Here is an 840,324-nt window from a genome sequence, read left to right on the forward strand (position 1 = left end):
CTCCAGAGATGTAGGGAGGAAGGCATAAGGACAATGAGCCTTCCTTCCTTTCGGCAATGTAACCCCATTCACTTTTTTGAAGGAATAAGAGCTGTGCCCCACACAAGCACCCACTTCTTTTTCTCTCTACTAAACCTTTCACCTTGTCTCCTTGCATCTTTCTTTTTTCTGCTTCCAAAATTTTTAGCCTCAAAATCCAAATGGTTCAGAGAAGTATTAGAGGCGGATCAAAGGGAGCCATGGGGGTGAGGTGCAGAGAAAAGAAGTGTAGAATCTTGAGTTGTTCCCACCCTCCTGACATTTTATTTTGTCATTTCCGTTAACTTCAGATCTCGTCTATTTTCCCAATTAGGTCTTAGCTTGTACTTGAGTTTCTCTTCTGAAAAGGTTACAGTGCATTTGCGTATTAGGGAGTTTAAATGATCTACACTTCAGCAAAACGTTCATCTTTAAAAGCCACCGTCTTGTCCTTGGCCTTCATATTAAATCAAGGTAAGGATTAAAATTCAACTGTTTCTACCAGTGCTTTCTTTAATGAGAAAAACAAAACTAGGTTTGAAGTGGATTAAACAACTCATTTGATGTCACTCTAGGTGAAGCTGGAACATGAGGCATTCACTAGAAGCAAGTGCATGTGTTTAGGCTTGAGGATTAAAATCATTTAGCGTTTGGTGACAGGTTGACCCTGTTGCTCTGTTGACCAGACTAGAAGCTCCCAAATGGCTTGGACTTGCTGTCACTTCTTGTATCAGCAATATACAGGATCACAGCATGTGACACCTTAGGGAATATCCACAGAGTCCCAAACTTTAATGTGTTTGAGAATCATCTGGTGAGTTTGCTCTAAAGACAGCAAACCTCCTTCATTAGGTCTGGGAATAGGCAGGGCACACCAGAATTCCACTGCGCAAGTCTTGCATGTGACACTGGTGAGGTGGCCCATGAGAAACCCTGTGGAAAGCCCTGAATGATAGGACGACAGTTTTCAGGTACAGATGCACTTCCCCCATCCCGCAGCCTCTGAAGTAATCAGTGTCTTAGAAACATTCCACACTCTGGATCAACTTATAAAGAAAACAAACCCAACAGGAAGAGGAGCTTCATGGTATGAATCCTTCTTAGGTTTTAAGCATCACTATCGCCTTCTTTGCCACATACTTCTTTACACAGGACTTGACGTATTAGATGAGTATCTTACCCACCTGTTTATTTCATCCACACACAGATTCCCTGTCAGTGCTTCAGAACAGAAGAACTGAACTAATTTTAGCAAACCAAAATGTCATCCCTTAGTCTTGCCTCCCAGCCTGGCTCCTTTCAGAAGACTTGGGATGTTTGAGGGCTGATGAAGGGCGGCCGTCAGCAGCTCCAAAACACATCGCAGAGGAGGCCTAACTTTGGGAAGAACCATACCTGCAACCCTGAAGAGATGAGGCTCAAAAGTGGGAAACCCTCTTGTTTAAGGACTAGAAAATTTCCCAAATGGATGTGATTAGCCATTAAACATTGGACCAGTGACACAATTTATAATTGCATGAAAATTCATTTGTAAAACATTGAACTGAGCAAACCCTTTGGCTGTGCTTTATCATGGGTTGGGACTTCTTGAGCTGTGACTGTGCCAGGAAATGTGCCACAAATGCATGAAATGAACAAAATGCATTCACAATAGGGACCCAGAGGGACATGCACTCAAATCTCTGCCTGTCACTGACTCACTGTTGGGATGCCCGAGGCTGTGGGTTCCAATCACCAGCTTTTAGAGTTCTTTCCACAGTGGCTCCTGCACTTGATACTTCTTAAGATGAAAAGTATATCTGTGTGAGGTTGTTGGTTGCTATATAATTACTAAAGGAAGGGCACACACACACTAAAAGCCAATCAAAGTCACCTCTTGTCTGAGATGTTTTCCGGTATGTTCTTGACAAAAGATCTGAAAGAAGGAAAAACAAATGCACTGGCACCTAACCTGTTCACAGCTCAAGACAGAGATTCACAGACACCCGGTTGGCTTCTCTACAGTTCCACTTTCAAGCACATGTGCATTCTCATTCTCTCTCTCTCTCTCTCCCCACCCTCCCCAAAAAAAAGGAATCCCTACTGCTCTTTCTGAATGCTGGGACCACCTTGATCTAAGGCTCCATGGCACTTGTTCCTCTTATGAGAATGACAATCATCCTTTAAACAACATGCCAAAAGATCAAAGATCTGTGTAGCACTTTACTCAAATCAGAGTGTTGGTTCCTGGGGGTATGAAATGCACTTTTCATAATTCCTACTGACAATGCTCTGACTAGATGAGTTTGTCCTCCCCACCCTGGTGGATTTGCTCTAGGGAGAGCTCCTGGAAGCAGAACGGAGGGACCATATACTTTCTGCTCAATGAAGACAACCCCCACTAAGAGTATCAGGCTTAAGTGCATTTGTCGGCAAGCTGAGCCTCTCAAAGTCAGATTTCACTAAATCAGTGTTAATCCCATTTACATAATCCCTTACTTGGGGCTTTCTAAAGACTGTGCAATTTAGTAAAAAGCTGCTCTGGGGTATTAAACGGGACCCCAGTAAAAGGGAACTGTTGATGTCAATATCAGCTTTGGCACCTAAGAGCCTGTTCCTACAACAAATGGACTTCCTACACACCCACTCTTAGGTAGGTTAGCAAGTGAGAAGGATACAGAGGTGATTCATTCTATTGCAGTTCACACACTCAAATGCCTATTAGAAACAAAGGTAAAGGAAATGAGGGAAGTTGGCCTCTTTCGGACAGTGGCAAACTTGGTAAGGCAGGTCATATCCAAAAGGATGAGAAGCTATGGAGCTCCATTCAGTGCTACCATGCAAGATGGCAGTCCTGAGCTGTCAGACTTTCTAGTCCCCCCCCCAAAAAAAGCCAGAAATTTGTGTTTTAGGAGAAAGCCACTACATATTTTTCTTAATCGACTTAATGCGATGCATGAATATAGCTTAAAAATCAAAGGCTTACAATAACAGCTGTCTTTGACCCATCCCTCTCCAAATACAATTCCCATTCTCAGTAACTACCACTTTCAACACTTCTTTTTTCTGGTATTTTCTTCACTATAAGTAAACATTACGCTTATGTTGCTCTTAGTGATTCTAAACATGACCTATTTACCCTCTGAATTCACAGAGGTGGAATTTTTTTTAGCTCTTATTGCCAACCTTCCCAATACAGCCATGCCCCCTTTTGGGTGAGACTTCGCCCGAGGCTCTTCAGCTCTGCTGCCTCTAGCTGTCACCCTGGGACTTCCCTATACCTTTCTGCTGAGCTGGGTCCCTGTCTTCTGGATTCCACGGTTTTCTCAGATGTCATTTTGCTGGAACATATTTCTGGTGACTTCCTAAAACAGCTAGTTGGGAGGTAAATTTTTGGAGGCCTTGCCTGTTTGAAATGTCTTTACTCAACTCCCACACTTGATTGGGAATTTGGCTGGTATATTTCTGCATTGAAAATGATTTTTCTTTAGAATTTTGAAGGCATCTCTCCATTGCTTTTCAGTTTCCAGGTTTGCCATAGAGAAATCTGATACCATCTGATTCATGTTCTTTGTGTGTGTCCTGTTTTACTCTCTGCAGACCTTAGGATCTTCTCTTTATGCATGGTGTTCTGACATTGCATGGTGACAGAGAGAGGTATCAGTCAAACTACTGCGGTCTAAAACCTGGCAATGCCACTTCTAGTTGTGTGACCTTGGACATATAACTTAACTTCACTATGCCTCTGTAAATGAAGATAAATGCCCTTTATGTAAAGTGGTGGTGCAGATTAATGAGATAACACATCAAAGCCCTTAGAACAGTGCTTGACATGTAGTCCGCAATAAATGAGCATTTGATTTTGTGGCCATTGATACTATCATCTCATTCTTTGCTCCAGCTGGGCCTTCTATCACAATGGTTTGTGCCCCTCTTGAATTATCTTTGATAGCTTCCTCCCTCTATTTTGTCCCTTCTTGTTTCTTGCCATTCTTATTAGGCAGATACTGGACTCCTGGATTCTTCCTCCCCTACTCCCATGCTTTCATAGTTTTCATTTCTTTTTTATTATGTTTCTACTTCCTGAGATATTTCCAGGCCCTTCATTCCCTATTTGATTTTCATTGATTTCATTGATGGCTATTATACTTTCCATCCCCAAGAGCTCATTCTATTTCCAATCATTTCTTTTCCGTTCACGTGTTGCTCTTGGTTTCTGAATGTAGTATATTCCGTCTTTGAGAACAGCAAGTTGACTTTTATTGACATTTTCTTCTGATTTCTATAGTCACATCTCCTCGAGGTTCCTTTCTTCTATTTATTTATTTTGTTCTGTCTTTCTTAGTGGAGAATTTCTTCCTCAAAGTTCTGGCCATCCCTGGCTGTTTATTCATATGCAAGAAGGTCCTAAAAGGCTGAATGGACCTTCATGCTTATGAGTTGTCTCTGTTGACTGGTGGGCTTCACCCCCAGGTGATCAAGCCAGAGCCCTTTCCATCTCCCCAAGGTAGAATCCTCCAGGGTCCTGCCTGGGGGACACAGTCTAGCTGCAACATTCCAGGGGCAGAGTTGGGGGTAGGAGCTGGGGCTCCCAGGTTCAAGATGCAAACTTCCATTGAACCCCCTATGTTTAATCCTCACGTTGACTCTGCCTTCTCAAGTCCAATGTTCTCCATTTTAATACCTTTAGAGAATGTACTTCCTAGCTGTCTAGGGGGCCAACGGTGCCAGTATCGGCTTCCTGCCAATCCCACTTACTGCTGCTCTGCCTTCTGCCCCTCACATCCTAGGGCCTCCTGGTGCTGTGCCTCTCAGGGCTTTCTGCAGGGCACTTTGGCTGTGTCTCCCAAGCACTGCCCTCCATAGGCATGTTAGACTGCAGCTTCTTTTGCTCTAAGTCAGTTTCCACTCCTCCATCCACTTTCCGTGTCAAGGAAAAAAAAAAAAAATCCTGATTTTTAAAGGTTGCCAACTAATTCAAACTTTATCATGTTCTTTGGTACAAGTGGAGAACAAAAAATGTGTCAGCAGGTCATAAGCAGCCCCCTGGTCAGTTGTTAGCTCAGGACAAGGCAGTGATTCTTGAAGTTTGGGACACTTCCACCCAATCCCACCCATCACAAGAATGACTCATGATGTCAATAAAGATGTAGATTTCTAGACTCCACCACAGACCCACCGAAACCAGAAGCCCTGTGAGGAGGGCCCAGGAATCTGCTTTTTAAACAAGTTGTCCTGGGAGCTTTTGATGTGAGTGGCCTGGAATCTGTCCTGTGAAGATCAACACTCCTCAGAGGAGAGCCAACCTGGAGCTAAGCCTGGAGGCCCCATCCTAAGGCCAACAACTGCTCACCTGTTTATAAAAGTTGGCCTCTTCGTTAGACCTCCTTAGTCTCTGGCCAGCCAGCATTTATGCACTGAGTCTACTTGACACTGGCCTCCCTGGGTAGTTCGTGTGCACCATGAGCTGTAAGGCATAACCCAGTGATCCTTTCCTTCCATCAAGGCAGACAGTAGGAAGTCTAGTCAATGCTCTGCTTGGCCCTGCACTGGAAAAGCTTTCAGCAGGAATGAAGATAAACGCCATCTTTAGCAGCACCCTTAGGACAGGCGAGTGCATCAACAAGCTCATACTGCAGAGGAAGGAAGGATGGATGAACACCACACACACAGCAAGAGGAATGGGCTGTACCAGATGACAGGGCACACCTTGGGGAGTGTGCCATTGAGTTATGATTTCCAAGAGAAGAGGGCTACAGCAGAAGATGGAGGATAAGATGTAAAACAAATGTTTCTGAGCAACAGAATGCGCTCAAAGCCACCTTAGGACCTCTACCAAGACTGGAATCAGAGGGAGGGAGGATTAAAAGGAGAAGGAAGATCACTGTCCTGTCTCTTTGGGCTTCTTGGTACCTGGAACAGCCCTGGGGATGAGCCAGCCTGAGGACCAGATTTTAGAAGTAACTCCCAACCAAGGCGGTGCTTCTGAGGACACCTGCGAAGATGATCAACTAACTTCCCCATAGGACCCCACCATGGCACGAGGGAATGAGCACAAAGCAGAAGGCCTGGCTCCAGGTGGAAGACCAACTCTTTGACTTCCCTGTAACTCAGCCTCTTCCTCTAGTAAATGGGGTCTCATCATCTGTTGCAGGGTCTGTGAGCCTTCCTAGGTCTACACCCAGCAACCTTTTCAAAGATGACTGTCTTTTCTCCCCAGCAGCATGTTTCACTGCACTGAGGACATAGTCTGTCTCCATAACTTCTGCACGCCCAGGACTTAACACCGCATGACCCTTAGCAGGTGCTCTATAAATGGTTTTTATTGACACGTTAATTAATTAATCTGCTGGGCTCGGTGGCTCACACCTGTAACTCCAGCACTTTGGGAGGCTGAGGCAGGTGGATCACTTGAGGTCAGGAGTTTGAGACCAGCCTGGCCAACATGGTGAAACCATGTCTCTACTAAAAACACAAAATTTAGCTGGACATGGTGGTAAGTGCCTATAATCTCAGCTACTTGGGAGGCTGAGGCAGAAGAATCACTTGAACTTGAGAGGAAGAGATTGCAGAGAGCCAAGATCATGCCACTGCACTCCAGCTTCAGTGACAGAGTGAAACTCTATCTTTAGAAAAAAAAAAAAAAGGAAATAAACTGAAACCCGTTTGGTAACCTCATAACAGTTAAATGCACATGCCTTTCCTCCAGCAACTCCATGCAATCCAGGATATTTGGAGAAGTTGTTCACACAGCCTTGATTGTAAAGGCGAAACATTGGAGACCTCCTAAAAGCCAACCAATAAAAATTGGCCAATTAATTAAGATACGGCCATGCTAGGGAACTCTGTGCCACAGTCAAAATGAATGAGGTAACTGCCTGTTCTTACTTGGAAGGGTACCCCTATGGTATCATCAGGAGAAGACCATTATTGTTAGTAAATAGACAACTTTGTTAAAAATCAAGAGTATGTACCCATATATAAGTTTCTCTGCACAGAAAAACTTCTAGAAAAATAGAGATTATTCCCCAGAGAATGTAATTAATAGCAAGATGAGTGGTAAAGTAGTACACTCTCATTTTTTTATTTGAATGTGCTGATTTTGTAATTTTTTAAAATCCCCAGTCCTCTATTAAAATGCAACTTTCTATGGGGAAGGACCATTCCGTGCTGCCAGGCAGCAGCTTGGCTGGAACCCAGGTGAGTCATGGAAGTGGGTACTTATTAGGCAAATGTCTGAGGACCAGCCCCGGGAGCCTGGGAGTGGCTTGCAATGGAGGGGCTCAGCCAGAGTCCATCCAGCCTAGGCCAAGCCTTTTACACATGGGAAAACTGAGCCCCAGAAGGAAGAAGGATTTTCACAGGAAAGGAGGGACCAAATCCACATGGCGAGGGGGCTGACCAGAGCCATTCCCCACCTGCAGACCAGAGCACAGCAAGAGTCAAACAGCAGGATCTGTGGAGGGCTGCCCAGCGGCCTGGCCTCCTGTCGTGGATGGACAGTGACACATCTTCAGCCAGCTGCAGTCACGCTGGGTCCTGCCTCTACCACAGCGTTCACTCTCTCAAGGTGGCTGCCCATGCACAGTGTATGAAAACCAGTGGACCAAACTGTAAAAGAATTGGCCCAATATCCATCTCATGTTTTTCCTTCCAGAATGTTGACATCACTTTATATTTTTCAACATCAGAGCGTCTACTAGGTCAGAAGAATTTAAAACCAGTTACATCTGGGCCGCTTGATACTAGGGATAAAAGCAGTTTCCATTACATAATGAAATCCTTGGCTTTCCCCATCCCGAGCCACAGCTCCCCTTCTAGTTGATTGAGCTGCTGACTGGCACATGAATACTGTATTTAACTAAAATCAACAAGGGCCAGGAGGCATAGGATTTTGCCTGCAATTCCAAGCAATCTGCTGACCTTTCTCTGACACTACTTATTATATTTTAGTGTCGGAATCAATTGAACGGTGGGTTCTAAAGAGAGCAAGTGAATTCATTTGTGCTTTGGGAAAAGGCAGCCCCAGCGATCCTCATCCATCACTGTTAGAGGGAAGGGGAAATGCCTTAAAGTGGCTCGTTTTCTTTCAACTGCAATATGCCAGCAGAGCACATAAGGATTCTATAACATGCAGCAGTCACTGTGATTCATCCTCATAAGGCAGTGTCTGGGCCAAAAGAGAATGTAAATCTCAGAGAATCACCTTCCTCTGCTGTGAAAGTGGATGGGGCCATTTGTCCTCAAGGTACCAACCATGTAAGGGGCACAGTGCCCTCTGGTGGTAGCTGCTTTTTCCTGCGCTGCGCAATTGTACGCTCCTCCTACCTGCCCCATGGAAGAATGAGGCGGCTCTGTTCAGAGCACCCCATGGCTGGGTGGCTTGGGGAGTGGGGAGGCCAAGATTGTATGTGCTGGGTGAGCCTCACAGGGCCTGAGGAAGAGAGTCTGAAATTGACAGTGAGGCAATCGACATTAAAAAGTATGGCAGGACAGGCCAGTAGGTGCAGGTCTAGCTCCTGGGGGTTGTGCTGAAAAATGGCAACCCACCATCCAGGCAAGAGGCTCTACAGAGTTCTGATAACCTCCTCTCCAGACCTACTGAAACAATATGCCCAGCCAAAAAGGAAAACAGCACTGCCTGCTGGAAGAACACGGGCTTGGGAGTCAAAGAAGCTGGGTGTGGGGCCCAGCTCAGCCACTTGCTGGTTGAGTGGCAGAGGGCAAGTAATTTACATTCTACAGTCTGCAAATCTGTTTCTTCATCTGTGAAATGGGAGGTAAGAAATCTTACCTCAAGAGGTCATTATCCAAAAAAACAAGACAATCTGCATAATGGCTCATGGCAGGGTCTAGCTGAGAACAGGTGGTTGTCAAGTGGCAACTGTGGCTGAAAGGGGGCTGCAATTTAGTGCCCTGTATTCTATTCCTTTTTTGTAGAATGTATTATTATCATTATTATTATCTTATTTTTCCATAAGTTATTAGGGCACAGGTGGTACTTGGTTATATGAGTAAGTTCTTTAGTGGTGATTTGTGAGATTTTGGTCCACCCATCACCCAAGCAGTATACACTGCACCAATTTGTATTATTTTATCCCTCACCCCCCCTCCTCCCCCCAAGTCCCCAAAGTCCACTGTATCATTCCTATACCTTTGCATCCTCGTAGCTTAGCTCCCACATGTCAGTGAGAACATACCATGTTTGGTTCTCCATTCCTGAATTACTTCACTTAGAATAATAGTCTCCAGTCTCATCCAGGTCACTGCAAATGCTGTTAATCTGTCCTTTTTTATGGCTAAGTAGTATTCCATCATATATATATCTCACAGTTTCTCTATCCACTTGTTGATTGATTGGCATTTCAGCTGGTTCCACGATTTTGCAATTGTGAATTGGGCTGTTATAAACATGTGTGTGCAAGTATCCTTTCCATATAATGACTTCTTTTCCTCAGGGTAGATACCCAGTAGTGGAATTTCTGGATCAAATGGTAGTTCTACTTTTAGTTCTTTAAGGAATCGCCATACTGTTTTCCACAGCAGCTGTACTAGTTTACATTCCCGCCAGCAGTATAGAAGTGTTCCCTGATCACTGCATCCACGCCAACATCTGCTATTTTTTTCATTGTTTGATTATGGCCATTCTTGTAGGAGTAAGGCGGTGTTCACCTGATGGTTTCGATTTGCATTTCCTTGATCATTAGTGATACTGGGCATTTTTTCATGTTTGTTGGCCATTTGTACATCTTCTTTTGAGAATTGTCTCTTCATGTCCTTAGTCCACTTTTGGATGGGATTTTTTTTTTCTTACTGATTTGAGTTTATTGTAGATTCTGGATATTAGTCCTTGTCAGATATATATATAGTGAAGATTTTCTCCCACTTTGTGGGTTGTCTGTTTACTCTGCTGACTGTTCCTTTTGCTGTGCAAAAGTTCTTCAGTTTAATTAGTTCCCAGCTATTTATCTTTGTTTTTATTGCATTTGCTTTTGGGTTCCTGAACATGAAATCCTTGCTTAAGCCAGTGTCTAGAAGGGGTTTTCCAATGTTATCTTCCAGAATTTTTATAGTTTCAGGTCATAGGTTTAAGTTCTTAATTCATCTTCAGTTGATTTTTGTATGAGGATCTGGTTTCATTCTCCTATATATGGCTAGCCAATTATCCCAGCACCATTTGTTGAAAAGGGTGTACTTTCCCCACTTTATGCTTTGGTTTGCTTTGTCAAAGATCAGTTGGCTATAAGTATTTGAGCTGATTTTTGGGTTCCCTATTCTGTTCCATTTGTCTATGTGCCTATTTTTATACCAGTAACATGCTGTTTTGGTGACTATGACCTTACAGTATAGTTTGAAATCAGGCAGTGTAATGTCTCCAGATTTGTTCTTTCTGCTTAGTCTTGCTTTCACAATATCCAGGCTCTTTTTTGGTTCCATATGAATTTAGAATTGTTTTTTCTAATTCTGTGAAGAATGACAGTGGTATTTTGATGGGGATTGTACTGAATTTGTAGTTTGCTTTTGGCAATACGGTATTTTCACAATATTGATTCTACCCATCCATGAGCATGGGATGTGTTTCCATTTGTTTGTGTCATCTATGATTTCTTTCATCAGTGTTTTGCAGTTTTCTTTGTAGAGGTCTTTTGACTCCTTGGTTAGGTATATTACTAAGTTTTTTTGGTTTTGTTTTGTTTTTGCAGCTATTGTAAAAGGGGTTGAGTTCTTCATTAGATTCTCTGCTTGGTTGCTGTTGGTGTATAGAAGAGCTACTAATTTGTGTACATTAATCTTATATCCAGAAACTTTGCTGAATTCTTTTAACAGTTCTAGGAGCTTTCTGGAAGACACTTTAGGGTTTTCAAGGTAAATGATCATATCATCAGCAAAGAGAGACAGTTTGACTTCCTCTTTACCGATTTAGATGCCCTTTCTTTCTTTCTCTTGTCTGATTGCTCTGGCTATGACTTCCAGTACCATGTTGAAGAGGAGTGGTGAGAGTGGGCATCCTTGTCTTGTTCCAGTTTTCAGAGAAAATGCTTTCAACTTTTCCCCATTCAGTATTATGTGGCTGTGGGTTTGTTACAAATGGCTTTTATTACATTAAGGTATGTCCCTTGTATGCTGAGAGTTTTAATCATAAAGGGATTCAGGTTTTTGTCAAATGCTTTTTCTGCATCTATTGAGATAATCATGTAATTTTGGTTTTTAATTCGTTTATGTGGTATACCACATTTACTGACTTGCGTATGTTAAACCATCCCTGCATCCCTGGCTTGCAACCCATTTGATCATGGTGGACTATCTTTTTGATACGTTGTTGGATTCAGTTAGCTAATATTTTGTTAAGGATTTTAGCATCTATGTTCACCATGGATATCAGTCTGTAGTTTTCTTTTTTGGTTATATCCTTTCCTGGTTTTGTTATTAGGGTGATGTTGGCTTCATATAATGAATTAGGGAGGGTTCCTTCTTTCTCTACCTGGTGGAATAGTGTCAAAAGGATTGGTACCAATTCTTCTTTGAATGTCTGGTAGAATTCTGCTGTGAATCTTTCTGGTCCTGGACTTCTTTCCGTTGGTAATTTTTTAATTACCATTTCAATCTCGCTTCTCATTATTGGTTTGTTCAGGGTATCTAAATTCCTGATTTGAGCTAGGACGGTTGTATTTTCCAGGAATTTATACATGTGTATAAAATTTTTTTCCAGGAATTTATGATGTGGTTTCCAGGATTTGTTTCAAGATTTAGATCTCCTTTTAGCAGTTCTTGTAGTGGTGGCTTGGTAGTGGTGAATTCTCTCAGCATTTGTTTGTTTGAAAAAGACTATCTTTCCTTCATATGTGATGCTTAGTTTCGCTGGATACAAAATCCTTGGCTGATAATTGTTTTGTGTGAGGAGGCTGAAGATACGGCCCCAATCCCTTCTAGCTTATAGGGTTTCTGCTGAGAAATCTGCTGTTAATCTGATCCATTTTCCTTTAGAGGTTACCTGATGCTTCTTTCTCACAGCTCTTCAGATTCTTGCCTTTGTCTTAACTTTGGATAACCTGATGACAGTGTGCCTAGGTGATGATCTTTTTGTGATGAATTTCCCAGGTGTTCTTTGTGCTTCTTGTATTTGGATGTCTAGGTCTCTAACAAGGGCAGGGAAGTTTTCCTTGATTATTCCCCCGAATATGTTTTCCAAACTTTTAGAATTATCTTCTTCCTCAGGAACACTAGTTAGTCTTAGGTTTGGTCGTTTAACATAATCCTAGACTTCTTGGAGGCTTTGCTCATATTTTTTCTTTTTTTTGTCTTTGCTGGATTGGGTTAATTCGAAGATCTTGTCTTCAAGCTCTGAATTTCTTTCTTCTACTTGTTTGATTCTATTGCTGAGACTTCCCAGAGCATTTCACATTTCTAAAAGTGTGTCCACAGTTTCCTGAATTTTTTATTTTTTCTTTAAACTATCTATTTCCTTGAATGTTTCTCCTTTCACTTCTTGTATCGTTTCTTGGATTTCCTTGCATTGGGCTTCACCTTTCTCTGGTGCCTCCCTCATTAGCTTAATAACTAACCTCCTGAATTCTTTTTCAGTTAAATCAGGGATTTCTTTTTGGTTTGGATCCATTGCTGGTGAACTAGTGTGATTTTGGGGAGTGTTGAAGAGCCTTATTTTGTCATATTACCAGGATTAGTTTTCTGTTTCCTTCTCATGTGGGTAGGCTCTGTCAGGGGGAATGTCTAGGGCTGAAGGGTGTTGTTTAGATTCTTTTGTCCTATAAGGTATTCCTTTGATGTAGTACTCTTCCCCTGTTCCTATGGATGTGGCTTCCAGTGAGCTGAGCTACAGCGATTGTTATCTGTCTTCTGGGTCTAGCCACTCAGTAGGTCTATCTGGCTCCGGGCTGGTACTGGCGGTTGTCTGCACAGAATCCTGTGGTATGAACCGTTTATGGGTCTCTCAGCCATACTGCTGCCTGTTTCGGTGGAGTTGGCGATGTGGGGGGTGGGGAGTGTGCAATGGACTCCGTGAGCATTCTTAGCTTTGGTGATTTAGTACTCTGTTTTTGTGCTCGTTGGCCTCCTGACAGGAGGTGGCACTTTCTAGAAAGCATCAGCTGTAGTAGTGTGGAAAGGGACCAGCAGTGGACGGGGCCCTAGAACTCCCAAGATTATATGTCCTTTGTCTGCAGCTACCAGGATGGGTAGTGAAGGACCATCAGGTGGGGGCAGGGATAGGCGTGTCTGAGTTCAGACTCTCCTTGGCCGGGTCTTGCTGCGGCTGCCGTGGCAGATGGGGGTGAAATTCCCAGGTCACTTGACTTGTGTACCTAGGAGGATTATGGCTGCCTCTGCTGAGTCATTCAGGTTGTCAGGAGAGCGGGGAAAATCCAGCAGTCACTGGCCTCACCCAACTCCCACGCAAACTGAAGGGCCGGTCTCACTCCCACTGTGCCCCGAGTCCCCAACAGCCCCAAGTCTGTTTCCAGGTGGTGGGTGACAGGGGCTTGAAAACTTGCCCCAGGCAACCCACCTCCCAGCTGTGAAAGAAAAGGGCTTGGTTCTTCCCCTATCTGTGGAGTCTGCACGCTGGGTTTGTACCCTCCTCCAAGTTCTGGCCAGGAGGCTTCCCACCCTGTTCAAATTGTTGCAAAGTTCAGCTTGAGAATTCCTTCTCCCTGTGGAGTTTTGCTCCCTGTTCCTCTGGCCACCCTCCCGATGGATCCCTGTGGTGCCAGCAGGAATGACCTGCTTGGGGACCCAGCGAGCTCCCAGGGCCTTTCTGCTGCTTCCTCTACCCCTGTATTTCGCTCGGCTCTCTAAACTGACTCAGCTCCAGGTAAGTAGGAAACTTCTCCTGCAGACAGACCTCCAGCTTCCCAGCAGGGGTGTGTTCAGAAGAGGAGGGTCTCCCTTTCCCATTTCCGCAGTTGAGGTACTCACAGTATTTGGGGTGTCCCCCAGGTCCTACAGGGGCGGTCCGCTTCCTCCATAGGGTCTGTGGGTCCTCTCAGGATTGCTGATTTCTTCTTGCAGTCGATCTGGAGCTAAAATTCACGATGCGAGCCTCCACACGCTGCTCTGTCCAGAGCTGCAATCTAGTCCTGCCTCCCGTCCACCTTGATGATCCCTGTTTTCTTTTTTTTTTTTGAGACAGAGTCTCACTCTGTCACCCAGCCTGGAGGGCAATGGTGTGATCTCCGCTCACTGCAACCTCCACCTCCTGGGTTCAAAAGATTCTCCTGCCTCGGCCTTCTGAGTAGCTGGGATTACAGGTGCGTACCACCACGCCCAGCTAATTCATATATTTTTGGTAGAGATGGAGTTTCACCATGTTGGCCAGGCTGGTCTCAAACTTCTGACCTTGTGATCCACCCATCTCGGCCTCCAAAGTGCTGGGATTACAAGCGTGAGCCACCGCACCCGGCCGATGGTTCCTGTTTTATATTCTTTAAGCAACTTGATGAGACTATGGAAGATAATGAGCACTTTAAAATCACAGGCGTGTATGATAAAGTCATGCCTCTAAAGATGAGGTCTAAAAGTCTGAAGAATGTGGTATGAACCATGATGTATGTTCCTTATTTTTCCTTTCCCAGTTTTCCCACCGCTTTCCGTATCTCATTCTAAAATTAACAGGCCTCAATAGCTCTTTTTAGAAGTCTCTCATAAATTACTTTTCGGAGGATTTCATATTTTAGACAACCCTACCTGCTCAAGTTAATCCAGAGCATTTCAAAGCATGAAGATCATCAACTCTGTGCCCACCAATTTTAAGTTGCAAATAGCAACTGTTCTATAGGAGTCATCTATTTGAACACTGAACTCACGTGTATAAAATTTATCGTTAGTGCCACTAAAACATATGGTTTGTATCTTAATTGGGGTGGTAGCTAAACCAATCTATACACTAACAAATTGTATAGAGGCCAGGTACGGTGGCTCACACCTGCAATCCCCGCACTTTAGGAGGCTGAGGTAGGTGGGTCACTTGAGCTCAGGGATTCAAGACCAGCCTGGGCAACTTGGTGAAACCCTGTCTCTACCAAAAATACAGAAACTTAGCTGGGTGTGGTGGCATGTGTCTGTGGTCCCAGCTACTTGGGAGGCTGAGGTGGGAGGATTGCTTGAGCCCAGGAGGCAGAGGTTGCAGTGAGCTGAGATCGTACCATTGCACTCCAGCCTGAGCAACAGAGCAAGACCCGTCTCAAACAAAACAAAACAAAATAAAGCACAGAAACATACACACAAATATATACAACTGGTGAAATATGAATAATAATTATAATATTATTCTAATAATAGTACCGATAATTGTTAATATTGGTATGATCTGAATTATACCAATGTTAACTGCCTGGTTGTAATATTGTATTTGAGTTTTCATTAGTGGAAATTGAGTGAAGTGTACATGAAAATTCCCCGTTCATTTTTTTGCAATTAACTGTGAAACTATAATTACTTCAAAATAAAAAGTTAAAGCAATAACATACCATTGGGTTTGCTCTAACACACAGTTACTGATAGGCATAATAACTATTCTATGCTGAGGTAATAAGAATTATTAACAGTTAGCTGTGAACATGAATTCTAATTTTTATTACTTTTCATACTCAAATACAATGCTTTCCTCCAGCATCTTTCATATTTCCTCAATTTTAAGTTCCAGTATTTTTATAGTTTAACTCCCTTGAAATCAGGATGAGTCTGATAATGGATAGCATGTCATAGTTTAATTAGCAGCATTCTTCATTCTTTCTGGCACAGGCAAAGATTCTCTCCTTGATGAAACCCTAGCCAGGTTCCTCTGAACACTCTTTTCAACAAGGCCTCAACCTGAGCCCATGAAGACCAGAAAACACTAACATAGTTTCCAACAACTCAAGCTTACATCCCTAAAACGACCCTATCCCCGCTTAAAGTGCCTACCCGAGAAAACTCAAAGCTGCCCCCCAGATTTTCTGCTTGTTCCGGCCATCAGCTGAGGATAGGGCCTCTGTCCCCCAGTCTCCATGGTAGGATCACATTGTCACGTCCATAATTGCCCACCAGCAGACACAGCTGGCCTGGTTGCATTTACACCAACTGAACCTTTGTACTTCCACTTTCTTGACTCCACTGAGCCCCCACTCACCTGTTCCCCACTCCCTCATTCTCCCTTTAAGACACCCAGTCACCTCTGTACAAATCCAAGTTGATTTCAGTTCACACTGGACTCATTTTCCTATTGTCATGGTTATTACTGATTAAAACCTGTCTTTACCACTTTAACTGGGGTCCAGCTTTATTTGTATTTGGCAGTACATAAAATAGTGATGTATCTTCAACTGATGCCATCCTGGAGTCCATGGCATGTAATGAATGTGATGGTCATTAGTGCCATTTACCCAACATTGGGTAAATATCTAGCCCTTCTCCTGGATACGTGGTGCAATTGCCCTTGACTGCCTTACGAAAACTCTGTGTGGCTATGAGATTGACTTCGGGCAGCAAAAAGTGGGCCGAAATGATGCCCCTTCCAGAAGAATTCTTTCAATACCTGTGAGCCACATGTCCTTCAGTTACCATCATGGCCAGCACTGTCACCATTGGTAGGGGCTTGGTCAGCCCATATTCCAGAGGAAAGGAAGTAAGGACAAGAGCCCCAGGTGCCCAAAAGGAACAGGAAACATGAGCAAGAAACCAAATCTTATTACCCTGAGGCACTGAGAAGGGAATGTTGTTACTGCAGGATAGCTTAGCCCATCCTAACTAACGAAGTGATGGTCAGTGTGGGCCGTTTCCCCTTTCACAGTTGATTCTCATACCCTAGGTGGTTATGGTTTATAAAGTCACCACAAACACTGAATTAGCAAATTAAAATACTGAATCATCACCCACAGGGGAAATACTGGGTTAGGTAGCTGCAAGCCTGGAGTCACAATATGTTCATCAACCGACCAATATATAACCTTGTTTTGGCTGGTGTGGTGGCTCATGCCTGTAATCCCAGCACTTTGAGAGGTTGAGGTGGGCAGATCACCTGAGGTCAGGAGTTCAAGACCAGTTTGGCCAACATGGTGAAACCCCATCTGTACTAAAAATACAAAAATTCCCAGGAGTGGTGGCAGGCGCCTGTAATCCCAGCTACTCAGGAGGCTGAGGCAGGAGAATCTCTTGAACCTGGGAGACAGAGGTTGCAGAGAGCCAAGACTGCACCACTGCACTCCAGCCTGGGCAACAGACTGAGACTGTCTCAAAAATAAAAAATAAAAATAAAAATTATATAAACATATATATATAAACCTAGTTTTAAGTGCATTTCTATTTAAAGACACCTTACTTATTACATATTGTTGATTCAGTAACATTAAACTCAGCCAACTCAAGCCTGTAAAAGCTTATCTAATAACATATTCTCTCTGTGAGGCACAGCATAGCCTTCTTGCACTTAAGAACACTCACCAGCACTGTCGGCACTCTGCTTGGGGGCCATTTTAAACAGTAAAATCACCAACAAAACACAAAGGTGTGAAAAACATGGCACTAGATAAACTGTGGAAAGGTCACTTGTTTACAGATGACAGCTGAAACAAGAAGGCAGAGCGTCGCCTTGCTTGACCTCAGCTGAAAACACGCATGTCAGGTGTCTCAGATTTAAGCAACTCTGCATGAATTTGTCTGCAAGTGACCACAAAAGCACATGAGTATTGATTTTGGTGAATTTGCAAATACTGAATCTGTGGGTAATGAAGTTCAACTGTACCAGAAGTTCAGCAAGTGGGTCTTTGTAGACCCTGGACATCCTGAGACTCTTTCAGAGAGTCGGCAAGACCCAAACAATTTCATGGTACTGCCAAGATGCAATTTGACTTTCTCTGTGCTAACATTTGCACGGACGGTGCAAAACGTGGTGGGTAAAACTGCTGGTGCCTTAGTGACCACGGAAGGCCAGGGTAGCACATCCAACTGTGCTAGTCATCCTCGTGTTCTTCACCACCCTGCACTCACAGAAAGGGAAAAAAGTCAGTTTCACTCAAGAAGGTTCTTGATGAAGTAAAAATTGTGAATTTTATTTTGTCTCTACCAATGAAATCACACCTTTTAATATCCATTGTGACAAAATTGAGAACTACACGTAAAATACTTCTGCTGCCTGCCATAGTACCACAGTTGTCTTGAATAAGATATCTTGTGCAATTATTTGGGTTGCACACTGAACTAGCCATTTTTTCATAGAACACTGTTTCTGTTTGAAAGAATCTGATAAACTATGGTTCTTCAGACTTTGGTAAACAACGGGAACTTCCTCCCGAGTGAATGAGGTAAGTCTGTCACTTCAAGGAAAATAACTGACATCATGTGTTGCGACTGATCAAATTCAAGCTTTCAAGTGAAAATTAGATTTTGGAAAGTTTGTATCTGCTACCATGAGCTGTACAGCCATCTCATATTTAAATACTTGCTGATGCGATCAGAGCTGATATTAACAAAGGTAGTTGTTGATTGTGTCCAATGAAATGCATCAACATTTGGAAGAGCTGCCTAACTTAGGAAACTAGTATCTTCCAACTAGTTCGTTCATGATGTTATAAAACCATGCATTGGTAAAAGACCTATTCAAAATACAAGATAGAAAAATTGTTTTTAATATAGCCAAGAATAATAAGTTCATCAATATCATTCTATATTCCACATTGCATTTAACTTTTGGGAAACTATTACTATCAAGTTTTTATTTATTTTTTTATTTTTTTACTATACTTTAAGTTCTGGGATACATGTGCAGAATGTGCAGGTTTGTTACATAGGTATACATGTGCCACGGTGGTTTGCTGCACCCATCAACCCGTCATCTACATTAGGTATTTCTCCTAATGCTATCTCTCCCCTAGTCCCCAACTCCCTGACAGGCTCCAGTGTGTGATGTTCCCCTCCTGTGCCCATATGTTCTCACGATTTGACTCCCACTTATAAGTGAGAACATGCAGTGTTTGGTTTTCTGTTCCTGTGTTAGTTTGCTGAAAATGATGGTTTCCAGCTTCATCCATGTCCCTGCAAAGGACATGAACTCATTCTTTTTTATGGCTGCATAGTATTCCGTGGTGTATATGTGCCACATTTTCTTTATCCAGTCTATCATTGATGGGCATTTGGGTTGGTTCCAAGTCTTTGCTATTGTGAACAGTGCTGCAATAAACATACATGTGCATGTGTCTTTATAGTAGAATGATATATAATCCTTTGGGTATATACCCAGTAATGGGATTGCTCGGTCAAATGGTATTTCTGGTTCTAGATCCTTGAGGAATTGCCACACTGTCTTCCACAGTGGTTTAACTAATTTACATTCCCACCAACAGTGTAAAAGCATTCTATTTCTGCACAACCTCTCCAGCATCTGTTCTTTCCTGACTTTTTAATGATTGCCATTCTAACTTGTGTGAGATGGTATCTCACTGTGGTTTTGATTTGCATTCCTCTAATGACCAGTGATGATGAGCATTTTTTCATATGTTTTTTGGCCACATAAATGTCTTCTTTTAAAAAGTGTCTGTTCATATCCTTTGCCCACTTTTTGATGGAATTGTTTTTTTCTTGTAAATTTTTTTAAGTTCCTTGTAGATTCTGGATATTAGCCCTTTGTCAGACGGATACATTGCAAAAAGTTTCTCCCATTCTGTAGGTTGCCTGTTCACTCTGATGATAGTTTCTTTTGCTGTGCAGAAGCCCTTCAGTTTAATTAGATCCCATTTGTCAATTTTGGCTTTTGTTGCAATTGCTTTTGGTGGTTTAGTCATGAAGTCTTTGCCCATGCCTATGTCCTGAATGGTATTGCCTAGGTTTTCTTCTAGGGCTTTTATGGTTTTAGGTCTTACATTTAAATCTTTATCCATCTTAATTTTTGTATAAGATGTAAGGAAGGGGTCCAATTTTCTGCATATGGCTAGCCAGTTTTCCCCAACACCATTTATTAAATTGGGAATCCTTTCCCCATTGTTTGTTTTTGTCAGGTTTGTCAAAGATCAGATGGTTGTAAATGTGTGGTATTATTTCTGAGGCCTCTGTTCTGTTCCATTGGTCTATCTATCTGTTTTGGTTACTGTGGCCTTGTAGTACAGTTTGAAGTTAGATAGCGTGATGCCTCCAGCTTTGTTCTTTTTGCTTAGGATTGTCTTGACCATACGGGCTCTTTTTTGGTTCCATATGAAATTTAAAGTGGTTTTCTCTAATTCTGTGAAGAAAGTCAATGATATCTTGATGGGAATAACATCAAATCTATAAGTTATTTTGAGGAGTATGGCCATTTTCACGATATTTATTCTTCCTATCCATGAGCATGGAATGTTTTTCCATTTGTGTCCTCTCTTACTTCCTTGAGCAGTGGTTTGTAGTTCTCCTTGAAGAGGTCCTTCACATCCCTTGTAAGTTGTATTCCTAGGTATTTTATTCTCTTTGTAGCAATTGTGAATGGGAGTTCACTCATGATTTGGCTCTCTGTTGGTCTATTATTGGTGTATAGGAATGCTTATGAGTTTTGAATATTGATTTGGTATCCTGAGACTTTGCTGAAGTTGCTTATCAGTTTAAAGAGTTTTGGGGCTGAGACAATGAGGTTTTCTAAATATACAATCATATCATCTGCAAACAGAGATAATTTGACTTCCTCTCTTCCTATTTGAATACCCTTTATTTCTTTCTCTTGCCTGATTGCCCTGGCTAGAACTTCCAATACTATACTGAATAGGAGTGGTGAGACAGGGCATCCTTGTCTTGTGCAGCTTTTCAATAAGAATGCTTCCAGCATTTGCCCATTCAGTATGATTTGGCTGTGGGTTTGTCATAAATAGCTCTTATTATTTTGAGATACACTCCATCAATACCTAGTTTATTGAGTGCTTTTAGCATGAAAGAGTGTTGAATTTTATTGAAGGCCTTTTCTGCATCTATTGAGATAATCCTGTGGTTTTTGTCATTGGTTCTGTTTATGTGATGGATTACATTTATTGATTTGCGTACGTTGACAAGCCTTGCATCTCATGGATGAAGCCGACTTGATTGTGGTGGATAAGCTTTTTAATGTGCTCTTGGATTCGGTTTGCCAGTATTTTATTGAGAATTTTTGCATCAATGTTCATCAGGGATATTGGTCTGAAATTTTCTTTTTTAGTTGTGTCTCTGCTGGGTTTTTGTGTCAGGATGATGCTGGCCTCATAAAATGAGTTAAGGGAGAGTCTCTCTTTTTCTGTTGTTTGGAATAGTTTTAGAAGGCATGGTACCAGCTCCTCTTTGTACCTCTGGTAGAATTCAGCTGTGAATCTGTCTGGTCCTGGGCTTTTCTTGGTTGGTAGGCTAATAATTACTGCCTCAATTTCAGAACTTGTTATTGGTCCATTCAGGGAATCGACTTCTTCCTGGTTTAGTCTTGGGAGGTTGTATGTGTCCAGGAATTTATCCATTTCTTCTAGATTTTCTAGTTTAGTTGTATAGAGGTGTTTATAGTATTCTCTGATGGTAGTTTGTATTTCTGTGGGATCAGTGGTGATATCCCCTTTATCATTTTTTATTGTGTCTATTTGATTCTTCTCTCTTTTCTTCTTTATTAGTCTGGCTAGTGGTCTATTAGTGGTCTATCTATTTTGTTAATCTTTTAAAAAAAACCAGCTCCTGGATTCATTAATTTTTTTGGAGGGTTTTTCGAGTCTCTATCTCCTTCAGTTCTGCTCTGACCTTAGTTATTCATTGTCTTCTGCTAGCTTTTGAATTTGTTTGCTCTTGCTCCTCTAGTTCTTTTAATTGTGATGTTAAGGTGTTGATTTTAGATCTTTCCCGCTTTCTCATGTGGGCATTTAGTGCTATCAATATCCCTCTAAACACTGCTTTAGCTATGTCCCAGCGATTCTGGTACATTGTGTCTTTGTTCTCATTGGTTTCAAATAACTTATTTATTTTTGTCTTAATATCGTTATTTACCCAGTAGTCATTCAGGAGCAGGTTGTTCAGTTTCCATGTAGTTGTGTGGTTTTGAGTGAGTTTCTTAATCCTGAGTTCTAATTTGATTGCACTGTGGTCTGAGAGACTATTTGTTATAATTTCCATTCTTTTGCATTTGCTGAGGAGTGTTTTACTTCCAATTATGTGGTCAATTTTAGAATAAGTACTATGTGGTGCTGAAAAGAATGTATATTCTGTTGATTTAGGATCGAGAGTTCTGTAGATGTCTATTAGGTCTGCTTGGTCCAGAACTGAGTTCAAGTCCTGAATATCCTTGTTAATTTTCTCTCTCGTTAATCTGTCTAATATTGACAATGGGGTGTTAAAGTCTCCCACTATTATTGTGTGGGAGTCTAAGTCCCTTTTTAGTCTCTAAGAACTTGCTTTATGGATCTGCGTGCTCCTGTATTGGGTGCATGTATATTTAGGAGAGTTAGCTCTTCTTGTTGCATTATCCCTTACCATTATGTAATGCCTGTCTTTGTCTTTTTTCATCTTTGTTGGTTTAAAGTCTGTTTTATCAGAGACTAGGATTGCAACCCCCCTTTTTTTTTTTTTTTTTTTTTTTTCGCTTTCCATTTGCTTGGTAAATTTCCCTCCATCTCTTTATTTTGAGCCTATGTGTGTCTTTACACATGAGATGGGTCTCCTGAATACAGCACACTGATGGGTCTTGACTCTATCCAATTTGCCAGTCTGTGTCTTTTAATTGGATCGTTTAGCCTGTTTACATTTTAGGTTAATATTGTTATGTATGAATTTGATCCTGTCATTATGATGCTAGCTGGTTATTTTGCCCATTAGTTGATGCAGTTTCCTCATAGTGTTGGTGGTCTTTACATTTTGGTATGTTTTTGCAGTGGCTGGTACTGGTTTTTCCTTTCCATATTTAGTGCTTACTTCAGGAGCTCTTGTAAGGCAGGCCTTATGGTGACAGCATCCCTCAGCATTTGCTTGTCTGTAAAGGATTTTATTTCCCCTTCATTTATGAAGCTTAGTTTGGCTGGATATGAAATTCTGGGTTGAAAATTCTTTTATTTAAGAATGTTGAATATTGGTCCCCACTCTCTTCTGGCTTGTACAATTTCTGTAGAGAGATCCACTGTTATTCTTTGGGATCTTCCCTTTGTGGGTAACCCAACCTTTCTCTCTGGTTGCCCTTAACGTTTTTTCCTGCATTTCAACCTTGGTGAATCTGACAATTATGTGTCTTGGGGCTGCTCTTCTTGAGGACTATCTTTGTGGTGTTCTCTGTATTTCCTGAATTTGAATGTTGGCCTGTCTTGCTAGGTTGGAGAAGTTCTCCTGGCTAATATCCTGAAGTGTATTTTCCAACTTGGTTCCATTCTCCCCGTCACTTTCAGGTACACCAATCAAACATAGGTTTGGCCTTTTCCCATAGTCCCATATTTCTTGGAGGCTTTGTTCATTCCTTTTCCTCTAATCTTGTCTTCATGCTTTATTTCATTAGGTTGATCTTCAGTCTCTGATATCCTTTCTTCCACTTAATCTATTCAGCTATTGATACTTGCGTATGCTTCATGAAGTTCTCGTGCTGTGTTTTTCAGCTCCATGAGGTCATTTATGTTCTTCTCTAAACTGGTTATTCTAGTTAGCAGTTTCGGTAACCTTTTATCAAGGTTCTTAGCTTCCTAGAATTGGGTTAGAACATGCTTCTTTAGCTCGGAGGAATTTGTTATTACCCACCTTCTGAAGCCTACTTCTGTCAATTTGTCAAACTCATTCTCTATCCAGTTTTGTTCCCTTACTGACGAGGAGTTGTGATCCTTTGGAGGAGAAGAGGCCTTCTGATTTTTGAAATTTTCGGCCTTTTTGCACTGGTTTTTCCTCATCTTCGTGGATTTATCTACCTTTGATCTTTGATGTTGGTGACCTTTGAATGGGGTTTTTGTGTGGTCGTCCTTTGTGTTGATGTTGATGTTATTGCTTTCTGTTTGTTAGTTTTCCCTCTAACAGTCAGGCACCTCTTCTGCAGCTCTGCTGGAGTTTGCTGGAGGTCCACTCCAGACCTTGTTTGCCTGGGTATCACCAGCAGAGGCTGCAGAACAGCAAAGATTGCTGCCTGCTTCTTCCTCTGGAAGCTTCATCCCAGAGGGGCACCTTCCAGATGCCACCTGCAGCTCTCCTGTATGAGGTGTCTGTCCACCCCTGCTGGGAGGTATCTCTCCATCAGAAGGCATGGGGGTCAGGGATCCACTTAAGAAGGCAGCCTGTCCCTTAGCAGAGCTTGAGCACTGTGCTGGGATATCTTCTACTCTTTTCAGAGCCAGCAGGCAGGAACATTTAAGTCTGCTGAAGCTGTGCCCACAGCCACCCCTTCCCCCAGGTGCTCTGTCCCAGGGAGTTGGGAGTTTTATCTATAAGCTCCTGACTGGGGCTGCTGCCTTTCTTTCAGAGATGCCCTGCCCAGGGAGAGGAATGTAGAGAGGCAGTCTAGCTACAGCAGCTTTGCTGAGCTGTGGTGGGCTCCACCCAGTCTGAATTTCCTGGCAGCTTTGCTTACACTGTGAGGGGAAAACCGCCTACTCAAGCCTCAGTAATGGTGGACACCCCTCCCCCCATCAGGCTTGAGCATTCCAGGTTGACTTCTGACTGCTGTGCTGGCATCAAGAGTTTCAAGCCAGTGGATCTGAGCTTGCTGGGCATTGTATGGGTGGGATACACTGAGCAAGACCACTCAGCTCCCTGGCTTCAGCCCCCTTTCCAGGGAAGTGAATGGTTCTATCTCGCTGGCATTCCAGGTGCCACTGGGGTACAAAAAAAAACTCCTGCAGTCAGCTCCATGTCTGCCCAAATGGCCACCCAGTTTTGTGCTTGAAACCCAGGGCCCTGGTGGTGTAGGCACCTGAGGGAATCTCCTGGTCTGTGGGTTGCGAAGACTGTGGGAAAAGCATAATATCTGGGCCAGATAGCACCATCCCTCAAGGCACAGTACCTCATGGTTTCCCTTGGCTAGAGGAGAGGGTTCCGTGACCCCTTGCACTTTCAGGTAAGGCGACACCCCACCCTGGTTCTGCTTGCCCTCCATGGGCTACACCCACTGTCAATCAATCCCAGTGAGATGAACCAGGTACCTCAGTGCAGAAATCACCTGCCTTGTGTATTGGTCTCACTGGGAGCTGAAGACTGGAGCTGTTCCTATTCAGCCATTTTGCCCAGGTATCTACTGTCCAGTTTTAATATAGTATAAAAGGAGAATATTCATGCTTATGTGAAGAGGCTATTAGAATAGCAGTCCTTTTTCCAAGTACACACCTCTGTAGACCAGATTTTCCTCATATAGTTCAACCAAATATATCACAACATATTACCTGAAGAAGAAGCTATGAAAATGTAGCTATCTTCTATTAAGCCAGACATTAAAGAGATTTGCAAGCTGGGTGCAGTAGCTCATGACTGTAATCCCAGAACTTTGGGAGGCTGAAGTGGGAGGATCGCTTGAGCCCAGGAGTTCAAGACCAGCCTGGGCTACAAAGCAAGACCCCATCTCACCATCGCTAAATAAAAAGAGAGAGAGAGAGAGAGATTTGCAAAAAGGTAAAACAGTGCCACTCTTCTCACTTTCTCTTTCTTGGAAAATACAGTTATATTTGATGAAGATGTCATTTTTGTGAACTTGCAATGGCTTTGTTATTGTCATTTTTAAATTAATTAATAAACATTTTTAACATCTCAGTTGTAAGTGTTAATGTGGTACATCTCAATAGATGTAACCACCTTAACAAAGGTTTTTTGGGTTCTCAGTAACTTTTATGAGTATTTTAGAACTGCTGCCCATGCCATATCCTTCTTAGTCAATACCATCATCACTCCATATACACACTGAGCTTTCCATTGGCTGCAAGAAGAAGGTTCCAGTTCTCACCTCCCAACAGACAAAGGAGAGCAGAGAGAAACTAGGTGCTTGCAGAACTGAAGGTCCTGGAGACAAATTCTCAGCCTTGAGGCTTTCATAGCAAATGGGCTTTGCTTATCTAAATCAGCACAGAACACTAGAAGCCATGTACCAAACTACTTTATCCACACCATGGAGAGAACCTTGGTCTTCACAGATAAAAAGTCTCTGAAAAGCCATTGACAGCAGTCCTTCAGGGCCAATGAAAAGAGGATTTCCATGCCATGTCCTCACCCTAAGCTATCTCATCACCCTACAAACTTCCAACTTCCATCTTTAGAAGGATTTCTCAACATTGTACTGTCAGGCTGTTAAATCTCTTTCTGTTACCCCAGTAGAAATGCAAGACCAGGCCAGGCATGGTGGTTCACACCTGTAATCCCAGCATTTTGGAAGGCCAAGGTGGGTGGATCATCTGAGGTCAGGATTTCGAGACCAGCCTGACGAAAATGGTGAAACCCTGACTTTACTAAAAATACAAAAATTAGCCAGACATGGTGGTGCACACCAGTAATCCCAGCTACTTGGGAGGCTGAGGCAAAGAGAATCGCTTGAACTCGGGAGACAGAGGTTGCAGTGAGCCAAGATTGCACCACTGCACTCCAGCCTGGGAAACAAAGTCAGATTCTGTCTCAACTAACTAACTAACTAACTAACTAAATAAATAAATAATAAAATTAAATAAAAACAAAACAATACCAATACCCCAAACCTGAAAATCTATTTTGGTTGTTAATGAAGTCTCCCCAGCCTATGCCAAAAAGGGAATGGCATTGCCTGGCACTCCACAAGATTAGCAAACTCTTTCAAATTCCACTCCTCGAGGCAGCCACACCCTCCAGAGTCTCTTGCCTTTTTTCTCAGGTTTTTCCTGCACATCTCTTCTTCCTCCCTCATAAAAATCCTCCTAGCTCCTCTTGGCTTTAAGGCTCTAACTTTTCTCTGTAAGTATCTCTCCCATTTTCCTACATAATTCAGTCTAGTTTTCTTCCCTTCTCTTCTTCACTTATTACATAGATCAATAGAACAAATCAATAGAACAGATTAACACAACACAAACCCCAACACAAAAGTATCAGACTCCCCCTTCGAAGGAGAATGAGATAGGCTGAGAATACTAATATGCAAATCTTTTTGGACAAATCACTTTCTTTTCTAACAGACAAATGGCATGTAGCTCCAAAGTCTTTTATATTTTTAAAATGGTTACCCGTGAAAGGTGTTTCTAAATCTGGAGTTCTTAAATGAAAATCAGTGCCATATCAGCTTTTATTGAGGGCTCTGCTTCGGCATTTTTCTTGACAGTATTGCTTCTCTGCTACTTCCTGTGCAAATAAACACGTGGAATTTTCAGGGACAGTGCTTTGTCATGAATGCATTGTTAGTGTTGTCTTAAGTTGTCGTGGTTTGGGCTTGCTGCTATTATTCCATTTTAATTAGAAATCTTTATTAGCTTGACTCATCATTATCACTTAAATTTCTTGTGAGCTATTTGGTTTGTTATATAATGAGATGCCTATTAGCATCCATAGCATTTTTGGACCATAATTTTTCAGTGCTCAGATTTAGGACAATGTGTAATGGTACAAACATGAACCCTTCAGACTCCTATTGCTAAGATTTGTGAGATGTTATTATAGATAATTATATAATGATAAGTATGCCATTTCTATTATTTTGTTGTTATATAAATAATCCCCTTGGAATGTCTTTGGACAGTGAAATTTTCTGGATGTTAGAAATGTTTCTTCAGCCGAGAAGTTGGAACAGGGTAGTTAGGAGTCACAGCATTTGTGTCCCAAATAACTAATGTCAAAAATGTTTAAGATGCAATGATTTGTAGCATATGCTATTAATTGCTAAATCAAAATCTCTAGTCTGAATTTTCCTAAACCCTGGTCTCATATATTCAGCCATGTTCCAAAAGCAAACCCATCATTTCCCCAATCAAAACCATCTTCCCTCTCCCCACATCAAACTGATCCTGTATAGCTATTCCAGTCTCAAGAGACAGTATGTACAAGTCACCCAGTTACAGACCTGGCTGCTTCCTCTTCCCCCGTCTAAGTCCCATGAATTCTGTCTCCTAGATATTTCTTAAACCCATCCTTTTCTCCCCACCCCATCCTTTTCACAGGGTCATCATGGGCCACTTCATCCTAGCTCCTGTCCAACAGCCTCTCAGTCTCAATGCCCAGTGTATCTGCTTCCTAGGGCTGCCATAACCAAGTACTGGATGGCTTACACAACAGAAATTTACACAGCTCTGGATGCTCGAAGTCTGAAATCAAGTTGTTGGCAGGGCCATGCTCTCTCTAAAGTTTCTTGGGGAGAAACTGTTTCATGCCTCTCTCTTAGCTTCTGGTGTTGCCAGCAGTCCTTGGTATTCTTGGCTTGTAGATGCATCACTCCAGTCTCTGCTTCTGTCATCCCACAGCTTTCTCCCTACGTGTCTCTGTGTCTCCTACTCTTATAAGGATATCAGTCATAGTGGATTAAGGGCCCACCCCATTCCAGTATGACTCTATCTGAACTAATTACATTTACAAGAATCTTACTTCCAAAGAAGTTTGTATTCTGAGGTTCTGAGAAGAGCATGAACCTTTCTGCTGTGGTTCAAATGTGTCCCCCAAAGTACATGTGTTGGAAACTTAATCCCCAGTGCAACAGTGTTGGGAGACGAGGCCTAATAAAAGGTGATTAGGTCATGAAGGCTTAGCCCTCACAAACAGGATTAAAGTCATTATCTCTAGAGTAGGTTAGTTACCACAAGAATGGGTTGGGTATAAAAGTGAGTTCAGCCCCCTTTAGCTTCTGGCTCCCTCACACATTCTCTTGCCCTCTCACCTTCTGCTATGGACTGACACAGCACAAAGACCCTCACCAGATGCCAGTCCCTGGATCTTGGACTTCCCAACCTCCAGAATTATAAGAAATAAATATCTGTATGTATAAATTACCAGGTCTGTAGTTATTTTGTGACAGCAGCAAAAAATGGACTAAGACACTCTCCAACCTGGTGCATCCATGACTGCAACTTCCTCTGACCAAAGGATAGGGGTGTCCTTGCCATTCCTACTCTGGTTTGAGATCCAATCTTCAACAAGTAATAAATTCCTATATGCAATTGGGTCTGTTTCCAGGTTTTTCTACTCTGTTCCATCGGTCAGTCTATCTATGCATGTACCAATTCCACACCATTTTAGCTGAAGAGGCTTTATGATATGTTGTAATGTTTCACTTTTAGAGGCTTTATTGTACCTTTAGCCTCTGCTCCCCACCCCTGCTGCTTATCTTCTTTCAGGTTCTCCTAGTGAATCTTCTGCATTTGTTCTTCTAAATAATTTTTATAAGGTACTTGCCAAACTCCAATTAAAACAATAGCTAATGCTAATTTCTCTGGTTTATTGTGGTCAGAGAATGCTAGATGTATTATTTCTGTTTCTTTACATTCATTGAAACCTTTTTATGGAATGATTTGATCCACTTTTTAAATGTCCTATGTATTTTAAAATAAAGTATCTTCTCTTATGTTGTGTGTGTGTGTATATATATATATATATATGATTTATCTTACACATGCTCATTTGTATATAATTTACCTTACACATGCTAATTAGATCTTCCATATTCTTACCAATTTTTTTGTCCATATGGTATTCCTGCTGTTGAGAGAGATGGATTCTAATATTAATGTATTTAACAACTTCTCCTCGATTTTCTCATTGATTCTGCTTTATCAATAAAGCAGAGGTTTTTACTGGATACCTAAATATTAATAATTGTGGTATCTTCATTGTGAAGATTATAAACTATGTTTGTCTCTTGAAACGCTTTCTGATCTGAGTTCTACCTCACCAGACACCAATCTTTCCCCCTTAAATGTTTATCCTTCTTTTTATTTTATTTATGTACTATTTTACATAGTATAAGTTTGTCTATTCCTTAATTGTTAATGTATCTGAATCTCTTCATTTTAGGAGTGTCTTCAATGTAGAGCATTGTGCTGAATTTTTGTTTGGCAGCCAAAACTGTTAATCTTTTTCTTTTAATAGGGTAAGGCTTTCTCCTCCTTCTCCTCCTCCTTCTACTTGTTCTTCCCCTTTCCTTCTCTCTCTCTCTCACAGACACACACACACACACACACACATACACACACACACTTTCTTTTTCTTCTTTCTTGATGGGAATTCACCACGTGGCCCAGGCTAGTCTTTAACTCCTGGCCTCAAGTGATCCTCCCGCCTCAGACTATCAAAGTGCTGGGATTACAGGCATGAGCCACCACACCTGGTATATTTGCTATTATTACCAGTATATTTTGTCTCGCTTCTGTTATATTATATGCTTGCAAGTATATACACAGATACACCTTGACTTACGATGGAGTTATGTCCAGATAAACCTGTAATGTCAAAAATATTATAAGTTGAACATGCATTTAATACCAAAGAATACCCACAGAAAAGTCAAAAAATTGTAAGCCGAACCATTATAAATTGGGGGACATCTATAAATATGTATATATGGGCTGGGCACAGTGGGTCATGCCTGTAATCCCAGCACTTTGGGAAGCTGAGGTGGGTGGATCACTTGAGGTCAAGAGTTAGAAACCAGCCTGGCCAATATGGTGAAACCTCATCTCTATTAAAAATACAAAAATTAGCTGGGCATGGGGGCACATGCCTGTAATCCCAGCTGCTCAGGAGGCTGAGGCAGGAGGACCACACTTAAACCTGGGAGGTGGAGGTTGCAATGAGCCGAGGTCATGCCATTGCATGCCAGCCTCGGCAGCACAGTGAGTCTCCATCTCAAAAAAAAAAAAAAAGTGTATATGTATATGTGTGTGTGTGTGTGTGTATATATATATGTACAGAGATATATACACACACACATATATACACCTGTGTACATATATATACACACACACATATATACACACACACACATTTGCATGTATTTTTAAATATATATAACAGTCTTCCAGTATATAGTCTTTTTTTTAAAGACAGGGTCTTGCCATGTTGCCCAGTCTGGTCTCAAACTCCTGAGCTCAAATGATCCTCCTGCCTCAGGCTTCCAAACTTCTGGGATTAGAGGCGTGAGCCACCATATCCAGCCCTCAGTGTATAGTCTTTTTTATTTTTTATCTTTCTACTCTTTATTTTTAATCTTTTGGGATTTAGGAAGGCTGTATTTTTATAAAAAGTAGTTACCTTTATGCTAGTGCCATTTTATAACACTTTGGTCTCTCCTCTTGTGACTTTTATTTATTGATCACCTACCGTTTAAAAAATATTAAAATTAGCTAGTAGTCTCTTCTTTGCACTCTCATTATTCTCCCTAGCTTCTAATATGAAATATCATTTTGCTCCCAGTTAATACCAATTAGTCAACAAATGAGCTTATCCTTTTCTTCATAAATGGTTTCCATTTTTGATAGCTTAGCTGTATAGCATCAATATGGTGAGAGTCCTGTGCTATATTTCTCCTTAAAACCATCAGTTATATATTTAAGCTCACCAGCAGTCCTTTTGCCAATGTCCCTCAGTCATTTTAGTTGCCATAACTCTTTCTCCATTAGAGCAAGGCTCAAGGTAACAATAGCCCTAAGTTCTTGCATATTCATGAGAATTTGTCTGTGGCCTTTATCCTTGAAAGAGAGCTTGGCTGGATATAAAATTCTCGGTTCACAGTTTCTTTCCTTGAGTATCTTAAATATGTAATTCTGTTGTCTTTTGGTATGAATTGTTGCTGTTGAAAAGGCTGATTACAATTTGAGTGTCCCTCCCTTAAAATGACTTGACTTTTTCATATGAATGTCCAAAGACTATTTTCTTTTCCTGTCATTTTACATATTTTTATTAAAAGTCTTTAAGTTTTTTTTCTGGAATATAACCATTCTGTGTCAATGTAGACACGTTGTTTACCCTTTCAATTTTCAGTGTCAAGTGATTTATTTCAGGAAAGTTTTCTTGCAAATTTTATAAAACTTGGCCATGTGGACACACTGCAGGGGTCCCTCCTAAGATCTTGGAAGGAGACAGTACAAGTGTTGGTCCCTGATGCTGAGGCTTTGTAATAAACCCACCTCGGTGAGGCCATCAGGGTTAATAATTCTAATTTCTATACTTCAGTGAGCTACTATTTTATTGAACAGTCCTTTCCTGGGGAACTCCTCTAAATCCTCTGGGTCCTAAATTGTACCAAGAGGCAATTATGGCCAAGGGCTATCTCTTACTAAGCTGAAAACATTTTAAACAGTAGGAGCATAATATACTCCAGGAATGGTTGATTTCCCACACCTCTGATGGCCATGCTGTCTCAGGGCTCTGTGTCTTTGGGCATCTTTAAACAGTGGCTCCAAGTCGGTGGATGTTTATTGAGAGGTCAATGTATGCCCAGCACTGTGCTAGTCACATATGAAAATTAGTTAATGGGAATAAAGGATATAGAACAATGTCTAGCACAGAGTAAATCGTTGCTATTATTATTACGCTGAACAGACATAAAGGCTGACCCCAAGATATTGAGTGTCCTGAGTGACCAATATTGGTATTCATGACCTTTCCAATCTGACCCCCAGACCCTCTGCCTGCTGTGGACATTCAGACTTCTTTTCCATTATTTCCTGTAGTCTATCCTACTTTTTTTGCAACCACATCCTTATTTCTTGCTGGAAAACCACCTCCACCAAACTCTCATTCCTTGTTATTGGAAGAGACCTGGCCTCACCCCAGCTCCAAGGGAAGCACATGAGCTAGATCTCAGCCAATCAACAAAGATCACATTGTTTTGGGCACAGTAATTGATCGAAGGATGAACACATGACCAATCAGAAGCAACAAGATGTCACAAGATGTCTTTTAGCTATCCAGGGAAAAATATACTATTTTCTCCTGAGAGAATGCAGGGTCTGACTTGCACACGTATGTTTATAGCAGCACAATTAACAATTGCAAAGATGTAGTACCATTGACTAAGTGCCCATTGACTGAGTGGATAAATAAAATGCAGTGCATATACACCATGGAATACTACTCAGCCATTACAAGGAATGAAATGATGTCTTTCTCAGCAACCTGGATTGGAGCTGGAAGCCATTATTCTAAGTGAAATAACACAGAAACGGAAAACCAAAAACCATATGTTCTCACTCATAAGTGGGAGCTAAGCTGTGAGTAAGCAAAGGCATACAGAGTGGACTTAGATACTCAGAAGACAGAGAGTAGGAGGGGGACTAAGAATTTTAAAACTACACATTAGGTACAATGTACACTACTTGGATGACAAGCGCACTGAAATCTCAGAATTCACCACTCTATAATTCATCCTTGTAACAAAAAACACTTGTACCCTAAAAGCTATTGAATTAATATTTTTTTTTAAAAAAAAAGCTAATTAAAATGTTTTACCCTCAAACTCACAACCATTGAAAAAAAAAAAAAAAAGGCCAGGTGCAGTGGCTCATGCCTGTAATCCCAGCACTTTAGGAGGCCAAGGCAGGCGGATCACTTGAGGTCAGGAGTTCAAGACCAGCCTGGCCAACACGATGAAACCCCGTCTCTACTAAAAATACAAGAATTAGCCGGGTGTGGTGGTATATGCCTGTGATCCCAGCTACTCAGGAGGCTGAGGCAGGAGAATTGCTTGAACCCAGGAGGCAGACATTTCAGTGAACGGAGATGACGCCATGCACTCCACCCTGGGCAATGGAGCAAGACTCTGTCTCAGGGGAAAAAAAGAGAGAGAGAGAGAGAGAGAGAGAGAGAGAGAGAGAGAGAGAGAGAGAGAAACAGAGAGAATGCAAGGTCTGAAGCTGTTGCAGCCCTTCTTTGACATGAGAGAAAAGATTGTCTGGGATGAAGCCCATAACTGAAGTCAAACAATAAGATGTGGAGACACAGGGTCTGGACATTTTCTGATGAATGTCCAGATGCATACCTAAAGCTATGCCTGGTTCTCACTCATGCGAAACAATAGATTCCTTCTACCTTCAGCTGGTGGGTTTTGGGGTTTGTTGTTTACAGACAAAAGTATTAAGTGGCACACAATTTGTTCTTGTTTTCCATAATTTTACTATTGAAGAACACTGAAATATCCCTCTCTAAGACACTGGGGATTTTAGCTAAAGTTAAAAGGTTAAAACACAGCCGCACACTCTGCCCCCTTCTTTGCCTTTATCAGCTCAGAAACAGAGCTCAGAGATAGTGGTGTCAGAGAGGATCCAGGAGCTGACTTCACTCTCCCCATAAATTTTCTTTCCCACATTGTCTTGCCTTTTAGAAGCCTGAAAATACTCTCTTCTTTATCTTGTCACCATGGAAGATTTGTGGCTCTTTGTTAAAATACTACTTAAGCAAGGGCCCTAAGCCACTGCCTTGAGAAAGAAATACTTTTGAAGTAAGGCCTCTCCCCCATGATGGGTAGAACATGCATTAACAAAACTTTTTCTTTTGTGCATCTGACTTTTGCTTTCAGGAAAGCATCTCAGCTAAGAACCTAAAAAGGGAAAGGAAAAAAATTATGTTTTCTCCCTACACTATCTTCTGCGTGTCTGCATCATTTTCCACTTTTCTACCTTTCTTCAGCTTCATCTTTCTATCTGGGATGGCCTTTTGCTCATCCCTGCATATCTAAAAGTCTCTTCATTTTTCCAGAGTTTAGGTCAAATGATGCCTTTTCTGTAAGGAATTTAGTATTCAGGGAAGATGAGGCATCAGCTCAGCAACTGACTCCCAAATAGTTCAAGAGACCAGTGTTCTGTGTGTTGCGCTTGCACCTTTCTTATAACCGTGGAACTGTTTTGAATTTTTCATAAAGATTCAAAAAGTGTAAGCTCTTTGAGAGGCTTCTCATCAATAGAGAGAACTTCACAACCATATTATTAATATAATAACACTCTTCCTGTTGGGGTCGATTTGAAATAGCCCAAAATGTGTCCCTTCTCTTAGACAAGGTAGATGGGCCCCTTGTCAAATACGCAAAGTATTCAGGATTTATCTGCATTCCTCGCGCACAGTAGGTACTCAACAGATGTTTTTTGAATGAATGAGAGTGAACAGGGATGGGTTCTACACACAGGCATCAATGCATTCATTGTGTTTGGAAATCCATAAATCATTTTTCTTTCTATTTTATTGATGTAAGAAAATATTATTAGTGTCCCAGGGTCTTCTCCCTCCATTCAAATAGGAGAGTAAGAAGGAGATTTTCTATCGACTGAAATAACTTTGCTTCCTCACTCTGTAACGGGATAATTGAAGATGCATGCAAAACTAATGGATTCTTGGTGAAAGAAAGGGATGCATGAAGAGAACCTGATATCATTGCACAATGACAAGAGCAGCATTTATTTATCAGAAAAATAAATTGGATTTGCTTGGCTCCTGGCACTGCCCCATTGTGATGCTAATTACACCTTTGCAGCAACTCATCTTGTTCTCCTGGGCCTCCTGCTGCTTTATCTTCTCTCATTTGTTGGTGCTTCTTGCATCAGACGACCCCTCTGCCTGACCCTATGTACAAGTGCAACGACATATATGGGCGTAAAACCCGCCAACACCATCATGGGTATCGCACCTCAGAAAACAGAAAATTCCCGCTCTTTGAGTAACCAGCAGGAGATCATACTCAGCCTGGGTGCTGCAGGGCTGACCTCAAATTCTAATTCCACTTAGAAAGCCTTGACTCTGACTACTCTCTCAAAAAGGTGCTGTCCAAGTGCCTGGTGGGGAACTCTCACCCCGTGTCTCATGTTGCTGAAAAGGAATTACATCAGGAGTTCAAAAGAGCCCATTTCTGGTCCCATAACAGTGCTTGTGTGACTTTAATTGTTCAACATCCCCAGGTTTCAGGCTGCTGATCTGGGAAGTGGATACAGCATTAACAGCCCTAAGTTCTTCACAGAGTCATAGTGAGGGTCAAATGTATGTGAAAATGCCATGAAAGAAAAGCAGCTTCCAACACCCAAAAATTCTATCAATAGGTAGATGCTAGAGCAGTAGTTATAGAGGCATGAGACATCACAGCAAAGAGAAGATAGAATGGATTAAGGAACTCTGGGCCAATCTCCAGATGAAGTGGAATGATAGCCCTCTGCCGAGATGAGCCTGGCCCTCCGCCATACCTGTGGTTCATAGTATCACCAGGAAGGTGTTTATTGGACAAAGCTGTATAATATAAAGTCTAATTTTGGCATACATTAATTTAACCTGCATCTCCAACAGGTAACATCTGGGGCATCTGGTGATGTTTGGGACAGCAGAGAAACGGCATCTATGGAAACTGTGTGGTGTCTTCGTTTCTCTCCCCATCTAGGAAGACATGGCCCTTGGCATCTTTTCTCACCTGCTTTTACATTCTGCTCGGTCGTGGCTCTCCCTCTCCTGTGTATTTTCTCTTTCACTACTTCCCTCTCTTCAAATCACAGACACACTTAGATACCCCCCACACAAAAAGTCAAACCTCTGCAGTGCCACCTTTGCAAGCTGAAGGAGTCTCCCCCATCCCTTAGGTGCGTGTTCCACGGTCTAAACATTCCACCTGCTCAGTCTCTGGATAGCCTCGCACCAGAACTGCTTCCTCAAGGCCCTCACTGACCTCCTCAGCTCCTCGCCAGGTGGTCTTTCCCCCTCGCTGTCCTTGACCCTGCCGACCAGCCACCCCATTCCTGGAGTTTCGCTTCCCATGAAGCATCCTGTGTTCCCCTCTCTGGGCGCTCCTCCCAGCTTTCTCAACTGGACTTCTCTACTTTCCCCCATGGCCTCCAAAGTGGAGATCTGTCCCTTGGCCCAGCTCTTTCCCACTCTCCATGTCTACTTTCTTTGACCTTCTCAGCCCTCCCAGGCCCCAGCTAGCACTCTCTGAAGAGGACTCCAGAGCGTGAACTCTCCTGGCTCACTGCCAGCTGTGTGGCGTCTCCCATGTGTCCTAACCTGTGTGTGCCAGACACCCCTGCTCACCATCGGCCCACTGACATGCTTATGCCCCTCACACCGCCTTCTACCTTGAACTCTATATTTCTATCAAGTGGGCAAACATCCTTCCAGCCACCCAACCCTGGAGTCATCTGCAGTGCCCCTTGCATTCTCTGCCAACCCTGAGAACTATTTAATTCCTTTTGCTGCAAATCATGCTCAAGTCATTATTGCGGTTCTCTCAAACACTAACCTTCCAACTGCCTTGCCTCCCACCCCAAGTATTTCTCTTTTTTCTTATTTTTTCTTTTTTTTTGTTCTCCCCCAAGCCTCAGTCTTGCAAGACTGCAAGTGCAGCTTTCATACGAGGTGTCAGAAATTAAAGCAATTTATCACATCCTCCCAAGCGTCTATTTTTTCTAACACAACTGCCTGGTCCATCTTCCTAAATTACAACATACAGTTCCCAAATTCAAAAGCCACGGTCAGCCCCCACAGCCACTTCTTGCATTGCTTTCTGTAGAGTTCAGTCTCCTTCTCTTGGCATCTGAGCCCCTTGTAAGTCTTGTCCCAGCCATTTTTGCAGCTTTATGTCCTACTCCCCTTCACATGGACTGCATATTTCCTCATAAATGGAGTATCTGCCACTACCCAAGCACACCCAGGACTGCCCCACCTCTAGGCCTTTGCTCACACAGGTTCTTCCCAGAGTACCCTTCCTCACTTTCCATCTCTATTTGTCAAAATCATTTGAGGCCCAGCTGTAATCCACCTGTCAGGAAGCCTTCCCAGATTCCTGCTTTTCTGTCATGCTCATTAAAACCATGGGCATACATGCCTCATCTTTTCACTAAACTATAAATTCCTTTAGCAAGCAGGCCATTCCTCACTCACTGATGAATGAGTGCCACCCATCCCATGCTACCCGTGCAATAATTATTCGCTATGATAAATTCATTTGCTGAAATAAATTCTCCTGGAGTCAGTTCAAAATCTCCTCTGAAATTAACCTTGATCCATTTCTTCCAATGTTCTCAAATTTTTCTTAGACCTAAATTTCCTCTTTTGAGTTATCTAGGTAGACTTGCTAGGTGTCCGGTGACCACAACATCCATCTTGAAACTTCAGGAAAGAACAATCCAATTCATATGAAATAACAGAATAATGTTAGATGAGGGGATGTTTGTGAGCTATAAAATGCCCAAAGGAGAAATGTTGCTTGAATATTTAATTAGCAGTGATGCAAGTGATATGGTTTGGCTGTATCCTCACCCAAATCTCATCTTAAATTGTAGTTTCCATAATCCCTACGTGTTGTGGGAGGTAATTTAATCATGGTGTAAGGGGCAGTTACCCTTATGCTGTTGTGCTAGTGAGTTCTTCCGAGATCTGATGGTTTTACAAGGGGCTTTTCCCCCTTTTGCTCTGCACTTCTCCTTGCTGCCACCACGTGAAGAAGGATGTGTTTGCTTCCCCTTCTGCCATGATTATAAGTTTCCTGAGGCCTCCCCAGCCCTGCAGAATTGTGAGTCAATTAAGTCTCTTTATAAATTACCCAGTCTCCGGTATATCTTTATTAGCAGCATGAGAATGGACTAATACAGTAAGAAACTGAAGGAGTCACAAGGAGAGCCACTCCTCCTGACATTTCAGTTCCCTGAAAGCTTGGGGTCTCCTGTTTCTATGGCCAGGGAAAGAGACAATTTCATTTCCAGTGTAGAAATAGAAGATTTACTAAAGTAAAGTGAATTGGGCAAGTCGGCACATTGATAGGGTAGAGACAGCCAAACAGACTCTGAACAGGGCCAGCTTTAAGAGCATGCAATTTGGGCAGGTGTGCACAGCCCAGTGCTCAGAACAGAGCACTGGCTTAATGCTTGACTGTTGCCATCTTGAAATTTCTAATTTTTGAACAAAGACCCCCACAGATTACAGAGCCAGTCCTGGTCTGGGCCTCTGATGTCAGAGGACTGAAGGATGGAGAAGCGCTGAGGAGGTGACATCAGTGAGCTGCCACATATCTAATGTCACTTGATTAGCAGGGAGGGGAATTCTTGCCCTAAGGGAAAAAGTTACATATTTGCTAAAAAACATGATTCAAGCTACTGCTCTTCTCTTTTGTAAGCGAGCCTATGAAAGCATTATAGGAAACTTTCTTGTCTATAGAGAAGGAAGGAGTAGGGAGAATTTCCATTCAACTAAAGGTTTCCATGTGGAATCACAAGACCAATTAAAAAGTATAATATGCAAATGTCTCTGGCACATATGCTCATAAATGTGTTTACAAATACTCCAGGGTGGCATGTCTTGACTGCAAATTATGCAGCCTCTAGTCTTTTGGAATATTTCTCAAATTTTCCTTTTAGAAAATGGCATGATATGGCCCTAAATAGTTTATATCCACAATCTGCAAGTTTCCTTCAGTGGAATATCTTGGTAAGGGATCATGTATGTCTATCACACCTGAGAAAGCATTCCTCTGTTAATCAGATTTGCTAAGAAACCTACATTTTCTAGGAAAATGCCTGCACTGGAGAAACTAGAGGGTTTAACTACAATATTTGTCTTGTGACTCACTTTGGCTTTGACAGTTTGACTACAATAATTATCACTTTCTTAGGCAATATTTAATGAAGATAATAAGATAATCCTGTGCACTACTGCGCTTTCTCGTTGAATCTTTTTAATCCATTATAGCAATGATAGAAAAAAAACAGTGAAGTTGTTATTAAGCTAACGCAGGACTGAATTTTCATATATGTTACCAAAAAAAAAAAAAGGTGCTTCATAATATATAATTTTAAAGTGCAGATATACCATATTTATTTGTGTAGTGGGATTTTAAAAGTTATCTGAATGAAAGCACTAACATTCTCTTTTGGGGTAGTGGGGGGTTGGTCTCATTATTTAGGAAAATATCTTGATCAGCTGCTTGTGGGGTTGAAGGAAAGATCCTCTCACTCAGTTGACTTAGAAAAAGTTAACCAGACACAGGTGAGCTGCTCTGTATGCGGGAGTCAAGGAGATGAGAGAAGCCAGGAGAGAAAAGTTGAAGGAGAGCGCCCCAGGGACTTTGAAACAGAGAATAGCTATTATAATATTCAATTTCAAGTTGAAAATCAATTCTGTCTCCCCAGCTTTCCTTCAAGTCCACCGCCCCCACAAATGCCTCCAGTGTGAAAATCAAGGGAGGGGCAGAGTTGTGCACTCAGAGTGGCTGTGAGCAGACAGACCCTTGGGGCCTGCCAAAGCAGAAACCGGGATTTGCTGAAACCTCAGAGAACACGTCCAGACCCTGGGGCTGCCCTGAGTTTCATGTAGCCTCTCCTTCAATATTACCTCTAATTTTCAATAAGAAAGTATGTTCCCGGGGAAATTCTCCCCAGTGAATTTATTTATTTATTTATTTTAAGATGAAGTCTCACTCTGTCATCAGGCTGGAGGGCAGTGGCGTGATCTCGGCTCACTGCAACCTCTGCCTCCCGAGTTCAAGCAATTCTCCTGCCTCAGCCTCCTAAGTAGCTGAGATTGCAGGCACATGCCCCCACCTCCAGCTAATTTTTGTATTTTTAGTAGAGATGGGGTTTCACCATGTTGGCCAGGATGGTCTCAATCTCTTGACCTCGTGATCCACCCACCTCAGCCTCCCAAAGTGCTGAGATTACAGGTGCGAGCCACCGTGCCCAGCCTTTTTTTTTTTTTTTTTTTTTGAGACAGAGTCTATCTCTGTTACCCAGTCTGGAGTGCAGCGACATGATCTTGTCTCACTGCAACCTCCACCTCCTGGGTTCAAGCAATTCTCCTGCCTCAGCCTCTCGAGTAGCTGGGATTACAGGCGTGTACCACCATGCCTGGCTCATCTGTGTATTTTCAGTAGAGATAGGGTTTCACCATGTTGGCTAGGCTGGTCTCAAACTCCTGACCTCAGGTGAACTGCCTGTCTTGGCCTCCCAACGTGCTGGGATTACAGGCGTGAGCCACCACACCCAGCCTGTTTTTAATGATTAGAGAGATCTACTATGACTGTCACTGGAGCTTCCAACTCCTACTCTACCTCTCCCCCAAGGGAAGACTTTATCTTGAACAAGCCCACAAAAGATGAGAGAGGAAATGGCCCCGCCTCTGCAATGGGTGCCTTCTCTTCTCACTTTCTCAGTAGAACTTTAAGCTGGTTAGATTTTCTGTACTCCCAAGCCCTATGGAAAAACTCTGCAAGAAACTGGGGCGAGAGCAACCACCAGCATCATCTTCACTCAGGGTTAAAGTCCTTAAGGCTCAGTCTTTCCTTCTCCCTTCTTCCCTAGCCGCTCCCTGGAAATCTTAAACACACTCACCAAGTGGGCCCTCTTCCTCAGCTTCCTCTCAACCACCCCATATTTAAAATGTGTTTTTTGAGCACCAACTCTGAGTAAGGTACGACCTAAGGCAGTCTTGCTTAAAAGCTTTTTTTTTTTTCCTTTTTAGGAAGAAATGGCTGAAAGAAGAGGAAAACATTGGAAAACTCACCCACTAGAGTAGCTGTACTAAATAATCTTATCACTGTAACTTACAAATAGCCTGAGGTTAAGGTCCCTTGCTCTACACACCCATGACTTACCACCCACCGGCACACTCTAAAATCACCTCCTCTACATTTCTGGATGGTTCCTCTCTCTAGGGTCTGGGAGATGATGACCAAGTCCATTTCACTCCAAAACTGCCTAACAAGATAGCCTGAGGTGAGATGGGTGGCTGAGGGTTTTTTGAACCTAGATGAAGAGAAACTGGGAAACTCGTTTCTTTCTTCCTGAGTGGGATATGCTTGAGTTTGCATTTTGATGTAATCTCTTCTTAGTTCTGGGGAAACGTGCCAACGGTCCGTACAAAATCCATGGAGCAAAGAGACTTTACTGGAAAGAAAGGTTTGAGACAACGTGGCTTTGGCGTGCCAAGTAGCACTGCATAGTCATCCCAGACGCTGTTATTTTTGTGGGCAGAGCTGCCAACCCTGCAGGGTGTTGGTGACAGAAAGGCGTTTCCCTCCTAAGTGATGGCTGAATCTGCCCTTTGCCCATTCTTTTGTGTCTTACAGTACTGCGAGTATGTTCTTAGAGCAACTGTTGGACCGTGAGAATGGGATGTCGAGGTCTGGAGGAAGGATACACAAGGGTTGTTCCTCACCTCGCCCCAAGAAGGGAGACTCACCGGGACTCCAGGCTTACCTCCCCCAGCGCAGCCTGGAACACAGGCAGGATTTAAGACCAGGTAACCCATCCTGGAGAAATGTATGCATTTCCTGTGGCTGGCAGTGGGGCAAACCAGTGGCCCTAAAGAAATCAAACCTGGGTGGACTTCTGACTCAGGTGAAGGGGGAAATGTCCTCCTAGTCTTGGGGTCCAGGACCAGTTTGCCTTGGAAGCGCACAGCTGTGAGACAGAAGCATGCTGGGAGCCCAGGTCGGGTGGGGCTGAGAAAGGACCTGTGTGGGGGTTGTATATGACATTGGATTACCTATGGGCAATCATAAGGGTCAATCACAGGGGTCAATCATAGGGGTTGCCTATGATCATGGATCACTCAATATTTTTCCGGAAGTTGGAAGCTGGTCTTTGTTGTGCTGTAGGACCTGGAGGAGCCCATGGGAAAACCCAGCTCAGCCCTTGTAAAAGTTTCCTATTGCTGTTACAATAGGAACATTTGTCAAACAAATGACCATAAACTTAGTGACTTCAAAGAATACAAATTTACTCCTACACTTTTGTAGGTCCAAAGTCACCAAAAGGTGTCTCAGAGGGCTGAAATCAAGGCCTGTGTGTCTCCTGGAGGCCTTAGAGGAGAATTTGTTTCTTTGTATTTTCCACCTGCTAGGGGGCTCCTGCATTCCTTGGCTCATGGCTGCCTGACACCGACTCTGCATCCACAGTCACATCTCCTCTGACTCTGACCTTCACGCCTTATGAATATGTTGGGCCCACCTGGATAATCCATGGAAGTCTCCCCAAGGCAAGATTCTTAACCACATCTGCAGAGTCCCATGTAAAATAATTGTTTCAGCTTAACAGTGAATAATTGTTTACTATAAGAGGACCCAAATATTGCATGGGGCATACTTATACTAAAAATTTGTCATTGTTTATGTGATACTTGAATTTAATCCGACATTCTGTATTTTTATTTGCTAAATCTGGAAACCCTTGAGGAACTCACAGAAATAGTCTGGAAGCATCTAGAAAAGAAGGTACTTTGAGGGAGCTAATGCCCTACAGTGAAGCCATTAGACAGTTTTGCTTGTGCAATTTACATTATACAGGATTCATCAACTTTATAAATTACATTCATAGTTTCCTGAACACTTTATTTCCACATTAATATTTTTCTGATCTTAATTGTATTGTCTTCTGTAACACAGACTTTTCTGCATTTTGAAATTTGTCCAGTTTTACCCAGATACTAAATACATATTTCAAAAATGTGATTCCAACCAACATATCCAGTTGATTTTTTTAATTTTCATAAAGCAAAATAAAGACACCACCTGTTGCCTTTAATAAACAGACGTGTGGCTCCTACAAACTCGTGAGGGAACCATTTACTGTGGAATTCCTCTTGCTCATCAGGAAGATCAAGACAATATGACTAACCAGCTAGGTTCCTTATGCATCAGAAATTCCCAGAGATCTTTTACAAAATGCTATGATTCTTCAAAAAGCATTATAGCCTGGGTATTGAAAAGAGTTTCAAGTAAATTGATACAGCAAGGAAGTTTACCTATGTAGTGGGTAACCAGAAGTGTGAACAAGCCTATGGTGATTTGACATCGTTTTTGAAGAGGTTTGAGCTCTTCCTTGAATTACATAATAACCTGAGCTATTTAGACCAATCCTGCCCAATAGAAGTAACTTTAGCCACACACATAATTTGAATTTTCTAGTAGCCACATTTTTTTTAAAGTAAAAGGAAACAGGTGAAGCTTATTTTAATGATGTATTCTATTTTGCTCAAAATATCTGAAATATTATTCTTATAACATGTAATCAATACAAATAATATTAATGAGACATTTTTCCATTTTCTTTTTCCCACTAGTGTTTGAGATCCAGGTTGTATTTCATACTTCCAACACATTTCCAGTGCTCCATAGCCACATGCAGCTGGTGGGCTCCATATTGGATAGAGTAGTACTAGATTACACCAAACACCCAACCAACACAGTACGTTTTCTAAACATAGAAGCCCAAGCAAGCCAGGGACTATCTGGTGCTGATGGATGCTACTAGATTACAGAATTCTAAAAAGTCAGGGAACTTTTTTTTTTTTTTTGAGATGGAGTCTCGCTCTGTCGCCAGGCTGGAGTGCAGTGGCACAGTTTCGGCTCACTGCAACCTCCGCCTCCTGGGTTCAAGTGATTCTCCCGCCTCAGCCTCCCGAGAAAAATCAGGGAACATTTTAAAATCCAAAACAGTTACCCTATTTGTCTCCATTGTCATCCCTTCACACATGAAAGATGAGTGCTCAGATGCACAAAGGCAATTAATTGCAATCAAGCAATTAGGAGGAAATGCTATGTTAATTTATTCCTTTACACCTACAGGAAGAGACGCAATAAATTCAACAGCCCAAGGCTGAGGATAAGAAAAGTCATCTTTCTAAAAAAGAACAAGTTTCTAACCTGCCTCAAACATAAAATGGCTCTCAATCCTGTGACAGTGACAAGATATGGCATTTTAAATCTTCTGGAACAAATTGAAGTTTGGAGTCCCAGGGACCATGAGCCCCAGAGAAGAGGGGCTCAGGAGGAACTCTTGACCTTCCTGGATGATGGCATCTGGGAAGAAGAGTAACATGGGACCACTGGGGAGGAAAAAGTGGCTTCTGTGCCCCAGATGGCTCATGAGTATGAGCCTGCACTGTCCTCCCAGGAATGAGACTGTCAGACACTCTCAGACACTTGGGAAACTTGAGGCTATGGCTGGGAAGGTGAATGGCTGACATATAAGGTATTCTGGAGCTCACTGAAACTCCTTTATCACAGAAACCCAGTTGTTCCAGTCAGACTCATACCTGGAATTTTTACCACAGCCTCTCTGTTAATGGCATCCACCCGGGAGGAGGCTGGTGCCCGGTTTAAGCAAGCACTTAGTTTTGCTCCCATGTGGCAGGACCTGTATATAAAAATTCACTGAAGTGTCAAACAAATGCTCCCAAGTCTACAGTTCACATATTCCATTTTTGAGGTTAATAAAATATGCCTTCGAAGTTGGAATTGTTTCTTTGGAGACAATTTCTTTGGAGACAATACCTTGAGGCGTGAGGGTTTTCACCATGTACAAGATCACTTGAGCAGACTTAGAATCATAGCCACTAGATCTTTCCTACAATGGCAACAGGAACAAAACTCCCATGGTACTAATTTGAGGGAATCTCCATGTTCTATAGAAGAGAGGCTGGTCTAACTTCTCAGATGTCCTTAGATGCCATGACTTGTGCTCCTGATCTGAGCGCCTCTAGCCAATGTAAGTTACATTTTGGACTCATTTCCATGTTTCTTACCAAAAAGATTAACACTAACTGAGCTGCCAACAACATTCTGAATATTTAGGTCTTCAAAGCACCAATAGTGTATAGGCATGGGCCTAAGATAATTAGCATTACAGCTGCTGGCTAACATCCTGCTCTGTAAGATCTAAAGGTGTCAGCCGCCTAGTGATAACAGCTGCATTATATTTAAATAATAACATGGAAAATAGAAGCTTCTCACCCAGAAGGCTCTTCACCATGAGATGCCATCTCCAGGTCCCCTTCTATCCCAGGAAAAGAGACCGGTATCAAATCACTGAGCCTAATAATTTAGAACATACAGCTTTTTTTTTTTTTTTTTTTTGAGACGGAGTCTCTGCCGCCCGGGCTGGAGTGCAGTGGCCGGATCTCAGCTCACTGCAAGCTCCGCCTCCCGGGTTCACGCCATTCTCCTGCCTCAGCCTCCCGAGTAGCTGGGACTACAGGCGCCCGCCACCTCGCCCGGCTAGTTTTTTGTATTTTTTAGTAGAGACGGGGTTTCACTGTGTTAGCCAGGATGGTCTCGATCTCCTGACCTCGTGATCCGCCCGTCTCGGCCTCCCAAAGTGCTGGGATTACAGGCTTGAGCCACCGCGCCCGGCCAGAACATACAGCTTTCTTTTGGAAGATTTCTGTTGAGGGTTATTTTTGAAAGAGGAAGTAGCGAAATAGGATTCATTGACTCCAAGCCTCTTCTTGTAGCAATGTGGCCTCCAAAGTTCATGGAGTAATCTTCTCTTTGCGGTTCCTTTTGAGACATAGAGAGAGTTGCAGCCTCTCCTGGCTTTACACCATCCTAATCTTAGAGAGACGTTTGGCTCTGGGTGGAGCTGGTTGTATGCTGACTCATGGGCCTTGATTTTGGGAATGAGAGCCACACAACTTCCCAGGGACTCAAACTACTATAGTCTAAGGGGAAATAAATGCCTTAGCCTGCTGCCATGGCTGCTACCGTGCACCAGAAAAACCTAGTGAGCAGGACATGGAGATGCTACTTTTCCCAGGGAACCACCCAGCTTTTTAAGGCCTCTCATACAAAGTCAGAGAATGAGCTAAATCAGAGCTACTCCAGGTGTGACCCAGGGACCCACAGCTTCAAGATCACCCGAGAGGATGTTAGAAATGTGAAATCTCAGGTTCCAAGCCAGACCTGCAGAGTCCATCTTAACAACTCTCCAAGTGACTCCAATGCTCACTAAAGTTTAAGAAGCACTGAAGCACTGGGCTAAGTTACAGGTTCATGGCTTCTCTTCCATAAAAACATTAAGCTCTAACATAATCAGCTTCCTGGAAAAAAAAAAAAAAAGTAAAACAAATATTCTTTATTTCTATGTATTCATTCAAGATTTGGTTGGGGCCAGGTGAGGTGGCTCACACCTATAATCCTAGCACTTTGGGAGGCCAAGGCAGGCAGATCACCTGAGGTCAGGAGTTTGAGACCAGTCTGGCCAACATGGTGAAACCCCATCTTTACTAAAAATACAAAAATTACCCGGGTGTGGTGGCGGCCGTCTGTAATCCCAGCTACTTGGGAGGTTGAGGCACAAGAATTGCTTGAACCCGGGTGGCAGAGGTTGCAGTGAGCCAAGATCACACCACTGCACTTTAGCTTGGGTGACAGACGAAATTCCGTCTCAAAAAAAAAAAAAAAAAAAAAAAAAAAGACGTGGTTGGCAACCACTATATGTCAGACTATGCTAGACCTGGAGATGCCATGAGAGCCCACCTTGCTTATGCCCAGTGATGGCTGTACAACATTGTGAATGCACTTGAGGCCATTGAATTACACAGCTAAAAATGGTTAAAACTGGGTGGGGGTGGGGACGGGTAGAATTATATAGCAAGCCAAAAGAGAAAAAAAAAACCCCACAGTCTAAAAAGAAAAGGTAAGAATCAGAACCAACTCAGGTATAACCCTAATGTTTGAATTATCAGGCAAGCAATGTAAAATAACTATAAATATTTTCTTAAGGACTATAATGGAAAAAGACAACTGCAAGAACTGATGGTAAATGTAAGCAGAGGGATAGACATTCTAAGAAAACTCAAAAGGAAAGAAATTTTTAAATTGCTGTTAGAGAAATGAAGTTTTGTTTTTCGTTTTCTGTTTTGAGACAGTCTCATTTTCTTTTTTGAGACACAGTCTCGCTCTGTCACCCAGGTTGAAGTGCAGTGGTGATATCCCAGCTCACTGCAGCCTCCATCTCCTGGGTTCAAGCGATTCTCATGCCTCATCCTCTAGAGTAGCAAGAATTACAAGCACGTGCCACCACATCCAGCTAATTTTTGTATTTTTAGTAAAGATGCGTTTCACTGTGTTGGCCAGGCTGGTCTCAAACTCCTGGTAATCCACCCACCTCGGCCTCCCAAAGTGCTGGGATTATAGGCATGAGCCACCACACCTGGCGGAAGAATATTTCTGATGGGCCCATCAGAAGACCAGACATGGTCAAGGAAAGAATCAGTGAGCTTGAAAACAGGTCAATAGAGATTTCCAAACTGATATTCAGAGAATGAACAAAACAAAACAAAACAGAACATCCAAGAACAGTGGGATAATCTCAAAAGGTGTAACAAAGACACAACTGGAATAAATGGAAGAAAGAGAAAATGGAATGGAAGAAATATGTGAAGTAATAATGGCCAAGAACTTTCCAAAATTAGTGACAGACACCCAATCACAGATTCAAAACCTCAGAGATCGTCAAGCAGAATAAATAACAAAAAAAACCTACACCTAGGCATATCATATTCAAACTACAGAGAACCAAAGACAAAGAGAAAATCTAGAAATAAGCCTGAGGAAGGAAAAAAGAAAAAAAAAACACTTTACCTACAGAGGAACAAGGATAAGAATTACAGCAGATATTCATCAGAGACCATAAAAGCAAGAGAGAATGGAATGAAAAATTTTCTGCTGAACGGGTAAAATAAATCTGCCAATCTAGACTTTAATATTCAGAGAAATTATCCTTCAAAAGTGAAAAAAATAAAGATTTTTCCTATAAATGTAAACTGAGAAAATTCATCACTAGCAGACCTGTCCTGCCAAAAATATTAACAGATTTTTTTTTTCAGGCAGAAGAAAAATGATATAGGTCAAAAACTTGAATCTACACACACAAAAAAGGAAAAGCACTGGAGAAGAAATAAATGCAAGTAAAATAAAATATTTTTCTTATTTCTAATTGATGTAAGTAATAACTTTGTTTGAAGTAATATTAACAATGTATTGGGTGATTATAGCAAATGAATAAGTGAAATGAATGACAGCAATGTCACAGTATGGTAGGGAGAAATTAGGAATTTACTTTATAAGATACCCTTACCACACATAAAGCAGAATAATTTTATTTGAAGGTAGACCTGGATGGTATTGTAAACTCTTAGGGCAACCACTACTTTTTTTTCAAAGATGTATAATGATATTCTAAGATATTAGATAAAATGGAACCATATAAAATCTTCAAGTAAACTCAAAAAAGGCAGAAAAGAAACCCCTGGCAATGAACAGAAAAATACAGAAATAATCATAAAGATGAATTATTTAAATATTATAATTAAAAGACAGATTGTCAGAGGACAAAAAGACACAAGTATATATTATCTATATGAAACTGACTTTAAATGTAAAGTTTAATGTAAAAGTATAGAGAAATATAGACCATGCTAACACTATTCTAGAGAAAGCAGGAGTTTCCATTCCCTGCAAGCCTCTGAATAATAATAAAAAAAAAAGTAATGAAAAAATTTAAAAAATAAAAAAGAAAGTTGGAGTAGCTATATAAACTTCTAACAAAGAAGATTTTAGAACAAGGAAAGTTTTTAGTGATACTACATAATGATAAAGGGGTCAATTATCTAAGAAGACAGAACAATCCTTAACGTGTATGCACTTGACAACCAAGCATGAAAATACATAAGGCAAAAATGGATATAAATGAATAGAGAAATATAACAAATCCATTACTATAGTTGGAGAGTTCAATATCTTCCTCTCAGTAATTGATATATCAAACAGAAAATCAATAAGGATATAGTAAACCTAAACAATACTACTAATCAACTTGAACTATCAGTTAATTTGATTTAATTGCCATTTATAGAATACTCCATCAAACAACAGCAGAATATACATTCTTCTCAAACTCACATGGAATATTCACTAAGATAGATACATTATGGGCCACAAAACACACTTTAACAAATTTCAAAGAACAGAAATAATATAAAGTGTATTCTCAGACCACAAAAGTATTAAGATATTAGTAATAGAAAGATAGTTAGAAATCCTTAAATATTTGGAAATTAAGCAACACACTTCTAAATAATGCACAGGTACAAAAGGATGTGTCAAGAGAAATTTAAAAATATTTTGAACTAAATGAAACTGAGACAACTTGTCAAAATTTGTGGAATGCAGTAAAAGCAGTGCTTAGAGGAAAATATATGGCATTAAATGAATGTATTAGAAAAGAACAAAGCTATAATATCAATACTCTAAACTTCCATCTTAGCAAACTAGAGAAGGAAGTACAATTTAAATCTAAAGAAAAGAAAAATGAATAATAAAAATTGGAGCAGATATCAATAAAGTCAAAAATAGGAAAAATAATAGAGAAAAATCTATGAAACCAAAAGCTGGCCCTTTGGAAAGAGCAATAAATTCGATAAACCTCTAGCCAAGCTAACCAAGAAAAAAAAAAGAAGACACAAATTACCAGTGTCATAAATTAAAAAAATTTCATCACTACTTGTCTCATGGATATTAAAAAAGATAACAAAGGAAGACTACAAACAACTCTTTCTATGCCCACAAACTTGATAATTTAGATGAAATGAACTCATTCCTTGAAAGATACAGACTACAAAAATTCACACAAAGAGATGTACGTAGCCTGAATAACCCTGTATCTTTCAAATAAATTTAATCAATAATGAATAAGCCTCCACAAAAAAGCACCAATTCAGATAGCTTCACAGGTAAATTTTACCAAATATATAAGGAAGAAATAATGCCAATTCTCCACAATATCATCCAGAAAATAAAAGCAGCAAGATCACTCCTAATCATTCTATGAGGCCAGTATTACCATAATAACAAAATCATATAATAAAAACATTACAAGAAAGGAAAATTACAGACCAATATTTCTCATGAACATAGACTCAAAAATTCTCAAAAAGTATTAGCAAATCAAATCAACAACATATAAAAGAATTCTGTTTCACAACCAAGTGGAGTTTATTCCAGGCATGCAAGGCTGGTTCAATATTTGAAAATCAATGTACTCTACCACATGAACAGACTAAAGAAGAAAAATTATATGATCACATCGATTGACACAGGAAAAGCATTTGACAAAATCTGACACCCATTCATGATTAAAAAAAAAAAACTCTCAGCAAATCAAATCAAGAACTCAATCCCTTTTATATCAGCTGCAAAAAATAAAATACTTAAGAATATACTTAACCAAGGAGGTGAAAGATTTCTACAAGGAAAACTACAAAACACTGCTGAAAGAAATCATAGATAACAAATAACATAGATAACAACAAACAAATAGAAACACATCCCATGCTCATGGATGGGAAGAATCAGTATTGTGAAAGTGACCATACTGCCCAAAGCAATCTACAGATTCTATGCAATTCCCATCAAAATACCATCATCATGTTTCACAGAACTAAAAAAAAAATCCCAAAATTCATACGAAACCAAAAAAGAGCCTGCATAGCCAAAGCAATACTAAGTAAAAAGAACAAATCTGGGGTCATCGCATTACCTGACTTCAAATTATACTACAAGACAAAACAGCATGGTACTGGATAGAAATAGGCACATAGACCAATGGAACAGAATAGAGAACCCAGAAATAAAGCCAAATGCTTACAACCAACTGTTCTTCAACAAAGTATACATACACAAAAATTGAGGAAAGGATACCATATTCAATAAATGCTGCTAGGAAAACTGGCAAGCCACATGTAGAAGAATGGATTCCCATCTCTCACCTCATACAAAAATCAACTCAAGATGGATCAAAGACTTACATCTAAGACCTGAAACCATAAAAATTCTAGAAGATAACATCAGAAAAATTCTGGACATGGGCTTAGGCAAAGAATTCATGACTAAGACCCCAAAAGCAAATACAACAAAAGCAAAAATAAATAACGGGACCTAATTAAACTAAAACACTTCTGCACAGCAAAGGAAATAATCAGCAGAGTAAACAGACAACCCAGAGAGTGGGAGAAAATATTCACAAACTATGCATCCAACAAAGGACTAGTATCCAGAATCTACAAGGAACTCAAACAAATCAGCAAGAAAAAAAACAAATAATCCCATCAAAAAGTGGGCAACGGACATGAATAGACATTTCTCAAAAGAAGATACATAAACAGCCAACAAACATAAGAAAAAATGCTCAACATCATTAATCACCAGGTAAATGCAAATTAAAACCATGATGAGATACTACCTTACTCCTGCAAGAATGGCCATAATTAAAAAGTCAAAGAACCAGAGACATTGGCATGGATGTGGTAAAAAGGGAATACTTTTACACATCTGGTAGAAATGTAAATTAGAACAACTACTATGGAAAACAGTATGGAGATTCCTTAAAGAACTAAAAGTAGGACTGTCATTTGATCCAGCAATCACTACTGGGTATCTACCCAAAGGAAAAGAAGTCAATATATGAAAAAGACACATGTGCATGCCTATTTACAGCAGCACAATTTGCAATTGCAAAGATATGGAACCAACCTAAGTGCCCATCAACCAATAAGTGGATAAGGAATATGAGATATATATACGCCGTGGAATACTACTCAGCCATAAAAAGGAATGAAATAATGTCTTTCGCAGCAACTTGGATGGAGCTGGAGGCCATTATTCTAAGTGAAGTAATTCAGGAATGGAAAACCAAATATCGTACGTCCTCTCTCATAAGTGGGAGCTAAGCTATGAGGAAGCAAAGGTATAAGGATAATATAATAGACTTTGAGGACTCAGTGGGTAGGGGGAAGGTTGGGAGGGGGGTAAGAGATATAAGACTACATATTGGATATAGTGTACACTGTTCTGGTGACGGTTGCACTAAAACTTCAGAAATCACCACTAAAGAACTTATCCATGTAACGAAAAACCACCTGTTCTCCAAAAACTATTGAAATTCAAAAAAAAAAAAACTCTCAGCAAACTAGGAATAGCAGAGAACTTCTTCAATTTGATAAAGTACATCTACAAAAATCTACAGCTAATATACCTAATAGTGAGAAACTGAACACTTTCCCCCTAAAACCAGGAATAGCTTAATATATAGATGGTTACATATAGCAACGTTTATAAATGTGTACATATATGTGTACATATTTATATACATATAAATATGCACATATAAATGTATATATGTACATGTATAAATGTGTACATACATGTGTACATATTTATAAATATTTCTATATGTAACCATGAGTATATATACATCTGCCGCTCTGTCAGCTAAGAGGGTATAAGAGATGACACACCAGTAGCAAGAAGCACAACTAACATTCAAATTTTGGTTTCTAATACCATTCTCCAGTGAAATAAAACAGGGCTCCTTAAGACATGGTTGATTTTAGGGCTGGGTCAAGAAATACACAAGATGAGCCTGGAGGAACCTGTAGTGCAAAAAAGTACTAAAAACAAACAAACAAACAAAAAAATATGAAGAAAGCAGGTGTGTCAAAGAGACACAGGAACCAACTGAAAGAGCACCCAGTGGCCAGTACTGCAAAAATGTGAACAAAATAGAGTAGCATTGGATTATAACTCGAAGTATAAAATGAATATGTAGCGTTCATATCAATGTAAAAAGAAATGACTGAATATGTAAATAGGAAAGAACAGACAAAGCTTCCATTCAAAAGAATTCTAAATAACTTATGTGGATGCTCTGCCCTTAAGGGGAGAGGCATAACTCCTCACTCCTTAAGTGTGGGCTGCATATGGTGACTTTCTGCCAAAGAGCACAGTAGGGAAAGGGAGGGAAGTGGAAAAACCTGACAAACATGACCTCAGCCAGGTGATCGAGATCAATATCAACAGTGACAAGTCATGTTGATAGTATGTACACTTGATATGAGAATCTTATAATCTTAATAATGAGGGGAACTAAGTTCCTGTACCATCCTTGCAATGATTCTGTAAATCTGAACTATTCTTTAAAAACTTTAGTTTAAAAAAAATCAAAGGGACAGGAAAACCCAAGGTCAAAGTTCAAAGAACTCACACAACTCTGAAATCCAGCCAACTCATTTGCAAAAAAATTAAAAAAGTGTATCAAGTTAATAGAGAGTGACAAAGAGTTTTAGCATCACGCCCACCATAATGCTTATGCTGAACTTGATTCTGAGCTAGATAGGCTTAAGCATATCAAATTATAGGCAAGGTGCTGATACATACCATGCTAGTTAAGAATCAGGTGGAGTGGCGATATCTTAATAAATGAGGAGCTTGTTTTTTAAAATGCTAGATCGGAACATGAAAGCCCAGATATGTATGCTGGCCAAATCCCAACAGTGATGGGAAAATAGAATCCCAAACATTTTGCTGCTAATTTGTGGCATTCTTTTAACTAAATTGAGCAGTTTGAGGAACACCAGGGAAGAAAGATAAATAATAAAAATGGACCTAAGGAGATTAGAAACTGAGCCAGGCACTAATTAGTCCCCTCACCCCTAACACTTGACATTGCCCCATCGCCCCTTCCCACAGAGTTACGCCACAGCACCCGCCTCCCTGACAGCCACTCTCTGCTCCAGAGAGAAGAGTCGCGCCAAGGCCTAAGAGCTCCACCACTCAGGGAACATTCCAGCACATGGCAGGGCTCTGCCAGCATGTGGTGCCAACCACAGGCCAGTTCAACTCTTCTTTCTTAGACACCATTGCTTGCTCAAGGGGGTCTTGAGAACAGCCCTCTTGCTAGGAGAGTGTTCACGTGAGGAGGGAAGTTTCTTTTTCACTCCAGAAACATTAATTAAGCATCTATGATGTGCCAGGCACTAGTCTGACCCTGGTGCTATCAAGAAAAAGGGCATCTACTTTAAGAAAACCATCCAGTGGAGGCGGCCATCGTGTCAACACACTGTACAAGAGAGGTGCTTCCAAGAGCAGAAGGCCTTGAGCTCTGCATGGGGAGCAGGGATGGTTCCATCAAGCCGAGAACATCTCAGATCCATGCACACACGGATGTATAATCCACATCTAAAGCCCAATGAAGGATAATGAAAAATAGGAAGCAATGGTACAGGGTGGAAGTAACTGGGTCCAGACACTAAGAGAAAAAGGAAGGAAAAGGAGAAACGAGTGATCCTGTGAGCTGGAAGGTGAGTGAGAAGGTTTCTCTTGACCTGTGACGGGCACCTGGGATGTAAGTAATCATGGATAAAAGGCACAGATGGTATTCCATGTGGGCAACATGGGGAGCAGGGCCTGAATTAGCACTGCCTGTGGGCATGAGGGAGGGGAGGAAGAGGACAGAAGATCAGTGCAGGCTTGAGCGTCATGGAGAGCACCGTCCAGCTCAGAGGGGTCTCAGGAGAGCTGGGAGAGGCCAGGGCTGGGACTCAAGTCTGCACTGGCATCCATCCCAGACAGACTCAGGACCCTCACCAGGTGCCCAGGTGGGCTCGGCCCCTGAACAGCCTCTCAGTACTGCGTGGGAAGCCAGGATGGGCCCAAACTTTCAGGTCACTCCAAGGAAAGCAAGGACGACCCTCTCCCAGCCACAGAGGCCAACTTTGCAAAAGCTCCTAACCAAAGGTCAGAACAAAATAATGACAGGTGAGATCCTCACTTTAGAGGTGACTTTTCACAGAGTCATAGCATCCCTTTGAGAGAGGGGGCTTCAAAGTCATCGGATTGGTCACCTAGTCTTGCAGAAGGTGGAAATGTTAATGACAAAGGCATGCAGTGTGACAAACAGAAAGAGAAGGAAATGGCCCGTCTCCGCTCCAGCCCTACTCTCTGGCACGTCACCTATGAGGTGACAGGTATTTTAGGGGTGCTGGAATATAATAGGGGATAAAACAGACAAAAATTCCTGCCCTCTCAGAGCTTATATTTTAGTGACATCTATAAACTGCAGATACCGCTAGTGCCTCCTTTATAGAATTTTCATAAAGTTAAAGTAAGTCATGCACCGCCACAATGATTGCTTGATGGTGAAAGAAAAATTATCCCCAAGGCTGGCGTATAACCTCTGTAACAGGGACCCAACAAACGGGGGAGCTGGAGATTGGATCCCACTGCTGCAGCGGCTTGTGCCTGTGACCCCACCAGGTGCACTCCTACCCCACCAGCCGCGACCTTCCCGGATTCCTCTCCAAATGTATTCCCAGGCATTCTAGGAACCCCGCAATCCCGTTCTCAGCCAGCTTGCATCAAAAACAAACCATTCTTTTTTTTTTTTTTTTTTTTTTTTTTGAGACTGTATCTCCCTCTGTTGCCCAGGCTGGAGTGCAATGGCACAGTTGGCTCACCGCAACATTTGCCTCCCAGGTTCAAGCGTTTCACCTGCCTCAGCCTCCCGAGTAGCTGGGACTACAGGCGTGTGCCACCACGTCCAGCTAATTTTTGTATTTTTAGTAGAGATGGGGTTTCACTGTGTTAGCTAGGATGTCTCGACCTCCCGACCTTGTGATCCGCCCGCCTCGGCCTCCCAAAGTGCTGGGATTGCAGGCGTGAGCCACCAAGCCCGGCCGAAAACATTCTTTAGCAACCAGAAAGAAAAAAATTTGGTGTTTTGCCCATAACTTGTCATTTTTCTTAGTAGCCTTCCTTTATAGACACTTCCATTTACACCCTGTAGGTTTTAAACAAAGATAATTAAATGGCTCTTTCAAGGCAAAGACCAACTGGTGTGATAGAAAATTACAGTTAAGCACAAGCTTCTAATTGAAATATGCAACTTACCAGACCAAGTACCTTTTGCCAATGGCAATAGCTGCTGAGTCCATTTTCGCCACCAAATACGGGAACTAAATAGCTGAAGGACCTTGAGCAAGCCCAAAAGGGGATCTCATCCAAACACACTTGCAGGACTTTCTCTGCGTCCTCACTTTCAAGCATTGGGTGCCTCAAAGCAATGCAGCTTCAAAGTCTTAAGCTTCTTGTCTGGGCAAATCGCCAACCCAAAGGCCCAGCAAGGAGTTTGTTTGTGAAGGTGAGCTCAGCTCCCGCTGGCGGTCACAGGATTCTTCAGCTACGCCTTCCTGCTTTGTTCTGGAGAGAATGCCAGGCCTGGGACCGACAGTTCCAAGAGAAGGGCTCCTGGGAGTTGAGGCCCAGCCAAAAGAAGCCAAGTGTGCAGGTAAGCGTGACGAGGACAAGCACAAGGCCACTGCACCCATGCTCCGTCCCTTGTCTTGTTCCTTGTTTGCTAAATTCTCCAGCTCATCTGGGACTCACAACACAGCCTTCCCCACTGATCGCCCTCTGCTGTATTTTCCCAAATGCTCACACCTGTTCCTGCTAGCAATGGTGAACTTCACCTGAGCCCTGTGTTCCAGAAAAGAAATCCTGCCCCCATTGATGCTTTTGCGTTAGGGGAGGTGGCTCACTGCAAAGAACCACCCTTCCCCATAAGATTTAAATAAGACTCTTAGGCAACGCCTTGTTTATCTGTGACAAAGCCAGACACAGACCCTCACAGACACAGAGAATCCTGATTCTCTGTGTGATAAATGATCAGCTGGACTCTTCCTCCCCACTGACCCATCTGGACAAAAATGCCCACGGACTTGACTTGACCAAATGTTCCTCAGGCTTCTCTCCCCAGGCCCCTACACTTTGGTTTACCCTTGAGCGTTGGAGCAATAAACAACCCTTTCTTAAAGGCCCCTCATGAGAATCAGCTGACCTCACGGAAAAATATTCCTTGACCCACTGTCAGTCATCGAGGTGCTGGATCCACTGTCATCCATTTGTCCTGCTCTTGCACACCCAGTTCTTTCTAGCCTTGTTTACTCCTCCCCGTAAAAGAAAACCATTTTTCTGCTTGACCTTAGACAGCTTGCAGAGCTCATGGTTGGAGTATCCTCTTTGTTACAATAACCCCCACCACTCCATTGCCGTATCCCCTCCTCCTATTACACTTGATCTTAGCCAAAAGGCCGAGAAGCGATCCCCTCCTCCTATTACAATAGCCCCCTCCCCCTGTTGTGATAGCCCCCCTCCCTCTCTTGCAATAGTCCTTTTCTTAGTCCATTCAGACTGCTATAACAAAAGACGGTAAACTGAGTGGCTTATAAGAGAAACGCATTTCTCACAGTTTCAGAGGCTGGAAAGTCCTATATCAAGGTACCAGCAAATCTGCTTTCTGGTGAGAGCCTATTTCCTGGTTCAGAACTACTAGTGCCTTCTCACTGAGCCCTCATTTGGCAGAAGAGATGAAGGAGCTCTCTGTGGCCTATTTCATAAGGATGCTAATCCCATTCATGAGGGCTTTGCCCCCATGACTTAATCACTTCCCAAAGACTCCGCTTACTGATACCATCACCTTGGAGGTAAGGATTTCAACATAGGAATCTGGTAGGAGACAGAAGTGTTCAGACTATAGCAGTCCCCTTCTTCTTAGTCCAATCATCCTAAAGAAGGTCTCATTACAGTCAGATCTCTTCCTACCTAAATCCAGATTCATTTCTACCTGCCATGCCGATTCCCATCTCCCACATGCCCTTTCCATCAGCCTCCCTTGTCCTTGATGACCTGGAAAGATCTGATGTACCTTCCATGACTCAACTCACCTCCTCCTTAGAGCCTTCCCTGACTATCCCTCCTCCCCAACTCAGCCCAATGGAGAGTGGATGGTTAATACCCAGCTTGGGAGTCTGGCCGACCATGGTACCAACTCTTGCATTTTTGTAAGGGCACACAGCCTCAAGCAGGTCTTTTCACCCCTCAGAGCTGAGCTTTCTCCTTTAAAAATGCTGTTAAAGATGCTTTCCTACTAGGAGGAGTAAATGGCCATGAAACACAAAGCCAGCAGACACTTTGGGGCTTCCCTGTGCCTCCTGACTAGTGGTTTCCACATGGTCAGAGCCTGAAAAGACAATAATGATAGTCTATTTTATCGATTTGTTATGCACTTGCCTGAGTTAAGGCTGCATAAACTCATTAAAATATCCATTTTAGGCTGGGCACAATGGCTCACACCTGTAATCCCAGTACTTTGGAAGGTCGAGGTGGGTGGATCACCTGAGGTCAGGAGTTCAAGACTAGTCTAACCAACATGGTAAAACCCCGTCTCTATTAAAAATGTAAACATTAGCTGGACATGGTGACGGGTGCCTGTAATCCCAGCTACTCAGGACGCTGAGGCATGGGAATCGCTTGAACCCATGAGGCGGAGGTTACAGTGAGCTGAGATGGTGCAACTGCATTCCAGCCTGGGCAACAGAGCAAGACTCTGTCTCATAAAATACCCATTTTAAAAACTATTTTTGGTTGGTGCCGTAACTCATTGTGGTAGCACTATTAACTGCTCTTTCATAAATGCACTATGAATATGTACAAAGTCTTTCCCAGCATGAGATCTGTGGGGAGGAAACGTTCTGGAAGATGTTCCAAGATGGACAAAAGTGAACCCTCATCTTATGCTGAAGCCAGAGAAATTGAGGGGCTTGCCAAGTTCACATTACAATAACCAGGGTCACAGATATGCCTCTAAGGTAAGTTTTACTTGGCTAGCGCATGTCCTGTTTTTGCTCGTTTTCTTATAAAATATGGTTTTTCAAATTTTATTTGTATCCATTTAAGGGGTAGTAGTAAAGTCTGAGCTTTTAGTGTAACCATCACCCAAACATTGTGCTTCATACCCGTTAAGTAATTTCTCATCTCTCACCACCCCCACCCTTCTGAGTCTCCAGTGTCTATTACTCCACAGTCTATGTCCATGTGTACCTATCACTTAGTTCCCACTTATAAGTGAGAATTTAATTTTCTGTTTCTGAGTTGTTTCACTTAATAGCCTCCAGTTCTATCCATGTTGCTGCAAAATACATGATTTTATTATTATTATGGCTGAATAGTATTCCATTGTGTACCATACTTTATCTAATTATCCACTGATGTACACTTAGGCTGATTTCTTATCCTTACTATTGTGGATAGTGCTGCAATAAACACATGAATACAGGTATCTATTTGATACAACGATTTCTTTTCCTTTGGGTAGATACCCACTAGTGAGATTGCTGGATCAAATGGTAGTTCTATTTTTAGTTCTTTGAGAAACCTCCATACTATTTTCCATAGAGGTTGTGCTAATTTACATTCCCACCAACATCTCTGCATCCTCCCCAACATCTGAAATTTTTTTACTTTTGAATAATAACCACTCTGATTATTATAAGATGGTATCTCATTGTGGTTTTAATTTGCATTTATCTGATGATTAGCGATGTTAAGCATTTTTTCATATATTTGTTGGTCATTTGTGTATCTTCTTTTGAAAAATGTCTATTCGTGTCCTTTGCCCGCTTTTTAATTAGGTTTATTTGTTTTGTTGTGCTTGTTGAGTTGCTTGAGCTCCCTGTAAATTCTGGATATTAGTCCCCTGTCAGTTTCATAGTTTACCAATATTTTCTCCCATTCTGCAGGTTGTCTGTTCACTTGATTATTTCTTTTGTTGTCCAGAAGCTTTCTAGTTTAATTAGGTCTGATTTGTCTATTTTTGGTTTTGTTGCTTGTGTTTTTGAGGTCTTAATCATTAATTATTTGCCTAGACCAATGTCCAGCAGAGTTTTCCCTAGGTTTCCTTCTAGTATTTTTACAGTTTCGGGTCTTACATTTAAGTCTTTAATCCATCTTCCATTGATTTTTGTATACTTTGAGAGAAAGGGGTCCAGTTTTATTCTTCTGAATATGGCTATCCAATTTTCCTAGCATCATATATTAAAAAGGGTGTCCTTTCCATAGTGTGTTTTTGTCACCTTTGTCAAAGATCGGTTGGCTGAAGATCCATGGCTTTGTTTCTATTTGTTTATTTTGTTATTCACTCTGTTCCATTGGCCCATGTGTCTATTTTAATGCCAGTACGTGCTGTTTGGGTTACTATGGCCTTGTAGTATAATTTAAGTTAGGTAATGTGATGTCTTCAGTTTTGTCCCTTTTGCATGGCATTGCTTTAGCTGTTTATGTTTTCTTATAAATCTGAATTTGAGTAATCTCAATTCTGGTGGGCTAATCATTCAAATGTATGTCCTCTATTGTTCCACAGGCCCAACATCCACTGACTTACCCCTACCAGATCCCCGTGGCTGGCGCCTGCAGGTATCCTGTGGACATTTTATCTTATGACTTGAAACCAGGTCTCCTGCTTCCTCAATCAGTGGCTTTGCTGTGAGACATGATGTCCCTGGCTGGCTGGGAACACTTTTACCTGTTACTCAGAGGAGCTCTGCACCAAGTCTGCAATGCAAGCCAAGAGAATCTGTCAGGTGCTCAAGAAACTCATTCAAAAGTCCAAGATACAAAAATTCATTTAACTTTAAAAGCATGATTTTCCTTTCTGACATAGCCTTTCTACTTCTAGAAACATGTCTTAAGGAAATATGGTCCCAAAAAATGTATAATGATGTTCATCACAATGAATTGAATACCCCAAAAAATGGAAACCATTTAAATGTCTAGCAATGTGGCACTTAGTACATAATTTATAGCCAATCAGAAACTATATTTCCATTAAAAATCTTATCTATGCTATAATCAGATACATGTTTAAAAACATATTAATAGCACATATTTAAGTGGGAAAAAATTTGCAGTGGATCCAGTTTGCTTAAATTCCTGATTCCCCTACCTCAGGGGCCTTGGCTGCTTACTCAATGGGAGTCCCAGCTGCTGCCACCATGGACCTAGTTTCCTGCTGCCTCAGCCTCCCCAGACAAAGGCTGGGCTCAGGCTCAGACCCCATTGTTCCATCAATAAACCCATATAGGCCATGGTACTGCCCACCACTCCCAGGCCCAGATGAAGCCCTAGGCCACAGGGTGGGAGCTGGTTTTACCAATGGCTCCCTGTAGAGGGTGGCAACAAAGTACAGAAATGCCAGGAAGCTGATATCCCATACGGCAAAATTTGACCAATAAGAGGCAAGAGATCAGAAAGAGCCTTGGATAAGAATCCCTCCCTCCCAGTCCCTAACCAACTGTCAAAAGACAGCCAGTTGAATGTTCCTGCAAAGTTCTTGAAAGCTTAATAAGGTATCACATCATATTTGGTTTTTATTTTTTCCTGCCTCCTTCCCTTTCCCCTCACTGTTGCTGCCCTGGGATTGCACTTCCCAGTAAAGCCTTAGCAAATAAGCTGGGTGTCTGGGCTAAAACAAAAAAGATCTAATAAATATTATACGTGTGTATATACACACACACACACACACACACACACACACACACACACACACAGAGGTATATGAGGGAGAGAGAGAGAATTGGGGTCATGGATGATTTTTACTTTATTTTTGTGTTTTAAATTTTAATAAATTTTAACATTGCATTTATAATATTGAAAGTTTATCCTTATGAGTATCATCCACTGCAAATTTTAACCACCCCTACAGAGGTAGCCAACTGAGAGCTAGAGAGAACACAGTCTTCAAAATTTCCCTCACTTCTCACACCAAGTGCAAGTTTGAGGAGATTCCCAAAACCACTCTCAGGAATTCTCTAGAAAAACTCACAGAACTCACCGAAAACTGTTACATTCATGGTTATCATTTATTACAGATCAAGGATACAAAGTAAAATCCGCCAAGGAAAGAGGATCCTGAGCAGAGTGAAGGAAAAGTCCCTTCAAGTGTGGAATTTCTGTTGTCCTTGCCCTGTGGACTTGTGGACATGCACACTGTGTGATGATGATATGCACAAAGTATTGCCAGTTAGGGATGCTCACCCATGTCTCGGTGTCCAAAGTTCTTACTGGAGCTCCACTGTGTCGGCACGAGTGGTTGTCCATGTAGCTGTGATCTCAGTCTCTAGCTCCCTGGAAGTTGACTGATAACATGTGGCTCAAAGCTCCTAACCTACATCACATTGTACCCTCTGGCTTGGCCTGAGGCTCCCAGGTAAACAAAGACACTTCCAGCAGGCATGGCATTCCAAGGGCTTAGAGATGACCTCCTGGAAGCTGAGGCCAGGCCTGTTTTGGGGCAATGTTAAATTCTATACTACACAACCCCTTTAAAATTCCTCACTGGTCCTCCATTGTCTTCACATCAAAGGCAAAGCTTTGCAGACCTCTCTATGACCTGGCCATCTCTTTGGTCGTGTGCCTCCTTCCCTCAGTCCACACTTGCCCCTCTCTTTCCATCATGGGCAGTTGTATGTTGATGCTGTCTCTTGTTTCCAAGTCCATGCACAGTCTATTTCCTTTGCCTAGAAACCTGGCTAATCCCAGCTCAGGCTTTGACACACGAAGGGTCTGCATCATAAGCATGGGATTCTTACACCCATAAAACTCTCTTCTTCCCTATAGGTCATTTCTCAGGCAGCAGCTCTCATGAGGTGATTTTTTAAAAAATATTGTCTATTTGGGGAAAATAATACCAGAAAGCAAAATAGTGCTGGTGACGGAAGTAAAACATCTAAGAAAGGATGGTTCTTGGCTAGAAGGTGGAAGTGTGGGATAGATTAAAGAGGAAAATGTTGGACATGGCAGAGCTCCATATCTACACCTGTTATGACTTTGCTCTTTTTCTGGAAAAGCAATTCATGAGTTGATTCAACAAGCAGTCCTACCACTGCAAAAATTATAGACTGAGTTAAAGAGCAAACTTTAGTGATATTTAAAATAACAGTTAACTTATGGTATGTCAATATGCACAGAAAACATATGACTGTCAATGGACTTCAATAATCTGTTTACTTAACAAAGCAGTCTTAAAACCCCTTGTGTTAGGTATTTCCCCAAGCTCTTTATAAAATCACTTTCCAAATTACTTATTACTCCTCTGAGCAATTCTATCAGGTTCATTCTCTAAATGTCCTGCATTTCATATGAGGAAACTGACTCACAGAGAAATTAAGTAACTTGCCCAGGGTCACGCCACCTGTAAGTAGGAAACCCAGACACATCTGCATTCTGATTCTACAGTAATGTTAAAACCCTAGATACAAACGCCAAGACACCAGGAAGTGAGATTAATTTGTTCACAGCTATATGTCCTGTTATTAACATAGTTGTTGATCACCAATAGGTAATCAAAGGTGTATTGTTAAGAAGATTAAACATTTTTAAATGTACATTTATTAATTAATCACACTGATGGTCTAATATGTGGAACATTTAATAGACATTTGAAGACATTAAATTATTTGCCCAGGTAAAAGGATTCCATAATTTTGAAAAGGTCTTGTGGATGTGAGGGAAAGTAAATGAGTTAGACTCAGGGAAGGGATTCATGCAAACGAAAAGTCTGAGAGCCCACTCCTTCTAGCAAATAAGTGCTGGCAGATGGCTTTCCAGGGTGAATATAGCTAGGATACAATTAAATAAATTACTTGTTGAATTCTTGAGTATATTATCAGGGTTGTTAATCAATGCCCATAAGGCTTAGGTCAAGAGAATCACAGAATTTCAAAGATGCAACTGACCTTAGAGGTCATCACATTTAATTTCTCATTTTGCCTGTGATTTTCATAAAAAGAAACCAAGACCTAGTGTATCCAAGTGGCTGGCTTATGACTATTGCTCCCTTTATGTAGAAATTGCCTCCCTCCCCTCCCAGGGTATACTGGTCTAATATATCCTACAAGACTCTTCTCAACTCCCATCCACATGTGGTCTTTCTGTACCCACAGAACCATGAGAAGCCATCTTATCTCCTTCTATCTCCCATGACACACAGTTCATAGTGCTCTTTAATTAGTTATTTTCAACAGCTGAGTATGTGTTTAATTTCCCCAGATAGGTATAAGGCTAAAAAATTATTTGTGGAGTGAATGACTGCATGCTCCATGCTGTCTGGCACTGTAGTGCACACCTGGTTTCATACTTAATGACATGCCAACTCAGGCACTTGCCCAGGGGTGGGGCCCAGAGAATACTTTATGTGCAAACTTTCACTTATCTGGGAAGTAGGTCACTGTGGCTAACATCACAAGCTCTAGAACAGACTGCCTGGATTCACTCCTTTTTTCCATCATTAACTAGCTGAGTTATTTTTAGGCATTTACTGCATTTCACTGTCCTCTTGGTCTGTAAATGGGGATAGTAATAGTCCCTACCTCATAGGGCTTTCATGAGGATTAAGTGGATGATGTTATTTTGTAAAGCCCTTAGAACAGTATTTAGTACAATGCAAGTGTTCAATAGATGCTAGCAAATATTAATTTCTTGTTGTGTCTAGAATAAAGCCTGGCATATAGTATATATATAATACATGGTACCTGCTATTCATTCCCTTGGCATCTGGAACCTTTGTTACTAACCTTCAGAAACGAAAATTTCAAATTATCAGAAGGACAAAGAATTCAGAATAGATTAATGAAACTGTACCTCAGACAGTAGTCAAATAACCAGGGAAGGGGTAGAAAGACCCATCTGCGCAGGAAGAAATGTGTATAACTACTACAGACTTTAAAATTCTATAAAGTTGCATGAGCAATTAGAACACATTAGGGACCAATTCCATATTTGCTCCCGGAACCAAATAGCATAATTGTGTCGCTACACGAATACCATCATTTCCATTTAGCTGAAAGAGTTCTCAGGTCATAAACACAATAGTTTTTCATTCTACCATGGCCAACTGCTATGAGCATAACAGGGTCCTAATGACCCAGCCAGCTTAATCAAAGCAAGGAATTTTCTTTCCAGAAGCTTCTGTCATGTGAATTGTATGATCTTAACTTAAAATTATGGCACCACCCAAACACAAGGCAATATTCATTCACCTTTACGAAGCTCTTAGCTCTGAAGATTTAAAACACTCTGAGCCAAGTACTTAGAATTCAGGAAAACAAGAGTTTCATCAGAGTTACATCATGGAGTGATAATACTTACGAGGCACTGTTCATCTTTCCTGCCCTGTAACCACATTTCACAGATGACGAACAAGGATTTCACCTTCTGCCTTTGACATCAGCATCTTTCCTCACATTGTAAATATTAGTCTCAGTCTCTTGTGGGCCCTGGTAAAATGACAAGATGCCGAAATTTGTCATGTTTCTTCCTCATTTTTGTATTTCCCACATTTTGGCAAATGTCTAACCAACAGCATTGCCAACAGCCATGGGATCAGTGAGCTCTAAGAGACGGCCACATCCTCTACTTCTTCCTTACATCAGGCTCTGACACCACAGCTAAATATGTGACTTTAGGAAGTTCTTGGTGTCCAAGTTTACAATTCTGCTTGACATGTGAGCAGCACTTGCTGTTGAAAGATATAGAAGTCCTTGTCAGAAGTAACTTCTTTAACAGGACATTTCTTGAAAAGAAATAAGACCATTTAATCCCATTGTTAAGCTATACTATAAGGGTCACTGCCTTCTTCTCAGGTAGGAAAATTTCATTACAAGAGACATTCTCGATGTATGTCGGTCTGAATTTTATTTGAAGATAATTCTTCTGCACTTGTAGAAAATATCTTTCTTCCTCCTCGAAGAAAAAGCAGCCCTGCTATACTCTGCCACTCTTGCTAAACAGGAGGGATGTCACCACTTGCTTTGGAGTTTGACAGGAACCTGAACTTCCTGTGAATAAGATCATTATTAGAAGAATACAACTGAATAGGAAATGAATTCAAACAGGCTAAGGATGCATCAGCCTCAACTGGTTGAATAAATTATGGCAGTCATACAATGGGACATTACCAAGCTATTTAAAAGAACGAGGCAGTTCATGAACTGATATGGAATGTTCACCAAAACAATATATTACTAAGTGTGAATAGGCAGGCTATAAGTTGTGGGTATAATGAGCCATTATCCATGTGTGTGTGTGTATGAGTGTGTGTGTGTATGTGCATGCATTTAAAAAGGAACTATATATGCCTATGCTTATATATGCATAGAATTTCAATGGAAGAATAAATTAGAAATTACTAACAGTGGTTATCTATGGGGGTAGGTAATCAAGGATCTAGTGCACTGTGGTAAAAGGGAGACTTACTTGTTAACTACACACTTCATGTATTTTTACTGAGCTATTGTATTCTATTCAGAAAGCAAGAGTATGAGTTACATTTTTTAAAATAAAGGATGATTCTACAAATGATGTTAGAACAGCTATCATCTATATGCCAAAATAAATAAATCTTGACCTATGTAAATGTTAACCCAAAATGAATCAGAGGTTTAAATGTAAAAATACAAAACTATAAAACCGTTAGATTTAAAACCTAGGAGGAAAACCATCAAGACCTGAGGTTAGGTAAATACTTTCTTGAAATGACATCAAAATCATGATTCACTAAAAAAATTGATAAATTGGACTTTATTAAAATTAAAGACTTGGGCTCATCCAAAGGTATTGCCAAGAAAATAGAGACAAGCTATAGAATGGAAGAAAACATTTACAAATCACATATTAAACAAAGGATTTGTATCTAGAATATATAGAGAACTCTCAAACCTCAACAATAAGAAATTAAACAACTCTTGTCTGGGTAGGAATAAAAAATAATCAGAAAAGAAAAGAAGAAATCAAACAACTAAATTTAAAAAATATTTTTAGAGACAGGGTCCCACTATGTTGCCCAGGCTTGTCTTGAACTCCTGGCCTCAAATGATCCTTCCACCTCAGCTTTCTAGAGTACTGGAACTAAAGGCATAAGCCATCACACTTGGCCCTCAATTTTTTCAAAAATGGGAAAAGGACTTAAATAGGCACTTTACCAAATACTAAATAAGGATAGTAACTTAGAGAAATACAAATAAAATCATGATAAAATACTGCTATAAACCTCTCAGAATGACTAAAAATTTTAAAAATACTGACAACATCAAATACTGGAAAGAATGCAGAGCAACTGGAAGTCTTGCGCATGGATGATAGGAATAGAAAATGGTACAACCACTCTGGAAAACAGTTTGGCAGTTTCTTATAATGGTAAACATTGACTTACAATATGACCCAGCAATCCTGTTTCCAGGTGTTTGCCCTAGGAAAAAAAGAAAACATACAGTTACACAAAAACCTGTACAAAGGCATAGTGGCTCACACCTGTAATTCCAGCACTTTGGGAGGCCAAAGTGGGAGGATCACTTGAGGGCAGGAGTTCAAGGCCAGCCTGGGCAACATTCTTCATATCTACAAAAAAATAAAAATGTTTAAAAACTTAGCCAGGTTTGGTGGCACGTGCCTATAGTCCTAGCTACTTCAAAAGATGATGAGGGAGGATCACTTGAGCCTGGGAATTCAAGGTTGCAGTGAGCTATGATCACACCGCTGCACTCCAGCCTGAGTGACAGAATGAGAACCTGTCTCAAAAAAAAAAAAAAAAAAAAAACTGTACAAAAATATTTATAGTAGCTTTATCTGTGACATCCAAAAGCTAGAAAAAATCCAAGTGTTTTGCAGTAGGCAAATGGATAAACAAAGTGTGATACATCCATTCAATGGCCTATCATTCAGCAGATTTTTTTAAAAAGCAAATTATTGATAAATGGAACAACACTGATGAATTGCAAAGACAGTATGCTGAGTGATATGTTTTGGCTGTGTCCCCACTCAAATCTCAACTTGAATTGTAGCTCCTAGAATTCCAAAGTGTTGTGGAAGGGATCCAGGCGGGAGGTAGTTGAATCACAGGGGCTGGTCCTTCCCATGCTACTCTTGTGATAGTGAATAAGTCTCATGAGATCTGATGGGTTTATCAGGGCCTTCTGCTTTCGCTTCTTCCTAATTCTCTCTTGCTGCTGCCATGTAAGAAGTGCCTTTTGCCTTCTGCCATGATTGTGAGACCTCCCCTGTCATATGGAACTGTTAGTCAAATTAAAGCTCCTTTTCTTTCCTGTGTCGGGTATGTCTTTATCAGCAGCATGAAAATGGACTAATATATTGAGTGAGAGAAGCAAGCCTTAAAACCTCCATATTATATGTGACCATTTATTTGAAATTCTCAAAAAGACAAAACCAGAGTTATGGAAAATAGGTCAGTGGCTGCCAGGAATGAAGGGGAAGTTGTCACTACAGAAGGATAGGATGAGGGCATTTTTGAGGGTAAGGAATCTGTTCTGTATCTTGATTGTACTGTTTAAATGAAGATATACATGTGTTTAAACTCAGACAACTATACAGCAAAAGAAAAATAGTAAGTTACTGTATGATACTATTTTTAAATTAAGTTGAAAAAGAGGAGGGTGACTTTCAACTTCCAAAAATAGTAGAGTAGATTGGTGGAATCAAGCTACTATTGTAATGTTCCATATTATATATGAAGTAACAAAAAATTGTCTAAGTTGATAGTGATAATTTAAAGACACAAAACACAAAATGTAGTCCCTGGAGGAACCACTACAAAAAATTAGACATAGCAAAAAGGCTTAAAAGGAACCAAAAATAATATCGTATTGACCCAAGAAAAGGTAGAAATGGAGAAACAGAGAAACAAAAAGCAAATGAAACAAACAGAAGACAAATAGCAGAATTGTATACCTAAATCTAACCTTACCAACAATTACATTAAATGTAAATGGACTAAAAATTCTAATTTAAAAAACAGAGGTTTTTCAGACTGGATAAAAAACTAAGACTCAAGTACAGGCTGTCTACAAGGACACACTTTAATACAAAGACATAAATATGTTTTGTGTGAAAAGGTAAAAATAAGGTATACCCTACAAACACTAATTACAACAAAGATGGACTGGTTATACCAATATCCAATGAAATAGATTTTAAGATAAAAAGCATTACCAAAGATAAAAAGGAGCATTTTATAATGACAAAAAGTCAATATATCAGGGAGGAATAACATGTTTACAATTGTGTGCCTAATAATAGAGCTTCAAAATACATGAAGCAAAAACTGATTGAAGAAAAGAGAGAAATAGAGCCACAATCAGAGTTTTGGATTAGAAAAAACTTAGCAATAATATAGAAGATCTGAATGACACCACAAAATCCCCTGGCCTAAGTGACATTTACAGAAAACCACAGCTAATAGCTATGGAACACATATTCTTTTCAAATATACAGGGAATATTCATGAAAATAGACCATATGGTGGGCCATAAAGCAAGTCTCAATTAACATTAAAAAGTAGAAATCTTAGAAAGTATGTACTATAGCCAAAATTTACAAGTCTCAAGTATTGGAAATTAAATAATGAACTTCCAAATAACCTATCATTCAAAGAATAAACCACAAGACATAAATCAAATAAGGTTTTATCTTACAAATCTAGAAAAAGAAGAGGGGTAAATCCAAAGTAAGTAAAACAATTAACAAAGAACTGAAAAAGAAGATAACATAGACAGTGAAGAAAATGAAGTCAAAAATTGGTTCTTTGTAATAGAAAAAAAAAAGGTGGCTAAGCACTAGTAAGACCATCGAAAGAAAAATAAAAGAGAAATCAATCTCTAGAAACAGGAGCAAAGGAGGTGGTATCACTGTAATTCCTACATATATCAAAAGAACAAAAACAATTATAAACAAATTATGTCAATAAATGGAACAACTTGGAAAAATGAACAGATTATTTGACAAACACAACTTATTAAAATTAGAATGACATGGAATATAAAATTGAATTCATTATTTAAAAAACAAAAGTAAATGCCACCCCAGATATTTTCACTGGTGAATTCTAGCAAATATTAAGGCCAAAATAATGCCAATCTTATGCAGACTCTCTGAACATAGAGAAATAAGGACAACTTTTCAATTCATTTAATAAGATAAGCATAACTTTGATTCAAAAATCTAACATGTAAGAAAAAATATTATAGACTAATACCTCACATAGATGCATTCCTAAAACATTAGCAAAGTATATATATCATTATATATTGCTATATATAATAGGTAACATAATAATAATATTAGATGTTAGATATATAAAAATGTATACATAGCATATATAATATAAAATCATATATTGCAAATATATTTATATATTACATATGCTGCGTATGTTAGTATGGCATATATTTAGTTATATAATTATGTTATATATTATATCGCTAATAACACAACTATATATTATAGAATATATTTATATATTACATATGCTGCATATGTTAGTATGGCATATATTTAGTTATATAATTATGTTATATATTATATCGCTAATAACACAACTATATATTATATTATGTGTTTATATGGTAAAATATTACATATAATGCAATACTATTTGGCAATAAAAAAGAACCAACTACTGATATCAAACAATGTGGATGAATCTAACATACATTATGCTGAGAGAAAGAAGACTGATACAAAAGAGTACATATGTGAGTCCATTTTAATTAAGTTCCAGAACAGGCAAAAGTAATCTAAGGTGAGAAATAAATCAGAAAAACAATTGCTTGGTGGGGGTGGGGGGGGGGGATTCACTGGGAAGGGGCCTAAGGGAATCTTCTGGGGGAAATGGACATACTCTGCATCATGATAGGGATGTATTATTGGTTTATCCCTTTGTCAAACTTATAGCTAAGATTTGTATGCTCCACTGTTTGTAAATACTACCTCAAAAAACAGTAAAATGTAATTGAGTGTGTGGAGAGCAAGTGAAGATACCAATTTTTTAAATTATGACTGAATGTTCCTAATTGTTGAAACTGGGTGATGAGTACTAGAAGGTTCACTATAACATTGTATTTATTCTGTATATGTCTTAATCCACTCTGGCAGCTGTAACAAAAATACCATAAATGGAGTGGCATATAAACAACAAATATTTATTTCTCACAGTTCTGGAGGCTTGGGAAGTCCAAGATCAAGGTGACAGGAGATTCAGTGTCTGGTAAAGGCACAACTCTCAGCACCTAATCATTTTCCAAAGGCCCCACCTCCTCACACCATCACCTTGGAGGTTAGAATTTCTATTTTATTGTTATTATTATCATTATTATTATTATTGTGAGACAGGGTCTCACTGTGTTACTCAGGCTGGACTACAGTGGTGCAATCATGGCTCACTGTAACCTCAACCTCCCAGGCTCAATCGATTCTCCTGCCTCAGCCTCCTGGGTAGCTGAGACTACAGGCATGCATCACCATGCCCAGCTTATTTTTTGTAGAGACTGAGTCTTGCCATGTTCCCCAGGCTGGACTCAAGCGATCCACCCACCTAAACCCCCCAAAGTGCTAGGATTATAGATGTGAGCCACCATGCCTGGCCAGTGGTAGGATTTCAACACATGAATTTCCAGGGAACACAAACATTCTTATCATAGCAGTGTATGTTTAAAATCTGGCTTGATAAAAGCTGAAATATAGGTTTATGTCAGGATGTATGGTCGTTAATGGGTGATTTTTAAACTTTACACACACAAAATATGGCTCCCCTGGCTCTGATAGTAGAAGCACAAGGAATGAATTTCCAGTAAGCAGTGGCACTCACTTGTTGCCTTACTTGTTCTCTATGTCTCCTTAGATCTTCCAACTCTCTAGGCACACCAGACACTTGTCAACAACCACAGAATTGCCCATCTCCCCACACTTTCCTCTCCTCCTCCTTCACATGGTTGAATCCTGCCAAAGCTAATTCAGTCCCACTTCTTTCTGAGGATTTCTCTAACCACTCACCCTTCTCTACCAGGAGAAGGTGTTGCACAATACTTTCCAAGACACTCACCAGATATCTAAAACATGTTGTCTAGTAAAGCTACATTTCTTTCATTAAGTTTAATAGTTCAAAAATCTGACACTAACTTTAAAAATTATCAGAATCTCAGACCAATATCCTGAAGTATTTCCCCATGTTTTCTTCTAGTAGTTTCACAGCTTCAAGTCTTACATTTAAGTCTTAATTTATTTGAGTCGATTTTTATATATGGTGAGAGATGGGTCTAGCTTCATTCTTCTGCACATAGATATTCAGATTTCCCTGCATCATTATTGAAGACACTGTCTTTTCCTCACTGTGTGTTCTAGATAAGACCTCAAAAGCACAGGCAACAAAAGCAAAATAGACAAATGGGACTATATTAAACTAAAAACCTTCTGGCCAGCAAAGGAAACAATCAACAGAGTGAAGAGACAACCTGGGAGAAAATGTTTGCAAACTATTCATCTAACACGGATTAATATCCAGAGTATACAAGAGACTCAAACAACTCAAAAGTTAAGATAATAATAATAATACAATTTAAAAATGGGCAAATGGTACCGGGTATGGTGGCTCATGCCTGTAATCCTAGCACTTTGGGAGGCTGAGGTGGGCAGATCACCTGAGGTCAGTAGTTTGAGACTAGCCTGGCCAACATGGTGAAACCCTGTCTCTACTACAAAAAAAAAAAAAAAAAAAAAAAAATATATATATATATATATATATATATATACACACACACACACACACACACACACATATATATACAAACACACACCACACACACACACACACACACACACACATTAGCCAGGCTTGGTGGTGGGCACCTGTAATTCCAGCTACTCAGGAGGCTGAGGCACAAGAATTGCTTGAACCCAGGAGGCAGGGGTTGCAGTGAGCCAAGATCACACCACTGCACTCCATCCTGGGCAACAGAGTGAGACTCTGTCTCAAAAAAATGAATAAATAGGCCAGGTGCGGTGGCTCACACCTGTAATCCTTGCACTTTGAGAGGCCCAGGCGGGTGGATCACCTGAGGTCAGGGGTTTGAGACCAGCCTGGCCAACATGATGAAACCCCATCTCTACTAAAAATACAAAAAATTAGCAGGGTATGGTGGCGCGTGCCTGTAATCCCAGCTACTCAGGAGGCTGAGGCAGGAGAACTGCTTGAACCCAGGAGGCAGAGGCTACAGTGATTGCACCACTGCACTCCAGCCTGGGCAACAAGAGCAAAACTCCATCTCAAAAATAAATAAAAAATTAAAATAAAATAAATACCTAAATAAAAATTAGAAAATAAAAATGGACAAATGAATTGAACTGACATGTCTCCAAAGACAACATACAAATGGCCAAATATATGAAAAAATGTTCAACGTCACTAATCATCATGGAAATGCTAATCAAAATCACAAGATACCATCTCACCTCAGTTAGAATGGCTACTATCAAAAATACAAAAAATAACAAACACTGGCAAGGATGCAGAGAAAAGGAAACTCTTATACACCATTAGTAGGAATGAAAATTAGGATGGCTGTTATGGAGAACAGTATGGAAGCACCTCATAAAACTACAAGTAGAAAACTACCCTACAATCCAGCAATCCCACTACTGGGCATTTATCCAAAGGAAAACAAAAATCACCATAGAACGGAATACTATTTGGGCATAAAAAAGAATGAAAGCTTGTCATTCACAGCAACATGGATGAACTTGGAGGACATTATGTTAAGTAAATTAAGCCAGGCAAAGAAAGATAAATACTGCAAGTTCTCACTCATATGTAGCAACTTAAAAAGTTGATCTCACAAAGCTAGAGAGTAGAATAGGGGTTCTTAGAGGCTGGGAAGAGTAGCAGGTGGGGGGACAGGGAGATGGTGGTTAAAGGATACAAAATTACAGCTAGATGGGAGGAATAAGTTCTAGTGTTCTATAGCACTATAGGGTGATTACAGTTAACAAGAATTTATTGTATGTTTTTAAATAGCTGGAAGAGATGATTTTGAACACATGAAAATGATAAATATGTGAGGTAACAGGTATGTCAATCACCCTGATTTGATCATTATGCATTGTATGTATTGAAATATCACTCTGTGCCCCCATAAGCATATACAATTACTATGTGTCAATTAAAACTTAAAAAAATCAAAAAAAATGTCAGAATCTTCATATTCAGGGTAGAAAATTGCCAATTTGCTTTTGACAAACACACTGGTAATTTCTCTCCTTAAGCAAAGATAGCTGCCTTTAACCTGTGCTGGAGAGGAAAGATCATAACACAGGAGGTTTTAACCAGTAACAAGAATCTCCTACCTTCCCCTTGGTTCACCTTAATGCTACAGTAAAAATCCACACACAACAGCAGGGAGTGGAGGAGCTGGGTCTGTGTCCACCCTCATAGCACAGGTTGCGGGGGAGAGAAGAGCAGGAAAAATGGAACCTAGATGGCGAGAGTCAATCAAGATGAATCTCTGAATTCTGCTCCTCCTCAGGGTTTCATTTCTTTTCCATGATAGATAAGCTTTGGCTAAAACAGCTTATAAAGTCTCCAGTTATTTTCTGATAATATGAAGTGTTCCACATTGGAATATAAAATATTAATCACTCCCACTTCTAAAGCTGACGCACGCATCAAACCTTTCTAAACATGCTTGGAAAGCACCCTTAGCTCCTGCATTGTCCTCAGCCTACACTCAGCTTTTGAAACAAAAAACAAAAAGTACCAAGAGAAAGAAAAGCTTTTATTGTGCTCCCATCAGGCCTCAAAAATATATAGACTTTTTAGAGAAACTATGAAATACATTCCCATTTTCATTTTTTAAAACTTCCTGCAACATTATGCAGATAGGCAGTCCTCATTTTGTCTATGTCATGATCTAAATGTGTCCCCCAAAATTCATGTGTTGGAACTTAATCCCCATTGCAACAGTGTTCAGAGGTGGGGCTTAATGGGAGGTATTTTGGTCATGGGGCTCTACCCTCATGAATGGATTAATGCTGCTTTAAAAAAGGATTGCCGGAGTGGCTTTGCTTTTTTTCACTCGTCTGCCATGTGAGGATACAGTGTTGGTCCCTGTTTGCCCTTCCACCTTCTACCATGTGAAGACATGGCCCCAACAGATACCAGATGATGCTACCACCTTGATCTTGGACTTCTTAGCCTCCAAAATTTTGAGAAATTAATTTCTTTTCATTATAAATTGCCTAGTCTGTGCTATTCTGTTATAGCAGCACAAAACAGACAAAGACAGCATAGTACTGTGTAACTGAAATTTGTGCATATCAGGACCATGCAAAAGCAAGGACTGCCTGTGCCCTTACTTAGTAATTTATGACTGCCTAAAATGAGAAGCAAAGGGACTATGTGATTAAAGGCAGTTGTGTAAAGCTACTTCTCTCATCCCTTTCAAAGCCATCTCAAACAACACCAAGAAAAAAAAATAGAGGGAAAACATCTTCTTAAAAGGAACAAGGAAAGAGCCACAACACCAAAGTACGAAATGATGCATACCTGAAAAATACCACAAAATCTGCCTAAAAAGGGGAAGATGGACAAGAGATAATGCTTGTTTTCAACTTTAAGCTACTCACAAATGTCCACGAAAGTTAGTGTTGCAGTCCTGAGAGGCTACTCCATTCATTAACCTTTGATTGGATCTTTCGAATAGGGTAGGGCATGAGAAAAGCAAACTGATCAATAGTCAAAAGAGGTCAATGTCAAGGAGAAACCATGGTGAGATACAACTTTCATTATCGAGGACATGGCATCTGAATTGAAGTATATTGCCAGGGAAAAAGAGGAAAGAGATACAGCCATTATAGATGATAAAACAGAGAGGCTATGACTAAGGACTTTATAAGAGCTCCACTAATGTTTTGGTTGCTGAAAATTGAGAGATTACTTCTTCATCTCAAAGATACCACAGGCAACCTGATTCTCTGATAAAGGAGATCAAAGAGATATAAATATTCAAAATAATATTACAAGAAATCAGAAGAAGATAAGCAAGTTGGAAGAACTAAGAAAAACATGGAAGAGAAAAATAAAAACATTTATGAATTCAAAATCATATTGGAAACAACCAAAATTAGTATTCAGAAACATAGCAGGGACAAAACAAAATGCAAAAAATAAAGCTATCCACTGATGAGACTGCTGTCTTCTAGTAATACAACATAGCTTATGTCAGATTGACCTTTTTGTTTATAGAGTAATTATAAACATTGGACAAAATATTTTTACAATGTTTGAAGGCATTGGAGAACAACCAAAATTAGGTAGAAACTTTAGGTAATTCAACCCTTGAAAGAAAGGAATTACACTGCTGTAACCCCTGTTTATATTGCCTTTCCTGCAAGAGCATTTCCACTTTCCATAATGATAGTCTGGTAGATTTCAAGCAGAAAGCTGTAAGACTATCGGTAAGAAGAGGTAGAGGAGAAATTTGGGGTTGCTAGGGTCACTAAAAATTAAAGAGGAAACCCAACTAAGAAGGGAGGCACAGAAAAGGGAACCCCTGTATCTAGGAACAAACTCCCCTCCAAGTCATTGGCTGGCCTTGGGTTGCATTAGCAAGAAGTGAGACTCTCAGTAGCAAAAAGGAAGCAACAACAAGAAGGCAAAAGGAGCTTAAGCAGAGATTTCAGCAGCCGCCTCTCTCAAAGGAAATGGAGTTTGGAATTTGGGTCTCACTAGTTAGAAAGACGTGGTAATCACTTCAGGATATCTGTTAAAGACCAGAAAGACAACACCCTGAAAGTAAAGTTCGTGTCCCAAGACTAAAAGATTTGTCCTAAGACTAGGAGCAAAACTGAAATGAATCACTCTAACAGTATCTGAAATCTAGTCTATACAAAGCCTAAGTCAAGCCTATGAAATTCAAAGTGATTTGTCAGTAATGTACTTACTGTAATAAAAGCCAGCACTCTTTAGAGAAAGAGAGCAGAATACAGATTCTCTAAAACATATTAATAAAAATGCCAATATCCAATGTTAATAAAAATAAGAAATGTAATTCATACTCAAAAGAAATAAATCAGTAAATAGAAACAGAACTACAAAATCTCAGATGTTAGATTAGCAGAAAATGACTTCAAAATAGCTATGATAAATACATTAAAGAATCTATAAAAGAATTTCTTACCCTTGGCACTATTGATATTTTGGACTTAATAATTCTTTAACATGTAAGAGGTGGTTGTGTGCCTGGTAGATATTTAACAGCATCCCTGGTCTCTACCCCCTTGATAGAGTTTGGCTCTGTGTCCCCACCCAAATCTCACCTTGAATTGTAATAATCCCCACATATCAAGGACAGGACCAGATGGAGGTAATTGAATCGTGGGAGTGTTTCCCCCATGCTGTTCTCATGATAGTGAGTGAGTTCTCACAGATCTGATGGTTTTATAAGCATCTGGCATGTACCCTGCTGGCACTCATTCTCTCTCCTGCCGCCCTGTGAAGAGGTGCCTTTCTGCATGATTGTAAGTTTCCTGTGGCCTCCCCAGCCATGCAGAACTGTGAGTCAATTAAACTTTTTTCCTTTATAAATTACCCAGTCTCAGGTATTTCTTCACAGCAACGCGAGAACAGACTAATACATCCCTAGTTAGTACTCTCTTAGATATGATAACCATAAAATGTCTGCAGACATTACTAAATATTCCTTTGGGGAGGAAATTGCCCCTGGATGGGTCCCACTGGTTATATAGGAAAAGAACTCCGTAACAGATGAACAGGTAGCGAATTTTAGGAATGACATGGAAGGTATAAAAAAGAAAGAAAGAAATTCTGGAATTAAAAATACAGTATCTAAAATTTTTCAATTGGATAATACTATTGAAAAAATGTTGGATGGAATAAGTACATCTGCCTGAAGACAAAAAATTATCAGTAACATAAAGCAGGTCAATAAAATCATCTAACCTGAAGCACAAAGAGGGAACAAAATTGCAAAACGTGACCAAAGCTTTAGTGACTTTGAGGTCTGTACCATGCTGTTTAACATACCTGTAATTGACATCTCTAAAGAAAAGAAGCAGAGAAAGCAGCTGAAAAAATGTTTTGGAAAAATATTAACTGAAAATGTTCCAGATTTTGGTTTATAAAAATAGCAATTTGCTAATCTAGGAAGTTCAGTAACCCCCAAACAGGATGAATACAGAAAAAACTACACTTAGACAAAATTGCAGTCAAACTGCTGAAAATCATAAGTAAAATTTTTAAATCTTGAAAGAAGAAAAAAAGAGACATACTACACACAGGGAAATAATGATAAGAATGACAGCTGAATTCTCACCAGAAATAATGGAGGCCGGAATAAAGATGTCATTGAAATGACATCTTTAAAGATCTGAAAGAAAAAAAACTCTCAAACTGGAATTCTGTATCCAATGGAAATACCCTTCTAAAATGAAAGTGAAATAAAGACTTTTTCAGATGAATGAAAAATGAGAATGTCATTTTTGTCAACAGCATACCCACAATACAAAAAATACTTAACTGAAGGAAAATGAAACTAGATAGAAAATCATATCTATAGGCAGAAATGAAGACTACTATCAGGAAGTGTTGATTATGTGTGTTGGCATAAAGGACTTATTTTTCCTAAATTATTTAAAAGTTAATTTATTGTTTATAACAAAATTTAAAATACTGTAGTATGAGATTTATAACATAAATAGAAATAAAATATATTACCACACTGTCACAAAGGATAAGAGGAGATAAATTGAATTACTCAGTTTTATGTTTTTATATAACATCAGTTTATATAAAAACATAAAACATTTTATAATCAGCTTGTATATGAAGCTGTGTGATAAATTAAGATTGCATATGTTATTTCCTAGAACAACCATGAAAAACACATTTCTAGATAGAAGTATCAGCCAGTAAAGGAGATAGAATGAAATAAACAAAATACTAAGTTAATGCCATAGAAAAGTTGAAAAAAAATACAAAAATTAGTTGGGTGTGGTGGTGCACACCTGTAGTCCCAGCTACTCGGGAGACTGAGGCAAGAGAATCACTTGAACCCAGGAGGTGGAGGTTGTAGTGAGCCGAGATTGCACCACTGCACTCCAGAAAGAAAGAAAAGAAAAGAAGAAGAAGAGCCAAAGTACAAAGAAGAGTCAACAAATAGCAAATAAATGGAGGTTGTGAATTATAAACTCAACAGTATCAATAAGTACATTAAACATATATGAACTAAATACCCTAATTAAAAGGCAGGGATTGTCAGACTGGATTAGAAAGCAAGATTCAACAATAAACCATTTATAAGAAAACAGCTTTAAATATGAAGACATATACAGATTGAAAGTAAAAATATGGCAGGGAAATTTCCATGCACACTTTAAGCATAAGAAAGATGGTATAGCTATATTAATATCAGACAAAATAGACTTCAAATCAAGGATAATCAGAGACAAAGGGGGACCTATGTTTTTTCAGTAAAGGTGTCACACATGTCACCCTGGATAGGGTGGAGTGGTAGGATCATAGTTTACTGTAATCTCAAAATCCTGGGCTCAATCTACCCTCCTGAAAGAGGGATATTTTAAAATGATACAGGAGAAAATTCATCAAGAAAAATAACAATCCTTAAAAATACATGCACTTATAAACAAAGCTTTAAAACATATGAAGCAAAAATTGAAAGATATAAACAGAGAAAAGAGAAATCCACTCCTACATTACTTTTTTCCCAGACCATCACTTAACCCACATCCTATAATAAGCAATAGGGAACTGTATTAAAAGCATTCATTGTGCCAAAGATCTTATATGCATTATTTCCTCTTCCTTGCTGGAGTGCTTATTGGGCAGTAATCCCGTGCCACCTTCTAACAATCCTTATATTGTTACTCAATTCAGTTCATTTGCTAATTTGCCAACATATTTATTGGCTAACACTATGTGTGGTCATCATTATGTAATTTCTCACTTACATGGTTTTCTTATCTCCCCTTCTAGTACAGGAGTCAAGATTCTTGAGAACAAGGACCTGTCTTCCCCACCTCCCAAATTATTTCTCTTTTTATTTATCACAGAGTTTAATGCACCATCTGGAGCATATTAAGCTCTCGAGGGTGTTTGATTCACCATTTATTGCTGTCTCCTACTAGCCTCCTCCAGGAAATAATCTAATTCCAGTCCAACTTGAAGAAGGGAGTCTCATTAGCTTTTGGATTATAAATTATCACTCGGTCTGTTTGGCCTGAACACAGCAATGGATACTATATATATATGTCATTGATGACAGGATGTCTTTGGTGGCAAGGGATGGAGAAAGGACAGAGAGGAACTTGGGTAAGCCAGTCTGAAGTAAGCTGGAGTGGGGAGAAGAGACATAAGTGAGTGGGGAGGACTTTTTTGATATGGACTCTCACCCACCATCCCTCCCTAAACATTGCCTCTTCTCATTGTACAGCTTTTATGGAGCCCTGACAAGCAATAAGCAGTGTCCAAAAGTACTACCATGGGGGTGCATTGAGCCCTGCCAAGTGCCATGGAGATGGCAATGAGGACAGACTATTCAAGCACAATCAACTTTATCAACCCCTAAAGTTATTCTACAGATACACCAACAGCTGCAAAGATGACTGTAGAAGGATAGTCACTGAAACACTGAAGTAATTATGACAAAACTAGAAACTTTCATTCCCATCAATAAAAGAAAGATTAAATAAATTATAAAACAGACATATAATGGAGTACTATACATTCATCAAAAAGAATAAGTGACTGAAATAAAAGGAGTTCCAAAGTATTATTAATTGAAGAAAAGCAAAGTGGAGGTCAGTTTTAGAATATGGTCATCCTGAAATAAAAATTTAAGATATACACATGTAAGACTAAAATATATATTTTGGAATACATAAAATCTATTATTTTTAGTATACTATGGAATGTGTATGTGTGCATATATAATAATAACTTACAACATTCCAGAAGGATATGTAGTAAAGCGTACATATAACAAAATGGTGACTTCTGGGACATGGGGATGGGATCAGAGATTAAATGAAGATGTGTTTTTCATCATTAACCCTTATTTAATTTTTTATTCAATTTATGTGCTATTTTAATAATTTTTGAAAAATTGAATAATTTTTTTTTGTTGCAAACAGCTTAGCTGGAAGACTTTACAGAAAAATTCTACTACAAACACACTGATTTAACATAAAAGAATAAGGCTACTGGAACTCAGGGACTTCTGTAATCCGTTCCAAGTCCTGGAGGCAGTTAGAGCAGAACTGGGCAAAGAACCCAGATCTTGCTCCACTATACCATATTTCAGCCTTTAAATATCAGTATCACCTGCCAGCATATTGCTCTTAAGGTCAACATTCATGAAGCGTATACAGTACCCACAGGAATTTCTTTTTAAAAAAATTTGGGTGGGAATGGGAAATGGAAAACAGTTTGGCAAGTTAAACATAGGACGCCTCTGTGTTCCAGCAGTTCCACCTCTGGGCATATACTAAAGAGCAATCAAACCATAGGACCACCCAAGAACTACAGGAAGGTTCAAAGCAGCATTATTACTAATAGCCAAAAAGTAAAAATGACCCAAACATCTAGTGTATCGGACAATAAAAAAGAAGTACTGATACATGGCACAATGTGGATGAACCTTGAACACATGCTAAGTGAAAGAGGTCAAAACAAAGGGCAACATATTATATGATTCTATTTATATGAAATGTCCAGAACAGACAAAGCTCTAGTGAGAGAAAGCAGATTCACGGCTGCCTAGGGACTAGGGATAGGACAGTATGGCTAGCGGGCATAGGTTTTTAGTTATATTCTAAAATTAGCAATGAACTCATTACTAATATCAGAATATTAGTAATAAAAATATTCTGAGATTGTGGTGATGGTTGCACAAACTGTGAATATACTGAAAGGTATTGAATTGTCCATGTTAAATGGCTGAATTGTGTGGTATGTGAATATTTTAATAGACCGTTAAAATTAAAATCTTGGTTCTGTAACTTTCCATAGGCCTGAGAGAAAGGGCTAGAAAAGGGGATTCCACCAAGAATGAAAAGGATGGCTGGCTCAGACCAAGGCCCTGAGACTTAAATGAGCAGCTCTTCTTTACCCCTTTCTGCCCTGGGAGATGGAAAAAGGGAGCCAGAGAGAAGGGATGGGAAGAGTCCTGAGAAGACCAGCAGGTCACACTAAGAAGCTGGACCGTGAGGGGCTGAAGATTGCAGTTGCAGTTGTCAAAAAGCAACAAGGAGACCAGGCCAGAAGATGGATGGCCACCTGATTCTATATTGTGGGTCCCACCTCTTAATACTGTTAAAATGGCAAGTAAATTTTAGCATGAGTTTTGGAGGGGACATGCAAACCATAGCATGAAGTCATGACAAATTGTGTTACATAATGGATGGATCTGCTCTCCACAGGAGACTTGTTAAAATTCTTATTTCCTCTCACATACATGTCTTTCCCATTAAATACAAATCAACTAGGGATTTTTTCCACGAATTTTAACACTCTTCTAAATATCTATTTCTGTGATGAGTTCAAAGAGTAGAAAGATATTTTGGAGCTTTCTGAAATCCAACACATCTAATGACTTTTAAATGTGTCTTTATGGCTTTACTTTTAAGAATCAGAAAAACACATGTTTCTGGAATGACCTTTATTTATTTATTAATTCAAATGTCCATGCCCTGTTTGCAACAGATTGATTCCAAATTCATACAAGACAAATGCTAACAATGTGCTTAGCTGTGTAACCCTGGACAAGCTATTTATTGCTCGAAGTCCTCGCTATTCTATAAAATGGAAATGAAAATGCCACATACTTGATAAAGGTGTTTCATAAATAAGGGATGTATGGAAGCATTTAACCTACAGCTGGCACAGTGGATTATGCAGTAAAAGTCACTTGTCATATCCGTTTATCTCTATAGAAAAGAGTTAGTGGAAGAAGGAGCAGGGATTTGAACTCGTGGTGCCTAACTTCAGCTCTCTAGCTCCAACCTTTGTTACACTTTCTATAGAGAAAATAAAGCCCTCAGCACAATGCCTAGCAATTGGGAAATATGCAATTAATCATAGTGACATAGTGACTGTGTTCATGAACCTGGCCCTACTCTAGGCAGGGATTTACAACTGTACCAAAATAAATGTGCAAATGTACAAAGACCCCAAAACAAAAACAATGCTTCAGATTATAAATTAGGGAAGTAAAATGGCTAACTGGAGACACCTGGAATTCACTACCCCAAACAAGAACCAATGCAATTAATAAACAGCTAAGGTAGAGTGCTGACATATAGCAGAGGAGTAGAGATGCACCCGTGGTGATTGGAAGTCCAGGAGGGCAACACGGAGCCCCATATCCTCTGCCTGGATCAGATCTGCCTGGGGTCAGGAGGGCCTTCCCATTGTGAAGAAAAGTAAGTAGAAAACTCTCACCAACCCTCCTTGCCACCACAAACACCTATGGTGCTTACAAGAATCTCCATGGTCCTCACAATCCTTAAACCCAGTTTGGAGAACTGCTGGGAATTCACACAGCCACACTGCCCTAGATTAGGAGCACAAGGTATGCATTCCCCATTCCAACCCACTCCTGTGAACCAAGCTACTATAGCATAGCACCACCTTGAGACCAGAGTCACTTTTAGGGCACACCCTACTCTGGAGGCCAGTGCACCTCTGGAGTACTAGGGCTCTGTCTTCATTCCACCAAGCCCACACAAGTAGCTGGATGCTACAATCCTAGCTGCACAGAGCTTGGGCCCAGGATTGGCTATGACTCTGGTTTTGCAAAGCAGGGGAACTAACCTCCACCACCACACTACCAGCCAGATGAACAGTCTGCCAGTCCTACCTAGAGAGAACATGCTCTTGAGCCAGCCAAGCCACTGCATGCTCTCTCCCAAGCAAGAGAGGCCCCTGAGCCTCTGAGCAGCTGACATGCCCCAGAGCCAGGAGGATAGTTATATTCCCATGCTCAGGATTTTCAAAACAACCCCAAAGTGCTCCAACACCACAGACAAGACATGGCCTGCCCAATGGCCCTGTTCCCCCAATAAGGACCTGAGAGATAGCCCCCATGGCCCACCCCTGGTGGACATGCTGCAGGCTGGCCAAGCAGCCCTGCACCTGCATACTGAGCCTGAGAAATCGCTCTGTGCCTATCACTGGCCTGAGGAATCATTCTGTGCCTGCCATGAGCAGACATGCCCCCAGGCCAGCCAAGCAGCCATGTGTCCATGTCCCAAACCTGAGAATAGCCCCATGGGCCACCTGCAGCAGACACACCCTTAGGCTGGCCAAGAAGCTGTGTGCTTGCATCCAAGACCTGAGAAACAGCCCATGGGCCACTCCTGGCACACACCCACACCTGAGACATCCAAGCAACTCTGTGCCTGTGCTTCCTGCCACAGTAACAGGTCTGTGTCCCCACCCTAAGTGAACCAGATCCTAAGTTGGCCAACCCATCATGTGCACACATGTACTCTTGACCTGTTGACCTGAGAAATAGCCTGGTGAGCCCATCTCTGGCAAAACCACACCACCATCACTACAAACTCTATCAGCCTAAGCCACTGAGAAACTTGCAAACACCATTAATGTGTATTACAATCGAAGAAACTATACAGAGACAACACTATTGTGTACACCTAGAACAAAGGTGAATGCACCACTGCAAACTAACACCCCAAGACCCATTCAGATAAATAAATCTTTTCCTATAAAACCCACTTATAAAATTGGAAGAGGTGACTCTTCCACTAGAAGCATAGAAGTCAACACAGGGACACATTAACCATGAAAAAGCAACAACAAAAAAGCCACCTTCAAAGGAAAACAATAATTCTCCAGCAATGGACCCTAATCACAAGGAAATACATGAAATGCCAGAGAAAGAATTCAAAATAATAATCTTAGGGACACATAGTAAGATAAAGAGAACATAGACAATTCAATGAAATCACAAAAACAATCCATGATTTGAATGAGAAATTCAACAAAGCAATAGATATAAAAACAGAAATCCTAGAACTGAAGAATTCAATGAGTAAAATTAAAAATACAATCAACAGCTTCAACAACAGATGAGACCAAGCAGAAGAATTTCTGAACTTAAAGACAAGTCTTGTGAAATAGCACAGGCAGACAAAAAGAAAAGAATAAAAAATTATAAAGAAAGCTGACAATTTATGGGACATCATTATGCAAACAAATATTCATATTATGGTCATTGCAGAACGAGAAGAAAAAGGAAAAGATAAGAAAAAACACATTTAATGAAATAATAGCAGAAAGCTTCCCAAGTCTTGAGAGATACATGGATATCCAGGTCTAGGAAACATAAAGAATTCCAAATAGATACAACCCAAACAGAGTCTGTCTGAGGCACATTATAGTCAAATTGTCAAAAGTCAAAAAGAAAGAAAGAGTTCTAAAAGCAGCAAGGAAAACATGTCAATTACGTATAAGAGAATCCCATTAGACTAACATCAGATTTATCAGTAAAACCCTTACTGGCCAGGATAGAATGGGATTATATATGTAGAATACTAAATGAAAAAAAAAAAAAAAAACCTGCCAGCCAAGAATATTATACTCAAGAAATCTATCCTCCAAAAATGAAGGACAAATAAAATATTCCACAGAGAAGCAAAAACCAAAGAAATTCTTCAAGGAAATGTTGAAGGGAGTCCTACATCTGGAATTGAAAAGACAATGATGATCATCATGAAAACATGCAAAACTAAAAAACTGACTAGTAGAGCCAATATACAAAGGAGGAAGAAAAAGAAATCAAACCTGTCACTGCAGAAAGTCAGTCAGCCACAAAAATAAACAATAGGAGGTCAGGAGCCCGAGACACAAGAATCACTTAAACCCAGGAGGCAGAGGTTGCAGTGAGCTCAGATCACACCACTGCATTCAGCCTGAGCAACAGAGTGAAACTGTGTCTCAAAAAAAATTAATTTTAATTTTAATTTAAAATAAAAATAGAAAAGGAAGTAAGAAACAAGGGATATACAAAACAACCACAGAACGATCAATAAAATGACAGGAGTAAGTTCTCACCTATCAATAATAACCTTGAATGTAAATGGATTAAATTGCTTATTTAAATGACATAGATTGGCTGAATGGATTTTTAAAGGACCCAACTATATGCTGCCTGCAAGAAATTCACATCACCTGTAAAGACACATATAGACTGAAAGTGAAGGTTGGAAAAAGATATTCCATGCAAACAAAAATCGAAAGTAAGCAGAAATAGCTCTACTTATATTGAAAAAAACAGACTTCAAGTTAAAAGCTATTTAAAAGAGACAAAGAAGGATACTATATAATAATAAAAAGATCAATTCAGCAAGAGATTATAACAATTATAAATACATATGCATCCAACAATGAAGCACCCACATATATAAAGCAAACATTATTAGATCTACAGGGAGAGATAGACTCCAATACAGTAAGAATTAGGGACTTTAACACCCCACTCTCAGCATTAGACAGATCGCCTAGACAGAAAACCAACAAAAAACATTGAATTTAAACTTCACCATAGACCAAATGGACTTAAAAGACATTTATGAACATTTCACCCAACAGTTGTAGAATATACATTTTTTAAATCGGTACGTGTAACATTCTCCAGAATTGACCATATGTTAGAACACAAAACAAGTGTCAAAATATTTTTAAAAATTAAATCACATCAGGTATCTTATCTGACCCCAATGGAATAAAACTAGACATTAGTAACAAGAGAAGTTTTAAAACTACACAAATTCATGGAAATTAAACAACAGGCTCCTGACTGACTAATGGATGAAGAACAAAATTAAGAATGAAATTTTAAAATTCCTCAAGACAAAATAGAAACACAATATACAAAAACCTACAGGACAGAGCAAAACAGTATTAAGAGGCAAGTTTACAGCAACCTACATTTAAAAAAAAAAAAAAAATAGAAAGATTTCAAATAAACAATCTAATGATGCACCTCAAGGACCTAGATAGAAAAGGAAGAACCATCCAAACTCAAAATTAATAAACACTAGAAAGCAAGAACAAACGAAATTCAAAATTAACAAAAGGAAAGAAATAATACAAATCAGAGCAGAAACAAATGAATTGAGACTCAAAAATACAACAGATCAACCAAACAAAAAGTTGATTTTTAAAAAAGATAAGCAAAATTGACAAATCATTATCTAGATTAAGATTACTGGAGGAAATCCAAATAAATGAAATCAGAAATGAAAAAGGAGTTATCACAATGGATACCACAGAAATAGAAAGGATCATTAGCAATTACTGTGAACAACCATATGCCAATAAATTTGAAAACCTAGAGGAAATAAATAAATTCCTGGACACATACAACCTACCAAGATTGAACCAAGGAGAAATAGAAAACCTGAAAAGACCAACAACAAGTAATGAAATTGAATCAGTAACAAAAAGTCTTACAACAAAGAAAAGTCCAGGATCAACAGATTCATCACTGATTTCTATCAAACCCTTTAAGAAGAATTAATACCAATTATTTTCAAACAATTCCAAAATATTGAAATAGAGGGAATTCTTCCTAACTCATTCTATGAGGTCAGTATAATACCAAAATCAGACAAGGGCATAACAAATAAAGAAAACTACAGGTCAATATCCCTAATGAATATAAATGCAAAAATCCTAAACAAAATACTAGAAAACCAAATCCAACAACACATCAAAAAGATAACACACCAGGACAACATGGTATTTATCCCAGGAATGCAAGAATGGTTCAACATATGCAAATCATTAATGGAATATATAGATCACATTAATGGAATAAAGAAAAAAACCATATGATCATCTCAATAGATACAGAAAATATTTTCTTAAAATTCAACATCCTTTCATGATAAAAAAAAAAAAAAGAAACTTGATAAATTAGGTTTAGAAGAAAAGTGACTCAACATAGTAAAATCCAAGTATGACAAACGCACAGCTAACATCTTACTGATGGAGAAAAGCTTTTATAAGAACTGGAATAAGTCAAGGATGCCCACTCTCATCACTATTATTCAACATAGTACTGGATGTTCTAGCCAGAGCAATTAGGCAAGAGAAGGAAATAAACAACATCCAAAATGGCAAGGAGGAAATCGAATTGTCCCTGTTTGCCAAGAATACAATACAATATTATACATTAAAAAAACTGAAGACTCTACCAAGAAAACACTTAGAAATGATAAACAAATTCAATAAAGCTGCAGGATGCAAAATTAACAAAATCAGTAGCATTTCTATACATGAACAACAAACTAGCTGAAAAAAGAAATCAAGAAAGCAATCCCATTTACAATAGCTACAAAAAGTAATATAAAATACCTAGGAATAAATTTAACCAAGGAGGTGAATAACCTCTACAAGAAAGATGACAAAACACTGATTTTAAAAATTGAAGAGGACACAAACAGATGGAAAGACATCCAATACTCACGGATTGGAAGAATGAATAGTGTTAAAATGGCAATACTACCCAAAGCAATCTACAGATTCAATGCAAATCCTATCAAAATATCAACGCTATTCCTTACAGAAATAGAAGAAAAAAGTCCTAAAATGTGTATGGAACCACAAAGACCCCAAATAGCCAAACCAATCCTGAACAAAAAGAAAAAAGCTAGAGGTATCACACTCCCAGACCTCAAAATACACTACAAAACTATAGTAGTAACAAGCACAGCATAGTACTGGCATAAAAACATATACCTAGACAAATGGAAAAGAATAAAGAACCCAGAAATTAATCCACATATCCACAGCCAACAGATTTTTGGCAAAGTTTCCAAGAACACTCACTGGAGAAAGGACAGCTTCTTCAACAAATTATACTGTGAAAACTAGATCCATATGCAGAAGAATTAAACTAGATGCCCACCTCTTACGCTGTACAAAAATCAACTCAAAGTTGATCAAAGACCTAGATGTAAGACCCAAAATGATAAAACTACTAGAATGAAACATAGGAGAAATGCTTCAAGACATTGGTCTGAGAAAAGATATTATAAATAAGACCTTAAAAACACAGGCAACAAAAGCAAACATAAATAAATGGGAATATATCAAACTAAAAGGCTTCGGAGCAGCAAAGGAATCAATCAACAGAGTGAAAAGACAACCTACAGAATAGAAAAACTATTTGAAAACTATTCATCCAATAGGGGATTAATATTCAAAAAATACAAGGAACTTAAACATCTTAACAGCATAAAACCAAACAATCTGATTTAAAAATGGGCAAACGATCTGAACAGGCATTTCTCAAAAGAAGACATACAAATGGCTAACAAATACATGAAAATATGTTCAATGCCACTAATCATCAGGGAAATCCAAAACAAAACCACAATCAGGTATCATCTCACCCCGGTTAGGATGGCAATTATCCAAAAACAAAAAATAAATATTCATGAGGATGTGGAGAAAAAGGAACTCTCATACACTGTTAGTGCAACTGTAAACTAGTATAGCAACTATGGAGAACAGTATGGAGTTTCCTCAAAAAACTACAAATGGAACTGCCACATAATCCAGCAATTTCACTACTGGGAATTTATTCAAAGGAAAGGCAATCACTGTATGAGTGACACATCTGCACTCCCATATTTATTACAGCACTATTCACAATAGCCAAGATATGAGATCAACCTAGGTGTCTAACAACACATGAATGGATAAAATAATTGTGGTATATATACATAATGAATTACTGTTCATTCATTTTTAAAAAACGAAATCCTATTATTTGCAGCAACATGGATGGAACTGGAGGACATTACGTTAAGTGAAATAAGCCAGGAACAGAAAGTTAAACACTGCCTGTTTTCACTCATACGTGGAACCTTTAAAAAGTTGATCTCATAGAAGTAAAAAGTAGAACAGAGGATACTGGAGGCTTAAAAGAGTAGGAAGGAAGGGGTATAGAGAGAGACATATATTGAAGGACATAAAATTGCAGCTAGATAGGAGGAATAAGTTCTAGTGTTCTCTACTACTGCAATGTCACAATAACATATTTTATAGTTAGCAACAATATATCTTATAGTTCCAAATGGTTAAAAGGATTTTGAACATTCCTAAGACAAAGAAACGATAAATGTTTGACATGATAGATATGCTAATTACCCTGATCTGATCACTATGCATTAGATTTATCAAAATATCACTATGTACCCCATGAATATGCGTAATTATTATTTGTCCATTAAAAAGATAAATTTTTGAAAGAATTATGAATTATGGCCCTTTTCCTCCCCCTTTCTCTTAGTTTTATAAAATCAAATAAGAACTTGGGAGGAAGGAAACAGTTGTTCTAATTATTAGTTATAATCATGCTAAGTGGAGAGAGATGTAGAACATTCTGGAGAATGTGAGCATTCTTAGTTACAAGAACAGAACTGCTACTCCCCAAAGGAAGCTAAGGGGAGTCTGCAACCATTATGATTCTAATATGTCAGCCCTCTTTAAATAAGTTGACATTCAAAACCATTTTTTTAACTCAGCAATTTCTGCCTGCTTTTTATTTTGAAATGTTGACAAAACACCAATTTGGAGATAGGCAACAATCACAAAACAAATTAAACATCATGTACCACTTTTGCACTATGCTATGGCCATCTCTCAATGACTGTGAACAAGAATGAAGCTTTTTAAGAAAAAAATAGACTAATAGCGCTATAGTTTGAATGAATCCCCCAAAGTTCATGTGCTGGAAACTTGATCCCCAATGTGTGGGGAGGTAAGTCCTAATGAAACTTGATCCCCAGCATGTGGGGAGATAGGTTCTAATGTTTGGGTTATGGGGACACTGCCCTAGTGAATGGATTAATGTTGTAATTGCAGCAGTGGGTTCCTTATAAAAGGATGAGTCTGGCCCCTTCTTTGTCTTTTGCCCTCTCTTTGCCCTTCTGCCATGCTGTGAGGCAGCTAGAAGACACTCACCAGATGCTAGCCCCTTGAACTTGGACTTCCCAGCCTTCAGAAACATAAGCCAATGAATTTCTATTCATAACAAATTACTCATCTGTGGGATTCTGTTATAGCAGCACTAAACAAACCAAGACAAATAGCATTTTTTTAAAAGAAGAGTTAGCTCTCTCAAGGGTAAGACCACATAGATTTCTGAAACCTGGAAGCCTAGTAGCATACATCAAGTCCTTTCCTGCTCCCAGAACGCTGAAATGTTCCCCTTTACTTGACAAGTGTCTAGTACCACGTGGCTACTGTTTACTGAGCACTTACTATGTGCTAGGTAGTACTGTAATAAATGCTTTCCTGACATGGTTCTTACCACCCAGTCACAGTGTTAACTAAAGTCAGGACCAGGATGCAGACTCATGCTGGTCTGATTCCAGTATGCGTGTCCTTAGGGGTCCACCCCAGGACATAGAGCTACCTGTTCTGCCTCATTTCCTATTATTAGGTATCACTTCCTAGCAGCATCCCAGGCTTTCCTGTCGCTACCTTCTTGCTTCTGCTTTTCTCTCTGCAAAAATGCCACCTCACCAGGGAGTCTGTTGAAAGCTGATCATCCTTCAAAATGCGGAGACCACGTGACTCCCTTCAGAGAGACATTTTTGCAATCCCCCCATTCTCCCTGTGTCCACACCTGATTTTCTACATGTGTTAACACCTGGTAGCTTCTTGACAAAATCATAGAAGTATCTGGAGGTTTATGGTGTCCTGGAAAGTGCGGGGACCTTCCCAGAAGAGTCTGAATCCTAGTCGTGATTTGTGTTCACTATGTGAGCTCCGGTCAGTTCCTTAGATTTCCTGTATATAAAGCAGGCCCACCTGGAAGGGTTCCCATGAGTTCTAATGAGAGACGATCTATGTGGCCCTCGCTTCCTTCCCCTTCCCCACGGAGAGCACTTCTCATTACCCGCCTCACCTAGTAGTGAGTTGGGTATTTCTCTTGCTATCTGTGTTAAATTGTGTAAGATACATAGATAGGCCATAGATCAGTCATTGTGTGTTTCCTGCTTAGCTCCATATGTTGCAGGGCCTCTATTACTACCTATCAAATTGAACTAAATGCACATCTCCCCCAGCACATGGAGTAAAACACTTAGATCTCCCTCATTCATTCAATCTGGATCTCAGAATATACATTCTTAACGTGGTAAGAATGATTCAGAGTTGCTAACTTTCAGAAATAGTCTTCACACGGAACCTATAAATCTTTAGCAGGAAGCTGCATTTATGTAAACATGGTGAATTTAAGGATTTCAGTGTATTTTTTTATTTTATTATTTTTACTTTTTTCTTTCTTCTCCACCCCATGGTTCTGTAGCAGTATATATTTTAAACAATGTTTCCAGGCATAGTTCCTATGATAGCTCAGAATAGATTGGATTTAATTTTTAAGATTCTGTTCTTAGTTATTAAGGACACCCCACTCTGCCCCAGTGTCTCTGGAGCTCCCAGCATAGAGAAGCCAAGTAGAGAAAGGAAGAGAGCATGATTCCCAGATTCTTGGTCAATGTTAACTCTCATCAGCTGTGGAATATTTTACACATGAATAAATTCACCTAAGCCTTTACTTCCCATCTGTAAAATGGGGATAATAATAGCATTGTTCTTGCAGCAATGCTGTAAGGATTCAATTAGAAGCCATATGCAAAATCACTTGCTAATATGTCAGAAATAGGATGCTAATGATAATTATTGGTGCTGCACTATTGCAGTTCACCAAATATAGTTTTGAGCTTCCTGAATATCTAGTAAATATGGAAATTCATAGTTTATATAGTTTTTAGTGTTTAGTGAGAGGAAGTTTAATGGTTCTCTGAAAAAGAAACTTTAACCCTCTATGCACAGAGAAATTTGCCCTGTGGATACACACAGGAGACTGGGAATTTCCTAATGAATGATGGATTGGGGGCCATTTTGGAAGGAATAAAGACCTTCTTCCTGGGAATGTTTTTCACAGTGATACCTGGTAAAAGTTGAGGGTACGATATTGGATTGCCGTTCAGTAAAGGAGTTCCTTGGCAGCCAGACTTTTTGTTTCTTGCAAAGCCCTTTCTTGGGCTTGAGAATTTCTCAGTATCAGAGAATGGCTTCATTATCTATAGATCCTCCACATGGTAGAAGAGGGTGGGGGAGAGAAAAAAAAGAGAGTGAGAGCTCATTTCTCTTCTGGTGTCAGCCTCACCTATCATAGGGCAGTTTCTTCCCCCTGGGGATGAAGAAACCATTCCCCTTATTCCCACCAGGCCATAGAGGGAAGGGGTCCTGGTATCTGCCCTTGCAAAGGGAGCAAGGAGATGCTGCTGGCTGAGATGGTAACCTTGAGAAGATAAGGATGTGTCTTGTAGCCCTAAGGCTGGCATATATAAACTATGGCTTTCCTTATTTACTAGGTATTCAGGAAGCTCAGAACTGTTTGGTGAACTGCAATAGTGCAGCACCAATAATATCAAGTATCCATGATTCTCTATGACTATCTTATTTGAAAGGCTGGAAGAAGATTAAAATCTTTACTAGAATATAGCACTTCACCAAGAGAAAAATCCCTCACTAAAATGCTTTCTTGCTCCAAAGTAAACTATTAAGTCACAAATTTATATCAATGAGCACAAGTCTCCTTTGCCTAATGCTCAAATATTTAGCAAATATGTGTCGGGCATCTATTATGGGCCTAACAGTATTACTATTGATAAGAATCATATAATAAAAATAATAACAAACACTTACTGGATGCTTTCTATGGGCCAAAAAACAATTCTGGATATTCTTGGTCTTAAAACAAAATATTGACATATCACACCACACACACACACACACACACACATACACACACGCAAACACACACCTCTGAGCTGTGGAATCCACTCTGGACCCAGGAACAGCCTCTTCTCCAGGCACTCAGTCCCAACAGTGGCTCTCTCCTGGATTGTGGGCAGTGAGTCCTTCCCCTTGCAGTTTTCTCTCACGTGATGAGGCAACACCGAGTGGATGCAGTGTTCTTCCCCCAGAGAAAAAGCTGTTCCCTTGTCTAAACACAGTGACTTCAGACTTGAAGAACCAGACCGGAGGCAGCCTCCCAACAGACGAGGTGCTGTTCTGGGCCATCAGCAGGCTCCGGGGTGCCCACGGAGCGAGGCTTACTCACCTGGTTGACCATACAGGTCCAGGGCAGACAGAAGTGTGTGAGGTCCTGAAGGGAAAGACGGACACCCTGTTGGAACCATACCCTGGGCATGAAGAACCCTTTCCCCTTACTCCCCCCAGGCCATACAGGGCAGGGGTCCTGGTGTCTGCCCTTGCAAAGGGAACAAGGAGATGCTGCTGGCTGAGATGGTAACCTTGAGAAGATAAGGATGTGTCTTGTAGCCCCAAGGCTGGCATGGCAGTCAGCACCATCCGAAATCACTGCAGGAAAGGAGGACACGTTCAGGAAGGAAAGGTGAAGGACTGCCCATGTTGGGAAAACAGAGATTCCAGCATTGGCTCCACATCCTTTCTTTTTTTTTTTTTTTTTTTTTGAGATGGAGTCTTGCTCTGTCGCCCAGGCTGGAATGCAGTGGCACGATCTCAGCTCACTGCAAGCTCTACCTCCCAGGTTCACGCCATTCTCCTACCTCAGCCTCCCGAGTAGCTGGGACTACAGGTGCCCGCCACCATGCCCGGCTAATTTTTTTGTTTTTTGTTTTTTGGGTTTTTTTTTGAGATGGGGTTTCACCGTGTTAGCCAGGATGGTCTCTATCTCCTGACCTCGTGATCCACCCGCCTCGGCCTCCCAAAGTGCTGGGATTACAGGCGTGAGTCACTGCGCCCCAGTCTGGCCCCACATCCCTTCAAAGAGCACGTCTATGCTTGAGAATCTCATTTAAGTCAAATATCACAAACATGCACCCACATGTCTGGAATCTTCCTTTCTATTGGAACTGCCTGTTGAACTCATCAGCCTCTCTCTGGCAGTGATGGTGATGGCTACTTTCTAAGTGCTCCTCCACCCCACCCATTCTCTGCACTGCAGCTAAAGGGAGAATTCTAGATTGCAAACCTGACTTCATTGCTGCTGCACTTGAAATAAACCCATAGAGGTTCCACAGCATCTCAGGATAAAGGTGGACTCCCATAAGGATTTCTAAGGCCCTACCTGATCTCTTTCTGCCAACATCCCAGGCTTTGATTCCAGGGTCCTTCTTTTCACCCTCCGACACTCAATCTTCCACAGTTTCCTTCTGAACTCTCAATTCAAGGCCTGGCATAAGCCTCATCCACTCCTTCCCCTACTTGCCTGACTCCTGTCTTCTCATCCCTCAAGCCTCTGGCTCACATCAGTGGAGAATCTCTGCATCCTCATGGGGTCTCTTACCGTGAACTTGCCCACTGTTTCTAATGTCTGGCCAGCTGTTGACAATGACAGCCCTGTGGTAAGCCCAGCGTGGGCTCTTACTGGAGGCTCAGGAAGTTGGCGGAATGAACATATTAAAGATGGGAGGCAGAAGACCAGCCAAGAAGCCAGCTCCCAACTGAATCTAGAGCAACACTATAGTGGCTTCAAGGGCTATTAAATGGCCATCCCAGATCAACCAGCTCCTCACCTCTTCCTGAGGCCAAATGAACCACAGGCTGAGCTTCTGAGAGAGGGCAAGATGAGAAGGAACTCACCAGAGTTCTTGCACCCCGTCGCAGTCACATTCTTCTCCGTTTGTGCTCACCAGAAACATCTGTCTCCCCCTTGGTATTGCCTCTTCCTTTGAGATAAGGGCTGTGATTGTGTTTTACTTTATTTATTTATTTTTGAGATGGAGTTTCACTCTTGTCACCCAGGCTGAAATGCAGTGGCATGATCTCAGTTCACTACAACCTCTGCCTCCCGGCTTCAAGCAAGTCTCCTGTCTCAGCCTCCTGAGTAGCTGGGAATACAGGTGTGCACCACCACACCTGGCTAATTTTTGTATTTTTAGTAGAGACGGGGTTTCACCGTGTTGGCCAGGCTGGTCCTCCTGGTGATCTGCCTGCGTCAGCCTCCCAGAGTCCTGGGATTACAGGCATGAGCCACTGCGCCTGGCCTGTGATTGTGTTTTAAATGCAGGCACACTGTAGACACAGAGTATCTTCCCTCATAAACACTGATAGACATCCACAGGATGATACAATGCATATTCTAGGCTTCCACGGTCTGGGTTTTACTGGGGGTATTTTCCCCATATTTTCTGAAATACAGTCATTTTTTCTTTAGGGACATACAGCTCAGTGCATCTTTCACTGCTGGGTTTAGGTCATAATCCCAAATAACTGTGTAGCATAGGTTGCAAAATACCAGCTTCTCAGCATTTTGATGTTGAGGGTGTACTAAAGTGAAAATCATGGAATTGAAAAGCTGTAGCTTTAATTGTAATCAGCCGAATCCACCTCCCTTCTCCAGACACCCACTGGTCTGAAACCTCCAGGGCAACACTTTACACCACATTCAGCAAGCCTCACGAAGCTCACTGGGGAGCCCGGGGAAAATGGATCGACTCCCACTATGAATATGATCGAAAAAATCTAAGCAGAAAATACAAACAACGCTTTGTTTCCATACAAAACTTAGCCCCTTGGGAAATTACACTTAGATGATTTATGGAATGTGGGTCTTTAGCTGTATTACACTTTGCAGTGCCGACAAAGACAACAATAATGTATAATTGATTCCACTTGGATCTCAGAGAGTCAATAAAGAACTTTGTTTATCCATAATTTTGTTGGGCAAATCTCCCAGATGGTACTGAAATGTTGCATTTTTAAGATGTTGAGTTTGGTCCAGGAGGATCATAAATTATAAAGATAATGTGTCTCTCATATCGTTACAGTCATCTAATCGTAATCACAATTATAGTCACTGTGAAATCTAACCACATTCTATTTTAGTATTACTCTGGACATTTTTAAAGCTTCATTTATTTAAGAGGCAGAAGTCAAAATACGGGCTTCCGTAATCCCAAAGCTCCACCTGCTAATACAAGGTCAAATTTATAAATTAAAACCTTTCATGAAAATAAAAATGTAATATTCTTATATTAGGAATCAGCAGTACAAATACACACTCCTCAGTAGGTTTGAGGTTCACTTTCTCACTCCATAGTAAGAGGCTTTAGCTATGTTCCTAGGAAACCAACATTTTATCTCTGCCATAATTTTCTACTATCCAAAACATGTAATTAGTGCTTTCATTAAAGATAAAATTGTTTCTCTCTTATTGTTGCATCACACAAAAATATTTAAATAGAGAATCACAAAATTGGGAAGGGCAGGTTTGGAATGGCGTGACTTAAATATAAGATTCTGGCTTATGAGACGTCTCTGGAGGCCCCTGGTGGGTGCAGCTCCCCCGGCCAGGCAGGCTTGCCAGTGCCACTGAGACGGGTGCACCAGCATGGCCCACGTGACTCCCTCCCGCGGGAGCAACAGGGCCTGCATACTAAGACACTGTGGACAGAGAAAGCAAACAGTTCTTTCAAAAACAAGCCCCTGAGTGGAAAATTACCCTGGCAGAAGTTCCAGATTGCAGGCATCAGCTTATAATTGAGCTGCTTCTCCTGAGGGCAACCCCCCTCACCTGCTCCAGGTGAGAGGCCTCAGGGATTTAGGTATCAAAGAATGGTTAATGATTCTCTCAAGTAATGGCAGGAAGCCCGGCTGGCTTCTGAACGGAGGGAAAGAGATGGGGGCAAGGGAAGGACATAGAAGAGACTAGGGCAGCAGTTCTGAAACTCCAGATGCCTCCGAATCACCTGCAGGGTTTGCTGAAACCCAGTTGCAGGGCTCCACCCCCAGAGTCTGCTCCATGGGTCTGCGATGGGGCCTGAGTATTTGCATTTCTAATAAGTCCCCACAAGCTGCAGCTGCTGCTGGCTTTAAACCCACACTTAGGGAAGCACAGTGCTAGGGCCTGCTTACTCCAACTGTGGTCCTTGGACCAGTGGCGTCAGGATCACCTGGAGGCTTGCTGGAAATGCACAATCTCAGGCCCACCCCACACCTATCATTCAGAAGCCACAGCTTAACCAGATTCTCCAGGTGGTTCGTGCACACATTAAAGTTTGTTAAGTGCCATACTACATAATTTAACGTCCTTCCCACTCCTGGATTCAATGACAGTATTGCACTGCATAATGACATTTCAGTCAATGACAGACCTTATACAGGATGGTGCTCCCATGAGATTCTCACAGAGCTGAAAAATTGCTGTTGCACAAATACTCGCCATTGTGTTACAGTTCGCACAGTATTCAGTACAGTAACCTGCCGTATGGGTTTGTAGCTGTGAAAGGAAAATATCTCCAGCTCCCAAAATCACTCCGGAAAACCCCAGCCAGGAACTGCTCAGGGCAAACCTGCCTCCCATTCTACCCCCAGTCACTCCTCTGCTCACTGAGGTAGACGCATATCTGATTCGCCTCCTTTGGAAAGGCGAATCAGAAACTCAAAAGAATGTAACCATTTGTGTATCACCTGTCTGAGACCTGGAAGCTCCCTCCACGCTTCCAGTCTTCCTGCCTTTGCCTCAAGTTGTCCCACCTTTCCAGACACACCAATGTACTTCTTACATATATTAATTGATGTCTCATGGCTCCCGAAATGTATAAAACCAAGCTGTGCCCTGACCACCATGGGCACGTGTCGTCAGGACGTCCTGAGGCTGTGTCACGGGCACATCCTCAACCCTGGCAAAATAAACTTTCTAAACTAACTGAGACGTGTCTCAAATTTTCGAATTTCACAGAGCGTAGGAGCACGAGGCTGTACCGTCTGGCCTAGGTGCGGAGTAGGCTGTACACGTCTGTATAAGCACACTTGATGATGTTCACACAATGTCAACATTTTGCCTAATGATGCATTTCTCAGGATATATCCCCGTTGTTAAGCAACACATGACTGTAATTCCATGTCCACATGACTCCTGGTGGTGTTTGTGTGTACATGTGTTTGCAGGTGAAGAAAAGAGGGTGTGGTTTCCCTTTAACCTCTGATTTACTTCTCTCTCTCCCTCTCCCCCTAATAATGTACTAAAATAAGGGTTTGCATTCCATGTAAGCACAAAGCATGCAAATTAGTGCTGAGCTGGCTGTACCATCAGAACAACCTGGCCATCTGAGATACACCCTGACCCTGTGCCTCAGAGCAAGATGGCGACTGTCTTGACTCATTGATCTTTTTGCCACAGCGTGGTCTAGGTCAAGGCCTTGTACCCAGTTGGCGGTCAGTAAGTGTTTTGGGGTCGATTGAGAGACTGCTGGCCAAGGACAAGTGGTGAAACACACAGCACCTGCTTGTGCTGTAATGCGTTCCACGTTCTCATCTCCACACCCAATCCTGCTCTTCCCCAGGGACCAGGCAGATCCCAGCCCAGCCTCCCCAGGCTTAGTCTGCTCCAGGATTTCAGGCCAGTCTCTGGAGAGCCTCTGGTTCTATGAGCCCCACAGCCTGGATGCTGGGGCCCCAGCCTGTCTAGAGCAGGGGTGGGCAAGGTTTTTCTACAAAGAGTTAAATGGTTAATAGTTCAGTCTTGGTGGACCATGCAGTCTCAGTTGTGCGCCTACTCCACCCAGCTGATTTTGCTCAAAATCATCCAAAGACAATATGTAAACAAGTAGGCATCGCTGTATTCTAAGAAAACGTTCTTTACGGACACTGAAATGTGAATGTCATATAATTGTCATGTATTGTGCGATATTCTTCTTCTGCCTTTTTCCCCACTATATAAAAAGGTAAAAGCCATTCTTACCTTACTGGCTGCACAAAAAAACAGACCTGATTTAGCACCTGGGGCGTACTTTGCCCTCCTCTGGAGGCTAAGGGCAAGGTTGAGATGACGTCCTGGCTCTGCCTCTGATTCACCAAGGAATTAGATCACCTGCCTAACTTCTGCCTAGTGCCCACCTCAGAGGGCTGCTGTCAAGGTCAACTGGGAGGGAGGGTGCTTATGAAGTCTGTGGCCTGTAGTGAACGTCCCATCAATGGTGGGGTAGTTGTTGTGGCCAAACTCTAGAATAAATCAATGGAAACAAGGATCAGGAAAAGACCAGGATGTGCCAGTCAAGGAACAGAACCCTTCTGATAAACACCAAGCGGGGTGTGGACCCTTCAGAGGAGCGTGAGGTCTCCCCAAAGCGCCCCACTTGAAGGGGCTTTAAGGACAGTGAGATACCTGCCCAGTGGGCACCAGGAAGATGCCAAAAAAGCACCCAACAGTTACATGGGCAAAACCAGCACTGCAATGTGTCAGAGAGCATGAGCACGTACGGAAGGCGCTACCGTGGGCAGGACAAGCCCCATTCCCAACCTTGACCTGGAGGTGAGAAAGAGCCATAGAGTCCATAGGAGGTTGGGACGTGAGCCTGACTCTCCCACTTACAAGCCTTATGACAAGCTGGGAATGGGGCGTGAGTTTCATCATCTGTAACATATTTGCTAGTTGGTCTAACAGATACTTAACTGAATACCTACTCTGTGCCAGGTAATGTGTCAAGCACTATAAACACAAATGTATCTTTTAAAAAGACAGATGAGCTAGAAAGATAGAATAGGTGGGTAGATAGATCAATCAATTGATTGATCAGCCACTGATCGATACTAACAGCTGTCATCAGCAACTTTGCTTAGGAGAATACTTTCATTAGCCTCTTGAGTTGGGCAAGGTGAGGCCCAAACACCACGGGGCCAGCCAGAAGAGGGGATCTCCAGCTGGCTGCTGTGAGGCGGCGGGCAGACACAGACCCCTATCTGCGGGAATCATTCTGCCGCTTCGAAGGGGCCCACTCTTGCCAACTGGACCACAGAGTCAGACCATATAAGGAGGTCACAAGTGTGGAAGACAGGTCACAAGTGGACAGAGTGGGCCACTTCAAAAGGGCAGATTGATTCCTGCAGGAAGGTGTCCCTGTTGCCAGATTGTCCAAGTTTAAAAAAAAAACAACAGAATTCCAGGTTTTCATGTGCAGTGAACCAAATGTTAGATATTGGCCTCTATTTCAAAAATGTTCAAATGCTATGGGCCAAAGAAAGCACACCTGTGAGGCTCACGTCTCTTTCCTGGAGCCCACCAGTTTGTGATCTCCAATTAGAAACAGGCAGCAAAACAAAGAAATCGCTGCACAGGAAACACTGAAGGGAGAACAGCCTGAGGGTGAGTGGAAGGGGAGGGAGAAATGGGAGAGACAAGGAGGCTAATGAGGCGTGTCCAGGGCGGGCTCTGAAGGACAAAGATGGCTCCTGTTTCCCATGACATCAACCTCCTCATCCCCAGCCAGACTTAGAGTAGACTGGCCTTGTGTGAGTGGTCTGGAGAGAGACCCAGCAATGGGGCCGAGTACAACCCCTGAGGCAGGGAGGGCTGGGAGCTGAGGGGAGAGGATGGCCATGCGGTGACTCCCAGAGGGGCAACACTCAGACCCCTGAAGCCCCTTGGGAGTGGAAAACAGCCTGGGCAGGAAATAGGGAGCTCATGTCCATTTAATCTCAAAGCACAGGGTCACTCCAGCCTATGGCCAGTTAAACAGAGGACAGCAAAGTCCAACCCAGTCCTCAAGGAATCTTTTAAGGGAGACAGATGAGGCCTAAGACAAGAGGATCACTCCTACCCCAGGAGTTCAAGGCCAGCCTGGGAAAAACAAGATCCTTATCTTAAAAAAAAAAAAAAAAAATCACATAAGGAAGCATTTTACTGAGCTGCTCCTATGTGCCAGGTATTTGCACAACAGAACTTTGACCCTCATGGCACTACGGGGTGGAGATGTTAATCTTGTGTATCCACAAAGAAATCCAGGAACAGATGCTTGAATAAGGAGTCATAACGAGCCTTATAAAAAGCAGACGCAGGAATCCTAGCTGGGTGTCGGAGGTCCAAGTCCACCTTGTTACTTAGCCTCCTGCAAGGTGTGATTTGGTGGGAGGAGTGGTTGTTGCTGTTGTTGTTGTGTTGTCATTGTCTCAATCTAGCCCTATCTAGAGAAGAGGGACAGTGTCTGGTCACCAGCGAAGTGTACCTAAAAGTGGAGACAGTGCAAGAGCTGCTGCCTAATGGCTCACGTGCCAAGGTCTCCAGAAAAAGAAAGACCTACATCAAAGATGCTTTGTGCTTCTGTTGGGTTTTGTCGCTGCGGCTACTGGTGATAACATGTGCGGTCCCCCACAGACTTAGGCATCAGGGAAGGAAGCCCTGACTCTCTTCCACTGTTGGGACCTCCTCATGTGGTCTGACTCTGAGTCATTGCATCGAGTCATCTGCCCCCCGCCGGATGAGCTAATCACTGGTCTTTCAGGTGACCCCACCATGGAGCAGAGGCTGTTGGGATCTCAAGGAACTGGAGCCACTTGAAGGACTGAGCAGCCTTCTCTGACATTCGGGGCACTGCATTCCCTCTGATGCTGAACTCTCTGTTTCGTTCCACCTGGACTCCAGGGTAGGCCCCTGCTCTCTGCTGCCCCACTGACATGCACCTGCCCAGTGTTCCAATTCCCCACGACCTGCTGGAGCACACACATGACTATGGGGAACTCTGCACTGGCTAGAATTTGCCTGCAAGAAGACATGGGCCATTCACCTGGGCAGTGCCTCTGGCATCTTAATTCAAACAGTACCCGACACCGGAGTTGGAGAGCAAAGAATGAGGATAACAGGACTTGGTCTTTGCTGTGCCTGTGGGTAAGATTCTGCCCATTACCATGGTGTCAACTTTGAGTGGGAATCCCACATACCACTCCTGGAAGACACCCCTCACACACCCACATGCCGTCATCCTCATGGCTCTCAGCAACAACGTCACATGCACTGACGGCAAACATATCTAGTGTTTAAATTTCTCACTTTTTAAATTTATTTATTTTCATTTATTTATTTATTTATTTTTGAGACGGAGTCTTGCTCTGTGGCCCAGGCTGGAGTGAGATGGTGCGGTATCGGCTCACTGCAACCTCTGCTTCCCGGGCTCAAGCAATTCTCCTGCCTCAGCCTCCTGAATAACTGGGATTACAGGTGCCTGCCACCACGCCCAGCTAATTTTTGTACTTTTAGTAGAGATGAGGTTTCACTATGTTGGCCAGGCTGGTCTTGAACTCCTGACCTCAAATGATCCACCCACCTCGGCCTCCCAAAGTACTGGGATTACAGCCATGGGCCACCATCCCTGGCCTAAATTTCTCACTTTTTTAACATAAGTACATCCACTGGTCCCGTATTTTATGACATCTTGTGATCCTACCCACTCTGAACCATGTTCTGGACAGCAGAGGGGTGGCAGGTGCCAAGCACCTAGTGACTCTAGTGTCGGGAATTTCTATCAAGCCCCAAAACTATGAGGAGAAGGGACTACAAGGGTACAGTTGCAGGAATGTGTGGGGTGCCTGGGTATTGCCCACCTTGTTCACAGTCTCTCTGCCCTGTCAGGGCCAACCAGCTACCTGCACACATATGCTGCAGCCGCTGACATTAAAATAAAAGGTATTTGTCTTCACACCACCTTGAATCATCGCTCATAGTACATGTGCCACACTGGGAATCACTGGCCCACACTAAGGAGTGTATAATTCATCAGTGGCACTCGCTTCTTTTACTAATTTTGCAACTTAATTTAAAAAAATTAACTTTCCTTGATATGACCCATCCTTTATATACCTAAGGAATAGGCATTACTGCTTTAAATTAAATATAATTTTGAAACATGCCACCTGGATGCCACCATCCCTTATGTCCTTTAAGCTATCTTCTCTTAGAAACAACGTGACATTGTAGCTGAACATAAGTGTCTTTTTTTTCCAACTGTAAATGAGCATTTTATGCCCTCCAAAAATCAAAACGATATTTTTACTGTTATGATTTTATTATGCTCCTTTATAGGGTAGTTTGCTTTTGTGAAGTTAAAGAACGCAGTGAAGTGGAAACTTGTAACAAATAGGGCATATTGGAATTGGGCTGTGTGGTTTAAATATTCCATTCATTTAATTGGGGAGAAAAGTGTGTGTGTGTTTGGATATCTAATTATTGGGAAAGGAGAGGTTCATTTGTCTGAGTTAATATCCCTTAACCAAGTTAAAAATTAGCATACATCTCTTTAATTATACCTCGAAGTGATAGCATCATGCATCAGCCACTCACTCAGGCCTATTTTCCGCGGTTCTCATCCACCTGATCCTGGAATAGGGACAGGAGGGAGTGTCCTGCCCACCTGCCCCCCACCAACCCTTCCCACACACACACTGCCCTGTTGCTGGAGGGACATCCCCGCCCCATCGCTGACTCGAGGCTCCCGTGGCCTTGTGTGACCAACTCCCCTAGTGTGCTTGGCCTCTCTGACTTCCTGGTGGCCTAAGGAGGCACAGGCATTGCTCCCAAGTCAGACCCTGCCCCTGCCCCTGCTCTGCCTGGGTAGATCCCACTCCTGCTCCCCCTGTAGGCTTCTGCTAATCCCACGGACTAGTTAAGACCCCTCTAGTCCACCCCATCCCCATCCTGACTCCCACTCCTCATCATTCACTTCCACAGCCTCGCCTCTCTCCTAATTACACAATCAATGACAACCAGGTGGTGTACTCCATGAAAGCAGAGGACTTTTCTTCATTCTCTCTCCAATTCATGGCATATCCTTAGTGCTTGTGTGTTCTTGGAGCGTAGCTGTGTTCAATAATTGTCTACTGAATGAATGAATGAATGAATGAATGAACAGAAAATGGCAAATTTGTGAATGCTTGCGAGCTCTCCCCTGTGACATTACTGGGCCCATATTTGATCTCAGAAGCCGAGCCACATGGAAACTACTGTGGACCCGGTGAGTGCACCCCCTGGAGGTTGAGGAGAGAGGGGATCTCTCTGGCTGTAGGAGTACATGTTAACTTCTAAGCACATCATCTGAAGGTTTCATTCATTCACTGCTTCTTATTATTGCCAAAATCAAATGTTCTGTAGCTTAAATGTCCGACAATTGAGAAATGGCTGAGGAAACAGTACAGTTGCAATGCGCTAAGTTGCTATTTAAAATTATGTTTATACAGAGCTTATAATAACATGAGAAATTGCTTATGATATAATATTAACAAGAAACCAAATAGTCTGTGCTGTACAATGTTATATGAAGACTATGATGGCAAATGCATTTTTTAAAACTCACAGAATTCTAATCTAATGCAAGAAGAAAACGGCAAGAAGGCTGATTGTTTCTGGGTGATGAGTTTAGGATGCTTGTTTCTTCTTTCTGCCTCTCTGTATTTACCAGATTTTCTACAGTGAGCATTTATGACTTCCTATTACGTAGAAAGAAATCATGATGCTTTTTCTTCCCAAAGAGAAGAGGATCTATAGTTGCCTCTACTCCCACAGCCAGCTTAGAATTGCCAGTTTTTGTTTTGCAAAGGATGGCCTCCTGGTGACATCTGTGTCCTGGAGGCTTTCTCATTCCTGGGGGGCGTGGCAGCGGTGGATTTGCACCACAGAGGAGTCCAGCAAGCTCACACAGACTGGCTGGAGGCCCCACACCTCACTATAGTCACTCCCTTTCTTTTCTTTTCCTTTTTTGAGACAGGTCTCACTGTGTTGCCCAGGCTGGAGTGCAGTGATGTGATCATGGCTCACTGCAGCCTCGACCTCCTGGGCTTAATCGGTCCTCCCACCTCAGCCTCCCAAGTAGCTGGGACCACAGGTGTGCACCACCACGCCCAGCTAATTTTTTTATTTTTTCTAGAGATGAGGTTTCACCATGTTGCCCATGCTGGTTTCGAACTCCTGAGCTCAAGCGATCCACCCGCCTCAGCCTCCCAAATTGCTGGGATTACAGGTGTGAGCCATCACGGCTGGCTAACCCCTTTTCCAACATGCACATGTGCTTGAGTGTGGGGACTGAGTTTCCCCATCACCTGAGTCAGGGGCGGCACCAGCAACAACTAGTACCTACGTTTTGCCTGTCAATTATTCAGGCCCTGGTGTGGCACTGCAGCCCACATTTCACTTCCAAAGTGTTTGGAAATCAATAACTAATTTATATAGAGTTCTCATAGAAATAGGTGCTATTTTCCATCTCATTAAAATGCAACTTGAAATGAAGCCATGCCTGCCACTGGGATTCGACTCTGGTTGGCCTCTCTCACCCGTGGGATAGAGTGTCCAATGGGAGAGGATGAAGAGGGTCTCCAGGCCGCAATCACAGGTGGGAAATGAAAGGCAAATGGGCAGAAAGTCCTACATGCTTGGCCCAATAGCAAAGCCCCTGAGGTCACAGCTGAGGGACCATTCTGAGTCTAGCATGGTGGCTCTCACTTAGGAATTTTTCAGTGTGCCTTGGTGTGAATTCATTTCAGGAATTAGAGTAACCAGTGATAATTGTGTGTGTGGGTGTGTGTGTGTAGAAAGGATTTTTCAAGATCCTACTGGAGGTCCTCTGATAGCCAGAAACACCCAATGCTATGTGGTTCTTACTGTTCATGTGCTCCCTAATGCACCTGCTGGATTGGATGCCCAAGGAAACCAGCATATATTCATACACTTCCTGCAGTGTTTCATTTTTAAAGAAAAATCTTTAAGGTTTTAATAGGTTTTATTTAACAGCATGTAAAACACTGGCGTCATGGGTGCAAGATCTCTCTTTAAATGGCTTATTCAAACATCAATCATTTGAGTTCACAAAGATAGGATTAAACATTTATTAAAAGACCATCTAGTTAGAAAAGCACTGGACTGCATCTACCCCAAAACTCCCAGTGCACATTTTCTTTGATTTATTGATATTTCTGAAACCCAGCAACTAACTTGCTTTGACAAGGGGCCAGGTAATGTTCTCAACCTGGTCCCAGCATCTCTCTCGCTAGGTCTCACCCGGCCAGTAACTCAGATCCACTGTCACCTCCTCCCGTGCTCCAATTGGAACCAGGGGCTTTGTTCTCTGAACTTCTTTGTTCTCCATCTTCACCTTTAACCCTCTGACTCTCCTGAGGGGTGCTGTGTGGACCCTCCACCACATCACCCCTTCTGCTAACATTACGCAGTGGGGCAAGGGGTCTCATCTCCAGGGGCCATCCTACTGCTAGTTTCTGGGAGGAGGACAGGAAGGAAAAAATCAATGTTCAGAAAAGAGATGGTGAGACCATCAAGTTGAAGTTTACATTGAAGGAGGGGGAGGCTGTGAGGTCTTCCTGGAAAGGCAGCATGGAGTCACTCTTGAGAGTCCTTGAATGCAACACCAAGGCATCTGTACTTCATTCTGCAGGTAACAGGGAGCCACTGATGGTTTCCCACCAGCACAGTGAGGTGATCAGAGCTTTACTCTCAGAAGATCTTGCAATAAAGATTGGAACTGGAAGAAACCACCCCTTCCCTCCAGTTGGAAATTGAGTCACCTTATTTTAGATCCTCCTCGTTTCTTCTACCCTTTCTGTTTACGGAGACTTCTCTCTCCCTGTGGCATGGCTTTTTTCTCCTAATGGGTCTCACCATTCTGCTGGCCTGCCAGCTCCTTGCAGGCAGGGTTTGGCGCCGAACATACTTCCCCCACAAGCACCTAGGGCAGCATCTGGGGCCACTGGTATTGCCTGTCTCTCTACTTTATTTCATAAAGGATTCAAGGTACACTGTTCGTGGTCAAGAAATTAGATGAATGCACGGACAAAGAACAAATGAAGGAACAAATGAAGTCTTGAGGGAACGGCAACACTAACTGTCCCAGAGGTCTCTGCCTCTCCGGCAGCCTACAGGGGCCACAGCTGGACATGCCCTGGAACCTCTGGGTGAGAGAGAGAGGGGATTGTAGGCCCAAAGAGGAGCAGATTCCTGGACTGCTGGAAATGAGGGGTCCCTTTTAAAACAGAATGTGACGACCGGGCACGGTGGCTCACGCCTGTAATCCCAGCACTTTGGGAGGCTGAGATGGGTGGATCACCTGAGGCCAGGAGTTCGAGACCAGCCTGGCCAACATGGTGAAACCCCATCTCTATTAAAAGCACAAAAAATTAGCAGGCATGGTGGTAGGCACCTGTAATCCCAGCTACTCAGTGGGCTGAGGCAGGAGAATCGCTTGAACCCAGGAGGCGAAGGTTGCAGTGAGCTGAGACCATGCCACTGCACTCTAGTCTGGGCAATAAGAGCTAGACTCCATCTCAAAAAACAAAACAAAAAAAAAGAAAGAAAGAAAGAAAGAAAGAAAATAAATAAATAAAACAGAATGTCCCCACTTGTCACTGGGCACCAAATGAGTCTGTCCCACCCACCCTGGTGGCCTGTATTCTCACTGCGTCCCTCGACACCGTGGTCATCCTCCCCACCTCTTCCCTTAAGAGCAGCTTATGCAAAGAACATTACAGCAGAAGGGTGGCACCCCAGTCAGGCCAAACCTCCCTGGATCACACCTCCTAGGACCACACTCCCTTAGAAAAACAGGAGCAGATTTTGCTTAGACTCAGCCAAAGTCCACGGAGGTCCACTGAGTGGATTCTTTTCCAGCTAAGCCTTTGAACACCAGTCTATCGCACATCCAATACTGAGGCAGTGTTTTTTCTGCTCCTCAAACAACAGTCTATCCCACGTCCAATACCAACATAGTATTTTTTCTGCTCTGTTGAACACCAGTCTATCCCATGTCCAATACTGACATAGTGTTTTTGCTGCTCCTTCAAACACCAGTCTATCCCACACCCAATACCGAGGATAATGTTTTTTCTGCTTACGGTACTTATTCCAGGTAAACTGGACCCTTTGGGTGAAAGAGCATTTTTAGAAATTCCACCTCCATACAAATATTACTGAAGAAACTGGACTGAGAAGAAATACGATGTGTATTAGAAAGATAAGTAGGTAACGGGTCTCCAAGTTAAGTCTATTTTTACAAATAGCCTGTACCCAAGGCTCTTTATTTATGATACTGAAAAGCACACTGTTTGGAGAGCTGTAAAAACTTTAACTATAGCGTAAAGGATGGTAATATGTAGCATGATTTCTCTGCCATTACGTTATTTGTACTGTATAAATGCAAAATTTCAGAATCAGATGTTTTATGGGGAATCATTACAATTCTGAAAATGTGACTGAACTTTCCCCAAATATATTAAAAATGGAATCACCGAGTGTACATAATTGAAAACAAAGTTTATGACGCAGTAGGTGTCTACAAATATCAACAGAAATTTAAAAGAACTGTGTCAAAATTTGTATTTAGTATATTATGCTCAGAAAGCAGCTCTGCTGTGTATGCCTGTTGTTCATGTGCTGGGTGGTACTGAGCCCATTTGCAGATGGATAAAATTGGTTGACAGGAAGATCTATAGGGTTGGAGATGGACGGGGTCACCATGTACAGTAATGCAGGTTGTGCACTGAACAACTACAGGAGGACCCTTTTTCATTGAGAATGATGTGGAAGGCACCTGCTGGAGCTGCGTAGTGAACAACCCACACAACTGTCAGGAGTGAGTTGTCACCTTGAGAGAGAAGTAGAGTCTGCCTGTGTCCCCCCAGAGAACACAGCCAAGAATGAAAACAAATTTCAAATCTTAGAAAGAATTGCCTACCCATCAGAAGCGTCTTCAGTTCATTCATTCTTTCTTTCACTTATTTCACTCACAAGTTGTGAATTTCCCCCATGGAACTCTCACAGGGGCTGCCAGGAGATTCCTGCATCCAATGAGTGAACACGGCTCCCCCGTCTGCTGCCACTCCGGGGTCTGGGATGTCGCCAGCAAGCCAGAAAGTGTTTCTTGTGCCTCATTGCTCCTGGGCATATCTTTCTTTGACTCCAAGGTTTGTAGGTTGGAACCCTTGCTGCCTCCTGATGAACAATCAAGAGAGTTATTTTTCCAGCCAGGTTTGGATTTACATTTGAGAAAAGGCTCCTCCACCTCTTCCCCTGCCATAAGTGATGGGTTCCCAGCTCTAACTAGCAGAACACTAAATGGTTTCTTGAGAGCTGCCTGTGCTAATAACCTAGAACAACTCAATGAGATGTGTTCCTATTTTAGGCTCAGTAAAAACAATTCACCTCTAACAAATGATTTAGAACTGCCAAAAAAAATCTCGAAAATAAAACAGAAATGAATAAGCAATGAATTGACACTTTTTGCTTTAAAAATTGTCCAACTGGGCTAGGCTCTGGGGCTCCCAACCTTAATACAACAAAGAATATCTCTTTGGGAGTCCCCCAGTCTGGAGCTGGGTTAATTTATCATTGGGGATATCTTTGCTGATTCTTTCCTGCCTAACTAGTATTTAATACCATCACACACAGCAAATAATTGCAAGAACTTGAGTCTTTTCCAGAGAAAAGAAGCTCAGACAATTTAGACATTAGAAAACAAGACCTAAGAGAAAAGTTTGATGGAATTAAGACTATTTCACCCACAGAAGAAAAAGACTGTGTGATGGTTCACTAATTCTGGCAAGTTTTTTAAAAGCTATTTTACATAGGATACTGACCATCTGGTCTCCCTTTCCTGAGCACAGAGAGAAAATGATTTTCAACTGCATCGAGAAGAATTTAAGTTGGAAAATAAGGAAGAATTTCCAGATGATTAAGGTTATTAAATGCTGATTATGGAGAGAGGTTATAGCTTCACCTTTTTGGAAATAATTCAAGGGACAACTACTCGTCCATCCAGGCTGTTTTGGGAACAGTCTGAGCGGGAAGTAAGATAAGTGAAATTATCTCTTTGAAGTGCCTTCCAGCTCTATTTGTTGTGCTAAAAGTGCCTCTTGCAAGAGTTTACATAATTTCTAGACTTCCAAACATTCTTACTGTCTATCTTCTACGCACTCTTCCCAGGGCCAGAAAGGAGGAGATAAAAAGATATAAACTTCCCAAGCAAAGATCTGGTTCTGGCCTTGCCTCTGTTGAAGGTGAATAATGGGGCCTGCAACATGTCATGGGCTGTCTAAGCCCCAGGCTCCTATCCAGAACTCACCATATGCACCAGCGGTGATTTTTATTCCTCCAGCCATCTTTTTTATTTTATTTTATTTTATTTTATTTTATTTTATTTTATTTTTATTTTTATTTTGAGATGGAGTCTCACTCTGTCGCCCAGGCTGGAGTGCAGTGGCACGATTTCAGCTCACTGCAAGCTCCACCTCCCGGGTTCACGCCATTCTCCTGCCTCAGCCTCCCAAGTAGCTGGGACTGCAGGTGCCTGCCAACATACCTGGCTAACTTTTTTTTGTATTTTTAGTAGAGATGGGGTTTCACCGTGTTGGCCAGGATGGTCTCGATCTCCTGACCTCGTGATCTGCCCGCCTCAGCCTCCCAAAGTGCTGGGATTACAGGCGTGAGCCACTGCGCCCGGACTCCTCTAGCCTTGTTTTCCCTTTTATCGGGATATGAAAACTGCTTCACTAATTACAGGGAAGGATGCATGGCTCAGGTTGGACAAGTCATAACACCCTGTTCCTCTGTCTACCATGGCTGGTCCAGAAGTGGGCATGTAACTCAAGGTGCCAAGAAGAGCTCTTTCCCCAGAGTGCTGTACCGGAAAGTGTTTGCCGTCTTTCTGGAGGCAGGTCAGCCAGGATGGGAGTCCATGGCTTCCTGAAGCCACAGCCCCATTATCTGGAGACAGTTGTGAGCCTATGAACCCAAAAACCTGTGATAGACTGGAAGAATAAATGCGCAAAAAGAACTCTCAGGCCTTCAAGTCAACCCTCCAGCCAGCCCTCCCTTGCCAACCCTGCATATCCTTCAGTTTTATGAGTAGGTAGAATACTGTATTCCCTTTTTTTTTTTTTCCTTAAGCTAATATAAGTTGGGTTTCTGTCATTTGCAATCAAAGGTCCTGATTAATATGGGATGGGAATGAGGTCCCAAGGATACAGGTGCTAGCAAGAACCAAGGCATAGGAATACAGAGCTAAGCTGTTCTGCATTAGAAAATGATGGCAATATCTACTCATCCCTCAGAAGAAGAGAAGAGAGAAAGGGGGCAGGAAAAGGAGGGAGAAGAGGAGCTTGGAAGATGGCAGGAGGCAGGGTACTGCCCCTCGTGAACCAGCAGAGGGGCCAAGAGGGCTCTGAAGATCGACAACACAGAATGTATGATTGTAGAATATGCTCGCTGCACACCATGCTTGTGACTATTCCCCAGGAGGACCTGTAATCTTGCAGAAAAGCTCTGCTCCATGGAACCAGCTTGTAATCTCGGTAGCTGGAAGGTAGATGATGAATCAAGGAAAAGGGCCCAGGGTCACAATTGGCCTCTCTGTAGGTAGAGATAAGGAACAACCACAAGAGGCACAGAGTGTAGAATTTTGAGGCAGGACCCACCCCAGTCACTACAGAATTCAAAACCCCTCCCTTTGAGTCTTGCAAATGGCATGGCTTATCTACTCATGAGGAAGTCAGACTCAAAGGGAGGGGTTTTGATTTCCACAGGGCCTGGAATGGGTATCTGAGTTGCTGTTCGCTAGATGCCATGGGACCTGGAGATCTCAGGAGACAACTGGATTACAAAGGAATAAGTCTCATGATCAGACAAGACATCAAAATGTGGACCAGATCACCTCTTCGGGTGTTATGACTGAGTCTACTCTTAGAAAGGTCTGTGTAGGCAAGTAGACAACATGTTTTCCTTGATGAAATACTGCTGCAGAGTGATCCAGGATCTAGACATGAGGATCCATTAACAGTGGTTAAGCCAGGCCTTTCCCATTTTGCATGGGGTGTTTTATAAACAGTGGATGTGCAACAACAGGGAAAGGCTTTCCCCAGGTCTCTCCGGGAGCTGATCAGGAGTCAGGGATCAAACAGGGATGGTGAACAGGACAGCGTCAGGAAAGCAGACACAGTAATTGCACTTAAGTTGTGGGATGGAAGGAAGTAGCTTCCAGAATGGAATTGATCTGGACTAGAATTACCCAGAGCACTGTTTCAAGGCAGAAGCTACCTTTTTAACATGCTAAGCTTATTCTGAAACTCCTTTACCGTTACACTTTAACAAAAAAGATTTAATGTGGGAGAAGCTAAACTTCCATTAAGTCTTCCAAACACTCCTGATTCATATTTACTAATAATGATGATTTCCAAAAGCTCATTTCTGCAATCAAGAGCAGGCGGCACAGCAGGCGAGATGCTGTGCACGGAGCAATCTCCGTGAATAATTGCCTGTCTGCATGGCTTCTTAAAGAGAAACAGCAAGCTTACCAGATGATGCTTGGGCTTGTTGTTTAACCTGAACTTAGAAAGCAGAAAACTAAGCTTGAGCAAAATGTTTTTAGACTTTCAAGTTTACATGAAACTTGGGAGCTTTAACCTCTAGAGAGGGGCTTAAATGGATCAATGGACGCCCTGAAACTTTGCATCAGACGTTTCTGCACGTCTCTTCTATGTGCTTTTTTCTAGGAAGAGGATGCATGGGGGAATATGACCCCCTAAACATTTAACAACCGCTAAATGAATGTTCTTTCACTAGCACTGTACGACAGAACTTTCTGGAATGATGAAAACACTTTATATCTGCATTGTTTAAAATGGTAGCCATTAACTAAATGTGGCTATTGAGCTTATGAAAGTTGAGTTTATTGAGCTTATGACTAGTGCAACTGATGAATCAAATTTTTTATTTTATTCATTTTAATTAATTTACATTTTAAAAAGCAAAGCTATAAAGAGTAATGAGTGGTTGCCAGGGGTTGGGATTTGGAAGAAGGCTGACTATATAGGAATGAGGGGATATTTTGGTGGGATGGAACTTTTTTGCATCTCTAGTATGGTGCTGGGTACTTGACTTCATGCATGTGTCAAAGTCAATGGAAATGTACACCAAGAAGAGTGATTATTCTAATCTGCAAATTGAAAATTAAAATATTTTTTCAGACAGGGTCTCACTGTGCTGTCTGTCTTGAATTTCTGGGCTCAAGTAATCCTCCCACCTCAGCCTCCCAAGTAGCTAGGATTACAGGCATGTGTCACCACACCTGGCTGAAAGCTAAATTTTAAAAGATTGAGTTGGCTACATGTGGTTAGTGGCTTCTGTATTGGATGTGCAGCTCAAGACCATCACTTTAAAAGACTTACATTATATGTACCAGCAGCCATTTAGCTGGACTTTCCTATCAGATTCATTAGCTTACAAACTGTTTCCCAAACCATCACCTTAATCAAATGCATTCCTAACTCACTAATAAGTGCAACACACTAAGTGCAGGATGTTGACTCTGCCCATTCCCTGCATCCCTACTAAGTGCAGCACTCCTTGGTTACTGTGAAGTCAGGCACAGCAATCTCATGAGAAGTCTAATGACAGCATCCCAAGTTCCAAATTCCAATCTTGGGACCAAGCCGCTGCCTTCGCACTGTCCAGAGACTCCTCCAGGCAGCGGGGCAGGCAAGGTGACCTGAGTGTGCAAGGACGGTCCCTACTCAGAAGCAATCCCAAGCTCACAGGCTCATGTTAACCCTTTCAAACACAAGTCCACGCCTTTTCTTTATGACCCTTTATTAGTTTCCTAGGGCTTCCCTAACAAAGTTCTGAGAACCGGGTGGCTTCAAACAACAAAAATTGATTCTCTCATGGTTCCGGAGGCCAGAAGTCTGAAAGCAAGAGGCCAGCAGGTTGGTTCCTTCTTGGGGACTCAGAGGGAGAATCTATTCTATACTGTCCTTCTAGCTGTGGTTGCTGGCAGTCCTTGGCATTCCTTGGCTTGTGGCTGCATCCCTTCTACTCTGCCTTTGTCTTCATGTGGCCTTCTCCTCTCTGTGTCTCTCTGAGTCTCTGTCTCCAAGTTTCCCTCTTCTTTTTTTTTTTTTTTAATTATTTTTTATTATTATACTTTAAGTTCTAGGGTACATGTGCATAACGTGCAGGTTTGTTACATATGTATACTTGTGCCATGTTGCTGTGCTGTACCCATCAACTCGTCAGCACCCATCAACTCGTCATTTACATCAGGTATAACTCCCAATGCAATCCCTCCCCCCTCCCCCCTCCCCCCTCCCCCCTCCCCATGATAGGCCCCGGTGTGTGACGTTCCCCTTCCCGAGTCCAAGTGATCTCATTGTTCAGTTCCCACCTATGAGTGAGAACATGCGGTGTTTGGTTTTCTGTTCTTGTGATAGTTTGCTAAGAATGATGGTTTCCAGCTGCATCCATGTCCCTACAAAGGACACAAACTCATCCTTTTTTATGGCTGCATAGTATTCCATGGTGTATATGTGCCACATTTTCTTAATCCAGTCTGTCACTGATGGACATTTGGGTTGATTCCAAGTCTTTGCTATTGTGAATAGTGCCACAATAAACATACGTGTGCATGTGTCTTTATAGCAGCATGATTTATAATCCTTTGGGTATATACCCAGTAATGGGATGGCTGGGTCATATGGTACATCTAGTTCTAGATCCTTGAGGAATCGCCATACTGTTTTCCATAATGGTTGAACTAGTTTACAATCCCACTAACAGTGTAAAAGTGTTCCTATTTCTCCACATCCTCTCCAGCACCTGTTGTTTCCTGACTTTTTAACGATCGCCATTCTAACTGGTGTGAGATGGTATCTCATTGTGGTTTTGATTTGCATTTCTCTGATGGCCAGTGATGATGAGCATTTTTTCATGTGTCTGTTGGCTGTATGAATGTCTTCTTTTGAGAAATGTCTGTTCATATCCTTTGCCCACTTTTTGATGGGGTTGTTTGTTTTTTTCTTGTAAATTTGTTTGAGTTCTTTGTAGGTTCTGGATATTAGCCCTTTGTCAGATGAGTAGATTGCAAAAATTTTCTCCCATTCTGTAGGTTGCCTGTTCACTCTGATGGTAGTTTCTTTTGCTGTGCAGAAGCTCTTTAGTTTAATGAGATCCCATTTGTCAATTTTGGCTTTTGTTGCCGTTGCTTTTGGTGTTTTAGACATGAAGTCTTTGCCCATGCCTATGTCCTGAATGGTACTACCTAGGTTTTCCTCTAGGGTTTTTATGGTTTTAGGTCTAACATTTAAGTCTCTAATCCATCTTGAATTAATTTTTGTATAAGGAGTAAGGAAAGGATCCAGTTTCAGCTTTCTACTTATGGCTAGCCAATTTTCCCAGCACCATTTATTAAATAGGGAATCCTTTCCCCATTTCTTGTTTCTCTCAGGTTTGTCAAAGATCAGATGGCTGTAGATGTGTGGTATTATTTCTGAGGACTCTGTTCTGTTCCATTGGTCTATATCTCTGTTTTGGTACCAGTACCATGCTGTTTTGGTTACTGTAGCCCAGTCACTGGGTCATTGGGTTAAGGCAGGGGTCCCCAACCCCCGGGCTATGGACCAGTATTGGTCTGTGGCCTGTTAGAAACCGGGCCCTGCAGCAGGAGGTGAGTGGCGGGCAAGAGAGCAAAGCTTCATCTGTATTTACAGCTGCTCTCTATCACTCGAATTACCGTCTGAGCTTCGCCTTCTGTCACATCAGCATCAGCACTGGATTCTCATAGGTGTGCGAACCTTATTGTGAACTGCACATGCCAAGGTAAATCTAGGCCGCCCACTCCTTATGAGAATCTAATGCCTGATGACCTGTCGCCTCCCATCACCCCCAGATGGGACCATCTAGTTGCAGGAAAACAAGCTCAGGGCTCCCACTGATTCTACATTATGATGAGTTGTTTAATTATTTCATTATATAGTATAATGTAATAATAATAGAAATAAAGTGCAAATAAATGCAATGTGCTCCAATCATCCCAAACCATGCCCCTGACCCCCATTCCATGGAAAAATTACCTTCCAAGAAACTGGTCCCTGGTGCCAAAAAGCTGGAGACCACTGAGGTAGGTAGGGCCCATCCTAATACGGTATGACTGCATCTTAATGACATCTACAAAGGCCCTATTTCTAAAACAAGCTCATTTTGATGGGTCATTTGATGGGTACTTGAACCTATACTTTTGGGGGCCGCAATTCAATCCACAAGAGACTCCAACCATCACTGGGGCAGAATTATTTCCCTTAAAGAGTGGTGCAAACAAGACCAGGTGTGGCTTCATCTCTGACCATCTTTAATCTCATCTCTGTATGTGTGTGAGTGTGAGTGTGAGTGTGTGTGTGTGTGTTTTCCTCTGCAGCATTTTTACCAGTGTGAGTGTCCTGTTCATGGCAACAGGAGTGGGATGTGGCCAGTGTTCACCTTCACTGAGCCCTTAAGGAGGCACAGGGGTGTGGTATCCCTCATGTCTGTGGCCCTGGAGTTTGTTAGCAGAGCACTGGGCACGTCGAAACATGTGACATGATGGTGGAAGAGAAACTGGATTTGATTCTTATTACAGGTTACATTAAAGGAGTAACTTAGGTTTTTGAGTCTTAATTTCCTCCTTAGTCACGTGTAAATGTCCTGCCCCCTTCACAGGGTTGTTTTGCTCATTAAATAATCTACATACAGAGCACTGAGTAGCTAATTGATCAACGTTACTTTCCAAATCCATCCTTTTCTATTTTCGTTTTTCCACACACATAGAAGCCTTTAATATAAAAAGAATTTCTATTTAATATAAAAATGCAGACAAGTAAGAAGAGTAAATTAAAATATCTGCAATTCCCTCACCCAAAGATAATTATTATTTAAATTTGGGCATGTTTCCTTAGTCTTTTTAAATGCACATATTTACACACACTACTTCTGCAAAATTGGTTTCATTCTGTACATATTTGTTTTGTAGCCATGTTCCCTTAACAAGATCGTACATTTTCATGTTTAATTAAATGGTCTTCTAAAGCATGGTTTATATTGGCTGCAGTGTGATTCATCATGGATATAACATAATTTCTTCAATGAGAACCCTCTTGTCTGCTGTTTTGCCTGTTCCCAATTTTTCACAATTAAAAACAATATGGTAAGACACATTCTCATGGATACAACTTTGGGTATCTCCCTGACTATTCCTTTTGGAAAAGTTACAGGAAGTACAATTACTTAACTGCATTTTTTGTTTTTTTGTTTGTTTGTTTGTTTGTTTGAGACACAGTCTCGCTCTGTCGCCCAGGCTGGAGTGCAGTGGCACAATCTTGACTCACTGCAACCTCCACCTCCCGGGTTCAAGCTATTCTCATGCCTCAGCCTCCCGGGAGCAGCTGGGCTTACAGACACCCACCACCACACCTGGCTAATTCTTGTATTTTTAGTAGAGATGGGGTTTCACCATGTTGGCCGGTCTGGTCTCAAACTCCTGACCTCAGGTGATCCACCCACCTCGGCCTCCCAAAGTGTTGGGATTGCAGGTGTGAGCCACCATGCCCAGCCTTAACTCCACTTTTGAACTGAGCCTTTTATAACTTGGCCTTCTCTCCTTCCCTTCTCCTCTTCACCTCCACTAATAACCTTCCCCATTTATTTCACGGAGGGCACCAAAGCAGTCTGAAGGGGACTTCCTTATCACCTTTGACCAACTAACCCCACAACCTACCTTCCTCTGGACCCAAACATTGTTCCGCCTACCGCCTTGCACCAGGGCAACCCCTCCACCTGGGTCCCAAGTCTCCACCTCTCTTGCCGACTCCAGGAGGCAGCTCCTCCAATTCTCCCCTTTCTCTCCTGCATCTTCAGTGTTTTTTCTCTTTGCTGGATCTAGATGGTCCCCAGCACCACGCAAACATGCCGATTTATCTCCCAGATTCCTTCCCTAGTGCTGCCACAGCAAATCGCCACACACCTAATTGTTTCAAACAGCATAAACAACATTCATTACCTTACAGTTCCGGAGGTCAGAGGTCCAAAATGGGTTTTACTGGGGTAAAATCAAGGCAAGGGCAGGGCGGCACGCCTCCTGGAGGCTCCAGGAAGCAGCTGTCTTCCAGCCGCTTGCACCTCTGCAGGCTGCCCACATTGCCATCACCTCTACATAGCCCCTGGTTCGTGGCCACATCTCACAGCCAACAATGGGTCACCTTCTAGTCTCTCTCCGACTCTGACTTTCCTGCCTCTCTTGTAAAGGTTCTTGTAATTACCTTGGGCTCACCTGGATAACCCAGGAAACATCCCCATCACAAGGTCCTGAACTTCAGCACATGTGCAATGACCCTTTTTGCCATGTAAGCTAAAAGATGGGCCGTGGGGATTTGGATGTGAACATTTTTGGAGGGCCATTATCCTGCTGATCAATCTGGCTTCTTTTCTCTCTGTGCCCTCTCTGGTGATAGACTTTATCCCACGAGAGTCCTGCACTTTCTGAGGTCACCAGTGATCTCCATGGTGCCACACTCAACAGGCAAGTCTTGGAACAGCTGTTGCTCAACATCTGCTCCACTGGGTCAGCTGGTCACTGTCTTCTTCACGAACCTCTTCAGCGCTGGGGATGCCAGAATTCCCTGGTTTCCCCTTTACTCACTGGCTGCTCCTTCTCCGTCTCTCTTACTCAACCCTCCCCTCCTTCTTGACCATTAAACAAATACCCTAGGACATACTTCTTCATCTGCATGTCTCCCTGGACGACCTCATCTGGTTCTAAGACATCATATATTTATTGAACACATCCAAATCCATATTTCCAGTCTCAACCTCTCCTCCGGGCTTCCAGATTCATTTGCACAATTGCCCATTTGACATGTTCTCTTGGATTCTACTAGGCCTCTCCAATTTGATACATCCAATGCTGAATCCAAGGTTTTTCTACCTCCACCTGCTCAGCATGCTATTCACACCTCAGTAAAGGGCGCAGCACACCCAGATGCTCCGGCAAAAAGCATGAATTCATCTTGACTCTGCTCTCTCTAAACTAAGCTGCATTAGCAAGTCCTGAAAGTGCATCCCTACACTGACCTCTTCCCCCGCTGTGGTTCTCCTCCCACTATCCCCTCTTTCCTGGGCTACTGCAGGTACTTCCAGGTTACCTGGATTATTGGTCTCCCTGCTTAAATCCTGCTCCACAGTCTGTTTTCCATGCAGAAGGCAGAATAATCTTTAACTTTTAAAATCAGATCATGTCACTCCTGTGCTCAAAACCCTCCAATGGGAGCATGTGCGAGATAGGGACAGTGGCTTGTGGATTTCAGGCAGGGATTAAAGGACTTTCTGGATGAACAATGAATGCATAGAAGGTTCAGTGCAGTGTTAGTCCAGGTGGGGCACTGGAAGTCTTGCAGGAAGTAAGCTGGAAAGTAGGTGGTGCCAGTCCGAAACTAAAATAAAGACTTAGGAGAATCCCAGAAATGGGGCCAGACAGTGACTCAGAGCCCCGGCTGGGCATTAGAAACAGCCCAGGATGGTTTTGACAGTACTGAAGGCCTGGGACCACCTGAGATTCTTTAAGTCAGAATCTATCTCTGGGTATCAGTACGTTTTAAATCTCTCAAAGCTAAGCATGATGGTACACACCTGTAGCCCAAGATACTCATGAGGCTGAGGCAGGAGGATCGCTTGAGCCCAGCAGTTCAAGGCTGCTATGCGCTATGACCCTGCCTGTGAATAGCCACTGCACTCTAGCATGGACAACACAGTGAGACCCTGCCTCAATAAACAAAGCTAAAATCAACTCTTCACGTGATTCTATAATGAAAACTGAGAATATGGGAGGATGTGGATGAGGAGAGTAGAAGGAAAAGATGGAGATGGCTGGATGTGAAAAGATGAAGCAGCTGAGAGGCCTTGGTGTCAGAGGTCATTTATGTGGACACTGAGGTCTTCATGATGCTGCAGGGCAGAGAAATCCAGTTCTAATTACAGACTCCGTCTTGAACTGATCTCCTAGGCATTTTGTAGAGATAAGGAGGGCAGGTTGTGATGACAGCTGGGAGTGTGGTCTTACCAGGAGTACATGGGCCTCTTAGGGTCTCCCTCAAATTCTTCCGTGGGCAATGCAGCAGCCCAGCAGTGGGGTGACCTAAATTGGATCACTCTGAGCTCTGAAGCCTTTTTTATGTCTGTGTTAGACAGAATAATGCCCCCTCTCCACCCAATGATGTCCACATCTAAACCGCACATATGGTGAATATATTACGTGGCAAGGGGGAATTGAAGTTGTAAATTACATGAAGATTGCTCAGATAGTTTGGATGTATGTCCCTTACAAATCGCGTTAAAATGTGATCCCCAATGTTGAAGATGGGCTTAGTGGAAGCTGTTTGGGTCATGGGGACAGATCCCTCATGAATGGCTTCGTGCTATCCTTGCAGTAATTAGTGAATTATTGCTCTATTAGTTCACACAAGAGCTGGTTGTTTGAAAGAGCATCAAGGCACTCCTCCCTCCCACTCTTGCTCCTTTCCTCGGCATGTGACACGCCTGCTCCTCCACCTTCCATCATGACTGGAAGCTTCCTGAGGCCCTCATCAGAAGCAGAGGCAAGCACCATGCTTCTTGTACAGGCTACAGAAATGTGAGCCAGATAAACCTCTTTTCTTTATAAATGACCCAGCCTCAGGTATGTATTTATAGCAACACAAAATGGACTAATACAGTTGATAATCAGCTGACTTAAAAAATAGGGAGATTATCCTGGATTCTCCAGTGGGGCACCAAGGTAATCACAAGTGCACTGGGTTAAATAGTGTCCCCCCAGAATGCATGCCCACTGGAGCCTCAGAATGTGACCCTATGTGGAAATAGGATCATTGCAAATGTAATTAGTTAAATTAAGATGAGGCAATGTGCATTAGGGTGGGCCCTAATCCAACGACTGCTGTCTTTATCAGAAGAGGAAACAGGAGACACAGACACATATAGGGAGAACATCATGCAACAACACAGCTGAGATTCAATTTATGCTGCTACAAGACAAGGGCTGCCAAGGATTGCTGGAGGCCACCAGAAGCTAGGAGAAGGCCACCCAAACCGCTAGTAGGACCACTCCTGCTGACACCCAGATTTCAGGATTCCATCCTCTAGAGCTATGAGAGAATCAACTTGTTTTAAGCCACTTAGTTTGTGGTACTTTTTTTTTTTTGAGACAGAGTCTTGCTCTTGTCACCCAGGCTGGAGTGCAGTGGTGCGATCTCGGCTCACTGCAACCTCCGTCTCTCAGGTTCAAGTGATTCTCCTGCCTCAGCCTCCTGAATAGCTGGGATTACAGGCACACACCACCATACCTGGCTAATTTTTGTATTCTTAGTAGAGATAGGGTTTCACCACGTTGGCCAGGCTGGTCTTGAACTCCTGACCTCAAGTGATCCACCTGCCTCGGCCTCCCAAAGTGCCGGGATTACAGGTGTGAGCCACCGTGCCTGGCCAGTTTGTGGTACTTTATTAATATGGTTGCCCTTGGAAACTAAAGGGTCCCTACATGTGGAAGAGGGAGCAGAAACGTCATGGGCAGAATGATGTGGTATGACAAAGACCCCGCTGAGTGCTGCTAGCTTTGGAAATGGAGGGAGGGCCCAAGAGTCAAGAAATGCAAGGAGCTTCTAGAAACAGAAACCTGGAAAAGGGAAGAAGGCAGATTCTCTGGAACTTACGGAAGATTTGCAATCTTGCCAACGCCTTGATTTGGGTCTACTGAGAACCATTTTGGACTTCTGTCTTACAAAACTGTCAGATAATACATTTGTGTTGTTTAAGCCACTAATTTTGTAGTAGTTTGTAATAACAGTAGTGGAAAACTAATACAATATCAAAAAGAAAATTTACCTTGTTCTATCAATTTTTGGTTTAACTTGGCTATTTATTTAAGATACAACAATTTTTTTTGGAAAGCCAACTCTCTTTTCTTTTATGTTTTCTTCCTTTCCTATTATGCTTAGAGCTCCTCACCATGGAGCTGAGATAAAAGTTGTGTTTTCTTTGTTTTTGCTGATTTCTTTTTTTTTTCTTTTTTTCTTTTTGAGATGGAGCCTTGCTCTGTCACCAGGTTGGAGTGCAATGGTGCAATCTCAACTCACTGCAACCTCCGCCTCCCAGGTTCAAGCAATTCTCCTGCCTCAGCCTCCCAAGTAGCTGGGCTGCTAGTGTGTGCCACCACGTTAGGCTAATTTTTTGTATTTTTAGTAGAGACAGGGTTTTACCGTGTCAGCCAGGATGGTCTCGACCTCCTGACCTCGTGATCCACCCACCTCGGTCCTGATTTCAGTTTTTACATTTAATTTTATAATTCAGTAGCCCTTAACATTCACTTCTTGTTGCAGATACTTTGGGAATCTGATGAAATCCACAGATGCCCCACCTATAGAACACAGATACATACATGTGTAATCTGTCTACTAATATTTGTGAGGGGAGGAGGATGTTAAATCATAAGCAGATCTCAATTAGAGTGCGAAGAAGTGTTCTATCTGGGTGAGAATAGGTGATTTCAGTCAGCTGGCAAGGGGGTGGGACATTTGACAGGAACCTTGAAGGATGGAAGGACTCTGGTGGCCACAGGTGGGAAGGAGCTCCCCAAGAAGAGAAAGGGATGAGCCAAGGCAGGAAGGGTATATATGTCCCACCCACTGTGACTGGGCCAGGGTACCTGAAGGCAGGCTACAGAGGCAAAGGGGATCTCATGCACCTGCTTCTGATCTGACCTTGGTCCAGCCCAACACATGGATGACCAAGAAGACATTATTCTGCAAAAAAGTCAAGAGAGAAGCTAGGCCCTAAGGAAGATCAGGAACTCTGGAGGAAAGAGCTCAGGAAGAGAAGCACTGAGTGTTGATATTGGAGAGGTGGAGAAAATGATCTGATACGATGAAGTGTTAAAGGAACAGTAACACCTTGCCCAGAATGCTTTCTTCCATAAGTTCCATACAGATACATACAGTGACCTGCAGGGGAAAAAAGTGGGAAAATATTATTTCTAACAGTGCTTTTTTATAGATAATGATTCAGACGAAGGCACAGAGAGAGGTTAAGCAATTTGTCTAAGGTCAACGATTTGTAGAAGTATATTCCCACAGAGTAACGGGGGAGAATAGCAGCATATTTAACACCAGCATTGATAGAATTTATAAGTGCATGGACTTTGGGGAAGCTTTAAGGATTCTTAAAAGTGATTCATATCATTCACATGTCAAATAAAAACACAGAGATTCAGGAGGTGTAAGTAACTCATCTAAGACCACAAAGCTATTAGAACCAGACTCAGTCCCAATTCTCAAGAATTCTTAGCATTGCAAAGGGCACGTTACCCTAAGCAGTTATGGCAAAGTTTTGCCAATGACATAGTAGAATCTGGTGCTGAATCCTGCTTTGGGTTCAGACCAGCTTTATAAGCAGCCCCACAGAACTATGCTTGACTGGGTCTCTCTGACTGGTGAGCAAATCATTTCCTTTGGTGTGCTCCATTGAGATTCAGGAAAATTTTAATGTGGTCCACTCCTGGGCAATATGGCATCTAATTACCACCTTCACATAAAGGCGTCTTGTGGCTTGGGACCCTCTCTATGGCACACAGGACTGTTGTGGTCCCAGCTCAATCCGCGGTCCAGCCTCATCTCCCTTCACTCCGAACCACACGCCTGAGCCCCAGCGACATAGAACCCCCATGCCATGCCCATGCCCACCAAGTCGGCATGACCCAGGGCCTTTGCACATGCTGTGTGTGTTCCCTGGTCTCTGCTTTCCCCTGCCGTGCCAGTGAAATCCTACCTCTTCAAGATTCATCATTTAAAAACCTATCTTCTACACCCATGTTCATAGCAGCATATTCATAAGAGGTGGAAACTACTCAAGTGTCCGTCAACGGATAAATGAGTATGTACAATGTGGTCTATCCATGCAACGGAATATTATTCAGCTGTAGAAAGGAAGGAAATGCTGAGGGTGGCTACAACACAGATGAACCCTGAAGACATGATGCTAAGTGAAATAAGCCAGTCCCAACAGGACAAATCCTGTGTGATTCCACTGATAGGAAATCCCGAGAGGAGTCAAATTCATAAAGGCAGAAAGCAGAATGACGGCTGCCAGTGGCTGGGGCGGGGGGAGAATGTTGTTTACTGGGTATAGAATTGCAGTTTTGCAAGATGAAAAAGTTCTGGAGATAGACTACATCGCAATATGAATGTACTCAATGGTACTGGGATGTGCACTTCAAATGGTACATTTTGGTGTATTTTACCACCACTTTTTCAAAACTATTTTTATTTTATTTTATTTTTATTTTATTTTATTTGAGATGGAGTCTCGCTTTGTCGCCCAGGCTGGAGTGCAGTGGCACGATCTCGGCTCACTGCAAGCTCCGCCTCCCGGGTTCACACCATTCTCCTGCCTCAGCCTCCTGAGTAGCTGGGACTACAGGCGCCCACTGCCACGCCCGGCTAATTTTGTGTATTTTTAGTAGAGACGGGGTTTCACCGTGTTAGCTAGGATGGTCTCGATCTCCTGAACTTGTGATCCGCCTGCCTTGGCCTCCCAAAGTGCTGGGATTACAGGTGTGAGCCACCACACCCAGCCTTTAAAAACTATTTTTCAAAACCCTATCCTTTATAAAGGCTTTCTTGAGTCCCCACAAGGAGTGAGCTACATCCCACTTTGGTGTCTGACCACAGTCCTCTGGGCACACTGACCATGGACACCAAGTAACTACTTACTGAGGTGCTTCCTTCTTCTGCAAGCGGCAGGCCTCTTGAGGGAGTATGGCCTGACACCGACTAGTCTGTATAGCCGCACACTCTGGCATGGCTCCTGGTTAATGGCTGGGGCTCCACACATCTTTGCTTACCAATGAGGACTGTAAGTAGGACGTTACCATGAGGCATCCAGCCTTCCCCGGCTCTTTGATAGAATCACAGATCCATGAAGATACCACCTGATGCCTTGACAACTGACAGGTCATTTATAAAGAACGGGCTTTGATAGATTAAACACTTTCCCCTTGAAAAATGGAGATAAATATGAAAACATTGCACATCCTGAAGCAATCGCATGATTTACAGGGACATTAACGAGAGCTGCGCCCTGCCCAGCTCAACTTTGCATTGTCGGCATCTAATTCCCCTCCATAGCCTTCCTCCCCTTATCGGGATCTGCAACCCAGGAGCCTATAAATATCGTGGTAGCATATGACCAGGGGTGTCAGAGATGTCAGCTGTGGGGATAAAAGTGTCTGTCTAAGAGGCTTGAGGATGAGTCACAGTGAAGGATGGACTGGAGACAGGAGGGTGAGTGGTAATTACAGGCCTGGGGTTTGGGATGCAGGAGCAGAGGTAGCCTTGGAGGAAAGGAGGAAGGAAAAGGCTGAAGAGTTGCTGAGACCTGGCCTCGTCCCTGGGCCTTCCTCCTCCTCCAGAATATCTGGCAGCTGTTTGCTGTTCTCAGCGCTTGTGCATTGGGCCTGGTATCTAGGATGTCATTGACTCTCAACCCAAGTCTTAGCACATGTTCATAGTTCCCTAACCCTATGCCACATCCCTCCCACTCCCATGGTCAACTATCTGGCCTCAGCTTGGGATATGAAGAGGGGCAAGTACTCCAAAGAGGGGTGAGTAGTAACCCAGAAATGTGTGTGGAGGGGGCTAATCAGTGGAAAGTGGGTGAAGGGTTTGGAGTTCAATGTCAATGAGAATCTCAGAACCAAGGTTTCACAGAAAGTCTGGCAGGATTCATAGGGAACCTTTCGGGGGAATGAGACTTAAAAAAGGTCCAGGGCTGGGCACAGTGGCTCACACCTGTAATCCCAGCACTTTGGGAGGCCAAGACGACAGGATCACTTGAGGCCAGGAGTTTGAGACCAACCTGGGCAACATAGCAAGACCTCATCTCTACAAAAAATGAAAAACATAGTTGGGCATGGTGGTGCGCACCTGTAGCCCCAACCACTCAGAAGGCTAAGGCAGGAGGATCATTTGAGCCCATGAGGTTGAGGCTGCAATGAGCTATATTGGCATATCAGCGCCACTGCACCCCAGCCTGGATGACAGAGTACCAATAGTAACTCATGTTGATTAAACACTTATTCATTGTCAAGCACTGTACTAAGCACTTTTAAATGGACTATCTCGCTTATTCCTCCAGTGACTCTACACAGTATATTCCATGATCTCCACTTTCCTATTAAGGACATTAACGCATGGAGAGGTCAGGTGACCTGCTCAAGGACCTGTGTGATGTCAAGATAAGGATAAATGTGGAAAGGCTGCATGGCCGCCATCATAAACCAAGATAAAGAGCCTCAACCCTGTGCCAAGTCACTGTGAAAACATGCTAGTGGTCACCAGACACAGGCCAGCGATTGTAGTCATCACCAGGAGGTAGATGGTCAGAAGCCAGAACTAAAATGTCATCTAGGTATCGAGCACTCACGATACCTTGGTAAAGGGGGCAGGGGAGGAAGTGGGAGCAAAGTAGGTTGGCTGCTTTGGTCCCTGCCCCAAGACGACAGCTTCCAGCAGTGAGGCTGAGCACACTGCGTGCAGGATGCCAAGGGACACTGAGCAGCTGCTGCCGCCAGGGAAGGTTGACTCCTACCCCAGGTCCATTCCCACACACTCCAGAAAAATGTGGGCCACACAGAGACAGTGTCCTGACCTGGTAGCTCAGATACCCATGCCCTTTTAGAAAGGGAGAAGACAGTACCTTGGCAGGAATCCTCTACCTGCCTCTTCTCCAGGATCTGTGATGAAATCCACCTGAATTTATAGGCTCAATTTTTAATGATCGCTCATTAAACTTGCAATGAAAAAAGATCAAGTGCATTGTAAAGTAGATACTGGAGAAAATATACTCACTTTGATTATTTTCACCCTGGAGATATGCCACATGGGTGAAGCCCACACTGCATTCAGCACTCGGCAGATTTTCCATAGGGCCCGCTTCAGGTCAGGCACTGTGCTTGGCACTGGGGCGGCTTTCATGTCAAAGAAGACATGGGCTTGGCGCTCAGTTTCAGGAGGGAGGCAAACAGGTCAATCAGTCTGCAATAAGACTGCCGGAAGCCCCATGGTAGGAATGTACCTGGGGCTCTGCAGGAGCACAGCCCAGCATTGCTGTCTGGCTTGGGTGTACCCAGAAGCCAATCCTAAGACTGGAATTAGGTCGGGCGCGGTGGCTCATGCCTGTAATCCCAGCACATTGGGAGGCCAAGGAAAGTGGATCACCTGAGATCAGAAGTTTGAGACTAGCCTGGCCAACATGGTGAAGCCCCTTCTCTACCAAAAATACAAAAATTAGCCAGGTGTGGTAGCACATGCCTGTAAATCTCAGCTATTCAGAATGCTGAGGCACAAGAATCACTTGAAGAGGTGGAGGTTGCAGTGAGCTGAGATTGCGCCACTGCACGCTACCCTGGGCAACACAGCGAGACTCTGTCTCAAAAAAAAAAAAAGACAAAAAGACTGGAATTGACATACAAGAAGCTACCCAGGAGGCTCCAGGTATGCTGTAGGAGAGTGAAGAAATGAGACAAGGAAGGGCACATTATCAGCCAGCTCCCCCATGAGATGGAGTGTCATTTTGCTGGGAACTCCAGGAGCCAGCTAGAATACCTACCTCTGAGTTACCCACTGGAGAACTAGGGAGCTGGGGTATTTATGTGCCAGCTCTCACCAGTTGCCAGATGAACCTGCTCCCAAAGACCTTTAATTCCGTGGCACTTCTGACCTGCTGTGCAGGTGGCAAGCAGAATCCCTCAGGCCAACAAAAGCTCATGCAGACCCTGGGCGGCGGCCGGGGAGCACTGGAGTGCTAAACGTGGGTGGGTTCGCGGGGCCCCCATGGGGTCTGGCCAAGGGCCACACACCTCCCAGCATTTATTTTTAAGGGGTTCGTCTTGCCTCTCAAACAAGACAATAAACCTGACCAAAGATAAAGGCCACTCGTATGCCTCTCGGCATCCAGCCACACAGCATGGCCACGTGCTTGACCAATACCCTATGCCAAGATCAGGAGGTTTACATGGATAACAATTTCCCCAATAGTTCTCATGGTGTGAGATCAACTCAGTTTTACAGAGAAGGAAACAGACTCAGAATCAAGCCTGCTGCATGTGAGCTGTCGGTGTTATGCGCGGCACATCCACAGGGCATTCTATTCATGTGGACTTCTACGTGGATAGAGCCCTCTAGGGTTGTGCAGTGCGCGGCCTGTGCAACCATACACAGGGGCCCTATGTGAGAAAGGTTATGACACTTGCCAAACATCCCACTACTAAGAAGGGCAGAGTGGAATCCTCACCTGTCTGCTCCAAAGCCTGACTCCTCGTCCTCAGCCTCTTTGCAACCAAAGCCTGGGGAAAGCACTTCATAAATGCTTAAAGACAGCACAATGCTCCAAAAAACACCATCTTAACTCTTCAGTCCCTGGATGCCACTGAGTCATTTAGCTTCATGGCTTAAAGGAGCTGCTCATAAAACCAAGAAGAAACCAGACCCAGCCAGGGGGAGGCATGAGTCATGCCAGGCAGAGGGAAAGAAACAAGCAAGAATCAGAGATGCGGAAGTGGGCCCGAGAAAAATGCAGAGCTCTTTAGAAGACAACAAAAAAGCCAAAGCCACTGGAAGGCAAATGGATACAGACAGAATGAGGGAGGCTTAGAAAAACAAACCCCACAGCATCGCAAGGAACTCGGGGCCCCATGAATGCGAGGGATTCCTTTTGGACTCTGGCTCCCTGTAAATAAACCTCCCTTGAGACCATCGCTGGGGAGGAGGTCCTGGTCAGAGGTGCGCAGGGTGATCCTGGGGACCCGGCCACGATTCCACATTAATGTCTCTCTGGCAAGAACTTGAAGCACAATCTAGCCCAATTCCGATGGAGGATCTGAGGCCCTCGGCCGCAGGGTAGGTGCCCAGTGCTGTTGGTCAAACAGGAACACTGTTGCCAAGAACAGAGGCTTGTCTGAGCCCAAACCAACACCCCCTCCTGCTCCCTGGGGGAAGACTCCCACTCTTGGCTTCTAGGGACCCTGCTGTGGGGATTCCTCTCAATTCAGTGAGGGTCCCTGAGACTCCACACCCCACCCCTCCGCTTATCTCAAGAGCTGCACTCCCCTTCTCTTTCCCACTTTATCAAGTTCTTCTCCATCAGCACGCAGGCCCTGCACTTGCAATTCATTCCTATGCTCTGTCTCCATCTCTGGCCTCCTCCAGACAAGCTTGGAGCCCCAGGACCCCAGCGAAGTCATTCTTATCAGGCCACACTTGAGCTCCATGTGACCAGGTCAGTGGTCCCTGCTGTGTGCTTGCCTTACCTTCTTAGCCCCCTTCCCCATGGTGAACCACTCCTCCCTGCTGAAACACTTCTCCCCTGGCTTCTAGGACCGTATATCCTTTCCGGGGCTCCCTCCTGGTCCTTTGGGTGTGCCTCCTCAGCTCCCTGTGCTGGTTCCCCCAGTCCTTTTCTGACTCTAATTGATGGTGCATGTGAGCTCTGCTTGTGGCCACCTTCTTTTCCTCTCCACACATTTCTCCCGGATAATCTCATCCTGTCTCCAGGCTCCAAATGCCATTGACTGAACTCTGTCATCCCTCTCTCCTGCCCCCATCTCCTCCTGGAATTCTAGACTCCTTGATCCAACTGCCCATTGACATGGCCTAAGAATGATCTCAGACTGAACAGGGTCAAAGAGAATTTTTTATTTCCCACCCTTGCCCAGTCTGTGCCTTCCTTCATCTTGGTGACTTCTACTACCAACCACCAGCTTCTTAAACTGAGCATCTTAGAGGCTTCGTGGAATTCCCTCTTTGCCTGCCTCCCCACTTGCAGCTCGTTACTGAGTCCTGTTATGTCCCTGGCCTACCACTGTGGGCAAAGCTATCCTACTCTCTGGAGATCTCCAGCCTAATGGGTTCCTATGTCGACTCCTGGTCCTCTTCAGTGTACTCTTGATAGAGAAATTTGAGTCTTTTTTTAAAAAACATCAAATATGTTACCCTTAGCCTAAAACCCAAGGCTTGCCACTACATTTAGAATACAACCCAACCCTCTAGATCCCCTATACCTGTCTACCCCTCAGCTCTGATCTGCCCCGCTCTGACCTTGTTCACGTCTCTCCAGCCATCAGCTGTTTTTATCCCTTCAAAACACCGACTTTATTCCTCTCAGTGGGTCTTGGCTCTCCCCAGGACCTGTCCTCAAAATTTACCCCTGCCATCTTATTTTAAATTTCCTCTTCCCAACCTATACTCTCTCTTATCTCCCCTTATTTGAATTCTCTGCAGAACCCTTAATGCTATTTCCTTTGCTTTCTTACCCATTGCTTGTTTATTATCTTTGCTTGGAGCAGTGACTGCACCGAGAAGCATTTCAGTGAATTAAGAATGAATGAATGTTTGAATTGACCCAAACAATGGGCCTTCAAATATCTTTCAGTAATAGGTATCCTCAAAAGTCTTCTGAGAAGTAAATCACCCACAAGGACAATGAGATGACGATTCTTCTATCCTCAAAGACAAATGAGAAAATGAAAGTCATGTCCGGATGTCCAGTCAACAGGGCGCTCCTGCTACTTCTCTTTACATCAACCTCATCATTTCCATGAGAACATTTTACACCAGTGACACCAGCAATGACAGATAAAAATGGTCCCAATTTACAATCCTCAGACTCAAACTTCAAAGAAATGTTTATTTCCATCTTGACCCTTGACTCTCATCGCTGGTCACTAAACGCCATGCAATGAGCAATAGCTTGGCAGTCATGCCACACTTGTCAGCTGCCTAGGTCTTCCTTCACCCGGAATTTGAAATTTGATCAGTCACTTTGCTATAATTATGTGTCAGGATTATATTTTCATAAGACAACCAATTTGAAGTCAAAAGTATAGGTCCTAATGTAGACAGTTTTAAAAAACATACCAACACCATAAGGGTTTGTGAACCTCTATCAGATAATAATCAGAAGTCAGGGTGGCCCAGAGCTGTGCAAAGTCAAAACTTGGTGCTGTTGTTGTTCAAATGGGTAAACTCTATGTGTGTGTAAAGAGCACGGTCTAATAAGGAAAGGACTGGGCTAATGAAAGGGGAATATGCAGGGCTTTCTCTGCTAGAGATAGGTTTTGCCTTTTGGTGTCAACTGACGCTCTCAGACCCCATGTAACCTATAGCTATAGCCTATGGACCTTCTCCCTAAAATTCTGACTTTAAAACTGTAATGCATTTTACAATATGTGTTGGCTTAAAGCCTGATGAAGATAGCATGATTCATGTTACGCTAAATATTAATAACCAGCTTCTCCCCATCATTGTACTTTACATGAGGAGTTTGTGACTTAAGGATGAGCATTTCAATGCAGCCACAAGCCCATTGCTTTATGTGGGAAATCTCTCCTGAGGGTAGGGCCACCCCTGAATGACTGAAAGTTCAGGTGATTTACTGTGCCAACAACAAGAGTCCTGTTTAGAAGGCTCTTAGGCTGGGGGCGGTGGCTCACACCTGTAATCCCAGCACTTTGGGAGCCCAAGGGGGGGCAGATCAGTTAATGTCAGGAGTTCAGGATCAGCCTGGCCAACATGGTGAAACCCCATCTCTACCAAAAATACAAAAATTAGCCAGGCATGGTGTTGCATGCTACTCAGGAGGCTGAGTAAATAAAACGAGAATTGCTTGAAACCGGGAGGGTGGAAGTTGCAGTGAGCTGAGATCATGCCACTGTACTCCAGCCTGGGTGACAGGGTGAGACTCTACTTAAAAGAAAAAAAAAAAAAGGCTCTTAGCTCTTTTGTGTTGTGCTTTATCTTATCTCCCATCTGGTCTGGCATCTCCCATCCTTCTTTGCTGCCCCATGAAGCCCTCGTTGCTTCTTGCCAACTGAGACCTGCCTGCAGATCCATCCCATCACTCCTCACCCTTCCTTCCCACCACCCCACACTGAAGCTGTACTAGCCACAGACTGATTTGTGTCTTCTTAGCTTTCCTCACATCATGTTCTCTCTTCATGTAAGGTGTTTTCTCTCCTGCCTCACCTTCCCCATCAGTGCCCTTCCACTTACTCCACAAAGCATGGCTTCACCACCTCTGGCAGGTCTTCCACAACCCGGGACTTTGCTCCAGGCCCCTTCTCTGCAACCACCACACCCGGTGCATGCTCTGGGTTCCCAATAGACTATTGACTGGTCCACCTTCCCCAGCTGGTTGTGACATCCTCGAGGGCAGGGGCAGGGGCAGAGTGGTTTCTGGCACACAGCAGTCATTCAACAAATGACAATTGAATGAATCCTGAATGAATGAATGAGACAGGGCTTGTTTTACAGTTATTGCCAGAAGCTTCTTTTTTGTTGTTGTTGTTGTTGTTGTTTTTAACAAAGTGCCTGTTCCCATGATGTGAGCCACAGGAACCATAGACAAGAAGTTGGTGTCCAAGCCTGGGTGTAGCGTTAGCAGCGAGGTAGATTAGCTCTCAGAGGCCATTGTGGAGGTGGGCACAGGAATCAGTAGCTCCCGTAACTCCCACGTGTTGTGGGAGGGACCCGGTAAGAGATAATTGAATTATGGGGGTGATTTGCCCCATACTGTTCTCATGGTAGTGAGTAAGTCTCACGAGATCTGATGGTTTCATAAGAGGTTTCCCTTTTCACTTGGCTCTCATTCTCTTTTGTTTGCCACCATGTAGGATGTGCCTTTCCCATTCTGCCATGATTGTGAGGCCTCCCCAGCCACGTGGAACTGTAAGTCCGTTCAACTTCTTTTCTTTTATAAATTACCCAGTCTTGACTATGTCTTTATTACCAGCGTAAGTACAGGCTAATACAGATGCCAAACATGGAAGGCTCTCACTTGAGTTTCAGTGAGGAAAACAAATTTTCTGACATACCTACATTTGTGCAAAGGTGCCACAAGTAGAGACAAAAGAAGGAAAGGATTGGTAAAGGAATTTGAAAACAAAAGGCTAAAGAACTCAGATATTTAAAAATAATAACTGAATTAAAGAAGAGGTGCCAAGATATATGAATAGCATGAGACTGATGAGGAGCCATCCATAGACCCCTCAGTGTGGTTGCATCTGAGCAGGCAGCTGCTGTAGCATGAGCTTCCCTCTAGAGGAGTAACAAGAGGACTCTCCATTTACCTCATTAGCTTTAGGGCTGTACTGAGGCTCAAAAGACAATTGACAGCTTCAAGTTCCTGAAGCTATAAGAAAAAGGCGAGACTTATCTACCACCCAGGGGGCCAATATATATGTCAACAGGCCCTCACAGGGGTATGAGCTAGATACTTCCTAGCTGAGCTTCTCGTGTGCTAGGTACTAGATATCAACTTTGCAGATACAGAAACTGAATCTAGGGTTGACATAAGGAATAAATTTATGTTAACCAAATTTCCAAGAGGTGGATGAATGGATCAAAACAGCATACATGTTCATTTAAGTCAAGAAATAAAATAGGGACCAGGCGCGGTGGTTCATGCTTATAATCCCAGCACTTTGGGAGGTCAAGACAGGTGGATCACTTGAGGTCAGGAGTTCAAGACCAGCCTGGCCAACATGGTGAAACCCCATCTCTCCTGAAAACAAAAAAAAATTAGCTGGGCATGGTGGAACATGCCTGTAATCCCAGCTAGTTGGGAGGCTGAGGCAGGAGAATCGCTTGAATCTGGGAGGCGGAGGTTGTAGTGAGCCAAGATCATGCCACTACACTCCAGCCTGGGTGACAGAGTGAGACTCTGCTCAAACAAATAAATAAAATAAATAAAATAAAATAGGAAGTAGCATCCGTGAATATCCATGATTGTAGATCTGTGCATACTTTCCCCGGAGGGGAATCTGCAAGGGAGGTCATGTCGTCAATTGGAGGGCACTGAGGAGTGCAGAGTCAAGCGGAGGTTGATGTTCCGGCTGCCATAAAGAGAAGGCCTGGGGACTCTACCAGCCAACGCTCCCGTCTCTACTGTAAGGTGGGGTCGAACCCACTCCTCAGAAGCGTGGATTGGAGTGGACCCATCCTTGCTCTCTGTCTGCACCTTCTCTAACCCATCTCCCTTCCTCAGACTGGAAATGCTGGATTAGGTTTAGGACTTTTGGCGATAGCACCCAAATTTGTTGGTGTTACATTTCCAAAAGCCAGCGGTCTCCAACCTTTTGGGCACCAGGGACCAGTTCTGTAGAAGACAATTTTCCCACGGAATTGTAGGGGCAGATGGCTTTGAGATGATTCACGTGTGTTACATTTATCATTAGATTCTCATAAGGAGCACACAACCTAGATCCCTAGAGTGTGCAGTTCGCAACAGGGTTCCTGATCCAATGAGAATCTAATGCTGTGACTGGTGAGAGTGGGAGGAGCCCGGGTGGTAGTGCTCACTCACCTGTCGCTCTCCTCCTTCTGTGCGGCCCAGTTCCTAACAGGCTACAGACCCATAACCAGTCCACGGCCTGGGGGTAGGGGACCCTTGCCAAAAGCAATATTGCAACAAAGACTTGAGTGAAGGCAGCTTTGGGGGAAGGTGATCTCAGGAAGCACAAGAAGAAAGTGAGGAGGGTAGAGCCAATGAAGAAAGAAAAAAAAAAGTCTACGAAGGTTCATTAATGAGCAGGGTGTACCTGTGGTCCGCCGGTCCATCTGAGACACCACACGGAGCATGCCCAGTAGAGCTTTTATCCAGATTCTCTTCCCCACTGGGTGGTTTAGCCCTTGGGGAATTTACTCTCTACTCCACTTCCAAACTGTGCCACGTACGCCTAGGCAAGCTTCAAAATGCCAAAGAAGGCTTTTAAGCAGAGGGAAAGAGAGAAACCAGAGCTCAAGGCTCGAGCTGTCAGGGCACAAGTAGGGCGTCTGCAGAGGCGAGTGAGTTCACGTGAGCCTAGAGCCCATGCCACAGCTGGGAATTCCCAGATCACTTGGGCCACATATTTACAATCAGCTAAATGCTCTAAAAATGGAGAACTGTCTGATAATTGATTCCTTTTTATTCCCAGGAGGAGTCCTCTCCTGATGACCTCTGCTCAGGCCCCAAGCTCACAATCCCTTGGCACTCTATCAAAGAATTCAACCCCAAGAATTAAAATCATATTCTATGAAAAGAGTGTTCTCTTTTCATAATTTTTGCATTCACTGTGGCATATAAATGATTCATAACTTGATTTTCCCCACCTGTCACAAAATATGAATTTTCAGTTCATTTTAAAGATTAAATTTTAAACTTAAATCAGTCCCTAAAAAAAGTAGAATATTATTTAAAATAATCTGTCAATTCTTTTCCATTTTGATATAGAGATTAACAGAGATATCAAAGATTTAAGATTTTATCTTTTTATGCAATATCTTAGCATTAAGTATTTATTATTAATGAAAACCAAAAAATTATTAATTATCCCTAAATTACAATCAAGCCAAAATTTCCCAAATTAAGATGTGATACTAAAACAAACACTTATCACTCTTTTCAGCCGATAATATAATTACAGAGACAGTCAAACTGCTATTTATCTACAGTATTCATTCAACCATACCATAAACCATTAATTTTTAGGGAAAGTTTAGTTGCCAAGTTCCTGGCTTATGCTTGAACATCTAGAATTTTTTTTTTTTTTTAGATGGCATCTCGCTCTGTTGCCCAGGCTGGAGTACAGTGGCGCAGTCTCAGCTCCCTGCAGTCTCTGCCTCCCAGGTTCAAGCAATTCTTCTGTCTCAGACTCCCAAGTAGCTGCAACTACAGGCGCACGTCACCAGGCCTGGCTAATAGAATATATTATTTGCCCCTCTACCCACTGTAGCAACAAACGATGGTGACGAAATTTTGGCATCTGCTACCTCTAACTGGAGCGCAATTATGAATGGACTGCACCATAAGTAAAAGCCATCAAAAAGCAAAGGTCAAGGGGAATTGTGAGAGCAGCTGTTGAAATCAGGAGTGCTTTAGTCCCCTCCAACAACTGGTAACTGCAGGGGGCCTGTGGAAGGAGGGTCAGAAGGGGCCGGAGCAACCCAAGCCCTAAGAACCCTCAAACTGTCCTTCCAAGCTCTCTTTGAGCACAGAGAAGACACTTCAGACAATGAAATAAAAATTGACAAAGGTGGCCGGGCGCGGTGGCTCAAGCCTGTAATCCCAGCACTTTGGGAGGCCAAGATGGGCGGACCACGAGATCAGGAGATCAAGACCATCCTGGCTAACACGGTGAAACCCCGTCTCTACTAAAATATACAAAAAAATTAGCCGGGTTTGGTGGCGGGCGCCTGTAGTCCCAGCTACTCGGGAGGCTGAGGCAGGAGAATGGCATAAACCCGGGAGGCGGAGCTTGCAGTGAGCCGAGATTGCGCCACTGCACTCCAGCCTGGGCGACAGAGCGAGACTCCGTCTCAAAAAATAACTAAATAAATAAAATTGACAAAGGCAGAGATAATCGAGACAAAGAGACGATCCAGACCACAGGGAAGGGGAATGGATCCAGAAAAGCTCCGGAAGCAAGCTGTTTAATACACAAAAACTGCATGACAAAATAACCTGTACAACAAACCCCTGTGAGGTGAGTTTCCCTACATTACAAACCTGCACATGTGCCACCAAACCTAAAAGTTCAAAACAAAACAAAACAAAACACAAAACAATGCACCAAAGCAAGAGAGGTAGAAATTCTGTGGAGTCAAAACAGTTTTCTTAAATGGGAGGTTTGGGCGAACTCACTTCACTTAAAAATAACCAGAGATGAGTATCGAGATCAAATCCTGTACAAAATGACTATAAGAAAAGCAGAACGAGGGTCACCATAAACATTCCTACAGACCATCAAAGCATGCCAGGAAGATGTGACCATAAAACAGAACCAAACCAACAAAATTAACCTACTCATTCAAAACGAGTTACAATGACACAACAGATGAGTGAAACAACATTTGGGAAAAGTTGAAAATGAGAGAACAGAACTCCTAAAAGAATTCGAAGTCAAAGAGAAGTTTATAGCAAAATTGAAGACTAAATTAGAAGGAACACAAGAATTAACGAACAAAAGATAATACCTGAAAAGAAAGAGTAGATTTAAAAAAGATAATGTTACATTTAAAAAAATGAAAAAATATAAAAAGATTTGAGAAAAAGAAACAAATATTAAAGATAGGCAAAGAAGATTAAACATGTAGATAGTTGGAGTCCCTTAAGATAATCATCAAAGCAAAGGAAGAAAACAAATATTAAAAACATAATTCAAGAAAAATTCCCTGAAATTAAAAAAGAGGGGAAACTACATATTGAAAAAGCATACTGCACATCTGAGATTACCAACTCAAAATGACCAACATGAAGGCAAAGTCTAGTAGAATTGCTGAGTTAAAAAATAAAAACAAAAGATTTTGTGCATCTAGAAAAAAAGCACATGGGATGTGTAAGGGAAAGAAAATTGGGGCCGAGCGCGGTGGCTCACGCCTATAATCCCAGCACTTTGGGAGGCCAAAGTGGGCAGATCACCTGAGGTCAGGAGTTTGAGACCAGCCTGGTCAACATGGTGAAACCCCATCTCTACTAAAAATAAAAAAAAATAGCCAGGCCAGGTTGAGACAGGAGTATCGCTTGAACCTGGGAGGCGGAGGTTGCAGTGAGCCAAGATCATGCCACTGCACTCCAGCCTGCCTGATAAAGCGAGACTCTGTCTCAAAAACAACAATAACAACAACAAAAAAAATAGATAATCTTCACAATTTTTAACTGCAGTGTTTCATGCCAGAAGAAAATGGAGCACATATTTAAGAAACTGAAGGGGAGGAATAGTAAGACAAGGACCTTATATCCAGCAACGCTGGCTCTCAAATATGAACACAAATTATTCTGAACATGCAAGAACTCAATAAACAATGTTTTTGCTGGGCCCAGTGGCTCTTGCCTGCAATCCCAACACTTGGGGAGACCAAGGCAAAAGGATCACCTGAGGCCAGGAGTTTGAGACCAGCCTGGCCAACATAGTGAGACTCTGTTTAAAGGAATTTTCTTTTTTATTGAAATGGAGTCTCCCACTGTTGCCCATGCTGGATTGCAGTGGTGCGATCTCAGCTCACTGCAGCCTCTGCCTCCCAGGTTCAAGTGATTCTTCTGCCTCAGCCTCCTGAGTAGCTGGAACTACAGGCATGCGCCACTATGCCTGGCTAATTTTTTTTGTATTTTCAGTAGAGATGGGGTTTCACCATGTTGGCCAGTCTGGTCTTGATCTTCTGACCTCAAGTGATCCACCCGGCTCAGCCTCCCAAAGTGCCAGTATTACAAGCATGAGTCACTGGCACCCAGCCTAAAAAATTTTTTTTTAATTAGCCAAGCATGGTGGTACATGCCTGTAGTCCCAGCTACTCACGAAGTTAAGGTGGGAGGATTGCCTGAGCCCAGGAGTCCACGCCTGCAGTGAGCTATGAGTTTGCCACTGCACTCCAGCCTGGGCAACAGAACAAGACTCTGCTCAAAACAACAACAACAACAACAACAACAACAAAACAAGAAAAGCAAGTGTTCCCACAAGCTCTTCCTGAGGAGTCTAAGAGAGATTGAGCCTCAGACCCCTACATGGTCAGAGTCACCAGCACAAGGACTGGTGGTATATGTGACATCTATCGTTACCTATAGAACTATAACAAAGTGAGGGTTCTCTAAGGAAATTAAGGAGATGAAGGAAGAACCTAGAGATTAAAAGAGACTTAAAAGACAAATCAAAAATATTTTAAATGTAAGACTATAGTATGTACAGAGTCTTTCTGGGTGATAAAAAATGGATGTAGAGTCTATTTGGGTGATAAAAAATATTTTTAAAAAGCACAAGAAAGTTATTCCTATAAAAAATCAGGACAGTGGTTGGTTATGGGGCTGGAGACAGGGCTGTGAGGAGGACAGGTTCATGGATGAAGGGGCTTCTGGGCTGGCTAGCAGAGTTCTATTTGTTTCTTAGCTTGAAGGTGTCTGCCTTGTAATAATTCACTAAGCCATACATTTGATTTCTGAAGTTTGCTGGATTTGTCATTTCTTTTACAATAAAAAGATTTAAAAGAAAAACAAAAGCAAAGATTTACTCCAAAGATTTGTTCTTGAAAACCAAAACCTAATTTGTCTTATGTTCTCTTCTAGAGTTTGTAACATAACTATCTCTATGAAATGAAGATGGAAACAAAACCTGTTTAGAAACTTGTATCCCCTAGCAGAATGAACACACAATTTTCTACTCGCTGAGTTTCACAGGGCTCTGTGTGGCTGTTCCAGTCTGCGGAATAGAGAAATTGACCCACACACCTCCTTCTCTCAGAACAGGATGAAGTCACGTTTCTTCAACAGAACAAAAATGTACGTCTCCATTTTCTGCTTGAGACTAACGGAGACACAGTGTGAGATTCTTCAATTTCCTTAGAAAAGTATAGCTCAGGGTGGTAACTTAGGGTCATCCATGCTGGGTTGGACTTGAGCTAGCCAAGGGCTCCCTGGCTCAAGTTGATGAATGAGTCTAAGCAGGTTTGAGCACAGCTTTGCACTCGGAGATGTCCTGGCTCTGCCTGAGCTCTCCTGCCATGCCCTCGGGCTGGATACTTCCATTTGCACCTTGTTTAAGAGCTGCCAGTGCCAGTCATTTAGTAAACAGACACCAGGGCCCTCTAAAGATGTTAGACTTGAACTTTGACTTCCCAGACCCACCAGGGAGGTCAAAAACAGCCTCTTGCATTTCTCAAGGACAAGGAAACCAGCAGAAATGTAAGATGTAGGTCTGCTTTTCTGAAGTCAACAGCACTTTCTGCATTTGTGCTAACCTAACCTCATCCAAATGGGCAGTACTGGTGGCATCTGCCTATGTAAATTTCCCTGCCAGTGCGGCTCTTCCCCAGCTGCAGTGAGTCTAACAGTGAACTTGAAAATAACAAGAATCTCTAATCTTGTCACTGGAAAAGGGAACTATACCTTTAAGGCATACCTGAAAAAGGTCAGGATGCTGGGCTCTGGGAGCTCCCGGACTGTGGGTGGAACCCAGGCCTCCTGCCTTCCCAGAGCCCCAGCCTGCAGTACAAGCCTACATAGCAGAGGCCCTCAATACACACTAATGTGCAATAATAAATACTCTGTGGCATGTATTATACATGTATATTTATGTCCACATATCAATGATAATATGTAATGTTAAGGTGTGGGTTCTGCCTTGGAGAGTAAGGGTGTCTACTTGGGTTGATGATCCTCCCACACAGGCAGCAACTAAGAAGCAACTGAACACTGAGCTACCTTACCCGCCCCTTGCCTGCCATTCCACATGCCTCCTGCCGGCCCCGCCATGCTCAGCACTCTCGAGGCCCTTCTGATCCTAGGATCTGCCAGGCTCATTCCTGCCTTTGCACTTACTGTTCCCTCAGTTCTAAATGCTCTCACAACACACTACACACACGACACACCACACACGACACACACTACACGCACCACACACATTACACAGACCACCCAGGTTTTGCAATCCTTCTACTTGTCATGATTCAGGGCTCAGCTCCCTGTCATCACTTCCCACAGGCTTTCCTGAAAGCCCCCAGCTAAAGCATGCACACACACACACATGCACACACACATACCACACCAAAACTGCACACATACACCACACACCACACGCCACACAACATTCACACACACACATGCACACCACACATGCCATACACACCACACACTACAACATACACACACACACACCTGCACACACACATACCACACCAAAACCACACACATACACCACACACACCACACCACACAACATTCACACACACACATGCACACCACACATGCCATACACACCACACACTACAACATACATTCACACATACACACCTGCACACACACATACCACACCACACAAACCACATACATACACATGAACATACACCACACACAAAAACGTACACACACTACACATTACACACACATTCATGCCACATACCACATACCTTTCCACAACACATACCACACAACCACCACACACATACATACCACACACTATCACATACCACTCACCACATCACACACAAAAACATACACACACCACACACTCCCATATGCCATAACACACAGACACACCACACATATACACATTCTCACACACACACACCATACACACATACATATCAGGCACACCCCATACCACTCACCATAACACACACACCACACACCAAACACCACATCACACAAGCCACATACACATACACACCACACCACACACACACACACACCACACACCTACACACCACACACATACACACATACTACATACACCACAACACACATACCATATACAACACACACACCACACGCACACATCATATACCACATACCACTCACCCACATGCACATACCACATAGACAAGCTACAACACACAGCACACACACCCCACACATACCACTCAGCACACAAGACACCATAACACACACACACCATATATACACATACCACACACATACATACACACCATGCACACAGCACACCTAACACACACGCACACACACACACACGCACGCGCACACACCCTGAGATTTTCCCTGTAACCCAGTTTCGTTTTCTCTCTGGCACTTACCAGCTGCTGGGATCTGGCTGATCTATTCGTTCACTGGTTTATTTCCTGTCCCCCACTGGAGGACAAGCACCCTCAGAGCAGGCATCCCTCCACTGTCATATCCTGAACCTCTGGAACACCACCAGACTCCAAGAGCTGTTCGGGGAACCAGAAGTTGCAGGGAGGCCCCTAACCTTTGCCATCACCATCCCCACTCCCATCCTCAAGTCTTCACCCCCCTTACAAATCCCAGGGCCGGGGTTTGTGCTGAGCAGCAAAACTCAGGGATGGGATTCCCTTCGCCCAGTTCTCCTGTCAGCCTGGGGACCTCTCTTCCCCTTCCTCATTCAGCACACACCTTCCCTTTGTACCTGCTACCAGACACTGGCCTCTGTCCTTCCAAACATCATAGCTGAGTGTCTTCACATGAGGTGGGGAACCTTGTTGACAGGTACATTGAGGGTGTGTGCTCAAGAAAAGGGCAGGGAGGAAGCAGGGGGCAAGGACATCAGGGCAAGAAGTGGTGTCCTTGGAGACAGAGCAGCTTCCCCTGATCCTGGAGACCCCTGGAGCAGGAAAAGCCCCACAGACCTGTCCCACTTGCAGGCAAGAAGTCAGCATTGAGTGCCTCTGTGCCCACCAGTCAATGGCCTCAGCCTAGGGTGGGTGGAGCCGAGCTCCCAGCCAGCCAGGGCTAGATCTGCCAATGGGGGGCAGCTAGAGCTTGCAGCAGCTGGGGATGCCGCCCTGGCAGGGAAAGTTACCTGGGCAGGCTCCACGGGCTTCCACCTGTAGTGTTTAGGTTCATACAAATGCCCAAAGAGCTGTGGACATCAAGCATCCCTTTGCTTCCTGCTGGGGAAGCCCCTCAGGGAAGGAAATACTGAGTGGGGAGCCCTGCCCGAGTGGAGCCCAAGAGAAATATGCAGCCCAAATCGCTGTCTCACATCTCACGCATTAGAAGCAAGTGTTCAATAAATGTCAGTTCCTAGCTGTCGGCGTGCCCCCTGCAGCAGGGAATAAAGAGGCCTGGGCTCCCCACCTGCTCTCCCAACCCAAAGCCAACCCTGCAGGCTTGGCAGCCTTGTCTGCTCACCTTCCCATGGGGTGCTCAGCTCAGAGAACAAGATCGAGGAGACCCCTTTTCCCTGCGGCGCCTCTGCTCTGCAACACTCTTTTCCAAGCAGCAGGAGAGCCTGGAGCTATCGGGATGATAGCCTTAGGAAGTTCCATTCAGGTGGTGCTGTTCTCACAGAATTTCTTCATTACTATTTTTACTTGTGAAAAGAAAATCAAGCATGCCTAAAATACACTAAGAGCACCTGTTTCAGAAACCTGTTTTATTCCATTGATTAAAAAAGAAAAAGAATGAACTTCAGAAAATGAAGATCCCTTTTTCAATCTCGATTCATCCAGAATAGGAATTCTACATAGAGTGCAATTATTAGATAATTTAAATAGTTTGAAATTTAAATGTTTATAACATTATCACAACCTGGTATGTGTCACGGGTCAACCCTGGAAGACATTCATGGGTCCACCTGGGGGTGGGGTGCGGGGTCCTCATAACTCTGAGTTCAAGTGGAGTGTGGCAGAGGCTGAAAAAATTCCTTCCAAAGCCTGCCCCAGAGGGAGTCTAACCCACCCAGAGGGCCTTGCCTGTTACCTGCACCCAGGTCAGAGGAGCAGCCAGGAGCCACGAGGGCACAGGCACTGTTTTGTTCAAGGTTTATCTCCCTGTATCCAGAATTCCGAGACTGTGCTGGGGCCCAGCATGTTCCTGGCCCTTTCCTGGTCCGTCATGGCCGAACCGCTGGAGGCAGGCAGCCCCCAGCCCTGCTGCCTTGGCCATGTCCTCCTTATCTGATTGGAACCCCTCTATTTATGATCTTGCCCCTCCAATCCAGCAGAATGCACTTTCTAATGCTTGGCTTTGTCAAATGTGCCACTCTCTGCTTAAAACTCTCTCCTGGCTCTGCCTTCTTCTAAGACAGAATCCAGAATGAAGGGTCCCCAGGGTGGATGCATCCACCCTGACCCTGTGAATGGTCCCCACTAGAGACTGCAGGTACCTGTTGTGAACATGTACACGTGCATGCACACACGTGTACACATGCACAGCTTCCCACTGCCAGTCTGCATCTGTGCTGTTCATTGCTGGTGGAGCTCATTTCTTCCTCTCCACAGGTAGGTGCTTTTTTTTTTTCTTTTTCTTTTTTTTGAGACAGAGTCTTGCTCTGTCCCCCAGGCTGGAGTGCAGTGGTATGATCTCGGCTCACTGCAAGCTCCGCCTCCTGGGCTTACACTATTTTCCTGCCTCAGCTTCCCGAGTAGCTGGGACTACAGGTGCCCACCACCAAGTCTGGCTAATTTTTTGTATTTTTAGTAGAGATGGGGTTTCACCGTGTTAGCCAGGATGGTCTCGATCTCCTGACCTCGTGATTCGCCCGCCTCGGCCTCCCAAAGTGCTGGGATTATAGGCGTGAGCCACCGCACCCAGCCCAGGTGCTTTTTCTTCTCCTCTCCTTCATTCATTATTTCTGCAGCCCCATTACTGCTGCAGGGCTGGGCCCCTACAAACCCCTCCTCTGCCAACCCCTCCCATGTCCCCACCCTGCTTCTCAGCCTGCCTCGCCCTCTTTGGGGCGACAGCCCTGCAGAGGGCATAGTGTCCGCGGTGTGGGATGGGAGAGGGTTTGAAGTGTGTACATGAATGAGCACTTCTTTCTTCGGGTAGTCAGGCCTTTTTTTGTTATCTTCTATTTGTGGCAAGTAATACCGGTTCTCCTTCCTAAAAACAACTTATTTCTTTTTCATTTTAAGAAAAATATTGAGCAAATAGTGTAAGTGATGTTGGATGTGCCCAAAGTCCTTCAGGTGGTGGAAGAGTGACTGGTTTGCAGACTCACGGCCCCAGCTGTATCTCCTCTATGTTGCATGTACACCTTTCCACTGTAGCTTTTCCTAGTCTGTTGTTCCCTCTGGACCAGGAGCTCCCAGGGGGAGGCAGAAACATCTCTTGGCCATCATTGTGTCCCCAAGGCCTGCGATGCCCAGCACTCAGTGCACGGCACACTCAGTTCCTGCCTGAGCTGGGCACTGTGTGCTCCACAGCCTCCCGCTAGGCCTGGTTGTGCATCTGACGTGGCCCAAAAGTGACTTCCTCATTGCCTGTGGTCTGGTCCTGGTCCCTGGATGACAGCCAAGCAGGGAACAGTGTGTTTACCTGCCTGCATCTGGCTGTGGTCCGGTCTCAGAAGTTCTCACGACTCCACTGCTGACCTTGGGTCTCCTGGGTGGCTCTGCAGCACCTGGTTCAGGGCGCAGCCAGGGAACCGGAAAGACAGAGCCTAGTAACCGGCTTGTGAACGGATTTGAAGGTCACTGGCATGTTCTCTTCTGGGAAGAGGTCTGGAAGTGGGTGCCCTGTGATGCTTACTTTCAGGTGGCTTGTCCAGGTTTTAAAAAAGGTTAATTGGGATTGCTATGTATTCTCCACTGTCATTCATCTGCTCCCTTACATGGGCCAGATCAGCTGGTGCCCAGGGCAGAGGACTTGGGCTTGTATCTCTTCGTGCCATACACAGCTCCTGCAGCACCCAGAGGAGAGGTTGAGTTGCTCAAGATTCCCCATTCATTCAATCCTTCCTTTCTTTAGTCATTCATTCATTCCACTGTAGCAGGATGAGCTGCAGACAAAACTCCTCAGACACGAGTTAAAGAAGGAAGGCGTTTATTTGGCCAGGGGCGTTGGCAAGACTCCAAGACTCCTGTCTCAAGAGCTGAGCCCCCCAAGTCCTGTCCCTTTTAAGGGCCCACAATTCTAAGGGGGTGCATGTGAGAGGGTCGTGATCGATTGAGCAAGCAGGGGGTACGTGACTGGGGGCTGCATGGACTGGTAATTAGATCGGAACAAAACAGGATAGGGATTTTCACAGTGCATTTCTATACAATGTCTGTAATCTATAGATAACACAACCGATTAGGTCAGGGGTCGATCTTTAACTACCAGGCCCAGGGAGAGGCCCCGGGCTGACTGCCTGTGGATTTCATTTCTGCCTTTTCGTTTTTACTTCTTCTTTCTTTGGAAGCAGAAATTGGGCATAAGACGATATGCGGGGTGGTCTCCTCCCTTACCATAAACACCTTAACCCATTTCCTAAATTCCAGTTTCCTCCCTCCACAGTCTCTCTTCCCTACGGCCATCAGGGTGAGCTTCCTAAGGCATAGTTTCAGATTGCACTACTCCTTGGGCTCAGTGATCTCAGTACCCAACCCTCTGACCCCATATCCTGCCACTCACTGTCCACCTACCCCCATCCTCCAGTCCCAGGCACTGAGTACTTTGCCAGCGAGGACTGTTCCTTCTGCCATGTTTCCATCACGCCCGCCCTTGCCCCAGAGGTCACCTCTTAGTCCACTTTCCCCAGTTCCTCCAGCTAGTAGGAGTTTCTCTTTCTTCTGGACACCTTAAGCCTGCAGTCATGCAGGCTCCTCCCCTGAGGACGGGAAAGGTGTGGGTTTATGTGTTGGAGCCCCTTGAATGACACCTCGGGAGCCTGCCCCTAGTGTGCCTTCTGACGTATCAGCAGAACCATGTGATGAATGGAAGGTCTGGCACACGGTAGGCACTCATCCAACCGTGGGAAGAATGGGAGAGTTGGCACATGGTGGACACTCATCCAACAGTGGGATGAATGGGAGGTCTGGCACATGGTAGGCACTCATCCAACCGTGGGAAGAATGGGAGAGTTGGCACATGGTGGACACTCATCCAACAGTGGGATGAATGGGAGGTCTGGCACATGGTAAGCACTCATCCAAGCGTGGGAAGAAGGGGAGGTCTGGCACACAGTAGGCACTCATCCAACCGTGGGAAGAATGGGAGTTCTGGCACACGGTAGGCACTCATCCAACCGTGGGAAGAATGGGAAGTCTGGCACATGGTAGGCACTCATCCAGACTCTTTGGCGATAACTAGGAAGCTTGGCATGTTCACAAGGACCCTCCTGGATAAAGGAATCAGGGTCCGAAGAGGAAGCTGCAGCAGTGGTGGTTTGAACCTTCAGATGGTGATGGCCAGACCCTGGAGTATGGCCAGCCTCCAGCTCTGCAGCCCCCACACTGTCCTTAGCCTTTGGGATGGCTCTGAGTGAGGATGTATGACAGAGGGCAGCCTTGCAGCTCCTGTGCAGGAGACTGCAAAAAGTCAGCAAAGAGAAATGTCAGCCATGTTTACTGAGCACCTACGATGTGCCAGTGCATTCTTTTTTGTTTAATCTTTCCAACCACCCTACAAGGCAAGGATTAGTTCAGAATTAGAGGCTGAGGCTAAGACAGGTTAACCCATTCATTTAAAGTGTTATGATTAGGAGGTGGCTGAACTTGGAGCCTGCTGACATCTGTTTGACCCAAGCCCTGCAATTTTACATAGTCATGGCTTTTTTCCTATCATTAGTGCATAAACTCAGTTCAAATAGTTTGAAGAAAAAAGGCCGGGTATGGTGACTCACGCCTGTAAACCCAGCACTTTGGGAGGTCGAGGCAGGCGAACCATGAGGTCAGGAATTTGAGACCAGCCTGGCCAATATGGTGAAACCCTGTCTCTACTAAACATACCAAAATCAGCCAGGCATAGTGGCACGCGCCTGTAGTCCCAGCTACTTGGGAGGCTGAGGCAGGAGAACTGCTTGAACCCAGGAGGTGCAGGTTGCAGTGAGCCGAGATCGCACCACTGGACTCCAGCCTGGGTGACAGATTCCATCTCAAAAAAAAAAAAAAAAAAAAAAAAAAAAAGCCATGCGTGTCTCATGTAACTGAAAAGTCCAGGGAAGCGTGTCTCGTTCCTTCAGGTCCATCAGAAACTCTAAACTGAGTCAATAGATGGGTCCTTGAAGTAAGTGCTGGGCTAAGAACAATGGCTTTCACTGATTACCGAAACCTGGGTCATGAGACAACCCCTAGCAGGCAGTGGGGAGGCTCTGTCCCTCCTGAACTTCTTGGACTGAGAATAGGGGAGGGTGGATGTACTAGTTTCCTGGAGCTTCTACAATAGAATATCACAGACTAGAAGGCTTAAATGACAGAAATTATTTTCTCACAGTTCTGGAGGCTGGAGGTCTGAGAAGTTGCAGGCAGATCTGGCTTCCTCCGAGGCCTCTTTTCCTCGGCTTGCAGATGGCCACCTTCTCCTCACATGGTCTGTATGTGTGTGCAGCCCTGGTGTCTCTATGTGAGTACAAATGTCCTCTTTTTCATTTGTAGAGACAGGGTCTCACTATGTTGCTCAGGCTGGTCTCAAACTCCTGGCCTCAAGTGATCCTCCCACCTCGGCCTCCCGACGTGCTGGGATTATAGGTACGAGCCACCTTACCCAGCCCTGAATTTCCTCTGCTTGTAATGACATCAATCAAATTGGATTAGTGCTCACTCATTTTACCTTAGTGACCTCTTTCAAGGCCCTATCTCCAAAATACAGTCACACTCTCAGGTACTGGGCATTAAGACTATAACATATGAATTTTTGGGGGACATCATTCAGCCCATAATTGTGGATCCCCAAAGAACAATCAGGATGGTGTTACCAAAAGAGGAGTGAGTGGGGACACACAGTCCCAGTAGACAGCCACTGTAATTCACAGAGCTCAGAACAGGCAACAGTGAGTGCTCCCAACCAGAGATAGGAAGGATCACTTCTGCCTAAGTTTAAAAGGAAGAAACTGAGAATACCAGAATTTGCTGGCTAGAATAAGTGACCTCAGAGACCATCTACACCAGTCCCACATGACAATCACGGCTCCCATGAATGTACTGGCTCTGGCTTCCTTGGCCTCTGGTTCTTTCCTCATTATGTTCATGGTTTTCTCTATCTCTCTGGTCACATACAGTATATTTATAACACTGTTTTCAGGCCTCTGCTAATTCCATCATCTTTTTCATTTCTGCATTTGTTTCTACTGACTTTTTCCCCTGGTTGGGGGCCATATTTTCTGGCATCTTTGCATGGCTAGTAATTTTTGAATGGATGCTAGACATTGTGATTTTACTTTGTTGTGATTAAACACTGCTGGACTTTGTTCCAGCATGCAGCAAGTAACTTGAGCAGAGTTTTATTCTTTTGAGCTGGCTTTTAAGTTTTATTACTTACCAGAGTAGCCTTTGGTTTAAAGCTGTGATCTTTTGGAGGACTCTGCCTGACACCCTCTAGATTGTGAGGTGTTTCCACACTGGCTGGAGGGAACATTGAGTACTGTGTGAGCTTTCCGAATCATTCCAGGCCTGGTACTCTCTGGTGTTCTTTCTGCTGCCAGCCTCATGGAGCTTCACTCCACAGATGCAGAGATCAGCATTCATTCAGAGACTCAGGGTGGCCCTTCTGCAGAACTCTGGTGTTCTCTCTTTGGGTGAGCAGCTCCCTGATCCTGGGTACTCCGACCTGCAAATCCTAGTGACTTGGCTTCTCTGAACTCCATTATCTGTTTTCACCCAGTGAGACTCAGGGTTCAGCTGACTTCTCCCTCCTATGCGCAGCCCAAAGCTGCCTCCAGGAAGGAAGCTGGGCAACTGCAGGGTGCACCTCATTTGTTTCACTCCTTTCTGGGATCACAGTCCTCCACCACCTGATGTCCAGCATCAGAAAACCATTGTTTCACCTAGAGTCCTTACCTGGGCTAAGTTCTGCTGCCATTATTTCACTCAATCTTTAAAACACCTTAGAAGTCAGACTATCTTAAAAATGAGGAAACCTTGCCAGTCAGAATGGCAATTATTAAAAAGTCAAGAAACAGTAGATGCTGGCAAGGCTGTGGAGAAATAGGAATGCTTTTACACTGTTGGTGGGAATGTAAATTAGTTCAACCATTGTGGAAGACAGTGTGATGATTCCTCAAGGATCTAGAACCAAAACATATCATTTGACCTAGCAATCCCATTACTGGGTATATACCCCAAGGAATAGAAATCATTTTACTATAAAGACACATGCACACATGTTTATTGCAGCACTATTTACAACAGCAAAGACATGAAACCAACCCAAATGTCCACCAATGGAAGACTGGATACAGAAAATGTGGTACATATACAACGCAGAATACTATGCAGCCATGAAAAGGATAAGATCATGTCCTCTGCAGGGACATGGATGAAGCTGGAAACCATCATCCTCAGCAAACCGACACAGGAAGAGAAAGCCAAATACCACATATTCTCACTCATAAGTGGGAGATGAACAATAGGAATGCATGGACACGGCAGGGGCTGGGGGCGGACAACACACACACCAGGACCTGTCAGGGGGTGTGGGCCAAGGGGAGCGAGAGCATTAAGACGAATACCTAATGCATGTGGGGCTTACAACCTAGATGACAGGTGCAGCAAACCACCATGGCACACGTATATCTATGTAACCCGCACGTTCTTCACATGTATCCCGGAACTTAAATTAAAAAAAAAAAAAAAATGAGGAAACTTAAGAGTGGCCAGGTTACTGTCTCAGAGTCAGACAGCTGCCAAGGTCTGAAACACATTTGTTTCTATGAACTCTCCCCGGCACTGTCCTAGACCTTGAGGCCCAGAGGTGGAAGGTCTGAGAGCATCCAGGCTCTAGGGACAAGGCCTTGCAAACAATATCCAGGCCTCCTTTCACTTCAGAATTCTCCTCCTGCAGATGTCCTGGCTCCCAGTTCCAGAGCTCACTTCTTTGTGTACACAGTGTGGGAAGGACTGCTTGGTCTGCATTTATAGTTACCATCACATTTGCCCATAAGGCACTCTGACGCAGCACACAGCATTCTCTGTTTAACAGCATATTTGCTTGATGAAACTGATTGAAATTTAACATGTAGGGTCTGCCTTAATGATCTTGTTGGAGAATGCTGAGCAGTGCACCTGGAGAGTGGAGGCAGCATCCAGGCTATTAGAGTGAAGCCAGTCAAGGTGGCTGCTTCTCAAACGGATTTTGCAATCTCAAGCTCCTCCTTCCCCCACTTTGACTTTATTATACAAAAGATTTCAAATATGGAGAAAAAAGTAGAAAGATGAAACACTCATAGACCCATACCTAGATTGAGCAATTTTGCTTCATCTTGTTTATTCCTATAGTATTTTAAATAACAAATACAATGACGGTTCACTTCTAAATACTCCAGCATGCATCTCTAAAATTTAAGGATCTTTTCCCACCTAACCATGATAACAACTATTATTATACTTAAGAAAATAAAAAAATACATATCTAACCTAATAACAGTCCATAGTTCAAACCACCTCTTGCCTTTAACATTTTTTTAAGTGTTGGATAATTAAAAGCAGTTTCCAATCAAGGATAACACAGTACATTTAAATGTTGTATTTCTTACATCTTTTAAAATCTAGAACAGCTCTTCTCCACTGTCCCCTTCGTGCTCTACAATATTGACTATTGAAAAGACCAGATTACTACCTGAAAGAATATTCTACCCTCCAGCTTTGTTTCAGTGTCTTTTTTTTTTGAGATGTAGTTTCATTCTTGTTGCCCATGTTGGAGGGCAACGGCACGATCTCTGCTCACTGCAACCTCGGCCTCCTGGGTTCCAGCGCTTCTCGTGCCTCAGCCTCCCAAGTAGCTGGGACTACAGGTGCGTGCCACCATGTCCAGATTTTTTTTTAAAGTAGAGACGGGGTTTCACCATGTTGGCCAGACTAGTCTTGAACTCCTGACCTCAGGTGATCCACCCGTCTCAGCCTCCCAAAGTGCTTGGAGTACAGGCATGAGCCGCTGTGCCTGGCCTGTTTCACTGTTTATATTATGGTGTCACTTGTTCCTCAACCTCCTCTATTTCCTGTAAGCAGGAAGTTGGGTCTAAAGTCTTGAATATATACTTTTGGGCACGGTGGCATTGTGCATTGTGACCACATGCCTGGTCATCCAGTATGATGCCCAGATCTGCCACTGGATCCAAGAGGCAGTGGGCATAGGCCTCCCTGCAAGACCTTGTTCCTCCCCTTTCAAAGGGTAAGCAATGTGTGGTCAGGCCCCTTTTCCTGCATAAAATCTCCACATCCCTGCCCCATTCTCATCTCTTCCCACCAACTGAGAAACATGCCCCACTGACTCACTGTGCCTTCTGGTACCTCCACCAGGAAAGATTTTGCTGAGTTTACCTCCTGAATTTGTAGTGCAAATGTGTGAAATTTTTTTGAATTGAAAAAATTAAAACTATAATTTTCAAGATTTAAAACTGTAATATTAATTATGTTCTTCATGGCTCTGAAGCAAGATTCTGTTGTATCTTGGAGACGGGGGGCCACTACTCTGAAATCCCAGTGACAGGCAGCACCAAGCAACTGAGAGCCTCAGCATTCTTGGGCTGGTCACACCCACAAGCATGGCACAGACCCAAGTCCTGCAAGATGTCTGGGAGGGCAACTGAGACCTGTGGTCCAGCCACATTGACTCAGGAGGTAAAAATGTCAACAGGCCACAACCTCTGGGGCTCCTGGAATTGGAGACGAAGCCAGCTCTGAGTTTATGCAACCACAGGACAGTGAGAGAGGGCCATGGACTTGATTTAGAGCCACAAGATGAGACCACTGCCCAAACACCCCAGGGATGCTGACGAATCTTCTCAGAGCTTCCAGGACTATGGCTACAGGTACATCTTGGCCAAACGTGGGCACATGTTGCAATCAAGGGACTGAAGCCACAATCACAAAAACCTGGCCCATGGTCCCCCTGGAGTTGTTCTGCTTTGTTTGTTTTTGAGACAGTCTCGCTCTGTCACACAGGCAGGAATGCAGTGGTGCGATCTTGGTTCACTGCAACCTCTGCCTCCTGGGTTCAAGCAATTCTCTTGCCTCCCTCTCCTGAGCAGCTGGGACTACAAGTGTGTGCCACCACACCCAGCTAATTTTTGTATTTTCAGTACAGACAGGGTTTCTACTAAAACCCTGGTTGGCCAAGCTGGCCTCGAGCTCCTGACTCAAGTGATCTGCCTGCCTCAGCCTCCCAAAATGCTGGGATTACAAGCATGGGCCACTGTGCCCGGCTCCACCTGGAGTTTTAAGATTCTGATTTATAAATGTATTATATGATGGTCTACCAAAAGTATGCAAATCCTGCCTACACTTATTAACGCATTCAGTGAGTCCCCTTTATCTGAGTGCAAGCGGCAACTGTTCTAGAAAATGGGAACCATGAGGTTATCAAAGAACCTGGAAGTAGGGTGAGATGAGGAAGCACATCTTTACGATGTCTTCCACATGCAGTCACGTCTCCTCTTACAATCCTAAGACTGACCTGTGAGGTTCATATTACAACCCCTAGTTTATATGTAGGAATGTCAGAACCCCAAGGTTTAGAAACAGAATAGCCAGAAACAGGAGGGTGGCCATGCAGCTCGGCATGGCAAGGTCAGGCCTCCCAAGTCTACATGACTCTTATTAAGCTCCTGGCCATTCATTACAGCATGCCATCTCCAATGCAGAATCACACCAACAGAATTGAAACTGCGCATTAAAGAGAAGGCGAGTGTCACCAAAATCTATTTCCCAGGCTTCTTTGCAGAATTCCAAATTCCTAGCACGACCAATAAGGCCCTTCTTCTACATCTTGCAGCCTCAATTTACGTCACTTTCCTGTTGTTCCCTGTGCTTCGGCCATCCTGGCCTTTCCGTGCTCTGAAGGAGTGGTGTTCCTTCCTAAACCAGGGCCTTTGCACGTGCTGTTCCCACTCCAGTTCACCTAGCTGGTTTCCACTTATCCTTAAAGTCTGGGTTTATCTTATCTCCTCAAGGGAGCCCTCACTGCTCTGGAGCAGGTCAGGCCACCATGTCCTTTATCATAGAGCACCCTACTTCTCGTGGACAGCACCTTCACAGATGCTTCTCCTTCAGGGGGTCGGAGTCACCAGGCCACCACCACAGCGCCCGAAGCCTGGAGGTTTCTGATTTCCACAGAAAGCTTCAAGTGCATGCTGTGTGTGAGTGAGCCTGGCCACTTCCTCTGTGGGATTTCAGTTCCTTATCAGTAAAACAGAGCCCGTGGCTTTCCATGAATGTGGGGTTGACTTACCAGAACGCTCAGGTCCCACGTTATCCTCTTGAACGCAACAGGTTCCCTCTAAACCCACGAAAATGGAAAAGCTCCGCTGCCATTCCTGAATGTTTATTTAATCTGCATTCTGGGTGGCCCCTAGGGTAGGTGATGGGCATTCGCCACCCAGGATGGTGCCCCACCTGGTCCTCCCCAGGCCCTGTGGCCATTCTGGCCACCTCCCTGTGGGCTCCCGAGCCCTGCTGTTCAGCACTGTCCCTACCCCACAGAGGTAGGGACCTCTTTTTCTTACCTTCTTCTTTTTACCTTCGTTCCTCCAATCCCTGATGGCCCCCTAATCTAGTGCAGTTGTCTCTGTGTCTTTGGAGAGAAGACGCCCCATTAATGTGTCATGAAACCAAATTTACTCCATTTAAAGGGCTGCCTTCATTCGGAGGCTTTGTCCATTTCTTGGTTTTAACCTCTCTTTTCTGAAATTGCAGTAAAAATAAATAGGTGTGTGTTGCTTTAACTTTTCCCTTGGAGAAATCTGAAGCCCCCACCTTTTACTGTCAAGAGAAACACCGGGACCTGAGAACTCCCATCTTGGGCGAGGATGCCGTTCTTGAGCCCCACGCGTGGCCTGGGCTTTCCTTTCCCGGCTTCTCTCTTCCTCAGATCCTGAGTCCCACAACTATTCTAGCATCAGCTTCTGCAAAGCCAAGCCGGGCTGAGGTTTCTGCGACTGCTTCCTCCTGGTCTCTCTGGAAAACTCCACTCATTCAGTACCCAAGCAAGAGGTCATCTGTCGGGAACGCACTCCCTCGGCAGCGCTGTGCCACCTCTTTTCACCCCATTTGAGTGGCCGGCACTTACCTGTGCTGTTACCTGACGCGTCCCTTCCCCCAGCACACTCGGGCAATGGGTGGGCAGGCGCTCAGGTAACACTGGTTGAATCAATGAATGAATGAGCCACGTGCTCAGGAGGGCCCTTCCCAGGGCTTCTGCTGTTTGCTCTGCTCCGGGATTCTCCACCAGGGAGGAATCCGAGTTGGGGATCTCGCACCACCTGGCTCCGGCCTAACCCCGCGCCTTGCAAGTCGCCCGTTTCCTACCCCGCGTAGAAACCCCCCGCCCGTCCCGCCCCACCAAGGGCGCACCCCTCTCACGGTGTGAGCGCCAGCCCCGGGAGCTCCAGGAACTCAGGAGAAACCCGCGGGGGTGCCCGGGTGCGGGGCGCGGGGCTGGGCGCACGGGGACCGAGGAAGGGGCGCCCGGCGGCCGCGGGGTCCCGGCCCAGGGTCCGCGCCGAGGGCGGGCGCAGAGCCCGCTGCCGTCCCGCCTCCCGCCGGCGCTCCCGGCCTTTCCCATCCGGCCCGCGACGCTCCGCCCGCCCCGTCCCACATGACGCCGCCTCCGCCGCAAACTTTTTCCTCCCCATCCTGTCGCGGCTCGAAAGGAATGGAAAATGGCGGCCTAGACGCGGAGTTTCCTGCCCGACCCGCGGCGGCTCCGGCGGCGCCATGACGCGCTGGGTGCCCACCAAGCGCGAGGAGAAGTACGGCGTGGGTGAGCAGCGCTGCCGCCGCGCCTCTCGCCCCAAGCCCGGGCTCCAGCGGGGCGGGTGTGCCGGGAGCCTGTTGCTGCCGCCCCGAGCGGCCGCCGGGCCAGGGAGAGGCGCTTCCGCCCGCGCCGCCGCCCCGCGCGCAGTGTCCAGCGCCCCCCGCCGCCCCGCGCCCCCGCAGCGTCCGCTCCAGCCCGGGGAATCCGGGTCGGGAACAGGAGGGGGTAGGGTGGGAATGGGGGCGGGTGCGTCCCTCCCCAGGGCGTCCCTCCCCAGGGTGTCCCCTCCGACGCCCGCTCCTCGGGACCCCTGCAGCGGAGCCCCCTGAGCTGCTCTCTGCACGGCTGGGCCCGTCAGGGAAGCTCAGGGGTCACTGTCTCGCGGTGGCTTCTGCTGTTTGGACGAACTTGCGTCCCGCGTCCGGGCTCTGGGTGGGCGGGCTCAGGTCGGCGCGGTCAGAGCGGAGAATTCCGCCCTTTCCCGGCGGGGAGGAGCGGGCGCGACCCGGGTGGCCGGCGCCCCTTGCCCCTCGGCGGTCTCGCTGGGGACCGTGTGGGACCTTGGAGAGAAGGCGAGAGGCCGAGCGCCCCTGTGGGCCCGGACCTGGAGACCCGTCCGGGAGAGCGGGGGCCTGTTTTTGCTCCACGGCTCTTTGTCGCTTCCGAGGGGGGATGGAAGGAGTCGGGTTGCAAGTTTACATTTCGGACCCGAGTGCGCATTCCAGAGAGGGAGGCGTTCCCTTGGGGCACAACAGACGGGTCCGTCCGCTGGGGACCCGCAGCCCGCCGCCGAGGCCTGCGGACCCCCACCTCCTCCTGACCTGTGCGCCTGGTCTCGGGACCTTGCCGTGGCTGCTCTCCTGCTCTCCGGGGTCCGGGATCTTCCCATTTGGTTTTCGGGCTTGCTTTTCCCCGTCCCACCATCCACAGACATCCTTGACCGCCTGCCTTCTCCAGGCCAGTCGGCCCGACTGGAAAGACCTTTGGTGGCCTCCCATAGCCCACGCTGTGTCCTCCGAGGGCACCGTCTCAGCAGCAGCCCCGCGCCCATTCTGTGCCTGGCCCGTGCTGGGCCTGCACTGGCAGTGACTTGCCTGCGCCTCTGCTGGTGTGATTCGAATCCTGGCCCTCTGACTTTTGGGAAGCGCCCTTGTTCCCGGAGCGCTCTCCTTTCTGTGAACAGTTGCTTCTCTGTGCTGTTAATGACTTACAGTGGGCCCTGACCACGGAGCCAGCTGAACAGTGGTCGTGGGGACAGTGCTGGGACAGCCCTGGGTCCTACCGGGCCTGCACTTAGCTTGTTCCACATGCTGGGAGGCATAGGGGGGGGCCTCCTTGCTTCAAGACCGTTATGGCTGAGCTTCCTCCCCATCTCCCCATTTTGCAGATGAGGAAACCGAGGCTCAGATACATTCACAAAAGTGCAGGAGAGCTCGTCTGTGTGCAGACTCTAACCTGCACCCTATGCACCACCTAATGGATTCAGTCTGGGGCACTTGGCACGTGCCTTCAGTCTGCATCGGAGGAGGGAGGTTCAAGGTGGAGATTCCAGCTGAGAATACTTGGGGTGTGGCGACAGTGGGGGTCCTTTGGGGGGTAATGTGTAAAGGAGAGAGTTGAGGACTGACTTCCAGGGAACTAGCACTAGCCCGCAGAGAGAGAGAGAGAGAGAGAGAGAGAGAGAGAGAGAGAGCGGAGGAGGTGGATAGTTGGGAGAGGCAGGAGGCTGGCAGAGGAGCAGGCATCCCATAGCCCTGGCCCTGCTGAGGAAGCAACTCAAGCGCCCATGGCAAGGGTGCAGTAATGGCCATTGGGGATGCAGTGGGGGCCATCACTGCTCCCATTCTACAGAGGCAAGGAAGAGGTGGATTGCTTGCCCGAGCTCACATCACTAGTAAGTGGTGCCTCCTGGATGTGAAGTGTGGCCCCCTCAGGTTCAGCTGCTACAGTGTCCTGTGACTGCCTGCAGATGGGCAGGGCTTCTCTTTGGGACACCACATTTTAAGAGACCTTGTTACCCTTCATCTGCTCCCAAAGAGACCTGGGTGGTGTCAGTGAGGATCCTATAGCGTAGCTGGATGGTCTGGAGAAGACTGAAAAGAATGTTCATAGATGGGAGAACGGGGTCTCCTTGCTGAGGAGGAGGCTATGGGCCAGAATGGGGCGGTGCCTTTGAGTCTCACACCTTGCAGAAACTTCACCAGCGCTCATGGTGGTGACTTCTAACATCACACCTCTTGCTAATACTTTGGTTTTAAGAAAACTCCATGTTTGATTAAGAAAAAATACATTTAAAAAAGTTAAGAAAACACAGATAACAGTGTTGGAAAATTTTAAAAGGTGAAAAGTATCTGGGATGGTTTTGCCAGGAAATTCCAGGAAAGATGTGAAGGGCTGAAGGTAGAGGAGAGAGTGGCTGCTGTGCTTCCTCTCACTGAGTGCAGATGACATCTCGCTGGGTAGACGATAATGAGACAGCACCACTCCGTCGGCATCCAGTGCACTTTAACCAGAGTCCCCCATCAGGGAGGGTGGGAGAGGAGCTGAGCATGAGCGCTTTGGGGCCGTCCCAGACTCCCCACTTGTCTGGAAGTGTGCAGTGGGAGGATTTTAGTGGTTCTCACGGAGGGTGCTGACTGGGAAGGATGTAGGTGCTGGGATGTAGGGATTTATTTCCAGTAGGTGATTGGCTGTTTCCACCTAAGGGAAAATTACTGGAGGACCCCTCCACCACCCTTACCAACGCCAGCATTTTTCGGAGCTTAACAACAGTGCTGTGTTTCCCTGGAGGCACTCTGGTGGCTCTGTGGGTGGACCACACTTCCACTTTGGCCACTTGGCCCATGAATGAATCACGAGGGGAAAGAAAATGATAAAACTCCATCTCATTTGGAAACATGAATCACAGCTTATTGTTTGCAAGTACTGGGAATCTGTTAGAAGCATTGTTTGTAAATGAGATACTTCAGTTGTTTATTTTGTAAAATTGGGAAAGGAGTAAACAGCTGATCTGGGGTTCCTTCTGCAAAGGCAGGAAATGCTGGTTCCTGCTGATTCATTCCACTGGGGGCTGCCTGTGAAATTTAAGCAGCACGTGTTTCCCCCTTGGCTTTGAGTTGGTGGGTCATATTTACGGGCCTGGCTTATTAACTTAGCTGTCACACTGGCCAGGTGATCTTTTCCTCACAGCCCAGTAGGCAGTCTTATGTCCCAACATCAATAAAATTATGTTCCTATGGATCCTGTTCCTAAGATGAGGTGAAAAGATGCAGTATGTTCTAGAATCACATGTGAAGACCATGTGCTCACTCACATCTCAGCGATGGTGTTGAAGGCAGAATAATGGTCCCCGAAAAGGTCCATGCCCTAATCCCCAGACTCTGTGAATTTGATACGTTACGTGGCAAAAGGGACTTTGCAGATGTGATTCAGGTCACCTGGAGTTGGTCGTCAGGACCATCCACATGGGCACAGGGAACTTTGGCTGTGAAAGTTATGAAACAGGCAGTCAGAAGAGCCTATGTTTGGAGGCACAGTTGCTGGCCCTGAGATGTAGGGACTCACTTGCAAGGACCAGAGGGAGGCCTCAGGGAGCTATGGGAGGCCCCTAGCTGATGACCAGAATGGAAACCTCAGTCCTACAGTCACAAAGAATTGGATCCTGCCAACACCCTGAATGAGCTTGGAAACAGATTTCCTCCCAGGGCCTTCTGCTAAGAGCCCAGCCAGCCAATACCTTGATTTTGAGACCCTGAGCCGCTGGGCATGTGACCTGTGGAACTGAGATAATAAATTTGTGTGGTTTTTAAGCTGCTTAGGTTGTAATTTGTTATGGCAGCAGTGGAAAACTAATACAGATGATGGGAGAGAAGCTTGCAGGGTGAGGCTCTCTGCACCCTTGAGATCTGTTACTAAGTTCATTGAAGGTGGTGAACCCAAGTGTGCTCTTCACTTCGGCCACTTCCAGGGTACAGCTCTCAAACGGGATGGGGCATTGGCACTACTCTTCTTCATAATGGGATGCTGGAGCAAATTACTCATACTTCTTAGCCTTGGTTTTCTCATCTGTGAAGTGGAACTAAGCCTGCTTGCTGCTGAGTTGTGAGGACTCGTGGAGATGATGTTGGCAGAGAATTTAGCACTGTGTTCAAGATATGCCAAGTACTCAGTGAAGCATTGCTTTTATTAACTTTTTATTTAATAAAGCACAAAGTTTAGAAACGTAGCGACAAGTGGCTTCTGTGTGCATTTAACAGGTTGCCGAAAAAATGCCTTTCTTCAAAAGTTGATTTCTTGATGGTATGTTTTACTTTCTAATGGGGTTGGAAGTCACATTTGCTCAGTGTGAGGAACCTGACTTGTATGCGTTCACATTAGCTCTGAGCGGTGATAATTGCTAAGAATTGTGTGATATCCAAATAAATTTGGGAGCGTGGGAGTTGAAAAGAGATCTCTTTTGTTATCTAGAGTAGCAAGCGAGCTGCTACTTTGGGGAAGAAAAATTAGATTTGATCATAAGTAAATAGAAATGCAGGCATTTTCATTCACTGGAGTTGCAGCAAAACCAAATCAGGGCATATTATATTTCTACAAACCTGATTTTACTTTGGAAACATAAAAAATTTAAATTTATTTCTATGCCATTGTTTGCCTAGGATACCAGACATCTGATCAGGATTGTCTTAGCGTGTGTCAGTAGTTCTGTCTCTTGTTCATTTATCACCTCTGTGGATGCAGGTAGTGAAATGGGGAGGAAGAAATAGGCTGTGTGGGTGTCCTTTGCTGGGTGTGGTGCTGGCGCCCCAGGGCCATCGCTGTAGCAAGTGCACGCTTGTACACTGTCCCCACTCTCCTTTCCTCCCTCCCTTTTCCCTTCTTCTCTGTACTTTGTATTTTCAGATGATTGCATTAAACTTTGTATTTTCAGATGATTATAGCCAAATGTGGGTGTAAAATATAATTCAGAGAGATCATGAGTAGCCATTACTAGTTCCCCCTAAGGTTATGTCTTGTAAAACTGTAGTACAGCATCACGACTGGGATATTGACATCGATAGTCAAGGTACAGAACATTTCCAGCACCGCAAGCACCCCTCAGTTGTCCTTATGTACCTCCCTTCACGCCTTTCTCCCCTCAAATCATGGCTACCCTTTGCCTGTTCTGTGTTTTTTTTTTTACCGTCCTTTAAAGAGTGTTTCATTAATGAAATTGCATAGGAGTTAAGCTTTCGGGATTGGCTTCTTTCACTCAGTATCTCTCTCTGGATATTCACCAGGATTTTGCTGCTTTGCTGAGTATCGTTTCATGGTTTGGATATGCCCCAGATGAACTCTTCACCTGTTGAAGGCCATCTGGGTTTGGCTGTGACAAATATAGCTGCTGTCAACATGCACATACAGGTTTTAGTGTGAACCTAAGTCTTCATTTTCTGGGATAAATGCCCAGGAGTGCAGAGGCTGAGTTGTCTGGTAGTTGGATGTTTAGCTTTTTAAGAAACTGCCAAACTTGCCTGGAGTAACTGTGCCAGTTCACATTCCCACCAGCAGCATATATGTGATTGTAGATTTCTCGGAATCCTTGCCATCATTTGTCACTGTCCTTACTGCTTGTGTAGGTGTGTAGTTGTCTTTCATTGTAGTTGGATTTTGCATTTGCCTTGGTTTCATTTGGGAGCCAGCGTGCAGCTTCCTGTGCTGCCGCAGTACAGGAGAAGGTGGCCGATCCAGCGGGTGCTGGTGGGGCGCGGTAGGCGCGGGTCCACTGAGCTGTGAAATTGTCGAGTGTGTTCAGGGGAGGACTTTGATCCAGTTTGAGGAGACATCACGGAGTGGAAGGCTCACTGGGCACATGCAGCAGTGTGGAGACCACGGTTAACACTAGGCGGTCCCTTGTCAAGATGTGGTTGTCAGGATGTTCACTTTTCAGACCCTTCAGTGCATCTGGAAGGCCTTCAGGGAGGAAATGAGGAGGCGACGCCAGGAGGGGTCAGAGTTTGAGTTTTAGCCTTGACAAGGCCACTTTTCATGCATGTGACCCAGGGTGAGTGTTTGAACCTCTTCCAGTCTGGTTTCCCCGTTTTGAAGCAGCGCTGTTCAGGATGGTACTGTGGGCTTTGCCTCACTGAGGCTGGGCTGATGGGAGTTCACAGGAACTAATTAATGCACCTTAAGGCAGTTTGGAAACATTGTTATGCAAATGGATTGTATTCGCCATCAGCCACTGTTCTTCAATTTGCTTTTATTGATGTCCTGGGAAGTGCTTTGGGGCTGATGTTGAAATCAGTGTGGAATTTGTGTGTTGACTGGAGCTACCATAACAAAGGACCACAAGACCTGGTGGCTTAACCAACAGGACTGTGTTTCTTCACCTTTCTGCAATGCTGGAGTCAAGGTGTTTTGGCAGTTGGTTTCTTCTGAGACCTCTCTCCTTGGGTTACCGACAGCTGTCTTCACTGTGTCTTCATATGGTCTTCCTTCTGTGTGTGCCAGTGTCCTCATTTCCTCTTCTTATAAGGCCACTATGGCCAGGCTCGGTGGCTCACGTCTGTAATCCCAGTACTTTGGGAGGCTGAGGTGGGCAGGTCACCTGAGGTCAGGAGTTAGAGACCAGCCTGGCCAATATAATGAAACCCCATCTCTACTAAAAATACAAAAAATTAGCCAGATGTGGTGGCGGGCGCCTGTAATCCCAGCTACTGGGGAGGCTGAGGCAGAAGAGTCGCTGTAACCTGGGAGGCAGAGGTTGCAGTGAGCCGAGATTGTGCCATTGTACTTCAGCCTGGGCAACAAGAGCGAAAATACATCCCCCCCAAAAAGAAACAAAAACCCGGGCACAGTGGCTCATGTCTGTAATTCCAGCACTTTGGGAGGCCAAGGTGGGCAGATCACGAGGTCAGGAGATTGAGACCATCCTGGCTAACACGGTGAAACCCCGTCTCTACTAAAAATACACAAAATTAGCCGGGCATGGTGGCGGCGCCTGTAGTCCCAGCTACTCGGGAGGCTGAGGCAGGAGAATGGCATGAACCCGGGAGGCAGAGCTTGCAGTGAGCTGAGATCATGCCATGGCACTCCAGCTTGGGTGACAGAGTAAGACTCTGTCAAAAAAAAAAAAAAAAAAAAAAAGTCACTACTCATACTGGAAAAGGACCCACCCTAAAGACCACACTTTAACTTAGTCACCTCTTTAAATTCCCTGTCTCCAAATACAGTGACACATCCAGGATGCTGAATTTCTGAGGTTAGAACACTGACATATGGATTTGGAGGGACACAATGTAGCCCATAACGGTGTGAATTTGATAACATAAGACTTTTCATCTACAGTTTCCGGAACTCTGTCTTTAGTGGCCTTTGAATTTTTTTTTTTTCCTGCAAGGCTGTGGGTCCTGGTGCTACTGGACTCCAGGGAGGTTAGGAGCTTTCTAATGGACTCTGATTTGTGTCTGTATTCAGATCTGGAAATTCCTTGTAATCAAATTAGTGACAGAACAACGCAATCAGTTGGTTGGCACCCCAACAGGAACTTCAGAGCAGTTCTTTTTAAGTGTGATCATTCTGTGAGCTTGGCTCAGTCTCTTCGAGCTCAACCTACCTGGGCTTCAGCTGCATTTAGCATTAGGATATTCACACATCCTGCTTGGATTTATTTCCACTTTCTTATCATTTATGTTTTTGTAGCATGAGTAGGGCAACCACCCTCATACTGGCTCTGGAATCCCAGTTGGACAGTGATGGCAAAACCCGGGCTTTGATGCTGGTGTCGCACACTTAGTGACGCAGGGCTGTCCCACACAACTCCAGGGGGCACTGTTCTTCTCCACAGCCCAGGAGGCTGGCTTCTCTCCCCCACTCACACCAATCACAGCCCTCCATGGCCTTGGGCAGTCAGAAAAGCGCTTTAATATCAGGGGCCAATGGGGCAAGGGAGGGGGCTTGGCTTGTGAAATAAATGACACCGGGCTTCTTGATGATGACTTACAAGCTCAGTTTTGGCCTGGCACTCTGCAGGTATCCACATGCTCACATGCACGTGGGAAACCGAGTGTCCACGCAGGCACTCCCCACCTTCAAAAGGCAGATGGTTTCACCCCAGACAGATGCCTGTCAGTTTGTTAAAGTTTCATTTGGGTGCCTTGAGGAGAAAAGGGTCCTTTCTCTTGGCATATAGCATGTGCTTGTCAAAACAGCTCAGGTTAGAGGTGTAGAGATGTGTCTTTGAATATCAGCCTTGTGTTTTATTAGGCGTGTGACCTTGGGGGTTATTTACATTAAGCCTGAGTTTCTCCTTTGTAAAAATGGTGATAACGCCAACCTCTTTGGGCCCTTCTTAGGAGAAAGAGAAAACCTAGCCCAAACCGGCCCGTGGTCTGTGCCTGATAACGTTAGTTTCTTTCATCCTTTATTGATTGCTTTGTAAGTAGAAGGCCGTGTTGCCCGGGACTGAATCTCTAGCTTAATTCAGGCTCTCCCCAGCCCTGCTGCATTGGGCCCCATTGCTTCTGTAGCCCCGGCCTGTTGCAAAGTGCTGGTCAGAATTTTAATGTTAGTTCTGAGGTTAGATCAGGGACTGTAGTTCTTATTGATTGCTGGGGGGCCCTGAAGGGACAGGATGAAGGCAGATCTCTACATCTCTCATCAGAAATGTTACCTTGAGTCTTTATCTAGTTGCAGTTGCTGTTTAGACCTATGATTTCTTGCTGCATCTCCTGAGGAGTGTGATGGAAAATTTATATGCCATCTTGAGTGATTTGTTTCTGTTTTAAATTGTATTTTATTTATTTATTTTTATAGACAGGACCTTGGTCTACTGGCCAGACCGGAGTGCAGTGATGAGATCATAGCTCCCTGCAGCCTTGAACTTCCAGGCTCAAGTGATCCTCCCACCCCGGCCTTCTGAGTAGCTGGGACTACAGGTCTGGCTAATTAAACAAAACTTTTTAAAAGAGATTGGGAAAGGGTCTTTTTATGTTGCCCTGGTCTCAAACTCTTGACCAAAGTGCAGGGACTGGAGATATGAGCCACCACACCCAGGGGAGTGATTTAACTTAATTGATTACACTAGGTAAACTTAGGTATATGTATGTAACAGTCATGATTTCCTTTCTGACTAAGGGTTAGTTGCTGTAACAAACAGCCCCAACATTTTACTGGCTTCATACAGTACAAGTTTGTTTTTCATTTGTGTCATAGCAGGCGGTGGGGAGGGTGAGCAGGAGCTCTGCTCTGCTCTGCCCAGCCATTCAGAGACTCTGCCTCCTTCGACCCTGCCAGTCTGCCCTCCACGAGGCTCCTGGGCCCTTTGCCATTCAGTCTGTAGATGGGGAAAGGAAGAGATGAGGACTGTGCATAGATTTTCTTTCTGGCCCGGGCTGTAGGTGGTATCCATCCCTTCTGCTCACATTTTCTCACCTTGACCTGAGTCTCTGGTCAGACCTGCGGCCAGTGGGGTGGGAAGTGTAATCTGACTGTGTACCTCGCAGGAAGAGGGGAATGTGGATTCGGTGGTCTCCTCCACGTGTTCCTACTAATGCTTATTTTCCATTACCAGGAGGAGTGTTAGTCTGGACTCTTCAGCTTCATTGACGTTGAGCACAGAGATTGTATATCCTCAGGACTTTCACCCTGAAAGTCAGTTGGCAGAACAGATGTTCATGTCCCTATAAAGATGGAAGTGATGCCAAGGACAGATGCCGCCTTTTTCCTTGGGGTGTATTTTGCTACTTATGTCCTATAGATTTCAGGATATTCTTCAGGGTGTACCAAGCCCAAGAGCAGTGCTGCTTTCTCAGTGTGTTTCTTTCTTTTTTGTGGGGGACGGGGTCTTGCTCTGTTGCCCAGGCTGGAGTGCAGTGGCACAATCTTGGCTCACTGCAACCTCCGCCCCTGGGTTCAAGCAATTCTGCTGCCTTAGCCTCCCAAGTATCTGGGATTACAGGCGCGTACCACCACATCCGGTAATTTTTTTGTACTTTTAGTAGAGACAGGGTTTCACCGTGTTAGCCAGGATGGTCTCGATCTCCTGACCTCGTGATCCGCCCACCTTGGCCTCCCAAAGTGCTGGGATTACAGGCGTGAGCCACCGTGCCTGGCCTCAATGTGTCCTTTTCATATCTATCTGGCTGTTCCTATTCCCACCATCCAAAAACACATGCAAACCCCAGGCCCCTTTGCTGTGCTATTTAAAATTCTTTTGGCCTCAGAGGGCTGTGTACTAAAGCTTGCTAATGAGAACTGTGTCTTTGTTTTTAAGTGTTTTTTGTCTTTATAGAATGGAATCTTTGTATTCTGAAATAACACTTGTCTGAGTATGTATGCAATGAAAAAGGCTATAAAATTAAATCAAGGAGAGCAACAGTGACTTAAAAGTTAGGCGTTGGGACACTGTGGTGTGGAGTTTAGAGCACTGGATTGGGAGCCTTAATAATGGGGTCTGGTATTCCTGGGCACAGCACTTACTGCTGCCTCCTCTGCCCTCCCTGAACCCCGGGCCGCTTACCTGGAGTTAGGGCTATCTTAGCACATCTGTGCATCTCAGCTCTGCCCAGGGGAGACAGCAGGATAGTGTGTGTGGAAGAGCTTTGAGAAGAGAAACTACTACTCAGTGTTGGGCTATTCATGTTAAACTGTTACACAGTCAATATTAACTTCTTATAGAGAAAATATACGGTTTCTGGTGATTGTTTTAAATTGGAAAAGGGCAGTGTGGCATTTTGAGTTTCACTTTCCTTAAAGTTTTATAATTTTTATTTTACTTACTAGTAGACAAATTTTCTAGTAATTGATTATGTTGTGAGTAGATGAACATCTTGCATAAGCAGCTAGCCTGGGCTGCTGTGTAACCTATGTATAGAGACGAATGGTGATGAACCCTGTATGTTTCAGCCTCGGTTAGGAACCTCTGTCCTAAGCCACAGAAAAGTTAAAGAAGACTCTGCCTCGAAATAACTCATTTCTTCCCGCCCTTCTCCCCTTCTTCCCTCATTCCTTCTGTCCTTTCTTCCTCCCCTCCTTCCTTCTTTCCTCCTTCCTTTCCTCTTTTATTTCCTCCCTCCCTCCTTCCTTCTCCCTGTCCTTTCCTTCCTTCCCTTCTTTCTTCCTTCCTTCCTGTTTGCTTGTCAGCTCTGTTCTTAGACATTGGTATCCGCAGCTGCCCTCATGGGGTTTATAGTCTGATACAGCCAACTCTTCCATATCTGAAACTCTCGAGGCCAGTGGTGTTTCAGAATTCCAGTTTGTCACAGTGCGGAGAGACAGGTGGGAGCTGTGCTTGTGGCTCCCGTGCCGGACACCCCCGAGCAGCTCTGGGCAACACCCTGGCGTCGAGCACACTGATTCCGCTGCCATGAGTGTGTGAACATTCACAACACGAGGGAAGCCATCTGTCATTAGCTCCTCTCCGCTCAGGCTAGACTTTTGCTATTAAATGAATTACAGACATCTCTTTGGGTTTGGGAACTTTGTGGGTATTTTGGGCTTGTGGGTAATGAACTGTCGATGTTGTATTTTTTCACAGCTAAACCAACACATTCAGGTTTTGTCTTCTCAGGGCCTGTCATTCATTCTGGTTCTCTGATCAGATGTCCTCAGACTGTGGGTGCCTGCGGCCAGCCTGGAAGCCCTTTAAAATGCCCTTCGTGGCCATCCTGGCCTCATTCCCAGATCCACTCCTGTCCAGCTGGGTGCCTGGCTGGTCCCAGGTTACAGTCTGCAATTCCCGCTCCCCTGCCTCAGCTTGACAGGGTCTGTGGCTGATCTGGGTCAGGTCCCGGGCACTGCTGGCCTCATCACATTGGCCTCCGGACCCCTTCTGGAAGAGACAGCCCTTTGTTCCATCCCGGGCTGTGGGGACAGGCTTGTGCGAGAACTGAGGGCCCAGTGAGAATGGTCTTGAGTCCTTAGGGCCTGGGAGTCCTAGGTGGAAGTGGGAAGGAGGAGGAGGAGAGTAGGGAGGAGATGCGAGGACTGTGTGCACCCGGGGCCAGGTTTAAGAAGTCAGGGTTAAGGACATTAGAGGCCTGTCTCCCCCAGAGCGCAGAGAGCTGTGAGTTTTCCTCCTTTAGTTCCTTAGCCAGAACCCTCTAGAGCAGATTCTGGGGTGATGGAGCTTTGGGTATGAGTTCTTGTCAGCCAGGCGTAGTTGTTAGGAGCTTGGACCTGCAGTAGGTAGCCCTCATCTGGATGAGAGGGACTCAGCTCTGCCTATTGAGAGCTTGTGCTGCCCGCAAAGTGACCTGCCTGAGGCTCATTGCCTGGTCCCTGTGAATATTAAGTGGCATCAACACAAAGAAGGGACTTCCAGGGGAGGCTGCCCGGGATTGCGAGCGTGCAGTGGGACTCCACTGATGCCTGGGATTGATTGCCAGCATGCAGCGGGGGCTCCGCTGATGCCCGGGCTTGCATGTCGCTGCTGCTGCCTGCTGGTGTGTGACTGTAGCCCCCTGTGCCCGGCTGGTGTGCTTGTCCAAGGTGACGATAGTACTTTTTATTGCACAGAGTTGCTGGAGAGTTGGATGAGCTGTTTCATGTCAGTACAGTTTCTCAGCGCCGGCACTATTGACATTCCGGGCAGGATAATTTTTCACCCTGGGGAGCTGTCCTGTACCTTGCTGGACACTTAGCAGGTCCCCCTCCAGCTCTGTATGTTCTTCAGATGATTTGGGGATATGACTGGTATTTTAATAAGTTCTAGAATTTCCCCCATTGACATTGCCAGGATGTCTCAGACATTGCCAACTGTCCCGGGGTTAAGTGGGGCAGGATGGCCTAACTCACAGTAAATACTCAACAGCTGTTTACTGTTACTAATGATACTGTGTTATTAGCAGCAAAGTCAGCAAAGTCACTTCTGTATATTTGGGAAGAAAAGCTAGAAACCCCAACGACTTGGTTCTGGCAGAGTGTGCAGGTGGGCACAAAGGATTCGGACAGGTGGGCATGGAGGATTCGGATAGGTGGGCACGGAGGATTCAGACAGGTGGGCACGGAGGATTCGGACAGGTGGGCACGGAGGATTTGGAGGAGGAGAAAGCTAAGAGGGAGTGTGGGGGCCCTTCGGCCTAGTTTCTTGGCTGTCTACAGATCATTAGGAGCTGGCAGTGTTTCTTTCCCCTTCTGAGAGACAAACATGAGTTTCTCCTGAGGTCTGATCCCAGGAGTGATGTGCAGATTAACGGGAATTGTGTGGCTCATCCCAACATCTCCTTTAAGAAACCCCACGCAGGCTGCTTAGAGACCTTCCTAAACGCAGCAGGTCAAGCATTTGCTTCTTGGAGTTTTATTTGCTGGAATAAAGGCACTTATCAACCTCTTTTTTATTTTTCGAAAATAATAACTTATTTTCTTTAACATAATTGACTTTACTAGGGGCAAATACCGATTTAGCAGGAGGGAAATGTGATTATTTTTCTTTCAAATTGCTGTGCTTCTATTAACTTCACAAGATTTATTTTCACATCCTCCTACCATCATAAGTGTTTTCCTGCCCATTTTTCAAAGGCAGGAATGGTCTTGTTCCTCCAGGCACCATGGCCAAGTGGCCAAATTTCTTCACATTATTCTTGGGGGTTGTTGCTTTGAGGATCAGCCCAGTGAGGCCAAAGGGAAGGGGAGGGTGGGGTGTTTGCAGGAGGCCTGAGACTTAAGTGACCCCGATGATGGTCTGTGCTATTTCCATACTCAGGCTCTGTGGCCATCAGCCCCTGTTGCTCTGAGGGACAAAAGCTTTCTTATCCCAACCCAGGCTGGATGACCCCCGCCTCATCCCGTGTTGCTTTCTGCAGTTCTGCGACATGCTTCCCCTCCAGTCCCCTGGGGGCAGGTGGTGTCTCCATGTCCCCTGCTAGACGGAGAGCCCTTGAGGGTGAGGGCTGAATCCTGTTGCTTTCCCTCTTCCTAGCACCTGCTGTGGTCCCTGGCACGCCTTGTCGAACATTGAATGATGGCAGAGGGAGAGATTTCATCTTAGCAAAATGTCGTGAGCTGCCTGGAGAACCACAAGCTTTCTGTTGGTGGGGATTAGGTCTTGGAGGGGGCGCCACTTCCAGGACTAAGGCAGAGTCGGCTCAGCTCAGGAATGCAGTGGGTGATGGGGTCAGCAGCCCCCGTGGCTGCGGGAAGCACCCATTGAGGGCCCCATCCCGATTGGCTTCCTGAGCTAAGATGGGTGCCTTGTCCATGCTGGATAAATATGTGGCATTGTCGGTGGGTTGGGCAAGTCAGTTACACGACTCTGTGTGCTCGTCAGATGATTCGGGGATATCACTGGTATTTTAATACGTTCTAGAATTTCCCCCATTGACGTTGCTACAAGGCCACTTTTAAAGTTCCTTCTTAATACAATGTTCCAGTAAAACACTTTCCTAGTCCCCGTGTTGATATGTTTGTCTGCAGTGACTGGATCAGCTGGTAGAAGAACAGAAGGAAAAGTGGGTTTTTAAGGGAGATTGTGCTTGAGTCCCACTTCCAGCTCCTAGTCATTGTGGGACCCCAGTGGGGCTCCCCAGATCCTTCGGGTCTTGATCATCTGTAAAATGAGGGTCCTGCCTCCAGTCTTTTCTGCTCCCAAATGCAGTGATGAAAAGCCAATGAAATCAAAATATATAATATATATGCTAAAGTACTTTGTAATTATAAAGCATTAAACAGCTAAAAGGAATAAAAAATTCTTTTTAGAGCACAGATTGGCAGACTTTTTCTGCAGAGGTCTAGAAAATAAGTACTTTAGGTTTTGCAGGCCAAGAGGCAAAATGGAGGATACTATGTTAAAAAATTAAACCCAGAACTATCCTCTGACCCAGTGATTCTTCTTTTAGGTGCGCACCCAGAAGGAGAAACAGTTCACATAGGCTGGTCCGAGCGCAGTGGTGTTTGCAACTAGCTGATCACAACCAGTTACTGATGTTATTGTGCCTTCTCCACTCCCACTGCTTCTCTTACCTTTACAAAAGGTTCAGGCTGGGCATGGTGGCTCATACCTGTAATCCCAGCACGTTGGGAGGCCGAGGCAGGCAGATCACCTCAGGAGTTTGAGACCAGCCTGGGCAACATGGTGAAACCCAGTCACTACTAACAATACAAAAAAGATTAGTTGGGCGTGGTGGTTCGCACCTGTAATACCAGCTACTCGGGAGGCTGAGGCAGAATCACTTGAATCTGGGAGGCGGAGGTTGCAGTGAGCTGAGATTGCGCCATTGCACTCCAGGCTGAGCAGAAGAGTGAGATTGCATCACTGCTTTTCAGCCTGGGTGACAGAGTAAGACCCTGCATCCAAAAAAGAAAAAAAAAGTTATAATTGGCTCATGTTTCTGTAGGCTGTACAGGAATCATAGTGCTGGCATCTGCTTCTGGGGAGGCATCCGGAAATTTTCAATCATGGCAGAAGGGGAAGGGAGAGCCAGGGCACACAGGACAAGAGCAGGAGCAAGAGAGGGGAGGAGCTGCCACACTGTTAAACAACCAGATGTCTCATGAACTTACTGAGCAAGAACTCGCTCCTCACCAGGAGGATGGTGCCAAGCCATTCAGGAGGGATGTGCGTGATCCAAACCCCTCCCACCAGGCCCACCTTCAACACTGGGGATCACATTTCCACAAGATATTTGGAGGGGATAGACATCTAAATGGTATCAGTGGCTTTGGAGTTTCCTTTTGCAGTGATGAAAATATTTTAGAACTAGACAGAGGTGGTGGTTGCACAGCATTAGGAATGTACTAAATATTAAACACTACTAAATTGTATACTTTAAAATGGTTAATTTTCTGTTATATTAGTTTTACCTCCTTTAAAAACAAGATGAGGACCGGGTGCGGTGGCTCACGCCTGTAATTCCAGCACTTTGGGAGGCTGAGGCGGGCAGATCACCTGAGGTTGGGAGTTCGAGACCAGCCTGACCAACATGGAGAAACCCCATCTCTACTAAAAATACAAAATTAGCCGGATGTGGCAGCACATGCCTGTAATCCCAGCTACTCGGGAGGCTGAGGCAGGAGAATCTTTTTAGCCTGGGAGGCGGAGGTTGCGTTGAGCCGAGATTGTGCCATTGCACTCCAGCCTTGGCAACAAGAACGAAACTCCATCTAAAAAAATAAAATAGAATAGAGTAAAAGATGAGACCCATTCTTCGCTTATGGACAGTATAAAGCTAAGCTGTGGGCCAGATTTGGCCTGTAGACTGTGGTTTGCAGACCCCTGGTCTAGAGTCTTAGAACCTTTTAGTTTTAGAATAATGACCATTATTTTTGTAATAATGTTGTATGCTAGTTATTAAAATGTTGCAAACTATATTAAAGTTAAAAGGATGTAGAAAAACTTAGGCATGGCTGGGTGTGGTGGCCCACGCCTGTAATCGCACCACTTTGGGAGGCCATGGCAGGTGGATCACGTGAGGTCAGGAGTTCGAGACCAGCCTTGCCAACATGGTGAAACCCCATAACTACTAAAAATACAAAAATTAGCCGGGTGTGGTGGCAGGTGCCTGCAATCCCAGGTACTCGGGAGGCTGAGGCAGGAGAATCACTTGAACCCGGGAGGTGGAAGTTGCAGTGAACCGAGATGGCACCACTGCACTTCAGCCTGGGTGACAGAGCAAGACTCTGTTTCAAAACAACAACAACAACAAACCTAGGCATTCTCCATGCAATCTACCATTGAGAAAGGACTGCCATTCTCAGCATCTCCACGAGCGATGGTCCATACCCTCCCCCTCCCCACTTCATACACAGAAACTTAATCACGAGGTGATGGGATTAGGATGTGGAGCCTTTGGGAGGTGATTAGGTCATGAGGACTGAGTGTCCTTCTAAAAGAGGCCCCGGAGAGCTTGTTCCTTCCACCCTGTGAGGACACAGTGAGAAGGTGCCTTCTATGAGCCAGGAAGCAGGCCCTGGCCAGACACCAAATCCACCTGCCCCTCAGTCCTGGAATTTCCCAACCTCTAGAGCTGTGGGAAATGAATTTCCGTTGTTTGTGAGCTGCCTGGTTTATGATATTTTGATATTGCAGCCTGAACAGAGGTAGATACCACGTGTCGAGAGAAGCAGGCAGAGAAATAGGAGAACCATGGACTTTTAGAGTTGAAGGGTACCCCACCCTCCTTGATTTCTAGTTGAGGAAATGGAGGCTGTGAGTGCTGCAACTGAGCGGGGACCATCTCTGGGGAGCCCTGTCCGGAGCCTTAAAAAAGGCAAACGGCCCTTGAAATGGCAGGGTGGGGAGAGTTGAGCACAAGGTTAAAAAGCAATTTAACAGAAATCCAATTCTTTAGGATTCTTGCTTTTTCCACCATGTTGCCTCCACAAGAACAGAAAATAAAATCTCCATTTTGCAGTCTTCGTCTGACTAGTAGTTGCCGCGGGGGCCAGGTGTGGTCAAGGGCTCTAGAACATTTGTCTGCACAGTTTCCCTCTTTGATCTCTGTGATTTATAGACAGGCACTTAAAGGTGGGATTAACGTGGAAAGAGCCTTCAGAGTGAAGGGTCTAAGTCCCTGGAAATGAAGGATTGGATGAAAGTGTTTCTGAAGGACAAAGTTTTAATAATCGTGGCATACATACTGTAGCATTAGTACTTCATTGTAAAAACTTGGTATTTTATTTACCTGCCAAAGTCTACTGCTTACCTGCACATATGTGCAACACCTTTGTAGATTCTTTTTAAATGTGTCAGCCCATGTTTTTAAAAACTGGTTTAGAAAATTCTCACTGGGCTTCCTGCCTCTATCACTGATCTAGTCATGATTCATCTTATGGTTAGGAAAGCATCACTAGCCGGGAGAAACTGAACGGTGGTGTTGAGTCTTGTTTTCAGTTTTTATTAGTATTTCCTGTTTCATACAGCCCACATTTCTGGGCAATAAGCCTAACATACCATAGACTTACTTTGTAAAACACTTTTATTTATGCACACACACACGTACACACATAGTTAGAGCTGGATGAAATCCTGGCGGTAATCAGGCCTGCTTCTGCATTTTATCCATCAGATCTCTTGATGCCTCCTCTTACCACTCAGGGTACTCATGTGAACATTTTTTTGTGTTGTTGTTTTTTGAGACGGACTCTTGCTCTGTTGCCAGGCTGGAGGGCAGTGGCACCATCTCAGCGCATTGCAAACTCTGCCTCCCGGGTTCAAGCAGTTCTCCTGCCTCAGCCTCCTAAGTAGCTGGGATTACAGGTGCATGCCACCACGCCCAGCTAATTTTTGTATTTTTAGTAGAGACAGGGTTTCACATTGCGGAGTGTGTGTCTCTGTGTGTGTGTGTGTGTGTGTATACTTGCGCGCATAGGTGCATCTGCAGAAATAAGTCTACAACTCCAGGCTGTAGCTGGGGAATCTCCAGGATGGACTTACGTCACAGTAGGGCGTGATGTGGGGTGTGCCTGCTGTGTGTGTTGGGTGGGGTTGGAGTGGGATGGGCTGAGCTGGTAACACTGAGAATCTTCGGCCCTGAGCTCCATAAACTGAACCCATGGGGGAGGTGCCTAGCTGGATGCAAACCCCTTAATTCCTATTTGACTTTGGCCCAGTTAGTAAACCGCTCTGAGCCTCAGTTTGCACATCTGTAGGGTGGGGATAAATAGTACCTGCTTCCTATGACTGGAGAAAAGAGTGACATGATAGGGGGAAAATGTTCAGCATCATGCCAGACACCTGGTAACCAACTGGTGGTACATCGGAGCACCACCAGGGGCACCATGGAAGCCTGAAAATTGTTCCAGGTGACAGAGCCACCTAAGTGTGTTGTATTCTGGCTTTTTTTTTTTTTTTTTTTTGATATCAGAGAGCTGTTAAAAGTCATCAGATTTCCACATATATGACTTGATGTTTGTTCTCAGCTCAAAAGTAGGTACAAACATCAGTGTGAATTGAGATTTCCAGGAAAAGTAGACAAAAGAAAAAAAAAAGCTTTGAAAAACATTTTCCCGTAAGTAATTTCATATGTTTACATATCAACTTAAGGGAAAACACAACTACTTATGCTTGCAATTTTATGACTGTATCATTTAATAAACATTCTGTGCCAGAGGAGGTTACGGGTTGAGTCCCCTGAAAAGACAGGCTGAAGTCCTAGCCCTTCGTGCCTCAGAGTGTGACCGTACTTGGAAATGGGATCATCGCAGATGTAATTCGTTAAGATGTGATCGCACCGGATTAGGGTGAGCGTTTAATCCAATATGCCTGCTGTCCTTGTTAAGAAGAGGAGGGACTCATGAGAACTCAGCCAAGTAAGGATGGAGGCAGAAGTGGGCATTACACGGCCACGAGCCAAGGAATGTCCAGGAGCCGCTAGGGCTCCCTGGAACTGGAAGAGGCAAGGAAGAAATCTCCCGCGGAGGGTTTGGAGGGCGCATGGCCCTACAGGCACCTTAATTTCTAACATCTGGCCTCTGAAACTGTGAGAGAATAAGTATCTTTGGTACTTTGTGTGGCAGCCCCAGGACACTGACACAGAGGTAGAAATGCAGTTGAGACACGGGGGAAAAGGTATTTCTGGGGGTGGACGATTGAGAAGGAGAGACTTGTGGGCTTTTAGTGCCCACCCCAGACCGTTCGCGCCCCACATCTTGGCTTATCTCCAGGCAATGAGGAAAGAAGGCTCAGAACAATTGTGCCCTGGTGTATTTTGCATCATCTTTTTAGAGGAAAACTGCCTGGAGAGTGCGGTGGTGACTACCGTGCCGGATGTGTGACCATGTTAGCAGATTTCGGTCCCTGATCTGCTTTTTCTTTGGATTTGATGTGAATGTTGTTGACCAGAACTGGAGGCGAACAGGAGAGAATTAACTATCTTCCCTCCAGAGGGACTAGGTACTGAAATGTGCTTTCCGGATCCCCCCGGCACAGTGAACTTTGGAGTTAGAGGACGAGCTGATGATCTCTTCCTTTCTTTCCAAAGAGGATGTCCGTGAGTTACGGTCTTCGTTCCTTTGTTTTTTAAGACGGGGTCTCACTCTTTCACTCAGGCTGGAGTGCAGTGGTGCCATCTCAGCTCACTGCAGCTTCCGCCTCCCGGGTTCAAGGGATTCTCCTGCCTCAGCCTCCCAAGTAGCTGGGATAACAGGCGCCCGCCACCACACCTGGCTAATTTTTGTATTTTTAGTAGAGACGGGGTTTCATCGTGTTGGTCATGCTGGTCTCAAACTCCTGACCTCAGGTGATCCGCCTGCCTCGGCCTCCTAAAGTGCTGGGACTACAGGTGTGAACCCCCGCACCCGGCCTGTCTTCATTCTTTCACGTGTTCATTTATCGGACATCCAGCCAAAGCTGCCCATGTGGTGACACCCTTCCTAGGTGTTAAGGACTCAGTGAAGAACAACGTCAGCTTGGCGTCTGCCCTCAGGTTGCTGTGGCTGCCTAGCAGGAAAGACTTGGGGCCAGGCAGTTACCATGCTTGGCGGAGAGGTGAGTGCTCTCAGGGAAGACACCTGCTGTGCAGGTGCGGGGCACCTACCCAGGTGCCACCTGGTCTGCGAACGCCAGCGACGGGTGTATTGTTTCTAGAATCTGATGGACATACTGAAGATACTCAGGGGAAGAGGGGCTAGGTGTTCTCAGCAGTGGGAACCGCATGTCCAAGCCTCGTGTGGCTCGTTGGAGAAGCTGAAAAAATAGAACATGCAGGGTGAAGGCGTTCAGCAGAATGAGAATAAGCCGTGAGTGAGAGAAAGGACTCGGAGCCTCCCAGGTCGAATGAGGGCCTGGAGGAAAGCAGGAGCACATGGAACCCATCTCTCTGGGCTCTTGCCGTGGGCCAGGGTTCAGCCTGATGAACTGCTGAGAGCTGTGTCCCCGGCTGGTGTCCATGTGTCCCAGGCCCTGCCCCCAGGGACTTCAGTGGAACCTGCAGTTCGTAAATTTGCCCAGTATTCTTAAGCCTCCAGCTTAAGATGTGGTCATACTAGATTAGGGTGGGCCTTTAATCCAGTATGCCTGGTGTCCTTGTTTAAGAAGAGGAGGGACACATGAGAACTCAGCTGTGTCCTGAGAGCTGTGTCCTCAGCTGGTGTCCATGTGTCTCAGGCCCTGCCCTCAAGGGCCTCAGTGGCCCCTGCAGTCTGACTTGTAAACTTGCCCAATATTCTTAAGCCTCCAGCTTAAGGCGTGGTCATACTGGATTAGGGTGGGCCTTTAATCCAATATGCGTGATGTCCTTGTTAAGAAGAGGAAGAGGAGGGACACATGAGAGCGCAGCCATTGAGGCTGGAGGCAGAAGTGGGTGTTACATGACCACAAGCCAAACAGTATCCAGGAGCCTCTAGGGCAATTTACCACCCAATTTACCGGAAACTAAAGAGAAATGGACTTCCTTTCCTCCTCTCCTCTATTTCTAAGCATTATTTTGCACAATCACCCCATAGCTACTGTTGCCCTGAGCCAGGAGGGTTGAGCTATTGAGTCTAGAGTGGTATTACAGTTAAGCGTTTAATCAGGTCACTTTCAGAGGCTTGGTGGGGGGCCTTTAATCTCTTGAGCATTTTCACATGTCTCATTTGACGAGGGCCTCTCTGTCCAGAAAGACTGTAGGGCGGAGCCAGAGCTTCCAGCCGTGTTTAGATCCATCAGGTACAGGTGAAATTCCATGGAAGCTTTTTTGCATTGGAATTGATTCTGCAGTCCAGTATCAAGTCCTCTCGTGGGCTACATTCCATTGACCTGAAATCCCAGAGGGTTAAGAGATGGTTTGCAGTCGGACTGATCTGGGGATGAACCCTTTGCTAGTTGTAAGTTTTGGAATTTACCTCACCCTCTATGCTTTGGTGTACTCAACCTGTAAACTGGGGAGAAAAGCAATTGCTGCCCCTTGGTGTTTTCATGAGGATTCAGTGTTGACACCCAGGAGATGTTATCATTTATTGGACTTTGCTCCCTAATCTCGTAGAGAAATGGACCACAGGGTGACAGTTGGGAGGATGGAGCTGCGAAGTGTTTGCTGTTGACCAGAGAAGGGGCCTGGGGCTCAGTATGCCTGGTGGAGTCTCTGGGAAGCTTCACCAAGGAGACTCCTGGTGAGCCTTGGAGGACGCCGAGGATGTGGAGGGAAGCAGAGGGAGAGTGGCAGACTGGGAGGAGCCTGAGGGAGGCGCTACCTGGGCTTCAGATGCATGGGAGAGAGGTTGAGTTAGGGTCAGGAGTGCTCAGGCCAGCTTAACAGGTAGGACTTTAGTCCTGAGAACCTCAGGATGGAGGGACCGTTGGGGGGAGGGGCAGGGGAAGCAGGCGGGAGGGCAGTTCATGGCACAGTTGTAAGTTCATGAATCAGTTGCATGATTTAAAAACAAAATAATTGAGGTGAGAGTCACATAACATGTAGCCAACCATTACCAAGAACAATTCTGTGGCATTTAGAAGGTCACAGTGTTGTGCAGCCACTGCCACTGTGTAGTCCGAAACATTTCTGTCACTCCAAAGGAAAGCCATATACCCATTTAGCAGTTCCTTCTTTTTTTTTTTTCTCTCCCTCCAGCTCCTGGCCGCCACCAAACTGTGTTTTGTGTCTCTGGATTTATCTGTCCTGGACAGTTCATAAAAATGCAGATCCCACAGCATGTGGCCCTTGTGTCTGCATTCGTCCATTTAGCATGTGCATCCACACTGTAGCATGGATTGCTGCTTCGTTCCTTTCTGTGGTGGAATAGCCTTTTGCTGTATGAGTAGACCACGATTTGTTTGTCTATTCCCCTTGTGATGGACATGTGGGCTCTTTCCACCTTTTGGTTCTTGTGACTGGCGCTGCTGGGAGCGTTCATGTCTACGTTTGTGTTCGAGCAGGGGCTCGGTTCTCTTGGACCGGGGAGTGGAATTGCAGGGTCATGTGGCGCTTTCGTGTTTCATTTAGTTGCATGATCCTTGGACACAGCAGCAAAGCCTTACTGGACTTCCCTGGCCCAGGCGTGCACTGCGTGCTCCACTCCCTTACCTCCCTGAGCCTTCCCTGTGACCGTCGGGGTGGGGAACAGGTGCCTTTCCCTGGGTGGGTGGCATGGGCGCTGGTGGTCCTCTTGGCCGCTTTGCTGTTCGGTCTCCTTAGAGGGGGTGCAGCGCCTCCTCCTGCATTTCCAGGGCTGGCCCTCTCCAGCCTTGGGAGACTGGAGATTCTGATTCTGTGGTTCAAGGCCTCGCATGGGCAAGGCCTGGCCTGGGGTCACTGGCCTCGTGCGCAGGAGTCCGGGCCAAGGCAAGGTTTTGCCAAGGTTGGCATCTAAGACATGTAGAGACAAAGCTGCCTGTGCTGCCCCGATTGCATTAGCCGTGGCAGAGAAGTGTGGGCATCAGCGCAAGGACTCGGGGCCCAGACCCTGGTTTTCTCTAGGTGAGTACCCCCTACTGGGTTTTTGGCTATTTGGATATCAGGTGGCTTCTGACAGTTTCTGAGATGCTTGACCTGAGGACATGAAAGGGGAGCTGATAGAGGACCGACTCCCTGTCTCGTCATCACATCCTGCAAGGGCCCATCTCCCTTGCCCATGGGCAGTGCCAGCGTCAGATTCCCTGCGTCGAGGACGGGGGCCACAGGAAGCCAGTTTATTTTGGAGTTGGGAATTCTCCTGGGCTAGTTGCTGCACGCCCACCGAGCCAGGTCTCTGACCCAGGAGGGATGGAGCATCTCGGAAGTAAGATCTCGGCAGTATAATCCCAGAGGATGGTGGGTGGGAGAGTCAACAGTGTGTTTTCACTGCAAAAGCCTCTCATGAGCTCAGACTTGGAGAGACATGGATGGAAGCCAGAGAGAGAAGCCCGGACGGGATTCTTTCACTTTCTTGAAAATTAAAATGAACACTGTTCCAGGCTGTCCTGGGGGAGCGTTTGCATGCTGTGTGGCTGTGAGGTTTGGAGGGGCGAAGACACCAGGATGCATGGCTGATCCTTCTCTGTGTGGAGGTCTGTCTTGGAGCAGTGGGTGGGACCTGGTCTGGTGGCGCCGGGGGAAGCGAGGCCCAGACGTGCAGGTTCAGGAGCCCGAGCTGAGCTGAGCACAGTGAACGCAACAGTGTGTTTTTACTGGAAGCCTCTCATGAGCTCAGACTTGGAGAGGCATGGATAGAAACCAAAGAGAGAATCCCCCACTGGGTTGGAGTCAGGGGCCTCATCTGTTGAATGGGCGGTCGACTTTCTAGGAGTTTTCCAGCCCCACTTTCCCGTGTATTTCAGGGAAGCCAGTCTGAAGCGGGAGGTGGTGCGGCACAGGGTTTATGCAGGCAGGCTCTGGAGTACGGCCTTCCTGTCACTTCCAGGAACCAATGTGTCTTCATCTATCGACAGAGGATACGCGCGGCCCCAGTCCTCCCTGGGCTTTGGGAGGACGCAGAGTCACTGGAAAGTGCTTAATCTTGTGCCTGGTGCAGAGTACCTGGCATTATTATTAGCCCAGCCAGCACACACTCAGTCTCCCCTTCCAGAGGTTACTCAGAAAGGTAACAAAGAATTGTCAGGTAGTAAAAAGGCGTGAAGTCTTTTGTTAACAGGAATAAAAGTGGGCCGCTGAGACAGTTCGTAGAATATTGATGGAGATGCTGATGACTCCGGAGATCCCACGTGTTGGATATGTGGATTCTGGAAGGTTGATGACAGTCAAAGCTGCACGCCAGAATCAGTATTCAGAACGTTTGATTATCTGAGCCCACAGGCCTAGCTCTGAAGGAACCTCCTCCAGGCTAAATGTGAAGTTTAAAATTAGGGGCTTGGATCAGCTGATGACTGCAAAATAGCAGAGAAGGGCCTTCAAAGCCATGCTGGGGCGGGGTGTGTTGGCATGTACCTCGTCTCAGCTATGCCGAAGGCTGAGGCAGGACGATTATGAGTTCAAGCCCAGCCTGAGCAAAATAGCAAGACCCTTGTCTCCAAAAAACAGAACAAACAAAAAACCTGACCTCTTGGGAAGACCTAGAGATTGCTTTTGACTCAACCCAGTCAACAGGCTGATGGGATTTCTAGAAAAGTAAAATTAGCACCATTCCAGGCTGTCCTGGAGGAACATTTGAACGCTGCAGCTGTGAAGTTCGGAGAGGCGAAGACACCAGGATGTATGGCTGTATGGGACTCTGTCTTGGAGCAGCGGGTGGGACCTGGTCTGGTGGTGCCAGGGGAAATAAGGCCCAGCAGTGCAGGTTCCGGAGCCCGTGTTGAGCCAAGCACAGGAGGCCCTTTGTGGTAGGTAAGGGGCGGATCGTCCCTGGAGTACCACGGCCCTCGCTGGTGGAGGTGGGTGCACTGGGCCACTGGCTGATGCACAGGCGACTGCAGAATATCTTCAAGTCTCTCTCCGCTTGACGTTTGGTTAAATTACTGCCAGACTTGGGGGAACTTTCCCTCACCGCAGGTGCCCAGAGTTGAGATCAGGCCGAGATCCGGGCCCTGTGTCACCGTCCCCTCCTGGCCAGCTCCTCCCCTCCTGCTCTGGGGTGTCTCGTATATGTGTCCTTCAGTCCTTTTTCCATAGGTTGGCCTGGATGTATGTGGAGGAGTCTGAGGCATTTTTGAGCTTGTGGAGAAGGACCGGGAGGACCTTGGCTTTGGAGGACTGGACAAGCAGAAGGCCCGGGGCTGGGGCCTTGATGTGGGGACCTTCCTCTGGGAGGCCGCCCAGTGTGGCACGGCTTCCCACAGTCAAGACGGAGTCTGTGGAGGTGTTGAGATTTGCAGCTCTTGCAGGTGTGTTGAGGTGAAAGTGCAACTTCATTTTGGGGGAAACAAATGTTTCTTGCATGGTAGATGCCTGCAGCTGCAGCCGCTCCCAATGGACATCTTTTGTTGAGTGAAGCTGTTCCTGTAGGTGCTAAGATGAGAAATGATACTGTCTGTCCTTAAGGATTTAACTTTTGCCACTGTCAGAGGGGTAAGGAAGAAGCCAGCCTGGGTCCTTCGGTGTTCTCTAGAGTCAGGTTGCCTCCTGCCTGTACAAGTTAAACAATGTAAGAATGCACAAGGATTCTGTAGAGCTCCCTGGACTTCCTGGGTTTTGCACGTGGCATTTGCTGAGGTTTCCCTGTCCTACCTTCTGGCCTAGGGAGGGGGTAAAAAGATGGAGGAAGCAGGACTTTGCTCTTGGGGTGCCCTGAGTTGGCCTGGGTGAGCAGGAGGACATACATGCAGGACGAACGGGAGGTTCACAGCCGGCAAATGATGAAGTGCGTATTCTCTCTGCTTCTCTTTGAGGCATCAGTGGTTTGTGGGAGGTCGGAGACATTTGCTGAGGGGCCATTTGAACCTCTCCAACATGAATTCTCCTGCGATCTTATAATAGGGAATTTGAAACTATTTTACTTAATCTTTTTTTTTTTTTTTTGAGACAGAGTTTCGCTCTTGTTGCCCAGGCTGGAGTGCAATGGTGCGATCTCAGTTCACTACAACCTCTGCCTCCTGGGTTCAAGTGATTCTCCTGCCTCAGCCTCCCAAGTAACTGGGATCACAGGTGCCCGCCACCATGCCCTGCTAATTTTTGTAATTTTTCAGTAGAAATGGGGTTTTGCCATGTTGGCCAGGCTAGTCTCAAACTCCTGCCTGACCTTGTGATCTGCCTGCCTTGGCCTCCCAAAGTGCTGGGATTACATGTGTGACCCACTGCACCTGACCTATTTTACTTACTCTTAAAACTCAGAGTTTTTTTTTGTTTTGAGATGGAGTTTCACTCCTGTTGCCCAGGCTGAAAACTCTGATTTTATATATAGTATTTCCATTGTCTGTTAGTCTAAACAGGATCTAGATTTTTATTACCAAAACAAAACAGCCTGGTACCTGCCTTGTCATTTGTGCTTCTGAGAAAGGGGTACCGTTGACGTTGAGTCAGAACCTGGGTGACAAATGCTACACTCAGTGGTAGCCTTGAGTGTGACCCACGTGCTGTGGGGCTCGCCCTGACACCACTGGGGCTCTGTTGCAGGTCCCACCTTCGGAGAGAAGCTGTGCACCGTTTGACTCACTTTTTCATGATCGTAACACTTGGTCGTTGAGAATCAAAAGCTGATAAATTCTGCAAATACCCAAAGATGAGTTTTAACATTATCTTTAAAAATCACTGATGCCTGATGTGGAGCCACACATTTGGAGCAAGACTGGGCAGTCTCTTTAAATCCACATTGCAGGTTATTTGAAAGATGGGTGTCAACTTAACCTACTTTCCAACCCACTGTGAGTCTCACTTTGTGCATGGCTCGCTAGCACAGCTCGTCACAGCCTATTTGGAATTTATGAGGTTTTTTTTTTTTTGTCTTGATAAAGCCCTGTGCACATAGGGTAACAATAAGGGTTATGAAAAGTATAAAACTAGGCCGGGCGCAGTGGCTCATGCCTGTAATCCCAGCACTTTGGGAGGCTAGGGCGGGCACATCATGAGGTCAGGAGATCGAGACCATCCTGGCTAACACGATGAAACCCCGTCTCTACTAAAAATACAAAAAATTAGCCGGGCGTGGTGGTGGGCGCCTGTAGTCCCAGCTACTCAGGAGGCTGAGGCAGGAGAATGGTGTGAACCTGGGAGGCGGAGCTTGCAGTGAGTGGAGATCTTGCCACTGCCCCCCAGCCTGGGTGACAGAGCAAGACTCCATCTCAAAAAAAAGAAAAAAGAAAAGCATAAAACTCTGTTTTGGGATGTAGATCATTATAATCATAACCACATAAAAAGCCTCAATTAGGATGTTGCTGATTTTCATCTAGAAATTGTCTGTGAAGAACTCCATGAAGTTGGAAGAACAGCTGTAAATATTAATATACTTTGCTTAGTGATTGTGTGGCTTTAATCTACAGTGTGTTCATGCGTGCTGGGTTTGTGCAGCCCTCTGCAGTAGGGCAGGAAGTTGGAGATGGTAATTGCTCTAGGCCAGATCTCGGCTGGCAGCCCCCAGAGGAGTCTGGCTTGCATCCATGTAGGAGGGCCTGGGAGACGCAGATTGGAGGCTTGTTCTTTAAAGGTCCAGTGGGGGTCTGGCCTGCCCTGCCCTCTGTGCTGCTGCTGGGAAGTCCAGCCAGGCTGAGCCACATCCTTGAGCTGTCAGAGAGTGGCGTGTCCTCTTCTCTCAACCTGGAAGGCACCTTCCTCACCCAGCAGCTCTTCCTTCCTTCCTCCTCTCTCCTTTCCTTCCTGTGTATTCCTGCTCTTTGCCTAACTTCTCTCTATCCCTTGGATACTTGCCTTCATGTGGTGAAGGTGGCCCTACTCTGAGCTGCCCCAGCATCCTGTGAATCAGAGGGCAGTGTTGAATACTGCATTGGGATCGCCTGGTTCCTGGGCCATCTCCACCATCTAACTCCATGAGGACAAGGGCAGCATCTGCCCTGCTGGCATCTACTGCCATCCTTGCCACAGGGCTGGTGCTTAGTAAATACTTGTTGAATGGACGAGGCTGAAATGTGTAAATTGCAGAAACTTTTTTTTGAGACGGAGTCTCGCTCTGTCGCCCAGGCTGGAGTGCAGTGGCCGGATCTCAGCTCACTGCAAGCTCCGCCTCCCGGGTAATTGCAGAAACTTTTTAAAGATTTGTGTGAGCACTGTTGCAAAATGTTTGAAATTAGGGCTGTTCTGGAAAACAGTTGGTTTTTTTTTTTTTTTTTTTAGTTTGTCATCCAGGCTGGAGTGCAGTGGCACAGTCATAGCTCACTGCAGCCTTGAACTCCTAGGCTCAAGTGATCTTGCCACCTCAGCCTCCGCAGTAACTGAGACTACAGGTGCACACCACCATACTTGGCTAATTTTTAAACATTTTGTAGAGACAGGGTTTTGCTCTATTGCCCAGGCTGGTCTCAAATTCTTGGCCTCAGCTCAGGTGATCCTTGTGTCTCAGCCTCCCAAAGGGTTGGGATTACAAGCGTGAGCCCCTGTGCTTGGCTGTAGATTTTTTCTGTTAAAGGCCAGAGAGTAAATATTTTAGGCTTTGTGGGCCATCATGGTCTCTGCTGCAACTCCTCAGCCCTGCCATTGTTAACACAAAAGCAGCCACAGACAGTGCATAGGTTCATAAGCGTGGCTGTGTTCCAGTAAAACTTTAGTTATAGACAGTGAAATGTGTATATACTCTATAGTTTTTGCATGTCATGAAACATTCTTATTTTGATTTTTTCCAAAGTATTTAAAAACACAAAAACCATTCTTAACTCACAGGAGTACAAAAACTGGTGACAGTGAGATTTGGCTTCTAACCTATAGTTTGCCCACCTCTGGTATCAGTTCAAAGTATTTCATGACAAGAAATATTCTTATAAATGGGAGTAGATGTCTACTCCCATTTATAAAGAATACAAAACATTAGTGGAAAATCAGAGAAACATGATCAAACTTATTGGGAAAAGTAGATTCCCAAACTGCTCCCTGGTGAACATGTTTGCTTACTTCTTTTTCCTTTATTTTATAAAATTGTGGCAAAATATACATACCATGAAATTTACTGTCTTAACCGTTTTTAAGTGTGCAGTTCAGTAGTATTAAGGACGTTCGTGTTGTTCAACCGACAGCCCCATTCATCACCGGAACTCTTTGCATCTTCCCCAAAGCAACTCTGTGACCATCAGACACTAACTCACCCTTCCCCCTCTTCCCAGCCCCTGGCAGCCACTATTCTGCTTTCTGTCTACAAATTTGATGACTGTAGGAACCTCATAATCATATAGCAGTTGTCATTTTGTGAGTGGCTTATTTCACCTAGTTTAAAGCCCTAAAGCTTCACTGTGTTTTAACATATGTCATAATTACCTTTCTTTGTAAGGCTGAATAGTATTCCATTATTTGTATATGCTAGTTTTGCTTATGCATCCGTTGCGGATGGATACTTGGGTTGATTCCATGTTTTAGCTCTTGTGAATAATGCTGCTGTGAACATGGATGTACAAATACCTCTTCAAGACCCTGATTTCACTTATTTTGAGTGTGTACCCAGAAGTAGAATTGGTAGGTCATATGGTAATTCTATTTTTAATTTTTTGAGGGACTGCTGTACTGTTTTCTACAGTGGCCCTATCTATTTTACATTCCCACCCCCAGTACACAGGAGTTTGTGTTTCTCCACACTTGTTTTTCTCCAACACTTGTTACTTTCTGTTTTTTTTTTTTTTTTTTTGGTTTTCTTTTTAATCATAGCCATCCTTGTGGGTGTGAAGTGGTATCTTATTGTCCTTTCGAGTTTTCTTAAGGATTAGTGATGTTGAGCGTTTTTTTTTCCATGAGCTTATTGACCATTTGTGTATCTTTTTGGAGAAATGTTTATTCAAGCTCTTTGCCCATTTTTAATCTGTTTCTTTGTTTTTATTGAGTTGTAGGAATTCTTTATTCTGGATATTAAGCCCTTAGTGGATATAGGATTTGCAAATATTTTATCCCATTCTGTGGTGTTGCCTTTATACTCTGTTGATAGTCTCCTTTGATACACAAACGTTTTTAATTTTGATGAAGTTCAACTTCTCTATCTTGTTATTGTTGTCTGTGCATTTGAGGTCATATCCAAGAAATAATTGCCAAATCCAGTGCTTTGAAGTTTTTCCCGTTTCCTGCTAAGATTAGTTTTACAGTTTTAGCACTTATGCTTAGGCTTTCTGTCCATTTTGAGTTAATTTCTGTGAATAGTACAAGTGTCCAACTTCATTTTTTTGCTTGTGAATATCCAGTCTTCAGCCATTTGTTGAAATCATTTATTGTTACTTCCCACTGAATGGCCTTGAAACCATTTCCCATTGAATGGTCTTGAAACCATTCAACCCTGTTGAAACCATTGACCGTATATGTGAAGATTTATTTCTGGGCTCTCTGTTCTCTTCTGCTGGTCTCTATATATCTATCTTTATGGCAGCTGTTTTGATTGACACTGTTTTGGTTATGAGTTCTTTCTTAGTCCATTTGTGCTGCTAGGACAACATACATGAGACTGGGTAGTTTATAAATAATGGCAATTTATTCTCATAGTTCTGGAGGCTGGGGAGTGCAAGATGAAGGCACTAGCAAATTCTGTGTCTAATGATGGCTGCTCCCTGCTTCCAAAATGGCACCTGCTGCTACATTCTTCTGAGGGGATGAACACCGGAGGGGCTGAACGCCAGAGGGGCCGAGCACCGGAGGGGATGAACACCGTGCCCTTACATGGCAGAAGGGATGCAAGGGAATGAACCCCCGTCCTTAAACTCTTCTGTAAGGGGCCTGAGTCCATCCATGAAGGTTTCATCCTCTTGATTTAATCACCCCTCAAAGGTCCCACCATTTAAAATGATGACATTGGCTATTGAGTTTCAACACATGAATTTTGGGGGACATCAGACCATAGCAGTAGCTTTGTACTAAATTTTGAAATCAGCAAGTGCAAGTCTTCTAGCTTTGTTCTTTTTTTTTTTTTTTTTTTTCAAGATTGTTTTGCCTATTCAGGGTCTTTTGAGATCTCATATAAATTCTATGATGAATTTTTCTATTTCTGCATGTACCTGTTTACTTTTGCCTTATTTCTTAGGCTGCTAGGTTAAGGGACATTAATGTTTTTACTTTCATTTAAATTTATCTTTTAATTTTTCTCTTTTATTTGTAGTAGCTTGATTTAGTAATCACTCACCTCAGGTGATCCTCCTGCCTCGGCCTCCTGGAGTGCTGGGATTACAGGCGTGAGCCACCGCGCCTCATCCAAAATACCTATTTTAGAAAACAAACTCTTCAGTCCAGATGAGTCAGAGTCATCATGAGACCAGTGTTCTGTGATAGGCTGTAGTTCAGGGAAGTGTATCAGAGTCGCTGCTTTCATTCCTTTGGATGCTTTGGTTTGGTGTTTGTTAATCCCGGAAGTCAGATTATTAGGCCTTTCTGTATTTGGGTCCCTGTCTTGGCAGCTGTAAGTGTGACGCATGTCCCCAATGAAGGAGACTGCTTCTTTTGTCCTTCGAAGGCCACGCCTACCTTGTTGCCTGAATAGAAGCCTCCAGGAGCTGGTGGCTGGATTTAGCCCTGAGTTGGGGCTGGCATTGGGAGTGAGTCTAGGCTGAGACATTTGGAGGAGAGGCAAGAAGGAGAAGGGTGCAACTCCTCCCTAATGCCTTTCCTACCTTTGAGAATTGTTTTTCACAAATGACGTTTTTGCCTCTAATCTGTCATTTCTTTGTAGTCTTGGTAATGGATAAGATATTTGCCCTGTGAGTTAAGCATGGTTTCCAGGGATGATGGCAGACTCAAATATTTGGGGATTCAGTGGTTTGCCTTGCTTTGTAATTTTGGTTTAATTTGCAGTTGGGAGTGATTGAGAATAATTTGGAATAAAACTGTTCTAGAAGGAAGACGTCCATGCAAACCATTCTGCTTATTCTTTCAAACCAGGTGGTTTTCCAAATAAGATGACAGGAGTCTGGAGCACTTCATACTCAATATTCAGAGTACATATTTTATTTATTTATTTTGTGGAGACACGGTCTCTGTCACCCTGACTGGAGTGCAGTGGTATGATCTCAGCTCACTGCAACCTCTGTCCCCCGGGTTCAATTGATTCTCCTGCCTCAGCTTCCCAAATACCCGGGATTATAGGCGCCTGCCACCATGCCTGGCTAATTTTTGTATTTTTAGTAGAGACGGGGTTTCACCATGTTGGCCAGGCTAGTATCGAACTCCTGTCCTCAAGTGATCCACCCACCTCAGCCTCCCAAAGTGCTGGGATTATAGGTGTGAGCCACTGCGCCTGGCCCAAAGAACCTATTTCAGTAAACAAACTCTCAGTTCGAATAAGTCAGAGTGCCTTTTTTTTGTAGTTGGCCAGGATTTTTATAATTAGTTTATCAAGTAAAATTTGACTTGTATTGACAAGAACTGGAGTTGGGATAGCAAACAGTAATTGCTAACTCTATCTTATCAGGGAAATCAAAAGTGTCTATTGAATTACAGTGACTCTATTATATTGCCCTGTAACCTCACCAAGATGATTCTTTGGAGGATGATTAAATGTAGTCATGAATCCATATATATGAGAAAGCAAACAGATGGATAAACAACCAAAGTAATTATCATCTGTACATTTACATTTTTCCATCGCAATATTTCAGGGACCTGCTGGTCCAGAGTCATTTGTTTGGTCATTGTCTGGGAGGATGATATTCTTCATAAAATGTACCCGATTGGTTTATCTGCCCTGCACTCTTACCAGAGGGCATTTCAGCTGTTTAAACTCCCAGAAAGTGTTGGTAGCTTCCTTGTTTTTATTGGTGTCTAGTGGACAGAGGCGACAAGAGAAATTTTGATGGGATGTATTCTGTGGTTATGAGAGGAGATGCTATACCGTATAAAGAAGCCCCCAAAAACCAGTTTAAAAAGATTGTTTTGTGGATAGATTGCATTACCTAAATTCTGATGAAATATTTCATGATGCTAATTTTTAATCTAATCTTTTTAAACACGAAAGTAAAACCAATCCGACAGCGCAAACATCTTCAAAACCCCAGTTAAACAGCATTTGTGGATTGTACCTGTCTTAATAGTGTATAATCACCTTTTCCTAGAAAACTTCCCCTTTCTCAGCCTGCCTTTGCAGGTGAGGTGCTCAGACTGCAAAGTCCCATAGGAAGATAATTTTGCCAATTACTCTCTTTTAAGCTGCTTTGTTTAAAGGATTCTAAACTCGCATCATGAGGAGGGGAGAACCGAGAGGGTGTCGGATGTGTGTTGTCACTCTGATATTTGCTTTTTTTTTTTTTGAGACGGAGTCTCGCTCTGTTGCCCAGGCTGGAGTGCAGTGGCGCCATCACGGCTCACTGCAAGCTCCGCCTCCCAGGATCACGCCACTCTCCTGCCTCAGCCTCCTGAGTAGCTGGGACTACAGGTGCCTGCCACCACACCCGGCTAATTGTTTTGTATTTTTTTAGTGGAGATGGCATTTCACCGTGTTAGCCAGGAAGGTCTCCATCTGACCTTGTGATCCGCCCACCTCGGCCTCCCAAAGTGCTGGGATTACAGGCGTGAGCCACCATGCCTGGCCAATATTTGCTCATTTTCCAAGTGTTTTGTGAGTCCTGAGGAATGAGCTCAAGGAGAAGATGGGTTCATTCCTTCTTCTAGGTTTGTTTTCAAGTGGGGTGAAGCTCACTTTTAGTTTCAGGTGGAAGCTGTGCACTGGATTCATTTGGGAGCAGGCTGGCAGGTAGAACAGTAGAATAAATCTTGAAGACCTACAAGCATTAGAATGGGAGAGGAGTGGATGGAGCTGCTCCTTCCTTCTGATTTGCAGGAAGTTTCCTTAATGAAACAAGCTAGCCCCGAGGGAGCCGTCATCTGGGACCCTGGGATCTGCGATGCAGCGGAGTTCCATTATCCTGTTTATTTTTGCTGTAAATACACTCAACATTACACAAATTCATTAAAAGATAAGCATGATCTGTCCTGTTGGGAAGCTTCTAATGGAAAGTAGGGGATGGCTGATGATTCCTCTGGATGGGCATTTATTTGCAAGATGTTTCTTTCCAGAAGATACTTAACTAGATTGCATGTTTCATGACCTCAGTATAAATTCTTTTAGTTTTCCTGACCTTTTATGATTTTAATTACTATCCTAAATTATATTGATTTCCTTTTCTTGTTCATCTAGAAATGATCATTAAAAACAAACAAATAGGCCAGGCGTGGTGGCTCATGCCTGTAATCCTAGCACTTTGGGAGGCCGAGGCGGGTTAATCACTTGAGGTCAGGAGTTCCAGATCAGCCTGGCCAACATGGTGAAATCCCATCTCTACCAAAAAAAAAAAAAAAAAAAAAAAAAACCAAAAAACTGGATGTGGTGACGTGTGCCTGTAATCCCAGCTGCTCGGGAGTCTGAGGCAGGAGAATCATTTGAACCTGGGAGGCGGAGGTTGCAGTGAGCCGAGATTGTGCCAGTGCACTCCAGCCTGGGTGACAGAGAGAGACTCCATCTCAAAAAATAAAAACAAACAAATGAAAGGTTTAAGACCTTCTTTGAACCTGACTGCCTTACTTTCTTTGGCGAGCTAATTTTTCTGAGGTCAAGAGAATAGGTGCTGGAACCAAACTGCTTGGGATCAGATCCTAGCCCTAGCACTGGTTAACCTGAGGGAAGTTAATCTCTGTGTGCCACCTTTCTCTGTTAAATGGGGGTAGTAATAGTGGTTGTGGCATAAGATTTAGGTTAAATGAGTCAGTAGATGCAAGCACCTACTGAATGCTATTTAAGTTAATGCAATAATTCAGTGGATTTTGGCTGAATTCATGCATTCAGTAAATATTTACCCTCTGCCTGCAAAATGACTGCTGTGTGCTTGGCCCTGGGATACAATACGGACCAAAGTAGATATGGGGGAATGGCAAGTAAGTAGACGGCCACAAGACAGAGCTGTGAATGGTGGGAGGGAGAAAGGACTACCAAGGGAGACTTCCTGGAAGAAGCAGCTTTTTAAATAGGTGCTTTGAAGAGAATAGATATGAATTAATGAGATGAAGAGGGGTAGGAAGGAGTAGCATCAGTTTAGCTGAGGGCCCTGAGGTGCAAGAGTGCACAGGCCACTGAAGTTCAGTCTGGGTGAGTGGAGGTGAGACTGGGAGCTAAGTAGGGTCGTCCCAAGCTGTCTGGAGGAATTTGGACTTAATGCTCAGAGCAGTGGCTGGTGATTGAAAGGTTTGGAGTGGATAGGTCTTGAAGGGTTCAGAGCTACATCAGAGTTTCTTGTAGGAAGAGTTCATGGGCAGTGGTTTGAAGAACGGGAAGGAGGAAGGAGAGGAGACAGGTGATGGGGAGGCATGGCGGCCATGCAGGGGAGGTGATGGGGCCTGAATGGGGTTGATGGTGGTGGGGGTGGGGAGGAGCCGGTGGGGTTGGATAAGGAGCGCCATGTCCTGACTGATTGGTTGTAGGGGAGGGGAGGGAAGTGTCCAGGCCTGGATGCAGGGGCTGCTGGTCTCCGGTGGTCCTGGAGAAGGATAAACTCAGGGTACAGTTGTTCCCCAGTACTGGGCACAGGGTGCAGGGCCATGCCCTTGGTGGACAGTAGGAAATGCTTGCTGCAGGAAGGCCCTCAGCAGGCAGAGCCATGTGTGGTCTCTGAGCCTTGCAAGTGAACCTGCCAAGGCAGCTGTCGGGTGGCTGGAGCACAGTTTATGCAGTTGGGAGTCAGCATGAAGATGGGTATGGAAGCCTCCAGAGATGACCTGGGTGGGAGGGTTTGGAAAGTGAGGAGAAGCTGAGGAGCTGGAGCCCCAAAGAACAGCTGCACAGAGGACTGAGACGGAGGAGACCCGGGGAGCAGAGGCCCAGGGAGGACACCAAGCCCGAGGAGGAAGTGGCTGGGAAGGAAAAGAAGAAAGAGTGTCGATGCCAGGGTGCCCTCGGCTCTGCAGGGCACGTGTCAGTGGCGAGGTGGATTGGGGCTTGTGTGGGCAATGTTGGTGCAGACAATTGGCTGTAAAAAGACAAGAGAGCTCTCAGTAAGAACCTGGAGAGGGTGTTAGTTATCAACAGCTGTGTAACAGGTCACACCAAAACCTAGGAGCTGAAAACTTTTTTTTTTTTTGAGATGGATTCTCGCTCTGGTGCCCAGGCTGGAGTGCAGTGGCACAATCTCGGCTCACTGCAACCTCCGCCTCCTGGGTTCAAATGGTTCTCCTGCCTCAGCCTCCTGAGTAGCTGAGATTACAGGTGTGCACCACCACACCTGGCTAATTTTTGTATTTTTAGTAGAGATAGGGTTTCACTATGTCAGTCAGGCTGGTCTCTAACTCCTGACTTGGTGATCCACCCGCCTCAGCCTCCCAAAGTCCTGGGATTACAGGCGTGAGCCACTGCGCCTGGCTAGAAAGCATTTTTTATCCTAGTTTCTGTGTGGCTTAGCTGGGCCGGAGCTCAGGCCCTCTGAAGTGCTGCATTTAAGGTGTCTGCGGGGAACAGAGTCATTTCAGGGTCTCACTGGAGGAGAATCGGCTTCTAAGCTCACACAGTGGTGTTGGCAGGATTCACCTTCTTGGTGGCTTTTGGCAGAGGGAACTTGCATTTCCTTCCCACGTGGGCCTCTCCATAGGGGCAGCTTATGTAGGGCTGGTTTTGTCACAGCAGGTGAGTGGGAGGCAGAGGATAGGGCGGGGGGGGGGGGGGAGAGAGAGAGAGAGAGAGAGAGAGAGAGAGAGAGAGAGCGAGTGATAAAAGCAAGAGAGCACACAAGGCAGAAGTCAGAGCCCTTTTGTAACCGAATCATGGAAGTGACATCCCATCACTGGCAGTATTTTATTGGCTAGAAGTGGGTCACTAGGTCCAGCCCATACTCAATGGGATCATTTTTATGGATTTTCTTTTAGGAAATGAATGAAGTGAGTCAAATACTCTTTACTTTACATGTGGACGTGCTTGGCTGTGCATCTGGGTTTGCTGCTACCGGCCTCTTTTCCAGTCCCGAGAAACACACATTCATGAATCCACTTGGGTGCAGATGCACATACTGTATGGCTGGCGGTCATGAGCAGTTTCTTTGAAGTTTCTGGCACTTTGCTGACGCAGGCAGCTTAGTGTCGGAGTGGCCAAGAGCAGGGGGTTTTGAGCACATCTTTGCCGTGCATCTCATGATTGCCACGGTGCTTTATTGAGCGTAACAACTTCGAATGTTCAGGTGTGGTTTGCGGCATTCACTCGCTGGTGAATGTTGACCTGATAGGCAGAGACTTTTTAAACAGCTTTCTTGAGCAGTTGCTCACATACCATGCAATGTATCCATTTACAGTGTACAGTTCTATGGTTTTTGGCATATTACATTAATTTTTTAAATTTATGGAAAAATATATATAACATAGAATTTTCCCTTTTAACCCTTTTAAAATGCACATTTCATTGGCATGAAGTATATCTACAGTGTTGTGCTACTCATTCTCTGTTTCCAAGACTCTCATCATCCCAGACAGAAATTTTGTACCCATTAAAACCTAACTCTTGGCCAGACGCGGTAGCTCACGCCTGTAATCCTAGCACTTTGAGAGTCCGAGGTGGGTGGATCACTTGAGGTCAGGAGTTCAAGACCAGCCTGGCCAATATGGCAAAACCCCATTTCTACTAAAAATACAAAAATTAGCTGGATGTGGTGGTGGACACCTGTAATCCCAGCTACTTGGGAGGCTGAGACAGGAGAATTGCTTGATCCCAGAAGGCGAAGGTTGCAGTGAGCCGAGATCGCACCACTATAATCCAGTCTGGGCAACAGAGCGAGACTTCATCTAAAAAAGAAAGAAAAAGCTAACTTTCCATTCCCTGTCCCCTCAGCCTCCGTTAATTTCTAGTCTATTATATTTTCTCTCTCTGAATTTGACTACTCTAGGAGCCACATATGAATGGAATTGCACAGGATTTGTCCTTTTGTGTCTGGCTAATTTCGCAGAGCATGGTATCTTCCGGGTTCATCCATGTCACAACACCCGTCAACACTTCCTTGCTCTGAAGAATATTTCACTGTATGCATAGCCCACATTTTGTTTAATTTGTTCGTCTCTTGATGGACACTTGCGACATGGTTTCCCCAGCGTTTGACTGTCGTGAATAACTTATCCACTCTTTACTGGAGGAAGCGCGTCAGTGCCTATCTCATGGTCACAGTGGACAGGCTCCCCTCTTGGGTCAGACGCTCATTGTGAAGCAGATCAGTGCAGCGAGAATGCAGGTCCGATCCTGTTCCCCATCCCTGGCCTGTAGCTGGGGAGAGATGCGGCCCCCTCAGCCTGGCCAGAGCTGAGGCAAAGGACTGGTATCTGGAGGCTGGGCAGCAGCATGCCCTCCTTCCTCCTGCTGTTTGCCTCAGTCTTTGCGTGCAGAAATGGGGTTGCTGTTAGCCCTATTTCTTAGGGTTGATATGGGATGATGTGGTGTTAGTGGCGTTTCTGGTCTTTCCCAGGGCAGAATGAAGTTTAACTCTACCATGATGATGGTGGTGCTGGTCGTATTATGGTTGACGATGGTGGTGGTTGGTAGTATTACTGTTGGTGGTGATGGTGGTGGTTGGTAGTATTACTGTTGGTGGTGATGGTGGTGGTTGGTAGTATTACTGTTGGTGGTGATGGTGGTGGTGGTAATATTGCTGGTGATGATCGTGTTGGTAGTATTGATGTTGCTGGCGAGGGTGGTGAAGGTGGTAGTAGTGTCCAGCCGGGCCTTTTGAGGGCATCTGGCTGAACCTCTTTCTTACTTGGGGTGGGATCAGGGTAGGCACCCTGGACCAGGGCCCTCAAAATGCTCTAGGCCACACATGGAGAAGGGAAGTTTCCCGACGTGGGGTTGCAGGGTCAGGTACACTGAGCCAGAGGCACTGCTTCCCAGGAATCCTTACCTCTCATCAGAACCTGTGATGTGGGCGCCCTGCTGTGCAGCTGCTGTCCAGCCTGGATCCCAAGCTTCCCTTCCCTGGAATCACTCTGAGCTGCTCTGGTCCTTTGGGCTGGATTTTCCATCCTCTCCGTCGAAGGGAACCTGGTTCCCGCTGCCTGTCCTGAGGTTGAGGGTGTGTGTGCTGGGCCTGGCGCAGGGCAGTACTGGGGTTGCGTGAGAAGGCAGATGTGGAGCTGGTCATATGCCTGGGCCTAGCAAGCTGGGTGTTCAGAATCTCTTTCCGTGGCCCGGGCCCATCCCCTGGACCCTGTTCCCTTTATAACTGAGCTTTCGTCTTTGCCTTGAGTCCCTGGCCACCCTTCGGGATCCTGACCTCTTCTGGGAGTGGTGCAGGTTCTGCGGGGGGGAGGTGCACCCTGTCCTTGCTGCCCGCCTGGCACTCTGGGTTCCCCTCTGTACTTGTTTGCTGATCCATCTCCATTGAGTCCTGAAGGTGCTTATTGATGGTGACCTGGGCCTGAAGACATGGGGTTAACACACCCAGCTCCTGCTCTCCTGCAGCCCTCTCCCTGTGGGGAGTGGGGAGCCGCAGGACAGCCCCTGAGCCATCTAGTGCCTCTGGGGATTCCAGGAAGGCACTCCTTGGGTGGACATGTTGCTTGGCAAGTGCAACCCAGGCAGGATTTCGGCTCCCACGTGTCCCTTCAGCCCTGAGCCTTTGGCAGTGAACAAACCTACCAGCTGTACATGGTAGTCCAAAATGGGTAGGTGTGTGAGGGTTGGTCCTATGATGAGACCCATTCTTGTGAAACCCTTTTTCCCAGGGCATCAGTACATCCCCTGCTTAATTTCAGAGCAGCAAGGGCAGAGCTGGGACATGGATGGATCTCTCTGTGATGAGAGCATCGGGTGTTGAATGTCCTTTCTGTGCTATAACTATAAATTCATGTTAGACAGCAAAATGTAGGCGTTTGACTGATGGAGGAAGGATCTGGAGGGGAAAAGTATTACTCAAGAATATTTCACCTAAAAAGAACTTTGTGACAAGGTTTGCTTGTGACAGTCCTTGTATGATATTGGGTGATATTTTTTGTGACTTTTGTTTTGACACGTCTCTGGCTGGTTTTATGAGGGCTATTCGGGGAGCACCAAAGGGAGAGTGGCCAGAGAGGCAAAGCTCTGTCTGGCTGTCGGTGCGAGGGCTGTGCTTTTTCAGAGTGTGGAGCTGCGTGTTATGCAGCATGCAGTGTTGTGGCTAGGGATAGAAACTGGGTCAGAAAAATTAGCCCCCCAAAGCTGGTTTCTCCCACCCTTCAGACCTGTGTCTTTGAGCAACCATCTAATGTCCTCTCTAAGCCTCATTTTTGTTTTTTTCATTTGTGAAATGGGATTGAGTAGTAATCCCTCCATTGTAAAGTTTTTGTGATAATGAAATTAGATAAATTGGGTAGTCCACGAGAAGCAGTCAGTGGCTGTTCCATGGTAAGGGGCTAAGAGCTCTCATTACAGCTTTTCCTAGTTTATTATTATTTGGAGAGCTGGTTCCTAATTTGAGTTCGCCGCAGCTTATCTGTATCATGTCTTGTCTCCTCTTTGGGTGGCAGTTCTTACCTGGGATCTTGGGTGGTAAATATTTGTTAGTCGGTCTGGATTGACTGGATGATTAGAGGTCTGGTCTGTGCTCGCCTGCAGGGTCAGCTTAGCCTAGCTGTGACATGGAAAGGCTCTGTCTCCTCTAGACTGGGGTTCTGTTCATGGGATTAATGGAATTGTTATTTCATCCTGTCTCAAGGGCTTTCTGGAATAAGGGCAATGGGGCCTTTGACACTGCCCAGAATTGTCACTGTCCCTTTGAAGCAAAGGGAAATCGGTTGCAGAGAGAGGGACTCTGCAGCCTTTGTTGTGGATGCAGCAGTACAGTTACTCTTTGTTTGGGATGTGCTGGGAGTGCTGTTCTCAGAGCAAGGCCACATGATGCCTGGAGGCGGGGCGGCAGCATGCCCTCCTTCTTCCTGCTCTTTGCCTCAGAGTCTTTGTGTGCAGAAATGGGGTTGCTGTTAGCCCTACTTCATAGGGCTAATATGGGATGATGTGAGGAAATGCATCAAGTGTTCTTTGGAGTTTCTCGTCTTTCCCAGGGCAGAATGAAGTTTAGCTCTACCATGATGATGATGGTGCTGGTGATAGCGGTGGTGCTGGTGATGTTGGTGATGTTATTGTTGATGATGGTGGTTGGTAGTATTGCTGTTGGCGGTGATGGTGGTGGTGGTAATATTGCTGGTGGTGATTGTGTTGGTAGTATTGATGTTGGTGGGGGTGGTGAAGGGGTAGTATTGTTGGTTATAGTAGTACTGGTGATGGTGATGGTAGTATTGTTGGTAGTGTTTTAGCATTGGCGAGAGTGGTGGTAGTATTCTTGGTAGTATTGTTGGTAGTGTTAGTATTGTTGGTGATGGTGGTGGTAGTATTGGTAGTAGTGCTGTTGGTGATAGTGGTGGTGATAGTATTGTTGGTGATAGTGGTGATGGTGGTAGTATTGCTGATAGTATTGGTAGTGGTGGTGGTAGTATTGGTGATGGTGGTAGTATTGGTAGTATTAGTGATAGTGGTGGTGGTAGTATTGGTGATGGTGGTGGTAGTATTATTGGTAGTAGTATTGTTGGTGATAGTGGTGGTGATAGTGGTGATGGTGGTAGTATTGTTGATAGTATTGGTAGTGGTGGTGGTAGTATTGGTGATGGTGGTAGTATTGGTAGTATTAGTGATAGTGGTGGTGGTAGTATTGGTGATGGTGGTGGTAGTATTATTGGTAGTAGTATTGTTGGTGATAGTGGTGGTGATAGTGGTGATGGTGGTAGTATTGTTGATAGTATTGGTAGTGGTGGTGGTAGTATTGTTGATCGTATTGGTAGTGTTGGTAGTAGTGGTAGTAGTAGTATTGTTGGTAGTATTGTTGGTGATAGTGGTGATGGTGGTAGTGTTGTTTTTGTTGGTAGTATTGCTGTTGGTAGCATTGTTGGTGATGTGTTGGTGGTGATTGTGGTGGTGGTGGTAGTATTGTTGGTAGTGTTTTTGGTAGTGGTGTTGGTGGTAGTATTGTTGTTGGTAGTATTGTTATTTGTAGTATTGGCGACAATGGTAGTAGTGGTAGTATTGTTGTTGGTATTAATAGTATTGAGGCAGGAGAATAGGGCCTGGAGGCAGGAAACCGAAGGACTTCCTAGAACTAAATAAAATGGAAACACGCTGTGACAGGAAATAGCCTCTTCATTTACATTGGGTGTATACTGATTAAATGACTTTGTAACTTTACTTCAGCCTCTTCATATTTTTTTTTTTTTTTTTTTTGGAGACGAAGTTTCACTGTTGTCATCCAGGCTGGAGTGCAGTGGCACAATCTCAGCTCACTGCAACCTCCGCCTCCTGGGTTCAAGCGATTCTCCTGTCTCAGCCTCCTGAGTAGCTGGGACTACAGGTGTGTGCCACCAGGCTCAGCTAATTACTGTTTTCTTAGTAGAAATGGAATTTCACCATGTTGGCCAGGATGGTCTCAATCTCTTGACCTTCTGATTTGCCCACCTTGGCCTACCAGAGTGGTGGGATTATAGGCGTGAGCCACCATGCCTGGCCAGCCTACTTCATTTAAGTAACCAATGGTGGTGGTAGTATTGTTGATGATATGGTAGTATTGTTATTGTTGGTAGTATTGTAGGTGATGGTGGTGGTAGAAGTATTGTTATTGTTCATAATATCGTAGGTGATAGTGGTAGTGGTGGTAGTATTGTTATTGTTGGTGCTATTGTAGGTGATGGTGGTGGTAGAAGTGTTTTTATTGTTCATAGTATTGTAGGTGATGGTGGTGGTAGTGTTGTTGTTGGTAGTACTGTTGGTAATGGTGGTGGTAATATTGTTATTGTTGGTAGTATTGTTGGTGATGTGGTAGTATTGTTAGTGTTGGTGATGTGGTATTATTGTTAGTAGTGTTGGTGATGTTATTGGTAGTATTGTTGGTGATGGTGGTGGTGGTAGTATTGGTGGTGGTATTGTTGGTGATGTGGTAGTATTGTTATTGTTGGTAGTATTGTTGGTGATGGTGGTGGTAATATTGTTATTGTTGGTAGTATTGTTGGTGATGGGGTATTATTAGTAGTGTTGTTGATGTTATTGGTAGTATTGTTGGTGATGTGGTAGTATTGTTGGTAGTGTTGGTGGTGGTGTTATTCTTGGTAGTATCATTGGTGATGGTGGTGGTGGTAGTATTGGTGGGAGTATTGTTGGTGATGTGGTAGTATTGTTATTGTTGGTAATATTGTTGGTGATGTGGTGTTGGTGATAGTATTGTTGTTATTGGTAGTATTGTTGGTGATGGTAGTGATAGTATTTTTTTGTTGGTAGTATTATTAGTGATGTGGTAGTGATGGTGGTAGTGGTAGTATTGTTGATGGTATATTTGGTAGTGGTGGTGGTGGTAGTATTGTTGTTGGTGGTGGTGGTAGTATTGTTGGTGATGGTGGTGGCGGTAGCATTTTGGTGATGGTGGTGGTGAAGTATTGATGGTGGTGGTGAAAGCATTGTTGGTAGTAATTTTGGTAGTGTTGCTGGAGGTAGTATTGTTATTGGCGGTGATGGCAGTGGAGATGGTAGTGATGGTAGTATTGTTGGTAGTATTTTTAGTCGTGTTGGTAGTGGTAGTATTGGTGATGGTGGTGGTGGTAGTGTTATGGGTGATGGCAGTGGAGGTGGTGATGGCAGTGGAGGTGGTAGTGGTGGTAGTACTGTTGGTAGCATTTTTGATAGTGTTGGTGGTGGTAGTGTTGTCAGTGATGGTGGTGGTAGTATTGTCATCCGTGGTGATGGCGGTGGAGGTGGTGATGGTAGTGGAAGTGGTAGTAGTAGTAATACTATTGGTAGCAGTTTTGGTAGTGTTGGTGGTGGTAGTATTGGTGATGGTGGTGGTGGTAGTATTGTTAATTGGTGGTGATGGCAGTGGAGGTGCTGGTGTTAGTACACTGTCATCAGTGGAGCTCCCATTTTTCAGCTGAATGCCTTTGTGTCATAGGCCTCCTGGGAATGAGTGTGGGTAGAATATCCCTCATTTGTGGTTGAGATTTTTCCCAGGAGCTGTGTTGGTGGGGGAAGCCTTGCTCTATGTGTATTGGGGTTCGAGGGCATTGTGGTCAGTGGTCAGCTTTGATGTCACCTGAAACATGTTACAGGTGAGTCAGGTGGAGCATTGGGGAACTGCAGGGAGATGAGTGTTTTCTGATGTCAGATGTCATGGAGCTTTAACAGCTAAAAATGAAACAAACGGAAAATGTGGAGAGATCTTCAGTAGTTTGCTTGGTACATTTGTAAAACTTCCGAGTGGTCCTGTGTGTTGGGTGTCATGGTGGGCACACTGCTGTGGGTGCTTTCTGGGCAGAGTCTCCCCTGCCTTCCCTTTATCCTTGTCTGCTTTCGTTCTGCTCCGCAGCACCTCCGTAAGCAAGCAAACAGGCTTTTATAGCCTCTTGCTAAGTATTTCTCATCTCTTGCTAAGTATTTCTACTGTGGTGCAAAAGCAATCTTATTATGTGTTGCTGTATTTTTATAGTCAATTGAAATGACTGTTAAAATAGAACGTTGCTCATCAGGCTCAGAGAGGCGCTGCTGGAGAGGCCTGCCCCTGCAGACCAGGCGGCTGAGTCCTGGAAAGCGAGGCCTTCTTGGGAATCACAGCCGATGCCAGGGGCCTGAGGCCTGCGCTGCTCTGTAGGCCCCCCCACAACCTCAGAATGGCCCTGGGCTCTGCTGTCACATCTTGAAAAGTTTTTTCTATTTTCTTTATTGTGGCAAGATACATATAACCTAGAATTTCCCATTTGAACCGTTTTTAGGTATACAATTCATTGGCATTAAACACATTCACGTTGTTGGGCAACCATCACCACCATCCATTGCCAGAACTCTTTTCTTCTTCCTGAAGACAGACTCCGTTCCTATTAAACACTGACTCCCATTCCCTCCTCCTCCCAGCCCCTGGCAGCCGCTGTGCTATTTTCTGTCTTTTTTTTTTTTTTTTTTTTGAGACGGAGTCTCGCTCTGTCGCCCAGGCTGGAGTGCAGTGGCCGGATCTCGGCTCACTGCAAGCTCCTCCTCCCGGGTTTACGCCATTTTCCTGCCTCAGCCTCCCGAGTAGCTGGGACTACAGGCGCCCGCCACCTCGCCCGGCTAGATTTTTTTGTATTTTTTTAGTAGAGACGGGGTTTCACCGCTTTAGCCAGGATGGTCTGGATCTCCTGACCTCGTGATCCGCCCGTCTCAGCCTCCCAAAGTGCTGGGATTACAGGCTTGAGCCACCGCGCCTGGCGCTATTTTCTGTCTTTATGCATGTGGCTACTCTAAGAACTTCACGTAAGTAGAATCACACAGCTTCTGTCCTTTTGTGACCGGCTTATTTCACTCAGCATAGTGTCCTCAAGGTTCATCCACATTGTAGCATGTGTCAGCATTTCCTTTTTTAGGTGTGGGTAATATTTCATTATATGTACATACCACATTTTAGCCATTCATCTGTTGGTAGACGTTTGGGTTGTTTCTGCCTTTTGGCTATTGTGAACAATGCTGCTGTCAACCTTGGTGTACAAGTTTCTGTTCAAGTCCCTGCTTTCAGTTATGTTGGTATTGCCTGATCATACAGTAGTTGTATATTTAACTTCTGAGGAACTGCCAAATGGTTTTTCTGTGGCTGCACCATTTTACGTTGCCGTGACCAGTACACAAGGGTTTCTGCTGCTTCACGTCCTTACCGACATTCGTTATTTATTTAAATAATAGCCACCCTAATCATCTCCAAATGTATCATAATTTTTGTTTTTTGTTTCTGTTTTTTTGGAGATGCAGTCTTGCTCTGTTGCCCAGGCTAGAGTCAGTGGCGTGTTCTCGGGTCACTGCAACCTCCGCCTCTCAGGTTCAAGTGATTCTCGTGCCTCAGCCTTCCAAGTAGCTGGGATTACAGACATGTGCCATCATGCTTGGCTAATTTTTGTCCTTTTTGTAGAGAAGGAGTTTCATTATGTTGGCCAGGCTGGTCTCGAACTCCTGGCCTCAAATGATCCGCTCACCTTGGCCTCCCAAAGTGCTGGGATTACAGGCATGAGCCACACTGCCTGGCCCAAATTTATCATAATTTTCGAACAAAGGCCTTTTCATTTTGATTTTGCCTTGGGCCCTGAACATTTTGTAGCCAGTCCTGCTGGGAACGGATGCAGCCCGGGTGTTCTGTGGAGCCCCGCCCATGTTCAGGGGTACAGGGGTTTGGCCAGGTGTCAGTTTAAGCTGCTGGGGAAGACAGGCTGGCGCTGTCTGGGGTTAAAGGTGGTTCCCAGAAGGCGCAGATCTGGGGCAGAGTCGCTCTTTGTGCAGTGGGTTGGCAGGCAGGAGGGCATGGCTGTCTTGGCTTCCGCTGCTTTATTTAGTGCCTTACCTAGAATCTGTATTCCTGCCGAGTGGCCACGTTGCACAGGGGTTGTGAGCAGATCAGTGGCTCCCTCTGTGAAGGGCGGCTCACCCACACACATTTTGGGTGCTATCTAGGGAAGGAAAATTTATCAAGCAGTTAGCTAAGAAAAGATTTGTCTGTGTCCTCCGGGAACTGACACTGCACACTAGCTGGCTCAGATAGTGGTGTTGAGGGTAGCCTTTGGGTGAGGCCTGTCCATATGCCTGTTAAAACAGATGACAAAGGCAGGCAGCCCAGGTCTCGTCAAGTCGGGAGCCTTGGCTCCCTCCTCCAAGGCTGTGCTGGGATGAACTCTCCGCCACTGCTCAGTTTCTGTCTGCAAGTATGGAAATGCCCGCTTCTCTGCAGCCGGTGCATCTGGGCCAGGCCCAGGCTGCCACCACGCAGTTGTTGATCGCAGTTGTAGCCCGGGAACAAGAGGGCTATGTCTGGGCCGCCTGTGCCTCGGAAGAGCGCATAAGCACTCAGCATCCGAGGTGTGCAAACACATCTGAGCAGACTTCTCCCTCCAGAGCTCTGCCCTGTCGGGACTTCTGGAAGCCTGGGATTTCCCCAGCAGAAGGTTGTGCGTGTCCTGACCTCTAGGATCTGAGAGTGACTTTGTACCTTCTTGTGCTAAGGCCTACAGCCTACCAGCACCTACCCTCTGCCTAGTTAGAAGTGACTGTACCAGGTCCTGGTGCAGCTGAGTGAGTGGGAGGAGAGGGGCTCAGGTGGGGAGCCCGGTTGAGCCGCTCAGTAGGAAGATGGGAAGACACTGCAGATCCTTGCTCCCCACCCATGTGCCTTGTTGGGAGAGAAAAGCAGCTCCTCAGCTCGCACTCAGGCCGTCTGAAAATCTAAGCAAATGTTTATCGGGGACATGTAGGGTGAACCCCAGCTGGATGGGCCTTCATACATAGAAGCTGATACACACTCACTAGGGACCCCTTTGCTGTCATCCCCCCGTTTCACGCAGGGAGAAACTGAGCTTCCCAGAGCTCGTGTTGCCTGTCAGGGCACAGAGCAGGGGTTTGGGGCCGAGTCCATGTCTCGATTCCAGAGGTTGAGTGATTGGCTCAGAGGGAGTGGCCAGGCTGGTCTGCAGAGGTCCAGGGATTATGTCCTGAGCAGTGGGGGGCCACCAGCCTTGAAAATGGGACTCTATGGTGAGGCAGTGGAAGTGAGGCCCCCTCGGGGAGGGGTCGGGGATGTTGGGGGCACCTCTTCACTCTTCATCTCTTCACCCTCGGGGGCACCTGTCTTACTCTTCTCTCATCTGCATGGTGGGCAAGAGCCCAGACTGGGCATTCTCCCTAGGATGCTAAAGGAGGCTCAGGCCAGAGCCCACAGGGAGGAGACAAAGTGCTTTGTCACCTGAGAAACCCCTACATTGGAGGGCACGTGGGCTCTCCCTGGGCACAGGCTGAACCCGACGGGGGGACGCAGGGAAGGGGTGTCTGCAAGGGGGTCCTCTCCAGCAGCCTGTGCTGAGGTTCGTCATTAACACCCAACAGGCACTCGGCTTTACTGTTTTTCTCACAGAGGGCTTGATTGGTTTTTCATCTTCAATGTTACTTTTTTATCAAAGCTGAATAATGTAACAACGACAGAGGAGGAATTTCAAGCAGCTACAAAGAAACTAAATGTTTTTTTGGCGAATCCCTGGCGTGACTGCCTTTCCCTGGCTTCTCCCTCCTAGTTGCAGTATGGACAGAGGTGTCACTCTTCAGTCTTGGGGACGGCACTGGGCTGCTGGCTCACCTGAAGATGGCTTTGGCATGTGCAACTTCTTCAAAAGTGCAAATGCCTCCTATCAAAGCTGAAATTCCATGGGCCAAGAATGCATTCACAAAAAAGTTCATGCTGGAATGTTCATTCCAGCTTTATTTTATTTATTTATCTTCATTTTTATTTTTTTTAGAACCAGAGTCTCACTCTGTCACCGAGGCTTGACTGCAGTGGCACGGTCATAGCTCACTGCAGCCTTCAACTCCCGGGCTCAAGTGATCCTGCCTCAGCCTCCCGAGTAGCTGGGACTGCAGGTGCCCACCATCATGCCTGACTAACGTTGTTTTGTAGATATGGGGTCTTCCTGTGTTGCTCAGGCTGGTTTTGATCTCGTGGGCTCAAGCAATTCTCCCACCTCAGCTCTACAAAGTGCTGGTTTTACAGGTGTGAGCCACTGTGCCTGGCTGCAGCCTTATTTATAATAACTCAAACCTGGAAACAAATAACTCAAATGTCCATCAACAGGAGAATGGATAAACATGTTGTGATGTGTTGATATCAAATGTCCATCAACAGGAGAATGGATAAACACACTGTGATGTGTTGATAGGATGGAATACTATTCAACAATAGAAAATAACAAACTGCTGATACAGCACAATTCATGTGGCTCAAAATGTTGAGCTAAAGAAGCCAGACATAAAGGAGTACGTAGAATTCCATTTATTTGAAGTGTAAGCATTAACATTTATTACTTATCTGTGGTAATAAAAATTAGAAAACGGTGTTTTGGGAGAAAAATCTAGAGAGGGGCCTGAGGGTACTTTTTGTATCTCTTCCTATCTTGGGTGTACATGGCATATAGAATTATTCAAAAGTCACTGAGCTGATCACCTAAGACTGTGTGTTTTATTATACAACTAACATACATGTGAGTGTATGTATGTAGATGAATGTGAGCATATTTATGTGTGTATATATGCCCATTTGTTACATGGTTCACGGTGTTGAACTTTTTTCTGTAGTTGGAGATATTAGATATTACGGTCCACAGTCTTTGTGTAATAGCCAGGAATGTTGCTTCTTTGGCTCCATAATTGTGAACTCACAGGGTGTGTTGGGGCTTCAGAAGCCAGCCATACATACAGAGGGTAGGTTGACAGGGAAGTCACAGCTCATGGAGACCAGAGCAGGGACTCTGTTTTGGCATTTTGGCACAGTGAGTGTTCCCACATCTGTGTAGAAGGTGATCGAGAGATGACGATGCTTTGATGTACAGGTCCCGAGGCTGGGTATTCTGGAGCCATTGGGGCGGTCAGGGCTCTGTCAGATAAAGCAGGTAGGTTTTCTCCAGAAGGCTGAGTCCTTTGGGCACCTGGGTATTAGTATGCTAGAATATGTGCCACAGGGCTCTAGGGACGTCTTCCTGATTTTAGTGGGTTGGGGACCTTTGAGGAATCTTCTTCATTCTGGGGTGGGTGCTGCTTAGTTCTTGCTGTTTCCCTCCACTCAGATGTGTTCAGGCGAGGGTCACTGCTGAGGGTTCCTGTGTCAAAAAAGTCGAACTCTGTGAAATATTTGAAGAGTTTTATTCTGAGCCAAATATGAGTGGCCATGGCCCGTGACACAGCTCTCAGGAGGTCCTGAGAACATGTGTCCAAGGTGGTCGGGGTGCAGCTTGATTTTATACATTTTAAAGAGGCATGAGACATCGATCAAATACATTAAGAAATACATTCTTAATTTCCAGATAGGTGTCCAGATAGGTGGAGCACCTCAAAGCAGGGGCTTTCAGGCTGTAGGTGAATTTAAACATTTTCTGGTTGACAATTGGTTGAGTTTGTCTAAAGAACTGAGATAGATAGAAAGGGAAAGTTCAAGTTAAGGTAAATATTGTGGAGACCAAAGTTCTTTTGAAGTCTTACATTGGGTGCCCTTAGAGACAATAGATGACAAATGTTTCCTATTCAGATCTTAGTTAATCTTTTTAGGATTGGGAGGGTCTGGAAGAAAAAGATCTAGCTATGTTAATAGAGATTCTTCACAGATACAGATTTTCCCCCATAAAACAGCTTTGCAGGGCCATTTCAAAATATGGCAAAGAAACATGTTTTGGGTGAAATATTTTGATTTTCTTCTTTGTCTCGTTATGCCAGAGTCAGGTTGGAAAGTAAATCACGATATATAGGGTTAAATAAAACCCATCTGATGAGAATTTATGGTTTGTAGGGCATGACTTCCCAGACCCCTTAGATAAGAATTTGGATTAGATAAAACAAAAATCAGAGTTTAGCCCACACATGGAAAGGGAGACCCTCTGACGTGCCAGGCTGCATCTTCCCCAGGTGGGCCCTGGATCAGAGCCAGTGTGACCTCCTCAGTCTTTGCTGCTGCTCGGAGCTCCTTGAGGGTGTGTACAGCTGCCCTGGGGAGGATCGTTAGCACCAGTTTTTCAAGTGAATAGAGTGTGCTTTGTTTCTGGACATAGGGGTTGGATCTCCAGGACATGCCTACCTGGTTAGACTGTTGGAAGTTGTCTCTGCTAGTCAAGATCCTGGTCTGCTCTTTAGTTTCTTTTCTTTTCTTTTTTTTTTGAGTCGGAGTTTTGCTCGTGTTGGCCAGGCTGGAGTGCAATGGCGTGATCTCAGCTCACTGCAATCCCTGCCTCCTGGGTTTCTCCTGCCTCAGCTTCTGGAGTAGCTGGGAGTACAGGCATGCACCACCATGCCCAGCTAATTTTGTATTTGGAGTAGAGATGGGGTTTTACCATGTTGGTCAGGCTAGTCTCGAACTCCTGACCTCAGGTGATCTGCCTGCCTGGGGATTACAGGCATGAGCCACCACATTTATTTGTTTGAAATAAATGCAAGCAAAGCCACAGTGGTTTCCAGTGGGCTTAACATTCAGGTAATAGTTTTACTGCCTTGACTTCCTCTGTTGATTTGTTAAGTGATTCACTCAGTGAGCATTTGTAGCACTCCAGGTGCCAGGCACTGTTAGGCATGGATGCCGAGATGGAGAAGATGCAGGTTTGAGGTGCAGAGAGGTCAAGGGGTCGCCAGCCCTGTGGTGTTGTAGGGGGAGCATGGAACAGGAGATTAGAGGAGGGGTCCTCAGTGGTGGCTGCACTTGAGAAACCTTGATTGGGTACCTGCTATGTGACAGGCGCGGGCAGCAGTGAGCAGTCGCCTGGCGGTATATTGTTGGGTGTGCAAGGGTGCTGTTGAGCGTACACATGAGGCCTCTGACTCTTCTGGGGGAGTGGCAGGGAAGGGTTTCATCCTGAGGTGATGGGGACCTGGAGAGCCAAGCCAGGGAGAGGTAGGGCTGTGGACCAAGGCCTGAAGTGGGAGGGCGCATGGGGACTCTGTGGTTTGCTTTGGCAGGAACTCATCTGTTTATATTTGCATAATGACAAAGCCTCCTCCAGGATGATTGGATGATTGCAGGCTTTATTTGTGAATTATAAATGGACCCACCCTCAAATATATACATATACACACACACACACACACACACACACACACACGTATACACATACACACACATATACATATATGCACCCGTATATATGTATGTATGCACATGTATATATACACACGTACATATACACACACGTATATGTACACACACACGTATGTGTATATATGTATATATATGTACTATAGGTAGAGTCTTTGCCATTAAGAAATAAATGAGCACTCTGAAGCGTTCCCCTTGTCCTTCCCTTTCCCTGTTGGTCACCGTTGATATTAGATTTAATGATGTGACACACAGGTGAGAAAGGAGAAGGGAAGGGGTGGCTTCATATTCTGCAGAACAAATGATTTGAGACTTTTCTCTGAAGCGCAGGAAGAGGAGTTCGGGTCCACGGCAGAGTCACTTTATCAGTTAGTATCACAGATAGTTGGCTGTAGGCCCGAGTTTTCAAGCCCCTCCTTTTTTCTGCTAGGTCCTTCTAGGTGGAGATCAGTCTGCTCTGCCCTGCAAGGTCCCCAGGCCTGTGCCTGTTTTCACAGAACGCTTTAGGTAGAACCCGTTTGACTGGTGAGGGGAAGTGCAAGTCCAGGCCAGGTTTATAGCAGAGAAAGTAAGATGGTCCTCACTCAACTCAGTCATCCGCGAGGTCTTGGCTGCCTGCTGGTCCCCATCGGGAAGCTCCCTGGGACCAGCCCCTGATCCTGGAGTCTGCTGGGCTTTCATTCCAAATGGTCTTGGTGCTACTCTGCAGTGAGCCTCTGTGGACTGGCCAGTGATGGGCTTTGCCTGGTGAGGTCCCCATCAAGTCCCTGTCTCCCAAGGGGTCAGTACTGGACTATTTCACTAGCCGATATTTTTCCAAGTTGCAATAAACTTGAAGAAGGATGATTAAAGAGATTAAATCTTGTCCCCTATCTTGCCTCTTTGCTGCTGAGCAAAATTCAATGCAGAAATAGTTAATTTTCAGGTCAGCTAAGTCTTTTCTTATTTGTGGGTAGATTTGCAAAGACTGTCAATAAGGAGGCCAGTGTTTTTCTATCTTAGAATTGACTTTATGGGAGATGAAAATGTAGAAAAGTAGAATCTTACTGTTCTGCCTTGGAATAGCAGTAAAGCCAGCACTTACCCACAACTCAGAATTATGCTTCCTAAGAAGCCTGAGTGTTTCCGCACTGTGGCCTTTTGGGCTAGACAGAAATAAGATAGTTGGTCTGGGCGTGGTGGCTCAAGCCTGTAATCCCAGTGCTTTGGGAGGCCAAGGTGGGCGGATCACGTGAGGTCAGGAGTTCGAGACCAGCCTGGCCAACATGGCAAAACCCCGTTTCTACTAAAAATACAAAAATTAGCCGGGCGTGGTGGCGCATGCCTGTAATCCCAGCTACTCAGGAGGCTTAGGAGAATCGCTTGAACCTGGGAGGTGGAGGTCGCAGTGAGCTGAGATCCTGCCACTGCACTCCAGCCTGGGCGACGAGAGCGAGACTCTGTCTCAAAAAAAAAAAAAAAAAAAAAAAAAAAGAAAAGATAGTTGCTGCTAGTTGTGGATAAGGCATACAGAGATATTTTATTCTGAAGAAAGATATTAAAATGTCTTTTATTGTGTCTATCAGTTCAATTAGAATGTGAGGAAAGGCTCTTTTGTATATTTCTTTTCACATTCTTATCTTCACCATCCCTCCCACCTGTTTCCAACTAAAAGCCAAAAAGAAATATTGAATAACAAATGATGGTTCCCCTGTCTCACCAGGCCCAGCTAGCTCCGTTTCCTTAATTATGTAGATGACTCCTTGATTCTATTATCCAAACAGTGCATGAAATACTGCCTCAGGGGATTTTATTGGCAGAGACACAATCTTTCTGTTCCTAAGAAAGATATGAACCCAATAGGAGTAACTTGGTGACTTTGAAAGTGGTGTCCTTTTTAGAAATGTGGGGTGGGGCCAGGCGCGGTGGTTTATGCCTGTAATCCCAGCACTTTGGGAGGCTGAGGCAGGTGGATCACTTGAGGTCAGGAGTTCGAGACCAGCCTGACCAACATAGAGAAACCCTGTCTACTAAAAATACAACTCTTTGTCTTCCCCAGTGAAACTCAGCATCCATTAAACACTAACTCACTCCTCCTTCATCCTCCCAGCCCCTGGCAACCACCTTTCTTACTTTCGTTTCTTACTTGTCTCTGAGTTTGACAACTCGAGGAAGAGGAACCTCATGTAAGGTACTGTATTTGTTTGTGACTGGCTTATTTCATGCAGCATAATATCTTCGGTGTCTTCAAGGTTCACCCGTGTTGTAATGTGTCAACCTGTCCTTTCTTTTAAGGCCGAATGATACTCCACTGTATGTATATGTAACGTTTTTGTTGAGTAATTTACCCGTTGATGGATACTTGGGTTGGTTCCACTTTTTGGCTGTTGTGAATAATGCTGCTGTGAACGTGGATGTACAAATGTCTATTCCAGACCCTGCTTTTGGTTCTCTTGGGTAGGTATCCAGAAGTGGGATTGCTGGATCTCATGGTCATTTGCTGCTTTCTACAGCAGCGGCACCATTTTGGATGCCCACCAGTAACTTGCAGAGTTCCAGTTTCCTCACGTCCTCACCAAGGTTGTTATTTTCTGTTTTGGTTTTTGCTTTTTTAATTTTATTGAGACAGAGTCTCACTCTGTCACTCAGACTGGAGTGCAGTGGTGTGCTCTTGGCTCACTGCAACCTCCGCCTCCCAGGTTCAAGCGATTCCCCTGCCTCAGTCTCCCAAGTAGCTGGGACTACCTACAGGCACGTGCCACCATGCCCGACTCATTTTTTTTTTTTTAGATGGAGTTTTGCTCTTGTTGCCCAGGCTGGAATGTAGTGGCACAATCTTGGCTCACTGCAACCTCCGCCTCCCCGGTTCAAACAGTTCTCCTGCTTCAGCCTCCCAAGTAGCTGGGACTCCAGGCACGTGCTGCCACGCCCGACTAATTTAGCAGTTTTAGTAGAGATGGGATTTCTCTGTTTTTCAGACTGATCTCTAACTCCTGACCTCAGGTGATCTGCCCACCTTGGCCTCCCAAAGTGCTGGGATTATAGATGTGAGCCACCACCCCCGACCAATTTTTGCCTTTTTTTAGTAGAGTTGGGATTTCACCACGTTGGCCAGGCTGGTCTCCAACTCCTGACCTCAAGTGATCCGCCTGCCTCAGCCTCCCAAAGTGCTGGGATTACAGGCATAAGCCACCGTGCCCAGCCCCCAGGAATTCTTTATATGTTCTGGATACCATTCCCTTATCGGATATGGGATTTGTAAATACTTTCTTCCCCCTTCTGTGGGTCACCTTTTCTCTCCGTTAATAATATTCTTTAATGCACAAGAGTTTTTAATTTTGATGAAGTCCAACTTAGCTATCTTTTCTTTTGTTGCCTGTACTTTTGATATAATATCCAGTAACTCATTGCCAAATCCAGTGTCATGAAGTTGTTCCTCTAGGTTTTCTTCTAAGAATTTTATAGTTTTAGCTTTATGTTTAGGTCTTTCATCCATTTTGAGTTAATTTTTGTGAATGATATAATAGTCCAACTTTATTTATTTATTTTTTTGCAAGTGGATATCCAGTTTTCCCAGCACCATTTGTGGAAAAGACTCTCTCCCCGTTGAATAGTCTTGGCATCCTTGTTGAAATCATTTGACTTTCTATGTGAGGGTTTACTTTTGGGTACTCTGTTCTATCCCATTTGTCTGTATATTTGTCTTTATGACAGTACCACACTGTTTTGATTACTGTAGCTTTGTAGTAGGTATTGAAATCAGGCCTCCAATTTTGTTTTTGTTTTTCAAGATTGTTTTGGCTAATCTGGGACCTTTGAGATGGGTTTTTCTATTTCTGTGGAAAATGTCATTGGGATTTTGATAGGAATTGTATTGAATCTGTATATCGTTTTGGATCAGCATTGACATCTTAACAATACTAAGTCTTCCACTCCATGAACACAAATATTTTTCAATTTGTTCATGTCTTTTATTTCTCTCAGCAACATTTTGTTTTAGTGTACAAGTCTTGTACCTCCTTAAGATTATTCCCAAGCATGTTATTGCTTTTATTCTCCCCTCCCTCCCTCCCTTCCTCCCTCCCTTCGTCCCTTCCTTCCTTCTTCCTTCCTAGGCCTGCTGTGTGCCAGGTGTTTTTAGATGATTGCGAAAAATAAGATGCAGATTTTTGTCCTTGAGAGGCTCACAGTCAAGTGGAAGAGAACAGGTGGTTAAATGGTGGCAGTGTGATACAGTAAGTGCTTGGATTCAGGCTTATCTCTCTGGGAGGCTCTAATCCAGCCTAAGGCATTTGTCCCCAAACAAAAGCAGTGGAAGGATTTTGCTTCAGGTCATAGAAGCTTGGTGATGGCGTGGCTGCCAGTTTGATTTTGAAGATAGAGTTTAGGAAACCCAGCCTCCAGCTCCAAGTGGGTGCCATCTAAAGCTGCCTGATGACTTTATCCTTTTATTTGTGGCTACTGGGATCACATTCTCGCCAGTAGTACCGTGGGTAATGTTGGGTACTGAGCCGTTTGCAACAATATAGTTGACTTGTTCTTCATCTTCACCAAGTTGCTATAGATGGCTGGTCTCTGCCCCAGGGTCAAGTTCAAAGGGTGTATATAACGTTCTGATTCTCTCTACATGGTGTTTCCTGAATGGCTCGGTGAAAAGTTGTTCCTTGGAGACCTGGCTTAGGCTGATTTCCTCTCTGGGGTTACATCTGGCTTATCTCCTCTCTCCAAGCCCAGCTCAGTGTAGACCAGCGCAGGGGCCTATGGAGGCTTAGGAAATGCAAGGTACCTGCATGGACCAGGCAAACGTGTAGGCTGTGTGAAGTTCCAGACCAGGTGGATGGCCCTAGGGTGAAACCCTGTTGGAGCACAGACAGGGAGGGCCCTGGCCTGGGGCGGTGTGAAGACATGGCCTGTATTTCCCCCAGCCCTGAGAAGATGCATACCATTGAAAAGCTTTTCCAACTGAAGGCAAGAGAAAGGAAATGAGAACACAGATAGAGCAGTTAATTTTCACAAATTGACTTTAAAAGAATTAATTAACGTTTAAGTTGCCACTTGAAGTCTTGAAATCATGTTTCAGTGGTGTGTGAGAGAGGCAGAGACTGAGCTGAGTTGATTTCGAGGAGTAGTGTATGGCCACCCCCGGCCTTTGATGCTTTGGGGAAGCTTTGGACCTGAGCACTGATGGCGGGTGGGCTATCTCCTTAGATCAAAAAGACCCAAAGCAGAGCTGGCAAAGCTAATACTGTGTTTCTCTTTCTTATTGATTAAGTCTCAGCCGCTGGATCGTTTTGCAGAGGGCAAGAGCGTTTTGAAGACGAACAAATGCTACAGCTTTTGCTTTCGCTCTTTGAGACTGCGCGAGGAAGAATACTTTGGGATCTGGTTAAATTCAGTGTATTTTTATTGAGTGGCTGCAAGGTATGGTTTTAGCTACTGTGGGAAATCCAATGATTAATAAATATTTGCCTCTCTCAAGGAGTTTGTGTCTGATGGGAGAGACAGACATATAGATGAGCAACTCTGCGAGGTTGTGGGGTGGCACACAGCGTACAGGGAGTTCAGAAGCAAGCCGTTCATTTAGGTCTGCGTGTAACTTCTTGGTAGGGGGAGAAATAATTCTGTTAGGGCCTGGAAAAGGCTGTGGAATTAAAGGCAGGCCTTGTAGACAAGTGGGGTAGTCAGAGGCGGAGGGAGGAAGGATTTTCAGCTGCAGAGGAGCGTGTGGCAGGCCTGGCAGGGCAGGTGGAGCCGAGGGGCTGAGATGAGATGGAAAGGTGGGTTGGGTGCTGGAGAAATGAGGCATCATTCAGAATGCCGGGCGAAATGGTCGAGGCTTTGGAGCGAGAGTTCAGGAAAGTAACTGGTGGTGGAGAGAAGGGAAGACTGTACATCTCATTGAGGAGTGATGAAGTCTTGGGCCAGGCAGTGTGGAGTGGGGAGATAGCCTGGGAGGGAAGCCCGAGGATCCCAGGGCTGCCATCAGCTCACTGTGCACCTTGAGCTAGTCACAATGCCCCTGTAGACCTCTGTTTTCATCTGTGAAGTGGGTTGATGGACTGTAGTGTTTTTTCTCAAGTGAGAGTAGTCAAGTTGGTTTTTTTGCTTTTCCCTGAATGGGTGTTACAGTTCCTTAAATGCTTTTTCTGCATCAGTTGAGATGATATAATAATTGTATGTATTTATGGGGTACACGTTGATGTGGTGCATATGAAGTATGGTGATTAGATTACGGTAATTAGCATGTCTCTCATCTCAAACATTTATCATTTCAGTATCTTCCTTCCAGCCATTTGAAACTGTATGGTATATTATGGTTAACTGTAGTCATCCTAAGGAACTATAGAACACTAGAACTTATTTCTCCTACCTAGCTGTAATTTTGTATCCTTTAGCAAATTTCTCCCTATCCCCACTTCCCCCTACCCTTCTTAGGCTCTAGTATCCTCTGTTCTCCTTTTTACTTCTATAAGCTCAGTTTTTTTTAGCTTCCACCTATGAGTGAGAACCTGTGGTGTTTAACTTTCTGTTCCTGTTGTATTTCACTTAATGTCCTCCAATTCCATCCATATTGTTGGGAATGACAAGATACTATGTTTTTTTCAATGGCTGAATTGTATTCCATTATGTGAATATACCACATTGTTTTGTATCCATTCATTTGTTGTTGGACGCCTACGGTGATTTTCTTGTTGATTTTCTTTATTCATCCGTGTTGGACACCTAGGTTGATTGGGTATCTCAGGTATTATGAATAGTGCTGCAGGAAACTTGGGGTTGCAGATGTCTGTCTGATACACTGATTTCCTCTCCTTCGGATAAACGCCCAGTGGTGGGATTGCTGGATCGTATGGTGGTTTTATTTGTAGTTTTTTAAGGAACCTCCATATTGTTGTCTATAATGGCATTCCCACCAAGTGTCTAACAGTTCCCTTATCTCTGAACCCCACTGGCATTTGTTATTTTTTGTCTTCTTGATACTAACTATCCTAACTGGGATGAGATAATACCTCATTGTGGTTTGCTTTGCATTTTCCTGGGCAGCTTGTTTATAGACAATCAGACTGAACAGAGGTGATGGCAGTACCTTTTTAGGTCTCTGATAAGGCACAGCTGCATGAGGCACAGTGCAGGCTGTTAATTTTTTATTTTAGAGAAAAGATCCACTCACTCTGGGCTGCTGCAGACTCTCCTTGAAAAAGGAAAAAAACCCAAAAAACCAAAACATCATCCAAGCAAAGAACTTGGTGCTTCGTTTATCTCTGTCTGCTTTCCCACTTCACATCTCACACATGTCCAGCTTCTACACTGGAGTCTGCTGTCCAGGGTCGAGAAATTCATGTGGATCTGAAGATGCTCGTCTGCAGCCAGGCCATTATAAAAGGAAGATGGACTCGACCAGGGAGAATGTAGTAGGCATTCAGCCCACCACCCAGAGGGAGGCTGGTGCCACCCTTGCCAGGATGTGAATGGGACGCCATGAGCCTGTTCTCTGTGGAGTTGTTCCCAGACCCTAACGGATGAGGAAATTGAAGAAGCAGAACTGAGCGATCAGCAAAAAGGCCGCCGTCTTTGTAGGACGTCACACGTCAGGTGAAGGCATCTTAAATCAGATGCCGTTTGTCATCCTCATCCTTCTTAAAGGAGACAAGAAGGCCGGGCGCGGTGGCTCAAGCCTGTAATCCCAGCACTTTGGGAGGCCGAGACGGGCGGATCACGAGGTCAGGAGATCGAGACCATCCTGACTAACACGGTGAAACCCCGTCTCTACTACAAAATACAAAAAAACTAGCCGGGCGAGGTGGCGGGCGTCTGTAGTCCCAGCTACTCGGGAGGCTGAGGCAGGAGAATGGCGTAAACCCGGGAGGCGGAGCTTGCAGTGAGCTGAGATCCGGCCACTGCACTCCAGCCTGGGCGACAGAGCGAGACTCCGTCTCAAAAAAAAAAAAAAAAAAAAAAAGAAGTCCTTGCTCTCACCCGCTAAGAAGGGGCAACTGTGAAAGGCCAAATAATCAGAATAAAGGATAGCCTCTCACATTACATACTTTTGGATTCACTTAAAAAAAATTCCCTACATAGTTCTTGTTTTTCTCATATCACTCAAGAATTGGGAACCACGGCCCTGGACTTGTCTGGGTTTAGGGACCTGCAGTGGAGACCCTTGTTCCAGCTGCCTTAAGGAGTGAATCAGTGAACCACAAAGTAACACTTTCAGATTGCTTTTCAGACGCCTCCTTCTACGAATTTCCTATTGCTGCTGTGATGAATTGCCACAAACTCAGGGGCTAAAACACGAGATTCAGTGTCCTAAAGTGCAGGTGTCAGTGGCCCATGCTCCCTCGGGGCTGTGGGGGAGCCTGTGCTTCCTCACCCCTTCCAGCTTCCAGAGGCCACTGTGTTCCTCGGCTTGCTTTGCCTGTTTCTTGCATCTCTTCGACCTCCTCTCCTTGTCTCTCACTCTGACCCTCCCGTCTTCCTCTTATAAGGACCTTTGTGATTACATTGGGCCCACCTGGATGATCCAGGATTAACCCTCATCTCAAGATCCTAATTTTTTTTTTTTTTTTTGGAGACAGAGTCTCGCTCTGTTGCCCAGGCTGGAGTGCAGTGCACTGCAACCTCCGCCTCCCGAGTTCAAGTGATTCTCCTGCCCCAGCCTCTCGAGTAGCTGGGATTACAGGTGCCCACCACCTCTCCTGGCTATCTTTTTTGTATTTTTAGTAGAGACAGGGTTTCGCCTTGATGGCCAGGCTGGTCTTGAACTCCTGGCCTCAAGTGATCTGCCTGCCTCAGCCTCCCAAAAGTAATCCCCCCAAAGTGTTGAGATTCCAGGCGTGAGCCACCCTACCCAGCCAAGATCCCGAATTTAATCACCCTCGCAGTGCCCCTGTGGCCGTGGAAGGTGACGGACAGACCCTGGGAGCCTTTTGGAGTCATCTTTGGAGGGCTGTTACTCTATCTGCACCTTTCTGCCCATCTCTCCTACTCCCTTGTCAAATACCCTTGCAAAGTTGTCTTTTAATTTGTCTTCATGTATGGGATTATTTAATCATTAATCCTAAAATGAACAAAGGGCTAGGGGCTGGGCATCTGGGGTTGTGATCTTGACTGGGTTGCATGATTTGGGGCCATGTGTATAACCCCTGAGGCTCTTCTTTTTCTTACCTACAAAATCGTGGGTTGTCTGGCTCACTTCATAGTTACATTAGAAGTTTCCATATCCATGTATGAGATTTTAATCACTGCTTTCCACTGTCTGCTTTAGGGATTGGGGAGTAGGGTATTTAGAGGTGAAACAGGAAGGAAGGAATCATGTGTATGTGCTTTACAAATTCACATGTGCCTGAATGTATTTACCCTTGATGCGCTCATTTTATTTCATTTTTATGATTTTTGACGTGTTTATTTTTCCCCACATCTAGAACAGAATAGGCGTGCTGGCGGGGATGCTGTTAAGAACTGTGATAAATGCATTTATGGTTCCTGAAGGTTTAAGAATATGGTCATGCTGAGCTGGGGAAGTCCAGCCTCTGCCCTGGGCTTCCTTCACCTGATGCAGTTATTTCGTGTTAAAGATTCACTGTAAAATACCAAGTAAACTTAATAACTACTAATAACCATCTTTGTGAGTTGAGGACACTTAAATTTTATGACTTTTGGGGAAAATATAGGAAAATACCTGAGGAAATAGAATTTTCAATATCATAGGTATGGCTTTTGATATTATAGAATTTTTGTGCACATGTGGCAAAGTGCTTGCTTTGGCTTTCTAAAAAGAATTCAGGTAATGGTAGACGTCTTGATAGCAGTAAAAAAATACAACCAAAAGAAAGGCCTTCACCGTTACCTGAGTGTTCACCATGGACCCCGTTGTGCCAAATCCAGCATGGGCATCATTTTCTCTAAGACACAGAACGCACACACAATTCTGTGAGGTCAGTATTCTGTCCTTATTCTGGCCATTGCAAACCCGAAGATAGAGCAGGTTGTTTGCCGGGGAGGCAGGCGCCCAGGTGCTCGGGGAGAGGTGCCGCCCTACCCACTTTAGCTGTCTGTAGAGACCATGGACATGAACACCAGGAGGCTGCGTGCCCCTGAAATTCTGGACTTACAGCCCAAGGCTCAGCTCAGGCAGCTTGGGTTTATGGAGGCCATTCCTTGTACAGCTAAGCACTGTCCTGTCCTTGGAGGTGTGGGCAGGAAACATTGAAAGGGGGGTGGCTCTGCTCTCTGGTGACTTTTCTTCAGTTGGGAACTTTTTTTTTTTTTGAGACGGAGTCTCGCTCTGTTGCCCAGGCTGGAGTGCAGTGGCCGGATCTCAGCTCACTGCAAGCTCTGCCTCCCGGGTTCATGCCATTCTCCTGCCTCAGCCTCCCGAGTAGCTGGGGCTATAGGCGCCCGCCACCTCGCCCGGCTAGTTTTTTGTATTTTGTAGTAGAGACGGGGTTTCACCGTGTTAGCCAGGATGGTCTCGATCTGCTGACCTCGTGATCCGCCCGTCTCGGCCTCCCAAAGTGCTGGGATTATAGGCGTGAGCCACCGCGCCAGGCCAGTTGCGGACGTCTTAACACACAAATCTGAAATAAGACTGGCTCATACAGAACAAGAGATGGGAAGCTTTGTGTTGTGCCAGGACTGTTTGGAAGAGCGGAATTGAAAGATCAAACACGGACTTGGGTCTGGCTTTTGTGATGAGGTGCACCCAGTGGGAAGGCCCAGCTGGCGAGGGAGAAGTTGGTACCCAAAGGTACGGGCTGAACTGGCTTCTTTCCTTCAGTAGAAGCAAGGACCCAGGGAAGGGAGCGTGTGGTGGGAAGGTACGGTGGCCCGTGCTTGCCAGAGGAGTTTGCACATGACATGGTTTAATTTTAGAGGATTTTAGAGGTCTGCCACAATGAAGGTGCCTTTGTGCGTAGCCTTGCCTGGCTGGGCTGTGGAGGATGGATGGATGAGAACTTTGATCAGGGATTTTGAAGATGAGTTTTATATTGAATGCTATATCCTTTTAGGTAGAGGCTGTTGGGTGGGAGGAACATTAATATATATATTTTTAAATTGAGGGTGGGCTAGTCGAATACTTTTTGGGCCTTAAAACACTTTGTAGCATCCTTTTTACACCGGTGACTGTTGCCTTTATTCTATAATGCATGAGCAAAAGTGTGGTTTGAATTTAATGGTATGACTTTTTAGGGGCTTATGTAGGAGCAATATTATCCTTTTGCAAAATAGGAACAGCTTTATGTCAGGATAAACATGGGATTTCAGACATTTCTTGCTTATCATTGTCAGTTTTAAGGATTTCTTCTAACATAGGACATATTTTTGTCTACTGTGATTATAATGTCATCTATTGGTTTAATATCAACATTGCAATATGATAATTTTTTGTTAATTTGGTTTCCAAAGAATATTCAGTCCATGTGCAATTGATTCATAGTTAGGAAAATAAAAAGAATCTAGTAGTGGAAATAAAAGATGGTATTGAAGTGTCGATCAGAATGCTGTTAACAATGTCTTCTTATGTCAGTTACGGTCATCTGGCGTCGTGGGTAGTTATGAATTTCTCCTCCTTAAACTATTGACCCTTTATGTTTGTCTGAAAGAAAAGGCCACTTCTGTGGGTATCAGAGAGGATGATCCAGGCAGCGACTGAACGTATTTCAGTATTAAAAAAAAAACATTAAAACAAGCCAACACGACTTGCATGGTCACTTCTGTCTTTACTATTACTAATATATTTCCCCTTTTTCATCACAGCTTTTTATAACTATGATGCCAGAGGAGCGGATGAACTTTCTTTACAGATCGGAGACACTGTGCACATCTTAGAAACATATGAAGGTGCGTATGCCTCTTGGTATCTTTTCTCGTACATGTTTGGGTAGATGGCACACCTTCTCAGTGCCTGCTGGGCAAAGCATTCCTCTGTTACATAGACAGTCATGCTCCCTTCTCAGGCTCACTTTTCTTGCAAATGGATCCTGTTTCACGTAAGGGTAGTAGTGAGGCTGTCTGTTGTTTAATACTTTATTAAGGTGAACTTAAAACTGAAATTCCCATTTTTAAACTCATTGGCTCCTTATTCTGCAAGCACGTGTAAATCTTTTTTTTTTTTTTTTTTTCTTTTGAGACAGAGTCTTGCTGGAGTGCACTCACCCAGGCTGGAGTGTCGTGGTGTAATCTCAGCTCACTGCAGCCTCTGCCTCCCAGGTACAAGTGACTCTTGTGCCTTAGCCTCCCAAGTAGCTGGGACTACAGCTGCCTGTCACCATGCCTGGCTAATTTTTTTGTATTTTTAGTAGAGACTGCATTTCACCATGTTGTTCAGGCTGGTCTTGAACTCCTGACCTCAAATGATCTGCCTGCCTCAGCCTCCCAAAGTACTGGGATTACAGGTGTGGTCCACTCTGTCTGGCCAAGCGTGTGTAAATCTTGATTATTAATAGTTGACCACTTTATAAAAAGTAGGTTTAAGATATTTTAGTTTACTTCATTGTTTTGTTTTTGAGACAGGGTCTTGCTCTGTCACTTAGGTTGGAGTGCAGTGGCACAATCACAGCTCACCGCAGGCAGCCTCTACCTCTTGGGCTCAAGCAGTCTTCCCACCTCAGCCCCCCAAGTAGCTGGGACTGCAGGTGCATGCTACCATGCTCCGCTGATTTTTATATTTTTTGTAGAGACAGGGTTTCTCCATGTTTCCCAGGCTGGTCCTGAACTCCTGAGCTCAAGTGATTTGCCTGCCTCGGCCTCTCAGAGTGTGGAATTACAGGCGCGAGCCACTGCGCTCGGCCTGCTTCATTGTTTTGATGTGTTTGATGTGAACTGAGACTTTTTCTTTTAATGTCCTCACTTAGATTTATTAGCAGTATGTCTCAGAGGAACCACAGTTTTCATATCTCTTATTTCCTTTCCTTTTTTTTTAAACCTGTAATACCCATTTTCTTGGGATGAACAGAGATTTATCACAGTTATATGGGATGCCATCCAATGAAGCAATTTTTTTTTTTTTTTTTTTTGAGACGGAGTTTTGCTCTTGTTTCCCAGGCTGGAGTGCAGTGGCATGATCTTGGCTCGCCACAACCTCTGCCTCCTGGGTTCAAGCGATTCTCCTGCCCCAGCCTCCCAAGTAGCTGGGATTATAGGCATGTGCCACTGCACCCACCTAATTTTGTATTTTCAGTAGTGACAGGGTTTCTCCATGTTGGTCAGGCTGGTCTCCAACTCCCGACCTTAGGTGATTTGCCCACCTCGGCCTCCCAAAGTGCTGGGATTACAGGTGTGAGCCACCACGCCCATCCTGAAGCAATTGTTATAATTATCCAATAAATAAACTGTTGGTGACAGTGGTTTTCCAATGTCCTTGACTTTTCAGACAGTTTGTTTTTGTATTTTGTGTTTTGCAAATAATTTGAGCAGGCCATATTTCATTTTATGCTGTGGTTATTGTTGCACAGAAGGGAAGAAATGATGGGCTTGATTTTTTAAAGACTGTTCAGATCTGGAGGTTTTGGTAAGATTGTGTTTTCTTATTGTTGTCGGCTTAATTTCCTGCTTGAAAGGGTGGTTCCCATATAGCATATGAATAAAAAGGATAATTTCAGTAGCAAAATTGCTTTTTCACAAAGGGTTTTAGCAAAACCCTTCCCCATAGGAGGTGGGGGTGAGAGAGCAAATCGAAGACGTCCCATAGTAATCACCAAATTGAACTTGCAACTTGAAATCCACTTTACGAGGAATGAAGTAGTGCCAGGCTTCCCTGCTCCGGGCAAACTGTGACCAGCGCCTGGTAGACTCCTCTGAGAAACACAGACCTATTAACAGACCCATGTTCATAGCCCTTATTTCCCCATCTGATGCATGCTGTACCTTCCCTAAAAAAGTCCTATTTGAAAAAAAAAATCGACTTTAGTGGCCTCTGCCTGGAAGCCAGTGCAGCTCTGCAAAACCAGTCCCAGTCCTTAAGCGGATGAGTCGCTGTGATGGGGGCTCCTGCCTATTTTCCGTGTTTACAGCTGACAGCTGTGTTCCCTTAGCTCCTCTCAGTACATGCTGCGTGTGCCTGAGAGGAGACAGAGAGAAATTAAGTAGAGGTTAAGGATCAAACCACTCATCTCAGACACTTTTCTGATCTGAAGGGAAATGTTCTTGTATCTTTTTTTTTTTACTTTTGCTGCCGGTCAGTTGAAGTTGAAATCCTGGTTAACAAACACTGGGCAATGATGTCATTCCTGAATAGTTAATGATTTCCTGTGGCCCCTGGGCATGTGGGGACTGCATTCTTGTTCTTTGCTTCTTAAGAGGAATGTGTGTGTGGTGGTGTGTTTTTTTTTTTGAGATGGAGGCTTGCTCTGCTGCCCAGGCTGAAGTACGGTGGTGCAATTTCAGCTCACTGCAACCTCTGCCTCTTGGGTTCAAGGGATTCTCCTGCCTCAGCCTCCTGAGTAGCTGGGATTACAGGTGCTCGCCACCACGCCCGGCTGAGGAATGTGTTTTTTAAACAGTGAATCCTCAGGTATGTCTGTGGTCCTTGTAATACATGTAACTTTAAGAATATCTGATTACAGGCATTTGACTTTTTGACCGACATCATGATAAGAGATCTACAGTGAACATTAATTTTCTGGGCTAGTCAGTCTTTCTAGATTCTGATGAAAATATTTCAGTCTTTGTAAAGACTCTTTAGCATAAAATGAATTTCCGTTCCTTGTCAACTAACTTTTTGGTTTTAATCCGAATCTAATCAGAGAAATGCATTTGTAGAAGTATTAATAGTTTTGACTTTGGGAAGCATGGTGACTTTTTGTCATTAAATAAAAAGAGAATAATGTACTTCCATTTGTTTTCCAATGTCTTCCTCTTGTTTTGTCTAAATTTCATGACTTGTATTAGAGTCTGGCATTTTCTTTTTCTTTCCTTGGCTCTCCTTTTCCTCTAAGACAATTTTTTGGTTTAGCAATGTTTATTTTCTTTTTTTCTATGATCCTTTCCAGGATATTATAGAGCTTGCTCCAGAGGATATAATTTCTAGATGATAACTCTTTATTTTAAGGTTCAAAGACTAAATTTACCTTCAAGTTATGGTTAATTTCTCTTTCTTGAGCTCACGAAGGCTCGACATAGAACAAAGAAAATGAACTTTCTAGCTCCTGGTGGAAGTGGAAAGAGCTTTGAGAGGTCATATTGGTGCCGACCACTGCCTTTAAACAATGTCCTGGGCCAACCAGATAGGAGAGGTGAGGCCAGGTCCCTAGTGTTGATTGAGTGACTCTTGTCTGGTCAAGGGCATGCCACATGCCAATCCTGTTGTCGACTTGTTTCCATAGGGTCCCCAGGGCTTCCTTAGGGTCCTCAGAGTGAGATGCTGCACCAGAGGCAAGCTGCAGGCATTGCCCAAGGATGAGGAAATTCTCCTTTAGATTCAGCCACATTCAAACAATTTATTCAACTCTTCAAAAGGGATAGTGATACGTTTTCTTCTATAATGACTAGACCGCCATTTTCCTGTGCTGGACTGTGCCCTCCCTGAGTTTGGACCTGTGTTTTGCCTGCATTTGCTTGTTCCCTGGGTGGATGTCTCTTTTTTTGGAGCAAGTTGGTTGACTACGTGGAGGCCACTTGCAAGCCGTGCCAGGGAGAAGTTAATTCTATAACAGCTGTGAGTCTTTCTCCTCCCAGCCTCATCCCCTCTTTGCTGTGTCCCCAGAGCAGCCAGGTAATGGTTCTGTTCTGTTCTCTCACTCTCCGGTGCAAAACCTCTGCCGGGACATCCTCTCTCCTTCATGCTGAACTCTTGTCTTGCAGCAGGGTTTGTGGTGTGACCCCTGCTTGTCTTAGGGCCCTTCCAGTTTCTGAGCTCATGGAGGACAGAGATTGGGTCTGATCTCTTTCTGTATTTGTGGTGCCCAGTGTGGTCTCTGGCACATGGTGTGTGGGCTCACTTTGTTGAAGAAATAGTGCATGCCAAAAATCATGGGGAGGAAAACCGTAGGTTTTCATTTTGCTTAGGAATGCCATTAGAAGAGGAATCGACTGTCTATGAACATTAAATAAAGACACACAACTCCTTGCCTTTCATGCCTACTGCTTGGCCCTTCCTCCTCCTGCCTCCCATAGAAAACCTTTCTGCTGTGTTTGAAGTGGCCTCTCGTTTGCCTGTGTTCTTGTGCTGTTTGGTGTGCATCTGTTTTTAACAGATGTAAGTGTGTGGTTATAGTCTTGTTCTGTTTGTTATTTTCCCTGGTGCTCCATTTAAATTGTACTGTTCTCTGTGTCCCTTTAGTCCATAGCTCTAACTGCATTGTGTGCACATTTCATGTTTTACTAACTGCCTGCCTCACCAGGTGTGAGCACTTAGGCTGTCCCCGCTTCCCACCACCCAAGACCAAGCTGCCCTGAGCATCCCGTGTCCGTCTCACCCTGCAGGGCACACAGATGTCTTTGGGCTGCATTCTCAGGAGGGGGTTGCTGGGTCTCGGGAGTGGAGATGTAGACTTTGGATAAGCAGGGCCTGTGCTCCCAGGCTGGTGGCCGCAGTGGACACTGCCGCCCACGGTGACCAGGGGCTTCCTGCATCCTGCAGTGTTCTGCCTTCTACCACGCTTAACTGTGCACTTTTCATTTCTCCGATTATTATTAAACTGAAGCATCTCTTCATACATGTGGAGGTCTTATGGGTTTCTTCTGTACATAGTTTATAAATTTGCTCATTTTCTTTCTTTTTTTTTTGAGACAGAGTCTTGCCCTATTACCCATGCTGGAGTGCAGTGGCACAATATCAGCTCACTGCAACCTCTGCCTCCCTGGTTCAAGTGATCCTCCTGCCTCAGCCTCCTGAGTACCTAGGATTACAGGCATGCGCCACCACGCCCAGCCAATTTTTGTATTTTTAGTAGAGACGGGGTTTTGCCATGTTGGCCAGGCTGGTCTTGGAACTCCGGACCTCAAGTGATCTGCCCACTTTGGCCGCCCAAAATGCCAGGATCACAGGAGTGAGCCACCACTCCCGGCCTCATTTTCTTACTGCACTTAGTCGCTGTCTTTTTTTTGTCTCTGTATTATTTCCTTATATATTCTAAGACGTTAATCTTTGTCAGTTTCAGAAAAGAAAGGACATGTTAATGTTGAAAATGCAGGAAGACTATAATAGGATAAAGGACAGTTGTGGAAATGGAGTACACAGCTTCGCATAACTCATTCAACTGACCTTTCTTTTTCCTTCTTGATATATGAGCACCGCGTCATAGATGGGCGCTGATACTGGGTTAGCTTATCAGAACCACTGAACTTGACAATATGGCTATCAGGAGATAATCCTTCAAATGTGTGGCTGAAATCTAGGCATTTTGTATCTGAGGTTCCCCCTAATCAGTCTGTTGAGTCTCCATGTCAAGAGAGTGAAATGAGTTCAGTTCGTTCTAACTGGATCTTAGCAAAACCTTTGCAAGAGTCCTGGCAGTTTCTGTCCTCTTTTCTGGATACGCAGGAAACAGCTGTTTAGTAATCCCTTGGGGATTCTGCTCATCTTGACACCATTGCTTTCTGGTTCGTAGTCATCCTTTCCATCCCTAGTTGTGAGAATTCACCTTTTGAGAGACGTGGAGGCCAATTGCTGCAACAGTGGCCCTTTTTCACATCTGTCTGATCTTTGGTTTCTGAGGATTGACTTTTTAATAGTGTAAAGAGATGGGCGGATCACGAGGTCAGGAGATTGAGACCATCCCGGCTAACACGGTGAAACCCCGTCTCTACTAAAAAAAAAAAAAAAAAAATACGAAAAACTAGCCGGGCGAGGTGGCGGGTGCCTGTAGTCCCAGCTACTCAGGAGGCTGAGGCAGGAGAATGGCGTAAACCCGGGAGGCGGAGCTTGCAGTGAGCTGAGATCCGGCCACTGCACTCCAGCCTGAGCGATAGAGCGAGACTCCGTCTCAAAAAATAAAACAATTAAAAAAAAGAAAAAGAAACCCAATATTTGGTTCTTCTCTGGGAATTTACCCAGCTTACGTTTTCCAAGTGTCCTCTGTCGCTCTCTGACAGGGTCCTTTGCTCCTATGGGGCAGAGTTGGGATTTGTCTTTGAGTTTTTTTTTTTTTTTTTGAGATAGAGTCTTGCTCTCTCATCCAGGCTGGAGTGCAGTGGCATGATCTTGGTTCACTGCAACTTCTGCCTCTTGGGTTTAAGCAATTCCCTGCCTCTTGGGTTTAAGCAATTCTCCTGCCTCAACCTCCTGAGTAGCTGGGATTTCAGGGGCCCAGCACCATGCTTGGCTAATTTTTACATTTTTTAGCAGAGACAGGCTTTCACCATGTTGGCCAGGCTGGTCTTGAACTCCTGACCTCAAGTGATCCACGTGCTTTGGCCTCCCAAAATGCTGGGATTATAGGCATGAGCCACCGTGCCTGGCCTCTTTGAGCTTTTGATTAGCTTTCCAAAAGCTAGATGGCCTGGAGTGACTTAAAAATGTTTAGGATTAAAAAATCATCCATCTGACCTCACAAATGGTGGGGTGCTTGGAGACTGGATACTGACAGGAGACCCCTAGGCCTTTGCAGGGAGAGTTCCTGTCCTCAGCCTGAGAGGCGTGCCAGGGGTGTGGCTGGGTCTGGTCCCTTGTTGAAGGGACTCTTCTGTGTGGCATCCATGGCATGCGGATGGTGCGCGTGTGTCTTTCTTTCTGCTCTCACTATTTTCTTTCATTCGCCACTTGGAAGGAGCAAGAAGTGGAGGCTGGGCCAAACCCAAAAGGGCAGGTGTGCCTTGTGCTTGGCCCTGGAGCTTCCTGTGGGTTGAGGGCTGTGTTGTTGCTACAGAAGTGCTTTGTGAGGTCGCGGCTGCTCCAGGAAAAAGTGCCCTGTCTTGAAGTGGGAGGAAGTTATCTCTCAATGGGTTTTCTGTTTCGGGGCAGCGAGATGCTGGTGTGTGCCCTTGGAGAGATCTTGGTCTAAATCAGGCAGAGGGAGAGTGAAGAAAATGCATATACAAGGAGCCTGCTCAGGGCCAGTGGTTGAAAGGCCAAGTCCTGCTCTTGGAACTGTGCATCTGAACTTCAAACTGCTGCTTCCGAACCACCTGAGACGATGGAGGGGAAGGTGTGGAGGCCCACATGTGAAGGTTGCCAGCTGGGCTCCGGGTGTGCTGTTGAAATGCTCTCTGGGAAACTCCATAGTATATCTCCAAAGCCTTAGGCTCATTGAAAAATGCTGGTGACAGACTGACCTCACTGGTTCTGCCAAACTGAGTTCTACACATCGTGAATGTATTGTGAGAACCCTAAGGCCTCTCTTTGTACTAACTGTTTCAACTTTGTGTTTCTTTAGGGTGGTACCGAGGTTATACCTTAAGAAAAAAGTCTAAGAAGGTAAGTCCTTCTTCTTAAACACAGTGCATGTCTCTTCATAAATCAAACCTTGAGAGGAAATCAGTTCCATCTCATTTGTGTCTGAGAGTTTTACTTCTGTATCTCTTTCTCTGAATCAAAAAAAATATATGGGTAGGAATGTGAACGACCTTGGATTGTTTTCTTCTGAACTATATGTGCACATAGAAATTGTAGCTTCATCTTCGTGAATGAATTGCTGGGTTGTGATATAGTGTTGGCCTGTTGTCGTCTGTTCCTGAATTTTGCGTCCTTTTTAGGCCTCGGTGTGTCAGAGAATGATCTGAGTAAAGCGACTTCAGGAAAAAAATTATTTCTCAAGGTTGTCAATCTTACGTTGTCCTTAATAATAGATTAGCAAATTTACAAAGCTCATGCGTACTGTTTCCCTCTTGCATTTAACTATTTTTACATGGCCTAAGTCGAGCTGTGAAAAAAGGAGTTCTGCTCTCCTAGAGCAGTTTGCATGAGTGGTTGTTTGAATTGCTGAAACCAAGACGTGTAATTATACCTCGGATCATTGTGGTGGGCACTCCCGTACACAATTCTGTTGTGGCTTTAACATTCTTAGCTTCTCAGAACCTAATTATGGCTCTTCTGTTTCATTCTGTGATGTTAAGATTTTGAAGTAACCTCTATTCTAAGCTGTGGTTGGGCCGTCCACGTTAACTGATACATTTTCATATCTAATTATGCTTGATGGATGGTTCATTTTACTTTTGTGTCCTAAATTTGCCTCTCCTCATCTCCTTATTGGGCTGGACTCTGGATTGTGGTCCTGAGCCTGTAATAAGTCCTCCAAAGTCTAGCGACCCGAGTGCCAGGGCCCTCCCACTCTGCCCTCCCCAGAGCCCCTAACCCAGGCTTTGCTGAGCAGGTCAGAGTGGGTCTTTCTCTCGCTGCACCAGCACTTGGGGAGGGTCCAGGGTGGTCCCTATGGCAGCCATCCTCTGGCACCGTCATGTCTAATGTGAGAGACACTGTTAGGAAATCAGTGAGCCAGATCTGCAAATTGGGACCAGGACCTCTCACCTCGGCCTTGCCAGCCTCAGACTGGGCTTCAGGTCTCTACACATCCAGTGACCTACAGCCATGAAGTTGGGACGAGATAGATTCGACCCAGTGGATGGTGGAGTAGATTTCTCCAAGGAAAGTTCTATTTGCCCATTGATTTTCCCTTCCACAGTCAAGAGTGAATTCCAGCCAGGCCCAGTGGTATGCACCTGTAGACCCAGCTACTTGAGAGACTGAAGTGGGAGGATTGCTTGAGCTCAGGAGTTTGAGACCAGCCTCGGTTGGTCATGATAAGTGAGATCTGTCCCTAAAAAAAAAACAGTGTATTCCTGCAGATGAAACTCTGAATTTGGGAAAGCTGCAGTTGAAACCTTTAGTAATAAGAGATTAAGATCATGGAGTAATATGCCCCTCCCCCATCCCACTCCTACATAGGACACAGCTGCTGCATCCTGGGCTGGATGTGCCCCAGGCAAGCTATTCCTTTTTCTTTGAATCTTGTTTGGTATTTGTTATCACCTTCCCCAATTTGAGATCTCTTCCATTCCCACGATGTCTCCCCAAACCACAGTACTTTTGCACTACACCTGGGTGCCTAGACATCATAACTCATTCGTAACTCATCGACACAGTAGAGCTGGGTAGGGCGTAGCTATTTTTCCATCTAAGATCCCCACTGGTAGATGAAGAAATTCAAGCTTTACAGAGATTGTAAATTTGTAAGGGGCCTCCCAGGCAGTAGCAGAGAAGGGATGTGGGCCCCAGGAATCCTCACACCACGTGTCTGTAAACGACTTTCCTGTAGTTAAAAGTGTGCAGTTGATCAGGGGGGTGCTGAGCAGGCCCAGCGGAAGTTGCGCATTTCAAACCCGCACGTGTGTTCAGCCTCACGCAGTCATCATCCTTCCTGTGGCGTCATGATTCTCCAGTGGGTTTGCTGAGATTGAGGGCTTTCTCCGCCTGTGGACATGGACAGGACTGGCATTGGTTTTTTGTTTTTCTCCCCCATCTGGGTGGACACCTATTGCTGTTATGGGAAGACACCCAGGCGTGTACCTGGGATTTGGAGGTGTCCCGGATAACCAGGACCTGAACACAGCAACCCAGCGTTGGGTCCCTTCAGACTTCTGTTTTTTTTTTTTAAGTTAATGTTTTATTTTTTTGGAGGCAGGGTCTCACTTTGTGGCTCAGACTGGAGTACAGTGGCATGATCATAGATCACTACCACCTCGACTTCCTGGGCTAAAGAGATTCTCCTCCCTCAGCCTCCCAAGTAGCTGGGACTACAGGTGCACACCACCACGCCTAGCTAATTTGTAAAAAAAATTTTGGCAGAGACAGAGTCTCACCATCTTGCCCTGGCTGATGGCGAGCTCCTAGGCTCCTAGGCTCAAGTGATCCTCTCACCTCGGCCTCCCGAAGTGCTGATTGCAGGTGTGCACCTCTGAGCCTGGCCCGGCCTTGTTTGTTGCTGAGCCTTTGACTTTCTGCCTGATGCCTTCCCTCTCTGTGATAATTCTTCTTTCTATGGAGTTTGGCCACTTTCCTTGTTGGCAGAAGCAACATGAATCACTGGTGCCTGCTAGACCCATTCAGCCCCCTGCCTGCCCCCTGCCCTTCCCAAGCTTGAGTAGTAGTTTGTTTTCTGCATCATTCAGGGCTGGATGCTGGGGAAACCCAGGCAGAAGCTTCTGTTCCCACAACAGATGCCCTGAAGCCACAGGGGTGCCAGTTAATCAATTTCTGCTGCATGTACTAAACTTCATGGAGGAAGCGGTAGCTGGGTTGCGTTGCACTGCCCAAGACCCCAGCCCCATTGCCTCTTTTCTTACCTTCCTTTGCTTGCCTCTGCTTTACTCTAGTAAGGGAGTTATTTTGCTTGCTCAGGAAGCAGGACCCTAAGTTTTTCTTTCTTTTTTTTTCCTGAGGCAGAATGTTGCTCTGTCACCCAGGCTGGAATGCAGTGGCAGGATCTCTGCTCACTGCAACCTCCACTTCCTGAGTTCAAGCGATTCTCCTGCCTCAGCCTCCTGAGTAGCTGGGATTATAGGCCCCCACCACCACACCCGGCTAATTTTTGTATTTTTAGTAGAGACGGGGTTTCACCATGTTGACCAGGCTGGTCTTGAACTCCTCACCTCAAGTGATCCACCTGCCTCGGCCTCGCAAAGTGTTGGGATTACATCCCGCCTGGCCTAGGACCCAAACTCTTGATAAAGCTCTTCCTGGCACTTCATAGAATGTGCCTGAGGCTGAATGTCCCATTGAAAAACTCTCCCGCAGGCGTCATTCTCTCAGCTCACATGTTCATTGCACTTGAGAGAGGCAGGCCACCTTATCAGCAGAAGCTAGGGTGTGCCCCCAGGTGTTGTGCAGATCGGGTGAAATTCGGCCTGCCTTTCTGTATTTTACCAGAGAGCCCCCCTGTTGGGGAGATCTCTGAGAAAGTCCCCGTGGGTCTGGGTACGTGGTCAGTGCACAAGGGACAATTGGTGGTGTAAACCAACTTTCATCATTTCAAAAAGAGGAGACCATCACCAAAAATTGCTTTGGAGGCATCAGTTGGCCTTTGATCTGTCTGTGTTGAGGTCAAAAAGGTGTGACCTATGGAGCAGCCTGCGAATTGCCTGTATCTTTGTGGACTTTTTCCTTTGCACGTGTGTTGTCTGTTTGCTTCTAAGACATCGGCAGACTCTGTACGATGAGCCGAGTGAGTTGCCGTCTTCTCCATTCTTTGTGTTTTCTTTGATGTGTTACATATGGGGCTTAGCATAAGACTTAAAAAATTAAGAGCGATCTGGCCACCGCTCATCCCACCTTTTTGGGTACTATTGTTTGATTTGCAATCAGCAATCCTATTGATAATAAAAGCTACTTTTTTTTTTTTTTTCCTCCAAAGGGTATATTTCCTGCTTCATATATTCATCTTAAAGAAGCGATAGTTGAAGGAAAAGGGTGAGTCTGGTCTTGATGTTTAAATGAAGAATTGCGATGACTATATTTGGCCTTGCTGCTCTTTTGTATGATGGCGTAATATCAGAGGGTCAAGACAGTGGGTGTGATTGACTCCAGGGGGACAGGAGTTTTGGGGAGAGAAAGGGGACTTGTGATTCAGAGTTGTGTTTAACATGGCTTTGATCCTTTACAGAGTCTGAAGTCAGTACCGTGCTTGCACTCACTGTCCTTGAACCTGGAGTCACTGTTGGAAAGCATTTGCCCTGGTGCTCTGTGCTTCCTCTGTGACCTACTGACTTCATTTGGCAGAGACTCCAAAGCCCCCCAGCTCTGTGTCCCTTTTTTTTTTTTTTTTTGGGAAGACATTGCAGGCTGTGATATAAATGGAGTTTAGGGTGAAGCAACAGTTGCTAAATTGGGACATACATGAGTTTACATTTTGTCTAATTGTGATGTATGTGTCCTAGAGGTCATAAAACTGATGTATAAGATCATTAAAAGGACATTTCTAGAACAGGAACCCATTAGGCAGGAATGGCAAATGAATAAGCAGGTGTGAACTTGGAAGAAGGAACATTAAAATGTTTTCTTTTTTTGTCTCTGCTGCATCTTCACACTCAGTTAAATATGTAAATTATAAAATTACTAATCATATGATTACTGCATAATGACATCTCTTTGGCTGATTACAAAATTGCCTTTCCAAGCACTGTACTTTTAACATATGAAAGGGACTGTTCGGGTTCCATAGTTCCATGATGCATCATTAAAACGAAGAAAATAATTGAGAGGCACGAACGACGATGACCTACAATATGGTACTTTTTAGACAGATTAAGTGTTTTGTATGCAAAGTTTTAAAGGGAAGAAAAAGAAAGTTGAAACTTTTACTCTGTGAAAGTAACTGAATCAAGTGTGAATTTAGTGTACTTTGTATCTGCATTAGAATCCTTATACAGAGGAGACTGTATATGATTATTTAAAAAGCACTTTGATATATACAAAAGAATATATGTAAAATGTAATTATGAAGCATGATAATAAAGTGGACAACAGCTTATTCTGAGTCTCAGTAAATGAGTCACACCTAACCAGACAGGCAGACAGAGACACATTTGGTTCCTGTTTCTGAGCCTTCTGGTCCAAGGTGCTCCACTGTGGGCAAATGCATAGAGTTATGGTGAAATGAAGAGTTTAGAAACAGTTTCCCTGCTGTTGCTTTGGGTTCCCTGGGATTGTTCCCCACAGTCTTTACCTCGCTCTATCTGTCTCCCTTGCCGCGGCCACTCAAGTCTAGCTGCCCAACTGCTCTGAAGAACCCTGGCTTCAGGCTTGACAGGTGATCTCATCCCTCTTTTCTTCCAGGTCGTTGTAGACTTCCGCCTTCCCTTCTTCTCCTGGTCCTTTCCCCTTTCCAGTGCCAATGTGGACCACTCTATCATCCCACCTCTGCCTGCCTTCTTGCTCTCCAAGTTTATTGTCCTGTCTCTCTTGTAGAGTCTCTCTCTTTCAGGATCTGTCTCTTGCTGGTCTCTTGCATGATCGTTCTCATATAGTCTCTGTCTTGCAGGCTGCCTTGTCAGCCCCTCTTTCTTGCATGATCTCTCTCTGGAGTGACCTGTTTCTTGGAGGCTCTGTCTTTCTCTTGCAAGGCTCTCTCGTGACCTCTCTCACAGTATCTCACTTGCATTGACTGTCTTGAAGGTTCTCTTTTGCTTCGTCTCTCTTGTCTCTGGACGCTGACTTCATTCATTCTCAGACATCCCAAATGATTACTCTATGCCTGTTACCACTGATTCTGTACCTGTTCCCCCATAACCAAAGCCATTCTCATTTTGTCCCCCACACTTTTCCCGGTACTGACATGGTTAGCAATGCCTCCTTATGTCCAGACCTCGCAGTGTCTTCTCATCCTCTGCCTCCGGAGCTCTACTGCAGCCTTGGACACTGTTGATCCCCGTTTCACTGAAAGCTCCTTTTAACTCCGATGCTCTCATCGTCTTCTTGTTATGCTGACCTACTGCTCAGGCATGTCACCATCTCCTCTGTCCCCTGTCTGCTACTCTGAGGGTGCTGTCCTAGCCTTCTCCTGTTTCTTTCTTGCCCCTCCCTGATTGGCATGGCCTCTGTTGTGTTCCCCTCTTAAGCTGATCTGTCTCTATGGGTGATGCTCACATCGGGACCTCCAGCCCCAACTTGTCTCTTGATCCCTCATTCAGTTAGGCAGCCAAGTAACTAATGAGAGTCGTCCCCACTGTTGGGTGAGCATCTGCTATGTCCTATTCGTTCTCTTCTCCAAAAAAATTATTATTACTATTTTTATTTTGTATTGTATATTTTTATTTTTTGAGATGGAGTCTTGCTCTGTCACCCAGGTTGAAGTGCAGTGGCGAGATCTTTGCTCACTGCAACCTCCGCCTCCCAGGTTCAAGTGATTCTCCTGCCTTAACCTCCCCGGTAGCTGGGACTACAGGCATTCACCACCACGCCCAGCTAATTTTTGTGTGTGTGTGTTTTTATTTTTTTCCAGTAGAGACGGAGTTTCACCATGTTGGCCAGGCTGGTCTTGAACTCCTGACCTTAAGTGATTCACCCGCCTTGGCCTCCCAAAGTGCTGGGATTACAGATGTGAGCCACCGTGCCCACCCAAAAAATTATTATTTTTAGATTTGACAAATAAAAATTGTATGTATTTATGGTATACAACATAATGTTTTGAAGTATGTATACATTGTGGGATGGCCAAATCAAACTAATTACGTGTGCATTACCTTACATACTTATCATTTATTTGTAGTAAGAACACTTAAAATCTACTCTCAGCAATTCCAAGTATACAATACATTGCTATTGACTGTAGTCACCATTGCGTAGGATAGGCCTGTTGAACTTATTCCTCCTATCTAACAGAAAGTTGGTATCCCTTTGACCCAGCATCTCCCCACTGCCCTATGTGATTCTTTTTTTGGTTTCGTTTTGTTTTTTTTTTTTTGAGATGAAGTCTTGCTCTGTTGCCAAGGCTGGAGTGCAGTAGCATGATCTTGGCTCACTGCAACCTCTGCCTCTTGGGTTCAAGCGATTCTCCTGTTTCAGCCTCCCAGGTAGCTGGGATTACAGGCGCACACCACCATGCCTGGCTAATTTTTATATTTTTAGTAGAGACGGGGTTTCACCATGTTGGCCAGGCTGGCATCGAACTCCTGACCTCAGGTGGTCTACCTGCCTCAGCCTCCCGAAGTGTTGTGATTACAGGCATGAGCCACTGCGCCGAGCCCCATTCATTCTTAAAGATGCTCTGCCTTGATGCTCTTTCCTTCAGTCTTACCAGCAGCCCTATGAGGCAGGCATTGTTGGGGTTATATATTCTTGAACCCTGGCGGGTGACAAGGTGGTAACAAAGATAAGACCATAAAGCCAGATCAAATGCGTTAGTGCCAGCTGGTACGTTAATCCCAGGGACCCACTGTGCCTATCAGAAGGGAGGAACCTAAGGCGGAACCAGAACCGACAGCAGGACGTGGTGCATGCACTGAGGCCCTGTTCACCCTGTTCACATGGTGGAAGGGAGGTCACTGAGCCCCAAGCTTCTCATAGCCAGTGTGAGGAGCCCCCAGTGGACTCCACCCAGGATCCACAAGATGCAAACAGCCCAGTTGTTGTTGCAGATCCTCACAGTGAGTGGAAGGAAATTTCTCCCTGCGGACTTTGTAGGGATGACACCTTAGCCTGTAATGGACCACGTTTCCATCAGCATCCTTACTGGGAAACTTGGGCACCTCCTTGGCAGGCTGGAGTGCAATGGTACAATCTTGAGTCACTGCAACTTCCGCCTCCCAGGTTTAAGTGATTCTCCTGCCTCAGCCTCCTGAGTAGCTGGGACTACAGGCGCACCCCACCATGCCTGGCAAATTTTTTGTTTTTATTTATTTATTTTTAGTAGAGATGGGGTTTCACCATGTTGGCCAGGCTGGTCTCAAACTCCTGATCCACCCACCTCGGCCTTCCACAGTGGTGGGATTACAGGCATGAGCCACCACGCCCAGCCTAAAGGGTCATTCTTCATGACAGTTTTCTAGGGGATGGTCTTACCTGCACCCTTCCCTCCGATGTCTGGTTCTGGAACTATCCACGAGACCACCGTTCTTTTGGGGTCCCCGTTGTCTCTTGCTTTGGGATCCTCCCCTCTGCTATCAATAAGTCATTGCAGGCCTGATCCCCAGTCGTGAGCCAAAGTCAGGGTTCCTTCCACAGATCTGGACTCTGTGCACATCAAGGGATGTAGGTGGAACCTATTGTAGCGTCCCTCAGGATTCCATGCTGGCCACATTCTTGCCTGTTCAGGACACACAGACAACCTGTGGGACCAGCTAGCCTAACTACACCAGCCACAAATTCACTCTCTCCCCCCAACCCCCGGTAGTCTGAGTCTTACTTAGCATAGTGCCTGACCCAGAGCACATGCCCAGGAAGCAACAGTTAATTTGATGAAAACCAGCACATAAATAGGTAATGAGTTAAGAATAAGTCAAGGGGCTGGGCGTGGTAGCTCATGCCTGTAATCCCAGCACTTTGGGAGGCTGAGGTGGGTGTATCACCTGAAGTCAGGCGTTTCAAGACCAGCCTGGCCAATGTGGTGAAACCTCGTCTCTACTAAAAAGACAAAAATCAGCCGGGCGTGGTGGTGGGCACCTATAATCCCAGCTACTTGGGAGGCTGAGGCAGGAGAATTGCTTGAACCCAGGAGGCAGAGATTGCAGTGAGCTAAGATTGCACCACTGCACTCCAGCCTGTGTGACAGAGCAAGACACCGTCTCAAAAAAAAGAATGAGTCAAAGGTTAACTTTTTGGGGTGGAAGAAAAAGGGTAAGAAAGAGGATACAGAGTTTGATCCAAGTTGGCTTCGGATAGAGTAACCATGGACATTTGGAAGCTGTAACCTCTCATATTTCGCCAAGGATAACTGCTTCATGTATTATCATGTAATGAGTTTTATGCATGATGGAAAACGTAAAAATCATCTTAACCCAAACCTGCATTTTAATGCCACATGGACCAGCTATAATTTATGGCATCTTTAAGATAGATGGGTACACATATTATGAATATACTTCCCTTTTGCCAGACCTTGACGTTCTGTAGACTTTTAATGGAATATCATTTGCCTCCTTTATCTTACCTTGACGTATGAGGTGGATGGCTTACGTGCAGGGTAATGTATGAACCTTCCCAAGCTCTGTACAAATATAACTTGTCATTTGTGGAGACATATGTATTTATATGTGTGAATGCAGTCTTATTTGTAGATTTTCTTCCCATTTGCTTAATACTGAGCACTATGGCCTAGTGGTGAAATTTACAGGTACAACTCACAGCAGGCAGTGAAACCGTGGACTCAGCTGCTCTTTCCTTCTTTCCTCCCAGGCAACATGAAACAGTCATCCCGGGTGACCTCCCCCTCATCCAGGAAGTCACCACGACACTCCGAGAGTGGTCCACCATCTGGAGGCAGCTCTACGTGGTGAGAAAATGAGATATTCATTCAAAGCTTAGAAATAGAGAGTGGGCTTTTTTGACCCTGATTTGCCAATGGGATGATTTTCTTTCTCAGCGAACCTTAAAAGCAGAGCTTCCGAGACAGAGTTTTACTCAGCAAAGGCAAAGGAAGCGACATGACTGAGAGTTTAGCCCCTGTTGGGGGCTGTGTGCCCTTCGACCTGCCATGTATTTGGGTGTATTACAGTGAGCTGTAGCGGAAGGGACTATCGGATGTGTCTTTCTTTGCATTGGAAGGAGAAATGTGGTTGTTTTCAGGCTAAACAGTAATAGGTGCTTATTTAAGGATCCAGCAGAGGGCAATTACTATTTATTTATTTATTTATTTTTGCCATTGTCTGACAGTAGGTAATACCTCTTATCATTTAAGAAAAACAGCAGAGTCTTCTAGATTTACCCGTGTTTGTGACAGGGATAGGGAAATATTTTACATTCCAGCTTCGTGTGCGATTGTCCAGTTCTCCTGATCACAGAAGAATTCTTATTAATGCAGAGAGGTTGAAGCTCTGACATCTTCCATTTCATATTCCCTCAGGGCATTTCTTTGCACATAAATTCATATTTGCAGAAGATTACCTTTTGTTAAGCTTGTATTTCTATTCAGAGTGTTGATTTCCCATATGCTAATGTTATTATCACCAAGCCAGGGCTGTGGAAGGAAGTCGGTACGTTAATTTCTTGAGAACATAGAAAACTTCCTAAAGTCCTGCAGCTGCTTGTTGGGCAGGCTTGTTGTTTTTGATTATACAGTGGTTTCCTGTAAATGCACAGTAATAAGCAGTTGCAGTAATTGTCATCAAACGTAGTCAAAAACCTAAAAGCGTAAAGTTAGCCATGAATGTTTTGTGTAAATCTGAGCAATTCTGTAGTCAGTGTTTCATCTTCAACTTAGCAATTTTTAAACAAAAATACGGCAACAAAATAAACAGGAGTTGATGCTAATAGTCAGTGGACCTCCTTCAGTCTATCACCCTAGAGTAGGTATTCTTAATGAGCACTTTCGTTTCCTTTTACAAAACTTGAATTTGCCTCTGATAGACTTACATGGTTGGATTTGTGCAAAGAAAGCCAAGCCAAAAAATGGTTACAATATTTTTCTATGGGTTGGGTGCAGTGGCTCATGCCTGTAATCCCAGCACTTTGGGAGGCTGAGGCGAATGGATCACCTGAGGTCAGGACTTTGAGACCAGCCTGGCCAACATGGCAAAACCCCATCTCTACTAAAAATACAAAAATTAACTGGGTGTGATGGAGTACACCTGTAGTCCCAGCTACTCGGGAAGGAGAGGCAGGAGAATTGTTTGAACCTGGAAAGTGGAGGTTGCAATGAGCCAAGATCGCACCATTGCACTCCAGCCTGGGTAACAGAGTGAGACCCCTTCTCAAAAAAAAAAAAAAAAAATTCATAAGAGTTTTTGGCTCTGCTCTGTGGTCGTAGATATTAGCAAACTATTAAGGATTTTAGATAGTTGATACAGCCTTAGAGCAGTGGACAAGAGAAGGCAGTGTGGATATTAGAAACTCCTAGAAAGAAGGTTAAATACCAGTGTGAGGTATGTGGTTCAGTTATGTAGAAGGGGAGCTTTTAAAAAAAGTGGCAGTGAACACAGTTAATGTTTTAAAGGGACCCTGACATTTAGATATCTTTTTTATTTATTTATTTTTTGAGACAGGGTCTTGCTCTGTCGCTCAGGCTAGACTAGAGTGGCACGATCACAGCTCCCTGCAGCCTGAACCTCCTGGGCTCAAGCGATGCTCCCACCTCAGCCTACTGGGTAGCTGGGACTACACCTGTGAGCCACCATGCTCAGCTAATTTTTTAATTTTTGAAGAGATGAGGTCTCCTTATGTTGCCCAGGCTGGTTTCCAACTCCTGGGCTCCAGCAATCCTCCCGCCTCTGCTTCCCAAAGTGCTAGGATTATAGGCCTGAGCTCCCAAGGCCAGCAATGCTTAGAATTTTATCACATTAGGTTCCACCTAGATTTCTTTTCATGGAAAGAACCACTGAGTTATTTTCCTTCAGATAATCTCGAATCTCCTTGATCATTGTACACTTGTAATTGCAAGCTGCAAACTGTTGCTTTTCTTTGAACCGTGAGTCCCATCAAAATTCTTAGAAAGTGGTAAGAAGTGTGAGTTTTGCATCTTATTTGCATTTTCCTCTTGTCACAGAAGCACCAAGAGCTTGTAGATTGAGATTTGGCCTCTTGCAGAAGTGTCTCTTGTGGGTTGTACACACCACAGTGTGCAGCAGCCAGCCCAGAGCGGAATGCTGCTGCTTCCCTATAGTTCAGCTGAGAGCAAGGCCGAGGAGTTCAGGTTCTCAGTGTGCTGAGAAGGGTCCAGGGTGCAGGGTGTTCTGAAGACCATATGCAGGTTGTAGGATTCAGATCTTTAGGCTCAGACTAATTCTGGAGGAGCTTTAAGAGTTGCCCGTCTCTGATCCAGATGCGGGAAGCTCACGAGCAGGTGTTGACGTTCAAGGTCTAGCCCGTGTTGGGATCACTTTTTGGCTTCAGTGGCACGTAGAATGTTGGATGAAATCTTGGGGATTATGCATTACTTTTTATTCTTTTAATATTTTAATGTCTCATGGAAAACCAAATCCAAATAATATGTTTCAGTGTATGCTGAAAGCACCTTTTAATTCAACATTAACTAAATCTCACGATCTAGTGCTTATACCTCATGTGTATTTGAAGAGATATCCATTCTCTACCATCTTCACAATGTTGTTTTATAACAAAATCTTTATGATTGGGTTTTTCCCCCTGTATAGCAAGATAACAGGGAGATGTTTCGAAGTGTGCGGCACATGATCTATGACCTTATTGAATGGCGATCACAAATTCTTTCTGGAACTCTGCCGCAGGATGAGCTCAAAGAACTGAAGAAGAAGGTCACAGCCAAAATTGATTATGGAAACAGGTTTGTTTATTTGAAAGATGATTTCACGCTTAAATTATCCAATGTAATAACATCACTATAAGCCTTCAAGAGACCGAGATCACATTTTATCATAAAACAAAATTTCTACCCCCAAAATAATGGCATGTTTTTCATTTTGAAAAGGATGAGGTATTTTCCATTGGATTCTGAACACGGGAATTTTGTGAGCCATTCTTGAAACCTTGTCATTATTCAAGGGATAGAGTCAAGAAGCCAGGGACCCTGTCATTTTCACCGTTCTGGAGGGAACCGTATCATTGCTCCCGTAGCAAGGAACTTTTACTTCTGATCATAGTTTTTGACGTTGAGTCCAGATCTGGCGGGGCCTTGTGTAGTGACAAGCAACAGGTTTCTTTCTGTGGAATCCAAAGTTCTGAGAGTCGGAGTGGATATTAGATCACTGGAAAGTTTGTCACCTGTGTAGGCTTGCCAGATTTCACAAACAGAAATACAGCCCAGTTAAATTTCACTGCAGTAAACAACAAATAGTTGCTTTGTGCAATTATGTCTCTTGCCAGAGCAAGAGCTGTTCCCATCCACAGCAGGCATTCCCCCAGCTCTGCATGAGTGCCTTGAGTGCTCACCCCTGCCTCCAGCTGTACCTTCTAGTGTTAGCACGTGTTTTTTGACGCTGAAAGGAAACAAGCTGCTCTGATCCTAATTCTGCTGGGTCCTGTAACTAGAATGAGGCCATGCCCTTTTCCACCTGATAATATTTGGTTTTTCATAGAATAGCGGAACTGTAAGAAGCCTTAAAAAGTATCTGGCCACATGGTTCCCAAGTGCTCTTCTATATCAGAATCACTTGGATAGCTGTTGAATTATAGAATCTCGAAACCTATCCCTTAAGGCTCTGATTTGTGATATCTGGGATGCTGGCTGGAAATCTCAAGTTTTTTTGTTTTGTTTTATTATTATTATTATTTTTTGAGATGGAGTTTCGCCCTTGTTGCCCAGGCTGGAGTGCAGTGGTGTGATCTTGGCTCACCACAACCTCTGCCTCCCGGGTTGAAGTGATTCTCCTGCTTTAGCCTCACGAGTAGCTGGGATTACAGGCATGCACCACCACTCCTGACTAATTTTGTATTTTTGGTAGAGATGGAGTTTCTCCATGTTGGTCAGGCTGGTCTCAAACTCCCGACCTCAGGTGATCTGCCCGCCTCAGCATCCCAAAGTACCGGAATTACAGGCGTGAGCCACTGCGCCCGGCCGGAAGTCTCAGTTTTTAAAAATAGAGTGGGGTTGTGCTGGACAGCAGATTTGGAAAACTTCTGGTTTAATTCAACCCCCTCATTTTGCACACTGGAATGTGGAAGTCAGAAAAGAGAAGGGGCTTGCTTCCAGCCACTCAGCAGAAAGGAGTCCGGGTAAATCAAAGAACCTTTCTGTAAAATCAGAATTATCACATAATTTTCTGGTAATTTATGTTTTGAAGTATGAAAAATTTCTTAAAGCAACGTTATGAGCAAGATGTAGGGTTTGGATTAGAAATGCTGTAGGAGAAGGTTTTTGTTTTTGTTTTCCGGAAAGCCTGAGATATTAGCTATTATTGCAGTAAAACCCACTTCAAGACCACCTGCTTAAAAAAGCAGACTTTTGGAGCTTTGATTTGATTTTCTATTGGAGTATCATAATTTAAACTTATGTTCAGAGACCACCTGCTTAATTTGGCTGCAGGAAGCTAGCAAAGTACATTGTATCATGGAAAAATGTAGTTAAGGAAGGAAGTGTTTCCAAATACAATTTACTACTTTGATAGGAAATACAGTCCTTAATAAGACAGTTTTTTTTTGCCCAAGGATCTCCAGCCTCCTCCATAATTTCTCCAAAGCCCAGCACTCTGCATATATCTTCCTAGTGCTTCCTTCAGAAAACCTGTATGATGCAAAATGATATCACAATGTTGAATGTTTGATTTTAAGGTGGGTGGATTTAATAAGGAAAAGATGTTTTGTGTCTTTTTCATTCACTGCTTAGGCATTCTTGCCTTTGAAATTTATTTTTAACCTGGGTGGAGGGGTTTGGAGAGCTATTTGAGAATGTGATGAAGGTCTTGGACCATATCTCTAGAAAAATGCACATACACAATACACACATACAGGCACACAGACCTCCCAACACAGACACACACACAGACACAGACACACACACACACACTCAGTTCTACACATGATTTCAGGTTGTGGGGGGGGCTCCCACCCTGTCCTCATAGGTGCCTTAGGTTTCCATGGGCTTCATCTCGCCATTGCCTTGTTGTGGTAAGTTGCACCTTCATAATGGAAACTCACTCTGATTCAGAACCAGCTGCATACTGTTTGCTGAGAATAATGCGTAGAAGGGTTGACCGGACAAGCCACTTCGTGTGACGGTTTGCATGTGGCATTCTAGAAGGAGCATGGCTCTGCCATTGGAGAGTTCTGACACAGCCCAGGCTTTTGGAATAAATAACTTCTCCTTTGTGCAATGGGTCTGACCATCTGCCCTGGCAGGTGTGAGGTGATGACATGGCAGGACGTGCATAGCAGGCTGGCACAGGGCCGTCCTCTCATGTGTTCCCGGAGGGACCCCAATTCTGCGTGGCCTGTAGGACCTACTGGCTGGGCCTCCTAAGCTGGTGCTTTGTAGCTACCCTGGCACCAGCAGTGACGTGCCCATACCAGAACTAATCATGCCTACACTAGAAGTGAGCACGCCGCCACGAACATTGGCCCTACCCACAGTAGTACTGACTCTATCCACGTATTACTGACCCCTGCCCACACCAGTACAAACCATGCCCACACCGTCTGACCCTGCCTCTACCAGCACGTTCCTAGGGCTAGTTCGGGGATAGGTTAAGGAGTAGTATTTGGGAGGGAGGAGCTTGCCTTGTTAGTGAGACATGTTACAAAGATAACTAATGAGACCTTAAAATGCTTTTTACATTTTCTCCAGATGTCTTTCTGTTGGTCTTGAGGCACCCCGCTTACACTGCAGCCACTGAGGCTGTTTTCATGCAGTGCAAAAGCCTCTATTTGTTTAAAGTCTGTTTACCCTGATGCTGTTGACAGGCCCCGTTGGTCCTCCTGCTTCACCGTCAGTGGAATTTGCTCAATAGATATTAAAAGGAAAAAATGAGTTTTCTGTATTTGCCTTCCCAGTGGTACAGTGCTTGAGCAAAACTCCAAAGACTAAATATGTTTGAGCTGCTGGCAGACTCATATCTGACTTTAAGGTGTGTGACCTCGAGACTCGAAGTCTCAGGGTAGTTTTTCTAAATGGAGCATTTATGGGCAATTCCACTTTCCTCTTTAATTTGTAACTATAAAGATGTTCTCTAATTGAAATTTATCATTCTTTTTTTTTTTGAGATGGAGTCTCGCTCTGTCGCCCAGGCTGGAGTGCAGTGGCCGGATCTCAGCTCACTGCAAGCTCCACGTCCTGGGTTTACTCCATTCTCCTGCCTCAGCCTCCTGAGTAGCTGGGACTACAGGCGCCCACCACCTCGCCCAGCTAGTTTTTTTGTATTTTTTTAGTAGAGACGGGGTTTCACTGTGTTAGCCAGGATGGTCTCGATCTCCTGACTTCGTGATCTGCCCGTCTCAACCTCCCAAAGGAAATTTATCATTCTTTCAAATGACTCTCTTTCCTTTTTCATATTGTTAAAAAAGCCTGCCTCCATCGACTTGTTAATTACAGGAATATAAAATCCCAGCGGCAGGGTAAGAGGCATCTACGGTTAAATTTCTGCCCTTAGACCTGCATGTTTTGTGAACGAGAAAGCCAGAACCTACTGCCAGATCACAACGCTTGATCTCTTTTGTTACACAACTGCCTGTGTTCTTTAAATAAAAACTGTGGTAAAAATCACCTTATAATTTTGTTGGATTTGAGGAATCAGAGACAATGTTCCCCAAAATATGTAATCTTATAGACTGGACAGATTTATTAGCCAGATGTTGCTTGTGTTTTTAGTTGGCGACTGCATTTAGCCATCTGGCCAGGAAGTTCCTTAACCTTGTTGTAGATAACGTCCATATGTTTGGTGTTCACATACAATAGAACATCTGTATTGAAAATCTTCCTGTGGCTTCATGTAAGGACTAGAAACTGACTCGAAGTAGAAGGGGAGACATGCAAGGGACCCTGCCGGGGTCAGTGGGGAGTAAATAAGGTGGTGGGTAGATCTCTCCTCCAAGTTTTTTTCCCTCTCTCCTTCCTCAACTCTGTGATGTTGTCACAACTGCCAGCTATGTGTTTGGGTTGATGGATGTATATGTGATTGCATATATATGTGAATATGTGTGTGTACATATGTAGTGTGCTTTAGGCTAGGTGTGCTGGCTCATGCCTGTAATCCCAACACTTTGGGAGGCCGCAGTGGGTGGATCACCTGAGGTCAGGAGTTGAGACCAGCCTGGCTAACATGGTGAAACCTCATCTCTACTAAAAATACAAAAAATTAGCCGGGTGTGGTGGCACACGCCTGTAATCCCAGCTACTTGGGAGGCTAAGGCAGGAGAATCTCTTGAACCTGGGAGCAGTGGTTGCAGTGAGCCGAGATTGCGCCACTGCACTGTAGCCTGGGCGACAAGAACAAGACTCTGTCTCAAAAAAAAAAAAAAAAAAAAAAAAAAAAAAAGTATGCCTTCAAACTTTTCATATTTTACATAATAATTAGTAATACATACTTCACTTGGGCCTTGTAGATCTGTAAAACTTCTCATTGGAAGACAAAGCCACTGCTGATTGCAATGGAAGTAAAAATTGAGGAATTTTTTTTTTTTTTTTTTTTTTAACTTCTCCCGAGGTGACACATTTTGAGCTAAAGAGAGCAACCTCCGAGAATTTCATATTCCTAATATTTGTGGGCAAGCCTGACTTTCTAGGATGTTTTTACCTGCCCAGTTGCTGTGGTGGGAGTTGTGCTAGAAAATTCAACCTCCTTGGTCTATGTCCGTGAACTTCTAAATTCTTATTGTTCTAGAATTCTAGATTTGGACCTGGTGGTTAGAGATGAAGACGGGAATATTTTGGATCCAGAATTAACTAGCACGATTAGTCTCTTCAGAGCTCATGAAATAGCTTCTAAACAAGTGGAGGAAAGGTTACAAGAAGAAAAGGTAAGTTTGACTCTCTGTAATATGCCTTTTACATTTGGAACACGTTTTCTCAGTAATAGGTTTTCAACATTAGTAAAATATCAGTCAAGCCCAGAATTTTCACTAAGAAAGAACCTGAAAAGGAGTAGCTGCGGAGTGTGTGTCCTACAGCCATGAGTGGAACGGAGCCTGGTGGCACAGGATGTCACCCATGACATGAAAGGGGATTGGACAGCATTGTGTTTCATCTTAGGGGACAGGATCCTAATGATGTTGATTTTGTGTTCTCATCTGTCAAATGGGACACAAGACTTGATTCTGCATTTCCTCTCTGTTAATGGTAGGCAGGTTATGTATTCAAGCTCACTGAGGGCAGACAGCACATGTCTTACTGGTTTTTCATCTTCTGTGATCTTTAATGGTATCATATATGCATTAGCCTATTCTCTCCTTACTATAAGGAAGTGCCTGAGACTGGGTAATTTATAAAGAAAAGAGATTTAATTGGCTCATGGTTCTGCAGACTGTATAGGAAGGAGAGTGGCTTCTGGGGAGGCCTCAGGAATCTTACAATTATGGTGGAAGGCGAAGTGGGAGCCAGCACTTCACATGGGTAGAGCAGGAGGAAGAGAGAGGGTGTGCAGGGGTGCTGCACGCTATGCTTTTAAACAACCAGATCTGTGAGAACTCACCATCATGAGGACAGCACTGAGGGGATGGTGCTAAACCATTCATGAACAATCCACCCCATGATCCAGTCACCTCCTACCTCCCATACACACACATACACACAGTAGATATTCAAACCTGATTGAATAATTGAATCATCTGTTAATTCAGTAAGTATTTACTGAGCATCTACTGTGTACCAAATGTTGAAGACATAATGATAAATGAGACAGATGTCCTTGGAGGGTTTAGTCTAATGAGGGAACAAAAAAATAACTACACATATAATAATTATTTTGATTTATTGGTTGGACACCTGAAAGTTTTGTATCTTCGAAAATAGCACAACAATTGCACGGGATACGATTTTTTTGTCCGTTGTGTGAATGCATGATTTAAGAATGTGCAGGGGAGATAAGAAGGTGACTGTACCAGTGGCTTTGCTGGGTTATGCCAATGAATTATTACCTTTTTCTATTCTGTAGGGAATAAAGAAAGCAAGTGTTAGTGATGAGCGTTGCTGGGGTTGACTTTCTGTTTCCTTCCATTCACAGTCTCAAAAGCAGAACATAGATATTAACAGACAAGCCAAGTTTGCTGCAACCCCTTCTCTGGCCTTGTTTGTGAACCTCAAAAACGTGGTTTGTAAAATAGGAGAAGATGCGGAAGTCCTCATGTCTCTGTATGATCCTGTGGAGTCCAAGTTCATCAGGTAGGTGAAATTTCTTGGCGGCTGTCTTTCCTCTTTGGTTGGTGTTAGGAACGTGGGATCAGAACCACTGACGCGCGCCATTCATGCCGAGAGGCCCCGGATGAATGGCTGCTGGACACGACCAAGCAGCCGAGCCAAGAGCTGTCTTGGACAGTGTGATGGCAGCCAGTTTGGGCTCTGGGTCAGGGTGAACCTTCTCGCATGTAGATTGCTATTTGTTTGTAGATTTATAGCAGTTGCAGGTACACTCTGGTCATATCTTAAGAGTGCAGCTGAAGATTGAAGTAATACTTTGTTTCCTAAGTTGTCTTCATAAGATTTTATGTACCCTGGTCCCTCAAATATCACTATTTCCATTTTTCAAAATTTGGTTTCTTTGAATGCCACTTCTGTGACTTTCATCCTGTTGTTTTTTCTGCAAGATGATTGACTGGAATGCATCATTTAGAATGGTGCCTGCCACATACAGACTGTCAATTAATATTTGTTAAATGAAAACACTGTAAGTCTGTTATTCCTGCTTAGCCTTCAGTATAACTTTCTCTTTGCCCAGATGGAAACACTGTGGTTCAATTATGTATGAATTGTGTGTGTGTGTCTGTGTATATGCTAAAACTCTAGGATCTTCACTTGTATTATTCAAAATTTGAAAACTTAGTGTATGAATGATACAGAAAAATATGAGTGGATTTTATTCTCACTTCTGGTAAAGACTTTGTTTCCTCTTGACATGGGATGCAGTTTTTATTTTACAGTGTATTTGGTTTGTCATAGGTTTTGAAATAAACATGCATTGTGCTGAATTTTATAGTATTGTCATTCTAAATGAACAAATAGGCTCTTAAAAAAAAACCAACTTAGAAATACCATTTGCAAGTAATTCCATTACAGTGACAACCCAAGACATCCCACATTAAAACTTGGCAGGGTTTTTCTGCTGTGGATGTTAATTGATGAGTAGCTGTATGTGATATTTTTGATATTTATAAACTCATAGTTGTCTGTATAGTGCACCTACGTGGTATTAATTATGAAGCAATGTGGATGTACATTTGGTACTCTGTTATTTGGAAAATTAACTTGCTTTTATTTCTCCCTTTTTCAAGTGAAAACTACCTGGTTCGCTGGTCCAGTTCAGGATTACCTAAAGACATAGACAGATTACATAATTTGCGAGCTGTGTTTACTGTAAGTGCACGCAGAGATGTTTGGTTGAATTGGCCACCATTCTAATGACTACTTTTAGTGATTTCTCTCGGCCTTCCTGCCACACTAGAACATGGGTCCCTGGGATGCCTGTAGTATCGGTTAATTTAGTATTACTAAGTAGAGTGCCTTTCCAGAAATCTTTTGAGTCTCTAGCCACCCTTAGAATGACCGTGACAAAGATTTACCCCATTACCATGGAATGTGCCTCTTAAATGTGTATCTTTTTGTTTTTTGTTTTTTTTTCCTCCAGACGGAGTCTTGCTTTGTCACCCAGGCTGGAGTGCAATGGTGTGATCTCAGCTCACTGCAACCTACACCTCCTGGGTTCAAGCAATTCTCCTGCCTCAGCCTCCCGAGTAGCTGGGATTATAGGCACACACCACCCCACCTGGCTAATTTTTTGTATTTTTAGTAGAGATGGGGTTTCCCCATGTTGGCCAGGCTGATCTCGAACTCCTGACCTCGTGATCCACCCTCCTTGGCCTCCCAAAGTGCTGGGATTACAGGTGTGAGCCACTGCACCCAGCCCTTAAATGTGTATCTTAAGCTCACTTAACAGTAATTGATTATTGTTATTAAATTCCTTTCTGTCATATGAATAACTGATTAAAATTATAAAAATGAGTCTGAGAAAAGAGTCTCAATCCATTTTTTTTTACTGTCCTTTTCATTGGAACTTGCATTGAATAATGATTCTCCAAAATAATTTATGGAAACTAATATTTCCAGGACCTCGGAAGCAAAGACCTGAAAAGGGAGAAAATCAGTTTTGTCTGTCAGATTGTTCGCGTGGGTCGCATGGAGCTGAGGGACAACAATACCAGGAAACTGACTTCGGGGTTGCGGCGACCTTTTGGAGTGGCTGGTAATCCATTTCTCTGTGTTTCCTTGAGAGTTTCAGATCTTCACAGTCACTTTCAAAAGAACCACTGCTGAATGTTGATTGGTCAATGGGCAGCTTTGATTTATAAGCTTTTCTGCTGGAGAGAAAAAATATATTTATTAGTTATTTTCATTGTGGCTTCCAGTTGACCTGCTAGGCTCAGGATGTTCTAGGCCTCAAGTTTCAGATGTAAATCATATATTTGGTTTTAAAGTGGATCTCATCTTTCCCTGGGAGAGATCCTGACCCATATTCTCAGTCTGTAGGAAAGCCAGTCAGTGGAGGGTTTCAGGTCTTGGTGATGGACATCAGAATGGATTTGTGCAGGACAGTCAAAGCAACGAAGGGGAGGAAAGAAAGCAAACCGTGAAGAGGACGCAGTTAGCTTCATATTGGTGCTCTTCCTCCGCCACGTGGGTGCGCTTCCTCCGCCACGTGGGTGCGCTTCCTCCGCCACGTGGGTGCGCTTCCTCCGCCACGTGGGTGCTCTTCCTCCGCCACGTGGGTGCTCTTCCTCCGCCATGTTGGTGCTCTGTTATTTTTGGTGACAGCACGAGGAATGTGAAAGACCAGTTATCTCTGTTGAGGAAAGATAAAGGCATACCAGAAAGTTCTAATTATTTGCCCTATTTCAATGTCACTCTCATTTTTCATAGTTTTGGGAAGTGGTTTTCTCTCTTTAATGGTTGCTACAATTTCATTACTTAGCACTCTGATATTTATTTTATGTTTGTGATTTTTGGGATTCATGTGAATATTCATGTGGGAAAGGTTCCTGATTCTTGACACACAGCTGGATTTTTTGTATGAACAGCCGTGGAAGACGTTCTTTGCCTTGGCTACCAGGAAACTCTGAACTTAGTCCATTCCCCCCCTGCCTTTTAAATAAACATTATTTTTAGAAAGGTTTTAGGTTCAAGCAAAATTGAACAGAAAATATAGACAGTTCCTATATATTTCTCCTTCCTTCCCCCTGCGTCCCCATTATCAATATCCCCCATAGATTGGTACATTGTTTGCAGTTGGTGAACCACATTGACACATCGTCGTCCTGTGAAGTCCATAGTTTACATTAGTGTTCATTCTTGATGTTGTGCCTTGTGTGGGTTTCGACAGTCGAATAATACTGTATATTCCCCATTGTAGTGCCACTGGGTAGCTTCACCATCCTAAAATTCCTATGTGCTCTGCCTGGAATTTTTGGAAAAATAAGTCATTTAAATGATTTACTATATCATAAGAAGTAAGCCATAGCAGTGATATAGACATAATGAGAGCAGCATATTAATTCAGTTTACTTGAATTCAGTTTACCCATAGAGCTAACTAACGGAGTGTTCCAATGATTTTACCATTTGTGAGTGAAATGGTGAGGGTGAAGTTTTCTTTCTGAAGTCCCCACAACCTTGGGCTGGGGAAATCCTTTTGCATTTTCATCTCTCTGTCTTTTTGTTTTTAAGAGACAGAGTCTAACTCTGTCACCCAGGCTGTGTGATCACAGCTCACTGCTGCCCTGACCTCCTGGGCTCAAGTGATCCTCCTGCCTCAGCTTCCTGAGTAACTGGGACCACAGGCGCGCCCCCTCATGCCCTGCTAACATTTTCATCTCATGACTTGAATACATACTTGAAAATTGCCCCTCTATTTGTCAGAGCCTGTAGCATCTTTTACATGTAATCTAGTGTTATATTTAATTACCTTTCATTTTCCAGGATTTGTTTTTTTCTTTTCCATCTTGATGGTAGTTTTAAGAAAATATTTAATTTTTGTCTCAGACATAATTGGCTCCATTTGAGCAATCAGAGACATTTTTGATAACACACGGAAGTCACTCCTCTTTTCAACAGCAGACCTACAGATTCTCTGGTTATTAGATTACAAGATGGATTATGTCATAAGTGCCTACGAATGCGTAGTTGTATTTCTTAAAGGTGAAATCTAGACCACAGGCTGACAGTTTTTACCTTCTTTTGATTAAAATTTTTGGAATTTAAAAATTTGGAATATTTTTCAGTTTTCATTGGATTGACAGTCCATGAAGGTCTAGGTACTAATGGATGGAGAGGCTGATGGGCATGGGCTCAGCTGACACCACTGTGGCCTTTCACTGTTTCTTACATGCTCACTTACGCTTGCTTGGTGGGGTCTAGAGTTAGGTTGGGCCCCCCAGCTCCTGGAGTTCTCCATGAATTACGGAAGCCCAGGTTATTCACTGGGGTAAAGCGGGCACCTGGGACATAGTTCCTTGTTTCTGGAGCCCCCACCTGTGTAGTGTTGGCTGAGACACTACATCTGGTCACTGGAGTTTGGATCCCTGGCTGTGCGGCCACCAGGGACTTCTGTCCCCTGATATCTGCTGACCACACGGACATCCCCTGTGGTCCCTGGTTCCTCCTGTCGGAACTGGTCTCTGGTTCCTTCCTTTCCTGTCTTGTGTCCCTGGCACCCACTGATATTGGGGCTTCTGAAAGCCCACCTGGGGCCAAGTTCTAGCCTTGTCGTTTTGCTCGTGAATTCTCTGGAGTGTGGCTTCTTCTTGCTGCTCTGCTCTGACTGGCACATGGGGTGTCCCCCCTCATTTTGGGGTTGCAAAGAACCTGTGTGAACCTGCATGAACCTGCACGAACCTGCGTGAACCTATGTGAACCTCTGTGAACGTGTGTGAACCTGTGTGAATCTGCGTGAACCTGCGTGAACCTGTGTGAACCTTTCTGAACCTGTGTGACGCTGTGTGAACCTGCGTGAACTTGTGTGAACCTTTCTGAACCTGTGCGAACCTCTGTGAACATACGTGAACCTGCGTGAACCTTTCCGAACCTGCATGAACCTGTGTGAACCTGCGTGAACTTGTGTGTACCTTTCTGGAACCTGTGTGAACCTGTGTGAACCTCTGAACATGCATGAACCTGTGTGAACCTGCGTGAACCTCTGTAAACATGCATGAACCTGTGTGAACCTGCATGAACCTTTCTGAACCTGTGTGAACCTGCGTGAACCTGTGTGAACCTGCGTGAACCTGTGTGAACCTTTCTGAACCAGTGTGAACCTGCGTGATCCTGCATGAACCTGTGTGAACCTGTATGAACCTGTGTGAACCTGTTTGAACCTGTGTGAACCTGCACGAACCTGTGTGAAGTGCTTCAGAGGTACCCATAGGCGTTTGTTTTCCTCTGTGGGAAGATTTCAGGCCTGCAGCTGTTAATGTTGGGTTTCCAGGTCCTTTGAGTTCTCTGTCCTTTCTGGTGTCACAGTTGCTCAGCAGTTGCTGGTTTGCCTAGCTCCACTGCATGCCCTGAGTGGGGATGTCGTGTTCATGCCTCAGTCCCAAGCTCTGAGCACTGAGTCTTTGTGGCCTCTGTGCTCACTCCAGAGGGGCCAGCTTTCCTAGACCTGCTCAGTTGGTGTGTGATTGTACATTGCAAGTAAGAATCTGGCTGGGTGCAGTGGCTCACACCTGTAATCCCAGCAATGTGGGAGGCCGAGGTGGGTGGATCACCTGAGGTTGGGTGTTTTGAGACCAGCCTGGCCAACATGATAAAACCCCATCTCTATGAAAAATAAAACAATTATCCAGGCATGGTGCATGCCTGTAGTCCCAGCTACTCAGGAGGCTAGGGAGAAGAGTTGCTTGAACCTGGGAGGATGAGGTTGCAGTGAGCTAAGATTGTGTCACTGTACTCCAGCCTGGGGAACGGGGCGAGACTGTGTCTCTCTCTCTCTCTCACACACACACACACACACACACAGGGCTGGTGCAGTGGCTCCCACCTCTAATCCCAGAACTTTGGGAGGCCGAGGCAGGCTGATAACGAGGTTAGGAGTTCGGAACCAGCCTGGCCAGCATGGTGAAACCCTGTCTCTACTAAACATACAAAAAAGTTAATTGGGCGTGGTGGCAGGTGCCGGTAATCCCAGCTACTCAGGAGGGAGGCAGGAGAATTGCTTGAACTGGGGAGGCGGAGGTTCCAGTGAGCCAAGATCACGCCAGGGTGACAGGGCGAGACTCTGTCTCAAAAAAAAAAAAAAAAAAAAGTAAAGACCTGATCATTCTGCTTGTGGAATTTCCAGTTTCCTACTAGAAACTCTTCTCTGAGACATTTCATTATGTGATCTATGTAAATTTTTGGCACAAAAAGTAAGTATCTTAATGCAGTGGTTCTCAATCCTAACTGAATATGAGAAAAATCTTGCAAGCTTTCAGTAAAAATTCTTGGTCAGATGCTGTGGTTCATGCCTGTAATCCTAGCACTTTGGGAGGCTGAGGCAGGCAGATCGCTTGGGCCCAGGCATTCAAGACCAGCCTGACAACATGACGAAACCTTGTCTCTACTAAAAATTACAAAAGTTAGCTGGGCGCTTGGTGGCACTCACCTGTGGTCCCAGCTACTCGAGAGGCTGAGGTGGGAGGATCACCAGAACCCAGGGCGGTCCAGACTGCAAATAAGCCATGATCGTGCTGTTGTACTCCAGCCTGGGCTACAGTCAGATCCTGTCCCCTGCAACTCCACTCCCAAAAAGAAAAAATTGTTGCACAGGCCACACTCCTGTCCAGTTAAAACCGGAATCTCTGCTTTAACCAAAATCACTTGTTTGTCACTATGGGCCACTCAGTGACTGGCAGTTTGCTGCCACCAGACCACCTGCCCCCCGCCCCCCTGCCCTGCCCTGCTTATCACGTGGTGGCGTTCAGCACATCTGGGGAATTTTTTAAAATAGGATTTGCTTCTAACTTATTCATTGTGTCGTCCAACCAGATGTTCTCTTTGTTACTGAGAAAGGACACTCGGTCGGGTGCAGTGGCTCACACCTGTAATCCCAGCACTTTGGGAGGCCAAAGTGGGTGGATTGCTTGAGTCCAGCAGTTTGAGACCAGCCTGGGCGATATGGTGAAACCCCATCTTTACCAAAAAAAAAAAAAAACACACACACAAAGATTAGCCAGTCATGGTGGCTCATGCTTGGGGTGGCCAAGGCAGGAGGACTGCCTGAACTTGGGAGGTTGAGGTTGCTGTGACCCATGATTGTACCGCTGCACTCCAACCTAGGCGACAGAGCGAGACACTGTTCCAAAAAAAAAAAAAAAAAAAAGAAGGGATAGAAGGGATGCTTCCCACATCTAAGAAGGTTGATCAACATTTTGGTAATCGTATTCTGCCTGTTCGTATGCAACTTCAGTTTCCACATGCAAATTTAATTTTGAGGCTTTCTTCAGAATGACTTCTGCATGTCTGTGTCAGCAGAGTTCAGTTCCTCAAAATGAGAAAAGTGTTCATGGGCCTTTAAGGCGACAGTTCTTAGTCTTTGGTTGAAAATAATGGGTCACATTTCTGTTTTTTAACCTTTTTATAATGTAACCTTTTCTATCTCTTTCTAAAAGATAGAAAATTGTAAAAATAATGGAAATTTTATGGAAAAGTGTAGTTAAATAAATTATCCATAGTTTTACATAGCCGGGGTAGTACCTCATGTTTATTCTGATATGTTTGTTTCCAAATTTTTTTTTCTGTGTGTGGCATATGATTTTTAAATACAATATCACATCCTACCATGTGTTCGTTTATTTACTGATGGATTTTCAATGTCTTTTTAGTCCCTTTTTTGCCATCTTAACCACTTTTAGGTGTGCAGTTCAGTAGTATGTTTGCATCGCGTATACTTTTATCTTTCTAACAAACGTAGCATTATCTTATGAACATGTCATTTTATTAAGTGTTATTCAAAAATTCGGCTTCTCGGTGTCTGCAGCCTGTAGCCCTGTGATTGCAGCAGGCCTTTCCTTTGGGCTCTGAGGGTATCTCAGCCTTGCGGTGTAGTAGCTACGCAGTGAGCATCCTGGAGCTTAAAGCATCCCACCCGTGCCTGTTTGCAGGGCAGCCTCTGCAGCGCAGTTGCTGACTCGCAGGGTGTGGGGGTCCATTTGCCGCGAGCAAGTCGTCCTGATGCAGCCCCACCAGCGGGGCTGAGCCGTCAGCCCCTCTCCCTGCAAGACGTTTCTCACCTCCCGCCTTCTGCTCTCCTGCCTTTGCTGGCCCTGTGCCTCCATCACTCTTGTCCTGACACCACTGCCTCCTTCCTTCTCCTGCCCTCTGAATTCCAGCATCATGCGGTGCCCTCTGTCTGCCCGGCCTCTCCCTCACAGAGCTGCACTGACTTCAGCTGGACTCTGTCTTTTCACCATCCTCTTACCTGAATGTGGAGACCCTGGGCTGGCTGTTTGGGGGAGTTTTCCCCCCAAGACCTTTATTTCCTCCTTTAGTGTCAGGGACATCTTGTCCAAACTGCAGGGAGCACTCCCTCCACGTGGGGCTGTGTGCGGGAGAGCAGGCAGGAGAGTGTTTGGGAAGCGCCATGAGCAGTGATGACTGGTGACGTCAGGGCATTCTCCTCGAGGCTCAGGATGGGTGCGGGAAGCGCCATGAGCAGTGATGACTGGTGACGTCCAGGCCTTCTCCTCGAGGCTCAGGATGGGTGTGGGAAGCGCCATGAGCAGTGATGACTGGTGACGTCCAGGCCTTCTCCTCGAGGCTCAGGATGGGTGCGGGAAGCGCCATGAGCAGTGATGACTGGTGACGTCAGGGCCTTCTCCTCGAGGCTCAGGATGGGTGCGGGACTCGGGCTGTTTTCCACCTGTGGGTGCTCAGGCTCTGCTTGCGTTTCCTGCTTGTTTGCTGCCTTCCTGCACATGGTCCTGTGTTCCAGGGCTGGGCACTGGGGATGTGGCAAGGGAGTCCCATGGTCAGCCGGTGAGATGAGTCCCATGGCAGAGAGGGGCTCTGCAGGCACCCAGCAAGGCCACCCAGGACCAGCTGGCATGTGAGGGCTGGCCTGCCCGGGTCAGACCACCTTGGTTCTGGCTCATAGTGGGCTGCTGCCCAAATGAGTTAATGAAGGATGCTGAACTGGTGGTCTCAGGTGTCTTGGAAAAAGGTAAAAAGGTGGGTGCTTTCCACAGTCGCATGTGGTAAAAAGCAGTCGCATGTGGGTCAGTCAACCCCAAGAGTGGTGGAAGCTGGTAAAGTCTTCCCCCAGGCCAGGTGAGGGCCGGTGTCCAGACCATGCATCTTCTGAGCAGCTGTCATTTGATGTTCCAAGGTATTTGGGATTCTTTGACCTGTATCTGCAAACACAGCTGTGGGCTCTTAGCTCTTTGAGTCCCCTTGGTTCAGTGGAGTGTGGGTGTCGTCCCTTAGGACACAATACTGAGGCCCGTGGGCTCCACCAGGGCAAGCAGGGGATGAGAATTCTGCTTTTTTGGTTCTACATGTCCCTCCCCCTTTTTGGAGGGTGGTGATGGTGATGGTAGAAAGGAAAAATCTCAATGTATGATTACTCGTGTATTGGACAAAGTATATTTAGACTCATCCTCTTACCTGAACATAGAGACCCTGGGCTACAGAGACCCTTCTGGGGAAGGGTCTTGTGCGAAGAAAATAAACAAGGCATCTTCCTCTCTTTTCTTAAGTCCGGCGTGGCGGTTGAGCAGTAGCAGAGACAGGGAAAGTGACCAGGGCCATCTGGGGTTATTCTTGGATTTTCTTGTTCTGTCATGACCAAGGGCAAAAGGAATTGTTTGAAAGGTAGACAGTGTGTCTGGGTTTACTCCTGAGTGTAATCAGGGGATGTCTTTTTAACACAAGAACATTGCAAAGGATATTAGCCTTTCTTGTGATGTTAGCAAGCCTGGACCTCCCAGGGGGATGTGTTTGTGAAGGCAGTTTAATAGTATTGAAAGAGTTTGGGTCTTGGAGACTTTCTTTTTTTTTTTTTGAGACGGAGTCTCACTCTGTCACCCAGGCTGGAGTGCAGTGGCCGGATCTCAGCTCACTGCAAGCTCCGCCTCCCGGGTTCACGCCATTCTCCTGCCTCAGCCTCCCGAGTAGCTGGGACTACAGGCGCCTGCCACCTCGCCCGGCTAAGTTTTTGTATTTTTAGTAGAGACGGGGTTTCACTGTGTTACCCAGGATGGTCTCGATCTCCTGACCTCGTGATCCGCCCGTCTCGGCCTCCCAAAGTGCTGGGATTACAGGCTTGAGCCACCATGCCCGGCCGGGTCTTGGAGACTTTCTAGCTGTAGACTTTTGAGCGTGCTTGTTCATGCCTGTCTTTGAGCCTCAGTTTCTCGTCAGTATGGTAGGTAACTCTGAGGATTTGCCTTGAAGTGTCCTCTTGTAAGAGCATCGACAGATACCAGCATGTGGTGGGTGCTTGGGAAATGGTAGCTACTTGTTTGCTTAATTGTTTGGGGGAATGCACTAACGTGAGGCTTCAGAACAGTGCTGGCCAGCATGGTAACCACTGGTCACATGTGACTAGTTAAATTTAAATTAAATGAATGAAGTAAAAGTAAGTTTTCAGTTCCTCCATCATGCTTTCTACATTTTTATTTTTTTCTTTTGTTTTGTGGCAGGGTCTCTGTCATTCAGGCTGGAGGGCAGTGGTGTGAATTCTGCTCACTGCATCCTCCACCTCCTGGGCCCAAGCAAGTCTCCCATCTCAGCCTTCTGAGTAGCTGGGACTACGGGTGCACACCACTATGCCTGGATAATTTTTGTATTTTTTGTAGAGATAGGGGTTTTGTCATGTTGCCCAGGCTGGTCTCGAACTCCTGGGCTCAAGCAATCTGCTCACCTTGGTCTCCCAAAGTGCTGGGATTACAGATGTGAGCCACTGCGCCCGGCCTGTGCTGTCACATTTTTGTTACTCATTGTTATGGAACATTTTCCATCATCACAGAAAGTTGTATTGGACAGGGCAGCTCTAGGGTGACAGTTGGATAATAGGCAAAGGAAATTATTAAATGGAACTCTGCCATTTGAGCCCCACTTCCATTTGGGCCAGCGTTTTCTGATAACTTAATTTGTCTTTCAAGCATGGACATAATTTAGACTTGACGATGAGAAAACAGCTTTTGCTGTTGTTTGCTAGAAGATATTCTGATGTTCCTTTGTTTGTTTGTTTGTGTTCTGTGATTATAGCATTTAAGCCAAAACAATCTCTGTTCTCTTTTTGTCTCCAGTGATGGATGTAACAGATATAATAAATGGAAAAGTAGACGACGAAGATAAGCAGCATTTCATTCCCTTTCAGCCGTAAGTATGGAGCAATTCAAGTACTTAGCCAGATATAATGTGGAAAACATAGGCTTGTCATAGTTATCTTTATAATTAAATAGATAAACCTAAGTAAGAATTGATTATTTTATAAGTATGAAAAACCTCTTTAGTCACTGCTGTAGTACATGGAATTTTTTTGTAGCCGTAAGAATCCTGGGTCAAAGTTTGTTTATGGTCCTGGAAGTAGAAGATTTTACCTGCCTGATCATGTAGAAGGCACAGAATTATGACTCTTCTCTGAGCCTGAACGTTTCTTTACATAATTGATTTATTCTAGTAGCTATTTGTAGTTTCAAAGCACAATACTTCCAAATTCATCATAGAAGGTTGCTGTGTTTAAAATAGAAAACCAAACAAAATTATGATGAATTATTTTAAAGCGGGAAATAATGCTTTAAAGCATAGAATCATGCTGCTGATTTTTGTTTCTTGGTTTTTGCTTAGAGTGGAGCATATCTGTGCTCGTTTTTCGGCTTTCTCTAGTTCTGACTTGAAGTCTTTAAAGAGGCACAGAAGCTGAGAAAAAGCTCTTGGAGGAGATTCATTAAATTGATTATCTGATTTGTGGGTAGAACCCAGGGAACTGGTGGAAAGAATTGGCATTTATTTCCCTCGTGTGGAAGCAAGAGTGTACCCAGATGATTGTCGTTGGCCACTTAAGGGCACTCCTACTCCTCACAGAGGAGGAGAGAAAGGGAATCCAAACGGTTGAGGTGAATTATAAGAGACGGCTTCCTCCTGGCTGTGGGGTTGGGGGGCGATGTTAGGGGAGAGTGCGTGGTAAGGGTGGCCCCCTGCCATAGTGCTCTGCAGTTTTACTTTTCCCTCATTTCTCTTCTTAATCGATTTCAGACTTGAAACACATTTTTAGATTTTAGAAATGTTACTGTTTTCAGCTGTTGGCTGAAGGGTTTCGGAGGCGGGTAGTAATTGGGTGGCTGAAGGAGTCCTGTCCTTGGGGGTCCGGAGATGTGAGGTTGGCTTCCCTCTGCCCCATGCATCCTTGGTGATGGACCACCGCACTCAACCCCACCCGACTCCTCTGGGACTTGAGTGCCACTGGCTAGGACAGGAAGAGTATGACTTTCTTTGCAGGCAGGCGATCTGGTCAGGTGGCACCCTAAAGCTTTTTGTACAGCTCAGTAGGAGATTTTGCTGTCTTCCTGTCATAAGAATAACAGCAAACCCTGCGTTATTGAACTGGGAGTCAGGGTTAAGTTATATGTATCTCACCATGCACCACTAGAGGCAGAGGTCTCTTTGTGGCTTAAATGCTTTAGGTTTACTCTCCTGTCCAGTGTGGTAACCAGTAGCTCCATGTGGCTATTTAAAATACTTAAAATGAGCTGGGCACAGTGGCTCACGCCTGTAATCCCAGCACTTTGGGAGGTTGAGGCAGGAGGATCACCTGAGGGTCAGGAGTTCGAGACCAGCCTGGCCAACATGGCAAAACCCCATAACTACTAAAAATACAAAAATTAGTCGGGCGTGGTGGCAGGCGCCTGTAATCCCAGCTACTTGGGAGACTGAGGCAGGAGAATCGCTTGAACCCGGGAGGCACAGGTTGCAATGAGCCGAGATCACGCCACAGAACTCCAGCCTGGGTGACAGAGGGAGATTCTGTCTCAAAAATAATAATAATAATTAGAATGAAGTAGCATTAAACATTGAGTTCTTCGGTCACATTGGTCCTGTTTCAAGTGTTCAGCAGGAGAGGAGGCCAGCGGCACCGTCCTGGGCCGTACGTACACAGCACGTCTCCACCACTGCAGAAAGCTCTGCTGGATAATGTTGTTTTGTCGTCCCACCCAGTGAGGAGAGTTTATAAAAGGAACGCAGTGCTGCAGAATCTGGAAGTTTCCTTAGCAAACAAGGGGAACAGTATCGTGGAACGTGGGCAGATATTGAGGTCATAAATAAAATACACCTTTGTAAAATTATAATATTAAATTGCCTCATTCTCTCGTGAGAAATAATGCAGCCCCTACTGTTTTGAATGCTGTATTATGTATTAGACCTCAGAGGTTCTTGATGCCCAGATGTACCACTAAGTTGAAATTACCTGTTGCCTGCTAGTGTCCTCTGTGAAAAGTCAAAAAAAAAAAAAAAAAAAGGAAAGAAAAATCCCAAAACAAACAAACCCAACTTGAGGGATTGTTTGAAAAGTTAGGGAGGTTATTAGTTTTAGATTCACTGATTTTCACAGAACATGTTATGAGTTGTTTGAGATTGCCTGTGCTTTGCTGCCATCTTTTTCTATCTTGTAGTGGAATGTCCACTTGGAAAATACATTATTCCATGTGTACCTCTTATGTAATTTGTGACTCCGTGCTCCATTAAAGGAAGACTAATAGATGAATATTTGCAGTGTTAGAAACAAAAGAACAGCATGATTTTTAATAGCAAAATAAGCAATGAAACCAGTTCTTTGGGAAATGTCATGCTAATGAAACCGTTTTTTGCTCCATTAAAACTGATTTATTATCTCACAGGGTTGGTTTTAGGGAAGGAAGCACATTGCACATCTCCCTTCCTCCCTGTCTTTTTTAACTTGGTGAAGTAAATGACAACAGTCTTCAGTTCCCTTGAGTCTTGTGGCTCCAGTGATGGATAGCACTGTCCTTGTTCCCAGGATTGATTTTAAACATTATGGCCATGCTGTCTATTTTCTTGTTCATTTCATAGCGCACTTTGCTGTGCTACATGGTATTTCTCTTTGGGCATATGCTACCTGTTTTCAGCTAGTCTCTCGTATAGCACAGCATCTGTGATAGGCTCCTGATTCACGGACCCTGAAAATATGAGTGGTCTGTGTTCATGATGGCGCCACACATGAGAATAGGTCGTGGTGTTCTCCAAACATGGTGCCATTCTTCTCACATGTAGTCATTTTAGGGTCTATTGTGTACATAGTCCAAGAGAGTAGAGTAGAAAGCCTTTGCAAGCAGTTAGGTTCCAGGGACTTTTTTTTTTAATCTCGATTTTGCGTTTCCCTTTAGATCACCTGCCCCTTGACCTATGCTATGTTCAGAATTATTGAAATTGGAGGAATGGCCATAAACATTCTTTGGGATTAAATGCCTTTCACCCATGTGGCTTTCAGACAAGCTCCTTTTTTTAAACACAAGCGTCTGATGGAGACGCAGTGGAGGCCTGGTGCACGTTTATTTCCTGGGGAGAGGGTTGCCCTCGTTTGCTCTGTTCCCTCTCATGGTTCAGCATTTTCCTGATCAATGCTTTTCCCTGTTTCTCTTGTCACCTCTCCCATCCTTTGTCGTGCGTTGACTCATGATGCCTCCCTCTCACACTCGGTGACGATGATCTCTTATGTTCCCTTGTTACTGTGACCCATGGGTCTCTGTGCCCCTTTGTCTCCTGTGGTCTTGGTCGTCCCGTGCCCTCCAGGCTCGCGTTGGACGACGCCATTCGACACAAGCCGCTGAACATGTCATCCCGTTTTTCACCCAGGGTGGCAGGGGAGAATGACTTCCTTCAGACTGTTATAAACAAAGTCATCGCTGCCAAAGAAGTCAACCACAAGGGGCAGGGTACGTATTTTCCTATTTTGTTTCCATCAGTGTGTATTTGCATGCGTTTGGGACAGTGCTGTCTGGGTTGCGTTTTAGTTTGATGTTGATCATGATGGTGTGAAGATGGTGGCGGTGACAGTGGTCCTGGTGGAGAATGTGTGTGACGGTCGCCCCCATGTACGGTGCACGACGGTTTTCTGGCCCATCACCTTTGTGAACATTGCTGAGAGCCCGCTCCTGGATGGAGAGTGGGGTCGGATTAGATGTTCAGAGGAACGTGCAGGCGGTAGGCGTAACTCCCCTCTGCCCATGTTGTGTGCTAATTACTGCCTGTTCTGGGGCTCCCCTGCTGGTCCCCCTAAGAAGGTGACTTCATTTGTGCAGACTTGCTCCCCTGAGTTCTGTCATTTAAGTGATTTCTCCTCCCCTACCCCCCCGCCTCACACTCACCGTTTTTAATCCTGCACTGACACGTTCCCGAGCAGCTGACCTGCTGCTGGCAGAAGGAATGAATCAATCACCTCGGGCTGGTGACAGTTGGCACTTGGCTGGCCAGGAGGGCTGCCAGGAAACAACTGTGACTGAGGCCCCGCCTCCAGCCCAGGGGGAAGTCACCTTCAGAACTTGACCGTCTCACTCCCTGATCCGTGCAGACTGCCCGTAAACGCAGTAGAGCTTAGGCGAACAGACCTGCTTCATCGTCCAGCTACCTTATGTCACTAGACTTTTAAAAAACAATTACCTTGATTCATTTCCCACTGTTCTAAAGGAGAATGTGAAATGAGCCTGAAGAATGTTATAGAGAATGAGCCTTCCTAGGGCTCTGCAGGGACCTCCAGCTTTCCTCTGGCGTGAACTACCCCTGTCTCTGGCAAACAGTAGCAGGACAAAAACCCCAACCCAGAACATTAATGAGATGTGGCCTCTGCAGACAGAGCAATTTTCAGCTGACCCAGGACCCATCTTCTCCTGAATTAACAGCCCTCCCTATTTGCACTTTAATTGAAAACCATAGGGAGGTCCAATTAGGGCTGTTTAGATTGGAGTCACTCTCCGGCTGGGGACACCATGCAAAGGTTGCCAGCCGATCCTTCAGTGCTTCGAGCTGGGGCTGCCCTGGGATCTCCAGTTTCTTTTGCAGTCATCAGAGTTTTGATAAACTTTTATTAGAGTCATTCAGGGAGAGTGGAGTTTGGTGTCAGGCCAGCAGGAAATCGCTGGGAAAGAGGACCCGAAGCCTGCCGCTGCCAGGCTCACTGGTGTGTGGCCAAGATCTTTGAAGCCAGAGAACCTTGGGCTGATGCCCAGGGGTCCAGTTCCTTCAGCTTCTGGGAGGAGTGGGCATTTCCAAGTCACAGTGAGAACCGAGGGACAAGAACAGTGATAGGGGATCACAGGTGACTTCCTGAATCAGAATGGCCTTAGGCAACATGACTAGTGCTTGTTTACCTTGAACCTGAATTTTCTCCAGGGCCCACTGGTGGGTGGAATTCAGGTCAGAGGTGAGCAATGTGGCCAGCGAGTGCAGCCGCACAGATCAGCCGCCGGGACTGCAGGGCGCTGCCCACCAGAGCTCATTTTATCACCAGCAGCCCAGGCTTAACCTGATCCTTGCTTGTCTGTCAAGTGACTGTTAGCGGTCCCAGGAGCGGAAGGGACATGGAGGAGATACTCATCTTCAGAGAGAGCCGCTGGATTTTTTCACCCCTCTGTCCACATGGGCCTCCTGTCTCTTGAGCTTACCACTTGGCCTTGGCCGATTTTTGGTTTATGCCAACATGTTTCCTCTTTACAATAGACACAATCCTGAATATTTAATCCAAATTATTCTGAACCTAGAGGTGTGGGACATTTTATGTGGACAGTGAGTTCATGAAGACTCCAGACATCTGGTTCTATTGTTTGAGATAGAATGTATGCTAATCTTCTTTGTTTTTAGTTATTCTGGGTAAGCAAATGTCAACGCCAAATGCACTTTTTTTCTCCTGTGAGAAAGCATTCAAAACACAGGGTAATCAGGAACATTTAATTTCCATTTTTAAAGTGTGTGGTAATAAATTTAATTGTGTCACTAATGCATTAGTTTATGTATTAAGATATTTGAGCAGGCTGGCGTTTCTGAGAAAGGGTTTGAAATGCAGGATTTCTAATATTAAATGTTAGGTGTTCCATCCTCATGTCTTAACCTTTGACCTCTGTGAATGACCTCACCACATCCTGCAGTCCTTCAAAGAGCATCTTTCTGTTAGATTTATTTTGTGGACATTCATTCTCCAGGGAGGCTTTTGGACTCAGACTCCTGAGATTTGAGAAACTCTTAGCTGCATCCTGGTGTCCAGGGAAGACCAGCTCCCCGTCAGCCACGGTGCCGATTCCTCAGGCTCTTCTGTCAGGGTCTGGGCTTTGGTTTGCTCTCCTGGAGGCCAGGGCCAGGGGTTAGGGTGAGGAAGTGCCTGGCCCTTTGCAGATCTGTCTGCTTACCTATTCTGCAGGTCTGGAGCTGCTGTTAGCTCAGGGTGCTTTTGTGTGAATTAGAAAAAGGGGCCTCATCGGCCAGGCGCGGTGACTCACGCCTGTAATCACAGCACTTTGGGAGGCCAAGGTGGGCGGATCACGAGGTCAGGAGATCGAGACCATCCTGGCTAACACGGTGAAACCCCGTCTCTACTAAAAATACAAAAAAATTAGCCAGGCGTGGTGGCAGGCACCTGTAGTCCCAGCTACTCAGGAGGCTGAGGCAGGAGAATGGCGTGAACCCGGGAGGCGGAGCTTGTAGTGAGCCGAGATGGCGCCACTGCACTCCAGCCTGGGCAACAGAGCAAGACTCTGTCTCAAAAAAAAAAGAAAAAAAAAAAAAGAAAAAGGGGCCTCATCAACTGGGTGAGTAGGAAGATAGTGCCAGGGCCTGTGGCTTGGTGAGCGAGTAGAGGCAGGATTTAGCTCCCACTTGCCTTTTGTGGTCAGTTGTCTAGTGAAATGCACATTCTGGGCAGTGGTACATGTGCTCCTGTCTGGGTGCCATCCCTGATACCTCTTTGGGGACCGCTTTCTATTGGTGGTTCTTCCTTCCTTCAAACTCTCCCTCCCACGATCTGGAATTTCATGTCTTAAAAAGAAAGGAAAAAGAAAAAAATATATTAAACAAAAAGGAAAGAAAAGAAACACCAAGAAACAGTCCTACCCTGAGTAATGCATCTGTCTCTGTGTATGTGGACTTTCTGGACTTCCTCTCTCATTCATCTTTGCCCTTCTGTGTCCCAGCATCGGCCCTCTCCCTGAGCGCCCCCGCCCCCGTCTCCCGCCAGGAGCCCTGTGGCTGCATGGGCATCCTCCCGTCCCAGTTTCCTGTTTGCCCTGTTACCTCTGACATCTCTGTCCCCTTGTGAGCTCTCAGAGTGGACCCTTCTGCCTCTCTTTGGGACTCTTCTTTCCTTCCCTACTATGGGTGCTTGCCTTTCAGGCAGCTCTGCCTGGAGCGGGTCTTCCTGTGCCAAGGAATGGTACCCCTGGGGCTTGCTAGTGGTTGTGCCTGCAAGGGGCACCGTCTCTGTAAGCTGCGCCTCCTCCTACCCCAACTCCCTGTGGTTCTGCTGGTTTGACTTCCACGCTGGTCCCCTTTCCCACCCTCCATAGTGGCGTTCACATCCTGGCAGCCAGCTGGGTTCATGCGGTGGCCGCCCTGCTGCCATTCCATCCTCACGGTGCTCTGTACTCCTGCCTACCCGTTCCCTGTTAGCCACAGGGTGTCAGGTCAGAGCCTAACTCTTGTTCCTGAGCCCCCCTCTGGATGCCCCCCATCCTTCGGATAGACCACAGTCCCTGTCACCCCAGCCTCCCCACTGTCTTCCCATAGCATCTGGGGGCTCCACCTCCCTGGGGTGGGGACAGGTCTGCAGTTCTCTTGCTTCCTGCAGGTCTCAGCCCCGACATCCCTTGCTCTGTGACCCTTGAGACTGTGGTCCCAGGATGCCTTGCAGTGTGCTCAGGACTTCTCCCATGAGAACTTCGCGGTTGCATATTTCTCTAAGAGACCGTGGAGTTAGCGTCTGACCGTTGGCAATGGCAGCTAAACCCCTGGCCGGGGAGGTTGTGAGGGTCTGCCCTATGTCTGCAGTAGGGGCAGTGCCCTGTATTTGCATAGCACATAGTAGGTGCTCAGTAGCTACTTTTGAATAAATTAGAGGGACTCACTAGATAGCAAGAGGAAAGAGGGTTTCACCAGCTGGCAAAGAGCAAAACATCATCAGTGACTTTTGACTTCTCAGCTCCAAGTAATGTAAATCTGTGCAAAAGAGAACACCGTTTCCAGGATAGCGGATGTAGGAGTGGGCAGCCAGAGGACAGGGCGTGAGGTGCGGGACTGAATCAAGAAGAGGTGCTTCCGTCAGGAGCGTCGGGAGCAGCCTGAGGTGCTGGCACTGCTGACGGGCTGTCAGTTATCTCCCAGTGCTGCCCAGCAGGCAGGCTGCTGGAGGACAGGCCTGCGACTGTCTCAGTTCCTTCTACCCAGGGCAGGGCGCTGAGCTGAGGGTGATGGAGGGCGGGTCTTGCTCTCAAGGCATCTGGAGAGGGGACAGCTGCACACACACACAGAGACGGATACAGACACATGCACACACACAGATACACCACACACACACACACACACACACACAGATAAACCACACACACACACACACACACACACACACACACACACACACAGATACACCACACACACACACACACACACACACACACACACACAGACACAGATACACCACACACAGATACACCACACACACACACACAGATACACCACACACATGCGCGCGCGCGCGCACACACACACAGATACACGACAAACACAGATACACATACACAGATACACCACACACGCGTGCGCGCACACACACACAGATACACCACACACACACACAGATACACATACGCAGATATACCACACACACACACACACAGATACATCACAAACACAGATACACATACACAGATACACCACACACACAAACATAGATAAACATACACAAATACACCACACACACACATGCACACAGATACAGACACCACACACACATGCACATACACAAACATACACAGATACAGACACCACAAACACATACACACACACAGTTACAGACACCATAAACACAGACACACACACACACCAGATACAGACACCACAAACACACACACAGATACACGACAAACACAGATACACATACATAGATATACCACACACACACACACACACACACACACACAGATATAGACACCATAAACACACACATGCACATACACAAACATACACAGATACAGACACCACAAACACATACACACACACAGTTACAGACACCATAAACACAGACATACACACACACCAGATACAGACACCACAAACACACACACAGATACACCACAAACACAGACACACAGATACACAGATATACTTATAGACACACACACATACACACATGGATATAGACACAGACACGCACACAGACATACCCTCACATCCTCACACACATACAGATATACACATAGACACAGATACACACACAGACAGACAGATACATACGGACACAGATGCAGAAACACAGGCAGACACAGATTTAGCCCCACACATAACACATATACATAGATACACAGAGCCACACACACGAACACACAGACACACGGGCACACAGACACACAGAGACTCACACAGACACAGGCACACACACACACGCACACACACACGCACAGTCACAGGCATGCGTGCATACCCATGCTAGTAGCAGAAGTGAGGACAGAGGCTTTGATGTTCTGAGGGGCAGATGAGGCCCTACCGAGCTGAGTGGGGGAAAGCAAGCAGGCGGCCCCGCCGAGGCCTCAGGGATAGACGGCCCCCATGTGCCAGCCCCTTCCTGTGGGGGGAAAAATACCGTCACAGAAGATAGCTCAGGACGACCCCTGCCCGCCCCTGCCTTTGAGTTGTTGGAAGTGTCTGGCTTGTTTCCTCATACTGTTGCCTCCTGTTTGATTGCTACTCAGTATTTATATAAACCACAGTTCATCAGCCTTGCAGGGAGGAAGAACCCGCACGCACGCCCTTACACATAGACCCCACCAGGTTCACTGCGCTCTCCCCAGGACACCCCTGGCATCTAGGTTTAGAGGCTTTGAAAGTCTTCATTTTTCTCTTGGAGAAAAGAGCCGAGAGCAGCTGGAGCTTTGTTCTCTTCTGTGTCGCTGTGGTACAGAGGGCCTGGCTCTACGGGCTGCATCTGTCCTGGCTGGGGAGGGCTGTCGTGCTGTTGGCCCTGCAGCCTAGTGCTCCCCTGCTCGCCCAGGTTGTGTGATGCTGCTTAGCTGCTTGAAACTTTGATGGGTTCTCAAAACTGTGAATTCACCTCCAGAATCCTCCCCTGCCTTTGTCTTTCCTGGGAGATTAGAAAATGACAGACTTCTCAGCCCCCTCCCGGGAAAAGGCGGCCTGCTGATTTATCTGAAATGTCTACCCGCTCAAAAGAGGCATTGGTCCTTGGCAGTGCCCAGCAGCACAGCGGGTGCACAGCAGCTGCTGATGTGCGTTCAACTGCCTGTGAGTCACCCTAGAGCAGGGCTGGCATCCCAGCTCGTCGGATGCATGGAGTCCCCATGAAGGGCACCTTTTTTGCCTTGCCCCTCTCTTTCTCATATACCCATGTTTTTTCTCGAGATGTTGAATTGTGAATTAAAAGTCTCTTGTTCATTGAAATTGGTTTTGTGAAAACTGAAAATGCATAGGATAAAATGTGACTTAACAGATCCGTTGTTTTTCCAGGTTTGTGGGTAACACTGAAATTACTTCCTGGAGATATCCATCAGATCCGAAAAGAGTTTCCGCATTTAGTGGACAGGACCACAGCTGTGGCTCGAAAAACAGGGTTTCCGGAGATAATCATGCCTGGTAAGAACTGGCTCTTCCAGGGCTTCTGAGCATGGCGTGGGGGTAGCCGGCCACGGAGAATGACGTGTGGGCCGCATCATGTATGAGCTCTGGCAAGGAAAAGGCTCAGCTCCTGGCGGGTGACCCTGTAAGCCCCAGCATGGTTATAGATCATGGGGCTGTGACCGGAGTGGTAGAATATGCTCCCTGGCCCCCTGTACCCCTGGACGGATCAGCTCTCCCCAACTGCAAGGGTTGTGTGAGGGGGACGTGGGCACCCAGTGAATGTCTGTCTGGATAGACATCAGGTCGAAAGAAGGAAAGAGGTCAGAAAGGGAACTGCCCGATGTGAAGCCCACCTAAGCACAAATGTCAGGGTTGGATGGTTGCTGAATGGAAATGTCTGTGCCTTTACCTGCTCACCTGGTGTACGTTATACTGGCATTGCTGCATGAATTCTAAGTCATGAATTCTAAACTGACCAAACCAATAACAGGATTTCCGTGGTAACTCGTATTTACATAATACATTTCAGTTTCCAAATAATGTTAATAATAATCTGATTTGATCATCAAGAGATCTTTGGAAGCATGTTGATTTGTAGCCTTTATATCCGTGTGATACTTTTTGGTTTGCAAGTAATGCTTACGTGGCTTGGCCGGGCGTAGTAGCTCATGCCTGTAATCCTAGCACTTTGGGAGTCTGAGGCGGGAGGATTACTTGAGCTCAGGAGTTCAAGACCAGACTGGGGAACATGGTGAAACCCCGTCTCGACAAAAAAATAAAAAAATTAGCTGGGCATGGTGGTGTGTGCCTGTCATTCCAGTTACTTAGGGGGCTGAGGTGGGAGAATCACTTGAACCTGGGTGGTAGGGATTGCCATGAGCACAGATCGTGCCACTGCACTCCAGCCTGGGTGACAGAGTGAGACCCTGTCTCAAAACAAAACTTAACTTGAACCACGTGAGGCTCTTGGAGGCCCACAAATTGGTGTTGAGTTAATTCCTATCCAGATTAAACTGTAGCGTAAAGTCGCTCAGCTGATGAGCCCTGGAAATGAGGACAAACTACCCCACGTTCAACGTGGCCTCCTTATATAGGCCTCTGCTATATAGCTAGGAGAGTGGTGGCTATTCAGGGTGCATGCTGTAGGAGTTATTGCTTTGCTTACTTTAGCACAACTTCAAGACTCGTTCTTTCTACTCCTTTTGTCTTTCAGGGCTGTTGTGGGTCATTGAATAGTGGGTCTGGTAAATCCATATGAAAGACATCTAAATTGGTTAGGCTAGATACTAGCCAGGCTTACCTGTACGGGAAGCAAAGCAGGACGTTTAGTCAATTCTGAAGCTATTGCTTGTGTGTGTCAAGTCTATATGCAGCAAATTAATTTAGGTTTATTAATGGGAGGGGACTAATTTGTATACCTATTATTTGTATTTGCATTTGAGATGCAGATTTATAAATTAGCATGAAGCGGTTGGCAATATGCATTTGTCTTGGCGTCCTTAGGATGTCCTGACGTTCAAAGGGAAACTCAGAAACTTCCAGTTCATGCCAATAGTGTTTCCCTTATGATGGATAGACTTGAAAACTAAGTCTAGGCCCGGAGTAGTACCAGGTGAGCGCCTGTAGTACCAGGTACTAGTGAGACTGTGGTGGGAGGATCCCTGGAGCACAGGAGGTCAAAGCCACAGTAAGCCTTGATCACAACCACTGCACTCCAGCTTGAGTGACAGAGAGAGACCCTGTCTCAAAAAAAAAAAGTAAGTCTAAACTTGTAGATCATCTCACGATAGATTCATAGGGAAGTGATTCAGTTGACCATTGTTCTGACAGTTTCCATGTGCTAAGTCCTTGGGTATGTATCCCATAGGAAGGGATTCTAGCTAAGGTGGGTCACCTGTGTTCTCTGATGGCTGAGTAATCACTGACCAGGCTGTGGGCACCAGAGAGAAAGAGTGTGGGCGGTTATCAGTCTGTCTGCCTGCCTTTAGCCTGCAGAACCTGTGTCTCGCCCGGTTTTGTCACTGTTTGCAGGGATGCGCATCTTCTTTGGACAGCGGAGAGCCTGTCCTGTCACCTAGCGGCCTGCTTTGCTACTTTCTCATGGCTCACTGGACTCCTGGAGTCCTTCTGAAGGGTCCAGGCAGGCAATACTAAGTTTTCCTTTGAGCTGGGAAGGTAGCAGGAGTCCACTATGTCTGCTTCTAGTTCCTTCTTCCCCAGAATATTCTGTAACCCGGGGAGGCGTTTGATGAGGGTCTATGGTGATTGCCCATCTGTGGGGTTTGCCTACTGTAAATGAGGTCTTACTTCTGAGCTGGCCCTGGAGTAACGCACTCGAGGTATACTTGGGAGCGAGGCTGTGGGAGTTTCACCCTGTCACCCAGGCTGGAGTGCAGTAGCATGATCTCAGCTCACTGCAACCTCGGCCTCCTGGTTTCAAGCAGTTCTCCTGCCTCAGCCCCCAGAGTAGCTGGGATTACAGGCACACACTACCATGCCTGGCTAATTTTTTTATTTTAGTAGAGACGGGGCTTCACTGTGTTGCCCAGGCTGATCTCGAACTCCTGAGCTCAGGCAATCCACCTGCCTCAGCCTCCCAAAGTGCTGGGATTATAGGCATGAGCCACTGCACCCGGCCTTGAAGTTCCCTTTTGATGATGGTGTTTGCGCCTTGATAGAATTTTTAGGCTGAGAGACCATGTAGTTTATGCCTTCCCTATCAATGAGGCTGGTTAGTGGTGCTGGTCTTGGAGGCTAACTTGTCCAAGGTCACACAGCTAATGAGCAACAGCTCTCATTAGCTGGTGGCCTTGCGCCTGCCCCTTGCCCTGTGCTCCATGCTTCTTAACTTCTCTCGCGGTCAGAATCAGCGAGCGACAGCCGCGCCTCCTTCCGTACAACTACTGTGGCTGTGGTAGCAGCCCACTGGGATTATTATGATAATGACTTTTAAATGAAAGCTTAATTTAATAGTTGGATACATTAAAAGCCAAAATAGAGCAGTTTAAAAGAAAAAAAGAAAACAACAACAAGAGCAAAAACAAGAAAGCAAGGGATCCTTGGTCTTCAGCCAGAGCGGGCATTTGCTGCGCTTGACGGAACCGCTCTTTGGCTCCGTGGGAGAGCAGGTGGTCAGGGCGTGGGAGGTGGCCAGGCAGGCAGCAGAGGAGCAGTGGCTGGGAACGAGGCTTCCTCTAAATCATGTTGCTAATGAAGCTTGTGAAGTTCTCCCAGTCGGGCCATTACCAGGGGCTTCCCATGTTCTCAGTAGGAAGAAGAGTCTTGAGCTCATTTCTTGTGTTCCCCGCCCCATAATTAAAAGCCCATCTCACTTTAAAATAGACAGGTCTGTTTTGTTCTTCTCTCTGTGGTCCCCATTCGGGATCCTGACAACCGCCTGCCAGAAGGGAAGAGCCATGCAGAGAGTTTCTCTCTAGACCCATGTTTCCTCCCTGATCCTAGGCTGGCGATCCTCATTCTTTTTTTCTTTCTTTCTTTCTTTCTTTTTTCTTTTTTTTTTTTTTGAGACAGAGTTTTGCCCTGTTGCCGAGGCTGTAGTGCAATGATCTCGGTTCACGGCAACTTCTGCCTCCCGGGTTCAGGCGATGTTTCTGCCTCAGCCTCCTGAGTAGCTGGGATGACAGGCCTGCACCACCATGCCCAGTAGCTAATTTTTGTATTTTTAGTAGAGATGAGGGTTCACCATGTTGGCCAGGCTGGTCTTGAACTCCTGACCTCAAGTGATCCACCCACCTTGGCCTTCCAAAGGGTTGGGATTACAGGTGTGAGCCCCCGCGCCTGGCCGGTCCTCATCTGATTAACTCCTGGAGTTGTGCTCTTAAGAAGAATGCATAGGAGGCAACCTCGCCAGTTATCTGGGAGTGCCAGTGGATACTGCGATATTCCTTGGCTACCGAGGACTCAGACAGCTGTAGCCAGCTGTCTAACAAGGGACAGTGGTGTGGGCTGCCATGGGTGGTGGATGCCATCAACAGTATTGGAGCCCCTCTGGTTGCTGGCTGCCCCCAGAGGGGTAGAGTGTCCTCTGCCCAGATGAGAACCAAGCAAATCATTAGAAGCTTTGAGATTTTTCCTCTTTCTAGCAAGTTTTATGATGATGAAAATTGCTCTTGTCATGTATTTAAATGGTAAGACTGTTATGTAGAAAACATTTCATAATCATCTGATACGTATTTGTAATAGTTTATGAGGATAGGTAGACAGTCTTGCAAAATTCACAATTATGCTGTGAATAATGAATTGGTTTTTAAATGTATGATTTCTCCCCCCTCAGGTGATGTTCGAAATGATATCTATGTAACATTAGTTCAAGGAGATTTTGATAAAGGAAGCAAAACAACAGCAAAGAACGTGGAGGTCACGGTGTCGGTGTATGATGAAGATGGGAAACGATTAGAGGTATTTATTGTGGTGAGGGCTCATCTGTAGTGTTTCAGTTTTACTTGCCAAGTGCTCACCTTGGCTCTGCTATAGCATAGAGGTTGTCACAGGTGGGGCTTTGGAATTCCATTTCTTGGGATTGGCGTTGGTTCTTGCTTCCCTTTCTCCAGCTTGCCATGCAGGACCTGGGGTCCTCTGATCCTGGCAGCTGGCCTATATCAGGAGGTCCCTGTGGTCTTTTTTTTTTTTTGAGACCGAGTCTTGCTCTGTTGCCCAGGCTGTAGCACTATAGGTGTGTGCCAACATGCTGGGCTAATTTTTATATTTTTTAGTAGAGATGGGGTTTCACCATGTCGACCTCAAGTAATCTGCCTGCCTCGGCCTCCCAAGGTGCTGGGATTACAGGTGTAAGCCACTGCGCCCGGCTGGGTCCCTGTAGTCTTGACCACTTTCACCCAGCCTTATCATGGAGTCTCATTTGCTGTCATAAACCCAAGGCCCAAAGGTCTAGCAGTCACGCTAGAAGTACAGATACCATCATTACCATTTGAGAGATGGAGAAATGAAGGCCCTAAGAAATCAGTTAAATTGCTCAGGGTCAGAGAACTAGCGAGAGGTAGAACTGAGCACCTGCCCATGACAGCTGGAGGTCTGACCTCGTGCTCTACCTACCAGTGGTCACGAACATCTGCTTCCATGGCCACAGCAGCCTGCAGGGTCTACCTGGGAGATACTCAGAAGCTGTTGCCTCCTCTGATGACCAGAGGTCAAACCAGGCTGCTGTCCCTGTGAGGTGCCTGTTTGCACCAGGGCTGGAGGACTGGGTTTTTCTGGGCTCATGGGGTTGTGCTTAAGGCTCAGTGTCTCCAGGAGAAGCATGATGTCTTTCTCTCTGGGTGAACCCTGTCCAGCATCACTGCCTGCCTTGTCTCCCTGGAAACATAGGTACTGTCCTTGCCACTGGTCTTTCCGGTTGGAGTGAAGCAAACAGCGTTCATGGCTGGAGGAAGGAGAGGGAAGGGTTCCCACCTTTTAGTCTACAGTCCCTCACCCTAGACCTATGGCATGGATCAGGCAACTTCCTGCAGATCCTAATGTTGAAGTTATTAGGATTGAGGGTCTGAGGGGATAGAGGTCTGTGTCATCCCCATGTGTCATAACCATCAAGATCTTTAATGTGTGAGAACAAGGGTTGGAGCTGGCCGCTGGCTTCGGGTGGATCTGTGCTTCCCTTGCTGGGAACACTTTCATTTGTGGTGGGGTGTGTTGGTGCTCTTGGAGCGTACCTGTCCTCCCGCATATATGTATATGGTGTCCAGCTCTATGAGGTCTTACGTGAGCTCTTTCTGTTTTCTTTTAAAGCATGTGATTTTCCCGGGAGCTGGTGATGAAGCGATTTCAGAGTACAAATCTGTGATTTACTACCAAGTAAAGCAGCCACGCTGGTTTGAGACTGTTAAGGTATTACTTACATGGTCATTTTATCACATGGCACTGATGATGAAATGCTCATTTGTAACCCAAGGAAACATCCTAACATCCTCCTCAGCCCGGGAGCTGATCTAGGCAGGCAGAGTGTCTCCCAACAAAGTCATTCAAGGTTGCTAAGGAACCGCACTGGCGTTTCTTAGAATACATTTACTCTCGTCTCCTTTTGGACGTAAAAATAGGACTTTCATGGAGACGAATGACAGAGTCTTTTTAAGATAGCTGTTGTCTTTCTCTTCGCGGTACTGTTTTATGTGTGGCATGCTGTCTTTACACCAAACAAAAAAACTGAGCTGCCAGCCTGTGGAGGTCATTGCTGGGGAGTCGGGTCCTGTTCTGTAGCACTGACGTGGTACATTTTCATAATGCAGCGTGCTCACATCTCCGCCAGGGAGTAAACACTGTCCCGCCCCCAAGAGCTTGAATATTTGAAAACCAGGCCAGGGACTGGCTCTGGAATACAGATGTTTGATGTGAGAATTAGGGACAATGTTTGCTTAGAGGCAGCACGTATTATGTCTTTTTTCTTTGAGTGTAATGTGTCAACAGGAAAGCTTTCTTGGTGCAGCTGTGGGCAGGTCACCACAGCTGTGGAAGGAGTGTAGACCCTTCCAGGTTGGGGCTAAGAAGAAAAACGGCAACTTTTTTTTTTTTTTTTTGGAGATGCAGTCTCGCTCTGTCACCCAGGCTGGAGTGCAGTGGCGCAATCTTGGCTCACTGCAACCTCCACTTCCTGGGTTCAAGCGATTCTCTTGCCTCAGCTTCCTGAGTATCTGGGATTACAGCCATGTACCATGGCACCTGGCTCATGTTTTTGGTATTTTTAGTAGGGATGGGGTTTCACCATGTTGGCCAGACTGGTCTCGAACTCCTGAACTCAAGTGATCCACCCTCCTCAGCCTCCCAAAGGGCTGGAATTACAGGCGTGAGTCACCACGCCTGGTCAAAAAACGGCAACTTTTAGAAATAGAATCTTAGCCGGATGCAGTGGCTCACGCCTGTAATCCCAGCACTTTGGGAGACCGAGGTGGGCAGATCACCTGAGGTCAGGAGTTCGAGGCCAGACTGACCAACATGGAAAAACCCCTTGTCTACTAAATATGCAAAATTAGCTGGGTGTGGTGGCGCATGCCTGTAATCCCAGCTACTCGAGAGGCTGAGGCAGGAGAATTGCTTGAACCCAGGAGGTAGAGGTTGTGGTGAGCTGAGACCATGCCATTGCACTCCAGCCTGGACAACAAGAGTGAAACTCTGTATCAAAAAAAAAAAAAAAAAAGGAAACAAAAAAGAATCTTAACAGTAATGATTAGAGCATTCAGGAAAAAAAAATCCAACTGTGTCACAGAGTCGGCTTGGCAACTGTTACAATGTGATCTCGTTTAAATTTGGCAAAGGCATTTTGTCTTTGGAAAAACCATGTGGGGACTAGATGTACAGTATTTTCACCACCGCAGTGTAGCAATGTTTACAGTTGTACCTGATAGCTCCATTTGAATAAAGCTGTTACGCTGGACGATATAGATCACAGTGCTTAAACTTCTTTCTTAATTCTTGAAGGTGGCCATTCCCATAGAGGACGTTAACCGCAGTCACCTTCGGTTTACCTTCCGCCACAGGTCATCACAGGACTGTGAGTAGTCAAGCACTTTCTTCCCCCAAGGATTTTTAAGGGAGAACTGGGGGAAAGCATGAGAGGCCACTCTCAGCTGTTCTGGAACTTGCTATCATAACACAATAAGGCTCACTTCCCACCTTATTCTTCTCTCTTTTTCCTTGAGCAGATCTCAGGAGATCTTAATTTCTTTCTCCAGTTCTTCCTACCCAGTATTGCTGGTCCCCTTCTTTCTTTTGCTTTCCGGTCTTCTGTGTTGACTTGTCATTCATTCATGTCATCCATCAGAAAAGTTACCGAGCTGTAACAAATACCTTTCAAACATGGGCTCTTAAGGCCCCCTGTCTAGAAACTGGACATCTTGAATCCTTTTTGTCTTTTTTGGTGGCTCTTGCTGTCTGGAGCTCAGGGATGGCTTTTCTCATAGACATTTCTCTGATACTGACCATGATGCCAAGACTTTAGGAGGAAAGAACTGCTGTAGGAATCACTCTCCTTCAAAAAGAATTTATAATTGATGACTGAAGTTTGTTCCATCACATTTTGTTAAATTAATTGTCAACTAAAGCTGTAGCCCTGTGCTAGACTTTAAGATATCACAGAAGGAAAACATGATTCCTGTCTTTCAGGGTGTGTGTTTCTTTGGCATTGGGAACTGAGACATATTAATATTTGGGACAATAAGTGGCAAAGAGAGTTGACTACTGGCTTGTGTGCCGCAGGCAGTTAAAGGAAAAGAGTGGTGTGGAGGGCAGACCACCCTTTGTCACCGATGCGCCCGCTGGGGTCGCACTGTGCAGTGGGCAGTTTCAGGTTCTGTGTACTCTGGAAGGAGCTTAGGCATGAGCCTCTTCTGTGTCTTCATTTGAGGATAAGAACAACTTCCTGGCTGGTGCCGTGGCTCACACCTGTAATCCCAGCACTGTGGGAGGCCAAGGTGGAAGATTGCTTGAGCCCTGGAGTTTGAGACCAGCTTGGGCAACACAGTGAGGCCCCATCTTTACTGAAAAACCAAAACAATTATCCTGGTGTGACGGTGTGTACCTGTAGTCTCAGCTGCTCAGGAGGCTGAGGCAGGAGGATTGCTTGAACCCGAGAAGCGGAGGTTGCAGTGAGCTGTGATTGCACCACTGCACTTCAGCCTGGGGAACAGAGTGAGACCCTGTCTCAAAAAAAAAAAAAAAAAAAAAAAAAAAAACAAGAACAAAAACAAGAAAATTCTCCTCCTAGGGTATTCTTGAAGGTCAGGTAAGGTGGAGACTGGCCACCTTCTGGCACGGTGCCTGCTATGGATAGGGGCTCCATGGTGGTTGCTGCTGCTGGGATAATGTGTTCATTCACCTGACTGTTTCTGGGGCCTGGCCTGCCCTGGGCCCTCTATGTGGGGTGGGTGTGCCTGGACAGGGGTGCTGCAGGAGAGTAGCCTGGAGAGCAAATGCGTGAGCACGGTCATGATGTTATGGTGCAGACCACCTTGTGGGACCATCGAGAAGCTTGGGCCTGCTGTCGTTCAGGGGAGTTGGGGAGGCCTGGTGTGTGGGGTCTGCAGAGCTGGGGTGCGGGCCCACGACTGTCAACGGCAGGTGTGTGTGTGGTGGGGCGTGGCCTGGAATGTGGCTGACTGGAGGGGTCTCGAGCAGCATGGGGTGCCTGGTGGTGGGTGGTGCATGGCTGGGGAGTGCGGGGCGGGGGACGGCGGCTGGCAGCTGCTGAAAGCATCATTGCACTCCTGTCCTGTCCCAACAGTGCACGCAGGTCACGGGTTCAGTTACAAGGGCATCCGGGTTTATGTCTAATGGGAGAAGCTGGGGCAGGAAGGCCGCCTGCTTGGAAGGCAGTTCCCTGCCATCTCATCCTTGCCACAGGACCAGATCTAGGCCACCAGACCCCAGACCAAGTCGGATCTGCTAATGGTACATGACATCCTTGGTGGCCGAAGCTGTAGGATAATAATACCATCAACAGATGTTGGTCATCGTTCACTGTGCTCTTACCATGTGCCTGACACAAGAAATTTATTGTACTATTTGGATTCATCCTCACAAGATTCCCATGTGGTATCAGTATTATTACTTCCCACATTACAGATGAGGAAATGGGCTTGGAAACCCCAGGTCAGGGGCTGAAAGTCACCCAAGTAGTTGGTGGAAGAACTTTGGTTCTAACCCAGGTCCTTGTGCCGGAGCCTTACGCTCCAGTGCCTTACGCTCCAGTGCCTTGGGGGAGTGGCGAGGCCACTTCCCTCCTTTGGCTTTTATTGAGTTCCTGCTGTATACACAGCAAGCTGCTGGAGTTTCTCCTCTTGCAGAGCTTAGGTGTGAGTTGAGGTTTGAGATTCGTTTGCAAGAACCAGCTAGGGTGTGGCAGCCTGTGAGTATCACGTGAATTAGGCAGAGGTATGATGTGGGCGGAGAGTGCTGGTGGAATGGGGATGGCGGTGGGCACAGGTGTGTCCTCGGCCAAGGCATGGTGGGCCAGCCTAGTGGGCCACAGTGCGCCCTAGGCCCTCTAGGGCTCCATGCATACATCACCCTGAGGCCCGTGGAGGAAGCAGGGTGAGGACAGGGTTCTGGAATCCACAGAGGACTTGTCTCAAAATCATGCTCCCGTCTTTTAACAAACTCATTCTCTCTAATTAATAAATTACACTAGGGCAGAGGGATAGCTCCTGTAGCATTTTAATTTTCAAAATCCTTGTTTTTCTTGTCAGTTTTAAGTACTTATTATAGACAAGATGCTATCACCCGACATACCAGGACACATTTGCATAATAAATGAAGTCTCGGTGGCCACAGCTTGTGGGATTTTGGAAAGATGTTGAGCATCGCAAGTGTGATGCCGATGAAAACCTGGATATCAGTCGCCGACCATGGCCTTTGGGGCCTCGCCAGCCAGCCCTGCATGCAGATACCTGGGGCAGAAACAGGTAGAAAGAGCTGAGGCCACATTGGTCCCCGCTTGCTACCCTAAAGAGGAGGCTAGCAAAGGGAACAAGTGATGGGATTTCTCACCTGGGATCTGCCCTTGGGATTGGAAAGTTTGGTGTCAGTGGGTTGACATAATATCTTTCCAGCAACCTGCCAGCAACTCCAGGTGCCCTAGACCGTGTGGTCCATGGCGCCCGGCAGACTTGCAGCTCTCAGTTCCAGCTGGCCAGGAGCTGAGTTTTCCTTGATTGTAGTGTGCTTGTTGGGTGGGGCGGCCTAGGGAATGGGCAGCTCTACCCACACTCCAGAACACGTGACCTCTACTGTGGTTCCTACGGTTCTGTAAACTGGTCATGTGAACCGTCCACCTCATGATGGCTGCTAGTGAGCCTTCAGTAAAAATCAGTCCATTCCTCGGATGTGAAGATGCAGAATGTTAATAAAAGGTGCACCTATTGTACTACTGTCTGGTAGGGTCAGTAGAAGCCATCTGCTGACCATTATTGTCCCATGTCCTTCTGAACCCTGGCTGTTTTCATGGAGGCGTGTCTTTTTTTGTTGTCGTTGTTTCCAAGTCTACCCAAACTTAGGAGGAACTGTTCTGTTCTTTGCCATTTGTACCTTGAAATATTTTATGTACTCTGGTGCCCTCTTACAGAGTTGTTTTTTCAGAATCCTAGGGTACTTATATTTTACTTCTGCTTCTTCCTATGTTTTTTGGCTGGTTGATTATTCATGGAACCCTTTGATTTGCCAGGATGTATTGAGCACCCACTGTGTGCAAAATACTGCTGGACACCAGGAAGGCAAAGGTGATGAGCCATGTTGTCTTGGGCAGTGGGATCTGAGGGTAAATATTTTGAGCCGCTGACTCAAGACGGGTGGATGCGTGATTCTCCTTCTGATCTCTGTCCTTTCATCTGTAAAGAGAAAGCTCTGAATCTGTAATTGTGGAGATAGTTTCCAGCTCTGGGCCTGTGTTTCTGTGCTCTACTGAGATTGCAACTTGAGGAATTTGTGGCAGATCCATTTCTTCAGTCCATGTTCCTCATCTGTCCTGGCTCATCAGTCCTTCCCCGCCTTTGACTCTCGCTGCCTATCACCAGCCACACTGGCCTGCTGTCCCCAGATGTGTCACAGTGGTCCTCGCGAGAGCCTCTCTCTGCCTCTTCCTGCAGCTTTGACATCTTGGCTTATGTGCTGTCCAGCTTCTCAGAGACATGTCTTCTGACCAAGAAATTGGATTGTCCCCGTTGTCACTGTGACCCCTTAAACCACAGTGTTTCTGTTTTCTTTATCATCTGAAAGCTCATTTGTTTGTTGACTGTCTCCCAAAGTGGCACAAATATGGATTGAGTATCTGTTGGGCACCAGGCAGTATTTCATGTACTGGGAAATGGCAGTAAAACAAAAGGTCACTTACATTCCAGGGTCCAGTGGATGAAACCAACAATAAATAGCAACAAGATCAACAAAATTCTCTCTCTCTCTCTCTCTCTCTCTCTCTCACACACACATACACACACACACACACACAGAAACACACATGTCAGGTAGTGATAAGAATTATAAAGAAAACTAAATCAGGTGAGAGGAAAGAGGGTGACTAATGGACTATTTTAAACAAGATGTGGTCACTTTAGAGGAGGGGACATTTTGGCAGAAACTTGAATGAAGTGAGTGAGCCCTACATGCAGATACCTGGGGGATGAACTGTCTCACCAAAGGCAGCACAATTTCACATGGAGGTCGTTAGTCCGTTGGTAATTCATGTGATGGATATTGCGAGGCAGGAATTGATTTTAGTTTTCTGTATTGACGCGAAGTTTCCTTGGTGGAATGGTCTGCCCCTTCCCAGCCTCTGTTGTTTGCTGTGGCCTCTCGTTTCCAGGCCCTGTTCGTTTCCGCTGGTCTGGGCGTCCTAGGTTAAAAGCATACAATCTTTCTTATTGTCACTTGACACCTACTCTTGCTTTCTAGTGTTGCGGGCTTTCCTCGGCCGCCTTCAAGACCATGCTGCCCTTCTTGGCTCTTTATTCTGGAATCCGTTTTCACGTTCCAGGAGAAATCTCTTCTATGAGATTTTGATTAGAATGGCTTTGAATTTACAGATTAATTTGAGAACAACTGATCCCTTTATGCTAGGGGTCTTCTTACTTGTAAACATGGTCCATTTTTCCATATGTTTATGAGATTGACTTTAATACCTGTTCGTATAATTTTGTAATTGTTTTCTTGAAGGCAACCTTTGTAGCATCTTACAATGTTATTTTGTCATGATAATTGAAGGCAATCATCAATTTTTTTGTTTTTTGTTTTACAGCTAAGGATAAATCTGAGAAGATATTTGCACTAGCATTTGTCAAGCTGATGAGATATGATGGTACCACCCTGCGAGACGGAGAGCATGATCTTATCGTCTATAAGGTATCTGGTTGCATTGGGGCAGTATTGCTGCTATAGACAGTTTCAGTCTTTTCTGGGCTTCCTGACCCGAACCAACATTTCCCATCATTGTGAGGAAGCTGCTATCTAGCTACATTTAATTATGTCAATGAACATTTCCGATGACCAGCCCTTTTGTTGTTCCTAACAGGAAAAGATAATATACAATATAACAATAGGTGCCATATAAAAATGCCATGAACATGAATTATGCTGCAGGAATAAGGGAAATTGTTAAAATGTGTATTTAATATGATAAAAAGCAATTATGATGGTTACAAGGATTAGGGGTAACAAAGGATGGCAAAAAATGGTGTGTTGCTGTTTGGGAATTGCCTTTGACATATGGCATGACTAAACCCGCAGGCCGAAGCGAAGAAGCTGGAAGACGCAGCCACGTACTTGAGTCTGCCCTCCACGAAGGCCGAGTTGGAAGAAAAGGGCCACTCGGCCACGGGCAAGAGTATGCAGAGCCTTGGGAGCTGCACCATTAGCAAGGACTCCTTCCAGATCTCCACGCTCGTGTGCTCCACCAAACTGACCCAGAACGGTGCGTTCGAGAGAAGAAACCCATTCACCCCAGGAGCTCTGCCTCAGTCCCGTCTTTTCCACGCTCCTTCCTGTGTGGAGGTGTCCTCTGTAGGCGTATGAACGTCACCCGTAAGGCATTCATTGCATTGGGCTGTGATGACCTATCAATGCATAGAAGGTGGCATTTGTTGTGATTTAAAATTCACACTTCTACTCTGGTCTAAGGGTTATTCTTTTTTTTCCCCCCCCAGACAAGGTCTCATTCTCGCTCTGTTGCCCAGGCTGGAGTGCAGTGGTGTGATCTCAGCTCACTCCAGCCTTGTCCTGGGCTCAGGCCATCCTCCCACCTCAGCTTTCCATGTAGCTGGGACCACAGGTGTGCAGCATCATGCTTGGTGGCTAATTTTATTTTTAATTTTTATAGACATGAGGTCTCACTTTATTGCCCAGGCTATTCGCAAACTCCTGGGCTCAAGCAGACCTCCGGCCTCGGTCTCCCTAAGTGCTAGGATTACAGACATGAGCCACTGTGCCCAGCTGTGTTATTCTTAAAGGGAGATAAAGCAATGGATTTACTTCTTAAAATGATTTTTGGCCAAAGGAAGGTAGCGTGGCATAAAGGAAAGTACATGCGATTTGGAGTCAGACCAAAGACCTGGAATCGGACCGTATCCCTGTGTTAACCCTGGGGATGCCCTTGAACAAGGGTCTTCTGCATGTTTCGGAGTCTTATCTTCCTTGTCTGTTGATACGGGAATAGTGCCTGCCTCAAAGGGCTTAGTGAGGGTTACGTGAACAGTGGGCTGGGAGCTCACCTCCCTCTTTATGCCTTCCCCATTCTCAGCTACTGTCTGAGATAATTACCAGTTATCTTTATTTTTAAAAGCTGGTTTGGATGATCCTTTCTAGCCCTCCTCGTGGTGTGGGATAAGGTACCCCCTGCTGACTCCCACACCCCAAAGCTCAGCCCTAGTGTGGTACATCACTCATCCATCAGCTGGTGCCATGCCCTTGTGTGGCAGTTGGCCGACTGCTTTGAGTGCCTGCACCACCACTGCTTTGAGTGCCTGCACCACCACTGCTTGCAGCCTCTCCAGTGACATTGCTGTCCAGCCAGGGGTACTTCTTATTCAGAGCACACTGATGTTGTTGCTGTCACTCTGTCTGGAAGAGGCAGAAATCCTACATTTAAAAATTGCATCTTCCAAATGCAGCCGTATCCCAGCTGTGCAGAGTGACTTTATGCTCTCTCAAATCAGAGCTTGAAAACCCAATTTTTTCCTCTTAACTGCTCGATATGGATTTTGATTATTAATGTCTGTTGCTATCAGGAATTGTGTCTCCGGGGGATTGTCCGTAAATCATGGCAGTAGTTTTGGATTTGTCCAAGGGACAGTCATCGTTTGGACTTTAATAGGGTAAATACAGGACAAAAGTAAAGCCATCGTCTGGAAGTCAGGACATTGTAGTGGAGCATGCAGCATGCAGTGAGTGTGCTGTGTGTTTGGATGTGCCAGCCCTGAGTCAAATGCTTTTAGATCTTGCCGTTTCTGCACTTTGCACTCTGTTGTTCTGGGCTACACTTTCCCACTGCTGGTCTGCTGAGTAAACTTCTTGGTGTGGGAGCAATAAGTCTCTTAAGTGCCTTAAGCCTGTTGGGATACTTTTGTATTCCATTTGCATACATGTCTCAAACCATTTATGAAGTGTCCTAGCTTGTGGTTGTGTAGTGGTCTCCATGAGCAAATGAAAAGCCTTAGCTGGGGGTGGGATTCCTGTTCATGCTGCTGATAAAGACATACCTGAGATTGGGCAGTTTACAAAAGAGAGAGGTTTAATGGACTCACAGTTCCATGTGACAGGGGATGCCTCACAATTGTGGTGGAAGGCAAGGAGGAGCAAGTCACCTCTTACATGGATGGCCTCAGGCAAAGAGAGAGAGCTTGTGCAGGGGAACTCCTCTTTTTAAAACCATCAGATCTCGTGAGTCTTATTCACTGTCACGAGAACAGCACAGGAAAGACCTGCCCTCATGATTCAATTACCTCCCACCAGGTCCCTCCCACAACACGTGGCAATTCAAGATGAGATTTGGGTGGGGACACAGCCAAACCATATCAAGTGGTCAGCAGTGCGGGGCTCAACCTGGGACTTGGTTATGGAAAGGATGCCCCCCGTGACATGTTAGTCTCTGGATGTGGCCTTGATAGCTCCACTTGCCTGACAGATGACAGCATCCAGAGCCTCATTTAACCCAAAAGTGACATCTCCAGGTGGGGCACACTTCAGCATTTCAGTAGGTGCCATGTGTTGCAGTGCTCATGGTGCAGGAAGCCGTCATCTCATACTTGGGTCATGTTCCAAAAGCATGCTTGGAAGTCATTACTTGGAACTTGATCATCTTTCCCCATTCAAAGCAATGCTCTGAGCTGCGGTTAGGTGATGAGGCCCATCCACAGAATGCTTCTTAACCCTCATGACCCTGGAGAAGGGACTGTGGACCAGGACATCCCACCCCCGGGGGGTGGGGTCAGTGGTGATCCCTCCTTTCCCCTTCAAGCTCCTTGAGTCTCACCAGCTGCAGAGTAATCCCCTCCCCAGACTGAGGGAGAGGGCACCCTGCTCTCAGCAGCAGCTGTTGCCAGGCAACAAGGAAATTCCAACGTGGTGCCGCTCACCGGGACTGACGGGAAATCTGCCTTTCATTTCACACCAGCCACGGTTCCCCTTCTCAGGATTGTGGCATGTCAGGTGTGTACAAGATGGAGCTGCCCCAAATGGCATCTAAGCATCGACTCCCACATTCTCATTTGAGGGAATCATTTTTCTGAAACCATGATTTGTTCCTGTGAAGTTCCATTACTTAGGGAAACGCAGTGGCTGAATTATTCATTGAGGTTTGTATTAAACTTCTCTGTCCTCAGCATTATGCTAGATGCTGTGGGGGATATGAAAGAAGTATAAGACGTGATTCCTCTTCTCAGTTAACTGACTATATAATTAGAAAGGAGTCATGAATATGGGCTGTGAGTCCCAGTAATAAGGGGCTGGGGTGGGCATCTGCCGTGGGCAGCTTCATGGGGTCTGGACAAGCCCTGTTCTCTTCCAACACTCCCTTTGCCCCAAGGTGTTTTACTACTCGTTAGCCCAATTGGACTTTGTCTCAAACTTACCGCACAGCGTGCCACCGACTTTGAATGAAGGGGATCCACATTATTAGTGTCTATTAAGGAAATACTGGTAATTCTTGTGAGATGGAAATCTCCCTTAACCCTAGGACCAAGAGTGTGTCTGGGCAGGATGGAGCCTTTTCCTCCATGACTTCCCTTTCGCTTTAGAAATGAAGACACGTTGGCCAGGTGCAGTGGCTCACACCTGTAATCCCAGTACTTTGGGAGGCTGAGGCATGAGGCTCACATAAGCCCAGGAGGTTAAGACCAGCCTGGGCAACATGGCAAGTCCCTATCTCTACTAAAAATTAGCTGTGCATGGTGGCATGCACCTGTAGTCCCAGCAACTTGGAAGGCTGTGGTGGGAGGATCGCTTGAGCCTGGGAGTTAGAGGCTGCATTGAGCCGTTGTTGTGCTGGAGATCAGGAGTTTGAGACCAGCCTGGCCAACATGGTGAAACCCTGTCTCTACTAAAACTACAAAAAAAATTAGCTGGGTTTGGTGGCAGGTGCCTGTAATCCTAGCCACTCGGGAGGCTGAGGCAGGAGAATCTCTTGAACCCAGGAGGTGGAGGTTGCAGTGAGCCGAGATCGCGCCATTGCACTCCAATCTGGGCAGCAAGAGCGAAACTCCGTCTCAAAAAAAAGAAAAAGAATATCTTGATCCCTTAAACAAAAACATTTCTGGACACTGTCTTCTTCCACATTGAGTCTTTAAAAACCAGTATATTCATTCCTTGCTCTTTCTATAAAAAATGCAACAAACAAAACAACCGTAAGAACCACAAACTTCTATGGAAGCCCAGACATGGTGAGGGCCGGAAGCTCGCTCAGTGCAGGTGTGAACCTCAGTGCAGGCGTGGTCTCAGTTGTCCGGAGCTACTGTAGCTGCGGAGACTCTTAACCTTGCAGTCTCAATACTTTAATTTGTGTTAGTTATTTTATTTATATCATCTATAAAAAAATAGTGGCTTGTTCTTGAGCAGGAAAAATAAATCATTTGGTATCCAGTGCCTGGGCAGTGCTTTCTGGGTGAGCAGGCCTCTTCAGGTGTTGTGGTGCTCTGAAACTGCCTTCTTGTAGAATGGAAAGACAAGTTCTTTTTTAGTTTCCCAAATGTATTTTTAAAGCTGCTACATGGAAATCATTTCATGGTAAATGTCGTTGGGAATAATGAATTCAACCGTACTAGGTGTTAAGTATGTTGCTACAAAGGAATGGAATATTTAGCAGGTGAATCTTTTAAAATAGGGTTGATTTCTCTGTTCACAAAATTTTATAGAGAACCTCACTTAATGCATGATTAATGGAGACAGAACAGAGTTCTTGCTGTGAAGAGCTGATTGTCATTTCTGTTTCCAGTGGACCTTCTGGGGCTCTTGAAGTGGCGCTCCAACACCAGCCTGCTGCAGCAGAACTTGAGGCAGCTGATGAAGGTCGATGGTGGTGAAGTAGTGAAGGTAACGTGGAGCCCAAAGGGACTTTTTGGGTCTTTTTTTGTAAATGTATATTAACAGAGGCCGGGCGCGGTGGCTCACGCCTATAATCCCAGCACTTTGGGAGGTTGAAGCGGGCGGATCACGAGGTCAGGAGATAGAGACCATCCTGGCTAACACGGTGAAACCCCGTCTCTACTAAAAATACAAAAAAATTAGTTGGGCATGGTGGCGGGCGCCTGTAGTCCCAGCTACTCCAGAGCCTGAGGTTGGGGAATGGCGTGAACCCGGGAGGTGGAGCTTGCAGTGAGCAGAGATGGTGCCACTGCACTCCAGCCTGGGCGACAGAGCCGGACTCCAAAAAAAAAAAAAAAAAAAAAAAAAGTATATTAACAGAAGTAGGCAGTGACTCCAAAGGTAGTATAGGATTGTGGTTATACTCCCCTTTAAAAAATAGTGACATATGGGCCAGGAGCGGTGGCTCACGTCTGTAATCTTAGCACTTTGGGAGGCCGAGGCGGGCGGATCCCCTGAGGTCAGGAGTTCGAGACCAGCCTGACCAACATGGAGAAACCCTGTCTCTACTAAAAATACAAAATTAGCCGGGTGTGGTGGCACGTGCCTGTAATCCCAGCTACTCGGGAGGCTGAGGCAGGAGAATCGCTTGAACCCGGGAGGCGGAGGTTGCAGTGAGTGAGCCGAGATCGCACCATGGCACTCCAGCCTGGGCAGCAAGAGCAAAACTCCATCTCAAAAAAATAAAACAAAATAATAGTGACATACACCTCTAGGTGCACAGAGTGCTTCTTGGCTTCTGGTTTTGGGGGGACTGTCTGGGTTAGCCGTGAAGGAGACTAGCTTTGCAATCACCCTCATCGTGGGTTCCATGTCCTCTTCCCACAGGTCCTCGCTGCAGGACTCACAACAGTTCAGTGGCCTTTTTAGGCCTCTCTTTCCCCTGCCATGGGAAGGCGGTAACAGTAGTGCCTTCTGCAGGGTCACTGTGGAGCCTCAGGTCTTTTTACTATTGTCATGATCCTTGTTGCTGCCAGCAGCATTCGTACTGGCCCTGGCTTGTGACTCCCTGAGATCCTCTTTAAGTGACCAGGATTGGTCTGTGGTGTGATAGAAAGATCACGACACAGAGAGGCTTGTCTGGGCTGTTTTCCTCCCATGGGTGGCTCTGCAGCAGCGTTGGGTGTAATTATTTATTCGGGCCCTGTGGCCTCAGCGTCTTTATCTATGAGATAGGACAGTCATGTTACATGGCCTGAGGTCCCTGGGAGCACTCAGCTTCTGGCATTCTTTATTCTGTAATTGTTTGTGGTTCTGATATTGCAGTATTAGGCTCTTCTCTGCTCTCAGATACGCCACAATTTGCTGGGACAGCTTTTCGTTGTACGTGAGGAAGCGAATTTCCATTTTTAGTCGGTTCTGTTTTTGACCATGGGATGATAAACAGGTCACTGGCATGTGGCGTTCTGTAAGTGTAGACTTTCCAGCCAGGTCTGTCTGTTGCTGCCTCAGTTCCTCACCCTCTAGGAGAGGTGATTGCAGAAAGAAACGACCTTATCTCTGCAAAAATTAATTACTTAAAATGGCCTTAATTAACCAGCAATGTGCTTCACTTCAGTATCAATTAATTTGGTCGCACCGGTTTCCTGAATCATTGTATAGCCCTTCAGACATGTCCTCGCTAATCTTAAAATTTTAATCATCTTCTCAGTCCTGGTCTTCTTCCAATGGCTTGGACAATGTTAATTGCATTTTAAACTTCCCTGCGTTCTGTAAATTCCCTAATTCAGATGGAAACTAGGTGAATACGTGAATGTAGTTGAGAAGAACCCAGTTAATGAAATTTTGTCCTCTTTCATTTTGAAGTCCCTGTATCATATTAGGAATGAGTTGTATTTCTGATGACCGGTTGCCACAGTTACCTGGAAGAATGTAGAATGATCTTGTCCCATCATTCTCCCCATTTCCTTCATCTCATAGATTCTCACATTTGATTATTCATCCCTGGACATGGCCTTTATACCTTTCCCTTCTTCCCACGCATGGTGGTACCACGCAAGCCTGGGTGACCTGTCCAGCCCTTACCTACCTTGCCTAACTTTGTGCTTTTTCTCTGCTGGCATGTCTGACATGCGCCGTGAACCTGGAGAGTGGAATTGACTTGAGGCTATGGGGCTGTTAACGGCCAACCAGGACTTGAGGAATTCCCGCCTGCATGGGGCTCCTTTTGCACTGTTTAGGGATGCTGATAGATTGTGGGTTTGGTTCTGTTTATTCAAGACCTCCCTCCTGCATATTGATGACTGATAGGAGAGAGATGGCATTGCTTGGTAGATTGAGGAAGGTGTTTAGCAAAAGATACGCTGTCCCATTAGATGGAAAATGGAAATGGTGAGTTTGGTCCCTTTGAACATGCTCTTAGAGAGAGGGTGGGGTGCCAAATGAAGCCCTTTCATGGCTCTGTGTGAAGGCCCTCCTTCAGGTGCTCGTCCCTGCCCCACTGCAGCTCCGCACCCCAATACGTGCAGCTCCATCTCCCTGTGGTTCTGTTTCTGTGCCACTGACCATGTCATGTGTCTGGGTGGGACCAGGTGGTCTACTTCAGAGACTTTGCATGAACTGTGACAAGCCAGGTCCTGTCACCTGGGAACCTGTTGGCAGGGGAACATTCGGCTGTTAGCAGATGGCATCAAGCTTTGACCTTCGCAAAGAATTTACATTCTGAAAATGATGGGAAATGGTACAAAAGTAACAAAGTGGTGCAGATCCAAATAGTGAGGAGTTGATTAAGCCCTTGATATCCAGACCAGCATGCCTTTTGGTCAGGGTGGTTTTGTTTGCCACTGTTTGCATGTGACATTTCCTGGTATAAAGTAGGTGGTGACAGGCACAGCCAAGCATGGAGAGGATTTTACTCCTTCAAGGGTCTCCGATCTCATGTTGGGCATGCCGGGCGTCCTCTCTCTCGAAGGAGGCGGGTGAGACTCATGCCGGGCATGCTGGGCGTCCTCTCTCTCGAAGGAGGCGGGCGAGGCTCTTGCTGCTGCTGCGGTTCCATGGCACTCCTTTGCAAGCAGGAGTCTGTGGTTTGCTTCTTTAGTCTTGGGGCTATAGCAGTTTGAGATCCTCCGTGCCTCCCCGAAGGCCCCCTGGGTGTCGGGAAGAGGCTGCACAGTCCAGGAGGAATCTGAACCAAACGCCTGACCTAGCCTTCCTTGTGATGTCCTTGCTGTGTGATCACCTCACCCATTTATTTTTATTTTTCTTTAAATTACAGTTTCATTGAGATACGATTCACATACCATAAAATTCATCCTTTTACTCAGAAGTTTTTAGTGTCTTCACGGAGTTGTACGACTATTACTATTGTCTAATTTCAAAACACTTTCATCATCCCAAGAAACCACATAGCTGTCAGTGGTCACTTCCTCCTCTCCCTGTAACCACTAATCTGCTTCCTGTCTCGATGGATTTACCTGTTCTGAATATTTTATGTAAATTGAATCATACGCCCCGTGGCCTTTTGTGTCTGACTTCTCTCACTTAGCATTGTGTCTTCAAGGTATATCAGTGCTGTAGCAACTATCAGTGCTTCACGGCTTTTTTTTTTTTTTGAGACAAAGTTTCGCTCTTGTTGGCCAGGCTGGAGTGCAATGGCGCAGTCTCAGGATTTTGGCTCACCACAATCTCCGCCTCTCAGGTTCAAGCGATTCTCCTGGGATTACAGGCATGCACCACCATGCCTGGCTTATTTTGTGTTTTTAATGGAGATGGGGTTTCTCCATGTTGGTTAGGCTGGTCTCAAACTCCCGACCTCAGGTGATCCGGCCTCCTTGGCCTCCTAAAGTGCTGAGATTACAGGTGTGAGCCACTGCGCCTGGCCTGCTTCATGCCTTTTTATGGCCAATAACATTCCATCACATGGATAGACCACAGATTGTCTTTCCATTCATTAGTTGACACACATTTGTATTGATTCTGCTTTCTTGGAGATGATGAATAATATTTGTGTACAAGTTATTTTGTGAACATATGTTTCCTTTCTTTTGGAGATATGGCTAGGAATGAAACTGTTGACTCGTGGTAAATCTGTGTTTAATTTTTTGAGGAATTGTCAAACTGTTTTTCATAGCAATTGCACAATTGTACATTTCGACCTGCAATGTACAAGGGCTCCAATTTCTCTGCGTTCTTGCCCACACTTCTTCTTCTTCTTCTTTTAAACTGTAGGCCAGATAGTGGGTGTGAAGTGATATCTCATGATGGTTTCCCTTTGTATATCCCTAATGAGTAATCATGATACATCAGTACTTCAGGTTTATGGCCAGTATTTCGTTGTGTGGCATTCTGCCTCTTCTTGACCTTCTCTTGTAATACGGATCATCACTTTGAACACAGTCATCTTCAGGCCATCTTACATTTCCTGCAGGGGAGGATGGGGTGGGACTTGAAGCTGACTTTTAGTGTGACATGTCTTTGAAGTCTCTTCCTAATTACATGTATGATGCTTTGTCCTTCTTTGCGGTAGAATTTATTTGGTAAATTTTAGTCAGCTGTAACTAATTTCGACATTGTTGTTGAATAAAGTAAGCACCTTCTGGTCCCCAAACTGGGATACTGCTGTGTATTCCAGTTTCAGAAACACGCTCCTCTTCCGTGCCTGGGCACCCTGGTTGGTAGAAGGTCCTTTCTTCCGCTCAGCTGGGTCCTGTCCCTATGTAGCTTCTGCCCGTTCACTAGCTGGAGTCCTGTACCCAGTGTAGAATGAATCAGATGCATCTTCCCAGAGTTGCCATTCAGCGCTTTGTCACCAGCCTGATGAAAACCAAGAGGAGGGTTGGAAAGGCCTCCTGGGGGAAGCAGTAGGCCCTCTCCTTGCTTTGACCCTCTCCATTTAACTCTGGTGGCATCATTTCTTTGTTCTGAATTCACTCATCCAAAATTTTTGTCTTGTGCATCTAGTGGCTGTAAAAGATCCCGAATGGCTTTATAGGTAGTGTTGGGGGCAAGGTGGGTATTTGGAGTACGGCGGAGATGATAGCTATGCCAGTGTGTCGGGGGAGTCTGGGCGGGGGGGTTCACACTATCAGCTGACCTTCTGTGTCTATGCAGTTTCTTCAGGACACGTTGGATGCCCTCTTCAACATCATGATGGAGAACTCGGAGAGTGAGACTTTTGACACATTGGTCTTTGATGCTCTGGTAAGAGAGCTTTCCTTCTCATGTGCTGGGACAACAGCGTTCTTTCATGCTGCAGCCTTTGAGGCTGGGGGTGGGGGCTTCGTCCCGGTGACTTTGAACGCATTTTCAGTTGTAAATCCAATCAAAGATGAGTTGGGGTGGCCAATTTTTTTTTTCTTTTCTTTTCTTTTTAATTATAAAACTGTAGTTAGGCAAATGTCATTTCCAGGGTAAGAAGAGGTAAACTAGCCACCAACTTCTATGTGAAAATGTTCTGGTTCATTTCCTAACACAGGGGTGCAAATGGTTCTGATGAAGACTATAAAATGGCTTACATTATGTTATGCTAATGAAAATATTACTGATTAATTTGACAGGTATTTATCATTGGACTGATTGCTGATAGAAAATTTCAGCATTTTAATCCTGTTTTGGAAACTTACATTAAGAAACACTTTAGTGCAACTTTAGCCTACACGTAAGTTCCTACTTTGTTTTAAAATCAGTACCTCTTTTTTTGGTATTTGTGCTATTTAGAGTCTTTTTCATGTACTTTTGTCTATGACTGTGTATTTACCCCCGCTCAAAACTCTGAGTTTACTGGGATAATTTTTAGTATTGTTTCTCTCTTAACATACCTAAAAACCTTGTTGAAAGAGATATGTGATAAATCATAATATTCTGGAATAAATTCTTGTTCTCCCACACACCTTACATTTATCTTGGAAATCTTCAGTTTATGTTTGATGAAACTGAGCTATGGATGTGGAGTGTCTGACACCGCGGCTTCCCCACGAGCCTTTGATGAATGGATAAATGCATGTGTTCCTGTGTGAGGAGATTGGTTGTTGAGTGTGAATTAGATGCAGCTTTGTACTTTGCAACGTATCTCCTTGCTCTTTAAAGAGCCCCTTCCCTTTTCTTTGACAAGCTGCAGCTGTCACTGTCTTGGATTCCTTCTGTCCACCCTTCTGCCGTCTGTGCCCCAGAGGTCTAGGAAGACACCAGAGGCTGCGCGTGGTGCCTGGGCCAGCTTAGCAGCGTGCCTGGTGTTGAAGAGCAGAGCCCTGGGGTCTGGAGTCAGGCTGCCTGGGCTTGATGTGCAGCTCTGTCCCTCACAAGCTCTGTTGGGCAAGTTGCTTAACCTCGCTGAGCCTCAGCCTTCTTGTCTGTAATCAGAGCATGATTGTAGGCTCGTGTGGAAATTTTAATAAGTTATTACATGTAGAGTGCTTGGACTAATCCCTGGCACTTAAAAAGCACTAAGCAATTATTGGGTTTCATTATTATTAGATTTATTATGGTGACTTACTGGCTCTTTCGTGGTGGAATTTATTGGCATTTATTCAAACTTTTTATTGTGTGAGTTACAGCAAAACATAAAGATTTAAATAGTTTCTTTAAGAACATCCCACTTAGAATCAGTAGAAAGGATTCTCTTTAGTGTGAGTAAATTTAGTTAAAACTCCCTTCTGTGTCATCAACATACTTTGCAAAATACCTGTTTTTCCTCCCTGTGTGTAGTCACGAACTCACGTCAGAGGACTCTGGCCTTCTGAAGCCAGCTGTTACTATACCCAGTCCTGCGCCTGGGTTCTTTGCTCTCTGCCTCGAGTGCGTGTTTACTGGAAGGTGGTGGGTGGAACTCCAGGAAGGCTAAGAGCTGTGAGGTCCTCCAGCCTGCGGAACGAGCCGTGACTAGTTCTTTGCACTTGCTTGCTAATAAATGTTTGTTTAAAACATTTTGTTGGCTGAGTGGAGACGCCCGGTGTGTGGGCATGTTGAGTAGTTCCTTACGGACCATGGGGAGGGTGCATTGCAGGGCACTTTTCCTGGCTCTCGTGACCAACACGAGCATGTGGGATTTGCAGAAGTGGCCTGCAGACTGCGGCAAATGTAGCACGCCCTCCAGGTGTGCACGCCCTCCAGGTGTGCTCGTTTCCAAAATTCTGCCTCTTGATTGAAATATGGCCAAACAGCTCTTCTCAGATTAGGCTCCTCGCTTGAATTTCAGAAGATGAGAGCCATGAATCAGCTTACCACACCACAGCCACATCTCTTCATTGGCGCCAGCCTTGCCACGCTATGCTGTTGGGGAAAGAGTGATGCAGCCATTCTCATAGGTGGAGAAAGAAAAATGGAGATTTTGACGAGTTTCCTAATGAGAAAAACAAAAAGTACTATTTTTTCTTTATCCTGTGATGGGCCTGAGATAAGAATAGTATCCTCATGGCCGGGCGGAGTGGCTCACGCCTGTAATCCCGGCACTTTGGAAGGCCGAGGCAGGTGGATCCCATGAGGCCAGGAGTTGGAGACCAGTCTGGCCAACCTGGCGAAACCCCATCCCTACTACAAATGCAAAAATTAGCTGGGCACGGTGGCACGTGCCTGTAGTCCCAGCTACTCGGGAGGCTGAGGCAGGAGAATCGCTTGAACCCAGAAGGCAGAGGTTGCAGTGAGCTGAGATCGCACCATCGCACTCCAGCGTGGGTGACAAATTCAAGACTCCATCTCAAAAAAAAAAGAATCCTCTCATTCAATCTTTGGAATCTGCTGGAAAAGAAATTTTTATTTTGGAAAATAAGTATTGTTAGCATGTTTTGGTAAACTGGCAACCTCAGGTGGTTCCTTAGCAGCCCCATGTCTCCACCTTGAAATTCCAGAGGAGTCAGTGGTGATTCAGACAGCTGTAACCACATCATGGAAGGTCGCCCCTGCATTGGTGATATGGTTACAGTATTCTCTGGGCCAGGCCAAATTCCAGTACTGAGTATTATGCCAGATTGTCCTTGTCCTCTTCTCCTCTAGAAGGCTTTGGCAGGTACAGGATTACTGTAGACTCTTGTCCATGTAGCCTCTCTCCTTTGGTAAATGTTGAGATCTTTAGCCCTTCTTCCCAAAGAACACCAAGAGAAGGCATGAAAGATTTTGGCAGCAGGCAGTTCTCTTCAGCACCCCGAGCCGTGTCTGCGGCTCCCCTGCGTGGGTAGTTCATGGATGCTGGAGCCCCACTGGACTGAGCAGCACTGGTCCGAGTGAGAAGGAAAGGAGGCGTCAGCTTTGGGGGCTGCTCTTCCATAAAACCAGCATGGCTGGGTTCCTTTTTGTCCACCCTACGGAGCTGCTGCAGGCTCCTCACTGACAACTGGTGCTCCATCTGCTCCGCCCCTCTAGCCAGTGCCAAAGGGGTTGCTGTTTGTGCCGATATAAGATGGCCTGGCAGATTTATTTTTATTTATTTTCTTTTTGCTGTCTAATTCCAGGTTAAGATTCATTTGCTGGTTCTAAGTCCTTCTTTTATTTATTTTCTTTCTTTTTGCTGTCTAATTCCAGGTTAAGATACATTTGTTGGTTCTAAGTCCTTCTCTTTGCAAATTATTATTATTTTTATTTCTTTTTTTTAACTGGTTTGAAGAATTTCCAAAATGAGTTCTATGGAATGTTTATTCCCTGGGATATTAATAGATGTAATAAGAGGGGTGTGGTCCAGTAAGTTTGGGAAAATTAGTAAAACTGAGTGAAGCAGGCTTCGTGCCAGGGTGTTGCGTGCTCTCCTGTGCAGTGAGCACCACCCGCAGAGTGGTGGCAAGGTGCGTTTTCCAGCCGATGGAGCTGGACACCATGGCAGGAGGATCTGCAGACCTCACCTCTTCAGAACACCAAGCAGGAGTTTGACTCTGAGAGCATCAGGGCTCCCTGCTAGAGCTCTGGCACCTGATCAGTGTTAGAAGTGGCTTCACATCTACTCAGTCTCCCAAAAAGCTTTTCAGGCCATGGGTGGTGGCTCACACCTGTAATCCTTGCACTTTGGGAGGCCGAGGTGGGCAGATCATTTGAGGTCAGGAGTTCGATACCAGCCTGGCCAACATGGTGAAACCCCATCCCTACTAAAAAAAAAAATACCAAAAAGTTAGCCTGGTGTGGTGGTAGATGCCTGTAATCCCAGCTGCTGGGAAGGCTGAGGTAGGGGAATCGCTTGAACCTGGGAGGCAGAGGTTGCAGAGAGCCGAGATCGCGGCACTGTACTCCAACCTGGGCAGAGCGAGACTCCGTCTCAAAAAAAAAAAAGCTTTTCATGGTGATGTATTGGTGAAATAGTTACTCTTAGCTCATCCATAATTGCAGTGAACGTTGCTCTTCTGAGTGTCTCATTCCATAACCTGAGTGAGCAGTCTGGCCTTTACTGGCTCACAACTGAAACAGACATGCTGTCAGTACCCCAGCAGATTACTTTTATGAATATAAAAGTCTTTCATGTGGCTTTTAAAAAGCCTCAGTGAATCTTGTTGAGTGCATAAGATGTTGGTGACTGGAGACATTTGGTTGGGATATTCTTCCTGGTGTCTTACTGGCTGTTCGCATGGTGTTAGTTTTTGGAGAGTTGTAGTTCAGCTCAATACATTAAAAAATGAAAGTGTGTTGTTGTTAATTTAGTTATTCTTTTATTATGTGTAAGCTGTTGCTTGAGGGTCATCCTTATGAACAAGGATTATTATTTGATGAGCTAGTAATGGTTGAAAGTGTAGAAGTATGAATGGAATTAAAAATGGCGTATCCTCACTACAGCCTCTATCATTTAAAAATAACACATGCTCAACAACAACAACCAAAAACTAAAGAAATCTCATATTACCCAAATGTTATAGTGCAGATGGTAAAAGTTTTCTGTATATAATGCTACACATTGGAGATATCTACTGTGCCAGCATTTATTTCCTGTGTTTATATTAACGTTGCTATTAAGATTATGACTAGTTGCGTATTTTACAAAACAGCATTGTTATTTTTGCTTACTTAAAATTTGAAAACTTTTAAAAATTGTCCTAATTTGCATACAACAAAATGCTCATTTCATTTTGTCTGGACAGTTTTTGTATAACTTTTGAACCACTGCCCAAAACAAGACATAAAACGTTGCCATTCCCCAGGAACATCGCTCTTGGCCTATCTGAGCCCATCCACTCCCAGACAAGCAGCCACTCTCTGGTTTCTGTTAGCAATGTGTTTTGCCTGTTCTTAAACTTTACACCAGTGGGGTCATGCGCTCTTTTGGGTCTGGCGTCTTCCCTTCCACTTAATTCTCTTGAGATTCACCCATGTTGCTTTGTGCGTCATTAAATATTTGATTTTGCTTCTCTATTTCTGAGCAGTATTTTGTTGTATGAATATTTCATGATTTGTTTAGCCATTTTCTTGTTGTTGGCTACATGAAGTGTTTCTAGTTTTTGGCTATTCCGGATAAGGCTCCTGTGAATATTCTTGTCCAAGTCTTTGGTGAAGTTTGTTTTTGTTTCCCTTGGATAAGCACCTGGGGGTGGAATTGCTGGGCTAAAGGATACGTGTATAGTTTTCTTTGTAAGATATTGCCGGACAGTTCTCCAAAAGGATTGTACCGTTTTGCATTCCCACCAGTAATCTGTGAATATTTGCTCTGTATCCTCATCAACATTTAGTATTGTATGACTTTGTAGCTATTGTACTGGGGGCAAAATTAGATCTCTTGGTGATTTTATTTTGCAGTTACTGGATGACTGATGATACTGAGTACTTGTATATTTTTTGATTTGCCATTTGTGAAATGTCTGTTCAAATCTCTTTTTCATTTTATATTTTGTTGTCTATTATTGATGTGTATGGTATCTGTGTGTATGTGTTTGTGTGTTTATTCACATAAATATATGTATTTTTTTTGTGTGAAACACAATTTTTGAACATTTTCTTCCTGCCTCTGTTTATCCCTTTTCTTAATGGTGTCTTTTGGTGAGCAGAAAGTTTTAATTTTGTTGAAGCCTAAATTATCGTTTAAAAAAACAGGGATTTTCATTTTGTGGCTAAACAATCTTTGCCTAGCCAAAGGCCTTAACAATGCCTGCAGTGTCTAATGTCACAGCACTAGTCTCGTGGCTATTTAAATAAAATTAAGCATTTACTTCCACAGTTGTGCCAGGTGTATTTCAAGTGCCCAGTTGCCACATGTGCTGAGCCAGGTTGGACAGCTCAGAAACAGGTTTCCATCACCGCAGAAAGTTCTGTTGGGCACCACTGTTTCAGAAGCTTTATGCCTTTGACAGAATTCAACATCTATTTATGATAAAATCTCTTGGCAAAGTAGGAATAGATGGGAAGTTCCTTGATCTGATAAAGCTCAGCTAAGAAAAGTCATAGCTAACCTTATATATAATGCTGGAACATGGAAAGCTTTTCCTGTAAGTTCAGGAACAGACGTGGATGTCTCTTCTTGCCATATCTGTTTATTATTGCACCGGGATTAGTAAAGCAGGAAGAAACAATTTCAGGTATAACGATTGGAAAGAAAAACTGTATTTTCACAATGTGATTTGTATGTAAAAAACCCTCCTGAATCTATTTTATAATTTATTTGAAAATAAAACAAACATAAAAGGAAACTTCAATTGTCTATGTACACATAATTGAGAGAGGGAATTAAAAGTACATAGAATTACAGTATGGTACAGTACAGTACAGTTTATGGTATTATCAAAAAGTCATAGGCCGGGTGTGGTGGCTCATGCCTGTAATCCCAGCACTTTGGAAGGGAGGCTGAGGTGGGTGAATCAGTTGAGTTCAGGAGTTTGAGACCAGCCTGACCAACATGGTGAAACCCCATCTCTACTAAAAATACAAAAATTAGGCAAGCGTGGTGGTGGGCAGCTGTAATCCCAGCTACTCGGGAGGCTGAGGCAGGAGAATCTCTTGACCCTGGGAAGGAGAGGTTGCAGTGAGCCAAGATTGTGCTTCTGTAGAGCCTGAGTGACAGAGTGAAACTCTGTCTCAAAAATAAATAATAAATAAATAAAAATAATGAGGAATAAAGTTACTGATAGATGACTGAAAATTGCAAAATTTGCTAAGAGAAATGTAAAAAGAAGTAAATAATTGGATAATATATACCATGGTCATGTATTGAAAAATAAAATACTGCTTGAATGTTTATTTCAAATTATAGTTTGAACACAGTCTCAGTGAAAATTCTATATGCTTTTGTGAAAAAAAATGGACTAGCTAGTTTGAAAATTTATGTTTCAAAAAGTCTGAAATACTGAAATAATATTTTAGAAGATCAAAATTTCAAGATTTAAACATCAGTAACCAAGATAGTATGGTATTGGCATAAGGACAGACAAAAAGATCAGAGGGAGAAAATATAAAATACAGAACAGATTCACAACAGACCTTTGATTTTGTAACTGCTGTTTTCTTTTAACAGCATAATGACAAAACTGGCCTTTTTTTTTACTGTAGTGATGAGGGAGTTCTCACTTTGTGTATTGAACTGCTGTGCAGTATTTCATTGCAGGGATGTATCACCAATTATTGAACTGGCTCTCAAAGGTTGGGCATTTGCATTGTTTATGTATTTTTACTAGTCAGATCATGCGGCAATGAACATCATTTGATTCATTTGTAATCGTTTCTGTAGGACAGTTACTAGAGTTGGAATTCCTGGTGTCAAAGGATTTTAATAACCTTAATTATAATGATATTTCCAACAGATATTATAATATGTATTTCCACTTTACCCTCTAAAATGTTTTATGCCTGGCTGGGTGCAGTGGCTCATGCCTGTAATTCCAGCACTTGGGGAGGCTGAGGTGGGTGGATCACAAGGTCAGGAGTTCGAGACCAGCCTGGCCAATGTGGTGAAACCCTGTCTCTACTGAAAATACAAAAATTAGCTGGGCATGGTGGTGCGTGCCTATAGTCCCAGCTGCTCAGGAGGCTGAGGCAGGAGAATCGCTTGAACCTGGGAGGCGGAGTTTGCAGTGAGCTGAGATCATGCCACTGCACTCCAGCCTGGGCAACAGAGCAAGACTCTGTCTCAACAACAACAAAAAATTTTATGCCCATTTATCCAACAGCAGTGTTATGATACCCCAAAGTTTGTCTGTACTAGGCAGAAATTTATAGTAATTTTCATGTATTTATTAATGAAGTTGATTAATTTCGTACATTTGTAGATTTTTAAAAACCTTCTAATCTTCTCACATTCCCTAAAACTTTGAGTAGATCTATTATCATTTGAACTTTCTGGTTATTTGAATTATAGTAAAGTAAAAATACTTTATTAATACATTTCCCTTCATCTTTAGCAAGGAATTAAAAAAACCTATCTATGAATTAAACACTGAAAAAATATATATGTATTTTTTATTATACTTTAACTTCTAGGGTACATGTGCACAACGTGCAGGTTTGTTACATATGTATACATGTGCCATGTTGGTGTGCTGCATCCATTAACTTGTCATTTACATTAGGGGTATATCTCCTAATGCTATCCCTCTCCCATCTGCCCCCTCACCCCCCCAGCCTACAACAGGTCCTGGTGAAAACACTGAAAATATTTATGAAGCCATGAATTAGCATTAAGCTTCTAATATATAGTTTATTTATACCAACTGTCTATAATTGCTTCTGTAGTAGGATGAAAAATTTACAAATAATTTTAATCAATTTTTTTGTATTCTAAAGTATGTAAACTTTTTTTTATCATGGAAAAGATTTTAAATGTTTTCATATTAGGATGTTACTTGGTTTTAGATCCCAATTTATAAATAAATAGACTAAGAGTGTAGTAGTCATTATGTTTTTAAAACTAAATGTTTTTGGGAATCTTATTAGGAAATGTAAAAAATATTTTAAAATCTTCATGTGTCCATTGATAGTATTCTTACTGTTCTTATATATTGTTTATACTCTTTTCTATAAGGATTTTTACAATATTTATTAATAATTTAAGACTGCCTCCTATTTGAAAAACTTTGTAAAATTTTAATTTTCAGCGTAAGAACTCTAGTTTTAGAAAATCAACTAACATGAATAAAAGTGAGATGCTCTCCAATAACAAATACTATTTCATGCCTTTAAAAAAATGTTGTAAAATACACATAACATAAAATTCACCTAATCATTTTATTTTATTATTATTTTTTGAGACAAGGTTTCACTGTTGTCGCCCAGGCTGGAGTGCAGTAGCGCAATCTTGGCTCACTGCAACCTCTGCCTCCTGGACTCAAGTGATTCTCCTGCATCATCAGCCTCTTGAGTAGCTGGGACTACAGCCATATGCCACCCTACCTGGCTAATTTTTGTATTTTTTCTAGAGGCGGGGTTTCACTATGTTGGCCAGGCTGGTCTCAGATTCCTGAGTTGAAGTGATTCTCAGGCCTTGGCCTCCCAAAGTGCTGGGATTCCAGGTGTGAGCAACCGCACCCGGCCCCTACCTAATAGTTTTAAAGTGCAGTGTTGAGAAAATCATCACCACTATCTACCAGAGAATATTTTTGGTGTCATGCCTTTTTGAAAACATTTTTTGTGTCTCGGTTTGGCTGTAATGAAAATCTCTTCGATTTTATTGTTTGACCTTCGGGAAGCTAGGGTTTTACCTGTCGAAGTCCTGGTTTCCTCATCCATTAAATAAGATAATACCGCCTCAGAGTGTGTGCTGTAGAGGCTAAATTAGATAACGCATTTCACCTGCTTAGAACAACATCTACACTTAGAAAGTGCTTATTAAATGCTCAGACTTTGCGCTCAGAGAGAGATTTTATCAGGCGCATTTACTGATTAGGAAATGTTTTACAGGCCAGGTGCGGTAGCTCACGCCTATAATTCTAGCACTTTGGGAGGCCAACGGGGGTGGATTGCCTGAGCTCAGGAGTTCGAGACCAGCCTGGGCAAACGGTGATATCCCGTCTCTACTAAAATACAAAAAATTAGCTGGGCGAGGTGGTGTGCGCCTGTAATCCCAGCTACTTGGGAGGCTGAGGCAGGAGAATCGCGTGAACCCAGAAGGCAGAGGTTGCCGTGAGCCTAGATTGTGCCATTGCACTGCAGCCTGGGTGACAGGGTGAGACTGTCTCAAAAAAAAAAAGAAAAAGAAAACGTTTTACAGATATTCATAAACTGATAGATGGAAACCAAATAAAAGTAACCTACTTGTGTATTTCCTTAGTAGTTAAGATTTGAGATATTGTCCTTTCCTGAGCTTATTTGTGCGTGTTTGTATTGTGAATAGGAAGCTGACAAAAGTGTTGAAGAACTACGTGGACGGTGCTGAGAAGCCGGGAGTAAACGAGCAGCTGTACAAAGCCATGAAAGCGCTGGAGTCCATCTTCAAGTTCATCGTGCGCTCCAGGATCCTGTTCAATCAGTGCGTACCTGTTCCCTGCACGGCCTCTCAGAGGACTGGCAGGAGATCCTTCACTTCTTTCCTTCCCCTTCTCTCGGCCCCTTATTCTTTCCTTTCTTCTTCTCCTCTTTTTCCCCTTGCTTTCTAGGCTGAGAGAGCACTACTCGATAGGGATCCTGGGGTGGGCTGCGCACTCTCTCCTTACCCTCCCGGGTCCCTGCTGGTGCTGAGGCGAGAGCCCTGTTCCTCATCTGAGATGTGTGCCTGTGAGTCCAGCCTTGGTTCCTGAAAGCATTCGCCATGGCGCAGGTGCAGTCCTGGGCATCCACCGAGGGCTCAGAAGCCCTTTTCAGAATATCTTTATGTGGCACAAAGCCCCAAAAGAACAACAACAACAAAATAGGCCGGGCGCGGTGGCTCACGCCTGTAATCCCAGCACTTTGGGAGGCCGAGGTGGGTGGATCACGAGGTCAGGAGATCGAGACCACCCTGGCCAACGTGGTGAAACCCCGTCTCTACTAAAAAATATAAAAAAGTTAGCCAGGTCTGGTGGCGGGCGCCTGTAGTCCCAGCTACTCGGGAGGCTGAGGCAGGAGACTGGTGTGAACCCGGGAGGCGGAGCTTGCCGTGAGCCAAGATCGCACCACTACACTCCAGCCTGGGCGGCAGAGGGAGACTCTGTTTCAAAAACAAAATAAATAAATGAAAACAAAACAACAATGAAAAGGCAAAACCAAGTGAAATTGCCTCACTTGGACAGACTCTGGGATTTCCTTCTCTTTTCCTCAGTAGAGTGAAGTTTCATTTCGGGAGAAGTCTTCCCACATAGGGTATTTCCATGAGGAAGGATACTCAAGTGCTGTAGCCTAGTGACATTTTTCACACCCTGTGTGGATGCACTTATGAGTGATTTTTGAGCTTTAAAGTAAATCGAAGGGTTAAAGGGGAACAAGAAGAATATAAATGTATTTATTACCATTGAACTGTATACTTAAAAATGGTAAAGATGGTGAATTATATCTATGTATATTTTACCTCAGTAAAATAAATTGGAATATTTGTGACTTGATTATTTTATAGAGAGCCTTAATATTGTATAGATACAGATGCAGGTTAAGAGCTGTGCTAAAATGAGAACTTTCTAAGTTGACCCACGCCTCTTCACTGTATGATTCAAAGGATGTGAAAAGCAAGCGTATTGAGGTGTGGTGTGCAATTTCACTCCCTCTGCTTGGTTTTTTGGGGGATGGCTATTTTGTGGGTGACCTGCCATGAGTGACGTCAATGGATGTTGGTGGTCCTACGCTGTTATTGTTCTTATTGTGAGTTCCACACACAGATGGGGTTCATTAACCTGTGTCCCTCTGAATTAGCAAATACATTTGCCTTTGAAAAGCGTGGTGCCCTTGTAACCGATTAGCGAAAATCAGCGATTGTAAGTGTGGACCCACATCAGTGCCTTCCCATTTCCTCCTCACTGCGTTTTCGTTTGTCTGAAGCAGTCATGTCCAGAAGGACCCAGGAGAAGGGGAAAGAATTCACAATCTGACCGTTTGTCTACCATGTTAGAAATAAGGACAGAGCAACAAGTGATTGACTGTGTGTTGACCTACCGAAGTCATAAACAGGGTGGCAACCACCAGTGATGTGAGACTGGAGTGTGTTTGTGTGCACTCTGGGGTGCCCATGGTTAAAACCACAATCCTCATGCTGCCATTTTTGCATACAAAGATGGCATGTTTGAGGGCATCATGGTTTTATCCTTGACTTAGATATTAAAGATACACCCTTTTATTTTGCTTATTATGGATATGCATGACCTTTGGTGTGGATTGAAGCTTTCCCTCAAGGGTCTAAGTTGTCATTTATTTGCTCATTGTCAGGGTGAAACACAGCATGGTAAGCTGGGTTATGTTTTCTTGTATTTTGATTATGTTTCAGTACAGTTAATTCTATTTCAGTAAAGTTAATTCTATGAAAATGAACTTCCTGGCCCCCTCTGCCTTGCTCTTATATTTTCCCCACTGATTTTAAATCTCTGATGACACTAAACCCAAATCAGTACTAGGATGGGAGGATGAACTTGAAAGATGTTACAGATTTTGTCGTGTTTTATTTGAAAAATGTTAATCTTATGCAGTTTGTGATCAATATGACATTGACTCAGGCATTTGATGATCTGCATATTCTCACCAGATAACACTGCTGACTTTCCCTTTCATTCAGAGGTTTGTAATTCAAACGATCGTGCATTGATAATCATGGTGTTGGCCAGGTGCGGTGGCTCAAGCCTGTAATCCCAGCACTTTGGGAGGCCGAGACGGGTGGATCACAAGGTCAGGAGATCGAGACCATCCTGGCTAACACGGTGAAACCCCATCTCTACTAAAAAATACAAAAAACTAGCCGGGTGTGGTGGCGGCGCCTGTAGTCCCAGCTACTCGGGAGGCTGAGGCAGGAGAATGGCGGGAACCCGGGAGGCGGAGCTTACAGTGAGTGGAGATCAGGCCACTGTACTCCGGCCCGGGTGGCAGAGCGAGACTCCGTCTCAAAAAAAAAAAAAAAAAAAAAAAAAATAATCATAGTGTTTCTACTATTGTAGTAAATGCTATAATGCTGCTTTAGAAAAGATTGAGTTACCCAGGTTGACCAGTAGCAAATTATTTCTCTGCCTCTTTCTTTAATCTCCTTCAATTTCAAACTACAAATGGCACAAAATCTTAGATTCATGGTCCGTGATTTTTTTTTCTTTGATGTCTAATAGTGCTTAGGAATATGATTGGCTGCATGTAATAGAAAAACCCCATTTATGTAACTTAACCATATGGGGTTCACTTTTTTTTTAGTCACATAATGTGCAGCCTGGAGGAAGTGTTCCGAGTTCATGCACTTGCATGAGGACTCTGTCCTGATGTCCTTGGCTCCTTTGATCTCTCTGCCCCACCATCCTTAGTGGGGTCTGTTTATCTCCTAATCCTAAGATGGCTCCTGTCCTTCTCAGCATCAGCTCTGCGTTCCAGGTGGAGGAGAGGGGAAGGCAAAGGGGAGACAGCTGTGCCAACTATTCTCCTTCGAAAGAGCTTCCCCATCCCTAGAAAGTATGGTGTGCTTTCATCTTATTGGCCAGAACCATGTCACATGACCACCCTACCCGCAGGAAGCTGGAAAGGATTTTTAGATGGGCTGATTGATGCTTTCTACAAAACCAGAGTGATTTCAGTAAAGAAGTTAGGGAGAAATAGATAATGGATGGGCAGTTAACATTCTCTTCCTCATACCTTCAGCCCAGAAGGTCTGTTCTCTGAGAGCTTCCCTAACTCATTCTGGGTTACTAAATCTTACTTAACTAGGCTTTGCAAAGCCTTTCTTTTTTTTTTTTTTTTGAGACAGAGTCTCGCTCTGTCGCCCAGGCTGGAGTGCAGTGGCGCAATCTCGGCTCACTGCAAGCTCCGCCTCCCGGGTTCACGCCATTCTCCTGCCTCAGCCTCCCGAGTAGCTGGGACTACAGGCGCCCGCCACCGCGCCCGGCTAATTTTTTGTATTTTTAGTAGAAACGGGGTTTCACCGTGGTCTCGATCTCCTGACCTTGTGATCCGCCCGCCTCGGCCTCCCAAAGTGCTGGGATTACAGGCGTGAGCCACCGCGCCCGGCGCAGAGCCTTTCTTCTCCATTAGTTTGGGAGTCAATCTCTGAGACTTCTGTCAATAGTATCTCTTTGGCTTTAAGTTTCTCTTTAGGCCCTAAGTGATCCACTGGCATGGTTTAGTCCTACTAGGCTACATAGAAACTGACTGAAGTACTCAGCTGCCCCTTGTGTTTGGGACAGGAAGTGTTCAGTGCTAAAGTCGTCTGAATGCCTGCATTCTGGTGGTCAGCAGCATGGCACAGACCATGATCCCTCTGCCTGCCTTTGTCCTGGTGTGGACCCAGCAGGAGCCACGCATGGTCCACAAACTGAGTTTCTTTGCTGGGGTAACTTGTTTGTTAGAAGAGTTGAGACTGTCGAGGACACAAAGTGGTCACAAGACAAGTTGTAGCAATTGTTACAACTCAGTGAGGCTCCCTAAGCCCCTGAGGCCATTGTCTGGGCATTCCTGACTTTAGCTGACCAAGTACTGCAGTGATTCTGGAGATCCTGACGATGCTGCTACTGCTCCTGGTCATGATGATGATGATTATTTGAGACAGGACCTCCCTCTGTCACTCAGGGTGGAGTACTGTGATGCAGTCATAGGTCACTGCAGCCTCAAACCCCTGGGCTCAAGCCATCCTCTTGCCTTAGTCTCCCAAGTAACCAGGACTACAGGCAGGTGCCAGCACACCTGGGTAATTTTTTGTAGGACATGGTCTCACTGTTTTGCCCAGGCTGGTCTCAAACTCCTGGCCTGAAGCGATCCTCCTGCTGTGGCCTCCCAGAGTGCTGGGATTCCAGGTGTGAGTCCCTGTACCCCACTGATTCTGGGGAGGTTGATACTCATGTTCCTTCTCTCCCTCCCTTTTCTTCCCTTCTTCCCTAGTTTCTTCCTTCTCTCCTTTTTTTGTTCTTTCCTCTCTCCATCCCTCCTTTTTTCTCTTCTTTGTCCCTTCCTTCCTTCCATGAATACTTAATGAGCATTTGAGCCCCAAGTGTATCCCAGACTTTCATAGTTTGACTTTATTATTTTTTCTCTGAACGTTTCCTGAATGTGGATCCTGGCTGCCTACCCTGATTCCGGAGGGGAGAGAAGGACACAGCGTTCTTTGAGACGTAGAGCACCTAGCTGTGTTGTGCAGAGATGACAAATACTTAAATTTAAATCTGTATTCTGAAATGGCTGAGAAGATATTTCATAGATTTTATGAGAGGAGAAAACCCATGCCCTTAGAATATTGGATGGTAGGGCAGACGTCTTCTAGTAATCCCTCCCCTTCTGTCCTCCTCACTCCAGCTCCCCATCATCCCACCACAGCATGTCAGTTGTTACTTCATCTGTGCTATCACAGGTCTGAATTGTAGATGAAATCGTTTTCCTAGCTTGTGTAGGCTACTTAAAGGAAAAAGAGCCCCAAGTCCCACGCAGATGTCTAGGATGTCTGATCCGTGACAATCTCCAAGCATATCTCCTGTGTGGTGCTGTCAGAGGTGGGGAAGAAAACAAACTAGGACTCTCATCTTCTTACCTCCAGCATGTGTATTACCTTGAGAGAAAAACAATTGTGCTCACAGCTGGAATTCATGAATGTGTTTTCCTTTTTGTAGTTGGGATAAACTTTTGAGATCTTATTTTTCTTTTGCTTTCAAAATGGTCTGCTGTGTTTTCCTGTAATGCAGTAGCTTTGTTAAATTCCAGGATAATTGACCGTAATTATTCTTCCAAAGAACAAAGAGGTGAAACTTTGGAGATGAAGATACTGAAGCTTATATTGTTAACTTACTATCTTTCTTGCTATGCAGTCTCATATTTTTTGTTTTGTTTAGAAAGCTCATTTTGTTTTGAAATGAGAACAACAGTTTAAAAGCTGTGGCCCAAAGACATTTGATTCCTGGGGAACCCACTGAAAGATTCCTGACAGCCAGGGGCACTTCTCCACTGGTTTTTGTTTGTCTGTTTTCTGTGTGGGCGGATCGCATTAACTAGGAAGCCAGAAAACAGATATCCTGCATCAGACCTTCAGAATCAAATTACTAAATCTAGTTACCGCCTGCCTCCTCTTCTGGGTTTCTTGCGCTTCGTAGAGTTTTTGCCTGTCATCTGGTGTTAGCTTTATAAATAATTAGTTATTGATCATGAATAAGTTGTACAGACCTTTTTGCTCTCATTCCCTGGGTCACAAAATAGAATGTAGTTAATAGACAAAGATCCTGTCATTCCTTGTTAATGAATACTTATTTAAGTAGAGCAAGGAATGAGCAGATCTTATTCATCTGTTTATTGATATATTTCTGAGTTGTTTTTTCTCAGTTTTTGATCCACCTTAGGGTGGATCAAAAAAGTGGCTCTCCCTGGTTTATCTGGGAAAACGAAAAGGGGAGATTCTAGAGACTTTCACAGTCATCTTTTGTTACAGAAAGATGCTTCAAAAGGATCACTGCAAAATGCTATGTTCTAAACATATTGGTTGGTACAAGATAAACTTTAACATTTTTATTCATGAGAGGTTCTGCAGAATTTTTAAAATATTAAAGATTCATTAATCATGCTTTATAGATTTTGAAGCTGTGTTATTGGGGGCATACAGATTTAAAATTGTGATGTCTTTCTTGTGGATTTATTCTTTAATCAATATGAAAAGTTTCTCTTACTCTTCTGGCTAGTATTTGCATGGAACACCTATTTCCATTCTTTCATTTTGGTGCTTTCTGTGTCTTTATACTTAAGGTGTGCCTCTTATTAGCAACATATAGTTGTATTTTTCTTTAATCCAGTCTGACATTCTTCTTAATGGAGCATTTCATCCATTGATATGTAGTATAATTAAGTAATATGTTAGATTTATATATATTATTTTTACATTAATTTTCCCTTCCCCATCTGTGTTATGCTCCCCTTTTACTCCTTTTTTGCCTTCTTTTATACCAGTTACACTTTTTTTAATCATCCCATTTTCTGATTTCTTAACATATTATTTGGATACTCTTTTACTATTATTTTTAACAATTATCCTAGAGATGGTAACATGCATGTTGGACTTGTTTTAGAGTATTTCAAATGATTACTCTTACCAATCCACTGATAATGCTAGATATGGCCAGAAAAAATAGCACACTAGGATTGCCATTTTCTTCTCTTCTGTTTATATTATTATTGTATTTCAATTCTACATATTTTATATTCCATAAGACATTACTGTTATTTTATACAGTTAGTATTCATTTGATGTGTTTTATGTTTGTAATTGTTTTTCATCCTTCAATTTCACTTTTCCTTTGGGATCATTTTCTTTCTGTAACTCCCTTGTATTATTTCTTTTAGTATTGCCCAGTTATGGGGCTCTGTTTGTATGAAAACGATTTATTTCATCTTTGTGTTTGAAAGATATTTTCACTCACTATAGCCTTCTAGATTGGAAGCTATTTTCTTCTTCCGTATATTATTCTATTCTGTTTTGATTTTCTTCATTTATGGTAAGTCATTAGCTTTCAGACTTATGGATACATCTTTGAATTTAAATGGTATTGTTTTCTTTCTTGCTGCTTTTAGTTTGTCTCCTTTTCTGTGGTTATTGACAGTCTTACTATGGGTTGCATAGGATTGTTTTTGCTTTTAATTTATCCTGCCTTGCATTTTTGAATTTTTTGATTGATATCTTTGATCAGTTTTGGACGATTGGTGGCCATTGTCTGTTCTAATGTTACTTTTGTCCCATTATCTTCCTCCTTTTCTCTTGGCACTTGAATTACATGTATGTTAGATCTCCTCAATATGCCTACACATCCCTAGCCCTCTTTTCTGTATTCTCTTCCTTGGTACTTCTGTTTAGTTATTTTCTGTGGATTGTCTTCCATTTTACTAATTCTGTCTCTTGCTGTGTCTACTCTCTATTTTGTTAATCCATATAATAAATTTTTAATTTTAGAGATTATATTTTGCAGTTTTAGAATTTCCATTTGATTATTTTTAAATAGATTCATTTCTCTACTAAAAGTTTTCTCTTACCTTCTATTTGTCATATTTTTATCTTATTTTCCCTGTTCTCAAATATGATGATTGTAGTTGTTTTGATGTTCTAGGAAACCGTAATATCTAATCTGCGGGACTGTTTCTGCTCTCTTTTTCCTCTTTCACTTGGACTGTGGTCTGGTTTTCTGCTAAGGTTAATAATTTTTGTTTGAAGTCAAGACCTTTTGTATGTAAAACTGTAGAAACTTCAGATGATGTGATCTTCTTCCAGAGATAATTCATCCTGTCTTTTTCTAGATAAAGTGGGTCTGACCATGTTATTTTAATCAGAGCCTGCTTAGTTTCAAGGCTACATTGTACCCTTAGTATGCCTCTGTCTCCATTTACTATGCCTCTGGCTTTCTAGGATCCTTTCATCTGAGAGTCAGCTCTGTTACCTGGGGACTCTCTCCCTGGCTTTTTCCAAACTCTAGTCATTTTCTCTGATGACTGATACAAATTCCACTTTGCTTTATAGAGGTTTTCATTTTGGTTTTTAGTCTTCTACCCCATACAGTTCTAGGAATTACAGATGTCCTGAGGGGAAAAATGATTGCAGCTTGATGCCTTTGAGGGTTGTACCAGTCTACCAGGTGTTCTCCATGTCACCTGCAAGCAGAAGTTCATGACTCACATCATTTTAATTGTTTGGTACATCTCTTAAGCAAATGCCATTTGAAAACCCTTATTTACTAAACAGATCCACTAGGTTGCAATTTCCCATTTTACACAGAATTTATTGCTTTACAGTGGAATCCATTTAAATATCAGACTACCTCTAGGGTAATTAATTATCACGTAGTTTACAAAATTTTCCATTGTACACAAGTTTTCAGGTATCGTATATTTTTAATTAGGCAGCAAACTAGTATTAATAAACTCTGCATTAATAAAACATCTGAGTCACAGTATTTTAAAATGCAAATGTGTTGCTTTTTAGTAACACAGCAACTTGAAGTAACTGCTAACAAATAATTTACAGATGAGACTTATTTTCAATTAGTAACATATATTAGCATACATGTAACCAATGCACAACTTCCTTATTACCTATTTATTAAATATGTCCCACCTCTTGAATACTTTTCAGTTACCACTGATGTTGAAATGAATACATTTGTATAGCACTGTTACTCTGAAATAAAAAGTAAAGCAACTCTTGTAATATCGTGTTAAAGGATTAGAAGATCCTGGTAAATTGAGTGTGTTGTTGATTTTCAATTTGTGACGTAATGGGTTTAAAAACACTGGTAGTGGCTGCCTGGCGGCTCACACCTGTAATCCTAGCACTTTGGGAGGCCGAGGCGAGTGGATCACCTGAGGTCAGGAGTTCAAGACCATCCTGGCCAACATGGTGAAACTTTGTCCCTACTAAAATACAAAAGTTAGCTGGGCATGGTGGCGGGTACCTCTAAGCCCACCTACTTGGGAGGTTGAGGCATGAGAATTGCTTGAACCCAGGAGGCGGAGATTGCAGTGAGCCGAGATTGTGCCATTGCACTCCAGCCTGGGTGACAAGAGTAAGACTCCGTCACAAAAATAAATAAATAAATAAAATAAAAATAAAAACACTGGTAGAAAACACAACAGCATCTTAATAGTGTAATTTTTGTGGGGTAGAAATAAAGCTGAATTTCCCCATCCTCTTTCCCTCCTCCTCTTCCTTGGCCCTTTCCTCCCTCCCTTTCTATATATTTTCTGTGTTTTTCAGATTTATAAGATGTAGTATGTTACAATGAAAAGGCAGTGAGTGGTAGCATTAAGAGTCAGCCTCTGTATGTGGAGGCATGCCACCTTGACTGAGTGGTCTGCATGAGTCTCGCTGCCAAGTCACCTTCCTTGCTTCATGGATGTTGAGGATGTGGTCTCTCATTCTAACTTGTCACCCAAGGGATTCCCTTCATGGCTATAGACAGGGATTCAAAAAATGTTGAGGTGTTTCTGCCAGGCCCCCACAGTTTGTGTGTTTCTTTGCAGACTGTATGAAAACAAGGGAGAGGCCGACTTTGTGGAATCTTTGCTGCAGCTCTTCAGGTCCATCAATGACATGATGAGCAGCATGTCAGACCAGACCGTCCGGGTGAAGGTGAGTGCCGGCCACCGCCAAGGCAGGCTTCTCTTTCTTTTCTTCTTTCATTATCGTTTTTGGAGGTAGGTATTTTGATTACAGTTAATAAACTTGCCCCAAATACTATAGTTGTTAATGTTAGAGATCTCAATTTGATTTCAAGAGCTGTGCTTTTTTTTTTTTTCCTTCCTTCCTTCCTTCCTTCCTTCCTTCCTTCCTTCCTTTCTTCCTTCCTTTCTTTCTTCCTTTCTTTCTTCCTTTCTTCCTTCCTTCCTTCCTTCCTTCCTTTCTTCCTTCCTTTCTTCCTTCCTTCCTTCCTTCCTTCCTTCCTTTCTTCCTTTCTTCCTTCCTTTCCTTCCTTTCCTTCCTTTCCTTCCTTTCCTTTCTTCCTTTCTTCCTTCCTTCCTTCCTTCCTTCCTTCCTTCCTTCCTTCCTTCCTTCCTTCCTTTCTTTCTTTCTTTCTTCCTCTTTCTTTCTCTCTCTCTCTCTCTCTCTCTCTCTCTCTCTCTCTCTCTTCCTTTCTTTCCTTTCTTTCTTTCCTTTCTTCTTTCTTTCGTTTTTTGTTTTGAGATGGAGCCCCACTCTGTTGCCCAGGCTGGAGTGCAGTGGTGCGATCTTGGCTCACTCCAACCTCCGCCTCCCAGGTTCAAACAATTATTCTGTCTCAGTCTCCTGAATTGCTGGGAGTACAGGTGCATACCACCACGCACAGCTAATTTTTTTTTATTTTTAGTAGAGACGAGGTTTCACCATATTGCTCAGGCTGATCTCCAACTCCTGACCTCAGGTGATCCACCTGCCTCAGTCTCCCAAAGTGCTGGGATTACAGGCGTGAGCCACTGTGCACGGCCTTTTTTTTTCTTTTATTTGTAGTTGACACATAATAATTTTACATGTTTATGGGATACTAATAGAGGTATACGGTGTGATCAAATTAGGGTAATTAGCATAGCATCACCTTGAACGTTTTTCATTTCTTTGTGCTGTGAACATTCAGAATCCTTTCTACTAGCTTTTTGAACATATACACTAAATTATTGTTGACCTTCTTCACTCTACATTGCTACAGAACACTGGACTTTATTCTTCTTATCTAGCTGTAGCTTTGTATCAAAGTGCACTTGTAGATGAAGGGCTTCGCCTGTGGCTAAGTGAAGGGGCTGTGGGCCCTACCAAGCCTGAACTAGAGGGAAAGGCCCCGAAGCCTGTTTTGTAGTGAACATAATCACGCTCCATGTGCAGTGAAATCCTTTCTTCCTCCTCCCCAGGTGCTTTTAAATATTTTCATTGCTTCTCTCTTTGCTCTTTGGAAAGAGTGATTCTGAATTTACTTTATTTAAATTTGGGGGAATTGATGAGAATCATGTTTTACACCTAATTTCTCAGGGTGTCCATGCCCCGGATATGGTGGTGAATCTTCATGCTTCAGCGGATCTTTGCCTATGCACAAGAGCGAGCCTTCCAGTGCCCCTGTTCTTCTGTTCTTCTTCCCTCTTTTGATGCCCTGATCTCACCATGTGGTCCTTTGGAAGAAAGATGCCTTCCCCTCATGAGGCCTGAGTGTTCTTTAGGATGCTCACTGGTGCGGAAGTGCCTGGGAGGCCCGTGGAGCAGCTGCAGGACCCCCACACTCTAGGTTATTCCAGTGATGGCAGTTTTCACTGGGCTGACTTATTGCAGAAAGAGCTGTGCAACTTGCAATTTGCTGCCTGCACTAATTCCTTCCAAGAACAAGAATCTTCCAAATGATTAACTTACATCTTTCACTCGACTGATCGTGGTAGACGCTTCTGTTCTTCCTCTTTTAATGTTCGTTTAATGTATAATTTTAGAAGGCATTCTTACGGCTAGTGACTTAAAAGTATTTTGGTCAAGTCATTTCCCAGCCTTAAAGCTTTGCCGTATGCCCTGGAACAAAGATGTATGTGTGCTGAGACGTGGCTTATGGTTGCTGTGACCAAGGAAACCAGCATAAGCAGACATGAATTGAGTCAGAGCCTACCTTTCATCTCAGAGGTGGTGCAGCTGTTCGGTGGAGCCATTTGGACTTTTTACTATGATTTCTTGATTTTTTTTTTTTTTAACATGAATTTACTATAAAAATTGGTGATTTATACAGAAAGAAATATATGTGGTGCATACATTAAAATTTTAGGTTATTTTGGCAACTTGATATTGCCCAAAGCCATCTTATTGTCCCAAAGTTAAAATTAGCAATGTGTATGGTACATTTACTACTGAATTCAGTGGCGTTTTAGAAAAACAGACGTGCGTAGTGTAAGAATAGATAAAAATTACAGGAAGTTTTGAGCCCAGCAGTAATTTTAGATTGCTAAATATATTTACATTATTAAATTTGATTGGGCTTGATTTGTGTCTGCCTCCCTCCCTTGAAGTCAGATTACTTAGTGACTAGGGACTGGGAAGACCTTGCTTCAGTGGGTGTTTTATTATAAGACACAAGCAAATTGAGTGACGCGTGTGCATCGATGCAAACCTTACATCTGCAAGACAGATGCGTTTTATTAGACATGTCGCCTCCCTTCTGCTAATTTGGTATCATATTATTTCACAATAGGTGCTTTCTCGATGACGTTGGAAATTTAAAGATTCCCATCGTGGGAGCCTGGCTTTTGTGGTGTTTTAACTCTTTCAGTTTTGCTGTGTCTAAATGGAAGGAAATAACCTTGTGAACCATCTTACATAGACAAAGTATATTTTCAGACTGTGACATTTAAAGGTTAAAGATTGTTTCCCCAAGCATGGCCCATGTTGGTACCAAAGGGTTGGTGCCTTCCCGGTTCAAGTGATTCTCCTGCCTCATCCTCCCAGTAGCTGGGATTACAGGCACCCACCACCATGCCCGGCTAATTTTTTTGAGTTTTTAGTAAAGAAGGGCCCCATCCCCTTCTTGGTACCAAACCCGCCACTGGTATCCACTTTGCAGATTAGAGTCAGCCACGGGATTTGACAAGTCAGTGAAGGGGGAGGGCAGGAGGAACTTCAGATGTCATTTACTGCAGGGTAAGCGTGGTCTCCAGCTAGAATTTTCAACAGGACTGTTGTCATTGATTTAGTGACAACATTTTTCCAAGGTCATTTAAGTGAGAAAACACAAATGGAGGATGCTTGGGCAAGTTTTTATGTTAAGTCAAATGTCCAGGAAGCTCCTGGAGTGTGTGGACGCTGCCTCCCTTCACTCCCCTGCCCAGCGGCCACCTCTCGTTACCCCCGCTCCCCAGGCGCCTGCATGCCCAGATGTTTCAGTGCCGCCTCACCGTCCCTCAGTTAATGGCCCTCAGCCTCGGGGCTGCAGCCAAATGCTTTTTGAAAACATACTGCCGTGGCCAAATAACATGAAATTCCTCATTTCTAAGTGTCCTGTTCAGTGGCATTGAGTACAGTCACATTGTTGTGCAACCATCGTCACCATCCTCCTTTAGAATTTTTTCGTCTTTCCAAACTGAATGAAACTCCAGCCCTGTCAAACACCAACTCCCCTCAGCCCCTGGCAGCCACTGTCCTACTTTCTGGGTCTAAGAATTTAATGGCTCTGGGAACCTCGTGGAAGTGGACTCATACCGCATTTGTCCTTTTGTGTCTGGCTTTTGTTTGTTTGTTTGTTTTGTTTTGTTTTGTTTTGAGACGGAGACTGGCTCAGTCGCTCAGGCTGGAGTGAAACGGCGCAGTCTTGGCTCACAGCAACCTCCAGCTTCCCGGTTCAAGTGATTCTCCTGCCTCCCAGCAGCTGGGATTACGGGGACCCACCACCATGCCTGGCTAATTTTTTTGTGTTTTTAGTAGAGACGGGGTTTCACCATGTTGGCCAGGCTGGTCTTGATCTCCTGACCTCGTGATCTACCCATCTCGGTCTCCTAAAGTGCTGGGATTACAGGCGTGAGCCACTATGTCCAGCCGTGTTTGGCTTCTTTTACGTGGCATGATGTCTGCAAGATTCTACCAGGTCGTAGCATGTGTCAGAATCGTCTTCCTTTTTAAGGTTGTCATGTTGCTGTGTGTCTTGTCCACGTTTTGCCTGCGCACTCGTCCCTGGATAGAGGCTCGGCCTGTTCCCCCCTAATGGTGGTGGTGGTTCATGCTGCTGGGAACTTGGGTGTACAGGTGGCTCTGGAAGACCCTGCTGCCAGTGCTCCAGAAGTGGAATTGCTGTTTCCCGTGGTAATTATGCTTGAATTTTTCAAAGAATCATCCTGTTTTCCCCAGCACCCCACCATTCTACCGAAACCTCATTTGAAATTCCATATTGACTTTCCCTTAGCAGCTCCTTCTGCAGCTCCTCGAGCTCCAGGCCGCACACCACCTACCTTGAGTGAATGATGCCGCTCTGACTGCCGCACTGAAAAGACCTGGGGTCGGAGGTGGAGGTTGCAGTGAGCCGAGATCGCGCCATTGCACTCCAGCCTGGGCAACAAGAGCAAAACTCAGTCTCAAAAAAAAAAAAAAAAAAAAAAAAGAAAAAAGAAAAGCCTTGGGGTCTCGGCACCACCTCTTTCTGTCTGTTTCCCTCTGAAGAGGAGAAGCCTCCCCCTCCCTGAGACCCGCTCCACCCCTTGCTGTTTCCTCACCATCTCAGATCTCCTGTCTTCACCTTGGGCTGCCTCTTCACCAGGCCCAGATGTTCTGGAAATTCAATCCCTGCCTTCTGGATTCTTCTTTGCCCTTGGCGTCTCTCTCTCCCACCTGACAAGAGGGTCCTTGGCCCCGTTGCCTCTGCCCTCCAGTCCTGTTCTCTGTTCTGCCCCAAGCGATTGTGGCTGCTGCTCCTCCCGGGTGCCCCCGCAGCCCCCAGCTGCGGTGTCTCCAGACAGCCTCGGAATTCCCTTCTGCTGTCTTCTGTTCTCTGTGCTACTGTGGCGGTGGTTTCTTGAACCACTGGGCTTGGTAGGTCCCCAGTTCTTCTTCCTGAAATTAGGGCGGAAAAGTCTTGGAACCATTTCCCGCACCCTGGTGCTGGACCTGCCCCTTTTTTCCTCGGCTTCTCTTTTGGTGTTTTCCTGAAACTCCCATCTGGCGATGACTTGCTGTTTCTCAGAAAACTGTGCTGTTCTTCAGCTGCCAGGAGAAATGGGTCAGATTGCAGTGTGTGACACCCAGACGGCTTCACAGGCAGCCCACCTGGCTCTCCAAGCCTTTTCCCCTCTTGGAGACCCGAGTAGAGCCAGTGCCTTCCCCAGGAAACACCAAACATCTGGGTGTGGGGAGCCTCCTGAGGGTTAGCTGCCCCCATCAGTGGTTGATAGAAATAGCATGAGCGCCTAGTGCTGGAATAACTGGAGCTGATACTGATCACCTGCTGTTCACCGTGCTTTGTATTTCTCAACTGATTTAGTCTTTACAATTGCCCTATTAAATAGATATTTTGATTGCTTTCTGATGAAGACACTGAGGCCTCGCGACCTTAATCAACTTACCCAAGGCCACGCAGCTGGGATGGGGTAACGCCCTGGTTTAAACCCTGTTTGGCCAGTTCCAGAACCACTCTTTTCCCCGTTTGGCTCCTAGAGACAGTGTTGCTAAGCCCTGGCTATCCCATGGTGTTTGCAAACAGTGCCCATGCCTGCCATCCACGTTAGTGGAGAACAGGCTGGATGCTTTGGGCTGGTAAGATGCCGACATTATCCCTGGTGGGGCTTTCCATCTAAGTGGACGTGCGTAAAGCAACTTAAAAACTGGTGAAATGCCACAGGAATTAGGTGAGTGTGAAGGGGAGGGGAGGAGACTTAGAAAGGGCCGGTCACGAAGGCTGGTGGAAGGAGACCTTGGTGATGGCCCCACTGTGTTGGCAGCAGGTGGCTGTTTGTTGGCCACTTGTGGATTGTAGTGCTGGATTGGGGCGTTTGGGGCTTTGCAGTCAGTTCTTACAGGCGTTGACATCTTTTCAAGTCCACAAATATTACTCCCTTCCCTTGAGATGACCCTGGGAAAAGACTACCCCATGCAGGACGTTGGCATAGTCTGTTCCATCTGGGGCTGAGAATTCCAGAATTTTCTATAGGAGGAAACTTTGACCATGATCCACAGTGGGAAATTGATGCTTACCCGGTACGTGTGTGTGCGCGCGTGTGTGCGCGCGTGTGTGTTGTGCATATGAAGCTAGAAAATGCTCATGAAGCAGTTGTGCACTAATTCCCTGTGATGCATTCTGGCATTTTCTGGTCTAGTCTCCTTTAGTCTATTCTAGACTAATGCATTTCAGTTAAAAAAAAAATTGCTTGTTGACAGGCACTAAATTTATTTCATGAGCACGAATGGATCTAAACCTGCATTGGAAAAACACTGCTCTTTCTCCATCTCAGGACTCTGCCCCTGTGTCTCCTGCTTCGTTTATTATGAAAAGATTATTGTTCGCTTTCTGCATTTCTTCCATTGTTGTGTAGAGCCCCAGGCCCCTGGCGCTCAGGCAGCTTTCCCGACCGGCATGCGGATTGGACTGGGGTGAAGATTAATTGAATTTGAGGCCCTCCAAGCTGAGGCTGGCACACAGATATAGAGGGTTTGTCTTCCTTCTGGGGCACTGTCCCCAGGGAGCAGGCTTCCCCGTCTCTTTCCATTCTAAGCATCACATAGCACCATTTCCATCTGGCCTTCTTCGAGAGGGGCTGTGTTGAAATTAGCTATTCTGTAATCTCAGTAAATACAGCTGGTGGGTTAGTTCTGCCCTCCAAGAGGCACCTTTTTTGATTCCCTTACAAATAATTTCCTGACTTGAAATGAACTGTACTTTCTTGCCTTATATCTTACCCAGAATTCTTCCTTATGAGAAGTTTTTGCTGCTTTTTGTCTATTTATTTCCGGGCTAGCATCTGGGATCCACACTGCTACTCACAAATTTGTACACAGAGAACTTTATTGTCCTCAGAACAAATGATCTGAATGTGTTAGGGATGATGACAATTTAAGATCAGATGAAGATCAGAAGGATTTGCTTGCAGGTGAGGAAGTCACGTTTCACTGAGTAACTCTGGGCCCGTCTGGTGCCTCTCTTACAGCAGCTCCTGACTTCGCCCCTTCGTCTTTATATGCGTGTTCCAGATTTTCATGAAGATATCAAGTCCTGGTAGTTGCATTAAACAAAGCAACCATTTATTGTGTCCTTGCCCTCAGTTTAAAAGTAATATGTGATCTGGTTAGAAAAATGCCACAAAGTTAATTAAGAAAAATAAGAATCATTTATCACCCTACCTTCCAGAGATTACACTGTTAGCATTTTTGTTTTGATAATGGTGAGCTCTTTTTGCTCATTTAGCATTATGCTATATATGCACACACATATGTATACACCCACACCTATATATACACACATATAAATGTAATATGTATAGTACAAATTCTCACGTGTACACACACACACACACGCTTTTACAGTGTTGCATTTTTCTATATATATCTGCCTGTGTCCTTCAGTATTTTTCAAGCACACATTTTCAAAGGTTACACATTGCCTCATGGCTGTATGATAACTTACTTAACCAATTTTCCATTTGAGGGCACTTAGCTGGTTTCTAGTTTTCAGTTTTCATGAACAGTGCTTGGCTGACCTCTTTGTCTATGGCAAAGGCCGTGCTCCATCTGGTTTGCTCTGAGGCATCCAGATTTTCAAACGCTCTAAAGTACTATGAAAGTCATGATCAAGGCGATTAGGACTTGATTCCTGGGTGATGACTCTGTGCTTCTTTTGTCAGGGCCACGTGTATGAAATGTGTCTGCCCCACCTTGGTTTCCACTAGAGCTCCTGTCTGTCTGTGTTTCTTTTCCACTTCCTTCTGTGTTTCCTGGCATTGGGCTATGCAGCTGCCATGGTGGATGAGTCAGGAGCCACTTTCCTCTCTGGGAAGCCACCTGCTTCTGTGACCTTTGTGTTTCTCCGTACAGGATTGTTGGCTAAGTTAGATAAGGAGGTGAGAACTCCGGTGAGTTCCACTCCCTCTGACCTGACAAATCAGGGCCTGGAGCAAACCGGCCAATGAGATGTTGGCACCGTCATAGACCAGCAAACAGCTTAGAGAAATTGGGGAGCATTTTGAGCCAGAAGGGTTTACTAAGAGCAACTAATAAAATATTTTCGCCTTGATTTTGAGTGGGGGGGGTGTGCATTGCTGGTGTTAATTGATCTGAGGATGTCATGGGCACGAGTCAGGACTCTGAGAGTCTCTCGTCGTTCGTGGGGACACAGATGCGGTGGTTTGGATGAGGACCGTCTAGGTCACATTGTCCGTGTGGAGACAGACTTGTTGAATTAGAATATTGGGCAGCTGAGGCTAGCACCTCAGGTGAAGCCAACCATGACAGGAATGACTACGCTTGCTGAGAATCAGCTACAGGCCAGGCCTTCTGGAGAGTTCTCCTGCAACATAGAGAAGAGAGGGAGGTTCCAGAGTCAAGGAGGTGAGTGGCCAAGCTTGAAAGTTGCTCTAACAAAATACTACAAACTTGGTAGCTTAAAATAGCAGTTTTTTCCTTCTCTCAGAGTCCTGGAGATTAGAAGTTTGAAACCAGGGTGGCGGCAGGACAGGTTCCCTTTGGCTGCTCCAAGAGATGACGTGTTCTGTGCCTTTCTCTAGGCTTCTGGCGATCCTTGGTATTTCCTGCCTTGCAGACGCCTCGCTCCAGTCTCTGCCTCCGTCTTCACCGGCACTCTTCCCGTGGGTCTGTCTTTGTGTGTCTTCTCTTCTTACGAGGACATCAGTCATGTTAAATTCCGGGCCCACTCTACTGTGGCATGGACTCAGGCCAACTCGAGTGTATCTGAAAAAAGACCGTTTCCAAAACATTCACGGGTCCCAAGGGTTAGGAATTGAATGTAGCCTCTTTTTTTTTTCTTTTTGAGATGGAGTCTTGCCCTGTCACCCAGAAGCCTGTTACACCGTTAGCAATGGTGTGATCTCGGCTCACTGCAGCCTCCACCTCCCGGGTTCAAACTGTTTTCCTGCCTCAGCCTCCCGAGGAGCTGGGATTATAGGCGCCTGCCACCACACCCAGCTAATTTTTGTATTTTTAGTAGAAACAGGGTTTCACCCTGTTTGCCAGGCTGGTCTCAAACTCTTGACCTTGTGATCCCCCTGCTCCCAAAGTGCTGGGATTATAGGCATGATCCACTGCACCTGGCCTGAACGTAGCCTTTTGAGGGACACAATTTCACCCATGGTAGAAGTCATTGTGGATGTCAGTGCGGAGGCCACTGGCAGTCAGGTCAGTGGTGAACAGAGGACTGGAGAGGAAGTGGGTCCTTAGCCAGGCACCCACAGTCAGCTTGACATGGGAGCGGCAGGACTGGAAACTTCTTAGACTCCAGTGTGCACATGATCACCTGGAGGTCTTGTTTAAATGTGATTCTGACTCTGTAGGGAGGGGCCTCAGGACGTTTCATTTTAATCAACCCCCAGGTGATGCTAAGGTTGTGGGTCCCTGGCCATATATGGGGTGGGAAGTGGCCAGGCCTGGCCTTGCACAGAGAGCTGCTGTGTGAGCAGTAGTGTTTGTGGGCAGGGCACCTGGTCTCAGTTCTTGCAGCCTTCAAGGCTGGCTTCATTTGGGCTGCCTGCCCTCAGCTGTCTGACATTCCGGACTATTTTGCTTTGATCAGTTTGCCCTCCGCACAGATGATGACACGCTTGCAAGTGTGGCATGTTGAGAAAGACTCAGCGGACGGAGGAGCAAGGAAAAGTGAAGAAAATATTTTATGGCTTGCCTTTAGAGGACCTGTGGGTCCAAATGCTCCCGATTTCATTCCACCGCTTGCTGGTCTGTGGCCCTGCAGAGGGTTTCTGGCTGAGATCTGAACTCACCAGGTGCCGCAGCATTCCAGTCTTCTTGGTTGCTTCCTAGGATTCTTCCTGCCCTCTCTGGAGGGAGCAATACCACTCACATAGGCAAGAATTAATCTGGGGAGGTTTGGATAAATACACTTGTTTCCTTGACCACCTCTCCACCCCCATTTATATTGTGCACGGTACATTGCAGCAGTAGCAGAAATTGCAGCAGTAGCACTACCTTACAGAAATGCAGCAGTAGCTGAAATGAAAAATCATCTCTCTTCCACCAGGCTTCTTCAGCAAACCAAGTATTTCTATTGGTTTCTAGTGTGTGAACATCAAAATGTTTATACTTACAACCTGCGTAGTTTTTGGTTTACTGATTTTTTATCATTATATCACAACACCTGTCCATTATTAATGTGTACTCATAATTGTAATGGCTGTATGCCAGTTCAGAACATGTGCCTGAATTGATGTGTAATCAAATGATTTTTCATCAAATTAATTTTTCTATTGTTGAATACAACAATTTTGCTTTTAGCATTTGAAGCCTGCAACAAATTATTTCATTGATAAGTAGTGTGTGTTTATGTTTTCTTTAATTTTATGATCCATTTTTCCATGTTGATTCCTTCATATTGCCACCTGTTAGAGGACAAGGCTTTCATTTGAGATTGCAGAATTCTAGGCACTTCCTTGCCATCCCTCCTGCCTTGTCCCCCTGTAATGACACTCACTGGTGGAAAATCTCTCCTTTGGCCATGGTGGCTTCAGTGCTCAGGAACCTGAACTTATTTTCTTCCACCCTTGACCTTATTCAAAGATCTCTGTTGCCAGGTGCTCCTCCCACATCTGTGCCCACGGTCTTGGATTCTACCTACTGTCAGCATGCAGGGTGCCAGTGGGCCCCTTTCTCCTTCCTCCATCATGGTCAGGATTCAGCGTTCCTCTGAAAGTGAGCAAGTCTCAAAGTAGAGTTATGCTTAGTACCTCATCATTGAGTTATGTATTCATCTATTTTAAAAATTCCTTCAATCATATGTTCATTCTCCTGTGTGCCAGGCACTGTGCTAGGTACTGAGGGGTTTCAGCACCAATCACAAAGGTACGCTCTGTATTCTCATGGTGGTTCCATTGGAGTGAGCAAGGCAGGCGTGAACTCAGTAACCATCCCCTATGCATAGAGTTGCACAATTGCAATATGTGATTTTAAGCAAATCACAGACATAAAATTATCATTGTGGATTGTAATCAGTCATTTTCAGAAAAAGTAAAGGTCAGGGTGACAAGGTATATCGGGGCATTGGAAGTAGTTTTGGGGTTCAAAGAAGGTTTCAAAAAGGAGTTAAAGAAAGTGTGGGTTGTGGAGAAACTAAGCAGAGGCAGCAGACAGGAAGGTGTTTGCTGCATTCAAGAAATTATGAGATCAGCAGCTGTGGCTGGACAGGGAGAGTCCTGAGAAGGCGGGGATCCTGAGAGAATGGAGAGGCAGGGCCAGGCGTAGGCGGGGCTGTGCCGGATCTGAGGAGGCCTCTGGAGAGGGCTGGTCAGGTCAGAGTTGGCTTTTCCAAGGATGGATTCAGCCATTTCAATTAGAGGGATTGAGAGAGGAACGGAGAGTGAAAAGCTGTCATGTGACCCAGATTTGCGCCTTGGGGTAGAGCATGTTCTCCACCACAGCCCTCTTGACATTTGGAGCTGGATCGTCTGTTTCTTATGCATCTAAGCATGTTTAGCAGCATTGCTGGCCCGATCCCAGTAGCACTCTCTGGTGGTGATAACCAGAAATGTCTCCAAGTACTGCCAGATGTCCCCTGGGGTAGGGGATAGAGCAGGTGTAAGGAGATGGCTCCGGGTTGAGAACACCGGGCCGTGCTCTTGGTAGACTTTAATGAAGGGATGGACACTTTTGCAACCTTGGTGGTGCTGGATCTGTTACGGAAAGCGAGGAAGAAGGGTGGCATTGTGATTCTCTCCCAAATCTTTGCCTCAGGCAGCTGTGGGACACTGTGAAAAAAAAGCCATCAAGCCTATGGAATGTGTAGACCTCAAGGGTGGGCTTCTGCACCGAGACCCTCTTTGAAAATCGTCTCCCTCTGGGAACTGCTGGGCCAGTTGGTTCCTGCCTTGCTCCATTGGGGGAAAGCTGTACCTGCCGGTCGCACGGTGCTGCTAGGCACTCACTTCTTGCTGCACATTTTGACTCTTCTCTTCCTTTGGATCCGTCTGCCATTTCTAATGCCATTCCTGGTTTTTAGGACAGGGTTTCCATTTTCCTTTAGTTTGTGGAGAGTGTCCTGCCTCTGCCTCTTGTCTGGTATTCACTTAATAGTCAGGGGCTGTTGGCTGGTTGGTGGTTGTGCAGATACAAAGGCAGTCACCATTAGGTGCTTGGATATGTAATACAGCGGAGGAAAATGCCAAACCTAGACTCTCGTATGGTTTGGAGGGAACTATACTGCCACTTTTGTCCAGATGGGTTGTGGAGCACGAAGTAATCCTAATCCCTTCTGTTTATGCAGTACTCTCTTAGGCACCAAAGCCTTTGATGCATGTTATCTCTTAGGATCCTCCCAGCACTGCCATGGTGGTGGTTAAAAATGATGAAAAAGCTTTCTAAAGGGACGGGCAGAGAACATAATCATGCAAAGTCTGTGCGTCTTAATAGCTGACTCATTGATGGAAACATTTATATCCCACATCTACTGGCTCTTGTCTGACTTCTTCAAATGCATCTGTCCCTAGGAGCCCTTCCCAGAGATATCTGCGTTTAGAACAGACCAGTCTAAACAAGGTCTTCTCAAGCGAACTGAAGATACTAGGTCTGCAAAGGCTCATCTGCACCTCACTTACGATGTGGCATTTATAAATGCATTCGCTGTAGGTGTTTGTAGATCCTTTTTATGTTTCAAGTTTGCAGCGTTGAGGCCTATTTTGATTGCAAATTGCATAAACCTCAAATAAGATCTAAACCAAAGGAAAGATATTCCGTGTTCATAGGTGACTCAATATTAAGATGTCAGTTCTTCCCAACTTGATCCACAGATTCACTGCAGTCCCAATCAAAATCCCAGCAAGTTATTTTGTGGCTATTGACCAACTGATTGAGAAGTTCATGTGGAAAAGCAAAAGACCCAGAATAGTCAGCACAGTATTTATGGAGAGCAAAGTCAGAGGTCTGGCACTACTTGACTTCAAGTCTGCTGGAAAGCTCCCGTAATCTAATTACATAAACCCAACTCCAGTTCACATTAGAAAGAAGGAAATTAATTGATTGATGTAGTTTTGGAGTCCAAGTGTTAGGCATGAGTGAGTTTAGGATTTAGAAGATATCCTTCTCTTGGCTTAGTATTTATTTATCTCCATTCGAGGGAAAAGTGGCTGCCAGTAGCCAGAGGCTTGCAATTTTCTTTTTTGTTTAATAGTCTTCGAGGACACAGAGTGACCGTCTCTCTCTTTAAGGCAATGTTAATCTTCAGACAGAACCCTCGTTAACCTTCCTCTTTTAAGCAGGAGGCTATCCCTGAAAGGAAAAGACTGTGACGTTGAAACAGAAGTAGAGCTTCATAATGTAGAAAGTGGAGAAAGAGGGATGAGAGGACTCGCAGGAAGGCTGAAGGGACATTTGTAAATGCAGCTGAAGCCAGTGCAAATTGGTGACTTTGTGAAATGGGTTTTGCAGCTATTCTTTGGAGCTGTCTACTGAGCTGATGGAAAGGGTAGTTAAAAGCTTCATTTAGGATTGGTGTTCTGCCAGCATGCCAAGTAGCCCAAACCGAGGCCTGGGAGAAGAGCAGACTTTAAATATGTCCCAGAAAACATTTTGTTGAGAAACACTTCAACTCCCACTATAGCATTATCAAGAGGGAAAGAAGAATATTTCATATGTGAGCTTAAAAAATCATTAGCTCTGTTCTATTGAATACTTAAAAAATTTCATTAAAACTGTTTTTGCAGAATTTTACGATAGAATAAATTACTTTTGTGTATGTATTGATGAAATCGTGGAGTTATATGAGGTTGGATTTCTCAAGCACCCAAATAGTCAACATCAAGAATCAGGGAATTAGGAGGTTAGAAAGTCACATATTTAGTTTTTTCAGGAACTTGCTCAGGAACAGAGGGGTCCTAGGTGGGATGACCAGACCCCAGTTCTCTGTTCTTCAGCCCAGTGCTTTTTTCATGACATCACTCAAGTCAGATTTTAAATTTGTACATTACACTGGCTTTATTTAGAATCCTGTGCCAGGCAGTATAGTTTTGATTAGAAGCTGAACAGTATTATTCTCCATGAACTGTGAATGTGACACTTTTATAATTCAAGTAGAATTATTTTTCCCTTGGGAAATCCTATACATTCAATATAGTACATTGAATTAGGAAAGAGGTAGAAGAAAAAAGGGGCTATAAAAAGTGTATCTTATTAAAACAAAGTAGGTTTTCTTCTTGCCTATGTCACCTTTAGATAGTGATTCATCGAATCACTATTTTTTAAATCATAAATTGTCTTCTATCTAGTGAAATGATTAAGAAAGAACAGTAGTCCTTATCTGATTAGGTAAAACATGACAAAAGTCTAGTTGATTTTTGAAAGGGTCATTTTCATATAATTCCAAGAAATACACATTCTGACTTTAAACATTATATATGGTCACTACTGAAGATTTAAAGGAAAGGTGTTGGCCGGGTGTGGTGGCTCATGCCTGTAATCCCAGCACTCCGGGAGGCTGAGGCAGGTGGATCACCTGAGGTTGGGAATTGGAGACCAGCCTGACCAACATGAAGAAACCCTGTCTCTACTAAAAATACAAAATTAGCCGGGCGTGGTGGCGCATGCCTGTAGTTCCAGCTACTTGGGAGGCTGAGGCAGGAGAATTGCTTGAACCCGGGAGGTGGAGGTTGCGGTAAGCTGAGATCATGCCGTTGCACTCCAGCCTGGGCAACAAGAGCAAAACTGTGTCTCAAAAAAAAAAAAAAAAAAAGGAGTGGAGTGGTGTTATCTCTGAGAAATCAGGTGGCCATCAAGTTTTTTCATGGTTTTCCTTTTATTGGTTGATAGATTTGATTGATGTACTGAGACAGAGTCTCACTGTCACCCAGGCTGGAGTGCAGTGACACAATCTTGGCTCACTGTAGCCTCGACCTCCTAGGCTCAAGTGATCCTTCCACCTCAGCTCCCAAAGTAGCTGGGACTATAGGCCAGCACCACCACAAATGGCTAAGTTTTGTAATTTTTGTAGAGATGAGGTTTCGTCATATATTAGTCTCTTTTCACACTGCTATAAACAACTACCAGAGACTGGGTAATTTTTGAAGAAAAGAGGTTTACTTGACTCACAGTTCTACAGGTTTAACGGGAAGCATGACTAGGAGATCTCAGTCATGGAGGAAGATGAAGGGGAAGCAAGGACATGGAGGCAGGAGAGAGAGCAGAGGGGAAAGTGACACACACTTTAAACTGTCAGATCTCGTGAGAACTCACTGTCGTGAGAACAGCAAGGGGGAAGTCTGCCCCCGTGATTCAGTCACTTCCCACCAGGCCCCTCACCCGACACGTGGGGATTACAATTAGAGATGAGATTTGGGTGGGGACACAGAGCCGAGCCATATCACGCCATGTTGCCCAGACTGAGTGCTAGATTCCTGTGTGTTGTTTTGGGGCACTTTATACTTTTATTATTTACCAGTGTTTGAGAAGCTTACGATGGTTCACAAAACTTTCTCTTCCTACGTGGGTGCTACGTGTGTTTTTGAGTGAGCCGATGACACGCTCGTGGCCAGCACCGCTCTGTGCTGCGTTTCTCCACCCAGTGTGTGGACATCTTGCCACATGCACAGGTAATATGTCCTTCTTACACAGAGGGATGCGAAGGTTGAGTCAAATCAGCGTTCAAGGAGATGCTAATAGATTGAGAACTTCCTGACAGCAAGTGACACCAAAACTTCAACTAAAATGATCAGCAAAGATCCATTAAGAAAATATCGGCCGGGCGCCGTTGGCTCATGCCTGTAATCACAGCACTTTGGGAGGCCGAGGCTGGTGGATCACGAGGTCAGGATACCAAGACCATCCTGGCTAACACAGTGAAACCCCGTCTCTACTAAAAATATAAAAAATTAGCCGGGCGTGGTGGCGGGTGCCTGTAGTCCCTGCTACTTGGGAGGCTGAGGCAGGAGAATCGCTTGAACCCGGGAGGCAGAGATTGCAGTGAGCTGAGATTGCGCCACTGCACTCCAGCCTGGATGACAGAGCAAGACTCTGTCTCCAAAATAAATAAATAAATAAATAAATAAAAATAAACCAAGAACCAGAAAACAGGGGTTGTGGCATAAACCTTGGTGAGAACCTTGGAATTCAAGGTCAAAGGCGGAGCATGCCCCAGGGAGTGGTGAGGGTTCCCGCAGCTTGTGCAGCTGTCCCCCCACCCTGGCATCCTGGTTTCTCCTTACTGCTCTCAGCTCCTCCAGGATCATTGCCTTTCCACCTCATTGGTAGAGTTGCTCCATCGAAACCCGAGACTCCGTTCCAGGCCTGGCCTCAGCCCCATCTCCGCCCATGGCTGATGGGGGTTCCCTCATCTGCTACCCCAGGGCCTGTGCCTTCCTCCTTCCTCCTGGTGGCATTTCCATGTTGAGGGCCCTGCTTGTCCCTGGGGTGCAGGAATTCTGCAGCACCTCTGGCACTCTGCTCCTGCCTTCTTGCCTGGAGTTTCACTGCTGTCTGCAGGCCTTTGAGAACAGAGGCAGGGAGCTGCCGGAAGCCCTTGGGAGCGTGGCGATTAGGGATTGGATGCCCTGTGTGAATAGCAAGGAGGATGATTCTTGACAGAAAATGTCGTGGTAACTTAAATTTCTCTGAGGTCAGCTTGCTTGTTGTTAATTAAGTTCTTACCAAGAGAGCCGGGCACGGTGGCTCATGCCTGTAATCCCAGCACTTAGGGAGGCCGAGGTGGTGGGATCACTTGAGGTCAGGAGTTTGACACCAGCCTGGCCAACATGGTGAAGCTCCATATCTACTAAATATACAAAAATTAGCTGGGTGTGGTGGTGGGCTCCTGTAATCCCAGCTACTCAGGAGACTGAGGTGGGAGAATCACTTGAACCCAGGAGGCGGAGGTTGCAGTAAGCCCAGATTGTGCCACTGTACTCCAGCCTAGGCGACAGAGCAAGACTCTTTCTCAAAATAAAAATAAAAAAAGTTCTTATCAAGAAAGCAATGCTGAGTACTTCTCCAGCGCTGCTTCATGTCGGTCTGCTTCTCCAGACATGGGCCTCTTGGATGTTATTGGAAAGGGTAGTGTTTTAATATACATGCAGTTTTCACATGGATTCAAGGATGGCATGGGTGGGATTACTGGACTTTATAGCATATTAAGTGCTTATTTGGTGCCAGTTATGGACTCGTACTGGGCAGATGCCATGAGGAATGTGCAGTGGAAGATGTTGGATTCTGACTGCAGGAGAGGAAACCAGGTATTCGACCCCCCAAATAGATGACAGATTGTGTGGTACCTCACTGCATCATTGGGTGTCCAGACGAGAGATTGCAGGCGAGACAAGGACCTAAAGAAAGTGGCAAGTGCCCTGAAACCACCAGATAAGGCCTCCTTGGAGCAGACTGGACTGCCCTGAGCTTTGAGGGGTGGCTGTGAGTTGAGATGGGGGAGCATTCCAGGAAGGGGCAGGAGGGTATGGGTGGGAGGGAGAAGGAGAGTGGAAGGAGGTGGTGGGAATTGGTTGTTCTCTTCAGAGCCCAGATGCTGGAGTGGAGGCCGGCAGCCTCCTTCCACCCCTGGTATTCAGTGCCGAGAAGAGGAATGTGGACGAGGATGTGCTCTGCTAATCAGAGGCAATATTAGAGATCCTGAGCTGACACACCGGAAATTGATATATGGGTTTATTTGTTTTGTTTGTGTTTTAAATAAAGGTTAAGATCTTCCAGAGAAGACATAGGAGGAGAAATGGGCATTATTTTTCCAGGGGTCTCTTAGTATGTAAATAACCTGAGTTCTTAAAGATTTTATCTTATAGAATTTTTTTTATTAGTTCTTTTTATTTTTGTCATGGGAAAACTTCAGAAGTTTTCCTGGAAACTTGCATGTCTGCTTTCAGAGTTTTGTGGTCTTACCAGGAGCCCTTTGGGGGTGCAGGGCCAACAGGTCCCCATCCCTCAACACTGCCAACATTGCATCCCAGGAAACCACCTGGGAGATTTTAGGACTGACACTCTAAACTCTCTACTCAGCCTCCTGGGAGATTCTGGGGCTGGTACCTCCTCTTCACTCAGGCTGCCTCCATCAGCTGAAGAGGTGAGAGTGTCAGCATGACATGCTATGTATGTGCAATGTATTTGTAGACAATACTGATCTTTCGATCTGGCAGTCCCACTCCTGGGTATCTACCCGGAGGAAAAGAAGTCATTATATGAAAAAGATACTTGTACACGCATGTTTACAGCAGCACAATTCACGATTACAAAAATTGTGGAACCAGCCCAAATGCCCATCAATCAACAAGTAGATAAAGAACGTGATGGAATACTAGTCAGCCATAAAGAGGAATGAGTTAATGGCATTTACAGCAACCTGGATGGAATTGGAGACCATTATTCTAAGTGAAGTAACTGAGGAATGGAAAACCAAACATGGAGTCTCTTCTTCATCCTTTTTCTTTCTGCCTTTCCTTGTTCTCATACTTAAAGACAGCGTGTTGAGAGCTGTATATTGCTGTTGTTTTTGTATTCTCCAATCTGACGACCAGTGTCTTTTATTTGGAGTATTTAATCCCTTGCTTTTTGTTTAATAATCCCTTTATGAAACAGCTGAATTATAAATTGATGTATAAATTTATAGATGTTGAAAGGCACAAATCTGAAGTATACAGCTTAATCAGTTTTGGCAAATGCTGACACTCATGTATCCCCCACACTGGCATATTTGCACTAGAATAAAGAACATCTCCGTCACCAGTCTCTGGACATTGGATGCATTTACCAGTGTTGTTGGGTGTCTGTCTTCCATACTCCCGTCTGGAATCTGAACCTCTCGGTCCCATTTGCCTCAGCAGCTCTGGTTCCTTCAGACTGAAACTTTTTATCACACTGTATTTTCTTGTTTCCATCAATAAAGGAAGGGATTTAAACTATGTTCTGCAGTTTTCTCTGCATTTACTCTCTGTAATCCTCCTCTCTCCAAACAAAATGGTCACCTCTTTAAAACAGGCAATGAACATCAAGGAAAACCTTGCATAGGCTGAAAAGGGCAAAGTGCTCTCATTTGCTTGCATTGGGAAGTCATTTCTTTTAAGAATGCATAGAGACAGATTAATAACAAAATCTGTTGAGTGTGTAATGTGGTAGTCATTCTTTAGAAGTGCTGTACCTTTGTATTTTAATCGTTCTCAGAATTAGCATGCCAGCTGTGTGATGTGTAAAAATTCTTTTCTGGCTGGGTGAGGTGGCTCATGCCTGTAATCCCAGCAGTTTGGGAGGCCGAGGTGGGCAGATCACCTGAGTTCAGGAGTTCAAGATCAGCCTGACCGACGTGGTGAAACCCTTTCTTTACTAAAAATACAAAAATTAGCCTGGCGTAGTGGTATGTGCCTGTAATCCCAGCTACTCAGGAGGCTGAGGCAGGAGAATCGCTTGAAGCCGGGAAGCGGACGTTGCAGTGAGCTGAGATTGCGCCACTGCACTCCAGCCTGGGGGACAAGAATGAAACTCCGTCCCAATAAAAAATAAATAAGTCTTTTCCCTAACTCCTTTTTTTTTTTTTTTTTTTTGGACTGTGTTAAATTCAGTGGAGCAAGGTCTCATTTATAGCCTCCTTAGTCATAATTTGGGGTAATTAGTATAGTGGTTGGACTGCCATTCGTCTCTTACAGCTAGGAAAATGAGGTTTGCGAGACGAATACATATTATAAACGGGATTAAGTCATTTGATGGCATGCTCATACTTCCTAGGAGAATTAAGTCTTTTCAGGTACCACCGTATGTATGAGTCCTTCTTAACTCTTATTTCCACCAAGGAGTTTAGAACCGATGGACTCCAAGTCTCCCTCTGGATGAGACATTTTGAGTTCTTGCCAATGTCATGCTAAGCTGGATTGATAATTTCCTTTGAAAACGAGTAGCATTTCATCTTTGGAAGTCTATCATTCTTCAGACTTTTCACTAATCTCTCCCCTGTCATAACTGACCCCCTCCTGTACTCCAGGGTTTGACTGATATTTGCTTTTGTATTGTAATTACTATTTAATATCCAGCCCTCCTGAGGTTTGCTTCACTGCAGCCACATCGTATTGCAGGCAGAAAATGTCACATCGCCTGAAGCTGTTGGGGTAGTGTGGTTGTGGTCCTTTGGGTATTTCCTGGCACACCTGGCTCCTGACATTGTGCAGAGCTGAACAGGCTCTAGGAGTAGGAAGAAAACCCTGCCTGGGGTACTTGAAATTACCTATCACAGTGGACCCTGAGTCTGCCTCTCAGCCTGTCTTGAATGCCACGCTATTACAAATCAGCTTTATTTATTTTGTGTGTGAATTTGGACTTTCCTGTTCAATAATTCAATATTTTTAAATGACACCTTTGGTCTTTTTTTTGTCGTAAGCGAGGGTCGAGTTAGCCAGCCTGCAATTTCTCTGCTCTCTCCGCCCCTCAGTGTGTAGTCATTAGCTTATAATTGTTTTCTGAACCTCCTCAGAACCTGATGTGATCTTACTCTCAACCCTTCTTGACCTTCCAAGGTAGTTAAATGAGGTTTTGCTTTCTCTATGAATTAAATATGTCATATCTATTTGAAATGTTCCTGAACCCATGATGCTGTATTTTGGCAAAATACATACTATTTTCAGAGACTGTAAGACCCATCCATTTCTATTTCCTTTTATTAGGAGATAGAATCATTTTCTTAGGTGAGCAGTTATTAGCTAATGTTCACCTTCTTGGAGGAAGGGGCTGCTGGCAGTTTTGCTTCAAATGCAACCATTTGAAGTATCTGATTTGGAACGTTTCGTACCCGGTGCAGAGGCCACTTGTTTCGCAGGTGTGTCATGGTCGTCTGTCCTCTGTGCCATTGAACTCCCAGAGTCTTCTGCAAAGTACATATAATAATTCTTGCCTATTAATGTGTGGACACTGTATGTGGGGCCTTTTTTTTTTTTTTTTTTTTTTTTTTGCCTGTTTGAGACTTCCTGCCTTTAGGAGTAAACAGTGACCTTTCATAGGTTTAATGCTTCTGTTGTTCTCAGGTTTGAGAAGGTGGTGTGTCCCCTGGGTCCCTTTCTGACATGAAATCCAACCCAGAGGGTCAGTGTGTTTCTTGTGTGTTTCTGTCTTCGCTCTTCTGTCTGCTTCCATCTCTTTCCTGGTGAGTCTCTGCCTTGTCATAAGCAAATAACCTTAGTTTTTTCCTCCCCAGTGACGGTGGCTTCAATCGCTGTGGATTTCCTGGCCTGATTTCAAGGCTAGGGGAAAATGCCTGTGTCCTGGTTCAGAACAGGGAGTCTCTTTATTTCTTCTATCTTGCCACGGACAAACAGAATCATGGCCCCTTACGAGTTCTTTCTAAAAAAATCACCTTTATTGAGGTAAAATTTACATGAAAAAAAAAATAGAACCATTTGAAGTACCTGATTTTGGATCATTTTGAAAATGTCCCAGATGTCCTCTCATCACCATCATAATCCCATAATCAAGAGCTGGAACATTTCGCCACCCCAGTGATCTCCCTTTGCTGGCCTCCAGCGACGCTTATACATGTGGTGGTTCTTCATGGGAAAGCAGCTGACCTCAAAGAGGGTGAACATGAGCCCTGCTTTCCTTTCCTCTTTGACTTCCTCTGCGATCCATCCCTAAACTACAGGATTTTGTTCATGTGCGTTCCTGTTTTCTCTCTATTACCATGAATGGCTGCTGGTGCTGCAGGCTGGGGAAGGTTAATTGTGGTAACAAAGAGGAGGTTTTCCTGGCAGGAGCCATTTCCTTACCCAGGAAACAAATGCTTTCCTTTCTCACAGTCATCTTCTCCTTCTTGTATAAGTAGAAATATTAGCCATACTCAGTCTGTCCAGGTCCTGAGAACTGGTGTCTGCCCGGGTCTGGGTTTGTATTAGTCTCTTCTCACGCTGCTAATAAAGACATCCCCAAGACTGAGTCATGTGTAAAGAGAAAGAGGTTTAGCTTAATGGACTCACAGTTCCACAAGGCTGGGGTGGCCTCACAATCATGGCGGAAGGAGAAGGAGTAGCCAAGGCACATCTTACATGGCAGCAGACAAGAGAGCGTGTGCAGGGGAACTGCCCTTTATAAAACTGTCAGATCTCATGAGGCTTATTCACTCTCATAATATCATGAGAACAGCACGGGAAAAACCCATCCCCATTATTCAGTTACCTCCCACTGAGTCCCTCCCACAATACATGGGGATGATGGGAACTATGATTCAAGACGAGATTTGGTTGGGGACACTGCCAAACTGTATCAGGGTTGCAGAGGCTTATGTGGGAGAATCAAGAATGACAGCAACTGTCTGGCTGTAGGGGAAGGAGACAGAACCTGTCCCTGGGCCTTTGTCTCCTTTCCCCTTGCCCCACTTTGAGCCCTGGGGAGCTGGATTCTCTCCTCACACTCCTTTGGCTCCCTTCTCATCTCTGTACACAGCCCAAAGCACAAATTAACTGCTCATTTTCCTGGCCGTGCTGTGCTTTCCTGTCTGTGTGTCTTTGCAAGCAGGGATCTTTCTCCCTGGAAGGCCTTTTCTCTTCCTCTCTCCCAGGACAGCTGCTGTCAGCAGTCAGTCTTCTATATCCAGTGCAGAGGCCACTTGTTTCTCCAAGTTTGTCCTTGCCTTCTGTCCTCTGTGCCGTTGGACTCCCAGAGTCCTCTGCAAAGGACACCATGTTTTCATTAAACACATAGAGGAGGCATGTTGGTGAATGTCATTTGCAGATCTGTCTTCCCTTGCAGGGCAAAGCTCTTGGCCATTGAGCACTTTTCCTGGCATGCCATAGGTTCCAACACTTTCTGGACAAATGAATAAGTGAACTGGAGATCAGAAAGTTATTTTGAAAATGCATCTGCTGTGGCGTTTGAGGAGACATAAAATACCTGGTGCCCTCTTTTCCCAGGACCCTTCCGAGCTGGGCAAGCAGTCCTGGCTCCTTGGCGGGGCCTTATCTGGTGAGCCTTGAGGGTGTGCTTGGGTGCCAGCGTTTTCCCCACCCTTTGCTTCGTTAGTTTTTGCTCCTGACCTACTGTTTTGATTTGAGAAACCCTTTGGTTATTAAAATATGAGTTAATAATGTAAGAAACTCACTAACTGAACTTCATAGTGAGGAAGTATGCTTCCTGTTGATAGATAATAAAACAGAGTGGAATAATTTGAATTCTTTATAATAGATGTGATTATAAACGATTTCCTCATTTACTTATATAAAAGGCTAAATGGAAGATGATTAGTGAGTTCTGTTTTCTGTTTTTCCTAAGGTGATTTTTTAATCTTCCCAACAAATTCCTGCGATACAGGGAAGAAAAAGAAAAACCCATTAAAATTTGCCTAAAATCTTTTAGAAGCTGTTTAAAACTTCAGAACTGAGTAATCTTTCTGCCCCCTTAGTATATTATGGCACAGGAGAGAAAACAAATTATAGACAACCACTCTACCTTGCTTTAATGTAGAATTAGGATTGCTTGACATCTTCTGACCGCATTATTGTGCTGCTGATACTTGTCATAAATGTAGTGATGAGATTCTGGATGTAAAAATATTTATATTTTTCCATCTCTTGTTGTATTATCCCTAAAAAATTAATATTTGTAATGGGTCTAAATCCTTCTCAATCCCATTATTTAATATTGTTCTGCAATTTGATGATTAAAGAATTGTTATTTTTTTTACCTCCTTTATCCTTAAATCCTTCACCCATAATCTCCTGTTTATAATTGTGGGTGTCTAATAACTCATAATTAGTTAATTCTTGGTTGGTGAGTGAGTGTTTCATATTGCAATTAGGAAGATAATGCATAAAGCCATTTCTAGTTAAATATATGTATGTTCTTTACCAGGCTTGGGTTCAAGAGGTCTGTAGTTACCACGTTATAATAATCTCTGACCTTATTTTTATTAAGCAAAGACGTCTGGTTCAAAGACCCTCTCTCAGCAGCAGGCCGTTCTCATTCAATCTAAGCATGTTGAAAAAGGCCCTTTCTGTAGATGGGCCTGGGAGCAATACTGGGGTTGTGGCTGTCCTCAGGGTGTCTGAGCGCTTCTTTGGTAGTCTGCAGGGGAAAATACCAATACTGGTAATGCCCCATTCAGGTGCAGTATTCTGTCCAACAAGGCATGATTGCCTGCCTGGGAACAGGAGGCTGAGATACACCATTGATTGTTTCCTGTGTCACTTGTTAAGGGGAACACAACACAAGGGAATGTCTGCACAAAATGTATTTTGCTCTACCTTTCTAACAGGTTTGCATGAGGGGATGGAGCTCAAAGTTCACAGGATGTCCTATGCAGAGTAGGTCCTCCCCTAGGGATGCTCCTGCTGCCCTCACTCCACCTGTCTGCCACCCACCAAGGCACAGAGACCCCAACAAATGTGAGGAAGAGGGTGGGGATTGGTTGATGGGCAGAGCTGGCTCTGTGAAAGGGGGTTAATCTGAGGTATCTTACCTCCTGAAGACTTGGGTGGTGGGAGGGAGATGTTTCTGGAGCCCGGGGCAGCTACTGTGGCATTGAGACCACCTTAGCCTGGGTTGGGATGGAAGACTGGAAATCTTGCCTTTATTCCTGTCTTGTTCATTGTCCTCTGATCTAATCTCTGCATTTTAGCCCATTGTCTTCCCAAAGCTGGATTCTCACCTCTTCCTCTCAACCCCTGGCCTCTGTAATAATGGAGAAACCTTGGGTCTGGAATTTGGAGGGGAAGAAAGGGAGGTTAAGAATCCTTATCCTTTTGCTTTATTATGTGACTTCCTGGATCTTTTCGTACAATGGTAAGCAGACTTTTGTGAACTAGTATATATTAAAAACCACATCAATGCCAACTAAACAAATTATATCCACCAGATGCTTTTGAGCCCTCTGGTGTGTGCTAGGCAATATTCTAGGCACGGAGCTCTATCAGTGGGCAGGGGGTACAGGTGGCGGTAATATACAGCTGACCTTATTTTCTCATCAGGGCAAAGAGACAGTAGAGAATTGCATTATCCATCAGTTAGTGATAAAACAACAAATACTCATTGCTGTTTATTATCCCTATCATCTTATTTAAGAAAGGAACTCTTGGCCGGGCATGGTGGCTCATGCTTGTAATCCCAGCACTTTGGGAGGCCGAGGCAGGCGGATCATGAGGTCAGGAGATTGAGACCATCCTGGCTAACACAGTGAAACCCCGTCTCTACTGAAAATACAAAAATTAGCCAGGCATGGTGGCGGGCGTCTATAGTCCCAGCTACTGGGGAGACTGAGGCAGGAGAATTGCTTGAACCCAGGAGGCGGAGATTGCAGTGAGCTGAGGTTGCACCACTGCACTCCAGCCTGGCAACAGAGTGAGACCCTGTCTCAAATAAAAGAAAAAAAAAAAAAAAGAAAAAGAAAGGAACTCTTTGTCTTCTTAGAGCAGGAGGGACCTGGGCTCTTCATAGAGAACAGATCTAAATTATATAAGCCATTATTATTTTTTCCCCATTTTTCTGATTGTGTCACAGTCCAGTTGTGGGACATTGTGGATCACTCCAGGCTGCACACAGGCATTTGGAAGGCATGACTTCTTTCTGGGTACTATGCCTTTTTAGAGCCTTTGGTGATTTTATTCATACTTGCTTTCATTCAACAAATGTTTTCCAGCACCACCTGAAGGCCAAATGCTATGGGAAGTGCTGGAAAGGTATTAGAGCCTCAGCTCTTCAGGAGTTCCTGAGTCAGTGCAGGGATGCAAGAGGGATTCAGTGAGGGAGACACAGCTCCCTGCCCCTTACAGTCCTGGGCTGTGCTGCAGTTGGATGAAACTGCTATGCAGGTCTTAGGAACCAGCCCTGGAAACCCCGCCTCCCACCCCCGACCTCCCATCCCCCCACCCCTGGTGCAGGAAGGGAACTTGGTCTTCATCATGTGACCACCCACTTATGTAGACTTCCTACATTTGCCCCCAAATTAGTCCTCAGAAGTTGAGTAACCTTCTCTTTGAGTCCTTGTACGATTTTTATCCGAAATGAAAAAACACATTTGCTTGAAACCTCTATGCTAGCTTGGAATGATTTTAGAAGTTACCTGGCAGAATGAATACAAAAGAAGCAAAGAAATTTAATATGTACTTGGCATTTTCTTGTTGGCATGAACATAATTGTTGGATGTCACTATAAATAAACCTTTTGGTACTTTAAAAATAGAACAGTTGGCTACATTGCAGAGATCATGAAAGATCATGAATATGTACATAACAGATAATTTTTAAGAAAACAACTGCTAATATTATTTAAATGGGTGCTTGTGGCTTGGGAAAAAATTTTCTGTGGTTCATAAAAAGTGCCATGTCTTAAGCACTTCAGATTGACGTAAAATGATGACAGAAATGGGTTTTGGCGATGATGAAGACACTCATGTCAAAGGGACATGTAAAAAGTTAATATAAAATAGTTTTATGAAATGGAGAGTGGACAAAACTGCTTTAAGTTAATATTCCTGTCCATGAATATTAGATAGGAATGCATAGTTAAATTAATAACATGTTTTAGTAGGCACTTGGCTTCTATCTGTATCTGTTAAAGGATAAATACTTGAGGTGGCCAAAACTCGACGTTTTCTCATGGTAATGCAATTCTTATTTCATCCAGAGTCACCTCACTCCTAGGGACACAAAGCATTTCTGTAGAGCTGAATTGGTAGAAGAGCGGTTCATGGGCTACATAAGTCTCAAGAAGGCCAAGGGATGTGGTCAGGCTGGTGGAGGAAAAAGCACTCTGCAGCTTGTGCTTAGAGCACCAGGTTCATTAAATATCTAAATGGGCATTTTTCTAACGGGTGACTTTCTTCGTGATACGTGAGTGCTAGATTCAAACTACGCTTGGCAAAGTCGTGTGAGTTTTCAGGAGATGGGCTTACAGTTTTTCACGCGGCAGAAGGAGCATCAGCTTCTCCAGTGGGTGCTGAGACGTTCTGTGATGTTTAGAGAATCCAGTTAGATGGATCATTGTTTTATGACTTTGAACCTAGTGTTGACCGAGTCACGGAAACTCAGGCCGAGCTGAGACTGTGACGCTAACGGGCAGGGGAGTGGAGCGGAGGAGTGCTGCTTTGTGGGCCTGTCTTGGGGAGAATATTGAGCAGAGTGTTGGTCGCTGGAGCCTTTAGGGTGGATTGTGGTGCTGTGAGTCCTTGCGGGAAACAGTCAGTGGCTAACCTGGGGTGGGCAAGGGAGACTCTTTCAAGTTAGACCACAGACCCCATTCTCAAGAAACACCCCCTACTCTTGCTCCGGTGTCTCTGTGAGGTTTGGGGTAGTAGCCCAGCCTTGGTGAGGTTACTCTGATGAAATGTAAGTAGCGTTGTAGAACTAGGAAATGGCATCATTTAGGACCATTGACCTAAAGTAGAACCAAAATAATTTGGTATTAATTGGTCACTAAATAGATAATGAAGCTTTGGCTACAAATACACGTCTTGGAAATTATGCGGGCTCTCATCCTGAGCTTCCCTCGTCCTAGCTTTATTTTTATACACAATTGTATTGATCAAATTCTAGCCCTTCCCAGCTCCACAGCCGAATTATTTAATTTTCTCTGATGATCATCTCAGTTCATTTTCCAATAAATGTAATTATTTTCTTGCCATCACTTTCGTATTTAGTTGTGAAGTTTTCTCCGATTTGTTCTAAATCATCTTTTACAAATGCAAAGTGAAAGGTGGCAGGGTTTTCTCTTCTCATGGTGGCGATTATAAATGTAATTTTATTTAACTTGATAACCAGTTAGCTGCCACCAAGGGCCTCATGTTTCCTTTATCATATGTCTGGGCACACTGTGAAATCATCAAATACCAAACCTTTTGTAAATTGGATGTGCATGCTTTTGTCCTTTTCACTTATTGTACTGTTTACCATCGTCTTCTGTGACATTTTCTCTTGCCTTCAGTCAATTTTGGAAGCAGGCACATTCTTCTTCTGCAGCAAAACACCATTGTTTTCTTGATTGTAAACAGAGATGTCATTCCTGTGCTTGTGTTAAATATACTCATTAGAAATTATTAAAAACTGTCCAACTGACTAGTGGTTCTGTGCATGGTAGATACCTCCACTGTATTTGTTTCGTTTGTCCTGTGTAAATGTCTCTGAACTCTTGTTTTTATTGAAATTAATCTCTTGTTTCCATTACTGTCTGAAGATAACAATGATTATGGTGCTTTTTAAGTAACTCACAATGTGTTTAAACTGTGTGTGGGAAAGAGAATGTGAAAGGTATATTGTATTTATTTTAATGTTACCCCTCAAAATGAACTGGAAGCCGGGTTTTGGGAGGAGTCCATTTAAATGCATTTATGCTGACCTTTTCATGATTCTCACGTTTAACTGTGTTGCACTTCAGAGTCACCCAGCCTGAAAGGGACTTAGAATCCCATGGTTGCCAGTTGTTCTATGACTGTGCCTTCCTCAGTGGTCAAAACTGAAAGAGAAAGAGAGAAAGGAAAAGCCCTGCATTTGGAAGGTTATATCCAGAGGAGTTCGACACTCCTCAGAGTCTAAGGGGCTTCCTGATGATACGGCCCCACTACTGCAGATAAATGCCCCCAACCTCCATGCTTAGTTTAGTGCACCAGGGGTCTGGAACCCTCTCTCCCTAACACACAAGGCTTAGTTTAGTGCACCAGGGGTCTGGAACCCTCTTTCCCTAACACACAAGACCGTCCATAGCTGGGTCGTCCTCCACAGACTTAACCCCAGCCATGCTGCAGTCACCAACACTTACCTCCAGACTCCTGAGGAAGCTAGGCGGCTCCCTTGTGTCACCTTGGCTCTGCCATCCTGTTCCCTGCCCACACACATGGAGCCCTGGACACGGTGGCCAGCAGTGCCCTCGATGGAGTGCCTTGTCCTTGGGCCTCTCCCGTGACTCAGCTCTGTTCCTGTTGGCCTTCTTGTCTCTGGTCGGCCTCTTTCGGTTTCTCCCGTGGACTTTGCTTCTTGCCCCTGTTCTCTGTGTGTTTTTTGATGCCCTTTCCAGTGGCCACTCCCTGGAGGCCCCCACATCCTGGAGTCAGGCCCCCTACCCCTCGGGCCCCTCGCGCCTCCTCCACCTGGCCCCTCCTCTTTTCTCCCTTGGCTTCTCCTGTGTACCCACTTTGTTTCCTTCCGTTCTGCTGTTCACTCCAGCCTCAGTCTCCACTCCCAGTGACTTACTGCTTCCTTGTCCTGGGGACCTTAGGAAAATGGAGGATTCTGACCCGGACGCCTAAGATAATAGGAAAGAGCCTCCCTCGCCCAGGAGAGGGGGCTGTCCCTGCCCAATGCCCCTGGCCAAGTCCGGGCTTCAGGCTGGCTCTGCCTTTCCAGGCCATGGGTGATGTTTGAATGAGGCCCTGGGCAGGGAGTGGAAGTGGAGTGAGCCCTCGAGTCCCCGGTCGTGGATGCTCTCGTCTCCAGGAGAGATGCCGCCGAGTGCTGGCGTGTGGAGACCGTGCTGTTTAGTCTTCCCCAACCAGCTTTTCCTTTGGAGGAGAAAAGATTGTTTGACCTGTGGCAGTACTTTTAATTCCGTAACCGTAAGCTTTTCTTTCTCTTTTTTGGTGGCATTTATAAAAATTCCCCGTCCCACATATCTGACTACATTGTAAAAACATTTATTAGTTTAGATGCTCATGTTTAAATCCCATCATGTAAAATGTTTGCTGAGACACAGCTAGAGGATTGTTGAAAACCACTGTAGAGAAGCAGGAGCTTGTTTAAGGGGTGGGAGGTGCGGGCGGCAGTTCTGGACGGTGACTGCTGTTCGGGACACTGGGATGGTTCTCCCTTCTGGCTTCCTGGGATCGTTTTTCCTGGGTAGGTTATGTTAAACCTTGCCTAATGAAGGCACTGGCATTGATAGTGGCTTGCATTAGACAAGACATGGCTGTTCCCGGGTACCAGGCAGTGACACTGGAACTCATTAAGAAGGTGACTAATTTCGGGGCCGTGTTAACATAGACTGAGGCTCCATTATGGTTCCCAGGTGTTTGTCGGTCGCTGCTGGAGACCATCGTGTGGATCGGTCACATGATCTGCTGCAGTGTGAGTGACAGACGGTGACTCGCTGTCAGTACACAAGGGCACCCGGTGACTATTCCAAGAAGTGTCATTTTCCAGTGGAGAATGAGACTTTTTTTTTTTCCTGTTAATAATTTATTTCTTAATTGTGGTAAAATACATGTAACATAAAGTTAATCCTTTTAACCATCTTAACATGAACAATTCAGTGGCATAGGCTACATTTACAGTACATCACCACTAGGTAGTTCTAAATCATTTCCATCACCCCGAAAGGAAACCCCACAACCGTTACAGTCACTCTCTCTTTCCCCTTCACACTCCCTGGCAACCACAAATCTTTTTTCTGTCTCTACGATTAGCTTCTACTGCGTATTTCATATAAATGACATTATACAGTATGTGGCTTTTTTGGGTATATGGCTTCTTTTACTGAGGGTATTCTCAGGCTTCATCCGTGTGTTGGCACCCCATTCCTGTTCATGGCTCAGTAGTATCATTCCTGTTCATGGCTCAGTAGTATCCCATTGTATGGACAGACCACAGGTGTTTATCCATTTATCTCCTGATGCACACCTGGCTTACTTCACCTTTTGGCTGTAGTGGATAGAGCTGCTGTGAGCATTCCTGTACGGGCTTCTGTCTGAACGCCTGTTTTTAATTCTTTTGGGTGTACATCGAGGAGTGAAACTGCTGGGTCTGTTTCTGTTGATTGAAGAAAGGATATTCTTTTTATTGCTCTGTGTGGACCTCTCCTGCATTACTTCAGCGAGTTGTGAAGGTTGGTCTGGATCGCTTTGCCGTTTTCCTTTTTGAATTGTACCTTTATCTGTAGGTTGAACACAGGCGCTGTCTTTCACGTTTTCAGATCTCTAAGATCTTCACTGGGGGTCAAGGTCCAAGGAATCAAAGCTTAGGCTGTGTTTGCTCCCGAGCGGGAGAGAGCGTTGTTTAGAGGGAGGGAGAAGGGGGATGCTTGAGGTCAGAATCACAGGACAGCATATCCGTGTTGAGATTTCAGAAATCACCATAGCTCCGTGCCGCTTCCTAGAGAACAACGTGTCAAAATACAGCATTCCTAATTGAAGGAAGCAAAATTAGCTGACTAAGTCGTAAGACCTAGGATGGTGAAGAGTCTCAGAATGACCAAAAACACACCGACTCTGTTCTCAGGGAAGCTCCTGAGCCCTGACCGCATGCTCCATAGACCCCTGCCCTGTGGGGTCCATTCGTGCTCACAGGGTTCATCCTCTGGGAGAAAGCATGACAGGGTGATACGAGAGAACCCGAGGGCCGGGATGAATTTCAGGATAAAAAGAGCTGACTGAGGGATGCTGCTATGGTACATCATCTAGATTTGCACTGCCCTATTGAAATTCAAATAGAATACAGCTAAATGTTCATTCCTCAGTCACCCTACCTGTATTTCAAGTGCCTGATGGACGTGTGCCCAGCGGTGACTGTACTGGCCAGAGCTGCTGTAGAATAGTCCCATTGTTGTGGAAAGTTCTGCTGGTTAAGTCTGGCTGGACTGTAGACACAGGAGTGGCCACAGCAGTAGTGCTGGGAGCTGAGAAGGTGCCCAGTGCATGGAGCAGGATGAGCTGGATCGGGGAGGAGAGGTCAGGATTTGATCCTGGAAAGGTGTAGTTGTAGTCCTGGCTCTGTCATCCCCCAGCAAGGCGTGTCTCCTGCCACAGGGCCCCAGTGTCCCTGTGTGCCCACCACAGGCCTGGCACCGGCCACCCTCTGTGCCACCCAGGGCAGGAGAGGGTTGTGCCGCACATGCGTCCTGATTGCTTCTCCATGACGAAAAGAGGACAGACACTCGGAGGAAACGTTGAGGAACCTTGACAGAAATCCCATGCTGCTCTGTCATCCGAGTGGCTTTTTGGTTTTCTAGGCATTCTTTTTTTTTTTGAGGCTGAGGTTTGAGCAGTTCTCCTACTTCAGCCTCCCAAGTAGCTGGGACTACAGGCCCCCACCACCACGCCTGAATAATTTTTTTGTATTTTTAATAGAGACAGGGTTTCACCATGTTGCCAGGCTCATCTTGAACTCCTGACTTCAAGTGATCCACCTGCCTCAGTCTTCCAAAGTGCTGGGATTACGGACGTGAGCCACCGTACCCGGCAGGCGTTCGTTTTTATTACAATTTACAAAGGTATTGGTCAGAAACAGAATGAAAATGGAAGCAAATCCTAGTCTCCAGGTCATGGGAGAATCCTTGCTTCAAGTGTCTCATGGGGTGAGGTGATGTATTCGTCTCTCAGGGCTGCTGTCACAAACAATAAAACAAGGGACTTCAAACAACATCATTGTGGTCCCTCATCGTTCTGGAGGCCAGAAGTCCAAGAGGAAGGCGTCACCAGGCCCATGCTCTCCCCGAGGCTCTAGAAGGATGTAGGGCAGAATCCTTCCTGGTCTCTTCCAGCTTCCGGGGCTGCTCACAGTCCTCGGTGTGCTGTGGTTTGTGGATGCACCATGCTCGTGTCTGCCTCTGCTTTCCTGTGGTGTGTGCAGCTGGGCATCCCAATCTCCCTCTCCTTTTTCTTCTTTTTCTTTTCCTTTTTTTTTTTGAGACAGTGTCTCACCCTGTCATCCAGGCTAGAGTGTGGTAGTGTGATCTTGGCTCACTGCAACTTCCACCTTCCAGGCTCAAGAAATCCTCCTACCTCAGCCTCTCGAGTAGCTGGGACCACAAGCATCCAGGCTGGAGTGCAGTGGCATGATCTCGGCTTACTGCAGCCTCCACCTTCGGGCTTAAGTAATCGTCCTACCTCAGCCTCTCAAGTAGCTGGGACCACAAGCATCCAGGCTGGAGTGCAGTGGCATGATCTCGGCTTACTGCAGCCTCCACCTTCTGGCTTAAGTAATTGTCCTACCTCAGCCTCCCTAGTAGCTGAGATCACAGGTGCATGCCACTGCACCCACCTAATTTTTTGTATTTTTGGTAGAGACTGGGTTTTGCTATGTTGCCTTGGCTAGTCTTGAACTCCTGAGCTCAAGCCATCCTCGTGCCTCAGGTTTCCAAAGTGCTGGGTTTATAGGTGTGAGCCATCACACCTAGCCTTGGCCTTTTTTTTTTTTTTTCCTTATAAAGATACCCATCATTGGATTTAGGACCCACTGTAATTCTGTTTTGCGTTTATCTGCAAAGATTCTGTTTATAAGTTCATTTGTATTCATAGGCACCAGGATATCCTAGTCCATTGTGTGCTGCTGTAACAAAATACCCGAGACTCAGTAAAATACCTGAGTACTTTATAATGAACAGCAATTTACTGGCTCGCAGTTCTGGGGGCTGGCAAGTCCAAGGTCTAGGTGCTGGCATTAAGGGCCTTCTTGCCTGGTCATCCCATGGCAGAAGGTGAGAGGGTGAGAGAGGATGAAAGGGTGCCAAACTCGCTCTTTTACAATGACCTAATCTTCCCTATGTGGCTGAGTCCTCATGGCCTAATCACATTGCCTCTAAAGTTCCTGCCTCTTTTCCTGCCTGTAGTCCCAGCTACATGGGAGGCTGAGATGGGAGGATAACTTGAGCCCGGGAGGTAGAGGCTGCAGTGAGTTGTGATCATTCCGCAGCCCTCCAGCCTGGGCGACGGAGTGAGAACCTGTCTCAAAAAAACCAAAAAAAGCAAAAAAAAAAAACCCCCAAAAACCCCATATGTTAATAACTGTTACAATGTCAATGTCAATTGAATTTCAACTTGAATTTTGGAGGGGACAGACATTAAAATGATAGCACAGGGATTAGGTCTTGAACCTTTTTTGGCAGGGTCACAATTCCATGCACTGCATATGAGAGTGGAAGGGGTAGGCCTGTGGGTGGGGAGCCAGGGGCTTGAGCTCCACTCTGCATTCACTGTTCGCTCTACCCCAAAGCCTTCCCTTCCCCTGTCCTGCTCTCTCTACCTGTGAGTGTCTGTGCACCCTGGCCATCCTCGATGGCAGCGAGCCTGAGTATTGGTAGGCTGGGCTAGAGCCTGGGACAGCCAGGCAGGTGGAGGGTGACGGAGGGTGGACGGGTGCGCAGCGGACAGACAGAATAGCCTGCGAGATTTTGCCTCATTCCTGCATCTTTCTTCCTCCTTTGTCCTGCACACACTTCGTCTTACACCCGCTTCTGTTCCTGAAAGGCTCCGTTTTGTCAGATTATTCAGACCATGAAGAAAACACAAGTGTGATATGCTTCATTCTGCACTCACTGTTTGCAAAACCATTTTGCTACAGTTCAGACCCTTAAGATGCTGTGGAACTGGACCATTTTCCTGTCTGTCGACTTCTGAATTTTAAGTGTTTTTCAGAAAGTCTCCGTCATTTGGAAGTCGTGCTTTGCCTCCTGGAAGCTGTCTAGACAGGTAACCAATTTTCACCAATTTGGAGGCTATGGAGGCCTTTTCCAAGGATCGCTGCCCTCTCCATGAGCCTCTTTAGCTGGGTGACTGTGCTGGTATCAAGTGGAAAAAAAATAAAGAAAGAATAGTTCAGTAGTTTAATTCAAATTTGTTCTTGCCTAGATTACGGTAATGCTTCTATTTGGTGTGACTTAATTCCTGGCAAATGGATTGTGGGAGGTTAGAGAGAGCATCCTGACTCCAGAGCAGAGAGCAGAAGAGGGTGTTCTTGCTGTCTGTGCTGAGGCTGGCTTAATCTTTCTTTTTCTCTTGCTTCAGACTTTTTGCTTTGTGGCTTCTGCTGCTTACCTAGTCATCTGCAGGGCATCCTTGTAGCCCTATCCTGACACGCTGAGTTCTGGTGGCTTCTACTCTGACCCTTCCTGTTCTTTTATAGATTATTCCATCCTTGACCACAGTTTTTTCTGTTCTCCTATGTGCCTAGCTTTGGGGAAGTAAGGATGAGTTAGGTGCAGACTTTGGTTGCTCATTTGAACAGTGATTCTGACTACAGTTAGAGAAGGGGTATGGGAGAGAAGTGCAGGGGATTTACTTAGCCAAGGCTGAAGGCAGAGAAAACGGTCATTGCTGCATGGCACAGCTACCTGTGGCCAGAGAGGAGCCATGGCCCAGGTCTTGCTGGGCTGACCCAAGGACCGAGGAATTTTGTGTGCCAGGCATCCATCTGTGACACAACCACATGGGCCAGGAGCTATTTGTGTGTGTGTGTGTGTGTGTGTGTGTGTGTGTGTGTGTAGGAGCAATTAATGGACAGGATCCAGAGATGCTAAGAGCAGTCCTGCACAGTGAAGACAATATCAATATCCCTCTCCCTGAGAAGCCCAGGAGACCCGTTACTCATCGTATTACATCATGCTTCAAGGAAGGCATAACAAATTGATTTGTGTAGGAACTTTAACTGGATTCATTGAAGAATCTCAGGAAGTTCGTGCTTTTTTCAGTTTGGGCTTTGTGATGGAGACACACGCAGATACTTGTAGGAACAATGTCCCTCAGGTGCTAAATTGACATTTGGGATTGAGTGAACCAAAGCATTGGTGGTGGAGATGGGGAATGCTATCTGAAAAACCGGAATCACCTTTAAGGAAGCTGATTACTAAGAGAATTGATTATAAAAAGTATTTTTGGATTTGAAATACATAAGATGTAGGCAGTCCTAATTTAATGATATAAGGAATTGAAGCCCTTGTTGCCATCGTCTTTCTTTTTGTTCTGGACTGCTGTCACATACACCATAGAGATGCATCCTTGAATGTCTTCAAAGTTCTGTGGATTTCCTTTCTTCAGCCGCCTCAGCCCGTCACGTCCAGCCATCCGTCCTGTTTTATCAAGTCCCGAGAGTGGGTCCAGGGGCACCAATTGGCAGAGCTGGTCTTGGTGCATTTTCCCCTATCCAAGTTTATATGATTTCCGGAGACTGTTTGGCTCTTCCCCACATCTTCCAAAGACAGAACACTAAGGTGTAAAAGGAGGAGGATTTGTGGACCATATATATTTTAGCTCAAAACCTCCAAGTGGAATCATTTTAATATGAATTTTCTTGAGAAATATGTAAATTAATAATTGCTTCATACATTATTCAAGAAAAACTTATTTTGTATCACCCATAGCTCTTCTAATCTTATATAAAGATATGCTAATGGGTTTAATTAAAATAATTATACTGAATAATGTAGCCTGAACTTTAAAATAGTATCTATTAATCATCATCAGTAATATTTTTAGCCAGAGAGACACTTACAACCTTAAGCTGATACTAGATGGAAAGTGCATTTATTGTTTGAGTTTTCAGTTTGGATTAAGTTGGCATTCTCATGAGATCTGGGACAATTACATTTGCTTAGAGACGAGTATAAAATTTATTTCTGGGCTGGGCGCAGTGGCTCAAGCCTGTAATCCCAGCACTTTGGGAGGCCAAGACGAGCAGATCACGAGGTCAGGAGTTCGAGACCAGCCTGGCCAATGTGGTGAAACCCTGTCTCTACTAAAAATACAAAAATCAGCTGGGCGTGGTGGCACACGTCTGTAATTCTAGCTACTCAGGAGGCTGAGACAGGAGAATTGCTTGAACCTGGGAGGTGGAGGTTGAAGTGAGCCGAGATCATGCCATTGCACTCCAGCCTGGGCAACAGAGTGAGACTCCGTCTCAGAAAGGAGAAAAAAAAATGTTATTTCTTTACCCTGAAGTAGTTCAGCAATTAGAAAACTTTTAGCATCTTCTGCCCTTTCCTGTTTCTTCTTTTCCCTCTAAAGCTTTGGTTTCAGTGTGTTCTTGTCTGTCTGGTTCAGTTTTGATCTGACTTTCCCTCCCAAGAGTTGTGATTGCTGAATACGATGAGTTCCTGATTGCCTGGATATTAAGAGGTGAACCGAACCTTAAGAGGGGCACTCGGCAGCCCGCCTGTCTTAATATAAACAGAAATAGCTTTACCACTGGCTGGATTTCTCTCTAATTTTGTTTGTGTTTTCTTTTTGTGGCTTGCTGGCTTTCCGTCAGTGCTCAGTGAATGGTTGGGGGCCCTTATGCATTTGGTGGTAATTTCAGTTTCTCCTTAAGCCTCTCTCATGCCTGAGTGTGTATGGGACCCAGGTATGTGTTCTTGGTGTGTCACTGGGTCCTGCCCACGTGTTGATTGGTCCGAGGACTAAATGCAGGTAGAATCAGACCGTCCCGCTCAGGTGGATAGACGAAAGCTTTACCAGGTCGATAGAATAACAGAAGCCAGGACTTAAACTGCCATTAAGTTAATCTACCTAAGTTTAAAATCAAATCTGAAGACATTACTTGCCTAAATAGCAAACATTTACTTGGTAAGTTCACTTATAACTTGATGAACAGGCGAGGAATAAAGAAAGCTAAAATCAGTGACTTCATCTGAATTTTGTAGAGAGTACTCTTCTCTGTTCTTGGCTGGGCCAGGCCATAAGGGGGCATTCATACAGCTCCATGGTCCATGGTTCATACCTGTGGGGTCAGGGGGCATAAGTGGGCCTCACTCCAAGCTCAGCTCTGTCTTTTGGGGACATCCCACGAACTTTGTCCTCCTTGCCACTTTTTGTTCCTCACCCCCAGTGGATTGATTTGTGATTATCCCGCTGTGCTGCAGGGAACCTTGCAGGTGCCTGGGAGGCCCCGTGGAGCAGATACCTGCTGAGGGACTGGCATCCTGGCCTCTCACCACAGTTGAAAACAGCTTTGCACATTCTGAGCACAGTTTTATTTAAATAAAGATCGTCACTGATTTACACGAATAACAAAAGGCAAACAAAAACAGGTAAAATCTTCAGTGTCCTCAGTTTCTATCACCCTGATCTTTTTTGTGATTTGGGAACTGATTCTGCTCAATACTTGCCACAATGTAGATGGCACTTTACAAATGGAAGTTTGTACTGAATGGAGATTCAGGTCTGAGAGATGTGCACGCGGAGGAGGTTTTCCGTGTCAACACCTGCCTGGGTCCACACGCTGTCCTGCCGCCTCTGCTGGTGGTAGCGGTGGCCAAGGTCTGTTGAGCAGGAGCAATGCGTCGAGCGTATCACACGCACAGTGCATCATTGCATTCTCCCACAGCCCCTGGAGGCAGACCCTGTTGAGCAGCACCGTTTTGCCCATGAGAAACCCTGATAGGAAATACTATTCCCAAATTCACACAGCAAGTGGTGGAGGAGCCTGGCCAGCGTCCCAGAGCCCTGACCTCATCCACCATGGCGCTGCCTTCCTTTGATGGTGCTGGTTAGGGTCCCCCACATGCGTTCATGAATTTTTATTTTTGGAAGTGTCTTTCTGTAGATAAGATTCCACCCAGCACTGTCTATCCACAGGGCAGGTGTCCCCTGCTTCGTCTGTTGGTTGCTCTGTGTCTTGGCAAGCTATTGAGGCAGGAGCTGTTTCCACTCAAAAGAGACCTGAATTTAGTGAAGCTGCCACACTCCACAGAGGAAACTGAAGGTTTTTCCTGCAAACACGAGCAGAATCTAAAACACTTGAAACTCTGGACAAATAACCAGTATTAGAAATGAATCAAGTTAGGTGTGGCTCTTAAAATAGTGGTTAATGGAACCCTCCTGCCAAGGAGAGCCAGAGCCTGTGGTAGGAGGGAATCCAAGTTCCCTTTGCATCTTGTCTTTGTCTCACTAATCCAACTGGATGGGGAAGACAATTTTTTCCCTTAGTTAAGGAGGTGATTTCTGTGGCTGAATGCGGAGAGGAATTCTTCTTGAAAATAAAGAGATCACGACTATATATGAAGTTTGCAGTCAGTCTGGGAGTCGACTGCCTAGTGTGCTCTGCAAGGACAGAAGGAGACAAGGCAGACTGAAATAGGCCCTGTCCTTACCTGTGAGGAGCTTATTGTCTATGGGGAATACGGACAAATTGACCTTCCATTGCAGTCCAAATAAGAATGTCTCTAGATGCTGTATTCATCTATTTTGCATTGCTATAAAGAATACCCAAGCCTGGGTAACTTACAGAGAAAAGAGGTTTATTTTGGCCCCTGGTTCTGCAGGGTGCACAAGAAGCATGGTGCAGTCATCTGCTTCTGGTGAGGGCTTCTGGAAGCTTCTGCTCATGACGAAGGTGAAGGGGGAGCAGGCGTGTCACATGGCAAGAGAGGGAACAAGAGAGAGAGCGGGGAGGCGCCACTGTCTTAAACCGCCAGTTCTCATGTGAACTAATAGAGCAGGAACTCACTGGTTACTGTGGGGAAGGTACCGAGCTATTCATCAGGTACTGCAGGGGAGGGTACCAAGCCATTCATCAGAAACCCTCCCCCGTGACCCAGACACCTCCCACTGTCCCCACCTCCATCACTGGCATTATGCTTCAGCATGAGAGATGGAGAGGACACATGTCCAAACAATGTTGGATTCCTAACCTGGCACCTGTGTGTCCTGGACGAAATGATGTCTAAGCTAAGGACTGAGGGGTACCAGAGCCTAACTGTGTGTTTGGGGTGGACTTGGGTGGAGCGGCAGAGCAGTGACTCCAGAAGAGGGAACAGCATGTGCTCGAGCCTCTGAGCTGGCAGAGGGGCCTGGCCCATCTGGGAAACTGGAAGAAGCTCGGCTTGGTGGGAGATAGTCCTGCAGGTACCAAGGATGAGTCTGGGGCCATGGGGCCAGAGCCCACGGCCCTCCATGGGTGCAGAGGAGGTTCTTTGTGTCCTATGAGCAGGGGACGTTGCCACAGTATCTAAATTCCATTTGCATTGTCAGAAGGCTGCTCTGGTGGCCAGTGAGGAGTGTCCTTGAGGAGTCAGCGTGGAGGCAGGGAGGGCGGGTGGGACGCTGTGGCAGCAAAGCCAATGGGAGGCAGTAGTGGTGCAGCCCAGGTGCTGTTTGTCCCGGGGGTAGTTAACAGCCTGAACCAAGGGCTCTGTCGCTGTCTAGAAGGGGGCTGTGAGGAAGAGAGAATGCCTGGTATGATGCCCAGGCCTGTGGCATGCAGCTGGGGCTTGGTGGTGCAGTGCCTGGCACTGGAATCCCTAGGGAAGGCGAAGCAGCTGTGGCTTCCACCAAGGCAGGGGGAGTTTGCAATGTCTAGGGTCAGCAAGGGTGGAGCCCGGTGGGTGTAGGCTGTGGGTGTTGGGCTCGGGAGGAAGGAGAGCCCTGGAGATGGATCAGAATTGGGAGTCATTGGCATGGCAGGAGGTGAGGTCCCTTGGGGGATATGTAGAGGGACCCCGAGGAACCCACAGGCAAGGGGCTGGGGGAGCGGGGCCCCACACAGGGAGCTGGAAGGAGGGTGGAGAGGAGGGCGGCCACCCTGGGAACAAGGGCCACGAGTGCCCCGCAGGTGAGGTGGCCAAAGTGTCATCAGAAAGGCCACTTGAGAACAGCCTGAAGTCATTGTGGCATTGGCAGGAACAGAACTGTGGTGCGGGCCAGAGTCAGGCTGCAGTGGGAGTGAGGAGGGGTCGTGCGGGAAGTGGATGCGGGCCTCGGCCCACAGTGTGGGGAATTGTCTGATGGAGCGGAAGATTGCAGGGCCTGGGGCTGCTTTTCTGGGTGAGAGGCTGGCGTGGGCTTCATTATAGAAAGCAGGAGCCAGAGGGGTGAGAACTGAAGGCTCTGAGGAGAGAGAGAGAGAGGACAAAGGGCAGGAGAGCCCTGAGCAGACAGCAGGGAAAGAGGTTGAAGCCCCACAGAGCAGGCGGGTGCCCCGAAAACCCAAGGCAGGGGCAGAGGCTGGGAGCTGGAGTCTAGTGTTTGGTTTGGGTGGTTGGAAGCTTAGCGAGTTCCTTTCTTGTGGTGGCTTTTGTTTTTCTCTGTAGGAGGTGGTGACATGAGACAGGAGGGGTGGGGGCCAGGCTTGAGGAGAGCAAAGAAAGACTGAGTCAGCCATGGAGGGAGAGTGGAGAAGGAGAGGAAACCCATCCCTTCAGGAGAACAGGTGGACCCACAGTGTACGACGCGCCTCTCCCCATGTTTCTTCTGTATTCCGTTCTCTCTGTCCTGACTTTTGTTCCATCACCTAGGACTGATAGCAGATGTGGGTTCCTCCCAGTTCTTGCTAAACCTCATTTACCGAGAGACACAAAATCATCTTGGTCAGTTAAGCAGAATTCTGAGTTAAACCAACATTTTGGGATCACTGGCATTTCATGTCCCCACCTCAGGGGGCACGACCCCTTCTCTGGGGGTGTCATTGTGACATTTTTGATTCTAGGAGCTCGGGAAGACCCCGGCAGGGAAGGCTTTGGGAGCCCTCGCCCTGCCTGGCGCTCTGCCGGTCCTGATTCATGCAGCATGCGGTGGTCCGAGGGGAGCCAGCGGCAGGTGGACCATAAAGGCCTGTCTTGTTTGTGGCCAGTTCACCCTGGTGAAACGGTATTTATAAACTTGCTACAGGCAGTTGATGCTTTGCTGGGCACAGTATAAAATGCATGAAGCCAATTCGTGCCTCACCCTCTGGGTGTTCGCAAGTGACACGAGAGACCAGGAGACTGAGCAATCAGCCTGTGCCAACGCTGGCTATTAAATGTCACAATAAATGTCTTCTGTTTTTTTCCCCAAGCAACACTGAGGTAGTGGAAGCAGAACTTTTGAAATCAGAGTGAAATTATTACTATTTAATGCTCTTTTGACAAGTTGCATCCCAAAGCAGATGGTTGGGATCTGGTTGGCATTGAAGGACAGGGTGAACGCTGAGGTGAACAACAGCATGGATCGTTCTGGAGTGGAGATGTATGGGGCAAAAGTTGCTTTATCCTCTACTATATTTTTGGTGAAGGTGAAGCGTGGTGGTTTTGCAAAATTAGCTTTGGGGCTGCACAGACCAACCCCAAATCCCAGCAGTGCCAGTCTGGGCCAAAGACTTCAGTTTTGCGTGTCTCCACCGTCTCCTCCATGAAAGGGGATAGTAATAGGCCTCCTTCATCAGGTTGCCATGGGGATTAATGTGTCCATAGAGCCCGGCACCTGGAAACTTGTCTGGCAGGTGCAGAATACTCACATTAGAGATGAGGCAACTTGAACTCACCTGAAATGACTTGACCTGCACCACAGAGTTGAGACACCAGCCCGCCATTCTTTCAGGCATTTCCCATCCCTGGTAACTATGGAAATATGCCCAGGTAATATATTCTTAGTCACTTACAAAATTAAAGTATAGGCTGGGCACGGTGGCTCATGCTCTTAATCTCAGCACCTTGGGAGGCTGAGGTGGGTGGATTACTTGAGGTCAGGAGTTTGAGACCAGCCTGGCCATCATGGTGAAACCCCATCTCTACTAAAAATACAAAAATGAGCCAGTTGTGGTGGTGGGCACCTGTAGTCCCAGCTACTCGGGAGGCTGAGGCAGAAGAATGACATGAACCTGGTGGGTGGAGGTTTCAGTGAGCCAAGATTGTGCCACTGCACTCCAGCCCAGGCGAAAGAGTGAAACTCTGTCTCAAAAAAAAAAAAAAAAGGTATAATTTACATACAATAAAATTTACTCTTTTTTACTGGACAGCTGTGCCAGCTTTGACAAAGGCATAATGCAGTCATCCCATGGGAGGGCCCCTGAGCCCCCTGCATTCCCCTGTCCCCTTCCCCACCAGCCACTGACATGCTCTCCATTCCTATAGCTGTGCCTTTTCCAGAATGTTATGAAAATTGAGTCATACGGGCTGCAGCCTCTTGCGTATGTCTTGTTTTATTTATCACTGTGTTGTTCAGGTGCATCTGTGTTGTAGGTAACAGTGGTTGGTGCTTCTGTGTTACTGTGTCGAGTTCCGTTGTATGGATTCCCCTCTTGAGGGGACATTCGGGTTGTTTCTAGTGTTTGGGGATTACAGATAAAGCTGCTAGAGACGTCCACGTAAGGGTTTTGTAACTGTAACAGGTTCACTGTCCCATGTGCATGCCAAGTCAATGTGCTGCGGCTCTGGGTTGCAGCAGAGAAAGAGTTTTAATCATAGAACCACCAAAACAGGAGGAGGAAACCTCAGATTGTCTGCTGGAGGAGTTTGGGGCTAGGTATTATTAAGTGTTTTTGGAGCAGGCCTAAGTGGGTTGAAGAGCGTGGGGTGAAGGGACAGGGAGATGAAGAAACTGCATTGCAGTGCTGATTCCTTTCCTCTGTGGAGGGTTTTCAAACCAGTTGGCACCAGCCGTTTCCCTGGGATTCAGGATCTGAGAAACACCTTAAGCAATTCTTCAACAAAAGACTTATGATCCTAATATCAGAAATCCTATTTGCAGGAACGTTGAGGATGCAGATGACCAGTATCTAGTGCTGCGTGACTTGGGATTACGAGAAAGTGGGCTGAAGGGCAACCTGTTCCGGGCTTAATTATCACTGTATGGCTGTCCAGAGTTCTTGTTAACCTTACGAGGATGCCTTCAGTTTTTGTGAATGTAGGTTTTCACTTCATTTGAGGAGGTAGCTAGGAGTAAAGTGGCTGGGTGCTACGGATTATGAATGTTTACCTGTGAGAGACTACTGAACTCTTCTAAAGTTGCTGAACTATTTTTGCATTCAGACTAGCAGTGTTATACAAAGAGCACGTTATACGAAGAGTAGGAATTTTGTTTTGTTTTCATGATTCTTAGAGACGTTACTTGTATCTTATTGTCATTTTAATTTGCAGTTCCCTGATGAGTAATGGTGCTGAGCGTCTTTTCAAGTACTTATTTGCCATCTATCTTCTTTGGAGAATTGTCTCTTCATCTCTTTTGCCCATTTTGCGGGGAGGGGAAGATTGTTTTCTCATGATTGAGTTTTAAGGGTTCTTTGTGTATTCTTGGTACTAATCTTTAGCAGATTTATGATTTCCAGTCATTTTCTCCCTGTGTAGTTCTTGTTATCTCAGTAGTACCTTTCAAAGAGCAGAAATTCTTTATTTTGATGAAGTCCATTTTATCAGTTTTTTCTTTTACACATCGTGCTATTTGTATCATATCTAAGAAATCTTTGCTTAGCCCAAACTCACGTGTATTTTCTTCCGAAAGTTTTATAGTTTTTGAAGTTCTACATTTAAGATCTGTGATCTATTTAAAGTTGAGTTTTGTGCAGTGTGAGAGAGTAGGGCATGAAGTTTATTTATTTGCCCGTGGTACTGTGTACCTTTGTTACAAATCCATCAATGTCTGTATATGTTCAGGGGAATACTTTTCAAATGAGTTTCTGCCTACTTGCTTTTGGAGAACAATTGTAAAAATTGTTTCTGTAATCGTGTAGTATTTTCCAGTGTTCAAAGTGTTACCCTATTCATTTTCCAATTTGATTTTGAGCTTTAATGCAACCCCTTGAAGTATCTGGCGTTAATGTTATTTTCCCCTCTTACTTAAAGACACAGGTAGAAGGTGGCAGAGCCAGAGTCAGATCACTTAAAATCTAGCAACTTTTCTCAACAGAAGAGAGCAGAGGGACTCAGTCTCTGACTTTCCCCCAACTGAATTTAATTCTAGCTTAGTTCAGTACTAGCTTTATGAACAGGGACAAAGTAATGAATGTCTCCATTGTCGGTTTTTTCTCCTTCCTACTCAGCTACCTTATAATAGGAGGTAATGTGATTTGGCTGTGTCCCCACCCAAATCTCATCTTGAACTGTAGCTCCCATAATCCCCCTGTGTTGTGGGAGGGGACTTGTAGGAGGTAATTGAATCATGAGCACAGGTTTTCCCTGTGCTATTCTGATGATGGTGAATACGCCTCCTGAGATCTGATGGTTTTATAAAGGCACAATTCACCTGCACACACTCTGTTGTCTGCTGCCATGTAAGATGTGCTTTTGCTCCTCCTTCACCTTCCACCATGATTAAGAGGCCTTCCCAGCCATGTGGAACTGTGAGTCCATTAAACCTCTTTCCTTTATAAATTACCCAGTCTCGGGTATTTCTTCATAGTAGGATGAAAATGGACTAATACAGGAGGTCTGTAAGAATTAAAGATCAAATATACACGGGTCCTAGCACAGTGTGTAGCATGACAGGATCTATCATGAATATCATTACTCTGTTTTTTGAGGGTGTTTGTTTTCTAGAAGATACATTACTGAAGAACAAAATGATTCATAATTAAAGTATATGCAGATATACAGGAAAATATTTTTGGATTGGAACAAAGACAGTTGACTTTAATCATTGAATGTAGAAGAGTTGAAGTGAATTTAATGGAAGAGGATTATTCTGAGGGGGACAGGTCTTCATTTTGCTTTAACCTCACAGAGCTCTGCGGGGGTTAAAGGAGAAAATCACCTGCACAGAAAAGCACATTGTATACGCACTTAGGCCGCAGGTGGTAAGTGTTGGCTTCTGTTAATAATAATTTTATTTTGTGTCAAGACAACCTGTAAGAATTTAGCATTCTTTGAGCATTCTTTGTAGATTAGAGGTTCGTTTTCTTTTTTGAGACAGGATCTTGCTCTGTTGCCGGGGCTGGATTGCCATGCTGTGATCGTGGCTCACTGCAACCCCTACTTCCTGGGCTTAAGTGATCCTCTTGCCTCAGCCTCCTGAATAGCTGGGACTACAGGCACAAGCCACGAACGCCAGGGTAATTTTGTTGTAAAGGTGGAATTTCGCCATGTTGCCCAGGCTGGTCTCAAACTCCTGAGCTGAAGCGATCTGCCCGCCTCAACCTCCCAAAGTGCTGGGATTGCAGGTGTGAACCACTGCTCCTGATGAATTTTTTCTTTGCTCTGTTTTCATCGTGTTAGCCATCAGCCCCTCATCTGGAAGTGATCTTTCTCTTCTCAGTATTTCTGCGGTTCTTCTCATAAGGATTACAAATTAGTATGAGCACTCCCTAACCTGCATGCTGCTCAGCCTTCTTGTTTCTTGGTTTGCAGGGGGCAGCACTGAAATACTTACCAACGATCGTCAACGATGTGAAATTGGTGTTTGATCCCAAAGAGCTCAGGTAAGTGTGCAGCCTAGGCGAATGCTTGTCACGTGCCGTGTGTGACCTCCTTCTCAGTGCACTTAGTTTATGGGATGCTCAGGGTTCTGCCTTATGTCTCCATATGTCAGTGCCCTGGATCATCCTGGAACATGTGTTGCTGGTGGTGTCTGTGACTCTTTGATAATTATGACATGATATGGAAAAGGCATCACCAGTCAACTCTCAGAATATTTTTAAAGAAGATTGTTTACAGTCTAATTGGCATATAATGCCCATTTGGCATTTTGCGTACTTTGAGGTTTGAATTTCAAGATGTGGTTGTTGGTTTTGCTCTTGTTTTCAGCACCTAAAAATCCTGACGTAAGAGCTTTAATATTCCTGTGCCAGCTCCTGCTTCTATAATGGAAGCAACTCCTCTTTGGGAGGGGCCCTGAGCCTCAAGCAGAAGACTCAGAAGTTGCTAAGAAAATAATTTTTAGAAAACCCCACAAACAAACTTGGAGAAAGCTGGTCACTGGGCTTGCAGACCAAGGAGTGAGATTGGACACCAAATCCTTCCTTTTCTCTCCCTAACTTGCCGCCTCTCAGTGGCCAGGTGCACTGCTTGTTTCCTCATCTGTTGGTATCACTGCATTCTGAAAAGTGCCATTGTGAGCAAATGGGATACATAGCCTTTATAATTTATTTTTTAAGAGATAGGGGTCTCATTCTGTTGCCCAGGCTGTAGTGCAGTGGCGTGATCATAGCTCACTGCAGCTTCAAACTCCTGGCCTCAAGCGCCCCTCCTGCCTCTGCCTTCAAAGCACTGGGATTACAGACGTGCGCCACTGCTCCCACCCCAGGGATGCACAGTGTTTTAAACTGCAGACATTTAATAGCGCAGTCCTCAACTACTTTTTGTTTTGGTTTTGATTTGACACAATAAACTACCTGTGGATGAAGACGCCATTTTTTACCGGCCAGCGAAGCCCTCCTAAATATTAGTAAAGGGCCATCTGTCCACTGAGCAGTGAAACTGAATAAAAAATGATCATCCTTCTTGTTCTTTATGTCTACCATAGGTCACTCGTGCCCTGGAATTGAAGGGCGAGAGGCTCTCTGGGAGGCGCTGTCCCCCACCAATCATTGGGAATCTGATGTTCCCTAGGATTTAGTGTCCTGCCGGGAAACATTTATTTTCTGCTCCCGGGGCACTAACAGTGCTGGCCATTAGCTTAGCAGGCCCTACATGAGAAAAGGAGAAACACACGGGCTCATGGGCAGCGTCTGCCCACCTGGCACGCTGTAGAGTCTTCTCCTTGGCACATGCTTCTCCAAGAGTGGGCCCCGAAATGGCAGCTCCAGTAGCACTTGGCAGCTTGTTAGAGAAAGCCAAACTTTGGCTTCCTCCCTAGACCTTTTGAATTAGAAACTGCACAGTGGGGCCTGGTCATTTGGTTTTAACAACCCTGCTCCCCACGCAGGTGCTTCCAGGGCTTTCTCATATTTGAGCATTTGAGCAGCTCAGGTCTTGACAAACTGCGAGGAAAGTGGAGAAAGCTGCAGCTGGTGTTGGCTGTGGCCATGCTCTAGGCCTGTCTCATGGTGCACACAGATCAGCTCCTCACCCGCGAAGGGGTATCGTTGTTGCTGTCAGTTTGTGCTTGAGCCAGGCCTATCCTCATTGTACACACAAATTAGCCCCTCACCAATGGAGAGCCAGGCCTGTTCTCATTGTACACACAAATTAGCCCCTCACCAATGGAGGGCCAGGCCTGTCCTCATTGTACACACAAATTAGCCCCTCACCGATGGAGAGCCGGGCCTGTCCTCATTGTACACACAAATTAGCCCCTCAAGGGGTATCATAGAAGCTCACAGTTTGTGGTTGAGCCATGTGCTTGGAGATCCTAGGAGGACCTGCTTGGCCAGGGCCGGTGCAGGCGGCTGCTGGCCTGTCTGCGATTTGTGCATCCCTGTGTTCCTCCTCAATGCCTGTTACACTGATTTTTTTTTTTTATTATTATACTTTAAGTTCTAGGGTACATATGCACAATGTGCAAGTTTATTACATATGTATACATGTGCCATGTTGGTGTGCTGCACCCATTAACTCGTCATTTACATTAGGTATATCTCCTAATGCTGTCTCTCCCCCTATCTCCCCCCACCACAATAGGACCCAGTGTGTGATGTTTCCCTTCCTGTGTCCAAGTGATCTCATTGTTCAGTTCCCACCTATGAGTGAGAACATGCGGTATTTGGTTTTCTGTTCTTGCGATAGTTTGCTGAGAATGATGGTTTCCAGCTGCATCCATGTCCCTACAAAGGACACGAACTCATCCTCAATTTTTAAAAATGACTTTGAAAATCACATACATACATGTTTCTATTTAGAAAATTGGCTCATGTTTTAATAACCAGAAGAGATGAGAGAAGAGGATAACTCAAACTTAAGTCCACTACCCAAAAGAATCAGAAAGTGCTGGATCCCTTTCATACACACATACACACACACCTAAAAACGTCACCATTCTTGGTTTGGCGTGGTGACTCATACCTGTAATCCCAGCACTTTGGGAGGCCGAGGCGGGCAGATCACGAATGAGGTCAGGAATTCAAGACCAACCTGGCCAGCATGATGAAACTCTTGTCTTTATTAAGATACAAAAAATTAGCTGGGCATGATGGCACGTGCCTATAATCCCAGCTACTTAGGAGGCTGAGGCAGGAGAATTGCTTGAACCCGGGAGGCAGAAGTTACAGTGAGCCAGGATCGCACCATTGCACTCCAGCCTGGGCGACAGGGCATGACTGTCTCCAAAAAAAAAAAAAAAAAGTCACCATTCTTTGTGATCAGCTCCTGCACTTAAGATATCTTCCTCTCCCATGCCATGACGGCATCTTCTGTATCATCATTAATAACTTTCATGCTGATTCCGTCCCATGCTGGCCCATCTTTAAGCAGCAGTAATAGACGTGGCATCTATTATGTGCTTTCACCATGTAAAATAGGCTTTGCACAAAGCACTTGTATGAGCCCATTAATCTTTACAACAATGGTATGACATAGGTTCTATTGTTAGCCTAATTTTATCCTCAATAACTTGTCCGTGATAATTCAGCTGGTAAATGGCAGTGGTTCAAGGCCAACCCGGGCTTTTTGATTACAAAGAACAGGCCTCTAGCTACTGTGCTACCTGATGGCTGTTGAGTTGTATTGAAGTTTTAAAAATATATATATATTATAAAATGCCGGGATAGAGTTTCCTGTAGCTTAATTGTAGTTTCTGCTCCTATTTTATATCACTAGGATAAAAAGAGAAACGGCATTACTTCGTATTGCATTTTCTTACAGAATTTTCAGTAGATTTTATCTAGTTGCCCCCCCCCTCCCCAGAAGGTGAAACCAACATTCTACCAGCATATGTTGGTGTCGGTTTTCCCAAACATTGCTGGTACTGGGAATTCTCATTGTATAGAACCGTGCCATTATGACTGGGAAACCATATCTGCCCACTTCAATTTGTGTTTATATAGTTACTAACAAGAGCTCTTCTACAATTTCTTCATAGGTCTGTTAGCCTTTTGTAAAAGGGCATATATATATATATATATTTATTTATTATTATACTTTAAGTTCTAGGGTACATGTGCACAACGTGCAGGTTTGTTACATATGTATACATGTGCCATGTTGGTGTGCTGCACCCATTAACTCGTTATTTACATTAGATATATCTCCTAATGCTATCCCTCCCTCCTCCCCCCTCCCCACAATAGGCCCCGGTGTGTGATGTTCCCCTTCCTGTGTCCAAATGTAAAAGTATATTTAAAAAAAAATTGAGATATTATTTACAAACTATAAAGTTACCTGTTGTAGACGGTTCAGTTCAGTGGTTTTTAGTGTATTTATGAAGATGTGCAACGATCACCAGGGTCCAATTTTAGAACATTTTTATAACCCCGGCAAGATCCCAGTGTCCATTTCTGGTCGTTTTTCCTTCCTAGCCAGTCCCGGGTAGCCCCTAATCTATTTTCTGTATCTACACATTTGTCTTTTCTGGCTTTTTATAGAGCTGGAATCATACAACTTGTGGCCTCTGTACTGGCTTCTTGTACTTAGCATAACGTTTTCAAGATTTCTCCATGTTTTCGCATCAGTGCTTCCTTCTTTTTGTACACGAATTGTGTGGATAGACTGCATTTTGTTCATCCATTCATCAGCTGATGGACTTCTGGATTGTTTTTACTTTTTGAGTGTAATGAACAATGCCACTTGGATTCATGGACAAATTGTTGTGTGGATCTATGTTTTCATTTTTTTTGGGTGGGGTGAGTGGTATATGCCTGGAAGTGGAATTGCTGAGCCATATGGTGACTGTGTTTAACATTTGGAGGAAATGCCACACTGTTTTCCAAAGTGGCTGCACTGTGTTACCTTCCCACCAGCTTGGTGTGACTGTTCTCATTTCCTTATGTCTTTACCAACACTTGTTATTGTCTGTCTTTTGGATTATAGGCATGTTAGTGGTTGTGAAGTGAAAACGAACACTTTCAAAACATCATTTCCTGGAATGAGTTATTGACCCCATAGTGCATGAGGGGCCGTGTTGAACATACTGGTGACATTAATGACCATGTGATGACCTTATATCTCAGTATTGTAACGGCATTGGATCCTTTTGCTGTGTGTCTCAAAATTATTTCCTTTGTGTTTTTCCTCACAGCAAAATGTTTACTGAATTCATCCTCAATGTTCCCATGGGCTTGCTGACCATCCAGAAACTTTACTGCCTGATCGAAATCGTCCACAGTGACCTCTTCACACAGCATGGTGAGTGGAACCCCAAGAATTATTCACTTGTCCTGTTATTTATTTTCTGAAGACATTGACCCTCTGAATTGCCTCCTCTTGACAAAAGGAGTGGAGGTTGCAACCAATTAAAACTGCTGTATTACAAGACAGGAAGATTTAGCCCTTACAAGAGAAGGGTAATTGACATGTAGTGCAGGTGATAGATCATTGAGAAATGAAGGCAAAAGCTCCTAGTTTGTAATTTAGGTATACACCAAAGTCCTAGGGTAATCAGCATACATTGTAGCCTTTAAGATATGTGATTGTCTGTCCCGGGGAGGCAATCACTTCACTCCATTGTGATGATTGCAAGGAAAAGAATTCAAGTTTTCTTTAAATCTGAAAGTAATGGTTTTATCTTATTCTGAACTTTGCATTCTTTGACAGCATTTCTTCAAATCCTACTCAAAGTAATAAGAATTTTAATGATTCTTCAACTCATTTATCCTGCAGAACACCTTATATTTCCCCATGTTATCTCCTTGCCCTTTTTGTTAATCATTTTCTTTCTATTTGGCAGATGGAATTAGTATTTTACCCTTGTCAAGCAGTTTTATTGAAAGCTTAAAACCTCTGCATAATTCCACAAACTTCCTCATTTATTGGAGGCAGACGTGAAGTCTGTTGAGTGACATTCTGACTGAGACGCCTGGATTCATTTGATTCCTTTTTTCACCGGCGTTTGGCTGCTCCATTCATTTTCTATTGTCCTCATTCTTGGTGTTTTTTTCAGTTCCCCTGTGCTTTCACGGATCCCAGACTCGAGATGTCCCTGTTAAGTTACTGGCTGGGTTTGGAACGCACTCTGTGCATGGCTTGGTCCTTTGTGCCTTCTGGGATATGAATTTTAATTGTCTTTCTTGGCTAAACCTTACAAAATGCACCAGAGTGTACACTTATTGCTAAGGCCAATATTGAAAGCAAATGTTGACTTCATTTAGGTGGGAGTGTTCTTCTCTAGAAAAAAACACATCAAACCAAGACGTGGGGGGCATGTAGACCTCTCTCTGAGTCAGAAGCCATTTCTTACTGTCATAAAAGAAAGTCAATTCTCACCATTGTCTGGGACTCAAAGCGCATGACTCTCCATTCAGCCATTATTCCTGACTGTCCATGTTTCAGTTTCTCACTGGAGACTGAATTGCCCACTCACCAGGTGTCTTCCAAAACTTGGGGACTCTAGGGGACTTAAGGAAAGGCTGATGATAGAGGTGATGACCAGGGACCCTGCTTCAGGATTTCCTCCTACAGTGAATAAGCTTTATAACACAGCAAGTAAAATCCCCTGAAAATGTTATGTCTGGTTCTTATTAGGTGAGTTACTGGTGCCCTATCTCCTAACCATTCAATGCCAAGACACAGAAAGAGACATACTGTCACCAGCACTACCATCATCAGTATCTTCATCAAATTAACAGCTGTCAATAAGTGTCAGCTGTCCATGGAGAGCAATTGTCAGTAAATTGTTCATGAATTGTGCTTGATTTTTCTTGAGTGTTGATTTAACAAAGATCTTCTTCAGGATATATTTACATATATTTAAAAATTTCTATTGCAAAACTTTGTTCTGTATGTTACTTAGTTTCTTTGAATAAGAATGTAAACCATAAAAGATTCAATTAGATTTTTTTTTTTCCATTTGAGATGTAGTCTCGCACTGATGCCCAGGCTAGAGTGCAATGGCATGATCTTGGCTCACTGCAAGCTCCGCCTCCCGGGTTCAAATGATTCTGCTGCCTCAGCCTCCTGAGTAGCTGGGATTATAGGCATCTGCCACCATGCCTAGCTAATTTCTGTAGTTTTAGTAGTGATGAGGTTTCACCATATTGGTCAGGCTGGTCTCAAGCTCCCGACCTCAAGTGATCCACCCACCTCAGCTTCCCAAAGTGCTGGGAATACAGGTGTGAGCCACCGAGCCTGACCCCGGATATTTTTTCTCTATTAAAGCTTGCTCATTTGTTTTAGCTCATAGAAAGCTTGAAGGAAACTTACTGTTTATATTCAATGATTTTGTTAGCTTAGGTGTTTGTAATTGTTTATCCCCCTCTTTCCTACGCTCCATTTGTGTTTCATTCTTGTTCTCTAAGCCTTTTATCTTAGACAGCCTGAGGTCCTCTTTTGAAAGTATGCAGGATATGAATAAATACTTAGCTTTGTTTAATATGGAATTACCAGGTAATATAATATTTTGAAGTAATTAACTTACTATCATCTTTTTAAGTATGGAGTTAGGATTTTGATCTTAGTATAAGCAAGTTGTATCCAGCGTAGTAAATGAGATTGTATGAACTATATGAATCCCAAATTATTGTGGGCTAAATGAACCAAAATTAGCCTGAAGCTTCATGTCTTACAAGCAGCTCCAGAATTGCCCCATCAGTAGAAGTTGTCTAAGCCATAATTGGCAGCTTAAATGTACTTCTAAATGCTTCGTGGTTGCCTAGAAGCATTTCAGAATGCTTTGGCCAATGTGAAAATGGTCCTATTTACTGCCTTTGAGTTTTAAGTGTTTTTCTTAAAACAACCTCAGTTTTTCTCATCTGCAAGCTCTCTGCTTGTTCAAAGCAGCCAACGGACATCTTAATCTCCTGGTCAAGAAAGATTTATCACCAGAAATCTTCCAGTTGGTCCATTCTTACAAAAGATGTCATAACTTTTGCAAAATATTCTGTGCTACCCTTGGTATAAGAATTTAAAGCCAAGCCGTTTTCTGATGAGACATGTTGGATCTGATTTTCATGCTTTTTTTTTTTCTGTTTCTTGTTAATTTGTACAAATGTCATTGTTTTTGTCCTGTTTCCTGATCCCAGTGGAATCAGTCAAATGAACTCTCCTTGTGTTCAGATTTCTAGAACTTAGTATAACTGGATTTAGCTGCATATGCCACTGAATGCACTTGCCCTTAGTAAAGATCCTCTGGAGGATGTGGTCAGAATGCGTCACTGTGTGTGTCCTCCGGGTTCCTTCGTGGGGGCTCCCTGGGTGAAGTGGGATTCCCAAGTCTTTGCTTCTTAGCTTGTGTGTTGCCTTACTCACTAAAAGAGGCCCACTGGTTGCTTTGCACTAAAACCTTTCTTTTTATCTCCCTCTGATATAATGACAAGTGGATCTGTTTGCAAGAGGCTGGCAGTGAATTCTGAAGCTGGTGTTGTTCCTCTGCAGAAAAGCCTTTCATTGCCAGGTCTAGGTCCCAGCAGGCCAGGCCTTACAGTGCCTTGGTTGTTTCTGGCCTTGTTTTCCCTATTTCTCTCTCTTGGAGAACATGGAAACTGTAGATGCATCCAGCTGAGTTTGTTGGGCTTCACAGGAGACACATCTTTGGGCTTGTCAAAGCAAGATAGCTGTGTGTGATCCAGCCTGTGTGGGACTGGCCTGAATGAGGACACCAGGGCTGTGTCACTGCAGCCATTTGCTCACAGAAGAAAGTTCAGCTTTCCTCTGCCCTTCTGTTCTATCCAGGCCCTCAAGGATTAGATGATGGTCACCCACACTCTGCAGGGTGGATGTGCTTAACTCAGTCTGCCAATCCCAATGCTAATCTCTGCTGGAAACATCCTTACAGACACACTCAGAAATAATGTTCAGCCAGCCCTCTGGGCATCCATGGTGCAGTCATTTGGCATTTAAAATTAACCATCACTGAGTATTTCTTCCAAGAGGACCCTGCTTAAAATACCCCCCTACATGCTACCTCATGGCTCCTCATGGCATGCTCCCCATGTAGAATCATTGTATTTCTTACTTGCTTTTTTGTGGGCCTTCCATAGGATGAGTGCTTTCCAAGCTGGGCCTTGTTCATCTAGATTTTGCTCTTCTGCTGGTACCTAGTGCATGCCTGGCCTCAGCATGCCTGCAGTGGATATTTATTGAATGAATGAAATGTTTAGGGGTATTCCTAACCAGGAGGCAGTACAGAGAAAGCAGCAGGACTGGCTATACACATGTGTAGTTGACTTGATTGAAGGGAGGTGAAGGTTTGGGTTCATATGGGGAAATTGGCAGTCTTTCCTTGTCTTGGCTTTGAATGAATTGATCATAGGGGAGAAAGGAGAGGTCTTAGGGGAGGAGTAACATCAGGAGAAAAGGGAGAGGGAGAAAAGTGAGAGACTTGAGGTGTGAAGAGTCTTCTCTGAGCGTTTTATAAAATCGAGATGCTCTTTTATTTTCATTTGATCTAATCCTCTGTTTTCTGGAAATAGGAGGGGGGTGGAGTTCAGATCTATGCATTCAAGATACCTTTTTGCTAAAACTATGGAAAATTTCAAATATAAAGAAGAAAGAAGAGCATAAGGCAGTATACTCATCACTCAGCTCTACAAATTATCAACTCATGATCCATCTTTTTTTTTTTTTTTTTTTTTTTTTTTGAGATGGAGTCTCGCTCTGTTGCCAGGCTGGAGTGCAGTGACGCGAACTCAGCTTACTGCAACCTTTAGTTCCCGGGTTCAAGCGATTCTCCTGCCTCAGCCTCCTTAGTAGCTGGGACTACAGGCACATACCACTACATCCAGTTAATTTTTGTATTTTTAGTAGAGACGGGATTTCACCATGTTGGCCAGGATGGTCTTGATCTCTTGACCTTGTGATCCACCCTCCTCAGCCTCCCAAAGTGCTGGGATTACAGGCTTGAGTCACCACACCCAGCCGATCCATCTTTTTTATCTATATGCCCATCCCCCAGATATTTTGAGGCAAATCTCTGCCATCACAGCATTCCTTTTGTGTCGTTTTAAATGTATGGTGGTAATACAGAGGGCACAACAGTGTTCCTAAGAAGAGGCTGTGCAGAGGAGCTGGTCCCCATGCTGGTGAGGCATCCACCTTGGATGTTCCCACCCCTGCCCCTCTGCCGAGGTGGAGGGCCTGTAACACGTTAGCATGCTGTGCATGAGAGTCAGTGAATGGGCAGTGTGCGTGAGAGTCAATGGGCTGTGATGGCTTTAAGCTTTGTCTCACCATGTGACTTGACTACTTGAAAACTGGTTAATAGATTGTGTGCTTCACCAAAAGATGACTCTTGCATATAATCTGTGGTGTGGAGTGAGCAGATTTTCAAAGCAAGATAGATACAAAGAGAAGGAAAGGTCAAAGCTTCATCATTTGTGCATTTGTAGCTTTGTGTCCATGTGATTATATTGGTGCTCATATAGCTGACAAAAACTGTGAGAATTAAAGCTTAAATCGTATAGAAATGAAACGTTTTCGTGTAATTAAACACTGGAACACTGACGTTTAGGATTTATGCTCACAAAAATGTGTAGCATTAATGTTACAGAAATTGAAATAAAATGAAGCAACCTGAGCTAACATTACCTTTTAAGTTAGTAAAGAGCATTGGCCATACTTGTAAGAAGCCTTTGACTGGAGGTGAGAGTCCTCCTGGAACATGTTCTCTCACCCTGTGGCCCCTTTCTGAATCTGACACTGGCCCCCTTCTGAACCTGACAGCTTTGGGAAGCTTGTTTCAATGAACACTGGGTCACTTCTTTGCCTTTCAAGATGTAATTTTTCCGTATTCCCGTTTCTATAGTGGCCAAAGCAATGGACAGGTTTTCTTTGGAGCTTACTGTGTCCTTATCATTTTGTCCTCACTCAGTTTGTTTTGGATGGGAGTGTGAGATTTTGAGAGTAAAGTTTAGTGGTAAGACTACCCCTTTTTAGTCTTGCAGATAGTTGAATACTCTAGATAGGCTGCTTTTCTGTAAGTCTGCGATTCTTTGGTACCCTGTGTAGTTTTCTGATTTGCCTGTTGGTTATTTTCCTGGCGGTTGGACTCTGGCAGTGAGTAGGAATGGGAAAGAGGCCATTCGCTCATACCTTGGCCCTCCTGGGGCTCCTCCCTTCACTATAGCGAACAGGCTCCTTGTAGACAGTGTTCATGAGTCTTTTCAAACTTCATTTGCTTCCATTTTTGAGCAATACAGAGCTTCTTGAAAGTGTAGGCCTGGTGAGTTTAAATGATTTTCCTTATTATTTTCAAGGTGAATGATTCTTGTAGTTATCAAGCAAAATAAAATTCTCCTTTTTAATGGTGGAAACATTAGTTACAGCAGCCCTTTGAAATCTGAGGGCAAAGTCCCAGACACCTATTGGGACTAGCTATTAGGAAATATCGAAGTCAGATTTCTACACTATTATCATTGTGATTTGATCCATGATAGAAATTTATATCTCAAAAAATTACCCCATTAGTCAACTTATTATGCCTTAAATTATAGAAAAGCTGCATGTTTAAAACAAACCCATAATATACCTTCTTAATGTTTTTTGATAAAAGCATTTTTGATTAAAAAAACAAAATAAAATATCTTGAGCTTTGCTGTTGTGGAAAATAGAAGTATATTTTGCTATATCGAAAGGGATCTTAAACCCGGAGCTACTCTGCAGTAGTTTTGTTAACTTGGTAGATGTTGTGCAGAAGGAACAATTGGGGTTGGGGTCAATTTTGCCACAGTCACTTAATGTACCACTCATATAGCATTCTGCAGTACTTTAATTAGATAGTTGAGCTGATGACTTCTAATGAACGGTACCAGCTGTGAATCCCGAAGACTGATTCTTTTAAATAATGGTGGAATGTAAACATCATTTTCTCTTCTGTTTTTTTCATGCCTCGATAAAACTTTTTATCTGTAGTACTGCACCTTTTTCATCCCTCATTCTGTATATCATTATCTTTCATTATATATGTTTTTGAAAAGACCATTTGTTAAAACACTGCAGGATTTTAGAAATGACTTATTGAATGTAAGAGGGTGAACTCAATTTCAGGTTTTTTAATTGTATCCATTTCAATTCCATCATAATTCATTGAATGTCTGCCGTGTGCTCGGGACCATTGGTTAGCTAGTTTGCTTCCTTTGAGAGTCTTCAGAGTCATCTACTTAAAAATGTAGAATTGAAAAAGAGTGATTATCTCAGTGCTCAGATAAGGACACCAGAGTTCAGCAAGAAGCCTGGCAGGGAGCTGTCCACCGCCATGGTGCTGATCGAGGAGGTGGCTTCTTACAAATCCATCAGCCCACTCTTTTCTTAAACTGTTTCACACCCACCATATGAGTAATGCATTCTGAAAATGGAATTTACTTCAAATGCCATATGGAACAAGACAAAATACAAACAAGTGAATAAATAAACATACAAATTAAATGTATAAAGTATACGGCATTGTGCTCATATGTTAATGGAGTTTTAATAGTTTTTCTCTTCTTTCTGTGTGGGGACTTTTATCTGTGATCAAATTGGTGGTGCCAACAGTTTTTTATGGTGGAGCTGGTGTAAACTTTATCATTGTCTGTTGAGTTCTGCTGTCACTTCTGGGTGGGCTTCTGTCCCTGTTGCTGGATGTTGAAAGCAAGAAGAACAATCTGAGAAGAGACTGTGTCAGTTGTCCTGTATTTAGTCATGTGCACACTGGGCACCAGAAAAGCAAGTCCCTGAGTCCCCTTACTCCATGATTTCTTCTAGATCCTGGGAGCTGGTTTCTGTAACTGCATAATATGTTGTCTACAGTAACTAGCCTGGGACAGTGGGAAGAACCCCAGGTCAGCCTGCAGACTTCTAGGTTCTGCTTCAGGACCTCCATCTTTTCTTGGGCGTAGACTCCTCCCTGGGTGCACAGTCCTTTCCCTAAGAGGAACTACAGCACAATATAGGGTTTTAACATATGTATTTTATTGTCAGAGCAACCAGGAGGGGAGTTTGTACAGGACCACATGGGCCAAGACCTATATTTTTTGCTACCGTTATTCTCCTGGTTTAAAAAATACCCACCATTCCACAGCGCTGTATATTCTCTCTTGGTTTTCTCATCTTCCACATGGTGAGATCCTGCCTGCAGACTGACAGCCCTGTAAATTATTTCTGAACTTAACACAAGCCACATCCTTGATGTACTCCCATCCACCTAGAGAATAGACTTCCTGCCTGACCAGTTCTTCCCACACGGTGTTCTCTGGCATTTTTCTTGCATCTTGCTGATTTTTTCATCTACTAATAAATGGGACTCATTTGTGATTTTTCTCCATTGGCTCTTCTTTCATTTCTTCTGACAGCTTGTTACTAGCAGAGTCATGGAAGTTTAATCTTTAGTTTTCCAAAGTAAAAGATACAAAATATCTGCTCCCTCACTGCCTTCCTTTAAAGGATGGCTCGCTTTTTTTACAAAGCCTTGTGCCAATGTCCAGAAAACATATCTTTGACAAATTTCTTTTTTCTATTGTTCAACAGTCCACATGCTACTGTGCCACCTCCTTCCAATTTCCAACACCCTTTTGCTTGCTCGGTCACCTTTTCATTTCAAATTCCATGATACTGAACACCTCAAGGGTGAATTGCAGATTACCACATTTCTGACATTTTCAGCCCTCTGCCCAGTGGCCCTGTTCCAATCAGAACACTTAAAAGGTACTGCCCGGCATCTTGGAATAGAAACACTGCACAGGCCATTTGTGTTTACTCCATTTTACAGACTAGGAAACTAATGCGCAGAAAGGAAAAGTAAAAGTGACTTACCAAGGGTAACTCGATGTTCATTTATTCTCTGGTACTGCTAACTTTCATGACTTGTTAGGTTAAAATGATTCTTGAAAAATTTGCTTTGCATCTGTTATGTAAAAATGCCTGAATCATACAGGTTTACACACATGTGTTCCTGCACGGATCCTTTACCCTGCGGAGCTCCAGCTGAGGAATCAGACATCTAATAATTCGGACTCTGATGGTGCATAGGGGTGCAATCCTGAAGGTTCCTTCACTCAGCTCCCAGTTCCCACATCTGTGAAATGTGGAGCTAAGTAGTTGGCTCTGTGATTCCTTACAGTGTCGGCACCATCTTCTGTATTTCTGTTGTTTGAAGACTTGAATGGAGGGAGAAAAGCACCTGGACGTGTTGAAACATGTGGGTCCAGGATTCTTAGATGGTTGGAAAATAAGACAATTGACTATACAAGATGAATACCAAACGCCCCCCCATGTATATGGTTCTTACTGTTTAATTCTCATGAAAAGTGTTATTCTGGATCTCAGTTCTATGTCACACTCACAGGGTTATTAAATGCACTTTATGGATCATTTATTTAATGTGACCAAACTAAAAATTAAGAAGTACATTACTCAGTGTTCATAAAATTGAATGTTTTAAATGGACAAATTCATTCTTGTATTTGCATCTTGCTTTAATGTAGAACTGTAATGGGGTTATGGTTGGATATTCTGCTTGGACATTTATAAGCTGATAATGCTTGTTGAATACCTTTTATAAAGATTAATATTTTTTACTCTGTCCCCATTACCAGAGCATTAATCATCCTGGCTTCGGCCCTTGCAACTGAGGATGAACAGATGTTGAATTATTGCCATCTGTAATCATTGTAGATCACACTGGGGAAGGGCCGTGAAAGGGTGACTGGTGTGATCCTCACAGCCGATTTGCATGGAGCCTGGGCCCACCTGGCTACCTTTATAGCTCTGTGCGTGGCAGAGGAAACCAGGACAGCTGTGCTAGCTGATTCTAGCTTCCTCGTAGGTCACCATAGCCTTAGTCAGCACTGACAAGCACTGGCAGTGCTGGAGTCATGTATGTGTGATGGGGTGTCTGATAGGAGAGAGCTGTGGCCGTGACTCTGCTTACAATAAATGCCAGTTCATAACAATCAGAAGTCACATACAAGGTCTTTAACATCTGCTTACTAGCATACTCTGAGACTGTGCTGTCCAGCAGAAATAGAATGTGAGCCATGTATGTAATTAAAAATATTCTAGTTGCCACATTTTAAAAAATGAGGCAATTGATGAAATTAATTTTAACAATGTATTTTGTCTAAAACATCACTGCAACATGAATTCTCTCTAAATATTATTAATGATACATATTTTACGTTCTTTTTTTCATATGAAGTCTCTGAAATCCAGTATTTTACACCTGTACAGCACATCTCAGTTTGGATGTGAAATTTTCACCAGACACTTGATCTTTATTTTCATCATTGAATATAATTTACCTTTGAAAAATGAGATTCACATACCCCAATTGTTTCAAACATTGATTTCTAATAAGTAAATCCAGTAGCACTTTTTACATTTAAGTTTATATTAACTACAATTAAATAATGTTAAAAATTCCATTCCTCCATGGCACTAATTAGATTTCACATGTTCAGAGGTTTCTGGACTGGATATCACAGCTCTGAGGTATAAGTTTTCTTTTGTGTCCTTTTAGTTGAACAGGCTGACTTTGTATAATACTATTCCTTCTGTTACCACCATTTGTTGTAGGCTCATATTTGCTAAATACACGCATTGTATCATTTAGTTCTCACGGTCAATCTGGGAGATGACCAACAGCATCCCCATTTTGCACAAAAGAAGAATTAAGACCTAGAGAGTTTCAGTAACTTTAAGTAACTTGCCCAAGATACAAAGCAAAGAGCCAGCAGGGGGGATTGCACTATTTCTTCATATGTGTGAGTAAACTGATTAAAAGGCTTTCCCCAAATCTCGTAAAGTGACCCAGGTTCCTGGACTTCTGGTCGAGTATTTGTTCCAGAGTTTTCAAAAGATGATGTGTTTTTCTTTAAAATATAAGATCCCGCGTTCCTTTTTTTTTTTTCCTCCTGGTGGATTATTTGTTGGCTTCCCAGGCCATCTGCTTTGGAACTAATGGGACTATCAGTGCCAAACCCGTGGAAATGACATTTCGTCCATGGGAAGAGTGTTCAGGACATTTAAGTGTGAAGTCCATAGGAAGACGGGAGATTCTGCTTCCTTGACTGCCAGAGACAGCTGTTCATGCTTTAAAATAGGTCATTGTAGGGTGTGTGTGTGTGTGTGTGTGTGTGTCTATCTGTTCCTTTGTCTGTCTTTGTAGTGTACGTTCCTCAGTGCTCTTGATTTGCTATCTTAAGATAAAATTCTAGAGTCTTACTGTTACATAAAACGTGTACTCCCACCACTTCTTGAAAAAACCTACTATCTGTAGACAGAAATACAAAATAAGAGAAGCCCCTTAAAACATGAGTTTTTTTGTTTTGTTTTGTTTTGTTTTTTTGAGACGGAGTCTCGCTCTGTCGCCCAGGCTGGAGTGCAGTGGCCGGATCTCAGCTCACTGCAAGCTCCGCCTCCCGGGTTCACGCCATTCTCCTGCCTTAGCCTCTTGAGTAGCTGGGACTACAGACGCCCGCTGCCTCGCCCGGCTAGTTTTTTGTATTTTTTAGTAGAGACGGGGTTTCACCGTGTTAGCCAGGATGGTCTCGATCTCCTGACCTCGTGATCCGCCCGTCTTGGCCTCCCAAAGTGCTGGGATTACAGGCTTGAGCCACCGCGCCCGGCAAACATGAGGTTTTAAGAAATTTATGTTTTCACTTTTAGGGAAGGCAGCTGAGTGGCTACTGTACTGGATAGCACAGCTGTATGGCTTTCGTTTTCTTTGTATCTTTTTAGTTGAAAAGGCTGACTTTGTATAATGACATTTGTATTATTGCTATTAACAGCTACCATTTATTGAGGGTTGGGAGCAGCAGACCTGCTTTTAACTGCAGACTTTAGTTTGATACCACATGCATGTAATTGCAAGTTAATCCCAGACACACACTCATACTACCACTGTCATCAGGCCTTGGTTTATGTGCTTGGATATGCCATTTAAGGAAAATAAGAAGGCTTCTGCTTTTATGGAGATTGCATCCCAGTAAGGAGGAACAGATAATTAAAGCAATCAGTATTTCAGATGTTCCGATAACGGGGCATTGGAGGCCTGCCTGTACCTGGGTCCACCAGGGGCTGTGCTGAGGCCTGCAGATCACAGGTCACCAGGGAGGTGCACTCCTTGGCTTTGCTGCCTTTGGCTTCGGTCCTCCCAGCCTCTCTGAGTGGCTCTGGGGAGTTGACTTTCTTCGGGGTCTGGAATGGGTTGCTGTGGACCAGGTGACAGAAGGTACTGTAAGGTGCCACAGCCTGTGTGACCCTCTGCCTGGAGGCCTGGTTGAAATCCCTGGCATGGGCAGAGTGACCTTTGGCCTTTAGGGAAAGCCTGGTTGCCAGCCTCAGTGACCTGGTTCTGTTTTTGGGTCAGGGGCATAGTTTCCTGATGCTGATGGTGCTGGGGGAGACCTCTCACTGAGGCATGTTGGATGACTTTTTACAAAGTCCCTCAAGCGTCATCTCATTTTGTCCCAACAGTTAAAGTAGACATAGCCCCACCTCCCGCCTTGATCTTGACTGGCCATGGATGGCTGGGTCATGAAGGCTGAGGTGCAGTTGGATTCTCGTCTATCAGGATGATTATAACAATTTTTAAAAAAATCTTCTTGGGGGCTTAGTGAATGAAATGTCTTTATATGGGACAAAATGACAGTGACATTTCTAAAAGTTTTGTTGTTTCTCCTCAAGAGAGGCTGGATAGCAAACAGGTGAAGGTAGCGCAGTCCTCCAAGTAGGGTGGATGGTGAACGTTCCCACCAGGTAACCAAAGATGGTTGATAGCATCTCCCAGCCAAAGGTGAACAGGCAGACACCTCTTCTTTCTCCCCAGAGTAATTCTAACAAATGAGACCAGCACACTCAGTTAGCTCTGAGAACAGCACAGACCACAACTGCCTACCCAGCATGACGGATAAATGGTGCAGTGAGGGATGAATTTAGGCCGGGACATCTGGGTACCAGAGTCTATAGGGCCAGCTCTGCTGTCTCTGAGCCCAGTGCTATGTTCCCCTGATTTTCTGGAATCACTTAGGGACACACCCTCCTTCCAGCCTGTACTGGCTGGTCCATTAGACCTTTTCCCTCTCTTTGGTCTATGCTAGGCTTGCTTCGGAAGTCGGCTTCTAAGCTTATGTAGTCATTTTTTTCCTTAGTCACATTGTCAGGGGCTGTCATTACCTGCAGGGGTCTTAGTGGTTCTAACTACTCCCTCTGAGGTTTCTTGGAAATTCAGCTTGTTTTCCAGAATGGTGGCAGTGCTAGGGATGACCAAGTGACAGGGTTGGCCCATGTTGAGGTTGGCACAGTGCGTGATGTGTTTCCAGCCAAAGGGCAAGAGGACTTATTTGGGAAATATCATGGTGGGCACCAAGAGGAAGAGTGCTGGCAGGGCTGGGCTCAGATAAGGGTGGGCTGAGGAAGCATTTCAGCCAGCTGGGCTAGAGCATTTGGAGTTAAACCCTACGTTGGATGCTGCGTTGTGGTTAAGGTCAGCAGCTCAAGAGTCTGGATGTAGTTTGTAGATTCTATAGGAAAGGCATTGAGATTTGGGGGTATTTGTGGAAATAGTGGGTCCTATGCGTTAGTGTTTCCAGGCTGGATTCACTCCCTTGAGGTCATTTTCTTATTCATTTCTCTTGGACTGGCTTTGTTCTCAGGTGGCTCTAACACTCGGGCAGTCTCCTACAGGGCCAGCCCATCCCATCTTGGCACTGTGCTCTCCCTCACTGACCTCTTGAGGGATTCCAGACACCACAGCCTTCGAGGCTGACATGGCCTCTTTCCAGAAGATGTGCAGCACTTAGCACATCCTGCATTACTTCCGCCTAAGTATTGACTACTGGCATTGTGAAATCAGCAGGGACATTCACATTTTCCTATGTTAAGTGGACAAAACTTTTTGGAAAAATGGCGTTGCTATCAGTCCTTTCCTGGGAAATCAATAAAAATTGGAACTGGGGAAGACTTTGGCAGGGGCCGCTCACGTGTGATCCACTGGAGACAGGGGAGTAGAGGGGTTTGTGCTTCTTCTCAATCTTTGTTTCTCTCTGCGTGCACCCCAGTCCTTCACTGTAGTGTAGTTTGTGGGAAAGTTGCTCCGCGTACTCAGAAGAACCATTCCAATGTTGCATGCTTATAGTTTTCTTACATAAAAGAAACATTAATGCAAAGCATGTTTTAATGTATCATTAATGTTGTAAGTCTTAAAATATAAAATCCTGAAAACCGGCTAAGTCTATTTAAGGTTTTAGAGCACTGCTGTCTCCTCATGTGCTCTGCATTTAAAGGAAACAAGAATGGCTGGACTAGCGTCGAAACACAGAACTGGTGTTGTAAACAGATAGTCCATGCTGGAGAGCGGATGATGCTCCAGTTAAGTTGGATTTCCCAACTGGAAGAGACAATTAGGAATTGCATTTCACCTTTAATCGTATTTGTGTCTGTTTCCCTATTGCTCTTTTATTTTCTGAACATCCTTCCTATGCTCCTATCGAAAGAACAAATGGAAATTGAAACCTGCTTTGCCTCTGATCCTTACACCATGGCATCCCTTAATTTTATAGCCACGGTTCCCGTAGCGGGGCCTCTGCCCTGGTTTCCATTTCCTGTTCCTCCTCAGTGAGGACTCTGTGTGCCTTAAATTGCCACATTCCAAGATTGGCATCTTCTACCCAGGAGAAGGAAACCATACTTTTTGACTCACCTTGGAATGGATGAAAAAAGCTGCCAATTCAAATAATTTGTGTTGTAGGAAGTATTTCTTTTAATGTTGTAAATTAGTGAATTTATAGTTAGAGAAAATTCATTAAAAAACCCATGTGTGTTTGTGTCTGCATTTATGTGCACACAATGGGATGTAAGTGTGTGTGTTTATATGTATCTTGTGTGTTTGCAAATTATTATCTATTTACCTGGGATACACACACAGATGCATGGAAGTGTGTTTATGTGTGAATTATTTACAGTAACAGCAGACGTGATGTTCTCACAGTCAAGTAATTGACCCCCCCTCCAGATGTCAGTTTCACGTGTTGCACAATGTAAATGCAAACTGCTTGAAAGGGCAGACAAGCTTATAGCAAACATAATTGTGTTTTGGTGGGTTTCACACTGACTGGCAACCCTGTGTCCTATGTAGACTGCAGAGAGATCCTGCTTCCCATGATGACCGATCAGCTCAAGTACCATCTGGAGAGACAGGAGGACCTGGAGGCCTGCTGTCAGCTGCTCAGCCACATCCTGGAGGTGCTATACAGGAAGGACGTGGTGAGTGCTGGCTCTGTGCATGATGTCCTGTCATTTGTCTGAACCTGCCATTTGCCTTGCAGTACAACTTTATTCATTTAAAAATGAATGGCCTTGATTTTAAGGTCTAGCCTCTCTTTTTGTCTCGGTAGAGTTGCACCCTAAATTATTTTTATTTATGTATATATGATGATTATTACATTATAACATTTATCCTTCTGCATTGAAAATCATTTTTTATTTCCTGTGTCTTCTCAGCGAAATGCCTCTCAGGACCTAAATTTTCATCCTTAACGTCAGACAAAAAGACTTTGATGCTTAAACTTGGCTAATTACCTGCATTCTTTCTTCTTATTTTTATTAAAGTAATACATGCACAAAGTCAAAAAAAAAAAAAAAACAAGGCCAGGTATGCTGAGAGTGGTAAGGAGAAGAGCAGCTCTTTTCCTCCCCCGAGGCTCTCTCCCCATAGGTCAGTGCTTTGCTTTTGTAGCTCTACCCTATTCCTTTTTTTTTTTTCCTTCTTTTGAGACAGAGTCTCACACTGTCGCCCAGGCTGGAGTGCAGTGGCGCAATCTCAGCTCACTGCAACTTCCGCCTCCCGGGTTCAAGTGATTCTCCTGCCTCAGCCTCCCAAGTAGCTGGGATTACAGGCGCCTGCCACCAGGCCCGGCTAATTTTTTTGTATTTTTAGTAGAGATGGGGTTTCACTGTGTTGGCCAGGATGGTCTCAAACTCCTGACCTTGTGATCCACCCGCCTCGGCCTCCCATAGTGCTGGGATTACAGGTGTGAGCCACCGCACCCGGCCAACCCTATTCCTTTTGCATTTCTAAATTGTATGCTTCTTTCAGGGACTTTTTTAAAAATCGGAAGTTGGTGCTGGCCCAGGGCAGTAACTCATGCCTGTAACACCAGCGCTTTGCGGGGCCAAGTTTGGAGGATCGCTTGAGCCCAGGAGTTTAAGACCAGCCTGGGCAACATAGTGAGATTCCATCTCTAGAAAATGAAAGAAAAAATAAAAAGCAAGTTTGTGCCAGCACATATGGAAAAGTCTGACCCTGTGCCTTTCACTCCCAACATATGAGCACCCATGTGATGCTATTGATTTTCCAGGTGTGCCTGGAAAGGTGAAAGCAGGGCTTTGTCCGTCCTTGCCCTTAGCCCTGGACAGAGTAGCCAGGATTTTTAAGTAGATGAGGCTTGTCCCTGGCCCTTTCTTGCATGACCTTGGAAATCCCTCCTAGTCACCATGCCCACATACCTGGTCACCCTCTCCCCTGTAGCACTGGTTCATTCTCTCAGAGCCTGGTTGGTGATCTAGAAGAAAAAGATAGGATTAAATCTGTTCTTAGTGATGCTAGAAACCTTAGCTCTTACAGGAGCGTTGCCTTTGGAGAGGATTTTTGAAAGCCTTCACCCAAAGGCCAGCCTCCAGTGATCCCATTTCTGGCTCTTTCCTGTTCTTATTGGAGAAAAGCTTGGTGTAAGAGCTTGTTTGGCCAAAGCTCGCAGAGAAGGTGGTGACGCTGGGAAGGGCCTAGAGCATGCGTTTAATCAGATTCAGAGTTCACAAAGAAGAATCAACAATCGCATCCCACACTAATAAAAGAGTCAATTTTTACTGATAGAAAATGCCACAGCAGTGTGAAGCTTAGATAGTTTGCTAAATGCTGTTTAAACATTCTAGCCTATGTGACTATTTAAGTTATTTGCATTTGACATGCAGAACCATCTAGGACAGTTACCTGCCTGCCTTCCATTTACAGATGGCCAAATATCTTTAGAAAACTAATTGGTGGGCTAATCAGGGATCATAAACATTATATTGTTTAAACAGATTTTCTTTTATTTTTAAGATTTGCTTAAATTAAATTACTATGATAATATATATAACAAATTATCATTAATGGACTATAATTAATAAAATCCCCTGAGTTTTCTTTGTGGGAGCTTTTGCCTTTGACAAGGGCCATTTTTCATCTCATTAAGGGTTATAATTGATTTACTCTTTACAGGGTAAGTGGATTCAATGGCAGCCACTGGGGCTTGCGTGTTAGTGTTTCTGTTTGGCGTTCATGTTCATTGGTGTGTCCTTCCCCAGGGGCCGACTCAGAGACACGTCCAGATTATCATGGAGAAACTTCTCCGGACTGTGAACCGAACCGTCATTTCCATGGGACGAGATTCCGAACTCATTGTAAGTGCTTGGTGACATACGCTTAGATATTTAACTGGGACTGACAGCAGCCTTCTCCAACTGCTGTTTGAACATAAGCCTATTATATTACAGTGTAGTGAGCCGTCGAGATACAGCCTGGTATATAAAATGTCCTCATTTTCCAAATGAATGTCAAAGTTGAAGGGGAAGCAAACCAATTTTAAAGACAGAAACATTTGGCTCTTGTCTTCTAGCCAAAGATATATATTTTCTGCTCAGTCCTCATTCTTCTGGCAGTTTCTCCGTAGTGTTTACATTTAAGGTGCCATTAATAAAGTTTTATGAAGGACCCTAAAAAGTAATTGAGGTACTTCACCTTAGTTATTTTATTGTCTACTCATGTATTGTAGGTGTTTCTCTTAAACAGTAATTAGGCAGGAGCCTATTCATTTTTTTTCCAGAATATTTTACTAATTAGACAGTCCATCAAGTTTCTGATCACGGTGCCTTTTCCCAGGGTTCACTGCTGTCCTCCCCACCCCCTTACCTTAAGTTTGTTTCCTTCAGCAAAAAATGCATGAGTAGGTCTTGTTTAATTTTTTTTTTTTTTTTGAGGTTCAAGAGGTTATAATTTCTTCTCTCTTTTTTTTTTTTTAACTCTAAGTTCTGGGATACATGTGCAGAACATACAGGTTTGTTACATAGGTATGTATATGCCATAGTGGTTTGCTGCACCTCTCAGCCCATCATCTAAGTTTTAAGGCCCGCATGCATTAGGTATTTGTCCTAATGCTCTCCCTCCATTTGCCCCCAACCCCCAACAGGCCTCTGTGTGTGTTGTTCGCCTCCCTGTGTGCATGTATTCTCACTGTTCAGCTCCCATTTATGAGTGAGAACATGTGGTGTTTGGTTTTCTGGTCCTGTGTTAGTTTGCTGAGAATGATGGCTTCCAGCTTCATCCATGTCCCTGCAAAGGACATGAACTCATTCTTTCTTTTTTATGACTGCATAGTATTCCATGGTGTATATGTGCCACATTTTCTTTATTCAGACACATGTACACGTGTGTTTATTGCAGCACTATTTACAATAGCAAAGACTTGGAACCAACCCGAATGCCCATCAAAGATAGACTGGATAATGTTTAAAATAGTTAGTACACATTATCATTTAACTCGTCTTGGTAGATCCTTTTCCAGAAAATAACTTGAAATGAAAGGAGAAAACGTCCTTTTGGAGTTTTCACTTGACATCAGAGGAGGTACCCTGGTCTTTCCTAGATGTGTCCTGCCCATCTGGGGTGTGAACAGGGAGGTGAAGTGTGTCTTCTTGGACAGCATAGTCCGAACGGAGCACTGGGGTCCTTTGCATTTCTATGTCTGGTGTCACCACAGAGAACTCTGTTTTGTGTGAGTCACAGACAGGTCCCTCAGATGGACAAATGCTGCCTTCGTGTGTTTCCATCCAGTAAAACAGTTCGTGTCTTAGGGCTTCAGCACGTGTGAGGTTCAGATTTTCCTTTTTAAAGTGTGCTCTTTTAGGTTTGGGTTACAACATGTATGACTCAGGAAATAAAATGTTTCCATGTAAATTGGCTTTATTTACAGTAGACTTTTTCATTATTACATAAACGTAAATTTGCCTGCCTTTTCTTATTCTCCATCATAATCATTCATAGTCTTGAAACACATTTGGAACACATTAATATGGAATGGGCACTGAGCCCATGGAGAAGGATTTGCGGTGACTCCAGGAGCCACCTGTTGACCCCTGAGGTCCGGTGTTGATCCCTGATGTCCGGCGTTGACCCCTGAGGTCCAGTGTTCCTGTCTTCTTGGGGTTGTGCTGCAGGCGCAGTCTGCACAGTCTCAGGAATGGAACTGGAAAGGGCGTTGTGTAGAGCAAACAGTGTGTGGCTTGAACTTGAACCAAGTGTGGTTCTGCCAAGACCCTCTTGGGATTGGCGGACTTAGAAAGGCTGGGGATGACATGATGGCATGCCGGGATGGTGGCAGGTGAGGGAGAGGGTGGAAGTGGAGGCCGGTGGTCTCATGAGACTGTTTTGTCTCTGTTTTGGGGAGCATGATTCTGCCTGTGCTTAGGGAAACATGGTACTGTCTCTGGTTAGTGAGTCATGGTCCTCTCTCCGATTAGGAGGTCCTGTCTCTGGTCAGAGGGGCACAGTCCAGTCTCTGGTTAGGGGTGTGGTCCTGTGTCTAGTTGGGGCACAGTCCTGCCTCCAGTTAGGGTCTTTCTTTTCCCCCTCCCAAAATAAGAGTGTCACTCTGTCACGCAGGTTGGAGTACAGTGGTGCAATCTTGACGCACTGCAACCTCTGTCTCCTGGGTTCAAGTGATTCTTGTGCCTCAGACTCCCTAGTAGCTGGGATTACAGGTGCATGCCACCACACTCAGATAATTTTTGTATTTTTTAGTAGAGATGGGGTTTCACCATGTTAGCAAGGCTGGTCTTGAACTCCTGGCCTCAAGAGCTCCACTTGCCTCAGCCTCCCAAAGTGCTGGGATTGCAGGCATGAGCCACCATGCCCAGCCTTATTTAGGATCTTTATGGTGGGTGTGTGTTCACTTGGCTTGTAGCCCATTGACCAACAGTTAAACTGGAGGGAAGAGGGCAGAGAAAAAGCTCATAAAGTTTCATGGGAAGCTGGGAACGTGGAGAGATTGTAAGATGTGCTCGCAGCTTCATCAAAGGGTAGAACAGACCCTGCAGGGAATGGTGTCTCCTCACAGACCATGTGGTCCAGGATGTCTTTGAGAAATTTCTCTTATCTCAGGCATGATGATAAGTGTGGTGGTAATAATGGCACTTCTTCACTGAGCATGCATTTACGTGCTAGGCACTATGTAATGAACAGGAAGATTCTCATTTAATTCTCACAGTGCCCTGCAGACAGATGAGAAACAGTTCAAGATCCCACAGCTAGCATGGCAGCACTTGTTTTGAGCCTGGATTTGGTTCCTGTGTATGCTGTCAGTCCCTTCTATAAGACACAGGCACACGATGCTGATGGCCATGGTCCACTTCAGAAGTCATCGAAAGGACTGAGCTGCTCCTAGATCCCTGTCCTGCTTAGGGAGACAGCTGTTCAGTGAAATAAGCACCTTTCTATTGTCTACCATGTTGTATCCATGGTCCAACTCTAGGATCTCCTTGCTGGAAGGGCCAGACCACAAGCTAGGTGCCCATTTCCTGAAGGGCTTGGGATGCTCCAGCTTGGAAGAACCCATGTATTCTAAGGAACCCTGAGGAGTTCCTCAGGAAGAAGCCTTGCATGTTCTAAGAAGGGGGTGTGACAGCGAGGACCCATGCTTGGTCTTATCCGGAGCCACATTGATATCAAGCATTTGGCATAGGGGTCTAAGCAGTGTCCAGGAATGGAAGAGTTAGAGCAAACTGCCCACCTCCAGAACCATCCTCTACAGCCCTGACCTTCCCAAACAGAAGCCTCAAAGTGGGAAGACGAGAGAGGTCTTAAACGGACTCCTCCCAATTCTACCATCTCTAAGATCTGTAAAGAAGTAAAAAAAAATCCTTGGAAGTTCTTTTGTAAAACGCAGCTGTCTTGGAAGGACTCTCAAAAAGATTCTGAATAAGCTATAATCATTTAATGAGTGATGACAACATCAAGATGTTTTCAAGAAGGGCCTTCGCCACTGAAAATTCGAGTTGTTTAGTGGGACCTTGTAATCTCCAGCCAGCCACGAGCCCCCATCTCTGGAGTCAACAGAGCAGTGTGAGTGAAATGCTACCCTGTTTAGGATGCCTGCCCTTGCTCTTCCAATTTGCATCAAATGTAGATTTGTGCATTAACTTTTTAAAGTCATTGTTGTTGCTCTGTGAATTTAGATTAGAGGACGATCAAGGCAAAAAGCATCCCTGGCAAAGTGGACAAAAACCTTAATCAGTGGACCTTCTAGAGTGGAAAAAGAGCAGAAAATAGTTCATAGATCTGTTTTGGGTAGGCTGTACCATTCCATTATATACCTTAGAGATTCCAGTCTTTATGTGTTACTCAGTTTTGCATAAATATAGTAGAAATTATGTAACTATGAATCAGCTTAAAAATTCTAAGTAATCACTGAAAATGAGTTTTTTAAAATTAAAGTGATTAAAAAGAACTCTGAAATTGATATACTTTACTTAATGATTTATTGCATGATGTTGTCAACAACAGTACTAGAAATGTGGCCTCTTTCCATCGGAATAAGTTATTAATTGGGAATGTGATTATGCCCTGACAGCTTCCCCCTATTTATGTAAGGAATAGAAAACTGGGGAACTTCACACTTAATTAGATAAGTTGGGATATGCAATATAAGGCTTTTATCTATATCTGTGGGATTTTACAAAAACTCGACTTTGCAGTCAGTTGTATATTGTTTGCTTTAGTTGATTATATTTGAAATGGGTGATTGGAATGCATCTCGTGCCTAGGATAATAATGTGCTATGATCCTAAGTATTACATCCTTAAGGAAAAACTGAAACAACTCCATTTGGCAGTTATGGAACTGTAGACCATGTGAATACTTAGCATATGCCCAGAGACAGAAGTGTTGCAATAGCCTTGCCACAGAACGAAAAGGTCATTTTATCTTTACTCTGATGTAGTCTGATGCAGTAGAAACATGGAGTGAAATACTTACTTTTATATTAAGTTAGACTTCAGGATTTATTTTAGCATTCCTTTTTGAGAGGCTTTCTAAGCCCTCAGCATTAAGCCGCATTTTTCCTCATCACGCACGGGTCTGAGCAGGTGACCACGGCTGGGATAGGTGCTCTTGTGTTTTGTGCAGGTGGGCTGGCCAGCCACTGGGTGTGTGCTTTTCCTAGAGTAAGAAGCACTCCAGGCTGAGATGAGAGCTGGTGAAATGAGTTACATTTCCGTCTCCTGTGATATGAGCTGCTGTTGCTTCTTTCAAATGATCAGATTTACATTCTGTTAATAGGTCCTTTAAAAATGTAATGGAGTGAGACGGACTTCTAAAGATTTTTCTGTGGCCTGGATACACACGAGGGGATTAGAAATTACTAATTCACTAAAATGAAAATGTGGGCTTCTTTTAAGGAAAAATTCCCTTTGAACATTGACAGAAGTGGGCTTAGGGAAGGGGAAGATGTTGCCTGGATTTTCCACTTAACTCTTGTGACCACTGGAGCATCCTGACTCCCTAGACACAAGTGATGGAAGTTATTTTGTTTCCACTCTAAACACTCTCTCAGGGGGACATTGACGGGATGGTGGAGGGTGTGTTTCATTGTGACAACAGCATCTTGGGTGGGGAATTTGCTGTTGGTGAAAACCCGGTGCTTTCTCTAAGCCTGGGTGATTGATAAAGGTCTGACATGCTCCTTCATTTGGAAAATGGTATAATAGAATTGGCTTCCCAGTGAATAGTGCCTTTTTCCCAAGACTCATAACCAAATATTTTCACAAAGATGTTATATCTCCATGCATGAGCATTCATTTTGAGATGTCCATTGTAATAGAGTTTAAGTATGAATGTGTTTTAAAAATGATTTTAAAATCATTTGCAAAAAAAAATATGTTTCAAATAGACAGTGTCTGGCTTTTGTATATAATCATCATAAAAAATGTCTATAATTGTGCTGTTTGCTAATAAACCTGCCTGCTTTCAGAAAATCATCCTAAAATGTATGTGTGCAACAATGGTTTTATAAGTTCATTTTTCTTTGGGGCAGCTACAGCAATTTTAGGTTTCTTTTTATATTCCTGTGACCCTGGTATTTTTTCAAGGTTGGTTACCAGCTATGGGTTTACTGCAGAAGAAGTAAAAACCACATTATTGAATGGGCAAAATATGCTTTGCAATCCTTACATATTCATACCAACCTACAAAGGTATTTGCAAAACCAGACTGCCTTAAGTTAATTTTTGCACAACTTAAAACGACCTTGTCATTGACCAGAATGTATAGGATCCACTGTAGCATGATGACTTTATGCCAGTTCATGAAATGGATGTTCTTTCTGATCTTTGCACCACAGAGTTGTTTACTTTCAGTAAATAAAGTGGCTGCACATGCAGCACATGCAAATATGCTAGTGGTAGAGTTTCTATAGATCAAAGACGACGTGCTGGTGTGGGAAGCAGCTGCTCTGATCTTTAGGTGACACTGCTCCAGCAAAACTGCCCTGATTCGTAATTACATCAGCTTTCACTTGCTAATAAAAATGCTCCCAAGGAATGGGTCCATCAGTGACAGGTTTTCTAAACAGGCCATGGTGTTACTAACATCATGACATAGAGAAGTTCATGCCTCTTTCTTGCTTCCTTTTCTTGCTGTCTTCTAGGAAAGGCCATTGTTTGATGGTCTGTCTTCACAGTTTTAATTAACGGTTGTGTATCTTGGTTCTGATATGCCCGTGTGGTCTCCCAGGAAAACAGTGTTGCAAGTCATCCTCCTTGTGACTGTAGGTTGGAATTGGTCTGCCTGAGGCTGGGCCATGACTGTGACACCATTTACACCCAATAGTCCAGCCACATCTCAGTTCTCTGTGGCTGTAGATAAGTAACTGCCTCTCAGGGTACGTGGGAAACGCTGCCAACTACCTAAGTTGTTTCCAAGGTAGCAAGGTTTTCCCATGCTTTGAGCCTCTCCCCATTTATCTTCTGCTGGCAGGTCAGAGATCGAAGGAGCAGATGCAGGACTACAGGATTTCTGCTTCTTGGAAGTAAGTTGCACACTTGTAGAGTGACTGGTGGGCACCTGGGTGGTGGGCACCCTTCATTGTATCTGGGTGTCTGTAGAACAGGACCTTTGAGGCAGCACCAATAGTTGGCTCAGAAATGATTATAGAATGGGACAGACCCCTCCCTCTGCCTGCTCTGGGCTGTGCATTGGGCCTTCCTTCCCTTTCTGCATGTGTCAGAAAAGGAGCCCCCTTCTTCTCCCTGAAGAACATGTGATGGTAGCAGGAGCCTCGAGTCTCAGTCTCCAGTGCCCTCTCCCTTGCACATGGACTCCGTGGTTGCAGATACTGGGAAAAAGGGTCGTGGCCTCTCCTCTCCTAGGCCGTCCAGGTGAGGCAAGCGCCAGCCCACATGTGCAGATGGGTTAGTATTAGGCTAGTGTCAGCAGGAGAGGCAGGCGCTCAGCCTATCTCCCACTAGGGAGGGGAAGAAGAAAGGAAGAAGGCGCTGGTCCCTTGAGGCTGGGGATGTGCACGATGGAAGATCTAGAGAGGCGCTACCTTCCCTGGGCCGTGGAGGCAAGATTTACATGCCACAGCTTACTCTGACAACACTCAATGTATTTAGCCGTCTCTTCTGAGGGTATTTAAAAATTAAACCTCAGACACCTCCTGCTGTGAGCCTGTGTGCATTCTAAAATGCCACCATGTCTTCTGGTGGCCTAACTCCATGCCAGGGTGCATGGGGGGGCATGTGTCAGTCCCTCCCCTCCCCAGGCCAGGCCAGCTCTGGCTGGTGGGTCAGGCCCAGCCTTTACGATGCTCTTGTCTTCTGCAGACCGATGAAATGCCTATCGGCCCAAACATTCTTCCTTTATTATTCTTTTCTTAGATTACTTTTATGTTCCCCAATTTTTGAGGCCATGAAATAAGTTTAATAGCCACATAAAACATCTTTGATTTTTTTATTTAAAAATTAATAAAGAACTTAATGACAAGTATAATAATTTAATCTCTATACGCAATGCCATGTGTACATCTACATAAGGGAACCCTGTGCGTTTTACCTTGCTTTTGTATCAGAGTTTTTACTTGAATCTTTCCAAGAGAAGAATCACCATCTGTTAGTGACGAGTTGCAATTAAACTATGAAATGATTTTGACAATAGTTTTTTCCGTTTTAAACATACTTTAATTTTTAGGGAGGAATTAGTTTGTCTTCAGAAGTTCCTTTTTGACTCTGAACATTTTAATTTTTTTTTTCTTTTTGGTCTAGACTGGTGTGAAACAGTGACATTATTTTGTGTACTAGGATGTCCTCTTGTTTAGACAGATTTGTATTACTGATTAGAAAACTGCTAATACCCTTATTTCAATTTACTGAGATAGTTGGGATTCTTAAAACAAAAGGACAGAGAACTTGTTGGAAACATTTTTATAACTTTAGTTAAAAACAGTATAAAAAACATGAAACCCATTTTTAAATGTTTACATGAAACAATTACACTTCCTTCATGTTATAGGATCAACTTCCTCATTGTTCTTGCACAAAAATATTTCTGATTTCCTTTTACTGATATTCAGGGATTCGAACCTCATATAGTGTTTCCGCAAAAGATGTGTGTGTGCACGTGTGTGTTTTAAATTAAAGCATACAACTGCAGTATTGTTTGAGTGGCCCCCAAAGAATGTTTACACGATATACTCTTCATTTTTTTTCAAGGTCCGATCTGATTACTGATCACTAGGTCCTTGTAGAATCAAAACACTTAGAACTAAAACAGATTTGCTATTGAGTCAGGAGGAAAATACATGGCAAGAAGTAGCTCCATTCTGATAAAAGCAGGTGCGATCCTTTTACCAAGGTCAGCCACTGTGCGTTTGGCATCTAATCGATGAGGTGTGCATGTCAGCACTCTGCTAGATGTGAAACTGCTGGACTGAAACTTCAAGACTAGGTTTTCCTGTATGCTCACAAACTATTCAAAATTTAAGTTGTACCAAAAAAAGGCAAAGTAAGATCCCTACTTCCTATTGTGAAAATCAAAAAAATTGATAGACAAAGGCATTAATAGACTAGGGGATTTGATTTCTATAAAAAGATACTTGCAAGGTGCAAAGAAATGAGTGAAAAAATAAAGGAACTAAGATTTACATTGCAATGTGTAATCAAGAGAGAACTCTAAGTGTTACTGTTGATTTAAAAAATATCTAAAAACATTTGATTCACAGCTTTCCCCTAAGTATGTTGTTTAGTACAACTTACTAATAGGTTAAATGTAGGCGATGTTGTCCCTCGGTAGCAGCTAAACTAAACACACTATTTCTCTTTGAGATGGTCAGGTCTTCCACTGTTAATACAAAGCATGATGAATTGTATATCATGTCTGGCTGCACTTACCATGGCTAACAGTTTCTCAGAGGATTGATCCACAAAAACACTGTCTGCCATGGCACAGAATGCCTGTGATTCATTGGTAGTTGGATTATCCATCGTGTATCTCTGTGTGTGTTCTCAGATTCTTGCCAGAATGTATCAGTTGGCCTTTGGGTACCAAAAGATTAAAAATGAGATCTAAGAAAGCTTAGTGTCTGATAGCTCTGACCCTGTCTACTTGTAGCGATTAAAGGCATATCCTGACTTTGGGGGGACTCCTGGCTGCTGGCCATTTGGAAAATGAGCAGTAAACATGTCGTAAGTCTGAAGATGAAGAGGATGCTAACTTTGAGGTGTCAGTGTGACACTGAGATGTGGTCACTTGGCTTAGCGCTATAGCACATGAAGGCAAATATACATATAGTCACATTTTAGAGATTATTCATGGTCTCCGACCACTTGAAAAAATTGTGCTTTCTCCGGAATTTGATGTGCTGAAAATTGCACTCGCCCCCTGCTTATTTGCAAAATGAAACATAAAAATGAAGTCCTTCGCAAACATAAGGCTTGCTTTTTCTTCTCATTATTAAAAAGAAAATCAAGGCTTGAAAATAATTATGAGTTATAGCTGTGTACAGGGTGACAGCCTGCCATCTTGCAGGTTGATAATGTATTACTTGCGGATCGGGGGTGGGGGGAAAATTTTTACTTATCATCTTTGACTATGTAAGTTTCATTTCAGATTTCACATCTCACATCAGTGAACTGCAAAGAACAGCTGGCAAGGAGTGACACGGAATACCTTGATTCTGTTAATTATCTGTTGGTACAAAGGCCTTTTTGGTACGCAGGGCGAGAAGTGGGAGGTGCCTGAATGGGCACCACAGTTCCCTCGATCCTATTCATTTTGGAAAAGTGTTGACTTAAACTCCAGTGGGTTCTAAAGACGGCCTCGAGACTCCAGACACCGTGAGTGTTAAAGGAACCAGAGTTTCCATCTTCCGTGCTTTTTAGATTCAGTTTTGGATTTTTGCTTGGGAGTTGAGGAGTAAGTCTCCTGAGAGTAAGGCGAAGGTATGACCTGAGTTTCCTCAATAGGGTGGAGTTTTCTCAGAACTGGCTGGAGTTTGTCTTCTTGCTGCTTAAAATCCAGCTCCACACTAGAAAAGAGAGAGAGTGAAGAATTTAGCATTTGATCTTTTCCCTATGAAGATCCCTCTTAGTGACAGCAAAATTTGGGCATGGCCAGTGTTTGTTTATAATGTAATTTTATGGTTTAATAATAGCAAGTCGATACACTATGTTTCAGCTGTGTGCTGCCGTGAAGTATTTCAAGTAGGCTCACTTCCTTTGGAAAATAACTTACTTGCTTCTCTCGGTGAATCTTTAACATTGTGTTACCGTGCACAGTTGGTGTATGTATTTGTGGAAATGAAAAATGTGAAATATGAATAACTCCATTGTTTGTCCACAGTCTGTTCACCTAGGCTTCATGGAGTAAAACAGAAAACCAAAAGTATGAGTGGGCGGGGGTCACCTTCGTATATCTATACCAAGTGCACGCAAGGTCTGTTCCTGTGCAGTGTGTCACAAGATCAGAGAAATAGATTTCTCTGATCCTCCCACCTAAAACAATTCTGAAAGGAAATGACCTTGGCTGACATTCTCCTTGGCAAAAGCTTATCTGTCTGAAAATCTCATAAGGGCCATAGTGCCCATCGCTGGGGAGAACAGTGTGTTCATGGAGTCAACACCATTGAACGGTACTCCGTCATTACTAACCACAGTTGATTTGGGAGAAGTGTGGGGTGTGTTCAGTAAAGACAACACAAAAGTAAAATCACATCACTCAAGTCACGGCATGCAAGCACAGAGCCAATGTGGAAGCACATTTGCCAGCAGTGATAATGTTTGTGTTAGAAGATGGTGTGAAAGATGATTTTTGAACTATGTTATTTCTTACAGGATTTCTCCGAAAATTGCTGTCAGCTTGTCTAGAGCCCTCTCTTTTCTCCATGTCTTTGCAAAGGACCACATTTGATCTTCTAACTTTGAGTCTTAACAGGTCCCCTTGGCAATTAGGATAGGACCCCCGGTCCCTGCATCGTTTTTCTGTGACGATCCCTGCATTGAGGAGCTTTGCTTCCCTCTCCGCTCGCCCTGTCCCTCCTTGGGACCTCTGTGGTCTGGGCCAGGCCTTGGGAGGATTCCATTCTGTCCTCCTTCCATGTCTGGTCTGGATGCCAGACTAAATGTCAGCAGATTTCAGTAAAGGCTCAGCGTTGATGATAATGCATGAGCTCATAACATTTTATAACCAGTGGAACCATAAACCATTTATAAACATGAAATCCTATTGATTTAGAGAACCATTAATCCTAGACAAATTTTGACGTTTGGGAAAGACAGAAACAGCCAAGCTATATTATCTGGAGTTTTAAAACAAGTTCAAGACCCATCTAATGGGCCATTTCACGTTTTAAATCCACTGTTCCATTTTTTCTCATTGTCAAAGACTCTAATATTACTCAAAAAATTAAAAAAAAAAATTGTCAGAGAAGTTTTTGGCTAGTAACCTCCTGCTCCCAAAACAAGTTATCCTTTTCCCTTTTTTCAAAGAGCCTCTTTGAGTTATGCTCTAATTTATAGGAAGTAGAATAAAATCTCATGAATTGAAGTCTTGCTAATCCAGACTATGTGATGATGGAGGCGTAGTCCCTCTTAAGGACAATTGTGGAAAGTGTAATCTAAGGCTATACTGCATTAATGAAATTCGGGCCTCAGTTCTGTGATGTGGTGCATTAGAAGGACATAGGATTTCCGCCCTGCCTCTTCCACCTGATTCTGGTTTGGGAGTTGGGGGCTCGTTAAGCTTCAATTCATTCACTTCAAGGAGAGATAATAGTTCCTTCCCTGGCTATCGTAATTGCTGAATTGTGGTAACAGTCTCTCCCCACCAAAGAATGCCCGTGGACGAGCCTCCTAAACTATAAGATGCAATTTAAATATTATTGTACCATTATTATCTGTTGATCACTAATCTTATAATGGAAACAAGAGCTAAGTAATAAAGGTATCTATTGGGGATCTCTTCAACTTGGACATTTAACAAGGAAAACAGGAGCCTGTCAATCGAACCTGTGAATATATGGTATGTTAGGTACAGGAGCGTAATTTTACCAAGTGCTTCGGTAATATCAAAGGTGTGTTCTCCAGATCGTAACCCTTTCGACAGCCCCAGGTTGGTTTTGGGTTATTAAAACGAGAGAAGGTGCTAGCATCTCCTAGGCTAACAGTACAATTCTGGCTACCTGTAATTATTGAATTCCCGTTAAGCAACTACATTGGGAATCCTGTTATTAACCAATTTATCACACCAAGGAACCATGTAATCACAGAATAATCTAATCTGAGTTCTTGTTAACAGAATGACTCGATTATCTGTCGAGTTGATTCCTGTTTGCATTCCCCATTACGCTGCCCTGGGAATCTGCCACCAGAGGCAGATTCCTTGGTAGAGGGCACTTGTGAGTCTGTGAGGGCCCACTTGGAAATGCCCACAGTGGTGGCCAGCGAGTTGACCCTGAGGTCCGCCCCCCAGCCCATCTCCCCATCTGTCACGTGTGAGTTGCAGTGGATTTGCATGTGGGATGATGCCCATGCACCAGCCAGGCAACGTGTGCAGAGGTGCAAAGGAATAATGTGTATTGTTCTGGACACTGCTTCCTGCTCAAGGACTTTTCTTGGGGGAACCACACCAAGTCTCTAGGTTGAGTTTGACACACCGAGTCTCTGGGTTGAGTCTGAAGCAGGAACCTGACTGGAGGGGACAGCATCAGAAGGTTAACAGTCTGGCCAACTGGCTGACATCGAACAAAAGTCCCTTTAGTCTTAACAGCTAAATGGATCAAAAGGCAGCAACACCTGCTCTTCTGGTCAGAATAGTGGACTTGGAGAAAAGCTGCTGCTAGATGTTCCAGGGCACTGGGACTGCCCTGCACATAGACCTCCCTCTGTATTTGAGCCAGCGGTTTGTCCAGATAGTGCCTGGGGGCCTGCCTGGTGGAGGGCCCGTGACTCTTGCTTCAGCTTTCCCTTCCTGCTGCCTGGCAGACCGGTGGTAGGAGGGTTGGTTGCCCTACTTGGGGCTACATCTTTGTCTGCTGCTGCCTGCTTCATGGTTATCACTTTCTCCCCACCTGAAATGCCTTTCTGGGCTCTTGGCATGGCTGGCACTCCTTGGCCCACTGTTTCTCAGGTCTACATAACCTCCTTGTTGTCTGACCACCTTCTGAAAGGTTGCCCAATCCATCCTTCCTTATTTGTTTTTGCACTAACCACATAATTATTTGTTCCCATATTACTTGCCTTCATCTTCCTAAATGCATCTTCTCGAATGCAGGCACCATAACCAGGGGATGCCATGCCGTCATCCTCTTTCTGTTCCCAGCAACTGCAGCAGGGGCTGGGTCCTGGCAGTTGCCTAAGTAATATTGCTAGAATTAATGAATGAGAACAGAGTCTTAAAAGGCAAATTCTGGCCAGGCACGGTGGGTCACGCCTGTAATCCTGGCACTTTGGGAGGCCGAGGGCGGCGGGTCACTTTGGATCAGGAGTTCGAGACCAGCCTGGCCGACATAGTGAAACCCCATCTCTACTAAAAATACAAAATTTAGCTGGATGTAATGGTGCATGTCTGGAATCCCAGCTACTCGGGAGGCGGAGGTTGCCTCCACACTGGGCAACAAAGTGAGACTCTGTCTTGAAGAAAAAAAAAAAAAAAGGCAAATTCTACCTCACTTTTAGTCCCAGTTGCCCAGGACTGCTTTATTTTGGCCAAAAATTAAGTTGCGTCCTCCCATAATAAGACCCCTTCCTTGCCACAAACAAATAGAGCTCTGCCTGGAGGCAGCGTCAGGACCACTCCAGATGGAGTCTGTGGCCTGGTTCCATTCTGTCAGAACTTATCGAAGATCCTGAAACGTTTTCTGCAAGACACACTCCAGGATCTTTTTGGAGCCTGGCTCCCATGCCACAGTCCCCTCCTTCCCGTCTTCTAGGATTCTACAGTAAGATCTTGGATAGGATGGGTGCGGCCAGCAGGGTCTGCTTGTGAGTGACCAGCTGCCACTGTCGCTGTGCTAAGGGGGAGCCTGAGTGTCACTTTATCCCCTTTTCACTTTTTTGTGGATAGAAGGTGGAGGTCTAGCCCGATGTTTTCTGGGCGATGTTTGTTCTGAGCACCATCATGGTCCCAGGCCTCCAGACATGCTGTGTGGACCTGCTTTCCCAGGGCGGCTCCAGCGCAGCGGCTCATTCTACAGCCACACAGGCACATGGGAAGCCGGGGCTCCAAACCTTGTTGTGGTTTCTCAGGACTCTGGCTGTGGCTTTGCACAGCCCGGCTGCAACCTCCCAGGCCCCTCTCCAGCAGCTCAGGAGGCCAGAAGCCGAGGGTGGTGCTGCTGCTTCCTGCTGGAGGGATCTGGTGTTGGTAATGCATGGGCGGGGGAGTGTCCCTGTCATGAGGAATTCTTACTCCTGGGGAGGAGCGGCAACCTGGAAAGAGTCCTGATTCTTGAGATTCAAAGCATGAGTCTGAAGCAGCTGGAGCCAGGCCAGCCTTACCTGTGCGGGGTGTTCTGTCCTATAAACACCTCAAACACAGGCTGCAGAGTTCGCTGGGTGAGAAGGGAAGATCCCTGGACGGCTGGGGATGTTGACAAGACACGAATCCCTGGGGACTGTAGGGATTTACCTTTGTAGCCCTCTCCCTGCCTGCACCTCCATTCTCCCTCCAGATAAGGGAATCATCCACCCAAACACTCGGTGCCCTGGGGCTGTGTCGCCCTCGCTGTGCTCTTGGCAACGCCCTGTGATGCATGATTAAAGCAACTGAGAGATTTAATTTCTTGGTTGGTCTTTCCCTTTTCAAAATAAAAGTTTTAAGTGTGGGAACTTTCTTACAACATGATTGTTCTGTACATTTCCAAAGAAAGAAGAATCTGCCCTACATCTCAGGCTGCTCTCCAGCCTGCACCCAAGCTTTATTTTCTTCCCAGAGACTGTGCTAGGCTTTGTAGTAACACTTCTCCCCGCTGCCGCATGCGATTTTGCAGAGCGGCATCCTTCTTGCTTCTCCAGCTTATTCTCTGTTTGTCTCATGCTCCTATAAATACTCAGGCCCTGCCACAGTTTCTTTAGCAAGCTGTCACTGAATCCTCAAGATAATTTAAGAGGAACACGTTTTTAAAGTTGCCTTCTCCAGTCGCCTGTGTGTATCAGTTAAGAATTAAAAGCAGGACAGTCTGGTGCCCTGGAGCTTGCTTGTTTTCTGGAAGGGAAGAAAACCCTTAGTCTTTGGGGTCTCCAGCCTCCACAGGGCCGTGTGGCTCGGTGGCCAGCAGGTCAGAGGCCTCTGCCTTTCATTCTCTTTGAATTAGATCTCGGAGTCTCCCCAGTACTAACTGTGGCTCTGCGCTGACTCATGCTCTGCCTCTGTGGCTAAATCACCTCACCTTGGGGACCTGAGTGTGCTTGGCTGTGAAGTGATGGACGAGATGTGCTCCCACTTCACACAGGGGTCTCCTGGAACAAGGCCGAGGCCCAGGAGGGCAGGCGAACTGAGATATGGGCTGGCTTTTATTGTGTAGCTTTGGATAGGACCAGCCATGTCCCCAAAGCACAACCATTTATGTCAACTGACGTTGGTGCCAACTTGGCCAGTTTTATGTGAGCGCCATGGGCAACACCAGCATTGTCCAGAGGAAGCTGAAAGTTGGGGTCCCAATCCCAGGTTTCGCTCTCCCCCTTGTATGAGAGGTGAATTTAGGCAAGTCCTTTCTGGGCCTTGGTTTATGGATGTGACCCTGGCCCCCTCTCCAGGTTATATAAGAACCAGGACCCCAAATATTTGTTGTTCTCTTCTGAACACATCTCCGTGTGCATATCTAAGAGGCCCTGGAAAGCCAGCATGTCCAGAACCAGATCTTTCCCCCTGTCTGCATCTCTGTCCTTCCAGACTCAGCCTGCAGTCCCCATTCACCGCCCCGGATGACTGCAGACCCTGGAATCTAGCTCGACTTGCTCCTCCTGCCTCTGCATCCCTGGGTCGAGTGGATTTACCCTCAAAACACCCGTTGTCCTTCCTTTCCACCCACCTTCCGCTGCTCTAGTCCAGAACTCCAGCAGTTTTCTCCTTGGCCATCGGAACAGCTTAGCCTCCCTCAGTCTGTATTCTCTCCCACTCCAGTTACCAGAGTCACCTTAGGAAGACTGGCAAACTCCTTCTCAAATCCCTGCTTATCCCTGAAAACCTAGGTGACACATCACCCCTTCTTTCTGTGGATTTTCTAGAATAACGAAGTCCACCCTCCATCCTGCCTCATCCACACACCTCCGGGATGAGTTACCGCTCTGGCAGCATTGTCTCCAGGTTTCTATGAGAGCCTGTCTGCTGTGGGATCACAGCTGTTTTCCCCAGGTCTGGGAACTCAGAGGGATGGACCATGTTTAAATTCCTCTTTTGTCCGCAGTGTATTTAACACAGTGCCGGCTCCGAATCTGCTCTATTTGTTTGTTGAATTGCAATAAACTGATGAACTGAACCAAATCCCCTCACTTCTAATCTCAGCAAAGTGCTGCTGCCCTATTTTCTGTTTTCCTTTAAAATATATACATTTGTATAATTCTATTTATTCTGTCTATATACTTTATTATATACTATTCCTATATTATGTGCCTATATTATATATATTATGCATGGATCTCATCCTAATAGTTTAAAATATCAGTGATTTGTAGTTACTAGCTTTTCGACACTTCAAACATAGAAATGATTCACTGTAACTTCGTGTCCTTCCTTTACCACTATTTTACATAGTAGGTGCCTTAATCAATGTTTATGGTATCACTGTAGGGCTTAAAATATCAGAATAAATGGCTGATCCATGATATTGACACTCAAACTATAAGATCTGTCCCCTTTTCCTGGTATGCTGTGAACAAGCAATTATGATTATAGTTTTTTTAAAAGAGCATTAGCCAGATACCCTAGCTATATATTTTACTACAAAGGATCCAAAGTTATAGTTAGACGATGAGCTGAGCTTTCTGAATGCATCTTGGATGTTTTCCCTGACCATACTGGAGGCCTTGCTTGACTGAAGCTCATCCTAGGTGCCCATCCTACCTGCGGCACTCTCTGCAGTGCACCTGTGGCTCTGGGGCCTACGCCTCATCTAGGTGCCTGGGTCTGAGGGCAGGTCAGATGCACAGGGGTTGGAGAACCTGGCATCCCATAAATAGTGTCACCGAGGAGCAGAGGCAGACCCAAGTCATTTGGAAAGCCTCTGCCCATCGTAAGTTCTCCACGAGGAAAGTCACCCCATGACTAACAGCACTGCCATGTGTCTAGGAAGCATATCTTATGCCATCCCCCTAGGAAGCCAGGGAGATGGGTCGTGATAATCCGAGGGGTCAGTCCCTTCTTAGACGTAGCCTGCAGTACACTGCTGTTCCTGACCTCAGCGAAGAGCAGCCAGTTTTCCGACTTTTGTCAGAAACTGTGTTATAACTGCCTTGAAAAGGCAGGGCTGTTGTCCTCCTGTTCTAAGCTGGTTGCTGTGAGTCCCTCATGGCCAACCCAACCCTGAGTGGGCTCCCATGACTAGGACCATCACCTTGCCTGCCCATCTCCTTTCGAAGATGGGAGTGCGTCTGTCTAGAGAGACGGGTGACGTCCCGGGCTCCCAGTGTTGGAGGGAAGGCTACAAAGCCACCCTGCCTCCCTGGGCCACCAGCCTGGAACCCTTGTTCTTAGATGTGGTCAGGAGCTCCCATTCCATCCTGATACCCGCTGAGAGCGTCACCTCCACTAAATGCAGCAGTGATAGTTCTCATCACACACGGAAACCATTGGCTGCTTGTGTGTGTCGTCTGGTGTCACCAGTGACCGTTCTAAACGTCAGCCTGCACATTCCTGCAGGAGGTCCCTTCTCAAACAGGTTCTTTCAAGACGCCTCTCAGAGGAAGAGCCTGCCCCGGGGATCCCGCACCACTCAATTCCCTAGTCACTCTATTCCCCATGGAATTTCCTATGACCTAGCCCGGGACATTGTGACCAGGACTGCATCCTGTATTGACCCCCAGAAAAATCTCCATACTCCTCTAAAACTGAATTATCTTTATCTTCCCATGAAACTGACAGCGCAGCCCCCTCATGCTATTTTGGACATTGGTAAATGCCTCCTTAACTTTGACCTTGGGGTATAACCAAAGGCTGTGACTATCAGTATAATTAGCCTTTCTCTGCTAATAAATTTTAACGAATTGTTCCACAAATAATATGTTGAGATGGCTAATCAGTTTTCAGTTTTACGGCTGTAACGAGTTTTATAGCATCTAAATAAGAGAATTAAGGTGTTACTAAACATTAGTAAAAATGACTAAGCCTAAATCCATACATATGCGAGGGATATAAATAATATATTTTTAGATTTCAAATAGAAAAGAAAAAAACTTGGATTATTAGCTTTGGGAATTTTCAAGAAGAATTTTGAGGTCTGTCAAAATCATTCTTTTTTCGTGACTTCATTAAACAAAAATATTTCCTTACCCAGAATAACATTGTGTAAGGTGTCATTCAGGGATTCCTTTCGTCATCTTCCCACCCTGTCACTCACGGTAAATACTAGAAACGGAGCGCTAAACGTTAGGCAAAAGGGAAACTCCCCCCACCTCAGTTCATGCTGCTAAAGAACTTAATATGCACAAGTGGTGGTCACTGAAGCAGGGCTGGAAAGGGCACTTCCATAAAGAGATAATCGCTGAATGACAAAGGCTGCAGAGACTCCACTCCAAGTGGGCTCCGGACAGGCTGGAATTGGCACGGATTCTGCACACAAATGCAATTACCACTCGTAACAATAGGACTTCATTAGTCAGGAGGCGCCCGGTTCTGCCGGCTGTCTTGATCGTGCACTACCCTGACCAGCTTGCTTTTTGCAATACACTCAGAATCAGTGAAGTGCCAGTGTGTGTGATTTTATCTAGAACTCTTTGCACCCTCTGTTTTGTGGTCTTATTGGTGTTGCAATAAATTACCGAGGATGATGTGAGAAAATGCAACCCATCACTTTTGTGAATTCTTCATTTAATCTCATAATACTAGATATTTTCCTCATCTTTCCTGAAATCCTCCAGTCATTTGGGGAAGGCACTTGCCCTCTTTGGGAGCTTCCTGCTTGAGAAGCCGTCAAAAATTGTGATGGACTGGGACGTTCTCCAGCTGCTGTAAGGGGGAGTGTTCACGGGTCGTGAGGTTTCCTGTCCATCCTTGGGGATGCGCTGGCTGTTTCTCCTCTTACTTCCTGCCAGTTGTTCCTAACTCTCTAGCCTGGAGGGCTCTAGAGAGACCATCCAAATCCTCCCTAACCTGGCCTCCCTCCACGATTATCTTTTTCTTGGAGTCTGCTTTGCCAGGTTGGGCACCCTGGCTTCCTTAACCTCCTCCTCACCTGCCTTTTACGTCCTGCACCTGTGGTTCCCACCTTCAGCACAGAGGGCTCCCTGTCACCACAGCTCTGTCCTGACCCTCATCCCAGGGTCCCAGGGCAAGGGGCCCTCTCGCCACAGCTCTGCCCTGACCCTCATCCCAGGGTCCCAGGGCAAGGGGCATGCATGGAGTTGTCTGTAGCAGCTTCACACTCCTCCCAGTCTCCCAGTGCCTGGTGCAGAGCTTGTCTCTGAGGAGGTCCCTTGAAAAACGCCTGTTCAATTAATGCCCATTAGGACCCCAAACGGAAAGGGCTAAGACATTTTTATCAAAGTGGTTATTTAAAATTCCACCTGTCCCTTGGCCGGGCGTGGTGGCTCATGCCTGTAATCCCAGCACTTTGGGAAGTTGAGGCGGGTGGATCACGAGGTCAGGAGTTTGAGAACAGCCTGGCCAATATGGTGAAACCCCATCTCTACTAAAAATACAAAAATTAGCCAGGCATGGTGGTGCACGCACGTAGTCCCAGCTACTCGGGAGGCTGAGGCAGAAGAATTGCTTCCACCCAGGAGGCGGAGGTTGCAGTGAGCTGAGATTGCACCACTGCACTCCAGCCTGGGCAACAGAGCGAGACCCTGTCTCAAAAAAAAAAAAAGAAAAAGAAAAAAAAAATCCCACCTGTCCTTGACCATCATATCAAATGGTGAAAGCATGGCATACACAGCAAGGCATTTCACAAGCTCCTCCTCTCTGTGGTGTCAGACAAGTGGCATGGAGCCTTATGGCATTCCCAACCAGTCAGGTTCCAAGCCCACTCATTGATCCACTGCAGAATTATTAATGTCACTCGAGGCCACTTTTTGTGGTGGCTGTGATGATCCAGAAATGAAGCAGGCATGGCGTGCTCCAGGAGGATGTGGTCACTCAGGGCTTGGAACTAATGGTAGGAATTCTACCATTTTACAAGAAGATTCTAAATTCTGGGAAAGATGCTGTTTAATGAATCTGAGTCAGAATTCCTGTTATCTTTTAAATATTGCTTGCATCTCCAAAAGCCTTTGGGTTGCAGTTGGTCCATGTTATTTTCATGAAAATGTACAAATTAGAATTCAGGCCATTTTGTTGCAGTACTATTTTACAAATTAACCATTTCAGCAAAGGAGAGAATGGCTGGTTTGCAATGATATGTTTCATTGTTCCTTTCTGAAACCACATCTGAACAAAAGGTGAATCATCAGTGGTGTGACTCATCAGATTAGTCTGACAAAAGAATTACCAAAATAGGGCTGGAGAGAAGAAATTTCAACTGCTTATGAGCAAAGATTATATTAGTAATTTATCCATAAAACATTTTCTGAAATAATTACAGCATATTTTGACAAGCAATATGGAAGATAAGCCAGAAAAGTTTTACTAAAGAAAACGAAAACTGGAATCTCTTTTAATCTTCTTTCATGCTGAGATGGTTTTAATTAGAGTAGCACAATTGGTCTAGATCACAACCGAAGGGATGCCTGTCATCTTAGAAAACAATGTAGCTGTGTCAACCATCTCAAAATTTGTCAAAAATACCACTTTTGGTACTTGGAGTTTCAGTGGTCTAGGAGGAAGCCCATCAATCCTCTGCTGAAGAAGGTTACTCAGCTCTGAGTCAGTAGATTTGCCAATAAGGGAGAGGTGTTTTTCAGCTGAGAAATGCCTTGTGACTCTCCACATTTTTACCCTTCTGTGCATTGTCTCTGGAAGCCCATAGTTCCATCCCTTGCATAATTGTAAGAAGCAGTTCCTGGGATTTCAGATCTGGAAGGGACCTCGATGATGCCTTAGTGCAACCCCAGAGGACCTGGAGACTGAACAGACACCCCACCCAAGAGAGAGGGCAGAAGCTCAGCCCTAACCTTGCAAGTAGTGGCAGGCCCTCACGGGCTGATGTGTCTCACCTTTCGCTTGTCGTACTGGTGGGTTTTTTTTCTCCCTGAAATTGCATCAAGACCTTTTGTCCTTTTGATGCTTTTTCCTAGTCCTCTATATTTCCATGACAGAATTATTTTTCATAGAGAAATATGTACCGTCTCCCATGGCAAAGGTACACATTTATTACAGGGCTGTGTTGCTAAAGCCCCAGGCAGCCAGGTCTTGAACACAGTATCCTCTTCATCTCCCTGGGCCAGGCATTACTGGAAACACGATGGACAGCTATGCTGCTCGGAGAGGGTAATTGGATTTCGAGTGAAAAGCAGTGTTTAAATGCAAGACAGGCAGGGTCAAATTCATTGCCCTCCAGGGCTTTTGGCCTTCCAGAAAGCAGAGTATGACAAATTACAATGTGTGAACACTGGCAGCTGTGATGGCCCCACCTGTTCTCAAGCCTCTGGGACAACCACAGTCATGTGACATTTTAAGATTTATTTTGAAATTCCTTTAAGCTACCCAATCCCAGGGTGTTCCAGGCATCCCACGGTGCACATGGAGAAGTGGGTTGTAATGGTGGTGTGGGGACTCACAGCAAAGTTCCTGAGTTCCCGGATTGAGGCCCTTGCAACTAAGAGCCAGGCTTTGACCCGACCGCAGGGACTGTGACCTGAGCTACACTTTCTCCTGCTGCTGGGGTTGTATCTCTACAGATTCGTATGCAGGAATTGAAGGAGGACTTGCCTGTAAGTTTTCATGTGAGAACAAGACATGGACTTAGATTTGTAAAGCCTTTGAAATTTGGAGACACCCTCTGGCTCACTGGGAGTCTATACTTCCGCGATGCTGTGGCCCCCCATGTGCACTGCTACTGGGTCACCTGAAAAGGTGATTCTTCGTGCTCAGGGACTCACTGGGTTTTGAACAGTTTTCTACCAAAGAAACTTCTATTCTTAAGCTTCTGACATTTGGGGGTTGACTCACAGGACTGACCGCAAGCTGCGAAGTCATCCAGCTCAGTCCCCATTGCTTACCCTCCCCTTTCTCTTTGCTCAGTGGGACCCTGAGGGAAGTTACCTGTCCCTGTGTATCAGCAACGCTCAGCCTCCGGGGCAGAATCAGACAGACCTGAGGCTTCCCACAGCCAGTCCAAGTATCTGTTCCTCCTAGTATACCAGTGTTTGGTAGTCAGATAGGATTACATAAGCCCTCTTAGCTGACATAGTAGATTAACCACATGGCCCTGGCCTTTCACGCTGTAAGTGGTGCACCCATGATGTTGGCACCCTTAACCGACTGACTGCTCAGTCTTTGTCCTGTGACTCTCTGTTCTTACTTCTCAAGTTTCATGCTTACCGAGAGGATGCTAGATTTGTTCCTGGACCTGTTTATACAATTAGTACCCACTATTGAAATGATGTGATTATTGAATGTCATGCGAACCAATAAGGCATGAGAAGATAGTCATTGCTGTGAGTTCAATGCTTTGGAAAGAGTGGGCTGCCACAAAATATACAATGAAAAAGGTAGGGATAGGCCAAGTATGGATTCAGAAGGATTCTGATCTCAGATTCTGCCACCTTTGCTCCACTTTAAAGACAGGAAAATTGGTGTGACTCATGGTGGATAACTTGGAACTGTAGTGGGGGTGCCCACATTCAACGGAAACATCTGGGCCTCACCTCTGAAGGCTGCCCTAACTTGAAATCATTTAAATGTGAGATTTCAATTCATGCAATTCAAATTAAAATAACATGTTTAAGTTAGATACATGTCTTTTTTTATGATTTCCCCGTTGATTGATTTTTCCATTAATGGACCAGAAGTGAGCTTTCACTCCCATTATCATCTCTTCCTACAGACCTCAGAAAACTCTTACCCAACATAATAACCACCTTAAGAGTAATTGTTAAACTTTAATTATTTCCGTTATAACATGAGAGGGAATTTAGGAAGCAGCATTTGATGAGCTCTATGTTCAACTTGGTAGTCATAGTGCAGTCTTTATTTGAATACTGGTTCATTTCTTGAGTTTCACACTAGTTTGTTTCATTGACAGGACTCAATGAAATAAAGGCTTTGGGAGGCAGTGGGAATCCAGCCGAAATATTACTCTGCAGACGTCCTGGGACCAAAAGCCTTCCAGGGTAACTTCTGTTTGCAGCAGAAGTTTGGCTGTTGTAGGGATGTTTTGTCATTGTGATCACTCCAAAGGGAGTGATTTTAAAAATCAGGAAAGAAAGATCTAAAATTCCACTTTTCCTCAAACACTACCTCTTCCAGGATGCTTCTCCCATTTATAAGGGGGTGACAGTTGGGTCTGCTGGCTATCGAGGGCCACATCTCTATTCAGTTTCTGAGGATGCCACCAAAATCACCCGTCTGTAAAATTGCATCTGCAGTAAAATTCTCAATGAGTAGTCATGCATTTTCCCTGTTCATATGAGATAATCAGAGCAATCACAGTGCCTCACTCTCTACCTAGTGAGTCTTCCTAAATCTTGGCAAATTCCTGTGGTGCTTGGTCACTCCCAGTTCTTTTAGCAAGTGGACCAGTGGCTGATGTATTGGGATTCATGTAGAGTGGTGGTTGAGCCAGTTCAAAACAGTGACCACTCGAGTAATTCCTGAAAAGACAGATTTCTGCCCTTCAGATACTTACTCAGTCACTTTTAATATCACTTTTTATAGGAGTGAGTTCTGGATTTAGAGCTAAATTCATTTATATTATTTCAGTTATGTTAGACAGTATTCATATATATATATATATATTTATTTATTTATTTATTTTTTTTTTTTTTTCCGATCCCCCACAGAATATTACGTAGGTTTAGGCTGAACAGCTCATTCTCTGAACCTACCCTGGATGTCTTGACTCACTGTTGCTTGGTTGTGTTAAAGACAGTATGAACTTTAGCTCCCAAAGTGACAGAAGCTGAACTCTGAGTATATGCCGGGTCATCTGCACTCTGCACTGCCTAACGTACTGATGTTAGTGAAGGGTAGTTTTGGGTCAGCATTATAACCCTTCATTGTTGATTCAGAATTCTCTTTTGCAATATGAGTGGAGTGAAAAGTTTCCCATTAAGCAAACTTCTCTGATCTGTTGCTATCATTGAGTTTCTAATTTGGAGGAATTGTTGAAGAAAAGACCTGCATGGATGCCTCATTTTAACCTCCTCATTGGCAATTGCCAAGAACAGTCAGCAGCTTGGTGTGCCAGGCTGCTGCAGGGGCCCCTCCTCCCTTCCTTCTGCCAGGAGGCCTTACCAGTTTGTGTGTGCCTCTTACAACACTCTAAGGTGGGCGTGGTTTCTGTAAGGTAGGCTTTTTCAGCCTCAGTACTATTGACGTTTGGGACTGGATAGCTCTTGGTTGGGGGGCTGCCCTGTGCAGGCAGCATAGGATGTCAGCAGCATTCCTGGCCTCTACCTGCTAGATAACCAGCAGCAGCTCCTCAGCTGTGGGCAACTGAAAATGTCTTCTTCCAGACTTTGCAAATGGCCCACTGATTGAGAACCTCTGCGGTTAAGGAATGTGCTAATGTGGACTTCGGTGCCCATCTCTATCTGTGGTTTCTTCTGCCTCCTCCGAGACAAGGTCTCCAGGTGACCCAACTTTGCTTTTGCTTTTAAGGAACCTAGGCCGGAGGCTGGGATGCTCTGTCTGGATCGGAGGCATAGATGGCCAGATCTAGGCTTTCCCTTGGGGGAGAACCCTGATGGGTTCAAGATTGTGTAACCTCAAGCCTCTTTGCTCTCCCCATGTCTGTGTTCTTAATGTAGAGGACAGTAACTTTGAGTAACTTTTTAGAGGGTGTTTGGTTTGATAATTGTTTTTTGATAATTTGGTGGATCACTAAAATTATTCTCCAGTCTAAACTTTAAAAAAAAGAACTTATAACATTTCTCACTACTTTTATATTTTGTGAAAAATTACATTTGCAAAAAGAAAAGAAAAAAGGATAGCAATCCTTCTGAAGGTTTTGACTATATCTTAAAATCCTAAATTACTGATGAAAGCCAAACACAGCTTCTTCCTGTTGGGAGTTTCTGCTGTATTCTTGTTGATGTCAGTCATACAAACAACAAATTAAAAACCACAAGAACAGCTGTAGGGGCTCTGGAGAGGGGATTCTGCCCGGAGACAGGCAAGCGGCACAATCCTTGAGAGTTCCCAGGAAATAAAATTCCACATTTGGTGTGAGCAGCCCAGGTCTTCCCATGGTATTCCTAGCACACATGGTGTGGTTTCAAGCCTTTGATCTATACCCTCTGAAGGGACTATATTTTACAACCTTTCCAGAACACACAGCCCAGGGCTCATGGCTATCGGTTCCAAGGGAGCAAGCCATCAAACTTATACCAATTCTTGAAACCACTAAGATACATTTGCAAGGTAAATGGGTTCAAGCTCTCCCACATCCCATGGTTCTATACTTGGGGTGGAGTATTTGGAGGTAGCTTAGAATTACAGTCAAGTAAGGTCCTTCCCTTTTTGTCTGATAGAATCATCCCAGCATGGCCCCAGATTGTTCTTGCATTTGTGGGTAAACATCATTTGTCACTCATAATAAGAAAGTGGGAAGAGGAGAACGTTAACATACCTATAGATAATACATGCACTGTTCCTGCATGTGTCACAATTAGCTGTGTCTTGCCCCGTCCGATATGAAAGCCTACAAGATAAGAACAGGAGAGCATTACAAGCGGTGGCTGGGGGTCACTGGCTTTATAGAGCAGATGCCTCAAATCAGATGCCTTCCCGATGCCAAGCTCATCATGGTCATGGAAATTGATTAATGCGTGTTTCCCAGTTTGCTCCTGTCTCTGCTTTCCATGTACAGAACCAATGCAACACTACAGCTAAGATGGTATTTAAATTAAATTTAGAAGTGAACATACGCTCCTGGATGAAGTAAATAATATAATTTTGTTATAAGCACAGGGAATATCAGATGTTTCAATGCAGATTTATGGTGTTTTGAAGAAACTTTGAGGAAAAACCAACCACAGATACATATGCTGACTCCATGGCTTATGTTTGCTCTACCCCCGCCTGTCCTGCTAGAACCGGGACTGGCTAAGTGCGGCCTGCATGCCAAATCCCGCTGGGGCCTGGTTTTGTCCAGCAAACTAAGAATGGATTTTACATTTTTAAGTGCTTGAAAAAGAAATTGAAAGCATATAATATTTGTGACACATGGAAATGATCTGAAATTCACATTTCAGTGTCCATCAATAAAGTTTTTACTTTTGTCAATAAAATGGTGAAAATTTTTATGAAAATACCTATTTCTAGTATCCTCAATTTTGCCTCTTGGTCTGCAAATCCCTGAACATTTACTTTCTGGCTCTTTAGAGAAAAAAAAAATGCCAAGCCTTATGTTAGAATGTCTTACTGTCATTGCCATAACTTCTGAATTACTTTCTCTGACTTTATTCTCTGGTGAGTTCTGTCAGACCCCCGAGGCCAGGCAGATTTTGGCCTTTTTGGGGAGGTTGCTGATTCTCCCCCCTAGTTAAAAAATTAATAATAATAACCTTGGGGTCTTTCTGTAGTATATTGTTGAAGGTTATATACACATAAAGGGGTTGATGATGAGAATTTTCTGGACCAGGCTGGAGTTGCCTTGGCTATTTCTTGGTCCAGCCACCCAGGAACAGTTGGGGGGTGTTTTGTGCTCTCACGGTTTCTCCTGTTTCATCCAGCCTTTCCTCTCTGACATTTTTAACATGCAGATTTGTATTTTCTGAATATTATTTTATGTCCAGGCACAGACATGATAACCGGAATGTTAAATTTGTGGCAGGAGAATAGCTTCCATCTGGATTGGCTTATAAACACTTTGGGGGCAAATTTCCATGTACAGAGCTACTCACCAGAGTAACAGTGTGCACAGAAAGTCTTCTGTCAACATTGCTAGTCAGTATTTTTTATCCCCTTTGCTATGTAAACTTCTCTGCATCATGGGTTCTAAATTGAAAATAACTTGTTTTCCTCATTATATTTTCTGTTACATCAACATTTGACAAAAGGATTGTCTGCTACATGCCGTGATTGTCTCAGTGGGCTTGCAAAACTCAGACCTGACCTCTCAGTTCCGTGCAGTTCGTTGATCAAGTGACCATATTCTGCTCCAAAGTGTTGCCAAGCACTTCCTGTGATTCATCATATTTCAGCCGGAATTGGAGTGACAGTATGGCTGTCTCTATTGTCTTTTCATCATCCCCTCCCACTTTGGGTGCCTTTGGAACCCCACATCAGGCCATTCCATTCTCCCGCTGGCTTTGTCAAGGGAGACGGGGATGAACAGCCTGTGTCTTATCCCTTCCCCTTGTTCCTCATCAGACACGGTGAGTTTTCAGTCCTTACCCCTTTCCTCCTCATGGCAAGCCCAAGAATGCATTCCTCCTGCACCTTCCCACCTGGCTCCAGACTCGCCCACCCCATGCCAAGACTCTTCCACATCATGACATCACTCTTCTCCCTTCTCTCTTGCCCTATATAGACTTATAGCCTTTTTCCATCAGCTAATTCTACTGGAGCTTGGCTCTAAGCTCAGTGCTGACCAAGGTCATTTTGCACAGTGAAATAAGTGCCATCCTTGAGCTCAGGTGCTAGCACGGTCCATGCTGAATGTGTTGTTAAACCGTTGGCCTGGGTTGCATATGAGGTACTGCTCTACTATTGTGTTGTGCTGGTGGGTATAAACCTACAGTCAGGAGAAAGAGTACCTAATACTTGTCTATAGGTGCTAGTCATATCCAAATTTTAGGTTCTTACAGTGGGCCAAACCGGGGGTATTTAACAGTTTTCTGAAGGCACTCTTTTTGTGCTTACAGGAAAGTGTGAATTCTAAGCTTATGGCACCTTCCTGCCCTAAACCTCAGGGCAAATCTCTATCAAGCCTCATCAACATCAATACTCCTTTCTCGCCCAGTGTCCAAGTTTCCCAGTGCCTCACTTGCATTAGAGCCCTAAGCCTTCTAATTATGCTAGCCTCACTTACAGAGGAGAATACAGTCACACTTCAGGTCCAGGATCTCATTATTCTTAGACCTCAGGCTTCTCATGCTCCCTGTCACCTTGCTTGTACTCTGGGGCTGGTGTTCTGCACCACATGTAATTGGCAGCTTGGGATAGGCAATGGACCTGACAATGAGAGGACAAAGGCTTCAGGCACCTGAAATGTACAAGAGGAATCTTCCAGGACCTTGGAGTTCTTCAGTAAGAAGTTGCTTTTCTTTTCTTTTTCTTTTTCTTTTTTTTTTTTTTTTTTTTTGAGACCAAGTTTTGCTCTTGTTGTCCAGGCTGGAGTGCCATGGCACGATCTGGGTTCAAGCGATTCTCCTGCCTCAGCCTCCCGACTAGCTGGGATTACAGGCATGTGCCACCATATCCGGCTAATTTTGTATTTTTAGTACAGACAGGGTTTCTTCATTTTGGTCAGGCTGGTCTCGAACTCCCAACCTCAAGTGATTTTCCTGCCTCGGCCACCCAAAGTGCTGAGATTACAGGTGTGAGCCACCGAGCCTGGCCCAAGAAATTGCTTTTCTGAAGCCCATCCTGAAAAGACTACTGCAATCACTTTGTAGAAAGCACATATGTCCCCGTTACCGTCAGTAAGCAAATAGTTATTAAGTACCTACTAAGTGTCAAACATTTTTCTGGCTCTACAGGAGACATTTGCAAATAAGATAGAGTCCTTTTCCTCACAAAGCTCACCGTGGCATGGGAGTGGCAGAAGGGCAACATAAATGCATGAATGAGCGAACAGCTAGATAATTTTGATACTGCTGAGTGTTAAGGAAGTGTTGTGAAGCAGTCTGGCCTAGAATGAACTCTAAGGGGGTGACATTTTTAGTGAGACCTGGATGGTAATAAAAAAGCAGTCAGTCATCTGTTGATCCAGGGTTGGGTGTTGCAAACACAAAGACCATCCCGTGTTAACATCCTGCAGTGGAAATGATGCTCCTTCTCTTTGCAAGTCAGAGAAAAAGGCCAGATGCGGCAGGTGAGAGTGGTGAGAGATGAGGACATGTGTATGAAATGAGAGGCCCTCTGGGCATTATTTTAAATTGAATGGGAAGCCACTATAGAGGTTTTCTTATAGGTGGTTGAATGACATGGAAACACTTCTTGACTTTTATTCTCTATCCTCTCCTTCTGTAACATCATTTTCACTCAATGTCCTTTCTCTTGCTTCCTTTATTTACAACGCAGCCCAGTTCACCAATTCCTGAGAAAATGGCGTGGTTTGGCTGATGTTTGTTGGTAAGAAGCAAAGGAGTCATTATGTTTTCTTTGTTTGGAGATGTATCTGTGGTCATCCTTTTTTCAGCTAGTTGGAGACATAATGGGTGGTCTGTCCGTTTCTAAATATATGTATGTTTCTGCCATGTGCGAGAATTATTTTTAGGACTTCATTACCATGAAGGTGAGGTATTGTTTAAGTTTTGTTTAGGATCTTCCTTTTGTTTAAAGGAATCAATTGTTTGGAGTCCATGAATGTCAGCAGGAGATTAATTTGTGAATAAACTTTAAAGTGTTGACCTTGTCATGTGGTTAATTCACAGGCAGCTGCCAGCAGCTGATGTCAATCAGGGTATGCCTGCTAAAATTTTATTAAGCACGAGTGTTCTCAATAGAGGGCTTAAAACTATGTAATCCATTGTGCTTATTGCTTTGATAATCCATCTAATTGTCCTTGAAGCTTCCAAGCTGTAGGGTTTGGCTTCACTGATAATTTTATGGTCACATTAATAATTGGGCTGCAGCATCTGAATATGTTCTCCAAATAGAGATGAAACAGATAAGTTATTTCTACAGGACAGGGAACACAGAGTGCTGTTATGGAATTTCCCTATTTTTTCCTTCTCCACTTGGAAACATGTCAGCAAATAGTACTTTGAATGATTCTCTTTCTATATTGCCATTGCCATAAGGCAGAACAATCTAAAAACTTTAAACTGCTAGAGCAGATACTTCTCCAGTGACTGTAGGGCTGGAAATCTTTTGTGAATTAGAAGTTTAGAGAGGAGAAAGCTTAGGTTATTGATGTAAAAGCTGCAGTAGAAGAACATTTGGGTCACAAATTATAAATTTTCTGTCTTGCAGATTAATTGCTACCTTTGTAAAGCACTCTTCCCTTTTGCTTTGAGGAACCTGTAGTATACACAGGCTTGTAACTCCATGCGTGATACAATACCTGGTACCTTCTGGGCATTCAGTTAATGTTAATGTAGCCAAGTCATAGAATCCATGTTTGTATTTTTGTATCGAAGTCCAGAATAACACATCTGTCTATTTAAAGAATTCCAACTGAGTGTGGAAAAAAACCCTGACAAATATAAATTGTGAAAAGTGCTAGTCTTCATTTTTCTCCCCACATGAACTCCTTTGGGTGCTAATGATAAGCATGTCCATTGTAAATACGGATTTTGTGGCATTCACTATTTATTGTCCCATAGCAGTTAGTTGTAAGTATTCACTTAACAATGCATATAGCTTGGAAAACATCGCATTCAGCACCAGGGACAGTGTCACAAGTCCAAGGCGCTCTCTTTTTTTGGTGCTTTTGTTTTCTGTTCTGTTGACCCTCTAGCCTCCCATCCTTCTAGAACTGAGTTTTATCCCAGGGACCAATCTGGGGACCCTGGACCTCCCCTTGCTTGATGCCTTTTGAACACTCCTTGGTCAAGGTGGGCTTGCCTGTTAGAGGAGCCTGGACACGAACTGTTAATAGGGAAGCTAAGAACATAGAATCTGCGACAATGCATGAAAGAGAAGATGATGCTCTGTTCAAAACAGAAGGGATCTGGACAAGCCAATTTTACAGGGTAGTTTTGGTGGAGTCCAGTTTTTGAGTCATTTACACTTCTATTTCATAGTGAACCACCTGTCTTCACAGGACTTCGCTGTACTTTAAAGAAAGTAAAATAAACTTGACTTACAGAACACAGTGTGGAGCTCTAGCCAGTGCACCCTCCTTTAAAGGAAACCTCAGGGCCACCTCTCTGTGATAGCCTGGACCTCTCAGGTTTAGCTCAGCATGCAGTTCCCCACTTTCTCCAGCTACCTTATACCTTTATAATAATCGGCTCTAATTCTTCAGCTGTTATTATCAGCAATTCCTGAATGTACAAATACATATATATACTTGTATACTTACAAATATATAACATGCCTGAATTTTTTTTGTTTGTAAATACACACACATACATACATACCTTTGTAAATGTATTTTAAAAAGTGGTGACAATTTGGGGCATGCAAGTCCTCAGTTATTCCTTTTTGGACAGTAGCAAAAGAGGGAATATATGCACCTTTGTATATTTATTTTAAAAACTGGTGACAATTTGGGGTATGCGTGTTTTCAGTTATTCCTTTTATGGACCATTAGCAAAAAAGGGCATCACAGATAGACATTTGAAAAGAAACTAAGAAGGGCAGGCCCATGGCAGAGCTGGTGCTGCAGTTTTTGTGACCCCACTGCAGGAACGATAAAGGAGAAGCAGTGTCTGCCGGCGTCAGCCTGAGAGCCGCACCATGGCCACGTCCTGGGCGGCAAGGAGCAGGGCACGGGAGGGCTGGACGGCATCTGCTCTTTCATGCCGGCACCACAGGGAGATCTAAGTCAGCAGGGCCCTGGGTGTTAGGAAAGGGTGTTGAGAAATGTCAGAGAAAGGTCACTGCAAGCTTTCTTCCCAGCCACATCCAAGCTGCGCAGTGTCTCCGAGACCTTGAAGATGGGGCCTGAGAGGCAGGACTAACAACTCTGAGGCAATCATAACAAAACATGAATTGTTTGGTTAAAAGGTCAAGAAAGAAAAAAAAAAAGAAAAGTCTCACTGTGTTATCATTAGAAGCAAACACCGAGAAAGTGACAAGCATCTCGTAGAGGAATGGTTAGCAAGTGGAAACTAATTTTACAGTACCTAAGAGTAATGACAGTACTAGTATTAGGTTATTGGATTGATTTAAATGTGCTGCTTTTACTGCCGTAGTCCCACAACACTATTTCCTTCATACGATTTAAATTCTCAATGGAAAGTTCTCTTCTCACATTCCTGGGTGACTGGATGGGGCATTTGTGTGTACCTGGTCCGGTTGCAGAGTTCAAGCAGCAGCAAGCATTCCTCCTTGGAAGATGTATTCAGTGTACAGTACACAGGAGGGCAAGCGGCCCCGTTGCTGGTTTGCTGCTCTTTTAAATGGCTTGTTAATTTTCAGCAAGTTCAGAGCTTCCAGTATGTGAGGGTATTATCTCCTAGTATTATCCACGTTAGATAATGCTGAAATCAAGGCATGACCGTCTAAGTGTGGTCTTCAAAACGTTCATCACATAGCGTATTGAAGTTGTCACACTGAATTAGTTCAGAGGCTGTATTCTAGGTTTGCCTGTATGGACCTAAGCTGTCGATGGTGGTTGTTACAGAAATAAAAAAGGCATGGTCTCTGCTCTCAAAGAAAATTCTTTCGCCGTTAATTTATTCTCTCCCGTTTGATCTCTCTTGTTCTTTCCATTTTCCTACTGGATGCAACAACCGTTTTTTTCTTCTGCATTCTTACCCAGGTTTGTGCACTAGCTGTCTCTTCTTGATAACGAAGCCACCATTTATGTCAGCATCTTGAAGGGCTTTGTCACTTAATAGTCTCAAAGTGACATTAATTAGAGGCATAAAATGATACCATTACTATTGCTGGGAGAAATTATGTTTCAAAAAGTAGTAAAGGTGCTGGTTTCAGTGAATCCCTCCTATGTTTCAGAGCCACTCTGAGCAGTAGATTTGGCTTGTTCCTGAATCTAAGGTCTCACCAGGAGTTTGCCAGATTATGCCCTGGACGTGTACTTATTTCAGATGTCAGCTTTTTACAGCTAAAGTGGATTTAGACTTCAGCATATACTCATGGAAATGCAACTACACTGTCATAAGCATTTGAGCTGTTAAATGCTAGAATTTGAGGGAACAGCTAATTTATGGTTGCTAAAAGAATATGAAGTCGATTTTCTTAACCAACTCCCGAGATCACCCCTTCATCAGTCAAAGGCGGTACTGGCTTTTGGTGATGGCTTGTCTGTTCCCTTTTTCCCAGTAGCTGATAGGAGCCATCTGTCAGCCAGCACCCAGCTTGCTAACGTTAAGCTGGGCAGTTCTGAGATCCTTGCTGGCCTTGGATCTCCAAGCAGACAAAGGAAGTTGTTAGTGGTAAAAACTGAAGTTGCAATTTGAAGAGCACAAATTCACAGTGACCCTCCGTACTGGTAAGGTTGTTAGGAGTACTGCCCCTCTTCTCCCCTGCCTTTGGGATGTCGAACAGGGGTGAGTGTTGACGCCTCTCCAGCTGCCTGGCTGCCACCTTCTGAGAGCTCTGCCAGAGCAGCTCCATCAGCTGCTCTTCACGGACCCTTTGGCTGGCTCTCCCCCACCGTCCTCGCCTCTGCTCGATGTCCTCTGCCAGAACACGTGTCTTGCCATGTTGTCATGGCAGACTAATCCTTCTTTGTTCACCCAGCAAATGAATATCTGCCATGCCAGTCACAGTGGAGATAGTTTGTGGATACATGGAATGATGAATGAAGGAGCAAATGAAAAATATAATTGAAAAGGTGTCTTTGTCTCAGATCTGTGGGGGTTGGATTGACCCCTGTTCCAGAGAAACTTAGCAGCTTTTTCCTGACAGTTAAGTAAAACTCTGGAAAACTGTCTCCCATGTTTTCTGCTCGGACTTTGATGACGGAACAGCAGTGTCTGTGGTAGAGTTACTTTAATATAACCACCACTCATGGGTTTCGAGAACGTTAATGTGATTTGATATTGTATGATTAGTTTCTCTTTTCTCCAGCTCTTTCGCCTGTAGATGTATGTCAGGTGGTAAAGCTGTTCCCATTAACTCAGTATTCTCCATTTGTCTAGAATGTCTTTCTGGGGAAGGGCAAATACTTCTTTTTCAGACACCCGTGTAATCTCCCTCAATATGAACATGCATGTTCTATAGTGTTTCTTGCATACAGTTGTGTCCCAGTTGATTAAGGGAGATCTATTTTGTAATCCCATGTGAGAACTTGGAAGTAATGTATCTCTAAGAACATGACAGTTAGATCTTACAGCATTCTAATGCTGAATCTCCATATAGATTAAAGGATTTTGAGGGCTACCCTGGCAACCTCAACACAAATTACTTAGAAATGATGTTTGGAGTACAGCTCATTCAGAAGTTGAGGTGCGTCCGTCTTCATCCCATTTCTCTTTACCTTACTTTTTTTCCATGGTAGGGCAAAGTTCTCAGAATCACACACGTCCCATTCCCCTAAAGCCAGCAATCGAGATGTTAAACCCTGGAAGGATCACCTGTACATGTAAACTCCATGTGATCTCCTTTAACATGTCAGGATAATTTTTAACAAGCCTAGTTATTTCTACTTAGTGCTCTAGTCATAGACCTTAACAGACTTTCCTACAAATGAGCCAACATAACGAACCGGCCTCCCCAGGCCTGTTCATCAGGTATTTGCTGTGCATCCGCTCTGTGCATGGCCTGTGGGGGAACAGTTGCTTGGAAGAATAAAACACAAGTCTTGCCCCCAGACACTTAAAATCCAGAAGACCTTTGTTTCCAAAATGAAGGAATCGTTGATGGGTTAAGGAAGCAAAATCACATAACTCTCAACAGTAGCACTCCTTCCATGGGGCTGTTCTAACCCTCATGCAAACCCGCATCCTTGGTCCTGGCCCGGCTTCTCTCTTCCTTCCCGGGCAGCGCAACACACCCTCTGGCGCACTCCCAGCACGTTGTTTGTTCCTTTTCCCAATCCTAGCTGATAGCTTGGTGACTTCTGCAGATCAGGGCCTGAGGTGCATCAGCAATGCCCGGTCCTTTCATGCCCAGTGAAAGTCAGTTTCCTTCCCACCTCTCCCTCCCTCCCTGCTTGAGACTTCACCACACTTCTCGCCATGGAGCATACCATGAGCTGTAGCTATTTCGCTTTCCCTGTCTCCCTCCATGAGAAGGTCAGCACGATGTGGGCAGAGGTTTTTGTTTCCTGGCGGGCGAACTTGCAGTGCCCACCTCAGGGCCAGGAGTAGAGTAGATGACCGAGAAATATTTTTTGAATAATGCTTGAGTGAATGAATGAGTGAATGAATGAGGAATCTATGTGAGTGCCCTTTTGAGTGAACTGATAATATACCCTTTTGCTTCTGAAAAGGAAAATAGGACTTGCACAGTTTTGTGATACATCTGTCCAAATAGTACTCATAGTAGCCCATTTTAAATTTCCTCAAACAAGTAGGAAAAAGGTCAGTCGTCTTCTGCTACCAACACCCAGTTTTGAAAGTCAATAGCTTGGTCTTGCACCTAAACCAGGCCCACTTCATGTCTGAATAAAGGCTTTTTTTTGCCCTGAAGCAGTCCTGGTGGATGTGTTCCAGGAAGAAACACCCTTAATGAACTCAGTGGTTTTCTTTTGACGGTGTGGACAAATTAACTTTTATTGGCCTTGCAGCTCCCCAGATGTGGTGACACTATAATTCTGGGGAGGCTCTGGCTGTTAGGGAAGCTTTTAATGCTTGTTTTCATTATCAAGAATTAAAGGGTAACAATACTGGTGTATCGTGGCAAAGCATCACAGTTAGCAGGGAGATTCCAACCTGTGTGGCGTCGTGTCCCAGAGGACACAGGGGTCAGCCGGGCTCCCTCTCCCCTCTCTCTCCCTCGGCCCTTTGTCTCCCCTGTCATTCGCCTCCTTGTTTTTTGTTTGTTTGTTTTGGAGACAGAGTCATACTCTGTCGCCCAGGCTGGAGTGCAGCCTGAGATCTAGGTTCACTGCAAACTCCACCTTCCAGGTTCAAGTGATTCTCTTCCCTCAGCCTCCTGAGCAGCTGAGATTACAGGCGCCCGCCACCACGCCCCACTAATTTTTGTATTTTTAAGTAGACACGGGGTTTCACCATGTTGGCCAGACTGGTCTCAAACTCCTGACCTCAGGTGATCCGCCCGCCTTGGCCTCCCAGAGTGTTGGGATTACAGGCGTGAGCCACCATGCCCGGCCCTGCCTCCTTGTTTTTGTAGCTCCTCTCTGTGGCCCTGTCCCAGCAACTTGTATTCTTCCTTTTTCACAGAGCCATCATGCATGATGAAGAAAATGGAGTGCATTCGTATTTTATAGACATTATTATTGTCAGGGATACATGCAGATTTGGACTGGGACAGATACAGAGATGAACACTGTTATTAAGACAGGACTTTTTTAAAAGCTTTAGTGACTTTTAATCATATTTTCATAACATAAAATCATAACATAAACATCAGGAAAGCTAGTAATTATTATTTTGTGTGTGGACTGCCTGGCTATATTATAAACAGGGCAAAGCTTAAGTTTTCCTTCCTTCCTTCATGCAGTCAGGGAGATGCTAAGTTGCAAAATGATGACAGTGATACACACAAGTCACTTGGCCCAGAAGGCACCAAGAGCAGCTATTAATAAGGAAAACAACTTTTTCCAGCTGAGGCCGAGTTGATTAACTTATTTTCCTGGAGGAGAGATAAAGCTTAAGCTATAATTTATTGAAAATTAATGAAAATTAATTTTGGCGGCACTGGCTACCAAACTAGAATGAAAATAAGAATGTGAGCATACTGTATTAAACCAGATTTTCCTTCTGGACTCCCATATTTCTTCAGCTCTTGTACTGTCACAGAGGTTCGAATTTGAAAGCATTAATGTTGTCTATTTGCCAGTGGTTCTGATGGTAAATATCCACAGAGTCTTTTATCTTTAATTTCTTTTGATGTGTGTTTTTAGATCAAGCTTAGTTAACAATTTTTAATGAGAACTTATACGTCTTGGAGCTTTAGTGCTTTGTTTCAAAAGCCTGACCTTGCATTTGCTTTTTAAACAAATGTGGCAGAGAGCTCTTGTTGCCAAAGACTAAAGTCTTTAAAGTTTGGTGTGATCATTTATAAAATTCTTGATGTCCAATTATGAGACTTTTCTAGGGGGATAGCCCTAGTGCTGTAACCAATGAGATACTGAGAGAGAAAACTTTACTACCTTATTGGTTAAAGGATGCTCATTTTTAGATCATTTTTTTCCTCCAGGATCTCAATTTTCATGAATGTTCTTTCCAGCCTATCTTTAAGGTTTATTTTTATATTGCAGTGCAAACAATGCAGTATCAAATGTTTGTTGTTCACGTGGATGTGGACATCAATATGAAGAAGGAGGAGCCAGACAGGCATGTCACGGTCCTCTGAAGGGCCACTCATATTACAAATGGCCTAATGGGCCGGGCGCGGTGGCTCATGCCTGTAATCCCAGCACTTTGGGAGGCCGAGGTGGGCGGATCACGAGGTCAGGAGATAGAGACCTTCTTGGCTAACACGGTGAAACCCCGTCTCTACAAAAAATACAAAAAATTAGCCGGGCATGATGGCTGGCGCCTGTAGTCCCAGCTACTCGGGAGGCTGAGGCAGGAGAATGGCATGAACCTGGGAGGCGGAGCTTGCAGTGAGCTGAGATCGCGCCACTGCACTCCAGCCTGGGCAACAGAGTGAGACTCCATCAAAAAAAACAAAACAAACAAACAAACAAAAAACAAATGGCCTAATGAACTGGGTTCCCAGGCAGGTTCCTCAAGGAGAGATGTTGCATCCTGGCACCCACATCCCTGCACTTAAAAGATCAATGGCCTTGATTTGTCTGAAATGACCTCACAGAGAGGATTTCTGTTAATGATTACAACAGATCCTTCCCAATACACTTTATGGGACCTCTTCAATGGGGTGGGGAGGGGGGGTGGTCTCTGCTGTCTCCAGCACCGGAAAGATGCTTTCACCAGAAGATGAATTGGCATGAACCCTACCGGGCCTGGGGGATAGGAGCTTCTGTAGCCTTTTCAAGTAAAAGGGAAAACCCACACTTGGATTAGCAAAAAAGTTAAAAAAAACTTTAAAAATGCCTGCATTTTCATTAGTTCATGTTAGGTTCCCCATTTTCAGGGGAGAGAGAAGATGAGTGGTCTGGTCTGACAGCCCAGATGTGAATTCTGGCATTAACATGTCTCATCAGCTTTTTGACTTTGGAGAAGGTACTGAGCATATCCAAGCTGCAGCTTCCTCATGGAGGGCATTCCCACCTTGGTTGTTATTTTAAGGATTAAAGAAGATAATACTGAATGGCTGGCACATTGTAGGTGCTCAGAGCAGGTGGCCTCTGTAGGTACTCGGTGTGGGGATTCTCGTTTCACTGGTGGCCTCTGTAGGTACTCTGTGTGGGGATTCTCGTTTCACTGGTGGCCTCTGTAGGTACTCTGTGTGGGGATTCTCGTTTCACTGGTGGCCTCTGTAGGTACTCGGTGTGGGGATTCTCGTTTCACTGGTGGCCTCTGTAGGTACTCTGTGTGGGGATTCTCGTTTCACTGGTGGCCTCTGTAGGTACTCTGTGTGGGGATTCTCGTTTCACTGGTGGCCTCTGTAGGTACTCTGTGTGGGGATTCTCGTTTCACTGGTGGCCTCTGTAGGTACTCTGTGTGGGGATTCTCCTTTCACTGGTGGCCTCTGTAGGTACTCTGTGTGGGGGATTCTCCTTTCACTGGTGGCCTCTGTAGGTACTCTGTGTGGGGATTCTCGTTTCACTGGTGGCCTCTGTAGGTACTCGGTGTGGGGTTCTCGTTTCACTGGTGGCCTCTGTAGGTACTCTGTGTGGGATTCTCGTTTCACTGGTGGCCTCTGTAGGTACTCTGTGTGGGGTTCTCGTTTCACTGGTGGCCTCTGTAGGTACTCTGTGTGGGGATTCTCATTTCACTGGAACTCTCCCTCAGCTCTGGTGGGAAACAGAACTCAAACCATTTTTGCATAGCTTAGCAGGAATTGCATGGAGTTTTTTAAATTATTTGAAAATTGGAACTTGCATTTCATTTTTTTTAAAATCCAAATTCTGGGACACAAATCCATAAATTTCATAAATGTTCATGCCATGCCTTGAATTGCTCATTTTATCTGCAAATGGGCTGTCTGGATTGCCTAGTGGCTCAGTGGCGGGGCTTTTATTCACCTACCAACTTAAAAGGCTGAGGAGGTATTTGAAATCTATTTTGGCATTCTGCACAGGAAGATTATTTAAATTACATTTTCAAGTATGTGTGATACCTACATGAAGCCCAAAGCAAGAATTCGAAATGTGTTTTATATTCTTACAAATATATTTTGCTTTATTTTTCATATTAGAGATGGAAAGCCTTATTATTTTTTTAAGAACTTAAAAGTATTGTTTACAAAGTTATACAAATATAAGCTATAAAAAAGGCTTGCTGTGACCCTGTGAACTAAATGAAGAAAATGATAGAAAGAATATGAAATGTGCTTCCCATTTCAAAATCTCCAAGAAATGATAACTTATATTTGGGGTTTCCAACTCGAATATTCTATTGCAAATAAATAAAAGCCATTAGTTTCAACAGAAAAAGAAAAGAAAATGGCTTCCCTGAAAACAATTCAAAGGATTGCAACCCTGAAGGACAGAGACCAATTCTAGCGTTTGTAGTACTGGGAGAGACAAGGAATTGATGAAGTGTCAACAGGAAAAAAGAAAACAGAACGGTGGGATCATTGAACACTTTTATTGACGGAGATCTGCAGAGAGGTCCCCCCGCCCCAAACTTTTATGAGTATTATAAGGCAGTGGCTGAAACTGTGATGTTCTCAGACACCTCTATAGAATATGTTCTTGGAGCAGGAAGGAGCCTCTGGAGCCTCCTCTCATTTGGACCATCTTCCTTTCATACCAAAAAATGTAGCTCAGAGGCCAGGCCAGGATGAACTACAACAAAATCCAGGTCTCCTGACTCTACATCAGCTCCCTTGCCCGTGACACCAAATGAACTGGTCCTGTCCTTTGCTCTGGAAACCACCAAGACAAAGCTTGATGTCTCCCTTTAGTGATCCTCACCACCACCTCCCATCCCCAAAATAAACCATGCTGTAAAATAAAGCAAGAAAATCTCTTCCTGTGTTCAAGCTCATCCCCTGGCTTCACCTCCCTGAATCTTAGCACTTGGAAGGTTGCTTCCCAGTAGCAAAGTATCCCCGAAGGGAGTAACTTACTGAGCGCAAACATAGTCTGAGGACTGAGACCCTCTTTGTCCATAATTCATTTCATCTCCAAGAGAAGCCCAGGAGGCAGGTATTCTCAGCTGTCTGTTACAGAGAAAAGCTGAGGTCCAGAGGGGTTAATAAGCCTGCACACGCAGGTCAGGGGAGGGAAGGTCAGCATCTCGGGACCTGCAGAGTGGAGAGCCCGGTCACCCCACCCTACCCGTCTCCTGAATCTCACTCTGGAAAAATGGAAGAAGCAAGTGCATGGGAGGTTGACCTCAGCCAGCTGGCTGGAATGATTTAAAATATTTTGGGTTATGATAAATGTGGAGAGAGACATCGAAACTGATTTATCAAAAATATTAGCAATTGAAGTGCTGACATCTCCATGCCATTCAAATAGGGAGTGCTAAGGCACAGGAGAGCCTTTGGCAGCAACAGCCTTTTTGCTTCTGATCTCGGCTCAGTGCTGCTTTCTCTCTGCTGCTCACAATGAGCTGCTTTTCTGTGATGCGTCTGGCCAGAGCCAGGGAACACGGCACTCGGCATTCCAGAGAAGAGCCACAAGATCGTTTTCAGGACTGCAGCGGCTGTTGAGAGACCGTCTAATGCCACCCACCTCCTCTCCTCAAAATTGGGCCATTCCCAGCTAACCAGGTGGAAGACTTTGATCTCTATTAAGTGGGTAGGTTTTGGCAAGAACAACCTAATCATCCTGCTAGAGAGTGCACAGCCAAATTGGGATGGGATCGCCTCACTGTGCCCAGCTTTCCCCTTGGCTCTTGGAGGGGGGGAACCTGGGAAGCTGGGAAATCGGACTCTAAGCCCATACCTTCGCGATTCCTCAGCGTTTATGCACAGCTGCTGCAGCGGTGCACAGTCTTCCATGTGGGTTCTTTCAGCTCTGTGACTTAAATAGTCCCCTTATGCTTCCTCTGTAATTGTGATGCAGTGTTTATTCTGTTTGGGCATTGGTAATTAGAGCAAATTCAGAGATTTCCTATCCTCTGACAGGTCTCTCTGAAGAATGCCTGATTCTGAGTGACTTGTCAATATGAGGACATAAGATACAGCAAGTATATCATTTCTACCCATCTAGCATCAATATCTAGGTTAACGCAAGTCACGTCACACAAACATGTTCTGTGATGGCTTTTTCTTCCTGCTGCTGGGAGAATGAGACCTTTTTCATGTTTCCAAGAGATGCTGTCATATACATTATCCATACATATTAGGTATATGTGTATCATACACACACAGAGTTCCAAAGCAGGACCCCAGGTTGTGTGGGCTGATGAGCAATTAAGTGTATATTTGAACAGTCTGAATGCCGATGAACTGTGAACCCCTCAAAGGCTGGGCCCTAATTCCTTTGACTCTCACATCCCCTCATTGCCTGGCACAGTATCCATCACTTCGGTGATGAGTGGCAGAAATCTAAATGTGTGAATGAATGATGGGCATGTGTGCTTGGCAGTCACACACGTTGGATTGCCTGCACCCATATTCTGGCCTGAACATTTTTAGCTGTATGAATGTGGTCACTGTATTTACAAACCATATAATGGAAGTCCATAAATTATGGTCTGTGGCCCAAATCTGGCTACCACCTGTTTTTGTAAATAAAGAACACAAGTATGCCATTCATACAGATTGTCTGTGGGTGCTTTCAGGATACAATGGCAGAGTTGAATCATTGTGACACAGACTGGCTCTCAATATGTATTTACTATTTGGCCCTCTGCAGAAAAGTTTGCTGACCTCTGCCATATAGGAACTGACCTGAGACCTAGCAATAAACACAGTTGTCCATGAAACTAAGTTCTTACTTCTTAAGTATGTGTATGTGCACATGACCTTTCACATGACCTTTCATTACTTGTTGGCTATTCTTTTTTTTTTTTTTTTTTTTTTTTGGTAAAGTTAAGGAAACCTTGATACAGGATACCACGCTTCGTTTGTATTAACTCTTTCCATCCCTCAGATCTTTCTTCCTTGCTCCCTTGTCTTAAACATCACTGTGAACGGCACCCTCACAAAGCCCCCGAACTCAGGGGGTTCCTTTAGCTTCTTTTTTTTACCTCCATGTGCTTGAGACTTGGGAGAGCTGGGCCTCACACCAAGAAACCACCCTTTCTCAATGAGGATGAACAGGACCCCTACTGTCAGGGAACTGACCCCGCGATGGGGTGGCAGGGATGATGGGAGGTGGTAAATGACTGGGTTTGCCACCCTTCCTGCAAGGTACTAGACTCTTTGGGTTGGTGTGTTACTTGGGATTTTCTTTTCTTAATCATCCTTTTCCCTTTGCTCTGAATTAGTAAAGTCACAAAGCCTGAAGCCTCAGGGTCTCATCACTACCTGCTGGTCATGTTTAAGGGCCTGGGTCCTCTTGCTCTCTCCCGCTACCCCAAGCCTGCAGATAACACCCAGCAAATGCTGAGGGAGGCCTGGCCCGTAGAAGAATCTGCTTCACTCTGGGCAGTGACAGATCCTGATCATGTGCTTGATATCCTCAAATAAATATTCTCACGATCATTTCTGGTCTTCTCCAAACAGCAGAGTATCACTAGGCTGTCGCCAGCCAATGGACACTTCAAGACACTAAATGTTTGGCATAGGAAATCTAAGAGGCAAAGAGTGCTGTCAGGGTTGCCACACCATAGTTGCTGGTGAGTTTACCCAACGAGCCACCAAGACCTACACCCCACTCGTCTGAGGATCTCCTGCCCAGGAATCCCATAGCTGCTACAGGGGATTCCTACTGTTCTAATAATTGATTGGGTTTTTTAAATTCACTGCCCCATTTGCCTTGTTCTTAGCCTTCAATGACTCCCATTAGTGACTTATTTTGGTAGCCTGTGTGACCCTGAACTTCCCCGGAAGACACAAGCATAATACTAAGAGCTCTGAAATAAGCAGGATAATTCTTGGCATTCATGCAAGCCCGCACTGCATAAAGCAGAGTGATTTTAGTGAATTGCCCCAGTGTTTTACAAGGAACTAAAAGGCATGATTTTGCATACTTTTTGCACATCTAACCTACTTGCAGAATTCATCCCACTGAAATGCTCGTAAAGGATATGTCCTTTATTCAGCGCCAACTGTGTGCTGGCTGTAGATGGGAGCTTTGTAGATACTGTATTTCACCACCCCTAGTTGATTTCAGACAAAACTGAAGCTCACAGAGGTTAACCTGTCTCTGCCATAAACATTCTTTGCCGAAGCCTTTTGGAAATCTACATAAGCAAATGAAAATAATGAGAGTCTCTTATGAAAAATAATTTGGAAGCTACTGAAAGTGGTTGTAGCCAGTGACACAGAAATTCCTGCACAGGTTAAAAACTACAGGGAAGCATTTGCCTGACAAACTCAATAGTGAAAAGAAGTCCTATTAAAGAGATTTTACGATAAACATGTTCTAAGAAACATACATTGCCCAGGGCCATCAGCAGGATTCAAAGAATACTGGCTTCCCAAGGAACAGGCCCATGGCCCCTTTGGGCCAGGTCGTCAATCCTGAAGCACCGTATGGAAATGTGGGGGCAAGATTTGTCACTTGCATTCAAAGTCATGGGCTCCGAGGTGCCTGCCCTCACTAGGACTGACTCTTCTGAATGCAGATGAAATTCTATTGGAAGCCCCTGTTTGCTTTATTGGGGTGGTAAGTCGGGAGAGGAACTGACTTTCCCCAGTTTCAGAGTGTTCTCCAGCTCCTAATTTGTAGGCCTTAGCATGTTTTCCAAGAAAAATTTCATTGATTTTGATTTTTATGTTTTTGAGATGAAGTCTTGCTCTGTTGCCCAGGCTGGAGTGCAGTGGCGTGATCTTGGCCCACTGCAACCTCCACCTCCCGAGTTCAAGCAATTCTCCTGCCTCAGCCTCTGGAGGAGCTAAGATTACAGGTGCCTGCCACCACGCCCGGCTAATGTTTGTATTTTTTAGTAGGGATGGGGTTTCACCGTATTGGCCAGACTGGTCTCAAACTCCTGACCTCAAGTGATCCACTCGCCCCGGCCTCCCAAAGTGCTGGGATTACAGGCGTGATCCACCGTGCCTGGCCTCCATTGATATTTTAGCTTGGTCATTCAGTTCATTGTCCTATCATATAATAACTATGTATCAAGGTACACACAGCAGAGTGCATTTTCCTGTTTTCTTTTTGGTTTTGGTTTTGGTTTTTTTTTTAAACCATGAGGTGCAACTAGAATACCTACTCCCCAGTTCAGACCTGGTACATAAAGTAAGCCCTGTGAACCCCTCGTTCTAAAGTCCTAGAACTTGCCCTTCAAGGGATTTGTTGGGTACTCGGTGGGGCAGAGTGTTACATTTTTAGGATTTTGTGAGATTGAAATTGGCCACGTTAGCAGTATTTACACCATGGAAATCAGCAGATGCTACTTCCCTTCCATCCAGAGCCTGTTGTTCCAGATGTCCCAGACCCGTGCTGGCTGCCACTGCTCACAGCTGTCACTCCCGGGACTCTGTGCTGTACCCAGGGTCTGGGAAGGGATGGAGAATGAGCTTGCATCTTATCTGCCTGTCTCTGAGGCTGCAGTCCCCTCCTGTGTTCTGACATGGAGAAGAAGGGTGGGAACTTTGAATTTCAGCCAAATTAACGACCCTGGGGCATGGATCAAGAGGGGGCCCCATAAGGTGGCCTTGGAGTTTGGAACCACTTGATTCTTTGTTATCTGAGTCCAGAGGGCTCTGAGAGAGAGGAGGAAGTGAATGTTCCCAGGAACACAACAGAGACCTGCCTTTCTACCTTCCACTGTGAGCTTGTGCTGGCAGCAACTGAACTAGGATTGATTTTAAAGTAAAACCATCCTTTGTCTTGATTTAAGGTACCCAAGTCCTCAGATGCTTAAGAACCAGGCACTGTGCCATGTTCTGGGATACCGGAGTGAAGGACATTTCCTGATGATGGAAATGTTCCGTAGCTGCACTGTCTTATGTATGTGGCTATTGAGCATTTGAAACGTGACTGCTGTGACTGTGAATTTTCAATTGTCATTAATTTGAGTTTGAATTTCAATAGCCACGTGCAGCTAGTGGCCACTGTATTGGACAGAGCAGCTCCAGAGTTTCAGCGACAGTCTTGTGTGGCAGCCTCTGTGCCGGGCATGGAGAGGATGCATTCATAACACTGGATGCCCACAAGACCACTAAGTCCTCCCCAGACCCCCCGCTCCAGCATTGCTAGCCAGCAAGACCAACACTCATGCCACTAGCGGACATCTTCCCATTCAGACACACCTGCCACTAGGCTGAACACATTAGAAGGTCACCCCATGTCATTCCATCCCATCTGCAGGACAGACAGTGATCTCAACTTACAGGTGAAGAAAGAAGGCACAGACAGATACAGCCCTTGCCCGAGCCCTCAGTGCCAGATTCCTACCCAGACATGTCTTAGTAAACTTAGAACCACACTGCCAGATGGATGGCATCTCAGAGAACCCTGAGGATCTTATTTAAAGCAATCTTCCATACTTGTTCTAAGAGCAGTGTAAGAAGGAGCTCCCATGTATCGTACGGTTTTCCTTTCTCGTGCGTGTTCAGCCTTCTCAGGTTCTTATTCGGGCACACGCCCCTGTGAGTATGCACATTAGTGTACATATTTCATTTTACACCATTTGGTGAACTTTATTTCCCAACTGGTGATGTTGGCATCTTTCTCTTTTGCTGTCTGGTTTAATTCACTACCATCTATATCAATGTCAGTGACTGGGTCACTGTTTGAGCTTTAACTTTTTTTGCAGGAATGTGGACTACTGATCAGTAAATCACTGATATCCCTCACCCCACCCCCGAGGAGTGTTGCTTTTGGATCTGTACTGATTAAAATGGGATGAAAATGGAGATGTAAACCCAAGATGGAACAAGGCCTTTTGGAAATATTACATGGTGTTAGATTACCTATGAATCTACGGTTAAGATTTTTGTACATTTGGCTGGCACTTCTTTTTGCTTAAGAGCATCAAGTTGTAGACAGGCCTCCTGCGCCAAGCTGGAGCAGCCAGAGCCAAGGGCAGAACCTGCCCCAGGCTCTCCGTTGCTGGAGCTGGGCCTTTTACCTCAGCCTCCACCTGAAGGCAGGACGGGTTTCCTCCCCGTTCTTTGCAGTCAGCAAACAACTGTCTCACTCAGCCACAGCAATCCTCTTAAGGCAACTTTGTGCCCAGGTGGTTTTCTGTCCTGAAAATACATTACTTGGCTTATTTCAGGCTGGCTTCTAGCTTGCTAAACCCAGGGCTCAGGGCTCACAGAGTGAAGGGTGCACACCACATAAGGCAACAGCACGCTGCCTCCGATGTCACCTGCAGGACACAGGCTGGCAGGAACACAGACACTTTCAAGGGGTAATGGGCAAGAGAGGTCTCAGCAATCCAGGCAAAGTCGGATAACCCCGAACACAGAGTAGAACAGGCTACTTTGTATCAGTTGAGCACATGGCAGCCTACAGGAGCCTTCTGCACTGGGGAGCTCAAGAACCAAAGCCCCACCTTTAGGTCATTTGTTTTTAAAGACGCTGCTGCACAGTTTAAACTTCAAAAGATGAAGTGCAACAGGGTCTTATCAACGCAACAAAGTATCGGCCATGAAGCTGGTCTCATTCTCTCTGCAGCCCCGCCAGACACGGAGGGCAGCCCGTGGGGAAGGGCATCTGTCTCCTAACCATATACAGTCAGGACTGGCCTCACGATGCCCATTGCTTGAGTTCCAGGTACAGAATGAAAAATACAGTGTCTACTATGTAAAGCCTTGTACAGTCCTGAATACCAATATTATTTCAATTATTTATTATAAGCAAGTCAGCATTTACTTTTCCAAATGTCACATGAAATTTCCTTTCTCTTCCTAATATGATTCCTAAGAGGCCTATGGCTTCTTCTCTTCCTAATATGATTCTATTCTTATTTAGAATGGATATTTTGGACTGGCATATGCTATTATACATTATCAATATCACAAACCTTTAGCCCTAGCAGAATAAAAAGAAATGGCTAGCAATTCATTCTAAGCATAGGTATGGTTTGAATTCAAGGCCAGAAAGATGAACATTAATCAGAAAGAGTATCGTGCAGGATGCAGTGAAGTCTAGTATCATACAATAATCTGTGACCCCTTGGAGCTCACCACACCCTTAGACTATGACCTGTTCACAGAAATGCTGGCGTTAGTCTCGTTACGGACTTGGGTTTGGGGCTACAGATGGACCCTGTGGTGATGGGCCTGCATAGCTTCCTAAGACATGGGTGAACATACATACCCTTCCCGATGGGCCTCTCCTTTTTCCAACTCCTGAATGACCCCCAAGAGCACTTTGATGGTTTCTTGGCTTGAACTGATCAAGTTCTCCATCATCTGAAGTTGTGCTTTGAGGTCGACCACTTCTGTATGAGGCACGATTTGTTGGCATTCTTCACCTGCAGCAACCGCTGTGGGACTAGGCTGGTTCCCCAGCCCCGGCGGGGTGTGAGTCTGCGAGGGCTGCTCACTACATTCAGGGGACAGGCACTGCATCGGGGGTGAGCAGGCCAGGGCAGTTTCCGAGGGCGCCTGGAGCCCATTGAGATGTGTGGCTCTCCTCCGCTCCTCGTCTGCTGGGCAGAGTGACCACTGGCTGGCGGCCGCAGAGTTTGACAAACCAGGCTCGGGGGCCCTGGCACTGAGGGCAGGTGCGTAAACGGTGGCAACCTCTGTTTTAAACACCCTCCCGAGGGCAGGTGGAGCGGGCTCCTCGGAGTTTGGCCTGTCCCGGTCCTGCTTGGCCCTCCCGAGCAGCTGGTAATCGGGCTCTTCGGAGGGGGGCCGAGCGGAGTTTTGGAGCGCAGTTTCTCCATAGCTGAGCAGCTCCGGGCTTTTACAGGGTTCTGCGCAGTTGACCCCCAAAGGCTGGTCTGCTGCGTTCATGTGTTCATTAGAATGGAAAACCAAGGCTGTGGTCTTGTACACCCGCCCTGCGCCACACGGCCGGGCCGCCTCCATGAGTCCAGCCTCGTTCTTCTCTTTAGCATCCGTTAGAAACCCATTGTTTTGGCTTTTAAAGGAATCTGCAGCTGGGAGGCTTTTGAGGTTCCCCTTTTTGCGGTCCAGAGGGAACGTCTGGTAACACTTCTTAAGGTCGGGCGAGGTCTGCACGCCTGTGCTCTTGGTGACGTTGGGGATGGATCTGCGTGCGGGCACTGTCATGTATTTGCGGTAGGCGGCTCTGCAGGACACGGACTTGGCCTCCCGCTTCTCCCCCAGCTGGCCCGAGGACAGCTGCGTGTCCCTCTGCTCATTCTGTGCCTCGCAGATATCCTTAAACCGCACCTGCAGGGCTTTGTTCCGTTTTTTAATCTGCCGGTTGGGGTCCAGGGCGTATTTCATCTCCAGGGCCAGACAGGCGGCGGATTCCACTTCACTCTCCGACGTTGTGAGTATGCATTTGCCGGTGTCCTTACTGACCATGGTTCCTGCATTCAGAAACAGCAACAGAGGCGTCAGTGGGACAGAAATACACACGCAAGCAGTGGCCGCACAAACTTTTAGCCACCGCGATGACTGCCTGTTTCCTAATTATGTTTAAGCAGGTGAGGTCGGCCTTTATGTTAAGGAAAATCACACGGGCTGAGGGTCGCTGGCAGCACAGCTTGAAATGCTTCTCAGATATTAAAACCTGCTTGCTTTTCCAGGTGGGATACACTCGCTTTTTCTTTTGATAGTAATGCATGCTTCCCCATTAGACAAACCTGTTTTACTACATTCATCAAGAAACCCAATGATGCTGCCTCTTCTGCTTTGCAAATTATCTTTTCACACGCGTGACTCCCCTTCTTAGGCAGATGGTTTACCAAGTGCTACTTATTTGGTTTGCGTTTTGACTATTTTTTGAGGATGACGTCATTAATCTATTGCTGGAATCTGGGAGAGCTGCTGTTTTAAAGACTTACTGGAGCTGCTACGTCTTGAGCAGATAAATGTGGAGAGCCCTTCGAGGAGGAACGGAAAGAAATCTATTTGCGTGAGCCATTATGGATTCCGTGGGAGAGTTGGCCATGCTCCTGGGTAGGAACCATAAAGGAGAAGTCGTCGAGGGAATGGTTGCTTCTCATGGGTTAACACCAGCCCTAAAAAGAATGTGGGTTTCCCTGCATCTACAAAGGCCGTGTTTGCAACTCTTTTGATTCCATGGAGAGTGGTACTGGAAAATAATTCTTAAAAAAAAAAAAAAAAAAGAAATTATTCATTCTAGAATCAAGTTTTGTGTTTTGATCACAACCTCCAAAAATGAAAACAATGGTGGTTGTTTCAGTACTTAAATTCTGAAAGCAAATAAAACCATGAGGCTTTATGTTAATCATGCAAATTCATCCTGGGCTGAATTATTAAATGCAGCTAAAAAGATGCAGGTGGCCAATGACTCCTCTCGGGGAATACCAGTGGGGTAAAATGGCTTCACTTTATTAGGCAGATTCACAGCTGTTTATTGCACATGGAAGAACTTATTTGATGGTTGCACTTAAAGCAAGAAAATAGAGTTAAGTATGTTGTTTGTGAGTGAGGCTTTGCCTTTTACCCCTTTGTGTTTGAGAAGAAAACAGTCAAAGGGAAGGCACGGAGGGTGTACAGGGCCCGAGTGGCTGGAGCCGAATGCTCAGAGAGGCAAGGTCATGGACCTGGGCCCATGAGAGCTGCACAAAAACAGGCTTCGTCCACATTGCCCCCAGCCCGGCTGCTGACAGACCTTGTGTTCTGTCCTGGGGGAGTCTGAAAAACCAGCCCAGAGACCTGTGGCAGCACTCATTGGAAAATGCCGCAAGAACTATGACACGCACGGCATGGCCACTGCTTCTGGAGTGAGGTGGTTCGAGAGCCAGATACTCTGCTCGTCCACATACAGAATACCTTGCTTACAAATGTTCCTGAAGGTCAAGGCTACACTTCCCATTTCAAAGAAGATACTAGGGTTCAGAGATGTTGTGTCACTTTTCAGTGTCACACAGCAAATAAGTAGCGCAGGCAGGAGCAGGACCCTGCTTTAGTGACCTCTGAATCCATGCTGTTCCTCATAGACCCAGCTGTCCAACAGACAGAGGCATGACCCCTCCCCACATCCTTAGCCCTTACTGAGTTAGCATGACAGGCCGAGGTGCACGGTGATTCCCTAAAGGGGAATAAGAGACAACTTCACAACCCCCATCTGAAAGTAAGTGACATGACTGACCCTCTGTTAAACTGACCTCTGTGTCTCAGGTCAGCCTGGTCCTGTCACCTTGCCGGCCTCCACTGCTGTTCACTGAATGACAGAGTGAAGGAATCACATTCTTCAAACATTATGCCATGAACAACTAACACGTAATCATGTGTAAGAACAACAAAAAAACAATCTCTGTAGCATTTGATTTAGATGGGACCAGAGTTTCCAAATCCTGGCACTACTGGTATTTCAGGACGGATCATTTGCTTTGGAGGGGCTGTCCTGTGCAGTGCAGGGTGGTCAGCGGTCCCTGGCTTCTCCCCACTGAAGAAGTAGCACCGTTCCCTCCCACTGTGACAACTAGAAATGTCTCCGGACATTACCAAATGAGCCTGGGAGCAGAGTCTTGCCTGGCAGAGAACTACTGTATTAGCCCTTGCACCTCTGGATGCCTCGGGCTCCTGTTCGATTATCCTATCGTGTGTCCTGAAAGGCGAGGCTTGCGTAGACAGCAAAGGAAGTCCTTGGTACTTTACTAGGTGCTGGAGATATTTGGAGATTTCTGCAATTTGAAACTGGAAAAACTGGGCAGTTTTAGAGAAGAGAGAAAAGGCAAGAAACAGACTGGAGATGCACCAATATCTTGACTCCGTTTGGGATGGCTAGATGATAGGTGGGAGGAGGGACAAGGGGTGCCTACTCAGGAGAAAGCATTGGTGGCTTTTAGAGATTCTTATCCCAGTGGGTTAAACAGATGCACACAAGACAGCTTGGTGTGGGGGACAGTATGGGTGGCAGTGGGGGTGGAATAAGAAAATTAAATCTTAACCTTCACTCTGATCTCCTATTCATTCTTTAACTGCCTTTGTTGTCCAGGTATGTCAGAATGTCTTGTGCCATCATTCTGCAGAAGACCTTCATACTAGGGGAAATTTGAAAGAGAGAGCATTTTTACAAAAAGCAATTTACTAGTAATTTTTCAGCATTTTCCCTGCTACCTCTGAAAAATGTGTGTCTGAATACGTTTGTCCTGCCATGCTATTCATCATCACCATTTGCTAGGGACTGCACTGAAATAATTTTCTGGCATCCATTGGCTGGGGCAAGAAATATTCTAGGTCTTGGACCCAACCATCAAACTAATACAACACATCAGAAGAATTAATTGCCAGTGGCCAAATAATAATAAAAAATTCTAAGCTCTTCTCTGTTTTATAGAGAGTTGCTAGTACATAAAAATCATCTTGTTGTTAGTAAAAAAAAAAAAATGATGGTAATACTTCGGATTTTTAATCCATTTACTTTGTTATTGCTGACTTAAAAAAAAAAAAACAGGAATAGTAATTGAGTTGTTCTTATTCCCTGATAGGGAAAACACCAAGGAATTTTTGCGGCTGGTTTATTTTGGCTTCAAATGAGGCTATGAGTTCTTTCTGATGGCTGGATGACATTTTCTAAAGCTTTAAAACTGAATTTCTGGACATTAAGAATTACTAAGGTGGCCACATCTTTTCAGGGTGTTCATTTGCTCTTTATTGGGGGTGGAGGGTAAGGCTTACAGTGATTACCATTAAGAAAATGATTTTGTTATGAAAGGAAATGGGGCATTCTACAGAGGACTGTCCCTGAGACAAGTGGAACCTTCTCCCACACTACTCCATTCATCATGCCTTCGTGCATTTATTCAGCAAGTGAATGTGCATATGTTACAGTGTAGCGTTAACATTCAGTAAGCATGCAGTTAAGTGCTCCTATGTGCTAATCAAATGTCAGCATTCCCCTATGCATAGCAGTTGCGTTTTCTAGATTTGATCCTCATCATATCCTTACAAGGCAGCCACTATTCATATCCTCATACTGCAGATTGAGAAACTGAGGCACATGATTTTGTTTTGTTTTGTTTTTTTGCATCTTGCTCAGAGTCGCATGACTAGTAGGCCACACCCATTGAAACGGCTGAATCCGTTTGAATCACATGCCCTAACCCACTACTCTTGCTCAAGAAACTCTGTAACTTGAAGTGATCCATGATAAACTTTAAAAGCATCAAACAACTGAAACTCATCTGAGCAATGTCCTTATCTTGTTCCCACAGTGTATCTGGGTGCCGGTTAGGCAAGGACATCCAGGTAGTTCCAGTAACACAGCAGGTGTGGGAGCACTGAGCGAGGGTTGCCTTGAATTCTGGACTGAGCATGAAGCCACAATAGCATTCTTCACGATGGCTTGCCTCGGCTGGGTCACCCTAGAGAACCACGGACTCTGGTTCAGGGAGGTAATCTCTTGGCTCTAAAGCAGTAGGAGTTCATAAAGTTTATTTTTCATAAGAAAATTGTGTTTTAGAACTCATTGGACTGTGCTGTCTTGAGGTGAAAATGGCTAGTCATGGTTGTGCCTGTTTGGCTCGAGAGAGCTAGATGTCGAGGAGCTGTTTGGAATATAAATGTCTTAATTACCCTCAAATTAAATTTCATAATCAAATGTGAGTTGTAAATATATAAACCCTGCATTTTTAGATTAGTGATGGAGAGCCATCTCCGCATGCTGCTTTAAATTAATGGCTGATATGAAAATGTGCATTCCAAGTTAAATAAGTGAAAAATGGAGGCAACTAAATGGCTAACAATAGGTAAACAGTTAAGTAAATTATGGTTTACATTCACTCTGGGTGGCCATTAAAAGGATAATTATAGAGATTATTTAGTATCATAGAAAAACACTTACGAAATAATGTTAGGTGAAACAAAGCAGTCTACAAATTATACTGGAAAAAAATGAACAAAAACGGTCATCGTTGTGGTATTAAGAGAACACATTCGGAGAGATTTATTTTTCCTTCTGTTTTCCAATTTGGGGAGAATGGAGGGAGGTACAGCGTCATTCTGGTTTTGCCCATGGAAATAACACAAGGTAAAATCCAATCCACACCTGAAGCAGGCCTCTGGAAGGTATAACCACTCGTATCAGAATAAGAAAAACCCAGAAATGATGAGATGGGGGTATAAGTCATTTGCCAAAGGTCATCTTTGATTGTTTTGAGGGAGCCCCGATAAAGAACGAAAATGAATTTCAAGTGTGTGTATGTGTGTATATATGCATAGGTATATACGTGCCTGCGTATGTATTTAGCTATGTATAGTTAAGTGTTTAGCAGAAGATACGTCAATATTTGAGCAAACACACTGTAAGGAAGGAAGTCAGCATCTGTTTTAATTAGAAATAAAACGGATTCAATAGTCTGAAGGCAACTTTGTGGGGTTCCATCAGCTGACAAGACAAACTCTCCATTGGATTCTGTCCATTCTTAAAATGTCCGTGCAGATTTGCAGGTTTGCAGTTTGACCCTGTGATGGGATTTGCAGGGGAGGATGCAATCAGCTGCCAGTCTGACTGAGACACCTCCCAGGGCCCAGCAGTCCCCGCATATAGCAAGATAGCTAGGCAAGCAGTCTGATGAGTGCCGCAAGGGACTGTATGAAATTATAGGGTTTCCTAGTGGCTTTCTCACTGTTCAGACACCTTGGAGTCAAAGATGCTGGCTGGGATTCAAGATGAACTGGATCAGCATTTTCTTCCATATGCTGAGGGGGCGCCTGAACATGAGGCTACTCAGAATGGGACAGTGGTGAAAATGAAATCCCATTCTTCACCACCGGCTTCCCAGTGGGAAGGGGAGGTGAAACAGAACCTCGCGCACTAAATGAAGTCACTCGTGTTATGAAATAGTTAGCTTAGAGACCTGTTTCATAGGCGCCAATTGAGTCTTCAGAACTGGAAATCCTCCTTTCCTTGGGGACAAAGCCAGCTGCCGTAGATGGCGGACTGTGTCTTAGATTCATTATCTGGTTTAATTTTCTTTATATAGTGAAATGTTACTTTTTCCCTATATTTGTTGTCTTCTTCAGAGGTCACTGATGAGAAGGACCGAAAAGGGGTGACTAGATGAATTCAGACACCCTTGTGTGACTGAGCAATGTGGGAGGCACTGTTTTCTTGCAGAACTGTGGCTCCTTGGAGGAAACACGGAGATGGATGCCCCGTTCCCTTGATGTGTAGAATATTGCAGTGAAACCTCTGTTATTAAGAACCGATGACCACCCAGTCCAAAGAAGGGAAAAGGGGGACTCATGGAGCTTAAATGTAGGCATCGAGGCAGAAGAAAACCTATATTAGGTGCAGTCCCCCACTCATGCATATCTGTGATTTTAGAAAACACACTCAACCAACAAAAAAACCTATGGTCTGTTGCTTCAGCCACATAATGTAAACCACACAGGCTCACACTGGCCTGCTTCAAGGCAGTGAGAACAAAGGAGGGGAAGCATGGATGCTTGGGGTTTGGTGCTCATGTTTTAAAAGATCCAGAGAATGGCCCTCTTAAATGGTCCAGACTTTTCATTTATGTTTCACTACCCAGTTCTTTGATTTTCAGCTTATGCTGATGTTAACCTTTGCTCATCCTGTCTAAATGGAATCTACATTAGCAGAAATGAATTACCAAAATTTTATGATGTTGGTGAAAATCAACTGGAAAATATGCCTTGTTGAAATGAGACATTATGTCAATGTAAAAAAAAAAAAATTTTATTTGCAGCAGTTAGCTATGCCAGCTAATAATGGCCAAAAGGAGTTCAGTAGAGTTGGTTCCAACAATTCACCAAAATCGCCTGTGAGATTGGTAAAAGGAACTAATTTCCCTGCCTCCCCCTTTCCCATCATCATGACAGTGACAGAGTGTGAGACAGGAGGGCTGTGCTTTGAACATAGCTCATGCGTACATTTAGGTACGATAGCAAGTGTCCCACTGACCCCGGAGGCTTCCTAGTGATGAAGCAACAATCAGCTGATAGTTTGGGACCCATCAGAGGCGGGAGTTGGCAGGACACAGAAGAGGTGGTCTCCCTTTTTTAGACTTAATGGGAATCTCACTCGCATGAAAACAAAAGGATACATACTAGAATGTACTTGGGGAGTGCGTTGCCTTCCTGATTATGCTGAATCTATATTTTTGTTTTATTAAACAGCATGATTTGATTCAGGATTTATCTGAAACTAAAACTAGGACATTGATTTTTTTCCCCCCCCAAAATGACTTATATCAAAGGAGTCTGTTTTCCCTGCCACTTCCCAGTCTTATTTGAGGATACCCCATCGGAACACTCAGGGCAGGATATCTGCTTGGAGGTAGCGTTCATGACAATGGAAGTCATTTAGAGCTGAAGATGCAATCCGTCTTTCCGGCAAGGCCATGGGAATGCCTATCAACTCAACCATCAGAATGGATCCCCCTTATATTATCATCGTAGTGTGAAAAGACCACGATGTTTCCTTGGTTTGGCCAAATCCTAAGCTTTGCATGGTCTTCGGTTCACTGCAGAGGTAGCTGTGCCAGGAAGAAAAGGAGACTTGAGCATTTCTTGTAATTGGCTTCCATTCCTAAGCTGATAGCCAAATGTAGAGAAAATAACCTGCCCTTGGGGTCCGTGTACACAATCCTAACTGAAGTCTGCAGAAAGAGTTAGTGCTTGTAATCTTAATGGCCCTCATACAGTTTGCAGTCCATGGCGTAGTCTGAAAAGACTGTCTTGGTTTGAATGAGCTATTTGTTGCAAGTGTGCACAGAGCGAAGTTTTAGCATTCATAACACAAGATGTCATTTTTGTTGGGGGGACGGTGAAGAGAAGAGAAAATAAACAAAAGGTCTATATATTGTCTACTTTACACTGTATATTTTATTCCTTAAAAATAAAATCTACCTCTTATCAATCCTGGTGTTACTCTGCCAGGTGAGTTGGTTGTTTAATGTTTTCCTTGACCAGCAGCTGTTGTGAACCTCTGTCTTCTCTGTGCATGATAATAAGTAGCTACATTTTAAAAACATGAAACCATATCCTTCCCTCACAAAGTTTCATCTAATGTCTTCAAAGGTTTCTCTCTTTGTGCATGAAAAACTTGGCAGTGTCTCTGGTAGTCTGGAGGAGGAGGACTCAGTGGTCTTTCTTGGGAGGCAGTCTAACACGATGTAATGCCTGAGACCCAAGGGTGGCCTGGACTCAACCCAGCAACACAGCTACTGTGCTTACCCCAGCTGAGCTTGGAGCAAAAGAAGACACCCCATGTTAAAGGCAGGACTGGACTTGCTTTGCATTGGGGTCACAAGACCCATCTCCAACTTAGTAGAGTCTTTCAGTATTTTTATACTGAAGGCTTCCAACAAGTGCTGCCAATGGCTTGCTTAATTCATTCCCCAGTCTAATCCCCCCATATCAGTCGTCACCATGCCCTGTTCATTTTGTTTTTCCTTCCTGTTCCTTCTCCTATTGATTTCTTCCCTTTAGTTCCACACTGTTCCCACCCTGATCTTGGCCTTCTTAACTCTCCTGCCCTCAGCTCTCCATCCCCCATACCCCACCCCCGTCCCCCATCCTGCAGGTCCTGCTAGTCTTGGCTCCAAGTGCACATCACTTTTCTCTGCATATACCTGGATACATCCCAGTTGGTAGCACTTCCAAAGAGCCTTTTATTATAAGATCATCTATACTTTTTCCTACCTGCTCATCTTTCTAGATTTCTCCTGGCTGCTCAAAAATGCTCCATCTGCTGACTTCCATTAAGCCATTTCCTGCACTGTCTCCTGAACACACCATGGTCAGTCTCGACTTTGTGTCTTCACTTCCGCTGGTTCACTTTCCAGGACCGTGCCCTGGTCCTCCTTCCTCATGGATAGTCTGTGTTTGTTGGTCTAGATCTAGTCTTGTCTTCTATGCCTTCTCCAGTCCTTATCTGTCACCTTCATTTACTCACTGAACAGTGCCTGCATGCCCAGGGTGACCCAGGCACCATACTAGATGCTGGGCACACAGGAAAAAACAAGGCATGTTCTTGGGCAGTGTCTAGTCCAGCAGCGGAGAGACACATCGATGGCTGACCCCAGTCCCCTGTGTGCAGGACCATGTAAGAGGAGGGAGGTACTGAGAGTGCTCCCTGGGGAGTCAGGGTAAGCTCCACCTGAGAGATGTACAAGAGCAGGCCTGAAGGATGCTCACTTTGCTTTGCTGTGTGTCAGTTTTCTCTGCTTAACACAAATGTAAGTGTTCTGTGGAGTAGGTCCCTCTAAGCACCGTCTTTCTCCTATGCTCAGTCATCCGTCCTTACTTACTGGTTTAAGAATCTTAACACTGGCCAGGCGCGGTGGCTCATGCCTGTAATCCCAGCACTATGGGAGGCTGAGGCGGGCGGATCACAAGGTCAGGAGATGGAGACCATCCTGGCCAACATGGCGAAGCCCGTCTCTACTAGAAATACAAAAATTAGCTGGGCGTGGTGGTGCATGCCTGTAATCCCAGCTACCTGGGAGGCTGAGGCAGGAGAATTGCTTGAACCAGGGAGTCGGAGGTTGCAGTGAGCCGAGATTGTGCCACTGCACTCCAGCAAGAGAATCTTAACACTGTACATCACGGTATCCTTAGAGCTGGGGTCTTAGCTGAGATATGGCAACAAGACTTAGGATGAGTGTACAATATTAGTGGCTTCCAAGGAGTCTTTCTACATTATTTGGATCCTCAGATTAGGTAGAACATGGCTGTATAATGAAACCTGAGTAGGAATTAGAGAAGTGGAAAGGAGAAGGGATAGAGTTTTATTCGTTGAGGTAAAACCATACCCAGAGATTTTTATCTTCTGAACTTTGGCATAACTATCTTGCGTGGTTGTTGTACAAATGTTTTCTGTGCTGAGGGGAGAGAAGGAGATGGCACACACACTCACAGAAATGAGTGGATGGCACAGAAATTGTACAGGTTCTATATTTAATCATGCAGTATATTGGGGTCCCATACTGTTGTAGAAAATGTGACTTGCTAGGAATTATCAGAAGCTTTGTTCTTATAGTACTCAACTTTCTTCCAAGATATGGTAGTAGCAAAATAAATTCAGAGTTTAATTAAAAAATCTCAGCAGCTTGGAATACCATTTCAGAGCATGGTACCTTTCCTGACCTCAGTTGTCTAATCTGCTCTAGAGGATGAATCACTGGCTTTCAGAGGGAAAAAAACAATAGAGGGTCTGGGGCATACCCGTGGGTCTAGTCACTTCCAAGGGTGTATTAGTCCGTTCTCACACTGCTATGAAGAAATGCCTGAGACTGGGTTATTTATAAAGGACAGGTGTTTAATGGACTCTCCGTTCTGCATTGCTGGGGAGGCCTCAAGAAACTTAAAATCATGGTGGAAGGCAAAGGAGAAGCAGGCACCTTCTTCACAAGGTGGCAGGACTGAATGAGCGCAAGCAGGGGAAATGCCAGACACTTAGACAACCATCAGATCTCCTGAGATTTCACTCACGATCATGATAGCAGCATGGGAGAAACTGCCCCCCGATCCAATTACCTCTCCCTAGTTCCGCCCTTGACACACGGGGATTATGGAGATTACAATTTGAGGTAAGATTTGGGTGGGGACAGAGAGCCAAACTGTATCAGGGGGGCATAAACATATGAATGAAACAGCTTTCATTTGCCTGTTATTTGAATTGAGAACAGTGAATATGAAATTATACTAAATGAGGAAGAGCAGTACTTAGGAATCTCGTGCCACACTGCTGTTGTCCATTGAGATGAACATGGAGAGGCAGGAGAAGGGAAATGGGGGTGTATAAAGAGAGAAAGGATGTTAGGGGAATGGTGAGTCGAGAGAAATGCACACACAGACACAGGAAGGGAAGGGGATGTGTGCTGGAACATCAGTCCAGGTCAGCTGTGGGACATCTGTGGGCTGTTCCCTTGAATCAGGCTCATAGAGTTCTGATGGCCTTCAGCCACAACTCCCATCGTTTTGGCTGCTCTTAAAGGGCCAGTTGCAGCAACCCCATCTCCTGTCCAGAAGGGAATGTGACAATTCACCCTGGGGCAAAACAAGAGTGCAGGCTCGGGCAGGCACCTGAAGCAGGACATAGTATGGTTTCCTGTTCTATGAAGCACCCAACACATAACACATTAAGTGTTAAACTCAATGAAGAGTCCCATTTTCAGCAAATATTCCTACGTTTGCCTCTATCTTTTTATCTCTCCAGCACCTCCTTGGAACAGTTGCCCTGCTACTTTACAAGGCTTGTGGAAAAGAGAGAACAGTAGCAAAAGCCTGTGTAGTTCATGAATAGAAGGTAGCTTTGTAGTGAGTAAGCAGTACTGATGATCTATGAAGTGATTCTCTGTGGATTGAGCACGCTAAAAAGATCTTAAAAAGGAAAACATAAATCTTTCCAAAACCTCACATGACCCCTGTATGCTTCGGCCTTCTTGAAGCTTTGGAGGAGAGCATAGGTGTGGATGAAATGGAACCTTTTGTAAGTTTTTTTGGTTTTTGTTTTTGTGTGTGAATTTTTAAAGAGAGCATTTCCTGCCACATAGAAGAAAATCCAGGGGGTGGCTGTCCTCCCACAGGAAGGAGGTAAACACACATTTTTCCTTAAGGGCTCTATTCCCTCAGCCTGGCACCCTCAAAGGCCACACTTGGAGGCCAGGAAGTTAATCCATTCAAAACAAGGAGAAGAAAGAAGGAAAAAGCATATTGGTCTCTACCCCAGTCCAGGCAAATCAGTACTTCTGGAGGATGGAGACTGGGTACCACTTTTTGTTTTAAACACCTCACATAATTTTAATAATGTCCCCATGATAAAGAACTACTGGCCTTCTTCCTTTATCTTTTTCATCCCTTGTTGTCTTCTATTTCCTGCTGTATCCCCAAAGCTTAGAGAAGCTTGTGGTATATAAAAAGTACCCAGAAATATTGATTGAATGAAGGGCTTAATGAATGAGTGAATGTCACAAGGGAGCAGGGAAGACGGGCCCCTTCCATTTTTCTCTGGAATAAACCTAGACATCAGCCAGGTGTTGAGATGATCACTAGCAGATCCCACACAGGCTCACAGAGTGTCTGTGCCTTGGCCTGGCTGGGCTGTGCTGTGCACCGACAGACAAGGTGGATTCATATTCCACAGAGGAGGTAGCTAGTGGCCAGTCATTGTCATGGTTGAAAATCCAGGTCTTTCACAACATCCATTAATTATGGGATGGCAAATTCCAAGTAAATTGTAACAGAGCAGACCCATAGTAGGAATAGGGCATATTCACACTTTTTATTTTTAAATATTTCTGATTGGAGATGCAAAACATTTAGAATTCTGTTCCCTTCTAGGAATTCAATGGCTTGGGGCAGCTCTTTTTAGCCGTGGATCTGGGGTTTGAGACCAGTCGTTCGTACATTGACAGTCTTGGCACAGTGAATAACTTTGGATTTTCTACATTGGAGAGGGGGTGCTCAAGGTCTGCCCATGCTGCCGTGGTTTGCTAACATGGTTAATATCTGGCCGTAGTCCCTAAGAACTGGGGCTTTGAGACCACCTGCTTGGTTTTGAGTTCTGGCACTTCCCCTCCACTTAATAGCCCAGAACTCTAGGCAAGTGATCTAACCTGGGAGAGCAAAGATCAGAAAAGGTAACACTTGTGTATAACACTCAACACAGGCTAGGTACCATTCTGTGCTTTGTGTATGTCTGAACTTTTCATTCTCCAAACACCCTCTGAAGGAGAAATTACTATTTTTAATAAAGATGGGGAAACCAAGGCACAGGTAGTGGAGTCACGTGCCCACGGTCACACAGATAGTTACTGGCAGAGCGAGGAGGGCAAAGGAGGATAGCCTGGCCTGGAGCCTCTTCTCTCGCCACCACACTGCACTTCCCTGTGAGCTGGGTCAGGGCTTAGGAGGTCGGCTCCTAGGAAGCGCTCAGTACACGGCCCTGGTGGTGAGGTGGATGTGCACAAAGACAGCACACCTCGGGATGTGTTGTGCATGTGGATGACACCGGACGCAGGACCTAAGAGACACAAGCTTGAGAATCACCGCCAGAAGGTTCCAACCTTAACTGGCTGATTAAAAACTGTACGGTTGGCTTAGAGTTATACTTTAAAGCTGCATTTGCCAGTGGTCACTCTCACTGACTCTTCAGATACAGAGTTAGAACTGATGCTTCCGTGTGTAATTTAAATAATTACCAGGAGTGAGTTGGGGTCCAGTCTCTGCCACTCACTCAGTAGCTGACCTGCCCAGTGCATTGTGGGGCCAACCCTGTCAATGAGCCAGGGCACTCTGTCTGAGGGTCCACTGTCCAGCCACCTGCTAACTTCTGTAATTCAGCCTCACCCTGGGTGTTTTTGCCACATGGATAAATCTGATAGACACAATAAATAAAGTAGATATATATTCAGAATAAATATTATACAGCGAGACTAAAATATAAATAGCAAGTGCAAAACAAATTAAATGAGGATGTGAATGACTTCAGTGAACCCACTGAGCTAACAACTACCATTAAAACAAGAAAAGTAACTAATTGAGAAATGCAGTTATCATTGGGCAAGAAGTCAAATGAAAAATATGGGTTGAAAGTGAAAAACATATTTTCAGCATTCCTTTAATTTCACACACTACGTTTGCACATGGCACATTATCTAAGCTATGGGAGTCTCAAGTGCATGGTGAAGTGGACACTGTGCAATGTGATTTACGCAAGGGAAAAAGACAAAAATAATCTTTATGCAGTACTCTTATTGATTTTTAAAATGAGAAATTGGTGGGTCTGGCACAGAGATCAATGGAGTTGAAGTCACGACGTCAAATTGAGATGTGAGGTTAAGGCTGAGAGACAGACATCTCGTTCTCTCATGCTGGCCCAATGAACTCTCCAGTTTTTTTGGTGAGTTCCGGTGAAAACTCTTTTTAACCCAAAATGTCAGCATTTGGGTTAGAAGAACATTAATTTATCTGACTGCAGTGAGATGCATTTTCTCAATTCTCCTCGTTTGCTTCTTTTACCCTAATACTAGGTCGCTAAATCCAAAGACATTCTTTCTCTAAAAACTCAACTTCTACCCAATTGAATTTTCACCAAAGGAATTGCCAAGGTTGAGTTTGGTGGTAAAGAACCCAACCCTTTGGTGCTTTTTTCTTTTCTAAACACTGCATGGCCGGACGTCAGGACTGCTCAGCCCTGGAAGTCGCCTTCCTCTTTACTGCCTTCTCATGGTGTTTCCTTTAATTCCTACTACACAAAAAGTTACAATTGGAAATGGAAGAAAACAATTATTTCCCAATTAGGATTTCCTGAGTGGGCAGCAAAATCACTGACTAGGTTTGTGTTAGTAGCCTCATTAAATATTTACTAAGCACCTGTTATAGACAGTACTATGCTTAGTCATTTAAGGTTTTGAGTTGTGAATCGCTTCGTCCATTTTCCTCCCATTTGAAAGTATTTCTCTTGGACATTCTAGGAGGTAAGAAATAATGAAAATGTTGTTTTTTAAAATAGTATTTCCAGTTGAAAATTCACACTCAGATATTTAATAGAAATCCTATCTTTTCCCCAGTTCCTGCTGGCTCGCAGACTTCTGTTTCCATTAAAATCCCCCACCGCCTTGCTGGCCTTGGGTAGCATCTTTAGTCCCTTCTTTCTATCTTGCCACATTACAAAGACTTGCCTGCCAAAAGGTTTTTCTCATAGCTGTCCCCTAACTTACTTCCCAGTGCTACTGGGACTGGCTCATTTGCACCTGTGACACCTTCTCAACTGGTCTCCAACTCCTCTCTTCTGGTTCACCTCCAGTTATACCGTCTTAATCTTCTGAGAATATATGTTCTTGTTTAAAACATCAACAGAGGACCCTCCTGCTCTGCTGGTTCCTCCTCAAACTGACTCCAAACTGTGCCTCTACTCTCTGATCCCAGCACCTCAACCTTTGCCAAATGTCACTTCTCACTCTGACCATACAAGTCTGTAGCCCTGAGCACCCTCCCACTTGGCTTAAGCTCCAGGACTAATGTCTGCTGGGCTCAGGAGTCCAGTCTCAAGCATCACCCATGAAGTCAGCCAGGGCATCACTCTCTGCCTGTAATCTCCTATCCTGATTCTTCCTGGGAGTCTTTAGGCTCCTGCCACTTCTTGCCACCACCTCCTCTCCTCCTGGACTTGAGCTTCTTGGAGTCCCCCCACTTGGTCTTGTAACACCTTACACATTGCCTTGGCCACTGCTGCAACAGCTCAGTGCATATCCACAAATCAGAAGTCCTCTCTGAACAAAGCCATCCGCGTATCCATCTACCTTCCCTATGCTTGCCCCATTTAAAAATCCCAGGTTTTATATCTTTGCTACAGTTTTAAGGATGGTAAAATCGCTTACTACAAAAATAAGCAGATTTCACTGTACAAAATGCAGGTCGTAAGAGTTATCTAAAATCTAACCACTAAGTACATATAGAAGAGATTTTAAAAAACATTAAGAAGGGCAGTTGACAAATACAAGATCCTTCCTAGAGAAGAACAAGGGTGGGGGATCCCACATCACCAGTGGAATGACCTAGAAACACAAAGACTACTCAATTTCATTAAGGTTGGCATGAGTATGACATAGCCCCTTGCTGCTTCCTCAACTGAACAGCTGTCAGAAGGCCCTCATGCCATCAGCTGTGCTTTCTCCTCTTTCTCTCTGGGATGTGCCTGTCCATGGAACCCCTGCTTTGGGATATAGCTGTGATCATCTCTACTGAGATGGAGTGAGAGCAACTTTTATCTGCAAGGCTGCCTGTAGTGTTTTCAGCATTCCGTAGCCTCCTTCCCATGTCTCTCATATGCTGTAGTTTACTGCATTTCATTTCATGGCCAAAGCTAGATTAGTAAGGACTGAATTGGAATTTTCCATATTAAGTAGAATATAAACTTCAACAAGCATTTTGATATGCTGGGTTTGTTTGTTTGTTTGTTTGTTTCTTTACCATTCTTTTGGATAGAGTAGTATAATTCATATGAATGTACGGTATGCAGAGATGCAAGAATCTCTTTCTTTTCTTTTTTTTGCTCAAACTTCCTAATAGCAGGATAGGGTGGGAAAAGGAACATGTCTATGGATGTGCAATACTTTGAATAAACAGTTCAGTGCTCTATAAAATAAATATTCACAAATAATGACTTTGGGGAGAGTTATTTCCAAATCCCTTTGAAATATGTTGTTAGCCAAAAGGTTTATAATTTGGAATCATAATTCCTGCTTATCCCTAATATCTGCTATTCTCCATTCAAGTTAATTTTCTCTCAGGCCCAGTTAGAGCTGGGAATATATACCCAGCAGAAAGAGACACAGTCGTCAAGTTAGAATGTTTTGTATTTATTCAGATAGTGATTTGTCATCTGGTGACATCTTTGTACACCTCAAAGTCCCTCAACCCATTCATGATGGTTTGAATAATGTTTAAAGCACATATGACTCAGATGCACACTGAATATCCTGGGACTTACAGTACAGGGTTCTCTGAAAGGACTTGAATTTGGAACCAGGAAATGTCTCTGAAGTTATGGTTTTTCTCAGTGTGAGAGGTAAGATCCTTGGTTGCCTGGAAATACCTTAGTTAGTGCCTTCAGGATCTGAAACAGACACATTATCACACATGGTCCAAAGGTTCAAACCTATACTTTCATGGCTTAGTGCTTAACACAAGACATTGTCCAAACAACTTGTTTACAGCAATCCTGTCAGGGTCCCTGTAGTTTGGTTCCTGCAAGTCTGTATTCTGTCCTTAATGTATAAGAACAATGTACATGTTAAATAAACTGATTGAAAGTCATGAAGTTTCACTACATACATATCATAGGTTAGCTCCGGTATTTGATAAAGACTTCTCTCAATGTCTGTATGAGAGTTTCATGGTAATGAAAGTGTCGTCATGTAGTATCAATCATATTAAATTTTGCTTTAAAATACTGAAGTCACTCCATAATGTTATGAAATATTAAAATCAAATATGTGAGGAGACAGAAGAAGATCTGCTTCATAAATCATGCCAGCTAATTTCTGGTTGGGGAATGTAGGTCTCCAACCAGTGGAATTATGGTGGGGAGGGGATGTGGCGCTTCACATTTATGAAGGACTATTAAAAATGACGATGACACTGGTTTTATCTGGGGAGTTTTTATGACCTCACGTTCCCAGAATGACAGTGGTTTGCCTCAGGTATGTAGAATTTGCCAGCTTCCCAACTGAGCTTCTTGGGTGCTATGGACAGGTTAAACAGCATCCTTCACAAGCATTAAAATCCCTGGTGAACCTGTCACTGCCCTCCTATGTAAATTTCTGACCACAGAGCTGCTGCTTTGGGATGTAGCTGTGACCGTTTCTGTATCATGAGTCTCTGAGAAGCGTAAGTCACCTGCTTCTCATATTCCAGAGTTCAGTAGTTGTGTCTCTAAATGAGATAGCCATGGCTGGGTGCAAACAAGAGAATACAAATGTCTACATGAACGGGTTTGTCCTGTCGCTCTGCTTCGATCCATTGTTATTTCTGAGAATCATTTTGATTTTTGGACTGCTTATTTCAATGTGTAGGAGTCTTCCTTGTAGATGAATGCCTTTCACGTATAAGTCTTTCTCTTATTTATTGATTTATTAAAAAAAAATTTCCCTACAGAGGGAGAAACAAAACACAAAAATTCCCTTTCCTGTCACAGGGGAAAATAACTGGCAAAACAGAGAAGCCCCCAAAGTAAACAGAGTAATAGAGTACCCAGCCTCCCGCAGAGCTTGCAGAAATCTCGTTGTGCAGACGTGGAGCTCCCCAGCTTTTGCCTTGTTAGCCTATTTCTGAACCAGTAGTTCTGTTTCTTAATAGGGTAAAGGGCCTGACTTACGTAAAATCACAATGATAAAATACAAAGTCGTGGCAACTGTAGTAAGTTTAAAGACATATTTAGCTTTTCAAGGACATCCTGTCTTTAAGAAAGAGTCTTTCATTTAGCTAAAGGAATTAAACTGAATTTTGAATCTTTTAAACAAAATGATGAATTTAGTGAAGAAAACAAAACTCTCCATGGCTAACGTAATTTATGCAAAATCACGCAATTAGTGATAGCTGTGCTAGACTTTTTTTTCCCTTCACCAAATGCGCCTCTAATAAAACCATCGTGAGGAGCAGTGCCATCTAATGTAAGTAGTAAACATGGATAGTAAATGATTAATATCTGGTGAGGCATGCAGATGGCAGGACTTCCATTTTTCCTTTGAGCCCCCATGCATGTTTGCTAATCATTCTTGCAAAAAAATTGCAAAGATAAATATGAACTTTGGAAAGTAATATTCAACAGGATATGAATGTAAGAAACAGCACAGTGTGGGGGAATAGTAAAAACCAGCACTTTTCGCCTCTGCATGGTGAAATGACGGTAACCTGCTGTAGTGTAAGCTTAATAAGGGTTATATCATTTTCATCTATGTACTACTCTGGGCATGGCCCGGGTCTTGTGAGTGGTATTTTTTTAATCAAGACCCCAGCCAGCGCAGTCACCCTGACAGTCCCCCCACCGAGATATGGAAAGGTAACCCTCTAGCAAGTCCTGGTTCAGGGGAAAGCGTTCAAGTGCACAGACGTCTACCCTGTGCTAGCCTGAGCTGTAGTCTTCTGAAATGATCGCTTGGCTTCCCAGCCAAGGCAGGGCTCCCCCAAAGTTCCTTCCCACTCTTGCAGTTTCACCTCGGGATGCTTCCGCAGAATTTCAGTGCCTAAGCAGACAAGGTCAAAGTAAACTCCTTCACCGCTGCTTCTGGCGCAGGGGCCCAGAGCGTATCCAGCCCCCCAGCACAGACCAACAGCAGGAGAGGGGTCCGGGCAGGAGCCCTGGGCTGTAGATAAGCAAAACGCACCCATTTTCTCTCCTATTTACTCCAGAGGCACCTCTCCTCCCCCACTCCTGGCATCTCCTTATCACTGGCTCCCTCTCCCTGTGGCATATTTTTGGGTAGTAGAATGCTGAGGTCACAGGGAGCGGCTCTTTATCCAAGCAGTGGGGACGTCAGCCTGGAGCCCTGAGCATGAACCAGCAAGATGCAGGCTCTCGCTCTTGACTTTGGGCTCCAGGCGCTGCCCCGGCCCAGGGCTGCCCGCGAGCTCCCTCCTCCCTCCTGCCCTCGCCCGCCAGCTCGCCCTGTCTTAGGTCTGCAGCGTTGGTTGGTTTCCCACGCCTGTTCTGGTCTGACTCGGGATGCCAGGCACCCAGAAGCCCCGCGGGCACCGACCCCGGCCCGCAGCCCAGGGAAGGTGCCAACCCCAGGGAGTGGTGGAGACTGGCATTTCACGTGGGCATCTGCCTTCACTGCTGCTCGCGCTTCTCCTCAACGGCTGGCGTCAGGGCCCTTCTGCTCCAACTCATCCCCCCCGAAGTTAATCAGCCGTACTTTCCAGGGCGCTTTAGTTTGGAAAATACTTAAAAGCCTCGAAATGTTCATGGGAGACGGCCGCCCCCGGATCCCCCAGTTCTGCCTGGCTAAGGCTGTCGGGCGCTCAGGAAGCTGTGGCGTTTGTCTGGAACCGACATCGCAGAGGCGCAGCCCCGCTCCTCGCTGGCGTCGCCAAAGTTGCCAGACGCCCCTCGGTGACCCGGCCGCGTCAGATGCAGTTGCATAACCTCGCCCCCCACCTGCGCCCGCGCAGGGTCCACTACCGGCTGCTCCGGGGTGTCCCGGCCCCGGGAGCCGCCGAGTCTCCGGCCAAGCCGGTTTGGGGGCGAGTGCGTTCGCCGGAGTCGGGGTGGGCGCCTGTCCGAGCGGTGCTCTGCCCGCGGCCAAGTACGACGGGCGCGGGGGTGCGGGAGGAGGGCACTTGGGGCTCCGCTTACCTTCCGCTGCTTACAGATAAGTCGAGGTCGGTGCAGCGCCTGGCTCGGGCATGTCTCGCCGCGGACCCTGGCAAGCCTGGCGCGGCACGGAGCACTTCGGGCAGGGCATCCGCGGCCAGACTCACCGGGCTCGCGCGGAGGAAGGCTCGGCTCCGGGGACTTGGCCGGCTGCGCGCCTGCTGCCCGCCCCCTCCACCGCCGCCGGCCCGGCCCTCCTGGACCGGCGGGCCCCCGCGCCGCAGCTCGCGTCCCTCTGGCCCCGCTTAGCGATGCGCGCGGGGAGACAGCGGCTCGGCCAGCTCCGGGGACGCCCGCGCGCTCGCTTGCTCGCGGCGTGGCGGAGCCAGCCACAGCCACCCGGCTTCGCGCTCCTCCGATGTCCTCATTTACTGCAATTGTCTTCAGCGAGATCTCAGAGCCAGGGCCAGGAGGCGGGGGCGGGGCGGGGGAGGGAGCAGGAGGGAAGTCCTTGCCGCTGCTCCAGGTCCCAGCTACTCCGCGGAGCCTGGCGGCTAGAGGCGAGGGCGCCCCGCGCCTGCTGCCTGTGCGCCCGGCTGGCACCGAGGCGGGCGGAGCCCCGGGCCCCGCGGGGCGGGGGTGGGGCGGGGGCGGCGCGGGGCCGGGCCGGGCCGCGTGCCTGGGGTGGGGGATAGGGAGGGAGTGGAGGAGCCCCCTCCCACCGCCGCGGGAGCTGAAGGAGGAGGAGGAGGAGAGGAGGTGGAGGAGGAGGTGGTGGAAGGAGCTGCCGCCGGCTGCCGCCTGCGCGCGGGGCTCCACCACAGCGCGTCCTCCGGGTTTCTGGGCTGCAGGCGGCGCTGCATGGCCCGGGAACTTGTTGAGTCTACCCTGGAGCCGCCTCCGGAGCAGCTGGAGGCCGGGGGACTCTGTGTGTTCTCTCAGGGATTGAGGGGTGGCTGGGGACCCTGCTGCATGGCTGTGTGCTGTGCCAGCCGGCATGGCACGGCCGAGCTTTGGGAAGCCAGGCGCAAAGGGTGCGGGTCGTGTACGTGCCTGGCCCCTCACCTGCGTATGGTGCCTTGTAGAAGCAGGGGTTCGGGGATCCCTTCAGTGCAGGCTCCAGCCTGGTGTCAGCCCCTCTACAAGGGGACAGGAAGTCCTATGAGTGGCCTGAGGAATGAAGTGGGAGGACTTGCCTGATAATGTTGCATGCTGACATTTAGGGACACTCCAGAGCCAGCGCCACTGCCACTCCTAGCCAAGAACCCTACTCCCTCCAGAGCACACACTCTCCACCAGCAGAAGCCACAGAGCGCAGAGGCTGAGTTCCTTTGGGGCAGAGTAGAAGTCTCTTGGGGAGGAAATGACCTAGGATGCCAAGGAGCTATCCCCACCCTTAATTTCCCATCCACCAAAGAGTATTGGGTGTTCTGAGCTCAGGGCAGCAGACCCAGGGGTCCCTCTGATGCCTGGTAGGCCCTGGGGCCTGGGCCAGGGACTAAGCAGCCAGCCGAGTGCAGGGCTCCTGGCCCCCTGGATTTGCTCCTAGAACGTAAAGTAAAATGTAAGTAGCCACATGTATTAGTCTATTTCTCAGGAAAGGACAGAAAAGTGGTGGACCCCAGGGAAGGGACAGGCTACAGAGAGTAAATTGGGAGGACAAGTGCTAAGTCCTTTCACCCACCCACCTCTTCAGACACATCAGTGGGCAGTGAGACCTCTTTGCCTGTATATCCCTGAGTCCCTGCACCTAGCACCAGCTCTGTGCCTCTGGCCAAGCCATCACTCCATCCTTGTTCACTGAGCTGAACTGAGCCTAGCACTGCCTTATAGAGTGTCTGTTTTTTTTGTAAATGGCTTTATACGAAATACCTTATTTGTCTGTGGATACTTTGGGCAGTGTGTCCAGGCATTCCAGAAGAAAAAAAAATCTAAAATGTCGTCTGTTTCCCTCTTACCCTGCAGCATCCTTTGGGATACAATTTTGCCAGCCTTGGGGATCCAGATATGCTCAGGACAGGAGTCCTTAGCCTGTGGATCCAAACTCTGCCCACCTCACTCTTCTTGTTGTCCCTCTTAACTCAGATCCCCCAAGCCCGATTTTCTAGCTTACCAGGGAGGCTGTTGGGAGCTGGCTGGAAAGAGATGCTTAATTCTGTGTGAGCAGTTGGAAACTGCAATCCCCTCTTCTGCCTGGAAGGGGCCAGGAAAGGGAATGTATAGGAGTTGGGGACGTTTAAAACTAGATAGGAGAAGATGCCACTCTCCAGCATGTTCCCTTGGGGATGTGCTGTTGCACCTGCGGGCTCCAGCAATTTTCCCAGCGGTCTGGGGAACTTCTGTAAATCTTACTTTATTGGCAGTCCATAAAATTGAAATCTGCCTTCCGTCTTTTAAACGTGACTGTAAATAAAGCTGCCAGGAAACATGGGCATTGGGCTGATAGTATCAGAAGGCTGAAGTTTTCCGGGGCCAAGAGTGAAAACGGGTCAACATAAATGCATGCACAGCAAGGCAGAGCTCAGCCACAGGTGGCACTGTGAGCTGGCAAGAAAACAACTCCAAGGACAGTGCTATCTGAGATTCGTATGATGTATAACTCCAGGAAGAAAATGGAAAGCCGTAATTGGCAGGTTAGAAAATCCACTTATATGAAGAAGAGAGTATAATAGAACTTTGTAGCATGATCAAGACTGCTTAGAGTTGTTCAATTGTCTAGTAGACTTACAGTTGTTTTGCTAAGTCTATTAAAATCATTGGCATCCCTTCTTTTGAAGAAACGATTTACATATTATATTACTTAAGTACATGTCTTCAGCATCACAAATCAAAATATTGATGAAAATTTGCCTCACCATACCTTTGACTCGGAGAGATATTCCACATGGGTGAGGTGTGTGTCACCATGCTCCAGGTTTAAGGCAGGCATCATGCTGGGGGCTGGCTGGGGAGAAGGGAGTTTCAGTCATCGTTCTGCCCACGGATCCCTATTGCATTTTTTTTAATAGATGGGATGTAGGCTTATTTTTAGGGTCTAGAATGAGTCAATATGCTCAGCTTCCTCAGAAAAAAAAAAAGTGAAACTTGATAGAAAGATTCATTTTAGGAATCAATTGGTATTGGCTTTTTATATTTTGCTTAAGATTTTTGTTGAAAAAGATAGACTTGCAAAGGAGAAAATAGCAACTTTTCAAGTGGGATTTCCTAAAAGCAGAGGACTAAAAATAAAGGAAAGTTCAAGACAGCTAACTAAGCAAAATATCCAAGTCTCTCTTCTTTTGCCTTCTTCTTGGAATTGTGCAGGGGTTGTACAGAGAATTGCTGGAATTCCACCTCTATGGTATAGTAAGTTTGAGGTCTCAGTTTCCACATAAAAAGTCAAGAATATACAAGTCAAAGATGTTCAAGAATGTTCATAACAGGTTTATCTATGTCTGTTCCAAACTGGAAATAATCCAAATACCAATCAACAGGAGATAAAGATTTATTGGTTCTTCATATAGTGGAATACTAGACAGCAATCCAAAAGCACTGACTGCTGATTGCATGCGTGGAGGACTTTTACAAAGGTGCAGATCAAAGGAAGCCAGACACCCAGTGTTTATGACATGATTCCATTTAGATGAAGTCCAAGAATGTGACAAAATTACTGATGGTGGGAAATATCCGAATGGGGATTACCTTTGAGGCACACTCCTTGCCCAGAACCACAGCACCTTCAGTGGTGCTGGCTCGTTCTGTCTCTTACACTAGTTGCTTATGCAGTTTTCCACATATATAGAAATTCATGGAGATGTTTCCTGTCTCAGTGTGACCCCATTTGTCTGAGCGTCATCACTGTGTCATTGCAGTGTCCACATGAATGCTCCCCAATAACCCTCACCTCTCAATGATCCAGCATATCTGTCAGTGCGATTAACCTGTATCCTCTCCAGTGTGCAAGGCAGGAGAAGAGAGAAGTGTCTCCAAACTAGCAGCTGCCGAAGAGGAGCCTTCCGGTTTAGCTGCACAGCAGAACTTCCTTCTTTAGGAGGCTGCCGATGAAACGCCTGCCCTTCCAACTGTCCGATGTGGCTACGACAGAGTTCACCATGGACATGAATTTTTCTTTCCCGTATCTTTGTTACATGAAACGGGTCCCAATCCAGGTCCCAAGAGAGGGTTCTTGGATCTCACACAAGAAAGAATTCAGGGCGATTCTGCAGTACAAAGTGAAGGCAAGTTTATTAAGAGAATAAAGTAGTGAAAGAACAGCTACTCCATAGACAGAGTGGGACATTCCCAAAAGTAAGAGGAGGAACGCGTCCAGCCTAGATACAATACTCATATATATGGAGAGCTCTGCTCTGCTACAAGGATTTGTGATAAAGGATTAAATTTCTGAATTACAATATTTTGCAAGAATCGGTATTATCTGTTTTTGTTTTTGTTTTTGGAGACAGAGTTTCGCTTTGTTGCCCAGGCTAGAGTGGTGTGATGTCAGCTCACTGCAACCTCTATCTCCCATGTTCAAGCAATTCTCGTGCCTCAGCCTCCTGAGTAGCTGGGATTACAGGCGCCCGTAACCCTGCCTGCCTGATTTTTTGTATTTTAGTAGAAATGAGGTTTCACCATGTTGCCCAGGCTGGTCTCCAACTCCTCAGCTCAGGCTGTCCCCCCATCTCTGCCTCCCAAAGTGCTAAGATTACAGGCATGAGCCACTGTGCCGGATATTATTATTTTTACAGTAAAATTAGGAATGCCTTTGTTCTCAAGATGTCTGGATATTAGGACACTCCTAAGTCTGGGTCTGTTTAGTAAACATCATCATTGTGTTCCCTTAACCTTAACCATCTAGAGGTGAGGAATGCCTAACTTTCTAAGAATGCAGCCCGGGAAGTCTCAGCCTCATTTCCCTAGTCTTCACTCAAAATGGAGTCACTGTGGTTCGAACGCCTCTGACATCTTCATATTCCAGAGAGACTCTTAGATGAGCCCAACCTAAGTCTGTCATGGGCAGGTTCCACCTGTCAGTTCAGAAGCTGTGGTCGCAGATCAGCCAGTGCTCAATGCCTGCAAGGGAAGAGTAACTCCTATCGCCTTAGACCTGTAGGGTCGAAATCAATCACTTGGGGACACTTTAGCCTTGCCTTTCAAGAACAAGACAGACACAATGCTCAAGGGTGCCCCAGTGGGGCCTTCTTTTCTGCCGAGCCCTGCAGGAAGGCTTTCTGCATCATTCCCCTTGTCATATTCTGCTTGAGCCTTTACTCTCCTCTTTCTGGGCTTATTTCTGGTTTAAGAGTCTCACTTTGTTTAAAGCCCCTTGCCCGTGGCTCTTCCACTGTCCTGGCAGCCGAGCCGTGTTTCCTGCTGGTGGGAACCAGAACTGCTTCTGAAGTGCTGGTTCATGTTCCAGGGACATGCCACTCCTCTGGCCTTCTTTTCCTTTCATGTTAAGAAACTAGAGATGGTTTATTGGCCTGAAATACACATTTGTTTTGGAAAACCTGAGCATCGTGAGGACTAGTTGACATCCCTGGCTTTCTATGATGCATCATTGTGAATCTAATTTATCTACAGAAATGGGAGGTTTTCCTTTTGAAAGAGAGTGAAGTGGCTCTAGGTGTTTTTTTTTTTTTTTTTTTTTTTTTTTTTGATGCTCCGTACAACCGAGGCAGTGATGTACAGGAATAAGGAAGAGTAGGCATGCACTCTGCCTCTCCCTTCTCCCCTCACAATCCCTCATTTTCAGGGCTCTGAGCAAACCCCAAGGCTTTCCCCTCCCAACTGCAGTCTCTCCTTTCTTTTAGGTGGACTCCTGAGGAATGAAACAGAAACCCTTTATTTTGTTGACCTTTATTTGGTTTCCATAGGGTTTCTTACTATCCCGTTCTCATCACTGGGGAGCCAACCTCTTCAGCACAGGTAGGTGGCTCAATGGGCTTGTCTTAATCCTTGCTGGCAAGGCCACTAGTCTCATTGAGCCTGCTGAAGCCACCTTCTCATAAAGCGGCTTCCATGCCCACGACAAAAAGTGACACTTCTGATCAGAACTAGGGCAGGAAGGGCCCAGGCGCTTATGCCTGTAATCCGAGCACTTTGGGAGGCCAAGGCGGGCAGATTGCTTGAGCTCAGGAATTCGAGACCAGCCTGGCCAACATGGTGAAACTTTGTCTCTGCTAAAAGTAGGAAAATTAGCCAGGCATAGTGGTGCATGTCTATAATCCCAGCTACTCGGGAGGCTGAGGCAGTAGAATCACTTGAACCTGAGAGGTGAAGGTTGCAGTGAAGCAAGATCATGCCACGATATTTCAGCCTGGCCAACAGAGCGAGCCTCTGTCTCCCCACCCACCCAATCCCCCCAAAAAAAGAACTAGGACAGGAAGGGGTAAGAGGGGTAAGAATGGATTTCACGCTTGAGCTTCCAGCCTACCAGCACTCTGTACTGGTGCTGGAACTACTGGCTGCCCTTCCCAGGCCTTCTGCCCTGGTGCACAGAAAGCTTTTCTTTAGGGAGCCGCTGCAGGGGGACCTGGAGTCTTCTCCCAGCCGGGTGGTGTAGGAACTTCTTGTTTGCCCTCCATCCCCACCTCAGGTTCCACAGGCATGGAACGGGGATGGGGTAGAGGAGAATGCAAGGAAAATGGAAGCCTCTTTGTTCTGCTTTTTTCCTTCCCCAAGCCCTGACTGAATATGAGACTTTGATGAGAATGATGCTCCACTTCGGCTGTGCACCTCCAGGGTGCCAGGTACTCGGTACATTGTGGGTTATATACATTGGTTCTTACCAGATAACCGTGAGTGTGATATTGTTAAAGTCTCTCCACAGATGTGGATCAGAGAACGTAAATGATCCTCCAAGGTCACACAGCTAGGAAGGGGTGGAGCCTGGATTGAAATCCAGTTCTGTCTGATGCAACCAGAGGACAGATTCTGACCAAAAATGCCAGCTGCTCCTGCCAGGCTCTCAGGAAGCTGACGCTGCATCCTGTCTGGCTGGAGAGTAGCTTTGACCAGCATTCTTTTGTCGTCATTAGCCGCCCCTCATCATCTCACTGTGTTAGTTACACTTTGAAATAAAAACAGGCACTGGAACAGCAATATACCCGAATCATTTTGCATTTCGATAGCACTCTAAGCTTTCCCAATATAATCTCAGTGATATTATCACGTTTTCTTCGTTGAATAACAGCTATTAAAATGATTCATCACAATATACGTATCCCATCTATACCACAAGAGGCTACTTCACACCCTTAGGGTGCCATGTATAATGGCATCGCATTACCATGGCCTTTGGATTATCCTGAACACCTCTTTGGTACTGTCATTTGCTGAGATTCAGTCATAGTGGACAGGATATGTGCTTTTATTTTTTTTAGAGATGACTAACACACTGCATATAATTCTAATTACCTACCCTTGACATTTTATGCACTCAGTGCAATAAATTATTTTGCTAATTTGGTCTAAGAATTGACGACCTGACTTTAGAAGTATTTATTTAGTAGCATGGCTCATGGGTGATGTGATAGCAAGCTATTGAACATTGGAAAGCAAGCATTTTGCTCTTTTTTTTTTTTTTTTTGAGATGGAATCTCGCTCTGTAGCCCAGGCTGGAGTGCAGTGGGGCGATCTCGGCTCACTGCAAGCTCCACCTCCCAGGTTCACGCCATTCTCCTGCCTCAGCCTCCTGAGTAGCTGAGACTACAGGCGCCCGCCACCACGCCCGGCTGATTTTTTGTATTTTTAGTAGAGACAGGGTTTCACCGTGTTAGCCAGGATGGTCTCGATATCCTGACCTTGTGATCCGCCTGCCTCGGCCTCCCAAAGTAAGCATTTTGTTCTTAAACACCAAGCTCCAAATGGGAAAAGTACAGAATTAAATAAAAAAAAAAAAATCTCTAGTTATGTTTGATGACCTTTGAGGGCACAGAGGTGGTCAATTCCATGTTTTCCATAAACATTTTTTTTTCATATTATTGAGTCTTTGGAGAATTCAACAGTCTTCACGTTAATTGCACTTTGCGGTAGGGCTGCAGATCTCCCCATGTCCAATTCACCTAATTTGTGCTTTGGCACATTCTGCAGCTGTGCCGTACTCTAAATGTGTGTGCACCCCTCACTTCTGGGTTCTCATATGTTAGTCCATTAACTAAAGTTAAAGTAAAAATCAAAAACTTATTTTAAGACATTTCTTATACAATTTTGATTTCTTTCTTTCTTTTTTTTTTTTTTTTGAGATTCAAAGAAAGGCAGGGAATTTTGCTTGTAAATGTTGCTTAATGTTTTTTTCTCTTTTTAGAAAATTCGGTGTTCATAAAGTCAGTATGGCTAGAATGTTGTACAAATGATCCTGGCATCATCCAAATCCCTGTATCTCGGCAGTCACAGCTCCCTGGCACCTTCCCCTTGCCTGGACGGAGGCCTCTGAGTGATCTCCTAGACCTTCCTCGATTGAGAGGGGAGACGGAGGATCTTAAGATTCCAGAATATTCATCTCATTTAAGCAAGGGAGGCAAATCCTACAGAGCTTTTTCCCATTTGTGTTATTGGCTGTTTCTGTGGATTCAAGAAAGAAACATGAAAATCTGTTTTGTTTTGTTTTGAGATGGAGTCTCACTCTGTCACCCAGGCTGGTGTGCAGTGATGTGATCTTGGCTCACTGCAGCCTTCACCTGCCAGGTTCAAGCCATTCTCCTGCCTCAGCCTGCTGAGTAGCTGGGATTACATGGGTGCGCCACCACACCTAGCTAATCTTTGTATTTTTAGTGGAGATGGGGTTTCATCATGTTGGCCAGGCTGGTCTCGAACTCCTGACCTCAAGCAGTCCGCTTGCCTCAGCCTCCCAAAGTGCTGGGATCACAGGCGTGAGCCACTGTGCCCAACCTTTTTTTTTTTTTTTTTTTTTAAATAGAGATGGGCATTTGGAAATTGAGTCACCCAAAAGGTGAAGTAGCATTGTCCAAGAGATCTGTTACTCAGTATAAAGTTGAAAGGAAACCTAAATTCATTTTATTTGTGTTTTCAGTGTGCATCCCAGACATTTGTTTCAGAATTTGTTAAATATTGAAGAAGATCACGTAGGGTTGAGTAGGTGAGAAAAGTAAATGTGGGTTTGAGAGGCCATGATAGCCGATACCCTCACTGGCTGCTCTTGGCCTGTTGGACAAGCCATCGTTGCACGTGACTTGCTATCCTATGACCCGCCTCCAGATCGGTCACCCTCCCCATTTGACTGTGGGTGGCCTGGCTCTGTTTGATGACCATGAGCAATAAAGTTACCCTTTCATTACCATGCCTTGGGCTATCTGAGCTGAATGCCCCTAAGTTCTAATAGAAAATAACATTTATTGATTTTTTTTTTCTTCTCTGAACTCAAATATGACAATGAAGAAATTTATTTTAATGGTACTGATTTTTTCCTTCCCCAGAGTAAATAGTGTCACATGGAATTGCTCATGATACTTTTGAGTCCCTTAAAATAAGACTTGTGATTCATTCACACCATGAAAATGGTAGAGAACCAACATCTTCACCTTCAGATTCATACGTTATTGACTCTTTCCTTTTTGGTCCGTGGGTGTTAATGAACATTTTCACTCTGGAGCTTTCTCGGCTTCCGACTCCAGCATGGATAAAGGAGTGCAGCTTCTGGCTGCCTGGTTGATCCTCTGGGTCTCTCAGCCCTGGGATTTCCAGGTTCCGTCTCTGTTGTGGTGGGCGAGTTGCATGATACATTCGATTTGGTATTTTACAGAACCTCTACTGAGAAAATAGGGTAAGCAGATTAAAGCTGAACTCAGACACGTGTTTGGCAACCACCCACTCTTGGTGGCGTAAGTGGATGGAGGCAGGTGGCCACAGCAAACAGCATGTGGCTTTACGAAGAAATGTTCCCCTTCCATACATTAGGCCTGTGTAAAGTTCCTTGTTGGACTTTTGCTTCTTCGATGACAATACATATTTTGTTAGTATTTAAAGGACATTTTTAAACATTACTGAAGTGAAATCAGCTTAAATTGCGATTCATATGACAAGTGTTGAAACAGGGTGATGTTTGCCATGAATTTAAATAAGCTCCGTTAAAGTACAAATGTCTATATACCATGTAAGACGCAACAGTCTCCCATAGACTTCCCCTATTCTTTATTTCTCGACAAGCATGCATAATCTCTCTGTTTGAATACAGAATAGAGTCAGTTATTTTAAAAGAGTTATCATCTAGGGGTATAGTACACTTTAAGCAAACTCTTTACATGCAAGTATGACTTACCAACAAGTAAACCTTACCAAATAAATGCTCATTTTGATTAACACTACCTTCAAATAACCACTGTTTACCATGCACTTAGAGGGATTCAGTTTTCCAAAATAATTTAAAAGGTGACTTTTTAGAACATCATCTATTACATTATCGTCTATCATATATTCTTCTTCTTCTTCTTTTTTTTTTGAGACAGTCTTACTATGTTGCCCAGGGTATAGTGCAGTGGTGCAAGCTGAACTCACTGCAACCTCTGTCTCCCAAGCTCAAGCAATTCTAGTGCCTCAGCCTCCCTAGTAGCTGGGATTACAGGCACTCGCCACCACGCCCGGCTAATTTTTATATTTTTAGGAGAGACAGGGTTTTGCCTTGTTGGCCAGGCTGGTCTCAAACTCCTGACCTCAAGCGATGTGCCCACCTCGGCCTCCCAAAGTGCTGGGATTAAAGGCATGAGCCACCGTGCCCGGCCTACCATATATTCTTGTACATACATGTGTATAAGAATACGCATTTACTTAATATACTATCAATGTACAAAATTGTTGTGGATTTCTGCACATGTTCCTTGGGTAAGAGAGTCTTGATGTGATTTGCACTGTGAGAGCAGAACTTAGGTGCTCTGTGTTCTCCAAAGTCCCCCTCTACCTCCTGGATGGCATTTATTGAGTAGAATCCAGAGCTCAATAAATAAAGAACCTCATGTACTTCCCAAAGAGCCAGACATTGTGTTAGCTGCTTTATACATACGTCTCTTAATTTTCGTTGTTCGACAACATTATGAACTATGAAATGTTGATAGGATATGAAAAATCAAGAGCTGGTCTTACAGAATAGTGCAGGATTCCTTCCCTGCTCCATTTTTCCAAGCTCTGCTCCATTGGAACTTACTACTGTGCTGTCTTTCAGTACGTCTGAAGGTCTTTTTCAATTTAAATCAGTTTATTCCCATTTTTACCATATCCATCACCCTGCTCCTCCTAATATAAACAGACTTAGTGGCCTATTAAGTATTTTACTTCTAATGCCTTTCAGTTTCTTCTTGGCGGTGGAGGTGCAGTCTCTTCCAAAACCTGCCTGCACTTCACAGAGAACAGGACCTCAGTTGCCAAGAAGAAACTGAACCTTTGTGGGGGAAAAAGAAAAATACAGCCTTCCCTCATTCTCCAGTCTTACTTGAGCCAACTCAATTTATGCCCACCAGTTCTCACTACTCATAGTTCTAGAGCTTTATGAGAATTAAATCCCGATCTCACCTTAATCCTCCTAAAATCTCTGTGAAACTGGGCACTGTTATCCACACCATTGTGAGATGAGGCAGCCAGCACAGGGTGGTGCCTAAATGTGACCAAGTCAGGAATCTCATGTAGAAAGCTGTACCAGGAAGTTGGGGGCTGATTAGGTATTGTCTCCAGAAATATCAGATGAACAGTTCAACGTCTAGTGAAGCAAAAGATAGGCATATTTTGGCCTTGTTTAACTTGTACCTGAATGTACCAGTAACACTTTTGGAAGATTTGGACGTACTCTTCCTCTTTTCCCAGGAAAATAAGAGAATATGTATTCTTGTACATGTTGAGAACACGGACAATTCTCACATTTTGAGATTGCCTTAATAGGCAACTGACTTTGTTATCTAAGTGTTGATTGAAAGAATAGTTTATAGCAGGTGTTAAAAGTTTTTCTAAAAGCGCTACATTATAAATATTTTAGACTTTGAAGGCCATAACATCATAACATTTCAAAGGTCATGAAAACCCAACTCCGCTGGTGAAGCAGGAAAGAAGCTGTAGAGAATATGTAAACAAATGGGCAACCACTGAGTTCCAACAAAACTTTATTTACCAAACCAGGAGGTGGGCCAGATTTGGTCCACAGGCTGCAGTTTTCTGAGCCCTGGCTTATAGCGTAAGTTGTTGGGCAGAATTTTGATACCATATGTAGACCCAAATTTTAAGAATGAATTGATGCGTTTGACTGATCACGGGAGAATTCAGTGTTTTTCCCCTTTGCTTCTTACATACACTAGATTGTAGGCTCACCCGGCCTCATCTGTGATTTGGGCAGAATTAGAGCAGTATATCCTATCAAGGCTTACTTCTGGCAAGGGATATGGTGAAGGGGCCATTCATCTGTTAGTATTTGAGTAAGAAATAGTTCCATACAAACAACTGGGAATGTCTTTGTCATTGTGAAGCAGAAGAATTTTGCTTTCTCAGTTATGGGAATACTCCAGTTATGGGAACCAAAATGCAGTCATTGCTTTAAAATGGACAGTCGTATATGTTTGGCTCCTTTGTCCAATAATTTTATTCACCACGTTCCCCTGAGAGAAGACTTGAGGAGACAATCCTGAACAGTCAGTATTGGATTTTCATCTCCCGCTGATTTATTTAAGTATTTCATGCAACCCAATGGAGTATCTTTGCTGTAGGCTTTTAATACTGGAGCTCTTATGATGACTGTTGTAATTTAGTTTCCTGTATTGATGGTTTCCAAACAATTGAGATGAATAGTTAAGTTTCTATAATAGTTCTCTGTAACCATATGAAAAGTGATTATGTATTAGCTTAACATGAGTTTTTCACTAAAATAAGAATCGATAATCAGTCGGTTATCCTTTTGAATATTATATTTAATGCCTAAGATTTGAATATTATCAGGAATCCAAGATTTCAAGACCCCGTTTCATTCTTTTAAAAAACATGACAAAATGTGACATCATGAACATTGGGATCACTGAGCTTCATTGTGGATTAACACCCAACTTTCAAATTTGTCAGCACGTTATCATCTGTTAGTACATTGAGATATTCTCTAAAGACATAGGATAGACTTCCAATTTAATTTCCTATTGCAGTATTTTTGTGTTGCCTATCATTAAGACTGTAGAGCTTCTTTATTAATTAAATTTAGTTCACTGTGTATATTGCTACCACTTACCAAGTGGTAGTTAATACAGCCTCTCTTAGGTGATGGCTTCTTGTTTACCTAGCAATGAAATGCTTAACCTACACTGCAGTTTTTTCATGTGTGTTTAACCAAAGGAAACATCTTTGTCTTTGAATTTATCTTCTCATTGCATAACTGGAAACACTGAAATTTATTTGATGATCCAGAATCAGTTTCTTGGTTTTTAACTTTATTTCCATCCACAACGGGTGGCAGCTGTGATAAGGTTTCATGTTCTTTACACTGAGATTCCACTGGATGAGTCTGAATGTTTAATTCCCAGAAGTTAGGAGAAGACTGAGCTGGCTTTTGGGGTTTAAGAATGAAAATGCAAGTGCATGTGTGCCTATTTTAGGGCCCGAGTTGGATTTTCATAAAATAAAGCAAAACCTCATCTGAGATTGGAGATTGGAAATAGCAGCAAGGGCCAGAAGTAGCCACCCAGAGAGCAGAGCTAAGGATTGGGTGGTGCCTGTGTGTCCTTTGGGCACCTGGTGACTTTCAGGATATCACAGACGCAAGAGTGAGGGTGCATCTCATCCTTACTGTAAGAGGGAACAGTGCAGCCCTGAGTGTATTTCACATTATACCGCTAGACCTGGGTGCTTAAAGGGCATCATCAAACCCATTTTTCTTTCCTTGAGCGGAGCTGCCTTTCATTTTTAAATGATGGATTTGAAAAATGGACAAGTAGTGAAAATGCAAGAAAATGATCCGCATCGGTAGGTGCTCCATCAGATGTGGTGTAAAAATCAATATGTCGCACAACTGGGCAGTTAAATGTTACACATAGAATTTATGGAAAGAACTTCAGAGTGTCCCAGGGATTGCAAAGGTGGTTATAAATGTGTGTGTTCACCTCTTCCTGTTAGCACACACCCCTAAATATGCAGAATCTCTCAGTAGAGGCATTCCACTGAGATTCCGCTTAATACACCTCATTTTAATTTTATTCACCTTAGTAAGGCTGCAGGAGTTGGTAAGTCCTGTGTGTCCAGTTTTCCAAGGACATGGAGACTTGGGTTAAGGGAATTCCAAGCTTGATTGCTAGGTTGCTGGCACAAATCATCATTCTCTCTTTATAGTCGCCTGGTACATTACGACGCGATGCCAGACCCCCCAACCCCAGTTAAGAAATAAAAAAAGGTTTCTCTCCATTTCCTGGTTCCCTCACAGTGAGAATGAGATTTTTTATGAAGTCTTACATTTGGTGGTTATTGGCCCATTACCTATGGAAACCACTGTAGAGACCTCACAGTGCGGCCATCAGCAGGCGCTGTGGCCTTTGGCGGTGCCACATAAGGTGGCCCCAGTGCTCATCCCAGGAAGAATGGCCCCGGCTTGTCTCGGCAGACGACTCCCACGGAAGCTGTGGAGAACCACGAAGGTGACAGGCGGCATTAGAGGGGCTGTAAAGGGACAGATGCCTGAGAATTTCTTCTGAAGGATGTAGAACCGTGTGCATTTGGATGATAATGCAGTCAGAGGGGGGTTTCTGTGATTACTGTGGAATAACTCTCAGGCTGAGCCCAGGAAACTAGGAAATGCACATCTACCAGGTGCCAAAGCAGAGCTGTTTCTTTTTCCCTCTTGCTCTCTCTCGTTGAACCTCAGTTCTTCTGTCTGTCCCTGAGTCCTGCCTCGGAGCCATGGCCTGTTCCCTGGGTGGCTCCAGCCGTGGACTACAAGGGTGCTGGGCACATAGCTCATGGCTCTGCCCCTCTGGTGAGTGGAGGCTGATGCAGGATGGCCTCTACTCCCTCCCCCTGCCTCTTTTTGTTTTCCTTCTCTGAGGGTTCCTCAGCCTCATGAAGTTTAAAGGCTCGTGCACATCCTCTCCCTCCACTGCATTGTTCTAGGTGTTGCTGAATTTCTTCAAAGAGAAAAATAAAAACTCAGAATATTCTTGTGACTGATTTCTGAATGTGACACGTGGCATCATGACTTCAATGTATTACAGCCAGCAGCTCTTGGTATAGGACCCGTGATATTTTATTACATTTTGTTGAGTATTTTGTTTTACTTTATTATTTTCTTGTCTTTGTTTTATTTAGAACACTTTACATCCACCCTTTTCACAGTTTTAAGTGTACATTACGGTACTGTTAACTGTGGATACGGTGTTGTGCAGCAGATCTCTAGAACTTACTCATCTTGCAGAAGTGAAACTGTACAACCGTGTCTACGACCCTTCTTAAAGCCTTAGCTGAGCTGCTGAGTCCCGCACTCTAACTGCAGGAAGGGCAGCTAAGGAAAGCCAAGTGCAACTTGCCAGACAGATGGGATTTTCATGTCTCATCTGTCAGGCAGGACATTGTCTCAGTGTACTCAGCAGACTCCTAGACTCGGGTTCTGGGCTGATGCTGTCAGACATCATAAAAGGAGAGACACTCCTCTCGTCCTGTTCCTAATACCCCTAATAAGCATGCTTCCGGTTCATCTACTGGCCTTAGCAAAGCTGCTATCTGTGTCTCCGATTTGCTGTCTTTGTAGACATCACCATCCCCTATTAGTGAATTCGGGGTCTTGAGACGTGATCTGATGAGGACCTGCTGTTTCATAGAGGAAATATAGCTGTCTGTGTGCTTTTGATTATTGTCATGTGTGCCGCTGACATTTCACAGCTTTCATTTATTGAATTTTGAAGACATTGATTTTTTTCTTCATAGCAGAAATTATGGATCAGATAATTGGCCAAATAAGAAAAATTCAGACAGCATTGTTTTTCTAAACATACTGAAAATAATGCATGTACCTGGTGAAAAGTGAAGATGTCATGGCAGAGGCTCCAGCCCTGCTGTCCAGGCCACCCCTGGGATGGGAGCCCTGAATCCTCACAGGATGTACACTGAGATACAAGGAGGTCCCTGCACACACCTGCCCTTCCCTGCTGCTGGACTCTTGCAAATCACTTCCTGTGAGTGTCAGCCAGCCCACTACATGTTCTGAAAGCTCTGCAGAGTGTGGCAGTATTCCGAAGTTTCAAAGTAGTGCCCTTTGAAAAGATTTAAACCTGCAAATAAAATTAAATTGGCCTTTGAGAATAGAATGTGTTTTCCTTCTTGAAGGACTCAATGCTTTGGAGGATAAGCATATATTACAAAATAATTCAATCACCCATCACTAGTGGGTGTGTCATTCTGGCTCTGTGCATCCTTTCAATGACTCCAAGGATGATATCCTCATGGAAGTAGAGTTATTTAACCCCAGTTCACCGATTTCTCAGAGTTGTTTACGAGGTGACTTTTTCCCTGATGTGTCTGCTTGGGTAAGGTATTAAATTATTTCAAGAATCGTTTTGGTCTTTGCTCTCGTGTAAAAGTGGTTTTAGAAGCAAACTTCTACCAGGCCATCACGTGGCAACACTGGCTGCATGTCAAGAAAAGTGAGACTTTACTTTTACACATTATTTTATACTCATGTCTGCTTGAAGAAATATGCAAGCGTGAGATCTAATCCATACAGAAGTTGAGAATGTGTTTCCATTAGAAAGTAAAGAGCCTCTAATATTTGAAGCCTTTGATTCGGCGGGCAGGTGTGAACAGTGGAGGACTGTGCTTCTCGCTTGCAGACACCTCTATTTATTTTTCTTTAGCTCCCTGTTTGCTTTCAGGGAGCCTGCGTGAGTGAAGCCTCTCCTTGTAGTGATTTCGCAATGCCCAGCAAGACTGCAGCTCTCATTTCCTTTAGGAGTGTTTTTTTTTCCCCCCCTCAATGAAGGATGAATTTTCTAAATCCATAATTACACCTGTCTTTGAGGGCAGCATCTCTGTTAAGGCCTTGGAAAGTACCTTGTTAATTACTTGACTTATTTTGTCAATATTTTTTCAATCCCACTCTCCTCACCCCTTGCCAAAAAAAAAAAAAAAAAAGGATGGAGAATCACATTTTTGCTTCAGCGTCTCTTCTCTGATGATTTCTTGCTTCTTAAATTCATGTTTGGAAAAATGTTTTCATTTAAACAACCTCCCTATTTAAAATAATTTAACAGTATTACCTGCTTTTTATAATGAGTGAAAATAATACACTAAGGATGTATAAAGTCAAAACTAATCATTCTTCTCCCCCACCCCTTTTCTATCCATCCCCTTTAGATTACGCAGCAATGTTGACAACTTGCTGTATGTCTTCACACACCTTCTTGTTTGTGTGTACCCATGCAAGCTTTTATATGCATAGATATTTCTTTTACATGTATTTCTTTTTTTTTTTTTTTTTTTTTGAGACGGAGTCTCGCTCTGCCGCCCAGGCTGGAGTGCAGTGGCCGGATCTCAGCTCACTGCAAGCTCCGCCTCCCGGGTTCACGCCATTCTCCTGCCTCAGCCTCCCGAGTAGCTGGGACCACAGGCGCCCGCCACCTCGCCCGGCTAGTTTTTTGTATTTTTAGTAGAGACGGGGTTTCACCGTGTTAGCCAGGATGGTCTCGATCTCCTGACCTTGTGATCCGCCCGTCTCGGCCTCCCAAAGTGCTGGGATTACAGGCTTGAGCCACCGCGCCCGGCCTACATGTATTTAAAAAGCTCAGAATATTGTTGGGAAGGGAAGAAAGAGAAAGAGATGTTTTGTTTGATTTTTAAGACAGCACTTGGAAGTTAAGTGTGGGCATCAGTGTAAGTAACAAGTAGGATGCTAGAGACAGAAAGAACAAGATGGGTGGTTTTTCTTTTTATTCAAAGCAATCAATGATACGTTCTAATGCTTTGGAAAGGTTCTATGCCTAGAATGTTCCCAAGAAAGGTCTGATTTATTCTTCATAAAGTGCTTTTGTATACTTCTGAGCTAGGGTGGAATTTATATGATTTTGAATCATTTTGGGGGGTGTTTTTCAAATGTTTTCTTGGAATAGTGATAAGTTCTCTTCAAAGTGATTGATCACATGAGATTGGGCAACACCAAGATGAAGAGAATGAAATCTGTCTCCCTATAGCAGAGCTTTCAGAAACATGAATACGTTAATGTACACCAAGTGTTTGTAGAAGAGGGATTAGGGTTCAGCATTACAGTGTTTTCCTAACTTTCCTCACCCACAGGCTCCTTACTTATTTATTTTTTGTTAGGCTGCCGTGGCCAGCATTCCAGGGAACACACTTTGGGAAATGATGCCCCTTTGCCTGGGTAGTGCCCATGGGGCTGTGAGCTTCCTCCATAGACGTTTCTGCCTTGTTCCGACTGATCGGTCATGTTCATCAGCATCATTTCATTCTTTTTTTTAAGACAGAGTCTCGCTCTGTCGCCCAGGCTGGAGTGCAGTCGTGCGATCTCAGCTCACTGTGAGCTCCGCCTGCAGGGTTCACGCCATTCTCCTGCCTCAGCCTCCTGAGTAGCTGGGACTACAGGAGCCCGCCACCTCACCCGGCTAATTTTTTTTTTTGGCAGAGACGGGGTTTCACCGTGTTAGCCAGGATGGTCTCCATCTCCTGACCTCATGATCCACCCGCCTCGGCCTCCCAAAGTGCTGGGATTACAGGCGTGAGCCACTGCACCCAGCCTTTTTTTTCATTTTTAAATCAAAACAGATCATTCATACAAGGGAAGAAATACATATGTAGAGGTGACACATCATTCAGTGGGCCTCTGTACTGCTTCCCGCTCCAGTCCCTGAGTAGTTCTCCCTGCTCAGCTGTGCACTTCTTCTTCTTTGTGATGTGGTCTCTACACAGATTTGGGACTCATTTTCCCTCGCTTTTCTTTTTAGTTTTACCACATATTCATGTATCCTTAAACAATATGTTTTTAAGCCTTGCTTGCTTTTGCCATTTATAGAAGTAGAGTCAAACAATACATATTTTTCCATGACTTGCTTTTAGGTTTCAGCACTGTGGTTTTGCAGTCTCTCTAGGTTGATGAGTGCAGCTGTGGTCTGTTAGTTTTCTTAGCTGAGTAATAGTTCTGTTGTAGGAATAGATGGCAGCAGGCGTAACCCCTCTTCATGGATGGGTACCTGGGTGATGCCGGTGTTCGCTGTTAGGACAGTGGTCTTAGATCCTGCATTTAACCATCTCCAGACACATTTGCGGGAGAGCTCCTCCAGGAAATACACCCCGGGGTAGGATTGCCAGACCAGCAGGTCCTTAAGGCAGATGCTTACCTTAGGGAAACAGAGGCCCCAGTGTTTCTTAGGCTTCAGAAGTGTGGTCTACACAGCAATAGTAATACGAAGACTCAGCTACCATGATTCCTTCTCAGCCATTCCTCCTCTTTTCCTAACCCCAGAATCATAGTTATGATCTTGTCATTTTAAACCTGTGCGTGTAGTTTCTATGTGATGGAACATGGTAATGAGAATCTTAAGTATCCAGCGTGGTCACCCGCTTCTTTCCGCCTCACATGCAGGATGGTCGCCCTCATTTAATCATTGTGTACAGTCTCCCTCGGGCACCCTGAGCCCTGCATCTCTTTCACCCAGGGCCTCCCTTTGGTTCTCATTTCGTTCTTTGCCTCTTCCATGACTCCTGCCTGCCATCTGCCTCACTATCAACCTTCTTTAGAATACCCAGTGGACAGCTCGTGTAATCATGTTCTCCCACATCCCCCGGAGTCCTGGCATCCAGGAGTGGCTGTTTGTAAATCTCAGGAAACTTTCCCTGTCTTCCTGCCCTGCCCTGTCTTCCTTCCCCTGGTCCACTGGCCTCAGGTGTCCTGCAGCATCCATGGAGCGCTTGGCAAGACCCAGCCACACAGCTCCATGTGGCCCCTCTCTGATCCGCCTGGTGCTACTCCTGAAAGGAGGGCCTCTGTTACATGGCCCTGAGCATGGCAGGTCCAGCTCCCACGGATAGCCAGGGCATCTAACCAAGATAAGGTAGAGCAGAAGCTGTAGCTAAATTCTGTACCTGTTTATCCTGAGTTCCTGCTAGGAGGTACCAATAATGATGGATTGTGAACAAATAGCTCTGCCTTGTTTTTTTAGACCCCGAAACAGGTTGGCTTTGATAATGCTTTTTGACTGACGGGCACTTTTTGTGACTAAATCCCATTCAAATGCTGAAAATATGCCTCCCAAGTTGATTTCAAAATATATTAAATTGATCTAAAGAAAAATAAGCAGGAAAAAACGTCCTACCTGCACATCGGATGATGTATGGACATTTTCAAAATAGTCACAACCCAGCTTTACCATGCAAAAACAAGCAAACAACGTCCCCCCTTCACCCCCCAGAAAACAACAAAAGCAAAAACATCAAAGTCATCCCTGCAGTGAGACGAGATTTCCCCTTTACTCCTCAGTACCTTCAGCCAAAAGGAACTGCACCACTTTATTAAATGTGGCTCTGAATATTCATTTGTGTTTGCGTTGCTGGATTATCTAACTACTGCTTTCCATCTGAAACGTTAAGTCCATGGAGATGTTGCTCCCCAGTCAACTATCTTAGCTTTACAGGACAGGGTCTTCACTGAGTGTAATAGAATCCCTGATCCCCAGGAGGTAGGGAAGGGGCCAAAGACGAAATGCATGAATGAGAATGGTTTCTAGAGAGGATGTAGTCTTCCTCCTCTTGGAGCTGCTTTAGGGAGAGCAAAAACCAAAAAGTCCCCTTTGGCGTCACTTGTGAGCTACTGGAGACCTGTTCATGAACGGATCTTTCATTATATATGCTTTTAAGTACCCAAGTAGCTATCTGTGAGCTTTTCTACCAGTCTTCATGCCAAAGTGATAATTTAGTAAAAAAAGAAAAGAACAAACAAGCCCTCGAAACCAACCTGAAAGTGCAAGATACAGATACTTATGGGCAGAGAGAGACTATTGCCTGTCTTTAGAAGCATGGCCAGCTGTTGCTGGGAAGACCACTCCTACTTAGAGGGGTGGAATTCCTTCTGAGCTAGCTTGTCCTGGAAGGCTCCGCCCCGAGAGTGTTCTGGGTGATTGTGCCTTGCAGCCTTTGGGCTGGGTGACCTCACCTTTCCATTGGCTGGAAAATGCAGAGGATAAACCCCACTCTCATAGGCAGTCAAAAGGTTCCTTTTGATAAAGTCATGATTTCCCCATCTCAATAATAATAGTAATGCACCCATCCCAACCGCCCCAGAGCTTTGCTGTTCTGGAAACATAGGCATATCTCAAGGTACCCTTCACCTTCATTTTCAAAGTCAGTGCCTTGTCTCATGACTTTTCAAGGTTGGTGAAGTTCTGAAGTACTTTAAAAAAATTGCTGATTTAATAAACTTGCTGATTTAATAGAAGAGTCAGACCAAGTAGAAAGTAGTTTTACCACAGATGTGACTTTTTGTTTTTGTGGTGAGTACATGTCCCGGGCAGTGCATGGGGCCTGTCAGAACTGGTATCATTTCCATTTGGTTGAAATCGAGTCTCTGCATCCTGCCTTGAGATCAGGGCAGAACCCTTGCTTTTTAGCTTCATGGAGGCTATATTATAACAGAGAGGAAGAAGGGAGAGGGAAGGAAAGGAGGAGGAAGAAAGAGAAAAGAAGGGAAGGGGCACAGGCAGGAAAAGAATAGGAACATTCCAAAGCCATGTCTCAGGACATTAGAGCTAGAACCAGTGTCTGTGCTAATGGGACACCTGCTAACACCCTCTTCTTTCACTTTACCTGGAGTGAGTTTTTGATTTCCTGCTTTAACACATGAAAACTGGTTTTTTAATTGGATTCTGCATATTACCTCTGTGAATCTGTAGAACATAAGCGGTTTAAGTAGTGTCACACTGGGCTTTATTCCATTAGTGATATGCTGTATGGATTATAATTCTTCTAAACTGATAATATGCTGATTTACTGGAAACCAAATTGACAAGAAGCCTATCATGTGTATTGGCAGTCTGTTCAGCTTGCTGGACTTGGCCAGGAGACCTTGAGCTCCTAAGATTTTTTCATTCTTCTCTTAAAAAATAGCAAAGATATATCTTTATTTTCAGTTATTAAATTTTGAGTTCACTTAACAGTTTTTTACCTGTTTGCAGAACCACGTGGAAGTAATGACAAAGTCTTGTTTCAGATATATAATGCCAACATACTAACAATCTGAGCATACTCCAGTATGCTTCTGCATCTTGAAGAATAAGGTTGTCTTATATGCTAGTAACATTTATCTGAAAAACATGCTACATAGAAATACCTTTATGGGAACTTAGCCATACATTCTTTGCCAAAGCCAATGTCAAGAAGGTTATTAACTAGGTTTTCTTCTAGGATTTTAATAGTTTGAGGTGTTAACATTTAAATCTTTAATCCAACTCAAGTTAATTTTTTCATATTGTAGAAGTTAAAGGGCCAGTTTTAGTTTTATGCATATGTTAGCCAGTTATCCCATAACCATTTATTGAAAAGGAGTCCTTTCCCCATTGCTTTTTTTTTTCTTTCCTCTCAGCCTCGTTGAGGATCAGGTGGTTGTAGGAGTGCAACTTTATTTCTGAGTTTTCTATTCTATTCCATTGGTCTAAGTGTCTGATAAAATAGAAGTTGAAATTTTTTAAAAAATATCTTTATGAAATCTAAAAAATGTGGAAAGTAATTAGTCTTTTTAAGAGAATCCTTGTTAATGTATTTGAATACAGATATTTATAGAAATACAACTATAATTTGACTTAATATGCAGTAGTATACGTGAGACTTTACAATTCAAACTATTGTTTTTTCTAAACAGAATCTGCTCATTTCCTTTTTACACCAGTAATAGTAGAGCTGGAGAACTTTGGTTCACAGTGGAGTCATCAAGTCATAAAACTTTTGAACTTCAAGGGATTTTTCTATTTTTTTGGTTGCAGGTGATAATAGGGAAGTCTTCAATGACAGTAAGTTAATGACTTGCATTACGTCTTGGCCAAAGTTAAGACTAGCACAAAATCTGTTCAGTATTTTCCGCATCATCCCTGTGATTATCAAACTTGTCTCACTCTGCCAACCAAAAACGTTCCCTTGGAATGACTCCCGATTGTGCCAAAATGAAGCAGTGGTTTTTCAAAGCTCACACATGACCATATGAACGCTGCACAGTTGGTGCCATACTAAAATTCAATGCCTCTTACCGTTTTTTCCCCCCACTTTCTGTTGCTGTTTCCCAATCAAAGTAAAACCAGTATTAAGATCTTAGTTCACTTTGTGATGTTATAACAAAATTACCTGAGACTGGTAATTTATAAAGAACAAAGATTTGTTTCTCATGGTTCTGGTGGCTGGGAAGTCCAAAATCAAGGCACCAGTCAGTTTGGTTGTCTGGTGAGGGCTGGTGTCTGCTTCCAAGATGGTGCCTTGTTGCTGTATCCTCTGGAGAGGAGAAAGCTGTATCCCCCCCTCCTGGTGGGATGGAAAGGCAAGCCAACCTAAGGCTGAGTGAAGCCTTTTTTTTTAAGGGCCTTAATCCCACGTCTTAAAGGATACACTTCTCAATACTATCACACTGGCAATTTTGGAGGGGGCACATTCAAACTGTAGCAAGGACTAACTCCTAGCATATTATTTATTCCCCAAATTAAATAGTGGGGTCTGCAGATTAGTTCTGAAGTTTTCCTTTCAGGAGAAAGTAGAATAAAAGGGTAAAGAAGAAACCATGAATTCATCTTGGGTGGAGGTAGAGTTTCTGAAAATATTCTACACATCCCAAGAATTGTGAACGTGCTGTTTTGCCGTCTTATCAAAGCAGTATTATAGATGGAAAGGCTTTGGTTGAGCATATGGCTATTTCCGAGTTACTTAGCTTTCTATTAACTTTCTCATCACCCGTTGGCCTACTTGCTTAGGCCAGTTAGCCCTTGGCCATTTTGTCTATGTGGGCATGCTAGGTCATGTCAGGGCTGATTTTTTTCTTTTCAAAAAATTTTAATTGTAAAATATATATCACATAAAATTTATCACCTTTGCCATTTTTAAGTGTACAGCTCAGTATTGTTAAGAACATTCACATTTGTGCATGACTAAATTCCAGAACTCTTTTTATGTTACAAGACTAAGACTCTCTACCCATTAAATAACAACACCCCATTTCTCCCTCCTCTCAGCACCTGTAGAACCACCATTCTACTTCCTGTCTCTATGAGTTTGGTTACTCTAGGTTATTGGGCCAATTTTGACAGCCTTCCTTGAGGTGAAATCCACTTCCCAACATACTTGTTTCCATGGTCAACCATGACCCTGCCCTGGAGCTCTACCCTACACTCCATCCCATCCCCGTCTTTAGCCCACCCTGCTTGACGACACCCGCCATGGCCCCAGCCCACACCTTCAGCAGGTGCAGAATGTCTCTTAGTGTTGACTTACACCCTGGCAGTCCTGTGCACCATTCACAGGATCGTCTTACTTACAGATTGAGAATCTACAGTTTTGAGATCATTATCTTTACATTTCTGTATCCTCCATCCTTCGCAGAGTCTTCAGCACAGAGCATGAGTTCAAAATCAGTGCTGGGAGCATTAGGAGAAAATTACAGAGAAAAAATGTTCAAAGATTTCATGTAGGTAAACATTCATTCCTTCTGCTTTTGCATCCTAGATTAACCCCTGTTGTGTCTTCCTGGATAAATGGGAAGTTGTCTGTCTCAGTTGATGTGATATTTATATATACCAGAGTTTGGAGTTTTCAGAGAAAGAGTGTGGAGAAGCTAAGTAGGGGACCTTGATGAGTCCCTAGACTGAGGATACAGGAGAATAGGGAGGAGGCAGGAGCGGGCAGGAAGGAACAGAGAACCAGGAGGCCAAGGGACGTGTGTGTTGCAGCACACGTCTCTGTTTTTAAGTTGTTCTCTTTTGAATACTCTGTGCCGATGCTTTCAGCATCCTCAGAACAGCAGCTGGAAGGCAGTAGGTTTTATGGGGATAACTGTGCACTCACCAGTTTAGGTGTGTGGTTGCTAAGAGTCACGGTGTGAATGGGCGAGAATGAACTGCATGTGGGGCTGCCACATTTAACAAATAAAAATATAAGATGTGCAGTCAAATTTTAATTTCAGGTAAAAATAACTTTTAATTTAAGTCTATCCATGCAATATTTAGGATATACTTACACTAGAAAAAATGTTGCTTATCTGAAATTCCAGTTTTACTGAGTGAGTGTCCTGGATTTTGTCTGGCAACCCTAGCTGTAAAGGGAAGAAGGAGCTTTGTGTGATAGAGCCAAGCGCTGGACTAAGGCACGGATGGAGGAGCAATCGGGGTCCCCAGTCGAGTTCAGTAATATGGAGGGAGAAGGGTGAAGATTACAAGAATTACAAGCGAAGATGGGGGCCGTGGAATTCCATCTTCCACCTTTAAAGAATTTGCCCTTTGTTTTTTTTCCTTTAATTGATTTTTCCCTCCGTTTTTAAGTTGTTCTCTTTTGAGTACTCTGTTTATAGATTTATTTCCCAAACAAGTGCTGTTAAATGGCCTCCACTTAACAGGCTCTGTGGAGGAGCAGAGCTCTCCTCTCTCTGTGCCGATGCTTTCAGCATCCTCAGAATAGCATCTGGCAGGCAGTAGGTTTTATGAGGATAACTGTGCACTCACCAGTTTAGATGTGTGGTTGCTAAGAGTCACGGTATTTGTTTGTAAACCTGTTGGTACCATTGGTCCATGTTTAGCTTTGTTTAATATACATAAACAAAAAAGTGTAACTGGAAGCTATGGTATTTTATTTTTCAATTAGCTTTGGAAAGTCCAAGAAAATCAAGTTGCTAAGCAATTTCTGTTGAATTGGATGTGGGTAGAACCATTATCAAAGGTTGGAAGAAATCGTAAAAATGGGGAACATTTTATATTCACGTTGTTTTTCCTATGTCTTCAGGTTCTTTAAAGGAACTGAAACTGGAAATTGCAGAAAATGCATTATGGGTGTGATTTATGAGGTAAAGAAGAGTACACGGTGCACGGTGTACCTAGGATTATGGCAACTCTAGCAAACTAATACCAAGATCTTATCTCAAGATACTGATCCTCATGTATGTTAACGTAAAAGGCATGTGTGTCCTGTGTGGAGGGCCTCTCCAGGTGAGAGCATGGCTGTGCTTTCACTCATGGTCAGCTCCAATCTGCTTGGGGAGCTCTGGGTGCCCATGGGCACATGGGTGCCCTCTGTGGGCCCATGCGTCGTCCTTGTGACGTCCCTTCAGTGTCGGCTACTTTTATCCTTTGATCTACTGCTCCAGGGCTCATAATACATGATGTAATTGGTTGGAAAGGTGGACGTCCAAAAAGTGCATCAACACGCAAGGTCACGTGTCCTTTGCTTTGAGGTGTCACTCTGGGCAGAGCTGTCCGGTGCAACTCAGGGGAAGTCAGAATGTGGCTTGAAATGAGCTCTTGTCTGGAGCTTGCAAATTACGGCTTATCTCTCCTTTAGTAGGTTTTCTTCATTTATTTCCTTAATTTAATGGAGCGCCTTAGTGCTATTTCAATTAAAAAATATTGATGGTAAATGTTTGGGAGGACATTCTGCATCCTTTGATGCTCAAGATTTTCTTTTCTCCAAAGCAATAGAGACATTAGCCTCACTCAAAGGAGAGTAAAATTATGTTCAATGTGTACACTTGCTTGCTGCGTAACAAAGTAATATTATGGCAGGGTGTTTGACAGAGACTCTTTAGCTTAATGAAATTCTATCAGGGAGATGCAGTTTTAATAGCATCGTTCATTGCTTTTTGTCTTTGTAGTCTTTAAAGGCTTGCATGTGGGGAGGACAGTGGCCGCATCTGAGCTGCCAGCAGCAGTGCAGGAGTTCAGATGTGAAATTTCACTCAGGCCAGTATTTCGAGCATTTATTTTTAATCAGGTTCTGCGCTTACCGATGGCCTGTTAAAAAGGAATTGTGTAATTAGCCTACTTTAAATCACCTTTCCTTCCTCAGTCTCGCCTCATCTCTGAGAAACAGCCCCCATATCACTGTGGCTTACTCTCTCTCTCAATATGTTGTAGGAACTACAGAAGTTTCAGCATACCCACAAATACTGGGTTAAATACCTCTTTTCAAACATTAGTTTTTGAAATTGTAGCCACGTTTTAAAAAAATGCTGGAATCAGAGTATGTCAAATTGTCATGTTAACATCATACACAAGTTTCCTTGGGAGATGAGTGTTGTGCTTTCCGTACGTAGAGACCCCTTTCTTTTTGGTTGACATTTCATTCCTCCTACGTTTTGGTTTTGTTTTGTTTTGTTTTGTGTTGAGACAGGGTCTTGCTCTGTCACCCAGGCTGGAGTGCAGTGGTGTGATCATGGCTCACTGCGGCCTTGATTTCCTGGGATAAAGTGATTCTCTCACCTTAGCCTCCCAAGTAGCTGGGACTACAAGCACTTGCCACCACACCTGGATAATTTTTTTGTTTCTTAAAAATTGTTTGTGGAGATTAGGTCTCACTGTGTTGCCCAGACTGGTCTCAAACGCCTGGGCTCAAGCGATCCTTTCGCCTTAGCTTCTGCAAATTCTGAGATTATATGTGTGAGCCACTGTGCCCAGCCAATTTCTCCTAGGTTTTAAAAGATTGACTTTATAGGTTAGATCTGCAGAAAAGTTTAAAAAAATTATAGAACCTATTCCCATGTATCCTTCATTCAGTCTCTGTCCTCATTATTGACATTTTGTGTTACCATGTCACAGTGGTCACAACTAATAAATCAATACTGAAAATCTCTTTGATTTCATAACAATGTCTGATTATTTAGTTTTATTAATCTGTAAAAATTTGGAACAACATAAATCGCAACTTTCAAGGTTTTTTCCTGAAACAAAGTAGCTTAGAAAGTAGCTTAGAAAGTATACAAAAGTATACAAAAGCAAATCAACTCAAAGTGTGCGTTTATCATTTAGAAAGTTAAAAATCTATTTTTCCTACCAAAATTATCTCTTAATGCCTTTTAACTTAATAACATGGTGTTAGTTAACTCAGGATTTTCTTGAGTTTAGTAATTCTATCTTCCTAACGTACCTTCAATTTCTACTTATTTAGTAGAATGTTACTATTACAGATTGAGTATCCCTAATTGGAAAATTCAAAATCGGAAATGCTCCAAAACCCAAAAATTTTTGAGAGCTAACATGATGCTCAAAGGAAATGCTTATTGGAGCATTTTGGATTTCAGATGAGGGATACTGAACCGGTTTATAGTACAAATATTCCAAAATCTGAAATAATCTGCAATATGAAACATTTCTTGTCCCAAGCATTTTGAATAAGGGATACTCCACTTTTATTCTTATTCACCAAGAAACCACCAGAGAAGACATCAAGCATCAAATAAAAGCTACAGATGAGCACTTTACTTTTTAGGGAGTGCTGTTTGTTCTTATAAAGAAGTGAGGCTTTTTAAGAAGTGGCCTTTTTAGTGACTTTGATTCTTTCTCCTTTGCACCCTTTTTATGCTGATCACTGTCTCCTTGTCTTTAGAGGGGACCCAGGAAATCTTAGGTTACAGTGAGGCTCAGGGTGGAGCTTAGTTACTTGTCTCAGCATCAAGGGACAGGATCAAGGGAAAGGGTGCTCAGCTGTGCTTGTGGGTGGGAAATGAGGTAATTCAGCCATGATAACTGCCACGATAACTCTGGTGTTTGTTTTCTGCTATTTAGGCTATCAAAGTTAGTTAGAGACTCACAGCAAAAAGAAGATACTGATATTTTCTTGAGTTTTGTTTATAATCACGTTTTGAGCTTACATAGACATGCTCCTTTTAAAAATTCATTTATTCGCTTTTCATCCATGGGAAACCAGTTTTTTTTTCATGAATTATCAATTATTTAATAAGAAAAGATTCTGATTTAATTATATCCAGAGACGGCTTTGATTATGTTATTTAAGATGGGGAATGATTATTTAGAAATACTAATGTGCGGCCAGGTGCAGTGGCTCACACCTGTAATCCCAGCACTTTGGGAGGCTGAGGCAGGCAGATCACTTGAGGTCAGGAGTTCAAGACCAGCTTGGCCAACATGTTGAAACCTTGTCTCTAATGAAAACACAAAAAATAGCCGGGCGTGGTGGCACACGCCTGTAATCCCAGCTACTTGGGAGGCTGAGGGAGGAAAATCACTTTAACTTGGGAGGAGGTTGCAGTGAGCCAAGATCACGCCACTGTACTCCAGCCTGGGTGACAAAACAAGACTGCCTCAGGAAAAAAAAAAAAAAAATTAACCGGGTATGGTAGTGCATGCCTGTAGTCCCAGCTGCTTGGGAGCCTGAGGTAGGAGGATCACTTGAATCCAGTAGTTTAAGGCTGTGGTGAGCTATGATCACGCCCCTACACTTTAGCCTGGGAGAAACAGCAAGACCCTGTCTCAAGAAAAAAAAGAAAATAAAAGAAATAGTAATGTTCATTCGTATCTATCTATATCAGTATATTTTAAAATTATAATTTAAATTATTTCAGTAGAAATTTGACGTAGGAGTTTTAGGGAGAGGGCAAGAAGGAATGCATGCATTCAACATTCCTTTAGACTCAAGACAATGGAGCCACTGAGTACATTTTAATGAATGTGGATGTTACCTGGGCTGCTGGGAAACAATGAAAAAGCCATGCTTAATTGTTTAAGGAAACCGTAGAAGAAGCTACTGTTGGGTAGGCTGCTACCCAAGTACACATAAGTTGTTTTTCAAAATATATCCTGAAATTCAAATTTCCACCATTAAATCTCTTCTGTTTCTGCCAGGAAACCTGAATTAGAGAGGTTTGGAGGTCTTATGTTGTTACGTGCCAAAAATACAGAAAGTAATTTATGAGAAGGACAAGAATTGCGATATGTGACTAAGGACCATGTAATTTTCTAAGTACCAAACTGACAGGTGTTTTATATATATTTGTATGTTTTATTGGTAAAGACAGAAAACAAATACATCTTAGTCAAACAGCGTTCCCTGACTTACCCCATTAATGCCAAGGACACAGGAGGGAGTCTGCAGTAACTTCCTGAAGCAAGGCAGGAAGGAGAGCAGGTAACCTATGACATGACCTGTTTGTGAGTCTTGATGTTTTCTTTGGGTTTCATTCTTTCCTTTGAGATCCGAGGCAAATGACACAACGTAGGTTGTAATGGAACCCCTCCTTTTCCTTGTTTAGACTCTTGAACATCTCATATTGCTCCTGACTGCCGAGAACCAAATGAAGGGCTTCATTAGTTATAGCTAATTAACTACACACCAGACTGAAGGATTTCTAGCCAAGGTGTTTGGGGTTGCTTTGGAATAATTGTGAGAAGCTAGTCTTTGGAGTTTTAACTGTTGGATCCCTAGCTTAGAAAGTTACTAGTACCCTTTTTACCTTTTCACTCTGTAATGGGCAGGAATAGAAATTATGTACAATAGTGGAAAAGTAGAAAACCAAATCAAACCTGGAGTACTCATAAGAAGTAGTTGGACGGGCGCCGTGGCTCACGCCTGTAATTCCAGCACTTTGGGATGCCAAGGGAGGTGAATCATGAGGTCAGGAGTTTGAAACCATCCTGACCAACATAGTGAAAACCCATCTCTACTAAAAATACAAAAAATTAGCTGGGCATCATGACTGGCGCCTGTAATCCCAGTTACTTGGGAGGCTGAGGCAGGAGAATCGATTGAACCCGGGAGGCGGAGGTTGCAGTGAGCCAAGATCATGCCACTACACTCCAGCCTGGGCGATAGTGCGAGAGATTCTGTGTCCAAAAAAAAGATGTAGTGATTCGCATATGCTCGTCTTTAAGTGATCACCCAAATTGTTGGAATTTCCTAATCATCAGTTTTTTTTCTCTGTCATTTTGAGCTTCCTGGAATAGGACTGAATTTGCAAGTTGAATGATTATGCATAAGACTCAGGAAAAACTTGAAGGCAGATAAAATTGATTTGTACTCCTTTGCTCTACCCTACCCTGTCTACAGATATTTCTTGGCAGTCAGCGAAGGACCAAACAAGAACAGGGTTGGGTAATGCTGTCATCCAGGCCCACTACATCCCATACCAGGCGCTCATGGCCTCCGGTCTCTGCTCCTGCCTCACTTTCTGCCTCTCTGCCCAGCCCCCATAAATAATATGTGGGAGGCTGGGTGCAGTGGCTCACATCTGTCATCCCAGCACTTTGGGAGGCCGAGGTGGGTGTGGGTGGGTCGCTTGAGGTCAGGAGTTCAAGACCAGCCTGGCCAAAATGGTAAAACCCCATTTCTACTAAAAAATACAACAATTAGCTGGGCATGGTGGTGCGCGCCTATAATCCCAAGTACTCGGGAGGCTGAGGCAGGAAAACTGCTTGAACCCGGGAGGCAGAGGCTGCAGTGAGCCAAGATCGTGCCACCGCATTCCAGCCTGGGCGACAGAGGAAGACTCCGTCTCAAAATGAAAACAAACAAACAAACAAAAAGAGTGAGGGGGGCTCCCGATGCCTTCGCCGTTGTGATTAGCCAGCACTTCTCCCTAGACTGCTTTTCTCCTGCTCCCATCCCCACCTTCACCTGGGAGGCATGCCTGTGGCATTCCCCACAGCACCCGGGTCACCCCATCATGGCCCTGTCACACTGCACATACCATTACTCCTTCAAAGGGTCATTTCTCATTAGACACAGGGGCAGCAGAGACCTTGTTGCGTATTTTCTTCCATGCCCCAGCACCGGGCTTGGCCTATAGCAAGTGACAATGCTTGTTTTTGTTAATGAATGAGTACACAATCCCAGGAATCTCGTTGAAGGCCACTTCTCCACGTGGCCACCCTTGACTCCCCCAGCTCACCTGGGATTGACACCGTGGCCAGCCCTGTTCCTCACCTGATGTCTGCCTGTAGTCTTCGGCCTTGCTGCTCCAGAACTTTTCATCCTGGCCCCTTCAGGGCCACAGCAGCACAAATACACTTGGTAGGTGAGGCCATGAGGACACCTGCCACCATTAAGGATGCCTATGGGGAGCAAGGCTGGTAAGACCCTGCCAGTGCGGACCTGCCTCAGTGCCTTGGAATGAGGCGTTCCCAGTGCCTCTGAACCGCATCCCAGGATGTCCTGAGCACCCATCTGACCTTGCAAGAAGCAGGCATGAAAGGCATATGGGCCGTGGCCTCTAGCCTCCTGCCACCTGCATTCCAAGCCACGTTCCAGTAGCACTTTAACTGAAACATCTAGCTACACAGATGGGCTGAGCACTCTACACAGATGCTTGTCCACACAGAAACGCTATCCCTTCTGCACCTGAAAGGTTTCCCTTGATTAGAAAAGGTTTGCTTCAAGTTCTGTTATAAAGGAAGGCTTGTGCATAGTTAGTTTGGAAGCCACAGGGATGTGCAACTTTTCCCTACAGCCTTGAGGTTCCAGGCACTAAGAACTTGGCACATCTTGCCATGCTGGCTGAAATCAAAATAAAATCTTCTTTGACTTTTGACCCTTCTGCTGGGGCATCGACATTGGGGTTTGACACTGGCTCAGACAGTCAAATCTGGAAGCCAAATCTTAGAGTGGCATTAGGACTAAGCCAAGAATAAATTCTCAGTGATCCCATTCATTTGCCTCCCAGTATACTAAAGTAGGACTTTTGAACCTTCCAGAAACCTGATATGTTGGCGTTTTCTCAGCTTTGACTCTTTCTTCCCCATTGCCCTAAACCCTTGCTTGAATTTTACTGGCTGCCTTATAATGGCTATTTGTTAAAAATCAAAACGGTTTTCCATCCTTGTAAAGTTGTAAAAATATCAGTAGTTAGCAGATGGTGAATAACTGCCTTTAATATTTCAAAAACAAACCGTATTTGCCTCCTGCCCATTTTCCTTATGAGAGAATTATGCTGTGGGGTGGTAGAGTGAGAAGAGTTAAATCTTTGGGGGCCCAACTTCCCTCCTTCCTCATGGAATTTAGATGAATGTGCTCTTGCTAAATGTGCTCATCTCCTGAACGTGTATGTGCGTCACCCCAGCGCTGCCCGGCCCGGAGGTGGCTGGAAGTCTCACTTGGTTTTTCATCTGCTGGGTGGTGACCAGCAGAGAGCACTGAGCGGACTGTTCTTTCAAATGCTATAAAAAGCCTGTTTGCAAAATGAGGATTTCTGCTTCCAGGGGCTGAATTCACGTCTGCATTCTACTTGCTGGGTGGGTAGCAGGCACAGTCCGTGGCTCGGTTGTAGCCTTTGCCATGTCTTTTGATGATGTCACAGGCCTGAGACACACGGTGGAGCTCTGCGGGGGGTGGGCAGCCACGAGGCTGTGCTTGCATGTTGGAGCAGAACCTTGTTACTGCTGATTGAATAGACTCACAGACCCCCTTTCTGTCAAACGCAAAGCCGCGTGTTTTTGTTCCATGTGGAAAATCACACCAATTCTCCAGCATATTAGATTGTCATTATGTCAGAATTTTTAAATATTATTTTTTAAATTGATGAATTAAAATTATTTATTTATGATGTACGACATGATGTTGTGATGTATGCTTACATTGTAGAACGGCTAAATTGAGCTAACTAACATGCATTACCTCACGTACTTATTTTTCTCGCGTGGTGAGAACACCTGAAAACTGCTTTGGCCGGGCGCAGTGGCTCACACCTGTAATCCCAGCAGTCTGGGAGGCTGAGGCAGGTGGATCACCTGAGGTCAGGAGATCGTGAGCAGCCTGGCCAACATGGGGAAACCCTGTCTCTACTAAAAAATACAAAAAATTAGCCAGGCGTGGTGGTGCGCACCTGTAATCCCAGGTGGCGCACACCTGTAATCCCAGGCTGAGGCAGGAGAATCGCTTGAACCCACTAGGCAGAGGTTGCAGTGAGCCGAGATCGCACCACTGCGCTCCAGCCTGGGTGACAGAGCAAGACTCCATCTCAAAACAAAACAAAACAAACAGAACACACAAAACTACTGTCTTTGCAGTTTCCAAGTGTACAGTACATTGCTCTTAACTAAAGTCACCGTGATGTAGACTTCTTGAACTTATTCTCCATGTCTAAATGAAATTTTGTGTTCTTTGACCAGCGTCTCCCCAGTCCCCCTGCTCCCCAGTCCTTGGTAGCCACAATTCTACTTTCTGCTTCTATGAGTTCGGCTTGTAGAGTCCACCTAGAAGTGAGATCATGCTGTGCTTGTCTTTCTGTGCCTTGCTTAGTTCGCTTAAGATATGCCCTCCAGGTCCATCTATGTTGTTCCAAATGATGTTATTTCCACCTTTTTTAAGGCTGAACAGTACTCCACTGTGTTTTTAGATCACATTTTGCGTATCCATCCTTTGATGCACACTTAGGCTGTTTCCCTATTTTGACTATTGTGAATAATGCTACAGTGTACATGGGAGTGCAAATATGTCTTCAGCATACTGATTTCATTTCCTTTGGGTATGTTCTCAGAGGTGGGATTGCAGCATCACTTGATAATTTTATTTTTAATTTTTCGAGGACTCTCTATTGTGCTTTCCGTAATGGCTGTTTACAAATTTACACTCCCACCCACAGCACAGAGGGGCTCCCGTTTCTCTGCATCCTAACACTTGTTCTCATTCCTTTTGTTGATAGTAGCCATTCTAACAGGTGTAGGGTGATATTTTATTCTGGTTTTGATTTGCATTTCCCTGATTATTAGTGATGTCGAGCATTTTCTCCTACATCTGTTGGCTGCTTTTTATTTTGAAAAATAACCACTGATCACTTTAGCAGCACATGTACTAAATATGTCTGTTCATTTCCTTTGCCCCTTTCTAAAGCAGGTCATTTATTTTCTTGCTATTAAGTTATTTGAGTTTCTTATATATTTGGGATGTTAATCCTCTTTCAAATATATGAATTGCAAATATTTTCTCCCATTTTGTAGGGAGTCTCTTCACTCTGCCGATTGTTCCATTTGCTGTACAACAGCTTTCTAGTTTGATTTAACATCATTTGTCTATTTTTAGCTTTATTTTTTATTGTGCTTTTTAAGGTTATATCCAAAAACTCATTGCCCAGACCAATTTCAAGAGGTTTTTTTCTTTATGTTTTCTTCTAGTAGTTTTACAGTTTCAGGCCTTAGGTTTTTAATACATTTTGAGTTAATTATTGTATATAGTATGAGATAAGGTTATAATTTCATTCTTTTACATGCGGATATCCAGTTCTTCCAGCATCATTTTTGAAGACTATCCTTTCCTCATTGTGTGTTTTTGGCACCTTTGTTGAAAATCAATTGACTGGAAGTGCGTGGATTTATTTCCAGGCACTCTATCCCATTTCATTGGTTGATGAGTCTGTTTTTATGCCCAGCACTATATGGTTTTGATTACTGTAGCTTTATATTAGATCTTGAAATCTGGTAGTCTGGTGCCTCCGTCTTTGTTATTTTTACCCAAGATTGCTTTAGCCATTCTGGGTTTTTTTGTTGTTATTGTTTTTATTTATTTGTTTGTTTGTTTTGGTGGTTCCAAACACATCTTAGGATTGTTCTTTTAAGTTTAGTGAAAAATGTCATTGGAATCTTGAATACAACTTGCGTTGAATCTGTAGATAACTTTGGGTAATATGGATATTTTAGCAATGTTAATTCTTCTAATCCATGAACATAAGATATCTTTCCATTTATTTGTATCATCTTCATCAATGTGTTATAGTTTTCAGTACACAGATCTTTTTCTTGGTTTAATCATTCTTAAGTCTTTTATTTTTTGAAGCATATTTTATCACACATTTGATTACTTTTATTAATGCAACTTTCATTAAACAACCAGAAATTTTTGTTTTAAGACTCATCTGGTAATTCTTTTCTATCAGAGCAGGGTTAAAGTTTACTTTGAAAGTGATCACATGGAGATCAAACTCTTTAGCAAATGGGTAGGCTGAATCCAAGCTTTCTTTTTTGTTTTTGTTTTTTTTAACATTTAAATGCCCTCTCCACAAGCCCCAACACAAAGTTATATTGAAAATATGAATTCAGTTCTATTCGACACAAGAAAATGCTGGCACAGTCAGTGTCTTAGAACGTACGTTTTAAGTGTATTGTAAAAAAGAATATTCCCTGCATGAATTTTTTTCTTTTTTTTATTTTGAGATGAGGTCTCTCTCTGTTGCCCAGGTTGGTGTACAGTGGCACAATCATGGATCACTGCAGCCTCCACTTCCTAGGCTCAAGCAATTCTTCTTCAGCCTCCCAAGCAGCTGGGACTACAGGCACACGCCACCATGCCTGACTAAACACATTTCTTAGAACAGTGCCATTTAGCTAGAGGCTTGGGGATCTTTAAAAATACTACAAATGAAATCTACAACTTTGTCAGAAGTACATTCACTCATTAATTGATAGAATCATTTTCCCCTTATTTAGACTCAAGGCTTTTGTTGGAATGAATGTTTTTCCTTCTTGTTTGTGTCAGGCTTTCTTCTTTTCTTTGCCTTTAAATGTTCTTTAAAACAAATAGAAGACTGAGCGCATTCACTCAGGCAGCTTCGTTTGTTCAAATAAACTTCTCCATTTGTTCAGACAGACTTGAATAAATGGAGAGACAGTTCGTGTGTCACCTCTGTAAAGGCTGTCTGCTAGGGGTCCTTCAGCAAGCATAATCAAGGTCCCTGCACACGTGGAGTTTATATTCTAGTGAGGAGAGACAATACACAATTTATGCAATTTGTATCAACCTGACTGGTGCATGGAGAAGGCAGAAAAGGAGGGAAGGAAGTGAGCCAGGTGGTCAGCTGGCAGAGAAGCGTCCTGTAGAGGGCACAGGTAGAGTACAATCCTGAAGGGTGCACACCTTTTAGTTCTGCATCTTGGTGGTCATATGTATTGGAAGAGCTTGAGAAAAATGAAAATACCATTTAGCTTAAGAACTTGTGAGTTATCTGCAAATCAACTTATTTCAGGAGTGGAAGAATCCCCAGAATGATTTCTTAATATAAAAATGTATGCAGGTTTCTCTTTTGAATGTCTTGTACATTTAGAGAGGGTGCTGTACAAAGTCTCCTGTTTTCCATACAGCAAATTCCAGGATCCCTTGCTGGATACTGTGGCTGGAGCAATGTGAGCAACAGAGGTAAAGTCCAGGAGGTGATATGGGGCTGGGGCACTCATCATGGCCTTATAGGTCTGTGCCTTGGTCCACATTCGTACTGCAGTGATTGTTTTTATTTGTGATAATGATTTTATACTAAATAATGGTGATATTCCTACCATACTCACCACATAGTAGTGTCCAAGGTTTCTGATTCTTTCAAACAAATGCCTCCTGTTCACCCTGTTTCTATTTAACCAATGCACCTAGATTTCTGCTTTTTGCCCCTTTATGACACCAACACAGCAGGTTGAAATTCAAAACAAGTGGACTTCATTTCATGATCTCGTGTGCCTCTTATTTAAACATGGAATAGGAGCATTGCATTTCACAACTTTTAACTGTGTAGCCAGATAATTAGCTTGTGAAAAACATACTCAATTTTACAAGCAAGTAGTGATTCTGGAAAGTAATAAAATGAGTCGTTATAGTAGTACTTTGTGAATTTACCTTCCACTGCATGCTGTTAAGATCTCATCTAAGCAAGATTAATAAAAAATAAAAAATCTTGACTGAACATCTGTTGCAAAGTGACTTTCAATTTGGCTCTTCACTATGTGACTGGTGATTAGTTTTTGGTTTAGATTAAGGGAATTTGATTGGATTTGGCATGGCCCCTTTTTAATTTTATGTATGGGGCAAATAACTGAAATGTCCATGATTGTCATAAGTGAAAAAATGTCATTAAAATATATGAATTTTGTTCAAGCAGATTAATCTCTATAAACTAATGTTTTGTATTCCCTAATTAGAATTATGATAGTCGCCAGTATGATCAATGCTAAGTGTTTATTTGGTAATTAGAAAGTGCAAGCTCTAAATTTTGATAAGATTGATGAAATGGCCTCTTCTCATATTTTCATTATGTCTGTATAAAAATAAGTTGGAAGTTGGAAATAATGAGTTTTGTCTACATAATAGTGGACATGCTACAACAAACAAATATATAGCTAGAAACAAAGCTATATATTTACACTGATATCCCCTTGATTATTTTTCTCAATGACCATTCAAGAGATTTTTTCCCCCACAAAACGTGATGGGAAACATCTACAATGTATACTTGCCAAGTGCATAACTATTAACTTACTCCAGGTACCAGATGGTCTTATTAAGACACTAATTAATGTCAACTCTGACAAGTGGAGCTAATGTTTAAATTCAGCTGCCAGTAAGTTCTCTGTCGGAGCACTCCCAATAGAATGTGAGCTTTATGTGGGCTTCTAGAACAATGTCCGAAACACAGTGTGCTTTCACAAAGGTTCCAGCGAGCTGATAAATAATGTGGCTACATTCCCTTTCTAGGAAATAAGAATTATAAAAAATGCTTATCTTCTAAGTTTAATTTTATTATAGTTTGACCTTACATGTAAGTTGTTTTGAAGGCACCCTTCTTCCCCTCTTAGTGAGAATGTAACAGCATCCATACGATGTGATTTCAGCTACTCTATTTTATTGTTGATCTACCTGTTCTTCAATAATAGAACTCTTGTTTTATAATAATTTCCATAACCATATTTGTTAACCAATAATACCCATAACTATAACTTGAGGCATTTTGTTATAGCCGGTCCTGAGGTTAGGAATACTTCCTTGACATGATATATACAGTGTCTTAAACCAACATTCAAAATAGTAGTTAAAAATTAGGCACTAAAAGCATGCCCATGAAAATCACTTAAAACAGACACTTGCTGTCATTACTATAATTTGACATTACCGCGATAGTACAGCCTGAGGAGTAAGTCTAGAAGCAGAATTAAGACCTACAGTGATTAGGAAAGACAAAGCAAAAATATTGACAGATTTTGGTTTGGTGTATTTAGAAACCCTCTCCAAAGTGGGGGAAAAATAGTTTGGAAGTAATAGGAGAATTCTGTAGGTTCAATCGCAAAATACACATATTAAATTCAATTGTTTACCGTAATATCCAAATAAAAATATACAAAATATTCAAAGGGTTGTTTCAAAAAGCACTCCCTCCAAAAGAAACAAAATAAAAAGAGCTGTTTAAGATCCTTAGGATGACAACCACAAAACATTCCTGAAATGGCATAAAAATAGACTTGAACAAATGGAGAGACAGTCTGCATGTCTAAATGGGAAGGCTGATATTGTAAGCCTCTTCAATTAATTTAAAAATTCAATGGAATTCTAATTTGAATCCCAATAGGACCTTGTTTCAGACTCAATAATGTGGTTCTAAAGTACATGCAAAAGAATACGTTGGCAGGAATACTCAAGAAAAATGTGAAAAACAAGGGTAATGAAGTAGGCCTTGCAATATTGAATAGCAAAACCATTTGAAAGCTACAATAAAGTATTAATTAAATTGAAACTACTCTGTTTCTATATAAGTGTAAGAGCAAGAAGGAATCCTTTGAAATACAGTATTAATTACATATGGCTTATAGGACATGGTGATTTTCAGATTTTCTTTATATATTTTAAAATATATACTTTATATTTTGTACGTATAAAGTATATGGATTTTATACATAAAAAGTGTATATGTATACTTTACATATATAATATAATATATAAGTATATATGCTATATAAAGCATATATACTTATACATAAATCTATATAAGGTATATTTTTTATACTTTATAAATACCTATATTTTATACTTTATATATATATATTTTATATAGTAACATCCATTCTTCTTCTTTCTAAATTTTGACAGACAATACAGCTGTGTAGCCACTATCAAATATAAGATTTAGAATATTTCCATTTCCATAAAAATATTTCTCATGCCCTTCTGTAGTCAGTTCTCTCTTCTTTGTCACTCTAGTACTGCCTTTTCTAGAATGACATAAGAATGGATTCGTACAGTATCTAGCCTTCTGTATCTGGCTTATTTTGCTTAGAGTGATGTGCTGGAGATTCACTCATGTTTATTTACCAGTAGTTTGTTCCTCATTCGTTCTGAGTACTATTCATCATGTCGATGTGCCATAATTTATTTGTTTATTTAGTAGGTAGTAGGTGTTCGGAGTGTCCCCTATGTGTGGCAATTATGAAGAAAGCTCTATAAATATGTGTATAGAAGTGTCTGTGTGGGCATATCTTTTCATTTCTCCTGGGTGAATTCTTAGAAGCAGCATGGTTGGGTCATGTGGTAAGTATATTATCAGCTGTATGTGAAGCTGCCAAACTATTTCCTAAAAAGTCTTTACCATTTTGCCTTCAGACCAGCAATGTGAGTTTCCATTGTTCTGCATCTTTGTGGTGGTTGTTTTTTAATTTTAGCCATTCTAATCGGTGTATAGTTATATTTCAGTGTGGTTTTAACTTGCGTTTTCCTATTTACTACTGAGATAGAACATGTTTTCATGTTCATCTCGGCCATTTGTGTTCCTTTTTTTGATGAAATATCTGCTCACATTTTTTGCCAATTTTTGGTGGGTTGTTTTCTTATTGGTTTTTTAGAATTTGTTATATACTCTGGATGCAAACCCTTTGTCAGATAGGTGTTTTTAAAAATATTTTCTCCAATTCTGCAGTCTGTCTTTTTACTTTCTGTATAGTGTCATTCAAAGACCAAAAATTTTTAATTTTGATTTAAGTTCAATTTATCAATTTTAAAATTTTATGTTTCATGCTTTTTGTATCCTAAGAAATATATTCCTATGCCTAGGTCCCAAAAGTTTTCTGTTTTCTTTAAAAAGTTCTGTTGTTTTAAGTTTTGCATTTAAATCTATGATACATTTTGAGTTAGTTTTTGTACATGGTGTAAGGTATAGCTCCTTTCTTTGTCCCTCCCTCCCCTTATCCTCTCCCCTCCTTCCCTCTCTACTTTCTTCCCTCCTTTCCTCCCTCCCTACTTCCCTCCCTCCCATTCTCCCTCCTTCCCTTCCCTTCCTTCTTCCTTCCTTCCTTCCTTCCTCGGTATTTGGGTATCCAACTGTTTCAGCACCGTTTGTTGAAAGTACGGTTTGCACATTGATCTTTCTTGACACTTTTTTTTTTAATAAATCAGTTAACCGTACGTGTGTAGCTAGTTTATTTGTCTGTCTGTCCTTTCCAGCACCACACTGTCTTGATATCTGTAGTTTTATAATAAGTCTTAACCATATTGAGTCTTCCATTCCATGAATATGGTATATTCCTGCACCTTTTGGGTCTTAATTTGACTCCCTTGTCAATGTTTTATGTGTTTCAGTATTTAATTTTGTGACTTTAAAATATTCTTCTGTATATGGTTTTGTGTTTTATTCTTCATCACTGTCATCACCACCACCATCATGATAGCCACTATTCATTTATGTAGCCAGCTACTGTGCAAATATCCTTAAATGCATATCTAATTAAACTTTTCAAGAATTCCAGATTTTAGAATCACGATCCCAGTTTTACAGATGAGGAAAATGAGGCTCAGAAAGGTTAAATAGCCTGTTTTAATTTATATAGCAGTCACACCCTTGGTCAAGTGATTATTCCAAATTGTCTGCCTTTGAAACCTTTACTCTTGACTCTTAAACTAATTTTGTATCATTTATCTATATAACTTTTGCCATAAGACCAAAAAGTATTGGCTGGGTGCGGTGGCTCACGCCTGTAATCCCAGCACTTTGGGAGGCTGAGGTCAGGAGTTTGAGACCAGCCTGGCCAACATGGTGAAACTCTGTCTCTACCAAAAATATAAAAAATTAGCCAGGCATGGTGGCAGGTGTCTGTAATCCCAGCTACTTGGGAGGCTGAGGCAGGAGAATCACTTGAGCTCAGGAGGCAGAGGTTGCAGTGAGCCGAGATCACACCATTGCACTCCAGCCTGGGTAGCAAGAGCAAAACTCCATCTCAGAAAAAAAAAAGACAAAAAGTATTATAAACTAATGAAAGCAGCGAGAGTGGTGTTGGGATCCATATTTGGCAGGGAAGCAAGACATTTGTACTCTTTCTTACACTTCCACTGTATTTTGTTAAGACTGGAATATACCTCTACAGTGGACAGTCCAAATAAATAAACCATTCCTGTACTTAAGAAGCATGCATATGGTGGAACTTTATGTGCAAAAGCAACAAAGACCTCTAGTTATATTTTAGCTCCTCAGACATTTTTTGGAGTGATTATTCCTGTTGCTTAAATCTCTGTACTACTCACTTTTGCCCAAGTTAAAATACCTAAATCATTGATTGTAGTTTTATTATTCTATTCAGCAATAGTTCCTTTGATTGGAAAAGCAGTACCTCCTTTTTAGAATTCCCTGGCAGTCTGTAATAACTCCCTTTTATAGTATTTGTAACATTGTGTCTTAATTAATTGTTGTCATATAAGTCTTCTCAGTAGACTGTGAGTAGAAGTTGTTTTCCTTTGGCTTTTTGAGATGTTTCATATGTACAAAAATGTTGAATCGATATTAGCGTTAAACACATGTGCCCACCTACATTCACTACATAATAACATTTTGCCATGTTTGTATTATCCCTGCATGTGTAAACTTTCTTTCTTAACAGACCAAAAAATTGGTCCCAGATATAAGAACACATCATTCCTCACTTCATGCAACTCCTATGAGTAACTGCCCTATAGTCATGGTAATATTAAGATACCTATGAAAATGAACAGTGATTCTCGAATAGAATGTAAGATCTCTTCCCTGTGAAGTTTTCTCTTTGACTTTAAGGGTCGCCGCCATTTGTCTTGTCAATTGCTGTGTATTCTGAATCCGTCTATTCATTTCCTCATCATGGAACATTTTTGGCAAAAAAAAAACTACTTAAGTGATCCTGTGTGCTTAGCATTCTACCTAAAGGCCGAGACTATAATTAGGAAGAATCTATAGGGTGTTGCTTACAGATTGAGTGAGGGTCTTGGTCCCCAAAGACTTTTTACCTTGAGGTTTCAGTGCCCATTGAGGAGCCTCCCATGGACCAACCATTTCTTTAGGAGTTGAAACCTTCAGTTATCAAGTTCTCTTCTTCATTCCGTGTTGTTTTGGCTCGTAGTCTTCCACAGGTCACAGCTTTACTTTTACCCTCAACCCTGCCACCTCGCAGGTTTCTATATCTAATAGAATATCTTTCTATATTATTTGTCTGTATAGACACATGGATTTTTTTCTCATTCAGTTTGCTACATTTGTTTATTGCATTGTTCATTTTGATACTCAGATTGTCTCAAGCATCCCACCTGTGGCCAGGGGAGCCTCCCCACACCACCTCCTGTGTCCTTTTGACGTGGCCCCACTAGCCTAGAAGAAAGCCATGATCCAACCTCCCACTGAGGTCATCCTGGTCAGGGGCTGTTTTTATCTCCTGCTGACCTACTCCTGGGAACTCAATGCTGTCAACACACTGCACACTCATTGAATGTTGGTTGAGTGTTGCACTTGGCAGTGCTCTTCATGGTTTTGAATCTTCTTGTCATTTTAGCCTTATCCCCTCCATTTCTCATGACCCATTCTAGGAGGACCCATTTAGGGAAACTTCAATTTCCTATGGGATGTGGGGAAAGTGAGACAGGGGGTGGAAGTAGAACCTCAGTGGGATGTGCTTCCTGTGTTGATGCTTTCCTGCACACCCTGCTGGACAGGTACAGGGCTACTGTAGAATTCCTCATGAGTTCCCACAAATTGAGTCTCAGTCCACCACAGTAGGTGATTTTGAAAATAAACATTAGGCATTTATGGCTAAAATCACTTTGGTAGCTTATGTAGTTGTAAGTAGATAAGCTATTGGATGATCACTTGCCATGTGCAGCGTTTGAGCATACGACCACATGCAACATATGTATATATTATGGATACATACGTATTAAGAAATACCATAAAAGATTATCTATGTTTTTATTTACTATAATCTCATATTTCAAAGTATCTTTTATTCTCCTTATGATTCATTTATTTAATGTTTTAATACTTAATATTTAGAATAATACTTAAGTATTTTTATGTGTATTTATAATACTTAAGTATCATAAATGTTATCATAAATATTAAATACTTAATATTTAATGATGTATGTGACATTCCTCCTTATTATATCAACCAATGTTAATGTTGAGGACAGTATCCTTTTATGATTTATATAAGGCATTCCATTTTAGCTAAGAAAGAGTTTCAACTTTCATTTATAACAATGATAATCCTAATGTCGTTTATGAAAGTCAGTTTAAAAACATGTATAGACATATCGATCTTCTCTTCAATAATAAGAGGTTTTCTTTTTAAGACCGAATTACTCTTGTTTCTATTACAGTGTGTTTCTAGATCCTCTATATCATGCAATAAGACTTCGAAAATTCTAAACTCTCTAAGGCTTTAATATTACCTGATATATTGAGTTTATAAAAATAAAATATAAAATTTTCTGCTTTGCTGTCTTGCTTTAGGATCAAATGAATTATATTAAGAAGCTGCAAACAAAGTATATATTCCTCATTACACCATAAACTATAATTTTATATGTAATATTTGATTATAATTTATTTTTATTCTTCATAACAAATGTGAATATGTGTTTAAATTATTATCCTGTATAAGTAGCAGATAACTGTTATGGGTAATTTAAGGTCCAAATATTCCCTTTTGGTATATTTGTCCAATAAACATCTTCTGCAATTACTGCCACTATAAAAAGGAAATCGATTTTGTTTTTAAATTATATTTATTTCCTTATAGTGCCTGGAATGATATGAGATGCTGGTACTCTATGAATTCAACTAAGCACTCAGTTTAAATTTAAGATACAGGTTTAATTTTGTTATTAGTAGTTCCCAATAGCCACAAGGTGACATTAGCATAAGTTATTTTCTCTTTTGTATAGTTTTGGCATTTTTTTTTTAAACAAACATTCTTCAAAGTTTCTTTATAAAATAAAGAAATTATAACATTTGGGAGACCACATGAGTAAAAATTAATTATATATTGAATAAAGGCATCATGGGAATGAATTTATCTTTAAATGAAAAAAGGAACAATTTCACCGTGGGTCGTTTATATGAGAAAGGTTTTGTAAGTTCACTGATGAGAGTGGACACCCGTTTTCCTGTGAACTTCTGTTTTAACAATAATACCTGAATCAGCCTTTTTATTATGTCTTATGCTTAATCAAATATTTAATTCATAAAACATGACATGCTTTTTGAGAGCACAGCGATGACTCCTGACGTTCAGCGTATGTAGCACTGCACACTATCCTCTGTCCTCATTTTATGACATCGTTCTTTCTATATTTCTACTTATTCTTTCTTTCCTATACTCCCCTCCCACCTTAATCGTAAAAGGATTTTGAGGTAGCTTTAAAGAAATTCTATATAATATGAAAACACATGTGTGAGAAAATCAAAGCAAAGAAGAGAAGCTATCTCATTTTTATTTCAACAAATATTAAGTGAAAGAACAACGTTACAAGGATTACAGAAGTTTGAAAGATTTATCTAAGTATGTTATTATTTTAATTCTGAGAAATATGATAGTTATAAGGGCAAATCATTTGATTTATCTTGAAAATCACTAAGTCAGGGGAGGAATATAAGTAAGATATGATAATCATGAATATAATATCATATCTACCTGAGGATAATGATGATAGTTCTTTGGCTGGGCACGGTGGCTCAAGCCTGTAATCCCAACTCTCTAGAGGCCAAGGCGGGTGCATCACCTGAGATCAGGAGTTCGAGACCAGCCTGGCCAACATGGCGAAACCCTGTCTCTACTAAAAATACAAAAAATTAGCCAGGTGTGGCACACCTGTAGTCCCAGCTACTCCGGAGGCTGAGGCAGGAGAATCACTTGAACCCAGTAAGCTGAGGTTGCAGTGAGCTGAGATCACACCACTGCACTCCATCCTGGGAGACAGAACAACACTCCATCTCAAAAATAATAGCAATAATAATTATAATAATTATATTTTAATTATATACATTACATTATATACATCTACAATAATAATTATAATAATAATTTTTTACTTCTCTTACATTCTCTAAATGTTCTTCCTTTCCTCTGGGTTCTGTTTTTGTTTGTTTGGGCCTCCTTTATTAATGCTGGATGAATTTTTTTCACAAGGCCCAGTGCTCTTGCTCAGACCTCTGTCTCCAAGCGTGTGCACAGAACATGGAGGTGCATGGGCTTTCCTGCATGGCAAGACTGGATGGGCTGAGCTCTCATACTTTTGGAACCTCCATGCTTAGTATTAGTGCTTATGTTCTCTTTGGCTGGTCATTCTCACCAAAGAGGATTCTTCTGGTCTTCTTCCTAGGTTTGGTGTGGGACTGAGGTTAGCGGGGGTTAGTTTAAGCCTCCTTGCTGATATGCTGGGAGCTGAGTAGAAGAGAGAGAGGGGAGTATGCTGTTTGACTTGACATCAAACTAAACAGGTGTTTCTTCCAGGTGATTCTTGTCATTGTGTTCTGCTTTTCAGGCACCTCCCTTGTCCGGAGAGTAAACACGTGGTCCTCTCCCCAGGAGTGAGTTGGGGAGCCCCTCACTGGACATGCTGGGCATAGGCAGACTGGATATAGGGTCACACTTCAAAGCGATCAGCAGTGTTGTTTTTCACCTCCCATGTAGCCTCCTGAGTACCTGGCACCCCCAGTTTCTGGGCCTTCTTAGGGTTTTGCACCAGCGATTCACAGGCTTCCTGTTCAATGTCACCACCTTCTCGCCTCGAGGGCAGTTGGTACCCACTCATTACCCTCTTTCCTGCTTCTAGAATTCTCTTATCTTTAGTTGCATCTCCTCGGAGTCCCCTGACCCTTGTGATTTTGTGCATTTTTAATATGTGCCTTACTGTCATTTAATGTGAGGAATCGGGAATGCATGTTTGAAACAGTTTTTAATTTGTGATGTAGGTGCCCCCTATGTATACTTTGACAAACTCCAGCTCTATGCAGATTTTGCAGGAGTTTGGGGCTAATTTATAACATTTTGAGGTTTTGTTTGTTTTTTGGACTCCCTGTTTTTTCCCTTTCATATTTTCTTACAGAAAAGACCACATATGAACATTTTGCCATTGGCCTTCCCTCTAGAAAAGAGAATGCCATTGTGCTCTGTAGGCCTTCCATCAGCTCTGAGAACTTAGTAATACTTGGATTTATTTCAAATCATTTTAAAAGAAGGCCTTGACTCTCAGTTACATTCTCTTTTCCTATATTCTCTTTTCCATAATGTTGCTTTACAGTATTGATTCTTTGGCTTGAATGCACCCCCAAAATAAAAATCATCCAGAAGTCATCACCTTTATGGGTTTGTTGTTGTTGTTGTTGTTGTTGTTTAGTAATATATTTTAAAATGTTACTGGATAATTCATTTTCATTACTTTTTATCATGATTATAAGATGGCTTTATTTTCATTGATATGTTTGAAATTTAAGCATTTGAATGAGATTTCCTCTTCAAAATACCTGCCTCAGTGACAACATGGTTAAACTTTTTAACAAGACCCCAGTTGAAATCATCAAATATAATCCCGGATTCAGTCATTAGAATTCTGCTTTTATTGAAACTGGGCAACTGCTCTCCACACTCGGCAATCTTGTGTCTCTGTTTACAGCTCCAACAGCTTCTGAGGCTGGAAACGGCCCAGAGAGCCTTTGGAATTTAGAGAACTGAGAAAAACATTAAATTTTCTGCCTGTGTTGTGTGTCCCAGAGAGCAGATCTGTGCTCCATACAAAGTGTGAGCTCCGGGGTCAATTGAGACAGCTTGTCTGGCCGATGAAATTACCAGGCGCAATTTTATACCCTGCTATCCAAGGCACATGGCTAAGTCCATTTTCATTACACCTTCACAGCTCCTCAAGAATATGAATTAAAACCCTTTGGATTTTGTCTTCTAATTCATACTTAGACCTTCCACTAGGCATAGTTGACAAAGGCACTGTTTAAAAGGTATGTCTCATCCTGAGTTTCCATTCTTCAGTCTGTTTTTGTTAGCCTTTTGTTTTTATATCCTCCAGTGACATCCTACATTCAACTTGCCTGTCACCAAACGTCCCCGTGCTCCACCACCAGCGCCCCATTCTACCTGTGCTGTTTTCCTTCTGCTGAGACTCACTTCCACCTGTGCCCAGTGCCACCTGCCTTTCCTTCTACCCAGCCTCAGTCCTACCTATTGTCCATTCTACCTACACTTAGTTTTGTACTCAGTTCTGTCTTTCCTTCCACCCAGCCTCAGTTCTACTTGTGCTCAATTCTACCTGCCTTTCCTTCTACCTGTGCTCAGTCCTACCTGTTCTCCATTTTGCCTGTCAAACTACCTGGTGAAATGGGGCCCAAACAGATTTAAAGCTGGGGCACTGAGGTACTTCAGGAGGGCTGGGGGAGTGCGGGGACGAGTTCTGTCCAGGGCTCCCTCCAGGAGCCGTGCCAGGCAGTAGCCAAGGCCACACCAGCAGGGGGAGCCCTGCGAGAGAGACGTTTGAAGACAGGAGACTAAGAAATGAACTAGATCAGGGGCAGACGGGGAGAGTTTGTGGATCCTTTTCTTTCTGGACCACCTTTAAAAATATTGACATACTTTCTCTTTATAAAAACAATCTGGGCTTAGTCTCCCTCCACTCATGACTATCTGGTATCTTTTCTAGTCATTTTTTGTTTTTCTTGTACTGTATATTGTTTACATTGGTCAAATGTGTATACATAATTACTGCAGTTTTCCTCTTCAATTATTTTCTCATGCTAATAAAATGCTCCATATTTGCATAGTTAATGTTTAATGATTTAATGGTTGCACAATATTTCATCATAACACAAGTTATGGTTGCTTGATTTGCCAAATAAAAATATAGGACCCCCAGTTCAGCTTGAACTTCAGGTAAACAACAGATATCTTTTTCTAGTATATGTATATCTCATGTAATATTTCACTGCAACGTTTGGGACATATTTATTTTTCTTTGTTTATCTGAGATTCAAATGGAGCTAGGCATCCTGTATTTTATCTTGCAACCCTACAAAATATCATATTATTTACACAGTTTCTTGTGGTGGATGTTTAAAATTTTCAGCAATGCTATGAACATCTTTGGGTATGAAATTTTCTATTTTGAATTACTTCCTTTGGTGGATTATTAGAAATAGAATTGCTGAGGAGATGAGTATTTATTTTCAAGACTTTTCAAACCTATCTCCAAATCACTTTTTAAAAAGGTTATAGCAATTTATGTTCCCACCAACAGCATATAAGAGTCCTCATTCCCTGCACCCTTGCTCGCATTATCATCATTGAAATACTTCTTTGCTATTTTGGCAGGCAAATAACGATGTATCATTTTCATCTTTGATTGCTAATGAGGTTCACTTTTTTTGTTGTTGTTTATTAGGCATTTAGTGTCCTGGTTTTTAAATTTTCTGCAAGTATATCCTGACTTCTGTGGCCCCATTTTGCATTGCTTTGAAGATGTAAGGAATATGTGTTATTTTTACTTATCGACTTATTTTTCCTCAGCTGCTGGTGCTGGAGCCTGGTCCCTATGTTTGGGTTCGGAGATGATTCTGCACCGTGGCTTTTGCTCCCAGCCCACCTGCTAGGCTACCCATTGTCTGGAAGATAAACGCTTCATGTAGGAGTCATCTCCCAAATGCATTTAAAATAAATCAATGAAAGCATAGAATAGTAATTTTCTTCTGAGCATACAGAATTAAAGTTTTATTTTCACAGAGCTCCCTCATTTTTGTTCTTAATAAATGACTGGTTTCAAAGGGCTTCCATAAATACTCATTTATCCACCCTTATAAGCCCACAGATATGCCGCACGGTCCTGTTGTGTTCATGGAAACCATAAGGCTTCATGGTGTCTGCAGTGTTTGCCCAGTGAAAATACTGATCCCCCAAGGTTGGGACTCCATTCCCAAAGGGCAGGGAGGAAAGAGAGGGGCATTTCAGTGAATTTTAGAATGCAGATCATCCCTTTCCTAATGGAATTCATGCTACACCTTAGAAAAGAGCTGAAAAAGCAAGACTGACTTTCGCTAAGAAAGGAAAGCCTGAACAATGCAAATGACTTCTGGAACGTTTCCTTAGGTTTGGTAAAGAGGCCACGCACAGTGCCCGGCAGCACCACCTCTAACTTGTGGAAATGACCGTCTTTCTGGCCCTCTGGGCTTCCTGTAATGAATCCCCATCGCGGTTAAACAAGGGGCCATTCGGTTGCCTTCTCTGATATTCTTGTCCAGAGAGACCTCCCAACAGGGCATTTACGTACTCCCAGGACTTGCTTTATGGAAACTGCTGTGTTCTCTTCAGTTTTTCGTTTTCTGTGTTACTACAGTTTTGGCATTTGTTGCCTTGCATGAATTTTTCAGCATGACATGACTGTCCACTCCCTGAATTCAGTATGTCCACATCACCTGTTCACGTATCTGGCCTGAGTCTGGCTGCACTGGTATTTCTCATTAATGTTACTCTGTGCTCATACCCTCAGGATTTTGAGACCTCCTCAAGGGTTATGCTTTTCTTTCTACTTTCAGCCTGATTGTTTAAGCTAAGCACATTGATACATTGCTTCTGGTGATAAATAGCTGACTGTGTGATTTCGTTTATTCTAATGTGTAAGTCTCCATTGTGGAACTGGTTTGACCTGCAGAAAATTGATTTCAGCACCTACTAGGTCCACCTAGGCTGATACAGGCCTCTTCCTCAGCAGGAAAAGCTCCTCATCTCATGGGGAAGAGTCTGGGTCACAGCAACTGCATCAGGATCAAATGTGGGCAGTACTTCGAAGGCTCTTCTTCCTCCCCTCTTCCAACTTTTTCTGATGACGGCAAGAGTAGGGGAAAGTGAACCTCTAGCTTGTGTTGGTCATCAACAGTGGCTTCAGATTCCTTACAGGAAGAGTTAAAATGTGCATCTGGGTGAGGGGTAAAGAAATAAGGTTAGCCAGTAAGTACCTGTCTTGTAGCCCTGGAGTACGGCCTCCACACCAAGGTTTGCCATTCACTTCTTCAGAGAGCGAAACCGCTAAGCCTCAGTTTCACTGCCTGTAAAGTAGGACAGGAAGAGAAAGTTGTGTGTGATTGAAAGAGGTTGTGTTCTGTTAAAGTCACAGTGTTGAAAGGGCCATAGTTCTAACAGCCTTAGCCCAGTGCTTGATCGGTGTGTAATATTATTAAGACGATTATCCACAGGACACATCTCATTGTCACAAGGAGTAGACAAGACACAAAGGCAGCCTCTCTTGAGCTGAAATGGTATGCCAAATATTTATGTGTTTCAGAAGTTCATGAATAGACCATTTTGCCATTTTACTAATCATTGCCTCAATGGAAAACAAGCATTATTTAGCTGTTTCCCTGAACACCAACTTGGAATCTAAATCTCAGCAATTATCATCATTCACAAATAATTTATATTTCTGGGCAAATGGAAGATATCATATCATCATTATTGTATTTGTTCAATTTGAGTAATGTGTCCTTTGAGGACTCATTTGGAAGCAGATATGTATACTATACGTATAAAATGAATTGGAGAAAATATTGGATTTTAACATTTCCCTGTAAAGCCTGTATTCCAAGTTAATATAGAAGACATTTAGGCATTCTGATATATTGCTGGTAAAAGGAGAGTTAGTAAAAGAATGCAATTTGAGAGCTCATTTAATAGGGGAAAAATAGAGACATGTCTCAAAGTATGTTTCATGCTATAATTTTACCAAACTTGTACTGGCTTAATGGGGAAAAAATATATATCCTATGTTCCTTCAATGTCATTATCTTAGGGGAAAATATTTAAGAGCAAGGAAGGCTTTACAGTGTTCTTAGCTACAAGCCCTAGCAGTGAGCAGTTGCGGTTAATGGCAACAGAACTGCCTAGCTCACAACCCCCCACCAAAGCAGGCACGCTTCAGGGCACGCAAACAAACGTGTGCACACGCACGTCCACACACATACTGTCTGCCTCCATTTGCAGAGGCCAGACAGACTTTTCAGCTTTGGCCCTTTACCTTCCCCATTCTTGATTTTCTGTGTTGCTTTATTTTTTCCTCCTTCTCTTCCTTTCTCCCCAGCTCCGTCTGGTCTGAGAAGCTCCCAGCTCTCCCACTTGACATTCTGATGAGCCCGCGTTCCTCCTCTCCTTCTTCTCGGGGAGGAGAATTGGGCCATAACTCATTGTGGAGTTGTGGTGATTGCCTCCGCATCAGGCGCGGGGGGATACAGGCTGATTTTGAGAAATTAGAGGCCTTTCTTTGTCATGGCCCGAGAGGAGAGGCTGCACACACATTTGCCTGATAATGAGGGCAGCAAGTTTCCAGGAGAGCACAGAAGTGCCCGTGATTTCCATGTCTTTAATTTCCAATGTCTTTAATTTTCTTGTATTTAGTGCAAAAATATTTCGAGCTCGTTTTTCCGGTCTGGACAATCCTGTATCAGGAAACATTTGAGGTATTGCTAGTTAGGGAGAATAAAATACAGCCCTGAGTGTGAGTGCACCAGTGTGTCTCATTCATGTTACTGTGTGCTCATGTCCTCAGCATTGTGAGACCCCCTCGAGGGTTTTGCTTTTCTTTCTACTTTCAGCTTGATCTTCTAAGGACCCCCTACCAAAAAACCATTCCTGAGGTTGGAAGTGACCCACGCCTTATGCTGATCAGCCCAGAGAGAGGGGCAGCAGAGCCCAGGGCTCCTGTCCGTGCCCCATTGCTTCTCCCTGATAGTTTCAAGTCCCAGCATCTGGGATGATTCCGGCTTTTCCCATGAGTGTTGTTCTGTCTCATCTAATTCTGTCTTTTGATTCATTTACAGGGAAACTTCGTGGCTTGCATGACAGCTATTTTACGACAAATGGAGGATTACCATTATGCCCACTTGATCAAGACTTTCGGGAAAATGAGGACTGATGTGGTAGTAAGTGTCCCTTTCACCCTGTTCATGTAACCATGTTTTAGGGCCAGCACTTTAGACAAAAGCCTGATATCAATATATTCATCTAAAATAGGATTTTGCATGAGAACTTGTCTCTGATTGATTTCAAATGCCTCCTAGGAAGGTCTGACTGAAGCCTCGTTTCTAACAAGACAAGGGTCGGGACTTGCAGACTTGCTTCTAGGGCTGAACGGAGAATGATTCAGGGGCCGAGCCCAGAAAGTCTCTTGTCTTTCTTGGTGACAGTCTCCTCTCCTGTGCTTTGGGGTAATTGAAAATTCGGAGATGTTATCCATGGATAGTCTCCCATTAACTCCTATTCATTTATTGGTTGACTTTTTAATAGCAGAAGCCAGAGTGACTTTTCAGCTTTAAGTTGTATTCCGTTATTAATTAGCTGTAATCATGGAAGCTCATCAACATTTCTCCAAATAATTCTCTAGTCATCCTCAGTAAAACTATGATACAACTTAATTAGGAAAAGTATAATAGAGGGGAATTTATTGCTTACGAACTACCTCCCTAATGACCTGAAATTACATTGCCATATGGCAAATATCCTCTGCAAAGCTGCAACCAACTTGTTGGCAGACTTCGTGATTACATGTTGACTTGAACTTTTAGATTCCATTTCTAAGGATCCATAAGGTCCTGTAGAACAGGGTCCCCAATCCCCGGGCCACACAGCAGGAGCTGAGTGGTGGGCAAGCGAGCATTACTGCCTGAGCTCCGCCTCCTGTCAGATCAGCGGCTGCATTAGATTCTAATAAGAGTACGAACCCTATGGTGACCTGTGCATGTGAGGGATCTAGGTTGCACACTCCTCATGAGAATCTAATGCCTGATGATCTGAGGTGGAACAGTTTCATCCCGAAACCTGCCACACCACCCCTTGGTCCATGGAAAAATTGTCTTCCAGGAAACTGATCCCTGGTGCCCAAAAGGTTGGGGACCACTGCAACAGAATACCCATAGATACCTGCAGAACACGGCAGTGTCCTGGTGTTTCTAGAACAAGGGTTGTTGCACTTGACATGTATCTTATTAAGAAATGGGAAGAAGAGAATGATCTTCACGATTTTTTTCAAAGGATTATTTCTAATACATAATTTTCTTTTTGTTGCCACTATATATATAATGCATAATTTTATTACATATCTATAGTGGCAACAATAAGAAAATAATGTATTAGAAATAATCCTTTGAAGATATAATATTTTTATATTTATATATACACATATATACATGTGTATATATATACACATATGTACATGTATATACATACACATATACATATACATATACACACACACACACACATACACATAGTCATGTGTTGCTTAACAGTTCTGCCAAATGCATCGTTAGGCGATTTCGTCGTTGCGCGAGCCTCATAGCGTGTACCCTTACTTAAACCTAGATTGTGGAGCCTACTACACACCTAGACTAGATGGTCTAGGCTGCTGCTCCTAGGTTACACACCTGTACAGCATGTGACTACACTGAATACTATAGGCAGTTGTAATACAGTGGCTGTGATGTCACCAGGTGATAACAATTTTCAGCTCCATTATAATTTTTGGACCACTGACATATACATAGTCTGTCACTGACCAAAATGTTAATATGCAACGTGTGACTGTACTTTAAGATTTCTAAGGAGAACAAAAATGGGTCTAGACCTTAAAACCCTAGCAGTTTCCTCTCAATAAAAGTAAGGGAATAAGACCACGGTGAAACCCCGTCTCTACTAAAAATACAAAAAATTAGCCGGGCGCGGTTGTGGGCGCCTGTAGTCCCAGCTACTCGGGAGGCTGAGGCAGGAGAATGGCGTGAACCTGGGAGGCGGAACTTGCAGTGAGCCGAGATTGCGCCACTGCACTCCAGCCTGGGCGACAGAACGAGACTCCGTCTCAAAAAAAAAAAAAAAAAAAGAGTATGTATATGTTTGTATTTCTGTGTCTGTTTTTTCCTGAATATTAATGAGTAGTTGATAGTAGGAGTATACTCAAATATGTAACCTGTATCCAATGTTTATATCCCATGACTCTTTGGAAATCATGGCATAGCAAAATCAAATTTTACATTTGTAACATTTTATTCCATAATTGAATCTAAACTACACCCTACCCCCTGCTTTGGTGAGTGTAAAGAATAGTTGTAGCTTAAAGCTAGAGGAACAGTTTTTTAGATAACGTTCCAGGTTGAATAATAAAGTCTTCAGAAATAGAAGAGTTACCCATCTGGAAAAGTCAGGACTCCAATTAGTACTTTGCCCTTTTTCAGAACAATCACTTCATAAAAATCCAAACATGCAAACATTTAATCTGAACTATTAAGTGCTGTGATTGATAAGGAACCTTCAAGGTAAGTGAAAAGTGGTGATGCCAAATGGTATTTAAAAATTACTGTAGCTTGCTGAATTCCAGCTGTGTGCCCTCTGTCTTTGCTGAGATCCCAGGATCAGATGTTTACTATGTGTTGTGGTCCCAGTTTCCCAGGGGATGTTTTTCCATAGACACAACAGTTCAGAAAATCAATGATTTGCAGACAGTTTGACTTCCATTAAGAAATGACATTGACTGGGCACGGTGGCTTACGCCTGCAATCCCAGCACTTTGGGAGGCGGAGGCGGGTGGATCACCTGAGGTCAGGAGTTCAAGAACAACCTGGCCAACATGGCAAAACCCCGTCTCCACTAAAAATATAAAAATTAGCCTAGCATGGTATTGGGGGGGGCGCCTGTAATCCCAGCTACTGGGGAGGCTGAGGCAGGAGAATCGCTTGAACCCGAGAGGCGGAGGTTGCAGTGAGCCGAGATTGGGCCACTGCATTCTTGCTTGGGCGACACAGTGAGACTCCATCTCAAAAAAAAAAAAAAAAAAAAGACGTTTGCGGTTTTTTGTACCAGAAATTTAGACTGGAAAGATTGTGAACTTTTTTACTGTTGTTAATTGTCAGAACTTTTGTAAAATGTGTTCCTATCTGTTAACTATACCGAGTATATGACTATTTTTCTACTCTGACAACTATTTTTTTTTTTTGAGACAGAGTTTCACTCTTGTGGCCCAGGCTGGAGTGCAATGGCGCAGTCTCGGCTCACTGCAACCTCCTCGTCCTAGGTTGAAGCGATTCTCCTGCCTCAGCCTCCCAAGTAGCTGGGATTACAGGCATGCACCACCATGCCCGGCTAAGTTTTTTGTATTTTTTAGTAGAGACGGGGTTTCTCCATGTTGGTCAGGCTGGTCTCGAACTCCCAACCTCAGGTGATCTACCCACCTCAGCCTCCCAAAGTGCTGGTATTACAGGCACGAGCCACTATGCCCGGCTTACTCTGACAACTATTAAATAAAAGATTATTTTGTACAAAATTATTTGATGTTATTTAGTATTTCAATATGAAAGTAGCCAAAGCCATTTTTCCTGAGACTATTTCCTTTTAACAAGTACTAATTCAGGTTCTCAGATGTAGCCCTTTTTGGTTGCGTGAGTCATTTTCATACAAAATCACACTGATTACCAACACCAATGATAGTGAGCATACAGAGCACAAGTGGAAAGACTGATCTGGAAGAGGAAAGCAATAGACATGTTCAGTTCAGAACTCTCAGGACGGAGGCCATCCCAACCCTTTAGGATTCGAACCACGAAGAATCTGTAGAATCCTCTACACTGGAGTTGCTGATCTGCCCAAGGGGCTGCTGGCTGCCACGTGTCCACGTCTCAGTAACAGAAGCAGAGAATGTGCCCCGATTCTCTGTAGTCAACTAGAAGGGAAGGAGGAGGGCTTTGGGACTTCTAGCGGAAAGTGTTGTCTTGCCACTTCTCACAAATTCTCACTGTGTGGCTTTGGAAAACACACACTAAATTTTCCTACACTCTCGCACTTCTGTGACCAGAAGTGTGTGGGTGTCTCCCACCGCAACCCATTCTCTGACACCAGCTGGATGTCCTACAATTCAATTCAATTCTGACACCATCTACCTGCAGTTAGCATCAGATTCTGCAAGGAAAAGGGCTTATCTGACCTTACTCAGATTTCACCAGTGTTTTCCTTATTCTCTTTGCCCTGTGGATCACAAAAAAATTTTACAAATACAGAAAAGCTGAAAGGATAATACAATGGAGCCAGGCTCAGTGGCTCACGCCTGTAATCCCAGCACTTTGGGAGGCCGTAGTAGGAGGATCTATTGAGCCCAGAAATTCAAGACCAGTCTGGGCCACATAGTGAGACCCCCATTTCTACAAAAAATAAAAAAAAAAATTAGCCGAGCATGATAGATCATGCCTGTAGTCTCAGCTTCTTGGGAGGCTGAGGCAGGAGGATCGCTTGAACCTAGGAGTTTGAGGCTGTGGTGAGCTAAGATTATGCCATTGCACTCCAGCCTGAGTGATAGCATGAGACCCTGTCTCAAAAAAAAGAAAAAAAAAATTGAAATCTTGCTACCTGCCGCCTGAATTCATCAGTTGAAAGCACGTTGGCGTATTTGCTTCCGTCATGTGTCTCCAAGTATCTCTGTCTATACAGCCAACCCCTTTCAGTCAGTGAGAGACGGGGATGCACCTGCCCTCAGCTGTTCAGCAAATACCTCTGGGGAGGAAAGACATTCTCTGTTGGTCTTATTGCTCCATCAGAATGCACCAACCACCCCTCGTGCCATTTATATTCAGATTTCCTTCATTCTTTCCAAACTTTTATGTCCTTTTCAGCCATCACATTTGGGGGTTGTGTCTCTTTAATCTTTCTTTTTCTAAAATAAATCCATCACCATCACATTGTTTTGTTTTCTTTTCATAGCATTGCTTTTCAGTTTTTCTGAAGAGATCAATCCATAGCTTTTGTAGACTATCTCCCATTCTGGACTTTTTTAATGCTGCCTTGTAATATGCCTTTCAACTGGTTTCTTTATCCCCCTGTGTGTTCTGCAAACCAGAAGCTTGTTCTGAGATTCAAGCTCAACTCTTTGGCAAGAGTGTTTCAGTACTGGTGTTGAAAGCTTTCTGCTGTGTTACTTCAGGAGGCTGGGCATGTCATGCTCACCCACTACTAGTGATGCTGAATTTGACCACTGGGTTAAAAGCTGGTAACTTCCAGATCCCTCCATTGTGAAAATATGTACCTCTTCCTACCTTTGCAATTATCAGATAACCTTTGGATGAAACTTTGAATCCACAAAAATGTGGACATGTCCTATTTCCCTAACAATCCTTCATTGGATGGGTTGAAAATCTGTGGCTGGTCCTTGTCTATAATGGTTACTCCTTTGGCTGAGCAGAATGGAAATTTCCTAAGTCTAAGAGTCAAGTGCTTTGTCTTTAGTCTAAGAGCATTGGGAAGCCATTACAGAAATGGGTTCCATGTGATGTCTGGAAAGCACTGATGCCTTGATCAGATTTATCATTTGAAAAGTAAAGCGTGGGGACAACAAAGGACAAGGATGGACCTAAGTCCAGGTGCGAGAGGATGGCTGTTTTATTCAAGTGGGGACAGGGATGGAAAGGTGCAGACAGAGTTATGACATGATCTTGCCTCTGAAATAGATGGATGGCTATTGTTAGAGCAGCCTGCTTGTTGTATAAGACATCCTGTGAATAGTCAAACTAAAACATGCAGCCGGGCACAGTGGCTTACACTTGTAATCCCAACACTTTGGGCGGCCGAGGCAGGAGGATTTCTTGAGCCCAGGAGTTCAAGACCATCCCGGGCGATATAGCAGGATACCATCTCTACTAAAAATTAAAAAACTAGCCAGGCATGGTGGTGCACACCTGTGGTCCCTGGATACTCAGGATACTGAAACAGGAGGATCACTTGTGTCCCAGGGTTAAAGCTGCAGTGAACTAAGATCGTGCCACTGTACTCCAGCCTGGGTGAGGGAGTGAAATGAATAAATAAAATAAATAGAAACTAAAACTAAAAAATGCAACAGGAATAAATCCACGTTGAATGATGAAATTTTTACAAAATACCCCTTGTTGACTTGGAGACCCTAGTGGAACAGTCTGGTAAGCCTCGTCAGCTGCTTGAGGCAAACACAGTTGTTAGGGGCCACCGCCATGGCTAGTGAATTATGCAGAAAGCAAGGAAGACTTGCAGAGCCTCATCTCCCACTAGATGCAGCATTTTGTTTGATCAGCAAAGTACCAAAATTTAACAGCTGAGCCATACTAATGAAGTATGGGACTGTGTCTCTTAGAAAAGAAAGAGAATTGGGAAAATATGCTTCTCTTCCAGAATAATAAAAACGAGAGCCTGTATCTCAATTATTAGGATTTGAGAAGTAATCATCAAGAAAGCCAGCAATTTCATGCAAATAGAGATGTGACTGAATTGCGGTACTCAGCCTACAAAATATGCAGCCTGGTCGTTAAAATGGGAAACTCTTGACAAAGTGAGGAAACTCAGTAGTGAAATATGAATTTCAATAATTAAACTGGAAAAGAAGCCATTTGTTGTGTCGGAAGGGAGGACTGGGATGCTCCCGCTCCTGAGATCAGGAGGACACAGCGCCCACGTGCAGAGTTTGGAGGACATCTGGACTGACTTTTCCAACTTGATTTTGTCCAGGTCACTAATGTCTCCTAGACTGGAGGCATCCGCTCAAATAGAGTGATCAGGATCACTCATTTTATTTACGGTGGGGGCACAGCAAACTCCTCACACCGCGGACTTCACCTGCCAGAACCTGACTTGGCCATTAGAGTTGGAGAGAAAGTATGTTAACTTTGAACATTAGCTTGTTATTGTCATCAAATTTAACTTGTGCCTCTTTGCAGGAGCTGCTTATTTAGACCTTGTACTGGGAATTGCTTTCTTGGCTGCTTAAATTCTGTTCACCACCTTGGCCTTCACAGCCATTGCACCTAATTATGATTCAGGAGATTAAATAAATGAGAAATATCCACTCATTTGACGATCCTGACCACGGCCTCGCTTTTCTAAGACAGTTCTTGGTTGCCTTTTCCTTTCCCATCTTGGGTGTTGTGTGAGTTTGGGGCTACCAGGGATGTGTGCTTTTTGGGATAGCCACTTGTTTTGTTCAGGTTAGCTCAGGGCACCTGTCAAGCTCTCGAAAGTAGGAAATCTTCTAATTCTGATACACACATAGTGGACAGCCCCTAGGAACTGGCTGCCCCTTCCTGATGCCAGGCATATTCTTATTGGCATGGAAGCAGGGTAGAGCAACTGGGTGTGTCCCGAACCCTGATTCTTTTCAGTTGCCCTGCAAAGTACAGAGCATCATCTAAGACACTAGACGCGTAACTCGATAGCTTTTGGGGATGTAGCTGCCATCTAGGAGAGTTTGGCAACATGGCCATCCACTCAAATGGTTTACTGTGTGCCGAATCTGTGCAGATGGTCAGGAGTTCCTATTGGAGCCTTTCATTTTGAAATTCCATGAGAGAAAGGAACAGACAGTAGTATCCTGTATTCAACCTGAAATCCTGTCCTGTTCATCATGAAAAATGGATTTAGAGCAAACATAAGAAAAAGCTGTAACCTGCAAGCCTTGTTTGTAAAAATCATATTTTCCTAGAAGCAAAAAGGATTTGAATGCCTATTCCTAACCTTTGGGGATTTACTCTTTAACTATTAAAGAGACATGCTCAGGGACTATTTCAGAATATATTCTTGAAGAAGCCAGCTCAGACAGGAGGTGCTCGGCTAAACAGAAAGACGGGTCTAATTCACAGCTCCTATGAAATGTATCTTCATTACTTTTCAGGATGTTTTCATTCGGCCCTTAAAAATGGGGTCTTTTATAATCTAATCATCGATTGGGGGTGTATCGTTTTTACCTTTTTCTTGGTGGGCCATTTCAGTGTTTTGTTTTTTTTTATTTCAGGATTTCCTAATGGAAACATTCATCATGTTTAAGAACCTCATTGGAAAGAACGTTTACCCCTTCGACTGGGTGATCATGAACATGGTGCAAAATAAGTAAGTGTGGGGAGAATGGCTCTCACCTTTTCTATGGCTCCCAATTCATGTCTGCTGGGAACAGTGATGTTGCCTGGAGACCAAGCTGGCTTCAATAAAATGTTCTGCAAACGCTGTTCCTAACTCTGTGAGGCAAACAGTTCTAGGGAGACATGGACTCTGAGTTTGTGGTGACTTCCTTATGACAACACAGGGCTCTAGCTGTAAGAACTTGAGCTTCATCCCCTGGAGAAAAACAGCCTGGACCTGGATCTCCCATAGCTGTCGTCATGGGCACACGGGTTCTGCTCGGCGTCGCTTTGCGCTCTCATGTTACCCACATGTTTTTATCAGCCCTAGCCACCGTCAGCTCCATGCAAGAGGCTTTTGCAGAGTGTTGACATTTCACGTATTTCAGTTTTTTTAATCATGAGCATTTTCTTCTTACTCATTCAGTATTGAACTTGTGCCTTGTTTATCATCTCCAGTGAGGGCTGTTGGTTAATTTTCTAGTACACTGGCTTTTATCATTTCTGTGAGCACTAACAATGACCGTAGAATTCTCAGTCACATGGGATTTTTAAAAAGAACTTTCTGTTCATCTCTGTTTTTCTTTCTCATTGCAGTTTTTATGGAGATAATTGTGGGTTCGTGTGCAGTTGTAGGAAGTCATAGAGATCTTGTGTATAAGGGAGTCGATGATGCAATTCACTGATCTTACTCGGATTTCCTCAGTTTAATTTGTATTCATTAGTGTTTGTATTGAGTTGTGTGCAGTTTCACCACTTGTATATACTGTGGACTCCACCACAGTGAAGCCACTGAGTGTTTCCATCGCCACAAAGGTTCTGCTTGTTGCCCAATTATAGCCACATATACCTCTCCCCTCCCCGCCCCACCATCCCTAAGCTCTCTCAACCACTCATTCGTTCTTCATTTGTATAATTGCTTCATTTCAAAAATGTTACATAAGTGTAATCATACTGTATATATGCTTTTAGCGCTGGCTGTTTTCACTTTGCTTAATTCACTGGAGATCCATTTAGGTTGCTGCCTGTATCAATAGCTTATTCCTTTTTATTGCTGGGTAGTGTTCTGTGGTACGACTGGACCAAGTGTGATGAACCATTTTCCTGTTGGAGGACGTCTGGGCTATCCCCAGCTTGTGGCTCTTATGAATAAAGCTGCCAGCAGCCTTCGTGCGGCTGTTTTTGGGTGAACATGAGTTTGTTTCTGTGGCATATATGCCTTTGTGGACAAATGCTGGGTTGTCGGGTAATTGCACATTTCATGACATAGGAAACTGCCAATCTATGGCTGAACCGTTTTACATTCCCACCAGCCATGTGAGTGATTCGGTTTGTCTGCATCCAGCCTTTGCTGTTGACACTGTTTTTTATTTTAGCCATGCTGGTAGGTGTGTGGAGATACACTACATTTGAATTTTCTGTGATGGCTTTGCCTCTTTTTAATGCCTGTTGTCCTTCCCTTCGACAAATCCAAAGCAGCACGACCTTTCCTTTGGCCTCCTCTGGGTTTTGCTGCTTTCTGGGGCAGCAGAGACAGATTGGCCTTGTGTACCATGGCTGCAGGAGTCCTGCAAACCTCCCTGAGGGGTAAGCGTGAGGGAGGGAGTGATGTTCACCCCACGTCAGATGTTACTGAGGTTGAAGTCTCCTTCCACACATCAAAGATGGCATTTGAGAGTAGATGGTGAGGACGCCCCGGAGACCCTGGCATTGCTGTATCCTTAGCCCTGGCCCAGGGACCAGAGTGGGGGTCCTGGCCTCTGCTCCTTCTCACCCTTCCACCTGCTGGGTGACTTTCAATTATTCCTGTGGCCATCTCTCAGCTTCCAAGTCGTCCTCTAGAAAATGATGGACTTAAAATAAAGCGCTGGTCTTTTCCCTTTTTCTCTGTCAGGATGAACTTTTGTGATGGACAGTCTAGATTTCCTCTGAAGAGCTCTATAGCGTTGTGTTTTTAATGGCTGTATTTTGCACATAGAGAAAACAAGCAAACACACCAGCAACAAGGATCAAAACCCCCGCCGCCCTGGAGCTATAGATCACATGACATCATTGGCCAGGAGCAGAGGTGTGGCTGAACAGGCCCCTGAGCACAGGGTGTGGAGGCGGCCTGGCCTGGTGGATGCCGTGCTCTGCCTCCTGACTCCTCCACATGTACACCTGACCTTCAGGTCTCCCAGCGGAGCAGCACATCCTGGCTGTCAGGCTGTAGACTCTGTGGCCCTGGGTGAGCACTGCGCCGACAGAGGTCAGGTGGGACGGGCTCCCTGAGGTTGCATTCATGTCGCTTCTACTCCGAAGGTCTCCTGTTTAGGAGGGCATAGTCAAAAGCTACTTATTTTATGATTTTTTTCTTTCTTTTTTTTTTATTATCAAGAGGCTGTTTTCAGTTGGAATATTGTGGCCGCATCATTCCCTCTTCCTACTTCACTGTTTTCCTCCTGCCACCAACCCTGCGCTACATAAGGGTTGCTGCAGCACTGGCCGCAGTGCAGAGCCACACAGTCACTAAGTAAGTGGTCTGGGGCTCAACCCTGGGAGTGCTATGGTTCTGGTTCCCTTCTCCAGAGACCTTGTCCATCTTCTCCTGGGATATTCTGTTGTTTGTGGGGTGAGCAGGTGGCTTGATCCACATTCCTTGGAATCGTGAATTCGCTGCAAACCAGTGGCAACCTTCCCCGGCCAGCACCCCTCCTCACTAGAGCCCCTCCACAGGGCACGGTGCCTGACACAGGTACACGCACTGCAGCAGCAGGTTGGTGCGGTGGCGTTTGGGACCAAAGCCTTTCCGTCTTAGAAACAGGGAAGAGTCTTTTGTTTTGAGGACAGGGAAACCCTGTGGGAGAAGCCACAGTGCTCAGTGTCCTCTCAGCGGTTGATTGGATGAGACTTCTGAGGATAAAGTCTACCTTGGTGATAATAAAGTCCACCTTGTTCTCTTGCTCATCGTGTACACAGACGGCAGCTGCAAAGGCGTCTTGACAAGGGAAGCAGCCTGAATGTAAAATCCTACAGTTTATTTTCTGTTTTACATAAAATGTTATGCTGAACCGTCTCATCAAGGATTCTAGTTCTCTGAGGCCAGGTCGTTGGGCAGCCAGTGTTTCCTCCATGGGAGCTTCCTGCAGAGAAGTGGTGTGTGCCTGTGGATGTGCCCGTGCTCATCTCTGTGTGTGCCTGCATGTTGTGTGCATGTGGGTGTGTGTGTGTACCAGTGCTCATCTGTGTGTGTACCCATGCTCATCTGTGTGTGTACATGTGGGTGTGGGTGTATACCTGCATGTATGTGCATGTGGGTGTGTGCACCCGTGCTCATCTGTGTGTGTGCATGTGGGTGTGGGTGTGTACCTGCATGTGTGTGCATGTGGGTGTGGGTGTGTACCCGTGCTCATCTGTGTGTGTACATGTGGGTGTGGGTGTGTACCCGTGCTCATCTGTGTGTGTACATGTGGGTGTGGGTGTATACCCGTGCTCATCTGTGTGTGTACATGTGGGTGTGGGTGTGTACCCGTGCTCATCTGTGTGTGTACATGTGGGTGTGGGTGTGTACCCGTGCTCATCTGTGTGTGTACATGTGGGTGTGGGTGTGTACCTGCATGTGTGTACATGTGGGTGTGGGTGTGTACCTGCATGTGTGTACATGTGGGTGTGGGTGTGTACCTGCATGTGTGTGCATGTGGGTCTGGGTATGTGTACCCGTGTGCTGAGGTGTTGGTTTCAAGGAAAGGCACTTTTATTTGCAGAGATTCTGACTCAGAAGCTCAAACAAACCCATATTCCTATCCCAGTTGACACACTGAGCAGAAACAAGTTCCCAAGGTCACGCAGCACAAGAGTCAGCCACGGAAGAGGCATTTTAGGTCCCGATTGGAGTTGGTCACTGGTAACTGTAACTTTTATTCCCACATCCTTCTGCCCCCAAATGCTGCCCTTTGTGTTGAATAAACAAGATGAATGTTTAGAAGCGGGATCAGGTGGGTGTTTGAAGAAGGTTATTGCCTCCCTGTGGTCAGATACTTGACACTGTCTGGAGACAGCTGGTTGGAAGACCCTTAAGTATTCTTTGACACCTTTGCTTCAATACCAGCTTCAAAATTCAATACCAGCTTCAAAATGAAGGGTTTGCGTCCCTTTCCCTGTGCGCACGCATTCTCTGTGAGGCAGTGCGCGTCCGCACTGTGGAGCCGAGAGTGAGCTAACACTGGGCATGCCTTGCAGCACCAGTCCCTGCCGTGGGGCTATCATAGGCCATCACATCCTGAATGCCCTCAGCAGCCCCCGGGACAGCTGCTGTGTTTATGTCCGCTTTACACATGAGCAAATTGAGGCATGAAGGTCGGGTCACTTGCCAGAAGACACAGAGCTGGGCGGTGTTAGTGCCAAAACTTAAATCCAGAGCATCCACCCCAGAGCCGCGCCTGAGCCACCCAGCTATGCTGCCTGTTGGTCTTAAGTAGGTCTCCTGTTTCCCAAGAGAGTGTTAGAAGTTTTTGTTTTGTTTTTATTCGAGTGTCCATAAAACATAACAACTTTCCGTAAGGTTTACTGCTTACATGAGTGAATTTTGAGCATGGAATTCATTACATTGCTACTTACTTTCTTCACCTTTAGAAGGGTATGCACCATTTATTAATGTGCTTCATACAAGCCAATCTTGCTGTGCAGTCTAGAAAAATCACATCTCCCTAGTATTGTCATAAAGTAATCCCCTTATGGAAATTACAGATACCATATTCTATGTCTTTATCTACCTGCCAGATATGTGTATCTATATTGCATCTTACTAGATTAACATTTTATATGTTGCCAGACTTCCCTGCTTCCTCCACCCCTTAACAAGTACCAGAGACTTCCTTGCCTCGGCTGGATGAGCAGTGGTTCCAGAAGCTTCTGGAGTCTGTTTCAGTTTTAATGGCACAGTTGGACATGTAGTTTTACCACCTATGGCTTAGAAATGGACAAAATCAGCCTCTGTGGTCTCTTATATTCGTACGCTTGTTTATCTTTGTCTCTGTGAACATACCTTTCCTCGATACATGGGGCTTGTAAAATGTAATTAAAGACAATATCTATTAGTTTTGGTGATAAGACTTGTAAATCAAGAATCAAAATTATAGGATTTAAAGAATATCCCAAAGGACGGTGTTCACTCGGTTGTTATGTTCAAGATGGGAACTGATTGGCGATGGCCTGACATTATAGCTCTGCTCTAGGATATGAGAGTGCCAGATGGCAAGATGACATTTAAGATGAGCACAGCACAGAGAGAGTAGAAGTGTGCTTGTGTGCTAGCACCCAGAAGTGCTTTATAATCTTCCCAGAGGGGAACAGCTGCTAAGTTTTCACTGAAGCTCTCAGGTTCTGTTGGAAGCACAGACCTTTCCCTGTTGGCACCTACATACTGGTATCCATCCTGGAACTCTTATTAGCTGACTTTCTCAGATTCACGCTTTGTGTGTGCAGCATAGTCTAAGGGCCAGCAGTCATTCCATGGCTATCCTAGAGTTGTCCTTGGTTGTTAATGAGAATATGACCACTTGCTTGAATTTGTGTGTCTCTTCTAGCCTTAGGGTTTGCCTTAGTGCTCCACTAGGGTGCTTGAGTTTATGTACTAATAACCCCTAGTAGAATTTTAAGTGATAGGAATGACCTGGTAGGAAGTGAGTCAGCCAGGTAAACTGAATCCCTTTGTCACCTCGAAGAAACCGTTTCTTATTAACTGCCTTACTTTTGCTTGAGAAACGCATTTCTACAACATGTAGTGGCTGAGAGAGAGGCCAGTACTGAATGTATTCCCCTGTTTCTGGAATTAGACTTTCTTGTTCATAATGACTACATAGTGTGTAACAAAACCTTATCCACAGTTGTCAGCTACTCAGACTTGTACCAGAATTTTTAAAAATTCAACTACTCCAGCTCACAACTTCCCTAGTCCTCCCTGCCTACCGTACCCTCTGCTCTCAGGATAATAAAGACATGAAACCAGCATTTGCATTTCCTCAGAGCTAGTGTGGTTTGCATCTGGGATTATCAGTTGCTTCCAGGCATTCCTCTCTGTTGGCATAGGTTTTGTGTTTGAGACTTCCTGTTCGTTTTCAGGCTAGGCTGGGACCTACCGGAAATAACGATTAGGGTTTTGAAGCCCACACACTTTCACAGAGGACGTGGTATGTCTTGCAAGTAAAGGTTCATAGAACATGATTATAAAATAGAACATGTAAAATTGTAGAGAAAACGACGCTTTCTAGAAGTCATAATACTCAAAGCTAACTGCAAGATAAAACGTAAAGGCAAATAAGACGGTTGCCGGGTTCTCACTAGATGGTGAAAATGATCCTTGCCATTTACCAGGGGAAGCTGGTGGTTCACAATGTAGTTGTTTGTTTTTTGGTTTTTTGTTTGTTTGTTTTTCTGAAACAGGGTCTCACTCTGTTGTCCAGGCTGGAGTGCAGTGGCAGGATCATGGCTCACTACAGTCTTTACCTACTGGATTCAAGCAGTCCTCTCAGCTGAGCTTCCCAGGTAGCTGGGACTACAGGCACATGCCACCGTGCCCAGCTAATTTTTTGTGGGCTTAGTTTTTTGGAGAGATGTTGTTTCGCCATATTGCCCAGGCTGGTCTTGAACTCCTGGGCTCAAGTGATCCACCTGCCTTGTCCTCCCAAAGTGCTGGGATTACGGGCATGAGCCACCACACCCGGCCATGAGGTAGATCTTTATATAGGAGACACTGATCAAGAGAAGATCATAGGGAAGGAATCAGTGGAGAATTCAAAATTCTGCCCGTAGAAAACAGAAGCGATTATTCTTTCAGTTAGGAAATGCGTAAGATGTTACCAGTCAGCATGTTGGTTATATCAATGGCTGGTTATGATTGGACTTGTCTGAAAGGCTAGCTCATCAAATTAAAGGGATTTAGCTGACCTGCTCCATTTAGTCTTGTCTAGTCATTGACCATTTCAACATTGAAGATTGTCAGTCAAAAACTATTGTTTGGTTTTGTTCTATCTTCAATCAATCAATCTTATACTTGTCCTTTCACACTTTGAAATTTCATCCCTATTTGGAGTTTGTGAGATCATGCTGCTATTTATTTCCAGTGTCTATGTGTTACACATGTAAAAAAAAAAAAAAAAAAAAAACCATGGCCATATGGAGACCATCCCAAACAGATCAGGATGATGCTTGCAGTCTGCAAAGAGTGGAGGATTTTGATCTCTTGACTGCATTTTGACGACCACCTTGGCTCATTTCTCTGTGGCCTCTCCTCCTCTCCCCATGATTCGTCCTTCTTTCAGCCAGGAAGTGTTTTCCTCAATCCACTGACGTGGCGTATTGCATTTTCACCAGCCTGACATCCTAAGGCACCACTTGCCTTAGGATGGGAGAGAGGGAAGAGTTAGCGCCCATGTGCAGGGGACCTGCCCCCAGGACCATGGCACCAGTGGCAGCCTCTGGATGGCTGAGTCAGGAGGATTGCCTGTTTTCTTTCCTGTTCTACCTCCGTCCAGAGAAGCACCTCTGCATCCCAATTAAGGGTGCATAGTTGAATATTCTTTGTGCGGGTTGAAATCACGGTTATACAGCATTTGGGACTTGAGAAACTCTTGGATTATTACTTCTTAACATCTTGTTTCCTTTCTTTGAAGCCTGGATTTTAGTTGATATTGTGACTTCTCATTTAATTTATTTTTAAAATTTATTGGTTTACTATGGAGGTTTTGCACATCCAATGGCTTGATGAGTTTAGGCACACTTTAGAATTATTTTTTTCCTATGAAACAGTATACAGCAGTTGTTGACAGAAACACTGTCGAAACACAACTAGCTAAGTACCAACACACACACACACACACACACACAGACCATACTGACTATACATTTTGCTTTGTGCCGAGAGATGTTTCAAGCATAAAATAGACAGGGCCTTTGGCTTTGGTCCTCATAACATGAAGTGCCTCCTCTGGCATTAAGTGCCAGCGGGATGCGGTATTAACACCAGCCAGGTGCTCACAATGAGATGTGCATGGTCTCTGAGAATTTGGGGTGAAAAAAATAGCAATTCAAAGTCAGTATAGTGAAAACATTCTGGAATGAAAATTTCCCTAGAGTTCTCCATACCTGCATTTTACTACAGCTCATACGCTTAACAATACTGCTCTTTGAGCCGTCTTCCTCTCCAAGCACTGGCCTAACCTGAGACATTTCACAGCCCAGAGCCCCCAGTTGGCAGGCCCCAGGGCCCCAGGTCTGCTTCCTAGGTTGGTTAACTTGGGCCGTACCTGAGTGCATTTCTGGCAAGTCACCCGGAGAAACACATGAGACTTTTTTGGGGGCTGTGTTGGCCATTGTGACGCATCAGGATTTCAAGACAGATACTGACTTGGATCCAGTAATGATGCTCTGGACCCTGCAGCAGGAAAAGGACCCCACTGGGGCTACATTGCTACGTCTATCTTTTAGTTTTTCCTTCACAGATTGCTTTTAGAGAGGACACAGGCACATTGGCAGTTCTCTGTCAGCAGCTTTTGGGCCTAGGTATGGTTGCATTTGGTGTATCAGAGCCCGCCGCACCTTGGGATGGAAACTGACCTATGACCAAATGCTACCTGTTGGAGTTCTGTTCATTCTTCAGGCATGGTCATAAATTAGTTCAGATACTTTCCGTACCAGTTATTCTATGGCATGGCTGCTTTTGCTCGTTGCTTAATAACTAAAGCAAATAATTTCCAGAGTTTTACCTGGTTGTTTATAACCAAGGTAGTGCACATAGCCTAGATATTTTAAACTGTGTCGTCTTATTCAGATTGCCTCTTTTAAATTTTAATTGAGAGATGAAAAATCAAGCTACTCTCAAAGGAGTGGCGGTGATGAAGAGCTCTCTGCAGGACTCTCATTTAGGGAAGCTCGCTTTAGAGGAAGGTTTGAAAAGGGCAAAGTCTGTTTAAGAATTCTCAGAGACCATGCGCACCTCGTCGGGAGTGCCTGGCTGGTACGGATGCCTTATCCCGCTGGCACTTAATGCCAGAGGAGGCACTTCACGTGATGAGGACTGAAGCCAAGTGCCCTCTCTGTTTTATGCATGAAACATCCCTCCGCACAAAGCAAAATGGAGGAAATACAGTTTATTACGATCCTCCTCCCGATCCTCTCATGCTAAGTTTAAACCTCCTGTGCTACTGGGACTTGGAATAAAGTCTATGCGGTACAGGACCCTCTGGTGTGATGCTTTTCTGTCTAGATCGGGAGGAGGAGGAAGTCATGGTAACTGAGTCCTCGCGGGCTTGCCGGGCAGAGTCTTCCGTGTCTTTTTGGTAGCTCTCAGTGAAGGACAGTTGTTTCCCCTAGAGGAAAATCGACAGTGTCCACACACATTGTTGGTGTCACAACTTGTGGGGAGAGGGCTGCTGGAATTAGTGAGTGGAAACCAGGGATGCTGCTAAACATCTTATCATGCATGAGACAGCCCCCTGCCACAAAGAGTCATTTCATCCAAAATGTCACTAGTGTCTCCCTGTGATCGATGAAAAAAACAGAGTCTCAGTGATGCTAAGTAACCATTAGAAATATATAGAAATATATGTGCAGTGGCTCATGCCTGTAATCCCAGCACTTGGGGAGGCCGAGGGAGTTCGAGACCAGCCTGACCAATATGGTGAAACCCTGTCTCTACTAAAAATACAAAAAAAAAATTAGCCGGGCATGGTGGCGTGTGTGCCTGTAGCCCCAGCTACTCAGGAGGCTGAGACAGGAGAATTGCTTGAACCCAGGAGGTGGAAGTTGCACTGAGCCGAGATCACATCACTGCACTCCAGCCTGGATGACAGGGAGACTCTGTCTAAAAAAAAAAAAAGAGAGAGAGAGAAATATGTGTGTTTTATTGCAGTGACTCTCTTTGTTTCCCCATTTCTCAGCCACCCTTCTCGGCCATATGACCTCAGCCAAACCTCTAGAACAAATAATAGCAGCTGCCTGCTGAACATAGGACTCATCTTCACTTATTAGGGGGCTGTCCGAGAATTGGAGGCAGTTTCCCCAAGTCACTCTGCCCGGGGCTGCGGTGTCTTTGCAGGACGAGATTCTTGTGGGCTTTGGTTTGGAGTGGTGGTTGGGAGCAAGATGGCATTGGAATCACAGTGACACCAATATCCATGCCAGGGCTGCCTCCAGTCCTAGCTGGCATGTGGGACATGCGTTGAAAATATTAGCCAGAGCCTGTTCTCAGGGTGCTTGGGCTGCCAGCTCCTGTACCCCCATTCCGCTGAGCCTGGGCTGAAGGAGTAGCCATATGCCTTTCCTCTCTACCTCTGCCAGCCAGAGGCCACCTTCAGTGCAAGGGTTGAGAGCGGAGCCCTGGAGTCAGCTTGTCAGGTCAAATCCATGCTCCACCACTTGTGAGCTCTGTCAATTTAGTGTTTGGCAGATTTACCCCGTGCTGTAGTTTCTTCACCCATAAATTACAGACGGAAGTCAAGCCTTGCTGGAGTGTTTTGGGGGAATAAATGAGAAAGTACATGTGGGGTGCTTTGTTCAGAGCCTGACCTCCAGCGACCTTGCAACAAGCGGTGTCTGTAGCCACCTCCATTTTTATGAAGATATGATAGTATGTCAGTGTCCCTCTGAATCTGAGAATTGAGCCCACAGGTAGGGTGTGCAGCACAGACATTACCTTGGAGATTCAGAGCACTTTGTCCGTGTATTGAGAAGTTACTTTATAAAGAAATACAATTCTTTGCTTTCAGAGATTCACTCTCTTCTTGTGAGGGTATTTGTATTATTCAAATTACGGTTTTCCTTGATTTATAGGTAGTTAAGTCAACCCATTTTGCTTGCTGTTTTCCTAGAAGCAGCATTTGCAAATTGCGTTATGTGACACGGCTGACACACTGTCAAGCAGAGGTCTTGTGCAGTGTCCCTGTTCAGAAGCCAGTCACCAGAATGGTGGTCCTGTCTGCTCTGGCATCTTGGAAGGACAGAGCTGCAGTCCCCAGAGAGGATCCCGTGTCCCTCATGTGCAGGTGAGGTTCTGAGGTTCAGGGGGGTTGAATGAGTGGCTCTGGGGCCCCCTGTGTGAGTCGCAGGGCAGACTGGATTCAGGGAGGTTGAATGAGTGGCTCCGGGCGCCCTGTGTGAGTAGCAGCGCAGACTGCAGAACTGGTTGCTCCTAAGCCTCATTCAAGGCCAGGCAGATAAAATGTGAACAGTGACGCCTACCACCCATGCAGCTCCTTGGGAAGCCCCATTGGCATAACAAGAGTAGAGAGCTTGACAGGGAGGTCCTCAGTAAATGAATGCCAACTCCTGACCACGCTCAGTTTTGGTGACAGTAGGTGGCACTGTCTACAGGGCCTCACAGGAACCAGGGACTCCACCTGCCTCCTCTCCTTCTCCCACCCTCGGAGCCAGTCATACACGGGCCCGAGTGGATAGGACTAGAGTTCCTGAAGCCAGCTCCCCAGAGCCTCCTCCGAGCTGCCATCCTTCTCTCCTGTGGCAGGGGCGTCCTGCTCTCAAATCAGTGTACATCTCAGCCCTGGCCCCACCTCCACAGGCTCCTGATGTCTTGCAAGAAAAGCTAAGCAGAGACTTCCAAACGGTTTTGAACACAATTCCAGCGAAGAAAAACATTTCCGATCACTGCTCTACGCACTTCCCAACCCCATCGAGGTGTAACTGAGCGAGAATTCCTTACTATGTAGAACCCTCCGATGTTTTTATTCTGTTCTGTTCTGTGCTATTCCAGCCCATCCATTCTATCCCTTTTCACTAAATAAATAAATAAATAAATAAGTAAAATTTCACATTCTACCCATTCTATTGATTTCATGCTCCACTGAATGAATCACAGCTGATGCCAGCCTGTGCCACCCAAAGCAGAAAATGCTGCATGGCTGACTTCCCCCCCTCCCCACCTCCCTCCCCCTCCCCCTCCCCCTCCCCCTCTCCCCTTCCTTCCTCCCTCCCTCCCTCTTTCTCAGTGTCCTTGCCTGCATGTGGTGTGGTCATTGTTTTTCATTTTAGCCATTCTCATGGGTGTGCAGTGGTGTGTAGGCAGGGGAGCTACGTGTCTTCAACTTCTATAGGAGCCGCCATCTACCTTTCCAACAAGACTCCAGAGAAGGCTTCATTATTGTCTAGAATTGTTCATTCCACCTTTTTACACATCTCCACCCCCGCAAGCAGTATTCATGTTGCTGTGCAGTCTCAATCATACTTTATACCATCAGACTGAGTTTTCTTTATCCAGTCTGGTGGTGTGTAGTGAGATTGTGTTAAACGCGCCTTTCCTTGATATCTGATTAGGTTGAGCACGTTTTTATTTATGAGGAATTATCATTATTATTATTTTCTCTTGTATTCAAGGCTCTTGTCCCGTTTTTCTGTGCTTAGCAAGAGTTATATATATGTGTGTGTGTGTGTGTCTGTATATATGTTCTGGATAAGATCCTTTATACACATATACACATATATATATTTTATACATATATATTTATACACATATATATATTTATGTGTATAAATATATATATATGTTCTGGATAAGATCCTTGGGTCAGGTATGTATGCTGTAGATTTCTTTCTCCACTCAGTGACTGGCAGGAATTTTTTTTTTTTTTTTTGTCTCTTAATAGTGTTTTTTGTTGGGTGACATTTAAAATGTCTTTTGAAGATGCTTGCAGAAAGAACCTGAATGGACTCACCTGCTGGTGACTGTCTGGGTAGCAAGGTTCAGCATGCTTGCTATGTGGAAGCTTCACGAAATGCCATTTAAAAAATAAAATTATCTTCAAAACCACACATGCAATTCCACCATTCTTTGTCAAGTTCCTGCTATTTTTTCAACATAAAATTGGAAATAAAGTTGAATAATATACTGTCTCCATTTTCAAGGAAGCCTGACTGTGATATACTTAAATTTTTAAAAATTCACTTATGTAATACATCTTCAGGTCTATAAAGAAATGATAACATTTAATTATAATTTCTCCACAAAATCGAAATGTTAACAGCATTGTGACTTTTCTATACATTGTTTTTCATGCAGGACCCTTCTATGTAGCATTTAATATTTGTCACGTGGGATTTTGTGCATTTATGCGTGGATCTTTGGCATTGGGGGAAATCTCTTCTGAACATCTCAGTGGCTGCACCGTGCACTGTCCCATTACCCAGCACACAGTAGGTGCTCAACAGGCAGTGACTGTGTAACTGCTGGGCTGAAAGAAGGCATATCCCTAGGAAATGTTCTAGGAACAAAGTGAACCAATAAAATACATGAAATACTTTTGTAGCAGTTCATTTCGGAGAATAAAGGGCAGTTACTCTTTTTATATTTGAGTCCACAAAGAAACAATTGCAGCTATAAATATGCAGTGAACAAATACCTCTTATTCTCTTTAAGATCTATTAGCCAGAGCTAATTCCTTAATTGAATGTTGTTCTAAATTTACCACCAAAATGCACAAGGGCGATCTGTGTTGATCTGTGTTTGTCCGTTCCAGCCAACTGCATCACATCAGTTCCATCACAAGTGCAAGTTTTGCAGCGGCAGGAAGGCTGCTGGACACGACTACTTGCTGTTTTGTGGTCAACCTTTCCAATAAGACTTCAGAGAAGGTTTTTACTTAATACTGTACCTGTCAAATTCCCAGAGCTGCAAGTAAATTGAAGATACAAATTATGTTGTAAAGTGAAACATTTTGTGTTATTCTGCAGTGTGGTTGATTTAGGAAGAAAATGAACTCTGACAGCTTGATCTTTTCAGTTCAGTGGATTCTAATGGTTCAAAACAAAAGACCCGCACGGAAGCCTCTTTCCTCCATGCTCTGGCAGACACCACTGTGAACTGTTGTTCATGCTCAAACCTCGGCGGCCACTGGCTCCATGTCATGGACGCACAGAGTCCTAGGAAGAGAGAGATTGTGCTAAATGCTAATGTTTGTAAATATAAATATTAACCATACCCTGAAAGGGAAGGAGTTCTTTCACTCTCTGACGGATGTAGCTTTTAGCACCTGCCACTTTTCTCAGCATGCAGTCTAGTTTTTATAGACAGAAAAGATCACTTTTTCTAGTTTTTCTGATTTGCTGCTGTTGCCTCAGTGATATTGCTTGGGATGCAGAGGTTTGGCAAAGAAGGTTAGAGGAGCATCCCTGCATTAGCCCGTGTTCACGCTGCTGATAAAGACATACTTGAGACTGGGCAATTTACAAAAGAAAGAGTTTATTGGACTTTGCAGTTCTATGTGGCTTGGGAGGCCTCATCATCATGGGAGAAGGTGAAGGGCATGTCTCACATGGTGGCAGACAAGAGAAGAGAGCTTGCGCATGGAAACTCTTCTTTTTAAAACCCTCAGATCTTGTGAGACTTACTCACTCTCAAGAGACCAGAACAGCACGAAAGACCTGCCCCCATGATTCAGTTACTTCCCACCAGGTCCCTCCCACAACACGTGGGAATTCAAGATGAGATTTGGGTGGGGACACAGCCAAACCATATCAACCCCATTTCCTCTTCTGTTCTGTGATGACGGTGGACGGCCTCACCTTCTTTTCTTATTCTTTGTATTCAGGGGAGAACACTAAAGTAAAGTTTCCTGTAAGAGCCAGAAAATCCTAAGTTAACAAATTGAATTCTGCAATTGAGATGCAGTGGGTGGATGTAGGGCTGGGCTCTTTGGACCGAGGCTGGACCGTAAATACCTCCCAATTTGGTATTGCTTTGAGGAGCTTCCCAGCATTCGCCCTTCACCCTTTTGCTATGTGCCTTTGCCTTAGCTAAGGAAGTCTAGGCAGCTGTGCAGGATTTGATAGGTGGCAGCTTCAGCTTGGACTCTGGAAGTTCCCCACTCCCTGCTAACGCCAAGCTGGCTCCTTGCAGCTGTCCCCAGTGTCCCTTGGACTGTGGGGCCAGGAATCTGATTTGATTCTTCAAACTGAATGTTATTGCTTCACTGAAGTAAATGTGTAGCATTTACTTTATTTAAGTAAATGGCCATCTTATTGACATCTGATGCTGTAGCATATTGTGCAAAAGGTATTTTTAATTAGCTGTTAGCAGCTGAGTGCGGTGGCTCAGGCCTGTAATCCCAGCACTTCGGGAGGCTGAGGTGGACAGATTGCCTGAGCTCAGAAGCTTGAGACAAGCCTGGGCAACATGACACAACCCCATCTCTACTAAAAATAACAAAAATTAACTGGGTGTGATGGCACGCGCCTTGGTAGTCCCAGCTACTTGGGAGGCTGAGACAGGAGAATTGCTTCAACCTGGGTCGCAGAGGTTGCAGTGAGCCGAGATCGCACTGCTGCACTCCAGCCTGGGTTACCGAGGAGACTGTCTCAAAGAAAAAAAAATAGCTATTAGCCTGCAGATGATTTGGAAATGGGACCTAAAAAGCAAGCTGATTAATTGATAGATGTATTTATTTATGATATTCAGCCTAAGAATTAAGCTGGATTTAGAATAAAGTGTTTTTTTCTTATGAGATATGCTTGCAGGTAAACATAATCTGCATGTAATTCACAGGACCTTCCTTTTCAGAGCAGTATTCAAATAGCTGCGTGTCTGCCATGGACCGCGAGCTCCCAAAATACAGCGCATGATGAAGTGAGTTTCAAATACTGACAGGGACAGTAGAGAAAGGGCATGTCCTGGTCCTGGTTACCATTGATACTCTGCTTGGAGCTTGGATTTGGGGTGGCGTTTTAGCTTAAAGAAACCGTATATACCTCCAGTGAGAGAGACTTTTGATTGAAGAGGGACTGGAGGGAGCCCATGGAACGGAAAACAGGCCGGGCTTGCTGCGATAGCCCGCGTTCGTTTAGAGATGGAAAGTTGCTGGAAACTTTCAAACAGAGCACTGCTGTCACTGCCTGATGATTTTCAGAGACTGTTTGGGCCACTCTGTAGAGAGTAGGAGATTCATGTGCAAACTGGAGGGCCAGCGAGGGCTCTGGGGATAAGCTAGACCAGCGATGGCCATGTCTTTGGCCAAGGTAGCCACTGGGAAGAGGAAAACGATGAGAGATTTGGGGTGTGTTTTGGAGGCCACATGAACTTGTAAAAAGTAGATGTAAGAACTGAAGAAAAATGAACAATCAAGGAAAAGTCTTAATATTTTTGGCTTGAGCCAGAAGTGATTGGTGGAAAGTTTAAAGATAAAGAAGCAGGCTTGCAAGGTGGGAGTGTTCCTGAGCTCTGTTTTAGCCTAGTGCAGTGTTTCTCAACCTGCTTTATTATTTTTTTTTCCCCATTATGACCCTCCTAAGGAGAGGAGTAAATTAACTTCAAATTTAATTAAGAAGAGAAATTAAATGCTAAGGAATAAGAATTTGTGGGGTAGGGTGTGCTTTGGAGGACTACAAGCAGAATAATATCGAAAATGTTCTTTGCCCCCCTCCCAAGAATCAATTTCAGCCCCTTGGTGGAGATGCTTCCCCCAGTGTGGCTGTGTGGCCTGGTTCATTCTGAGGTGCCCAGGAGGTGGCCAGATGGAGAAGTTTAGCTAGCAACCAGAAATTCTGCACTGACATTCAGAAGAAAGGTAAGGCTAGAAGGTACAATTTTGGATTCAGATGATGATATTCAGGCCACCTGGGGGGCAGTGTCTCTAGGGAAGAGAAGCCAATCCAGGCTAATGCCCCAGGGCACTTTGATATCCAGGGGTTTAGCAGTGGAAGATAAGTCAGCAAAGGAGACCAAGAGCAGGAGTCAGTCATAGGAAAAAAGAAATAGAGGAGAGAGAAGACAGTGTTGGATTCCTGAGAGAGAGCGTAGAAATGAACAGAGAAGTAACCAGAGGACATGGCCACATAGAGGTCACTGCTCCTGTGGACCAGAACTGCCTCTGTGGAGTGAAGTGGCAGAGGAGGAGGCCAACCTGCTGTGCAGCACAGAGGAAGGCATGGAACGAGGTAGGCACCCTGGCTGTGGGTGCTCACTGGGTTTTCATGGCGCTCAGGATCAGACAGATGGTGACCCTGTATCGAGAGCTGTGATACCAGGAGAGTTTGTAGGTATCTGCTGTTGATTTAGGGCATGTTGGGAACACTCCGGTGGAGATGAGCAGATGGTGGGTGAAGGTGGAAATGCTGGGATGGAGGAGGTTCACAAGGGCAGTGAGTTCTAGAGGAAAGGGATGGCAGAGGAGGGGCTGGCCTGGAGAGGAGCAAGGTCAGGTGATTTGTTGTAACAGGAGAGGACAGAGGGAGGTACAGGTGTCAACCTGTGTGTAGATGGAGGTGGTGGTTGGAGGATGGAAGAAAAACCCATGTGGCTTCTGCTTTCCGACTGCAGTATGAGTTCATGTAATTAGTGAGAAGGGGTGCAGGGAATAGTCAAATATGATCTCTCTATATCTCTATGATGGCCACATTAATATTTCACCTCTCACCAATTTCCCCGCTAATGCCCACGCATGGCATACAGGCCACGTCGGAGATCCCTGCGGCTCATGCAGCCTTATTATGTAATGCCCTGGAGAGGCCTCACAAGTAGAAGAGTCTAAAATGATAGATTGCTTTAAATAACTCATGCTAAATCATCCTCCTGTGAACATTTCTCGATGGATCTTGTCTTTTAAGCTTCAACAAACCCTATTAGCCATCAGAATCCTCCAGTCTCTCAAAATAGCCCTCATCAGACTTGCTCCCACATGCTTGCGTCATGGCTGGGTGGCCACTGGAGAGGTTGGGTGGGGATGCTGGCTGTGGACATAGGAACCAGAGCCCCTGGAGAGACGACTTGTGTCTGAGCACCATTCTTAAAGCTTTCCAATGCATGGGCTGTCAGTGGCTGTATGCATCTTCTCTGTTTGACTTGGCTTAGGGATATTTGGGAGAGGGAGGGGGGATGGGCAGCATTAAGCATCCTTTTGCTGGTCCTCTTTCTTTGAATACAGTTCAGTGATACTCAGGTATCTTCCAGAACTCTCTGCTGTTTCATTGTGGAAATTCCCAGAAGACCAGGGTTCCTGTTCCTTCTCTCGCCTCCTGTGCTTTTTGTCTTTCTCACCCTCTGATTCTTTAAGACCACAAAGCAGGGACTCAGGACACTGGTGACATGGACATTTCAGGCTCTAGCTGTGGGATGCTTCAGGCAGGCAGCCTGATCTTTTTTCTATTTTGTTTAGAGGTATAGATTGTACACCTCTGCTCCAAGCTCCTTTATCAGGTCCCAGAAATCAGGGATGCAGCAAAAATTTTGAAAATCAAATTTTTCCTATATTATCCCACTTACTCTTTGGTCTCCATGAGGCCACTGTTTTTCCAGTTCCTCTGTTGCAGAATTCATGAAGGGAATTTAGAAATCACATGGTAAACATTATGGGCCATTTCCTATTGCTTACTTTACCTTCTTAGATCCTCAGAATCGTAAGATGAATGTCCCTGGTGCCAGTGAGCAACCGGTCAGTGTGCACAGAGCTGGAAAAACTAATGGACTAGATGCATCTTACTGATCACGTTGATGTGGAGGGGCCTCATCTCTCTGGTTCAGCTGGAAATGTGATTCTGACTGGGGTGGCGATGACTAAGGGATTCCTATCTCAGCTGCCTCTGTATGGAGAACTGAGCTCAACTGGTACACGCTCAGTTTCCCTTTCAGAAAAGAATGTTACTCTCAAGCGCAGCGGTGATTCACATGGCCTTTTGACTTTAAAAAATTGTCCATTTAAAAATGTAGAAGCATTTTATCCTATACAATTATCAACATTATTGGTTTCTAATAAAAAAATTTTGATAAGGCCATAGATCATTTAAAAAAACACATATATACCTTGCACACTTCATTTTGACTTCTAGTAGGTAAATATACATCCATTTCACAAAGCATGTGCATTTGTCAAGTTGCTTTTTCTTGTTTGTTTGTTTTTTTATTTGACTTAAGATGTGTCTATAGATGAGTGTTTGCCTTTGTTTTCTGTGAGCCAGTTTTCATACCTTTAAAGTTGAATAAGGGTTGGGCGTGGTGGCTCACGCTTGTAATCCCAGCACTTTGGGAGGCGGAGGCAGGTGGATCACCTGAAGTCAGGAGTTCGAGACCAGCCTGACCAATTATTAGCCGGGTGTGGTGGTGGGCGCCTGTAATCCCTGCTACTGGGGAGGCTGAGGCAGGAGAATCACTTGAACCCAGGACACGGAGGTTGCAGTAATCCAAGATGGCACCATGGCACTCCAGCCTGGGTGACAGAGCGAGACTCCATCTCAAAAAAAGAGCTGAAGACAATAGATTAAACAATTTGAACGCTTTTTAGATTTAGTGAGTCTTTAAATGGTCTCTCACCCATCTATGACTTGCCAGCACTTTTTCAAGTGAATCATCTTTTTAATCTTTTCAAATCTTTAGAATTCATTTTCATGTAAAAGTCAACTTTCTTTTCATAGCCCTATTTTATCCTTTTATATAATATTTCATTAAGTAATACAGTTATATTAACAGGTTTATTTGGTATAAAGCAGGTATGGAGCACACACACAGCTGTGTACACTCATTAATCCATGTGCACACGTGTCCCTCTTGGCTGTAGATGCCACATGATCACATCACTAGGGGAGCTATCAAATGGAACCTCATGCTGTTAGGCAGATTTTTAAACACTCTGTTAGAGTAAAAAAGTATATTCTCACTGGCCAGTGTCCAGTGTAAGTGAATTTGCCCATGGGTGTCCCTTGAGTCACTGCAGTTACCTTTTAAAAAGAAAGAGACAGAAATTCCACTGTGTAGATCTTTCCCCAGCCAAGAGACCATTAGCATGTGGTACAGTAAGGCAACCACTCATTAACTGTTTGTTTACCTGGCAAAGAGGGCAGGTTGGTGAGCTCCCAAGTCCTCAGAAAATGAGACTAAGTTGTATTAAGATCTGAGGGGTAAAGAATAAAGCAAGCAGAACTAGAATTCACTGGACCAGGAGGTTTTGTTCTCCCTTTTCCAGCTAATTTCTCTCATCCGATCTGAGAGAGAATTAACCAAGGGCGAGGGAGTTGCAGGTAGCTGAATTCAGGAAGTCACCAAAGGAGGCTGATTTAACTCAAAAGACATATTTTCTTCCCAGAGCCCAGGCTATTGAGCCAGAGTACCTGATCACCCAGTGAAGCACCACCCAGGCTGTGAGGCTGGCCACACACAGGGAGGCAAAGAGAGAAGGAGAGAGGAGCTTAACTTTGTTTTTCTTCAAAAAGATGTGTTGTTTCTTGGCAAAATGTAATCACCATCGTTAGCAAACCCATGAGATGCTCTCAGCAATGTTTATCAAATAGAAAGAGCTTCCTTCTGTATGACAAGCAGGGGATCAGAGTGACAGTGTTTAGATCTGTTACTTACAAGATGATGGGGACAAAAATTAGTAACTGTGCAGGCTGACTCCTGAAGTCTTCATCGCCAGAAATGCCAGCATGATGTTCAGGCCCTAAGGTGCCCAGCACATCCCCATGAGAGATAGGCAGTGCCATGAACAGTCTGGATTTTCCAGAAATACTTGATTTGGTGATTGACAAATTCTGTTGTTCCTGCTTTATAGTTAATTAATAATTTTCCAATGTAGCGTTTCCTATAGTAATGTGAATCCACACACATGGCTTTTTCACAATAAAATAGCATTCGTGGTGCTTTAAAACAGCTGGAAATGCCCCCAAATTATTAGACTTGTAGGTGGATTTCTCACAAATTATTATTAAAGATAATGAAAATCAAACTCAAAGCATTTCATACTTACTGTGTCTTTAGTGTAGGCCACACTTTACAAGTATCATTTTAAGAAATCCTTATAAGAGGGCAGGTCATGTGATCCTTATTTTTCAGGTAAGGAAGCTGAAGGCAATACTGATTTAGTGTCCCACGCAAGGTCATGTGGCTAATAAGTCAGAGAAGAACCAGCTTTGCTTGACTCCAAAGTCCGTGTTCTGTATGTCAAATCTCCAGTTATTATTATTATTATTATTATTATTATTATTATTTACCTCCATTGTATTTTCTTTAACCTTTTTTGGATGATTAGGGGAAAAGACAAAGGCATGAGGTCATCCAATAAGGTAATCTCTTGGACAAACATTTTCCTCCACTCGTTTTGACGTAGAACTTCTATACCAATTGTAACCCTCTGCCAGTTGAGTAAATATTTGGGTATAAATATAAAGCTGAAATTCAAACAAAGAAACATGTTACTGTTTTCTACAGGGCCGGTCCTCACCTTTTCACAATCCACTTTGGAAAACCAGCACAGAACAAAGGCCCCTCCCAGCCTAGTGTATTCAGACCTCACTGCTTTGCCTGGGCCACAGCTCTGTTGGGAAAAGGCGGCAGTTCAGCTCCTGAGGCTGGTGCCTTCGGCAAGAATGGGAGAGCCTGGTAATTTATAAAGGATTATCACATGCAAAGGCAATACTTGTTTTATTCCACCATCTCTCATTCTTTCAAAGCGGTGGCTTTTTCCTAGTATTGCCACGTAATAGAGTTCGAGAAAATTGAGGCACGTGTCATGCTTTGAGAATGCATATATTCATTTTTTAAAGACATTTTTGTGGTTTAAAAATTTTATTTCATATATTTTTATGTTGTAAAAAGGGGAAGCCTTTGTTCTTTGAGTAAAATGCCCTGGTAGTGAACATTTTTTAAGGTTTTTTTTATTTTTTACACAGACATACCATGCCCTACATTTCACACAGCATCACGCTTACCCATTCACATACCTTGCAGTCAGAAAGCTCTCAGGCACTTGCAAAACTGAAGGCCAGAATGACGGGAGCTCATTCATCCTTGACAACTGCTAGGGACAAAGTTGGCAATTTGTTCATTGTTCTTGCAAGCACTTAGCCTCTCGCCGAGCACTTTAACATCAGAGAATTCTGGGCATAGATCAGAAATCAGTGGCTGCAGAGGCAAGCTATGTGCAGGTAAGTTAAGGGCTTACAATAGAAATGCAAAATGCCATCATTCTTCACCGTGTTCTGAGAGGTTTCATACTGCTGTCGACACCTGTGCTGGTGTAGAATTGCAGATCTCTTTCTGTCCTTTTTTTTCCTCCAAGCTAAGGAACATCAGAATAGTTTCAACTTTACCTTTGGTAAAATAGTGCAAAGGAAGTAAAGATCACTTCAGCCCATGGTCCGTATTTTATTCCTTGAGTTAGCAAATCACCAACAGTATTTAGTTTAGTGAGTTACTCCTTTGGAATTTACAGTAAAGCCATATTTAATATATTTCCATTTAGCAAGTATTTGTTTTAAATAACAGCCTTGGCTTCCATGTTTGGTTTGTGAGGGAGATTTTGCTTCTGTGTTTCCAATGTGGCTGGAAGTGGAGGCTCCAGGGCTTTGCCTCACTCATACAGTTTTATTTTTAAATTGAAAGTGGATTTGTTTAACATTCTCCAAGAAGCAAACTCATAAAACTCTGACTTTCCTAAAATGCATTGCCAAAATCGTAATTGGTAGAAAGTTAGCAAGAAAGAAGGATTAGCTCATTGAGCCGTGGCATAGCAAATTGTAATGGGCTCAAGTAGTTTTGTGGCTTGTTGAGAAAATGATACAGAGTTTAGGAAGCATAAGGACACAGCAGTGACACAGCAGAGCCTCACAAACACTGCCTTTGCCGGGATAATTGAGAATGGGACCATTCTTGACCTTCGTGGAAGAACGCAGAAGGACGTTTCACTCCAGGAGGCGTCAGTAGGGAAGAGTGTTTCATTGTTTTCCAGGAATCTTTTGTCCCTGGGAGTGGGTCACAGGTGCTGCACACACACTTGGTGTCTCTGAAGGAGCCCTCATCACACATTAGAGATGGGGTTCCTCCTCGCCTCAGGACCCTGTGCCTCACTGGCATTGCTGCACGGGGACCCCAGGGGCTTGTGGCAGTCAGAAGTCAGCAGAAGACTTGCAGGGCTGATCCGTGCACATGGACTCCGATCTCACATCAAGAGCCAGGTGCCTTTTGACCGGGATGATTTTAGAAATGGTGGGAGCAGGGCAGTTATCAATTCAGATGAGTAGATGCTGACTTAGCTCCGTACAGCTCCCTGGCACCTCCCGTGGTAGGGGGATGCAGGGATTAGGAGAACACTGGCCTCCCTGTAGATCAGTGGTGTTGCATCACTACTGGGATTAGGCTGGCGTGTCCAATCTTTTGGCTTCACGTTGGAAGAATTGTCTTGGGCCACACAATAAACAAATACACCAATACTAACAATAGCTGGTCAACTAATAAAAAGATCTGTGCATGAATCTCATGTTTTAAGAGTTTACGAATTTGTGTTGGGCTGCATTCAAAGCCATCCTGGGCTACATGTGGCCTGTGGGTTGCGGGTTGGACAAGCTTAGATTCGAGGACAGAAGAACTTGCAGCTTTCAGCTTGGTTGGTTGCTTGGGTAAGGGTGCGCTCTTGTGTTCTCTCTCTCTCTCTCTCTCTCTTTCTGTCTCTCCATCTTCCTCTCTCTCTCTCTCTCTCTCCGTCTTCCTCTCTCTCTCTCTCTCTCTCTCTCTCATATCTCACTCTGAAAGAAGTCCTGTTGGGGGAGTCCCAGATGCTAAACCATTGGCCTGGGGGAGAAACGTGTGCTGAATGGAAAAGAGGATGAAGGCACAGACTCATTGACTTGCATGTCTCCGAGGTCCTGTGATGTGGCCAGGCAGCCTGCAGCTCACCTGAGAGACGCAGCCAGGATTTCCTCTTGCTTTAGAAGTCAGGCAGCCTGCTTGGAGCAGGCTTGTTCTCAGATTCATTGACACTTCTGCCCATCAGGGTGATCTGCAGGAAAGCAAAGTGGTTAGAATTCTGTTGCAAAGATTAATTTTAAAAGGTCCGTGAACACCCACAAGGGGGTCACCAGGGCAAAGCCACGGCACACACCTGCCTCTCCGTTTAGCGCACACTTGTCCAGGCGCTCTGCCTGCTTTTACCTGCTTTGCCTCTTGGTTCGGTAACAAGCATTCAGTTGACTACATATTCTCCTCCCTCAGTTTCTTCCAAAGTCTTTGTGAGACCTGAGAGCAAGCTCTGCTGTGGTGACATCCAGTTGTCATTTCTTAGTGGCAGCCTTTATTTTTCAAGACGTGAAGAAGGATAGGCGGTCTCTGCAGAGTGGTGGTGGGAACTGCCAGAGGGGCAGCAGAGTCACACGTGGATCCTACCAACTGTGTTTCCATCCTCTTTTCTCCTACCACAGAAGAACAAATAAACGTAGAGCTCACAGGGAAAGGTCTCCGCACCAGGGCTGCCTGTCCTGAGAGTGTAGAATGTGCTGGGAGAGCAGGGCATTCTTTGGAGCCTGTTTGGTGGCAACAAGGGGTGTTACATGGTCTGTGACCAGCTGCCGCACCTCCTGCTTTGCTCTGGAAGGCCTTGAAGGCTGGTTGGAAGTTCTGCTCAGCTGCCTTGAATAATGAACCATCAATTCTGTTTCCCAGCTGTGCTTCCACACGCTCACTCTTGGATGGGACTGCTGGGTTCCTTGTCTGCCACAGGCGGCAATTGTTGGAAGTAGCAGGTCAGAATTGGGAACAGAGGCCTGGACTGCATAGCCAGGCAAGTGAGTGAAGTTGGAGCAAACCCTTGAACAGGGACTAGGCCCACCTTTGCAGTCTTGTTACCATAGAGGTTACCGAAGCTTCCAGAAGGCACACTGTCTGATCCAACTCACAGGCCAGGGGAACACTGAATAGTTTCCTTCTGATACATTACATTCATTAGTTATAGAAGGAATAGAGCCATCCTATATCTTCTGAAAAATGAAGGAGTGAAAAGAGCACATGTAATCCTATTACGGTTGCAACTCTTCCCGGTTTGGTTTTCTGTAGATCTATTTACATGCATACTTTACTCTTTCATAATCATGGTGTAATATCATCTGTGTATTGCACTATTTTACTTACCATTCTATCACAAGAATTTTTGCATGTTACTCCAGAATTTTCATTGCCAACTTTCTTATTGGCTGCGTAAGAGTCTATCCAGTGGGTATACCTTGACTTGTCAGCATACTCTATCATTTTTGTACATTTAGGTTGCTCTCAAGTTGTATCTATTATACATAACATTGTAGTGAGTGTCTCCATGCATATGGTTTCTATATTTTGGATTATTTCCTAGGACACATTCCCAGAAGTCGGATTACTGGGGCTCGATACACATTGTCAAATTGCTTTCCAAAAGGATTTTACTCATTTTATTGCACTCCCGCCAGAATTCAATATTATCTTTTAAAAAAAATTGTTACTGTCATAGCAAAATGTTTTATGTTTACTAAATTTTCATTTCTTCAGTTAGCAAGATAAAACAGTTCCCATCCATTTTCTTTCCAAATGTAGTTTCTGTTTTTTGTAAACTATTCACATCCTTTGCTCATTAGTTTTTTCTTAAGAATCTTCTTAAACATTGTTATACCATGCTCATAGTAACCTATTTCATATTTCCACAGTTATTTTTTCTGTGGTGGTGTTTGCCCATCTCGTTTGGTTAGGTTTGTAAAACTTTGTTTTTATTATTTTACATACAAATACTTATCTTTCCATCTTTTTAAATGATTTCTCCATAATAGCATCCTCCCTCTATAAATTTGATATCCTATTTTAGATTTTATTATTTTATGTTAAACTTTTGGTTTATCTAGAATTTGATGCTTTGTATTAAATGTATATAAGTTGATTTTTTAAATTGCAACTAGCTATTACAGCACCATTTGTTAAATAATTCTTTATGGTTTAAAAGTGGTTCTTTCAATTAAGGTTTTCACATAATGTTAGGGGTAATTTCTGGGCAATTTGTTGCTTCAATAATAACATGTTTGGCCAAGCACAGTGGCTGATGCCTGTAATCCCAACACTTTGGAAAGCCAGAGTGGGAGGATCACTTGAGGGCAGGATTTCGAAGTTACAGTGAGCTATTATCATGTCACTGCACTCCAGCCGGGGTGACAAAGTGAGACCCTGTCTCTAAATAACAATGATCATCATCATCACCTTTTATTCTTGGGTTAGTACCACATTGTTTTAATTACCAGTTCTTTATCGTGTGTTTTAGATATTTGGCATCGGCCAGGTGCGGTTGCTCACGCTTGTAATCCCAGCACTTTGGGAGGCTGAGACAGGTGGATTGCTTGAGCCTAAAAGTTCAAAACTAGTCTGGGCATAGCGAGACCTTGTCTCTACAAAAAAAATTTAAAAATTAGCTGAGTGAGGTGGTGTGCCCCCTGTAATCCCAGCTACTCTGGAGGGTGAGGCAGGAGGATTGCTTGAGCCCAGGAGGTCGAGGCTGCAGTGAGTCGTGATCATGCCACTGCACTCCAGCCTGGATGACAGAGTGAGAACCTGTCTCAAAATAAATAATAAATCAATATCCAGCAGCCCATTGCTCTTTTACTATTCATTTTCTGATTTTTCTTCTGTAGTTTAACCTATTGTTCTACCAAATGTAATTTAAAATCATGCCGTGAAATCCAGCAAAAATAGTTTTTTATTTTAATTTTGATTAGATTTGCATTAGAGCTCAGTATTAAAACAGGCACACCTTTTGGTGCCAGATTTCATACTCAACATAATTTGTTCCTTTTGTGCAAAGGAAATTATGTTTATTATGAAAAACAGTGAAAGATGAGAAGTAAATGACTCATCCTCCATAAATGGCCATTGCTGACTGTTTCATATAGAACTTTCTGGTCTGTGCCTATATCTTCTCTCTCCAGGCTTTGGCAGTGGGGCTGATACTTCGCAGTCTGTTCCAGTACCATTGCACCTTCACTCTGGAGGTGGGAGCGGGACTCTGTGCTGAGGACCCTAGATGCACTTCTGTCCCATTAGCAGGGAGCCAGGTCCAGAGGGTGAGGCATGCAGGGAGTGGTCATATGGAAGTTGCAGTCAGACCACCAAGGTCATGCCATCTTCTGGGCACTGGTGGTCCTTATGGAGCTGCTGCTGGCCAGCGGGAAGATTTGGAGGATTTGAGGATACTCTTCAGAATGTGCTTCCACAGTCCAACCCTCCTGCTTGATGACCTGTTATCTGTGAGATGGTGGCTTTGTCTCAGGAATCACCTAAAAGACCTCTATCTGGGCTCCGTGAAACTACCTAAGCAGTTCAGTCTTTCAGTGAACTGATCTGATATCACTGGGCTCTCACGAGCCTGAGGCTGGCTCCCCACTTTCAAATCATCCTCAAAAGGCAGGGCAAGTGTTTTCCTCTGGTTGGTGATGGTGTCCTAGCATGCCCTTTTTCCAGCTGGCTTCTGACTGGGCTCAGCCCGACGCGCCTACTGCAATCCCCCTTTCCTGTGTTGCCCTCGGATAACTCCATGTGTAGGCCTGAATCGTTTTCATTTCCAGGAAAAGTAAATGATGCATATCTTACTTTCCATCTGTGGTCATTTTTTTTCTGCTTGAGAAACACCTGGGTCTGCTGGTTTTGAATTCTCTTTTTGTTTGTCTGAAAAAGAAATTTATTTTATTTCAAAAATTCAATATCAAAGGATAATTCAGATTTAGAATTTGAGGCTAGCAGTTGATTTCTTTCAGCACTTCAAAGATAATTATTCCACCATCTTTTAGCTTTCATTGTTTCTGTGGAAGATAACATATCTTTTTCTCCAGTGGAGATTTAATCTCAGTGCTTTTTCATCTTTGTTTTTAAACTTTTTATTATCAAAGCTTTCATACATGTACAGAAGTAGAATAGTATATACTATTACTATTCTAGTATATAGTATATACTACAGCCCTGTTATAACCATCGTTCACCTTTACCACTGTCAACCATAGCTAAGGTTCTTAGATTTATCATCCCAACTCTTTCTCACCATTATTTTGAAGCAAATCTTAGGCATTATATCATGTCATTCATAAATATTTCAGTTGTATCTCTTAAAAATCAGAACTTTTTAACACCTCTATATTATTACTCCTTAAAAAATATTGTTTTATATATAGTTCCTATAGTTGTGCAATTTAGTATCTAAACAAGGTAAAACTATTGCCTTTGGTTGTTATATCTAGTAAGTTTCTGATAATCTTTAGGTTGACATTCCTACTTTTTTTTTTTTTAAGTACATGGTCTCACTCTGTTGTCCAGGCTGCAGTGCAGTGATGTGATCATAGCTCACTGCAGCCTCAGACTCTTGGGCTCAAGCAATCCTCCTGCCTCAGCCTCCTGAGTAGCGAGGACTATAGGTGTGCACCACCATACCCAGCTAATTTTTAATTTTTTTGTATAGATGCAGTCTCACCATGTTGGCCAGGCTGGTCTTGAACTCCTGGCTTCATGTGATCCTCCCACCTTGGCCTTCCAAAATGCTAGGATTACAGGCATGAGTCACTGCACCAGGCTTTCCATTTTTTTTTTGCCTTACAATTTATATTGCAATGTTTGCTCAAGTTCTGTAGGAAATTCCACATTCTGAATTTTGCAGATTGAATCCACATGGTGTTATTTAACATGTTCCTCTGTCGCCTTTATTTATGTAAACTGATAGATCTACCGACTTAATGAGATTCAGGTTTTGTTTGTTTGTTATTTTTTAACAAGAATACCTGGTAAGTGGTGTGGTGTTCTTCCCATCATGTTTTTCTGTCTCTCTTATAACATGAAGGTTGATTAGTGGCATCAAGTGCTGCCAGCATTTATCCAGATTCCTTCAATATACAGTAGTTTTTCACCTAATTGTTATGACAACCAATGATGATCATTGACTAGACCCATTATTTTTCCTTTGGAGTTAAAAAAAATTATTACTCTAATTATGTTATTCAGTCTGTTTTCATTAGCCAGAATTCTTTCACAAGATAGAAACTTTTTTCATAAAATAGATGGTACCCTGAGAGCGTTTCTTAAAGGAAAGGAAGGATAAATGCTTGTCTCTTTCATTTTAATTATCTATTTGCTAAATAGTGAATTGGTTCCCTGGCATCCTCCAAGGATGACCAGTAATTTTTTTTCTTTAATGTCTTCATGAATTGTCATGTGTCTCAGTCCATCGTAGTTATGATTCTTTTTGCTGAACAAATTCTTCCATCTTGGTCCACTGGGGGTCTTTTCAGGTGGATTCCTGGGTCCTTACCGCCCTGCTCAAGTAGTCTTTGATAATGGTTTTCTTTTTGATGTGACAAAATATCTCAGGCTGGTCTTTTACATTTTCCATTCCAAACCTGGAATGAGCCAAGAAAATATAGTTGCTTTTAGTGGGAAGTGGTATTTAGAGATCATAATCTGGACAACGAGGGTGCTCACTGCAACTGAGTTAGTCGTTTTTTCCAAGCCTTTTAGTGGGCAGAGCTAGGAAATACATTTTCTTTTTTTAAATTCTCTTTTCCCTGCACCAGCATGTAAAGTAAGGAAATACATTTTCAGTAGGAAAAAAAATCAACATGAATTCATACTGATATTTCCATTTCCAATTTAGGATTATGGATATTTTAGTTATATTCTTTGATTTTATATGTGTAATTTGCTTCTTACACTGAAAATTTGGTCCCTAATGATACCAACATGATGTCTTGTTGCTTTGTCTGTATATATAAAATATATAATAATTTGTAATATACAGCATAATATAGAATACATAGTATATAATATACAATATATATTTCACACACACACACACGCACACACATGTAAAATAGTTTGAGAATAACAATACCAATTGTTACTTGAAAAGTTTGTTTTCTCCTTAGAATATATCCTGCAGAGATACACAATCAAGTCATTATGTTTCTCAGGCACTTGAGATGAATCCTTGCATGTAGCTAAACTCATCAATTTGATATTAGGATAATTTTATTTTGTTTTTGATTTTTAGTGATTGCACTTTTTCATTTAGAATAATGTGCCTCAAGTATACTAAGCAAGTGTTTTCATAGTATTTTCACTTCTGCCCCTACCTTTCCCTACAGGAAACCATTTTTATTCATTTGTTGTTTATACATTGTAAATTAACTTTTAATATCAGTAAATACACACACACCCTGCCCACACACACACACACGTGTGCACACACACACTTGTATTCCTATCCCTTTCTTATTAAATGGTAACGTCGATACTGCTTTTTTCATTTAACTTTGTATTCTGGAGATTGGTATGTTGTAGTATATAGAGATATTTCTCATTACTTTTTACCACTGTGCAGATTCCATTGCATGCATATTCATATTTTCTTGCACCAGTCCTCTAATAATGGGTGTTTGATTGTTTTTCATCTTTTACTGTTACAGGTGGTGCTTCATTTATAGCCTCATGCACACATCTGTACATGGTTGTGCCAGTGTGTCTTCATGATAGATTCTTTGCAGTGGGTTGATGTAATTAGAAGGCAAATGCGTATGACAATTTTGGTAAATAATACTCAATGGAATGCCATAGGGTTATTGAATTGTAACATCTCACCAGAAATAAACGAGCCTGGTTATTTCTCCACAACCTTTCCAATATATTATGTTACCAGACTTTTGTACCTTTGAAAATTTATCAAGTGAGAAATGGCATCTGAGTGCAGTTTTATAGATCTCAGTGTGTGTTTTTGGTTTCTTTACTGCTTAGAGTTTATAATATTTCGGAAAATTCTCAGCCAGTATCTCGGTTATCGTTACTTCTACCTCATTCCCTTTCTCTTCTTCTTCTGGAACTCGATTACAGATTTGTTAGACCTTATCCCCACATCACATACATGTCTTATGCTTTTTTTTTTTTATAAAACTTTATTTTTCATTCATTTTCTCTCTCTATTTTATTCTAGCTATATATTTCTGATACATTTTTTTACGTTTGTGTTTCTTCTGTCATATAATCTGCTGGTGAATTCATGCATTTTTGTTCTTGGTTTCTGTTATGGAATTTTCATTTGGTTATTTCTGCTAATTGGAAACTAAAATTCCCTATTCAGTCTTCTGGTCCCTCAGAGACTCTTGGTGGTTCTGTTTCTGTGGATCTGTTTCTGTTGAGTTTTTTGGGAAGAAGTCAGTCTTGTTTTATGATCACATCCTGGTTTCTGGTGTGCCTAGATTTTCCTGAAATGAATGCTATAGATCATATGTAAAAAAATATACAGAATTAATTGAAGGTACGATGATGTTATCTTACTCCAGATAGCATTTATTTTTTTCCTCATTTCCTGTGTTTTTATGTTGTGTATATTTGTTTAATACCATGCAACTCCTTTTCTGTGATATTCAAAATGAAGGTCATGATAGTTTGGAGTGGAAAGCAGTTTTGTATTGTGTTTTTAAAACTTTTTATTTTCCAGCAATTATAGATGTCCCCAGTTATGAGAAATAATACAAAGAGATCCTGTAGAGCCTTCTCTCAATTTTCTCTAGTGGTAACATCTGGCATAACTGTGATATATCACAACCAAGAAATTGTGTTACTCTTTTAAAGGCAAAGCCACTTTTCTTCTCCTCACCCTACCCAGTTTCTGACAACCACTAATGCCTTCTTTATCTCCATAATTTTTCACTGTAAGAATGTTACGTAAATGGGATCATACGGTAGGTAACCTTTTGAGACTGGCTTCTTTTCCACTCAGCATAATTCCCTTGAGGTCCATCCAAGTTGTTGTATGTAGCAATCGTTTGTTCCTTTTAGTGCTGAGTAGTATCCCATAATATGGATGTAGCATAATTATTTTCAACCATACAAGGGCATTTGGGTTGTTTCTAGTTTTGGGTTATTTTAAATAAAGCTGCTTTGAACATTTGTGTGCAGTTTTTTGTATGTGCACAAAAGTTTTTATTTCTCCGAGTTAAATGCCCAGGAGTGCAGTTGCTGGATCCTATGGTAATTGCATGTTTAGTTTTGTAAACGTCTGGGAGGCAGGACTTTAAGGTTGCTGGGGCCTCAGGGATGCATAGGACAGCTGGGACTTTGCATCCTCGACTACTTCAGCTGAAGACACATTCTAGAGTCTGTGTACTGTGACTTAGGTTGAGATTGGGAAGACATTGCTTGTTCTCACTTCCAGCCCTCTCACTTCAGTCAAGACTTTTGCTTACAAAGCGCAGCACATAGGCTCACAGTGCTTAAGCAGCACATGGATTTATTGGAAGGCAAATGCATATGACAATTTTGGTAAATAATAATTATGTTGTGTATATTTGTTTAATACCGTGAAACTCCTTTTCTGTGATATTCAGAATGAAGGTCATGGTAGTTTTGAGTGGAAAACAGTTTTGTATTGTGTTTTTAGAGCTTTTTATTTTCCAGCAATTGTAGATGTCTTAGGCTTTACTGGATTTACTTGGATTTACTGGACGGACCATTCGATACTCACTGTGCACATGTGAGGCAAGTGGTATCGAATTTTACCTGGTAGCAGGTGCCAGCTTCCTTCCTGCGTGCCCTGTCCCCTTTATCCTGAAAGCAGGCAGAGAATATGGCCACTTGGCATTCTCAGGCTCAGTCCCCACAACCCATCCCCGACAGAGATTTACACCAGTCCCTTAATTTGAGTTCCAGACGTCCTAAGACAGAACTCTGAATGTCCCTTTGGGTCCTATGTCTAGTTCTGTCCCTGGTGGCCAGTGCCAGAGTCTTACAGCACAGCCTCATGTGTTGAGAGTGCCAGCGCTGGGGCAGTTGTCATAGACAGTAGCGCCCTGTCGGGTCAGTTCTGTGTGAGAACCTGAGAGGGAAGGAGAGTTGCTTACGGTAAGACAGGAGCTCTCATCAGCAGCTGAGCTTGCATCCCCAGGCATTTGCCTCCTTCCTTTGGTTTTGCTGATTTCTCTTCCTCGTAGGGAGACAGAGCTCAGCCTCTCTGCTCTCCTGTCGCACTAGCTGTGTACTGTTTATTATAGCCTAGATAGAGAGAACAGAGAGACACATAGCATTTCTGGTGACAGGGCACATCCAGTGAAATGCAGCCATAAATCATCCTTTAAACAAGGGTGGGATTGGGTAGGAAGACCTGTGTGAGGAAAAAGGGTCTCTCTGGGCCCCCTCCCTCCTTCACAGAGCACCTCCTGACCCAGGGTCGCAAGCCAGGTTCTGTGCCACGCACCACTCCAGAGCGGCTATCTGTGGCTTGACAAGGATGCACAGAGCAGCCCATCTTTGGGAAGTCTGTGTGTCCAAAGTGCCTCTGGATATATTTCATGGACCTGCCTGAACTGAGTCACAGTTAGCCTCTGACAATATTTCTAATAGACCACTCTGTTGTTGGACTGTTTTCACCATTTGCATTTCCAATATGACCACTCCAGGTCTCTGCATTAATTTTTCTTTTTAAATCTTCTGTTTTAATGTTTTCTGTGGGGGTGGTCCACGTCTATCTGGAAATACCCATCCAGACACTGTGGGTTCTGTGCCAACGCCAGGGAAGGAAGCTCAGGGTTCTGTCCTGGGCCCTAGGACCTTAGTGACTCAGGCAGCCCTACTACTGGTTGGGAGCCCTCTCCACTGGCCATCTCTGCTGCAAAGCTCTTTTCTCTTGCTTCATAAGAACTGGAAGTGTGAAACGGTACAAGGGGGCCTTTCTGAGTGTTTACAAGGGAGATGGGCCATCAGTGTTTGTCACTGGAGCTTCAGAGCAGCATGCCTAGGAAAAGGGCAAACAGGGGCCTTGGGGCTGTGGAGTCATGCTGGGGAGATGAAAAAAAGACAGCTGGTAACTGACAAATTGCAGGTGTGATCATTATTATCTGTGACTCCCTGTTTCTCAGATGCATTGTTGCTTACATCGTTGTACGCTTTTGCATTCCTGCTGATTGATTCAAGGTGCAGCGTGCCTGCTTGTCAGGTATGCTGTTGATCACATTATTTAACAAGAAATAAAGTCATTCCCGCAGCTCCACCTGCAGTGATGGGCTTTACGTTTTGTGCTTCCCGAGGAAAACCTGCCGATGATGTGAAGTGACATTCAACCCGCTGAGAGCTGATACTGGCAGACAAATTTCATGTCCTGTCTCCTGGTCACCAGGTTGCTGCCTCCGAGTTGTTAGGGATATTAAAAACAGGGGTGGGAAGTCCGCACTTGACAGGTTCAATTTGTAATGTGAAAGGTGCTGAGAAACAAAGCAAGGACCCAGGCAGCTTCCTGCCAATGCTGCTGGCCCCACACTCACAAGGCAAAGAGAAAGGGGATCTATCTGCTAATAGTATGAGTGCGGGAGAGGAAGGGGCTCTTGTAGGATGCCCTGGAGGACTCTTGTAGGACTCTGCTGTTAGCCAGGGGCCACAAAGCGTCCGGGACATTGAGCTCCTGTGCATGCTCCTGTGGCCTTGTGTCACCTGAAGAAGCACAGAAGTGGCGGGAATATCCTTTTCATAGGGGATGGGATGCTGCAACTGATGTCCAATCTGTTATCTCAAAGAGACCTTAGCACAAGTGGGAAAGGAAAAAATTGCCCCACCATGGAGAGAACACAAGTGGGCTGAGTGTAGCTGCCTCTCCTTACCTGTGGCTGGTGCCATGAAGGAGCACTGCTGTCATTGTCTGGACACCGCTGGGCCAGCACCAGGTTTTGTGTGTCACTTACATTCTCCCTTGGTGCGTGCATCCCAGACTGGTTTCCTGGTCCCTTCCCAGCAAGCACTGTGATGGCTTTGCCATTGAGGTGGATGGAGGTCCTTGACCAAAGCATGCTTCTCCCCCACCCCATCCCATCCCCACATTGGCAGCTCATCCTCTTGCACCTGCTGTGAAAGGGATGAGTCTGGGGACATGGGATGAGGGCGACTTTCCTGCCCTGTGAACAGAAGATCAACCCCTCTGAAGCCAGGCAGCAGATTCTGTGGCTGGATCACCCTTAGATACAGCACAGGGCCTAGGGTGTTGGTGGCACCCACTACATATTTGTGGAATGCTTGAGGAAATCAAAAAGAAACCAACACGAAAGAAAAGACTCTTCACTGTTAAAAGCCTGATGAGAACAGACAGGATGTGGCCTCTGCCAGAACCACCACCCACTTCCCCACCCAACTCTCTGCCTCCAGTATGCCCTGAGAACCTGCCTAGTCATCTGGTCTGCTTCCGTCATGCAGGCTACTGAGGTCCTTCACTCCTCAGGTAGAGCCACCCGGAACACACCGCGGACATGCAGCATGAGGAAGCCAGTGTGTGCTCGCCCACATCACCCTCCAGGGCAAGTGTGGGTGGCCACCTCTCTCAGCCCACCTGGCCCCTCAACTCAACTTGTTACTGACGCCCTCTCTTGTATCCTCATGGTCCTTGGGGTGTCCAGTTTAAGGCCTGTCTCAGATATAATTCAATAGAACAGATTTTAGTTACAAGTTGAACTTCCTTTTTTCCCAGAGACCATTATTTGCACTAAATATGGTTTTTTTGTTTGTGTGTTTTGTTTGTTGTTGTTGTTGTTTGAGATGGAATCTCACTCTTGTTGCCCAGCCTGGAGTGCAATGGTGCGATCTCGGCTCACTGCAGCCTCCGCCTCCCGGGTTCAAGCAATTCTCCTGCCTCAGCCTCCCCAGTAGCTGGGATTACAGGCATGCACCACCACACCCGGCTGATTTTTGTATTTTTAGTAGAGATGGGGTTTCGCCATGATGGCCAGGCTGGTCTCGAACTCCTGACCTCAGGTGATCCACCCACCTTGGCCTCCCAAAGTGCTGGGACTACAAATGTGAGCCACTGCGCCTGGCCAAATGTAGTGTTTTATGTGAGCTGTCCTATTCTTTTGTTTTGTTTTTTTTTTTTAAGACAGAGTCTTGCTGTATCACCCAGGCTGGAGTGTGATGGTGCAATCTTGGATCACTGCGATCTCCGCCTCCCTGGTTCAAGTGATTCTCCTGCCTCAGCCTCCCGAGTAGCTGGGACTACAGGCATACGCCACCACACCTGACTAATTTTTGTACTTTTTAGTAGAGACAGGGTTTCGCCATGTTGACCGGGCTGGTTTCAAACTCTTGACCTCAGGTGATGCCACCCACCTCAGTCTCCTAAAGTGTTAGAATTATAGGCACGAGCCACCGCACCCAGGCAAGTTGTCCTATTCTTAAATAAGGATAGCACATACAGAATTATTATGGGGATTTTGGTGTAACCCCAGGGCTTTGAGAGGCCTAGGTGGGAGGATCGCTTGATGCTGGGAATTTAAGTTTTCAGCCTGGGCAACAGAGTGAGACCCCTTATGTGAGTCCGTTTTGTGTTGCTCTAGAGGAATACCTGAGGCTGGGTAATTTAGAAACGAGGTTTATTTGGCCCATAGTTCTTCAGGCTGTACAAGCATGGTACCAGCATCTGCTCAGCTCTCAGAGGCCTTAGGAAGCTTTTACTCCTGGCAGAAGGCAGAGGGGGAGCAGACATGTCACATGGCATGAGCAGGAGTAAGAGAGAGAGAGGAGGTGCCAGGCTCCCTTGAACAGCCAGCTCTCATGTGAACTATCGAAGCAGACCTCACTCATTACCATGGGGCGGGCACCAAGTTGTTCATAAGGGATCTACTCCCATGACCGAAACACCTCCCACTACGCCCCATCTCCAGCACTGGGGGTTGCATTTCAGCGTGAGATATGGAGGGGACAGACATCCAAACCATATCGCCCCTCCCTCCAGAAACATTTAGAAATACCTGGGTGTGATTGTGTGCACCTGTACTCTTAGCTACTTGGGGGGCTGAGGCAAGACGATCGCTTGAGCCTGGGAATTTGAGGTTACAATGAGCTGTGATTGTACCACTGCAGTCCAGTGAGACCCTGCCCACCCCACCCCGATAAAAAAAGAAAAAGAAAGAAAAAGAACTGTGATTGGGAGGGTTTGGGGCCAAGGTTGCTTGAACAAACACAGCCCACAGCTCTGTGCCAAATGAGGTTCGGGATTCCTGCCTCACCCCTAGATACCCGATAAAGTAGCTAGGATACATTAAGTTCCTTTTGTTCTTAAGAAAAGGTGATGGGTGTAACTAGGGTGTTGACAACATGAAAAACCTAAAATCAGGTTGGAGATAGATATTTAAATCTCCTCTATTGGATACTGATAATGATGCTCTTAAGTAAAAATAAATATAGCAGGGGCCTATTTGGAGGAGACAGGCTCTGACTTTCTTACAGCATGCTGTGTGGTTTGGGTCACGTTTCTTAACCTCCCTGGGATTTCTTTACCTCTTGTCTGAAATGGGCAGTTGTTGTACTTGCTGTATCATTTTTGAGGCCTCTTCTTAAAACTTCTGACTGTTTTTAAAGGATGGAGCATTACCTCTCTATACCTGACTGTGCCATATGGCATTCGATTTTGTTATTGACGCAGGTCAGCAAGCTGTTTTTCACATAGATTCTTACAGTGCAACGAAGCATCACAGTTACTCACAAGGGAAGGCAGGGGAGGAGGGGAAGGTGGTGTCAGAAGCCAGACCCATCCTCACGTAGTGGAGCTACACCTGCCCGTCTCCCAGAAAGTCCTTCAAGCCCCTTTCAGCACCTCCACCTGCAGGCCTGTTCTGTGCAAGCCTAGCTGTGGTCCGTTTTGCATAAGAGAAGATTATCCAGCAGTGGGGTTTGCTTTTCTCTTTTTACATGGCTGCCAAAGCAAGCCAGCAAGAAACCTGCCATGTGGAGTGAAGGTCAGGAAACCTTGCAAGATGCCATCGAAGCTCTGTCTACACCAGGCAAAGAATCTTCCAGATTCCTGCTCTCTAACTCAGTTGAAAATAGTTGCTGCAGAGTGTATTTGCTTTTCTGTCTGCCTCAGGGCTGAGCTTCTAAACACCCCTGGTCTAGTGGGTTGCACAGCCGATTCCAGGACAAGGGGACCAAGGAAGGGCAAGAGAGAGGCTGTCAGAGGTGGCGTTTATGTGGCATGCACAGGAAAGGGGTAGGGGGCGCTCTAGAGCCACAATTGGAGGTGAGGCTTAGCCTGAATCTCAGGGTGCAGCTGAAGGAGGAGAGCAGCCTGGAAATGCCTCCTGAAGAGCCGCTCAGCTGCGGCAGCTGTGAGCTGGGGCCCATCATTGGCTGGAGGTAGGACCATTCGAGTTTTTCACTGAGATAGAGCCTGTGTCAGGTGTTCTGAACAGCTTGTGGTGGCCTCATGTGAGCTTGGCCGTCGAGTCAGGGAGGCCAGCCCAGAGCGTGGGGCAGCTATTCCCAGTTCATCAACACCAGCCACGGTGTGCAGAGGAGGGTGGGAGTGAGGGATGGTTGAGAGGGAGAACCTGCTGATTTGCCCACTAGCTAGTTGTGGAAGATAAGCACAGGCCAAGAGAAGATGTGGGTGGACGCCATTACCGGAGATGGAAGGGGGCATTGGAATGGAGGGACGTGGTCATTGACTTGGTTTTGGACATGCTTAGTTTGAGATGCCTCCAGGGCAGTGGGATAAGCTAACCTGCGGGAAAGTGAAGGACGAATCCATAGCTGGGAAGCAAGTGGCTTCTGCGGGAAGGGATTCTATTGGCTGGATCATAGAGGGTCATTGAGTCATAAGAATGAGCCCTAATTGTAGAGAGTAGGATGTGTGATGAGAGAACTGGGGACACATTGTCATAGGGACCATCTTGATGGAGGGAGGGAGAAAAGAAAAGAGAGATGGGCAGTGAGCACAGAAGCGGGAGAGGAGAACCAGGCAGGAGTATGCCACTGACACCAAGGAAGGGAGCATTTGACCAGGCAGGAGCTATGCCCGTGACACCAAGGAAGCTTTTGACCAGGCAGGAGCTATGCCACTGACACCAAGGAAGCATTTGACCAGGCAGGAGTATGCCACTGACACCAAGGAAGGGTGCGTTTGCTGTGATGTGTTTTCATCACATTTTCATAATGAACCAACAGAATAATATTCCTCAGAAATACAGAGCAACTCTCAATCATGCCATAATTTCTTCCCAACTTTACAGCAATACATTTCATAACTCTCTAGTTATGTTTTAGCACCTTGGAATATTGAAAACATAAACCAAACCCTCATGGCACTAGCATGGGAAGCCCTTTGATGAAAATCAGCTCAATGAGAGGGGAAATGAGGGAAGCATTTTTAGCAGAAAGTGATGACAGCTTGGAGCATCGCAAAGCTATGCATTATTCAGACGTGTCGGAGCAAGAAGGCCCGATTTCACCGCCCATTACCTATTGGGATGCCTTCGTCTCTGCTTGCTAATCTGAATATTATTCATTTCAAGGTTTTGTTTATATTATCTTGAGGGGAAACAAACACTACCTAATTAATCCCACCAAACATAATATTGGAAAACCAATTATTCCCACCACGTGTAATAAGCCATCTGTAGGGAAAATAATCCATTAAGTGTGAATCAGTGTGAATTTTAAAACTATTATTAAGATCAGATTGTTTCCTTGTTATGAGCACCATAATTTTAGTATTTGCTCATGCATACTGTGTTATACCATGTTCTGTAACCTTAAATCCTTACTATCCAAACAAATAATATCTATATGCTAATTAGTGTCAAAAATCACAGGTCAGCCAATCAGGCGTTTCACAGATGAGCCCGTTTGTTGGGGGTTAGCCTGAATCTGTGATTAATTAGAAAGCAAGTCCCCTATTTTGAACTTCTAGTGATAATTGTAGCAGAGGGCTGAATGTATTTGCATTTTCAGTAAACCATCCATTACCTGAAATGAAATCTTTTTGTTAAATTCCTGCTCCTGGTTCGGTTAAGAGGCAGTTTTCCGTTCATTTTTAAACGTACTGGAGTATCCTTCAGTTCTCCTTGAGTGAGAAGCAATCGCTTTGACCATTGTCAACCAGAAAGAATTTCCCCACAGCATTTCCCTCTTTCCCAGCTGGGCCATAAATTGTCTCGTGACTGAGGTTGCTGTCTGCTCCTGAGCAAGCTGGAAGCAATGATCTGCTCAGAGCTGGGCTTTATTAAATCTTAGGAAGACGCATAAAAATTGTTAGCAGTTGATTTCGAAGGAAACACCCGGCAAACTTGTCGGGGTTTATATTACGAAGCCCAGGGCCTGCAGTTAGCAGATCATCTCTTTTGAAAATCATGCCGGTACCTTTGTCAGAGCTTTTCTGCATTTTGGCTTTGGAAGGTACCTGAGAGCCATGGTTGTGAGAAAGGAGAGAACCCACCCAGGGTGTCCTGGGGATTGTTTTATTCATAAAGTAATTCGGATGATGTCGAGGTTGTCCGGGGAGATGGGATAGAGTCAGCCAAGGTGTCTGTTGTAAGATAGATTGTGAACGCCTTGAAGATACGCTGAAGTCCTTACTCCTGTCACCTGTGATTGTAACCTTATTTGGAAATAGGGTCTTTGCAGATGTAATCAAGTTCAGGTGGGTGCGTGTTGGAGTAGGGTGGGCTCTTTATTTTTTGTTTGAGATGGTGTCTTGCTCTGTCACTCGGGCTGGAGTACAATGGCATGATCTCAGCTCACTGCAACCTCCATCTCCCAGGGTCAAGCGATTCTCGTGCCTCAGCCACCCAAGTAGCTGGGATTACAGGCACGTGCCACCACACCTGGCTAATTTTTTTTGTGTGTATTTTAGTAGATACAGGGTTTCACCGTGTTGGCCGGGCTGGTATTGAGCTCCTGACCTCAGATGGTCCACCTGCCTTGGCCCTCCGAAGTGCTGGGATTACAGGCGTGGGCCACCGTGCCCGGCTGAGAAGGGCGGGCTCTTGATCCAATGGCTGGTGTCTTTATAAGAGAAGACACAGACACATGGGAAGAACGCTGTGTGACCGTGGAGGTGGATGGGAGTGAAACATCTGCAAGTCAAGGAGATTGCCAGCAACACCAGAAACTAAGAGGAAGGCATGGGACAGAGTCTTCCAGACAGGCTTCAGAGGGAGCATCGCCCTGCCAGCACCTGGATCGGGACTTCTGGCCTCTTGAACTGCAAGAATAACTTTATATTGCTTTAAGCCCCCCAGCTTGTGGTCACTTGTCATACCAACCATAGGAAACTGACATGTCGTCTCTCCGTGTGACTGGTTAAGTCCCGATGTGATCTCCTAGACCTACCTACTTTGGAGCTAGCCAGGGTATGATCAGCGAGAGGCATAGGACTTCGTTAGTTCAACCAAGTTGTTGGAGCCCATTCTTGCCTCAACAGTAAAATCAAACCTTGTATCCTTTTCTCCTGCCTTTCTAAAGATGTGGATTTGAAAAAAAGAAAAGTATTCCTGCAAAGTTACTTATCTCAGGCTCCATGGCATTTCTCAGAGCATCCGGCCATTGAGAGCTGACTCTGTTTCTCCAAATGCAGCCATCCCATGTGAGTTCTGTCCTGAGACGTGATTGGGGAGTGGAAGCCAGGCAGACCCAGCAAAGGGAAGGTGACCAGTGGTGAAGGTGACTCCACCTGCTCAGCAAACCCTGACCTGGCTTTTCCTTTCTGGAAAGTTCTGCAGGGCAGCTGGCATCCTCCCCCATGGCATTTCCTGGAGTCCTCACCTGAACTCTTGGGAATTGCCCCCTAGAGACCACCATGCAAAGCAGGATATTGAAGACGAATTGGAAGGCTTCTTTCGCACTACCCCTCCTCTGCGGCTTCTCTCCATTGTCTGTCTCCTCTCTCGTGCTTTCTGGATACTTCTGGGTCTCTTCTAAAGCTTCCTGGGAAAAGCCAAACAGGAAATGAGCCACAAAAAGAGACTGGGCTTAGGCAACGATGGCCACAGTAGAAAAGATTCTATGTTCTAGCCTTGGGGACTGCAGAGGAGACAGCTGCCCCTTTCCAGGACCTATCGAAGGACAAAGTCTAAGGCCCATGGGGATCACCCTTCAGGAAGACGACGTCAGGCCGCAAAAATAGAAAGGAGGTATCGCCCTCCCTTTTATAGCATAAACATTACCAGTCATGCTAGTACCAAAAATTATATTCCAGTTTACTTTCTTCTTCCCTTTCGGGCCTGAGATGCCTGATTGATCCATCTTTGAATACTTTCAGGGAGCTAATTTTTCTTGGGCCTTTTTTCCCCTTAGGGGCCACCACAGAATGGCCTCTCCAGCCTTTTTCTTTCCCTAATTCTGGAGCCTGGCCTGCCTGTCCTCCGGAGGGCCCCACCTGACTTGCTTTGCTTTGCTTTGCCTGTGGCTGAGCTTGTTTCATCCATTCCTCCTTGCCATTTTGAAGGCAGTGATGAGGCTGGAGAAACCCTATCAGCGTTTGCAACCCCACCCCGAGGCCGGAGGCTGGGAGGGCTGGGCATATCCGCTCACTATAATCTCCAGAACAGATACCCAGCTTTTCCTAACCCCTTAGCCTGTTCTAACCCTTGAACTGCTTGAGAGATGTCAAAATCGTAACTCTCTGGGGAAGAGGAGTCAATGTTTCTGTCTTAGCAACACGCATCAGTGCAATCAGAGCTCTATGAAAGAAGCCAGGATCCACCAAGGGGAGGATTTGTGAAGCTTTTTTCAGTTACAGTGAGAACCGGGCAGGCACTGGGTCTGTTTCAATGCTGCTTGAATGCAGGGTTTCAGTGTCACTTGAGTGCTAGGCGGAAGTGCAGGTTAGGCCTGGATCGGAGGGTTAATGATCAGGTTTCTCCGGGGTTGCTTTTCACACCAGTGCTGTGCAATAAGCAGTCTTACAAGTCAGCGCTGCTTCCTTCGTTTGAGCTGCTAACCCTGTGTATTGAGCCTAGGTAAATAACCCCAGTATTAGGTTAATATAACAAATGAATGTGTAAAACACACTTCAGTGAGTACTGTGCTAACCGCTTCTTTTGGTGGGGGGAAGAAAGAAGGGTGTTTGCAAAATGACTTCACTTTGCTGTTGTCATGAGTAGAACAGGAATTTCTCAAGGCTTTGTGGTCACCAGTGAATATATGCATCTAGGTTTTAGTATTTATTTGAAAATCAAATGTATTATGGGCAAGAGTTTATAATGAACCAGCCATTTAAAGATCCTTGGACATAAAATGCAAGCTTTTGGCTGGGCACTGTGACTCATGCCTGTAATCCCAGCACTTTGAGAGGCCGAGGGAGGCAGATCACTTCATATCAGGAGATCGAGACCAGCCTGGCCAACATGGCAAAACCCCATCTCTATTAAAAATACAAAAATTAGCCAGGCATGGTAGCAGGCGCCTATAGTCCCAGCTACTCGGGAGGCTGAGGCAGGAGAATCAGTTGAACCCAGGAGGGGGAGGTTGCAGTGAGCTGAGATCGCACCACTGCACTCCAGCCTGGGTGACAGAATGAGACTCCATCTCAAAAAGAAAAAAACCTGCAAGCTTTTGACAAAGGCTGCCTGCCTGCTTCGTGTGTGCCTTCCCTTTTTCTTGCAGTGGCCCTGTGGGTTTGCATGACCCTCTCTGGCCAGCCTCAGGATCCAGGGTCCTCTCTGCCTGCAGCACAAGCTTTGAATGCTGATCCAGTTCCTCTGTGGCCCGGAGCTTTTCCGCAGCCTGTGTTTCCTGCTTCTGGTCTGCTCTAGAGAAATTCAAGTCAGGTTTGGCCTGGCTCGGCCAACCTGAGTTTGCCATGCACCTGAGTCCCAAGGGTGTCAGTCCCCTAACTCTAGCCACCTGTCGGGGAGAATTGGATTTTGGGTGAAACCCAATGACTTTGGGATTGTGCACTCTGATGAGTGGGGCAGAAGAGCCCAGGTGTTCTAGGGGAGCCTATGGCTGTGAGTGGTCAGTCTGTCATGGACACTGGTCAGTGTACTGTCCCGAGGCATTGCAAAGCCTCGTTTACCTCAAAGCCTTGCTTCCCTGGAAATCATGTCTGAGGAGTTCTGTGTTCCTCGAGTGCCCAACACATATTGCTGGGCATCTTTAGGAGGGAGATGCTGAGGAGAGCAGAGGTGTGTGCAGACCTGGTGGGACCAGACTAAGGAGAGCCCTGGGGGGCCATTTCTGGGTCCAGGAGCTGCTCCCTGCGGGAATTCTGAGGCTGGTTTGTGATTCTGTGTCAAGGCTGCCTGCCTCCCAGTGGAAGCTGTGGTTGCTTTCCATAGGTAAAGGCAATTTCAGGGCCGCAAACATATTTTCCCCCACAGAATCTATCATTATCTGGTGATGGGCTGGCAGTCCAAACCATAGCCTAGAAATCGTGGCTTAGGAAGTGGAGTGCTGAGAGGAACAATTCAAACAATTTTGTTTCCTAAATATTCTTCAGTTGAAATCTTTGTGGTTAATGTTGATAGTCTGTAGGACAATCACTCTTCTATGCATAGGGGCAGCTTTTCCTAACTCTGGAAAAGAGGGGGTGTGTGTGTGTGTGTGTGTGTGTGTGTGTGTGTGTGTGTGTTGTCAAAAATCAGTGGAAGAGAAACACTTCAAAATGGGTGAGAACAGAGAACAGCATGAAATATGGGCAGCAGACAGCTCTGTGTGCAATGAAAATGCAGGTATGTGGTCACTAGAAAAGCTGCTTCATTCTTTGAATTTCTGGCTCTTTGAAACACCAGTGTGACATTAAATTTTTTACTGAAATGTAGTAGTATTAAGTCTTGCATTTAAGTTTGTAATCAGAAACAAAAACGCCATGTCCTGCTAAGAAAAGAGTTATTCTGACAACGGTTAACAGGGTAAAGAAGACTTTACTCAGTAATACTGTTACTATTGCAATAGGTGTCAAGATCCCACAGAAGAGGAGAGAGATCAGTCTCAACTTTAAATACAGAACAAAACTTGGGACTTATAGCCAACAACCTGGGTAAAGCAGGCGACGGGCAGTGGATGGAAAATTACTAAGAGGACACCTCAAGGATAGGAGGTTTCTTGCTCCTAATAGGATTCTTGCTGAAAACGGGCCAAGGACTTAGACAGCAAAGGTGGAGGATGAGTAATTTGATCGCATATCAAGGATGGGGATTCACTCTAAACTCTCTTAGCAGGATAGAGCCAAAGTCAATGCCTAGTTGAGAAGAGAGCTCAGAGGAGCCAGGCTAACATTTAGTCAAAAAGAGTCTTGTCAGTGCTCAGTGTAGTTTTATTACTCAACACTTACTAACACCTTCTGAGCTAGGCACTGGGTTAAACACATACACACACACACAAAAGGTTGGCTGGGCATGGGTGGCTCACACCTGTAATCCCAACACTTTGGGAGGCTACAGTGAGAGCATCCTTTGAGCTCTGGAGTGCAAGACCAACTTGGGCAGCATAGTGAGACCCTGTCTCTACAGAAACTTTTTTAAAATTAGCCGGATCATGGTGTGTGCCCATAGTCCCAGCTACTTGGGAGGCTGAGGTGGGAGGATAGCTTGAGCTTGAGAGGTTGAGGCTGCAGTGAGCTGTGATCCCACCACTGCATTCCAGCGTGGGCAACAGAGTGAGATCCTGTCTCAAAAAGAAATAGTTTAGTGGCAGGTGAGAGAGTATCATGTAATTGCGACGTGTAAAAATGTGCAAGAGTGGAATTGTGCACAAAACCCAGTGCGGGCTCATCAACCGGAAGAATTCCTTCTGGGCCCCAGGGAAAATTCAGCAAAGGAGCTACCTTGGGGATTGTTCTTAGATTTTTTAACAATGTGCTGGGATGAGAGTATTTGAGAGTAGAAAGGGCACTGGGCTGAGGGAAAAGCACGTGCCAAGCGATGGCAAACCCAAGAGCCGGGTTCTGTGGCTGCTCAGGGGGCAGAGCTCCAGCCAGACCTACAGGGCACATGGGGTGGGAGTGGGGGTGGGGGCAGGAGCTGAGGCTGCGGAGCAGTCAGGGAAACCTCTTCCGCCATTGACAAGTGAGCCCAAACCGTGCTCTTTTGGGAGGTGTTACCCCAGCCGCTCGTTATGAAGCCCTCTGTTACTTGGGATGATCTGAATGGCTTTCCATGCGCTTCAGAAAATAAATTCCTTTTTTATGGTGATCTGAATTCTAATATATATTTGTATTTTCACTAACCTTACCAAAGAGAAAAACGTCAGCCCTTTTCCTGAAGTTTCTTTTGTCCATTTGTGACTTTCAATTACATTTTAAAACCTCCAGAGTAGGATGAATCCCCCACAGAGACCAGAAGTTAGCTGATTAATTGAAAAAGTGGGAGCTATTTTTATGACTGCCACGTACCTTATATTTTATTTTTACTGAAAGCCCGTAAGTGAGGTCAGGTGTGTTGGCTCATGCCTGTAATCTTAACACTTTGGGAGGCGAGGTGAGAGGATTGCTTGAGCCCTGGAGTTTGAGACCAGCCTAGGCAACATAGGGAGACCTCATCTCTACAAAAAATAAAATTAGCTTGGTGTGGTGGCGCATACCTGTGGTCCCGGCTACTCAGGAGGCTGAAGTGGGAGGGTCACTTGGGCCCAAGAGTTCAGGATTGCAGTGAGCCACGATCACACCAGTGCACTCCAACCTGGGTGACAGAGTGAGACTTTCTCTTAAAAAACAAAAAAAAACTCACATAAGTGTACCTTAGGCTATTTTTGTTTTTTGTTTGTTTGTTTTGCTTACCTTTTATGTAAGTCCAAGGCTTCTTTTTGAACATGGTTCCACTGATGAGCTTCTATAATGCCTCGTCAACAGTTCTGCCTACAATTTTTTAAAATGGAGTTAGTCACATTTTTCAGGTTTTCCAGTTGTCTCACCCCGGCCTAATTTTGCATGTTTTTTTAGCTGCTTACCTTTATTATAGCCTTTCTAAAGCATTCCATTTAGTTTTCCAAAACTGGTCCTTTTTCATGGCACTAATAATTCATTTTCTCATGTCACATTTAATTGAATTACCTAATAGTAGCAAGGAGAATTGGTATTAAGTTTGGGGTGAAACCCAATGACTTTGGGATTGCGCACTCTGATGAGTGGGGCAGAAGAGCCCAGGTGTTCTAGGGGAGCCTGTGGCCACGAGTGGTCAGTCTGCCATGGACACCGGTCAGTGTACTGTCCTGAGGCATTGCAAAGCCTCGCTTACCTCAAGGCCTTGCTTCCCTGGAAATCATGTCTGAGGAGTTCTGTGTTCCTCGAGTGCCCAACACACATTGCTGGACCTCGAGGGGACACTTGGATATACATGATCTGGTCCAGCCGTAAGGGCACACAGTGTAGGAGACAGGAGGCCATTCTGGGAACAGTGGAGAAATGAGATGTGCCCTCGGGGAGATCAGACGAGGAGCTACTGGAGACCAGCAGGGAGTAGCAGCGACTGTGCTCAAGCCTCAAGACAGATCCTCAGGAACATCATGTTGGGTTCATTGGACACTGTGTACAGTCAGAAAAGAACCCAGAGGAAACGCAGCTAAGAGAATTGACACAGCAATTTGCTGTGGCATCTCCGCACAGAGGAAGAAGTTTATTGATTCGTTTCCTCTGATTTCAGAAGTAGTTTTTCGTCTTGTTTTCTTCAGTTTCTGTGCATGTCATGGCCCCTGTTCCTCCATGCCCCTTACTCTGCTGGGTTGACCGGATGGCTGGCACCCACACTGTGGTTAAATATGATTATGAGAGGCTGAAGGTTTTATGTGGTTAGCTCAAGTACGTTTGACGCATTTTTTTCCTTTTTTTTTTTTCTTTTTTTTTTTTGAGATGGAGTCTCGCTCTGTCTTTGAAGCTGCAGTGCAGTGGCATGATCTTGGCTCACTGCAACCTCTGCCTCCCAAGCTCAAGTGATTCTCTTGCCTCAGCCTCCCAAGTAGCTGGGATTACAGGTGCCCAACACCACGCCCAGCTATTTTTTGTATTTTTAGTAGAGATGGGGTTTCACCATGTTTGTCAGGCTGGTCTTGAACTCCTGACCTCAGGTGACCCAACGGCCTCGGCCTCCCAGAGTGCTGGAATTACAGGTGTGAGCCACCACGACCAGCCCATTTTATGCATATTTGATTTTGAGTTGGTGAATCAACTCGAAAACCTCCAAAGGGGGCTGTGAGAACACAGCATTTTAGGGATAGGTTTCCACGTTCACCGATTTCATCTGAATGGACTGTTGGTGCTTGGTGCTGTGGCCATGCCCTTGACTCCTGCATTCAGGAGCAGTGAACGTGGTGTCCATCTGAAGATGTGGCTCAGCATCACACATTAGAGGCACAACTTTTGGTACAGGAGCTCTCAGGGGCACCTAGGAGGTTGAGGATTATGAGAACTTTCTTCTTTGACACAGGAGTTTGTACCCTATTCAGCATTACATCAGCTTTCTCTGACTTTGGCATGGTGTTAGGAATTTATCAGGGAAATACATCCTATTTATACTGACTACATTATGGGAAGCTTGGATAACTGTTTGGGGGACTTTTAAATTTATCTCTCCGTGATAGTTTTTCAGCTATTATGAAACTAAACCAAACGAAGGCAGTGGGGGCCATTATAAAGGAAGTTTCAGAATTTGAAAGTCTTGATTTCTTAAAAGGAATTTTACCGTAATCTCTCTCTGGATAAGAATTAAGGAAAATACTTACATATATTATGTGCAAAGTGTACCCGTTAAATTCACCATAATTGAAAAGATGCAATACACTGTCAATAGTTTGGGAATTGTTTTAGGATTAAAAGTGAGATCCATTTGTAAGAAAATGTTTTCATTTTAGTAATGTTAATTTGATAACTTCGTTATATTACTTCTCAATATATTACTTTGAGAGCAGGTAAAAAGAGTTTTCCAGAGCCTACTGGAACTATGCTAATCAAGTTTATGGTACTTCTTATTTTCCTGGCCTTTCTTCACTGTGTTTTCGTATTTGAGTCTTCTGTGTTGACAGCCTGTCATTTTTTGAGAGACAGGTGAAACTCCTTCCTGCTCTGGCCCACATTTGAGCAGCATTGTCCCCCACCTGGGCTGGCATCATCAAGCAAAACATTTTGCTGCCATGTTTTGACGTTTTATCTTTTCAGGTTCTGCACTTTTTCTGTGGGACCATCCCCTCTTCCCTGCCCGGCCTCCTCTCTCTGGGGTGTTTTAGATCTTAACCCAGCCTCTAACACTGGACACACAAATCCTCCATGGAGTTCTGTCGTTCAGCGCACTGTCATGGCAGACAGTGCCCAATCGAGAAGCAAACGTGCTCTGCTGGCGGCAGGCTGCCTCGTCCTTCCCCGATCCAAGGAGGTGTCGCATGGTGGTGATCCTTCCCAGGCCTGGCCTGGGGCAGAACGGGATGACAAACACCTCTGCAACCTCTGGGTTTCGAGTCCTGCCCTGGGTGGGCCTGGCTTCGCCCCGTGAAACCCTGGGTACTGTCTGACTCCCTGCCATAGCTGGGTGCCTGCCTCACCCCCACTCTGAGTTCAGCGCACATCCTGGTGTGAACGCCACCATCTCTGGGACATCCTGCTGCAAAGCTTCTCTCTGTCTCCTTGGTCTCTTGTCACCTACAGTCTTTCTCATGGTAGCCCCAGCCCTCAGAAGGCTTCCCGTCTCTCCTGTCCGTGAGTTTTCCTGGAATTGTCACAATGCAGAGAATGAGTCTGTGGGGAGGGTGGGGCATGTAGCCCTCTGGCTGTCCCAGCGAGTGGCCCCTGTGGGCTGGTGGCTGGCCAGCTGGTGATCTGGCTTCCTTTGAGACTGCCTTGAACCATGGGGACTCCTGGGGAGGGGCTGGAGCTGTCAGGCTTCTTTCTGGTGGATGACGTCGCTGTTTCTGGCAGCACCATTGGCTGCATCACAGATCGTGTCTCTTCCTTCAATTCTGTTGACGTCTCAGTTTGTGGAAATTCAGAAACCACATGCCCTTCGAAGCTCTTGGCGTGCCAGCGCCGTGGCCTTCCATCCTCCTCTCAGCCCTCATGAGTGTCTTCATGCTGAGTGGTGCCATCATGGCATGTGTTGGGCTGCTAACCAGCCCCTCCAGTGTGGGGTCTGGCCTCCTCCTTGCCACCTCCTTGGTGGAGGTGACCTGAGATGCTGGACTCTATAGGGTTGTCTACATCTTTCTCCCAGTTACACAGCCTTGACCAAGCTTCTTTATTCCTCTGATCTTTTTTGTTTGTGTGTTTTTACCTTAAGTTCCAGGATACAAGTTCAGAACGTGTAGGTTTGTGACATGGGTATACAAGTGCCATGGAGGTTTGCTGTGCCTATCAACCCATCATCTAGGTTTTAAGCCCCACACGCATTAGCTATTTGTCCTAATGCTCTCCCTGCCCTTGCCCCCAACCCCCTGACAGACCCTGGTATGTGTTGTTCCCCTCCCCGTGTCCGTGTGTTCTCATTGTTCAACTTCCCACTTATGAGTGAGAACACGAAGTGTTTGGTTTTGTGTTCCTGTATCAGTTTGCTGAGGATGATGGCTTCCAGCTTCATCCATGTCCCTGCAGAGGACGTGAAATCATTCTTTTTTATGGCTTCATAGTATTCCATGGTGTACATGTGCCACATTTTCTTTATCCCGTCTATCATTGATGGGCTTTGGGGTTGGTTCCATGTCTTTGCTATTGTAAATAGTGCTGCAGTAAACATACGTGTGCATGTGTCTTTATAGTAGAATCATTTATATTCCTTTGGGTATATACCCAGTGATGGGATTGCTGGGTCAAATGGTATTTCTGGTTCTAGATTCTTGAGGAATCACTACAGTGTCTTCTATGATGGTTGAACTAATTTATATTCCCACCAACAGTGTAAAAGTGTTCCTATTTCTCCACAGCCTCACCAGCATCTGTTGTTTCTTGACTTTTTAATAATCGCCCTTCTGACTGGCGTGAGATGATGTCTCATTGTGGTTTTGATTTGCATTTCTCTGATGATCAGTGATGTTGAGCTTTTTTCACGTTTGTTGGCACCATAAATGTCTTCTTTTGAGAAATGTCTGTTCATATCCTTTGCCCACTTTTTCATGGGGTTTTTTTTTCTTGTAAGTTTAACTTCCTAGTAGATTCTGGATATCAGACCTTTGTCAGATGGGTAGATTGCAAAAATTTTCTCCCATTCTGTAGGTTGCCTGTTCACTCTGATGATAATTTCTTTTGCTGTGCAGAAGCTCTTTAGTTTAATTAAATCCCAGTTGTCAACATTTGCTTTTGTTGCAACTGCTCTTGGCATTTTGATCATGAAGTCTTTGCCCATGCCTGTGTCCTTAATGGTATTGTCTAGGTTTTCTTCTAGGGTTTTTAATCATTTTGGGTTTTACATATAAGTCTTTAATCCATCTTGAGTTAATTTTTGTATAAGGTGTAAGGAAGGGTTCCAGTTTCAGTTTTCTGCATATGGCTAGCCAGTTCTCCCAGCACCATTTATTAAATAGGGAATGCTTTCCCCATTGCTTGGTTTGTCGAAGATCCCTCTGATCATTTTTAAGGCTGGTTGAGACCAGCCATGTGGAGGACTTCCTTAATTTTCAATGTCAATGTTTTTAATCAGTGAGATGACTCACAACACTAAACAATTCACCATGTATCTTATGTGTTAGGTTAAAGGAATACCATGCTTTTGTTTTTTTTGTTTGTTTGTTTGTTTTGAGACAGAGTCTCAGTCTACTACCCAGGCTGGAATGCAGGGTGCAACCTTGGCTCACTGTAACCTCCACCTCCCGGGTTCAAGCAATTCTTGTGCCTCAGCCTCCCAAGTAGCTGGGACTACAGGCACGTGCCATCACCCCCAGCTAATTTTTGTACTTTTAGTAGAGACAGGGTTTCACCATGTTAGCTAGGCTGGTCTCAAACTCCCAATCTCAAGTGATCTGCCTACCTCAGCCTCCCAAAGTGTTGGGTTTTAAGCATGAGCCCCTGCACCCAGCCTGCTCTGCACTTTTTACATAGATCCTAGTGAGAATTGGACCTGGGATTTTTCTGTGAATGAGAGCCTGTTGTATGCCATACCCTCACCCCACCCCTACAGCCTTCCTAATATAAGGAAGAAATGAAGCAGCCGAGCCATCATTAAGCAGATCACCTCTCAGGTCACCTCTGAAAATGAAGGAAATGGGATGAAAGCTCTGCCCCAGCAGCTGAGTGCTCAATTAGCAGGAATCACGGGAGGCGGAGGGCATGGCCTGGCTTTGTCGCTGCCTTATTATGGATTTGATAGGAAACAGCTTTTTTGACTGTTTACATTATGGAAATGTGATAACCCATTTGTATTACTTAAACTGTGCATTTTGTAAGTGTTGTCAAAGGGAGGGAGTAATTTGTAACAGAAGCAGAGTATGTAGAAACTGCTCTCGTAAAAGTGTTCTCTAAATTGCTTTGCTTGCAGCTGCGGAGGTTGCCATAAAGAATGATTTCTCTTATTAGATTTTCAAAGCCACAGGAGTGGCCACAGAGCAGGCAACGGATAGCCCAATGATTTAAGATTATTTAATGCCCCAGTTGTCGTGAAATAGAAGGACATAAACTCCAGTGGGCTGCTAGAACACATTACTACAATCTCTTAATGCGCCAAACTAGGAGACTGATTTATCTCCTGTTATGTCTTATTAAGTGACATTCAGAAGAAGAAAAGAAAAAAAAAAAAAAAGGGGGCAACCAAAGCTGATGGCAGAAAATTACCCTGAAACGAGTGTGATGCAGGCAGCTTGTATGGTTCTTAAGTTCAAGAACCCAAGCTTGAACTCAACGCTTTTTCAGTGTGTTTTATTTGTTAGTACAGAGATATTTGAAGATGACAGATTGGGCGTAAGAATAGGCCAAAAGGCTGTCTGCCCCAGTGCTTCCCAGACTTCACTGAGCACAGGAATCGCCTGGGGCTCTTTTAAAATGTAGATTCCAATCCAGAAGGTCTGGGAAGGAACCTGCAACTCTGCATTTCTACCAAGCTCCTCTATGCTTCTGAGGCAGCTGTTCCTGGGGCCATGCTTTGAGGAGCAAAGTTCTCATTCATCCTGCAGAAAGAACCTGCAGAAATTCTCCTTCATCCTGTAGAAGGGACCTGCAGAGATTCTTATTCATCCCGCAGAAGGAACATCCTCCAGGCAGAACCAGAAACAGCTCATGGTCTTCCTTTATGTCCTACACTTAGAGCGTCCATAATCCAAACATCCGAAATCCAAAGTGTTCCGGTGAGCATTTCCTGTGAATGTTACGTCAGTGCTCAGAAAGTTTCGGGTTTTGGAGTATTTTGGAATTTTGGATGTTCAGATTAGGGAATGCTCAGCCTATAAGCATTCCAAAATCCCCCCAAAAGAATGAAATCTGAAACACTTCTGGTTTTAAGCATTTTCAGATCGGGGATACTCAGTCTGTTGTTCTTTATTTCACAGTCATCCTTTCGTCCTTTACATAACTGTTGTCCCTGTCTGTGCACAGCTGATTCTGAGCGATCAGATTTGAACTCCCTACACCCTCTGTCTAACCCATTCCCCTCTTGCCTCATCCTCAGGACAAAGAAGTTTGCTCTGGTCTGCTTAAATGGACTCCTACATGCTCAATGTGTATCTTTTTTTTTTTTTGAGATGGAGTCTTGCTCTGTCACCTGGGCTGGAGTGGAGTGCAATGGGGCAGTCTCAGCTCATTGCAGCTTCCACTTCCTGGGCTCAAGAGATTCTCCTGCCTCAGCCTCCTGAGTAGCTGGGATTACAAGCCCACGCCACCACACCCAGCTAATTTTTGTATTTTTAGTGGAGATGGGGTTTCACCATGTTTGCCAGGCTGTCACCATACATTCTTGTGGCTCAAATGTTGGCTTTTGTTTTCATGGCATTCTGTCATGAACCCAGAGCTCTTGATGGGCCCATTACTGCCTACAAAGAAGAGAATTGGGGCTGTTCAACTTGCGGATTTGCAGGTATCCCAGCCGGCACTCGTGAGAGCCAGTGTCCATAGAAGTAGCACTGATGATCACCAAGCTCTCCAGTGTGGATTCCGAGGACAGGGCAGCAGAGCCATCCACTCCCCAGTGCACTGGCTGGTAGTGGGGGCTGTCACTGCCCCTCTGGGGGCTGCAGACACAAGAGATCTGGGCTCCCGGGCCCTATGCACTTCTGCAGGGCACAGGCTTCTTCTTGCATTCTCAAGTCCCCATGGGTAGGAAAGCCCTATGAATTGGGATGGCTTCCAGTGAGAGCTTCACACTTCCTTTACTCGTGCAGCATTTTAGGTTGGTGACTGGTATGCACTGGGCCAAGGGTCCACTCTGTCTCCGTCCTTACCCCCAGAGCTTGAGGACTAGCCCCTGCCAAATTTTTTAAGGGCTTGTCCCAGTGGGCTTGTTCAGTGGGCTGCTGGGTTTGCAATGCCTGTCCCTCCTCTATTTACCAAAAGCAATGTTAGTTTTCTCTCTTCACTTGATAGGGTTTCCCATTGTCCCTGTGCCTCTACCCCCATCCTCCTGGCAGCCAGATGGCCTTCCCCCTCACAGCCATCACTCCCTCCCTCCTTCCCTCTTTCTCTCCCTCCCTTCCACCAAACAAATCACCTTCTGGTCTCTGGACCTCCTGCCACATACCATTTTCCACACCGAGACCATTTATCTTTCCTGCTGGAAACCTTTCAAGGATTGCCATTTAGGAGAGATGTAAGTCCACTCCCCTAGCCTGACCATTGAGGCCCGTGGCATCCCCAGTCCTGGGCTGCAAACAAACTGAAGCTCTGGGCTCCCTTGACCCTCAGCCATTGCCCATGCTGTCCTCTCTGCTAGACATCATGACTCAGCCAGACCTCGGCTGTATGACCCACTCCAAGCGCCAGCAACTCTATGAAGTCTTCTCACCTGGATACTAGCCCCAGACCCTCATCTTCCTCCATTTCCATAAGTCACCAGGTGCACCCCTCACCTCCCCTGGGAGTGCCACCCATATGCGATGCAATCACTCTCAATAGCCCTGACGCACACAAGCAGAAACAATGTTCTAAGCATCTTTACATCCCAGAACAAGCTCATGAGTAGGCATGCAATGATGGAATGGAAGAGTGGGGAAATGGACAATAGATATCACTGCTTGGTTCCTTCCACCACAAGCACTGGACTTTTAGGGAACAGCATTTAAGCCATAGCAAGAAAATAGCTAATGGGATTTCCGAAATCCACAATAAAATGTCAAATGAAATGTTTCCTCCTTGGGTCAGTCAATGAGCTGATTTCCCATTTTCTGATATTGTTATGGGCTTGCTTCAGCCCTAACCGTACCCTTCAGGGGGCTTGCCTCAGGTGACCATTTTCAGAAGGATGGAGTCCTGAGAGAAGGCCCTCATTCCCGGTCCACACCCATCCTCCACCCCTCGCCCCGCAGCAGACACCTCCAGGGTTCCTCTTCCCCCGGCTCCCCCGGCTGCCTCGTTTCCCTTTGGGGGTACTTTCAGGGGATGCTGCCAAATGCTGGTTCCTGTTAGACAGGTTCACCTAAGAGCTGAGGGATTTCATCTAGAACTAGAGCCCGTCGAGGATACTCCAGGGACTCTTGGCTCTCTGGCTGCCATCTGGCTCTGAGCTTGCTCCTATTTGTGTTTGATCCCAGCCTGTGTGTGTTACATTTTTATAGGATCTCCCGCCGATGTACACATCGATTTGTTCTGTTCAGATGCTTTGTGTGGAACATATTTTATGTGGTGGTTTTTGGAGTTTTGCACCCTCTAGAGAAAATGACCTTTCATGCCCGTGAATAATGAGACTGGAAATATTTCTCTTAACTCAGAAGCATCTGCACGCACCTGTTTTCACACTTGAGCTGATGCGCCTGCTCATGGCATGACTTTCCTCCAGAGACCTGGGGAGCCGAACAATGCCTATTTTTAGTGCATCCTGAAAACAGGAAAGGGCAGGGCGTGGAAATGTTTCCTTTGTGGGAGTATTTAGCTTCGAGTTTAGCACTGGGTGGGAGCGTGTGTGTGTTGCGTGTGTAGGTATGATTTGATAGATCATTTTTCTCAACTACACACTGAAGAAGGGGAAAAGGAATCATAAAGGACTACCTGGAGACCAGTAGTGGCTCCAGCAGCGGGTTCTGGGCGAGCTGTGGCTGCACAGTGCCTGCCGGACTCCAGATGAGCGTCCCATTCATGCTGGGGAGAAGCCGGGAAGCTTGAGCAACTTCCAGTGTAAATGGACTTCATTCATTGTGAGTTATTTTGAATGCCCTCCTGGCCCTCTTGGGAAAGGCAGATGGTGACGTATGTGTGTACACAGAGGCAAAACCTCACAGATCCTGTCTCCAGTGCTAGGTTTTTGTTGAAAATTAGAGGTCACAATGTGACAAAATCCCTGTGTTCTTAAAGCCAGAAGAGCCACCCAGGCCCAGAAGCACATTCATGGGAAGCCAGTTTTCAAAGTCCTCCCAGGTTTCTCCAGAGTAGCTGCTGGAAAGAGCCCTGTCTGTCAGGGTCTGGAAGCTCACTGCCATGTGTGTGCTGACCTGGCACCCTCCTAGGGCAGGCAGGGGGCTGAGACCGTCTCAGGCCACCAGCATCGTGAGTAACACACAGCAGCGGGGGTGTGTTCAGAAAGCACTCAGACTCCGAGATCAAGGTTCCTGCCACTCACACGGGCAGACAGATATCTAGAAACAACCGTGAGGGTAATAACAGCAGCTGGTCACCACGGAGCAGGGGAGTGCCCGCAGGGGAAGGAGCAGCCCCTGGAAAAAGCAAACCCCTCCTTCTGGCCCAGGGCCTGAGCCCTGGGAGGCTCCTCATCTTTGGGTAGGCTAAGCCAGCTCGTTCTTCCTAATGTCAGTGGGGTTATGCCCTTGGCATGGCGGAGAGCTGCCCCTCCTGCTAGAGAGTGGATTAGAAGATGGTGGTGGGGGTGTTAACAAGGAAAAGTAACACCACATGTACGCAGAGCTACATCCAGGGAAACCTGCTCTGTGGACTATTAAAAATCTAAAATTCATCTTGAGGTCCTACCTCTCAGTACCTTAGAATGTGACTGTATTTGCAGATAGGGCCGTTAAAAAGGTAATTACGGGGCCCGGGCAGTGGCTCCCGCCTGTAATCCCAGCACTTTGGGAGCCCAGGCGGGCAGATCACCAGGTCAGGAGATCAAGACCATCCTGGTTAACACGGTGAAACCCCATCTCTACTAGAAATACAAAAAAAAAATTAGTCGGGCGTGTTGGCGGGTGCCTGTAGTTGCAGCTACTCTGGAGGCTGAGGCTGGAGAATGGAGACTCCGTCTCAAAAAAAAAAAAAAGGTAATTAAGGTTAAACAAGATCATTGAGATAGGGCCTCATCCCATCTGACTGGTGTCTTTATAGCAAGAAGAGATTAGGACGCAGACACACAGAGGAGAGGCCATTTGAGGGCGGGGAGGGGGGAAGACAACCCTCTAGCAGCCAAGGAGAGCGGCCTCAGAATGAAACCAACACATCTCACACCTTGATCTTGGACGTCAGCCTCCACAACTGTGTGAAAAGAAGTTTCTGTTGTTCAAGCCCCGCTACCTGTGGCCTTTTGTTAGGGCAGCCCCGACAAACTCATAGGGAATCCTATGACCAGTCTTTGTCATGAGAGCTGCCCCTGAAGTCACATCAGTTGAATTTCAGGATTCCAGATATCCTTTCCGAATAGCTGGGATGGGGCCTCTCTCTGTCGCCCAGGCTGCAGTGGTGCAATCTTGGCTCACTGCAACCTCCGCCCTCCAGGGTTCAAGTGATTGTCCTGCCTCAGCCTACTGAGTAGCTGGAATTACAGGTGCCCACCACCATGCCCAGCTAATTTTTATATTTTTAGTAGAGACGGGGTTTCACCATGTTGCCCAGGCTGGTCTCAAACTCCTGACCTCAAGTGATCCACCCACCTCAGCCTCCCAAAGTGCTGGAATTACAGGCGTGAGCCACTGTGCCCGGCTGGGGACAGGCCTTTGAATGCTTACTCTTTTTTTTTTTTTTTTTTTAAAGTGTATATTTAAGGGCTACAATGAGATGTGTTGATACATGTAGTGAAGTGATGGCTACCTTCAAGTAAATTCACATATCCATCATCTCACAGAGTTACCTTTCAGTTTTTATTTTTTATGGTCAGAGTACCTAAAATCTACTCATGTAGCAAATTTCCAGTATATGATACAATATTATTAACTCTGGTCCCATGCTGTACCTAAGAGCTCTCGACTTGTTCATGGACAGAACTGCAACTTTCTACCCTTTGACTTAGATCTCCCCGTTTTCCCCACTCACCCCACCTTTATTTAGAATATGGAGGAAACGGAGACTGATGCACTGTGTCTATCTGGTGATAAAACTCCATCATATTAGTTAGAAGGGAGGAGGGTAACGTTGCTTTTTTATTTCTGGAAATCAGAAATCATATGGAGACAAAGTTAGAAAAAGCCATCTGTTCTGTTTGGCTTTGTATTGGAGTCATTCTGAATTGACTCCTAAAAACAAAAGGGTTTGCCTCATTTCTTCTTTCCTTGTTATATTTGAAAGCACTGTTTGGGTTGTCGTTTTTGTGATGCCTTTATTTTATTTTCTGGGACTGTGAGTGATTTCGGCAAAGATGTATGACCCTTAACTCAAAGGGATGGGGTTTACAAGCTCACCGAGGGTGGGTTTATGAGCAGCATTATTCTGCAGGGACACAGAAGTGTACAGACGGGGCAGACCACAGAGTGGGGCCTGAAGCAGCAACCTGTCAGCCTCCCCTTGCTGCAAACCCTGCTCTGCCCCCCTGGATCCCAGGTACACGTGTGGCCGTGTGTGTGGGGGGGCTTGAACATTGCCACTCCCCCACCAAGAACAAAGACCCCCTCCCCAACACTAAGAAGAATATCAGCGTGGAACATAAACGTTCCCCTCAGATAATCAAATATTTCACCCCAAACTGGCCACTGTGCCGTCACTGGCTAAAGCGAGCTGACTTTTCTGTATACGCTCCGTATCATTTTCCTGGATTATTTCCCAAAGCTTGACAGACCTTAGGAAAGCTATTTTGAGGCTTTGCTGACAGTTTTTCTGGACCCACAGTATGTATTTCAGACATTTCAGTGATAACTCTGTGACCTCATTAAATGCATATTTTTTTATGAGCCTGTGGGTATCGGTGCAAGGACACACGTTGTATTCTTATTTAAAAATCCCAAGTTAAAAACAACCCTGGCCTTTCGGAGTCATGGCCATACATCTGAGTTTGGACTAGGAGAGTGGCTTAGTTCACTACAACCTGTTACCACAAAATATTGAAGCCATGTTTTTTCTAAAATATGGCATAACACAGAATTCTTGGATTTGCTGAAATCATACAGATTTTCCTACGTTCGTTTGCTTGCTGCGTTCATGCAGGTGATTTGCAAATGTGCAACCCGGCGTCCAGCTGTCTTGCCCTTTATGCTGGGCACCGTTCGTTCCTCCGCTCGCCCAGCACCATTTATATTACAGGACTCACAGCGAGGTGGAGAGAAGTCACATCTAGTTGTGTCCTTACGCACGTTTCTATGTAAAGGTGGGAGAAAAGAAGGGAAATAAGTCCTGAGCAAGGACCACGCCGCAGACAGGCTGCCAGCCGCATTAAAGATGCCACCTACCTGCAGTAGAAGGGCCTGATGACTTCCCTAAGACCACTGTCTTCTTTACCCTTCAACAGAGAGAAGTCAGAGCCTCTGGGTACAAACTGAATGCGAACCAAACACCTTGAGGAGTCAAAGTAAGAGCTCAGGCCTCTTCCGAGAACACCAAGTACAGGCAAGGCACGGAGTCAGGAGCTCTGGATTGGAGCACACATTCACCCACTGATAACACTGAGCAGGCGATTCACCAAAACCATCTTGGGCTGCAGCCTCTTGAATAGCAACTTAATACATGTCCCGGAGCCGCCTCATAGGGTTGGGTTAGTTGAGATAATGAACTTGGCCAGCTTTGAAAATCCGACAACAGGAAGTCTTTGAAACCTGCCAGTGGGCCTGCATGTTCTGTGTGTGCCACTCCCACGCTGCTAGCAGTGCCTTGCCTGTTCTTGGTGTTCTTGGAAGAGGCCTGAGCTCTTACTTCGACTCCTCAAGGTGTTTGGTTCGTATTCTTGTACCCAGAGGCTCTGACTTCTCGCTGTTGAAGGGTAAAGAAGACAGTGGCCTTAGGGGAGTCATCAGGCCCTTCTACTGAAGGTAGGTGGCATCTTTAATGCGGCTGGCAGCCTGTCTGGGGCATGGTCCTTGCTCAGGACTTATTTCCCTTCTCTTTTCCCACCTTTAAGTAGAAATGTGCGTAAGGACACAACTAGATACTGATTTGCTAAGTTCAATGACATTCAAAGTGAAAATAATGCATATACTTGTGGATTATTTTCGTTGCAAAGTTTGTTCATTCTTTCCCTATTGGGTGTGCATCGAGCGCCTGCTAAGGGCTGGGCAGAGTGCTAGATGACGGGAACTGTGTGAGCCAACGCAGGTGTGGAGCCTGTTTTCTGGGAGCTGAGAGGCTGGGGGTGAAGAGGAGGCACACTGGACATGGCTTGAGCAACCGAATGAGATGACAGGTGTGATGCAGGCACACTGAAGGAGAGGCACGCGGTTCTCTAAGAGCATGTGAGGAGACTAGTAGGTCTGGGATGGCTGAGAGCCGTGACATTGGAAGGAGTTCACCATGTGTCCAGGAGACAGCAGCCTCCTGGGGAGAGGCAGCAGCACGTGCAAAGACCCAGTGCGTAGGAAGGACGGAGGCAGGGCCGGGGCCCAGCACTGGGTCCCTCCTACAAGCATATGTCAGGGCCTCAAGGCCACTCTGATAACTGCTTTCCCTCCCCGAGCTTCCTGCAGTGAGAGTGAAGCTCACGAATGCTTTGGGCATGGCGTGGCGGAGTGATCTCATTGTATAAGGTGTTTTGATTATGATTGGACTTTTGTAGCAGGACCTATTTTAAATGCTGGGGATGTCATGCTGAATGAGGCTGACCAAGCCTCTGCCTTCGTGGAGTTTGCCTTCTACTTAGGCAGGGGCTCAGAGAGTAATCCAGCAAACCTGGAACTGGGCCATGCAATGTCAGAGACTGAGTGTTATGAATAGAAATAGATACAGTATAACAAGGGGCCAGAGGGGCCTGGAAGGCTGCGTTGCTGTGGGCAGGGAGGTCTGGGAAAGGCTTTGGAGCATGGGTGCTGGAGCTGTCCCTTCATCAGAGACTGGAATGATGAAGCCAGCCTTGCCAAAGGGTCCCCTCTGTGACTTGCTCTGGCACTCTGATGGCAGGGGTCTGCCTCCTTGCCTTCTCTCTACCACACAAAACTGATTGCCTTCCCCAAGGACCACAAAGGGGAGGAAAAGAAAATGAAGAAATCAGAAAAGATAAAACCAAGAGAGATCACCAAAGGCGCGTGGCGCAAATACTGATCACATCAGTAAGAAAATTGTTTCCATCCCTGATTTGCTTTTCCTTTAAATAGGACATTCAGTCATAGCTTCACTATAAAATTGATTTATTGTGTTGAAATAATTTCCGTAGCAGGGGAACTGATTTGATTGTGTAGCATAAAGAAAATGTATGTGGGACAATGGGGAAGAATTTAGCCAAAATGAATCCAATATATTTTAATCTCTGCAATACAGATTATATTTTCAATTAAGAAGCTTAACTTGCATGTGTTCGGCGGGCAGGAGCTTCCCAGAGCACTTCCTGCATGTGTTTATGGGTAATAAGTCAGTTAGCATTAAGAAGGTAGATGATCGTTAGCCCATGATCACCCAGTTGCCTCCTGTTAATAGCAAAGTCAGTGCAAACCATCGCTGTGGCCATATTCGAGTGGTAAAATGGGGAGTTATATGGAAAGTAGAACTGTTATATTGGTGAATACGATTTACTAGACGGAACAAGGAAATCCTGAATTCCATCCCCTATGGGCCATGGACAGCCCATATTCACAGTCAAGTGCGAAAGTGGCTTTTGGGCCACCCGTGCCCTGCCTGGAAGCAGAGCATCATGTGGCCACGTGTCTGATCGGCTCTGCCTTACTAATTGTGTTTAACCTGAGCTCTGCTGCAGACAGGCTTTGGTCTTTGCTCCATGCGTCCTTCTGGCATGACCTAGGAGTTGCTTGCCAGTGATGGGTAGAGGGCGAGGGCAAGATGCTAGCTGGCTTTTGTCCAGTGGTCCACTTGTCTGGGATCGCATTTCATCTTAAATCAACCCATAAGGTGGAGAAGCCATGATCACCATATTATATAGGCCGTGGAATCTGCCTCGCGGGCTGTTGTAGCAGAGCAGTCAACAAGTTAGAAGCCAGAGCCCTTGTACCCTCATTGGTGCCCACAATAACTCATTAGGTTTTTTCCTCTTCTTACTCCCAGTCCCAGTAGCCATCTAAGAGCAAAAGCTTCTGGGGCCTGACCTTGCAGACACTGGCCTTTGACTCACCTCTTTATAATTAAGACAAGAGCATGGAAGAAATAAAGGAGTCATTAAAAAAAAAGAAAGAAAGAAAAAAAAAAAAAAAAAAGGAATCTGGCAGGAAAAGCAGAGGCAGATGTGGAGCTGGTTTAAAAATCTATTTCGAATCTTTCCAGCGGCTGGCTGGGTATTCGGGGGTCGCCAACACACAGGGGCCGGTGCAACCAAGGAGCAGTTGTGTAAGTCCTTGCATAAGTAGAATGAGATGCCCAGGGCTCCCTCTAGCGTGGCCACGTGGCTGGAAACCTGTCAGGTTTTATAGCATCAAATCAGACACCGTGCACCGGGATGGAGAGTCCGGAAAGAGGTCAGAGCCGGGGAAGGGAGGTGGGGGCTGTAAACCCAACAGCAGCTTGGGGAATGGGCTCAAGGCAGATGGGGTGAGCAGAGGTGTCCCAGGGACAGTGGTGAGCCCGAAACTAGACATGGGGAGAGAAGAGACAGAGACAAGAATAACAGTGGTGGTAAGGTGGCAGATCCTCAGTTTAAAATCCGGCCACAATGCCATTCACTTAGGCACTCGCTTGTTTTAAAAATATTTATTAAGCACTAGTTGTGGTGGGTGTAGAATGGATGTGCCCCCAGGAAACCCCGGATCTGGGGCTCCGAGTCATCTGAAGGCTCCAGCCTTCCCTGTCGATTGTCCCTTCACCTCCAGATTCTTCTACTGCAGGGAAGCTCCCTTGACCTCACCCTAACCCTCACTGTGGACACTCCTGTTTTGTCCTTCACAACCAGACCACACAGAGTGGCTCCTAGGTCCCCAGCCTTCGCTCACTCTTCGTCTCCCTATGAGGCTAATGAAATCTGTTCTACTGCGTTACCAGTGGTGTCCTCATCACTAAGCCCACATTACCGCCCTCTCCGGTCTCAGACACGGTTGGTGCCGCCCTTGCTTTGAAGTGCTCTTGTCCAGTATCTTCCATGACCCCACATCTGCCCCTTTTCCCTCTGGCATGTCTCATTCCTTCTCTCCCTCTCACTCTCTCTCTCTCCCCTGCCCTTTTCTCCCCTCCCCCTCCTCCCCTCTCCTCCCTCCTTCCCTTCTTTCCTTTCTCTATCCTCTCTCTTCTCTTGTCTTGTCTTCTCTTCTCTCTCTCTCTTTCTCTCTCAAGCTCACCTTTTTTTTTTCTGCCCAGAAGAAATACTGACATTCTCCAAGGCTTTTTTCTCAGCCTTCTTTTTTAGGTTCTTGTTCTAAAATCCCTCTTCAGTGCTGTCTCACTGATTTACAAGGATTTCTTTATAAGCAGACTGAGACCAAGTTCAAAATGTACCTTTCGCTCTTGACCTTCACTTGATCCCAGACCCCACTTTCACCTGTGTCCCCAAGACTGAGCACAGTCCCCTCCAATCCCCAAGGAGGTGCTCTGAGCCCACTCCCCATCGTTGTGGATGATTCCCCCACCTTCTGCATGAGGTAGACACCCAGTCACCTCTACAGCCTCCTTCCGCTCAGCTGTACCTCTCCCCCCCACCCCCGCCCTGCTAAATTTACTTTGTCACCCTTTCCAGACCAGGTCAGTTCCAGACATGACCTGGGTGCTCCTTCTGCTTAAAGAATGAATGAGCAAGAGGCCAGGCACAGTGGCTCACACCTGTAATCCCAGCACTTTGGGAGGCCGAGGCGGGCCAGTCACCTGAGGTCAGGAGTACAAGACCATCCTGGTCAACATAGCAAAACCTGTCTCTACAAAAAATACAAAAATCAGCCAGGTGTGGTGGCACACACTTGTAATCCCAGTTACTTGGGAGGCTGAGGCATGAGGATCACTTGAATTCAGGAGGTGGAGGTTGCAGTGAGCCGAGATCATGCCACTGCACTCTAGTATGGGAGACAGAGTGAGTCTCTGTCTCAAAAAAAAAAAAAAAAGAATGATAGGCCATGGCAGATTGGCACACACATAATTTTATAATTTTTTTTTTTTTTTTTGGAGACAGAGTCTCACTCTGTTGCCCAGGCTAGAGTGCAGTGGCATGATTGCAGCTCACTGCAACCTCTGTTTCCAGGGTTCAAGTGATCCTCCTGCCTAGCCTTCTAAGTAGCTGGAGTTACAAGCATGTGCCACCATGCCTGGATAGCTTTTGTATTTTTCTTAGAGACGGGGTTTCACCATCTTAGCCAGGCTGGTCTCGAACTCCTGACCTCAAGTGATCCACCCATCTCAGTCTCCCAAAGTGCTGGATTACAGGCATGAGCCACTGCACCCAGCCGGCACACACATAATTTTCTAAGCCAGGGTTTGACAAGCTGTAACTGATGACCCCAATCCAGCCCTCCATCTGTAGTGTGTGTGTGCGCCCCACCAGCTAAGAATAGTTTTTATGTTTTTAAAGGATTGAAAAAAGGCAAGAATAATATTTCATAACCGATGAAAATTATATGAAATTTAAATTTTACTGTCTATCAATAAAGTTTTATTGGCACATAGTCATACCCATTGCCTTTTTTTATTGTCAGTGGCTGCTTTTGCGCTATTGTAATAGCAGAGTCTATTAGTAGATGCAGAAGAAACCATATGGTCTGCAAGGCCTGACTTCTTTACTATCTGGTCATTTGCAGAAAAAGGGTACTGATCCCTTGACTAGACTGTCTAGAATGGAAAGTGCACTGTTAAGAATAGTTGCATCTTAGTCACAGACTGTGACCAATAATCAATAATCAGTCATTGGGATGTGACCTGAGAACATACTATGTAGAAAGCGTGCTATGGAGGATACCGTGTGCTTCCCCGTGTGCTCGCCCCAGTCTGTTTCACAAGTTCTGGATGACTGATCAATGCTTGATCAATGCGAGCTCCCTTCTCCTTCGTGGGAAGAATGGGAAGCCTGCCCCTCCCGCGCAGTGCATTTGGCATCCGAGCTGGTGTTCAGTGCTTCCCTCTCTGCTGGGGGAGGACCTTGTGGGTGAGGATTTCAACATAAAAATGAGGGGTAAGGCGCAAACACCAGACCAGAGTCACAGGAGACGTTATCTTCCCCATGGCCGCTCTGCCCAGTGAGTTCACTGATTTGCCTAAGGGTGGTGCTGGTGTGTGTCTGGCACCGTGCCTCCCTCCAGCCTCTCAAAGATGTCCCCTCTGATGGGGACGTCTCTCCTGTGGATATTTCTGGTGGCTGAGCAAAGTGCTTGTGGTTCCTTCCAGCCAATTGTGCTGAAGCAAAGGCTGGCCACTTAAATTGCAGTTTCTCTGATGTATCTTCTAAAAGCCAAACATCATTATCCACAAAGGGTACTTTTCTGTAACACCAGGCACTTGAATAGATCTGTGGGGTCTTCCTCTGTGGGTGATGAGTCTGGGTTTCAGCGTCGCCCTTCTCCAGACCACGTGGCCACTGATCCGTGAGGTGCACAGAAGGATGGGCAGTCACGTGGCAGATTCTTTGAGTTCTGCCACCTACAAGCTGGGTAGCCTGGGCAAGTGGCAAACCTCATCGATTCTTCATTGCCACCAGCAAATTGGGGAGAGTAATTGAGAGGGCATTTGTGAGCTCCTGGCCCAGCAGGTAGCATGTTAGAGCTGCTTGATCAATGGGAGCTCCCTTCTCCTTCATGGGAAGAACGGGAAGGCTGCTCCTCCCCTGCGGTGCATTTGGCATCCGAGCTGGTGTTCAGCACTTCCCTCGCTCCTGTGTGGTGCCAAAGCCTCCTGTGGAATAAGGCCCTGTGCTGCTTCATCCTCCTGGGAGAGCGGGCAGTGGAGCAGGATGCTCCATGCCGAGCTGGCTCTTGGTTCTTGAGGAGTGGGAGCGGTGGCTCTCCCAGCCTAGCTGTGAGTGGTCCCAGGATGAAGGAACAGCAGGAAAACAAAGATAATCTCAAGGCCATGGGGAGGAAGTGTGAGGTAGATGCTGGCACAGGAGCCCACGGTTGGGGAGAATCTGCTTCTGATGCCTTCCACCCTGGAACTCAAGTGTCAAACAGCAAGAGAGGGGCTGAGCAAAAATCACCCATCTCAAATTCAGTTGACAGTACAGCACCAGCCATGTCTCCTAGGAAACAGGAAGTGACCTTAACCATCATCTGCCTGTCATCTCAGGCTTGCCATTAATCAGGCATTCATTAAAGAATTCTGTCAATAATAGAAATCAGAAATGCCTGGAAAGTAGATTTCTTGCAGGGCAGATGGAGAAAACAGCCTCTAGGTCTCTAAACCCCTTTGGCTTCCACTGGGGTTTCTGGGTGGGACTGGGGACCCATGTGCATGTCATCTCAGGGCAGCTTTCTTTCTCAACCCATTTTGCAGATGTGGCAGCTGAAGTCTCATGCAGCTCCCAGTCACACCTCTCTTGGCGGAGAGCCCCACCACTGGGAGCTGAGCAAAGGCAGTATTTCAGTTATTTTTTTTCAAAGATACTGTGAATTGGTCCTCACTAGACATGGGTGTAAGTTAACTGTTATCTCACCACTTCGCTACCAGGTTATAATCAAAGAAAGTCATATCAAAGTCAGCCACACACACAGACATTTATGAAAAACACTTTTGTACAATCAGTGCATACAGTCTGTTCTTAGGCTTCATAAAACCCCCTTCCCTGTCATTTGAGGTGCTCCGCCTGAGCCTCGGTAAATGATTCGTTAGAAGCAAACCAAAAGTATTCTGGAGGCAAGATTCAATTTGCACTGATAGTCATCTTAGGGAACCAGCATCCTCCAGACCCACAGCTTCTTACCACTAGAACGCAGGGTCCAGTGTTGGGCACTGTCCTTCAACACTGGGCTTCTTACACACACACATCCAATCCACGCACAGCCCGGGAGAGTCCCTGAAACATTTTAGCTCATCTACATACCTTGCATGGTGTGGAATTCAACAAGGAGAACCCATTTCTCTAAATCATAACACTCATTAAGAAAACACAAAGCTCACAACAGAAAACAATTTCTAACTATTATCATTCTGCGGTTTCTGCTTTTGATCACGATAAGGATAGCCAAAGCACCCACCCAGGTCACTCTCGTGGAATGGGGTTTTCGGATTAAAGATTGGCAACCAACTGATGGCTTGTAGCGTATCCTTTAAGCTGGCCCTCACTGTTTGAGTACTTGAGAGTAATTTGCAGACTTCCTAAGTCTTTCATTTTGCTAACTATGTGTCAGAAGCTGTTCTGGGCACTCTGTGCAATGTGAGCTTATTTGATGGTTACCACTTAGGAGGCTGGTGTGCTCTTGACACCCGTTTCCCAGATGCAGAATCTGAGAAATCTACTCAGTGTTTACACAACCAACTGGTCAGTGGTACAGCCTGGATTTCATCTCTGGGTGTTTGTTCCTGGAGTCCCTGCTCTAACCACCATGTTAACCTGCTTCTCAACACCAACCAAAGCTTGAATCCAGCCTTCCACATCTCAAGCCTGGGCTTTTGTTAAGGAGGACGCTCAGGGTTTCTTGGTAGTCGAACTCCTGTATGTCCAGGAAAGAATAAAGACCAGATGGTCTTGATATGAAAAGGTAGCAGACTTGAACTACAAAATGGGAAAGGAGTAATTCGTTTACAAGGACAAAGTGGTGGAAACCGTTCTTAGGCTTAGGGTAGGTGATTATATCTTATCTCTTTGAATATATAGTCAAAGCTATATATTCAAGATACTGTGGGCTCCCTACCAGACCACCACGAAAAAGTGAATTTCGCAATAAAGCAAGTCACACAGATTTTTTGGTTTCCCAGCGCATATATGAGTTAATGTTTATACTATAATGTATTTTCTTAAGTGTGAAAAGTATGTCTTAAAAATGCAATGTATATACCTTAATAGAAATACTTTATTGCTAAAAAATGCTAACAATTATCTGAGGCTTCAGCAAGTCTTCCTCTTTCTGCTGATGAGAGTCTTGCGCCAATGTTGATGGCTGCTGACTGATCAGGATGGTGGTTGCTGAGGGCTGAAGTGGCTGTGACAATTTCTTAAAATAAGGCAGCAGTGGAATTTGCACATCATTTGATGCTTCCTTTCACACGAGATTTCTCTGTAGCCTGTGATGCAGTTTGATAGCATTTTACACACACTAAAACTTTTCACATTGGAGTCAGTCCTCTCAAACTCTGCCAACTGCTTTGGCAACTAACTTTATGTAATATTCTAAATCCTTTGTTGTCATTTCAACAATGTTATCAGAATCTTCACCAGGAGTAGATTCTTCTCAAGAAACCACTTTCTTTGCTCACAAGCATGAGCAGGAACTCCTTATCCATTCAAGTTGTATCATGAGATTGCAGCAATTCAGTCACATCTTCACAGTCCACTTCTAATTCTAGTTCTCTGCTATTTCCACGACATCTGAATTTACTTCTTCCTCTGAAGTCTTGAACCCGTCAAAGTCATCCATGAAGATTAGAATCAACTTATTCCAAACTCCAGTTAATGTTGATATTTTGACCTCCTCCCATGAATCATGACTATTCTTAATGGCTTTTAGAATGCTGAATTTTTTCCAGAAAGTTTTCAATTTACTTTGGTCAGATTCATTAGAGGAATCACTCTCTCTGGCAGCTATAGCCTTATAAAATGTATTTCTTAAATAATAAGACTTGAATGTCAAAATGGCTTCGTGATTCATGGACTGCGGAATGGATGTTGTGTTAGCAGTCATGAAAACAACATTCACCTCCTTGTACGTCTCCATCAGAGCTCTTGGGTGACCAGGTGCATTGTCAATGAGCAGTAATATTTTTGAAAGGCATCTTGTTTCTGAGTATCAGGTCTTAACAGTGGGCTTAAAACATTCAGTAAACCATGCTCCAAACAGATGTGCTGTCATCCAGACTCTGTTCTTGCATTTATAGAGCACGTGCAGAGTAGATTTAGCATAATTCTTAAGGGCGCTTGGACGTTCAGAATAACCAACAAGCATTGGCTTCTACTTAAATTCACCAGCTGCCTTAGCCCCCGGCTACAGAGTCAGCCTGTCCTTTGAAGTTTTGAAGCCAAGAATTGACTTCTCCTTCCTAAACATGAAAGTCCTAGATGACATCTTCCAATATAAGGTGGTTGCATTTACACTGAAAATCTGCTTTTTAGTGTAGCCACCCTCATCAATGGTCTATTCTAGGTCTTCTGAAGAACTTGCTGCAGCTTCTCCATCAGCACTTGCTGTTTACCTTGCACTTTTATGTTATGGAGATGGCTTCTTTCCTTAAGAACCAACCTCTGGTAGCTTCAGACTTTTCTCCTGCAGCTTCCTCACCTCTCAGCCTTCATAGAATTGAAGAGAGTTTAAGGCCTTGCTCTCAATTAGGCTTTGGCTTGAGGGAATGTTGTGGCTGATTGGATCTTCTATTCACACCACTGAAACTTTCTCCATAAAAACGTTTCACCGCTAAAACTTTGCCCACTGCAAGCTGAGAAGATCCTTCGGACACCTCTTTTGAACACGTAGCAAAGAAGATGACAGAAGCCGCCATCTTTTGTGTCTTTACCATACTTTCAACAGTAAGCCTGTTTCATTTTCTTATTCGTGTGTTTACTGGAGTAGCACTTTTAATTTCCTTCAAGAACTTTTCCTTTGCATTCACGGCTTGGCCAACTGGCACAGAGAGGCCTGACGTTCGGCCTGTCTCCACTTCCTACACACCTTCCTCACTCAGCTTCGTCATTTCCAGCTTTGGTTTCAGGTAAGAGTGTGTGGCTCTTCCTTTCACTGAACATGCAGTGGCCATTGTAGGATTATTATTTGACCCAATTTCAGGATCATTATATCTCAGGGAATAGGGAGGCCTGAGGAGGGAGCTAGAGACAGGGAAAAGGGCAGTTGGTGAAGCAGTCAGAACACACGCAACATTTATCCATTAAGCTCTCTGTCGTAGATGGATGCAGTTCCTGACACCCCAAAACAGTTACAAGAGTGACACCAGGCCAGATGTGGTGGCTCACGCCTGTCCTCCTAACACTTTGGGAGGCCGAGAAGGGTGGATCACCTGAGCCCAGGAGTTCGAGACCAGCCTGAGCAACATGGTGAAACCTCATCTCTACTAAAAATACAAAAATTAGCCAGGTGTGATGGTGCACGCCTGTAATCCCAGCTACCGGGGAGGCTGAGGCAGGACACCCTCTTGAACCTGGGAGGCAGAGGTTGTAGTGAGCCAAGATCGCTCCATTGTACTCCAGCCTGGATGACAAGAGTGAAACTCTGTCTAAAAAAAAAGTGACATCAAAGATCCTTAATCATAGATCACTATAACAAATACAATAATAAGGAAAAGATTTAGAAATAGTACATGGACAGTGACAGTTGAAAAAAGTCCCACGTGCTCAATAATTGAATGATAATAATTCTGAGCCACCATAAAATCAAGGAGCTGAAAGCTCTCAGCTACAAGACTTTCTCTTTTCCTAAGAGCTTTGACAGCAGCCAGGCTATCATGGACATTAACCTCCTCAATTCTCCTTTGCCCACTGCAAGCTGAGAAGATCCTTCGGAGACCTCTTTTGAAACACACAGCAAAGAAGATGACAGAAGCCGCCATCTTTTGTATCTTTACCATGCTCTCAACGGTAGCTACCAATTATTGAACAGCTGGTAGGACCCAGGCTCTCTATAGACACTGAGGCTTCTAATCTTCTTCTTCTCAAGACCTCAATAAGGAAAAAGAGTTCAGAGCTGTTATTAACTTGAGGAGGGTTGCACAGCCTCAAAGTGATAGGACATGAATCAACATGACCTGTCACTTATAGATCACTTATGACCTTGAGGCTCCTGCTCTTTCTGGTTATTATTTGACCCAATTTCAGGATTGGGTAGCGGGGCTTAAACAACAGAAACTTCTTTTCACACAGTTGTGGAGTCTGACGTCCAAGATCAAGGTGTGAGATGTGTTGGTTTCATTCTGAGGCCTCTCTCCTTGGCTGCTAGAGGGTTACCTTCCCCCCGCGTCCTCAAATGGCCTCTCCCCTGTGTGTCTGCGTCCTAATCTCTTCTTGTTATAAAGACACCAGTCAGATGGGATAGGCCATATCTTAATGATCTTGTTTAACCTTAATTACCTTTTTTCTCTTTTTGAGACGGAGTCTCACTCTGTCACCCAGGCTGGAGTGCAGTGGTGTGATCTCCCTGCTTCCTCTGCCCATCCATGGCTGTCCTTCACTCATTCAATTAGTGATCACAGGACAACAGGAGGAGCCTGGGGGAGGAGGGAGGAGGCCTGAGGGATGGACACTGGAGTGCTGAGGCAGAGGTCTCTGGGGTGAGCAGACACTGTGGTGCTAGGGCACGGTCTCTGGGGTGCTGGGGCAGGGTCTCTGGGGTGAGCAGACACTGGGGTGCTGGGGCAGAGGTCTCTAGGGTGAGCAGACACTGGGGTGCTGGGATGAGGATTCTGGAGTCAGCAGACATGGGGTGCTGGGGCGGGGACTCTGGGGCAACCCAGGACCCTTCTTTATTTGCCGGGATGGAGTCTTACAGTCAGGCTTTGCCCTCTCTCGCGGCCTCCCCCAGCCGTAAAGACTTCTCACTTCCTGATGTTTGCTGATGGGCATTTCTGATGTGTTTGTCTTGGAGGTGTTTTTTTCATTACCCAAGCTGCTGCTAAATCCGTCAACACTTATTTTGCGAAGTTGAAATAGGTGGACCAGGCAGGATTGGGAGGAGGTAGAGGCGAATAAGAAGGACCAAGTAGGGGAGAGTGGAGAGAGAGTGGGTGACCTATGATATTTAAAACATAATCCTGAAATTAGACTGTTAGTGAGGATGGGCTTGGTGCTCTGGAGGTGCAAGTTGAGGCAACCTGCCTACCTGGATTTCCAAACTGGTTTATCCCGACATTTGCTCACTCCACGTTAGGGCTCATGGTGGCTAATTGTCTGTAAGCTTTGGAGGGAGCATTTTAAGGTCTTTTTGATCAAACGAATTTTATTTTTTGATGACTTAGAAACAGGTGTGAACTCTCCAACTCCCCACCAAAAGAAAGTAGGTGGAGAACTCTTCAAAATTTGTAAAGCGGACGTATCAGAACTGAATCACAACTTTTCAGACCTTGGCAAATTTTCTTTAAAGGACCAACACAGGCACACCTACTCAGCACTGCTGGTGGACTGGGGAAATGGCTGGGTAATCCCTAGTAAAAGAGTTTTGCTGTGTTCTAATAAAACTTTTTTTAAACCACCTCACACCCATTAGGATGGCTACATCAGAAAAAAAGAGGGAAATAACAAGTGTTGATGAGGGTGTGGAGAAATTGGAACTCTTGTGTACTGTTGCTGGGAATGTAAAACAGCACACCCACTATGGAAAATAGTAGGATGGTTCCTCTAAAACTTTAAAATAGAATTACCAGATGATCTGGCAATTCCACTTCTGGGTATCGTCTCCTGAAGAATCATGAGGTTCATAAATTGGGAAAGCACAGCTTTATTTCTCATAAAGGGTTGCAGCCTGCAGTCCAGCCATTCCGCAGCCTAGGAAGCGTGGCCTCCAGCTTCTGCCAGGAGCAAGCACTTCCAGGGAGGAGGAATGAGACAGGAATTTAAGCTGAGTGGGTTGTAAGTATGCATAATCAATAAGCTGTAGAAGAAGTCATGAATATTAATGAAGGAGAAACACACGCATGTGCGATTGAGCCATGCCTCTTTGTGGGTCCCATGGTCAAAAAAATACCAGCATTAGGATGACCTGAGGGTGGAGGTTTTGGCCCTCTGATGTCAAAAGGTCAAACAGAGGCCACGAAAACCCTCACTGCACATCCTCCTTAGACGGGCCAGAGCCACCCTGCAGTTGGTGGCCTCTCAGCAGGAGGGCATGCAGTGTGAAACTGGCAAGCTGTCACATGGAAACTGCAAAGAGGGAGGGGGAGTCCAGTTGTGGCTCAGACAGGTGGCTACAGGTGATATAGGAATGAGTTGTCTGCTTCTCGTTTTCTAGAGCTAGTTTCTGCTTCCTCCTTAGGAGAGAATTCATCCCATCATGGTCATGGCCTGACTCAGTTTTTGTTGTTGTTGTTGTTTCTGGTATTTTGTTGTTGTTATTGTTGTTGTTGTTTTTAGATGGAGTCTCGCCCTTGTTGCCCAGGCTGGAGTGCAATGGCACCATCTGGCTCACTGCAACCTCCACCTCCCAGGTTCAAGCGATTCTCCTACCTCAGCCTCCCGAGTAGTTGGGATTACAGACGCCTGCCACCGCGCCCAGCTACTTTTTGTATTTTTAGTAGAGATGGCCAGTCTAGTTTGAACTCCTGACCTCTGGTGATCCACCCACCTTGGCCTCCTAAAGTGCTGGGATTACAGGCATGAGCCACGGCACCCGGCCTGGATTCAGTTTTTAAGGCTTCTCTGGGGTCCCTTTGGCCAAGAAGGGGTCTGTTCAGTCCTTTGGGAAACTTAGGATTTTATTTTTATTTCTCAGTCTATATCCAAAGTACTTGAATGTAAGGACTTGAAGAGATATTTGTACACCGATGTTCATAGCAACATTATTCACAGTTGCCAGAAGGTAGGAGTACTCAAGTGTCCATCAACAGATAAATGAGTGGTATACACGATGTGGCATATGCATCCAAAAGCCTCCTTTTCCTCATATGTAAAATATTGGGTGATTCATACCCCGGAAGACTTGTGAGCATTAAATCACATGATCTATGTGAAAGCAATGACAGTGTCTGGAACTTAGTGGGTACTCACCAGATGCTTAGCAGCAAAGCAGCAGAAACTAGAGGTGGTCGTTTAGGAGAGGATGGAGAACCCGGTGGCTGGGAACTGACTACTTTCAGGATTTCTTACCTTTGGCCCATGACAATTCCTTGGCCAGGAATGCTGTTTTGGTGGAAACTGGGATGCTATGCATACAGCATGTCACTCTGTTTAGCAGGCATCAGATTAGTAGGCAAAGGCCCGGTAATCTTGGCTCATGAGGCCCAAGTGGGGATGACACGGCCTAAGGCTAGAGCAGACACGCCCTGAGAATCCTCTGTGTTCTTTTCGGCATCATAGCCCACGCCTGTGCCTAGCAGGGCTGACCAGCAGAGAGGTCCAGGGCAATTTAGGTTTCAGTTAAGAGTTTGATGGATGTTTAAGCTTTTATTGATATGAAAAAGAAAAGAAAGGAAATCTTGGAAAAAAGAAACTCAGTGTAGTGCAGACAGGAAGTAATAGCAATGAAATCTTTTGGCTTTCCTGCTCCTGACCCCAGAGGTCCCTTCCTGGCTTTAAAATCCTCAGCCCCCCTCCCCCCGCCCTCCGCCCTCTCCACCCCTGTTGCCCACAAGCAAATATGCAGACTCCAGAGCCCCACATCCCTCTCTCTCACAGTCTGGCCCAGGTGATCCCTCTCACCTCATTCCCAAAACTTTCCAGTGACATTGGTCTTCCCACCATTTCCCAAATCTCAAAGACACGAGGCAGATCCCACCCGGGCCCCCAGCTTTGCATTACTTTGCCCTTGTGATACTGGGGGTCTTTCTTGGAAGTCACTTCTTTCCGTACCTGTGGTTTTCATTTCCCTGTCAAGGTCCCCAGGTAGGAAGTCACTGGCCATGTGAGTCACCACCTGGACGAAGGAGCCACCCTGCCACGTGTGGGGAGGTGCCAGGAGACAGACCGGCTGAGGTGAAGCATTCATTCTCCTTCCCATGGAACTGAAGTGACATTCTCTGCATCTCTGTTACCACTTCACCTTAATTTGCCTCTTCCCAGCATCCCTGAATTATGCAGAAATCATTTGAAGGCAAATTCCCAGCTACTATTGCTAGACTCAATTTTTCTGCAGGGATGGAGGAATGTGTCGCTTTTAATTTGTTTCCTTTTTTTCCCACCTATTTTGGGTAAAACATTGTGTTAAAAGATACATCGTCTCCACCCCCAAAGCAGCCTGTTTTCATGCCGGAGGTATTTAAATGCCCTCTTATTGAAGTGAACAAGCTAATTATGTAACGTAAAGTAAGTTTAGGGAAGGAATTTAAAAACCCCCACAGCTTCACACTGTGATGAAATGGGGCTGTGTAACCACTGGAAGTTCCATGCCTTTCTCCACATTCTCCCTCTGTAGTAATGAGGCTCCTCATCTTCCTGTTTTATTGGCAGCAAACACTGGGTAACAGGGGTGCTAGAAGGGCCTGAGGCTCTGTCATAATCAAGGGCCTATAATTGTGCCAGGAGCCTGGAATAGTTAAATTGGTTCCTGATTACTTTTCACTTGCTAAGTTCCCCTCTAGTCAGTTAACACATAATTATTTAGGACTGTGCTACTTTTATTACTGGCACATGGCTTTCCAAATAGGCAGCTTTGGGGGATGGTCTCCTGCGGGAGTCCACGCACTGCGTCCACCCGCCCTTTTGGTCCAAGAACAAAAGCAAGGCTGGCGGGACCTCCTCTAGAACCTTTGTGCTTCCGAGAGGCTTGGACCTCGGCAGGTGCCTCCTGCAGGCAGAGCCTCGCCGGCCACACCAGCCTGTCTCCCAAAGACGCACAGAACTGCGGAATTCACAGGGCTTGTCCTTCTCTTTCACTAAATGCGACTTAACATTCTGTAAGGTGTCAAGGGCGAATCAAGGGAGAATCATATCGGTGTTCAAATAACTTTGTATCATGTGATGACACCTCTTCCTTACCTTTAATCTAAAAAGTCAAAAAACAAAACCTGTAGGTTCCAAGTTCCACGGAGCTTAGAGGCGCTGTGGTTGAGCGCTTTCATTTGTTGGTGGAGAATATGAGGATCTTGAAAACTTCAGCAACATTTTTTGTTTTGACATTTTTTAATCCTATTTCCAATTGACAGATAATAATTGTGTATGTGCATGGTGTGCAGTGGATGTTATGATACATGCATTCATCGTGGAATGATTAAATCCAACGAATTCACATGTCTGTTCCCTCACATCTCGTTTCTTGGTGGTGCTGAACAACATTCTGAAGGTCAGGTAGCTCCATGTTTAAATGAACATGAAGTCATCGATAGATAGATATACGTGAATTAAGACTTTAATTTTACAAATGTGTGTATGTGTAGGCTACAATTAAACTCATGTTTGACACTGTCAAGAATTAGTAGTTTTTGTTTCGAATGGGGTTAAATGTCCAGGATAGCAGAGAAAGAAGTCAGGAAAGCTTCCTGGTTTGTTGTTGTTGTTTTAATTGCATTGGCTTGGGAGTGAACCCGTCTCCCTTTCCTATTGGCCTCACATTTTTTTAAGTGGATAATGTTATGACAAGTTTGATAAAGATGATGCTTCTGGCTTCCTGGAGACAGGAATCAATTACCAAGAAGAGAAAACATTTCTCTCCATTGAGCCATTAAAAATAAAATTCACAGGCTTCGAGACCTTATCGCTTTTTGAATCTTTTTAGGTTGACATAATTTCCCTGTGATTCTTTCTGGATTATTTATTTGTACGTTTGGTTTTATCTCCTGAATTTTAGATTACCAATAATCCTTCCATAGATTTTGACCATTTTTAGGACAGCATTCTTGGAAGCATTTAATTCTCACAGCATTTGTTTTTTTTTTGTTTGTTTTTTTTTTGTTTGTTTGTTTGTTTGTTTTTTAGAAATTACTTAATTCTCCGGGCTCAGAATAAGACATAACTTCATAACATGTGTGGTTCACAAGGTGTTTGATCCCTTCCCCCTGAGTTTCTGGCGTTTCTGGTAGAATCCCTAATGAGAAGTTTGCATAAGAAGAACCTGAAGAGAGCTGAATCCCACCACAGAAAACCTACCTGGTTTTCTGCAAGGACTCAAGGAGAGCCAGAGGCAGCCAAATACTCTAGCCTCCCAAATGCTGAGGCTCCCATTTGGGCCAGAGCCTGACCTTCTGAGCCAGCTCCTTCATCCATTCATTCATTCACTTATTCTTCCATCCACTTACTCATTCATTCCTGTGTCCGTTACCTAGTGAGCACATACTCTGCACCAAATGCTGACTCAGCACTGAGGACACTTGGGTGAACAAGCAGATGTGGCCACTGCCTTCGAAATACCTACGCTTTACTCACAATCTGGAGGGCTTCTCTTACCTAAAGCCGACTCCAGCAGCGTCCAGCACAGGTAGATTCGTCAGGATGCAGAGTCAGGCACATTCATACCCCGCACGCCCTGGGATTGCCTGCTGGACAAAGGACTGTGATCCCGCACTGTGTAGAGCCCTTCATGTAGTTTTGGCAAGGCAGCCTCCCATCCAAACACTTGGCTCAGCCTGCGATCCGTCTCGTATTCCTCTGTAACAGAAAGCGGATTGGTATGCAAACGCTTCTCATTTGATTTTCTTATTTATTTTCCCTACTTTCACATTTATTAGAGATAACTTATGAATTATAGTAACTAATAGTTTTTGTGGGGTTTTTTTGTTTCTTTTTTTTTTTGAGATGGAGTCTTGCTCTGTCACCCGGGCTGGAGTGCAGTGGCACAGTCTCAGCTCACTGCAGCCTCTGCCTCCTGGGTTCCAGTGATTCTCCTGCCTCAGCCTCCTGAGTAGCTGGGATTACAGGTGCACACCACCACGCCCAGCTAGTTTTTGTATTTCTTTTTTTTTTTTTAGATGGAGTCTCGCTCTGTCGCCTAGGCTGGAGTGCAGTGGCACAGTTTCAGCTCACTGCAAGCTCCGCCTCCCAGGTTCATGCCATTCTCCTGCCTCAGCCTCCCGAGTAGCTGGGACTACAGGTGCCCACCACAATGCCTGGCTAATTTTTTTGTATTTTTTAGTAGAAATGGGGTTTCACCATGTTAGCCAGGATGGTCTCGATCTCCTGACCTCATGATCTGCCTGCCTCGGCCTCCTGAAGTGCTGGGATTACAGGCGTGAGCCACCGCGCCCAGCCTGTAATTTTTTTTTTTTTTTTTTTTTTTTAGTAGAGACAGAGTTTCACCATGTTGGCCAGGCTGGTCTTGAACTCCTGACCTCAGATGATCTGCCCACCTTGGCCTCCCACACCACACGCGGCTGACTAATAGATTTTCTTACCTAAAAGTTAGTCTCTGGTTATGTTTCTCCTTGCCTCGTTAGGTGACTGGCCCGAGGCGTAGCTGTGTTTCTGTCCCGTCACGTGTGGGCTGTAGCATATCATTTATGCATGTCCTGGAAGTTTCTGTGCAAGTGACACAGCTCTTGATGCATTGAGCCCAAGCACCATCTGATCTTTGTTTACTGCACTGATTATGGTTTTTTTTGATCTTTCCTTCAGTTTTCCTCATGCTACTTGAATTTCCATGTTGTTTGTGTTCCAGTATTTTAAAAAATTTATAGGGAATCTGAATTACAGAATCTGCCTCTCAGCCCTGCACTTTCTCGGTTGTCAGTTTCTTAAAAAGTTTTTGTTCAGCCTTCACATTATTTTAGCATGATGTGTGTGTGTGTGTGTATACATATATATATATAAATTTTTTTTTTTTTTTTTTTTTTTTTTTTTTTTTGAGACGGAGTCTCGCTCTGTCGCCCAGGCTGGAGTGCAGTGGCGCGATCTCGGCTCACTGCAAGCTCCGCCTCCCAGGTTCATGCCATTCTCCTGCCTCAGCCTCCCGAGTAGCTGGTACTACGGGCGCCTGCCACCACACCCGGCTACTTTTTTGTATTTTTAGTAGAGACAGGATTTCACTGTGTTAGCCAGGATGGTCTCGATCTCCTGACCTCGTGATCTGCCTGCCTTGGCCTCCCAAAGTGCTGGGATTACAGGCATAAGCCACCGCGTCCGGCCAACGCATTTTTTTAAAAGTCATTTTGAGAACTGTCTTTATTTAACTAGCTGCAGTTGTCCCAGAGCTTAATTAGAAGCAGCATATTGCAACTGTTTGGGTGCTATCTTGAGGCAAAATAATTACCCTATAATAATAATGTGTGTTTTAGTAAACTTGTCATTATTGTCATAGAGGGCTGGAAAGAGTGTCTTCTTAAAGCCCATGAGGACCCTAGGGTACTCTGCGAATAGCAGAGTTCTAAAGCTGAAGGAAAAAAATGAGTGAAAAAAAAACTGTGTGAGTGGTCAGAAGCCCCATGTCCTTATGCATCATGGCACAGCCCACCCTGTAATGACAAGGTGTTGTATTCCACTGACACTTGGGGGCTCTTCTGTGATCCCTGGCGTTGCTGCGTGTACATCCCCAGAGGCTCTCTCAACACAGTGACCAAGGTCAGATGGGTTACTCAGACCATCTCTCTAGCTCATACCCTGTACTTCCGGGGGCTGAGGGTGACAGGACAGACCCCAGCCCAAGACTGGAGGCTCATCCACTATATGCAAAGTATGTCCTGAATTTTGCAACTTTTGTCCTGGATCCTTTATTAATTTGTCAGGATGCCCTAAATGTCCTGTATTCAGCTTTTCTTTTTTCCAATCAATTACAGAATTCAACAATAAGAGCTGTTACTCAGATTTAACCGGGCATACCCTGAGGCTGAAGAATGTTGCTGCCCAACCCTTGCTCTTGGTTAATGGACAAGGCAGCAATGCCTGCATCCCTCCATTAATAGTCACTTAAAAACACTCATTCCTCCTTTCTGGTTATATTTTAATGTCCCCAGGGAAGAAGTCAAATAACTCTGCCTACAGTTTCTTTAGTGACCAAAAGAGCAAACTCCGTGACGGGCCGTTTGTCGTAGCTGTTTTGGTCCCAGGTCCAGCTGATAGGTTTCTTGATGAAATAATGTCTGCGAATCCCTTTCTCAGAGCGGCAGGCGGTGTGAGTGTGAGAGAATCTGCAGTGACCACGGGTGATGGGCGGGAGGTGGTGGTGGAAGGTGGTGATGGAGACCTCCTTAAAACCCCAGGTGGTGAATTTCTTCTTCCCTCCTTCCTGGCTCACTGCCTTTTAGCAGCTGTGACATGGCCAGGGCATGGGGAGCTTCTCCAGGTGCACTTAGCTGAAGAGATAACGCTGTCAGAGGACAGCAGTTACTAGTAAGTAACCTACATTTCCCTTCTACTCTGGCTGTTCCCTGCTGTCTAAATAGAGAAAGTGGAATTAAGTTTATTATCTGTGACCTAATGCTAATTCCTCTTGCATCCTGCCTTTGTGCAAAGGGATAAGGGCCATTGAAAAAGTAGTGGACGAAGCTTTAGTATTGTCAACACTTTCAAGGGTTATAAAACAAATCTATTGAATGATTAAGAATGTGAGAAACAGTATTCTAGAGTCATGTGTGATCGTCCAAATTGTATATTTCATTATAAAAAGTATATAAAGTCATGGTATTATAGAGCGTTAAAATTATACATTATCAATGAATCAAGAAATTAAAATTCCTGATGAAATTCTTGTCAAATCACTTTCATGTCTACTAAAGCTTTTAACTTTTTCTCTAGTAAAATAGTGGTCAAAATAGCATGCGGAAAGTAGGCCAGTGATACTGAAGTCGTAAGTGATGCTTCCAAGCCTAGAGATATTGCAGCAACCTTTTCCAAGCCTGATAGCCCCTTGCGAAGAGTGCTTTCAAATGGGTAACTTGAAAAAGCCAGCTAAGCAAAGATCAGTGGCATCATAGAACATTAAGACATGGCAACTTGAGAAAAAGATTTAATTTGCACCTTTTTTTTTCTTTTTTTAAATTAGATTTTTTTTAAAGTGATACTTTTCAAATGTTACTTTCAGAAGCTGTTATTTTGGTCTGTTTCTTTCATCCTGCATGTGCTAATTTCCTTGATTAATTTGGAGAACATCTGCATATAATTCCGTGGTCTTTTCATTGGCAAAACCTCACAGCTTTGTGCAAGACTTGGAGAGTTCGCATTCCAGACAGTCTGGGATTGTATCTAATTGAAATGCCAAACCTACCGAAGTGCCAGAGCGTAAGTGTATAATTATGTAATTTTCTCTTGATCTTTCAGAGTCTTCCTGCGAGCAATTAATCAGTATGCAGATATGCTGAACAAAAAATTTCTGGATCAAGCCAACTTTGAGCTACAGGTAAGAGAAGAGGTAGACACGACCTTTGTGGATAAATCATGTTGGAACAAATTGCTGGTCTGAGCCAATATCTTACAGTATTTCTAATCCTTGAACTTAATTGGTCTCCCATCCAAGATGCGGAAATGGAATTTATAGTATGTACTATTGGAACCTGAGGAGTGAAAATTATGCCTTTGGAGTATTTGCTTAATTTAGCAAGGAAGGAGACAGCGTTGTTTCAGAGAGAAGCTATTGAATCAGAGTGACAAGGAGGAACTCTCCAAGCAGGGAGGCCACCGAGTCCCAGTGTGTGTAGCTGCCAAAATTGTCTCAGCTCATCTTACTGTGGAGGGAGGATCAGCAGAGGACGAGACGCGGGTCTGCACCTCGAGCTCAGCTTGCTTTTATAACTCTGTGTTCCCTCCATATCCTCTCTCGGCCTTGTGCTACTAGCAGTGGCTTTTAGCAGGCCAGAGACCCTGCCCCCGAGACCCCATGGTCCCTCGGAAATGCTCCTTTGGTGCATGCAGTGAGAGAGAGAGAGAGAGAGAGAGAGAGAGAGAGAGAGAGAGAGAGAGAGAGAGAGTGTGTGTGTGTGTGTGTGTGTGTGTGTGTGTGCGCGCGCGCGCATGCATGCTGTGAGGATTGATTTTTGCCTGGCCTGATTTCTTACTGTGCATCCAAAATGTGTGGCTCTCTCTTCCATTGTACTCTTCATGTGTTTCTGCTAATAATGATTTTATCGGTCATTATTATTAGTTGTTATTTTAGTATAGTTTACAAATTTTTGAAAGGCATGCAGATACCAATGGCATGTTTATTTCCTGGGCAACATGGTTCACTCTCTCAAAAGGAACCTGAAGAATTTTTGTTTACCCATTGGGCGATCCAACCCCAAAATAAGTTACCCAGTAGCAAAAATTATATAGCCACCTGCTTTTCCATTTGCATTTCCCTTATTTTTATAATTTTTAATTTTTAAATTTTTATTGTATTGGCATTATAGGACAGAATTAGATAATAATATATCAGGTGCCATATATCTAAACATGTTACTTGTTTGTAATTTTTTTTATCATTTTCTCTGCTGAATGCTTGTTTTCATGTGTCATAATAACATACTTTCTCCTGATACAATGCATATGTGCTGAATATCAGTTTAGCAGGTAAAACAGGAAACATTCCTTCCTACTTCTTTGCTGCCTCTCACTGCTCCTCTGCAGGAGTAACTTTTAACTCATCATTCTGAATTCTTGGTCACGCTTTCAGCATTTATATGGGCCTGTGTGTGTTTTCTTTTGGCCTTTAACATGAACTGGATCATACTCTGTGTTTTTCAGCTCTGTCATATTCCACGATGTGAACGTACCAACATTTATTCACGATGTGAATGTACCAACATTTATTCACGATGTGAACGTACCAACATTTATTCACGATGTGAATGCACCAACATTTATTCATGATGTGAATGTACCAACATTTATTCAGCCATTTCTGCACTGATAACCTAGAGGCCGTTTCCAGTTCTTTACAATCACAAGCTGTGCTGCCGTGAAGGCCGCAATACGTGTGCCTCTTAGTGCACGCATTGCTGTGGAATAGGTTGATCTCTAGGCCAAATGATACGACATTTTAAGTTTGATGGAAAATGAGCACTTTCCTTCCTGACATGATTTTAGCAATTTGCCATCCCACCAACCTTGTTTGAGAGCAGCCACTTTCTATCTAGAATCTTCTTCAACACTGATTTCTTTAAAATGATTGATTTATGTTTTTATTGGCATTTTTCTGATGATTATTTAGGCTAAGAATACTTAGCAGCCGTGTGGGTTTCTTCTGTGAACTCTCTGATCATTTCTTCTGCTCATGTTTGTATTTGACTGTCCTCCTTTTTTATAAGTTGGAATTCTTGATATAGGCTAGGCATGGTTTTAGGCTTATCGTATAGAAATATTTCATTTTTCTACAGTGAAATCTGTAGAAAATCTGTATTTCTTTTACAGCTGTCTGGTTTTATGTTTTACTTGGCAACTCTCTCCTTGCCTTAATATTATATACTTCTAAATTTTACTATTTTGTATTAGAATCTGCTAATACCTTTGTGATTTTGTGTTTTTGTGTTTGTTTTACCTTTCAAGTGTTTAATCCATTTGGGATTTCTGTAGTTAGTATAGGGGTAAGGATCTAACTTACTACATCATTTCATGAATAGATGACCCTTTCTCCAATGATTTGAAATTATAATTAACATAATTATAAATGTATGTGTGTATAAATTCCATTTTTTGTGTTAATATCATAGAGGCTTAATCCTTTTACCTTTGTGCCCAGCTAGCAGAGTCACTACTTTTCCGCTCGTTTTTTTGTTTGTTTGTTTGTTTTTTTGAGACGGAGTCTTGCTCTGTCTCCCAGGCTGGAGTGCAGTGGTGCGATCTCGGTTCACTGCAAGCTCTGCCTCCCGGGTTCACGCCATTCTCCTGCCTCAGCCTCCTGAGTAGCTGGGACTACAGGCGCCCGCCACCACGCCTGGCTAATTTTTTTATTTTTTACTAGAGACGGGATTTCACCGTGCTAGCCAGGATGGTCTTGATCTCCTGACCTTGTGATCCACCCACCAAAGTGCTGGGACTACAGGCGTGAGCCACCACGACCCGCCTTCCACTTGTTTTCTACTGCAGAATTCTCTTGGCTGTTTTTGTGCATGTCCTGTTCCATTCGGAGTTTAAAATCAGATGGCTGAGTTTCTCTTTTAAAAACATACCACTTGGATTTTAGCTGGAATCCCATTGAATTGATAAATAAATTTGGGGGAAGTTTATAGTATTTGAGGGAATACTTTGCAGTATTTTTTTCCCCATCTCATACTGGACTATTTAGGTATTTGTTGTGCCATTTTTCTAGTTTTTTCTAGGTCAGGTCTCACGCGTGGCTTGCTGGGTAGACTCCTGTGTGTTGTAGGTGTGGCTGCTCTGGTGGGGGAGCCTGTTTCTCGGCGTGCTGGTTCTCCCTGGCTTTCTTCCTGTTTCAGGAGGATGGCCCCTTGGACTCTCACCGTGAGCCCAAACACCTTGCAAGCCATGTGCTTCAGGGCCCACATAGAGCTTTGCCCCTTGGCAGGTGTGACACACGTATTTATTGTTTGAGGAGGATTTAGCAGGAATTGCTGCCTGCTGTCAGCTGCATTCTGACAGTCACAGTCAGAGGCCCATCTAGAACAGGACCCATGTCTGCACGTACCCAGAACAGATCTTAATTTAAACACCACCACCACTACCATGAGTGCTCTGCCTCCAAGGCAGTCCTGGTCCTATATAGGAAAAGAACGAATTAGGAGTTGGTGAAGCTGTCATGTAAAAAGAAGCATTCGTGTTTTGTTGTTGTTGCTGCTGTTGCTGTTGTTGTTGTTAAAGGGAGCAGGTAGGAATTAAGATCTGTTCTGTGTCCTTGCAGGCATGGGTCCTATTCTGGCTGAGCCCCTGACCATGATTCTCAGAATACAGGTGGCTGCAGCCGGTGATTCCTGCTAGTGCTGTGGCAAGGCTGAAATCAGTGGAAGTCCCAAAAACAAAAGGAATGACTTGTATTTTATTAGCTGGTGCTCCCCTTTCTTTATAAAGGGGGCTAAAAAAAAGAGAGCCCCACTGTGGGCTCTGAGGTTGGGGGTCCCGGGCTCAGACCCCCATTCTGCTTCATTTGTTTCCTGTAGCTTTGGGCTGGTCTCTAAATCTCAGCTCTGCAATGGAGATGACAGCACCTACTTGGTTATTCTGTGGTAATCAAATGAGCTGGTGCATGACTATAGAAAGTGTGCCATTCATGGGAAGTGTTGGATAAATGCAAACCCAACAGACTTTTCTCAAATCCTACAAATGCTCTTAAATTGCCACTTACTTCTCAGGTCATTACAAATAGGGTCAATATAATGTTCACGCTTTATTTTTATAGAACTCTTTGCAGCTATCTCCTTTGGTATAATAAATATTATCCCTGGTTTTTAAATGAGAAAAGAGACCCACAACTTTCTTCTAAAGGCCATAGTCTTTTAAACCACACATATGTAGTCCCTAAACCCTTGAAATATGGGTGTATTGAAACACGAAATATTTGATCTTTTTACATTTGTTTTCCTTGTCTAGTGTATATATGATTTGGGGGTATAGTAGCATCCTAAATTTTGGAAATCTATACTATTCTTTTTTTTTTTTTTTTTTTTTTTTGGAGACAGAGTCTCGCCTTGTCACCCAAGCTGGAGTGCAGTGGCACGATCTCGGTTCACTGCAAGCTCCGCCTCCCGGGTTCACGCCGTTCTCCTGCCTCAGCCTCCAAATAGCTGGGACTACAGGGGCGCACCACCACGCCCGGCTAATTTTTTGTATTTTTAGTACAGACAGGGTTTCACCATGTTAGCCAGGATGGTCTTGATCTCCTGACCTCATGATCCGCCCGCCTCGGCCTCCCAAAGTGCTGGGATTACAGGCATGAGCCACCACGCCCGGCATGAAATCTATACTATTCTTAACTGAAGAACTTCATAATTACATTAATAAAAGCTAACATTGGCCCGGCATGGTGACTAACACTTGTAATCCCAGCACTTTGGGAGGCTGAGGGAGGTGGATCACTTGAAGTCAGGAGTTCGAGACCAGCCTGGCCAACGTGGTGAAACCCCATCTTTACTAAAAATACAAAAATTATCCAGGCATGGTGGTGCACACCTGTAATCCCAGCTACTCAGGAGGCTAAGGCAGGAGAATTGCTTTAACCCAGGAGACAGAGGCTGCAGTGAGCCAAGATCATGCCACTGCATTCCAGCCTGGGCAACAGAGGGAGATTCCATCTCAAAATAAATAAACAAACAAACAAACAAACATTGATGAAGTGCTTACACATGCTGTGTACCATACTGCCTTAAATTCTGTGCATATATTTACTTCTTTGATCTTCTGAGCACTCCTATAAGATAGATACTCTTGAAATTCCCATTTCATCCATGAGGAAACTGAGGCAGAAAGAGGTTAGAGTAGTTGTCCGAGGAAATGGCAGAGCCGGGATTTGAATATGTGCACTGTGGCCTCCGAGCCCACACACTCAGGCCTGAACTACACCATGGGGGGCTGGTTAGCAACATGTATAGAGTGAGTGTGCGTTTTTTTAACTTTTCAGAAGTGTGTGTGAGGAAATGATAAATGTCTGAGAGCATTGTTGAGATCCTGTATCAAGCTGTTTAACAACTTAGCATCTCCTCCTTTTTGGTTTTCAGCTGTGGAACAACTACTTTCACCTGGCTGTTGCTTTCCTTACTCAAGAGTCCCTGCAACTGGAGAATTTTTCAAGTGCCAAGAGAGCCAAAATCCTTAACAAGTAAGTTCTCGTCCAGCTCTGAAACTGCGGGCAGGAGCCTCCAACTCTAATAGCATAATTTTCATGTCGTTTCTAAGCCAACTTGGTACAAATTGAGATGTAATCACGGTGTAATGAAAGGGTGGTTTTAAATCATGGATCGGGTTTTGCCTTTTCTAACCCATGAATCAAGATCTAAAATTGCAGGACTCATCTTGGAAGGTTCCAAGTCAGTGTAATTCAAGACTATTAGTGCATCGCAGAATTTCAGTTTCCGGAGATAATTCCTTTTGCTGTGCACTATTCTGATGTCATTTCACATATGGTTCACTTTAGTGCTTAATTCTTCAATTCGAAAGGAGCTTCTGATGAAAGCTCTTGGCTCTGTTGGGATTGTTGAACAACTCATTGGGGAGTTATTGGTGGTTTCTTCTTGACAGCAGAAAACCCCTGTCTTCTTCCGGGCAGGAGCTTTGAATGGACTGAAGTGGCACCTTGTATCATTGTAAATAAACATCTCCGAAGCTCCATGAAGGCTGAGATCCTTGCCGGCTCCTTCCGCTCTGTAACCCCAGTTTGCATCATGCACTGCTCATGATTCAGTCTCAAGAAACACAATTGTTGCATGGGCTTCCTTCCCGTGTTTGGGCACCCGGAGGGTCTTGCTCCTGTCTTTTTGCCTCAGTTTCACTAATTTCTCACTGCTGTCGGTGTTCTTTTCATAAGTCCTTTGGAGAAGAGTTCTGAAATTGCTGTGGTGTTGCCGAGTCATCAGTCACTGTTTGTCATTATATAAATACTCTGCAATATCTCGACCCTTCTAAGGCTTGGCCAACTCCATGCTGCTAACTGAGGTTAGAGATTCCAGAAAGAGTTTCAGAAGGCGGTGGCTGCTCTTTCTCATATCCTGTGAGTCTGTATCTCACTTTCAGGGCAAATCCAAAGCACATTATCTCTGGAGAGTAAGAATTATAGTCATGAGCTGGGCTCTGGTCCTCAGCCAGTAGTGGTAATAGCAGCTACTTGGGAGGCTGAGGCAGGAAGATCACTTGAGCCCAGGAGGTCAAGGCTGCAGTGCACCATCGTCATACCTGTGAATTGCCATGCACTCCAGTCTGGGCAACATGGCAAGACCTCCTTTCAAAAAAAAAGAAAAGAAAGAATTATAGTCACGCACTACATAACCACAGACTACATGCTGTGTTTTTCTGTAACTTTTCTTTGTTTAGATACACAAATACTCACCATTGTGTTACATTTGCCTGTGGTATTTATTATAGTCACATGGTACCTTACAAACATGTCGTACAGGTTTGTAGCCTAGTAACAGTAGGCTATACCGTATGGCAGAGCTGTGTAGTAGGCTGTAGTATCTCGGTTTAAGTTCACTCTACAATGTTCACACAATGACAAAATCACCCAGCGACATGTTTCTCAGAACATATCCCTGTCATTAGCAAAGCATGAGTGTATTTCAGCAAATCGTTTACTCAGCCTGTACTTTATGTCAATGACTTTCTAAGCATTTCATGCGCATTTTTCATCTATAATCATTAAAAAGCAAAACTATTCCTTAGGCCCTCATATCTGCCCTAGTTTCTAGATGAAGAAGGTCACACACAGTGACCGAGCCACTTGGCCAGTCCTACACCTAGAATGTGGCAAAGCAGCATTCTAATCTAGGCAGTTCAGGGCCCACGATTTTCACCTGAGCTGCTTTTAGAACCTTCAAGCTTTTGGTCTGCACCTATCTAACTAAAGATCAGCTTTCACCTGGCCATCTTTCCGCCAGGCTTCCTCAGCTGGGTGATTCCTGTCTGACAGCCATCCATGCAAACAGTGATCATTGTTCAGAAACAAGAAATGCACTTGCTGAGCCGAGCATTGAGAATGGTGTAGGCAGAGTGGGTGCTCGCCTCTGACTACCGGAGCGGCACGCAGCAGCTGTAGCCCCCCACCTCGGGGCCTGCACAGGTGGCTGCCGCTCGTCCTGGCTTCTAGCATCAAGAGACAGACTTCTCCAGGCTGCATCTTCCGGAGACTGGCTGGGCAGAGGCGTGGGCTCCTGCTTTGTGGAATGCACGCTCCCTCAGGGCCCAGGGGAAGGGAGGGATGGCGCTTTGTGGTTGTTGCTATTGTTGTTGATTTGTCTTCATGCTGGGAATTGTAGTGCAGACGGTAGTGACCAGTGCACACTAAGCAAATGAAGCACAATGCACTTCAATGCACTGTGAATTCACTAGGTGCAGACACACCTCTTTCAGCACACGCCCCCTGTTGTCCCGTCCAGTGAAAGGACAGCTCGGCCACAGCAGGTGGAGCCGCCTGCCCACGTGCCCAGGGCCCACTGTAGGGTGAAGCTGGGACCCGAGCCCAGCCCCAGCTGTCTTCAGAGCCCACTCTTTGCCAAGCACGCTGCAGCTCCTGGCCTTGGAGATGCCTGCGGGAGAAGAGAGGTGAATTTAAACTGGAAATCTGCCTCAAAAGAACGGGCATCTTCTTAGTGGATTCTAGAATAAAACAATTTGGGGCTGAGCATCCCGCAAGCCCTAGCAGGGCAGCTCTGTGCTGGGCCCTTCCTCCTGTTGGTGTGAGTGTTAAGAGCCTAAGGCAACATCGAGACAAGCATTAACACCGGTGCAGTGGCTCATACCTGTAATCCCAGCACGTGGGAAGGCCAAGATGGGAGGATAGCTTGAGTCCAGGAGTTTGAGACCAGCCTGGACAACATGACAACACCCTTCTCCACAAAAAAATACAAAAATTCTCCAGGCGTGGTGGCGCGCACGTGTGGTGCCAGCTACTCCAGAGGCTGAAGTGGGAGGATCTCTTGAGCCCAGGGCGTTGGGGCTGCAATGAACCATGATCACACCACTGCACTCCAGCCTGGCTGACAGAGTGAGACCCTCTGTCTCAAAAAAAAAAAAGAAAAGAAAAAAGAAAAAGAACATTAACCTCGAAGGGCTTTGGCTGCTAAAGAAAACGTTTGCTTCCCACATAGTGGCGTGGATTCAGAAGCTTCAAAGCCACAGAAAATTAAACACAGCCAGCTGGTATCGCCCCCTCAGGAGTCACCCAGGGTCTCTCCTTAGGGCTTTCGTATTCTCTTTGTCACAATGGTAACAACAGGAGACTCTGGAGTTTCCCCAGGAAAAGTCCCCAGGCAATTCACAAGTTGTCTTTGCAGACCCTGGCAGGATAGCCTCGGGGTTTTGTGCTGTCTGAGGGGCCTCTCCAGAGCTCCCCTTGTGGAGGTGACAGGAGATCCAGGACAAAGCCCCGGAGCCTGAGATAAGGCTGCCTTGACCTTGAGGCCGCGCGGCACACACGCGTGGAGGGTCCGCCTTATTTGTTGCAGTCTTTATGCCACTTGATAAGCCTTCGGCCCTTCATAGTCCATTTGCAAATTTTGTTTCTAAATAGCAAAACCTGCATAAGAAATATGTGAAGATGTCCTACCCCAGTGCTTAAATTTTTTCGGGCACATACAGTACCTAGAAATGTGATTTAAAATTGTCTGGTTAAAAGGGATTCAGTGCCCGCTCTGTGCTCAGTCGGGCCATGGTCCTGGTGCTGGGGACAAAGACACAGACCTCATAACAAAGAAGGTCATGGTCTAGTGGGGTAAATGGAGAAGCAAAAATAATGAGTGGAGTGGGGCACACATGGAGTGGTGACAGAGGGCCTTGGCAGCCCGGAGATGGCCTGTGGGACTCAGCCATGGGATCCAGAGGCCTCCTGGCAGCTTGAGCTTCCCGGCTGGGTGGTGAAGGCAGCTGAGAGGTGTGCCGGGGAACATCGAATGCCAAAGGGCATGGCGCCATCTACATATAAGCAGAGACATGATCTGGGTTGTCGAAGTGTAAGGGAGCAGCAGGACCTGGGCGACTTGGAGCTTGGGGCAGGGCGTGGGGGCTCGTGGTCTGGGAGTCAACCTCACACTCTGAGCAAATGGTGAGCGCTGACTTGGAGCCCCATGGAGCAAGATGCATGCACCTGTCTGTTTCTAGGGGGAAAGCCATGTGGTCTAAAGGTGGAGCCATGACACACCCACTTAGTAGGCTCAGCACTGCCTCCATCTGGGGCCTGTCTCTCACTCTAGGGCTTGTGAGTCCAACCTAAGGCATCCGAGGGAGCATCCCCAACCCCTCAGCCTACGCTTCCCTTCCCCCTTGCCAAGCCCTGCAGCTCCTCACCTCTGCTTGGTCCACAGCTTTATGGCTCAAAACAATAGAAATTCCAGCATCAGGAGACCTGCCTGCTCCATCCTCCTAATGACTGAGGTTGGGGAGATAATTAGGATTTTCATTCTAAAGACATTCCCCAACGTGCATGGGAGTAAATAAAAGAATGGGCCATACCACACAGAGAACTGATTATGGCAGACCCAAATTGAGTATGATATTCGCCAGTGTACCACAAAATAAATAACCCCTAGGAATCAAGTCCATAATATGAAATTTTAACTGGCTCAACCTTCAGACATCCTTGGTGCTAGTGACTCCCAAGGAAGGACAGAGACATTAACAGAATTCTAAACCTGACCAGCAGCTCTTCCTCCCAATCCAGCCCCCTAGACTTTTTTACCTTATTGAGGCTCAGGAAATATGACCAAAATGTAAAAGGGATGACTTTTGATTAGCAGCCAGCTTGACAGTTTTGATATGCAAGACACGTGCACCCTGGTATGGGGCAGTATGTTGAAAGACTGCAAAGGAGCTTCTGTGTTCAGGACCAGAAGAGGAAAGGGGTTCATGAATTGGGCCTCCTGCATATCTCAGCATAAAGGGCTCACTTAAAGTTTCAGCACGAGAGGTGAAAGTTTGATGGCAAAGTTCAGCTCAGTGCAGAGAGGCCATCCACAAAGGCCTCCTCCCCACCTGGTCCCTAGGCTGCTTTCAGTTTTGGGGAGGTTTTGTTTTTGTTTTTGTTTTTTTGTAACTATACAATTCTGCAGTGTTCTAAGAGGATAGCTTTCACAATGGGACCGAAATATCCCCTTCTGACCAAACACTGGGTTCTGCACCTCCAGGAGATTAAGTCAAATTCTAGATACTACCTTTAAGGAAACTAACAGGAAATAAACATGCTATGCAAGCCCCATTTTGCAGTGTGACCTAATCAGAAGCTGCAACTGTATATTCCTGATTGTAACAGGAGATGTGATTAATTTAATTTGTGTCTGTGCTAATTTTTTTCAAGAGACTGAAATTATTCAAAATTAAATTCACTTATTAGAAGGAGACTCAGGGAGTTAGACTTAACAAGCGGTGACCTGTGCCAACTTCAAGTCAGAAAAGCTCACTGTGTCCCACATGCACCGGTGGTGGTGTGTCCTGCCTCAGGCAGGTAGGCACTGTCACATCAGACCTGTGTCTGGCAAGGTTTACTCCCATTCATTGGTTCCCATTTGAGGTCCCACCCCTCTCACCTCTTTAAGAACCCACCAGTCTTTCCCATGAAGTTAAAAATGCCTCACCCCAGCCATCAGCTCCCTCCAGCTTCCTTTAGGTCCATCTCAGCCGTCTCCTTGTCTCCTTTCCCCACCTCCCAGCCACTCTGATGCTGGCTCTGGGCACTGCATTCCCCTAGAACCTCAGCCAGGTCCCAGCTGCCCCCAAGCAGGTGGAAGGGTGTTCAGCCTCCTAGATATTCTCCTCCATCCTCAACAGATTTCTTCTTTCCCTCTATCTCAGAACATGCTTTTCTTCGCTCTCAGAACTCTCCTGAGTTTCTCTCCAAGCTTTTTGGTGTCTGCTCTCGCTTGTCAGATTCCTACCCCTGAACCCCAGCATCAAGTGGCAGGGGGCTCCTCACACCTTGGTCTTAGGCCTTCACATTCTATTCTCTTTCCTTAGAAAAGCATTTTTCAAACTGCAGGTCTCAACCTTTGATTGGGTCAGAATATTCACTTAAAGGGTCATCACATCTGTTTCCTCGGCTGATCTGCCGTAACAGTGAACACAAACCGGGTGACTTGAATTTATTGTCTCACAGTTATGAAGGCCAGAAGTCCAAAATCAAGGTGTGGGCAGGATCGGTTCCTTCTGGAGGTTCCCTACCTCCCTCCTGGCTTCCAGTGGCTGCCCGGTCTTCGGCGTTCTTTGGCTTGTGGCTGTGTCACTCCAATCCCTGCCCATCTTCCTGTGGCCTTCTCCCTTGTCTTCCTATGTATCTGTGTCTGTCAATCTCCCTCTCCTTATACGGACGCAGGTCACTGGATCTAGAGGCCACCCTACTCCAGTATGACTTCATCTTACCTTGAGTACATCTGCAAAGACTATTTCCGAATAAGGTCACAGTCATGGATACCAGGGTTTAGGACTTCAACATAGCTTTAAAGGGGACACAGTCCAACCCACACTAGTCATGACCAATAGACTTTTTTTTTCTTTTTTCAGTGAAATAGAATCTAGGAAAAAATACCAGCATTCATTGCAGGCAGTAAGGTTAAGCATCATTTCATAAAACTTTATACCCATACACATATATTAATATATGTGCTGGTTAATACATGTACTTTTTATGTCAGAAAAGTTTATGAAACTTAATAAAAAGTGGCGGGGGGGGGCGCTTTAAAAACACCTGCCTCCTGCAGCCTCTGCTCACAGTGCACCCCCCTCACCCCCGGCCTCTCCCACTGAAGGAGCCAGCTCTGTGTTCTGCAGCCACACCCACCGGGCACTCACCTACTCCCCACCTGCCACGGGGCCTTGGCGCCTGCTGGTCCTTCTGCCCGGAATGCTCTTCCCTACGCTCTTCGTCCAGATTTCATCTCTCCTTCTTCAAATCTCAGAGCAAATATTACTGGCCTAGAGAACTGCCAGAGCCAAGCTGAGCCCACTGTTAAATTTTCTCACAGTTCCCATGTTTTCCCTACAAAGCCGTGATCCTGGCCTTCACAAAAACAATTCCTCTATCTCTATATCTATACATGTTTATCTTGTGTGATTATTTTGTTAGTGTTCGTCTCTCTTACCGTGCTCATAGCCCGCTGTGGTTTGTGGGTCTTGTCTGTTCTCCATATTATAGTAATATTAATATTCCAATATGAATATTCATATTTCTGCATTAGCTTTGTGTCTGGCCCAAGTGCTCAGTAAATGTTCACTAAGTGAATCGATCTAAATGACCATTGCAACCATGAGGGGTATATTATGCCCAGCCTGAGATTTTAAAGGAAGGACCTAGCGTGGCTCCAGTGCCTGCCAGATAAGACAGGGACATTGTCACTCTCTTGTCGTTCACAAACACCTAGGACTGAGCATCATGTACCATTCTCCCAGCACTACAGAGGAGGAGACGGAGGTCAGAGTGGTCGAGTAAATTGCCCAGTGTGCTTAGATTCAGGCTCAGGCTGGCCCTACCCCCAAGCCTGGGCTGTCGCTCGGGGGTATGTTTCTTGGAGTGAAGATGCAAAAAACCAGGTGCTAAGGTTAGACCACAGGGACCAAATTCACACAATTTTATGTCCAGGTTACAGCCTGGATGTGGGATCCCAGATCTCCCTGGGTGGTAGGAAGTGTGCCTCCCAAGCATACGTTCTCCTGCTCAGTCATGCCGTGGGTGGGCGCAGGTGAGAAGCTCCAGGCCATCCTGGCTCGGTGGAGTCAGGCATGTGTGTTCCCCACTGTGAATCTCAGCTTTCTTATTGAGAAAATGGGCACAGAGGTGTCAGCTTGCTCAGCTCATAGTCTGATTCCAAAATCAAGTGAAAGGAAAGCACTTTGAAAGATGCGACGCTGCGTTGTACTGTGGAGGCACGGAGAGTCCCTGGTCCCGGGGGTGCGTGCTGTGGGTGTGGGAGTCTGAAGACTTGGATTCTCTGCTCCTTCCCGGTGAGGATGGCCATGTCCTTTTGCTTCTCTCTGTACAACTGGTGCAGTCCCTTAGGCTGTTTATTGCTAGAGAGGAACTTAGTTATGGTCCCCAGGGCTGCCGCCAGCCCGGGGTTCTGCTTCCAGGCAATAAGCTTTATTAGCCCTACACTCTCAATTATCCTTTTTTCCTCCTCTGTGGGAAGAATGAAGAAATGGCTTGGGAAGCCCTCTTGAGGTCTGGTGACAGCTGTGACTTTATTTGGGGATTATTCTGGGGCATGTATAGATTCATCAAAGCTGCCTTCTTATTAAAACCAAGGAAAAGATCCCTCTCGCTGCCAGGGACATCCAGCCGGCCCTTCCCCTCAACTCCTCGCTCTCCCTCACTGCCTGTGCTCCGGGCTAGAGCGCCCTTGTCCTGTTTGACAATTAAAACTGCATCTTTAGCACCTTGACGCCGCAGGCCCGACTCTCCTGAGGGGTGTGCTCTCCTGTCCTTGCTAATCCCCCAGTTCTCAAATACTGCCAGCGGCTGTCATCTTCCACCTACACGACAGTAAAGTCTACCTGAGAATGGAACTCCCTCACCCCTCAACCTCCTTCACCACCCAATGGAGAGGCATTGTGCAGGGAGGCAGGGAGGGGTGGGGAGCAGCAGGGAGGGGTGGGGAGGGGCAAAGAGGATGGGGAGGAGCGGATGCACCTGGCCTTCCAAATCCAGATTGTGGTGCCAGCTCTGGAAATACAGCAAGTCATTCCTGAATTTCCCAAACCGCAAGTGGGAAATCCACTGCAGCTGAGTGTCCTGTACTTTAGGATGTCTGAACTTTAGGATTTCCCTGGAATCATTATCATTCTAATCATTCTGGGACCTGAGAGAAGTAACTGAGCCGGGTCCAGCAAGGCACAGACACTGATGAAGTTCAGCCTAGCATTGGGCCTTTTTTTTTTTTTTTTTTTTTTTTCTTGAGACAGAATCTTGCTCTGTCGCCCAGGCTGGAGTGCAGTGGTGCAATCTCAGCTCGCTACAACCTCCACCTCCCAGGTTCAAGCAATTCTTCTGCCTCAGACTCCCAAGTAGCTGGGATTACAGACACGTGCCACCACGCCTGGCTAATGTTTGTATTTTTAGTAGAGACAGGGTCTCACCATGTTGGCCAGGCTGGTCTTGAACTCCTGACCTCAGGTGATCCACCTGCCTCGGCCTCCCAAAGTGCTGGGATTACAGGAGTGAGCCACCGCACCTGGCCTGGGCCTTCCTATTTTGAGGGAATCATCCCAGAATGAGAAGAACTCTGTGTCGCTGGGATGGAGAAGCATGTGCAGAGCTTGAGTGGGTCAGTACATGCCAGGCCGATCCCACTGTGAACAGTTCACCTCTGCTGGGGAACACGGGGGCAGGGGCTGTTTGTGTTCGGGGGGGCCACCTCTTTCTGATGCCACGTTCCTGGGCTTGCCCAACACCTGCTTGGCTGGAAGGTGACTCACCCACCTGCACAGCGAGAACCTCACCAACCTCAAGGATGCCAGCCTGCCAGGTCACCCCACAGCCAGCTACATCCTTGCCCAGCCCTGGCCGCAGCAGCCGCTGGGATCCCTTTGTCTTAGTGCAGGAGCAAAATGGGAAGGGGAGCCAGCAGTATAAGCTTCCAGGCAGTGTTCAGGTCGTGTGTCTCCTGGGCAGTTGGGGGCGTGAGTTAGGCAGGTGCTTTCCTCTCTCCCACCCACCCGGATCCAGTAGCTTTGCTGCCTGCGTGCTTTCGCCAACCACGGATGGGCCTCTCCTACTGTGGCCTCAATGCTGGGCCGTCTCCCCATCTGAGATCCACCCCCCTTAACCGAGTCTGCCTGCATCAGTGCTCACCTGGTTTAGGGCTGCGCTTAGAGCTAGCGTGTCCTGGTAGCGAGTGGCGTAGGCTCCAGTTCCTTTTCTCCGCCGGCACTGTGGGCCAAGGCGCGTGGCCTCCCACGCACCACAGCAGAGCTGCCAGGCGAGATTGATCTTCTGTGGTTGAGATGATCACTCTGGCTGTAGCCTGCTCACGCCATGAGTGACAGACAGGTGCTTAGGGCACCAGAGACTTCTCTAATAAGGTGGCAGCAGGCCCAGGTTGTTGATTTACCGTCCAGGATCTTCGTCTCGAGAGCCACAGCGCGTTCGTCTATAATCAGTGCTTTCCTTCTCACATCTCCTGACACGAGGATGAGCAGAGCAAGCTCGATGACACAGCTGCTCAACTGTAATCCTGTATGATCATTTTGCAAATTATTATTTTTAATATAATCAGCTTTTTCCTTAGGCAATAAAAGAAAAAGTTAAATTGCTCACAAACTAATAAAGGTTTATCTTCTGGAGCATCAAATTCTGTTTACTCATGGAACACACACCTCCTCTGTGCGCCCTTCGGGAGGAAAATTAGCATTTATTTTCCCTGATAAACAAAAACAGTGGAAGATTTGTTGGCATCTTTTGGTGTTAAGCCCTTCCTTACATTTAAAATGACATAGAGGAATGCAAGAACTTTGGAAGAGGTCTGCCCTGACTCTGGATTTAATTTTAACTTTGGAAAAAAATCTGTTGTGTGCAGTAGGATATTATGTGGTGTCTGCAGTGCCTAGACGCTAACAACATGCATGGAACCAAGCTCCCCCTTGGACCCAGGAGCCAAGAGACTGAAGAAAGGGAAATGCTTTCATGACTCTCCACAACTTCCCCCACATTCCCACGGGAGGGACGATGTCATGTACTCCTCAGTGATGAGAAAGTGAGATTCCCCCAGCTAGATCCCTCCTCCTTTGATTCCTTTTGGTGGCAAGAGAAGTTGAAGCTTTGACACTCTCTTTATTTGTCTCAGTGCTAGAAGGCTTTATTGCACTTAAGACTAATTCCATTCCGATTTTCAGATGCTCTCTGGAGTGATTCAGTGTTTTTCTTTTCCCTGATTTCCAGGTACGGAGATATGAGGAGACAGATTGGCTTTGAAATCAGAGACATGTGGTACAACCTTGGTGAGTAGCCTGGATGTGGGAGCATGGTGAATATCTTGCATCCCTGGTGCGTCATGACACTGGCCCTGTTCATCAGTGTTGGGATGTCTTAAGATCTTAATGGCTTCTGTTCCTTGGACAGCAGTTGCTACTCTTTGTAGTAACTGTTTTCAGGATTTAAGAGATAGAAGACCAAAGGCAAGGAAAGAAAATCTCACAGGTGTGGCAAAAAGAAAAATCCGCAGAGCACCCTCTTGTGTCAGGTGGACATATGGCTTGGAGCTCCCCCCTCCCTGGCATTGCCTTCCTCCCCCAGTCGCCTCAGTTCCTTCTGTGTCAAACAGGAAGCTCATCCTGCTTTGACATTTGCCATCACCTACCATATTCATTTTTATAGACTCTGCCTTCTGAAGGGTTAATTCACCTCCTCAAAAGCAGATCCTGTATTTAGGTACGCTGCCACCAGGTGGTGGCAGCCTAACATGCTCCTGCACTCAAAGCAGTGAAGGGTCTGTGTGTATATATGAAATTAATATGATTTTATTTATAAATTAAGTAATTAAGTTTTTCCAACTAATTTTATCATGAACAGTAAGAATAAATTCACTATTAAAATTTCAACCAATGTGACATGTAATTCTTGTAGATAAGCCCCTTCAAGGAATCAGTGACTGACAATAACTTGGTATCTTCCCAGCATCTTTACAGTACCCTCAGCATGTCTACGGTACCTCTACAGTACAGAATCCGGCCTCACTCCTCCTTGAGATGAAGCTCCCTCTGGCTCCCGCCCTCAGCCCTGGGCTTGCTTTGTGCCGAGGTGTCCTAGGCCATGGGGTGCTGGTGGCCTTGCCTCGGTCCTGAGCAAAGCATCAGTTGCTTTTCTGCCCCAGGATCTCCAGGCCTCTACTTCCTTCCTTCAAATGGACACGAGAAGCCTGCATTGGCTTGTTGCGAGAAACCCTCCACTCTCCCCTCTACCTCAGAGAATCTTTTCCTACTAGAAGGAGGCAGGGGTCCGTCCGCATCACTCTGTTAGCCTCGTTGCATTAGGGTTTCACTTGTTGCACCAAGGTTGGGACAACTTAGCTGCGCCCCAGCCTGCTTACTTCCCGAGCCTCTGTGAGTCCCTGCGGTGGCTGGAGAACATGGCAAGAAAGACGCGGAACCCAGCGAGCCACACTTCACTTCTAGCTCACTATTTGCTTTTGCATCTTCCTTGCCATTCTTTGGTTTGACATGAGGCCTAATTAGGTTCTCAGGAATGGAAAGCCACAGCAGATGCTCCCAGGTGAGGATGGAGAGTGGGTCAGAGTGGCCCTGTCTGCCTGTGCCCTCCCAGTACAAAGAGAACCTACACCATTGCATCCTTTCTGGGTGTCCGTCCTGGAGTCAGTGGAGGACCCCTCAAGGAAGCTCTGTGCTAGGTCTCTGCACATGACTTTGCTGCAGTAGCTCCTATGTCCAGAATCTGAGTATGGGGTCTCAGCTGTCAAAGGGCCTGCTGATCTCTGCAACATGATATTTACCAGGCACCATCCTGTCCTTGGCCTTCCTGCCATCCCAGGGAGGAAGGTAGGGGCTCTGGGCTCAGAGTCAAGAGAGATGATAAGTCCCACCTTGAAGTTTTCATCCTCTCCTACTCCTGCCTCCCTGTGAGGCCTAATTCACATGGCTCAGTCTTTCTGGGCTGTTAGATAAAGTGGTTGGACTGAATTTTTCAAGAGCCTTCCAATCCCAAAACTCAAGAGTTCTATGACATATATATACGATGATCTCAGTAATAAAGTGCTAAGGCTTTTAGAACAGGGAGGAGGACCATCCATGATTCATTCTAATTGATCTCTGTGTTCTTTGTTAAAATCGTGCTCTGACAGATGCATGTGTCATTTGCTCTGGCAGGCCAGATGGCAGGCCCCACGCCAGGCGGGGACCCAGTGTGGTCCCAGGAGAGAGGGAGGCAGGAGAGGGCGGAGGGCTTTCACAGCAATGGCATGGAGGGGGGCTGTTCTCTCTTGGAATTCAGGGAGTCCAGGACTTTTAATAGGCACCAGCGTTCATGAAGGAGGTGATATGAGCTCCATCTGCCACAGTCGGGCTCTCAGGGCAGACCCCAGACCTCTCCTCTGGACACAGGCTCTCTCTGAGGCCATCTTTTACCCTGGCCCCTCCTAAAAGAGTGAGTCTGTTTTCTTCTATACTTCAACTCTGAAGTATAGATGGTGAGATGTCTATTTTCCCCAATTGGACGCTTGCACATATACTTTCAAATGAAGGTTCTCATTCTGATGTGGCTCAATAACATTTCACATCATTTTTGATAACTAGAGACACCACCCTAGCAGAGGGTCTGATGGGTATTTACATACTGAAATGCTTCCTTCTCCCCGTACACAGCTGCAGCCACCATGCGACTCACCCTGGCCCCTGAGCACCCCCAGGATCCTCCACTGCTCTCCATGTGCCACGGTCATTGCCTAGCACCGAGGGAGCCTCTAAAACTCAGCTCGAGCCACAGCTGGCCAGAGATCACCCTGACTGATGGGTGCTCCTGCCTTTCTAGTTTTCTGGTTTGGGGTTGTTTTTGTTTTCAAGAATATTTAATGTCACCTCTGTAGTCCCTGAGATTGATCACCATTGAAAGTGGCTCCATTTCAATTTGTGCCACATGCCACAATAACAATGAAGGAAGGAAAGGTGGGCCCAGAAATGGTGAGTTTCTCCTCGTGCCCCCTCCAAGTGCTTGAGCAGGCCCAGCCTTCTGAGGATACACTTGGGTCTGACACAAAGCACTTGGTTCTCTTGACATTGTCTGTCATGCTCCAGATAGGCCAAGTCAAGCGACAGGAGACTTTTGATTTGAAAAAGGTTGCAGTGAAGAGAGCAAATTTCCCCCTTCCCTCCTGTCAGTGGCTGATTTGAATATGGTGATTAATGCATGAGATGTGTGTTTTGCAGCTTTTTAGCCAGGAACATTGACTCTGGCCTGAGAAGCGGCCAAGACGTCAAAAGTAAACCATGACTGGCCAATTAGGGTCACGGACTTGGAAACAACGGGAAATAACAGTCAGCCACCAGAGCTGGGTTCCTTGCTGGTAAATAAGTTATTTTTCAAAGTGAGGGAGATGATCGTAAAAGCACCTGCAGCCCACAGGATATTCCCCAAGCAGCCCCTCAGGATAGCTAAGGATAGCCCCACAGGGTGGCCTCAGGAGCCCAGCTCCTTCCTGCCATGATCCCAGGTGCCTGAGTGTCTTTGCCAAGGCTGTCACGCTCCAAATTTATGACAGCACATCTCAGTTTCCCAGGATGTACACAGCCTACTTTGCACGTAGTTTGTTTGTTTGTTTGTTTACTTTTTTTGTAAATGGGTGCAGGTTTGGGAACATATTGGCAGGATGATAGCACTGACTCTGCCAAGAAAATAGAAATGGAAATCAGATCTATTTATCAGCTTGCAATTAATAAACTGTCACTTGAGCAGACCTTCAGCTGAACGCTCCACGAGTCTCCTCCTTGAGTCTTTCCAATAGTCTGCATGGCCCATAGAGAGGAGCGTCTCAGCTCTTGCCTCCTCCATGCCCAGCCTCAGAGCAAGGATCTGGGGTCTGTTTTGCTCAATTTAATGCAAGGGCAAACGTGGCACTGCCCCATGGGACAGAGTGATGTGTTTCTTTCCCTCCCAAACCTGTCATATTTTGAGTCTGAAAGGAGAAATCAAAAGCAGGCTCTCTCTCAAAAGAAAAAAGGGGGGAAAATGTGTTTATTTACCCAGCTCCTGAGTTATTTATCAAAGCGTACTCTGTGCAGCAGCCCGCCGGAGCACCTGATCTCCTTGCCTGTGCCGCCTCGATTTACATTTTGTTTATTACATCCAGCACACTGGAGCGAGCACTAGACCCGAGCCAGCCAGAACAAATGTGCTTGGAGCAAGATCTTTATCCGCTGTGTTGGGTTTGGGATATTTTTCATGCAGGGATTCCCTTCATGGGTGTTTTTTGGTGACTGAGCAAATGGTGTTCTTTTCATTAAAACCTGTATACAGTGTGGCCTAACGGGTTTGGCTGGGTGGTGGAACTTTTTGCTCTGCCTGCTGTTGTGTATAGAGATTTTTCTGGGATGAGTCTATGTTTAATGTCCCAGATTTTTTAACACCAGTGATTGCAAAGAGATCATTTAAACACCTACAAGGAGGCTTCTGACAGGGGAGGCCCTGGCTTCGTGAGAAAACAAGATGTTGTTCCCAGGGGAAGCAGCTCCATGTTCTGTAACTAGAACAGACTCTAGGTGGGCTATGAGACTGGCAAGGACTGGAGGTAAAATATTCTCCTCATCACCTTCCTTTGTCTCAAAAGCGTGCCCTCTTTTTCTTTTAAGTCTACACTGCAGGAGTCACCTTGGTCCTCATTGGTTCCAAACCTGAGTTCATCGTTAAATTTGAGCAAGATGTGCTCCAGGGAAAATCCATAATACAAATATCAAAAAAAAAAAAAAAAAAAAAAAAAACGGTGGCTACCAGAGAACATTCCCTCCCCACTCCTGCTCGCCTTGGGGACCACTGGTTTGCGATGAGTCAGTCCCCAGGGTTGTCACTGTGCACAGAACTCGGTACCAGCTCCAGGCCAGTATGTGTCTGTACTAATAAGGAGGGTAATAATCAGAGGTTAAGCTACTGTCGTTTTGGTCGCTTCTTTTTCCAATTCCTGCTTCTACAACCACTTGTTACTGCTTTCTATGTTTTTCCCAGCTTGGAACAATAAAACCTGTTGGTGACAGACAGAACTTTATGACGCTGAAATTGTGGTTGATGAACAACTTGCTGTCACCATCATCTGTTTTCTGAAACATTGGCTCTGACATTTTTTAGGCATAATACACGGAAAGTTGTCACCTGAGAGATGGAATATAATAGAATTTTCAAGAGAATGCTTTGCGGCAGTTACAGGCCTTTCAGAAACATTAAGCATTTGGGAAAGTGATGAGAATCACCCAATGATAGTCTTAGTCAAATTATTATGTTGTAAAAGTTAAAAATAAGATGTTAATTACATTTTATGTGCATGTCCATTGAATAAGAAGTCATTCAGTCTAATTATGAGGATTACCTATTTTCTTAAGTATAGTTATAGTAGCCACATTTGTTTAATGATTCTCTTTACAGAAATGTATATTCGCTGAATTGCAAAGAAAACTAAAGAATTTAGTTTCCTGATTGTGTAAAAATATTAATAAGATTGATTAATTTGGGATACATTGTTGGTGTTAACAAAATATCACAAATATTTTATTCAAACATTTAATTTCTTGGGCATTCTTCTGTTATATTTCGGAAATGAAATGGTTTAGTTGCAGTGGGGTGAAATGAAAACAAAATCAAGATTTCTGAAAGACAAGAGGGTCGGCTTTTAAAAGACCACCTTTTTGATAGGACCTGCCTCTGAGTTTCGTTATGTCGCCTTAACTAAGGTCCGCAGCCCCGTGTTTAGGAAGGAGTCTTCCAGGAGCTTCGTTCCGGAGGTGCAGGGTCCAGGCGGTGAAAGAAGCTTGGCAGCTGCTGTGGTTTCCGCCCGCCGCCATCGCTCTGAACTTGCCTGGTTCACTTCAAGCTCTTTAGGAGTTCACCCTGATCCTCAGAGGTGCAGCAGCCATGCACCCACAGGATATGGGGTCCCCAGCTGGGGTGGGGACAGTGGCAGCCAACCCACAGCTAGCAGGAGGAAGGGGCTGGCCACATCAGGCCCAACCACCGGCTGCTCGGCCCGGTCACCAGATTTCCCGATGGTGATCCTGGGCTAGCATCTTTCTAAGTCAGAGATAGAGGCCCAGGAAAGTACGATACCAAGATTTCCAACAAAAACCATTGAAATTAAAAACATAAATTGAGTGCTTGTGAGAAGCCAGTCTCTACTTTCTGGGAGTTTATTTTAGAATTGTAATATCTCAGCAGTGGTGGATAAAATGACAGAAAATGACAGATCACTGACCTCTCTGTTCATTTTGCAATTATAGAGGACGAATAAGGGAGTGGACAGCTCAAACAGTTTCTCTTTCAGAGAGGCGGGTAGGGTCCGAGTGCCATGCAAAGATCCTGAGACAAGCAAACAGGGAAGGAATTTGTAAAATGAGAGTCACAGCTAAGCCTTCATAATCTCAGACCCGGGTTCAAATCCTGCTCCTCCCTTTCTCTGAACAGCTCGCGGAATAGCTTTGGGAACAGCCCACTTTCCTCATCTGTTTAACAGGTTAAGAAGGTGCCCATCTCACAGGGTTACTGTGAAAATTCAGTGAGCTGATGCTTTCTCCTGAGCTTGTCATGTAAATTGTAAATGCTAGCTAATATGATCGTATTATGATTCACATTTGAAAACTTTTGAGAAACATTTTTCTCAGTTCTTTAAAAATCATATCTGGGACAAGCTAGGTGAGATGAGATACAATAAAGTTGTTCTTTAAATAAGCATTTTCCTATCAAACAATAGCTCGAGAAGGTCGAATCACTGCTGTTTTTAGGGTTTCAGCCTCGGATGCCGGCGCCTTGATTTACTTTGATTGGAGTCATTTGGAATGTTGCAGAAATCACTCTGCATTATTTACAGAGGTGTCAAATGGTAAACTCGTCTTCATAAGATGTGGGAGATAAAAAGGACCCAAGAGACTCTCTGCTCTCTCTCATTTGTCGGCTCCTGTTCCTGTCAGTGTGCACAGAGTTAGAGGCTGAGACTCCCCACTCGCAGCCCCTGCTCTATTCAGAACTGGGAATGAAGCTGCGTGTGTTCTGAATCCGTGTGATAGAATCGGCTACTTGTAAAACAGTGTTTATCTTCTCTGACAGAGAAGTCATGATTACAGGCTTATATTGCGCAGCTCTTTGAATAGCTTCACTTATAAAATGTGGAATACAGGCCACTTCTTATACTAATGGCTGGGAAAGTTCAAAATCATCATCTGCAGAGAGAATTTGATGCATATTTTCAGGATCCTGCTGCTCAAAGTCACTGTGATCTGTGTTGTGTTGTTTTATCCATTTAAGCCCATTTTAGAATTCTATTTTGCTTTATTTCTGAATACTGTATTTCTTTATTCCAAGGTCAACACAAGATAAAGTTCATTCCAGAAATGGTGGGCCCAATATTAGAAATGACGTTAATTCCCGAGACGGAGCTGCGCAAAGCCACCATCCCCATCTTCTTTGATATGATGCAGTGTGAATTTCATTCGACCCGAAGCTTCCAAATGGTAAGGACATAGATGTGCAGCGAGTGGCCGGGGACATGAAGGAGACAAACCTGAAAACCTTGAAAGAAACTTGTAGACAATTCTAGAGTTAAAGGTGCCAACGTGGAAAACACATTTTCCTACAGCTTGAGACAGAAAAGGCCTGTGATTTTCCTTATTGAAGAAGCTTATCATCCCTTGCACTCAACTTTCGGAAGGATTATTCTGAATTTTTAGCTCTTACTTACTTCTTTTAATCTGGGTTTACTTACACATTCAACCCTGGATAAAAGTCTCTTGCTCCCACTTCTTGGTACGTGCTCTTGTAGAGTGTTTACTCAAAGGTCATGTGTTATATTCTCTCAGTCCGGCTGCTTATTGCAGAATTATGGTATTTTGAAAGCTAAAGTCTTTGCTTTTATTCTCTTAAGTGTGTGTCTTAAGAGACTTAAGGTCTTTTGCCTGTGCGATGAAACTGATGAAAATTCCTCTAAGAAAGTGTATATAAAGTGCTCAAAACATACTGTGCCAAACAGCATGAGGGACCAACTCTGCTGCATAACTTACGCTCAGGAAGTAACAAAATCTCCTGGATCCCAAGAAAATAAGTATATAGTGTTTATGTATTCTTGGGTTGGCACCCACACCCACACATACACAGGCACATCCCCACACACACATACACATGTGTATCCCCACACACACACATACACATGTATATCCCCCACGCACACATACACATGTATATCCCCCACGCACACACACATATCCACACACACATACACATACACATGCACATCCTCACACACACACACGTATATCCCCACACACATATACACATACACATGCACATCCACACACACACACATGTGTATCCACACACACACATACACATGTATATCCCCCACGCACACACACATATCCACACACACACACACATACACATGTGTATCCCCACACACACACACACATGTATATCCCCCACGCACACACACATATCCACACACACATACACATACACATGCACATCCTCACACACACACACGTATATCCCCACACACATATACACATACACATGCACATCCACACACACACATACACATGTGTATCCCCACACACACACACACACATGTGTATCCCCCACGCACACACACATATCCACACACACATACACATACACATGCACATCCTCACACACACACACGTGTATCCCCACACACATATACACATACACATGCACATCCACACACACACACACATACACATGTGTATCCCCACACACACACACATGTATATCCCCCACGCACACACACATATCCACACACACATACACATACACATGCACATCCTCACACACACACACATGTATATCCCCACACACATATACACATACACATGCACATCCACACACACACATACACATGTGTATCCCCACACACACATACACATGTGTATCCCCCACGCACACACACATATCCACACACACATACACATACACATGCACATCCTCACACACACACACATGTATATCCCCACACACATATACACATACACATGCACATACACACACACACATACACATGCACATCCACACACACACATACACATGTATATCCCCCCCACACACACATATTCACACACACATACACATGCACATCCTCACACACACACACGTATATCCCCACACACATATACACATACACATGCACATCCACACACACACATACACATGTGTATCCCCACACACACACACACATGTGTATCCCCCACGCACACACACATATCCACACACACATACACATACACATGCACATCCTCACACACACACACATGTATATCCCCACACACATATACACATACACATGCACATCCACACACACATACACATGTGTATCCCCACACACACATACACATGTATATCCCCCACGCACACACACATATCCACACACACATACACATGCACATCCTCACACACACATACATGTATATCCCCACACACATATACACATACACATGCACATCCACACACACACACATGTGTATCCCCACACACACATACACATGTATATCCCCCACGCACACACACATATCCACACACACATACACATACACATGCACATCCTCACACACACGTATATCCCCACACACATATACACGTACACATGCACATCCACACACACACACACACATATACATGTGTATCCCCACACACACACACACATCCCTCACACACACACACACGTATATCCCCCACGCACACACACATATCCACACACACATACACATACACATGCACATCCTCACACACACACACGTATATCCCCACACACATATACACATACACATGCACATCCACACACACACACGTATATCCACACACACATACATATACACATGCACATCCCCCACACACATACACATGTATATCCCCCCCCACACACATATATCCTCACACACACACACACGTATATCCACACACACATACATATACACATCCTCACACACACACACACACATCCTCACACACACATACACATGTATATCCACACACGTACACATACACATGTACATTCCCCACACACACATACACATGTATATCCACACACACACATACATATACACATGTATATCCTCACACATACACATGTATATCCCCCCCACACACGTATATCCCCCCACACACATGCAATCCCCACACACACACACATGTGTATCCCCACACATACACATGTACATCCCCCCACACACATGTATATACACATACACATAGACATCCTCACACACACATACACATATATATCCCCACACACATATACACATACATATGCACATCCCCCCACACATACATATGTATATCCCCACACACACACGTATATCCACACACACACGTACATCCCCCCCACACACACATGTATATCCACACACACATACACATACACATCCTCACACACACACACATGTACATCCACACACATGTACACATACACATGTACATCCACACACACACATACACATGCACATCCCCACACACATACACATGTATATACACACACACACGTATATCCCCCACACACATACACATGTATATCCACACACACACATATATCTCCACACACATGCACATACACATGCATATCCCCACACACACATACACATGTATATCCACACACACACACATGTATATCCCCACACACATACACATATACATGCACATCCCCACACACACATACACATGTGTATCCACACACACACACGTATATCCCCACACACATACACATACTCATGCACATCCCCACACATGCACATGGTATGACTTTCTCCTTAGTGTACTAATGGTTTGGCCATGATGCTTTGCAGGAGACCTAGGAGAAGCCCAAGTGCTAGGGAGTCCTCTGAATTGAAAGATACCTTTTAAAAAGTATTATACTGGACCAGATGTGGTGGCTCACGCCTATAATCCTAGCACTTTGAGAGGCCAAGGCAGGCAGATCACTTGAGCTCAGGAGTTCGAGACCAGCCTGGGAAACATGACAAGACTCCGTCTCTACAAAAAATACAAAAATTAGCCAGGCATGGTGGTGCACGCCTTGGTCAGGGAAATCAAGACTGCAGTGAGCTGTGATCACACCACTGCACTCCCGCCTAGGTGACAGAGCCAGACCCTGTCTCTAAATAAATACATAAAAATTAAAAATTATTATAGCAATTCAAGTCAACATACTAAGCACTTTACATAGATTTTAGAGGAATTTGCAGAAAAATTCCTATAATGAAAGGAAATCAAAACTTCATCAATCAAGATAGTTTAGTGTTGGTAGGATCTAATATTAAAGGGTATATTATCCTTACCCACCTCTGCAGTTTATCATTTAAGGAAGCTTTGAGTAGTTTATAGATTTTCATTGGTCATCTTCATCATATCACACGAAGGCAGCATCCACGAAGCATGATTTTGCTCTTTCGTAGAACAGAAAAGAGAGAGACAAAACCAAAACAGTCTCCACACCGTGAGTGGAAGTTGAGTTTAGATACTGAGGGCAGGGAGACTGAGGTTCACAGGCTTAGCCAGGTATTATCTGGGTCTTCAGCAAATCACTCAGCATCTTTTAAGTCTCCAATTCAAGCTTGTAACCTTGGCATGAAATAGAATCTACCAGAAAGGCGTGTAGTGAGAATGAAATAAAATCAGACCTGTACACCCCCTAGCATGGTGCCCGGCACCGTAAAAGGTGGCTGTGGATGCTGCTGTTCTTTCAGGGCTCAAACCTCCCTTGGTCTGGGTGTTTGTGGAGTGCAGGGGGCAGCCTGCAGGGTGTTTGTGGAGTGCAGGGGGCAGCCTGCAGGGTGAGCCCCCAGTGTCTGCAGGCCCGTGGGGCCCAACGCTGCATACAAACCTGGGCGTGGCCATTTCATCGGGGTTGCTCCTGAAGCCGGGGAGGAGCGCACGGGAGATGAACAGAGTCTGACTGCTGGAGCCGTTTCCTTCAACCTTCACATGCCCACAACTGTGCTTCCAAACCCATTGCAGAGGAGCCTAACACCTGGCTAGGGTATCATTATTTGTTTTTTGCACTTTGCTCCACTAGGCAGTTTTTTATTTTTTTGAGTCGGAGACTCACTCTGTTGTCCAGACTGGAGTGCAGTGACGCAATCTCAGCTCGCTGCAAACTCCGCCTCCCGGGTTCAAGCGATTCTTCTGCCTCAGCCTCTGAGTAACTGGGACTACAGGTGTGCACCACCACGCCTGGCTAATTTTTGTATTTTTAGTAGAGACAGGGTTTCACCGTGTTGACCAGGATGGTCTCAATCTCTTGACCTCGTGATCCACCCACCTTGGCCTCCCAAAGTGCTGGGATTACAGGAGTAAGCCACCGCGCCCAGCCCTAGGCAGTTTTTTATAAGGTGACTGTTATTTTCACATTATTCTAACTGTGGACAGTAGGGAGGGCTTTAGTTTAACTTCCCCAGTGTAATATCAGTTGTGCTGGGATGAGTGGTGTTAGTACCTGCCTCCCTTCTTCCTTCCTTTCTCCCTCCCTTTCTTCCTTCTTTCCTTCCCTTCTCTCTTTTTTTCCAAGATAGCAGAAGGTCTCCCTGTATTCATTTTTAATAATATTAAAGATAATTCATTTTCGAAAGAACAGCTGTTTTTGTTTCTCTGGCTCACTCTCAGTCTGTGTATACACAAAGTGTTTGTATAAAGACTGTACTAATACAACATTGTAAATACTATACTTAGATTTTTTTATTAATGTTGTTTCTGTTTGACAATATATCAAAGAGCTCTCCCTTAATTACAACATAGCAACCATGACATTAGTGATATTACTGATGGCATAAAATGAACTATCACTTTCTTGGTATAACTGAGCATGTAGGTTGTTTGCAGATTTTCACTGCTGCGAATAACTGTGCAGTGAACACATTCATGCATATAGCTTGAATTTATTTTCAAAGTTTTCCCAGTATACATTCTCATAAATGTAATTACTGATTTCAAATATGTTTGTAACTTTTGATATTATTGCCAAATGGTTTGATGTTAGTACCATAAGATTTGCCCCATCTCTGTAGCGCTGGCACGATATCATGGCCCCAATTTCACTGCCAACTCGTTGGAACTACGAATTATAATTTAAATGCTTTTTCCTAGGCAGAAACTTCATCTGACTTTTTGAATTTTATATAAATCAAGCCCAAAGAAGGACTTTGTGAAAAATTGCTACTAAAGAATCAGGCTAAGGGGGAAAGTGTATTTATATAGATAAATGTCACTAGCACAGAAAACTAAGATCAAAAGTATTTAAAATATTCCATTTGTCACTTTTTAAGCAGTCTTTGGGTCAAAATAAGGTTAAGAGCAGTTAGAATAAAGATGAATAAGAGTTTGGTTTCTGAATTGTTCCCCTTTTCCCTCACATTCTTTTGTCTCATGGCTGCCTTGTGGTAGGTTTAAAAAATCTCACAATAGTCTTCTGAGGAAGTGGTTCATTTTCTCCAATTTGCAGGGGCCCCAGGTTTGCTAGGAAATGGTCTGAAGTTAAGGAGAGCCACAGAATTTGTGCCACCATTTTAAACACTGTCTTCCCATTGGGCTTCACACTCCACCCAGCGTCAGGAAACATCTTTCCAGAAAACCAAACTGTTTTTGAGTAATACCATGAAACAGGTGGTATATTTAGTTCCATCTCATAAACACCAGACTATTTCACAGGCATGAAACATGCCATGCTTGGATGTATGTAAATCCAAGCATAAGCGTGAAGACACAGATTCACCCACAAGAAGGACCCACCAAGCGTGGTCAGCTCCCTGAACTGTTGGTTCAGAGTCACCTGTTTTATTTCTGTTGTCATCTGCTTGAACCTCTGCAGACAAGGGATAGCGTACATTAAAGATCTTTAACATGAAGGCAGAAAAACTAACTCATGTTTTAGAAAAATCTCTCTTGGATGTGAATCTGCTTCTGTGATTGGGAAAAGATCAGTTTTCTTCTGTTTGATGTGCCCAGCTCAGCTTCCCAGCTGGAATGCCCCAAGCCTGCAGCGTCGTCCCCTTTTCTGCCAGTCTCCTTGTCACTGGGTTTTCCGGCTGTGGGTCGTGCTGGCCTGGCCTTTGCTTGCTCCCCTGGCCTCCGTGGCAGTCGTTTGTGAAGCTTCATCAATCCTCCCTCTGTCTCGTCTGCAGCCTCCATCCTCTTTGCACAGTCACCATTGCACTAGGCCAGGATTATTCCTGGGCCACAGCATTTGTCTCTTGACTTACTCTATCTACGTTTTCTAAGTCGTTTCTGCCCCCAGTTCCACTCGTCCCTCAGCTGGTCTTCTGAAGCACAAGGGATGGCACCTATTCTTTGTTGGTGATGTGGGCGAATGTGTAGAGTGGGCATGTGTGTGGCGCATTGGTGCAGGGCTGGCCCCACCTGCTTCTCCATCCATGAGCTTCTGGGCTGGGGATGGTCGGCTGCTGCCTAACTCCTCTGCCACAAGCCCAGTTACCTCACCTTATTAGTCACCTCAGCAAGGGCTTAAGTTGCCTCCACTTTAATAGCAGATGTGCAAACCCTACTGGAGTGGGGGGGAAGACATTAGGGGGTTTGTTTTTACAACACTTTAGTGTTTTGAACCCATGATAGAGCTTACTTTTTAAAGGTTGCTATGTCTTTTGGAGTGGAGCTGTTAATGTGCTACTGTTTGTGAAGTATGAAATAATATGTATGTCCAGGTTGTATTTTACTCTTACAATTGGAGTAGAGAGGAGACCTGCTGGATTCAGAAGAAAAACCTGCTATTTTACTCAAGATTAAACTGCACCAAACCATTACTGGAATTTTAAAAGCATGTGTTACAAATGGGCTTTTCTAACATTGCCTGGAGTTTCTGCTCTCGTGCTCGCTCTTCAGCCGCAGCGGAGGGCATCTCATTAGAACGTTCTTTCCCTTACACCTCCTCAAGAGCCTGCTGATTTCCTGTCTCCACTTGTGCAAGAAAGAGCACAAATTTTCCTTCAGAATAGACTCAGCCTCGCCCTTATCCTGCTTCTCCAGGGTCCATGTGTTGAGGGGGCTCTCTTGGCGGCAGGATGGGGTGGCATGGAGTTATCCTTTCGTGGGCCATGTCCTCCTTGTGGCCTGGGACACTCTGTCCAGAGCTGCAGTGAGTGCCTTAGGTCAGCTTGACAGCACTCGCTCTGGGGAGGTGGCGATGAAGTTCCACGAAAGGCTCCAGGCTGAAGGTCCCTGATGCTAGTGGAAGCCCCCTGTGAAGGGCCGTGCTGGGCAGGGGCTGGGCCAGACAGAAGCCTGTGAGATGGGAGGCCCCCAGATGTGCACAGTGGCCGTGAATTCTTCTTAGAAATCCCTCCTACCTTCAAAGTCGTATGTTTCACTGTGGGCTGGGTCCACAGCCATAGAGCTCCAGTCCACTGACAGAAAGGCGCTCCCAGCGACTGGACGCTGCGTGACGCTCTAGCAGTCTCACACCTCTCTCCCATCCCAGCCCTGTTTGTGTGCGGCCAGGAGGCTGCTGCCTGTGGAGGGATTTCTTTTCCTCCTAGTGCTTGTAGTGTGGATACTGCAGGCCGAGGGAGGTGGGGATACATGTGGGAAGCCCCAGTGGATGCCTACTGTAGCCATGCCCCTGAGGTGGCCCGCAGCCCTGTGGCCGCTGTCACCAGCCATTCCCTACATCACTGGGCACTCTTGTGCCACTTCCCTGCCCTGTCCATACTCAAGGCCACTGTGGACATCTGGGGCCTCCTAGGCATCTGTCTGTCCAAGTTCCTGCCAGAACATGGCCCTTCACAGGGGAAGTTCCATTAGCATCAGAGACCTTCCGTCTGGAGGCTTTGGCAGAGCTTCATCACCACCTCCCCAGAGCCAGCTCAGTCAAGCTGACCTAAGGCACTCACTGCAGCTCCTCAGCAAAAACCCATTTCTCATCTCTTCTGCCTCTTTTGTCTCTGAATGCTCCAGCTGCCTGTGGTCATCCTGGCTCTTCCAGCACTTTCTGTGAATCTTTTTATGATCCGGATGCCCCAGCCATTCTCCTGACTCATTCCTCCACTGCTGCTGCTTTCTGTCCTGGTGCCTAAGGGCACATTCTCTGCCCCCTTTCCTTACGGCTGGCCAACTCCTCAAGACACCACCACAGCTGTGGTCATCCCACCCCCTCGCCCTGTCCCCACCCGAGTCCAGAGAGTAGCATGTTTACCCCTAAACTCAGGACTCCAGGAATCTCCACTTGTTTGAAAGGAGAGATCCTCCTTGGTAAGATTTCGGAACTGAGAAGCTGGCAGGGGAGATATGGAGAGGCACTGGGGTCTTCATGTCCCTTATCCCATCCACCTGGACGAGCCTGCCCGTGGTCACAGGAGATGAGCCCGCCCCTGGCCTTAAGCTGACTCTCCCTACCTCACCAAGAACCCTGCCCTGCCATGGACCACACTCCAAGTCTCACCCTCATACTGGATTTTGCTTCATAATAAAAAGCATACTTTTAAATTCCCTCCTGGCATCTTTTTAAAGAATTCCATTTGTTATGCCTTTGGAAAATACAGAACTAACAGTTGAGAATTGCAGCAAATGACCATGTGGGCCATAGACCATTAATAAAAATGGAATGGAAAAAGCTGCCCAGCAAAAATAATATTTTCAATCATGGAGCTATTTTCTGTCATCTTGGTGAGGCTCAGTAAAATGCTCCACAACTTCCAGAAATTCCCATTTAGTCCTAACAGTATTAGAACATGAGTAATCTTCATGTCATCAGTGTTGCCAGGCTCCTGTTTGAATAATCTCTTCACGCTGCCCGTGCCGGTAACCAGAAGCCAGTAATTGAATAGCCGGGTGAATGTCGTCGGCTTCTGCCACTTGGTGGAAAGGCCAATGTATTTTCCACTGTAATACGAATGTGAATGAGTTTGGTAGCAATTTTGTCTTGTTTATTCTTTAATTCATTGGGATTTTATTTGTTGGTTTGTTTATTTTTGCTTTCGATGTCAAAATAATTCTTGCCTAAAGAGGAAATACGGCACAAGAGGCTTCTGTTTCATTGAATCCAGACCCAAAGATGGTCTGAGAGGCCATGGAAACCAATATCATTGACTCCAGGAGCAGTGACTATATTGAATTCCATTCTTAAAAGCCCTCCAGCAAAGAGATTCTCAAACTTCCATAATCCCCTTTAACCAAATTAAACAGGACTAATTTTGAGGCCATGTTCCCAGACTCCACTGGAATTGCATGCAGCCCTAAAGTCACTCTGATCTGTGTCGTGTAGATGTAAGGAGCCGCTGCGCCTGTCACAGGCATCAGCAAGGTGTCATGTATGCGATGGACAGCTCCCAGCCAGGCAGCTCCACATGAGTGGCGCTGGGTCCTCCAGGCTCATGAGTGTTTCACAAGAGCTCCAAGGTCAGCAAGCCCCCTGCTTGGTGGACGTAGGAGGATGTGGAGGTTTTTGAATGTGGGATGAAGTGCCACTGATTAATTAAGTGTGTAATTAAGTTTTCGGAGCAGTTAGGCAAGAAGAATGCTCTATATATAAAGATATGAATGTGTCTGAGCACAGGAGCTCAAGGCTGAGTGAACTCAGTCCTGAGTTCCACCCAGATGCAGTCCAGCAACTTTCTCCCGCCCACCTCCTCCTGCACATCCTCAAGGGGTAAGGTGTGGTTGTGCAGTTTCATCAGATTGGCGCCATTCCGGGGAGAGAAGGCAGAGGGAGTCTGATTCCTTGGTGCCCTCTGAAACCAGGAGGTGGTCCAACACCATGCCCCTGCCTGCAGTATCTTCTGAGCATTTTTTCTTTAAATACAGGAGAAACTAGAGCACTCTGGGCAAACAGCAGCATTGTACTAAGGTTTATTTGTAAAGGGTCAAATAAGCCCTTCTGCTAATGTACTTAGCAGACCATGTCCATAGATTTCAGATTTCACCCAGCTCTTGAGGACCTCGGAGCCCTCCGTCAAGGTGGTGAGTGATCTGTGCAAACCTTTCCACCCTGGCGCAGCCTCCTGCTGCACTCCCACAGAACCCTGGAGCTCTTCTATTATGTAAAGCGTGGTCCTGGCTGGCTGGCAAGTGCAGGCTGATTTTAGACATTACAGACGTATAAAATTATAAATGCATTAGTAAGAATAGTAAATCTCACCCAAAACAAAAATTATGCATTCCAAACCACATATAATTGGCTTTTGGATTAGCACTACTGGGATCCTTCTCTCCATGATCTTTCAGATAGGTGCCATAGCCTATGGTTAACTGTGGCAGTGAGTGGCAAAAGCAGTGGTTCCTTTTCAAGTTAATTGAATTAACAAGATGTCAATACCGCTTTGAGCTCAGCCCCCTGATTCCATCACGTTCAATTTAACAGCAACTTTCCGAAAGGCCTTCTGTCCATAAGTGTTCTCTTGTTTCATGTTCTCAGAGGGCCGCTGGTATCAGATGCTTAGAGACTCTCTGTTCAGTGTTTTAAGTTGGACACCCTGTGAATATTTTTGTAGCAATATTAGTGATTCAGAAAAGAGAAGAAAATATAATGGTTTTGCTTATTATGTGAGTGAGCCTCTGCCACCTTTTGAGCAACGCAGGAAACCCTTGCTAATTTTATCCCAGCCACAGAGAACCTTGTTGCAAATCAGCAGACAATGTGCATTTACGAGGAAGATAATAAGCATGATTTTTATAAAACCAGCTCTGCTCTATCAGCAAGTGTACTGTCTCCAATTTAGTGGGACAGGATCATTTCATTCTGATTATAGTAACAGTTCACAGCACACTAGCGAATCAATTCGAGTGTGTTCTGTAAAAATTAACGAGGATCCTAGAATTGGAGGCTAGCTGTAGATCTCTGGTATTGAATTCTTGCTAATAAACAGAATAGGGTAGCCAGGTGTTTGTGTAAATTACTTAGTTTGGACTAGGGTTAGCAAAATTAGAATCAGCTGTGTTGTGATGGACTTACCATTCATCCACTTTTTTTGGAAATCATTAACTTCTTCAGTCAAAATTTGATCAGCAGCACAGCCAGGTAGCTGTAGCTTCCCCATTGCCGGTGTTTGTGACAACTAGATTTACGTGGAAGCAGAGAAAACATGCCGTTTTCATAACCTACACTCCGCGTTCAGATCCCTTCGGATTGACCAGTGAGGAGCGATTTTAAATGCTTGTGTGTTTGCCCATGTTTCTCTGCACCTTTCTCTGCATTCTCTGTACCTTTCGTGTTGTCTGTACTCATTAAACATACGTGAAATTGAATCATGTTTTGATTAAATTTAATTTAATTTTGTGTCTTTATTATCTGTCCTAAAGCATCAGCCCTCATCAAATATTTAGTCTTTGAAGTCTGTCTGGATCATGCCACCACCTGGGAGATGGGACTGCCTTGAAATGCCAACTTTTGGGCTACTACCAAGTGTTCTCCCTTGTATCTGATTCCAAAAAGAACTACCTTTTGCAGAATTATTTTCTGTAAAGAGCAGGATAGTGGTGTTTAGTATCAAAAGGTTGTTATTTTACGGTAAAAATCGTTAATGTGAGATTTCAGGTGAAAAAAATAAAGCAAGTCATTCCTCCTTCAATAGAACCATCTGTCTATGCTGCTAAAATCCCTCAACTTCTTAGGCCAGACAGAATCAAAAAGAAGTGTTTATTTGGGGGAAGAGACCGTGGAGAAGATCAAGAAGAAAATTGGAGAGATTCGCTAAGGTCCAGGTTCTGGGAATGTTACTGAGTCCTTGATGTCAGGCAAGAATCAATACTTCTCTCCAGCCCTGAAAGCCTGTGTTTCATCTGTAGTGTGATACAGCTGTGGCTTTGGGCAGTGTGTACTGATCAAGGACAGGCAGGGCGTCTGTGTCCATTTCGAGGCCCCTCCTTGGGTATCACCACTCCTTGCTTTTTGCTTCTCAGGGGGCCATAGTCACCTGCTCCTGCTGGGGCATCCCCAAGTCTCTGGTGCCCACAGTGTCTGTCACAGGCACTCTGGATGAGCTATTTTCACTTCTGGGCTTGGCTTGGCCAAGAATGCAGGTTGTGATTTATCAACCCTGTAGACCACTCCTTTGCTGACATATTAAGCCCTCTCCAGCTTTATCCAGTCTAAGCACTTTATCCAATCTAAGTTGGTCTAAGACCAACTGTATTCAATAGTTTCTATACACACAGCACATTCATTCCATTACAGCATCAAAGGCACTGTTTGAGGTTTTGGGGCTGGCTAGAGCAATGACCAAAGAAAAATTCTTCCTCTCACTCAGCTTAAATTCCACTGGGATCCTAATAACAGTGGATGGCTTGAGCATTGTTGCCTGAGAAAGTAGGTGATTGAACATGGCTTTAAAGAGATCCTGGAGACCCTTGCATACATGCCCGTGGTGTACCTGCTTTCTGAACCCTGAATTCAGCTTTCTTCAATTCTTCCTTTGTCTATCTTCCTTCAGTTTAGAGTGTGCATGTCTCATATTTATGTGAACAAACAATCTCACAGCCCTTCCTTGCTACTGGCACAAGTCAATGGTAATTCAGGGTCCCCTGCAACATGGCTGATCACCAGGCCAGAGTCCCAGTACTGAGGTGGCTGTGAACTCTGCCAGGGACGGGGAACTGGGCAGTGAGGATGGAGAAAACACGTCCATTGTTATTGAGGTTTTTTTCAGCCTGATCAGACGCTTGAAGACGTTTTAGAGATTTCCACCTCCCCAGAATTTAGAGTTTTTCTAAAAGCATGGATCTGAGACATAACTAGCTGATACTGGCAACCCTTCTGCACCCTGATTCCCAGGAAATTTAATCAGAAGCTTGGGGATGGAGGATCCGCTGGAGATGGACCTTCTTGAGGTGCCTGCTGGTCTGTCTTTAGGAACGTTGCTCCTCTTGCTCTTTAGAACATTTTTTCAGCCAGAGTGAGGTATTTCACTATGATCTATCAAGGAATGGCAGCTAAGTGGCCCCTAGGATGTTTTCAGATTGCCGAGAACTCTTCACTGGCAGGAGAAACACCATCTGTTCATTTCAGGAACCAACGAGCTATTTTGGATGTTACGTGTTCGTAGAGATGAAATTTGAGACTTTTTTCCATGCTTCGCTTTGATTTTTTTTTTCCCCCCCTACAATTTCCTTGTCTTTCTTCCCCTGGTTCTTGCTCCTGCTATCAGGACATGCATGTTCAGGCTCCATTAACCAGAAAAGGAAACGGAAGGTCCCCCTGTGGCCGGGGATCATCAGAAACCTCCAGGGGTTCTGTGTTGGCAACTCTTAAATGAGGCTTCAAAGGCAGAGGGTAGCGTCTGGGATGATCTCTCTTGTTGATTTATGTGCTATTGACACTCAAGTCAGAAAATGAAATACCCGCCATGCTGATTATTTATGCTTCCTCTGTTTAATTATAGTTTGAAAATGAGATCATCACCAAGCTGGATCATGAAGTGGAAGGAGGCAGAGGAGACGAACAGTACAAAGTGTTATTTGATAAAATGTAAGTGTTGATTAGCAGTGGGATTTATGTCGGAGAGATATAGAGCTCTATATCTCTCAGGGAGAGATAATTAGGGAGACCGTAATTAGACTACAATGAACTTTGTAGCCCAGAAATAATTAAAATGTGTTAATAATGGAAAATAGTTAAAATTGCACCTCCGTTGAGTTTCTTTTTCTGAGTGTGATTAACAAGGTGTGTATAATTATTTTTCAGCCTTCTGGAGCACTGCAGGAAGCATAAATACCTCGCCAAAACAGGAGAAACTTTTGTAAAACTCGTTGTGCGCTTAATGGAAAGGCTTTTGGATTATAGAACCATCATGCACGACGAGAACAAAGAAAACCGCATGAGCTGCACCGTCAATGTGCTGGTGAGTGAAAGGTTAATCACGTGTTTTCAGTTCTCACAGCACACCAGGAACTGAAGCAGGGAGTGCCCCAGCCCTTATCTATGACAGCCAGCCACGAAGCTTTCCACGGCAGAACAATCTCCTTTACTTGTTTCCTCATCTGTTGCAGGGAAGGAATCATAAAGTTGTCCACTCTGAATAAGTCTGTAAAATGTCCCATCTCTGGACGTTTTAACATAGCTCTCCTTGTCATTGTGAATGATGAGTCATCGTATTTTGCAGCCAGGGTAGTGCCTCCTTGATTACACCCTTAAGGCTTTGTGATTAGGAGACTATAAACGCATGCTATGTAGTAGGTAGGCTGAATGGTGGCCTCAAAAGTAGATCCATCCCCCAGTCCTTAGAACCTGCGAATGAGACCTTATTTGGAAACAAGAGGCCCTGCAAATATAATTAAATTAGGAATCTCAGATGGGATTATCCTGGATTACCTGCAAGGGGAGTGGAGAGGTACTAGCTCCAATGACAGGTGTCCTCATAAGAGACAAAAGAGGAGAAGACACAGAAGCAGAGGCTAGACCTTGTGAAGATGGAGGCGGAGATTGGAGGGATGCAGCCTCAAGCCAAGGAATGCCATGAGCCACCAGAAGCCTGAGAAGGCCCGGAAGGATCCTCCCCTAGAGCTTTCTAGGGGAACGTTGTCCTACTCACACCTTGATTTCAGATTCTGGCCTCTGGAACTGTGAGAAGAAACATCTGTTGTTTTAGGTTTGTGGTAATTTGTTACGGCAGCCACAGGAAACCAGATCTGGGCACCATGGAGAGCAGACGCCTGGGTGACCTTGGCTGCTGCCATCTGTCTGCCTTTTGCATTCCTGCTGTTGCCCTGATACAGCTGGGTTCTGTGGACACCGCCTTCCTGGTGTCGTTGTGGTCCCTAATCCAGGAAATCCATTAGTACTGATGAGCTTTTGGGAAGCTTTGTGACAAGCTCAGCTCCTGGCCAGCCTCATGGCTCTCAGCAGCCTCGTGACTCCCACAACCTGGCTCCAGAGCTCTCTGCTTCTCCCTTCACTGCTTTTCTTATAAGAAAACACAAGGGCTGACTCCTGGCCGTAGTAGGGCTCTCCTCAAGTTTCCTTGCCTGTCCCATGGCAGGAATGCAAGAAAATACTACTCCTGCTTTGCTCTGCTTACCTCCCTTCTCTTCCCAGCCACTGGCCTCTGGATTTCAGAGTCGCCAATAACATTTGGATACATAGCCCTCACTGCCACATCCACCTTGTATGTGGACTTGTGGGTGCTTTATGCTCACGGAAATGGACTTCTGTGCCCGGAGGAACATGACACATCATTCTTTAAAAAGCCAGAGTTGTGTGGATTAAAAAGATAAACGAAAAGAATACTTTCACTTTTCATCGACTGTGGTATCAGTGCTGGATCTGTGCTTTGCCATGAGGAATTTCACAGCTAAAAGATCATGAGCAGTCTTCGCCCCTTCATCCCATGGCTGGACAACCTGGTTAGGCTAATGATAAGCATTTCTCTAACACGTTTTCCTTTCCTTAAAAGTCTAAATAATAAGGAACCAGTTTTTGGTCTAGCGTGTAGAGCTTGCAAATTGTCACTCCCGTCCTCACAACAAGAAAAAAGCTGAATAAATGGAAAATAATCAACAATTATTAGTTCCATCTTCTTAGATCCATAGACAAACTTCTGACCCCAAAGTCAGAGAAACAAGAAGATACAGAGAACCACAGAGTGGAAGCCCAGGAACAGAAACCACCACTGGAGCCAGTACTGGATTCCTTTTACCCAGTCCATCATACTCACTTTCAACGTATTATCACAATGCACACTAAAGACAGAAACACAGTGAAGAGGCAGAGCAGGCATTAGAACCAGACTCTGATATGGCAGAGGTTTTGAAATAATCAGAGCTGCAATTTAAAATAACTGTGATGAATATCCTAAGGGCTCTAGTGGAAAAAGCAGATAAAACACCAAAGAAGATGGGTAAAGCACTGCAACAGTGCGAAGAATGCCTCTGATGGTCTCGTCGATCAACTGGACACAGAAGAATCTGTGAGCTTGACAAATCTGAATGTTTGCAGATCCATCATAGTGTCTTAGGCTACTGTCGAAATTACTGGCCTCTGATGTCTGATCCTGAGGTCTGGGCGGTGACTGTGTTTGTCTTCATATTCACCTGGAGACTGAGCAAGGGGTACAGCAGCAAGCTCTGCCCCAGGTCAGTTGGTTTGATCTTACAGACAGGAAAGAACCTGGTGCTTGCTTCACTGTCTTCTTGCATTCCAGCCAGCGTTCAAAGTAATGTATTGTCATGGTGCCAATGTAATTGACGTGAAATAGGAACCAGTATTTTTCTATGGGAAAGAAAGGGAGACCTTTACAAAATCCTTCCCTATTATGGACATAACTTTTTAGTGTTCCTCCTAATCCTTAAGGGGATCTAAGAGGCTGATAAGTGCCCAGAAGGAAGAATTATCAATAAGTTTTTTAGTTTTCCAACTTTGATGATTGAGTCTTCTATTTGTTTTAAGCAAGATCTCTTAGGTTCACCAGGACGTGAAACAGTGGAGAAATGGTGGTGTGGTCTGAATATGGGCTCTTGTCACCTGAATCTAGGGTCAGGAAAAAAAACTCTTGTATTAAAACCTATAATCACACTTTCCAATGTGAACTTGTGCTCCTCTTTCATTCAGAGCCTGCCTCAGTGCCCATGTACTGTTACTGTGGTCGGCACTTGCTCAGTTTTAACTAAGAAATACACCCAGGGTTCTCAAGATTATCTGACATTATTAACTTTCTTCAAATGGGAATGTCCTGAGTCATTTAGTGAAAAGTCAAGTGTTATGTTCTTAACCATTTCCTGGGGATGGTAAAATGGATCCCAACGGTCACCGTTTTTTCATTTAGAAAATAAATCTGTGGAATAAAGAGAAACAAGAAACCAGAGTTTTAAAGATAGGTAGCTAGGTGTCCTAACCATAAATACTCACTGCCCAGCTCCATTTCCTGGTCAAGTTTTCCCTTTCCTCCTGGTACTTTTATTACAGCAGCAGAGTTTAATAGGGATGGGTATGTATAACCATCTCTAAATGAATATAGATGTATAGATATTAGAGATGTATAAAATATACTCTTTTAGTCACTAAGAAAAAATGAAGCCTAAAGTTAAAAAATTAAATAAATAAAATGAATATAGAATTTACTGATGCTCTTTAAGTCTGTTGCCAAGTTTTCTTTAGAACCAGCTTTGTGGTTTCTTACCAAAACACAGTTAGTGGAACATTGTAAGCTGTGTGAGCTCCTTCACGTCCTATTTTTTTGCCCTTAAAAGAACAAAAATGGGATCAAGTACAGTGGCTCACACCTATTGCACTTTGTGAGGCCAAGGAGGGAGGATCACTTGAAGTCAGGAGTTTGAGACCAGCCTGGCCAACATGGTAAAACCCTGTCTCTACTAAAAATACAAAAATTAGCTGGGTGTGGTGTTGGGTGCCTGTAATCCCAGCTACTCGGGAGGCTGAGGCAAGAGAATAGCTTGAACCCGGGAGGCAGAGGTTGCAGTGAGCCCAGATCACACCACTGCACTTCAGCCTGGGCAGCAGAGGTAGACTCTGTCTCAACAACAAAAGAAGAAAAATGAAAATGAAAAAGCAAGAGATGCGAGCAGTCACGCTCCTTGGCCACCTAAGTCCCCAAGACATCCCCTGCAAGGATATCTGCATGTATATTGGATCTTGGATATATATTTGTAATTCTTTAACTAGGATTTCACTGACACCTCATAATCGAGCATCTTTAATTATTGGTCACTAACGTTGCTGAGTGTCACTTAGTTCTTCTGTGCAGTCACCCACACATCCCATCTCTGAGACGGGTAGACTTGTCATTACTTTGCAGATGCCGGTTACTTCTCTTCATGGCCCCGTGACAAGGCTAATTAAATGCAGAGTGGGGTCCGGTATTTTTAAAATCTTGGTATCTGTTTTAGTCCAAAATGGAAATATAATTCTGATGTCTGCGTTCTGGAAGATCAATGCCTAGCGGTGGATTGGAGTTGGGGGGCTGGTCCCAATGGGGTTCCTCTGGGAGCTGAGCTGCAAGCTTGGCACAGACGTCAGTCAGCCCTGGTGTGGGGGGACTTGAGAGACAAGGCTGCCCGCGGAGCCCAGGAGGAGTGGGAGCACCGCGTGGACCTTTACGTAAGAAACACAAAGGTTTTATATAGAAATTGGGATTGGAGATGAGTGTACTTCGGTTGTGGAGAGGTTTTGAAGTCCTAGGAAGGCAACAGGACTCAGCACAGGCAGAAAATAGAAGACATTTCGTATCTCCGAGAGAGGAATGAAGGTCGCATGATATTCCCATTGTGACATTGTAAAGAAAAATGATCAAAACCTGAGAAAGGATTAAAAATACGAGTAGAGAAGGGGCTGGTGTGAAACCCTGGCTTGTAAATACTGGCGAGATTGAGTTGGAAATGAAGGACTTATCGTCTGCCTTTGATGCAGATTCTCTTTGTTGCGACGCTGAGTTGTCTGCTGAAAATATCCTCATTACTGAGCCGTGTCATATGAACTGGAGGACATTAAAATGTCAGAGGCAACGAAACTTGAAAATCTTGGTGCATTTTTCTAAATGTGCCCCCGCTTATTTTCTAGACTTAGTTATCATTTCTTTTCAGAGACATCAATTGTAGAAGCAATGCTGGGTTTCGCTCATGAAATTAAAGAGCCTATGCCATTTTCTTGGATAATTGCATGTCTCTGTAATGGTGATATTCACTAGTTACTTCAGGCTCCAATTCTAGAGAACTAACATCGTTTTTAGGTGCTAAATTGCACATTGAAAGTGACTCTGATGTTTCCTTACCTTAGGCCTTGTTAGGTGACTTCTGTGCCCTTCTGGTGGCTCCTGTGTGAAAAAGGTTTTAAAGTGTTTATGGAGATGTTCACCGTAAGAAATATAATTTTGATAGAAATATTATTGCTCAACCAGACGATATTTTCCAGTAAAGATGTAGAAATAATCCATTGGTTTTAATCTACTAACTAAGCTTTCTCCATCAGTGTTTATACACAGGGATCTTTTTCAGAGGCAGCCCATATTTTTTTTTTATTTAACCGTGGTTTGGAAGGTTTGTCTGCCTGGAACAGTGCTATCTACCAGAAAGTTCTGGGATAATGGAACGGTCTTGTGTCTATACTGTTTGATACAGTAACACTAGCCCCATGAGGCTGTTGAGCACTCCAAGCGTGGCAAGTGCAGCTGGGGGAAGTGAATTATTTATTCAGTGTTAATTAAATTTACTTTACCTTTTAATATATGTCTTTAATATATTGGCTAGTGTATTCATACCTCAGATCTATATTATCATATTGTCTTTTTTGCTGAGGCTGGGCCCAGAAAGCTTTAAATCATGTTGATGATACTTATTTGCTTATTCCCAAATTTGGGATATTTATTTATGTATTCGTTTGTTCTCATAAGATTACTATGGCTAAGATATCACATCTTCATGTCTTTTTGGGTAATACTTTAACTAAAGACAAGTGACTTTCAAGTGATAGGAGTTGATTTTAGTCGTTATAGTGTTCAGTGTAGAAATGGAATTGTGTTTGACTAGCAAAAAATAAAAGTGAAGAACCGTGTAAGATGCTTTGGCAATTTATGTGAATTTATGGTTCTGATCCGAAGAGCTGGGTCCATTTGGCCATGTTTGACAGAAGATGAAGTATCTTGAATTTTTAATGTGCATGTGACACCTTTTGTGGAACAGATTTCTTAAGACAGTATTATGGTTTTTCAGAATTTCTACAAAGAAATTGAAAGAGAAGAAATGTACATAAGGTATGTATGCATCACACTTGTTTGCATGTTAATTATAAATAATAATATATGTTGTATGCTTACGTATGCTGAGAAATGTATTATAGCCACAGAGGTTTATTTTGTAGAAAATTGTGAAACGTATAAGGTAGAGTTTGGTGGAGCTCCCCGATACGTTCTCAGCCCTCGTGCAGCCCTCGTGTTGTCCAGACTGGTGCTGAGTTCTTGGTGGTCACCTTTAGTCAACTCAGAAGCAAAACTACTAATAATTGTTTCACAGCGTTTTGTCCCTGTTGACCAACTCTTGTGGCCCTTTTGCAAAAAGATAAGCACATACATTTTAATGTTTCACAGTAAGTTATATGATCCAGTGAGAAATCCAGTTATAACTTTACCAGACATAGGTGAGTTATAATTTTTCAGTCTGCTATTAGTTAACGGATGCCCTAGTCCCATGTTTTTTATGTCTTTCTTCCATGAAGAAGAGAAATGTTTTGCATTGCCTGCTGGATTTTGCTTCCCTACTCACCTTGCTCCCTGAAGTGAGGGACTGTGATTGAGCCCCTCTCTCTTGGTTACTTCTAAAGTCTAGTGTCAAATAATTAGGAAGATTACCACTCTGGAGACTAGGAGAAGGATGTAACCTACGCAACATGAGTTTTTAGTGATGTGTTTATTACACTTGAGTGTGGTTGTCTAATTTTCTATTTCTAGGGTTTTTTTATTTCTCCTTTTTAAAAACCTGCTATGTGAATTCAATAACTCAGTTACCTGTATTTCTTTATGGCAAAGAAATTCTTTTGATCACGTTGACTGTAATCATTGGAGCTCTTTATTCTGATGGATTTGTAGTTTTACAGATTTCGTTGTGCATTTGGACTCAGTAGAAATGTAGGAAATCACAATCAAGCATTGGGTGTCTCATTAAAAATGTTTAAGGGAAAATGAAAAGGAATGAGAAATTTAAAGGAAAATTCTACCTTTGTGTATCATCTTTATCTTTTTCCTGAGTTTTTCTTAGTGCTTTCTGTACCAAAAGTTTTTAAGGCATTATGAATTATGAACATTGTAAAAAGAAAGTATAGCTGTGATTTACTGTTGAACATAGAATTTAGCTCTTGCAGTCCTCAACACAAATTATTTAGTGACATTTGAAGAACATACCTCTGTCTTCTTGTCTCAGGTATTTGTACAAGCTCTGTGACCTGCACAAGGAGTGTGATAACTACACCGAGGCGGCCTACACCTTGCTTCTCCATGCAAAGCTTCTTAAGGTAATGTCAATTACATGACGATTCTATTGTTATACATTCTAAGAGTATTGAGAATTTCATTTTTCCATGACAAATTTTAGTAAGTATAACTTAAGGTTTTATGAAATTGACTAAATAAATGCAAGGATACAATCAAAAAAATTTAGGAAGTACTTTGGTTAGAGATTTGTCCCTTCTGAATGCAGATTTAATTAGATGTCGTAGCAAGTGATCACTGAGCATTGTAAACTCCCATCACTTGACTGTGAGCTGACAGCAAGTTAGAGATTCTACAGTTCCTTGTTCAGGACTAGAGGACTCCAGGATGGTGAAGAACAATATCAAGAAGGAATTTTCCTGGTAGAACAGCTAAGAGGTAGGATGCGACACACCCCTAATTGTCTTAGTAAAGAGTTAGGGACCAGATCATGACTTTTCACTCTATCAGTTCACGTTGAGACCTCCTGCTAGCGCTCTCTGCCTGATTCTTCTAAAGCGTGTTGCTCCTAGCACAGGTCTGGCATGACAACGTCAACTCTTAGTGGTTCTTTTATTACTCAGATAGCTTCAGACGTTGACTTCCATTGTTTACAGTGATGGATGGATGGATGGATGGATGGATGGATGGATGGATGGATGGATGGATGGATGGATGGATAAACTGCTATACAGCCCCTAGATTTATATTTCACAACTTCAGCAAGTTATTAGATGATCTTGCTCATGACATCCTTATAAAAATTTGAAAAATTATGAACTGGATGCATAAGAACAGTTACAAGAATTAGAATTTAGTTTGGTGGCATTCCACAAGACTACTCATTCAAGGAGTCATGTTTCCAAATCTAGGCCAGCCTCCTAAAAACCAAAAATGTAATGAAAGAGAACCAGAGAAAATTACATTAAATGGGTATTAAGTAGTGTCAATTAGGTAATAGGAGTTCAGGAAGACATTGTGTTATGAAGTAAAACTCTGGTAAGACTCTTTCCATCTTTGGCCCGATGCTGAAATTTCTGCTAGCTTCTGTGACACAGATATACACAGGCTGCCCTAGAGACATTTGGGAGTGGAAGTTGGCCTCTGCCTAGAAACAGCAGTGTCTGTTACAAATAAACACACAGAGCTCAGCTCAGTCTGGAGGCCTCATCAGTTGTCCTCCTGAGGCTGGCTGAGGACCCATTTGGCCCCGTGCCACGTAAGGCTCTCCCAAGGAGCATAATTTATGAGGATGGAGGTTTCAGTTGGTACATCTGATACCAGCTCTCACACTATGAATTCTGACGGCCTTCATTTATTCGAAACTCAAATTTCAGTAACAAGGTGTTTTTGCAAATGTGAAGATATTTCTTTTACCTCAGGGAAATTAAAATGGGGTTGACAAACTGCTCACTCAACCCTTACTCCGTCTCTCACAGAATGTAAACTTTTATATGCGTGTGTGAATGTAAAACATATATATGTGCATAAAAGCATCGTTTGTTTAATCATTGGATTTATTGAGTACAGATGGGTTTGTCACAAACTGCATGATGGTTTGTTTCACAGCTCAAATCGATAGGCCCAATTGCATTATCATTTCCCCTGGGCTTCTGAATTTTCCAGTTTAATGGTGAATTCTACATAATCTCTCTCCATATCTTTTGCCCCATTACATTTTGCAATTTTTTCTAAGTATGTTTTGATATTACTGTAAATGTGAATTCATGCTATTTAATCAACTCACCAAAGGACATGATTTGTATCGTTGTGAAAATTCTTCAGTATGACAGATATATTATTGTTTGTTAACTGAAAATCCTCAAATAGAATCTTTTTTGGTTAGGCATATCTTTCGTCAAAACCAAGAGCGATAAAAGCTTTAGTTTTTCACCTAGCAATCAAATTATTACATCTCCATGTGGAAGTGGAAGGTAGAGAGGATTTTTCCTTCCCTAGTCAATGTTTTCATTTGCAAACCTGATTTAAAAATGCAAAGAAGTCATTTGGATTCTGAACCTGCTTGTTCTTAATTTATTTTATTGTGGTTACATTTCAGAATCTAGTTTTACTTTTATTCTCCATCCTCCAATAAAAGTAGACCAATTATGTTGTACAAACTTCAAAGTTACAGAGTTTGTCCAATTGTGATGGAGAGATGCAAGTTTAATTTTAAGGTGAAAAACTTTGCAGACCACTTAAAGGCTTCTCACTCCTGCCTGACCTTCCTGGAAAGGGGGAGCCATTCAGGGCCCATGCCCAGTGCCTGGGAGACCTGATGTCTAGCAGGAGGTACCCCCCCGGCCCGTGGTTTCAGGAAAGTGGGGAGGGGCATGTGCTAAGACAGTAAGCAGCTGACGGAGCCTTGCCCCATTGCCTAGACCCCAGCTTCCCACTTAGTGCCTTATTTGCAGCACCCTCCGTGGCCTGGCTGAAAACAGGGTCAAGCTCCCTCTCCTGGGACCAGCAGTAAGCAAGCGCATGCTCACCCTGTCCTCCCGTGAGCCTCCAGGCTGCCCAGTGGGAGCACATGCCTCCTGCCCTTGGGTGCTCATGGAGTCTTTTTTTGCAGTGTTCTTTTTCTTGTTCTGTTTTTCTTCTTCTTCTTGGAGAAGGGTCTTGCTCTGTTGTCCAGGCTGGAGTCCAGCGGCCCGATCCTAGCTCACACAGTGTTGTCCTGTGTCATTATGCTCTAATGTAGAATTGCACCATCCTGGGGGTCAGGCGTCTTCCACCTCCTCTTTGACCCAGCTCGGGCACACAGCAGGTCCTCATCAAATAGCTGCTGAATTTTATTGAACCCTATACTTAATGCCACTGATGTGTTGAGCCCAAGTTCAGGAGCTGACACGTTGTATCTGTCAAGTGGCCCTGCCTTCCCTCTGGCGTGTCTCCTCGTGCATCTTCAGCTCACACACTGACTGCACCAATGCTTCCAGGAATACTGGCCAAGCCCTGACTCTGTGCCCAGCACCATGCCTATGGCTGATGGTGCAGACACCTCCCCATCCTTAAGGAGCTTGACAGCCTTTCCGGTCCCTTTCCATATACTGTCTTTGCTGTTGATTAAAATGCCAACCCACGCAACACTGAGACCAGAGCCCTGGGGTGCCGCCCTTGGGATGGCCCTGGATCACCTGGTTCCTGATTTGTCCCGGGGTATTAGGAGGTGGCATTTGCAAGCTGCCGGTTCTGTGCTTTCCAGAACCTGCTGGGTTTTTCTTTTGTGTGAACCCCACTGCAGCTCTGCCTCCCCCACGTCTTTTATGCCTGTCGGTGTGTCCAGACAGAGGCTCTGCCCTGGCAATCGCCAGCCTGTTGACAGCAGCCACGCGTGTCTCCAGAACCGCGGCCCCCACACGTGTCCGATGTGAAGCTCACACCATTCTGACGTCCTTGGGTGTGTCTGCCTCGGGGCCGCTCATGCTCTGCTTCTCCCTTAGTGGTCGGAGGATGTGTGTGTGGCCCACCTCACCCAGCGGGACGGGTACCAGGCCACCACGCAGGGACAGCTGAAGGAGCAGCTCTACCAGGAAATCATCCACTACTTCGACAAAGGCAAGGTAAAAAGCAAACAAAAAGCAATTTTTCTTATTTTCCTCTTCCCTTGCACCTACCTGCAACGTTGTAAACACGTTTTTTTCGCCTGTGATGTTTGCAGAACCAGAAATTTGTTACAAATTGTATATTGAAATGTTTTATGCATGTTCCTTCAGCTTGCACTTAAAAGTAGAAATCTTAAAAAAAAAAAAAAAATCAATAGCCCTTTTATAGATGCTCTATAAAAGCACCAAGTATTTTTATAACCCTTACCAGAGGGAACTAAGTCTGGAACACCGATTTGGAGGTGTTTCCGTGCCCACAGAGCTAATGTATTCCTTTGACATCTTGCATTTTTCTATTGTCACGGAAGAATTAATCCCATGGTAGGATGGATATTGCTCCATCCTGGTGGCTTCTAGTTTAATTGGCTTAAACAAAATTATAGATTCCACTTGACTTCCACTAAAAGGAAACCTGCCGTCATTTTAATCAGCCAGTATTGTATTTGATCACTGTAGTTCTTGTGATTCAGATATGCAGTAACTATTAAAAAAAAAAAAAAAAAGGCTGTTTCAGTTTCAGAAGTTTTTGAAACCTGCCACTGAAGTGACATTGGAACTCCTTCTTTGGTTTCATCAAGATTCCTAACTCATTTCAGAACCTGTTTTATTTTTTTTTCCTTTGAGAAAAGTGGCTGGCACACTTTATGAAGGTACTGACGTTCACATCCTAGGGCTGCTGTCGCACAAACTGGGTGGCTTTCAACAACGTGAATGTATTCTCATAGCTTAGTGATGGGAGCTGCAAGCCTGATGTCACGGTGTTGGCGTGGCCACCCCCTCTGAAGACTGCAGGGGAGAATCTGCCCCGTGTCTTTTCCTTTGCATGTGTTGCTTGTGGTCCCTGGCACTGGTCAGCTGTAACTACCTCGCTCCAAGTTCTGCCTTCATCATCACAGGCCTTCTCCTCATGCGAGTCTCTGTCTCAATCTCCTTCTCCTTAGGAGGTACCAGCAGTTAGATGAGGGCCCACTCTCCTCCAGCAGGTCCTCATCTTCCCTTGATTACATTCAAATACCCTGTTTCCAAATAAGGTCAGAATCAGAAATACCAGGGGTTAGGACTTCAGATATTTCTGGGGACACAGTCCTACCCACAGTTACAGTGACGCCCGGGAGGGATGATGGCTGCCCCTGTTTGTGGCTGTTGACGTAAACCAAACCCCACTGAAAACAATGACTTAACACAGTCCCCGTGGTCCCAAGCTTGGGATTCTGCTCACATTCAGAGTAAGTATTGCTGCGTCCTTTATTTGTCCCTGCCATTCTTGACACAGGGAGAAAGTCTGAAGTTTTCAGAATGGCATGTGGGCTCCCAAAGGCTGCTTGGAAATAAGGATCAGAAATGTTCTGTGAATTACACCCAGTCCAGTAGTTCAGGGGTCTCCAAACCCCAGGTCCTCGGCCCCGGTGCAGTTCGTGGCCTGTTAGGAACCAGGCTGCACAGCAGCAGGTGAGCGGCGGGTGAGCAAGCAAAGCTTCATCTGTTTTTACAGCTGTTCCCATCGCCCGCATTACCACCTGAGCTCCAGCTCCTGCCAGATCAGCAGCACCATTAGATTCTCACAGGAGCGTGATCCCTGTTGTGAACTGTGCATGTGAGGGATCCAGGGGCCACCCTCTTTATGAGAATCTAATGCCTGATGATCTGTCACTGTCTCCCATCTTCCCCTGATGGGATCATCTAGTTGCAGGAAAACAACCTCAGGCTCCCACTGATTCTACATTATGGTGAGTTGTATAATTATTTCGTTAGGTATTACACTGTAATAGTAATAGAAATAAAGTACACGATAAATGTAATGCCCTTCAATCATCCTGAAACCATCCCCTACCCCGGTCCATGGAAAAATTTTCCTCCCTGAAATCAGTCCCTGGTGCCAAAAATGTTGGGGACCGCTGCTGTAGTAGAACAGGATATATTTTTGTTCTCCGGAATGAGAAGCATTGAGGATTAGGGCCAATTACTAAAATTGTACTAGGTTAGCCAGGAGAATCCTGTTTCTCAGCAAACTGGCAAAGAAATGGAGCAAATGCAGCCAACCCTTCCCTGCAGTGGCTTCTTGGCTCCATAGTGTTCTAGAGAAGGGCGAGCAGTGCTACTGAATGGGCAGGGCAGGAGGCAGGGACCCTGGGGTGGCCGGGAGGCCCAAGGGCCAGAGGTCGTGGGACTGAAGGCATGTGTGCATTTGTTGATGGCTGTTGCCAGGTTCTCTTTGTGGCAGCACATCCTCTGACCAGCGTTGGCTCCCGCGACCTCTCCACCATCATTCCCTCCCTTGCCCTCTGTGTTCCAGCCACACTGGCCCTTCTGCGTCCTGAAATGCACCAGCCCTTTCCTGCCACTGCCCAGCGGGTTTCTGCTGCGCTGGCTTGAGGACATTGCTTGAGTCAGTTTTCCTTTTGCTGCCTGTACCATTTTGTCACTTGAATTAGCTTTTACTAAGCCAGGCTTTCTCATTCGGGGCACGATTGGCATTCTGGGCTACCTGTTTCTTTGTGGTAGAGGACCACGTGTGCGTGGTGGACTCAAAGAATGTCTCCCTGCTGTGCCCTGGGCTTACTCCTTCCTGTGTCAGCTGAAATGTCACCTCTTCTCCAGCCACGGAAACATCCTCTTTTCTCCTTTATGGCACCTACTATCATTTGCAATGATAGATTTGCTTGTGTGTTTCTTTAATGAGTTCCCCAGTAGGCTCTGAGCTCTGTGAAGACAGAGCCTCACCCGTCGATTCCCCACCACGCATCTAATGCTCAGAACAGTGCCTGGCAGACAGCACGTGCTCATTCCATTATGGATGTGTGTGCAAAGAATGAACAGATGAATGAAAAGTCAACATTTAACATGCTTCCTGACATATGAGAAATGCTCATGGATGGCAGGACGGGTGGCCTTCAATAAATGATAAATCAAAAAACAAAGTCTTTTTTCTTTTTTTCTTTTTTTTTTTTTTTTTTTAGCAAAGGTAGCCAAATATCTTTTTCTACATAGTGATAGTTCATCAAAAAAATCACATGGAAGGGCAAAATGAATGTGTTTGGTTCAGAACAGTGGTTCTCAACTGAGATCTGCAGGAGTATTGTGAGTTTTCCTGACTAGGGGAAGAGAAGGTGCTGCTAACCCTCCAACAGTGCACACATGGCACCCACACCAGAAAGAAATAGACCAGAATCCCTGTCGTGTCCAGGTTGAGAAAGCCCGCCTTAGAAAAAATAAATTCAAGTGACAAAATGGGATGGGCAGCTGAAGGAAAACTGACTCAAGGATTGTCCTCAGATGTCCCTGTGTTTTGGTGAAGACAGAACAAGGGCTATGGCAAAGTGATCATTGGCTGGCCTTGAATCAGAATGAGTTTCAGGAGGATTTTCTTCATAGTAGCTGTATTGATAAAACCGATGGAAAAACCACTTCTGAATATCCATAATATTTCCACGAGAATGTTAAAAAGGAACAAAGCCTCCTTATCCCTCTAAAACTAAAGCGAGACGAAGAACAGGTGCTGGAAAGAATTTGATAAAATGAAATTTGAAGTATCTGAGTGATCAGCTGCAAGGCAAAAAATTCATTTTAACATCAACAAGTATTACATTTTCTGGGAAAAAGAGCAGTAGGAAATAATTCATCTTCTGTAGCAGTCTGGATGGCCTGTGCTGGAGTTTGAACCTCTCCGAATCTCCATGGCTCCAAACAGCTCAGGTGTGTTTCTCACACATGCTCCATGTCCTCCTTTTCACTTGGAACCCAGGTGAGCAGAGGTTCCACCACAGAGGGACACAGCCAGAGAGGACAGCAAGGAGTCCCCTGCCCTGGGGCTTCTGCCCCAAAATGACAGTGTTCATGTCATTGGCTGAAGCAGATCAATGGTCACTCCAGACTTCAAGGGGTGGAACAGTGCCCTTAGGGGCAGGTGAGTGTGAGCAGCACCCACATGCACCACACAGCTCGTTAGACAGGTGAGTCGGGTTCCAATCAAGAGCACAATCCAATCTAGATTAACAAAAGTTCATCTAGAAATCCCCTAAGTATGCATGTATTCTGAGAAGGACAACGTCCACACTAGTCTCCCAAATAACTCGACTTCCCCACAACTAGAAATGTGAGAATAGCATCTCATAAAATGTATTGGGCCTCAATCCTCGTTTCTCTGTCGTGGAGTTTCTTTCTTCTGTTAGAGAGGGGGCTTAGGTAGGCAGGATCCTGCAGGAGAAGCAGCCTGAGAGAATGGGCTCCTGACCCCTGTGACTGTGATGTGGGGAATCCCACCATGTGGCCAGTGCGGGAGGGAAGGGGGTCACAGTAGAAGCTCAAAGTGTGACATTTTGTGCCAGACTTCGAATCACTTTTGTTTAAGAAACAAGGCTGAGGCCTGAGTATCCCTGGCTGCTTTGGGGATGTGCCATCATTTGAGAAATAACATCCTCCTGCCTTTCCTAAATGCAGTGGAATAAGACAAAGGCTATGACAGAAGGTTGAGAAGCTGGAAGTTGGAATGGCCCAGGGCATGCCTTTCCACACTCCATTCCCAGATTGCAGTTATCTTGGGGGAAAAATATTTTTTAAATGGTCCACAGGTCATCACAGGCCTTAACTGGCAGGTGACACAGCCCAAGGAAACTTGAAGGAGAGCCTTGATTGGTGTGGGGCCCTGATATGGTTTGGATCTGGGTCCCTGCCCAAATCCCAAGTCATTGTAATCTCCAGTGTTGGAGGTGGGGCCTGGTGGGAGGTGATTGGGTCATAAGGGTAGATTTCCTTCTTGGTGCTGTGTCGTGAGAGTGAGTGAGTTCTCTTGAGATCTGGGTTGTTCAAAACTGTGTGAGACCGGCCGGGCATGGTGGCTCACGCCTGTAATCCCAGCACTTTGGGAGGCTGAGGTGGGCGGATCACCTGAGGTCAAGAGTTTGAGACCAGTCTGGCCAATATGGCAAAACCCTGTTTCTACTGAAAATACAAAAATTAGCCGGGCGTGGTAGCAGGCGTCTGTAATCCCAGCTACTCGGGAGGCTGAGGCTTGAGAATCGCTTGAACCTGGGAGGTGGAGGTTGCAGTGAACCAAGATCCAGCCACTGCACTCCAGCCTGGGTGACAGAGACTCCATCTCAAAAGAAAAAAAAAAAAAATGTGTGGGACCTCCCCACCTTCTGCTCTCAGTCCTGCACCTGCCATGTGAGATGCCTGCCCATGTTGCCTTCCGCCATGAGTATAAGCTCCCTGGGGCCTCCCCAGAAGTAGATGCTGCCGTGCTTCCTGTACAGCCTGTGGAACTGTGAGCTGATTAAACCTCTTTTCTTTATAAATTAGTCTTAGATGTCTCTTTAAGCCCTCTGAACAGCTGAGCACCAGAGAAACCAGCTCCCAATTAATGGGTAGGACTCTAACCCTCACTGTTGTCCAGTACTGAGTCCTGAACCACATGTGGCCATTGGGCCCGTGTGAACCATGTTTCTAAGACAAAGTACAAAAAAAATATGTTCTTATGGGCTGAGTTGCATCCCCGCAAAATTCCTATGTTGAAGTCCTAATTTCAGTGTTTCAAAATGTGACTGTATTTGGAGGTAGGGTCTTTAAAGAGGTAATTAAGGTGAAATGAGGTCATTAGGGTGGGTCCTAATTCAATCTGACTGGTATCCTTATAAGAAGAGGGATTAGGATGCAGACACACCCAGAGGGAAGACCATGTTGAGGATACAGCAAGAGGGCGGCCGTCCACAAGCCAAGGAGAGAGGACTCAGAGGACACCAGCCCTGCAGACACTTTGATGGCAGAATCCTGGCCTCCAGAACAGTGAGGAAGTGAATGAATGTGACTTGAGGTCCCCAGTACCCAGTCAGTGCCTCGTTATGGCAGCCCTGGCAAACTAATACCCACACCAGGTGTCTCATTCATTTGTCTGTATAGATTTCATGTTGAAATAGTAATATTTTAGATAGAGTCGATAGTACTACAATTAGTTTTAGTCTTTAAAAGGTAGCAGCTAGGAAATGCAGCATTCACAGATGTGGCTCCTCTTGGGTTCCTGTTGGACGGTGCTGCTCTGAGTCAAAGACTTTGCTCTTGTTGAGCGCCAAGAACATCCTCAGACCAGCACTGCCACCCACATTCGACTGGGAAGCGGAAGCTGCCCGCTGTCCTGTAGGGCCTCACGGGCAGCCGGAATTGCCTGCGTGCCTGTTGGTATCTACTCCTTATACTACATGAATATTTAAAAAGCTAAAGATTTCTAAAAGAGTTACAAAATGGGGACCCAAGTCTGGAAAGAATAAAATATATGTGGAAATGGCACGGAAGAAAGCATGATCGAGCGTAATCACAAGCACCAAGATACGACGTTTTTTGTCCTGTGACTCAAAGTCATTTCCGTAGCAGTGAGACAGCTGTCAAGAGTACGGCAGTTACCAGTGGGAACCTGGAGGGAAGGGGGACTTGGGAGCTTTCACATGGCCCTGAAGGAAATACAGATGAGGCAAATAGAAGAGAGGTAGAAAGAGGTAGCTGCAAAGATAAAGTGTGAGAAATCAAGAAAAAGCAGCATCTTCTTGTTGGAGCAAGACAGAGTTTTCCGATACGTATTTTATTATTAAAATTTAGAATTTTGCCCCTCGGTGATGTTGTTTTCATTTGTGCTTTGGACAAATCCCATTACAATCTCATTTTTCATTTCCCGGGCTTAGCAAGGATAAGTCACGTTTGCTCCTCAGGATCTGTCTATCCACGTGCCTCAGGGAATATGAGCCTTCCCCGCTGACAGACTGGCTCTAAGATCGGCACCATCTTGGCCCAGTTCTACCTGAGGCACTTTTGAACAACTCGGGCATCTGGGCAGAAGCCCTGCTGCTAGATCCAGTTTACTTTGTGTCTCCTTGTAAGTTCTCAGTCCCTCTCACCTGGGTCTGTCTGAGATGCCTACCCACTCTCCTCCCCAAGGCCCCATGCCTGTCTCCACCCTTCTGCTCCTGCAGGTAGATACCAGTCGGGTTTCTAATAATATGGCCTCTGGATCACAGCGTGAACTGCTTCAAAGATGCCCAAACCTCAGGGATTCCCCCATCTCCTCTGCAGGTGATCCAGGCCTCTCACCTGGCACGAAGCTTCTTAGAGTAGGAATCGAACCTCCAGATGTACCCTCTCATCACCCACAGCATCTGGCCTTCTTCTGAACATGCCCTCTGATCCCCAAGCCCTTGCGTCTTCCCATGGTCTGTCCCGGCGTGGACCAGCTGCTTCTTGCTGCTGTCTCGTGTGACGGCTGCCATGACGGCTGCCTTCCTGCCTTCTGGGCATATTTCACTGCTCTCAAACGTTCTTGGCTTTTGGAGTTCACTGGGGAATCTTGTTAAAAATCCAGATTTTGATTCAGCTGGTCTGGGGTGGGGCCCAAGGCTCTGCATTTCTGAGAAGCTCCCAGGTGATGTCCCAGCTGCTCCAGCAACCATCCCTGAGTCCCCAGGGCCCGTGCTGACAAAAGCTCCTAAGAGCAGAGGCAGTGGCTGTGGCTGCCACCTCTGGATCTCCCTCTGAGAGATCTGTGCCGTGGCCTGGGCTCCACTCCATTTTTTTAAAATAGCTTTTTAAAGAGTGGTTTTAGGCTCAAAGCAGAATTGAACAGTGAGTACAGCCAGGTCCCAGACACCCCCTGCCCACACACATACACAGGCACGGGACTTTCAAGGTGGTCGTTTGTTAGTGAGATGAGCACATTCTGGCCAGCACTTGAGCACACAGCACACAATCAAGAAGGTGGCCGTCAGTCAGACTTTCCATAAAGTTCCTTATTTGGGGCATATTTTGTTTGTTACAGATCTTGCTTCCTGACCCAGACTGAGCCCCTGGGAGAGCGAAAGGCCATGCCTCCCACCTGTCCCCAGCACCGGGCTGGGGGCAGATCCCACCCCACTCTGCCACGTGCCGCATCGCAGTCGGATTTTATCAGGGTGCTCCTTTCCCAAGGCTAACACGAACTTGACTTTAGCACCATGTTCACTGCAATGGTTATGGATCAGACGGAGACAGATTCTTGCAAGACCAGGGCTGGATTTTCCTGTCTAGAATCTTGTATGTTAAAAATAACAATCTTCCGTCCGAATGATTACAGCAGTTTATTCAGTGAGCGAACGGGCAGACAAGCATGCAGGGAGGACAGTCAGCATCCACAGAACTTACCGACCTGGCTGATGGCGCCACGTGCACCAGGCTCACGTCCTGAGCATGTGCCCGCAGCCCTTGGAGTGTTTATATCACAAGAATTTCCTTGGTTCGATCTTACATGTATTTCATTTTAGGGGGGAAAAAATGCAATTCCAGTTTTAAAAATGTATTGGGGTAAGGAGACTTAAGACCTCAGTTAAGCTTGGAGACCGGTGATCACTGGGGCTTGCAAGATGATAAAATGGAAGCCGAGTGGGACATCAGTCTGGCAAAACCGTGACCCAGCTACAGCTCCACTGGCCCAGCTTGTCTCCTCGTGGCCCGTTTCCATATGCAATTAAGGAAATCTTCATTTACATACTTTCTCTGTGGAAAGGATATACATCCTAGAACTCATTCATTGTTTGAAATATCTACAGCCTCCTAGGGCAAATAGGGGCTTCCAGAATCCAGGACAAGCTTGCCTCTGGACAAGGCCGAGCAGGCCATTAAGGGAGCAGGGGTCCCCATCCCAGGCCCCCTGCAATGGCGTCTCTCTTTGCTCCCCGGGAGACCAGGGGGGGCCAGGGAGAGATGGGAATCGGGTGATATTAAAGTTTCTCTGCCTTTGTGCTTAGAAACCAGCAAGGCAGAATGGGTTTGCTGCTGTTTTATATTGGACACTGGCTTTATGAATGATGTTCTGTTATCTTTCTGTATTTCTTCCCCAAGGAATCATTCTTCTATTTTTACTTTTCCACCGTTTTTTAAAGTTTTGAATGTCTTTCAGCCTAGCTCTTGGTTTCTTAATCTTTTTCTCTGCAAAATGTCATTTCCATCTGTTTCCATTTTCATTCTTTTACGTTTCTTCCTTCTCGAGCTAATAATGACTCCTTGCTCCTTTTCCGTTCTATTCTTACCGCCCGCCTGAGCGTCCCCCAAAAGCCTTCTGTTCGGTTTTATCATGGCAGACCAGTGTTCTTTTCTGAAGATGCTCTGAATTGTCTGTCTTATTGTGTTTGGTTGAGGCCTAGTAATTTTCAATAAAGCCCTTAATCCAAGTACTTCACTGAAAATTACCAGGCTTCTCTGTGGAGGCTGAGAGTCAAAGATAGAAGTCCTCCTCTAAGGAAAGTGCAGTCAGAGTGAGGCAGTCAGTATTAGCCAACACCAGCCACCTCTGAAATCAAGAAACAGCCTGGCAGGTTGACAAATGCGATACATAATTTATAGCCCAAGTGATATATGAAGCCCCGTGACTATTTTCAGCTGGAGCTCTGTTTTATTTTCTCTTAAAATAACCTTTCCTTGACAAAGTTCACACTTTGCCTTGCACCAAAGTTAAAAAAAAAAAAAAAAAAAAAAAGCATCTTGTATCATGTAAACTAAAAATAGGAGTTTGGAGCAAATTTCCATTTTTGGTCAAATGTTTGTATCTCTTTTCCAAGTATTTGGGTGAAATCTTCTCATCCTTTAAGTTTCTCTTTGGAAACAGTTGTTATTAAGAGGGATTGCAGGTCAACATAATGGAGCCTTCATATGGGTTTCTTGTTGGCATTTCTAGAATTTTTGAAAATGTGATATTAGCAGAACCTATTCAGCCAGCATTTGGCCTGAATATTCAGAAAGATCATATGTTCTTTATGATTTGCTCCTGTATAGTAATTTATGACAAAGCATGAGAAAGTCCATTTTCGAGTCAGTAACAACACTGCTCCCTTAGTTCATGTGGGATCACTAACAAGCTTTTTCCACTCAAAGCCCAAGTGTGCCCAGTGCCATCCTGCACCATGAAATATCCAGATGGAGCCAGGCCCACCTCGAGGCAATTCTACCATCAGGGCTGTTGTATGAGCAGATAAATAACGAAACCCACCTTCCGCCCATCACACAGGTGGGCGCTGGCTCTCCCTATCTCACAGGTGAGGAGTGATGCCTTCTTTTGGAGAGCTGGAGAAGACTTCACAGAGATGGTCATGTTTAGCGCTTCTTGAAGAGTGAAATTAAGTTTGCCAGATGATGGCTGGAAGGATCGGGAATTCCAGAGTGTGAGAATAGCGCCGGAAGGGGAAGAGCTACTGACAACATCTCGCTTTTCCAGGGAAGGAGAGCCATCCTGGGAGATAGCAATGCGGGGGACTGACTGCCTTCGTCCCTTCGTGCTCCTGTAACAAAATGCCACAGATGGTGTGGTTTATAAACCACAAATTCATTTCTCACCGTTCTGGACCTGGGAATTCCCAGATCAAGGCACTCGCAGATCTGATGTCTGGAGAGGGCCCTCTGCCTGCTCCACGATGTTGCCTTCTCTGTGTCGTCATGTCCTGGCAGGTGTGAGGGCACTCTCCTGGGCCTCTGTTTTGAGGCCACTCATCCTCACTCATTCGTGAGGGCTCCAACCTCCTGACCTAATCACCCTCAAAGGCCTCATCTCCTAATGCCAACACCTTGAAGCTGAGGATTTCAGCCTGTGAATTTGGGAGAGACAGAAACATTCAGAGCATAGCAAGGACATTGGAGCTAGTTTGCCAGTGGCCCTGTATTGTGTCCTAAAGATTTGGCTTACAAGGACCCAGTGGAAATTTCAAGAAAGTAGAAAATAATGACATCATATTCCTCTTTTCAGGGAGTAATTCTGGTAACATGGTGGCAGCAGACTTAGAGGAGGGAGGGTGGGGGCCAGAGACCAGACGAGGGGTGGGGCATTGGGCCAGGCCTGAGCCCCACAGAGCTAGTGGCAGGTGGAAGTGATATCATGAGACTTCAAGTTAGCTAATTCCGCGGTGCCAAAGACCCTTGAATAGGGTCAGAGTCAGAAAAGCATGTGCCAGGAGTGACTGGGGCCACCACTGGCCTGGAAGCCCAGAGTTCTTGCTGGGAGGAAGATGTACGGAGGAAATGCTCCACTTGCTGCAGAGAGCAGATGGGGGGTCCTTTCCTCCTTTCAGCATTGAGCAAGGCAGCGAGGGCGCACACGGAGCAGTCCTGTGCAGGGCATTTAAAGGACGGGGTCACAGCTGCAGTGATGCTGGGTACATAGAGAGCCCTGGGCCAGGTCACAGCTGCAGTGATGCTGGGTACATAGAGAACCCTGGGCCAGGTCACAGCTGCAGTGATGCTGGGTACATAGAGAACCCTGGGCCAGGTCACAGCTGCAGTGATGCTGGGTGCATAGAGAGCCCTGGGCCAGGTCACAGCTGCAGTGATGCTGGGTACATAGAGAACCCTGGGCCAGGTCACAGCTGCAGTGATGCTGGGTGCATAGAGAGCCCTGGGCCAGGTCACAGCTGCAGTGATGCTGGGTACATAGAGAACCCTGGGCCAGGTCACAGCTGCAGTGATGCTGTGTATACAGAGAGTCCTGGGCCAGGTCACAGCTGCAGTGATGCTGCATGCATAGAGAGCCCTGGGTCAGGTCTCAGCTGCAGTGATGCTGGGTACATAGAGAGCCCTGGGTCAGGCCACAGCTGCAGTGATGCTGGGTACATAGAGAGTCCTGGGTCAGGTCTCAGCTGCAGTGATGCTGGGTGTGTAGAGAGCCCTGGGTCAGGTCACAGCTGCAGTGATGCTGGGTACGTAGAGAGTCCTGGGTCAGGTCTCAGCTGCAGTGATGCTGGGTACATAGAGAGCCCTGGGTCAGGTCACAGCTGCAGTGATGCTGGGTACATAGAGAGTCCTGGGTCAGGTCTCAGCTGCAGTGATGCTGGGTACGTAGAGAGCCCTGGGTCAGGTCACAGCTGCAGTGATGCTGGGTGTGTAGAGAGCCCTTGGCCAGGTCACAGCTGCAGTGATGCTGTGTATACAGAGAGTCCTGGGCCAGGTCACAGCTGCAGTGATGCTGTGTATACAGAGAGTCCTGGGCCAGGTCACAGCTGCAGTGATGCTGGGTGCATAGAGAGCCCTGGGCCAGGTCACAGCTGTAGTGATACTTGGCGGCTCCCCACCCTGTGCCCTGGATTCCTCCCAATCCCAGGACATCTCACCAGCACATCTGCACTCTCCCCTTGCAGCAACCACGTGTTGTTCTGTCAGCTCCCACCCTCCCACCTGCAACCATGCCATTATTGCTCTCATCTTTAAAGAGAGTTCTTTCTTGTTCCAACTCCCCTGTCCAGCCACTGCCCATTTCTCCTCCTCTTTCTACAACACTCCATAAAGGGTGATCTGCACTTGCTGTTCCTCTCCTCCTGTTGTCTCTGGAGCCCACTCCCTCACCAGTGGCCAGTAACTGCCGTGGAAGGCAGGAGTGAGCAGCTCCGTGTCTCTCTCTCTCCAATTAAAGCACCGAGCAAGAACCAGCTGTATCTCTTGCTGCCTGCTTTAGGCTTTTCAAGGTCTTTCTTTGCAAAACTACAAATGTAGTCTTTGCAAAACTACAAAAGACAATAGTCTTTGCAAAACTACAAAAGAAAAAATACCCTATCTCTGTTAAAAAAAAAAAAAAATCATTTTTTACCTAGCACATTACAAGCTGAGTGAATAGTTTTCTGTTTTGACTAATAAGGAATTGCTGTGGAATAAAGAAGCCATGTTGATGAGCATAAGTCACATGGGCAGTGGATCATATGAGATCTGAGCAGTGACTCCTGCATGACACAGGTAGTGGCTCCTGCGTGACCAGGCAGTATGTCCTGTATGACTGGGACAGTGACTCCTGTATGACCCGGGCAGTGGCTCCTGTATGACCCAGGCAGTGGTCCCTGTATGACCCGGGCAGTGGTCCCTGTATGACCCAGGCAGTGACTCCTGTATGACCCGGGCAGTGACTCCTGTATGACCCGGGCAGTGGTCCCTGTATGACCCGGGCAGTGGCTCCTGTATGATCCGGGCAGTGGCTCCTGTATGATCCGGGCAGTGGTCCCTGTATGACCTGGGCAGTGGCTCCTGTATGACCTGGGCAGTGGCTCCTGTATGACCTGGGCAGTGGCTCCTGTATGATCCGGGCAGTGGCTCCTGTATGACCCAGGCAGTGGTCCCTGTATGACCCGGGCAATGGCTCTTGTATGACCGGGGCAGTGAATCCTGTATGACCCGGGCAATGAATCCTGTATGACCTGGGCAGTGGTCCCTGTATGATCCGGGCAGTGGTCCCTGTATGACCCGGGTATTGGGTCCTGCATATCCTGGACAGTGGTTCCTGTATGACCTGAGTAGTGACTCCTGTATGACATGGGTCGTGGCTCCTGGATGACACAAATAGTGGCTCCTGGATGACACAGGCAGTGACTCCTGTATTACACAGCTGTGACTCTGATTTGACAAGGCAGGGATTCCCGTGTGATGGGGCAGTGCTCCAGTATGACATTGCCGTGTCTGGTCCATCTTGTGCACACTTGGGGTGACTTTGGCATCATTACTGCAAGATCAGTCAGCTTTCAACTGCAGACCATCTTTGCTGGGGCAGGGAGTCAGGCCTGAGTCTGCCTCAGAAAGGTCTTCGCAAAAAGTCAATCCTGCACCAGATCAGTCAGTGCCGGCTGAGCACTCCAGGAGGACCAAGGATGAGGCCTGGCTCAAGGAAAAAGGGAGGGGCCTGGAGAGAGTGGACATGCTTGAAAAGGGTCTCCATTCCTTGCAGTACAGTTGCAGGCAACACCAAGACTAGCTGGGCCCTTGGAATCAACCAGGCCCACCTCACCAGGGCCGCCAGCCACACACCTGGAAGGGACGCTGTCACTCAGCACGCATTGAGCAAAGAACGGACTGAACGCAGCCTCCTGCTAGCCCTGGGCCTCCCTGGCCCCTGTGCTGCTGCTGACGGACCTCCCCCAGAGCTCTGGATTCTTCCACACCAGTGATTTTAATCCATTTTGATGTCAGAGACGTGTGTGGGACTCTGGTAATTCGGAGGGTAATTGAGTATGACTCTTTTCCCAATAACTGCTGTAAAAAAACAGAACAGATGAATTTTAGAAGGATGTCTGAAATGCAAGCATCCTATAAAGTATCTCCACTGGTGAGTTACTTACAGCTAGTCAGCAAATGAAACCAGAGTCGCCCACCAGTATCCTGGTGAGTCATCGCCAGCCTGAATTATTAGAAAGGGACGGCTGTCCCGGCTGGCATCTTTCCTTTCATCTGCTGCTGTTCCCTTGTCCTGCGACATCCATGTTGTCATCCTATCAGAATCATCAACATCACCTCATGGGTAAGAAATCAATTCCTGCTGCATTCTCTACAGCTGCTCCTGTCTGGGAACTAAGGAAGGAGTTTTATTATAAAAGAAAGTTTTTATTCCATTTTCTATTCATGGAACTTGAAGAAATGGAACTTCCTGAAACCAGGAGGTTCAGAAAAATAGAGAGAAGATTATCATCTCAAAAGAACACGTCTCGTATCATCTGGGGGAAAGCAGGGGTGGGGAGACCGTCCTCCGTGCTGCAAGTCAACCGGCAATTTCGAGAATGCCATAAATTGAATTAAAGATTTCGCATCAGAAAATAAAGTTGTCTGCTGATACGGGGCTTTTTCATTGGGACTGTGGCAAACCTGATAAACCTGTAGCACTTCTGAGAATGGAGCCAAAGCAGGGTATTCAATCGCAGAGGTTAAAGCGCTTCTTTCACTGAGATCATCTAAATCTAGATCCTACTGAATCTGCCTTCTCTCTGGCACGGAAACGTTGTCCAAGGTATTCACGTTGGAGTATGAATTACCCACACTCTCTTTAAAGCCCCATCCAATTAAAAGGAGATGAAAATCTCCTTGATGCAGAGGCCTTTGAAACACGCTGAGGGTAGTGGGGAGGGATGAGAGATACATATTTACAGGAAATCTGATAGAAAAGACCACCATGTAGCCTGAGGGTGAGTCTGAGAAGATACTTACTCAAGACTTGTATTTCTTTTAAAAACAATTACTTTTGATATGTATCTAAAGTATCTCCTCTGTCATTTAGGATAAAGACAGATTAGGCTTTTACTCAGGAATGAATTAGAAGCCCTGGCATTCTAGGAAGCTAAAGAGTTTGTATCCACTTGCAGAAAACTGAAAATAATAATAATAATAATAATCTGGTGTAAGAGACCTACAAGGAAAGGTAATGTTCCCTTTGAAATGGAAATCTGCTTAGAGAGGAAGTGTTCACTGGAGCTTTAAAAAAACATTAAAAGTAAGGAAGTTCTCCCTTCCTAGAAAATGTGAGCTGGGGCTCTAGCAGAGGACACACGAAAGGCTTAGAGCAGCAGACTGAGATATTCCAGGAACGGGAGGCAACTGTAAACCTTTAGCAGGATGGGGGAGACAGATGGGGGCTCTGGAAAGGGACCAGGTAGCAGAGCGGGGACCGTAGGCAGGGCGTCTTGGGCCACCTCCTGCCCTCCCTGGACACTGGTCCCAGCTCTGAAATCTTTGTTTTCTTTGGCCTTGCTTTTATTTTGTTATTCAAAGTATTAAAATGCCGCTCTGATTCTAGAATAACTTTTACTCTCATCGAAAATAGCTGATGGCTTCTTTACGTCGTGGCTATGACAGGAGTATTTTGGGAGCATTTAAATAAAACAATGTTCTTAAGTTTATTAGGTGGCTCTGAAGTGAGTGAGGCTTCAATGGGGTCATCCTATAGAAAGAAAAGGCAAAGGCCAGCGGGCAGGTGGGGGCTCAGTGCCAAGGATGACCCATGTTTAGGGCTTGGCAGTCTGTCTCCCCTATGGGAACCTCGAGTTCAAGGCCAGCCTGGACTCTTTTCAAATCATCCTGGCAGGAGGTGGGGAAGCCGCTTGGAAGGGCTGCTCCGTGGCCATCAGGAACAAGGACTTTCAAAAAGGCCACGCTGGGTCAAGCCCACCGCTTGTCTGCTGTGCGTCCTCGGCAAAGCTACTGACCAGTCTGATCCCTAGATTCCTTATCTGCAAAATGGGTGTAATGCAGATGCCCACCTGACAAAGTGATTGGAGGCCTTAAACAGGAGAGCACAGGTGGCTGGACCGAGGAAGGTGGGAAAAACCGAAACCACCTCTGCAAAAAAATTAACAGTGAAGAAACTATGTCAATAAAAGAGATCTAATCGAAATCCTCACCCGCCCCCTGTAACCAGCTTGAGGTGTTTCTAGCTCTTGGGAAACTGCCTTTCCCTGGCACTGTCTGCGACCAATTATTATTTTAGAGAGACAGTGTAACAACTGCCTGACGGTCACCTGACTTTACTGGTAGGATGTCAGGGGAGCCCTCTCCTGCCCCGCTCAGTCATGCCTCTCCTATAATCATTCCTGGGCTTTGGCTAAGCCAACTCTGGGAGACCTCTAGTTTAGAGTTTAAATGATAATAGGCCTTCTCTAAAACTCAGCCGCCTTTATAAAGCTAATGAAAGGCCGTCAGGCTAGGAAGAGGAGAGAAACCTGAATTCTGCTAAGGTGTAGACTGGTCACAAAATACGCAACTTCACTACTATAAATTAGCCTTTTGAGATCTTTTCAGATTTTTTGCTTGTCTGACACCTGGCTCCACCCAAACCACCAGCCCCACTCCTGTGGCCCACCTAGAAGCAACTCAGCTCAAGAGGGCAGCTCTGACCCCTGTGATTTCGTCTCCAACCCAACCCATCTGCAGCAGCATCCATTAGCTGGCCACCACCACCCCTTCCCCCAGACTGCCTTTGAAAAGCCCCTCCCCTGGGAGCCTTTGGGGAGATTGATTTGAGTAGTGTTACTGGCTGCAAATCCCTACGGCTCTGCAGCAACCTCAGTTCTCACCACCTCAGAAGAAGGAATTCGACTGAGGGGCATAAAGCAGAAGAAGAGACTGAGGCAAGTTTCCGAGCCGGAGTGAAAGTTTATTAAAAAGTTTTAGAGCGGGAATGAAAAGAAAGTACACTTGGAAGAGGGCCAAGCAGACATCTTGGAGGTCAAGTGCCCCATTTGACCTTGGGCTTGGGGTTTGATATGCTGGGCTACTTTCATGTGCCGCTTTTCCAGTGGAATGCCCCTGGAAGGTGACCAGTTAAACTCCGCCATGATGCCTCTCAATTCACATGCTTGAGCCCACTCACCCAGCTCCTGAAATCTTACCAGGAAGCTGCTGATTACCAGCTTGAGGTGTTTCTAGCTCTTGGGAAACTGCCTTTCTCTGGCACTGTCTGCGACCAATTATTATTTTAGAGAGACGGTGTAACAACTGCCTGACCGTCACCTGACAGTCACCTGACTTCGCTGGTAGGAGGTCAGGGGAGCCCTCTCCTGCCCCGCTCATGCCTGACTAGCTACCTGCTGTAACAGCATGGCTGGCCTTACGTCAATTAAACTCTTTCTTTACTGCAAGGCCTTGGTCTTTTTTTGTGCAGCCGGCGGGTGGGGGCTCAGTGCCAAGGGTAGTCCAGGTTTGGGGCCTGGAAAGCCTGGCCTGTTGGGTGGTTCCGAAGCTGTGTGGTTCCCTCCTAAGGACTGGTGCTACCATCCTGTGGGAATGACGGCAGTTGAGAAGGGGTGATTCGTGGCTGGGAATGCAGCATGTAGGATGATAGGAAGCTTTCCTGGTTGTAAATCAGCATCCAACAGTTCTGTTCACTAAACCTTCTCAGGCAGGCCCTGGGTTAAGGTCCAGAGGTTTTACAGGTTGATAAAGCTGAGCCCCTGTCCTTATGGTAGTTTCCGTACGTTGCCAGAAGTTTTGAGGCAGCAGGATCCTGGGTCTTTGTGGAAGCACAAAGGAGGAGAGTGGGAGGCAGCTAGGAAGGCTTCCTGAAAGAGATGATTCCTCTGATTTTTCCGTGGTTTTCTCCAGTAATCCACTTTGTTTTTCCCAAGAAAAATAAAGACAATTAAGGCCAACTATCTTTCAAAAAATTATTCCACATGTGTCAAAAGCTTATCAACATTTTAATCACTGATTTAGAAAGTAACTTACCTTGCAAAGTTCCCCCTTTTCAAAATCATACCCGGCTTTATATCCATAGCATAGTCACACACATACATCAAACTTTCTGGAAGCTTTAGTTTAGAGTTGAAGTCTGCCCTGATATTTGTGATCATTGGTGATTTTCGACATAGCATTTTGTAGGTGGATGGCATGGGAAAATAGCCAAGTCAGGCCCCCAGTTTCTACATAAATGCATCCCACAGCCTCTCTTCACCCTACAGTTCCTTTTCTCTGGCTCCAAGGCTGTTGGGACAGATGGGCTTCTGGCCCCAGCTGGCAGCAGGAGACCAAGGACAGAAGCGGTGAGGACTGGCCAACAGACTGCTGTTACCATGGCCAGAGGCCTGGGTGATTGACATGCCAGTGATTGACCTCTTTGGCCAGCTGATGCTGTGGGTCACGAGCCAAAAGACAGGAGCTTCAAGAAAATATGTGTATTTTTTCAGTGTTACTCCCATAGTGTTTCATTTCTTCAAATGTACTTCTACGCTGTTTTATTTTGAATGATTGCATTCCTGTTTTACTCTTCGCACAATTCAGGCCTCGGTGTCTCTTTCTTTTCTTTGTTTCAACTCAAGATGTGGGAGGAGGCCATTGCCTTGGGCAAGGAGCTAGCCGAGCAGTATGAGAACGAAATGTTTGATTATGAGCAACTCAGCGAATTGCTGGTGAGTCTTTATTTCTTTTCATTTAAATCAACACAGGCAATCTCAACTGGTTTTTCAGGAATTTCTCTTTCCATGTCAAGGTTGGGGTTCACCCCAGACACTCTGGGACCCAGGCCATGTCCCTCCGTTTTGCCTAGGAAGATGGTTTTAGTTTATTTGCTGGTTGATATTTGGCCCATAAATATTTACTTTTTACTCCCAAGTCAGCTCTTATAACCAAACTCTTAAGGCTTCTATGAACAAATTGTACATAAACAACTGCTGACCTTGTGTGTAGTGGTCTTGACAGCCCAGGAGTCTGAGCATTTGTACTAGTTTAAAACTGCCCCCAGGCCGGGCACACTGGCTCACACCTGTAATCCCAGCACCTTGGGAGGCTGAGGCGGGCGGATCAAGAGGTCAGAAGATCGAGACCATCCTGGTTAACACAGTGAAACCCCGTCTCTGCTAAAAAATACAAAAAATTAGCCCAGCGTGGTGGTGGGCGCCTGTAGTCCCAGCTACTCGGGAGGCTGAGGCAGGAGAATGGCGTGAACCCGGGAGGCGGAGCTTGCAGTGAGCTGAGATCGTGCCACTGCACTTCAGTCTGGGTGACAGAGCGAGAATCTGTCTCAAAAAATAATAATAATTATATATATATATATTTGTAATTTTGATTTTATAGTTATAAATGTAATATATTGTTATTGTAAAAATCACCTTTAATAGCACCACCGTTGGCCAGGCACGGAGGCTCGCACCTGTAATCCCAGTACTTTGGGAGGCCGAGGCAGGCAGATCACGAGGTCAGGAGATCGAGACCATTTTAGCTAACACAGTGAAACCCTGTCTCTACTAAAAATACAAAAATGTTAGCCGGGCGTGGTGGCGGGCGCCTGTAGTCCCAGCTACTCGGGAGGCTGAGGCAGGAGAATGGCGTGAACCCAGGAGGTGGAAGTTGCAGTGAGCCGAGATCGCGCCACTGCACTCCAGCCTGGGCAACAGAGTGAGAATCCGTCTCAAAAAACAAAAAACCTGACCCCTTCTATGAGAGAGGAATGGACAGATAATGACCAGACCTTTCTTCTGCCATGGGAACGCTGTTAGTTTCTAATCACTGCCTCCTCCACCTTGTCATTTTTCTATTCAGCAGATCACCTTAATGATGTGGGAATGTGTGTCATGAATTTAGAACGGAACGATTCTGTTCTTTTAAATTCTCCTTGAATGTATCCCACTATCTGACCCATACCTTTTAAAAAGTACTAAGGGCCAGTCATTTAATCAGAAGAAAACGCATTTCTTTGGCACCTCTTCGATTATTGAAAACACCCATAAGTCACAACTGTTTGCTGAATTTGGTCTTGTTTGTTCAGATTCCTTTGCGAAATGATGGAGAAGGAGTGAAAAATAATATCAAAACAATGAAGTGAGATGAAATTCAGGTGCAGCCTCAGTACCATCTCCCACCATCTCCCTCTCCCACCCTATAGAAGTCGCCAGAGCTTTTAAAGAGCCCACAAGAAGAATCCAGAGGTACACACGCTTGAATACTCAAACCTGAAATGCATTCTCTTTTTTCCTTCCAGAAAAAACAGGCTCAGTTTTATGAAAACATCGTCAAAGTGATCAGGCCCAAGCCTGACTATTTTGCTGTTGGCTACTACGGACAAGGGTTCCCCACATTCCTGCGGGTAAAGTTTGATTCTGCCTAATCTGAGCCATGATTGTTCCCCCAGCAGAGAATCCCCTTCCCATTCTGAGGAAGGGTGGAGAGTTTGCATCCGCGTGGCAAGGTGCAGCTCTCCACACTGCCATAGCCTGGTGGTTAGCCCAGGGGACAGAGAGAGGCTGACGGGATTTTCTTTGGTTGCATATAACCTTTCCATCTGATGTTTCCTTAAAACGACCCTCCTTCAGAGATGTACGTGTATTATTTTAGTTGAGGTGTGGTATGTGTAACATACTATTTGCCATCTTAACCATTTTCAGGTGTGTAGTTCGGTGGCATTCATACATTCGCATTGTTGTGCAGCCAGCACCACCATCTGCCTTCAGAACTTTTTCATCTTGCAAAACTGAAATTCTCCATCCGTCAAACACTGCCTCCTCATTCTCCCTCCCCGTAGCCCCTGGCAGCCACCATTCTACTTTGTGTCTCTGTGAATCTGACTGTTCTAGGGACCTTGTATCAGTGGAATTGTACAGTACTCGCCCTTCTGTGTTTGACGTGTTTCACTCGGCCGAATGCCTTCCAGGTTCATCCAGGTTGTAGCCTGTGTCAGAACTTCACCCTTTTTAAGGCTGAATGGTATTTCATTGCATGGAGAGGCCACATTTTATTCATTCATTGATCCATTGATGAACATTTGGGTTGTCCCCACCCAATGTGCTGCTGTGAAGATGTATGATTTTAATTATATGGGAAATTGGAAGTGGATCTGTATGGCCACGGTGCTGGAAACTCCAAATCAGGCTCCATCCCTGAGACAGGCGCGTGCTTTTGGACATGTGATTGAAGCAGTAACCGTGATCACCTGCCAGATGCCCGTTTCCCAATATTCACATGAGGCCAAAGGGGAAGTTATATAAATATTAAGAATGCTGCCTGGCCTACCATATAATTGTTTATACATTTTCTCAAAAACACATTCTTGGATGGCATTGACCAGTGGGTCATGATTTCCTGATATTTCTTACGACTGTTTTTTTTTTTTTTTTTGACACGTGGTTTTCTCTTATCCTAGGAGACCATGTGTGATTTCTCTGGCTTTAGGAAGCAGAAGCTCTGTGTCTTGAGCACGGCTGTCTGGGGCAGTTGAAACCAGTTGGGTGATTCCACTGGTTCTAGACGTTGCTCATTTGGTGTTTCCGATTCCACGGGAGTCACTAATAGTGTGAGACACCTCTTCATCACGGTACCCAGAGGATACAAACCTCCCCTTAGGAAGGACATGTCCCTGTTGACAGGAGAGCCCCACAGTTCTGGCCTGCTCCACAAGGTGAGGCTGGCTGCCCACTCCTCAGTATCCTGCCTGGTGATGGAGGCATCTGGCCCTGTCCTGGTCACTCCTGGTCATTGCTGGTCAGCTTCTCCTCTTGCCTTCATCGTGCAGCAAAGAAAGTGGTTGATCAGAAGCACAGATTCTGAACAAAGTCTTCCCTTCCAGAGAATGAATAAAGGAGGCTTAGTTACAAGCTGTGAATTAGAGACAAGTTTGAAACTAGCTTCATTCTCAATAAAAAAACAAAGCTGAAAGGTGGAATGAGCTTGGAGTTAAAGCCACTTACTGTTGCTAAAGGCTTTAATTCGAGTGTGTGTGCTCCAGAACATACATCTTTAAGAAAGGGAGAGAAATGGACCAAGCCATGGCAGCCTTGTGCAGTGCTTGGTGTTAAATGGTGCGTGTGGCCCCTGTGGATGGAGATCTACCTCTGGATATGTAGGCACCAACTCTGGATCCATGCAGTATGGTTATCCCGGAGTCCAGAGCAAGGGAGCAGCCTGCGTGGAATATTATGTGAAGGCAGTGCCGGGTGCGGAGGACATGTCATGGCCCCCGAGCCCAGTAGACGCCAGGTTGTGCCAGGAGCTCATGCACAGCAGGCTCCAGGGATGGTCCTGGGTCATCTCCACCGCCAAAAGGAGAAAATGAAAAGTCCAAATGGGGGTTAACAGGCTTGGTTAATATTGAACTGACTTTCCCTCCACACCTGGATCATTCTGCGGGGCTGCAGCAATGTATTTATCACGCTTCACAGATCACCTGGCAGGGGTCAATCTGCCAGTGACACTAGCAAGTTACCAAAAAGTGGGCGGAATGTTTGAGTGCTTCATGCCCTGCTGGAGAGGAGCCTCCAAGAACTGACTAGCTGTCCCTTTTGCTTTGTTTTTCTCTAAAAATTGATCTCACTGTTGTTTGTGCTCATATTAATATTTATAGGTCTTACAAGGAATAAATATCTTTGACTATATGTACATTTTCCCCTTGTTTTCATGTTCGAAGGGATCATTTCAGAATGCAAAGTAACTGACATTTTCAGAAAATGTTATTCGTGTTTTTATCTATAACTTACCAGCGTTTTTCTATTAAAGTTTTTATATACATTTTTATTATTATGTCTTTCTTATGTAAAGCATAAGAAAAATGCTTGCTAGTTTCATAGTAGTCTGTTATACATTAAATCTTACTGAATTTTGGAAGTGTGTGGCTTTATATAGCCTTAGAAGATATTCAAACTGTGTATTTATATTTCTAATTAAGACTACATTTTATCTGGTTTCTGCTTGACTTTTTTTTTTGGAGATAAATAGAATATTTTTCTTCCATAATGGTACTTTTAAGACATATCTAAGCACAAAGTGAAAAAGAATTCAATTCTTAAACTGGTTCTTTTTTAGTGATTTAGGAGAACTCAGAATAAGCTGGGGCGAGGGAAGGGGACTGTCTTAGTCCACTGGGGCTGCTGTAACAGAATACCTTAGACTGGGTACTTTATAAGCAACAGAATGTGTTGTTCCCAGTTCCAGAGGCTGGGAAGTCCAAGATCAAGGTGCCAGCAGATTTGGAGTCTGAGGAGGGCCATTCCTCGTAGATGGTGCCTTCCACCTGTTCTCACGGGGTGGAAAGGGCAGGCAGCTCTCTGGGCCCTCTTTCCTAAGGCACTGATCCCTTTCACAAGGGTGGAGCCCCAATACCTGATTCCCTTCCAGAGGCCCCACCTTCTAATACTGTCACCTTGGTGGTTAGGTTTCAGCATCTGAATTTTGGGGGCTACAAACATTCAGACCACAGCAGGGATCAGTTGATTCGGTGTCATACGATCTCTCTTAATCCTTTTGAAAATCCATTAGTTAGACAAATTTTAATTTGACTTCAATCTTGGTCTTTAGGGGATAAGTGTAAAAATATGCAGCAAGGTGCTGTCCTCTGGCTGCCTCTGTCTGTTCGTCTCCCTCTCTGGCACCTGTCCAGGAGTGACTGCAGATGGGGCAAGGCTGCAGCTGACTTGGGAGCAGCCAGCCTGGAGGTTCTTTCCCAGCGTCCCCCGATCGAAGAACAGAAGCACCTCAGCAACCACATCCCGTCCTGGAAAGCGTTACCCCCAGACTTCTGTTTCTTGTACCCCGGTGACTCCTGCTTGCTGTCTTCTCCTTGTGGCAGTTTTCATTTCAGTTGAGACAGCCTAGATGGGACAGGGTGGGTGGCAGGAGGTAGAAGGCTTCCAAAACCAGCAGCAACATTACACTAGATACTCATTGGCCCCTTTCTGTGACCCAGGTGACACTCAGAACACACGTGTTGAATTCGGGAAAACAGGGAGACCTGTTACATCTTGCAAGAAAAACGTTCCTTACAGGTGTATTTACAGAGGACTGTGTCCCACTCAGGCAGAAAAGACCTCAACAAGACAGCCTTGTGGAAGGAAGAAAACTTACCTACTTAACTCCCCTCCACGCCCCAGGCTGCCTAGCCTAGCCTAGCCATCTATAACAACCCCAGTGGACTGACACTCCAACTTGGAATTTATGGAGGTGACAAAAGTGTCATTGGAGATGGACCAAACCCAGCCCTTCCAAGAAGAGCTCTGTGTATTTTATCTTGACATATGTTGATGAATAATGACCTGCACAAGCACTCTTAAGTGCAGGAAGGGAAGTCCTGCTCTCCGTCCTTCTCCAGTCACTCCCTCGGGGGAGGCCAGGAACTTAGTAGCTCTGGGCTCTGGACTGCATCCCTTCCCCTCGGGTTCTGCTCACCTCGACTGTGTCTCACAGGAGTCGGCGCGGAGTGGCCGTGCTCAGGCGCTGGGACCCCACCTTAGCTCATGCTCTCTTAAATTCCTTATGGCAGAATGGGCCGGGCGCGGTGGCTCAAGCCTGTAATCCCAGCACTCTGGGAGGCCGAGACGGGCGGATCACGAGGTCAGGAGATCGAGACCATCCTGGCTAACACGGTGAAACCCCGTCTCTACTAAAAAAAAAATACAAAAAACTAGCCGGGCGAGGTGGCAGGCGCCTGTAGTCCCAGCTACTCAGGAGGCTGAGGCAGGAGAATGGCGTAAACCCGGGAGGCAGAGGCTGCAGTGAGCTGAGATCCAGCCACTGCACTCCAGCCTGGGCGACAGAGCGAGACTCCGTCTCAAGGAAAAAAAAAAAATTTCTTATGGCAGAATGAAAACGACTTCATTAGGGCCTACCTGAAAAGAAAACAAAAACCAGAAAAAGCATGGACATCATTATCCACTTGCCCTGGCTGCCTTACCCCCTTCTAACCCTTTCATGCCCGCTCTGTTGTAAGCTTCTGAGTGTTCATTTGGTTTTTCACATAGTTTTTAAATCAGTTGTTACTGTCAAGATGAAAACATAGCACAGATGTTAGTAGCTCAGTGTTGAGTGCCTCTTAAACAGTATTAACTTACATGCTTGATGACCATGTGTTCTTGATTAACAAAGCCAACGCAAGTTAAAAAAAAAAAAAAATTACAAGTTGTTCTTAAATTCAATGACATTTTGTAAGAACCCGTAAGGCATATTTTAAGACCAGCACATTGCATGTGAACTCTTCCTGGCCCTTTCTCTGTGGTGTTATTAAATGAATGTCACCCTTTCCAGGGAAAAGTTTTCATTTACCGAGGGAAAGAGTATGAGCGCCGGGAAGATTTTGAGGCTCGACTGTTAACTCAGTTTCCAAACGCCGAGAAAATGAAGACAACATCTCCACCAGGCGACGATATTAAAAACTCCCCTGGCCAGTGTATCCTTTAAGACAACCGCGTCAACTCTGAAGCCATGGCGACGCCGTTCATTTGGGTGGTTGGGTGTGATGGGGGGCCTCTCTCATGGTTGATGTCTGTGCTGCCTTAGCGGTCCTTAACCCCCTCACCTCAGATATTCAGTGCTTCACAGTGAAGCCCAAACTCGATCTGCCTCCTAAGTTTCACAGGCCAGTGTCAGAGCAGATTGTAAGGTAATCATCCCATTTTTCTTACCCAACATGAGGGTTGTAAGAGGCTGTGTGGACAGATCTCTTCCTAATGATTCCACCTTTTAAAGGATGATTTTTAGCCTTTGATTCGCTTTCCAAATGCTCTTTCTGTCCTCTTTGAAGAGCAAGGGAAGCTAATTATTTTCAGCATCCAAAAAAAGTGAAAGGAGATGTTAATCCGTGTGTTGGGAACGTGCAAAGCCTATTCCTTTCCCAAAGTCAGCTGATGGCAAAAACCTAAGCGGGCAGTGGAGGCCGTCTGGTCTCCTTTGTAGGCCTACCCCACGGGGTACAATCTCCTAGGGAGCTTCCCAGCAGTGCATCCTGCCCATTTCCAGCAAAGCCAAGTCCATACACGTGAGTGCGGCCTGAATGTTTGCATTTCGAAAGGTGGGAAATGGGATTTGCACATTTGCTCCTGGTGACACACAGGAGAACCCTTCAGCCTCACAGCACAGCAATTCCATAATGTAGGATTATGAGGGGGCTTTTAAGCCCCCTGAGTCAACTGTCCATAGTTGAGTGAGATTTTCTGCCTGTCGGTTGAATCGCACCTGACTTAGCAATGGCATAGAATGCTTTAACAGATGTGTTTGATGTTAAGACTTTGCTGTTCTGTTTGATCCATGTTCTGGTGAAAATATTAATCTCTTTGATGACTTCATATTCCTTAGGATCTGCTTCATTTTGCTTCCTGAAGTTTGGTGGTTTCTTTGACCTTTCATTGTTTCTTTGACCTTTCTTCAGCAATAATGGGAAATAAACAGGGACCCCGTGTGTTTACAAATGACTGCTCTCACAAGGCATACATTTTAAGGGTTGCAACCTTTTTTTTTTCAGAGGCCTTAAGCAAATAGTGAAGCTTAGAGCCTTCTCAGATGCAGTAGTTTCTGTTGCTGTGGAAGCCTGCCTGCATTTCAGTGCAGGGGAGGAATCAGTCTCGGTCTCTCCGCGCCCTCCCTGTGCGTGCGGATAGCCTGTCTCCCACCCTGGCCGCGGAGGCAGGTTACTTATGTTTTCCTGTGTGTCACTCTTGCGGTGGTTGCAAAATCTGTACTTTGTAGATCTGAAACTAAAGTATGTGATACTTTTTAAAAATAATAATAAACACATACATTGAACACAAAAGCCTTTTTTCTCTCTCCTTCGCTTCACCCTTCCTGTGTTCTTGCTCATTTCAATCTTACTCAGCTTCTGTTTTCCCTCGAGGTGTTGGCGGGGACAGGGAAGAGGCAAAAACTCAAGTTAATTTTTCCACCTGCCAACATCTCCCTGACTGGGAGAGGACGCCAAGGCGATGGCTTCAGGTCAAGGTTAGGGAGATTTTGCAGGCGGCAGTGACATATTCTAAGGCCAGACCCTGTGTCCAAAAGCAAATTGGCTGTTTGCCGGGTTAAATGTCTAATGATCTGTCTGTCTCTGTATAGTTTTTACAGGGTGAACGAGGTCCAGCGATTTGAATATTCTCGGCCAATCCGGAAAGGAGAGAAAAACCCAGACAATGAATTTGCGGTAAAAAAACAAACCACCAAAACAAACAAACAAACAAAAAATATCATTCCACCACCAATAGAACTGCCAGTGGAGAAGCGAGGCCTCAAAGGCAGCCACAGGGCAGTATTAAATGTCTCTGTATATTGTGTGCAGAAATCCTAATCTATTACCCCCTCCAAAGTTAGAAAAACTAATTGCCATTTCACTAACAATATGACTAAGGTCACTGAGATATTTGATAAGGAGACTGTGCCGTCCGAATGCCGGAGCTCCCATATGAGTAGCCTGCCTTCCCCGTGAGCCCCAGTTGAGAAAGCAGGTGCCTATTATCGCTAGTTACAAATGGGCCCATGGAGTGCTGAGGTGCTGGGTGCTGACGTGGCTTCCTTCAGGTGCTTCCTGCAGCACATGAACTCATCCCTAACTCAGGTGCTCATCCTAACTCAGTATCCAGCACCTGAACTTCACTGGAGCACAACACACAACTGCAGGGTTGACCCCAGCACTACTGGCAATACAGACTGGGTTGTTCTCTGTGGTGGGGCCATCCTGTGCGTCCAGGGATGTTTGGCAGCATCCCTGAACTCTGCCTACTAGGTGCCAGTGTCACCACCCCAGTTGGGACAGCCAATCAAAAAGATTTCCAGACTGGGCGTGGTGGCTCATGCCTGTAATCCCAACACTTTGGGAGGCTGAGGCAGGTGGATCACATCAGTTCAGGAGTTCGAGACCAGCCTGACCCACATAGTAAAACCCTGTCTCTACTAATAGTACAAAATTAGCTGGGCGTGGTGGCACATGCCTGTAATCCCAGCTACTTGGGAGGCTGAGGCGGGAGAATCGCTTGAACCCAGGAGGCAGAGGTTGCAGTGAGCCGAGATCGCTCCATTGCACTCCAGCCTGGGGGACAAGAGTGAAACTCCACCAAAAAAAAAAAAAGTTTCCAGAAATGGCAAAATAAAACATCTACCCCCTGTTGCAAACCACGGCATTTGAGTTGTAGAAATAACAGCAAACATCTTTAGAGCCTTTTTTTTCTTTCTTTTTTTTTTTTTTTTTGAGACAGTGCCTCACTCTGTCACCCAGGCTGGAGTGCAGTAGTGCAATCTTGGCTCACTGCAAGCTCTGCCTCCCGGGTTCACACCTTTCTCCTGCCTCACCCTCCCCAGTAGCTGGCACTACAGGTGCCCACCACCACGCCCGGCTAATTTTTTGTGTTTTAGTTTTCTTTTATTTTTGTGTGTTTGGACGGGGTTTCACCGTGTTAGCCAGAATGGTCTCAATCTCCTGACCACGTGATCTGCCCACTTCAGCCTCCCAAAGTGCTGGGATTATAGGCGTGAGCCACTGCACCCGGCCATAGAGCCTTTTAAAAATTCTACATACAAACTGCTTTCATGGATTCATTTGTATTTTTATTTTATTTATTTTTTTGTATAGAGGTGGGATCTATGTTGCCCAGGCTGGTCTTGAACTCCTGGGCTCAAGTGAGTGGATCCATGTTGAAAAGGCATCAAAGAAGCCATAATTTTTTTAAAATGTTAATGTTTATCCATCTTGCCTGGGAAACCTCCGGAAATCCCTATGTAGTCCTATATTGCAAGGAGGCATTAGTCTGGGGTCCCCCAAGGAGGACCAGCTCTGCTGAGAATGACTTCTCTTGTGTGCCGTCTGAAGGCATCTAGGCTATCAAGGTCAAAGGTGAATTAGCACCCTACTCCTGACCAGAGCAAAGCTCAGAACCCTTCCAGCAGGGTTGCCTCAAGTAAAGAGTGGCGTCTACCCACTCTCCCTGCCAATCCCTCAGGGGTCCGCCAGTCATCGGATCCTCAGGGCAGTACCTGTGAGTCTCCTATCTCAGCTCTTAAGAGCCATGGGGAAGTTCCTTCCAGCCCTGAGGCCAGATTCCTTGGTGTCACCAAGGAGCACAAAGGAGCTTGGAGTTGGTGGAATCTGCAGTATTGTGCAGTCCCAGCAGGTTGGTTGGTTGAAGATTAAGACCCTATTTATTGGTGAACCCAGCACCCTGGACCTCCTCCAGGACCGGTCACTGCAGTGTCTATTGTCTGTAGCAGTGCGGGCAGAACTAGGCATGTCTAACCTGGACACCCTCGCTAAGGGCAGTGGCTTTCAGAGCAGTCTGCGCCTGTTACTGTCATCACAAGCACTAACGCTAGTATTTATATGGAGTCCCTCAACTGTGGGATTTATAGGCAGTTCTTGAATTTCCCTCATATCTCTCCCATCTGGCAAGCAGATATATTCTTAGACTATAAAGAAATAGACACAAGGAGGTCAAGTGAACTGCTGAAGGGTGCGTAGCCAGTTGGGTGCAGAGCTAAGAATAACGAAAGCTCTTGACATTTTGAGCTGTGCTGAGCCCAGAGGCTATGCTTCTTCTAAATGGCCCTGAAGTCCCCTAACGGCCCCGTTTAGGTCCAGGCAGTTGGACAAAGTGTTCGGAAGCCGCAGGATTTGGTCCTTCACATGCCCCCCAAAACCTCAGATAAGTACAAAGTCTTTTGCTCTACTGGGAAGCCAGGCTCCGGCCCTACAGCAGGGAGCCCAGCTCCAAGTGCAGCGGGCTGGGGAAGCTGCCCAACAGGCCGAGAGCAGAGCAAGGTGGCTCACACCTGCACACCTGGCAAGGGGTGACTGACGTGCTGGGGAGTGAGGGCACTGACAAGGAGGAAGATGAGACAGGGCCTGTGTGAGCAGGAGCTGGCCGTAAAGCCCAGGATGGAACCCAGAGGTCCCTCTCAGGGCATATTGACATGAGAAAAAGCACTGGAATCTGTTCTAGAGGTGGATGTGAGAGGGCCAGACCTGCTTCCATTGCTAGGACAAAAACCTGAGGGAGCCGTCCCCATGGGGCAAAGGAGGACTGGCCTGGGACATGGAGGTCTTGCCTGTGTCCCTGTGGCTTCAACCAGCTCCTTCCCTTAGAAGTGTGGGATAAATGCTTTCCAAGGTCCAAGCCACTTTTCTGAATCCTTTTTTTTTAATTGGAGACAGAATCTCGCTCTGTTGCCCAGGCTGAAGTGCAGTGGTGTAATGTCAGCTCCCTGCAAGCTCCGCTTCCCGGGTTCAAGCGATTCTCGTGCCTCAGCCTCCTGAGTAGCTGAGACTACAGGCACCTGCCACCACACTTGGCTGATTTTTGTATTTTTAGTAGAGATGGGGTTTTGCCACATTGCCCAGGCTGGTCTCGAAGGCCTGAGCTCAGGCAGTCTGCCTGCTCTGGCCTCCCAAAGTGCTGGGATTACAGGTGTGAGCCCCCGCGCCTGTCCAGTTTTCCGGAATGACTGGCATCCCATTATCCCATCTGCTTAAGTCTAGATTCCTGTTGACAGACTCAGACTGCTCGGTGACCCTGCAGTGCAGGGCGGTTGGAACGGCAGAAGATTGTTGCCAGCTAGACAGTATAAAAGAGGCGGTAGGGTAGGGTTTCCAGTTGACCCCTGCGATGGAGTTTTTGTGCAATCCCTAAAGAGAAGTAGAATTATATTTATTGGCTTAGAACAGTTTCCTGTGATATGTAATACATTATTTTACAAAGAACACCGATAAATGATGTTTTTATTTAAAATATGCATAGATATACTTTTTAATACTTAGTAAGAAGTCTTGAACAATAGATACTAAAGCATGTAGGTTATCAGCTTCAGGTAGGGGATAGTTTTTCCTCCTGCTGTTTCCATATCTTTATGTTCTCATGTAAACATATTAGTTACGTCAAAACTTTGTTTTGTTTTGTTTTTTTGTTTTGAGACGGAGTCTTGCTCTGCCCCCCAGGCTGGAGTGCAGTGGCGTGATCTCGGCTCACCGTAACCTCTGCCTCCCAGGTTCATGCCATTCTCCTGCCTCAGCCTCCCGAGTAGCTGGGATTACAGGCACTTGCCACCACGCCCGGCTGATTTTTCGTATTTTTAGTAGAGACGGGATTTCACCGTGTTAGCCAGGATGGTCTCAATCTCCTGACCTTGTGATCCGCCTGCCTCGGCCTCCCAAAGTGCTGGGATTACAGGTGTGAGCCACTGCAACCGGCCACGTCAAAAATTTTTAAAGCTTAAAATACCAACTGGTTTTATCAGAACATCAGAGGTCACTTGGATTAAATCCAGTCTCCCAAACACGTGTTTACCCCTTTTAGTTTCTTAGGAACACTGGCTAATGTAAGACTTCTTTGGAGCCTTTCTCAAAATCTCTTTGGTCATGAGGGGCTCCCCATGCCTCATTTTGGAGTGTACACATCTTTCTCACTCACCTAGTATACCTGCATTGTCATATACCAGAGTGGTGGACAGTGTTGGCTAGGGGACAGCGGATACTTTGATGTATCCTGAGGGACTGTTAGGCAGAGCGTGGCTTGTGAGGTACTACCTGAAGGCACACGTGCCCTGTGCTGAGCACCACAGACCCTGTCCTGCTGAAGGACCTGACTACTGTGGAGTTATTCTGTAAATCCCCCTTAAGGCAGAGCTGTCCATCTGCTGACATCCTTCTAACCCGTGTTGTGTGTGTGTGTTTCCTTTGCAGAATATGTGGATCGAGAGAACCATATACACAACTGCATATAAATTACCTGGAATTTTAAGGTGGTTTGAGGTCAAGTCTGTTTTCATGGTAAGGATGGCCCCCACCCCAGAAGGAATTGTCCGTTCCCTTCCTCAATACAGTCTGCCACGCCTTCTTCACCTGCTCATGCCCCATGGCCAGTGTGTCAGTGTGCACACAGCAGACCCTACAGTTCACGTAACCACCCTACCTGTTCTTGAGAGCATCAATATCTCCTCGCCCATGCGTATTCATATTCTAGTGGAAATGCTGTGTAATCACGACCAACTCTAGCTTATCAAAAAACCAGAATGAAGATTTCATTTATTCTTACAGCATATTTAAATTCAGTCATAGCTGTGCTGTTTGACAGTGCTTTCTGTTAACCAAGTGAAAAGCTTAAGACAAATTGCAATTTAGATGAACTTTTTTAAAGATATTTTTTCCTGATGGTTTTATTGCCTTTTACGTGACAAACAACTATTAATTAATACTTCTTGCCCATTTCAAGTAAGAATAGCCTGAGAACATACCCCTCCCTGACCCTTTTTAAAGAAATAACGATTTCCACCTCTCAGCAAAGCTGAACCTTGCTTTGCGATGGGACCATTTCATTTACATGAAACTCACATTTGCAGTGAGCTATTGGACAGTTTCATTTACATGAACCGGAGTTGAGCAGCAGATTTATTGACAGTATTGAAATGTCAAGGCCAAGGCAACTGGCAATATAAAAACATCTGATTGAAATATGTAAGTGTTTGTTCATGTGTCTCAATGCCTTTTGTTTTCCCCCAGCAAGAACTCACTGAGGGGGGTGGTACTTGCCATTTAGTTTTCAGTGAGTCCCCCCGAAACCCCTGATTATTCGTCTCTAGGATTTGGCCGGCACCTGTCTGCCCAGCTGCGTGTCCAGCGCCGAGCCTTCTCCTTTGCCCACACCAGCATGAGCTATGGGCAGCTATGGGCCATTCTCTTTGAGAGGTCGCCTGTGGTCAGAGCCACCTCTTTATACTCGAAGCACCCAGGGCTCTTCGCCTACCCCTCCTGGGGGCACTTTCTGCTCTGGAGTTCGCTTTCTGTGCCCGTAGCAGCCAGGCAGCCCCTGACAGATAGAAGGCTTTAGGAGTTGTGTGTCAGGTGGTAAAAATGCACCGCCTTTGCTGGGTCCCTTTGTAGCTGGTGAAGCACTGTACATACAAGAAACAGAAGAGCAGGCCCTCCACCTAAACAGGCCGTGATCCTCTTAATCACCCTCTGCGCATGAGCCCTTTGTAATCGGGGCCTGCCAGCCAGCGGCTGCCGGATGCAGCAGCTTAGGGAGGTGGAGAGGGGAGCCCTGAGCTTTCGTGAGGATGCAACTTCTCCTCAGGTGCGTTGGCCATTTTGAACAGACTAAGAGGCCAGGAAGGCAAATAATCCCAGAATGGCAGGACTGACATCCTGCTGCCAAACCCTGGTGCCCTCCTTATGCCACTTGGGACCAACACCCATGGGATATCTGTAGGAGCAGCAGCTAACCTTGTTCCATAAAAATAGGAAGGATTCTTTCTTAGCACAAATGAGATTAGTAACAGGGAGTTAACAGTCAGCCCAGGTGGAATACTGCCCTGGAGTGTGCATTTGGTGAAACTGTGCCCGGGATGAAATGTAGGGCCTGGCAAAGCAAGTTGTGGGTTCAGGACAGCATGGCTATGCCTGCTGTCCAGGACACCAGACAAGGGGCCCTCTCAGCAGTGTGCACTTGGCTGGCCACACCCAGTGTATCACAATCTCCCCGAGGCTGTCCCTCCATCAGTGCAAGGACAGTGACATCGGTGGGCAGAGAGCCTCTGTTATCTCCACAGCCACCTAGGAGTGCCAGTCTGGGGTTGCTGATGGACAGAATGGCCCATTCTCTGTTCATCTCTGCCCTGCCCCACCCCCAACTCGCAGGCAGTCCCCTGGAGGCTGCAGCAGGAAGAACGCCAGACATGAAGATACCCAGAGCTCTTGGGCACGGGTAGGGGCCCATCACGCCTCCTTTGGAAGGAGCAAAGTTATTGCCGGGGTCACCCTGGGACGTGGTCCCCGTGGCCCAGCGTGAGGAGGAGGTTTGGTCTGCTCAAGCAAGATCTGAGGGCAGCTGTGGTCCCTGCCTTAGACCAAGCCAGCCACGTTGCCCTGGCACCTTAGGGCTGAGCTGGAGGGCACTGGGCTGAGACTTGGCCAGGCCAGGCCCTGTGGGGCCCTCAGAGAAAGAGGGTGGAGGTCTCTGAGAGACATGCACTGGGAGCCAGGAGGACAGATGGTCAGTCCCCTACCTCCAGCACTGACAGTCTCGTTAACCATGGCAGGTGTGCAAATGAGGCCTGTGAGGGCAGCCTGAGTGCTCCAAGCAGCCTTTTCCTCCCAACCCCGGGGGCCATGAGCTCTCTTTGTTGTTGTTGTTGTTGTTGTTGTTGTTGGTTTTTTGGAGTCTCACTCTGTTGCCCAGCCTGAGTACAGTGGCACAATCTCGGCTCACTGCAACCCCTGCCTCCTGGGTTCAAGTAATTCTACTGCCTCAGCTTCCCGAGTAGCCAGGATTACAGGCATGCACCACTACACCTGGCTAATTTTTGTATTTTTAGTAGAGACAGGGTTTTTCTATGTTGGCCAGGCTGGTCTTGAACTCGACCTCAGGTGATCCACCCACCTCAGCCTCCCAAAGTGCTAGGATTGCAGGCGGGAGCCACTGCACCTGCCCATCATTCCTCCTTCACATGATGGTGTGTGGTGCCATGGCAGGGCCCTCCTTTGCCTTCCCTAACTGGACAGGTAGTGCAGGCTGCCCGGGCCTGGATTCCTCAAGTCCCGAACGTCTCCCTCTGCACAGCAAGCAGAGAACAAGAACAGAATTGGAAGTCTCTGTTCTGAAGCAGGTGTGTTCAAGCACCACTCAAAGCTGTGTGTTTTCCCGGGATGACCACATGTGTGCATAGCCACGTGCACACACAGCCCCCGCCCCCAGAGCGGAGCAGCAGCTTTGCTTTGTTCCTTTGGAATTTTCATCTATGAGAACAAACAATAATAATAAAATGCCCAGCTGCCCAAAAATTCTGTTTGGAAGAAAGGTTCATGGAGGAGCAGGAAGCCTGCCCCAGAGCACGTGGCTCCTCTGGTGAGACCCCGGGAGTGGAGGCAGCCATGGGGCTGACATGTGGGCTCTCCTCTCTCCTTGCAGGTGGAAATCAGCCCCCTGGAGAACGCCATCGAGACCATGCAGCTGACGAACGACAAGATCAACAGCATGGTGCAGCAGCACCTGGATGACCCCAGCCTGCCCATCAACCCACTCTCCATGCTCCTGAACGGCATCGTGGACCCAGCTGTCATGGGGGGCTTCACAAACTACGAAAAGGCACGGGATCCACCAGCTTGCTCTGGGCAGGCAGTCCTGCCCTGGGACAGACTGAAAATTCCAAAGTCCCCAAAGCCCAGAAACGCGCCTGGTCTCATTGAGCAATCTCAGCAGTGGCCCAGCCAAGGCCAGGCAGCAGCAGCCAGTGGTAGCCCTTGAAGGCTGCAGCAAAGTCAAGGCCTGAGCCCCTGGCAAGGCTCCCCTGGGCATCCCCAGACAGCCAGGCTGGGCTTATCTGTGCCCAGGCCTCCAGTGGCTTTTGCAAGGTCTGGGATCTTAAAGGCCAAAAGATAAAGTTAAACAAAAACATCAGAATATCAGGACTAGGGAGGTAGCGCTTTGACGGTGGAGGGGACCTGGCCTGCTGGTCTCCCTGGATCCTAACTCTGTAGGAATGGGTAGAAGTTGAAGGACACAGGGTATATCCTAGACCACAGGCCTGCCCCTGCCTGTGTTTGTAAATGCAACTCTTTTGGAACAAGGCCGTGCCTGTGTACTTACTTACCGCCTGAGGCTATTTTCCTGACACTATAACTGGCGAGTTGAGTAGTGGCAGCGAGTAGTTGTGATAGAGACCTGTATGGTCCACAAAACCTAAAATGTTTACTGTCTGGCCTTTCACAAAAAAAGCTTGTTGACCCCTGATCTAGACAGAGTGAAAACTGAGATAAGAGGGGTGCTGCCTGAGAGAAGGCTGCGAGGAGGCGGTTACCCGCCCTTGCACAAAGAAGTTCGTTGCATTCAGGTGTAGGTCAGGCCTGGGCAGGTGCAGGGGCTGGGTGGGGGGCATGGGCATGTGAGTAGGTGAGAGGGCTGTATTCACTGCCATCCAGCAGGACCAAGCCACCAGGTCAGCTATGGCCTTCTTGGACCCCAAGAAGCGGGATTGCTGCTGTAGACAGCCCATTAGCTCCACTTTCAGTGTTTGCCCTTATGGGACATTTTGTCCTGGGTGCTGCAGAGGGTGTGACCCTAGGTCTGCAGTGAGCTCCGTGTGGATCTGTTTTATGCACAGCTCTATTCTCAGGGCCTGGAGCACAGTAAGTGTGCAAAAACCTGTGTTTGCTGAGCAGGTGCACTGAGTGACTCTCCCTGTCTCCACCAGGCCTTCTTTACAGACCGGTACCTGCAGGAGCACCCTGAGGCCCATGAAAAGATCGAGAAGCTCAAGGATCTGATTGCGTGGCAGGTAAGGTGTCCAGCGAGAGCCATGCATGGCTGGAGGGAAGGAAAGCTAGGAGGGTCTAGGCTCAGCACACACACCAGCCGGCATGGAGGTCCCTGGGCTGCAGTCATGATGCACATGACTATGATTGTCCCTGGGTGAACCCACCCACTGCTGTCATGATCAGCTCGGCTCCTGGGCTGCAGTCAGGAATTTGAACACCCAGAAAATCATCTCTTGCAAAGGAACAAGGTCTCTTTCCTCCCCTTGGTCATTTCTGCCAGCTGCTGGAAAACTCTTTCTCTGTCTGTATTGATAGAACATTGAGGTGAGCTCAGTGCCATGAAGCCTTGAGCTCTAGCCTATGCCAGGAAAGGCGCTCGGGCCAGTGCAGTCCCTGTGAAACGCACGTAGGTCAGAAGCTGCGGTGCACCCTCTCCCTGTTCGTGCACCTCTGGCAGTGGTGCGTGTCCTCATTTGTGTTTTCCCAGCTGAAGTTGTGCATGTTATTTCACTGTTCTGCTCATGCTCCTGAAGCCTCTGGAGCCTTTCCCAGAGGGCCATCGTCTTGAAAGGGGTTCAAGACTCTGGGTGCCTTGGGTTCAGTGTCAGAACCTAGCAGATGTGTCTTTGCTTCTCAGAGCCTTCCTGAGCCTGAAGTGTAGGGGTCATCAAGAGCCCGTACTTACAGGCACTTGGCCGGCACCTGCCTGCTCTGCTGCTTTAGGCCACTGCCACTTTAGGCCTCCGTTTCTCATGTGGGAGGCGAGGAGGCTGCTGTCCCTGAGGTCTCGCCACACTGTGTAAAGAGAGTTGAGGGAGGTGGAGGCAAAGGCCTGCATGGGTTTGGACTGGGTGTCATAGCTCAGGCCACTTTGCTAAGCTGGGGTCCTAGGCTCCCAGTCGAGGCCCAGAGATGCTGTGCAGTTGATCTGTACTCAGTCCAGAACAGGGCAAGATACAAAATTCACCAGGCGTGGTGGCGCATGCCTGTAATCCCAGCTACTTGGGAGGCTGAGGCAGGAGAATCGATTGAACCCGGGAGGCAGAGGTTGCAGTGAGCCGAGATCATGCCGCTGCACTCCAGCCTGAGTGACAAGAGCAAAACTGTCAAAAACAAACAAAAAAAAAAGAACAAGGCAAGGCTGTTCCTCTTATGAGACTTCACTGTGAGCAGGTTTGTTTGTTTGTTTGTTTGTTTGTTTGTTTGTTCTGGAGATGAAGTCTCGCTCTGTTGCCCAGGCTGGAGTGCAGTGGCATGATCTCAGGTCACTGCAACCTCCTCCTCTGGGGTTCAAGTGATTCTCCTGCCTTAGCCTTCCTAGTAGCTGGGACTACAGGTGTGTGCCACCATGCCCGGCTCATTTTTTTTGTATTTGTAGTGAAGATGGGGTTTTGCCATGTTGGCCAGGCTGGTCTTGAACTCCTGACCTCAGGTGATCCGCCTGCCTTGGCCTCCCTAAGTGCTGGGATTACAGGCATGAGCCACTGCACCAGGCCACTGTGAGCATTTTTATTCTGGCATCCCAGCGGGGCCTCCTCTTAGTGGTTTCTCTGCTGTCAGCACATTGGCCAACGAGACATCTCAGAGTGGAGCAAGGCTGAGCTTTGGTTGTGAGCCAAGATACGAGTCCTTTTAAATTTGTGTTTAGATGTATAGGACGGGTTGGATTTTTATAATTCTAAGTACTTATATTGTTATACAAACATAATATATGTTTTATATATATATGTTATAAATAATTGTGATAAAATGTAAATAACAAAATTTCCCATCTCAAACATTTTTAAGTGTCCAGTTCAGAGGCAATAAGTACATTCGCATTGTTGTTGTACAACCAGCACCACCACCGTCCATCTCCAAAGCCTTGTCGTCTTGCAAAGCTCCAACTCTGTACCCATTGAACAACTTCCCCATTCCTCCCTCCACCCAGCTCCTGGTCACCACCATTCTACTTTGTGTCTCTATGAATTTGCCTACTCTAGATACCTTATATGAGTGGAATTGTGTAACACTGGTCCTTATTTGTCTGGCTTGTTTCTCTTAGCAGAATGTCTTCCAGGTTCATCCATGTTGTAGCGTGTGTCGGAACTTAATTCCTTTTTAAGGCTGAGTAATACTCCATTATAGTGCTGGACCACAATGTGTTTCTCCACGGATCTGTCGAGGAACAACATGTGGGTTGTTTCTACCTTTTGGCTGGTGTGAACAATGCTGCTGTGAATGTGGGTGTACAAATACCTGCGCAAGTCCCTGCTTTCAATACTCCCATGGTTTGGGGTATACACCCAAATTTAGACTTGCTGGCTCATGTGGTATTCTGTGTTTATTTTTTGTGAAACTGCCAAACTCTTCTACAGTCGCAGCACTATTTGACATTCCCATCAGCAGTAATGCATGATTCCAACTTCTTTGCACCCCCAACAAGACTTGTTATTTTGTCTTTTTTTTTTTTTTTTTTGAGATGCAGTCTCGCTCTGTCACCAGGATGGAGTGCAGTGGCGTGAGATCTTGGCTCACTGCAACCTCCGCCTCCCAGGTTCAAGCGATTCTCCTGTCTCAGCCTCCCGAGTAGCTGAGACTATAGGCGTGCACCATCATGCTCAACTAATTTTTGTATTTTCAGTAGAGTAGAGTAGACAATGTTGGCCAGGATGGTCTCGATTTCTTGCTCTCATCCGCCGGCCTCAGCCTCCCAAAGTGCTGGGATTACAGGTGTGAGCCAGCGCTCCTGGCCTGTTTGTCTTTTAAATAATAGCCGTTTTAATGAGTGAGAAGTTTTATTTATGTGTATATATAAACAAAAATTAAGAGGGAAGAAATCAGACTGTCACAAATCTGTCTGCATTTGAAATCTGCATTTGGAATTATGGTTTTGAAAGTCCTCAGAGTTTGACTGAAAGGGACATTGTTGGCCAACTGTGGCTTCTTTGCATGGAATGTAAGCCTCATGTAGACAGTGTCCCTCTGTCACTAAAAACGTGGGAGTTTAAAATTGTGAATGCTTCCATTTCAAATGTTGTAGATTTTGTACTAAAGGGTACGAAATTCAAAATTCCTCTGCAGGCTATAAAACTATTGCTATACAAAAACTAGTTTGGTCTGCAAAAGTTCTATTGATTTTTTTTTTTTCCTGTAAGCTTTTACAGCAAATTGGATTTTAAGAGTTTCAAGTCCTACAGAGGAAAATAATTTGTTCCCCAGAGAGCAGCTTTATGTCAGCACCGTGTCATCATTCCTAATAACTGTATTAAAGGATGAATGTTAAAGCAGGTCACAGGAAAGTTAAAAGAATCAGTTTTCTAGTAACTTCGTTGTATCAAAGAGTGGTGAAAAATGCATATTGCAAACATCACCTGTGATTTTGCATTCATTTGCAAATGTTTGGAAAACCCATGTCTTGGTATTGGCAGCTGAGTCATATGTTCATTAAAAATAAGAAGTTTGAGTTTATCAGAATGCTTTGTTCTCTTTTTGTGTATTAGTTCATCTGGTTTGGTTTTTTCCTGAAACTCTGTCAGGGCAGAGTGAGGCTTTTCTCCTGGGAGCCCCAGGACTCATGTGCAGAGTTTTCATCACCGATGTATAATAAGCACAGCTCCAATGCCCACAGTGGTTTGTGAAGGTTGGTTACTACGTCCCAGACAGCTCCTCCTCAGCCCTGCTTGCTAACTCAGAAACAGAGGATGGGCTGACCTGCTCCTCGCTGGATGGAGGTTGCAGTCAGGGTGCACGCTGCGAGGTGCCTCCTCTAGGTTCGCAGCTGGCACCAGGTCATGAGTCCCTTTCTCAAAGGCACAGTTCCATCTTTCCCCATACACAGCTGTCATTGTGGAGCATCCCTGCCGAGTATCCAAAGATAAATCCATACAGTCCCATATTAAACTACTGTGATGTGTACGTATTTCTCTTTTGAAAAGTACAAAGATGAAAGGCTGAACTCAGCCATCATCCCCAGCTGATGACAAGCATGACTGTTGTGTCCAGGGGTGGTGCTCCTGGAGCACTGAGCAAGGCTTCCAGATGTTCTGCGCTGCTTTCAGGGCATGAATCTGCGCAGGGGACAGACAGGAGCAGACTTCAAATACGGCCCATCAGGAGGGCGCCTTTATAGCGCAGGCAGCAAGCTCGCTTTGATCAGCTAGAGGTGTGACTTAGGGAAAGTGCTCTCCCAGCTCTGGGCTCTGAGAAGCTCTTTACGAATGCAGATTCCTGGGATCTGCCTACAGCAAATCAGGGATCTGGAGGTAGGGTTCAGGAATCTGCCCGAGACACTCTGATGCTTAGCCAGAGTGGAACCCACTGAACTACAGGGTCTCCAGAGACCATTTAAGACCCTCGGTCTATCTGTATGTTAAGTGCCTTGTGCGTTGGAATGTGTTTACTCAGGGCATCCTCTTACCTTCTTTCATTTAGAATCACACCTGCAGTTCAGCCCCACGTAGACATAAAACGGGACCAGGTCTGTCCTCTAAGAAGGTTATTTCCCATCAGTGTCAGGAACTGTTGAGAGTCATGAATTCTCACACCTTCTAAATTTCACCTGTCAAATTGCAGTTCGAGCAGCACCAGTGACCTAAAGCAAATGGTCTTAACTGTCATCTAGCAAGAACCTTCTTTGACAGAAAGAATCTGACCAATTAAGAGTTTTATCACACCACCATCAACACCAACAATAGCAAAACTCAGAAACTAGGTTACATTTTATAGTCTGAGAAAGGCCCACCCTAAATCAGAAATGCTTTTAGTATCTAGGGTGCCTGTGCTTTCACCTTGCCACAGCGCCTCCACACATCCCTGCCTTTGCATCCAGAGAGAGACACAACACATTCGACATCCCGCCAAAAGTTGTCCCAGTCTGCCTGCGTCATCCCCCAAGGCGGAACTCAGGAGGCAGAAGGCTGACAGTGAGCATTTTCTACTGCTGGCCCTGAGTAAACTGCGGCTAGCCCCGGGGAAGCTGCCATCTGCACAAGTAATTCATAGGGAATATTAAAACAACCCATGTATTTTGAAATCTCTCCCGCATGCTGTCGTTTCGGTGATAACTGGCCAGAAAGGCCTGACGTGTGCCTAGCGTTTGGGCCCAGCTGTCAACAAAACAAACTTTTGTGTCGGTGCAACCTCAAAGCAGGCTAGGAGGGCTGTGAGTGAGGAGAGCACTGCTACTCCCTCCTTTCCTGGAGCATCAAGAGAGGCAACAGCTGCGTGCTATAAATGGTAACCAAATACATTTGATGCGTTGATTCATCTTGATAAGATTTCTTGAATTTGCTCACATGAAATTCAATTGTGTACTTATTATCGTTCATACTAATAAATCTGCTCATTTAGATTGGTGTTCTGTCCTATTAGGAAAATCTGTTTTTAATCAGTATTTTGATTTAATTATAAATTATTGAGAGGAAGCCTCTTAGCTTGATTACATGGAAGAATGTCTAACTGAGTCCGAGCCCTGGCGGGAAGCGGAGACCAGGGACGTAAAGGAAGACTTTTGCTTCTCCCGCCCCCAACAGCAGCAACTCTGGTGGGTCTCTGCAGCTGGGAGAATGAAAATGTCTCTCTTAGAACGTTTTTAAAGGTCAGCTTCATCTCCACTCTCGGAAGTGAAGTGTTGGCATGGATATTTTGTGACAGCAGTGTCGGCAGAGAAGCGATTATTTTTAGTTTTAAAGAAGAATAAATTTGGTTTTCCCTTCCAAAAAAGGAATACTTTTCAGGACTATAGATCACATGTAATTACCTTTTGGAATAGGGTTCTCATAACGGCAATATTCTTAGCTAAAAAATGTTTGCACTCTGACATGACCCTTTGCTAACAGAACAAGTTACATCTAAACAAATTCGAGGTGCAGCTCTTCCCAAACTCAACTGAAAAGCACAGATTAAGTCTATTCTGGGCCGGGCGCGGTGGCTCAAGCCTGTAATCCCAGCACTTTGGGAGGCCGAGACGGGCGGATCACGAGGTCAGAAGATCGAGACCATCCTGGCTAACACGGTGAAACCCCATCTCTACTAAAAAATACAAAAAAATTAGCCGGGCGAGGTGGCGGGCGCCTGTAGTCCCAGCTACTCAGGAGGCTGAGGCAGGAGAATGGCATGAACCCAGGAGGCGGAGCTTGCAGTGAGCCGAGATTGCGCCAGGGCACTCCAGCCTGGGAGACAGAGCGAGACTCCGTCTCAAAGAAAAAAAAAGTCTATTCTGGGAAATTGATTGAGTAGCCATGGTGTAGGGCGCACCACACTGGACACAGTCAATTCAGAACACGAATGGTTTTCATGTAACCATTCTGGTCTTTGGTGGTAATGTGCCTGCTGGTGAATTGAATCCACTGGTTTGATTTGGAAACCAAAGCAGATCATTTTGCCAGTTCCCCTTTCCCCAGGTGTGCGTGGCTCCTCCTAGATCATTATCCAAGAAATAAGGAATGTCAACCTCTGTATTTTCCAGATTCCTTTTCTGGCCGAAGGGATCAGAATCCATGGAGACAAAGTCACGGAGGCACTGAGGCCGTTCCACGAGAGGATGGAGGCCTGTTTCAAACAGCTGAAGGAAAAAGTGGAGAAAGAGTATGGCGTCCGAATCATGGTAAGAGGGTCGTATGGGTAGTACTGCAGGAGAGTGGGTGTCTGGGCATCCCACTGTTGAACTAGGACAAGCTCCCAGAGCAGAGGAACTCACATGTGCACATGGTGCCTGCTTAGGAAGTGGGATGTGAGGGAGCTCAGCCCCCTTGAGCAGTCTGTCTACCAGCAGCTCCGCAACCTCCTTTCAATAACCGGAAATGCCAGGGCGAATAAACATTCATGAATTTCCTTGATAGCCAAATGCCCCCTCACCTGCTGTGAACACGGTCCAACCTTATTGTTGTAGAGCAATGGAGAAATCTCACAGCGCCCAGGCAACTCAGCTGGTTGACAGTGCACACCTACAGTCATATAATACACACAAAGGGTTCGGTCATCCACAGGGCAACAGCACTCATCATGGCCCGTGACAGAGGTGGCCCAGCCCAAAGTTGATGTCGGAGGATCATGGCCATCAGGGGAGAAGTGACGGATGTCTGGAGTGTGAAATTATTAGCAAAGATTTACCTGTTGTAGGAAGGGGTAATTGATCTAGACCAAGGAGGATAAGCCAGATGTGGTCAGGGGAGGAGATCAGGAAGACACTGCCTGGAGAAAGGAACTTCCTCAACAAAGGCTGAGAGGCAGGCGTTTGAATGGCAGGCCAGGGGCCAGTGCAGACACAGGCATGCTTTGGGCAGAAAAGAAAATTCGGAGTAGACATGGAAAGGCATCCAACCTCCAAGAACGAGGGATGCCAGGCTGGGGCAGGAGGCTCTGCTTGGGATGAAGGGCAGAACTGAGCTTTGGCAATGAGTTTATGGAAGGTTTCGGAGGAGAGGCTGGCATCAGGAGCAGGGTGGAGAGCAGCTTGTGAGTTTTAATGATGCAAAAGCCTTACAGTTCAAGTCTTACAGCCCACTTGAGACCGTCCCCAGGAGCCATGCCTTAGCAGATGTGGGGGCAAAGCCAGGCACCGTGAGTCAGAGTGCTGCCCTGCCCTGCAGCTCAGAGTGCTGCTTCCATCTTTCCTCAGCCTCTGGGAGCTTTGCGGGGCCTACACTGTCTGCCCAGGCACAGCAAAGGGTCCCCACTCCCCACTGTTCAGGGATGGGGGGCAGTGTGGCACAGAGAAGCAGGAAGCTCTCTTCTGTCTACTGGAATTCCATGCCTGCTGGCACTGAGGGGGTGTGCACAGGGCTTCAACTCCCCTGCAAAAGGAAGACGAGCTGTGGGAAGTCGCACTGCCTCTCCCAGATAACATACAGCACTTTCCTCTGCTCCTTGAAGACCAGGTGTCAAGTGGGGTGTGCCATTTTGGCTTTTTTCTTGGCCCAGGGCGGCCTGTCCACCAGTCCCTGAAGTTCGCAGCTGCTCTCTGTTAAACCCTCTTTTCCTTCACACATTGATCTCAATAAGCAAACACTAATTTACTGCTTCCCACATGCCAGGGACCTTCCTAAGTGCTATATAGATACTCAGTTGCTTAATCTGCTGTGTGAAGCAGGCATACTCTGTGAAGCAGGCACTGCAGTCATCCCCATTTTACAGTCAAGGAAATGGGGACATGGGAAGGTAACTAGTTACACCCTAGCACATGGCAGACCCATAGTTCAAGCCCCATCCATGTACCTCCCGGGTCTGTGCTTTTAGCCCCTACTCCAGGGGCTAACATTTGGCACCACAGAGCTTCTACGCCTCTTTCCCACATGGTAGGAAATGCATATGGGACCTGGACAACACCTGAGAGAAGGTAATTTGGCTGTGATCACACTGCATGCCCTCCCAGTCTCCCCACCTCTGCCGGGCATGACTGAACCTTGTTGCCTCCAAGCCTAGGGCCTGGTGTCCATCAGATGAGAGGTCCCAGGCCCAGCAGGGCTTGAACCCAACAAAGCCAACATAACACAACTGCTGCTCTGAGGTTGCAAACTCAGCAAGTGGGAGTCTAGAACTGCCAGCCCCGCGTGAGCTGCTGCAGGTGAACAGGCATGGCAATCAAGGCGCTCTCCTTCAAGGCTGGGCTGGAGGACCCTTTGTGCAAGTCAGGATGCTAGAGTAGTGCTTGATAGCTTCAGAGCCTGCAACTCATTACAATCAGAGCTGAGTGGCAAGAAGCGTTTCGGAGTGCGTCACGGCACATGGAAAGTTGATGCCTGTATTCTTTCTAAGAAACAAACACTTGTGAAATCTTGACATTTTTTTCCTAAGTGAAAAACTTCCTCTTTTCTCAGTCATTTAATGTATATTTCAAAATCACAGAAAGCTGTCTGGCTCACCAGACATCCTGCACATCCCTTTCTCTGCCACGGTTCATGAGTTCTGAGTGTTCTTGCTTTGGGCACAGGTGGAGAAAGCAAGGGCAGGAAGGTAAGGTGCCGTGTGGACTGCGGTGCCGTGTGGATTGGGGTGCCGTGTGGATTGGGGTGCCGTGTGGACTGGGGTGCCGTGTGGATTGGGGTGCCGTGTGGACTGGGGTGCCGTGTGGATTGGGGTGCCGTGTGGATTGGGGTGCCGTGTGGATTGGGGTGCTGTGTGTCCTTGGCTGGAGCTTATTTCCAGCACATCGTGAGACAGCACCGTCTCCAGCAAACTCCCCACCCTTCTCTGTAGCCCCAGCTGGGGCACCCCTCCTAGGGGTGGGAGGCTTTTCCAGAATGAAGGTTGCATTTTCCACCCTGGGATACTTTGTTCCCTGGGCCCACCTTGCAGAGTCCTGCTCCATCCTTCGACCCCAACAGCAGGCTCTGCAAGCATCCTTTGAGCAGGCAAGGGGACTGGCAGGTCCCCCTGTCCTTCCACGAGAAATGTGGCAATAAAAAGCAGTCTGGGGTGTGCCTTTCCTGTCTTACCTACTTTGGAAACTTGCAAGCATCTTAGAGCACTTTGAAAAGCCATCTAGTATCACCCTGTTTGCAAAAAGATGGATTTTAAAATTTAAAAATAATCCCATAGAAAAGAGGTAAACCATTTTGTCAATGTTTCTGAGCCAGCTTAAGCCATTGAAAGAGAAGATGTGGACGCCCTCCGACTTCTCGATACCCAGGCCCCTCTGCCACTCTGCCTTGGCTTTCATCTTTCCAGTCCTGGGGCTCCAAGGAGCTGCCATTCCCTGGATGACAGCTCTGCAGCTCAGCTTCTCCTGACCTTTAGGGAGCGAGGCGTGCAGGGCCCTGGGGATGAGCCCATGAGCATCTTCCACGTTCAACATTGAGCCCCGTGCCCTCACCGGCCCACAGCACCACGTTTGACATTGAGCCCCGTGCCCTCACCGGCCCACAGCACCAGGTTCAGCATTGACCCCCGCACCCTCACCGGCCTACAGCGTGCAGGAGGCATGTGTGTTGGCCTTCAGGCTTGTGAAAAAGAGCTTTAGGTTTCTTACCAAATCTTCATCTACCTCTTCAAGTCCGATTAGGAGCAGGGTAATTGACCCTGGTTCTGCACTCTCTACTCCCGTCCACCTCATCACTCCAAACACCATGGAGAGCCATAACCCCAACATGCCACTGTCCCCCTCTTACCTCCCCACCTACTGTCACAACACCCACTGGCCACCCAGACCCGGGAGAGACCCAGCAGTCACCCTTCCTCCCTCAAGTTAGTTCTAGCCGCGGTATCCCCTGGTGGTGCTGGGGTTCACCCCACCATCTTTGCCATCACAGTTGGCCCCTGACCTGGCCCCCAGCTTCCAGGATTTCTCCTCTCGCCTTCCCTCCACAGCTGCCAGGGGGACCCATCCCAGTAGTTCTCTTAACTGGGATCCGTGGGACCCCGGGGTTCCTCAGAGGCTGCTGGGAGGGGTGTTGACTGGGAAGCCTCAGCAGGAGCATTAAGCTTCACCTGTTCCATGTGCTAGAGTTCCATGGGGAAGAGAAGCAGTATGGCATGGCCTACAAGAACAGCCAGGGACCAGGGTTCTGTTTCAGACGCAGAGCTGATGGTGCAGCTGTGTCCTTCAGTCTTGTGGCCTCTGAGGGCCGGCCAAGATTCTAACACCACACTTGCACCCTCCCTGCTGGGCCTGCCCATCTCCTGCCCGCGCCCCCAGCCCCTCCTCCCCAGCCTGCCCTCCGCAAGGGACAGTGTGTCACCCTCTGTGGGATTTCAGGCTGTAACTGGCATTTGTATAGCATCTGGAAAGGGACATTCCAGATCACGATGAAGTGTGCCTGCTTCTCTCCCTTGCTCGCACAGCACTGGTCCCTGTGATTAAGTTCAGCCGACCCCCTCAACCCAGCCCATTCCCATCCAAGATTCTGGGCAGTAAACGCCTGTGGCTGGCTCAAGGTGGGACGTTACAACTCAGCTGGGAGGGAGACAGCGATGTAAAACTCAGGGTCACTAGGCAGGGCCGGGGGTCGCTCCGGTCAGAGAACTGGAATGAGAGTTTGCTTAGGCTGTGAAGACAGCAGCAGCCATCAGGGTAGCGAGCCCTGTGGGTGTCCCTGGCATCATTTCATTTAGTCCTAACGCTGGCCCTCTGGACGGGAAGGACTGTTCCCTGTGTGCTCAGGAGGAAGCTGAGGCTCGGAGTGGCTCCGGGTTTTATGGAGGGTCACACTGTCAGTGCCAGGGCCACAATTCTAGCCTAGTTCCAATATCCCCAACTCCTACCCACCAGCCCTGCTTTCAGTCAGTGTCTGGCCCTGGAGTCACACCTGCCAGGACTGGGTGAGACTCTAATGGCATCAGATGGAACAAAAGTAAAGCCCTGAGGTCTTGATTTCTAGAGGCTCTGCTCAATCAAGAAGGAATTATGAGGCAGACCGCCCAGTAGAATCCATGGTTGCACCCAGGGAGTGCCCTGCAAATATGGGACCCCGAGAGTACCCTCTGTCCTTCCTTGGCGGGAGTCATCCTCCTGCCAGCCCCCTTCCTTTATTCCTTGAAATCCATACTCACACATCTCAGCCAAAACCTGAGGTCACCTTCTGAGATTAAGTATAGGGTAAGGTTTTCACAATTGGGGATAATCCCCAAGGAACCATTTCCCTTTTAGTTTCTTCTAAAGGCAGAGTAATTACAATGGACATCTCCATGGAGCTATCCCCTGGCACCATCACTGGTGCCTGGTCAGTCCAAGACTGACCAGCTCCTCTCTGCTGGCAAATCCCAGCTGCACATCACTCAGAGCCAGTGGTCCGCAAACTGTGGCCCCCGGCCTGGTTGTGTAAATAAAGTTTTGTTGGCAGGCGGGCCATGCTCATTCATTTCTGTATTGTCTGTGGCTGCTTTTGTGCTGTCGTGCCGGCGTGTGGTAGTTTCCACAGAGACTACCACACAAACCTAAAATGCTTACCTGGTCCTTTGCAGCAGGGGGCCCCAGCCCCCAGGCAATGGACTGGTACCAGTCTGTGGCCTGTTAGGAACTGGGCCCACAGCTGGAGGTGCGCGGCGGGTGAGGGAACATTACTGTTTGAGCTCTGCCACCTGTCAGATCAGCGGCGGCATTAGATTCTCGGGGGAGTATGAACCCCATTGTGAACTGTGCATGTGAGGGATCTGGGTTGCACACTCCTTATGAGAATCTAATGCCTGATGATCTGAGGTGGAACAGTTTCATCCTGAAACCACCCCCTGCCAGTCTGTGGAAAAACTGTCTGTTTTCCATGAAACCGGTTCCCGGTGCCAAAAAAGTTGGGGACCACTGCTTTACAGAAAATGTGCAGAAAATGGGGGCCAATTCGTGCCCTTTTACGATTTTGAAGTTTTTATTATTGAAGAGATCGTTTACACATCAAATGCTGTTTTATTTGGGATCACATATTTAAGAAAGGCCCACTTTTCAGATGGTGAAGTGGTGTTATATGAATATTACCTGTAATCTACCGCTTCTGGCCTCAGAGGGCTGGAACCATGGTCTACAGCAGGTCTTCGGTAGGTGATTGGCTGAATGAGATGGGCGGGGTGGGGCTGCAGCATGGGGAAGTCAATGCCACACAGAGAGGAAGTGCCCTACAGAAATTTAGTTTCCACATCCTCAGGTTAAAGGAAAGTCCTTGTGCAGCAGCTGCAGTCCCAGATGTGCCAACATCTGGCTCGGGGTACAGGTACACTAGAATTTTCTAGCTAATTGGATGTTGACACACGCTATATTTCAAGGACACTTGTTTCAGTAATATGTCAAGAAGAAGATGGAAAAGTCCGTCTAGAGATCTTTTTTTTTTTTTTTTTTTTTTTTTTGGCACAATGCATCACTAGTTCACTACCTAGCACGTGGGAGAAGCTTTAGCAACTTCAGCGGTGGTTTCATCTACTCCACGGCATCAGTCACTTGCAGAAAGGAAACATACTTTTAATTAGGCAGCAGGAGCATCTTATTTTTGTCTACAGGAGGTCAGTCATTATGGATTCATGCATTTTGATGGCCTGTATAGTCTATCAACATGCAGAGATATACAAAATTCATCTAAAGATCGAAAGACTCTTTAATCACTCGCTAGGTGTTACTCTACATTAAACTTTCTGGTCGGCACATTCTCCTGTGGCTTTGGAATGTATTGACACATTGCGGTCTTTGAAGAAAACTGCATTGAGTATTAAAAGGCTAAGAAGGTTCCTTCCGATGCTTTCACAGTATTGGGTTAGGTTTTAAAATACTCCAAAATAATCATTGTTTTTGTCTTCCACTCAGAACAAGAACAGGTACTGTTTACAGAAGTCTAAACGATGATGGTCTCGATTCCACACTGCTAAGATCACTTTGTCTCAGGAGTCTGACCATGGCGGGCACAGGCATCAAACAAGTCTCCTTCTCTCTCTCTTTCTCGCTCTCAGCCCTCAAGTCTGGACGATAGAAGAGGCAGCCGCCCCCGGTCCATGGTGCGGTCCTTCACGATGCCTTCCTCATCCCGGCCGCTGTCTGTGGCCTCTGTCTCTTCCCTCTCATCGGACAGCACCCCTTCCAGGCCAGGCTCCGACGGGTGAGTCAAGCTCACAGCAGGGCTGGGCTGAGCAGCGAGGGCTTGGGGGATCTGGAAGGAGCCACCCAGGGCCCTGGGTTTATTTTCTTACAACTGAGGATTTTGTGTCCATCAAAATTATCTTTGAAACTGGGACCCTCCGAGACTTTCTGACCAATATTACTTTGAGGTCTTGTGAGTTGTTGAGAAAAACATCCTCTCTTTGGGTACCACTTTGGGTAAGGGTTTCATCTAATTTAGAACCTCAGTGAGTGTTCAGTCCTCTTCAGCACGGCTTTGAACAGGCTCGTCCAACCCACGGCCCACATGCAGCCCAGGATGGCTTTGAATGTGGCCCAACACCAATCCATAAACTCCCTTAAAACAGTATGAGATTGTTTTTGTGACTTTTTATATATATATATATATAGCTCATCAGCTATTGTTAGTATTAGTGTATTTCATGTGTGGCCCAAGACAATTCTTCTAAAGTGACTCAGGGAAGCCAAAAGATTGGACACCCCTGGGAAGAAGCAAGGTGCATTCCCTGCTGGCCAAGCACTTTGTACTTTTCATCTCCTGTTCACCTCCACGGTCATGCCCAGGCAGGAGCTGGTGTGGTCTGAGCATGACACAACCTGCACTGTCTACCCGTGACACCATTCTGCCAAGCCAACTGTCACAGAGTCAGGCTTTCATGATGGATGGCTGGGCCACCTTCTTTTTTTTTTCCTCCCTTCTTCATTTTTTTGGAGAGCAAATTTTTTGTTTATTTTTGTTTCTGGTGAGGTTTATTACCTTTTAAAGGGAAATGGTGTTTAAGTGAGTGCTTCTGAGAATGACCATCTGTCCCTACTTTTTAGGACACCTCTGGAAAATAAAAGGCATATTATCCTTTTTAAAAATTTTGTTTTTGAGGCAGACTCTCACTCTGCCACCCAGGCTGGAGTGCAGTGGTGGAATCACAGCTCACTGCAGCCTCCACTTCCCAGGCTCAAGCGATCATAACCATTTTAAAGTGAACAGTTCGGTGGGATTCAGTAGGTTCACATTGCTGTGCAGCCATCACCACCGTCCACCTCCAGAACTCTAATCTTGCCAGACTGAAACTCTGTACCCACTTAACAATTCCCCACATTTTACCCCCCATACCGATTAAACACTAACTTCGCATTCTCCTTTCCCCCCACCCCTGACACCCTGACAATGTCTACTTTCTTTTTTTTTTTTTGAGAGGAGTCCCCCTCTCCAGGCTGACTGTACTGGCACAATCTCGGCTCACAGCGACCTCCGCCTCCCAGGTTCAAGCAATTATTTTGCCTCAGCTTCCCAAGTAGCCTGGGACTACAGGCACCTGCCACCATGCCTGGCTAATTCTTTGTATTTTTAGTAGAGACGGGGTTTCACCGTGTTAGCCAGGATGGTCTCGATCTCCCGACCTCGTGATCTGCCCACCTCGGCCTCCCAAAGTGCTGGGATTACAGTTGTGAGTCACCACGCCCGGCCAATGTCCACTTTCTATCACTATGATTTTGACTATTCTAAGTACCCATGGGCCACCTTCTTTCTACAAGGCCACTTCGGAGATGCATTTTTGCTCTTGAGTACCCAATAGTTAACATTTATTGAGCACACACTGTGGCTCTTGCATTAGCTCAGATTATTGCAAAGAGAACTGCAATATTGGTATTTTTTTGTATTTATGAGTGGCAAGCATGTAAAGTTTGTTCTTCTCCAAAAAGAAAAAAATGTTGCATGCAATTTCAACAACACAGAAGAACCTCTCATTGTTTTACTGCCGATTTGCACAGTTTGTGTGTCCAATCCCATTTGGTTTACAATCCATCACCCCATCAAACCCGCTGGCATCTGGCCCCTTCAACACACAGACACAAACTTCCAGAGGCCCCCAAGGGTCGGCTTAACTCTGACTGCCCTTTGTTGCCAACGACTGATGTGCCCGATGGATAATTGCAAACTATCCCCACAGTTTTTCTTAACAGTAATTTTTATCAGCATCTGATATTTATAAGGCCAAGTCCATATGGAAATTCTCAATTTAGAGGTATTTAAATCATGTGTGCTTGTCACTTACAGCAAGATTGCTAAAGAAATTTAATTCAACTTCTCCCCGAGAAAATCCCCAAGCTAGTTAGGGAAAGGTTTTTATATTTCTAGGAACATAGGGGTTAGGGTGGAAATTGATGGGGAGGTTTTAGATAAAAGAGCAGTGAATTGCACATGTGAACTCGGGCTGCCAGCTCTTCCCCAGAAGGCATTTGTTTAACCTTTAACTGGAAGGCATCTTTATTACAGTCCAGATTTGTGTTCATTCTTGGGGTTACCACCCTTTGCTAGCTAACTAATGTGGAGAAAATGAGGCTTTGGTCTCAAATGTCACAGGTTATGTGCAGAATAAAGTTCATCCTGTAGGCAGTTGCTTCTCATAATGTGAAAATTTAGAACTCCACCTGCCTTTCTCTGGGTTCTTTGTATAAGCATTAGGATTTCACAACCAGGGTCTTCTCCCTGAGCTAAACAGCATCTACTAATCCTTTTCTTACCTACATTATCTCAAGTTCTGCTAAACCTAGAATAAAATCATGAAATGTTTGGTTGTTGCTTATAATAGATATAATATTTCACACCTAATGGTTATGGATGTATCATAGATCCAGTGCGAAAAGTCCAGATGTCCCCAAATGCCTTAATGATCTAAGTCAATACTGGTATATTTTATCAATCATTTTTTATTTTTTAAACATTTCATTATAGAAGAATTTCAAAGCTGAGTCCAGTGGCTCATGCCTAAAATCCCAGCACTTTGGGAGGCTGAGGCAGGTGGATTGCTTGAGCCCTGGAGTTGAAGACCAGCCTGGGCAATGTAACAAAACCCCATCTCTACAAAAAATATAAAAATTAGCTGGGTGTGGTGGTGCATGCCTGTAGTCTCAGCTCCTTGGGAGGCTGAGGTGGGAGGATCACCTGAGCCTGGGGAGGTTGAGGCTGTAGTGAGCCGTGATTGCACCCTGCATTTCAGCCTGGGCAACAGAGTGAGACTCTGTCTCAGAAAAAAAGAAAAATTTCCGATATATACAAAGTGGGCTGAATAGTATAATGAGGCCCCCATGCCCCACAGCCAGTCTTGACAATTATTGGGTTTTAACTAATCTTTTTTTTTTCAGTCTGTATCAATCATATTTTCCAGCAGATCTCAAATATCAATCATTTTATCTATAGCTATTTCAATATGAATTTCTAAAAGGTATGAACTCTTTTTTAAAACCATAACTAGGTTATATTATATAAACTAGAGTAATATAGTTTATTTCACACCAAAACTATTGACAGGAATTCCATATTATTATAATAATATATTAGTGTTAATTTTCCATTGTCATGTCTTTTTTTTAGTTTGTTTAAAGCAAAATCCAAATAAGGTCCCCACCTTGCACCTCGCACTTGGTGGATATTATCTCTTTAGGTCTCTTTCAGTCCCCTTTTCTCCCTTGTAATTTATCTGTGGGAAATCCTAGGTTGCATATCCTGTCGTGGTCCCCACCATCAGGGCTTTGCTGATAGCGTGCCCTATCGCATTGTTTAATTCGTGTCTCGATTCTCCATATTCCCTGCATATTGGTAATTGAATCTAGCGATTTGATCAGATTCAGATTTGATTTAGGGATGACTTCATAGGTACTTGTATGTTCTTCCATTCAGAGGCACATCATATCCTGTTATCTGTCTTATGGAGACGTTAACAGCTATTGATGAAGTGCTTAGATTTAATACCATTACTGTTTACATAGTGTATATTCCTGCAGCACATCCTACTGCACAGCCACATTAGATGGGAGAAGCAAAGAGTAGGTGGTGCTTCTTGCTCTGGGCAGTCTGCATCTTCAGCGGATTTCAGCGCAGTTTTGCAAATGATCCTTCCCTTCCTGGTTCAGTTGACTCCCCACTATGGGACACACAACCTGGAAATCAACAGTGAGCACATCAGTGGGGAGTAAGATTGTTGCAATGGCCGTCCAGTGAGCACATCAATGGGGAGCAAGATTGTTGCAGTGGCCTTCCAGTGAGCACATCAATGGGGAGCAAGATTGTTGCAATGGCTGTCTTTTTTTTTTTTTTTTTTTTTTTTTTGAGACAGGATCTGACTCTGTGACTCAGGCTCTGCGATGGCACAATCTCGGTTCACTGCAATTTCTGCCTCCCAGGCTCAAGCCATCCTACCACCTCAGCCTCCTGATTAGGTGGGGCTATAGGTGCACACCCCCATGGCTGGCTAACTTTTGTATGTTTTGTAGAGACAGGATCTCGTCATGTTGGTCAGGCTGGTCTCGAACTCCTGAGCTCAAATGATCCACCCGCCTCAGCCTCCCCAAGTGCTGGGATTACAGGCATGAGCCACCGCATCCGGCCCTGCAATGGCCTTCTTAATGAGAACAGTGGCTTTCTTCCAAGTGTCCCATGCAGAAATACATGTAAGAGAAACTAGAGCTAGGATGAAAATATGACTGGCTGGCTAAATTTTCTTCTCTTGAAATCATGCTCCCCTTGAAAAAGCCAATTTCTTCTCCAGGCAGTCAAGGAAGTCAGGTTTGGAAGTTGCTGTGAGGACTCAGAGCTCCAAAGAGCAGGTTATATTTTGAAAATGTAAGATCCTAGTAACAGCCCTGCCTTCCATGTGAGTTATGCTATATGGTTTTTCAGGCCGGCCCATGCCTTCATCCGTTCAACCGCCTCTCCTGACTCCTCTTCACAGCAGGAGCTTCTAGGGATGAGACTCCAGTCTTAGAATTGGATCAGTTTCTTCCACCTCCTGATAAGACTTCTAGGACCAGAAACAGGATGGACATGCCAATCTTGTGTTGGAGTGACAAATCACAATCGTGTGTGGATGTGCGTGCACACTAACCTTTTGGTACATGCCTTAGAAACTAGCCTAAGATTCATTTACTCCATGGCGTAACCACGAATGTGTTTTTACAGCAACTGTGGGGTAGGCAGAAGGGTGGTGGTGTCTTCATACCCTTTTATAAGTGAAACAGCTGCCAGAGGTTGTGAGGACATCAAGAGTCACCCACAAGTGGCAGAGCTAGAATGCAGGTCTTCTGTCTCCAGCTCAGTTGCCAGCTGGAAACCTCAGGGCATCTCCAAGCACCTGTGAGCTGGCCCTGGCTTGCTTCTGACCGAGCCATGCAAAGTGCTTTCACCTGGAAACAACCGTCTATCTGTAATCATAGAGCCTTGGTCAGGATTAAGGTAGCAGATGTTTCTTTGCATTGATGTCCATTTTTCCCCATTAAAAAATACACAGAATATTTCTATATAAATCTCTAAAAGACAAGGGTTCCCCTTTTGAAATATACCCTAAATACCATCCTCCCATCGTAAATGAACAATTCCTTAATGTCATCATCAAATATCCGGTCAGACTTCACATTTGCCCTATCGTGCTAAGTGTTCTATCTTTTTCACAGTTGTCCGTGTTGGGATTGAAACACAGTCCTTGCATCTGGTGACTGTGTATCTGAAGTCGCCCTTGGCCTCCCTTTTAAATCATTGCTTTCCTTGTAAATGTCTTCGATGGATTGTGAGTGACTTTACACGTGTCTGTGGGGTGGAAAGCAATTGCTCTCCTATTAAGACATCATTGACCTTTCCTTTAGGTTTGCTCTGGAGCCTCTCCTGCCAAAGAAAATGCACTCCAGGTCCCAGGACAAGCTGGACAAGGATGACCTGGAGAAGGAGAAGAAGGACAAGAAGAAGGAAAAAAGGAACAGCAAACATCAAGAGATATTTGAGAAAGAATTTAAACCCACCGACATTTCCGTGCAGCAGTCGGAGGCTGTGATCCTTTCGGAAACGGTAACCTGACAGGGTATCTTCCCTCGCTCTGTGGTAGCTTCAGGGACCTACCTTTGCCCCACCTGTAGCCAACAGGGCTGACAGTGGGCTCTGACTGCACTTGTTATAAATTAGCAACTCAAAAACCTGGGGTCCTCCTTCCCTAACCTGGAATGTCCCAAGGCAATAGGACAGCCGAGCCGCAGAGCTGGGCTTAGCATTCGTGCAGCTTCCGCAGGGCCTGGGGCAGGGCCGCTCTGCTGCTAGGCTCTGCCGCGCTGGCTCTGTTGGACTTGTTTCCTACACATGTCCTAACATCCCAGAAGATGAGCAGGAGTCCTTTTGTTGTCAGGAAACAGTCCTGCGTGTCAGATACTGCCTTCTCCTCGCCCCTTGTTGACTGGAACTCTAAGCTAGTTATAGCCCAAGTGTGAAAATCAGCGGAACTAGAATCCAAAGACCTCTTCCCACCAGGCCCCAGCAGCTGCACCTGCTCCTGGGGTACCTGCTCTGTCTCATCTGCTCCACCTTTCCGTCTCCTGGCCGTCTTTCACAAGGACTTACAGGGACTTCACGTGGCCCGTGTTGCTGAACTGACCTTAAAAACAGGTCCTAGTGAGTCTCGTTCGTTCCACAGTTGTGAGCGTGTGAGGGTGGTGAAACCGAGGAGCCGGCTCTCATCCTGGGGCTGGGCCTGAGAGCTGATCCTCCCAGAAGTACACCACATTGGGAGTCTGTGTTCATCTGTTTTGTGTTACTGTCAAGGAATAACTGAGCCTGCATCATTTATGAAGAAAAGAGGTTGATCTGGCTCATGGTTCTGCAGACTGTATGAGCATGGCACTAGCATCTGCTTGGCTTCTGGTGAGGCCTCAGGAGGCTTTTATTCTTGGCTGAAGGCAGGGGAGGGGAGCAGACATGTCACATGGTGAGAAAGAGAGTATGGGCAGGGGGTCGTGTTCCAGGCTTTTTTAAATAACTAGGTCTCACGTGAACTGATAGAATGAGAACCCACTCATTACCCCTATTACTGCAAGGACAGCACCAAGCCCTTCATGAGAGGTCAGCTCCCATGACCCAGACACCTCCCACTGGCCGCACCCCCAACATTTCAACATGAGATTTGGAGGAGACAAGCTGTATCAGAGTGTGAGTGCAAAGATGAGGCACAGCCCACTTCCATAGCGAACTTGATTCTGAAAGTGCTAGCTGTAGTTGGAAACAAAAATAAAGAAGGGGTTCTCGTGGGCTGTCAGTTTCAAAGGCGAAGTCAGGATTGGAGCTGCCCTCCCGGGAAATGGATGGGTGTTTGCTTGTCTCAGTCCTGGGCAGCCAGCGGGCTATGATTAGAGGGTTAGACGTACTGCACTGCTTGTTTATAACTTAAAACCCAGAAAGTTGGTTTTATCTATACTTCATGCCACTCAGAAAGCAGTCACATGCTACCTGGCTATCTAGAGGTGGAAGGCAAACCCCCCAGCCATGACTTGACGTCCAGCAGGCCAGCGCTGCTCTGTGGCCTGTGGCTGCAGTGGGGCTGGAGAATTCCCGTGAGGGTGGCCGAGATGTCAGGCCTCGGGGGGCACTGGCTGGAGGCTGGCCCGAAGCACCCAGACGCTCAGCCTCCAGCAGATTGAGGGGGTCCTGACCACACAGCGTGCTCTGTCTGCTATTCTCGGAAGTTGGGATGCCCACCACCCCAGAGGTTGGCTGAAGTCTCCTTCTCTCAAGCCCCAGGTAGATTTCTCAAGTCTCAAAACATCGTAGCTGGGTAGTGGAATGAACAGAAGCATTTTTGAATATTACTTAGTGCCAGACACTATGCAAGTCTTTCATACATTTTAATTTAAGCTCCGTTTTAAGATGCTAAATTGGAGGCCTCAGAGAAGTTGTGCCAAGTGGCAGGATTGATCACAGCTGACTTGTGTGAAAAGTCCAAAGACACAAGCACACACGTGACAGGCACAGAGCCAGCACAGTGCATTTTCTGTCCCTGCCTGTGGTGGCCCAAGCATCCTTCTAGGATCCTTGCAAACAGCAGGGCTAGGGGCAGCACCACAAGGGCTGCTTCCCCACGGTTGTCCGTAGCACCCTCAGCAAATCCGCAGGAACTCAGCAGGGTCAGAGCACAGAACATTGGTGGCACTTCTCAGCATCTGGCCCAGTGTCAGCTTGAGCCTTCCAGCACCAGGAGGCAGGGCATCTGAACCTCCCACTGGGGACAGGCTTCCTATTCTTGGTCCAGCCCAGCAACCTGTCTGTCTACACAGAGGCCACCTCCTCCAGGGGACGGGTGCCGGCAAGGTCTGTGAGGACAGTCAGACACCTGAAGTTTCCCAGCAGGCGACTGCGTGCCTGTGACCAGCCATGCTGCAGGGGAGGTGGGGAGGAGGTTCACAGGAGCAGAAGTAGCAACCCATTCCCTGGGGACAACACCAGCCACCCTCCCCACCCCCCACCCCCGCTTACCCCTACTGTAGTGTCCTCCTTGCCCTTCCCCCATGCTGGCCTCCCCTGCACCCCAGCTTCTGCCAAGGTTTTCCCTCCTCACCCCTGGGGCTGGGTTTGGTTTCCTACTTGATTTGCATCATCAACAATTTCCTGACCTTTAGCTGAGCCTCTCCAGCCAGAGCCTCCAGGCTGCAATTTGCATCACAGCAGGCCAGCCTCCTCACGCTCTCTGAATCAGAATGTGCCCGCCCTGGGATGCAGGGAAGCCAGGAGAAGCACCTTAGCAGATCCCAAATCTCTCTTGCCAGCACATTCGCCTTCAGAGGGCCCAGCACTTCACCCAGCCTTTCCCGACTTCCCACGGCAGTTCTGCTGCCTGGAACAAGGCCATTTCTTCAGAGGAGGTGCAGCTCCTGGGCACTTGGCTCCCCTGACAGCACAGTATAGTTCTGGAAATAGACCTGTTGGCCTGGCTCTGTCACTCATTTGCCAGAGGGCCTGAATCTTCCTCCCAAGCCTGGTTCCCATTTCCTCCTTCCAGCCTCAGTAACCCCCAGACTGGCCCTGGCTCGGCTGACTCCTCCTGGGGCAGACATTGAAGCCTACCTGCTCTGTTGCTCACCCAAACCAGCACAGCCCATCCGCCAGGCCCCCAGACCTAGCACCAAGCCGGAGCTGCCCACTCACCTGCCTGCCCTTCCTTGGGGGAGAACCTTGACCCCTCCTTTTTGGCTGGGTTAATAAGTTTTCTAATTACTCCTGCCTCAGAGTATTCTGTCACTGCTCCTGTTCCCCAAAGCCTGATGAGCAACCTGTAAGAAATACATACATACAACTTACTGATGGAACAAACAGGGAAAGGGCTTCGGTGGGGGAAAGTCAAGTGCCTCCAAAAGCCAGAGATGAGCAGGAAAAAATGCATTGAAAAGGAGAGAAAAAGAATCCCTGCCCGGTAATGACCTAGGATGTGAGAAGCAGCAAAGGAAAGGAATAGCAAAAATCCTTCAGCCAGTTCCTAGACTTTCAGGTACACACCAAAGAGACCAAAGCATGCTGAGCACACCTGGGAATAATTCTGCCACGGAACACGTGTCCATGTCCAAACTTCCCTTTTTCATAAGGTCACATGTCCTATTGGATTAGGACCTGTTACTGGGAAGTGTGCAGGTCCTTGATTCTTAGTCTTAGAGGACAGAATTCAGCCAAGAGACCAATTAGTAAAGTAGGGAAATTAGTAAAGTAGGTAAAGCAGGCTTATTAAGGAAATAAAAGTAGCATAGACTCCAGGAGAGGAGCAGGCTGACCCTGTGGAGAGCAGCCCCTGGGAGTTCTGTGTTGTGGTTTTTATACTGGACTGATTTAAGCTCCCACCTCTGTCTTAAGCCTCTCCCTTTGTCTTCGTGTATTTTCCCAGCTGTCTTAAGTCTCCACCTTTTCCCTGCCTAGTTCCCGCCCAGGTTTGTGGGACTTTCCCTTGCTGCTAGTTGATGTGCACACTCGGGCTCAGTGATCAATAGGAATCCTACCTAATGGCAGCATTGCTCATTACCACCACCCCAAGAAGGTCGTATTGCGGTCAAATCTGTACATACTGTGCGAGTGTGTCTCTTAGGAATTAACCCCTTGCCCTGTTTCCCTCCTGATCAGCATGTAGCCAGCTACATTGTAACAGGTTAGCTGCAGAGGGAGCAATTACTGGGTGTCTTATGGGGTGTTTCAGGGCGCTCCCTCCTGCCTAGGTATTCCCCTCCCCTCTGCTCACACCTAGCATGTGTGTTTCGTGGGGGTCTCTGGGGCATGAGATTTTCCAGAGTTTCCTCCCCCGTCTACCTTTCCTGTTCATGTCTTACAATCTGCCCACTAACAGGCCACACCTCAGCTTGATCATTTGCAAAGACCCTATTTCCAGTTAAGGTCATATTCTAAGGTAATGGGGGTCAGGACTTCAACATAGGAATTTAGGTGAAAATGCAGCTCGGCCCATAACAGACCCTAACTGTGCTCTTTCTCTCCTTTCAATGTAGATAAGTCCACTGCGGCCCCAGAGACCGAAGAGCCAGGTGATCAACGTCATTGGAAGCGAAAGGCGCTTCTCAGTGTCCCCCTCATCACCGTCCTGCCAGCAAACACCTCCTCCGGTTACACCAAGGGCCAAGCTCAGCTTCAGCATGCAGTCAAGTAAGTAGAACAGTCCCCACATAAGTATCGTGCTATAGCTCTGTGACTTCCCCTGGCTGAAGGCTCTGAGGTTAGAAGCGCTTCCTGCCTCCCTTTGCAGCAGAGGGTGAGAGTTCAGATAAACACCTGGCTTCCTGGGAGTGTCCCTTGGAACAGGCTGTAGAGTCTGGACTTCCGCAAATCAGGCCAAAACTCAGAGCCCAGGTCTCCAGCACTGGAGGGGCAGAAAGTGCAGGGTTTGTCCCAAGGTCCATGTGGAGGGGACCTGTGAGGCACATGGAACTGCCCCACTTCCTATCCCAGGACACAGAGCTGCAGGAGGCCGTGGGCCTGCTTGTGTCTAGGACTGTGCACTGGAGAAGCACCTCCAGGCAGTTGGCAACAGCTAAGGGGCACAGCTTATTTTTCTAGTTTTGACCAATGTTTAAATTACCCTAGAAGTTGCCACAAAACTAGTGGCTCCAAACAGCAGAAATCTGTTCTCTGAAGGTTTTGGAGGCCAGAACTCTGAAATCAAGGAGGTACCAAGTTGGTTCCCTCTGGTGGCTCCAAGGGAGAGCCTGTCCCAGGCTTCCCTCCAGCTTCTGGTGGCTCCCAGCAGTCCCTAGCCCTCCTTGGCTGTGGCCACATCACTCCCCTCTCTGCCCCTGTCTTCACGTGGCCTCCTTCTCTGTGTCCTCTCCTCTTAGAAGGACGGCAGTCATTGGATACAGGGTCCACTGCAAATCCAGGATGATCTCACCTTGAGATCCTTCGCTGATGACATCTGCAAAGACCCTAAATCCAAATAAGACACATTCTGAGGTTCTGGGTGGCCCTAAGAGGTCTGCATTTTGGAAAGACTCTACTCAACTTACTCTAAGTGGTAGACAGCTTTTCACCACTGGATTCAGAGCCAGCAGAGAGGAGAAATCTTGGCAGGGAGAAGGTGCTGGGGGTGAGGATGGCAGCAGAACTGGGGAGCCCACTCTGCTTCCTTCCTGTGGCACAGAGATGGGTCCCAGGCAGGAGAGCTCCATGCCCTGTGGCGAGGGTTGTGCAAGGCAGTGAGTGATTGTCCTCTGCTCCTGATTTTCCTCTTGCTGAAAGGGGAGCAGTCATGATTTTGGAGACTGTCAGTGGGTGGGGAGGCTGGCTCCAGGAGCGGATGCGTGAGTTTAATTGAGTAGGCGGAGAGCTTTCTGGGCACTGGATATGTCTTTGGAGGGTGCATCTTCACATCCTTACACTATTACTACATGATCTTTCTAAAAATGTGTTTAAAATCTATTTTAATACTGCAAACAGGCACCATCACTGCTGCTGCAGAAAACAATTTAGTGGTTCCTCCAAAGTTCAATGTAGAGTAAACATAATATGAACCGGCAGTCCTGCTCCTAGGCCTGTACTCCAAAGAATTGAAGGCAGGGACTCAAACAGATACTTAATATTCGTAGCAGTATTTTTCACAAGAGCCAGTAAGCAAACACAGGCCAAATGTCCATCAACTGATGGCCAGATTAACAAAATGTACATCCAAAGAAATGTCCGTGCAATAGAATATTACCCAGCCGTAGAAAGGAGTGAAGGTCTGACACGTGCTGCAGCACGGACGAACCTCAGAACCATGATGCCAAGTGAAATAGATCAGCCGCAAAGGGACAAATATTGTATGACTCCACCTAAATGAAAGATCTAAGGCAAGTTCATAGAGACAGGAAGGCGTGGCTCAGGCCTGTAATCGCAGCACTTTGGGAGTCCAAGGCGGGTGGATCAGCTAAGGTCAGGAGTTCCAGACCAGCCAGTCAACATGGTAAAACCCCGTCTCTACTGAAAATACAAAAATTAGCTGGGTGTGTTGGTGTGTACCTATATTCCCAGCTAATCAGGAGGCTGCGGCAGGAGAATCACTTGAACCTGGGAGGTGAAGGTTGCAGTGATCTGAGATCGCACCACTGCACTCCAGCCTGGGCAACACAGCGAGACTCCATCTCAAAAAAAAAGAAAAAAAAAAAGAGAGTAGAGTAGAGGATACTAGGAGCTGGAGGAAAGTTACTGTTTAATGATTACAGAATTCCATTTGGGGTGATGGAAATGTTTCAGAAATACATCATGGTGATGGTTGTCCACCATGGCCGATGTGATTAATGCCACCAAATTGTCCCCTAAAAGATGGCTAAAATGGCAAATTTTATATCATATATATCTTACCACAATAATAGCAAACAAATAGGCAGCAATCATGAAGACAGTCACCCACCGAAGGCTTATTTCCCTCAGCCCCATGGCAGAGCTGCCCTCTAAGCTGACACTGTGCCCTTCCTAGGATGCATCTTCCTAAAAAAGGATTTTTCATGAGACGGATCCTAGTGGAAAACTCCAAAAGAGACTCATCAGTAAAAATGTCAATTTTTCTCTCCTTAATATAAAAGAAAACAAATTATTTTTAAGAGTCTCAACAAGGGTTGAGAAAATATCCTGTCTTAATGATTATTCCTCCGTTTGAAAACGACTATTTTTTCCAGTTTACTTTAAAAATCAATTGTACTTCCCCTTGGCTTATTTAAAGCCACAGCCACAGTGACTGCTACAGCTAATAACTTCATTTCATGCGACTGTGGATTTTTCTGTGGAAAGAGATTGGACGCTGGGTGGCTGGTCACCGTGTTAGACTTTGCTTAGCAAATCTCTCCAGGTGATAACTGCAGGGGTGACTGTAGAGGCCTGGCTGGGCTTTGAAAGCAGTAGCAGCAGCAGCGGAGACAGTCCTGTGGCACCCAGCTGTTTAACTTCCACCAAGGCAGGGGGCCCGAGGGAGGGGGCCCGAGGCAGGACAGAAGAGGCCGTGGTGAACGTCACCCTTTCTACAGTGGCTGTATGCCTTGCTTCATGCTCCGGTTTTAGTTGTCATGTGATACTTGCTATTCTCTTTCTAGAACATTGCCACTGGGAGAGGGTCCCACCCTTTGTGTTCGCCCCCTCCCTGCCCTCATCTGCTCTGTTGACAAGCGTGCCTGCCTGTCTGGGAGGGAACAGGGAACCCTGAGCAGTCAGGCTCCATGGGGAAGTCGGGCCGATTTTAAATAAATCCCGGTTTTCCAGGCTTGGAGCTGAATGGCATGACGGGGGCGGACGTGGCCGACGTCCCACCCCCTCTGCCTCTCAAAGGCAGCGTGGCAGATTACGGGAATTTGATGGAAAACCAGGACTTGCTGGGCTCGCCAACACCTCCACCTCCACCTCCACACCAGAGGGTAAGTCGGCAATCTGAAACATCGGCTTTCATTACTTCCCCTCCACAAAGTAGGACGAGTCCCTCATTCCAGATATTAGCAGGTTTACTTTGGACTAGTGAGCACGTGAGGAAAACCATGTATGATGGGCCGGGTTTGATTTTGCAAAAGGTATCAAAGCAGTAAGGACTCTGGTGAGTAAGACCTGTGGCTCTGTGTCATTATCAATAACTGCATCAAAAAGCACATTTTGATATCATGCCTCAGAAAGAGGAAGAGGAAGAGGATAGACATTCCAAGATTGTCATCGGTTATCACCACGGAGATCATTCCACTGGAAATGCAATTCTAATGAAATTTTGATTTTTGAGAAGTAGCTTTTCTATCAAGAGGTCTGACTTTTTAAAGAGGTTGGCCAGTATCGCCCTGTATGGCAGGCACCTGTTCTACACCTGCTTGGCCCTGGAGAAGCTCATCTCCAAACATTCTCATCTCCAAACGTTCCTCCAGGCAGCCTCACCTGGTGCTGGGAGCTCCTGGGTGTTGACAGGCACTCACCTTACAGAGACTGCAGAGGACAGCCAGGTTTGGCTCCTGGGCACAGTCACCGTCACTGTGCCCCCACCCCTGAGTGCCCTCCCCAGTGCTAGTTCGGGGGTGCTAGCCTGGCTTCCTCTGGCAGCACTGACCTTTGTAAGCCTAAGCAACCCGCTGGAACCCTTCTTTGGTGTGAGTCCCTGAAGCTGGTACCTCCCAGCAACCGTTTTAGTCATTCTTCCCACCCGACGTGCCTGTTGCCGAACAGCCCCTGGGCCTGCCTGCCCGTGCAATGTTAGTCGGAGTCATAAAAAGCCATTGAAACAAGCATCTCAGTTACCAGTTGACGGTTCTAGAAACATTCTTTTCAGATCTACCCCGTTCCTCTCCTGGTTCTCAAGGATGCTGTCGGGCATCACTCAGCCCTACGGGTCCCAGCCCCATCCTCTCGTGTGGGGCCCAGGCGTGTGCGGAGGGCAGCATGAGTGGGATGGAGGCAGGCCAGTGACTGACTCAGCTGCGGCGGGAACTTCTGCTTCCAGGCTCAGCCCTCCCCGGGCCATGTTATTCACAGCCTTTGACAATTAAATTAGTGTGGTCTGAAGAGTAAAATATCCCTCTTCATATCTGGACTGCTGGCCATATTTTTTTGCTATCCAGCCTCAGTAATTATATGGCTGCAAAACTCCTGTAGAACGTTGAAAACAGGAGACTGTTGGGTGGCTCTGTTTTTTCCATCATGGTGAGACATGGGTTTGTTTTTTTTTTTCTTTAATAAACACTATAAATCCCACATGCTGTTTCTTTTCCTTTTTTTTATGGAGACTTGTTCCCGGCGTGTTCCACAAGATCATTACATCCCTTATGAGAGGAGTGGAAGAGAGAGGGTGTTTGTGTACATCATATGTATTTCATCATTCCCTTTGGATCAGAAAACTAACAAGCAGTCATCTTTAATATCAAAGAGGCAGATTGCGCTTCCGAGACCCAAGTGCCATTTAAACAGGCTCCCTCTCCCTAGAGACGCCTTGATGAGGAACCGGTCCTGGAGGAGGCACCAGGTTCCCCTGTGAAGAGCGCTTTCTGGCAGGCTGGGATGGCTTGTTGCACCACAGAAATGGAAGCCTGACCTTTCCCGGGCATTTCTAACTACTGTGAGAGCAAAACGAGGTTCGGGGGGTCTAGCAAGAATACTGGGTTGCTTGGAGTATTGTTTCCCTAACAGCTACGTTAATTGGTCACGTTTTTGTCTCTTTATTTTACTGGAAAGGCGGGAATGTTCCCCCTAGTCTCCCTACACTAGTAAACTGAAAATTCTAAACTTAAGAATTACAGCCACTTCCTCGTCTTGTTACACATCAACTCTGGGGTAACATTTTATTGTCTCAATTTCTTGGATACACCATTGTGGGTTACCGCTGCTACATATGGTTGATTAAGTAAGGGATAACATGGATTAGCTCTGTCTCAATTTATAAAGGGAGTGTGAATTCAATTAGATTGATGACCCAAGTGTCTTCCGTCTTTGTTTCTTGTTAATTTACTTGCAGCCTGAGCGCATGCTCAGGTGACATGCTGCTGGTTAGTATGTCATCATTAGGCGGAAGCGGCTGCATTTCCTGGGGTGCCTCCCTTTGCACAGGCCCTGAAAGCCGTTCTGGGATAATGATCATCCGTCTGCCATGATGGGGGTCTGATCAATATCCTCCTGTCACTCTCATTGATCAGCCTCAGGCTTGTGGGCAACTCTGTCTCTAGTTGTTGCCACTAAGCTGTCATTTCTTTCCAAACAGCTCTTCCCGTCAGTAATCTGAGCTATCATTTTGCTTGTTGGTGGTAAGCTTTTGACATGCCCATATTTGGCACAGAGGTCATCTGCAGTGCTGTGTTGGTATCAGGCTGTGTTAGTCTGGTCCTTACCTGCTCCTCATTGGCCTATCAGTATGGCTTTCACATGTAAACAAGCAGTTTCATCAGACCTCAAAAGAGATGGCTCTTTTAACGGTTCTAACCAGCCTTAAAAAGACTTCATTGTTGTTTGACCTTCCTTAATATAAGGTCATATACTCATAGGATGTCTTTAACGGTTTTACTTTCCCACGTGTATTCTCCTCTCTGTGTTAGGCACTCGGTCATTTTTGTATTTACTTGTCTGTGAATCAGGAGGAAATCTGGGCGATGAGTGAGAGACTCGACTACGTCACTGTCTATCCTTGAAAACCTCTTTTCTCACATTCAGCTAAATGCAAACCCACACTGAGAGGCTGTTAAAAATCCACCCTTACCCTTAAGTTAGATGATAGTGTTCTGTGCGTTCAGTCTGCTTCCTCTGCCTGTGGCATGCTCGCACCTACCCTGGTCTGTTCACTTCTTCATTCATTTCTTTGTTTACTCACCTGTTCATTTCTTCATTTATCCACTGACTCATGTATTCGCTCATTCATGTATTCACTCATTCATCCATTTTCCTATTTGATCGACCCATATTTCCAGAGCGTCTCCTGCACATCAGGTGTGTGTGATGGGCATGACGGTCCTAAAAGCAATAGGGTGCAGCTGCCCTCAGTCGTAACACTCCAGCCAGGCCCATCAGCAGGGGGTTTGCTATTATCTTCACATTGGAAATTAATGTTCTTTTTTGTGAATCTCAAGTGACCTATGCCCATGAGCTGAAGCCAGCCAACCAGCCACCTGTTTCTGTGAATAGTTTTCTTGGAACACAGCCACACCCCTTTCTGTACACACCGTCAATGCCCGCTTTTCGGCCACACCAGCGGTGTTCAGTGGCTGCAACAGAGACCGTGTGGCCTGCCGAAAAGCTGGAAATATTTACTATCTAGCCCTTTCCAGGAAAAGCTTGCTAACCTTTGCCCGAAGCTCAGAAAGCAAAAGAAGTTCTCTCATCTCACCCCTGGAGAGTGCCTCTAAGGACTTGTTTATCCCTTAGACAGTAGATGGATAACTTGGTCAATAGCATCTAAATTTAAAAAGGCCACGCAAAGGGCAATGGTACCTCTCAGGGACCGAGCAGACGGTAGGAGAGTGCTCAGAGGCGTCAGAAAGGCCCAGGCCCAGGCCCATAGCAGCCCAGTCTTGAGCCTAGCAGACCTGGCAGCCCCGAGTCAGACAGTATGGAGCCCAACTCACGTGGAGAGGATGGTTCCGGCTGAGAGGCTGTGCCAGGTCAGACCCCACCTGGAGACGGCTTCTTTTCCGTCAGGACATCAGTAATGTAACGTCTTCCCCATCCTCATGTTTTCTAGCATCTGCCACCTCCACTGCCCAGCAAAACTCCGCCTCCTCCCCCTCCAAAGACAACTCGCAAGCAGACATCGGTGGACTCCGGGATCGTGCAGTGACGTCGCAAGGCTGTCTGGAAAGAGTGCGCTGCCCCTCCCCCGTCTCCATGTCCTCTCCTTCCGTGTCCCCTGAGTCTGCTGTTTACCTCATTGGGCCTGCGACGTTAACATTTCGTGCAATTGCTTTTCCGTCAGAGGAGTTCAGTTCTCACCATGGAGTGAGTGGCCTTTAGTGTCATGGAGCAAGGTGGGTCAGGGAGGTGGGTATGGGCCCGGGATGTGCCATTGTGGTTATCAGAGTTGGGGGCCTCTGAGAGAATCTGAGTCTTGCCCAAACATTCTCTCTTTTTGTGCCAAATGACTTGCATTTGCAAAGAGCTCAGTTGCCCTGAGCTCAGCCAAGTAGGAGAGGCTAGGCCTTCACTCTTGGGAAGCGGTGTAGTGACGATGTACAGGAATCCTCCTCACTGCCATGGGATGTTTTATCCAGCCCCTCCTTGTTCCGGCTGGTGGTGTGACTTCGTTGGTTGAGGTGTGTCTCCCGCCTGCATCAGACAATGAAGTTCAGCCCCTCCAGGGAAGCTCCTGATTTCCCCTGGCATAATTTAAAATAGGATATTTCTCAGCTACTGAACAGTTACTAATTTATGGGGTGGAAACAGCATTAAAAATACTGAATCAAATGGAAAAACAAGTGCATAGAGGAAGGTAAATTTTCGTTCTTTTCTGAAAAAGAATGTGTGTACCACAAGAGCTGGTTTTAATTGGGGGAACGGTTTTTGTCCTCATTCTGTACAGAAATTTGTATATATGACGGTTCTTAGAACTTGTTTTAATTTTTGTGGTCCTTCTGTTTATTATAATAGGCATCCACAAATGATTCTCCATATGTGTTCTTAATTTTTAACTGCCGCAAGTGTTAAACAAACACACACACACACACATTAAATTTTTTTTTCAGAACTCCAAAGTCCTGAAAATTTTGGTGGACAATGATTTTTTAAAAACTAACTTTGTATAACCTAATATTTGTATTCTCTCATCTATATTTTTTTATTCACTATAATCATGATACTCTTCTAATAGACTCAAAAGTTAATCATTGACAATGAAAAATAAAATGTTATTTTAAAACACTCATGGTGTCTGACATATTATGTTTGTATCCTTGATTGTAAAATACAGACGCTGCTGTTTCTATTCTGCTTTGTTAAAGTGCTTGGTGACACACATTAGTATATGTACCTCTTCCTCAAACGTTGTTTTTAATATGTCTGATCTGGAGCCCGGATGGGAAGTGTCCATGTCCCGTGCATGGCTGTATGTCCTGATAGACAGGAGCTGAGCCGAGCCCCAGCTGAGTGCTTCCCCATCACCAAACCCACAGGGCTCTCGGGCTGCAGATCACGTGGGTCTCTTTTCAGCTGCTAATTTAAGAGAGGGCTTTGGTTAGTGGGTGTGTGATTTAGCTGTAGAGGCCTGGACATGGAGAGCTTTCTCCAGGGCCTACCTGGCTGGATCTGGGGTGGCAGGAAACAAGGAAGGCAGAAGGTCCTCTTCTCAACGGACAGGGCTCTCACCTCTGCTCCTGCCAGACATGTGGAAGCCATAAGGGCTGGAAGCCATAAGGATGTGCCCCTCTGCCCGTCTAACCTGGCCTAGGAGGAGGCCGCTGTGGAGCCCAGGAAGCTGGGAGGCTCTTCTCCCACTCAGGTACTGTCCCCAGCGTATTCATGCTTGTAAATATCCGTTCCGCCCCCGAGAAACCGTAGGATTTTTCTCTTGAATGTGGGATTTTTCTCTTCACGAATCTGTACTGTTTCAACTGTGGCACCAAGATAAATACTCATCTTCTGTCGAGTGTGTGAGAAACCGAATATTATCCACAACCCTAGAAATTGTCAAATGGGCACACCCATGTAGGTGACCACGGAGAGCCCAGCCTGGGGACAGATTGTTTTTGGGCAGTCCATGTCCCACATTGTATAAGCGGCCACCAGAAACGGAAAGAATAGGCCGGGCACGGTGGCTCACACCTGTAATCCCAGCACTTTGGGAGGCTGAGGCGGGTGGATCACCTGAGGTCAGGAGTTTGAGACCAGCCTGGCCAAAATGGTGAAACCCCGTCTCTACTAAAAATACAAAAATTAGCCCGGCACGGTGGCAAGCGCCTACAATCCGGTAGGCTGAGGCAGGAGAATTGCTTGAACCTGAAAGGCAGAGGTTGCAGTAGCTGAGATTGTACCATTGCACTCCAGCCTGAGTGACAAGAGTGAGACTCCATCTCCGTGTCCATCTATAAAAATAAAAAAATATAAATTTTATCTTTATAAATATAATTGTATTTATAAAAAAAATTATAAAATGTATAAAATATAATTGTATTTATAAAAAAATAAAAACACAGAATAGTGCCTGGCCCTATGATAAATGATGGTTTTCTTGTGGAATGGTGTGTGGGCTCCTGCTCTTCCCCCATCTACTGGGTTAACCCTCGCACTGCACAACCCTGACTGGAATCCCCACCCCACAGCCCCCCAAGGACCTTATATGCCTCAGGGATCTCTAGAGCTGGGAGGTTTTTTTGAGAACGCAGAATAGTTAGAGAAAGAAAAGTAAAGACAGCCAAAATGTTGCAGAAATTTCCTATTTATTAATACGAATTACAAATATGCTAATATATTCACCAATGAGGAAACTTCTCAAACGCTTCATGCAGATGCAGCATTTCCTCAGCTTGTCAATCAATGGATGGGCTGCAACACAGTAATAGAGGCAAACCGGCCTCCACGCACAGTGCCTGCTACATGCATTCCTTCTGGAAAGTGGCTCCAGGGGAAGGTTTGCCTCTGTACATGGAGGGACACATCCCTTCGATGCAGAAACCCTATTTCTTAACCGGTTTTTTGTTTGTTTGTTTGTTTCACAATTACCTTTCAAGGAGCCTTTTTAGACATTTTTTCCCTCCATCACTCTCATGATGAAATTTTAATAGTACAGCCATACTGTATATCACTTAGACTATATACTGCATATCTATTATCTACTTTATGTATACATATGCTTTTTTACATTAAAAAATGTTTGTTTGTTTCCCAAGTACTAGTTTTCAGGGGGTGATACTGCCTTTTTGCAAACGCATGCTCTAAAGCTTGAATGGTGAGCTTCTTAGGTTCTACTTTTGCTTTGGTTTCCAGGATGCTCAAAGCCAAATTTTGCTCTCACACATGCAGTTACATTTTGGTTTTATTCTCCTGCCTTCCAAAAGCTTTCTGGACTATTAAAAATCCATCTTTACTTTTAACTACCTAGTTTCATATGTGCTTCAATCAAATCTTTATTCAAAGTAGTTAGTATATAAACTGTATTTTATAAATGGAAAAGTCTTTTTCTTACTTGAAAACCACACTTGGTGCTTAAAGATTGCTTCCTAGTATTTAAAGAAATTATTTTTTAATCAATTTTAAGATTATTCTTTCATGCAAAGATTTGATCATTTAAATTTCTTACAGATTTCGTTATCTTCTGCTCTGGATTCTTTTATGGTATTGCACTTTGTTTCATGTCCACGGAACTCTTTGTTAGTTTAATGGATTTTCGTTTTTGCTTTTTAATTCTATCTCTAATTACTTTTTAATATTTTACTCACTTTTTAAAGTCTGGGAACTTCTGCCACCACACTTTTTGGCAATCTGCCTTTTCAGAATTATTTAAACATCTACTGTTTCATTGATGATGGCTCAAAAAAATAGGGAACCTGTAGGCCAATAAGCCTTTGTACCCAAATAAGCTAGAATTGTCCTGCCCTGTTTGTCTCCCACACACATGAGGAAACCTCTGCTCCTCCAGGTTGTACAGTGGCCTGAGTGCAGTGTCGCTAGCTGGAGAGGGAAGTGAGGACTCCCTGGATGTCTGATGCATGGCAAAACTCCTGGGTTAGTTTCAGCCCTGGACAAAAGAGTTCTGATGTGGTCTTAAGTGTCCACCTGGCCGGACAGCAGTAGCCAGTTAATCAAAGCAACTGTAAGTCTTGCTATGAAGGTATTTTGTAGATGTGGTTTACATCTATAATCAGTTGACCTTACATAAAGGAGGTGACCCTTGATAATGTGGGTCAGCCTCATCCAATGAGTTGAAGAGGCCTTAAGAGCAAAAACTAGAGTTTCCTGGAGACGAAGGAATTCTGCCTCAAGACTGCAGCATCCACTCCTGCCTGACTTCCTAGCCTGCTGGCCTGCCCTACAAATTTTGGACTTGTCAGCCCCTACAATGGCTGAGCCAATTCCTTAAATCTCTCTCTTTCTCTCTGTACACACACACACACACACACACACACACGCTCTGACAAAGGGTAGACCATAGCAAACCTCCTCTCATAAGGTGGTATTTGGCAGAAACAGGTGACTGTAGGGATACCTGGAGTAGAATCCAAGAATCTAGAGACCCCCAAGCAAGCCACTTAGCCTCTCCAGTCATGAGTGTCTCTGGGTCACGTGATAATATCTGCTGCCACCTTGTCATGGTGTCTTGAGGCTGGAACGTCCAAGATGGCTTCCTTCACGGGCCTGGCGCGCTGGTTCACTGCAACTGGCTGGGCATTCTCTCTCCTCTCTCTCTTTCCTTCTCCCCCTCCCTCCTTCCATCCCCCTTGGGTCGTCCTTCATTTTCCAGGGCTGTTTCATCTGTAGGAAGCTACTTTGCATGCTCAGGGTTTCCCTATTTAAATTCCAAACAGAATTTCTTTTTCCTGGTAAACCATCGTGAGCTTGCCACCATGACCTATTCTTCATCTCAGTCCGCCTTGGTCACGCTCTGCGGCTTCCCTGTGTTGCAGCCTCTCATGCTGAGCTCTTGGGTGAACCTGTCCTTGTTCCCCCGGCCCCCAGCAGGTGGCTTGGGAGCTGGTCCTGAGCCAGCCTCACCAGGCCTCCCATGCAGCTGTGCTGGCCTTTCCTTTTTTTGATGTGCTTTGTCTGCAATGTAGGACTCCGGAACTTGCCATGCAAACTCCAGTGACCATGCTGCCCTCCCGCCACTAGGAAGGGCTCCATGCCTTTGTCTAGCCCCAGAGCACTATCTCCTCATCTCCTTCCTGTCCCATCACTTTGTTCACCTTTGGCACCCAGGTTTAAGCTGTTGCTTACTAATGAATGTTTCTTTTCACTTTGGGGAAGTGCTTAATTCCATCTCTTCTTTGGCTTCTAAATACCATTCTCCAATCAAACAAACCAAGGCTTCTTTAAGAAATGGCTGACTCTGGTCTGGGAATACAAGACAGCCTAGAACATTTTGTACCAGAATACAAGGAAGTGTTCAAGAAATAAGGGCCACACTTCAAAAAGACATTGGAGCCCACATGAATTGGCTTCTATGGGATGGCCCACATCTGGGACAATTTGAGCATCAAAATCAATGATGATAGTAACAAATTTTAAAGCCATTGAATGAAGTAGGACTTTTCTGTAATTCCATGCTGATATAAATCAACAAAAAAATTGAATATTTAATGAAGAACAGGATACCTACATAGTTTCAAAGTGTCTTCCCACAAAACACTTATTAATTACAAAGGGAAAAACAATTTCATAGTGGAAAAGGCTGGCAGATACCACCTTAATCAAGAAATAAAAGAGAACATCATCAGTATGGGGACAAATTAAAATTACGTGCTCCCCCCACCACCACAGTACGAATGCTCTGGGAACACATCAGCTCTGCAATATTCCTACCAAAGATGCATAATCAGAATGAAATCACAAGAAAACATCAGCCAGACTTAAACTGGGAGGCAGTCTATGAAACCACTGACCCTTCATATATGATTCCATTTACATGAAATGTCCAGAAGAGGCAAACCCACAGAGCTAGGAGGTAGATTAGTGGTGGTCAGGTGCTGGGAGGAATAACTGCCAACGGGTACAGGTTTTTTCCTTAGGATGATCAAAACGGTCTAAAATTAGATTATGGTGATAGTGCCCAACTATATGACAAAACTAAACACCATGAATTGTACCTTTAAAGGGGTGAAGTTTATGATTATTGAATTATATCTTAATAAAGCTTTTTTTTTTTTTTTTTTTGAATGGCCTATAATCTTGGAAAGGGTCAAGGCCATGAATGACCTAGTCCTTACTACAGTGGACTAAAGAGATACGACAAGTAAATGCAACTTGTAATTTGGAACTGGATGTTCTCTACATTGGATGTATTGGGACAATTGGCAAACCTTTGAGGATTGGATGACGGTGATCTATCAGTGTTCATTTCTTTACTTTGTTGGTTGTACTGTGGCTATGTAGGAGGATGTCATCATTTAAAAAGAAAGAACCCTGAGCCATTGGGGATAGTGCGGTACCAGGCAGGCAACTTACTTCCAACTTACTCTGGGGAGGGGGGCGGGAATGACCCATATTGTACTTGTGCAGAACGCCATTCCTTTTCCAGGCTAGAAATACTTTTTTCCCCAGGGAATAACGATATCATTTTCACTTGCTTCTCTGACAAAGCCTTCTGGCCATGCCTATATACTGGATTTTGCAAAAACAGTTTACAGGCACATTGCCACCCTAACAGGAGGCAGAGACTCCTAACAGGAGGTAGCCACCTCTGTGCTTCTAGAACAATCAAGGCTCCACATGGAACCGAAAGGAGGGAAAAATGGGTCCCCATCTCAGGGGCGTTGGGCAGGCCACAGTGAGGGCAGTGTTTTCTTGTCTATACTAAATGTTTACAGGGTCCCTGCCAAGCCCAGCCCGGTTCAGACTTGGTACAGAGGTGGGCAGGACAAACAACGTCTCCAAAGTTCCTCAGGGAGAGGACAGGCAATATTCGAGTAACCAAGTAAGGCCATTCCACATGGCCGTTAGAACTGGAAGGGGTGAGAAACGGTAGTCATCCAAAGGGCGGGCTCATCTCCCCTGCTGGGGGTCCTCCCTGAGGCCGGGAGACTTCGGCAGAGACCTGCGAGCTCAGTGAGAATCCAGGGTACGGTGTGGAGAAAGAGTCAGCAGGCACACAGACCTTGCTTGGGCTAGGACCGACCTGGGAATATCTGCAAAACAGAAGCAGGAGGTGAAGGAGAGTAGGGGGAAGAGCCAGTGGATGGCACTGTGGGCAGGGAGCTTGGCCAGGGCAGGCCGTGAGTTAGAAGAGCTTGGGTTTCATGACAAAGGCAGGAGGAGGAAGAGATGACCAACCTTCCTTAGGTGAGGGCCAGCTGGGAGGGAGTGCTCCCCCTGCAGTTGGCTGGAGGAAGTAGAAGGTGTGGCCACAGGGTCTCCTCACCCCCCACTGTGTGTCTGGAGTTGGTTCCTTCCGGTGAGTTCTTGGTCTCGCTGACTTCAAGAATGAAGCTGCAGACCCTCGCGGTGAGTGTTACAGTTCTTAAAGATAGTGTGTCCAGAGTTTGTTCCTTCAGATGTTCAGATGTGTCTGGAGTTTCTTCCTTCTGGTAGGTTTGTGGTCTCACTGACTTCAGGAGTGAAGCCACAGACCTTTGCAGTGAGTGTTACGGCCCTTAAAGGTGGCAATGCTGAGTTACTTGTTCCTCCCGGTGGGTTTGTGGTCTCGCTGACTTCAGGAGTGAAGCCGCAGACCCTTGCTGTGAGTGTTACAGCTCATAAAGGTAGTGTGCTCATAAAGGTAGTGCGAACCCAAAGAGTGAGCAGCAGCAAGATTTATTGTGAAGAGCAAAAGAACAAAGCTTCCACAGCGTGGAAGGGTACCAGAGCAGGTTGCCACTGCTGGCTTGGGTGGCCAGCTTATATTCCCTTATTTGACCCCACCCACATCCTGCTGATTGGTTCATTTTACAGAGTGCTGATTGGTGCATTTACAAACCATTAGCTAGACACAGAGAACTGATTGGTGTGTTTTTACAGAGTGCTGATTGGTGCATTTACAATCCTCTAGCTAGACAGAAAAGTCCTCCAAGTCCCCACTGGACCCAGGAAGTCCAGCTGGCTTCTCCTATCAACTGGACAAAGCAGAGGTCCACCCCTTAGTGGAAACAAAAAGCCCCCAAAGCGGCAGCTGGTGTTGGGATTTTCGTCCCCACCCTGAGAGTTCCTAATGTTCTTGCTATGGGTGAGAGGGGAGAGAGGAGCGCCCTCAGTGGGAGCCAATGGTTTCTCCCATGGCTGCCCTACCCTAAGAGACAAGGAGGCCCATGTGTCCTGGGAGTTGGAAGCCTCACGGTGCTGGTGATGTCCCCCATCCTCCCAACAGTCACAACAGGTCATATTCATAGTGTAAAACTAAACACACAAATTTGTTGTCCACGGGGTTCTGAGGCAAGCTGTGCATGTGCACCCATGGACACCTCCCGTGGACACCTCCCATGGAAGTGACCAGGAGTCCAAAACCCACGCAGAAGCTTGATCACAGCACCCTGACTCGTCAGCCTTCAATGCAAAAGTGCAGCAATTTGGGAGGTGAAAACATGCAGTTTGGGAATGGGAATCTTTTTGAATTAGCATAAATTAGACTATTTAAAAATAAATGTTAACAGTTAATTTAGCATTATGTCCACTTGCATTGGAGAGGAGGGCACTTAATATCAAATAAGGAGCGACCTGCAAAATGCAGGGTTATTTTTAAGCTCCTACATATTTTTTGGTTTTTCTGCAGGGAACACAGATGACATTGTGGGGTTTCACTGCCTTGCTAAAGCTTTTTCACATGAAAAGCAAACTTTGAAAGGCAAAGCAATTATCATGGAAAAGCAACATCAGAAGCATTCCTCAGAAATGTTTCATTTTTCAGAAATGTTAGGGAAATGAGTGCTCTTTGACAGGAAGACCGTATTGTTTTAGCTCTGGAGCGGGCAGGTGCTCCTTCTTTTGGCCCTGTGCCTCCCGAGGAGGCTCAGTTGGCAGCCTGGAGGTGAAATGGACAGAAGGGGCCTGTGGGTCAAGGCTGTTTTTGTTTGTTTGTTTGTTTGTTTTGTTTTTTAGTGTTCCTTGGATAAATGCCCCCTGTCCCCAAGGGAGGACCGCTAGGGATTAGACGCAAAAGCTGACAGCTAAAACGGTGCACTTCCCAAGTACCTCGGTCCTCCTGGCTGAGAAAAGAGATTTGCATGGAATTGTGGAGAGTGTGCCATCATCATAGGAAGGGATGACCCAGCAGAAAGCAAACGTGACCTCCAGAGCCCTGCTGCTCGGCAAAGCAACCTGGAATTTTCAAAATCTGTCATGCAATGAAGACTCAAATGCATTAGCCACCTCAATCCTTCCAGCTGAATTTGCCATCAGAAGTAAAAGGAAAGGAGGGATCCACAGCTGGAACAGGCTCATGTTTTAGAAAAGCCAAAAATGAATTCCAGTTTTTGTCTCAGGAAGGACCCTGAGAACTCACAGTGCTCAATGCCCTCAATGTTTAGAGTCTTTTTTCATCATAACACTCCACGTGAGCCTGGGAGGGACAAGGTACAGAATGGCCATGCAATATGCCAAGTCACATAGCTGGTTTGCTATTTGATGACATTCATTAGAGCTCACTTTGGATTAGAAATGGACAGTTGAAAGGTGGGTCTTTTATTTTTCTTAAGGCTCCAAGCCTCCTTCATTGGTGTGAAGCACGACTCATAATTGAAAGCAGCAGATTGGAGTACTCAGCGGCCACCTTGTTCTTCCCTCTACAAGTGTAACCAAGTAGCTGGCGGGGCTGCAGTTCCTTTTCTAACAATGGTGTAAATATGAGCCAAAGCCACAGTTACCAAAGGCGATTGTTCATGCCATAGTGCCTTACCAAATTGTGTACATATTAATTACTCAAAGCTATCAACCTGTCAATGATTGAAGTAGCCATCCTTTCACACCACCCTCCGTGGATAACCATGTTGAAAGAGAGAGAGAACCAGTTCTTTCTTTCCTCACTTTTGTGAGGGAAAGGGGCACACCCAGTTGGCCAGGGTCCAGGGGAAGATAAATAGAGTTCTTAACCCAAACAGGCTGCTTCTGAATAATCTCATTGTAACCCAGAGCCCCAGGGGAGCCAGTCTTTGAGAAAAGCAGACTCAAATGAGCAACATTTGAATAGAAAAAAAGGATTAAAACCAATGGTCTTGCAGAAATCCACTGAACTTAAGGGCCGGGAAGGAGTAGCAGGTACAGTTCTTAAAAGCCCTGCCAGTCAGCTTAAAAACAGTCTTTCTCCTTTCTGATCACTGTTCATCAATGCACGTGGCAGCTGGGCCCTCACACTCTGCCCCACTCCCAGTTCCCTCCAAAGCCCTCTGGGAACACTCACCCTTCCTATTCCAGACGTTTCGTTTGTTTCTACCTGCCATTCTCCCTGCTTTTGAAGGTAGGTCTCCTCCTCCTTCCAGGACTCAGCTCTTTGTTCCCAGGGTCCTCCCAGCCTACCTGAAGCCCACAGAGGCATCAGGCAACCAGAGCCCCTTCCCAGGTGAGTATGGAGACCCCAGAGGGCTGTGCCTCCATCACCGTGTTTCCTGCCACATGGATCATGCCATGTATGGCGACAGGGAAGAAGAGACGATGCTGTTGGAGGAAGGACTCCATGTCCTTCACTTCCTTCCTACGTCAGGGGTCCCTGCTCTCCCTGTGCCCTCCCTTCAGCTAACCGCCCCCCTTCTGCCCCTGGGCATCTGTCTCCTCCACTGGAGCAGCACCCATGGGACCCTCTGTAAAGCCTCACATTCTTGCTGGAGCTGGGGAAGCCGAGTGGCCACCCAGTCTGATTTCATTGTGTGCCTTTGCTCCTAGTACTATATCCTCAGAAGCCATCTGATCCTTCCCCAGGGGAGGGGGAAGATGGGATGCAGGGAGCCTCCACCCATATACACTGGAGCTTGGGTCAGTGGAGAGGGTCACCTGATGGATGACCAGGAAACCTTCCTTGTCCTTGTCCTGCCCTGGGTGAGACCAGGAGCCACCAGTGCTCCTCCCCTCCTGTAACCAGCAATTTGCCTTATTCTTATCCTCCAACCCTAGCAACACCCTCAGTTGGAGAGTGAGTTCGCTGGGCACACGGGCTCGGGTTCCCATTGGTTAAGAGTCGCCTGTGGGGCTATTAAGTGCCCCAACCCTCTAGGCTGAGAGAAAGCCTGAGCAGCTTCAGAGAAGCCCTTGAGGCACAAAGCTGAGAGCAAAGGGGCAGTGGGGGTGGGTCCTGTCACTTCTTCAACTGTGCTGAGGTCATAGCTGAGCCAGAGAGCATGGCACGGCATCCTGAGAGTGTCCACTGTACTTAGCAATGACACGGGAGGCAACGTCATCAGCCATGAGCATGGAAGGTGAAGAAGAGGAGGGTCAACAGGGATTATGAAGCACCTGAGAAGAAGAACAGGCATTGAGGTGGCGAGAAGGACCAGGCCCCAGGGTCTGGAGTTGCTAGGAAGTGAGGGAGAAGATCAGGAGGTCAGCAGATGACAAAAAAGTAAGGGATTGCAGATGGGGAACCTGCTGGGATGAGGCATCTGGTCCCAGATGTAGCTCAGGGCCAGGTACTGGTGGTGGTGGACATCATTTCTCCATGGGAGCAGGAGGAGGATGGGGGAGGAGTGGCCAGGAGGTGGCAACCAGGAGCAAAAAGGACAAGTACCTGTTCATCACCACCACCCTAGCCCTGAGGTACAGGGGATGTGAGAGGAAACGGGGTTTGTTAAAGACGGTTGCAGGGAATCAGGGTCTGCAGGAGTCAGGCAGCAAAGCAATCCAGGTTCAGGTTAAGGGAGGTGTGGAGGTGATGGGGAGGGGCTTCCAGAAGGTGGGTGCAGGTGCAGACCCCAAGAGAGCACTGGGCTTCCAAGTCCAGAGCAGCAGCGGCAGGGCCATGTGTCTTTGAGAACTCCTGTTACCACAGACCAGTCCACAGAGGGAGAAAGTGGGATTGACAATACTTGAAGACGAGAGAGAAAGAAGGAAGAAGAGAGGTAGAGGAAAAAGGAGAGAAGAGGAGAAAGGAAAAGAAGGAGGGAGGAAAGAAGACAGAAGAGAAGAGGAGAGGAGAAAGGACAAGAAAAAAAGAACGCCTAGCCCAGCTGTGCAGCTGCAGCTCTACCTAATTCACACACTCTGGGGGACCTGTCATCAATTTCACCGACTCAGAGGATGCACAACCAAAGAAAGAAAAAGAAAGAAAATCCCAGTCAGTGCCCACCGAGTGCCCAGGCTTGCCTCTTTCTGACAAGGCTAATTCTCACCCTTCTCTGTCACTTGTTCCCTTCCTGATAGATTTCTTTGATGGGGACAGGAAATGCCATCTGAAGTCTGAGGAAATGAAAAACAGAAAAACCTTAACAATTAATCACTGTCATCAGCTTCCTAGAGCCCCTTAGTCATGAGCCAAGAAAATTATAGTGTTGGTGAATTATTATTGTACATAAAATATAACAATCTGCATTATGGTTATAGCAGTAATTGTTCTACTTTTTAAAACACCTTCACCGGTATTATCTTATTGAATTCTTTTTTTTTTTTTTTTTTTTTTCTTGAGACGGAGTCTCACTGTGTTGCCTAGGCTGCAGTGCAGTGGCATGATCTCGGCTCAGTGCAACCTCCACCTCCCGGGTTCAAACGATTCTTCTGCCTCAGCCTTCTGAGTAGCTGGGATGACAGGCGCACACCACCACACGTGGCTAATTTTTGTATTTTTAGTAGAGACGGGTTTCACCATATTGGCCAGGCTGGTCTCAAACTCCTGACCTTGTGATCCACCTGCCTTGGCCTCCTTCAAAGTGCTGGGATTATAGGCGTGAGCCACCACACCCAGCTATCTCATTGAATTTTTATAAATATCTTGTAAATAGATAAGAAGAGTAAAGTATTTCCTTCCCATTTGATGGAGGAGGTACTAAAACTTGAGAACTTTGGGTCCCTGTGGCTGTGGCAAAATCAAGCCCCCAGACTTTCCAGTCAGGCCTCCCATGAGGCTTAGAACAGGTAATGTCTCATTTAATCTTCTCAACACCCCATCCGGTGGCTGGAGCCTGACATACTCATTTATTCCACCTAAGTCCATTTTCCTAGGTGCTAGGATAAGGCAATGGGAAAATGCCCATCCAAAAAGCCCTTCACCTTAGGGCTTACAGAGTGGTAGGGACTCTGTCTCTGGAACCTGACAGCCCAGTGTAAATCCCAGCTCTGCCACTTACCACTTGTGCAAATTATTCACCTTGAGCAAGTTAATGAACCTAAGTCTCATCATCACTATCAAATCATGATATAAGTCATTTGAATAATAATATGAATCTATGTACTGAAGAATGGGATTGATGTGTCAGCTGGTCATTATCCCAGCCAATCAGCATGAGCATCCCCTGGCAATTTTTAGTGGTCCAGAGATGGACATGAAACCTACATGGACCCAATCAGACTAAAGGGAGTTTTTTGTTTTGTTTTGTTTTGTTTTGTTTTGTTTTATCCTTGGGGAAGAGGTTCTCCTGCTCTTGATGGTCATGAGAACGACAGCTTTTGTCCTCAGTGATGACTACGCATGGACTCTATTGGATAGCTCTCTGGTAATCAGGACAACCAACCTTAGCACCAGGCTGGCCCTGTGGATAATCTCTCAGTCACATGCAGTTATAAACAACCCTGAAATCTAAGTGGCTTAAAACAACACACATCACTTACTCTTACTATCTGATTCACTGTATTCAGCCCTCCTGGAGGAGAAAGGGGAGCTACTCACTGCAGGAACTCAGTGGCCCAGGCAGAACAGAAGCTTCCTCCCACAAGGGGCTTCCACAATCATCCCAGAGAGGGGAAAAGAACATACTGTGAACATTGCCCCACTCGTAAAGCAGCCTCCCAGAATTGACCCGTGCCATTCTGCTCACACTTCACCGGCTAACTCAAGCGGTGAGCAGGAGCGTGGTGTAATACTAGCAAGTGCTGGGAAGCAGAGAGTGTAGAAATACTGGGTGAGTATGGATTCACAAAGCAGAGAGAGCCTGTGTCCCTGATGGCACTGCTGAGCTGTTGTCCTCGATTTCCAATTACTGTATGTGAAACGATGGTTTTGCTTGTTCTTTGAGCTGGGTATTTCTTTCTGTAAGGTCAGCATAGCCATGCCCCCTCTTTCCTGCCTGACTTTAGTACTTTGAGTATTCTCTCTTTTGTTCTTGGTCTGTCTAGTGAAAGGTTTCTCAATTTTGTTGATCTCTTCAAAGAACCAACCCTTGGTTTCGCTGATTTTCTCTATTGATTTCCCCTCTCTATTTCATTTATTTATGCTCTCATCTTCATACTTTCCTTCCTTCTGCTTACTTTGAGTTTAGTTTGCGCGTCTTTGAGCCCTTTGTTGTTTACAGCTGTGAGCATCTGAACTGGTCACCTACCTTGTGGTGGCAGTCAAGAGGCCGAAGTGATGCGACATGCATGGAGCACTCAGCTCTGTGCAGGGCACAGTGATTGGCAGCTGTCATGACTGACATCCAACTCATCATCCACAACCTATGGAGGCAGGCACTGCCATTTCATTGTGTCTGAGAAGACTGTTCCTCAAGTTCCAGAGCTCTCTGGGGGAAAGCTGAGATTTAAACCAGGATTGATTCCCTAAGCTAGACTATCCAGGCCCACAGCTTACCACAGCACTGTGTGCTCCGCCTCCCTTGCCTTTGTCTGGGGAGGCATGTCCCTGAGCGGGAGGACAGCTTCCCCTGCAGATAGGAGCTGATGGGAGGCTGGCAGGAGGGCAGCATCTCTAATGGTCAATGCCCACCGCTGTGGAGTTCCCGACAGTCTTGCTAACCTATCATTATGTGTCTTCCCTGGAAATGGTTGCTTGTTCTTCAGGTCACAGTTACACCAAAGAAACAATTTTCCTCTTAGAACTGCCTTGCTGCCACTGCTCTTATTTCTGCCTGACAAAGAGCAGAAATTACGTGATGGGACCGCGTAATTGGAAGTGACTCTCACCATGGAATCATGTGGGGGTGGTGCTTCTCGATGAAGGAAAACACGTGGATACAAGGAACTCTCCTGCCTTTGTCGATATTGGGGGACTGGCTGAGATGGGACAAGACCCTTTTAGGGCCACTGCCACTTGTGCTTAAGCCAGGCTGGTGAACAAAGTCCTCCTCAGGGATCTGATGGAGCCCAGCCCCGTTCATCCTGAAAGTTCTGAGTATGCTGCTGAATTTCCCAAGTTATCCTGAGAACTAACCTCCATCTTAGGGGTGTTTTCACACTGACAAAGTACCGGGGAGCCACTGGCTCAGGCATCTTTTCCACTTAGCACATGGCCCAGGCTGTCTCACTGAGGCATCAACACACCCATGTGCTGGGTGACGTTTCCCTCAGGACACACGTGCTCCCATGATGCCTCAGAGAGGTCACAAGTCTTTCTGAGCAGGAGTTAACGTTCCTGAGCTCCAGAGCGCCCCTTGTCCCTGCCCCTCTTCCTGATGTGTCCCTGCTGCCAGCCAACCTGGGGAACAGCAAGGGGTGTCCCTACCCCTGCACAGAATTAGGAGAGTGGTTCTCCTCTTCTTTTGTAAGTGAAGACCACAGGGGAGAGGCAGGTGCTCTGAGCAACAGCTGAGGACTCGGGACACTCACGGCCCTCCTTGCTTTGTTCCTGGGAAATGACAGCGCAGCTTATCTACTGTGACCTTGGGCATCTGAGTGTGTACTTTGTACATGTGTGTGGGCATGTGTTGTGTGCACACATGTGTGTCTGTGTCTCTGTGTGTTGTGTGTGTGTTCACACATCAGGGTGCTTTAGAAATAGCTATTAACAAATAACAGTTCCAATGGAAAGGCTGTTTGTTGAGTGCCTGCTTTGTGTTCCTCGGTTCACTAGACATTTTCTCCACATTATTGGGCAAGATTATATCCCCTTGACAGGAGAAGAAGTGAGTGTAGAGCCGGCCCTTCATCCCAGATTAGAGGGGCTTCAAGTTCAGCCCTCCATGCCACCCTGCCCTCCAGCTGTTTCCAGGAGGTGATACTGTCCATGCTAAACCCAGCTGGGACCCAGTGGCAATTTCAGCCTCCCTCTCCATCCCACAAGGTCTGGATCCCACATGCAGGGACGAAGCAGAAGCCCTTTGGCCCTTAGCAGCTCAAAGTAGAGAGAAGGCAGAGTGACAGGGCCCAGGAAGGGCATGAAGAGGTGATCCATCTCAGCACCACGCATGATCCAGTGGGCTCATAGATGCTTGCCCACGAAGCTGGGCAGGCGAGGGCTGGTTCCATCACCTCCTTCCACAGGTACGTAGATCCTTCCAAAAACAACCAACCAGTCTTAAGCTCCCCTTTACTGAGAGGACCTGTACTAAAACAGAGCTGTGGCCCCAGTGAATTAGGGGTCAGTGTGGGAGGAGGCCACAGGAGAGGGGTCCCCACCCACCCAGAGGAGGTGCTTACATGAGGATGAGCACAGTATTAGGAGCCAAGGCCAGCTATGCCAGCTTGGACACAGGCGGGACCAGTGACCAGGACAGAGCCACGTGCCACTTAGCCACAGTTTTGTTTTTTTTTGTTTTTTTTTTTTTTTTTTGAGATGGAGTCTCACTTTATTGCCTAGGCTGGAGTGCAGTGGCACGATCTTGGCTCACTGCAACCTCGGCCCCCCGGGTTCAATTGATTTTCTTGCCTCAGCCTCCTGAGTAGCTGGGACTACAGATGTGCGCCACCATGCCCAGCACATTTTTGTATTTTTAGTAGAGATGGGGTTTCACCATGTTGGCCAGGATGGTCTCGATCTCTTGACCTCGTGATCCACCAGCCTTGGCCTCCCAAAGTGCTGGGATTACAGGTGTGGGCCACCGTGCCCGACCAGGCTTCAGTTTTTAAAAATGTAACCAGCCTGCCTTTGGAACTAGTCAGGAGCTATACAACCGGACCAATGCGGCTGCTCTGTAGGTCACACTCTGAGTGGCAGAGGGCCCTGAACACCACAGCTGCCATATTCAGGATGGGAAGATAGAATCCTGGCTCAGGGAACAGCAGCTCGGCCATGGCCCCCCCAGACCTGCAGAGCTGGTCTTTACGTCTGCAGAGACCCCAGCCCTGCTTCCACTCCTGGGTTTGTGCTGTCCCTCTTGGACCCAGCATGCCTATCACGTCCTTCCAAACTCAGTTCAAACCCAGGCCCGGTCCCTGGCACAACCTGCCTCCTTGACGGACGGCTCAACCCAGTTCCACTCCTATCTAGATTTGTTCAATGTTCCTCAGGCTTGGTTTTCAATTACTTCAACTTCTGGTGGCTCCCCTTAGCTCCTCACCCCTGGCTCTTTACACGTTAAGCACTCAATACATAATTGCTGTGTAACCCACCCATCACAGTAAATTATGAAGGAAAAAAAAATCAGCAGAAGCCAATGTCGTCAGCAACAATAAGAAAAAGACCCTCTAAAACATCATCTTTAATATATGGCTCTCTGCTGAGCATATCAACTTTGGAAATATCCCAGTGCCTATCTTGCTGAACTCCTTATAACAAAACTTTAGGCTCCTCGGTAATGAATTTCAGAATCTAAAATATGTCTGTATTGAGTCCTGCCCTGTCTTGACAAAGTGAGTCTTATCAAGGGATATACATTACACAATGTCTTTTGTTTCAGATCTTACAGGAAACCCTGTGTCCAGGGAAACTCTCTGAAATTCATGGTTCAGAGCCTTTTGTCTTACAAATGAAGTCATGCTCCAAACTCCAGTTCCTCCCCTCTGCCCATCCTAGAATTTGCTTGTGTGAAGGAGTCTTTCTTCAAGACCTGAGAAGACGACAGCTTGGTACCAAAGAGCAGGCTGGATAGAGCCGTGAACGAATCCATCCCTGGCCACGGTGAGGGCAGCTGTTCTGGTTAGGGCTAGCCAGGGTCCACGCACACCACCATCATCCTCTGACTCCTGATTTCTTTTGAGGGTCTTCTGCAGGGACCCCGGTGGTCCATCTCTCTCTGGTCACATGGCAGGCCTTCAGGAGGCTCTGCGGGGGTGGTTCAGAATCCTGCAGGGAAAGCTGCCCCGACACAGGCTCAGCACAGAGAAAGAACTTGCCTGGCAGTTCAGATGTGCTGGCACTGATTCACCAGCTGAGCCCCACCACAGGCAGGGGATTCCCTCGCATTCCCTGGTCTCTGATCTCAAGCTCTGTTCCTTCCCTCGCAGCCTCCTGAGACCTGCCTGATCATAAAGTGTACTCTCTGCCCAGCGTGAAAGCTCTTAGGAAGATGGCAAGCTGTGTCCTCAGATGGTCTTAATAGACCTAATTTCCAGGGAAGCTATACATGGTGCTAAGGCTGGATAGTATTTGTCAGTGAGAAAACTGTTTGGTTGCTCCAGAGTGTGTATCACTTGAGTACTTAAAGGATGGAGTGTGTCGATTTTAGCCTCAGGAGGGAAAGGTCTTCCTATCAGGGCAGGCCAGGGGCTGGTCTATCCTACAGCCTCAGCAGCTGGATCTTTGCTCATAGGGGTGCTTGGTCAAAATGATGAGTAGATGGATGGATGGATGGATGGATGGATGGATGGATGGATGGATGGATGGATGATAGGTGGCTCTGAGCAGCATCTTCCAAAGTGGGCTATGTTGGAAAGGGAGGAAATCTACCTTGGGAAATAGAAATAATGAACAGAATAGAAACGCAGGCTTCATTCAAAGAAATACACGGCAGGGCCACTTTGAAAGTGCTTCCTGCTGCTCTTCTCTATGCTAGGAGTTAATCCAACCAGGACTCAAAACTTTCCTCCACAGGCAAATGACTCAGGAAGCTACTTCCTCTGGGATTCCATTCCCAGGTGCATGACAAAGCTGTTCTTTTCCAGTCTCACCCGCCCAACCACCTGAAGGGAGGAGATCATCAGAGCACAGAAAGTTTGATTTGGGGATAGTGAGTCCATGCAAACCACTGGCTTTAAATAAAAACATCTTTTGGCTGCAAATATATTTCTGGAAATCCACATGTAAAGCAAATCTGGGTGAATCAAACCAAATCTTGTCATGAGAAATAATGGCAAATGGAGAGTTATGGGGACATCTCCCACACTCACAGACGTGCCTGCATGTATTTTCCTGGCTCATTTCAATACAATGAATCATTCATTGCAGAGTAAACCAAGAATTAGAACCTAGAAAAGAGGAATGTAGACAAATTTCTACAAGATAAGAAAAGAAAATGCACATATGATGGCACCACTCATTTGTACAAGTGTGTGGGGCTGTGTCGGGAGGGTTGTGAAGAGAATACAGGAGGGAGCAGATTATGGCAGAGGATGAGGGAGGGTAGAGGGAGGGAAGGTGGACAAAGGAGAGAGATGAGGACAGGATGGTGCAGGGGAGAGAGCAGGGAGGGCATGGTGGAAGAGCTCTGATGATCTCTTCCCTTCAGGTGTGTAGGGGCAGGTGAGACCAGGTAAGTGGGGGCCACCATTTGTGGTACATGGTGCTGACATTAAACATGATGGAGAGGTTACTTTATAGTATTACTGCTTGTTGGCTTCAAAGACTTCTTTAGATTCCAAAAAAACACCAAATGTGCTGCTCCCTCCATGTTGGTTCCAGAATAATGGCTCATAGCGCAGTCTCAGGGTTGCTCAAGACATGCCTGGTGGCTGCAGAATGTTTGCAGTAAAAAATCTAACTTCTTCTCTGTAGAGAGCTCTAGAAGATAGAGGTAGCTTCTAGAGACTGCAGTTCTCTCCATGATGACTCTTCTTTTAGCCTCTTTTCTTGGCTAATATTTCCAGCTTAGCCTCCCAAATATATTTTCACCAATTTATTTTTCCAAGTGAATTTTAGGATAATTTGGTCAATGTGTTGGAAAGGAAAAGGTATTCACTAATTTCCTAACATTGACCTGTAATTTTATTTCTACAAATGCCTTCCTTGGTCATGAAGTAGTATTTGTATTCATGTAATAAAGTTACACATTCCACTTGCAAATATTATTGCTAGAATTTTTTATTTCATCTTCACAAAGGGGATTTGTTTGTCGTTTTATTCTGGGTGAAATGTGGGCATTGGTTTCACATTTTGGTATTAGGACCATTGTGTAACTTCATAATATGTCAATTTGGCCTGGCTGAACTAAGGTTAGGCTGAACCAATTCCTCAAATTTCCTATTCTGTAGTTTTGAGCTAGGCTGGGCCACAGACATTTTTGTATGAGATGTAATGAGACCACAGCCATTTTTGTTTTTCCAGGTGGATGGTCAGGGCAGGTACTTTTGGAGCTCACATGCTGTCACTTGTCTGTTGATTCACCTCATTGGCACAGGGCAGCAGCTGGGCCGGCAACTGCTCCACCCTCCCTTGAACATTCCTTGGCTTCTCTGACTCCAGGGCCAGTTGTGTGCTTAGTCTCTTGATGCATTTTACCAAGAGAAAAGGCAGTGGGACTGTCACAGGCTCTCGTCTGTCCTCATGGGTTTGATCCAGCTTGTGCTCAGGAACTCCAGCTCATGTTTGCTTTACTCCACTTGATATCTGTGCTCCTTTCCCAACTGATTGCCCTGTGGACTTGAAGCTCCACCATCAGACACAACCATAATACAGACACAATTCAGCCAGCATTCACAACCAATAGATAAGGTCAGATCCTTTTAGATGTATTCCAGTGGCTCTAATCTGCTTCTCTAATTGAGCCCTAATGGATACAACATTTGATACCAAGAGTAGGGTGCTGTCATAACTAAAGCTTAAAGTATGGAAGCAGCTTTGGAACTGGGCAGTAGGCAGAAGCTGGAAGGACTCTGAGGAGAGTTAGTGAAGAAATGCTGAAAGGCCTTGAAGAACCAATTTTAGAAGCATAATGACTTTTGACATAGGTGTTAAAGGAAAGTAAGGAATTTTTTTTTTCAAAAGGGACATCTCTTCATTTATTGAGGCAGCTTCAACATGTTTATACACACACACAACGCCTACACACAAAGTCAGTGTCGTGATAATGTACTTTCACAAAGTCACATTAACGAAAAAATGCAGAAAATGAATTGGAGCTTTCTAAAAGTGGGAAAATCTTATTAAAAACTGGAGGAAAGACCATCTTTGGTTATATGTTGGCAGAAAGCTTAGCAACACTGTCACCTGTGATAATGTAGGAGGTAGAATAATGGACTAGATAATCTAGCTAAGGATATTTCCAGGCAAAGTGATAAAAATGCAGCTAGTGATAAAGATGGATTCTTATTGCTGTTTACAGTGAAATGTGAGAGGAGAGAGACAATCTAAAGGAAGGGCCACTAAACATTAAAGGAGCTAGGACTTGTGTTTTTGGAACTTAGCCTTTCCTGAAGGCAAACAATGCTGAAATAAATAAATGGCTTCTAGGTAAAAATCACATTCGGGGTGCTCATGGGCAAGTATTGCCTCCAGATAAATTCAGGAGTATTACTGTGAAGTCCCCTGTTTAACCCCGGAAAGATATAATGCGGTGCCTCAGAGAATTGTTCAATCCAGTAGTAGAGCTTCCAAGAAGCTTAGGGGAATTGTCCCTTAGCAGAAGCTCAAGGTAGAAAAGGATTTATCCTGAAGATATCCGTGGCTGTGGCTTTGGTCTAATGGAATGAATGTTCAATTAGATTTGCAGGAGACCCCCAAACTTTTAAAAAGAAGTATATTAGCATAAATACCACCAGCTTGGACTGCAAGGGAGAGAGAAAATAGAAAATGAAAAGAAAATTTTGGACCCACAAATTCTGACTGGAAGCAGGTTGAGAAATTTTTGCAGGTGTAAACATGGTTACCATTTACGAAAATGAAAGTATGATTTGGAAGGCAGAACCAAGAGTTCAGGGGATAGAGCCAACAGCCAAGGCAGGAATGGGACCGAGTCCTAGTTTTAAAAAAAATCTACAGCTTGCCTGGCTGGATTTTAAAATTAGTATGGCAAATCCCTCATGTCTTCCAATTTCCCTTTTTGAGCAAGTGTCAATAGCAATTATTCTATGCCCACCCCACCACTGTACATTGGATGTGTAAGGGTCGGATAATTTTCCTTTTTGGTGCACAGGTCTCCAGTCAAAAGGGAGCGCATATGAGGAACTCTATTTCAGGAACTGCATCCAAGGAGCCCCACTCAATCTAGACTTGACTTAGAGGAAAACATTCTGGACATAGCTAATGATATAAGGGAATGGATCTTTGAGGGGGTCTTGGGGAGGGGTGAGTATATTTTGCCTGTGGAAGATATGTAAATCATTTGTGGCCAGAAGGCAAGCTATGCTGGCTTTAACATATAGCCACAAATTATTTGACACACTTCCTTCAAGATGTGCAGCTTCATTCCCCTCCCTTTGAATATGGACTGGACTTAGTGATTTCGTTTTAATGAATAGAATAAGGCAGAAATGACAGGGTGTGACTTCTAAGCTTAAGTCATAAAAACCATTGCAACTTCACTCTTGTTCTCTCTCAGATGACTGATTTTTGGAGAAGCTGGCTGCCATGTCAAGAGAATATCTAAGCCTATGGAGAGCCTTACATGGTGAGGAACTGAGGCTGCTTTCTGACAGCCAGAAAAGAAGGAGTCCTCTGCCAATAGCCATGAGAATGAACCATCTTGGAATTGCAGACTGCAGCCCCAGAGAAGCCTGCAGATCAGTGCTGCCCCAGCCAACACCTCGACTGCAGCCTTGTAAGAAACTCTGAGGTCGAACTACCCACCTGTGTTGCTTCTGAATCCCAGACCCGCAAAAGCTGTGAGCCAGTAAAAGGTTCTTGTTTAAAGCCACTAAGTTTTGGGGTAATTCATCATAAAGCAATGGATAACTAATGTAGCTCTGTTACATTGGAAAAATAAATTGGGACAGTTTCCATATTTTTTATGACATGGAATGGCTAAAATCACATAGAAATGGTCAGTTTCTTGGGAGTTTGATAGGACTCACTCACAAATCCATTTGCAACAGGAAGTTTTTAAAATTTTATTTTGAAAGTAGATCCTTGATAGACATAAAATTTTCTCTTTGGCTTATTTGAGTTTTCACCATAAGGACTCCTTGATAGATTTAAAATGACTTTGGCTTATTTGACTTTCAACCTCATTTTAAATTGACCTTGGTTTATTTATGCTTTCCTAAGAAGAGCATCCATTTAATTCAAACTTGAAAACGTCTTTTCAGAGAGTTGTTTATACCCTACCTTTAAAATTATTATATTTGTGTTTATATCCTTTTGTCATTCATAATGATGTGCTTTTGTTGGAAATCATTCTTCTTGATTAGATTTTCCAGAGGTTATCTTTTTATTGTCTTTTTAATAGAAACATTGGTTGGACTCATCAATGTTTTCATCTTCTTTGTATATTCCAGTTCCATTATTTTCTCCTTTATTTTGATTAATCGTGTTATCATGGCTTCCTCAGGTTTCTCTCTCTCTTAAGTCTTTGGTTGAAAGATAAGCCTATTTTTAATTTTTTTGATTTAATAATGAAAAAGCAAATGAGAGTGTGACTTCATCTAAATAAGGTTTTTACATTTGAAGTTTCCAGTATCATTATTGTGTTAATACTCTGCAATGGCTATTTATTATTTTTTAAATTGATAAAAGTTATATCCATTTATCATGCACATGATGTTTTGAAATATGTATACATTGTGGAATGGCTAAATTGAGCTAATTAACATATGCATTACCTCACATACTTTTTTTGGGGGGTGAGAACACAAAATCTACTCTTTTAGCAATTGTCAAGAATATACTATTAAGCATAGTCACCATTCCTTACAATAGATCTGTGGAACTTATTTCTCCTCACTGAAATTTTGTACCCTTTGACCAACACCTCCCAGTGCCCCCACCTGCAGCCCCTACTGACCACCATTCTGCCCTCCACTCTCATGACTTCACTTTTTTAGATTCCACTTTTAGGTGAGATCATGTGGTATTTGTCTTTCTGTGCTTGGCTATTTCATTTACCATAATGTCCTCCTGGTTCATCCAGGTTGTCACAAATGACAGGATTTCCTTCTTTTTGAGGCTGAATAGTATTCCATTGTGTATACTCCATTTCCTTTATCTATTCCTTTGGTTTTTTTTCTTCCAACTTTTTTATTGTGTTAAAATACATATAACATGAAATTTACCATCTTTTTAAAAAGTTTTACTTTAAGTTCTGGGATACATGTGCTGAATGTGCAGATTTGTTACATAGGTATACATGTGCCATGGTGGTTTGCTGCACCTATGAACCCTTCATCTAGGTTTTAAGCCCCAAATGCATTCGGTATTTGTCCTAATGCTCTCCCTCCCATCGCCCCCTACCCCTCAACAGGCCCCAGTGTGTAGTTTCCCTCCCTGTGTCCATGTGTTCTCATTGTTTGACTCCCACTTATGAGTGAGAACATGTGGTGCTTGGTTATCTGTTCCTCTGTTAGTTTGCTAAGGATGATGGTTTCCAGCTTCATCCATGTCCCTGAGAAGGACATTAACTCATTTTTTTTGTGGCTGCATAGTATTCCGTGGTGTGCCATATTTTCTTTATGCAGTCTATCATTGATGGGCATTTGGGTTGGTTTCAAGTCTTTGCTATTGTAAATAGTGCTACAGTAAACATATGTGTGCATGTGTCTTTATAGTAGAATGATTTATAATCCTTTGGGTATATACCCAGTAAGGGGATTGCTGGGTCAAATGGTATTTCTGGTTCTAGATCCTTGAGGAATCGCCACACAATGTATTCATTTGTTGATGGGCACTTAGTTTAATTGCATTTCTTGGCTATTGTGAATCATGCTGGAATTCACATGGGAGTGCAGATATCTCTTCGACATACTGATTTAATTCTCTTTAGATATATACCCAGTAGTAGGATTGATGGACCATATAGTGTCCTATTTTTAATTTTTGAGGAATCTGCACATTGATTTCTGTATGATTGTACTAATTTACTTTCCCACGAACAGGGTATGAGTTTTTCCTCCATATCCTCACCAGTACCTGTTATCTTACATCTGTTTGATAATAGCCATTCAAACAGATGTGAGATGTATCTGATTGTGCTTTTCATTTGCATTTCTGTAATGATGAGTGATACTGGGCATGTTTTCATATCCTGGCTGGCCATTAGTATGTCTTCTTTTGAGAAATGTCTATCAGGCCCTCTGCCATTTTTTGAAATCAGGTTGTGTGTTTTCTTGCTATTGAGTTGTTTGAGTTCCTTATGCATTTTGGATATTAGCCCCTCGTGAGACATAGGATTTGCAAATATTATCTTCCATTCCATAGGTTGTCTCTTCCATAGATTCCATAGATTGTTTCCTTGCCGGTGTGGAGACTTTCTAGTTTGGTAAAATCCCACTCGTCTACAATAGTCCGTACTTATCGATGAGGATACTTTTTAAGACCCCAGGTAGATGCCTGAAATCTCAGAGAATACCAAACCCTATAAATACTACATTTTTTCCTACACATACATTCCTATGGTGAAGTTTAATTTATGAATTGTGCACAGTAAGAGATTAACAGTACTAATAAAATAGAATAATCATAACAAAATGTTATAATAAAAGTTATGTGAATGTAGTCGCTCTCTCTCTCTCCCTCTCTATCTTGCTCAGAATATCTTATTGCACTGCACTGAAACTGTAACTAAAACTGCAGAAAGCAGTTTCAGTAGGGAGGACAACTGCATTTTCACTTTTGTTGCCTGTGCTTTTGGGGTCATATCCAAAACAATCATTGCACAGCTTGACATCATGGAGCTTCCCCGTTATGTTTTCTAGTTGTTTTGCAGTTTCAGGTCTTATGTTTAATTCTTTAATCCATTTTCAGTTGATTTTTGTATATGGTGTGAGGTAAGGATCTAATTTCATTTTTCTGCATGTGGGTATCCAGTTGCCCCCAATAGCATTCCTTGAAAAGACTGTCCTTTCCTCACTGTGTGTTTTTGTAACTGCAATTTTGATTTTTTTCTTGTGTCAAGTGTTATCTATAAGATTGAAATGTTTTACTTCTCAATGGTTGAATTTTCGTCATCCATTTTTATGTGGTCTGAGAAGGTGATCTAAACAGTCTTAACTTTTAAAAATATTTTAAATTTTTGTACATGGCCCAGGGATATTTCAAGATAATATGTATCATCTAGAGTGCAAAGTTTTATATATTTATATGTTTATATATATTTGTATGTGTTTAGATATACATAAGCATGTGAATAAATGTAAATATATAAAGCTATAGATATTATACATATAGTCACCCTGTCTCTTCCACCTCAAACATCCCCTCTCTGCTTGGCATACTCCTAGTCTCCCTTCAGAGACAAAATCAAACATCATCTCTTCTGCAAAGCTTTTTCTGACTCTCAGCCACAGGAGACCATTTTCTCAAATCATCTCTGCGTCCTCAGAATACTTAATTATTTTGCTGTGATTGGAGTGATCCCATCCGATGCTACTCAGTGTCCGTCTTTCTCCTCGAGGGCAGGCTATGTCTCCCTCCATTCTGCATTTTCAGGGATTAGCGCTGCCCTGGGCATCAAGTAGGAACTTGGTAAATGTTTGTTGAGTAATATATTTCCAAGGTCAATGACTCTAGTGTCTGTTGGGCACACGTTTTGTGAAATGTTATATTTTATTAAAAACATGCAGATTAGCTAACTTTTCATTTAAAGCATAATATTACCCTTGTGTTAAAATTCAGAGCTTGTAGCAGATTCATTGTTATCAACCCTTTTTCAACTTTAGTCTCGTCAAGCTTCATTATTCCAGTCTGACAATCCGGTCTGATATTTGGAGATTAGAAAGATATCCCTTGCCTGTCCCTAATTACCTGGTTATGCAGGTAGCAGACCAGGCGAATTGCTGCTGACTTTGAAGGTCTTGTGTACAGTGACTTTAAAATCCTCAGAATGTTCAAAACTATTTACCCAGTGCTTGCCTAGTGACATTAATGCTGTTCCATATGGTATATGCAAGTTATTTTCATTTTTTAAAATAGCTTTTATGTTTAAAGCAATCTTAGATTCACAGCAAAATTGGGCAAAAGGTACAGAGAGTTTCCATATACCCCCAGTTCTCATAGGCAAGATACTTTCTAAGAAAGAATATTTACCAGTTTCTTCAATGTTGTAAGGGGACAATTCTTTTTATACATTTGTATTCAGGGGCTTAAGTTGTAACATTTTCTTCTTTATGCTACTCAGGCATTTTCAAGGGCTTTTAACATGCAGAGTTTCTTTTTGTGTTTGTTTTAATCTACAAACGGTCCATGGTCAAAACAAGGCTCTTGTCATCCTGCCACTTCCCTGAACACTCATTGAATCGTCTCTGTCATAGACAGAAAGGCATTATTGGAGGCAATGTATACAGAAATTGCCTAATTATTGCTTGAACCCTGACCTGAGAGCTTTCGTTCTGCAAAAGAGAAGTGGCTAACACTTTGGCTGAATGATCATATTCTCATGTCCCTCTCCCAGGCTCACGTGTGAGATAATGACATTTATAGGTGAAAGAAAATGATTCAGTTTACTTCCTTGTTCAATAAAAGTGATGTTGAGACATATAATCCTCTCTCTCTGAGAGATTACTGTCCAAAGAATACAATGTAATCAACGCACTGGACACTCACTCCTATTTTTTCTTCTAACAGTTTATAATGGATGCAGCTATGCCCTCTACAGAATGTAGAGGTGAGTTTTGATTAAGAAAAGTAGATCAACTAACAATAATTTTGGAGTGTTGTGATCAATGACGGAAAGTGAAGTGTTTTAAAAAGGTTTCCCTAAAAGGAACTTTATTTCTTACCTTTTTTTAATGTGGTTGTATCATTTCTTTCACTTTCATAGGTCAATAGACATGAACAATCTCACAGTGCTTCATCCTATTTATTATATTATGAAGATGACTTCTAAACGTCCTAAATATTATGCTCCCATCCACAGACATGAGCGATTGTTCTTGATAAGTTCGGTGGAGTGCATCATTCTCCCAGAAGCTCTCCAGGGAAAATGGAGGAACTTCCTCATAAGAGGTTGCTTTGAACAATTTCTTCAAACTCCTTCACCAGAAAATGTTCCCAGCGCAACAGAAAGAGGTTAAAATGGTTCATAAATTTGTAACAAATCTCTGTTGACAATAAAATAATTCTTGTCAGACCAGAACAGTTAAGAGATAATGAAAAAATAGAATGCCCTCTTCGATTGTTTCCTAGCAGCTAAGTACTTTTTTTAGCAAGTTTGTTTTAATTCTTTCCTCTGATAATTTAGGTAGCTTGAGCTTGAACTAATTAAAACAAACATGGAAACAAGGATTGAATAGCCTGACAAAAAGATTTATTCCATTTGTATTTTAAATGCCAGCTGAAAGGCTATGTGTTAAAGCATTCTTTTTGTTGTTGTTGTTTTTGTTCTACGTCATTAAAGATTTCTATTGTCAGAAAGGTTATAGATTAAACTGTCCCTCCAAAAGAGACATTTGGTTATGTTATTGTCTTAGAAGAAGGATGAACTATTCTCAACCTCTTTATCTTGGTGACCAAGTTATTTCTTTTGGGTTTACAGTTTTTAAGGCTTCTTTGTTGATGGAAGAGGCAAGTATTTTCAGAAACACACATGGAGTTTGGAGAAGCAATGAACATGTATTGTGCCCCCACTAGACATCAGTTCCTTCCCGGCAATTGGTAATCATCACCCCACCTGATTGTCAGTCTCACACTATGGGGCTGGAGGTACGACCTTCAGTTAATGAACGGAGTTAGGACGAGACCTGAAGGGGCCGAGGAATTTTCTCAAGGTCATAACACCTATCTCTGGGTTTTCTATGTAGCCTGGAAAATCTTGTGTGTTTACACAGCCAGTGTTCTCCCATTTTCTGCAAGGCTGTGCCCACTACATCCTCCTTCCCTTCCACTCTCTGTCCCCCATGAAGGGCCCTTCCTTGTTACCCCCAGTACCCACAGCATGGAAACAAGGGATTGGACAGATGAGATGTTCCACTCTCCTTTACTGAAGGTTCCAGTGGTTTATTCATATCCAAACCCATAGAGTGTGGAGCTTATTAGCCCAGGGAAGCAAGAACTTCTACGGGGCTATGTCTCTGCTCTGCTCAGCCCTCCAGGGAGGCAGGGGCCTTGTTCTTGACTCCACATTCACCACTAGGACCACATCCTCCAGTGTGCAGGGAGAGCCCCCATTGCCCTTCAGTTCTGCCACGTCTGCCCCTTCACGACCAACCACACCTGATGCCTTCACTTCAGCTGAGTGCAGATGGGCTTTTTCCTCCCTCATCCAGTAAGATCCCTATGCTGGGTTCACTGATGATACATCTTTCATCATATTCATAGGCAATATTTGGTCCTTGGTTTCACCTCTCCCCAGCACTCCATGCGGTTCACCTTCCCTTTGAGGGACCTCATCTTCCCTGCCTCCAGGAAGCCATACTCTCCTGATTTCCCTCTCACCTCACCAATGGCTTCTCCAAGTACCTTCGCAGAATTTGGCTGTGCCTGTCCAACATCTCGGCTGATGGTTCTTCTCACTCCGTGTCTGGCCCAGACATTTCTCCCGAGTTTCAGGCGCGTATATTCAACCACGCGGGTAAGGGGCCACGAAGATGTCCCCTGGGCCCTCAGTGTCCCCATGTCTGTGATGGCTGCTCTCTGCCTGGCTCTCCCCCATCTCCACCCTGCTCCGTGCCCAGGAGGTGACCCTTGTGGACTGCGCCACGGGCCCCTCCCCCTTGGGTTTCTGCGGGAGACTTGGAGGGCCCAGGCAGAGTTGGGGGCTCTCTCCCCTCCCCTTCCCTGCAGGGCTGGGGGTTGACTTTGTGTCCCCCTCTGCACAGCTGCTCCCTCTGACTCAGTAATGGATGCTCCCTTCACCTTCAGGCCTGGAGGATGTGCTGGCCTCCTGCCCCCATTTTCTGGCAGCTTCATTGTCCCTAGTTGCCCCTTCATCCCTTCATCCCTGCCCAGGTCGTTGCCATTGGTGCCTTCGCTGCCCTCCCCTGGGTTCCCTGACGGGCGTGCCCTCTGCTTCTGCAGCCAGTGTGATGATCCCCCTGTCTCTCTGCCTGCTCTTGCCCACCTTCCCCCTTGTCCACTCCCTGCTCACCCCTGTTTCTGAGTTCAGTGACTGGCCCCTCACCACCCAGTTGCCCCAGCCAGGGCACTGGGACTCTTTCTGATGTTTCCCTCTCCCTCACCACCTGGATTCACCCCATTCAAGCTCCCAACTTCTGTTCTTGGGCTCTCCATCTTCATGGCCACAAGCCTTGTCTAGACCACTGTCATCTTCCAGCAGGACATCACCTGGTCTCCCTCCCTCCTCTGCCTCTGTGTCCCTCAATGACTCGCCACACTGCAGTCAGGACCAGTCTTTCTAGAATTCAAGCCTGATTGTGTCAGTGCCCAGTAAACCTGTATTGAATTTCCACTGGAGAAACCCCTCAAGTGCCTTCTACAGCCCTGACATCCCCGCCAGTACTGTCTCCCCTGTGCTCACTTCAGCCAAGCTGAAATGGCCTCCAACACACCATGCCTCCTCACTCTGACACCTACACGAGGTATTTCCATGTAATTGTAATTGTGTGGAACGTAATCCACCTGGCTAACACTGATCCTTCAGATAGTCATCACAGACATCACTTCTTCCAGGACGCCTTCCCTCCTGCCCCCACAACTGCTATTCTCGTGCTCCTATGACGTTCCTCACACCCTCCCCCTCCTCATCATCAACAGTTGTGACTTTCCAGACACTATGTGGCAAGAGTTGCACTAAGTACTCTGCATGAATTACCCTTTAATCATCACAACATCTCTGAGAGCTGGTGTGGCAGCTGTACACTAGATGAAGCCCATTTTCTCACCTAGAGCATGGACTGGCAAACTTTTCCTGAATGTATTTTTAGCTTTATGGGTCTTAGGGTTTCTCTTGCAAAGATTCAACTCTGCCAGTGCAGCCTAGAGGCAGCCCAGGACCATACGTAAATAAATGAGCCTGGCTGTGTGCCAAGAAAATTATTACTCAATGAGGTGGCAAGCCCAGTTAGAGCTGGGGGCTGTCGCTGAGCCCTGCTCTTGACTAGACTACAAGACTCATGAGGTTAGGGACACTACGTCTCCAGCATGGGGACCAGCACACAATGGTGCTTCAATACCATTTCTCCTCCCACTGCCTCCAAGGACCGATTTGGGGTGGGATGAATATGAGGGAGAATCTAGGTGTTGACAATTGCTGAGCAAGTTGACTTCTCTGCTCAATATGCCATCATGTCCCTAAGAAAGTCTCCATTTTGCTGAGCCCAAGTCTGCTCCATGTGGCTCTTAGCCCTGGTCTTTCCTCTGCTTTTGGGAGCTGCAGACAGAAGGTATGATTCACCTTCCGCGGGGATTCCTTCTTTGGGGTTCCAGCTCCCACAGGCTCTTCTTGGATTAAGCCTCTCCCATCAGTCCCCATCCCCACGGTGTCCAGACTGTCCTCATCCTGTCTCCCTCCTCTGCAGGCTCCCCACTGGCAATTTCCCCTTTAAAGGACACTCTCCCAAAGGGAAACAGAGCTCTCCAGACTCCTGGGATGCCATGGTCTAAACTCTGTGCAACTTTCTATGCAGTCCAGGAACTCCTAGGCTCTAAGAAGTCGCTGCCTGGGCTCTAATGGGACCACTTGTGGGTTCTACCAGGACCAGTGTCTTGGCAATTCCCAGGCCTTTCTTAGCAGAGCTGCTGCTTTGAAAGCAGGGCTTTCCCCACCACCCCATTTTTCTGAGACATTTCTTAGTTTCATTGATTTTTTTTTAATTCTATGTGCAGAATCATGGCAGGAGATTTTGATCTTGGGGCGATACGATGAAAACACTGTTAGAAAAATTTATTCAGCCCTGGATTCCAGGGTGGATTGTGTAGGGGAGAAAGGGAGGCAGAGGGGAGATCTAAATGCAAGATCCCACTTTCTCACGGAGTGGTGTTAAGATGATTTCGTGCTTGAAAATATGGAAAACCATCTCATATTTCAGAAATTCTTATTGCAACATGAGAGGGGCTCCACTTAAAATCACCCTCATCTGTCAAGGGCTCTGCCAAAATGCCAAAGCTTCTGTGAAGCCTCCTGCCACTACGAGACTCCACTGTCATTCCCTGTCTCCCTAATACCCTTTCAGCCCCTGTCGCACACCCGCCAGCACCTGATTTGGGCTAGAGCTCATTAGATGTTTGACTTTTGGATCTATGGGTCACTCTGAGTTCTTCAAGAATGGGACTTGTCCCAGCCCAGTGTTGGGGCCTTGCACACGGTTATGGACTTGCGTGGGCTCCGGTGAGTGACAGGACACTGCCATGGGTAGAGAGCTTGTGGTTGGGACCAGCGGCAGCAACCTGCCGCCTCTGTGCTCTGCATCTCTGGTAGCAGCTCAGCACACCCGCTGTCCCAGCCCCCCTGCTTCTGCGCCTGGGCCCCAGCCTGGCTCAGCCTCCCTGCTGGAGCTCTGCTGCTGACCTTGGTGCTGAGCCTGCCGTGCAGGCTCAGCCACTGAGCAGTGGCCTCTGCAGGGCCCCGTCATCCCTGCTGCTCTTGCTCACGCTGAGTCATAAGACACAGGTCTTAAACCTCCTGGCATGAAGCTCTTAGCAAAATAATTTTGCAGAGGTGATTGCTCTGTGTTCCCAGCATTAAATAATGCAATAACGGAGGCTTCTCAAGGTTCTCTCTGCTTTTCAGTCTCTCAGCATGTGGCTTGAATTTTCCCAGATGTCCTCCATGGACAGGTTAGCTATGCCTGGAATGTGAAGCTTTGACAAACTTGTACACAATCAAACACCTGCTTGGCACATGGGAGGACTCAATAGATGCAGGCTGAGTGAGGAGTAAAGTAGTCGATGATCCAATGAATACTTTCTCCTGGTGACCTTTCCGATAGCCGTAACTGGACACAGAACTGAGCAGCACTAAGCGCAGTGCATTAGGGTGGCTTCAACAATTTCAACATTCTTTCTAAGGGCTCCATTCTTTTCCTTGAAATCCATTCGTTGTAGTTCCCATTTATTTTCTCTACTGATCTTTCTGCTTCTCTGACGTCTCCTTGAACAATTGAGCTGCCAGATTAATTTTTCAGAAGTGCAACTTCCATCCCAGAATGATCAAATCGCTCACTCAAAGACTTCTAATGCCCCACTGCCTAGATGCTTGTCACAACCTCTGGGACAGGTCTTTGAGGCACCCCAGTTTCTCCCAGGCTGCCTCTCCCTCCCTTCTCATACTGTTCCTTCCTCCTCTGAACAGCTGCTTCCTTCCAGAAACTTCTCTCTGTTTTGTTGCCTCCAGACCTCTACTATCCCCTTCAGCAATGAGGCACTTATTCCCCAAGCTGCTGCTGGGACAGCTTGCAGCTCACAGCGCACACCTGAGCCCCTGCCCAGGCACACACAACCTCTAATGGCTGGCTGATGCAAGGGTATAAAGGTCTTGTTCCCTTGCCCTGCAGGTACCTCTGAAAGGCCTGCCAGCTCTTAGTATGGTGAGCTGAGGCCTCTTTTGCAACAGCACCTGCTCAATTCTTCTTCCACATCATTCCAGGTGTTGTTCCTGAATGTTCTCCCCAGCAAACCTCCCAAGCAAATCTCAGTCTCTCACCCGATTCCCCTGAGGCCCGAACTGCTGTGTAATATTTCACTGCATGGCTGCACCACATGTCATTAAACAGTGCCCTCCTTAGGCACATTCAGCTTATTTTCAGCCTTTGACTATTTCAAACGTTGTTGAAATTAACATCTGACCACACATCTTTGAACAAACTTCTGATGACTTCCTTGCAATAGCATCACAGAGTGTGTCTGAAAGTATAGACTCTGAAAGTCCCTGAGACACTTTCAGGAGGTCTGTGAGGTTAAAGTTCTTTTCACAGTAATATAAGATGCCTTTTCTCTTTCACTGTGCAGACATTTGTACTTATGGTACAAAAGCAGTGGTGAGTAAGACAGTGATCTTTAGCAGGAATCAAATTAGCGGTAGCCAACTACACTCCTGGTCATTTTATGTACTCACAATTTTTCATTTTTATTTTTTTATTTTTTTTTTAGCACCAGCCATATGCGGTGACTCATGTCTGTAATCCCAGCACTTTGGGAGGCCAAAGCGGGCAGATCACTTGAGACCAGGAGGTCGAGACCAGGCTGGCCAACGTAGTGAAACCCCATCTCTACTAAAAATGCAAAAAAATGAGCTAGGCTTATTGGCACACACCTGTAGTCCCAGCTACTCAGGAGGCTGAAGCCTGAGAATTACTTGAACCCGGGAGGTGGAGGATGCAGTGAGCCAAGATCGTGCCACTGCACTCTAGCCTGGGTGACAGAGCGAGACTCTGTCTCAAAAGAAAAAAAAAAAACAAAAACCCCAGTTTCACTTAAGAATGTTTTTGACAAAGCATGGTAAATTATTAATTTTATTGAACCTTGGCCCTTGTGTACATACCCTTAATATTCTCCGTGGTAAAATGTGAAGTGTGTGTACCCAGTGTGCGCATTGTCTCAAGTAAAAGCACTTGTGCGATTAATTCGTTCTGAGCTGAATGAACTGCGTCTTCCTTGGACCATCATTTTCACTTCGGAGAAAGACTGACAGACGTACCACGGCTGTTCAGACTTGGGTATTTGCTGGACATTTTCTTTAAAATGAACGAAGCGAGACTGTCACTTCAAGGAATGCAACTGACATTATTTTTTGCCCATGATAAAATTCAAGCTTTCAAGTGAAAATTGGAATTTTGGAACATTCCTACCAGCCACCATGAGCTTGACAGCCTCCCTCGACTTAAATACTTCACTGATGACACAGGTGGTGATTTTAACAAAGATGATTTTTAAATCTTGTACAATGAAATGTGTCAACATTTGGAAGATCTGCATAACTCAGTGACCTGCCATTTTCCAATGACCAATGCGTGATGTTATGTGGAGAAATGATCCTTTCAAAGCACAAGATGGACCAAGAGTTTAATGTAGAAGAGTAGAAAATGTTCCCTGGTGGGGTTTCTGATTCTACGTTGCCATATGCTTTAAGAACCTATAACTTGCTGAGTTTTTATATAGTCTATAAGAAGAATATCCACAATGACTGGAAAAGGCTATTAAAATACTTCTCCCTTTTCCAACGGCATATCTGAATGAGGCCTGAATTTCTTATTATACTTCTACCAAAACCACAGATCACAACAGGTTAATTCTGAAGATCCAGCCATCTTCTACTAAGCCAGACATTAAAGAGATATGTGGCAACGCCACTCTTTGCATTACATTTTGTTCGCTTTGGAAAAAATAGGTATTTTAAAAAAATAAAATAGCATATGTTAATACAGCATGACTTTATTAGTATTATTTTAAACTGTATTAAGAATTTAGAAGCATTTTTAGTTTTATTTTCTAATACGATAAAAATTAATAGATATAATCCACATTAACAAAAGTTCTTTGGGGGTCTTCAAACATTTTCGAGAGGGTAAAACTCTTCTCAGATCCAAAGGTTCAAGAAGTACTGGCCCAGTGAATCCTTGTCCTAATCCCGCTCTCACCTAGGGAGGAGAAGACAGTAGGCTGATAGGACAGTGACTGCATCGCACCTGCAGCTAAGCCTGAGAATCAGCGTGCATTGCACCAAACACAGAAGCACAGGATGCCCCCTCTGCTTCCTACCCAGTGTGGCTGGGGCATGAGCGCCTGGTGCTGGCTGCCTGCCTCTCCTCCTGCCTTTCTTCCTGGCAGCTTGGACATCACATGGGTCCGGCATCCTTGTCGTTCCCGTTCTCGGATCTCCGAGGTTCCAGGAGTCCCAATAGTTTTCTCTCTTCTCACTTCACACCCTAGACTACTGTTTTTCATGGAGTCCCATTGTTTTCCAAATATGTTGCAGTTTTTCCAAGTTTGTTGTTTGTTTTTAAACTTTTTTGCTGGTGTCTTTTGACATACAAATTATTTCGATGTTTTATGTAATGTAAATTTTTATTTTTATTTTTATTTTTGGAGACGGAGTCTCGCTCTGTCACCCAAGCTGTAGTGCAGTGGTGCAATATCAGCTCACTGATGCAACCTCTGTCTCCCGGGTTCAAGTGATTGTCCTGCCTCAGCATCCCAAGTAGCTGGGGTTACAGGCGCCCGCCAACATGCCTGGTTAATTATTTTGTATAGTAATCAGTTAATTTATAGCTTTTGCTTTGCTCTTTCATGTTGACGAAATTACTCTTTACCATAAGGTTATAAAAATATTCTTCTAAATTTTCTTTGGAATTTTAATGTCTTCTTTTTTTTAGATTTATCCCTTTAACACAATTGGAATTTTAAAAAGTTGTTTTTTGAAGTTAATCAGTGTACGATAAAATGAATGCACCCATACTAAGTGTAGATTTGATGTATTTTATATTTCCACTGAACATATTTTTATATAAAAATCTATATACCACACATGTACATACTGTTAAATGTAAACTCACTGTATACCACTATTTAGACATTTAACTATTGAAGCATAATTGAGTTGTTTCTGCTTTGGATTAGAAATAGTATTTTGTTATATTGTTAGTAAAGCTGATAGGAACATTCATATACAAGTCTTTTTGTGAATATAGTTTTAAAGATTATATATTCAAATGGGTTATTACTGATATAAAGGAAAATTGCTTTGAAAAGGATTTTAATGTTATATGCAGGAATTTTAAGAAATGCTCTTGTTAAGGAGTTTTAATCATGTTTCTTAGAAATGCTCTTAGATTTTTCTGGGTAGACATTGAGGTAACCTTCTAATGATTATCATCTCGTCTTTTCCTTTGCAATAGTTAAACATCTTGCTTTGTGTTTTTGCCTTATTATGTTAGTTACAGCCTTCAGAACAAAGTTGAAGAATAGCAATTATTCTTGTTCCCAACTGTATGAGTCATCTATTGTGTGATGTTATGGTTGAATTGCGTGTCTTAAAATTCATGTGTTGACATCGCAACCCCAACAACTCAGAATGTGATCTAGTTTGGAAATAAGGTCTTCACAAAGGTAAGCAAATTAAGATGAGGTCATTAAGGTAGGCTGTAATCCAATATGGCTGGTAGCTCTGAAAAGGAAACATAGACACATACGCAGGAAGAACGCCGTGTGAGTCTGAAGATGGCCGCCCACAAGCCGGGGAGGGAGCCCCTAGAAGAGATCCTTCCCTCACAGCCCTCAGGAGAAACCAGTCCTGACAACATCTTGATCTCAGACTCTGGCATCCAGAACTGCGGCTCCCCATAATGCCTGTTGTTTCAGCCACTAGTTTCCGGTACTTTGATACTGTAGCCCTAGCAGACTAGTACATTTAACAAATCACCCCAAAATGTAGTGGCGTAGAACAGTCTAATGATGTGTTAGTGAGTATGATGCTTGTGGGATGTTTCTAATAGATACTCTTAATTTTAGAAAATTTACTTCTACTCTTGGAATACTTAGAATTCATATCAGAAGTGGATTGTGATCATAGTAAATGTTTTTTTGGCACCCATATAGATGACCATACAGTTTTCTCATTTAACCTCTTAACATAATGAATCGCAGCAATGGCTTCCCTGATATTCTGTTTCTGCCCGTAGTACAGTTTATCTTCTCTCCACTTAGGTGAGTTCATTGAGGGTGTAGCCATCCCTGTATCCTCCTTGCCTGGTGCAGGGGCTGGCAAACAGCAGATTCACAATTAATGTCTGCTGAAATGTGTTATATCAATTATCATTTAAATTCAAGGCCATCTTCTCCCAGTTAAATCAGATGGAGCACTAGAGGTGACATTTTTTTTCTAGTTTTCAGCACAGCTTATTCCTAGACATCCAGTGAGCCACCCACCTATGCAGCCACAACTTTTTCCTTCTTCCTTCCCCCTCCCCAGTCCCCTTCCCCACTGGAGTACGTTCCTGTTCTGCAAACACAGCTGTGTCTTCTCTTCTTCATTATTCAGCAATAGGAGGTGTCTATAAACAAAGCCAAGGGGAAAGTGCATTTTTTGTATTTATAATGGTCGTTCTTTATCGCCTGAAGATGAATTTGTTTTTTTAAAAAACTAATTTTGGGGAATAAGTAATTCTCCGGAGTAGTCTGAAATTCACGAAGAAGTAACCTCTGGGAGATTGTAATGGGAATTTTGGTTCCGAAGTTTTTATTTTTCTCTTATGATTTTACTATTTTCAAAATTTTACTGGAAAAAAATGGGGACAAAAGTAATGCAATTTCAAATTCTTTTTTTTAAAAATAATTTTTTAGCAGTTTAATCACTGTTGTACCTTCATTAGGAGAACAGAATATGATTTCATTACCATGAATCAAGGGCCAAAGCAAAGCTGTCTGGAGGTTTGCAGGCATCAGGCTTCATGCACCTAAGCTGCCTGCACAGACATACCCTTGACCAGGAGTAACGATGGAGGCCCAGGAAGCTGCATGCAGATTGTGCTCGAGTGGCAGAGTGGGGACTGGAACCCCAGCATCCTGATTTTACATTTTCACACTGCTGGACTCAATGCAGAGAACAGCCGCTGAGCCAGGCAGTAGAGAGTCAGCATTGCTTTGGAGGAGGATCAGCTGTGAGCTCATGGGCCTGCGAGAGAATCAGGCAAAGGAAGAAACATTCCAGGAGAGATCCCTTGGGACCAGGAGCCAGGACGGCTTGAGGCACCCAGCCATGCTCTGCGTGGCCCAGCTTCTTCTCTTTCATGAATCTCCTAACTCAGCCTAGAAGAGTCAGAGCCTCTGGGATGGTCTGTAAGCCCCCCTCCTCCTCCCCTCTAACTGCAAACCCTCATTAGAAGCAGGTGCGCTCCACAAACCCACAGTTAGCAATAATCTCTCTCTGACTCAATTTCTTCACCTCTAAAATGTGGTGAATAATGGTGCTCTTCTAGGATTGTCGTAAGGATAGAATAAGGAGACACATGAGTGCCTGATAGACAGTGAGTATTCAAAAGTATTTGTTGAGTACTCTCTATCTCACCTAATATATCTTCCTTATATATTAGTTTTTTATTGATGCTGTAACAAATTATCACAAACACAGTGGCTTGAAACAACACAAAGTTATCTCATACTTGTGTAGGTTAGAAGCCTAATACAGGTCTTACCGGGTTAAAATCAGAGCATTGGCAGCGCTGCCTTCCCTTCTGGAGGCTGGACAGGAGAATTCGTTTCCTCGCTTTCTCGACTTCTCCAGGCTTCTCACATTTCTTGGTGTATGACCCCTTCCTCCATCTTCAAAGCCAGCAACAGCAGGTCAAGTTCTCTTAAAGAATATCTCTGATCTCCTCTCCAGCCTCCCTCTTCCTCATTCAAGGACCCTTGTGATTACATTGGGTCTACACAAATAATCCAGGATAATTTCTCTATCTTAAATTCAGCTGATTAGCAACCGTAATTCCATCAGCAACCTTAGTTTCCCTTGTTTATAACCTAATATACCATAGGCTCCAGGGATTAGCACATGGACTTTTTTTTGGGGGGGTGGGGAAGTGAGCATTCTTCTTCCTACCACCTCTGATCATGATTTTTATAATTGCTAAAACAAAATAATAAAATTAACATAATAAATATGGTAAGAATTACATTGCACTCACTCTTGGCAAGCGACTGGATTCACAGTGTGATAGTTGAGAATGAAGACTTGGACCAGACAGCCTGGGTTGCGATGGCAGCTCCTGTATTTACCTACCGGACAGTTTGAGCAAATTACTTAGTCTCTTTGTGCCTCCATTGTCCAATGTTTAAAGTGGGATGACAATCACCGTTCCTCCCTTATGAAGACTACATGAAAAACCCTCCCAGGATGCTGAAACCCAGCACTTGCTAAGTACTTTTTAAGGACTAGTTGTTAGTTGTTAACTGAATAAAGGTCCCTCAGCTCTGCCCTCTTGTGTGGGGCTCGAGGCCACACTCACCCCGGCCGTCAGAGGGCGGCTCCAAGCCCATGTCCCTGCTGTGCCTGCACCAAGCATTCCCGGCACAGATGTTTCTTCTTTGTGTTTCACTTTGCTTTGCCCCTACTTCCAGCACCCTGTGTTCCCAACGAGCCTCTTAGGAGGGTCTCGTGGCTCTCCCATATTTGAATCCAACTCCTTGCAGTTCCCAAAGCCAACTGCTATGGTTTGAATATCTGCCCCCTCCAAAACTCATGTTGGAATTCAATCCCCAATGTGGCAATATTGAGCGGCGGGGCCTTTGAGAGGTGATTGGGTCTTGGGGGCTCTGTCCTCATGAGTGGATGTATCCACTAATGGATTAATGAATGAATGAGTTATCACAGGAATGGGACTGCTGGCTTTATAAGAAGAGTGATGGAGACCTGAGCTGGCACAATAAGCCCCTTTGTCATGGGATGCCCTGTGCCATCTTGGGCTCTGCAGAGAGTCCTCGCCAACACGAAGGCCCTCACCAGATGTGACCCCTTGACCTTGGACTTCTTAGCCTCCATAACCATAAGAAATAAATTCCTTTTCTTTGTCAAGTACCCAGGTTCAGGTATTCTGTTATAAGCAACAGAAAATTGCCTAAGACATCAACAGAAGTGAATTCATAGACACAGACACCTGTATCCTTCCTGACAGACTGAGTTCTAAAGACTGTTCCTAAGGCCACATATACATATCCACATATACAAAGGCTGTGCACATACGCACATATACACATATAAATATACTCTGTTGTCATCCTTTTTCAATTAAAAAGATCTTCTCTATTATTATTTGCATGACCATACTTCCCTCTGTCTTCATCTGCTGCTATATTAAAATACCATAGTCTGGGTGGCTTATAAACAATAGATACTGACTTCTCATAATTCTGGAGGCTGAAAGTCCAAGATCAGGATGCCAGCATGGTTGCGTTCTTCTGAGGTACTCTCGTGGGTTGCAGACTGCCTTCTTCTCATTGTATCCTCTTATGGCTGAAAGAGGGGTGAGCGCTCTCAAGACTCTCTTTTATAAGGGCACTAATCTGATTCATGGGGTCTCCACCCTCATGACCTGATTACCTCCCAAAGGTTCTAGCTTGTAATATCATCACAATGAGGGGTAGGATTTCAACATAGGAATTTGGGGGGAAACGGGGCACAAATATTCAGACCACAGTACCTTCACATTCACAGTCTCAGCATTTGTTTACATTCTGACTGGCTTGGTGCTTATCAGACATAATGAAGTTAAAACTATTACAGAGCCCCCCCAAACTTGAGCATGAGCTTATCCAGCCAGGGAGCAGCCCAATGGAGGTCTTGAAGACAGTGTGACCACTAATGCCATCCGTTGGTAGTGGGCAAGTTGGTGCAGACAGGCTCTTGCTGTAGCTTTGTTCATTAGATGAAACACCCTGTGCAAAGACACATTGGTGTTCAGATGTCACAGTTGAGTGGGATTCCTTCAGTAAGGCTACCCAGGGAGCCCAGGCAGCTGCAGACTCATTTTTAGCATCTCACTGAAGGGTTTCATCTCTTCACCAGCTTTGAGATACGAGGGGGATCTCATTGTCAAACTTCTATGATGCTCCCTCTGCTATAGAGTTGTCTCACAGGCACTGCGAACCCCAATAGATCACAAGTGAATGAGACAGGAAAATTGCTCAGTGTAATCTAAGTTCAGGAGCAGAAAAGTACAACTGGGAATTTAAACATAACTGTGCTTTAGCAAAAATAAAACCACTGTGAGATACACACTAGAAGAACATTGTTGGTGTCATAGGAGCATTTTTGTTTAATTGTTTTCTGCAATTTAGGGTTATGTTAGGTCTTTTGTGGGTGCATTTGTGTGTTGAATACAGAACTGACACTGTGAAAGTTTTAGAAATTTTGCTAAATTTCTATTTAGTCTGGTTTATGATTCCAAACAAAAAGTTCAATGATAAGGTATAGTTTTAACAAGCTATTTGGCATGAGAAATTCCATCTGAGTTTGGGGACAAGTTCTGTACTATTCTGGCAGATGAAAAATGATGGCATTATTTTGCAAAATCTCCTCCTGTTTGTGTATTATCTGTCCAACAACAAGATGAAAACATTAAGTAAATGAAGTCCTTCATCAAGCAAGGAAACAAACACAAATGCCAAATCTTGATATGAGTATTCTGGAATCTGGAAAAGATAAACCGAAATTAAGTACATTTATTCAAATATGGAATCATTTTACTATAAGATTAGAGTAAAATAAGCCATCATGAGCTATGTGGTGACTCAGGGGTCACTAAATAAGGACAGTGTCACTTATATTTCACATGGCCTTGTCAGGGGTAAGAGCTTGAGGCAGGCTCTCAGTTGGGTGCTCTTCATTCCCATAGGGCTGTCTTTAAAAAAATTAACAGATTTTTTTTCTTAAAGCAGCTCTCAATTTACAGAAAAGTTGAGCAGAAAGAACAGAGTTCCCGCATTCCCGCTCCCTAGTTTCCTCTGCTATTCACCTCTTACATTGGTCTGGTGCATTTGTTACAGCTGATGAACCAGCATTGCTATCTGATTATTAACTGAAGGTGTTGGTTTACATCAGGGTTACTCCTTGTGTCTTACAGTTCTATAGGTTTTGACAAATGCGTAATGTCACATATGCACGATTACAGTATCAACACAGGATCATATCACTGCCCTAAAAATGCCCTGTGTGGGCTTCCCTTTGTAGGAGTCCTGTGGCAAGCATGCGTATTTGTTTTGTCTTAGTCTTCTAATGATCGTCCATCTCAGGATCTTTGTTCCCGCGAGAGCCTCATGTCTGTGCTTTAGTCCCAGTCCCTCTCCTGGCTCTTGCATATCACGCAATGCTATACTGCTCCAAACGTCCTCGCAGGCTGGCTTTCCTTCTTTGGCACTGCCTTGATTACTTCTGCCCTCCGCCCGCACCTCCATGCTCCCTTTCAGTCTTGGGTGGGAGACTGACTTGCTCTAGATGCTCTAGACAGCACATCCTACAGCCTGTTTGATGGAGCTTGATTCATATTTTGCACCTTGCCAGTCCTTCCATCCGTGGCCCTGCCAAAACGTCAGTTTGGTTCCTCCATGGATAAGTAACATCTGTTTTATGTAATGATCCGGCACTTTCTCCATTCTCATGTCCCTGGTTGTATCCCCAGGGCTCACTTCCTGTACAGGAACCTGCCATGAGGAGCTGTTTATCAGTATCTCTTCTGAAGAATCAAAATAGCTGATTCCGTATGCGCTGTCACTGGCCACGCTTGAAGTTCGCTTGGATTCAAGGTCATTCGTTCCACTCCCATGCTGATTGCGGTACCCTCGCCTGCACTTTCCTGCAGAGGGGGTTTAATTGTTTTTTCATGATGCTGGGAAGTCAGTGGCTGGGCCTGCATTTATACTTGAAGTGCACATTCAGGCCAGGTCCCAGATGTGGTTCCCCTCTTAGCCAGCCAATCCTGAACTGTCAGAGTTGAAATCCACCCCACCTCTGGCTCTGGGCCTGAGAGTCTTAAACCCAGATCTGAGACCCTGGCAGTGGTCCCAGCACTTGTTAGGATTCGCACTCCGTAAGGAATCGGCTCTTTTGAGATTCACAGTCCCTTTTTCCTCCCTAGTGGCCTTTGCCTCTCAAAAATTAATCTTGTCTGATTGAAGAGGCTTGTTAGCCTCCAGACCCCAGCAGCAGCCACAGATTGGCGAGGTCCAGTGGGCCACTCAGTTTCCCCGTGCAAACTGCCATAATCACAACTGCTTAACAAGCACTCCTTGCATCTCCTGCGGGCCCAGGCTAGTAGCACCCCATGCAGCTGGGCCCAGGTAGACGCCAATTCCGCCTAAGCCCAGGACTTCACCTCTCCATGCTTGCTGAGCCTGAGCATATTGTGAAGGTTTCCAGAGGGGAGACCATCTGTCTGCTCGCGAACTCACATGGTCCTCAGTCAGCCGCCTCTTCCTAGGATCCTGCTGTCATACCCTGTGGGGCCGGAGCAGCCGCTGCATGGCATTTAGCAGCTGTTGCAGCAGTCAAGGGCACAGGCGCCCACAATGAAGATCCCTAACCTGGCTGCTGTTTGCATCCCAAGTGCAAGAATGCAAGTGGAAACATCTGCAGTGATGAAAAGGAGAACCCAGAGGGCTGGGGCTTTGTCAACTCATCATACCTGGGATGAAATTTTGTGCCAAAACTTGTCTGAAAGATTTGAGAGGTGCAGGACTCTGCAGGTGAAGGAATGAGGACAGAAGTCTAGACAGAGATGGAGACATTCTGAGATCTCTTTTTAAAAACCAGAAACCATTGCCACATTGTAAAGATGGGAAAGTGATTTGATGTGTGGACATGCTCTCCCCGGTGACACAGTGAAGGCTGAAATGCGGGTTCATATTCTTCGCATTCCTTCTGTTGCCTCGCTAAGGCTGACAAGGCAGAGAGTCACGGAGCCAGGCTCTGGGCTGTGCAGGTGTCTGCCCGCCCTGTGTAAGAGTAAAAAGCCACTGGGGGTGTTTGGGCAGAGTTGGCGTCATCTGCATTGGGTAATCACGTGCAGGATACATGAGAGGTGGTGAGATGGACGGCAAAGGCCTACACAAAGGTGATGGCGGCATCCACAGGAAGAAACAGGCAGCCTGGAGAGCCCCGGAGGGACGGGCTGACATTTCTAGCAAGCTGTTAGATATTATAAAGAGCAATGTGAGGGACCTCTGGGTGTGACGAGGAAGATGGCAAGGCCATTAACGAAGCTAAGCAGCTCAGGATGAGTGGTGGGACGAGGACACAGGCAAGAGCGGGTAAAGCGTGGGTGGGCTCTCTACGTGGGAACTGCCGTTAGGCCACTGGAAAAAGTGGCGTGGAGCTCAGAGCCAGGGAGGGACGGGCTAGGTAGACGGAGCAGGAGCAGAGGGATGCGTGGTGGGAATCGTGGGACGGGCACATGATTTCTTCAGTGGCTGCAGGTTTGCAGGAAAACTTGATGGCTAAGAACACAAAATCTTGGAGCCCTGGTGAAGGGGACAGTGGCCCACCCTGAGAAACGATGACCGAGATGTAGGACAAGAGCTAGCGGAGGCTTCCACGGAGGGAGTGACCAACCATGTCTGTGCTTCGGGGAGGTCCGGAAAACCAGCTCAGGGGTGGCTGCAGAGGCTGCTCCAGTATGTGCTGGAATGTGTCCAAATACTAATAGACTGAGGGCTGAGGGGGCACAGCGATTCAGAGGTGACACGTTGCATCGGTCCTCCAATAAATGTCAATTAAGCACTGAGGGATTATGCCTCCCAAGGGCTTTCAGTTAGGAGGGGAGACAGACATCTGAAAAAAATAGACGAGTGCACAGTGTCGATGGGGCCATGGGCCCGAGGCAGGTCGTTCCTTTTTGGAGCATGAAGAGAGGCTTCTCAGAGAGAGCATCTTCTGAGTTGAATTTTGAAAGCTTTCTAGCAAAACTGGAATAAACAAAGCTATCTACCATAACATAGAGCTTTGCTGTGTAAGCTTGTGTGCATTCCCCATTCCCTCTAAAGACTGAGTTTCCTCGTTTAAAAATATGCAGGGCCAGGCCTGTGTTCTGTATGAGTGTTTTTTCCTCCAGAAGTGAAGAGTTTAAAAAAAAAAAAAAACCTTGAAATATGCAAAACAGTATGGATGTTCCTCAAAAAATTAAAAATAGAATTATCATATGATCCAGCAATTTCATTTGGGTAGATGCCCAAACGAATCAAACAGGGACTCGAACAGGTATCTATACATTTGTGTTCATAGCAGCATGATTCATAGTAGCCGGAAAGCAACCAATAGCCAAAAGGTGGAAGTCACCTAGGTGTCCATCAGTGAGGGAATGGATAAGCAAAACGTGGAGTATTCATGCAGGAGAATATTAGGAAGCCTTAAAAAAAAGTATTTCTGACACATGCTACACCACGGATGAACCTTAATGACATTGTGCTAAGTGAAATAAAATGGTCACAAAAAACAGATGCTGCATGATTCCACTTCTATGAGTAACCTAGCATAGTCAAATTCACAGACATAGAAAATAGAATGGTGGTCAGGAGGGGCTGGAGGAGGCGAAGAGAGGGGAACCGTTGTTAAATGGGTACAGAGTTTTCATTTGGCAAGATTAAAGAGTTCTGGGTGGATGGTGGTGACGGCTTCACCACAATGTAAATGTACTCAATGGCAATGAATTGGACATTTAAAAGGATTAAGATGGTAAATTTTAAGTTATGTGTATTTTACCTCAATTTTAAAAAGTGACACTGGGGACTTCAAAAGGAAGGAGGATGGGAGGGGCCTGAGGGTTAGAAAAAATTACCTGCTGGGTACAATGTTCGCCATTCATGTGGCAGGTACACTAGAAGCTCGAACCTCACTGTTATGATGTATATCCAGGTAACAAATCAGTGCATGTAGCCTCTGAATCTAAAATTTTAAAAATGTGCTGAGAATACAGATAGAACTCACGACTCCTAAATTTTTGTAAAATTGGGATTTTGAATTTTTATGAAAAGAAAACCATTGAAAAAGGCAAATCACCTTAGACTTGGTGTCAGAGACTTGAGTTTTATTTAGTTTATTTAGTTTCATTTGAACTGAGGCTTGGGTGGGCAGCTCTGTCAGTGGCAGATTGGCACTGTGGCTGAGGGTTTGGCACCTGTCCTCTTCACATGTTGCTTCTTTGACCCCTGTTACTCGGGGCATAGCTTTCTCATAGCAAGAGGCAAGAGTACAAGGGGTTGATTCAAGTGTACTGTGCCGGTAAGGCCTCCGCTCAGGTCCCATTCACAACTTTCCATTGAGCAAGGCAAGTCACACGGCCAAGGCCAACCTAACTGGAGAAGAACAGTCTGCTGGCAGGGGAGGGGCTGCAGAGTAACCTGGCAGGGGTGCAGAGGCACGGAATCCCATCACAGACGGCGAAGGAGCAGAATCAGTGGTCCAATCTATCTCCATCACATTCCAAAACGGAAGTGGTTTTCCTCTGACTTCAGATATTTCACTGAAATCAGATATTCCAATACTATTTCACAGTGAAGGTGGCCATTTTTTGTTGCTCCAATTTATTCAATTTCTTGCACGATCTTTTCCATAACCAGCCCTTAATTTTCATATGACAGCGTTCGTTTTGCTGTTTGGGTAAACAAATCACGGCCTCCTGGAGAAGCCACTGCTTCTCTGTTTGTTCTATTTCTGTCTGTGAAAATGGCTCGCAGAATCTGAACTCCCTGACTTACGTGTGTTCCGCCGGCATCCTTCATGCCTGCTGGAGTCACTCTTTCAAATTCTTGCCAATAGCTATTTTGTGATTTCCACACTACATCAGCTTCATCACAGTGAGTAGCCTGACCCCGGTGTCTAGCTCTTGTTAATTTCCTAATACCATCTTGGTCATTAGTTGGAAACAAATCTAGACATTAAGCATTCCTGAAAATGCCTCTGACATGTAATCATTTACCATATTCGTCATTTCCACCTTCATTATGCTCTGTGTCAGGAAAGTTCCCCAATTAACTTTGGGGAGATTGAAATCAAACATATTCTCATCACAGCTGAGCTTTCCTATCAGGGTTCTTTTGTTTCAAAGTAACTGCACGGGCAGACATGCAGATGGCAGAATTTTTATTAGATGGTATGGCCCAATTTTCCTGGCTCACAGAAAGTAAAAGAGGTAACAACTCAGGAAGAACATAAAATGCTAATTCTCCTACTCAATTTCTCATCAATGGCAAACATTGGCGAACATCCAGGTTCCACTTTATGTGTCTGCACTTAGAGCTTCACCTGTTAATTCTGGGCTTTAAAACAACGTTCTGGGACATGTTGTCTTGGTTTATCGTAAAATGAATCGCTTTCCAGAGAGAGACCTTTCCCTTTGCCAGGATGTAAACATTACTTGGGGGGGATACACACCTGTGTGCTCCCGAATTCAGCAGCAGGAGAATGCAGTGTAGAGGCCAAGAAAGGGTGTGGACTCTGCAGATATTAAGCAGTAAGCTGAGCTCTGTGATATCAAGTGGCCAAGCGGGAAATACCTTGCTTGGAGTGATGGGTTCTGGTGGAACATCCTTGATCATGTGGTGATATTGCAGAGTTTCAGTTGACACAGTGCTGAATGAGGACCCTAGAAGACACAGTGTCTTTGCAAGATGCTTCTTGTATGAGTGTCAGAGTGAAAGAAAGACAGCTGGTGGTGATCAGGTCTGCAACTCTTGATCTCAGGCAGCAGAAAAGATAAAAACATTAAGTTTGTGCCAGAAGGGCCTTTACATACGGGGCTCCTTTGTGAGCCAGGCAAGCCCCTGCTTGCTCAAAGCAGAGATGGCTCTCTAGGGTAGATTGCCCAGCAATAGGACAATCAATATTCTTCAGTCCTCATCCAAACTCACTGTCCTGGCACACCCCCTGTGCTGTACCTGGGCAAATGCCTGGCTTGAAAACACTCATTCAATGATGAGAAGCACCAAAAAGGAATCTGTATGGGTCTCAGAAGTAAAACTGCAAAAGAACATTTGATAAAAATCAAATGTAGGACCGAAATACACAAATGAAAGAATTATGACCTGAAACAACACGTACTAGTAAACAGACACTTCTCTGTGATAGCAAATAAATAAAAGACGGTGCGGTCACATTGAAACAGGCACACATAAGTGAGCTATAAAAACTCAAAGGTAGATGATAAGACAACAGAAGGTGGTGAAGAGCTTGGGAACAAAATGAAAGAGAAAAAGCAAGTCATTTACAGATATGAATGCCAAATTAGAACCAGTAAAAAGGAGACTGACATTGTTAAAATTGCAGTCAGGGACATGAAAAAGAAACTCGAGGACATAAGATAGAAAAAAGCAGAGTGTGAAGGATTATAGAGAAATGTTATACCTGGAAGACAGACAAAGGAACCACAAACTGCACAAATCTGGTGTTCTTGGAGAAGAGAAAAGGCCACATGGAACTGAAAACATGTTCAAGGATACAGCAGAAGAAAACTTTCCTGTGAGCGTGGAATGACTGAATATGAACTCGGGAAGAGCAACAAGAAAAACTAGTACAGAGTGAAAACTTGAGAGAGAGAGAGTTTGAGATGTAAAGACAAGACGTAAATTGTATAAATATCAGACAAAGGGGAATAAAAATCAAGTCACTTATTTAGCAAGACAAGAGCACAGGGCATACTTGATCCCTTATTTATACCATTACATGATTGAAAACATCCAGCAAAATGAAAAAGTTGGGGTGAAAGGATTGGCGGTGAGCATTCAATCTATTTAAATATGATAATTATGTATACAGAACAGAAAAAATACTGTAAACCTTGAAATGTAGAATCAACTTAAGTATAAATATTGGGAGGTCAAGAGTGCAGAGGAGGTGGGAGGAGACAACTGATGCTTTCAAAGATAATAAATCAAGTAAAGATGATAAATGAAGAAAAGGTTTAAGTATGTTAAAATTATAGGCAACTCCTAAAGGAATTAAAGTGCAATATAACTAAAATTCCAAAAAAGTAGAAATTATACAGAATGTATATTCTAATCAAAATGAAATAAAACTATCCATTAATAATCGAACATTTCTTATCACCTGGAAATCTGAAAAACTCTTTTAAACACACATTGAAAAGGAGATAACCAAAGTTATCTAGAAAATTATAATAAGTAAAGAATTATGTACCCAAACTACAAAAGTAGCTAAAGGATAAAGAAAAGTTTTATAGCTTTAAATACCTGTTACCAAATAAGAATAGCTGAAAATAAATGTATCATTTAAATAATGCAGCATAAAAGCAAACAATAATGAAGACAAATGAAAGCAAGATGAAATAATAAAGTTAAAAGGGGGAATTAATGTATTGGAAATATAGAAACAGAAAACTAATCAATTAACTTTTTTTTTTTTTTTTTTTTTGAGACGGAATCCCGCTCTGTTGCCAGGCTGCAGTGCAGTGGCGCAATCTCGGCTCACTGCAACCTCCAGCTCCCTGGTTCAAGCTATTCTCCAACCTCAGCTTCCTGAGTAGCTGGGATTACAGGCAGGTGACACCACGCCCAGATAATTTTTGTATTTTCAGTAGAGACGGGGTTTCACCATGTTGGCCAGGACGGTCTCGATCTCCTGACCTCGTGATCTGCCCACCTTGGCTTCCCAAAGTGCTGGGGTGCCACCGCTCCTGGCGAAAACTAATCAATTACCTTTAAGAGATGATTCTTTGCAGTGGGGGAGAGAAACCCTAGCTAGAATAGTTAAGAAAAAAGGACAACACATAAATATAAAAAATCAGAAATGGAAGTGAAAAATTAAAAGCAAATACAAGGTGATTAAAATAATTGTTATGAAAGTATACTTCAACACTATGCATAAATCTTAAATACCTGGATGGAATGGATTTCCAGTTGGAAAGCATAAAATTACCAGCATTAGCCCTAGAAGACTGTGGTCACATATTCAAATACTCCCCCACGCCTACCAAAGATATTCCACTCTAATCCCTGGAATTTGTATTTATGATGAAATATTTGTAAATATGATGTAAATATTTGTAAATATGATGAAATATTATTCCCACCATGATGTCTTCTTGTATGTCACATTTGACCTTAAAATAGGAGCTTTTGGGTCATCTAATCACATTAACCCTTAAAAGCAGAGCGCCTTCTCCAGCTGGTGGTAGAAGGAAGTCAGAAAGATTTGAAGTGCAAGAACTCAGTGCACCATTGTGGGTGTGGAGATGGAAGGGGCCACCCACGAACAGATGCAGGTGGCCTCTAGGAGCAGAGAGTAGAGAGCCCTGTCAGGCAGCAAGGACGTGGGGCCATCAGTCCTACAGCCACAAGGGATTGAGCTCTGCCAATGAACTGAACGAGGACGTGGGGCCGTCAGTCCTACAGCCACAAGGGATTGAGCTCTGCCAATGAACTGAATGAGGACGTGGGGCCGTCAGTCCTACAGCCACAAGGGATTGAGATCTGCCAATGAACTGAACGAGGACATGGGGCCGTCAGTCCTACAGCCACAAGGGATTGAGCTCTACCAATGAACTGAATGAGGTTTTAAGCAGATTATTTCCCAGAGCCTTCAGACAAGTGCCTACCTGGCTGACACTTGGATTTCTGCTTGGCATAACCCTAAGAAGACGACCCAGTTGAGTCCACCAGAAATGTGGTCTACAGAACTGTTGGATCATAAATGGGCTCTGTTTTAAGCTGTGAAATTGCGATAATTTGTTACAGCAGCAATAGAAAACAAAGATACAGAACATCAAAGTCGATGAATTTCCAGGAAAGAAATAGAATTATCAAGAAGTCTCAGAGGCAAATTTTGTCAAAACTTCAAAATACACATAATCTAACTTCTTTATTAAAGCCAGAGTAACATGGAAAATAAAACTTGTCAAACACAGCAAAACAAAACAATACAGATGGCTAGGGCAATTTCACTTAAAAATATTGATACAGTAATTTGAAATTAAATATTAGCAACAGATTCCAGCAACTTATTACACAAACTGAAATCTAATATAAAATGTGTTTTTCCCAAGGATGTATGGATAACATGACATATCAAAGATATGACAGAAGACTAGGGCAATTTCACTTATAAATATTGATACAGTAATTTGAAATTAAATATTAGCAATAGATTCCAGTAACTTATTACAAAAACTGAAATCTACTACTATCAAGTGTGTTTTTTCCCAAGAATTTGTAGATAACATGACATAGCAAATCCACTAACATAATGCAAGATATTAATTAATCAAAGAAGAATGAACAAATGAACTTCTCCATGGATGGCAAAGTACATACATGAAAAAGTTCACATCCCATTTTTACACTATAAATACTTCTTAATAAACTAAGACATCGTGGAAATCTTTCTACAGTGTAAAACCAAAAGCTAGCATCCGGTGAGTGGGGAAAATACGAGAAGCATTCCAGTTAAGTTATGACGAAGATGCCCCCAGTGTTAGTTTGCTGGGGCTGCCATAACAAAGTGCCACAGACCGAGTAGCTTAAACAGCAGAAATACGTTTTCTTGCAGTTCTGATTTATAGATGGCTGCTTTCTTGCTATGTCCTCACACGGTCACACCTCGGTCTGTGTTGTCTGCTTCTCAATCGCCTCTTCTTATAAAGGCATCCGCCATGTTGGATTAGGGCCCGTCCATATGACCTCACTGTACCTTAATTACCTCTTTAAAGACATTGGCTCCAAATCCAGTCCCATTCTGAGCTATGGGGGGTTAGGACTTCAATACATGAATTTGGAGGGACACAGTTCAGCCTGTTATACTTGCTATTATTGCCGTGATATTACATTCCTCTGGAAACTAGTAGATGGTAATTTGGCCACATTGTTAAAAGTCAGAATGCATGTAACCTTTGAATTTGACATTCCAATGCTATACCATTATTTTAAAGATAAAATGGCACATGTGCACAGACTGCTATGTTCCCTGTAGCTCTGTTTGACTAGTAATTGGCTGGACCAAAGGTCTCTCATTTGATGAATGGATAGACACAATGTGGGTTATCCATACAATAAACTATTAATCAACCATAAAAAGGAATGAAGTACTGGTACATGCTACAACATGGATGACCCTTAAAAACATGCTAAGGGGAATAAACCAGTCACAAAAGGCCATATATTTTTCTCATTCCATTTATATAAAGTTTTTAGAATAGGCAAATCTATAAATACAGAAAGTAGATTAGCAATTGCTTAGGGATGGAAGGGGAAGTCAAGGGAGCAGGGGGATTGCGTAGTGATGAGCATGGAGTTACTGTGGGGGAACAAAAATGTTCTAAAATTATGTTGTGGCTGTCTGTACAATCCTGTGAATATCCTAGAAGACATCAAATTACACACTTTAAATTGATGAATTGTGTGGTATGTAATTTATATTCCAATAGTTATCTTTTTAAATAGCAAATGACTAGAAGAAAACATAAATGCTTCAACGTATGAGTCCTTTAAAAAAATAGACCATTCTATGTGTCCTGATATAACCTATTTACAATATAATACATTATTAAGTGAAAAAAGTAGGAAAAGATATTTGCAACCCATAAAACTGACAAAGAGGAGATAATCAAAATATTTTTAAAAACTCTGTAAATCACTACAAAAAGACAGACAACCCAGCAGATAATAGATAAGAAACATGAACAAGCCATTCACAGGAATGGAAAGTGGAATGACCAATGATATAAAATGTGGAAAGCTCAGCTTCACTATTAATCACGGAAATGCAGATTAAAACCCCTAATACCAACAGAGTAGCTACAATTAAGAAGATAGACAATATTAAATGCTGGTGAGAATGTGGGGGCAATGAGGCCTCTTGTGCATGGCTAGTGGGAGGGGAAATTGGTGCAGGCACCTTGGAAACGACTTTACATCATGTGCTGTCAGTTCCACAGTTCCACTCCTGGGTAGGTGCCCAGCAGGGATGCATATTTGTGGCAGCATTACTCACAATACCAGGAACTGAAGTCAACCAATACCAGGAACTGAAGTCAACCAAATGCCTATCATAATAGAAGGGATAAATGACTTTTATATGGTCATACAATGGAATGTACAGCAACGTGGATGAATGCATTCCAACTATAGAGAGTAACATGAATGAACCTCACAGATGTCATGTGGAAAAATGAAGCCACATACAAAATGTTAGATACTGTGTTTGTCCACAGACAAGAAGTAAAAAAGCTGTCAAAACTAAACAATGGGCCGGGCATGGTGACTCATGCCTGTAATCCCAGCACTTTGGGAGGCCAAGGTGGGTGGATCATGAAATCAGGAGATCGAGATCATCCTGGTGAACACGGTGAAACCCCGTCTGTACTAAAAAAAAAAATATATATATATATATGTGTGTGTGTGTGTGTGTGTATATATATATATATATATATATATATATATAGCCAGATGTGGTGGCTCACACCTGTAGCCCCAGCTACTCAGGAGGCTGAGGCAGGAGAATGATGTGAACCCAGGAGGTGGAGCTTGCAGTGAGCCGAGATCGCACCACTGCACTCCAGTCTGGGTGACAGAGCGAGACTCCGTCTCAAAAACAAAAAACAAAAAACAAACCCAAAAAACTAAACCATGGTGTTAGGAATGCATTCTTATGCCACAAAATCATAAGAAAAGCAAGTTAGTGACTATCATAAAATTGATCATAATAATGTTTACCTTTCCTAGGAAGAGTGCTTCTGAGACACTGGTCTTCCTTTTTGCCTGCCTGCCTTCCTACCTCCCTTCCTGCCTCCCTCCCTCCCTGCCTCTCTTTTTTCTTTCTTTCTTTTACAGGATCTTGCTATGTTGCCCAGGCTAGTCTCAAACTCCTAGGCTCAAGCAACCTTCCCACCTCAGCCTCCTGAATATATGCTATTTCTTGATATGGGTGGTGGTTACATGGATGTTTGTTTTATTATAATTCTTTAGACTGTAAGTTTATGTTTTATGTATTTTTCTGTATGTGTGTTATATTTCACAATACAAAGTATTTTTAAAGCAAGGTCAAGAGTTTGAGATGTGTGATATGCTACTATTTGTGTAAAACGTAGATGAGCATGGGCTGAGCACGGTGGTGGTTCATGTTTGTAATCCCAGCACTTTGGGAGGCTGACGCAGGAGGATTGCTTGAATTCAGGAGTTTGAGGCCCACCTGGGCAACATGGTGAAACCCTGTCTCTACAAAAATTACAAAAATTAGCCGGGCATGGTGGTGTGCACTTATAGTCCCAGCTACTGGAGAGGCTGAGGTGGGAAGAATTGTTTGAGCCTGGGAGGTGGAGGTTGCAGTGAGCTGAGATCTTACCAGTGCACTCCACCTGGGTAATAGAGTGAGATTCTGTCTCAAAAAAAAAAAAAAAAGAGCATGTATGTATATAGTCTGAACCTGTTTTTGTATCTCCATAGACAATATTGGAGGTCTACAAAACGAACTGCTAACAATGGCTTCCTCTAGAACTTGGAGTCTGGGCTAGAAGACATGTTTTATGGAGTACTTTTTGTACTGTTTGAATTTTTAAATGTGTGTTTAAAATGCATAACTTTGGACCCTCTGACTTTGTAATGCTCTGCCATAGCTGACGTAACTGACTAGTTAGGAGTTAAATAGGGAGACGCTGGTCACAGGTCAGTCTATGTTTCCTTAAACTTGGCATGAGGATACTTGGGAGGGACTGCTAAATACTCAGCGGTACATCCCCTGAGCCCTCCCTCATGGGTCTCAGTTAATGGCAACTTAGAGAGAGAACCACAGGCAAACCTTGGAAGGCTGAACTCCTTTTCCTACCTGCTCCCATCACCTGCCTGACAGATGTACCAAGAAACACTCCCAGAGAAGATGGCAGTGGGGACAGGGTCTGTTGCTACCTTGTGGTTCTTGTACTAACATGAGAACTCATTGTTCACACGGGAATCTCAACACGAGAAACTTATAATTGATTCCATTCGCCTATCATTATCTCCATCAAATCAAGCACCTACAAAGGGAGAATGACAATTGGGAGGAAAAAGAGGTAGGATGCTTTCCTAGATGGCTGAAGTTTCTAGAGCTTGCCATATACTTCTGTTCCAAATCTACTTGGGAAATCAGACAGTCTGAAGAAACCACAGGAAACAACTTCTCTGGTCCACTAGACTCAGGTTTTAAGCAATTCCTTTTCTGAGACATCAAATGTCAACCTCGACACAATATTCAAAAATGGTTTTTTCTTTGAACAGTTCTCCTGGAATGTCCTGTCACTCAGCTGGAGTTGGCAGGAGTGATGAAACCTATTTGTCACCTGAACTGTGATCGCCTGGGGATACTGACCATTCTCCAGAGACTCTGTGGCTTTCAGGTTCCTATAAAAAGATCAGAACGAAGAAGCTACATTTATGGAACATTCACCTTGAGCCTGATGCTGTGCTATACACATTACATACACAGCCTTGTGGAATCCTCACAGCACCTTATGAGGAAGACACCCTGACACTTTTATTATATTCATTTTGCAAATGAGGGCACTGATCTTTAAAGTGATCAGTCACTTTCTTAAGGCTACAGAGTAAACGGCTAGACCAGGATTTTAACCTTTTTCTGTCTGCCAAACCCAAGCACACTATAAGCCTTACACCTGTGTCTCCCTTGGAGGGTGAACTCACGTGTTAACTTCTGGAGACTCCTAGCACAGGGCCCAACACTTCTGCCTCAGTACGCATTCAGAAGCAGGAATGCTGAGTGAATGCAACCCTCTGCTACAGCCTCTAATGAGGGCTGGCATACAGGACACACATTTGTTGAATGAATGAATGAATGATTATCTTTTGGGCCATTAGCTCAGTCTTAGATAGCTGAGATTCATTAAAATCCAAACTTTGGGAGAGAGCAGTGGACGGGACTGCTTTTAACACCTGGTCACATAAGCTTGTTCTTAAAAAGGACTTGGGCATCTCATGAATGACAGCAATGGCCTTGCTGTAATCTCGTAACCCCTTTGCAAATACCACAAGTTTTTCCCATGTTATATTGCAAGGGAAGATCAGATTTGATATTTAAAAGCTTGTTACAGATTCTCATTTACTAAAACACTTTCTGTAAAGTAAAATTTTCCTTCCCTCGTTCCTTGCGATCTTGGCTCTTTAGAAGATGACTTGAAAGGATGGACGTAAGTCAACCCTTCGTGCAGCTGGAGCATTTGCAAAAGGAGTGTTGATGAAAACATTTCCTCCATAACTCTCAGGAGAGCAGAGGTAGACGGCACCCACACAGTAATCATGCACTTCCGCCTTTGGATGTGCAGATTAGATGACAGGAAGCGGCCTTCTTTGAAATTCAGTGAGGTGGATGCTTTAAGCTCATCATGGCTAGAAAAGTGACTCCACACTGCTCAGAACTAGAGATATATGGAAGCACCAAACAATATGCATTTTCAAGAAATTAAAAATGTTTTATGTGTTTATTTCTTCTGAAAATCCCCCAAACGAAAAAAAAAATGCAAGAATATTTCCAGTGTTCTTTGATCACTAATTCTCCATCAGGCTCCTATGAGGAAAAGGTCATACCTGATTTACTGATATTTTCTAGCAAGGACCTGTAAGGTGTCTGCACCGTGTAGGTACTCAGGTGTTCAATAAAGCCACATTAAATAAGGAAAGATTCTTGGAAGAAAATGAGATATAAAATGACTTAGCATGAACTCAGATAGCCCACTCAATTTCATCTACATTGTTTGGTTTTCAAAGGAGAAACCTAGCTCCGAGCTCATTTTTTTTTCTTGATAAACAATCCCTCCATGAATAGCAAAACAAGCCCTGCTGGCATTTAGATAATCATTTATAGCTGTGCTGCTTATTAAAAAGACTCAGATTCCTGGTCTTTGCTCCTAGAGATTCTGATTCAGCAGACCTAGGCTTTTGTAGAAATCTCCACTTTGAAATACCTTTTGGGATGATTCTGAGCAGAGCTGTATTTGGGAAGCACAAATTTATAATTATTCAAAGCCAGCAGCAGGGTCAGCAATACTTTTAAAGAGGATTAAATCACTGCAAGGTAAAATGTTAGATCACCTTAGAGCTGAGCCAAGCAGTCAAAGCATCTCGGTCTTGAGTGCACATTACAACCACCTGCAGCAGCTTTTTAAAAACAGTACTTTGCCCTCTTTCCAAACCACTTAAGTCAGAATCCCTGCGGTGAAGCCAAGGCATTGTTCATCTTTTAGAGCTTTCTTAGAAGATTCTAGAGCAGCCAGCATTGAGAAAAATCGAGTTAAATAAAACCCTGTTCAAATGCACGTCGATTTGGTTGCCTTTTGCTGACTTTTGAGGTCATCCCGGAAAAAAGTCTTGCTTGTCAATTTCCTTAATCATATTCAATACCTTACAAAGTACACAGTATGCACTCTGAATTAGGTAGGGCTGATCTTGTCAACTACATTTTACAGATAAAGAAAGTTGTGTTCAGAAAAGTAAAAGCATGTGCACAAGTTAGCCCAGCTGCAAGTGATGGAACAAGCACGCAGGTTTTCGGAATAGGCCAAGCCCAGTGGTCTTGCCATTGCATCACATGGCCTGCAAACTCTTAAAGGTTTATGCTGAGTGGAGCTTGCCCATGTTAGAAGTTGTTTGATAATTACTTTTTATGTGAGTCTCTAAGCTTGACTGAGTAGGGGGTAGATGTCCAGGGCGTGGGTGAGGAACTACACAATCACATACGCTCATAAAAGACAGGCAGCCGAGGATGGACTGGCTTCCTGTATGCTCATCATTTGCATCTTATTAAAAGATGCTAGGAAAAGAGAAAAAAAACCTTCAAAGACAAGCAGTTAAGTGAATCAAAAACTTGCAAGGAAAGGGATAAATGACTCAGGGAAAGAGAGAGCGAAAACAAGATAACATAATATATATATTTAGGATCAGGCTTCCTAATTTACTGCAATCTGTGATTCTCTGAATCTGACTACATTGGGTATAATTATTTCTGTCTAAATAATTTTGCAGACTTGCAGCATAATAACTCAGGATTACAAATAAGAATCAACTCCACTGTGCTCACAACACAGCAATAATTATGTTCTTGAGTTGGTATAGCTCCTTACAGCTTAGTGCAAAGTAATTATGTTTTTTCTTGGTGCAAAGCATATTAACCTGTGAAAATTACAAACCGTGAAGTGTAAGAAAAGTCTGTGTTTCAAATGGGAAAAATGCCTACTGAAGAATTAGCTGGCACTGGAAGGACTCCCTGGTGGAAATTTCTGGTCACTGGTAAGGTCATCAGCTTCCCACACAGACAGACAGAACTTTCAGTGAATGAGATATAAAAGCAGCTACATATTGCTCAATTAAGATAGTCATGTGCATTTGACTGTGGAAAGAGCATGGAGTTCTTGAAGTCTATCTAGGTTGATACCTGTGGTTTAAGCAATTCCTTCTCATGGCTGTATATTCCATTCCGTGAATATACCACGACTTGTTTATTAATGACTGGCTGCGTCTGGGGAGTGGTGAGGATTGGTATGGTGTGCTATGGAAAGTGACTGAAGAGGGATCCCCGGCAGGCTTCTACTGTATTTGTGATGCTTTTACTTCTTAAGCGGGATGGTGATTGTACAATATTTGTTATCTTATTCTCTACATTTTTATGCATTTTAAATAATTTATAATTTCCTTTTTTTCCCAAAAGAATACAATTCAAAGAAGCTGTCAGGGGACATAGTTTTTGAATTTTGTAGAATCTCCACATAAAAACAGAGCAACTACATAGCAAATCAAAACCCATGGACAAAATTTACAGGAAAACTAGCTAGCAAGGTATTCCTGCAATTTCAAAAATGCAAGCAAATGGGAAACAATCTCCAGTGGTTGCCAGACTTTTGGAGTCAGTATGGGAGAAAGGGGAAGAAAGACTTGAGAACAGGGGGTCCCCAAGATGGTCAGCAGATATTCATGGGTAAGCACAGCGTGACAATCTGAGAACAGTGGTTGAAATGTGGAGAGATTTGGCTTGTTCCAATAATGAGCAATGACAAGAGACAGGGATTAAGAAGAATCTGAGGCTATCTAGCCCTGATGAATCTTGAAACTGACTCTTAGGAACCTCTAGGACAGAGCTTTAAATTGAGAATATGCTGTTAGAAGTGCAATCAAAATTGAGCAGGAAAGAGCCCCAGGGATAATAGAAATGGAAAGTGAGATAAAATTGTAGAAGTGGAGGAAACAGAGCCATGAAATATCAAAAAGTAAGCAGTCGTATTTGTACACCATATGAAAACAGCAGAAGTTAGAAAAGCTGTATCGGAACAAGCCACCTTCTAGAAGTTCAGAAAAACTAATTTCATGTAAAGAATGACAACAGATTACTATCAAGATCAAATCCCAGGCCAAGGTACACTAAGGAAAATTAGATTATGGAACAGAGTAACATCCCCACAATGAAAGCATTCCAAAAAGCCAAACCCTTTCAAAATGTGCTAAGACATTGAGAAAACAACACATGACACAAAAGAACAACATAAATCAGAATTGGAAAAACTCAGAATCAGGTAACAGAACTCAAGAAACAATTGGAAATAAACTTTAAAACGTAATTAGAAATTAGGATTAAACTAGAAGGAATGCAAGAGTAAATAAGCAAACAAATAATGTCTTATTAAAAATAGTAGGTGAAGGCCAGGCACAGTGGCTCACGCCTGTAATCCTAGCACTTTGGGAGGCCAAGGTAGGTGGATGATTTGAGGTCAGGAGTTCAAGACCAGCCTGACCAATATGGTGAAACACTGTCCCTACTAAAAATACAAAAAAAAACTAGCTGGATGTGGTGGTGTATGCCTGTAGTCCCAGCTACTCAGGAGGCTGAGGCAGGAGAATCGCTTGAACCCTGGAGGCAGAGGTTGCAGTGAGCCAAGATTGTACTAGTGCACTCCAGCCTGGGCAACAGAGCGAGACTCCATCTCAAAAAAAAAAAAAAAAAAAAAATACTAGTTGAAAAATACAGTATTAAAAATAAAAAAAAAAAAAAGAGGCCAGGTGCGGTGGCTCACGCCTGTAATCCCAGCACTTTGGGAGGCCGAGGTGGGCGGATCATGAGGTCAGGAGATTGAGACAATCCTGGCGAACACGGTGAAACCCCGTCTCTACTAAAAATACAAAAAAAAAAATTAGCCGGGTGTGGTGGCGGGCGCCTGTAGTCCCAGCTTCTAGGGAGGCTGAGGCAGGAGAATGGCGTGAATCCAGGAGGCGGCGGAGCTTGCAGTGAGTGGAGATCATGCCACTGCACTCCAGCCTGGGTGATAGAGCGAGACTCCGTCTCAAAAAATAAAAATAAAAATAAAAAAATAAAAAAAAGAAATGAATAAAAATATGTTTTTTTAAATTGAAGATAATGCACAACAGGATTAAAGATAGACAAAGAAGATCCAACAGATAAGAGTAGTCCCTAAAGAAGAAAACTAAAGGAAAGACATAGAATAAATAATACAAACTCTAATGCAAGGAAACTTTCTTAAAATAAAGAAAGATATATAAAACTACTTGCCAAAGCAGCACACTATTTGCCTGAGAATATCAACACAGAACAAGCAATAAGAAGATATATTCCAGTGAAATCACTAGGCTTATTTTTTTTTTAAAAAAGGAAAAATCCTCTGGCTATTCAGCCAAAAAATAAAATACAATTAAAAAGGAAAATAAACATAGATTATTAACAGATGATTATTTTTTTCAGAACATTTTGTGCCAGAAGAAAATGAAGTAGCACATTTAAGATATTTAAGAAATGAAAATATAAGTCAGGATTTTACATCTGACAAAGTTTATCTTCAAGTATAAAGAGCACAGATAAATGGTTACCAATGTAAAAAACTCAAGGAATCTTGTTCGAGCGAGATCTTCCTAAGGAACTAGTAAAGAACACGCTTCAGGCAATCAAAATGACCCTAGAGTCTCAGCCTAAGGGCTGGAGTGTGTGTTACATATATATTTCCTTGTAATGAAGACTCAATAAAAGCTGAAAGGGAAATATCATAGCGTGTAATGGCTATAAGCAAAATAAAAAAATTAAAATGTTTTCAATAATCATAACCGGTGATGACAGTATTAGAATGCTTGCCATCTAAGCAAGGGGGTGTAGCTGAGGGGTAGATCATTTCACTGCAGAATAATTACCATCTGACTCTACTATGTGTAAATAAGATGAAACAATTGAGTAATTATAGGTATTCTAATTTTACCATTTCCTGCGTCCTTTAGGACCAACATTTTTAGTGTAAAAAAAAGGCCAGGGGGAATTTCAATGTAATAGAGTTCAAAACCCTGTAACTTTGAATGTAATTTTAAAATATCAGTATGAACTCACACATTATTTTATTTTTACTTGGAGTGGGGAGTGAGAAATCTATTATCTATCTATCTATCTATCTATCTATCTATCTATCTATCAATCATCTATTGATACAGCCCAACTCTGTCCATTGTAACTGTGAACATCCAGTAGCAATGAAAATTGTAAGAACCCAGATTGTGGTCTTGAAATATCATATTCCAATAAAAGAAACAAGAGCTTACAGAAATAATTGATTCCAGGTCTGGAGCAAGAGATGTATAAGATGAATCTGGAATATCACATAATACTGGATAGTAAGTGATATGGTTTGCTGTGTCCCCACCCAAATCTCATCTTGAATTCCCATGTGTTGTGGGAGGGACCTAGTGGGAGGTAACTGAATCATGGAGGTGGGTCTTTCTCGTGCTTTTCTCGTGATAGTGAGTAAGTCTCACGAGATCTGATGGTTTTAAAAGAGGAATTCCCCTGCACAAGTTCTCTCTCTGCCTGCTGCCATCCATGTAAGACACGACTTGCTTCTCTTTGCCTTCAGCCATGATTTGAGGCTTCCTCAGCCACGTGGAACCGTAAGTTAAATTAAACGTCTTTCTTTTGTAAATTGCCAGGTCTTAGGTATGTCTTTATCAGCACTATGAAAACAGACTAATGTAGTAAGGAAGCTTATAAGACTACTTCCTCTGGCCAAATGTGGAACAAGAGGGCTTTGTTATGAATAAGAATTGCAATGCATTGAACTCCAACAAATATGTTTACATCGATGAATTTGCAATGACTTTTTAAACAATTAACTTGTCACCTTTGGAAAATGACAGGAACCAATTCGTTATCTTGGAAGCTGGGAAAAAATAGAGAAAAGAATTAAGCATTTACTTCACCTTTTCTTTAAGAACTATACCACTGATAACCAAACAGTGGGAGAAGAAAGCATCTCTTTATGAAATTATTCCAGTGAGGCCGGGTGCAGTGGTTCACGCCTGTCATCCCAGCACTTTGGGAGGCCCAGGCGGGCGAATCATAAGGTCAGGAGATCGAGACCATCCTGGTCAACATGGTGAAACTCCATCTCTACTAAAAATACAAAAAATTAGCCAGGCGTGGTGGCCCCTGTAATCCCAGCTACTCTGGAGGCTGAGGCAGGAGAGTTGCTTGAACCTGGGAAGCGGAGGTTGCAGTGGGCCGAGATCGTGCCACTGCACTCTAGCCTGGGTGACAGAGAGAGACTCCATCTCAAAAAAAAAAAAAAAAAACTAAATAAATAAATAAAATTATTCCGGTGAAATGAAATGATAGAATGAAATGAAATGATGGAATGAGAACATCACTGTTCTTTAACGCCCAGGGAATTAATGGATACAGGCATTAAGCAACATGGCTGCTAACATTTAAAGAGACCATAAATCAGACCCTCTTTTCTCCTGATAAAAGAATACAACCTGCAGACTTGCCAAAATGTTCCAACCTGAGTGTGACCCAGCTTTGAGATCCAGCTGACAAATTCCAGGAAATACGGAGGCCCAGGAACATGATGAACCACATTGGGATCTTGCAGTCGGCAAAGTCCAATCTATGGGAAACTGTAAGTCAAAGAGCCTGGGTTCTTCTCCATATAAACTTTAGGGAAAGAAAAACAATATGGATTATTCAAAACTTAAAAAACATATCAAGTTTCAAAATATGGGCAAGGTTAAATGGAATATCTGAAGATAACGCAGGTGACAAAAACATAAGGGATCCCAAGGATGTGATTACTTTGAACATCAGAGAGTGGTGACCTAGAGCAAGCAAGGGTCTAGGGTTGAAAGGGGGTGACTGGCCAAGTTCATGATTGCAGTGATGGCTGCAACATTGCTTGCTTTAAAATTATTCACTAAACTATTGAATCAATAAATGAATAAATGGCAAAAAGGAAGAAAGAATAGTAGACTTGGGATTAGACCACCTAGGATTAAAATCACACCTCCTGCCCTTGTTAGCTATTTCACTTGGGCAAGTCACTCAGCTTTGCTGAGACTTCGTTTTTCTCATCAAAATGGAGTCCAACTTGCAGTGTAGTGGCAAAAATGCTTCCTGCCTCCATATTTTTGTCAACATGGAATAAAATGTGATAACGTAAGTACATTTCCCTGAGCCTCGCTGACTAGCACTAAATAAGACCCTGGGAAATGATCTTGTGATATGAATATGGATCTTAACCATCTAGAGTCAGCTTTGCTTTGGAAACAGGAGAACTGGGTCTGCCAGTCATACCCTTCATGATGAGGGAAAATCACTTTTAAAATAGGAATAAACAAAACAAAACACACACACAGCCCTGGGTGACTGTAACAAGTGAGGGCTAGAACAGGTGTGGACACTCTGTGAACGGTCAAGAGAAAGAGCCATTGTTCGAACCCTCCAGGGCCTGGGGAGGGATATTGTGCCTAATGGCAGGCGGGAAGGGTGGCTGTGTTTCAGTGGCTGCTCTAGTCTACGCAACATTTTAAAGTTCACTTATTAAAACAAAGTTTAAAAAAACATAATGAGAAGCCTTTATTGGCCAATTGCTATGATTCAGGTAGCAGTGTGAGGCAATTTATATCAATTGAAGCATAAGCTACAGTGTTATTTCCGCTGGTTATGAATGGGGAGAGATACCCAGGATTAAGTCAGAGGCACAAAACCAGTGCCACAGAGTGGGGAAGCAGGATTCAGACCAGGCTGGTTGGCCCCATGGCCTGGCTTTTCATCCCTAAGAGGCCCAGTAAAGAATGTGCAGAGGCAAAAGAAAAGCCTCAAAAATCTCATCCTCTTCCGGATCCTCTGGTGCCCCACCTCTGAACGTGCTTCTGTGGGGAAGACCTTGCTTAGGGAATCACAGCTACAGCTGGACCCGCAGGCCCCATAGCTCCTTATCCTCCTTAGCTGCAGATCACCTGGGAACCGTGGCCTTGTTTCAGTTCTCAAGACGGCTTGCTGTCCTCTGAACTCGGGGGCCACGTTTCTGCCTCCCCAGAGAGTGATTCCTTTTCTCCTCTCCACCATGACGCTTGGACAAGCTGCTGCTACGTGAATACAGACGGACTCTGGCAAGTACTTTTATTGGAAAATGGTCATTCTGATCTACGGCTTCCCTTTAAAAGTAGGAGGCAAATAGCCTAGATGTTAAGGGCTTCAGTTTAGGGGTTAAATTAACTGGGGTTCAAATCCCATCGTCATCCTCTGCTAACTGGGTGGCCTTGGACATATGCCCTAAATTATCTGTGTGCCTCAGTTCCCTCACTGGTAAAAGGGGAATCATACTGCCTACTTCATAGAGTTGGTGTGAGAATTTAACATAAAGTGCTTAGCCTAGCACCAGGCTCATGAGGAGTGTTCAATAAATGGTAGCTATTATTATCATTTATGACAATGAGGCCCAAATTAGAAAGCCCTACCTCTCCAATGCCCTCAAAAGCCACGACTCCAAGGATCCTAAGAAAGAAAGCTCTTTACATTTCATATTTTATGTTCAAAATTCATGTGATTTTTGCGTTCTACTTCTGTGTTTTCTGGGAGAAAGCATTTCCATCTTAAACCCAAGGCAAATGGTTAATATCTTAGCATATAAAAAGTTCTCTAAAACAACAAGAATAAAAGATTCATAAACCTGATTTCCAAAATAGATGCCAAACACAGAGTTTAGATTAAAAGAAAGGTAAACGGCCACTTGGTGTATAAAAATAGGCTCTGCCTCAGTCCTGATAAGAGAAAGATAACTGGCCGGGTGCGGTGGCTCACACCTGTAATCCCAGCATTTTGGGAGGCTGAGGTGGGTGGGTCACAAGGTCAGGAGCTTAAGACCATCCTGGCTAACACGGTGAAACCCGGTCTCTACTAAAAATACAAAACATTAGCCAGGCGCAGTGGCGGACGCCTGTAGTCCCAGCTACTCGGGAGGCTGAGGCAGGAGAATGGCGTGAACCCGGGAGGCAGAGCTTGCAGTGAGCCAAGGTGGCGCCACTGCTCTCCAGCCTGGGCAACAGAGCAAGACTCTGTCTCAAAATAAAATAAAATAAAATAAACAATAAAAAAGAAAGATAACTAAAACTACCCTGAAATGTCATTTTTTACCTGTCATTTAAAAAATGCAGACATTGAAAAACACACTCTGTTGGAAAGTCTGTGGACAGATAGGCTTTTATATATTTCTGGTAGGAACACACAATTACGTGAACGCTATGCAGTGGAATGTGGTGTAAGCCAGCAAACCTGCTGTATTTGTCCTTGACCAGACTATCTCCTTTCTAAAAAGCTACCTTGAAAATAAACTTCCACAAATACAAAAGCATGAATGGAAGTGGCTGCCCACGGAGGCAGGAAAGTGGACTAAGGTGGACCTGGTAGAGAAGGAAATGCGAATTCTCAAAGAATACCTTTTATACGGTCATGGCCTTGAATCCTGAAAATGATTTATTCAATTCAAATCCTATTATTCAAAAAGTACAATGTAATCCTAAAAGGCAAAAAAAGAGAAAATCTAAAAAGAAAATTCAAATAGAATCAACGAAACTAACTACAAATCGAGTTGGTTAAAAAAAAAATCTGCAGGAGTGAGCTACTGCTGCTTACATTTGGATACACTCTCCAGATGGTCAGCACACAGGAAGAGTTATCACCTCCAAAAGAACAGCAAAGAAAGAAAGTTTGAATGTTTCTTAGTGATTTCATGGGTAGAAATTATATTGGTATTGTAATTTTGAAAGTTTAATCTACATTGTAGGATAAAGTAAATAGGAAATACATTAATGCTATTAGAAACTAAGATATTCATGGTACCAGAAAAGAAATACAACTATAAAGTCTAAAAGCGTAAAAACAAAACCCTATAATGTTTAATTTGAATTGGAATAGCAATATGAACTCATGCTTTTTAAAAATAAAATCCTACCTTCGCCTCCTGAGAGAGCCTAGAGACTCTGACTCCTCAGTAGCAACAAACCTATCTAACACCCAGACCTTTGTTTCTAAATATCGTTTTCCCCTAAAAGGAAATCAGGATTCTTGGGGCAGAAAATAATGATTTCAGATAAGAAAGATGGATGGTAAAACTGGGACATCATTTTTATCCGGAAAACATGGAAATACTCAAAGGCTAAAGGGGTCTTATTAAAATGACTGGGGCTCTACTGGTTAAATGAGATAGGGGGAGACAAGCTGAACTTCAAAAAATAAAAAAAAAAAGACTGATTCATAGAATACATAAAAATACATGAGTCCCCAAGTGGTGCACCCTGAGAGGTGGCTGGTGGAGGCGGTAAGTTTTCCAGTGGCTTTGCATTAACTCTTTACTCTGAAAGTTGGTAATTGAAGGGGGAAAAGCATAAACTGCATTTTTTGAGAAATGATCTTTATCTCCAGTTTATACTAGCAAGCTCTTCTTTCAGAAGAATGCTGGCTAATAAATGTAGAAATGATGATAAATGTGGCAAATCACCATTCTGCAGTCCTCAAGGAAATAACTGATATCAGCAAGGAGACTTAAACGATGATAAAACCATTCTGAAATGTTGGGGAACAGAATATTTGCATAGTGCCGAAGTGTCCCATGTGGATTGAGGACTACTCACAGTGGGGAATCCAGCCTTTACAGGGGGAGATTCCAGGGCCACCCTTTAACCAAGCGGTCGGACTTCGCATCACTAATAGGAATGTAGTCTGACATCCTGACCCACACGGTATTACCTTTGAAGCATTCTTGCCAAAAATGTTTAACCAGAATCTAACAAAGACTTTTGACCTCATTGCCAGTTTATAGCAAATTTAGTGGATAAGAGAACATAGACAACATCACAGGAAATAATAAAAGAAATCCAGAACGTTATAGAATTTAGCAGAAGGCTATATTCACTCAGCATTCCTGTTTCTGAATCTGTACTGAGGCAGAAGCACTGGGCTCTGTGCCTGGAGGCTAGCGAGGTTAAGACATGACTTCGCCCTTAAAGAGCAACACAAGCGTGAGGCTTACAGTGTGCTTGGGCTTGAGAGACACAAAGAGGTCAAAAGCCCGGTCCAACCATTTACTCTGTAGTCTTAAGACAATGACTGAACACTTTAAAGACCAGTGTCCTCATTTGCAAAATGGATATATTAAAAGGGTCAGGATGTGTTCCTTGTAAGTTTCTGTGAGGATTCCATCAGGTAATACATACAACACACATTGTACAATTACCTGGATCAGAGTAAATTTTTATCCTTTTTAATTATAAATAAATTACAAAGATTATAAAAATATGTACATATGAAAACATGACTTAGAAAAGCTTGGCAGTCCATGGGTAAAGAAAAAATTAAGGAAAACCTCAAAGAAATAATCAGACCTAGAACATGGAATATTTTTCAAGACAACTGGAATTATCTTTTCAAAGAGTCAATGTCATTAAAACCAAGTAAAGGGGCAATTTCAAATTAGAGATATAACAAAGAAATGCAGTACGTGAAACTTGTTGGGATCCTGGCTGGAAAACAAATGAGCTATAAAAGACATCTGCCATAGATTAAATATGAACATGACCTGGACATTAGACAAGAAATTATGTCATACTCTTAGCTGTGATAGTGATCCATAATTTCAATGTTCATATTTTCTTTTCTTTTCTTTTCTTTTTTGAGATGTAGTCTCGCTGTGTCGCCCAGGCTGGAGTGCAGTGGTGCTATCTCAGCTCACTGCAAGCTCTGCCTACCGGGTTCACGCCATTCTCCTGCCTCAGCCTCCTGAGTAGCTGGGACTACAGGCACCCACCACCACGCCTGGCTAGTTTTTTGTATTTTTAGTAGAGATGGGGTTTCACCATGTTAGCCAAGATGTCCTGGATCTCCTGACCTCGTGATCCACCCACCTCGGCCTCCCAAAGTGCTGGGATTACAGGTATGAGCCACCGCACCCAGCCAATGTTCATATTTTAAAGAGATCCAGTTGAAGTATTTAATAGTGAGGCATCAGGATGTGTGCAACTTACTTTTCAATGGTTCAACAACAACAACCTCTGTCTGAGCTGGTAAGACAATTATTTCAAGTGTTGATTTGCATGGTAGGTATTCAGTTGGACATGACATTCTTCCTTCAATGTCTCTGTATGTTAATTATGCTTAAACTCTGTGTATGCTACTTCAAAATAACAAGAGCCATCTATGACAAGTCCACAGCCAACATCATACTGAATGGCCAAAAACTGGAAGCACTTCTCTTGAAAACCAGAGCCATGCCTTCTCTCACCGTTCCTATTCAATGTAGTATCGGAAGTCCCAACCAGAGCAATCAGGCAAGAGAAATAAATAACGGTATCCAAATAAAAAAAGAGGACGTCAAACTATCCCTATTTGCAGACACCATGATTCTATATCTAGAAAACCCAAAAGTTCCTTGATCTGATAAGCAACTTTAGCATACAAAATCAGTAGCATTCTTATACACCAACAGCATCCAAGCTGACAGTCAAATCAGGAGTGCAACTCCATTCAGAACTGCCACAAAAAGAATAAAATACTTAGGAATACAGCTAACCAGGGAGGTGAAAGATATCTTCAATGAAAATTATGAAACACTGCTCAAAGAAATCAGAGATGACACAAACAAATGGAAAAATATTTCATGTTCATAGATAGAGGAGTTGATATTGTTACAATGGCCACACTGCCCCAAACAATTTACAGATTCAGTGCTATTTCTATCAAACTGCCACTGACATTCTTCACAGAATTAGAAAAACTATTTTAAAATTCATATAGAACCAAAAAAGAGCCCAAATAGTCAAGGCAATCCTAAGCAAAAAGAACAAAACTGGAGACATCACATTACCTGACTTCAAACTATACTACAAGGCTACAGTAACCAAAACAGCATGGTACTGGTACCAAAACAGACATATAGACCAATGGAACAGAATAGAGAGACCGGCTGTAAACCCAGACACCTACAAACATCTGATCTTTGACAAAACTGACAAAAACATGCAATTGGGAAAGGACTCCCCATCCAATAAATGGAGATGGGATAACTGGCTAGCCATATGCAGAAGCTTGAAACTGGACCCCTACCTTACGTAATATAAGAAAATCAACTCAAAGTGGATTAAAGACTCAAATGTAAAACCTAAAACTGTAAAAGCCCTGGAAGATAACCTAGGAAATACCATTCTGGACATAGGGACCGGCAAAGATTTCATAACAAAAACACCTAAAGCAATTGCAACAAAAACAAAAATTGACAAATGAGACCTAATTAAACTAAAGAGCTTTTGCACCACAAAAGAAACTATCAACAGTGTAAACAGACAACTTTCAGAATGGGAGAAAATATTGGCAAGCTATGCATCTGATAAAGATCTAATATCTAGAATCTATATGGAACTTAAACAAATTTACAAGCAAAAAAGAAACAACCCCATTAAAAAGTGGGCAAAAGACATGAACAAACACTTTTCAAAAGAAGACATACACACAGCCAACAAGCATATTAAAAAAACCTCAGCATCACTGATTATTAGAGAAATACAAATCAAAACCACAATGAGACACCATCTCACATCAGTCAAAATGGCTACTAATAAGATGTCAAAAATAAGAGATGCTGGCTAGGTTGCAGAGAAAAGGGAACATGAATACACTGCTAGTGGGAATGTAAATTAATTCAGCTATTGTGGAAAGCAGTGTGGTGATTCCTCAAAGAACTTAAAATGGAACTACTATTTCATGCAGCAATCCCATTATTGGGTATATACCCAAAGGGATATAAATCATTCTACCATAAAGACACATACACAAGTATGTTTCTTGCAGCACTGTTTACAATAGCAAAGACATGGAATCAACCTAAATGCCCATCAGTTGTAGACTGGATAAAGCAAATGTGGTGCATATACACCATGGAATACTATGCAGCTATAAAAAACAAGATCATGTTCTTTGCAGCAACATGGATGGAGCTGGAGGCCATTATTCTTAGCAAGTAATTCTGGAATAGAAAACCAAGTACTGCATGTTCTCACTTGTAAGTGGGAGCTAAACAAGGAAAATGCTTTGGGCGCAGTGGCTCACACCTATAATCCCAGCACTTTGGTAGGTTGAGGCGGGTGGATCACTTGAGGTCAGGAGTTCAAGACCAGCCTGGCCAACATGGTGAAACCCCATCTCTATTAAAACTACAAAAAAATGAGCTGGGGGTGGTGGCAAGCGCCTGTGGTCCCAGCTACTTGGGAGGCTGAGGCAGGAGAATGGCTTGAAACCAGGAGATGAGATGACAGTGAGCCGAGATCGTGCAACTGAACTCCAGCCTGGGCAACAGAGTAAGACTCCATCTCAAAAAAAATAATAAAATAAATAAACAACCCCCACCCCCAACAAAAACCAAAAAAGCAAACAAACAAGGAGAAAGCATAGATGTAAAGAGGGGAACAACAGACACCTGGGCCTACTTGAGGGTGGAGGAGAGGAAGAGGGAGAGGATCAGAAAAAAACACCTGTCAGGTACTATGCTTATCACCTGAGTGACGAAATAATCTGTACACCAAACTTCCATGACATGTAGTTTCTCCATATAACAAACCTGCACATGTACCCCTGAACCTAAAATCAAAGTGAAAAATAAAATAAAATAAAATGCATTCGTAACCCCAAAAACACTTTTGGTATACTTGATTACATTCTTAAGAAAACATGGAAATTATTTTCTAATTAAATACTTATTTTTTTTTCCAAATCTTAAAAAGAAAATTGATACGTGGGAAGATGTGCAGTGTGTGTGTTTTGGAAACTTTAAGAGCTGCCCCCTACCCCAAGGCAGGCGCAGTAATGTCAGAAGTGGGGAACAGAATGGCAAACTGTTGAGGCTCAGATACCTTGGACCCTATATTACCAGAGCTCAGGAAGGTTAACCTTGAATCCCTGGCTCAGGATCTCCCCTCCTCCTGTGGCTTCCCCTTCAGATGCCCAAGGCCAGCTCCCCAGGTCAGCCCTGGCCAGCTGCCCTCTTCAGGACTGTGTGAAGACAGACCCTTTTTTAAAAAAATAACTCCAGACACAAACTGGCTAGATGGAGAATTCCTCACTGTGTGACCTGGGGCAGTGACAGCTCCTTTGAGCCTCAGTTTCCTCATCTGTAAAGCAGACTCAATGACAGAACCCACTTCATAGGCCTAAGGTGGCGAGTCGCTGAGATGATGCACGCGAAGTGGTTGGCCGAGTGACAGTCCCATGGCAGATCCTCCATCAATGTTCGCCCATCCTCATTCTCGCTCTCCCCTACACCCACACGAAACGCTGGGCTGACACTTTCAAAAAGCATTAAGGGACCTTACAGAACTGGTGATTACCAAATGACAGAAAAGACTGCAGGTTTCAGGCCAAACATCACCTCCCATGAGTGACCCTCACTGTACCTGTCTAGACGAGGATCTTCCCTGAACATCTTTTGAAAATAATTCTACATCACTGTCCATAGTTTAGGTGTTTTCTGAAACAGAAATCACCTGCTCCCATTTTATTTCAGTCTTTGTAAAAATGAGCTCGTGACTTCTTGCTTTAAGTGTGGTCAAAACGAGACTTAAGCTTAAGCAGTTCAGGGTCCTCTTCCCTGTTTGTCTCCCACTCCTTTGGGTTGCAGTCCAGACACCACACTGGGGTGGGTGGGGTGGTGAGGGGCTCTGTGTCACCTGGCCCTGGGGGCACGGCCTGGGTCAGGCTACTTCCACACTGATGGCCTCCTCTGGATGTAGCTCATCCACCCAACTGCTGTCCTCGTCCACCAGTCGTGGCTCCTGAAGGCTGACTTCTCTCTTTTCCTTAGACTTTGGGCCCTCTGATTCCTTTTCAGCCCTTCTCTTCCAATCTGGAGGGAAATGAGAACATCTCAGGTGCATGTCCGCCCCACTGTGGGTTGTAGGGAACTCCAAAGCCCATAGGATGGGAGGCTGGAGAGGCACCCACATCTGGCTGTCCTTGAAGAAACCCAAGGGCAGCTTCACAGTCCCATGGTGACCTGGTGGTTCCCATTGCCCATCCTTCTTTTGAAGTTTTGACCTCAGCAGTGGGTCAGGACTGCAGACTTCTCAAGGTTCTACAAGTTCTAAATTCATGCCAGTCCCCTCTGCTCTTTCTCCTACAACCAACTGGGCAAAGCCTTATCCCCTTTTGTACAGAAACAAACAACTTCTCTTTCTAATCTATTATATATGGATTAACTTTCTGCCTTCATCCTTCAGACTTCAGCTTTTGATTTTCCCAGCGAAGTTTTTTGGAATTCAAATCAGCCTTTTCTCTCTCAAGGGCCTAGCTCTCGCCACTCAGTGCTGTGGCTTTCAAGACCGTCCTTTGCCCCAGCCTGCTCTCATCTTCTTAGAGCTCCTCCAGGGCAAGGGAGGTGTTCATAAAAGCCCTTCATGCTGCTTGAGTGGTGGGGGGGAGGGAAGAAGTAAAAGGAACTCAAAGAAAAAACAGATGGTAATTATTGTAGGCTAAACAATAGCCCCCAAAGACGACCACATTCTAATCCCTGAAACCAGTGAATTTACCCTACATGGCAAAAGGGACTTTGCAGTTGTGATGAAGTATCTTGAGATGGGAGATTATCCTGGATTATCAGGGTGGGCCCAACGTAATCAATGGTGTCTTATAAGAGGGAAGCAGGAGGGTCAGAATCAGAAAAAGGAGATGAGACAACAGAAGCAATGGTTGGAGGGATGAGATTTGGAGATGGAGGGAGGAATGAGGCCAGGAATTCAGGCAGCCTCTGGAAGCTAGAAAAGGCAAGGAAACAGATTTTTTTTTTTACTGGAGTTTCTGGAAGGAATGCAGCCTGCTAACACCCTGGTGTTAGCCTCGTGAGACTCATTTTGGACTTCCGCCCTCCAGAGTTGTAAGATAATAAATCTGAGTTGTTTTAAGCCACTGAGTTTATGAGAATTAGTTACAGCAGCAATAGGAAACAAGTGTAGTAATATGTCAAAATCTTATGTGGTGACCCGCCACTATTGGTGGGGTTGGGTGAAGAATGCTGCCTTTCCCCTAGAGGACTGTCAACATCACAGGGTAGAATCCAGGTTAATTTTGCTTGCTCTTGTAGTCTACGTGGGGTGGGCACACAGAAGGTATTCACAAAAGGCATGAGTGAATTGTTCCCTTTCTCAAAGATAACTTCTGCTCTGATGATAACCATCTGCCAGTCTCAAGGACCTATTTCCTTTTCACTATGGTGGTGTCTGGCCTGTAGTCTCTGCAAGATGCAAGCGTCTTACTCCCCGCTATGTTATTATCTGTTTTCCAAAGTCAAAACACTCCCATCTCATGCCTCCCTGCAGGTCCAGGCGACATGCTTTATCTCAGCCAAATGGTAGGACTGGAATGCTTGCCACGACAGTGAAAATGCCCCTTCCAGGCAAGACTACACTCTCTGCCAATCTTTAGAATTATTTGTGAGGACTCAGGTAAGACCCTGTCATCCTATCCGCTCTTCAGTGGCCTGGTCTAAGCGGCTTCACTTCTCACTGGGATGGAACCATACCCTAGACTTCACATAACATCAGGGAATGTAAGGTTGCCCGCAGCAGTCATGACACTCCACTAGGAGAAATCCTTCCGTGCTCAGGCATTTTGCTACAAGGGTTAAAACCCTTCTGTTGCTTCTGACTTAGCTTGGAAGAGGTGTGCTGACTGGCCTTTAGAATATCAGCAGACATGCACCAAGTCTGCCCAGAAAGCTCAGAAGGCTAAATGAATATTATCCCTGATACCTGCCACCCTGGTCTTAATCAGTGGTGGAAAAACTATCTCACAACTGTTTGTTTCAATTGGCCATTTCAGTTTCGTAGTAAAAGACTGGTTAATGATAATAATGCATCATAAAACCTTCAGAAGGAAAGGAGTATGTTTTGTGGACCACTTTGGTTTTCTTTTTTGTATGTGGCAGTTTTGAGTTATTAGTTTTTAAGATCAGTACTTTTTAATGGAAACAACTTGACCAAAAATTTGTCACAGAATTTTGAGACCCATTAAAAAAGTTTAATGAGAAAAAAGAAAAAAGAATATCAGCAGACATAGATCTGTGGAGGAGTCTCCTTCTCCTTCCCAGCACCGACAGTCTACCCCAGGGATGGCACACAGGTGTCCTTGTACACAGCTGTAACTGATTCATAGTGGCTGCCTGGAGGACCACGCTGGGGAAAATTCGGAAGCGACATCTCAGTTCAGACACAAAGAGTCCCACAATGAGGGATGCCTGCTGTGGGCAGGAGGGGTGGGGAATGAATTTCCCATTTCCGTGCCACCCTGTTGGCACATTTGCGCTGCTGTGAGTCACCCATTTTCTTTGTGCATGTCTCTCCAGCTGTGTTATAAACTTTTGAGTACAGAAACCAGGACACAGGCTTCTTTGAGTCCCCAGTCCATAACACAGTGACTGACACACAGTAGGGTTTTTATAGACGATTGTTTCATCATTCTCTGAGTATTAAAATATGGACTTAGAACCAGAGTGTTATTAAACCCCTTGGAGAGCAGCCTTGTCTGGTTTCTATCCTCCCCGTTCACTGGAGAGAAGCCCAGGCACAAATGGGCGTGCTCTGATCACTGCTGACAATGTCCTGCTGATTTCCCCCAGTTCCACTTACATTCCTTTTATTCTGCCTTCCATGAAGCCTTTCTTATCAGAGTTTGAGATACACACAAATAGCAGAGCTCTAATTCTGGCATTCAAGTAGTTGTGGACAGGTTAATTCTCTAGGACAACATCTCTAAACTGGGTAGCAACATAGGTAGTTAGCAACTTGAAGAAACAACCACTGGAAATCCATGTACACACTAATAGGGTTCTTTATTACATATTTTTGAACTGAACATACGGAATAGGATACCGATAAAGTAGCAATTGTGATGCTGGATTGAGCAGAAATAATGATCCCAAATTCTTAACCATGTTGTAGTTAAGAATGAATCAACTATCATACAAATGTCAATGAAGACATTCTCCTCCTAAATCATCCTCCCATATTTAACTGTCATTCATAGATGACTCAGCTCAATGAATAGATGAGTTTAATTCTCCCAAAACCTTTCTTCAGCCTGACTACTAACCAGCTGTCTTACCTCACAAAGTTCTTTCTGGCTTGCTAAGTATACACCAGATGGCTTAAGCCCCATCTTCCCCCCTATAAAAGTTGGGGAGACAGGCCTGTAACCAAGATATTTTATTAACTGTTGGAAATGCGTTGTACTCAGGCTTAAAGCTTTTAGTACTGCTTTGAATCTCAAGAAGTGACAGTTCATGCTAAAAAGGGTTAATCAGATTTAGTGGATTGCCATCCAAGTTTTATCAAATGTCAGGCTTTTCTCAATATGCTGCACATCAGCAAGATGAGAATATCATTGAGAGGAAATTTATAGAATGTGTCTGTGCTGATCCCAGGATACAAAGGGAGTCATCTCCCAGGCAACAGAAATGTCTTCATATTCATCGGGTTCAGGGTCCTTTCTCAGGCTCTTTGTTTCCTAGACTTGTGGGTTTTGTTGGGCGTAGGACACATCCTCTTTGTTAGGAGGAAGGTGGGGCTATCCTGGCTGAGCTGACCTGGGCTCCCAGCCTCCCGTGGCCAATCTTTCAGGCAGAAGGGAGGGGGAGTATTGCGGATGGTCAGAATGAGGGGCAGATTGAATCCATGCCAGAAAGGTTATTACCCTCTTGCCTGACTGCGGATAAGTGGATTTTGGAAACAGATGGTGCTGTCTGCAACCCAAATTATAGGAGGCAGGTACAATGAAGAGGTAAACAGTACTTACCTTCTTTGCCAACAGATGGACAGATTCTCCACTTATTACCCAGCTACAAGATACAGTTTCAATTACTTTTATTTAAAATTCCAACTGGGAATGGTTATATTGGTACAAAATAAGGGGAGGCAATATCAAGTGAGAGATTAAATATTTAGGAGCAAAGAAGAACTTGAAAATTAATGCTATGCATAATCATTTCAATCACAGTTTTTCAAAAATGGGACATGCAGATACAAGGCTCTTATGACAACATATTGGAAAGGCCCACTTTAATGAATCAGTGCCCCAAGCCGTTCTGGATGTTTCTATAGTGCAACAAACATCGACCATGATTTCTTATCACATAGGCATGGCCTCCCTGAGCCCTCACATGTGACTGATGATCAGAGGCCTTCAAGGCACAGGACCCCGGGTCTTTCAGATGGGCAGTGACTGAGCAGAGGTTGCCTTCAGATTCTTCTCCTAGCCCAGGGAGCCACATAATTCATATCTCAGCAGAGATGCCATTCTTCATCAAAACCTGTTTCCTCCCCTTCCCCAGGAAGGAGAGAAAGAGACAGGGAAGTGGCAAGAAAGCCAAAGTTCAGTTTCACACGTGTGAATTCAGATCTCCTAGGAATATTCTTGTGGACATGGCAGTTTGAAATATGAGTCTGGAATTCAAAGGGGAAGCTTTCGTTTTAGATGCACTTTTGAGATGATCAGGTTTGGAGTGGAACGTTATGAAAGGCACTATCAAAGTTCTAATAACAGCTCAGCCACCAGAAAGTGATTTCAAATTAACCCAATTCCTTCCTTGTCTTTTGCACTCTTGTTGAATGGCATGTCTCATGCAGGGCGGTACTTCTCCCAATCCTTCCTCTTCCTCTGTCTGCCTTTCTCCCAGGCTCCGGTCCCCCAGCATCCCCTTCCTACACACCTCTCCCATGACTTCTCCATGTACCTGTCCCACCTTTTCCCAACTCTGCAACACAATGCAAAACCCTACAAACGCTGGTTGGCAATTCCTCAAGGAGAGAAAAGAAACATAACTCATTAAACCAGAATCTTCTAGGAGTGAGAAAAGCTGTCCCACCAAATGAGCAACAGAACTTCCGATGCCAAAGTTTCTTCTGGGTAGAAGAGAGCACCTTTTCATCACACAGGATAGGAGGAAGCTTTCAGAGGCAGCAGGAGAGCCGGTGTCCTCATCTGGCTGAGGGTCTCACTGAGATGATGAACCGACCCTACGATTTACTCCTTGTTCACCTGCGTCAGATGAAATGTTGTAAGAGAATCCACATTCGCGATAGAAAGCCAAATAACATGTATGAGAAGGTATCTTTGAATCTTTTTGGCATATTTTGGAAAGCCTCTTCCTGTTTCAAGCCATCATTGTTTTCATGAGAGGAAGTGATCAGCTTGGGGCTGTGGTGTGGAGCCAGGATGTTCACAGCCAGCCAAGCTTTGTCGAGAGAAGAGCCAGCTGTGGGCGGGACTGCCATGCTGGAAATACTTCAGAAAACCAGACTGCACTGAAACCTCCTGAAGATCGTCTGAAAATGTGGCCCTGACTGTGAGCTGTGAAGTGTTACTAAAAGAAGAAAATAATACAGCAGTTATCTGAAATCACGAATTAGCACTCCGATGTGAAAATAGGACTTGAGAATGTCAAATAGCTACAATAGAGAAAAGACTAGAAATTCTCGGTTGTACTCATTTGCCAAATTGGAATAAAGATTCGGTCTTGCTGAACCAATTGTGGCCCGCTTCCCACATCAGCCAAAATTTTCCTCCTCCTAGTTTCTGATGCTTATGACAATGAAGCATTATGAAGTGTGTGTGTGTGTGCATGTGTGTGTGTGTGTGTGTATGTGTGTGATCAAATTTCCACTTTGCTATGGAAATAGGGAGTTAGAGAGGTCCTAGGTCCTTATTAGAGATTGCCAAAATGTTTGGATAAACTGCAATTTTGTGGCTTTAGTTGACTTTGAAAAGTACATTACATTTTCAAAGAACTGTCAGATCGTCATCACATGACAGAGCTCGGAGATTTAACAAGATTTTATTACAATGGGATGAGAATGTGATTTTTAATATAACCCTCAATTGATGCATTTTTGGAAGTGCCATTCCCATTCAAAATCATCACTTTTTGAGTCTACTCATGGTTTCCAGGGCTTCTATGATCACTCAAACAGCTGTTTGATCTGGTGTTCAGAGCTACATTATTTGAAACTCTGGAAACTCCAGAAAATCATTCTCATGTCTTCCCAGCCACGCCTCATGTTCTACCCTAATCATACGGTATTGCTTGGTTTGATCCCCCACTGAATTCACAGCTCTGATTCAGAATGACTTTTCCTTTCTGAAAGTCAGCACCATCTGAGGCTGACTGGTTGAAAGTCACAAGGAAAATTCAAAGGTATCGTGTTTCTTATTTTCCCAAACTTGGAATTAAGCTCTAGGTTTTTACAGATAATTGCTTTTTGGTTAAAACGTTGTCTGTAGACTGTAATTTGTCACAAAGAAGTATTCATGAAGGAATGAATGAATTTAACAAGCATTTGTTCAGTGTTTATATGTGTCCTTTATTATGGGTCCAACACAGTGCTGGGTCACTGGGACATGCACTTGGACAAGGCGTGTCTTGGTCTTATGGGGTTCTTAGACAGCTGGGGACAGGCTCACACATGGATAAGAGTGTGGGGAAACATGGTTGAACGTGGGTTCTACAGACATCAGGGCATCTCGGCTGGCGAAGGGGGACTCAGGCAGAAAGTGCTCCTGGGAATAGCAGCAGCAGGTGAGGAAGCAGCCGCAAGGGAACTACAAGGGCGGGAAATGAAAACATTTCTTTCTTTAAAATTTCTGCAAATTTATTCTAATTTGGCAAAGGACCTACAAGACCTACAAGACCTACAACTTCTGCCCAGAATCAGCACATCCTGGAGGCACAGTGGGACCTCTGCCTGGGGCTTATGGCATTTTAGAACCTGTGAAGATACTTTAATTGTTTTTAGAATCAGAAGACTATAAACCAGCCTGATTATATTTTTCTTTATGCCACCAGTCATAATATATAAAATTTAATATTCCTTTAAAACATTTTTTTTTTTGAAGAAAGGGGCCTATGAGGACAATAATGTCTTTGACCCATGAAAGTCACAATGTGGCCTTGCTTCAGGCTGACCATCTATGAGATATCTCAGAGTTGTCCCTAATGGAGTCAAAAAAGTTGGGTTTTTGCCCTCATGCAGGGACTGTCTCTGATTAGCAATTGTCCAGGCAGTGTGAACTGTGTGGTTGAAAGCCACAAGGAAAATTCAAAGGCATCATGTTTCTTATTTTCTTGGCTGCACTTGGCTCTCTGCTCCAGGATCTCCCAGGGGCAGTCTCTGAAGGAGAGCAGCAGGTGCTGGCCCTAGGAGCCTGGAGGAGGAGCTGGGGCACAGAATCAGCAAACAGGGGCCTGAGGGCTGCCGGGGCCCCCTTGTTTGCAATGCAAGAGAAGTGCCCAGGGCTGGGCTCAAACGTGTAATCCCAGCACATTGGGAGGCCGAGGTGGGTGGATCACCTGAGGTCAGGAGTTCAAGACCAGCCTGAGCAACATGGTGAAACCTCATCTCTACTAAAAATACAAAAATTAGCAGGGCGTGGTGGTTCTCGCCTATACTCCCAGCTACTCGGGAGGCTGAGGCACGAGAATCGCTTGAACCCAGGAGATGGAGCTTGCAGTGAGCCGAGATCACACCATTGCACTGCAGCCTGGGCAACAGAGTGAGTCTCTGTCTTAAAAAAAAAAGAAAGAGAGAGAGAGAGATTGAGAGAGAGAGAGAGAGGGAAGTGCTGAGAAGTTACAGCGGGAAGCTGGGACCAGGGCAAGGAGATGGGGCTGTCATGGTCACCAGGGACCAAGCTGATGAGCAGTAGCGCTGAAGCTCAGCAGGAAAGCAGCTTCATTGTTCTCTTTTGAAAAACACTGGGGACACGGGAGACTGCACCAGAGGGAAGGACATGCGTTGGTTCTCCTCTGACTTCCAACAGATGGTCTCAAATCGCTAACAGACAAAATGGGACCCAGCCATCCAGAAAGACACCTTCGAAAGAGAAGTCTGAGACTTGGTGAAAAGGGGACTGAGACGAGAAACACTCCCTGGCACAAGGTGTATGATGTTCTTGGACAAGCGTCTGCTCCTGAGTGGAAACCAGGCCGGGAGCTCAGACCCAGACAAGGTGTCGCTTGGGCTGGGATTATGCTGCCGTGACGCTGGCTGCTTTCTCTGAAGGGAACCTTTTTGCAGAAGATGATAGGCATCAACTCCTGGACTCCTGCTGACATTTTCTGTCGTGTGGCTCTTTCCCCTACCAGTCACTTCTTAATAAAGCCTGTCACCTGGAGATGGTGAGGAGCCAAGCTGCCTCTGGCGTTTCGTGCTCCCTCATGGCCTTCTTGCTATCCCTTGAAACCTAGCTCTGTACCCACAGCCTTTTCTCCCTGGAACTCCATGCCTGAGAGCTTCTGGAGTGGCCTGGCTGATTTTGGTGACTGAGCCGCACCACAGTCTCTCTGCAGTCATCTGGAGAAAGCAGCAGCTTCATCTCGGCTTCTCTTTCCGGATTTGCATGTCCCTGAGCTCCTCAGAGAACCCCGCTACTTTCTGTATGTAGTTCTTTAGAATGAGAAGGGAACCCCGTAGAGAGGTGATATGGGGGAACAGAGATGGTCCAGCATTTCAATTCCAACCTTGGGCGGCTCCATGGGTTTGTGACCCATGCAGTCCCATGGGACCCATGCTCAGAAAGACTCCTCATTTGTGTAATGCTCTGCTGTTCTTGTCTGGAAATTCTTAGTAGTTTTGGAGCAAGGAGCCCCATATTTTCATTGTTCACTGGGTGGCTCTGCAAATATGCAGCAGGTCCTAGATCTCGGGCAAGATGGTGACAATAATGGCGACCCCGTTGAGCTGTGCCAGGCACTGTTCTGGGCACTTGTGTCTGCATGCATCTCACTGCAAGTCTATCAAGTAGTTATTGGTATTTATTATTAGCTCCCCTTTACAGATGAGGAAACTGAGGCACAAAGAGGTTAAGCCACTTGTCTAAGGTCACAAAGCTACAAGGTGGGGGTTCAAGGCTCCAGAGTCTGATGCTCACAACCTCACACACTGCTGCTTCTGAGGCAAGTATCTGATCTCCCTGAGCTCTCTCTGTGCCTTTGCCCACCTGGCATTCCCAGGATTCTGAGGCGGCAGCCCTCTGCGTGAACTCTATGGAAAGGCCCGACTACCTTCCAGGATGCTCTAGTGGAGTAGTTCATGCTTGCCCTGAGCCCACCCTAGCAAAGCCTTATGAGCCAGATAGACCATTCTAACTTTTTCCTCTCTGGAATTTTCCTAGGGGACAGAGTTGCTAAGTGCTCTGTCACCTCGCTGCGTCCATGCGTTTCTGCTACCAAGATCCCTGGGTCTGCCTGGATCTGCCAGCCCCAGGCCCCGTTGCTCAGCTCCTTTCTTCCTGTGAGCCTCCCACAGACTTCCTTGGTCTGGTTGAATGAGCCCATCTCCGTGTCATACAATTGAAAACTCCACCCTGTACAGGGCCTGGGGTGCTTGTCTGTGGAGCATGGTGACAATAACTGCCATGCTAGATTGTGGCAACAGAGCAATGCCTGCCACGTGCCTGGCTCAGACCCAGCACACAGTAGGTGCTCAGAAAAAGATGGCTGTGGCCATTTGAGCTCAAAGTCAAGGACTCTGCTCTTTACATTCTGGCAACTTTACTGGCAATTTATTCTTGTGGCTGCTCAGAGAAATTCCATGTTTATCACATGCTCAGCTGAGAAGCCAAAGGAGCTCTTTATTCTAAAGTGTGATGAGGCTTCATCTTTGACAGGTATCTTTTCTGTAGCACTGACATCTTTCTCAAGTAGCAACTTGCCGTAGAATCTCTCTGAGCTGCCTATGAAATCGTCATCCTGGTTGGTGGACCCAGCTTCCCAGGTTCTCTAGCTGCTGCCAGGTGGAGAAGGCACATTCTGGGCCTCCTAAGCCAAATTCCAAACAGAAAGAATGTCCCGCTTTCTGCCGGTAGCCCCCCGCCTTCCTCCCAGAGCTTCACATATGAATGTAAAGGAAATGAATAATCTGCCATGTAGATGTGTTGATTCTTTAGACTGAATTGGCCAAGTCTTTCATGAGCTTTCATGGAAAATAAGTAAAATAATTCTAAAAGGAGTGAAATTCAAAAGTCCTCACAAATCTTTCAAAACCAGGATATTGGTGCTATTCAGACATGAAGTTGAAGTTGGCTCTTGGAGGCCCTGCCAGCTCTTGGCTACCAGCGAGGGTGGGCTGGGCACAGAGCAGCCCGGGGAAGAGAGGAGGGCAGACACCGGCGGTTCCACTTCGCCCATGCTGGTGCCAGGCCTGCCTGCCTCTGTGCTTCTCTTCCTCTAGAACTTCCTCAATCTTGTAGTTAGCAATCTCTAAAATATGGTACACCCTTCCTCCACCTTGTCCATTCTTGAGGATTCGCCAGAAATCTGTATTAACAAGAAGAAAAAAATACGCAACTACCAGACAGACTTTGGGGCTGATAAATCTCTTAGGCAAGCTTGTCCAGTCCATGGCCTGGGGGCCACATGCGGCCCAGGATGGCTTTGAATGCGGCCCAACAAATTCATACACTTTCTTAAAACATTATGAGATTTTTTTTGCAATTTAAAAAAATCTCATCAGCTATCATTAGTGTTTTAATGATATTTTGTGTATTTTATGTGTGGCCCAAGACAATTCTTCTTCTTCCAATATGGCCCAGGGAAGCCAAAAGATTGGACAGCCCTGCTTAGGAATCACAGACTATCAGGGAAGGATGAAGCAGTGCCAAGAAGCCATAAACACTTCCTCAAGCTCAAGGCAAGTCCCTTCAGGAATGGCCACAGCACAGAGGAGGTGTCGTCGGTTCCTGGGGGTGGACCTGGCATCAGGTAGCCAGTGAATGCCATTATAATGCGATTCCTCCCCAGGCTGGAATCTTGCCTCTTTCCTTTGCAGTGTCCACCATGGCTGTTTTTGCTGCCTATTTCTCAGGCCAGCAGCACTCAGATAGGCTGGCAGAGCTCTGGCTGCTGAGATGAGGTGGTTGGCAGTGCTGTCGGGCAGTCCACTCCAGTGGGAAGGGGCACCTGCCCCCGTGCACTCTTGAGTAAGTGCAGAGTCTAGCACTAAGCCTGGGGGTATGTTCCAGCAGGAGGAGTGGGCGTCCCGCCCCCTCAGGGAAGTTGAAAAGCAAATGGAGGCCTGAGGACTGACCTGCAGGCAAATCCCCAGTGGCTCCCACTGGGAAATCAAGAGAACTCAGCCAGGGCTGCGGAAAGGGGTGTGAGGAACATTTGGGACAGAACACGTCATCAGCAGAAGGCCTGCAAGTTTACCCTCTGGAATCCTAAACCATATCTGCTCCGACCCTCAGGGGCCTTCCCCTCATCTTCCAGTCTTTTGGGCCAACTTGATCAAGGCTACAATATAGAACTTACTATTGTCAACAAGAAACCCTAACATTTTTTTCCCCACCTAAGCTACATATTGCAGAAATGGAAGCAAGTTTTAAAGAACTTTGCCAATTCCACCTAATTTCAATGCACTGCCATGGTCATCGTTGCTTTTACAGGCAAGGAAACTCTGAAAGGTCACCAGTTAGAGGACGTTTCCTAGTTGGCTGACCTAGTGTGATGGGTATGTTTTCTGAGACGGTTAATTAAGGAAGCTTACATAGCTTATCAACCGTGTTTGTCTTTTGCAATTCCACTGGGGAGGGGAAGCATGAATGCTACCTTAAAAAGGCAGAAGCTATGACTTAGGGGATTCCTTGTAATTCAGAAAGTGAAAGTCACACAAATCCTTTCCAGTTCCGAGGGAAGGAAGGAGGCCAGTGGTGAGAGGTCAGTGTTCGCCCATCTCCCCTTCCCATCTGCAGCTCTGTCCACAGTGGAAACTTGGTGGCAGAGGGAATCAGTAGAAAAGTCTCAGATAAATAGAAATGGCGCAGAAGCAGAGGGGTTTAACCTCTCTTCTCAGTCTCTGGAAGGACTTCATTGTTGACTCCCGAACCAGAATGGGTGACCACAGAATAGAAACCACAGCTTAGGGTTATCTAAGCCAGAAAGAGGACCAAAGATAACTCCGCAGGGCTCCATGAACCATCAGGTGGAGAGGGAGGAACAGAGGCGTTTCTATTGCTCTCAGTGGAAGGCAACTAAAAGTCGAAAAGCCATTGTCCCCACCTGAGGGGACCAGAGCAAGAAAGCCCAGGCCCCTTGGTGAGGCTGCAGGTGAGCAAGCTAGGGGCAGATGGAGCTGTCAGGACAGGGTGGGGACAGGAGAACATACCAGTCTCAGACACCTGTGGGACGGCCCTGCTCCGGGAAGGAGCAGCCAAGAAACAGGAATCCCTTACCTGCAGCCACAGCAGAGCAGTTCCTACCGTACCCAGGTGCCTCTGGGAGAGGAGCAGGAGATGGCAGGAAAAAACCCCACCAACACATGGTTGACCTACAGGCTGCTGTTTAAATACAAGGAGATCCTTATTGGCAGCTGAGTTACCTTTCAATGCTAAGTTTAAAACATCTCCAGATGCCTCCCCCGTCGAAGTGTCCTGATGTGAGCATGATGAGGAAACAGATAGAGAAAATAGAGAGGCAATAGTTATTGCTCATTTACCTCTCTGTGTCTCGGGCATCCCGTGTGTAAAATAAAAACAAACATTCCCAAATGTATTCATCTGTGTTTATGCTGCTGATAAAGACATACTTGTGACTGGACAATTTACAAAAGAAAGAGGTTTAATTGGACTTGCAGTTCCACGTGGCTGAGGAAGCCTCACAATCATGGTGGAAGGCAAAGAGGAGCAAGTCACGTCTTACACGGATGGCAGCGGGCAAAGAGAGAGAGCTTGTGCAGGGAGACTCCTGTTTTTCAAAACCATCAGATCTGGGGGGACCTATTCACTATCAGTAGAACAGCATGGGATAGACCTGTCCCCATGATTCAATGACCTCCCACCGGGTCCCTCCCACAACATGTGGGAATTCAAGATAAGATTTGGATGGGGACACAGCCAAACCATATGACCAAATTTATGAAGTTTTTTTAAGGACTAAATACCTGAAAGTGCTTGAAAAAAAAAATGAGTGTGTTATCCAAATGCAAGACTCAAAACACACTATTATTAGTGGTTTTCAGGTTGGAGCCCCACCGGCGAATTCTCCACATATCTTCTTGCCTTTCTTGCGGCACAAAGAAGAAAGCAGGTGACAGCCATGGCTGTCTCTCCCTCCTTCTTTCAGCGAAGGGGGCCACGGGGTAGAATCTGTAGATCACAGTGACATATCCTCGGCCAGAGGAAGGAAGGGCCAGGGAATAAACGCAGCAGCCCCAACACCAGCCATCGCAAACCTTCTGCCTCCCAGGAAGCCAGACACTGCCCCCGTCCTGGTGGAGGGATCCTGTGCCCTGGCTCTGCTCCCAGCTTGGTGAGATTTTCTGTCAAAGCAACCCCATGCCTGAGCCTTCCTTTTGCTCATCTTTGCCCCCAGCCACACCCACTCTTATTAGGCATTTAACTTTTCCATCTGGCCAATGTCAGATGTGTGTTTCAAATTTTTCCCACTTAAGCATCTAACAAGATAGGAATAAAGGACATAGATATTTAGAGGAAACGAGCTGCTTTTATTGGGTTCAGCAGCCTCTCATTTGTGCAGGAGTGAATTGTGGTATCTGTTACTAATTGTGTAGTTAAAATATTAGTTGGATGCCCTTGCAATTTTCACAAGCAACTGTATTCATAATCTGTCTAAAAATGAAAGGTGACAACCAACGGAAGTCCACTCCAAACCCAAACCACATGTAGTGTAGATGCCATGTTTATAATCAGGCTTTAATGTTCATTTCTGCAGGGAAATTATATACTTAATAGTCACAGATAGCTTCAGAATTCTAAATAAAAAATTCAAAAATGGTAAAAAAGATTCACAAAATAACAAGAGGGAGTTTGAGTGAAGAGATAAATTTATCATTTTCTTGTGTAGGGGCCTGAGATTCAGAAAGCTCTGTCTCTCAGAGGAGCTTGAAAATGACACAAAATTATTTTAGCTGGGAGATCAGGATCGTTCTGTAGGCCAAAGCAGAAGCTTCCAGTAGATAAAGTTTCAAGTGCCTGGTATTTATTTGTCCGTGAATACAACCCTAATAAAAGACTGTAAAGTTTAAAGGGGTATGTAGTTGGAAGATAACTATGTACTCATAAAAACTCAATAGTAGAATCTATGGATGAGAGGTCTGAAACCTTGCAAAAATGAAAAAAGAGAGAGCAAGAGATGAGGACAGAGATGGAAAACAGAACATACCCAGCAGGTTCGTCCGAGAGCTGGGATTTACTGGCATCACTGAGGTGTGGAGCACTGCCTCCAGAGAAGTCTTTGAAGCTAGCAGCCCCTGAGGGGCCTGAAGACTGTTGTGTTGTTTCTGAGCCTTTCAGCTCTGGAGCCCAGGCAAAATTCTCTCCGGGATGTGAGAAGGTGAGGGCTAACAGGGGCTGGCTGCGCCTCCCTGTCCAGGCCAGCGTTGCTCCCTGCCCCATCACCTGCTATCTGCATTGCCATGCTTAGGGAGATCATTCGGGAAGCTGCCTCTGGAGCAGGAGGGAGGGAAGCAGGAAGGGGAGACAGGGCTGGGCCCCTGGAGCTGGTGGCTCTGCAGGCTATGGTTCTTCCTTGGGCACAGCTGTGTGGGGTCACGCCCTGGCTGGGGCATTGTGAGAGTGACCTCGGATGTCTAAGCTGGAGCCCAGATGATGCCTGGGTATCCACATCCTTGAGCAGGGATGAGAACAGCCCTTGCTTCCCATCACCATGGGGAGGATGCAGTACAGAAGTGAGTGTGAAGCAACCGCACAGCGCCTGGCACACACGGCTCTCTTCCTTGGTCATCTTAGTGTAATCTCTGAGATGCACAGAAGGAAGAGGAAAGTTCTGTACCTTCCAGCAGAACACTGCACCTGGCATAGCTCTGCCCTTCTGCCTGGCCCACAGATGTCTTGAGAGGCCGTTCATGATCCTGGCTTCCCCTTCTCCGCGGTGGGACCTTTACAGCCACTTGGCTTCTCCAGCGTTGTGATGCCCACCAAGTGAGGGGCTCCAGTTTCCTCCTGTGACCGTGTCTCCCGTTCTTCCTCCTCATTTCTGCCCCTTATGTACTGCGGTGCCCTCTTCTCCCTCAACCCCATTGCCACCCTTAATCAAGCTACCCTGTCCCCTAAACCCGGCTCTACTCAGCCATGACACTCACCTGAACATCTGGTCAAGCATCCTGGGCACATCCTCATGGCTACCCTAGGTTACCTCTGAAGACTCTTGGACACCCATTGCCAATTCCCAGGGGCTGTTTCCAGTGCTGCTCCCTTTGCCGGAGAAAACATGTAACACGCTCATGGGATGTGTCCCACAAAGGTGATTCCGGTCTCCCCAGACTTTCATGGCAGTGTGGGCCCCTCGCCCGTTTCGAACCTGGCCCCCACCTTGTCCGGAAGAGAGTGGGGGTGGGTGATTGGTGGCACATTAGGCAGGGAAGGGAAGGGAGGAGGAAGACAATCCCTGTTGCTCTCATCGTTTAGGCTTCTTCTTCATCCACCCTGTGCCTGGTGAGAACAGGGCACGGCCCTGAGAGAAGCTCTAAACGTACTTGTTGCATAAATAAACACACAGTTTCTCTAGAGTAAAACTGAACATATGATCTCCCTCGTGAAATCAAACTTTGCCATAATCCTTTTGCTGTTGACGATGCACGCATTCTCTTCTCTTTATTTCATTAATGAATTCATTTGACAAACGACTATTGAGATATTTCTGTTCTGCTCTGCAGAATAAAGCAGAGAACAAGATGGTAAACTACCTGTTTCTGGTTGGAATGGGACAGGACACCAAAAATAAACAAACAGAAGAAACGAAGTTATCAACGATGAGGGTGAAGTGTTGTGGGGTGGGACAGCGTAAGGGGTGGTGACTGGGAGCACTTCAGGTGGAAAGGGACTGAGTAGACATCTGGAGGAGGCACGTTTTTGAGTGGCTGCAGTGAGTTGGTGGTAAAGATCCCCTCATCACACCCACATATCCAATTAGTAACAGTGTCAATTTGCTCCTGTGCCCATCTCATTGCCACCGCCGTGGTCCACGGCCCCATATTCTCACCTGGGTTCATACCACAGCCCCTAGGGTGGGCCCTCTACCTCAGTCACTGACCCTCTCATCCCACTTGTTTCTGGCAGAGCAAGCCTCCAAAACACAGATCTGCTCAGGCCCCCACCCCTGTCTCTGTGGCCCTCAGGAACAAGTCCAGATGCTCTGGCCTGGCGCATATGCCTTGCACAATGGGGACCTGCTGGGGCCACCTAAGTGGGCCCTTGCAGCAGTGAGGCTGAGCCACGTGCATGTCCTCAGATCACCGTGGGCTCCATCCCTGCCCCGGTTGTGGCACATGCTGCTCCTGCCCTCTCCTGGGTTCTGCTCCACCTCAGTCTCACCCTGACATTCCCATATCTCCTGCTTTTACGCCTCTTTGGTGTTGACTTATCACTGCACCCCAGAAGCTCATCCAGTCCCCGGTATGTAGAGGACCCTCACTGGTTCTTTGAGAAATGTATAAATGCAGGGTTGGCTCCTGCAAAGAGCTGTCCTTGAAAATGCTTTCAGGAGGCTGTGCTGTCCCTGGCAGGGCAAGGCGCTTTGTAACAGGATTTTCCCTTCTTATGGTGGTTCCTTAGAAAGGCCAATACTTGGCTATGCCTGTAGTCTCAGCACTTTGGGAGGCCGAGGTGGGTGAATCATGAGGTCAGGAGATGGAACACTTCCTGGCTAACACGGTGAAACGCCGTTTCTACTAAAAATACAAAATACCAAAAACAAAACAAAACAAAACAAAAACCAAAAAAGCCAGATGTTGTGGCACGTGCCTGTAGTCCCAGCTACTTGGGAGACTGAGGCAGGAGAATTGCTTGAACCCAGGAGGCAGAGGTTGTAGTGAGCCAAGGTGCCGCCACTGCCTCCAGGCTGGGAGCATGAGCGAGACTCCGTCAAAAACAGAAAGAAAGGAAGGAAAGAAGGAAGGAAGGAAGGAAGGAAGGAAGGAGGGAGGGAGGGAGGGAGGGAGGGAGGGAGGGAGGGAAGGAAGGAAGGAAGGAAGGAAGGAAGGAAGGAAGGAAGGAAGGAAGGAAGGAAGGAAGAAAGAGGGGCTATTACTTATTCAGAAAGATCCAGGCATATACGTAGTAAACCATAGATACCACATCAATGATTGATGGGTATTTACTAAACAGAATACCATGTAGGATACGATGAAATAATGCCTGGTGTGACATCTGCCTTCTTAAAAACAAATTCAGAGTATCATTTACAAAAAAAAGTACAAGAAAAATAAGACCATATGTAGAAGTTTGTAACTAAGAACATATGTCAGTGAAAAGAAAACCTAATAGCGTATTTTATTACTAATTGCTTAAATCATTATGTAATACATAAGCCTTTTGTTCCAAATGCTGTTGCCTTCCATATATCTAAAAGTAAGTGCCATCTTTCATTGAATCTAAGACTTGATCGATCATAAGATGAGCTGTTATTTTATGTACAGCACTGCCCCACTCATTCACCCTCCCATTCTTTTCTGCCTGCTTCTGGCAGCCAGATCATTCTTCCAAACCACAGATCTGATTAGGCCCAATCCCTGCTTGTGGCCCTTTGGTGGCCTCTGGGGCCCTCAGAATTAAGCCCAGATGCTATGGCCTGGCACCCATGCCCTGCACGGTGGGGATCCTCCGTGTCCTCCCACATGGTCCTTATGGCAGTGAGACCGAGCCATCTGCAGGTCCTCAGATCACCATGCGCCCCTTTCCTTATTTTATGCACTATCAATAAAGAAAAATATGCTGCCAATTAACTGTGACCCCAGGTTGTAAAGCGTGTGACTGCCCTGCCTGTTCACCTCCACCAGGAGAGTCTGAGTATAGAGTTTACCTCTAGAATAGTGGTTCTCAACAGGGGATGCTTTTGCTCCCCACCTTGCCCCAGGGGACGTGGGCAACATCTAGAGACATTTTCACTTGTCACAACTGGGCTACTGGTGGGACTGGTATCTAGTGGGCAGAGCTCAAGGCTGCTGCTAAATCTCCTCCAATGCACAGGGCAACTTTCAACAACCAAGAATCATCAGCCCAAAATATCAGTAGCACCAGTGTTGAGAAACGGTGCTCCAGAAAAAACAAGAATTGCTTGCACTTTTTGTATTCTGCCACCATGAGTACTATCATCTTCTGGATTTTCTTTGCTTTTTTTTTTTTTTTTCTGTAGAGCATTGATCTTAAACACCAGGCCCATTCGGAATGCATATATGAAAACTCTAACAAAGCATTTTAGGAGCCTCCGTGAATTGGAACCATGATTTATTCCAATAAATTAACCTAAGCTCTGCACACGCCTTTATTTCTCCCACTCTAGTATAAAACCAGAAAATTCACTTAGACACATTCTGCATTTTAATTATACTTTCAGAGGCTATAACGGTTATATGAATTAAGAAGCAGTAAAATTAAATTGATTTTTCCATACATGCAGAAGGATGCAGGACTTAATGTGCATTATAATTAGGGACAATGAAATCAATTGTAGAATTTGTTTCAAAGTCACTAAAACCCTAAATCGTGTTGAACTGCCAACCTCTTCCAGCTTGTCACTTGTTTCCTTAAAATCAGTGTAACACCTTTCTAAGTCCTGCTTTTGGCAAGCTGCTAAACCCAGTAGCAATAAAGTTGGCCCTTGTAAGATGTTTTTTTTGTATGACAACAGGAAGCTTTAGGAATAAGAAAAGGCCTCCTTTGATCTTTTCAGTCCAAAATATGTCTGATTTGACATACTGAACTTCTGAGGGGTGATTCCAAAAGCGTCTCAAACATGTTAGCATTGACAAATGAAAAGCAAAAGTCAAAAAAAAAAAAAAAAAAAGAATTTGCTCACTCTCTCTTGCTTTTGCACTGATGTTAGGAGGAAACGTGTGAAGAGAGCTTGGGTGACTCTAAGACAGTTACCTCATGACAAAGAGGAGGGTCAACATTCCATGAGAAGTCGTACAAATTCCAGGACGGGGCTGGGTGCTGACCTTTGCTTTTGGTGTAGACAGTTGGTCTTTGCACATTCTAATTGCACACTACATGCTCATTGTAGACATCACACTTCAGAAGCATCACCAAGAGATGGTCCAGTGCCAGGCAAACCCTCGTGATCCTGTACCAGTCAGAATCCTTTCGAGGTTTCTGACACTCTGTTCCCATTTCTGCCCTCCTTCGTGTGTGACACGTAGCCACCTATGATTTTAAACATCCATAGCACAGTTTTCTTTCTGTCCTCGCCACAGTTAAAATCTGGTTGAAAGAAATATCTTGCATTAGTCATTTGCAGAGGAGGGTGATGCTGTTGCTGGGTTGGGACATGTTGATCCTAGACCCTAATTAGAGTAGTGAAAGGCTCTGCTTCTCACTGAGGAAGTCAAGCCTCTATCAGTGATTTGGGAAGGAAGCTGATATGCTGAAGCCTTGGCCCTGCCTCAGAAGTCAGGGCCATTTACATAACCTGAGCCCCAGCCCTGCTCTCTCCCAAGGGTTTGCACAGCTGCTTCCTGGGTGCTGCTTTTAATAAGCTCAGAATTAAAAAGCAAATCCTGCTATTTGAGCCTTCACTGAGTGCTCCATGAAGACAAGAGATAGGGGTCAAGGGCATCTTGCTCACTCTTGGTCCCCTGCATCTGGCACAGGTCCCAGTATGTGGGTGATGACCAAGCAATATGGATCCAATGAGTAAATGGTAGACTGAACGCCTCTTGAACTAAACATTGTGATGGATTCAGAGGTTCCTTTCAAAGGCAGGAGGTGTTCCTGTGGGCAGACCCAGGCCTTGAAAACTTAATTTTATTATTTATTTATTTATTTATTTATTTATTTATTGATATTTCAATAGGTCTTTGGGGAACAGGTAGTGTTTGGTTCCACGCATAAGTTCTTCAGTGGTGATTTCTGAGATTTTGGTGAACCCATCACTCGAGCAGTGTACAGCTGCTTCCTGTGTACCCAATGTGTAGTCTTGTATCCCTCACTTTGTCCCAACATTTCCCTCAAGTCCCCAAAGTCCATTGTATCATTCTTATGCCTTTGCATCCTCATAGCTTAGCTCCCACTTACGAGTGAGAAAATACGATGATTGGTTTTCCATTCCTGAGTTACTTCGCTTTGAATAATGGTCTCCAATTCCATCCAGGTGGCTGCAAATGCCATTATATCTTTCCTTTTTTATGGCTGAGTAGTATATACATGTATACATGCATATATATTATATACTTATGTATATATTATATATAATATTTATATGTTAACATATATTATATATAACTATATATATACACACACACATATATATATATAAAACATTTTCTTTATCCACTTATTGATTGATGGGCATTTAGGCTGGTTCCATATTCTTGCAATTGCAAATTGTGCTGCTATAAACACACGTGTGCAATTATCTTTTTCATATATTGACTTCCTTTCCTCTGGGTAGATACCCAGGAGTGGGATTGCTGGATCAAATGGTGGATCTACTTTTAGTTCTCTAAGGAATCTCCACACTGTTTTCCATAGTGGTACTATGTTTACATTCCCACCAACAGTGTAAAAGTGTTTCCTTTTCACTACATCCATGCCAACATCCATTATGTTTTGATTTGGGCTGTTCTTGCAGGAGTATGGTGGAATCGCATTGTAGTTTTGATTTGTATTTCCCTGATTATTAGTGATGTTGAGCATTTTTTCACATGCTTGTTGGCCATTTGTATATCTTCTTTTGAGAATTGTCTCTTCATGCCGTTAGCCCACTTTTTGATGGGATTGTTTGTTTCTTTCTTGCTTATTTGTTTGAGCTCCTTGTAGATTTTAGATATTATTCCTTTGTCAGATATACAGATTGCAAAGATTTTCCCCCACTCTGTGGGTTGTCTGTTTACTGATTATTTCTTTTGCTGTGCAGAAGCTTTTTAATTTAATTAAATCCAATCTATTTATCTTTGTTTCTGTGGCATTTGCTTCTGGGTTGTTGGTCATGAAGTCTTTGCCTAAGCCAACATCTAGAAGGGTTTTTCCAATGTTATCTTCTAGAATTTTTATGGTTTCAGGTCTTAGATTTAAGTCTGTGATCCATCTTGAGTTAACTTTTGTATAAAGTGACAGATAAGAATCTAGTTTCATATCTCTACATGTGGGTTGTCAGTTTTACCAGTGAGAACTTATTTTAAACCACTTATACTCCATAATCTTTATTACTGTGTATGAGAGGTGATCACTCATTGTTCAGTGGTCAATGTTAGCGGAGATGTTCCTACCCCTATTCATGGTGCCAGGAGGTGTTTGTGTTTGGGGATGGAAGGCCAATGGGATTATGTCTGAGAAGGAGCTGCATTCAAGACTTTCAGTGATTGTTTACCGAACACCTACTGTACCAGTCTTCTGCTACCAATACTCCCCAAAACTCAGTGACTTAACAACAGCCATTTATCATGGCTCCTGAGTCTGCAGGCTGGGGTGGCTGATCTAGGCTGGGCTATCTGGAAAGCACTGCTCCATGAGTTTCTTGTCTTCCTGGGATCAGCAGCCTGACATGGGCATGTTCTTCTCAGGGCAATAACGGACATGCAAGAGAGCAAGTGCCTTTCATACCTTTTGTAGCATTATGTCTGACTGAGATCCATGCACCAAAACAACTTACATGGCTGTCCTCAAATCTGAAGGGTGGGAAAGTTCACTCTGCATGGAGAGGGGAGACAGGAGGGAGTGAATATGTCTGAACAAGAATCTCATCTATCAGACCAAATACATGCCAGAAATATCCCATTAGCGTCATTCACGATAAGACTTTGTACTCTTTGCTCTCTTTATGAACCTTGTCCTGTGAATGAGTGAATGCGTGGGTGCTGTGAGGATGATGGCAGAGGTGGGAAGAGCTGCCATCTGTCCAGCTTCCATCTGCCTGGGGGTGAGACAATTTGGATTTGTTATAGGTGTATGTCTAAACCAGTAGTTGTTATCTTGGAGGGAGGCCCATTATTATTTTGTATTCAGCCTGGGGTATGTTAGTCAAACTTTTTCACTTACAATCACTAGTTTGTATAAAGGGGGTGTGGGAGCTGGTATATGTAAATGGGGAATTGAAGGAGAGAAATTAGTTTCAAGCATGGTTGGAGCCAAAAGTTTAAACAATATCATCACCTCTCAATTTCTCTCTATCTCTGTTTCTCCCTCTCTCTCTCTCTCTCCTTCTCTGCCTCTCTCTCTATGTCTTCATCTTTCCCTTTCCCCCTCCACCTTTCCAACTCTCTCTACTTCTCTATCTACCTCTTTCTCTCTGTCTACCTCTCCCTTTCCTTCTCTCTCCCCACCTCTCCATTTCTCTCTCTCCCTCTCCATATCTCTCTCACCTCCTCTCCCTCTCTCTCTTTCTCTTCCTCTCCTTCTCTCTCTTTCTCTTCCTCTCCATCCTTTTCCATCTCTCTCTCTCTTTCTCTCTCTCTCTCTCTCTCTCTCTTTCAGCCCTCTCCCTCCTTTTCCCTCTTCTCTCCATCTCTGCGTTCTGGCTTCTGGTGTATGCTTCCTTATCAGGCAGGCTTTCTCAATGCAGTTGTACAGGTGCTTTCTGGAATCTCCAGGCATACCTAGTCCATAATGATGTAATTTTTCAAAGCTTTAGTTTCTTTGCAGTTAATGGTGAACCATATTTAAGGAATCAGATCTTTCTAAGGGGCATTTTTACAAAAGCAGCAGTCTCTGCTTCTCATTCAATTTCTTCCCCTGGAGTCATCAATTTCAGACTTTTTAGCTGATTATCTTACTATTCTTTCTAAATTACATAGTACATTTTGATTTTTATTTTTTCATCCTGTTGTGAATTCCTTCTATGTAAGTTAGGCAATTCACCTCACCACAGAAATATACCCTTCCCTAAACCCAGTTCCCACTATAGTTAAATTATCCTATTGTTAGATTATTATTTGGTAATGACATTATTATAACCATGTGAATACTACTCCAAGCTGAGTGAAGTAGTTAACTATGAAATACATACTTCTTTTTTGTATATAATATTGTTTCATTGGAGGGAATACGTGTTCCTCTTTTTCTGTTCTTTTGCTTAGTTTTCTATAGATTTATCACTAGTTCAATCACAAGTTCTCTAATTTCCTGATTCTCCACTCAAGACGTCCAGACATTCTATGGCTTTCACACTTCTGCAGAAGTGCCTCTCAGAGTCTTCTAACCCACAGAAATCTGGATCTGTTGCCCTCTAGGTCTAGTGTACAGTTCTCACTGGAGATCTCTCTTTGCTGTCATCCTGAAATTTTTCTTTTGTCTCCTGTACTTATGGCCTGTTTATGTATGTCTCATGTTTTTCTCTTTATAGGTTTATATACTTATTTTGTTGGAGTACATCCTGAAGTAGTTTCCTGAGAAAGGGTCGGGGGAAGTATAATTTTGAGATCTTACATATTTGAAAATGTTTATTATAGTATTAATGGAGAGTAATACAGTCTGGTTATTCTTGAATCATTGGAAATAAATTCTAGATTAAAAATATTATTTCTTTTCTTCCAGGGTTTTGAAGATGTTGTTCCATTGTCTTCTAAGCTCCCAGGGTTATTTTTAAGTCCAAAGTGTTTCTGACTTCTGAGACTTTGTAGGTCATCTGGAAGCTGGTAGGATCCAATTTGCTGAAATTTTATGAGATGTACCTTGGTTTGGGTTGAATGTTACTCACTGTGCTGGAAACTTGATTAGTCCTTTCCATCTGGAAAGTCACAGCCTTGCATTATGGGACATGATATTGTATTTTTTATTGATAATTCCTTCCATCCTCATTTTTCTGTTCTCATTTCTAGAATTCTTTTGTTTCTGTGTTGGACCTGTTAAACTATTCTTATTTTATTATTTTGTTAATTTTCTCTCATTTGTCTTTTTTCTCTGATATCTGGGAAATTTATTTGACCTTATCTTTTAATTCTTCTAAGTTTTTTTTTATCGTTTTAATTTTTCATGAGCTTTTTCTAAGTCCTTGATGTTTCTCTTTTTAATTTTATTTTATTGTATTTTTTGTTAGACTTTAAGTTCTAGGGTACATGTGCACAACATGCAGGTTTGTTACATATGTATACATGTGCCATGTTGGTGTGCTGCACCCATCAACTCGTCAGCACCCATCAACTCGTCATTTACATCAGGTATAACTCCCAATGCCATCCCTCCCCTTCCCCGCTCCCCACAATAGGCCCTGGTGTGTGATGTTCCCCTTCCCATGTTCAAGTGATCTCATTGTTCAATTTCCACCTATGAGTGAGAACATGCGGCGTTTGGTTTTCTGCTCTTGCTATAGTTTGCTGAGAATGATAGTTTCCAGCAGCATCCATGTCCCTACAAAGGACATGAACTCATCCTTTTTTATGGCTGCATAGTATTCCATGGTGTATATGGGCCACATTTTCTTAGTCCAGTCTGTCACTGATGGACATTTGGGTTGATTCCAAGTCTTTGCTATTGTGAATAGTGCCACAATGAACATACGTGTGCATGTGTCTTTATAGCAGCATGATTTATAATCCTTAGGGTATATCCCCAGTAATGGGATGGCTGGGTCATATGGTATTTCTAGTTCTAGATCCTTGAGGAATCGCCATACTGTTTTCCACAATGGTTGAACTAGTTTACAATCCCACCAACAGTGTAAAAGTGTTCCTATTTCTCCACATCCTCTCCAGCACCTGTTGTTTCCTGACTTTTTAATGATTGCCATTCTCACTGGTGTGAGATGGTATCTCATTGTGGTTTTGATTTGCATTTCTCCAATGACGAGTGATGATGAGCATTTTTTCATGTGTCTGTTGAATGTATGAATGTCTTCTTTCGAGAAATGTCTGTTCATATCCTTTGCCCACTTTTTGATGGGGTTGTTTGTTTTTTCTTGTAAATTTGTTTGAGTTCTTTGTAGGTTCTGGATATTAGCCCTTTGTCAGATGAGTAGATTGCAAAAATTTTCTCCCATTCTGTAGGTTGCCTGTTCACTCTGATAGTAGTTTCTTTTGTTGTGCAGAAGCTTTTTAGTTTAATTAGATCCCATTTGTCAGTTTTGGCTTTTGTTGCCATTGCTTTTGGTGTTTTAGACATGAAGTCCTTGCCCATGCCTACGTCCTGAATGGTATTACCTTGGTTTTCTTCTAGGCTTTTTTTGGTATTAGGTCTAACATTTAAGTCTCTAATCCATCTTGAATTAATTTTCGTATAAGGAGTAAGGAAAGGATCCAGTTTCAGCTTTCTATTTATGGCTAGCCAGTTTTCCCAGCACCATTTATTAAATAGGGAATCCTTTCCCCGTTTCTTGTATTTGTCAGGTTTGTCAAAGATCAGATGGCTGTAGATGTGTGGGATTATTTCTGAGGGCTCTGTTCTGTTCCATTGGTCCACGTATCTGTTTTGGTACCAGTACCATGCTGTTTTGGTTACTGTAGTCTTGTAGTATAGTTTGAAGTCAGGTAGCATGATGCCTCCAGCTTTGTTTTTTTGACTTAGGATTGTCTTGGCAATGCTGGCTCTTTTTTGGTTCCATGTGAACTTTAAAGCAGTTTTTCCCAATTCTGTGAAGAAAGTCATTGGTAGCTTGATGGGGATGGTATTGAATCTATAAATAACCTTGGGCAGTATGGCCATTTTCACGATATTGATTCTTCCTATCCATGAGCATGGTATGTTCTTCCATTTGTTTGTGTCCTCTTTTATTTCACTGAGCAGCGGTTTGTAGTTCTCCTTGAAGAGGTCCTTTACATCCCTTGGAAGTTGGATTCCTAGGTATTTTATTCTCTTTGAAGCTGTTGTGAATGGAAGTTCACTCATGATTTGGCTCTCTGTTTGTCTGTTGCTGGTGTGTAAGAATGCTTGTGATTTTTGCACATTGATTTTGTATTCTGAGACTTTGCTGAAGTTGCTTATCAGCTTAGGGAGATTTTGGGCTGAGATGATGGGGTTTTCTAAATATACAATCATGTCATCTGCAAAGAGGGACAATTTGACTTCTTCTTTTCCTAAGTGAATACCCTTTATTTCTTTCTCTTGCCTGATTGCTCTAGCCAGAACTCCCAACACTATGTTGAATAGGAGTGGTGAGACAGGGCATCCCTGTCTTGTGCCAGTTTTCAAAGGGAATTTTTCCAGTTTTTGCCCTTTCAGTATGATATTGGCTGTGGGTTTGCCATAAATAGCTCTTATTATTTTGAGGTACGTTCCGTCAATACCGAATTTATTGAGAGTTTTTAGCATGAAGAGCTGTTGAATTTTGTCAAAGGCCTTTTGTGCATCTATTGAGATAATCACGTGGTTTTTGTCTTTGGTTCTGTTTATATGCTGGCTTATGTTTATTGATTTGAGTACATTCTTCTCTCTTTTCTTCTTTATTAGTCTTGCTAGTGGTCTATCAATTCTGTTGGTCTTTACAAAAAACCAGCTCCTGGATTCATTGATTTTTTGATGAGTTTTTTGTGTCTCCATCTCCTTCAGTTCTGCTCTGATCTTAGTTATTTCTTGCCTTCTGCTAGCTTTTGAATGTGTTTGCTCTTGCTTCTCTAGTTCTTTTAATTGTGATGTTAGGGCGTCGATTTTAGACATTTCCTGCTTTCTCTTGTGGGCATTTAGTGCTATAAATTTCCCTCTACACACTGCTTTAAATGTGTCCCAGAGATTCTGGTATGTTGTGTCTTTGTTCTCATTGGTTTCAAAGCACATCTTTATTTCTGCCTTCATTACGTTATATACCCAGCAGTCATTCAGGAGCAGGTTGTTCAGTTTCCATGTAGTTTGGTGGTTTTGAGTGAGTTTCTTAATCCTGAGTTCTAGTGTGATTGCACTGTGGTCTGAGAGACAGTTTGTTATAATTTCTATTCTTGTACATGTGCTTAGGAGTGCTTTACTTCCAATTATGTGGTCAATTTTGGAATAAGTGTGATGTGTTGCTGGGAAGAATGTATATTCTGTTGATTTGGGGTGGAGAGTTCTGTAGATGTCTATTAGGTCCACTTGGCGCAGAGTTGAGTTCAATTCCTGGATATCCTTGTTAACTTTCTGTCTCGTTGATCTGTCTAATGTTGACAGTGGGGTGTTGAAGTCTCCCATTATTATTGTATGGGGGTCTAAGTCTCTTTGTAAGTCTCTAAGGATTTGCTTTATGAATCTGGGTGCTCCTATATTAGGTGCATATATATTTAGGATAGTTAGCTCTTCCTGTTGAATTGATCCCTTTACTATTATGTAATGGCCTTTTTTGTCTCTTTTGATCTTTGATGGTTTCAAGTCTATTTTATCAGAGAATAGGATTGCAACCCCTGCTTTTTTTTGTTTTCCATTTGCTTGGTAGATCTTCCTCCATCCCTTTATTTTGAGCCTATGTGTGTCTCTGCATGTGAGATGGGTCTCCTGAATACAGCAAACTGATGGGTCTTGACTCTTTGTCTAATTTGCCAGCCTGTGTCTTTTAATTGGACCATTTAGTCCATTTACATTTAAGGTTAATATTGTTATGTGTGAACTTGATCCTGTGATTATGATATTAGCTGGTTATTTTGCTCCTTAGTTGATGCAGTTTCTTCCTAACATCGATGGACTTTACATTTTGGCATGCTTTTGCAATGGCTGATACCAGTTGTTCCTTTCCATGTTTAGTGCTTCCTTCAGGGTCTCTTGTAGGGCAGGCCTGGTGGTGACAAAATCTCTAAGCATTTGCTTGTCTGTAAAAGATTTTATTTCTCCTTCACTTATGAAACTAGTTTGGCTGGATATGAAATTCTGGGTTTAAAATTCTTTTCTTTAAGAATGTTGAATATTGGCCCCGACTCTCTTCTAGCTTGTAGAGTTTCTGCCGAGAGATCTGCTGTTAGTCTGATGGGCTTCCCTTTGTGTGTAACCCGACCTTTCTCTCTGGCTGCCCTTAACATTTTTTCCTTCATTTCAACTTGAAGGAAATGAAGGAACTTGAAGGAAATGAAGTGCATCTGACAATTATGTGTCTTGGAGTTGCTCTTCTCGAGGAGTATCTTTGTGGCGTTCTCTGTATTTCCTGAATTTGAATGTTGGCCTGCCTTACTAGGTTGGGGAAGTTCTCCTGGATGATATCCTGAAGAGTGTTATCCAACTTGGTTCCATTTTCCCCCTCACTTTCAAGCACACCAATCAGATGTAGATTTGGTCTTTTCACATAATCCCATATTTCTTGGAGGCTTTGTTCATTTCTTTTTCCTCTTTTTTCTCTAGACTTCTCTTCTCACTTAATTTCATTCATTTGATCTTCAATCATTGATACTCTTTATTCCAGTTGATCGAGTCGGTTACTGAAGCTTGTGCATTTGTCATGTAATTCTTGTGTCATGGTTTTCATCTCTCTCAGTTCGTTTATGGCCTTCTCTGCATTGTTTATTCTAGTTATCCATTCTTCCATTCTTTTTTCCAGATTTTTAGTTTCTTTGTGCTGGGTACGTAGTTCCTCCTTTAGCTCTGAGAAGTTTGATCAATCGAAGCCTTCTTCTCTCAACTCGTCAAAGTCATTCTCCATCCAGCTTTGATCCATTGCTGGTGATGAGCTGCATTCCTTTAGAGGGGGAGATGCACTCTGATTTTTTGAATTTCCAGCCTTTCTGCCTTGCTTTTCCCTCATCTTTGTGGTTTTATCTGCCTTTGGTCTTTGATGATGGTGACGTACTGATGGGGTTTTGGTGTGGGTGTCCTTTCTGTTTGTTAGTTTTCCTTCTAACAGTCAGGACCCTCAGCTGCAGGTCTGTTGGAGTTTGCTTGAGGTCCACTCCAGACGCTGTTTGCCTGAGTATCAGCAGTGGAGGCTGCAGAAGATAGAATATTGCTGAACAGCAAGTGTTGCTGTCTGATTCTTGCTCTGGAAACTTCGTCTCAGAGGTGTGCCCAGCCATGTGAGGTGTGAGGTGTCAGTCTGCACCTAGTGGGGGATGTCTCTCAGTTAAGTTACTCAAGGGTCAGGGATCCACTTGAGCATGCAGTCTGTCCATTCTCAGATCTCAGCCTCTGTGCTGGGAGACCCACTGCTCTCTTCAAAGCTGTCAGACAGGGTCATTTACATCTGCAGAGGTTTCTGCTGCTTTTTGTTTAGCTATGCCCTGTCCCCAGAGGTGGAGTCTACAGAGGCAGGCAGGCCTCCTTGAACTGCGGTGGGCAGTTCGAGATTCCCAGTGGCTTTGTTTACCTACTTAAGCCTCAGCAATGGTGGGCGCCCCTCCCCCAGCCTTGCTGTCACCTTGCAGTTAGATCTCAGACTGCTGTGTTAGCAATGAGGGAGGCTCCGTGGGCGTGGGACCCTCCAGGCCAGGTGTGGGATATAATCTGGTGTGCCGTTTGCTAAGACCCTTGGTAAAGTGCAGTATTAGGGTGGGAGTTACCCGATTTTCCAGGTGTTGTGTGTCTCAGTTTCCCTTGGCTAGGAGAAGGGATTCCCTTCCCCCTTGCACTTCCCAGGTGAGGTGATGCCTCACCCTGCTTCAGCTCTCACTGGTTGGGCTGCACCAACTGACCAGCACTGATTGGCACTCCCCAGTGAGATGAACCCGGTACCTCAGTTGAAAATGCAGAAATCACCCATCTTCTGTGTGGCTCGTGCTAGGAGCTGGAGGCTGGAGCTGTTCCTATTTGGCCATCTTGCTCAGGATCCAACCGATGTTTCTCTTTCATAGATTTCTTTTCTTATTTGTAGATACAATATCTCAGTATCATCCCTTTTCATGAAGAATATTAAGGTGTTTATTTTTAAGGTTTTCTTCTCCTATGTTTTCTCTTATTTCCTTTGAGTTATTTTTTTCTGCGTGTTTTGGTCTCCATTTTTCATGATAAATTACTATTGCTATAGAGTTCTTATCTTCTTTGTTTTTGTTAGATTATGACTTCACAAATATCCTTCATTCATTTCAGTGTGTCTCTGGGTTGTCTGTTTAAAAGTGGACACTAAAAAGTTCATGGCAGGATTTTGTGTGTTATTGGGAATTGTCAACTGTGAACTTCTGTGTACTGCAATTGGCTGAGATGTTTTTATTAGAAATCCTAACATCTGTATCTCTAGGTTTTTCCTCTTGGGCTTCTCATAGGAGGATCTTCTGTTGATTTGTCTTGAGGTTTAAGACCTGTCTGGCAGTATGCTGAGAGTTGTGTCAAGGAAGAGGTCCATGGGTCTCAGCATTGAGTGTAATCCTTATTCAATCTTTGTTTTTAGAAAGATACTCTTTCATTTCACTATACCTGATCCCCTCTGTTTACCTTCTCCTTAGAATAAACCTCTCTGACCAGATGCAGTGGCTCACACCTGTAACCCCAACACTTCAGCAGGCCAATGCAGGAGGATCATTGCTTGAGTCCAGGAGTTTGAGTTTGAGAACAGCCTGGACAACACAGTAAGAGTCTGTCTCTACAAAAAAATAAAAAATTAGATGAGTAAGGTGGCGCATGTCTGTAGTCCTAGCTACCTGGAGGCTGAGGCAGGAAAATCACTTGTATCCAGGAGGTTAAGGCTGCAGTGGGCCATCATCGTGCCACTGCACTCGAGCCTGGGCAACAGAGGGAGACCCTGTCTCAAAAATAAAAAATAAAAAATGAAAAAATAAAGATAATAAACCTGTCATCTCCTGCCAATTCTAGACAGTAGACAGTGTCTGGCAATGGGAAGTTGGGAGGGGATGTGTTATTGATTGAGCTGATTCTTAAACAAATTTCCACTTAACCCTCCATTTTGATACTGTCTTCACTACACGCAAAAATAACTTGAGTCTGTTGGGGGTATTTCAGTAAGCTCCTTTCTCAGATCTACTTGATCAATTGTTTATCGCTTGATAAAATCCTTCTGCATTCTTTTTTGGTTTGTGTGTGTGTGTGTGTGTGTGTGTGTGTGTGTGTGTGTGTATTTTAGCTGAAACAACCAAAAATAAATGTGTATGTTCAGTCCCTCGGTACTCTTAGGTCCTTTGTCTTCTAATATCCACACAATGTCCCATATGAACACTGATCAAAGACGTTTGGATCACTTGCCTCAGCTCCTCAACTTGGCTCTAATCCTGTGAGGTTGGTTCTCTTGAGAGTCTGGGTCATCTGCTTTTCCTTGTGAAAGGCAAACTGTGACTATATGATTGACAGCTACATAACAATCATGCAAATGGCAGTTCCCCAAAGAAAGAAATGCAGTGCCAACAAATTGGCAGCAACTGTCCCAGACACAGGGCAGCTTTGTCCTCCAAAAGGTGCTGATCTCGAGGACGCATGGATTATCCTTGGTTGCTTTGTATTCAAAAACTGTTGGCATCATCTCAGAAACACTAGTTATCCAAGCAGAAAGCACCTCCCTTGGTGTTTTTCTCCATTGTAAGCCTCAGCAACATCTGTTCACACTTAGCGCTCCTGAATCCATTTATTAATGCAGATGCCCATTGAAGTGCAAGGACAGCAAAGGCTTCCTGGAGAAATCCCATACCCTGGGGAGGAAAAAGGAAGCCACGACAAGCAGGCTCTCCCAGAACTGTGGGCCTGGGACTTTGGGAGTGCATGTGGCATGGACAGGGCATACACAGTGTCCTTCCTTTATTTGGATGACTAGCAGAAAAGGTGTGACGTTTGTTTTCCTACTTTAACTGCTGAAGTCCTAAAGGAAAGAAATCTAAAGTAGAAAATGTAAATAATCTGTATTAGTTGTTTGAATAAATTTTTTTTTTTTTTTTAGCTAGAGTCTGGCTCTGTCACCCACGTTGGAGGGCAGTGGTGCGATCTCAGCTCACTGCCACCTCTGCCTCCTGGGTTCAAGCAATTCTCCTGCCTCCTGTCTCAGCCTCCCAAGTAGCTGGGATTACGGGTGTGCACTACCATACCTGGCTAATTTTTGTATGTTTGGTGGAGATAGGGTTTCACCATGTTGGCCAGGCTGGTCTCCAATTCCTGACCTCAGGTGATCCACCCACCTCGGCCTCCCAAGTGCTGGGATTACAGGTGTGAGCCACCGTGCCCAGCTGGGTTGATGTTCTTTATTCCTGTAAGCATTTTGTGTTAGTTTCTGAAACATAATGTCTGGGGCATTCAAAGAAAGAATGTCATCCTTCTTAAAGGTTTAAATTCTAAGCTAAGAAAACCTTTTGTTTCCTTTTGAGACCTCTGGCCACCCATGCCACAATGATGCAGTCTCGAAGACAATGGTTTTGAAGGACATTCTTAATGGCAAACTTTAAATGAAGTCCATCATTGGCAGCTCAATGACAATGCCTATATGTTATGTCCTTTTCCTACTTAACAAGAACAAAAGGCCACAGCCAGAACAATTAGTCATATAGGAGGGATGAGATGACATTTTCACTCCCAAACTTTTCTGGTATAAAAGGGCCACCCAGTGAGGGTCTGACAGTAAGTGTGAGAAAATTGGCAATAAAATCACCTATCTGCACAGATTTTCGGAAGTCCAAAATGATTAGGTAAAAGGCTACGTTTTTCTGCAAAGAAAAATGTTGAATTTTTATATGCTGTTTTACTTATTTTTGCCTACATGAGACTAAATTTTGATTGTGATTTTTTCTACTTTGCAGCTCATTAAAACTCAGTCTCATCCTAGTTCTGTCGCTGTCCACAATGCATGTGTTTTGGTGTTATCCAGTTCTATCTTCTAAGGTAAGGATTTGCCTCCATTTTAGATACTTAAATAGATAACTAGAATGGTAAAGTATGTAAATTCCAAATACTTGCAAGGAACATGTGACAGAAAAGTAATTTCCTTTATTATTAGTGTTCTCAATGGGAAAAAGTCAGCAGATTGATGATGTTAGTAAAAGAAAATATTTGTGTGACAAGTAATACTGGACTATATTCAAATTTTTTTGAATTATTCAGGGTTTGCTCCTGCAAAGGGAAATATTCATTCCAATCTAAAATAATGTGTTTTTTTGCCAATGGCAATTTATTTATTCCACTTGCATTCATTCATAATCAAAGTGAACACTTAACTGTGGAAACTATATTAAAAATAAAGTGGTCATTTTTCAAAAACAGTTGAATTTTTTTCAGATACAGAATATAGATAAAATCTTAGATCTAAATAAAATATCACATAAAATATTAATTCATATATTTATTGGAGAATATTGATTGAGCTCCTATGTTCATTGAACTGTTCAAGACATTCAGAAAATAAATATCTTTCTTTGGAATATTTAATACTATTTCTACATCATATTTCAGTTGTTTTTATGTCAATATTTTGTTTACAATTTTAAAATACCTTTTGTCATTGACGGCATTTTGAACTTTTTTTCACTAAAAATCTGTCACATTATAATTACTGAAATCAATGTGATTTATGAAACTACTTTTAGGATAAAAGGATGTCACATAAATCCTAAATGATAAAAGTATGTCCAAACATAATGATTTAGTTATTTATATTATTGGCCTTTTCACTAATCTTTGCATCTGTCATTTTTCTATTTCTTGTTTACTTAATATAGCTTCCTTTTTTTGGTTTTACTCCTATGAGCATTCAACACGAATTTAGTCATCAATTCTTTAAGACACCACATTGATCAAGCTGATGAGTCACAATCCATAAATTGGTATATTTTCTCAAGTGTCTTCCTAATTACTTTTTGTTCTTTCCCCAAAGGTTTACTCATGACGTTTCTGTTGAATAACAGACTCTTCTCTGTAGCTTTTTAAAAAGAATTTAAGAATGTACTTTGTTCTAAAATACTTATGAGACTTCCTTGTCCATAAATGAAATGTTTCTCCTTTCGTTGCATTTTCCTTATTTCTGTTTTTGCATGTGACAGTTTTGTTCCTGTTATTACCTAGTCCTGTAGTGAGAGTGTGGATGCTATTCATGCTAATTTGATTGCTTAGGGTGAATGATTATGAGGGCAGAAGACGCATAGTCTTTTATAGTATTTGTTGCGAACGTCACTGAGTCCATTAACCAGGCAAATATACAACCCTATTATGTTAATGAGTCCGCCCTGGCAAGGGCTGCCTTCAATGACCAGCAAAGTGCATCAGTGTCTTTTTAGGGATGTTTCAGGAATCTCATAACCAGAACTGATACATTCCTTTTGCAGTATAAAGGTGGCATCATGAGTATTTCTGGAAAGAACTGGCTTGCTTCCCTTCCTGCAATGACTCAGAGGCCCCTCCCTGCTGGGGATTTTAAATAGAAGGCATTCTATCTACCATGTTTAGATTTCCTCCGTTAACACACGGAAAAACACATAGCAGTTGTCCGACTAAGAGTGTTTGATTGGTTTTCTCATGACCAGTATTTTGGAAACTCTCTGACCAAACTCTCTGAGATGAAAAAGGGAGAAAAAAACCCCAATTTCTTTTTTCCCCAGAGGCCAGTGAGAGTGATTTGTCTGGGATGCACTGAATCTTCAGTAAACCACCCACTCGTGGGTGAAGAATTACAGGGAACGTTTTATGCCCTCTGGCCCCATTTCAACTTCCAAATACAGTAACCTGAGACCACACTTGTTTTCCTGCACCTAGATAGAAAAAAAATGTCTGAGTTTTGCATTTTAGTACGTCTCTTTATTGATAATAAAAGCACTCACTTTCCTTTTCCTCTTGTAGTTCTAGTCTAGTTGAGAAACCTAAACTTGGAGTCAGATGCTTTGAAAATAACAGTATCTACTTCACAGAGCTTTGTTCAGGAGTAGGACAAGAGGATGCCCATATCGCAAGCAGCATACAGATCATGGATAAATCTGTGTTTTGCCTTATTGGTGAAATTTGTATTAGCCTCTTATCAGTGTGTTATAATTCTTCTGAAACCATGCACGAGGGAAAACATGACAAGTGTTGATGATTCGTACACAAACCCTGGGGCAGAGCTACCTCTTGGAATCCCAGCCCTGCGACACAGGGCATGCACCTTTGGTCTTGTACTTAGTTTGTTTTCTGCAAAATATGGGGTTGAACTTCAGGTTCCTGAAGGCCAGTTTGAACTCTAAGATGGCAGATCTATTTCTTCCAACACTAAGTGCCCTACACTCTCCTACACTATCCAGGCCTCGAGCCACTGATGAGGACCTGAACTGAAGTCAGAAGTTGAAGATGCCGTTGTTCAAGTAGGAAGACATCCTTATGGGGAACCTTGGCAAATGGCCCAAGACAGGCCCCAGGAGAAAGGTGGTTCTGATTGACACCTACAGTTTGATCCTCATGGATTGTTTTTCTAAGTCAATTTTAAAAATGATTCCCAGGGCTAATTAGTGCTGCTTGAAATATTCTTTATAAAATAACAGCAACAAGATGACTTATGTGTAGTGCCTGATGTAAATACAGAATAGCAGCAAGTATATAAGCAGTGTAAAAATTAGACAAGTAGGTAGATCACGCCAAATAATATTTTGTATCTAGATAAAGTAGCTTATTGTTTTAGCAAAACTTCTGCCTTTAAGATGATGGATGTATTGGATTTATCGCCATAAGGTTTTGAAAGTTGTTACTGTTGAAATACACTTTTAACCCTAAGGCTGTATTCTCTTTCTCCTCCCCCATCTGAATTGCCAGGTGTCTGGAAAATCTGATTACTTTCTCATTCTGCTGAACAGCTGCCCAACCAGATTGGACAGGAGCAAAGAACTAGATTTTCTAAAGCCAATTTTGGAGAAGATGTTTGTGAAAAGGTCCTTTCGCAATGGAGTTGGCACAGGGATGAAAAATACTTCCTTTCGAAGAGCAAAATCATGACTAAGTGTGCAAAGGACTCCGGGAATTAATCTCAAATTGTAGAGTGTGACTGACATGCTCAAAGTCCATCGTCTCCTTATCATTGAGTGTTGGCATGCTCTTGATTCTCAAATATTTTTCCTCTCCTAACTGGTACAGAGTAAATTGTGTTAAAAAAAAAAAAAAAAAAAAAAAGTAAACCTGTCTCAAACTTCCACTTGTGAGAGAAAAAACGATTTATGTGGTCCATTAGTGACTTTTTCCCGAATGAGATGGACACTTTTGCTTTGGTTTTAACTTGGCCAGAATGCATGAGCATGTTGACAGTCATCACAATTGTATGATTTTTTTTCCTGCCTATAATATCATAACATGAATACTGCGATATTTGTTTTTCTTTTTAATACCATTTTCTCAAACGACTTAACAGGCCCAATTCTGCGGGGGCGGGGGGGCGATGTGCTATTTCTGTTTCTAAGGGGCTTGTGAAGTTAACCAACATTAAGGTGAATGGTACAGCTGTATCCATCAATCAATTAATTGAAACCAAGAACAAACATTGCCAGAGCCCTCTAGATGTCATTCTTGTCTCCCTTTTCCTATTCCAAATATACTTAGCTATAGGGTGTTGTTTTGTTGTCTTGTCTTGGAAATTTGTTGCCTTTTAAAATCTTTAAACACAGAAATGCTGCCAGTAACAACAACAACAGAGACTGACAGTGCCCTGTGTTATCGGGGCAGCCGTTTGGAAATCTATTCCCCAAACTGTGCTGATTAACACCCTCTCCTTTCCCCCATTCTTCCAGGAAAGACCCCCGACTTTTTGCATTGAAACTCCTGACACTGCTTTTTAAAAAGGGTAACACGACATTGGTTGACATGTTATTTCAAATGCATAACTTTAATATATATCTGTTCACTCATATTGGATTCTGTAGCACACTAAGGGTGTTCGCTGTAAGCCATGCACAGCTCCTAGACTGGGGGCAGCGGAAGCCTCAGGATGACCTGTCCTTAGTCATCAGCTTTGGATAGAAACACAGTCTTCAGAAAACAGTACTCACAGTGAGCTGGTCTCACGGTAACTAGCTAGGTCCACACAACCAAATCGGTTTCTACACAAAGCAGTCTTTACACTTGCCGTATTGTTGGTGATGTGCCAAGTGCCCACTGAAAGAAACAGAGGCCCCTAAAGGTCTTCTGTGGTTTGTTGCTGACTTCTATGAAAACAAGTGGTTTCACGGTTGTGGGGTGTGCTTATTTTACTCTTATTATACAGATTCGTCCTAAGTATTGGGGGATGAAGTAACACAGATCATGCAAATGCAAGTTATAGGAAGGAGCATTTATTTTAAGGATCAGAGAACTTCAGGGAAACACATTTTGGGAAGCACAGAGGAGCTTGGTAGAAGTAGAAGCCATCAGGCAGCAACCCTGCCCTCCGGGGTCCCTTGCGCCCTTCTAGCTGCGTTTTCTTCCCTGCAAACCGGATGGTCTGCAAGACCTTTGTTTCTGCTGTCCCATAACTTCCATCTGCCTGGGGCTTTGTGTTGCTCTATAGGGCCTCACAACATCAGGCCCAGAACCTCCCCCAGGCCAGCATCTTTGATTTCCCTTTGGGGTTAGGGATCCACTCCTGGTTCTCTCTGCAGAAGCCAGAGATACAGGCAGGGTCATGTGTCTGTGACTGCTGTATGGTCTGTGGTAGGGCAGACCCCTACGAAGGGGTATGAGAGAGCAGGAAGAGGAGGACATTGCTCATTCTGCTGCATCACCCACTGTACCCTCACTGTTCCCTGGATCCAAGGCCACACACGTGGCCTTCCAGTCTGGTCCTTCTTTCAGTGGATGCTTGATGTATAGGAATGCCAGATGTACCCTTCAATAATTTTTAAACAGTCTGCTTAAACAAATCCATATTTTCTTTCTAAGATCACCTCCTTCTCCCCATCAGTGTTCCCCTAAAGACACACACATGCACAGGAACATACACCAGAAGGGGCAGCTATGGGCCGAGTTTCTAGATGCAAAGGCATGGCCTTGAGTCTTGATGCAAACGTGGACTGTGGGCATCCGCAAGGACAAACAGGTGGGGATACAGGGTGTGGGTGGCACTGGGAGAGGAAGAGCTAGCTCAGGATGGGTGTCCTCCACCTGCTCCTCTGCTGCTCCCTCATCTGTTCATGGGCCTGGTCCTTTCTCAGTCACAGTCACATTAGCAGTGGCCCTGGCATCTTCCCCTACCAGCAGCCACATGAGAGGTCATACCAGCCCACTGCCATCCCTTCAGTGGCACCGTGGCCCCTGTCTCTGTTCCCAGGGGCAGATGGGAGACTTCTGTGCAAGTGTTGAAATGAGAGATCAGCCCAGCAGTGCTCCAGGTCTTGGATCTGGAGGCATTTCCCTTATCAATTAATGACATCCAGTTGCCTTCCTGCTTGGTGGCCACACAAGTGGCTGAAGTCATTGAGATTTTAAAGAAATATTTGAAATCAGAAACAAGCAAAACCCTTCAAAGTGGATGTACCTTTAATTCTTTTTTAACCCCCAAAAATCAGTCCGTTTCCCACTACTCCCTATGTATGTGGACACAGATGCAGTGAAGTCCTCAGGCAATCCTTGTGTCCTGCCACTATGGCCTCTGCCACTATGTTTTCTGCCATTTACTGCCACTATGGCCTCTGCCTTTGTTCCTATGAGGTGGCTTTAAACATCTAAGCCATCAGCCAGTGGCAGCACCACTCTCCTTACCCTCGGCCCCGAAACTGGAGTTCTCTCGGAGCATCTGCAAATGCGGCAAAGGGCTCTGCAGCACCGTGAGGTTTCAAGGGTAACATGCACAGTGCTTCCAATAAAGTGTGCAAAATATGACAGAAGTTTGTCAGGGAAATTGGCGTTTCTTATCTGCCTAACGTTATTGGCAGGGAAGCTAATTAGATAGGCTGATAGGCGTTATTTACTCCTGTGGAGTAGAATGCGAGTTACTGCATTAATAAGCTCATGGTGACTGTGGTGTCAATGAGGCATCTGGTGTACAGAAAAGATTGTTATTTCAGGAGAATCTTCCTAATTTTCTATTATTTGCATTTATATGGATTGACTGGAATAATAAAACACCAAAAACATAATTGGAAAAATTCACTTCCCACTTCTAGATCTAAGATATCATTTTAACCTCAGGGGGAAAAAGGCCTATGAAAAACTATTTGCACTCCAAAAATCATAGCAGATGAAAAGCTGGTAGGCAAGAGCATTTTCTTTCTGAAGAAAAATTGCACCTCTTGCTAAAGTTTTAGGAATAAAATGTTTAAGAGCAAGGCCTGCTCTCAAGGCTGCATTGGCGGGTAGGAGAGTGGCTTGGGGTGACAGGGGGCAGTGATGACAGAGGGCCCTGGTGACCCTCTACCCTCCAACACCAAGGTTGCTGCTGGGGGCCTGAATTTCACTTTTAGTTCTGGATGCATCAGGCAAAGCTTTGGAAGCCCTTGGACTGCAAGCATCCCAAGGGATGAATAATCTTTTAGTCAATTTTGGCCAACTCTACCTGAATGTGATTGATCTTCATGTTCTATCTGGAGAGATTTTATTGGAAGGGAAGGAAAAGAACTCATGAGGGCCACGATACCTGGAGAGAGCGAATGCTGGTGTGGAGGAGGAGAGTGCAAAGGGAAGCTTAGGAGGCAAGATACCAAAGGCACCCGGGCCACATGAACTGTACTTGAATCCTGAGGTCCTTGTTCACTCAGTGGTGCCACCTTGCTCAAGCTTCTGGAATCCTTTTGAGCCCAAGTTTCATCATCCATAAAATGGAGCCAGTATTACTTACATTAGAAGATTTTTCATTTATTAATTAATTTATTTGTTTGACAAATATTTATTGAGAACCTTCTGTGTTCTCGGTACTAGGAATGCAGCAGTGAAGAAAATAGAGCCCAATTATTGGGTTGGGATGGGTGATGGAGTTAGAGAAAATAAGTATATATTTAGTATATAATCCTATATATGCATGTATATATAAGTGTGTGAATGTACATAGTATTTCGGATGGTGATAAGGAGAAACAGTAAGGAAGGGGGAGCTGGAGTATTGTGAGGTGGAGATGGGGATGCGATTTCTGATTCAGCAGTCAGTTAAGGGATCTCTGAGAATTGTGAGAATCCCAGTTTCCTGGCTTGCAGTGAGCAGGGTGAGGGTGGAGAGAGATGGCACCTTACAGGTAGGAGGGCTTCTGTGTGGCCTTGCAGGACTTTTATTTTTCCTCTGAGTGACAGAGGAAACCACTGGAGGGTTTTTAAGCAAAGAAATGACATCATCGAATGTATTTTTGGTTTTCGTAAATTCCTAAGAATGAAAAATACGCACCTAGTAGGTTTCAATAAAAGTAGGAGAAATTCGTTGTGTGAATGACATCCGGCAACATGGATTCCCTCCTTCCTTACCTGCTTTGCAATTCTGCCCTGAGAAGTAATTAAGCCGCGATGTGAAGCCCTGGATTGGGCCAGGACCCTGGGACTGGAACGCGGCTGCTCTCCAAGGTGCTGAGGGGATTTGGGGCAGTAGAGCAGATTCCTGGCCCATCGTCTGAAACTGGTCTTGAGGCTAGAATGCCATGCCCCTGGATTATTTTTCATGTGTGAATGAGGAACATTTTGTTCTCACAAGTATCTACTGAGATTGTCATAGAAATATCCCCCATTATTTTTTGGAGGGATGCATGTTGTGATGGTTAATACTGAGTGTCAACTTGATTGGATTGAAGGATACAAAGTATTGACCCTGGGTGTGTCTGTGAGGGTGTTGCCAAAGGAGTTTAACATTTCAGTGGGCTGGCAAAGGCAGGCCCACCCTTAACCTGGGTGGGCACCATCTGGTCAGATGCCAGCACAACTAGAATATAAAGCAGGGAGAAAAATGTGAAGGAGAGACTGGCCTGGCCTCCCAGACTACATCTTTTTCCTGTGCTGGATGCTTCCTGCCCTTGAACATCAGACTCTTCAGTTTCGGGACTTGGACTGGCTCTCTTTACTCCTTAGCTTGTAGAGAGCCTGTTGTGGGACCTTGTTGTCGTGTGAGTTAATACTTAATAAATTCCATACATATATTAGTTCTGTCCCTCTAGAGAACCTTGACTAATACACGTGAGTATGGGTGGAAAGTCTGTGGGTTAAGGCTCAAGCAAAGAAATAAAATAATATAAAATAATTAGGATTTCTACTCTTGCACCTGAATTTTTAGGGTGCTCCTCTCTTTTTTTTTTCTGTTGGTTATTTATTTCTAATGCTAAATCCTTAAAAAACAAACAAAGAGGTCTGCTATAAAATTTCTACTGCAAACATTCATCCCATTCATCTTTGAGTACTTGCAGTAAGAGATCAACATTTTAGGGAAGGGAAATCTGAAAACAATTCGATTTCATCTCCCACATGCAGTAAGGCTGAGAATATGGCAATTTGATATAAAAGGCCTGTTCCTACACTCAATATTCTCATCTCTCCTTTTGTCCCATCAGAAAATAATAGTGAGGGTCCAGGAGCCTCCCTTCCACTCTTTCCCTCCTGAACTCCTTGTTGTTAATGTTCAGACACACTCACATGGTGAGGAAAGAGGCAGGCTTCTCTGTTGGTGGAAGATTTTGGCTTGACTTCTCCTTTATGGGGTAAAGATGGTCTTTTGGTTGACCGTGATGGCTCTCTCAGGGCTGTCTGGGATGGAATCTCACCTGTGTTTCTCCTCTTCATGTGGGCTGTGCACACTTTCAACTTCCTCCAGTGACACCTTCCCCCAAGCCAGGTGTGCAGGTTTTCTGAGCAGCTGACCCCACCAGCTTAGTGTTTGTCCCCAGCTTGCAAGGTCATTCTCATGCTTGCCTTACACAAAGGGAGATGAAAGGCAAGATGCCTCTCCTGGAGTGCAAACCATGGTGGTGCCACAGATGCAGCCCTTGCAGCCCAAACATCCTTCTCCAGCATAATAAAGACCAAGAGTGGGTCCTGCAGGATCATTCCATCTGCTGGGCCTTGCGCCTATGAGCTCCATCTTGCACTGTGCATTGTTTAGTGTGTCTGAGCCTCTGGCTGGCACCTACCTGGCTGACATCTGCCTATCAAGTTTTAAATCCAGCTAATGCCCTTTATGGAGAAACTTTGCCAAGGAATCTAACCCAAGGAGACAAGTGAGACTCAACATGTGGTTACCAACTGGCTCCTCCTCAATGTTCACCTAATTTCCACTTGACAGGACTGAAGTTGCTGCCAAGTGCTTTCCATATAGTGTCACATTTGCCCCTCCACAGCCATGTGAGGGGCACTGGGGTGTTCTTAGTCTTGTGTGCAGACAAGGAAACTAAAGCTTAGACAGATGCAGTGATTTTCTTGAGGTCACATATCTGGTAAGTGGCAGGTCTGCCTGGCTTCAAAGCTGGTGCTCTGTGATCTGTGATGTCCAACTACCCACAGTATAATCTCAAGGCTAGTTGGGGGGAAAATTTGCTTCCAAGCTCATGTGATTGTTGGCAGAACTCATTTCTCTGTGGCTGAAAGCCTGAGTGCCTCAGTTTTTTTGCTGGCTATTGGCAGGAGGCCACCTCAGTTCCTAGAGGTTGCCATCAGTTCTTTGCCACATAGGTACCCACTGTGACTGCTAGCTTCACCAACACCATCATGAGGGAGAATCTTCTAGCAAGAGGGGTGCTGTAATCTTAGGTAACATCATCATGAATGTGACATCTCATCACCTTTACTGTATTCTAACGGCTAAAATCAAGTCACTAGTCCTGCCCACACTCAAGGGGAGGAACTTAAACAAGGGAATGGACACGGGGACATAAAGACCATGGGGGACACTGTGGAGTCTGTCCAGCACTGACATTAAGAGTGGCCACCTCAGCTATGGGAGAAGACCATCCCATGCTGGAACAGAGCCCTAAGAAGTGAGATCCATACCAAATTTGACTAGTACGTGAGCAACACCTACAAAAAAGAATCTGTTAAGTGTTAAACCACAAGTATATGTGTTATATTAGTCCGTTATCACACTGCTAATAAAGACATACCTGAGTCTAGGTAATTCATAAAGGTAAGAGGGTTAATTGACTCACAGTTTAGCATGGCTGGGGAGGCCTTAAGAAACTTACAATTATGGCAGAAGGGGAAGCAAACATGTCCTTCTTCACAGGGCAGCAGGAAGGAGAATGAATGCACAATGAAGGGGGAAGACCCTTATAAAACTGTCAGATCTCGTGAGAACTAACTCACTATCTTGAGAATAGGATGGGAAAAACCGCTCCCATGAATAAATTATCTCCCACCAGATCCCTCCCACAACAGATGGGAATTATGGGAGCTACAATTCAAGATGAGATTTGGGTGGGGACACGGACAAACCATATCACACATGTAAGCAAGCTTCTCCTTCATAGGGCTTGTCTGTGTCCCTGCGTGCTATAGAACAACCTTGAGGCTCAGACTTAGATTCTTTTAGGGCCTAAACTCATATAAATAATTGTGCTATTGTAGTCCTACTATGTGCCAGTCACTGGTTGAAGAGTTTACACATGGTTTCATTCAATTTCCATAACAACTCTAAAAATACAACAAAATACCTTTTAGGTAGATACTCTTATTAGCCCCATTTCACAGATAAGCCACTAGGTACAAAGAGGTTAAGTTCTCTGCCCAAGGTCATGTAGCTTGTGAGCAGTAAAGCCACGTTGGGAACCCAAGCAGTCTGACTCCAGTATATGAATGTGTCCCCAGCCCAGTGTCTGAAGCCTTTATCTTACTTGAGTGTCCCAACGTTTTTGAATGGCACAGGTTGGTTAAGAAAAGCTGGCTGCATTTGATTACAGGAGAGACAGGGTGCAGAGTAAGTAAACAGAAATGGCAGAAAGGACACAGTGAGGGGAAACCAAGATGTCTTAGGAATTTTCAAGATATATTTCCTGTGGTGAAATGTATTCCCATGGGAAAGAACAAAGGAGCAATTAGAAAATGACTGGACGCAGTTCAAACAGAAAATTATGAAATTATAAAGAAGCTGATCTTGCACTTGGTAAACACTGATATAACATTGTAAGGTAACTCTTCTGTAAAGAATGGATCTGCGGTGTCTTGTCATCTACAACAGTAAATGCACTAAAAGTTTTACTGGAAAAGACAGCCTGCGGGGGGTTTGTAACTCTTGTTCCCCTGTCCATGATGGGACTCCATGCATCCTTGGGCAAGCAGGTTAGTACTCATCAAAGTGAATTACGGTCACTGCCAAAGGATGACACTAGCTAGAATCCTGCTTCCTGCAACCGTGATGGAAACTCTCCAGGTATATAAAAGAATTATGGGTTAAGATTCCTTTATAGTCTTTAAGAAGCAAGATCTGCAGCTCAGAGCTGGTGCATTGCGTTCTCTTCCAGACTTCTCTGGGATTTGGTAACCCAGGCCGGATGTGTGGTCAAATCATTTTACAGGGTCTCACATTTCCTGGGATTTATAAGCACTGGCTTTACAGTCAGACATACCTGAGCTCAAATGGCATACCACTTAACAAGGTCCATGACTGTGGCCATGTTCTTGGACCTCTCCAAGCCTCAGTTTCCTCATCTGTAAAATGGAACTCAGTGATATCCCAATGGGGCTGTAGTGAGATATAAGAGAAATAGTACATGTTATGCACTCAACCCAGTGCTTGATCCCATGTGAGTGCTCCATAAATGGCAGCCAGAGTCACAGCAGGGGTGTTATGAACATTCCAGTTTAATGCTGAATCGAAAGTTGGCTATATAACTCATACTTATAAATTAAATCAGTTAAGAATAGAGGCAGATAATACTTGCTGATAATGGAAATATAGATTAGATATTATTCTGAGTATACTGCTAAGCCAGTATAGATGCTGGTATGGCTGAGTCCCAAGGGAAAAATTCTATATTTTTTAGAAATGATGTGGCCAATAGTGTAAATTAATTGCAGCACACTGAGAGATGAATATACAAACGGGCAATGGTCAGACCATGCAAAACGATGCAAACCCACAAGGCTGCAGCAGCCAGTTCAGGAAGCCAATCGCTGCAGTAATGGGCTCAGAACAGCCAGGACACGGTCAATGACTGCCAGCATTCCCAATTCCCTCCCCCTGCCCCCAACTTCTAACTCAGAACCAGCAGAAAAAGCCAAATATGTTCTCCAACCAATTATATACGATGTCTTACTTCATATTACTCCACCTGCAGTTTCCCCACACCAATACCCTGCCAGTATATCACACTGGAAGCCATTCCGTTTTTCACTACGAAACTTTCCACCTCCCCTGCTTGCCTTCAAATCTCTGCCAAACGCAAGTGATGATGCCTGACCCTTGCCATAGAAGTTCTGAATGCATAGCCTCTCTTTGTCCTAATTTGGGTGCTCTTTAGTTGTGGAACACTAATATGGTAAAAGTGGCACACAGCAAGACCAACGTCACAGGAACTCTCCAGTGAAAGTCACAATCTTTTAGTATAAAAAGATTAAGTAGTGTTTTTCTTAAATAAAGGCAGTTGTATTAATGACTCTTACTGTAAATTTAAAAGTCAGACAGTTAGAAAATTTACACTAAGAAAGGACAAAGAAGTAAAAATGTAACCCCTATCTCTCTCCCCATGGAGAACCATCCTCATGCGTTCAGATACCTTTGTGATGTGGGTGGGAGTATGCGTGTGTGCACACACACACATACTTTTTAATACATAAACGTGATTATAAAATTCTCATTCTGAAATCCAAAATATTGACGGATATCTTTCCAGGTCAAAGAATGCTGAAATACAGCATAGTGCTGAACATCTGTATGATATTCAGTTGAATGGATATATCATACTTAACTAAGCTATCCTCTATTAATGGACATTTAGATTATTCACAGCACTGTGCTAATGGGAAGATTGCTACAAATGTATATTACTACACATCTGTCCTCTGGTTTTATAATGATAGAATGCTAGAAGTGGGAAAGCTGGTCAACGATTATACACATTTACAATCTCAACACTTACTGTAACTTGCCCCCCAGAACAGTCATATCACTATAGGAACACTGAACATTGTCTACCTTTTTCAATTTTGCCAGTAGGTTAAGTAAAAAGCAATATCACATTCTTGTTTGAATATGCACTTTTTCATGATGAGTAAGAACAAATATTTGTACACACACACACATGCACATTTGGAATTCTTTTATAAATTGCTTTTTCATATATTTGGTCCATTTTTCAGCTGGGTACCTTTTCTTACTGATGTTAAAGCTTCCTGATGTAATTGGATATTAGCATTTTTGTCACATTGGTAATTATATCTTGCATTGTTTGTGTTTGCCTTGCAAATATCTTTCTTTTTTCTCCTTTACAGTTTCTGGTTATTGGGTCATGGGAAAGAAAATATGTTCCCATTCGAAGATAATAAAAGGTTTTAAGGTTTTATTTAAATCTCTGTTCCAGGACAGTATCACTTATTGGGTGAGATTATATCAAGCGCGTTTCATATATTAATCCCTTTTGGATATTTCGAGCGTCCTTCTGCAGACTTCTCATGTCATAAGTTTCTTGAGTATACAGTTTTCAGACTTGCATTTTTTTCTGTTAAAATATTATAGACATTTTATTGCTCCATTTTATCCTGCAGTCTTATGTTGTTGACGAGACATTCTACCCAATCTTTTATTTTTTATTTTTGCTTATAAACCACCTGTTTCTTCTTATTGAATATTTATAAGTTTGTTTTAGTTATTTTGAAGTTTAGTAATCTTACCAGGATAAATTCCAGTATTTATTGTTCCCTAATAATATTCTAGGTCATGGTACATTTCTTGAAAGTCCTTTTCTCTTGCATTTTTATTATTAATTCCATTGGCACATTCTCTATTCTATCTCATTCTCTAATTCATGGAACCCAATATCATCTCTATTGTCATCACATTTTGATCATTTTCTAAGTCTGAATTACCCCCAAAACAGATTATGAGCAAAACCTCATGGAACCGTTTGTTTGGAATCCAATTCCAGGACAGCAAGGATGAAAGAACAACGACAGTGAACGAAGCAAAGGAAAAGACAAAGCAAAAGCAAGGTGCATTCCTGATTTGGTCTCACATCCATAGAAGACAGCTCGTGTTCCGCGGCTTCAGGAACCACTGTGTCCTGGAACAGTTCATCAGGCAGCGGGTGGAGGTCCAAATCATTTGTCACCAAGTCTTTGGTAACATTTGTCTGCTTGCTCCTTTCCATCCAAGTTTACCACAGGGTTCACCACCTGCTCCTTCATACTGGGTTGTGCTACCTGAGCCCTCCGGCAGCTGCTGGGCAGTCGGAGTCCTCGTCCCAGCGCATGATGCTTCATCTGAGCCTGGAGTTCATGGGAGGAGAAGGGGGTTAGATGCAGATGTAAGCCTAAGCCTGTGGTATTAGGAGAAATGCCTGAGGTCCTGACCTGGGGCCAGGTGTGTGTGTTGGTTGTACTGTGTGTGTGGCTGTAGCCCCTGATGCAGGTTGTCTTCACTGCGGGGCAGGGCAGCCTCCCTGCTGAGGCTCCCCAGGGGGTCCAGAGGTGTGCAGCCCAGACAGTCTGGGAGGCTTAAATGTCGGACACCCGAACAGTAATTTTCTCTGTATTTTTTTGTTTCTTTGTCTTCTGCCTCTATGTTACCTGTGACTGTTCAGTCCTGTCCTGAATGTTATTGAATTGGTTTCTGCAGTGTCCATTCTGGTAACTGCAGCTTCTAAAACATTTGGGATTTCTGCAGTGGCACTGTTTTTCTCTTCGTTATCTTCACTTAGGCCTGCCAGGTCTGTTTTAATCTCATTGTATTATCTTCTTTAGGCGTTTATCTTTTGTTCGTTTTACTTTCTAAGTATGTGAAGAAATTCTCAGATTTGTTTGATTTTCAAAAGTGACCACTTTGTGTCTTCCTTTCTCCCTTCTTTCCTTCTTTTCCTCCTTTCTGAAAGTAAAATTCCAGAATAATCATGCATTTTTGAGTGCTTACTAATGGCAAGTATTTTGGTAAACATTCTGAATCCTTACAACAATCCTTACGACAATAGTATGACATAGGTAGTGTTATCTCAGTTAAACGTAGAGAAATCCAGTAAATTGCCCAAGGCCATACAGCTAAAACATAGAGGAGACTTAAACCCAGCTGTACTTGATTCCAAACTCTGTTTTCACATATTGAGGGCTTTCTATGTATAAGCACTTATTATGCCTTCCCAAATAGACCTTTTAGCCTTGTTTATTTATCTGATTAGCTGCAGAACTTTGACCAAGTCATTGCACTACTTATGCTCAATTTCCTTATCTGTGAAACACTGAGCTTAAATTAATTTTCCTCTAGCTTTGACATTCTTGGCTCTATTTTCTCCCTACTCCATGCTGTATTGTTTTGGAGACACAAACCGTACTTTCAATATGGGCTGCTCGTTGTCCAGGATTAAAACAATGGGGCTGCAATCTCAGCTCCTCATCTGCCAAAAGGGAGGTTTAAAAACCTGATAAAAATGACCGACTTTCTTCCCTGCCCCCAGCATTCATCTCGATTGGGTAGCAGGGTGCAGTGCACTGCTGATTACCAGACACAGAAAAAAACTGCTAGAAATTTGCTTCTCAGCATTCAGGAGAGGAACAAAGCTTTGGTGTGGACTCTTTCTTGGTTACGGGAGGATAACTGGAGGAAGCCCTCCTGACCACCAGGTGTAGGCCAAGCAGTCACTCTGCGTCCTCTGCATTGCTGCAGATATTGAGTGAACACAAATTCAAAGGCAAGCACCTCAGGCCAGGATAGTAAGTGAAGCATCTCTTTTAATAATATAAAATACTGTCCCAAAGGAGAGGGTGCATCTCTGTGGATTTTTTTTTAAAGTTATAAAAATTCTTTTAATTGGAAGTTTCCTCTGGTTTTCAAGAGAAGACATCGGAGGATGCTGGGGATATAGGTGGGGACACAGCTCATGAGATGGGTTCTCCATTAAGGACAGAAACATGTCTGATATTTAATCACAAAGTCCAGGATTTGGACTTCATTTGTAGAAATTAAGGAGGTGTCATGAAGAGAGCTGGTTGTGATGTCCTTATGCTTTCTCCAGGTTTGCACAGTGGACACTAGCTGTTTGTCACCACCTAGTATCCTTTCCCCCTTCTGGTAACACAAGATTGCATGTCGGGGACCCACATTCCTATACTGTTGGCCCTGTGGTTCCTCTGGGTTTGACCTCAATTCCAGGGGTGGCCATGTGACCAAGGTGCAACTAGTCAGACGCCTACTAAGCTCCCTTCTGCAGGGATGGGTGCAGGGATGATCACGTGGAGTCCAGATTTTTGCTAAACCCGCCTAGAAGGAAAATTCCTTTCTTCCATGGTCTTGGGGCTGTTGGTAGCCATTTTTCCACAGCAAGGGAAAACTTTCAGTAGTATTAAGGGATACAGGAAAACGGAGAGGCACCAGTCCCTGGAGACAAGGGCTGGGGCTCTGGAATCCATCATGCCAGAAGCCATATCCACCCTAGCCCTTCACTTGATGTAATCCAATAAATTCTCTCTTATTTAAACAGCTTTGAGCAGAGTTTTCTGCAGCTTGCAAACGAATGCTTCTACAGCACACTGTTCACCGTGGCTGCTTGGATGCTTGACCAGGAGCCTTACTGTTTTTTCTTTCCATTGAAATCGGACGTCAGTGCTTTCTCCAGTGTCTTGCTTTCTACTAAACAACTCTGATGTCCTCTAATAATTTGGCCATAACATTTCAGTTGCCCAATGCACCTGCCGTAGGGTGTTATTTTACGAAGTATTATATAAAACTTTCAACAAGCACAATTAATATAAAGTTGCCCCTTCTTAGGTGGGAGACTTTATTTCCTTTGTTTCTGGGGCGTGTGAGTATGAGAAGGTTCTGAATTACCCTCCATCCAAAATGTGTACTGACTAGCTCTCTCATAAATTGGGAGCAGGGAGGGAGAATAAAGGCAGTGGCATCTTTGGTTATAAACTCCTGCCAATAAGCACAAAAATAGAAGATACAACAGAGGACAGGGGCAGTTGAATGAGGCTTTAAAAATTCTTTTGTTTCATTTTGTGGCTATAACCATAAAAAATCACTTCCATTTGGATAAGGCTTTTTTCTTTTTATATCTCAAAAAGCTTTCACATCCATATTTGAACTGATCCTTATAATTCTCTGATATAGCGGAAAAAGATGCTGCAATTTCAGATTTTACAGCCGATGAAACTGAGCTCCATAGAAATAAACCAGGGACACACTCCTAATTATTAATCCATGCTCTGTGGGTTCTAAGGATTAGAACTTCTCTGTTTTCTGACTTACAGATGATATTATGCTATATTTCAAAAAGATTATGCATAAACTTGCCACTGAGAATATGAACTCTCTTGTCCACAATCCCAGAAGTTCCAAATTATGAAAGAATTTTGCAAAGGACCAGTGTTACCACTGATACTATGCTTTCATTAGTAACTCTTAAAAAATTAATTTTAAATGCTACATTCAATTTTTTTATAAGAACTTTTGGAAGGTTTAAATAATTATCCAATTTCCAAGCTCTCCTTAAGTTTACCATTTCAGAAGCAGCAAATTGTATCAGGTTGGAAGAACAGATATTTGCAAGATCCCAGTTAAAATACAACTGCACTTTACTTAAGAAACAGACACAGCTACATTGCAAATCAAGTGTGGGCAGGCAGATCTCCCTGGGCTCCTGGCCTCAGATCAATGAGCAAAATCAGGTGGGACTGGAATGCATTGTATGCTATCCAACCCCCATCAGGGTCATGGGCACTGGCATTATAGACCTAGGGGTACTCCCAGCTCACCATTCACTAGCTGGTTGCCTTAGGTAAGTTACTTACTTATCTAGGAATTATGTCCTTACACTGTAAAATGTCCTGAATAACAATAATGGTTTTACAGGGTTTTGTAAAGATTAAATGAGGTAATACACATACAGTACTCAGTACAGAGCCTGATCCTCTGTAAGTACTCAAAAAATTGCTACTTTTAGCATTACTCTTGGCATAGCACTCCCCCTATCCCCTGAATCACCATCATCATCATCAGCAGCAGCAGCAGCAGCAGCATCACAGTTATGGAAACCATGTTAGGTCTTCTTTTGGGGACTCTAGTTATCGACTTTCCTGAGATCCAACACAGTTTAGTGTCTTGACTCCATGGCCGTGACCTTGCCTGTCTGCTCATGATATAGAGGTATGCTTTGTGTTTCTTACTTCCTTTTTCTTTTACTTGAGACAGGGTCTTGCTCTGTTGGCCAGGTTGGAGTGTGGTGGTGCAATCTCGGCTCACTGTAACTTCTGCTTCCTGGGTTCAAGCAATTCTCATGCCTCAGCCTCCCAAGTAGCTGGGATTACAGGTGTGCACCACTGTACCTTGCTAATGTGTGTGTGTATGTGTATTTTTAGTGGAGACAGGGTTTTACCATGTTGGCCAGGCTGGTCTTGAACTCCTGGCCTCAAGCGATCCGCCCACCTCAGCCTCCCAAAGTGCTAGGATTATAGGCATGAGCCACTGTGCCTGGCTTGTGCTCTGTGTTTCACATGCCCAGCATCACACACAGGAGTTGGCATAAAATATGACAAGAAATATAATTCTCAAATGGTAACATAGTGCTTATGTAATTGTAGCTGAATGACTCAGTAGCTCTATAAACACTCCACTAACAAATTAGAGGCTCATGTGGATATTTACCATTTTATAGTTATAATCCTAAATGATGGAAATTGGCCTTACTTGCTGACTGTAGTCACCTCTGTATTTTTCTCTCATTCTGCTTCGCACTGGGCTCTAATACTGCATAGCCCAAGAGAAAATCCAGGACTTTTCATTAGGCACTGCACTCCAACCTGGCCAACAGAGCAAGACCCTGTCTCAAGAAAAAGAAAAAGAAAGCAAGAGACACAAAGCACACCTCTATATCATGAGCAGACAGGCAAGGTCATGGCCATGGAGTCAAGACACTAAACTGTGTTGGATCTCAGTCAAGGAGTATATTTTACTTGAAGCAGATACTCCCAGGTGCAAATCTGATGGCTTTATTTGTCAAAGTCTTGTTGATTAATACCCCCTTGTGATAACTGTATATTTTAAATAGTTCTGGTTTGGAAAATCACTTGCCACTAGGAGACCCCTCCATCTGTGTATTTTCACGAAGAAAATACTGCTAAAAGCTTTTACACTTTCAAAATATAATTTGGCTTAATGAAAGAAAAGAAAGTCTTTCTATTTGGTGAAATGGTCTGAGACAGTTGTTGGAACAAGGTATGCTAAAAAAATTTTTAATAGATCAGAAAAATCTATTCCATTTCCACTTCCCTCCTCTCGTCTATAGTAAGATATTCAGTTGCTGGAAAGAAAGAAAGCAATTGTAAGATTTAAACTACATATTTTTTAAAATCATAAGGTTTTAGAATTCTTATAGTAGAGTGGTTGTGTGGGATGTCTGTTTACTTTCAGCTAAATTTTCTTTGCTTAAGTTATGTGCACAAGTTTCTGTTTCCACGTTTAATTATAGAATGGTGCTCAAGTTTGCAGAAAATATTTACACATAAAAAACTAAGCATATTGCACTATTATTAACCCCAAGTCTTGTTGACACTCATAACACTTCTTTGTGAGCACAAAATCCATAATTCCAACCCTTGTGAAATTGTAGCCACAGCCCTCTCAAGCTGTGTGTTGGTATTGTTCTGGTTGTAATACGATAGGTTTGGGGATTTGATGCAGGAGAAACATCAAGACATCATAATTCTGGTTCTTTAGATACAGGCATAAAGGTTTTCCATTAGGGAGCATCAAGAGATACATTTGGCTTGTCGCATGGTAACCAGTTCCTTGATGAAGGAAGACAGTTGATCTACTCATGTACAAGGATCTGTTGTGCACCTCCTCTACTCTACATCACAGGATTCAAAGTAGAAGGAGGAGATGGGGGAGGAGAAGATGCATCCCTGTCCGTAAGCAGTTGGCGCTGAGTAGGAGGCCTATTAAAATAGTGCATGAGCTGAGTAAGTGAACCAGTAAAGAAAGGAATGTGACAACTCACCCTCATTTGGCTCCGTGCTCCAAAAAAGGACTCTCTTACAAGCAGAGGGAGAAGCATCCCCTCTGAGGGTGGCTTGACCGCACATGCCAGCGGGACTCTCATTGTTGCTGGCTCAGAGAGACGTTTCCTGTGTATTTCAAAGCAACTTTGATCCCAACAGACTCTTTTTCTTTTGTCTCCCCTTCTTTATTCTAATGTGAAATATCACTTGATGTGAACTCTGGAAACAGAACAATTTTTGAGAAAATGTTGGCTCAATGTGCTTGAGGAAGAACCACAGGAAATCAGCAACATCTGCTTCTAAGGAAAACCAAACAGCATGTGTTGGGCTGGGGTGGGCTATTGGTCAAGACTGCTTCGATGGTAGGTGGCGAGAGCCAAGTTCAGTGGAGTTTCTGAAACACAAAGCATATTCTCAGACACGGAGGAAGGAGTGTGGTCGGGCCTCAGAAGCCACTGATCTCAGGTCCAGCTTCAGCCGGACTCTGTCTGGAAAGTTCTCCTCCATTCTCTCTCTGTTGGCTTCTCTCTTCTCCCACTCGACAGAACAGCTTCATTCATGTAGTTGGACCTGGGGATACCTTGTGCTCATCTAACAGCTTCAGCGGCTCAGGGAGAAGGAAACTCCCTGAGAAGGAAACTCGTGCTCTGAGTCCTTGGTATTTGGGAAACTCTGGTGGAAGGATTCTGACTGGCCAGGCTCCAGGCAGGCACTCTCTCCTGACTCAATCAACTGTGGCCAGGAAAGACCCCTCTGTCTGAACACGGTGCATGACATGCTGAGTCTCATTACGTATGAACCTCATTTATGAATGACAACCTCAGAACCATGATGTGGAGGATCAGCCTCAGGAGGGAGACATTCATGTAAGACAATCCCATGGAAGTCCACTGAAGGTGAAATGTCCACTGGACTTCTCTTCAAAGACAGGCTTTCTCTGTGTCTTCCAGAGAGTCTACAAGACATTTAAACACCAGGAAGAATTGGTAGGAAAGATAAATAAGTCTGCCCATTGCTGGGATGTCATGTGGACTGGGCTGGGTCTTCAGAATTGATCATTATTAATGTCTAACCACCTTCCCTCAGCTTTTTGGAATAGGACAGGTGGCCTGAGTGACGGGAGATGGTGGTGTCACCTTCACAATGCCCCCTGGGACAGCCATCTTTCCTTATAAAAAGCATATTTTCAGGGAGAAGAGGCAGCACCCAGGATTGCTTGCTTCAGGGAATATGACTGTACCTGGATTCCAGGCCATGCACAACAGTAGGCACATTAGGCATGGGTAGTCACTTCCACAGGGTGATGATTAGGAAATCCTTGGGCAATTTTACAGCTAAATATATCCACCAAACCCTCATAAGGACACATTTATTTCTAAATTTCAGTATGGTTCACATATTTCTTGCTAGGTGAAAGTTTTACGCCAGTTTTCTAGCCTGAAAAAATACAGCAAAATGCAAAATATAGCACTTGCAATGGATTTTTTCATATGCTGTATTCTCAATTTTTATTATATGTCCTTATAATAACCACGTCCCAAACATGGTTCCTATAAATACATAAATATCTTAACATAGTTTTTAGTGGCAAGCCAATATAAGTATATTACATAAAATGTTTGTTTGCAAACTGTAATTAAAGATGATAAAATAATATAAGGAGATGCTTCTTTCTTCTATTATGTAACCATTAGAACTTGGGAAATAAGCTTTGTGAAGTGGAGTTTCCATATTACATGTAAATGTAACTAATGTGCCAAGAGGACCAGTGAAGTTCTCACACCAAGTTGATGGAAACCAAAACCTAATCTTCCCCCAAATAATGTCATCCAAAACAATTACTTTTTTGTGTGAGAATTTTTTGATGTGTTAATAGGATCATTACATTGCAGAAGAGAACTTCAAAAAAGAGTTCAAAATGATTAAAAACACGAAAGAAATAGCCAGTCCGAAAAACATAGGCCATGCCAAATTTTAATCATCAGTTTAGAGAATGACTACTAGAATTTAAGCTCCACTAGAACAGGAAATAAGGTCCCTGTGCACATGACATATTTTTCTAATTTCCTGTTGCTATTTCTGTGCTTAACACAGTGATTGGAAAATAATAAATACTTGCTGATTAAGTGAATAAATTATTTACTTACTTAAACCTTGCTTTATTTTCAAGAAATTACTCACTAGGAATAAGCAGAACTAAAAAAAGTATCTAAGGAATCACAATGGATTATAAACTGCACTTAAGTACGAATTAAAAGTTAAGATGCTTCTTAATGAAAAAGAGCAGTCACTTCCTTCCATTTATGTTTAATGGTGCCTTAATGGAGTACTTGAAAACGTGCATAAGAAAATCATTGATTAGCTGTCTTTCATCATCATGGAAAATGGGACAAGAGAAAATGAGTTTAAACATTAATACGTGATATTAGAGGTAGATATAAACAAGTGATTTCTCAACTGTTCAAGGGAAATCTTGGCTGACTTTCCACTAAAGGTGGAAGATAGAACATATGCATCTGCGTTTATAGCCTCCAGAAGCTCCACTAAAATCATAATAAAAGGATGTTTAAAACAAGCATAAACCCAAAGGATAAGGAGAATGAGGGAGGAAACAACAACAATACAATTTTGAAAGAGACAAAGAAGATAGAAAAAGGGGTAAATTACCTATCAGGCCCTGGAAAACTTAATCCTAAACTGGCAATGGAAAAAGCTTAGAGTTAAGATGACTCAACCAGACATGGTGGCTCATGCCTGTAATTCCAGTACTTTGGGAGGCCAAGGCAGGTGGATCACTTGAGGCCAGGAGTTCAAGACCAGCCTGGTCAACATGGCAAAACCTCATCTCTACTAAAAATGCAAAAATTAGCTGGGAGTGGTGCCAAACACCTGTAATCCTAGTTACTTGGGAGGCTGAGGCATAGGAATTTCTTGAACCCAGGAGGGAGAGGTTGCAGCGAACCAAGATTATACCACTGCACTCCAGCCTGGGTGACAGAGTGAGACTCCACTTCAAAAAAAAAAAAAAAAACAACATGATTTACACCTCAAAAGATTTAATATTTAGTGGCACCAGATACCTCTGGAAGTAGGGTTAAAGTGGGTGACTAAAATAAGGAGTGTTTTTAGAAGTTGGTTTAAGAAGGAATCAGACCCCGGATTCCCTCTTTAATTCTAGGTGACTACCTCTACCCTGTGCTCCTTGCATGATACAAGACTGGAAGTTTATTCCTTGTCAATAATAAAAAGGAGGGTTTTGGACTGGAGGAACTAGGCAAAATTGAATGCAGAGATACTCTACTAAGAACTTAGGGGGCAGGTGAATATGGACACCCTGGGTCCTGAGAATCTCTTTCAACCCTCTACCCTCACTCAGTTCCTACAAGCCTGACACTTCACCCTCCAGTCATAAGATTTGGACATTCTTTCCTGGGTTGTTTGGCCACCCGAAGGAAAGACACAAAGAGGCTAACATTGGAGGTTCCCCAGCTGAGCGGTCATCCAGCCCACCTAGCAATGAGGCACATAGAAGAAAACCTCCACCTAATGTGTTTAAAGCTCATGGCCAACTCGGCAGTGCATTCTACTTAATAGGAGAAGACAATCAAATATTAAGGGACATCTGAGGAAAGCCTTTAGCATGGAAGATAGATATCGAGCATTTCTAAAGTTAAAAAAACAACTTATAGGAAATAGAACTATACAGGAAGAGGAACACGACAACATCAAAACCAAACCAGATCAAAGCAACACCAAAAAACGATCAGTAATAACCTTATAGGAATAAGAGGATATAATGAAACAATGAAATAAGAACTGAACGCTATAGAAAAGGAATATTCAAAGAATAGCAACAACAACAAAACATTATTGGGAATAAAAAACATCAAAATAGAGAGCACAGTCAGTAGAAAGTTTGAAACATAAGTCAAGGGAGTCTCCCAGAGAGCAGAATGAAAGATTTAAAACATATAAAATAGAAGAAAATAATTAGTGGACAAGTCTAGGAGGTTCAACATTTAAATAATATGGAAATAGTGGTTCCAAAAAGAGAACATATGGAAAGAAATAATCAATGAAATAATGCAAGAAAATTTCCAATAATGGAAGAACATTAGTTTCTAGTTTAAAAGAGCTTGCCAAACATGTAACACAATAGTTGAAAATAGGCCTCACCAAATCTGTTCACATATCATAAAATTTCCGAACATTCAGGAAGAAAAAGAAGACCCTATCTATAAGCTTTTATAAGTTTTAAAAAAAGTCACATCAGATTCAGAATCAGAAAGGCTTCAGTCTTCTCAATAACACTCATGTATAGCTGAGAGCCAATTGCATGAGATTTTGTAATTCTGAAGGAAATTGTGGAGTGAAATAAAGATATTTTCAGGCAAGCACTGTCTGAAAGATGCACTTCTCATGCACCATTTCTTATGAGTCTGTAGACGGATGTGCTTCACACCAAAATAGAGTATAGATCAAGAAAGTGACATAGGAATAAAAGAGCTTATGATGAAGACAAAAGATAAATGGAGGAAACCTGCAAATTATTCTGAAGCGTGATTCTAGGGATGGCTGTGCCCCAAGCTTACAGGTTGACTGATTCAGACTGGAGTGGGTTGGGAAACTCTGAGAAAGGTTTCTTCAGGAAAACTAAACAGACAAAGATCCAGATGCGTCTGAATGTCTTAAGAGGAGATTATACCACTAATGAAGCTTTTGTTGATGGATTAAGGATGAGTACATAGACAATTCATCAAATTAAAGAGATAAATTTATTAACTCCAGAGAAAGCAAAAGTTGTGCAGGAAAAGACGAATACTCTTAGCTTACTATATGGCATCCCTGTGTCTGATGTTACAGTCACAATATGTAAACAACTGTTGATCTCACTAAAATGATGAGTTAACTCTATAATGTCTGAAACAGAAAAATAAAGAAGGAATACAGGCATATTTTTGTAGACATGGAGGTGATAAAATAATCAGCTGAAGGTGTTGAAAGTGATTGCTTCTGGGAAGGGGAAAGGGGAGTGAGGAAATGTGTGTGATTAATTGGCTCTTTAACTTACGTACATGTGTAAGTTTGATAAAACTAAAAATTGACAAGCAAAGGAAAAGGACAAAGGGATGAAGGGTGCAAGAAAGGAAGGGAGAAGTGGGAGAAATGGAAAGAATGAAAGATAAGAGAAGGAAAAAAGGGTGCATAGATTCTTTATTCTGAGCAGATGACATTTTGACTGATACCTGGTCTTGATCATATACAGGACTCTGAACTTCAGGCAGCAAGGTTTTCAGAGCACACAATTTGATCTGCGACGTGTACATAGGCACATTTTCTCCTCCTGTCTTCACAACACTAATTGTAGGGTTTAGCTCACTCTCAGTCTGCCTGTAATAATTTATTAACAAACCAAAGGGATATCACAGGAAAATTTTTCCAATTCATGCTGGGCTGCGACAGACATGTCTGAGACGAGTCCATTTACACCAGTGCAGCTTTTGCCCAGCTGTTCAGACATTCATAATACATTGGGAGATCACAGCTGTGTTTGTAGAATTTATACTTCAGATTAAAGTAGAATTTAATAGCTATTTACAGCATATTTTAGAAGACAACCCTTTGATCTTCTCAAGTGTTATACACGTGTAGCTTTAGCTGCTATGTACAGGAAGGAGCAGGGCAGCTCTGTCAGAGAGTAAGAGGCAACCTTTAAACTAGTGCTGATCCCCTGGTGTGACCAGATTTCAGTGGGTGGAGACTTGTAGGAACATGTGCACACTTCTCTTCCATTTTCTTTCTATTCTGCATTGCAGTGGGCCCTGTTGGAATCACTGGGAATAACCTTTTCCCTTGACTAAGAGGGCTATGTGGGGGACCCAGAGGAGATAAGAGCCCCCACAGATGTGGGTTTCAGTTTCAGTGATGCCAGTCATCTGGGCAATTTACTTCACATCTCTAAGCCCCACTTTCCTTACCTACAGGATGAGAATTCCAACATTCTTTCAGAGGTTCTTGAGAGGATTATCTGAAATCATGTAAGTGAATAATACAGTTCAATGAACAATGAATGAAACTGTTATTACCCTATGAATTCCCTTGCTGATAACCTTGGCAACCACTGGCTCTGCTTCTTAAAAATGATGACCACTTCAGGTGACAACATTTATAGTTTGAATTGGGATCCATCACATGCCTTTGAACTTGACCACCATAACAACTCTGAGGAAGAGAATGAGCAGGTGAAAGAGATGACCAGAGGGGTTAAATAACCTCCTCAAGGTCATCCAACTGGGAAGTAGTAAAGTGGAGATTTGAACCTGAATCATTCTGGTACTCCATTTAGGAATGCTCTCACTTGTGTACTATCAGGAGCAGTTTGAATTGTTCCTTACACTGAGTGGGAATTGGCCTTTCATTGACATTAACCCCTTTCTTTGATGTGACAGTCTTTCAAGCATTTGAAAAAATAGCTACTCTGTCCTTCAATGCCCCTCTGACCTGCTGCCCAGTGGTTTGAAGCTAAGACTCAATTGCCCCATTTGCAGGTCAAATACTAAGTGTCTTCCAGGCACCAGCATCCGTAAAGACATGAGTGTCCCAGGTCATTGGCAGAAGTCCCAGCCAAGGGTATTGGAAGCTTCGGGCGGCCTTGTGTGAATGGTGCAGGATGTTGGATGCTTAGATCCCTCAGAAGGCCTTGCCACAAAGCCCTTTGTGACAGCTTTTCTTACCAGCATTAGGCTTAGTTAGTCATCTTTACAAGCTTCTAGGAGCCTGGCCAGTGTGACGATTGGAGTAACCACCTAATAAAAAAGTGTTCAAGGCCCATTTCCCTTGGCCAGACTGCTCCTGTTCTTAGGGCAGGCTACGCATTCCCACTTGATTAAATCAACAACGTGCATTTCATTCACATACAACAGTTTTCACGAACTGAAAACTGCATCCAAGTCTGCCAGTTTCATCTTCCTGTAAATTTGCTGTGTAGCCCTCAGTTGGGTGACCCCAATCCTCCATCTGTATGGGCTTGGAGGGCTGTGCGTCTTGAGGGCAGCAGGGAAGGGCAAGGGAGTTTTGCCATACTAATTAGTAAAGATCATCCTAAATGCAATACCAGTTAGAACAACATACCCTTGGAAATAAAACTGAACACAAAATAACCCAATTCAAATCCCAGGGAGAGTAAGAAGGCACAGGTTCTGGATGAGGAGGAGAAAATACAGACTCTGACAAATTACTTTGTGCTGCTCTGTGTCTCCTCCTGGGCCAAGAGGTCAGAGTGTCTGCTGGGTAGAGACGTTGGCTTTGAGTACATCTGTGTGGGCTTAGGATCCAATTCCCAGATGGAGATGGTCCAGATGGTGAGAGCAGCACATATGAGTGGGAGGGTTCAGTCCCTTGGAGAAGGAGTAAAATCATATTCCCAGATGGAGAGGTCAAGGCTGTGGGTATTTTTGGTGCCTTTCAGTAGGAGGACAACGTTATTCCCACACCTGATTGGCAATCTCTTTTGGCGTAATGGAATTTACATGTTGGCAAGGATGTCGTCACGTGACTGTGTTACAGAAATAAACCTCGGGGTGCTCGGCTTGTCTGTGACGTACGACTCCCTTCCCTGCAGGCAGACTTCCTTGTCTGCAGGGAGTGAGTGAGAAAAGCACTCGCTGGATAATTTTAGAGAAGAGAGCTGAATACGACTTCCTTTCTCCCCTTTGATAGAACACAGGAAAGAGGAACTGTTAACCTGTTAAAAGCGCATCTTATCCATACAGCTCAAGTCAACTTGTAAACCAATCAACGGAAGCGTGCTCCCAGCCAAGCAGTGCTGTTTACCATTTGTATAAACCTTAGCAAAGGGGCTAGCAGTAGAAAATATAACAAAGATTTAAATTTTTCATCGTATAATTTATATAATTTCCTGGAGGCAGAAACTTACTCAGGAACTCTTAAAAACTCTGTTTCCCGTTGGAATTCCAAATTCTGTTGGAAGTTTCAAATATTGTTGGAATTTTAAGCATATTAGTGAGAAATACCTAAAGTCCATCCTCTTAAACGTTTAATAAAATGAATCAGAAGTAAAGTGTGCAAGATAATACCACTTTATCTTTTCTTAATGAAAACACTGCCACCAACTGGTTAATAAATGGTTTTGTCTACTTTTTCATTGACCGGAATAAGCAAAGTAGTTTTTTCTTCATTTAAAAAGGGATCCCAATTTCTATTAAAGGTAATTGTTTTCTCTTTTCATAAAAATTAATAGCACCTCATAATTGACTGTCATTCTTCAGTCGTTTGCAGAGTAAAGATGGCCTGAAAAGGGCATATACTTGCCATTCCCCAAGCAACGGTGGGCAGCGCTTTAGAGGGCACACCGATGGTTTCCAGGGGGATTTGTTGAATTTCACAATTTCAGCCTAGTGAACCACACAGCCAGGTTCATTAAGCTAATGGGGCAGTTGTCCTCATTTTTATAAAAGTAGGAAGAGCCCAGCTGACAGAGTCAATGACCACAGAACATATCTTTTAGCAGCCTCAAGATATGTGCATACTGGGTGGGTTAGTCCTTCGGTCCTTATTGAAAAGCAGTCCAGTTCTCTCTCTGCTTTTGTGCCGGATATGCTCCAGAGGACTTATGTTGACTTTAGAACTTTAAGTGACCTAAGCTGTCTTGAAGTGTTAAGGCACAGAGAAAAAAAATAAAAAAGAAAAAGGAAAGGGAAGAATCAAAACAGCTACATCTGATAAACATAAAAAGAACTCAGGGCTTCTACCTGATCAGATTTTGTAAAATCTGAACCATCGTCTGGACACTCAGATGCCTTCATCCAGGTCAAGTGTGGCACCAGGAGCTGAGCTGCTGTGCCTGTCACTTTGCTGGGAAGCATCCTTCACTGAGGAGGGAGGGAGCTGTGAGAGGAGCTCTTGTTCGTGGGGAGCACAATCATGATGCTTACGCCAGGCTCAGTTCAAGGCACTGCCTCAAGAGGTCTGAGCTGAACCTTCAAGGTCAGCAGGTGAGGTCTCCAGGGGTGGGTGTGGGAAATATCCCTGAAAGGATCCACTAAATGTGGTGCCCCAGGTGAAGCCAGGTTGAAAGAAGAACCAAGAACAGATCTGCGGGGGGAAGATCACTGTGGGCTTGGGGTAGAAGGAGTGTGAACCGGGCCAGCAGCCCCTCTCAACCATGAGGACAGTGGAATGGGGAGGGGTGACCCAAGGGGACCCACATTCGAGAATCTAGCCACGGAATAGTTTTGGCTTTGTTTCCTTGAAGTTTGGTTTCATTTTTAGTCAGCCATGGCTGGAGTAACAATTCCTGAGCTGTTCCTGACTATGCTCCTTTAGCAGGATGTTGGTGGGTGGGGTCCAATCATTCCAAGATCTGCCAAATGACACAAAGCTGAACAATGTGTTGTGGCCCCCACACTTACTCCGCTATGAATTTCCTTTGAACAGAGCATGGGGTGGTACTTGTGCCGAGGAACAGGCATCAAGAGACTGGCAGCGCTGACTGCCTCCCACCCATTGGGTCCCCTCCACCTCACCCCAGTACCAGCAGGATGGGCCCCGATGGCCAGGGCTGGGTAACCGCACTGAAATTCCAGAAATCTGCTTTCACTGAGGCACATCGAAAGCCTTGTAAGGAAGGCTACCTCACTCACCTCCAGCCTGGGAGTAGGTGGCCCCAGCCCCACTATGGGGTTGGGAAATGGGCTGATATTCAAACTTATGTGTTCCTGCTCCTTCCACACCACACGGTGCAACAGAAGGGCATGGAGTCTGGGCCGTGACCCCAGGCCTGCTGGAGACCTTGGCCATCTCCCTTGTCTTCTCTGAACCTCAGTTATCTCACATGGAAAATGAGGGCTTTGGGCTAGAATGATCTCTTGAGGACCTCAGGTGTTCTCACGTTCTGAGGTTCCCCCAACCATGACTGTGTGCCTGTGTGGTACACACTCATCCACACACAGGGTGCTCACTATAGTAAGAGCTTGGTATGGGGAAGCTTGTAGCTGCATGGTTGTATCAACTGAATTTTCACACTAAAATTTGATTCCAGTTGTTTCAATGGAACACAGTCAGATAGAGGCAGTGGGGGCGTGGAGAGAGAGAGAAAGAGAGAGGTGGCACTCACTCATTCACTAGAGTCCCTTTTCTTCCAACGAATGAGGAAAATGGTAAGGATTCTCTGAATAAAAAGATTCATTTCTCAAAATGGCATTAATAAGAAAGGGGGAAGGATCATTAAGAGTTTAAAATATGAAGATAAAAAGCTCTCAAAGGTTCCTAAGCACCAACATTAAGCTGTAACATCATTTATTAACTACACGGTTTTGTAGGACTCTTCACAGTTAATATTTAACTCAGTTGAGTTCACAGGTATAAAAGTATTTATGCAGCACAATTACATTATTTAAGGGCAAGTGTCCATTTTAGGATATTTGAAATGCCTGGCAACACTGGAATTCTGCAGCAGTTAATGTTCAAATAAGGTGCAAAACAAATGTGTGGACTGGTAAGTTTCCCACAGGCCTTCAGATGATCCCCAGAAATAAAGTATAGAGAAATATTTTTATTTAAAAAGTCCATTCAAAAATATGCATTTTGATAGCACAGTGGGGTGAATGTAGTCAATAATAATTGTATATTTTAAAATAACTGAAAGAGTGTAATTGGATTGTTTGTAACTCAAAGGATAAATGTCTGAGGGGATGGACACCCCATTCTCCATGACATGCTTCTTTCACATTGCATGCCTGAATCCAACCATCTCACGTGCCTCATAAATATATAC

At 44.5% G+C, this 840,324-nt stretch overlaps 3 protein-coding genes and 1 non-coding gene across 8 annotated transcripts; 2 read left to right on the forward strand and 2 right to left on the reverse strand.

Annotated features, from left to right (window-relative positions):
• Positions 1 to 37,121: 37,121 nt before the first annotated feature.
• LOC114670215 (small nucleolar RNA SNORD60) lies at positions 37,122 to 37,196 on the reverse strand. The gene has a single exon (XR_003719697.2). It is a non-coding gene; the product is annotated as a small nucleolar RNA SNORD60 (small nucleolar RNA).
• A 118,605-nt stretch (positions 37,197 to 155,801) lies between these two features.
• DOCK1 (dedicator of cytokinesis 1) lies at positions 155,802 to 705,334 on the forward strand. Of its 3 annotated transcripts, none has more exons than XM_077945604.1 (52): positions 155,802 to 155,937; positions 219,638 to 219,721; positions 227,194 to 227,234; positions 231,166 to 231,221; positions 236,643 to 236,739; positions 239,555 to 239,703; positions 244,691 to 244,826; positions 246,029 to 246,186; positions 247,293 to 247,374; positions 248,125 to 248,260; positions 257,294 to 257,366; positions 260,796 to 260,938; positions 267,723 to 267,848; positions 272,128 to 272,252; positions 273,597 to 273,695; positions 275,280 to 275,352; positions 280,585 to 280,688; positions 281,073 to 281,256; positions 285,769 to 285,866; positions 290,970 to 291,059; positions 291,416 to 291,516; positions 301,078 to 301,212; positions 310,809 to 310,917; positions 356,608 to 356,678; positions 361,370 to 361,476; positions 376,334 to 376,461; positions 378,544 to 378,639; positions 499,761 to 499,862; positions 507,728 to 507,822; positions 588,537 to 588,615; positions 593,861 to 593,961; positions 604,711 to 604,769; positions 611,836 to 611,984; positions 625,854 to 625,939; positions 626,156 to 626,312; positions 632,131 to 632,171; positions 633,334 to 633,424; positions 636,824 to 636,943; positions 655,537 to 655,626; positions 657,195 to 657,299; positions 662,222 to 662,363; positions 662,498 to 662,576; positions 664,022 to 664,106; positions 668,628 to 668,714; positions 671,851 to 672,027; positions 673,133 to 673,216; positions 679,645 to 679,782; positions 686,541 to 686,686; positions 692,344 to 692,542; positions 696,997 to 697,150; positions 700,232 to 700,383; positions 704,163 to 705,334. In XM_077945604.1, the coding sequence occupies exons 1-52, from the start codon at positions 155,892 to 155,894 to the stop codon at positions 704,256 to 704,258; spliced, it is 5,661 nt and encodes a 1,886-aa protein (XP_077801730.1). In that variant the 5' UTR covers positions 155,802 to 155,891; the 3' UTR covers positions 704,259 to 705,334. The 3 variants fall into 3 exon arrangements, with proteins under 3 accessions (XP_077801730.1, XP_077801731.1, XP_077801732.1); XM_077945605.1 differs by having other exon boundaries at positions 260,859 to 260,938; XM_077945606.1 differs by lacking the exons at positions 588,537 to 588,615; positions 593,861 to 593,961; positions 604,711 to 604,769; ... (18 more) ...; positions 700,232 to 700,383; positions 704,163 to 705,334 and adding exons at positions 518,675 to 518,848; positions 519,382 to 519,617.
• On the reverse strand, positions 386,222 to 447,241 carry INSYN2A (inhibitory synaptic factor 2A). Of its 3 annotated transcripts, NM_001193840.3 has the most exon segments (6): positions 386,222 to 388,811; positions 404,664 to 404,735; positions 426,432 to 427,620; positions 428,098 to 428,361; positions 443,691 to 443,816; positions 447,057 to 447,218. In NM_001193840.3, coding segments are annotated over 3 exon segments (1,440 nt in total). In that variant the 5' UTR covers positions 427,616 to 427,620; positions 428,098 to 428,361; positions 443,691 to 443,816; positions 447,057 to 447,218; the 3' UTR covers positions 386,222 to 388,627.
• Positions 705,335 to 809,130: 103,796 nt separating the features above from the next.
• Positions 809,131 to 812,634, forward strand: NPS (neuropeptide S). Its single transcript, XM_002805855.4, has 3 exons — positions 809,131 to 809,198; positions 809,310 to 809,391; positions 812,281 to 812,634. The coding sequence occupies exons 1-3, from the start codon at positions 809,191 to 809,193 to the stop codon at positions 812,458 to 812,460; spliced, it is 270 nt and encodes an 89-aa protein (XP_002805901.1). The 5' UTR covers positions 809,131 to 809,190; the 3' UTR covers positions 812,461 to 812,634.
• Positions 812,635 to 840,324: the final 27,690 nt, after the last annotated feature.

Source organism: Macaca mulatta, chromosome 9 (genome assembly GCF_049350105.2).
Source record: "Macaca mulatta isolate MMU2019108-1 chromosome 9, T2T-MMU8v2.0, whole genome shotgun sequence".
Taxonomy (NCBI): Eukaryota; Metazoa; Chordata; class Mammalia; order Primates; family Cercopithecidae; genus Macaca; species Macaca mulatta.

Excerpts from the sequence above, each read along its gene's own strand:
- INSYN2A (XM_015148446.3), bottom strand. The coding sequence starts at position 427,615 with ATGGTCAGTAAGGACACCGGCAAATGCATACTCACAACGTCGGAGAGT. Across the intron at positions 404,736-426,431 it reads GGAGAGGCCCATCGGGAAGG|GCTTTCATATCGGACGGGGC; the intron begins GTATGTATGTTC and ends CTTATCTTGTAG. Across the intron at positions 388,812-404,663 it reads AGTGCATGTATTATCTATAG|TGTGGAGCTGGATTTTAAGC; the intron begins GTATGTTAACGT and ends TCTCTTTTCTAG.
- DOCK1 (XM_077945604.1), top strand. The coding sequence starts at position 155,892 with ATGACGCGCTGGGTGCCCACCAAGCGCGAGGAGAAGTACGGCGTGG. Across the intron at positions 236,740-239,554 it reads TCTGGAGGCAGCTCTACGTG|CAAGATAACAGGGAGATGTT; the intron begins GTGAGAAAATGA and ends CCCCCTGTATAG. Across the intron at positions 257,367-260,795 it reads CATTTCATTCCCTTTCAGCC|GCTCGCGTTGGACGACGCCA; the intron begins GTAAGTATGGAG and ends CGTGCCCTCCAG.
- NPS (XM_002805855.4), top strand. Across the intron at positions 809,392-812,280 it reads ATCCAGTTCTATCTTCTAAG|GTGTCTGGAAAATCTGATTA; the intron begins GTAAGGATTTGC and ends CTGAATTGCCAG.